Source organism: Nycticebus coucang, chromosome 10, assembly GCF_027406575.1.
Source record: "Nycticebus coucang isolate mNycCou1 chromosome 10, mNycCou1.pri, whole genome shotgun sequence".
Lineage (NCBI taxonomy): Eukaryota > Metazoa > Chordata > Mammalia > Primates > Lorisidae > Nycticebus > Nycticebus coucang.
In genome coordinates this window covers 25,038,275-25,876,578 of record NC_069789.1, presented here as the reverse complement: position 1 = coordinate 25,876,578, position 838,304 = coordinate 25,038,275, and the positions used below count along the sequence as shown (strand labels likewise).

Sequence of the window (838,304 nt, the reverse complement as noted above, 5' to 3'; positions counted from 1 at the left end):
AAGATGCAGTAGAGAGTGTCAAAAATAGATTAGACCATGGAGAAGAGAGAACCTCAGAGCTAGAGGATAAAGTGTTCGAGTTAACCCAGGTAGTTATAGAAGCAGAACAAAAGAGAGAGAAAGCAGAGCAGGCACTTAGAGAACTACAAGATGCCATGAATTGTTCAAACATACGAATAATAGAAGTACCTGAAGGGGAAGAAGATTGTCCCAAAGGTATGCAAGCCCTACTGGAGACTATCATGAATGTAAACTTCCCAAGTTTTACTAAAGATCCTGACACACTCCTTTCAGATAGATATCAAACCCCAAGGCATCTCAACTTTAACAGAGCTTCTCCAATAGACATTGCAATGAACCTGTCCAAAGTCAAGATGAAGGATAAAATTCTGCGAGCAGCTAGGATTAAGCACAAACTGACCTACGGGCGCAGAGCTATTAGGACAACAGCTGATTTTTCAACTGAAACTTTTCAAGCCAGACAATGGTCATCCAACTTCAACATCCTTAAAGAAAATAATCTTTAGCCCAAAATTCTGTATCCTGCTAAACTAAGTTTCAAAACTGATGGAGAAATCAAATCTTTTGTGGATATACAAGCACTGAAGAAATTGACCACAACAAGACTAGCTCTACAGGAAATACTTAGAACTATCCTCAACACTGAACACCATAATGAACCACCACCTAAGTAAACATTAGAAGCCAAAGGCCAAAATTTAGCTTCCACAATGGCACAAAGGATAAAACTACACAACAGACCTTCTCATAGCAAGATGAATAAAATTCTACCACTCTGAATGATACGCTCAATAAACGTCAATGGATTGAATTCCCCACTGAAGAAGCACAGGCTGGCTGATTGGATAAAAAAAGCACAAGCCATCCATATGCTGTCTCCAGGAGACATGCCTAGCTCTGAAGGACAAATCACAACTCAGGGTTAAGGGATGGAAAATGTTTTTTTAAGAACTTGAAGAAAGAAAGAGACTTTACCTCTTTCATGTTTACATGGATGGAGCTGGAACATATTCTTCGTAGTAAAGTATCTCAAGAATGGAAGAAAAAGTACCCAATGTACTCAGCCCTACTATGAAACTAATTTAGGGCTTTCACATGAAAGCTATGACCCAGTTACAACCTAAGAATAAGGGGAAGGGAGAAAGGGAGGGGAGGGAGTGGGGAGGTGGGTGGAGGAAGGGGGATTGGTGGGAATACGCCTGCGGTGCATCTTACAAGGGTATATGTGAAACTTAGTAGATGTGGAATGTAAATTTCTTGGCACAATAACTGGGAAAATACCAGGAAGGCTGTGTTGACCAGTGTGATGAAAATGTGTCAAACGGTATATGAAGCTAGTGCATGATGCCCCATGATCATATCAAGGTACACAGCTATGATTTAATAAAAAAAAAAAAATGGAAGAAAAAAAGAACAAAATGTTAACCTCAGCTAGTGGGATTCATGACTATAGGGTGGTGACCACTGCCACCTACAGATCAGATATGTGAAGTGGCTGGACTTTCACAGCAAACCTCCTATAAAGAGCATTATTTAACCAATTTCATGTAAGCATTCCAAATTTTATACAAAATCAGCATATTGTACCCCATAAATGAATTAATGTACACAGTTATGATTTAATACAAAATAAGAGCTCACTAGCTTTAGAAGCCATGTAAACTTATTTATCTTGTGAGTCACAGTTTTCACATCTGTCAAATGGAGACATGATATCTATTTACTCAATAAAATGCCTGACATACAGTAGTTGTTCAAAGAATAAGGGATATTTTGGTAAGGTATTCAGGAGTATTTTTATTTCAACAAACCTCCCTGGAGACATGACGCATTACAGAAAAAAATGAATTTCTGATTAGGAGGCAGCAGTGGGGTGGTTTGAACTACATAAGGCTGATCTGCCTTAATCTTGCCATTCAAAACTCTGCGCACAAACAAAAATGTGAATATTAAATTACACTTAAATACAAAACTAAATAAATAAAGAGAGAGAGGAAAAAAAAGAAAATCCGTGGAAGGATTTCTGGGTGGGTTTGCTGAGCATGGTGGATATTTTCAGTCTTGTTGCACGTCCAGGTCTAATTAGTTGCTTCTGAACAGGGCCAAGTAGAGCTCAGTTACTTGCCAAAATAAAACAATGATGCCTAAGATCTTCAGGAGTAAAATCATCACAAGTTCCCCTTTCTACCATTTCAAGTTTTAAAGCATCTGTGAAAAATAGAGTGGTTCTTTTTGAGTCATGGATAGAGTGAAAAGTAACCTACAGGCCTGTAGACCCTGTGGCTTCCTCTGGCCTCTGCCTGCCCCATCCCTGCCCAGTCCTGGAGCTAATGAGAATAAAGGACCTCATCTCTGAGAGAAGAGTCTGGCTTTGGTTTTGATGCCTTGAGGCTGTCCTCCTTCAACCACAGAGCTGCAGCTCCTCTTTAAACTGGTGATTTCTGTGCAGGTGGTTGAGTTTCTCCCCTGCTTCTTGGTTCACAGCTAAATCTTGTCTCCTAGATGACTGCATTGCTCTGTACTTATTTGACAGGGGTCTTCGCACCAATGCTGGCTCCTGCTGTTCTTCCCCAGAGGGCTGGACCCTGCTCTTTCTCTAGTCTCTGTCCCCTCCCAAATGAGCTTTCCTTGGAAACTAAAAGCAAATGCTTCTATCATATGCGGTCAGTGTTAGAGATTGTGCTGTCATCAGTTTAAAGGGCTAAACCCCTTGGAAAATGATAATATCTCTGTCCTATCCTGGGCTTCATGGCCCCCTGGGCTTTGGTATTGGGATTACTGTTCTTTACTTGGGGCCTGGTGGAGCATCAAGATGGTGTCCTCATTTCCAACCTTGTCTGTTACAGGCCCACCCTATAATCCTGTTCAGCTGGTGCTTACAGACTTGCACTTGAGGTCTCATCCTCCTTAGTGACCAGGATTATTTTATAAGAAGGTCAAATTCTAAATCTTAACTCCATATATACGTTGAGAGATAAAAGTATCTCTGCAAAATCTCTGTTCGAAGTTGAGTTAGGAGGCACCAGCTCTAATAACCAAACATGGTTTTGAACGGTATAAGGAGTCCAATCACATCAAAAGCCCACCCCACCCCCAAATATCCACAAGACAGATATTTAACAGCATTTTGGCTTTGTTTGTAAATAAAACAATGTTCTTTTATTTTTTATTACAGTAAAATACGCATACATAAAATTTCCTGCATTAACCATTTCCAAGCACACAGTTCAATTGTATTAAATACATTGATAATATTGTACCATCATCATTACCACCTATCTCCAGAATTCTTTTCATCTTAAAAAAATTAAAAACACCTATTAAAAACTACATGTTATTCCTTGAACCCCAGCCCCTGGCAACCACTATTCTACTTTCTTTTTAATTTAATTTAATTTTACTTTATTTTTTATTAAATAATAAACACATAGATCATGTACACATTAAGGCATTTATGGGGTACAATGTGCTTATTTCATACAGAATTAGGAGCGTTTACATCACACTGGTTAATATATACCTCACGTGGTTTACTTAATCATTGTGTTAAGACATTTATACTCTATACTTAATAGACCCGACATGTACCCTTGCATTATGCACCATAGGTGTGATCCCACCATTCACCCTCCCTCGATCTGACCTCTCCCCTCTCCTCCTGTCCCCTCTCCTCCTTCCTTCATCCTGGGGCATAGTTGTGAACTATTCTTCATATGAAAATGTGAGTGATTGTAAATTGGTTTCACTATAGTACTGAGTACATTGGATGTTTTTTATTCCATTCTCGAGATACTTTACTAAGTAGGATATGTTCCAGCTCCATCCATGTAAATGTAAAAGAGGTAAAGTCTCTAGCTTTTTAAAGGCTGCATAATATTCCATGGTATACATATACCAAAATTTGTTAATCCATTCATGGGTGGATGGGCACTGGGATCACTCCAAAAGAGCAAACCATTCTACTTTCCATCTCTGTGATTCTCACTATGCTAAGTATGAGTGGAATCACATAACATTTGTCTTTTATGACTGTCTTATTTCACTTAGCATGATATTCTCAAGGTTCAGCCATGTTATAGCATATATCACAATTTCCTTCCTTTTAAAGAGTAAATCATGAATAAATAGAAAATCCAAATACACCTTTAACTCCTCAGGGGATTCAATCAGTAATCAAAAATCTTCCAATTAGGAAAAGCTCTGAACCTGATGGTTTCACTGATGAAGTCTATTAAACATAGAAAGAGCTAACACCATTATTTTCAAACTTTTACAAAAACTTGAGGTAGAAACAACATTACTTAGTTCTTTCTTTGATGTTGGTATAATCCTGATACCAATGCCAAAAACATCGCAAGAAAATAAAAATACAGACCAATGCTCCTTATGTACACTGATGCAAAAATACTCCAAATATACTAATAAACTAATTCAGCAGCATATTAAAAGGATTATCCACTATAACTGAATGTCATTTATTTTTGAAATGCAAGGTTGGTTCATCATATATTATCAATGTAATTTGTCACATTAACAGAGTACCAGAAAACACACACGATCATCTCAATTGATGCAGAAAAAAGTAGTTGACAAAATCAGCACCCTTCATGTTAATAACACTAACAAATTAGGAATAGAAGGAAAATAATTAAAATAATAAAATCCACATAAGAAATAATTCAGCAAACATTATACTCAATGGTGAAAGATTGAAAAGTTTTCCCCTAAAATCAGGAATAAGACAAAGATGCCTACTTTCACCACCTCTTAGCAACATAGTACTAGAAGTTCTAGTCTGAGAAATCAGGCATGAAAAAGGAAAAAAAGTCATCTAAATCAGAAAGGAAGAAGTAACATTATCTGTTTGTAGACAACGTTACTTGTAGAAAACTCTAAAATTTCCACACACCAAAATTTGTTAAATGAATAACAAATATGAATAAACGAATTCAACAAGGTACCAGGTTACAGAGTCAGCACACAAAAATCAGTTACATTTGTATACACTAATAATGAATGATTCATAAATGAAATTATGAGGATAATTACATTTAAAACAGCATCAAAAAGAATACAATACTTGGAAATTAAGTTAACCACAGAGGTGAAAGACTAGTACAGTGAAAGCTATAAATTACTATTGCTGAAAGAAATTAATGAAGACATAAATAATTGGAACCACATTCCATGTTTATGGATTGGAAGACTTCATACTAATAACGTAACATCACTACACAGAGTGATCTAAAGATTCGATGTTCTCCTTATAAAAATATCAATAACTTTTTTTTATAGAAAGAGAAAAATCTATGCTAAAATTTATATGGAAGCTTTAGGTAACCTAAATAGCAACAAAAATAACCTTGAAAAAGAACGAAGTTGGAGGATTCACACTCCTGACTTCAAAACTTACTACGAAAATAGAGTAACCAAACAATGTAGTACTGGCCTGGAGACAGACATGTAAGTCAATGGAATAGACCAAGAGCCAAGAAATAAACCCTCACGTATATGGCCAAATGATTTTTGGCAAGGGTGCCAAGATCACTCAAGGGACAGTCTTTTCAACAAATGCTGGTGGGAAAATTGGATGTCCACATGCCAAAAAATGAAGCTAGACCATTATTACCTAAAACGATATTCAAAACTTACCTCAAAGTGCATCTAAGACCTAAACGTAAGACCTAAAACTATAAAAGTTTTAGAAGAAAGCATAAGGCAAATGCCTTATGACATTGGATTTGACAATGATTTCATGAATTTGATAGCAAAGGCACGGGCAATACAAGAAAACTAGACAAACTGGACTTCATGAAAAATTTTTTAAATTGTGCATCCATGTATAAACAAATGTATAAAACACTAATTCCTTATGAGATGTATGTGGATGGACTGAGGTGAATGTAGGATGACTGTCCTGGGAGCTCTGTTATAAAGGCTGCCTCTTTTTTTGGACAGTTTTGGTTTTCAATCTTTAGGGCTCTACCACTTTGGAAAATAGCTTGACCATTCCTGAAATCGTTAACCTAAGTTGTTACCATATGAACCAGCAATTTCCCTGCAAGAAATACCGAAGAGAAATAAAAGCATGCATTCACATCAAAACTGGCACATGAATGCTCAAAGTAGTGTTATTTATAATAGCTGAAGTTGGATATAATTCAAATGTTCATCAATTGAAATGTGAATAAATAAAAGGTGGCATATTCATATAATGGAATATTACTTGGCAATAAAAAGTAAGTACTAATCCATGCTATAACGTTGACAAACATTAAAAACATTATGTGAAGGGAAATAAGTCAGTCATAAAGGCTATATATGATATGATTTCATTTACATAAAACTTCCATAATAGATAAATCTATAGAGACAGAAAGTAGTTTAGTGTTTGTCTAGGGGTTGGTGTGAGAGTTAGGGAATTGACTACTAATAAAATATGGGGGATTTATTGGCAATGATGAAAATGTTTCAAAATTTATTGTGATGGTGGTACAAATGCACCAAAACCAATTTTAAAGTACATTTTAACTTGAGAAGTATATGCTGTGTGAATTATATTTCAAAACAATTGTTAAAAATTAGGGCTTCAGATTTTTTTTAAAAAAGGATTATTTGAGGGATAATATTTATTGGTAAATTCGTGAAATTTTACACCTCGAAGTACTAGGTATGATTTTGCATTACTGCACCCCAAAAGAACTTGCATTAAGCCTTCAAATATTATTTGCCTGTCTTTCATTAGACAAAAGAACCTACAGACCTACCTGTTGTACTGTTAAATTCATTACATTGTTTCTGGAGTCAGAGGGCTATTGACCGATTTTGTGGTTAATTAGTTCGTACTAGAACTCCCTTTCTGGGTTCCTTAGATCCTTACATTTTGGACCAAGCAATAGAAAGTCACTGTTCATTGGCTGGTGGGATTGCAAACTAATACAACCTCTATTGAAAGAAGTACGGGGGGGGGAGACAAGATGGCGGACTGAAGCCAGCTTTCAACAGAGGCTCCCATCCAGAAGGAGAGTTAAGGGACAGGAATTTAGTAAGTATCCTGATGGACTTAAGCCTCACCAAGAGAGAAGGCTGAAGAACGCACATCAACACAGCTGAGGCAAGTTGTGATCACAAGGACGCAAACAAAACGTACAAAATCCACCACCAAGCGGACGGGAGTCCCCCTCCCCCATGAGACCGGCTCTAGAGCCCCACAATTGAACAAGCGGGCAGAAATTAAAGGCCCTCCCACTACACTCCACGGGAGAGACCTTCTAAAAACTGGACCTACCTCCCCTACTGGGGTGCCGTGGCGTTCTCCTGCCGGACATAGGGCTGAATAAAACTTTGGGAATCCCCGGCGCTCCCCTCCCGCCCACTGAGGTCTGGAGGCCTGTCCCCCAGGACTTCAGATCCTTGGGTGATTTCTCAAGGGGAGTGGACAGTCCCCGAGTTGCGACTGGTCAGCATTGACTCTGAGGTGCGCCGAGTGAGGAGAGGGCACCGGGCTGAGGGGGAGTCACGCCTCACGGCACTTCCCTGCGGTGCAGTGCAGCAACCCTCCCCGGGCATACGGGGCCCAAGACTGAATAAGACTCTGGCCTCCCTGCTGAGAGCTGAGAACCCCTACTCTCACTCGGGGTCTGAGGGCCTATCCCCCAGGAGTTCGGTTCCTTGGGTGATTTCTCGAGGGGAGTGCACAGTGCCTGAGCTGCGTCAGGTCAGCGCTGACTCTGGGACACGTGAGCGAGGAGAGGGCACTCTGCTGAGGGGAAATCAAGCCTTGGCGGCACTTCCCTGCGGTGCAGTGCAGGAGCCCTCCCCAGACCGTAGTATTGCGTGAAACTGAATGAAACTCTAGCTTCCCCCTGCCCCACTCCCACTCGGGGTCTGGGGGCCCATCCCCCAAGAGTTCTGATTCTTGGGGGATCTCTTAAGGGGTGTGGACCCAGCACAAACTGCGGCCGCTCAGTGCTGACTCTGGGGCGCGGGACAGAGGAGAAAAGGGTCAGCTGAGTGCCCACACCAGAGCAGCAGTTCCCTGGAGGTAGATCAACAGCCGTTTTTTCTTTAACGGCAGAACGCTCACTTCTGGATATTCTGAGGCCACACCCCCTGTCTCCCTGGGCAACCAGAGGAGGCCACCGGTGACACGGCTCACAAACCCGGAAGCTTCCAGGGCGGGGCCGACCCAGAGAGGTGTTCAGATGCAATTCTCCAGCAGCAAAGACGTTTGAACTCAAAACAGCCCGTCTCCTGTAGGAGACGACAGGAACAGAGACAGAACCTTACAAAGTTGTCTGTTCTGTTCTGTTCTGTTAGCAGCATCCATCAGGGACGGGGCTAAGCCTGAGTGAACACCTCCTTCCCATCACCTGCATCAAACACTCAAAGATGTCAGGCCCCATCTCCTCCTGCTAGATAGCGGCAGTCTGCGGGGGCCTGGCAGACTTCCTTGCGATTCAAGCAGGTGCAAACCCCTGGAGTCTGTTCACTGCAGGCAACTGGGTTAGCCATCTGCAGAGATACCAGTGACTGGGTCCGACGGAGGGGCAAAGTGGGGAAGGAGACGTCAACCTTCCCAGACTGCTCTGTTTGCTGGGTGGCTCCTCCTGACTCCACGCTGCACTGGGGTGAGCTGTGTCAGAGGAGTCACCAGGCCCCTGTGATCCAGTTCCCAGAGACCTCTTGAAGCCTTCCACCCGAGACAAGTGCCGATTGAGACAATTGATTCGGACCTTTTGAACTGGGCTAATAGACTGAGGACTTTTCAGGCAGTGCCCTGGGTGTGCGATTGTAGGAAGGTTTGATTCTCCTTTTCCAACTGGGGCCAGAAGTGGGCAGGCGGGGTGACTTAATTGCTGATTTTTCTGACTTCAAGCCAGAGTATAAGTTGCAATAGGATCGAACAGAAACCAGCTGAAAACAAGACAGAACCACTTTGCTCCACCACACCAGACAGGGCCCCAGTTTCTCAGGCCACAACACTGTACGGGCCCTCGATAAAACCCCAGGGGAAAAACCAAAGGGAGTAAACCATGGGGCGGAATCAGCGGAAAAACTCTGGTAACATGAATAACCAGAATAGATCAACCCCCCCAAGAAAAGATACGGCAGATGTGATTGAAGATCCCATTCATAAACAACTGGCTGAGATGTCAGAAGTCGAATTCAGAATTTGGTTTGCAGACAAGATTAATAAAATGGAATTAGGAATTCGAGGAGAAATTCAAAAACTGTCTCAAGAATTTAACGAATTTAAAGACAAAACCACCAAAGACTTAGACACACTGAAACAAGAAATTACAGCCCTCAAAGATATGAAAAATACAGTAGAATCCCTCAGTAACAGAATGGAGCAAGCAGAAGAAAGGATTTCTGACATTGAAGATAAAGTCTTCGAACGCTCCCAATCTCTCAAAGAGGAAGAGAAATGGAGAGCAAAAACGGATCACTCACTCAGAGAGCTCTCAGATAATTCGAAAAAAAACAACATAAGGGTTATAGGAATTTCGGAGAACGATGAAGTGGCTGCCAAGGGCACAGAGGCCCTTCTACATGAAATTATGAAAGAAAATTTTCCAGACATGCCTAGAGAATCTGAAATTCAGATAGCAGACAGCTTCAGAACCCCAGCATGATTCAACCCCAATAAGCCACCTCCCAGACATATCATAATTAGCTTCACTAAAGTTAACATGAAAGAGAAGATTCTCAAAGCAGCCCAGCGAAAGAAAACTATAATGTACAAAGTTAAGAATATTAGAATAACTGCATATCTCTCTGCTGAAACTTTTCAAGCAAGAAGAGGCTGGTCATCAACTTTTAATCTCTTAAAGCAAAAAAACTTTCAACCCAGGATCTTGTATCCAGCTAAACTGAGTTTCATCTATGATGGAGAAATTAAATACTTCAATGACATTCATATGTTGAAAAAATTTGCCATAAGTAAACCAGCTCTTCAGGATGTTCTCAGACCTATCCTCCACAATGACCAACCCAATCCTATACCACAAAAGTAAACTCACTCAGAAACTTCGGATCAAACTCCAACTTCCACACTGGCGAAAGGATTAAAAATGTCCACTGGACCTTTGAAAAACTCGATACCCAAAATTCCACCAGACTTATCAATACTCTCCATCAATGTGAATGGCTTAAACTGTCCTCTAAAGAGGCATAGGTTAGCTGACTGGATACAAAAACTCAAGCCAGATATTTGTTGCATACAAGAGTCACATCTCAACTTAAAAGACAAATACAGACTCAGGGTGAAAGGATGGTCATCCATATTTCAGGCAAATGGTAATCAGAAAAAAAGCAGGTGTTGCAATTTTATTTGCAGATACAGTAGGCTTTAAACCATCAAAAGTAAGGAAGGACAAGAATGGTCACTTCATATTTGTTAAGGGTAATACTCAATATGATGAGATCTCAATCATTAATATCTATGCACCCAACCAGAATGCACCTCAATTTATAAGAGAAACTCTAACAGACAGGAGTAACTTGATTTCCTCCAGCTCCATAATCGTTGGAGATTTCAACACTCCCATGGCAGTGTTGGATCGATCCTCCAGAAAGAAGCTGAGCAAAGAAATCTTAGATTTAAACCTAACCATCCAATATTTAGATTTAGCAGACATCTACAGAACATTTCATCCCAACAAAACTGAATACACATACTTCTCATCAGCCCACAGAACTTACTCCAAAATTGATCACATTTTAGGTCACAAGTCTAACCTCAGTAAATTTAAAGGAATAGAAATTATTCCATGCATCTTCTCGGACCATCATGGAATAAAACTTGAATTGAGTAACAACAGGAATCTGCATACCCATACAAAAACATGGAAGTTAAATAACCTTATGCTGAATGATAGCTGGGTCAGAGATGAGATTAAGAAAGAAATCACCAATTTTTTGGAACAAAATGACAATGAAGACACAAACTATCAGATCCTCTGGGACACTGCAAAGGCAGTTCTAAGAGAGAAATTTATAGCACTGCAAGCCTTCCTCAAGAGAACGGAAAGAGAGGAAGTTAACAACTTAATGGGACATCTCACGCAACTGGAAAAGGAAGAACATTCCAACCCCAAACCCAGTAGAAGAAAAGAAATAACCAAAATTAGAGCAGAATTAAATGAAATTGAAAACAAAAGAATAATACAACAGATCAATAAATCAAAAAGCTGGTTTTTTGAAAAGGTCAATAAAATAGATAAACCTCTGGCCAACCTAATCAGGAAAAAAAGAGTAAAATCTCTAATATCATCAATCAGAAACAACAAAGACGAAATAACTACAGACTCATCAGAAATCCAAAAAATCCTTAATGAATATTACAAGAAACTTTATTCTCAGAAATATGAAAATCTGAAGGAAATAGACCAATACGGGCCACGCCTGTGGCTCAAGCAGTAGGGCGCCGGTCCCATATGCCAGAGGTGGCAGGTTCAAACCCAGCCCCGGCCAAAAAAAAAACACAAAAAAAAAACAAAACAAGGAAATAGACCAATACTTGGAAGCACGCCACCTTCCAAGACTTAACCAGAATCAAGTGGAAATGTTGAACAGACCCATATCAAGTTCAGAAATAGCATCAACTATACAAAACCTCCCTAAAAAGAAAAGCCCAGGACCAGATGGTTTCACGTCAGAATTCTACCAAACCTTTAAAGAGGAATTAGTACCTATATTACTCAACCTGTTCCAAAAGGTAGAAAAAGAAGGAAGACTACCCAACACGTTCTATGAAGCAAACATCACCCTGATCCCCAAACCAGGAAAAGACCCAACAAGAAAAGAAAATTATAGACCAATATCACTAATGAATATAGATGCAAAAATATTCAACAAGATCCTAACAAACAGAATCCAGCAACACATCAAACAAATTATACATCATGACCAAGTTGGTTTTATCCCAGGGTCTCAAGGCTGGTTCAATATACGTAAATCTATAAATGTAATTCAGCACATAAACAAATTAAAAAACAAAGACCATATGATTCTCTCAATTGATGCAGAAAAAGCTTTTGATAATATCCAGCATCCCTTCATGATCAGAACACTCAAGAAAATTGGTCTAGAAGGGACTTTTCTTAAACTGATAGAGGCTATCTACAGCAAACCCACAGCCAATATCATATTGAATGGAGTTAAATTGGAATCATTTCCACTCAGATCAGGAACCAGACAAGGCTGCCCATTGTCTCCATTGCTTTTCAACATTGTAATGGAAGTTTTAGCCACCGCAATTAGGGAAGAAAAGGCGATCAAGGGTATCCATATAGGGTCAGAAGAGATCAAACTCTCGCTCTTCACAGATGATATGATTGTGTATCTGGAAAACACTAGGGACTCTACTACAAAACTCCTAGAAGTGATCAAGGAATACAGCAGCGTCTCAGGTTACAAAATCAACATTCATAAATCGGTAGCCTTTATATACACCAACAACAGTCAAATTGAAAAAGCAGTTAAGGACTCTATCCCATTCACAGTAGTGCCAAAGAAGATGAAATATTTGGGAATTTACCTAACAAAAGACGTGAAAGATCTCTATAAAGAGAACTATGAAACTCTAAGAAAAGAAATAGCTGAAAATGTTAACAAATGGAAAAACATACCATGCTCATGGCTGGGAAGAATCAACATTATCAAAATGTCCATACTACCCAAAGCAATATATAGTTTCAACGCACTCCCTATTAAAGCTCCACTGTCATATTTTAAAGATCTTGAAAAAACATTACTTCGTTTTATATGGAATCAGAAAAAACCTCGAATAGCCAAGACATTACTCAGAAATAAAAACAAAACAGGAGGAATCACACTACCAGACCTCAGACTTTACTACAAATCGATAGTGATCAAAACAGCATGGTATTGGCATAAAAACAGAGAAGTAGATATCTGGAATAGAATAGAGAACCAAGAGATGAATCCAGCTACTTACCGCTATTTGATTTTTGACAAGCCAATTAAAAACATTCAGTGGGGAAAAGATTCCCTATTTAACAAATGGTGCTGGGAGAACTGGCTGGCAACCTGCAGAAGACTGAAATTGGACCCACACCTTTCACCATTAACTAAGATAGACTCTCATTGGATTAAAGATTTAAACTTAAGACATGAAACTATAAAAATACTAGAGGAGAATGCAGGGAAAACCCTTGAAGAAATTGGTCTGGGTGAGTATTTCATGAGGAGAACCCCCCGGGCAATTGAAGCAGCTTCAAATATACACTACTGGGACTTGGTCAAACTAAAAAGCTTCTGCACAGCTAAGAACACAGTAAGCAGAGCAAGCAGACAGCCCTCAGAATGGGAGAAGATATTTGCAGGGTATAACTCTGACAAAGGTTTAATAACCAGAATCCACAGAGAACTCAAACTCATCAGCAAGAAAAAAACAAGGGATCCCATCGCAGGCTGGGCAAGGGATTTGAAGAGAAACTTCTCTGAAGAAGACAGGCGCATGGCCTTCAGACATATGAAAAAATGCTCATCATCTTTAATCATCAGAGAAATGCAAATCAAAACTACTTTGAGATATCATCTAACTCCAATGAGACTAGCCTATATCACAAAATCTCAAGACCAGAGATGTTGGCGTGGATGTGGAGAAAAGGGAACACTTCTGCACTGCTGGTGGGAATGCAAATTAATACATTCCTTTTGGAAAGATATATGGAGAACACTCAGAGATCTAAAAATAGATATGCCATTCAATCCTGTAATTCCTCTGCTGGGCATATACCCAGAAGACCAAAAATCACAACATAACAAAGATATTTGTACCAGAATGTTTATTGCAGCCCAATTCATAATAGCTAAGTCATGGAAAAAGCCCAAGTGCCCATCGATCCACGAATGGATTAACAAATTGTGGTATATGTATACCATGGAATACTATGCAGCCTTAAAGAAAGATGGAGACTTTACCTCTTTCATGTTTACATGGATGGAGCTGGAACATATTCTTCTTAGTAAAGTATCCCAAGAATGGAAGAAAAAATACCCAATGTACACAGCCCTACTATGAAACTAATTTGGGACTCTCACATGAAAGCTATAACCCAGCTACAACTTAACAATAGGGGGAAGTGGGAAAGGGAGGGGGGTGGGTAGAGGGAGGGGAATCGGTGGGATCACACCTGTGGTGCATCTTACAGGGGTATTTGCGAAACTTGGTAAATGTAGAATGTAAATGTTTTGGCACAGTAACTGAGATAATGCCGGAAAGGCTATGTTAACCACTGGGATAAAAATGTGTCAAATGGTTTATGAAGTGAGTGTATGATGCCCCATAATCATATCATTGTATACAGTTATGATTTAATAAAAAAATTAAAAAAAAAAGAAAGAAGTACAGAGAATTCTCAAAGAACTCAAAGTAGAACTTTCATTTGATCCCAAAATCCCATTGTTAGGTATCTACCCAGAAGAAAAAAAAAAAGTTTTACCCCAAGGACATTTGCACTAGAATGTTTATTGGAGCTCAGTTCACGCCTGCCAAGATGTGGAATCGAAGCAAGTGTCCATCAACCCATGAATGGATTAAGAAACTGGCATATGGATACCACGAGGTCCTACTCAGCCATAAGAAAAGATGAAGGCTGGATGGAATTGAAAACATTCTTCTTAGTAAAGTACCAAAAGAAGGGGAAAGCAAGTATCCAATGTACTCAATACTAATATGAAACCAATATGTAAACAACAACATGCCCAGAAGAAAAAAATATTTATGTATATTCAAGTGAGGGGGAGCAGGAAAGAGGGAAAGCAGACAGGGAAGAAGAAAGGGGGAGTGCCAAGTTCTCACTCAATGTGCACAGTATGAGGGTGCACAGCACACCCCCTGGGTGAAGGGCTCAAGTACAACTGGAACTTCACCTTAAAAACAAACACAATGTAACTCCCCATTTATACCCTCGTAATAATCTGGAATTTTGAAGAATGAAAAAGAAAGTTAGCATTAGTTGAGTTAATGACTGCTGGGCTTGGGAAGACCCAAAGACAACCTGGAGATGGCATGTGCTGCCTACTACAAGCTCTTGCATAGCATGCATCCCTTAGAGAAGAATTCTAAAATCATTACTAAGAAAGCTTGTACAGGTAAGTCCCTCTCATCTATGAAATATAGTCATAAACTTTTTATTTTAAATCACAAGTCAGTTTCATTCTTGAGATAAAAGAAAATCTTGTATGAGCCTTTCTCAGGGAGCTCCAGGGAAGAATTACGCCCCAGTGTTTGAAGGCATCTAGAGTCTAGAAGGGTTCTAATTATGTACCACTCTAGACAGAGCCAAGACTCAAATAATTTTCTGCATTTGGCACAGCAGATGACTTTGGTTGAGAAAGATATTCATTTGTTTGTTTTTCATGCTGTGATTCTGCGAATGCTAATTCTCCTAACATAGCTGCTCCCCCCCAACATATCATGTCATATAATAATACACGTACAAGGTAGGCAGCTATGATTTGAACATCATCTTAATTTTTAAGCCCAAGCATTAGAAATTGTGAAAGGCCAATATTAACCAATTATTTCAAAAAAATAATCTAGCAAAATTAAATAATAACAGTTTTCTGAATTTTCATGCAATAATTCTGCATAATTTATTGACATAATTTATTTCTATTTTTCTTCCAGAAGATCAAGTCTTTTACAGAATCATTAGAGAAAGGGTAAAATCCACCAAGCCTTCTCACTTACCAGAAAAGCATACTTACTTTAGGCCATCTTACTTTAAAATTAAGTATTTAACAAAAACATCACCATTAAGGTGCAGCCATAGCAGGGCTGTCTGTCCAGGTTAATTATGGTTTTATAAATGAAGTCTTGTCATTAAGCTTTAGATCTATAGAATCCAATATTCTGAAAGACATACCTTCCAACAGTGCCATGAATGTCTTTACCATTCACAAGTCATGCTTAGAAGTGACGGAGAGGAAAGTAAGCCTCAGAGACTGTCTGGGTCCAGCCATTCTGGCGGTGGATGGAGGCTCTCTGAAGTCTGCTGGTGTCTGTCCTGGGCAGCAGAGCTGGCTTCCGGCTTTCAGTAATTAGTAAATAATATTACAGTGTGGGCTGCTCTGAACCCAGCCCAGATGGTTTTAGAGTGCTGCTTCTCAGAGAGGAACCAGAAAGCTAATCAGAACTGTCAGGGTCATTCCTTTCTGTGCAGTATCAGTGAAGGAGACTTGTTTATTTAAAATTAATATTCTCAAAAAATTTTATTTTGACGCTATTCACCAGAAACAAAGGGTAAGCTACAACTAGCAGTAGGAAAGCTCAAAATATGAAAAGTGCTAAATATAGTTCACTTCTTCTTATTAGATTTATTGAGTGCCTCCTCTGTATACAAAAGGCACTTGCCTGGGATTTAGAGACACTGAGTAGAGTTAGATAATGTTCATTTCTCAAGCCCAGTGCAGGGATCAGTGACATTGGGGAAAACATGTCCTTTCTTGAGGTCTTGGCTGCCTTATTGGTGAAATTCAGGGCTCTGACTAGTTGGTTTCTAAGATTTGTTTTTAATGTACATGTCGTATAGTTTTAGATGAATCTCTGTGTTTGTATCAGAATTTTGCAGATTATATATTTTGCCATCAAGTTTTCTTATTCCACCAAGTAGGACAAATAAACCACAATCTCCAGCTAAATAACAACAATTTGTAATTGTTATTATTTGTAATTAATTTCTTGGTGTGAGATACTTGTCTTCTCTACACATTTGTAGATATCTGAACACACATCTCAGGTGGGGATGCTGAAAGAGGTAGGGTAGATGGGGGATACCTTGGCTAATGTGAGCCCCCCAGATTCAGCAATCAGTGATGCCTCTTTCCTGGAGTTAGAGGTGACAATAGCATCAAGACTGTGCACAGAACCAAGAGCAGATATTGACAGGTCAGCCACAAAAGAGGATCTAATAGGGAAGTGTCCCCTGAGACTTAGAGTGAAGAACCACTGGGTAGGACAACAAATAGTATTCTCTCATCTGTCAGATTGCATGTACCAAGTTCCTTCATTCATTAGTACTTGGCAACTATTCTTTGCCAAGTGCTGATTCAAGGGCCTGTGATTTAGTAGAACCAAGGTGTAGACTCTACTTCAATGTTGCTGACTGTTAGGTGAGGGAAACCAAGGATTATAATATAATGCAGAGGGATGAGCTGTCATAGGCAGAGTATGAGGTCAGTAAAATCACAACTTCTTCCCAAGTGCAGTAGTTCCCTGAGTATTTATGAAGTGCTTGACTTGAGGTCTAGGTTCGAGGGCAGGAAAGAGAGACCGGGTTGTTTTCTCAGAGGTCTAGCAGAGTGTGGGGCAGGAAAGTACTGAAAAAAACCATATCGCAGTTAAATATATATCTGGTTTAAAGGAAATGATGTATCTCACTAACGTATGTTTGTGGAATCCTTTTAATTTCATAAACCAATAATATTTTATAAAATTTGAAAAGTATCTCCCAATATATGTCTATGTTTTCATCTAGAGACAAAGATACTCTGAAATTGGGATCTTCCTGTAGTCTCAATTACTTTGTGCTTAATACAAGCGAGCCCTTATTCATACCATTCAGTGTTTCCAAAAAGATGGTTATAATGGTTGCAGAGGACGCCTTACTACATCTCACACATTGAATTACATGCTTCTTTCTTGGCACCAACTTAATCTAGCTGGCAAATCTCACTTACCTCTGCAAGTAGAGCTCACTTCCTACCTTCTTCAGGGAACCACCCAGTCTAGATGAATCCCCCACACTCCCAGAGCACTGTCACCTTATTGTTTCCTCTCTTACAATGGCAGCGACTTGATACCATGTATTATCGTCTCTCTCCTGCAGATGGGAACATCCCCCAGCAAGGACTCTGCTGAATCAGCTCTCTGTTCAGCTATTAGCAAAAAGCTTGGCATACAGTAGAACCTCAATAAAGATTTGAGCACCCTTTTCCTAAGCGATGTATGGAAAGAATGTGAAAACAAATACCACATGTTCTCACTATTAAACAGAAATTAACCCATGAGCACTCCTGTGCACAGAGGGAAGAAAAACTCAGTAGAAATCAACTGGGGGTGAGGGGGAAGGAGGGAATGGCTGAACCCTATTAATGGGCACAATAAACATAATCTGGGTGGCCGGTACCTTTGTAACCATGACTCAAGTATTATAAAAGAGATCCATGTAAGTCAAAGTATTTGTATCTTGTAATTCTTTGAAATAGAAAAAAAATAGATTTGAGAAACACACTAAATCTGAATGGGCTACTCACTGTTACAGAAAACTCTAGCTGTCCATCAAAATCTATTGGCCCTTGTTTGGCTAGAGAACTGGACTCAGCCTCCCAGACTCTCAGGCATTATTTGTGGTCATATGACCAGGTCCTGCCAACTGAGGAGGATGGAGCTGAGCTGAGCTGTTTCCAGTCCAGGCCCGTAGAACCCTCCCACACGCACATCTCCATGTTCCCTTCCTTTCTGCTGCTGGACGGGCAGATGGGGTAGGTCTCAGGGAAAAATAAGACCCACGACAGAAGAACTCAGGGTTCCTGAGTGAACTTGGGGAGACATCTCTCTCCCACCTGAGCACCCAACCAGCAATGAGAATGGGGTGCAAAATGCAGTGTTACACCATGGAATTTGGGGAGTTATTTGGTTATTTAGCATAACCTCATCAGGATCTCAGGCCTGTTTTCAGTTGTATTTCATGCTATGCCCCACCCCCCTTTCATGTTTCATCTATAATTTTGTTCACTACCTGCACGTGACACCAGCCTTCTGTAAGTGACACCTCCCCATATGAGCCTCATGACATGTGGGATTGATCTGTACTGTGCTGGGGAAGGGGCTCTGGAGGTCCAAAGGCACACTGGCTTTGTCTAGAGTCACACAGAGGTCACACAGAGGAGCTGGGCCTGGCTGCACCCAGGCTTTCTCTGGGGTGGAGGGAGGCGGTGCTGGTGTCACCACAAACACATAAGAGGTGTCAGGGCTGGGACGTTGGGCAGACCAGATCCCAGAGGGTCATTCGCAGTCTTCTGATCGCACAGGGGCTCAGGGAAGGGTACACCAGGAAGTGACTTCACTGCCTTGGTGAGAGGCCACAAAAAATCTGGAGCCCTGGAGCCAGGCAGCCTCATTCTAGGGAAATCTCCTCCCCAGCTTAGCCAGCTGGAGGCGCTCCAGGGAGCAAGGTGATCTCTGCCTGCTCTCCTGCCAATCCCGCCGTCCCCAGGCTGAAAGCCTTCACGCAGGAGAGCAGGGGAGAGCTGGGCTGGCTCTCATCTGCCCTGTGTCCACGCTGGGCCCTCGGAATGTTATCTCCTCTACACCCTGGGTGGAAGTCTGTGACACATGGGTCTCTGTTGTGTGAGTCCCCGAAGGTCATCTGGGGCTGAGACAGCTCAAGGATGGCCAGGCAGAGCTCTGCTGCGTCCTGCCACCTCCCAGGCACCCTGTCTGCAGAGCTCTAGGCAGGAGATCAACCCGGGGGCCGCTCTTTGACTCCATCTCCATCCATGAGGGACGGGGGGGCAACAGGCAAGTGCTTGCCAGGATGGGGGTGAACATGGAGAGAATTTCACACCTGGGCCACAGATGGCCACAGATGGCCCAGGCCCCCGATGCTGCACTAACCCCCTCCCTCCCTTGCAGTTTGAGGATCCCAGAGTCCAGCTCCCACAGGAATCTGAGCCCCACCCCCGCTCACTGCCCAGCCCCTGCCCTGGCCGGGTGCACAGTCACCATCAACATGTTTATATGAAGTCCGGAAAAGAGACTTTTATTTCAATTCAGTTAAGGTCAAGATTGCTTTTTCATCCTGCGATTTTACAGTGTTTTAACTCTGGGGCCCAGGTGTTCACGTCACAGTTGGCCTGACTTTCCTTCCACAGCTTCCCCAAGTTGGGTTGTTTTCATCCAAAAAAGGCAGGTGGGGAGAGGAATGTTATTATGTCTATTTCTCTGCTACATGCGTCTCAAGGGACAGATCTCTTGTGCCCTCCAGCCCAGGACTGCGGGCACTCTGGGACTGAAAGACATTCCAGAAGGGAGGCTGCTCACCACAGGCTCTCACTTTCTGTAGGACCTTGTCCAGCAGTAAATGTCCCGTGTGTCCTAACACGCTGATCCTTTCAGCCAGGAGGAGTCTGTGTTTTCTCAGCTTTCCAGGGGGACTCCCTGGAGTGATGCTCTTAAAACAGGGAGGGACTATTTTCATTCAGACACCAAACTGACCTGAAGGTTCCTCTGTTTTTAATTCTTCCCTTCTGAAATTCTACTTTTAACCATTTCCTTTTGGGGGTATTCACGTCTCACCCTGGACACAAGTTGCTAAGCACTCTGTTGTCTAGTGTGGGCTCTAGCCTCCGATCCTCCCGGTGGTTCATGCTATGACACTGACCGTTCATCCCTCTGTGTCCCACCAGAGGCTGAAATCAAGGCAGCTCTGAACCTGGATGGGACCCATGTGATGTGAGTGGTCCAGGCAGAGAAGCTGGAGCAGCTGCTGGAGCCTCCAGTGCCTGCCATCCTGGGTAACAACCCCTCCTATGTCCCTACCTTTCCGGTCCCCCTCTGAGCCTTTACCACTACCCAAAGGGGGTGGCCTGCTGACCCTAAACTGGGGATGCCCCCTCCAGCACACAGTGTGTCTCAGCCTCCTACTGGCTGAGGGTCTGGAATGTCCCTGCTCCTTTCCCAGCTGCAGTGTTCTCCCCAGAATACTGGAATGCTGTGGGTGTCAACCTAATAGTTTTAGTGTTGGTACCAAATGTGGATCCTCCAAAGAATGCTCTTCCCGTTGCCTGACCAGAGAGGCCAACAGGGGTCCAGGCAGCTCTCACTCACCGTTCTCTTCTTCCCTGTGAAGAAGACTTTGCCACTTCCCTCTTCGAACCCAGGGACTGGGTTTATCTGTTTTCTTATTTATTTGTTGTTGTTGTTGTTTGTTTGTTTCTGAGATGGAGTCTCACTCTGTTCCCCAGGGTAGGGAGGCATGGCCTCAGCCCGGCTTGCAGCAACCTCAAACTTCTGAATTCAATCCATTGCACTTCCTGGCATCCCAAGTAGCTGGGACAATAGGCATCTGTCACAATGCCCAACTAATTTTTCTTTTGTTTAATTTTTTAGTAGAGATGTGGTCTCGCTCTTGTTCAAGTTGGTCTGCAATTTCTGAGCTCAAGATCTCCTTCTGCCTTGGCCTCACAGAGCGCTAGGATTACAGGTGTGAGAAACGACACCCAGTTTCTTATTTTTAAAGGAGATTTGCAATTCCATCCTTGGTGGTCTGGGTGCATTGGGGCAGGGAATCCTGCAGGCTGGGCTGGGGTTCTGACCCACTCAAATATCGCAGAAGGAACTGAGTGGGCCCCTTCCTTCACTGGACACAGAGGAGGCACGCAGTGTGCACAGAGCTCATCATGCAGTGGACAGAGCGGACAGTAGTTCTGCCCTCCTGGGCATCCAGTCTGGGTCCTATCACCCCACTGCTCAGACGAGCTATCCCCCCGATTCAGAGGCACACACTGTATTTTGTGCCACCAGGGATTGTTGGCTGGATGCTCAGGTGGGAGGCAGGTCTCCTCCCGTGGTCACTCAGGAGCACAGGGTTCTTCCATCTTGTGCCTTCACTGTCCCTGCGGCCACATCCCCAACTACGTCTAGCAGCAGAAGAGGAAGAAGCAGAAGAAACACATGGCACGGGATTCTATGGACCTGGTCTACAAGTGATTCACCAAAGTCTCATTTCTTTTCCTTTGTGGAGAACTGGTTACATGACCACGACTAAGGCTATGGAAGCTGGGAGCGCAGTCCAGGGTGTGTCCAAGGAAGGGGAGAATGGATTTCAATGGACAAGTAGAATCCTCTGCACCAGTGAGTAACTCACCTTGATTTATAGTGTTTTCAAATCTTCCTTGAGTGTCTCCCGTATGCCCAGCTTGGAGCTAAAAGCTGGTCGAAAGCCCAGCACAGTGGCATATGCCTGCGTACCAGGTGGTGGGGAGACTGAGGCAGGAAGATCATGAATTTGAGCCCAGACATGATTCCAAGAAAACACCAGAGAAATTAATAAACATAATATGAAACAAAATGGTAGCCAGAGCGTTTGTTTAGCAGGATCCCGACCCTGAAGATTTCCCGCTCTATAGAAGGTGACAAGTCATGATGTGAAATGCCTCCATCCTGACAGAGAAGGATAATGGGAAAGTGCTCTGGAAATCCAGTGACTCAGTCTAGAATTCGAAGCTGCTTGAAGACAATAGCACTCGAGCTCCGCTGTGGTAGAGAAAGCAGATTTGGATGTGGAGGGAGATGGCAGCAGGAGCTAGAGCAGCAGGTCACTCTCGTGCAAAGTACATTAAGGAGCATCCCACGGTCATTAACATCATATCTTCAAAGACATTCAATGGCATGAACGTGTCCATATTAAGTGCAAAATAACGGAATAGCGGATGTTCTATTTCTTGGAAAAAAACTACATCTAAATTAGATCAAAGTGTACGGTTCGCTCAGTGATAGTTTCTATTTCCTTAAATGGTGTGTTGTTTACGTGACTGGAAGGACTCCATCAGTATGCTTTCCTTTGCTGGACTATCATCTTTAAACAAGACATACGTGGGTGTGATGTCAACTGGTTGTTCTCAACGCCTCTCACTCAATACCCTGCTGGTCCTGTGAGACTGCGACCTGTCACTATTCTCTCAGGACCTGAGTCAAGTGCATTCTAAATACCAACTGAAATTATGTACTGGACAGGAACCTCTTTTTTCATAATGTGAAATGACAAAGACTTCCTCTATCAATCACCCACAAGACATTGAGTCTTACAGCATTTGGTTTTGATCTAACTTCAAGCCTGTGAAGTTACCTCATTTTTAAGGTTGTCAGCTTTGAAAACAAAGCTATGAAGTATACATGCTGTTTTTCCACATGGACATTAGAGGGCAGTGTGTGCCTGTTTTTGACAGTGCCCACTTTACTAGCTGCACAATGTGGACTCCTTCAGAACTTAGCCTTAGATAATTTCAAGAAATATTTCTTTTATTTATCTATTATCATTTGGAAGCCAATAAAATCCCCTATAATAAATAAATATGAAAAAAATCCACTGACTGGCAAAAAAACCTTCTGACACATACAGACATGAAAAATTATGTGTCCAAATCCGCCCCTCTCTCCTCTCTCCATCCATTTATAAATGTCTGCCTGCATGAAATAGTATTCGACCATTAGATGTAAGGTATTAGTGAAATTTGCCAATAATATTACTCCTTTGTGATATTAATCTTTTGGAAGCAAGTGATCTGTTCTGTCATTTGGTGCTGATGTTAAATGTACAATTCTAAGTTTGATGAAAGAAAAGCATTGGGTTTTGTCAGCCTATGACTGGGGTAAAAATAAAATTCTTTTAAAAGAAGCATAGGTAAAAGTAGAATTAGAGAAATCTTTATTTTTACTGGTACGTAAAATAATGTTCTGACACCTGATGACTGAGTTGGATTCACTGTAATTTGTGCTTGATTTTGATTCATTTTGTTATAAAATTTGAAAGACAATAAATTCCCCGAACAAGAAATAATAATTTTTAAGGTTGTATTTTATGTTAATGTTTTCCAGAAAAATATGTGACTCCTTACATACTTTTGCACCAAATGAAAAAGCAAACTATCTTAATATAAAGAAAGCTGCCTGAACTTATAAACTTTGGCGTGACACAGTAACAGATGAATATGCTTCTGTGTTTGATGGCTCACTATATTAACAAGTCACATGCTACATTTGTTTACTATGAAGAATGATGATCTGATGGTCCACTGGGTTGAATTTTGAAAATTCATCTAGAAGGAGTGGTACCTTGACATGAGTCACCTGCCTGTTAATGTATTTCAGGTACAAATTAAGAGTATCTTTCATAATTACCAACTTTCTAAATACTTATAAAATTTGATCTTCATAGATGTAAATCTGTGAAATTACTAATGCGATCATTTTCTATAAAAATAACCGTTTCCATCTGGATAGGAATTTATTTGAAATTTATAATTCAACATAATATCAATATACTTCTGCATCAAAATCAAGGAGAAAAGAGTGTGACTTTTGTCATAATATGCAAAAATACAAATCTCCTTGTTGGAAGTTTTTTTCAGCCCTCTTCTCTGTAGCATAAGTGGGACAAATATGTTTTAATGCTCTCTGTTGCTTCATTACTCAGTATGTGGCTTATTAGGGCTGGGTGCTTACAAATAACCTTCCAGAAATCCACAAGTTATAAAACATGTTCATATTATCTTTAAGTCTATGACTCAGTGATACTTGTAAAGACCTCTTTTCATTTTCACGCATTCAGCAAATACTTACTGAGCATTCAATAAAGAATAGTATGCATCCTTGTGTTAGACTCACCTAACAAGGGGAGCTAACTAAACCAAAATTTATATTAGAGCTAAAGGTATCAAGCTTTGGAAAAAGCTGCTCATTTAGTTACTTCTAAGACAGGCTGTGACCAATATATTCCACATCTATACACACCAATATAGTAATTTGTTACCCACACCAGGGTCACTTAATAAAGTCCCCATCTAATTCAAAGTATTTGTCCAATAGTGTCCTAGATTGCCTATAGTGTTCCATTTTCATTTCACTTTTTTTTTAAGCCAAGGTTTTCCAATCAGCAGTTCATGGAAGTCTATAGTCACAACTCTTAGAGAATTCATCACTATATCTGCACTAGGAAAAATTTTAAAAGGAATTCTTCAGGGTGAAGGAGATGTTTCCAGTTGACAGCACAGAAATGCAGGAAGGAATGAAGGGCAGCAAAATATTTTGCCGGCGCTGGATATATGCACATGTACACTATGAATTAACAGTGACTTTGAAAATAATTAGAATATCTCTTAAGGTGGAAACACGTAGAAGTAAAATATATGTAAATAATAGCCAAAATGGGAGAGTGGCAATAGATAGATTTAATGAGTCTCAAGATTTAGGGTTGCTAAGCGTGGTACGCTTCTTTAAGTTAAAGTGGTTCGCTTCGAACAGCAACGTTTCTATAAGCCACAGTCTAAGTCAAGGGTAAATACCGAACCTCTATGGTAACCTCCAATCAAACCAAAATATTATGTATATCTATGTACACATATGGAGACAAATATAAATACATATTTGTACACACGAAAGTGAGTAGAGAAGGAAAGTGGAAGCCTTAAAAATAATCCAAAACAAAGTAAGAAAGGAACGAAATTTCTTTGCCCGCCAGCAAATAATAATTATTAGCACAGAGATATGATATAGACATATTAATATTTCAAAAGATCACAAGGAGAAAATGGGATAATTCATAGTACTCTCGAGAAAAGGCAAGTCACGGCTGCAGGCAGGTAACCCAGGGCTGTGCTTCGGGCTGGACGCGGGGTCAGGGTGGCCGCCAGGCAAGACCCGGAGCCCGAGTCGCTGTGGGACCCGCAGGGCGGCGGCGTGGTGCGCGCCCGGAGCCTGGAAGGGCGTTTCGCGCCACCCCGGAGCGGACGCCGCCCTGTCCTCTCCAGGTGCTGTCCTCAGCGAGCTGGAGATACGCCCGGACTGGACCTTCAGCTCCCGTGGCGCCGCCCGCCGGCCACTGGCCTCGGGGACAGGGACCGGAGGCGCAGCACCACTGGCCGGGCGTAGAGCCTTGGCGGCGGGGACAAAACCTGGCAAGTCAGTGAGTGGAGTTTGGAAGTAGCCGCGGGGCCGCGGGTAGTTTGGTCAGTCGCACGCAGGCCGGTCCCCTCCCCTGCGGCCATCCCGCGGCCCCTGGCGCCGGCACCCGGCCCGGAGCCCTCCCGCCCGCGTCCCCGATGGGGCACTTGTCGCCTCCCTCCCTTCCCGCCGCGTCCCCGGACTAGGAAGGAACGGCCCCTGCGGGACGCGCTCCTCGGAGGGTCTGTGACCCCCACCCGGGGCGCAGGTCCCCGCCCGGGCTCGCTCCTGTCGTCGGGGCTGGGTGCGGACAGAGGTGAGGCGGCGGCGCCGCACTCCTCCATCTCTCGCTGCGGGTCGTTCTCTTTTTCTCTTCCTGTCCCTCTCATGTCCTCCAGGATCTGAGGAGAAGAGAAACATTTAAGGCCCCTCGGTGCTGCTCTTCTGCGGCAACACGCCAGCCGTCGGGCGCTGCTGGGCCGCTGCGGGGTCTGGTCCCGCGAGCTCCCCCCGCCCCGCCGGTTTAAAGCTCCTTGTTCCTCCGCTCCGCCCGGTCCCCGGGCTGCAGAAGGGAGGTGGCGGCCAGCTCGCCCCATGTCCGGAGCGCCCGAAGACGCCCCTCCAGGAAGGCAAAGTGGGGGGTTCCCAGCCCCCCTCCCCCCCAGTGGCTTTTGCTGTAGGTCCTGGCCGTCCTGCCGTGGTCGGTGGGGACAGGGAGGAGCAGTCTGCTGGGCCCTCTCAGCCGCCACAGCCCGGCCTTTCCTTTTCAGTCGCAGGTATGTTCGCGCCCCTTTCCATTTCGTGTCACCCTCTGAAAAAGGAGAAACCACATTTCAACAAAGTGTAAAGACTGAAATAATACCGAGCGTGTCCTCTAATCACAGTGGCATTGAACTGCAAAAAAAGAGCAGTAGAAAAGCCCTAATGTGTGGGAATGAGCTACACACTTCGGCAGGACCTGGTCGGGGAAGGCACCGCAGCGAAGGGCAGAACGTATTGGGCTGGATGGTCAGGAAAACACTGTGAACTGTTCACAATGGAATATCGCTCACAGGGAAAGGTATTGCTGCAAAAATCTGTATTAGAAAAGAAGAAATGATGCCCAGATCACTTAACTAATCTGAGATGGGAAGCGAGAGGAAGAACAGCACATTGCGTAAAAGAAAGAACAACCAGTTAACTAAAAGTTATTAGAAGCAACTAAATAATAAAAGTAAGAACAAGAATTACTTAAAAGAAAACAAAGATACAATCGGGAGAATCAACAAAATTGGTACTGGGGAGAAAAAAAACAATAAAAATGATTTTTTTTTTTTGTAGAGACAGTTTCACTTTGTCACCCTCAGTGCATGGCATCACAGCTCACAGCAACCTCCATTCCTAGGCTTAGGCGATTCTCTTGCTTCAGCCTCCCAAGTAACTGGGACTACAGGCGCCCACAAGGACCAGCTATTTTTTTGGTGCAGTTCAGTCAGGGCCAGGTTTGAACCTGCCACCCTCTGTATATGGGGCCAGCACCCTACTCACCGAGCTACAGAGGCTACCCAATAAAAATGATTTTTAAAATACTCAAAAAGCTAGCACAAAGAAAAGATAGGCCTTGTCCGGGAAGAAAATGGAGATCAGGGATCTTCTGGGACGTGAATCTCTGTCCCATCCCCAGTGTCAGCATTTATAGAAAGAAGCATCAGGGTAAGCAGCTCAAGGTGTCTCCTGCATCTTGTTGATTCCCTTGGCCTCTCCCTCATGGCCACAGCATGGCTGCCACACCTCCATGCTTCACTTCCACCTATTACCTTCCTAGGGCCACTCTTGTGTCAGGAACTTGTTCTTACTACCTTTGATGCTTCCAAAAGCCAGACACTTGTACCCAGATTTTGCCAGCAAAATGCAGAGCCTCCTTGCTTCTGTAGCTTCCTTCTGACCTGACATCCCCTGAGCATGGATCTGATTGGTGAACTTACACCCCAGCTGCAATTCCTGTATTCTCTTTCACTTGATTTACTGTGTTAGTAGCCAGTCACCCCTTGGCAGTTAGTAATTCATCACAGGAAATTGTCCCTATTCAGAGAACTAGTGTGTTTCTGGTTCCTGATTAGATCCTGACTAGTACACTTTCTTATTAGGGTCAGTGGCTGTCCACTTTTGGACAAGACAACATGGTATTTGCCATTTCTCTCCAGTGCAAACTAGAACAAAACCATAAAAGTTATTTTTGAAGATACGTAAGATTTTGTTAGATAATGGTTTGAGTCATGTGCACAGGAGTTAAACAATTGAATGAAAAATGTAAGTCACATTTTACATAACATAATTTTTACTATTGAGTTATGTCCAGATTTTATGAATTAACGGATTTCCTCTTTTATTTAAGTAGTGTAGTAGCATATATAGTAGCATAGAATATTGATTTAAGCTTCAGGATTTCAAGTCATGCTGCTTCAAATAAATCCTTTCTCTATAGCGGTTTAAACTTTGTCACCACATCCAGCCGCAAAAGAAACTACATTTATGACCCCATTTATCTGAAGTCCAGTAAAAGGCAAAACTTGTTGGGAGTGCTGGGGATCAGGGATCTGGGGAGAGATGGTTGGTTTTATGTTTCAGCCTGATGGGGCTGTAATCCCAGCTGATATTCAAACACTGTGTGTTGCTGTGAGGGTATTCTGTACATGTGGTTAACATCTGCAATCAAGGCCTGTGGCTTGGTGGTTCATGCAGGTAATCTGAGTACTCTGGGAGCCGGAGGCAGGAGGACTGCTTGAGCTCAGGATCCGAGACCAACCTGAGAAAGAACAAGACCCTCTTTACTAAAAATAGAAAACTTACTTGGGTGTGGTGGTGAGGACTTGTAGCCCCCGCTACTTGGGAGGGAGACTAAGGCAGGAGGATTGCTTGAACACAGGAGTTGGAGGTTGCTGTCAACCAGGCTGAGGCCATGGCACTCTAGCCTGGGAAACAGAGTGAGACTCTATCTCACACACACAAAAAAAACATGAACCAAAGCAAAACAAAACAAAAATCTACAATCAATTAACTTTAAATAAATGACATGATTTTCCATTCTCTGAGTGGGCCTGGGCCAATCAGTTGAAAGGTGGTAAGAGACGATTGAGGTTTCCCTGAGGAAGGAGTCATTTCTCTCTGGACAGAGTCCACTTCTGGCCAAGAGCCGCTTGCCCGCCTCCTGACGCTGTGTCACAGCCCCCACCACCCCTCGGTCATCTCAGAAAGCCACGGGTACTTCAGGACCCCAGAGATGGCTCAGTACCAAACCCACTCCACGATTGTTTTACAGATCTATTGGGCTTCATTTCAAAACCCTTTGTATTAACCGGGACGGAGTTGAAACACATCCTGCTTAGTAAAGTATCGCAAGCACGGAAAAGCAGGTATCTAATGTATTCAATACTAATGTGAAGCCAGTGGATGATGGAATACATGCCCCCAGGAGAGAAAAACTCAATTCAGATTGGGGAAGGGGGAAGAGGGCAGGGGGAGAAAGGAGGAGGCAGGGAAATGGGTGTGCTCCCTCCTAAGGGCACAATGTACGGGTATATGGCACATCTCCTGAGCCAGACTTGGCGTGCTGGACACAACTACAACAGGGACTTTACCTAACAATGCAACGTTATAACCTAATCCTGTGTACCCTCTCATTAATCTAAAATTAAACAAAACAAATCCATGGTATCAGTATTTTTAGGCAGCCTTAGTAATCCTTTCGCAGCCAAAGTTTGAGGAATTGGGGCCTGGAATCTCCTGAACTTTAGAGAAACTGGTGGCACCAGCGGAGCAGACAAACACATCTCATAAAGGAAAGGTGAATTTTGAGCATAATGAATGCTCAAACGGAGTCCCGCATACTTGTAATTCAACTTTGATAACAGCGATGCAATATACCAAATCAGTCTCATCCTGGAGTGGCTTTTTGAAGCTGGTGTAGGTAACAGTCAGACAAAGGGCTGCCTTCCTGCCTGTCACTGTCCCCGGGATCTCCTCTGAGATCTCTCCTGTCACCATTACCATCTGCCGAGGCCTCTGGAGGCCTCTACCCTTCAAAATTCCCTGAACTTGTTCCTTTTAGTCCTTGCTCCTGAAACCCCTGCCTCATCACTCCAGCACCATCTGTAAAATGATTTTCTTTAACACCTGATTTATTCATTTTTTCATTTGTTTATTTTGTTTTTATGTATTTATTCATTTTACTTCAAAATATTAAAAGGATACAAATACATTTTTACATGGATTACATGGGTCACTTTTGTAGTGCTTGAGTTCTGGGAATAAGACTGCCCATCACCCCAATAGTGTTTATTGTTTTTCATTTTTTGTCCCTTCATCACCTCTCTTTTTTTATTCTTTATTAAATCATAACTGTGTACATTGATGCATTTATAGCTGACTAGATGTGCAATGCAGAATGCTTACATCGACTGATTAGCATAACCATCCCTCACTTATTTGTTGTAGTAAGACATATGTGCTCTATTCTTAATAGTTTTGAAGAGAATCGTAACCTCCCTATGAATGTGTAGGTGATTATATACTGATTTCATAGTAGTATTGAGTACATTGGATACTTTTTTCCCCCCATTCTTGAGATACATTACTAAGAAGAGTACGTTCTAGCTCCATCCAGGTAAACCTAAAAGACGAGAAGTCTCCATCATTTTTATGGCTGCATAGTATTCCATGGTGGACATGTGTTTTTTCATCCATTCGTGGGTCAATGGGCATTTGGGCTGCTTCCATGACTTGGCAATTATGAATTGGGCTGCAATAAACATTCTGCTGCTTCTCCCTGAATAGTTGTGACCATGCGGAGTCCTGGATTTTCTAGGAGTGTTCACACTTCATACATCTGTTCCATTGTTGTGCCTTGCATAAAGGCCAGGTGTGCTGATTATTTCTGTTTTGAAACCATTTGCTTCTCTCAGTGTCTCTCTGGGGGTGCACAGTTCCCTCCCCAGTGCTCCTCTGCCACTTTGATTATGTCTCTCTGGTGGTGATAACGCCTGGTCTCTGTCGCTTCATTCTAGGTGGCTTTCTGGCTCTGAAGCTATCTTGAAGACAGGTCCTGGTTTGCATTAACCTTTGCGTTCTGGAAGCCCTCATCCCAGAGAAAAGGGGTGTGATATTTTTCCACAATAAATTTCAACCCCCCCAAACAACTAATGCCCTCACTGTTTCACATTACACTTAGCAATGTTGGAAAATCTAAGTAGAAATTATCTTTAGCGTGATGCATTCTAAGGTTGGCATATGCTATCATTTAAATCGTGTCCCCCACCCTTTGTATATTGAAGTCCTTCCTGACCTTCAGTCCTCCAGAATGTGACTTTATTTGGAAATTTGTCTTGGTGCAAATGAAATTAGTTAGGTTAAGGATAGATAATACTAGGGTTGGGGAATCCTTAATCCCTTATGACTGGTATCTTTATAAAGGTGGAAATTTGGACACAGAGGGACACACAGAGAATGCCAGGGAGGATGTGTGCAGACAGATCCATCAAAACAACAAGAACAGGAGGATTCTCAGCAATCCTCAGCAGCCAGGACACTGACACGGAACAGACTGTGTCTTAAAGACTTCAGGGAAAACCTTGGAATTGCACTGCAGACAACTTGATCTGAGAACTTCCAGCCTCTAGAACTGTTAGACAATATATTCCTGTTGTTTTACTCACCCAGTTTGTGCCATTTTGTTGTGGCAGCCTCAGCAAACTAATATAGTTTTCAGACAAGGCAGACACTCACCCTCCATGTCCCCAGACATAGACCTTTCATGCTATAACTCTGAAACCCCTAAGGATGATTCTCGCATTCCTTAATGATGCCCCATGATTATATCAATGTACACAGCTATGATTTAATAAAAAAAAGAAAAAAATATTCCTTAGGCTGCACTTCTTGGGAGATAAGTAAGTTAATAGTTTATTAATCTTTTTTAGCAGCAAGCTTTAAGTAACTATAGATTGTTCTTCTTACAGACTCTTTTCCTCTTGGAGGACATGTTAGTGTAGACAAGCTTCCCGCCCATGTAGCAGTGTCACGGAATTCCTACTCCAGACAGCAGCAGCTTCCCCTCTTGATGAAAACTGCAATAAAGGAGAGTAGTGGGAAATTTAAATGCTTGAAGATGAGTGTTAACATTACTCTCAAAAGGAACCACTTTCAGTTATACAGCAAATTATCTTGGTAAGATGGGAGAGCGGAGATTGAAATTTTGTATTGTATTCTTTGAGTCTGATTTCTGGTTTTAAGTTTCAGCCGCATGAGGCTATAGTGTCAGCCGATAGTCACACACTAGGTGTTGCTGTGAAGGTATTCTGTTAACATCTACCATCAAGACCTGAGATGCGGTGGCTCACACAGGTGACACTAGTACTCTGGGAGCAGGAGGCAGGAGGAACACTTGAGCTCAGGATTTTGAGACCAACCTGAGCAAAAGCAAAACACTGTCTCTACTAAAATTAGAAAAGGTAGTTGGGTGTGGTGACCACCAACTGAGGGAGAAGTGATGTGATTCACTCTAGAGCGGTGGTTCTCAACCTCCCTAATGCCATGACCCTTTAATGTAGTTCCTCATTTGTGGTGACCCTCAACCATAAAATTATTTTCGTTGCTACTTCATAACTGTAAATTTGCTACTGTTATGAATTGTAATGTAAATATCTCATAGGAAGGAGACCCCCAAAGGGGTTGCAAATCATAGGTTGACAACCACTGCTCTAGAGTTTTAGGGCCCCTGGAGTAGGCAGCCTTATTGTAGGACCAATTTAAGACTAGAACTCTTGAAAATGGAAACTGTAAGAGCAAGAAAAAAAGGTAAAAAAAAAAAAATTGTAATATCATTTTAAGTAAGTATTCTGGAAATCAGAACATGCAAGGGCATACACAGAGAAGAAAGATAAACCCAACAGGTGAGTGGGGAGAACCCAGAGATGAGTAACAGGGAGCTGAGGAGAAAATGAGCTGAGATGTCCATCTCAGAATCAATGCCCCTCAGGAATAGGGAGCTGGGAACCCCAGACCTGGGCAGTTTATGGGAAGATGAAGGGTGTGAAGGCAGGGCACATGCTGGGAGGAGGCTGCACAGGCCTGCCAACTCCTCCATACTAGATAAAGTCTGTCTATCATTAAGTTTAGCTTTCCATTAACCCTTGATTCAAAGATCCTTCAAATTTGATTACATTCATTGGCCTAAGCAAATTGGCATTATGGAAAACTCGAAATACACACGATTTTCTCTGCTTTCGTCAATTTTGTGATGACAGTTCTATTCTTTCACACAATGCGGGCCAACAGCAGAGCTAACATTTCCCTCTTTCTTGGTGGAAGCTACTACCTGTTGAGATTACACAGTGCCCTGGATTTCATGGTTAGGGGCAGGTTCACGGAAGAGTTTCGAAGTTGTGTTGACCTTAATTCTTTTACAGACTACTAGGCTGCAGTGAATTAAACAAAATGTCCCCCAGTAGGAGTTATATGCAGGTGGGCCTGAAAAAGTGAGGCCTTTAAATTTAAATTTACATTAAAATGAAACTTTAAAATGGAACTTGGCAGTATTTCTAGTTTAAAAAAAAGCTGAATAAATGCTTTCTTAATGACTTTACTGAATGATCTCAATGACTATGGTTGCTCTGTGAGCTTCCTGAATAGTTTGCCTACATGGGGATGTGGCAGGTGATTGTCTGGTGAGCTCAGATGTTCTAGGAATGAATAAACACTGACCACAGAAAATAGAGATAGGTAAAAAATTTTCCAGTAAGTTTAACCAGAGGTTAACTATGGCACCTTGCTTATGCTTTCTGAGGGAGGGCTGGTAATATGAAGAGAAGATTCTGAAGTGTCTGAACTACCCCTCATGGTGCCCTTGACCTTCCACAGGCTGAAGAACAGCCCCATGAGAGGAGTGCGGTGTTTTTCCTGTGTGTGTTACTCCCACAGGCATTAGCACACGGTCTGAAGATAGAAACTGACAGAGAGCACACAGTCATCTCTATACAGTTTCCTGTTGCTGAGTGACCCATTAGTCTGACCCAGGAGTTTAAACAACATGCACGTGATGTCTTCCAGGGGGACGGAAAGTTTGGAATGGCACCGCTGAGTTCTCTGCTCAGGACCTCCTAGGCTGAAATCTCCGAGTCAGCTTCCTGCGTTTCCATACAGAGTCATGCCACCATGCCAAGCTCACTACGGAGATGGGCAGAATTTCTGTCCTTATGGTTGGAGGACTGAGTCCGTCTTTCAGAGCTCCTGTCATACAAGTGACACTGTGCTTCTCTAGGCCACCTCATTCATTGTCACTGCCCTTTTCCAATGTAGAAGCAGTTAAAAGGGCAACAATTCCTTCTCACCCTCTGATTCTCTGCCTCCATCTTCACTACCAAAGGCCGGAACTTTTCTCACTGTTCTGTGAGTCCATCTGGCGCTGCACACATGTCCCCGACTGAAAATCATCAGAGACATGTGACGTGATGATAAGAGTGATGTCCACTTCTATGAAGAAGTTCTGGGAATTTGGGTGGGGCACATTTGGAGGCCATTTAGAAATTCTGCCTACATTGTTCTAACCTCTGGAAAAGAGGTTAGATTTCATGTCCATCCCAATGCAAAATACATACACCCCTCCCAAAGTGCTACACTTTCAAGTATGACAGAATCAAAGGCAAAGAATGTCAAGTACATCTGAACAAGTGAAGTCCAAAGTCCACTTAAATCCTCAACATCAAGTACACCTGAGGTGCTTGAAGATATTTTGTACCCACTGATCCCTGGGAAGTCGCCTTCCATCCATAGACCTGTGAAGCTAAAGACCCATAACTGCTCCCAAATGCAGCTCTGGGACAGTCATATGGTGATGACTATAGAGATTCCTATTTGAAAAGTGGGGAAATGGGGAGTATAAGGAAGTTACTGACCCTACACAGTTTTGAAATTGACCTGGGCACAGTCCCGCAGGAGTTTCATGGTTACTGTCAAAGCCTGGACTAATCTTCTGTGACATCGTGCTCTGCCCCTGGCTTCTTGGATCTGCACTGATTTCATGTTCTTTGAAATCATTACCTTTTCCTTTCTTCTCTCCCTCAGTCGGTCTTCCTCCTCAGCCTCAAGGCAACATCCTCAGCTTCCTGATTTAGGAAATGTTTCCCTCCCAAATTGATCAAATCTTGCCCTTGTCATGGTCTGACTGTCTTCCATGGGGTGGGGTCTGCCCTCGTTACCTCAGGCTCCTCTGTATCCTCTGTCCTGACTTGATTTCTGCCACGCATGACTGATGGCAACTCACCTGGGTGATTTAGGAGAAAGCCTAGGACTGCCGAGACACAACCTTCCTGACGTCCCAGGATACAACCCATATCGGTCCTCCAGGTCCTCTCAAAGTGAACACTGGCAAGGTCAGCCAAGAAAACTGCTGCTGTCAGCAGCTACGGAGTACATCATGGCCTTCTGGAGACACCAGGAGGCAAATATAGCAGGGATTGTTCATCTGTGGCCACCGGAAAGGTTATGCTATTCTTCACTCTTTCTGCTAAGTTAAATGATTCTCATACTTTACTAACTTTTCATCACATGAAAATAGATTAAGTAATGAGTCTGTATTTACAATTTCAGTAGCTCATATTTTATTCTTGCATTTCACATCAAAATGAATGTAGCAAGGGATAAAGCAATTTCCACGTTGTAGTGAACACGTGGGGAAAGTAGTCCTAAAGCCTGGATATGTGATATTCACATGGTGGATGAACAGAGTGATTTCTGTCCTCATAGAAACATATGACACTGCTAGTTTCCCTCCTCTGAGCCTCCTCTCCAATTCTGTAGAAAGTAACGTCTGCACATCTGTAGGAAGCTGGATTCTAAGTGAGCTGAGCGCAGTGAGTGCAGTTACTGACCCCTGTGGGTAAAGCCTGTGCCGGTTGCACTGGGCATCAGGGGAAGGTGCCCCGATTCCCACTGAAAGGAGCTGAGAGTTGTCTGCTCTGAAGTGAGCCTGGGGGCTCGGTGGGTGGGAAATCAGTAGCTCATACCACAGGCTCCCCTGCTGATGAGGAAGCAGCTGAGCGGGAACAGGGACAGGCCTGGGCTTCACAGCCCCTGCAGGTTCAGGTCAGCTCTACCTGTATCTATCTACCTACAGTGTCCTGCAGAGAGGGTCCTGGCTGCCAGCGTCCAATTGGATGCTCAGTATCGGTCACGCCCTGTGTTTTGCTTCACAGATGATGCTTAGGTTACAGCACCAAGAGCAAAGCATTGCAGGAAAACACTGGAAACCCTTGAGGAGGGTCTGGTTGGGAAGTGGATCCCTAAAATGGTCATGATTTTGCTGAGGAAGTGCAGCTCTGAAGAATGCATGGCTGAGTTGGGTTAAAGTATCAGATAATAAGAGAGAATTGACGGCGTTTTCTCAAGTGATGACTTTTAGAGCCTAAACATTATCCAAGGGTCCCAAATCAAGGCTGTGTACACCAAATGACAAAGGGAACCATCACCTCTTTTGATGTCACCCGATTGGGGGGTCTTTAAGGGAATACATATGGTGGGAAAATCACTCTATCTTTAGGGCCAAGGACTAGCATGGATTGTATGGGATGGTGATATAAGAGAAAGCAGAGTGGAAGTCATCCTGGGGTAAACTACACCATATGAATGGGCTGAGATGGCAGAGCTCTAAAGGAACAGCTCAGAAACATTCCTTTTCAAAGAAGTATTTGGTGAATACGGACCCAGTGGCCCTCGAGGCTTGACACACATCTCAACACAAATATAATCCATGGCATATCAGGATGATGGTTTAAGGTGTCAGAGACACACGTTCAAAAGTTGTAGACCAATTCTGCTTTATCCTATTTGACATGAATGTTCAGGTCCCAGGAGTGCACATGTTACACCCTCAACTGAGATGGTTCTACCTGCTGGTCTACAGACGTCTGGGATACAGGGGTTCTCCCCATCTCAGACTCATAAGACCTCAGTGGGTATGGAAGCAAACGATGTAACTAGGAGGCTCAGGGGACCCTCTGGTTTACCTGCCTGTCCCTCTCATATCAGCCTCCCCTGCTGTCTCTGAACATGGCCATTGTGGAACCTCAGCACCCAGACTCAGGACCTTGATCTTTCCTTGTAGTCAGGGAAACACAACATGAGGGTGACACTGTCAGGTCAGGTCAGTTCACAAAGATCTATGGAGCAGTTTCCATGGACCTGCTCTTGACCCTTGTTCTGTGCAGTATGGGGAAGAAATGGCCAAACACCTAAAATCTGCCACCAGGTTGACATGTCCTCCCAACATAGATGATCACGTCTGTGACAGCTGGTAAAGAGAACATAAGGTGTACAATGAAATCCCTTAGTAACAACTGTGAAATATAATGCTTAGTGACGGCAAATAAAAACCCAAAGCGGCCCTCAGAGAGGGAGGACACAGGTAGCAGGGACATCTCAGGTGATGTTGGTGTAATGAGGAATATGCAGCTGCCATCATGAGAGAACAGGAGCCAACACAAAACTAGAATGCAGCAGACACCAAGGCAAGGCAGAAGCAGATGGAAATCCAGGTGTTTGCCTCCTTAGTGTTACAAACTCAGTGTGCTTCTGTCCTGTTCACAGAGCGGGAAGGAAGATGCAGAGAGGAACGGCGGGAGAGATGCACATGGGACAGTACAGAGTTTCACAGTATTCAGTTCAGGAAACACCCTAAGATCTGCATTCACGGTAATGAAATGCTCAGGTGACTACACAATAACCTGGAAGAAAAAAAATAGGTGGGGAAACTGTTTCCACTTAGATATTTTCATATGTGTGAGGATGAAACATAGGAAATAGGCTGAGATTTCTTGGAAAGGGCTGGGTGGTGGCATCACACAAGCTTGCAGCACTTGGCATCATGGCTGCCCTGGTGTGTCCCCATCAGGGGTGACCTTCACACTAAACCACGTGGCTGGTGTATCAGCACAGGCCAGGCAACTGGAAGGCAGGGGCCCCTCAGGTTCTGAGACACCCCCACCTTCTAATTCTGTTATGGCAACCCCAGGCTGTTACCTGGAGGCTGGGCTCTGCCTACCTCACTTCACACAGAACGTGAGCTACTGGCGGGACATACCTCTGAGCTGTGTGAACCCGTGACACATTTTGTTTAGCAGAGTAGAGACTTAATCAGATTGCCCCCAACAGTAAGTTAAGAGTGACATGTTTGTCATCCCCCAGTCCTGATGAAACCTATTGGATTTCCCTAGTTTCTCACCCATCCTGTGTTTGGGTTTCTTCTCCCCAGTCCCAGGTGGTGCCTCTACGGCCTATACCAGGTCATGGCCGGACCTGCCCCTACTGCCTGCAGGCAGAAGGCAGAGGTCACCGCTGGGGACCAAATAAAGGAGCTGCGGGCCCAGCTGGCCGAGCGAAGACAGCAGGTGCTAGACCTGAGGGAGCGGCTGACCATCTTGGAGTCCACTACCTTCTCCCTGGCCAACGAGCTACAGCGATACAGTAAGTTCTGCAGGGTCATGGTCCTCATGACCTCTGTGAGTGACCCTGTGTCTTCTGTCTGAACAAATCCACACTCAGTGGACTTCATTCTTCCCTTCCCTTTACACAACTTCATCCTGAATATTTTTTTGGAAAAGGACAGTGGCTGTTTGACCTTCATTTTCTCTGAGGAGGGAAACACTGAGGCACCAGGACTTCACCCTGGTTCCACGTGAGGAGCGGGAGGTGACTCAGGTCACAGTCTCAGTTGTTTGTTCCCTCAGCAGGCTGGGACGTGCCTGTTATTTGGAGGCACAAGTTGAACTGGTGTGTCAAATGTCCTCTCTGTACTGTGTCCAGTCCCACAGTCATGTAGCGTCATTGTGGGTCTGAAGTTCTGGGACTGACAGACTTCCATTCAATTCAAGCTTCTGTTGAGCCCCAGGAGGAGAGCACGGTGATAGGAGGGAGGTGGTGACAGGACATAACCCCCAGCTCTAAAGGAGCTTCCTGAGGACTGTGCTCCCAACAGGCGCTGGGGATCCTGAGTGACCCCAGGGAGAGAGCCGACCCTGTGGGAGGGAGCCTGTCTCCTGGAACTCTGGTGCTCGTGTGAGTCATTTCAAACATGCCTGTCAGGGACATGGTGTTTCTGTGCATGTCAGGGAACCCCTCCTTCCACTGTGTGTCCCCTGAGCTGGAGAATCTTCAGGGACCAAGGACAGCCAGGAGGTTCAAGTGGCCCTTGCAGGTCTAAGGTAGGAGATGTGATGCCCAAGTGAGAACAGGGCCAAGGAGGAGAGCAGCAGCCCTGTGACTCAGCAGCAGGCAGGGGGCCCTTCCCCTGGTCCTCTTGGTCACTGCCAGCCCTTGTCCTGCTCGGGAAGAGAAGCTGTAGTGACTGAGGGATCCTGGGAATGGGTCACGTGCACAGCAGCAGGGTCACAAGGAATCTTGTCCTCTGAGGCTAAATTTACATTATGATGCTACAGATTATTTTCCAGCAAAGCACTGGGGATTTTTTTAAGTGACAAGCCTTGAAAGAGAAACGTAAAAATTGTAAAGTGAAGAGAAGGGTTTGGGGAAAGGACAAACTGGGTTTTATCATCACCCATCCTTGTCGTCATCCTATGAGGATTTGAAACAACTGTAAAGTGGAAGGAGAAGACAGAACAGGGCTGAGGACAGGATGGAGAGCAGGGACCCTGGGAATGTCTCTGGCTCCAGTTCAATCTGTTGGTCCCCTCTGTACCTCAGTTTCCCTCTGTTTACACAGTGCTTTCCTGAACCCATTTCTTTGATTGTAAGGAGCATATGAGTTAATCCTTGTGAAGCTCTCACGCAGGTCTCTCAGGAGTGCACACTCTGAGTTCAGAGTTTGTCCCTTCTCATTTAACTCAGGCCACCATAGAGTTTGGGAATTTTTGTCTGAGGTCCTTGTGGTCTAATGACTTAAAGTTTTTCACCAGTGTTTCCAGGCAAGATGATTGATCTGTGGGACACTCAAGGCTCTCCACATTTCCCAGCACAAAGGACCCTTGGTCTTGCCTTCCTCAGGGCCTTTCTGGCTGTGCAGGAATCACTCCTCATGCCCCAGCACTGAGTTTATATTACAGGCTGTTTAGCTTGGTCCAGTGGCCCCTGACTCAGGGCCAGTCCTTAGGCGATGTCAATTGTCCTAAATCCCAATTCAAAATTGTCAGGTGACTTCCTGTGCCTTTAAGCTTCTCTTTCCTCATGGTTTAATAGGGGTTACACATGGGGGTGTGAGGTTGAGAAATAAATTCTATAAATTCACCCCAGCAGAACCTGGTATTGCAGAAACTTTAGTCTTGGAGATGGATCCTGTGTCCTCCCAAGTAGCAGTGACCACAGCCGCATGTCAGTCTCCCACTGAGGCAGGGGTATCTGTCTTTCCTCAGAATGCCAAAAATTCAAGGGTATTCTTGAAGCTGTGCTCGGGGAGAAGGTAGATGTTGAAGAGGAAAAGCAGGCGGAGGACTCAGCTCTCACTGCCCAGCTCAGGTGAGGGGCCGAGGTGTGGGAGGTGGGAAGGTGTGGGAGTCCCCGAAGTGGGTGTCTCAGCTAGGACAGCTCAGAGCTCCGCTGGGCAGGGCTTGGGCAGAAGGGACACAGCGGGCATGTGGTGAATGGACAGTAATAAAACAAGTGAGCAAAACAATCAGTCTAAAATTGTTGGTCAGAGAAATGTTTTCTCTTTTCAAATTATAATTATTAAGGAAAATTAACAGAACAAAAATTTAAAGAAGGCTAGTGAGTAACTCAGCAGCACTTAGTGTAGTCAAAATGTGCGTTCAGAGCATGGAGACACTCCAAGCCCAGAGTTCACTCTGCGTAGTGTGTTCATGGAACCCAATTGCACTCGGACACCTTCCAGTCACACAATTCAAACTTAACAGTGTTGCGAATTTACCATCCCATTTACTCTGAGCTGCGGTCACCTCTGCACTGAATGTGGCTTCTGATTGTTTTCCCTGGAGAATATCATCTCCTTGGCCCTGTCACCTGTGTTCTTTCTCGCTAGGAATCAGCCCCAGCTGGGCCTGGCCACACATCTTTGTGAGGCTGTGTGTCCAGTCCGACCACGAAGGGAAAGTCCAGGACTCTCACAGGAGCACTCCCGGACACTGAGGGACTTTCCTCACACATTCTTCTCTTTCCTTGCCACAGCAGGTCCCCAAATGGGGGCCAGGATTGTATTTGAATGCTTCCTGGGGCGTTCCCACTGAAATCTCTGCCAGAGCCCATATAATACATTGTTCACGGGACCCTTTCAAAATTTCCTTTTGCTCTGTCCACAGGGAAGCTCAAAAGATCATTGAGCGTCAGGCCCAAGAGCTGGCCCAGCTGAGGCAGAAACTAGAGAAGAGCAGAGAGGTGTCCTTTGTAATCAAGACCCTCCTCTGTGAGGATGACCCTGAGAACAACCAGGGGCAGGGCCTTCATTGTCTGCTGGCTGCGGGGCGCAGGCTGGCCGAACGCCTTGCCGGCTTGCTCAGCCCAGGTAAGGTGGCCACAGGCCCTCACCACTCTGAGCTGATGTAAAGTGCCTGGCTCACAAGGCACTGCACCTCCAATGTGGCTCTTTAACCAGATGTCCAGGTTTGTAGGTCACTTTTGAGGTCATGACAGGATCTGGGCTGGCTAGTGGAGATAGAGGACAGAAATGGTTGTGTTGAGCTCCTATTGTCCCAACTCAGTCCTTCCTCCTGGGGCACCATGGCCTGGGGGTGAGCACACAGCCTGCATTCCCTGTCTGGGTACAGCAGGAGGGTGTGACAGGTCACCTTGGTAGGGGACAGCAGTCCTGGCCTAGGAATGACAGTTTCATGCTGTGGCCTGAACTGAGTGCAGTCTTTATAGCCTGGGAGGAAGTCTTCCTTTTTAATTTTTACTGTCCTTTTCTGCCTAAAGATCTACAGGCAAAGTCAGTATGTCATTTCTCAGGCTAGCAGCTTCTGTCCTCTCTCCTCCTTTCTCTGTATCTTCAATAGAGGTTTAGGAATTATTGCACTGAGCTCTTTTTTTTTTTGTAGAGACAGAGTCTCACTTTATAGCCCTCCATAGAGTGCCGTGGCCACACACAGCTCACAGCAAGTCCAAGTCCTGGGCTTAAGCGATTCTCTTGCCTCAGCCTCCCAAGCAGCTGGGACTACAGGCGCCTGCCAGAATGCACGGCTATTTTTTGGTTGCAGTTTGGTCGGGGCTGGGTTTGAACCCGCAACCCTCGGTATATGGGGCCGGCACCCTACCGACTGAGCCACAGGAGCTCTTAAGGAACCAGCTTCTGGTTTTGTGATTTTGTGCACTGATGTCTCTGATTTTAATATGATTGAGTCTATTGTATTGTTAGTGATTTTTTATGACTCCTTTGGATTTGATTTGTTCTTCCTTTTCAGCATCCTATACAGGATGCCTATATGATCAATTGTAGATCATTTTTCTCTTCTATGACATTGATTCACTGTCATAGGTTTACCTCTAGCACAGCTTTTGCTGTATGCAAGGATTTTTGAATAGTTGTATTTTCATTTTTATTTATTTCAAATAATTTAAAATTTCTTCTAAGATTTCCTCGTTGACCCAGTAGAAATGATTTGTCTAATTTGCATATATTTGGGTATTTCCCAGCTATATTTCTATTTCTAACTCCTAGTTTTTTTTCCACTGTAGTCCAAGGGCATATTTGCTATGCTTTCTGGTTTTAATTTCTTGAGGTATGTTTCACGGCCCAGATGGTGTCTGTCTTGGTGAATGTTTCATGTGAGTTTTGAAAGAATATGTGTTGTGGGTTGAATAGTCTGTACATGTCATTTCTATCCAGCCGATTGATGACGCTGTTCAGTTCAACTGTCTACTCACTGATTTTCTACTTGCTGGATCTTTCCGTCACCGATAGAGTGGGGGTGAATTCCCCAATTGTCGTAGGGAACTCTTCCCCTTAATGCAATTCTCTTTTTGCCACAAATACTTTGATATTCTTTCATGGGGAACACACACACACATTCCCTCCTATGTCTTCTTAGAGATTAATCCCCTTCCATTATGTAATAGTTCTAATTATCTCTGAAAATTGTTTTATTGATGGGAAATCTGCTAGGTCTGAAATCATTACTACTAGAACATTCTTTCGATTAGTGTTAATATGGTATAACGTTCTCCATTCTTTTCTTTTAGTCTACCTCTGACATGTTAATTCAAATGGGCTTATTGAGGACCACATAGACCCTGTCTAATTTAGCAATATTTATTCAATTGGTATGTTTGGACCATTAAACTAAGTTTTTATGCATAATTGGGTTAATATTTACCATATTTAAAAGTATTTTATATTTGTTCCTCTTTTCTAGTTTTCTTACTGTTAGTTTGTTTTCAACTCTTCCCTCTTTTTCTTCCTTTTCTGGTTTTCTGAAATGGAAAGAGAATTTCATGTGATTGTATATTCTCTCATCTCCTGGCCTGTCAGTTAAATATTTATTGAATTATATTCTTATGGGTAGTAGTCACCCTTGACATCACAATATTGATTTACACCTAATCTGAGCTATTTTTCACCTTACACTGTGTTCTTCAAGGGTAAGACTGGGTGTCACTATCTTGCCCTTGGTAGAGTGCCGTGGTGTCACAGCTCTCAGCAACCTCAAAGTTGGGCTTAAGCAATTCTCTTGCCTCAGGCTCCCAAATGTCTGTGACTACAGGCCCCTGCCACATGCTTGGCTATTTTCTTATTGCAGTTGTCATTGTTGTTTACCAGGCCCAGGCTGGGCTCAAACCTGCCAGCCCCAGTACATGTGGCTGGCGCCATAACCACTGTGCAAAGGGGGCCGAGCCTAGTGACTCTATTTATAATGGAGTATTCTGAATTCTTCTTTCCCATCCATAATAGTTTTGCTGTGACTTCATTTCATTTACCAGTCAAGTAGAATCACTGAATACAGCATTGCTATCATTATTTTAAACACACTGTTAACTGTTAGATCATTTAAAGTTAAGATAAATCAAAGATTTCCTTTTAACTTCATCCAATATTATACATTTCCCTCTGAGCACAGCTTTTACTGTATCCCAACAATAAAGTTTCTGTACAGATTTTTACTTTTTTGCCAAGGTAAGAATTTCAATTCTCATGAATACTGCTTCTCTGTTATTTATTTATTTAGTTATTATTTTGCTCTCCCCCTTCTGATATTCCAAATATGCTCATTTTAGACTTCAATAATTACCTCATAATTCTTAAATATTTTTTGTTCCTATTCCTTTATTTCCCATTGTATTTCATCTTTGAAAAATTGAATTAACATTTCCTCAAGCTCAGTGAAGATCACCACAAACATGCCAACTTCACTGAGTCCGTCAAGGTCATTTTCTATTTCGCTTGAAGTGTTTTTATTTCTAGGATTTCTTTTGAACTTATGGTTAAAGTTTCCATCCCTCTACTTCTCTGTCCATTTGTTCTTCAGTGTTGCACACATTCCCCACTAAAGCCCTGAGCATAGTGACAGGGCTGCTTTAAATTCCTGATATGATATTTGCAAATATTTCCCATATCTGAGCCTAGTTCTCATGTTTATTGCATCTCTTCAAACTGTCTTTTATCTTCTGTCATGTCATTTAATTATTTTGTTAAAAGTCAGACGTGATTTCTGGGTAGTTGAAATGGAGGTGAAGAGCTGTTTTGTGTGAGAATGTTTGTCTGTCTGACTAGGTTCTTGTTTGTGTTTCTGTTTACAGTTTCCGTAGGTGTCAGAGTCTGTCATTTTCTCTGATAGTCATGTTTTTGTCCCCTCTACTGTCTTTTTTTCCAGACACACAGTTCTCATTCCATAAGGAATAAACTTACAGTTCTTTAAGTCACTTTCTCCTGTTATCACAAGCGAGCCCTACTGATGGCCAGTTCAGTGTGGAAGAAGGGGAGGCATTCCCTGGTCTCAGGGCCTCAGTGAGCCTGTGTCCCTCGGCTGTGACCCTAAGAACTCAGGATTTCCTTCCAACCCATTCTGCTTGGAAGATTGAAGAAGGTTAGAGGGGCAGAAGTTGGGTATTCTCTTCCCTGCATGTCTCTTAGGGTCTTGTAAAGTCACAGGGGTGAGGTCTAGTGCAAACTTCTCTTCTGAGAACAGGGCCTGTGACCAAAGCAGCATGGTCTTGCTACATTTAAAATGTGTAGTACCACACCCCTACCCCTGGAGAAATGAATAGATTTTTCTCTAAACTTCACCATGAGAAAATGGTTGGTTTCAGGTGGTAAATGCCCCATACGTTTGGGTACTCGTAACTGTAAACTTCTGTTTCATTTCTCAAATGTCTGGAGAGTAACCCTTGAACAATTAATCTATTAAACTTTAGGATTAAAAGTGGTCCATGTCTTTACAAGTGCTGGTGTTCCCTCCTAACAAGTCATCATTTTCTGTGTTAACATGTCTCCACATCCAGTGTGTGCACCGGGTGGTCCTGTGAATTCATTGGCTCTCAAGGATGTGAGAATTGTTGATGTCATGTTTGTTCAGGCGTTTCCTATTGGTGAGGACAGGAGTGATGATTTCTGACAATCTGATGTCACATACAAATTACTGAGATCTCCCCAGGCATTCTGTAGAATGGAAAATACAATAATTTTTTAACTTTTTAGATGACTTTCCCACCATGGTCACAAACAATCTTGAAGCACGGGTGGTCCCAGCTACTTGGGATTGTTAGGCTAGAGCATTTCTTGAGCCCAACAGCTTGAGGTTGTCATCAGCTTTGATGCCACGGCACTCTAATAATGATGAGAAGGTGAGACTCTAACTCCATTAAAAAAAAAAAAAAAGGTTTATGGAAACATGAATGTTGCAGTTGTGAAAAGAGAGGGATGGAGAAGTTTATTGCATGTGTCAAACATGTTATTTTAGACTTTTATCTTCCATTTCCACAACTGTGCAAGGACAATGATGCACCAGATCAGGCAAAATTTACCTGGTGGTTCAGAAAACATATCAGGACAATTATTGAAATATAAAATAGGAGACGTGTGCTATAGTTCCAGCAGGGAGTCCTGACATCATGCACAGGTCTTTATGTCTCTCTGCCCAGATAAACCACTGTGTTTGTAGGGAGTGATGGGGAATGACTCAAGGTATGACTGGATGTTTCTGACTTTATGTGCAGAGAACTGTGAAGAGGAGGAGGACAAGAAGGAAGAAGAGTCCCCAGCCCCCAGGTACCAATGAACGAGCAGGATCTGGACGAGGATGGGTAACATATAAGAGGGGCCACATTGAACACTCCCAGAAGTCTAAAGTAGCAAGAGTATCCCATGCGTATGTCCATGCCATCTACTCGTTTCTTGATGATTTTCACTAAGCTGATGGAAAACTGCTTCTTTTAATGAGGTTGCTGATTGCCTTCAAGGGACTTCTCAGTAACTGAGGAGAAGAAATCAGGCTTAGAGATTTTTGAAGTCTCAACATCTACGCCTCTGTGGCTGCTCTCAGGATGACATGAACAACTGCTGTCTGCATATCGGGTGGAAGGGATTTTAGAGCAAGGATTGTAACCACACAAAAATTCCTGCGTCATGTCATCATGGGTACAAAGAGTCCAGGAAGGTCCAAGAGCTCTTGATTAGACATTGCAGGGAGCCCGTGTTCACTTAGCTTCGGTGGGAATGCTCAACACTGTCCCTGCATGAGGCTGACCCGTCTGTGATGCTCTGTGTGTGCTGGCCATCAACTCTGTACCACAAGGGACAGTTGTGTCCCCTTCCTCACCAGCCCCTGGTCTGGCCAGTGCACTGAACACTCGATCCTCTCTCACTCCCACCCTTGAAGTGCCCACATCCTTCCCACATTGAAGAAGGAGCCTTTTTCTTTCTCTTTGGGGGCAGGTCCTTGCTATCTGTGACTGTCCTGAATGCCTCTACTCAGGACATTCTGGGCACCTGCTGTCACATCCCTGTGGGTTTAATTGTGTTCTGTATCCCTCTAGGCTGAACATGGAGGCCAAGGAGGAGGAGGAAATGAATGGAGTCCTACAGGACTCACCGGATGAAGGACACCAGGCTTCTGCCAGTCATCAGCACCTGGATGACACCCACCAACCTCCCTGCACGAGTGCATCCCTCTGTAAGGAGCAGGACGTCTCCTGTTCTCTGGATGCAGCTAGTGAGTGCTCCCATTAACAGAGAAGACACTCCCAATTGTCCTGCAGGTGACTCTATACAAGTTGGGCTCTAAAGGCAGACTCAGGGAGGTGAACCGAGGAATGTATAACTCACCAGAGGCATCACTGGTGCAGGTGCACAGCAGGGTGCGCACATGCCTGTTCTCTACAGATGGGACGTCTGACCTCTCCTGAGTGGTACTTTTAGTGTTGAAGCTAAACAGGGTGCTCTGACCATTAGGGACTGTCTGAGGAGGTGGACACTCCTCCTTTATATTTGCAGAGACAGATTGATGGCTCCTCAATTCCAGCCCATAATATCCCTCACCTATATTTTCACATGGCCATGGTAACGTACCCCCCCAGAACATAAAAACCTCTGGAATGAATCTGAGATTATCTCTAAATACACAGAAGCGGCCTTGGCACCCTCCTCATCCTCGAATGAAAAATGTCCTTTTCCCTAAGCAGCACTGAAGTTCTTTCCCAGTGAAGGTTGTAGTGACTGCGTCATCATCTGGTCACATTGTCTGATCACATCTGTACCAAAAACTGCCACAGTATCTGGTGGATTAATGATTGAATACTGTCCCAACATTTCTAGAAAGCCACTAGGAAGGCTCTTCCTGCTTACTGGGGAAAACTATGTTGAAGTGTTTTCCTTTGCTTAGGACAGGGGTCATTATGACACTGATGAACCAGGTCAGAGCCAGTGTGCCCAGGGTCTCAGGATAGGATGCCTGGACACTTTTCAGAAGACACACTTTGAGGCTTCTTTGGATGTTCCCCTGGAATACTGTTCTCTCTCCCGGAATACATTCTCCGTGTGGTGCATAGGCCCTGGGTTTGTGATGTCCCGTGAGCCAGGTGTGTATTGTGACTGGTCCTGTCTGGCTACTTTACAGAAACTCAGAGTGATGAGACAGGTGAGGAAGAAGAAGATCCGATTGTGGCCAGGTAAGTAGGACAGCCACGTCCCGTGAGCACCGTGGCTCCACCAGAGCTGTCCAATCTAGGGAGATGTCCCCCTCACCATCCTGCTGCACACTCACATGTGGGTGGGCTTGGGGGTTCTTGTGTTGTGTCCACTGCCCACTAATTCCTCCAGTCGAATAACATGGAATCATGTGACCCAGAAGGAACCAAACAGTCTCTGATGTCCTGCACTTGGGGAGTTAGTGTGTTTCTCTCCAAGGTTTGCCTAGTTCACTGGCAGAGATTCCATAGCCAGAGATGTCACTAGAAGAGAGAAATCAAAGACTGCATCTCATTTCAGCACACTGAGAGAACGAGGCTTAGGGGGGCCGTGGTCTCCTGCAATCACGATGCCTCAGGTGGTTTGCTCCCGGTCTCCTGGCATGTGCCGTGGGAACAAACTGCCTGAGCCGCAGTGAGCGTTTGCTGGTTCTCACTGTGCTGCGTGTTATCACAGCACCATGCAGGGGACAGGAGTGTGCTTCCTGGTCACCATGCCGTGTGGCCAGTGCCCTGAGCACCTTGACTGCCTTCCACCCTGCAGCCAGCTTCACTGACCTCTATTCTAGTGTAGTTGTTTCCACCTCCAGTTTAAAGGGCTGGTCTCACGATCCTGGGCCCTCTGCCGTGGTCTTCTATGCAGACCAGCTGGGGTGTTGTTGGGTGCAATGTCTCTGAGCTGCATATTTTGTCCTTCCAGTCTCAGCAGGGACATGGAGGACCTAGGTCCCATCCTGCAAACCTCACTGGGTGAGCAGCCTGTGACTGTCTCCAGTGGCTGCAATTTGTCTGGTCCTTGCCACCCTCTCAACACTGCTGCCCTCATGCCAGTCGAGGGGGAGGTCGGCTCTCCCCTGGGTCCAGCCAGCGAGTCCTTCTCACTAGTAGGTACGTCTGAGTCCCCTCCCAGTTGGCCTCCACATGCTCTGGGCCCCACCCCTGTGCCAGGTAGAGAGTGCCAGCAGGTCCTGGAGTCCCACATGGCTGGAATATGAATGGAGGCCCGAGCATTAAGCCTGGACCTGGAGAGCCCAGGCAGCTGTGCTCTCTCCCCACTATAAGACCACATTTCTCATCCTGGGACTCACTGGCAAGGTCAGAGTGGGCCACACAGAGTTGACCAGGGTGGGAAGGTGGAAGAAACTGTGACAGACACAACCACCCCGGCTGTGCGGCACACACCTACACTGTGAGGCTGGGACTTGTGCTCTGCCCTCCAGGGCTCTGCTGGGGACTGCTCCATGAGCATCAGTGCGGGTCCACGTATCTCGGTGGGCCTGCCTTTATCTGTGGAGGTGTTGCTACCCTGGCTCCCCATCCCATCACAATATATCTTGTCTCTAATTTGAATTACACTTGTCAAGAACTTTCAGAATACCGAGAAACAAACAAATACCTGTCATATTGACACCTGGCCTTTGCTTTGAACTCAAGGAATGAACACTTCCACCTCCCACCTCTATAAGTAGCACAAGTCCCTGGACCCTGAGCAGCAGGTGTCCCTCACACACTTACCTGTGCACACTTTCCTGTAGATGCCACCCATCAGCATATGCTCAGTGTCACCTAACCTTCACTCACCTCCGCGGTGTCTGTGGGGACAGCTGAGTCTTGCATCAGTACCACTGTGAAGGCAACTTGCATGGTCCCTGCCACATCTGGGGCAGTAGACCTGCTCACCCGAGTTGGGGCAGAAGCTTCGGTAGGACTCCGCTGAGGGTCAGTCCTCTGGGAGCTCAGACAGCCAGGTCCAGACACTCTCTAGGGGCCCTACCAGCAGCCACCAGGTGTACACTGGGGTGAGTTGCACAGCACCTCTAGAAAGCAGCGAGGCAGACTCCCCCAATCTCTCAGGGTAATCATTGTATAATTATTTCCCCATCTTTAGCCGTGGACACATGTGGTGACGTGTCACAGCAGGCACCATCCATGGGGGGCTGAGGAGAACAGGCCCAGTTCCTTCTCACAGGATACATGTAGGCTCCCTGCAGTGTTCTGCCCAGAATGTCCTGTTTACATCCCTGAGTTGGCAGTGTATACAGCAGCAGCTATGGAATGATTGGCTCCACCTGGTTGCATTTGCAGAAAACCTCCATGAAACCAAGGCTGAAGAAGGACAAGGGCCAGCCTCTCCCAGGTGACTCTGATCATCATGACACTGTGAACTGGGGTAGTATTTGGGGACCTCATCTGGATATCCCAGAAAAGACAGATCAGCAGAAAGGATGTGTTTGGTCTGAGCAGCAAGTGTGTCTGTTTAAGGGTGGTGCTTGTTTTCCCTGCTAGTCCTGTGCTGGTTACCACTTCCTATTCATTTCTGACCTTAAGTAACCTGGAGTCAGCCAGGGGACGTGTCCTTGTCTCTGGGTGTCCATATTCAAACACCTCCCACCTGTCCTCTCCTGTGGGGGTAAAATCAGGGAGGGCCGCGTGGCTGCTTCCTCCACTGCTGGCCTCAGTCTGCCGTAGCTTCTGTGGGAGAAACACGTAAACAGACAAAAGGAAGTTCTATCAAGAAGGCACAGGGTCTGGGTATGCAATACCTCAGAAATGCACTCACTTTTCATGTAACTAACAGGAAACTAACATGAAATTGACCCCAGCATCCCATTGAAGAGGTGCCTGGGGTATAGTCACAGCAGCCTGTCCACAGTCCTCACCGGCCATTACCCCTTTCCACACTGATGTTCTCCCTTCTCCCCAACTTAGGAAATGCTGTGTCCGGATTCATGAGCAGGCGCGAGAGCTGACCCAGCTGCGCCAAAAGTTGTGGGAAGGGACGGCTGTGTCCTCGTCACTCAGTGAGCATCTCCAGACCCTCCTCACCCAGGAGGGTGACGACAACCACCAGGAGGAAGTGGTGGAGGGGCTCAGGCTGGCGGAGAGCCTCACCGGCTTGCTCAGCCCAGGTGAGGTGGCCACAGGCCCTGAAGGCACAAAGTGCAGGCTCAGGGGAGATGCAGATTCCACAGGTCCCATTTGTACCAGCCTGTCCTTTGAGGTCAGCTTAGGGGCCATTACAAGATCAGGACTTCCTGGATGAGAAGAGAGAACAAATGCACTGATGGGAGGCCAGACTGAAAGGACAGGGGCTGTTTGTTCGAGTGTCAGCGCCCTAGTCTGAGAAGGAGGTTCCCAGTCTGTGTCCTCACTGCACGTGGCAGGGGTTGGACTGATCCTTCTTGCATTTTGCTTCTGCCTGTGTCAGATGTGAGCAGTGACGTGCGTGGGAGCTGTAGTGGTGTGGGGGGGGGTGTTTCTGAAGGTGCTTCAGGGAGGGGGAAGCCCCTTACTGTGTGGGGATGGACAAGGCACTTGAGAGAGAGGAACTTCCTGGGGGAACTTTGGGTGACCCAGAAATCCATTCCATGCAGAGGATTTTCCAGCATAAACCAGCAGACTCCAACATGGCAGTGCCTGGGAAGTCCTCGGATGTCTAGAGGGACTGGGGATAGGGCTGTTTGTCCTCCCATGGGGAAGGCAGCTGGTTCTAGAAGGCAGCTGTGCAGAGACAGGGAGCCTGCGCCTGGGGACCAGCTGTGACAAGAGGGAGGGTAAAGATGGAGAAGGGAAGAGGAAATCTGGACAAGTATGGGGTAACTGGGGACCAGAAGACATTTTTAAACTTTCTGGGCTTGTTAGACAGTAGTTGCCATGAAGGTGACACATGAGAGCAAGGAGACTTTCTGTGCTACATGCTAAAGTCAATACAGGCCATTTTTTGAAGGAAAACCATGAGCTTTCAGGGTGTCCTAAACCATACCTCGCTGTTTAAGTCTCTTGGCCCCGAAGTCCACTGTGTTGAGTGGACAAGAAAGTCTGTGATGTCTGTAAGTCTGAAAGTCTGTGATGAGTGACAAGAAAGTCTGTGATGTCTGACTGCACATTTCTGAATTTGCAGAAAATCCTGAGGAAGTTGAAGTAGGTCAAGAACCACTGGATGACCAAAACAGGTAAACTCTGGAGGATTCTAGAAAGAGCCGAGAGGAACGCAGCCCATCCATGATTCAGGGGAAATATAAACCACGGACTTCCCCATCTCAGTCACTGAACCAGTAGCGATGTAGTTTCTTAAATAAACGTCTGGATTCTGTCTCTGGAACTGTGAGTGTTGGTCTGAGCCAAGGAGAACTAGCCAGTCAGGGCCTTCCCGGACTCACAGATCCACCTGGTCCTCCACATGGGGCAGAGGGGCAGGCGAGGGTCCTACTTTCCACTCAGTTATCTTTAGTCATGAGCAGCAATTTCATAGCAGCAACGATCAGTAGACAAGCAAAGTATCATCTCACAAAATTAAGAGAGAAAGGCCAAGGAAGTACAGAACTCTGCGGATCTACAGTCTCAGGAGCTAAAGAGGCCCCTACAGGTACTAAAAAAACTCGGCACATTTTCCAAAGATGATCCACCATTGTGTTTTAAAGGCTTTAGTGGAATGTCCTCAAGGAACTCACTCTCAAACCTTAATAACTTATCATCACTGACTTCTAAAAACAAATATTTCTTTTTATCCCACCTCAGTGAGTTCAACTTCCTTGTGGAAGCCCAGTGGCGAGAGCTGAAGCATCTCTACTACAAGTTACAGGCAGGGAGGGCTGCGTCCTCCTCCCTCACTGGGCATCTCCAGGCCCTTGTCAGCCACGACCATCCTGACTCCTCACAGGGTCAAGGTCGTAGACAACACCTGGCGGAGGGGTGCAGGCTGGCGGATCATCTGGCCCGCTTGCTCAGCCCAGGTAAGGAGGCCACAGAGCCTGGGTGGGAACTGAGCAGAGGGACACACTGGGCAGGAAGTCATGGTCTTTCAACTGTCCATTCCTCACGATGGAATATGGCCTCTGGGGAAGGAGGCAGAATGTTACCGGGAAGAGAGCCCTGGACTAAAAGCCCACTGTCCCCAGCTCTTGCCTGAGTACTGGCTCACACCTGTAGGTGAGGGATGGGCTTGGCACTCTGGACTTTTGTCCCCTCATCCGTAACATGTCCCACAGTGTGCTGCTTGGCACTTGTGAGCGCTGACGCAGGGAACGCCCATGAATGCACTTCCAGAAAGTACAGAGTCACTGAGGGTTTAGAAGGTTTTAGTTCAAGTAGTGCAGTCTGGGGCAGAAATGTCACTCAGTCCTAAGCACTTTCCCTGGAGGAACTGTCCCTGTCCCAGTGCAGAAGCCAACCTGGCTCAGTGAAATGTCCCCACTGCGTTGAGCGAAGGAACAAAGGATGTCATTCCTTTCTCAGAGAACCGAGCAGGGTGTATTGGAGAATTGTGAGGGACACACTGGGCCTCCTTGTAGAAAGAGGGGCACATGGCTAGAGAGATCCAGAAGAAACTGGGCAAGTATCCGCCATCTGGAGACTAAACAGATTTGAATGTTTCTAACTAAATTCAGAGCACACCGCAATAATGACCCACACAACCAGGCACATTGACAGGACGGGGCAGCACATTGTCCCTCACTAGGGCTCTGACGTCAGCAGAGGACATCGGTACAATTCTCTGAGCGTACCTGAAGCCACTCACAGGTGACCTGTCGCCAAGCCCAGACGGGCCCCAGTATGTGCCCTGGCTGAAAGGGAGATATTATATGTCTGGACATGTCTGAATTTGTTTGTAGAAACCTATGAGGATGAGGAAGATGAAGACGTGGCATCACTGGCCTCCAGGTGAGGATGAGTTGTTAGGGGTGAGAAGCAGGGTCGGACATGGCAGGGGGGGCTGGACTCTACTGTGCAGAGCAGGGCGTCACCCGGAGCTGCGATTTCACTCAGGGACACACATGGTCCTGATGTCCTGATCACATCGCTCACCCAGAGAGGGCAGAACCCCTCAGCAAGGTTGTCCCTGTCCCCCGCTGGTCCCTCCCCTTTGTGGAACTTGTACACTATGTCTGACGGGGGTGTGGGGTTGGGGAACGAGCCAGGCTCAGGGGAATCTTGCCCTTAAGTCACCCACATACTTTCCTGGGTGAGACTGTCACTAGCAGGACACACATGTCTGGTTTTACACTATGGCCTTAGGTCATTGTCAGAAGCGTCAACACAAGCACATAAGTAGAACAAAACAATCATCTTAGAACACAAATGTTAAAAATAAAAGGCCTGGGGGTCCAAGTCTCAGAGATTCCATACAGCCCAAGAATCCTGTGTTCCCCAGATGACCCGGTGTGACATTCTCGTCATCTGTGCTCAGGGTGGACCTGGAGTGTGTGTCCTGGGTGCTGCGTGTCCTACCTGTGCCTAACAGGTGTCTGGGGTCCCTTCCTCCTGAGATGGTCATCTCGTCAGTGTGCTCCCTGCCCTGCTGGGAGGGCACTGTCTGTCTGGGTCCCTGTCTCTGTGTCTGTGTCCCTGTGTCTCCTTGCATGTGTTTCTCTCTGTATCACTCTCTATTTGTGCCTCTCCTTCTTTTCTGTGTCTGTGTCCCTGTCTCTCTCTGTGTCTGTCTCCCTGTCTCTCTCTCTCTCTCTCTCTGTCTGTGTCCCTGTCTCCCTCTTTGTCTCTGTCCCTGTCTCTCCCTGTATCTGTGTCCCTCTCTCTCTGGGTCTGTCTCTGTCTGTGTCCCTCTCTCTCTCTCTCTGTCTGGGTTCCTGTCTCTCTGCATCTGTCTTCCTGTCTCTCTCTGTCCCTCTCTCTCTCTCTGTCTGTGTCCCTGTCTCCCTCTTTGTCTGTGTCACTGTCTCTCCCTGTATGTGTGTCCCTCTCTCTCTGGGTCTGTCTCTGTCTGTGTCCCTCTCTCTCTCTCTGTCTGGGTTCCTGTCTCTCTGCATCTGTCTTTCTGTCTCTCTCTGTCCCTCTCTCTCTCTCTCTGTCTGTGTCCCTGTCTCCCTCTTTGTCTCTGTCCCTGTCTCTCCCTGTATGTGTGTCCCTCTCTCTCTGGGTCTGTCTCTGTCTGTGTCCCTCTCTCTCTCTCTCTCTGTCTGGGTTCCTGTCCTCTGCATCTGTCTTCCTGTCTCTCTCTGTCCCTCTCTCTCTCTCTCTCTCTCTCTGTCTGGGTTCCTGTCTCTCTGCATCTGTCTTCCTGTCTCTCTCTGTCTCTCTGTCTCTCTCTCTCTCTCTCTCTCTCTCTGTCTGGGTTCCTGTCTCTCTGCATCTGTCTTCCTGTCTCTCTCTGTCCCTCTCTCTCTCTCTCTCTGTCTGGGTTCCTGTCTCCCTCTTTGTCTCTGTCCCTGTCTCTCCCTGTATGTGTGTCCCTCTCTCTCTGGGTCTGTCTCTGTCTGTGTCCCTCTCTCTCTCTCTGTCTGGGTTCCTGTCTCTCTGCATCTGTCTTCCTGTCTCTCTCTGTCCCTCTCTCTCTCTCTGTCTGGGTTCCTGTCTCTCTGCATCTGTCTTCCTGTCTCTCTCTCTCTCTCTCTGTCTGGGTTCGTTTCTCTCTGCATCTGTCTTCCTGTCTCTGTCTGCATGTTTTTCTCTGTGTCTCTCTCTATTTCAGTCTCTCTCTCTCGCCCCCTTTGCTCATGGCAGCCCCGCTGTGCTCAGAGAGAGGAAGACAGTGCCCTGCCCCCTCTGTGAAGGGAGGCCCCACGCCTTTGGAGCCCACCCTTGTGTTTCCAGTCGGGCCCTGCTGGGTGCTGAGGGGTCTCAGCCCTCCCAATTGCATCTCAGTTCTCCCTGTGTCCGCAGCTTCCACAGTGAGCTACAGGAGGGGACAGTGAACGCACTGTCTGAGGCCTTGAATGGTAAGGATGTCCCTCCCTCTGGGGGTCCTGATATGTGTGGTGGCCAAGAGCGTCTCAGCGGAGCTAGCACTGGCTTTCTGTCTGAGGAGCCTGAGGGCAGCACTGTTCTGGAGGGAGCAGGTGAATACGGCTATGAAGCAGGTAAGTGTCCCTGGGGTCCCAGGCGCTCTCCCTGTGCTCTGCCGGCCTCTCTTTCCAGGCTGAGCTGTGCCCATTTAGGCCGGCCCAGGAGACATCAGCTCCTGTCAGGTGCTAGGGCAGAGTTTCTGGCACAGAGGTGAGGGGGTCTGTGAGGTTTCTTGACTTCCCAGGGTCTGGCTCTGTGTCTCCTACCCTGACTCTTAGCTCCCTACACTCACCTGGGCTGTGCTGGGGCCCTGTGAGGTTTCATGTTCTGTCTCTCAACCTCCACACCAGGCGTGGGCTCCCGTGAGGAGCAGGTTGGTGGGAGCCCAGGCTCACGTCTCAGAAGTGGGATGAGGGAGGAAGTTTTGGTCCTGTCAGCACCGTGACCAGTGTGTGCGCACAGTGACAGTGGGGTCCTGGCAGCAGTTCCACAGGCGGTCTGCCCTGCCCCTGCCCTCCCTACAGGTCAGGGGCTGGTAGACACAATGTGAATAAAACATAAATTATATATTGATCATTTAATGAGGGAGTTTCCCACAAGCCCAACTACTGCCATGTGCAGAGATCAGGAGTGTGACAGGAGTTCCCTGTCCCCAGGCATGGAGAGGGTCGGCACGGGTCAGTGGTGAGGAGGCTCAGCACACAGGGAGGGGTGCAACTACAGCCGAAATGTACCTATGTCCAGGCCTTGTGGAAACTGTCCCCCAAGAGGACTAGGCTGGGAGGACCTGGGTCTGTTGCCACTCAGGGGAGGAGCAGGGAAGGGTCCCCATAGAACAGGGGCCATCAGGGAAATCTGGGTGCTTGGAAACTCCCCAGCCTGAGTCTGGGAGAAAGAGCACTACCTCAGCCTTTGTCCCTATAGCCTGTCCAGAACCTTCTCTACACGATAGAGGAGTCATGTTAACAGAAAGAGAATAATGGGTGTGTCCCATTATTATGTGTCTGTCTGTCTGCCCAAAGGCATCTGAGCTCAGGGGACACTGATGGGCACTGCAACCTGGGCACCAGGGGTCTAAGTATCCCTAAGACACATTGACACAAGGTCTCTGGGTGGTGTTACTGACAGGCAGGGGTATCAGAACTGGGTGTTCTGGGGAGGCTTACTAAACAGATAACTAGGAGAGTTCTTACTGAACCCCCATCACCTCTCAGCTCCCATGCAGGACGCCTGTCTCCAAGGGCCTTGGAGTGAAGACCTGAGCCCCCATGTGTCAGAGGTACAAGCCTCAAACACACAGCTTCAGAAGAGCACCCCGGGGGCCAACTGTTTGCAGCTGCAGCTGAACCAGCGCTGGGACTGTGGCCATGAGCTTGCCATGTGGAGCATCCCTTGCACCCCCTGGAGCCTCTTTACCAGCGCAGACTCTGGACACCAGTGGCTACTTCTCCCAGGTGGGGAAGGAGAGGGGAGCGAGAAGCTCTGACACCGCTCTGGTGTCAAGAGAAAGGGCGTGGGCGGGACAGTGGGGCCTCTGGATGCTCCCTCAGCGTTGGGTCACAGTTCACGATTCTGTCAGGTTGAGGGGAGCCAGACTCTGGGCTTGGGGTCAGACCTGTCCCAGATCGTGGGTGAGCCACTTACTGGGTGTTCTCCTTGGCCAATTTCCCTGTCCCCTTAGATGTTCATGCTTAAATCCTTCATCTGGAGCCCTAAGAAGAATATCTGTATTCAGGTGTTTGTGTGATTAGTATCACAGTTTCCAGAGTGCCCGATTCAGTAGCAATGTTCTATTGATTAAAGCTGTGACCATCTATCTAATCCTCGTATCTTCCTGGTGACTTGTCAGCTACAGAGAGAGTTCCTCTGTATAGTTTTGATCAGACCTAGAACAATTTTTAGTGGCAATGTCAGTCCTGGGCTCACAAGTCAGCCTCCTGCCAAGTCCAGCTTTATTCTGGTGTTTCTAAACTCTATTTTGAGAAAAAGAGCAACCTTCACATATGAAGTATCCAAAACTATCATCCTGTAATTGTCTATCCAGTTCATCCCCTGCACTCACAGTAGCGCCACATCCTCACTTTCCTTTTCACAAGGACTCCCTTCCCCCAGACTCTGTTAAAGCAGAGCACTCTGGCCCTCAAACTGTCCTTGGTTTCCGGTCCTCTCCACTTTCATCCCTCTCCATGTCTCATCCTGCAGTCTGTGGGATACTGGGGGCTCCCTTGTCAGCGAGCCTATAATCTGAGAAGTGAGGAGCTCCAGGTCCCCCAGAAGATGAGAGGTCACAAGAGGTCGGGAACCCCTGTGTGGCCCACAGGAAGGTCTTGGGGAGTGTGATGAGTGTGTGTCTGGGTATAGGAGTCATTAACTCGGGCCCTGGTTCCTTGTTTCATCTAAGCCTCTGCTCTTTCCTCTGGTCTGTCTTTTCCTTCTTGGTCCCCAGCAGCCCAGCCAAGTCTCACCACACTGACCCAGACAGTCTCTGTGCTGCTCGCTGCCCCAGGTGTCCTGAAACAGACCATTAGCAAGAGGACATTGCTGGTCAGCAAGTGGAGACTAACGTGCAGCTCCCCAGGCCTCCAGCTTCGGGTGCAGAGGTAATGCCACCTGGGGTCGCACAGGCCCCTCACTGCTCTGTGGAAGGTGACAGCTTGTCCTCTATTCCCCATGTCTTCTCTCTAACAAGTGCTGTCACCTCCTTCTGGTCTCAATGATCACATTGTTCAGTGACTTTCCAATGCTGTTGGGTGCTTGAAACTTTGGATCCCCCCTGCATTTCCATACTTATGGAGCCTAGTAGGCCCGCAGGAGGGGTCCCTGCTCAGTTTTCCCTGTGAGTGAGAACAGTGAAAAGTGAGCACAGGGAACCCTCTCGTTAGAGAAACACATTGAGAGCCAGCCAGAGGGAGGAGACCTGTCAGGTGAGACTAGCCCCACAGCTGCAGGACTGTGCTGATGCGGACGAGTTTACAGAGACTCAGTGTCCATCGTGGACTCATCTGAGCTGATAGTCACTGAAGGACACCATGGCTCTCTAGAGTGAAATCAGTGTAAATTGGATGTAGGGGGAGGATGTCATACCTCAGACGTCATGAGGTGCTCAGGCATCCGGCACTCTCTCCATTTTCTTTCCATCTGTACTTCTACAAGTCCCCAGAAGAGGCTCACTGTCCCTCCATTGGTTTGCAGGCAGAGATGGGAAATGAGTACGTTATGGGTTAGCTTTGAAAAATGTGAATCTGGGCCCATATTCACATAAGGATTTAGGACATTTGTAACTTCAGACCACCCTAAGTGACTATAGAGTGATGAACTGAAATTGTCAGAAAAAGCGTAAAGCCCACAGGCCAGGGAAAAAGAAACCATTCCTGAGATAAATATGGAGGAGAGAAGGTGACAGACCATTACGATGGGCCCTTCAGCATCTATCAGTCATGGTGTGCTATCATAACTACCTGGTGAGACTTTAATTCAATGAACGCCTTCAGCTCCCAGCTTGGAATTCTCACTTCAGTGATCTGAGGTGTGGTTTGGGCATCAGTATTTTGAAAGGTTCCCAGATGATTCTCACACTTGGCTGTGATATCGTCAAAGGTATTTTGGTTCTTTGTTCCTTTTTTGGCACATAGCTCTTCAAATCTTTGTTTTCTCCAAAGTTATGTATTTTCTATAATTTTCAAGTGTTATAGGGGTACATATGATCTGTTACATGAACTGCTTCTGTAGAGTTTGTGCAAAGTCCCTACTGTGCCCTCACCTGGACACTGTGCTGTGCACCTGTGAGGTGTGAGGTTACCCTCTTCTCCTGCCTCTTCCCACCTGCTCGATTTCCATGCAGTTTCATTTCCACTCCTGCACAACAAGGGTTGATGGGTTAGTACCGATGTAAATGTGAGCACATGTGGTGTTTGTTTTTCCATGACTGCACTACTTCACTTAGAAGAATGGTCTTCAGTTTCATCCAGGTTGTCACAGAGGTTTCAGGTCACCATGTTTTAATGGCTGATGGGACTGTATGGTGTCCGCATCCCACATTGTGTTAAATCTCCACGTGTATTGATGGGCACTGGGTTGCTTCTGTGCCTTTGTGATGGTGAATCCGGCTGCAGGTAACATTCACATACACATGTCTTTTTCCTCTGTAAGATTATGCAGCGGTGGGATTGCTGGATCAATCGCTAGTTGTCCTTTCAGTTCTTTGTGGTGGCTCCATGTGATTTTCCACGTGGAGTTTGCTGTCCCACCAACCCTGTCTGAGTGCTCCTTTCTCTCTGCATCCACACCGGCATCTGTTGCTTTGGGACTTCTTGATAAAAGCCATTCTCACTGGACTCAGGTGATATCTCATTGTGGTTTTGATTTGCATTTCCCTGAGTAGGAATGTTGAACATGTTTACCTACATTTATTGGCCAAATGTTCATATCCTTATGTGTCTGTTCACATAATTGCCCACTTCTTTATGGGATTATTTCATCTTTTTATTGTTTGACTTCTTTATAGATTCTGGTTAACAGCCCACTATCAGAAGTATAGTGTGCAAATATTGGCTCCCATCCTGTAGGCGGTCTACTTGCTCTACGGATTGTAATTTTTTATGGTGATATTGACTAGCAGCAATACTGAGAACCACTAGGTGGATCAGGATGGGGGATGGAAAAGGAAGAAGTGAAGGCCAGGTTTGAGAACTGGGACTTTCAGCCCCACTGTCCACCTCTGGGAACAGGATTGGGGCTGAAGTTTATATTGATCATCAATGGCCAACGATTTAACCATTCATCCCTATGTAATGATGCTATCATAAAACCAAAAGTATATGGTCCAGGGAACTACTGTACAGCTGAACCACCGAGGCTTATGAAGTATGTTACACCCTAGCTGGATGGTGGAGCTCAGGGCCATCCCCTGCCCTGGCCTGTGCATTCTTCATCCATATTATTTATAATATTCTTTGTAATAAAATAAAAGTGTTTCCTTTAGTGGTTGAATGTACTCTAGCCAATTCATCCAAACCAAAGGTGCAGGGTTGTAGAACTGCACTGGAAGTCAGTCAGTCAGAAGTTCTGGAAGCTGGGATTTGTGAATGGTGTCTAATGTGGAGGGCACATTGAGGACTGAGCCATCACTCAGAGTTGTCCAAACTATTTCTTTTCTGCTGTCTGTGGGGCTATACAGTAAATACACAAACCCAAACCAAAGTTTGATGAGCAAAAAAGAAAGCTCCTGCATACATTTAAGGGTAGCTGACATCACAGATAAGGAAATGAGACCTAATGTAAACTGCATGCCTCAAGTTGGACACCCCTGTGGGTCAGAAGTGAACCAGGGGACACACAGCCTGTGTCCCTTGCAGACCTGATTGATTTCTTGGTGGTGGGAGAAATCCCCACATTTGGTCACAATATGTAGGACTGTGCAGTGTGATTTCAGAGCAGAAGAGGAACGTGAGTTGAGTCTTTAGCAGTCTTAAGTAGCTGCTAAAAAGAAAAGGACTAGAGGTCTGCTGTGATCTCGGGTTATGGACAATTATGTGACCGAAGTGTGTGGCCCCTGCACAGAAAAGGCCGGACGCTCATCCTCATTGATGAGTGTCAAAAGGAAAACTTAGGAAATGATTGTATCTATACACCTGCTTATGCCACCCATAATACTGGCAAAAAATAATGAATCAGGAATCTTTTCTGATAAAAGACTTTGAAGGAAAAAGAAGAGAAAAAAAGGAAAGAATGGGGAGGTAGCAGAGTTCAAGGCCTTCATTGTAATGAAAGTCTCAGTAGGTAGTTATGATAGGACACTGTGGTTTAGAGATGCTTAAGGGAGTATCCCAATTCTTCATCATTTTCTCTCCTCCTCCATATTTCTTTAAAATCTAACACGCGCTTGGAATTTTCTTTGCCTGAACATGGAAAATGTGCTTCACAATGCCCTAAGTAGTAACTGGGTGGGAACATTTTCAGGCAGTTAGGGACAATGAATTGAGCCTCAACTGTGGTCTCTGCTCACTTATTTCCAGTTCCATTTGGAATCTCTTTTTTTCCCTTTCCTTGCTGGTCCCCTTTGGAAGAATACTTGTACTATGTCTAAAATGTGATGCTTGTCCTGGCGAGGATGACCCTCAGCCTCAGTGACTGTCAATGGCTCCATTGGAGCCTTTCTCTCCTCTTACAAACAGTATAGAAAGGGTCTGAGGAGCTGGACGTGGGAGTGGTCCGAGTTTCCTGCTGTCTCTCACACCCAGGGCCTACCCATAGCCCACTCCTCCTCCCTAGAGGAATAGGACAGGCAGTTATCAGAGGGCACATCTCCCTGCAAAGGTCCGCTCCCCCCAGCAGCTGCCTGCTTCTGGTAGTGATGGTTGACACTAAGCAAGTCTCTCACCTGGAGTTGTGAAAAGCCCTCACTGTGCTGTAGACAATACCAGCTGGTCCTGGGTGTGTGGGGACAGGGACTCTATATCCTGGCCCTCAGGCTGTGAGTTCAGTAAATTTCCTTCTCACCTGTGACTGTCACTATCCTCTTCAAGCAGCCTGAGGCTCACTCAGCTCATCCCCCAACAGCTGTTCTTGGGTCTGTCTAACTCAGTCACCTTCTGACTCAAACCTCAGCAGGTCTTGACAGAAACAATCAATGTTTTTTTTTTTTTTTTCCTCTCTGTCTCTCTTCAGATACCAAGTGCTGCTGGAAGTGTGAAAACACTGAGCTTTTCAGAAAAATTAATAATTCCACCTGGTGGCAAAAGACTAAAATGTTTGGTTGCCATGTTGAAAATTAAAAAATATTATTTCCCTAGTTATATATGTATACCGTACCCACTCCCATATTTCACCCTATATTTAACATAAGAAGAAAGCATTCTTATTTTATGTGGAAATACTTCCTCTACCCTGAAATAAAGTTATTTAAAATAAATGACGGTGTGTCTGTGACCTCTTGTGAGATCCTTGTGGCCCCTCTGTCAGGCCATTCAGGCAGCTGTAACAAAATACCATGACCTGGATGGCTTATAAGGAACATAAATGCCTTCTCTCCCAGTTCTGGAGGCTGAGGGGTCCAAGAGGAAACAGCCTTCCAGACCCCTGGAGAGGCCCTTTTCCTGACGCATAGCTGGCCCTTCTCCTCTGTGTACTCTCATGCCAAAAGCAGCTCTCTGTGGGCCTTCCTTTCAGGCTCTCATTCCAGGGCCCTTCCCATTGCCCTCCCACTTTTCCGAAAGGAATGTTACATGGAGTTATGACAGGGCAGGTCTCCGTGCCAAGGGGCTATTGGTCCGGCTGCTTTCTGTTTCCGAGTGTAATGGTCAACACTGACCATTTTAGAGTCTGCCCTTATAAGTGAATCATTCCCCAAAGAGCCCACCTTCTGTTACCATCACCTTTGGGCTTACTACTTCAATATGAAATTTCGAGGGACCCAGATAATCAGACCGTAGCACTCTCATGTGCCATTCTGAAATGGAAGTAGGAATGAGGACGATGTGCAGGCAGAATGTGTGTTGTGGTTCCCTGGGGAACCTGGGTTGGGGGTCAAACATGGAGACTATGCACACAAAATAGCAATACTTCACACCAACTCAATGTATAAAGTCTGAGTAGCCAGGAGATTCATACATTGACTCACATACCAAGTGGCAGACTGAGGTAGGGCATCCGCCTCTGACTCCTCAGAAATCTTTTATTGACCTCTAAGACAAAGGGCAAAAATGCAAAATGCAAAGGTGCCAAAATAGGATTAAAAGAATTCCAAGCCTTCAGGAAAACTGGGTAAAAGGCAACTGCTGGGTGATTGAGAACACAGGGTAGTGAGTAGTCAACAAGGCTGATGATGCACTTAGAAGGGGGAGGGGAAAGCCTGTTTCTTCTCTGTAGGGGGACAAACCACTTTTCTAAGCTATCTGCCCATCAGTCCACTTGCCTGATGATGCTTTGTCAGGGATGATCTCAATGACTTTACCCTGTCTGGGCACCTCCATGCTCCTTTCATCTTCAGTGTCTTGGTAAGGGGTCTCCAGGGATGGTCTTGATGACTTTCCCCTTTCTGAGTTCCTCTGTGCTCCTTTCATTTTTGGTGTGTTGATAAGGAGCCCCCAGGGATGGTGCACCTGTGTGCTTTATCCTTGATTGAGGGGCCCCACACAGATTTGTGCACAGGAGAAGAGGAGGAACAGGGTGTGCTGATCACAACAGGTTCCCTACTTGGCTTGCAGCATGGAGCCCCTCTCTTGGGAACACACCTGCATTCAGTCTGTGCACACTGTTTGCCCTGGTCTCTCATTCTACAGCCTATTTTCTTTCCACAAAGAAGAAGAGAAGATGAGTGGTGCCTGTGGGTCAAAGGGGTAGGGCGCCGGGCACATATACCAGAGGTGGCAGGATAAAAAACCAGCCAAAAACTCCAAAAAAAAAAAAAAAAGAAAGAAAGAAAAAGAAGAAGAAGAAGAAAGAAAGAAAGAAAGAAAGAAAAGAAGAAGAAGAGTAAGAGAGGCGGACAGGAGAGAGAAGAGAAGAGGGAAGGGGAGGGGGTAAGGGAAAGGAAAGGAGGAGAGGAGAGGAGAGGAGAGGAGAAGAGAGAAGAGAAGCACCTCACCCTCCTTCCTTTCTCTGATTCTGGGGACTTCACTTTTCCACTGGTCTCCCAGGCTTATGGCACTTTCTACATTATGAACATAACTCTTTCCTCCCACCTTCAACCTCCTCGGGCCTGAATTGGCCAAACACTCCCTTTGTGGTTCTGGAGAGTCCAAAGCAAAAGAATCTCCCATGTGAAATGAAAGTGCAGGCAGGAAGTTGTGCAGTCCCACTGCTGACTCTTGAGTCCAGCTGTCCCAGGGCAAAATGTCAACAAGAAGACATAACTTTATTTTTTAGACAAGTTTTCTCTTTCCTTAAAGGAAAACCAAAAAATCACATAATTATGCAGTCATTTGTCAGAAATAGGGAATCATTTTCAAGGCAAGATGACATGAGATCTATTCCTTCCCTTTACATTTGTAGAAGTTCTGAACCCACTGTCCCTGGTGGAGATGCTGGAAGAGTTGGGGAGCGGTTATTTTGACTAGTGTGGGCCCTCAAACTCGGTACACTGGGGTGTCTCCTAATTGGAGTTGGGGTGATACCGCAATCCATGTATAGGACCAGGCGTTGTTGATGGCAGATGAGCCAGAGAGGGAGACCCGATGAGCTACTCCAGGGGACAAAAAATGCCCCTGAGATGTAGAGTGAAGAATCACACAGTAGGATGATGAGGGAGGCCAAAGGAAGTGTGAAAGTCAAATCAGGGGATTCTTGGAAATACCTGGGACCAGGTAAGTCTAGGCTGGCAGAAGCCGTGAGAAAACAATTAGGTTTAAATGGACCTAATTAACCCTGATCAAAGCTCATGCTTATGCTGAACTTATGGAATTGTTTGGTGACAGAACTCATTAACATTCTTATAGTTACTTCTCGAAAGGAGCATTTGAAATAGACAATCCTTAAAGCCTGTGACTAAATTGTTCATGGCTTTTGTGGAACTTTAAAAAGTTGTATGTGCACTAACATTTTGATGGTTAAAGAGGATTTAATTATAGAAAGAAGATTTCCAAGGACCCTGTCATTGGTGGTGAATAACTAGCAGCCTCATTTGAAGGAGTTATGTACTTTTTCATCAGACGTTCACTAATTTTGTCATGAAATAATCATTTATTCCAAACTTAAATCAATAAAAATTATCTTCCTATCCTGAGTCCACCAGTTACTAAAATGTTATTTCCCATTTTGATGTTCTATTTTCCACCCTTTCATGATGTTGTTCGTTTTTTTTTTTTTTAATTTTAAAGAATCACTTTTCTTTTTTTGTTAAATCATAGCTATGCACATTAATGTGATCGTGGGGCACCATACAATATTTTTATAAACCATTTGACACATTTTCATCTCACTGGTTGGCAAGTTGCAGGTCGTGCATTTTAAATGACCTTCCTACACTTTTAATATAAGACAGAGATTCCTGATGATGCACGTTCTATTCATCTCCAGTTGTGTAAGTTTGAGCAGTAGGACCAGTCCTGTCAGTGCAGTAGTGATTTCATGCTCTATGCAAAGTAGTCAGGCAACTGTTTTTATAGTTACAGAGATTTAGTCTTCGCATTTGTGCAGTAAAATCAAAGTGGCCTCAGTGTCTGCTGTGTGGATTTCCAGGTTCTTAAGGTGTATTATGAGGCTTTAATCATAAAATGTTGTAAATGGAAAAGGAAAAGAGGCATTGAGGATCAAACTGAGAGAGTACATTTCAGCTGTACTCTCCAGAAGGCAAATTTAAGAATTTGAAGTGATGGATAAAAGAGCTTGATTTTATTATGCCACTTCTGGTTTTTAAATTGTAACAGTATTCTTTGCTCTGTACATTTATATGATTATTAATTACCAACTTATAATTGAAAAAAACAGAGAGGCAGTTCAGAGAGAATGTGCATCACCAGCTCCACCTGCAAGGGCTGACATCAGTCAGAACCCAGGGTCCCCAGGAGGCCTACACCCCCGTCTTCTACGTAAAAGCTGAAAGAGGACGTCACCCAATCAAAACACAGACATCAACTCTCTTTGTATGATATCTCTGGGGCCAGGACTTTCATCCTTAGATTCTTCTGACATGTGCAACTGTGCCAGCTCTGGAGGACATGGTGCCCAACTATGACACTGAGATTTCTGCAGCTGCTTAATGTGACTTCAAATATCAGAAATTTCTGTCAGCACAAAGTCAAAGAACGGTGAGCTGCCCAAACTTGAAAGGAACTGCTATCTTTCCTTCTGAGATGAGTCAACATAAAGATGTCCTTATTATACCAAGAGAATGGATGGTGTTTACAAAGGACTTCTCTACATTTTGGTGTAGTGAACATGGTGCCACTGGGCCAAGCACTCCCAGGACTGCCCAGGCTCCATCTGCATTTTTCCCAGGAAGAGCACATGGCCTCCCTCTACTATCCAATACCTGGCTGCTAGTTATCTCCTCCTCATGACTGTGCGTCTTCTTGTAGAGTTGAGCACATCTGGACTCCTGTATGTGCCCTTTGTGCCGCACCCTCGGCATCAGGCCGCAGCGAGGTGGCGCTGTCGGCGCTGTAAGTGACGGAGTGGAGGTTAGTGCTCCCCGGAGCTGGGCCCCCAGCACCCCCTGTGTGCGACAGCGGCAGAAATGCTGCCTAGCACACAGTTTTCCGCATTCCTAATAGGTGAAGGCACTAGTAGAATGAGAGTGTATGTGATTATTGATTTGTGTCTTATGTCTGTTTGTTCCCGATAAGCAACCAAGAAGTTTCAACAGAATAAACTCAAAGATTACTGATCCAGATATAGCCCACAAGGAAACTTGCGACTGCAATTCTTTTCCATCATAAATGTCAGTAAACTAAGACAATGAGCCACGGGACAAACAGCATGTCTTAACACAATACACACAATCACTATTCACAATAACCATTTATTCGAAAAACACCTAAAGCCACTAAGTTTATAATCAATAGATGCACAGTAGAAAACACAAACATGATTAAAAATATGAATATAAGAATTAATCTAATTAGAATTAAAGTAGTAAAAGAAATATATAATAGAATTTAAAAGCAGACTATACTATTACTAAACACTAACATATATAGTTACTAATAAGAATAAAAATATATAGAAAATATATATAGAAGTAATCAAGCATTATACATAAAGGAATATGTCAAGCTATTTTAAAAAGAAAAAGATTATAAGAAACTGAAAAGAGTTGCAAAACTGAGAGGAGTTATAAGCCTTGACATTCCTAAAGAGGGAGTAAGCAGGTGTTACTGATAAACCTCCCTCCGGAGAGCAAAACCTTGAAAACATGTAATGCATGATAAACCGCATATGCAGACACAAAGATAATTTACAAGCATAAGCAGAATAAAGATTGCATTATTTGAACCTTGAAAAGAAAATGTATAAATACCAACATATACCCTCAGTAAATTTTGCAGCTACATACTCCAACCTGTGAAGTGTGTCAGTCTGTCTTTCCTGCGTCGCCCCTTTAACCCTCCTCGTCTCTTCTCCCTGAATTCCCTCGGACTGGAAGCCACCGACCTGGCGGTCCGCGGCACCTTTGAGTTTATCTTCTCCTATTTTTTGCTTATAAGTTTTGATTTGATTTCTGGAATACATCTTATAAATATCCTGAAAAATGTTTTTATCTCTTATATCTGCTGTTATCTTTTATTTTTCAGTTGACCTCTGAGCAGGAACATCAAATAGGACAAAATCACCAATAGGACATGAGCCCTTAATCAATAGGGTGAGTGATGTCCCTTCCCCTCAGTCTGTAGGTCTCCTTTTGGCTGTATGAAGAACACATCAATGGGAAGAGCACTTTGTGGGGAGAAGGCAGGGCTTGGGTTGGCAGGAAAGAACGAGACGGTGATGTTATGCAATGGGCAAGCAGATGTAGAGCAGATTGCCCCTTGGCCAGTTGCTTAGACATCTGTACCTGTTGTTTCCATGCTTAGGACATCTAGTGCCACGGGAATGGGACCAGTGCTGTGGCCTGAATTTGAGCTCAAGTCTGTGTGCAGGGGTTCAGATATTAGGGGGTGAGGAGAGCTTAGAAATCTGTGTGCATCATGAGGAAAATAGAAGGCTGTGAGTAGCAGACAGGTAACCCCTTTGTCTAGTGGAAGGACAGATGCATAGTTACCCCAAGGCCAGGGGACTCTATTGCACTCCACATCAGTTTATCCCTGCCCTTTCCTTCACTGTCTGAGTTATTTACTACACAACCTGGGCATTGAGACACAGGGGGGGAAGTTCACCTGCTCTGTTTGCACTTAGTGGTGCTAGTCCTGAGGGTCTAGTTGCCTCTTTCATTTTGTGATGCTACACATGTCTGTTTCTAAGGTAATAAGCCACAGTGTGTTTATCCATTCTAATGATAATGGACCATTGGAACGTGCCCAGGTTGTGGTCCTTAGACTCAATGTGGCTGTAGTCTCTCTCATCCAGGTGTCTTGGGGCACAGGTGCACACCTGCCCATGTGACACACAAGACTGAGTGTGATTCCAGGGTCCTGTGTTGTGTCAATACAGGCCTTTTTGAGGTTCAAAAAACTGAAAAGCTATCAAATGCGGGTGATAAACTTCACATGAAGGTAATGAAACAAAACTGAATGTCCATAATGCATTAGATGTGTCAATTCAGGGCTCAAGGTCAAAGTCCTGAGTCCTGTGTTTCCCGAACTATACAAGCCTGATACCTTGACCCAGGACTGTGGGACTGCATGTCTGCACAGGGTTCCTGGCTGCACTTCCATTTCACATAGGGGACTCTTATGCCTGGGACTCTCCAGAATCACAAGGTGAGGCTCTGAACAAGGTAGATCTGAGAAAGGAGGGATGTGGGAAGGATCGGTCCTATGTGTCCTCTAGAATGTGTGCTAATCCTGGGAGACCAGGTGGAAAGAGGAGTTCCCAGAATCAGAGGAAGGGATCAGGGGTGAGATGCTTATCTGTGGGAAGAAAGAAGGCTGCAGGTGAAAGGCGTTCGTGAGCTGTGTCCATAGAGTCGACCTGGGGTTATCCAGAGAGAGGGGCTCCATGCTGGGGCCAGGGAAGAAAATCGCCTTGTCATTCATCTCACCCTGCTCCTCCTCCTCCCATGCCAAAACCCTCCTGTGCATTCCCCTTCTGTATTCCCCCTCTGTCTCAAGAGGGCCATGCTGTGGTCTAAATTTCTGGCTCCCCACAATCCTATGTGAAAGTCCATACCCCCAAGGTGATGATAATAGATGGTGGGCCTTTGGAGGATGATCCACTCACAAGTGCAGAGCCTCTAAAATTGGATCCTGGCCCATATAGCAGGTCCCAGAGAGCTTCTTTTAACATGTGAGGACACAGAAAGGAAGGGCCAGCTATAAAACAGGAAGGGGGCCTCACCAGGGCCCTTGATAGCTGGCCTTTCATAGACCCCTTAATCTCCAGAATTGAGAGACAAGGAATTTCTGTTGCTCATAAACCACCCAGGTCATAATGTTTTGTTACAGCTCCCTGAATGAGCTAAGACAGGGACCACGGGGACCTCAAAAGAGGTCACACACACATTGTTGTTTATTTTAAATAATTTTATTTCAGGGCAAACATAAAGATTTCATAGAAAATAACAATGCATTTTCTTTATTTTAAATACAGAGTGAAATATAGAAGAGAGTGTATAGTATACATCAACATAGGGAAATATTTCTAACTATGCTTATTTCAATCAAGAATTTTAGATTTTTTTCATCAAGTGGATTTGCTAGTTTTTCTAAAAAGCTCATTGTTTTTACAGTTCCAGCAACGCTTGATATCTGAAACAAGAGAAAAAAACCCACTGAGAGTCTCTGTCAGGCCCTGCTGAGGGCTTAGTCAGGAGGTGGTTGAGTGGGAAAGACCCAGGGCCAGCTGAGCCCTTGTGTGGGATGAGGTGAGTGAGTCTCAGGCTGCCTGAAGGGGACAGTGACAATCACAGGTCAGAGGGAAACCTCCCTGAACTCACAATTAGCCTGAGGGCCAGGATGTAGGAACCCCGTCCTTGCCCACCCAGGACCTGGCAGTATCAGCCACTGTCCACCTTGTCTGCAGCACACTGAGGGCTTTTAACACCTCCAGGGATGTGCTTAGTGTCCGCTGTCACAACCAGTGGCAGATAGCTGCTCGGGGAGGGGCCCTTTGGAGGGAGATGTGCCCTCTGATAACTCCATGTCCGAGTTCCTTAAGGAAGAGGGGATGGGCTATGGGCGGACCCTAGATGTGAGAGCCAGCAGGGACCTCAGACTACACCCACGTCCAGCTCCACCTTTTCCTGAAGAGGAGAGGGTAGGTTCACAGGGCTGAGATCCATCTAAGGTTACGTGACCTGCTACTGACCACCTGGAGTGGGCCCCAGGCCTCAGGCCCTCTCTGTACTGTTTGCATGAGGAAAGAAAGGCTCCAATGGAACCATTGACAGCCACTGAAGCTGAGGGTCACCTTGGCCAGGACAAACAACACATTGTGATAGACATAATACAAGTATTTTTCCAAAGGGGAACAGCAAGGAAGGGGAAAAATAAAGTCTCCAAGTGGAATTGGCAAAGACTGAGCAGGGACAACAGTCAAGGTTCAACTCATTGTCCCTAATTCCCTGAAGATGATCCCTTCTAGGTGATTTCTGGGCAGCTTCTCCATGTCTAGAGAAAGAACACTCCAAAGAAGAGGTTTGAGTTTGGAGAAACATACAGAAGGAAATAGGATGATGGAAAATGGAGATCGTCCCATGAGCATCTCTGAACCATGGTGTCCTGTCATAACCACCTGGTGAGAGTTTCATTTCAATGAAGGCCTTGAACTCTGCCTTCTCCCTATTCTTTTCCCTCCTCCCCCTTCTTTTCCTCTCAAAGATATTTCTCAGCAATGATTTCTGATTTAGAATTGTGTGCCATTGTTAGGAGTGGCATAAAAAGCTGTATTAATATAACTATTAACTGAGTTTCACTTTTGATTTCTTACTGTATTCTGTGGATGTAACGAGACCTAAGAGTTGTCTTAGGGGATCTACTGAATAAAATTGAATTGACTATCAGTCAAAGTTTCAAATTGTAGCATAGAACATATTCATGACTTGCAGCATAAATGTGAAAATGTAAAGTTTAGCATTTATTTTAAATATTTCAAAAATGGATCCAATCACAATCCGTTGGATCTCCTGGTCTGAGATCTGTTCAATCGGTCTGTCAATGGAAGAGGAAAAGGCAGCATTCACAATCCAACAACGATTTTGTCTTTTGCATCAGCCTGCCAGGGCCAAATGGAGAAACTTACGTTTCTTCGCCTCCTTCACTGAGGAAATCCTGAGTGTATTCCACAGCCTCTGTATCCTTGTGATCTCCATGAACTGAAAAATCTGAAAAGGAGACGGTGGGACAACATGGTAGCCAGGAAATGGCCACTCCTCTGGGGCCTGACAATAGTGTCTACTGGAACTCAGAGGTCTATAAGTTCAACATCATGGCCCTAGAACTGGCTGAGCAACTGTTGACATTTAGATATGTCACCATAGAATTTACTCCAGTGGGGTGGGAAGACGTGGACTTTGCTCACCAGAGTTTCTATAGGGATGTGATGTTAGAGAACTACAGAAACCTTGTCTCTGTGGCACCATCTATTAAGGGAAGCAATAACTAATCATTTGAAAGCCCCAGAGAAAGCTGAGACTCTGGGCATAAGTTTTGATTATGTGTTCAGTAAACGTTTCTGAAGAGTTTCTGCCTCCGGGCTATGAGTGTCCATTTAATGTTATGTGAATATTACTCATATCAATTTTTCCTTGGAAGTTCAATAGCAAATGTAAACTACATTAAGAAAATCTAAAGAAATTTTTTTTGGGGGGAGGGAGATCTTAATCATAAAAGTATGATTCATGTAATCGTACAATGGGTAAATGGCACATTTTTCCTCTGAATTCAAGAGTAAAACTTTCTGAATATTGAAAATGCATTATTTTACCACTTGTGCCTCAAGTATGTGAAAACTGACCCATTAGTTAAAATACTGACATATTTGTAAGTAAAAAGAAATACAAGCCTTCAATTGTATTTGATGTGATAGAGGACATAGAAATCTTGATTATTAATTCATGTAATATGAGTAGAAATAGAAACATCTTTGCAGATATCAAAGGAAAATAAAACTAACTCCTACAACTTTACAGCTATCAGAGGACAAAAAGATAACTCGTATCTGAAAGGTCACGTAGATATTCAAAACCATGTGCACTAAATAGCATCCATCTTTAAAGAAAACATGGCCAGTGGCTCACACCTATAATCACAGCACTTGGGAGGCTGAGGTGGGTGGCTTACCTGAGATCATGAGTTCAAGCCCAACCTGAGCAAGAGTAAGACCCCATCTCTAAAAAGAAAAAAAAATCCAGGCACTGTGCAGGGCCCCTGTAGTCCCAGATTCCTGGGAGGCTGAGGAAACAGAATCCGTTGAACCCTCGAGTTTTCGCTTGCTGTGAACTGAGATGCCACAGCCTTCTACCAAGGTTGACCATGTGACATTCTGTCTCAAAAAAAGAAAAAAAAAAAAGAAAAAAGGAAATAAAAGAAAGAAAGAATAACTCTGACAGTCCTATATTGGATTAAGAGTAATGCTCTTGAGTGCTTTGAGTAAGGAGCACATAGTAAATCTCAAAATGCTTCATTTAGGCTATGGAGTAACAGACTATTCTTGATTAAATAAACTAAATGTTGTTTACTGTTTTAATCATTAAAACATTGATGTACAATGAATGAAATGTGATTCTTTTCTTGTGTGTGTGTGTGTTTTGTTTGTTTCTTTGTTTGTTTGTTTTAGAGACAGAGTCTCACTTTATCGCCCTCGGTAGAGTGCCATGGCATCACAGCTCACAGCTATCTCCAACTCTTGGGCTTTAGTGATTCTCTTGCCTCAGCCTACCGAGTAGCTGGGACTACAGGCACCTGCCAGAATGCCTGGCTATTTTGTTGTTGCAATTTGGTTGGGGCCGAGTTAAAACACACCACCCTCAGGATATGGGGCTGGCGCCCACCCCACCGAGGCACAGGTGCCGCTGGAATGCAGTGTGATTCTTCCACTAATGCTAAACTTTCCTATCTTGTCCAAGATTGTAGTCAAGCAGGTGGGAAGAGACTGTGTGGGCCAATGCAGGGAGTCTTGGCTGGGCTCCTGGGGAACCCAGAATGAAAAGTCCGGCAAGAAGAAAGAGCAAAGACATAAATGACACAAGTTGACAGGGCCCGAGTCAGGACTTGTGTCCCCAAACATACACTCATCACTCTCCCGAGCCCTCCCCATAGGCCAGATTGGGGCTTCTGACCTCTCCGGACCTTGCCTACTCCAGGAGACCTGGGGATCCTCACTATTTAGACATGAGGATGACAGAAGAGCCCAGGGCTCTCCATAGGCTACAGGAAGGAACATGGAGAGGGACAGGGAGCAAGGAAGCCCAGGACCCAAAGGGTTTGAGGGCCAGAGGGCTCGGTTTTAACAGTCAGAGCAGAAGCAGGTCCTCATGAAAGAAAAGAGAGGATTGGGCCCTTCCGTGAGTGCACGGGATGAACTAGATGGATGACGGGTGGCCGGTTCAGATATGAAGGTTGCCCTTTACTTCAAAAAGAGGATAAAACAAAAACGCAGAATGAAGCTGGACGTGGCAGGAGGCTGACTCTGGGCCCAGGACTGACATCGCCACTGAAAACTGTTCTGCACCAGATCAAAACTATATGGAGGAAATCTCTCTGTAAGTGACAAGTCACCAGGAAGATACTGGGATTAGATACATGCTCGAAGTGTTAATCAATAGAACCTTCCTACCGAATCGGGCACTTTGGAACTGTGATAATAATCACACCAACAACTGAATACAGATACTCTTCTCAGGGCTCCAGATGAAGGTATTTAAGTGTGAACACCTAAGGGGACAGGGAACTTGGCCAAGGAGAACACCCAGTAAGTGGCTCACCCAGGATCTGGGGACAGATCTGACCCCAAGCCCCAGGCTCTGGCTCTACTCACAACCTGACAGCATTGTGGACTGGGACCCAACACTGGGAGGCACCTGAGGCCCCACCGTCCCCTCCATACCCTTCCTGTCCTTTTCCACCTGGGAGGAGCAGCCACTGGGATCCAGAATCAGTGCTGGTGAAGAGGCTCCAGGGGGTGCAGGGGACTCTCCACCTGGCGGGGTCATGGCCACAGTCCTACTGCTGGTCCATCTGTAGTCCAGCCACTTGGCTCCATGGGGACTTGTCTGCAGCTGTGTGTGTGAGGCTTGTACCTCTGACACATGGGGACTCAGGGCCTCTGGCATGGGAGCTGAGAAGTGAGGGGGCTTCAGGAGGAACTGTCCTAGTTCTCTCTATAGTTCCTCCCCCAGAACACCCAGCTCTGACGTCCCTGCCTCTCAGGGGGACCATGCAGTGACCTCCTGGCAAACATTGTGTACATGAGGGAGATCCCATTGTCAGTGTGTCTCTGGGAATACTCAGATTCCTGCTTCCCAGACTTCAGTGTCCCTAAGTGCAAAATCACCCCCTGAGCTCAGATGGCTTTGGACGCACAGACAGGGACACGCCCATCATTCTCTTCCTATTCACATTACTTCTGTATCCTACAGAGAAGGTTCCAGAGAGGCTGTAGGGACAAAGGATGGAGGTAGTGATCTCTGTCTCAGATTCAGACTGGGAGATTTTCCAAGCGCCCAGATTTCACCCATGACCCATGTTCTACGAGGACCCTTTCCTGCTCCTCTCTTGACTGGAAGAAGAACCACGGTCTCCCAGCCTGGTCCTCTCGGGGGACAATTTCCACAAGGCCTGGACATGGTTGCATTTCCGCTGTAGTTGCACCCCTCCCTGTGTGCTGAGCCTCCTCACCACTGACCTGTGCCAACCCTCTCCATGCCTGGGACAGGGGACTCCTATCACCTGGAGTCATCTCAGCACATGTCAGTAGTTGGGCTTGTGGAGAATCTCCCTCATTGAATGATCAGTATATACTTTATGTTTTATTCACGTGTATCTACTGAGGCCAGCCCTTCAGGGAGAACAGAGGCCAGGGCAGACCGCCTGTGGCACTGCTGCCAGGTCCCCACTGTCACTGTGCACACACACTGGTTTCACAATATCACAGGGAGCCCACCCAGAAGGCATCCTCTGTGATTTGGACCTGACTGCAGAGATGAACTGGCCTCCCCTGCTCGTATTTACTGAGGCGCTGGCAGGGCTGGCCCTTTCTCCCTCATCTCACTTCTGAGACAGGAGTCTGGGGACTCAGTACCCTTCTCCTCATGGAGCTCAGGTCTTGTGCAGTGGTTCTGAGACAGAGCCTGAAGCCTCACAAGTGCCTCAGGACAGCCCAGGTGACTGGAAGGAGCTCAGGGACAGGGTAGGCAAAGGACCAGAACCTGGGAAGTTGAGAATGCTCCCAGATCCCCTTACCGCCCTGCCAGAAACTGCCCAAGCACCTGACAGGAGCCAACAAATGTCTCCTGGGCCAGGCTGGAGGGACAAGGCTCAGCCTAGACACGGAAGCTGACAGAGCACAGGGAGGCTGCCTGGGCCCCCAGGGACACTGATGAGCTTCCTAACAGGAGAACTGACGATCTTCCTGCAGAACAGAGCTGCCCTCAGACTCCTCACACAGAAAGCCAGTGCCAGCTCTGCTGAGACGCTCTTGGCCACCACACAGATCAGGACCCCCAGAGGGAGGGGCATCCTGCCCACTCAGGGCATAGGACATTCCATTCACTGTCCCTCTTGCAGCTCACTGTGGAAGCTGGGGACACAGGGAAAACCGAGATGAAATCAGGAGGGATGAGACTCCTCAGCACCCAGCAGGCCCCGACTGGACACACTAAGGTGGGGTCCAATGGGGTACACAAACCCTGAGATTTGTGCACTCCAGGCCTTTTTTTTTATATATATATATTTTGTGCTCTGAGGTGATTGTTTTGTTCTAGTTATTTGCTTGTGATGACGCCCCTGTCAGTGATCTAAAGCCACAGTGTAAAACCAGACATGTTTGTCCTGCTGGTGACAGTCTCACCCAGGAGAGTACGTGGGTGATTTGAGGGCAAGATTCCCCTGAGCCTGGCTGGTTCCCCTCAGTCAGACATAGCCTACCAACTCCAAGAAGGAGAGGAACCAGCAGGGGACAGGGACAACCTTGCTGAGGGGTTCTGCCCTCTCTGGGTGAGCGATGTGATCAGGACATCAGGAGCCTGTGTGGCCCTGAGTGAAATCTCACCTCCGGGTGACCCCCTGCTCTGCACGGTAGATTCCAGCCGCGTCTGCCATGTCTGACCCTGCTTCTCACCCCTGACAACTCATCCTCACCTGGAGGCCAGTGAGGCCACTTCTTCATCTTCATCATCCTTGTAGGTTTTGCAAAAAAATTCAGACATGTCCAGACATAAAACAGCTCCCTTTTAGCCAGGACACATATTGGAGCTTATCTGAGCATGGAAATGTGTCACCTGTGAATGAGTTCAGGTATGCTCAGCAAATTGTACCCAAGACCTCTGCTGATGTCAGAGCAGTGGTGAGGGACAATGTCCGGCCCCGTCCTGTCAATGTGCCTGGTTGGGAGGGTCATTACCCAGGTTGCCTTGAATTTAGTAGGGAACCTTAAAATATGTTTTTTTTTAGTCTCTAGATCAAGGGTTTTTGCCCAGTTTCTTCCCCATCTCTCCAGCCATGAGCCTCTCCTTCTATAGAAGAGCACGGGGCTGTGCCCCTCACAATTCTCAAATACACCCTGCTCAGATCTGGAGAAGGGAATGAAAACCTTTCTCCTTCCCTCAGTGCAGTGGGGACATCTCGCTGAGCCAGGTTGGCTTGTGCAGTGAGGCAGGGACAGCCCTTCCAGGGAAAGTGCTCAGGACTGAGTGACATTTCTGCCCCAGACTGTACTACTTGAACTAAATCCTTCCAAACACTCAGGGACATTGTCCCTTCTGGAAGTTCATTCATGGGAGTTCACTGTGTCAACGCTCACAGCTACCACTTAGCACATGTTATGGATGAGGGGACAGAAGTCCAGTAGGGCTAAACCCATCCCTCACCTACAGGAGTGAGGCTAGTGCTCAGGCAAGATCTGGGGACAGTGGCCTTCTTAGTCCAGGTCTCTCTGCCCTCTAACAGTCTGCTTCCTGCCTCAGAAGCCACATTCCATCAGGAGGACAGTTGACAGTTGGAAGGCCATGACCTCCTGCCCCGTGTGTCCCTCTGTTCAGTTCCCACCCAGGCTCTGTGGCCTCCTTACCTGGGTTGAGCAAGAAAGGCAGGTGATCCACCAGCCTGTGCACCCCCGCCAGGGTTCTCTGAGTCTCTGTCCCTGCGGGTTGTCAGTGTGATCATGGCTGAACAGGGCCTCGAGGTATCCAGTGAGAAAGGATGACGCGGCCCTCCCTTCCTGTAACGTCTGGCAGAGCTGACTCAACTCTCATGCCTGGGCTTTGATGAGGAAGGTGATATCACTGAGGTGACATAAAAAGAAATATTTATAATTCGAAGCCAGTGATAATAACTTACGTGGGTTTCAGAGGGATTTCATTGAGGATATCCCAGTAAAGCCTTCAAAACACAATTGTGGAACCTTTTTGGAAACTGTGCAGATGTTTTTTGGTACCTGTAGAAGCCTGGGACACTGTAGACCCTCAGAGTTCTGTACTTCCTAGGACTTTTTCCTCTCAATTTTGTGAGATGATACTTTGCTTGTCTACTGACCTTTGCTGCTGTGAAATTGTTGCTCGTGACTTAAGATAACTGAGTGGAAAGTAGGAACCTCCCCTGCCTCTCAGCCCCACATGGAGGACCAGGTGGCATCTGTGTGTCCAGGAAGGCCCTGACTGGCCTGTTCTCCTTGGCTCAGACCAACACTCACAGTGCCACAGACAGAATCCAGAAGTTGGTTTCGGAATCGGCATCAGGGCTGCTTGAAAGAATGAGATGGGGAAGTCAGCAGTCTGTATTTCCCCTGCATCATGATGTGCTGACTTCCTCTTGCTCCTTGAAGCAGCCCCAGCGTCTACCTGCTCTGTTCACGCATTTTGGACAGTGGTTCCTTTTCTTCTTCAACTCCCTCATCCACAGGATTCTCTGCAAATTCAGAAATGTGCCGTCAGCCATCACGTTCTTCCTTCTCACTCCTTACAAACACAGTGGACTGGGGGGTGGGAAAACTGAAACATCTCGATATGGTTTTAGGACACCCTGAAAGCTCCTGTTTTTTCCTTCAAGAAATGGCCTGCATCGACTTTATCAAGTAGCACAGAAAGTCTCACTTCTCTGATGTGTCGCCTTCCTGGCAACATTTAAAGTGGCCGCAAAAGTTACAAATGTCCTCTGGTCCCAGGTCATTCATACTTGTTCGGATTACCTCGTCCCTTCTCCATCTGTAGCGTTCCTCTTGTCACACCTGGTCCCCAGGCCCAGGCTCCATGCCTTAGCTCAGCTGCCTTCCAGAACCAGCTACGTTCTCTCTGGGAGGACAAACAGCCCTATCCCCAGTCACTCTACACATCTGAGGACTTCCCAGGCACTGCCATGTTGGCCTCTGCTGATTTACTTGGACAATTCTCTGCATGGAAAGGATTTCTGGGTCAGTCCAGGTTCCCCCAGGAAGTTCCTCTCTCTCAAGTGCCTTGTCCATCCCCACACAGTAAGGGGCTTAACCCTTCCTGAAACACCTTTAGAAACACCCCCCTCTCCACCACTACAGCTCCCATGCACGTCACTGCTCACATCTGACACAGGCAGAAGAAAATGCAAGAAGGATCAGTCCAACCCCTGCCACGTGCAGTGAGGACACAGACTGGGAGCCTCCTTCTCAGTCCAGGGCGCTGTCACTCAAACAAACTGCCGCTGTCTCTTCAGCGTGGCCTCACACCAGTGCCTTTGTCCCGTCTTCCCACCCAGGCAGTCCTGTTGTTCTCATGACCCTAAGGTGACCTCACAGGACAAGCTGGTACAAATGGGCCCTGCGGAGACTGCGTCTCTCCTGAGCCCGAACTTTGTGTCATGAGGGCTGGTGGCCACCTCACCTTGGTTGAGTGAGTTGTCGAGTCTCTGCATGGAAAGCAGAAGTGGCCAAGGTGGCCAGGACACCCTCATGTCTTCACCTGACCTGTCTTAGTGACAACATTTTGAACTTGCTGGTTATTGTCAGAGTCAATTGTGGTCCGGAATTAGGGACACACCCCACATATCTGTTCATGCTCTGGTCCTAGAGTTGGGTCACATTGAGGGGCCTGTAGGACCAGGCTGCAGGGAGATGTCTCCACAAGGTCAGGCGATCACTGAGAACATGGAGGCCGCATGGGGACCACTGGGCGCCTCACTCTCCAAGGAGTGGGAGCACTCACAGGTCACATCCCACATAGAAATGGATGACCGCTGATGGGATGGCGAGTGCCAGAGAAGTCCTGGGACCAGCAAGGTGTAAGATATTGCTCATCCAGAGACGCCTGTGAGATGTCACACATGTCCTCCTCCTGCAGCTCCTGGCTGACGACAGAGGGGTGAGGAGACAGAACATGAAACAATGGAGGACTGGACATCACCATGTCCTTACTGGATGCCCAAGTGAGAGGTGCTACAGGCAGAGAGGGAACCCGGCCCTTCAGAGAGGAGGAACACACTGTCCTCTTCTGATGGCACAGAACAAGGCTGCCACAAGGCTGGGGAGGGCAGAGTTGGCCAAGAGCAGCAGGACCTCAGTGCACTGGCCACAGAACAGGCTGACCAGGCACTTTACTTGGCCTGCCTCGTCCAGCCAGGACAAACAGCACAGGACAGCCACAACACTGGGCACAGCCCCAGGGCCAGGTTGGGCACCTGCGCCTGCTGGGAGCCAGTGGATAAAGCTCCTGAGGCTGTGCTGACTCCAGCAGGTCAGCAGCACTCTAGGTCTTGATCTCCCAATACTGGCACATCATAGGACTTGCCCAGTGTGGCCACCGTTCTTGTTATCAAACTCCTGGCAAGTAACAAAGGGTGACCTTGCAGAAAACAGGCGAGCCTCTTATCTTGGTGGTCCAGGTGTTCTCCCTGAGAGCAGGAATCCCTTGGAGTATTTCACCTGGGTCAGACTGATGCCCTGTCACTCAACTTGAGACATTATTAATGGGAAGTGAACACCAAGAGCAGAGCCACCCAGGAAACAGCCCCATCTTGCCAGGGCTCTTCATTGTTGCTGAATGAATGAAGCAGGTACATTCAGCACATTCAGATGGTCCTGGGTCTGGGATTTAAAGATGTCAACACTTCAAGGACAGTTGGTAATGGTGGCTCACCAGGAGGGCATCAGCTCTGCTCCATCTTCCTTCTCATGTCTGCTCTGCTTCTCATTTTCTGCAAGTAAATTTAGACAAAGCCAGCCATGGGATGCAGTTCCCACTTCACATGCCTGACACATCACACAGAGCCCTGTGCCATCTCAGGGATGTGCTGTTCTCCGGGGAAAGCCCAGGACGCTCTGCATGGACCCTACTGGTGGCTGCTAAGTGTGCCGTCTAGAGAGTGTCTGGGTCTGGCTGTCTCAGCTCCAAGAGGACTGACGCTCTGCTCTGTCCTCACCTCAGCCTCTGCCCCAAGCTGGATGAACAGCAGAATGCATCCACTTTCCCGGAGGTTGCAAGGACCAGGCCAGATGCCTTCAGGTGATTCTGATGCAAGACTCAGCTGTCTTCAGTGACACCCTGGAGGGTGTGGGTGAAGGTGAGGTTACACTGAAGCTACGCTAATGGGTTGGAACTACAGGAAAGTGTGTACAGGGGTCTGTGGGAACGACACCCGGGGCTCACGGTCCAGGGGCTTGGGATACTCACAGAGATAGGAGGCGACAGTGTATTTGCCTTGATTTCAAGGACATGTCCAGGTGACACCATGAACATGTATTTGTTTGTTTCCTGGTATTCTTACATGTCTTTGACAAGTGTAAGTCAAATTAGAGAGGAGAGGTATTGTGATGGGTTGAGGAGCCAGGGTAGCAACAACTCCACAGATACAGGCAGGACCACTAAGCTACCTGGATAAGCACTGATGCCCATGGAACAGCCTTCAGCAGAGCCCTGCAGGACGGAGCACGAGTCCTAGCCTCACAGAACGGGTGTGTGCCGGCTCTGCTGTGCACAGGCACGAGTTGCAGCTGTGAGTCTGTCACGGTTTCTGCCATCTTCCCGCCCTGGTCAACTCTGTGTGGCCTACTCTGACCTTGCCAGTGAGTCCCAGGGTGAGGGATGTGGTGTGACACTGGGGAGAGAGCACAGCTTCCTGGGGCCCCAAGGTCCGGGCTTAACACTCAGTCCTCCATTCACATTCCTGCTCCCAGGGCCCACTGGTCCACCCTACCCGGGCACAGAGCATGTGGAGGCCACCAGGGAGGAGATGCTGACTTACCGCTAGTGAGAAGGACTCGCTGGCTGGACCCTGGGGAGAGCAGACCTCCCCTCCTCTGACAAGAGGGCAGCACTTTTGGGAGGTTGACCAGAAGCTGACAAATCATAACCTCAAGGAGTAGTCACATGCTGCTCACCCAGTGAGGACTTGAGGCTCCAGGTACCCCCATCTCCCTGCAGAACCTGGGGGTGGAGGACACAATATTAATCTGGGAGAGATGGCACATGACAGCAGCCCAGGTGGTCCTGTGCAGGAGACCATGGCAGAAGGTCCCGTGGCAGTGAAGCCAACCCTTGAAACAGGGGAAAGAAACAAGTATCCTAAGATTGGGGTCAGTGAGGAGGATGGAGGGTGAGAGGTGACCACGGGTGCTCAGGGCACTGGCCACACCACAGGCTTACCAGGAAGGACACTTCCGTCCCCTGCATGGTGCCATGATGACACGCAGCACAGTGAGAGCCAGTTAACACTCGCTGTGGCTCCAAGCGGTTTGGTCCAAACTGCACGTGCAGGGTGGTAGTGACCAAACCACCTGAGGCATCGTGACCACAGGAGACCACGGCCCCCCTCTAGGCCTCGTTCTCTCAGTATGGTGACCTGAGGTGCAATCTTTGTTTTTCTCTCTTCTAGTGACATCTCTAGCTGCGGAATCCCTGCCAATGAACTAGGCCAGCCTTGCAGAGAGAAACGCTGCCTCTCCTCCTGGTTCCCTCACATGGGGAGCTGTCCCCAAGTGCAGGACACCTAGGACTGCTTAGTTCCTGTTGGGTCACTTGACCCGACTTTAGTCTACTGGAGGAATCAGTGGGCCGTGGACACAACATGAGAACCCCCAAGTCAGCACATGCTTGGGTGTGAGGCAGGATGGTCAGGGGGTCACGTTCAGTACGTTCTGCTGTTCGCTGGATCGGACAGCTGCAGATGGAGCCACGGCGCTCACAGCACGTGGCTGTCACACTTACCTGGGCACCATGGGCTCTTATCCTGTCTCATCCTTCTCATCACAAACCTAGGGCCTGGGCACACGGACAGAGAATGTGTTCCTGGGCTGAGAACAGTATTCTGAGGAATATCCTAGGAAGTCTCAAACTGTCTTCTGAAAAGTTTCCAGGCTTCCTGTTTCAAGTCCCTGGGCAGACTCTCCCTGAACTGGTTCATCAGTGTCACACTTTCCCCTGGTCCTGATTCTGGGCAAATAGTTACACATATTTTTTTCCCAGTGAACAGGAAGAGCCTTCCCAGACTCATTCCAGAGTGTCTATGCTCTGGGGATTAGATGGTCCTTCATCAGGGACATGTGAACATAGAGAAGACAGAGATTGTGGCTTAGAGTTGAGGAGCCATCAAACAGTGTCTCCAAATATAAAGGAAGAGTGCCCACCTCCTCCATCTCTAATGCTCAGAGCACCCTGTTCAGCATCAACACTCAGTTCCCACTGACCAGCTCTGATCCTGTCACGGCCTTTAATGTGATCTACAAACCTGGACAGCTGGTTAAAGAGCCACATTGGGAGCGGAGTGCCTTGTGAGCCAGGCACCTTACACTGGCTCAGTGATGAGGCTCTGTGTCTGCCTTACCTGGGCTGAATGAGCCGGCAAGGCGTTCTGCCAGCCTGCGCCCTGCAGCCAGCAGACAACGGAGGCCCTGGCCCTGGCCGTTCTCAGGGTCATCTTCAGAGAGGAGGATCTTCAGTACAAATGACACTTCTCTGCCCTTTTCTGATTTCTGCCTCAGCTGGGCCAGCTCTCGGGCCTGATGTTTGATGACCTTTTGAGCTTCCCTGTGGACAGAGAAAAAGGAAATTTCAAAGGGTCCCATGAACAATGTATGATATGGGCTCTGACAGAGATTTCAGTGGAAATATCCCAGGAAGCCTAAATGCAATCCTGACATATATTTGGGGACCTGCTGTGGCAAAGAGAGAGAAAAATGTGTGAGAAAAGTCCCTCTTGGTCCGACAGTGCTCCCGTTAAGGTTCACGACATTCCCTTCGTGGTTGGACTGGACACCCAGCCTCACAAAGATGTGTGGCCAGGCCCCATTGGGGGTGATTCCTGGCATGAAAGGACACATGTCATACCTCAAATTGCGGAGTTCTTGTCCCCATTCAGTGTTTTGGTGTTCTAATTGTGATTTTACGCCTTCTGTTACAGAGAGTTCTTTTTGTAGGTCACAAACTGCAGTTTCCAATTTTTTAATTTTTACTTTAAGTTGTTCAGAGTGACTTCGTTGATGGTTTATTATTCTTTCATAGGAAAGGAATGCTTGCTGTATTCAAGCGCTTGACAGGGCCAAGGAGACAATATTCTCCAGGGAAAATAATGAGAAGCCACCTTCAGTCCAGAGGTGACTGCAGCTCAGAGTAAATGGGATGGTGAATAGGCAACAGTTTTAAGTTTTAATTGTCTAAATGGACGGTATACAGCGCACCTGGGTTACAAGAAGATGCTGCACAGACTGAAGTCTAGGCTTGTAATGTCTCCATCGTCTAAATGTATATTTCAACCACACTCAGTGCTGCTGAGGTGTTCACTACCCTTTGGTTAATTTCCTGTTTGTAAATTTCATCTTCATAATCATGGTTTGAAAAGAGAAAACGTGTCTCTGAGCAACAATTTGAGGCTGAGGGTTTTGCTCGCTTGTTTTGCTACTGGCTGCTCTCCACGTGCCTGCTGTATCCGTCCTGTCAACCCCCTGTCCAGGGGAGCTCTGACCTGTCCTACCTGAGCCACCTACCTCGGGCTCTCGCACACCTTCCCTCCTACTGCCTGCACATGAGCCCTGACCTGAGCTGGGCAGGGAAGGCTGGGTCTTCTGCCTGCTTCCCCTTTTCCAAATCTACCTTCTCCCCCAGCACAGCCTCCAGGATGTCCTTGGGTCATATGCATTCTGAGGAGTGACAGACACACCTGCCTCAGCGGGAGACTGACATGTTGCTGTGCTCACCGCTACTGGGGAGGACACAAGATCCATCTCCAGGAGCAAACTGTCCCCAGGACCAGAAAAACTACAGAGATTGTGACCTGAGTCTCCTCCCACTCCTCACATGAAACCAGGGTGAAGCCTTTGTGCTTCAGTGTTTCCATCTTCAGAGAAAATGAAGTTCAAACACCCACTTTTCCCTTTCTAGGAAAATATTCAAGATGAAGTTTATGTGGATAAAAGGAAGGGAATAATGAAGTCCACTGAGCGTGGATTTGCCCAGAGAGAAGATACGAGTATCCCTCACACAGAGGATGGAGACCCCACACGACTTACTGCATCACTGTAGCTTGTTGGCCAGGCAGAAGGTAGTGGACTCAGACGGACAGCCTCTCTCTCAGGTCCAAAACCTGCTGCTTTCTCTCAACCAGCTGGGCCCGCAGCTCCTTGATGTGGTCCCCAGTGCTGACCTCTGCCCTCTGCCTGCACACAGAGGGGGGCTGGTCCTTCCATGATGGAGTATGGGCGGTAGAGGCACCCCCTGGGACTGGGGAGAAGAAACCCAAACACAGGCTGGGTGAAAAACTAGGGAAATCCAATAGGTTTCATCAGGACTAGGAGATGGCAAACATGTCACTCTTAATTTACTGTTGGGGGCAATCTTAGGAAGATCCCTCAGATACAAAGTTGTTCATCATTGAAGTCTATTTCAAGTTCACAGAGCTCAGATCAAAGGCACTATCACCAGTTCTTGCTCTGACTAAAGTGATATAGGCAGAGCGCAGCCTGGAGTTAATGGCCTGGATTTGCCATAGCAGAATTAAAAGGTAGGGGTGTCAAGGAACCTGAGATGCCGCTGCCTTCCAGTTGCCTGGCCTATGATGATACACAAGCCACGTGGTCCCACAGTGGTGGGAGAGGTTCCCTGACATGCCCAGAAGCACCACATCCCTGCCAGGCATGTTTCAAATGACTCACACAAGAACCAGTGTTCCAGGAGACAGGCTCCCTCCCTCAGGGTCTGCCCTCTCCATGGAGTCACTCAGGATCCATAATGTCTGTTGGGAGAACACTCCTCGGGAAGTTCCTGTAGAGCTGGGGTTGTGCCCTGTCACCACCTGCCTCTGGGGACACAACACAGTGCTATCCTACTGGGCCTCAACAGAAGCTTGAATTGAATGGAAGTCTGTCAGTCCCAGAACTTCAGACCCACAATGACGCTACATGACTGTGGGTTTGGACACAGTACAGAGAGGACCCTCGACACACCAGTTCAGCTTGTGCCTCAAAATATTAGGCACATCTCAGCCTGCTGTGGGAACAAACAGCTGAGATTGGGACCTGAGTCCCCTCCCGCTCCTCACGTGGAGCCAGAGTGAAGTCCTTGTGCCTCAGTGTTTCCATCCTCAGAGAAAATGAAGGTCAAACACCCACTTGTCCCTTTCCAGCAAAAGATTCAGGATGAAATTGGATAAAAGCAAGGGAAGAATGAAGTCCACTGAGCATGGATTTGTTCATATAGAAGACACAGGGTCACTCACCTGAGGACCATGACCCCGCAGGACTTACTATATTGCTGTAGCTCATTGGCCACAGAGAATGTAGTGGACTCTGAGATGGTCAGCTGCTCTCTCAGGTCCAGCACCTGCTGCCTTCTCTCAGCCAGCTGGACCCGCAGCTCCTTTATGTGGTCCCCTGTGCTGACCTCTGCCCTCTGCCTGCAGGCGGGGGGGCAGGTCTGGCCATGATCTAGTATGTGCAGTAGAGGCACGGCCTAGGACTGGGGAGAAGAAACCCAAACACAGGATGGGTGAGAAACTAGGGAAATCCAATAGGTTTCATCAGGACTGGGGGATCACAAACATGTCACTCTTAACTTACTGTTGGGGGCAATCTGATTTAGAGTCTCTGCACCGCTAAACAAATTATGTAACAGGTTCATACAGCTCAGAGCTATGTACCACCACCAGCTCACGTTCTGTGTGAAGTGAGGTAGGCAGAGCCCAGCCTCCAGGTAACAGCCTGGGATTTCCATTAGAATTAGATTAGAAGGTGGGGATGTCTCAGAACCTGAGGAGCCCCTGCCTTCCAGTTGCCTGGCCTTTGCTGATACACAAGCCACGTGGTCCAGTGTGAAGGTCACTTCTGATGGGGACACCCCAGGGCAGCCATGATGCACGGGACTTGTGTGATGCCACCACCCAGCCCTTTCCAAGAAATCTCAGCCTATTTCCTAAGTTCATCCTCACACATATGAAAATATCTAAGTGGAAACAGTTTCCCCACCTGTTTAGTATTCTTCCAGGTTATTATTTAGTCACCTGAGCATTTCATTACCGTAAATGCAAATCTTAGGGTGTTTCCTGAACTGAATACCATGAAACTCTGTACTGTCCCATGTGCATCTCTCCCGCCGTTCCTCTCTGCATCTTCCTTCCCGCTCTGTGGACAGGACGGAAGCACACTGAGTTTGCAATACTGAGGGGTAAACACCTGGATTTCCATCTGCTTCTGTCCTCTCTTGTTGTCTGGCTGCATTCTAGTTTTGTGTTGGCTCCTGTTCTCTCATGATGGCAGCTGTGTGTTCCTCATTACACCAACATCACCTGAGATGTCCCTGCCACCTGTGTCCTCCCTCTATGGGGAATGCTTTGGGTTTGTCTTTAACGTCACTAAGCATTATATGTCACAGTTGTTACTAGGGGTTATCATTGTATACCTTATGTTCTCTTTACCAGCTGTCACAGTGATTCCCATGGTTTAAGTGTATGTCTTTGATTACATGATGTGATCGTGTATGTTGGGAGCAAATGTCAATCTGGTGGCAGCTTTGAAGTGTTCAGTCACTTTTTCCCCACACTGCACAGAACAATTATCAAGGACAAGTTCATGGGCTCAGTGTAGGTTGCTCAGTGGTTAAGGCGCCGGCCACGTACACCATGGCTTGTGGGTTCAAAGCCCACCTTGGCCTCCTCCATACAACAACAACAACAAAATAGCCGGGTGTTGTATCTCTAACCTATAGTCCCAGCGACTGGGAAGGCTGAAGCAAGAGAATTATTTGAGTCCAAGAGTTTGAGGTTGCTGTGAGTTATGACTCGACAGTAGTCTACAGAGAGCAATGAAGTAAAACTCTTTCTCAAAATAAAAAAAAAATAAAAATAAAAGACCAGGTTCATGGAAACTGCTGCATAGATCTCTGTGAATTGACCTAACCTGACACAATTACCTTGATGTTGTGTTCCACTAACAATATGGAAAGATCAAGGTCCTGAGTCTGGGGTGATGACGTTGCACAGTGGCCATGTGCAGTGGAGTGCAGAGACAGCAGGAGAGGCTGATAGGAGAGGGACAGGCAGGCGGGCAGAGGGACCCCCTTAGCCTCCTCCTCACTGTCTTTGCTTCCACTTCCACCCAGGCCTTATGAGTCTGAGACAGGAGGGATCCCCTGCATCCAAGACCTCTGTCGGCCAGCACGTGGACACCTCTGATTGGAGCGTGTAACATGTGCTCTCCTGGGCCCTGAGCATTCGAATCAAATAGGATGAAGCAGAATCGGTCTATCACTTTTGAATGTGTGTCTCTGAAACCTGAAACTGGTGGTTCTCAACCTTTGTAATAATGGGACCCTTTAATACAGTTCCTCCTGCTGCGCTGAACCCCACCCATCAAACTATTTTCCTTGCTACTTCATGCAGTGCTACTTCATGAGGAACTGCATTAAAAGTCACCACAACATGAGGAACTGTATTAAAAGGTCACAGCATTAGGAAGGTTGGGAACCACTGCCCTACACCATCCTCCTGCTATGCATGGAATGATATTTGTGTTGAGATGTATGTCAAACTTCAGAGGCCACTGGGTCCACATTAACCAAACACACCTTTGAAAAGGAAATATTTCTGAGCAGGTCATTTAGTCGTCCTGTTTATATGGTGTTTTTTGCCCCCCAGTATGAGTACCACTCTGCTTTGCCCTACGAAACACTCCCATAGGATCCATGCTATTCCTTGGCCCTAGAGGTGGAATGATTTTTCCACCCTATGTATTGCCTTAAAGACCTCCAGATTAGGTGCAAACAAGACAGGTGATAGTTCCCTTTGTTATTTGGTGTACATGGCCTTGATTTGGAACATGAATTGTTTTAATAGGCCAATTAATTCATTGTTTTAATAGGCCAATTAACGTGGACTCCAAAGCACCGCCCTGCCCTTCACACCTATGTGGGGCTACCTCTCACCATCCTCTTTCTCTCTGTACACACACACACACACACACACACACACACACACTGACATCACACATGGGACCATAGGACTGGGGTGAGAGAAGACTCTGGGAAGTGACAAGGGGAAAAAAGAGAAAGACTGTACTTCTGACTTGGGTCTTGCCCTTTGTCGGAAGCTCTGGTGCCTTTTTACTGCTTCTGTATTCCTTTCTGTCTCATAAAATCCTATCTTACCACTCATCTGTGGTGCATGGTTTCATTCTTTGGATCCCTGAGATCAAGGACCTACTGAGGAAGAAATTCTAGTAACACATTTTGGGGGCTCATCTGCTAAGATCTGTGGTAAGCATTGGGACCACTTACCTCTATCTTGTTTTTCTCTATAATCATAATAATGGCTCGTCTGGTAAGATCTGTGGTAAGCATTAGGACCACTTACCTCTATCTTGTTTTTCTCTATAATCATAATAATGGAGACTAATAATTTGGATGCCCATCAGCCTCTAAAACTGTATGTGTGGATACTGATGTCCAGGTTATGGGCAAGAGGCTGTTGAGGAACAAGCTTTTGTGTTTTTAATAAAAATAATTAAAAAGTGAAATCCCAGATAAATCAAAGGTTATATGTAAAAAAAAAAATAAGCCCTTGTAGTAAATGTTTTCATAATGTTGAGGTGGGGACTGCTTCTCTATGGCTTGACAGTAGTAGCCACAATGGGAATGGCTGTCTCCTCCTGTGGCCAGAACATAACCAAGGACAATACTGAGAGTGGGAAGGATTCCTGGGAAACCGTACGCTGATTCCCACAGCTAGAGAAGGGGAGTACTGCAGTGGTACAACGAGCTTACAGGAAGGATCTTTTTAGGGGAATAAAGGACGTTTACCTGCAATTCACAAGAGAAGTAACACATGTGGCCGCTAACTGTCAGAGACACTCAGTCATACATAAGTCCACTCATTCTTGAGCTCTCACTTGTCCCCATCAGACTGGGAGGTTGTATGCCCGGTGACAACTTGCATTTTTGAGAATGTGGGAGGCACAGGCTCTGGGGGAGGTGTTCTTGAACACCCCTCTCTAATGGAGTATCTAGCAAAGTTCCAAATGTGTGTCCCTTTACCTAACTGTGCTAACACTGGGAATTTATCCTGCAGAAGTAGTTGCACTGTTTTTAAGGATACTTTTTCAAGTCTACGAATCACAGCACTGGTTGGAATAACAAAGAATTAGAAACATCACTCACATCCATGTAGAGAGGACGGATGAAGAACTTCTGGCCTGCATGTAACAGGGAATACCAGGCGACTTCTGGGGAGAGTCTCTGTGTGCCCACGTGGAAAGACATCACGGGATCTATCAGGTGAAAAAACACATCGATGGTCTGTACTGCAGATCTCATTTGTAGACTCTGCAGGGATGGCGCAATCTCACATAAACACACCTAGGCAAATGGATCTGTGTGAGAGAGAGAGAGAGACCACAGATTGACAGAGACAGAGAGAGATGCCTGAGAGAGGTTGCTAAACCATTAACCATGATCAGATGTGGTGATGGGATATTCAAAATACATGATCAGGTGTGGTGATGGGATATTCAAAATGCTTCATTTTCCCCTTTAAGGAGAAAATGTAAATATTAAATACTAAATTTAAATATTAAAACTTAACTATTTTATAATCTTCATATTATTTTCATAATTATGAGATCAAAATCTTATTAAATATTATACATAAAACAGTCACTCGCTAATTAATCAATGTATGCAATCTAGTTTTTATTTTTAAAAGTGTTTATTAAAAAGATATGAAATATTTAGTGTAGTAAAACATGAGTTAAACATAAATAAAAAGTAAGATAGAGGACCTAGTCGTTCCCCTAGACGCGCTGCCTTCCACGAGGTGCTCCCTGCTCCTTTCCTGATCCCTGTGTGCCCCTAGTGGTGTGGGAGCCACATCAGGCCCTGGGCTCTTCTGTGATTTTGTGTCCTCACAGTGGCCATCACCCAGTCAATCCCCCATGCCTTGTAAATTTTCACTGGCCACATCACAACTTCCTCAGTACCCTTTGCTCTTAAACCTTAGACCACTTTCCATTTTTCACTCTCCTAATGGTGCTGGAGGAAATATCTCCATCCATAAATCTCTGTTTTATACAATGGAACACTAGAAGTGAAATTTCTGTATCAAAGTGCATAAAATATGCACATGTGCATAAATGTTTACACGTGTTTTCCAGAGGCTTGTTGCAGTTTCTAATATTTGAATGTGTTTTTCAAGATGGAGCCTTGTTGGGGACAGCAGGGGCTTCAGAGACACTGGGGCTGAGACTGAGGGAAGGGAGGGGGACTAGTCAGCAGTGGAGGCCTCCCAGGGGGCAGGGAAGCCCGTGCCCAGCCCAGAGCCTCCTATTTCATCACTCAGCTCTGAGCGAGGCAGCCAGGTGCTGCCATCCAGGACAGCATGGGGACAGGTCTGACTACCCTGCCTATCTGGTGTCCCTCTAAGCACGGAGCCCCTCCTCACACTCAGGAAAGCATGTGTAAAGGCAGACCAGTGAGTTACAGAGACCACCTGGAATGCCTTGGGGACAGGTGACATCCTCAGCTGCCAGAGGAGCACCTTCTTGAGACATGGGAACAGAATAGACATTACAAAGCACAGGAGGTGCCCATGGACACTGCGGGAAGGTCAGAGCATCAAGAGAGGCACAGCCCCAAGCCCCTCTGAGGCTCATGCAGTAGTGAGCCTTGCCGACACCCTGCACCAGCCCCCAGCCCAGGAAGCTCTCATGTTCAGCTTTGTGGGGGCTGCCTCCCCTCAACAGACAGTGAGGTCGGGGGAGTCCTCCTGGCCTGAGGCTGTGTGCTGAGGCCAAGATCTCCTGCAGGACTGCAGTCTGGGAAGACTCCCTGGGGTGCGTTCTCAAGCTGAGTCTTCTCTTTAAGGCAGGGGGTGTTTTCCATCTCTGGACAGGCACGTGGTAAGGCAGTCACTCGTGATCACTTATCCTTGGGCAGAGCCAGCAGCAGCTTCTGTGTCAGCTTCTGTGTCAGCTTGCGAGCCAGCTCCACAGCAGCTGCCTGCCCTGCTGCCAGTTGCACCATCTCCAGGGTCAGCCTGAGCCCCAGCCTTAGCTGAGCATCAGCCCTCGTACCAGCTTGGGTGTTAGAGTCATTTCTGCCACCAGCACCAGTGGGGAGAGTTAATGCCAGACACAAAGTGACCGCCAACTTAAACACCAGCTCTTGCAGTGGCTCCTGAACTGGACTAAGCCCTGGTACCAGAGTCACCTCCAGCTTTAGATCCGGTATCATTTCCAGAGCTAGAATCAGCCCTAGCACCAGCTCCAGCGTTGATTCCAGAGCTACCACCAGGTTGTTCCCAGCTCCAGCAAGTGCTTCAGAGCTACAACCAACTCACAAGCAGCCCCACCTTCATTTCCAGAGATGGAGGCAGCTGCATATGCAGTTCCAGTGCCATTTCCGAGGGGCTGAGCCAGCATCAAGTCCCGAGCCAGCTACACGTGACCCCAAGTGCCAAATCTGGGACAGATGGGAGCAGCCTGATCACCAATTCCTGTCCAGGTGTCAGTGGTGGTTCTAGCACCACCTCTTCCCCTGGAATCAACTCCCACCTGTCCCAAAGCTGAAGACATTTCCAGGTGACGTAATCCATTTATGTTGCTAGAAAGGAATACCCCATGGTGGGTAACTTACAAAGAAAAGGGGTCTATTTGGCTCATGGTTCTACAGGCTGTACAAGAGGCCTGGTGCCCGCACCTGCTTCTCGTGAGGGCCTCAGGAATCATCTGTTCATGGCAGAAGGCACAGGGGAGCGGCTTCAAAGGGCCAGAGAGGAAAGATGTGGCTGGGAAAGGTGGCTGGAGGTGACAAGGCTTTTTTCAACAGTTTTCCAAGGAACTGAGAACTCATTTATTACTGTGAAAGCAGCATGAAGCCATTTATGAGGGATCCACCCCCAAGAACCAACACCCTCTCCACACCCCACCTCCAACATTGGGAATCAAATTTCAACACAGGATTGGAAGGGGATAAATATCCAAGCTATATTACCAGGTTTAGGAAAAAGAGTTCATTCCAGTAGCAGCTAAGGGAACTACTTCAGAGTCAGGGCCCCTCTAGGCTCTTGATGCCCAGCTGATGACAGTGCCAAGTTCAAAGTAGGACCAGCTTCAAGACTAGCTCTAGGACTAGCTCTATCACCAGTTTGGGGGCTGCGGCCATCTGTGGAGCCAGCTGTGCAGCTGGAACCAGCAGCAGCTCCAGAATCTGCTGCCACACCAATAGCAGTCCCAGCTTCCCAACTGGCTCCAGCCCCAGCCCTTCCACCAACTCCCATGCAAGATTCAGCACCAGCCATAACGCCAGCTCTGGAGAAAGAATGCACTCTAACACTCATTTGGGACATAGCCAGTGGCAGCTCCATAGTGAGAACCAGCTCTACTGGCAAGCCTGGTACCAGCTAGAGATCGAGAACTGGTTTATGTAGTTAGAGGAGTCTCAAGAACCATATTCAGCTTAAACACCAGATTTAGAGCCAAATCCAATTCCCAAGCCAGCTCTAGCACCGTTCTTAGATTAGAGCCAGCTCTGATACCTGCCACAGATGTAGAAAAAGTATCTGATTCAGAGCTAAGCCAATATTAGCACCAGGTCTTACATTAGCTACAGAAATGGAATCATTTTCTGCCCCAGCTTCAGGGCCAGGCCTAGGGACAGAGTCGTCCTTCCCTTGTTCTAGAACCAGCACTAGTTACAGAAATACAGCCTATACCATTTCCAGCTTCTGCACCAGCTACAGATCTAGAGCTGGCTCTGCTGTCAATTCTGAGCTAGAGCCAGCACCACCTCCAGAGCCAGACCCAGCTTTAGCATCAGATCTGGCTTCAAAACCAGAGATAGAGGCATCCCTATCATTGATTGTTTGACCAGCTGCAGTAATAGACTTTGCACCAGCTCTAGAGCTAAAATCAGCTCCAAAACCCATTCCAGAGATAGAGCTCTGGCTGAGTCTAGAGCCAGCACCACATGTGGAGGAAAGCCAATTCTATCACCAGCTTCTGTACCATCTAGAGCCACCACCAATGCCCCCTGCACCAGCAACTCCAGTGCTACATCCAGCTCTGGCTCTACGACAGTGCTAGAACCCATGCCAGCTCCAGAGCTAGAACCAACTTTACCACCAGCAGGTAAAGCAAGAGAGTTTGAAATAGCCGGGAACCATGACCACCAACTCCCAGTGAGACAGTACAACCACCAACTCCCAGGCCAGCGCCAGTGTCTGCTCTAGCACCAGTACTAGACCTTGAACCTCTTCAACACCAGTTACCAGGTTAGAGCCAGCATGAGAGATGAAGCTAGACTCAGCCCCACTATCCACTCTAGCTAAATGTAGCTCCATTGCCAGATCTACAAGTAGCTCCAGCCTCAGCTCTATAGCCAGTTCCTTCCAGGGCCAGATCCACAGCTACAGCCAGTTTTTTTTTTTTTTTTAAACCAGCTCCAGATATAATTACATTATGTTTAATTTTAAATTGCATGATTTTATGGTTCTAACTACATCAACTCTCCTGTGAACCATCACTGCTATCCAGTTCCAAAGCACATTCATCACCCATAGAGAAACCCTGTTCACTCCCCAAGCCACACTCCCCCTTTCCCTGACAACCGCTAGTCTCTTTCTGACTCACCCATTTTCTTTTTTTCAGACCAGGGGGAGCACAGAATGTGTGGTCCTTTCCATGTGTCTTCCCTCACTCAGCTGAATGTTGCTGAGGGTTATCTACACTGCATCTGTAGTGGCTATTGAGACCATTGAAGGCTGAGTGACACTCCCCTGTAAGAACTGACCACACTCGGCTATTCATTCCTCTGTTGATGGACATTTGGGTTGTTACTACCTCCCGGCTATGGTGAATATTGGGTACAGGTGTTCTTCTGAATGTCTATATTCATTTTTTTTTTTTTTTGGTATACATACAGAGATGAAGTTGGTGAGTTAATCAAGAACTCTATGCTTGTCTTTTTGAGGAACTTCCAAACTGTTTTCTACAGTCTTTGTACATTTTACTGTCCCCCAGCAGTGCAGGAAGCTCCTCATTTTTCCATGTCTTTGCCGACAGTTGCTGCCTTACGTTTTCTTGTTGCTGTTTCATTATAGCCATCCTAGTGGGGACGGAATGATATATCACTGCTGGTTTCTTTTGGATTTCCCTGCTATCTAATGCTTTGATCATCTTTCCTGTGCTTAGGTGCCATTCATAGGTCTTCTTTGGAGAAATGTCTATTCAAGTCCTTTGCCAATTTTTAGTTGGATTGTTCGTGCTTCTGTACTTCAGTTACAAGACTTCATTACATTTTCTGGGTACCAAATACTTAATCAGTTTATCATCTACCAAGATTTTCTGTCATCCCGTGAGCTGTCTTACACTCTCAAGTTTTAAATTTTGTTGATGCCCAATTTATCTGTTTTTTTTTTTTTCTCTCCTCTTACTGCTAAAGCTTCTGATGTCATGCTTGTGAAACCATCAATCCCAAGGTCATAATGCCTCGCCGTTACATTTTATTTTGAGACTTTTAGGTTTTTGCTTGTTTGTTTTTTGAGACAGAGTCTTACTATGTCATCCTTGATAGAGTGCCATGGCGTCATAGCTCACAGCAACCTCAAACTCTTTGGGCTTAAGTGATCCTCTTGCCTTAGCCTCCCAAGTAGTTGCGACCACAGGCACCTGCTACAATGCCTGGCTATTTTTTGTTATTGTTATTGTCATTGTTGTTTAGCAGACTTGGGTCAGGTTTGAACCCACCAGCCCCGCTGTATGTGGCCAGCGCCCTAACCACTGAACTATGGGCACCAAGCCAAGAGACTTTTAGTTTTAGTTTTTAAATTTAGTTGTTTTAGTCACTTTCATTTCATTTTTCATGTTTTGTTTGGTTAAGATCCAACTTCACTCATTTATAATTTTACATGTCTACATGTATAAGTCGATATATCTTCCAGTTGGTTGGATTACCTTATATTTGTTTCTTTTAGGAAATTTTCATTACTTCCAAATGATATTAAAGGATAACAGCAAATGAGCATTTTTTAAAAAAAGTTCTCTAAGATTATTTAACTTGTTCTGAATGCTAGCTTCTTTAGAGTGGAAGAATATCATTATCATAAGCAGACTTGCACTGTCCTCTGGTGGCCACAGGGGAGAATGTCATGAATACTGCAAGGCTCTGCTGGCAAAAAGAGGCAGAGCTGATACTCAGACCTAAGGATTCCCCATGTACCTGCTAGTAGGTCACATCCAAATTCTGTAAGATCCTGCTTTGGTGGTGTCTTCTGCAAGAATTCCTTGTATTTTCATTTTACATTATGAAAAAATAGATCTCTTATCAAGTGCAGAATTTCAGTTGGTATTTATGGAACACCTGAGTAAGTAAGACCCTGAATTCCAGGGCAGAAAACAGAGAGGAGGTTAGTGTCTCACAAAGATCAGCAACAGGCTGTAGGGAGGGGGCTGTGTTGTGAAGACGAGGCTTACAGCTGCATTTTGTGTTGAATAAAATCATGTAATAAATCAAACCAAAGCAGATGGATGAACTATTTCTCATTATACATAAACATTTGAGGAAACTAAAACACTGTCATTCCCGATGTACCAGTACACTTCCTTCTAATTCAGTTATAGAATTTTTCCAACGATGGAATCATCTTATATGCCCAGTTACTTTTTCATTTAATATGAACACTTATCCATGCCAGATAATGTTTTTCAAAATGTGATTCCAATAGCTGCAAAGTATTCCTCGACATAACCTATACACAAATTACATGAGTTTCAGTTCCTCTATGGTAATTTACTGACAAGGAAAGCTTTTAATTTTACCCCAAAACTTACCTTTTAAATTTATTTTAATGAGAATGTCTCTGAAGATGCAAAAGTCTTATAAAATTAAAACTTTTACAGTTCTCGTTCCTTACTATTGTTCAAATCAAGTACGGTTCATTTTATAAATCTGGTGGCAGTAACGTTGGGTGCATAAATATTTAATATTGAAATGTCCTCTTATTATTTTGCTTTCTCGACCAGTATATGGTGTCCATCTTTTGTCTTTCTTTACTTTTGTTGCTTTAACGACAATTGTATGTGAGGAAAGAATTGTAGCTCCCACTTTCTGTCAGCTACTTTTTTGCCTGAAATATTGTTTTCCAGCCCTTAACTCTGAGTCTTAATTTGTCCTTGAGGGATCAGATGTGTTTCCTGAAGACAGAAAATACTTCACTTATTTTTTTTTTTTAACTGGTCAGCCAAAGTGTGCCTCGTCACTGGGGAGTCAACCCATTCACATTTATTGAGAGAATTGATAAGGAAGGAGGAGTTCTGTTTGTCTTGATGAGTGGAGGTCTGTTGCCATGTTTTATCACTTGGGTCATCATGGAAAGGCTTTGTCCATTCGTTTTTGAATGACTTTACTTTGCTAGTGCTTCATTGTCTTGGTCTACATATAGTACTGGTCTGAGTACTTCCTTCAGAGAGGGTCTTGTAGCGATAGATTTCCTCAAATTTTGCTTTTAAGTAAAAGATATTATTGCTCAAGTGAATATGAAGCCATTTTTCAGGATACAGAATCCTGGACTGTCAGTTGTTTTGTTTGAATTGATCAAAGGTGGTAGCCCACTGTCTTCTGGCTTGTAAAAATCCTAATAGTTTTGGTCAGCTGTTGTTTATGCCTGACTGCTTACAGAATTTTTTCCTTCATTTTGACTTATTTGGCCAGGTTGATTACAATGCGTCTAGAAGATGCTCTGTTTGAATTGAGATGACCCAGGATCAAACATCTATCTAAAAGGAGTGTGTTTGAATCTTTAGAGATGCTTGAGAAATTTTCAGTCATGATATCATGCACTAGAACTTCCATGCTATTGGAACTCTCTTCTCCTTCAGTGAAGCTATAATTTGTATATTTGTATGCCATGTGTAGTCCCATAGTTCCGTAAGCGATTGCTCTGCTTATATTCTCTTCTCTCTTCTAAAATGACTTAGCTGGACAGCCTTGTTTTCAAGCTCTGAGATTCTTTCTTCCCCATGGTTTATTCTGCTGTTGCAAATTTCTACTATCTTTTAAAGCTCCTTGAATGACTTCCTGCAATTTTTAAAGCTGCATTATATCCTTTCTAATTTTGTCCAGGTCCTTTGTGACTTTATCGTGTCTTTTGTTAATTTCTTGGGTCAACTGTTGGATTTTGTTTTGGAGTGTTTTCCACTTTACCTTCCCTTTATTATTTTGGCTGTTTATATAAGCTGTATATATCTTTCTGTAATTTTCATGATTTCTTTATAGTTGGAATCTTCTGTGGTAGCTACATGGTCATCCTTTGGGAGAGATGATACGTTCTAATTTTTCAAGTTGCGAGTCGTTTTTTGTTGGTATACCCTTATGTGTGGTGTCTTCTTTATTTTATTCCCTTACTTACTTCTCTCACTTCTTCCTTCCTTTTGATCTTCTTTGCCTCTTTTCTTCTGGGCTTCATGGTTGAAATGGTCCTTTGTTATAGGAACAAAAGGGAGAAAAAAGAAGAAAGCAAGAAAGATTAAAAAATACGCACTCATATATTTAAAGTTAATTACAGTCCTCTTTGGTGCTCTGCAAGAGATAACAAAGGGGGAAAAGAGAAAGACATTTTTAATTGTAATTACTATGACTTTAGTTGTCTTGAGAATTTAGAAAGAAAAAAGTCTGCAAGAACACTAGATGGCACTCCAGTATTAGGGGGAAAAAATTACACACACACAAACACACACACACACAAACACATACACACACACACACACACACAAACTGCATCTGCTTCTGGATGTGATGGGGCCAAATGTTTTTTAGCTGGTTGCCGTGGAGATCCAGACTTGTGTTTCTGTTTTTATTATGGGTGTGGTAGCTGAAGGAGAGCCGAAGCCCTGCAGTTCCGGACATTATGCTAGATGTTCTAGGGAGTTGCTGTCCAGTTCTGTGATTAGTCAAGGTGCTATATGACTTTTTTTTTCTGAGTTGGGGAACACACCTCAGCTACCCAAGTGGTACTCAGTGGTTACAAGGAGGTATGGCATCCCTGATCTCGCCATTGTCTGGAGGATCAACACAACGATGGCTGCCCCAGCTTAGGAGATAGAGCCAAAGCTAGGCGCAGGGCATGTCCCTGCAAAGTCACACCCATGAAGGCTTCCATGAGAGGTAGCTCAGGGCTAAAGGGATCTCCATTCCACTCCTGTGACTCACTTAAGTGGTGAGGAACTTGGCAGCTGGATTTCCTGCTGACCAAACTCCATAGCCAACCCCCATGCACCATGCCAGTGAGTGCCTAGCAACAAGCATTGCTTTGTCTCAAAGAAGCTGCAAGCAGCCAGCACTCCCCCTAGGCCATTTTTGTGCCTCTAACAGACCTATAGCTCCTTACATTCTACTTGTTGCATGCCACACCCTACCCCCAGAAGGATAAACCAGTGAGAATCTTGGCCAGTCCCCAGTTCACCTCTGCAGGAGGCTGTGGAGGTTGGAGGACATTCTCTGGCAGACCTTTAACCCCCCATGGATTCCATATGTAGGCTCTGTCCCTGGGATGCTGTACTCCCTTGCACCCTCTTTCCTTGTAGACCTCCCACCCTTCTTATCTTTTTTGTTCCTGGTGTTCCATGCTGTCTCTCTGTGCATTTGCAATGCTGTTTCTGAGTGAGAGAGTGGAGACAGGAGAAGCAGGACCCACCTCTCCCACACTTTATTGAGAATGGATGGGAAGATGGCTCTAAACCACCATCTGGAAGCACCTCCTCAAATTTCTTTCAGCTTTCTGATGTTTAATTGATGTAATAACAAGCTACATAGATTTAAACTATATGATTTCATGAGTCTTGACATATGTAGGTATCTATGAGTCCATTACTGCAAGTAAGGGAATGTGCCCGTATTCATTACACCCGAAAGTTTTGTTTATCACTTCTTTATAATCTATTGTTGGTTTGACATACAGATGCTTCTGTTGGTATTTACAGATGTATGCTTTGCTCAGGAAGAAGGTAGTCTATTCAAGGAAGGAACTCTCTCACTTTGTTGCTCTGTACAGACGGAAGTCCATAATAGAGGATAGATCTAAAGACAGATGTTGACATAACCAGGATAGAGTGTTCCAAGGACTGCCCCAGAGGACATCTACTATACTTTGGAAGTTTACCCAAATCTGAACTTTTTCTAGGAGAATGATGGCTCAGAATAAACCTAGAATGAGACATGACATTTTCCAACCTCCAGCATGTCATGGGCATGGTCATGTGACTAAATTATGGCCAAGTTGCCAATTCTAATCAGCAGAATATAAGCAGAAGCATCATGTGCTACATAATGAGATCTTTCCTTAAAAGATACATGCTTTGTGCAGCATGCCCTTTTATCCTTGATGCTATTCTTCATTCTGCCCTTTGGAATGCAGTTGTGATAGCTGGTGGCTGGCTGCCAACCTGAGTCATGCGGTTGAGCACTCCTAAGTACAACAAAGGGCTAGGGTAGAAGACAGCTGGGCTACAAGGATTTCATGACTTACCTACATTCAGACTTAAAAGTGAAAGAGACTAAACTTTGTTGTGTGTAAAACTTATTTGGGGGTCTCTGTTATGGGTAGCCATATTGAATTACAACTCAAATGCTTGGTTTTAAAGAATAAGGCAATATTTATCAGTTTCAAAAACATTGTAAGGACATTATAAGAAGAATAATCTATATTTGCTTAATTCTTAGTGCCAAAAGACGAAAAAAGTTATTAACACTGCTCATTTTAGAGCGACATTTTGAATCTGCTGTAATATCAGGCAAAAGGCTAATTGTCTGCCACATTGCTGTTCCCTGGCTTCCCTGAAGTTTAAACCAATATGCAACAAAGATAAAGAGAATAGAGTATAGAGATCAGGACAAAGATAAAAATGTGTAATTAAAGAGAAAGTGTGTCAATTCCTCAAATATGAAAACATGGCTAAGAAACAATTATAAAATGAGTTGAAAAATATATACATACATTTGATAAATATGTGTTGCTCAAATTTAAAAAGTTACAATATGCAAAATATATGACATATTTTACATATTTACTCTCCCAAAACTCTGTGTGTATGACTCATACTTAAGAAAAATATTATGTAAATTTAAGAAATAGCATTTATATTTCTGTTATCATTTACACCAGACTGAAGTGTCAATTCCCAGATTGTCCAATTCAATGTCAGACAGCTCCTAATCCTGATAAGAAAGTATATCCGTCAGGATCTAGTCAACAGTCTGAAACACACCAGTAATTTGGGGTGGGCTAATTTAATATGATGAAGTATTAGCTAGTAGAAGGTAATTAAATATTAACAGGAGCAAAAGAGAACTTGAGAATACAGGAATTGCAGCTGAAGTGTAAGTTTACTGATCAAACCCATGTTCAAGGGATTTCAAGTTGGAAGCATCAAAGGTGGTAAGAACAAGTTCTAACACAGGAGTAGCACTGGGAAGGTAATGAGTAGAAGCGAAGTGTGGAGGTGTAGCTGCCATCCTGTGGCCCTGAGAGCAAGGCCAAGGAAATCAACAAAATGCGGGCAAAGAGGGGGGCGGAGACAAGATGGCTGACTGAAGCCAGCTTTCCACAGAGGCTCCCATCCAGAAGGAGAGTTAAAGGACAGAAATTTAGCAAGTAACCTAGTGGATTAGAGCTGCACCAAGAGAGAAGGTTGAAGAAGGCACATCAACCCCACTGAGGTGAGCTACAACCCCAAGGATACAAACAAAAGGTACAAAATCCATCACCAAGTGGACAGGAGTCCCCTCCTCCATGAGAACAGCTTGGAGTGCCCCACAAACAAATGAGCAGAGTTCAAAGGTCCTCCCATTACACTCCACAGGACAGACCATCTAAAAACTGGACCTACTTCCCCTAATAGGGTGCCATGGCATTCTCCTGCCAGGCATAAAACTGTATAAAACTGTATATATTCTCTACCTGCAACTCTGAGCTCCCAGCACTCCCCTCCACTCTCACTCTGAGGTCTGGAGGCCTGTCCCCTAGGATTCCATATTCTTGGGTGATTTCTCTAGGGGCCTGGACTGCAGCTGGTCAGTGCTGATTCTATGGCATGGGAGTGAGGAGAGGACAGTCGGCTGAGAGGGAACCATGATAGAGCGGCATTGCCTCGAGGTGCAGAGCAGCAGCTGTTTTTGGCAAGAATAGGGCTCACCCCCAGATATTCCGAAGTCACAACCCCTGTCTCTCTGGGCAACCGGAGGCTTGGCATCCTCTCAGGTGGCAACTACCATGGAACAGATCTGGGACAGAAATGCAGGCCCCGTGAGTAAAGGGTTTGCCTGAGGTGGTACCGGCCTGGGTGGAGCGTGGGGACTAGAAAATGCACACACAGAACCAGGAGATTCCCAGGGCACTGCTGACTTAGAGGACCGCTTTACTGAGCCTAATACACACAGGCCCTCAGGGGATCGTCAGCCTACAGAAAAAGGAAGGCAGGAGGCTAGAACTGACAGCTAACCCTGTTGTGAATACAAACCTACAGGAGCAAAGACAGGGCCTGAGGCGCAGGTTCTGGGAGCTCAAAACAGCTTGTCTGCTGCACGGAAATTTAGCAGGGACAGAAACAAATTCCCGCAAAGTTGTTCTGTTCTGTCAGTAATGTCAATCAGGGGCGGGGCTGGAAGTGAGTGAACACACCCCAGCCTCCATTAAGCGCCCAAGATGGTCAGGCCTCACCTCCCCCTGCTGGATAGAGGCAGAGAGCAGTGGCCTGGCTGAGCAGACATAGATTTACTTGTAATTCAGGCAGGTGCAAATCACTGGACTATCTGCTCATTGGAGGCAATTGGGTCACAGCCCTGTGGGGTTATCAGTGACTGAGTGTGACAGAGGTGCAAGGTGGGGAAGGAGGCATCACCTTCCCAGAGTAATCAATTTGCTGGGCCTGTCCTCCTGACTTCCCAGAGCACCAGAGCAAGTCATATTTGAGTTGTCAGCAGATCCCTGTGATTGAGTTGCCAGACATCTTTTAAACTCTCCCACCTGAGAGTTTACATTTTCCTTGTGAAATATTGTATGAATGTGTTCTGTGAAATTGAAGGCTAATTCATGTTGCCGATCAGTTATGGTTCTCCTTGAAAGACACAGTTGTTTGTACTTTAAAATGTCATCATGGTCTAAGCATCCTACAGATTCAACAATGCATTCTTTCACAATGTCTGCATCACTGAATGGCTTCCCTTTTCTCTACTACTACCTACTCCAACTACATAGCAATCCTACCTACTTGGGAGATTGAGGCAAGAGGACCACTGGAGCCCAGGAGTTTGAGGTTGTAGTGAGATATTTTGATGCCACTGCACTCTACCCAGGGTGACAAAAATATATGTGCATGTGTGTGTATATATATGTGTGTGTGTGTCCATGTGTGTATATATAAATATATATATATGTCTATATATGTATATATTTGTTTCTTCCTTCACATTCTCTTGGTTGTCTTTGACACAATGGGCTATTAAGCAGACAGAATTAAAAAATACTTTTGAGCCATACAACTATTCTTCTATATCCACAAATTCTTCTTCAAACAGAAACACAATGCATTGTTGTCAAAAGCCAATAAGACTAGAATACTCTACCCCCATGAACTCTTGCCAAATCAGCCTCTGGTGTTAGTGTCACCTGTGAGGAAAATTAGAACTAAATTGTGAATGTAGCAGCTGTCAATTTATGGCTTAGTAATGTTCAAATTGTGCTGGTCAATCTGGGAGTATTATTTTGCTGGAACTTATTTTACAATTTGGAGCTTTAAATCTGTTTATTTAAAAAATGAAATAAAAATGTAAAAGACAAACAAAAATGCATTAATGAAAATTAAATGTGGATTCCAAAGGCAGTACTTAAGAATCCAGAAGGACACGGGTTCCCCACCCTTGCTCTGTCCCTTATGCTGTGGAGAACCTTGGTGATGTGTCAGCTCTTGAAAGCCTGCCTTGCTGGCATTTTCTTCTTGGTTTACAATCTTTCTGCAGACTTTTTAGAGATCAACTATGTAAACTTGTTCTTTGATGCGAAAATACCTGTCCCTCCTGGGGAGGGAGGAGACTGAATGTCATTAACCAGAGTAATGGAGCTCAGTGGGATCCATCTTGGACTTGTGACCTTCAGAACTGTAAGAGAATATACTCATGCACTAAATTTGTGGTAATTTGGTCCCATAGCAATAATACCTGATCTGTGACTCCTGCCTTGTTGTAAGTTAGTTTAGCAGATGATTTCTTCCAGGTCAGCTTCTGCCTGCACCAAGAAGAACTTGGGAACAAGAACCATGAAAAAAAATAATAATAAGACACTTCATCTATTTTTCTATTTTTCATTTTTGATTTCTTATCTGGACATGACCACACATAACTATCAGATAAAATGGAAAAAAAAAAAAAAAAAAAGGAAACTAAAGAAACTAAAACTGGTCTGAAAACAAAAAACAAACAACAAAAACAGAAGTACATTTAAGTGATAAGACTGGGCCAGCCTCTCCCCGTAGACTTAGAGTTCAGTGCCCAACCTCATGAATTAGTTCATCCTGGTATATTCACCCTTTGCATTCCATTGTCATTTTCAAGGTCTCTAAGACATTTTCTTTCTTTTGTAATAACAAATTACAATTTAAATGACTGGATTTACTTTTTTTCAGAAAGAATAGAAAAATAGTGATTACATATATTCCTCCCTATTACAAAAAAGTCCAAGAATGCTGAATCCATGAAAATGAAATACTTTCCAGGAAGACTTTCCTCCTCAGTGAGGAATGTAGTTGATACTCCAGACAAGGAAGTCACGGGCAGTTTAATTGGGTTACATTTCTGGATTCGGCTGCCTGTGGTCTTTGGCCTGCTAGTAGAAGGGAGGAAGTTATTGTTTATCATAAACTCTTATCAGGGATAAGAAGAAAATGTGGAACATGAAACATGTTACAGAGCTCAATCCTGGCATTGGTGTTAAAGTAGCTTCAAGTTAGAAACTGTCTCAGATAGGAGAAAGAACACATTGTTGCTTATGGAACAGCTTGATGCTTGAAGGATACAAGGAAAAAGACAAGCAAATTGAAGAGCTCAAAAATTGCAGTGCAAAAGACCATTAAAAGAATTTTATGTTTCTATGACTGATGGAGACAATGACTATATATACATATACATGTATATAAACAGGCATTAATAAATGTCAGTTATACTACAGGAACATTCCACAGAATGATGGAGAAATTCTCCAAACATAAGTACATTTCCAAGCAAAATCTTCAAATGAAACATACACTAAAGACCTGAAAATTTATATAGGTCATTCAAAAGTTCACATCATTATGGAATGTGTGATATCCCTCAAGCTTTCCTTGAGTTGAGCATTTTGTTATTTCCAGAGCTCTTGAATTAAAAAAAAGATAGTAGAAACCATAGCACATCCTGCAAAGAAAGGCTTTGACTTGGAGAATGGAGAAAATTATTCATTGCCTTGATGAGTATAAGGGGTCTGGAGTTCCAATTCAATTTCCACTTCACCAGCCATTGATCACTTACTAGACAGAGAGCTACCTACATTGAAAGAAGGTAAATCAATTGAAGTGTGGAAGTATGACTATTAGTTATAGGATTTTTTATTTTTTACATTCAACAGATATATCCTAAGTTCCTGTCACATCAAAGCACTTTTCTAGGTTTATACACATTTGGGGAGGGTAAGTTCCCACAAAGCTTACTTTCTAGTGAGAGGAGATAGGCGATAAAAAATTGTTAACAATATGTGAAGAAGTGATATGTGCCGTGAAGGAAAAATGAAGTAAGAAGATTTGGTTGACAATGGGACAGGAACGTAAGGTTTTTCCTTTCCTTTCCTCTTTTGCCATGTCAGAGACTGGCCAGGAAGGAATGTGGTATTTTAGATAGGGGGTGTAGGGAAGGTTGTTCTGAGTAGTTCATGTCTGAAAGAAGCAAAAATAGCATATGACATAAAAGAGCTACATGGAAGACTGAGAGAGACATCTCGGTGAAAATCACAGGAAACCTGCAGCATGTGCTGTGGCCAGCTTTCCTTGTACCTATAGAAGCTCTCTCTACGCTCTTTCTCTGTTGCTGAACACTAAAGAATTCTGGGTGACTCCTCAGAACCATCCTAAGTCTGTTTTCCCTCCCTCCTGCTGATTAGCCTGAAACTCTGGACTCATGAATATTGTGCTTTCTGTCCTTTCAAACTCCCTGGTGCAAAGTAAGAAGATCTGCTTCTGTTCTAAAGAGGAGTATGTGGGATAGTAAGAATTCTGGAGACCTTCCCTTTGTTCTGAAAGGACTTAATTCTGTATCTTGTTTCACTGTTTAAAATATGATATAACATAAAAGTATAATTAGAGAGCTTTCAGAAAGCTCTGCATTTCCCTAGGGGAGATTCTTTTTTTTTTTTATAATTTTATTTTATTTTTTTGGCCGGGGCTGTGTTTGAACCCATCACCTCTGGCATATGGGGCAGGTGCCCTACCCCTTTGAGCCACAGGCACCACCCCTCTGGGGGAGATTCTTGAACATTCTGTCTCACTGTGAATTTGGAGACATACCTTGAGCTGCGTGCACCTGAGCTAGGAGACATGGCTACTTGGGGGGAGGGTGCTTCCCTAAATGCAGTTACCTCTACTTTACAAAGTAGCTAAAAGTGTATCGGGCAGGAAACAAACGTTCGCTATTGATCTGAAAAGGAACTGAAGTTTTGAATCAGAAAATTACAAACCAACACTAAGTATAAAAATAGCTGCAAGTTGAAAAAGGTGGGATTTGATGCAGTTTTCAGGAAAATGGGGCTCTCACATCTACTGTATAACCACAATACTGTGAGTCCTCACTTCACCTTGTTGTTAGGTTCTTGGAAACCATGACTTTTAGGACATTTAGCAAAACCTCTGTACCACAGGCTGATTGATACACTTATGAGTTAAGTTTCTACAGTATGTTTCTGGTTAAAAAAAAAAATCCATATGTCATTAATCTTCTAAGTAAAGTGCCCAAGTATTTCTAATATTAAACATTTGAAATACTGTGAGTTATACATACACCAAAGGAAGATTTGTCAAAATAAGATCATCATTTATCCTCTTATTCTAGTTCAGGGCCATGGGTAGCCGGAGCCTGTCCCAGCAGCTGTGTGCCCAGTGGGAACCAGCCCTGGACAGGACACCACCATGGCGGGCGCTCACTCACACTGGGCCTACACAGATGTATCAGATCACCTAACAGGAATGTTTTGGGGCTACAAGAAGAAAGCAGAGTACTTAGAGAAAACTCATGCAGGAGCTGATGTTTTTTTCTTTCTCAAAAATGTTATAACAAAATGACATTAAAAGAAACTTTATTCAAGGCCCTGTTGTACTGACAGAGAGCACCCATGTCCAACTGAGGAGAATATACTTGAAAAAGAGCAATTTTCCTGAGGGTGCAAAGGCTGGTGTGCTTTGGTAGAACCCAAGGGTGGTCTTAGGATTTATAAAAAAAATTCTATCCTTCAAGTGCTTGGCTATTATTTTGGTAAGTGATGCCTTTGAAGACTCCTTTTTCAAATACCGACTTATTTAAAAATCTACGCAGAAGGTCGGAAGTTGAGATTTGTGAACCTTGGTTCTTTTAGATCCACCCTTTCCCTAAGGTATTCCTGTGTTCAGGGTTTGGCCAGGGCTGAGGATGAACAGAGGTGGGTACTGAAAAGCAATGGGCTGAAAGAAGCTAAGGACATACAACCTCGTACCCCCTCCAAGTCACAGCCTCCTCCCAGCGACTGTGCTGTCCCTGCTGTGCAAACACTACTGACTGCGAGCATGTTGTTAGTGGTCTTATTTACACACTCCCGCCATTCCCACTGCTGGACACACTTATTTTCTCTTAGCCTCTCTTCCATCACTTTTGACTGTCTTCTACTTACAGATCAAATGTGTCTTACAGGCCACAGCACTTTCTGACACATGAGGTTAACCAGAGTTAAGGTCAGAAGTTATGTTTCAGCTACTTGTTGATCTATCGGAAGGCAAAAGGGAGTGTAGAGCAAGATGGCAGCCGACTAACAGCTTCCTTGCATCTGGGCACGGTGAGTCCCGGGAGATAGGACTCCAGGCATCTCTGGCTGGTGGGATCTGCCTATCATCACCCCTGTGAGGATACAGAGAGTCAGCGAGAGACTTCTGGACCCCAAGAGGAGGACTAAAACAGTGGAAAATCAGCAAGTGGTCACGTGTGTTCAGTCCATCTAAACCCACCCGCAACTGTAAGTTCAGTAGCAGCGAGACTGCAACCCGGAAAGGCCTTACCTGTGAACTGTTTTGGTGTCTTTGGACTTGGCACTCAGTTGAACTGCCTTGGGGAGAGCTTGAGCAGGAATGTGGAGAACTTTGGCTGTTGTCTAGGGCTCCAGTCTGAGCCGCTGAGCCAGACGGAGCTAATAGTGTTTGGCTGTGGGCCACAGGGAGCCATTGTGAGCGATCTGCCCCATCAAGCTCCTCCCTCAGGGTCACAGTGCTAGAATCAGGTGGGAGCTGGTAACCCAGTGACCGAGTAGCCTAAGGGTGGGGTCTGAGCCACCTTGCAGCCCTAACCCTCAGGGGCAGAGTGAGACTGGTTTTGGCACACTGGGTAAGTAGATAGCCACTTCAGCAGTGATTCTAGCAACAAGCACTTTCCTGGGAAAGCTTCTGCTCAGCAAATTTACAAGTTCAAAGTTCCTTTTAAGTGGGCTGAAGAGAGATTTAGGGTGTCTACCTGCTGGAGTTTGAGAAATCAGCAGCCTCCAGTCGTATCAGAACTGTGATTAACATCTCATACCCCAGAAGACCACATGTTGCCCAGACAATATTCAACAATATATACATACTGCTTTTTTTTTTGGTTATGTTTTTTTTGTTGTTTGTTTGTTTGTTTGGTTGTTTTTTTGTTTATTTTGATGTTGTTGATGTTGTTTAGTTTTTTAATTTCAACCCTTTTATACAGATCTTTTTTCTTTCTCAATTTTTCTAGTTTAATTATACTTTCCCATTGCTGCCTTTTTCATAACTAGAACTTCATTTTTGCTAGTGTTTCTACTGCTATTATTTGGTATTTCACCCAATATTATCCCGTAAATTTTTCTGTTTGCTTGTTTTGTTTTGATTTATAGCATTTTTGTCTATCCTCTCTACTTGGTAGAGGTGGGGTACTGTGCCTGATCAGGTTAGCAAAGAGCTGCTGACCTCATGGGAACCACCCAACTGGGCACCCCCAGAAGGTGGTTTTTTTAAAGGTTGTGTCAAAGTACCCTACTGTACACCTATATTGCTCTGTCTCCCTCTTTCTGTGCCTCTCTTTCTTTTGTCAATATTCATTTTAACCACCCCCTATCCTTTCCCTATTTTTTTTTCTTTTCACTCAGTCCTCCTTTCTTTCATCCATTTCTTGCTCTTCAACCTTCTCACCCTTCTGGTCCTGTACCAAAAGGACTCATCTAACCCTTAGTCCACAGGCTTAAAGAGCAAGAGGAAGTGAAAGGAAAATTAGAGCAAGGAAACAGATAAAAGAAATCACTCATGAGGAAGAATCAGCAGAAAACTCCAGGCAACATGAAGAACCAGTCCAGAACAACCCCACCAAGGGACCATGAGGTAGCTACTGCAGAGGATTCCACCTATACAGAAATGTTAGGAATGACAGAAAGGGAATTTAGAATACACGTGTTGAAAACAATGAAAGAAATGATGGAAACAATGAAGGAAACTGCTAATAAAGTGGAAAATAACCAAAAGGAAATTCAAAAACAGAATCAAATAAGAGATGAACGATATGAAGAATATAAAAAGGATATAGCAGAGCTGAAGGAAATGAAACAATCAATCAGGGAACTTAAAGATGCAATGGAAAGTATCAGCAACAGGTTAGACCATGCAGAAGAAAGAATTTCAGAGGTAGAAGACAAAGTTTTTGAGATAACTCATATAGTAAAAGAGGCAGAAAAGAAGAGAGAGAAAGCAGAACGTTCACTGTCAGAATTATGGGACTTTATGAAGCATTCCAACATACGAGTTATAGGAATCCCAGAAGGGGAAGAAGAATGCCCCAGAGGAATGGAAGCCATACTAGACAATATTATAAAAGAAAATTTCCCAAATATAACCAAAGATTCTGACACACTGCTTTCAGAGGGATATCGGACCCCAGGTCACCTCAACCCTAACTGAGCTTCTCCAAGACACATTGTGATGAACCTGTCCAAAGTCAAGACAAAAGAAAAGATACTGCAAGCTGCCAGGAGTAAGTGCCAGTTGACCTACAGGGGCAAATCCATCAGAGTGACCACAGACTTCTCTAATGAAACTTTCCAAGCAAGAAGACAATGGTCATCTACCTTTAATCTACTTAAATAGAACAATTTCTAACCCAGAATTCTGTACACTGCTAAGCTAAGCTTAAAAATTGACAGAGAAATCGAATCATTTACGGATATACAAACATTGAGAAAATTCACCACAACAAGACCAGCTCTACAGGAAATACTTCAACCTGTTCTACACACTGACCACCACAATGGATCAGCAGCAAAGTAAGAACTCAGATATTAAAGGACAGAACCTAACCTCCACACTGATGCAAAAGATAAAACTAAGCAATGGACTCTCACAAAATAAGATGAATAGAATACTACCACAATATCAATTATCTCAATAAATGTTAATGGCTTGAATTCCCCACTGAAGAGACATAGATTGGCTGACTGGATTAAAAAACACAAGCCATCCATTTGCTGTCTGCAAGAAACACACCTGGCTTCAAAAGACAAATTAAAGCTCCATGTCAAGGGTTGGAAGACAATTTTTCAGGCAAATGGCATTCAGAAGAAAAGAGGAGTTGCAATCTTATTTTCAGATTCATGTGGATTTAAAGCAACTAAAGTCAAAAAAGACAAAGATGGTCACTTTATATTGGTCAAGGGAAAATACAACAAGAAGATGTTTCAATTCTAAATATTTATGCACCCAATTTAAATGCTCCCAGATTCTTGAAACAGACCTTACTCAGTCTGAGCAATATGGTTTCTGATAATACCATAATAACAAGGGACTTTAACACTCCTCTTACAGAGCTGGACAGATCCTCTAAACAGAAAGTAAACAAAGATATAAGAGATTTAAATGAGATCCTACAACAACTGTGCTTCATAGACGCATATAGAACACTCCACCCCAAAGATAAAGAATATACATTCTTCTCATCACCCCATGGAACATTCTCCAAAATTGATCATATCCTGGGACACAAAACTAATATCAACAGAATCAAAAGAATTGAAATTTTACCTTGTATCTTCTCAGACAAAAAGGCAATAAAGGTGGAACTCAACTCTAATAAAAACGCTCAACCCCACACAAAGGCATGGAAATTAAACAATCTTCTGTTGAATAACAGATGGGTGCAGGAAGAAATAAAACAGGAAATCATTAACTTCCTTGAGCATAACAACAATGAAGACACAAGCTACCAAAACCTGTGGGATACTGCAAAAGCAGTTTTGAGAGGAAAATTCGTCGCTTTAGATGCCTACATTCGAAAAACAGAAAGAGAGCGCATCAACAATTCTACAAGCCATCTTATAGAATTGGAAAAAGAAGAACAATCTAAGCCTAAACTCAGTAGAAGAAAAGAAATCTCCAAAATCAAATCAGAGATCAATGAAATTGAAAACAAAAGAATCATTCAGAAAATTAATGAAACAAGAAGTTAGTTTTTTGAAAAAATAAAAAAAAAATAGATCAACCATTGGCCAGACTAATGAGAAATAGAAAAGTACAATCTCTAGTAACCTCAATCAGAAATGATAAAGGGGAAATAACCACTGATACCACAGAGATACAAGATATCATCTCTGAATACTACCAGAAACTCTATGCCCAGAAATTTGACAAGGTGAAGGAAATGGATCAATATTTGGAATCACACCCTCTCCCTAGACTTAACCAGGAAGATATAGAGCTCCTGAAAAGACCAATTTCAAGCAGTGAGATCAAAGAAACAATAAAAAAATCTTCCAACCAAAAAATGCCCTGGTCCAGATGGCTTCACACCAGAATTCTATCAAACCTTCAAGGAAGAGCTTATTCCTGTACTGCAGAAATTATTCCAAGAAATTGAGGAAGAAGGAATCCTCCCCAACATATTCTATGAAGCAAACATCACCCTGATACCAAAACCAGGAAAAGACCCAAACAAAAAGGAGAATTTCAGAGCAATCTCATTCATGAATATAGATGCAAAAATTCTCAACAAAATCTTAGCCACTAGATGACAGCTTATCATCAAAAAAGTCATTCATCATGATCAAATAGGCTTCATCCCAGGGATGCAAGGCTGGTTTAACATATGCAAGTCCATAAACGTTATCCACCATATTAACAGAGGCAAAAATAAAGAACACATGATCCTCTCAATAGAGGCAGAAAAAGCATTCTATAAAATCCAGCATCATTTTCTAATTAGAACACTGAAGAGTATAGGCATAGGTGGCACATATCTAAAACTGATTGAAGCTATCCATGACAAACCCACAGCTAATATTTTAATGAATGGAGTAAAACTGAAAGCTTTTCCTCTTAAAACTAGAACCAGACAAGGTTGTCCTCTGTCACCTTTTACTATTCAACATAGTGCTGGAAGTTCTAGACAATACAATTAGGCAAGACAAGGAAATAAAGGGAATCCAAATGGGAGCAGAGGAGGTCAAACTCTCCCTCTTTGCTGACGACATGATCTTATACTTAGAGAACCCCAAAGATTCAACCACAAGACTCCTAGAAGTCATCAAAAAATACAGTAATGTTTCAGGATATAAAATCAATGTCCACAAGTCAGTAGTCTTTGTATACACCAATAACGGTCAAGATGAGAAGCTACTTAAGGACACAACTCTCTTCACCATAGTTTCAAAGAAAATGAAATACCTAGGAATATACCTAACGAAGGAGGTGAAGGACCTCTATAAAGAAAACTATAAAATCCTAACAAAGGAAATAGCAGAGGATATTAACAAATGGAAGAACATACCATGCTCATGGATGGGAAGAATCAACATTGTTAAAATGACTAAACTTCCCAAACAATCCACGTATTCAATGCCATTCCTATCAAAATACCAACATCGTACTTTCAAGATTTGGAGAAAATGATGCTGCGTTTTGTATGGAACCGGAAAAAACCCCATATAGCTAAGGCAGTTCCTAGTAATAAAAATAAAGTTGGGGGCATCAGCATACCAGATTTTAGTCTGTACTACAAAGCCATAGTGGTCAAGACAGCATGATACTGGCAGAAAAATAGAGACATAGACACTTGGAATCGAATTGAAAACCAAGAAATGAAAATAACATCTTACAACCACCTAATCTTCGATAAACCAAACAACAACATACCTTGGGGGAAAGACTCCCTATTCAATAAATGGTGTTGGGAGAACTGGATGTCTACATGTAAAACACTGAAACTGGACCCACATCTTTCCCCACCCACAAAAATTGATTCAAGATGGATAAAGGACTTAAACTTAAGGCATGAAACAATAAAAATCCTCAAAGAAAGCATAGGAAAAGCACTGGAAGATATTGGCCTGGGGAAAGACTTCATGAAGAAGACTGCCATGGCAATTGCAACAACAACAAAAATAAACAAATGGGACTTCATTAAACTGAAAAGCTTCTGTACAGCTAAGGAGACAATAACCAAAGCAAAGAGACAACCTACACAATGGGAAAGGATATTTGCATATTTTCAATCAGACAAAAGCTTGATAACTAGGATCTATAGAGAACTCAAATTAATCCACATGAAAAAAGCCAATAATCCCATATACCAATGGGCAAGAGACATGAATAGAACCTTCTCTAAAGATGACAGACGAATGGCTAACAAACACATGAAAAAATGTTCATCATCTCTATATATTAGAGAAATGCAAATCAAAACAACCCTGAGATACCATCTAACCCCAGTAAGAATGGCCCACATCACAAAATCTCAAAACTGCAGATGCTGGCGTGGATGTGGAGAGAAGGGAACACTTTTACACTGCTGGTGGGACTGCAAACTGGTACAACCTTTCTGGAGGGAAGTATGGAGAAACCTCAAAGCACTCAAGCTAGACCTCCCATTTGATCCTGCAATCCCATTACTGGGCACCTACCCAGAAGGAAAAAAATCCTTTGATCATAAGGACACTTGTACTAGACTGTTTATTGCAGCTCAATTTACAATCGCCAAAATGTGGAAGCAGCCTTAAATGCCCACCAACCCAGGAATGGATTAACAAGCTGTGTTATATGTATACCATGGAATACTATTCAGCTATTAAAAAAAATGGAGACTTTACATCCTTCGTATTAACCTGGATGGAAGTGGAAGACATTATTCTTAGTAAAGTATCACAAGAATGGAGAAGGATGAATCCTATGTACTCAATTTTGATATGAGGACAATTCATGACAATTAAGGTTATTGGGGGGGGAGGAAAAGCAGAAAGAGGGATGGAGGGAGGGGGTGGGGCTTTGGTGTGTGTCACACTTTATGGGGGCAAGACATGATTGCAAGAGGGACTTTACCTAACAATTGCAATCAGTGTAACCTGGCTTATTGTACCCTCAATGAATCCCCAACAATAAAAAAAAAAGAAGAATACAAATCAAGCAGTGAGATTATTTTGATCTAAAGAGGTACTTGAGACACAGACAATTTTGCCACAATTTGAGCAAAGCATTCACTGGGCATTTTATTGAAATAAATGGGAAGTGGTGATGATATTTTAAAAAATCATTGCCCAAGGGATAGCTTTTGTTCACAAATATAACAATTAATAGAGGGGGAAGGTTCATGAAAATGTGTTAATTCCTACTTAGGTAAGACTCAGTTATCCGGAGATAGTACGTATCTCCTGTAACTATATTTACTTTTCTGTGAGCAAAACAAAGAGTCCCCATGATTATACATATGGATAAGAAGGTGAAAAAGAGGGGCGGCGCCTATGGCTCAAAGGGGTAGGGCGCAGGCCCCATTTGCCGGAGGTGGTGGGTTCAAACCCAGCCCCGGCCAATAAAAAAAAGAAGGTGAAAAAGAGGAAGTTAGGCCAATATTACCTTGCTATCTCAGGCAACAAATTAATTAAATCCACAAATTCACTAAAAAACGAAAAACAATAATAATAATAGTAAAAGCTTTCCTAGGTACAAAAGACTTTCAAAAATATTTCTTATTGCCTTATGTAATAACCTTTACACTTCCTAAGGTTACAGATTATTCTGATCCTCGTTTTTTAGGTAAAGAAACAATCACAAAAACTCATGTTTCTATGGTGCTTCACAGTTCCCAAGGTGATTTCACAATCTGCGTTGAAAATTTGTATACATTTATGAGGTAAAATGTGATATTTTGGTATATATAAACAATGTGGGATGATTAAATCAGGCTAATAACATAAAAAAAAAGAAGGCAAAAAGTGTGTTGCTACAGCCTTGTTGGCTGCTCAGAGTGCGGGCAGTGAGGTTTGCTGAGCCAGCTGTTGACCCCAAGTATCTCAGTAGGACCAGGTTGGCCTATGAGCTGGAAATCAAGAAAGACAGCTCAGCCTTGCTGGAATTACTGATTCTTTCTCAGCTTAGTGATGCGCATGCGTTGGGAGGAGTTGCTGAGTTCATCAGGGAGGTTTAAAGTGGTGAATAAGTGATCCAAGAGAGAAATGAAGGTTGTTTTCTTACATTCAGACATCTGTCATAGGGATGAGGGAGTCTATTATTCTTTTTCCTACAGAAATTTCTCTCTTTTGCTCATGTAAGTTCATTTTTTAAAGCTAAATGTACCTTTTGCCCTTTAAAAATTTTATCATGAGCTTCATAGTTTGAAAGCTATCCTTTCCTGCATATGCCATTATCATCTCTGTTTGTTTGATATATTTTTAATCAAAACTTTCTGGTACAGATTTTATCATTCACCTTGGGGAAAATGTACACCACACGATCCAATTGGCAAAGCCTGCCCTCATTGTCAAACTAATAAGCCAAATTACATTTACTTTGGCTTGGAAAAAATCTGACCTACTTTACCAATTCAAAGAAATGTGTTATGCATTTTTCATGATAGCTACTTCATCTCTGAATTCTAATTCATAAATGGCTTAATGAATTCATAGATGGATGTTTGGATGGATGAATGGATGGTTGATTGAGATAGGTAATTAAATGAATGAACAGATAAATGGATGGATAGACAGATAATTGATAGATGGACGGACGGATAGATAGATGGATGGATGAATGGAAGGAAGGATAGACAGTTGGAGCCTTAGCATAAGTTTGTTCTCTGGATGTGAATAAGCCACTGCTCTCTTCAGTATTTCTTACAGATGCTCTACTTGCTTTTCTGCCACAGGAAATTATGTGTTTACTGTCCAGAATTTTTGCGCACACAAGTAAGATTCAGGCTGGGGTGAGAGGTATATGCTGTAAAACAGAAACGCACTTTTAAAGAAGGTTGTGTCTCCAAGCAGGCAAGCTTGGGAAAGAGTACCTATGGCAGCTGAGGAACTAAAAGTGACTCTTTTAAGCTGACAATACTCTACTTCTCTCTGGAATGTCCCCATATATCTCCAAGGATACTCCTACAACAGTTTGAAGTTCAGTATCTTAGAAGTCAAGGCTAGAAATGGTAGATAAAACAGTTAAAACTGTCTAAACACAAAGCAGGTGGCTTTATTTAATAGGTTCTTGTCACTGGGATTATTAACACAAAATCTGAGTGGTCAGTTGTCCAGGATGCTATAGAAGGAAGGCCCCCTTGCACTGAATATAAATTCTAGGGGAGAATATTTCAAAGGTTCCTTCCAACTAAAAATCAATAATATTCTGGCCAGGGTTCCTCAATCTTTGGAGCGCATTAGGATTTTAATCATATTTTAGAATCCTGGAAGAACAAAAGGAACCCATTATCTCTTTATAAACAGCGAGTGTTTATTTTCTCTGTATTGGTCTTCATCTTCCTGTTTTTACACGTTGGTTCTATCTTCTGAAGGTAGAACCACCGTTTGCTACCACTTAGTTAATACAGGAGAGGTAGTCTGCTTAGTAGTACACAAAATGATTTTTCTCCTTTTTACTTTAGAGGCAGGGAGGTTAGAATCGTGTTAGAAAGCACGTAAGATATTTTTGGAATTGGTCTCCACCAGGGGGTACTTATTTCTAGTTTAAGGGACACACAGATCAGGCAGTCAGGAACTGATGTGTGTGGTAGTCAGGGTAGCACAGGAGAAACAAAGGCCATGATATTGATTCAGTTTTCCTCCCTTGCCGAGGAACATTTGTGTTAGGCTTGCACTGTTTGTTTCTTCTACAATCAAAAAGGGAGTAGATTTTTGGCAAGTTTTCTATCTGGGTTTCTGTGGTACCAGCTGCACTGGTAGGTCTGAACTTGAAGCTGGTAGGGGTGTGGACTGGTGGCGTGAGGACATTTGGTGGTGCAGAGGTCTGCAGGGACAATCTCTCCTCTTCCTTTATCTGAACCCCCACCAACTACTTCCATGACTACTTCCAGCAACTAAAGATAATGGCGCTGATTCCATAGTGAGGGTGGGAATGATTTTACACAATGCTATCTAGGAAAATATTGACTTCCGGCCTAACAGCAAAGGATTGGCCTTGTATACTGTTCTGAAGTTAACTTCCCTGAGAAGTCACAGTTAAAGGCACTCACTGCAGATGGTGGGTATGCTGGTTCTCTGCATCCATCTCTGTTTTCTATAGAATCTTATGCCTCTATATTCTGGTCCGAAGGTCTATTGATCTTTCCATTTCAGGCCAAGCCGGTCAGCAATGTAGTCAATAATTTCTAACAATATGTCTCATGCAAATGGGATCAGTTACAGCAGTAAGGTTTCTAAAGGTACTTTGTGTTCTAGAAGCAATAATAGGGAATTTGTCACTCTTAGAGGTCTGTTTGGATCAACTGATGAAAGAGTTAATGAGCAAGAATTTTATCAAAATTCCATTGGCTCCATCAAAGTAAATGTCAAAGAATCATCCCTCTAGCGAGTTTCCCATTATGCCACACCACCACTTTCCACCTGTTTTTACAGCTTCTAGGTGGCTATCTGTATTAAAAAGACAAATCACAATTTTCTCGTCTCTGTGAGTTAATTACTTGAGGGTGAAGGGTTTGATTCGAAAAGTAGGTTAGTTAAGTGAAGGGGAATTTAATAACAGTTATGACAAAAACAACTTGTATAAGTCAAATATATTCCATTCTCCATTTATATTAAAAGTAGTTTCCCCCCAATTCAGCAAGCAAAAGACCTTTTAAAATCAAAGCCCCATTTTTTTTTTTAAATGAAAAGGAACAACTGGTAATTTGAATTAAGGAAAAAGTATGATAGAGGCATGCATTATAGATATTATTATGAGAGTCATGTCATTTTGTCAATCTAGAACACTAATACTAGATTTTTTATATAAATGCTACAGTACACCACACTGTCTGAACTGGAGAGATACTCAATGAAGAAAAATATAATGCAATCTTTTTTTATAATTACAAGACAAACTATGATACCTATCAAAAACATTTTAACGATTGATGCCAGAATTTCTTTTTGTCAGTTTTAGTTTCTGTGGTGACCAGCTCATCACGTTGAGGGCTAAGGCCTGGTGCTCAGGAACATCTGACTCATCTTTGGTCTAATATATTCAGCATATGGGAACCACAACATACCCTCTGGATCCTACTCAAAATATACAGCCTATGGAAGCATCTGGATTTTTGGAGGGAGAGTTTTTGTCCTCTGACACAGATTTCTGATTTCTCAAACATTTCCCAGTAACTAATTGGCAAATGATCGGTGTCAAAATAGGCAGAATAAAAGCTCGGGAGTTGGAGAGATGAGTTGAAAATTCAGCAACATCTCTCACTCTTTCCACTTTGTTACAAGATGGTTCATAATCTACTTTTATAAACCATGGCTAAAATACTGTTTAGAAACACAATGCTAAAGAAAGTGTGAGAATTCCCACAATCTGAGGCCCTCGTTCCAACATAATTCTCATCATCTCCTTCATGTAATGGAAATGGAAACCAGTCATTGATAGATTATTACTGTAAATGACCCTCCTGCCCTTTCATAACATGCAAGCTGTTCATTAATTCTCACAATGAACGGCAAGTTCCACTAAAATATAAGCATGGTATCTTCAAGAGACAGAAGCTAGAATTAGAGTGAAGCGGTAGTAAGCAAAAATGCTCAAGAATGACTATAATTAGATCAAGGGACTTCTGTTTCTTTTTTTTTTTTTTTTAACTTTTATTTCTTTATTTTGCAGTTTTTGGCCAGGGCCGGGTTTGAACCCGCCACCTCTGGTATACAGGGCTGGCACCCTACTCCTTGAGCCACAGGCACCACCCAGGACTTCTGTTTCTAAACCAGAGCTGGCTGCATTCTCTTCATAACTCTGTAAATACTCTGGACCATAGGATTTATTTTCTAAAAAGTGTTTTTGTTTGTTTGTGTGTGTGTGTGTGTATACACATATACACTCTTATTTATTTTTTTTTTTCTTGAGATAAAGTCTCACTTTGTTGCCCTGGGTAGAGTGCCATGGCATCATAGTTCACAGCAACTTCACACTCTTGAGCTCAAGTGATCCTCTTGCCCCAGCCTCCCAAGTAGCTGGGACTGCAGGCACCTGCCACAACTCCCAACTAGTTTTTCTATTTTTAGTAGAGACAGGGTATGGCTCTTGCTTGAACTCCTGAGCTCAGGCAATCCCCCTGCCTTGGCTTCCCAAAGTGCTAGGGTTACAGGCATGAGCCACTGACTGTGTCCAGCCATGTGTACACTCTTAAATAAAAGATGATGCATAGTGTTTGCTTAATTTATGTTAATTTTTTCCTTTTAAAAATATGCTGGATAATTTAAAAATATTAATTTTGACTATAAATATATGGCTTTTATGAAAAGAATGAAATCCTTCCATTCCTGGCAACATGATAAGCCTGGAGGACATTGTATTAAGTGAAATAAGCCAGGCACAGAAATATATAAACCTCAGATCCAGTGCTCATATGTAGAAGCTAAGAAAATTGATCTCACAGAAGTAGAGAGTAGAATACTGTCTACTAGAAGGCCAGAGGTAGTGCAGAGGGGGAAAGCGAAAGGTTGGTTAACAGATACAAAATTACAGTTAGTTAGGAGGAGTAAATTCTATGCACCACGGGATGACTGTAGTTAATAATTTATTATATACCTGCAAGTAGCTAAAAGGAGGATTTTGAATATTCCCAACACAAAGAAATGATAAAAGTTTGAAGTTACAAATATGTGAGTACCTTGATTTGATCATTACATATTGTACACATGTATCAAAATATCACACTGTACCCCCTAAATATGTGCAATTATTATGTGTCAATTAAAAATAATAATTATAAAGGAAAGAAAAAGATATATGACTCCTGTGCGTGATAGAAAACATCTCTCCTGAGGGTGAAATGTCCCGGGTCAGTCAAATAAGAAATCCAATAATTGGGGCAAATATTGAAATCCATCAATTGGTCACATTTTACATAATTCCTTCCCCATGTAACCAACTGGATAAGAAAGTGGCAATTCCCCCTCCTCCAAAGCTGTTTATCATCTCCCACCAAAGTACTTCTCATTTAAAAATCAACTCGTACTTAGTTGATCTTTTCAATATTAATGTATTCTTATGATTTATAAATTTTTCATGCTGTCAGCCAATTTTTTTTTTTTTTTTTGCAGTTTGGCCAGGGCCAGGTTCGAACCTGCCACTCTCAGTATATAGGGCTGGCACCTTACTCACTGAGCCACAGGTGCCACCCCTAATTTTTTTTTTTTTTTTTTGAGACGGAGTGTCACTATGTCACCCTCGGTAGAGTGCCATAGAGTCACAGCTCACAGCAACCTCAAACTCCTGGGCTTAAGTGGTTCTCTTGCCTCAGCCTCCCACATAGCTGGGACTACAGGCGCCCTCCACAACACCTGGCTGTTTTTTTGTTGCATTTGTCATTGTTGCTGGCCCGGGCTGGGTTCGAACCCGCCAGCCTTGGTGTCTGTGGCTGGTGCTGTAACCACTGTGCTACAGGCGCCGAGCCAGCCAATGTTTTTTTTTTTTTTTTTGATAGTTACATTTTGTAATGAATAAATGTATGTGGCAAAATTTTAACACAACAGAAAAGCTTCTCTGGTTTCCATATGAGGTTCATGTAAAAGTATTGTCAAAGCTTAGTGGGAGAAGCAGGACTTCTGGCCACCAGCCAGATGTACAATGAAATGTTCCAGTGAGCTGTCCAAATTGTAAACTTAAGATGATTTAATGATGGCCAAAAACATTTGTGAAAGAGAAGAGAGACAGAGATCAGAGAAATGAGATAAAGAAAGGGAAAAATATATGGGGCTGGGGGGAGAGAGAGAGCGTGCTTGCCCCTTCTTGCTCTTTACCTGTGAGATAAAGTCAGGATGTTTTTGCACTAGACACAGTGGTTGGTTTTTATGGGACATGCCATGAAATAGTAAAATAGCCATCAGGTACCCAAGCACGACATTAAAAAAATGTCATATCTCTTTCCCAGAGGAGGAACTTGGGTTTGTACCTGGGCTTCTAGTCATTTTAAAGGCAGTGCAAGAGAATACGAAACTTGATTTTTGTTCTCCAGTAGGAAAACACTTTCTGGTGGGTTCAAAAGAAAGAAAAACACAGCTTGAAAGAGAGAAGATAAGTTTTGCTTTTTCAAAAAATATAAAAGGAAAATGGACCAGGCCAGAAGCTCATACCTCTAATCCTAGCACTCTGGGAGGCCGAGGCGGGGGGATTGCTTGAACTCAGGTGTGTTTAAGACCAGCCTGAGCAAGAGTGAGACCCTGTCTCTACTAAAAATAGAAAAACTAGCCAGGTGTGGTGGTGGTACCTGTAATCCCAGCTCCTCAGGAGGCTGAGATAAGAGAGTCGTTTGAACCTAGGAGTTTGAGGTTGCTGTGAGCTCTACACTAGGCAACAGAGTGAGATTCGGTCTCAAGGAAGCAAACAAACAAAAAAAAATGGAAACTGCCTGTTCCCTTCTGTATATGTTTCTGCAGATAAATATTTATGTTCACGTGCGCTCTTGGAATAATGGCTACACCATGCAGATATAGTTTACACGGGCTTACCGCGTACTTGTAAACACGTGATTAGAAGGTATTGTGTGTTGTTAGAGTACTATGACTGTTGAGGAAAGTGCTACCCTCTTTTCCCGAAAATAAGACAGTGTCTTATATTAAGGTGTGTTCCCAAAGATGTGCTAGGTCTTATTTTCAAGGGACGTCTTATCTTTCCTGTGAGTAGTTCTTATTTTCAGAGGATGTCTTATTTTTGGGGAAACAGGGTACATCCTATGTAGAAAACAAACAGATGTCAATGCAAAAGCAGTCTGTGTGAAAATGACCCCTTCCAATGCATTGTACCCTTTTATACAACAAAAAGGTGCTTCTGTATTCGAGACCTTGTATTAAAATAACAGCAAACCACAGTCTTTGTTCAATAATAGTTTTATTGACTTATTTCACTGATAAACTTGGGGATAATATTCACCACAAAGTTGCAGGCATCATTCATAATACAGACGATTGACTTTTTTTCAGGAGAAAGAATGAAAATGGTTTGTGACACACCTGAATTGCCTACTGAGGAAGTGCTGGCCACGAGGTAACTTTAAAAAAAGGTAAAACTCAGTGCCTGTGGCGAAGATGTGGCGACGCTGATTGAGATACGAGTATGATACATGCCCCTTGCTTACAAAGCAAATATACACCCATCTGTTTTGGACAGTGGTTTCTCTATCTACCTGGGAACATCTCTAAACATTTCATCGACATTTCCCTAAAAGCTTCCTGTCAAGAGAAATCAGTGTGTGGATTTACGAGCTTGGAAGCCCAGGGACTTATCCCTCAAGTTTGTACCAAACTTATGGACAGTCCCCATAGGCAACAGCAAGACCTTGCTCAAAAAGTAGCCTTCACGTAGCTCTAAGCCAAAGGCAGCTCATGTGAAGTGTTGTCCGTAGGAGGCCGAGAATACCCATGTAGACGATGAAAATGAATGTAAGAGAGAACGTTTGTTTAATCGCTTGCAGAACAGGATAAAGAATTCTCTCCTAATAACTTTCCATGCCAAGCAAAACTACATGCAAGGAAGTTTTAAGCCAAGCTACAGCTCTTCACTTGTACAAACAGAAAACTTACATTTATGAACTCTCCAGGCCCTCCCAATAGTTCTCTGAGTAAGGCAAGCAATAAGCAGAGATTCTCTTTGCTCACCCATCTAGTAAAGTGTTTTTAAGTTTTTGGAACAAAACAAAGTTTATTTACTTATTTTTTTCTTTTCCAGACTCTTATTTATTCGTTACCTCAAATCTGTTTACAGTGTTCCTCCTTTACTAGTAGGTGATATTTTATTAGCAACCATCATATTTATGAACCATTTTTTTCTTTCCTAGCTAATAACTTGGACTACAGTAGCAGCATGTGACACTGGCAGGCACGGATTTGTTATAGTATCAGTTAGGGAGATGGTTATGAAATATTCCACAAAATCTACTGAAAATTTATTGAATGTCTGCTGTCTACCAGAGACTGTGATACTCTGGAGGTCATCTTTTTAGTTTAAGACAGGGTTACTGGATTCCAACTTGGGAGAGGGAAGTTTTATTAACACTTATTTGCAGTGGAGAATATGGACGACTTTTGCATTTGCCTATTTTGCAGACTGTCTTAGGTAACTGAGACATGAGCATCTTTGGGTCTCCGGGTGATTCTCTGGGGGGGGTCCTCGCCCGGGCCAGAGCGGTAATGTCAGAACTCTGTGTGAGTCTCTGTGGCTTTACTAGGACGACCACAGGCCTGCTGTGACAGCAAAGCCTTCAGCTGTCTACCTCTACATAACTAAGTGCACTGTCCGTCTGTTTCCATGTCTAACAGGATTAACACTTGCTCATTTTGGAGCGCGAAAACATCATGCAGCTACACACTCATGTGGAGTACAATCATTTCATGAACTGTCTTCTTCATTCATTTTCATTGTCTTACTATCAGCCTCTTTTCTCAGACAGAAATCTAAAGCCAAAAAAAGAAAATGGAATTCTCCAGTTCCAAAGAGTACTGGGTTACTGTCCCCGAAGCCTGTCTCTTAGATCTGTAATACTTACTACCACTCCATTTATCCTGGTAGAGGAGGAGTGAAAAGGCTAAGAAGAGAGGGTGTGATGTAAGTCTATATTAAAGAAGTAGTAAAATTGTCTTTGTATCTATTATGGGCTGGAATTAATACTGTTTAAACAAGTGTGTTGCACATTGCACTGGAGAAAAATACTCTTTCAGAGTAGATGGTAAGATTGCTGAGGCTGGAGAAAAAGGTAATTTTTGAGTGTTCTATTTTATATTGTTTCAGCCTTATTGTGAGAAATACTATTGCAAAATCAAAACAAACACCTGCTACTCATAAACTATTTCTAAGGTTGGCAGACCTCAGGTGATGGAGCTGGATGGGAACGGTATTTGAAACACTACAACTCCAGATTTCCTTAGATTTGGTTGTGTTGAAATATGGTAACTAACTTCATGGGTATGTAAAACTGGAAATTTTCAAGCATTCATCACATATACCATTTTACATCTATCATGGTAGTTATTCACCTCTATTTTGACCTGTTTTCTATCAGAAAGCAAATTAAGAGATAGTTTGATGGCGTCTGAGTGTAAGGAGAAGACCTTGACCTTGGAGGACGTGCTACTGCCCGTGACAGAGCTGGGCTGAGAACTCAGGACCCCTCATACTAACTTCAGTGCCTCTTTGATTATATTGTGTTTCCTTCACTTGTTCTCTGAAGCGTCTGCGGCACACTTTCCAGTTTCTCAGTAATATGTCCCCACCTTTGAACCATCCCTACTCAGAGCAGTAGAGGACACCCTGAAAGATTCCCAGGCTCCCTCTCATGACTGTCTGGTCGGCGTTCTTCCCTGTGTGCCTCTGTGAGGCAGAGCACAGAGGGCTGCCCTCCTGCTTCTCTTCTTTCATGCACACTGGGGACCCCACCCCTGCAGAGCTAGGAGACCTGTGTTTGCAGCACAGCAAGTTTGAGAGGGAAAGCTGATACGCCTTCTAGGTCTTGAGCCATTGCCACCTCTATGCTTTTTTCTCCCTGTCAGAGTCTAGAACTGTTATTTACATGTTACAGAATAAGTAGAAATGGGATGTATGTAGAGACTCAAGGTTGGGGTTAAGGAGCAAAGAGTGATTAGGATAAGGGGGAGAATGAATAGGAAGACCACGGGGAGGTGATGGGCAACAGACTGCAAAGTTAAGGGGAGGAGAGGACCAGATAGCTCCCTTCTCCTAACTGCCTCGCAAAGCCTGGAGAATGGAGACGTGTGTGAGGGAACACAGACAGACAGAGAAGACCCAGATGCTTTTCATGTGTGATTTATTATTTTAGGCTTTCTCATTTTCTTCTTTCAATTAAACTGTCTAATCCTGAAATCTCTGCAAACCTCATTCAGATGATAAGAAATAATTTGATTCCCAGTTTGGGGATAAAGACATTTTAATCTAATGTAAATGCTGACTATGTCCTCCAATGACAAGCCCTTTGGGAGAAATACATGTGTGACTCATGTCCAGTTATAAACACACACTACGTCTTCAATTACACTTTGAAACTCCTCACAGTCAAAAGAATCTATTTTGCTTATTTTCCTTCTCTGAAAATGACCCAAAAGTTGGACATAACTTGCTATAAACATTCAGCAGATAGTATTTAAAAGCAGCTCTCATCCATAGGAGACTTAAAAAACTATTCTATAATAAAACCAGTAGCAAAAAAGGAGAACTAGAGTCCTGGATTTGTTTCTTTTTTGCCACTGTTAGCTCATAAAAGAATGGAGATCAGGACATAATTGTGTTTAAGCAGAATTTTAATTAACTGTGGAAGTTCTGCCAAAGTTCACAGTTTCTCCTTTTCTCCAATTTAATTCTCCCTAACTGCAGTTTTAAAAATACAGGAAACAGCCCTTTTGGGAGGGAGACAGGATAAGAGTTTCCAAAAGAATGGGAATTACTGAATTACTGGGACACTTGAGTAAGCATTCACATATTTATTGGTGCCAGGTCAACTTGAGTAATAAAATATAGATGCCATTGCTTATTAGACGTTTCACAGGTGGATAACATAACATTCTGTAGTTTGCTATACACTTTAGAAAATAGTCTCTGTTTTTTCTTGTTCTTTGGTTGAAATGTGGGCCAAAAAAAATGAAAATGATTCTCACAATTTTGCTCATTATTTTTCCTCCTCACATGGTTTCAAACACAATGGCAGAGGGTTGCTTGGTTCAATTCCCATCAGGTTTAACTAAAGAGTGATTTTCAACATTTATGCTGAAGTAACAGCTGACTTGTTATTACCTAGAAAGAGTGAAGTAGTTGCTGATGCCAACACGATGACATTTTTCTTCTTAAGCCACATGAAAGCTCAATGTATTCTATTCACTGTGCAAGTGGACTTTAAAGAATCACTTTCAAAGGACACCACGGCTGAAGACTGAAGAGCAATATTTATCAACATTAAATAAACACTTGGTGAAGTATCCATAAATATTTCTTCATATAAACATAACACAAAATTAAATAGTTCAGATACACAGACACAACTAAGGACATGTCCACTGTGTCAAAGTCACCTGTAAACACCACCTCACACGGAATACAGAAGCAGCTTCCACCCCAGCTCTGGGTTCACAACACGAATGCCCTGCACACAGGGACGATTTCTGCACTGCCCTCCCCCCTCCCTCCCCTCCCCCTTCCCATACAGCCCCAGCAGAAGGAAAAGAAAGAACCCCAACATCTACAGCAGCAAGAACAATGACAACGACGGCACCCCGCCCCTTCCCGAAGTAAAACATTGAATGTTTTGGTCAATTAAAAGGATTTTTTTTTTTTTTTTTTTTGCAAAATGCAAGGGAATCCGTTTGAAGCATTTCCTTTCAAAGTGTCATTCTCTCTTCAGAGGACATATATAAAAACCTTCCTAAACCCTACCTGTTCCTGGGGGAAGGTTATGCAATCATCCCCCAGAAAGCACTGGCCACTGCCAAGTACAAAGATGTAAGCCCTAATTTACCTTTAGAAGGCGCCAGGTAGCAAGAATTGAATGCACTGTGTTCCTTCATCCTTCCTCCCAATTCTTTTGCTTTGCCCCATGCCATATACACACACACACACATATATATAGCTGTATAGACATTCAAAGGTGACATTAGGATTGAGTTTTAAGCAGTTGATATAGCAGAAATTTAGTTTTGAAACATTCATGATTGAATTCAAACATGTGGGTGTGGCTCATTATGTGAGCTCAGAGGGGCCCTGACTTAGCTCTGACAAGAGAGAGGTCATCAAAGAGACTGGTGGCGCTCAAAGTCTGGCCATGCCCTGCTGCTCCACTCACTCACGGACCTGTCAGCTCTGCGCAGACCTGCTGAGAAGGCCTGGCTGTTCTCTGCCGAATGTCCTTCAAGGATAGTTTGTGCAAAGCAGCCCTGGTTTTGAAATCATTAAACTGGGCATTTCACTTTTAACTTGTGTTAGGATCCTAGAGACTTCAGTTACCAAAGTACTGAAAGCGTATATTGCAGGAATAATTGGCCAGTTCAGTGTTTCCCATTATGTTATGTACAGTGTGTGTGTGTGTGTGTGTGTGTAACTCACACGTGTGTGTATATATATATATACTTAGTATTTTTATTTGTACGAAACTTGAACTGCACAAAACAATACTTTGCAAGAATCAAGAATCAAGTCCACAAATAGAGTTTGACGACACACCAAAGAGAAGACAGGAAGCTCTATTGGGACAAGAAGATTCAGGTTTGCAAGGTATGAAATAATTTCAGAACTGCAGATCTGCTAGCCTGCTGTGCCCCACCTGGGGTCTGATCAGCGATTTGGGGATCCTTGGTTAGAACGTGGCAAATGGGCCAGCCATGTTCTCCTCTGAGATTCCAAAGCTAATGGGAATTAAAAGACCCAGGCTAATCAATTTGGGTGTATAATTGCTGTGAAGCAACTTTTTTCATTTTTACGAAAAAAAAAGGAAAAAACACTTAAAGTCTATTTCAGAATAAATTTCTTTATATTCAGTAGTATGCTTTTTTTTTTGCTGAATTGGTATTTGCCTTTTCATATTAAAATGGGTTTATTCAATGGATCAGTAAACAGGCAGCTTCTTTCAAATCTGGTGATTATCATCACCAGGAATCACTCCCACCCTCACCTTCCTCTCCTCCTCCTCCTAAGGTTTGTGGATTGGAGTGTGCGCTTTGCCACTGCTACTGATCAAACCCCATTCTACAAGGCCTGCTCGGGCACGCGCTTGTGAAAAATGACCGACTGTCTCTGCTGGTACTGTTGCTTGCGCCTCTTCTTTTTGTCACACTGGCAGAGGAGCAGCATCTTGAAAGTGGTTCTGAAAGTTTTGTTGCACAGGGCATAGCACACGGGGTTCACGGTGCTGTTGATGTAGCACAGCCAGTAGCCCAGATTCCAAAAGGTTTTGGGTATGCAACTGTCACAAAAGGTGTTCACCAGAACCATGATGTTGTAGGGGGTCCAGGTGATGATGAAGGCAAGCAAGATGGCGCTGAGGGTCTGGGCTGCCTTCTTCTCCTTAATGAGGGACATCCTTTTCCGCTTAGTGATCTGACTTCTGGTCTTGAGAGTGAACCTCTTGGCCAGAGTGGCTTCCTTGAAGGACAGAGGTAGAGCGGCCGTGGTCTTCCCCACTGAGGAGTTGACATCCGAAGCCTTGGCTGTGTCCACGGCTGACTCTAGCTGGATGGGAAGCTTGGAGAAGCTTTTGGGAAAGTTGCCTCCATCATCCATGCTCTTCTGGGCCTGCAGCTTGTTGTTTTTTTTCTCCAAGTCCACCATGCCCAACTCTTCCTCAGGCACCTGCAGGTTGTCTGACGAGGGCAATTTGGTGGAGTTGAGGATGGTGCTGTGACCTGGAAGCTTGAGCACGATGGAGTAGATGGCTCTCGTCTCTGAGCCAATGTCCTCCTCATCGGAGGAGGCGGAGTTCTCTAGGGAGGCAGCAGCGTCATTGTTGTCCCAGCTGTCGCTGCTGCTGTGGTCTCGGTCCATCTGCTCGGCGCTGGGCTTCCAGCTCTTGGTTGTGAGCCAGAAGTGGCAGCGGCCGTGCTTCCTCCTTTTGGAGCGTTTCATGCTTTGCTGTTGAAGTTCATAGCTGCTGCAGCTTCGAGAACTGCCTGTGGGGTGGACAAAGTTTTCTGCCTCTGCTTCTGTCCCAGAGGCCTGCAGCCCAGCAAGCTCTTTGGTACGTTTCTCAGTTTCCTTATAGATCCTCCAGTATAAAATGGTCATAATGGTGACAGGCATATAAAAAGCAGCAATGGCTGTGCCAAATGTAATGGTGGGCTCGGTGAGGAACTGAATGAAACACTCCCCGGGGGGCACAGTTCTCTTCCCTACAAAGTACTGCCAGAATAGGATGGCGGGAGCCCAGAGGACAAAGGAGATGACCCACGCCAGACCAATCATCACACCTGCTCTTTTGGTTGTTCTTTTGGCTCGGTAGGTGAGTGGCCTCGTGATGGAAAAGTACCTGTCGAAGCTAATGACCAGAAGATTCATGACGGAGGCATTGCTGGCCACATAGTCAATGGCAAGCCAGAGGTCACAGGCCAAGTTGCCCAAAGCCCACCGGTTCATGATGATGTAGGTCGTAAACAGATTCATGGAAATGACCCCAATGATCAGGTCAGCACAGGCCAGGCTTAGGAGGAAGTAGTTGTTGACGGTCTTCAGCTGCTTGTTGACCTTGAATGACACTATGACCAGGATGTTGCCGATGATGGTCACCAAGGCCAGGAAGCCCGTTAAGAACGCAATGAAGACCACTTGCCAGACAGTATGACCTCCCAGAGGGTCACTGTCCGTACCATTTGGAGAGGAGAAATTCCCAGCTGCCCCAGAAACATTGTAGCTGCCAAGATGAGTGACTGTTCCCGGGGGCAGCCCTGCCTCCAAGGGGCCGTGTATCCAGGAAGAGCTGATGTTTGGAAACAAAGGCGAGGTTGTACTGTTATCCTGCAAGGTCATCGTGACTCTCTGACATAGTCTGGAGAATAAAAGAGAGAAAAGGTGGGAGTTAGAAAAACTTGGCATCACATACATTAAAAGACTTGGAACGCTCAATCTCAAAAGAAGCCAAACAGTGTAATGTTCAGTCTCTTCTTTTAAAAGGGAGGAGTCTAAGGGCAGGCACGGATCGACTTGCTCCAGAAGGTAGAGTTTGTTAGTGGCAGGCATGGATCCGTGTGCTTTTGTCCACATTTTCCACATTTGTAAATATATTCCGAGTAGTGCTGTTATCAAACAAAATCACCCTTACTTCTAGTTTGTAAATGGAGAATATATTAGATGCTTACATGACACTTATTCAATAGAGGTTTGTTATCATGCCACTTGATAAATTAACTTGATTTATTTGCATTTATCCACCTAGGCATTTTCCTATCTGAGACTTCAAATCTAAGTAATTTTATTGGCCTTACTCGAATGAGTAAGGCCAATCCAGACAAAGGGAGAAAATAAGTATAAATCAACCCCCATTATATCATCTCTTTAAAAAATGGATTGAAAAATGATGTATCATTTCTTGTAACGGTAACTTGACTACCTTTTGTTTGATAACATGAGGAAGAACTTTTGCCAGTATGTTTTGAATGTACCAAACTGGTTTTGACTATTTCTAGTATTTAGATGTTTTAACTCAAATAATGAAAAACTATTTTAGCACATAACACAGATAAATCATTGCAAAACTGTACTTTCAAACACTTGTTATCAAAGTATATAAACAGCTAAGAACCATTACAATGAAGGTGTCACCAGTGAGACCCTCACAGAGCTGTTGCTAGCCTTGGTTGTGACCTGTGCCGTCCTCCCCAAACCTCTAGGGATGTATTGGGACGCTACTGAGTCAAGAATTCTCACATCACCAACCACTGTGGACTAGATCCAGGAAATAATTCCTTAATGAGCATCATTTTATGAATGGAAAGTTTGGTCATTATAGCAAAAATCCACTGAGTACACTTCTGTTGTATTTATGCTTTTGGTTAAAAAAGTCTTCAAGTCGGCCAGACATGGAGACTCATGCCAGTAATCCCAGGTACTTTGGAGGTCAAGGCAGGAGGATCACTTAAGCCCAGGAGTTAGAGGCTGCAGTGAGCTGTGATGATGCCACTACACTCCAGCCTGAATGACAGAGTGAGACCCTGTCTCTGAGGAAAAAGAAAAAGTCTTCAACTACAAACTTTCATCTCAAGAGTCCTAAAATCAAGCCTTACGGTATTACGTCCCCAGAACATCTCAGAGTACCTATCAAGGGGTGCTGTCTGATTCAACAGAGACTTTTGGAAAGGCTTTCTACGGAGCAGGAAAGACCATGGAGTCAGAAAGGGCAAAGTACCAATCTCATTCTCACCATTGACAGGTGGGGCCTTAGATATTGTTTAACTTCTCTGAATCCTAGTTTCCTCATTGAAAAATTGGAATTACAATTTTCTGTATGATGGAATAAATTGTTGATAAATGCCTCCTGAAATTCAATGATAAGTAATGAAAGAAGTCTTGTTTCTCCTCAAAATGCTCGTCTAGAAAGTACTGAGAAGTAAGTGCTGTGTGTATGTACGTATCTGACTTTATCACCTTCTTCTTTTTACTGAACAACAAACTCACTTTGGCTTTGGCTGTCAGGAAGCTCAGAGATACATTCAGCGCAATTAGTAAATGTCAACAGAAAATATTTATTGGACATTTACTATGTGGTACACATTGTATCACAGGCACCATCTCATTTAATCTTTACAATAATCACATTTTATAGGAAAGGATGACACAGAAAGTAACTTGTTTTAGTGCTTGAACTGATGAAGAAGGGTGGGGGGAGTGGAGAGTCACCACGTCCAGGCCCACAGTCACCGCGTCTGGTTGTGATGTCACACTTCCCCTCCACATGTTCCTTCCAGGTGTCCTCTCCCAAGAGGTTCAAAATCATTATACACCTCCCCAAAGCGGCACTGCTGTGCCTTTACAAACAAATGAGATATTCTTTGCCACCTAAAAACTTGGCAAGAATGCAAATGATTTGATACATCCGGGGTTGACACTAGTGGGAGGTTAATCAGTTTTTGGGATTTGAGGGTTGCAATGTAAATGGGTCAATTGTTTGAAAGGCAAGGAGGTAGTAGCTGTAAAACATAAAAATGCCAAAGTCAGGAGCTGAGTCTGTATGTGAGTGTACAGTGTGCGTGTAAATAATAACCGTAGAGTTAGACAGAAACAATTCATGTGCACACTCACGCCCACGCAGTAGTCTCTGAAATGATACAAAACTGCAAAGTCTTAATATTCTAACATAATACTTGAAGACAGAGAAGAATAGTTTAAAATATTCTGTATACGCCATCACTATTTTTTTTTGCAGTTTTTGGCTGGGGCTGGGTTTAAACCCGCCACCTCTGGCATAGGGGGCTGGCGCCCCACTCCTTTGAGCCACAGGAGCTGCCCCCATCACTATTTTTATACATGAAATCCACACTGCCTCTACTGCACTGATTTCTGATTTGAGGGAATTGGTGGGCTCTGTCCTCATTTACTTCTTTTTGCTTCTTTTGGGTTTAGGTAAGTGCTGTTAAATCACCCTGTTCCCCAGGTCCTCCTCACTAAAGGACCCCTGCAGTTCGGGGGTGTGACTTGCAGTTTGGAGCACTCAGATACGTTTATGGTTTCTTCCAAGATGCGGATGTAGAAGACCCGGCTGCTTGCTCTGCCCCCACTCAGATCCCGGGTGTTTGCCTGGCCATGTCTCCATTGAACCTGCAACTCTGTAGATGGACCAGAACAGGCCGCCAAGGACAACGCCCTGTCTCTGAGGTTAGTAACGACTTTTATTTACGGTCTCCTGGGGCATCTAGGACGCCCTCCACCCTGCATGCCTGTAAGGGGCACTTTGGTCCTATTTAGATTATTAACCGTGTGCACATTTCTTCTCTTACAGCCCCAGACCCATGCTCATTTTTTATATACACTCTGAAGAGCCTTCCTCCCACCAATGTCCCTTTCACTCCCAAGATTCCTGGACACGGCCCCTGAGTTTCCTCATCTACTGCTGAGATGATGTTATAGGCCTTTTGGCCCTCCTCCCTCTGCCACCCTTAGCTCTCCAAATCTCACAGAAACTTCTATGGCACCTTTTAAAACTCTCAATCATTCAGAATATGTACACCATGGAATACTATTCAGCTTAAAGAAAGATGAAGACTTTACATTTTTTGTATTAACCTGGATGGAGTTGAAACACATTCTTCTTAGTAAAGTACCCAATGTACTTAATATGACTATGAAGCCAGTAGATGAACTAATACGTGCCCACGCAAGAGGAAAAGTCAGTTCAACTCAAACATGGGAGGAGAGGAGAAGAGGGAGGGAGATTGGTGGGAACCCAGTGGGCATAATTTAAGGCTATAGGACACACCTCCTGAGTGCAGGGCAGAAATACAATACGACTTTACCCAAAAATAGAAAACATTATAACCTAATCATTTATACCCTCATATTAATCTGAAATTTAAAAATAGAGTATTTGACTAGGGCAAAGGCAGGTCAAAACATTCTGAAAGAACATGGAAGGAATTGTTCTACCATTCGTAAAGACTTATCATAAAGAAAAAGTTGTGAAAAGTGTGTTATTTTGGCATTATGGTAAATTAATAAATTAGTGGAGTAGACCAGAAAATTCAACATAAACATATACACTTACAGATGCTAGATTTATGAGCAAGGTAGTGATAAAGGATAACCATAGTAAAATAGTAAGAAACAACAACAAAACCACCTCTTAGCTCTTCAAACGTGTTGTAAATCTCTGCTGTCATGTTCCAGGGGAATTGGTCGTGTTCTGGAGCCTCATTTTCTTAATCACATGTTGATTTTATTAGAAGTAAATATATCTAATGCCTATTAACCCTAATGCTTCATATATGTGCTACTGTCTGTCTTTATTCCTTTTTTCTTTCCTTTCTATTTATTTACTATTTATTTATTTATTTATTTTATTTTGCTTGCTGAAGTCCTGCGGTGGTGTCTGTCATCTGTCTTTCCTTCAGCTGGAAATGCCTGTGGATGACAGTACTCATTTTGAGATCAGAATCAATGACATGATCCTGACTCCTCTGCCACAGTCGCGGACCTGAAGAAGACACCAGCAGGAGGTGAAATACGTTCTTCTTAGTAAAGTACCCAATGTACTTAATACAAATATGAAGCCAGTAGATGAACTAATACGTGCCCACACAAGAGAAAAACTCAGTTCAACTCAAAAATGGGAGGAGAATCAATATGGTTGCTGCAATGAGAGTGCTTTGGTATTATTAGGCGCTGTTCACAGTATTTGAAACTGAGAAGTAAGCAAAGATAGAGGAAAGGGATAGAGAGGGAGAGAGATGGGAAGGAATAAAGGAAACAGAGACAGCACCCTGGTAATGTCCATGAAAACCTGGATCTAGCCACCCTTGAAGGCATCACCACGTCCTTGACCTTGCTGGTTTTGTGAGCCAACACATTTCCTTTCTTGACTGGACTACTTGCGAAAGTTTCTGTTACCTGCAACCGAAAGGGTCTTGATTAACATATCCTGCCACCATCAACATCAACACATGCTTATTGAACCATTGCCAGCTTTAAGATGATTGGACCTGTGGAATTCAATGAGGCACAGCCTCTGGCTTCCAAGAGCTCCCCCCAGGTGAGAGATGGGAAGTGAATAAAATACTTTACAAAGTACAAAGCACAAAGTCACTTAGACAATACCAATTGCTCCCTGGGAATAATCACATTATATTTATAAAAATTAAATAACAACCCAATTTGTTCAGTTAACCTATATTAACTAAGAAGATAAGTAAGAATTTTAGGTTAGCCTAAGATCGATTATTTTCTTTCTTTTTTTTTTTTTGAGCATTGTGGTTATTCTTTATTTTATTTTATTTTTTATTAAACCATAGCTGTGTACATTAGTATGATCGTGGGGCACCATACACTTGGTTCATAGATCGTTTGACACATTTTCATCACATTAGTTAACATAGCTTTTGTAGCATTTTCTTCATTTCATCCTGTGAGTCTGTAGGGCACCACAAAATGAAAGTTTTCCAGTCCAGTTGTGTTTTGTTGGAATATAGAAAAAAAAATAAAAAAGAAGCCAGAATTGAGGAAAGATGTCCCTAATTAAGGCTACCTCTCTGTATCATGTTCATTAATACATGTTCTGGGTGCTTCTTGACGAATCATTAGAAACCCTTTGTATGGCAGTCAGGTGCTCTTTGACGCATTTGCGCTGGTGTATTGACTAGCACCATCATTCCTCTTACAAGCCAACATTAACTCAATATCTAATATCTTTTTTTTTTTTTTTTTTTTTTTTTTGGCCGGGGCTGGGTTTGAACCCACCACCTCCGGCATATGGGACCGGCGTCCTACTCCTTGAGCCACAGGTGCCGCCCAATATCTAATATCTTTTAGAATTTCTTGGAGATGTGTTTTTCTCTTATTTAAAAAAAAAAATTCTCTTCCTTTTCTGATAGATTATGAGCTGAACAACAAGTTTAAAGCTATCAAAAAACCACTGAAGGGAATGACCTGTAGTCCCTTGCTCACCTGTGTGACACAAGGAGAATAGCTAATATGTTAATAGTTAATGACCATGACCCTCCCGATGACTCACTTGAGCTTTCCTCTAACACCTGCGCATATGGAAGCAACAAGAAATAATTGAATAAGTGATAGATGAACATATTTTTGAGGAAAATAAAACCTTTTAAAGAGAAGCCAAAATCACAAGCAAAGCGCATTATTGAAACCCGTTATGATTTGTAGCCGTAAGACAGAAATGTCTAGGAAATGGTCAGCACTTATTGGATGCTAGGATGGAATGAAGTACTTTAATCCTACTTCTTGTATTCATATGGTATTTCCATGAGTATATGGCAATATGGGCTTGGGGTTGGTGCAGAAGTTGCATATAAACTTAGCAAACTGCCTGACTGCTCTGAGATCACTTTTTTTTTTTTAAGTTATAAAAGTGGAATACTATCACCTACGCTGTGGGTTACGGGAAGGGTCAGAAGCATTACGGTAGGGTACGCCAATACTCTGAAGGATTAAAGGACATCTTGCTTCCTTTCTCCCAGTGGCAACCTCTCCTGTCCTCAGGGTCGCGTCATTACCACGGAAATGGAGAAAGCAACCCCGGTGTGATCAAGATCTGATTTTGAAGTAGACTTTAAATACTCTGTTGGAGAGAAAGGCTGTAAAGGTAAGGTTTTTGGAGCTGCAAACACTTTGAACATCAAAGAATGGTATATGAACCTAAACACTGGCCAAAGAAAGAAAGCTCTCCTTTTTCCCTATCCAGGTGAAACAGATGGATGCAAACACTTAAAAAAGGATGATTTGACAGTAGCAAGTGACATGGAATTAGCAATCTAATTGCTAGGTATCCACTCTCTGGAAATTACTGCATGCCTGTGTACACAAAGAGCCATGTGCAAGGTGTTCCCTGAAGCATTTGTTGTTATGACAAAAAAAAAAAAAAAGGTAAATGTAAAAGATTACCAGTTTGACATTAAAAAATATGATTATAAAGAAAAGGGAACACTATTTAGCAGATAAAAGCAATACATTTGATATCGATGTATTGACTCAGAATGTTCTAAAAATATACTGTTGAGTAAGAAAAGCACATGGTAGGAAAATGAATAAAACATGATATAATTTAGGTAACAATAAAACATGCACAATCTATCTTATATACTATAGGTAGTAAATGTCCTTAGATCTTTTATACTCATATAACTAAAATTACAAAAGGACAGAAAGACACAGGCAAACCATATGCTGGCAGTGACATTATTGAGGAAGACGATGGTTAGGATTGAGGTTGATGGACCAGAGGACTGAATCTGTAAGGGCCTATTTATTATTCCACAGGTAATATGTAACTTCCTAGGAATTAGGGGTCCCAGGTGAGGCCCAAATGAAACAATGATAAACCTGAGCCAAAGCCCTCAGCTTACGGTGCTCTACCTGAGAACAGAGTATCATTTCTACACTTTGCATTCTTTCCTCATTCTGACTCCACACCCCATTATTCCATAGACTCATATTTTGAGTTAAAGGAGTTTATACTCTACGCTCCTTGAATTGAATTATTTTGGTGAGGGGACCTACAGAACCCTTTCCTCGTCCCAGACAGAAATTCTAGGGATATAGCCAGAATAAAGGCAATGGGTTGGTCGGGTAGGAGCTCTGGGGTTCAGAGCAAGCTCCCTCCCCATCATGTTGATGGGACATTTGGGACATTGCTATTGAGGGTTCCAGGCACCAGACCACAGGCACAAAGTGCACAACCCAGCCTGCCCCTGCCAGTGGCTAACGTGAGTGCCTCCGAGGGCACTGAGGAATTCTGGGTGGAGATTCTACCCTTCCGTGTTGGCTAGCCACATCTGTGTGTACCTATCAGTGGGCACTCAATTTCATCTCTGAGTGTGGTACCTTTTTCTCTAAACCATTTTTTGCCTCTTTACATTTAGGAGCATGTACAGAATGGATCCTGTTCAAAAATGCAAGACAACCCTATGAGTGGGCCAAGAGAAGAATTTTTAAAAAATTACATAATCATACTGAATAGGACATATCAGAATACATACTGTATAATGGCAATAAATATTATTTCATTATAATTCTGCCATACACACACACACACACACACACATACACATACATTCTACTTTTGTGTATACAGTTGTGATGGAAATACAATGTATTTCATGTTTGAAAGACACTGCAGCAAATATTTTGATATCCTGTATTAATATTTAAAAGAAGAGGGTAAAATAAAATATTGGGGAAAACCTCCCAAAATTTGAGAGTACTTAGTTTAAGAGAATTTGAAGATTAGTTCTGCGAATAGTATCACCTTCCCCTAGTTGTGGAAAAAAAAATTCTAGGATAATAAATATGTAAAATATATAGGTAACTTTTGAAAGTTAATAGAGTATAAAGATCCAATGTAAAATACATGTAAAATTGCTTCGAGAAAACAGAAAAGGCCAATATTTATGGGAGGTACCTTGGTTATAATGAACTACAAGGAGATGAATACATTTTATTTTCTCTAACTTAATTCTATCACTATTATTGTTTTTTTACTCATGAGCACTGGAAAAAACCCAAATACATTTGCAATCACATTTTTTTTCTAAGACCCACTATTTGGTGATTTACCCCTATTCGGAATACAGCATTTTTCAGTTTTTTTTGTGGAGGGTGTCTTTCTCTGACTGTCCTGTTTGCTAAGAGTGTCTCTGTTTTCTGTTCTAGTTCATAATAGGATGCAACAGCTGGAAAGACTTTCCCAAAGCAATCCTGGTCCGGTGAAGGAAAATACCATATTCGACCACTAGGTGGCGAAAGAGGCTCGGCGATCCCCTCTGCCCGCAGGCGCCAAAGCCGCCGCGTTTCCCCAAGCCCTTGACCGTGCAGTTGGGCCAGGATATCAAACACGGTCAACAAAGCTCTGCAATCAAACGTGTCTTTAAAGGGAATCAAACTCGTGAACTCAGCTCTTGGTATTCATTTCAAGTTGCGAGAGGGAAAGATGTCTCCTAATATGGAACAAGAGCTCTTGTTGGGAATAAAACATTTTCCAGTGCCAAAACTGCAATAAAATTCCATCTAAAAAGGAGAAAGTTTGTTTTTTAAAAACTGATGCATCATGCTGCCTCCCTTGGTTGCTGCTGCCTTTCATGGGTTTTTATTTGATTTGACAACACAAATGCAGGATGTCTGGGAAAGGACTCGCATCCGTACTGTAGCTGGTGCTGCTGAAATAACATGGTTTTTACCTCAAAAAAAAAAAAATCTAAATTGGACTGGTGTTTATTTGCATTAGCACTCTCAAGCCTAAAACTTTTTGTTATTAGAATTTGTAGAGAAAATGGCATAAAGTAAAAAACAAAACAAAACAAAACAAAAAAAACACACACACACACACACACAGAGAGTTCTTTTTAAATATTATTAAGATCTGACCCCTTCTCCCGGAAAGGGGCAGACATCCTTGTCTCTAGAGTTATGCTTTTCTGAGAGAGGCGAGAGTGCAGCTGGAGTCTGTTTCCTGCAGTGTCTGTATGATCTAAGATTTACTTATTAGTTTTTCAACATTCAGAAGATGTATGTATTCTACTTATTTTGAACACTGTGCTTTTGTAACGGGGGGAAAAAGGAGGATGCTTTTAAAACCCTAGTCTCACTAATGTAACTGTGGAAACAATTCTGGTTAAAAATCTTCTGGTGAAAACAGTCCTTTGGGCTAAATATTTCTAAGATGTCAGTTTATGAACTAAAAGGACACCTGGTGAAGAAAGTTCTTTTGGCTTAATATTTATGCTTTTATGATTAATTTAAGTTAGGCTCGTGATGATTTTTTCCAAGGTCCATATTTATCAGAGTATTTATTTTTGTATCTGGACTTGTTCCACACATCTGATTTCCTTTCAAACTTCAGCTTATTACACGCCCCAATTCATACATGTAGATAGAACTGTATGTTTGCAGAGAGTGTGGAAGTGATGTGGGAGGCTCGTATCAAACAGCTCACAAGCTCTGCCACAGCGCATTAGGGTCAGGGAACGTGCCTGGCTCTGCCACATGGGCAAATTGCCTGAGCACTCTGTTCTTGCTTCCTCATCTATAAAATGAGGATTATACTAGTTGAGGATTAGATAGAATTTGTAGAAAGTGCCCAGTATAGCCTAGTCCATGATAGTTTCTCAAAAATGGTAAAATCAATTTAATAATTATCTATGATTGGTTGATTTGATAGAATGGCCTTTTTCATGCCTAACAAGAACTAATGTTTGTAGAGTAGAAAGCAGTGATTATCAATCCCAGTGACTCTGCCCCTGTGGGGTATTTGGCAATGTCTGGAGCCACTTTTCTTGTCACCATCTGGGGAGAATGTGCTCCTGGGGTCTAGCTGTTAGATGCTAGGAATGCTGACAAACATTCTATAATGCTCAGCACAGCCCCCTGCAAAATATCGTTCTGCCCAAGATGTCCATAGGGCCGAGGCTGAATCACTTCTGAGCCTTTTTGCAAAGATCAAGTGCAGCATAGTGCTGAAGTGAACAAACCCTGGTCTAAAGAGAGATCATAGAGACCCAGACAAATGTCATAGCATTCTGTTTGTCAGGAAAGTCTGGGAAATGTCCTGTTTGATACTTATCAATAGGGGAAACTCTTTAAGAATCAGCTCCCATTGATTTCCAGAAGAATCAACTTCTCTGGAAATCATAACCTCCACCATCCTAAAGATGAGTCACATATTTGTGGTTCATCACTTTCAACATTATTTTAAATAGCAAATAGGTTTGATTGCTTACTGCAGGCCTCGGACTGGGGGTACGTTCTTCCTCCGGAGGAACTACTAAACAAGGTAATTGCAATAGGAGGAACAGTGTGGCTATTAGCTCTGCCTGATTCAGTAAGGAGGTGGCAAAGAATGGGGTACTTTGTGGATCCCAAGCTGCCGAGCAGTAAAGAGAGATCGCTGCAGTCCAAACAGAGGGGTGAACCCCTGCGAAGTTCACTCCCGGCACTCCTCATGTGCCCTCTGCATGTCTCCTGTTACAGCGTAGAGAGTTTCCATTTGTATCTCCCAGGACACCACAGACCCTTGATCTTCAAAGTTCCAGCTTCACCTACTCACCATTGGGCCCCTGAGACCTAGTACAATTTCGTTTTTATCTCAGACCCAGAACTCTTGTCTCCACTCCGCCTTTATGGAGATTAACATCGTTACGCCTTCAATGGGAGAATCAGAAGGCAAAATTCAAGAAGAAGGTAGAGGGGGTAAGAATTGAGGTTGTGTTTGATGGTCAGGAATTCTGAAGTGATTGAGAGCCAGGGTCTCGGGGCTCCAGAGGCAAATGTGGAGAAGGCTGAGAACCAATTTGTACTTTCTCAAAACCACTTCAGACATGGTGCCATTAAGAACAGTTGGCCCAAGGTGTGTGGGGGGCTGAATCAGTAGAATGCATTTTCCAGGACAGGAACCAGGTGTGCCTGGGCACTTGTTGGAACTCTGCTCTGGATGCCAGCAGTGTGGAGAGAGGTGCGTTCTCCGAGGGACACAGCGCTTCTGCAGATGTCCGTCTGGTCATGGACACAAAGTGGCTAGAGTTTTCTGGGTAAAATGAGCACCACTTGGCATAAAAAACTACCTTGTAATCTCTCTTTGTTGCCCCTGAATTTACTCTCAACAGCGCTCACTTAACACATGTCATATGGTGGAAGGTACTAGAAGGTCACGTGAGATTCTCAACAGCCTGAGTTTGAATCCCTGCTCGCCATGGATGAGCTGAAGGACTTCAGGTTAGTTATTAAAGCTCTGGGATCCTCAGTGTTCAGACCAGAAAATTAAGAATTAAGCCTAGTAATACTGGTCATTAGCATATGAAAAATGTTCTTTTAACATATGAAAAAATATTCGGTGTCTCTAATCATCAGGAAAATGCAATCAAAACCACAAGGAGATATCACCTAACTCCAGTGAGAATATGGCTTTTATCAAAAAGTCCCCAAACAACAGATGTTGGCATGGACGTGGAGAAGAAGGAAGCACTTATACACTGTTGGTGAGACTGAAAAGTAGGACAACCTGTATGGAAACTCTATGGAGATACCTCGAAGAAGTTAACAACAGACCTAAACCTGCGATCTAGCAATCCCATTGTCAGGTGTTTACTCAAAGGGAAAAAAGTTATTGTATCAAAAAGACTCTTATACTGGAATGCTGCTTACTGCAACACAGTCCATAGTTGCAAAGATGTGGAATCAACCCAAGAGCCCGTTAATGTATCAGTGGATTAATGCAGTATGTGGACAACATGGAGTACTACTCAGCTATAAAAAATCGTGAGCTGTGCTCAGTGGGTAGGGCGCCAGCCCCATATACTGAGGGTGGCGGGTTCAAACCCGGCCCTGGCCAAACTGCAACAAAAAATAGCCGGGTGTTGTGATGGGCGCCTGTAGTCCCAGCTACTTGGGAGGCTGGGGCAAGAGAATCACCTAAGCCCAGGAGGTGAGTCCTGTGACGTCACGGCACTCTACCGAGGGTGACAAAGTGAGACTCTGTCTCTTAAAAAAAAAAAAAAAATCGTGAGCTAGTACCTTCTGTAACAACCTGCATGGAACGGGAGACCATTCTCCTACGTAACGTGCGGCAAGAATGAAGGAACAAATACCACGCGTTCTCACTGCTGAATTAGGACTAATCAATCAGCACTCGTGTGTACACATGGCGGTAACACTCAAGGGACTCCAAGCCAGTGGGAGAGGGAGGATGGAGTGAGTAAATTCACACCTAATTAGTAAAATGCACACCAGTTGGGTGATGGGAACGCTAATCATTTTGACTCAAATTGCACAAAAGCAATTCATATAGCTAAACCGTACGCACTCCCATAATATTCTGAAATAATAAAAAAAAGAATAGTAATACCACACCGTCAATGACATAATAGGGAAAGCCTTTGACAGGTGCTTTATAATGGGGAGTCTTCTCTTCAGCTTCCTGAACATACCCACGACTGAGCCATGTTAGCAAGGTGCCCATGACCAGGTCTCCATTTGCACCCACACTATTAAGTATTTGATATATTGCTTCCTGTATATATGCAATTTTATTTTTCTATTAGGTTGTAAATCTCATCTCTTGAGGACAGTATCAAAAGCTTTTTCCTTTTTTTTTTTTTGTTCCATATCCCTAATTATAATTAAAATAAAATGATTCCTCAGTAGACAAAAATATTTGGTGGATCTATATTTAATGCATATGGTTTTGTTAATAATTATCAAGTTTTCTTAGAAAAGCAAAGCAGACCAGAAAAAAATCTGGTAGTTTGAGCTTCCTTTCAACCAGGGTAGGGCAAAAAAACTCCAAAGACCAAAATGAATTCCACAGCAGAAGAAGAGGGAGAGAGGGAGGGGAGGGGGGAGACCATACAAAGTGGAGGAACTTTGCCAGGAATTGGAAAAACCAGATGAGATACTCAGCAAAGAATCTTAGACAATGGCTAAGGGATTAAAAATATCGTGGGAAGGACAGAGAACTAGGGAAGTGAAAACAAAACACCACGATTTTATTTGGATTTCTATTGTCTTTTCAGGGACATGCTTTCTAAATTCTTTTTTTTTTTTTTTTATGATTTTAAAGACAAACATCATGGTGACCTCAGGGCACTGCAGGTTTTGACCTCACCCCGTTTCTTCTATTAAATATTATTGCTGGTGCCACTGCTACCGATCCCCTCTGTCGCTCAAGGAGCCAGGTACTGTTCTAAGTGGCATGGATATAGTTATTGGCTCATTTAATCCTCACAAAACTATAGGAGGTAGGGACTGTTCTGACTTCCACTTTAAGTGTGAAGCAAAGGATGTACCAAGCAGTTTAAAGATTTGTCCCAAGTCACCCAGCTGGCTGTGAACACAGATGGAGAACGGCAGACAGGCAGCCTGGCTCCCCCGTCTGTTCTTAACCACCTCCCCAGCAAGCAGATCAGTCAAGTACAAAAAGCAAAATCTTCAACCACATCCGATCTTGTAAAGCAGAAACTGAGTCCTCCTGGCCTTGCCTTTCTCATTCCCATGCGCTAGAGTTAGTCACTAACAGTTTACTTAGTAAGTAAATATTTGTTAGATGAATGGATATGTTCTTCCAAAATTTGTTCTGCAAAATTATACGTGTTTTTAAGCATCACTGCATACCAGGCACTGTTCACTGCCTGTACAACATAATCTCTTGAGTCAAATTAATTACTGAATCTCCAGATGAGAAAATGGAGGCGCAGAGAGGTTCAGCCACTGGGCCAGCATCACACAGCTCCCAGGAAACAGAGTGAAGTGTTGAACTGGGGCAGTTTGACCCAAAACGTCACTACTTGTCACCCAATGCCTATTATATTCTCTAGTTGGGTTTTCTTAATTTTTTTTTTTATTAAACAATATGTTGTGGACACCTTTAGCATCCGGTGCAACTCTATCTATCTATTACACACGCTTTAGAAAGAACTCAAAAATACAAAGAGGGACTGTCCAGGATTCAGAAGTTGGCACATTATGTCTTTGGCTAAAATAAAACTTCCAGGGCAAAAAAGTGCTTGAGACACTGTATCTGCTGAAGACTCCTTTTAAGAGAAATGTTGCAGAGCTCAGCACCAGTGAAGCCAAGACAAATCTCCAAGATACTTCTCCCCCCATCAAAAAAAAAAAAAAAAAATAGCTGGTTTCTAGATTCATTTTCCTCCATTAGCGCTATTAAAATTTTAGTAAAAAGTTAAAGCTCCATGTCTCATTTTACCAGCATTTAAAGGAGATGGTCATTAACTCCCTGGCACACATCCCAAAACTCTATAGAAAATCAAATAAACAAATAAATAGGAAAGGATTTTGGTGAAGTAGAAGATGGATTGGCGGTTTAAAAACTCTTTTCTAAAACAGCTAAGCTCCAAGGGCATTTGTAGATTTTGACTTAAACATAAAATGTGAACCAAAATCTTTACATTTGATACATAAGTGTAAAAGATGATTATTTTAGTGAAAGTATCACTGCCTATTCTGTGAAAAATCAAGTAAGTACAGAAAACTGTGAGAATCAAAATAACATAATAATAAAATGTATATTTTGGCCCGGTCTATTTAATTAAATAATAGAAAACAATGATCTCACGTTTCGAATTTCCTGAAACCAAATGGAAACTAAAGCTCCTATCACTATTAATTCTGGCTCTATGGGATTAAAAACAAAGGAATAAAGTTGAACCAGTCAAACAAAACAGTGTGAATCTTTCTTCTAAAACCTGAGAGAAATATGACTGAAAAAATTAAATACTAAAAGTTTAACATCAATGTAAATGGAAACATATATTCAGATAGAAAAGAAATTATAATGAGGTTTATGAATTAAAAACAAATGCAAAAAGGCGGTGTGTGGCGGTTCATGCCTATCATCCTAGTACTCTGGGAGGGTGAAGTGGGTGGATCTCTTGAGCTCAGGAATTCGAGACCAGCCTGAGCAAGAGCGAGACCTTGTCTTTAAAAAGTAGCGCCTGTAGTCCCAGCTGCTCGGGAGGCTGAGGCAGGAGAATCACGTAAGCCCAAGAGTTAGAGGTTGCTGTGAGCCGTGTGACGCCACGGCACTCTACCCGAGGGCGGTACAGTGAGACTCTGTCTCTACAAAAAAAAAAAAAAGTAGCCCCTGTAGTCCCAGATACTTGGGAGGCTGAGGCATGAGGACTGCTTGAGCTCAGGAGTCTAAAGTTGCTGTGATTTATGACACCAGGTCACTCTACCCCAGGGTGACAGAGTAAGACTCTATCTCAAAAAAAAAAAAATAATAATAATAATAATAATAATAACTGCAGGTTGAATGTAGAAGTTTGATGGCTGGGATTATTTTTAGAAGACCCCATTAATTTCACCTCCTCTGGGTGATATGGCACTTGCTACCTGGGCTGTGCACGGGAATCTTGGCAGACACGGTTGCTTGTCCTGATAAGCTGGGAAGTTTCCCATCTCACCATCTGCCTCTAGGCTCCCTGAGAGCAGATATGGGTGCCATGTACACAGAGACAGCAAGTGGGTGATCTGGAGTCAGATCCACCTCATCGCAAACCGTCAGTGTCCACCTAGCTTACATGGGCAGGTGACTTCACTCTCTAAAGCCCCTCTTTCTCCTTCTGGAGATATTATACAAAAAGTACATAATTTGGGTGATGCCTGTGGCTCAAAGGAGTAGGGCACTAGCCCCATATACTGGAGGTGGTGGGTTCAAACCCAGCCCTGGCCAAAAAATGCAAAATAATAATAATAATAATAAATTTTTTAAAAAGCACATAATTCAATGGTTAATATTGGATAAAGTCTCTACCTAATAACCATATCATACTGATGATAAAATGTATCAAATACTTTATACAATTAATGTACTGCAAAGGAGCAGCCAACCTTCTGGGGAGGATTATTTTTTGCAATTGTCGACTCTCTCACCCAATGACTTTGAGGTTTTCATGCTGCTTGTGGGGACTGCACATGTCCTACCATTGTCATGTTTAAGGCTGGCCTATGCCAGGCACGGTGCTCTGCACGTTGTCAATCCTTAGATTGCAGGATGCACAATCTGACACACGGTACGAGGAAATCTGTGATGGTGGTACTGCCCTGTCGGGGCCGGGATGCTAGGTCACCGGCCCTGGCCCAAGAAACTGCCAGGACGCGGACTGCTGTGCATTCTCCTCGGGGTGAGGTACCCAAGCACCTTAGAAGTCATAGTCAATATCAGTAGGAGGGAGCATCTCAGCAGCAATCGCTCAGCAGCAGTCTTAGTAGGAGGAGCCCCGATCAGGCGTCCTCCGAGCAAGAAGTGGCACCAACGGAGGAACCCCAGCGAATTTCTCCCGCAGCTATTTGTAGAAGTGATCCTGTAGCTATTTACCCCACAGCTGTGGAGACTGCCAAGCAATAATGTATATTCTCTCCTGCTCTTTAACAAGACCAATGATGTTAAATCCCTTCCCTAATCCCTTATCGTCAAAGTATTTCTAACAGGTGTCTCCTACAAGGCCCACCACATACTTGGTGCCACTCAACATGCAGCATCTATATTCATTAGATTAAATCTTTATACTAATTCTGTAAAGCAGGGACGTTCCTTGATACTTTACATATGAAGAAACTGAGGCCCAGAGGGGTTACGCAGAAACTTGTACAAGGGACATCTGACTAGTTAGGGAGCGGAGCCGGGACCCAGACTGTGCGTGTCAGATTCTGCAACTTCACTAAAACCCACTTTCCATTCCTTTAACTTCCACTACAGTGGGGTCCTCTGTGGTTGGACTTGACCATGTGATTATGGTTTTGTCCATACACTCCCAGTTCTAGAATTAGTACAGATTTGACTCCTCTTTATTCTGAGATAGATAAACCAGGAAATCTATCGTAAAAGAGTTAAATATGAAAAGCTCTTCTGACATTTAAATTTATACTCCTCAGGGTAGTAATAGTGCCAGTGGTTGAAGCCAAGGAGGTCTGCACGGGATTCGGCTGGATGGGGGACAAACTGAGGAGCCCCAGGTAGCCGTGACATGCCCTTTATTGAACTTGGGTAGACACTGAAAGGATGGGGACTTCTGCCTTCCTTCAGCTCGTGGGGGCAGACAAGCTAGCCTAAGAAGCTTTTCCCCCATAGGAAGTCTGCGCTGGGAAATCCACGCAGGTGGAAAGCCTCGGAGCCTTACACAGTGGCCAGAAAGAATGACTGGTTCCCAATCAACTTTAATGACGATTACTGACAAGAACATGGCACCTGCCGGCTTCATCACGGTCACTCAGAATAATCTGGTACCTGCTGGCCTGAGAGCCTATTAACTCATTTTCCCCATAGAACGCAGCGTCCGCCTCTCTCTTACCACCATCATGATGCTTGATACTATTTGGCAAGATTGTCATCTAGAATTGATTAAATTTCTTCTCCTTTTTTTTTTTTAAACCTCAATGGATTTAGGCGGTACATGTTGAATTCTGTCACGTGTTTCCTGCATAGTGGTAAGTCTGGGCTTTCAGTGTCCCCAACATCCAACTAGTTTACACTGTACCCATGAGGTGGGTCTTAAGCCCCAGGGTGGAGCCTGTCCCAGGACTGACGGGCTGAACCACTGACAAAGTCAATGGATCGGCTTATAGCACCGGCTGCCCACTGTGAGTGGATCGGCTTATAGCACCAGCCCACTGTGAGTGGATCGGCTTATAGCACCAGCCCACTGTGAGTGGATAGGCTTATAGCACCAGCCCACTGTGAGTGGATAGGCTTATAGCACTAGCCCACTGTGAGTGGATCGGCTTATACCACCAGCCCACTGTGAGTGGATCGGCTTATAGCACCAGCCCACTGTGAGTGGATAGGCTTATAGCACCATCCCACTGTGAGTGGATCGGCTTATAGCACCAGCCCACTGTGAGTGGATCGGCTTATAGCACCAGCCCACTGTGAGTGGATCGGCTTATAGCACCAGCCCACTGTGAGTGGATAGGCTTATAGCACCAGCCCACTGTGAGTGGATCGGCTTATACCACCAGCCCACTGTGAGTGGATCGGCTTATAGCACCAGCCCACTGTGAGTGGATAGGCTTATAGCACCAGCCCACTGTGAGTGGATCGGCTTATACCACCAGCCCACTGTGAGTGGATCGGCTTATAGCACCAGCCCACTGTGAGTGGATCGGCTTATACCACCAGCCCACTGTGAGTGGATAGGCTTATAGCACCAGCCCACTATGAGTGGATAGGCTTATAGCACCAGCCCACTATGGAGATACCAAAGTATGTCCCTGTGCTCCGTGGCTGGCTTAGCTACTTGCACCAGTTTGCAAAAAACAGTGGGAAAAGCCAAAAAGTGAGGTGAGTGGAGTATGTTTTACAAGACAGAAGAAGCAACAGTGAGATCATTGTGCTCCTGCCCCTGACCCTAGCCACTGATGGAATTGTTGGGAGAGACCAATTAACACACAGCTTGGCTTCTCTGTGGAGGCACCACTGGCAACTGCATCAAAACTGATGGATGTGATGTGACCTTGTACTAGCAATCCATTTCCCTGTTGCTGTTCTTCTTGACATATGAATGTTGGTGTCAGAATGCATTTGTCTGCAGAGATAAACACCATAACGACCATCCAGACCACCACCTCAATGAGCAACCCTTTCTACTCTAAAAGCAAGCTACGACCAAAAGGTCTTTTTATGAAATTTATGTTTTGATACATTTCAATCAGACAGGAACAGACTTTGTGGAGACTGAAGCTTAGATAATTTTGCCTTAATCAACTAAATACAAAATTATGAAGATGAATGCCATCCCTCCCCTTTCCCTCAGGAGCCATCGGGAAGGGACATGAAGTTTTAGCTTTATTAGCTTCAGAGTACATCTTCTGATTTCTGTAAAAATCTAAGTGGACTAGTTATGGCTGAGATAGTGAGAGTTTAAACATTTCTGCATACCATATAACTTAACTAAAGATACGTGTGCTCATACATTTACAAGTAATGAGGTTCTCTTGAAAAACATCTCAACAAACACAAATAAAATGATGGAAATTCTGACACTATGAGAAAGGAACTTCAACTTGCCCAGGTGCAATGGATTCCAACAAATTAGGTTTCAAAAGCTTAATTAGTTTTTAAAATGGTTGGAGAACCCGTAAGTTGCCACTGTATGCTATCAAACCACCATATGCAGAAAAGGGATAAATAAGGAAAAAGAGATGAATAGATTCTTTGTGCTGGCAAGCTGGTGTCCAGCACAGCCTGAAATAAAGGAGCCCGTATATAAACACAGAACATCAATGAACTCAGAGTTTTCTTGAGAATGGAAAGGAATAAAGAAGGTGAGGTCACTTTGATAAAATCTCAAGTCAAGGGAAGGTTCATGGGAGGTTGGGCTCTGCGTATCTGGTACAGCAGCCCAGCAATGCTCTCTGGAACCCAGTGGAATGCGATTAGCATATGTTGTGACAAATGGCACCACATCCAGCTGCAGGCAGGTGTCCACTCCGATTCCTGAAGGAAAGTCAAGTTCAGCCAACTTCAAATTCTTAATCAGAGATCTGGAAATGCATGCTAATGAAATTTTCGCATGATATTAGATTTGCCACTACTGTAAACACAGGCAGACATATGGAAATCGATGGACCTGCCTACAATTAAAAAAATTTATTTCAAGAAAACCTCTGACCAGATGTTATGCTTTGCCTGTGGCCACTGAAAATAGAACACATAGAGGAATTAAGTTTAAACCGAGTCCAGGAAATATTTAAATAAGCTATGATAATAAGACAGAAGAGCTGGCCCTCAGAAAATGTTTCCATGGGAACATCTATTTTTTTTCTTCCTTGTGATATCTTAAATTAGAATACATATACATCAGGGTTGAAAATCTTCAGTGTACAAACCCAAAAGTAACACCACAGGCCTCTAGCACCTGTCCCTTTCCCAGCAGGGACACTTCCTCTGCTGTCATCCACAGCTCCAGGTCTGATTTGTGTTCCCCACAAATGAACTTAATACTTGCCTCTCTCAGTTTACCAAGGTTTGGATATGAGAGAAAATAAATTCAGGGCTCAGACTGTATCTTAATAAGCATCAGGAATCATTCTTATCTTCCTTGCTGTCTCAAAAAATACCACTGCCACATGACTTTTGCTGGTTTGAAATAACAAAGCTCACTTACAAGAAATTAGGGGAACAGTTTATGTCCTATTAAATATCTTAACAAAATTGAGTTGGTTATTTAGAAATACATAGCTACAAGACCATTTTTTCTTTTCTTTTCTTTTTTTTTTTTGAGACAGAGTTTCACTCTGTTGCTCTCAGTAGAGTGCTGTAGCATTACAGCTCACAGCAACCTCAAACTCTTGGGCTTAAGCAATTCTCTTGCCTCAGCCTCCCATGTAGCTGGGACCACAGGCCCCTGCCACAACGCCCAGCTATTTTTCAGTTGTAGTTGTCATTTTTGTTTGACAGGCCTGGGCTGGGTTCGAACCTGCCAGCTCCGATGTATGTGGCTGGCACCCTAGCTGCTGACCTACAGGTGCTGAGCCTACATAGCTCCAAGAGCATTTTCATCGGGATTCCCCTCAAAAAGCTAGCAAAGAATCAGAGACATGTTAATTTCCATTTGACAGAGCTGGCAAGGCGAATGACCTAGGAAAAATGTTAATCTAGGCACTTGGATTATTACCCATTTAGCTTGGGGTCGCCGTCCACTCTAGTATTATAGAACGGCTTAATAGGCACCAAAAGATTCCCTATGGGGCCTTTAAGCAGAAAGCTATTGCAGGTGTTGTGTTTATGGAGGATTAAAAATTTAGTCAATGTACATGCAAAGCACTGAGCGGGTTCGGCCTGTTTGATTAAGACACGATGGCTTGCAAGAGTGTGTGTCACAGAAAGTCACTGGCACCAAAGTTGTCATCAAATAGACTTATCTGCTGCAAACAATACACTGAGAGCTTTAGCACAAAAATCTGTAGTGATATTACTCTCAGGGTACAAGAATGATCCCAGATAATTGTCAACAAGCCAACCAATTTAATTAGATACCTGTACATTTGACCAGTCGTTCTCCAAGTGTGGTCGCTGGAACCCCAGCATCAATCAGTATCTGGTTACTTGTTTGACATGCCAATTTTGGACCCCATTTCAGATCTCTTTCTCTGGAATTCAGAGGGAAAGGCCTGCAAGTGTTTTAACAAGTCTTCCCTCCACGTGTTTCTGATGTGTGCTAAAGTTTAAGAGCCACTGTCCTAGAGGGCGGTCATACACCTTCTGTCTCACCTGCTTGCAGAATCAAGATACACTCACAGAGGGGGAGCTTGAAGGTCGTTCAAGTAAGGAATGGCAATTTTTTTTTTTTTTTTTGTAGAGACAGATTCTCAATGTACCGCCCTCCGGTAGAGTGCCGTGGCGTCACATGGCTCACAGCAACCTCTAACTCTTGGGCTTACGCAATTCTCTTGCCTCAGCCTCCCCAGCAGCTGGGACTACAGGCGCCCACCACAACGCCCGGCTATTTTTTTATTGCAGTTTGTCCAGGGCTGGGTTTGAACCCGCCACCCTCAGCATATGGGGCTGGCGCCCTACTCACTGAGCCACAGGCGCTGCCCAGGAATAGCAATTATTTTGTTTTTTTCTTTTAAGGCACCTGCCTATTACAAAATTTCTCCAGTGATTTCTAAAAATTCTCTTGAGACACTCCTCCCAGCTGCCTCCCCAACCCCAATTCTTCTCAACCAGATTCTAACTAGGCAGTTAGACCGTAAGGTCTCTCTGATGGTAGAAGGGGCTGAGACCAGCAGCAGACACACGTCACTGGGCTGCCAGACACCTGTTGGTGGGGGCTGAGTATAAGGTGCTTATGAATTTGGCATCCTAAGGTATTGAGGAATATGTTTAAAACTTCAAGACTTTTTTCAAAGAAGAGTTAATATTTAACATCTATTGGTAAACACTTTATGACTTTTGGGTTTAATCTCTACACACATATGCAAAGTCAAGTTAGAGCAGCAGTTCTCAACTTGTGGGTTGTGACCCCTTTGGGGGTCTTCTGTCTATCAGATATTTACTTTATGATTCACAACAGTAGACAAATTACAGTCATGAAGTGGCAATGAAAATAATTTTATGGTTGGGGGGGGCACCACCACATGAGGAGGGTGGCATTAGGAAGGTTGAGAACCACTGAGTTAGAGTAACTCAAAGGAAAAAAAAGGCATTTCAAGATGTCTATGGTGAGCTATTTTTCTTACCCTTCACCATCCATTTACACAAGAGAGGTGAATCAAAACAGTCTCGCAAAAGCCTTATGAATGAGACTAAGAATCAGTCAGTGCAATTTCCCAGTGTCAGGCTATTCATTTACTGTGGCTGCCATAACAAATTACACGATCTGGGTGATTTTAAACGACAGGAATCAATTCAATTCACACTTCTGGCTGCCAGAATTCTGAAATCAAGGTGTTGCCAAGGCCCTGCTCCCTCTGGAGGCTCTGAGAGACAACCCTTTCCTTGTCTCTTCCAGCGTCCAGCGGCTCTGGGCATCCCTCATCTTGCGCACTCCTCAATCCAATTTCTGCCCCCATGTCACACTGCTTCTTCCTCCTCTCGGTATGTCTTTTCTAAGGACACTTGTCATTGGAATTAGCGCCCATATGAATAATCCAGGATGATCTCTTTATCACACATGGCTTAACTTTATCTGCAAAGATTCTTTTTCCAAACAAGGTAGCAGCCACAGGCTCGGGTGTGGGAATGTGAAGCCATGTTTTTGCCTACCTCACAGTCAGTAAAACATCCAGCAGGGAAGTTTGGCTGTCCTCTTGAGAACGGGTCTATCTAACTAGAGCTGATGCTTGTGGGTGTTTGCTGGGGTTCTCTTTTCATCCAATAAATAGATTTCCTTGGGACTCCAGGTCAGTGTTTTTTGTTTTTTTTTTTAACTGCATTAGAAAAATTTTCAGAAGAGAGATGCACTTTCAAGAAGACCTCACAAAAAGACCAAAAGATTCGAGGTGGGGACAAATATAGATCTAGATGTCAGAAGTCACACAGTAGTCAGGAGACATTTCATCCTCAGCTCCTTCACTTATATTCACATTTCTTTCATTTATTCACATGTTCAACAAATAAGACTTGGTTGTGTACATATTTGTTTAAAGGAGCGGTTCTCAACTTGTTGGCTGCGACCCCTTTGTAACAATGAAAATACATCATGGCATTAGGAAGGTTGGTTTACTGGTATGGTTAAAGACCCACCCAACACCAGCCTATGTGGGTTTAAAAACACTATGTGGGTTTTTACTTAATCTCTCCATGCCTCAGTTTCCTCATCGGTAAAACACAGAGTAATAAGAATACTTGGATAGGAGATTGTTAAGTAGGATTAAAGAAATGAAGAGGGTGCTTAGAAGTCTTGCTAAATCAATAAATAATATAAATGTGCCAGGCTCTGTGTAAACCTTTGGAATGAACATGACAAATTAAAGAGCACTTTCTAGCATGCTTTTCAAGCATTTCCAAAAGAATGAATGGCCCTCATTGTGATGGTGCAAAAGAAATCAACAAGATGCAGAGTTGAGGGGTGTGTAAAGTGGGGGCCCTCGCTTAGTCTGGGAGGAGCTGGCTCTCAGGGGGTGTTCTGAGGAGTAAGTGACAGAGGAAGTTCATGACAGAGAGATGTTGTTTCTTAAAAAAAACAAAAAACAAAAACAGATTGTTTGATACTTAACAATGATGAGTCGAGCAGCATTCCACTGATGAATTCCACTGAGTGATGGATAAAATGTTTTACAGTGCATGTAACCACAGAACCTAGACTAGAGGGGGTGAACATGAGCAGAAGATTCTCCTTGAATAATAAAGAAAAAAATCCCATGACAATGGACATACTTGGACATGTATGTCTTGACCTACAAGGTCAAAATGTCCTCAAATCATCAATCTCCTTCTGTCTCCCTGTGTAGAGTGCTGGGCCAGTATCATAGCTCAGAGCAACTTCAAACTCTTGGACTGCAGCAATCTCCTTACCTCAGCCTCCCGAGAAGCTGGGACTACAGGCATCCACCACCACACCCGGCTACTTTTTCTGTTTTTAGTAGAGAAGGGTGTCCCTCTTGCTCAGGCTGATCTTGAACTTGTGAACTCAAGCAGTCCTCCCACCTCGGCCTCTCAGAGTGCTAGGGTTACAGGTGTGAGCCACCTGCCAGGCCCTCAAATCGTCTTGAAGAGAATCTTTTCTCTGCCTGGAGTAGCCCCTGAGCTGGACTCTTCAGGAGTATCAATCACACCCTATTCCAATTTCAATTCTCCACAGGTATAGGAAGCACTTGCTATGTGCCAGCGCTACTGGCCTGTCCTACACTGCCGCCTGCAGCTGTCACCACCTCTGACAAAATGCTAGATCACATGTGCTTGTAGTAGCAGACGCATATGACATTCTAAAGATATGTACATTTCTGGTTATAATTTAGCACAGACTAGATTTGCCTTCCAACTTTTCTCTCTTTTGCTCCCATGCCGGTTAGCAATTGTACCATTCTCACTCTTTCTTAAATCTTCATGAATACTGACGAGACCCACAGCCAAGTTTTGATTATCTCTCTACCCGCCTCTGTTCTCTATCTCTGTGTCCGTAAGTGGCAAGTGGAGATGATATTAGCACCTACCTCACAGGATTGTCCTGGGATTAAAACAATTAACATATGGATTTCAAATGGTGTCTGGTTCATAGGAACAGCCCACTAAGTGTTAAACCATTATTGTTATGAATACAAGTGTCAGTAGGAAACCTCTTCATGCAAAACAAAATAAAAGCAAACAAGAAAAAGCAACAACCAGCCATCACTGCCCACTGGAGCTGTTCTGCCATCATTAGCATATGATTTGGGGCAAGTAGCTGTTCTCTGCACGCCTCAGGGTTCTCAAGGGTAAAGCGTGTTGAAAGTAATGAGTTGTTCTCCGGCTGTAAGTCTTCAGAACTCTGTGTTTCTAAATCCTTCAGTACTTATGTTGATCTAGGATTTTACTAATGGTCCTGTTCTTCTTATGCCTTGCAGGGAAAGAACCCTAAAACAGCTGGAATTATAGGCTGGGGAGGAGGGGAGGCGTTTCTGTGTTGACAAGGCTTTCTTCCCCTGGTGAAACTTGAGCTCAAACAGCTTCTGTAAATCGTTACTCAAAGGGCACAGGGAGCAGATGGTTGAGCGTGAGCTCCAAGTCACTAGCTTGGGAAAGAACTTGGGAAAATCACGGTAAAATCTGGAGATGTGGGCATTTTCTAATTGATTTAGGACATAGGAAGTTTTGGTGAAAATTTGCTTGAGAACAGGGTGAGACAATTAATCATTACCCAGGTATCACATAATACATTTGTGGTTGGAGTTCCAACTGATGTGATATTTTGTTTTATTCTTTCCATATCTTTCATTTCTTTTCTTTTCTTTCATTTTCTCTTGTTTGGCCAACTGCTGGCAACTTCAGCAATCGGCACTAACCCTCTTCTGGTTCAGGGCTTATATTCTTTTCTTTAGCTCTTACCTGCCATCTTCATTGCTAAATATCTTATTATCGCTTCACCTCTCAAGCTGAAAAGTAGCATTGCTGCTGTTTCTTCTGAAGTCACTGGAATATCGTACAAATTAATAGCAACACCCAGGGGTCTGCCATTATTCATTACATTTTCATGGTCTTCAGAAACAGGTTTAACCCAAAGTCTGTCTAGTTGTTGTTCCCACCAGGGAGGAGGAGACTTTTCTGGAAAGCCAAGTGATCAGCCATAAAGCTGTGAGCGTGGCAGATTCTAGTTGACTGGCCTTGTATTTCTCTGCCTTTGGCTCCTGGCTTCTGAATACCAGGCACTTCCAGGCTGTAGCAGCTCATGTCTGTGGGGCAGAACGGTACCCTTGGTCTGGCCCAGCCGGTTTACCAGGGAGCCTGACTGTTAATTCAATGATTCATGGCTTCCTTGCCTGGGGAATTTTCAGATTAGGGGGAGGAGGGAAGAAACCTGACAGATTTATGGTTGTCCTAATACACGTAAGCAGTGCAGAACTGGCTTCTGAGCTCACTCTTGGATATAAACACCAAATGGATAAAACCTGGAAAGCGTGGCCCATTTTTCCTGCTCTGCCTATGCTGCTGCAGGTGGGGCTTTTACAGGGTGGCCCTGCTGCCCCTGCATACCCAGGTAACCTAAGAGAAGTGAACATTCTCGGGCCCCACCCAGGATGCTGAATCAGAAATCCTGGGAGTGACACCCAGCAATCCATGCTGACACCTGCCCTCTGGGGAGTCCTGAGGTGGACTTGAGACTGAAAACTCCTGGTGTGCAGGAGGGCAGATTCATCTCCTCTATCTCTGTATCTGCCACTCTTGACCTGGAAGGTCCTGTCTCACCTGCCACGGTCATCAGGTCAATTCCAGGATGACACGGAGCCCTCCTCCTGTGGCTGAATTAGATGCCCCTACAGGCAGGTGCAGAGGGGCCAGCACATGCCCTCTCATGGCAATGATAAAACCAACTGCATCTTAACTTTCTGTCTGATTCCACCTCCCTCAGGATTGCGATCATCTGAGGGCAGAGCGTGGACTTCACCTTCCCCTTTCCCTAGTGTCCAACAAATACACAGTGACTATGGGCTGCGGGGGAGCAAGAAGAGAGATTTTATTTAAAAAAATTTAACAATTCTGAAATACTGAGAAGACATTCAGTATGATATATAATACTTTCCATAAAAAAGGACGGATTTTTCCCATCACAGGAAGACCCACAATGCAGTACTTGACACCTGGGTTTGAATTCTTTCACAGAACTATGTGGCTTTAAATCTGGAGATCTAGGAAATTTAATTCACTTCTCTTAGTGTCAGTTTCTTCCTCTGTAAAATGGAGATGTTATCTTTCCATAGCAATTTTGCAAGTTAGAAATAATGTACAGAAGTATCTGGGACACAGCAGGTGCTAAGTAAATGGCAACTGATGTTATTATTCATCAGTTAGAGTTTATTTCCTATTTAGTTAAAAGCAATTTACTTTACCATTCTTTTTTTTTTTTTTTGTAAGAGACAGAATCTTGCTATGTTGCCCAGCCCGGCCTTGAACTCTGGGCTCCAAACAATCCTCCTGCCTCAGCTTCCTGACTAGCTGGGACTCCAGGCATGCACCAACATGCCAGCTTATTTTAGTCATTTTAAAAAATAGGACTGTGGTTTCCTCTAAGGCCCCCAACTTTCCATAGGATTTTAAAGAAAAACGCTTTGCTGTTTCAAAATGAAAAGTGTTCAAGGAATAATTCACTGGAATCTAAATTACCTGTGAGTGCCTTTTACAGATTAAAACTGCAAGCAAACAGGATGACCTACAATGTGTGTGTTTTAGAGAACGAGAGAGAGAGCACACACTTTAACATAAAGTCACTTTATTTTCTGTAAACCCTTTCTAATGTACCGATTTTTCCAGACATTCTACACTTCTTCCCCCTGTTGAAGACAACGACTATGATTCATGCAAGGTGAAAAGAAAATAACATTTATGTCTTTCCATGAGAGTTGTTCAATAAGCAGATGACTGCTTGCAAATGGGCCTGCTTTGTGAAAACTCTTTGGTGAACCCACCAGCTAAGTGAATAAAAGTGAGGGTCATGGAGGGAGTGCTGAGTAAACTCCAGGGAGCTGATTGTTGGCATAACCCAAATATGTCCTAGTGTATGTATATATAGCATACCCCAAATGTACAGTCACCTCAGTAAAAATCCCTGTGGCTTCCTAGTTTCTGCTGTTTAATCCTGGGCTGGTCAGGCATATGATTGATGAGAACAGGTCAGCTAACAGGTCAGCTAGAGAACAGGTCCTCTTCCAGGAATGCAAATTTGGGACTGAACAGCAGTCAGCAGGTGGCTTGACGGAGCCTAGACTTGTGCACAAAGGAGGCAGATACACAGTCATGGATGTCACCTCTGGCCGTGTCACCTCCAGAACTGTTTTGGTCTTAATGGCTTTCCAAGTTCCAGTTAAGAGTTCGACATAACTCCGGTTCTTTTTTGGCCCTTGGGCTCCCTGAGTGTCTTTGCTAGCATCTCACCAGTTCTGTGTTTTTGCTTCACTACCCACCTGGTATCTGCAAGTAAGACCCACACTGGCCATAAGTAGTGTTGTATCAACAACAACTGCTTATGGGTACTTTAACATTTGGAAGTGAGGTCTGGGTATAGGCTCCTTATCTCTGTGTATAAATAGTTGTTGAGATATAGAGCAAGAGCCCTTAAAATGAAGCTTGTCATCCAAATAATTACTGTGGAATGAGCTAGTACTACTAAGACCCAGAAGAGAGCTGACGGTGAACAAATGAACTAAACAGGTTCCACTCTTCAGTCTTGAATAACAAACAAAAGTGGAGTAATTCAGCACATCACCAGTGGAAAAGGTGTGGGGATGCTCCCAGCCTCACAATCAAAAGATTAAGGTGTTTCTAAGTTTAGGGGGTGCTATTTACTTCTCTTTCAAAATTTCATAAAACTACCCCCAAGGGGGAGAATTGAGGTGCCAACAATGCTCTGATTTGGGGGTGGGGGAGCAATTAATGTAAGTTGCTTTTCTTTAATTCACTTCACATCGTCTTGGAGAAACAATAAGAAATGTTATATAGAAAAACATTAACTCTCAGTTGATTTTGACCAATTGTTACTAATCTCCCTCAACATGCTTAATTGAAAAGTAGATTGCAAAATTGGAAGAACAATAGTTTGAGGCAAAATGAATGTCAAGGAATAATGGTTATGTAATATTGTTTTAAGATAATGGCCATCACTATAAAAGACCCGGTTCATTCCTAACATTTCTTTGTAAGTGGAATCCTCTGCTGAGGCTACCTCAGGGTCCTTGAAGGGGTTGCTCTGAACTGGTATTTCATGCTGCCAGGATTTTTCTGCTGATAGCAGAGGACTTTAACAAATGGATGAACATACCATTCTTATGGCTGGGAAGAATCAACATTGTTAAAATGTCTATACTTCCAGAGCAATCTACCAATTCAACGCCATCCCTATTAAAATACCAACATCCTATTTTCAAGACTTGGGAAAAAATGATTTCTGCATTTTGTATGGAACCAAAAAAAACCCTGTATAGCTAAGGTATAGCTAAGTAATAAAAACAAAGCCTGGGGTATCAGCATATCAAAATTTAGGCTGTACCACAAGGCCACAGTGATCAAGACAGCATGGTACTGGCACAAAAATAGAGACATAGACATTTGGAATCGAATAGAAAACCAGGAAATGAAACTAACAACTTACAACCACCTAATCTTTGATAAACCAAACAAGAACATACACTGGGGGAAAGACTCCCTATTCAATAAATGGTGCTGGGAGAACTGGATATCCACATGTGAAAGACTGAAACTGGACCTGCACCTTTCTCCACTCACAAAAATTGATTCAAGATGCATAAAAGACTTAAATTCAAAGAATAAAATGATAAAAGTCCTCCAAGAAAGCATAGAAAAAACACTGGAAGATATCAGCCTAGGCAAAGACTTCATGAAGAAGACTGCCATGGCAATAGCCACAACGAAAATAAACAAATGGGACTTCATTAAACTGAAAAGCTTCTGTACAGCTAAGGAGACAACAACCAAAGCAAAGAGACAACCTACCCAATGGGAAAGGATATTTGCATATTTTGAATCAGACAAAAGCTTAATAACTAGGATCTATAGAGAACTTAAATTAATCCACATGAAAAAACCAACAATCTCATACATCAATGGGGAAGAGAGATGAACAGAACCTTCTCTAAAGAAGACAGACGAATGGCTAGCAAACATATGAAAAAATGCTCATCATCCCTAATTGTTACAGAAATGCAAATTAAAACCACTCTGAGATATCATCTAACACCATATCACAAAATCTCAAAACTGCAGATGCTGGTGTGGATGTGGAGAGAAGGGAGGAGAGAAGGGAACACTTTTGCACTGCTGGTGAGACTGCAAACTAATACAACCTTTTTGGAAGAAAGTATGGAGAAACCTCAAAGCACTCAAGCTAGACCTCCCATTTGATCCTGGAATCCCATTACTGAGCACCTACCCAGAAGGAAAAAAATCCTTTTATCATAAGGACACTTGTACTAGACTGTTTATTGCAGCTCAATTTACAATCACTAAAATGTGGAAACAGCCTAAATGCCCCTCAGTCCAGGAATGGATTGGCAAGCTGTGGTATGTGTATACCATGGAATACTATTCAGCCATTAAAAATTGAGATTTTTCAGCATTTGTACTAACCTGGATGGGGGTGGAACACATTATTCTTAGTGAAAGCATCACAGGAATGGAGAAACATGAATCCTATGTATTCAACTTTGATATGAGGACAATTAATGATAATTAATCACACAGTGGGGGTGGGGGAAGGGGAGAACAGACAGATAAGAAGGAAGGAGGGGTGAGGGAAAGGAAAAGAAAAAAAAAGAAAAGTAAATAGTGCAGTTTGGTCAAAATTAAATCCAATTTATGTGTGAATCAGTCACTACTAAATGTAGCTAAATACAAGGAAAAAAGAAAGTAATTATAGTATATTCATAGGAGAAAATCAAAGACAAAAAGAAAATTCATAAAAGAGATCAAAAAGAAAATAAAGCAATTACTCTAAAAATAGTGTTGATGATACAGGTAGCTGATTTTAAAGAAATGACAAAATCTAAAAAAAAAAATAAAATAAAAACAAAAATATCTGACAAGCTAGAATTTTACATGAAGCAAAATATCCACCAGAAATGAAAGTGTGTATTTCCAACTGATCTGCACTAAACGGTATCCAAAAGGAGCTATTTCAGAAAGAAAATAACCTGAGGTAGAACCTAAAAATAAAAGAAGTACAGAACTCTGAAAAGTTCTGGGAATCCTAAGTTTTTATTGATAGTTGTTTTTTTTTTTTTTTTTTTTTGTTGTTGTTGTTGTAGAGACAGAGTCTCACTGTACCGCCCTCGGGTAGAGTGCCATGACGTCATAGGACTCACAGCAACCTCTAACTCTTGGGCTTACGCGATTCTCTTGCCTCAGCCTCCCAAGCAGCTGGGACTATAGGCGCCCGCCACAATGCCTGGCTATTTTTTTGTTGCAGTTTGTTTTTTTGTTTCTTTTTTATTTTATTTATTTTTTTATTAAATCATAAATCATTAGTATGATCATGGGGTACCATACACTTGGTTCATAGACCGTTTGACACATTTTCATCACACTAGTTAACATAGCTTTCGTGGCATTTTCTTAGTTATTTTGCTAAAGCCTTTACATTCCACATTTAAGAATAGGAAGGGGGAAAGGGAGGGGAGGGAGGGGGGAGGTAGGTGGAGGGAGGGGGATTAATGGGATTACACCTGCGGTGCATCTTACAAGGGAATATATTTTTGTTGCAGTTTGGCCAGGGCTGGGTTTGAACCCGCCACCCTCATCATATGGGGCCGGCGCCCTACTCGCTGACCCACAGATAGTTAAAGCAGGGAATCAACATACTCTGCAATGGGTCAGATACTAAGCATTTTCGGTTTTGCAAGCCAATATGACCTTTGATGCATATTATTTATTATTTTTATTTAAAAAATCTTTGAAAATATAAAAATAGTATTCTTAGTTCACAGGTAAAAAATAAACAGACTGGGAACTAGATCAGGCCCATGTCCTAATGCGGATTGCTAAACTCTGGTTTAAAGCAACAACAATAATATAGTCAGGAATGTAAAATATATGTTGGATTACAACTTAATAAAACAAAAACTTCAAAATGCAAAAAGAAATAAAAAATAGAGAACAAAAGACCCAGTTGAGTAACGTGTCCATTGTTACAGACTGCATGGGGCAGGGTTTGCCTGGGAACCAAATCAGGCACACTACTATTTTGTAAGGCCTATGAGCTAACAGTTTCTATGTTTTCAAAAGGTTGAAAATAAAATCAAAAGAACAACATTTTGTGACAATGTTTAAGCACATAAAATTCAAGGTTCAGTGTCCATACGTACAAAGTTTACTGGGACACAGCAGGCCCGTTTGTTTATGCATTGTCTGTGTTTGCTTTTGCAATACAACAGAGCTGAACCATTAGAACAATGATCTGATGACTGCAAGGCCTGAAGTATGCATCTTGACTCCTCGATCTTTTATAGAGAACATTTGCCAGCCTCTGCCACAGAGCCCTGTCCTGCTCTCTGTAGCACTTATCTGCTTTCAAGCCTGTGGGTCCTGCAGGGAGAAATCATATCTGTAATGCCAGTGATGCTTCTGCAGGGTACAACATCAACTTGACATTAACATATATTTTTCAAATAGTTGAATCATCAACAACTGCCTTTTTTGGACATTTTGCTAATCAGATACAAAAATATGATAGACTGACCATGCTTTAGGTTTAAGTTTAACTAGGGCCACAGAAGTGTAAGAGTGTGTGCATGTGTGCTCTGAGTGAATATGGATGTGTGTGGACAGATAGTCCTTCCTTATTATCTGCAGTGGATTGGTTCCAGGACCTTTCCGGATACCACACTCTAAGCATATCCAAGTCCCACCGTCAGCCCTGTGGAACCAGTGAGTCGGAAAACCACTGTTTACTCAGGCTTCTCATCCCTTGAATACTGGGGTTTTGATTCTCACTCAGTTGACAAAAGTCTAACCAACACCCACACAGTTCAATCCCATGTTGGTCACGGCTCAACGGCATGTATGTTCCCAAACTAAACTAAAATTTCAAGAAAGCTACAGCAAGAAAGCCCACACACAGTCAAGTTCAAGCTGAGTTCAACTGGGCTGAGTTCTAAACCGGTTCCACATATTAGTGCTGATACCTTTGACAAGTCACTTGTCCTCTTGAATATAAAATGGGGATAAAACCTAGCTCTTTGGGTTCTTGTGAGGGTAAAATGGATGATGTATGTAAAATTCCTAGTCTAAGGCTGGGCACATGGTATATGTTAAATGACAGCTAAGAGTTCAGTGGATGCCTTGGGGAGTGACCTGATAATGAGTGGAGGGGCCGACATGGGGGAGAGGGGTGCTTGAGCTGGGCTGGAGCTAGTTCTTGGATCCCAAGGGAAGGCAGGGCTCAGAGATGCTGGGCACAGGCAGAGGAAATCCAGAAAAGTGTGGCAGCAGCAGAGGGTTGGGGAAATGTGGAAGGACCAGAGGGGCAGAGAAACAGCTCAGTGCACAGCCCGGGGATTAGAGTTGTGGCTGTCACCTGAAATAGCAGAGATGTGACAAATGTTTTCCAACCGGCAGTGGCAGGTGCAAAGTAGTGTTCAGAAAGTGCCTGATCATCTTCCCCGTGTGCTGGGCTTTCAGCTTCTTCACAATTCTAGCCGGGAATGCCCTGGGTGTGCTCAGATGCATGTAGTCCACTGTGCACTGGTACAGTCATGATTTGCCAAACTATGTGGGGGTCCCATGATTAGTTGTGCTTTTCTAGCAATTCCTGGACTGGGGTCACTTCAAAAGTGCATTCAGGAGACAACTTCTCCTGGTCCTGGATTCTGCATGCAGTTTAGGAAATTAAAAAAAAATACAAACTAGAGGGTGGTTCTGCGAAACTTTTAAACCAAACAAGAGAAACTCGGACTAAAATACTGTTTAGTGCAGGTGGCTTTATGCTCTGAGGGATTCAGAGCCTGCTGATTTTTGAGGTCTGTTCATGACATCGCTCACAGCATGTATATTACTTGAAAAAGCCTAAAAATACTCCGCAGTCTAGCTTGACTGCAGGCTGTCAGAATGTTATATTCTGATTTTTATACTTCCTGCTGATATTTGGACATTTTCACGAGTATAATGTTCACCCTCATTTTGTTTTTCTTTATAAAAGTAGATTGCAGATGAATAAGGTTTAAGGAAGGCTTCCGCAGGAAAGAATTTGTGTTATATCCTGCTATTTTTTTTTTCAGTTGTTCTGGATAAAAATCATTTTGTCTCCGTTGTTTATCTGTGAACCTGATGTTAGGTTCAGGATGGACAGCCTGATGCTGAGATCAGGTCCACAGATATAACCGGAAATCAGCCCCATGAGAGTTCCCTGTGGGGAAGGTCTCACTTCTCAGGACATCTCCCCCTTCCTGGCCTAGTCCAGGACCACACATCTCTTGGATGTAGTTGGTGCCATGATTTGTCATAGAAGGTCTGAGCTGGAAGGTGGCTCTGGGACCTGATGGTTCATCACCTCATTTTACAGAGATGACAACTGAGCCCTTTAGGGTTTCAGTCTAAAACTAGAAAGTAGTTAAGGGACAAAGGATAGATCTAACTCATGGAAAATGTGTATTTTGAGCACACTCTGCTGCCACCTTTCTAAACATATGAGCCTTGCCCTGATCTGGTGTTTAGCAAGCTCCACAGGCCGAGGACACAGGCTTCACCTGGGCAATGACACCCTCGGGTCCCAAGAGACTGGTGGCCAGGATGAAGGAGAAGTGTGGCAGCCACTCTCCTGAGTTTTTCAGAACAACACACAGTAATAGTTTTCTGTTTCCATTTTAAGAATTCAATAAACACAACTGTCCAAATTAATTAGGAAAACAGAGAGGGCCATGTATAAGTACGGGCATATCCTGGCAGTGCCTGTGGCTCAGAGGAGTAGGGTGCTGGCCCCATATGCTGGAGGTGGCGGGTTCAAACACAGCCCCAGCCAAAAACTGCGAAAAACAAACAAACAAAAAAATACAGGCATATCCGTGACTCCAGGAACTTCTTTCATTCTTGGACCCAGTTAAAATTTTCAGTGTGCCCTTGTATTTGGCAAATGTGTGTGAATGCCACCTTTGATGTACAAGGAAAGAAAAAGCCATTCTAGTTTAAGGCGCTTATATAAGGTCTGTTGAGGTCACAGGAAGCCTCAGTGCTCGAGAATCTCTTTTAGGCTGGTGGCTTTGGGAACCACGTTACAGGAAGTCTATGAGCCCTATATCCCTACACAAATTATGACAGCAGGGACATACTGCAAATGAACTAACCAATAAAAGCAGAAGGCAGAAGAAACAGGCCATCAATCAGGTATCACGATCAAAGTTTACTGTAGTACTTACTTCCATTTAAACTGTAAATAAAACACAGAAAATAGTATTGTGACCCCATAGGCTGCTTTGTCATTCATCCCAGGCATCCTTCCATCTTTTGGCCCAAGAAATCCCCTTTCTATATAACATTATGTATTTAAATCAATTCCATTGCAATGCCAACTTTCCTCTTTTCTTGACCGTCTCTCTTGCTAGCAAGATTGGAGTGATTCCACCATCCTAACTTTGCAGAGCCCATGGGAGCGCATCTCAAAGCAGAGACCCCGCAGGGTTGGGTCAGGAAGGGCAGGGCAGCACCAGCCGGGAGTCCGGGCGAAGCAAGACTTGAAGCTCAAGGTCGCCTCTGTAGTTGATCATTTTTTTTTAATCCCTGCTCATCTGAAGTGAATCTAGCTTTCAGATACGCCTCAGGCGAAAACGAATGAATGTCATTTGAGTCAAAAAGAGGATAAACACAAGCTTGCACCTGTGATCGCTCACCTATTTAATGCACCAGTGAGAATGTAGGAAAAGCAGGGTCTCCTCAGACCAGTTCTGCTTTTGACAGATTTTACTATGAAGAAAGGTGGCTGAGGAAGCCGGCAGCCACGCTGGAAGTGTAACCAGGAGGAATGCCCAACGTGGAGGAGGCCCTTCTTCCCGGAACACCAGGTGAAGTTTGGGGGAAAATCCGCGGAGAGCAAACAACAAACCCACAATAAAAGCAAGTGGCAGGACTCTGAAGCTGCTCACCTGGACACTGGGCCACCTTGTCAGCTGATCCATTTGTGTTTGACTTGCTCATCTGTCTAGCGCTCCCAGGAAGGGACAGCGTTGGGTGTTTGGCACGTTGCTGACACTCAACAAACAACATTAATCCTTCTCATCTGACCCGACTGAGGCCTGCACAGGAAACTAACAGACACGGTTTCATCTGTCCTTCCTGCCTGGACAACTGTCATCCACCTGGGCCATGGACGATGGCTGAGCTCTCGACTCCTCGTTGCTCTTAATGTCCCTGTGTGTAAACATGTGACTGTACAGAGATGGGACTTGTTGGCCTTTTTCCTGGCCAGCATTGCACACAAATGCCTATTCTTTCCCTCTTTAGATAATAAACTCCTTGTGTGCAGAGACTGTGCCATTTACACATTAGGAACCTTCCCAGGGCCCTGAGTAGAATGTCCCTTAATCCTATTTAGTTTAAGTGCCCTGGAATGACACCAGAGCAGCAGAACGGCCCCAAATGTAAAGGACATGTGATAGCAGGGACAATACACACTACGTGACCTGTTCTGAAGACAAGACAATGTGCCCCAAACCAAAAATCAATGACTTGAAAGTGACTCCAAGTCTTCCTTCTTTTCGTAGACTCTACTGTCCCTGATGCCTGAAACCTCGGCCACTCTGACAGTGACAAATGGCTCCATAAATAAATATCTGCCAAGGAGGCAGGACAGGAAATTTAGACACAGCCTGTCCCCACCGGAGGTCACAGTTTAGGCAAACGAGGACATAGGCACAAGAAGAGATAATACTTAAAAGACACAATAATGCTGCCACAGGTACAAATCCAAAGGGCTGGGGTCAGAGGATGGGAGGAAGGCTTGGGGTGAAGGCTGGGTCCTGGGATGAGCTCTTTCAGGAGGGTGTGACCTGTGACTCTAGGCAGGTCAAGGCCACAGGGGACTTTGCGTCTCGTGGCGGGTTCTGCAGTCCCGGCAGAGGCCACTTACAGGCTTAGCTCTGAGGAAGCCGCAAGCCTCTGGGTGAAGTGAATTCAGCGCCCCACCTACTGGCCTAATTACCATGTCCTGGGCTCCCAGACTGGCTTTGACTGTGGGTTCCTTTCAGAGGGAGAGGTTGGAGCCTTCCATGGGAACAAACCCTCAGCCTGTCCTCAGGGCCTGGCTTGCCTTCTCTGGTTGTTTTGGGCAGGGCTCAAGTGGACCCTAGGTTCTAACTCCGTCTTCCCCCAAAGCCTCCCCAGGTTTTCAGCTTGGGTCCTGTCACCCCTTTTGGCACCTGCTGTTGGCTGTCCCACCTGGGTGCCCTCCCCACCCTGGCTTGCTGTGCTGGGGGTGCAACCTCACAGCGGTGCCCTCACCCCACTTAGGGGTGCGGTTCAGGCTCTAGCACTTTCCTGGGCACAGGAATCCCAGCCCCAGGCTCTGCTTCTAGGGAACTTGACTGACCTCAAAGGTTTTAAACAGCAATTCCTCGGGTGTATTTGTTTCACATGTTATCAGTCTTGAAACTGAGGCTTAGAGACAGGACGTGACCTGGTCGGTCAGGAATGAAGTGCCTGCACGCAGGCCCGGGCTCTATTCTCAGCACCCACCACACTTCCATGAACCCATCGACTGCCCTGCAGGGCTGAGAGCACACTGCAGGATCAGGGTCCCATCCCTGGTCCGAGGCTGACTCTGCCAGGAACCCTGGGCCTTCTTTGATTCCGCTGGGCAGGGAGGAAGTAAAGAAATGTGAGTACCTCCGGGCTGAGAACAGATGTGAGAACTCCCTGGGAGAGGTGGCGGACAGGCTTGAAGCCTTGGGTGAGAGGTAACAGCTTAAACTTGATAGTGAAGTGGCCTTTGTTTATGGCTGTTAGACTTTACTCAATTATCATTAAAAGTCAGGGGCAGACACTTACAGAGTGAGAGAGAGAGAGACCATGAGAGTGATGGAAAGCACCTCTGTGTGGTCCCTGGGTGGCAGCCCGGCTACACCACGTGAATAAGAAAATGTCATGCTTCATGACAGCTGACCAATCAACATGCCCAGGGGAGGTTTGCCCTAGAGTACCCTGAAGCAGCATCATCTCTGAAGGTCACAAGAGGCCACTACAGCACCATGCCATAAGCTTTCCCTTCTGCTCTCTGAGCACACCGAAGGCCATGGCTATGCAGTTTAATTTCTCACCCACACAGTAATACTCTCCTGTAAACGACTTCAGGGGTTCGCCTTTCCTGTCTCTTTACAGTGTGTGGAAGACACCAGAGGGAAAGGTAATTGGAGCAGGGAGCCCTGAGCATGCCGGCAGAGAGTTTGGGTCCCTGTTTCTTATTCTGCCATTTCTGGTCCCTGACGGGCTAAACACAAGACAGGTGACAGCCCGCCCCTCCAAAGCATAAACAACACTGATCAGTGGGAGGAGCCGGGGGACTGGGACTTTGCTAGTTGGACGAGAGATAAAATAGGAGGCATTGTGTTGTGTCTGAGCCCCTGTGGACATGGCTGTAGACTGTGCTGTAAGACACGTCCTCTTTCTCTGGGGATGGTCTTAGATTCTTCCATCACATCATACACTTGTACATGACTTTCAACCTCACGTAGAAAATGACCTGCTTCTAGTAGGTATGTGCCCACCTCCCGCAGGTGGATTCGGTTTTCAAACATGCAGAACAGGTCACATGCTCAGGGAGCACTGGTTTTGCAGACACAAAGGCAATGGGGTATCTGACATGTATGGCGTGAAATATCATTGTCTTTTTTAAACACAATTGGAGGATGCTGTATACCACAGCTGTTGTGCCCCAATTTGCTGTTTTCAGGTAACCAGGTACCTTGGAGGAGATTCCCCTGCCTTTTATAAGAAGGTCCTTCTCTTTATGACTGTGTTACACTCCACTGTGTGAACAGACTAGAAAGCATAGAACAGCGTCGTGCAATAAATCAGCTTCCCTTTCTGGTTTGCAGAAAGGGGATGGCACAATACTCCCCAGGCTGCACCATCCATCTCGTTTACCAGGGTTTGTGTGTTTTAAGTAAGGCTGCAAAGTCAGGGAAGACGCTGTAAACTCTTCTGAAATCTATGCAGCTTCCTGATAGTGTTACCTTCTCCATAAGTACAAGAGAAAATTAGTGATATTTCTCAGTAACTACACAGATGTATAGATAAGTAATCACACTGGTTCCTTTTAGATGACAAGTTTAGTCTGTTGACCAGGAAGCAGTGTTGGAAGATTCGAACATCCCTGCACCGTAACTTCTTGAACAATTCAGCCTTTGACTTCATTACAGTTTTAAGGCAAACAAAAACACTCCTACGTACAAGTTTATTGTCAAAGTAGGGAGAATTTTCTATATATCTGTATATATTTAGAATGAGAAGGCTGACAATGAATGAGAAAACTATTGTAGTTGTTTCCCTAAAGTATTCCTCAATTTCTCTGGAATATTTACTTTGACCGGTGTAGACCCAATGGGCACGTATAGTTAACAGGGAAAGATGTGAACATAGGCTGCATTGTGGGCGATTTAGAGCCCAGGAGCTTTCTGTTCTGCTTTCTGAAGCAGACTGGGAGTCTTACACATATTTATTTTCTCAACATGTTACTATAACAGGCCACTTATAGAAATCAAATTAATAACTATCAAAACAGTACATTTGATTATGCGCTTACACGTTCAAACGCACCCTACCTGAAAATCTCTTCCTCTAAGCGCTATTTTAAAATTTTAATCTTTATTAGTTTTTTCATGTTCTATCTTCCTTTGAGACTAGGCAAAGAAAAAAAAATTATGATAGCATAATGTCTTTCAAATTGTCACTCGATCAACTCCAAGGTCTAGTTATGACCACGCTGGTTACTGCATGAAGCTGTTCTATCCCCATAGCTCCAGTCTGGGCTCCACACGACAGCCTCAAAACACAGGCCTATTTGGGAGAATGTCATTTCTGTCTGAAAAATTCTTTATCTTTCCCGAAACCATTCTTTTCATTCTACTACATGGCACTTATTCATTATTATTATTTGACCAGTTTAATCAATTACTGAAATTTACTTGAGCTAAGAAAACCTGGGGGGGGGGGATCAAAATGAAAGGAACACTGGATTGGAAGATCTTGATCTGAATGTCTCACGGAACTTTCCAGAGGCCTTAGACAATTCCTTTTACCCCTGAGGAGTTCCCTACAGGCTCCACGAAAAGGGTATTAATGAGTCTATGTGACCTTGAACATGCCACTCAACCTCTCCCACCCCAGCCTTGCCCCTTCTGGTCCCATGGACAATTAAAGGCCCTACTGACCCGTGGCTGACCACTGCGACCTTGCAGCTCCTTCTCTGCGCCATCTCTCCACTGTAATACCTGGGTCTCCTTTAAGTCCTTAATACCAATTGTATTTCTTTCATCACAGTGTAGTTGTATTGTCTTCACTGCCTGGAATGCTCTTTCTGTTCAGATTTGCTGGATCAACACACAATTTTCCTTCAACTTTCTACTTCATCAGCACTTCCTGGGGAAACCTTTCCTGATCCTTCATCAAGGTCAATCTCCAATTATAGGCATGAATAGTAACAAAATACGAGCCTTCAGAGAAGTTTTCTCCCACTGTGATCATACATTTATTTGTGTGGTTACTGGACTAATCGTTCTCTTCTCTGTTATAAGCCCCATAGCTTGTTTTTGTACAGCACTGAACCCCTGTGGTCTGTCAGAGAGCCTGACTTATAGATTACATTCAATAGAGTATAACTGGATGTTAATAATAGACATTAATGGTAGGAATAAAAAAGCAACACCCTAATTTTTAGTCCTTGATCCCCTACTAAGTGACTTATAAGGTATTGGGAATTACATTTCTTTGGTCTTTGGTTTTCTTACCCTGTAATTATAATTAATAAGAATAGTCCTCAAACGATATCATAAGTACAAAATAGTAGATCTGTATAATTCCAGCTGGTGGGGATCAAAGTGTATTTTAAAGGCTTCAGATTTCTTTGATAAACTATGTTACTGGTGTATTTGACACTAAAAATTTTAGTGTACAGGGGTGGTGCCTGTGGCTCAAAGGAGTAGGGCGCTGGCCCCATATGCCAGAGATGGCGGGTTCAAACCCAGCCCCGGCCATAAACTGCAAAAAAAAAAAAAGTAGTGTACACACTGATTTCCCAATTCTACCCCACCACTTGCTACAGGTGGAGCATCCTTAATCTGAAATGCTACAGATGTGACATCACGAGTGGAAAGTTCCATACTAGTATATAACACAAACTGTTTCATGCACTATATGGTTAAAAGTATTGTATAAAGTTACTTTCAGGCTATGTGTAGGTGGTATCCATATAAAGTATGAATGAATTCATGTTTAGATTTGGATCCCACCTCCAAGATACCTCATTATGTATTTGTCAATACTCCAAAATCTCCTCAAATTCCAAACCCAAACCATTGTCATTCAATCATTTCAGATAAGGGATATGCAATCTGTATGTATATATTAAGGAGCAATTAATGGATGAGGTCAAGACATTTATAATATTTTTCAGTTTCCAAAAGCTTGTACACTTTTATATTGTGCTTTCTTTAAACAGAGAAATATAGGTATTCATAGTTTTAATAATAATTTTTTTGTATAGTAGTTTTACAGTTTGTGGTGGACTTTCACAGACATTATTATTGTGGTCTCGTTTTGCAATAAGTCTCTTTCATGATTAAGTGAATTGCCTGAGGGCACAGAGCTCGTGGGAAGGAAGAGCTGATATATGAACAGAGATCTTCTGATTTGAGTTTAGGGTTCAGCTCCATCTCCCAGGGCAATTTGCATCACCTGCCAATATTTTTTTTAACATATATGTCTATATTTTTATTTTTTTTATTAAATCATAATTGTATACATTGATATGATCATGGGGCATCATACACTCGCTTCATAGACCATTTGACACATTTTTATCACAATGGTTAACATAGCCTTTCCGGCGTTATCTCAGTTACTGTGCCAAAACATTTACATTCTACATTTACCAAGTTTCGCAAATACCCCTGTAAGATGCACCACAGGTGTATATTTTAAGCCACTTCCTTCTTATTGTGGCTCCAAAAAAATTACAGAAAATGGGGGCTTCCAATTGTCACCTTCTCTAGGCTGCACATTTCAGCCTTTGAATTATTTGAAGTTGTAGGTACCAGAGTATTCCTGATGGTCTTTTGGACAAAGACTAGGGACAGGCCACCTTCCAAAGTAGTACTTCGACCAGATGCTATCTGTACTAGCAACCAGGCAAACAGTTACTACCATGATAATATATTGAGTGCCTACTCTGTTCAGATGATGTTTAGGGTCCTTTTTAAAAATATACTACATGTAGCTTTTATGACAATCCTGCCAAAATTAAGTATATTATATCCATTTTAAAGATAAAGACATGGACTTACCCAAAGCCCGACTGCTTGATGCCAGAAACAAGAACCAAAACCAAGTCTCTCTGGGTTTAAGTTCTTCCTAGTATAGACTTACCTCTTTAAGTCAGTCATACAAGAGATCTAAGTATGAAAGAGTCATCTTAGATAAGAGGCCTCTATTCGCTCAATATGCAGTTCTGTTCAAGGTCAGAATCTTTTCTGATTCTGATTGGTTAGGAACCAAGCTATTTCTGTTGGTAAATATTTTTACTCTAACCCTAGATGTTAGTTACGTGGTTAGGATCTTACTGATTGCTCACAGATGAACTTTTCTTAAAAATTCGGTTGTATTAGTTTTTTGAAATGTCCCTATGAATGGCAAAGCTTGCATTTCTGCCTATTATGAATGGACTCTAATAGACAGAACAAATTTTTGAGTCACTCATAAATATTAAAAAAAGAATTATAAAAAGTCATACTCTCACTCTTACTCAAAATTATGATTGGGCATGACGGGAAAAAGGTGTACATTCAAAGGCATGGCTAAATCTGAGTTTCATCTCTGGATCTTGACTGGCTGACAGACCGATGCCACCCCTTACACACACTAGTATAAAGATGTCCTCCCAGTGGTTGCTTTTCTAACCACTGTCCCTGCCCTTCTCCTGCCCACTAGACCCAGGTATGTTAAAGGGAAAGGAGAACAAGGCTAAGAAGTCTGCTGGGGAGCAATGAAAAAAGACTTGATGTTGCCCTCTCAATATGTTTCAAAATCATTTGTTTAAAATCTGTACTCAATACTACTATGAAATCAATATATAACCACCTACACATTCACAGGAATGGCAAAACATGACTATAATCCAGAAAGTATAAGGGAAGAGGAGAGGGGAGAGGAGGAGGGAAATGGGAGAGGTTTTGGGGGACCTCACCTAATGTGCATGATGCAATGGTACATTTCACAACTAGTAAGAAATGAGTATAATTGTGATGGATGTGTTACTTAGTTCAATGTAAACATTTCACATTGTATATCGAAGCAGTACCCTGAACCCCATAAATGCATCAATGAACAAAGTTATGACTTATTACAAATAAAAATAAATTAAGAAATCAATAATAAACATAAAAAAATATCCTAACTCCACACTCTGGCCCTTACTTGTATATCCCTGGGGTCATTTCCCCGTCTTCCTTTCTTTTTCTTCATGGTACTAACCACCACGTGACATCTGTATATTTACTTTGTTACTATTTGTCTTTTGCCTTGAAAATGTTAGCCCCCAAAGGAAGGTCCCCTCCCTTTCTTGATAAATCGCTATTATAAACCTCCCATAAGAGTACCCAGCATATGATAGACACAACACAAATTTGTCGAAAGACTAAACAACAGATAAATATATTAATAAGATAGGATTTCTTTCACGTTTTTGTACCAATAAAACCATAAAAGCATCTGTGATTTAACCTTGAGAACAAAATTCTCATCACTGAATCAAAAGCAATGAGGTGGTGGTCCTGCGTGTGACGCATAGTAGTGTGGTTTAACAGAAAGTCTAGAAGAAACACCTCTGATGTGCTTTGTGCATGGGGTTGTGATTGGAATAAAAATAATGATGATTTGATTTATCACAAATATTAATCAATGGTGTGAGTAGTAAGAAAAGAAAGATATAGTGTTCTTTTCCATGTTTGTTCTCTCTTTTTTTTTCCTTCTAACACAAACTATTTGCAAGGCAGCGCTCTACACGCATTCCTATAATAATATTATATGTATTTTGAGATTAATATGATTGTATATATTTTTATACATGAGATAAAACTTAAAACTAACAATGTGTAACACATGCCATATGCTGCATAAATATAAACCTCTTTTTTTCAACCAATGCTTATTTAAAAATAGCATAAGGCCAAGGCGGCACCTGTGGCTCAGTGAGTAGGGCTTCGGCCCCATATACTCAGGGTGGCAGGTTCGAACCCGGCCCCAGCCAAACTGCAACAACAACAACAAAATAGCATAAGGCCGATAAGCCCAGAAAAAGATGCCCAACCTGGGCAGCGCCTGTGGCTCAAAGGGGTAGGGCACTGGCCCCATATGCCAGAGGTGATGGGTTCAAACCCAGCCACGGCCAAAAACTGCCAAAAAAAATAAAAAAAAAAGATGCCCAACCTCACGTATTCAAAAATGAATAAGTCTTGAATGAATAAGACTTCAAAAATGCAAGTCAAAAACACAATGATATATACTACTTCATGGCCATCGTGGGGAAAAAATGAAAATAAAAAGGAAAATAAGTGCTGGCAAAGATGTGAAGAAACTGGAACCCTCATACGCGGCTAGTAGGAATGTAAAATGCTGCAGCTGGTTTGGAAAACATTATGGATAGTCTTCAAATGGTTAAATACAGACTGACTGTATGACTCAGCCACCCTATGCTTAGGTATAGATCCAGGAGAAATGAAATTGTAGCTCTATGCCAAACTTTTATACAAATGTTCATAGCAACATTATTTATAATCGCCAAAGGTAGAAAGAATTCAAACGTCCAGGGACTGATGAATGAGCAAACTAATGGCAGTGTCTGCAGTCAATGGGTTATTCAGTCAGCGGAAGACACTGCACCGTGAGGAAGGATGGCAGAGACGCTACGCTGAGCACAGGTAGGGGGAGCCCTTGGGCACCTGCTGTCCAACCCCATTCATGGGAAACTTTCACTCTAGGTAAACACATAGGGGCAGAAAGTAGCCTGCGGAGTGGGGAGCGAGGGACTAAGTGCTTAATGAGCACAGGGCTTCCTTTTGTGGGAATGGACATGGCTTGAAACTAGGAAATGGTGATAGTTACCACACTCTGGCTGTATTAAATGCCACTGAAATTTATACTTTAAAATGGTTAGTGGTTTATTCTATGTTATATAATTTTTACCACTAAACAAAAATCTAAACACACACAAAACCCCAAAATTGTATGAGGCAAGTATAATTTTTTTTTTTTTGAGACAGAGTCACCCTCTGTAGAGTGCTCTGGCATCATAGTTCACAGCATCCTCAAACTCTTGGGCTCAAGCCATTCTCTTGCCTCAGCCTCCCAAGTAGCTGGGACTACAGGCGTCCACCACATCTGGCTATTTTTAGAGACAGCTCCTCCCTCTGGCTCAGGCTGGTCTCGAACTCGTGACCTCAGGCGATGCACCTGCCTCAGCCTCCCAGAGTGCTGGGATTACAGGCGTGAGACACTGCGTCTAGCCTAAATACAGATTTTTCCTTTTCTAAAATGTGTACACATTTTTTGCACCCTCTATACCCACACACATACACACCCAACCACGTAAAGAGCCCTAACAGTTACGTTCACAAACTCATCCTCATTGAGCCTGACAATTAAGCTCATGAACCTGCTCCCATGGGCTTAGGTTGGCAACAACTCAGGAAGGTTTCATAACCTTGATGTATTGGTACATCTCACAGCTGTGTTTGGGTGTGTGTGGTGGTGTCTGGCTGAGCACTGTTAATTATTGTTGTTGTATGTTTTTTTGTGCCGTACAATGATAGCTCTGATGGTCATTCCAGAAAAAGTGTTCCAAAATGGCTTTAAAGGATGGACTAGGCCCTGGCATTAGTGCATAGCTTTCCAACATGAGCACTTCAAAGGTGACCATAGTGATATTCAGCAATGAGGTATGTAGCACTTTTTCTAAGATAAGTTTGCAAAGTTAATTGTTAGACCTTCATATACATATATATGTGTGTGTGTGTAATATACATCAGGTAAATCATTCTTTTCTGCAGGCCTGCACTACATGACGTCCAAAGCAAGTTTAAATCCCATTACAACAGAAAGTAAGATGTCTAAGATTTCAGACAGGTGGCGACAGTGGCAAAGCAGGATTAAAAACTTACAGATGTTGAACTTAGTTCGATGTAAACATTTCACGTTGTCTATCGAAGCAGTACCATGAACCCCATAAATGCATCAATGTACAAAGTTATGATTTAATAAAAAATAGTTTAAAAAAAGAACAAAAAGACAGGAGAGATATTTTATCAAAGACAATATAAGGCAATAAGTACATGAAAAGATGTTCACGTCACTAATCAGAGAAAGGCGTTTTAACAACATGATGAGTTATCACTGATAACACAGATGATAAAAACAACTAAAATAAAAGGTAATGACCATAGCAAATGCTAGCAAAGATAGGGAGAAACTAGATCTCATACTTTGCTCATGGCAGTGTAAAATGGTACAGTCACTCTGGAAAATAGTTGGCAGTATCTTAAAAAAAAAAAAAAACACATTCTTACCATAAGATGTAGAAATTGCACTGCCAGAGAAATGAATATTTACACAAAAACTCCATTGATTGTTCATAACAACTCCACTTGTAATAGCTAGAAGCAACCATAATGCCACTCAGCAAGTGAATAGTTAAACAAGCGGTAGTCATCCACCACAATACAGCTATCATCACTAAAAAGGAATAAAATATTAATTAACACAAACAATCCGGGCAAACCTTGAGAGTGCTATGCTGAGTGAAAAAAGCCAATCTCAAGATATCAAGAAAACACATGTACCCCCTTAATTAATAATATTAACGTAATATTTTGAAATTTAAACAAAGTAAAAACTTATAGATAACTCTGGGAGGCCAAGGCAGGCTGCCTCAGTTCACAAGTTCCAGCCTGAGCCAGAGTGAGACATCATCTCTAAAAATAGCTGGGCGTTGTGGTGGGCGCCTGTAGTCCCAGCTCCTTAGGAGGCTGAGGCAAGAGAATCGCTTGAGCCCAAGAGTTTGAAGTTGCGGTGAGCTGTGACACCACAGCACTCTACCAAGGGCAATGAAGTGAGACTCTATCTCTAAAAAACAAACAGACAAACAAACAAAACCCTATAGATAATTGAACAAACTCTTTGTTGGCTGAAAAATTGTTTTAACCTTTGTGCATTTTTACGAGTGGACTAAAGTCCAGCTTTCTTTCATTACAATTAGCCAGCTATCCCCAGGACTCTTCATGAACCTAGACAAGGTGAAACAAAAATACTTTCAGATATTCCCAATTACTTCAGGAGAACTTCTGGCATCAGTGAATAGTAGGAATTATTTTAAAATCTTTTAAATAAAAACAAACGTCACATACTAGTCCAGTCTCCAGAGACTCTTTTTGAAATCTATATATACAAACACACACACATACATACACAAACACACACCACACAAGCATACATTTTAAAAAATTTTATACTCTTTCATCTTTTAAAGCTATAAACCTTATCTTCAGAGAACAGACTATTATTTTGCCTATTTGTTGAAGTATCATTATACGAATCAACTTGGGATAGGCTCCTTCATTTTGTATACTCAATACGAGAGATTCTGTTTCCAAATGGAAACATTAAAAAGTATTTTTATTCCAGCTCTTTCCCTGTGGGCTGTGTATTGGGACATTATATTTTCCTTACACATTCTGGGATCAATGCATGGAATTTACGAGTTTATGATTTTTTGTTTGTTTGTTTTAGCAACTTTCTGTATGCCTGAAACTTGCCACTCATTCATTTCTACCCACACAACTTCTATCTGAATTCAAGTCCTTTAAATACCCCCTATAAAATCGTCTAAGTTTTAAAGAAAGTCTCCAATGCTATTTGTTTTCAGGAGGATTTCTCCAGTCCAATATCTTTCACAAAGAAACCAGCATTCACTGGCTATCTCTACCCTTAACTCAGGAATTGATTCATTACAATTAATATGCTGTGAAAAGTATGTTTATTTGGGGGGTTAGTTAAAATCTTCTATAGAGGTAAGTTTTACCAACATTTTTTTTTTTTTGAGACTGAGTCTTACTATGTCGCCCTCAGTAGAGTGCTGTGGCATCACAGCTCATGGCAACCTCAAACTCTTGGGCCTAAGCAAGTCTCTTGCCTCAGCCTCCCAAGTAGCTGGGACTACAAGTGCCACAACCCCCGGCTATGTTTTGGTTGTAGTTGTCATTTTTGTTTGGAAGGTCCAGGCTGGGTTTGAACCCGCCATCTCTGCTGTATGTGGCTGGTGCCCTAGCTGTTGAGCTACAGGCCCCGAACCTTTACTAACATTCTTTATAAAATCCCACTCAAATAGACATTAGCTCTTACTCTAAGCCTTCACCCTCTACCCTAACCAGTAGTATCCCTCTCTACCTCAGCCCCATTTCTCCCTTCCTCTTTCCTCACCCAACCCCTTTCATGCCACAAATGTTGACTAAGAATCATCTGTGAGGCAGACACTGTGCTGGGAACTTTGTCAATGACCTCCTCTTTCACGGTTTGTCATCTTCCTTGGCTTTTCGCTGCCTTGCTGGTAGTGATTTCATCCCACCTACACCACACAGCTATGAGCACGCTGGGTTCAAGTACTCCTGATTCATGGTTCAAGGGGATGGAGATGAGGATATAGAGATAGGACAGTTAGCATCAGGTTCAAGGGGGTAGTGGATGAATCCAAAAGGAGAATGGAGAATACTGGATCTTCTCAGGGGCAAATACAGTAAGAATTCTGAGTAGTTTATAATGTTTAAAAATCACCTGTAATAATCCCTTCTGGGAAACTACTAAAAAACACAACAACATTGTAATTTGTTACATCAATTATATGCCTACTGAAGAATTTATGGGGAAATGAATAGATGTCTGCAACTAACTTTGGAATGCATCGTATTAATAGGATGGATTGTTGGCTGGATAGGGGGATAGATAGACGACATGACACTATTATCACAGTGTTGATTATTGACTCTAAGAGATGGGTTTATGGCTGTTCACTGTAGCATTCTTCCAACTTTCCAGTAGGCTTGAAAATTTTTATGATCAATATTGGGAAATAATGCAAGTTATAAGAAGGCAATGAAAAAAGAGATGCCCCTTTATCTTGCCCACTGGTCAATATAGAGGTAGCCTGTGATCTGTCAATAAAGTCCAGTTGAGTGTATGTGTGTTTGTGTGTGTTAATGAGAAAAGGCCCATTTGTAAGTAAAAATCCATGAGTGTTGACCAGGTTCAAAGGACAAGCTGCTGGATTAGGCTAAAATGCATTCATTTCACTGTAGTCTGCCCTGTCCATGTAGAGTGAAGGAAATTTTTGTTTATCTAAACCCTCTTCCCCTTCTCCTCCCCCCCAGAACAAAAGGCCTATCTGGCTCGGCTCCAAGAGTTCTGTTGGAAAGACCCTAGCCTGCAAAAGCCTTCTAGCAACCTATGGAAACTTCCTCCCCTACACCAGTATAAATATAAGCTTTCAGCTAGCCTCATTGCAGCCGCCATCTTTGCCCGGGGTGCGGGGGTCTCAGTCCACTCTCATTAAACTTAGCTCAAACCTCTCCTGGTCTGGTTTCTGGATACACCACCCAACCTCTTTCAGAAGGTGGTGATTTTGGAAATTGCAATTCATCTGAAGCCTAAATAAAAATAGGTGTATAATGGAGCTACACAGTTTCTGAATGAATCTCATAGGAAGCTGTTGATCAGAAAGGGACAGCTTCAAACCTGAAAATCCCTCTGTAATTTTTTGCTCAAATACTTAGAAAGAAATGTTTCAGGGAATGTATGACTTCATGATTACTTTGACAAAGGCAAAGCCATTATTGGAAGGCCGGGATTTATTCCAGGGACATCCATCATTTATGTGGAAGCTGGCATTCCTAACTAATGCTAGCAAGGTGGGTTATGCTGAAGAGGGTTTAAAGCACTTAATGCAGCTCAATCAATACAACGTATTTCAATTTGCAAAGTCAAGAGTGAATGGCATTACCAGAAACAACAGCATAATGAAGCTGTTAAGTCACTGCAGACGCTACGAATGAAGTAACATCTGATTGATACATAGTGGGGAAATACGTGACAAAAAGTAGGAAATGGCTTTTATTCTTGAATCTGAGCAAAGCAATTTGTGAAACGAAGCAATTCACTGTAAAATGCCTTCCACCTATCAGAATTCTTTTGAGTTCATTCAGGATTGAGCTTTAAACAAATGAAGGGAACATGCTAGCAGTTAAAGCAAAATTTCCACATTTTCACCCAGGAAAATATTTCTAAAATTTCTAATGACCATGATGATTTAGAATGAACAAATTAGTAAAACCGTTGGAAGTATATTTTTTCCCTGGTATCAGTAGCAGCAGAGAACTCATGTTTCGCACTGGTCATGATTCCTTACAGGGAACAGACATTTGGAACTCATCATCTTTTTCTCTGTATCTTGTGTAACATTTATTATTTGTTTATCGTACCCTTGTTCATGGTTAGTATTTCTTCTTCTTTTTATATGCTTTTTTCTCATGTGTATTTTCTGGAATAAAACTCTAAGGACGCTGTGCTTCCTTGCTCCGAGTCATTCCTTTGTCCAGAAGCCCACTTGCAAGCCCCAGGGTGATGGTTGTGTTTCTGTGGTTATTGCTACATCACTGGTGCTGAGAACAGTCCCTGGCACACAGGAGCTCAATCAGTGTTTGATGAATAAATGAATAAATGATGAATGACTATTACAAGTAAATCTGGAACTATCTCATGCTCAGAGGGGCTGAGGAATAAGATCAGATTGGTCCTGATATAATCCTTGATCCTTTCTTCCTTTATGTAGCCTCTTGCAGCCAATAAATTTGCCTTAATCAGGTATTTTTTAGATTTCTTACCATGACTTATACCTGAAATAAAATATCACATACAGTCTCCTTAGAGCTACGTAGGTAAACTCTTTAAAATAACTAGAAACACAGAGCAGTTCCTAACGTCTCCACTAAGGTGGGGCCCCTGTCAAAACTTTAAAAAAATCAAAATATATTCTCTCTCTTCTTTCTTTCAAATCTTTCCTTCAAGATTTAGTTCTCCTCCTTTGTACTACCGAAAGGGATAGAAACCAAGGTCAGTAACATCAGTTTAAAAATTAGTGTTTTTATGGCTGAAAGGCAAGAGGTAATTTCTTCCATTATCCCGCCTCCTTTTAACTTAATATAATTCAATAAATATTGATTTTTATATTGAACCTTTGCATAAAGGAGAAGAAGACAAATATGCGGGTGAATTAGACGTGTTTCCTGAAGATAAAGAGTTTGCCATCTATACAGGTAGACACATACATGCTGGCTTATTTTTTAGACTATAAATAGAAGAGGTAAAAGAGTGTTCATTTTGTTTTCTTTCTTTCAAATTAAAAAAAGATAAAGGCAATGTTTTTAAATATTGGAACTCAAAGATTATATTTATTTTACAGGAAAAAAAGTAGTATTTTTTATGTAACAACAAAATAGCTATTACCTACATTTGGCTAGAAATCACATCTTTTTTTTAAATCATAGCTGTGTACATTAATGCAATTATGGGGTACAATGTGCTGGTTTTATATACATTTTGAAATACTTCCATCACACTGGTTAACATAGCCTTCACTGCATTTTCTTAGTTATTGTGTTAAGACATTTATATTCTACACTTAGTAGATTTAATTTGTACCCTGGTAAAATGCACCATAGTTGTGGTCCCACTAATCACCCTCCCTCCATCCATTCTTCCTCCTCTCCTCGCCTCCCTCTCCTCTTTCCCCTTCTTCTTGGGCTATCGTTGGTTTATAGCTTTCATGTGAAAGTGTGGGTGTTTATAAATTGGTTTCATAGTAGGGCTGAGTACACTGGATACTTTTTCTTCCATTCTTGAGATACTTTACTAAGAAGAATATGTTCCAGCTCCATCCATGTGAACATGAAAGAGGTAAAGTCTTCATCTTTCTTTAAGGCTGCATAAAATTCCATACCACAATTTATTAATCCATTCATGAGTGGATAGGCACTTGGGCTTCTTCCATGACTTAACAGTTATGCATTGGGCTGCAATAAACATTCTGGTGCAAATATCTTTGTTATAATGTGATTTTTGGTCTTCTGGGTATATACCTAGTAGAGGAATTATGGGATTGAATGGCAGGTCTATTTTTAGATCCCTTGGTGTTCTCCAAACATCTTTCCAAAAGGAATGTATCAGTTTGCATTCCCACCAGCAGTGTAGAAGTGTTTCCTTTTCTCCACATCCATGCCAACATCTCTGTTTTGGGGATTTTGTGAAGTGGGCTAAGCTTACTGGGGTTAGATGATATCTCAAAGTGGTTTTGATTTGCATTTCTCTGATGATTAAGGATGATGAGAATTTTTTCATATGTCTGTAGGCTGTTGTGCCTGTCTTCCTCAGAGAAGTTTCTCTTCAAGTCCCTTGCCCACCCTGAGATGGGATCACTTGTTCTTTTCTTGCTAATATGTTTGAGTTCTCTGTGGATTCTGGTAATTAAACCTTTGTCGGAGACATAACCTGCAAATATCTTCTCCCATTCTGAGGGCTGTCTGCTTGCTTTACTTACTGTGTTCTTGGCTGTGCAGAAGCTTTTTAGTTTGATCAGATTCCAGTAGTGTATTTTTGGTGTAGCTTCAATTGCCCGTGGGTCCTCCTCATAAAATATTCACCCAGGTCGATTTCTTCAAGGGTTTTCCCTGCACTCTCTTCTAGTATTTTTATAGTTTCATGTTTTAAGTTTAAATCTTTAATCCAGTGAGAGTCTATCTTAGTTAATGGTGAAAGGTGTGGGTCCAGTTTCAGTCTTCTATAGGTCGCCAGCCAGTTCACCCAGCACCATTTGTTAAATAGGGAATCTTTTCCCCACTGAATGTTTTTAATTGGCTTGTCAAAGATCAAATAACAGTAAGTAGCTGGGTTCATCTTTTGGTTCTCTATTCTGTTCCAGACATCTACCTCTCTGTTTTTGTGCCAGTACCATGAAGTTTTCATCACAATTGTTTATAGTATAATCTGAGGTCTAGTAGCGTGATTCCTCCTGATTTGTTTTTATTTTTGAGTAATGCCTTGACTATTTGAGGATTTTTCTGATTCCATACAAAATGAAGTATTATTTTTTCAATATCTTTAAAGTATGACAGTGGAGCTTGAATAGGGATTGCATTAAAATTATATATTGCTTTGGGTAGTATGGACATTTTAACAATGTTGATTCTTCCCAGCCATGAGTATGGTATGTTTTTCCATTTGTTAACATCTTCAGCTATATCTTTTCTTAGAGTTTCATAGTTCTCTTTATAGAGATTTTTCATGTTCTTTGTTAGGTAAACTCCCAAATATTTCATCTTCTTTGGCACTACTGTGAAAGGAATAGAGTCCTTGACTATTTTTTCAGCTTTGTTATTGTTGGTATATATAAAGGCTACAGATTTATGAGTGTTGATTTTGTAACCTGAGATGCTGTGTTCCTTGATCACTTCAAAGAGTTTTAGAAATCACATTTTTAAAGTCACTGATACACTATTGACATTGGGGGAAAAAAAGGAAAAAGCATCAACATGTTATATTTACTTTACAAAACTTATGGGAGCTTCAAATTAAAAAAATACATTTTACAACAAAGTCTGCCATTAAATTTACTCCAATAAAACTAGAAATTTATTTTAAAAGATTCTAAAATTCTAATTTCTTAGATATTAAAAAATATATATTTATCATGGAAGGAATGTTCAAATAAAATATATATTTAGAAATGAAAACTCCCTCATAGGATGAGACTAAAAGTTTATTGTAAGGATTAATTTTTCATGATAAATGGTTTCTTTATACTAAGAGAATCATTCAATTTTAGAAGATGAAAAAATAACAAAGATAAAACTTCAAGGAGTAGAAAGAAAAAACAATAAAAGAAAATAATACATTAATTTGAACTCAGAGAAACAAAAATAGAATAGTTCAAAAAGTAATGACAGAATATTAATTTTTGTATGTGAGATTAAAAGAAAAGGACACAAGTAAAAAGGACCATATCAGTACATAAATTAGAATATGCATAACAATGGATTAATTTTCTATAGTAACACTATCAAGCATTAACCTTTTTCATTTTAAGTTAATCTCTTGAAAATATTTTATGTCATGAATTGCAAAGTATTTGTTAAATAATATTGGAGTATCTGACAAATATTGATAAAACGTGGGCAACTGGAAAGATTTAGGTTCGCTGCTCATGAGCCAAAATTTTATGAGCACATTATCCATTCACACATTATTCACAAGAGTATATTGGCATGGGAGTTAAGACACCAGGTCTTTGTTACAAATGAAAACTTCTCTGGGAGGATGTGGTATTACTTCTATCTAAAATTTTGTTCAAAGAACACAGAAGTCGAGGTCTTGGGTAAAAATGCCTGATAGCTATGCGTGCACAAGTATTTCACCATGACCATTATACTAGAAGTGACTTCGGAATTCTCCAGAGGGGCCACAGGCTCAGGTTATAATCTCCTAGCTAGACCATGCTCACGTTACAATTAAACCCTTTCCAATCCAATTTTTCTGCCACCCACATAATCTGCAGCTTATATTTATTTTGGATAAGAGGTTGCTGGATTATTTGTAATTATCTTACAGGTTTTTTGTTTGTTTGTTTGTTTTGTTTTATTTGTTTGTTTTCTGTAGAGACAAAGTATCACTTCACTGTCCTTTGTAGAGTGCCATGGCATCACACAGCTCACAGCAACCTCCAACTCCTGGGCTTAGGTTATTCTCTTGCCTCAGCCTCCCAAGTAGCTGGGACTACAGGCACCCGCCACAACACCTGCCTATTTTTTTGTTGCAATTTGGCTGGGGCCGGGTTTGAACCCACCATCCTTGGTATATGGGGTCAGCCCCCTACCCACTGAGCCACAGGCGCCATCCATTATCTTATAGTTTTCAAAGAAAAAAACATAAATACGAATTCACCTGATGATTTTATTATCTACTTTAGGTTACATAAAATAATTAAAATGGTTTTGTTTACAATTTTTTTTGAGGGTGATCCTTCTTGAAGGAATCTCCAGGATGGAGCCCAGGCTTCCTCTTGCACGTCTTACAGTCAAACATGGTTTCTCTCCTTCCACCTTTCTCATTCCTTCTTCTGTAAACCATGCGATCCTTTCTCTATTTTTTTTTTCATTTTGCATTATGAAATGCATCTTCCCATTTAGCTCTTCCACTAAGATCATCTTTTGATCTTAGCGTCAAAAGGTGATGGTCTTCACTTCTGTCTTGAATTTCTGTTCCTCACATTGCTCACAAGCTGAGTGGTGAGATTTCTCCTGTAATAAAAGTGTGTCTGCACGGTCTCTCCACTCTCCTTATCTAACGTGTAAAGGTTGTAGCTGTTCACAACTACAACTTCTGTCAGCCAGAAGAATAATTTTTTCCACCACTTGTAGGACCTCCTTGTAAATCTGTAATAGCCACAGTACTGACCAGTCTGTCCACTCTTCCCGTAGACTTTATGTATTCTAAAATAACTGTCATATTTTGGCATTAAACAGGCTCTTTCTTCCTATAACCTGTGATCAACTGTGCTTGAGGGCCAAAGAATGTCCTCAACGTGGTCACTAACCTCTTGTCATGGAGTCAGAGGCACGTCAATTTCATATCACATTGGTAGGCACATAATTTGTATTTCTAAAGTATCTTATCTTATTTTTCAGATCACTTGGAAAACCCTTCATAGAAGCCATAACTGTTCATGCTGTGTGTATTTTCATATTATGCAATTCCTAGGCAAGTTGAGGTCTTGTGTAGAACGTAACAACAACAACAACACAAAACCTGTTGGATGTCTTCTGACATCAGAGCGAAACAGGATAATCATTATAATAGACAGGTCCAATTAAGGCCAACACCTAATTCACTGTCTTTTTTAAATCTATCAGACTACCTTTTTTCTTTTAACTCCCTTTCATGAAACAAACATAGGTTTTGAAAAATAAGAGCCTTTCTAAACATGCTCTAGCATGTTTCTTTGAGGGGAAAAAAAAATTATGTCCTTTAACAAACTCAGTATAAATAAGAAAAGGAGATAGTTCTTTGGAGTTGAATTGGAGCTAGTCACACATGTTTCTGCTGATACATTAAATAATAACAAGGATGACAGTGAAGAAAATTATCTAGATTAGCACTTCTTAAACTTCACAATGCTTGCAAATCAGCCAGGGACCTGGTCAAAATCCAGGCCTGGATGGGACTTGAGAGCCTGCATCTCTGAGACGCTCTGGGGTGAGGCTGCTGCTGGTGGCCTTGAGAGGCCAGGTCTACCAGGTGGCCGGAAAGCTGTTTGGAAGAAAGTCTGTACTTCAGAAACAACTTTTTATGGAAAATCATCCCTGGAGGTAAGAACGCTATTCCTTTCTCATATTAGCTTTATGGAAAAGAAACAAATAAATAGTCAATAACCAAGCAGATGGCAGCAACGCTTTCTAGAAATCATGTTCTAGGCCACGGCTGAGAACAACACCTGCTGCTTCTGTAAGTAGCTTACGGCTCCTGGGTCCCTAAGAAGGTGCCAAGTGCTGCTATCTGTCTCCTATTTGAAAAAGGATATTGATGTCTAATATGTTTCAGGAAGGTTTTTAATTAAACATGGCCAAATGTGGGTCCTTAACAGCCTCATTTTCATTTCTCACATGACTGCATTATATGGAATAGTTTCTTCTCCGGGGGGGAGGGGAAAGCGCATGAGAACCTTAAGCCTCTCTTTCTAGGATTTCGCCTTCTCCTGCCAGATAATATTGGAAGATGACATACAAACACCAAAAGAATTATTTTTTTCTTCGAATTTTCAGGATCTTACAGTGATGAAAATTCCAACTTAAATAGCTAATTGTTTCTCAATGAAGACTCTTAAAAAGCACTAGATTGCTGTCTTCAAAATTTCTTTAATTTTGGAGACCAATGATTAAATTTTCTACATTGCCATTACTCTGAGAAATGAAGTATAATTTTTCATTCATGCAGTGCATTTTATGTGCTTCCCTAGAAAGCAGTAAAAGTGAGTTTTCCTCATCAATATTATTTTTCCTACGCCCAAAGAGCTTTGGTTTATTCCCTTAATTCTGGACCTTTCACTGTCCTTTGGGATTTAAGGACAGTAAATCTCAGGATTTCTGAGAGATATAAAAATGCCTGTGTCATGGATGTCCATGGTGTGGGAGACGGAAGTTGTTTTTCTCCCACTTAATATAAACACATGGGATGGTGTAGCCACTTTATGTTATAACATGAAATGAATACCTTTTAATCTCTTACTGATGATAACATACAGCAAATAATGTTGTTAGAAGCAGGCCTATCCCAGAATTGGAAACCTACTCTACCATAGATGACTGGTTGAAGCAAATGAGATGAAATTTTCTCAAAGACTATATATGTGACTCTTGACCAACACAGGTGTGAGGTGTGTGGGTCCACCTATACTTGAATTTTCCTCCACCTCTGCCACCCCTGAGGCCGCGAGCAAACCCCTTCTCTTCCTCCTTCCCCTCAGCCTCTCCAATGTGAAGACAGCGAAGATGTATAGGAAATATATATATATATTTTTTATTTTTATTTATATATATATATATTTTTTTTTTTTTTCAGTTTTTGACCAGGGCTGGTTTGAACCCACCACCTCCAGTATATGGGGCCAGCGCCCTACTCCTTTGAGCCACAGACACTGCCCGGAAATATATTTTATCTTCCTTATGATTTCTTAACACTTTCTTTATCTAGCTTGCTTTCTTGTAAGAATACAGTATATGATACATACATGAATCATATAAAAACAAGTGTTGGTGGCACCTGTAACTCAAGCGGCTAAGGCACCAGCCACATACACTAGAGCTGGCAGGTTCAAATCCAGCCTGGGCCTTGCCAAACAATGACAACTACAACCAAAAAATAGCCGGGCGTTGTGGCGGGCGCCTATAGTCCCAGCTACTCGGGAGGCTGAGGCAAGAGAATCGCTTAAGCCCAGGAGTTGGTGGTTGCTGTGAGCTGCGATGTCACAGCACTTTACCCAGGGTGATAGCTTGAGGCTCTGTCTCAAAAAGAAAAGAAAAGAAAAAAAAAAAAAATATATATATATATATAAAATACAAGTGTTGATTGACAGTTTATCAGAAAAGTTCCAGGTCAATAGTACGCTATGAGTAGGTAAGTTTTGGGAAAGTCAAAATTTATACACAGATTTTTTTATTGTTTGGCAGCTCAGTGCCCCTAATTCCCACATTGTTTGAGGGCCAAACATATATTGGGTCCTTTTTCAGGAATTTAAATATTTATATTAAAAGTTTACACCAATTACAAAAGAAAGGACCAGATACATTTACTAAGAAAACCAGGGTTCATCGGGCGAAGCCATCAATTATACCTCCTGCTATTAACAAGAAGGACCTAACGTTTACTGAGCACTTACTGAAAGCATTCTCTGTATGAACACTCTTATTCTTTGCAACTACCTTATGAATCAGGTACTGTTATTATCTCATTTTAAAGACAAGGAAACTGAGAACTAAGGGCACAAGAAGTTAAGCAACTTGCTCAAAGTCTCACAGCTAAGTGAAGAGGAGGCTCTTTGATCCCATCACGATCAACCTGCCTCAAAACTTTAGGCTTTTAACTACCAACTTAGAATATGAGAAAAATGTCAAAATATTTTAATAAATTCTCTTTGACTTTTGCTTCCAATGCAAATGTTTATGTTTTATATTTTATTTACTATCCGAATTTTATCAGAGTGTGTTTCAGGAAAATTTTCCTAGTATTCAAAGAGATGAAGTCAGGATCTGATACTTGTGTTAGGACCTAATCCCAGGCATGTATGTACCACGCCTATAACAGGAAATGTCTGTAGATGGAAGAAGGTCGCTGCTGCTCGTAACTCTGTGCTACAATGAGACTTGAATCATCCCCAGTAATGGAGACTACTGGGATGGTGAAATAAACATGCAAAATGTCTTCCTCCATTGATGTGTGGGCTTTGCTAAAAACAGCCCCGATTTTGCCTGAATTGTAGACTAAGCAAATAGAACTGGAGGATACATAAGGAACAGATGTTGATTTTTAAAAGACCATTTACCCATCATCACTTTTTTTTATAGAATCAGCTGAAACATTTAATCCCTTTTCTTAAAATTGCTTAAAGTTCCATAAATTGTTAAAAATCCATCTAAGACTCCAAGGCGAAAATGGAGAACTTATTTTGAAAACTCCAACTATATTGTAACTACTGCTTGGTAAAGTTATTTGTAGATGGTCAAATTATTTTTAATCCTACAGGACCAAGAATCTGCAGAAGCATGTTCCGGGCGTGCTGTGCTAACACGGTGGTGCATTTAGACCACAGCTAGTTTAATGAGTCAAGTGCATTCTACCTATCCTTGGTAATAAACAATGACATCCTGTGTTCTGTCCTACACGAACAGTGGCTATTGCAATTCTCCGGCAGAAATAAGTTCAAATTGGTATAAAGACCTCTAAATGGGAGAAATGGGGCAAAACAATTCAGAAACTAAGAAAATACTGCATCTGCCGCTTCCTAGATGTGGACATGAGGCAAGTAATTAAACCTCCGGGCCTCAGTTTCCATTTGAAAATACGGGGATAAATCTGAGGATAAAATAATATATATGTATGTAGACGTATGTATATATGTTATATGGTGGCATAATACATACAAAGTGTCCATAAAGTTCAGGTGCAATTAAAATAGCCCTGTATAGATCGCTTACCACGATAACAAGAAGTCAGCAAATTGTAACTACAATTATAATTTTTAGAATCATTAAATTATCTAAAATTAGCTGCAATTTTCCAAAATGGATTTCTGGACAGTATCAATCAGTAAAGCACACTGTAATTTTCTATGGGTTAGAACACAGCAGAACAAATGACTGATCCAAGTAGGAGATAATTATAAGGTCAACAAATTTCCAAAGTGATTTTGAAAGGCAGCAAATATTGCTCACAACTCCTCTCATTTTTTTTTTTTTTTAAGATGTACTCTTTAGCTGAATCATAACTAATTTTATTATTGGAAGGTATGAAAATACAGGCAATGTCTCCCTGGCCATGGCTGGATATATGTATCTATAACAATTCGGCAAATGTACACACAAAAGTCTTAACAAAAAGACGCTTTCAGGGTGGCACCTGTGGCTCAAAGGAGTAGGGCGCCGGCCCCATATGCCAGAGGTGGCGGGTTCAAACCCAGCCCTGGCCAGAAACTGCAAAAAAAAAAAGATGCTGTCAATATTAGAGAGGAGATTATGTTAAATGGTAACTTCCTCCTCTATACTTCAATGAGATCAGCTTCTTGTTTCGCTGAATCTTGTTGTTGTTTTTCCTTTATTTTCCCCATATAGTTCAATCTTATATTCTGTCCCTCTAGATTTCATTTTATTTTTTAAGTTATGGGTTCAAGAAATTAACATGAGTTAAAAAAGTCAAAGCAATTTAAAATAATACTTAAATGAATCTATATAAATACACATGTTTATGTATTATTTTAGTGATTTCTGAGGTATGGCATAGATTTTAGTGGCCTACAAAATATTTATTCTTCCTTTCACTCTGACATAAACAGATCCTGTGTTCAGCTGTGAACATGACCACCTAGCTGAAACATTTCATTTCCCATCTTTCTGGCAGTCAGGACTATATCTTGGCCAATGAGAAGTAAAAGGAAGTATTGATTCTTTAGAAGGAAAATCTCTTTTAAAAGAAAGGTGGCATATTACTCTCACTTTCATCTTATTTTTGAAATATAGATGTGATAGGTGGAGCTCCTGCAGCCATATCGGGCTATGAGAACATCAATCAAATTCTGTGGTGGACAGAGCAGATTATCAGAAGGAGTGTGGGTCTCCCAGAATCGTGGAGATGCCATGTCAGTCCTAACCTGCCTCTAAGCTTTTTTTTTTAATATGTAAAAGAAATAAGACACTATTACTAAAGCTTAATGTTCTATCTCCTGCAGCTGAATCTAATCCTAATCAATACATAACTATTTTATATAGAGTACTCATTTTAAGAGATGTTCAATCCATACTGAATTTCTTTTAAGTATGCCACTTATTTTTTTCTTAGAATTCATCACTCATAGTAACATAATAACAGCTCAGAAAAATCCTATAATAAACAAAAATATTTGGCTTCATTAACTCTGTATTTTCAAACTTATGTGACCATGGATTTTTTTTTTAATGGTATAACATTCATTAACACCTTTGAGCATTCCTTCAATATAATTCACTGTGGGAAATGTCTACTGGTATTACTGTACCTTTGGATTACCATCTGTCCTGGACTGTCCATATACTCCTTTTTCTTGCTCATTCACTGCCTGGGGGAACTTGTCTCTCAGTTGTTTTTTTTTTTTCTCAGAACCTGACAGAACCTGCAGTTCTGTAGTAATTTTTACCGGCTTCTCCACTGATGCATCAGACTGAGAGTCTTTTCCTTCTGTGATAGGGAGGCAATCATTATGACTGCATTTCAATAAAGTCTGGTAGAATTTTTTGAGCTTATAACCCAAAATTACTAGACATCATCTAGGGGTAATAATTTTTGCTTTATGTGTAGATAAATGTTTGGTCTCAAGTAGCCAGTCATGACAGTGGTCCCAAGAATATAATTTTTGTTATAGCACTTTCAAGAAAAAGCTTTTTCTGACATTTACTATAAAACTGACATTGACACTACCATCTATGTCAGAAAGAAAATTAACAAGGAGACAAAGTACAGATTTATGTTATACACAGGCGCTCTGGCCCAGAAAATGTCTATTAAATCACAGCATTTTTTTTTAAAGTTCTGAGATTCACATTAAAATCACTGACTTGAACAAAGCCTATCAAGATACTATTTCTTTTTTTTTTTTTTAAGTAAGAAAATTTTCTTTCTTCTTCTGTTTTTGTTTTTTTTTGTTTGTTTGTTTGTTTGTTTTGGTGATGTATGGCAGAAATAGCACACTTACAACAAAGTAACAAACAAAATTCAAAAAGTAAGCCTATTAATGTTACTGTCAATGAGTTCTGAAGTTTGTTCTTTCCTTCTTTCTCTTTCTTTTTTTCTTTGTGTTTTTTTTTCTCAAGATACGATTTCTTCTTCAACAGTTGCAACTTGACTAGCCTACATTTTAAAAATGTTCCCACCTATCCACCTATTGACAAATTACTTTATACCAAATTTTATTCTGTAAAATCAATACGCACTTAAGATCCATTTCCAGAAAGGCAATCCTTAGGAGAAATACTCCTTTGGAAAAGTAAAAATAAATAAAGTTAAAAAGAATAAGTGAGGACCCCTGTGGAAATGAATGGCCAGCAGTGATACATAAATGTCCACAGTGGAAGCATTATCCTGTATGTGTCAAACAGGCCAGAGGCTATAATTTGGTGGGTGAGACATAGGCTTTCGGCTGTTTTGTCATTGTTGTCATTTAGATTTACTGAGTTTTATTTTTTTCATGTCTCTTTAAGTGAAATTGTTTCAGAAATAAAATGATGACTTGTTTATTTAGAGAACTCCAGCAACTTAAAAAAATATTCTTAAAGCTGGCACCAAGGATGGGTCCAGGCTCAAGGATCTACATTATCCCTGAACAGATAACTGTGTAACAGGCCATGATGAACCTGCTGGAGACACAAGTCTGTTGGGGGTGAATTCAGGCTTAGCAGGGCTGGATTTTCAAGAAAAGCCTGTAAAATGGAATGCTCTGATTTAAAAGTATTGGCAATGAAATAGCAAAAGAAAAATAGAAAAGGAAAAACAAACAAAACAAACAAACAAACAAAAAAACAAAAACAAAAAACCTAGCAGGCTAAAAGTCAAATGGAAGCAAAACAATACAATGTCAGCAGGTGGGAACTCCTAGTGTGGTCCCAGGCTGCCGCTAAGGCTAATTTACCCTCAGGGAGGAAGTCTTCCCTCTGCTTTTCTAATGCCTCTTTGATAACTGGCCCTTGCACGGGCATTGTGTACCTTCTTTGCACTGCTGCTATGTGGAGTTTAGAGAAGATTTACTATGATTTGACTACAACCTCTTATCTGCAAATATGCCATTCAACCCATCTGTGATCAACCTTCTTAAGATAGCCTAGTCTTCAGAGGTAGGTTAAATCCTGCCTCAATCGGAGAGCTGGAAAAAAATTTAAGTCATTTCCTAGGAGTCTTCTCCCCTTTGTCCCACTACATTCCACCTACAAAGTTCTCAGTCCATCTTTTCCCCTATCCCTCCTCTTCCTCCACCCACAATTACCAAAATGAGTATTAGTTCCTGGGGTTGGACCCTGGGCCTTCAAGTCAGATGCGTGGGGCTGACCGCCTCCTCTGCCACTTACTCATCAGGTGACTCAGCTTCAGATACTCTCTCTGCGTTCCGGTATCTTTATAAGTAAAATGGGCTTGACAGTAACAGAATCTACCTACTGGGGGGATTAAACAGAGTAACAAATCAGTTTTCTGTACCCCAACACTAGGTAAACATCAGCAAAGGCCACTCACTGTATCAGTGGATGGCTCTAATTCTCTGAATTTGAGATAAAATGTCATTCGTTGTTCTCACTACCACCTCTGAGGGCTTAATCCATCAAGCTTTACCCTAAAGTAATCTGAGAGTTAAAAGGTGTAGTGTGATCTATGTGGTGAGGGCCTATATTACAACCTTCTTCATTCTAGATATTGTATTTCTTTTCCTGTTGTTTGGAATCACATCTGCCATAAAAAACAAATGAATCCTTTTCATGATTCATATTAAGTTCATTGACAACATCAGGTCCCTAAACCTTGATTTTTTGCAACCACATACAGAACTTCCTAACTCACACCTTCCAAACCTCAGTCAGAAAGAAACTCCATGCACAGGAGGGGCCTGGGGAGATGTTGATTACAGGATATAAAATTCTCATTTGATAGGAGGAGGAAGAAGTTCAAAAGATCTATCGTACAACATGACTACAGTTAACAACAATGTATTATACACTTAAAAGTTGCTAAGGGCTCGGCACTTGTAGCTCAGTGAGTAGGGCACCGGCCACATACACCGAGGCTGGCAGGTTTGAGCCCAGCCTGGGGCTTGCTAAATAGCAATGACAACTGCATCCAAAAAATAGTGGGCCGGTGTGGTGGGCACCTATAGTCCCAGCTACTGGGGAGGCTGAGGCAAGAGAATCACATAAGCCCAAGAGTTTAAGGTTGCTGTGAGCTGTGACGCTACGGCACTCTACCAAGGGCAACATAATGAGACTGTCTCAAAAAAAAAAAAAAGTTACTAAGAAAGTAGATTTTAAGTGTTCTGACCACAGGAAATGCTAAGTCTGTGAGGCAATGCGTATGTTAATTAGCTTCATTTAGACATCCCATAATGTATACATGTTTCAAAACAAAACAAAACACACACACACACACACTTCTATATAAGTAATACCCATATACAATTTTGGGAAAAATTGCCAAATAATCCTCTATATAAATTGCCCATCCAGGATTTGTTGAAAAGGAAGATAACATCAACACCTTTACATCCTGGCTTTTAAAATTTTACTTGCTTCGGGCAGCACCTGTGGCTCAAAGGAGTAGGGTTCTGGCCCCGGTGGGTTCAAACCCAGTCCTGGCCAAAAACTGCAAAAAAAAAAAAAAAAATACAAAATTTTACTTGCTTCATAGTCTTTTTAGGAAGGGAATGATGTGCTACTTGTATCTAGACAGACAATCAGTTCTGTAGCTGGTAACATATAGAAGTGCCACCATAATGTTAGCATTCTTCATTTACTACTAGAGTCAGGGTGATGGATTCATCTAAATACTACGGATAACTTAATCTTCCACTGGCTTTCTTCCTCTGCCTACATAAGGCTACTGCTCAACCCTTCATGCCTCCAGCTAATCTGCTATATCAAAGCAAATGGTGAGTCCTACAAGAAATTCCAAGAAAAAATGAGAATCTAACGGAGTTTATGATCTAATAGATTTGGTTAAGAAATGTCCATGAATAATTAGAACATAGGTCACTGCCATCCCTGGGGGCTACAACATCTACGTTGAAAGGTAATGGTTAAGTTTCGCATATTGCATTCTTGCTAGGTTTTAAAGGGTGGGCAGAAGTTTGGCAAATGGCCGTGGGGAGAGTGGTAATGAGATTATGGGTAGGAGGATTAATAACAGCAAAGCCCAAGTCACCAAAGCATGGCCCTTGTTTGGGGGCAGTACATTTATATTATCTAGAAAGAAGGAGTAAAAGCCAGAAAAAGCAACAAAAGCAACTTCAGATGAGAAATATCCATGAGGGATTTTTTCCTTGTACGGTGTGTGGTGAGAAGATGACTACCTCGAAATTTTAGGCTATGATTTAGAGGATAGTCAAGATCATGGATTGTCTGGAAGTGGTCTAAAGACCACTTAGCCTGGTGACAGGAATGACAAAGCCCTGAATCCTGGATGCAGCTATGGGAATGGAAACCTAAGAGCCCTTGAGATATGATAATGTTATTTTAACATTTTTTTCAAATCTGCTGCTATGCTTTGTGTTTAAAATGTGTGTACCTATGTGTATGTGTGTGTGGTGTTTTGGGTGACCTAGATCTGTGGTCCTCAAACTCCAGGCCATGGTCTGGTACAAGTCCATAGCCTGTTAGGAACCGGGCCACGCAGCAGGAGAGGCAGGTGAGTCAGCGACGCTTCATCTGTATTTACAGCCACTCCCCATCACTCACATCACCGCCTGAGCTCAGAAGCAGCATTAGATTTTCATAGGAGCCTGAACCCTACTCTGAACCTCACATGTGAGGTATCTAGATTGCCTGTGGCTTATGAGAATCCAATGCCACTACCTTACTCCCCATCAGTGGGAAAATTTGTTTTCCATGAAACCAATCCCTGGTGCCAAAATGCTGACAACGGTTGACCTAGATGTTTCTGTGCTCTCCTAATGTATTTGGAAGTTCTCTCCCTTTCTCTCTCCTTCAACTCTTCCCACCCATCTCCAATAAAAGAGAAAAATGCAGGATTTATAATTCCATGATACACAGTAACCACAGGACCTGGAGACAGATGAAATGGATTCAAATTCTAGCTTTGTTCTAAGTTATATGACATTGAGTGCATCTTGTAATATCTCTGAATCTCCTTTATAAAATGAAGGGTGGCCCATTTCAGTACCACCTGGAGAGGACTGTCTACACAGGCCCAGTATTTTGATGATAGGTACCCTTACTGCCCCACCAGATAAGAATCATTTGGAATGAATGAACTCCAAGTTCCCTTCCAGATGTAAAGTTTCATTATTTTATAATTCCACTTTGCATAATTTCCCTCGCAGTCATTTCCTCATTCTCGCCTGCTTTACTTCCAGGTTTCAGCTGTGTGAGATGGAGACAACTTTGGGGGGCTTTTGGAACGATGATTGGTGCTGTCTTCCCATTGGAAAGGAATAAGAGAAACCAGTTCTGCTGATGCTTTGAAAGCTGTTGTTAAGTGTCACACACCACTTATCGGCTGCTCCAGGGGCCTTGGTCAGCCGAATGTTGGAACCCTATGTCTACCTCAATTTTCAATGGACTTAGGAGACCATGTCCCATGACCTTTCCATTTTCTAACCATATAGAACTTCTTTTTGTGGCAGAAAACCGATTTGGGATCTGTGTGCCTGATGAAAAATAGCAAATCAGTGAGTAATAGTCTTCCAGTCTAGTTTTCCTTCTTAGAGATGGCACTGGAAGTGTGTGAATCTGCAATGAAATTCTACAGTGAATTCCACCAGGTCATCAGAAATGAATATAATCCTGTTTTACCAAAATGTACCATCAAGTCAGCCATGCCCCAGCAAATCCCACATTTCTTATAAATTCATCTCTGGAGTATGGTAGCTCATGGTACGTTCTGAGAGTCATCAAATTGTCACCCAAGGGCCATTATCAAACACATACGACATTGGTATTATTCAAGGAGAGGATGATTCCAAGAGAAAGATCAGAATTAAATGTATGAAGCCTCTATCCCATTGGAAGTCATTTCCAATCCTTACAGGTCAGCGAGAGGTAGTGCTACAGATTCTCATTGAATCATGACTCATTACTAAAGAAGACGGCTCAGGTCAGTCTCCAGGGTGAAGAGAGCCAGGGTGAAGTCCAAAGTGGGCGGATGGCTTCTAAGCAATCTGCTGCGGTAGCTGGGCCTTTGTAAATGGCCTAAAATTATGATGCTTTCTCAGTGTTTGCTGCGGCCCACACGTGCACCATGAATCAAGTGACAATCACTTCATATGCCAGGGTAACAGCAATGAATATTCATCACAAAGAAACGAAATGCGAAGTGACTGTGCTCAATTTTCTGAACACCATCTACACATCAAAATACTCCTGGAAATTTTGAAAAGAAAACACTGTAGTTACTCTTTTTCTCATTTTAAGTGGCAATGGGAGGAATACATACATGTGAAATGGTATTTCTATTGTCCTAAAGACTTTGATTTAGCTTTTAAAATCAGATCTTTAAAACATTTTGTTTTCTCCTTTTCTCGGAATAAGGACATATTTTGTTCAGTAACAATTCCAAGTCTAACATCCTGCCATAGATCGCGGGTGTCCACTACTTCTGCCTAAGCCTTTTCCACCAGGCAAGTAGACTACATTTTGACACTGATGGTCATTTACTTGCTCACAGAATTGAATTCTTTTGTATATTACCTGTCACTTCCCTCCGAATATCAGTTTATTAGGATTTAAACTGGAATTGCCGAACCAGATTGCTTCTTTGGGGATGATGAAGAATACAAAATCAATGTCCTGTGAAGTCTGTGAGAGCTGGAGGCCATTGATGAACTCATCAATGAGTTATGCGGCATAGAAATCAGGTTAATGGGGTTAATGCTCAAATTTTCACAGTGTCCTAATTGACTTCTTAATATATTTGATAAGACATAAAAAGGTCCGCCGCCAGGGGCAGCTCCTGTGGCTCAAAGGAGTAGGGCACCGGCCCCTTATGCGGGAGGTGGTAGGTTCAAACCTAGCCCTGGCCAAAAACTGCAAAAAACAAAACAAAACAAAAAAAAGTCCACCGCCAAAGCAAAACTATATATTTCTAAATGCACATATAATGTATAAGTAAATGTATAGACAGCATTCTGGAAGGATATACTCAAAATTAATGTATGTGTTTATCTCTGGGGAAGAGAGTGGGATTGAGTGCTGGTCAAGGGAGATGTTGATTTCATCTCTTTAATTCTTTATGGATTTCAGCGTAATAATGTATTCATGCATTAGTATCAAAATACAAAAGAAAGAAATTTATAAAAATTTGCATTAATAACTTAAAAAATGAGGCCTTGGCAGGATTTCCTGCCACACCAGGGAATGGGGCTTCCTTTTCATGCTAAGAGAAGACCGTCATCCATGGTTGTATCTATCCTCTGAATCTCCTCCAGATCTGAGAGCTTAATGTGAGGAACTACTCCCCACCTCCCCTACTGAATGTAACATAAACTTCTCAAGGATTTATGGCACTGGTTGGTCTGGCTGGACACCGCTCCACCATCGCTTCTCTCTGTTTAAAGGATTGCCAAAGTGGACACTTAGGAGGTTCTTACCACTGGCCTTGAATATTTTAAAGCATTGAAACTAGGAGATTAATGGTAACATTGCTCCCAAGTATCACATTCTGATTTGGATAGTGCCTTCCAAAAACCAAACAGATTTGCTCCAGCTAAACATAAAAGATGTGGTTGATGAGTATGCAGAACCACCTGAATGGGTTATGTATCCGAATCTGAATACACTCCATGACAACACGCTGATATCTCACATCCTTGTGATGATGGAGATCTAAGGGCAGTGGAAGGGGCTTTGAATTAAGAGTTAGAAAACTTAGCTGGGTTTTAGTTCCAGAATGATTGGGGCAAATTAACTAACCCTGCTAATCTCATTTTCCATGGCAAATAATCATACCTACCTTGTCTATCGTATGGAGTTATTTGGAGGGAAGCAAGTGTTTTTGAAAATGCCCTGAAAGGCCAATCAAATGGAATAGGGTATTTATTTTTCACTCAGTGTCTTTGAGGGTGAGTATGAGGCTCCTTTTGTTTTTACTTGTCCTGGTAGAAAATCTGTCCCCATGCAAGCTTTAATTTTCTAGAAGACATCATGTTTTATTTGGACATTTTCCTTAATCTAATTTGAATTTTCTTGATTATTCTCTGCGTATAAAAGGGTATCTAGCTGCATTTTTCGGAAGTATCAATTTCTTAGGAGTTTTAAATTTCTGCAGTAAGAGTGCCCGTTGTATTTTATAGGACTTGTGGTTAGCAGCACAATGAGAACTATTTGCTGGGGACCCTACCCTGTCATATCGTGGGCAATTCCCTGGGTCCAGAAGGAGAGGATGTCAAATCTACTTTCTGCCTAACCCGCTGATCCCATGACCAAACACCAAACTTTTTGAGCATGGGCTTCATTGCCTATACAAGGGGGTAAAACATCATAGGCTTGTGGTAAAAAACAAATGGGATTATCTGCATTCAAAATAAGCATGGAGGTTTTGGAGAGTTTTGCGAATGGTAAAAGGAGCGGCAGAAGAAGAGGAAGCTTTCACCACGTGTTCTGCTTACCAATTACGGCCACCGAGACCTGTCTCTTGTAGAGTTGCCCCAAATTCCGTGGGAACAGATGGTGTTTGTGGTGTAGGTTGGAATCTTTAACCACGAACATTTGTCTCTGATCAAATTCACTCCTTCTGCCCAGACTCTGTCCATGATCTCTGTGGTCTCACATTAAGCTAAAGCTCTGTTGCCTGGTATTGTCTGATGCGAAGCTACCCTTCCAGTTTTATGTCCTACACTCCCATTGATAGGCCCCATGCTTTGGTTAAAATAAACTGCTTCCCATTCATTAAACATTCTCTCGCACTCCCTCCTGCACTCTTTCTCCACTGCTTAGAACGTCATCTCAGTTTTACGTGTCATGGCCTTTAAGACTCAGTCCAAATACCACTTCATGATCTTTCTCTGAGTCCTACGTTCCTAAGTGATCTCTCTCATCTTTAAAATTCCTTACCTTTGCTATTTTACTATTTCTACCTTTTAGTAGCATTATCTATACATATAATTTATCAGTATCTTGACAGTTATACAGTATGTTCTTAAAGGTGGACCTCTGTTTCAGCTTCATAGTAGCTACCATTCGGCCCAATATTACAGTTAAAAAGACTCCCTGATCACAAGAATGGAGAAGCATGAATCCCCTGTACTCAATTTTGATATGAGGACAATTAATGAAAATTAAGGACAGGGTGGGGGTGGGGGAAGTGGAGAGCAGAGAAAGGGAGGGAGGGAAGGAGGTGGGGCCTTGGGGTGTGCCACACCTTTCGGGGGCAAGACACAAGATTGCAAGAGGGACTTTACCTAACAAATGCAATCAGTGTAACCTGGTTTCTTGTACCCTCAATGAATCCCCAGCAATAAAAAAAAAAAAAAGAGTCCCTGAAAGTGCACTAGATGAATGGATGAGGGAGACAGGGGATACAGATAAGAGAACAGCAAAAGGAAATTCCCAAGTCTACCCTCCTTAAGAGACTGGACAATTGAGATAAAAGGTAGGATTAGCCATCTGTAAAATTCACAAGGAGAAATCTCTAGTAATGATTATGTAATTGTGTAGTTAAGTTCTTAAATGCAAAGATTTTTTTCTGGAATTCAAGTTCACTATTGTCATCTGGTTTGCCCTGCTCCACCTAGGTTCCATAGAGTCTAACTTGCAACTTACATATAACACACTGTCACCATTCAGTGTACGGCACGATTGGTTGCAAACGTCAGGGTTTGCAGCTGACTAAGGGTAGCAGGGCTGAGAGAGGGAAATGGAGAGGACTGATCCCCCAACTCCAGGGTTCAGCTCGAGACTAATGAGTGATGTCAGGAACAGGAAGACCCAGAGACCACTGGGATTTGATGACTTCGACAGCTTCGTTCTAATGCTGCAATTCTAGGCTCATGGATATTTCTCTGGCTCTTTTGATCCCTTATTAAGGATGTGTCAAATGTATCCCTTGATTGGATCTAAACAGATTCTTCAAAAGGCAAATATGGAAATGAAAGGCAAGTAGGATGTGTTCATGGTCGTCCTGGGCACTGACAGACTCTCAAGTCGCGGTTTCACTAGCATTTCTGGGGTGATCCGTGAAGCACAAAACCCAAGTGTTAGATTCTCCTTCTCGTAACCCTGTTTATCATTCACTTCTGCAGCAGGAAATGATGCTGCCTGTGTTGTCAACGATTCCCCAGGCTGCCTCCTCCCACCATCCTTCCTTTTGTTACTGATGCATTGGCTGTGGCCTAGGGGTCTTAGGGGGGCTGCTCTCAGGTGCAAAGGACGGTTGAGGTTTGTGTACTGGGCTGGTGGAAGGATTCTGGCTTCCAGCTTCTAGCAGAGCATGGTGTTATTAAAGGGCGGTAGGCTCCTCCTGCAGCTCCCCAACCAAGGAAAATACTGGAATAGAAATCACATAATCACAGAGCTTCTTATATTTTTATCAATTGAATTATATTTATATTCTGCCAGTTTTATAAAAAGGGAGGAGAGAGAGATTTGATATGGCTTCATTCAGCAAACGCCCTGCCAGGCTCAGATGCTTGGTTATGTAACAGAATGGAGAAGAACACGCTTCCTCTAAAGCTACACCCTTTCTTGGTCTGAGGATATTCTTTGTTTTTGAAGCAGTGATGACAGATAGGACTAAAACTTGTGATTCCTGACATTTTGTTAAGTGTTCCTATTTCTCGCTTGTCGGAAATTGCTGGCTGGGCGACTGGTCAACAAGCTTCTCCATATAAAACCAGTACCCCACTCAGTTAAAACTCAAGTTCATGCCAGGTGATTGGCTGGAATCTGCAGCCAGCTGCATCCATAAAATACCATCCGGGCCTGCACACACGTGGCAGGGACCAATTTTTTTTCTCTACTACTATATTTCATCAACTCAAAACAAGTGGAAAGGACATAATGCAATTTGGGCAATTTGGATCCTTGGAGCTTATTATTTTGACACTGAATCTCTCACTTCCCTTCCCTTTAATTTCTTAAACCCTGAACTACAGTAATTTGTCTGTGTTCATTGATCCCTCTGAATCAGTGGGCTTCTACGTTTTTGACTATGTCCCTTGGAAATAAGTACATCCTACGTTGTGACCCAGTGCACACACAAACACATTCAACTGAGAATAAATTTCATGCGATAATACCCTCACTCCATCAGAAGTATTCTGATGTTTTCTGTTCGATACTGTTCTAAGTAAAAACAAATGTTCTTCCTAATGCACTAAGTTCATTTCATGGAAACTCTAAAGGTCAAAGAATAACTTTTATTACACTCTGTCCCTTTGAGTGCCACTGTGTAAAGAAAAAAGTCAAGAAATGTTGTGAAATGAATAGATTTCTTTCCAAGTGAAAAGAACAATCTTGAGGACTGCATTGCCCAAAAAAGATATTTTGATTTCCCCCACTTTGTACAGAGAACAGAGTGGGCATTTGTCAGTTACTTGGACTATAGAAACCTATGAAAGATTCTGGTTTCAACGTCTTCATTGAAGGAAAGAATAAGAAAAGGGAAGGAAGGGAGATCCGGCTCTGTTCATCTTCAAACAAAAGGTATAGGACCGTGCTGGCACAGAGACTCTGAAAGACAAGATCTGCCTAGTCACACCTTGGCCAGCAAGAATGCATGTGATTTATATTTTATCGTTGCTAGATAAAATATTGCTTAAAGGAGAAGCATGTTAGAGTCCCAATGGCAATTTAAGGTAGAACATCACTTCTCCCTTGGCGTCTAGCCCCTCCTCCTGAATCTTCAGTACATTGACCTTCTACATCTCCAAGTACTGAAAATGAACTTATTAGGCTAGACTCAGAGCTTGCACATACGATCCATTTACTTTTCCTGCTGCACTGCCTTTAGACATACAACTGAGTGCATGCATTGAACTATTTTATTTTAAGATAATTTCCCTACTCTATTTTATTGTAAGATTTCCCTACGAGAATTGATTCAAGCTGTACTCAGGGTCACCAAGAGCTTGGTCTGCACTGGGTGTTGATGTTAGGCAGGGGGACAGAAAGAAGCGAAACCTCAACAGCCCTCAGTCCAATTGGTGAGGCAGCCACGTTCACAGGAGGCTGTGATCCTGTAAGCCAGGTGCTGTGCTGAGGTGTACAGCCACTCCACTCTTTCTGACCCTAGGACAGGTGACCTTTGAGCACAGCTTTGGAGACTAAGCAGAAGTCATTAAAAGTGGAAAGATAAAGGACCTTCCAGTTGGTGGGACTACAGGAAGTTGGCTATCCAGACAGGTATGTTAGGGATTGCTTAGTAGGCAGGCATTTTTGCTGCTTAATGGTCTATGATGCCAGTGGTAGAACACATTAATATTCAGTTGAAAAGACACCGGTATTGCAGTAGGGAGCTGGGTATTTATTGGGCTTTTAAACCCACGCTACTTGGTTTTTCCTCTAATTGCCCAGAGCGTGCAAATCTTGCCCTGCCTCGTATGTGCATGATGTGAAATTACACAGCCAGAAGGGACTTGGGTTATTTATCCTCAAACCACTAATTTTATACATGAAGAAAAAGAAGTGTAAGTCATTTAGTTAAAAGGGTCTTTTCCCAGGGATTGGAGAGAGCTCAGCCTATTTGCAAATAGATGGAAAGCCTTCTTCCCACTGCTGCTGCTGTGGAGACTGGCTCTTAGTCAAAAAGAAAAACAGCTCACTGTTTATTTAAATTGAGCAGGAAGGAAGTGCAGGAGCACTTGGGTGTACCCGATAATCTCACTATTCAGCACACAGAGGAATGTGGTGTAAAGGTAGCTTTGATTTGGACACCTTCCAAGGGAAATGAGCTACAGAGTTACCAGGCGGACTTGGTAATGAGGCAGTTTTTTGGTGAAAGTAGTGACAAGCCACAGGCTCCAAATTCTACCAACTCTACTAGGGATCTGTTACATTCAGGCGTGAATAGCACGCATAAAAGTTTGTCCCCTTCCATAGGATTTTAAAAACAAAAGTTCTCCCCAGCTAGTGTGCAAAAATTCCTCTATTAGTAACAGTGAGTTTGGGGGCAGTTTCTGTACAATGTCTGGGAGGACCGAGTTATAAGGCTTTGTAGCTTGTAAAATTTGCACAATGGGCCACAGGTAGCTTCTCCACTGCTAGGGAAGACTAGGGGGCCTTCTTGGCATGTGCCAGCGAGGATGAATACAGCAGAGGCTGCCTACATTTGCACAAATGAAGACAAACGCTATGCATTTTGCAAAGGAAAAAAAAAAAGTCATTTGAAATCAAACAAGCAGCCATGAAATTCTAGATGTTCTTAATGGCAGCACCGGACTCCAATTTGCTTTCTGCACAATGTGGCAGCTTTTTTCTCAGTTTGACAAAATTATAAACAAAGAACAAAAATATGACAAAAGGTAATTGGCTGGCAGCTAACCTGTGGAGAAGCAGGACTTCCTCCAGAAATCAGGGGGTCGGCAGTACAACGGACGGACCCCGTGGGCTCACACCCGGCTGTTCTTTCTCAACTGATTTCACAGGAGACATTCAGTGAGATTCTGTCCTAGACCACCAGCAGGTACAGTTAATTATTTTCCTCATTTCCATAAAGGTCACAAGCGAAACATGGGCATGACAACTGAAAAAAAGTGTAATGGTCTTTTGCAGAGAAAGTGGGGCAGGTAAAGAATACGGATGCCTGTCCGCCTTCTGGGCAGGATGCTACGTGAGGGGGAAATCCCAAGTTCTAACTGCTTCCAAAGGCTTGCTGCTCAATTCCTGATGAAATATCAAAAAAAATTGCCTTTAATCTACAGAACATCTGATTTCATTGCCATGGCACTTAGTGAATTAGGAGCTAGAATGCTGCTGGCAAAAGATCCTCCCCTCCCATGAGGTCTGGGTTGGGAACCTCCAGCCCTCACATTCGCGGCCGAACTTCTGACTTTATTTCCAGACAATGGATATTTGCCAGACTAACTTTGAAATGATAAATGGTTCCTTTCCCTAAAACGCTCAACAGTTCCATCAGTCTCTGGGATATTCCTTCTATAACTGGAGATAAAATTGTGGAAGATAAATTATCATTTTTCTGCTTACGTTTCTTCAAATGGCCAGGACTCTTTCCAATATAAGGTCAGGAATAGAAATACATTTTTAAAGAATCATACACAAAGAAAAATGGTTCCTTTCTATCCTGAGGGCGTGCTTCCTCAATTGATCAAGAGGGTATTGATTTAGAACTTGGTGGGGAGGGCTTCGAGGACAGGCCACCAGCGGGGGCTGGAAGGACCTCCTTCTGCTCCACCCAGACCACCGAGAGCGTGAGAATTGGTATCTTCCACTGATCTTCACCTTTCAAATTAAAGAGTCAAATGATTACAGATGAAGATCTCAGAAAGTATTCGTTCAATACCTTCCACTCAGAGCCTAGAAAACGCACAGGTGAAATGATTGCTCAGAGCCTCCCGGTTGGTAAGGGTGCCCTGGGGTCGGTCCCGGGTCCTGACTGCCTGGTCTGTGGTCTCGTCAAAGCAATGCTGCTTTTATCTCTCAGTGACATGGGACAAAGCAATAAATAAATGTTGCCTAGCGCTGCCGTTTCTTAAACGTGCTTTTAAAATCCAAAGCCCAGATTAAAAAAAAAAATCTCAAACACAAAGAAAGACAATTTGGAAAACCTCCTCATGAAATGAACTGGGGAGTTTACCACCTCCTCAGCCAATTGGTACAAAATGTTCTGAAATTAGGACACAGGAATCACTAAGCAAAGTACGGTTGTTTCCAAGTGGTGAGAGGCTGCAGGTGGTTGTGGAGAGACCCTGAGTAGCCTGGCAATGCCCACAGCTCAGGGGCATAGCCGGCCCCCTCGGCTCATTGGAGCAGAGTCACCACACGCACCCTTGTTTTCTTGTAAACAGCTCTCAGGCATGCGTGCTCCACAGACACATTCACTTCTGGATCTTGGAGGCTTCGTGCTAAATTTCCCATGCGCTGCCTTGAGCTCCACACACCTTTTGACTGAGTGTGCAGAAGTAAACAATACATTTTCCAGCACTTTGCATATGTCATTTCTTTTAATCCTAACAGTAACCTCAAGAAGTACACCTCTTTATCTTTACCCCAACGAATGGAAGCTCATAAAGAATTGCCCCCAAACACGTACAGCCAACAAATGACTGGGCAGGATTAACTGAATTCTTCCTGATTTGGAAATCCATGGTGCTTAAAAAGGCACAGTTCACAAACAGTCCATGGTAAGTTACAGCTCCAGGGCATGGGTATCATTTTCTCATTAAAAATAATTCCTTGAAAGAAACGCAGATATTTCAAATATCAAACATTTTTTCAAATTCTTTAAAAGATTAGGAAGGGGTGGTATTTGAGCAGAGAGAAGGTATAATAATCACATAGAACTCCTATTTACTCTTTCTCTGTGTCCGGCCATGTTACAAGTGCTTACCAGATATTAACTGACTAGATCCTCAGACAATCCTACTGTTATCCCCATCCCAGATGTGGGGAACCTGAACACAGAGAGGTTGAATCATTTGTTTAAGGTCACACAGTAAGTGGCAGGGCTGGATTTCACATCTCTGTCTGGCTCCATAAACCCTGCTTTAACCATTCAGCTGTCCTGTCTTCCCTTCCCTTCCCTGCAGATCACGTAAGTCAGTTTTTAGTAAGGCTGCTACGAGAAAAAAAACACAAAAGACTGATACATGTATACTAAAATTTACTTGAAAATGCATGCTTTCTAAATGCAAAAAATAAAGTAGCAAGTGTTTTAGAACCCTAACATTTCTGGAATAATTCTTGGTATCAGTGGAAAGTAAGCTAATTGACTTTATAAAAATTCTAAAATGTATTCTTTTTGTTTCAAAAAAAAAAAATGACAGAGAGAAGGGAAAAAAAATCACTGAGTTCCTTCAGACGATTAAACTAGTTCCTTCCTAGTTCCAATGGGCTGTACCAACTGGGAAGGCCTTTGACCAAATTGATACCATCTGTAGTTCAAGCACAGAGAGGTATAGACTCCATAGATTGCCAAGCTAGAAAGTTTCTTTTTCTATTATTGAGGAAACCGAAGCTCAGAGAGGCCAAGATTCTCACTGTTGGAATCAGACTTAGAATTGTGAACCCGACACAGAGCTACAGTTAAACAATCTAGTCTACACAGGCCCTCATCCATTTCACTCAACCTTAATCACAAAGAAATGAAAACAAAACAACAAAAACAAAAGCAAGCTGACATAAAGGACATTTCACAAAAGCAAGTGTGGGCACACTTGCTGTGCACGGCACATGCGGCTATGTCCCCAAATCTGCCACCCTTAGTACATCCCATCCCTCAGGGGATCAGTTTGACTCTACTTCAAATATGCCCAGAATCTTAGTTTAAGCCACAATCATGGTCACTCCTGCAAGAGTCTCCTAAGTGCTCTCCTTCGTCATCCTGGACCTCCTCCCACCTCCCACCTCCCACCCACTATGCACAAGACAGTCAAAGTTATGCTTTTTCATTTTTTTGAGACAGAGTCTCACTTTGTTGCCCTGGGTAGAGTGCTGTGGCGTCACAGCTCACAGCAACCTCAAACTCTTGGGTGCAAGTGATTCTCTTGCCTCAGCCTTCCAAGTATAGGCGCCCACCACACGCCACAATGCCTGGCTATTTTTTGAGACGAGGTCTCGCTCTTGCTCAGGCTGGTCTCGAACCCCTGAGCTCAGGCAATCCACCCGCCTTGGCCCCCCAGAGTGCTGGGATTACAGGTGTGGTGCACCGCACCATGCCACAGTGACGCTTGTGGGGCCTTGGGGTGTGCCAAACCTTCTGGGGGCAAGACATGATTGCAAGAGGGACTTTACCTACCAAATGCAATCAGTGTAACCTGGCTCACTGTACCCTCAATGAATCCCTAGCAATAAAAAAAAATAAAAATAAATAAAAATAAAATCACGTCATTGCTCAGCACAGAATCCCTGCAATCTCCTCCTCCCATTGATTTAGAGGAAATCCGAATCCATATTATACATCCATTCCACCTTCCTGATCGTCTCTCCCCGTTCTCCCCCCTTGCCTACTGTTCTCTGGCAATACCGTGTCTGTGCTGTTCCCCGGATCCCCGTGCGCGTCCGTGATGTTCCCCGGATCCCCATAGGCGTCTGTGCTGTTCCCCGGATCCCCATAGGCGTCTGTGCTGTTCCCCGGATCCCCGTACACGTCTGTGCTGTTCCCCGGATCCCCGTGCGCGTCCGTGCTGTTCCCCGGATCCCCGTGCGCGTCCGTGCTGTTCCCCGGATCCCCGTGCGCGTCCGTGCTGTTCCCCGGATCCCCATAGGCGTCTGTGCTGTTCCCCGGATCCCCGTGCGCGTCCGTGATGTTCCCCGGATCCCCATAGGCGTCTGTGCTGTTCCCCGGATCCCCGTACACGTCCGTGCTGTTCCCCGGATCCCCGTGCGCGTCCGTGCTGTTCCCCGGATCCCCGTGCGCGTCCGTGCTGTTCCCCGGATCCCCGTGCGCGTCCGTGCTGTTCCCCGGATCCCCGTACACGTCCGTGCTGTTCCCCGGATCCCCGTACGCGTCCGTGCTGTTCCCCGGATCCCCGTGCGCGTCCGTGCTGTTCACCGGATCCCCGTACGCGTCCGTGCTGTTCCCCGGATCCCCGTGCGCGTCCGTGCTGTTCCCCGGATCCCCATAGGCGTCCGTGCTGTTCCCCGGATCCCCATAGGCGTCTGTGCTGTTCCCCGGATCCCCGTACGCGTCTGTGCTGTTCCCCGGATCTCCATACGTGCTTCCACCGCAGCCTTTCCCACTTTCTATCTTCTCTTCCTTGACCTAGTCCGTTCGCAGCGTGCCATTATTTCAAACAATTCTTTGCTCAAATGTCATTGCATCAGAGAGTCCATCTCTGCATATACTATGTAGCCGTCTTATTTACGTTCTGCCTTTTGTGACCATTTTTATTCATGACATTGTCCCACGATGTGGCACGTGTGTCTGTATGTATGTGTGTGTACACCCATGTATGTGTGTGTATGGGTCTCTGTGCACGTGTACCTGTACCTATGGTGCAGGCATCTATTACCGTGTGTGTACGTGTGTGTTTATCTGTGTGTATCTGTATGTCTGTGTGTATACTTACGTTTGTATCCACAGTAAATATTTGTTTATTTTTCCTAATAGGAATATAAGCTCAAAAAGGCTTATTCACCATTTAATTTATGTTTATTTAAATCACTGTTGCATCCTTGGTGTCAAGAACATAATAGACGTTTAATAAAAATGTGTTGAATGAGGAATAAATGATTTATGATTGTAATAGTGACCTGAAACACGTGGAAAAAATAATTTTCAAATATTTTTAAGAAGAACAGAAAGAATTATATGGCCCACTTTATAATGTGATGTTTTAATTTAAAATGCATTAAAATTAGCCTAGTATTCTAGTGTTCTGCAAACATACTTGTAGTTCTATATAACTTACTGCCTCAAATTTATGAAGGGTGAGGTTTTACTGTTAGGTGGCAGCTACGTTGAATTTCTTTCATTGGGTTATATTTTTACTTTTAAGAATTTTTTTATTCTTTATTTTATAATGAAATATATAGTGGCTATAGATTTATACAATCTCTTAGCAAAAATAATTATGAGTAGGAGGTAATATTATTTATTGAGATGTGCTATTTCTAGGCTCTGATCTGTACCTTTTTGCCATCCTAAATCATTTAACACATAGACGACCACTTTAGGAAAAAAAAATTTTTTCCCCCTTGGGGCCACAGTGTTTTATTAGATCAAGATAAGTCAAGGGATGTGTGAGTTATATGCTTCGCAAGGTCCCATGCTCAAAAGTAGTAGAAGTTTAATTATAACTCACATGGTAGTTAATACAGAAGGAGTCAAAAAAAGGAAAAGGAAAGGTAAAAAAACTACACTTAAATTGTAATAATATATACCAATAACAAAAGATGAATACAAGTCACGTTTGAGCACCTCTTATAATTGCAAACGTGAAATATGACTTGAATATGACAATTTCCAAACAGTTTTTTCCTTTCTTAAAAATGTGTATATATATTTTTGGCACCCTCTGTATGTTAATCCTCCAAAAGCCTCTGAAGTAGGAACTATTATTACCTCTAATTTAGCAGTGAGGTATCAGAAACACCCAGAGTTAAATACCCCAATCGAGGTCACGCATCTAATCAGCAGTGGAGACAGAATATAAAAGGCAATTTGTCCAATCTTCTATTCAGTCATCCACTGTTTAATTTTAAAAAAACACCTCCTGTGTATCTACAACATACCAGGAACTGAGTTAAGTTACCAGGTTGCAAAATAGTGATGTAATCTCTATCATCACGATGCTCAGGGCACAGGACAGAAGAGTGAACAGATGTCAGGCTGGCCAAGAGACCAGCTTCCCCGGAGTGACGGAAACCAGAAATATCTGACTGGGCAAGGGATGGTCCCTTCTCCCACTTGTAATTCCTATTTTAAGGGTGGAGTCACTAAACATCCTAGAATGATCCAAGTTCTTTCTTTTTCTTCCCTAGATTCTTCTACTAAAGCCATAAAGAAAGGGGTTATTTCAGTAATAAGCCGCCTGAGCTTTGATGTTTGTTTCTGGGGGTGGCCTTGAATTGTTGCCACTCTGTTGTGTTTCATCCAGTTTTCCTTGACATCTGAAGAGGCAGTTTCTCTGGGGAGAATATTTTTGTATTTCTCCATATGCTGCTTTTTGTCTCCTCACATATATTGCCAATAAGACTTGTGAGTTCCACCACAGGCCAGATCTGCAGCTTAAGTTTAGTGTTGGCCTGGAAAGAAATATATTATTCTTCTTCTCTCTGGTTCATGTCTTTCTCTCTATTGTAGAAATGAGATTAATTTCCTTGCACTTTTCCTCAACAGGCTGATGTACTTCTTCCATTTTACTTCATCCATTTTTCGTACATTGCTCATAGGCTTCCTTTATTCATGATTACACTTGCGTCCACCATTTTTCAAAAATCAATTTAAGGAAGTGCCCTCTGGCCAGGGGTGGGGATCCTGTGACCTCAAGGCTAAATGTGGCCCTCTTGGTCCTGAAGAGCAGCCTTTGACTGAATCCAAATTTTACAGAACAAATTCATTCTGATGCTCTTTCCTCCTTCTCACACTCTCTCAGGACGTGTGATTTGCGGTCACGTTCAGGTATGTCTACTGAGCATATTTGTTTATCAAATGTTTTCAGTGTTTGGAGAACATTATAAATAACAACCAGGATTATAAGACAGGCAAAGGAGGTTCCCTCAAATCCCTCACAAATGAAGGGGGTAGGGAATGAACATATGTAATTTTAGAAAACATTTTTTAAAATTCCTAAAATACACAGAACATAAATTTGCCATCTTAACCATTGTCAAGTGTACAGTTCAGTGGGTTGAAGTACGAGCGGTCACACTGCTATGCAACCATCACCACCATCCATCTGTATGACGTTTTGCCTCTTGCAAAGCTAAAAACTCTGCACCCATTAAACATTGCCTCTTCATACCTCTCTCCCTCCGGCTGTTGGCAGCCACCCTTCTATTTTCTATCTTTTAAAAATAATTTTGGGAAAATCATTGAGGGTACAATGAGCCAGGTTACCCTGCTCACTTTTGCTGGGTTAAGTCCCTCTATTAATAGTGACCCACCAATAGTGTCACACACCCTGGACCCTACCCCCTATAACTACAGTATCACTGAAAGTGTTGGCCAGCTTTATCTTCAATGATGGCCACTAACCGCGTTAAGTCAGAACACGAAGATCTTTTAGGAGTCCTATTCATTGGATGGTAAGACAACGATAAACCCACGTAAATCACGATAGGGATGACTTTGCTGGTTTGTATCCTGCTTGTCAAGGTAAGAGGAAGAGAAACAAGAAGAGAAGAAATCTCACTCTATGCCCTCACAGCATGAGTCCCTAAGGATCAATACATAAATGGAGATACTGTCACTGAGGTTCCGTGACAACTCAATGTGGTTTTGATTTGCATTTCCCTGATGGTATCAATGAGCATTGTTTCATGTGTTTGTTGGCTATTAGTCTATTTTCATTAATAAAAGTTTCTATCCATGTCTCTTGCCGGATTTTTAATGGGATTGCTTGGTCTTTTTGTACTGCTTTGTGTGAGTTCTTAGTAGATTCTGGCTCTCAGCCCTTTGTCGGATGTGTAGCACACAAATATCTTTTCCCATTCTGTAGGTTGTCTATTTGCTTTGTTGGCTGCATTCCTGGCTGTGCAGAAAGTTTTTAAACATGTTTAGGTCCCATTTATTTATCTTTGTTGTTACTGCAATTTCCTTTGGGGTATTCTTCATACATTTTTGCCCTAGGCCAGTATCTTTTTAAGAGTTTTCCCCACACTTTCTTCTAGGATCTTTATAGTTTCATGACTTAGATCCATCATGAGTTAATTTTTGTGAGTGGTAAGAGGTTCAGATCCTCTTTGAGTCTTTTACATGTGGCTATCTGGTCCTCCAAGCACAATTAATTGAACAGGGATTCTTGTCCCCATTGTATGTTTTTGTTTTCTTTTTGAAAGATCAGATGGCAATGTGAGCATGGTTTCATCTCTAGATTCTCTGTTCTGTTCCATAGATCTACGGCTCTACTTTTAAGCCAGTATCATGCTATTTTGATCACTTTAGCCTTATAGTATAGCCTTAAGTCTGATAAAGTGATGCCTCCATGTTTGTTCTTATTTTGTAAGATTACTTTAGCTATTTGAGACCTTTAATGATTCTATACGAAGCATAGAACTATTTTTGTCAAGCTCTGAAAAATAAGACATTGGTACTTTAATGGAGATTGCATTGAATCTATACATCACTTTGGGTAGTAGAGATAGGGATTTTTAACAATGTTGATTCTTCCAATCCATCAGCATGATGTGTTTTTCCATCTGTTAATATCCTTAGCAATTTCTTTTCTCAGTGATCTGTAGTTCTGTCTATACTGATCTTTCACCTCCTTTGTTAAATATATTCTAAGATATTTCATTTTCTTCAATGCTACTGTGAAAGGTGTTGTATCTTTGATTTCTCAGCTTGACTGTTTTTGGCATATATGAAAGCAACAAATTTGTGTACATTGATTTTACATCCTGAGACTCTTTTGTATTTATTTATCAATTCAAAGAGTCTCTTGGTGGGGTTGCTGGATTTTTATAAGTATAAGATCATATCACCAGCAAAGAGCAATACCATTACAACACCCTTGATATCCTTCTCATGTCTGATTGCAATGGCTAGCACTTCCAGCACTATGTTGAGTGTTTAGTAGTAGTGGTTCCAGTTTTAAGCAGAATTACTTACAATTTCTCTCAATTCAGTATGATGTTGGCAGTGGGTTTGTCATATACAACTTCTATCAATTTAAGGAATGTTCTGTCTATCCCAATTTTCTTAAGTGTTCTTATCCAAAAAAGGTACTGAATTCTGTCAAATGTTTTCTCTGCATCTATTGAGAAGATCATATGGTCTTTGTTTTTATTTCTATTTAAATGGTGAATAATGTTTATGGATTCACATTTGTCGAACCAGCCTTGTATTTCTGGTATGAAATCTACCTGGTTGTGATAAATTCTTTTCACTCTGTTGTCTTGAAGACCAGCATAGAAGCATCCTGTAGTTTGGGCTCATAAACCAATAGCCTAAAATATGGTGCTTTAATTGAACTGAAAAAAGGAAGCCTCAATGTCTCTGACTTTTTCCCTTCACATACACCATCTTTCCCAAAGCAAAAGATAACGTTGCTCTCTGAAGTTTCCTTCTCTGCCTAAAATCTGGACTTACCTAAAAGAAAATAATTACCTCTTGTCCTTTCCCTCAATTTTCATTAATTGAACTTATACTGTGGGAAGGATTACTAAAGTCTATTTACACATCTGGCCAGACTTTTATCACAAACCATTATCTGCTCTGTGAGCCCAATAGACTTTGGTCCAGGTCATTGTATGTTCTTCAAGCCCATTGAATTTCACTCCCCAAAGATCACTTATTATCTCCATAAAATCAGCCATATTTCCCCATCTCCCTTTCTCTTAATAAGTAAGATATATACATGTAAGAACATCTGGGTCTCATTGACATATTGGGCAATTACTCTGTGCCTTCCCCCTGAACACAATAGCAATAGATTTATAATGCCTTTTCTTATTAATCTAATTGTGAGTTGATTTTTCAACTTGTGAGGACAAAGGTGCATTCATTTGGCTCCAACATTGTCTATAGTTGTTTTGTGTTAGTGGATTCACAGTTGGGTTGTATCACTATCCCCCAGGTCTCGCTTATGTGTCAAACACAGGGTTCCTTCTCACCCATGTCCTCACTGCCCATTGAGCACAGGGCTGGCCAGCAGTCTCACAGCATTCCCCAGTAGACAGGCTGTGTCTAGAAATCTCAGTCAGTGAATGGAGCAAAGAGCAGGGCAATGCTGTGGTGGGAGGTGGCAGTGTGGGAAGGGAGTAGGGAATTTCAAGGCAATCACACAGCCTTTTCTTCTGTAAACGCCAGAAGATGACTGACAGGAGAAAAGCTCCTAGCCTCCTTTAGTCTGTTCTGTGCTTCAAGCCTCATTATAAACAACACACTTGCAAAATGATCCTACTTAGATTTAGCAGGCATGCATGTATCTAAGCTCATGGAAACATGAGGTATCTCATTACTGGTATCTTTACCATGTGAACTTCTTCAATGAACATGTCAACACAAAAATACTTCCCACAGCACATCTCATGCCATTATCCAATCTTTCCATTAATTTTTCTTTACAGGACTGTATACATTTGTCAGATGTTTGATTAAATTTCCCCGGTTGTTTAAATATATACTCAGCTCAATGAACTATTTTTGCTCAACATTGATAGGCAAAAATAGAAAACTGAGGGCAGACATAGGCTGAGCTGGAAGGAACCATGGACTCATAATTTTCTCCCTCCAAAGGGAAAACAGGCCCCAATGTGGAAACTAAAAAATGTGGAAAGTGCTGACCCACCCCCTTCATGTGCTTGGATGAATTAACAACTGCTTCTTAGAGGGGGACCTAAAATACCCACCGCAGGCTATAAGGTTCATGCCTACCAGACTCATTTACTCAAGGTGACATCAGCTGGAGGGAGGCAGGGTAGGGGTACATGGAAAGTAAATGACAGCCTGTAAGGGGCAAAATTCTATTTGTTTAGTTGAGGGTCTTCACTCAGTCAGGAGCCTGGAATAGTTGCTAAGGGAGTAAGGTGATGATTGTGTTATGGGAGGCTATCATTATCTATCTATCTATCTATTTATTTATTTATTTGGATATAGGGTTTCACTGTGTCACCTAGTCACCCAGGTTGGAGTGCAGTGGTGCAATCATAGCTCACTTCAGATTTGAATTCCTGGACTCAATGGATCCTCCTGTCTCAGCCTCCTAACTACAGGCATGAGCCAAGGAAGACCATTGTTTTGGACTAGACCCCTGCTCTAAGCCCCAGCAGAACAGGCCAAACCATCATGGAGTCACTGTGCTAAGTGCCATGTAATCAATCTGATCTTTGAAAGAGCTCAATTTTCTAAACAGCAACCTATAAGACAGGGCCCAGTTTACCTAAGCCTGTATTATAAGAAAGTCACCTCTGTTTTAACCCTATCAGAAAAGGCACTTTGAAATGACAAATCCACCTTTTGTTTCCTGTTCCTCCTTTTTAAGTTCCTTTCTGTCTATAAAACCAACTCTCTCTACTTTGCTCAGTGGGACATACATTCTGTTTGGTAGAATGAAGTGTTGTCTAATTCTAGAGTTGCAAATAAAAGCCACATAGTTCTTGAGACTAAGTTTGTTATAATTTTGTCTTTTGACACATGGGAACAGGCATCATTAGGACAAGAACTGGTCCAAGGACCACCGGGGACTCCAGTCGTCCAAGACTGGCTTCACTAAAAAGCAGGGCTGTGGTGCTCACAGTCAACAGACTACATCTGAAGCAGAACTCCAGGATGAGGGGCATGCATGGGACTTAAGGACTGGAAACCAGTGAGCTTCCAGAGAATGGAGGGAGGACTGGAAAGGCAAGGGCAAATCTCACTTGCTGTACCCCTATGATGCATATTAGGGACTGAATTGTGTCCCTCCAACCCCTGGCGAAACTGTCGTTGAAGATAGGGCCTTCAAGGAGGTAATTAAGGTTCAGTGATATCCCAAGGTGGAGCCCAGATATAGCAGAATGATGTCTTTATAAGAGGAGAAAGAGATGTCAAACTCTCCCTTTGTGTGCACACAGAGGAAAGCGCAGGTGACCCAGTGAGAAGGCGGCAGTTTGCAAACCAGGAGGAGAGCCCTCAACCAAAACCAACTCTGTAGCCACCTTAATCTTGGACTTCCAACCTCTAGAACTGTGAGCAATAAATGCTCACTGTTTAAGCCACACAGTCTGTGGTATTTTGTTGTGGCAGCCCAAATAGAGTAAGAAAATGTGTGCTATTAGCTCATCTAATTCTCAAAACCTCTGAGTAAGGCAGGCTTCATTATCTTCATTTCCTAGATACAGAAACAGGTTCAAAAAAAGAAAAAGTCAGTTCTCTGAACTTGCTCAGCTAGTAAGTAGTTCCTAATATTTGAATGAGGGTGAGGGTGTGATGTGGGGAATCGAGGAGGGGGGGATAGAAATATGGGGGCTCATTAATTGGATTGAATCATAATTCCTTGAGTGTGAAAAGGAAGATTTCTTTCTAAAGGTCTGAGCATAGAGATCTCTGAGAGGGTGTATTTGAATGGGAGCTGGGGGAGGAGGGTAGAGTGGGTGTTCGGAGGGAGGGTTTGGGGGTGTTGCATGTGTGTGCCTGTGCATTTAGGGTGGAGGCACCAGCTGATAAAAGGTGGGGGAAATTCAATGTTAAAGGCAGCAGAATCCAAAAGCAGTGCCCCCGGTAGCCCATGGGAAGCTTCCACATGCCTTTGAGGGTTTGCAGGAGGCCCCAGGCAATCTCGGAGCTCTGGTCCATGGCAATCTTAGTCGGGCTGGGTTCTGTCTTGAACAGTTCTCAGGATGAGACAATTAGGAAATGTTCCCCTCAGCAAACTGGCCATAAAATCTTGGTTGGGAAAGGAATGCTAACAAGACAAAGATAGTTCTTCAGATGACTCAGGACAGGGCCTTGAAGGAAGCGCTAGCCTGGATCTCCAGGGTTGTACAGATTGCTTCAACACTGCTCTGTGTATCCAGAGCTCCAGTCCTGCTGTCCCATAGGGCGGTGGTACATGTCTATTAAGTGGGGGCTATTCTTGTCTGTGAGTAAACTCACAGAAGGCACTGTCTAGGTCCAGATATTGTGCAAAGCTTTTGGCCGACATCGGCTCATTGAGCCTCACCTGTAGTCTGTGACGCAGGTACTAATATCATCTCTAGTTTATAGATAAGGACAGAGTAAAATGAAGGAAACTCTGTTATGAATTAAGGAAAACATACACACATACACTTAGGTAGGTGTGTTTCTCTTTCTCTTCCAATGTGTTTTATAAATCTTTGCTTATCTAACCTGTACAGACATGTGTGGGGGAGTCGGGGGAGGTATGTGTCTATCTCCAATCAGTCTGAGTGGAGGCTTCTCAGAGGTGTGCTATGCCTCGTTTTCTGTCCTTATGTGTTTTTCTTTTTTAAGACAAATTTCTTTCTTTCTTTTTTTTTTTTTTTTTTGAAGTTTTTGGCCAGGGCCAGGTTTGAACCTGCCACCTTCAATTTATCGGGCCAGTGCTCTACTCCTTGAGGCACAGGCACCACCCAAGACCAATTTCTTAGCAATTCTTTGGTATACATTCTCATAGCTGATGTTGTATTAAAATACAGCCTTGGTTTTCTAATAAAAAATCGCTTCTGTTTTCTATAAAACAACAAGAAAGATTGAAGCACAGAGAGGCTGCTGACTATTTCTGTGGTCCCAAAGGCAGGCTTTGAGCCTGGCGGCCCACTAACTAATGCACTCGGGGCTTCCTGAAGAAACCCATCCTGCTCTGCACCTTCCCGACCAGGAGAAGGGCAGGCAGGCCTCACTGGGGGGCTAAGTTCTGAGCTTGACATCTGGAGGCTTGGGACTGAATCCTGTTTTTCAGTTTGTCTTGCTTCAAACAGTGTCATTCACTGCAGGTCTTACTTTTCGCCTCTGTGGGGATTAGTGAGGGCACACTCAGACGTTGTTATGAAGGCTTCTCAGGAAAACAGGATTACAGAGATTAAAAAAAAAAGAGAGAGAGAGCAAGAGAAAAGGAGAAGCCGGGTGGAGTAGTAAAGCAAGACTGTATTAGGAAAGGCCGTCTCTGACGGGAGACAAACACATTCCCTGGGCCTGAATCAGCCTCGCGGGAAGGGCGGTAGCAGACATCCATCAGCCAGCGCCGCCGCCTCTGCTCTCTGGATGCCTCTCGGCAGCTCAGAGGCTCTGCCAGCTACTAGAGGGCATCAGGCCGTGATGCCTGACCCCAAGAGCAGGGCGTGGGGGCCCTGAGCTGACACGGTGGCCTGTCCTCCTGCCTCCCCCCGCTCCCCATGAAAAAGTGTTATCCAAAAAAAATTTTAAAAAGAACAGATGGAAAGACAGCAGGACCTCTGTAAGTTGACCACCCCCGGCACTGTGACAAACTGGCCAGCATTCAGAGGGGGTCAACATAAGGAACCAGGCCTGCTAGACTGATATGCACATGAGGTGCATGTCCAGCCTATGAAAATGAGGTCAGCTTAAGGAGGTGGTCAACTACGGAGGTTCTACTGTATATTTATTGAAATCTAATAATGAGCGATAGTGACCCCAGAGGTACCATCTAATTTGCCATCCAGACAAAAGTGCCTCGCTGATTTTTGCTGAAGTGCTGTCACGGCACGTCATTCATCTGGAGAAGAGTCAATTAAGAGTACACCTTAAAGATGTATAAACCCTGGACCTACAGTGTAATGCTAGACCTAGGCTACCATGTGCCCCAAGATCAAGTACAAGTCCCAAGATGAAAAACGTCTTCCTCCTCCTCCCAAGGTCAATTGACCTCTGCTCAGTGTTTAAATCTCATTTTATTTTGTACTTGATTTGACTGCCCACAGGCCAAATCAGACCTACTCTGTAGTAAATGGTGTAGAATTTTCTTTATGTGTGGGTCTAGGGGTTCACCTGTCTCAACTTTCCAAATTATTTTTTGCAAGATGTTAGCTTTCTGAAGGATTGTACTACCCTGTTTCCCCGAAAGTAAGACATCCTCTGAAAATAAGACCTACTTACAGGAAAGATAAGACGTCCCCTGAAAATAAGACCTAGCACATCTTTGGGAGCACACCTTAAAATAAGACACTGTCTTATTTTCGAGGAAACAGGGTATGTATATTCTTGGTGTTAATTACTGTAACTTCCAAAGAGAGCACAGAGGCATTCAAATGACATTAGAGATTTACTTATAGTTTACAGAATCAGAGAAAAGGGCAGGGGGGACTTCAAAAAGTTTTAGATAAGCCACTTCATTTTACAAACAAGAAACGTGATTAAAAATGGAAGGAAAAAAAGCTTTATAAAACAAAGTGCTGTGAGTTTAAGTATCTCGTCCAAAGTCACACATTTCCTTTAGTGGGTGAGTCAGGAGAACGGGTACATTCTGAGTTGCCCAAACAGTACAGAGGAAAGAGCAGAAAACCCAACACAGCTAGGTTCAAGTTTATTTATAAATCCTTTTTAACTGGTTTTGATTATCAAAATTTATTTTGCCGCTACCCTCTGATAGCATTATGAAGTATTACAGTGTGTTAAAAAAGATCAGAGGGTAGTTTGCCAGAGGCAAGAGAGTGGAAGGGAAATGGCCCAGAAACTGGGGAAATCGGGAGGTGCTGTGGTCCTCTTTCTACTTCTAAGGCTGAGTGTGAGCCACCCTTAGCAGTTACTTTCTGGGCTGAAATACAATATAGCATTTATAGGACTTCTGGGCGTTATATTCTGTGGACCATCTTTCTCACTAGGGCATTGCCTCTTCATGGGGAGGACTGACTCAGCATTAAAGGCAAACTCATTGGCTTCCCCGACTCTGCAGGTGCAGGCAGCTATATGTGGCATGTACCACGCAGAAAAGGACAGGTGCATTTCCTCCTAGGTTGGGGGCTGGGGCGGCAGAGGCAGCTTTGAATGCCTCCGAAATGCACATTACATTCATCTCAAGCTTCAGGCAGCTTTGATGTGGCTCACAACTATTTCTCTTAAGTGTGACTAAGAAATAAAGCAGCCAACCCTGTAAGCAGAGGAGGTGGGATTGACTGAGAAATTCATCAAACACACTTTACTGTGCCCCTCTTAAAACTCAAACCCGTCTCCCATTTGTACAACCAAGGTAATGTGTATGAATTTACAATTTGGGAGAGAGGAGGGGACAGAAGGCACGCTACACTTCCCACTTGAAATTAACTATTTATCTTCTAGTTGAGGGAAACCTAGCAATGATTATAACCTATCATTTAAATCTGGACTCACATAGCTAAGAATCTCAAATTATCCTTCTGAAATTATTTCCTTATCAATTTTTTTATAAGCAATACCTTGAACAGGATTATTGTGATTTCTGGGTGTGAATAAAAGAACAGGGCTTTGACGATAATAAAGCAGTTAACGACTGTAAGTTTCATAGACACTGTAACTTCACTTTGCTGAGATTTCCCAAGGTCTTTCCATGTTGGACCAGACTTGGGGGTGGAAGGTAAGTATTGGCTGAGGCAGCTGAGAAAAGCAAATATTTGCAAAAATATTAATTCATACAGAAACATGTGTTTTGGTCAAACAAATGTTTGAAATGATGACTGGTCCAAATGAGTTTCTCTCTCTCTCTTTTTTTCTAGTGCAAGTTTTGCTCCTAAAAGCCTTTATACAGAACGTGAAACTATGCGATCCTGGGCATTTCACTTACCTCCTATGAGCCTTAGTTTCATCTGTATAATAAAATACTTTGTCTTTTCAAGCTGCTGGATTGGAAATTGAGTAGTGTGCTTAGCACAATATAAGTAGACAACCCACTGCATCATTATTTTTATTTATGTGATGATGTGACAGTTTGCTAATTACAATCATATGGTTGATAAAAAATAAGTGCTGCAGTTGTAGAAAAATCCAATTAGTTGCTAGCTAAGTAGTCAGCCTAACACAGACCTTTATATAAATTGACTTTAAATAAAATATTTGAAAATTATGCCACCCTACATGGCACTCCTACTTTGCCCTTAATTGTGCAGAAACCCTTGAATTTCTCTTACTTATCTTCCATTTTAAGTAACCCTTTGAGTTGCCCAACTGTGCCGATAGAGGTCTTTCTCATCATCATCTAATATCACCATTGCCCACGTGGTATTGGGTACCTCACTCAGCACACACTAAATCCTCTATAAAAGGAAGGCTATGTTAACCAGTGTGATGAAAGTGTGTCAAATGGTCTGTGAAGCTAGTGAATGATGCCCCATGATCATATCAATGTACACAGCCTATGATTTCATTTAAAAAAAGGAGAAAAAATAAAATAAATAAAAAATAACCAAATTAATATCTCCTCCCCAGTCTTTGAAATGCTCGACATCATGCAAGCACTCCCTCCAGTTTCAGGAAGCCCTGCTGTGTACATCTTATTCATACATAAATACATGTTTGCAGCAATATTCTCCACTTAGGAAGGGAAGTTCAAACCAAAAGTAGTTACTGTTCAGAGAACTCCCCCAAGTTACACCATTAGTTCTGGACCTGCTTCCATGGGAGCCGAGCTCCGGCTGTTGGCAATCACCCATTCCACCGGACTGCCCTTCCCATGGCTGGTGCATCACAGTGGCAGGACTGGGATCATCCTTCCTCTGTGAGAAGTGATGGTTTCCTTGTAATTAATTACTAGCTTTCAGCATGACTCCGCTCCAGGGAGCAGAAATCCTTACCTAGGACAGCAGGCTCTGCCAGCTCACACACGACTGAAATTAAAGCAAGCTTTGCTCCCTGGGCGGAGCCCAGGCCTGCACTGCTGAGGTCTGAGGAGTGGGCTCAGGGTCAAACACGGAGCCCTGGTGTGCTCCACTCACAGCGCTATCAAAGACCCGAGAAAAGGACTGAAAACTGTTCAAAAACACAACTGCCAAGAGACTGGTGTTACTATAAAATGTCTCCGAATAGGGCTATGTTAGCATAAGCCATCAATCTCAAATTGTATTTACAAGAAGTAGACTTCCTAAAGTAAGTGGGTTAAATGGAGACCCCCCAACTCTAGCATGTGACCTCCCCGTTCTTCTTCCTCCCTGGAACAAACTGCTCATGTTGGGAGAATAGGAATGCTTTTCTTCAAAATTTTTGTATTCCAGGGGTAAAGAAAGAACTCGCTACACATTGGTCTCTTGATGTGTTTTTGTTAACACGTGAATGAAATAAAAGCATACCTGGAGGTGTTTTCAAACCTGATCTGTATTTTGTTCCATGTTGCTTACTTGCAAAATCTACTGCTCATTTTGGGTAGATTGCCTCATTGTATTGTGGCACCTTTTTGCTCGCTATAAATTCTGTCTTTATTTTTTTATTTTATTATTATTATTTATTTATTTATTTATTTATTTTTTGCAGTTTTTGGCCAGGGCTGTGTTTGAACCTGCCACCTCCAGTATATGGGGCCGGTGCCCTACTCCTTTGAGTCATAGGCACCACCCAAATGTTATTTTCCTTTTTTTGTTCTGTTTTATTTGCAGTTTCTTTTGGCCGGGGCTGGTTTTGAACTCGCCACCTCCAGTATATGGGGCCAGTGCCCTACTCCATTGAGCCACAGGCGCTGCCTGTCTTTATTGTTTTGTTAAAACATCCTCAAATGGTGCTGCTTAAAATAATATTGGAACAGTTCTTTCTTCCCCTGGGGAGAAACTTTCACATTAGGTGGCCTGATAGCCTGTATGAAATATGTAAAGCTTGAGTCCATGTACAGGACTCCTTCTGGTGTATTCTGTGACTTCTGAAGTTAGGCAGAGGTTGAACTAGCACACGCCAGACAGAAACTTTGGTTTCTAAGTGTCCTCATTCTATTTTGGTAAACTGTGCTAGGGAAAGCTGGGTATCAAAAGTGTCAGACTGTGTCAAAGGTGTCTGAGAATAGCTTTGTTAGGCCGGAGCAGGAGAGTCTGACTAGCTCAGGGGAGGATCTGAGGTTATGGAAGGGCTGGGCGGCAGCAGCCAGAGGGGGGAAGCTGAGGCTGCTGGGAAGGGCTTTAGGGAACAGCCGGGAGCCGCAGTGAAGGAGGGACAAGATCAAAGTGGCTGGCAAGGAAGATAATTTTCACAGCGGTCTTGGATGGCCTGAACAGGAGACAACGGGTCTCGCAGTCAGTGTGTTCTCTGCTGCCAATTGTGCGGCCACATCACAGGCGCTAAAATAAATCTAATCACGAATACCCAGGAACAGGGAAGGCAAGAACCTCATTGTGTTGCTCTGCTCTTGGTTCACACAGACAGAGCGTTACCCAGACTTTGTGTCAGGAAGGTTTTTACCGACAAAGTGAAATCACAGCAAGTTCAAATTCAAGAACTGCTTAAATTCATAAATGCTTTAAGAAGACGGAGACTTCTGATTCAAGCACATATATTTAGTTTGATTGTGATTTATTCAAGTTATGAAAGTGGTTCTATGCTCTTAGAGGCAAACATATTGCGGTTCTGAGGATTCCTTTGGAGGCCATAGCTCATGTGCAGTGCAGGTGCCTGGCAGTGAACTTTACACTTGAGGATGGCCATTTACAGCAAGGTTACCAGGGCACAGTACAGCGTGTGAACGGTCAAGTGAGGACAACCACTTGCCTAGCCTCCAAGGGTTGATCAGCCATGTTTACTCACAAATAAATTGTTTAGCCTCATTTGTTAGCTGTCAAGGTGCCTTTGGCATTGGCCATGCATGGATACACCTGTAATAATTGTAATTATCCTGAAATTTAACATTTGCCACTTGGCCTTCAACGATAACTATTGGGAAAGGCAATTTCTAGTAAATCCCAGGGAAATAACATTTTGGGAAAGTGGTATGGGTTTAAATTCTGGACTCCTAAGTACATGATTTGAAAATCTTCCCTGCCTTCACCCAGTCCTCCAGGCTTGTTCCTGTGCAAGATCTTGGGATATGCACTCCTGGAAGAACATTTTTTTAAAAATCTCACAGCAGGAAGTAATAGTCCCCAGCTGACCTTGAGACCCTTGCCCTTCAGACGACAAGCAGCAGGGTCTCCTCAGCCCTAGGGAAGTGCAGCCTGTGCCTTTGGCCCCTGTGTATCCTTGGCCTCATTCTGCACCAGAGCTCCAGCAGGATGACAAAGCATGCCCTCACGTTCCCCAGCATTCCTGTCATTGCCTGGGAAATCCAGAGCACAAGACTCCCTTCTTGGTAAGGATTACCTCATAGCTGGCATCTCATCACAGCCCCGGGGATTGCAAAAGGATATGTGGAAGAACAGTCATTACACGCTGGCGGCTGCAGCACACAAATCAGCCCCCAAGCTTATGGCTTGGCACGGACTGATCAACACCACAGCGGTGGCCACATTCCGCACGTGGGCCTCCTGTGAGCTCACTGAATCTTAAGACAAAGGAGGAACCTTGCCAGTCCCACGATCAAAAATGGCAATGGCCACAAACACCTGCTCTTTAGTCGAGCAGATGCTACCTGCTACTTTAACCCTTACTGAGATGGTTTACCACCCAGGTGCAAGAGCGTATAACATGCACCCTTACCGTCTCAAGTCACCCATCAATTCAGTTGAAAGAGTAAAAGGAGTGTTTGATAAATCAAAAAGGAAAGTAATAACAATAAAAAGTGGACTTAAGGTTCATCCTTCTGCCCACCTAGTCACTGAAATCACCACGTGTGGTGGGACGAAAGAGAAGCAAGGACGGAGGCCAGAACACACACTGGGGTCAGTGCCGTCACCCTACCATTCCAGAAGCGGATCTTTCTAAGATATTTGGATTACAAATCAATTTTAGGGTTAAAGATACCTAGCCCAGACCTTGACGGGGTGGGGAAAATAGCCACTCACCAAAGATTCCATTTCATGAAGATGAACTGAGAACTTGGTAAGACTTTGCTGGGAGGAAAAGGTAGTTTTCTAAATAAGCCTTTTCAACAACTGTGGTCCAGTCCATCGACATATGCAGTCATCTATGGTGGGTTGTATATAAGAAAGCTGATTTAATTCTTCTAATTAGCAATATATTTCTAGGAAATGCAAATATTTGGGTGATTCTTTGGAAGGCTATTAGTCTAGGAAAAGTCCAAGGTTATGAATAAAATCAATGGTTCACCTGGCCTTTTCTTCATGATCCATGTCCAGTTGTATTGCCAGGAGGTACAGCAGTCTTGTCAGGCTTGACTAATCAGTCCTTATAGACATGGCAAAGACCATCGCTAGACACTTTCAAGGTGACAAATAAAGAGACTCTTCTCTGTTTCTTTAGATATAATCTATTACTATGACTAGAAAAGGTCACCTGTACAGCAGTGAAAACAGTTGGCTCAGCATACAGTTAAAGGGAGCACAAGGCTGTCCCCTTACACACAGTTCTAAGGCAAGTTCTATTCATCTCAGACCTCCAATTGTTCGTACCTCCAATATGAGTCCTCACCTTCTCTGCTAAAGATTAATCCTGTCCACAAAATGGACTAGCATTTCATTGAGTGATATCAGAGCCGTTCTGATTTATTGCACCTGAAGGTCACACAGGAGGAGAAAACCAGAGAGAAAATTGCAATTCCTTCCTGCTCATCTGTCTTCAGCTATTCCTTGTCAGGGTGGGACGCGCGCCTGAGAGCTTTCTTTAAGGTTGACATTCCCGAACTCCTATGGAGTAGACACTGGGACTTGGGGCTGGACAGACATGGGATCAGAACCACCAGTCTCTCCACGTGGGAAAAAGCAGATGATCACTAACAAAGAATTCAAAGAGATTTTGCAATATGTTTCTTTAAAAAACTTCATTTTTATGTAAGTAATGAATATTCATGGCATAATAGATTGGAAACAGAGGGAAGAAAAGAGTAATGAGATAATCGTAATGACTCATGAAATAGTCACCAGCAGGAACTACTTTTATCATTTTTATCATTCTGGTATCTTCCAGCATTTTGGGGGGTGTGTGTGTGTAAAGCAAATTCACTTCTCTTACATATACTAAAAGGTATGATTTAGAGATTTTTATTTGATTAAGCTGATGAGCTAAAAGGCCTTCTTATAGGGCATGTAAAGATCAAAGATGAAATAAATGAGGAAAACCAGAAAACATTTCACTTAGATATTTGAATGCAATGCATGATTACTAAGCCCAGGAAAAACTATTTATCTGGCCTAAGAATGTTATTTAAATCCCAGGCCCATTCATGCTAAACAGAGTCAACATTTTCCATTCACTTCTCCAAGGCTTTTCCTCTTGTGGCCGTGAACCCCCCCCAGCACTCCTATTTATGGCTTAATGCCCACAATTAAGAAGGATAAGTTTAGAAGCAGTTCATTGCCAAAATGATGATATTTAAATGGCAGGTCAATTTTAAACAAGGTGATTTTTTTTTTTTTTTAGGTCGTGCCAATCTATAAACATTATTCTTGCCATAAAACTATAAACTAAACTCCACGAATAAAAAGGCCAGAAGAAGAATGATTTACGATGATGTATGAAGGAGTTTGAGCTACTTCTCTCTCTCTAAAGAAGTAAAAAGAGACTGCATTCTTAAAGATTAAAAGTCATATAATCTCCTACCTCAATTAGGACTTTGGGTGTCTTTCTTGTGTTTTCATCGGGTTAACAACTAAAACTGGCAAAAGAATGTATTTGTCAGATTCTCAGGTTTTGCATTTGGTGCAAACATCTAATACTAACCTTGAACTAAGAAGTTACATTAATGGGAATTTTCATTATCATCACCCTCAAAACTCATGCAGAACCACCACCAAGTAGAATAATTTCTGCCAAGGAGCAAGAAGCCTGTGGAACGGGGGCTGGTGCTACTCTCAAAAAAGAGTGCACTCATTTTTTTGGTTCTTCTGTGAACAGTTTATTATATTCATGTCTTGAAAGATAACCCAAGTACATCTAATATTGCTGGATACACTGTAATTCTAGCTCTTTTCTCAGCATTTCTCTTTCCTGGCCAGCATTGCCTATTCTGAGCAAATGAAGGAAATTCATGTTTTTTTTTTTTTGTTTTTCTTTTTAGAAGGGAAGATAGCATATACATACGTGTTTGTTTTCTATGACATGGGCACTTGAGCACTTGTAAAAGTGAACGCCCTAATGCTCCATTTCCCAGGGAGGCCTGTGGCATGGCTCCTGCCCACACCCATTGCAGCCACATGACACACAGTTATGCAGCCATAACCTCTTGGGTCTAATGCATCTGCCTGCTGATCCACTCACTGCTCTCAGTTTAATTCCTATATCAATCTTATTCTCTTGCTAAGCATGCCCATCTGCTCCCCAATAATCTCTGGAGGTCCACAGACTTGTGTATGTGTGTGTGTGAGTGCCATGTGACTCCATCCCATCAGATACTGTGTGTCTGCCTAACACCTGGAAGTACAAGTGGTTCCAGAAGTAAATGAGGCCAAAGCAATTTCAAGCAGGCAGTCAGGACACTGGAAGATCAGACACGCTAAGGTTTTCAGCGGTGGCTCAAATCTAGACCAAAGCTGCCACCGCATTGGAAGCTGACAGCTGAGGTCTCATTATGCCATCTCAGAGACTCTCTCAGGGATTTTCAGACAGGAACGGGGTCGGGGTTTTATGTGGAGTTGTGCCAAAGGTGTCTGAGCGGTCTGGATTCCCTTCATAGCCTGGGGGAATCAAAAGCTTTCAAAGTAACAGAATTGAGTTGCAGGAGCAAGAGAGAGATTTTTTAATGTGGCAACGAAATAGGAATCATTAAGGTTCTAGGGAAAAAACAGGGACCTCGAACCTGTTTAGAATTAACCAATGAGGGAACTCAAGTGCTTTGAAATGAGTGTAGTTAATAATGATGCTAATTATATTCTTCTTTTCATGACCCATTTTAAAGTACCCAAGTTCATTTAATTCTTCCAGTAATATGATAAGATGCATGGCACTAATATTCCCATTATTTTTAAAAAGAAATGAATACATCCCCTTTTTACATACGCACATCCTATCTCTCTCTCTCTCTGTGCCCAAGCCACCCACACACACTCCATCTCCCTCACATAACAATCTGAGACTTCTGGGGATCTCGCTGGAGCCAAGGCTTTTGAAGCACGGAAGAATCAGGTCCCATCACGTATTTTCCTCTCCTAGCTTCTTCTGTTGCCCCCTCCTCCCTCTGCCTCTCCTAACCCCCTACTTGTCCATCCATACTACCTAACTGTGTGCGCTTCTTTAGATCAGCCTCCATAGATACTTATTGATAGATTTGTAATAAAATAAATGTATCTGCTCAATGGATATGTGTCCGTGAATGGTCCTGAACAAAATGGTATAAAATTGGTCAAATACTGTGCAGGCCTATGCGCTACAGTTCACGATTAAACGTACCATGTCCTTTATTGCATTCCAGGAGTCAGAAGAATTGTGCTGGACCAGCAGCTTTGCCGGACACTCACTGCGTAAACCACACGGAATCTCACCCATTAAAAGGGTGTGACACCATCCTCCTTATGGGGATGAAGTGAGATGCCAAGTGTAGAACAGGTAGCCCAAGGTGTCAAGAAGCACAGTTGGCTTCTAATAGGGAAACTGCGACTTATGTTAAGGCTAGAAGTGTAAGAGTTCAGGAAACAAAAGAACGGGAGGCGGAAAGGAGTTAATTATCTTTGGGATGGATTAGCAGAGTCTAAACAGAAATAATAGCACAGCAAAGTGATTAAAGAGAACATTTTACAGAAAGGAAAAGAACTTACACAGGTAGGTAGAAAGAAATTAAGGGGAAAATATGGAAGCACAAAGTCACACAGAGAGAAAAGAATCAATGTGAGAGGAGAGGGAAGAAGATTTTGAGGTATGACCCCTCTCTCTCCTCTGCCTCCTTGGCACCAGTTAGGAAGGAGGAACTGCATTCAGCTCATACAGAGGTATAGGATTGGGGGACGAACTTGCACTTGCCCCATGGATGGATAAGACTGCACAGGAAATATGTGGGTCAGAGTCACTATCAGCTTGTTAACCTTTGAAACCCAACTGCATCACACAATCCCTTAAAAACAAAAGGAAGTTCTGATCTAAGTGAAGACAAGCCTTGCAGTGCCAATAAGAGGTGGATGGGAATTCCACCTAAACAGAGTGGGGAACTTGCAGCTCAGAGTCCCCAAGACTGCCCAGAGACAAAGCAAACAGAAAATGCACGATGTCTACCACGGAAAGAGCAACCTCCACACTGCGGTCTGTTATGGATAAAGAGATGGAGTGAATGACATTTGCGGATGTGACAAGATGGATCTGGGGGAAGAAGTCAATCTCCCCTGACAGTAATGCTGTCTCATGTTTTACTCTGGAGTTTTATTCAGCTTCTAATTCATAATACGCTTCCTCTTCCCGGTGCCATTGTGCTTGGAAATATCTCAAAAGACTGTCGATTCTGTAAAGCCTCCTTCCGTGGATTTTCACAGTAAAATCGTAAAACTGTCATCGCTAAGGAGAGACAAAAGCTCCCTGCGAGGTGGGAGTGCTGCCTCCTTCTCATGGCCACGATGTCTACTGCTCCTGGAGGATTATCAGTCCTCTGAGAGCAGAGTTTAAAAGGCAAATTCGTTTGTCTGGCAATTCTCTAGTCTTCTAAAGGCAAAATACCCGTCTGTCTGCTCTATAGAGGCCACTTCTATGGAGTTGAATTCAGACCAACATTATTGCAACTTATTGTTGTTACCAGGATCTCCCAGAGGTGGATCTGGAGGCATGGGTTGGTGGCCTGTGTTTTCTGCTTCTGTCGCTGGAGGCCTGCTCTGCTCAGCAAGGTGGGGAATGCTCTTGCAGCCTGCCTACATCCTTCCATTTGATCATCCTGATCACATCGTCTGCCTTTCAGGCTTGATTTTCACACTAAGACTAAATATACAATTCATTTTTTTTTTATTAAATCATAGCTGTGTACATTAATGCGATCATGGGGCACCATACCCTGGTTTTATAGTATACGATTCATATCAAAAAATATTTTGATCTTCAAGAATTTAATCTATGATTAAACTTGAAGTCCTCAGATGTCTGATGGTCACTGAGGACGAGTACAGAGGTCAGGCACCTCTTGTATCAGCTCCGTCTGGTACAAAGGAAAACAGTTTCCAGGACTCCTGCCTAACCCACTGATCTAATATACGTCTCCGGGGAAGGTACATTTTTTTTTTAATTGGTAAACCAATTTGTGGTTTTGAAGGGAGTGTGATGTTGGAGTCACTTTTTTCTTCATTTTAAAAGCACTAATTTAAAACTTTTTTTTTTTTACCATAGCCGAGCCAGTAAATGATATTAAGGTACACTGCATAAATAAACGCACCTGCAGCACGCGTGCTAAGGAAAGTGGTCTCCCAATGTGCTCGTGTGTCTGGCTTTTGAGTTGTAATAACCAGCTGTCAGAATGACCTGGCCCAGCTTAGTCGTACCCTACCCAAAGCTGAGAAGAAGAAAAGACAGGGGGTACTTCCTAACTTCCTTTTTCTTTAAGAAAGTAAATACAGATTTCCATCCTGTTACCTCAGGAAGGAAGTCTCTAAAAGTACTTCATACTGATTTGAGAGGAATTTAATGTCATCCATCTAAAGCATATTTCTGATTTGAAATCAACAGGAAGAATGCGGTAAGGTTTAGCATGGAGGCTATACTACATTCAATAGATTTAAGTCTTAATTGGAGGAGAGAATTCCCGGTGGGGCAGCCTTCTTGCACCTCCCAGTCAAATCTCAGATTAAGTGTAGAAACGCCTGCACCTGCCATTTACACGCAAGGGGGTCCTACGAGTCCACCCCCCGGAAGGGCCGTGTACTGCTTTCCCGCTGCTGGACAGCAGAGGGCGCTGACAAGCCTTGGAACCGCCTTATCCTGTGGTATTTTCACCTCCCACCGTATTTCCTGATAATGAGCTGTGTTACATTTAAAATATTTTCAGCCACTGACATGAAATAATATGCACAGTGATGGCATTTGCGTGGTTCAGACAATATTTTGTCTATGACATAGTTCAAGGATGATTAGTTTAAAGGAGAAAGATGCAGAGCGTCAGGGTTTCTGCTTACTCTGGAACCCAGCAAGGGCACTGGTATCATTTCAAACCCCAATCTCTACGACCTCTGCCAAGTCCCACTTAATAGAAACGATCAAGAATTTCTCATTTTTCCCAGCATCAGGGATTCATTACAGAGAAGAGAATGGAATTTAGTTTAAAGAACAGAGGGTCTTACTGCATAAGAGAAAGGGTCTTGTGGAGGGGGCTGTTGTTAGTGCTGTTGGCCGCTGGGTCGGCCTGGAAGAGGGCAGCAAGTCTGCCCTTGTCCCAGGGTGAGTTCACTGAATTTTAGGTATCAAAACATAAAAGCAAAGTGTGGAAAAACACAAGGGAAGATTTGCCTGGAAAGCTTCTAGAATGTTGTGTTGAAATGCACAGAAGTGGAGAATTCATGTTTTATAACCCTCCTGGTACGATTCTTTTTAATTCCATTTGTGGAAGGGAGGAAACCCATTAACCATTCATCTAGTAATGCAATTTATAAAAGCTCATTATAGGCACCATTTTCCTTCAACGCTGATGGCTGCTTGGCAGGAAAAGTACACATTAGTGAGAAAGTCCTGATTTTTCTATGAGCCTAGAACCATGGCTCAGTTACTGAACAGAAAACATGGTTAATTGGCTTATTGTTATCCTGCAAGAAGGAAGGAAGGGGTACGAGTGGAGATTCCTACAGGGTGCATTCCTGTAACTTTCAGAGACACTCTGCATCAACCTGCTTTATCTCAGCTTCTCCACGAGGGCAGTGCCATCTTGTAAACCAAGGCCTGGACAGGAGTGAGAGAGTTTGGTACTGGCACTGGCTGTGCCTACTTGAGAAGCCCTAAATCACTGTGGTTAACAGCTGGGACTTTAAAATCAGGTATCTGTACTGGGGCAAACTACTCTAAGCCTCAGTTTCCTCAGATCCCAAATGGGACCGACAACATTATGCACTTCAAAGACTCCCATGAATAATCGATGTAATCTTGTATATATTTTGCTCCCTGCGTGGAGAGTACTAAGAGCCTGTTAAATGTTTGCTGTTGTCCTCCCTATTAGCATTAAGCTAATTATCGATTTAAACTTCCTTGGCTCCTTGTTTACCCCCGAGGACTGGATCTGTGCTTCAGAAACTTTTCCTCTAAAGTATCCCCGAGAGCAGATCCCTAGGCCGGTGTGGTGGCTCATGCCTGTAATCTGAGCACTCAGGGAGGTGGAGGTGGGTGGATCCCTAGAGCTCATAAATTGGAGACCAGCCTGAGAAAGAATGAGATGTTGTCTCTAAAAAATAGCCGGGTGTTGTGGTGGGTGCCTGGAGTCCCAAATACTTGGGAGACTGAGGCAAGAGTTTGAGGCTGCTGTGAGCTATGATGTCACTGCACTCTACTCAGGGCAAGAAAGTGAGATTCTGTCTCAAAAAAAACAAAACAAGGCTTGGTACCTGTAGCTCAGCGGCTAGGGTGCCAGCCATATACACTGGAGCTGAGGGGTTCAAACCCAGCCGGGACCTGCCAAACAATGACAACAAAAACCAAAAAATAGCCCAGCTTTGTGGTGAGCGCCTGTAATCCCAGCTACTCGGGAGGCTGAGGCAAGAGAATCACTTAAGCCCAAGAGTTGGAGGTTGCTGCGAGCTGTGATGCCATGGCACTCTACTGAGGTTGACAAAGTGAGACTCTGTCTCAAAAAACAAAACAAAAGAAACAAACAAAACCCCAACAAATTCTTTACCAAATTTCTTGCATTTTTCTTTACAGTTTACATTTTTCTTGTATTTTTGTTAATAGAATTTTGAATTCTGCTTTATAACAAATCCTTAAGCATTGTTAAAAACATTACTGTTGAAATGATCTTCAACTATACTTAACACTGTAGGAAGATGAGCTATGATCAATCTCATTCTCTGCCCCCTCCCAGCTCCCTCCATTAGGTGTAGACTCTACCACACCCTTAGAACAGCGTGCCTGAATCCCCTTGGGATTTCTGAGAAATGCAGAATTATAGACCCCACCCAAACCCATAGTATCAAAATGATTTTGGGTGATCCAATTGCCCCAGCTGATTCATACCCATGTTAAAGCTGAGAGGAATCGAACCAGTGAGCTCCAAATAACTTCCAGAACTAACCTGCTTTGATTAGGTCAGGTGGGGAAATCGGCACTTGCTGGCTCACTGTGCGTCCAATGGGAGCCCCACTGTGACAACTGGTGTGAGGAATACTCAGCTGGAGATGACGTCTTCCCTGCTTTTGAGGGTTTTCTAGCTGGGAACAAGGGAGCAGCAGTGCCCTGACTCCACAGAAACCTGCCATCTGTTCCATGAGAATCTTAGGCAGCTATTCTCCCTGTGACTGTCCACCTTTAAAGGGAAGTGAACTCAAAGGACATGGATGATCTCAACCTGGAACGCTTAGAACAGGGAGGAAAATCCTCTCTTCTTTATATCCCCTTCTTCACAATCCTACCTCTCTGTAGCCCTATTACCAAATCCTTTAGGTCTATCATCTTTACATTCCTGTGTATAAGCAATATCATTAGTGTAGAGAAACACAAAAAGAAACCAAAGACTCAATGTGATGTAAAAAAGGAACAGAAATCTATTTTAATAGAATGATAATAAACAGTTTTCCTAGGGCAACCCTTAGGGTACATAGTGCGTCTGTGGATTGCAGACACCTGTTTACAGTCTAAGTGCCCCACTAGCTGTCATTTGCCTCTGTCACTCATAATTCATGGGTTCACTGAGAGATGCTTTTAGCTCTTTTATGGAGCTCTCCTATTTCACAGGGCTATGTCAAGTTGTGAAAGTCTGGTGCTGTGCACACTGATGTTATCACCTGAAGACAATGGGGTCTGGATTGAAAAACTGTCAAGGCAGAAAAAGCAAAAAGTCAGTGGAAGCTTAATTTGACTGCCTTGTCCTATTGTCTACAAGTAGAACTGTGCCACTAAAAAAGACAGTGTTGGTAAAGTGTGATCTGTGGACACAGGCACATGGGAGAAGTGGAGGGAGTTAGAAAGCTGAGGGACTCTGAAGAGAGGCATGGTCCCGTTCCTCTGAGCCATGGTACGTGGAGAGAAGGAGACTGTTCCATTCTGTCCTCAGAAGTGAGGCTCGCCCATACTCCTTCATGGCACTTACAATGCCCTGGTCCTTTCCTGCCCTATATCATGACCGTATGGTCATGCCAGCAACCCCTCTTACAATATGCGTTCTTTCCAGCAAGTTCCATCCAGCTCCCACAACTCTGAGTCTACCAATGACCTCCCAAGTTCCAAGTGCAATGGCCATCTGGAGGGCCTTCTGCTAAGGGTTTACTTTGACATTTGAAACATTTTTCTCTTTAACATTCTGTCTTCCATTGGCACCTGGTTATTCTACTAATTTTCAACATACGTGGTCTTCTCTTCTGTGAAACACGGCCACTGCCCAAGGGCCAGTCCCTCCTTTTATACGTACTATTTTTTAGATAACCATCCAAATTCTTCACACAGCACGTGCTTGTACATGCTTCCAAACAACACTTGTCCAAACCTGAGTTTTCCTCTAGGATCAAACAATAAGGCTCCCATTGCCTTCCTGGTATTCACATATCGTTGATGACCCTTGTACTTACTTACCAGCTTCTGCATGTAATGACTACCCATCATCCCAAGCTGAGCACAAGTCTTATCTATACCATGAAGCCTTCAAGGACAACTTAGCCTAGAACAACCCCTCTCCCTTCTGATGTGTGCCAGGGGAGGTTCACAAAGTCACCCTTGCTTTGTGGTTTTGCTCTGAGCCATTTTTCCTCCTGAGACAGTGTAATGTGGAGCAGTTTGATGGTGCAGAGTGCCATTTCCGCCTTGCGTTGTTCTCTCATTGAGCACACACTGCATGAGTGCCTGTGGGCCAGACACTGTTCTAGGTGCTAGGAATAGTGGAACCAAAAAAAAAGACTTTGCCATCAAGTGGATTATATTCTGGAATGGAAATGGGACGCTTGAACAACACAGAGATTAGGGGTTCTGACCCGTCTCCACACACACACACACACACACACTTGAAAATCTGTATATCACTTTTGACTCCCCCAAACGTAACTACTGACATCCTACTGTTGACTAGAAGCCTTACTGATAACACAAGCAGTGGATTCAGACGTATTTTATGCATTATATTTATAACATACTGTATTCTTACAATAAAATCAGCTGAAGATGTTAAGACAATTATGAGAAGAGAAAATAGATTTACTACTCATTAAGTGGAAATGGGTTGTCCTCAAAGTCTTTTCCATCCCATCTTCACACTGAGTAGGCTGAGGAAGAGGAAGGAGAGGAAGGGTGGGTCTTGCTGTCTCAGAGGCAGAAGAAAATTCACACATAAGTGGACCCATGGGTTTCAAGTCTGTGTTTTTTAAGGGTCAACTGTACGTACATGTATGCATCTGTGTGTGTGTGTACTGTAGTAGTATACATCACAAAGAAAACATTTTTAAAAAGTAAGGGGAAAGGAAATAATGTATTGTTAGAGGAAGGCTATTTATTTAGGGTTATCTAGGAAGGTCTCTCCGATGGGCTGATCTTGAACAGGGGTCTAGAGGGCAACAGAGCAAGTCACAATGACAAGTGCAGGAAAAGCACTGCAGGTGCCCAGGAAAGAGTGTGCCTGTGGCGGGGGAGACACAGTGATAACGATGGCATGGGCCAGCCAGTGGGGAAAGGAGACGGTGGTAGGAAATGACCTTGGACAAGTAGCAGGTAGCAGATCACAGGGGTGCTCAGGGCCCGCCAATGACTGAATCACACACTGGACGAGAGAAGACACCATTATAGAGTTTTGAACACAAGCAAGTGTTTGAGTGTTACGGGCTGGTTCACATTTCACAAGCGTCAGTCTGGGTGCCGTGTTGAGGACAGGCTGGAGGGACCTGTGTGTTCAGAGAGGAAGCAGGACAGCCGTGAGGCCATCAAAATGGCCCGGAAGGGAGTCGGCGGGGAGCTGGACTGGAGGCAGGAGTGGAGGGTAAGGACTGAGAGATACGAAATAGTTTTTTTTAAATATAGAACCAGGAGGGAAAGAAAAAAACAAGGATGACACCCCCAATTTTTGGCTTGAGTCTGAAAAAAGGAGGTGTCAAAGATGGAAGGAGGAGTAGGTTTGGAGCTGTGGGAATGTGGAGTTTGGCTGTGGACTTCTAAAGCGTGCCGTGTGCTCAGTGCGGGGCACATCAGGGAAGAGTCAAGGAGGCCATCTGTCAACACGCCCTGGATGCCCACTGCACCACAAACAAAACTACTGTCAAACACGCCCTGGACGCCCACTGCACCACAAACAAAACTATTACAATAAAATGCTTCCTAGCAAAGGTAAATAGATCCCATAGGGAAGGAATTAACAAGGAGGAGCATACGGACAATGTACTCTCTCACACACTGTACACCAAAAAGCAGGCATCCACCATAGAAAGTGATTTATTTCTTTTATTTTATTACTTATTATTTTTTTTTAGAGATGAGATCTCAATATGTTGCCCAGGCTGGAGTTCAGTGGCTATTCACAGGTGCGATCCCACTACTGAAAAGCACAGGAGTTTTGACCTGCTCCATTTCCGACCTGGGCTGGTTCACCCCTCCTTGGGCAACTGGTGACCCTCCTCCCACTCCCGGGAGGTCACCATATTGATGCTGAATTTAGTGTGGACACCTGATTGGCATAGAACACTACAGCCCAGAATTCCTGGACTCAAGTGATCCTCCCGTCTCAGCCTCCCGAGTAGCTGGGACTACAGGCAAGTGCCAGCTATTATATAAGTAGGCCTAACTGTTTTATATGTTTAAAGCACTTGATGCAAAAAATTATCCTTATGTAAGATGGAAGGAAATAATCATATAGCTAATGAAATCTGTTTACTTTGTTCACAAACAATAGTGGAGAAAATGTCCCATAGAAAGCCTTTGAGAAGAGGTTTAACCACATGCTCTGATCGTGAACATGTGCCTGAGTCCACATCCACAGGAGACCACAGACATAAGTATTTAATCCGATTCTATGTCTGACCTCATGGGAAATAATGATTTCCTGTTCCACTCCGAAGTCAGAAGACGTCCAGCCTGGTTATTTTGTGCCTCTCATTGCATGGTTAAGAGGTTACTGACAAAGCTTAGTACATTCCTTGTCCCTCTAACCCAGCTGGTGACTGGTTATAGGATGAAACAGCCTGTTTAATTTGAAAATCTGACAGTGATTTTAGAATACACAAAGTTTATGGGAAGAGCGGACAGAACTGATCAGTCCTGTGGATTTATAAGGAGGTCCTGCAGGTGGTGGGAAACATTCTTCTTCTGGCTGATGGAAGTTGCGGTTGTGAATGGTACATCCTTTACTCATTAGGTCAGAAGGAGAGTGAGAGAAAGAGCAGACAGGCCTTTCCTACAGGAGACATTCAAATTCACAGAAATTCAAGTGAAGACCATGGACAAATGGGGGGATGCATGTCATAGGGCAAAAAGAAAAAAAATGGACAAAGGATTGCATGGTTTGCAGAAGAAGAAATGATAAAGGTGGAAGGAGAAAAAACATTTTCAACTGTGAGACGTGCAAGAGGAAGAAGCCTGGGCGTCATCCTGGAGATTCCTTCAAGAAGGATCACATTCAAAAAAGTTATCAAGAAGGATAACAACACCTAAAATAGATAATGAAATCCTCAGGTGAGTTCATACTTATGTTTTTCTCTTTTAAAACTGCAGGATCATTACAAGGAATCCCCCAACCGCTTTCCTACCCCAAATAAATAAGAGCTGGGGAATATGTGGGTGGCAGAAAAATTGGCTTAGCCACGTCCATGGCGCCTAGACAGTTGATTTCCAGTTTCCCCATTTATTATTTATGAAATGATTGATGAGTAACACTGTGCCATGCTGATAGGACCTTCTGTGACATACGTTCTTTTCTTTTCTTTTTTTTTTTTTTTTGTAGAGACAGAGTCTCACTGTACCGCCCTGGGGTAGAGTGCTGTGGCGTCACACCGCTCACAGCAACCTCTAACTCTTGGGCTTACGTGATTCTCTTGCCTCAGCCTCCTGAGCAGCTGGGACTACAGGCGCCCGCCACAATGCCCAGCTATTTTTTGGTTGCAGTTTGGCTGGGGCTGGGTTTGAACCCGCCACCCTTGGCATATAGGGCCGGCGCCCTACTCACTAAGCCATAGGCGCCACGTGACATATGTTCTTTTCATGAGATCTCTGTCTCTTAAAAAGTGATTTTTCTCTCTCCTGTAATATACAGACAAAAATCTTTGTTTTTTTGTTTGCAGTTTCTGGCCTGGGCTGGTTTTGAACCCACCACCTCTGGCATATGGGGCCGGCACCCTAACCCTTAAGCCACAGGCGCCGCCCAGACAAAAATCTGTTTTCTAATTCCCCCTTTCTGGATGACTGCCAACCATTTCACTTTGTGATTATTTGGTCTGTTTTCTTTCTTCATCTCTAATGGGAAAAATGACATGTAAAGGCAAAAAGAAAGTATGAAGTTTCCGGTACATATATAGATGGGCAACTCTGAAGGCTCTTGCAGGAAGACCAGCTGCCATCCAGGTATGCATTTAATATACATATTTTTTTCAAGGCAGTCATAGTAACAAATGTCCTAGAATGAACGAGAATAGCAATAGGATTTTCAGCATTTTTCATTTCTTTGATGAACTTAAAAATATGCTTAGCCAGAAGACTCCCAAGAAATTTGTTCCTCATGCCAGAATGTAAATGTCACTGAACACAGTCGATGTAAAAATATCAGCATGAACTCCCCTTACGCTTTATTCTTGGGGAGATGACAGTTTATTTATACTCAGACTAAGATGAATCGGTCAGATCCCAAGTGTTGCCAGCTTGGTAGATGGAAAAAAAAAAATTCAGTTATTTCAAAAGGTGATTCCTCCAAATCAAAAAAGAAAAAAAAATCTGTTCATGTAAACATAAGGATGATCAATTTTAAATCCAAATTATGAATCTTTTCAATGTTTCCTCAATTTTAAGGTGAAAATAAATCCACGAAGAAGTACATTTATCAAAGATTAAGAGCTTTATAGGAAGATGGAAACAAATGAAGAAGTTAAAAGAAATTATTCTGTTTCCACTCAGGGTGTTGAAACAGTTGACAAGGAATGAAAGACAGCCAATGTTACAGACCATGGAGGAAATCTGCTTCCCAAAAGATTAATCAGAAAACCTCCCCCAGACACTGAGGTGCTAACTCACAGCATCAGGGGTTGAAATGATGAGTAATTATACAAGTCGCTCTTGATGTAGTCATGAGCAAAACTTAAAGTCAGAGTATTATTCCAAGGCATCCATTTTCTGGGAAGATGTGGAGAAAAATGACTTTCAGGGATCACCAATAATATTCTTGAACTTGACCTTTGTTAAGTAAAATTACATTTAAAGATCATCAGTAAAAATGTCCACTATCACCCACCTATGTTTTATTCCAGTTCATTTTCCAACTACCACTCAATAAATCAGTCACACAACTTTAGACAAGTTAACACTGGAGAAGCTAATACTTCGTTACCTTCAGTTGAAAAAAATAATGGTGACCATGCGAAAAAACAATAATAGTTACTACATAAAAACACATACATTTTCTTTTCACAGGGAAAGCAAAATATTTATTAAAGGTGATTCTACCCTCTGAAGAACAGCTAATATGATAATACTGTAAAAGTTGATTAGTTCACAAATGGGAGTTAATTAATAGATTAATGATCTGTTCTCATGTATGAATCATGAAATAAGCATTTCTAAAAATTAACAGATATCTAATATTTACAGAGATGTGATGACTAATTATATACTGTTATCTGGCCATCAGAAGGGCCATTCTGTTGCTTAAAAGACCTATTAAGTTTATTGATAGGATTGGAAACATCTTGAAAATCTGTCATGGAAGAGAAAAATGACAAGAGGGAGAGACATCAATGTAAAATCAATTATTTAATATCTGAAGTGGTTTAATATTTTACACCACTTATTTAATAATTTATACCAAACTTGTAAATTACTAAACAGAAACATTACTGCTTATTCAGAAGGTGGTAATTAAAAGCACAGCATTAGATCTGAAACAAATCTCTGAATATGTAAAGCCCCCCTCACATATTTTCCTGATGCACAAATAAAAATACAGATTATGTATAAAATGCCCAATTGACATTAATTAAAACAGAATGCAGGATGCATGTTGCAGATTCTTGGTTAGCACACCCCATGCTCTAATGTCTGGGGTTTTGCATTCAGCCCTTTGAGTTAGTTATATGATCATGTAATAAATTTAACACAAATTATGGGTCAGCCCAGTGAAAAAAGACCAAAAAGGAAGAAGCTAATTAGTAAGTGGGAGAAGCTGAGCACAACTGAATTCTAAGACACTTGCCTTACTTGTGAGGTTTTCTCTGACCATGTAAATGCCATCATTAGAAAAAATAGCATCTCATTTATTTCTCTGTATTCTCTGTACCATCCCCAGTTGGAAATAGAAATGTGAGAGCGAATGGCTGGGATATCATTTATTTTCCTGTAATCTCTAGGCCTCCTGCCAAAAAATATGTGCTCTGCAGAAAATAAAACTTTTCTGACCTGAACAATTTAAAGTGGGTCATGGGAGGGGAAAGTATGTATTTTATTTCCAAGTTAACATTTGTTCAATTGTATCACTGAAGGCTGAGATCAGGTCAGAATTCCCTAAATTTCTCAAAACATTGAGGAGATGACAATTTCCCTCCATTTGGGGGGCGGGGCTTATTACTACCAAATGAAACATTTTCATGCCTAAAAGCTCAAAATAGAAGTGTCCCTCCAGTTTCCTCTCCATCACTTCCAATCTGGTATGTTTATTCTTCTGCCTTAGCAGTTAGAAAAATCTCTGACTGTTTCTAGGACTCGCCTTCTTCAACTCTGTGGTTTTACTCTTTATTACCAATTTTCAGAAAGTCTCTAATGTTGAGACATACCTCTTCCTGTTTCTTTCTGAAATTATGATAACTGGGTTATGATTTCCATAAAAGAGATGTCCACCGCAGGACCCGGACTTCCTGACCACTCCAAGAGATGGTGACAGGGTCATCCTGACTTTACTTCATCAGGCTTTCGGAGACACACTAAATCTCTACCTCTTCAAACAAAAGAGAAGTTATCAAACAAACAATCCCGGCATAATCCCTAGAGAATTAAGAAACTGGTATTAGGTCACAATGCCTTTGAGAATGGCTATTCATTTTGAAAGGCTAAACCCAAGGTAGTGCTTCACTCAAGCACAATAATAATTCAAATCATTCTAATATTGGGAAAAGTCAAATGTGTAGCAAATAATGAGAAATGATTAAAGTATACTTGTCATGTTTCTGGAAAAATAACAAGGAGGCGAGTGAAACTCCACATAGCAGCAAGGATTAGCCAGAATTTCAGGATTTGGCATCCTGTGGAGACTGTATTGTAAAAGATAATCGTTTTCTATTCACTGACATAGTAACTAGGCCAGTCGCAAACAAAGATAAAGTTTTTGCTGCAAAATGCAAATCCCAACATCACAGATGTGCTGGTCAGGTACATTGTAATTTACTAAAGACATTAGCAACACCATAATTTGATCAACAAACCCCCAGCCTTGATGTCAAAGGCTTAGTTATTATTACGATTACTATTATTATTATTATTAGAGACAGAGTCTCAAGATGTTGCCCTGGGTAGAGTGCCATGGTGTCACAGTTTATAGCAACCTCCAACTCTTGGGCTTAAGCGATTCTCTTGCCTCAGGCTCCCAAGTACCTGGGACTACAGGCGCCCTGCCACCATGCCTGGCTACTTTTTTGTTATTGTTGCAGTTGTCGTTGTTTAGCAGGCCCAAGCCGGGTTCAAACCCACCAGTGTGGGTGTCTGTGGCTGACTCCCTACCCACTGAGCCACAGGCACCGCCCATGGGCTTAGGTTTTTAATGTGATTCTGTGGTCAACTAACTTTTTCTAAATTTCAGATTAATATGGGTGTACATATGATTCGGTTACACAGTTCGCTTCAGTAAAGTTAAAGTCCGGGCTGCAGTTGTGCCCTTCACCGAGGAACTTCGAACTTTTCCATGTTTAAAAATCTATCCAGGCCCTAGTGTCTTATAAATATATTTGAACACATTTTAATTTTTACAGGTTGCTATATAAATGAGAGAAGAATGGTGCATTTGAAAGTCATCTTTTTATAATTGCTTGACTATGAGAAACACATTGAAAATGATTATCATCAATTTGTGAACATTTAAATACATGTTCACACTACAATTTGTTTATTTGTTTTGATTTGGACCTACAGGACAGAAGTTAAATGAATGTTGTCTCTGTTGGCGCTAAGACTTCACCTGAGCCTGGCAGACGAGCTTTCTGTAGCTGATGGATGGACATTCATTCTACATCCCAGACGGTTTTGATGAGCAAACCGCAAGCTCTCAGAGGCTGGGATGTCCATCTTATTCCCCCTTGCTTCTCTGGTTTCTGGTACAATGACAGTTGCATAACAGGCACCCCCCCCAATCACACATATATAAACATGCTAATAAATAGAGGGTTTTGCTCTCTGTAATCCTGGCAGTGAGTGGCAGAAAGGAAGAAAGGCCACAGAAAGAAACAGCATTAACCTCAATGCTCCAGTCACCAAGAAGGTCAGACAGACAGGCTGGAGGACACACCACAGGGGACAGGGGAGCAGCGAGCAAACTTGACTCTGCACCTCGACCTGAGTGCCTCTTCTCCTATAACTAGAAATCAATGCACTCTTCTTCTTTTTAAACCCGTATTTAGAGCAGATTTATAAGACTGAACACAGACATTTGCAGACACACACACACCTCACTATAGGTCTTGTGCCTACAAACCTACCCACTGTGATTCTCACGTTCCCTCATCACTTTTCTCGTCTTCACAGCTAAATCCTCAAACCCGGTCCTCTTTCCAGAACTCTGTGAGGACCAGTTTTCTCCTTTCTTACCATCCTGGTGTCTGTGCCTAATATTTGAAAAATCTCTCTTCTCTTGTTCCCCAAACTCTCTGAACCAGCAGAGATTCGACTGAACCCTCCCGTTTGCTTTATGGTCGGTCGTAGGATTGCAGGGAACGTGCCTCCTTGTCTCACACATCAGGAAACTGATTAGAAAAACAGAAATGTCACAGTAACATTTCCCCAGCCACCACCCATGCAGAGAGCCCAGGGTCTATTCACTCTCCTCATGTCTCCCTGCTCAGCAAATCCTTTAATGGTATTACTGAAATGGCTCCACGTGCCCCTTTTAAAGAAATTGCTATTGATCTTGACAATCTGTGACATGTGCTGTTTTTTCCTTCCCTTCAGTTGACTCTTGCAGATATATTCATATTTTATTTTTTGGTGGTATTTTACCAGGAAAAAAATGCAAAACAATGCCCTGATTATATATCTGTAAGTAATATCATTGTCTATTTTCTTCTTAATAGTGACAACTTTGCACATTTTGTACAATTACAGTGGCATGATCCCCTTGCTCTACTGTGTTTGTGCACTAGGATGTCAACATGACTTAGTAAGAGGTCAGGGGACGTCTCTTCCACTCCCAGGTCTTCTAACAGCTTTGTGATTGTCTCTGCAATAGGTTTCCACAATTGCCAGGCTGCAGAAAGAATGCTCATCTTAAGTAACCATCAGAAGAACTCACTTTACCTGTTATCCAGTATGGCTGGGAAGGTAGTATTCTCGTTAATAACAGCAAAAACTGTTGCCTATTTCATATTGCTTAATACCCTGCAGCCACTGGTTAATCTTCACCGAATTACTTTTCTCTTCTTTTGGAGCATGTGATTAGATGACATTTGCCAGCCTCCTGAGGCATGATCTGAACGCTGACCAAGGAGACGGGCAGAAGTTATGTGCACCACTTCCAGCCTGGCTGGAGGCACCCTCTGATGACCGATTGTCACACGCTTTTTTTTTCTCTTTTAAATGTCTGCAGTGAAAACACCCTTAAGGTGATCTTGGAAACCACATTTGAACATGGTAGAGGTGGAGGATGGAATTATCCTCCAATCACTGCTCAGAGAAGAGATGCCTGACCAGGAAGACCCAAAGTGGACTCTTATGTAAGTGACTATAAGACAAGGCTGCTCTGATCCACTGAGTTTCTGATGCATTAGAATTACTGTCATTAATACACATTCAATATTTTTTTCAAAAATTAAAATGGCAGAAAATATACCATTGAATTCATTTTCATCTTTCTATGTTGATTTAACATATGTTACAATCTTTCACTCAGGGTTATCATTTAAAATGTGAATTCCCTTGAAAGGTCCATGCACATAGGACTTAGAGAAGATTCGAAGGAAATCTGTGAACCATAGAAATAATATGGGAATCTAAATACACAATGTATTAAAAAGCCTAGTTGTTTAATCTCAACAACTAATAACAGCTATTTGTCCAATAAAATACTTCCCCTAAATGACATTCAGGGGAGGAAAAACACTTAGCTATAGAAGAACTGCAGTGAAATAACAACTATGCACATTAACATTGTACTTTAAATATGTCCGATGTGAGTGAAATGCACATGATACTTTTATGTTTAATTCTCAAATATGCATTGAGACTTTACAGTTAGAAAATTGCAGGTAAGGTGTGTTAAGGCACTTTCTTACCATCAAAGAACTTGTATAGGACAGAGCTGGAATTTGAATTTGGTTGTTCTGATTATCATGCTAATTCTCTTTGAAAGAGGAGTTTGAGATAGTTATTCCCACTTCTTCTCAACCCAGGCCAGCATGATCTCATTATAGTCTGGGTTGCTCTATTTCACTCCACTGAACTCTCCTAAAGTCACAAGTTCCTGCGAGTCACTGCGTCTAACGGTACCTTTTCTATCCCTATTTTACCTGTGTTCTCAAAAACACAGCTTATGGATCTTTCCTGCCATTGGAAACTCGTGTTTGGGTTTTTGAAACATGATTCTGTCCTGGTTACTTTTTCTTGAAGGATTCTTTCAGGTTTCTACGTAGCTTCTGCCGCCTCTTTACGGCCAGGGCCCCATCCTCTCCACATGGGGAGGCTTTTCCCAAACTGCCTGAATCTGCAGCTCCAGCAGCCACCTTGAGGCAGAACTCTGCTTCTTCAGATCAGATGTCTTCCAGGTTCTAGATTCAGCTCTGTAGCTGCCTTGATGGACACCAAGATTTGATGATTCTGGCATTCTGGACTCCAGAAATCCAGAACCAAGCTCACTATCTTTCCTTTCTAACCAGGGTTCTTGCATTCTCGGTCTGAGTTGGTATCATTCACCTATTTATGAAACTCAGCAGTGGGGGTGCAATGCCAGATTTGAATGTTCTCCTCCAGCCCTCCCTGGGTTATTACAATCACCCACCTGTCAGTCTTTCTGATTCCTGTCTGGCCCCTCTGCCAAACATTTCTACATTAAAGGCAGAGAAGTCTTTATAAAACACATTTCTTATCCCTGAATTGGCTTGTATAGCCTCCTGCAGTGGCTCCTTATAAACTCCCTGGTTTAGTTACCAAGATTTCCCATGACCTGAGATTACCCCCAAACTTCTCTCCTGTGCTTCGTTCACTGGGTTCTTACCTTGCCTTCCATGGCGCACAATTTCCTAAAGCTTGTTGACTATAGTGTTGTCTCTTTTGCCTCAGAAGCCCTATTCCTTTTGCTGTCCATGTGACATCTTGTATCAGCATCCCCCACTGTAAGAAGGTCTCCTTGCCCTTGGCACCCTGCAATTTGTAATGGAGTGTTCCTGTGGGCCCTCTGACCTCTGAGCACATCTCTGTTATAATAACTATCACAAGGCAGTGTCTTCCTTGTTTGAGCTGCTTAGATAAAGCTCTTCTCAGTCTAAGTGAGTAAAAGCCTAGTTTAGAGATTAAACGCAGAGATTTGCAAGCTAGACTACATAGACTCCCTTCCCACTGCTCCTTAGCTGCGTGGCCCTGGGAAGACTGCTTGTTTCCTCTTGTTTTCAGTTTCCTTAGCTATAAAATAGGAATAATAAAAGTATCTATCTCATAGTTATTTGGGGAAGATTTTATTTTTTTGAGATAAAGTCTTACTTTGTCACTCTGAATAGAGTCCCTTGGCATCATCATAGCTCATAACAACCTCAAACTCTTGGGCTCAAGTGATCCTCTTGCTCCAGTATTCTGACTACCTGGGACTACAATCACCTACCACAATGCTAGATTGTTTTTTTCCTACTTTTAGTAGGGATGATCTCACCCTTGCTCAGGCTGGTCTTGAACTCCTGAGCTCAAACAATCCACCTGCCTTGGCCTCCCAGAGTGCTAGAATTATAAGCATGAGCCATCTTGCCCAGACAATTTGGGGGAGGATTTAAGTGAAGAATATGTGTAAAATACTTAGAATGGTCCTTGATATTTAGTATTTTTTAAGTGTTAGTAATAATTATGATTTGCCTTTATCTCATGATAGCCTAGAAGAGTAGATACAAAATATTAACATTAATATAATGAATTATACACAGTTGAGGGAGTGCACGCTGTTATGATTTGTTTTAAAAATAAAATTAAATCAGACTGCAACTTGACAAATGTTGGATTCTCCTGAAATTAAATGGGTATTAGGAGAACTGTATGTAGGCTAATGCAATGGTAGAGGAAATAGAAGAAAATAGATTAAAAGTGTATCTGGTCAATCTCTCAATGTATAGTCTTCTCAGTGAAGTCAGCTGAGACAATGTGTAAAACATCAGACTGGTCAATATCATGAAAACACTGGGACGTACTACTAAGGGAGGTTACACACATACGCACACACCTACACACGTATGACAGGATATATATAAAATGCTATATGTATATAACTCTGCACAAGGAGGACATTTCCACTCTCTTTCTTAGGAAATCTAAATCTCAAAGCAGAAGGGATTTACAAGCTAAATCTTTCTATGGAGATTAAAACAAAAACCAAAGCCTATTAATGGCAGCTGGTTCCACCAGTCGCTTTAATTCGCATTTTATCCCTGAAGAAACTAGTCAATCTCAGATGATATCCGTGCATTTGGAAGGAGTGGTCCAAGGCACAAATAAGGTAAGAAATCTACAAAGCATCTACAGTGACAATAAGAAACTAGGTAGTATTAAGAAATTCCTAAGAGAATTTCTTACTGAGCTGGGAGAGATGAGTAGAAAAAAAAAATGAGAGAAAGAATAAGAAAGTAAAGAACTCAGGGAAACTTTAAGAGGAGAAAACAGGCCCTCAATGTGGTCTCTGTGCATGCAGGCAGAAAGCTAGGGATTTACACGATTTATTTTCTTATTTTAAAGTCCTAAAGTGCTCATCCAAAATCCACTTCAAACAATGCAGCTCTCATAACTCATGATTTAACTTTAAGAAGTCGTATAACTAGGGTTTTATAATGTTTCCCATCTCCATTAGTTTCAGCTTATCTGTAGAAATAAAATATTCCTCAATTAAGTCACAGACAGTTTTTCTACATTCCTGGGCCAGAGGATGCTGGCCTTGAATTGCTTGTCCTTACAGAGGAGAAGTCACACCACAGAGGGTCAAAGGCTTCCTTCCCTCTGCCTCCTTGGTTCTTCTTACGCCAAGACCTTCACTTGTGCAGAAGGAACTTCAGGTCTTGCTGAGAGGCTAAAAAACTGGCACAAGGGCAGCGGAAATATTGCCAAGTCAGCAAACTGACAGATGGCAAATTGGAAAGACAGCAAGGTATCTGAGGTGACAATGGAAGTACTTGGCAACTGTAGGAGACACGTACAATGTGGATGGGTCCCCATTAACATTTTGATATGCGAATTTTGCCAAAAATGAAAGAGGAAAAGGCAAAACTAAAATCACTTAAAAAAAGCTGGAAGGGACATTAGCAATCATTTGTTTCCCTACTCCCCCGATCCCCTACTCTCCAGGGAGGAGAAAAATTTACAGAGTCTCAGATGATTTTAAAAATATAAAGAAATAGGTTCGGCACTCGTAGCTTAGCGACTAGGCTGCCAGCCATATACACTGAGGCTGAGGGGTTCAAACCCTGCCCAGGCCTGCTAAAGAATAATGACAACTGCAACAAAAAAATAGCCAGGCGTTGTGGCGAGCACCTGTAGACCCATCTATGTGGGAGGCTGAGGCAAGAGAATCATGTAAGCTCAAGAGTTAGAGGTTGCTGTGAGCTGTGATGTCTCTGCACTTTACAGAGGGTGACAAAGTGAGACTCTGCCTCAAAAAAAAATTTTTAAAATAAAGAAATAAAAATAAATAAAAAAAAACACAAGAAAGGAAGAACATTAGAAAAGGAATCAAAGAAGGCAAAATAAAAATCTATTTGTCCTATTTCTAAATAATATAACAGGTAAGATTTTGCTGAATATAGTAATAGTAACAATGTATTGATGATTATAGCTAATACACATATATATATGGAAAATGAAGGGCAGCAATTATGTAAGTAAGGGACAGAAGGAAGAAATGTGGAGTACTTTGGTATTATAAGATACGCATACCACACATGAAGTGGTATAGTGCTATTTGAAAGTGGACTTGAATTGGTCGTACATGTGTTATAAAGTCTAGGGAAGCCACTACAAAGAAGTTAAAGAGAAGCATAACTGATATGCTAAGAAGAAAACAGAAAACGAAATCATTAAAATGGTTTCTCTCACCGCTTTTCATTCATGAGAGGGACCCACGTACCACTTTCTTTTGAAGTGTTCTAAGCTTTCTCTTTGTTCTTAAATAAAATTTCTTTTTGTTATACTGGAAAAAAAATGCTCAATTAAAACCACAGAAAGTAGAAAAAGAACAGAAGGCAAAATGGGAGCATATAACTAGGGCAACACACAGAAAACACTGTGCTAACATGAGTGAACAAAAAGCAGGAGTGGTCATGCAGATTTCAAACAGAGTAACTTCAGAGCAAGAGAAAATATCTGGGATAAAGAATAGCATTGTGCAATGACAAAGGAGGCTCCGAGAAGATGCTATCATGCACCTAACAACAAAGTGTCAAACTATAGGAGGCAAAAACTTACAAAACTGCAAGGAGAAACAGATTATCGCTGGAGACTCTGATAATCCACTCTGGAGGAACAGAAATGTCCAGCAGGCTGAAATCGGGAAGGCCAAGTTGAACTCAAAAATTTCATTGATATAATGAACATCTGCAGATGACTTCTTATGACAAGTACAGAGTATACGGTATATTCTTCTCAGCCTCACATGGAACATTCTCTAAGACAGACCAGAGGCTAAGTGATAAAATATACAAATTTAAGAGAATATAAATTATATAATTCTTCCTCTCAGACCACAAAGGAATTAAATGAGAAAACAGTAACAGAGATACAGCTGAAAAATCCTCCAAATAAATGGAAATTAAACTATATACTTCTAAATAACACATGGGTCAAAGAAGAAATCTCAAAAGAACTTGAAAAATACTTTCCACTATATAAAAATGAAAACATCATGAAAATTTGTGGGATGCAGCAAAATTAGTGCTGAAAGGGAAATTTAGAGACTGCACATATTAAGAAATAGAAAAAGAAAATCCCTAATTTAAACTTATACCTAATATGAGAAAGTTAAAAAAGGAAGAGCAAATTTAATACAAAATAAGCAGGAAAAAAAACAAATAATAAAAAAATAGAGCAGATAGAAATGACATTGAAAACATGAAATCTAATAGAGAACATTCACAAAACTAAAAGCTGGTTCTTTGGAAAGATCAATAAAACCAATAAGCCTCTAGCCAGGTGAAGGAAAAATAAAAAAGATGGAGAGAGAAGATTCAAACTACTACTATCAGAAATGGAAGATAAGACATCGCTACAGATAATATGGAAAGTAAAGAAATTAAATAAGTAACTTTCCAAAACAAAAAGCAGGAGGCCCAGATGGGTTTACTGATGAATGATAGCAAATATTTGAAGAAAAACATGACACTAATTTTCTACAATCCTTTTTAGAGGATAGAAGCAGAGATAATGCTAACTCATTCTATGAGGCCAGCATTACCCTAATAGCAAAACCAGAGAAAGACGTTACAAGAAAATAAAATGATAGACCAATATAGTTCATGAACATAGATGTGAAAATCCTCAACAAAATATTAACATTCAAGATGGAACAATGTATAAAAGGAATATATACCCCAACCAAGTAGGATTTATTCCAGGCCTGCTAGGCTGATTCAATATTTAAAAATTCATTAATATAAATCTATCATATTAATGCAATAAGGTGGCAATAATATGATCACATCAATAGATACAGAAAAAGCATTTTACAAAATCCAGTATCTATTCAGGACAAAAACTCAGTAAATTAGAAAGAGAGGGGAACTTCCTCAAATTTGATAAAAAGATTATCACACACACACACAAAATATATCTAATATCATACTCAATGGTGAGAAACTAGAAGGTTTCCCACTAAGATCATGAACCACAGCAGTGATGTTCTTTCTTATCAATGCTTTTCAACATCATATTGGAAGTCCCAGCTAATGCAATGAAACAGGAAAAGGGAGTGAAAGGTGTAAGATTAGGAAGAGGTGTACAGATTAGGAATAAACGTGTGTTTATTCACAGATGGCATGCTGAGCTGTGCACAAAATCAAAAAGAATGCACAAAAGCCAGGTGCAGTGGCTCACGCCTATAATCCTAGTACTCTGGGAGGCTGAGGCAGGTGGATTGCCTGAGCTCACAGGTTCAAGACTAGCCTGAGCCAGAGTGAGACCTCATCTCTAAAAATGGCCGGTGTTGTGGCAGACACCTGTAGTCCCAGCTACTTGGGAGGCTGAGGCAAGAGAATCACTTAAGCCCAGGAGATGAGGTTGCTGTGAGTTATGATGCCATGGCACTCTACCAAGGGTGACAAAGGGAGACTCTGTCTGAAAAAAAAAAAAAAAAGAAAAGAAAAAACCCACCAAAAAATCCCAAACCACCACAACAAAAAAACAAAACTTCTAAAACTAATAATTGAGTTAAGGTTGTAGGATGCAATGTTAATATACATAAGTCAATCATTTTCCTATACTAGCAATGAGTAAGTGAAATCTGAAATTAAAAACACAGTATCACTTATATTAGTACATCAAAATAAAATACTTATGTTTAAATCTAAAAAAAATATGCACAGTATCTATATGAGGTATACACAAAACTCCATTCAAGATCTCAAAGAACTAAACAGATGGAGAGACGGAGATATTCCATGTTGATGAATAGGGAGTTGCCATATTGTGAAGATGTCAGTTCTTCCCAGCTTGGTCTCTAGATTCAATCAAAATCTCAGAGAGTAACTAATAGTCAATACAATGTTTAGAGGGAAACAAAAACAGAAGAATGATATTACTTGACTCCAAAACTTGCTGAGAGTTACAAAACGGTGCAGTACTGTGGTAAGCAGAGAAAAATAAACCAATGGAAGAGAACAGAGAATCCAGAAATAGGCCCACATATTTACAGTCAAGCATTTTGGACAAAGGACTAAAGGCAATATAAAGGAGTAAAGGTAGTTTTTCCCACAAAATGGGCTAGAACAACTGGTTATCCACATGCAAAAAATTATATCCAGACACACACTTTATACCCTTCACACAAAATTAACTTAAAATGGATACAGAACAAAATGTAAAACATGAAATTTTGAAACTCCTGGAAAACAACAGGAGAAATAAGGAGAAAATCTAGATGGCCTTGGGTTGGAGGATTACTTTTTTGAGAAAACATCAAAGTAACTGTTCATAAAAGAGAGAACTGATAAGCTGGACTTCACTAACATTTAAAATTTTGGCTCTGTCAGAAACACTGCCAAGAGACTGAGAAGACAAGCCACGGTCTAGGAGAAGGTAAATGTAAACACAGAGCTGAGGGCGGCGCCTGTGGCTCAAAGGGGTAGGGCACCGGCCCCATATGCTGGAGGTGGTAGGTTCAAACCCAGCCCCAGCCAAAAAGAAAAAAAAATGCAAGAAAAAAAAAAAAAAACAGAGCTGATAAAGGACAAAGAACGCCTAAAATCAAACAGTAAGAAAACCAAGGGCAGGAGTCGTAAACCGACTCTTCACCAAATAAGACACACAAATGGTAAATAAGCAAATGAAAAGAAGCAAAGCTCAACATCATATGTCATGAGGAAATGTGAGTTAGAACATTAATGAGACCCCTCTCCTTTCCAACCAGAGAGGCAGGAGTCCAAAACCCGGGGAACAACAACGCTGGCAAGTGCGTGTACCAGCAGAATGCCCACTGGCTGCCGGTGGGAACGAAAAATGGCACTGCTGCTTTGAAATACTGTGTGGCAGTTTCTTACAAAACTAAACATATTCTTACCATACAATCTGGCAATCACACTGCTTGGTATTTATTCAAAGGAGCTGAAAACTTATGTCCACACAAAAAACCTACACATGAATATTTATAGCAGTTTTATTTAGAATTGCCAAAACGTAAAAGCAACCAAGATGTCTCTCAGGAGGGGAATGGAGTAATGACCTGTGGTGTATGCAAACCATGCAATGTCAGTGCTGGAGAGAGAATGAGCTATCACGCCACAGAAAGTCAGGGGAGAATTTTAAATGCATACGACACAGCGAAAGAAGTCAATCTCAAAACTTGATCAAGTTTTCCAGGTACTGTGATTGAAATTGTGGATTGCTTAATATTGCAATGGGTGAGTGATTCCAAGTAGTAGAGGGTCTGGAAAGGGTAAAAGTGCAGAGACTGGAAAAAGACCAGTCGTTACCAAGAGCTGGGGGAGGGGCTGGTTGAAAGGGGGTTGGAGGGGTTGTGGGGGGAGAACACACAAAGCACAGAGGGCTTGGGGATGAAACTATTCTGCATGATACTAGAACGGTGTCACCGTATATCTGTCTAAACCTACATAATGTACACCACCAGGAGGGAGCCGTCACCAAAACAGCAACTTGGGAGCAAAGATGAAGTGTAACAAACTGTACCTCTGCCGTGGGCAGGGGGAGGGGGCATGAGGATAGAAAGCCCTGAGCCCTTGTTCATTCAATTTTGCTGTGCACCTAAGATGACTCTAAAATAAGGTTCATTAAATAACAACCAAACAGCAAAAAAAAAAATCCACAAATTAATATTTAATTAAGGGATTACCATAAATATAAAGATGGAAAAGCTGTCCACTTATCCTTCCAGCAAGAGACAGGAAAATATCCGTAGATGACTTGTTGAAAGAATACTAGCAGACATGGAACCCCACAATCACGAGATAGCACCTTCCTGAAACTATCAGCGAGTCTCTTTTAAGGACAGGACTTTATATGGTCATTGCAAGTGTTTATAATCAGAGAAGAAAAAAGTTTGACAAAAAAGGCCAGAATGAATAGGACCTGGCATCTCCTGTAATTGTGGCTCCAAAGAGAGGAATTACAGGATTGCGTGTGGGTAATGTTCAAGTCATTTCTGAATCAAATCCAAATCCCCTAGCTGCTATCAGGATAACACTGAACGTGCCCTAACAGATTCATAAAGACCCACCTCACAGTAAAGGACGCCAGTCCCTTGCTCCTGCCCTACAAGAATCCTATAATATTACTGGAGAAGGGCCAGAGAGAGGCAGTGGGGATGATCCAGGTCAGAAGGATGTTGTTAAATTTCTATGAATTCTTGTCTGCCAAGATAAACATCAGAGAGGGAGCTGATGCAATTCTACTGTAGAACATCAGAAAAGACACAGGTGGGGTAAACACAGAAGCTGTTAAAACCAGGATTTGAAGAAAAATGGTTTGGAGATTTCAGAAGCTAGTTTAAGACAACAGTTACTTTTTAATCAGGACATAGTAAACATTTGTCATTCGTTACTTCAAAGATGAATAGAGGCTGAAAATACATAGAACTCCAAAGGACGGTTTGTGTAATTTCAACTGCCACAGTGAAATTTTATGTCTTGAGACCATCTACTTTTGTGTTTAGGGATAAACCTGAAGGGATGCTGTCAAGCCCAATACCGCAGCAAATGGTCCAAGGTCAAGCCAGCATTGTGTTTCTTATATTCCCCTGAAGAAAAGAAACTACCAAAGGCTGTAAGTAACACGGTATATAGCCCCCCAACATTTGAAGGATTCAAATTTTTGCCTGTTGTCTTCAAATAAAAGCTAGAATGCAGTGAGCTGTCTGTGAATGTTCACTTCTTTGTTTTTCATGCACTTAATTTGCATCAAAATAGCATAAAGAATATGCTCAAAGAATAGTAAAAAGCTGGGATTTTTCACCAGTGTGTGCCACCTGTCTCCGTAATTCTCTTAAAATAAACAAGCTAACTAACTTTGTGCCTTGCCCAAATTGGGGGCTTAATGTTTACATACTTCAATGTGATAAAAGTAGTATCTTCCAGAATTCTCCACTGAAATTCAGTCAATTATTACCATCCCACCCCAAGTAGTACAGTTTCTACAACAAATTTTCATAGAATAATGTGTTATTATATACAACTTATTTTATAGTTATTGAGCTAATTAAACACTCACCCATTGCAATATTAAGCAATCCACAATTTCAATCACAGTACCTAGAAAACTTGATCAAGTGTCTTTCTGAAATCAAGATGCACTAACCACAGCGATGTTTCACTCTGCTGGTCCGTCCACCATAGATGATGAACCCTGGAAAGTCGCTGGACTTTCGTTCAATGGGCTCTTGTTTATGCCCAGGGATGTTTTCTGCTTCTTCTTGTTGACAACTGCCTGTTTGACAACCTTTTCCAGAATATAAGCCTTTTAAAGAATATAAGCTTTTCTTTTTTCTTTTTTTTTAATTTTTATTTATTTTTTTTATTTTTTGAGACAGAGCCTCAAGCTGTCACCCTGGGTAGAGTACTGTGGCATCACAGCTCACAGCAACCTCAAACTCCTGGGCTCAAGTGATTCTCCTGCCTCTGCCTCCCAAGTAGCTGGGACTACAGGTGCCCTGCTGTTTTTTGGTTGTAGCCGTCATTGTTGTTTGGCAGCCTGGGCTGGATTCAAACCCACCAGCTCAGGTGTATGTAGCTGGCACCTTAGCCGCTTGAGCTGAGCCAAAAGAATATAACCTTTTCTTGAATAATACAATGTGCTACAAAATTCTTTGGCTGAAGGAATTATTGCTTTTGTTTATGAATGAAGGATATGCTAGATTATAACCTTTGTAATCATTAGCTCAGGAATCCTTATAACAGCCTTAGAAGGAAGTTATTATTATTATCATCACTATACAGATGAGAAAGCTGAGGTCCAAGGTTGATAACTGGAGGAAACTATATTCAAAGCCAGGGTGTCTGGCTCCAGGGTCTGTCCCATTGGCCACTGTCCTGTGCCTCTATGAAATCACCAGGAAACATGTCCACAGAGACCAGATCAGCCTTTGTTGTCCCTCCACAGAGAAGATAATACAAAGAAATAATTAGGGACATAAAAAAACAAGCACAAACAAGCAGGGATACCCAGAACCCATCAGATTTTTCTTATTCTAAAACCCATAGAACCTCCATTCTCGAAATAGCTGTAAGAATTAAAACCTCTTACCAAGATGCTACAGTATCTTGTTACAGTCAAATCAACGTTTCCTGGGAAACTTCTTTCTTATAACTGAATCTCCTTCAGTGAAGGAGAAAAACTGTACTGAATGGCTAACATCTTTTCTGCTCTTCTGCAACCAATAGCTTTGCTCATAAGCCTCAGGCTCCTTCTCCTCCAGTCCTGCCCTATGACAGCCTGTTTCTCCTCTTCCATTCCCCCTGATTATATGATGACTGGCACAATATGCCCTGTAGGATAATATTTAGAAATAAACATATCCTACATCAAGCACACAAAGTGAACTCAGTGTGAGTTTAAAATGACTTGCTTTTCTTCCAGAGGCTTAAGGGACCTGGGCCCCCCTGGGACACATGCAGAGTTGGCTTCCCTGGAGTTATAAATTCCATAAGCCATTTCTCTGAAGCTGTGCACCCTGTGAAGCCTGAGATCAAAGGGCATGCTGCCCTTCCACAGAGATACAGGCCCGAGGGTTGACGTATGTTAACAACATATTGTCAGAGGTCTATAGGTGCTCTGCCCTGAGGAAAAGACACAGTCATTACTTCATACTGAGTAAACTGAGTGAATGCTTGAAGATACTCTTCCATTAACTCTGTTCCCCTGCGGCTACTTTCTTCTTTATGATTTTGTTTACACACCTGCCCAGAGATTAGTGTTTAGAAGAAGATGTTTAGAAGAAGATGTTTACTACAAAAGTGATTGTGTTGATGTGGTAACAGGATATTTCCTTTTTAGTTAATTTCAGATAGGTAAATTGAGGTAATGATGAAACTAATAGATAATAGATTAAGTGTGTACATGACTAGAAAGGCATAAAATCAAACCCCTAAATAAAGATCTTCGCTACACGCTATCTCATCTCTTGTAGTCTGTTTCTTGACTTAATAATTACAGGAGTGAGTTTACACCCACGGCAAAGCTGCTGTTCGTTGGCGTCTCCGGTCACGCAACATGCCCCATGCTAGTGTGTCCCCTGGCACGATGCTGTTCTACAGTTTCCACTTTACAGTCTTGTTATTTCTTCCTCTAGGCAGCCGACTAGGGAATCTTGATCGATCTCCCTGTGGGCACTGCCATAGTTACACATGCACTCAGGGGAAACAGCAACTGCTGCTTGGCGCTGAGATTTCAGAAGTTCTCAAAGTACAAGTTAAAGCTTAATGATACTTTCTGTTTAAGAAGACTTGGGGCCATGTCTCTATTCATATTGCAAAAGGTAATATATGTTTTTAAACCTTTTTCACAGTAACTTTTTCTTTAAAGGAAAGTTTTGAAAACTGAAAAAATCCCTCCTATCTGGGTAGAATCTTCAATATTTCCACAGAAATTCTGTGTCTCTGAAAAAGCTGAATGAGACCAGGCTCTGTGGCTCATGCCCTTCTAACACTCTGGGAGGCCAACGTGGGAGGATCACTAGATCTCAGGAGTTTGAAACCAGCCTGAGCAAAGTGAGACCCCACCTCTACCATAAATTGAAAACAAAAAAATTAGCTGGCATGGTTGCACACCCTGTAGTCCCAGCTACTCGGGAGGTTGAGGCAGGAGGGTCACTTGAGCTCAGGAGTTTGAGGTTGCTGTGAGGTGGGCTGAGACCATAGCACTCTAGCCCTAGTGACATATTAAGACTTTGTCTTAAAAAAAAAAAAAAAAAGAGAACCTAGAGTTCCCCACATAACTTTTCAGAGAGTAAGCCCTAATTGTGAGGACCACAGTTCAAATATTCTGGGAGAAGAGAGGACGCTTCTTCAGAAGTAAGTATAAAAGTATAACTTGGTTATAAATGTGCATACCAAAGATAAAATCATGGCTTGATTTGTCAGTAATTATCAAAAAAATAATCTGAATTCTTCTTTAAAACTTACCTAAGAAACAAATGAACTTATTTTTGGCCATGACCCTACGTTTGACAGGATAAGAGAGGCTATGCGATAAGGAGAAAATATCAAGTAGCAATTATCACCAAGTTTAATTCAGTGGAGTCTCCAGAAAGACTGAGTTCACATAAAGAATACATGGTAGGTCTTTTGCTTTATGTATTTTTTCATTTGCAGGGACCTTGATTCTCCTACCATAAGAAAGGCCTCCCAAACTATTACTCACTAAGGTTTAAAGAAGCTCTTTCCCCTCCCCCATATAATTCCCTCTCTGCACCCCACAGTAGATGTTAGATAAATATCTGATGGTGATAAGCAGGGTCCTTTTCCTCTGGGAAGGAAAAAATGTCCCGCTCTTTTTTTATTAGTAGAAATAATGACAAGGAGCAGATCAGATAATTCTGGTTTCTAAATTGAAGGACTCCCTGCACATCTACCACCCAGGGTGACCTGAGGCTTCAGAGAAAGCTGGCGGAAGGAGAGGATGGTTAACATTATTCAGAAACATGATGTAATCCCTCACACTCATTATTTTATTTAACAAAATGTCTGTCATCGTTGATGAAAAAATTTCATTTGATGGAAACTACGGCATCCCAAAACTTGAACCTCAAATGAAATTTCATTCTGCCTCAGTTTCTAAGTTTTTTTTCTCTACATCCTGATTGTACAAACATTTATTTTCCCCACATTAAAGACTAAGGGGCTTTCCTGACTCAGTGGCATAGGGACTGCTGTGAGTTGTGAGAATCCCATCCCTCTCTAAATAAACACTTGGGGCCTAGGCGCGCCTACTTTATTTAAATACATTAAAAGCATCTGACCTCAGGACAACTGTACAAAGAGAAGGGCCCTGGTGGACTTGAATAGAAACTGAAACTCGAGAACACAGAAGAATCAACCAAGTTTAATCCCTGCACACAGCCAAAGAAGGAAGGGTATGTTGACCATGCGGGCACACATGTGCTAGGATTTACATTAGTCTACCAAGGGAGCCTAATCCCCTTCCCGTAATTCCATAAGATGTGGTATTTTCTCATATTTTATAGATAGGACAAAAGGTCCAGAGAATTTAAGTCATTATATCATGTTTCCCCTACCAGATCAATAGCAGAACTAGAATCATCCTGTCCAACCTCAGGTTTTACAATTTTCCCCCTAATATCGCTACTTTGAATCATCTACCAATTTGACAATTTTGCAGCAGACAAGTCTTTGTTCACTCAAGATGACACATTTCCTTCCTTTTTCCATTCTGGCAAATCCCTACACATTGAAGTAATGGGTGGAGAGTTGTCTTTTTTTTTTTTTAATTAAGGGGGGCTATTTTCATTCTCCACAGTCTAGGGATCAAAACACGATTGATTTCAACTTCATTACCTTCCTTAGTTAACAATCTTGACTGGTGACTGAAAGCTGAGTGACCACGTGTGAGGGGGATGGACTGTAAGGCTGCCGGTCAGAATTTCCCTTTCAGAGTTACTAGTAAAAGACAAAGAGAGGAAGTCTTCTCTGCTCCTTTCGTTTCATTCCCACCTCAACTGTGGCTGTGATTCCTGGTAGCAGTAGATATGAGGCAACCCGAATGGGGATGAAAGCCAACATACCAAGAAATAGAAAAAGTAAAAGATGGAAAGTGCTTGTGCTTCTGAGGCCAGAAGTAATACAGTGAATTCAGACTCTGCAACTGACTCCTGAGACCACTTCATATCTGAGATAAGCAAGCATGTAGCTATTCAGGCTATTACTAATCGGCTATTCCACTAATTGCAGCTGAATGCATTTATTATGAATATAGTTACAAAGTCAACACTTTAGAATAGAAAGTGGGGTTTCAAGATGTAAACAGGTTTTGTTTATATTGGTTACTGAGATGATGCTGAAGATAAGACCCAAACACGTGTGCCCCTCTTACAGTTCATTAGTGATAAGTCTTTTCTAGATTGGGGTGTTTAAGTATCTTTGCCCTGGGTGGCGCCTGTGGCTCAAAGGAGTAGGGTGCTGGCCCCATATGCCAGAGGTGGTGGGTTCAAACCTAGCCCTGGCCAAAAACTGCAAAAAAATAAAGAAAGAAAGAAGGAATAAATAAAAAATAATAATAATAAATAAAATTAAAATAAATAAATAAATATCTTTCCCTTATGAGTCTGTGTATGTTGTAGACATTCCCAAACATTTTAACTACAGTATAAAAACTTGCCTATTGTAGTACTAAGAATCTCAAAACACTGTGTTCCCTTCAGGAAAAGTCTTCATCTGCATAGATTTATTGAGTGTTTACTAAGTGTTGAGTTGGGTGCTGAGTGTGGGGTTCAGAAATGACATCTTTGCTTGAAGAAACTCAGTATGTTCGTGGAGATGGAAAATGGAAACAAGTACCTGTCAAAATAAAATGTTAGGAGCAATTCTGCCTCTAGGGGTGGCAGGAAAGACATGAGAGAGGAGGGGACATCTGGCTGGGGCTGTGGAGGATGAGTAAGAGTTTGTGGTGTGGGGCAAAGGCCATTCAGAGAAAAAAGTGGTAACAAGAAAGAGAAGTCAAAGAAAGGAATTGGTGTATTGTGGGAGTGGGAGACTCTGCAGGGGGGGCAGCAAGGTTGGAGACAGACCAGAACTGACTGTGAACTGCCTGAGACGTCCTCACAAACGTCCTCAGCCTGCAGGCAATACAGAGCAATGGGTCTTTAAACAGGATATACTAGAATCAAATCTGGGTGATTGTTCATTACTTATGTTTTCCTTTAACATAAATAAAATAACACAATCACGTAAAAATTTAAAATGTACACGTAATAAAAATATATACCTATAAATGGAAAGTTTCTTTGCCCTCACACCTGTCCTATCTCAGGGAAAGCTCCCAGTAACATTTGGTGTGTATTTTTCTGATTTTTCTCTTTTGTGTCTGTCCCTATCTTCTGTCTGTCCCCATATCCATCTTTTTAGCTAAGATAGAACCATTACAGATGGTTCCAGCTCTATCTAACCCTACAAAGAAATAAAGGATATTTTGTAGTATACTGTTTGACCTAAAAATACATAGTGGGTATAATTTCCTGTCCACACATACATATTTACCACATTGCTCTTAACATCTACATGGTAATCCCAAACGGGACTTGGCAATTCATGGACCTGTGGGCCAATCTGGCACACTCTTATTTTTGGTTAAAAAAGAAAAAGTTTCACTGGAATACAGCCACCCCAGTGGTGTATGTATCGCCAACACCTGCTTTCTTGATACCAACACGGAGTTGAGTAATTATGATAGAGACCACGTGACTTGGGAAGCTTGAAATATTACTGTCTGCCCCTTTGTAAAAAAAGTTTCATGACCACTGACCTATACTATGTACACGCTAGAATGTATTTCATGGTTTCTGAACCGATGGACATTTAGGTCACCCACTTGTTTTGTCACAAAGTTGCAATAAACACTTTGCTACATCTTTGTGCTTGGAAGCAAGTACTTCCACGGGAGATTTTGCTAGAAGTGGATTTACTGCATAAACAGATTTCTGTTGTTTATTTTGTTTTTTAAGGGGAGACTCTTGGTGGTAACGGGGGAAGGAGCCTGGAGCTCAGAGTCACAGGACACACAGATCCATCAGGGGACTATTCCCATAATCCATAGATCCTAGAGAGGAGGAAAGCCCAAAGCTGGGAATGGAAAAGGCCTTAGAACCTCAAATATATTTAGGAGGAAATTTTGAGAATGACGCACTGGATGAAATGATAGAGGAGAGGAGGGTGGTTAAAATGCTTAGGAGATTAAAAGGTTGGGCAACTCATCCACTTAAAATAAAATAAAAAAAAGATCAGTATTGTCTGAAATGTGAAACTATGGAAAGATGCTTTACTTGAATGCCACTTTGTAAAGACAATTGATATAAAACTCACATGAGTACTTTCAATTTGTGGCAGGTAGGTTTGTGGGCTAAGGTCTGGGTTCCTTACATCATCAGTGTTAATTATTTTAAGTTCAGTAGCTTCCCATGTCGCTGCCATCGCCCTATGCTCGCTCCACTTTCCTGGGCATGGCAAACCTTCCCTGGTCACCCAAGTAGCCATCTTCCATGGGTTCCTTCCCTCACCCCCGTAACTACAGACTATGTTACTAAGCAAACATCCTCGAGTCCTTATAACCATTATTGGGATGTGTATCCAGCCCCCGAGCTTTCTTCTGAATCACATTTTTACAGGGAGGCACAAGTTTCCTCTTTACATCTTCACACCACAAATTAAACCAATTTTCACATTTCCCTAAAATGAAGTCTTTCACTTAACCATTTTTTTTTTTAACAAATAAATTAACTTGCCAAGTCACAGGAATCCTGATTAAGCTGAAATGAGCAGAAGGCCACCAAGTCAAACAAATCTGCAAACACAGATACCCGCCTAGGCCCACTCACTCATCCTGGAGCATATTCAGATCTAGGCCTGCACAAATATACAGCCCGTGAATTTTGGGAGCCACAACATATGGTTGAAATGAAAGCTAATAAATCTGAAAATGCCATAGGTCAGCAGTACTCTCCAAGTGCTATGGAATTTTCCACAGTGAATGTTCAACATATTTCGATATAGAGCTGCAACAGAAGGGCAAAATGTATTACAAGTTATCTCTTTAAAGCCTCCTGCACTATTTTGGGGAATTAAAAGCTGCATTCCTGCGCTAAGCCAGTAGTCAGAGGGACAGAGGATAGTCTTTGTTCTTTATTTCAAGCCAGGGTAGATGGCTCAAGAAAATTGTCTGGGCAAAGGGCATGCGGTCAGCTTCATGGGAGATAAGACCCCCAGGCCCACCAATCCTGGGTAAACAGCAATAGCCTGAAGGTAAAACCCCCCTTTAAAACTCTGTGTGTCTGCTTAACAGCAGGGCAGTGGTACTTCAAGAGGAAAGTCTACCCTCCTCCTCATTTTGGGCAACAGAACTTTAAAGTATGAAATTTGACTGCTCCAAAATCTAAAAAGTACTAGAAAAATGAGGTAATATCATTAACATTTACTTTTTGTTATTGTTGTTCTTCATTTGTTTCATTTGCTTTTGAAAATTTTAAGAGGAAAGGTCCCCCATTACAGAATTTGCCTAAAAAGGTTAAGTAGGGCCCTATTGCCCTAGAAGAAAAAGGTAAACACCCCAAACAAGTGGTTCTGAGTCTGAGGTAAATAGCAGTGGACTTATTGAGCGATTTGGAAGATGAAATAGGCAACAAAGCTGATAGCAAAATGCTGTGACCCCTTTCAGAGCACCCAGTGCTTACACAACTGTTCTACATCCTTAGTAGGTCAGTAATCCTATCACCAAAATTCACACTAGAAAGCAAAGAACCTACTGGGGCACTTTGTCTATGAGGACAAGCAACTTTGATACTAAAATTCTGAGATAACTCCAGGGCCAAGTCTTACAGGTTGGACACAACAACAACATCAGTGATTTCACCTGAGACCTTTGAGATCAGATGCAAGGCAACTGTGGGTTAGGACAGATCAAACCCCTGTCAGACCATGCCCAGGGGACAGCAGCCCTTCCTACTTACCTATCACCAGGAAAAGCAACCATCTCGGTCCCCATCACTTTCTCTATAGGGCAACTATAAAGAAATTCATGGCAAAGATGTCCAAAATCATGCAGAACATACTATGAAGAAAAAAAAAAATAAAGCACTACCATTCTAGACTGGCCCCCACAGAGAAGTCAGGCAGAGAAAAGACTGAGAACATGAGAAAAAGGCTAAATCTGGACAATGTTCTCAGCCCTCTACACGCTCCGTGCACAGTCCCTGCAGTGTCTGAGGATTTCAATAAAGCATCAGAAAAGGAGAATTCCAAGCCACTAACGAAGGTTTAGAATTTGCAGTTCCTCCCTGTACTCCTTCACAACATGTTTATTTCCACTTGCATGTAGAATTTATTTAATTCTACCCTACAATTAATTTTTTTGCGTGTTTATTTTCATCAGGTTGAGCTTTCCCTACAGGCGCAAGTCCTGAATTATTCATTTTTCTATCACATATTCACCCCATTGCTTCCCACTGCAGTATCTCTGTGGCGTATATTAGGCACAAAAGCCAGCTGTATAATTGTACCCTAACCTGACTGCTTTCTTTAGTTTAGTGATTTTCCCCACAACGTCCTATCTTTCGACAGTCAACCTGACGGCTTTCAATGCTTTTGAAGTGAGTGCTACTCCTGAGATATGCTTTAGAAGAAAAAAAATATACTGCAAATAGTATTGAAAAATTGGGCATACTGTATGCAACTTCTGGAAAATCATTATGTACATTAGCAGATTAAAGGCTCTGAGAAGACAGGCAAAGAAGAGATGGTTTTTCTTTTTGTTTGTTTGTCTGTTTTAATCCTCTCCATTAACATGCTCTGGAATTATTGTTCTTAGGAACTTTGCTATTCAGAATATGGCTCAGGGACCCACAACAATGACATCACCTGGAGCTTGTGCAGGATCCCAGGACCCATTCCAGCCAGGCTGAACCACAACCTGACCTTGAAGGAGATACCAGGTATTCACATGCATATCAGTGTAGGAAAGATCTGAGGAAGCTCAGAAAGGAGTTAGCCTGGGAACTGATAAACCTACCTGAATTCTTCAATGACAAAGTATGTGATGTTTTGCAAGAAAATGTGTGTCTTGCTTGGTGATTATAGGGATGAAATAGGGTAATAGATCTAAACAGCCAGGCATATAATAAATACTAAATAAATTATAGCATTTTCAATTATGGAAATTATTCATCCTCCAAAGTCTATAGACTTTGTTTATTACACATATATCATATAATTATAGTTATTCATTTGAACTGATCAGCAGAATCGATGTGCTAATAGTATCGATCTAGAAGGTTAGTCTAATTAATGTATACTGCAATCAACAGAAAATTTCATAAACCCCAAAGCTCCCATTTATTTTGTCTTTAAAGGAGCTGTTATTACTATAGGAATCTATGTTTTTAGAGGAATAGGAAAATGTTTTATGTGAGTCTGAGATGTTTCTCTAGGATTGCCTCCCCTCCTTTCCTCCCAAGCAAAAAAGAAAACTCAGAATTGGAATGTAAGTCTCCGAATGAAAGTTGAGATGCCTGAGGACCACACCTTTCATGGTATTAAATTAATGCCCTCATATCTAATTAGCAATTCAACTTCAGTTTATCTTCGGCATGTACAAACAATATCCATTTTTTAAAAATCACACCAGCCCGATTTCAATGTTTGATTTAACAGAGATTTACTGAACTATTATCAGAAAGAAAAATATACAAAAGTCAATTAGGAGAGAGGAGAAATTAAATAAGACACAAATATAATTAGCATGCTAATATCCTTTCTGTCTATATTTTCTATTTTTATTACAGTATTTAATATATACCCTATGAACTGCTTTTGTATTTGATACAACTAGATGCTGTAAGTGGCCAGAACACATTTCATTTTTTCTTATTATAAGTAAATAAAATTCCTAGAAATGTGTTTTAATCTCTGTAAATATCCTATGTTATATATTTATGTATTATATTTCTCGTATATATTTATTTTTTAACATGCTCAGAAGATCCGTTCACAATTACCTGTCTTTAAATTTTAGAATATTTCCTTAGAGGTAGAAGAGATTCACAGCGTATATCTTAACAAGATACTTCAGAGGCCTGAGAAGATTAAGGGGCTCACTAAGGGATGGATACACAGAGCTTTACAGGCAAAGCCGGGATGAGAACTCAGGGTTTTGCTATTGCTGCTGTTGTTTCTGTTTTGAATTGTACTCCTTTGCTCAAACTGCTGTGGTTTATCAACAACATTAAGTCTTTGGGAAGTTTGGTTTTGAAGTGTGGGAGTCTGCATGTTCACTATGTAGCTCAGCAAGCTGGAAGCTGGATTTGTGTTACTGGAGAAACAATTACCTCTCCACCTGGCCAGGAGGGCGAGCATGATCTTGACTCTAAGCACACAGACGTTCTGCCATCTCTCCGGCATATCAAAGAGAAAGAACTTTGGAAAGGCTAGGTATTTTGCGAAGTCTTTCCAGCTTCCTGTGTGGGCTAGACAAATAACAAATATGAACAAGGAAGAGTTTACTCCATCCTAAAGTTGAAGAGGGGACTATTTTAAACTTCTTTATTGGCAGTCGATATTTATTACGCGTAAAGGACTCTCGTTACCCATCTTGTGTTGCAGCAAGTCTGCGGGATGCCGTATGCTGTGGTGCATGGAGCGCCCTTCCTCAAGTTTTCCCTCCATTTTTCTCTCTCTACATCCATTCCCGGTAGTCCCGCATTTGATGACAGGCTTTCAGGGCTTCAGTCACTTAGACATACAATGTCTTCTTATCTCTCCCATTTCTAGCACTTGTTTTTGATACAAAAATGCTCATTCATTTTCTTTACCCTATTTCACTACCAATATGATTTCCCCCCCAGTTTGATGATATAAATGCACACTGCATTAACGGGCTCCTCAAGGGCCTTTTTAACACATCCTTCCATCCTTCCTTATTCATAAAACGCAATGCAGAAAAGTAAAAAGTTTTGGTGTGTCCCTACAAAGCTGTTATTTTTGTGTAAGAAAAGAAGTAGGCTTTATGACCAGCTCCGCACAGCAACAATCAAGAAATCCAATTACTGGCCTTTTGTCCTAAAAATATGTTCAGTTTATTTCTGTCAAATGTTACAGACTGTCAAAATAAAGTCTGCATGGGTTCCTTGTCTGCTGCTATAAACAATTAGCATTACAAATGTCATAACTAGAAAATAATAGAGCATTAACCGGACCTGACCCTGGGCAGGACTTACTGCCCCAGTGCTGAGTTCTGAAGGAGCAGAGTTCTGAGTTCTGTAGGAGCCAAAGGCAGTGGACCCCACGGTTTCCGCTGAGGAAACAGCGGGGAGCAGACGGGACAGGGGTGGATTCCTAGGCTGCTGGTACAGATGGAGATCTGCTGCTTATACCATAAATAATCAACATTTATCACAAAAAGACTGGGGTGCCCACTGCAGCACCACTTGTCCCTTCTGGAACAATATTTGTTATTGTTAAAGTGCCCCGTGATGGTCCAGTCTCCTCTTTGCTATGACGCAGAATCTCCAAAGTCTCTTTTATTTTGAAACTGGTGTAAGTCTATGGTTCTGGATGAGCCAAGCAATCTTCTTTTCTAAGGTATAGATTATAGAAAAGGCAGACTTTTTGGAGACATGTTATTTCCCCTCAGTAGTGGCCAGTCAACCGCACGACTAAATTCCTAAATGTGGTCACACTTGTCATCCAACAAAAGGCAATTTCTGGCTCATTGAACCACATTCTCCTTAATAGTAACTATGTGACAGATGTCTTTACCTGTTTAGAGCTTGTCAAGCCAAGAGCTAAATCTGATGAGGAGTGGACTCTTTGTGAAAATGAATGTGTCGAGTTGACATAGCCAAATTTATCAACTCATTGTCCTGTACTTGAAGATTTACATGTTACCATACTTGTTTCCTGTCACAGAAAAAGCTTCAATAAGCATCTGTATACACACAGAGAAAGGAGATAAAGACATTTAGACAGATAGGGTTTTTTATTATTATTATTTTTTTTTTATTGTTGGGGATTCATTGAGGGTACAATAAACCAGGTTACACTGATTGCATTTGTTAGCTAAAGTCCCTCTCGCAATCATGTCTTGCCCCCAGAAGGTGTGGCACACACCAAGGCCCCACCCACCTCCCTCCTTCCCTCTCTCTGCTTTTCCTTCCCCCCCCATGACCTTAATTGTCATCATATCAAAATTGAGTACATAGGATTCATGCTTCAAGCTGTGGTATATGTACACCATGGAATACTACGCAGCTATTAAAAAAAAAGGAGAATTTACATCCTTCGTATTAACCTGGATGGAAGGGGAAGACATTATTCTTAGTAAAGCATCACAAGAATAGAGAAGCAGATAAGGTTATCTTTCACAGCAGCATTTAAAACGTCTTTGGATTTCCTCAAACTCCTATTGAGCTACCGTACCTACATCCATTTCAAGGAGCCCTATAAACGTATAAACTCTTAGGAGGTTACAAATCAATATTAAATAGATGCATGAATGGAAGTGGTAGAGTGACATAATTATTAAATCCCTGCACAGTGGGGAAGGAAATGGCAGATCACCAGTTTGTGATGTTAACGCCCACCTCACCGATGGGCAAGTTTACTCAATTTTATCATCTGTGAAATGGAAAAAATATTTCACACCATGGCTGTGAGGTTTAAATGATACACTGAAAATCAAAACAGTTATTTAAATGCTAGGCATTCTTTTGTATGCCTACAAAGCAGTTATCACAGTGGCTATTGAAAACCTATGAATGTTAATAACTTTGACATGTTTTTCATTTATGGACTCCCGACAGCAAGGCTATTGCCTATGTTTCAGGCTAAGGCAGTGGTTGTTCATTTTTGTTTACATGTTTGCTTTGCTACACCATGACATTTTTCTGAATATGCCCCTTGTTTTCCCAGAAAAATACAAAAAGCAAACAGGCAAAAAGGGAATCAGTTTTCTTCATGGGCCCCATTTCCAGAATTTTAACAGCTTTTTTTTTTTTTTTTGCCTTAAAATCTTGTATTTTTAATGCTCTTAAAATTAAAATGAACTTTAAAAATGCCACAGAATTTTGTAAGAGTTTTACAATTCTGACTATAAAAGGACATTTATTTTTGTCGTTCTTACACAGCATTTTATAACAACGGGAATTTTCATTTTTGACTCGTTTTCAACTTGTGATTCACGATGGCTCCTACGAGCTCACTTGGAGCCAATCATTTCTATCATGACATGTGGCTTAGTTTCCTTCTAAAATGTAATACCTTGTCATATCTTTTCATTTCATTTACTTTATTTGTGATCATTCTTCCTGCTTGCTAAGGACATCATCTTGTATATATTTGTTTAGTTTTTGGCCAGGGCCGGGCTTGAACCCACCACCTCTGGTATATGGGGCCGGCACCCTACTTCTTTGAGCCATAGGCGCCGCCCATCATCTTGTGTTTTGAGATTATGATTCCTTGTGGACTTTGGTGCGATCTACACATTTAATGAACATGCTAATCATTCCCTCATTCTTGTCCCTGGTAAAATGGTACAGAAAGCCTGGAGGGAGAATGCAGAGTAAAAGCAAAGATAGGCAAATATACTTCATTTATTTGCAATGTTAAACACAAGCTCAATTTTAAATAGTAATTAGTTTGAACATGTTACTTTGATACTCATAATGAATTCTAAGGACCTTTATTAAATATCATCTAGGTACCACACACTGTAGTCTATGTAATGGGGAATTTTTAAAAGGGTGTGTGATGGAGCCTGTCCCTAAGCTGACAACTTAGTGAGAGGCTGCTCATAAATCTTGAGGAATAATACATCAAGGAACACCGATGTGCTATCGTGATGCCAGGAAAAGCGAAGAACTGCAAAGTTTCAGAAGGTGTCACCATCAATGCTTCCAGAGAAAAGGGATACACAGACTTTCATCAGGGGTATAAAAGTTGAACTAGGTTTAAAGGAGATGAAGAGGGTAAGTTAGATTTCTGCATCCAGTCATGGTAGAAGATTTACTCTCCTGCCTCAGCTGCATAACTGGATAAAATACAGGAGACAACGGTTTTCAGATGCTAGGCAACAGCTGATAGAGGACTGTGATCGCCAAGAAAAAGGAAATGAATGAAGTGAACCCTAAGATCAGCCCAGTGCATTGCCTAGAGAGAGGACCAGGCTGCAGTGCAGGGAGGGGGGAGCCAGTCAGAGCCCAGGGTCTGGCTGAGTTGACAAGACCAGCTGACAAATTTCTGGAGCTGCAAGGAAAATGTGCAGCGCGCGTAGTCAAGGTATAGTTTGTATTTGGACCAGATTGCGTGGAAAACCCTCCTAAGCCCTGGGGCAGCAGTTCAGCATGGTGAAAGATGTTGCCTCAGTAGCCGGTGCCAGAGTAGACTGACATTAACTGCATTTTTGGGGGTCCCTCTTAACATAGCTTAAAAGAAATCCTCAAAAATGTTGAACTATTTCTAACTTGCATCAGACAGAGTTACAGAGCAAAGACAAGATATTTTAGAGCAGTGGTTCTCAACCTTCCTGATGCTGCGGCCCTTTAATACAGTTCCTGTGGGTCGCAACCCACCGGTTGAGAACCGCTGTTCTAGAGGAATATAGAAAATTTAGTACCATGTGACGTACCCAACAATTTAAAATATCTGGCATCAACTCAAATATGTGACAAAACATAAACATACAATCCACAATGAGAAGAATAATCCATGAATATAAATGGACTAAGACTTGGCGTAGATTATATCATCTGTGGACCAGGACATCCACAGAGCTTATTATCCACACACCATCTGCCTATGTTCAAGAAAGTAAAGGAAAGCATAACATGATAAAGAGAATCAGTCAAGACATAAAAAGAACTAAATCAAACTTCTATATCATTGTATGATATACAATGCTTGAAATTAAAAAAAAAATACTATGTGGTATTAATAGCATATTTGAAATGACAGAAGGAAAGATTAGCAAGATGTAGCAATGTTAACTATCCAAAAGAAAGCAGAGAAATAAAAGACTGCAAAAAATATCAGAGCATCAGTGAGCGGCAGGACGACATTGGATATCCAAATACAGGGTCTCCATAAAATTCATGTGCAATTATGGACACCCTGTATTTAGATAAATCTCAGAAGCATGAGAAAGGAATAGGGAGAGAAAAAAAGGAAAACATATAAAATACTTAAAGAAATAGCTTCGGAAAAACTTCCCAAATTTCATGAAAACTATAAGCCCACAAGTTTAAAAAGCTCGGCAAAGAGCAAACACACAACACCAAGGAGCATCATGATCCAACTGCTTAAAATCACATACAACCTTAAAAGCACCTGCAGGAGACACCCAATTAGGGTAAGAATAGCAGCTGACTGGGCGGTGCCTGTGGCTCCGTGAGTAGGGCGCCGGCCCCATATACCGAGGGTGGCGAGTTCAAACCCAGCCCCGGCCAAACTGCAACCAAAAACAGCCGGGCGTTGTGGCGGGCACCTGTGGTCCCAGCTATTCGGGAGGCTGAGGCAAGAGAATCGCCTAAGCCCAGGAGCTGGAGGTTGCTGTGAGCTGTGATGACACAGCACTCTACCAAGGGCAATAAAGTGAAAAAAAAAAAAAAAAGAATAGCAGCTGACTGCTGGCAGAGACGCCGCAAAGCACACGACAGCAGAGCAACAACACCTTTAATAAGGACTCCAAGAAAGGTAAACATTCCACCTGGAATTTGCAGCCAGAATATGTATCTTGAAAATTATGAAAGTGAAAGGTGAGAAGAGGCACTGATGGGGAGACAGTGTTGGGAAAGAGATGTTAGAGGAAATAGGGACAGTGAGTTCAGGAAGAGACAGGAAGGAACGGCGGTAGCTGAGGGTGAGGCAGCTCTGGGCTGCCAGGCAGGATAGGAGCCGATCAGAGAGCCCTTGACTGCAAAGCTACATTAAAGAAACTTTCTCCCCCTCCCCAGGCAAAGTAGAGCTTTCGGGGACTATTTTCAAAAGGAAAGCGAGGACATATGGTATTTTAGAAACTTGATCTGAATGAAGAATGAAAGGCCCATCAGGGAGGCAAATTTTAGAGAGCAAAATAATTTTTAAATTATTTTAAATAAAAGTGTTTTGGACACAACCACAACCAGGACTTTACCTAACAAATGCAAACATTGTAACTTAATTCTTTGTACCCTCCTATTAATCTGAAATTAAAAAAATTAAAAAATAAAATAAAAGCATTTAGCATAAATGTATCCACTTACCATTTATAAGTGGATTATAAATGATCAACTAAGTCTCTTTAGGTGCCAAAAAAATATATATATAATATTGTTCTTGCTCCTGAATTAACTAAGCACTCGACATTTCGTGGTAGTAGAAACACCTGCACTCATTTGCCCTGTCTTTTCCTGACTATACAGACATGGGGAAAACGGGACATGACCACATCTGTTTTTCAGATCTGTATGTTACAGTTTGTTTCAAAACAAATGTAAAGAGACAATGTGACTGTTTTTGCTAACTACTTTTATATGGAGACTTAAAAGCAAATTTACATATTTAATTTTTTTTTCTTTTTTTTTTTTTTTTTTTTGTAGAGACAGAGTCTGACTGTACCGCCCTCGGGTAGAGTGCCGTGGCGTCACACAGCTCACAGCAACCTCTAACTCTTGGACTTACGCCATTCTCTTGCCTCAGCCTCCCGAGCAGCTGGGACTACAGGCGCCCGCCACAACGCCCGGCTATTTTTTGTTGCAGTTTGGCTGGGGCTGGGTTTGAACCCAAAGACAAGATCGGTGCTGTGGCATCTTAAATGATAAGAAAGGCAGGGAACAATGCAGTTTCTTTTCTTTTTTTTTTTGGCCAGGGCTGGGTTTGAACCCACCACCTCTGGCATAGGGGGCCAGCGCCTTACTCCTTTGAGCCACAGGCGCTGCCCAGGAACAATGCAGTTTCATTCCCTTGTTTAGTGGGTGCGCCTAAAGGTGTCCAGCCTTTCACAGGCCTGCTAGTTACGTGCTGTGCTCCTATTTTTGAAGTATAAAGGGCGTCCATAGTCATCCTCACTTACACTTGAATAAATTGCTATAAAATGAAATCCTAGGTAAAATTAAACAGGTAATATATTAAAGAGTCTGTTCCAAAATAACGTATGTTTTATTGTGATAAAATTCAGCCAAAGGTGTATGTACGTGTGTTCTAAAATACGAGTTTCCTGTCTGCTAAAGCTCGCAGACATTTTGGGTAAGCCTCTTAAACTAAACACAGGGTTCCGGGGGAAAATGTTCAAGCTCTGATGGGCCCTTCGCCCCTGCGTTTGTGACTTAGGGATGGAGCCATTTAATAAATCGGAATGCTTGAATCCAAACTCTGTCGAAGAACCTACAATCTACCAATTTCAGATCAAGTATCTGATTATAAGACAGTCTGTACTGCTGATTCTCTCGCTTCTTAGAAAAGATGGCTTTGGTTGAATATTTTCTGGCAGGACGCCTTATACAGCCAGATGTAGGAGAATCAGAAATCACGCCATCATCTCACTTTTATTTTCATGATAGTCCAGGCTCTACTACAGGAATGTCTATGAAACTAAGTTATCCTCTTTTGAAATTCATCAGTAAAATACAACAGACTCTGTAAGCTAAGAGTTCCCCAAGGAAGGAAAAGAACACAGAACTATACAATAAAAAGTGATCTTTCCTTTGAGAAAGTGCTTTAATAGACAAGCCAATTTAAAGTAAAACTGCTTTTTTTTTTTTTTGTAGAGACAGAGTCTCACTGTACCGCCCTCGGTAGAGTGCCATGACATCACACAGCTCACAGCAACCTCTAACTCTTGGGCTTACGCGATTCTCTTGCCTCAGCCTCCTGAGCAGCTGGGACTACAGGCGCCCGCCACAACGTCCGGCTATTTTTTTGGTTGCAGTTTGGCCAGGGCTGGGTTTGAACCCGCCACCCTCGGCATATGGGGCTGGCGCCCTACTCACTGACCCACAGGCGCTGCCCAGAACTGCTTTTAATAAACAAGCCAATTTTGAAAAACTGTGAACACTGAAGAATTTAGCAATTACAGTTAACTTAAAAATTATGAAGCATAAAGACAACTCCTGAAATGCTGGATACATTTGGAATCATTTACATATGGGCTATTAATAGCTACATATTGCAATTAGCAATTGCAACAATTTTCATATAAATGTGCTGCTTCTACAATATAATTACAATCGTTACAAGGTACCTTGTTTGTTGAGGGGGGAACCGATCATGCAAACTATCGTTCACTGACTCAGTCAACTTGCATTTAGGAAGACCTGCTACCTTCAAGCACAGACCAAGGTGCGGCAGGGAAATGAACAAAATATTTCTTCAGCCTCCCACTTACTACACAGGTGTTACAATACTTGATGTAAAAGTCTTCATCCTAATTAATATTTTGAAACATTTATTTCAGCCTTTAAGAGCTATGATTTTTTTGAAAGTTATTTTATTAGGTCAAGGAAACCTTTTCCCCCCTCCCACCCTTAATGGGGAGACAAATTAAACCTAGATTTTTGACTCCATGAACAAAATTTAAAATATTTGCTAACTTGTTGTATATTGGGTATTTTTGTGATGTAGTGAGGGATAAAATTACATGATGACAAGCAAAAAAGAGAGTCCTCTGAGATGTATTATTCTTGGATACAGGGGCAAGGAGCCTGGGCAGTTTGAAGCAGCCATGCTAAGTACAAGAGAGTTTTGTATGATACTCAGTGTTACAAACAAATATCAATAGTTTATTTTTTTTTTTAAATTGGAATATGAATATGTCTTTATTAGGATGCTTACAAGAATGAAGGACATATCAATAGTTTATTAATACAAGAACCTACGTTTTAGCACTACTGTCTTGGATGCTGCTAAGAATTCCTTAATTGTACAAATGAACTTGTATTTCTTAACGGCACCTAAATTGACTGACTATGTATAACCTAGAGTCACTCAGGAAGAGTGAGTTACATTTAAGCATCTTCATACCACCAGGATTAAGTGCTTAAGTCACTGCTGCTTTATTAAGGCACCTGCTTCCTTTTGTCTGTTTCATGAGATGGGCAAACAGAATGCATTAACATTCAACATTCATTTGCCAAATGTTTACTGAGCATTAGAGGAAAGCATGGGATTAAAATGGATTGCTTCTATTGAACGTCTACTTTATACAGCCACTGGCAAGAGCCTGAAAAGCCCTTGCACACCTACTGTCCAGTCATTCTCAATAAAGATGTCTTTTCTGCAGTTATTTTAAAATAGGTTGCATCAATAAGAAGAACAGGATAAGACATGCAGTTGTTCTTTCAATATTTCTCTCGTTGAATTAATAACTAAATGAAGTTTGGGATAATCATGTGAAACTATTTCACAGATAAAACGGATAAATGATTAAAAAAAAACCCTCAGTTCTTTGCAAATAATATTCACAGAATCATTGTATGGGAAAAATGGCAATTTTATCATCAAATGAGGAATTTAATATTTTAGATTCTGTTCAATAGACTATGAACAGTTATAAAACTCTTTGGTGATTCCAAGTTACTTGTCAAAAACTTAAAAAAATCCAAATAATAAGCTGCATCTTAGAATACCCTCATAAGCCAAATATAAAAAGTCTAAAAATTTACCTGTGTGCAAAATGATTATGCAAAACATTATGTAAAATTAGTATGTGAAAATATTATGTAAAAGCTCAGAAATGAGTAAGACCATGAGAGGTAGTATTTAGTAAGGAGAACAGCTTACCCATGTTACCAACTCTGGGCGTCAAAATGTAACTGCAACTCTGTGGTTCTGAAAGTCAAAACTTTATACAGAAAATAGGTCATTTCCTCCTTGACACTTTTTACATATATCCAGTTCATTCGCTCAGAGTACCTTCATTGTTTATCGTTATTTCAGCAATTATTATATTTTTCTAGAGAATACGGCAGTTTAATTCCCTTGGTGAGTGGTTGTGTGGCCAGGACTTCTGTAGACACTGGATATTAGAACAAAAGGGGTCCAGGATATACAAACATTTTAGGGCCATGTATTTGAAGATATCAGCAATTATTAGTCTGTCTCAAAAATAAATGGATAGAAGATTACTCTATAAATACAAATGCAATTATATTAGTCTGAGTTATTAATCAAGGGATAATGATCTGCTATATAAGATATAGTGATTATGTAACAGTTTCGTTTTGGTAGCATTTGGTTTCAGTTCAATTCCTCAATCCTCTTTATTTGTAACAGAAGTTCCCTCTGTCCACGGTAATGAGTGTTCAGGAGTTATGGCTACCTGCACGGATCATCCAGGCTGCCCACGCTAGTGTGAGGTCGAGAGATTGTGGACCCTAGTGCACACGAGAAAATGACAGGTCTGTAAGTCACGAGGACACATATTCTAGAAAACTACAGAATTTGTTTCTGTTTTAACTAGAAAGCAGATTTCAGAAATGAATTTCATACACGTCTACCTCATTTTATCTGTCTTATTAGTGAATAAAATATTATAAATAAGTAATTTTTTCCAGACAATTATAGTTTAGTCTTATAATTAACCCAACTTTAAAACATTCTAAACTTGAGGAAAACCTTGTAAAATGTGCTAAAACTTCCCTGGCTTCCACAGGAGCCACCTTGTTGCCTGGCCCCTCTAACACAGCAACCTGTTCCCAGACTCTGATGGTTTGAGAACATCTTAATTATTTTCAAATAACTGTTTTTTTCTGCACCTTTTGCTTGCCGGAGTTTAGGCACTCTCCTGCGCTGACCTGAACTAAACAAGTCTCTAGCTGTTCACTTTCAGTCATGAGCTAGAACACCAGATAACCAAGCTTCTTAGAATTGTACGGGTGGCGCCTGTGGCTCAGTGGGTAGGGCGCCGGGCCCCATATACTGAGGGTGGTGGGTTCGAACCTTGTTCCAGCCAAACTGCAACAAAAAATAGTCCAGTGTTGTGGCGGGCACCTGTGGTTCCAGCTACTTGGGAGGCCTGAGGCAACAGAATTGCATAAGCCCAAGAGTTTGAGGTTGCTGTGAGCTGTGATGCCAAAGCACTCTACTGAGGGTGACATAGACTCTGTCTCAAAAACAAAAGATAGTCTTTGAGGAAAGCCTGAAGGTTTTTCTATTTTTGGCATAAAAGTTAGGAACTATTTTTGCTTAGGCTTACTATATTGTATATATATGAGGTTCACAGATAAATGACATCCTGGTAAGTAAGGTTTTATTGTGCTGTTGAAATAAAATACAATGTTTTACAAAATTCATCTGGGGGCTGCCTGACCTACCAAAGGTAAATAAAACCTTTTAGAATGTTGATTATAATATGCTTAGTAATTTGGGGGAAATTTCCTTAAACATAAAGCCAAAAAACAAACAAAAAAATAACAGAAGGATGAAATCCTCTAGAATTTTTAGCATCATTAATAAAAGCATTAATAAGGGCAAGATTCAGATTCAGTTTTAAGAGAGCAAAGAAAAGATAAAACTCATTAGAATTTAAAAAAATTTCACCTCAATAAAATAGGAAATCTCCTGTAAGCTTTGACAAACAGAAAAGTCTCTTAATCCAGGGCATAATTCTTTTAAGACATGACAGGACAGTCTTGGGTCTGTACATTTAAAATTCATTAATGATCTTAGCATGAGAATTAGATTGGTCATTTTTTTGCCCACAATCAGACAAATTTTAGAGTATTTTCCTTCTACTTCTGCCTCTATCGGTCTTTGGATAATTAGCACCTAACTCTCAGATTTTTGAGACAGAGTCTCACTGTGTTGCCTAGGCTAGCGTGCCATGGCATCATAGTTCAAACTCCTGGGCTCAAGTGATCCTCCTGCCTCAAACTCTTAGATTTTAATTGTGTTTTTTCTTCACTGTCCATTGGTAGGATTAACCTAAAGGTCACACCTCTCCCGTGAATACAGCACTATCTCACAGATTCTGGCACGGGTCTTTTTGTCCTGGGCTCCCTGGTATATATGAGTGGCCTTTGTGCGTACTTAGATGTCTACGGCAGGACCTTCAGAACACAGAAAGGGGGAAACATGACTTGATAGCCCCCAAAGCTTCTCCGTGGGAAATAAGTCATATTTTGCATTGAACAATCTTTCTCGTTGCTGATCTGTCTCATGTACTATCAGGCATCTGGGAATCTTGACCTCTGCCTAGTGTCCTCGGTCATTGTGAGAACTAAAATGTCCTGATATCTTTTTTCCAAATGCCTCCTGGAAGGTGGTGCTGTCAAGGGCCTGTCACTGTACAATCCAACAAAAACGTACAGGTTAAAATAAGGCTGGCAGTGACAGAAATCCTATTAAATAGTTGCTGAGTCAACATGCAAAAGATGTTTAGGCTCTAAATTATCTGTTTACACGAAGCACAAATATTTACATGGATCTGGTCATCAGCTCCATTTCCTCGGACCCAGCCGCTTCCCCTGAGAGATGTGTTAGGAATCTGCCTGCCTGCGTTTGCCTCTGAACTGTCAGCTCCTGGAGGGAAGGGCCTCCATCGCTCTTGTTCCTCCCTGTGATCACAGAGCTAAGCACAGCATTTGGCCTAAGTAAGCGCTGAAAAAAAAAAAAAAAAGAAAGAAATGAATGAAGGGAGATTTAAAGCCTCTGCCTGCCATTTAAGATACCTATGGTCAAACAGAAATGAGCTTCATCACACACGATTGATGACGTTCGAATGGTCAGCAGAGATTATCCTCTTCCACTGGGTTACTTTTCTTACTCTATCAAAAACCATTTTTAAGAACTCTTTTGGCAAATATGGACTGTTGTCTTTGTAACAACTATGCTCATTTACTAAATGAGCATCGTCCCAAACTATGGCTTGCTTATAGTACCAGGAATTGCCAGAGGCCTCTCTCATATTCAGACTTCTGCAGTCCTTCGTTCCTTCAAACAGTGTGAGGACTTACTCTTTGTATCTGTCAGGCACCCAGTAGATCCTGGGGCTATCTACTAGGGACTAGGCAGACTTCACCCCTGACTTCAGAGAGTTATAATGACATTTCTGTATTTTTGACCTGAAGTCATCCTGGGTGCTGATTTGCTTGGGAGGGGCTTATATGGTCACTCCAGCAGATTTCAGAGAGAATCTAAACCAGCAGTTCTCAACCTGTGGGTTTGGACCCCTTTGTAACAATACAAATACATCGCAGCATTAGGAAGGCTGAGAATCACTGAAAACTATTCTAATCTTACATCTTAGCAGTCTTGCCTTGACCTGAGGTAGATTATCAAAGTAGTTCTTATAAATAAACATTGTGCTGCTCAAAAGAGAAATTAAATCATTGCCCAACCTCTTCTATCTAAATATGGATAAGAAAGGGGGCATAGCTCTAAGAATCACTTTCTCTGTCCCGAGATAAGAAAAGTCTCACCTTTCACCCTGACTCTCACTCTTCTTTTCCCTTTGATTCTGATGCGAATTCACCATGGTTGAAGCCCAGTGACGAAACTATTACAAAAAGCATAATTATCACGTTTCATGCAGTAACTTCAGGATTTTTCATATTAGGGACACGAGCATCATTAACCTTAATCTCTCTTAACATGTTTGAATGGATAAACTTGGCAGTTGTTTGTCACGACGACGTAACATTATTCACACTTGAAAATGAAAACCAAAAAATAAATCCCACATGGTGCCTAGCTTATATTTTTATATCCTACAATTTTTCAACTGGGGAAGATATTTAACCAAGATGCTATCTTGCTAACAAGACGGTATTATTTAACTCTATGACACCACGAACTGAAGCAGTTTTGTGAGCTGTTTATTCCCACTCACTCATCTAATAAAAGAAAAACTACAAAACTGGGAACTCTAGACGGGTTTGACTTATAAACTCAAAAGGCAGGCAATGTCCCTAAGACCTGTATGCACTCAGGCACTCTCTCTTAGAAGATCAATGGCTCAAAGAGAGAGAGAGAAAAATCCTCCTCTTCTTCCATAGACAGAGAACAGTGGCTGGACACCTGTCTGCCCGGCTACATTCTTCTTCTATTTTTTCCCCAGTGCAATGCAAGAGGACTTGACAGGTGCTACATCCATCCATGCCTGGACACAAACCTCCCCCATTTGTTCCCCCCTGATCTTTTGACCTTCCGTGTCCCGAAATGATGCTCTCAGAGTGATCTCAAAAAGACCACATGTAGTAGAATGCACTGGCCTGGAACACCTGTTGAAGAGCATTAACTGAACAATACGTAAACTTAAATATTCCTTGAGCCTCTAAACTATGAGGGATCTTTTGTTAGAGAAGCTTAGCATTCCTTATTTAATACAGTCCTGATGGCAGTCATCGGCATATTAATTCTATTTTATGTCTTCTCGTAGACCTTTAAGATAATGTTATTATTATAGCTCTTATTTTTTAAATGCTTGCTTAGTGTTATACCCAATGGTAGACCTTTTACCTAAATCATATTGTTTATGCACCACAAATCCTGTCAGGTAGATCACAGTATTGCAGTCTATTTTATAGAAGAGAACACTGAGTTCCTTGAATAATTTGGAGGCTCTGAGATGAGAATTCCAGTCCGCCTGACGGAATCCCTGTGTTCTTTGTTCTGACTTGACAGTTCTTTATTTCTCTGGAGTTAAACTAGCTACTTATGTAACAGGAGTCCAGAGGCTCAGTATCTAAAAGAAATGATGTTATGAGAAAAAATATTTTAATAAAAAGGATCCCAACAACAGAAATTTTATTTAAATGGAAAATGCCCACTTGTTCTTATCTCAACAGTATGAGTCAGTATGAGATTAACTGGTGCAAATTTCAGATGTGTCTTATAAAAATTAAATGGCAGAGATTTACTGAGTGGTTGGCACCCTGAGCCCAGAAATCTTGCCCTTGTTTTCTCTTAGAACACAACAGATGCCATGTAGGAAGTGACAATAAATATCACTTCAATGAATATCCCTTTAAAGGGTAATCAGGTTATTTCATGCATCTTGATATTAGCAGAAAACCCCAGAGGAGTCCTTTAATCCTTTGTTAAGAATACAAAGAAGATTAAAAAAAAAAAGAATACAAAGAAAACATACAACAGGAAATAACTGGTATTAAAAGATAAACTTTAGACAAATTAAATTTAAAAGAATTTAATTGAGTAAAGAAAGATGTTTGAGTCAGGCAGTTCCCTGAACCAAAACAGGTTCAGAGAGACCCCAGCATCATGTGATCAGAGAGGGTTTAATGGACAGAAAAATGAAAGAGATATACAGAAAACATAGGTGAGGTCCAGAAACAACTGGCTTGAGCTTGGCATTCGCTTTATTGGAACAAGCTTTGAACAGTGACCAATTTGATTGGCCAAAATTTGGTGATTGGTGCCAGAGTAGGTTACAAAAGCCTATTCACACATCCAGTGAGGTCACGGCACACTGAACGGAGGGACCTACAGGCAGAACATAAGGTGTGGAGGGGGCAGACTTAGGCTAAGCTTAATTTAACACTGGTATAAAGAACATTGGGATGGTAGCAATGTAATTTCTTTGGATGGGAAGTCCTCCCATCAAAAGGGAATCCGAAGAGTTGATTGAATGATAGAAGAAACACAAGCTGTCAAGATAAGAAACTTATCAATAAACAGCAGGAATACATTTGATTATAATAATACCCGGCACTGGGCATAGCCTAGAGTGTCTGTCTGCTCACCGTAGGTTCTGAATGATTTTTTCCAGTTTGGTGTTGTAGCCTTTCATGTACTTTTATATCTCTTAGTCTATAACCTTCCCATTTATTTTCCTGAGTACACTTACTAAACCCTGTGGCTGTCAGCCCCTCAGGGCACATTACAAACCCTACTGCTGAGTGACACATGCACAGATGAAATTAATGTACAAATCAGACGGGTGGGAAAGGGATGTTCAGAGGAGTGGTAAGAATATGAGGCCTGGAATGGACGATATTTAAACTGAAGCTTAGAGTAACAGAGCAAGTATCACACCATAAAAATTTAATCTATAACTAATTTTCTTTCTTTCTTTTTTATTTTTATTTTTGTCTCACTCTGTGACCCTGGGTAGAGTGCCCCACCATCACAGCTCACAGTAACCTCAGTCTCTTGGGCTGAAACAGTCGTCCTGTCTCAGACTCCTGAGTAGCTGGGACTACTGGCACCCACCACAATGCCTGGCTACTTTTTCCATGTTTAGTAGACACAGGGTCTCGCGCTTGCTGAAGCTGGTCTCTAACTCCTGCCTTGGCCTGCCAGAGTGCTAGGATTACAGCTATGAGGCCTACTAGTAATTATTTCTTAAACAGTAGCCAGGAGGTATCCTGAACTAGTCACTGAGGCTCAAGCCATTCACACAGCAATTTATGATTGTACAATTTTCTTATCATTTGGCGGAGTAACTTCATCAATATTCTGAATGGTCTATTTTAGAATTTGAGATCAGGATGGCTACTTAAGTTTTAATTTGTTTACAACAAAAAGTCCCATTTAACCAACTAAAGTAATTCTGATTAGTGACTAAACCGCCCTTGTACAAATGGGCTTCTAGCACCCTGAAGCTCAAATGCTTACACAATATACAATGTTACCCTCCAAACCGTTTGTTCTGCACTTCAGAATTTAAAGTGACAATTACAGCACTTCCGCTCTCCTGCTTTACGATTTATCTGGATTACTACAGCCAAGCACAGGTCCGAACACAACCAGTCTCCCAAAAGGGGGGGAAAAAAAAAAGATTCCATTTAAGTTCACTGCCACAGGCTGTATGCAGTGGCTCAAACCTATAATCCTGGCACTTTGGGAGGCCAAGATGGGGAGGATCCCTTGCGCTCAGAGCAAGAGTGAGACCCCATCTCTAGTAAAAGTAGAAAAATTAGCTGGGCATTACAGCAGGCACCTGTAGTCCCAGCTACTTGAGAGGCTGAGGCAGGAGGACTGCCTGAACCCAGGAGTTTGAGGTTGCTATGAGCCAGACTGCCACCATGGCACTCTAGACTGGGCAACAGAGTGAACTCTGTCTCAAAAATAAACAAATAAATGAAATAAAGTATAAATTCATGACCACGAACTTGTCAAGGGTTGAAAAGTAAGATTTTACCAGTCATTATTCCTCTTTCTTTACCAACTAATGCCTAACCTAAATTAGACAAACATGGAAGGGAGGAGATCAAATATGTATCTAGCCTCTGCTCTGGTGAGAACCGCAGTCTGCCTGGCTCAGTCCCCAGGCCTCCTGGAGCTGCCTTCCGGAGAAGGCACCTTCCCTGAACACTAGTGTTTACTGAGCACATATTTTCACGGAGCCAGAGTGTTGGTGTTCAACAGAAATCATTTTCACATAAGAAAGCTAACCACTCAATATCAAGGTCAATTTATCTCAGCCTTGATAAACCTACAGAAGGGCTAACTTATAACATAGAAGGCACATCAGAATATGCACCACCCTCCTTTGTATCCTGTAAATTATTCCTTAAACAAAGTTGGTGTTAAAAGACTAAGTGTATGGGCGGTGCCTGTGGCTCAAGGAGTAGGGCGCCGGTCCCATATGCCGCAGGTGGTGGGTTCAAACCCAGCCCCAGCCAAAAAAAAAAAGACTAAGTGTATTTATCAAAGGAGCTAAATCCATACATTTTGGACTTAATCACACCCTCCCTGGTCATTTTCTCCCCTCCTTCCTAACACCAAAGTAACAATGAAGCAAGATATATGTAAATCGATTCAGGTTAATAGCTTCATAGTTTAAATTTTCTGACCTAGAAATTGACTTCTGTGCAGAACTTCCTACTCAGCGTTCCAGACATTTCATTAACGAAAACACCCTGTATATTTTAAAATTCTATGGAATGCCAAAGAGTCAAGGGCAGTTGAGTATAATATTTAGCCTTTTCCAGAATAATGGCTTACCAAAAGTCCACCAGAGAGTGGCAGCAGTGGGGAACAAATCAGGCTGAGAATTAGGAAAAAAGTGTCCTTTAAAACTTTATCTTCATAAAAAGAGAACTGATGTTCAGAAACCTCAAACAAAACAAAAAAGGAATTTGACTCTATACAAAGAAGTTAATACCAACTAGTGTAAAGAATGGCCATATGGATACTTTTTCTTGCATCATGGTTTAAAATAACCCAATAGTTGGTAATCCAGGGTAATTTTGCAGGACAGTGAAATCTACAGGTGTCTATTTAAATTATAAGACCTTTCCTTACTCGTTTTTTCATAGTGTTCCATGAAACATCAATGTTTCTAATAGATTAAAAACATTATTCTATTATACTTAAAAAATTGATTATAAACATGCTGTTATGGGGCAGCGACTATGGCTCAAAGGAATAAGGCACGGGCCCCAAATACCGGAGGTGGTGGGTTCAAAACTGGCCCCAGCCAAAAACTGCAAAAAAAAAAAAGAGAGGAACAAGGATGCTTTTAATGAAAAAAAAAAAAAAAAAATGAAAGCAGCCCTTGCATTTCTAAAGTTTCTTGTCTGTTTCTAGGTTCCTAATCAGAATCCCCTACAAAGCTTTAAAACATACAACCCCCGTGGGTGGCGCCTGTGGCTAAAAGAAGTAGGGCCCTAGCCCCATATGCCAGAGGTGGCGGGTTCAAACCCAGCCCCGGCCAAAAACTGGAAAAAAAAAAATAGCATACAAACCTCCTAGGATTCTGAAGGGTAGTTACTTGCATTTTAAACTGCTCGGTGGATAATTCTGAGGCACATTTTTGGTAGAATTTACTGTAAACTTAAAGAGAATGCATGCTCCAAAAAGGCAGGGATTTTGGACCCCAAACTCGTTCCCAGAACAATGTCTGGCAGAAGAAGGTGCTCAAAAAATATTTGTGATATAGAGGACATTTACTGAGTCCCTTGATCGATAAGAAAATAATACTGATAAGAAATCAATCCACGTAAGTGTGGGGAAAAAAAGGTAATTCCTATGTTTACAGGATACTAGAGCCAACATTGATTTTCCATTTAATGTCTGCAATTATTCACTAAACTTAGCCACATATCATGTTATGGAATTGAAATATTTAGTGTTATAAAGGCAAATATCTAGTAAGGCTTTTAAGTCTGGGATGGCAAACAGACAAAAGAAGCTTCCATATTTAAATATATTTTTTAGACTCCTCAGACTGAAACCTGCATCCTGACAGGGATGAATCATTTAGAAAGAAAGTTGATATTTGTTAATAAGATAGATAAATCATCAATAGTATTTCCTTCCTTCCTTTCTCCCTCCTTCCTTCCCCTTCTCTCCTCTCCCTCCCTCCTTTCCTTCCTTCCTTTCTTTTTTTTTTTTTTTGGCCGGGGCTGGGTTTGAACCCACCACCTCCGGCATATGGGACCGGCGCCCTACTCCTTGAGCCACAGGCGCCGCCCTCCTTCCTTCCTTTCTTCCCCCCCACCCTGCCCCCCGGCAAAGTATCACTCTATTGCCCTGGGTAGAGTGCCATGATGTCAGCCTACCTCACAGCACCCTCAAACTCCTGGGCTCAAGTGATCCTCCTGCCTCAGCCTCATGAGTAGCTGGAACTATAGATGTGCTTGGTTATGCCTGGCTATTTTTTCTGTTTTTGACTGAGATGGGGTCTCCCTCTTGTTCAGACTGGTCTCAAACTCCTGAGCTCAAGCAATCCAAATAGCTCAGCCTCCCAGAGGCCAGGATTACAGACGTGAGCTACTGTGCCTGGCCTGTATTTTAATCTTTCTATGAAACACAGTATTTATGGAATCCTTCCACCTGTGTGTACTCTGCTCTACACACACATCAAGTATGTTTTCTCATAACAAGTTAAGCAGAGGTAAAATGGAAGTATAAGACACATTCAGATAAGACACCTTTGTCCTTAGCCAAGCTTTTTGCTCTCTGAGCCTCAATTTTGTCACTTGTAAAATTACACCTGTATTGGAGTTTTGAAAATGAATTAAAATGTCATGTGAAAGTGCTTAGAACAGAAAAGATGTGCAAGAATATGGGTTTTCACTCAGTCTCTATCGAGGCCAGAATAAACTTGTATTTTAATTATAAACAGATACCTTAATCTCTAATATTCAGCTACACCAATGACTGGCTCCTACAGCTTGGATTTGGGCAGAATGCCATTATTTTTCCACAACAAAGTGCTAAACTCTGATCAGCATTATATGGGTAAAGTTATTCTGGGGTAGGAAACGTGACAGCATTTCTGATTTGACACCATCTCCTTTAGAAATTAAGTGAAATGATTAGTTACAGTGACACCTCAGGGTCCATTCAGCCTTGTGGACAGAAGATGTGGGTATTTTTCATGCACTCACGTTTCGAAGTACATCATAACTTTAGAAGGAAAGTTGTCAAGATGAGAAGGGCCTTCAAGATGAAGAGTCAGCCATACTGCAAATCATATATACTCTAATAAAAATGGAAATTGACCACAACACTAAACACAAACTGTTATTGTTTTTCTTAGGTCCTTCCTTCCTTCCCTCCTTCCCTCCCTTCCTCCCTCCTTCCCTCCCTTTCTCTTTCCTTTTTGGAAACTGGGTGTTACTCTGTTGCCTAGATTAGAATGCAATGTCATTATCACAGCTCACAGCAACCTGAACGTCCTGAGCTCAAGAGATCCTCCTGCCTCAGCCCCTGAATAGCTGGAACTGCGATCAGACACCACAACACCTGTCTAATTTTTAAAATAAGTTTGTATTTTTTCTTTATTTTTGGGTTTTTGGTAGAGACAGGGTCTTGCTGTGTTGTTCAGATGGTCTCAGAGCCCTGGCCTCAAGCCATCCTCCTACCTCCCAAAGAGCTGGGCCAGAATTATTTTTCTCAATATGAAGAGGAGGTTATAACCTTTCCCCAGCACTTAATCTGCCTACCTTCACTTTCAACTCTCCCAATGTTATCTCATGCAGGACTGAAGTCATTTTCTTCTCCATCTAGCCTTCACCATACTGTGAGTGATGCTTTTACATGATGCATCTGATCACATCACTTTCCTGCTTAAAAACCGTCAGTGGCTCCCATGTGGTTGCAGATCAGACACTAAATCCTTAGCCTGTCATGTAAAGACGTCGGCAGGCTGGCTCTCAGTCTGCTGCTCTACCCCCATCGCATCTCCTCCCACGCCTGTTCAGCCCCTGTGTCGCGTCCTACAACACAACCACACCTGACTCTCCCCTGCTCCTGCAACGCTCCAAACCACCCCTCGCTCCATGTCTTTGCACAAAGCAAGTCCCTTCGCCTGCAAGATCCTCTTCCTCAAATTCTGCTCCCTGAACTCATGCCATCCTCAGGATCCAACTCAAGTGGATCATTGCTTCAGGGACAACTCCCCAAACGTTTGCTGTTCTCTTTTCTTTCTGAGTTAGACAGTCTCTCTGAACTGATGTGTTCCATGGGCATTTACCCACCCAGATGTTTCCCAGCACTCCTGACCCTTACAGCTATCTTTGTCCATTCTCAATGTCCCCCCATGAATTCTTAAAAATCTGCTTATTTTAACATCATTTGGTTAAAAAAAAAAAGAAGTGAGGTTCTAATCACCTACTCTTTTTCTCCTGAAATTTCAAGATAATGCTGTGTGTTCACTTTTATAGCTCTAGCTTGGGCTTATCATTTCCTACTGCAAAATTATTTGAATTTACTGGGAAAATAGTCATATCATTAATAAAAATTGTTGTAATAAAAAAAAAATCTCTAACACAAACCTTCTCCTTCCAACCTGTCCTCTGATCTCTGTTAAGACTCCCATTACTGGTGCCCTGTAACAGGGATGGCTTCCCTTCTCTTCACTGAGCAAGCAGTTCATGCTTCTGCCTTATGGATTTGCCCCGTCATTCCATCTGCCTGAAACACCCTTTCTCCATCGCCACTGGCCCTCCCTCAGCTCCGCCAGGGCGCCCAGCTGCCACCTCTCCACAAGGCGTTCTCTGACCTTCGGACTTCAAATTGCAATCTCCTGGCACCTCACCCCTCTTCCCTTTTCAGTACATTTTTCCCTACAATACCAGTACTTATCATCTACTGATTTACCCTTTAAGTATTCTACTTCCTTTTTTTTTCCTGTCTCCCTGACTGAAGCCAGCGCTGAACAATGGCAGCTCACATCTGCTCACCCCTGAAGTCCCAGGGCCTCAGGACATACAGTGGCACCATGAACGTGTGGGAGGGAAGCAGCTATTGGTTTTCCCATTCACATGGAAGTCACTGAGGCAGGAAAAACTGAATGATCCACTCTGACCAGCCCCCTAGGGAGTAAACCCGGGGGTGAAAGGCTTTGGTTTGGATGTGGATTCTAGTTCACACATACAGGATCTGTGAGCCGTGCACTGCCGATGAGCTCCGATGCCTGGTTTGTTAGTACATGAGATGGAAGGACTCAGACAGCTCGGGTGAAAGGTTGTGAGGGATCCACGTATGCACTGTATGAGTTCACAACAGGTGCATGACTCATCCTAGAGTAAGTGACGCGGACCTCGTTGCTGAATATCACCACGGTCACCTTCCAAGTAATCCCCCTGGAAAGACATGCCATGATGCCCATTCCACCCTTCAGGGCAATTTTGGAACTCTTTCTGGAATGATCAGAGGAAAATGACAGCTGGGATAGACTAGACAGTGTCACACCTTGTTTCCCAACTTCCCATCAAGGGAGTCTATTTCCTCACCCCTCAGATGGGAATGGCTTTGTGATGTGCCTGGACACAGGTTGCCTGTGACCTTGAGGCCTGCTGCCTCCTGCTCCCCCATCTGGGACTGCCAAGGCTGTCATAGGAACCTCACTGACCCTAGACAAGGTGATCAGCAGAAGACCTGACTGGCTGAGATGGGCCACACTGGCAAAGTGTGAACAAATGGAAGGGGGTTGCCTTAGCACAGTTTGTTACATAAAAATAGATAAATGAGACAACCGTTCTTCAATGACAAAAATACTGTCTAACATAAAAATATCCTTTTCATGTAGAACCTCCCTGGTATCCACTTCATCCAAAGCTATGTGAACGGAGAAGGAACAAAAAAATGCGTGCATGCTGTAATGACAAGGCCAGACTCGTAACACTGCGTGTGGGGAAGTGAGATAAAGCTTTGGGCCCTGCAAAAGCGGCTGGAGAGGATGGTAAACGAAGGAAGAGAAAGGAAGTGGAGGCGCACGGACGCCAGAACCACCGCGGCGTGTGGGTCCGACTTTGTGCAGAGGGTTCGAAGGTTCGGCGGGGATGGGACAGATAAAATCAGATTCATTTTCTAAAAGAAACTGCTCTTTTTCTGGTTTCCTACAACTCTCATAAACTTTGCCCTGGTGAAGCTAAATACAGCGTCTGACTATGTTTACATATAAAGATGGGTGCGTGTGAGGGGATGGTGCATACGTGTGCAAGGTAGATGCTTGTTACAAAAAAAGAAAATTTAAAAGCCTCTAACTGATTGAATTCAAGCAATTTCTGAACGGCTTCAGGGGAAGAATTCCTTTCATTTATTTGTTCAAAGTCAGCTGCCTTCCCAAAAGTATGTAAGGCAGCCAATGGGCTCAGTACCTGCTACCCCAAAATATGGTACCTTGGCAGTTGAGAAGAGTAGGAGCAGGAAGGTCACTCTCTGTCCTTCTCCCCTGAAGCAGCCCGTAAAATCCAGAAAAAAATTCCAACCTTCTGCTGAAGTTGTCATGAGACCCTCATGTGAGAGGTGCCCACACCAGACCTGGCAGAAAGGAATATCTTATCTCGGAAGATAGGGAGAGAGAAGAGTTTGCACAAACAGGCCTTCCTAAGTCCCCGGTTAGCACCCTCTGTCCTCCAATCACATCTGTCCACGACGGTCTTTATCAAACCTAAGCACAAAAATCACAAATGTGTTTATTTATTTATTTTATTATTATTTTTTTTTGGATCTTCATTTCTAAATGTTCCTCTGTCACATAAAACTTACACTAAATAAACCTGCATGCTTTTCTCCTGTTAATCTGTCTGTTGTTATGAGCACCTCAGCCCCTCACCTAGCAACGGGGAAGGATAACACTTTGGGCTTCCAGAAAGAGCAACTTCAGTATGAACATGGCAGGAAAAAAGAAAATCAGGAAGGTAAGACGGAGCGGGAGGGTATCATTTTTAGAAATAACAATGATTTCTTTAACAACATTGAACCTTCACCCTCACCTCAGTGCATGTTTATAACAACATCCTCAATGTCGACTTCTTTGGTGGTCAGTGGTACCCCAGGGCAAACTAGAGGATCTTGCCAACATTCCAAACTTTGAGCTTTGAAACTTATAAACAACAATAGTAAGGGCACAAAAAAAAAAAAAAAGGAAAAGAAGGATTTTTTCTCATATTTTAAGTAAAAAAAAAAAAAAAAACTTTGCATACTATTTTAAAGCTATTTCCAGTTGTTGTGCTAAAAGAGAATAGATTCCTTAACTTGGGTTTTAACCTCTAAAATTCTTGGACTAGAAAACATCCTACCCTTTTGTGTTATTTCTGCCCCAACAGGAAGTAGAAGATGGTTTGACAGAAAGTGACTTTGAAAGAGACGCGTAAATATTTCGCAGCAGAGAAAACTCTTCTCTTCTACAACTAACCCACTGTGCTCTGCCTCTTGGGGAATACACCCCCATCACCCTTCTGACTCCAAAGCCAGCACTCTATTCCACTATCACCCAGACAGGGCTGATGCCCCCCCCACCAACCACACACACTCACCCATCTCCCTGGGCCAGTCTTCCAGGCAGAGCATCTCACTGAGTTCCATAAGCAACAGTACAAAAAGCAACTGAGCAGGCAGCCACTAGCCAGCATGGAGGAGGAACCATCTGAACATACCAGAATCTTTAGGAAACACTGATTGCTAAAGGAAATAGACACTCAGCCCTTTGATATCACTTTTTGTCTTTTCCCTGAGATGACTGGAACGTGCAGTCTTTAAAACCCTCCAGCACATGACTGAGGCTCTCTGGGTGTATAATCTGATGCTGAGCTCTTCAGAATAATGCCCAGCCCAGCATGATAGTGTGAGAGCTGAACTGGCTGTTTGGCAGATGTGTGGGAACCTTAGCATCCACCGTCTTCATTCAGTATGAATCCTGGAATATCTTGTGCACAAAGGGAGTATCTGGACTAAAAGTGGTTGTGACTTAGCTCACCTGACCAAAGTTTAAACAGTTATGTGATGTTTCCTGTGAAAGATCGTCACAGCTGGCTTTGATAGGTGGGGTTCTGAAAGTGAAAAGCGTTCGGATTTCTTTTTCTTAGATAAAAAGAGCAATTCAAGTACAAGTCTTGGACTCCTATTAATAGTCCCTGCAAACCTAGTGGTAAAGCCCAGTGCACACTTGTTTCCAAGTGCTTCTGAAATGACAGGGAGCTTTCAAACAGAACCGGGCATGCATTTTTCCAATGCCAACGCATGCTGGTGCTGGGTGCCCTGTCAGATGCGTAATATTGAAAAGCCCAACTGGGCACCTCTTTGCTGCAATGTTCTTGGCCGTTCTACACCCATCCTGTCCCAAGATAGAATCTGCTCAGAACAGCAAGTCCAATTTTAGGTGCTTCCTATAGTGAATATTAACAAAACTATAGAAATCTCTGGAAACAGGTAGGGACGATGTAAGGGAAGCGTGGTATAAACGTCTTCCAGGGGCAGCCTTAAAAAGGGCATGATGTGTGCTGTGCTTTAGCAGCCACTGAAGTTTCTAGCTCACCAAAAAGCCTTGAATGACACTAGTTGTATGTGGACAAAAATTTTGCAACCCTGTTCAGACAGATACATGACTCTTAGAGTAACATCTGGCATTTATTTACACAGCGTTTTTCTAAGTGCACAAAATATGCTCTACAACCTCTCTGAGACAGCAGGAAAAAAGTGCCCAAATGGTTAATATTTACATTTCCATTCTTGGTGCACAAGAACTAGGAAAAGAAGGAAAGTAATGGATATGCCCTGACTGGGCTTTTGTCCATCTGTCATTTCGTTCTTGTAGCTAACCATCTGTTTGACAGGTTTCTATACCAAACTACCTAAATCCATCTACCCAGGATGAGAGTCACGCATTCCCAGGAAGGGCCAGTTTTGGACATTCCTGAGATGAGTGAATCCCATTCTCCCATTGAAACACGATCCCTGGACTTCCACACCCTCTCTGAGCCTGACCTTGGGATGATGATCCCCCTTTGGGTGCCTGGGGCCACCTGCTGACCCCCCTCATTAAACTGCAGCGCTGACTACAAGTCAGGGCCCTCCCTATGGAGCAACATGGCTTCTCCCAAATTCTGTACAAAAGGAGGTGTGTCCCACAACTATAGGGGACTCCAGAGCATACAATGAAAGTGCAGGGTTATCAGGGATGGGGACAGGAGTGTGAGCAGAGACCAAAAGCACCCAGAAGGAACTGTTAAGGAAAGTTCAGTCACATTCATGTTCAAACTTCCAGGAGCCAAAACGTGTGACCTCAAACCCCATATTAGTTTTCAGCAGTTCTCTGAATTCTTGTTGCAAGCTCCGTCCGTAAGTAGTTACTTCTGTTTGCCACCACTGCTGTCGTCGTAGTTTCTGGGTTGGTGTTACAAGGAAGAGAAGTAACTAGTCAACTTTCTTGTTCTTGGTTTGTTTCTGAATTGCCCACTTGTGTTCTGAAAGATCAGTTTACTTCCTTTGTTGAGTGTGAGGTGTAATGTTTTAAAAAATAATTTTAAGATTTTTACTTATTATGGGTGCAGAACCATTGTGTATCTTTACAGGGTATGTATGATGTTTTGATACTGGCATGCAAGGCCAAATAATGGAGGTGTGACCCACTGGGATTTTCTCCTGGTCAGGATGTTTTGGGAAGAGTTTTTTGAATATTATTTCACATCAATCAAAGCAAGGAGGGGAAGAGCCGTACTGCAGACAGTGCCGGTTCTACTCTGGAACTTATTGCTCTGTGCTAGGGCAGCTCACAGTGCCCTCTCAGCAGCAAAGAACCAGTGATATAAATGTGGGGGAAAAAAAGGAAAGTGGATATAAGGGTGAGGAACAGAAGATATCCCAAAAAAGAAAGCAAGGTTTTAATTTTAAACTATGTCCTTGGAACTTTGGAGAATGGCATTTGGCATTTGAAACATTCAAACACCTTTAAATATGGTGTTTTTTATTTTCTTTACAAAGTTTTGTAGCCATCATCGTGACAGTAACATTAGCATAATTTCCATGACTGACTTGGGAGTTAGTGATTAGATCTAAACTCTTATTCTCTGTGGAAAATTACATTTGTGAAAACAGATTATCGCAAAATGGCTTTACTTACTAGTTGTGGTGACAAAGGGCAATAATTAAATTATAAGATTTCTTTTGCCATTTTATTAAAATGTGAGCTGAAAATTCTTGTACTAACTATGCCCTAGACAGTAATGATTTTAAGCGGATGCAAGCATATTATTCTAATGATGTACACTTCAGTGTAATATATTTGAGAAATAATTTGAGGAAAATATAGAGATTACGTCAACACAAGCATATACTTATTTGGACAGGAGTTAGGTGTGGGGGAAACATCCATGAAATGAACCTGTAACAATGAACTATTTAAAAACACTTCTGCAGTAGCAGTAATTCCATACAAATATAAATGTGTTATATAAGTGTATTCACACACTTTCAGCAAGACAGAACTTTCATGCATAACTAAATTGGGAGCAAAGAATCGATTTTTATGATTACCCCATGGAATATTTTAAGTGGATTCCAAGTTGCAGCCATTTCTCTAGGCAACTTCTTTGCAAGTTACTTTATTACATCTTATTCTATTTGAGAAAATAAAACATTAAAAACACAGGGCCGCCAAGGCCGTCCAATTTTATTGGCATCATCTATCAGGGAACTAACATCAGAAAGATCAGCAATCCATCTTGGAAAAATTTCAAAACCAAAAACTTTTAGATGGAGTTTCAAAACTCGGATATAAAGTGCAATCTATAGCATTCTGTATTAATATGGCTGACTTGTTCCACATCTTACCATATATCCTAAAGTAAATCCTTTATTCCCATGGCAAAAGCTACCAATGTGCCAATGTCATCCCATGATAATGGTTGTGAAGCTGCTGTCCTTTATTTTGAGAAAGTATTACCATGGAGATGGAGTTAAAATATTGTTATTATTGTTCACGTAATTATTTTAACCTTATTCTTCAGCTAATAGTAATAAGAAAGGTTGTATCTGAAGGGATGGGAAGGTTCAAATTCTTGGTCTATAAGTCTAGCTTGAGGCCTTTGGGGCAGTTTATATTCTTTTCTATACCACCCGTTCCTTCTAGGACACATCTGCCTGCAGTAATGAACAACGCCCTCCCCTCTCCCCATGGGACTTTTGTGATGATTACGGATGTTAATATTTATATGGCACTTAAGAAATGTACGGTCTCTACCAGAGAGCATTTTATTGAGTTGAGAGCATAACAACATTAGGTTTGGGTTAAGCCTTGTTGCTCTCCAGGCTTTGATCTCACCTGGGGTTGGGGAGAGGCGCTACAGTTGGGGATCCAGCTGTCATTAATTTATTTTTCCGTAATAAATTAACATATCTGCAGAAGGGTTCCTTACTGGTGAAGAGTGTGAGTGGCAGGCATCATGGCGCACACGTGTATGCCCAAGCAAGCCCTCCTGTGTGGTCTCAGTTGCTAAATTATTTCAGCATAGCTGCTTCTGATGCTCTTGCGTTAGTGCAAATTGTACAGTGATGTTAATTTGTCCGCATTTTTCTCTAGGTGCCACATTGTCAAGGACAAAGGAAGGAAAACTAACTGAACCCAAATCAGTCCTCAAGAGCGAATGATCAAATAACATCCCGCAGATGGTCAGAGAAAGAAATACGACAGCGACATGTCCCTGCAACCGAAAGACTGCTTCATTTATCATTTTGGGAGGTTCCATTCATTTCACTTTGATTCAAAAGAAAAGAATCCAGAAGTTGGGAAACAAAAGTTTGACAGGGACCTAACATTCAAAACTCTTCCATGATTTTAAATTTGTCTTATTATTTTTAAAAGAATAATAATCAATGCAGGAAGAAAAAATTGTCTCCGGTTTAAGTGTTGTCATCTACGTGAAACACAGGCGGTGTCAGCCAAGACACAGCACCAGAGGCGAGTGCTGAGCATGATTATTTGACAGCGGAGGAAGTGGACACGGGCAAGTTTGCTCCAAATACCCTGTTTATGCATCAGGAAAATGAGCATCACCTATAACGTGGTAAAAGAAACTTTTGCTTTTGCTTTTTTCACTTTTGCTTTTGAGAGAAGACCAGGCAGAGTTAAGTGCAGTTATATTTCAGTCACACTGATGTCACCAGGTGGCACTAGAGATGATACACTAATGTTGCATCGACTTTATGATAAAATTTCAGTTTCTGTCTCTGAGCACATGTATTCACTGTATTTTCTCCCCCACACAAATAGGCAAATCAAAAGTATGATAGTTCTTTTCCTGTTCTAACACAAGTACTCTTTGAAACAAATTCAAATGCCCTATATTTCAAATGATTCACCCCATGGAATAGGAGATCTTTTTTTTCTTCAGTTTTAAACAATGGAAAATTTGCAACATACACAAATAGAGAGAGATATATTGTAACGAATTCCGCCACCCAGTTTCGATACTTGTCAACATATGGCAATCTCGTTTCATTTAAGTTCCCGCCTACTTCTCTCTATGTTGGGTTGTTTTGAAGCAGAGCCCAGTTAGCTCATCATTTGGTCTGTACACTCACCAGCGAATGTCCCTAAACGATACTTTAAAAATGGACAGCCACTATACCAACATCACAGCTTTAAAGATAACAAAAGTGCTCACGAACACTAATAAAATTTCTCTATATCAAAAATGTTATTTTATGATTGTCTTCTTCAAATCAGGGATCACAATAGGATCCACGCATTGTATTTATTTTGTCTTTGGTTTCTTTATATGTAAACCCCCCCTTTTTCACTTTGCCGAAAACCCTGGTTTGTTTGTCATGTGTAAGTTTCTCATCAGCTTTTACGCTAACAGTTTTTGCAGTGAGGGATGATAACTAACCAAATTAACTATTTCATTTAAGGGTTTAAGTGTATACATTCTTCAAAACCCCAGCAAGATATCACCTGGCTGTTATCAAAAAAAACCCCAAACAACAAGTGCTGGCATGGATATAGAGAGAAAAGGAATGCTTACACACTGCAAACTAGCACCACCTCTATGGAAAGCAGTATCAGATACCTCAGGGGACTAAAAGCAGACCTACCATTCAGTACAGCAACTCCACTTCAAGGCCTTCACCCAGAGGAAAAAAAAGAACATTCTATCATAAACATTTGCACGCAAATATTTATAGCAGCACAATTCACAACTGCAAGGATGTAGAAGCAACCCAAATGCCCATCGACGCAAGAGTAGTTAATAAAATGTGGTATATGTACATCATGGAGTACGCAGCCATAAAACACATGGTGATCTCATAGCTTTTGTAACAACGTGGATGGAACTGGAGAACATTCTTGTTGGCGAAGTACAGCAAGAACAGAGAAACAAACACCACACGTACTCAGTGCTAAATCGGAACTAGTGGATTAACACTTAAGCGTACATACGGAAGTAAAACTCAGGTGGGGGGGATTGGATCAATTCACACCTAACGGGTACAATGTACACACTGACCCACATTCTGGGTGAAGGGCCCACTGAAAACTGTCACCTAAAATGTACAAAACAAACTAGGTAAGCGAAATACTTATACACCTGTGATATTCTGAAAATAAATAAATGTATTACGAAGTAAATTCATTTTTAAAAAGTGTGGATTCTTTATCAGTTACTAACTGGAAGTCTTCTAAAAAGTTAACATTTTCCTCATCAATTCTTCGCTGGAGCCTGAGTTACAGTTTTCAAAGGAAAGGCAGGGAAAAAGCCTGATTCTTTCCTTTCATTTGCCAGTTTTCAGAATGTTGAGTTGTGTCACACCCCTAGCATCCTCCAAACATTAGCAATTTTCTTGTATTATTATTATTTTATTTTAATTTTTTTGTATTATTATTTTACATCTAAGGCAGTGGTTCTCAACCTTCCTAATGCGGTGGCCCTTTAATTGTAGTTCCTGTGGGTTGTGACCCACGGGTTGAGAACCGCTGATCTAAGGAATTGTAACATATTGTGTTTTAATTAATTGTGATTTTTTTTTTTTTTTTTCAAATTCTGCCATTGGTCACTATTGAAAGCTCATTCAGGTAGGCTCTGAGTCATTTTAACATGACTCCTCCAGTCTCTGGCTTCTTAGTCCTCTGATGCAAAAAGATAGTCCACATGTATCCCACTTTTCCTTTCTCAGCCCTCGAATCTATCATTTCTCCAAGAAGACCTCTTTCTTCTGAACAGTAAGTGAGCGCTAAAGGCAGCAATTTGAATGGCTGAAGTGCTCATCGTATTAGGCCATTTCCCTTTCAGAACAAAAGGTTTGCTTTATGTAGCTAGAGAGGGAGGAAGTAGCCATGTCCTGTATGAAAATAACTGACAATTAACTAGCACCTTCTACACTGTGTAAAAGTATGGAGAGACTTCAAGGCACTGCCATTGCTATCACTCGAAAAAAGTGAAAACAAAATTCAGATTAACGGCATTTAAAATCAAGTTTAATATGCGAAGGGGCATAAAAGAGGACATAGTTCATATTACATTGACTTAAATGAAATAAGCTATGTGAAAGGCAGTGACCGACCTCTTATAGACGTTTAATATGTGTTTATTTCCTTTCCCTTCCTTTCTCTTTTCTCTACATAAGGGCGATGTAGTAAAGTCTACCAATACTGCAGTTCAATTCAACAATAGTGGAATTCAATTAAATTCATTTTCCTATTTAATCTTCATCCTTCCATTTTTTTTTCTCTAAAATAAATACAAATATGCTCTGGGATAAAGCAGCAACACCTTTATAGGCATCTATAGAGAGGCTGGTAGCAAAATTAGCACTTATTAATAGTCTCTAACTTTGACGGCCTACCTTGAAAATGACTCAATAATTGTCTAATGAAGTATTTCTCAGCAGCTCGCTATATGCCAGGTATATTCCTACAAGTAGCCAGTTGCTCACTCTTAACAGAACTTCTTGGCTGTAATTCTCTCCTTTGGTTCTTCAGTCTTTGAGACAGATGTGGGGAAAGCTCAGGAGTCTCCATTCTGGACTTTCTCTCAAATCTTTCCTGCCCTGGGAGCCTCCTCTTACTGTGCATACTTCACGGAGCTGTCCAGATGCTGGCAGTGCACCGTCTCCTTTGGCTCAAGGCTGGTGAACATAGTTGCTCATAAGGTTTGGAATTAGAGGACTCAGAGAGAGGTTTGTAATTCAAACAGGTCGGGGTGCAAAAGCATTTGGTCAACCTCACGAAATGACCCAGAAACAGAAGATAAAATAATAAGCGATTTTTATTCCCTTTTATTCAATAAGATAAATTTTATTCAACTTACCTTATTGAATAAAATGGCATTTAGGCGATGGAGACTAAAGGAAAATACCATCGCTTTTAAGAATCTAAGAAATGTTAAAATGACTGTTGATTTTTCTTTGGGGATAAAGTTAGTCCAATGAAACAAGTAAAATGAGATATTCAGTATGAGCATCTAAGTGTCACATGTTTTAAAGACTTGCCGTGAATCCCTGAACTTCATCAGAACATGGGTGCAAATGTCCAGCAAGCTGTGTCCCAGAGCTGTGTCTCCAAGGACTTTCTAGACTCAGAGGTGCTTTCTGAATTAGAACTAAAAACTAAGAATTGCTAAATAACTGGGTTTGGACCTAGTTATTCACATTTACTCTTTGTCATTTAGAGACAATCCTCGTAAAGTAGTTTAATGTATATTTGAAAACGTAAAACACAAGCACATACGGCTCACTTCTTGTTAAATTTTCAGCTTGGGACTATTATTTCTGTGCCAAACCATCAAGGCCAGACGTAAAGATCTGTTAAGTGCTTTTGAGGAAACCATCTTAATGGCCATATATAGAGTAGAAATCACTGGCAACAGATGGATCTAGTTTGAACCAAAATTAAAATGTTTTAAGTTATCTAACTGGTGCCAGATAATTAAAAGGAGAAGATTTGCACAAGAAAATGTTCGCGGTTTCTATAGACATTTGCACTCACTCCACCTGTCCTCCCCACCTCCTCTCCCATCCTTCTCATCCCCTCGCTTGTTCTGGCTCACAGCAAACAGCCATACAGATCATCACTTTACTAACGGCACACACAAATTGTGACAGAATCAGTCACTGAATTATTCGGTTATAAACAGATCAACCGGAATCTTCCTTAATCTCAATTTTAAATAAGACGTATGTATTACAGTAGCCAATCCTCCTTTGCACAGTGATCCTCTTCCCCTGTTCGGCCTTGCTGTGGTCTCATCCTGTCCCCACTGTCTGGGTGCTCTCGCCCAGACACACGGATTCAGCTGACATCTAAATACTGGTGACTCCGGAATCTCTATTTTTAGCCTCTGCATTTTTCTTACCTAGCAGATGTGCTCATTCAATTGTTCACTGGCTCTCTGCCTTTGATGGTCCACAGTGCATAAAGCTCAAATGTGAAATTAAATTTATCGGCACCCTCCTTCCCCAATTCCCTCTCTTCTCCTCTCCTTTTCTTTTTTCTTTTCTTTTCTTTCTTTCCTTTTTTTTTTTGCATGTGAAGTATGGCATCACTCTTTTCCAACCACTTAAGTTTTTTTCTCATTCCTCCTCCTCTGCATTCAGTTGGCTCCCGAGTCCTGTAATTTCTGCTGGTTAGCATTGCCAGCACCACCCCCTCACCCTCCTCTCTGAGGCTGACCACCTTAGCCCAGGCTTATCAGCCTCTCTCAGACCACTGCAATGAGTCCGAAGTTACTTCCCTTCCTGCCAGTCTTCCCCAACACCCACACGAGCCTCTATGCTGCTGCTAGAGCTGTATTTATAAAATAGAAATCTTTCAATTGTGCCCGCCCCCATCACCCCTGTCAAAACCATGTGCAAACCTTGCTGCTCTCAATCTCCCTGGATTCACTGGACCTAAGCGTGCAGTTCCCAGAACATGGCACGTTCTCTTATAATCAGTTTCACTGAACAGACTGTTCTCTCTATGGGAATGCCTACTCTCTCTTTATCAGCCTAACATGTACTTGAACTTTGAGATATAAACTTTAAATCTCTGATAGACTGATACTGCCTTTAAGAAGCCTTCTGTCTCTCACTTCTGTGAGTTAGAAATCTTATCTCCACCTGCCTGTGGCCTTGTCACAGACCCCCATGATGGGATCACGTGAAATGTAGCAGCTGCCCTGTTCTACCTCCTCCCTCAAACTGCGAGGGCGGAAAATGTCTTCCATGCTGCAGTCCCCGTAATTAAAACACTAGCTCTCAAAATTTTTGCTCTCAAGTCTTCTTTACCCTATTAAAGTGACTGAGTATACCAAACAGCTTTCGTTTATGGGGTTATACACACACACACATTTTAATATGTATCATATGGAAATTTAAAACTGAGCATTAAAAAAAAATAAGCCCATCACGTTTAAAAATCATACATTTTTGTTGACAAGTGCTATATTTTCTCAAATGTTTATTGATAAAATGACTGTTTTAGATCCTTGCAAACCGCCTTAGTATTGGGCTTATTAATAAAAGATGTGTAGATTCTTATGTCTTGGCTTCTGAATTCCATCTGTTATGGGATATGTTGGTTTGCTTTATAAATATAAAGAAAATCCAGCTTCCACAGATATATAATTGGAAGGAGAGTAGTATTTTAGTAGTCTTTTCAGATATTTGTGGATATTTGATTTGAAAAGACACCCAAATTCTACAGTGATAGTTTCCTAAACATGAGATACAAAGTGGCTCCTAAATACTATAAACCAGCAGTTCTCAACCTGTAGGTCGCGACCCACAGGAACCGTATTAAAGGGCTGCGGCATTAGGAAGGTTGAGAACCACTGCTCTAAAGTTTCACAATATGTTATATTAAAACCTGTTATATTTTGAATGGATGTTTTTGCCCATGTATGCTATTGTAACATCAAGCATTTTTTTAAAAATTTGCACACTCAATTATGCAGATTTCCCAAATGTTGTCACATTTGTTAATAATGCAAAAAAGTCACATTAATAAACCTCATCATCAGTCCCAAAGAAAATACGAAACTTACTGCAGTGAACACAATTTTTCCAAAATTTCCATGTTGCTTGAAAGCTCCAATTTTATCATTGGCAACAAGTCCTGTCTATTGTTTTCCTTGCCATGACAGCTGACTTCATTTTTGAAAAAATGTCTGCAAAATATCCAGCATTTTTCTGTTGGTCCTTCTTTAAAATACAAATGGTGTTCCTTGAAAAAGGCAGGGTGTTGAGCTTGCAGCTGAGACAAAGCAGCAAGGGTTTTTTTTGTTTTTTTTTTCTTTTTCCCTAAGCAATCATCACGTTTCAGTAAGAAGCCAAAACGTATGCATACTTCATACTGTGCGTACAGAATATTAAAAGATGTGTACTGAAGGATTAATATTGAACACAGTTAATTTTTTTACTGCCTATCATAAACATTCTTAACTGAAATGCAAGTGAGTAAGGCTTAGTGAATATAGTGACCAGCATTGATTTGTGCCCAAAGTCAAACACGTTTACTTACTATTACTTTTATACTTTCAGTGCAAATGCTAACACAGTAAGTTCTTTTCATTATTGGGGTCATTATAAAGACTTTTGACCTCATGTACTCCCTGCAAGGGTCTTGAAAATCCACAGGTTCCACACACCACACTTAGAGAACTGCTGAGCTAGACAATGCCTAAGACAGAACGGCCACTCAGAGCCTTCTGAGAGAAGGACTGAAGGAATGAATTCAGGTTGGCTTCATCTACAGCAATTACGTCAGTGCTTACGAAGGTGCCCAGGATAGATGAGGGCTGTCTGGAAAGTATCCAGCCATTGTTAATATTATTTGTCATATTACATGGCTATCTACTTTCTGGTCAGCTTCATATGTGTGAGGGTGTGTGTGTGTGTGTGTGTGTGTGAGAGAGAGAGAGAGAGATAAAAAGATTTAGGAGACCAGCTGGGCATTGTGGCGGGTGCTTTTAGTCCCAGCTACTCAGAAAGCTGAGGCATGAGAATCTCCTAAGTCCAGGAGCTGGAGGTTGCTGGGATCTGTGATGCCACAGCACTCTACTGAAGGCGACAACATGAGACTCTGTCTCTAAAAAAAAGATTTAGGAGACCCAGGCATCAAAATTAGAATAAAAAACCGAGACTCTGTACCAAAATTTCATTCTTATTTGGGAATATACTAAACTTATTTCATTAATTGCACCACATTCAACTATAAGAGAATACCATAACACTTTTGCTTCATTTTATAGAGAATGCTATTTTGATTATTTTGAAAAGCAACTTACCTATATAATACTTAACTACCATTGTAACTTATAAAACACTCTGGAAAGATTCAAATATTTAGAAGATTCCAAACTATAAGGATGGATATTGACAACTGAATAAGATTATTCAGATTTAATATTTATTCATTATACCTACTTTACTCCTTTAACAGGGAGTTGGTCACACCATAGTTTGTCTTAATGCTGCAAAAAGCAAAACCTCAGAATTTTTGCCAGAATCCCAAAGGCCTCATTCTCTTATATCCTAATGTCATTAGAACGGGATGTAACCCTGAACATTAATGTTAAATTTGGCTTATTATCTGTGGGGGTGTCATAAAGTGTGTATATGTTAAAAAGTAAGCATAGGCCGGGTACGCACCTATAATAATAGCTCTTTGGGAGGCTGAGACAGGAGAATTGCTTTAGCCTAGGAGTTCAAGATCAGATTGGGCAATGTAGTAAGACCCTGTCTCTCTACACACATACACACACATGCACACAATTAGCCAAGGAGGAAGCACACACCTGCAATCCCAGCTACTCGGGAGGCTGAGGTGGGAGGATTGCTAGAGCCCAGGAATTTGTGATTGCTGTGAGCTATGATGAGGCCACTGCACAGTAGCCCAGGCAACAGAGCAAGACTCTATCTCAGAAAAAAAAAAAAGAGAGAAGCATAGTGTTTGCTCGACTTACAAGAGCCCTTATTCACAACAGGCAGAAAACTAGATAACTCTCTAATTTTGTAGAAAGGATCTAGATTATGTAAATTAACTTGGCTGGGGTATCCCTTCTTGAAGAAAAGTATTTCCTGAACAACAAGTGTATCCCGAATAACAATTGTATCCTGTTCAACAAGGAAACACCAAGAATTTCAGACAGAAGAGCAAGTGGAGTTGGTGTAATGAGCTGAAGGTGCCCTTGTCCCAGGCCTGTCCGATTGGGCAGGTACAAACTAAACAGGTGTGGGTAGTTAGTTGTCCACTCCAGGGAACACACGTGGGGAATGTATCTGTCACTGGAGAAGGTTTGCAAATACATGGCATGTGAGACTTGCCACTGGCCTTCACGAAGCATACATAATTCAGTGCTGAAAGCAAATGGTGAGGTCGAGGGTTTTTTTCCCTTTTCCCTCTCATGTTCTCTTAAAAAAGTCACTTTGACCCTTGCTGATCTGTGGAGGCAGAAGGCACAATTAAATTACTTTCATTATAAAAAGCACATACAGCCAAATGCTTTTTATAGCCCACAATTCCAAATCTATAATAAGTATCAAGGAAAAGTAGCACAAAAGCTTTTTAAAATTATATAGACTTTTAAACAATTGGTGCTACCAAAAAAGGTCAGAGAGAGGCCCTCGCTGCGGAAGGTTCGACTGGCAAAGAAATTACAAAACTGACATTTTGAAATGAAAAAGCATTTTAATATTCATTCTTTTGGGACCAGGGGAAGAATAACAATTATATTCAAACAGAAGAAGAAGACCTTCCAAGAAGAATTACCTTCAAATCAGATTACAGGTCTCCACTTAGGAGTCACCTTAATAACTTATATATACTGAGCAGTGACTATAAGCCAAGTACATTGTTAGTGTTTGTTTGTTTGTTTTTTTGTTTTGTTTTGTTTTTATTTGGTACTCATAATAACGCCCTGGGATAGCTACTATTATTACCTCTTTTTACACAGATGAGAAAACCAGGGCTTATGGCTTCAATAATTTATGCGAAGTATTGAGAGAGTAAGTGGTGGAGCCAATACCCAGAACCAGGGCTGCTGTGTATGGAGGCGATCTTCTCATTGTTTCAGTGAACTTCCAGAACATCTAAACTTTTCTATGGTGTCAGTATTAATTCAGATAATGAATATTAAGCCTGGCTATCTATCAGGCACTGCTAGATGCTGAGATTATACCTACAAATAATCTGTTCTTATTTGTTTACAAAAGCACAGTCTCATCCGCACACCACATCTTGGAGTTGGTTCAATAAGACATTCGTGGTCATGCCTAAACTCACAGAGGAAAAATTCAGGTAGGGATTGTACAGGAGTTTATACTCAATGGAAAACAGAATTAATGCTCATTGATTCCACCCAGGTGTTTTATATACCAGGTAGGTCTTCTAGAGAATCAGGAAGGTTCTCATCCACCGAAACCTGGTTCAATCACTTGATAGACGTCTTTAGACATTATTTTAATACTTTCTACTTTAACCCAGCCATAAGGCAAATGATACTCAGATTTTTTGAAAGGTAAATCAAGATTAGTCAAAATATAAGAAAATAGGGAGGAAAAAAAAACCCTAAATGACCATTAAATGGGTCTAGGTTTGTAATCTATGGAATTAACTCCATGGGAGACTATGAATTTTTTAAATTCAAAAGTTTAGTACTGTGGAGGGCCCTTATACAATGTATCGATCAGGCACAAAAACAGGATGGCGGAGGCGTACTTTAGGAAACCTGCTTGCAGGCTGCGCCCTGGCAACAACCTTGCCGCCCGTGCCCTTTGCGCTCATTGGAGAGATATCTAGGTCAAGAAACCCGACAAAAGGAAGTGTCCTAGAGTATAAATACAGAGTGCTGTAAACAAGGTTAGGGGACTTTTCCATCCTGCTCTCCCCGGACAAGGTTAGAGGGCTTTTCCATCCTGCTCTCCCGGACAAGCTGCTTGTACCTGATAATAAACCTGCTGAAAGCTGACTGCGTTGGTGTGTTCGTCCCTGCTGGCCGGCAGCCGAGCGACACCGACAAGTACCAATATGAACACTATTTTGATACATAGGTAAAACATACACTAACGCACAATGCACCCAAATTACATATGAATATAATTACATCTAGACAAAAAAGAGTAAGATCAGCAGGTGATCTACAATGCACTTTATCAGAAGTCAAGACATTTCATTAAAGAGCTTCAAGAGTTCCAAAGGCTATTTGGAACTACTCAAATAACTCTGCTGTGCTAGTGGAAAAGCAGTAATGAACAACATGTAAATAAGTGAGCATGCCGTATTCCAATAAAACTTCATTTACAAAAACAAAAAGTGGGCCAGATTTTACCTGAGGGTTGTGGTTTTCTGATCCCTGTGCTAAAATATACAAAAATGAGGGAGTTTAAAGACATCGATGCTAATGTTTTTAGAAATATTTTATAATACTCCTTAATAAATCTTAAAAAAGAAAAACTCTGTATTGCTCCATAATCAAGTTACATATTTGCTCACTTGAGTTTTTTTTTTTACCCAATGGTCATTATTTTTACCCAATGTACCCTACCTTCTAGAAATAGTTTGCAAATTCCAGAGCAGACTTCATGGCAAGGAGTTTTTATGAAGTATTTAACCAGAGGGCAAAACTCTAATTGCTGTTGGTTGAACAATTCATAACCCAGCCACCAATCAATAAGAATTTACAGACCAGTGACTGGGTAGTTTGCCTTGCTCTAAGTATGCTTGTAAGATAGCATACTGCTGTCGAGCAGCTTAAAATCTAATACATGGAGTAATGATATTTTCCTTATTTATTCAGTGAGACAAATGGCATAAAAAGTAGGAGCAGCCATAGAAACAGCAGGCATGCCAAGTAACTAGAAATAAAAAACACATCATGACACACAGGCTGGAATTACTGTAGCGGATTAACAGTATCTCCACTGCGTCTATTTCCATCTCAGCGTACACGTGCCTGTGTGGACCTTTCTACCTGATACGTTTACTCATTGATTTTATAGTATTTGGGAAACAAACAGTCAACCATAAACTTATTTTAGGTTGTTTTTCGTCTCCCAAGCTTTAACATAACCCTTAGAATGGTAGGAAAAGGACACAGTCATTGGGTAAAACGTGTGAACATTTTATTACCACCACAAAGGGAAATGCACCGACACGGTGATTCTCCAGACGACGGGAAAGCTACACATTTTTTCCAATAGAAAAATAATTTTAAAATAATGATTGGCAAAGTACTTTTGTAAGTGTGGAATAGGTTGGTGGGTTAGTTTGGAGAAGGCAGCGGCAGCCAGATGCGAGAAGGCAGCCCAGGAAGGAGTAAAGAGGGCCAGGAAGAGCGGCCGGGAGCGCTGCTGTTAAGGATGGTCCTGGCAGGGGAACGTGGGCTAGATTAAACACACCAGTAAGCAATCGGCTTCTGTAAGAATCAAGTCTACGGATGGTAAGGACCTGAATAAAGCACCATTATTAGAAAGCAGGGAGAGAAGACGATTAAGAAGATTTCTATGGTAAAACCTAAATGCACCAGGCCTTCCTATTTGGTTAGGTATGGGGGTGGAAAACAGAGTAAGCAACTAGAATTTCTAGCTTAGAAGATCGGGAAAAGGCCGAAATACGACACACAGATGCAGCAGTGGGTCTGAGGGAGGAAGATTAAGGGGACATCTTAGAGGTATATTTGGAATATCTGTACAGAAGATGCCTGATTAGTGAATTCAGTGCTGTAAACTTGACCCTGTTCCACGTCAGCATTTATGGCCTCTGTTCTATGCACCAGGCGCTGTGCTGAGCACTTTACATAGACAATCTCACTGAATCCTCCAGACAGCCCTACTGACAGACGCATCTTACACATAAGGGGAATTACGTGAGGCTCGGTAACTTTCCAGTGCAAAAAAAAAAAAAACGTCTGCACTAGAACTCAATAATTCTTGATTTTAAAATGGACCCTTCATCCATATATTGCAATAAAATGAAAAAAAAATACTACAAAAAATTATTGCTTTGCCAGCATCGGGCTCCACAGGTCCTCTGTGTGGGCTTTGCTATGTGTCTGCTCAGAAAGGACTGAATGGAGAGTAATACTCTTATTTTACATCACTGAGAGCTCACAAAATATTTCTGTAAACTTGGGAGGTTTATAAGGACGGGATATATTCACGCCCTCCTCAGTCAACAGTCTTGTCAAGGTGACATTGGTCCAGGACCTACACCATGGCCATAAAGGCAAGGCTTCTGCCTTTGGGCCAGTATTGATTTGAATAGAGACAAGGGGGCAGGTAGGTGAGTTTTCAACCATGTTTGAGAATAACAGCTTGGTTTTAGCGAATATCAGCTCAGGGCCAAAATACAGCCATTCATGAAAGAGAACTTGTTTCCCTCTTCCTTGTGGCGAATGCCCCTGGGTTTTTGGCAGGCTCTTCAACCTGGCTCTCAGCTGAGTTGGTGCTGCCGGGATGCCAACTGCTACTGGCCTCTACCTGGGGTTTCATCTTTAAGTTCTAGAATCACTAGAGGCTAAATGGTGTGACGAGGAGGTCCCCAAACAGCATTCACTCTGGCCAGTCACATGGACCCATGCCATGGCAACTCCCAATTTAGTTCTAGAAACATGCTGTACAATTTGCCTCAAAGAATGGGGATCATATTTAATCAGCCTACATCCTGCAAGTGATTGGTGTGTTGAGATGGAGTGTATAAAGCACCAAACAGTGTCTGGCACACAGGGGTTGTTTAATACATAACAGTGATTATTATTATCAGCTATGGTGGTATAACTTAATAGCCATATAGGAGTTGAATAAACATTTGTCCAAGTGCTGAAGCTGCCAGGGCATATTGACCTACTTTTTATTTTAAAGATAACGTTAAAAAACGTCAGTCCAAAGTAAGGCACAATCTAATTCTATTCATACCATCGCTGTGTCAGACAACATAGAGTTATTTTCAAAAGAAAATACTGACATTAATATTATTAAAAATTACAGCTATAATTCATTATGCTTTAGCATGCATCTATTTTTCCTTTATTTTATCCTCATCATAGTGTATTTATAGAAATTATGTAGGCATGATTTTATGCTTACTGAACAGGACTGTTTCACGCAAAAGCATTTCTGGCAAGTAACTTAGTGCTGATGCCTGCAACGTAGGTAAAGAAAGGAAGTAGCTACCTCTTGTCTGGGAAGGCAGATTTAGATATCACTGACATTCCAACTCAACATCATCTCTCACCTGACCCAGAGAAAATAAGAAGCAGAAAGCAGAAGAGACTGAGCAAATTCATATCTCTATAGACCCCAAGTTCTAATCTAGACACAATGTATCCTTCAACAAGGAATTGCAATTCTTTAACCAAAGCAAGTTGATATACTGATGACACAATCAACCAATCCTAGCTTGACTTTTATTTTGCCTTTCATTTTTTACAGCCTCTCACTGACCTATGCTCATTATCTATCCTGGAATATGCTCAAATTTAAGGAGCCAAGATAAAAGAAATGTGGTATGAAGTAAAGTACAATCCTGTTTATGAATGTTCTTATAATACATGCATCCTTGTCCCGGCCAGAAGACCGCTCTTGAATATTACTTAGCTCTAAATGCAATGTATTACTTGTATGAAGTTCTACTTAATACCTTAGATGAGAAGATTCTTAAGTCTAATACATTTTCACTGCAGAGAAGGCACGTGTTTTACACAGTACATTCGATGAATAATGACACTGTGAAGGACATGTTAAGTAACAACCAAACTCATAAATCCAGGGAGCGGTGACCTACAACTAGAACCTAACTCTTCAAAGTTGGTTACTTGGGTCTTTTTACTATTAAACTGCATGAGAAATAATTTTGTATTCTGATAAAAATAATTCTTATGGAGGGCTGGGAAAGGACAGTCACATCTGCTCACTACCCGGGAGTGAGTGGGCAGTCACATACGCCTGCCGGGCAGGGAGGAACATGCCCATCAGGTTTTTGTTTTGTTAGCTATGCAGTCAACCCGGCTAAAACAAAGATACATTTCACAAGAGTGGAAGAAAGTTAGCTCCAGTCAATTCTTTTAGCATTTTCCAGGTGATAACATCTTTCTTTTTTTTTTTTGCAGTTTTTGACCGGGGCTGGGTTTGAACCTGCCACCTCCGGCATATGAGGCCAGCGCCCTACTCCTTTGAGCCACAGGTGCCGCCCTAATTAATTATTTTTTTATTTTCTTCTGGGGTTTCATGGTTTGAAATGCCTTTTGTGGTGGGGGCAAATTTTACCATTTTTAGGTGCGTCCTTAACAAAACACTTCCCTGGATTACAAATCTTTCCCAAATCAGCTCAGCTTCCCTGCCTCACCTTCTTCAACGTTTATAATATTGTTTTTTGCCTTGTCTGTGTTTTTCTCCAGTTGTCTCATGAGTGCATGGAAGACACGTTACTACATATAATCCCGAACTAGATTAGATACTTCACACTTCTCTCATAATTCCCATGCGGTAGAAGGATAAACCTATTGGTTCTTACGTGACAAATTTTCAAGGCAGGAACCATTTTTATGACTGTTCTTCATTTGGACCAACAGTATGTAAAAGACATTGTTTTAGTCCTTTTTGGTCTTTTAGGAAGGCAGTTTTTCTGTACTTCATTCACATAGGAACTTGGACTTTCACTTTTAATTGGAAACTTTGTATTCCCTATTAATGAAATGCATTTGTATCATTCATGAGATACACATTCTTTATTTATGATTTAAAAGCCTTGAAAACATTGTTTGCTGCCTAGGTTTAATGGAATGCCTGTAATTTAAAAGGTGTCTCCTTCTATTTGAGGGGAGACACCTTTGATCTGCTGACCAGACACCTTTGATCTAAATAAATATATGGTTCTCTTAAATCAATTTCAGTTTAATACAAATTAAGCAAAAAAAAAATTAGATATGCATCTTGCCTCTCAACAAAGGAGTGCCTGCCACAGTTGTTCAAAGAAGGACTTTTTAGTCATGCAGAAAAATAGTACATTTAAGTTCACATAAGGAGCTAACACTTGTTTTTATTTTATTAAATTTTATTAAATGGTGCATTTAAGTTAACATAAGGAGCTAACACTTGTTTTTATTTTATTAAATTGTATTAAATGGTGCATTTAAGTTAGCATAAGGAGCTAACACTTTTTTTATTATATTCTGGAGATGACCACTTTGGTCATATGTATACATGTGGAGACCTAGGAACACTCATGAATTTTGACATGAATTACCGTTCTTATGACTTTGTCTTTTTAAATTAGTCCTGTTGGTGCATTTTATATTAATAACAGAAAATCAAAAAAAAAAGAAGAAGAAAACACTCAAATTTCCCACATCTCTGCATATTAAACGCCCTAAGGCTTGAGATTAAGCATTTGAAAATATCGATAGCATTTAAAATATGTTTGTGCTCAGCTATTTATTTGCTGTCTTCAACATGGAAAGGCTGGAGCTGAGTGGACGAGAGTGTTACGGTTTGATTTAAATAATCTGAGCTTAGATTTTAATACATCTTTTAATTTTAAACTTTTTGGGGGGTAGGGAGAAAGGGGGCAGAGGGCACTACTTTGTCTGTGAATGACAAAATGCCCACCTATCAGTGAGGGAGTATATGAACATAACACAAATAGTATAAGCAAACAAAATAGTGCAAAAAAAAAACAAAAAACCCTCAGCTCACATTCTATAGGTTCTAAATTATTCCCATTGAAACAACACACAATATCTCAAAAGGTGGCCACGACACGACTCAGTTTGCAGGATACTCGGCATCTGAAATCCTTTTCCCTGAACCATTTATAAGATACAGATATAATAATGGTTGGCAAGTCTTAGCTTTGCTTTTCAAACTTCATGCTACGGAAGGTGTCCTGCTTAAGTATTTTTAGTGTCCATTTCCTAGTTCAGTGATTAAAAATCCTTCCGATCCTTGAGTTGGAACAAAGCTGTTGGAAACAATTAACTGCTCCTGCCATCTCAGGTGCCAAACACTCACTCTCTCTCTCTCTCTCTCTCTCTCTCTCACACACACACACACACACGCACACAATGTCCTTTTATTTGTGGACATACGCATAGATCTATTATACATGTACTCAGAGCACAGCACAAATATCACCTCTTTCCCACAGACAGCAGGAAGGAAGTGGTTTGAAGGACACGGTTGCTTCATCTGAATGTTCCGTTGTTCAAAAGACTTCTTGTTTTCACACTGAGTGGCTGCTCTCCTAATTACATTTAAGAAGACAGGACACAGCCAGGCCGTGCCAAAAATCCTACTTTTATTTATCTAAAACTGGCATTCAAGTAGATCTTGCAATCCTTCTGGGTCCCTTACGTTCAATGGACACATGCTGAAAGTGTGTCCACAATCAAAAGGCATCTCCGTGAGCTGAAGACCCGGTAATTCCTTACGTGTGCAAGTCAGCTGCAACAATAGAGCACTAAATCGCCAGATGAAATGGTCAGAATTACCCAGTGGCTTGATAAAATCAGCTTACTTTGAGTCTAATCCAGGAATAAAAATGCAGAAAGCTCCAAGCAGTGGAAACTATAAACACTGTTGAACTGCCCCCTGAAACCATAATACTGCCAGGAAAATAAATATTTGCTGAATTACAGGGTGCTATCTTGGTTTTACCTGAATTCAAAGGAGGGCTAAATTATCACAAGCTGCTGTTTAAAACGGAAAATATAACACACCATACAGGGGAGTAATTCCGCCTCCACGTGTCCGAAGCCCCCAACTGTTCCTCAAAACAAGCAAACCACTAAATCTGATTCCTAATTTCACATCGCTTGCTTTCCTGATGCTCACCCACTTCACTATTTCATGAACGCTCAAGCTCCATAAACCCCGACCCACCGTCTCTCATCCTTTAAGTTTCTCCTCTATTCTTGAATCCCTCTTTTCCAGGGTGTTAATCTACAGGTGGTTTCTTTTTCGAGTTTAGCACCTTGGATCTTCCCGGAGCCCCTACATAAACCAAACATTTCTAAGCATCTAAGTTTTTCAGCTCTGCATGTTAAAAGTCCTTGTGTGTGTATCACTTACCACAGAAAAAGATATATTGTTGGTTTCCAGTTGCTTCTTCAGTTCTGCATACAAGGTCTACATGTCTCTTTATGACTCACTCCCTGCAAGCTCATGAGAGTCTACAACTTAAGAGAGGTTTGGCAATGGGGTAGGTAAATTGCTTGGTGGTGACTTCTGAATTACTTCCAGTCGACTCCTTATGCTCTCTCCAGCCACTTCTCATTTTTACTAATCACTTTTACCACGTGTGATCTATGACATTCCTTGCAACTATGCAAGCAGGCATCAAGATTAAGAAGAATGGAAATTTGATGAAGATAGTTTATGGGTAACACTCAACTAGAAATACCACCTCGGAGAAGGTGTTCACAACTGCATGTACCAGGTGGAATATTACTCCCAGCCCAGAGAATTATATACACATCTGCATGGCCTTCCGCAATCAGAAACAAACAGCTTTTGAAATGCCTGTGTCCCGGCCCTTCAGAAGTCTACATCTGACTTTAAGATGCCAGGAAAATTTCACCTTGTATCATGTTTCATGCTGCGAGATTTGTATAGTTCTTGTGTAAACCTTGGTCTCTAAGACACATTCCACGTTAAATTTATTCCACATTCCAAACTGAGTTTATTCTATTTCACTCACTTAAAATTCCAGCTGTGATTGGAAAATATACACTTCATTTACCTTCCTTGTGGTGTTCAATGAACCGCCAGTCATGTTTCACCCTTGTAGGTTGCATTCTGATCCTATGAGTGTCTATATATGACTTTATTAGAGCTTTGCTGTTATTTGTAAGAGATGTTATAACACCCTGTCATCTTTCTTGGCATTTTTTGATACTGTCACATGACGATTTTGGCAAAATAATATGGTGGTTGCTATTCTTTCTGTACACCTATGCCATTTACTTGTCAGTGAACAAAATCATGTTTTCCATGAAGTAGAAAGAAAGAAAACTCAATTTTCCTACCCCTCTGCATCTTATGCTACTCTCTATAAACAGACACGCCACAGAATGAGATGGCTTGATGGAGCGCTGGAGTAAAGCACAGATCACTGCCACTGGGTTAGAGCACGGGTGCCACTAGAAGATGTGATCTCAAGGAACGTCAGTTCCAGAGGAGGAAGAATGAAACCCAGGTAAGGGAGCCAGCTCTTTGCTCAGTGTGGGTGAATTTTCTGGACCATGTTTAAGCCAGAAATGACAGGGAGCATGGAAGAATAAACTGTACCTTAAGGAATACAAAAGATATAAGCTTCCCACATTTTTGCCACATGAAGACTTTATCACTTAGGCTTCTGCCAAGACATTATTAACCACAATCCTTAACCCACCTGTAACAATCACCAACCACATCAGCCATTGTCTACTAACATAAACATGATAATAATTATATGTGTGTATGTGTGTGTGTGTTTGTGTTAGAGTGTGTGTGTCCATTCTTAAGTCCTGTGTTGAGATTTTATAATGGTGATGGAATTGTCTGTTAAAAAAGTATTTTGGTGTCTGCTAAAGAAATGGTTCCCCTCCACGACACTGTTAATGACCAGCAGGGCCCCTGTCATTCAAAAGCGTCTGTTCTATGCTTTCCTAGTCCGAGCCTAATAAAGTCCCCACAGCTGACCTTCAGGGAAGGTCAGTATAACTTGTTCAGGATCCCAATATTTTGCAGTTGAGAAATGAATACAAAATACTGAGAATTTCACATTTTGATTTGGGTCTAACACTTGAACTTTTTCTTTTTTGGAAGATATGCTCATGGCACCTTTTCTCATGCAGAAATCAAATGTGATTAAGTATACCTGTGTTTTTCAGGCACTGAAGACATTTCCCTTACTGTCCCTTAAAATGTCATCCATCACCACCCTCTAGAACATATATTCTTCAAATACACTTGTGTGGGTGATTAACCCCCAAACAAATGGATGTAAACCAAGCCAAATGTACAAACACACCTTCTAACAGATCGGAACCTTCTCGTACCTTCTTACCTTCAGGGAGAGCGGCATGCCCACTCTCCACTGGAGCCATACTTGGGATTTTCCCTGTTGCTACCAATGTTTTTTAGAGTTCAAGTTCTTTTCTTCCCTCTTCTTGTCCCTGCTTTACTCTTCCTCTTATTCTTTTAATCCCCAAAACCTCAGGGCCCACTTGTTAGTTTTCTTCCTTACCAACTTAAATATATTATTTCTTTACTACTCCCTTTTGATACCCATCCTGTCCAGCTCCTGATTCCATGTCTCCCTACAAACAGCTGGCATCCCAGCCAGACCTCCTACATTTAACGAAGACTTTGGTATACACTTTAAAGTTTTAATATTCAACCAAAAAAACTGGATGACTTCAATGGCCTTTGGAATCATTACCCAACACCCTGCTTTCCGGTGCCCTGATTACTCATTGTGATGGTCTTAACTTCTGCTCTGTTTCAGCCAGTCACATTCACGGCCGCCTCACACTCTAATGTGTCTGTACCTGTTCACTCAGTGGTATTTAACCGTCACCTCGTATCTTTTCAGCTTTCTCAGCTTATTTCCACCCCTTCATCCAGACCTCACATCTTTTAAAAGTAGCACCTTCCTTACTTCTGAAAACTCTTTTTGGCTCTATTTTCTTCTCTCTTTCAAAACTAGATATCGCAGCCCGTCTCTTCAAATGTGCTCTTGGCAACACCCGCTGCTCCACTGAATTCTTGTCATCCCTCCACGTTGTTCTGCAATATTTCAACCCCAGAACAATGCCATCGTTTTATTTCTGAGGTCCTATATATTTGTGCCGCTAAGTTCTAGATCAATCCGTGCAACTTTGCAGAGTGCTGCTGGTATAAAGCTCTGGTCTCAACCACAGGGACCTCACCACTGTCCAACGGCCCTTGCATATCTCCTTTTTCTTAAAACGTTCACTGTTCCTTCTCATCCAGCCTCATGTACCAGCCAGCATTTCCTCACTCTCAGCAAAGCCCTCGTGTCTTAATCTACAGGTAAAGTAGCCCAGGAAGTGAGAATTCATTCAACTTCCTTTCCTCTCTGGGCATTTATTTCAACCTAACTCTGCCATCCAACTCAGTAGAAGAAGTATCTTTTATCCAACACTTACCTTTCCACCTTCGTTCTGGACCAGTCTTCTCCCTCTCCATCTGCTCTATTAGCTAGCCCCTTTCTCTCACAAACCTTCAACCTCTCCCATTCCCCTGGGTTCTATTCAGTGATGTGCTAGAGCTGCTAGCTGATTCTAGATTACCTCTTCTCACATTTGCATTTAGTAACTTCACCTTGACATTGGCTGTCATTTAGGCATGATGGGAGTACTTATACCATAGTCATCTGTAAATGAGAGCTTCCGTTACCTCTCAACCCTAACTTGATTCATCAGAACACCACTGCATATGAGCCTGCTCAGAACTAAACGAACAAAAATGAAAATCCTTGTATGCAGCCGACTTCTGCTTTTAGATGTGTTTCCCTCTCTCTTTCCCTTTAGGTTCTAACTATTTAAAAAACATAATGTGGAAAACAATTAAAAAACAATGTATACTCAATCATTTGCTCCCAAATAATCTAAATACACCTTCACTTCTTACCTGTTCCTCATTGTAGCTGATATTTCCAAGGTAATCAATAACCTCCTAGTTGACAAATGTAATGAATACTTTCCAGGTTTTGCTAACTTACTCTGTGGAGTTTGATACTGCTGGCCCCTCCCTTGTTATAAGTCTCTCTTACCCTGCATCAGGACATTATCATTTTACTTTTTGTTGTTGTTGTTGCAGTTTTGGGCAGGGGCTGGGTGTGAACCCACCACCTCCAGTATATGAGGCCAGCGCCCTACTCCTTGAGCCACAGGCGCCGCCCAGGCCATCATCATTTTCTGAATTTCCCCTTACCTCTCTGGTCATTTCTTCTCACGGTCCTTTTCAGGGGCTTTTCATTTGCCTGCTCACCTTTGATTAACAAGTTCTTCCCCAGTGTCTTTCCCAGGTTTTCCTTTTCCATGTACACAATGCCTTGGACACGGAGTCTGACTCCCTCGTCAGTGGCTTAACCACTGCTTGTGAAAACTTCTCTCTCACACACCTCTTCCACGTGTGTAGTTACCATCCTACAACTTTCCATTTAGTCTTCAAGACAGCAGGTGTCTCAAACCCTCAACTCCCCCAATTCTGCCTCCTTTCCTGTCACCTTCCCCGCTCCTGCCTCAGTCTACTCTCCATAACTTCAGGCCCAGGAGATATTGCCCAAGTCCAATGTCAATCATAACACTCCTAGCTTACAACCTGTTAGTTTCTTTTCTACCTTTTGACCCACCTCGGCAGCCTGCTTTCCCACAAGGCTTTCCTGTGTGCTGTGCGTTTGTGCAAATTCTTTTTTTTCTGTTTTCCCTCCAATCTTGTGCTTATGCTCCCTTCCACCCCAGGGCCTTTGCACAAGCTGTCTTCTGCCTCTGCTCATCTCCTCATCCTGGTAATTCGGATTTATCTTTCTGATCTCAGCTCAACTGGAACTTTCACAAAAGAACTTTCCCTGAGCATCCTTGAGCAACTCAAATCCATGAATTATGGGTTCTCAGAGCCCTCTACACCTCCACCTTTTTTTTGAAGCATTATGAGATACAGCATCAGAGATTCAGCTTTATGTTTGTGAAGTTACTAATATCTGCTTCTTTTAGATGAGCTTCAGGAGGGCCCAGAATGTCCATTCTTGCTCACCATTGCACACCCAGGAGCTTAAGTCAGGCCAGCTATACTAGTCCTGTGAATATTTACCGAATGAATGTGATCCTGAAAATGTCCCAAAGTTCCAGAATTGGAAGACTGGGGAGAAGACTAGACTGCCTGAAGGCAAGCAGAAAGTAGTTCTAAGCCAGCAAATTGAAGCCTCAAAAGAGACACCTCCTGATTTTGTAGGCACTGCTGGTTGGCTGTACACAGATAAGTTACCCAAATGATACCAGAAAAATCTAAAGACCCTGCCTTAACATGTTTAAATTTTGTATATATTTCTCTGGTTTCAGATTTCATAAAAAATATAATAGAACATTATTATCTATGTTAAATAGGGTGATCACACAATTTATCATTCAAATTGAGAAATGTTTGCCAATGAAATTAATTATGCCAGAACAACATAGGTAAACTGTGGAGGTCTCTGGCAAACAGGGATAAATGGTCACTCCGGTTTTGGCTGACATAACAGAACAAAATAGGCAATGCAAAATCCTCTGGCCAGAGAGAACGTGATGGAAGCCATGGAGTAAGCCAGCCTACCACAGAGGAAGCCTCATAGAATGTGGTGTCGGTGTTTGCCCAAACTGTGGAATAAAGAATGCATCTTCAGTAACGCAGAATGTATAACAAAATCATAATCATTAATCACTCTACATTTTCTTTGGACCTCATTCCAAAGACACAAGCTTTGATTTTATTCCTGACAGCGTATCTATCTTAATTCCTAAAAAAACCTTTACTGAGCAATGGGCCAGGCGTAAGTGTGATCTGCAAGAAGAACAAGCCATGACCAGCCTCTAGGGAATATACAGTTAATAACAGGCAAATTACAGATCATGTGCATTACAGATGAAGAAATTGACAGCTGGAACTCAGAAATAATTGGGTGAAGGCTGTGCATGCAATGAACTGTATGGCTGTAACTCTAACGCAGATCTGTGCCTTTCAGTTCAGAGTTCAGGTCATTCTGCTAAGCTGCGCACCAAAACAGAGGTAACGCACTTAAATGTGTTTTATGCTTCTGTCTGCTACCAACCAGAAATGTCCACGAAGTACGTTTACATGATCTTTGCAGAAGCAGACTGTGCCCAGGCGCAGCCGGCAGTATTTGTGCAGCTTGTGGGAACTTTGGGTACTGGCTTCTGGCCCTGTGACAAGGATTTGCAGGGGATTGAGAAGGCCAAACACATATCTGATTGGCTCACCATTGTATCAAACCTATGTTTAAATCCTGGATCATTAAAAGGCCCAAAATACATCCTTTTACTTTACAGTTAAATTCCACTTCAGAGGAGCAATGAAATAGTCCAGATATTGTCAAGCTGCCCCAGGGGATAACAGACCATCTCTACCGCACAAAATGTGGGTATTTGTTTATGATGAAACATTTTATCTTATCACTAGAGCAATTCTCATTTATTAGTGCTTTGGGGTTTACAAAATACAGTCTTTACAAAATAGATTTATTACTGTTCTCAAATTCTTAAGGGAAATAGTTTTTGAGACTGCAATTAGAGTGTTAGAGGAACTGTGTTCTTATGCCTGTATTCTTTTAAATGCTGGCAAGAGGCACTTGTTCAAATGTAGAGTATCTTCAGTATTCAGAAATATCCCAGTTTACAAAGACCTCTGGTTTTTCATTCATTCCAACCATACAGTTCCATTAGTATAAGATCCTAATCATGAGACCCGAAAGTGAATTTTCATATTTTCAGTTTAAAAAAAAAAACACTTCACTCAATTCACGGAAATATTTCCTAAGAAAGAGATGACTTCCACACAATCTTTTCTCCTCTTCTGACCTGAAGGGAATTCTGTAAAGGACGAAAGTAATAGCTCACAAATCAATTAAGTCATTCAAATCACAACCAAGGGTAACTAAAATAGAAGACTTCTAAAGTAACCTGAAATTGATCAGGGACCAAGATAACTAAGACATTATAGTCAATACAACTATTTTTCAAACACCTACCAAATTATTGATCTGATCTCATGACAAAGATGAGTAAGATGTGTAATTGAGATGAAAAAAATTCTTTTGGGGTGATCTGAGAGCTTTTCTTAAAGGGACAGCTTTCTTTGCTAACAACATTTCTGAATAACCTTGCTATGGGGATAAAAATCTAAGCTCATATGGAGCCTAAGCCTGGAGAGGGAGCTCTGGGGACATTCTGGGTACAGTTTCAAAGGAGAAAAAAGGGATGGGGAGACCAGGAAAGGCGGTATGGACTGAAGATTTGCTGGAACAAGATCTGTTGCTTTGTGATCTTCTCAGAACCCCTCAAATCTTTACTAAATTATTAATTAACCTCATCATATTTTTCCCAGAATTTGATGAGCTTAATTATTTGTTGTTAAAAATAATTTATTATTATTGCCACCTAATATGAATGTATTTTATTATTATTTAACAATAATATATTAAATCCTGGGGCAAACAAACTGAATGATAAGTGTGGGTAAAATGTTATTGAGCTATGAGGGCAGACACTGCAGAGAAAACAGAAGTCAACCTGAGTAATGTCCAAGACTTGGTGGGGAGAGAACTCTAGACTCTAAGAAGACACAAAGTTAGACTAGGGTGAGTAAAGTTTACCCAATCTCAGAAGAACAAGAAAACTTCAACTTGTCCTCAGAGTTACAGACACAATCTGTGCACGACCCCAAAAGCCTCACAGTGGGGAGGGTGAGACAGATTGGTGGGCAATTCAGAAGTTCTAAAACATCCAGTGCAGCTCCAGGGGCTGCATCTGAGCAATGCCATGGGTCCCAGAAGAAGTTCTCACCTGTCCTACCTGGGAACTCATGTATCACCGAAAAGGGGTCATTTTTATGAGGTCTTGCAGAATGAGTGTGAGTGGTCCAAGAGTTTTGAAAAATCAGGACAGTATTCTTTCAATTTCCTGAAATGAAACCAAATAAGACTGGAAAAGAAAGGGAGAGGTTTCCTAGTGAGAGGGGACAGCATGGATGAAGTCAGTGAGGGCCACATACGGGTTGCCTGGGAACAGTGAGGGGTACTCGGTACTCACAGGCTGTGTTTATTTTCTTTATACTTAAGAAGAAGCAAAGTTTCAAGAATTGATATCTAAGAAAAAATTGTTAAATCACTTTGTCTAAATTTGGCATTCATCATAATTATCAAATACTCTTCACTATGCCTGGTTAAATGGCTACATAATACTCAGTAAATTATTTTAATTTAAGTGCCTATTTGAAGCTTGTGTCTGGAGGGAACCACAGGCTCCCTCCTCTCCTTCTACCCTCCTGCTTGTATATGACAGACACACACACACGGCATATCTCTCTCTATGGTGTTAATGATCCTACTTATCTAAAATGCTATTTCTCATTATTTAGACTGTTATACATTCTTGCATTGTCTGCCTGCCTATAAACATAAAATTTGCAAGATTGTATTAAATGCCACTTCACCTTATATCAGGAAATTTTGCAATGATTGATCTTCAATAGTAAGGATATAATTACATATGTAGGGTATAGTTGCATATCAATATAGTTATATATAGTTTGATGGTATAGATATAGTTCTGTTTGAGACACAGATAAAGACAGGTAATAGATTATCAATCTTTATCTTTAATTGTGCTATTAAATAGGTTGATTAACAATGTTTTGTTTCTGGAATCTCGTGACAAGTTCGACAACCAACTTTCAAGGCAGAGTAGCAAAATTATTTGGCATTATAGGGATCATGATCACTTCCTTCTTCATCTGGCAGGAGGGCAGGAGGACTGCAGAGTTACTTTTAGTAATACCTCATGATACAATGAAAGTTCATGCCAAACAGAAATTAGTATCAACTTGCACAATGCAGATGTTGTTTGGCATTTGGATATCAGTTATCAAACACTTAACACAAAATAAAAGAGGGTAGCTTTGCTATCAAGTAATACTTGTCAATAATGAAGAAATTAGATTTACCGCTGATTATCTCTTTAAACAAATCTGGAATTTAGCTACTTATGTAGAACTTAAATGAAATGATAGAAATTGCCTCAGGGGTTAGAGAGCTCTCAAAAGCTTCAGTCTGACAATAGTATCTACAAAGGCAGCTAGTGACAAGTTAAAGAGATTTGTAAACCCCTTTCAACAGCTCAATGTGTATGTGAATTCATTCTTCATTCGTTCTTTTCAACACATATGGAACCCCTTATTACACAGGAAAAATCTTCTATCTGAACAGGTAAGGGTGAATTAGACAAAGTCACTGATTAAAAGGAACTTTGTTTTAGTGGAGGCACAAAATTGCAACTAAATTTGTCAGGCCACATTAGTTAATTTAAGGACAGAATAAAGCAGTTCAGGAGGGTAAAAGCGATTGTCGGGAACATGACTTCTTAAGACATGGTCAGTAAAAGCTGCCTCAAGGTGGACACATTTGAGCCCAAGGCCCTGCACCGCAGGGAGCAGTCTGGGAAAGCACCCTGGACAGAAAGAAGCCAGAGCACAAGGGCCCGGGCTGGCGACAAGCTGCACCTGCTCACGAAATGCAGGAAGGGCAACCTGACTGGGTGTGAAGCCGTCTGAGCGCTAAATACCGAACATAGTTGCAGAAAAATAGAAAGTAAGAAGCATTAAATTTTGAAAGGCATTCAAATAACTGGGTAGAACCAGAAAGGAAAGGGTATGTTTTAGGGAGTAGAATTTTACATAACACCTCTCCCCTCCCCTCCCCTGCACCCCCTTCTCCTCTCCTCTACTTCCTTTTCTTTCCCTACCTTGGGAGGGGGCAGGAGACGATTTGCATTGCCAACAAATTAGACTTTCACCCTCTGCACATAGCAAACAATTCAGCGCAGGCTGATTACATTTCCTTGTGTTAAGAAACGAGATGAGAGCCCAAGGAAGATTGAGTAGTTTATTTTGAGTATTGGTGAGAGGAAGAGAAATTTGAAGCTTCTGCTTCATCTACTAAAGAGTCATCAGACAGGACCATGGAAGCTACAGATTCCAAGTACTGAGTAAAAAATATTAAAACCAGAAAAAACAAGAATTTAAACAGCGGTCGTTCGAGGCCTGTTACGTGTCAAGCATTGTTCAAGGATTCAGGCATAGGAGACTCGCCTTGGCAAAGAAAGTCCCTTTCTGGCTGGAGTTTACATTTTTATCTGGTCAGGCACATACATAAACATGTGAAATTGCAGGATTAAAGTCACACCTACAGTGCATCTTACAAGGGTGCATGTGAAATTTACTAAATGTAGACTATAAATGTCTTTACACAATAACTGAGAAAATGCCAGGAAGGCTATGTTAACCAGAGTGATGAAAATACTTCAAATTGCATATAAAACCAGCACATTGTACCCCCCGATTGCATTCATGTACACAGCTATGATTTAATACAAAAAAATTAAAATAAAAAAAAAGATATCAAATAGCCATAGGCTGAAAAATAAAGGAAGATGAGAGGTGTAGACAGTACCCGGGCTGGCGGTCAGGTGATCATCTCTTAGGTGGGATGGTTGAAAGTTCCTCTCTGATCAGGAAGGCTTTTGAGGAGAGCAGTGCATTTGAAATCAACCCTCCCACCACTGTGCTGAGGACAGGCTGAGGAGGACGCTGCTAAAGCGAGGAAACAAGCAGAAGGCTCCAGTAATCATCTAGGGAAGAGCTAACGCGAGCTGGGCCCAGAACAAACAGTCAGAAATTGTTCAATTCTGGATATAGCCGACAGGAGTCCTGATGAACTCGACACAGAGCACAAAAGAAAAGGAGGTTCAAGGGTGGCCCCAAAGTTCTGCCTGAACCTCTCTGTAAGCTTATTGTCCTTTATCAACATGGGGAAGACCATATATAAATGGCTTCATCTAAATACTAAAGTGTTATGACATAGATTCAAATATCCCCGCAGGTCACACTCTCTCCCAGGTCCCAGAATTAGTATATTCACTTACTTGGCATTGCCCACCTCTTAGGAATTAAGTGGGTATTGTTCTTAAGGAAATATCCCACAGTATTTATTTACCAATTTACAGACAGATCAAAAGAAAGTTAAAATAATATTCGTAAATGAACTTGATGTCTAATGTTTCAAGGCCAAGAATACCCAGTATTTTTCTATATTAAGTTATCTCAAGGTACGTTTATTTTCAACCCATGCTGAAGTTTGGCCACAAAGTCAGGGATAAAGTAGGATAAAGGAAGGTATTTAATTACTGTTTTCTTCTCCAGATCCTCAACAGAATAATTGGTGACAAACTCTGTTGCCCAGAAAATGTCTATCGGAATTATTGAGTAAAAAAGAAAACATACAAAAGCAGCAAAGAAAAGAAGGCTGTTTTATTTACCTCCTATTTCAAAACCAGTGTTTTCATGCTATTTTATGTCTTTACACGCCCGATATTGTACATTTTCATAAAAAGTTCAGAATTGTTCCCTAAGTGTTCTTTTAACACACCCTGGTATATTCCTTTGGAAGCACAGATTTTGTTCACTTCAAAAGAGGTGTCTCATTCTCCAGAAAATCCAGTTTGCAAAATGATTGAAGGAAACTTTACCCAAACAATTACCAAGTTTAATAAGAACGACGGCACGTCCCTAATAGCCACGGGTGTTCCATACAGACCTTCTGATATATTTTTCATTGTCCAGCCATTTTCTTTTCAACTCATGAATAAAACAGCAAGTCAGTCTGTCCCTAAGCATATGTTTAAATCTGTAGGTAGAAATTATAGGGCATATGTCTTGGAGTACGAAGAGAAAACGAGATTGTAGGTAACATCAGTTGTTGACCTTTCCAATTTTTAAAAAGTTTGTATGCTAATCATTTCTCACAATTCTCCTCAAGACAAAATAAAATCAGATTAATAAACATTAACCTTTTTTTTACTTTCCTGACACCTTCCAATGTGAGTGAAAGTTGCAACTGACTTAGATTTTGCATTTGTTTACAGATATAGCAATGGTGAAAACTAAATTATTCAGCTCAAAGGATTTCAGTGTGTTGGGACGTGCAATCTCCAGACAATTTAGAAACTTCTTCTGTTCCCCGGGGAAGGAGAAACTGATGTAAACTTGTAAGAGAATGGAGCAAAAAAGAGTTTCTCTGGGGAGTAAAAGTAGGGCTCGTTTAAGTTTCTCTCTTCATAGATCACCAACCCATTGCAAGTCATTGTTATGGCCTGATCAACATAATTCTGGGCTGGCGAAAAATATTTGAATTAATTATAATAATACTTAATACAGGAGAAGGGATGGATAACAGTCATAGGATTTTGGAAGCAGATAAAAATGTTACCAATTTGTATATGGTATCTAATAAAGAAATATAGCATAAATCAGAGCACACAAAAAGTTGCCTTACCAGGCCATTATACTGTATTTGAATGGGAATGCAAGTCTGCACAGAATTATATAACTACATAGATTAAATATGAATCTTAATGTGTTATCATATTGCAAAATAAGATAAATTTTTGTTTGATAAATATTAGACGTGGACTTCATGCGCAAGACAGAAACTGTCCATAAACTCTCATAATACTCAAGTTTTTATTTTGCATTGCTCTTAAGGTTTTCCTTTCTAGACTTATATTGATAACAGGGTTTGGTCCTTGAATATTTGGGAGGGAAAAAAAAAGATGTAAGGAGTTTTATTCCTGTAGTTTGATACACTCCTTCCCATTTTCTTACTTCCAGAAGTTTTTACTCCACTAAGGTACCTGCCTGCTTTGCGGGGCATCTCCAGGTGTGACCTCTGTCTGAAAAGGCAGCAGGCGTGGTGGATACAATGCTTCGAATAGCTTGGAGGAACAGAGCTACCATCTCCCTATCCTAACTACATTATATTAATGAGTTGAAATTAATTTGACATTTTTTCCACCACTCACATACTTGACTTTTATTTACTCTTCATTCGTCTTCTTACTAAGTAAGAAGAACAAAAGTCCTTAACACTTTTTCCCATTGTCAGACAATCCAGCTGAGTCATTTTCTCTACAAGCTTTTGCTTTTGCAATTATTATTATTATTATTTTTTAACCTGAGCCGAGGACTTTGTAGATATTACTACAGCGCATCATCTCCTAAAGTCAGGTCAACAAAGCAGAGGGCCTTTTGTGGCCTTGTTCTGTCCGTAGGATTGTGTGGTCTGAAGAAAGCTTTCTCTCTGTCGCATCCTGATAACTGGTGAGCAAGAAGAGACCAGAGGGTTGAAAACCGTCCCCCTTCCTTTTGGGTTCTCCACACTCCTTTCTTGTCTTTGAATCTTTCTTCCTTCACCAAAGCTTGTCAACAAGGTAAAGCGACACTCTGTCTCTACAAAAAAAGAAAAAAATAAAAACAAGGTGTGCAAAATCGTCTATTCTTAAAGTGACTGTCAAGTTCTCATCATTCTCAGGATTGAGAGCTGCCCCTTATCAAGTTAGACTGAGTGTTTTGCCAGTATTACTTAGCTGGATCTTATCGCTAACTTTTAATTCGTCTTACATAACATTGCATCATCATTTTCCTAAAATATCACATTTATCATGTCTGTTCTACTCCTGATCTTTTCATAGACTCCAGGTAGAAATGCAGATTCTTCCCTGTAGGGTGCCGTGGCCTCACTCATCTCACTCCTTCCCAACCCACACAGTGTTCCAGGCAGCCTGGACTCCCAGAATCCTGCCTATGGTTGCTCATTCTCACCTTATTCCTTGCTTATATCGTTTCTTCCACCTGGAATATTCTTCCTTCTCCTTATCAACTGTCCAAAGCTTGTCTGCTCTTTATAAGCCATGTATAAACCTCTTTCCTCTATGTAAGTTATTTACCTTTGCTCACATTAATCAGCCTATGTCAACTCTTAATGTCCAAATAATAATTATTCTACTAACACTTGCTTCGTAGTTCCAACTGTGTTATGGTTTTCCTTCTGGGCTAGAGGAACATTTCCTTGACAAGAGGCAATTTCATAAAATAGCATTATACAGATGGCTGATGCTTGGTAAACGTTGCTCTTTGGTGGATAGATTTACTAAAGGCGGTAGTACTTAAATTGTCATTGATCTTGGAATTTCAAGTTGAGGGTAACATTTGGGGGCAATCACCTTATGCCAGGCCCATCTAAACAATATTTCTGGAGATCTGCTTATCTACCCCCAAACATGGCTGTATTGAATTTGATTCTGACATTCACATCAAGGAAGGGCATGTAGTTAGTTTTGTTTTATAAAATCTTCACATCAAGTCTCCCTTTTGCTCAATAATCTTTCCATGGGTGCTACTCAGAGTTAACTTTCATAAACATTTATTCACCGCGTATTTCATGTGTTTTCAATATAAGTCTAGAAAGGAAAACCTTAAGAGCAATGCAAAATAAAAACTTGAGTATTATGAGAGTTTATGGACAGTTTCTGTCTTGCGCATGAAGTCCACGTCTAATATTTATCAAACAAAAATTTATCTTATTTTGCAATATGATAACACATTAAGATTCATATTTAAATAAATGTTTATGAAAGTTAACTCTGAGTAGCACCCATGGAAAGATTATTGAGCAAAAGGGAGACTTGATGTGAAGATTTTATAAAACAAAACTAACTACATGCCCTTCCTTGATGTGAATGTCAGAATCAAATTCAATACAGCCATGTTTGGGGGTAGATAAGCAGATCTCCAGAAATATTGTTTAGATGGGCCTGGCATAAGGTGATTGCCCCCAAATGTTACCCTCAACTTGAAATTCCAAGATCAATGACAATTTAAGTACTACCGCCTTTAGTAAATCTATCCACCAAAGAGCAACGTTTACCAAGCATCAGCCATCTGTATAATGCTATTTTATGAAATTGCCTCTTGTCAAGGAAATGTTCCTCTAGCCCAGAAGGAAAACCATAACACAGTTGGAACTACGAAGCAAGTGTTAGTAGAATAATTATTATTTGGACATTAAGAGTTGACATAGGCTGATTAATGTGAGCAAAGGTAAATAACTTACATAGAGGAAAGAGGTTTATACATGGCTTATAAAGAGCAGACAAGCTTTGGACAGTTGATAAGGAGAAGGAAGAATATTCCAGGTGGAAGAAACGATATAAGCAAGGAATAAGGTGAGAATGAGCAACCATAGGCAGGATTCTGGGAGTCCAGGCTGCCTGGAACACTGTGTGGGTTGGGAAGGAGTGAGATGAGTGAGGCCACGGCACCCTACAGGGAAGAATCTGCATTTCTACCTGGAGTCTATGAAAAGATCAGGAGTAGAACAGACATGATAAATGTGATATTTTAGGAAAATGATGATGCAATGTTATGTAAGACGAATTAAAAGTTAGCGATAAGATCCAGCTAAGTAATACTGGCAAAACACTCAGTCTAACTTGATAAGGGGCAGCTCTCAATCCTGAGAATGATGAGAACTTGACAGTCACTTTAAGAATAGACGATTTTGCACACCTTGTTTTTATTTTTTTCTTTTTTTGTAGAGACAGAGTGTCGCTTTACCTTGTTGACAAGCTTTGGTGAAGGAAGAAAGATTCAAAGACAAGAAAGGAGTGTGGAGAACCCAAAAGGAAGGGGGACGGTTTTCAACCCTCTGGTCTCTTCTTGCTCACCAGTTATCAGGATGCGACAGAGAGAAAGCTTTCTTCAGACCACACAATCCTACGGACAGAACAAGGCCACAAAAGGCCCTCTGCTTTGTTGACCTGACTTTAGGAGATGATGCGCTGTAGTAATATCTACAAAGTCCTCGGCTCAGGTTAAAAAATAATAATAATAATAATTGCAAAAGCAAAAGCTTGTAGAGAAAATGACTCAGCTGGATTGTCTGACAATGGGAAAAAGTGTTAAGGACTTTTGTTCTTCTTACTTAGTAAGAAGACGAATGAAGAGTAAATAAAAGTCAAGTATGTGAGTGGTGGAAAAAATGTCAAATTAATTTCAACTCATTAATATAATGTAGTTAGGATAGGGAGATGGTAGCTCTGTTCCTCCAAGCTATTCGAAGCATTGTATCCACCACGCCTGCTGCCTTTTCAGACAGAGGTCACACCTGGAGATGCCCCGCAAAGCAGGCAGGTACCTTAGTGGAGTAAAAACTTCTGGAAGTAAGAAAATGGGAAGGAGTGTATCAAACTACAGGAATAAAACTCCTTACATCTTTTTTTTTCCCTCCCAAATATTCAAGGACCAAACCCTGTAGGCTGTGAGTGTACGATCTCTGCTTGAAGACCATGCCTGTGACGTACAGCATCTTGGGTTTAGCATATCTCATAAGAGACAGGGGATGCGCTGGTGACAAGTTTACCTTGGAAAAGGCTTCCTTGATAGTTCTTTTCCAATGTCTGAAGGGTTATGAAGTGAAAGTGGAATTAGGTTTATTCTCTACGATCCTACCAGTATTCATGGGTAGAAGTTGCAGAGTTTTGGACTTGCTTGTTGGGGCAATTTTCCAATAGTCTAAGGTGGATATCAATAAATCAGACTGATTTGTGAGATAGTGAGTTCCTTATCACTGAACTTGCTCATGCTGAGCTTGAGGGAACAGGTGCCACAGGTGTTACAGGGGGATTAACATACGTTACAAGGGATGTTAGGTTGATAGCTCCAGATCCTTTCTAAAGCTAAAATTCCAACATTATGTAACATCCAGGTCTCAAGAAAGGGAGAATGGAAGAGAATATTGGTACCCAGACAGAGAGGTATACAAGGTGATGAGGAAAGAGCCCAGTAGCTATTAACTAGTATTTATTTTAGGAGAACCTGTTCATCAACTTTCTTACATAGAAAATATGAATTAAAAATCTAATGGCATAAGGATCTAGAATTATTTTTCCTTCCAGAGTGAAGGGAAATACAATCCTACTACATAAGACACAAACTAAGAACAGGAAAAGGAAAGGCAATGGAAAGTAAACCAAAATTCTTCCCTATTTTCTCCCTTCTCTTCTTAAACCCAGTTCTGATAATCTAACTAACAGAGAGTTTGGGTCATGTTTTTTGTCCAACGCTATTAGGCTGAAGAGATGTTTGTTGTAGTCTCTTTGGGTATGCGATTTGGTGCAAGCACTTTATAAATATTTAACAAGTGTTGTTGTATTTGATGAAATAATTCTACTTCTGAGAATTTGCATAAGGGAAGTATGTGAAATATACAAAAACTGTATGTACAAAGATATTGCAGTTATATTAATTATTATAAATAATCAGAATCAAATTGTACATTATAGCCACCAGTATTAGTTTGCTAGGGTTACTGTAACAACAGTGGTGTAAAAAACAGGAATGCATATCTCAGAATCAGGGAGGCCAGGAAGCCCATGATTAAGGTTCTGGCCTAATCAGGTCCTAGAGAGGGCGCACTTCACTTGGCTTGTGGACAGGGACCTTCTGACGTTGCTTTTACGTGACCTTTTTTTTCCCTGCACAAGTGCACCAGGACAGGAAGGAAGAGACAGCAAGCTGTCTGGTGTGTCTAATTCTTACAAAAGCACTAATCCCATTGGACCAGGGCCCTACACTCATGACCTCCTCTACTTCTAATTACTTCCCCCAAAGCCTCATCTCCAACTATCAACACAATGAGAATTAGGGTTGAACATACAACTTTTCGAGAGGTACAATTCAGTCCATAATAATGACTCAATAATGAAATTTACAAAACTATGTAATAATGCACAATGGACTTTTAATACATTAGGTAAAAATAATATAGAAACTGCATATCCAATATTATTACAATCATGGTAATAAAAACTTGGGCATAGAAAACAAATGGCTTTAAAGAAAAATACTGACATCTAAACCATGGCTAAGGTTTAGAGTGGTAAGACTATGAACACTTTTAATTTATTTTTCTTTTCTTTGTGAAACCTATTTTCCAAGTTTTAGTAAACATGTATCTGTAACTTTAAAACTTCCCTGGAGGAATCAAGTTGGTGAAAAAATGCCTACAAGTCAACTCAACAGGAAGAGCTGATGAGGCCGGGTGCGGTGGCTCAGGCCTGTAATCCCAACACTCTGGGAGGCCAAGGCAGGTAGATTGCCTAAGCTCAGAAGTTTGATACCAGCCTGAGCAAGAGCGAGATCCTGTCTCTAAAAAATAGCCAGGTGTTGGGCAGCGCCTGTGGCTCAGTCGGTAAGGTACCAGCCCCATATACCGAGGGTGGCGGGTTCAAACCCGGCCCCGGCTGAACTGCAACCAAAAAATAGCTGGGCATTGTGGCAGGCACCTGTAGTCCCAGCTACTTGGGAGGCTGAGGCAAGAGAATCGCTTAAGCCCAGGAGTTGGAGGTTGCTGTGAGCTGTGTGATGCCATGGCACTCTACTGAGGGCCATAAAGTGAGACTCTGTCTCTACAGAAAAAAAAAAAAAAATAGCCAGGTTTTGTGGTGAGAGCCTGTATCCTCAGCTACTCGGGAGGCTGAGGCAAGAGGATTGAGGTTTCTGTGAACTATGACGTCACAGCACTCTACCCAGGATGACAAAGTGAGATACTCTCAGAAAAAAAAAAAAAAAAAAGGACTGATGGAGAATCTATTCTACTACTTTTGTAATACAAGGTGACTCTGCAGGTCAAGAAAGACACACACAAGCAGATCCTTGGCCACCTGGAGAGACAGCTCCCTTATGCCATCGTCAGATCTCAGAGGACACGTGGTTGACCTTCAGTAATTATTTATCAAACTCAGTGTTTCTGCAGTAAGATTATGGCTGGGTACGTTGGGAAGCAATGGGAAAATCAGCAAAGTTCTAGCATGCATTCCCAATAATTTGCCTTTTCTAGGAAGAATTAACTTTTGCCAAATATATATGTAGTTGACTGGAAGTGTGTTATTTTACTGCATCTGAAATCCTATGTATTTCTGACAATTTAATAGCTTTATAGTGTTATGAAGTTTACGTTCCCCCCAAAGAGGAATGAAATCAATACCCTTCATTCTTTGTAGATTAAGTATTAAGTCAATTCCAGAATGTCAGGGTAGCAGATGGCAGTGTTCCCGAAACTTGAGAGGTCCAGAAGTGTAAATTAAATTACTGCAGCATCTAAAGAACAAATCTGCTTTAAAATTTTTAAGCTATTTTTTTCTATATGTTATTCCAGTACCATAATAATTCCTTTGGGACTGATGACTTCCTCTGAGGAGGAAATAGGAGGGTGATTTCCCAACATCTGAAATAATCTATTGTTAATTATGTAGCAATGTCAAGTATAGACGTCATAATGTTCATAGGACCTCGCATGGTGCACAGCTGTACAAAATAATTACCTCTTAATGCATATTTTAGAAAATGAAATTTGACAACCTTGGCTTATCCCCTTTCCTCAGAATCTCTTACTTTTAATTACCTGTATGTATGAATAATTATGCAGTTCTGTCTACCAGGGATGTCAAATTTAGTCACCTTTCCTCCTAATTGTCTCTGCTACCAGTTCTTTCCCACCACCCATCACACTTGGATGCCATAAGTATGAAGAAAATGGAGAGGCGGAGCAAGATGGGGGCCGAGTAACAGCTTCCTTGCATCTGGGCACCGTGAGTCTGGGGAGATAGGACTCCAGGCATCTCTGGCTGGTCAGATCTGCCAATCATCACCCCTGCGAGGATACAGGGAGTCAGCGAGAGACTTCTGGACCCCAAGAGGAGGACTAAAACAGTGGAAAAACGGCAAGTGGTCGCGTGTGTTCAATCTGTCTAAACCCGCCCACAACTTCCACAGGCACGAGAACTTAAAGAGCAAGAAGAAGTGAAAGGAAAATTAGGGCAAGGAAACAGAAAAAAGAAATCACTCATGGGGACGAATCAGCAGAAAACTCCAGGCAACATGAAGAACCTCCACAACAACCCCGCCAAGGGACCATGAGGTAGCTACTGCAGAGGACTCCACCTATAAAGAAATGTTAGGAATGACAGAAAGGGAATTTAGAATACACATGTTGAAAACAATGAAAGAAATGATGGAAACAATGAAGGAAACTGCTAATAAAGTGGAAAATAACCAAAAGGAAATCCAAAAACAGAATCAAATAAGAGATGAACGATATGAAGAATATAAAAAGGATATAGCAGACATGAAGGAACTGAAACAGTCAATCAGGGAACTTAAAGATGCAATGGAAAGTATCAGCAACAGGTTAGACCATGCAGAAGAAAGAATTTCAGAGGTAGAAGACAAAGTCCTTGAGATAACTCAGATAGTAAAACAGGCAGAAAAGAAGAGAGAGAAAGCAGAACGTTCACTGTCAGAATTATGGGACTTTATGAAGCATTCCAACATACGAGTTATAGGAATCCCAGAAGGGGAAGAACAATGTCCCAGAGGAATGGAAGCCATACTAGAGAATATTATAAAAGAAAATTTCCCAAATATCACCAAAGATTCTGACACACTGCTTTCAGAGGGATATCGGACACCAGGTCGCCTCAACTCTAACTGAGCTTCTCCAAGACACATTCTGATGAACCTGTCCAAAGTCAAGACAAAAGAAAAGATTCTGCAAGCTGCCAGGAGTAAGCGCCAGTTGACCTACAGGAGCAAATCCATCAGAGTGACCGCAGACTTCTCTAATGAAACTTTCCAAGCAAGAAGACAATGGTCATCTACCTTTAATATACTTAAACAGAACAATTTCCGGCCCAGAATTCTGTTCCCTGCTAAGCTAAGCTTCAAAATTGACGGAGAAATCAAATCATTTATGGATATACAAACATTGAGGAAATTCGCCACAACAAGATCAGCTCTACAGGAAATACTTCAACCTGTTCTGCACACTGACCACCACAATGGATCACCAGCAAAGTAAGAACTCAGAAATTAAAGGACAGAACCTAACCTCCACACTGATGCAAAAGATAAAACTAAGCAATGGACTCTCACAAAATAAGACGAATACAATACTACCACACTTATCAATTATCTCAATAAATGTTAGTGCCTTGAATTCCCCACTGAAGAGACATAGATTGGCTGACTGGATTAAAAAACACAAGCCATCCATTTGCTGTCTGCAAGAAACACACCTGGCTTCAAAAGCTCCAAATTAAAGCTCCAAGTCAAGGGTTGGAAGACAATTTTTCAGGCAAATGGCATTCAGAAGAAAAGAGGAGCTGATATCTTATTTTCAGATACATGTGGATTTAAAGCAACTAAAGTCAAAAAAGAGAAAGATGGTCACTTTATATTGGTCAAGGGAAAAATACAACAAGAAGATATTTCAATTCTAAATATTTATGCACCCAATTTAAATGCTCCCAGATTCTTGAAACAGACCTTACTCAGTCTGGGCAATATGATATCTGATAATACCATAATAACAGGGGACTTTAACACTCCTCTTACAGAGCTGGACAGATCCTCTAAACAGAAATTAAACAAAGATATAAGAGATTTAAATGAGACCCTAGAACAACTGTGCTTGATAGACGCATATAGAACACTCCACCCCAAAGATAAAGAATATACATTCTTCTCATCACCCCATGAAACATTCTCCAAAACTGATCATATCCTGGGACACAAAACAAATATCAACAGAATCAAAATAACTGAAATTTTACCTTGTATCTTCTCAGATCATAAGGCACTAAAGGTGGAACTCAACTCTAATAAAAACGCTCGACCCCACACAAAGGCATGGAAATTAAACAATCTTCTGTTGCATAACACATGGGTGCAGGAAGAAATAAAATAGGAAATCATTAACTTCCTTGAGCATAACAACAATGAAGACACAAGCTACCAAAACCTGTGGGATACTGCAAAAGCAGTTTTGAGAGGAAAATTCATCGCTTTAGATGCCTGCATTCAAAAAACAGAAACAGAGCGCATCAACAATCTCACAAGAGATCTTATGGAATTGGAAAAAGAAGAACAATCTAAGCCTAAACTCAGTAGAAGAAAAGAAATATCCAAAATCAAATCAGAGATCAATGAAATTGAAAACAAAAGAATCATTCAGAAAATTAATGAAACAAGGAGTTGGTTTTTTGAAAAAATAAATAAAATAGATAAACCATTGGCCAGACTAAAGAGGAATAGAAAAGTAAAATCTCTAGTAACTTCAATCAGAAATGATAAAGGGGAAATAACAACTGATCCCACAGAGATACAACAGATCATCTCTGAATACTACCAGAAACTCTATGCCCAGAAATTTGACAATGTGAAGGAAATGGATCAATATTTGGAATCACACCCTCTCCCTAGACTCAGCCAGCAAGAAATAGAGCTCCTGAACAGACCAATTTCAAGCAATGAGATCAAAGAAACAATAAAAAATCTTCCAACCAAAAAATGTCCTGGTCCAGATGGCTTCACTCCAGAATTCTATCAAACCTTCAAGGAAGAGCTTATTCTTGTACTGCAGAAATTATTCCAAAAAAATTGTGGAAGAAGGAATCTTCCCCAACACATTCTATGAAGCAAACATCACCCTGATACCAAAACCAGGAAAAGACCCAAACAAAAAGGAGAATTTCAGACCAATCTCACTCATGAATATAGATGCAAAAATTCTCAACAAAATCCTAGCCAATAGATTACAGCTTATCATCAAAAAAGTCATTCATCATGATCAAGTAGGCTTCATCCCAGGGATGCAAGGCTGGTTTAACATACGCAAGTCCATAAACGTTATCCACCATATTAACAGAGGCAAAAATAAAGATCACATGATCCTCTCAATAGATGCAGAAAAAGCATTTGATAAAATCCAGCATCCTTTTCTAATTAGAACACTGAAGAGTATAGGCATAGGTGGCACATTTCTAAAACTGATTGAAGCTATCTATGACAAACCCACAGCCAATATTTTACTGAATGGAGTAAAACTGAAAGCTTTTCCTCTTAGAACTGGAACCAGACAAGGTTGTCCTCTGTCACCTTTACTATTCAACATAGTGCTGGAAGTTCTAGCCAATACAATTAGGCAAGACAAGGAAATAAAGGGAATCCAAATGGGAGCAGAGGAGGTCAAACTCTCCCTCTTTGCTGACGACATGATCTTATACTTAGAGAACCCCAAAGACTCAACCACAAGACTCCTAGAAGTCATCAAAAAATACAGTAATGTTTCAGGATATAAAATCAATATCCACAAGTCAGTAGCCTTTGTATACACCAATAACAGTCAAGATGAGAAGCTAATTAAGGACACAACTCCCTTCACCATAGTTTCAAAGAAAATGAAATACCTAGGAATATACCTAACGAAGGAGGTGAAGGACCTCTATAAAGAAAACTATGAAATCCTCAGAAAGGAAATAGCAGAGGATATTAATAAATGGAAGAAAATACCATGCTCATGGATGGGAAGAATAAACATAGTTAAAATGTCTATACTTCCCAAAGCAATCTACCTAGTCAATGCCATTCCTATCAAAATACAAACATTGTACTTTCAAGATTTGGAGAAAATGATTCTGAGTTTTGTATGGAACCGGAAAAAAACCCGTATAGCTAAGGCAGTTCTCTGTAACAAAAATAAAGCTGGGGGCATCAGCATACCAGATTTTAGTCTGTACTACAAAGCCATGGTGGTCAAGACAGCATGGTACTGGCACAAAAACACAGACATAGACACTTGGAATAGAATTGAAAACCAAGAAATGAAACTAACATCTTACAACCACCTAATCTTCGATAAACCGAACAAGAACATACCTTGGGGGAAAGACTCCCTATTCAATAAATGGTGTTGGGAGAACTGGATGTCTACATGTAAAAGACTGAAACTGGACCCACACCTTTCCCCACTCACAAAAATTGATTCAAGATGGATAAAGGACTTAAACTTAAGGCATGAAACAATAAAAATCCTCCAAGAAAGCATAGGAAAAACACTGGAAGATATTGGCCTGGGGAAAGACTTCACGAAGAAGACTGCCATGGCAATTGCAACAACAACAAAAATAAACAAATGGTACTTCATTAAACTGAAAAGCTTCTGTACAGCTAAGGAGACAATAACCAAAGCAAAGATACAACCTACACAATGGGAAAGGATATTTGCATATTTTCAATCAGACAAAAGCTTGATAACTAGGATCTATAGAGAACTCAAATTAATCCACGTGAAAAAAGCCAATAATCCCATATACCAATGGGCAAGAGACATGAATAGAACTTTCTCTAAAGACGACAGACGAATGGCTAACAAACAGATGAAAAAATGTTCATCATCTCTATATATTAGAGAAATGCAAATCAAAACAACCCTGAGATATCATCTAACCCCAGTGAGAATGGCCCACATCACAAAATCTCAAAACTGCAGATGCTGGCGTGGATGTGGAGAGAAGGGAACACTTTTACACTGCTGGTGGGACTGTAAACTAGTACAACCTTTCTGGAAGGAAGTATGGAGAAACCTCAAAGCACTCAAGCTAGACCTCCCATTTGATCCTGCAATCCCATTACTGGGCATCTACCCAGAAGGAAAAAAGTCCTTTTATCATAAGGACACTTGTACTAGACTGTTTACTGCAGCTCAATTTACAATCGCCAAAATGTGGAAACAGCCTAAATGCCCACCAACCGAGGAATGGATTAACAAGCTGTGGTATATGTATACCATGGAATACTATTCAGCCATTAAAAAAAATGGAGACTTTACATCCTTCGTATTAACCTGGATGGACACGGAAGACATTATTCTTAGTAAAGCATCACAAGAATGGAGAAGCATGAATCCTATGTACTCAATTTTGATATGAGGACAATTAATGACAATTAAGGTTATGGGGGGGGAAGCAGAAAGGGGGATGGAGGGAGGGGGGTGGGTCCTTGGTTTGTGTCACACTTTATGGGGGCAAGACATGATTGGAAGAGGGACTTTGCCTAACAATTGCAATCAGTGTAACCTGGCTTATTGTACCCTCAATGAATCCCCAACAATAAAAAAAAAAAAAAAGTACGAAGAAAATGATTCAAGCAACTGAGTTATCTTTATTTTCTTCTATTTTTTTTTTTTGAGGAAATGATTGAAACATTTCCTGTGAAATCAGTGTAAGTCTCCCCTAAAAAAGGGAACAGGTTTCAGTTACTCAGCCCTCAAAATAGCACAACAATTCTCACTTCTTGTTAAAACTACCATCCTTTTAAAAGTCTGCCCTTTCTTCTCTCTTACACTAAAGTCTGCCGCTCCCCTCTCTCTTATACTTCTTGAACTCCTCACCTCACTTTTCTCCTTCTGTTCTAGACTGATTTTTCTACACCCAAACCCACCCCCTGTCTGGCTTTTCATCTTTTTGCCTCTATCCACCCTGAAATCAATTTTGCTCGAATACTTTTCCTTCTGAAACAGGCTAAACAGTGATTTTATTTGGGCAGTTGTTTTCAGGTATTATTTCTTTCCTTATTGAAGTGTCTCTGCCTCTGGGCTTTTATAGCAAATATATATTATTCAGTCCATAGAAAAACTAAATAGCATGAAAGTCGAAATAAAAGATTTTTTTTTTTTCTCCTTAACACACACACTAATCTGAGTGCATATAAACGCCAAGTACAGGAATGTTCCAGTGTGTTTCTGGATATGTGTATTTGAAGAAAAGCTAATACGAACTATTTATTTTATGTTAACTATCTGCCAGGCTTTTCTGTAACTGCTTTACACATATTTTTTAATTCAAACTTGGGTCTCAAAAAATGGATGTTTTCATAAGTTTCATTTTAAAGAGGAGGAAATTGGAACTCACACAGGTTAAGGATCTTGTCCTAAATCCTCAGTCAGCTAAGAAGGACAGATGAGAGATGAATTCTAGGAGGAGGGCAACCGTGTCCATGTCCCAACCAAGACACCCACACCGTTGCTCTGGTGACAGCTTGCATTTTTATGGTATTTTACATTTTATAATAAAGACAGCACTTACATTTTTGTTATTAGATTTCCTTTCAAGCCATAGGGCATGTATCATTATCTCTATTCTAACACTGCATGAACTCGAGTGTAGGGAGGTCAAGTGTCCCATCTAAGGCCAGACACTTAGCAAACAGCAAAGTTAGGGCCAGAAATCACGTCTTTTGTCGTGAAGTCCAACATGTGCTTTTTACCATTTTACTTGATAAAAATGGCTTCTGTGTTCTCAGTATTGTAATCAATGATCTTACCAGAGGATATGTTAGTGTGTACATGAGAAGATGTTTCATTTAGAGGCAATGCTTCCATGTAATTGAAAATAAAAAAGAAATCAATGGCTCGGCGTTTGTAGCTCAGTGGTTATGGAACTACCATATACACGGGGGCTGATGGGTTCGAGCCCGGCCTGGGCCTGCTAAACAACCACAACTACAATAGAAAAAGAAATAGCCAGGCATTGTGGCGGGTGCCTGTAGTCCCAGCTATTCAGGAGGCTGAGGCAAGAGAATCTCTTAAGCCCAAGAGTTTGACGTTGCTGTGAGCAATGATGCCACGGCACTCTACCAAGGATGACATAGTGAGACTCTGTCTCCAAAAACAAACAAACAAACAAAAAAAGAAATCAAGACCAATGATTTTGAAGTAGTTAGGGCTTTGAATTGTGTCAACTCTCTAGAATCAAAGAGATGAAGTTAAATAATAGTGTAATTCAAAACCCAACTATAGAATAGTAAACCAGATATATTTCAAAGATCAAATTCTTTTCTTCTGGTTCTTAAAAATACAGTAGAACCTCCACAGCTGACCACCTCTCTACATTGACCACCTCCATAAGCTGATGTAATCTTCACAGACTGGACATGCCCCACATGTACACATCAGCACAGCAGGCCGGGTTCCTTATGTTGACCACCTCTGTATGTGGACCAGTTTGTTATGGTCCCTTGGGTGGCCAACATACAGAGGTTGTACTGTAATTTAAAAAATAGATTTCCTTTACTTTTCATTTCCTGTAAATATGACTCCTCTAAAACAATTAGTTTATATAACTATAATGATAGTTTGAAAAGTTCTGGTAGCACAAGTTTGAATTTTTTGTTTGTTTGTTTGTTTGTTTTTGTAGAGACAGAGTCTCACTTTATGGCCCTCGGTAGAGTGCCGTGGCCTCACACAGCTCACAGCAACCTCCAACTCCTGGGCTTAAGCGATTCTCTTGCCTCAGCCTCCCGAGTAGCTGGGACTACAGGCGCCCGCCACAACGCCCGGCTATTTTTTGGTTGCAGTTCAGCCGGGGCCGGGTTTGAACCCACCACCCTCGGTATATGGGACCGGTGCCCTACCGACTGAGCCACAGGCGCTGCCCACAAGTTTGAATTTTTATTGCAGAGGCTCATAACATGAGCCTCCGCCTTTATTGTTTCCCAGGGAATGACTGTACTAAGCACAGTGAATAATGATAGCAGTCCCTGGCTCCTCAAGATTTCTCTCAAAAGTGAAGCAAAATAATTATACAAGTAGTATCACTGCACCAACAACTCAAAGCAGTAAAATAAACCTTACTAAGTAATAACAATCTACAAAATACTATTTTAATTTGTCAGTACATTGCGTAGTAAAGAAGATACTATACAAAAAACAAGAGGGTAAGATACTAAAGAAATTTCATACACAAAAAATCCAAAAATAAAAGAGAAATATATTTTAATAATCAAGTCCAACTTTACCTGCAACATCAGATCTATGGTGTTTTTTGTTTTTTTTTTTCGGCCGAGGCTGGGTTTGAACCACCACCTCTGGTATACGGGGCCAGCACCCTACTCCTCTGAGCCACAGGCAATGCCCTATGGCTTTTTCTTTTTGTGTGTGTAACATGTCAATGAAAAATATAGAACTCTAAAAGGTGAAAAAACACTAATGAAAATAGAAGTGTAATTTTTAATATAAATTTAATATAAAATGGTATATACTTTTTTTTTACATGGAAAATGCAGCTAAAAATTAGTGTGACAATTACAGGATGCTAAAAGATGACTCAGAAGTTTTTCCTCAACTTTATATTCATATGCTTATTAAAGTGCAAAAGAATGGAACGTTTTAATCCCTTTGATTTTAAACTCAGATTAACAAAGTAAAAATTAAAAAAGTAATTAATCAGGGGGAAAGAAATCTAGTAATCTAAACCAACTAGCAAAAAATTATTAGCCCAGGGCGGTGCCTGTGGCTCAAGGAGTAGGGCACCGGCCCCATATACCAGAGGTGGCAGATTCAAACCCAGCCTCAGCCAAAAAAAAAATTATTAACTCACCCTTCTGCAAGAGTAAATTTGCATTCCATAGCACTTTTTTAACCAAATAATGTCAAAGACTTTTTCTTATTTCTTGGAACGTCAAACCTCATCTTGAAGATTCAGAACTCAGATGGCCCTTTACACAAGGTCACTGTCTTGAAACAAAGACATAATCATATGCCCAGGACGGCTGAGCTCCTCAGAGCCTGTGACAGATGATTTTTGCTGTTTCTTTCTGACTCAAGAAAACCCTCAGATGCTGTGGTAGAAAGTGAGACAGAAGAAGACCTTGTAGTCATTATGTGATTTTATACCTAAAAATAATAATATTTGCAACCCATAAATTGTTAGGTTTATATTGATCTAATTCTTTATGAATAACACACATTTGAGTGATAAAAAAGCTCCTGAGTTAGGGTCTTCAATTGCCAACCACAAGACTTCAATTATTTTTGGTATACTCATCTGTAAATCTTCTCTATGTAATACATTTCAGAATGTTGATTTTTTTTTTGTCTTTAATTCTCTTGAACTGAATAGATATCTAATGGTCTGAAACCAGACTGTTAGACAGCATAAGCTCACTCAGTCTTAATGCACAGTATCTAATATATGAATGATTCCTACGTGCAAAGGGACTAGAAATCATCTTTGTGAAATATGGCTTTCTGTCATTCATACATGTATTCTCAGAGGCTAACCTCTCTTTTATTCATAATGGAAAAATATGGCTCATCAGGTAGGAAATTGATGGCAACCCTTGAAGTTTATCTCCTGATTTCATATCATCAAAGCATTAAACAAATCCAAATTCAGAGGTATTCTTGCCCTTCCCTTGAAGGGCAGCGCCCACATCTCTGCTTCTTTTCCGATGAGAGAGTGTGAGTTTTTCTCATGCCTTTCACATGGCTCTCATCTTGGCGGAACTATACCGAGTCTTCCCACTCAGCACCTCTTTAGAGATAATTATGAGTAAAGGATCCAATTGCTAAGGTTTCTTCTAATTAAATGAACTCATGACTAATAAGATCACAGTCAAAGAACAGACTTTCCTCTGTACGTGTCTGCCTCGGCTGCCATAAAATGCCACTGAATGCCGTAAACAACGGACACTTATTTTTCATAGTCCTGGAGTCTGGGGAGTCCAAGGTTTTACCAGTTTGGTTCCCAGACAGGGCTTTCTTCCTCACTTTCAGAAATCCACCTTCTCATACGGCTTTTCCCTTGGAGAAAGAGACTCCAAACATTATGACCTCCCTTAGTAATTATTACCTCCTAAAAGCCCTGTCTCCAAATACAGTCACCTTGGGGGTTAGGGCTTCCACACAGAAATGGTTGGGGTTTCAAAATTCAGTGCTTAAAGTTCTGAAAAGCCAAAGGACTCTTAAATCCTGTAAACAAAAAGGAGACAGAATGAATCTACTTTGACCTGTGTAGCTAGAATTTTTTAGAGAGCCAAACGCAACAATGATAATACGTTCCTAGAAAGCTACGTGAAGAAAATGGGGGGCGGGGAGGAAGCCGAGTTATACATAAATACACAATGAGGATAGAAACACTGTCCACGATCTGATTTCTTTTCCTAAATATACGTAAGATGGATATTTTTGAAGTACATGAATAAAATTCATAGAGGCTGTTGGAAAAGTTTAAAGGTCAACAGAAGGTCAGAAGGTACAGAAGCCAAAACAAACAGAAATCTCTTCTCCTAAGCCCAATTCTTTGAAAAATCAGATGCCACAATATTCTTTAGTTTCCACTCACGTTACTTCCCCCAGTTTCACTGTCAAGAAACCATGTCCTTCCTCCACTGTAAAACCCTCCTGTGCACAGTCGCTGTCTGCTTCTTCCCTTACAGAAAGAGCAAACAGAGCTATCATCTTCTCTCAAGAGTTTAAAGATCGCTGAATTTCCTGCTGGCAGCCCCTTCAGTTTTCATAACTTTCTCTGTCTTTCTTCTGTTACTCTTCTGTGTGATTATCCTGCAAACTTTCTTCACATTCTCGTTAAGAACCAATATACTCATTAGAAGCTCAATGGTCCTGAGCCTAACAGCAGGATTACCTTGCAGTCCCCTCTATATTTCTAAAAATAGCTGACAAAATTTCAAACGAGTGCCATACAACAGTTCCTTCCTTAACCTCAGCTGCTATTTCTTATTCAAGAGCAGTTCATTTCCCCCCCAAATTTTAACTAACTACAGACCTTTGATTGTTTTTAATATAGAAATCTTCTCTGAGTAGATTTTTAATTCTCAAGTGTTGATTGTTGGACCTCCGTTCTCTTGAATTCCATAGATACTCTGCCCCACAGAAAAGGTTGGGGTTCACATATACAAAATTCTCAGAAGTGGCAGCACCACACAAGACTGATTTCTTCAAAAGACACATGCCCCAAATTATCACCCTGCCCAACTAACCTCCGAACATTAAACTGGAAGACATGACTGTTCTGCTCAAGGCACCTAAAAGCGAGACCAATGTTAGATTCAAGAGAAGGGACCTGGAGCAGATTCCAGGAAAGACATCTCGGGAACTGACATCAGACACTGATGACATTTAAAATCGCTAATTCATTTTGAGATCATTGTGACCCCTGAGGCCTCTTGCCTCAGGGTCCCTGTCAAAACACTGAAATAAATACTCTGATTTTATTACTTCACAATTGATCCTTCCAGACACTTGGTCTTTAGGGGAACTCCTCAAATGGTGTGCTTTTAAGTCCTAGGTCTAAAATAGACATCCTATTTCATACCAAAATATGGAGACAGGCATTTCATTCACTATTTATACACATATCCAAAGTAGAAGACGTTAACATAACTGAAGAAAAGAATGCCCCTGGTTGTTTTGGTTAAAATTTCAAAAAATTTGAAATGTTTGTTTGACATGTAGTGGCTAAAAATTTAAAAATAAACACACTGAAAAAAAAATACACTCTATTGATTTCCACATCAATACCACATAAAATATTTAGAGTTCATTTAAAATTATGACTGACTATTTTCTCTCTGGGAACAATGTTTAAAACTTAAAATGAAGGAATTACTATATGATAAAATCCCCAGGTAGACATGGGGGACACAGCTTAATGTCATTCTAATCTGTCTTCAGATAATTACTTAGTACTTACTCTTTCAAGTTGACATTTTGTTTAAATTAAACTGAATACACAAATTGTATCATCTACGTCTCTTGGCAAAATGATGAAAAGTTCGTAGCCTCTGACCTATACAATATTTTCTTTTTTTTTTTTTTGGTAACAATCAGGAAAGTGTTCTACGGACATGTTGAATGAGGTAAAATTATTTCAGCAAACACAAAAGCATACCCACAATATTTCAAAAAATTACTGTTAAAACCAAACCTTTGGAAGTTCTTCACTTCACTTACCAATGCCTCACTTTTTAAGTGTGAAAGCCAAGTGCTTTCTGGATATCCCAAGTCTGCCTTTCCAGCCAGTCACTGCCCAGCTTCTGCGCTCTGACCTTGGAGGTTTTGTTTCTTGAATGGAACTGTCTCCTGGTTTCTCCAACTCCAGAGTGGATTCCTGCAGCAGCACCCTGGGCTGGGCTTGTGAAAGCTCCCATCCCCGGGGGAGCCTGTTAAACTTTTCTGAGTGATGCCAGTTCTTCAGCTTGCTCGGTCCCGCCTAGAGACCATTAGCGAACCAGAGGATTCTGCATCCTGCTGCCCTCAATTAGGGTCCAAACATCATAATTACTTCAACCTCAAATACATAGCCATTTCTTATTAACCCTTAGGATTCCTATCTGTGTGGAATAGTACATACACACACACACACACACACACACACACACCACGCTTATAGTATTTTGTTACAAGGAGATGAATTAGAAATCAATACAATGTGTATATTTTAAAATTTTCAGCCACTACATGTTATACAAACATTTTGAATTTTTTGAAATATTAACAAAAACAACCAGAGGCATTCTTTTAAATAATGATCTCTTCCCAAGAAGACAAAAAAAATCACTTGATGTGAATTTCCATATAAGGTGTAAGTTTTGAGAAATACAGTCCTGGGTGGGCCCTGTGGCTCAAAGGGGTAGGGCCCCGGTCCCATATACCAGAGGTGGCTGGTTCAAACCCAGCCCTGGCCAAAAACTGCAAAAAAAAAAAAAAAAAAAAGAAATATAGTCCTATTTTTGAGTGATTTTTTCTTAAGATGATAAAGTACTCTTTTTTACATGAAATATGTTCCAATTTGTGTTCCTGTACCCCTCCTTCATTTGGGGGGATTATTTTGCCTCGCTGGGATTAATTTAGAAATTTCAAGTATTGTATCTCAAAAAAACCTGCTTTTAGAGTCAACACTTCATTACCTGAATTTGACTTATATGCCATATAAAACAAAACTAAAAAACTACAAGTCTATGGATTTTCCATTAATTTAGTATCTACCAGCAAACTTGTATATCACTGCAATGAGTTTAAGAAAAAGATTTATTTTTTGAAAGTACTATATAAAAGAAAAAAGCTCAGTGGCTTATCAACAAGAAAAATAGAAGAAAAACTAAGGAAAAAATTAAAGTAACTGCAGAATTGTAGACTCAATGTGGAAAATAAAAATACAGTTAGACATAGAATAAAAACCATTTTGAAGACATGCATTCCTTCCAAAATGTTACTGGCAAAGAATTATTTTTAAAAACAATGCTTGTCCTAAAACTTAATTCTCAGTTGTTCAAGTTCATCCATTTACATTCTCAGTTGTTAAACAAGCATGCGTTGAGTGTCCAGACCAGGGGCAATCATAAATTCCAAGGATAAAAACAAGTGATGTATATGATCCTTGCCCTTGGTTGGGAGATCAACGGATCTCAAGCCAAAAAAAAAAAAACTCCCTCTGCCACCCTAGTGTGTTTGAGCATTCTCCAGAATTTTAATTCCTAAAATCACTAAATTGTCACCATCGTCTTTAAATGCATTACGCCCCAATATTTCTAGAGTGTTCCCTCTGCTTCAGGCCCACCGGGAGCACTCAGACTGGTAGCAGCACTAACGCTCTGTATTTCAAAGCCGGGTGACCTGCACTTAGACGCTGCCCAACCTCTGCAGACATTGCTTTTTCTTTCCTTCCCTCTGTCCATATAGAATTGAACTATTCAGGCTTCTATGGGGTCTACATTAAAATCACCATTCTTTAAACTCTCACCATAAAACCACATCTCCTTACCCCTCATTTCACTGAATCCTTTCAACGTTCTGAAAGGTGGGCCCTATTACCCTCACTGGCAGAATGGGCAAGCAGAGTCTGAGTGGAGAAACATGAATTCATAATTTACATTCTAATCCAGGACCCGAACCAGGGCTGCCTCATGCAAAGTTCATACCAGTAACCACTACACTATCTGCTCACTTTGTGGAAGTATTTTAAACCCTAAGCACATAATAACATGCAATGTCCTTAATCAAAAGGCCCTTTCATATTAGAATCAACTCAGGTGACGATGTCTAGTGGCCTGGAATCAGCTTAGTAATGGATTGCAGGATCAGGGAAAGGTCTACTTTTCGTTCTCTGAAGAATCTCATACTTCTCTCCACAGAGGCTGTACTAGTTTGCAATCCCATCAATAGCGTGTGAGGATCCCCTTCTCTCCCACACCAGTATTGGTTGTTTGGGGACCTTATGATGTGGCCATTCTCATGGGATACTATTCAGCCATTAAAAAAAGATGGAGATTTTGTATGTTTTGTAACAACTTGTATAGATTTGATGAACATTCTCCTAAACGAAGTATCACAAGAATGGAAAACAAGCACCACACGTACTCAATACTTAGAGTCAGCAGATTAACAACTACCTGATTCCGTGAAAAAGAACTCAAGTGAATTCAAGAAGGGAGAGGAGGAGAAGGGTTTGGGTGCATTTCACTTGGCACACTTCCTGGGTAAAGGGTGCAACTACCATCCAGACTTCAACCTTACAAAAGCAAACTCTTTAACATAATCCTAGGACATCCCATACAGTATCTAAAATACTAAAATTGTACTGATAGTTTGAATAAAGCTAAAAAGACATTAAATCTTTGTAGAAAACATGTGTTTAAATCTGTTAGAGAAAAAAACAAAATAGTACTTTTATGTTAATTGGGCACATACAAGTATGTATATACAAAGGGTGTCAAATACATGTATATGCGCGTTTAAGAAAGAGAAGAATTGTATTAAAATAAAATTGTACTACTCAAATCACGCTTCTGTAATTACGAGAGACACAACATACAAGAAAACAAACATTATTGGTCTATATTGAGTATGACAATTTTAGTACAGTTCAATACAACTTAATGTAGTTTTTTTCCTTTCTTAAGATGTGTATACATTTTTTAGCACCCTTTGTGTATGTATGTGTGTGTGTGTGAAAGAGAGATACATTCATTCTGCAAATAGATCTTTCTAGTAAAAGAAAATGTAACCACAACTATCAAAATTCCCATTTTTTTTCCCAAGACTGCTAACTACTTTGGAGCAGACAGTTTGGTGCATTAATGTGAAGCATCCGGAGGGGCACAGCAGTAGCCTCTGATGGTAGTAAAGATACACACTCACGTGTCACTTAGCAGTGGGCATATGAGATGATTTCGTTGTTACAGAACATCATCTCGGTGTACTGTACACACCGAGATGGGACAGCCCTCTGCATGCCGAGGCTACTGGGTAGAGCCTGTTGTTCGCAGGCTACGTACCTAACACCATGTTAGTTACTATACTGAAAACTGTTGGCAACTGAAACTCAATCAAACATCTGAACACAGAGAAGGTCCAATAAAAATGTACAATTATAATCTTACAGGACCACTGTTGTCTATGTGGTCCATTTGTGGTCAACTCTTTCTTTTTTTCTTTGGAGAAGAAATGCCACTAAAAGGAGATGGAGGGGACGCCATGATATTTGACAAGTACTTGCTAAGTAGTAAGTGTTCATGGTAGATGTCCATTTATTCCTCACAACAATCCCAAAACTATCACTGTTATAGTTTGATTTTTACAGATGAGGAAATTGAAGCTCAGAGAAGTTAAATATCTTTCTTCAAATTACAGAGCCACTCAGGTCCTCAGGAGTTCTGCAACTAGTAAAACTGAAAAGTTGCTGCAGAGGAAGACGCGGCCACGGAATACGCAGTGGATTGTGGCTTTCAATGGAACCCAGAGGCCCTGTGGAATCAGAGCAGGCAGGCAGAGAGGACAGAACAAGAAATCCCTGTGAAATAGTGACCAGGGCTAAAGCCAGAGAGGTCTCAAAAGAAGAAGTAACACAGATTTTTTTCCCCCTTTTGAATGCATGTCTTCAGATATCTCTTTTGCTCAGGTGCTAGGGTGTCCTTATCGTAGCCCTTCCCCTCCAGGCTCCGGTGTCACTCTCTCCACACTCCCTATCTCAGATTATTCTCATTCTCTCTCCAAAACCGTCCTTCCTCCTTACTCACATTTGCGTTCTTTCCTCTGTTACCAATATCATCCTCAAGGTGATCGCTGAGTCATCTTGATCTGGGTAATTCTTTGGGGGGCTGTCCTATGTGTGGCAGGCAGTCCCTATCATTCCTGGCCTCTGCCCACCAGATATCAGGAGTCTGTTCATCCCAACTGTGACAACCAGCTGTGGCCCCAGACATTGCCCAGTATCACCTGGTAGGCAAAATCACTCCTGCTGGGAAAGCACTGATTTAGAAGGTGAGGGTTTTGCATCTTTCCTGGTGGTCATGGCTTATCCTTAGAAAGTAGATGGGGAATTTCTCATAGTTTTCTGTAATTCACTTTGTGATGTTCCCACTTTCCTCACAGGGCTGCTATGAAGATTAAACAAGGAAGTCTGAAGTAATGGGACATGTTGGAGGCCTCAACACAGGGACTGGATCACAGCATGGCCTGTAAATATCAATTGGTCCAGCAGATTAGAGGGGAAACTCAGTTTAGTCAATTGCTTTGTGTCCAACAAATAATCAGTGTAGTTTAAAATGGTCCTTATTACTTGACACTTGTCTTGGAAGAACAGCTTTCAGCACCACCATGACGACATTTTGTTTTCAGCTTTTAGATTGACTCTCAAATTTCTTTATCTTTATTTCTAAGCAAGGAATAAATGTATTGAGCCACTTGTTAAGTGCTCAGGAATATGCTCAAGGGCACAGGTAACTAGTGAAAGAAGAATACACATTGGCGATGATTGGCACTCATTACTCGGTGGTATTTGCCACCATTGTTTTAACACTGTGTAGGTTATATGGTATAGTATTAACATAGAATTCTTAATATTAGTCATTTACCAAAAGAAGAGGGCTGTTTTGTTGATAATTCATCATTCCTAATAAATCTCTCTCTATTGGTTTTTCCATATTAAAAATAGTCTTTTCAGGAAACAACCTAAATGCCCAAACAACTCAGCAGTGAATTAACAAGCTGTGTTATATGTATACCGTGGAATTCTATTCAGCCATAAAAAGATGGCAATTCATATCTTTTGTATTAACCTGGAGCTGAACCATTCTTCTTAGTAAAGTATCACAAGAATTGAAAGGAAACTATCAAATTTATTCAATATTGATATGAAGCCAGAAGATAATCTAATACATAAGAGAAAAACTTAATTCAAGGTGGAGGGGAGGAAGAAGGAATGAGAGAGGAGTGTGTAGGAGACGGGGGATGGGCGTGCTCCCCACCTAATGGGCACAATGTAAGGTATATGGCACACCTTTTGGGTGCAGGACCCTACAAGAGGCATTCTACCTAACAAATGCAAACATTGCAACCTAATTGTTTGTATCCTCAAATTACTCTGCAATTACAATAAAATAAGAAAGAAGACACTTAAAAACAAAAAACAGAAAAAAAGTTCTTTCCATCTTTTCAGACCTGACTCATGCCTAGGAACTCCAAACCCTTTTACTTTATAGAATGTTGATTGCATAACAGGTGATTCTCTTTTTCTCCTTTTTTAAAATAACCAAACTATGTGTCCTGGTTTTATGAGGATTCATTATAATAATTTTCACATTGCAATGAATTTAATAAAAGATTTAACATGGGGTAGACATCAACAATTGAACAATGATATAAAGTTTGTGCCATTAATAAAAGTTGCTATTTAGGGAAGTACTTAGCAGTTTACTTCTTTTTGTTGAATGGTCTCAATAAAAGAGAATAGAAAAACTTGTTAATTTTTTTAAAGCTTAAAGAGTAGCACATTTTAAAACATACAGTAGAAACCATTAAATAAATGAAAACAGTAGGAGGCAAACACACAGTTTTATGCAAATGAAATAAACTGCAGAATTTGAAACAAAAACACCATCCCCACTTTTATGAGAATCTATAGAGCAGTTTGGAAACCATACCTTCAATTTGATTCTATGACAAGTCCTTCGAAATCTAATGTTGACAGTGGTAAAGAACAGAAGACAAAAATCAAGTCTTCTAAACCCCATGATGTTAAAAGGACAGTTGAATTCAATACATATAATCTTGACTTCTGTGTCTTTAAAACATGATGACATAAATATTTCTAATTGTATATAAAATCAGCACATCGTACCCCATAAAGGCATCAATGTATACATGAAAAAAAAAAAAGCAAAATATGTTTCAGGACAGGCTTATTTCATCTTTATTAATGTCATCCTCGAATTATGAGTCCAATGGTCCTATAATACAATAAGCCTTCTTTACCCCTCCATATTCCTATCAGATATATAATTTCCCATTATTACAAAATTGATATTTTAATATTAAGCAAAGCTATTCTTTCCCTGATGAATTTTTTCCAGATAACAAAATGGTTAAATTTGGCTTTAGCTGGAAGAAACTTTAAGAATCAGATCCAAAGATCAACAGTAAAAATTTTTGGTCTCTAAGGTCTGCCTAAACATGATTTATGTTTATTTACTCCTTGATTTCCCAGTTTATTTATATTTATCCTGTTCTAATTTTCTGTATCATTTATAATCATTTTTAATAACCCACCTAAAATCTCTTTTATTTTGGTAAAAAAAAAAAAGAAAAGCACACGAGTACATAAATAAAAATAGTAAATAATAGAAAATGAAAATATTTAGGAAAAATTTAACAAAATAGGTCTGGCGTGGTCACACCTATAATCCTAGCTCTCTGGGAGGCTGAGGCAGGTGGGTCGCTTGAGCTCAGGAGTTTGAGACCAGCCTGTGCAAGAGGGACACCATATCTCTATTAAAAATAGAAAAACTCATTGGGCATTATGCCAGGCCCTAGTAGTCCCAGCTACTTGGGACGGTAAGGCGAAAGGATTGCTCAACCCCAAGAGTTTGAGCTTGCTGTGAGCTATGACACTATGGTACTCTACCCAGGATGACAAAGTGAGACTCTGTCAAAAATAAATAAATAAATAAACAAAAGTAGGTAAATACTGATATAGTCAAGTTAAATATAGAAGAAGTTCCTGAATTTAGAATACTTGTAATCAAAGCCATAATTAATTAATTATTAATATTCTGGCAATGAAAACTGTCTGAAAAATCCCCCTCCCTTATGAGAATAAGATTTAGGAAACCTAAATAGTATAGGAACTACTTATTCTCTGAGGCATAGCATAGTGTGATACTAAGAAATGTAATTTAATTTCAAAGTGAAATAACACAACTTCTCAGAAAAATAATTTTATGTATGAATAGCTTATATCACTGTTGATAAGACCATTCCATCCCTCTGGCCCATCTCTTTTTTTTCTAAAATGTAAAAAAGAACACAAAATAAAGCATGCCATCTTTAACTGGGTTTGAGTTTTACCATAAAAAGTCAGAGATTTAATAGAAAAATAGACAAGAGGCATGAGAATGATTCAAACACTTGGTACAGACTTTTCTTAGGTAACCTTGCTGGACAACATTAGAACTATTTAATTGTTCACAAGTGTACCTCTTTCAAGTCTAGTGTTTATAGCAATGCTGTTGCATTTTACCTCTCAATGTTTGTTTATATGACTTTAGTAAAGTTGTTAAAGGTAAGAGTCTTATTCCTTCATAGGCAGAAAGGGGGGAAAAAAGCCTTCAAAGATAGAAATGTTGGTGAAGAAGAGAGACAGTAGGTAGCCATGTCTTAATAAAAACAAGATGAACTGCTAATAAAAATATTAGCTTTTTTGGTCTTTTGATTTTGTATAAATCTTTCAAAAACGATGCCTATCTTCTGCTTCAACAGAGCAAACCCGATGTAGTTCCTAATCTGATGAATTACCATTTTTATTGCTCATGACTTTGTGTATCTAGTTCAGTGGTTAAGTCAGCTCCTAGCTTTGGTATAATTTCATCTGCTTGTATTTAAAATAGAAATGCATTTGAATTATTCTCACACTCATGCTCCAAATACTTACTGGGGTCTAACATGGTTAAGTATGAAGGATGTTGGAAGAATACATCTTTCCTTCCAAAATAATCATTCTCAAAGCTCAATCCAATGGTCAACTGGTACAGTTAGGTAGGAGAGAGAAACAAATTCTGGAGCTCTGTTACCCAGTAGGGTGACTACAATTAACAATATTGTGTATTTCAAAATAGAGGAAAGGATTTTGAATATTCTCACTACTAAAAATGATAAATGCAGGATATGATGGGTATGGTAAATATCTGATTTGATTTTTACACAATGTATACATGTATTAAAATATCACACTTCATCTCATAAATGTGCATGATTATGTATCAATTCAAAACCAAAACAAAAGTCAAGAAAAGATGCTGGAAAAATGACAAGAAAGTTTGTTTTGATAAAATAATAAATAGTCATTAACAAACATGTATATATTTCAACCGTTTGATGTATTAATATAAAATAATACAAATCTTCGTAATCAAATCAATATTACCAAGTGTCCATATTGCGTTTTCTCTTTAATAAAGAGAGAATAACATTTATATTTTACATTAGTTTGGTCAATGAATTCTCGCCAATTTTATGTCAGTCTTAGGGAATCTCTTTGATTAAAGATGAAACAAGCAGTAGAAAACTCAAGGTTAAAATAAGATGCTACTAATTTCACAATCCCCCTTCAAAAACAGCTCTTCCATGTGGTGGCAATATTATGGTTTTTACAAAGATTTTAATCTTTCTTTATCCTAAACCCAGGCACTCAGAGATATAAGGAAGTGGGGGGGGGGGGAAATGGTTTTACATTATTTGAAGAGCTTTGCCTATTCTAATGTATAACTTTAACAGGTAAAGGACATCTCTGCTGAAATCCTTTCAAAGAAATTCCTAAAATGGCATGAAGAAGGTTCTGTGACCTTGTTACAGCTCTATTCACCACAGAGAAGAATTGTACACAAGGCTAGTCTCTCTTCATCCCCAAGGACACACAAAGCGTCGCAGTAATGAGCACTGTTTTGTAATGTGTCTCTGGGGGTCCTCAGCGTGTGTGTGTGTGTGTGTGTGTGCCCCATCTTTATCCAACAATGAATATTTAAGAGAAAGCTCAAAGGTCAGCTGCTTTCTCAAATTCAGGATCGCTTTGCACATCTATATTATATATCCTCAATGAATCCCCAACAATAAAAAAGAAAGAAGAAGAAGAAAATATATAAATAAATAAATATCTACTAAAAAAAAAAAAAATTAGGCCTCCCAAACACATTTTAGCTTTGCTGATGAAAATAATTCCAGGTAAAGAAGGTAGTTATGTCTCACACATTAATTTAATAGCAATTTATCCTATCTTGATTGGTTTCAATTACCTGAAGGTCATAGGCACATTTTTGTCAACAATTTTAAGCATAAGATCTTGAACTTTTTCTATAGTGTAAACTGTGAAACACTGATGATTTTATATTGGAGACAAAAATGGACACTTTTATTTTATGAAATAAAATTGATTGCATCATGCACTGGGGTACTGATGTGGACCCAAGTTTCCACTCAGCTTCCGTGTGGTTTGAATGTATTAATTTCTTTTAAAATCTTGATTCAATATACATCCAAGTGTCCAAAGTAAACTTTCTTGTGACATCCCATCTTCTTTCCTTCCAATGGCCAATGGGAAAATCTACCATATTGACGTGGTAAAGAGTCTAAATGAAAGATTTTGGTGACTAAAACAATGGTTTCTTCTAAGTAATTACTCACGAGGAGAAAAAAAAAAACTCTTCTGCAATTCAAATAAATAATTGGATTTACATTATTCATTTGGAAAAGGAAGGTCATCTGCATGTCTGAGCAATAGGAGAAAAGACCCCAGAATGTCCCTAAAAGAGGAACTGTCAATAAATTTTGGTAGCCTGACAAATATAACAGCGTTTTGCTCCTGAAATAAAGTGTGATGTGGCCTCTGATTGGGTGATTGGGTGGCAATTTGTAGGAGAGGTCAGTGACACTTCTGGCTCATGGGTCACAAACTGGAGGAGCAGATCTAACAAAAAGTATTGTCAGATTAGGCAACGGGACAGATGTGAGAACGGGAGCAAAATGCCTTGTTATCTTCAGCTGCACTTTGATACCCTTCCTTCCATTTGTGACTGAAATTGAACGCCTTAATGTCTCCATCCTTCACAAACCCTGAACCTAGATTCTTCATTCAACCAATGTATAAATGATCACCTTCAATTATTGTTATCATTGCCATTATTATTGAAGAGGTATTTTCTATAAAGACAATTACTCTGGCTGTTGGGTGGACAGAAGCAAGAAGATGTGAGTATCCCAGTAGGCTTCTGAGAGGAAGAAGCAATGACTGTGACTTGGACTAGGGTGACATTTTGACATATAGAGACTTGAAGATGAGAGCAGTGGCTGCACAATAGAATGGCTGGAGGAACTTGGGAAATACTCTGATAGGTGAGCTCCACCCCCAGGAGTTGACTTAACTTTCTGGGCAGAAGCCTGAGCACCAGCTATGTTTCCACAGTGAGGGTTGAGACCCGGAGGACTCGACGGGTTAGATGTGGAGATACTAAGAAGATGGAAGCACCTGGTATAGCAACTACATTTCCAGCCACTTAAAGACAAAAGGAAGACCAAGAACTCCGATTTAGGCAATTCTCCCTAGTTTTTGATTCCGCAATTTTTAAAACAACATATATATGCATTTTTAGACCCAAATAACTATGAAATTAACAAACTAAGATGAATCTGACATGCATGTAGGTGATTCGTTGCAACTTCAGCCTTAAATCAGAGGGGATAACTCTGATTATGGATTCTGGACTTTTACGGAAATGTAGGAGTGAAAACTCTTTGAAGACCCTTAGAAACTCATCTATTAGTTGGCTGACATCTCACTAAGAATAAAGGTGACTTGATGCATTTGGAGCCCTGCAAATTTGGTTAATTTATTTACTCTCCCTCCCTCTTTCCTTCCTTCTGTCCCCCTTCCTTCCACTTCCTCCCTTTCAGACTTAAACAACACTCTTCCTAGAGAATTACAAAAACTTTTCCAAGGTCATTTAAAGTAGTAGAACTAGCTCTTGAACTCACACCTGATCACTTCCCAACCTGTGCTACATCTCAGGTTTCAGCAGATTTGGGGGTTTTGTTGGCTGATGGAAGGGGTGACATGGGAGTCTTTATATATACTTTTCCTTTTGAAAATACAACGTATATACATGAGACACTTTTCTAAATATGTGCCAACATTTCAAGAAGTCTACTATATTTCTAATATTTTTAAAATAATGGAAGGAAGTGATCTTGTAGTGAAGTATTCCTTAGTCACACCAACCCATATGTACAAACGCACACACTATGTAACTGGCATAGTGACATGTTTACATCTATATCTCTATCTGTCATCTGTTTATTTCACATATTCACACGGTGCTTACCAAGTAAATCTGAATTAGATAGACTCAGGAGCTAAACGCCTGATATATTTACATACTATGAGAATATAATTTCAGAATAGTTGTTTAAAGAGGATTCATTAAACAGTAATATTGTCAAGTACTGTATTTTTTGTTTTCATTTAATATTTATGTTTTTGTACATCAAGGGAATACTGGTGACAAAAATCTTAACGATCAATCATTCATTCCTGTGTGTAGTCATTTAATCTGTAATTTATTACTAACTTTTCTCTAAGTCTGAAGTAATTCTGGGGTAGGGAGATAAAAAAGTTGATATTTTTTCTGCTAGAATTTTGAACTATAAATGATGCTACATTTATAGAAATACCAGAGTACAAGTTGTATTTCATATATATAAATTCTATTGAATAATAAATAAATCATATTTTCAGAATTATATGAGCATAGAATTTCCTCTCTCTCTTAAAATATCGGTATTCTGAATGTGAGTTTACTACACAACAAAACAACAACAAAAAAAAAGAAGTGGTCTTCAAGAGTCGCAGTTGTAAAAATATAAACACGTATTTTTTGGCAGAAAAGACAAAGGTCATCCCTGACACATGAGTTTAACTCTTCGAACAGATTCTACCTTTGGTAATCAGCAGGAATAAGACACACATGCATAGTTATGATTCAAAATCAAAGTTATGATTCAATATTGGTTAGAGGGTCTGCATACCTATTCCAGGCAGGATCATCAGAGTATCAAAGACTACACTGCTGGCCAAGCTTTCCTTGCAGAGAGCGGGCAGGTGCTGTGCTACCACAAAAGCTGAAAAATAAAAAAAAATATTAAAAAAAGTAAGGACAGAGTAAATAAATATAAACCAAGATAAAATAATAAGTGGAATGTTTGGATCACTAAACTGTGAGATGGAATATTAATTAAATGACAGATTTCAAAAATGGAGATTCACCCCAACATTCTCCATCTATACTTTGTTAAGAAGTCCTTTTATTCTACAACATCTGTTAACATCCCACTGAATAAGCGATCCACAGCAGTTTCTGGGGAGGGGATGCATTTGTGGGACATCCCTTTCCACACTAATGTCACACCTTGGGGTCTCTGTTATATGGTCTCATGTTCTCAGTTTGAAACTGCCAATAGTTGAAAGTATTTTATAATTTTCCCCCCACATATGTATATCTAATGTATATAAATCTGTCTTACATATATAAAGCTGTCATGGTTTAAATGTTTGTCTCCTTGAAACTGCACATTGAAATTTAATTGTCGTTGTAAGAGTAGCAGGAGGTGGAACCTTTCAGAGGTGATTAGGCCGTGAAGGCTCTGCCCTCATGGAGGAGTTTCTTCCACTTCTCCCCCCTCTCCCTCTGGCCTTCCTTTGCCATTCCACCTTCCTCCACCTAATAACACAGGTTTCTTCTGTCATGTGGTGATTTAGCAAGAAGGCCATACACCCTGATCTTGGACTTCACAGCCCCTGTAACTGTGGGCCAATACATTTCTGCTCATTATAAACAACCCAGTCTCTGTTATTGTGTTACAGCCATACAAAAGTTAAGTGTGAGTTCCTCCCCCAAGTTTCATATCACATAATTTAAGAATCATTTATCTCAGCAATTCAACTCATTAGTTCATAGCAATTAAGTATTTGGCAAGCATTCATCATTTTGATCAATATTTACTGAGCTAATAATATGAAGCAGGTATGTGGTTTAAAAAAATAAATAGGCTTGGTTCCTGCCCTCCAAAAGCCAACTTTGGTCAAGTGAGAGACGCCAAGTTGGAGGCAGATCACCCCAGTACAGGGTGTGGAGAGTTTAATAGCTGCCAGTGCAAGGAAGAGACGGGGTAAGAAGGTGGAATCACAAAGCAGAGGGCCGGTAGTTAAGTCTTCAATGCTGCGTAGGAGAGTAAAAGACAGACCAGGCCCACGGGGTGAGGAGGAAGGAGAAAGATAACTCAGATAGCATGCTCCAATCCAAGAAGCTGAGGAAGAATCGTATGTTCTGAAAACTGCCCTAGGGGGGACTCACCAAAAGGTAAAGGAAATTGAATGTCCACCATGAAATGGCAGAATATCCTGTTATAGATTTAAACGACTGGAAATCAACCTTGCATGACAAAGAGAAGCACAAATCCCAAGGATGTCACACAATTTGAAATGCATTCCAAAATCCTGTCTTATTTTGGCTTCACAATCTTTCTGCCAGGTAGGACAGTGCAACCTTATGGCTACCATGTACTAGAGCAGTGGTTCTCAACCTTCCTAATGCCACGGCCCTTTAATACGGTTCCTGTGGGTCGCCACCCCCAGGTTGAGAATCACTGTATTAGGGGAAACGGAAGTTCAGAAACTTGCCCAAGACCACAGAGTGATTTGTGCAGCCTGGGACAGACTAGAAGCTAAAGGCGGAAGCCAGTCCTTCTGCCTCAAGGAGAGCTATGCTGCCAGGATTCTTGAGTACATGTGGCACTTGAGGAACGTGGTGTGGGCAGTCCCTCTCCTATGTCACGACAGCAAGGGCTTTGCTGCTGTGTGCTGCAGAGTAGGCTCTAGGCACTGTTTCCACTCTCATCAAGTTGTTTCCAATTTGATAAATGGAAGCATGGGGTACAAAATAAAGATCATGATGAGGTTCAAATTATTTCATCTTTTGAGTTTTAATAATAGACCTTTGTGTTGCCTTCTGGCAGACAAGTCTGGCTACTGTGTCCTGTCCAGAAACTATAGAAACGCCAGTCAATCTGCCTGAATCTAGCTCCTTCATCTTTTAGTAACTTTACTAGTGCAGTGTGGAGGCAAGAGGCTTGTCAACAGGTAAGTCAGACCTCCCTGACTATCAGATAGAGAAGGAGGTAAGTACTCATTTGTTATGTACAAATGGGGAGAGTGGGTTTGGACACAGGGGAAGCAGATTGCTATGACACATCAAAAGAAGCTTCACATAAGAAAAAAAAAATTGAAAGGAGCCCTTGAAATTCTCTAGAGGATGTAAAATACAATTGCTAACACCAGAAAGATTGCAGAGGACTTTCTCCTTTTGTTCTTCCCTCTCTCCCTTGTTTTCTTTTAAACTCCTGATGTGGAACTCTTTAGAATACTTTCTACTCAGTTCATTTTCTTGTCATGCAGGTGAGAGACTAGGAAATCTTTTGGAAGCCTCCAAATTGCCTTGTCCTTATGAAAGAGGATAGAGATTGCTATTTTCAATGTTTGTCCAACCGAGAAAACTGTTTACTTGTTACGGGTTTTCCAATATCCTGTAATGTATTAGAAATTATTTGGCTTTAAAGAAGAGTGATTGCTTGAAAAGGCAGTTCCTATTACAAATTCTCTCAAGATAGAAAGCAATTTCCAAGCAACCATGAACAATAATGCTTAGAAAAAGGATGCCAGGTATGAGACCAAGTCTGAAGGGTGGCTGCATTCCAATATGGAGCTTCCAGCAATGACCTTGTCTTGCAATTATTAAACTACCCCTTAGCACAAGAAGGAAGTTTGTTGTTATCAGGTAGAAGGATAGAAGGTTAAGTAAGGGATTATCTGAAACCAAATCAAAGCAGGCAAAACAGACTGCGTGAACACTTGAGGAAATGCATGAGGTCAGCAGATCTGATCTTAGTGGTCCACAATCTATTAGTAACTCAGCACTTGCCACAGAGAGATCAGGTCTCTATAGAACATTGGCAACTGGCTCTTATGGATATAAATTGTGAGAAACCAGGGTCTAGAAAACTCTGTAATGAAAGAACCTGAAGAAATCAGGAGTTGGAGGGTTGGCAGATGAAACTATAGAGAAGCAGAGACACAGGGGAGAAATAATAGTTTCTTATTACTTGTCTACAGACAAAACAGACATTAATTAATTCACCAAATACACCATTATTACAAATTCACCAATGAAGAAACTATATTTTTCCCCCAGAGGCTAATCCACACAGTAAGAAATGGCTCAAGTTGAGATGGGAACCTATGCTTGTCTGATATGTAAGTGATTCTCTAACTGAACCACACTAATTCACAAGCACTAAGCAAGATCAATTTTCTTTATCTCGTTAACAATCAAAGAAATACAAATCAAAACAAACACAGTGGGGGCGGTGCCTGTGGCTCAATGGGGTAGGGCGCCTGTCCCATATGCCAGAGGTGGTGGGTTCAAGCCCAGCCCTGGCCAAAAACCACAAAAAAAACACAGTGGCTCAGCATCCATGCTCTGTGGTTAGGACCACATACATGGAGGCTGGTGGTTCAAACCTGGCCTGGGACTGCTAAAAAATAACGATAACTGCAACAAAAAAAAATAGCCAGGCATTGTGGCAGGCACCTGTAGTCCCAGCTACTTGGGAGGCTAAAGCAAAAGAATCGCTTAAGCCCAAGAGTTTGAGGTTGCTATGAGTTGTGATGCCACAACACTCTCCTAAGAGTGACATAGTGAGACTCTGTCTCAAAAGAAAAAAAAAAAAAAGGCATGGGTTGCATTAACTATAATTATAAAAAATAAAATACAAATAAAGATGAGACTATTGGGAAAAGAAGTAATAAATTCACCTTTCTGGTGGTATCATAGATGTGCCCAACCCCTTGAATAACCACCTGTATTAAGAGGTCTTAAATATACCAATGTCTGTGGATTCCAATTCAAAATTGGAACATGACAAATTTAAAAACAATGGTCATCACAGCATTACATAAATACATTAAGGTCTGTGGATCTGGTGATCGCACTCACAAATTATCCCAAGGAAATAATTCAAAATTGGAAAATAGTAAATTTAAAAATAATGGTCATCACAGAATTACAGAAGAGTATCCTTTATCCAAAATGCTCAAATTAGAAGTAGTTCAGATTTCAGAATTTTTTAGAGTTTGGGATACTGCATATTTGTACTGAGCTACAGACTTCTTCCGCTCCTTCCATCTCTGCTTTCAGTGTTAGCCCATGTCCCCAGGCGGTGTCCTCTCTCTGTGGGAAGCCATTCGGTCTTTGACAGAGTAAGAAGAAGGAACATTTGAAAAAACAGAAGCTAAGTTTGGTTGCTTGCTTCTGTCTCATGCAGGAACGAGGGTGAGCCAGCAAGTGTCCCTCGCCCTCTCACACTGCCCTGTCCACACGTCTGCAGTCTGATTCTCATGCAGGAACGAGGGTGAGCCAGCAAGTGTCCTTCACCCGCTCACACTGCCCTGTCCACACGTCTGCAGTCTGATTCTCATGCAGGAACGAGGGTGAGCCAGCAAGTGTCCCTCGCCCTCTCACACTGCCCTGTCCACACGTCTGCAGTCTGATTCTCATGCAGGAACGAGGGTGAGCCAGCAAGTGTCCCTCGCCCTCTCACACTGCCCTGTCCACACGTCTGCAGTCTGATTCTCATGCAGGAACGAGGGTGAGCCAGCAAGTGTCCCTCGCCCTCTCACACTGCCCTGTCCACACGTCTGCAGTCTGATTCTCATGCAGGAACGAGGGTGAGCCAGCAAGTGTCCCTCGCCCTCTCACACTGCCCTGTCCACACGTCTGCAGTCTGATTCTCATGCAGGAACGAGGGTGAGCCAGCAAGTGTCCCTCGCCCGCTCACACTGCCCTGTCCACACGTCTGCAGTCTGATTCTCATGCACGGTTTTAGGCAGTAAACTCCCAGCATCCTCTGCTGCAAAATGTCTCCCATCTTTAGACATGAGATGGAGATGAGAAAGAAAGGAACTCCCTAAATTTATAAATCTTACAAATCATTAGAAATTCACAAACCCTTACCCCTTTCCCTGAATTATGTTTATACATTCCTGTACAAAAAAGAAACACAAAATTAAACGTAATTTAGGCACTCTTCAGTTTCTTTTGGATACAGTACCATTTCTGTCACACTTCCTCTTCAGCTCCTTCCTTTAAGTGTGTGCATGTGTGTGCCTGCCCATGGTTGAGGTTTAAGGGAACTCAGGAACAGATGAGACAGTCTGTCTCCAGATTGTGAGTATCTTCTCTGAGCTGTGGCACCGGGCTCCTGAGACATCTGGGTGCCCCTACCCCTGCTGACATTTGTAGCGAGGTTCACCACTTGCATGCATACCATCTGCGTTTTCTTACCATCTGCGTTTTCTTGCCCTGTTGAGGTTAAGTGGGTATCTCCTCAACTCTGCCTCATCTTGCCTCCTTCTGCCTATGAGGCCTTTCTCAAGGTCTGGCTGTGATGCACAGTCAGCCCTGGATTGTAGCCTCCTTCCTTCACCCATGTGATGGCATCCTATCTGGGCTGCCAAGTCCTGCAGTTATCCAGGGTCCTATCTGTGCCAAGATGGAACTTACATTCCAGGGCTTCCCTCTGACTGACCAGGCTGAATTCCCAAGTTCACTACAATGTTGATAGAGGGGAACATAGGAAACAGCTCCCTGTCTCGGTATGTACATCACTTTCACTAATGCCCCTCTCCACTCTCTGGGATAAACTGCAGGTAGGAAAGCTGGAAGGCACCATGTAGACTATTTCATCTTGTCCTTTCCACTGTCATTCTTGTTTTGCAGAATTCCCCAAACTGAGCAGGGGGACATGTTTTTCATTTTCTGTCTTAGTGTCATATTTTCTTAGTTTCTTCAGTGAACCTAAATGCAATAAGAGTCTTCTTCCATACACCATGACTTGAATTTTCTGAGGTTGGCCCCTGATTTAAAAAAAAAAAAATCTGGAAAATTCTTTCCCTAAAACTAACTTACATTTCCAATTTGAGCCATGACAGAGTAACAGGATGAAATGTGATTTACTTCTTTCCCATCTCCTCCAAAAACAAATCACGCACAAAAACTCTAGAAAACTGTATAAAATATATAAAATAACTGTTTTCAAGGATAACACTGGGATAAGTGAGCAAAGAGAAACCTACAGGTGGGCTTTTGTTTTGAAAAAATTTCTGGATGGTCAGCAGAGGAAGAACCAAGCTAAGCTCAGTTGCCCCACTGAGTTGAAGAAATAGTGATCAGGGTTTGAGGTGTCGAGTTACCCTATAAGAAACCTGCTCCACAAAACTAGTTATTAGGGAAAGACCACCGTAAGATACTATCACATACCTGTGAATATGGCTAAAATGAAAACAACTGGCTATACTTACGATGTCACGGATGTGAAGCAACTAGAACTCTTGCACAGTGTTGGTTGGAATATAAAATAACACAACAACTTGGGAAAACCACACGGCAGATGTTTATCATACAAACATACACGTCCTAGACAGGTGAGCACTTGTATCCTTAGGCATTTACAAGCATTTTAACAGAGGTTAAAAATGTATGTCTGCGGAGAAACTTGTACAGGCATGTTGTTCATTACCTCTTTATTCATAATCACCCCAAACTGGAGGAAAAAATCCAATCGTTCAGCAGAGAGAATGGAGACAAACAAATTGTGATTGTCTTGCAATCGAATTTCTAAAATTTGATGTAAGAAGGATGAGATCCCGATATTCACAGTATCATGTAAAATTTCCAAAAATATGCTGTACATATTTTTTATTCCATTTCCATATAATTCAGAAAGAAAAATATGATCAATAGGCTCCACAGCAGAACAATGGCGGTCTCAGGCTCAGGGTATAAACTGAGTAGGAAGGGGTTAAGAAAACTTCTTCTGGTGACGGAAATGTATTAAGGCTTGATTTAGTGGTGATAACAGGAGATAGATTTATCCAACCTCATCCAAATTTACACTTAAAGTGAGTGAATGCTATTTCTCATGCATTATACTTTGAGTTTACTAAAATAAAACCTTACCTGGTTTCTTATTCTTTTATAGCATCAGAGCTCTTAAAATTGAACATTTTAGTTTTAAAAGTCATGTTTAATATTACGCATTAATTTGCGTACATGCAGAAGTATTTTCGTCTTGCATTTGTTTTAAAATAACCCAGTGTTTGTGGGAAAGGTGGGGGGCATATAAAAGAAACAAGTTGGACATATTGCTAATTATTAAAATTGAATAACTGGTACAGGGGATTGATAATACTACTCTCTGCTTTTAAATACGTTTGTAAGTTTTTATTTTAAAAGCTTCATAGTTGTAAGCCCAAGAGTTTGGGGTTGCTGTGAGCTATGACACCACAGCACTCTACCATGGGCAACAAAATGAGACTGTCTCAAAAAAAAAAAAAAAAAGCTTTGAAATGTAGTGGATTGCATTTTTTAAAATAAAATATATTATTAGTACTGTACTAGAATTAGGTGTCTGTTTTAACTTCCTCTTCACCACCCCATGCTCCCTTGATCTTGTGTAAGATCTTTCTGGGTCTGTCTTACTTTGCCTAGGCCTAAACTAAATTTAGTTTTCTCCTTTTATCTCTTAGTCAAAAGGCCCTTTCATATTAGAATCAATGTGGGTGACATTCACAGGTCAAGACCTGAATAATTTCAGGAAAATTAGTTAAATCTACGCGTCTGATTCTTTTTAAATCATGATGAATTTCTCTGCTTTTAAAAATTTCATCCAGCAAAGTATTAAAAAAAAAAAAAAAAAACCTAGTAAAGCCTTCCTTGAAGAAGTAAGTTCCCTTTAGGAACAAATGAAACAGCATGTCAAGAAATAACATTTTGTTAATTGCACAAATAATAAGTTGGCTCAACAAGACCTGTGAAACAAACAGAGCAAAGAAACCAATTCAGGGCAATGAAGACAAGTACAAAACATTTTAAAAGGAAAGGGTATAGGGCTTAATTATTTTCACCCTACCTTTCCCTTTTAAGGTATTAGAATTCTTGCCTAACTTCAGGGAAAGTTGGCTCCAAGTTCACAGTCACATGAGTGAGGTTTGGTCCAGAAGTGCAGAGCCTATTCCTGACCAGGCACCAGTGTCAACAAGCTCCACGCTGACAAACTGAAACTCAGGGTGAACTCAGTCGGAGTAGAAATTGATTAAGGATGTGGAAGACAGTGTTCATCTCTGTGGGCAGGGATGTCCTTCAGAGAAATTCATGTCCCTTTCAGTTTCTTAGTGAGGTATAAAATGGAATATGGCATTCCCTCCCCGCCCCCCAGTCCTATTATCTCTAGAACTACCTGTTCTTTCTTTATAGAAGAACCCCAAACTGTCTTTCTAATCATCAGGACTGGAACAAAAAAGAAAAGGCATGTCCTAATTACCAAGAAGGAACCTAAGCTTCTGATCTCACACTCTGATATGATAAATTAGAGTTCTGCTGTCTAGAAACCAACGCATTAAGGATGAGTTGAGAATTCTTTTTAATCTGAACCTAGAACAGTAAAGCAACAGAATGTTTGAGCCCAGACACTATCAGAGGCAACACAAATTCTATTATCTTAGAACTCTACTTCTTTTTTATTATTTTTTTTTTAGAGACGGAGTGTTACTCTGTCACTGTTGGTAGAGTGCTGTGGCATCACAGCTCACAGCAACCTCTAGCTCTTGGGCTTAGGCGATTCTCTTGCCTCAGCCTCCTTACAACTCAGTTTCTTCTGTAGATATTTTCTTTTACAATTTAACTAGAGCTTCTTGTACTTCATTCCCAGGGCAATACAGTGCCATTGACATGCTTTGAGTAGAAGACTCAAGTGACAGAGATGGTCCTTACATAACAGGTATCTGAACGCAATGGTCAGGGAGTACACAAAGGCAAGGGGCTCAAGAGGCGGGGGCCAAATCAGATTCCAAATGAGTATGTGACCTTAAAGGATGAAGAAAGAACATTTGTAAGTAGTAGTAAACTCCCAATAAAAAGGTGACATAGTCTGTACAGATTCCCAAATTTCAAAGCAATGCAACACAAACACTTACTACATAGCACTTTTAAGTTGTAAAAGCAACGCAAAAGGGTCTGTGATAATGACAAAGGTATAGGGAACTAAGTAGAATGAGCTCAGCTCTCACCAGGAGTGAGAGGGCCAGGAAAGGCGCGACAGAGAAAGTTGACTCGTGTTGACTCCTGAGGATCAGGGTAGGGTTTTCACAGGAAGACTTTGGAGACAAGAGGGTTCAAACACAGAAAAACAGACGAAAACAGCCAGAAGTCTACAGCAGAGAACATATGTGCTTTGGGGGAGGTGGCATAGCAGCATCGTTTGGGAAAAGTACTTCTCCCCTTGGACTTCAGCGTCCTCCTGAAGCTGTCCATTTTTGTGGTTTCAATTCACACTGAAGATCTGTCACAAAGTTAAATGCCAACCAGTTCATAAGTGAGGTAGGTACAGTGGGAATCAGGAAAAGGGACATCTTCATTGTACTGAATTGGTTTCTTTGCTCTGTTTGTTTCACAGGTCTTGTTGAGCAAACTTATTTTTTGTACAATTAACGAAGTGTTGTTTCTTGACATGCTGTTTCATTTGTTCCTAAAGGGAACTTACTTCTGCAAGGAAGGCTTTACTAGTTTTTTGTTGTTTTTTTTTAATACTTTGCTGGATGAAAAGGCCCTGAGGACACACCTGTAGGAATCTCAGAACACAGGTTCTCACAGGAAGGCAGAGGTAGAGGGGGACGTAAGGGACACTTAACCAGACTTCTCAACTGGCTGGATAGAAACAATATGGAGATGACTCACATACTTTTACAAGGTCGAGGGACCTGAGAAACAATAACTATTGAAAGAGTAAAGGAAAAAGGAGATACGTCTCATGTCTCGTATGTGATATGATACATGTATGCAACTTTTAGGCAAGACAGAAGTAAAATGAGTCTGCCTTTTGGAGTTGCTGAGTTTGGTGTGAGGGTGGCTCTCTGGCTAAGATAAAAGCAATGAGCAACACACAGAAATCAGGTCTTGATGAGATCATTTAAAGGTAGAAATACGAAGTTGGACTAGCTGCCTAACGGCCACCACAGTGATTTGAGAAAAGAGGCAGAACAGGATGAAAAAAGAGTGTCTAGCGGGAGAGACAGAGAAGTCAGTCTCAGGAAATATCTTTTCATTCAGGAGGCACAAAAGAAAAATCCAGCCCAAACCCAGGAAATAACAAGAAAAATCGGAAGAAGGCAGGATTCTGAGATAAAATTGATAAGGATGTCCAGAAATAAGTAACAACTGCCTCCAATTCTAAGAAGTTGATAAATAGACAAAGCAGGGTGGGGGGTGGGGGAGAATAGCTTAAGTTTCCAAAGGAGAAGGGTTCACCGATAACCTTTTAAGGCCAATGTTTTGGGATAATTAAGGGGTAGATGCTTGGAAAGTGACATTGAATTAAGGATGAGAAGGACCAGAGGGAACGGCAGACCATGCTGGCCGGGGAGCTCAGGGAAAGCAGAGAAAGTTCCACTGATTGGAGGAGACGGCTCCAGCACGCAGTAGGCACTCACATCTTGGATGAGTTAGTTAAAGGAGACAAGTAAATGAGGTCAGGAAAAATGCATTCATTTGTTAGGAAAGGAAATTTAATTCTTAATGCTGGAAATGCCAGGGTGAGAGGTCAGGCTGAAAAAAAAACAGATTGAGGGAGAGGATGGAGAGTCCAGGTGGAAAAGTGAACGTCCTCGTGGAAGGGACATTTCTTCCACAGAGACAGGAGACACGGTGGGTCTGATGCGGGGAGTCACCAGCAGGTGACGGCTCCTGTAAGGGGGTACTATTTTCAAGCACAAGGGGGCAGGAATGGAGAGGGAACTTTGGCCAAGAATTAGGGGCAGGAATGGAGAGGGAACTTTGGCCAAGCCCCTGCCAAGTGTAAATCGAGACTTTGTGAAAGCTGGACTGGATGTACCCCCGGAGGCCAGGGAGACCTACACTGATGACACTGATGACAGGCTTTGTCTCCGAGGCTTGCAGATTTCTCCAGGAATGACTGGTCACACTGACCCAGGGAAAGAGAACGGCTTCCAAGAGCCACAAGGAGAGCTCGGAAGGACAGACGGAGTGAGAGAAGCTAGAGCCTCAGAAAGCAGCACTGGACATGGTTCTGGTATGGCCACAAGGGGACTCGCTGTCTACACAGGACACCAAGAGGAAGAAACAGGAACCAAAACTCAAGCGGAGAAAGTGACAAGATGTGGGAGGGGAGGGACAATTTTCCACACACTCAGGTCATTCCTCCAAAGAGATAAAGGTAACTTTTCTCCATTTCACAGAATAAAAAGTGAAAAGGTTTGAGAAGTATTCTGGACTCATACAGAATGCCTAGGGATTACTCTAGGGATGCAAGACCAGTGTGCGTGTAACTTTTATTTGAAAACACAAAGACCAAGGCCACGTACGAGCAGAAATTTTAAAAGTGTGTTTGGTACTATAGAATAAGAGGTAAATCAAAAATAGAATAAAATCTATTTTCCTTCCCAGGCTATGTAGATGCTCCAACACAGCTGGGTTTAAGAGGACGGCTTACACAGAGAGGTCTCTGTAATGCTGGAAAGAACTCCATGTAAATATTTGCAGGCAAAGAGGTTCTTAGATGAATGAAGTCTGCTGCTCTCTAATGTTGTACAAATAATTTTTTAAGATGAAGACTAAATTAGAATGTTGCTAGTTTTTCATTCTTCGTGGGGGCCAGCAGGAAAACCCAAAGAATAAATTTTGGTATCACATTTTTGAAACTTGGTTTCATAAAGGACAAAAAAGTGTTAATTGTTTTCCTTGCGAACATATACTTTAGAAAATTGTTTTGATATTTTAAAAGAAATAAGATTTTTTATCCTACTGGTTCCCTAACCTAGTGAAATCATCAGAGATTTCTTTAAAGGGACACATTTCTGGGTACCACCTCCAGAGATTCTAATTCAGGGGGCCTGCAGAAAGGCCTAGAAATCTGTATTTTTTTTTTTTTTAACAATAATAGCAATGTTTAAGGTAAGGTCTAGAAATCTGTATTTTTTTTTATTTATTTTTAACAACAATAGAAATGTTTAAGGTAAGGACTAGAAATCTGTATTTTTTAAAGTCCCTAAAGCAGCAGGCCCCAAACGTTTTGGCTTCAGTGATCAGTTTCTGAGAAGACAATTTTTGCACAGATAGGGGTGGGAGGGGGAGATGGAATTAGATTCCCATGAGGAGTGGGCAACCTGGATCCCTCACACGCACAGGTTACAGTAGGGTCCATGCTCTTATGAGACTCTCCTGCCACCACTGATCTGACAGGAGACCGTGCTCAGGTGGTGATGCCAGTGATGGGCGCAGCTGAAGGTACAGATGAAGCCTTGACTGTTTTTTCAGTGTGACTATTATAACAAAAATATTTTTACCAGAATGTTTATTGCAGCCCAATTCATAATTGCTAAGTCATGGAAGAAGCCCAAGTGCCCAGCGACCCATGAATGGATTAATAAATTGTATATGTACACCATGGAATATTATGCAGCCTTAAAGAAAGATGGAGACTTTACCTCTTTCATGTTTACATGGATGGAGCTGGAACATGTTCTTCTTAGTAAAGTATCTCAAGAATGGAAGAAAAAGCATCCAATGTACTCAGCCCTACTATGAAACTAATTTATGGCTTTCATATGAAAGCTATAACCCAATTATAGCCCAAGAATATGGGGAAGAGGGAGAGAAAAGGAAGTGGGGAAGATGGGTGGAGGGAGGGTAATTGGTGGGACTATAACTATGGTGCGTCTTACAAGGGTACATGTGAAATTTACTAAATGTAGAATATAAATGCCTTAACACAATAACTAAGAGAATGCCATGAAGGCTATGTTAACCAGTGTGATGAAAATATTTCAAATTGTATATAAAACCAGCACATTGTGCCCCACGATTGCATTAACGTACACAGCTATGATTTAATAAAAAAAAAAAAAAAAAACTTAAAAAAATACGGATGAAGCTTTGCTCCCATCCCTTCCACCCACTTCCTGCTGTGCAGTCCGGTTCCTAACAGGCCACAGACTCATACCTGTCTGCAGCCCACAAGCTGGGGACTACGGCTCTAAAAGAGTACGGAGAGTGGTAAGGGCATTCTGTAAGTAAGTAAAAAATAAGTAGACTCTAATTTGCAATCGACAAAATTTAAGAGTGCGCTGGCATTTTCAACTCCAATCTTAGAAGACTAGCTTATTGTTACATTTGGGAATCAAATACACAAAGTTTTCCTTTTAGTTGTTCTGCTTTAGAAATACAAACGGGCCTAGAGGCCATCGTGCAGCGCACAGAAGTGCACGGACTGTGAGTATTGTTCCTTCCTCTCTTGATTCCATCCCCCCTGCCCATTAAGGACGGCGTTGGCAGGTGGCGAGGTCCCCTTCTGTGTGTTTGACACAAGAAGCACTCATCTCTCCCTGTCCCCGGGATGAAAGAAATCTGAATGTTTAGTGTGAATTCCAGGGATCTGGGAGTTTAGCAAACTGTCACCCAGGTGGTAACTCTTCTGAGTTACCTAAGAAGACAAAAGCTCAGCTCCTGGGTCACTTGAGGTGAAAGTGAAAGCTATCATGCTGAGGTAAAGTCAAAACTTGCAGGGTGATCTGCCAAGACAGGAGTTGGGCAAGGGGTGTGCAAAACAGCAGAGGAAGCAGAGGCCGGCAGAGCGCACAGAACCGAGACCTCCCTCAGCCCCAGCGCCAGGACGGCCTGGCAACTGACAAACCTTCTGCTTCCCAGCCCACCCACACACCACAGAGATTACAAAATAAGAAGAAGAAAATAAAGCAAACAAACCGACAACAAAACAACAGAATCACCAAATGCACACTGCTGTTCTTTATCAACGGCAATCACAAAAAAATTTAACTCGAGTTTGTCCAAAAGCAGGCTTGCATTTACTATCTATTCTGAGGAAGGCTGATTGGGAGACAATTGTGGGAATAAAATCACCTGCTTCCTACATTCATGGGCCTTTTCAAGAATTTCCCACACATTAGGCCTGATATTATATATATAATCATACATGAATGCATATATATTCCTATTTGCATATATATTCATATTTGCATTCATGGGCCATTTCAAGAATTTCCCATGCATTTGGCCTGTTTTCAGGTTATAATTCAGTTGTGCCACTGTCAAAAGCAAAAATCAAGATACTCTCAGTATTTACCAAAACTTGAGTAGGGTACTACTACACCCAATCAGGAGTGCTGAAAAGTGTCCCCACAAAAATATTTTGTCATCTACCTCACTTGGGTTAATTTTATTTCCCATAATTAAAAGCTCTCACAAAGTATCCTACAACAATCATTTGCAATCCTTTTATAAAACAGACACAGCACACCAGTCCCCTTTCATTCTTGTTAAAGTCTGTGGATCAAAGACGGCTCCTACTCACACCGGGCAGGCTCCCAGTCCTGGTTAGAATTCTACAGGACTTTAACCCGTGGGCAAACAGGCATTGTGTGTTTGCAATGGTCTCTACAACAGTGGCTTTTAAAGTTTTCTACTTCTTTTCCATAGTAATTCACATATAAATTTATATTTGAATAGTTTTTTAGTGTATGTATCATGTATCTTACATATTTTTATATTGTAAACCAGTGCACTCACGCACACACACACACAAGTATGTAAAGGTTTCCAAAACTGAAACAGATATTTCCTGCAACAATATTTGTTCTTGCGATGCATGATCTGCTTAGATACAATCTATTCTAATATGTTTTTTAAATTAATAGACTTTATACTTTAGTGTGGTTTTAGGTTTTGAAGAAAGGTAGCACAAAAAAACTACTGAGGGTGCCCAATATACTCTTTATCCTTTCGTCCACGGTCTCAGTTTCCCTTACTATTAACATCTTCCATTAATTAGTATATTGGTTATAATGAATGAATCAATACTGATCTGTTATGATTAACTAGTGTGCATGCATCACATCAGGTTTCCCTCTTGGTGCTGGCCACTCTATGAAATTAGACAAACGTGTAATGAAATACATCCATCATTGCAGTTTCTAACAATAGTTACATTGCCCTAAAAATATCCTAGGTCCCTTCTATCCATCTCCCCCACTTCCTGCAACCTTGCTGACCACCGTTCCTGTTCACTGTCTCCCTAGCGGTGCTGTTCCCATGCACTTGGGATTGTTCAGTACGTGGCCTTTTCAGATTAGGTTCTTTCCCTTAGCAATACGCATGGGAGCTCCCTCCTCATCTTTGCATGGCTTGACAGCTCATTCTTTCTGTTGCTGAATAATATTCCACCCTATGGACTGCCACAGTTTTATTCTTTAGTTCTGTTCCACTAAAAAACTGGGTATGAATTTAATAAACCGGTTTCAGGACTGACTCATATCCGTAATTTGAAAAATACTACCTAAAATATATCGTTAGGTGTCTGCTGGACTACAAACAAGAAGACAACTCGGTCCATACCACACATGTGAGATGTTTAGAAACAAAACTTAACAACAACATAAAATCAAAGTAGAGGAGAGGTAACAGAAACGGAGTCTTTCGGTACCACTGAGGACTAAGAAGAGCTGACAAGTGCCAGGATGTAACTCCTTACAAAGATGGCCTTGTAAGGAATCACTTACTGATCAGCAGACCTGGGAAAGTTGTTTTATACACCTCAGTTTTCCCATATTTAAAGTTATATAATAGTACCATCTATGTCACCGGATCCTTTTGGCAAGTAAATGAAATTATGCACACACAGAGCTAAGAAGAGTATCTGACATATAGGAAATCTTCAACAATTATTAATTTGTTATCATCATTATTATTAACCATCCTGTGTTTTGTGCTTGTGTGGAATCTCTTACGCTCTCAATAGATATTTTTTAAAATACTGAAAGATAGCAATTTCATAGGCTTGTCTGGCCTACAGAAGCATCTCAGAAAACCAGAAAGATGTATTCTTGAAGAATACATGTCATTTAGTCAGTGTAGAGAGGAAACAAGATATAAGGGGAAGAGGAAAGAGCAAAATCCTAGGCTGAAAATCAACAAATTCAAGTACCATTTGGAGCACAGGGATCACTTGTATTCAAGCAGAGAATTTGAAGCCCGAATGAGAGACCTACCCTGTGCTGCCTTTTAGAGATCACTGATGATCTTTGCAAATGACAGATATCTGAACTTCTTCTTTCAATGGGCATGGAAGCAAGACCTCGGTTACCTAAGCAGAAAGAATAAAGTTTCAATGCCCTCAGGCGTCCACTGCATGTGATGAGCTAGCGTCTCTTCCACACATGCTGGAATGCTACTAGTCATGTACCATCCTTAGGAGGTGAATTGATACATTCGAACAATTCTCTGTGTTCTCTGGTTCAGTTGAGTAACTCTAAATAGGACTGTTTATTGACCCACAGGGTAGGCACTTGCTGTATGTGAGTGGTTCCAATATAAATTTAAAGCAAAGAATAGAATGTCCTTTATTCAAGTTACTCTAGTCACATTTCAAGTGCTCAGTACCCACAAGGGCCTAGTGATCACTGCACTGGACAGCAGAGACACAGAGCATTTCTGTCATCACAGAAAGATTTCTCCAGGGAGTATCCAGAGGCTAGGGATGCGCCTGCTAAGGGGAGGAATGGGATGGTTGCTGGAGGAGAGAGACAGAGACAGGGGAAGTGGAATTCATTCTAAAATCTAAAGGACTGGCAGATCCCTATTGAGAGGATAGAAATATTGGGAGCAACTGAGGTAGCAAGATGTTAACAAAAGAAACAAATGGCAGAAAAGGGGCTAAACACAGAGGTGAGGGAGAAAAGCTTCTCTCTCCCCAGAGACGCACAAAAACAGAGAATATGGAAGATGTAGAGACTCAAGCTAGTTTTGTTTGTTTGCTTGTTTTGAAACAGAATCTCACTCTGTCACCCTGAGTGGAGTGTGGTGGCGTCACAGCTCATAGTAACCTCAAACTCTTGGGTTCAAGTGATCCTCTTGCCTCAGCCTCCCAAGTTGCTTGGACTACAGGCTCCTGCCACAATGCCTGGCTAGTTTTTCTGCCACAATTTCTGGCTAGAGATGGGCTCTTGCTCAGGCTGGTCTCTAACTCCTGAGCTCAAGTAATCCACCTGCCTCCACCTCCCAGAGTGCTAGGATTACAGGTGTGAGCCACCTCACCTAGCCAAAAACTCAAAGCTGTTAACCTTGAGCAAGAGGAGAAACAACCACGGAGAATAAGGACATTGGACTGCACTGGTGTTCTCACACTGCGGCTACAGAATGAACACACTGACCAAAAGTCAAATCAGTAAAATTATTTTGAAGAAGCTATAAGAGGATGCAACTTTTAGGGTTCCAAATCACTGTTAATTTGTATAGTCATTAATCTATCAGTCAATGATTATTATTTATTGGGTCTCAATTTGCCAGGTATTCAAAGCAAACATATCATCAAGACAGAAAGCCTGCAACTACAGAGAAGACTCCCAGGACAATCTAACCAAGTGCTAAATTACAAGGTCAATTTTAAGATGTTATCTTAAATTAGGTCTAGCAACGCCCAGCCTCATGCGATAACCCTTGGCTCTTGTGCCTTTTGTAGACATCACAAACCAATCCTGACATTCCTTCTGGTTGATGCCAAAGAGGGCTCGGGATGCTTTTCAACACAACACCCACCATTCCATCTACTAATTAGTTTGAGAAAAACAGCATACTCGCAAATCTTGTGGAGGTGATATTAGGATTACATTGTCATTCACACAGAAGAAGACCATGGTCAAACTGCAAATTTATTTTGATAAATTCACTTCATTGGTTGAAGTCCCAAGAGCCTATCAGTCACTCAGATTTAAAAAACCAGACCTAAATAGCTAGTCTCAAATTTATTTAATGCTGAGTCTCAGAACTTTCCTCAATTGAGAGACAGAACCATCAAAAGTGCAAACCATAAATTTCAAATTAAAATTCATTTAAAAAGGGGCATGGACTGGACCATTTTAAAATAGTCCCAATAAAGGACATTCCATTTTTGTCAGTTTTTTTCTTTTTCTTTTTCTTTTTTTTACACTACACTAATGGAGCTATCGGTAAAAAAAAAAAAAAAGAAGAAGAAGAAGAAGAAAGAAAGAAAGAAAAGAAAAAAAGATTAAAAATTACAATGGATCTCCAACGAATGGTAAAGGCATGATGTGTATATATTAATTATATAAGGAACAATGAAAACCACAAACTAATCAAAGGCTTTGGTGACAGATGATGTTAATACAATTTTGCTTTATTTTAAAAGGTAACATACCAGTGTGAACGTTTTCTAAGTGCTTTGCCTGTTCATATTCGAATCATCATATCAAAATGATATTAAAGTGTTTTTATTGTGAAATTTAGTAGCTAACATAAGTTTCTGACGGAAGGGAAAAGATGTCAGAATATAAAAAGGAAATAAAGGGAAACGAAGGCTTTCTCCAATGCCTGTTCTCACACCACCTGGGGAAATCGCTCCTCCCACCTGCTGACGTCTCTGCGCTGAGTCATCAGAGCCCATAGCTGACCCTACCTTGTCAGCCCAACTTCTTAAGGCCAAACTCTGCAGGGGAAAAAAACTGGTAAGGTGGTTGGTTGTACTTTGGTAACTCTCAATTTACTTGAAGCATTCCAAATTGAGTGCAAACCACATGGACCACTGTTTCTATCTTCCTCAAAGTGCTTATGTGAAACTGGATAATTCTACAATGGGAGCACTAGGACGCTTCAGATATTCCAGTTCTCCTTCATGTTCAAATGAGTGTCTCCAAAATAGCTCTATACAATATAATGTTATCAAATAAGATTGTATAAGATCGAAATTATACACATACGTGTTTGTTCAAAGGCACCTGCTGGGTTTTCTTATGAAGGGTCCACTTTTATTCTAAGACTAGGTCCTTTCTATCAGTATGGGGTTTACACAATATTCTTAAAAATTCTGAGAACAAAGATTAGTTGCTTTTATTATTTTTTTTGATTAGTTGCTGTTTTAAATGGCCCTCATTTTCAAAACCAATAGCTCATAACTTGGTATCAAGACCCTGAACTATTTGAAATCCAAATTTTTGAAAAGGATTGATATAGAAGACAATAACTCTTTAATGCAAATAATTGTCAACATAATAGGACAGAATATGTCTTTTGAAAATAAAGCACAGAAGTTATAAAAATGAAATATGATTTTTCTTATAAACATAATTTATAATTATAAATTATAATTATATTTTTCTTATAAATATAAATGTATTTTCCGATCAGGTCACATTATTTTTATTTTATTTATTTATTTGTAGTTTTTGGCCGGGGCTGGGTTTGAACCTGCCACCTCCGGCATATGGGGCAGGCACCTTACTCCTTTGAGCCACAGGCGCCACCCCAGGTCACATTATTTTTAATAATATCTTTTCAAAACAATAAGTAGTAGTGTTCCTTATGAAGAATGTAAAAACATCAAAAATGATAAAACATTTAAATCACTAATATTCTGAACACTACAATTTCCATGTCTGTTCTTTTACTTTACATTTTCTTAATATTTATTTTTACCAAAAGGGCAATCAAGTAACAGTAAGTCAATTGCTTATGTCATGCTATTTGGGGAGTCTTTTGAAAGACTGTCCGTACAGAGGAAGCGTTTCAAGATTACACTATTAGTATGTCTGGTTGTGCAGGACAATGAACTAACTTTAGACCTGAAAAGTCAGCTGGCCACCAAGGCCTGTGAAAAAGTGAGATGAAGGAAGCTAATCCTTACCTTAAAGAATTACACCAGCTGGCCCAAAGCTGTGCCTAAGGTCATGCAGACAATGTTTCATTTTGGACCCAATGATGATACCTTGACACCAGGGAGCTCAAAAAGCTTTTGTTAGAAAAGCAGGGATGGATGAAGGTAGAACTAGCTCCCATACAACAAATTGAAAAAACCTGGCCCAGCCAGCAGTCCAGGAGGGCCAAGCCGAGACTCCAAGTTTCTGATGCAGGCTTGAGCTCTATTGTTAGGTCTCACAAACTGTCGTAAGAAACGAGAAACTGTTTGACTTTAATTTGCTTGGCCTTTTGGCCTACAAAAATACTAAGGCAGGCTGACATTTTGGCTACAAATGTTGCAGCTGTGTAATCACTGGGGTCTGGGAGACCTTACTACACTTGGTTCAGCTCTTGAATTCCTTTTGAGATCAAGACAATAGAACTTATAATTAGCAAACTACCATAAGTCTCAGAGTATGACACATGAATAGAAATCTTCCTTTTTCTCTTTCCCTGCACAGGAACATAAAAATAGAACACATAACTAAGTTATATTCGTACTTCTGATCACATCAACTTTCATAAAACTATTATCTAAAGATGAAACTTTGCAAGAACAATGTCCAGTTGGAAGTGAATCATTTTTATTTTCCTATGATATTGAGGCTTCCTGTTGACATGGAAAAGCCAAGGTGAACCTTCTGGAAGGTATTTGTTTCCAATTCTTGTCCTTTCCTTTACATTCCCAGTTTTACAAATTCACATTAGGGCCTTATTACTCCTGGGGAAAATACGTTTCTCTGAGATGAGGACTTCCAACATAAGTTACACAAATTGCAAATGTGGGCTTTCTTCATTGTTGTCCAAACGTGCTAGGCACTGAACTAGGTTTGTGGTCAGGATCCAATTTTTGCAGCTGCTGCCCAGTGAGGCATCTCTGGACACTCATAGTTCTTTTCCCCCTTTACACTTATTTACCAAGTGCTAAGAACTTCTCAAGCAATTTCTTTTGTATTTTCACAACAATCATGCCCAGCAAGGTGCTTTATTCTTTCCATTTTGCAGATAGAAGCTAAGATCTACAGAGGCGAAATAATAACTGCTCACATTACTGCACCAAATATCTGCAGCAGGGTTGTCTCTGAACTGTGCAGGTCTCTGAGAAAGGTTATTTTGCAGTTTTCAGGGTACAGGAGAAGCACCAGGCAGGAACGGCCTTGTGTCTGACCCATCGGCTGCTGACAGAGCTGAGGACCTGGCGCTGAGGAGCTGAGTCCAGAGCCCAGGCTCTTGAGCATGACGCCTCCCAGCTCACCCAAACAGAGTCCCACATTTGGGTGGAAGGCGGCTTGGTCAGAGCTCAGAAGCCTGAGAACACAGCCCTGAGCTCTGGAACTATGTATTCACCTTCCTTTCTTCATTGCCATCCTTCTAAACCCAAAGGACATTTTTAAATACTTACTTTATTTGAATTCAATGGAACACAGTCCCCCGCTGCCGAAGCCCTTGTAGGTGAGAAAACAAAAGTCATAATAATCTGAGGACCATTTCCTCTTCTGGTCATTGATATCTATTCATGCACGAGCGTCCGTGCCCTCGCTCCCTGCACCCACCCAAGGCCAGCCCATCGTGTGTGATGTTTGCTATTTCTCATCCACCAGCAGTTTCTTCTTCCTTCCTAAATTATTTACACCATTTCACCAATAAGCTTTAATCTCTCCTGAAGCCTTCACTTGGCCTCAGGTCCCATCTCTTCCATCTGTACCAGAACCGCTATCATACAACTTCTCTACTTTTTTTTTTTTTTTTTTTGTAGAGACAGAGTTTTACTTTATTGCCCTCGGTAGAGTGCCGTGGCCTCACACAGCTCACAGCAACCTCCAACTCCTGGGCTTAGGCAATTCTCTTGCCTCAGCCTCCTGAGTAGCTGGGACTACAGGCGCCCACCACAACACCCGGCTATTTTTTTTTGTTGTTGCAGTTTTGGCTGGGGCTGGGTTTGAACCCGCCACCCTCGGCATATGGGGCCAGCGCCCTGCTCACTGAGCCACAGGCGCCGCCCAACTTCTCTACTTTTAATGATTGAGTCTGCTTATGAAGTCACGTGCAGATAACAGCTGCTTCCACTTTCTCCAAATTTTACTTCTGTTTTTAAGCCCATTTCAATCAGATTTACATGTTTCCCTTGTTTTATCTGTCTGTGCTATTATAACTAAGTACCATAAATGGGTAGATTATAAAAAACAGAAATGTATTGCTCACAGTTCTGGAGGCTTGGGACATCCAGTACCAAGACTTTAGCAGAACTGGCGTCTTTCTGGCTCATCGCCATGCCTTTCACTGAGTGTTCACACAACAGAGGGGCAAGGAAGTTCCCTCAGGCATCTTTCACAGGGGCATCAATTCCTTAGAACCTCCCCCATCCCCTCATACTATCACCTTAAGATTAAGATCTTCACATATGAATTTTGAATTACGAATTTTGAAGGGACACAAAAATTCTGACCACAGCATAGACTGCAAACACTTCCCTAATAAATATTATCTATTGTTATACTCAAAATGTATCAAAATGTGTACATACACTACACTATTACGTACGGCACTCTCTCTACACACATACAGCTGTGTGTACGCTTAGGCCAGAGCCAAAAAGTACCGCGACTCAATAAACCCACACGCACGTGTCCAAGTTACTATCTCTAATTCCGGCACATTGCCAATGTATGTGCCCGCCATGTCCATTCCTCATTCTTGAGACTGAGAGTTTCTCTCCTTTTGAATCTTCTTAAAGGATGTGTCATACAGATTAAAAACATCACCGAGTCATCATGAGTCTTCTGTCTTGCCGGCAGCCCCACAGCACTCTCTTCCCCGCTAATCCACTACCACCATCTCCCAGTGGCTTGCAGCTTTCCTCCCATCTTTATTTTAAGCAGAGCTTAGCTTATCATTGGGGTGGCTGTATTCCCTCCCTTTCTTTTTTCCTCTTTAAGGCAATTTTATTTATTTTTAAATTTAATTTTTTCCTTTTTTTCTTATTGTTTTTCTTATTCCCTCCCTTTTTTCCTCTTAAAGGCAATTTTATTTATTCTTTAATTTAATTTAATTTTTTCCCTTTTTTTCTTATTGTTTTTCTTATTCCCTCCTTTTCTTTTTTCCTCTTTAAGGCAATTTTATTTATTTTTTAATTTAATTTAATTTTACCTTTTTTTTCTTATTCCCTCCCTTTCTTTTTTCTCTTTAAGGCAATTTTATTTATTTTTAAATTTAATTTTTTCCTTTTCTTATTGTGCTTCTTATTCCCTCCCTTTCCTTTTTCCTCTTTAAGGCAATTTTATTTATTTTTAAATTTAATTTAATTTTTTCCTTTTTTTTCTTATTCCCTCCCTTTCTTTTTTCCTCTTTAAGGCAATTTTATCTATTTTTTTTAGTTTAATTTAATTTTTTCCTTTTTTTCCTTATTGTTTGGGATTCATCCAGGGTACAAAAAATTGGGTTACACTAATTGCGTTTACTAGGTAGAGTCCCTTATTGAATCGTGTCTCACCCCCAAGAGGTCAACGTGCCACACATCTTGACCCTTTCACGCTTTCCTATGCAGACTTCCCCTTTCTCAACTGCCCAGGCCCAGAGGAGGGGCCCAGGGGGTTGGGGCTAGCTCGCCTCCACGTAGGGCCATTTCTAGACGTACAACTGGTGCCTCTACTGCTTGTTGTCTTCTGTCCATACTCTGCTCTTATAATTTCACTAAAAACGATCTGAGGATGAGAAGCGTATCCTCTACCATCAAACACCTGCCTCTGCCTGAGAGGCAGCTAAAAATTTATGCACAATGGGAATGATAAGGGAGCATTCTCTACGTCAACGGCTCCCAGGAGCACAGGTGGAAATTAACTTAGACTTGGGGGAAAGGCGCAAGAAGAGACATCCTGAATATGCTTTGGAGCAACCAAAGCTAAGTCATGGTCTAGTGCCAGAGACAGGTATGGGTCAGTTTGGGAGTGGATGGGGCACAGTGAGCGCCCTCGATGGTCTTTCGTCAAGATTAGAGGGCAGGGTGCTGGTTAGGAAATGGTGAGAAACGGGGCTTGAGAATTAAGCAAAAAGTTGAATAGCTTGCTGACTCCTTTAAGATGTTTTCTGTCACTTTTTCTTTTTTCTTTTTAGGTCAATGGGGCATCTGATTATTTCAAAAGTGAAAAAGTCAAAGTTTATTGAGGGTTTACATTGTGCCAGTTACGATTTTTACAACATTCCTGCTAGGTGCTATTATTTTTTTCCATTTTATAGATAAGAAAACTGAGAGTCACAGAAGTCACTAATGCTGAGCCAATTAGGAAGTGACTCAATTTCAGACATGATGAGATTCTCATTTCAGAGAGATTAAAGGGATGGCTTCTGCTCTGGGGCTTCACCTGTGTGACGCAGGGAGGACTGGGACGGAGATATGGAGGAGAAGGAGTCCAGGAGGTCAGGTCTGCCATCCTGATTTGAGGGCATAGAGCCAAATCGCCCATGAAGTTGTCCACTTGGATATATAGATGTGGACTAGAGAAAAATATGTAGTTTGAGACATAGATTTGAGTTGTGGGATTAACGGTCATATTTTAAGCCTGAAAGTTAAGTGGAATAAGAAGAAAAACCTTCTGAACAGAACTTCAGGGGCCAGGGAAGGGGATTCTCACTTCAGTAGCAGACAGAAAAAGAAAAGCAACAGAAAAGAGGAAAAGAAAAAAATTGAAAAAAAAAAAACAATGAGGCTTACAAACCTCAGGGAGAGGGGAGGTTCCTTGGAATGCAAGGAAAGAGAGAATTTCAAAAAAGTGAGTGGTTAAAAAAAAGAAGTCAGAGAAGTCAGGAAAGTGAGAACCGACAATCCTTAGGGTTTATCAACTAGAAGATCTTTACTCATTTCGGTGAGGTCGCTGGAGGGAGGTGGTAAGATCAGAGGTCAAACTGCAGGGATTTGAGGGGGGAGGGGAAGATGAACTAGAACTCAAGGATGGGGGTCAAGGATGCCGAGAGGGAGCGGAGGAGATGAGACTGAAGTCCGGGCAGAACCTAGGAGGTGATGGAGTTTGCTTTTCTTTCTATGAATCAAATCTATTTGTATTTACAGTATGAAAGACAAATAACTAAAAGAGTTAAAAAGTATGAAGACACGAAAGAGGCCAATACAAAATTGATGTAGGAGGGCAGGGATATGGTCCAGACTAACTCCTGGGGTCTTCTGAAGCCACCTTTCCTCACTCCTGCTCCCTAGTTTGGTCTTTAATCTCTTCTTTCCCCCAGAAAAGTGATCTATCTACCTATTTCCCTACTTTCAACCTATTTCCATAAATTGTTGCCCAGTTAATTTTCCTCATGCTATTCCTTGGCTCAAACTCTTTCAGTGTTATTCTGTAACTTTTAAGATACAATCCAAGTTCATTCAAGTACACAAAGTCCTTCTCCTGCTGGCCCTACCTGTCTTTCTCTGTCCTGCAGCCCACGAGCCATGTCCAGGCACATCACAGCTCTGAAGCTGTCACTTGCGCCCTGCTTTGTGGCTACGATCCTCTTCAGAGACTTCTACTTTCATTGTGCCTATGTAAACCTGCCTTTCTTCAAGTCTCATGAAATGCCCTCTAGTCCCAGAGGGGAATCTCTACGCCCAGAAACCACATAACAACATTACCTCGTATTCTATTTTGACATATCAATGAACACCTCCTTTTCACAAATATTTTCTAAAAGCCCTTCTCTGCATCTATCCCTGTGAAAAGCATCCAAACAGGCTCAGAATATGCACCAGACATCCCGTGTATATCTGGTGTCACACTGAACCCTCACAGCATTTTTAACACATCAACAGCCACGTGAGTTATGGAGTAGTTTTCACATGGCTTTTTACATTAGTAATTTTCCAGTTTTTATTTTACATTCTTACTGATGTATGTTTTAGGATCATTTTGTTTTTCAAGTTTTTCTTCTCTTTTCATAATAGAACACTGTGGTCTCATGGAAAAATCTTTCTGTGGCAGTCAATGTGTTTAAAATACATGTATACTTTGTCATCAAATCTGGATTGCAAGCTCTTGGAAGCTCTTGCAAGGGACTATGTAGTAAAGTCTCCTTCTATCTCAGAAACATACGGCTCTAATTGAATAACTAGTTTGCTGAAAGGATGTGTCAAAATTGGACAGGGTTTGCAGCCTCAAGAAAGGCTGATAAGAAACAGCATGAATTGATTTTTTTCTTGTCTTTGGTACACTGGCATGTAAACACTGCACATGATACACATACAGCTTTGCCTTTGATCGCACTATAATCTCTATTTTTTCCTTTTTCTTTTCTTTCTTTTTTTTTTTTGAGACAGAGTCTCACTATGTCACCCTGGGTAGAGTGCCATTGCATCACAGCTCACAGCAAACTCCAACTCCTGGGCTTAAGCAATTCTCCTGCCTCAGCCTCCCGAGTAGCTGGGACTACAGGCGCCCACCACAACACCCAGCTATTTTTTTTTTTTCAGTTGCAGTTGTTATTGTTGTTTAGCAGGCCCGAGCCAGGCTCGAACCCACCAGCCTCAGTGTATGCAGCCAGCTCCCTAACTGCTGAGCTATGGGTGCTTAGCCAATATGCTCTCTCTTTTTCAAGGCATTCTTCAATGTGCTTTGAATTTATTTCTTCTTATGTTTACATACAGGTTGCATATCGTTTGCTGTAAAAAGGCTGACACTTTGATATTCAAGTCCATTTCCAAAAATTATTCATTGCAACTCTAATTTCTCTTGGAATGTAACTTAATTTCTTCACGTTATGGCACTGTGTCAAAAACTCTGTTTCAGTGAAAAAGTACCACCCACCAACTTCAGAACTGCAATTTAAGAAAGTAATCACCTGATTACTCCTGGTTTTCCACAGCTGTTATTCTATAATAATGTTTTATAGTCATTCCATAAGATTTATTTTATTTTTGATGTCCATATTCTGATATTACTTTTATTTCTGTTGTAAACACTGTCTGTGATACATTCTGATAACTTAACCAACTTTGATTTTTTCATTGCATTTGTTTTGTGTACGTAACATAGGCATTTGTTTCTTTTATTTAAGAATACTATCTATTATTTTCTGTTTCATTTTTTGTTACTGGTTTGGATTTTCTTTTCCTTTTAGTCCAAATGTTCCTCTGTGAATTTCGGCATGATTTCTTTAAAATAAATTGTTTGCGGCCAAGCACAGTGGCTCACGGCTGTAATCCTAGCATTCTGGGAGGCCAAGGCGAGTGGATTACCTGAACTCAGGAATTTGAGACCAACCTGAGCAAGAGTGAGACCCTGTCACTAAAAAATAGCCGGACGTTATAGCAGGCACCTGTAGTCCCAGCTACTTGGGAAGCTGAGGCAAGAGGATCACTTGAGCCCAAAAGTTTGAGGTTGCTGTGAGCTATGATGCGACGATACTCTACAGAGGGCAACAAAGTGAGACTCTGTCTCTAAATAAAAAAAAAAATAATAATAATTAGTTAATTAAATGAAATGAATTGTTTGCATGTGGGTCATCTCTGAAAAGTTTAATGTCACTTCTTCACCTGTGCTTATATGATGCATTACAATAGCTGTAAGAGGATTGCTGCACTTTTTATCTCCATCTCAGGTGTCTTTTTGCCTTGGGGTATGAGAGAGATGCCCATGTGCTCATAGCCCTGCAGCTGGCCAGCTCTGGACTGGGGCTCTGGTCCTCAGAGGCAGGGGTGGCTCAGCTGCTTCTGGTGCTGGGCCTCAGGGCAAGACGGGCCGTACACGTGATGGGCACACTTGGATCCTGCCTCTCTTCTACGATATTCTGAGCACACCTGAGGTGGGCTCTGCCACCCAGATGTCTATTCCACTCCTTAGACACAGAGTGAGCCACTCACAGCTGAGGGAGGAGCAAGAGGTCCAGTCTGGCTTGATCATCAAGGCTTTCAAGAATTCTAAGTCACAAATTCTTTTCCTTTTTTGATATATTAAGAAATGTGCTATGTAATAACCATATCCTGGCAACCATTTCTAATATAATACCTGATTATAAAAACGTACACGTATATTTATGCTTCTAATTAAAAGATTTGGAAATATCTTATTTAGAAATTCTATGTAAATCCAATACTTAGCATTCTTCTCAATCCTTTTCGCTTCTCTTCATTTAATACCAAAAAATACGTACTGAATTTTTTTTTCCCAAAAAACTCCACAGAGGTACTTCAAAATCCTATCCAGTTTACCCATGTATCATACAAACCCTGATATTTTTGTGGACATTGTCAAGTGAAGGGTGAGAAGTCTCTATCTAGTTAGAGAGAGTTGACCAAGAAAAGCTGAGGTACCCAGGACAGTCATGCTTGGGAAAAACATTCTCTTACCTTACATACGGTATGTTTTTGGATTATAAATGTCTACTATTTCTGCTCAGACAGCCATCCTCTAATAAGGTGGATGCTCTTCCTTTGTATAATTTTTAACATAGATTTTTCTCCTCAACAGATTAAATTCACTTTTTTTAATCATTTTCCTAACCTATAATTATCATCTTCCAAAGACCCCAAAGTGCTGTCAGTGTGACTGATATCAGAATGTAAATATTTTATAAACAGCTGTTAAATCTCAATTGGCTGAAAACAAAGAGCCCCTGAAAGCTGTGATCTACCCAGGAGGCGACATCATTCAATCAACAGATATGACATTTTTCTCGTTTACATTTTCTCGCCTGCGTTTTTCAGTCCGTGAGCACGGTGTGCCATGCTGGAGAGTCACGGTGATGATTTACTGAAGATGGAATAAACTCTGAAACTCTGTAAAGAAGATGTCTCACGCAGAGACTGAATTCTATTTCATGGAACATTTTTGGCCCTCATTGTATCTGGAATGTCTGTGATTCACGCGGCTAAATACTGGCATCAAGGGAAGATCACTGTGCCCATAAGAAAGGGAAGGGGCAAATTTTTGCTTTTAGCAGTTCAATCATTCATTACTTCATTCTATTAGGACTTTACTCAACAAACATTTCTGATTGTGAATGTGCCAAGCTAGGCCAATAAATCTACGTATGATCCAAGGAACTGAGGCTCTGTCACCCATCATTACCGATCAGAAACGTCACCAAGATGCTTGTAGTAATCCACCCAAGGATTTAGTGTGATCCTCTATTTATACCACTGCCTGTCCTTCTATATTTCTCCCCAGGTTTTTTTTTTTTCTTCACTTTTTTCTCTTTCTCCTTTCCTTCTCATATAAGCAGCAGAGCACTGCCTAATTTCTTTCAGGATGTGTAACCTAGGGCATGTTATGACTCTGCGTTCATTTATTCAGTGAGTATTTGCCCATTGTCTTACAGGGAGCAGTAATCATTATAGGCACGATGGTTTGGGTAGTAAAGAAAAGAGGCAAGGCCCTGCCCTCACGGAGCTTTAATCCTATCATGACGAGAGATAAACACATTATAAACACATGTGACAGACTTCTTCATGTCTTACCTAAATCCTGTAAGCCATATAGTTGAGTATTTTATCAATAAGGGAATATTTAAATATGACTTAAAACATAAAATTCGTAGTTTTTAAATGTGGGAGTTAAACATGGGTGCCGAGGATAGGGGTCATTTAGAGAGATAATTAAGGGAGGTCATGGAAGCTGACCAGACAGAAGGGCCAAGTGGGTGCAAGGCCCACGTACAGAGCAGCACACACCAGGGGACTCCCTGCCAGGCCCTGAGAGGAAGGAACAAAGGAGCATTCAGGTAACTACGAAAGGAAGTTTAGAGTTTAGAACAAGTAGAAACCAGATCATATCAGATTTGCAAGTCATGGTAATACATTTGGGTTTTATTCTAAATGTAAGGGAAGGAGTTAGAGGATTTGGATCAAGTCTTAAACAGGAGATTAAGAAAATCTGCTGGTTTCCAGAAAGCAGATTTGGTTGTGCACAGAATGTATTTGATGTGTCAAGTTGGGTCACCACCACGGAGCTAATGCCGTTGTTGGAGCGTGATACCATGGTGACTTCGAGTAGATTCAAAATCAAAGAGACAGAGATTAAGGATGTCTTTGGACAAAAGTGAAGGAAAAGAGAAATACCTGATCATTCTTAGGTTTGATGGACAGAAAAACAAACAAAAAAATGTGACTTTAGTAAATACCAGAGCAATTTCCTGAATTAGCAAAGGAGACCTAAGGAGATAAGCGATTATTTTATCCTAACAATGTATCAGAATATCCAGAATATCTTACACTTTTAAATTTCACAGAAGGAGCAAAGGCCCAGAAAGACAAAAAGGCTGGTTATTTTTTTTTTTGTCATTCTCCCCCTCCCCAAAACTGCTGGCCCAGTATCTTGCTTTCTAGCCCAGAGATCTTTCTTTTATCAAGCACCTCTATCCCCAGACTCAGCTCCATCCCTTCATCAACGCCTTGCATGACTTTCTTCGGGAAGGAATTTCACTATATAATTGATCTTGTACTTGCGCTATAACCATGAGTGAATAAACGGAGATTATTAGGAGTATACTTAATATTAGGAATATAGGTGAAAAGTTAAGTTGTGGTAGCCATACCCAGGTGATTGTTCTAAACTCCTATTTCAAAAGAACAAAACACAAGGGCAGTGCCTGTGGCTCAAAGGAGTAGGGTACCAGCCCCACATGGTGGAGGTGGCGGGTTCAAAACCAGCCCCGGCCAAAAACTGCAAAAAAAAAGAACAAAACACAAAAATGCTCAGAATTAATATTTCCTTCACTAGTTTTAACAAGCAATTCCAATTCGACCTGATTCACCCAAACCAGAGGTTTCCCTTTTCCTATTTTTTTGTTTATTTAGGAAGACCCTCAATTCACTTAGTTTTACAAATGGGTAATCTAACGGAATGTCCATGTTGGTGAAGAGTATTGCATTCAGAGTTAGTGAACTGACAAAGCCCAAGAACTATCTCTCAGACATAACCAGTAGAAGCGCAGGCCCCGAACCTTACTGTTAGTATCAGCATGGACGCAGCAGCGTACAGGGCAAGGCACCTGATGGGTCTAGTTCAAGTTTAAACCTTACCTGTGCCACTTACTATCATAGGACAAAGGTCACAACATCTCAGAGCTTCAGTTTCCTGACATATAAAATGGGGACAAAAATACCCTGACAGTCCTACTGTGAGGTTGCCCATCCCTTAATTTTACATGTAAGTGATGGTTGCTTTTCGCTTTCAGCAAAATGGTTAATGTTGTCTGTTTTCAAAGGGAAATCATGAGACTGATCCCTTAGAAGCTCCAGTCTGGTACTGTCTTCTAAACATTATTCAAGATATAAAATGTCCATGATCTTAGGTTCTGCCCATTCCCCATAAGAGTAGAATGGAGTCTTAGTAAAAATCCCTGATTCCATTTCAAACGCTTAAGTACATCTTTCTGAAGTGTACGGAGACTGACATTTAGGCCAGAACCTTAGGAAAGCACCTCGTTCAGAAGGCTGACTTAGAGAAAGGAAAAGAGGTGCCTGGGTCCGTTGCAGAACAAAGGAAATAGGTCATTGTGAAGCATGTTGCTGGGCCATAAAGGGATGAGCCCTCTGAACTCAGCAGAGTGCCGCGGGAGAACTCGGGCGTGAGAACTCCTGACCAGATGCTGCTAAGTTTTTAAAAGGAAGACTCTGCCATCTCTATAAGATGATGAAAGTGAAGCCAGAGGAGCATAGGACTGAGAAGGGAGAGGGAGCATGGAGGTGCCTGCGCAGGGCTGCTCCTCGGTGAGGAGGTGAGCTCAGTCCCTCAAGTGTGGTCTAAACATGATCGGCACAGAGAGGGAGCATTGAGAGAGTTTCACAGCAATCGGACATTCAATTAATAGTTTTAAAATAGTTTTGCATTAATAAATTGTGGTACATGTACACCATGGAATATTATGCAGCCTTAAAGAAAGATGGAGACTTTACCTCTTTCATGTTTACATGGATGGAGCTGGAACATATTCTTCTTAGTAAAGTATCTCAAGAACGGAAGAAAAAGTACCCAATGTACTCAGCCCTACTATGAAACTAATTTAGGGTTTTCACATGAAAGCTATAACCCAGTTACAACCTAAGAATAGGGGGAAGGGGGAAAGGGAGGGGAGGGAGGGGGGAGGTGGGTAGAAGGAAGGGGATTGGTGGGATTACACCAGTGGTGCATCTTACAAGGGTATATGTGAAACTTGGTAAATGGTCTGTAAAGCTAGTGAATGATGCCCCATGATCATATCAATGTACACAGCTATGATTTAATAAAAAAAAATAAATAAAAATAAAATAGTTTGCATCTTGCGTGCCTTTTTAAAAGAGCATAAGTATGCAAAGAATTGGTGGGTGCAGAAAAGTCATTTATTCTTCCTTCATCAGTTTGAGAAGCACTGTTAGCTCAACCCTTGCATGCCTGGTTACCGCTTCTTCCTCTCTTTAGGGCTGAGATCTTCTTCTGCTATTACTTGAAATGCTGAAACTCTCAATCGAGGGACCCTCTCCTCCCTCCAGCAAAGGAGGGCACGTGACTCATCAAGATGCCTCTAACCCCCAATCTAAGAAGTGTGCCTATGGAAGGAAGGGCCTTGAGATTGATTCACTTTACACAAAAGGAAACTGAGGCGGGAGTGGGCAGGTGTCATAGGTCAGTACGTAAATGCCCTTCTATCTCTTTCCCCTAATTGCCTTGCCTCTTTTAGACATTAGCAAATAATCTCCGTATACTGGAAATTTAAGAGCAAACTCAATCAACCTTATCAATATTCCTGTTCTAGAGGAGAAATGGGTAAGTCATCAAACCATATTTTGATGGGAGTATGTAACCATTTCTCTACCTTTTATCTAACAAATCGACATTTTCTGCCATTCAGAGCACGCTGATGAGCGCAGCCCTCATCTTTCACTGCTAATATCCTTGTAGAATCTAATGAGTCAAAAGACAAATACTCAGTTAATTCCACGTAACCATATGCCAGTCCTCTCTCAGAATCCTACTGTCTTATGCATAACAGTTGCTTAGTAAGTATTTACTATATGGAATTTATTATTCAAATTAATAAAAACCCAAAATATACTTGCATAATTTACAATTAGGAGTCCGAACATGCCTACTTGCTGAGATTCTGATTATTTTAAATAAATGATTGACTATTTCTCAATAATGACGAATTAAGTAACATCATTAATGTTAAAAATAAACACTACTCAATCATTAAAGTGTATGCTAATAGAATTCCTTATCTACTAAATGAAATCCACCTTAATCACTGAGGTGGATCATTCCAACGTATCCCTGACAAAGTTTCTCTTGAATCAGATTAGCAAAGCATTCATCTTGAAAACCAGCAAAAAAACTGGCTTTCATCCTCGCTTCAAGCTCATTCCATTGCAAATTAATTGCACATAGCATTCGTGTAGGGATGAGCTTCAAATCCCCAAGTACAGATGTCAGGCTTCTCCAAACCCCAGAAACTATGTTTTAAAAGGTTACATAATCAAAATATGATTGGCAATTCCGGAGATTGCTGTCATAATTATATAGTTAGACAAATAAAGAGAAAAGCAAAGCTAGGGACAGAATAACAATTATAGAAGATCAGATGGGTGGCTTCTTTCAACAGGCCAACAAATATTACTGTGATGTGTAGAGAAAGGGAGTATATTTTGCTAAACTCTTTAAAGTAGTCTTTGGAGATATTATGGTTTTGATTTGAGACCACCACAATAAAATGAATAGGGCAATAAAGCAAGTCACACACATTCTCTGGTTTCTCACTGCGTACAAAGGTATGTCTATGCTATACTGTAGTCTATTAAGTGTGCAAAAGCATTATTCTTTTAAAAAACGTACTCATCCTAATTAAAAATACCTTATTGCTAAAAATATGCTGATGGTCACCCAAGCCCTCAGCAGGTTGTAATCTTTTTTTTAGTGCAGGATCTTTCCTTGATCTTGATGGCCGCCAACTGATCAGGGCGGCATTTGCTGAAGGTTGGGGTGGACGCAGCAATTTCTCGAAATACGATACCAATGAAGTCTGCCACATCAGTTGACTCTGTCTTGGATGAACACTTCTGTGGTGTCTGATGCTGTTTGACAGCATTTTATCCACAATAGAATGTCTATCAAAATTAGAGTCAATCCTCTCAACCCCTGCTGCTGCTATAGTTTATGTATGTAAAATTCTAAATTATTTGTGGTCGGTTGTTTTAGTCTTGTTCATAGCAACTTCATTAGGAGTACATCTCATATCAATAAACCCCTTTCTTCGCTCACTCATAAGAAGCAACTCCATTTGGTTTCATCACAGGATTGCAGCAATTCAGTCACTTCTTCGGGCTCCCCGTCTCATTCCTCCTTCTCTTGCTATTTCTGCCACATCTATAGTTACTTTCTGCACTGAGGTCTCGAACTTCTCAAAGTCATCCATGAGGGCCAGAATCCACTTATTCAAAACTCCTGTTAAGGTTGATATTTTAACCTCCTCCCACAAAAAACGAACTTTCCTAAGAGTGTCTAGAACACTGAATCCTTTCCAGAAGCTTTTCATTTGGCTTTGCCAAGATCCATCAGGGGAATCACTATCTATGGTAGCCACAGTTCCGTGAAATGTATTTCTTAAATGATAAGACTTGAAAGTCAAAATAAATTTTTGATTCATGGTTTGTAGAATGGATGTTATGTTAGTATAAAAGCATTAATCTCTTCATACATTTCTATTAAAGCTCTTGGGTGACCAGGTACATTGTTAATGTGCAGCAATATTTTGGGAAAAAAAAAAATCTCTTTTTGTGAGTAGTAGGTCTCAACATTGGGCTTAAAATATTCACTGAGCCAGATGTGTTGTCATTCCAGGCTTTATTGTTCCATTTATAGAGCACAGGCAGAGTAGATTTATCACAAATCTGAAGGGACCCAGGATTTTCCAAAGAATATATGAACATTAGCTTCAACTTAAAGTCGCCCACTGTATTCATCTCTAACAAGAGAGTCAGCCTGTCCTTTGAAGCTTTGAAGCAGCCATCGACTTCTCTTCTCTAGCTATGTACATCTGAGATGGCAACTTTCTCCAGTGGAAGATGTTTCATCTACATTGAGTATCTGTTGTTTATGGCAGCCACTTTCATCAATGATTTTAGCTGGGTCATCTGGATAACTAGCTGCAGCTTCTACACCAGCACTTGCAGCTTCGCCTTTTATATTATGGAAATGGCTCCTTTCCTTAAACCTCATGAACCACCCTCTATTGGTTTCAAACTTTTCTTCTGCAGCGGCCTCACCTCTTTCTGCCTTCTGAGAACTGAAGAGTTAGAACCTTCCTCTGAAATCAGCTTTGGCTGTGGGGAATGTTGTGGCTGGTTTCAACTTCTATCCAGATCACAGAAGCTTTCTTCAGATCAGTAATGTTTTACCTTGTTATCATCTGTGTGTTCACTGAAGTAGCACTTTCAATTTCCTTTAGAAACTTTTCCTTTGCATTCGCAGCTTAGGTAACTGTTTGGCACAAGCAGCCCAGCTGCTGACCTATCCCAGCTTCTGACATGCCTTCCTTACTAATTAGAGGCCACTTGTAGGGTTATTGATTCACCTAATTTCAATATTGTTGCGATTTAGGGAATAAGTAGTTCCAAGAAGGAGATAGAGAAATGGCTGGTCAGTTGGGCAGCCAGAACACACATAACATTTATCAATTCAGTCCTCTGTCTTGTATGAGCAAGACTTAGGGCACCCCAAACAATTACAATAGTAACATCAAAGATCACTGATCACCATATCAGTTATAATAATAATAATAATAATAATAAAGTGTGCAATATTGCAAGAATTATCAAAATGTGACACAGATACAAAGTGACCACATGCTGCTGGAAAAATGGCACCAATAGACTTGTTGACACAGGGTCCCCACACACCTGCAGTTTGTAAATAAGATAGTATTTGTGAAGTGCAATCAAGTGATGTGGAATACAACGAGCTGTGCCTGTACCCATTTCCTGTACTGTTAGCCTACCACTCATATTACTATCCATACGCAATGTGCACATACATGGTTCTCTGAGAACAGGGAGCACAGCAAACAGCACAGCTAAAGTTTCCCATCAATCCCTGTGGACCTAACCGGAGCTTTGCAAGAGACAGAGAATCTACTTCAACATGGATGTGGCATAATTTATTCAATCCTTTTTCTGCTTCTAGAATTATGGCTGCTTTTCTATTGTAAACAATGCAAAAATAATAATCCTTATTATATGTAGGTATATATTCCTAAAAGTGTGATTACGGATCATGGAACATTTACATTTTAAATTTTAGTGGATACTGCTAGATTGTTTACCAAAAAGTTTGCAGCAATTTTATTTCCCCTTTCCTTGCCATAAGTGGATACTCATTCTATCTATCTATCTATCTATCTATCTATCTATCTATCTATCTATCTATCTATCTATCTATCTATCTATCTATGTGTCTATCTATCTGTCTGTCTATCTATCTATGTGTCTATCTATCTATCTATCTATCTATCTATCTATCTATCTATCTATCTATCTATCTATCTACCTACCTACCTATCCATCCATCCATCCATCCATCCATCTATCTATGTGTCTATCTATCTATCTATCTATCTATCATCTATCTATCTATCTATCTGTCTATCTATGTGTCTATCTATCATCTGTCTGTATTTTGATCTATCCATGTGTCTATGTATGTGATTTTTGACAAGAAAAACAGTGTGCTCAGAGGTAACTCTTTGTTATTTCCTGGGCCACAAAGACAGTCTTGCATCCATGACAAACTGGAAGCAATCTCTGGCCAATGTTCCAACGTTGTGCTATAAGAGGGAGATAATCTTTAGAAAATACGTTATGGGAATACAACAGGAACAATTATTCAGAGAAAGAATTTTAAAAGGCTTTGTGTCATATTCAGTGAAACTAAATGCTCTATTTGGTAAGCTTCTCCAGGTAGAAAAACACATCCTGATCTAAAAGTCAATGCTATTATTTTCCCCTTGAAACCATAATTTTAAAAATGTCTAACTTACCAAATGGTTTCCTGTAATCTTTAAAAGTTTTTTTTTTTAAAAAAATCCCTAACAAAGGAAAAGGCCCAGTCTTGAAGCTCCTTGACTTTTATAAACAATATTATATCTTCAAAATGCTATTTTCCAGCCAGAGATAGCTCAGTTCAAATACTTGGAAATGTTAATCACCTTTTTCCTTCTGGTGGTAACCTTTCCACAGTCCCAACTCAGGTGACTGATAATTATGGTCCTTAAATCTCAGCCTGTCCCTCCTTCCCACCTTGGTAAGTTCACAGCATGAATGTGAAAGCCAAGAGTGAGATAATTGATCAAACCAGTGTTATAGGGAGTCACCAAATAATAGTGTTTATAGGGGTTCAATGATTTTAATGGAGGGAAGTGTTCCATTGTGTAGATCTACTATTTCTTCATCTATTCATCTGCTGATGGACCCTGACATTGATTCAGTATCTTGGCTACTGCAAATAGTGTTGCAATGAACACGGGAGAGCAGAGATCTTTTCAATACACTGAATTCCCTTCCTCTGGATATATACTCAGCAGTGGGATTGCTCGGTCATATAGTAATTCTATTTTTGGTGTTTTAAAGCAATCTTCATGCTGTTTTAGCAACAAAAAATAATGAAATCCTGTCACCTGAAATGACATGGATGGAACTGGAGAACATTATGTTAAGTGAAATCAGCCAAGCAGAGAAAGACAAATCTCACATGTTCTCACTCATAGGTGGGAGCTAAATATTAAAAACCTTGATCTCATGGAGACAGAGAGTAGAATGATGGTGTTCCAGGAAGGATAGTAGGCAAGTGGGGATAAAGTGGGGAAGGGTAATAGGAGTGAAAAGGCAGTTAGATAGAATAACAATATTTCACAACACAAAAAGTAACTATAATCAACAATAAGTTAAGATATACTTTAAAATAATTAAAAGAGCGGAATTGGGATGTTCCTAACACAAAGACATGTTAAATATCTGAGGTAATGGATATCCTAATTACCTAAATTTGATGAATTCACACTGTATTCTTCTATAAAAATACCATGTATATCCTATTATATAAAGACACACTATTATGTACCCATAATAATTAAAAACAAATTTTTAATGGAAAACCGTGCCTGGAATTTAGATTTCTACAAAGGTGTCATCATCAGAAACCAGAGAAACATCCGAAAGGACCAGTAGTGAAATTGCAATCTAAACCTTCTCCTTTGTCACTGAACAGCCGTTCTCACCAATTGTACTTTGGAACTGTATAGACGGTAAGAACTAGTAACAATGGTGGCTTAGTTATAAAGTCTGTAGGCAAATATATTCTTTAAAATAAAAAAAAAAAACAAAGTAATGAAGTAAAGTTTGCTCTCTCTTTGTAGAGTATTTGTTTCTTTTTTCCTCTTCATGACATCCCCAACCGCCGACTCTGGGCGGTGGCTGAGTGTGAACTCCGGGCAGTCCAGACTCAGTGCCTCGGTCTCTCATCCACAGCCTGAAGTTAAAAATCGTCAATTTCCTTTGGAGGAATGATAAAGTAACTAGACAGTGTAAAAATGGAAAGGAAATATAACATCAAAAGGTCAGCATGGCTATCTTTAAAGTGATGATAATGTACATCAATTTTTCCTTAAGATTCTTCTTTTTAAGTTTTATTTATTATTTTTGTATTTTTCCTAAGCATGTATTACATTCTAATGAAAAGAGTAACTTAAAACAAAACCCCTGTAAGATACGGCCTGAGCTCCTATCCATTGTAGATGGGGGTTCCCCCTGGGCTCCTATCCATGGTAGATGGGGGTCCCTCCTGAGCTCCTACCCATGGTAGATGGGGGTCCCCCCTGAGCTCCTATCCATGGTAGATGGGGGTCCCCCCTGAGCTCCTATCCATGGTAGATGGGGGTCCCCCTGAGCTCCTATCCATAGTAGATGGGGGTCTCCCCTGAGCTCCTATCCATGGTAGATGGGGGTCCCCCCTGAGCTCCTACACATGGTAGATGGGAGTCCCCCCTGAGCTCCTATCCATGGTAGATGGGGGTCCCCCCTGAGCTCCTATCCATGGTAGATGGGGGTCCCCCCATGACCAAGCTCTGTCAGACTGTCTTGAGATGGGTGCCAGCTGCCTCATCATCCCCATAAGATGGATACCGCCTGCACCGATGTGCACCAGGGGGCTACTTAGGATAAACGATGAAAAGGACAAAAGATGCGAACACCATAACTCTGAAAGGAGGACAGGCACCATTACTCTCAGATGGGTCTGGATCAGGCCGGAACAGAACAAGATAAGAACTAATGGGCCAAGTACTGTCATGATGAGAGTTAACATGCTAAGTGCTGTGACAAATTGTTTTACTTATTTGCTAATTGCCAAATCTGCTTGATGTGACCTTTATGTTACCTGTCTGCTAATCTGCTAAATTGCAAGGTTCGCTTCTGTAAAAGGGGTCATCATGACGCTGCGCTTGCTTTTTGCTTCTTCTGCCAATTTTCTTTTTGCTTCTAGTTGCCAACTTTCAGCCCACCTGTTTGTCCCTTTGCCAACTTTCAGACTAGAAAAACCCCAACTTCAGACCCCTCAATGCTCTCACTTAGTCTGCTTTAGACTTTGCTGAGACAGCCCCGTGGTTAATAAAAGACTCCTTTTTGAACTTCTAATTTGAGTCCGTGGTCCTTATCTCGCCCCATAACACCCTAAACTTCATCTCTCTGCTCCCTCTCTGGCTCCCAGTCTCTTTCATGGCTTATCACTCTGCTTTTACTTGAAAGTTCTTCCTACTGATTTGCTACGAGACTCTCTCTTTCACAGGATGGTGAGTAAGGACTGTGTGCCCCAAATGTGCCCTCAGTCCACACTGCTGCCCTGATAGGCAAACAGTCAAGAGGAAGTACTTACCCGTGGGACCTTGATAAACTGTTAACTGTGGGCACATCTCTGCTGTGAAGCCAAACTCCTTAGGAACACGGTGGATAAAAAGAAAAGAAACGAAACCCAACTACTACAGGCAGAAAAAATTTATAAATGCTTCTAAAAGACAGAATAGAGTATTGGGGGATAATGTCATAAAACAATAATAGTGTAAGGACATAAAACTCTGTCACAAGCTATTGCATCTGGACAATAAGGAACCTCCAGGGGAACACGATAGGGGCCATCTTATCTACTGAATGTCACCGTGTGTATGTGTAACAGAGAGGAAGGTGATAGAAATTAATTATAAATTAATTATTAACTTTATGTCATATGCAGTGTGTCGTATGTTAACTATGCACATAAACCATTATAGATACCTGAATGCCATACTATAGGTTCCAAATGATTTCCAACACGTTATCCTCTTTATAAAAATGAACTCTTGCTGTTTATTGTAAAGAAGTCAATGCTTTCTAACTGACAAGTGACCAACCTGACAAGAGTTTAGACAAAATCGAGTAATCACAAGACACTTCATAGATGTTTACAGTATTTCCTAGATTCCATTCTCAGTTTGGGACATAGTGGGTTAAATACTGTGTTACTATTATCCTTTCCGTGGGATTATTTGGAAATGGGAAAACTGAGATGTGCGTTGGGAATTTCCCACTGCCAGGTAGTTATATTCTGTTGCTTGCTTTTCCTAACTTTGGCCACGTGTGTTTGCTCGGGGGAGCTATGGTGAATGCTGCATTGCACAAACAGCTCAGGATTGTTCTCTACTCCAACACGGGGAAGAACAACCTACAGAGTTTAGCCTACCTAGAAAATGAATTTGCTCTTGAGTCTGAGTAAGTGTTGACGCTCACGTCATAGACTCCATAACATCATGAAAATACATTTACCTTTCTGAAAAGAAAAAGCTGCATGTTGCGTTTCACATCACCAACCAATTGTTGTGAAATACATAAAAAATCTGATGTCATCCAGGGCGGCGCCTGTGGCTCAGTGAGCGGGGCGCCGGCCCCATATACCGAGGGTGGCAGGTTCGGACCCAGCCCCGGCCAAACTGCAACAACAACAAAAAAAATAGCCGGGCGTTGTGGCGGGCGCCTGGAGTCCCAGCTACTTGGGAGGCTGAGGCAGGAGAATCGCCTAAGCCCAGGAGTTGGAGGTTGCTGTGAGCTGTGTGACGCCATGGCACTCTACCGAGGGCAATAAAGTGAAAACTCTGTCTCCACAAAAAAAAAAAAAAATCTGATATCATCCTGTAGAGATACGCATTTTCAAACACCACAATTTGAAATGCAGTGAGGACAGTCTTAGATATACTCTTGAAAACAATGAGCTCCTGAAATGGTATTTATCTAAAATTCCAACCCATTTGGAAAGGTCAGTTTTGAAGTGATGAATTAAAATGTTGGCAATTACTATTACACAGCTATTACCAGGAAATATAATACTGCTGGTGGTGTAAACAACATATTTAACCAAATTTCCTTGAGTTTTTCTTGTTCAATATATTTTGGAAAATGCTCAAATGCCCTGAGTTAGTACAGTTTTTTCTTGCTGGCTTAAGTAACGCCTTGGATTACAAAATGGTTAAATATACTCCTGAATGACGGTCTGCCTGAAATCCAGAACATCGGGGACCCACAGAGAAGATTCACAAGGAAGGCAGGGCGTTAAAGATTATATTTTTAAAGAACAGTTGAATAGAAAAATTTCCTTTATCTTATATTGAGTGAAAAATAAAAAAAAAATAACCTAGATATAAAGTTGAATGAACAACATATGCATAATCTTATCAACACAAATATATATATGCGTATATATATTTGTGTTGATAAATATGTGTATATATATATACATACATATAGCAAGTGATCTTAAAAAGATAAACAGAAAATGTAGGCTTAACCAAATGAATTTTCTGACTCTGCAAGTCAAAATTCAATTACCAGCAATTTTGCATAGTTCAACTTGCAGATCAAAGTGGGAATCGTGGTTATAACTCGGAATTTGATAATAATATTTATTTATGTATGTTTTCACCTATTTTCCAAACTGTTTACAATGAGAATTCATTGGTTTTAAGGGACGGGAGAGGTTTTGGTAGAGAGAGGGTAATGGGTGGGGCCACATCTATGGTGCATCTTAGAATGGGTGCAGGCGAAACTTACTAAAGGCAGAATACAAATGTCTACATACAGTAACTAAGAAAATGCCATGAAGGCTACGTTGAACAGTTCGATGAGAATATTTCAGATTGTATATGAAACCCGCACATTATACCCCTTGATTGCACTAATGTACACAGCTATGATTTAACAATAAAAATAAATAAATTAAAAAAAAATAAAAAATAAAAGAAGATATCCAGACCTGAGAGCATATTGTGAGCGTAGACTGGTTACTGGAGAAAAAGAAACAGAAAATCATTTTCAAAAGCTGCAGACAGAGTGTAACAACTCGTGTAAAAGCGGCTTCTAAGAAAGGATTTTGACAGCCCAGAGCTCCAGAAAGAACTCTTGCGGCCCTGACTGTTAAAGATAGTCCCTCCTTCTGAGTCCCAGTCATAGACCAAAAGGTGCCATCACATATATCAAGGCTGAGGCACTATAATAACAGAAATATTTATATTATTAATTAGTATCATTTTTCTTTCACACTTAAAGTATTTTCACTCCCTTTAGTTAATTTGTGGGTACTCAGGTTCAAATCCTGCACGTAACCATCAAAGCTGTGTAAATTGCATGATGCCTATTATTTGCGGTTGAACAGTCAAGGCATTCTAATAAGCAAGGCTATCATGTGGTCTTAAAACCTGGGGGGGGGGGATCCCACAGTCCCAGCGCCAGATGAGCAAAAGAAGTGTCACTTCTCTCGCTTGGTGTAGGCCCCAGGGTTGGACCAGGGAATCTATAGCTAACAACAGGAACGACATAGTTGTCCCACATCTTAGATTTTAATGACTCTCAAATTTTGTAAAATAGAGATGCCTACTCACCCAATTTTTTGAATATTTGAAATAAAGTAGCATATATAACGTGCCTACCAAGTGTCTGCTACGTAGAAAGTGGTCAGTAACCAAATGTTACTACTGTTTTAAAGCCTCACATCCCATGTCTTTTTTCTTCAGGGTATGTGCCCCAGCTGTAAGCTCCTGCCTTGCTTACTTTATTTGAAAGGCTCCATGCCTTCTATCTAAGTGTAACACCTTTGTATTTCATTTTCCTTTTTAAACTTCCATCAATATGACCATAACTGAATAGTCATTCATTGCTTGGAGAGATAGCTTGTGAATTTTTGGCAATTAGATGCTCATCTTGGGATTTAAAACTGCTCTAAATGTAAATATGTCTGCAACCCCCAAATCATTTCCACCTTTGTGTAAATCATAGCATACTACTGGCTTGGGCAGCTGCAAACACCTGTGATTCCAGCACTTTGGGACACAAAGAAGGAAGGAACCCTTGAGCCCAAGAATTCGAGACCAGCCTGGGAAACACAGCCAGACTTCATCCTTACAAAAAATAATAAATAAATTACCCAGACATAGTGGTGCATGCCTGCAGTCCCAGCTACTTGGAAGGCTGAAACAGAAGAGGATTGCTTAATCTCATGAGTTTGAAGCTACAGTGAGCTATGATCACGCCACTGTACTCCGGCTTAGGCAACAGAGTGAGACTATTTCCCCCCCCCAAAAAAGGAAAAAACACTAAAGAGTAAAAACCCAACACCATTGTTATTTAACCACATATGATATCAGCCATCCTGAAAGAAATAAGTGTTTTGTTGGATAAGGTAAAAGCTAAGTTTTTACCACCTAAAGGCAAGATGACTCACTGGTGATCTGAGGTACAAGGAAAGAAAGGAAACAGGAATTTAAGTCCAAAATGTATTTTTTCAGGACTCAGTAAATAGGCATAGAAATTCTATTATTTGTCTGTCCTCCCAGCATGACCTGACAGACGTGATACCACATCATACACATAACGTCATACAATTCAATGAAGTAGAATTTTAATTTAAAATCTTACCTTCCATGTGACTTTTGTATCCTTAGTTTATTCATCCTAATTATCAACTGGTAATTTGATTTGTTTAGTTCTAAGGGATCGATACGATTGTAAATATTTTCAAAATAAGCAGCCATTTTCCTAAAGTTTACATTTCTTTAGAAGGCTCTCTGACAAACTAATTTTGTGATAAACAAAAGTAATCGTTTTAAGTCATAGAGCTTGGTTTTTAAAAAGCACAGGTTGGGGCTTAGCACCCATAGCTCTGGGGTAAGGGTGCCAGCCACATACACCAAGCCTGGCGGGTTCAAGCCCGGCCCAGGCCTGCTAAACAACAATGACAACTGCAACCAAAAAATAGCCGGGTGTTCAGGGCGGACTGCTGTAGTCCCAGTTACTTTGGGAGGCTGGGACAAGAGAATCAGTTAAGCCCAAGAGATGGAGACTGCTGTGAGCTTTGACGCCATGGCACTCTGTCAAGGGTGACATAGTGAGACTCAAAAAAAAAAAAAGCACAGGTTGAATCGAGGGATATCTGAGCTATCCTGCCCTTTCTTTCTTTTTCCTAAATGATCCTATTTCCTTCTTGACGGATGGATGGAAGAAGTCACTCAGCTGGGGTGAGCGTGAACTTGGGCACAGCGGGTGAGGGCCAGGACAGAGACACATACAGTGAGAGAGATGAAGAGTGAGGCGGGATGAGATAGAATAAAACACATACAGGAAAAAGACTGCAAGGAAGACACAGGCAGGGACCAGACACACACATGCTCCGTGACACTTCCCTTTGTCCCCATTGCCCTTGCATCTACTTCCGTCATGTAGCTTTTCTTCACGTGAGCCAATGCGCCTTTCTAATCTGTGTGTGCTTAGTGGGGGAAAGCTGACTATTCTGCTTTATTATGTGGTACTGGACATTGGGAGACATTTTTTTAATATTACATTAACATGAGAGCACAGGTGATTAGGTTACACTGTTTACATTTGTTAGTTAGAGTCCAAGTTGTAGTTGCGCCCGTCAGCCAGTGGGTGTGCTGCACACCCTCGCCTGTGACTTAGGAGAGAGGACACCAACTTCCCTCCCACTCCCCTTCCCACCTCCCCCCTCCCCCCACTTGGGTTTACTTGTGCTTTTCTCCTGGGTGGGCTTGTATTTGTGCATCTACTATTTTCTTTTTTTAATTAAATCATAGCTGTGTACATTAATGCGATCATGGGGCACCATACGCTGTTTTATAGACCGTTTGACACATTTTCATCACACTGGTTAACGTGGCATTTTCTTAGTTACTGTGTTAAGACATTTACATTCCACATTTACTAAGTTTCACATGTACCCTTGTAAGATGCACTGCAGGTGTAATCCCACCAATCTCCATCCCTCTGCCCACCTCCCCCCTCCCTCCACTCCTTTTCCCTCTTCCCCCTATTCTTAGGTTATAACTGGGTTATAGCTTTCATGTGAAAGCCATAAATTAGTTTCATAGTAGGGCTGAGTACATTGGGTACTTTTTCTTCCATTCTTGAGATACTTTACTAAGAAGAACATGTTCCAGCTCCATCCATGTAAACATGAAAGAGGTAAAGTCTCCATCTTTCGTTAAGGCTGCATAATATTCCATGGTGTACAAATACCACAGTTTATTAATCCATTCGTGGATTGATGGGCACTTGGGCTTTTTCTATGACTTAGCAATTGTGAACTGGGCTGCAATAAACATTCTGGTACAAATCTCTTTGTTATGATGTGATTTTTGGTCTTCTGGGTATATGCCTAGTAGAGGAATTATAGGATTGAATGGCAGGTCTATTTTACTATTTTCATATTAGTACTGAGTATATCAGATACTTGCTTTTCCATTCTTCTGATACATGACTAAGTACAATGTTCTCCAACTCCACACAGGTTAGTAGAAAAGTTGTAAAGTCTGAGATCAGGAGACAATTCATGTTCACTGTGTGATCATTGTACAAACCCTCATTGTAGTTACATCATACATACATAACTATGATGTCGTTACATCATAACTACAAACCCTGTATTAGATATGCAGAGATGTATTAATAACATTTTCTGAATTCTCCTTTTTAGCAAAAAATATTATATAAGCAATTCCTTCCTCTCAGGCGACTTGTTCTGCTCTGTGCTACTGGTCACTGGTCAGAGATCATCTCTAACAAGGCCAGGACAGCCCTCAGGACAACTGACCGCTTTGTTTCTGTGCAGACCCTGTCCACAGTCTGTTCTTGGCAGAGCAAAACTTTGGGCTTCTCTTTACTCCTTGCAAAACTTTGGGCTTCTCCTCTTTACTCCTTGCTTAGGTCCTCCTAGGAGTGCTGGGAGAGCCATCTGGAAATGAGTAAAGGGCATCCCAAGTCACATCTGCCTATTCTGTGACAGAATGTTCAGCAGCATTCTCCTAATCTTGAATTTGTATCCAAAAAAGACAGATTGCCTACACCTGTGATGTTTGCTTATGCCAAGCAGGGTTCACAGATGACCCCATGAAATCCTCCCAATAATTCCGTGTGGCGAGGGGAGTTCTAGTATCATCCCTGCAATCAAGAAGGGAAAACTGAGGTCTAGGAAAGTTAAGAAGTTTCCCAAACATGGCCCAGTTAGTAAGTGGCACTGTCAGCATTTGCCTCTGGGCTGTGTGGCTGCCCCGCAGGAGCTCTACCAGCTGCCCTCACCCACACGTCCCCACCCCACTCTACAAGGACACACACAACTGGGAGTTAAGCACTAGGGTAAGATGGTCATATCCTTTCAGATGCATGCCTGTGGATACCGGGGAAAGAAATCCTGGAGAAGAATAAAACTAAAAACTGCCTGCCCCTGGGAATGCGGGAAGGCCACCCTGTCAAAGCTGACATTCCTCGGTGCTTAGTAAAGAGTGAGCTTGGCAAGCAGCGAGGGGCACACCAGGGTCTGTTTATCTGTGGGATGATTGCTTTTTTCTTATCTGTCTCAAGAGGAGGGCATGCAATTTGCAGAATGGAGAAAAAGGTATTTTCTGATTTAAAGAAAAGTTTTAAATCAAAAAGAGGACTTTGCAAAACTCAAAAAAAAAAAAATCTTCAAAACCCTTGGTTTAAAAAAAGAGTTCATTAAAGAAAAGTGTGCACTAAAGTCATATAAAAATTAATAAAATTACCTACTAAAAACTAAGCAAATGTGGGTTAATTGCATGTGGTATTGTGACTGCTGAAATCTTAATTAAAATTCAAAATAAAAAACCTGGCATGTGTCATATAAGAGTTCTCCTTCCAAGAATCGTAGAGCAATGTGTATTATGTATTATGCAGCCTTAAAGAAAGATGGAGACATTACCTCTTTCATGTTTACATGGATGGAGCTGGAACATATTCTTCTTAGTAAAGTATCTCAAGAATGGAAGAAAAAGTATCCAATGTACTCAGCCCTACTATGAAACTAATTTATGGCTTTCATACGAAAGCTATAACCCAGTTATAACCTAAGAATAGGGGGAAGGGGGAAAAGGAGGGGAGGGAGGGGGGAGGAAGGGCAGAGGGAGGGTGATTGGTGGGATTACACCTGCGGTGCATCTTACAAGGGTACATGTGAAACTTAGTAAATGTAGAATATAAATGTCTTAACACAGTAACTAAGAAAATGCCAGGAAGGCTATGTTAACCAGTGTGATGAAAATATGTCAAATGGTCTATAAAACCAGTGTATGGTGCCCCATGATCGCATTAATGTACACAGCTATGATTTAATAAAAAAAAAGAAATAAATAAAAAAAAGTAATTGTGTTTGTCCCTTTGATATGACAAAACAATGAGATCAAAATAAGGCATGGTGTTTCCAACACTGCCTGTCTTTAAGCACAGAGAGAAAGGGACTGCCAAGTTCATGAGATGATAAAGACAGATTACAGACCTACAGAGCAACCTGAGTACGCCAGCTCTGTAATACATAGCTGTCACTTTGTCAGTGAGTATAAATTCATTTACACAAATTAGAATCTTATATATTATACTCAGAATTATTAAAACATTATTTTTTTCTTTGCTTCCTTTTTTTTACCATCATTACAAACATCATAGACTTCTTAATTAAAATACACTGATGGTAACTTTTGGGTAGATTTGTTAGAATTTGTCATATTACAGAACTTTGTCCATAGCTCTAATAGCATCACGCAATAATTCCATTATTCGGAGAGAAATGGCTCAAATTAAATTTTCTCTTCCAAGTAAAAAAAAAAAAAAAAAAATGGTCCTTGCAAATTCTGGATTTGGGCAGTGTTCAATAGTTTGTTCATACAATACCTTGCTTTGAATGTCATCTTGTAAAAACCAGCATATCAGAGTGTACCACATTTAATGAGTATAAAGAATGAGAATTCAGTTTTCAATTTTTGGATTTTTCCTGTAAGCTTAAATTTATATTCTTTCATCTTGTTAGATTCATTTTACCAATTTCATTGCTTAGAAAGGGAAATAAACCTAAATATCAAATTTATTTGTTCAATATGTTCAAAGCTTCAATGGAGGGAAAAATTAAGGCATGATTTTTAATCTGCTATTTAAAAATCATTATTATTTGCTTTTTTAATATTTTTTTTTAAAGAAAACATTTGGGTCTTTAACAGAGGCACAGTGAATGTGAATAATGGAGCCTTGGTGTGAACCCTAGCTCTTCCATTTACTTGTGGCCTCAGGCAAGTATCTTTCCTTTCCACATTTTTTTTCACTTTTAAATCCTAGCACTCTGGGAGGTCAAGGCAGGAGCATCTCTTGAGCTCAGGAGTTCCAGACCAGCCTGAGGAAGAGTGAGACATTGTCTCCACTAAAAAAAAAAAAAGAAGAAGAAGAAGAAAAATTAGCCCTGAGTTGTGGCAGGTGGACACCTGTAGTCCCAGCTACTCAGGAGGCTGAGGCAAGAGGATTGCTTGAACCCAGAAGTTTGAGGTTGCTGAGAGCTAGGCTGATGCTGTGGTACTCTAGCCTGGGCATCAGTGAGACTGTCTCTCTTTCTCTCTCTCACTAAGTTTTATAAATATATCACAGATTAGGAATAGCATTAGAGAGAATTCAAAACTATAAATATGGGACTATAATACATCCAGCACCCTTTCCTGACAAAAACTCTCAATAAACTAGGCATAGAAGAAATATACCTCGAAATTATTAGGTTCTTAAGTACAATATGTTAAATTTCCTTGAGTACTAAGTTTGACAATTATCTCTCTGACATTTTACTTTGACTTTGGGGTGGGGGGGTTTTGGTTTGTTTTATTGTGATGGTACATCTGCATTTGGGGGCATATGATTATCTTTCAATTTTTCTTATGGCAATTTTTGCAAAACCATGGATAAATAAAAAATTTGTGTGATTTTGAATATGAGTTCCATTGTGGAACTCAGGTAGTGCAGACAGCTAGAAATAGCAAAGAAGTGTTTATGAAGGATGTGGCTAAGGAATGCACAGGACATGGAGGGTTTCAGAAGTTCTAGTCTAGTGATTTTAATCTTGAAAATGAGCCATGCCAGTAACCTAAGCCCAAGGTGGATAATGATGGCCTGAAAGCTGTAGTGAACGTGAATCCACCTCAACCTACAAGTGAATTAGCAGCAAGGTTTGACATTACTATTCCAATAATATTAGACCACTGGAAACAAATCATTAAGGTAAGGAAGCTGGTAGATGGGTTCTACATGAATTAAATGAGAGTCACAAAAGAAATCATCTCGGAGCTTGTTCTTCTTTGCTGTCATGACATAAAGGTAAACTATGTATACACTGTATTGTTATGTGTGATGAAAAGGGGTTGTTTTTGACAACTGATGAATAAATTTGGCAAAGTCTCAGCATTTGGCAAAACAGTTAGATAAAGATGAAATCAAATAAAAAAAAGATAATGGTGTCTGTTTGGTGGTCTAGTGCCAGTACTATGCATTATAGCTTCATGAAACTTGGTCAATCAATTATAGGAGTTGTCCGCTGCAACCAATTGGATGAAATGATGAGGATACTGTGATTAAGCAGCTGAGCCTGGTCCATAGAGACAGGCCAACTCTCTTTCAAGACAACACTGTCACACGAACAATGCTGCTCCAACTACAGAAGCTGGACGTGGAAACTCTCTGTCATCACCACACTCACCAGAGCTTGTACCATCTGACTAACACTTTTCAGCTGTGGAAAACACCTTTCATGATTTCATTGTCACTTACCTTGCAGGCTTCTTTGCTGCTGATGTACAAATGCTACCATGAAGATGGCAAAACTGCATTGTTGGTGTAGGCACATACCTTGATTAGTTGTACTGCTTCTTGTTTGAGACACAATAAATTTGAATTTTGATTTGAAATCAAACACTTCAGATTTAGTACGACACAGCCAACATCACACTGAACAAAGAAAGAAAAGCTGAAAGTATTTCCCCTAAGAACTGGAGCAACACTCTGTCTGTTACCACTTCTTCTCAATGTAGAGCTGGAAGTCCAAGCCAAAGCCATCAGGCAAGGAAAAGAAATAAAGGGTATCCAAGTTTGGAAAGAGGAGGTCAAACTATAGCTTTTTGATGATGACATTATTTCTTATGTAGAAAACCCCAAAGACTCCACCAAGAGACTCCTAGAATGGATGAATAAATTTAGCAAAGTCTCAGGTTACAAACTCATTGTCTACAAATCGCATTTCTATCATCTGTACCAGTAACAGCCAAACTGAGAGTCAAGTCAAAGACTCAATATCATTCACAACAGTTACAAAGAAAATAAAAACCAAGGAATATACTTAACCAAGGAGGTGAAAAATCTCTATAAAGAGAACTATGAAACACACTGAGAAATAAATTGCTGACGACATAAGCAAATGTGGAAACATACCAGGTTCATGGATTTGTAGAGTCAACGTTGTTAAAATGCATATACTACCCAAAGTGATCTACAGATTTAATAAAATTCCCATCAAAACACCAAGGGCATATTTCACAGATGTAGAAAAAAATCATTCCATGTTTCATTTGGAACTAGAAAAAAAGCCTGAATAGTGAAAACTACTCTGTAAATGTCTGTCAGCTCCATTTGATTTAGAGTTTAAGTCCACTGTTTATTTATTTTCTGCTTTGATGATGTTAGTCTCTGATGATGGGGTATTGATATCCCTCAAATTTAAGATGGTGCTGTACATTTCTTTGCTTAGCTCTAGTAAAATTTGCTTTACGTATCTGGGAGCTCCTGTGTTGGGAACATATATAACTAGGATGGCTATGTCTTCTTGTTGAATTGCTCCCTTTACCATCATATAGTGACCCCCTTTGTCTTTTTTTTCTTTCAGATTAATATGAGGGCACAAATGATTAGATTACATTATTTTGGTTTCTAAGGTAAAGTTCAAGTTGTAGTTGAGCTTTTCACCCAGGGAATGTGCTACATACCCTTACCTTGCTCACTTCAGGTGAAAGCTTACCAATGCCCCTTCCTCCCCCGCTGTCCCCGTTCCCTGTCCTCCCCGCCCCCCACTTGAATATACTAGTGTTTTTCTCTTGTGTAGGTGTGTAGTCTTTATTATTATCATCATTATCATTATTAGTTTCATATGAGTACTGAGTACACTGGATACTTGCTTTTCCATTCCTGAAATACTTTACTAAAAACAATGAGCTTCATCCAGGTAAATGCAAAGAGGTTCTGAATAGCACGTGTGTACCACAGAATATTATTCAGACCCTGTCTTTCTTTACCTTTGCTGACTTAAAGTCAATTTTACCTGATATGCGTGAGGATGGCTACACCTGCTCTCTTTTGATTTGCATTTGTTTGGATTATTTTTTCCATCCTTTCACCTTGCGTTTGTGTCCATCCTTGTGGTCTACATGCGTTTCCTGGTGGCAGCAGATACTTGGGTTGCGTTTTTTCATCTATTCAGCTGTGAGATGTTGGTCTGTTCATTCTGTTGGGTAGTACCTTATTGCTTTGTTTTACCTTTTGTTCCTCTGTTCTATGAGCTGTGAGTTTGTTTGTTTGTTTAGGTGATTTTACCTGGTGCGGGGGGAGTACGGGGGTATCTGATCTGCTGATTTGTGTATAATGCTGTTCTGAGCATTTGAGCAGGGTAGATCTAGTCATGACAAATTTCCTCAGTGATTGTGAAATTTGGTTTTGTTGGATTAAAAATTCTAGGCTGGCAGTTGTCCTGTTTGGGTTCCAGTCCTTTTTGGCTTGTGAGGTTTCCACAAAGGAGTCTCCTGATGGGTTTCCCTGATAGGTTATTTGACGCTTTCGTCCTGCTGTTTGCCAAAATTTTCTCCTTCACTTTGACTTTCTCCATGTTGACTACTATGTGTCCTATTTGCTATGAATCTTCCCAATATCCAATGTCCAATTTGGATCTATATGTCTGAATTTTTGGTGATAGCAGGGAAGTTTTCCTTTCCTCAAATAGACTATAGTTCTATGCTTTTAGCTCTTTCCTCTTCTTCCTTGAGGATACCTGCAATTCAAATGTTAGTTCCCTTCAAAGAGTCCTGTACCTCTCTCAGTGATTGCTCAGACTTTTTACACTCTTCTCTCTCTGAATGACTGAGTTATCCCAACTCCTGTCTTCAAGCTCTGAGATTCTTTCTTCTCCTTGGTTTAGCATGTTGTTAAGGCTTTTTACTGTGTTTTGAAATTCCCTAAACAACCTTTTTCCATTTCTTTCAATTATTTTATATCCTTTCTTATGTTGTCTGGTTCTCGAATAACTTTTTCATTTTTTCCCATTGATTTCCAGAAATGCTCTTTTGGCTTCTTTTTATTGGTTTTCAGCTTTCTCTTCAGTTCCATTCATCTTATTATCCACCTGTATTCTGAATTCCATTTCTGTTATTTTGGAAGTTTCCTAATGATTGAAGTCCTCCATGATGTTCCCTCGGGCACGGAGGAGCTGAACTATTTCATTCTTCACATTACCAGGATTCTTTTACTGGTTTCTTCTCATCTGGCTCCTCTTCTCTTGGATCTGAGTCAATAGTATTACATAGCACTTGTTCGCCTGTGTGGGGGACAGTCTTAAACCAAGTCCAGAAGCAATGTCTACTTGGGGCTGGGAGGTCCTGAATAAAGTGTTGAATTTCAGGGAGGTTATGACAGGCTGGTGGTAGTAGTGGTGACTCATTAGTGGCATCTTGGGGGACAGGCACAATTCTGGAGTCTCAGAGGTGGAGTTTCAGGCCAAGTGGGGTTCCCAAGAGCTACAGGGGAAAAGCCTTAACCTTGGGCACAGTGGGAGATTCACAGATGGCTCGGGGGATTTGAGGGTCAGAGCTACCTGTATGGGAAGCTGTTCCACAGAGAAGGGATAACTGATGTCCAGATGTACAAACAGGAGTTTGACTTCATGGCCATGGGATGGGCCCATGTAGGTGAGCCAAAGCTGTTGGTTGCCCAAGGTTATCTCACTACACTTAAGACACACTGAGACAATCACTTCAGGCTTCCCAAATGGTGCCTGTGGTTTCTGAGGCTTCTCCTCTGTTCTGCTCCTATGCTTGAAAGGCATATGTTTGTCATACCCCAGTCACAGGGCATGACATCAGGGAGCACCTGCTCCTTCCTCAGGGTGATGCAAAGGCTAGTTCTGGGAGGGTGGGTCTTCAGTGGACCTGGCTCCGTGCATCAGAGCAATCAGGTTGGCACTGGTTGCAGAAACCTGGGATTGGCAAGCACCAGTTTTCTGCGGTACCTGCTCTCCAGAAAATGTCTCTGAACAGACTGAGCAGCTGCCCAATCAGCCTAGAGGTCTGCAGTAAAAGAGGGAGACCCCTCACAGATTGAGCTGCCTGTAACATTTGTTTCTGTCTTAAAAAACAGTGTTCCCTCAGGTCGCTTCTATCCTGCTATCTTTACGTTTTTCCAGCATTGTGAATTATATTGGGACCCACAAATTAATCTCTGAGATGCTGAGTGGTACTTTAAGAATCAGCCACACCCAGTTTGACTGAGTTGATAGATTCTGTAATGAGCTGTAGAGTTGTTCTCCTTGTCAGTGGTTGATGCTTGCAGGGAAGATCCAACTGCAGAGATATTCTTTTGTGTCTGTAATAAACTCTAGTCCCTTGGGAGGAGCACTTCAATGCCCTAGGCTTTGGGAGGGGTCTTGTAGGGAACTGTTTGTTCTTCACCACAGCAGAGGTGGGTGGAGGAGTGAGGCTGGGTGTGATTAGGTTGGGTGAGCCTGGAAGGCTTTGCAAAGCCTTGGAAGTGCTCCAAAGTAATCTTCCCAGTCACCAGGGAAAACTGCTGAAGGGAAGGTCAAGGCAGGCTGTCCAAACCTTAAGCTTCTCATTAGGAAGGGGCTATAATTCCCTACTGGCTATTGGGAGTGATATCTGCCTCTCCTGGGTTACCTCTGCCTCCAGTGCCCAGCTGCAAATAAGTCCTTGAATGCCACACTAAGTTGCTATGGTGCTAGGGGCTGAGATTTCCCCTCCTCCCCAGGTCCTGCCCTAGTACAACAGCACGGCTTTCTGTGGGGTTGGATCCCCACTCTATTCTACTGTCATTTCTACATGGACTCCCTTGCCTCCAGAGTCCCGCTTCCAAAGCTCTCTGCTGTGTCCTATAGCAACCCACGCACGTCCTGGGGTCATGGGGTCTTTCTTGCGTGTCTGACCTGATGGTGTACAGCTCCAAGAAATGCTGGTAGGCAGGAAGCTCCAAGAACAGGCACCTTGGTTTCATTGCTGGTCCTCAAGGGCAAAGGCACGGGCCCTGCTCTATGTAGAAACCTCAGGCTAGAGGCTGTGCCACTTGGACTTTGAGGTGGCCGCCCACAAAATTCTCAGCTCAAACTGCTCTCCCAGTTGCAGTGGGTCAGGGAGGGGGAAGGGAGGTCAAGAGTCTCAATGAAAGAAACTGCTCTCCAGGCCCTGGGGTCTCTCCTGGGAGGGGAACCCTGCATGGAACAGGCAAGCTCTGGGATCACACAAGTTCTCCCCACAGTTTCATGGTGACTGCAGTGCTTGGGATTATCATATTGGAAAAGCTTCCCACTGATCACTACAGCAGTGTGGGAAGAAGAAAGGGATTCTTCCTTACTCCTTCACTAGGCTCCAAGACTCTCTGGGTTTGATCTCCGCTCATAGCATTTTTCTTATTTTCTCTTCATTGCTTCACAATTTTCCTCTGAGGTCCCTTGCTGCCTCTGGCACTTCTTCCTCTGACCTACACCTGAGCTGGGTCCTTTTTCCCTTCTCCATCTGAAACCTTTCTTTCCTCTAGGACAGTCTGGAAGCACTGTCTATCTCTGGCCAGCAATCTTGCCCCTTACTATTTTGCCTTTATGATGACTTCACTCCAATGTGTATACATATGTCAAAACTATATACATATGTCAAAACACATCGTACCCTTTAATATGTGCAGCCTATAGCACATCAACTATGCCTCAATAAAGCTGAAAAAGCAATACATCAACCAGTGCTGTTTCAATTTATAGTATTTTTTCTAGAATCCTGCTACTTATGCAAAGAGAAATAAAGAAAAAAATTAATTTCTAAGCAAAAAAAATGATTTAAGATTCAATTGCTATATATATGTTTAATCCATTTGTGACGTTAAAACTCTTCTAGGAGCAAGCATTAGGTCTAAACCTTTGTCTTGCAGAAAATTGCCACCAGAATGAAGTATTGGGACTCAAAAATGTGGACCTTCGTTGACGCTGCTGTGTGTGCAGGATTGGCAGGGCCATTGTCCTTCTACTTCAGTTGCAAGGTGCTGCTCAAAGATACGAAATGTTCTGAACTACAGAACGACTGAGGTTTATTGTTTTGTGGTTTGGCAGTTATAGTCATGGCACTTCCTCGTACGCAAAAGCATTCATGTGGCTTATTTTAGGACATGCACAAAAGTCAAAATAGATGAAAATATCTTGGAGGAAATATCCTTGCAAGCAAGAATTTTGTCAGAACAGCTCCTTTTAGAAACTCTAATTTATTAAAACCAAGTTCGTTTAAACAATATGTGGGGAACATTTTCAAAAGCAGAGTAACCTTTGAATAGCAAGGGAGCCATATGTGACAAGCAGACAAGGACTCAGATGGCAGAATACTTGGACTACACCCTACATCTATCACAATGCTTGTTCAGAAATCTTAGCCAGTGGAAAAGAAACTTGATTCATTTATAGCTAAATGGTTTCAAAATAAAATTAGATGTATAATTTAAAATTGTACTACAACAAAAATTATATTTAACAATGGCTGTGAGTGCAGTTTATTATATTTATTATAAGATGGGGCCTATAAAAATAAAGATACTTAGAATCTCACAAATACTTGGGCATTTCTTCCAGTGAAAAGATACTTTTATTTTAAAATATATAAACCCAAATAAATAATGCATACTTGTGTTGCAATCCTAAAACAGAAAGCAGAACACAGAATATACTATAAAGCATTTTTAATATTACCTAAGTATGATAAATAAAGCAAGCATTGTACTTCTAAAGTGTTATCACCCATTTGCACCATAAAAACACTTCAAGTAAATCTGAAGCTTGTTAGACTTGGGATACTTTTTCAGCAAATTAATTCGTGACATGCACACACATACACATATAACAGAATGGGTTATTTAAATTAAGCTTTTTTTAGTTTTCCATATCAACAGCTTTTCTATGAGATAAATAAAATGTTTTGAAAAAGAAAAGTTTCCTATGAGAAGGAAAAAGCTGAGTCAGGATTTTTTTCATTGGCAAACATTCCAAACATCTGAAGAAACTGATCCTATCTCTAATTTCAGTCATATATATGTATTTTTTTATTTCTTAGGGACATAAAATCAAAAACTCCAGACAACTTCCAAAATAAGAAACAGTTGTTCCCACAAGACTCCTGTTATTTGTTAAAGGAAATTTGAAAACTCTTCTTTTTTTCAACATAAAAAAAACAAACTTAACATTTTGTGTGTGTGGTTGCCATATGCTCAGCATTATTCTAACCACTTAAATTTCTCACCATAATCTTAGGCAGGTACTGCTGTTACTGTCCTTGGACAGATAAGGGTAGACAGTGATTCAGCAATTTGTCCCAGGGAAAGAATGGACCTAGCCTGTCAGGCGCACCCATGATGAATGAACTTGTGTCATTAACTCTTTTCCGACATGGAAACATTTTTTGTATTAGTTTTTAAAACATTACATATTTTTACATAAATGAACCTTCAGCAGCAAGAGGGAAGCAAGGTCAAGTGAGTGATAATGTGAATCCAGAACTCTTCTTTAGAAGGCAGAGAGGAATGTAACCCGGGCCTAAGTGTTGAGTGCTACCTGGTTTATGTGATGATAATATTTTTTAGATGCCTTATGAGAAATTTTAGTTCACAGAAGAGACAATATAGGGGCTTAAATATGACCTTAAAGTTCATTTCCAAGCCATTATAGTTACAAATTAAAACCATAGCTCCCTTGGGCTTTGTACTTAGCCAACATCTTATAAATCGGGTCATTTTCACTGTCATTTTGGAGTAACGGGCCTCAAGATTTTAGGTCCCTGGGTCCCTTTACATTCTTAGAAATTACTGAGACCCCACACTGCTTTCTTTCATGTAGATTAAACTGATCAATGTAACATGTATTAGAAATTATAACTAGAAATTCAGGAAAAAATATTTACTAAATTCACTTATGTTAAAACTAATCAACCTGTTGGGTGGTGCCTGTGGCTCAAGGAGTAGGGTACTGGTCCCATATGCCAGAGGTAGCGGGTTCAAACCCAGCCCTGGCCAAAAACACACACACACACACACACACACAAAACTAATCAACCTGTAAGAAAATCAATGTAATTAAACATAAATAATGATCTTTTTATAAAAATTATTATATTTTGAATTAAAAACATGTAATGAAAAGGTAGCATGATGTACCCTTTTGTCTGCCTGGCTTCAGAGGCCACTATTGGACTCTCTGCTCTGTTTCTGCTTTGTCTTTTGCAAAGTCACATGTGCTTCATGTATCCTCTGGGCAAGTCCACTGGACATGGAGAGAGAGGGTGTGAGGAAGGCAAATAGTATCTCAGCAGTATCCTGAAAACAATTTTGATTATGGGAAACCCTGAAACGACCTGGGCCACCTCCACAGGTTCCAGGGGCACGCTTTGGAAACTGATTCTGGTGTGACTTTGAGTGATGTTCATAATCAATTGGTATGCAGACTTTTTTAAGTCTTATGAGTTCCCCAGCACTCAAGTAGTTCTCAAACAACTAATAAATTGACCTTATGAATGCTATATTCTTAAGTTATCCTGAATAATCTAAAGAACAGCAGGAACTTTGTGAGATTTTTGCTCAAAATTCTAACTGTACCTGAATGATATGATTATATATGTTTTAAATTAAAATGATCAGAATGTAACCCTAATAGGGCTAGTTTTCTTAAAGTTACATCCGTAAATAACCAAATATGAACATATGCTCCCTAAAAATGCTCCATAAAAAATATTTAATGAAAATATTAAAACTATGGTCTTTTTATTTTATGGTCTATTTTTCTTAAGCACATAAAAACATGGCATCACTTGATGACAGGGTACAGTCTGAAAAATGAATCCTTAGGCAACTTTCTCACTGTGCAAACATTCACACAATCTGAGACGGGATAGTTTACTACACAGCTAGGCTATATGGTATCGCCTGTTGCTCCTAGGCTACACACCTGTATAGCATCTGACTGTGTGAATACTGTGGACAGCTAGAATGTTTGTATATCTAAACATAGAAAAGATACAGTAAACATATATTATAATCTCCTGGGCCCACCATCGCATGTACTGTTGATGGCTGACCAAAACATCGGTACTTAGCACAGGACTACACAAGATGACAACTGACTGAATTTTGGATAGTTCATGTGCCTCTTTTTGCAAGAAATGTGCCATTCAACTCTAAATGACTTCATGAGATATGAACTCATTCTAACTTCATAAAAATAGTCTAAAACCTACTTTCTTTATTACAATTCATCATTCAATAGAGCATTTTGACAATAAAGAAACCTTTAATGAAACAATCCCAAAGAATCACCAATGACGAAAGTAAAATAAATTTACCCTGTAATTCAACAACCAGGAAATAGTGTAAATAATCTTAAAAAAGGATAAAAGTTTTAAAATATCAGTTGACAGTTCTCTTTCTTCCACTGTACCTCTTCAGGAAGAAAATTCTGCAATATTGGCCAAGCCTGATTCGAAAGAAACAATGAAAGTATCTAAAAATTCTCAGGTTGGAATGTATCAGATAACATCTGTATTGAGACCTATTTCAGACAGAAAATGATGTCAGCTTCTGTAGATGAGGGTTTGTCACTTTATCAGAGGGCACGTGCCCCTGACACCTTGTGTATACAGAGCAAAAAGAGCCAACTTAGTTTCACTTGGCTGCGGAAAAAAATCTCAGATAAGTCCGTATTGTTAGATAGATTGTCTAAGACGACAGATAAACTTTTCATTTCTTAATAATTCCATTTCTAAGCTAAGAGAAGTGAGAAGGTGTTCAAGAATTCATGTAACCTAATAAGTATACGGTGGAAAAGATGAAATGAACAGAATGAAAGACTACTTTGGTATCCCTGGGATTCAGAAAACTTTTTTTATCTTTTTTAGATTGCTTTTATTGGTAAAAAATAAAAATCCAGCCTCAGCTTTCCAAGGGAGCTAAGAGTTTTCTAATCCATTGGAAGTTCTATTAAATTTCCAGCTTAATAAATGTTATTTCTTAAATGTAAATAATATCTTTTACTTACATTACACAAAACGAAGATATAAACACATGTAATCAATCATCGAAACCAAAGGCAATAGAGAAGATGTTTAATTCAAAGAGAAAGAATTTACACAAGGGAAGAAATTCTTTTAAATGTATTTTGACTTTTAAATTTGCATTTTATGAATCTTCTTCATGCTCATAACATATAACTGAGTATTTTGTGGTTCTTGTCCAAGTTCTACTGCACAGCTGAAACTTCATAACACTAGCAAAGAAAATTAAATAGAATGTGGGCCATCATCACCTGTCATTAAATAGTAGACTATTGGGAGGAGCAAACTCCAAACAGAATTTAATACAAAACTAGTTAATTTTTATTGTGAAATTTGTCATATCTATAAATTGTCCAGTGTGTGTGTGTTCACACATATGTGCACATAGCCATATACTACATATTAAAAAGAATAATAAAATAAACACTCTGGACTCAGTTCAGCAGTACCTTTGAAGATCCCTGTGAGTCCCTCAAGCATCAATCACATAAGGCTAATTTTCACAAGACTTGTTTTCTGTTAAAGCAGAGAGTCAGTTTGTAGGCCCAGTAGGAAAAAAACAAACAGAAAACAAAACCAAAATCCTTGACTATGAGACAGCAAAAGCTAAAACTAAGCTTTCACCTAACCTTGCTAACAGTGAGCTTGTTAGCTTCGACTATACATGCTTACTTAGTGTCAGAACAAACCTGCTTCCCAAGGCTAAGGAAGAATAAACCACCATCCCGACATAAGGACATGAGAATGACCAGCGTACAGTACTTTGTCCAAGGCAACAGAATCTATGAATGTGGCCTATCACTGAATGGTAATGGGGATAATATCTGTTCAGAAAAACTTAGATATCCCTGAAAGAATTACTTTACTATGTATTTATTTAATTTTAGTGTTTTTGGAGATACAGTTTCACTCTTGCTCAGGCTGGTCTCTAGCTCCTGAACTCAATCTATTCTCCTGTCTCAGCCTCCCAGAGTGCTAGAATTACAGGCCATGAGCCACTGCAGCAGGCCCTTTAATTTATTCTTTCTTTCTATTCAAATACCTAGCTTGTCTAGGCATTCAGGAATATTTCACTGAAAGTTTCTTTATTATCTTTAATTGTAAAGATTCCTTACAGACAACCTGAGATGAAAAATAAGCATTCTTTTTTGTTTGTTTGTTTGTTTGTTTTTGAGACAGAGTCTCACTCTGTCACCCTGGGTAGAGTGTCATGGCATGATAGCACACAGCAACCTCAAACTCTTGGGCTCAAGTGATCCTCTTGCCTCAGCCTCCCAAGTAGCTGGGACTACAGACACCCAACCACAGTGCCCACCCCAATGCTGGCTTATTTTTTTAGTAGAGTTAGGGTCTCACTCTTCTCAGGCTGGTCTTGAACTCCTGAGTTCAAGCAATCCACCCCTCTCCACCTCCCGGAGTGCTAGGATTACAGGCATGAGCCATAGTGCCCAGCCTTCGCATTCCACTTTTAAAAGAGGTTATCCTATTTATGATAAGGGACTAACATACACGACAGGAGTAAAACTTGAGAATATTAGGCTATGTGAAAATAAGTCAGTCCTAAAAAGAAAACCCCACTCATCTGGGGTATCTCGATGAGGCAGACACTTAGAAACAGGAAGAAGAATAGTGGATCCTAGAACAGGGACAGCACAAAAATAAGTAGCAAGGTAAGAGAGGCCGTGGGAGCTGTTGTGATGCATTTCATGGGTGTTCACGCTTTGTACTGTATTAGATATTTTAGAGGTTACCTATTTTTCTAATCCTCACAAGGTTACCTGGCAGGGTATTTCCCTCCGTTCTACAAATGGTCAGACCAAATTTCAGAGATTTTAAGTAATTTGTCCAATGTCACACAGTGTATATCCATGATTCTTCCCTTCTTTTATTTATTTATTTATTGTCTCTAATGGGTTTTAAAACAGTAAACTGTAATAGGCCCAGGCTTTCCTGTTAAATGCACTCCCTTCATCTGGTTCTAACCTCATTCCCATTCCTTTCCCATTTTATTACTCACTATGCTGGGCCAGAGCTTCATGCATATTGACATTCCTTTTAAGATAACACAGTTCTAAAGCCACTTCCAGCACGGAGGACCAATCAGGTCAAAAAATTATTTGCTTGTTTTATGGATCAGGAAATAACCTAATGCTGCCATTACTCACGCCACCATCTCTCAAATCCCAAGCCTTCCTCAAACTTCCCATCCATCACCAAGCAGCCTCTGCAAATCCACTGGGGAGGATACAAGATTTGAGACTGGGAGGTGAGGGGACGGGTGGAAAGCAGGGCTCCAGTCTGGGATCCACTCCCTTAGAATAGTCAATACCGTTCCTGAAATGCGAAGACCCATTTAAGACATGATGTAATCCTCACCGTTGGATTCTCACAAGTGAAAATGATTCTGCCTCCTATCCCTGAGCTTTAAAATTACCCCCTCACCTACATCCTTTAAATCAACGATTTTAAAAATGTGCTCAGAGATTGATGTCAAAATGCAACGTGGTAAATAGAAAGAGAGAAATAGGTAAATAATGAAACAAAGTATGAAAAAGGGAGGAAAGAAAGGGGGAGAGGAAGGGAGGGAGGGGAAGAAGGAAAGAAGGAAGGAAGGAAGGAATTTCTAATTTACTATCTTCTGTGCAGAATAACCACTGGGAACAGAGGTCCTATTTTTTTTCCAGGACATTAGCCTAAGTGACACAGTCTGAAAACATCCCTATGAATTCACATGCCAGTACACTTCAGGAGAGGGGCACGCAGACTGTGGTCCAAACCCCAGTCTCTCCAGAGTTGGAGGGCAGGGTTGTTCCTCCTGATTTGGATTTCTGATCACTCAGACACAACCACCTTCACCGTGTGAAGGGACCAGAGAAGCCTGGAGAGGCTCCAGGTGTTGGGGGAAGCGATACACCAGGGAGTCTCATTCTCAGGGTGGAGGAAGTCACCGTCAGATTCTAAGTAGGGGGGGCAACATCACACTTGCAATTAGAAGTTCATTCTGCTTGAGACCAGGCAGGAAGGACTGCGGAAATGAGGGACGAAGGCAGAAAGGCCAGCTAAGAGGTGCTTCAGCCCTACAGCTGGTGGGAAACGGGCTGGCGCAAAGGGAGTCACTGGAGACACCTTAGAGAAGCTCCTATTTGCAGAGGTGTTCACAGACTTGAGAGGACCATGTGGTAATGATGAAGCACCCAGGGGAGGGGCAGGGAGAGAAGAAAGTTCTTTGGCAGGAGGAGGGAACGGATTTGGTGATGGATTGGTCCTGGTCAACTACAGAATGAGCAGTTTATTGAGCCGTGAAGGGAGAACGTGCATTGCGGTTGGCAGAGCTCAAAACAGGAAATAAGCAAAGAATGCAAAGACCCTTTACTTGTTAAAGACGCTTCCTCGTGACAGGAACATGTGAATGGGGCAATGTCTGAGTGGAAGACGGGACTAAGGGGGGCATCTCCTTAACACGGGGAGAAATAGGGTCCCAAAGGAGTTAGTACAGGAGGGGGTAACAGGTAGGAGGATGAGGAAAGGGCCAAAACATGAGTGCGAGGTACGTAAATGTTCTGGTGGCTGATGAAGTGGAGGTTGCTCATGCTTGGTGCTGCTGTGAAAGCTTCATAGCACCCTGGGACCGGGGAGAGAGAGAGAATGGGATGGCCACAGTCCGGCGTACTCTAACATCACAGCCCAAGGTCTCAAATTTGGACAAAGCACTCTCAATTTCGGGAAAAGAGAGAGATAGAGAAAGGGGGGGAAAGCAAGGAGAACTTCAGGCACACTCAAAATGGAGCAGGCAAATCAAGGTTTAAATATCGGAAAGCTTTGTTGCTGTACTTGTCTCTGCTTGAAGTTATCTGGTACCTCTGTTTCCAAACCATATTTGTGTCTTATCCTTAGTCAGAAACTTTTAATCAAGCAACCTCTACAATTTCAGGCTTGGATAAAGCAAACTCACTTCAATCAAAACACAATTATAAAGGCATTTATGTCCCACATTATATTAAGACAAAGTTACAAGCTCAGGCGTAGAATTAGAATCCCCTGAGCCTTAGTCCAGCAGGCTTTCCATGATACCAATTTTATAAGACTATAAATGTAATGGGTACAAATTCATCCCAGGGCACATTCGAGAAGCAGGGGAGCCAAAGAATAACATGCTTCTTGTTTTCTCTGAGTCAACACAGGTCCAACTTTAAGCTCCTCTGCGGGGCTGGCAGGAAAATCTAAACAAGAATAATAACCAATAATAACAACCTGGATGATGACTGAGATCTTTCCAAGATCCTGGAGTCTTACACGGTACCAAGCAGAAGAGAGCTCCTCGCTGGCCTTGGCAGTCATCTGTCAGCCGAGCCCCCCACTCTGTGCTGTGCTGTTTATGCGCCAGGTTTAGGTACAGGAATTAACTTTACAACCAAAAAGTGCATTCTGGAGTCGAGCCTTGCTAGCACTTCATCCAGAGTCTTGCCTTGTCCCCAGACATTACCCCTGAATGGCATGTGGGCCCCTATTCTCAGAGGCTCAGGTGTCATGAGTTCTTTTTTGGAGGCAGAGAAGACTCTGACAAATTTTTTTTTTTTCCTTTCTTCTTAGTGACCTCACCTACCCACGGTAGAAAAATTCTATAAATAAGTTTAGGCTTTTATAGAAGATAGACAATACCGTTGATTGGGAAGTTAAAAAAAAAAAAAAAAGAAAGAAAGAAAAAGACCAAGGTAAGAAATACTAAAGCATTTTAGCATTTTAAATATTTTAGTATTTAATATTTTATGCTTTAAGTGGAGTAAAAGAAAAACAGGGAGAATAAACAAGTTAATATTGTAATAATACAGCCTGATTTTAATAAGAGATGAAAGAATAAACAGAAAGCTATAATAAGAAATAATTCATGATGAGAAGGTTAACTGCCATTATTGCTTTGAAAAAAATCTGCTAAATCAGAAACTTTAGAGACCACAGTTCTTGTTTTGTTTGTTTTAAGTTCAGATGAAAATGAGGGTAGGATGATCAGTTACGTTGTTTGTGTTTGTCAGGTAAAGCTCGTGTTGCAGTTGAGTCCTCCACCCAGAGGGAGCGCTATATACCCTTACAGTGGGCACCTTAGGTGAGAGCTCACCCATCACCTTCCCTCCAACCTTCCCCTTTTTCCTCCTCCCATTTGAATTCAGTTGTGTTCTTCTGCACAGTGTGCAGTTGTTTACCTATTGGTTTCATATTAGTGTTGAGTACATTGGATGCTTGCTTTTCCATTCTTGTGATACTTACTAAGAAGAATGCACCACATTATCACCATCTGACCTTCAATAAACCAAATAAAAGCATACATTGGGAAAAAGAATTCCTACTTAATAAATGGTGCTGGGAGAACAAGTTAGCCCATGTAGAAGACTGAAACTGGACCCGCATCTCTCACCACTTAACAAAAATTGGCTCTTACTACCTAAAAGATCTAAATTTAAGATACAAAATGATAAAAATTCTAGAATAAAGGGTTAAAAAATTCTCTACAAAATTGGCCTTGGAAAAGATACTATGAAGAAGAACCCCTTGATAACTGTAGTGACATCAAAAATAAATAAATGGGACTTGATCAAGCTAAAGAGGTTCTGCATAGCTAAGGGTACCACAACTAAACCAAACAGACCACCATAAGGATGAGAGAAGATATTTGCATGCTATGAATCTGACAAAGGGCTGAAATCTAGAGTCTACATAGAACTCAAACAAATCAAGCCCATCTATAAGGGGGTAAAGGACTTGAAGAGGACCGTCTCCTAAGAACAGACAAATGGCCAGCGAACATGTGAAAAAAACACTCTTCATCTGGCAGAGAAATGCAAATCAAAAACACCCTGAGATACCCCTAACCCCAGTAAGAACAGCCCACATCACAAACTCCCAAAGCTGCAGGTGTTGGCACAGACATAGAGATGAGAACACTTTTGTACTACTGGTGGGATTGCAAACTAATACAACCAACCTCTATTGAAAGAAGTATGGAGAATATTCAAAAAGCTAAAAGTAGATTTTCTATTTGATTCCACAATCCCATTACTAATTATCTACCCAGAAGAAAAAAAAAATCATTTCACCCTAAGGACATTTGCACTGGAGTATTTATTGCAGTTCAATTCATAATCACCAAGACAGGGAATCAAGCCAAGTGCCCATCAACCCATGAATGGATTAGTAAAATGTGGTCTACGTACACCATGGAATACTGTTCAGCCATAAAAAAGTTTCTGTATTTACCTGGATAGAGTTGAAACCACAATGTGGTTTGGCTTTGTACCTTGAACATGTTCTTTCAGTATGTGCTACAGGTTAGTTACTGAGGGTTGTGTGATCATACACCATGTCAGCACTCAGAGATAAACCTCCCTCTATAAAGCATTGAAAACAAAAATAAAGGTTTTTTTGTTTTTTTGTTTGTTTGTTTTGTTTGTTTTGCAGTTTCTGGCAAGGGGTGGGTTTGAACCCGCCACCTCCGCCGTATGGTGCCAGTGCCCTACTACTTTGAGCTACAGGTGCTGCCCAAGGGGAGTTTTTTTATGGTGCCCCAAATGAAAACAGGCTGGAATCACTAAAAAGCAGGTAGTACATCTTATGCTGTCTTGTATCTCCATCACTTACAAGATACGTTTCCAAAATGCATTTTGATGATGATGATAATAAAATGCTAGTATGACTTGAAAGAGCAATATTCCCCAAAATACAAGTCGAAGTGGTTTATAACAGAACTTTTTTTTTTTTTTTTTTGAGATAGAGTATCACTATGTTGCCCTTGGTAGAGTGCCTTGGTGTCTGTCACAGCTCACAGCAACCTCAAACTTTTGGGCTTAAGCAATTCTCTTGCCTCAGCCTCCCAAGTAGCAGGGACTACAGATGCCCGCCACAATGCCTGGCCATTTTTCGTTGCAGTTGTCATTGTTGTTTAGCTGGCCTGGGCTGGGTTTGAACCCGCCAGCCTCGGTGTATGTGACCAACGCCCTACCCACCCACTTACGAGCGCCGCCTGTAAGAGAATTTTTATCCATAAAGCCTTTGGCTTATTTTATTTTATTTACTTAATTGTGTTTATTTTGCCTTTTATTTTGACCCTTCTGCTTAAACTGTAAGCTCTTTGGAAAATCACAAAAAAGTTACCTCCTTAGTGAAATGTTATTTTTGTGTTCTTAGATTTCTGCCCTTCCCACCCCATCTTTCAGTAGACACACACAGAAAAACGAAGCTTCTTCTGGTTTTTGTCCTCTGAATCTTCTTTAAAATTATGGTCACCTATGCAACACTTAACAAGGTTATTTAGTAGTTGCCTATAGTTGCAGATACTCAGAGAAAAATCCATTCTTCTGCCCACTTATTCATTAGCTATTAACCTATTTTTAAATCATCTGGGTTCTACAGATGACATCTGTTTCCTCTGGATGTGTCCCATATTCCGAAACATACATTGAAATATACATTGCTTCAAGAAAATACCTTTTCAAAGCATAGTGACTGGAGTCCATTCTCTGATTTAAAACAAATAAATCAATTCATTATTAATATTAACGTTTATCAAGTAACACACTTTTATCTGAAGTACACTTTGACCTATCAGGAAGAAACACCATAGTCTGTAACTATTTTTATAATCGGTCATATTTATCAATTAGTAAAAATCATTGTTTTGTTCTGTTTTGTTTTGCTGCTAAGAATTTTTAACGAGAGAGGCTCTGCTTTGGCTCTCCTCTTACCAACTCTCCTCTTTATACGAGCTGATCACTGTTTCTCCTTTTGCACTTACAGCTCTCCTTCTACTTAAAAAATTAAATGAAACTTCCAGGGACATATGGCTTTTCTTCCACCTCCACGTTTCAAATTTACTTCAAAACACCTACACAGAGTTGGAGGTTTCTAAAGTGTCAACTGCTGAAATGTCCCAGGAGCTGCAAACGCCTTTCATGTAAAGAGTCAGAGACGGAAAATTACTAGTTTTAAAGAATGAGAAAATAGACAGCCTTAGAAGGGTTATTTCAACATTGATTTATTTCATTTACTTAAAATGTTCTAATGAAAATAGAGAGATGGAACAAATGTTAAGTACAAAATTGTCTAAACTTTAAATTGTATAAATGCGTGTAGTTGTAACACATTTTATAAGCTGATTTTTCTTTTGCTTGCATCAAAAATATGAAGCAGAGGCCAGATGCGGCGGGGCCATAATCCTAGCAGAATGAGGGCAGGCAAGAAGGTCCCTTGAGCTCAGGAGTTTGAGACCAGCCTGTGCTCGTGCAAGACTCCATCTCTAAAAGTAGCCAGGCATCGTGTAGTTACAGCCACTTGGGAGGCTGAGGCAGGAGGATCACTTGAACCTAGGTTCTGAGGTTGTTGTGGGCTAGTCTGACACCATGTGGCACTCTAGCCTGGACAACAGAGTAAGGCTCTGTCTCTAAATAAAAAAATCATAAACGAACACTGATTGTCAGTATGAAGATACTATATGATTTAGGCAAGGGTCTGTGTTTTAAAAAATGTAGTGGAAAAGACAGCAAAGCATGAGACTATCTACAAATTTAAAGAAACAAAAAATAAAATAAAAAACAGAACTAAATTTTGGAATTGATGTTTAAATCAGAATACATTTCTCCTGGTATACAATCTGATTTTCAATAAACTAGAGCTAATTTTACTATTTTAGAGTGAAATGGTTAAAGTACGTTTGACTTGTTTGTCTAAAGAAAATTAAAATCTCTTCCACTCAAATGAATAAAACTGAACACAGTCCTGAGATTACTTACAAATCTCACAGGCTTATGAACCGGGTGGTTGAAAGAGAAGCTAGAAAAAGTTCTGCTGTAGCACAAAGAAAGTAAGCAAACATTTTGGAAATACCTGGTTTACAACTACTTAAATAAATCTGAGGATTTTATAAGAACTTATCAAGATAAAGCATAGCCAAATGATTTAAAAAGTAGGGGTCTAGTTGAGTATACCTTAAGACATGAATAATATTTCAATGACATGTTCTTTTTTCATTTACTCTAATTTTACAGTCATCCTTTGGAATTCATGGGGCATTGGTTCTAGAAACTCCCAGGGATACCAAAATCCTGGGACGCTTGAGTCTCCAATATAAAATGATATAGTATTTTCATATAACCTACACACATCTCCCCTATACTTCATATCTTCTGTAGATTACCTCTAATAACTAATACGATGTAAATGCCATGTAAATAATTGTTACGCTGTATTGCTTAGGGAATAATAGGAAGGAAAAAAAAAGGTCTGTACGTGTTCCGTACAGATGTTACTTCTGCAAATATTTTCAAACTACAGTTGGCTGAATCCAAGGATGCAGAACCCACAGACACAAAGGGCCTCCTGCATTACTGTTTTTAAAAGACTTCCTTTTAATCATGTATTCCAGAAGTCTTCTCCAGACCCCTGGAATTTAAGCTATTAAAAATGAAATAGTGAGAGATCAAACTGTGAAATGACCCCGAATGTGTCTGAAATTGTACTTTGCCGGAACATCTCAAAAGTTTGAAACAGTGAAGACCGTCGTACAACAGGCTTTGAACTAACATGAGCCTTTTTCAACAATGACAAACAGATTCCATAACAATAAATTCACACGTTTTAAACTAGAACCTTGATGCTGGTACAAATTCACACGTTTTAAACGAGAACTTTTATGCTGGCACAACAATACCATCCCTACGTTCACAATAAGATATTTTTGTGTGGACACAAACTGTGCTTCTTTCCTAAACACAAACATCTTGTAAAGTGTATTCTTTGCCAACCCATCTCATGACACATAAACACATGTAGAAAATCTAATCCATCTGGGGAAAAATTATCTTGCTGCCACTTTTAGCTTCCTAACAAAAGTCAATAAACTGCCAACTAGTACAACCCTGCTTATCAAATTTGTCTTTGCTTTAGAAATGCAGTTTTGTTCCCTTGCTGGTAAATCAAAGGAGTTATGTAAAAAGCACTGCACTTCTGATTTCCACGTTAAAACTAATAACGTTAAATAGTGTCATAACCCAAAATAAAGTAATAATTTATGCCTAGCAAAATAATTTTGACATTAAAAGGGAGGAAAGGGTTATCTACTTAAACTTTCTTCAAGACTTTCTAATATATTACATGCCTGATGATAATTATTAATATAGCTTAAAAAGGGAGGAAAAAGATGTTAATAATATGGAAAAACCTAACAGCATAATTAAAGTAGTTACATGGAGCAGTAAATGATGAACTTGCTTATCAGTGGATTTGAACATTAGGGTTTAATTACAATTCTGAAGATTTATTTACAACTTAATGGCAATCGATTTTGAATAAGGGTTGTAGGTGCTAAGTAAGGATTGCTTTTGAACAAGCTTGCAATCAGCTGTGGTGATTTATCAGGTATACTAAGGACTTCTGCTCCCCTTGGGCCTGAAGGAAGAATGAAGATCTCACTCATCAGATGCTTTGTTTAACCTGGTGGCTCACTTAAAGCCAGACGAGTTGAAAATTTTTACCCTGCTGGACTATTCCTACTTCATCCTTTAACTCAAATATCTTATATTGTGCTTCCAAAGAAATTCTGAGCCTCACTCGGAGATGTCTTACTGTCTAGGATGAGGTTACAAATAAGGCAATAATTTGAAAATTGCTACCTTCTGTTTATGGGTGAATTCATAAGGACATACATTGAGAGAAATCCATAAAACAAGAGACAATAAAACAAGAATCTGGCCATTTGGTTTTGGAAATGGAGAAGGGACAATTGGGGTCAACTGCTTAAATGGGTATAGTCACTATAATCTTTAATATAGTTAATATAAAACGGGTCATAAAGTTCATGTGCAATTTCAAATAACATGCCATCTAAAAATGTTCACGAACTTTATGGTCCCCTGTATAATTCTCTAATAGTGTTTACTCGATACTGAATTATAACAGCCTAGTAAACAGATCACAGAATTGATCTCAGCCAAATGAAATAAGACATTTGAGTTTTTGCTTTTTCTTTTTAAAGGAATGGTCTGTAGTAAAAAATAAATCAAGTTGAATCCAATTATTATTTTGGTTCAATGCTCAAAGGGATAGTGAAAACGAAAGAAGGAATCAGGGCCTCCAATATCAGACTGAAGATCAATTAGCAAAACAAAACAAAAAGATAAAACCTGAAAGTTTGGATGAGGGGGAAAATAATAGCAAGGCTACACCAGGCAAAAAAGAAAATTTGGTTTTAAAGTCAATCATGGTAGATCACTTCACACTCAAACAATTAGAAGGTCCCAAGTTTCTCCACTAGATATGTCTAGAGGGACAAAGCTAAAATGTCTTCATTGCAATGAAGTTTCAGGAGTTTTAAAAGTTCGTTTTTTTTTCGTTTTTGCAGTTTTTGGCCAGGGCTGGATTTGAACCCACCACTCTGGCATATGGGACCTGCGCCCTACTCCTTTGAGCCACAGGCTCCACCCTAAAAGTTCATTGTTAAATACAGCTATGCCACTCTAATGTCTAGGATGCTAATGAATATGGTGAGATTACACAGCCTAATTCAAAGGAACTAGTTCCACTTACAGGGAGCAGCCTACTTGGCCACAGAGAAAATATAAGATTGGAACTCTGCAACCACCAGAACACTAGTTAGTTCTGCCCAGTTTAGTGCAGGGAATGGAGGCTTAAGAGTAATCAATAGATCAATGAGTGCCCTGCTAGACAGGGCCTTTGAACTTCTACCTCTTAGGCCTGAGGCAGACATCTCTTTCTCTCTCTCTGGTACATAGAAATGACAGCCTTTTTCCTTACAAAAAATAGACAAAGTGCTATCATTCTTTCGGACATAAAATTTGTAGCAGGCTTCAGCTACTTAGATGAAACTTCAAAACTGTGTTACTGTACTGCATTCTCAGAAGCAGAGCCCAATAACATGCTTGTTAGGGACCCAATTACTCTGAACTTTCAGCCGCCAGCCCATTCATTTACTTAAGTGGTTTGAAAACTCCAGCTCTGAATATTAGCTCAGAGCAATCTGGTTTCTCTGCCCCGCCCCCAAGAAAAGACTGCGTGCTTGATGAATTTTGCTACAGCCTTGACTTCAAAAGAAATAACACTTTCTAAGTAGTCATTTTAAGTCATTGTTCTAGTTCATTTAAGATGATATGGCCAAATTCTTTCCACTTAGCTGTGAACTGAATAACGGAAACAAAAGAACAGGATGGTGACAGCTATAGGCAAAATAATAAATTCCTTAAGCCCTGTCGCTGGTGCTAGGAAATTTCAGAAAAGCATATTAAAAGGAGATGGTAAAGGAAACCAGAATTTCCATCTGCGTGGACACCAGACCAGTAAATCCAGTAATGAAAGCATGCCATTCCTGGGAGAGGAACTTGTCCTATGGAAGAAAGATGGATGCAATTTTAGAGAAGGGACATTGTCACCAACTATAATAAAAAAGATGTTTAGCAGTTGGGTCAAACTGATGAAGAGGAGGAGGCGGGGCTAGTCTAGAGACAGATGCATGTTGAATGTTCTCCTTGTAACAAGCTTCCAGGACTCTGTGACACGCAGAACTAAGCCTTATTTACCATGTGTGTTTTCACCAGCACCCCAGCCTAAGAGCATGACACTGATGGCCCTGCAGACTGTTTCCCTTACACCAACTGAGATCAGGAGATGGAGGGACCACACCCTACAACGGGCTTATATTTGAGTTTGCAGCCACCTAAAATCCTCAGACTTTCTCTTTTTCCATATAAATCAGTGCTTCTCTTTTATCCGTATAATAACTTTTTGATTTAAATATAGGATTTTATGTTTATTCCTGTTACAGTTAATCTTTTTGGTTTTGATCCAGCCATTCAGCCTGCCAAAAATTCAGATTGCTAAATAAGGGATACCAATCAGTTCCTCTCCATCTTCCCTGGAGAAATGGCTGAACCTCAAGTTTAAGATGCATTATGAAGAATTTAGATAAAATATAAAGAATTTCCTAAAGAGAGGGTTAGGAAAGCCAAAAGAGATGCAGGGGAAATTTTTGATCTCTACTTTTTTTTAATTATAAAGACTCTTTGTTTAATTATAAAGTTCCACCTTATTCAAAATGGTTAAAACAATATTTTTAGGAAACTCTCAGACCTACCCCAAGGAGAATTGGCTATTTTAAAATTAATTGATGCTTAAAATGTATTTTTTCTAAATAAAGAAATGAAAGCACTTCTATTATTTTATATTTATCACAAAGATATTTTATACCATTTGAATATACATAATCTTGTTTTTAAAGCCATGCATTTACAGGAGATTTATACAGTGCTTCAAAAATATATCATTTTATGTAATTTCCACAAATGCACTTTGTTTCATACTTGTGAAACCTACTGTTCTTCTTTGCTTATTTGTCTTCTCTTTCTGATAGAACCTAAAGCAGCGGTTCTCCACCTGTGGGTCGCGACCCCTTTGTAACAATGAAAATACATGGCGGCATTAGGAAGGTTGAGAACCACAGTGGCCCTAAAGTCTTTAAGGACAGGGACCATATTTTATCGGTCTTTATATCTCCACATATGAAATGGGCATTGAACCAATTTTTAATGGTTGACTTAATAAGTCACTGAATGAACTGAAGGGAAAGTAAGAGAGAAAGGGATTCAATAATCTCATTAGCAAACATTCATCACCTGCTGTACACCAGGCAGATCTAGACAGTCCCACGGCAAGGCCGCCATCTTGGCCTCCTGGAGAGTGATGGGAGGAAGGAAGCTGGGTTAGAGATCTACAAAGGTGACCAGGTTAGAGATCTACAAAGGTGACCGGGTTAGAGATCTACAAAGGTGACCGGGTTAGAGATCTACAAAGGTGACCTTCAGTCTTATCTGTTACCTCCAAGCCCATCTACATTCAAACATCATGCTATTCCTCAGAAACAAATCTAAAGCAATAGATGAATTTTTAAATTAATCATGCTTAAGAAACATAGGTAGAGAGAATGAAAAACATCTGACAGAACAGGAAAGGGACCATAACCAACAACAATTCAGTTAAAATAACTAAAAGAGTGAAACTGGAACATTCATAACACAAAGAAATGTTAAATAACCGAGGTGATGGATAGCCCAGTTACTCCAACTTGATTAATTCACATTGTATGCCCATATCAAAACATCACCACGTGCTCTGTAAAGGTATACAATATTAGGTATCCATAACTAATTAAAATAAATAAATGATGCTTCAAAAATTTTTTAATAAAAAATAAAAATATTTATATTGTTACATTTATCACTAAGGCATTTTCTGGCCTTCAAATACATATAGTTTTGCTTCTAAATTCATGCATTTTTTGGGGACTAATGTGTTGCTTCAGACGCACAGACAGAAATACATAGTTTAGCTTAATTCCTAAGCACTAATATGTGACTTTTTTCACGAACAGTGCTTGCAATTTGCTTCTTACATTATCACTGGCAGCAAGATGTCTGTGCAGGTAGAAGGCTATTTTCACTCAGTTGAGTGATTCAGTAGATAATAAATGTGCTTCCTCATTGTAATCAGCACACTGACTCTCCATGAGAATTGAAACTTTTTTAGTTCTCTCCAAAAACTCACTAAGATACCAGTTTGGCTTTCTTGTAGCATCTGCAGCTCTAGGATGGATTTGTAAGTAGATTTTCTTTTCTACAAAGTGGTCTGTGCCTCCAAGAAATATCGCATCCATGTACCCGGGCTGTCCAGAAAGAATCATTCCGCCATGTAGTATGAAAGCAGTATTAACAGTGGCTGGATACTTTCCAGACATCCCTCCTCCACATTAATGTAGCCACTGCACCGCTCTGCACACCCAAGCCTGGGCAGTTTATTTTATCAATAGCAGTGCTCCGCAGAAACATAAGTTGTAACTGTTACTACCAGCATTTTCCCAACCTTGTGCACCCTGTCCAGCGGCAATGTGGTTCCTTTTGTCAAACAGCAGGACACTGGGATATAAGGCAATTAAAAACATATTTTTCCAAGTGCCTCCTTGCTCTCTCTATAATTTCAAAAGTCATCTTACATTCACAGGAGTAAGATGACGAATCACTGCCATATGACCTGAAAATGTAAAATGAAAAGGAAACCTGAGCACGTCTACAGGCAGCTGGACTACGGCTGCAGGTTGAATTGGGAGCACGGATCCAGTCCGTAATTATTTGTCAAGCTTCTCCCACATGCCAGGCACTGGGCAATGTGCTCGAATTCCATGAATTCTTTGTTAACAAAATAAAAATACCTCCGTACAGGAGAGAGGCACTTTCGAATAGATTACCTCATCTCTGCCATGACACACCGTCACCTGGATGGTCTAAAGGCTGGTGGGTATACTAAACAAGAGTTTCACCAACACTGTCCCCAGACTCACCTACTCACAGGGAGCTGCAGGGGATGACATTCTAACTAGCAAATGCAACAATCTGCATACATCCCTAAATCAAGTTTGTTTAAAATTAGAAAATGGAATAATGTATTCAAAAGTCCTTATGCAGTATTTGCATGGAATTTAAAATATGCTACAAGCTTTGAATTAAAAGAGCAGAGATGTGTAGCTCATCTATTGGTCTGATCAAATGTTTAAAAACCAAATGTCAGAAAGCTCTGTCTTTCAATAACTTAAAAAGAACACACAATCAGAAGGCATAAGCTTGTTTACTGGTCTATTAACAGTGTGGGGAAACCAGATTGGCTAAATAAGATCTGCAAAATGTAGGTAAACATGAAGCTTCTTTGTTGCTTAGAAAATGAGAAAGCTTTAGGGTGGCGCCTGTGGCTCAGCCGGTAGGGCGCCGGTCCCATATGCCGGAGGTGGCGGGTTCAAACCCAGCCCCGGCCAAATTAAAAAAAAAAAAAAAAAAAAAAAATGAGAAAGCTTTATATCTGTGCCTGAGAAAATGTTTCTCTTGGCCAGAACATGCTTTTGTGACAGTGGTTGTAATTCCTGAAGGAAGCCCTGGAAAAGCGATTCTGTTGCTGTGCAGGGGTTAAGAGAAATTAAGAAAGGGAGGAGGATGGCACAGAGAGACAGGCAGATACACAGAAAAATAAAGGGAAGACGACTAGGTGACCACAGGTCATTTAAACAGTTTGCCAACTGTGTCCCTCCTATCTTTCATTACACTTGGTTTACGATTTCCCCTCCTACTACAAGGGCAACCCTTTACTTTTTTGTAAATAAATAAATTTCTCGATAAGAAGAAAGTCCTTTCTGGGGTTTTTCAGGGTGGAGAAGAGAGAGATGCTTTGGTCATTCTTGCCACCATATTCTTCATGGAAAGGGAAAAAGCTGCAGGAAGCTGCCTGAGGAGAGGCTGGCCTCTTGCATGAGGGAGGGCTGAGTCCCAGGGAAGGCAGCAGCACGCCACTGTCTCTCTGTGCACAATGGAGCACCTGCAGAGGGCCACACATGCTCACACATGGAGGTGAGGCCAAAGACCTACTAGCCAGAGTGTGGCCAGGAGATCCCAGTGCTCTGGTCCTGCTGGGCCTTTACCAGAATGTCTGAGGTTGAGCTGAGGTCAACCCTCCCTGGCTTGAGGAAGTGGACATGCCCCCAGCTTCTCTGTAAGCATGGGAAGGCCGGTGCTTGAAGAGTTAGTAAGAGTCCAGGTTCCTCCACCAGCCATGTTTGCAAGTCCAGCTTTATGAAAAAGATCTGTACTTTGAAAGGTGAAATATCCATCAGAGATAAAGCGAAAGCTTCAAACTTCCTTTTGATCTGTATCTCTACCAGACAGAACCCAGAAAGAAGAGGAAATAAACTAGGACCACAAACATCGAGGATGAACCCTAGAACTGGCTGTAGCTCAGGAAACATCACATAAAATGCAGGAAATAATTATAAATTACTCAAAAAATGTAGAGCTTCATCACACTTTCTTTCTAAGTGTCAAAATTATAAGTTTCCCACAGGAGTAAGGAGGAAGTGTGCAACATATCTGCTTTACCATAACCTAAATATAAAGCAAAAAACCCTAAATATTCCTAAAAGAACACTAGAATACTTCACAAATAAATTAATGGTGAATGTAAGAATAATCTCCTTGAGATTCTGAAGAACAGGAAGGGGATTATATTCTGTCCTCTAGTTTTGGTTCCAAGAATTATCTCAAATTTTATTTCTGTCTATGTTTTGATTCATGCGTATTCAAAGCCCTGACATTTGCTTTGAGAAATTTCCATGCTGTAGAAAATAGGCTGCAGGCCAAGCTCACCTCCACAATTTTTCACATAAAGGCCTTTACAGCTTACATGGGCCACAGTTATGTATTAATAGGCTTTGGTGTAATTCCAGAGCTAAAATCCACAAAGAAGACAGCAACAGAAAGCACCTAGATTACTTACAGCCAGTTTGACTCAGCTTGGCCTCAGATATTGTTTTATAAAGAATCTAAACATCTTTAAGACTGCGGTTCACAGACATCAGAGGTGACTAGGCCTGTCTGCTCCCTCAGGAAGAACAGGAATGGGGAGACTATGGTGGGGGGACAGCTCCAGGCCAAGAGTTTGAGACCAGCTAGGGCAATTTAGGGGGACCCTAGCTCTAAAAAGAAAAAATAATAAGTTGCTGAGTGTGATGGTACATGGTTTAAGTCCCACTATCTGGAAGGCTGAGGAAGGAGGGTTCCTTCAGCGCAAGAGTTCAAGGCTGCAGTGAGCTGTAATCCCACCACTGTGCTCTAGCCCAGGCAACAGAGTAAAACTCTGCCTCTTAAAATAGAGAAGAAAAAAAGAAAGAAGAAAGGAAGGAAGGAAGAACAGGAGGGAAGGAAGAGAGGGATTAAGGAAGGGAGGGAGGGAGAGAAGGAAGGAAGGAGAAGAAAAGAAAGCAAGGAAGGAAGGAGGGAGGAGGAAGAAAGGAGGGAGGGAAGGAAGAAAGGAGAAGAAAAGGAAGGAAGGAAGGAAGGAAAGAAGAGAAGAAGAAAAGGAAGGAAGGAAGAACGGGAGGGAAGGAAGAGAGGGATGAAGGAAGAGAGGGAGGGAGAGAAGAAAGGAAAGAAGGAAGAAGAAAAGGAAGGAAGGAAGGAAAAAAGGGAGAAGAAGAAAAGAAAGCAAGGAGGGAGGGAGGGAGGGAGAGAAGGAAGGAGGGAAGGAAGGAGGGAAGGAAGGAAGGAAGGAAGGAAGGAAGGAAGGAAGGAAGGAAGGAAGGAAGGGAGGGAGGGAGGGAGGGAAGAAGAAAAGGAAGGAAGGAAGAACGGGAGGGAAGGAAGAGAGAGATGAAGGAAGGGAGGGAGGGAGGGAGGGAGAGAAGGAAGGAAGGAGAAGAAACAGAAGGAAGGAAGGAAAAAAGGGAGAAGAAGAAAAGAAAGCAGGGAGGGAGGGAGAGAAGGAAGGAGGGAAGGAAGGAAGGAAGGAAGGAAGGAAGGAAGGAAGGAGAAGAAAAGAAAGCAAGGAGGGAGGGAGGGAGAGAAGGAAGGAGGGAAGGAAGGAAGGAAGGAAGGAAGGAAGGAAGGAAGGAAGGAAGGAGAAGAAAAGAAAGCAAGGAGGGAGGGAGGGAGAGAAGGAAGCAGGGAAGGAAGGAAGGAAGGAAGGAGAAGAAAAGAAAGCAAGGAGGGAGGGAGGGAGAGAAGGAAGGAGGGAAGGAAGGAAGGAAGGAAGGAAGGAAGGAAGGAAGGAAGGAAGGAAGAAAGGAAGGAAGGGAGGGAAGAAGAAAAGGAAGGAAGGAAGAATGGGAGGGAAGGAAGAGAGGGATGAAGGAAGGGAGGGAGGGAGGGAGGGAGAGAAGGAAGGAAGGAGAAGAAACAGAAGGAAGGAAGGAAAAAAGGGAGAAGAAGAAAAGAAAGCAGGGAGGGAGGGAGAGAAGGAAGGAGGGAAGGAAGGAAGGAAGGAAGGAAGGAAGGAAGGAAGGAAGGAAGGAAGGAAGGAAGGAAGGAAGGAAGGAAGGAAGGAAGGAAGGAGAAGAAAAGAAAGCAAGGAGGGAGGGAGGGAGAGAAGGAAGGAGGGAAGGAAGGAAGGAAGGAAGGAAGGAAGGAAGGAAGGAAGGAAGGAAGGAAGGAAGGAAGGAGAAGAAAAGAAAGCAAGGAGGGAGGGAGGGAGAGAAGGAAGCAGGGAAGGAAGGAAGGAAGGAAGGAGAAGAAAAGAAAGCAAGGAGGGAGGGAGGGAGAGAAGGAAGGAGGGAAGGAAGGAAGGAAGGAAGGAAGGAAGGAAGAAAGGAAGGAAGGGAGGGAAGAAGAAAAGGAAGGAAGGAAGAATGGGAGGGAAGGAAGAGAGGGATGAAGGAAGGGAGGGAGGGAGAGAAGGAAGGAAGGAGAAGAAACGGAAGGAAGGAAGGAAAAAAGGGAGAAGAAGAAAAGAAAGCAAGGAGGGAGGGAGGGAGAGAAGGAAGGAGGGAAGGAAGGAAGGAAGGAAGGAAGGAAGGAAGGAAGGAAGGAAGGAAGGAAGGAAGGAAGGAAGGAAGGAGAAGAAAAGAAAGCAAGGAGGGAGGGAGGGAGAGAAGGAAGGAGGGAAGGAAGGAAGGAAGGAAGGAAGGAAGGAAGGAAGGAAGGAAGGAAGGGGAAGAAAAGAAAGCAAGGAGGGAGGGAGGGAGAGAAGGAAGGAGGGAAGGAAGGAAGGAAGGAAGGAAGGAAGGAAGGAAGGAAGGAAGGAAGGAAGGAAGGAAGGGGAAGAAAAGAAAGCAAGGAGGGAGGGAGGGAGAGAAGGAAGGAGGGAAGGAAGGAAGGAAGGAAGGAAGGAAGGAAGGAAGGAAGGAAGGAAGGAAGAAAGGAAGGAAGGGAGGGAAGAAGAAAAGGAAGGAAGGAAGAACGGGAGGGAAGGAAGAGAGGGATGAAGGAAGGGAGGGAGGGAGAGAAGGAAGGAAGGAGAAGAAACGGAAGGAAGGAAGGAAAAAAGGGAGAAGAAGAAAAGAAAGCAAGGAGGGAGGGAGGGAGAGAAGGAAGGAGGGAAGGAAGGAAGGAAGGAAGGAAGGAAGGAAGAAAGGAAGGAGAAGAAAAGAAAGCAAGGAGGGAGGGAGGGAGAGAAGGAAGGAGGGAAGGAAGGAAGGAAGGAAGGAAGGAAGGAAGGAAGGAAGGAAGGAAGGAAGGAAGGAAGGAAGGAAGGAAGGAAGGAAGGAAGGAGAAGAAAAGAAAGCAAGGAGGGAGGGAGGGAGAGAAGGAAGGAGGGAAGGAAGGAAGGAAGGAAGGGGAAGAAAAGAAAGCAAGGAGGGAGGGAGGGAGAGAAGGAAGGAGGGAAGGAAGGAAGGAAGGAAGGAAGGAAGGAAGGAAGGAAGGAAGGAAGGAAGGAAGGAAGGAAGGAAGGGGAAGAAAAGAAAGCAAGGAGGGAGGGAGGGAGGGAGGGAGGAAGGATGGATTATTCTTTCACAGAGACAGCAGGAAGGAGTAGAAAGTATATGAAAAACTAATACATTAAATCAATATTCAAATCATATTAGTTAAGTTTCCTAGGCAAGGGTATCTTACTGGACAAAGTATTCTTATCTCTAAAATGGGAATGATAAATAAAAGCAACATTGCAGGAGATTAATTTTTTAATTGACGCAAAGTACTTGGGAAATAATTCGTGCAAATTAATTTCTGGTTCTTTGTATGCTTTGCAAAATTTGACAAAAGATAGATACTATATTTTGCAAACCAAGGTAATCCTGATGTGGCCATTTAAAATCCATATTTTTATCTTTCTGGTTAAAGTACGACGACTTGTTGAAATACAAATGTCTGTTTCTTTTTTAACATCCAGTCTGAGGACAGTAATAATACACCTGCCTAGCTCTTACCGCCCACCTCAAACTGTGGCGGTTAAGCACAACTACATTCTATCACTTCAACTCGGAATTCACTCTTGGACATGGGTTTGACAGGAAAGGTGGATGGTTGCTGTTTGTGACAACACCAAAGGGGAGGTGTTTCTCCTACCAATCTCTAATCCATGACAGTTACAGGGCATCTCTTCCATGCATACGTCACATCTTTACTTACTTTAATAATCTTAGTTATTTCCTTTAATCGTACATAACAACTGCTCAAAATCTTTGCCTACCAACCCGAGCTTAAATATCTTTCAACTTACACCCATTTGGGACACACTTGTCTCCTGACTAGCTGGTTGACTCTCATAAAGACACTAAACCCTTGCTTTTTTCCAAGATAACTCAGAAGAGAACTTAAAATCACAAAAAGAGAGAATAACCACCCATTATTCCAAGGCAATTCCCAGATTATTATCCTTTTAGTACCAAAAGTTTCTCATTTATATTTGCATATAAATATGTGACAGACGTATGTGTAGACTTTTATATACATATGTGAAATCTCCACACAACCATCTATGTCATTTTTCAATTTTTTTTTTTTTTTTTTTTTTTTGCTGTTTTTGGCCAGGCTGGGTTTGAACCCACCACCACCAGCATAGGAGGCCAGCGCCCTACTCCTTGAGCCACAGGTGCCGCCATATGTCATTTTTCAAGTATTCATTGTTGTGTGAAGACTGTCGCCTCTTCACGGTCATAAGTCATGAGCCTATTTGAATAACTCTACTCAGAACCTAGTTCGGAAGCTCACGAAATTAATTCGACTTTAGGATTCTAATAGTGATATCTCAGTGAACATAAACTTGAAGTCTTAATGAGCTCCATGAGCGGCAAGAACTGCAGTTCACATGCTGCTGGCCAACACCACGTTCGCACGACCCACAGACATTTTTCAAACTGGCTTTTGAATGAGAAACAAATTGAGTTCAGGGGAGATGTCACCATACTTAGCACTTTGTGGGGGGCTAAACCTGCACACTAATGAGTGTCTCTCATCCCAGACTACCTGGCTCTATAAATTTACTCCAAGGATTTTATACGCTTTCATTAGCTCCCGAAGATTTCATCTGTTATATTCCCGTTTTTATTTTTACAATCCATTTAATGTTTACCGTCCTCCCACCTCTCTTCTTTTCTTACACCAGCTCTTCCATACACTTCTCAAATATCTGAGTTTAGTTTAACAAAGCTGTAAAATAACGCTTCTTTTTAAAGCATCTCAAGAGTCCTAGTGTTTATAGACTAATCATCCGTATCTTCGTTTGCTATCTCTGCTCTCACAGAAGGGTTATTCCCATCAATCTGAGAATATACAACCTTGCTCTGACATCATAGTGCAGAGCATGGTCTGGGAGGAGGTGAGGGGATCTGCACCTGCAGGGCCAAAGCAGGTCTTTCCTACTCCTCAAGGCTCCATCTAACACAGTCCTGAGGCTGAACTTTGCGATGTGTTCGCTGGCCAGCAGGGTAGGCTAGAACACATAATTTAAAGCCTTTTTTTTTTTTCTAAATAGTCACAAGATTTTTGCAAAACTTCCCCGGCTAGAGTAAATAAAAATGAATCATTAGTAACCATTCTGACAATAAAAATGTGCTGGGTGATAGAAAAACAAAACAAAGTCCTTTTATGGCGATTACACTGATGATTTTACGCTGTCATAATGCTTAATGAAGGAAATTAGATAAATCTTACATTTCTGTTCAGAAAAGTGAGTGAGGAGGTGGAGAAAAGGGAGAGGAAAGCAAGTGACAACTAGTAATTTTACTCTCAAAGCCGTTCGTAGCGAAGTTACTAATCAGTAAGAGTAAGTTTTCTGAATTCATCTCCCAATACTAAGTTGACGTACATCCCCCAGTTCTTGGTGGCGTCTCCTATCTTCACAAATAAACTGTCTAAAACTTTAAAGACACCGATTGTGGCTGAGTAGCTCTTCTAGTGCCAAGCACAGCAGACACATTTACTAAGTCTTTCTTGAATGAATATATTCTTCCTGGTTTCTAGCATTTAGTAAGCACTGAATAAATATTTTTGAGACCCATGATGTGTTTGACCATTTCTGTGTTTTGTAAACTCCGTGAATCATTTATAATCAGGTTATCTACAAATACACATGCATGGTTAATGCAGAATACGTGAATAGTATTAACATGCTGCCTTCCCATATGCTTCATTCATACATGAGACCTCCCACACAGAATTTTCCTCTTTTAAGCAAAGCCGATATTAAACTATCAACTGCTCTAAAGCACCAGAGTAGCAGTGTGGGAACTTTGCCTGGTCCAGAGGGAGGAGACTCCCTGCATGGGGGACAGGAAAGACGGCCAGTGCTGCAGGCAGCCGGCTGGTGTTGACTCTGGATATGAGTGTGTGCTCTCTTCAGAGAACCTGAGAAGCACAGACTCAATGGAAGGCAGCAGAGAAGTGGGTAGGTGGCTTATATGACTCCAGAGAGCTCACTGGGGACCCAACAGAAAGTGTCTCATAAATCAAAGCCATTGGACTTGATCCCAGTGAATGATGCTGAAGAGTTCAAAGTGAACTCACAGCTCGATCCCCTGTGATTCTGGAAATTTCACGCCAGTCACTGTGTGAAGAATGGATTCTGCAGGGGAGCGGCCTGGTTAAGGGGCCAGCTGGGATTTCCGGAATTGGTGCCGTGGATGAGGATGGTGTGGGAGAGACAAATTTAAGAGGATAACGGAAAACACAACATTCAGTTTTGGGGGTTTTGTATTTGAGATGCCCGTAGCACACAGGAGGTGACATGCAGTGAGATGGAAGATGTGCTCTCTGGAGCACAGGAGGTGACATGCAGTGAGATGGCAGATGTGCTCTCTGGAGCACAGGAGGTCTGTGCTAACCTGGAAATCATCTGAAAGCCAGGAGCACACGGGGCTGTTAACTGATGCCACCTTGCGCATGGCCTCTTGGGGATGCTGTGTCCTGGGAGATTTAACAATTTATCTACAGAAAGAACACCGAGTTAATAACAAAATAATACTCAAAAGCCAAGTACAAAAGGCTTATGTATTTTGCATAAAAATTATTCATTCTTACATGAGATGATACTTTTTTACATAAGAAAAATATATAAGTTAAATAATTTGAGTAGACAACGGAGGTGAGTCTACTTCTTTTCTGAACTTGCAGTGCTAAGTCCTTTTTAGTTTGAAGTTCTCAAGTTAAGACCAGAGCAAGTGAAAAATTCATAAAGGTTAGAGGGTTGGCATAATTTGTGTTATTTAATATGACCTTAAGTTCATAGTAAAGTGCGCTTTTACTTAGCACATAATTCAGCTTCTCTTACAAGAACTTAAAAGTTTTAGTTATTTAAATGGCATGTATTGGCAGAGTGCTCTGCTTAAAAATTCCACAAATATTAGATATTGAAAAATTATGACTGTTACATCATGGCAGCAATGAAAAAAGCTAAAATGAAAGATACTACAAATCATTCATAGAATTTGCTTTAATCTACTCTGTATTATAGTTGTAAGTAAGAAAGTTTTTTTGCCCCTTTTAATAGGTGAATTTAACCTCCTAAGCCTCTGTTTCTTTCTTTCTTTCTATTTTTTTTTTCTTTTCAGTTTTTGGCCAGGGCCAGGTTTGAACCTGCCACCTTTGGTATACGGGGCCGGCACCCTACTCCTTGAGCCACAGGCACCACCCAGCCTCTGTTTCTTCATCTGTAAAATAGAGACCTTTTTTTCCTTTTAGGATCCCTGTTAGCATTAAATAATAAAATGTAACTAAAACATAAGCACAGTGCTGTACACCTGTAAACCACTATAGAGTTAACCATGGTATATGGCATTCAGTTAAGATTTGATTTTAATAATCTAAGTGGGGACAATAATCTACAAAAGGGGACAAGCACAAGGAGTTTGGCTTCGCAAGTCCTCAATAATAAATGTTTGCCAATGGAAACCTTGTAAGCATTTCACACACAGACACACACGAAATTCTCAGCAATACCCTCCCTAAGAAAAAAGACCAATGTGTCAGACAGGCCTGTATTTGAGTCCTGACTTTGTCACGTAACACCTGTATGACCATAACAAGAACCAAGCTTTGATTTCCCCATATGAAAAAGGGTAACAATATCTACTTCATAAGGATGTTGTAAAATACAAAAGAAATAACGTTTCCATAATCAGTCTTCGACGTATGCCTCTTCTTTCTCTCGCTTTATACTATTAATGTTCTTTTTTTTTTTAATTAAATCATAGCTGTGTACGTTAATGTGATCCTGGGGCACCATACCCTGGTTTCACGGACCGTTTGACACATTTTCATCACACTGGTTAACATAGCCTTCCTGGCATTTTCTTAGTTATTGTGCTAAGACATTTACATTCCACATTTACTAAGTTTCACATACACCCTTGTAATTACACCTATTAATGTTCTCATTCAGGATCAAAGCCACGCTTGTTTAGAATACAGTGCCCACAGTGCTACTAACTGGCTAATGCCCTTTTTTACCTAGAAATCTCACATCAGAATGAACATCAAGGGCTGTCACAAGAGGGTGGAAAAACAATGCAAAAATGAACATTTCTGGTATCTTGATGATTTCGTAAAGGGCTGTGTTTATGGGCCACCGCTGGGTAGAACCCAAAGTGTATATATTTCGGTAATCAAATACCCCAGAAGTAAAGAACACTCTGCCATAGGTGGACAGATGTGTAATATGAAAATCCACGTGGAAGGGGAATTTCTGTGCCAAAACTCTCTGTGTTAAAGTCACACAAGATTTCAAAATTTCTTAACAAGAAGTATCTAATGAATTCCATATAATACACATTTATATTTGCATGTATGTGTATATATACAGCATGTGTGTGACTATATATATAATGTGTGTGTGCATCTATATACGTATAAACTGGGCAAAGCGGCCAGGGGCACATCTAAAATCACATACAAGGGAGAGCAGCATGCTGGGTATTCTGAGTCTGGAAGTCCGATCAGAAACCCTCCATTGTACTATTAGTTTTGATAAATCCTAGACAACCACAAATCTGTCACTTGACAGCTTTTTCTTTTGTTGAGTGAGAATAACAGTGACTTTCCAGCAAGGCACAAACAGTTGCTAAACTCTTTGCCAAAATAGAAGATTGTATAAATAGTTGAAAAGTGTGAACAGCAGGGAGGAATTTTCGTTTCTTTCTTTGTTAGGTAACAGAATATTCACAACTTGATTAAAGGAGAAGAAAATGTGGAAATGGATAATAATACTCGGTGGAATATGTTTAATCAATTGTGGTTTTCCGCTCCTGATGTGTGTGCACACAAGTGTGGTTAGTTCTCTACCCGATACAGACTAGATCTAAGAGACGGGGTTGGTAATGGGGAAGAAAGTGGTGGCATTTTTGTACTCGCAAATTCTCTTGGAAAAATTACTTAACTCCTCTATGGCATTGCTTTCTCCTCCGTGAAACAGTGGCAATAATACCTACCTTATAGTGTTTTCTGAAAAACCTACCTCATAGCATGTGCGTGTGAATATTATCTACCAAAAAGTTAATATGTGGCGGCACCACGGCTCAAAGGAGTAGGGTGCCAGGCCAGCTCTGGCCAAAAACTGCAAGAAAAAATAAAAGTTAATATGTTTGACAAAATACTTAGAGCAATACTTGCTACACAGTGGGTAGTTAATTATTAAGTGAGTGTTAACTATTATTAAGGACCAACAACATTTTATAAAGGTCTAAAACACAAAATAAGTTGAAGCACACGATAATTACTGAAGATAAAATTAAAATTTCGTTAGGGAGTAAGAAAGCCTGTATTTACTGCCTTTATTTACTAAAGTAGTAACAGAGTTATGCTATTGGATGAAAAAGAGAAAGTGAAAACTTTCCAACTTTAATACATTTTGCCATCTCTGTTAAGAGTGAGTTTGGATGAGAAAATTGCTAAGGTGGGATCTATACCTTAATTATGTGAATGCCTGGACCATGCAAGGGCTTCTCTAAGGGAATTCCAGCATCTGGACTCAGGTCAATTCCTTTTATAGGAACTGAAATGATCACAGTGAAAATCCTTAGCTATAGCTGGTAACCTTTGAAGCAACAGAGAACAAGACTTCCTAAAATACTGGAAAATAACAAATGCAATCCAAATATTGAGATCAGGGTGTTTGATATTCCAGGAAATATTCTCTAACGGATTAGCATAGCAGTGGACATCATGAAGAAAACTGGGGAATCCCGAAAACAGTCTGGGGTTAATAAAACCAGTATATGTCAGACTAATTCCATTCTTCTCTTTGGTCGAGTAGGTAGATTAGTAATCTAGGGAAATACAGAATAGAATAAAAACAGAGGTAACCAAGGCATTTCCCAAGAGCTGTTATGGTATCTTTCATTCATTCAGCAAGTATTTAGTCAGTTTTAAAATTATGCCAGAATAGAGTATAATTCTTTTATTTGAGATAAGTGGTGAAACATTCATGCTAATAAATCTTGTGAAGGACAAAGAGATATTTTAAATGTAATGTTAAGAGGATCTTGTTATTAGGAGATGAGGAGGTCGGGGAGGCTACAAGTTTCTGAACTTGGGCAATGGTGTCGATGAATAGATCTGAATGGTCTATCGATCTGTGCTGATAGTAAACTTAGACCTTTATTTGATTTTTGGAAGAAGGATGCCATAATCTTTTGTAACAAGTGATGCCACCGAAATATGTGTGGTCTGTCTCTATAAAACTCAGTAAATAGGGCTGATGGATACAAAAATATGAAATATATTCTATAAAATAAAAATACAAATGCACGCAAATATTTCTTGGATAAATAATTGCAAAGACACAGATTCGTGAATTTATTTAATATAATTGCACACACAGATGAAGCTGTATATTACCACAACATAGCAAACGCCTAACTAGCCTTTCTTAAGTTGTGACATGGCTCTAGGGCTCTCGTGAACCTACACCTTAATACAAAAACATTTTATTTCCTTGATCCATTGCAGACATCTAAAATTGATGTTCCATCCTGAGGCTTACAGCACTGATCATTACAAAAACTCACACACCCTTGGGAAGAGTGACAGTTCATATCAATGAGTTTGTCATTTTTTATAAACAGGGTTTTGCTAGAAGTGTAACGATTCCATGAGGGATTAGAATGTCAATGATGAACGATGACACGAGAGGCTATTAGTGACAAGGGAAGTTAAGACGGAGCCGACAGGACTTGCCTCCAGCAAGACACTGCACTACTTGGCGATGTCTGAAATGGTAACCAGTACTTAGATCGCACAGGAAGCAAGGTTTGGAAAAATGTTTAGGATGTTATGTTTAAATCTGAATAATTTTATGCAGAATTCTGTCATGGAATAGGTGCCCATGAAAAATTATTAAGCAATTTGTACTCTGAAGCAACCAGTATGCTGAAACCCAAGTGCACGTTGGGTTGTCTGGACATAAACAACCAATCCCTCAGCAGCAACAGGGAAGTGGAGTATTTCCTGCCCCCTCCCCCCGTCCCCATGCATGGGAGGATCACGTGTCAGCTCCGCCTGAGCTGGTCATTCAAGTTACTCCATCCTTCTCTCGATATGAAAGCTGTATTCATCATGTCTTTTCTCTGAATGGTTTATTTTTCACTTTTTTTCCCAATGAATTTGAATAAATAAAGAAGTGTTTCTGTCACAGCATAACCTTATCAGGGAATAAACACCAGAAGGAAGGAAAGAATGGAGAGAAGGAAAGGAAAAGAAAGAAAAAAAAAAAAAGGTAGACAACGTAAGCATAGAATAAACATAGGCAGGAGACCATTAGAAGTTGCTGGATTCTAGCCCTTTACAAATGCTGGAGAAGCAATTATCAACAAATGAAGTTAATAACACTTCACTTAGAAGCTAAAGACTTCAAAAGGTCTTGAAAATCCTGGCCTGTTTATGAAAGTTACTTTTTTTCTTGTTAGAAATATATTTTTTCTAATATGGAGAAGTACGTGCTTAGCTTTAAAGCTAACCTTTATTTAGAAAGGCCGTTCTTGTGTGTGTCCATATGCACAGCACGTGCTTTTCTAAGGAGCCTTTGGTCTCTTGGCTGGGATAAAGCACCAGCAGTCCCAGGTAGCTGTGTGGGAGTGGGGGAACTTCATAGTCACTCAGCATCAAACTGTTCTCCCCTTTATTCCCTCTCTTCACTTTCTTTTCTTTTCTTTTTTTAATTTATTTATTTTTTATTGTTGGGGATTCATTGAGGATACAATAAGCCAGGTTACTCTGATCGCATTTGTTAGGTAAAGTCCCTCTTGCAATCATGTCTTGCCCCCGAATCACTCTAATGATTTTGGGATGTCTCTTTCTGACTAATCTCAAGTATATCTTTTATCCATTGTATTCATTTACAAGTGCCATTAACTAGATTCCTGCCAGAAGATGTGGCTTATGGGTAGAGGTTAGGAAAGCTTACAGTGTGCATTGGGTCTAGTGTCCCTGGATGAGTGGATCAACAAAACATGGCCTCCAACGGGGTATTATTCAACTTTAAAAAGAAAGGAAATTCTGACACGTTATGACACAGGGTATAATGTGGATAACCCCTGAGGACATTCTGCTAAGTGAGATAAGCCAGTTACTGAAGGACATACACAGTTATGATTTCAATACCTAGAGTGGTCAAATTTATAGAAACCGAAAGTAGAACAGTGGTAACCATGGCTGAGGAGATGGTAGAAAAATAGGGAGTTATTTTGGGGTGCAGAGTTTCAATTTTGCAAGAAGAAAAAGTTCTGAATGTTGGTTGCACAATGTGAATGTACTTAACAGTGCTGAGCTATCCACTTAAAATGCGGGAGATCATACATTTTGTTACATATCTTTTTATCAAAATAAATAAATCAATAAATGTAAAAGTTGAAAACAGACAAAAAAATGTACATGGCCCTGTGGGAATGCAAACACGCTCTCGTCCTCCAGGCCCTATTCAGCCCTGCCTCAGGACACCGACTGCAGCTGCCCGTGCTGGCCTGGGTGCCTACCTGGTTCCTCTGACGTCCTCTCTGGTGCTGATGTTCTGGAGTTTTCTCAGCATCTAGAATGGAGTCTTCCTTTACCATAGAACCCAAACAACTGGCTCAATCTAGGAGAAAACATGAAGTGTTTGAATTCAGAATCCCCATGAGCCAAACAAATGCTGCCTGGGATTCTTGTAAGAGAGTAAGAAGATAATAGGAATCATTGGCTTGTGCCTAGGCTTTGCCAGGACTTGCAGTTTCTCTCTCTTCATTCAAAACAGACGGATGACTGGTTACTTGAAGCTATACTCCAAACAGGGAGGCATCTGTGGCTCAAAGGAGTAGGGTGCCGGCCCCATATGCCAGAGGTGGCACGTTCAAACCCAGCCCCACTAAAAATACTGCCAAAAAAAAAGCAATACTCCAAACAATCATAGGCTACTAAGCGCAAGGAGAAATCATCCCAATTTTTTGTCCTAGTTTACTCAGAAATGTCTACCTTTTTTTAGGTGCAGGTGTAGGCTACTAAATACAAAGACTCTTTGTTTAAAATCCCTTTTCACAAGAGAAGAAAATTATCTACAGAAATAATCTACCAGTTGAAAACAAAACCAAGGTCCACTTAATTTCAATCCTTTCATTCTTATTTTAGGACATGTGAGATCTAAAGGGTTTCATTATATTAACATATTTATTTTTACATCAGAATGAAGGCATTGGTTGAATCTGATGTAAGAGGTATAAAATCAGCATTAGTAAATTGTGGATTGATGCCTTCTATTTTGTTGATAAAATTAGAGCAAAATCATCAATGGAGTAAGGTTAATACTTCCATTTAACATACGATTCTGAATGGCTAAGATATGCTGTAAAGTTTCTAGGTCTAGACAGTAAGTATATGAATAATGGTAAGACAATGAAAATTATACCCAAATAGTAATAAGAAGACAAAAATTATATCCCTCAATGGACATAATATGTATATGGTAGAAGGAATTAGACAATAAACACTAAATCCAACATCAATTATAAAGAATTCTCCAAAGTGGTAAGTAATATGGAAAAAAAGAGCAAGTTGACTAAACCACGAAGTGCTTAGGAAGTACCTAAAATGTGGCCAGCAGGGAGAAAGACACATATTGCTCAGTAAAGTACCAGAGGTGACTAAGGCTTGGAAAAGGGGCTGAGATTCCATCAAGGACGTAAAGCAAATGAGAACATTAGCCAGTGTATATCTGAGAAAAGAGTGCTCCAGTCCAAGAGGGCTTCAAGGTAGAAGCTCTTATGAGATTCATTAGGGCCTTGAGTAAAAAGGGCTTCAAGGTAGAAGCTTTTATGAGATTCATTAGGGCCTTGAGTAAAAAGGGCTTCAAGGTAGAAGCTCTTATGAGATTCATTAGGGCCTGAGAACAAGGCAGCTAGAGAGAAGTGAGAGATAGAAAGAAGTGCCCAGATGGGAACTGGACATCCAGGCCAGTCCATGGCCCTGGAGGGGCTTTGGCTTTCCTTGTAGTGAAATCCACGTAGGGATTTTTCACAGAGAATTAGTCCTCTCTGGCTTCACCTTCTACAAGGATTATTTTAGCAGCAATGCACAATTTATGCATAAACAAAATGCTCAGAAATGCATTGAGCAAAATCTGTGGCTCAAAGGAGTAGGGCGCTGGCTCCATATGCTGGAGATGGCAGGTTCAAACTCAGCCCTGGCCAAAAACTGCAAAAAAAAAAGAAATATTTTAAAGAGAATAGGAGGGTGAATACTGAATGAAGAGATTTGCCCTGGGACCTGAGGTCAGTTAGATCTTGGCTTGAATACCTATATGCAGACAGAAACTAAAAAGGAAGAAAGGGTAGTCTATGGGGATCTGTATTGCACTGTGCTATGAGACCATATGCATTCAGGGCCATTTTCTAAAATGTAGGCTGTGCACATTTTCTATAACTTTGTTCTTACCCCAATAACTCCCAGGTAGTAAAAGCATTAAATGCTTCAGCAATTAGTTTGGGAAGAATATGGCTCGGGGAAGAGAATTTCTCAGGACACTTGAGGGAACCAGGGTCAAGGCATGACTCTGGAATGGATCAGTGTTAAATTATCAAAGTAACTTTCTACAGAGAATCTTTTCTTGACTACATTTCAATGTACTATTACTCAGCATCTTTATCTACTTGATTATCTTCACACAGAGGCACTGAGTAAAACTGCCTGGACAGCAAACTGGTATAATAATGGAAGAGTAGAAGAAGGGATTAGAAGTGAAAAAGGGAAGGTGACAGCTGAAGTTGAGAAAAAAACTGGCACTGAATTATAGGAGGACGAAGAAAGCCAGAAAAGAAGACAGCCTTGTGATGGGAGGGGTGCGGAGCAGAAGCCAAGATACAGAGGCCATTGGTACTATAGGTGCCCACATGAGTACCAAGGTCAGGTCAAACCCTCCTCTCCCTAAGAATCCCTAGAAGTTTAGAGACATTTAGGATGATACTTAATGAAATAAAGAAGGTGAGAACATTTTAGAGAAGTGAAAGCTAAATTCTAAGAGGTATATACACAGTGACAAAGAAGGGGGATCTATATGTAAAGTATGGAAGTTAATTTTTCTTTCTCCACTGCATAGTATTTTGTGAAATCCTTAATGATATTATTTTATTTTTTTATTTTTATTTTTATTTTTTTATTAAATTATAGCTGTGTACATTAATGTGATCATGGGGCACCATACACTGGTTTCATAGACCGTTTGACACATTTTCATCACTCTGGTTAACATAGCCTTCCTGGCATTTTCTTAGTTATTGTGCTAAGACATTTACATTCCACATTTACTAAGTTTCACATATATTTTTTCTTTGAAATAAAAATAACCACTTTAAAAGAAATTTAAAACAATAGACATAAGCGTATCACATGAATTTCAGATTACAATCCTTAAGAACTGGCATTTGTTGTCATATTTTACTTAACTAGGTTTGACTAAGGGAACATTATTCAAAATGACATATAAAAACCCAATAATCTTTGAAATAAATACACGATATGGTAAGTAACTACTGGAAGCAGAAGCCATTATGTAAATCAGCAGTTCTCAACATGTGGGTCACAGCCCACAGGAACTGTATTAAAGGCTCACGACATTAGGAAGATTGAGAACCATGGATGTAAATAAACTGGCTTACGTATACAACAGCACATCAAAAAAAAAAAAAAATCCACCAGGACCAAGTGGGCTTCATTCCAGAGATGCAACAATGGTTCAACATATATAAATCAATAAATGTGATTCACCATATAAATAAAAGGAAAAATTAATATCATACAGTCGTCTAAATAGGTGAAGAAAAAGCATTTGACAAAATCCAGAACACCTTCATGATAAAACCCCTCAACAATCTAGGCATAAAATGAACATATCTTAGAAGTATAAAATTCATATATGACAAATCCACAACCAACATCACAGTGAATGCGGAAAAGTTGAAATTATTTCCCCTAATAACTGGAACAAGACAAGGATGCCCTTTGCCATCGTTTCTATTCAACCACAGTGCTGGAAGTCCTAGCCAGAGCAATTGGCTAGAGAAGTATGTTAAGGGTACCCAAATCAGAAAAGAGGAGGTCAAACTACAGTTCTTTGCTGAAGATATGATCTTCTATCTAGAAAAACCCCAAAGACTCTACCAAGAGACTCCTGGAATTAATAAATAAATTCAATAGAATCTCAGGACATAAAGTTAATGTAAATAAAACAGTATCATTTCTATATCCTAATAACAGTCAAGCCAAGAGTCCAATAAAAGACTCAATACTGTTCACAATGGCTACAAAGAAAATAAAATACCTAGGCATATACTTAACCAAAGAAGTGAAAAATTTCTACATGGAGAACTACAAAACTCTGAAAAAAGAAATCACAGAGGATACCAAAAAAAAGGGAAAACATCACATGCATGAATTGGTAGAATCAACACTCTTAAAACGTCCATACTACGCAAAGCAATTTACAAATTAATTACAATATCCACCAAATTGCCAAAGTCATACTTCACACAGCTACAGAAAATATTTTTTTTTTTCTGAGACAGAGTCTCACTCTGTCACCCTCGGTAGAATGTCATGGCATTATCATAGCTCACAGTAACCTCAAACTCTTGGGCTCAAGAGATCCTCTTGCCTCAGTCTGCTGAGTAATTGGGACTATAGGCATGTGCCACCATGCCAAGATGGATTCTGCCCTTCATTTGGAACCAGAAAAGAGCCTGAATAGCCAAAGCAATCATAAGCAGAAGGAACAAATCTGGAGGCATCACATTATCAGACTTCAAACTGTACTACGAGGCTATAGTAACCAAAGAAGAATGGTATTGAAACAAAAATAGAGACATAGACCAATGGAACAGAATAGAAAACTCAGATATAAAACTACCTATCTTGGTTGAAATTTCATGATGATTGAGTACCACTCAGCCACAAAAAATACAAATTAATACCTTTTACAACAATCTGGATGAAACTGGAGACCATTCTCCTAAGTGAAGTATCTCAAGATGGAAAAACAAACACTACATGTAGTCGCTATTAAATTGGAATTAAGTGATGAGCACATATGTTCACAGGGGAAATTAACACTTGGTGAAGACTCGTGGGGGGAGGGAGGAGAAATGCTACCTAATGGGTACCTTGAACTTTATTTAAGCGATGGGCGCATCTAAACCTAGGACTCAAGTATCACAAAGTGACACATGTAAACTAAAATATTGAAACCTCCTTAATATTTTGAAATAATAAATAAATAAACTGGTTTTAAAGAGCAATGGAGACAAATATAAATTTATGAATTTCCTCATGTTTCAAGATTTTTTTTTTCAGATTAATATGAAGGTACAAATGATTAGGTTACATGTTTGCATTCATTAGGTAAAGTCCCCATTATAGTTGTGTCCTGCACCCAGGAGGTGTGTCACATACCCTTACACTGTGCCCATTAGGTGGGAGCACACCAATCTCTTCCTCACCCCTCTACCCCCAAGTTGAATTGAATTGATATTTCCTCTTGTGTGGAAGTGTATTAATTTATTTATTGGGGCTTCATATTATTATTGAGTGCATTGGATACTTGCTTTTCAATTCTTGTAATACTTTACTAAGAAGAATGTGTTTCAAACCATCCGGGTATACAAAAGAGATAAAGTCTCCATCTTTTTTATGGCTTAATAGTATTCCATGGTATACATATACTGCAGTTTATTAATCCATTCCTGGGTTGATGAGCATGTGGGTTGTTTTCACATCCTGGCCATTGTAAACTGAACTGCGACAAACAATCAAGTGCAAATGTCCTTATGATAAAATGATCTTTTTCTTCTGTATAGATGCCAAGTAATGTGATTTTGGGAATGCCTAATGATTACTAATCCTGATGAACACCAGCTAGAAAACATGTACATTATCCTGATGCAAATTTTTATGAAACCCTAAGAAATCTCATTCAACATGAACGTCATCAGTATCATATTTCTAACAAGAATTTGCAAATGTACAGTTTAGAAATGATGACATAAGCTTCAGTTTCAGACAGGAAATTGGTAATAATACATATTATCCACTTCAGTACCTGAAGGGTAGGACTACATTTGTAAAATCTTTTACATGGAAATCTCTTCTTCATTTCATCAAGGTGACCCAGAAATGCTCCAGTAGTCACTGAGTAATCTCCCTGGGGTTCAAGTCATTACGGATAAATAAATATTCCCTTGTAGCATCTACCTCTAGATTCCCCTGCCATGTGTCAGTCCTAGACTAAAACTTTCTTGAGTTTTGGGTGGGAAAGTAGCAAAAATACAGCTTTACATCAGATCCAAGGAGGAATGGGGAGTGCTGTAACATCCAATAGGACATTTACAAAGGTTATTTAGACATTATATGTAAATCACTTAGCAGAGCAGCTGGCATATGGTAATTTTATAATTAAATGGTAGCAGATAGGACATACTGCAGAGCCAAGGCTTGAGAAACCACCCTGATGCACTGACCAATATGCCAAGGTTGAATTCTACTAGAAGGAACCAAGAGTTCATGTATCTATTTACATTTACAATTAGCACAAACATAACTTCTAAGAGCACAGGACATGGAGCTCTGACTGCTTCCATTCAAATGTGGACATCTTGGAAACTGATCTGATTGGTTGGGACTGTGCTGAGGGCAGGAGAGAGAGGAATGAAGTGCTGGAAACAAAGGTCGCTGTGAGAGCAAGAGATGGGCACAGTGGTGTTAGACCATGTACAGCACTGTATGGGCCACGGCGGGGATTCCTCTGGGGAAAAGGGACAGCTTGCTGCAACTCTGTCCTAACTCAGCCATCCTAAAAATGGCTGGTGTCCACGGCGGTTTCTTGAGGCATAGGGAGACTTATGTGTCTCCAAGACAACCCTCCACTAAATGACCTGGGCTCCCAGTCATTCTGCAATTTCACAGTCTTCATTGTAAGTGTTGGTCAGTCTTGCACCTTTGCAATTGGGAGGCTCCTATCCTTTGGTTCTGAGAAGTGTTTCTGCACTGTTTCCTTGTTAACAATTTTTCCCTGCCATTTCCCCTGAATTCTTTTCCTGGAAGGCTTGTGTTAGAGGCTTTCTCCACATGCCTAGTGCACTCCGGCTGTCCTTACATACATGCAGGACCTTACCAAGCTGTCTGGAAGGTGTGGCACATAGGTGGGGCTTGTCCCCTTCATGGCAAGGAATTCTCAGGCCTGGTCACCTTTCTAACTGGTGGCCCCATTAACTGTCATTGTCCTTAGGTCATTTTTCTGGATACAGTCAATTTACACTGAGAAAGATGCCCCAGCCTTGCTCTTGAAGCCAGCATTTCACATCTGGCACAGGGCAGGGAAGGATGCTGGAAGTAGGGATCTCCAAGTTCACTCTGAAGACTTTCATCTAAATCTTGTATTTTTTAATCCAGCACCTGTTCCTCACCCCATGCCCTAGAAATATTGGTATCTTCTAGGATCAGTAAAGGTGGAATTTGAGTTTACTTCTTGTTCTTTGTGTTTGCCAGGGATTTTTCTAGATTAGAAGGGAATGGAAACCTCTTCCCTTCATCTCAAAGCTAGGGGCTCAGTTCCTCTAAGTAAGTGGGCCCCGTCACCATGCTTACTTCTCAAGAGAAGTTACTTACCTTTTAGTTACTTATTTCTCTTGGGAACTTATTTAACATCAAATTTGCAAGCCAACATATGATATAAGGGGACATCCTGTACCATTTCATCACCTTTATTTGGAAAGCACCATTGGCTGTCAGTTATTTGAAACAGTGGACATAACCAGTGTTTGGCTGAAAGCAAATAAAACCCATCTGTTAGCTTTAGCGTAGACTTGAGCATATCAACCAACTGGCTGTTCACCAACCACTACACCAGTTGATGCTAGTAACAAGCACGAAAAAATAAAAGGAAGGCATTTTCTATATCTCTCCTATATCTTCTGTATCTATTCCCTCCTCTGGGTAGAGCAAGGAGCTTCTGATCTTTCCGTTTTAGAAGCACCTGACCTGGCTTTGCTTTGTTATTTTTTTTTTTTTAAAGGCTAAAACATAAATGTCCCTTTTGATTTCCTTGGAAAGCAATTGGCAGCCAACTTTAGAATAATCTTCAGAATTCTGTTAAACCAGTAAAATAATACATAGTGGGGGTGGGGATTGTATACTGCAGGCATCATCTTGAAATTCAAAATTCTGGTGCTTTCAGTGGGGTGTGTAGCTCCTGTTGCTTTGTGTACATTCTGGAGGTTTATGGGACAGAATTTCCCACTGCAGGGAGACACCGGGACACAGCTTTGCCATCCAATTCTAAGCTATCGTCTTAGGAGACTTGCTCCACCACTGACAGAAACCAGTATTTTCTGCTCAGCTTTATTAGTAAAGAGGTGATGCTTTGCTCTTCCATGTCTCAATACTTTACCCTTACATCTTTATTTTTTATTGTTGAGGATTCATTGAGGGTACAGAGAATCAGCTTACACTGATTGCATTTGTTAGGTAAAGTCCCTCTTAGAAGTGTGTTCCACCTCCAAGAGATGTGTCACACCCCATGACCCCCCAGCCCCCTCTCTCTTCCTGCTCTCCACTCCCCCTTTTCTCCACCCCCCACACCATGTACTAGGTCATCAATTGTCCTCATATCAGCATTGAGTACATTGGATTCTTGCTTCTCCATTCTTGCGATGCTTTACTAAGAAGAACGTGTTTCTACGCCATCCAGATTAATACAAAAGATGGAAAGTCTCCATCTTTTTATTGGATTTAGAGTTCACAGTAGGAAGAATAGTGGAACGCTAATTCATGACCCCTTTCCGAAGGCATGCATCTGACAAACTGATTGACAAAATTAACCTTTTGCCAATATGTAAGTTTATTTCCTAATCACTTGCATTTTCACAAGGTTTATGTTGTTCTTAGTTCGCAAGCATTATAAATGCCTTTTTGATAGTTTTCCTTAGCAACTATCTGAGTCATTATATGATGGGCTTATGGGTCTGATTTGTGAAATGAGTCACTCGGAGTCAAAAAAGATCATTAGGAGACCTGTGTCTTTAAACCTCTTGAAACCTTTGTCTGTGGCCAAGCGTAGTGTCTCATGCTGCAATCCTAGCACTCTGGGAGGCTGAGGTGGGTGGATCCCCTGAGCTCAGGGGTTCAAGAACAGCCTGAGCAAGAGCGAGATCCCATCTCTACTAAAGATAGGAAAAACTAGCCAGGCGTGATGGCAGGTGCCAATAGTCCCAGCTATTGAAAAGGCTGAGGCAAGAGGATCTCTTATGTCCATGAGTTTGAGCTTGCTGTGAGCTATGACATCATGGTATTCTACCCAGGGTGACAGTGAGACTCTGTCTCAAAAATAAAATTAGCTGGCATTGCACCTAATAAACTCCACTTATCATTTTAAAAAATAATCCTTGAAGTGTGTACTTTTGTATCCATATCTTAGAGACAAAAAACAGAGTTAATTGACTTTCTTAGAATTATATAGCTAAAAAGTTGCAGGAATACATATCACATATTTAAATATCAGAGATAATATGTTTGTAAATATTAATCTGACATATTCCATTTTTTTCTCCTTTAATTCTATTCCAACACAGACTTGTCTTTCTGCCAAGGGCAGAAAATGGGCAAAACTTGATTATCTTTAGGAAAAGATACTGAGAGCCAGGCATTATACACAGAGAAAGAACCTGCTGGATTCCAATCCCTGTCTTTATCAAGCAGGTGGATTCAGAGTCCAGAGTTCTCCCAGTGAGTAGAGACCTTGACCCTGTTCTACCTTAAGGAATAATTCTCAGGTTTGTACCCAGAAGCAAAATAGGATCAAGAAAACAGCTGCCTTTTTGTGGGTCCTGGAGCAGGGACAGTGGAAGAAGAGAGGAAGCTGAGGGAAGAGAGGAGGCTGAGGGTCAGAGGTGTGCATTCTAAGTTTCCTTCTATCCACATTGACCTTGGGAGGGGAAGGTGGACTGCAGAAGAGAAGACAGCACCAAAGCTGGGCTTTTACTCCGCTTCCCCACTCAGGACTCTGGGGAGGGGCTACCCACACTAGCCTGGGGTGCAGCTGCCACATGAACATAAACCTGGCTGTCCAGCATGACTGGGCAAGGGGACTTGCAGCTGCTATTTCCTGGTCTTCGCTCCGTTGCTGTGAGAGAGAGATGGGCTCTCAAGTGGCTGGTGGGCTGCCCAGAGACCAGCCAGAGCAGGCCATCAGAGAAGTGGTGGCAGGGAAGACGCCAGTCCTGACTAGGCCAAAACAGAGCAGCCTCTGTGTCACTACCAAGCCAGGCTTCATTCTCAAACACAGCCAGGCAAGTGGGGGGTGGGGAAGCCAGCATTTGGGAGCCAAAAGGAGGCAGCCAGAGGCCCTCCTGCCACAATTGTGCAACCAAGCTCCACGGCATAGCAGAAGCTGCACGCTCACCTCCACACACAGATGCCATCTTGACTCACGGGGGTGGCAGGTGGCTGGAGGCCAGTCATCTCCTCTAGAAAATGAGCAGTACCTAAGGCACTGTTTAAATTATCGCTTCAAGAAAAATTCTACCCTTTTTTAGCCAAAACCAGTAGGTTACAGTCAAAATAAATGTGTTTTCATCTGCCTATCTACTGTATAGTTGTATCGAGAAGGAATATATCTGAGGTTGAGAGAAATAGTGCATTGATTGTATTGAGAAAGAGAATTGTAACTGCATCACACCTGATTTTACCAAGCTGTTTTCTGAAATGAGAAAGCGAGTTCCTAAACAGGGCTTACCTGTTGTGTGTGTTTTGTTTTGAGACAGGGTCTCCCTATGTTGCTCAGGCTGGCTTTGAACTCCTGGACTCCAGTGATATTTCCCACTCAGCCTTTCAAGGGTGACTTTGGGTATCCAGTTTCCCAGTTTTGGTAAGGTTTATAGACAAGATAAATAGCCCCTAAGAGGAATTCTTAAACATTTTTTAATAGGATAGTTCCAAGTCTGCTCACTCTTTGGAAAAGCATACAATTGTATTAATCTTATGTTCTCGAGACGCTCATGAAATTTCTCTCTACTGTGATTTATGGTTAACCTGATTCTTGAAAAGAAATAAACATATATGGAAGAGCTTAAATGAAAAGGAACTGAAATTAGACTGAACTGCACTGCTACCAAAGGTATAATGTGTTTTAATAACTACAGTTTCTCTTTCCATTAGCAGGGATAACTGCTGTCACTTAAAGAGCTAATATGCCTTTCCACCTCCTATTACTATGATAAATTATGAGGGGAATGCATTCTAAACTGAGTAATGTCTTGCTGGACATTGGTAATTCGCTTAAGCTGGTTAACATAATAACAGATACGATGACATAATCTCCGGATTCACATTAATCTCTATAGCTTGGTCTGCTCTTGCAGACATGCTACTGAATCAAAATTAAAGACGTTTGGAACGAAAACAGTGTTCTTCCTATGTGGTGTCTTAACGTGTGTCTTTACTCTGCTGGAAATGCTGTAAAACAAGACCAGATCAGAACTGTTATTTTACCTTTTCAATTTCTTTGCCATGTTAACAAATTATCTCGATGTGATGAAAATTATCTCCAAAAATAACACAAGACAGTCGTGGGCGGCGCCTGTGGCTCAGTGAGTAGAGTGCTGTCCCCATATACTGAGGGTGGCAGTTCGAACCTGGCCCTGGGCAAACTGCAACCAAAAAAAATAGCCGGGTGTTGTGGCGGGAGCCTGTAGTCCCAGCTACTCGGGAGGCTGAGGTAAGAGAATCGACTAAGCCCAAGAGTTGGAGGTTGCTGTGAGTTCTGTGTCTCCATGGCACTCTACCAAGGGCGATGAAGTGAGACTGCCTCTACCAAAAAAAAAAAAAAAGAAAGTCACCTAATTGTGAAACATAAAAAAATCCCAATAACAAGTATTCCACCGTGCTTCCAATAGATATCCACAAGGACCATCTAAGCAAAATGTGTCCAGAATTCTTTTTTTACTAAAATATTCAAAAATTGTTTCCTACAACATTTAGCAAAGAACAACAGGGTTTCATAGTATAACCTCAGGAAATGGGACCAGCCATTAAGTATCTGGGGTTAAAAAAGTAATTGGGACAGGAAGCTATTATTTTCACCCCAAATACCTTCTATCCTATGCTATTATAGTCATGGAAGCTTTGATCAGCTTTCTGTGGCACTAGGCAGCCCCCACATTCCCAGATAGTCTTTAACCTGTTTTAGATTTAAAGTTCCTGAAAAATAGTATACTACATATGATAGCATGTGGGAAGATTACTGAAGAAGACAGGCTCACAGCCTACAGACACAGGAAAAAATGCTCATCATCCTTAATCATCAGAGAAATGCAAATCAAAACCACTTTGTGGTATCATCTAACTCCAGTAAGAGTGGCTCACGTAACAAAAGCCCAAAACTACAGATGTTGGCATGGATGTGGAGAAAAGGGAACACTTCTGCACTGCTGGTGGGAATGCAAGCTAATACATTCCTTTTGTAAAGAAGTTTGGAGAACTCAGGGGTCTAAAAGTAGACCTGCCATTCAATCCCACAATTACTCTACTTGGTGTATATCCAAAGACCAAAAATCACTTTACAACAAAGGTATTTCCACCAGATTGTTCACTGCAGCTCCATTCATAACAGCCAAGTCATGGAAGAAGCCCAAGTGCCCATTGACCCAAGAATGAATTAATAAATTGTGGTATATGTATACTATGGAATGTTATGCAGCTTTCAAAAAAGATGGAGACTTTACCTCTTTTATGTTTACCTGGGTGGAGGTGGAACATATTCTATTAGTAAAGTATCTCAAGATTGTGGGGGAAAGTATCCATTGTATTCAGTACTGTTATGAAACCAATTTATAATCACTCACACTTTCATATGAAAGATAAATCACAACTATAGCCCAGAATGAAGGCGGGAAGAGGGGAGGGGAGAGAAGGGGGGAGGTTTCATGGAGAGAGGGTAAACAGTGGGACCACACCTCTGGTGCATATTGCAAGGGTACATGTCAAATCTATTAAGCATAGAGTATAAATGTCTTAACACGATAATTAAGTAAATGAGGTGAAGGCTATATTAACTAGTTTGATGTAAGTATTCCAAATTATATTTAAAATCACATTGCACTCCATAAATGCATTAATGTATACATGATCTATGTGTTTATGACTCAATAAAAAAAAAAGAAAAAAAAAAAGATTACTAATGGTCCTAATCACTGAACCCTTCCAGGATCTTAATCCTGGGCCCTGGAAATGTTACTTTACTTGGAAAGGGATCTTTGCAGCTGAGATTAAATTAAGGATCCTGAGATGAAGAGATTGTCCTGAATTATCCAGATGGACCCTGAGGGCACTGACTGCATTCTCATAAGAGATTTGAGTCCTATAGAGGAGAAGCTGGTGTGAAGAGGGAGGCAGAGACTGCAGGAATCTGGCAGCTCCAGAGCAGAAAGAGGCAAAAAACGAATTGCCAACCTTTTTATTTTTATTTTTTTTGTATTAACCTGGATGGGATTGAAGCATATTGTTCTTAGTAAAGTATCACAAAAATGGAAAAGCAAGTATCCAATGTATTCTTTATTCCATTCAGAATATTACCTGCATTTTAAAAACCATTTTCCAGTTTCATGGTTGTTAATAGAATCATGTGTCCTCACCACGGCAACTCACCCTATTTTTTAAGTAATAAAATGCATTCTTCATTGGAATTTTTGCCTTTATGTTATTCTAGAATTTTAAGAAGACACTTCTCAATACTAATATGAAGCCAGTAGACAATCGAATACACACCCACATAAGAGAAAAACTCAATTCAGTTCAAGTTCAAGGGTGAGGGCATGCAAGAAGGGAGAGAGTGCAGGAGGGAGGGGTTGGTGCACTCCCACTTAGCGGGCACAGTGGAAGGGCACACCTCTTAGGCGAGAGACACAACAGCAAGAGGGACTCTACCCGACAAGTGCAAACATTGTAACCTAGTTGTTTGTACCCTCACATTAACCTAAAAAAAATAATAATAATAAATAAATAAATAAATAAAAATAATAATGAATTCTCCCGTAGACCCTGCAGGGGCAGTGTAGCCCCATTAACAATATGATCTTGGACCTCTGTCCTCCACAACTGTGAGAATACCTGGCTGCCACTATAAGCCAGCAAGTTCATGATACTTTGATGTAATAACAATAGAAAACTAATACACCCCTTTTTTTCCCCACCAAGCTCAAATAAAATTTAGAATCAAGAAGCATCTTACATGAATAGAGAGGTATAGCCTTCAAAAATCGTTTTCACCTATTTTTTGCCTAGCTGTGTCTTCTGAATGACTCTAGAATCAAGACACAGGCAAAACTCAGACCTCTATTCTCATAATCTAGAACAATGTTTATCATCTAGTGAGTGCTAAATATTTAGTAAAACAACCAATAAAGCCATGAAAATTTACTAGTATGAATGGCATAGACAGAATGTTTTGGTGAAATAGTTATTTTTCTTTTGTTCTTTTTGCTTTTTAATTTATAGTCTCAATAAGACTATAATGAAGAATGCATTTTATTACTTAAAAAATATAGTCAGTTGCTTTGGTTAGGATACATGATTCTATTAACAACCAGGAAACTGGAAAACAGTTTTTTAAATGCAGGTAATATTTTGAATGGAATAAAGAATTAATTTCTCTAAAGTAAATGGAATTTTTTTTCTTTGTGGGATCTTACAAACAGGTTATATGTAAATATCCTGAGGTGATTAAAATAGAAATATAATCCTGCCCACAGATAATTAGCTGCACTGAAGTATTTTTCCAGGCTTCCTCTAGATATATTTTTAAATTACATGAGTGAAGTATGTTTCCTTTGTCAATTTTGTATTTTGGAGATTCTAAACCATATTTATCAGTTCTTTTCTTTTCTTATCCAGAACTGTTAAACCTTAGGTTTCCTGATCTTATTTCAATGCTTAGCTAAAATCTTCAGTCTTCTGTAAAACTAAGTATTTAGTTCAATACAATCTACTTCTAATGAATGACAAATTCGATTCACGCTACAGTAACTTCTACATGAGAAATACATGCATGGTCTCATTAAAGACTCCAAAAAGAATTGAACCTCTAGAAATCGTATTTTTGTTATTAAACTTTTACAGAAGTCTGGTGCAGGGCAGCCGGCATGCTTTTTCAACCATTTCCTGTTCCTATTCCAGTGTTCATGAAAAAGAGGAACTCTTTAGACAAACCAGCTGCTAGGTTTCCTAGAATAGTAAATTACTCTAACACTCCGCTTTGATGTGATCCTGCCACACTTTTTCCTAGCAGGATTTCCTCATTTTTCACAACTATTTGTTTCCACCCTAAATAAGCTTCCTGCAAATAGAGCCGTGTCAGAGGCGTACTTAGCTCTCTACAGAGTTACCATAAATAAAGAGACTCCCCCCGAGTTTTTTATACCCACCTATCTTAAATTTTGTCTTCTTTCCTTGCACTAGATCGCTGATATCTATATTATACACATACACACACAAAAAGAATAGATTTGGAATTATTTGGAATTATTCTTGATTATTGAATTATATTGTTAAATCTTGGGGATTTAATAATAGCACTAATGAAATAATCACTCATATAGTGGGAGAACTGTTAAAGTTAACTCAAGTCTCTTTTACTTTTCTGTAGCCTAAGCCATTGTTACATTTTTCCATGGTTCCCAAATATTGGTTGTTTTAGTGCCATTTTGATTAATCATTAATACGTTAGCTATCATGAGAAATTTTATGCCCACTCTGAGCTGACTTCCTCTTCCTGACTTAAGGTAAGCCATTTCTCTGGTGATCTACTTATTCTTAGAAACAAACAAATTCTGATTAAATAAGAGAGAAAATGTGCATCTATATATATCTCTCACTGGTCTCTTTCCTTGTCGCCCTCCATCAGCTGGGGAAGGAGGGAAACGTTACCTTCTTGAGAAGGTAGTAAAATCTCTGAAGTGGAACACATTTCTAGAAGCCAATGTGAATTCTATCTGTACAAATTATACTAATGCAATTATATCGATGGCAAACAAAAGGCTCGTTGAAATTCCCTGTAGCAGTGTACTGTTTCTTTGTTCGAACACATGATGAATTTCAATTAATTCCACTTTCCTACCTATAACACTTTATAGGGTAAAACAAATATTGGTGTATTTTTAAAGGAATGGCGCTGAGTCTTTTAAATACGATTTGAATAGCATACTAATACTATTTAGTATTAGTATTAGAATCTATGCTAAAACTATACAGACTCTATACTAAAACTTACTCATGAAGTCGCCAGAAGTTTGGAAGATAGAGATGAAACTTTTATTTTTATGGTAGAGTATGTTAATAGTTTGTTCATTGGCATCAGCCAAACCTGAGTATATAGTTTAGTTTTATAACTTATTAGGTCTATATGCATAACTATGATGAATGAGCTCCCAGATGCTGCTTCTTAATCTGAGAAGAAGGGGATATAACATCCTTTATCCATAGCGCTAGAATGAGAACCAAATAGATGTAAAATATCTGATACACAAATGTAAAAGGCAATGATGGAATCTCAATAAACACGTCTTCATTTTCTTACCCCTTTGTTTTCAGAAGCGATCAGATACACACGCCTACATGGGTTAGTCAAAAATAATCGTGGCTGCTGATGAAATTTCTCAAATTTCCTTTTTTTATTTTTGAGATAGAGTCTCAATCCGTTGCCCAATCTTGAGTGCCGTGGCACCATACTTCACAGCAACCTCAAACTCTTGGGCTCAAGCGATCCTCTTGTCTCAGCCTCTTAAGTAGCTGAGACTACCTTCATCCACCACCACTCCCGCCTCATTTTTTTTTCTCCGTCTTTTTTTCCCTGTCTCTTGCTGAGTCTGGTCTTGAACTTCTGAGCTCAAGTAATTCAATTCCCTCGGCCTCCCAGAGTGCTAGGATTATAGGCATGAGCCACTGCACCTGGCCAGATTTCTCTAATTTTGAAATGCTTTTGCCCAATCATGAGGTGCCAATGAGAAAATCAAAATAATTGATCAAATACAGTATTCAGAACTGTCAAAATGTATGTGTTTAGTGTCAGGCAGCCAGTGCAGCACTCATGGCCCTACCATGCAATGGATGGTGGGGAAGAAAATTTGGTATTTGGAGAGTATGGAGACTGTAAATTAAAAGGCAAAAAAAAAAAAAAAAGAAAAATAACTTTTCCACCAAAACATTCTGTCTATGCAATTCATACGAGTAAATATTCATGGATTTGTTGGTTGATTTACTAAATATTTAGCACTCACTAGATGATAAACATTATTCTAGATCATGAGAATAGAGCTCTGAGTAAGCCAAAGTGCAGGACTTTGGGTAATAATTAACAATTATTTTATATAAATAATTAATGAGTAATTAATAGATAACACCCTTTAAGAAGAGAATCAAATGTAGAGATCAGTTTGAGAATGACAGGGAGGCCCACAGGCCTGTGCAATCAATATGAAAGGAGATGAGAGGAGGGGGCACTTCCACCGAACCCTGAAAAGAAAGGAAGAGGCAGCTGGAGTGGGAGGTGAGAGCAGACCTCCGTGCAGAAGCATCTCAGCCCACGAGGACCGGAAGAGCGGGTCTGGCAGACACATGGATGGCAGGAGATGGAGGAGGAGCCCTGAACAGGTCGTGGCCATGCCGGGCCCTGCCGGCCATGGACAAGACTGTGGATTTCATTCAGCTACTGCAAAAGCCACTGTAGGGTTTTAAGCCAATGAGAGACAGAGTAGGACCTCTCGTTGTACAAGATCACAGTCTGTCGGCAGAGAGGTGACTAAGGACAGGACAAGAGTGGTGCTGCGGAAAGCAGGGGCGAGTTTCCTGCCCATAGTGGTCCAGGCAGGACCAGATGAACCAGGTGGTACCTGGAAAGTTGGAAGGAAGAAGGCAGAAGTGGGACGTGTTTGGAAGTCTGATTCAACGAAACTTACTGAGGAATTAATGTGGGTGATGAGGAGAGGAGAAAAGTCTAACGTAGGCTTTTGCCTCTATCTCCTGGGGAAGGAGTAAGGCCTGGGAAGGGAGATGAGACAGATGGATTAGAAACAAGTCCGGGGGCAGTGTGGGAAAATCTGCAGGCCTGTTTTGGACATGTTCGGCATTCAAGGATAGATGCCGTTCTTGATGTGTGGGGTCTGATTTTCAGAGATCAAGGCTGGAGCTGCCAATTTGGAGACGAGGGACCCAGACGTAGTCAAAGATTCATATGCAAGGATGTTAAAAATAAAAGTGAGGCTGCAGTACAGAATGAGATAAAAGAAACTAAATGGTCACTTCTACCAGATAAAGAAATTACAGTGCACGCATGAATTATGGTATTCCTTGAATTATATTTTAGAATAATTAAAAGGAATAAAAAATGAAAACGTATTATTATACTATTAAGTGGTATGAGCAATGTGATCCCCAATTTGTGAAAAATATATACATTTCAGAAGCTAGAATGTAAAAATATTTGTAATTATTTAAGAGTTTTTAAGTAGTAAGACTGTAGTTATTTCTGGGGTTTTTGCCTTTGTCATATTTTAAAGTTAAAAAAGATATTTAAAATAAGGACCACAAATACAAATATCATATACAACAAAAGTCTATGAGTTACAATAAAAAAAACAAAGCATTTAAGAAATATTTAGCAAAAATGGTTTAATAAAATTTCATTTCTTATTAGTATTATAAATTAAGAATATGAATCTATTGATGTAATCATTGATATATCATCAATATAATATTGATATATTATCTAATTAATTTCTTTAATAATGAAATTTTAAATATTTATGTATGAAACAAAAATGTCTAATTATTTTTCCCTTTGCTTTGCCTCACATAATTATTTCTGTCCCAGAGAAATTTGCACAGAAAATGCCAAATTTTATCATTTGTACCTTTTATTAGGAGCAAGTGGTATGTTGTTAGGTCACCTATCACTGTTAACTTTACTTAAAAAATGCAATGTGACATCCTCTGCTGTCATTGCAAAGTAAATGGACATACAATGCATCATTTCCCTTTAAAGGTGAACTTGGAGGACACACTGGAAATGCTCAATTGGCTGAAAACTGGTTCCTATAATGACATAAAGGGGGAGATCCTGGATAAGGCCTGTCATAGTCATAGGTATAGCATTATACTGCGTATAGATCTGGAGAAAAGCAAGTAGTGCAATGTATTTTTCTAACAAGCATAGATGTTCATGGTCATAGGAAATGTAACAGTGTAATCAATGCAGACACAAGTCTTTCTCCAAACTAACAATGATGTATTATTTTTGAGGTTAAACCAATCACTGTGCTCTCTCTTGAAATTCTTCCTAACTTCTTCTGAAATTGCATGAGAGACATATTTTAAAAAGAAGCCCCTCTGGGCGGCGCCTGTGGCTCAAGGAGTAGGGCGCCGGTCCCATATGCCGGAGGTGGCGGGTTCAAACCCAGCCCTGGCCAAAAAAATCACACACACACAAAAAATAAATAAAAAGAAGCCCCTCAGAATGTGGGGCTAAAATTTGATACTGTGGTTAAACTTCAGTCGTTGTCATTAAGTTAAGATGTCTGTGATGAAGCTCTTGGGGGGGGGGAATGTTTTTTATGTGGTCAAGGTTAAGCTGCACAAGTTTCAATTTTAAACACAAGTATTTAAACAAGCATTCAAGGGCATATAAGAATGTACTTTTAGAAACATAGCTATTAGAAATATAAACTGGTGAACCCAAGAAATACAGGGTGCACACAAACTTTATGGACATCCTGTATGATCATGACTTAGAACACTGATCCGTTACCAAGGGCTTTCTACAGATTGTGCATAATGGAGACATACAGCGAGGCAATATGCAGCCTGACAATTAAGTTCACAAACTTGCATCTGTGTGCTTACTCTGGCAGTACTGTACAAGCAACTCAGTACGGTTTCATAACCTTGGTATATCAGCGTCTCACAGCTGTATTTGTGTCAATGTGTGGCAGCGTCTTGCTGAGTTCATTATTGTTGTTGTGTGTTTTGCTGTGCTGTCACGAGAATGTTGGAGCTTGAATCAGAGCAATGAACAAACATTAAATTTCTTATTAAACTTTTCAAGAGTGGAAGTGAAATCAGGAACATAGGAGTCCAATTTTATGGGTGAAAAAATGGTCAGGACTGTCAGAGAGGTCAGGGATGCCAGTAATTAGCAGAACTGACGAAAACATTGCAAAAATCCATGGAATTGTGCATCAACATTGTCCACTATGAAAAGCAGAGCTAGAGAAACAGGAAAATCTTATCTAAAAATCTTGGCCAACAATTCATGACAGTGCACCAGCTCACATGGCAACATCTGTGAGGGAGTTTTTAGTCAGTAAACAAATAACTGCACTGGAGCACCCTTCCTGCTCATCCCACTTGGTTGCCAATGACTTTGTCCTTTGCCTGAAAATAAAGGAAATGTTGTAGGGAACGCATTCTGATGACATTCAGGATATCCTGGGTCATACAAGGACAGCTCTGATGGCTATTTCAGAAAAAGAGTTCCCAAACTGCTTTCAAGGGTGGACAAGATGCTTTGAAGGTGACCGTAGTGATCTTCAGCAATGAGGTGGTAGTGCTTTTATAAACTTAATTGTCAGACCTTGTATGACCTTCTTACAGGTTATAAAGCTCATATACTTAAAAAAAAAGAAGTCGAAGGAAAAAGGACAGGACATGGGTGCTGGGAAAATAAATCCTCTTGTGTTATATTTATTATGAGTGTAGCAAGAGTTGGTACCAGTGGAATAAAAGGGTGAGAAGGTAAGGAAAGCCCTATTTGTGGAGGAGGACTGGTAGAGAGGCCCTAGATGTCTGTGGGCACAAAAACTCGCTCCGTCCAAATTTATTGAGCATCCCCCAAGGGTCCCACACTGGGAAAGTGTCTATCTAGGGGTACAAAGGCAAATCAGCAAGGCACAGGGGACAGGAACGCAAAGTCCTGTTAGAGACAGAAATGAGGGAGCTGATTCAGGGGACTCACTATTGAGGCAAAAACTTCCGACTAGTCTGTTACGGGGTGAGCAGGCATTTTCTAGGCAGAGAAGGGGAAAGCACTGTAGGTATAGAGAACGTGACCTGAGCCTACGAGCCACTCACAGGGAGAACTTGAGGGCTTAATAGTGAAGGATGTGACCAGTTCTCAATGTCAGGTGCAGCTGGACACGAGTTGAAGAATTTCTTTAAATCAGGTATCAGAGGGCTTCTTAGTCCAAATCAAAATGTGCCTGAATTTTAACCTCAAGGTGAAGAGAACTTCAATATGGGAGGTATTTACACAGAGAGTAAAACACTCAGGTGTGTGTTACAAAGACACTCCGATTGTAAGGACCGTGGGGTACCACGAAGGAGCAACAGTCGAGTCCGACAGACTATTTAAAAGTTTATTGCAATAGTCCAGGCATAAAATATACAGAGGCAAATACAGTCAAGGAAAGGTAAAGACGAGGATAGTTTTAAAGGTGGTTTGAATAACACTGACAGAGACACCAAGGATGAGTTTTGTTCAGAGCCAAAAGAACAGAGAAATATGGGACCCAGGAGCTATGCAAGTGTGTTACCTTGATCCTATTCCCAGTCAAAAAAAAAAAAAAAAAAAACAGAATCAGAGCAAAGGAAGATAACTCCCTCTCCTGCTTAAGTAGGCTTTACCCGACTCGGCACAGCCCTGGAGGATCTCTTAGCCCCAGGCATGAATGAAAGAATGAGCTTAAAGTCCATGATCCAGTTACTTTTTTAAAAAATTCCTTGATTAATATACTCTAAGCTTGTAACGATGTCCCCCCAAAAATAAATAAGAGCATCATTCAATGAAATTCAATTCAATGCAATACAATTCAATTCAACTAACGTTTATTTTATTCCCTCCATGTGCCTGGCTTGTGTTAATCTCCCAGGGAGAGTTAATAACAAAGCTGAAATAAACTAACAATTTGAAACTCTTTAAAAATAATGGTTTTTCCTTGCCATAGTTTCTTACCATTTCTTTTCTTTTCTTTTTTTTTTTTTTGTAGAGACAGTGTCACTTTATTGCCCTCGGTAGAGTGCCGTGGCGTCACACAGCTCACAGCAACCTCCAACTCCTGGGCTTAGGCGATTCTCCTGCCTCAACCTCCTGAGTAGCTGGGACCACAGGCACCCACCACAACGCCCGGCTATTTTTTTTTGTTGTTGTTGTTGTTGTTGCAGTTTGGCCGGGGCTGGGTTTGAACCCGCCACCCTCAGGCATATGTGGCCGGCGCCCTGCTCACTGAGCCACAGGCGCCACCCAGTTTCTTACCATTTCTATCTTTCTATTTATTGTATGTGGAAGCTGTGGATTTATCCTCAGGTCATGGAGGCCTCTGACAGTACTATAATCTGTTTAGAGTATTTTAATATGTTTAGTATTAAGAGTATTATGCATTAGACGCTGAAATGGAGCATTAATTTTTTTTAGAGTCCTACACTTTGCAGGTTGTTAGTACTTAGGGTACAAACTCAACAATTCTTTGTCAACAATCTCCCCTTCGGCAGATTTTATTTTTTTTTTTTAATATTTGTTGTCCGTGTGAAGGAGAAAGAAAAAGAAAAAAATTAACATTGAGACACTATTTGTGTTTCTTCACCTTAATACGGTGTTGTTCCATTGCCAAAAGTCCTTAGACATTATCATTTGACTACATTTTTAATCTACATTTTTTTTTAACTCTGAATTAAAACAGGAATGAATAGGAATGGTTCTAAAATCTTGTGTGGATCATTTGCGTATCTAGCACTGATTTTTCCATCATCATGATTTTGGAAAGACATCAAAAATCATGCATTCATAGAGCCTAAAAAGTAGGTAAATTTTCAAACTTGAATCTATACTTCATGGAAATTAAATTTAAAAAAGGAAATATTTTTAAATGTACATGCCTGATTATGTTTCTCATACCTCCTGAAAGGAATGGGCTGCTTTGTCTAATATTTACAATGTAGTAAATAGAATCTGAGCCCTATTTACTGGCTGAGCTTAATAAAGAGCTCATTATATTGTATCCAACAATCACTAAAAATGACAGTGCATGCAGTGAAGACACTTTGCTTTTCTAATTTTTGAATCGTTCCTTTGTCACAAGCTCTTAAGTGCAAACCCCGTATTACCTTTCTAATTAAGTAATATGTATAAATCCACGCCTTGCGTTCTATAATCAACGTCCAGGTGGTCAGATAATACAAGCACAACACTTCTACCTTACTCCCCGCTTTTCAGTACAGAAAGAACTTGAACTTTGATCAAAGTACTACAACAACAATAGCAAAAATTGGGAGTTGGTTCTCTTTCTTTGGTGAAAGGTGACAATTCTTTCCTCTTTAGATCTCATAACGTTTAGGTTTCTGCCCCCCCACCTGCCTCCATAACCACCTGATGACGTACAAAATAGCTGTGGGGATTTCGCCCTTAGATTCTACAACACTTACATGTATTTTTACAATAAGGAAGAGAATACAGGTATATGTAAAGGATGTTTGTGTATTCTTAAAAGTTGTGTGGTTTATTCATAATAAATTTAATATGATACATATTGTTCCGTTTTATTTAATATACTGATAATTATACTTTAAAGCTATAGTTTAAATTTGTATTATTATGTTTATATATATGTGTCTAAGGAAAGGAAGAAAAGGAAAGAAAAATAAGATCAGAAACACATGAACCATCTGAAAACCAAAACGAGAATGGAGACAGAGACACACCCTTCTCAATACTAAGTTGAAAACTAAGCATTGAACGCTTAAGGCGCATAAGGAAGTAAATTTCAGTGAAAATCAAGCTGGAGGGAGGGAGAAGTGCGTGGATGAATTCACACCTACTGGGTACAGTGCACACTCTCTGGGTGAAAGGGCCCCCTTAAAACTTTTCTTAATCCATACAAAAGCAAAGTATGTAAACAAACATGGGTACCTCCTAAGATTCAGAAAGTTAAAAAAAGTTCCTTGTTTAAGTGTACATCTAGTGGACCAGTGAAACATGTGTAATATATGTCCGTCACAGAGATGAACAGAATAAGAGGTTGACTATAAAAAACCCATTTCGGGGCGGCGCCTGTGGCTCAGTCGGTAAGGTGCCGGCCCCATACACCGAGGGTGGCGGGTTCAAACCCGGCCCCAGCTGAACTGCAACCAAAAAATAGCCGGGCGTTGTGGCGGGCACCTGTAGTCCCAGCTAGTCGGGAGGCTGAGGCAAGAGAATTGCTTAAGCCCAGGAGTTGGAGGTTGCTGTGAGCTGTGTGATGCCATGGCACTCTACCAAGGGCCATAAAGTGAGACTCTGCCTCTACAAAAACAAAACAAAAAAACAAACAAAAAAAAAACATTTCAACTAACTGAACTGAAAATCGGGAGTGAATGGGACAGCATTTGGGGTAGGGGTACAGGAGACCCTGCTGAGACCAAGAATCCTGGTCTTCACTGTAGGGAATCAATGAATTACATGAGATGCCTGCTGATTTCATGGCCTTTACACTGATCATGGACATGAAAGAAATTAAGAACCAAGAAAATACATTAAATGAAGACATTATCTGACCTTTGTGGATAAAATGTTCAATCTTAAAGATGGTTAATGCACTGTCCTGAAGAACCCCTGCCTGTATCCATTACTGAGGACGCATTTCAAATAGCTGCGGATTCTCAGATTTATGTATGCTGGCTGCTGCAAAAGCATACAGAGGGCAATCTTTACTTATAAGTTTAGAATCTATTTATCCTCCAGAATATTAAAAAAACAAAGGTTAACCAGAAGCAAACTATAATTTCAAAATTAATTTTATTTAAAAATAAAGACTAGTTTTCTATTTCCACATACAGAAACATGCCTTCCTATGTATGTCTGTCCTATGGAGGTGGGAAGTTATTTCCTTACACATTATTTGTAAATCAAATTATTTTACACATCAGGTCACACGCCTATGTAAATTGGTAGTATACACCACACAGTCAATGTGCACATCTCCTTGTCTGTAAAGAGGATAACAGTGGGGTCCTGCCGAGTTGTTCTGAAGACTAAATGCCCATGTAGCAATGAAACTCCTCTGCACACGTAGGAGAAGCTTAGTAAACAGATGCTGTTATTATTATTAAGTTTCAACATACAACTGTAAGTCTTCCGGCTAAAAGGAATGTAAGCAAACACTCGGCGAAACATTTTAATCTTTAAATACGTAAAACAGAGACTTAAAAAGGTACCAGGGAAAGATGGGGTATTTCATCAAGTGTTGACTTTGGAAGTAATAAAAAATGTACTTCAACAATGCATTGTAGCTTTATCTACCTGAGCATACGAAAGCCTTAATAATGTGATAATGCCTCCAGAACTCATTTATATTTCTGCTTACACAACTAGAAAAATAGTCTTGATATATTATTCATTCAAGCATCGCTGCCTTTTGCTGGATGCATGTCAATATAAAATAGCTCACACACTGAAAACCGCAGTACCCTGTCAGCCTATTTTCCTCTTTCCAGTTGCCCATCCACAGCCATCTGTGAAAGGTGAGTTGCATGAGACAATTTGTGCTTCCTATAATTCTAGCTTTGTAGCCCATCCTGACCTCAGTGCCTAGGATGGTACACCCTAGCTAGCAAAGATGCATGTCCAGTGTTAAAACAATGATTTTAGTGGACTTAGCGGTCTTGCATTTTAAAACTGTAAGATAGTATGATTTCAGTTAAAATGATACAATGCAAAAATAAACATTTAATTAAACAATTTGGAGCAGCGCCTGTGGCTTGGTGGGTAGGGCTCCAGCCCCATATAACAAGGGTGGCGGGTTCACACCCAGCCCCGGCCAAACTGCAACAAAAAAATAGCTGGGCATTGTGGTGGACACCTGTAGTCCCAGCTACTCGGGAGGCTGAGGCAAGAGAATTGTGTAAAACCAGGAGTTGGAGGTTGCTGTGAGCTGTGACACCACGGCACTCTACTCTTGCTCTAAAAATAAAAATTTTGAGCCCACCAGGGACATAAATAAATAAGTAAATAAAATGCTTAATGATAAACTAACAAGGTTGTTAGTAGAGTCAGATAGGCATTTTTCAAACTCCTGGTATCTTTTACTCAAAAGCCTCAAAATGATACAAATATCATGATAGATTAAAGTTGCCTGTTTTCAATTTTTTATTTATACCTTTTACAGATTTATATTACTAACAATTTTAAAAGACATTTCGTAGAAATCTTTGTACCATGGCAAATGTAATTATTTTCTCTTTAATCTAATAACAGGCTGGCAGGCTGGGTATGCTGGTTCATGCCTATGATCCTAGCACTCTGGGAATGGTGAGGTGGGAAAAAAGCTTGACCTCAGGAGTTTAAGACCAGCTTGAGCAAGAGAAGAGCTCATCTATTAAAAATGGGAAAATTAGGTGGGCATGGTGGTGGGCACCTGTAGTCCCAGCTACTCAGGAGGCTGAATCAGGAGGATTGCTTGAGCCCAGGAGTTTTAGATTGCTGTGAGCCAGACTGATTCCACAGCACTCTAGCCTGGGCAACAGAGTGAGACTCTATCTCAAAAAAAAAAAAAAAAAAAAATCTAACCGGAGAGGACGTGATTAATCCTTTGAATCCTCAATTTAATTAGTAGCTATTTATTGAGCTCTGGACCCTGGAAAAACAAGAATAAGAAAGTCAGGGCCTGCCCTCCACAAGCTGACAGAGTAATAGAATAGATGCTCAGGTCAACCAGTTTCTGCAAAAGAAGCAAACAAGTGTAGAAAGAGGCGTAGACACAGCATGAGGTGAGGGGAAAGCAGGGGACGGCCACTATTAAGAGGAAGATGACGGAGTTTTCATAGATGACAGAGCAGGTAAACTGAGTCTAAGAGAAGAATGGGGTTTGATCAATGGACAGTCCATGCAAGCTCCAAAAATCTCATGGGCTCCTGACAGGCAGGGAAGGAGGATGTCGTTGGTAGAGCTTGGTCAGCAAAGAGGCACAGGATTTCTGCTGCAGACACAAGAGAGGGTCAAACCCACCTTTCTAGGTCCAATTCCCGTCATTCTTCAGCAGATGAGCCTTAAGGTACAGTCTTCCGCTCACCCTGCAGTGCAGCCTACCCATTCTCAGCTGCACTCCTGGGATCCAACTCCTGCACCCACCGTGACTTTGTCCTGTACGGGGTTTAACTACACCCTCTTCAAATCCCACAGACAAAGATTTCATCTATCTTCTGTCTCCAAATTATGTGAGACCTCAGTCTGAATGCCGTGTGTCTGCTTTCTACCCTGGGCCTATGATATTGAGTAAAAACATCACTCCTTTAATACTCTTTTAAGAAGTATTAAGTAGAGTGGCATCTGACTTAAGCCACAAATAATTTTTATGGTAAGCATGACAACCACAAAATCACAAAAGTAAGCAGAAATCCGTGAGTATCTGTCTGTTTCATAGGACTGGCGTTTGATAGGGAACGGGGGGGGAGGGGGGAGGGACAGGACAGTGTGAGCCCCCGGCATCTCCAACCCAGGCCCCCAGGAGGGACAGAACGGCAGCAGCCAGGCCTGCTTTGTGCCCAGGGTAGGTGAGGTCTTACCATGGAATTCTCCCCCAAATTCTTACCGTGGCATTTGTCCCCAAAGCACTTATGCTCAAAAGTCTCCTCTACAACCACTACCGGCCTCATCAGGGGAAAAAAATCTACAAAAGCTAAAAAGCTACTGCAAAAATAAAGAAGCACAAAGGAGAGTGTGCAAAGGAGCCAGAGATAATATTACCATCTGCATTATAAACAAGTCAGATTCAAATGCAGGTGGAAACTCTCTGGCTGCTGCTGAGCATGGATACGGAGAAGGGCAAACCAAACGCTGTCACTGATGAACACGTGAGGGAACAAGACTTGGCTTTCTGGTCATCAGCCAGGCTGTCCATGGAACTAGAGACGGCCACAAAACATGCAGTTGTGCTTCTGGCTCCAAATACTGCCCCACATTTTGAGTGCTCCTCACCTTGAAAATAAATCAATACTCATTTGGATAAGGCCACTTTTGGTACCCACTGAATTTTCCCAATGCAAGCCAAAATGACGTAACAAAAAAGCATGCAGGACGGTAAATGGTCTCAAAGGTGAAAGTTCAAGCACTTGCCCTCCGTCCCTCTGCCACACACATTCCACCTTCTGCCACCCTGTCCTTCATTCTCCTTCTCTCCTGATAAAAAAGTCATTTTAAACATGGTGACAGCCCAAACTTCGTAACCAACTAAACATTCATTGGGTATTTTCTGACAAGCCTAAAAAAGCCAAGGGGGGGTTGTCATTTTTATTTCTTTTTTTAAATCAGGATGCCATACTCAAGCAATATTTGTAATTTTATTAAATTATGTGTTTATCTTCCTTGAAATTCTAAGTCTAACAAAAGTAGTCTTATGGGGTGGCATCTGTGGCTCAAGGAGTAGGGCCCCGGCCCCACATACCAGAGGTGGCTGGTTCAAACCCAGTCCCGGCCAAAAACTGCAAAAAATAAAAAAATTAAGTAGTCTTATAATAGGGCATATTTCTTAAATGTCACCTATATATAACATATAGCCAGGACATTTGCAAATTCAAATGATGTCTGACTCATATTAAATATTACTTTAAAATCACACTATATAATAATTTGTGATCTCCCCTTTTTTCTTTTCTTTCTTTTTTTTTTTTTTTTTTTTTTTTGAGACAGAATCTACTCTGTCACCCTGGCCAGAGTGCTGTGGAGTCATAGCTCACAGCAACCTCAAACTCTTGGGTTTAAGTATCTTCTTGCCTCAGCCTCTGGAGTAGCTAGGACCACAGGCACCTGCCACAACACCTGGCTAATTTTTCTATTTTTAGTGCAGACCAAGGTCTCACTCTAGTTCAGGTTGGCCTGGAACTCTTGAATTAAAGCAATCTGCCCCCATCTGCCTCCCAGACTGCTAGGATTACATGGTGAGCAGCTGCACCGTGGCTTGTGATTATATCTTTATGACTCCCAGCAAAGATGATCACTACCACTGTTTTCCAGATGCCATGTTAAACCATCCCAAAAGCAGTATGCAATTTGTCACAATTATTCCGACCTCATTTCTCAGAAACTGAGGCTCTTGAGCTACTCTAAATTCTTCAATTACCTATACTTGAACTTAGAACTCTCTGATTCTGAAATCTGTACTCATCATGGTAATGCCACACTCCCAGGGAACTAGTGATGCCTGACCAAGTGTCACATAGCAGTCCCAAACGCTTGGCCACACTGACTTATGTAACTCACACAACAACCCCATGTAACAAAGATAACATCTCTTGTTATTAGCCTCATTTTACAGATGTACAAACTAAGGCACAGAGAGGTTAAATGACTCGTCCAACTTCAGAAAGCTAAAAAATGATAGAACTGGGTTGTAACCTCAGGCAGTATGAGTGTAGACCCTGCGTACTTAAGCTCTCAGCTACAATATCAGCAAGTGACACGTGTCACCTGTCATTAGGATCTAGGTTTCATTTATATGCACACATTTTATTTACTTAATGGACCACTGCTCCTTCAATGAAAATCATATCTAATTCCTGGACAAGAATTTGCAAACCATTTTCATTGGATAGGCCTGGTTATATAACTTACTTAAATTTGGTGGAAAGTCTTTTTTTCTCCCTATTACTGAATATATTTAAGATTACATTTTCAGTCTTCCGTTTCAAATAAGCAAGCAGCTATTATGTAGTAGCTAGAGAAAATGGTCATATAAAATCTTAAAAAGATTTCGGTAAACCAAAGTATTAAATTTATATTAATTAGTAATATCTGATCAAATTCTGATATTGTTTAACTATTCTGACATTAACTATATGTAAAAAACATTTAATGTATCCTTCCTCTCCAAGTACAAATATCTAACCAACAAAATGTAATAAAAGAAAAGATACGGGCGGCGCCTGTAGCTCAGTGAGTAGGGTGCTGGCCCCATATACCACAGGTGGCAGGTTCAAACTCAGCCCCGACCAAACTGCAACAAAAAAATAGCCAAGTGTTGTGGCAGGTGCCTGTGGTCCCAGCTACACAGGAGGCTGAGGCAAGAGAATCTCTGGAGGTTGCTGTGAGCTGTGATTTCACAGCACTCTATTGAGGGTGACAAAAAAAAACTAAATAAATAAATAAAAAAGAAGATATTCTGTGGGGCAGAAGCAGAAATTCCTTATGGTTAGTGGAGACCAGTATGTGCATGTTTATGTGAGAAACGTGTTTTCTCATATTTTATTTATACATAATTTTCTCAAATTAAAAAATTATTTGGGGTCAGAACTTAAAATTAATGATTCTTTTACCATTTATAGCTGAAGTCAATAAAGCAAAATATTAGGATGCATTAATGAATTTGAAAAGAAAATTCTAGTCACACCTTTTTCCCACTCCCTATTTTTAACATTAGCCAATCACAGATAATACCATTTATTAATATGGAATTTTATAGTCAGCTAATCATTTTACAGTCATTACTTCATTTGGCCCTTAAAGTAGTCTTACTATTAATTAGGTAAAGGAGAAATTAGTTCTCAACTTTTTCAAACGAGGAGACTGATGCCTGGATGATAAATGTTGAAGCTGAAATAAAAAAATATTCTGACTGAGTATAATTCTCTTTCCATGACACCACATATATCATACAAGGGCTAGCTATGTTACACATCTACAAGTGGAAGCACATGGAAAATAATGATACAATTAAACTGTTTTCAAAGAGAAATGAGGTAAAATTTTTAGGCCTACATTGCTTCCAGACACATACACTATTAAAGGACCAGAAGACATTGAGATTTGACAGTGAATTTTTTTATTCCCTTAAAGGAGAGGTAAAATCCTTCAAAATTCTGCCTATATAGAAACACATATAAACTTCCATACTAATATATTTAATAGATACATTTTTAGCACGTTCCTTTATTGAACAGTTGGTTGATATAAAGACTGATGAAATCTACCCCTATCGCATACCAGCAACACGAATACATGCATTTTGCACATTTTTCATTATAAAAGTTGAAAATCTCATACCTAACCATGCAAATGATATTGAATAAGAAATACCTACTAGTGAAGAGCCTTGGTTCTGTTCATCATGATGGGGACGGACAGAGTCTAATCAATCCACGGTCCGCTGAGCAGCTCATCACCAGAATATGTGCGAGTACTATTGATCTGTAAACAGACACACAGAAAAGATGACAAAATCAGCTAATAAATATTTAATATAATTTACAGAAGAGTTACTTTCTGATGTGTAGCATTACCACCACCATCATCATCATCATCATCATAAAAGGTGTTTGACAAGCAACCCAATGGAAAGACTTTACATACCTCTGTTGCCCATAGACATGGGAACCTGCTATACTAAAAGCCCATAGGAAGCAATAAAGGCTAGGTCTGATGAAGAACTAAGTTTAGGGTAGGCTCAGTGGATCATGCCTATAATCCTAGCACTCTGGGAGGACCACATGGAGCTCAGGAGTTTGAGACCAGCCTGAGCAAGAGCGTGACCCCATCTCTACTAAAAAAATAAAAGAAAAACTAGCTGGGTGTTGTGGCACACACCTGTGATCCCAGCTACTTGGGAGGCTGAGGCAAGAGGATTGCTCAAGCCCAAGAGTTTGAGCCCAAGAATATGAGCTAAGACACCATAGCACTCTACCCAGGGTGACAGAGTGAGATTGTCTCAAAAAAAAAAAAAAGAAGAAGAAGAAGAAGTAAATTTGCAGTAAATAGTTATAATGTTTCCGGCAAGCCGTAAGTTTATCAATATGGAACGAATCAAGCAAAAACCAAACTTATTCTCTGGTAAGTTTTTTCTAAGACCCACGTGCTGTGGAGTACTTTATGTGTACATATGACAACTAGTTTACTCTTTAGAACAAGGCTGTGATGACGTGGTCATCGCACTTCTCAAACCCTATGGCTCAGGGAAAAAAAGCAACTGGCCCAGGACCTTGCACCTGCAGACCAGGCTGCTTCATCCACCACGCAGCCAGCACAGAGCACAGGCTTCTTCCCAGGTACTGGAAGTTCCTATGTCCTACACCATGAGCAACAACTCGCAAAAGCATTATGTAAAAATACACCTTCCTGGCTCTCTGTCTCCCCTGAAGTTCTCTAGAAGACAAGCATTGCATTCTACTCATCTTTGTGAGTCAAGACAGATGTGAAGTGAGATCTCACTTTGGGAGGTAGTGCCTGGCACCTTTAAATATTTGCTGAGTAAATGAATGAATGAACAGCAACCACAAGAGTAGGCCCTGGCATCTATTTTTTGTCTTATTCACACTTCTGTTTTGTCAATCCTTGAGTCAACTTGCCAAAGCTATCTTCCCATTTGCAACATGATCTCAAGAAGAAAAATTAGAAAGAATAATTTGAAAAAGCATCTGACGTTCAAACATGCTCATTCCAAAAATTACGTTCTAGTTAGTAGTCAACTGAATTTAGTTCAATTAGAGCATTTCCTCAAAAAGGGAAAGTGATAAAGAAATTTTCCAGAGAGAAAATAAATCCGTCTTTTGCTTTTCAATTAAATAGGGGCTTGTGAACAAGACCTACACATCTCCCCTGTTCACATCACCCAGGAGAAGGGTTGCACCGATACAGAAGAAAATGGAAGCTATCAATCTGCAGGTAGAAATGACATAAGCACAATAACTAGCCAAAGCTGCTCTGGATTGGAAATTCTGGAGAGAAATCACCAGCTTGAAGGCCCTAATGGTCAGATGTCAAGTTACCTTGCAGAAGGAGTCCAGAGCAAGTTGCCCAGAGCCGGGTCAGCACACTCTCGCCCTGCTGCTGGTTTTTGTTTAGCCTGTGAGCTAAGAATGGCTTTTATGTTTTTAAATGTTTGAAACAAATTAAAATAATTGTGTGAATTATTTGAAATTCAAATATCGAAGTCTATAAATAAAGTTTTATTGGAACACAGCCATGACCCTTCATGTACAGACTGTTGCTGGTTGCTTTCATGTTACCATGGCAGAGCTGAGTGGTTGTAGCAGAGAGAGGATGACCCACTAAAACCTACTATCTATCTGACCCTTATAGAAACTGCTTGCTGATTCTAATGTAGAGAATTGTTCTTTCTTAAATTAAATGATATTATATTAGAGGAAGGGGGTGTTTGAGGGCAGATTGGAAGCAGAGATTGGAAATTCCCTTCCTTATAGCCTTGAGCCTCATAGCAATACCATCACAGCTTTGAGTACAGCAGGGCATTCCTCTGGGGACAGGTTAGACTCAGTCATACTTTACGTCTAGCACACAGACTGACCCAGGGAGGATGGAAAGAGACAGCTGGCTGCCAGGATAGGATCCTTCTCCATCTTGCTAGGAAGCAGAGCTCCTGACAGAAATCTCCAGGTCACGACTCCCTCCCCACAGTCGCCACCTTCAGAATGGTAGGTAACGTTAGATAACCAGCCCTCTTGCTGCAGATCTGAGAAAAATGATAAGAGCAAACAAAAAGACTCTAAGTGGGTTAAAATTCACCCCTGTTTAAGGGCAAAGTGTGAGCAATAGCAAGGATGCATACATGAGAAAAGATGCAGACGGAAGAAAAAAAGAATCTCCTGCAGAATACGATTGGCATGGACAGCAACCACTCACTCTCGAGAAACCCAAAATCAAGCCCAAGTAAGTGTTGTAGGACATCTGTTTTCTATTCTCAATAAAATTTGAGACACAAAAACAATATCCCAAAGATTTATCTTCAAGCAGAGAAGTTAATGAAGCCCAAATAAATGAAAAGACATCTACGTGGTTTTCTTTTTAATTGCATCTTAGAGGCAAAGCGAAGATGGGTTTTGGCTGGAAGACTTGGTTCTGAACATCAATTCCAATATATTCTTTCAGCATGACCTTGGACAGCTGGGGACCTCACATGCAAAGCCTCACTTCCATCATGTCTAAAGTAGGATTATTTTGAGAGTTTAGAGACAAAATCTGCCTGAAATGTCCGGCATACCCCCTGTCATAGGGGAGGTACACAGCTTCATATATTCTTTCAGATCTGGCCCCAGCTTACTTTCCTCCCCTCCCTTTTCTAACACTACCTCACCTCCCCCCCTTATTAAAGCCTCAGGAAGAAGGTTTCCAAACATGTAGGTCTCTCCTATGCTTCATATTTCACTTTGCAACCTCCTTTTTTCTCTGGGTAGACTGTACCTTTTAACTTGGGGCTCCTCTCTATTTAACTGTTAAACTAGTATTCATTTGAAAAGAAATGTATTCAGAAGCAAATTCTGAACCATCCTCGTCCCTTGGGCATAAGTATATTGCATAACATTTTGTGCATCAACTGATTAATATCATCCATATTACTACCTGGTTGCATTCTGTCTTCCCCGGGAGGCTACATCTCAGCCATGCTGACTGACATGATTTACTATCAGGATGGAGAATTGTGGTCTCCGAAGGAAGACAGACACGCATAAAAACACGCACACACGTACGTATTTCTGCTCATCTGCGTGCCTCACCACGGGGATCGCACAGGCGTCCCATCCCACATGGCAGTTACAAGCTGGGGTATAAGACTGACTTCAGAACTTCGGGGGGGACAATTGGCTCAAACATTTGTCAAGAGAAAGAAATGAAGAACCAAAAACCAAAGAAACAGTGAGGGGGAGGTAGCCTTGGTGAGAATGTGGCATGCAAAATAAGAACACTTAGTTGATTGCTGGTGGCACTGACCATTTGATTATCTCAAAGAACCATCTGGAAAAATGCAGAGTTACAATTATATAAAACGACATAATCTATATAAATTATATTTATATAATCTACATAAATCTATATAATTTACATAATCTATAAAAAATGCTAAGTTACAATTATATAAATCTCTCCGTTTTATAGATATGGATAAAAATAGCTTTAGTTTGTTCCCAGTAACAACTGTCCCTCATTTCTTGAGCATCTACTAAGTGCCAGACTCACTGGCAGGTACAACCTCTAAATCAGCTATTATTATTTCTATTACTTCAGAGAAGGATATCAGAGAGAAAGGAAAAAAAGGAAGGATTTTTTTTCTTGACTAAAGTTATACAGATAATCTGCTAGAAACCCAAGAACAGCAGGTCTCCACTTAATATCAATAGGTTCTCAGAAGCTGCAACTTTAACAGAACAATGTATAATGAAACCAAGAAAACCAAGGCTAATTGATGTGACAAGAGATAAGTGGCTAAAGAAAATTTCTGGTCCATACACATCACCAAACTTCTAAATAAAGATGCAAAACTCTTCCAATAGTAAACATTGAAATAAATGTGAGCTATACACATATATTGAAGAAAGATTCACAAAAACAAGTAAGATAATTATTTACCCAATATTTGGTGAACCAGTGAGAGCCAGTGGTCACAGGGCAGAATATATAATGGTATCTATGGCCTGGTTAAATTAAGGGCAATACGTGTTGCTAGACGAATAAAATTTAGAACACAGTGTATAAAAATAATGTGTGCGATTGTACATAATTTTTTCGAAGTTCCTCAGTTTCTTTGAGACAGTGCAAATTAGTCTGAATTCAAATTTATGATAAAAATACACAATGTGTGTAAATTTCTAAAAGTCGTCGTAACATCCCAGACGTTCTCCAGTTCGAAATGTCTCTCTGAGCAAGGTATAAATCACTGTTCTTTTAGCAAAAGCTATTTGATTGTCTATTTATTTCACTATTAAGAATGGGAACATTTAGAGGCAGATTTTTTTTTTTCAAACAGAATTTCAGAAGTGGAGTTTTCTTTAAAATGGAGTCACTGAAACCATCTACTTCAATTAAAATAGACCTAATTTACCTCAATGCATCCAGATTAGCATAAGCAATTTTGATGCTGATTCTGCAGCAAAGGCCAAATTTTGTTAAAATTTTGTTTAGATAAAATAGTCAATGTGTGCTAAAAATGAATTTATTTCTTATTTTATTTTATTATTATTATTATTTTTTTTTTTTTTGCAGTTTTTTGCCAGGGCCAGGCTTGAACCCACCACCTCTGGTATATGGGGCCAGCGCCCTGCTTCTTTGAGCCACAGGCACTGCCCAGGAATTTATTTCTTATATAGTAATGCCTCTCTTAACAATAGAGACCCATTCTGAAAAGTGAGTCCATAGGTGATTTCTTCTTGTATGAACATCAGAGCGTACTCACACACAACTAGATGGTCTAGCCTACTACACACCTGGGCTATATGGTATAGCCTATTGCTCCCAGGCTGCAAAACTATGCAGCCTGTGACTGTGCTGTATACTGTAGGCAACAGCAACATAATGGTAAGTGCTTATGCATCCGAACGTAACTAGACATAGAAAAGTTACAGTAAAAACACAGTATTAAAATCTGTTACATGTTACATTCCAATATTGATATTTAGTATTCCAAGGTGCTTGTTTCCCTCTATGGGGGACATATTGCAAAACTCCAGTTTATCTCAGTAAGTTAAGGTGGAATTCTTTACTTTGAACTCTATACTTCCTTAATAGTTTAAGGTGCCTCTCAATGTTTTCCTTCCCTGAGAGAGATGGATTTATACTTACAACTCTTAGAACATGGTAATGAAATATTATTTCTGATTTTCTTGATCATGAAGAATCATCTTTTACTCTGTGTTGAGCATTTGAGTCCTAATGTTCACCTTAGCATGGTATAAACAACATGGAAAAAAACATGTTACAAATGCATTTTCCCTCCATATTACTGTCATCCTTTTTATTTGTCATATAAAATATGATGAATATACTAATAGGGTCATTAAACTTTTAGGAAATTGAAAAATACGTAGAATCTTGCCACATTTGATATTTCTAAATATTCAAGACTGCATCTGATCTGAAAGGGAACAGTGTTAAGATTTTTAACTTCTTCCTGGTCCCTCCTACTTTTACAACCTTGGGTAGTGACCTTCACTCCCTTTGAGGTCCAAGCGGCCAAGAGATGGGTCTCTAAGTTAGAGGTGGACAACTATGGCCCACAGTTCAACCTCTGCTGTCTGTTTTGTAAATAAAGTTTTGTTGGAACGTAGTCACACCCATTCATCTAAAAAAATAAAATAAAATAAAATATTATGGGTCGATGTTGTATGTATATGTGGTTTGTCATTGACTAAAAGTTGATATCTTGAGTTACTGTATCTAGATATATGAGGGCAGAGAGAGAGAGGAAAGATTTGAGCAGAACCATGAAAGCAATAGTGACAAAAGTTATTACTGAAAAAGAGTAAAGGGCATTTGAATAGAGCGACAGCTGAGACTCGAAAACATCTTTGTGCTCAGCCGTGGAAGGCGAGCCCTACCGGAGGGTACCCAGCTAAGAGTGCTTCTTAACTCCAGCCTTTCATCTGAAGGGAGTTCTAACCAGTGTCACCAGCTCACGCAGCAACTGACGTTCTCTTTCTCTCATCTCATTATAACAGAGCAAAGGCACGGAAAAACTGAAAGAATTCTGTGTAATCAAAGCATCTCCTAACAAAGAAGGTGCAGAAAAGTCACCTTGACAATATAGCAATGGAATCTAAGCACCAGGGAATCTGAAGCAGCTCCTTGTGCGGGAGGAGGTGGCCTTTCTCCCCTGCTGCCGTGATGCCCAGAGTTTTACATCTGACAGATCCACGTCTCAAACACACTACAGGTCGGGCAGGCCTCGGGCAAATGGTGATGTTCTGGACAAAAATACACATTCAAGCAAGGTTTTCCTTAATGGCAAGTGTTATATAAAGAGTATTTGTTCTCTCTTTGTTAAGATCCTAAGGTAGGAAGTAATAAATCAAAGGGAAAGACAACCTTGATGAAAATGGCTCAGGCCTAACCACGCAGGAGGTGGAGCTCTAGGTTTGTTTTAAATTGCTTCTGGGTACATTTATATGTGTGTTTACATTTGTAATGAGGCAAGTGTCACTCCGTGTTCATATTTATTGGCTATTAAACTCTAAGGACTAGTCGTACTGAAAATTAACTTTTGCGTTTACTCGCCATTTGCTTAGCTGCTGTTGCAATTACTCTTTTCTATTAAGTTGAAGTGAGGACAGTTAAATCAACTAAACTAAAATCAGTGGATTTTTTTTTCCTATGAAATTTACAAAATAGAGACAGCAGCTTCAGAATCTATTTAAATTTTACATCTAGCTCCAACATTATCTAATCGGGTCGAAACATCCCTTTGGCAGGTGGCGGATAAAGGGCTCGCTGGTAAATCTGAGCTGTCACAGTGGTACAGAAGTGGTGAAGTAGTTTGATCGAAGGGCGAGGTGAAACTTAACTAAGGCAGAGAGGTCAAAGGTTAGGCAAAGGGCTAACGGGGAGAAACTAAAATCCGTTTCTACTGGCATCTTCGGTGAAGGAAAATTATAACTTTCAGGGAGACACTCATTACACTTTGTAATTGCAGGGAAGGGAAGAACTATGCAAATTAAAAGGAAGGGGTTCTTCCAAAACCTTCCCAAAAGACTAAGCCACAGTCTCATTATTTCAGCCACTATAGGCTCCTGCTTTTCTCATTTTTCCTTCATCTTCTCCTCCTCCTCCTCTTTTTCTCCTTTCTCCTATGCCTTTCACAGCAGGAATATCATAATTAACATTGTCCAGAAGCTTGCCCACATGCCAAGAAGTGATTTCCACGCCTTTATTTTCTCTTTTTCACAATCTTCCAACACCATTATTATTCTCTGAATTTCACAGAAGCCGAAGTTCATATAGTTTTAATTTCAAAGCCAAATAGGGAGGAGGCAAAGATAGGAATCAAACCCGAAGCTGATTCTTTTATTAATAAAAGAACAGTTCCCAGGAGTAGACCCTGGTAATGCAGAATTCAGTGTAACACCACAGACCCTGAGCATGCAAGAAGTTAGGACGAAGGGGTGGGATCTGGGGACTGAAAGAAGTTACTCAGCAGAACAAAATTCCGTATCAGTAATCTATTCAACTAAATAGTTGAATAGTCACTTTAAAAAGGCAACGGAATAATTACTAGGGAAACAAATGGAATTCATTTCAGAACATTAATGTTAGGAGGGACTATTATTAGTCATGATGTGCCATTTAACTTACAGATAGATGGTAAAAAGAAAGAACATTTTTTTTTTTTTCCTAGAGTAAGGGATGTCTCCACTGGAGGAGTGGTTAAAGGGTATTGCTTTAACAAACTGCAACAAAATTGGCAGTCAGCCCATGAATACCTCAGGCATTTGAAATATTCTAGGGATCCAGAGATGGAGCCCAAGGAAGGCAAACTGAAAAGTCAATTTTGAAGTCAAAGAGTGAAACTAAAAACAAATTTAATTATTATTTCAAGACATAATAGAACCACTCCTGGCGTGCTGAAGCTTTCTATCAGAGTGTAGCAACAGTGGCAAAATATGCATTTAGATCGAAATGGAAACAGCTCCCTTACCATCTCTTTTAAATAGTCCACCAGGACATATAATAACTTTCAAGTATTCAAAAAGCCAGTGCATTCTGAAACCTGAAAAGACCTTGGTTTTCCTGGAAGCACAGAAAGAAGGCAGGCAGCCAAAAGCACACAGAATACATTCAAACCAGAGTTTTCTTGTTTTACATTTACCAGCCTCGGTATTTAGATCACTATCTTCATGAACATTCTGGATGCTTTCCTAGTTTGTCTCAAAAGGAAGTGAGTTACGTCTCAAAAACCAAATGCAGTAGAATCTCCATAGTTAACCCTCTCTAAATACAGGGGAACCTCCATTGCTGACTGCCTTCCTGTGCTGACCACTTCCTTACATTGACCACCACCTTCGGTTGATTTTCATAGTCCAGACATGCCCCACATGTACATGTCGGTACAGAGGCCTAGTTCCTTACGCTGACTACCTCCTACGTTGACCAGTTGGTTACAGTCCCTTGGGAGGTCTACTTCCACTGTAGTTACCTCAGGTGGGTACAATAAGTTTTAAGCACATGATGGTTTACTAATACTTTGAGTAAGGAGATGCCTCGGGTATTTTTTTTTTTTTTGAGTTAAAATGTACTTTAATACCAGTGTAGAGTTAAAGACAACTTCAGTAAGTATTCAAGTAAGACTTGGTTACATTTCCCATCTCAGCAGAGATTATTATGACATAGGAGAAGGGTGATTTCATCAAAGACAATGCAAGTAACCATGCCTTCTAGTTGGAACTTTTTGCATCTCAAGACACTGTTTTGAGACCTAGAAAACCAAAGCCAAGTTTAAAATTTAGATAATCAATCTCACCTAAGCAAACCTGAAATAACAAAATAAGCTGTATGATTCCAGTGTTATTCCTACCTCCTCAACTCTGAATGCAGAATGGAAATGGAGGCAGCAGATGTAAGATGCCTGACCCAGGCTTGGAACCAGCAATGCCACCAGGGGGCCTACTAAGGAGTGCTCTTTCAGGAGCTCGTGGCTGCAGGGAGCTGTAATCATACCAGCCAGGGCAACAGAGTAAGATCTTGTCTCTGCAAGATTAAATGAAATGAAATAAATAATAATAAAGAAAGAAAACAGTGGTCCCAGCCAGTTTGCAGTTGGAAACCACACACATTGTCTACCTACTTACCATAACCTGTCTCAGCCTCATTAGTAATTTCAGGGTAGGCTGTATTCAAGGTCTAGCTCAAGGTCAAACTGCAACAACCAGTAACTAACAGCCAAGCTCAAGGGGCTGTTTAGCAACCCTCATCTCTGCTGAGGTCTACCTGGGGCCCTGCCCTTCAGCAGCCACTAACCTCTACGAAATTGACTTTTTTTTTTTTTTTTTGCAGTTTTTGGCCGGGGATGGGTTTGAACCCGCCACCTCTGGCATATGGGGCTGGCGCACTATCCCTTGGAGCCATAGGCACCGCCCGAAACTGACTTCTTAATCCTAGGAATCAAACCTGAAAATGATTAACAGTAGCTTCAGGTCAGAAGGGTGTTGACAGAGATTCCTAAAACAGAAATAGATGTAGGGATAAGAGAGGAGGCTGGGGGAGGGGGTCTTCCCTATGGAACAGATTTCAACAATCAAGGGCAACACAGAAGCCTGAAGAATCTCCTGATGAGAGAGTGAAAGCACATTCACAGCCCAGTGTCTGCAGTCCATGTGGGGCTGGGAGCTTAAAACTCAGAGAAGAGGTGAGGGAAGAAAGCAGAAAGGACTTAATACCTATTAGACAGGAAATCAAAGTATCTTAAGGAAGATGGTGACAAAGGCTACACTCCAAGTTCTAAAATGATGAACTCCTCACTTCAGAGGGACCAGGATTAGAGCATTAGAGGATTTCTTCAACTGGGTTTAAGTCTGCAGTGTGGGTTCAGGGCCATTGACACTGATTGTGGTCTGTGAGAGGCCCCAGGGAATCCCTCTGCCCAGCCTCCTTCAGTCGGCAAACACTGGGTACTCAATAGTTCCACTTCTGGAGTTCTGGTAAAAGCACTCGTTTGGTGGTAGAAATCTATGGGAATAGCCTGGACTGCAAATGCTGAGTTCCATGTGTTCTCTGAAGAAGACAGGCACATGGCCTACAAACACATGAGAAAATGCTCACGAAGAATGCTCATGATTAATCAGAGAAATGCAAACAAAAAACACTCTGAAATACCTTCTAACTCCAGTAAGATTAGCCACATCACAAAATCCCAAAACTACAGATGTTGGCGTGGATGTGGAGAGAAGGGAACACTTGTACACTGCTGGTGGGAATGCAAACTCATACTGCTTTTTTGGAAAGAAGTTTGGAGAACACTCAAGGAACTAAAAGTGGACCTACCATTTGATCCTGTAATCCCCCCTACTAGGTATTTACCCAGATGATCAAAAATCATTTTGCAACAATGACATTTGCACCAAAATGTTTACTGCAGCCCAATTCATAATTGCCAAGACAAGGGAATAGCCCAAGTGCCCACCGACCCATGAATGCATTAACAAATTGTGGTATATGTACACCGTGGAGTATTATGCAGCCATGCAAAAAGATGGAGACTTCACATCTTTTATGTTTACCTGGATGGAGCTGGAACATATTCTTCTTAGTAAAGAATCTCAAGAGTGGAAAAAATATATATCCAATGTATTCAATACTACTATGAAATCAGTATATAATCACCTACACATTCACAGGAATGGTAAAGCATAACTATAGTCCAGAAAGAAGTAGGGAAGAGGAGAGAGGGGGGAGGGGGGAAGGGTCCCGGGGGGATCAACCTACTGTACATGGTGCAATGATACATTTCTATTAATAATACAGTATGAATGTTTTTGCCACAAAAATAAGTAAGCAAGGAGACAGTTCTGTTAGTCAGTTAGATGTAAGCATTCCACATTGTATATCAAACCATCACACTGTACCCCATAAATGCATTAATGCATACAGTTATGATTTAATAAAGAATTAAAAAAATAAAACGTAAAGTGCCTGAGAACAGGGACTCCTTCTCACTGCTGTAAGAGCAGCAACTAGCACGGGGCCCGGCACGGAGTGCACCGCTTCTGCATGGATGCGCATTCTTATAAAAAGGCTTCAGGGTAAGTGAGTCCTCAAGCTTAGCAGCTGTGAGCAGTGGCACTGTACCCTTTATTTAATGATAGTCCTACTTAAATCACATTCGATTAGCATTTTTATTATTTCCTACTGTTTGTTGAGGGTCTCCCATGAGCTAAACGTTGCCAATGTGAACTCTATCATTTAATCCCCAACGCAACCTTGAAAAGATAAAAAGGTCCCTACCATTTTATGGACAAAGAAACTGATGAGTTTAGGTTGGGTTTTGGCTGCTTTCGTTCACTTTCTACCATATGCCAACTTCAGTTTTCACGTGTCTTCTGTTTCAAAGGATGTCCTTGACATCAGCAATAATTTTCTGACTTAACGATTTCTGAAACCAGAAATGAATATCTGGATGTGAGCTGTGGCTGCCAGTTCTGGCATCAGAGACAGTGACAGGTAGGATATTAACCAAGCCAATGATCTAGTTCCCAGGCTATTAAGTGGAATTAGTCCCATCAGCTTCAGCAAATTAAATGAATAAAAGAAGGTAGTATTTCTGTGAAAATGCTTTGAAAATTAAACATGCATAGGCGCACTTCAGTATTTGTTCTACTATAATGAACATTTTTCATCCTGTAATGATGAGGAGAGGAAGGAACAGACCTCCGCCCAGCCAGCGAGATCTGCTAAGTCAGCTTCAGAATCACTGGGCATTGAAAGTGGCAGCCAAGTGAGCCTCATCATTAATGGGATGCTTTACAATCACGGGAAATTTACCTTAGTTAATGGGGGCCTTATAGTGTATGTTTTATTATCGTGTTCACATAAAAATTGAGGAATAGAAGGAATGCTTTTCTAAAAAAAAAAAAAAAGGAAAACTTAAAGTAATCTGACCTTTTTTTTTTTCCCCTAAAGGGGAATGAGAGTGCTTCAAAATATATTATTTCCAGGAGTGCTATGGAAAGTTCAAGGATGCTTCAGAATTATTTGATTTAAGATTTTCATGAAAGGGCATTTGCAAAAATAGAAAAAATGGTTTTTTTATGGAACTAATGAATTAGAGTGAAAAGCACTTAAAACACACAAATAATATTTTAGCTGAAAGTGCTTCAATATTTTTATGTTCTCATTTCTTTAAGGAGATTATGTATAGCTTTATAGCAAAGATCACGTTAAATGTCACCAAAGGGTCCTTTTTCTTAATTATCTTTTTTCTGTATTTTTAATTACTTTCATCCTTAATCTTCTAGTTTTTATTACACTTTCCTATTTTTCAGTATTTTAATGTTATACTTTATCAAGTAAAATGAAACTCCTATGCATCCTGCCAGAACAACGCTTCACCTTAGAAACCCAGTCTTGGGGCATTCTTTTCTACAAGACAAAGTACATGGTACACATAGCTTTTCTTTAAAATAACCGAGTGTGTGATATGTGCAACACTTAATTTATAACTCTATTTTGATCAGACTTACAGAAAATGGTACTTTCCAACATTTTTCTTTTTGCCTTTTTTTTTTTTTTTTTTTTGTAGAGACAGAGTCTCACTTTATGGCCCTTGGTGGAGTGCCGTGGCATCACACAGCTCAAAGCAACCTCCAGCTCCTGGGCTTAAGCGATTCTCTTGCCTCAGCCTCCCGAGTAGCTGGGACTACAGGTGCCTGCCACAACACCTGGCTATTTTTTTGTTGCAGTTTGGCCGGGGCTGGGTTTGAACCCACCCTCGGCATATGGGGCCGGCGCCCTACTCACTGAGCCACAGGCGCCGCCCTAGTTTCTAACATTTTGCATCCTGACTTGATGAAACTATAAAATTTACATTTAACACCCACATAAATCCTTGGTTGCTCATACAACTATTTTTTAAAGTTTCTGCTTCAAATATGCTTAGGGTCTTGTGTATGTTAAGTAAAACCATTGACCATAATCGTAAGAATTTATCTTTAGACTCTCAATTCTGTTCCACTGTTCTATGCATCTCTCCTTAGGCCAATGTTGCGCCAAGCCTTGGTTGCTGTAGCTTTATATTGAGTTCTGAAATTGAGAAATGTAAGTTCTCTAACTTTGTTATTTTTCAAAACTGGTTATTGCAGGTCCAGTGAATTCCCATTGAAACTTTTGGATCAGCTTTGTCAATTTCTGCCCCCAAACCCTAATAATAATCTCTGACAAATATTTTTCAATTTATCTATTCTGTTAATGTGCTTTCAAGATTTTCTGTCTTTACCTTCGAAGAGTCTGATCACGTGTCCAGGCACAGGTCTCTCTGCGTTTGTTGGACCTGGGGGGGCTTCTCCATGATGGAGACTGATATATTTCATAAAACTTGGGGAATTTTTACCATTACCTCTGAAATGCTTTCTGCTTTTTCTGCCTTCTTATTCTGAAACTCTCTTATACTGATGTACTTGATGCTACATCACAGTCCCTGAGGCTCCACTCATTTTCCTTCATTCTTTCTGTTTTTCTTTTGTGGATAATTCCTATTCATCAATATTCAAGTTAATGAGTCTTCTGCCATCTCAAGTTCATTTTGGAGTACTCTAGTAAATTTTCATGTGGTTCCTTTATATAATTTCTATCTCTTTCTGAATATTATCCATTTGGTAATGATGACACATAGACTTTAATTCTTTAAGCTCTGTTTCCTTTAGTTCTTTGGTCAGACGTACCATAGCTCTGCAATGAAACCCTTTGAACTCTATAGACGAAGTTCATCTGGGCCCCAACACTAATAGTTTCTAATTTGTTTCTTTTTCCTTGGTATTGGTCACACTCTGAAAGTCACACTTTCCTTAATTAATATTTTAATTATTATTAATTTAATTTTTGTAGACACCCTGCTTTGAGTTGCTTGCTTTTTAATAACAACATTAATGGATAGAGCAATGTGCACAGGGACAACGTATCACATTAGCTTCAGTTCATTTGTCGCGATAGAAAGTTAAATTTGAGGAGATGAGAAATTTGTGGCTGATTTAGTAGTACAGTTAATGACTTTGATCTATGCTTGGAGAAGTTTATTGTCAAAAGCAAACATGCTAATTTGGGAAGTTGGGGAGTCAGATCAAAGAAAAATTCTGTCCTGGGTCTCCTTTCAGACTCTATTTTGCCTGTTGTTACTGCTTGTCTTTATACCTTGCGATCCAAATAAATATAGTTCATTTTCTCATTCCACATAAAAAAGATTACCAATTAAAAGGGTTGTTAATAAAAGAAAGAGGTTAAGACGAGCACCTCCAGCCAGCCCTGGAATCTGCACATTTGAGGAGAAACAGCTATTTGGTTGATCTAAAGATGAATTCTAAATGGACTGAGATAGGAAAACTAAGCAAAGGAACAGACAATTGGCGAGGCGTCTCCTATTAAAGACATTTGAAATTCAGGCACGTATTCCCTTCCCAAACTAGCACATGCTGCGGCATGATGTATCACCTCTGCAAACAAAGTAGTGATACAGGATTCTAACCCCCCATTCTAGGTTGGACAGGGGACCCCAGTTTTCCTAGGCATGAGCAAGTTCATGAAGGGAAAAATTTACCGTTTGCCCTGAGCTGGAGGGACTGCAGTCATTCTTTTGTCAATAACACTCATTAACGATGAAAACGTGTTTCTATTTGCCAAGTCCTGGCCCAGTGTAATTCTTAAGACCTAATACCCCTAGATAAAGAGCCCAACCCAACTGGGAGTAGAGACTCCCCAGTTCATTTAGTTCTTTGCCCCCTTCCAAAAGCTCTGATGCTTTTTACTTCTTCTGTATTCCTTTCTAACTTCTAATAATAAAAAATCCTATCTTACCACTGATCTGTGGTCCGTGGGTTCATTCTTCGAATCCCCGAGACCAAGGACCTACTGAAGAGCAAAATTCCGGTATCAGGTATCTCTTCAGTAGAGATTTTTTTATTTCTTATTTTCTCTCCTGAGCAGCCACCACTGCTGAACCACTCCACAAAGCATTAGAAAAAGACATCCCTGGGTTAAGAAGCAAATGGGAGGTGATGCAGAGGCTCCTCCTTTAAGCCTGAATGAGGTGAGGAATTTCCATGTTAATTTAATTATCCTAGGACAAAATTATTTTGAGTGTCTCTACCCCACATTAAATCAACCTTCTTTTGCCTCCACATCTAACCTCTGCTGATCCGGGATACACATTACCCAGTCCACTGCCGAGTCATCCACGGGCATTTGCTGTGATTGCCGAAATTTACAGGAGAGAGCCTTATTTACTCTGTCTCTGCCATGCCCTGCACTTTCAGACAGATGTTTGGCCAAAAGTCCAGTGAAGAATAGAGAGGATGCATGGAAGTCATTTATCCTCTCGTCAGGAAAGATGCATCAAGACTGGCTGGGTCTCTCACTGACCACACTTTATGTGTTCTCTTCAGAACAGTAGGAATAGGGGCTGCCAGGTCCTAATGACTCAAAACCTAAAATCTCGCTCTATCGCATATGTCCCATAAAGAGGTCTATCTGTGAGCTAGCCAGAGTGAACCCCGACGGCTCGCTAGCCTCTCAGTCTATGAAGAAGAAACTGGTGACGGGGAAGAGTTTTCTGCCCTCCTAGATGCACCTGTGCATTTACTCAAACCTGTTAAATAATGATAGCCACTGACATTTACTAAAGGCTTTCTATGCTAATCAGTTTCATGTTTTCCCTTGATCCTCATTTCAGCCATATGAGGCTGATCATTTTAGAGATGGAGGAGTGAAGTAACTTGCATGAGCTCATGAGTTTCCATTCTGGGCTGAGCACTTTGCAAAATATGGAAATACAAAATATATGTCACCACGCACACCCTCAGAGAAACCAACCATGTGAGGTGAGAAAAATATCTTTTAAGAAACTGTAGTACAATGAGATGGGAATGAAATAATGGTTAATATTTGAAAACTTATTTACTATATAATATGCAATTCCATGCATTACCTCCTTGAATTCTCATAAACCTCTGATACGGGTTCTTTGATTACACTTGTATTTTGTAGATGAGGAGACTGAAGCTTACAGATGTTAATTAAACCAGTGAAAGTTATTAGCTAGTACATGATGAATGCTGTGATCCAGATATTTACCAAGAACAGTGAGAACACCCAGAACAGAGCAATTAACTGACGTGGGAGCTCAGTTAATACTTCACATAAAATTGTTTGACATTTGAACTGAGGCTTGAAAATGGAAGTGGGAGTTCACCTTGAAGGAGGGAACAAAATTCTCAAATGCAAGGAACGGCACCCAGCAAAAATCCCAGCTGTCACAGACTGGGAAGCAATCAATTGGTCAGCAGTGCTTAAGAAAAGGGCAGGTGACAATGGCTGTGTGTGGGAACACAGAGGCTATGACAGAGTTCAGCCTGGACGTTTAAAGAACCTGACTTTGTTTCTTGGAAATCCAGTTTTCACAATACACGTTCAACAGCTCAGGCTCCGGGAATTCAACATTTCTGGGTTTAAATCCTCTGGTACTGTCATTTCTCATCTGAAAAATGGGCCTAAATATAGTCACTATTTTCTAGGCCGCTAGCATTAAGTAAAATAACATTGTAAAAGATGTAACCTGTTAGGCAGCTGTGAAAAGGATCCAGTGAAAGTGAATCGTTCTCATCATTATTAATATGGTTATCCCCATGAACAAACTGTGTGCAGCTGGTGGAAAATAAAATGCAAAAGAAGAAAATGTCTAATAAAGGAAAAGAGCTCTTTTTCCCTAATCGTGGAATTTACGGCAGCAGCCTCCAACCTTTTTGGCACCAGGGACAAGTTTCATGGAAGACAATGTCTCCACAGATGGAGGGTGGGTGACACAGAGCTCTGCTCCTAAGAGGCCACAGAAGGGTACCAGCCTGGGTGGCCTGGGTGGTGGGGGCTCAGCAAGGCAGCATCGGCTTGGGGTGCATTCACTTGCATTTAATAGCAGCAAAGAAGCAGAGCAGGGGTGTGCCTGCTGAGGCTGGAAGACGTCTCACTGATGCAGCTACTAGAAGACCAGTCTACCCAGACCCCCAGGCCCCCAGCCCCGGGCAAGTATTGGTGCCCAGGCCAGCACTGGTATTCACAGAGGGCAAATCAAGTGGGCAACTGTGCCCAAATAGCTTGCAAAAACACAGGTGAAGTGGGGTCGCTGTGCCTCTTAATTAACATATAAATGTCAGTTATTCATTGACAGTACAGCCTCAGCTAGGGTTTGGAGGTCCTGAAAGTAAGATCTAGCTCCACAGGGAAAAGATTAGGAAAAAACACCCAAGAGGTGAGGTGGTAATCATGCTAATTACAGGGTAATTCGGTTAGGTGAGCTTTCTTAGGGGCTATTTCAATATGGAAAAGACTGAGATAGGAAAGGGTATACAGCAATGTGAAGATTCAGGGTCAAGGCGGGCTGTGTGTTAGCACACTAGGTGTGAGTAAGCCTAATTCTGATTACCCTACGTAACGGAGCTCAGACCACTATTCTTCCAATTCCCCTTCAAACCCACCTGAAACTCCACAGCCTCTAGACTGCTTCCCAAACATGGCTGCCTGATGGCATCATCAGAGAAGCTTTAAAGTGCACCAAGGCCTAAGTTCCAACGGAACTGGGTGTCGTCAGCATCAGGTTTGCTAAAAGTTGAGGCTGTGGTAACACGTAGCAGAGGTGGGGAACCACCAGGCAGGCAACCTGGTGTGGGCTGCCTTCTCATCTCCTGTCTGCTTGCTGTCATTCCAAACAACAATAAAACAGAAAGTTGTCCTGTAGAAAAATGCCTCACTATGAGAGCAACTAAAGAACCGCAAATTTAATCTACTTTAAGACATTCCAATTTAAAAATGAAGTTCTCATATAAGATAGTGGGTGTGGGGAGGGTGAAGTGCATTGCCAGATCATCTGTTTTCTTTCAAGAACAACCTGGAAATAGGTTATAATTTGTATTCTTTACCTTCAGTTCAGTTTTTGGATTTAAATCTCAAATAAATAGCTTCATCACATAGGGGTTTATATTATATTGTGATTTAAACACAATTTTAACGAGAGAAACAGAAAACTAAAACATTTAACAACATAATAACTTTATATAAAAGTTATATAAATACAATATAATAATATAAAATGTTTAACAATATAATAACAATGTAATAATATAATTACTATTATAACAATATAATAGTAACCAAATTGGGATACAGCAACGTGATACCAAGTGCTAGGAAAGTGGAAGGTAAATGGACTATCTTCATCATGAGAATTTGTATAACAAAAATGCACCAAAACTCAGAATAATATATCTGGTTAGTACTTTGTAAAGGATATTTTAACAGACTGGGATGCTTGAACTTGCTGTATTTTTCATTTTACCAAAACCAATATATTTTTTAAAGATCTTAATCTATCCAAGATAATTAGATTCTTTTTAAATGATAGAGTTAAGAAAAATCAAAGAGTGTTGGCTAGAAGCAACCATTCTTCATCAGGACTCCTGACCTCAGCCAGGCCATGGGGCAGAACAGTGAAATCCACTTGTTTTTATCAGTTTCTTTCTTCAAGCTTTCTATATTTGTTTGTTTCATTTTATCTATTTTTATTGTTAGGGTGAGATAGATTCACCCTGATTACAATTTAAAAATGAAAAAAAAAAAAAAAAAAAAACCTTGGTTTTCATGCTCAGTAAATTCTAGTTTGTGGAATTCACCAACTCTATTTAACAGCAAAACCTCTGCAATAACAATTTTCTTAATTTAATTTACCTAATTTTAGCTGAGTAGGTTAACCAACCTTGAAAATGGATTTGGCAACAAATAATCGATCTTTCCATATTTTCAAAAACATAGCACTCCAAAGGCATACAGAACAATCTCTCCAGGACGACAGCTTAAATATTACAAAGTGGAGAATAAAGTGCCAGATTGTCGGAAAGAGCAATGACGAAGTCTTCTCTTCTCTTGAGGAGACAAAAATATACCCTGTCAGAAAAATTTTACTCATTTGGAAAACCACATGAAGCCTATTTCTCAAAAACGTTAAAAAGATACATAAAATAAGAAATTGAGGGCGGCGCCTGTGGCTCAAGGGCGGCGCCTGTGGCTCAAGGAGTAGGGTGCCGGTCCCATATGCCGGAGGTGGCAGGTTCAAACCCAGCCCCGGCCAAAAACCAAAAAAAAAAAAAAAGAAATTGATATATACATATGTACATTCTATATGTATGTAATTACTAGATCTGTGAGAATCTAGGATTAACAGAGGCAGAGTTATTGAAGTCAGCAAAGGTGCCACAAAGTGGGATGTGGGTTTCGTGTTTTGGGTGAGAAAGTGGCTTTTATGAAACCCCCTGTGTTATGGTCCCTGGGCTGTCGGTTTCCCCTCCATAGATTCCGCTGTCTGATGCACGTAATCCATCTGATGTACTCTGCATACATCACCCACTCCATCATCACGAATGTCACATTCATTAATTTATTCTTTTACGTTTTTTACTTTCCTGATCTGTCCGCTCCTTTTCTGATTATAACCTGTCTGCTAACTTTACAAAAGCATAAATGAAAATGTTCTATTTGACCCCATCGCACTCTTTCGCCCCATCAATTTCATTACATTAGCTCTTATCTGCTGTCACCTCCCCGATGCTTTCAGCCCATCTGAAACCTGTGTTCCAACAAGCACACAAGAGTTGCTCACTGATTGTTCCTAGCTGCCTCTAGGAGATACTTTTTGTTCCCGGTTCTGTTTTGATCAGGAACACAGACTAAAATCAGAATCTGCAAATTACGATATGACAATGACAGAAATCAAATGGGAATTTCAGAAAAACAACAAAAAATATTCTTACATGCTGAGGACAATGGATTCAGATTTTATTTTTATCTTAAACCACATCTGTCATGCTGATTATCTGCATTTATCAGCTTATCTAGAATTTTAAGTGGTATTTTCATTTGCAGAACATCGCTGCTGAGAATTAATTTCCTACTGTAGTTCCAGCACATAGGCTACTGGTCTGTGAACCAGTTGCCTTGTTTTGACTTAAGCTATTTAATCTAAAAAATGTGTAAATAGTAGGTATGAAGATTTTTGAGATAATTTGATGAAGTAGCATGGTGATCTCTGACTTGACACATTGAAAATAACCGTACCTTGAATATTGTGAACGGTCAATACATGGCCATACATACATGCACACATAAAATACATGCATACATTTGCATACATTCTGTATGCATGTTCGTATTAGCGTACGTTTTCTACGTATGCAATCAGCTCTATATTTGTCATTTTCTTATTTTTTCACCGCTGTTTCACAAGTGGGTTACACAGCTAGGAGTCATCCACATAACCTCACACATAGGGGGCTGGATTAATTCTCCACTCCACTTAATAAGGATGCCTAGACTTAAGACAACGGGACTGGAGCAGAGGCAGCCTGTCCTCAGCAGAGCCTTCCTGAGATTGGGGCTCTACGATGGACACCCACGAGGATAGTAACACTGTACACTCGAGAAAGGATTGTATCAAATACCAAAAGGTCAAATTTATGCTAGCCCACTACTTTTCTGCCTTATGAACTTTCTGGAAGCATTTATACAAACAATATGAATTTTTGTAGAAGAATGTTTACAACTATTAAGAGTTCCTTCATCTTCATCTTATTTAGTAAAGTATCACAAGAAGGAAAAAGCAACTATCCAATGTATTCAATATTAGTATGAAAACAGATGAACAAATAAATGCTCACACAAGAGAAAACACAACTAAACTCAAGTGGGTGGAGGCGGCGGTAGGAGGAAGATGGGACGGGGGAGGGGAATTGGCGTACTCTCACCTAACAGGCACAACGTAACAACATATGACCCATTTTCTTCTTGTATGTTCACTGTCTTTCCAAAGCCACTACGGACATCTGACTTTACTGGAGCCATCATTCTAAAGTCCTAATGGCCAGGAAAATCGTTTCTTTTATGTGTCATAAGGAAGGTGGGAACAGGGCAGCAGTGGCCTGGCCATGGCCACCTGTCCACCACTGGAGAGCCTGAAACTGGATCTTTATTCTTTGTTTGACAGTCGAAGTCTAGATTTGTTGCTTGGAAGTAATGATAAAAGACTTCTCCATGCTGCCACGGAAATGTGGGAGGACCATCTAATCCGGTTCTTTTTTAATATAAACCTGAATAATAAAATATATTTTAGAAGATTTCCTTTATAAGTATTTTAGCACTCTCACTGCCAATCCTGATTCCTTCAGGTTCATATGAGGTCAAATCTCTGGTTTTTTCTGTGCTTTATAATTACCTAACTCCAAAACACTAAGATTTTTTATCAGGAAACCTTTTGTAAGTTTGTGCTAACAGTGTAGCACATGTGTATAAAATACCTAGATATGAAGTCGCCTTTTGAAAGTCAACAAATGCCTCGGCAAATACATCAAAGCTTTCCCATAACAGAGTCAATATTGGATCTGCCCAAGACAACTTACTGCTGCAAGAGCTAAAAGGACCCAGTTACGATGCTATTTTAGTTACAAGTTTCACTTAAATTATGACACGCACTCGCCATGATTGTTAACTGCTGGGATACTTAGACCCATGAACCATTTCTATCCAAAAATATTCCTGATTTTAACTTAAGTTTTGGTATTGCTTTCTTTTGGGTATAAGAATACTATTCCATTATGAGGGTTAAACAAAATAGATTTCCTCAGCAATAACGGAGCACATTGAGAGTTAAACAGTTGGTATGTGACATATGAAACAGTTCAAACCTTTTGAACTTTAGGGAGACAGAAAGGGAAAGAATAAGAAGTAGTTTTAACCACATGAAAATGGCAAAGCAAGTTCAAAAGACAACCCGACTGTGAGAATAATTCTCTTATGAATAAAATAGTTGCGAAGTCTAATTGTTTATCTTTTTCTTTGAGAGCGAGAAAGAGAGAGTATTGCTCCGTTGTCCAGGTTACAGTGCAGCGGCATCAGCCTAGCTCACAGCAACCTCAAACTCCTGGGCTCAAGCCCATCCTCCTGCCTCAGTCTACCTAGTTGCGGGAACTACTGCTGCCCACTACAACACTCAGCTAATTTTTTTCTATTTTTAGTAGAGACGGGGTCTCACACTCTTGCTCAGACTGGTCTCAATCTCCTGACCTCAAGTGATCCTCCCACTCGGCCTCCCAGACTGCTAGGATTACAGGCGTGAGCCACCAGGCCCAGCCAAGAAGTCTAAATAAATTTATTTAACAGTGAATATTATCTCTGCCAAAAATCTTTTCTACTAACAACTGTTTAGGATCACTTCAAGATAGGTATTGTTTTGATGATAAAAAGAATGCTTATGCCTGCCTTAATATGATTAATGAACTGTGTAACTTATGAATAATAACTATCAATTGACGTGTCAAACACAGAAAACCATATTTCTCGTACCAAATAAAGAATTACAAAAAAATTGGCAAGTTAATTTTGGTACATCTTAAAACGTACAGAAGAGGCTGTATTTGGTAAGGCTGCCTCATAAAACATGCTTGATTTCAACTACAATATTTACTCTTAGAATTTTAGTATAAATTTAGAATTTTTAGCTTACTTTCCTACAGACGAAAATCTGCATAAATTTCTATTTGTCCAGAAAATTGTGCACAACATGCTACATTTTTATATTATTTACAATGAAGAGATTACATTCAAATTACCCTTAAATTTTACCCTCAAACTAAATTTATAGCTAAACAGATGTCAATTTTTGTAGCTCATCCTGAGTTCAGAGGGATGAAAATATACCAGTCTTAGTAAAAATTATTAAATAGGGATGATAATCAAAAAAGTCAAAGAGGTAAAGCTGGTAAAAAACAGAGACTGTTTACCCTGTATATCGGTGTCTGGGAAGTGGAAATAAAATGCTATTTCTTCTTTGATTCTGTTCACAGGTGATTCACAAAATTTTAAATAAAAATGTCAACTCAAACAAAAATATACGTGTATGACTTTCAAATATACGTCCTATGACTTTTCAAGGCGAGTCTTTTTTTTTTTTTCTTTTTGTAGAGACAGAGTCTCACTGTACAGCCCTCAGGTAGAGTGCCGTGGCGTCACACGGCTCACAGCAACCTCTAACTCTTGGGCTTACGCGATTCTCTTGCCTCAGCCTCCTGAGCAGCTGGGACTACAGGCACCTCCAATACCATTAACCGACTGTTCTGTAGTCACAGAAACCTTTGTATCAAATACACACTGGAATCAATGCAGGGGGAAAGGTAACAAGACAGGTAAATTGCTGGTGACTTAGCAGCCACTGTCCCTGTCTTTTAGACAAGGAGATTCAACTGGGAATATTGCATATAAACTTTCCACTCACATGGGCTGATACATAGATTTTCCCACAATCTACCGACATCATTTTATTGTCTTAATTGTAGTAATAAGTTAATTTCTCACAAGATACTAAGTCAACAACTTACAAGATAATTTCCTGGAATAGCCTCTGGGTTTTTTTCTCACAAACTCCCAATTGTGAAAACTTCAAATCTGTAGAAAATGTGAATCTTAATCCAGGTGGATAAAGTGTCGACAATTTGACCACATCTACTTTCTTCATGTCCCACCAGGACCATCTCATGTGACGTGACTTTCCTGGACCTTAGTTTGACAGATCATAAAAGCACAATGCCAGAGAAACTAATAATCTCACCTCCCATTTACATCATGCATCCAGCCCAGCTGTGAGGCTGAGAAGGATGCAGGGTTGGGTGGCCATGGGGTTCCACGAAGACCAGACTTGAGATCAAACCCACATTCATCTGCCTCTCTTTTATGAAGAAGTGAAAGCCTTCAGTTATGTTTCCTACTCCCCAGCATTTAGTTAATGAGTTGATTACTTTGCTTGGTACAGATAGCCTGCAAAATTTAAATGACTATTTAGTCTTCTTCCCTAATGTTCTTTCAAAAGCAATTAAATTACAATATGTGCAAATTATCTTTATCTCATCAGACGCACTTACTATTCAGTCCTACGTTACTATACTTAATTTTAAATTAGAATATACAAGACAAAGACAATTAAAATAATGTTTCCTAAAATGTGTTTTTAAAAAATGCTCATTCCTAACCATAAAGTAGTCTCTGGGGTCTGGAAGGAGAGTAAGGTTTCAGATGTTACATGAACCCCATGACTCTTCTGGAAAGTCTGAAGGATACTCTTAGCCTGGTTCCCATTAAAGTCAGCTGGTAATCAAACATCTCATATATTACAGATGCTTTACTAAATTCTGGATCATCTTTATAAGGTATATTACGTTGATGACAAATGCACATTGTTAATTCATTTATGGTCTAAATGAAAAACACAGGGATGGCAAGCCATGCAAAATAATCAGGAATGTGTGGTTTGGGACCTAAGAAAATTTTAATTCTTGCTCAGTCACTTAGCAAAGGGAGTTTGGGCCAGTTGTTTAACTCCTCTTTATTTCAGCTTTACATCTACAAATTGAGGACAATAACCAATCCCACTCCGAGCATCAATGTTAATGAAATAAGGTAGTCAGTGAGAAAAAGCAGTTAGCCCTCTCCACTCACCCACTACAGGTGAGGATCTACATATGCTGGTGTTACCTCCTCCAATCTTCCTACAAGTCCTGTAAGGTTGTTGCACTGGTTTTCTCCAATTCTATATACTCTATTACCGTACAGCTAGTAGGAAAAGATCTGGAATTAATCATACTCTTTTTTTTTATTTTTATTTTTTTGCTGTTGTTGTTCTTGTTTTGAGACAGAGTCTCACCATGTTGCCCTCTGTATAGTGCCGTGGTGTCACAGCTCCCAGCAACCTCCAACTCTTGGGCTTAAGGGATACTCCTGCCTCAGCCTCCCAAGTGGCTGAGACTACAGACACCTGCCACAAAGCCTGGCTAATTTTTTGTTGTACTTGTCATTGCTGTTTAGCACGCCCGGGCCAGGTTCAAACCCACCAGCCTCGGTGTATGTGGCTGGCACCCTAGCCACTGAGCTATGAGCACTGAGCCAAATCATACTCTTTGATGTAAAAGTATTAAACATTTTGATATGTGAATAGGAAGTCAAAACATACCTAAAAAATAGAATGTCATTAATTATTAAGGCTACATTATGTGCAAGGCACATTCATGTGCAATGTCTACCCTAATCCTCACAGCAGCCTGGGGAGGTAAGTATCATGATACCCATTTTGCAGATAAACTGAAGGTCAGAGCTTTTAAGTGATATTTGCAAGATTACATAAACTACCTATTAATCTCTTAATGTATACTATTGTCTTTTATTTAATAAGTGCATATTGTTTGCAAATCGTAAATTTTCTCCCATCTTAGCTAATGAAAAGAAGGCTGTGGGGCGGCGCCTGTGGCCAAGGAGTAGGGCGCCGGTCCTATATGCCGGAGGTGGCGGCTTCAAACCCAGCCCTGGCCAAAAACCACATACACACACACACACACAAAAAAAAAAAAAAAGAGTTAAAAGGGAACCCAAATTCAAGATTACAGGGAAGCATCTCAAAAAAAAAAAAAAAAAAAAGAAGGCTGTATCACTCTAGAAGGACCAGCCTACAAATGGTTGTTGCAAACAAGCACAAAGATTAACTCTAGGGTGGCGCCTGTGGCTCAAAGGAGTAGGGTGCCTGGCCCTCTATACCGGAGGTGGCCGGTTCAAACCTAGCCCCGGGCCAAAAAAAAAAAAAAAAAGATTAACTCTAAGTGTTCTGGCAAACTAGTCAAAAAGTTAAAAAGGGAAAATGCAGTGAGTTATCTAGCTTTTGATAATCATTAAAAGGAAGACTGTCACGATTAAGATGTCTTACCATCCCATTCAACAACCAAAGGCCAGCAGAGACTTCATTTCATAGCTCATGCTCTTAAGAAGTTCAGAGGCTTTTCCTGAGATTTTACCTTAATAAACATAAAATACTGTGAATTTTAGATACCTACCTGGTAATTAAGGGCACTATACTTTTTTATGGTGAAGTGAATAAATCTCAGTTATTTTAGTACCATCTTTGAAAAAGGAGTTCAGAACATCCTACTTAAAATACAACACCAGGAGTTAAATACGTTGTCAATCCTCATTTCTCACAGTAATTGTTTGTTTGGAATGCATTTTAAGCCATGCAGCATGCTCTTAGAAAAAACAAGTTCAAGTCCAGAGAGACAATTCCTCTTTGTTTATTGCAGAAAAACAACTCTGCAACAAACATATCTTCTTTTGAAATACAAATACTGTGAAATTCTTTAAGCTAAGACCCCTTACCCTAGAATTTTTAAAAACGTGAAAAAAAAATACAAATTGGCAGTGCCTGTGGCTCAATGGGTAGGGCGCTGTCCCCATATACCAAGGGTGGCAGGTTCGAACTCACTCCTGGCCAAACTGCATCCAAAAAATAGCCAGGCATTGTGGCAGGTGCCTATAGTCCCAGGTACTCGGGAGGCTGAGGCAAGAGAATCGCCTAAGCCCAGGAATTGGAGGTTGCTGTGAGCTGTGATGCCACAGCACTCTTCCAAGGGTGATAAAGTAAGACTCTGTCTCAAAAAAAAAAAATTGCAAATTATCCTACAGGGCCTATTAAAGTTATAAATACGTGACATATTTTCTGATTGATTAATGTAACCTTCAAAATTTACTTAATACTTTTTTGTAAAGTCAATATAACATTTAAAAACCACATCTAGTCTTCCTGCCTTATTGGACAAAAAAATTATTTATTATTTTGTTAAAAATCTTAAAGAACTTTAGATTTGAATATTTAGTTTATTTCTAGGGAAATATATATACATCAACCAAACAAACCACATTTTAAGTATTTAAAATATGACCAGTGAACACACATATTAATGAAGAAAATCAGGACATTTTTATGTACAATTTAGCACAATACTTACTTATATTTTTGTAATTTCTACAAATGTATGTGACAAGCATATATGGTGACAAAGGAAAATATTTGTGAGATCTCAAATACTCAATGGACTAATTTAATCTGCATTTGGTGGGCTAATATCTGAGAAGGGAACATTATATGATGGATTGTGAGAGTTCTTCAAATTTCACATTTCTTTTTCTGCCATGGTATAACTCCACTAATGAAACTGTCTGCAAATTTCTTTCCAGATCAAGTTCTGCAGCCGATAGTCAGAATGGGAGGACTGAAGTAAGTGATGCCGACAAAACCTCTGTACGTGGAGAATGCTCAAACTCAGGAAGCTTAAAAAAGGCACTTCATGAGAAATTGGTAGCTTTACCACTAAGATCAGAAACAGGACCACCATGCCCCCTCTAACCATTCAGCGAAGTCACAGGATATAAGGTTCATATAAAAAAAGTCAGTTGCTTTCTTCTGTACTGTCAATGACCAAGTGAAATTCGAAACTTAAAAACAGGACACTACTTACATTAGCATTCTAAAAAAGGAAAGACAGGTACGAAACAAAAAAAGGTATAATATCTACACGAGAAAACTACAAAACTACAATGGAAGAGATTAAAGAGGAACTACATAAAGGAACAGATAGCTAATGTTCATGGATAGGGAGATTTAATATTCTTAGATGTCAGTTCTCCTCCACTTGATCCATACAGTCAATGGCATCCCAATTAAAAGCCCAGCAAGACAGTTTATGATACTGACAAACTTACTGACAAACCTGTCAATAAGAAAAGTCGATTTGATATGGAAGGAGGAGAGAGTTGGAGTGCTAGAAAGTGTGGGCCGCTTTTCCTACATCAAGTATACCTCAATAAAGCTGTTCATTAAAAGAGGAATAACAAATAATAAAACAAGCACGGATTAAGCCTAATTGTGCCTATTTGTATTTGCTGCTAAAAAAATGCTTTGTATTATAAGGGGGTTTTGTATCCAAGTCACCAAAGGGTCATTAACTGTTAATATTTGGTGAACTTGAGAAAGCAGACCCAAAGAAATGCAGAAAGACAAGAATCAGGAGCAATTATTTTAAACAATCTCCAGTTTTCATTTCTCCCTTGCTGCCTATTTGAATTATTTTGCTGCTGTTGATCTCAAGGGCATAAAAAAAACAAACAAAAAAAAAATGGTGCTGGAACAAGTAGACATTTACATGCAAAAAAGAAAGGAATTTAGATACAGATTTTACAACCTTCACAAAAATTAACTCAAAATAGATCATAGACCTACCTATAAGATTCAAAACTACATAATTCCAAGATACTACACAACTCCAAGATACCCTGGAGAAAATCTAGATGACTGTAGGTACATCAATTACTTTTTAGAACATCAAGGGCATGATCTATGAACTAAATAGTTGATAAGCTGGATTTCATTAAAATAAAAATGTCTGCTCTATGCAAGGCACTGTCAAAAAAGAAAAATGAGCCACAGACTGGAAGAAAATATTTGAAGACACATATTGGATAAAGGGCTGTTAATCGAAAATACAGAGAACTTTTATTTATTTATTTATTTTGAGACAGAGTCTCAAGCTGTCACCCTGGGTAGAATGCTGTGGCATCACAGCTCACAGCAACCTCTAACTCTTGGGCTTAAGCGACTCTCTTGCCTCAGCCTCCCAAGTACCTGGGACTACAGGTGCTTGCCACAACACCCGGCTATTTTTTGTTGCAGTTGTCATTGTTGTTTAGCTGGCCAAAGCCAGGTTCAAACCCACCAGCCTCGGTGCATGTGGCTGGTGCCGTAACCATTGTGCTATGGGCACCAAGCCACAAAGAACTCTTAAAATTCAACAGTAAGGAAATAATAACTCAATTAAAACATGGACCGAAACCTGACCAGATTCCTCATTAAAGAATATATACACACAGCATATAAGCATAAAAAGATAGTTAATGTCGTATGTCACTGAGAAACTGCAAATGAAGAACACAGTTAAAGAAGGGCCAAATTTCTAAACACTAACACCACCAAATGCCACTGAGGATGTGGAGTAAGGGAAAGTCTCTTTCACTGCCAAAGAGTGTGCAAATGTTTTAGCCACTGTGGAAGACAGTTTGGCAATTCCTTACAAAACTAAACATACTCTTACCATAACATACAGTAATCACGTTCTTCAGCATTTATCCAAAGCACCCACATGAAACTGGGCCACAGACATTTCTAGCAGTTTTATTCATAACTGTCATAACTGACAAGTAATAAGATGTTCTTCAACAGGTGAACTGATAAATAAAATGTGATACCACCCAGACAATAAAATCTTGTTCAGTGCTAAAGCGAAATGAGCTATCTAACCACAAAAATATAAAGGAACCCAAATGCATATTACTGAAAGAAAGCCAATTTTAAAAAGCCCCCTGCTTAAACTAATTTATGGCTTTCATAGGAAAGCTATAACCCAGTTATAACCTAAGAATATGGGGAAGGGGGAGAGGGAGGGGAGGGAGGGGGAGGTTGGGCAGAGGGAGGATGATTGGTGGGATTACACCTGCGGTGCATCTTACAAGTGTACATGTGAAACTTAGTGAATGCAAAATATGATTGTCTTGAACCTTAGTGAATGCAAAATATGATTGTCTTAACACAATAACTAAGAAAGTGCCAGGAATGCTATGTTAACCAGTGTGATGAAAATGTGTTGAACTGTTTATAAAAACCACTGTATGGTGCCCCATGATCGCATTAGTATACACAGCTATGATCTAATACTAATAAAAAAAAAAAAGGAAAAAAAAAAGCCCCCTGCTTATAACCCTGTGTACTGCAATTACTTTTTTGAACATCAAAGGCATGATTCAAGAAGGAAAGATGGGTTTCAAGTATCTGAGATCCTGGAAAAGACAAAACTGTAGCAACCATAAAAAGACAAGTGGTCATGGGGAATTAAGGGAAAGGGAGGGGGAATGAATGGACAGAGCCCACGACGGGGGTGGGAGGGTGGAGGGTTAGGGCAGTGAAACTATTCTATATTATATTACAATGGAAATAAAGTTAATCATACATTTGTCAAAATTCATGGAATGGGCAACACCAAGAATGCACCGGAGTGTGAACTACGTAGAGTTGACGTGATGGTGGTGTGTCAACGCAGGTTCATCAGTGGTAACAACTGCACCACTGCGGTGTTGGTTGTGGACAGCAGGAGAGGCTGTGCCTAGTTGGGGTGGGGGCCATATGGGAACTCCCTGTACTCTAGTCAATTTCCCCGTGAACCTAAAATTGCTCTGAAATACAAAGTATCATTTTACCAAAAAAGGTGCCTCATGTCTGAGCTGTTCTGTGAGGCACAATTTCTTTTTTTTTTTTTGGCCGGGGCTGGGTTTGAACCCACCACCTCCGGCATATGGGACCAGCGCCCTACCCCTTGAGCCAAGATGCCGCCCAGAGGCACAATTTCTTACAATGTTATTATTTTCATTCATGAGACAAACTTTAGTTGAACAAAGGAAACAGCTTGTTGGCTCTAGAAGGACTGTCAGAACCTGACATCAGGAAGTTTGCTTCACAACTGAATCACCAGCGCCTAGAACGGTACCTGCCATAAAATATTTACTAAATAATCTGTCAAAAATATTTACTAAATAATCTGCCATAAATATTTATTAAATAATCTGTCAAATTAATTCATTGTATCTTTGAAAATAGGAGAATGACTTAAAGAAAGTAATTTAATTTTTAAAAATTAGAATGTGCATCTAAGTGACAGAAACCTTTCTATTTCTAATTGGTAGAAAATATTAAAAGGTTGCACAAAATAAGAAAAAGATAGGATTCATGTAAATCGAAAGAGGTTATTTTGAAAAACAAAAACGAAATCAAAATAGATGATTTCAGCTAATTGAATCAAGACCCTTTTCTCCTAAAAAAAAAAAAAAAAAAAGATCAGATGAAGATGGTAAAAATTTACTAGTCTGCCATTACTGCTATCTTCCTTGTTTCCAGAATAGCCATAAAAACATCTAAAAATATATTATTGGAACATAAGTTGGTATTAAACTAACTTTCAAAATCTGGAATTTGGTGTCAGAAATATAACCCAAGCTGTAAAGTCCTTTTTATCATGAAAAACCTATTAAAGCTGGAGAATGGCGTGTGAGGCATTAGAATCAATGTATGTTTCAAATGCAAACCTGGCTTGCCTCAATCCAAAGAGAGAGATAAATTAACACTGATGGCCCAGTTGTTAAGCAGCCCCAAACCCACAACACCCTGGGCCATTTCCCTCTCTGCTAATCTGATCAATAGTCTTGATTCTAATAGTTTTTCAAAGAAAGAGGTTAAACCATAAACCTACACAGATACACAGGTTGAGATTTGGAATTGGAGCCCATATATAAAGCCAGGTATCTTAGAGGGTTACATCAACAAGAAAACAGGGCACCTGACAAAGAATAGTGACCAACAGCAAAATAGAAAGAGGAATGAATGAACAAGAGGAAAAGGAGGAGGAGGGGAGGGAAGAGAAAAGAAAGGGAGGAAAGAAGGAAGGAGGGAAGGAGGGAAACTAACTATAAGCTTCCAAAGAGAATAGACAGGCGAAGTGCTCCCCAAAACAACTCCAAGATCTTTGCAAACATCAGTAAAGTCAGCAAACGGGAATGAGGAAGGGGGTCAGAGAGTCATCAGACCCAGATCTCTGCAGCTGCCCAGGCTTTCACTCGCCACTTGCCTACCAGTTCTCTTAAATTGGGCATTCATCAGGTAAAATTGGTTTATTGAATTTAAACTCAAGCTGTGAGCACAACTCAGACAGTGCCCATCTCTCTCTGAGCACTCCTGATTGCCAGCCCTGAATTCTACCTACAGCTTCAGACCTGTACTTGGCTTTCCAATTTTTACATCAAAGTCTGGTTTATCTAACAGTGGACCTCAACCATGCCCCTGCTGGACTACCCTTTCTTACCATCCTCCTGACACTCAGCCAATCAGTCCTCCCCCCTCACCTCTCACACTGATTTCCTTTATCTGGTTGCCATGCCAACAACAGCCTAGTCTAAACCTTCGTCTAGAATAAAAATCTCCTGAAGTCTTTTTTGTCTTTTATTCTTCGAATCCACAGACTCATCACAACCAATTAATATTCCTACCATATTCCTCTCTTTAAAATGCACTTGCAATAAAATTCACAGTGCTCATTCAGTATAATTTCAATTACCATACAAAAAGCTTATTTTGCTTTCTAGATCTATTCATTTGGCAATTGGAGGATTTTATCTTTTGCATTTTTCCTTTTAATTTCCATGAAACATGTTTCATTTTAGTCAAGAAGGAAATCTGAAAGTAAGTCTCGACCTGTACTTCATGGAATTAAACTTTAAAAAAGTATTTGATTTGTTATATGAGAAGCAAAAAAAAAAAGAAAGAAAGAAAGAAATCTCCAAACTTCTCTTCTAATACAATCTGGTCCCAGTTCCAAACTAATTGAGCCTAACTGATTTTTAAAATTCCCCATACATGAAATTATATGTCAAAGTAAAGACAAAAATGGGATAGGCATATTTAATCATTTCAGAAATTTATTTTTAAAGTGAAAAATAACCATAGAAATCAGATTTGATGCTTTAATTTTTTAATTCTTAAAAATACTTAATTTCACAGGAGGAAAATGAACACTTAATTTCAGTTACATAGTGACAAATATACAAATTATAAACCTCAGCTTGATAAGGCCTTGATATAACATGTAACTAACAGATGACAACTGGGAGAAAACTAGAAACAGTAACCAAGGACTGCACAGCTGCAGATGATTTACTTTACGTGTAATTAATTTTTAAAAGATATTTTGGTAGCACTGGAAAGCAATATCCATGGTTATGGATGGTCCTCATACACATTAATATAATTAAACTATGTATAAGCAATTTGATTATTAACTCTCTCTGACTTCTCGCCTTACAATGCATTAGTGTAACCACACACAATATGATGTCCCTCCCCAGTAAAGGCCTTCAATTCTTTGTATCTGACACTTTACTTTAGCACATGGGTATTTATTTATATTTCTCCCCCTGACATATTTCTCTCTTTACTATTCTAGCTCTAACTTAGCTGTTGTAAGTTCTTTGGGGCTATTCTACCTCACTTCCAATGTTTCATTATCTATTCTGTATCTGCTAGGAGGTTTTCAACTGCAGGAAAAGCTACACTTGGGCTACTAAATTTTTTGTTTGTTTTTTTTATTTCACATTACAAGATGTCTAAGGGGTTAGTCTGGGCTCCAGGCACATTCAAATACAACAACGCCACTGAAGATCCAGATTATCCCCATTTGTTCAATGTGCCGTTAACTTCTCCATGGTGGTCACAAGGTAGCTGTGGAAGTTTTGTGTCTCCACACCCTGGGAGAAAAGAGGGAACAATGTCTTGATGCCTTAATTTCTCTTTCTGATGAACAAGAAAACTTCGCTGGAGCCCCCCAGCTGATTCTCCTCGTGTCTGGAAGACCTGGTTGAGTGTGTCTACTCTTTTCTAAACCAATATTGATAGAGAAAATGAGGTCATCTTGTGTGGCTTAAACTAATAATCTGGAAGTTGGATAGATTTGGAGGAATCAACCTCAATGACAATTACAGCTTCCATGACATCTCCGAACTCTTCCCCAAGAGGAGCTAACTTTTCCGTTTTAAAACTTTCTCAATTGTTGGCTAAGAAAATAAAAGTCATCACACATAATTCCCAAACAAAATTAATCCTTAGAAAGATACATACAAATATTTTTATGTACTGAATGTGTGACAAACTATGTGAGAAATATTTAGTGCTGTTCTTGTAGACATTATAAAAATATGAATAAATAAAGTCCAGAAGAGTATGTCATTCTTAAAAACTTTCTGTCTACCACCATAGTATCAACATTTCTACATCAACAGGCGTAGTTTGACATGATCCCAGAAGCTTGTGAGTTTCTTGGCTGGGATAAGCACGTGGAAATCAACTCCAGCTGTACCTTGAGGAAAATCTTTATTAAATATTTTACATACTGATTTTACTAGAGTCACAGACAGCTGCTGTTGGTTGGAAATCCTAGAGTAATTTCCCCATTATAGAAATGAAAATAGCATATAACTTGGTATTCCCATCGATGGCCTTTATCATAATAATTTCAAGACCATAATAAGATCTATAATTATTCCAGAGTTTAAAAATATGTTCTTAGTATAATGTATCCCAGAAGAGAAGTAAGAAGAAGGAATATTTCTCAGTAAATAATATTAATCAAATATATTTGCTCTTCACCTGCACTTCTTCACAAAATGGTTCAGCTAAATCAAGAAAGTAAAATATTAGCTCTAGATTCTGAAGACCTTGTGCTTGGAACCAAAGTGACAAATTCCTTATCACTGCAATACCTCGTTTAGATGGTCAGTAAGCATTTGTTAGGCTGGCGATATTTTACACAGTGTGAGGTGGAGACCTAGTCTTTTCACTGTGTATCCAGTATACTTATTTAAAACAGTGTCTTTTGGCATAAATTCCCACTTATGTTCAAGCAAAAATGACGTTTTTCTCCCACATATTCTAAACCATCATCTCACAATACACAGCTGAACTGTAAACCTAAAAGAGACATGTATATTGTTTCATAGATGAAAAAAATCAAAATATAAAGAGATTGAGTGGCTTATTCCATTACACTACGTAGCTAGTCAGAGACAGGTCTGAGATGAAAGCAGAGCTCAAGTGATACTTGATTCCTGACTCAATTAATCAATAATTATATGTTGAACACCTACCATGTCAAAAGCCCTTTATGAATAAGGTCTAGGGTTGGTTTCATAAGAACATGCACGTTGGAATTATAAATAAGAGGTTATTGGTGATGATGCTTGAAATGGAAAAATAAGAGTAGAAGCCAGACTTGCATGAATTAAGGAAGAGAATAAAGACCAAAGATGCGTAGTCATTTTTACCTTAGAAAAGATTACAAATATTAAATTGCAAACAACAAAACCAAATACAATTAAAGCATCATCAAAAAACAGCTAGTGATGTAGGTCAGAGAAAAATACAGAAAAATACTTTTATGCTCATAATTGGTGCTTAAACATATTATTATTTACATTTGAATGAGAACTTTCTGACAGTCGTGGTAATTTACCTAAATTCCAGAAAATATTAGGGCATCCTTTTTGAGGTCCCAAATTTCATTGTAGAGAACTGCCCAACCTTACAACTGCCTTCCACATTCAACTATTAACTAATCTTAAATGGAAACTTTTTTCTCTGTGTATTACTAACTTTGAAAGCTGATCTAATTGGGGTTTTTGGAACATAAAGTTAAATATAATTACTAGTCATTTCCAAAAACCCCAAGATTTAAAGGAGAGGCTTATCTGGTGTCACCTCCTCTGAGAACTCATCTTTTGCCTCTCAAATCAATTAATATTTTGCTTGAAATACTTACTGCATTCTGCCTTGCATCCCTATCAGTCATATACCACAGAGATTTTCTCCAATTGTGTCTTCAATTATTATTCAATCTCTGCTTTTCTCATAAGCACAAAGCTCACATTTGCAGGAACTGCTTTGTAAATTATGGGGATATCCCCCTAACATCCTCCTAAGCTCCCCCAATCCAAAACAGAATTCATCTTTTTCATTCAAATGTCTGTTCTTTAACAGTCCAACAGGCACATCTGTGCTTGACAAGCAAAAGTGAGACCAATTCCCTGAATTCCACGAGTTTTAGTCTGTTCATATAAATAGGGCCATAAAAATATCATTGAAAATATAATACAACAAGCACATGTTCATTTAAAGGTGATCTCTTTACATCATCACCACCCTTACTATCATAAAGAACAACATCATATTATCGTCACAGCACTTACTGAGTACTTACTACGTCTCAGCCTCTCTACAACATGTAAATCCCAATAATTTCTTGCAACGATAAGAGGTAAGTACCAGTATGAGGCCTAATTTTAAAGCTGAAGAAACTAAGGTAGAGAGATCAACAATTTTCTTATAACATAAATCTGACAATCAAGTTTTTCGTTGTCATTAAACTCTCATCTAATTTGTTAATATCAGTTACATTACATCATAAATATTAAATGTATATTAATAAAATGGCAATAAGTAAAAATTAATTATATAATATTATGACGTAAATTATCTAGAAATTTTTTTTAAAGTGATTTTTTTTTTAATTTTTATTTATTTATTTATTTATTTATTATTTTTTTTTTTTTGTAGAGACAGAGTCTCACTTTATGGCCCTCGGTAGAGTGCCGTGGCCTCACACAGCTCACAGCAACCTCCAACTCCTGGGCTTACGCTATTCTCTTGCCTCAGCCTCCCGAGTAACTGGGACTACAGGCGCCCACCACAACGCCCGGCTATTTTTTGGTTGCAGTTTGGCCAGGGCCGGGTTTGAACCCGCCACCCTCGGTATATGGGGCCGGCGCCTTAACCGACTGAGCCACAGGTGCCGCCCTAGAAATTTTTATATAAATTATTGAATATAGATAATACATGATTAATATATACTGATAATATAATTAATTAATAATAAAGTAAAAACTGTCTAGATACTATTAAACTATACTGTTAATACAGGGTTCCCCTTTTTAAGGCTAGACAGGGACTAAATTTTCTAGGGCTGGGTGAGCTCAGAAATTGGTCTTCCATCTCAAACTTGGTTGTCTTCAGACAGGCCCTTTCCAGGCCAAATTCTCTGGGCTCAAGCAAGGTCAGGAAAAAAGCAGCCTGACTGGTATCTCAATTGAGCAGTTCCTTCTGGCGTTGGGAACACACCCTCTACTGCCTTGCCTGGGCAAGGACGGCAAGGAACACATTCCTTTGTTAATTTTAAGATAATTTTCTGCCTGCAGGACCCTGACCAATTGTGACAGGTTCTAGATTGACATCCCCCAAACACCCCTTCCCACAGGATAGAAAAGCCATCTATAAACCCCTGGACAGAAGGCCCATATAGCTTCCCATTTGGGGCTCCCCTCTGGAGGATCTACACCTTCTCATCCACGCCTTATCTCTTTATCTCTCAATAAACTCTGTCCTTTTGCTTACTTGCATGGTCTGTGGTTTCATTCTTTGAGCCCCATGATCAAGGACCCAACACAGAGAGAAATTCTGGCGACATCATAGAGGTTGAGTTATTAAACAATAGGAGCTCTTTATTTTGTTCAAAGCCCCACACTTTGGGCAGAGCTCAGTGGAGCACTTTATTTCTGGTCATTTCCCAATGTGTCTTTCCACTTTGCAAGGCTCCAAGTTTTAAGACATGATTGAAAGTCAGTTCAAGTAGTTCTTGAATGTTTTCCAGGTTGCTTAGTACTGAGGAGATTTAGAGATAAAGGTTTCTGATAGCAAATATCCTTATCTCTACTAGGCAAGGAGAACCTACATACAGGACAACATACTAAGTGCTAATTGAAATAGGCATAGCCTACTGCACCAGAGGATCAAGCAAAATATGTCAAAGGTGTCATTGTGTACAGTAACTTGTAAATGTCCAGAACTTAGATCTTGGGGGGCCAGGGATCTCGGTTCCCTGAACCTTGTTGACTTGGTTCCGTTACTCATCTGAGTTAAAAAGTTCAACCAAGGCATGGAGAGAATTGAAAACAAAAATGAATGGAAACAGAAAATAAAACTGGAGCAGCACAGGCAATGACAACAGAGAGCAAAGTAACCTGCACAAGTTTCAGTGTAACAAAGAGAAATTTAAAATAAACAGAAAGTTTAGAGCACTTCCCAAGGGAGTTAGAAGGAGGTCACTCTAATGAAAGAGAAGAGGGAAGGCCTTGGGGAGGTATAAACGCCCTCTTTCTCTCTGTTTGAAATTGGTTGCAACTCTTTCACTGGCCGGTCCTTGCCTCCAGGAATTACACCCTCTTCTATTGGTCACTGATGATTCTCTCTTTCTATTGGTGATTGGTTGCCTAGGTTACCTCATACCCACATTCTTTTCCCCTTCTTGGGGGTGAACATGGAGAGTTGCTGAGTGGCAAATGTTCCTACGGGCCCTCCAGACTTCCTTGTTCATCAGGCCAGGCTTTCCTCCCATTACCCTTAGCCCCCCCCCCCCACATTGGGGGGGTCCCTTCTCACTGTAACTTATTAAAAATTTTGTTAGCTATCTATTCTCTGAAAGGACAGAGAGAAAAGATACATTTAAGATGAAACTCTTTAGTTTACACACAAAATCACATCAGGCTTTGTCAGACACCTACATTTCAGCTCACCATACGAATGGGATAACCATTATAGCATTGGTTAATTATTTATATTAAGCAGTCAGAGAGACAGTTTTCTTGTGAGCTCTCAGTAAGTCTATCCTTATGGTTTGTGTTTCTGCATTTGCCTTATTAATACATCAAAGTTGTAGTCTTTTGTGGCTCCATCTGTCCTTTAGAAAACTTAGATCATACACAAAGAAAAGAGGTGTAGTATTCATTAGGTAGAAACTTAATCTTCCTTAAATCAAACTTACTTTTTATGGAATAAACTATTTCTTACAATTTATTTTTGCAATTACTAGGTTATCTTAAAAAATAAATACAAGTGATTATAAAACCCAAGAATGCATGTGCCTAATAATCATATTTAGTATGGTAAGAATTTCAAAATCTCTAAATTATAGTCATCTTTATAAATTTAATTCTTACTGTTTACAATAAAAACTTGATACTCGCAAGATTTTTTTTTTGTTTTAGCAAACAAATGCCTTACTATAGGCATGTACTTACATACGATTAATAAATTTGAACAAACCAAACGTACTGTATAATTCCACAAGTAGACACTGTTCAAAATGTCTGCATTTTACTAATTATTTCCATGAGTGGGAGCAAAGTCTATCTCCACGTGCAACTCTGGGGCCCATTCAGTCAGTAGGTACAGGTCCAGTCACACCAATTGGTAAATTATTAAGTTAATAAAAAATAATTATCATTAAGGGCATATATTAGTAAATAAATACCCGCTAATTGAATTGAATATTGCAGTTGCTCCCTTGCTGCTCAAATGACCCTGGCTCATATCATGAGACAACACGGAACTTTTCCAAGGAAGAGCAGAAGTGTGACAAGGCAGGACCTTCTCCAGTGCCCAGCCACGACGGCTCCGATTGGTGCTGCCTACAACTATTCCAATTAGTTGTTTCCAATTATTTGCCTTTCAGGCATACTCAGTTTCTCTGTCTGTCTGAGCCTCTCAAAGCTTTGGAAGAAATGGCCTCACTCTTTGCCAGGATTCATCACCAGTCGCCTCTCCTGGGCTTCCACTTCCACTTATCTCTCTCCTGATGCTTCTCTGACACAGAGGGGAGACAAGAAAGAAAAGAAGGCACCAAAGGGGGGGAAATGAGTATGGATAAATCCCTCGAACTTTCATTATTTCCCGAGACAGTAACTTCTAGAAGAGGTAAGGAAGACCTTGGAACAGACACTGTGACACCCTTCTACCGCAGTTCAAGTGCTGGGGAAATAGCTCATGGGCAAACAGAAGTAGTGAGGAAATCAAAGCAGCACAAACAGAGGTGAAAATGAGACCGTCACTGTGCTGTGCTGCCTGGTCACTACTCTCTGCCATCACTACTCCTTCTAGAAAATAGCTTACTAAGGTATTGATTGATTGATTTTTTTCTACAGTCAGTTAAGCTTGAATGCTTATTAATCAATCTTTTAACGATCTCTGGAGAGCACTGAATACAATGAAGAGTGATTGCAAAACCAGCGTGTGGGGGCTTGTCCCAATGATCTTCCAAGAAGATTATCCCCCTTGGACATTCCTTGAGATGCTATTTCTCTCTAAACTTCCTGTTCAAAGCCATTATTCTGGCTACTTTTCTTCAGTAGGCCATATTTGAGAACATCAATGTAACTGTATTTTCTGGGTCTACCTAGTTGTTTTAGCATATACTCAACCCAAAATACTCTCTACTAAAAACATCAGAGTTTAGTGTCTGGGTTTGCACAGACAGATAAGAGGACTAATTGGAAAAGTAGGATTTCCAAACAATAGTGAGGCAGGGAGAATGGATTCAGCAGCAGCTTTCTACAGCAGAGAACATCGGTGATTTATCTAAACAGGGCCCTCCTGCAGAAGGTTAAGTGACTGTAATCAACAATTAGTTTGGGGGTACTTCAAAATAACTGAAAGAGTAGAACTGAAATGTTCCTAAAAAATAAAAATAAAAATAAAAAAATAAAAGACTGAGGATATCGATACCCCAGTCACGCCGATTTGATTAGCTCACATTAGTATGAGGGCATCAAAACATCACTGTCATGAGGGCATCAAAACATCACCCATTAATTAAAAATTTAAAAAATTGATTCTATACCTGTAGCACAGTGGTTACAGTGCTGGCCACATACACTGAGGCTGGCAGTTTCAAACCCAGCCCTGGCCTGCTAAACAACAATGAGAATTGTAACAGAAAAATAGTCAGTTGTTGTGGCAGGAGCCTGTAGCCCCAGCTTCGTGGGAGGCTGAGGCAAGAGGATCAGTTAAGCCCAAGAGTTTGAGGTTTCTGTGAGCTGTGATGCCACGTCACTCTACTGAGGGTGACATAGTGAGTCTAGGTCTCAAAAAAAAAAATAAAAAATAAAAACAGAGACCTGAATGCAGAAGGTTAAGAACCACAAAATTAAAAAAAATAAACTTTCAGATTGAATAATACATAAACCCCACATGATGATATGTTGAAAAGAGCACCAGAGTTGGAGAATTTTACGTATCAGTACAAGAAATCGCTTAAAATTAATTTCTGGTATTATCTGGAGATAAAGGAGACAAGAGTTATAGCATAGAAATCTTTATTATATTTGTAACTTGTTTTATGTATAATCTGTATATACTTATATCACGCACAATATATTGCAGCGTATATATAGGCTAGAAATAATATTGATAGTACATGTATGCATATATTGCATGTCAGTTTATATAACTATTATCTTCTTCAATCTCTAAAATAATAGGCCAAGTAGGAAACTGGGGCTTTAGAATGATTAAATAAACTCATAAAGCTAGCAAGTACAGGAGTGGAATTTTAACATATGTAATTGGTCACCCTCGGGTAACGTGGAGTCATCATGCCATACCGTGACCAGTTCCCACCAACCTACCCTCCGATGGTGCCATTATGTTGTTTTAATCAGGTTTGCTCTTTTAGTGACTTCTCCATCTATATACCCAAGACAAAGAGCACCAGGCATATCAGCAAATAAGCAGGGGAGGAGGTGTCACTGCAGCAATCACTCAAAGAAGGTGATTGTCCTCAGCAACCAGCACAGAAGAGACTTAGACAATATTTGGAAACAACAGGGAAAACTGCTACAGACTTCTTGGTCTTCTGACCTCCCAGTAGCAGCAGATCTGCTGTCCAGCCCTTTGCCTTTGTATTTCTAGTTACCTTATAGGCTGCCAAAAGTGAGGAATAATGGGTATGAAATGGACTCTAGAAGACAGTATGCTTACCTTAAGGAACAAGAAGGGAAGTCCAAGGTGGGGAACACAGGGATGAACAAGACAGTAACAATAGTTGTTATCTACCAAGCGCTACTATGTGCTGGGAACTTTGTAGAGATCTGTTCATTTGTTACCATCATCCCTGTTTCATACCTGAGTAAAGCAAAGCTGGGTGTTTAAGTAATGACAGTGTGGTCTCCCAGCTGGTGAAGAGCAGAGTCCCATTCCAAGGGAGGGAGGCTGATGCTCAAGTGCAGTCTGAGCTTACACAGCACCCTAGCCACACCCTACCCCCCACTCCACTGCAACCTCCGTACAGGGTTAGGGCTTGAATTGAGAGAGTGATTGACAGAAGCAGCAAACTCGCACATCAGGAAAGTGGTGAGGAGGAGTGCGGGCTACAAGGAAGGTTAATTAGATGGAAGAGAGATGGGCCAGAGGTCCGTGCACTGGCTTGTCTTCGCTTTGCACCTAACAGTTGATGCTTCAATGTAGGGGGAGCTTTACATGTCTACCTGGATTTCAGTGACCTAATTCTAAGAACATTGGTGCGACCCTCCTTGTGCGCTTCACAACCGGTGGCAAAACTCAGTAACAATCTGTGAAGCGACAGAATATTTGTGAAGACTGTATCTAACACATGAACTCTGAGAACCTGCAAGCAGAGACTAAGAATTTATTTTCCACTGGAATAAAAGCTGTGATATGAGCAACTGTCTCAGTGCCCTGAAATAGAGAGACTGGAACGCTGAAAAGTGTAGACGTCAATACAAGATGATGGAAAACCAAAGACCTAGAGAACCAATACAAAGATACCATTTTTATCTCATCTGAAGAAAGAATCTCTCAAAGGAGAATGAGATAGAGCAACATTCTGAACTATGCAAATATTTTTAGATAAGTCGCTTATGCACCATACATCTATATATCTACACATACATTCAATATTAACTGTCCGCTCAAGTGCACATTGTGTGAATGGCATGGGGCTAACCTACTGATTTTATTATTGGTATACACTTCACATTTAAGAACTTTGTACTGGATACTATTAAAAAGCAGTATGCAGACTAGCTGATTTCAAATGAATATAAAGAAGCCCAGGCATGAATTCTAATATCTCCTTATGCAAGTTGCAAGTAGGGGGTTTCATTTTCTGCTCAGTAGGAGCATATTAACTAAATAAAAAACTCTTATTTTATCAGCCTTATTGCTTCTGAAATCCCTACTGTGTGTTTGGTAGTCTATCCAGTAGATTTTAAAGCTATATGTCAGAACAGTTTTCAATAAACTTTATAAATGAACTTCCATCTTATAAATACGTGAGAAGAACAACTCCCCAGAGATTCATTTAGCCAAGAAATTTTTACTACAAGTTGGATAGGATTGTTTTTACAATTCAGCTGATAGGGTTTGATAAAAGGTGGCAACCTGCCAACTGAAGCCTGGTCTATTGTGTCCATGTTCACAACAAAACACACAGCTCTCCACGTGGCAACCTCGGATCTCTCAAACAGACCCTGTAGACTGCCGGAGAAACTGCAGCCGTCACTTTGTGTGATCTCCTTGGAAGGTGCTAATACCTTCACCAGTTGTAGATATCGAATATGTAAGTGAATTTAAAAAAATTCCTAAGAGTCTTTTGCTCTTAACACTAATTTTTCCTTGCAAAATTTCCTTGCACTTACTGTAAAAGTATGAAATCCATGTTGTAATTTCAATTCAGCTACTGCTTCAAACTGTACAAAGTTAGTGATAATTTTAAAGCCTCAGTTTCTTGGGCTTGCCATGCTGAGTACTCACATAAAGCCTCAGTTTCTTCACCTGAAAACTGAGGGGCTTGCCATGCTGAGTACTCACAGCCACTGTATTTCTCAAAAGGTGTAATACTGAAGTTCTGAGGAGACTCAATACATTCTACCAGTCTTCTCATAAGAATTTGGGATAAATTAAGCATAAGAAAAAAGAAATCAGGCTGGGCATGGTGGTTCATGCCTATAATCCCAATACTTTGGGAGGTTGAAGTCTTGAGTTCAGGAGTTCCAGACCATCCTGGGCAACATGGAAAGACCCCACCTCTAAAAAAGCATTTTAAAATAAAATAATCAGCGTATGGAGACCTCGGTCTAAGAATAAGGATTCTCTTTAACTCCTAGTACTGATAAAAGCTGGTCTGGGGAATGGGTGGATTGAGGCAGACTTCACCTACCTTTCCTTAGGCAGCCGTGGACTGAGCAGGTCCCCTTTCCCAGGGCAAGGGTTCATGCCTACGCTCATATCCTGGCCCAGAGCAGCAAAGGGCCCCTCTCTGTAGACAGAGAAAAGGGAGCATCCTTCCACTGAGTGTGCCATGTCATTCTGCCCACATCTCTTAGCAGCTAAGTTGCTCTTCCTGGGGCTTGGGGTTAGATGGAGGAGAACGAGGGGTGCAGTACTACCAGGACTGTTTGGACCAAAAATCTCTCCCAGGAAATCAGGAATAGGGAAGAAATGTTTTCCTTCAAAAAATTAAACTCTGATTCAAACGATACCCACTGTGAGGAAGGAGGTCCTGGGTTTAAGGCGGACCAGTGGGTAAATTTTATTTCTATAAAGCAGTCTTTTGCATGGGAGTGCAAATGTTTTTTCTTTCCCATAAACACTGATGCTCAGATGGACTAAGGATACTTCAGAGGTACCAGAAGTTGGGTTTCATATCTGACAAAATCCACCTATCATGGGAAGAAAGGGGGCCTAAGAGAGAAGGTGGACAAGTTTTCAAAGAGAAAGAGCTAAACCTTGATGAGGAAGGACTGAGTTCACGAGGGCAGGTAGACAGCAGTTGACTTCTTGGGTGTGAAAAAGCCACGTAGCTGGGTGGCGGGAAACACAGGTGCTGCTGGAGCTCCAGTTTTCATCCTGCACTTATCAGCTACATGTCCTTCCATGAGTTACTCAACATCTCAATATCTTTGAGATTCATTTTTCTCATTGCTAAAATGTATCTAGTCACAGGTTTTACCACATAAGCTAATACACACCACACACTTGGATGCGTGCCTGGCACGTCCAGGAGACTGTGTCAGCTGGGATTTGTTGTGGTGGCATTTGCTTCACAGCAACTGCTCTGAGATCCTTCCTGCATGGCTTTTAAAACAATCTAGAAGGCTTTAGAAGGCAAAGAGAATGGCTGAGTGTAAAATGCAACAGAACCAACACTGTTGGTGGGAATGACATTAATACAGCCATTATGGAAAACAGTTGAAGGTTCCTCAAAAATCTAGCAATAGAAATACCATGTGATTCAACAATCCCATGACTTGGAAGGAAATACTGATAAAACCAGTATCTCAAAGAGACACCTGCACGCCCATGTTTATTGCAGCACTATTCACAGTAGCCAAGATACAGAATTAACCTGAGTTTCCAACATTGCATGAATGGACAAAAGACGTAGTCGACGGAACAGGCCATGAAAGGGCAAAATTCCATAATTTGAGGCAAGATGGATGAGCTTTATGTTAAGTGAAATAAGCCAGGCACAGAGATATAAATATTGAATGCTCTCACTTATATGTGGGAGCTAAAAAAGTTGATCTCACAGAAGCAGAGAGGAGAATATTGTTACAAGAGTCAGGTAGCCTGAAGTTGGTTACTGGATACAACAGCACAGCTAGATAGCAGGGACAAATTCTACTGTTTTGACTGTTCTTCACCCAGCCTATCATACATGGAGATCATAGCAAATAGCTTTGCCTTTTCTTACTTTAATGCCTTAAACAAGGGCCTTTTTCTCCATCTACTTTGAGTGTATTGAATCCACAAAGTTCCACATATGGTGGCTTTACTTTTCTTCACCAATTTTCATATTTGAGTGGAAGAAAGAGTGGCTTTACTTCCAGCAAGAGTTTAGTCTGCTCTGCGTCAACTTTTACTGCTTCTCTCAATGAAGTCTAGCCAGAAATTGGGAGTTACTGTTAATGTCAAAACCCAGAAATCTCAGTGGTACAGAGGAAATGGTTCTTAGTATTTTTATTCGATTAATATCACTGAATATGAAGATAAAAGAAGAATCTCATTGGTTCTAGTCATCTGAGAATTTGTAGAATAACCCTTCCAATACAATAAACAGCAGTAAAGGTAATCAGAAACAAGAATTTTTTGTTGGTGACTGTGGCAAGAAAGTTCCACAGAAACTTCCTGATCAAAAAGTTCAGGGACACACAAGTAGGGTGAAATATTCTAAGTCAGAAGCTGGTAAACTATGCCCCACAAGTCACTTATTTTATAAATTAAATTTTAGTGGAATACAGTCATGTTCTTTCATTTACCTTGTTTGGCTGCCTTCATGTTAAAAGCACAGAGGTCAGTAACTGTAACAGAGATCGCATGACCTGCAAAGCCTCAGATGTTTACTATTCAGTCCTTTATATAAAGATTGCCAATCCAGTTCTCAGTGATGTCATGGTCAATTTCCCGCGGAAAAGACCAAGATAACTGCTCTTGCTTACATATGCATGAATGAGGCAAGGAGATGATGTCTGGGGGTAGAAGAGATTGTTGACAGTGGATGGGGTTTGTAAAGATGTAAGTTGGGTATTAAGGTGGATGACCACCTTGTCCCCAGAGGACACTTTGGAGGATGAAGTAAAGGACACACCACAGCCAAGCAAAGCTTTGAACACCAGACTAACAGTTTAGATCATACCTGGTAGCAAGAGGGATTGATAGATGTTGCTAGAAGGGAAGGCATGATCAATATGGAAACTGAGAATGATAACCCTGATGTTTGAGTAGGAGTGTTTATTAAAAGAGTTAAATTGGGAACGAGTGTGTGGAAATGTGGCTTATTCAGCTCTGTGTCCCAGGTACTTCCAGAGGTGTCCTGCATCCAGCAATCACACCAAATTTCTCTCCTTTAGTGAATACATGTAACAAAGCTACTGCACTAGCTCAGGAGTAAGTCAATGAGTGTAGTTCTGGGTAGGTGCTTAGTGGAGATAGAAAGGGGAAGACAATTAGGAAGAAAAAATATAGACCTTGCCTAATGATACTGACGAACTTCAAAACAGCAAGACAAGGCATACAGTGGATCACTAACTCAAAGAAAACATTGGGGGGAAGAGCATAGTTGACGGCGTTGACAGGAGGTAGTCAACTTGGCACTGGTAAAGGCAAATTTTAGATGAGAGCAAAGAGGGCTCAGTGCAAATGTCATCACTTGGTGGCAAATACAGGGGTAGAGAGAGTTTGAGGCTAAAATTCTAAGTTGGGAAACCATACAGGTGACACAACATGTCTTGGGTGGGTCATCCTTTAAAATCAGAAGATTTCTAATGAAAACCATATACCTACTTTCTCTTAAAGTAATTGGGAGATCCCGAAACACTGCACCCTCTTCACACAGGAGACTGACAAGTGGGAGCCAAGGTGAGGTTGTTTTCAAGATGGCCTGGGTTCCTAGGGTGCAATAGCCCGACCACACTCAAGGTGTCCAAGAAGGGAGGCCAAGGGTCCTTTGCAATTTTATCTTTTTCTTTAGTAGGGACTCTGTTCCCATATCAAGGTCAGAATGAATGAGAGAATGTTCAGCAAAAATTAACATCCTTTCGAGATGGCCATAACTAGAGATACGTACTATCTTCCTCCACCCAACAATATTGGATAAAGTATAGGTTCATGAAATGTATGAACTGAAGTTTGCTTATACTTCTTGTTATAGAAGGCAGCTGTATTTCATGGAAGCTTTTGTTATAAGATCACTTTGATCTTACTTTTGCTTTCTCAGAAGACATAAGGACAAGGACGCACTGAATCCATGCCACACTCTTGCCTGTCTGTGCAGCATGGCGGCCCTGTATCATGCAAGCCACACCACTGCCTCTTGCCTGTCTGTGCAGCATGGCGGCCCCGTATCATGCAAGCCACACCACTGCCTCTTGCCTGTCTGTGCAGCATGGCGGCCCCGTATCATGCAAGCCACACCACTGCCTCTTGCCTGTCTATGCAGCATGGCCGCCCTGTATAATGTCTACCCTTCTCCTGTCTGGCTGTCTGTCTTGCTTTCTAATAACTATGTCCTACATGCTGTAGTTATACATGTCTCTTTTTTTTTTTTTTTTTCTTGGCCGGGGCTGGGCTTGAACCCGCCACCTCCGGCATATGGGACCGGCGCCCTACCTGCTGAGCCACAGGCGCCGCCCAATATACATGTCTCTTAAACATTTTAAAATAAAGACCTTTGGGAGATCTTGAGGGATGTTTCAAAGCTGAAAAGACTACACATTTATTTTGTTAACAGTATTGTTTTTTTTTTCTAACAGAGTCCACTGTGGTAAAATGACTGTTTTCCTTCCTTGTACAAAATGAGCATCTAAAAGAAAGGGTAGTTAAATTAACAACTGTGTCAGAAGGAGACAACAATATCCTAGCTGTGTATAATCCACATTTCCTGGGATACCAGCTCATCATTTTAGCCAATGTAAGGGTCCACAAAAAGTTAAGTAACAACTTCCCCCACAGTGTGGTTAAGTAGACGGGAAACATCGTGATTTGCCCTCGCTTTATTAGTACCACTTTCTGTTTACTCTGACTCTGTCTCAGAGGTGCTCTACTAATTTTTCAGACAGTATCCAATTAATCCCTAACTATGTAGGTGGCAGCATTTCAGATTAAATTATCTCTCAGTCACTTCCTCATTAAAAAAAGAAAAAAGGTGTCAAGTATATGACAAAGCATCTTGTCAAAATGATTTCGCAGTTGAACAAGTCTTGCAAAAGAAGGGCAAGTCACTCCCAGTTGCTCCTGCAGATCCACTCTTCGGAGGGACAGGCACTTAGGTGACATGGGCTCAGTCTTACTGGGAAGTACAATAGTGAACAGCCTCTTCCAGGATTGTACACAGGAAACGAAGAATCAAAACCGGGAATCCAAAGGAGTATGGCTCCTTAATTACAAAAGCAATAGAAAAGCACTTTGGAATTACAATGAGAGTTTATAAGAATGAGTGTTCCTTGAAACCTTCTGCAGAGGAACTGTCTCCTACTACACAGAATTCCTGAGTTTCATCACAGTCAGGAAATCTTTTAATACCTTCCTGTACAGTGAGGTTAGAATAATCAGAATGCAGAAAATGTTGAGAAGAATGTGAAGTAATTTTTTCCAAAAACCTTAAAAAGTCTGCTAATTATGCTATGTTAACACTAGTATCCCCAAAAGAGTCCCTTCCGCCTTCAAATTTACTTTCAGAGGCAATGAACCCAAAACAAAGAATGACCCTAAGAAAGATCCACTTGGTTCAAATACTGTTGTGCATTTTACAAAAGGGATTATGAGGTCAGCAGCAGATAGCACCGTGACCTTCAGGTTTCAGAGGAGAGCTATACTTTAGAATCTTAAGAATACAAAAAAAGTTAGCAAGAAAAGGCTTCTGAGAATTTAGATTCATGAAAGCACAAAGAAACTAGTTCCCTGTGTTTTTATATCATGTTCTTCATTCAATCATTTGATGGATGTTTTGCTGAAAGTCTAATTTCCAACCACTAAGTGAGGCACAGGCCATCACAGATGAATATAAAGGTAGGATACGAAACTAAATAATATGGTATAGGCCGGTGGAGAACAGACACACCAGCCATTGCAACATGGTGTCATTATTAGAGAATTGGACCATTCAGGGTTACATAGGAGCAATCTGGATATGGGATGTCAGAGAAGGCTCCCTGGAAGAAGTGATATTTAATCTGAGATGCTGAGAGTGAGGAGGGGTTAGACAGGTGAACTGGAGGTGGGGAACAGAGCAGGGATGAGGAGGGATTCTTAGCAATAGGATTGTGTTGTTTTGCTGATAAAATAAACAGCTCTACCAGAGCATGTGGCTTTCCAAGCTCAGTTCAGTTACTGTGCAGGGTAGAAACTTGAAAACTGTCTTGATTGGCTTCAGCCTTCTGGGTGCTTTTTTCACCTATGGTACCCATCACAGTTGCATGTCCCTGTGGACAGAGGTTCCAAAAAAAGTCATGTAAAAAAGAGAAATGATAGATTCAATGGTAGTAGGAGAAAATGCTTGTTCTATGATCGAGCAGCATGGCTCGCAAAAACACGTGGGTGTCACTGGGCTGTTGCTGCCATGCCCCAAAGCAGGGGCAGCCACGCCAGGAGAGGACACAGAAGGGACAAACCAAGAAGTTGGGCAAGAATGTGGGCAAGGCTGGCTGGGAGACTATGAAAGAAGAGAAAATGAAAATAACAAAAGTCTTTATAAGAGAACAAAGGACACCCTTCAAAACTTGCTTCAAAAAAAAGAACTCCTTGCCAGATTAATCTTCCCAATGCTATGTTATGTTTGAGGTACACCATGTTTAAACCCATCAGTGACCACCCTCCATTCCATAAGATGTTACCATTTACCATCCCAGCTCATTATTTCCCCCCAAAAAAACATTCCAGCATACCAACAGCCTCCCCACGTATGGAGATTCTTGCTCTAACTACAGTGATCTGGCTTGTATCTCAGACCTCCAAATACTACTCCTATAATCAGTATCTGTTCAAATATCACCAGGTGCTACACTTTTATTCTGAGATGTCCTACCTATTTCTGTGTTTCGTGTAGCAATATTCAATGAAATGTCACTTTTCTTTGTCACAAAGCTTTCGACACATGGCTGGGCACAGTGACTCATGCCTGTAATCCTAGCACTTTGAGAGTCCTACGTGGGGGGACTGCTTGAGCTGAGTAGTTTGAGACCAGCCTGAGCAAGAGCAGAGTGTTGTGAGTACAGTGAAATGAGCACTTATTTAAAACGAAGCTTTTTAAAATTGAAAAAAAAAAAATCTGAGTACATAGAAAAATTTAAATGGTGCTGATACAAAGTGAAGTAAAAAACAAGAAGCACAGTAAAAAAAAAAAAAAAAATCCCTGACTGCCACGTTCCAAAATACTTCTTTCAAAACTCAAAATCCATTAGCAGTCTGATAGTGTTACTGAGATATTCTCCGTGTGAATCTGTGATTTGTGAACGCCTGTGCATAAAAGCCTACATAATACACATATATACGTGTGGGACCGTCTGTTACTATACTCACCTGGACTCCTTCCCCTCAAATTTATATGGAATGAGTCTTGTTCCAGGTCATCATATTCGGATATACCCTATTCTATTTAACAGCTGTTGTAATATTCCATTGAATGGAAACACCAAAATGTATTAGTTTCCTATAGATAGAATCAAATTATTTTCTGTCTATTGTTCCTACAAATAATGTTGAAGCCACATTCATGCATTTTAGAGTACAAGGGGTTAAAATTCTCACTCTGCAATTGATGGCTGTGGGACTTTGGAGATGTTACTTCACTCATCTGAGCTTAAGTTTCTTATTCCATATATTAGGGCTACTGTAGGATTACCTGAGTTAAAACGGATAGAGTACATATGCTGGTGTATGGTGGTACTCAATAAATTCCGTCACTTATTTTTCCAGGACTGTTTTATGCATCATGTAAGGTGCTGCCCCTGTGCTGACCACCTCACAGTGCCTGTTACATATAAGCTTTGCACAAAGCTGTAAAGATAAATAAATATATGTACACAAATAGTGGGTATGTTACATACACACTCAAATACACACACGCAAACCAAAAAGGGCCTGTCTTTATCTACATAATAACACATTTTATTGTTTATTTTTTTCCCTATGGATTGGATCTTTCACCTGATATCATTACCTTTCAGTCTAAACCACGTCTTCAGTATTTTATTTAGTGCAAGTTGGCTATTGACAATCGTCTTATACTCTGTCTGCCTGAAAATATCTCATTTAATCCTTATGTTTCAAAGGGTATTTTTTCCTAGATGTAGAATTCTAGGTTGATAACAAAGTTATACATGACAACATTTCGGTCAATTATGGATTGCATACGTGACAATTTGGATAATAAACTGTTTATATAATAAACTAAAAATATAGATATTGCTTAAGAGATTCCCCCTTGCCCCCCAGCTCCCTTTAAATTCAGAGAAGTATCAAGAGAAAGAAGATTCTGGTTTTGAGGGGGTCAGAAGAAAACAACCAAATTTCAGTAAAGGTTTACCATCGGCACAAGTAATTATGTGCTGGGTTAGAATCCTTTGATAATAAACAAAGTCACCCAACGATGCACTTCCCAGAGAGTATCCCCATTGTTAAGAGGTGCATGATGACATATATATACAAATATATACACACACACACACATACACACACAGTGTCCATAAAGTCTGCATGCATTTTAAAATAGTTGTCAATTTTTAATGGCTGAATCGTATTCCATGGTATACATATACCACAGCTTGTTAATCCATTCCTGGGTTGGTGGGCATTTAGGCTGTTTCCACATTTTCGCGATTGTAAATTGAGCTGCAATAAACAGTCTAGTACAAGTGTCCTTATGATAAAAAGATTTTTTTCCTTCTGGGTAGATGCCCAGTAATGGGATTGCAGGATCAAATGGGATGTCTAGCTTGAGTGCTTTGAGGTTTCTACTATTCAGCCATTAAAAAAAATGGAGACTTTACATCCTTCGTATTAACCTGGATGGACGTGGAAGACATTATTCTTAGTAAAGCATCACAAGAATGCAGAAGCATGAATCCTATGTACTCAATTTTGATATGAGGACAATTAATGACAATTATGGTTATGGGAGGGAAACAGAAAGAGGGAAGGAGGAAAGGGGTGGGGCCTTGGTGTGTGTCACACTTTATGGGGGCAAGACATGATTGCAAGAGGGACTTTACCTAACAATTGCAATCAGTGTAACCTGGCTTATTGTACCCTCAATGAATCCCCAACAATAAAAAGAAAATAAAATAGTTGTCAATTGTGAAAGTATGTGGTTCCACTGTCAATTGCCCTCCATTAGGTCTGCTGTAAAGTTGGCCGTCCTTCTTACCTTTGCTCCCCTGTAGATCATGTATGTTTCTCTCTTTGTTTGGCTACTTTAAAGATTTTCCTCTTATCTTTGTTTACAACAGTTTGACCCTAATGTCTATTGTGTGGTTTTCTTTGTATTTAGACTGCTGGGGTTTCCTGAGATTGTAAAATCTGCAGGTTGCTGTCTTTGTTTAATTTGTGGAAAAAATCATCCGATACTTTATCAAATATTTCTTCTGCCTCATTCTGTCTCTTCTCTCCCAAAGGAATTCTGGTCACACTGATATCAGAGTGTTTGACATTGTCCCACAGGTTTCAGGCATTCTTTTCCATTTTTTTTTTTCAATTCTTTATTTTCTATGTGCATTTTTGTTTAAATAGTTTCTATTTATCTGTCGTAAAATTGGCTGATCCATTCGTATGCTGTATCCAATCCACTGTTAAATTCATGGAATGAATTCTCCATAGTTTATATTTGTTACATCTAGAATTTCCGTTGAGTTCTTTTAATAGTCTCTGCTGCTCTGCTGAAATTCCACATGCTGATTGACCTTGTCCACTTTTTCTGCTAGATATTTTACAATTTTTATTATATATATTTTAAATTATTTATCTAATCATAGTAAGGTATGTACCATTTCTAGACTTGTATCTACTAACTCTTTCCTCTTTTGACTGTCAGTCATGTTTCCTTATTTCTTCAACATTTTGTTAATATCTCATTTATATGGAACTTTACGTGCAAAGAAGAGTTGGTCTCAAGCTAAAAACATTTTTCCAGTAATGGACACATTACTTCTTCTGTTAGGCTGCTAAGGTAGGAATAAGTCCATCTTACCTCAATTTAATCTTTGCTTGGGCTTTTTACATCTTTGATTCAGTTAACTTCTGAGGGTAGAACCAAGACTTTCCTTTTGTGAAGACTTGGAAACTTAGCACCAGTTAGACTCTAGATATTGTTCTTTGCTTGTAGCCAGACAACTGGTTTTCACACTATGAGAGATCTTTGTTTGCTTTACCTGTTTGCTACCAGCTCACGTTCCCTCTAGTCCTAGTCCTGGCTTACTGCGTCTTGAGAGTTCTCTCTCAACCCTGTCCCAGCCCCAATAAGCCTCACTATGCATCAGACCTCAGTAAATGTCTCTCAGCATTCCTGCTCTTCTCAAAGCCTTCAGCAGTCACTACTTGTCTCTGGTAAGCTCCAGCATGCTTCCAAAAGGCTTCTCTCAGCTTTCCTGCTCTTCCTCAGCCTTTGGCATCCATTGTTTTTCACTGAGCAAAGACCTAGAGTTCTATGATGAGCTCACATCTCTGGCTTGTAGCCACGCCCTCAGCCTTGTACTTGAAAAATATGTACTTTGTGATCCATGGGAGCAAGTGGACGGATGGATGCAGAATGATTGTGTAGCTGGGATTCCTCAGGATTTTCAACCACCACATAATCTCTCATGCAGATGTTGAAACTTTTTTTTTTTTTTTGTAGAGACAGAGTCTCACTTTATGCCCCTCAGTAGAGTGCCGTGGCCTCACACAGCTCACAGCAACCTCCAACTCCTGGGCTTAAGCGATTCTCTTGCCTCAGCCTCCCAAGTAGCTGGGACTGCAGGCACCCACCACAACACCCGGCTATTTTTTGGTTGCAGTTTGGCCGGGGCCGGGTTTGAACCCGCCACCCTCGGTATATGGGGCCGGCGCCTTACCAACTGAGCCACAGGCACCGCCAGATGTTGAAACTTTTTTAAAAATTTGGTTGGTTTCTTCTTACCCCCTCAACACCAGAGTCCTCCTTCTCTTGCTACTTTTCTAAGATTAAAGGTTGCGTGGGGTCTCTTAATCAATTTCTATATTTTCAGTTTATTTCACCTTCTTTATTTCTCCAGGTCTTGGGTATATTTAAAAACTTATGATATTGTAGCATATCTAGACTTTTCACATTTTTTGGACAGTAATAATAGTTTCTTATAATTTTCTAAATCTTAGCTTATAAGAATTATAAGTTCCCCAGGCCCTGCTGCCATTGCTCTTTTTATATTAATGTTCCAATCCTCATGACTTTAAGAATTATTGCTAGCCTTGACTCAATTATAGAGTCAGAAATGGAGTCACAGAAAGATTAAATAACTTAATTCATATAGTTAATGATTGAGTCAGGTGTTTAATCTTAGGAACACCAATATAATCCACTATTTTTCTGTTTGTCTTAATCATGTCGTACAGAATTAGGTGAATTTTGACAAATTCATCATGCTACTTTAACTCAGAATCTTTGCATATACTGATCCCAAGGCCCAAAATGTTCTCTTCCGAACAGTCTGTGGATCTAACTATGATTCAATTTCCAAAATCTGAATCTTGCCCTCTTAGTAATCTTCTATATCCTCTACTCCCTTGAAAACTATCCTATTTTATCTGTGTTTACAGACTTTTTCAATACTCTGTAATAGATTTTAAAAATTTTGTTAGCTTTGAATCAAATGGGACCATTTGATTTCACTTTGGAGGTACTACTCTTAAAAAAGATATGTGGAGGTTGAAAGAGAAAAACATTAAGAATATTATTTAAAAAAAAAGAATATTATTTGAAAATGTAATCAATATACTTTTAAAAAGTAACTTTATCCTGTTGTAAAACTTTGCAGATAATCTATACATAGCAATTGTTATTCATAACTACATCCATGTTGGTATCCACCACTTTACTGACACATTTCAAAAGGAAGATTTCTCACTTTAGGAATCTGGGCAGAAATTTATACAATGTAACAAGCATTGTGAAAATAATCAGGCCATTCACTTTATTACTATGAAGACTTTAGAACGTGCCAGATCAGAGAGACCAGTAATTTTATCCACTCACGATCCATGCCCATGTAATATCATAACCAGTAACTGGAATCAAATTATTTCCACTGATAATTTGTTAGGATAGGAGAAAAAAGTAACACTTTAGCGGCAACCATTCTTTAAGAATTCAAAGAAATTCTATTCATTTTTTCCCTTTCTATGTTTTCTACAATACCTGACACTAGAAGGTAACTTTGAGGAAGAATGTAAATCATGATTGTTAAAGATCAATAGATGATTTCCTCACAATCCTCAACCACAGAATTTCACCTCCCACCACCCACTAGTTTATGTCATTATTTTAAATACTGACACTAACGAACTTTCACTAGAAATTTAAAATATATGATAATCCAAATACTTAGAGCTAGTTACTAATATCATAAATACTCATTTTAATCGACAATAATTTTTAGAAGACTTAGATTTACAGAAAAACTGAGAGGATATGCAAATAGCTCCCCTGGACCCCCATGCAGTTTTGCCTATTATAACGTCTCATATCAGTATTGTACATTTGTTACAATTAATGAATCAACGTTGATACATTAACTAAAGTCTACCATTTTTATCCATATTTCTTCAGTTGTAAATTAATGTCTTTTTTCTGCTCCAGGATCCCAATCAGCATATCAAATTACATTTAGTTGTTATGTCTCCTTGGGCTTGTGTTTGCTTATTTTTGATGAACTTGAACGTTTTGAGCAATATTAGTTAAGTAACTTGTAAATCACCCACAATTGGAATTTGTCTGATGTTTTTCTCATGATTATATTAGAGTTATGGGTATTGAGATGGAAAGCCACAGACAGAAAATGCTATTTTCACCACACCATATTACATACATTCTATTAGTATAATTTAACACTATTGATATTAATAGACTATAAATTTATAAAATTGTTTTTTACAGACAGTTGCACTGGCTCATACCTATAATCCTAGCACTCTGGGTGGCAAAGATAGGTGGATTTCTTGAATTTTGAGTATTTTGAGACCAGCCTGAGCAAGAGTGAGATCCCATTTCTACTAAAAATAGAAAAATCAGCCAGGTGCTGTGGCAGGTACCTATCGTCCTGGCTACTGGGGAGGCTGGGGCAGGAGGATCACTTGAGCCCAGAAGTTTGAGGTTTCTGTGCACTAGGATGAGGCCTTCTCCAAAAAAAAAAATGGCTTTACTCATAAAGCTCTTATATTAGTAAGATAATTTGGATCACATTCTTATTTATTACTACATATATGGGTGTGTGCATATATGTACACGAACACAACATGGGTGGTTTGTTCTTACTTAATTATCCCTTAACCAGACTACACACAATTTTGTCAACTTAATTTTACTTAGGAATTAAATCATCCCTTTTCCTAATTGTTTTGTTGTTCTTCACAGACCTTCCTCTTAATTGCATATATTTGTCTGGTACTTTGGTATCCCCAGACAAATATAGACATAAAAATGTTGATTAACCTTATTCTTGTGAATAAGCAGCATCAATCATTATCTCCCTGTAGCCCAAAACAGCACAGTGTATTACAAACTTATTTAGATGTCCAGTTTCATTCCATACATCAGTAATTGCAGTCTAATGTTATAAAATCATACCATTTTATGAATTTCAAAAAAGTGAACACTAGCCAATTAAAATGATTTTTAGATAACTTTTGGGAGGGTAGCTTACTGTTATTATTAATTAGTTCTTTGTATGCAGTAGCCCACGTTTTGACAGTTGACATTGTTTCATTTCCTTATGTTGAATTAGTTTGCATTGACTTGTCTAGGTCCTTTGTAGGTGATTACATTAATTTTCAATGATGTTTTTATTTTTTGATTACCTATTTCCTTCTATTCTCATAGTATATCCTTTTGTAGTTATTGATTGAGAACTTTATTTAGTAAACCATTGAGAACAATAAAGTTCTCAATAAATTGATATTGAGTCACTATTTCATATGCTGGTTGGATGGTTACAAGAATGAGCGAAACAAATTAGCAAACACAAGCTTACACATATGCCCACATGTACACCAACAAATAAAAACAGAGAAACAGGTACACAGACTATATATGTAATAGTCATTTTAAATGTTATATACTGTTATAATTATACATGGTGTTTATATTATCTCCAATTGTATCTCTTATAATTTATTTGTACCAGAGTTAATAAAAATAGTAGTAGTGCCAAGAAATGAGCCACAGAATTGCCATTCTAAAACTAAATTAAGGTAAGTGGTAGAAGATTTCTAAATTGTGGCATATGTATACCACGGAATAATATTCAGCAATAAGAAAAAAAATGGAGACTTTATATATTTTTATGTTTACCTGGATGGATTTGTAACACAATCTTCTGAGTGAAGTATCTCAAGAATGGAAACAAAAGTATCCAATGTACTCCATCCTAATATAAAACCAATATATAAACAACTACACTCCTTGCACAAAAGAAAAAATACAAGTATAGTCTAGCAAGGGGGAGGGAAGTAGAGAGGAGGGAGGGCGATTGGCAGAATCGTACCTAAGGTGCACAATGTGAGGGTATTCAGCAGGTCCCCTGAGTGAAGGGCTCAACTACAACTTGAACTTTACCTTAGAAATGAAAACCATGTAACCTAAACATTTGTACCCTCATATTCATCCGAAATTAAAAAAAAAAAAGTCAAAAGAACAAAAAAAAAAGAAAGAAAGAAAATTTCTCAGTACCTACACTTGAGACAGAGGGTAGTCCGCAGAAAGGATGTGACAGAAATCAGAAGCAGAGTATAGACATATAATTAACTATCTTCCACTGTTTGGGAGCTAATAAGCTAGCAGTCAATTCTGCTCCATCTATCTATGAAGTGGGATTGAGCACTGCAGAGTAGGTGTGTGGAACGCCAAGGTGCTTTTGCGGAAGGTTTGGCTGCTCTCACTTAACTGGGGTGTCCCTTCTACTTATACATGAAACCAACAGAACAAAGCACTTGAGGAGTCTGGCTCCTGGGAAACTGCCCTGTGTGATGCCTCAGGGCTCCGCACAGACTGTTAGGAAGGTACCGCCTGGCAGGTGTCACCCACAACTGCCCTCCCATCCCAGGCTGGGGGCCTCAGGCCCCACTGCTCAGTCCTGCTCTCCACCTGGGCATTCCTAGCCTCTCCCAGCGCCTGTGCTGAGAGCGATGGGGAGAGATGGGGGAACCTGGAAGATACTTTTTCCCACTCACACTCAAGTGTCCAGAACATTCCCATTCCTTACCTCTCACCCTTCCCTGGGTAGCCTCTGGGGTCCATAAAAGTGCTAGAACCTTCTGTTTGAGGCTCTCTCAACAGTAAGAAAACCCCACTTACGCCCTGCTTCACCTGAACTTGGCTGTGCCATTCCATGGGGGAAAGTGGAACACAGGGGTTGGTATCTCTTGGATTTTGACCTCTTGCTTATGCCATTAAAGTATGACGTATAAAGTGATTAAAGGCTCCATGCTTTCCTTTTTGGCTTGTTTTGATCAGCTACTCCAACACCTAAGACTTCAGTTGGCTCGCTCTCTCCCAGCTCAGCCCAGCACCTGACACCACTTTTTAATAAGAAAAAGTTCAACAGTAAAATATTTATTTATTTATTTATTTATTTATTTTTGGCCGGGGCTGGGTTTGAACCTGCCACCTCTGGCATATGGGACCGGCGCCCTACTCCTTGAGCCACAGGCGCCGCCCAACAGTAAAATATTCAAACTGTGCTATCATAACTGAGTAAGTTATTTTGAATTCTTGAAAGCACAATTCATCAGATTATCTTGTAGAATCAGTATAGTGAATTCATGCCCATTTTTCAGAATTATTTGAAATATTAGAAGGATATATAGCTTTTATATATATATAATAGGAAATCTTAAAAGACATATTTGATACCAGACTGGAAACTCAGCCCCTTATGATTACTTCTGCTGGAAACTATTTTATTTCACTAAAAATTTTACAGGAAGTGAATTTAATAAAAATTAAAGCCTTTTAGTAATTTTGTACTTTAATACATGCATTTTTTTATTCTTAGCTAAGTCCTCTACAAAGCAGAGCTGAAGCAAGACCACACCTATGGTGCATTTTGCAAGGGTACATGTCAAATCTATTAAGTGTAGAGTATAAATTTCTTAATACAATAATTAAGAAATTGAGGGCGGCGCCTGTGGCTCAGTCGGTAAGGCGCCTGCCCCATATACCGAGGGTGGCGGGTTCAAACCCGGCCCCGGCCAAACTGCAACCAAAAAATAGCCGGGTGTTGTGGTGGGCGCCTGTAGTCCCAGCTACTCGGGAGGCTGAGGCAAGAGAATCGCCTAAGCCCAGGAGTTGGAGGCTGCTGTGAGCTGTGTGAGGCCACGGCACTCTACCGAGTGCCATAAAGTGAGACTCTGTCTCTACAAAAAAAAAAAAAAAAGAAATTGAGGTGAAGGCTATGTTAACCAGTTTGATGTAAGCACTGAAAATTGTACATAAAATCTGCACATTGCACCCATAAATGCATTAATGTTTGCAGCTATGATTTAATAAAATAAAATAAATAAATAAAGAGAAAATGCCTTCTATAAAACTATCAAAACTATATTAAAAAAAAATAAGGAAGGGAAACAAAGTAAGAACACAGAACAATGCCGTGTGGTGCTGTCACGGTGCTGGGTTCACTCCACACTGAACTGGAAAGAAATGATGCTCAGTAGAACCTATGCTCTCCCTGCAGGGACCCAGTAGAACCCACGCCCTCCCTGCAGGGACCCAGTAGAACCTACTCCCTCCCTGCGGGGACCATTTGAACCCACGCCCTCCCTGCATGGACCCAGTAGAACCCACGCCCTCCCTGCATGGACCCAGTAGAACCCACGCCCTCCCTGCACGGACCCAGTAGAACCCACGCCCTCCCTGCACGGACCCAGTAGAACCCACGCCCTCCCTGCACGGACCCAGTAGAACCCACGACCTCCCTGCACGGACCCAGTAGAACCCACGCCCTCCCTGCACGGACCCAGTAGAACCCACGCCCTCCCTGCACGGACCCAGTAGAACCCACGCCCTCCCTGCACGGACCCAGTAGAACCCACGCCCTCCCTGCACGGACCCAGTAGAACCCACGCCCTCCCTGCACGGACCCAGTAGAACCCACGCCCTCCCTGCACGGACCCAGTAGAACCCACGCCCTCCCTGCACGGACCCAGTAGAACCCACGCCCTCCCTGCACGGACCCAGTAGAACCTACGCCCTTCCTTCATGGACCCAGTAGAACCTACGCCCTCCCTGCACGGACCCAGTAGAACCCACGCCCTCCCTGCATGGACCCAGGAGAACCCACACCCTCCCTGCACGGACCCAGTAGAACCCACGCCCTCCCTGCACGGACCCCCTCTTCAAGTTGATCTCATTGTCATACACCAGACACGCCTCACAAGTACATGTCAGTACAGTAGGCTCAGTTCCTTATGTTGCCCACCTCCACTTGTGGACCAGTTCACCTTACAGAGTCTCTGCTGTGGTTGGCCAGGCAGATGTGCCAGGCAGACACTGAGGATTTTCTGGAAAGACTGCAAGAGGAAATGACATTAAGACACAGGAAGGGAGAAAGGAGGGGAAATTATCGGACTGGCTCCCTCCTGTTTCCAGCTGGTCAAGGTTCACACCACAGTGTGTTAACACCTGCACAATTCTGAGCTGCCTTTCTGGGCCCCTAGATGGTCTCTCTACAACCCAGATCTGTGACTCGCAGGGTAGCATTTTCTATGAAGTAATGGAGGGGTGGGTATTAATCTAGTTCAGCTGCCACAACTAATTGCCACAAACTGAATGGCTTAAAACAATAGAAATGTATTATGTCAAAGCCCTGGTGGCCAGAGGTACAAACATCAAGATGTCAGCAGGGTTGGGGAAGTTCTGAGGGGGGATCTGTCCCTGCATCCCCCTTCACACCTCGCGGCTGCCAGCACCTCTATGTTGTTGATGTTTCTTGGCTTTTAGCTCCTTCCTTACACTTCCTGCCTCCAGCTTCACATCGCCGCGTCTCCTGTCTCAAATGTCCCTCCCTTTTTTCTGATAAGGACACTGTCTTTGGATTCAGGATACACCCTAACCCAGGATGATCTCATCTCTAGGTCTTTAACTACATCTGCAAAACCCTTGTTCATAGATAAGGTCACTGACATATCCTTTGGGGACTGTTCTTCAGCCCGCTACAGAGTGAATGGCTTAGAGTAAGGTGTGAGCGTCCCACAAACCGGGAGCTTCTCCTGAGACACCTGCCAGGTCAGGAGTGTGACAAGGGCAGTGACGAGCACGTCAGGAAACAGGAAAGGCTTTTGGAAAGAAGGAGGCTGTCAAAGGAATCTGAGAAAGTGATCAGGGTCTGTATCTAACACATGCCCCAAAGTTAGTTAATGTCCAGGTTGAAGATTTTCATGTGACAGTAATGATAATTGAAGTAACACTCATTCCTTCAAACATTTGTTAAGAACCTTCAATATGTCAGGCCCTACGGATACCAAGATGATTCATAAACGCATCTTAAAGAGCTTACAGTCTTAACAGGCAGACAGAGACCTATAAAATATTCCTCTAATAAATACAATATAATTATATTGCAACCCTGAGACCAGGGTTAAGTAAATAATTTAGATTTCCTTGTTGGAGAAACACTGAATAACAGACTAAAACTCAAGACTTTTGACTCCTAGTATAATTTACATTCCTCTTTGCTACTTGCCTTTTTTATATGTATTTTATTTTTGAGACAGAATCTCACTATGTCGCCCTGAGTAGAGGGCTGGGACATCACAGCTCACTGCAACCTCAAATTCTTGGGCTTCAGAGATTCTCTTGCCTCAGCCTCCCAAGTAGCTGGGACTAGAGGCACCTGCCAAAATGCCTGGCTATTTTGTTGTTGTTGTTGTTGTAGTTGTCTTTGCTGTTTAGCTGGCCTGGTCCGGGTTCAAACCCCACAGCCCCAGTGAATGTGGCCGGCACTCTAAACACTGAGTACAGGCATTTATATAAATGAATGACCTCTGATGTTCCCTTATGAATTCTGGCTTCTACCACTCCAGTGTAGTTTTTCATTCTGTAGAAACCTGTTAGTCTGTTGGTATAATGCTATTTACTAATAATGGTCATATCTATTTGGGAGTCTAGTCTTATCTTTCCTAATTTGGCTCAGATTTTGGATTCATGGGAATAAATAGATAAAGAATAGAAGTATCACAGAATAGATACTTGAGTTCAAGGTCATACTGAATCCTTATGGCTTTAGTACCAGAGAAGATAGAAAGTCGTCACAAATTAATCATTTCATTTAAAGCACATTACAACACTAAATTCAAAGAGAAAATTGCAAAAACAGCATCCAATTTTCACTGTTTTATAAATCAATATGTCAAATGCTAAACAGTAAAACGGTATTGTCTCAAATACTTAAGTGTACCATGCAAAGCAAAGAATTTAAAAACCCGACTGCTGTTTCTGGGCGCTCACAAAAATTCCTCCCCAAATAGCAAATTTCATTTATATAGGATTGGCAACCGTCTCCCTCATTTTGCCAAAAAACAGATGCCAAACATTAATTTCAGCGAATTTAATTTTCCAAGGGAGAAAAATTATACTTTAAAATAAGGACATACTGAGTCATTATTCATAGAAAATATATATATATTTACCATCATAGTGGTAGAGGCACATTCCATGGCTAAAGGCACATGAGGATTTCTCTGCATTTGTCCCTGTAATTCAGAAGCTTCCAAGAAAACTCAGGAATGATCTTACAATTTGGTATAGCTTATTTTCCTTATCAATAATACAAGAAATCATGGACTTTTTTTTTTTTTTTGAAGCTGTAATGAGCATGTAGTGAGCATTTCTCAATAATCCAAAATGGACATTTTCACTCTTGGGATAACAAGAGTGAGTCATAGTGAAGAGAAGCAGAGCCTTTCACAAGGGCATCAAAGCCTATTCCACTACTCAGACAAAGTCTTGGAGCTTTTTAAAGAAAAAAAAAACTGTAAGGGGCAATGTGCTTTTAGCATAATTCCATCTGTTTCACCACTCAGAACTCTTTAACACCCTCAGACTTTGAGAAGACAAACGATCACATTTTGCCATCTTTTCCTATTGGAATAAAGCTGGGAGGGGGAAACTTGCTGGCGAAAATGATGAGTTCTATTTTAAGGGCAGCACTTTGGGAAATAGGGAAAATACAAGTGATCCAACTCCCTAAGCGAGAGAAGAGCATGATGTGAACCACAACTAACTTTAACCCAAGATTCAAATTAGCCCATCGAGAAATCCATGAGCTATTCAGTGTAAGCACGACAGCTATGTACTTTAAAATAAAGCCAATCAGTAAAGCTCACAGACTATGTCCAGCACCACAGCAAGAATCTACCCACTTTTCTTTGAAGGTCAGTACATCCCTCACATAAGAAATAAAAGACATTTAAGCCAAGCAGCCCATATTCATTCATTCATGATTAGAACCTGTTTATCAAAGGGAATTTAAAACAAATAACAAAAAGAAAAACAAGCATCCCTCTCCAAGGTATGTATTATGTTTGAAGTCCCTGTGAATGAAATTCTTAAAAGGATGGGGTTACTTTCTTAATTGCTAAATGTATCATGTTGAAGAAAAAATATATAAGGTTGGGCATGGTGGTTCATGCCTGTAATCCCAGCACACTTTGGGAGGCCAAGGGAAGAGGACAGTTTGAGGCCAGAAGTTCAAGACCAGCTCGGGCAGCAGAGAAAGACCTGTCTCTATAAAAAGTTTTCAAAAAACTTAGCCACAGGTGGTGACAAACAACTGTAGTCTAAGTTACTTGGGAGGCTGAGACGAGAGTATTGTTTGAGCCCAAGATTTTGAGGATTCGGGGAGCTATGATTGTGTCTGTGTACTTCAGCCTGGGTGACAATAAGACCCTGTCTTTAAACAAGAAGGAGCAAAGGAAGGAAGGAAGGGAGGGAGGGAGGGAGGGAGGGAGTTAGTTTGTCTAGAGAAAAAGTAAGTAAATGTAGTCACCCATTTAAGGAGGGCAACTACAAAACACTTCTTATTTTAAAAATGTATCACTCTCTCTCCAGGGCTATAATACCTTTAACAGTGACTAGGACACAGGATAGGTGTCCAAAGACCTGAACTTTATTGCCCATTCTGCACTTAATTACATAAGCGACTACAGAAAATTGATTGAAACCTCTCAGGCCCAGAGTTTCCTCATTTGTCTAATACAGATAACACCATCCTCCTCTCTATATTATGGAGCTTTTATAAACTCCAATCTGTTTAACAGAAGGGTAATTTAGAATTTAAAATATTAAATATTGTATAATATGTAATTTAAAATTAATAATTCTTCTTTGGGGGAATATAACTGACCCTTAGTAACATGGGAGGTGAGGGTACCGATACCCATGTACAGTCAAAAATCCATACATAACTTTGGCCTCCCCCAAAACTTGACTACTCACAGCCAGCTGCCGTATGGAAGTCTTACGGATAACACAGTCCATTAACACTTATTTTAAAGGCCACGTGTATTTATACTGTATTGGGCAACAAAACAAGCTAGAGAAAAGAAAACATGTTCACCTCTTTAGTAGGCTGAGAAGAAAGATGAAGAGAGGGGGGGTGTGGAAGGGAAGGCAAGAGAGTTGGGGACTCCAGGTATAACATTCATCAAGAAAAAAAAATAATCCACACACATGACGACCCGCGGAGTACAAACCCGTGTAGGTCAAGGGACAGTTGTGGATCTCAGCACTCAGGCTTGAAGGTTTTTAATTAGTCAGTGTGATGAGGATTATCTAATCCAAGTTGCCTGCCCAGCAATGTGGACATGAAGAAACGGAAGTGTGGAAGCGACTCCTGACCTTACCTACCTCCTACTTTGCTGGTGGAAGAGAAAACTAGAACAATGCCACTGATGGCAAAAAAAAGGCACAGCTGCCAAGTAACCCGCACACTGTTGCTAACATCATCCACATCCTTCAGGGGTGTCCAGCTTTTTTATTTAATGCTCTACTGCACATTGGAAGAATATGAGTAATCTTGGGCCGCACATTAAATACGCAAACACCAAAGAAAGTTAATGAGCAAAAGAAAAGGTCCGTGGATACTTTTTGTGGTATCCAACACCACAGATAAGCAAAAGTCCTCACGAAATCAGGGCCGCAGGATGGACACCCCTGTATCTACTTGTCTTTGGCGAAACCACTTTGCCTATCAAAGGATATTAACAATCTCCCCCGTCAACCAAGACTCTTCCCACTTCATCCCTGCAACTTTAGTTGAATTTTTCTTTATTCACTTCCTATGCTATGGCCAGAAGGAACACTCATCTACAGAGCACACAGGACAAAGCTCCCTTGGACTGAGGAACCTTACCCATCTCTGTAACATTAGCAAGCAGCGCAGTGCCAGACTGGCGGGTCACAGATGTTTAATATAGATTCCCTCCCTTCATAAATATAACTTAGAAAACATCTTGCCTCCGTTTTGTATTTTAATATGATGGTTAAACATCTGCACAGAAATTTTATAGAAACCTAAAGAAACTGAATTATATTTTAGGAGAATAAATCAAATTAGAGACATAGGTTTGGAATTTCTTAGGGAGAAATGGTGACTCGTCTCGTTGTGTTTGTGCACTCTGCACATTTTAGGGACTTGGAAAGCTGCGCTAGACGTTCATTACACACCTCCTTTTAGGAAGCACAGGTGCGCACATACGCACTTAAATTTGAGATCATTTAAGTCTCTGGACTTTGAACTTTATAACAATGCGACTCTATCATTAAAAATATGTATGCATTCAGAGTTAATAAGATCTTATTGATGCAGATAAAATCATGGTTTATAAAACAATTCCCACATTATTTGACTTAAATTTTAGCTACATCGTTGATTCATTCAAATGTCGAATGCTTGCGAGGAGTTTATAGGGTGATGGTAAATGTGTTAGGCCCTGCGCGGCACACTTTCTCCTGTTAGCCTCACTTCAAAAAGGCCAAAGCATCTCAGGAATGGAAGAAAAAGTATCCAATGTACTCAGCCCTACTATGAAGCTAAATTCTAGCTTTCACATGAAGGCTATAACCCAACTATAGCACAAGACTATGGGGAAAGGGCCAAGGAAGGGGAAGGGAGGGGGGGAGGTTTTGTTGGAGGGAGAGTAATGGGTGGGGCCACATCTACCGTGCAACTTAGAAAGGGTGCAGGCGAAACTTACTAAATGCAGAATACAAATGCCTACATACAGTAACTAAGAAAATGCCATGAAGGCTACATTGATCAGTTTGATGAGAATATTTCAGATTGTGTATGAAACCAGCACATTGTACCCCTTGATTGCACTAATGTACACAGCTATGTTTTAACAATAAAAATAATTAAAAAAAAAAAAAGGCCAAAGCAACAGAGAAGTTCTATTACATTGTAACAACAGCTGTTTCTCCATGCTCTCTTACTTGACAACATTTCTAGCACAGACGTTTTCTCTGCTCTTTCTACTATAGATCTGCAACTCTACAGTGGTTATAGCTTTTCAAAAGGATAGTCCATTTATCTTTTTTATTTATGTTTCGAGTTGAGAGTCCCTAATCCAACAATTGGGAATTTGAAAAGTTAAAAAAATTATACATGAACTTCAAATAGAGGCATATTTATGCTTAAATTGCAAAGTCATATGACATATCATGTATTACTATGATATAAATGGTACAGCAAATAGCAATTTTAAATGATGTAACAAAAACACACAGCACTGAAAATTAGAGTATTTACTTGCTATACCCAAATAGATGATTTGTTCTACCCTATACTGGAGACCATTGCTTTAGGGAAAGTCTCAAATAAAACTGCAAGTTAGAATCAGAAAACTTTCAGTCCTCTCTTCAATAAAAAGAAACACGACTATCTCGGGGTAGTCAGAATTTTTACAGGATGGCTTGGGGCATCAACAATAAGAAAGGATCCAAAAGCTGCCTGCATTGTAAGTCCAGGACTTGACATGGGCCCAGGGTCCTTTCTGCTACATATGTTGATCAGCATATTCCAAAGCCTGCCTATTTGCAAGAGCAGGGAACACAGAAATCACTGCTCGGTGGGAAGAATGTGAAAAAATCTGTGCCAGTGTTTAATCCATCAGGCCCAAGAACAAACACAAAACTGCAAATCTGCTTCCATCCTTGCAGAATAAAGGAGGATATGACTTTGGGGATGAAAGAGAGGGCACTGCAGGTCAGGGGAGGAATGTCCCCAGGTAAATGACAGCTAGAAAGAGTTCACAGTAGCAGAAATAAAGTTTACCGTAGAAGAGGTGAGACCAGACAGAAATAATACATGGCCATGAGAAGTAGGAAAATAAGATACGCCAGCTTTCAGATTCTAGTTGTAAGGGCAGATAGGTAACAGCTAAACTTTTATTTGCTGATAGGGGTCGTTGTGAAAGTACTATTTAAGAAATTGAATCCTGCACGATTTTACTTACATGATGTATCTAAATCAGTCAAGGTCATAGAAGCAAATGGTGGTTGCCAGGGGAGAGGGATGGGAGAATCAGGGAGGGACTAATCAGTGTGCGTAAAGTCTCAGTTAAGTGAGCTGTATAAGTTCTAGAGATCCGTTATAACATGTTGTACCTAGAGTCAAAAAATAATGTATTATAAAAAGGAAAAGAAACAGAAACCAGACTGAAAAAATACCTAAATGTTACTAGTTAAGAACTTTCCCCTAATGGTGGGAAGACGAGTTGTATTCTTTTTACATAGTTCTACATTTGCACAATCTTTGCGAAAAAATGTATTAATTGAATAATTAGAAAAAAAAGTCATTAAAAAAAGACAAATACAGCAGTGATTTAGAACTAAGAGATCCTGGATTCCAAAATCTCCGCCAGGGGGCGTGGACTCCAGCACAGACAGAGAGCAGAGATGCACATTCATAGAGGAAAAGGAAAAAGGAACTGGAATATTGTCATGAAAGTTGTTCAGACCTCACCTAGAAAATGTATGAAAATTAGACTATTTGTAAGAAAAAAAAAATCTGACCTTGGTTGGAAAATAAAGTCTAATATAGTTGCAATAGTAATATACTCAGATATGATTTATTCATGAATTCACTCATGATCAGTATCTGTTAAATATCAAACTCTGCACCTGGTGCTTAGTATTGGTTCATATTATCAAGACCATTCTAAAGGATGTGCGAGTATTACTCATTTTGTTATCTAGGTTGTTTAAACAATCAATTAGCTACGCAGACTCTGCTTGAATATAAAAATGTAGCTGTGAATTTTAGCTTCCTTTTCTATGAATTAGGACTCATAACTTCCCCGCTCATGTATTTGCTGATTGATCAAAGTATTAATTTTGTCGAGCTGAATCTCAGAGACACATAAGACCAAATGGACAAATTTGATTCTATAAAATGTCTGCACGAAGTATTTTTGCCTCACACTATGGAATTTTAAAATGTTGTCCTAATATAATGTGAAGTAGCATGAAGAAAACCGCAAAGATACTTAAGTGGGTGGCACCTGTGGTTCAAAGGAGTAGGGTGCTGGACCCATATACAGGAGGTGGCAGGTTCAAACCCAGCCCTGGCCAAAAAAAATATATACATATATATGCTTGTTAAGTAAACTTGAGATATGAATGTAAATCCTCACTAAAATGATTGATAGCTTTAAACACTCTCTATGTACACAAAGTTACTCTAAAACTCATATTGGAGAGCATTTCTGAGTAGTTTAGTATCAATCATCTATTTTAATATCCTATTCTGCCAAAAGAGTAGATTTCTAGTCTAATTATTTTTACGCATATCCTACAAGCTGCTGTGAAAGTGTGAATGTATAATATAAAATGCTGTTTTGCATATCCCTGGATGCATTATATTATAAAAACAAAGAAGTATTTATGGCCTGGCACAAGAATGTCGATAAAACAAAAGGAGGGTTGTATGAGTATAAAGTTTCAGAATTAACAACTTTGAAACAAATCGACTTTGAGTAACAAAAACTGTGAATATGACAAACCTGGTGTAAGCTAGGTTACGTTTCCTGTTTGCCCATTTATATAACAAAAAGGTAAACGCGTCTGCCCAGATGTAACTGCTTGTGGGGAAATAAAATGAGCGCATCCTCAGCTCTAGAAGTCTAGTAAATATCCCCCATCACCACAATCCCCACTTTATGCAAACTCAGCATTTATACTTTTAAATTTCAGAGAAAAAATGTTCACAATTATTAATCAGATAAATGGAAGGAAGAAACAGAAACTCAACCCTCATGTTCATTAAATGTTCGTTATTAAAAGTTAACGTGTCCCCTCTGCCAAGAGAAGTGGTATTACCTGAGGGGGGAGTGGCCAGAGAGGTACATGGGAGCATGGATGTTTTTCTTGTCGATTTATACATACTTTTAACGTGGGAGGGAATTGAGAATGCTGAGGAGAAAGAGCTAGCAGGAATGAAGGTGGAATGTAACCATTCAGGATGCCCAGGAAGAGACAGGCTTTGCAGGCATCTTAGGAATGGCAGGGGCCAGCAGAAAGGGAGGAACAGAACATGGTACCCAGGTATTAGTTAGTACCCAGTACCCAGGTACTTCTTGGGGAAAGCACGTATGTTTGCATGTGCCGGGTAAAGCTACATTGTGAATCAACCAGAAACACCACTCAATGAGCTCATGCTGTCAAGGGGGTCATATTAATTTTTGTGTATACAGGGAAACCAGCACATTCTCTGTCTAAGGTCTGGTTGGGCACAATCTGCGTTAAACATATACAAAACAGAATAAAAATAGAGGTAAAGAAATCATGAAGTGTAAAGGAAGCTAATCTTCCAATAATGTAAATTGTGGGGGGGAAAAATGAATCATCAGCTTTTGCAAATTCTATCATCTTTAAACTATTTCTCCCTAAGATATCTTGAGATTCAAATGTCATATCTTCTTTGTATATTGACCCAAAACTGCATCTATTTTATCTCCTCTCAGTAGAACTCACACATAATTTCAAAATTCCAATGCTTCATTATACCGTAAAATGTAAACATTTACCTTTATTAATAAAAAATAATTTGGATTAGAAAGTATAACTCAGCCTGGCACAGTGACTCATGCCTGTAATCCCAGTATTCTGAGAGGCTGAGGCGTGTGATCACCTGAGCTCACAGGTTCAAGAAAAGCCTAAGTAAGACTGAGACCCCATCTCTAAAAATAGCCGGGCATTGAGGCGGCGCCTGTAGTCCCAGCTACTCTGGAGGCTGAGGCCAGAGAATTGCTTAAGCCCAAGAATATGAGGTTGCTGTGAGCTGTGACGCTATAGTACTCTACAGAGGGTGATAAAGTGAGACTCTGTCTCAAAAAAAAAAAAGAAAGAAAGAAACTATAACTCATATAAATCTCTATTTGATGGTGTGTTCTATCCACACTTTAAACACTTGTCACAGAATATAATCTTAAAATTCTCTAAATACCCTAATTTCATCCTTGAATCAAACCAAAATAACAAGCTGTATTTATGGACCACATCACATCAGCCCTTAGAAGAATTGTTTCATTAAATTTTTCTTGGATATATTATGGTGCAGACCTCAATGAAGGCCATTTTAAGAAAATCCCAATGAATTTCATGTTTTATTTGCTATCAATATAGCAGATGATACTCATTACTTTACATAATATATATTAAGAACAGAAGTTTCTCTCTGCAACATAGGAATACCCCTTCTAAGAATTTTTTTCTAACCCACAGGATGCTGCATTTTACTTTGTATTTTGCATATTGATTTCTGAAAGACTATAATACCGTGTGTTTTCATCACTTCTCAATATGCATAAGTTAATGGTGTTAACTCATTGTCCGTGTCTGCTAATTTTTAGATCTTTATTTCCCTTACCTACTATCTTTCTTTAATTTTATTGGGTTGTACTTCATGCAGTTTTGAAAATCACGTTAAATTTTCTTTAGAAAAAATTATGTAGATTTTTTTAAATGTCAAGGAATAATGCTAGGTTAAGGGAAAAGGATGTGCTTGGATGAAAGGTGGGTAATACAGAATGAGAGACGGGAAATGCCCTCAGCACTTACAACAGGGGAATAAAAAACAGTATAATATGTGATCTTGGGTTGAAAACAACCCTCTAGTTTCAATGGATACAGATCATTCTGGGATAGAATCTGTCAGCAAATGTCTCTCCTCATGTGAGGATATTTCATCAGCATCACCCATAGAGAAGGAGCTCAGGCTGATAAAGGAGAGAGTTCTCGTCGCAAAGCCCTGAAACAATTTAACAATAGGCATCAATCTTTAAATTATGACCGAAAAAAAAAAAAAAACAGGAGAGTTCGTACTAAGAGAGAACCATTCAGGATATTTCAAAGTGCTTTTAATAGAATTTTCTGGAAAAAAATGTCACAGGCTCCTTTACCACGACAATTTGCTCTATGGAACCCGTAGACTATCAACTGTCTACTTCAAAATACTATTCATTCCCACCTTCCAAAAAAACTCTCTAAAAATAAAATAAAAACATAAATATTAAGTTTGTTTGCTTTCACTTGGGTATAATTATCAATCTTAATCAACTATGTGTAGTATTTAGTGGAACTTACTTTTATCCTATAATCATTCCTCTTAAAAACTAGTTAATGCTCAAAGCAAAATAAGGAATCTGAGGATGAGATAGTCCAAAAAGTAAAGGAAATGTAAAAAATAATTATTTTCTAGATTCCTGAGTCCCTTATATAGGAAAAGTTAAGAAGGTTAAATAGATTCTTGCAGACACCTCTAAACGGAACGCATGTTCAGCCCTATTTTACTGAAATCTAAGTACATAAAATAGCAAAACTAATATAAATGCTTTTTATTTATTTATTTATTTTTATTTATTTTATTATTATTATTTTTTTTTTGCAGTTTTTGGCCTGGGCTGGGTTTGAACCCACCACCTCCAGCATACGGGGCCAGCACCCTACCCCTTTGAGCCACAGGTGCCGCCGTATAAATGATTTTTTATATGCTTATTATTTCGTTCTTGGTTTTAATTATGACTGTTATTTGTAATTATCTGAAGTAGAAAGGATTCCATCTTGTTTAACAAAATTACTTTTAACCAAAGTACTTAATAAAAAATTACTTGATTTTCCCTTTATATTTAGAAGGAAAGGAAAGGCCTCCAGATTCCAGGTGGCGTGAAACTTCATCCTACTTATTTGGAAGTATCACTCTCACACCTCTGGCCCATGTTACAAAATCCTGTATCCAAATCTCCCCTGAGTCACAAGAAACTCTGAAACCTTAACTACCTGGGAGAGGAAAGACTTCAAATTACAGTGAAAACAAATCTTTTAAAGAGACCCCCCACAGCATTGTTTAACATAACACAGCATTGTTGTATAAAGGGTGTAAATAAGACCTGCATGTCTGAGGGGCAGGTAGCTAGAAGCCTTGCACCCACCCCATGGCCGGGCTTCTCCCACTTGCTCTGAATCCAGATTAGCAGCAGAGTGCACAGCCCTATTTCACATCTTTGAGTCTGTAGTCATTATTCCCACAATAATACCAGGTGTTTCTCAGTCTGTCTGATGAGGATATAATAGAAAAATAATTAATGCAGGCTTTAAAAGAAGCATTTTTTTTTTAATCAAGGATTTACAAAGTCTGAAAATCCTTTGAACTGCAATCAAGAATCAAAGACTTTGGATTATAAAGCTTGTGTATTTATGACACTTTATGAATTTAGACAAAACATGAATTATTATCTTAATTATTGTGCTTCACTTTAACCTATATTATCTTCATCCTACATTGATTTTGCATATACTAGGCACTGAAGTTTACTATTTTCGTACTAAGACAGTAGGGACTTCCATTTTGAAATAAGTCATATGTTTCTGTTTATGGAAACCACACCAATACAGTCTTGATCATCAGAGAACTCTATTCCCCAGATAGTCACCCACCATATCCTTAAACCCATCTTAAAAATATGAGCTTTTGTGCACAGTGGCTTGAGTATACCCAGAAAAGTTTTATCTACCAACTTTAAAGTAGATAATTGATGGATAAAATTGAGGGTATAATCCTTCTCACCTCAAAAACAAAATCTGCTTCTCAATTTTATTTTTCTCCATACCATTTACCACCACCTAGTAGACCACATGGTTCTACTCTTTTGTTATGTATTTTTGTATGTTATTAATATATATTCTATTTTCTTTTTTCAAGGTTTATTTACAAATCTTTGACCATCACTGTGGCACGTACTTTTCTGGACAAGATCAAGCACAGCATAACTAAATTTAACTGAAACCTACAAAATTTGTACTTTTCCAAGAGAACCATTTCTACCACTGGCAGAAGCAATGATGAAATAGTTTCACAAATCACTTGGTTTGGGTCCATGTGAAAAGCCATATGTACCCCCATCCTTTAATTTAGTTTATAATCTCCTCCTCAAGCGACTTCACTTTTCCTCACATCCTTCAAGAGCATTCTCAAGTTCATAATTTTGTGGTAAGCATTTTTCACAGGGAAACAAGAGTAACTCTTGGTTCAGTATCATAAAAATGGAAAAGCAAATATCCCATGTATTCAATACTAATATGAAGCCAGTGGATGATCTAATACACACCCACATAAGAGTAAAACTCAACTCAAGTTGGCAGTGGGGAGGAGAGGCAGGAGAGGGGAGGAGGGAAGGGAGTGGGTGGCTCCAACTTAATGGACACGGCGTCAGGGTATATGTGTGGCACACCTCTTGGGTACGGGTCACAACTACAAGAGGGACTCTACCTAACCAATGCAAACATTGTAACCTAGTTGCTTATACACTCATATTAACCTGAATTTTTTTTTTAAATGTTTTCTTTCCTTGTATCCTTATGCTACAATCTTTTTCTATTTGTAAATTAGAAAATCCAAAAATTCTATTTTATTTGTGGTTATTTTTTCCAATTTTTTGTTACAACTAAAACACAAACACACACGCTAGCTCAGGCCTCCCCAGGGTCAGGGTCACCACTATGACTGTCTTCCGCTCCGACCCCGTGTCTCACTGCAGGTGTCCAGAGGCCACAGGCATGCAGCTGCCATCTCTGATGGTAACAATGCCTTTTTCTGGATGCCTCCTGAAGGACCTACCTGTGGCTGTTAACCCTTAACTTTTTTTAATAAGTAGAAGAAGTAAATTATAAAATAACAATTGGGAAGCAGTCCAGTAAATACATAAACTAGTAAGATAATCATTTATCATTGTTAATTATTCTATACTAGATGTAATGGTCCATACTACACTTTTATACAGCTGGAAAGGCAATGGGTTTGTTTACACGTCATTAACACAAACACGGGAATTATGCCTCGCACGACCATGTTATGATGGCTGCACTGACAGGAGAAAATTTTCACCTCCACTATAATCTTACGGGACCACTGTAGTACACGTGGCCTATAGTTGCTGAAATGTCATTATGTTGTGTCTGACTGTATTTGGTCTGTGCCCGCCTTTCCTGGCACACAACTCCTAAAACTCTGGGTATCTCCAAAGCACTGTCTTTTTGTAGATTAATGAGATGACTGGTGATTTGAGGTTCCCTGGATAGCTGCAGTACTAGGCTTGTTGCCAAGGGAATCAAATATGTGATTGGAGAGCTGGAACATTCAGCCCCATCCCCTTACCTCTGGAGACCAGGAGAGGGGGACTGAAGGTACAGCTGATCACCAATGGCAAATGATTTAATCAATCATGCTTACATAATGAAGCCTCCATTAAAAACCCAAAAACACCTGGAGATTCAGAAAATCAGATCTCTGTCTGCCCAGAGAGGGCTTGGACATTCTGCCCTCTTCCCCTACCATTTGCCCCTTGCATCCGCTCCATCTAATTGTAAGTTTGTGACCTTTAATAATATTTTTTAAATTTAAAAATACTTTATTGCTTAAAATGCGAACGATCATCTGAGCCTTCAGGGAGAAGTAATCTTTTTGCTGGTGAAGGATTTTGCCTTCATGTTGATGGCTGCTGACTGATTAGGGTGGTGGTTGCTAAAAGTTGGGGTACCTGTGGCAACATCTTAAAATACTAAGACAACAGTGAAGTTGGCTGCATCAATTGACTCTTCCTTTCATGAAAGATTTCTCTACAACATGCAGTATATTTGACAGCATCTTACCCACAGAACTTCTTGCAAAATTCGAGTCGCTCCACTCTGACTTTGCCACTGCTTTATCAAGGAAGTTCATATAATATTCTAAATCCTTTGCTGTCATTTCAACAATGCTTACAAGGGGAGATTCTATCTCCGGAAACCACTTTCTTTGTTCATCGCTAAGAAACAAATCCTCATCCATTCAAATTTTATCATGGGTGCAGTAATCCAACTACATGAATTTCACTCATAAATTCAAACAATCCGATCATCATCAGCTCCATTCTGATTCGAGCTCTCCGGTGCTTTCCACCACGGCTGCAGCTCCTTCCTCAACTGCAGCTTTGAACCACCTCGAAGTCATCCATGAGTGCTGGAACTAACTTCTTCCAAACTCTTGTTAACATTAATATTTTGACTTGGCATGAATCACAAACGTTCTTAATGGCGCCTAGAGTGATGAATGCTTTCCAAAAGCTTTTCGATTCACACTGCCCACATCCATTATAGGAATGACTATTCATGGCAGCTAGATAGCCTTCCAAAATTTCTTTTTTTTTAAATTTCAGGCTAATATGGGGGTACATATGATTGGGTTACATAGTTTGCTTTTGTAAAGCTGATGTCCAAGTTATAGATGTGCCCTTCACTCAGGAACGGCGAACCTACCTGCTGGGTGGGAATTACCCAACCCCGATGTCCCCTTACTTGAATTTAATTTTTGTTGTCACAGGAGCATATAGTTGTTAGTGTACTTGTTTTTGTTGTTTTGTTTTTGAGACAGAGTCTCACTATGTTGCCCTGGGTAGAGTGCTGTGGCATCACAGCTCACAACAACCTCAAACTCTAGGGCTCAAGCGAATCTCTTGCCTCATTCTCCCAAGTAGCTGAGACTACAGGTGCCCACCACAACACCCTGTTATTTTTCTGTTGCAGTTGTCATTGTTGCTTAGCTGGCCCTGGCTGGGTTTGAACCCGCCAGCCTCAGTGTCTGTGGCTGGCACCATGACCACTGTGCCACAGGCGCCAAGCAAGTATACTGGTTCTAATTAGGAACCAAGTTCATGTGATGTTTGTTTTTCCATTCTTGTGATACTTCTCTAAGGAGAATGTTCTCCAGATCTATCCCGGTTGTTACAAAAGATACAAAATCTCCATTTTTTTATGGCTGAAGAGTATGCTTATTGTGCCTAAATATCAGAGAAAGGCAAATCAAAACCACTTTGAGATATCACCTATCCCCCATAAGAAGGCTCACATCACAAGGTCCCAAAACAACAGATGCTGGCATAGGTGAAGGGAAAAGGGAACACTCAAGGACTGTTGATGGGACTGCAAATTATACAACCTCTATAGAAAGAAGTAGCAAGAATACTCGCGTATCTACAAGTAGACCTACCATGTAGTCCTGTTATTGCCCTACTGGCTTCTCTACCTCCCTTCCCCCCCCCCGCCAAAAAAAAAAAAAAAGTCATTTTTACCATAAGGACATTTGTACTCAAATGTTCACAGCAGCCCAAATCACAACTGCAAAGATGTGGAAACCACCCAGGTGCCCTTCAGCATACGAATGGATTAATGAACTGTACCAGCTCCCTTGATAATAAACAGGTAAACACAAGTAAAACATTTCTCTGAGTTCTGTGAGCTATTCTAACAAATAACCAGTCAAAGGGGGATATGGGAACCCCCACTTTACAGCTTCCAGATTGTTCCAGAGGTGGGGACTTACTATTGGTGTGGGGGGAGGGGGGCAATTACATGAGAGTGAGCCCTTAACTATGGAATCTGACTCTACCTCCAGGTAGACAGTATCAGAAATGAGTTGAATTATAGGACACTCAGGCAGGGCTTTCTGCAGAATTGCTTAGGACCAGGCACCGTGGCTCATGCCTGTAATCCCAGTACTCTGGGAGGCCAAGGCAGGTGACTGCTTGAGCTCAGGAGTTGGAGACCAGCTTGAGCAAGAGCGAGACCCCATCTCTACTTAAAACAGAAAAACTACCTGGATGTTTTAGTGGGTGCCATAGTCCCAGCTACTCAGGAATCTGAGGCAAGAGGATCACATGAACCCACGAGTTTGAGGTTGCTGTGAGCTATTGACACCAGGGCACCCTACCTAGGGTGAAAAAATAATTTAAAAAAGAATTGCTTGGCGCTTGGGGGAAAAATGCACACATTTTGGTGACTAGAAGTATGTGAAGTGTTGAGCGTATGGTAGTATACAATAGTTTGTTCGTTTATTTTTTTCCCACTATGCACTTAACCTTCAACCTGCCTATGACTCTCCCATATCTGCACAGACATCTCATCTTTCCTTCCCCTCTCTGTTCCCAGGGGCAGGACCTGTTTTAAAGGCCTCCCTACCTACGTGCACTTTTTTCTCCTTTTCCCTTCACAGCATCTCCCCTCAAACTCCACAAATCCCTTATACGCTAGACTTACCTTGGGCCTGCTTCTCAACTGACACAGGCAGATCTATTCCTGAGCATATAACACTTCTAAAAACTTTGCAGGATCTAAGATATCTAATAGAATGCAAAATTAATGTCTTGTCTAGTAGAATGCATAATTTCTACCTAGGAGCATCCTTGTTTTTAGTAGCTAAATGTGCTCATTCATTTTGGAATATGTCCATGTTCATCATGTGGAAGTACAAACAAGTGACATCTTATTCCTAAAAAGACATGACTGAAGCCCAAGAGCCCCTCGATCCACGAATGGATCAATAAATAGTGGTATATGTATACCATGGAATATTATGCAGCCTTAAAGAAAGATGGAGACTTTACCTCTTTCATATTTACATGGATGGAGCTGGAACATACTCATCTCAGCAAAATATCTCAAGAATGGAAGAAAAAGTATCCAATGTACTCAGCCCTACTATGAAACTAATTTAGGGCTTTCACATGAAAGCTATAACCCAGGTACAACCTAAGAATAGGGGGAGGGGAGAATGGGAGGGGAGGGAGGTGCAGGGGGTTAGAGGGAGGGGGATTGATGGGATTACACCTGCCGTGCATCTTACAAGGGTGTATGTGAAACTTAGTAAATGTGGAATGTAAATATCTTAGCACAATAACTGAGAAAATGCCAGGAAGGCTATGTCAACGATTGTGATGAAAGTGTGTCAAACTCTCTGTGAAACTAGTGTATGATGCCCCATGATCATATCAATGTACACAGCTATGATTTAATAAAAAAAATTAAAAACAATAAAAAGACATGACACATGTTTGTGCAACAATTTCATGCACAGCTGTGCAAAGATGGAGCTAATGCTGTTTGAAATAAAATCATCGATATTATTTATATACTTAAATAAAACAACTTTAAAAAAATTAACCTTTTTCTGAAAACAGGCATTTTAGCTTAGCTTTCGCTACTATGTCACACATGGAATTGCAGCATCCGTTTCCAATTATTATTCTGAACTGGCGATGATTTCACATTGATAAGCACTCTAAGGCAGGAATAAAAGATGCCTCGTTTAAAATTTTTCTCTTTTTTATTTCTCAAAGGTAAAGCTGAAATATAATGGAGAGGTGAAATTATCTTCCCGACAGCATTATTGAGTTCGAAGTTTTAAGGACTTCTGTGCTGATTCTCTCCCCACCTAGTGAGGCTTATCATCCCCGAGCGTTTAATTAGAAGCCAGCCTATATAAAGAAAATGTTTCATCTTTTTAACTTCCATTGCTTTGTGAAATAGGAATGACTTTCTTTTTAAATCTTAACTATCAGATATTAATCTAGAATTCTGCTACAATTTATATTCCCTTTGGGTAATGAACTTGACACATCCATTAATTCTTTGTTTGCAGACGTCAAGCTATGGACTCTGACTGATACTACACTGTAAGGCTAAGCTTACATCTTGGTGAAATCTGTTGGGTATAGTGAAAACTGGCATAGGAGGTACTGGAACACACAAGGGGTGCTCAAAAAAAGGCATATATGTGTTAAGAAAGGAAAAACTATTAACTTTGCAATACTCCCATCACAAATGATTTCTCACGTATGATTATAAGAGGTGCTCAACATGACTTGTATTCATCTTTTGTTATTGGTACATAGTGAGTTTTTCCTTTTTTTAAATGTGTATACTTTTTTTTTTCTTTTTTTTTTGCTCCCTCTGTATTTAGCAGCTCCGTGGTTTTTTAGGGAGAGAGTTTTAAAACAGAATACCACTTTTAAAATGTGGGCTTAATAGGTGGAATTACACCTGCAGTGCATCTTACAAGGGTACATGTGAAACTTAGTAAATGTAGAATATAATTGTCTTAACACAATAACTAAGAAAATGCCAGGAAGGCTATGTTAAGCAGTGTGATGAAAATGTGTCAAACTGTTTATAAAACCAGTGTATGGTGCCCCATGATCGCATTAATGTACACAGCTATGATTTAATATTAATAAAAAAAATAATAAAATCTGGGCTTAATGAACCATTTAATTTCTAGAATGTCTGGGTTTTTTTTCTCACTACAGTCTAGCTTTCCTGGAACTGTCATTGGCCAGATCACTATAAATATCTACGGTTGGGTAATGAGAGTAATTATTAGTTGTTTGATAATAAACAACATAAACTTCTTAAAGATACGAATTACAATTAGCATCTATTATAGGGTTGGTGATTTTTGTTACATTAGTGAGAAGCCAAATCAAAGTTAAAAAAAAAATTCAAACATCTGGATTCACAAGACTTAACATGTGAATCTCTTTTCTTTCATGTGGCTTAAACGAGGATCCAGTGTAGATTATTTGAACCTTAACAACTGAGTATGAGGTTATATTATGAGAATGCTGTCTATCCACTTTTCATAACATGATATTATGCACAGGAAGGATAAAGAACATTTTAAAAGGATAAACATAATATTTCATGGGTAGAATAATAAAGCAGCAATGTTATATAAGAACAAATAAAGATATAGCAGTCTGCTGAAATTGCATGTTTTCTTTAAAAATCTATTGTATTTTGGGCAGTGCCTGTGGCTCAAAGGAGTAGGGCACTGGGCCCATATACAGGAGGTGGCGGGTTCAAACCCACCCCCGGCCAAAAACTGCCAAAAAAAAAAAAAATAGCGAATGGAATTTAGGAAAATAACATCAAGTACATTTTAAATTGTTACCAACTTACTTTGCATTTAATAATAGTTCAATGTAAAATTTAAAAAAAAATTTTTTTTTGCCCATTTTTTGGCTGGGCCTTTTCCTATTTATCAAGTTATGTTTATTTTAAAAATGTTACTGAACTTTGAAATCCTTACAGAGTCAAAATCTAATTTTATGTTGGAGGCACTGTTTCAAGCACTCCACGAGTTGAATCTGCGTGACATCTCCTGTGAGGTGAGTTCTAATGTTATCCCTAATACACCAGCAAGGAAACTGAGGCCCGGGAGCTGAGTAAGTGGCCCCTCCCTGCCAAGTCAGGTTGGTGTCCAGCCTTTCAGCCCCAGAGCCTGTGCTCTCAGGGCTCTGAGGGGCCTCCTTGGTCCAACTGACCTCCTCATGTCTAAATATTCACTTTTGGCAACATTCCTGGTATTGTCTGATAAAATTTACACTTTTAATTCTGTAGAATTATAAAAGAGAGGCCTTTTCACTTCTGCTCCTGTAATTCACTGAGCATTTATTAAGCCCATAAAAGACAATGCTGTAATGTAAAACTGAGATTGCCCCTTGAGTGCTGATTTTATATACTAGTTCTTCATTCCCATGAATCAGATTCACAAGTGTTCTATTCTATAGTAAGGCCTCAATACTTATTTCAGAATTATTAAAAAATGGAAGGAGAGCTAGATACCTAGCCATCTGAAGATAAATCATCAGCATGTTATAGTTCTACATGACACAAACCAAAGATGAAACCCAATTGCACATTTACAACCGTAAGTCACCCAGGACTGGTATATCAACCAACAGGAAGCTCCCATGCACTGCCAAGAAAGTCTATCAGCTTTTTTAATACATATGTTTTACACCTAGAGTCACAATTTTTTTTCTAAATTTTTCTAAAATACTTGTAATAGCAAGCACAATAAATACAACTCGCTTTTTAATAATCATATTCATTCTCTATACAGTTAACATTGTATAGACAATGACATCACCTCTCCTGGGCCAGCTGAAAGGCAGTCTTAAAATTAACATACTGAAATCACAAGATTATTTTAACAATGGGGAAGCAATGGTAGAATTCCATCTTTTTAATATCATCCACGACTAAGAAGCCATTTATAGAAAAATAAGATAACTAGCCACAAACCAGAAATGCAGAATCCAATCTACGAAGTTTTAACTCAGCACTTATTTTTCATGGCAGGCTTTTCTCGAGAACCTAAGATTAAAAATGGGAAAGAAATGGCTCTTTCCGGGCAGGAGTTTGTAATCTAGTGGCCAAGAGAGATGAGTAAATAAATCATTAAAACATAGTGTGAAGAGTCCTGCCCTCGCAGGAGAAGCACAGGGAAAATGGCCACTGCTGCGTGGAGCTGGCGAAAGTGCTAAATGAGGCAATTTTTCCAGGGGCCCATTTGGCAGTATATTTCAAAAGTATGAAAAAAGTACATACCCAGGAATTTTTCTAGGAATTTGTCCTGCAGAATTCAGTATTAGATGCACCAAAGAATTGTTTATAAGGATGCTGTCCTGCTTTGCTTAGAAAAGCAAACTATTTTAAGCAGCCTCAATAGCCAATAAAGAAGGAACTAGGACATTAATGATGTTCTGACTCTGTGATGTGCAAGAGGAAGATCTGAAAATCATGTCTCTAAGATTATTTAAAGATGAAAAACTGGACCCGATCTACTATCAAGTGGAAAAGAGAATATTAAAGTATGCAAATCAGTTCCCAAGTCAGTTTTGTTGCTTTCATTGTTTGTTTTTTGGAGGGGAAAGATGGTGGATTTGTATAAAATAAACATGGAAGAGAATACACTAAAATACTAATGATACTTACCCCTAAATCATGGAGTTATGGTGGGTATTTATTTTCATCCTTTCATTGGTGTATTTTTCTACAATGTATTTATGTTACTTTTATAATCAGTAAACAATATTTTTAAAAACAGAAGAAGAGATGACCAAAAATGCTTTGGAGAAAACTTTAAAACAAAGGGAGAATTTGAGACAGGCATAGTAGGGTGACGAGACTCTGACCAGGACCAGGAGGGGCACACGGTGACATCAACAGGCACAAAAACAGAGCGAGGGGGCTATTGAGGACAAGTGGGATCCATCTGACTGCAGGGAATATAAAAAACATTGGCCTTGAAAGGGCACAAAATGTATTAACTTGCAAAGGTTCCTATATTGTTAACTAGCCCAGGGCAGTCATATTTCTGACATAATTCTAAGTAAAGATAACAGAATGCAAGAGCCCGAACTAAGCCCCTAGTAATTCACATTGCTTAAGGCTGATTTAGAAAAGACACATTTTTTGAGCATTTATTACATTTTTATTAGCCACCTACCTAACTTGTGGCTTAGCGGGGACTTGAATTTAGGTTTGCTTATTCTAAACCTATGGTTGTTTCCATTTTACTTTGCAATAGTGACTGTTAACAATTTTACACACACACGCTTAGAAAGTGACAATTCATCTTAAATGGAAATCTGATTGAAACAAAGTCTGGTTTAGCAAATACTGTAATTAACTAATTTCTTTTTATCTTACTAACATCTATTCTGCTTCAAACAGAAGAGAATTTGGAACCAGCTGCAAAATTCACCCTCCCCCACTTTTACTTACTAATTACAAAACATGAAAAATAATTATTATAGCACACACCCTTCCATTTTAAAAGTCTTCAAGCTCATATAAGACCTTTATATTCACCTTTTCTGCAAGTTCAGTGTATGTTGATCATATTATTCAGGTTTTTACCCAGGAATTTTCTTTTTATTTTTTTGTTTTTTGTTTTTGGTTTTGCAGTTTTTTGCCAGGGCTGGGTTTGAACCCACCACCACCTCCGGTATATGGGGCCGGCGCCTTTGAGCCACAGGCACCGCCCACCAGTAACTTACTTTTGTTCTTTTTCTAAATGTTTGGCTGAAACACTTTCTTTAAAAAGACCTGCTTCATTATTGAACTACTGAAAAACAGAGTCAAATATGCTAAAATTATAATCATAATGTCTTTGGGATTTGAGCAGATAAACTAAATTAAGCTGTCATAAGTCCTCTTAATTTATTTGCACAGCAGACTTGTAAAGGCAGCAGAAAACAGCTTACTGTAATGTAAACAGAGCTTTCCATGTACTGCACACAGGACAAGTTTATTTAATGTAATATATTACACTCACCCATCATTGCTACCTTTCAGTTTATACTTTTATGGTAACAAACGGTTATAATAAACAGAGCCGTTGTGTTAAAATCAAATAGAAGGCTAGGTATTCATCCTCTGGCTAAAAAGAATCTGATACTTCTCCACTTTATACTTGCAATACTAAAGACTCTTAAACCACTGTAATTTCATATTAGAAGAGTCCTCAATTCCTAACATTGATGTATGAAGTGTTTTGGCCTAGATTTTTTATACCTAGCTCCCTATTTAGGATCTGTGTCCATGGTTTAGATCAATTGCAAACTGACTGAAAAAAAAACAAAACAAAAAAAACTATGTAGCTGTAAAGAAACTATTTGGGTGCTGTATGGTAATGATCATTCCCAATAGTTCTGTCTTCTTTTGAAATCATCTTGGAACTACAGCAATATGTTAGTCAGGAAGAGAGAAACCTGTTAAAATACCATTTTGAGTGTTTATGGAGAATTATTTGTTTCAATTTTTAGACAACTTAGGGAAATTTTTGTCATACAAGGTAAAACTGGTCTCAAAGCTGTTACAAAGTTGATGAAGTGTGTATGTTTTTAAAAAATCAGTTACCGTTACCCAGACTTCATAACAAATACTGTATGTTTTTCCTTAATAACTTGACACATTCACTAAATTTGAGAAATGCTTTAATAAAATATATTCTAGACTATATCCTTACACATTAATGACTTACCGAGCCTGTGCTACTCCATACACATGTTTTTAAGTAAATAATTGAACGTATCAGTGACAAAACTCCTTCAGTTGCCAGTCCAGGAGGTGGACAGAGTATGGAATTGGGTTTATAACCAGCAATGTGGCTGGAATAAACCTAGAGCTGAATGATATAAGTGAAATAATTTAGTGAATATTTTTAAATGCTAATCAAATTTAAGTTGGCGATGACAGTGATCACATGCATACATGCTTACAAATTAGATTCTAATTAAATAATATTTATGCAGTATAAAAAAATGAAAGAAAAGCAACGTTCTTTACAGACTTGCTACCCAACGGTGACCATTAACAACCACCAAAAATCCCTTTTCTCTGAATATTATTTTAAACTATTTTACAAACATAATTTTTGCATACTGCTTTATTTAATATTAATTTTGCGAACAATTGCCATACTGCTACATAAACATTACTAACACTCTTCTAAATGTTCCTGTAGAACCGCTATTTACACCAAACCACTCTCCACTTCTAACTAGGTATTTCAATTGCTCCAATTTCCCCCCACTTTACATAGTGCTGCAATGAAGATGCACATTGTCTTTCCCAGATTTAGTTATTTCAGTAAAACAGGCCCTCAAATATAAACCTACACGTTGCTAAGTTAGTTTCTTTCATGAACCGCACCATTTATACTCTCCTGGTGGCGCATGTCGTAACCTATTTCACTGCAAAATGACAACCATAGAAAATGTCCAAAAAATTGTATCATATTTATCAAGGGAAACATTCGCTAGTGATGTTTTAATTTCCACTTATTTCTCTAATTACTGTTTAAAAGTTGAAGTGTTTTTGCTCTTGTTTAGACATTTTCATTACTGTGTAGTAAATGATTGCTCCCTACATGGATCTTTAATCTATGAGGTGTTTATTGATTTCTTAACAGTTCAATCGATACCATTATATACTAAGAGTGGTTTGACTTTATTTTGCTACAAATCATATTCACAGTTTATTCCATTCCTGATTCGATTTTCTACTCACTTAAGCATTGTAAATAATGTGTTTATCTGTTCTTTCTTCTGTTTTGAAGGCCGAGCAATTGCATTCCATTTAAGATGTCTGGTAATTAATTCAGTGTCTTTTTTTTTTTTTTTTTTTAATGAGTCAGTACCCTCTGTAGTTGGCTGCTTGGCTTTCCTCTCCCCCCAACTGTTCCTTAATGGCAGAGTCTACGTCTTTCATCTTTGGATTCCCCAGTGTCTAGTAAATAGCACTCATATTTACTGGCTTTATGAATGGATGGTTGGATGACAACGGTAATGTTCATAGCTAATGTAACTTCATTCTTATTAAGCACTATTCTTAAAACGGTGTTCCAATCACTTTTATAAACATTAACTCGATGACGCACTAAATTTTCTATTGTTAAGCACATTTATATAACAATCTTGGAAAGAGTCGGAAATTCACTTCACAAGGCCTGCTTTTCTAATAAAGGCATATTAGACAATTGTGTAACTTCCGCCTCTGCCCTCCGTCTTGGAGGATGGCTGAACTGTATACCAGCAATTATAAAACAGAGCTACCTGCAAAGTTCTAGGAAGCGTGACTGGAATCCCATACCCATTCCTGTTCCTGTCTTGAGTCCATTTCCTCACCCCAGACTCAGATGCCTGAGTCTGTTCTACGGCTGATCACTTTTAAGTTCCCTGTGTCTTTTTTCTTCACCAGTAAGAAGAAAATCATAATAGAATCTACCTCATGAGAGTGCTATGAAGGGTAAATTAGAAACTACTTAGGGCAATGCCTCACCAGTAGGAAGAGCTCAGTCACTCTCAGCCGTTAACCATCCACATGATTATTGTATTAGATCCGTTAGTATCATCCGTGTATTTATTCTTTCTCCCCTGCCAACCTAGATGAGTTTCCAGAAAAAAATTATTTCATAGCTGTATGGTTCGACTTCCCCATTTTCACATATTCTTCCACAGCACAACCTCTTTACCATCCATCAGTGTAGTTTCTCCAGTGTCAACGATGTCCTTATTGCCAAATCCAGGGGTCTCTTGCACAAAAAGAAACCATTATCAATCCCAGTAAACCTGCCCGTCCTTCCGTTCTCCCTGTCACTACTGCCACAGATCTTGGGGCCATTTTTATTCTTTCTCTTGCCAACTGCCTTAGTAGCAAATGATCATCATACCCAATCCTTCTACTCCAGGGAGATTCTCGTTCCTTTCCATTTCTATGTTCTTGGTTCATGACTTTCTTCTGGGCCATTAAGAAACATACAATATTCTCTGGTCTTTCTTGTTTTTTCTTCATCTCATTCATCTTACATTCTTTCATCAGAGCTGTCATTCTGATTATATAATCCAGTCAATTTCCACCCTCTTTGCCCCCTCCCCCCACCCAAGTTCCCTCCACTCCTTTCTCCTCACAATTGGCCTCTCTCTTTGACAAAATCCCACTCACTTTTCAGATCCCACTTCATCCGGCAGGGCTTCAAATGGTCTTTCCTTTTTCTTCCAGCACAAATTAATTGCTTCCTCTTGTATAAATCCCTAGTATTTGATATACTCTGCAATGTATTCAAAACATTCTTTTTTATTACAGTTGTGTATGAAATCTCTGTTGGTCCTATTAACATCATAAGACATCTTGTTTATCTTTCTGCAACCGGAGTGCCCAGAAGAATATGTGTGTTAGTTAGCTCCTTCAGCCCTTTCCGTTTTCTTCTTCTTTGAAAGAGAAAGCAATTTACAACATACACAGTTGAGACTTAACGGCTTTCCTGGGTTCTCACACACGCGCTAATTGTGTGGTGCGGGAGGAAAGACCCCCAGGCAGTGGAAGGTGTTTTACTCATCATGAAGCAGAATCCTAACAACCACGCCGGGGGCTTCTGGGAAGACCTTGAGATAACATATCACGTGCCTGGCCAGGTGCAAGCTCCAGTACTCAAAAAAATCACAATTGCAATTATGGAAAGCAAACATTTCACAAGCATTAACTAAGACAATCACTGTAGAAGGATCTGGAGAACTATAAAATATGAACCATATTTCACACAAAAGAGCCTAAGTAATAGAACGGGGAGAGGAAGATCTCAATGGAATTGTGGAATTGAATCCTCGTTTACTTTTTTTCAAATTCTCTCTGATGAATGAGGTTTCACTGAACTAATTCTGGATACATCTTGCCTCTGAACGTTTAAAATATTATACTGACTAATGCTAAAATGAAGAAAAGTATTTTTCTTAAGATCTTCATTTCCTAAGCGTTTCTTCAGATTCTTCATTAAAGTAAGCACTTGCTGGATTTATTACAGACAGCTTTCAGTGTCAGACACACCTTAAACAGCCGGAAAAATCTGATTCTAGCAGCAGTTTTTCTTCAGAGACACTTTGATGTGATCTTTGCAGTGCCAACTTCATTTGTGCTTACATTAATGCAGCCCAAATTCGACGTTCTCATCATTATTTATTTAGAGGAATTGATAGCCATTTTACAATCATGACACTACAAAGAGAAGCCTTCCTTTGTAGATTTCAGAAAATTTAAGTAGGAAATACTCGTTTTAATACCCTGACAGGAGACTCTATGACAAAAGACAAATTGTACAGCCATCAGATTATTCTTCAAATGCATGACTATTCCACAAATATCTTTCAACCTACCTGAATACCTCAAAACTGTCATCACACACAAAAGGAATGGAATATCATAAATTAACTTCAAATATTTTTAGGTGAGAACAATTACCTGAGACTGTTGTAGTTCACTAAGAAATAAAATAAGCTTTGTTATCAAACTATAAATGAAATACATAAAACCATCAAGCAGTAATATACTTGGCACAACCAAATAAAAACAGTAAGAGTAGTAGATCTATTAAATTAAAACTAGCATGTTAGTAAAGACATTTAGTAAAATTTCAGATTTGCAGTTATGGTTCCCTCTACCCCACAACTTGGAGACAACTTCATGGTGACAACTAATGTCTCCACCCCCAGAAAGAGAAAGCTCAGTGCTGAGAATTCTCCAAAATAGTGCCTCTTAGCATGAGGCATGCATTTTGTTTTTCTCATGTCTTTTGAATACCTGAGAACATGCAAGCATCCTCCACTTCTAGACCACTTGTAAATTCAGAAATAAAACTTGAGTCATAAGTTTAATCAACTTTTTAAAATTTGAAAGCCACTGCTTATATTTCTCTTTTTCTCTTCTCTAATCCTGACAAGATGGTGTGAGTACACTCTCTCAGACCAAGCTCAAAGGGTCTGATCTAAACTCCCCATTTATGCTTCAGACTCCCACTGGCTGAGTTTTAAAGATTTTTTAAAACTCCCACTGGCTGAGTTTTAAAGATTTTTTTTTTTTATTGTAGTTTTTGGCCTGGGCAGGGTTTGAACCCACCACCTCTGGAATATGGGGCCGGTGCCCTACTCCTTTGAGCCACGGGCACTGCCCAGAGTTTTAAAGATTTTTAACACAAAAAGAAAAACAAAATCTTTTCATCTATGCACGTATCAAGAACTAACATGTATTTAAACTGTCTTTAATGGCAAATGACAATCTTAGACAACCTGATATTGAACCTTTTTTTTTTTTTTTTTGTAGAGATGGAGTCTCACTTTACTGCCCTCAGTAGAGTACCGTGGCGTCACACGGCTCACAACAACCTCCAGCTCTTGGGCTTAAGCGATTCTCCTGCCTCAGCCTCCCGAGCAGCTGGGACTACAGGCGCCCGCCACAGCGCCCGGCTATTTTTTGGTTGCAGTTTGGCCGGGGCTGGGTTTGAACCCACCACCCTCGGTATATGGGGCCGGTGCCCTACTCACTGAGCCACAGGCGCCGCCCCTGATATTGAACCTTAATCATTTGAGAAAACTTGCCTATGATATGCATATGGAAAATCAATATATGGGCGACACCTTTCTTCTGTACACAATGAAATCCAAATAGTACCAAATGCTGGAGAAAAGAAATGATATACTTGGACTTGTATCTTACTTTCTGTTAAATATTGATTTTCTATCAGAAATTTTTAAGCCTTTCATCTGTGCTTGGAAAAGTGAGGACAGATGTCCAGCAGGTGAGCAACATATGGATTCTTCTACACACAAATAGCTTTATAACAAATTGGTCATGGCAACCTGTGAGGAAGAATTTTCTTTCACTTATAATTATTAGCTACAACCATAAAAAGTAAGTAAAAGCATGCACCACCTGGGAAAGATGTTTCCACTTCTCTAAGGACTTGTTTAAAAGAATTTTCATTGTTTTATTTTATCACTGTCAGAAACAACCTTTACATCGTCTGGTGCTGGGAGCTGGTTTTGTTCACAACCCCCCACACTTACATTTGAACAAGCCAAGCTAGTGGTTGGCAGACAGATGTGCCAGCTATTTATTAATGAACAGCCATTTCTTAATGCCCGGACCCTCCATTTGTAGACACAATTCTGCTCAAAGTCAGAGAAATACCAGAAGCTCTGATTGAGAGATCAAGTAATGAAAATGTCAACTTACCCCCTGACTTTAATAGGGACAAGAGATTTGAAAACATTTTAGCGTGTACTGCTTAATTGTCCTAATTGTCTAAGACCTTACTTAGAATGGCCCTAAAAAGCAAGAAAACAAGCTCCAAAGTAGGTAAAAGACTGTGTTATCATTTACCTTTTTATTTTGTCACACTTCTGCTTAGCTTAGTCAAGAACCAATAGCTCTAATAATTTTTCTAATTACAAATGTTCCTTCCTATTTTTTTTTTCCATTTCAGATCTATTCATCACCAAATGACAATGTGTACTTAAAACAATAGTCAATAGTTTTGGAAAACTTTACAGACCCTTGCACTAGTTAATAATCACAATCAGGAGAATCATTTTTTTTTTTTTGCTTATTTTTCCACTTCTGCCCTCAATCTTCTGGCTTACGGATTTAACTGTTAACACTGAGAGTACTAAGCAATCAAAAGACTGTCAAGGTGAAAGGCGTCCAGAGTAATGTCTGCCTTACAAACAAAGAGGAGATGGCTCAGGGGCACAGAGCTGTTATGAAGTTTAACCATGTAGATACTCGAGTTAATACTGCTGGTTTCCAGGCAAGAATTAAGAAATCCTTTTATTAGGTACAATTTGGGTTTGTACCACTTTAGCTTTATGATAGTGGTTACATTTGTTAATTGGTTGAAGAACAACAGAGCACTGAGCTCAGTTCTCTATCAAAAAAAAAAAAAACAACTGACTTAACAAATGTTGCATATTTACTACGAGACAAGATATTTCAAGAGAGACTAAAGCAAACATGACTTTCAGGGTAAACATGCCCTATATTCCTCTAAATTCCCAACGGGAACAACTGAAAACCTGAACATACAGTCAGTTCCCCCAAATGGGGTCTGTGCATATTGTCCAAAGCCAGCAGCTCAGTTTCCTGGTTGCATTTTCTGCTCTCTTGTCTTTTTCCTTGTAAGTCACTTTCAAGAACCACCTCTTACCCTTTTGGCTTATATGTAAAGTTATCAGTCTTGTGCCCCCCCAAATTACTGACCCCATGGACAGGTTTTTAAGGTTCCTAATATCAACTGTCTTATTTGCACATTAATTATTTCCTAAAAATATAATAACCTAATGTTATGCTTTTTCTTTCTTTTTTTGAGGCAGAGTCTCACTCTGTCACCCTGGGTAGAGAGCCGTGGAGTCATAGCTCACAGCAACCTCAAACTCTTGGGCTCAAGCAATCCTCCTGTCTCAGCCTCCCAAGTAGTCGGGATTATAGGCGCCTGCCATAACATCCGGCTAGGTTTTCTATTTTTAGTAGAGATGGGTTTAGGCATTTGCTCAGGCTGGTCTTGAATTCCTGAGCTCAAACAGTCCTCCCATCTTTATCTCCCAGAGCACTGGGATAACAGGTGTGAGCCACGGTGCCCAGCCCTGACGTTATGCCTTAATAAAAGGCATGAATGATGACTACCTATTGCTACTCACCGAGACTTCTCTGTGCTGACAGCCCTGCCCAGTGTCCTAGACATGTCCAGTCTATATCACTCAGGTACAAAGGCCCAGGCACAATGATATGCAATGATCATGATAGATCCCAGTGAGCCAAGAAAGCCTCAATTTATTTTATTTCTGTTTATTTACTCCAGACAGAGTCTCACTCTGTCGTCATGGGTAGAGTACCATGGCATCACCCATAGCTTACAAAACCCTCAAACTCTTGGGCTCAAGTAAGCTAGACAGCTTGCCTTAACCTCCCAAGTATCTAGGTCTACAGGCACCTGCCGCAATGCCCAGCTAATTTTTCTGTTTTTAGTAGAGATGGTGTCTCACTCTTGCCCAGGCTGGTCTGGAACTACTGAAGGCAAAGGATCCACCCATCTCAGCTGCCCAGAGTGCTGGGATCACAGGCATGAGCCACCACACCAGGCCAATAAGTCCTAAACTTAAAGGAGCTTTAATAATTTGTACTTTGGCCTTAATGATCAATTTTTTTTTTTTTTTTTGGTTTCTGGACACATTTAATGACAAGATAATGAGTATAAAATTATGGTGGAACACATGTGGACTTCTAGGTCCTTAAGTGCTGACGTTTGACAGAATCCAAATTTTACAGAACAAATTCTTTTCTTTGTATTAATACATTTATGTTCATATTTTATATTTTTATTTGTAAATGAACATTATTTAAAATACCAAAGAAGGCCAGGCACGGTGGCTCATACCTGTAATCCTAGAACTCTGAGAGGCCGAGGCAGGTGGATTGCCTAAGCTTATGGTTCGAGACCAGCCCAAGCAAGAGCAAGACCCTGTCTCTAAAAAACAGCCGGGCATTGTGGTGGGTGCATATAGTCCCAGCTACTCTAGAGGCTGAGGCAAGAAAATCACTTGAGTCCAAGAATTTGAGGTCGCTGTCAGCTATGATGCTACAGCACTCAACCGGGGGTGACAAAGTTAGACTCTGTCTCAAAAACAATAAAATAAAACACCAAAGAGTAAGTTTAACAAAATAATTCTTCAGATTGAACAGAACAATGAGAACATTAGTAAGCCATAAGAGCTATATTTGACAGCGACTACACTCATGATACAGGTCTAACTTCCCCTCCACTGCAACCACTACCACACAAGGCTGGTTGGAGGGAGTTTATGGTGGTCAAGTGTGCCAGTCTGACAACCAGCTTTTGACAGAATTTGTGAATCCTAGTAAATGTGGAATGTAAAAGTCTTAGCAAAATAACTAAGAAAATGCTATAAAAGCTATGTTAACTAGTGTGATGAAAATGTGTTAAATGATCTATGAACCAAGTGTATGGTGCCCCATGATCATACTAATGTACACAGCTATGATTTAATAAAAATAAATAAATTTAAAAAAATGAAAAAAAAAGAATTTGTGAACAGTTGCACAGATTGACAGTACTTTTTTTTTGAATTTTATATTATTTTATTATTTTTAACAGAGTTTTACATATGGATAAACAAGTCTCAGTAGATTTTTTAGCATCTTACTGGTGGAAAAGACATTTTCTCTTAAAACACCAGTAGTAATAAATGAAGTGAGTAAAAGAAGTAAATCTGAAAACCAAAAGAGGCTGTACTATTTCACTCAGGAATATGATCCTTCATATACTGAGTTCAGTTTTTTTTTTTTTTCTTTAGAAATTCCTTTATGCATGGTTTTTCTTTTCTTTTTTTTTTTATTGTTGGGGATTCATTGAGGGTACAATAAGCCAGGTTACACTGATTGCAATTGTTAGGTAAAGTCCCTCTTGCAATCATGTCTTGCCCCCATAAAGTGTGACACACACTAAGGCCCCACCCTCCTCCCTCCATCCCTCTTTCTGTTTCCCCCCCATAACCATAATTGTCATTCATTGTCCTCATATCAAAATTGAGTACATAGGATTCATGCTTCTCCATTCTTGTGATGCTTTACTAAGAATAATGTCTTAAAGTCTCCATTTTTTTTAATGATCAATTTTTAATAGCATGGTGGTGTTACATTCTCAATTATCCTAAGAAAAATCAACAAATAATTATCCTTCTGTGACCCAATTATTTATTACTTTTTTTTTTGCAGTTTTTGGCAGGGGCTGGGTTTGAACCCATGGCCTCCGGCATATGGGGCCAGCGCCCTACTCCTTTGAGCCACAGGCCCCGCCCAATGTGACCCAATTTTAACCCCTATGTTCATTGCCCTTACCTAGTCCCAGGTGCCCGTGCTCCCAGTGCTGCCCACTAGTGGTTTAAAGCGCCGACTCCAGCTCCTCTTAGACATGTCCTCAAAAGTAGCACAAATTCTGTTATGACTTCCGCTTCCTCCGTTCCATTTACATGTTCCCATGAACATCTAAATAGAATTTCTATGACATGTCAGTGTTATTACTATAATGGTCAGCAGAGCTGTTCAGATTTAGGAGACAGGAAACAGCCACAAGGGATATCCCAGGGGTTCCAATCCAACATGATCTCCAAGAGCACGTTCCAGAATTTTATTTTTCCAGATCACTCTCTAGAGGCCTTCGGAGGAATTTCTGGTCAACCCAAGGCACAGGGTGCCTTTTTAGTATCCACCCCTATAGATTCTGACACTATAGATTCTCACACTAAGCAAGGCCATAGAAGATGCTGCTGAAACTACTGGAGAAATTAGATGTGAAGCTGGTCTAACTTATACAGCCATTTGGGAGAGAAGTTACTACAGTCATGAAGAAAACCTCAGTTTGGAATGCACCTTGATACCTTATGAAACATTCTATTTCCAGAGTCCCTGAGACGTTTTTTTTTGAGACTCTGTCCCCCTGGAGAGAGTATTCATTTTGCATCACTCACAGCAACCTCAAACTCCTGGGATCAAGAGCTCCTCTTGCCTCAGCCTCCCAAGTAGCTGGGGCTACAGGTGCCTGCCACAACTTGAGCTTAAGCAGTCTAGCTGCCTTGGCCTCCCAGACAGCTAGGATTACAGGTGTGAGCCACCATGCCCGGCCCCCGAGACTTCCTGATTTCATTTTCTCCTTTTTGATAAGTTGTCTACATTTTGGCAACCTTTTGTTTATGTAATATGAGAATTATGGAACAGGTTTCAGAAGCACATCACTACTGAAAGTAGCACACTGAAAAATAACTATCTTTTTCTTAGATTACACACTTAATCATAAGGCCTCAATGTTCTTTATAAGGGATTCACATCTTTATAAAAGTAAGCATTATTTTTTTCTAACAGACAGATCTCTTTAAAGCCTTTGTAATCCATGACATTTCCCCGAATCTCAAAAATAATGACACAAAAGTCCTGTCAAGTTCAAAGTAACAAGAGTGCTCACTATGACTCCATATCACAAAGATAATCTATAAGAAGTAGATTATACGACAGGCTGCGGTATTATCAAAGTAAAATGTAGAAAGGGACTTCATCAGGGTCAATCTGTCAAGGGAAAGCAGAGAAATATCAAATAGCCATGTTCGTGCCCTATTTAACTTTACTAGTGAATTTATAAAGTATAACTCCATTTTCAGTTGCGTGTGGATGTGAAATCAAACTCTCAGCTAGCTTTACATGAATACGTCTGTATGTGTGCATATATAGGAAAAATTATTACTATTTATAGATAACATGTTTTATATCTCAATATTTTAGCTACAGTTTGGGGGACTAAATCTTTCTTGACTATTAAGAAAACATCCTAGGGTAGAAATAAAGAATGGCCCACATTACAAAGTCTCCAAACTGCAGATGCTGGTGTGGACGTGGAGAGAATGGAACACTTATACACTGCTGGTGGGACTGCAAACTAATACAACCTTTTTGGAAGGAAGTATGGAGAATCCTCAAAGAACTCCAATTAGACCTCCCAATTGATCCTGCAATCCCATTACTAGGCATCTATCCAGAAGGAAAAAAAGCCTTTTATCATAAGGACATCTGCACTAGACTGTTTATTGTAACTCAATTTACAATCACCAATATGTGGAAACAGCCTAAATGCCCACCAGTACAGGAATGGATTAACAAGCTGTGGTATATGTATACCATGATATACTACTCAGCCATAAAACGATGAAGACTTTATATCTTTTGTATTAAGCTGGCTGGAGGTGGAACACATTCTTCTTAGTAAAGCATCACAAGAATGGAGAAGCAAGAATCCAACGTACACTGTTCTGAGATGAAGGCAGCAGACTTGCTAATACAGGGGGTGGGAGAATGAGCAAGTGGGGAGAGGGGAGTAGGGAGGGGTGGGGAGGTCCAGGTGTATGGCACACCTCTAGGGGGCAGGACACAAGTACAGAGGGCTTTTATCTAACAAATCCAATTAGAGTAACCTCATTCTTTGTACCCTCAATGAGTCCCAAACAATAAAAAAAAGAACGAAAAATTTCCAAAAAAAAGATAATTCAGGTGTGTTTAATTATGTTTTAAAATGCAATGTGGTTATGGCTGAAGGAGAAATTCAGTGCAAGAAGTCCTTGGTGAGCTCTAAATTGTATGGTTTGGGGCCAGGCTCTGTGGTTCATGTCTGCAGTCCTACCAGTTAGGGAGGCTAAGGTGAGAGAATTGAGACCAGGAGTTCAAGATCAGCCTGAACAAGAGTGAGACCTCATCTGTAAAAAAAAAAAATAGAAAAATTAGCCACACCTGTGGCTCAGTGCGTAGGGCGCCAGCCCCATATATCGAGAGTGGCCCGATAAGTTTGAACCTGGCCCCAGCCAAATAGCAACAAAAAATAGCAGGTGCCTGTAATCCCAGCTACTTGGGAAGCCGAGGCAGGAGAATTGCCTAAGCCGCCCAGGAGTTGGAGGCTGCTGTGAGCTGTGATGTTACAGCACTCTACTGAGGGTGATAAAGTGAAACTGTCTCTCTAAAAAAAAAAAAAAAGAAAAAGAAAGAAAGAAAAGAAAAATTAGCCAGGCGTTGGAGCAGACACCCAGCAGTGTCTGCTGGAGGCTAAGGCAGGAGGATCAATTGAGGCCCAGAGTTTCAGGCTGCAATGAGCTATGATGACAGAGCAAGACCCTGTCTCAAAAGAAAGAAAAAAAAAAAAGAAAGAAGGAAAATTTCAGTAGTTTTATCTGCCATTTTTTTATTCTACGTGACCTTCACGATGTGATTCTTCCATTCACTATACCCTTTATCCAAGAGAAGATCATACTCCAGGCAAAGCATTAGGAACATTATAAGGCCTTACAAACTTGCAGGAATAATTCCAAAGGGCTTCTACTTCTTTTTATCTTATCAATGGTCTTTGGTGTTGGATTTCAGACTGAGATTTCCCATGTTGTTTTGGTGAACCTCTTGCCCTCCCATCACTCTTTTGTCCACTTCGCTCTCCCTCTATTTCAGCAGTATGCACAGGCACAATAAAAAAGGCTTTCCACGCCATCACCACCCCTCAACTCACCAGTCCCACTGATGAAGCCACCTATTTCCCAGAGAAGGCAGTGGCAGTATTTCAAAACTCTGAAATAAACAACAACAGCATCAAGAAATAATTAAAACTCTGAAATAAACAACAACAGCATCAAGAAATACTTAACTGGAAACAATTAAAATGTTTCATTACCCACTAGATTATAAGCAGTGTAGGGTCATTTATTTTTTTAAAAAAGAGTTCCTGGCTGGCCATGGTGGTTCGCACCTGTCATCTGGGAGGCCGAGGTGGGTGGATTGCCTGAGCTCAGGAGTGTGAGACAAATCTGAGCAAGAATCAGACTCCATCTCTACTAAAAACTGAAAAACTAGCCAGGTGTTGTGGTGGGCGCCTGTAGTCCCAGCTACTTGGGAAACTGAGGCAGGAGGATCTCTTGAGCCCCAGAGTTTGAGGTTGCTGTAAACTGAGATGCCTCAGCACTCTACCCAGGCTAACAAAGTAAGACTCCATCTCAAAAAATAAATAAATAAATAAATAAAAATAGTTCCTGCATGAAATGTGGGGAGGTACCACATGGCCAGGGAGCCACTTGTCTTCTGGCACAGAACTGGAAATCTCACGAGAGTACACTTTCTCGAGGGCACCCTTAACAATAAAGTCAAAAACAAAATGGGTAGACAGATGCCTAAGTCTTGATAAGGACAGAATAATAGATCGCACAAATTAGGGTTTTGTTTGGGAGGAGTGCTGGGGACAAAAACAGGGCATAAAGATTAAAACCTCACATAAATATGTCTGCCTTCAAAAAAGTAGCTGCCAATTACTACTGTGAAAAAGTAGCTGTCAAACATTTGAAGGTGGGGAAAGGGCCAAGGAAGGGGAAGGAAGCGGGGAGGTTATGGTGGAGAGAAGGTAATGGGTGGGGCCACATGTACGGTGCATCTTAGAATGGGTACAGGTGAAACTTACTAAATGCAGAATACAAAAGTCTACATACAATAATTAAGAAAATGCCATGAAGGCTACATTGAACAGTTTGATGAGAATATTTCAGATTGTATATGAAACCAGCACATTGTACCCCTTGATTGCACTAACGTACACAGCTATGATTTAACAATAAAAATAAATAAATAAAATTAAAAGTCATAAAAAAACATTTGAAGATGGGAGGTTTTAAGAAACAATGTACAAAGTATCTGGGCAACATTAATGAGTGCAAGAGAAATTCATAAAGCTTTCCCACTTTCAATCAAAATAAGGACAAGTGACTACCCCTGGCTGTTTCAAGCTGGTGACAGAGATGAACAAAGCCAGCAGGAGATGCCAAGGGGCAAATAGAATTGTGTTACCTCCAGATTGCACACACACCTCGCTGTCCACAGGGGAAGGCTGAGGCGGCAGCGCAGCCAGACCATCCCTCTGCACTCACCCTGCACCCTCCTCCACAACCACGGGACTGGCTGGGGACCGGCACCTCCACATCCCAAGTAGGCTGTGTCCCTTTGACTTGTCAGCTCAGAAATGACTGGCCCAAAGTCATACCTTTTTTGTTGTTGTTCTGCTTTATTTTTCGTTTATTATTTTTTATTTCAGAATGTTGGGAGGTCCACGTGTTCTCTTTACATGTTTTGGTTTTCGTACAGAATGAGTTGAAGTAATGTGTTCTTCACCCACTTAGTGTGCTCTGTACCCACTAGGTGTGAATTCACCTGCTCCTTTCTCCTCCCCCATCTTAATTTCCATTAGGATTTCCTTCCACACGGGCACTTAAGTGTTCATTGATCATTCGACCTTGGCATTGAGCATGAGTGGTTCTCCATTCTTGTGAGGTTTCACTTAGGAGAGTGGCTTCTAGTTCCCTCCAGGTTGTCACAAGAGATACCAGGTCTCCATTTCTGTTTAGTACTCCACAGTACTCACGCACTCACCACATTTATCAATCCATTCCTGTGCTGGTGGGCACCTGGGTTGTTTCCAGTGTTTGCAATTGTGAACTGTGCTGCTATAAACGTTCAAGTGCACGTGTCCTTTACACAAAGTGATCCTTTTCCTTTGGGATCTGTAACCAGCAGGGGGACTGCTGGATGAGATGATAGTATCTTTTAAAGTAATATGTTTACGATCTGCTGGGAAACTTCAGGAAGAGTCTCCATAACCAAATTCAATGCCCTTTAAAGTACTAAACTAAATAGTTACACAGTTTCTCTCCGTGTCTTACCCATCCTTGAACTCATGTGCACAAGCACTTAGGCTCACATGCAAATTCTTTTTAAAAATACCGGCCTCATGGATGGGGCCTGTGGCTCAAAGGAGTAGGACGCTGGCCCCATATGCCAGAGGTGGTGGGTTCGAACCCAGCCCTGGCCAAAAACTGCAAAAAAGAAAAATACTGTCCTCACCTGTCCATTATTTGTAGGAGCTACCAAAACTTTTCCTTGAAAAATCATGTATCTTTAATTCTTAAGATAGAAATATGATCCTCCTAGCAATGCTTGACTTTAATTTGTAACAGTACAAAATAACACATTCTGAAAAAGAAAATACAAATTGCATTCACTTCCCGAGTCAGTATGCCCTAGAGATAACACCAAGTGAGAGATGGGAGGTTTTTTTATTGTTCTCCAAAGCATAAAGGCATTATTAACCAGTTTTCTTAAATTTCTAAAAAATTATATAACTTCATATCATTTTCTTTACTGCAAGTTTTATTAAATCTTTATTAATAGGATTAAAATGGGAACAATGCTAACATCCACAGGCAGTTGATTTTTATAATGAAGTCACGAAGCCACTGGCTACAGGGGAAAAAAAAACAAAAAACTTTTGAGCAGATCTAAAGGGGACCTGCTTCCCTTTCCTTAAGCTGATGATTTGGACATCTCCAATTCCCAACTAGAACACCCGTTCTCATTTCCTCTCACAGAAATTATAAGCCCCCATTTCAATCTCAATACCTTCCATCATTTTTCCCTTTGTTCTTTTGCTCATGCTTTCTTTCCCTCTCTTTCAACACCTAGTAAACTTTATGTGCTAGACTATCAATTCATGTCCGCAGGGACTTTTGTCTTGAAAGTACTTCATGTCTGGCACATAGTAGGTACACAATCAAGATTTCTGGAACTGAACTGAACCTGCACATTACTGGGAAGTGAGTGATTAACAGGACACAGTGCCTGCTCTCTGTGTGAGGAAATCAACGAGGTTATCATATGAACGTGCACAGAATGTCCTTGGAACACCAACATGACTCCTATGTAGATACAGTGTCTTGGGAAACAGCTTAGAGAAAATGCTTATCTTGAGTTATGAAAGAGACATAGACATTAGTTCAACAAAGGAGGCAAGAAAGAGCCTTTCAGGGAGAGGAAAACAGGACATGTAAAGACATGAGTGAGGTCCTAGCTGCAGAGCTAACGACAGAGAGACCTGTGCAGGGACCAGGGCGTCCACAGAGCTAACGACAGAGAGACCTGTCCAGGGACCAAGGCGTCCACAGAGCTAACGACAGAGAGACCCATCCAGACAGCAGGGCACAGAGTTTTCTGGCATAAGTGCACAAGTGTAACAGAGGGGAACCTTAGAGGAACTTCCAATAAGGCAGTAATCTGATCTAGATTACCTACCTCAAAAGAGTCTTCAGATTGGGGAAGGAGGGTAGCAGAGAGTGAGTGGGAAAGGCTGAAGGATTGGTGTCTAAGAGTTAATTGCATTTGTTGAGAACAAAAATGGGAAAGCTTTCCCCAAAGCAATAGAGGGGCTTTGGAAGAAAAGGGAGTGAGGGAAAGAGCTGTTTAGGAGACAGACGTGGCCTGACTGAACGACTCATTAGGAGGAGGTACTTAGAGCAGGACAGGGGTATTTATTGATTCCCGTGAGTTTTTCCAATTGGGCAGCTGAGAACCTCCGAGATCATGGATAAAGAATAGGACAGTGCTCTTCATATTCTTAGCATAAGAATTTAATATCTAATATGAGAATACTATCCTATTCTTAAATGGAGTAACACTTTAAATATATATCTATGAAGGTTCTGCTATTTGGGGAGCATTTTGGGTCACGAGTTTGAGTTTGGGATTTAGGGTACAGGATGGAGCTATGGAAGGGACAGCTGGAAATACAGGTAAAAATATGGAGACTGAGCCCTAAGCTGTAGGAAAACCATGTGAAGTTATGGCTGACATCATGGTGGGAGAAAGAAAGGAAGAGAGAGGGAGAGAAGATAACTCAGTCTTCTCTTTAAATTATATCTGTAAACGATACCATCATTGATTTTTGTAAATTCCTCTGTCTTGCTTATCACTTTTTTTTTTCTTTTTGGCCAGAGCTAGGTTTGAATCCACCATCTCCGGCATATGGGTCGGCGCCCTACTCCATTAAGCCACGGGTGCCACCCTATCATATTTTTATATAATGAACATCAAAGCTAACATTTCAAAGTAAGTAAGGTAGATGACCCAGTATAGCACTTATAAATGACACATCTGGGAGTTGATGTCAGCCCAAATGAGGTCACAGTCTACCCTACAGAGGGGGCATCCCCTTCACTCTTCACGGAAGAACCAGCAACAATACACGGGCATCTGATTAGCTAAGATTACACACAAATGGAACCCAGATGACTGGAGCAGAAGATCAATATATTTTACTGTAATAGAAACTATGAATTAATTTTTCAATCCATCATGTCAAATCATCAGGGGCACTGACTGTCTCGTTTAATGCCCCTGAGAAGTCACGAACAAATAACAAGCTGATCCCAGGATTTTGCGAGGCCATTAAGAAAAATACTTATAGAATGACTGAGGAGGTCATTGCCAAAGAGACCATTTCCAGATGGGATTCTGAATTTGAGCCTCTTACCTGCCTTCCTCCTCCTCCCCATCCAGAACCCTGTTGACAGGTGTCATCTATAAACCATCTCAGAGTGACATATGGTGGCTTCATGTCTACACTCATAACGACATCCATCCAGAATGAGGGAGATGATCTTAAAGGAAAAAGTGTGTTGAGTGATGAACAGTTGGGGAGCCTGAGTCTGTACTCTATACTCACAGCGGAGGCTTGTTGGGGGGTTATTTATTTGTTCATTTATTTACTTTACCTATACGCAGTGGTTCTCAACCTGTGGGTCACGACCCACAGGAAATGAAATAAAGGGTTGTGGCATTAAGAAGGTTGAGAACAACTGACTACAGAGTCTCCTCTGTCCTCCAGGCTGGAGTGCAGAGGCACAATCATAATTCACTTCAAATCCCTGCCTCAGCTTTCTAAGTAGTTGGAATTACACGTGTATGCCAGAATGCCTGGATAAATTTTTATTTTTCTATTTTCTGTAGAGACAAGAGTCTCTAGCGGGTATCAAACTCTTGGACTCAAGGGATCTTCCTCTTTAGGCTTCTCAAAGTGCTGTGATTATAGGTGTGAGAGACCACTCCTGGCCTTGCTGGCATTTTGAAACTTGTTGCAGCTACAGTTTTATTTTATTATTATATTTTACTTCGGATTAATATGAGGGTTCAAATGATTAGGTTACATATTTTGTGCTTCTAAAGTAAAGTTCAAGGTCAGGTGTAGTGGCTCACACCTATCTAGCACTCTGGGAGGCCAAGGTGGGTGGGGGGCTCATGAGTTTGAGATCAGCGTGAGCAAAAAGCAAGGTTGCTGGAGTTATGACCCCACGGCACTCTACCCACGACGACAACTTGAGACTCTGTCTCAAAAAAAAAAAAAAAAAAAAAAGTAAAGTTCAAGTGGCAGTTGAGCCCTTCAGCCAGGGGTGTGTTGTACACCCTTACATTGTGTCAATTAAGTGAGCAGTTACCAATGCCCCTCCCACCTCCCCTTTTCCCAAGTTATACTACAAGTCTACAGTGATCAGAACAGCATGGTACTGGCACAGAAACAGAGATATAGATCTATGGAACTGAATAGAGAACCTAGAGATGAACCCAGCTATGCATCTCCATCTGATCGTTGCTAAACCAAACAAAAGAAACACTGGGGGAAAGAATCCATATTTAATAAACGGTGCTGGGAGAACTATTCAGCCACCTACAGAAGACTACAACTGGACCCACACCTCTCACCACCGACAAAAATCAACTCCCACTGGATAAAAGATCTAAATTTAAGACAAGAAACAATAAAAATCCTAGAAGAAACCATGGGAAAAACTCTTGACACTATTGGCCTGGGAGAAGAATTTATGAAGACCCCTTGGGCAATCCCAGCAACACAAAAAATAAATGAGACGTGATCAAACAGCTATGGTTTTAGCACTGTAACAGATTCGCTGTAAACAAAAAATTCCTTGAGTTTTGGAGGACAGTATCGAGATCCAGGAATATAAAAAATAAAACTAGTTTAGTGTCCAGAAGTTTAGTTAATGAGCATTTACGTTTCCCTAAGGTCGGGAAAGGGGACCTTTGTCAGTTTAATTTCTTTGAAGGGCAGCAAGCCCTGTTCTTTATTGCTTTGTATCTCTCAGTCTTAATGAGCATTACCTGAATGGAATAATCACTGCACACTCAAGTGATAGCTGACATTACCTCTGTGAAGTGCAGAGCATGAGATAGGTGGGACTCTCAGACAATTTACACTAATAGCCAGTTTTTCTTTCCAAAATGTGGTGTCTGAACTTGAACACTGGGTTTATTTTTGTTCCGACCTAAGTCCATACTTAGTAATTTTTAGGGATAAAATGTATTTCCTTATTAGGAAAAAGGCTATCGTGTCATAGACATCCATGGAACGGTGTTAATTTCATTATTTGGCATGCCCAGTGATATCCCGAGGCATTTTAATTGCTATTTTATAGCCTTTAAAAGCCTTTTTCCTGAAAATGAAAATCAATGAAGTAGATTTGATCATCTGTGGAGGAGTGATAGAACAAAAAGCTGTAATGTACTCCTGGTGAGCCTTATAAATTCATTTTAAGTGGAAAATAAACTAGGTTGCATACATTTATTATGTAAATTAATTATACTTCTAATGTACACCAGAGCATTTTATAGGCATAGTAGCTTCCCATAAACATTTCATAAGCAAAGTGAGAGAATAAATGGATTTACTTAGACTTCCTGATATGGGGGGATCATGAAGGCCCCACTTTCTCATTCACAGTGGAAGGTCCACCTCTGTGGCAGAACATTGTATGAATCAGAGACAGAGAGACTGGCTTAAACTCCAATGTCCGTTACGAGTCACAGATGTCGAAGATATTGTTATCCTTGTCACTTCTCTTTCCTTTACACCCACCAATCTGTCAGTAAGTCACACTGGCTCTACCTTCAACAGAAATCTAGAATTTGACCATTTCTCTGCATTTTGACTGTTCACACCTGGGTCCAAGGCTCCATCATCTTCTGCCTGGATTGGAACAAGGGCTTCCTATCCATGCCTCCCCCTCCCTCTCCTCACACCGATCAGAGGGATCAATTTAAAATGCAACTTAGACCTAGTCACTCTTCTCGCACTTTCTCAGTAACTACTTCACTCCAGATGGAAACCAAATCTGAGCAAGGGACCTACAAGGCTCTGTCTGCCCTGTGTGATTTGGTGGTTGGTAGCCACTTGCAGTGAGAACTTGAAATGTGGCTCGTCCAAATTAACATGTGCTGCCTGTATGAAATGTGTCCCAGATTTCCAAGTCTTAGCATAAAAACATAAAACATCACACATATAATGTCTATGTTGATTAAACATTAAAATTGTCTTGAATATATTACCTTAACTAAAATATACAATTAACATTTTTTTCACAAGCAAGATAAATTATTTTATTTCAATTTCCTAGAAAGTGGTCTAATATTTTACTATTATTGTAGACCACAGTCTATGCATTAGGTTTTTTTAAATTTATTTATTATTAAATCATAGCTGTGTACATTAATGCAATCATGAGGCACACCATACATGGTTTTATAGACCATTTGACATATTTTCATCACACTGGTTAACATTCCTGGCATTTTCTTAGTTATTGTGTTAAGACATTTATATTGTACATTTAGTAAGTTTCACATATACCCTTATAAGATGCACTGCAGGTGTAATCCCACCAATCACCCTACCTCTTCTCCTCCCCTCCCTTTCCCCTTTCCCCATATTCTTAGGTTATAATTGGGTTATTAGTTTCATAGTAGGGCTGAGTACATTGGATACTTTTTAGATGTCATGAGTTTCGATATAACATCAATATGTTGAAACTGTTTTTCTATTGCTGACTTAATATTGAAAGAAACTGAGATTGCCTTAGCGATGGTTCTCCTCCCATGCTCTGAAAACTCCCTTTCTCTTAAGAAATTTACCTCCTGGAGGTGAAGCAAGATGGCAGCCGAGTAACAGCTTCCTTGCATCGTGAGTCTGGGGAGATAGGGCACCGTGAGTCTGGGGAGATAGGACTCCAGGCATCTCTGGCTGGTGGGAACTGCCTATCATCACTCCTATGAGGATACAGGGAGTCAGCGAGAGACTTCTGGACCCCAAGAGGAGGACTAAAACAGTGGAAAACCGGCAAGTGGTTGTGTGTGTTCAATCCGTCTAAACCCGCCCTCAACTGTAAGTACAGTAGCAGCGAGACTGCAAACCAGAAAGGCCTTACCTGTGAACTGTTTTGATGTCCTTGGACTTGGCACTGAGTTGAACTGCCTTGGGGAAGGCCTGAGCGGGAGTGCGGAGAACTTTGGCCGTTGTCTAGGGCCCCAGTCTGAGCCGCTGAGCCAGACGGAGCTAATAGTGTTTGGCGGTGGGTCACACGGAACCATTGTCAGTGATCTTCCCCGGCAAGCTCCGCCCTCAGGGTCGCAGAGCTAGAAACGGTGGGAGCTGGTAACCCAGCAACAAGTAGCCTAAGGGTGGGGTCTGAGCCGCCTTGCAGCCCTAACCCTCAGGGGCAGAGTGAGACCGGTTTTGGCACACTGGGTAAGTGGATAGCCACTTCAGCAGTGATTCCAGCGAGAAAGCTGGGAAAGCTTCTGCTCAGCAAGTTTACAAGTTCAAAGTGCCTTTTAAGTGGGCTGAAGAGAGATTTAGGGTGTCTACCTGCTGGGGTTTGAGAAATCAGCAGCCTCCAGTCGTATCAGAACTGTGACTAACATCTCATACCCCAGAAGACCACATGTTGCCCAGACAATATTCAATAACATATACAAACTGCTTTGTTTTGGGTTGTGTATTTTTTCTTTTTTTTTTGTTTGGTTTTTTTTTTTTGTTTGTTTGCTTGTTCATTTTGACATTGTTGATGTTCTTTTGTTTTTTAATTTCAATCTTTTCCATACAGATCCCTTTTTCTTTCTCAATTTTTCTAGTTTAATTATAATTTCCCATTGCTGCCTTTTTTAATAACTACAACTTCATTTTTCCTAGTGTTTCTACCGCTATCATTTGGTTTTTCACCCAATTGTATCCCCATAAAGTTTTCTGTTTGCTTGTTTTGGTTTGATTTATAGCATTTTTGTCTTTCCTCTCTACTTGGTGGAGGTGGGGTACTGTGTCTGATCAGGATAGCAAAGAGCTGCTGACCTCAAGGGAACCACCCAACTGGGCACCCCCAGAAGGTGGGGTTTTTTAAGGTTGTGTCAAAGTACCCTACTGTACACCTATATTGCCCTGTCTCCCTCTTTCTGTGCCTCTCTTCTTTTTGTCAATATTCCTTATACCCACCCCCTCTCCTTTCTCTATCTTTCTTTTTTTTCTTATCACTCGGTCCTTCTTTCTTTCATCCCTTTTTTGCTCTTCAACCTTCTCACCTTTCTGGTCCTGTAACCCTTAGTCCACAGGCACAAGAACTTAAAGAGCAAGAGGAAGTGAAAGGAAAATTAGGGCAAGGAAACAGATAAAAGAAATCAATCATGAGGAAGAATCAGCAGAAAACTCCAGGCAACATGAAGAACCAGTCCAGAACAACCCCGCCAAGGGACCATGAGGTAGCTACTGCAGAGGATTCCACCTATACAGAAATGTTAGAAATGACAGAAAGGGAATTTAGAATACACATGTTAAAAACAATGAAAGAAATGATGGAAACAATGAAGGAAACTGCTAATAAAGTGGAAAATAACCAAAAGGAAATCCAAAAACAGAATCAAATCAGAGATGAACGATATGAAGAATATAAAAAGGATATAGCAGAGCTGAAGGAAATGAAACAGTCAATCAGGGAACTTAAAGATGCAATGGAAAGTATCAGCAACAGATTAGACCATGCAGAAGAAAGAATTTCAGAGGTAGAAGACAAAGTTCTTGAGATAACTCAGATAGTAAAAGAGGCAGAAAAGAAGAGAGAGAAAGCAGAACGTTCACTGTCAGAATTATGGGACTTTTTGAAGCGTTCCAACATACGAGTTATAGGAATTCCAGAAGGGGAAGAAGAATGCCCCAGAGGAATGGAAGCCATACTAGAGAATATTATAAAAGAAAATTTCCCAAATATCACCAGAGACTCTGACACACTGCTTTCAGAGGGATATCGGACCCCAGGTCGCCTCAACTCTAACCGAGCTTCTCCAAGACACATTGTGATGAACCTGTCCAAAGTCAAGACAAAAGAAAAGATTCTGCAAGCTGCCAGGAGTAAGTGCCAGTTGACCTACAGGGGCAAATCCATCAGAGTGACCGCAGACTTCTCTAATGAAACATTCCAAGCAAGAAGACAATGGTCATCTACCTTAAACAGAACAATTTTCAGCCCAGAATTCTGTACCCTGCTAAGCTAACCTTCAAAATTGACGGAGAAATCAAATCATTTACGGATATACAAACATTGAGGAAATTTGCCACAACAAGACCAGCTCTACAGGAACTACTTCAACCTGTTCTGCACACTGACCAGCACAATGGATCAGCAGCAAAGTAAGAACTCAGAAATCAAAGGACAGAACCTAACCTCCACACTGATGCAAAAGATAAAACTAAGCAATGGACTCTCACAAAATAAGACGAATAGAATACTACCACACTTATCAATTATCTCCATAAATGTTAATGGCTTGAATTCCCCACTGAAGAGACATAGATTGGCTGACTGGATTAAAAAACACAAGCCATCCATTTGCTGTCTGCAAGAAACACACCTGGCCTCAAAAGACAAATTAAAGCTCCGAGTCAAGGGTTGGAAGACAATTTTTCAGGCAAATGGAATTCAGAAGAAAAGAGCAGTTGCAATCTTATTTTCAGATACATGTGGATTTAAAGCAACTAAAGTCAAAAAAGACAAAGATGGTCACTTTATATTGGTCAAGGGAAAACTACAACAGAAGACATTTCAATTCTAAATATTTATGCACCCAATTTAAATGCTCCCAGATTCTTGAAGCAGACCTTCCTCAGTCTGAGCAATATGATATCTGATAATACCATCATAACAGGGGACTTTAACACACCTCTTACAGAGCTGGACAGATCCTCTAAACAGAAATTAAACAAAGATATAAGAGATTTAAATGAGACCCTAGAACAACTATGCTTGATAGACGCATATAGAACACTCCACCCCAAAGATAAAGAATATACATTCTTCTCATCACCCCATGGAACATTCTCCAAAATTGATCATATCCTGGGACACAAAACAAATATCAACAGAATCAAAAGAATTGAAATTTTACCTTGTATCTTTTCAGACCATAAGGCACTAAAGGTGGAACTCAACTCTAACAAAAATGCTCGACCCCACCCAAAGGCATGGAAATTAAACAATCTTCTGTTGAATAACAGATGGGTGCAGGAAGAAATAAAACAGGATATCATTAACTTCCTTGAGCATAACAACAATGAAGACACAAGCTACCAAAACCTGTGGCATACTGCAAAAGCAGTTTTGAGAGGAAAATTCATCGCTTTAGATGCCTACATTCAAAAAACAGAAAGAGAGCACATCAACAATCTCACAAGAGATCTTATGGAATTGGAAAAAGAAGAACAATCTAAGCCTAAACTCAGTAGAAGAAAAGAAATATCCAAAATCAAATCAGAGATCAATGAAATTGAAAACAAAAGAATCATTCAGAAAATTAATGAAACAAGGAGTTGGTTTTTGAAAAAATAAATAAAATAGATAAACCATTGGCCAGACTAACTAGAAATAGAAAAGTAAAATCTCTAGTAACCTCAATCAGAAACGATAAAGGGGAAATAACAACTGATCCCACAGAGATACAAGAGATCATCTCTGAATACTACCAGAAACTCTATGCCCAGAAATTTGACAATGTGAAGGAAATGGATCAATATTTGGAATCACACCCTCTCCCTAGACTTAGCCAGGAAGAAATAGAGCTCCTGAACAGACCAATTTCAAGCACTGAGATCAAAGAAACAATAAAAAAGCTTCCAACTAAAAAATGCCCTGGTCCAGATGGCTTCACTCCAGAATTCTATCAAACCTTCAAGGAAGAGCTTATTCCTGTACTGCAGAAATTATTCCAAAAAACTGAGGAAGAAGGAATCTTCCCCAACACATTCTATGAAGCAAACATCACCCTGATACCAAAACCAGGAAAAGACCCAAACAAATAGGAGAATTTCAGACCAATCTCACTCATGAATATAGATGGAAAAATTCTCAACAAAATCCTAGCCAATAGATTACAGCTTATCATCAAAAAAGTCATTCATCATGATCAAGTAGGCTTCATCCTAGGGATGCAAGGCCGGTTTAACATACGCAAGTCCATAAACATTATCCACCATATTAACAGAGGCAAAAATAAAGATCACATGATCCTCTCAATAGATGCAGAAAAAGCATTTGATAAAATCCAGCATCCTTTTCTAATTAGAACACTGAAGAGTATAGGCATAGGTGGCACATTTCTAAAACTGATTGAAGCTATCTATGACAAACCCACAGCCAATATTTTACTGAATGGAGTAAAACAGAAAGCTTTTCCTCTTAGAACTGGAACCAGACAAGGTTGTCCTCTGTCACCTTTACTATTCAACATAGTGCTAGAAGTTCTAGCCAATACAATTAGGCAAGACAAGGAAATAAAGGGAATCCAAATGGGAGCAGAGGAGGTCAAACTCTCCCTCTTTGCTGACGACATGATCTTATACTTAGAGAACCCCAAAGACTCAACCACAAGACTCCTAGAAGTCATCAAAAAATACAGTAATGTTTCAGGATATAAAATCAATGTCTACAAGTCAGTAGCCTTTGTATACACCAATAACAGTCAAGATGAGAAGCTAATTAAGGACACAACTCCCTTCACCATAGTTTCAAAGAAAATGAAATACCTAGGAATATACCTAATGAAGGAGGTGAAGGACCTCTATAAAGAAAACTATGAAATCCTCAGAAAGGAAATAGCAAAGGATATTAACAAATGGAAGAACATACCATGCTCATGGATGGGAAGAATCAACATTGTTAAAATGTCTATACTTCCCAAAGCAATCTACCTATTCAATGCCATTCCTATCAAAGTACCTACATCGTACTTTCAAGATTTGGAAAAAATGATTCTGCGTTTTGTATGGAACCGGAAAAACCCCCGTATAGCTAAGGCAGTTCTTAGTAACAAAAATAAAGCTGGGGGCATCAGCATACCAGATTTTAGTCTGTACTACAAAGCCATAGTGCTCAAGACAGCATGGTACTGGCACAAAAACAGAGACATAGACACTTGGAATCGAATTGAAAACCAAGAAATGAAACTAACATCTTACAACCACCTAATCTTCGATAAACCAAACAAGAACTTACCTTGGGGGAAAGACTCCCTATTCAATAAATGGTGTTGGGAGAACTGGATGTCTACATGTAAAAGATTGAAACTGGACCCACACCTTTCCCCACTCACAAAAATTGATTCAAGATGGATAAAGGACTTAAATTTAAGGCATGAAACAATAACAATCCTCAAAGAAAGCATAGGCAAAACACTGGAAGATATTGGCCTGGGGGAAGACTTCATGAAGAAGACTGCCATGGCAATTGCAACAACAACAAAAATAAACAAATGGGACTTCATTAAACTGAAAAGCTTCTGTACAGCTAAGGAGACAATAACCAAAGCAAAGAGACAACCTACACAATGGGAAAGGATATTTGCATATTTTCAATCAGACAAAAGCTTGATAACCAGGATCTATAGAGAACTCAAATTAATCCACATGAAAAAAGCCAACAATCCCTTATACCAATGGGCAAGAGACATGAATAGAACTTTCTCTAAAGACGACAGACGAATGGCTAACAAACACATGAAAAAATGTTCATCATCTCTATATATTAGAGAAATGCAAATCAAAACATCCCTGAGATATCATCTAACCCCAGTGAGAATGGCCCACATCACAAAATCTCAAAACTGCAGATGCTGGCGTGGATGTGGAGAGAAGGGAACACTTTTACACTGCTGGTGGGACTGCAAACTAGTACAGCCTTTCTGGAAGGAAGTATGGAGAAACCTCGAAGCACTCAAGCTAGACCTCCCATTCAATCCTGCAATCCCATTACTGGGCATCTACCCAGAAGGAAAGAAATCCTTTTATCATAAGGACACTTGTACTAGACTATTTATTGCAGCTCAATTTACAATCGCCAAAATGTGGAAACAGCCTAAATGCCCACCAACCCAGGAATGGATTAACAAGCTGTGGTATATGTATACCATGGAATACTATTCAGCCATTAAAAAAAATGGAGACTTTACATCCTTCGTATTAACCTGGATGGAAGTGGAAGACATTATTCTTAGTAAAGTATCACAAGAATGGAGAAGCATGAATCCTATGTACTCAATCTTGATATGAGGACAATTAATGACAATTAAGGTTATGTGGGGGGAAGCAGAAAGAGGGATGGAGGGAGGGGGTGGGGCCTTAGTGTGTGTCACACTTTATGGGGGCAAGACATGATTGCAAGAGGGACTTTACCTAACAATTGTAATCAGTGTAACTGGCTTATTGTACCCTCAATGAATCCCCAACAATTAAAAAAAAAAAAAAAAGAAATTTACCTCCTATAGAAAAATCAATGTATGAGGTAATATCCCAATGCAAAAAAAAAAGAGATGCTAAAAGAGAAAACAGCAAAAAGTCAAACTCCATTCATGCTTTTGAGATATATAGATATATCCCCCCAAAATATATATAAATGTGTGTATGTGTGTGTACACACACATGTGTGCTCGTGTATGAACTATGGATGCATATATACAGCCGGGATGTGTGTGTGTATACGTATACACACATACATATCTGGGAGAGGAAACAAAACTGATTTTAGGTATGAAAATTGCTTTTTAAAATTGTGTCTACCAAGTTTGATGCTTAGCCAATCTCTATCACTCATTAATGGTCACACAAAAACGGTCCCTCTTAATCTGTGCATTTTGCAGGGACAGGTTAATAATTTGTGTTTATAAAACTATATACATTTTTGGAATCTATTTACTTAATCTAGAATCAAAAATGTGAAAGTCTTAAAAATATGTAAAGTTACAAGTTTCACTTTTTTTAATGTGGTGCCAAAATATTTAAAAGACTGGGTGTTTATTTTCTTAACCAAATAGCTTCACACAATTTGAGCCTTTATCTCATTTAATTTTAACACAATGTTCATTAAGTTTAAGAAGCATAAAGATGGTAGAATTTACATGGAGGAAGTTTTGGAAAATTTAAATGAATTATCCTTGAAACGTTACAGGAGAAAAATCTCCTAAAAATGAAGGTAGGCAAAAATACTGACTGAAGGGAGAAAATAATCAAATGTAAAGAAAAGAGAGTTGCAATCAAACTAATCAAATAAAGTGACCAGATAAGAAAAATCAACACATTGTTGTCAGTGTAGAAGAGCAAAGCAAAGAAAGTCTGTGCCTCACTGGAGCTCCACACTGTAGAGCACCGAGGGAAGTGCAGTGAAAAGCACGCAGTCAGCTCTGGAGAACAGCGATTCCACCCTCACTCGAGCTCCGCACTGTAGAGCACTGAGGAAGTGCAGTGAAAAGCACGCAGTCAGCTCTGGAGAACAATATTCCACCCTCACTCGAGCTCCACACTGTAGAGCACCGAGGGAAGTACAGTGAAAAGCACGCAGTCAGCTCTGGAGAACAGCGATTCCACCCTCACTCAAGCTCTGCACTGTAGAGCACTGAGGAAGTGCAGTGAAAAGCACGCAGTCAGCTCTGGAGAACAGCGATTCCACCCTCACTCGAGCTCCGCACTGTAGAGCACTGAGGAAGTGCAGTGAAAAGCACACAGTCAGCTCTGGAGAACAGCGATTCCACCCTCACTAGAGCTCCGCACTGTAGAGCACTGAGGAAGTGCAGTGAAAAGCACGCAGTCAGCTCTGGAGAACAGCAATTCCACCCTCACTCGGGCTCCGCACTGTAGAGCACTGAGGAAGTGCAGTGAAAAGCACGCAGTCAGCTCTGGAGAACAGCGATTCCACCCTGGCTGTACGGCATATGTTATACCAGATGTGACGATTAGGACACAGCCGTCCTTTCTGATCTAGTTTGAAGTACCGTATTAGAGTAACTCAGGATTAGACTGACATAAATCACAGATAAACCTCAGGGATCATGTATTAAAACCATACCTGCCTAGTTCAATTCAATAATTATTTGTCTTCTTAAACTCTGTACTCAGGGATCATGATTTTAACTCCCTTTGTTAACTTCTCTCTTACCCAGAACCATCCCTATTTATATTGGGCAGGCTTACTGATAAAAACTATCAGATTTGTGCGGGCCAAGGAGATTTTAGAAATACAAAAATTTGAAGAAAACAAAATTGCATTTATTCAAAGGCAAGTTTAATAATCACAACACCAAACATATCGTAAATTGCATCAAGATCCTTTGAAAATATTCTGCTCTTAGACCTACTAATTTGATTTCAGGAAATCCAAAACTTTCCTATGGAAATAACACAAAAACCAGTAGAAACAATTCTGGGTACAAAGCCCTCATATGTGTATTTATAAAAGTGAAAAATATAAAATAGCATAAATACTCAGTGACAGGGCAGCAGCTAAGAAGTCCACCCTAAATCTTCCAAGTAGCCTATTATTCAGCCACTAAAAATGATTATAAAGTAACAAGGAGACTGCCCACTATTATAAAACTAAAAAGGAAATGCCATACACAAATATGTATTAATATGTAGAAAATGCACATAACGATAAACGTCCGGAAAGAAATTTATAAAAATGAAAGATATGGTTGTGTTAAAAACATTAAACACAATTAAATTTGTGTTAAGGACGTTAAATTTTTGTAACAAAGTAACACAATTTTTGTAACAAATGTTTCCAACAACAAAAAAAATTTAAACATAATTGAATTTGTGTTAAGGATGTTAAATTTTTGTAGCAAAAAAAAGCAAAGAGGGAGAATGTTACTTTTTCTAATCTCTTGGTAGGATATCAAGCAGTATAAGATGAAAACATTTTCCCTTTCAAGTATTCCCATGACTAAATTTTATTGCATCTATTTTTTAATTTTGTTTTATTCAACAAGCTTGTGTGGAATGTCTGCTATGTACTGCTCTACACATGTTTCACTCATCCCCCAAAGTGTTATTCTTCTGACATTCCCTATTAAATACAAAGGCTCTTTCCCTTAAATTATTCCTGACTCCTTGTCACCTCACAGCCAGGTACTATCTTACATTCTGAGACATCTACTCAAACTGTGCCAAGCTGAGACTGGCGCTGCCAATCGTTTACGTAAAATAGTCCACCACTAACTCTGAAATGGAAACTACCCAACTCTTGCCCTTGTATTAACTGCTGTCAGACCCTGAGAAGACTTCAGAAAGATACAGGCTCCTCCTGTGAGCCTTTCACTGCCTCCCCTCTTTGGATAAGGTCACGGTGGACTGAAATTGACCATGATCCGTCTCCTCTCATCAACCTTTTGAGCATGTGCTTGTAGAGTCAGGGACAGAAATGGAGCCGCAGATGTCCGGAGAGAGAAGTCTACTTTTGGACTGACAAACTTTCTCCCCTTCTTTTCCTGGGAGATGCAAGAATCATGACAATGAGTTTCACAAACATGTTCCTGCACCTCCCACCAATTTTATTTTATTTTATTTTTATTTTATTTGACACAGAGTCTCACTATTTCACACTTGGTAGAGTGCCATGGCATCACAGCTCACAGCAACCTCAAACTCTTGGGCTTAAGCAATTCTCTTGCCTCAGCCTCCGGAGTAGCTGGGACTACAAGCACCTGCCACACGCCTGGCTATTTTTTTGTTGCAGTTGCCATTGTTGTTTGGCAGGCCCAGGCTGGGTTCGAACCGGCCAGCCCCTGTGTATGGATGTTAAATTTTTGTAGCAAACCACCCTAGCTGCTGAGCGACAGGCACTGAGTCCCACCCACCAACTTTAAACCTCATGTGTGGAAATCACAATATGACACAAAAATAATCATCAAGAACTTTAAATGACTAATTTGGTGAGCATGCTTTGGACGTCCATGATAAGATTTTTATCTTATCTGGCATACATGAAAATTGATTGTTTCCGCTTTCTTAGAACATCCTGTTTTATTTCATCCATTCCCAGTTTTTAGTCAGTCTTTCTGCAAGCCACTTCTCAGGCCCCTCTTTCCACCAGTCTCTTAAAAGTCGTTGCTTCTCGAGGTTCTGTGTTGTCTTACTGTCCCTGGATCATCATCCCTTGGCTGTTTCTCCACTTGCCATTCCAAGTTCATTTCCTCCTTGCTCTACCCTGCCCTGAGCTCCAGGATGGTAACTTCTATGGAGCCTCAAATCGCCCCTCAGATTCATAATGGATTTGGCCAGTTGTGGGGGGGAGGGTAACAGAGATCAGAGTGCAGGAAGAGAGGAGGTCATAATATGTATTTCCCAGGTTCCTCTTCTTTTTTTTTTTTTTTTTTCTGTAGAGACAGAGTCTCACTGTACCGCCCTCGGGTAGAGTGCCGTGGCGTCACACGGCTCACAGCAACCTCTAACTCTTGGGCTTACGCGATTCTCTTGCCTCAGCCTCCCGAGCAGCTGGGACTACAGGCGCCCGCCACAACGCTCAGCTCCAGGCTCCTCTTCTAATAGGCCATGGCTGGAAGGTCCTGTGGACACCCCTGCCGAGGCTGCAGGTCCTGTGCACACCCCTGCCGAGGCTGCAGGTCCTGTGCACACCCCTGCCGAGGCTGCAGGTCCTGTGGACACCCCTGCCGAGGCTGCAGGTCCTGTGCACACCCCTACCGAGGCTGCAGGTCCTGTGGACACCCCTACCGAGGCTGCAGGTCCTGTGAACACCCCTGTCCTACAACCACATAAGCAGACCCAGCTTCTCTTCCCCCACGTCATGGTAAACATCCCCATCACTCAACCCCCCAGGCCTACGAGTGGTCACGGCTCTTCTGCTATTATTAGTCCCACTGTGCTCCTTCATCTCAGTGGGTTTCCCAAATTCTGCCCACAACTTGGATGAACTACAATCAAACTCTCCTTAATTACCCCATTCAAGTTTGATATCTGCTTCCTGCTGGGATCCTAACAACCCAGGGATGTTGGGATGCCTAACAATTCCTCTTATTCTCACTGTGTTTTAATTACTGTCATAGGATAATGACTTGACATAACCACGGCCCAATCTCTTTCCAATTTTCAAACACGAATTGGAAGCCATCTTCTAAATATTCTGAACCAACATAAATGCATACGCCCCAAATGAAGCCCACCTCCTTCCTTCACCTACGCTTGCCACACCCACGTCCACTCACAATCCATTTCTCAGCCTGTGTTTAGAGAACAGACTACAGTCCACTCACCTGCACCATCTAGAAATTTGACAATTATCCCCTCTCCTCTCTCTTTCTTCCCTGTTAGCAAGCAATCTTGTTTCCATCTCTTAGCTAATGTGTTTCCCCTTTTCTGTCTGCATGGCTTGTACTTGAGTTCAGAATCCATCCTCATTATGTTTTATAGGAATCTCTCACCAACAAGACTGTATCCAACTTGAGGAAGGAAACCACTACCGGCTGCACACCCCCGGAAGAGCATTGCGGAATGACTCGGTGAATGAATAAAATGCAAAACGAAGACAAAAATTATGAAATTTCACTTGTTTCTGTAGGTCTTACAAATAGCTCTCTAATCACTTTGACCGGCACCCACACAAATATGTTTAAGAGTTCATTTAACCCATTAAAGCTCAATTTTGTTTTATTTAGGTTGGGGGGGATTCAAAGCTATGGTGCGCTAGAAAACAATTTATAACTGGTTTCCCTGGGTGGGGCTTGTGGGGTGAGTTCAAAGCCCTGATTTGTAGCTTCTGCCAATTTCCATGGTGAACGTATTCCCATTATTTCTTATAAGAAAGTCAACCCTCCTACAAGGCCCTATGTGATCTGCCCACTGGCTTCTTCAGAGCCTCCTACCACACTCTCTTTTGTCCCCATGGCCTTCTTTTAGGCCATCAAAAGGAGTCTGCACACGCTACTTATTTTGGTGGGAACGCCATCCTCTAACTTCACATGGACTCTGTCTTCTCCGACAAGGGCAAACTGTCTCAGAGCCTGCTGAGTTCTCCTGTGTAGCATTTATCACAGTTACAAATATATACTGTCTCTTATGACTATTTGATTAATGTTGCTCTCTCTTACAAGTCTGTATGTCCCAGAGGGAAAAGCTATATCTGTTTTTACTCAAGTGTTTGGCACAAAATAGCTGCTTCATAGGTGTTCGTTGAATGAATGAACAAAATGCCACGTTCATTTCAGTCTCCACGTCTTTAAAGATTGCTCCCATTCCTGAAGTGACCTCCCAGCCCCCGCCAACCCTGCTATAAATGCAAATCTAAGATTTCTTTCCATGTTTGGCTCAGAAACCATTATTTTACTCAACAAATATTCAGTACAAAATGATCATGTTCAAAATCCTGACAAGGACTCTACGGCTGCATAGGATCTGAGCAGCTTCCCTGAGGAATGCCTTTTCTAGCCAGGAGGATATACCATCAGCTGTCATGTCCTAGGCCCGGAGGACGGACAGAGGTTTGGACGACAGCTGTGACAGCACATTGGAGAAATAAATTAACGGTCTCTGGATGTTCCATAAACTTTCACAAAGAAAAAAAAAAAAACATTTGGCTTAGATTTTTAAGGCCTTCTTCTTTAATATTTTCCTATTTCTTAGGAAAAATATATGATAATAATATGTATTTTTTAAACCTTCTATTTATCGGGCTTTTGCTCTATACTAGTCCCTGTGATTGAGGCTTTCTATAATGGTTAATTCAATCCTACCTCAAAATCTTTTCTGACTTGAAATGTGAGCAATACAGATTTATAATAAAATCCCCCTCAAATATATAACACCTGCTTGATATTTCAGTTGTTACACTTCATGTATTGGCTTCCTAACATACTGCTCAAAAGCTGAGGTCAGATGTACGTTCGTATGTTTTCGGCATTCCCACTCTCCTTCCTCTTACATGGGGCTGTGCTCGACACAGGCAGAGTGGTTAACGGCTATTTCTGGATGCATGGAGTCCACGTGGACTTGGAGTATATGTGTAGAGACTTTTTGTTCCAGTTGAAGCAAATTATCAAGATCATGAGAATTTTGCCTTAATACAGTACGAGGATCAACACTGCATATCTGCCGTACATATTTGTTATGAATGTCCTGAAGAAGACCAAGAAAAAGAATAAGAAAAAAAACTTTCTTTGGAAAGAAAGAAAAAATCAATCTATTTTCCAAAGATTCCCTGGAGATAGGCACTGTGCAGGTGCCTCTGACGACCTGCTTAACTTTGTTGACTGTGAGCTCCTGCCCTGTGACAGTGAACTTGACATTGCCATCTCTGGTTGAGAGAAAAGAAAGCATGGATCAAATTTCATGAAACCTGGAAAAGACCAAACTAGACTGGCACCCAGAACGCCCGACCCAGGAAGCCACCCTCTACTATAATAATCAGATTTCCTTCACAGCAAAACTATCTCCCCAATGAATGGTTTCATATGATCATTGCTTTCATATGTTAGATGGGTTTTATTCTCATCAAAGTGCTTCACAATTACGATTTGCATAAAAATTCTTATCTTCTTAAATGCATGATATTGCCTTATAGACATAAAAATGTGAGGCTTAGCCAGGTAAAACTGCAAACCGCATTTTTCAATATTTGCTCTGACGAAACCAAGTAAAACAGGGAAAAGACAAAACAGAGTAAGAGGAAAGACTGCTTGACATCCGAGACACTCCGTAAGTTCATCAACAGGTATAGGTAGAGCCACTTTCTTAGGATTTAAAAGTCTAGAATATCAAGATACTGCACAGAATTAAACTCTCCGACTTCGGCTGAAGGCTGCAATAGGAAAAATGCAGTCCCTGCCCAATGCTGTGATTTCGAAACTTCCCTATGGTATTGCTTATTCTTGCATAAAGTAAGATCATTTTGTAAAACATAAAAGAAAGATGAATTTTCCCTTTTTTTTCTGCCATAATGGTAGGCTGTTTCTTGCATCATTTATTATCTCTCAGATTAGGTGTCCCAGGGCCCTCATTTTCCTGTAACTTATCTGTGTTAGAACCTTAATGGTGACATCATCTGAGGAGCATAATTGCATCTGAGTGCCTTACAATTATTGAATTTTTGCACATTCCACAGGGGAATATAAATTACAATCTGCATTCTCAACAAGTTAACAAAGTATTTAAGCATAGTCTTCCCTCTTTATCCCGATTCAAAAAAAAAAAAATCTGGCATCAGTACAGTGTGGTTTGGCAAAGAAGACTACAGACTGTAAAACTAGCCTAATATGTATAGAGGAACGGGGAGATAAAGATGACATTCAAGGTAACTCATCCCATGGCGTGAGTTTCACACAGATGGTTGGAATTTATGAATAAAAGGTCAAGCACACTTAGTATTTCCTAAACCATGTTATGGAGGTCAAATCAAGGGTGACAGATATTATACTTAAAAAATAAAGTTATTTTTGGGGGCAGCACCTGTGGCTCAGGGAATAGGGTGCCAGTCCCATATACCAAGGGTGGTGGGTTCAAACCCAGCCCCGGCCAAAACTGCAAAAAAAAAAAAACAAAACAGAAAGAAAGAATAAAGTTACTTTTATAAATAGTAAGTCACACACAAAGAACATATAGACAATCTGTACATAAAGGTAGTTAAAAAAACTAAGGATTGTTGGGGAATTTAATAGTTAAATGCAATTTAATGATAAATATTTATTAGCAATAAAGATACGTAAGCTTATGGAACCACATGCAAGTTTGTAACACCCCAAGTCATTTTACTCTCACAAAAAGGTCAGTGTCCCCAAATAAAAAACATAAAACATTATGGCATTTCATACAAGGGAATCAGAAAATGAAATAGGCAGATTAGGTTGCTACTTATCACTAATGATTCCATGTTTCCAAGGTAAGAGCATACCCTGAAAACTAAAAAGTACTAAAATCAGAAAAAATTTTCATAAGCGTTGTAAACATACAGCATAACCTTGCCTTTTTAAGACAACCCAGTGTCTAGTGTGCCTTTTAAATATACAATAAAGACTTATTGAATAATTAAAAGATGGTTCATTCTTTAAAAAAATAATAAATTGGGATACATTATTATTTATTTCTTTTTTAAAAGGTACTACCCTACCACACCGTTTATTTTATAGGTATTATATACTCCTTTTGCCTCTTTTCTTTGCCTTTTTTTCAATGAAAACAAAAATTCATAAATAAAATTGAATAACTTATAAGAGATTAGATAAAGTTATGAAATGAACATCAGACCTCCAGGTTAAATATGAGAAGGGTGACAAATTTGCATCACTGTGCCCTGCTGTTTCATTGTTTTAACATCATAGTAGGCTTATAAAAGTTTCATTTTCTTTTCTTTCCTTGAAACTAAATAAATATTGAAGTAAAAGATACATTTAAACTTTTGACCATCAGCACCAAACTTACTAAAATAGAAAAACTAGAAAGTAGACATAGATTTCTCACAGGATTTATGCTGAAATCAATATCTATCAGTCTTCAAAGATGGATATTTTTATTGTTTGTGATCTTACTAAGAAGGAAGAAAAACTGGAAAACCCCCCTAAGATTTCTTATTATGAAAGTCATTTTTAGGTCAAAATGTATAGGCGCCTTAAAGTGTGTTAAAATTATTAACACACTTATATTATTTTATACAGTTCAGTGGCTCTCAGGATCCCCTGAGGAACTTTTCAAATTGATTGACTCAACATCTCTCCAGATGGAGTTGGGACATCTCACTTCTGCAGAAGCTCTACAAGGGGTTCAAGAACTCTAGTGATGAGCTGCTTATTCAGCCTAAGGGCTCTGGTGTCCGTCACTGACTAAGGCATTGAGAAAACCAAGATGCAGCAAACGTTCAGTCCTTGTCTTTAAGGAGGGGAAATGGCTGGGTACAACACAGCATGGTAAGCATTAAGACGGCAGAAATAACACAGCATTTTGGAGATAAACCAGATGGGGTGAAATGAGACAGCTCTGAGTCTCCATAAGGAGAAGACTTCTTAACTCTCTTCCTCAAATCACATGCACAGCTCTTCCATACACCTGAGCTAGGGCAGCGAAGATCTATCCTTAGGTGTCCAAACTTTTTTCTTTTCTGCTGCACCCTATAAAGAGTAAGAGTTGTCAGCTTGGTACACATAGCTCAGTGGCTAGGGCGCCAGCCACATGCACCAGGGCTGGCGGGTTCAAACCAGGCCTGGGCCTGCCAAACAACAATGATAACTACAAAAAAGAAAATAAAACAAACAAACAAAAAAATCTTATTTGACAATGTGAATGTTACTTTCTTTGCATTATTATTTTTTTTTGCTTAATATTTCAATGTAGCAATTGTCTGATTCCTTTTCTGAATGTATTTTTGTTCGTTTGTTCTTTACGAGGTTTATGTTTCTAGTCCTTATTTTAAACATTGTTATTATTATTAAAATGTAAGCCTTTTTAATTTTGTGAAGGCAAAAAATATGGAAACCTAATAAACACATGTATATGTAAAAAATAATAATAATAATAATAAAAAAGCCAGGAGTTGTAGCGGGCACCTGTAGTCCCAGCTACTTGGAGACTGAGGCAAGAGAATCACTTAAGCCCACAAGTTTGAGGTTGCTGTGAGCTGTGATGTCACAGCACCCTACCAAAGATGACATAGTGAGACCCTGTCTCAAAATAAAAAAAAAAGTAAGAGTTGTCTTGGGCAGCACATTAAACACACAAATGCTAACAAAACCTGTCCTCAAATAATCACGCAGCCCATGGGCCACAGGTTGGTCACCCCTGCACCATGTTAGAACTCTAATTACTAACGTGAGCCTCCGTGTACGACAGCAGGACCAGAACGTCACTGGATAGCTGAATTTTCACACAGGGGCATGGGATGATCATGAACTTTCACACATGGGGCGATGGAGGGAGATAAAACAAAATTGCTATATCCTGGCACCACATGAGTTGTGCTTGTCAGGTTGATAGTTCCTGAGACAAACAATGATAAAATAAGGCCATGAAGAATGGTGCACTTTGTGAGAGAAAGGCCGAAGTACTTTAATTTTGATCTTTCTGTATGTAAACTGCTCTTCAGTTACCTCGTAATGGGTCCACACAGACATGGCTGGCATGGAATTCTACTGAATGCTGGAATCCGTAAACACCACGGAGCACAGAAGCCCCACGTCTGAGAGCTTTAATCAAACACAATCTGATTATTCTTGTGACTGTTATCCTTCAAAACAACAAGAAGAGGTACTAAGTAACTTCGTATGTTCTTCGCTTGTGATTTCCTAACATCAAATCTTAGATGCGATTGAACTTACTAAATGGAGAATATAAATGTTTTAACACAATAACTAAGAAAAAGCCAGAAAGGCTATGTTAACCAGTGTGATGAAAATATTTCAAAAATAAAACCAGTGCATGGTACCCCATGATTGTATTAATGTACACAGCTATGATTAAAAAAAAAAAAGAAAGAAAGAAAAAGGAAATCCACATTAAAAAAATCAAATTGAAAAGAAAGAAAAAAGAAGGAAAAAGAAAAAGACAAATGTCAGGACAAGTTCTATCTCCACATGATTGAAGATACGAAAAGTGTCCAATTCCATCGCACCTCTTGAAAAAGAGGTTTATCTGTAAGAAAGGTTGGGTGGGAGCTCTTGGCGCTAAAAGGACTGTATTAAGCGGACTATACTTAGGAAAATCCTACAGAGGGCTGTAATACAAGGACCTCCAGGGGGAAGAGACAAGATAGCTGACTGAAGCCAGCTTTCCACAGAGGCTCCCGTCCAGACGGAGAGTTAAAGGACAAAAATTCAGCAAGTAACCTGGTGGATTTGAGCTGCACTAAGAGAGAAGGTTGTAGAACGCACTTCAACCCCGCTGAGGCAAGCTGCTACCAAAAGGATACAAACAAAAGGTACAAAATCCATCACCAAGTGGATGGGAGTCCCCTCCCCCATGAGAACGGCTCAGAGTGCCCCACAAACAACCGGGAAGAGTTCAAAGGTCCTCCCACTACACTCCACAGGACAGACCCTCTAAAAACTGGACCTACCTCTCCTACTAGGGTGCCACGGCATCCTCCTGCCAGGCATAAAACTGTATAAACTGTATATAACTGTATAAACTGGAATTCTAAGCTCCCAGCACTCCCCTTCGCTCACACTGGGGTCTGGAGGCCAGTCCCAGTCGGTCGGCGGAGACGGGACTGCACCGGAGTGGCAGTTCCCTGAGGCACAGTGTGACAGCCGTCTTTTGGTGACAATACGGCCAGGCACAAAACTGTGTAAAGCTGTGTGTGTTCTCTGCCCGCAACCCCAGGCTCCCAGTGCTCCCCGCACTCCCCTCTGCTCTCGTTGCAAGGTCTGGAGGCCTGTCCCCCAGGGGTCCAGACCCTTGGGCGATTGCTCGAGGGGGGTAGACAGTGCTGGGCTGCAGCCGGTCGGTACAGACTCTGGGGTACAGGAGCAGAGAGAGGATGGTTGGCCAGAGGGGAGCTACACCGGAGCAGCCATTGCCTGAGCCATAAAGCAGCAGCCCTCTTTTGCTAGCAATAGGGCTACCGAATATTCTGAAGCCATACCCCCTCTCTCCCTGAGCAACCAGAGACTCTGAGTTTGCCTGAGGCAACTCCAACTTGCAAACCAGGGAAACTCCCAGGGCGGGGCTGACCCAGAGGTCCGCTTTACTAAACCTAAGACGCACCTGGCCCTCAGGGGATCGTCAGCCTATACACGATACAAGAGCAAAGACAAGCTGATTTGGAGCTCAATTCAGCTTCTCTTCTGCAGGGGAACTGCAGAGTTGTTCTGTTCTGTTCTGTCAGTAACATTAATCAGGGGTGAGACTGGACCTGAGTGAAAACCCCTCACCCTTCATCAAGCGCCCGAGGTTGTCAGGCCTCACCTCCTCCTGCTGGAGAGAGTCAGAGCACAGTGGCCTGACAGACTTCCTCGTGATTCAGGCAGGTACAAACTCATGGAGTACCGATTCACTACAGGCAACTGGGTCAGCCAACTGCAGGGCTTTCAGTGACTGGGTGTGAAGTGATGCAAGGTGGGGAAGGAGGCAGCAACCTTCCCAGACTGATTTATTGGCTGGGTGGCTTCTCCTGACTCCACGCAGCACTGGAGCAAGCCACACCAGAGTAGTCACAGGAACTCTGTGATCCAGTTCCCAGAGACCTCTTAAACTCTCTCACCCGAGACAGGTACAGACTGAGACAATAGATTTGGACCTTTTTGAACTGAACCAATCGCCTGAGGACAAATCAGGTGGTGCCCTGGGTGCACGGTGGTAGGAAGGTTTGATTTTTCTTTTCCAATTGTTTGCCGGTGGGGGGCGGGTGACTTAATTGCTGATATTTCTCCACAGCTGAGACTTCAATCCAAAGTATCTGTTTCACTAGGGTGGAACAGAAACTAGCTGAAAACAAGACAGAACCACTTAGCCCCACCACACCAGACAGGGCCCCAGTTTCTCAGGCCACAACGCTGTACAGGCCCTCGACAAAGCCCCAGGGGAAAAAATCAGAGGGAGTAAAACAACCATGGGGCAGAATCAGCGGAAAAACTCTGGTAACATGAATAACCAGAATAGATCAACCCCCCCAAGGAAAGATATGGCAGATGCAATTGAAGATCCCATTCAGAAACAACTGGCTGAGATGTCAGAAATTGAATTCAGAATTTGGATTGCAGACAAGATTAACAAAGTGGAATTAGGAATTCGAGGAGAAATTCAAAAGTTGTCTCAAGAATTTTACAAATTTAAAGACAAAACCACCAAAGACTTAGACACACTGAAGCAAGAATTTGCAGCCCTCAAAGATACAAAAAATACAGTAGAATCCCTCAGCAACAGAATGGAGCAAGCAGAAGAAAGGATTTCTGACATCGAAGATAAAGCCTTTGAAAGCTCCCAAACTCTCAAAGAGCAAGAGAAATGGAGAGCAAAAACGGATCATTCTCTCAGAGAGCTCTGGGATAATTCAAAGAAGGCAAATATCCGAATCATAGGGGTTCCAGAAACAGATGAAGTGGCCTCTCTGGGCACAGAGGCCCTTCTGCATGAAATCATGAAAGAGAATTTTCCAGACATGCCTAGAGATTCTGAAATTCAGATAGTGGACAGCTTCAGAACCCCAGCACGACTCAACCCCAATAAGACATCCCCCAGGCATATCATAATTAACTTCACTAAAGTTAATATGAAGGAGAAAATCCTCAAAGCTGCCAGGAGAAAGAAAACCATTACCTTCAAAGGGAAGAATATTAGAATGACTGCAGATCTCTCTGCTGAAACTTTTCAAGCCAGAAGAGGGTGGTCACTGACTTTTAATCTCCTAAAGCAAAATAACTTTCAACCCCGGATCTTGTATCCAGCTAAACTGAGTTTCATTTATGATGGAGAAATTACTTTTATGATATTCATATGTTGAAGAAATTTGCCATAACAAAACCAGCTCTTCAGGATATTCTCAGACCTATCCTCCGTAATGACCAACCCAATCCTATACCACAAAAGTAAACTCACTCAGAAACTTCGGATCAAACTCCAATTTCCACATTGGCGAAAGAATTAAAAATGCACACTGGACTTTTGAAAAACTTGATACCCAAAACTTCACCAGACTTATCAATATTCTCCATTAAGGTGAACGGCTTAAACTGTCCTCTAAAGAAGCATAGGTTAGCTGATTGGATCCAAAAACTCAGGCCAGATATTTGTTGCATACAAGAGTCACATCTTAACTTAAAAGACAAATACGGACTCAGGGTGAAAGGATGGTCGTCCATATTTCAGGCAAATGGTAATCAGAAAAAAGCAGGTGTTGCAATTTTATTTGCAGATACAATAGGCTTTAAACCAACAAAAGTAAGGAAGGACAAGAATGGTCACTTCATATTTGTTAAGGGTAATACTCAATATGATGAGATCTCAATTATTAATATCTATGCACCCAACCAGAATGCACCTCAATTTAGAAGAGAAACTCTAACAGACATGAGCAACTTGATTTCCTCCTGCTCCATAATAGTCAGAGATTTTAACACTCCTTTGGCAGTGTTGGATCGATCTCCAACAGGAAGCTGAGCAAAGAAATCTTAGATTTAAACCTAACCATCCAACATTTGGATTTAGCAGACATCTACAGAACATTTCATCCCAACAAAACTGAATACACATACTTCTCATCAGCCCACGGAACTTACTCCAAAATCAATCACATCTTAGGTCACAAGTCTAACCTCAGTAAATTTAAAGGAATGGAAATTATTCCATGCATCTTCTCGGACCACCATGGAATAAAACTTGAGCTGAGTAACAACAGGAATCTGCATACTCATACAAAAACATGGCAGTTAAATAACCTTATGCTGAATGATAGCTGGGTCAGAGATGAGATTAAGAAAGAAATCACCAATTTTTTGGAACAAAACAACAATGAAGACACGAACTATCAGAACCTCTGGGACACCGCAAAGGCAGTTCTAAGAGGGAAATTTATAGCACTGCAAGCCTTCCTCAAGAGAACGGAAAGAGAGGAAGTTAACAACTTAATGGGACATCTCAAGCAACTGGAAAAGGAAGAACATTCCAACCCCAAACCCAGTAGAAGAAAAGAAATAACCAAAATTAGAGCAGAATTAAATGAAATTGAAAACAAAAGAATAATACAACAGATCAATAACTCAAAAATCTGGTTTTTCGAAAAGGTCAATAAAATAGATAAACCTTTGGCCAACCTAATCAGAAAAAAAGTGTAAAATCTCTAATCTCATCCATCAGAAACAACAAAGATGAAATAACAACAGACTCCTCAGAAATACAAAAAATCCTTAATGAATATTACAAGAAACTTTATTCTCAGAAATATGAAAATCTGAAGGAAATTGACCAATACTTGGAAGCACGTCACCTTCCAAGACTTAGCCAGAATCAAGTGTAAGTGTTGAACAGGCCCATATCAAGTTCGGAAATAGCATCAACCATACAAAACCTCCCTAAAAAGAAAAGCCCGGGACCAGATGGTTTCACGTCAGAATTCTACCAAACCTTTAAAGAGGAATTAGTACCTATATTACTCAACCTGTTCCAAAAGGTAGAAAAAGAAGGAAGACTACCCAACATGTTCTATGAAGCAAACATCACCCTGATCCCCAAACCAGGAAAAGACCCAACAAGAAAAGAATATTATAGACCAATATCACTAATGAATATAGATGCAAAAATATTCAACAAGATCCTAGCAAACAGAATCCAGCAACACATCAAACAAATTATACATCATGACCAAGTTGGTTTTATCCCAGGGTCTCAAGGCTGGTTCAATATTCGTAAATCTATAAATGTAATTCAGCACATAAACAAATTAAAAAACAAAGACCATATGATTCTCTCAATCGATGCAGAAAAAGCTTTTGATAATATCCAGCATCCCTTCATGATCAGAACACTTAAGAAAATCGGTATAGAAGGGACATTTCTTAAACTGATAGAGGCCATCTACAGCAAACCCACAGCCAATATTATACTGAATGGAGTTAAATTGGAATCATTTCCACTCAGATCAGGAACCAGACAAGGCTGCCCATTGTCTCCATTGCTTTTTAACATTGTAATGGAAGTTTTAGCCACTGCAATTAGGGAGGAAAAGGCGATCAAGGGTATCCATATAGGGTCAGAAGAGATCAAACCTTCACTCTTCACGGATGATATGATAGTATATCTGGAAAACACTAGGGACTCTACTACAAAACTTTTAGAAGTGATCAAGGAATACAGCAGCCTCTCAGGTTACAAAATCAACATTCATAAATCGGTAGCCTTTATATATACCAACAACAGTCAAGTTGAAAAAAAAAGTTAAGGACTCTATCTCATTCACAGTAGTGCCAAAGAAGATGAAATATTTGGGAATTTATCTAACAAAGGACGTGAAAGATCTCTATAAAGAGAACTATGAAACTCTACGAAAAGAAATAGCTGAAAATATTAACAAATGCAAAAACATACCATGCTCATGGCTGGGAAGAATCAATATTGTTAAAATGTCTATACTACCCAAAACAATATATAATTTCAATGTAATCTCTATTAAAGCTCCACTGTCATACTTTAAAGATCTTGAAAAAACAATACTTCATTTTATATGGAATCAGAAAAAACCTTGAATAGCCAAGACATTACTCAGAAATAAAAACAAAGCAGGAGGAATTACACTACCTGACCTCAGACTTTACTACAAATCGATAGTGATCAAAACAGCATGGTATGGGCACAAAAACAGAGAAGTAGATGTCTGGAACAGAATAGAGAACCAAGAGATTAACCCAGCTACTTTCCGTTATTTAATCTTTGACAAGCCAATTAAAAACATTCAGTAGGGAAAAGATTCCCTATTTAACAAATGGTGCTGGGTGAACTGGCTGGCAACCTGTAGAAGACTGAAAGTGGACCCACACCTTTCACCATTAACTAAGATATACTCTCACTGGATTAAAGATTTAAACTTAAGACATGAAACTATAAAAATACTAGAGGAGAGTTCAGGGAAAACCCTTGAAGAAATCGGGCTGGGCGAGTATTTTATGAGGAGGACCCCCCGGGCAATTGAAGCAGCATCAAAAATACACTACTGGGACTTGATCAAACTAAAAAGCTTCTGCACAGCCAAGAACACAGTAAGTAAAGCAAGCAAACAGCCCTCAGAATGGGAGAAGATATTTGCAGGTGATGTCTCTGACAAAGGTTTAATAACCAGAATCCACAGAGAACTCAAACGCATTAGCAAGAATAGAACAAGGGATCCCTCGCAGGCTGGGCAAGGGATTTGAAGAGAAATTTCTCTGAAGAAGATAGGCGCGTGGCCTTCAGACATATGAAAAAATGCTCATTATCTTTAATCATCAGAGAAATGCAAATCAAAACTACTTTGAGATACCATGTAACTCCAGTGAGACTAGCCTATATCACAAAATCCCAAGACCAGAGATGTTGGCGCAGATGTGGAGAAAAGGGAACACTTTTGCACTGCTGGTGGGAATGCAAATTAATACATTCCTTTTGGAAAGAGATATGGAGAACACTTAGAGATCTAAAAATAGATGTGCCATTCAATCCTGTAATCCCTCTACTGGGCATATACCCAGAAGACCAAAAAGCACATCATAACAAAGATATTTGTACCAGAATGTTTATTGCAGCTCAATTCATAATTGCTAAGTCATGGAAGAAGCCCAAGTGCCCATCGATCCATGAATGGATTAATAAATTGTGGTATATGTACACCATGGAATACTATGCAGCCTTAAAGAAAGATGGAGACTTTACCTCTTTCATGTTTACATGGATGGAGCTGGAACATATTCTTCTTAGTAAATATCTCAAGAATGGAAGAAAAAGTACCCAATGTACTCAGCCCTACTATGAAACTAATTTAGGGTTTTCACATGAAAGCTATAACCCAGTTACAACTTAAGAATAGGGGGAAGGGGGAAAGGGAGGGGAGGGAGGGGGGAGGTGGGTAGAGGGAAGGGGATTGGTGGGATTACACCAGCGGTGCATCTTACAAGGGTATATGTGAAACTTGGTAAACGGTCTGTAAAGCTAGTGAATGATGTCGCATGATCATATCAATGTACACAGCTATGATTTAATAATAATAAAAAAAAGGACCTCCAGACATGAATGTGGCTCTTAGGATTGTCTTCCACTACCCTCTCTCCTGTTTGAACCCCCATGTTTCAGACACACTGGGTTCCACCCCCTGCCTCCCCAACTGTGCCTACCAGGGCATCTGGGCTTGTCCTCCATAAATAGCACTTCTGTTTCCGAGAGCCTGTGGATCCTTTAAGGTCTATTTCAGATAGCGTGTTCACGTATAGTACACGCTGGATTTTCTCTTTCCTTCCAATGAGACCACATCCTGTTACTAGAATGAGGTCACCAGAGGGCCTCACCATCAGGAGAAGTACAGCAAAGGAACCCAGCATGCAAATGACTGATACTCCTGGACCCTGTTTTCCTTCCTAGGAGGTACACTTTGTTCATGGCAATATCCACAGCAATGGAAATTTCCCCTGAGAAATACTTGGAGGGCAAAAAGAATCCATTGAAATTTTTATTTCCCTTGGTTTTCTAAGAAGTAAACAGATTTTGACGAACCGTGTTGTTAATAATCAAGGTTTTCAAGAAATTAAAAAGATAACTATAAAAAATTTCTCCCCCAAATAGGAAGATTGATGGACTCAAAATCACGAAATTCTACCGTGACACAGGTTATAGACCAAGTAACAGAACTCTTTGTGTGCCCATGACCATGGACCCCTGCCCCCCACCACGCCATCGCTCATCCCTTAATGTAAACAACTGCCTACTGGATAGTTAAGAACCTTGGGAATCTTTTGTTTGCTTACCCATGCAAGGTTTTTTAATGAAAAATATATCAAGCAACACCTAAACATTTCTAAAATGTCTGTTAAAAACTTGATTTAAAGCTTCTCTTAAAAATATAAAAGCAGAGGTCGGCATTGCTTGTGGTATTTATAAGGCAGGCCCAGAGTTAGCAATGCATGGCCTTGAGAAGGGTACGCAGTCAGAGTACCATCCCCAGGGATATATCTGCCTCAAAACGGACCCGTGGCCCCTGCTGCAGGCATGTGAGTGTAACCCTCCTGGTTCAAGCCCTAAATGTATATATGTGTCAGCAAATCTTATGAAATATTGAGTTAACTGAGCGGGCATTACAGCCCCCGAAATGTGATATTTAGCTTTATTTCTTATTATTGGCATCTTATATAGTTTGTAACTCAGAAGCAAATGTTGGGTAATTCTAAATTAAAAATCCATTGAAAAGGAAAAAAGAATCTATTAGAATTGGTTATCTGTATCGAATGGTTATAACAAAATTTATGACCTGGACAATTTTTTTTTCTTTCATCATGTTCATTTGTCTAGGGTAGAAGATTTGGTCCACTTTTCAAATTTTCTTTAGTTAAGAGGGAAACCTAAAAAATTCAGAATTAATAAATTAATTCCTCCTCAATGTCTAAAATTTTTAATTTAAAATATTTTAAACCAATGTCTTCAAATAGTACTAACTTCTACCACAAGATCACATTCTAAAGATATCTTGGGGGAGGCAGCACCTGTGGATCAGTGAGTGGGGCGCCGGCCCCAAATACCAAGGGTGGCAGGTTCAAAGCCGGCCCCGGCCAAATTGCAACAAAAAATAGCCAGGCATTGTAGCAGGTGCCTGTAGTCCCAGCCACTAGGGATGCTGAGGCAAGAGAATCACATAAGCCCAAGAGCTGGAGGTTGCTGTGAGCTGTGATGCCACAGCACTCTACCATAGGCAACAAAGTGAGACTCTGTCTCTTGGAAAAAAAAAAAAAAAAAGATGTGTGTGTGTGTAAAATGTATGAAAAAAGGCCAATAATAAAACTAATTAATCTTAATTTCTCAATCTCACATATTGCCTTAAAACATATATGATGAGAAGTTAGGAAAATAAACATATTATGTATTATTACTGCTAATTACGAAATTAACTGTCCACCAGCTTCTAGACAATCTGCTGAAACAAAAGATGTGATGCCTGGTCACAGGCTATGGCTATTTAGAAGGGCAGATAGGAGGAACTCTTTAAAGAACCAAAGGGAACAAGCTCAAAGTTTACACAGAAGCACAGACCACTTGTTCTAAAATATACTGTACATAGTCTTCATGCTCTCATGAAATTTATGAATTTCATAAAGTTTTTCTCCATTCACACATTTTTTCTTTTAAAACAGCATGTGTGAGCAATGCATATTCACAGCTGAAACTGTTTTCTTCACATCTTGGAAAGATGATGAAAAGTTCACTTGCATCTTCCGTCCCTAAACGCAGAAGCAGATGGTAAGGCTGACTGAGAATCACCTACCCAGCCTGCTGTTAAGTGCCCCCTGGTACCAGGGTGTGCTGTCACTTGCAGGCTTTTTTTTTTTTTTCATCCAACAAATGGACCCCTCAATTCTCAAGACTTTATACAATAGATTATCCTGTCGTGTAACACGTTTGATCCATGAAATTGCTAATCAATTTTTACTACCACTTTCCTCCCTACTGGTTCTCCCACCTTCAACCTCATCCACAGTGTTGTGACTTGGTAGTTCTGTTTCCTTTCTCATCCCTGCTCATACTTACTGAGAGCTGAAGTCACGTAAGCTGGCAGGGATCTGGGCAAACCATGTTTATTGCTAAGCTATTTGGAGAAAAGGAGGGTTCTATATAAATCCTGCCTGAAATTTTCCTAGCCTTCCAACATGTAATGGATCTGAGATCTAACAACATATTTCTGGTTAAATCTTATAATTTAAACCTTTTATCTTGACTTAAAAATTACTAGTTTTGAAATCCTTTTCTGAAAAGAAAGAAAATATTAATTTGCAGTAAAAGGAAGAAAACAATTCACAACTGTAACTGATGATCTCATGGTCCTTAGTATAGACCAACATGTTTTCACTGAAAAGAAGATACAAGTACGTTTCACTCTAGTTCACGTTGCTGAATATTATCCTTCAGAACAATCAGGTTCAATAGAAAGGGAATGAAATGCCTGTCAGAGCTCTACTCTTCATTCCCAAGAACAGTGGTATTCTGTAAGGAAAAATCTCTCCTTATCAAGGGGTTTCGAAAAAATCCTCCACTTCACTAGATATGCCAATGGTCAGTTCCTACATTGATGACTAATTGTTTCAATCTAAATTTTAGGGTGAACTCAGTAATCAAACCCAACAAAAACTAGTCCACAAAATTAAGTTACCACTTAATAAAAATCAATATAATCATTGAAAACATCTTACCAAGTATGGTCTCTAAGATTTGCTAGTTTAAAATGGACTTTAGAATTCAGATTGAATCTGGTTTCTCCAAAATACTTAATTCTATTCCTGAAAGACTTTTTTATTTCTTTTACCAGGTAGAAGGCAAAGAAGTGAGGCACAATGGCAGAGGCCCACCAGCACATACGAATATTTAAACTCTGCTTTTCTTTCCTTAATTTCTGTCTACTTGGGAAATCTATGCCAAACATAGAAATTGTATTTATATTAACAATGCCTTATTTGCATAAGACCACTGATGCAGTATGTACATTGCATAGAAAAGATTATTTTCAGTATATTGGGTGATCTTACTTAGATGAATGAAGTGATGGATGATTAGAATATTGGTATAAGTCTAACTTAAAAAATTGTTTTATCTCCCCTCAAGCCATTGTTTAAACAGTTAGATCTTTCTTGATATACATATAGCATCATTTGCTAATGAAAATGTATTATATTGGGTGTGTTATCAAAAATACAAACAAAGAATTACACTTTTACATACATTTAATTTTTCCTTGTCTAATTGAGGTTTCTTAGTTGTTAACAACAAACTTTATACTTTCCTCCAATTCCTTTTACTTTCCTAGTTTTTACATTTTATTCTGGCCTTAATTTTCTTAATGTAATGAATTATTATTTTGACATGGAAGGATTTTTTTTAAGTATCATCTACAAAAAAATTACATTTTCTTTTTTTTTTTTGTATTAGTCCTAAGATTGCTTTGTTACTCCAGAAGCTGCAAACACCTTTCACCAGAATCAGAGTCAGACAGCCATTCATTTAAAACCTGGTTTGGTAAATTATTTAACCTATGTCTGGTTCATTATGGCCATTTATTAAACATTGTATTCATCTATCAAACTCGTCTGTTAAATACCATACTACAATATTGCTTTAAGAATTAAATGATATAAGAAAAATACTTAGAGCTTTTCGGCTTAATAAGTTTTATGAATATTAATATTGATATTTTACATGAATTATTTTATTGTATTATATTTTTTATTTTTTGAGACAGAGTCCCTCTCTGTTGCCCTGGCTAGAGTGTTGTGGCATCATCACAGCTCACAGCAACCTCAAACTCTTGGCCCAATCCTTTTGCTTAACCCTCTATTTTTAGTAGAGACAGAGTCTTGTTCTTGCTCAGGCTGGAAACTGAAGTGATTGATCTTCCCACCTCAGCCTTCTAGAGTGCTAAGATTAAAGGTATGAGCCACCAGGCCTGGCCAACGAATTATTTTATATGAATGAGTCAAACTATGCTTTTCCACAAGCTAGCGGTATTTTCACTACTAACTGCATGTTCCTTAAGGGCAGACACTTCCAAGAAACTGACCAACATATTTTGCACAAAATGCATATTCAATTTCTACTCTAAATAATCTTCCTTAATTCCATCTGGTTTGTTTCTTTCTTTTTCTTTGTTTGTTTTTTTGAAGTTTTTTTTTTTTTTTTGGCAAGGGCCAGGTTTGAACCCGCCACTTCTGGTATATGGGGCCAGTGCCCTACTCCTTAAGCCACAGGCGCCGCCCTTCCGCTGGTTTTAATTTAAGGCAATATATGAAATCAGGTATGATGTCTGTCCTAAACTACATTTCAAGATTTATGTTATCTGATCTAAAATATTTTGTGTTCTGTTCCAGATTTCCTACTAGCTGCTTTGGGACAAACATGGGAGAGAGGTTGATGTTTATTTAATGTCACATAACACAGACAAAAGGGAAACACTGGAGGATGGTTTCTTCCAAATGACATCAAACTGCTGTAAGCATTTGCCTTAGGTAGACACAACCTGAATGAATATTCAAAATTTCTTACATTTATTGAAATCAAACTGAGAAAGAAATTAACAACTTTTTTTTAAAAAGTAGGCCACTTGTGTCATTCAATGTAGAATGATCCCTTTCACTGATGTCAAAGACAAGCATTTCACTGTCATCACTGTGCTCAATGCAGAATTAATTGGGAATAGAAAGAAAACAAAGGAGTAAATGAAAAAAGAGAAAAAAGAGGAGAGCAGTGGGGAGCGCACCAGTGCCCCAACATTCAGACACAAACACATTTAGCTTCTTAGCTGTAGAGACAGCACCTGTTCCTAACGGCAACATGGGAGCTGCTTATAAAACTACCCTGGCAGTGCCAGAAATGACACGGGCCTACCAAAGTTTAAAATTCAAATTCTTTTCACCTGGAGCCTAGATTTCTCTCCAACAATCACCTTACCCTTGTTTTGTGTTAGTTTGATATCATCCATATGATTTCAAATGATGTCATCAGTATGATTTTATAAACCAGAGCAAACATTAATAACGACAATGGAAAACAAACTTCCATATGGTTATTTATTTAAAAAGAAAATGTATATGTAAGTGTGTGTATCCTTTACACCCCCAAACCACGCTGGCTGCAAAGCAACATACGAATCCCATTAACCTTGAATCTTTCCACGTGATTATTAACTAAATTACCTCCGTAGTGAGTTCTCCAGGTTAACTTAGCCACTCCTTCTTTATTTCATACCCTGTAGTTTTGTTCAAAATGACATTTGAGGGAGTTTGCTGAAACTCATAAACTCGGGAATACTACAAAACCCCACCAATATGTGATGTAAATCCAGATTTTTTCATTTCTCAAAAACGAGCTTCTTTTGCCAGGCACAGAGCCCAGGAAGGTACGGGCAGCAGTGGTTAAACAGATAAACCAGATAAAAACCCCAGATAGATAGAGACAACTGTCCATTCCTCCTGCAAGTGACATCTGTTCTGATATATCCTTGAAGGAACTGTGCAGTACAGCGGACCAGTCTTAACAATTCCAATAATTACGATTATATGCATAGATCACCCTGCAAGCTCTTAACTTGCTCTACAGCCATCTCCCACTCACTCTGCTCCTATTATCCAGAAAATCTTCCTATGAAGCAAATAAGATAATAAGAGAAACATAAATATTGATAGCAATAAAACAGTATGTGTAACAGCAGCAATACCTTTTTTGGGTGTTTACCTTGCGCCAAATTCTATTGTACTTACACATGTTCTCATTTCCACTTTCCTGATAAGCAGCAGAGGCAGGTTTAATAATTTTCCTTCATTCTAGGAACTCTGAAGAAAAGGCACAATGACAGGGTAGTAAAGTGAAGGGAACCCCTGGACCACAGCTGTATGACAGGACTGGACAGCAGCCAGTCCTCCCTGGGCCAGAGGCTGGATGGCTTCTCAAGGAAGGAAGGGAGGAAGAAGAAAGACAAGGCATAAGGAAAGAAAGGAAGGAGAGAAAAAGAAAAGAAAGAGAAAGAAAAAGAGAAAAAGAAAGAGTGGGAAGGGGGGAAAAGGGAAGACTTGACACATATATTAATTCTAAGAAAAACAAACAAACAAAGAAGACAGCATCACAGTTCACTAAGTAGTTCAGCAGTAATATTTATATAGCCAAAGAATGTTAATAATGAATATTGATATAACCAAAATTTTTGGTTTGGATTTTCTTGGGAGTATGAGAAAAGAGATTTATTACAGGCCTGAAATCTTCTATAATAGAAAATAAATTCTACAAGGCAAAACACAGCAGTCTAAACCTGCTATTAAAAATATGGAAGTAATAACAGAGAAAAAGTTGTCAAGAGTTGAAAATGATTGCCTGTGATGAGTGAGAATGGAGTGGGGGTAGGGTGCTGGAGAACAGAATCCTTGGGAATTACATGACTTTATAAATGGTCTATGTTCATTCCTTTTATAAAATTAAGATGAAATGTGAAAAGATAAATAATCAACTAATAGAACAAACAGTAAGAACAATTAGAGTCAAATAACATATTTCTTATTTGTTCTCCTTTTGGTCAGGTCTACCGGTTGGAAATGGTGTCTAATTTAGGTTTGTTGTCTAAATAAGCTGTATGTTAAGTAAAACAAAAAAAAAAGAAACAAACATTGATAGAAGTAAAGACACGTTGCTGTCAGAGCACATACCTAGGCCACCAAGCAAAGACCCTGACACAGAGCAGACCCCATGAATCATTTTTGAATCTCTAAACACACCTAGCAGAGGGCCTGTCCCACAGGCCAGCTCGATGCATTTTATTTCTTCTTCATTCCTTTCCCAAACCTAATAACTGTATGAACCAAAACTAAAGTATTATAAAAGCTTCAAAACCCATTCGTGACACGGGAACACAACTGTGTAAAGCATATTTAAAAACAAAATAGAGTGCGGGGCGGCGCCTGTGGCTCAACAGAGTAGGGCACCGGCCCATATGCTGGAGGTGGTGGGTTCAAACCCATCCCCGGCCAAAAACTGCAAAAAAAAAAAAAAAAAATAGAGTGAACAGACCTAGGCAGGACCTTATCTCAACTGTTCTGCAGCAGTGAAAACAGGCAGATTTCCCAGTCGGAACAAAGCAAGTTTGAGGACGCCCACAGCAAGGAGGCTGAAAAAAGCAGTTAAGAACTTGGAAGATCAAATGAAATCATGCCTGGAATGTCTTACTTTGCCTCAGAAAAAATATATTGATCTTTTAGGCTTCTCAGAAACCAAGTGTTGAGGGGCAATGTAATAGATGTTTAAATGGAAATCCTTCCGTAGGGACAGAAGGGAATTCAGGAGCCAGGTCTGGAAGGATCCCAGGAACCAACAGAAAGGAGATGGAGGAAGTAGGTGGAGAAGGGACCTTGCATGTTTCAACTAAGGAAGGGCACGTCTCAAGGGAAGAATGAATGTGGCAACTGGAGGGCCTGAGGTGTGAGGGGCGCTGGGTGGAGCTGGGCGCTCTCCCACCTCAGCCAGAGCACCCCCCTACCCCCACCCCCGCAGGATGTGACTTCCGCCCTCTAAATGACTGATGCCTGCATTCTATGGAGATGACATCATCCCCAAGGGCATGAAAATGGTTTCTTAGAGGGTGAAAAGCTTCTTAGATTATGCAATGGTTTCTGACCCTCTCAGTGGCCATATTATCTGAACAGATACATAAAATATTATGGCATTAAAATTTCACGAGGTGTAGAGGTGATTAAGGAAAAACAAATTCTGAAAGGCTCCTCAGTGGGAGGGTAATGAAAAATACCCAGTTAAGAAATACTTGTTAAAGGGCAGCACCTATGGCTCAGTGAGTAGGGCGCCGGCCCCATATACCGAGGGTGGTGGGTTCAAACCCAGTCCTGGCCAAACTGCAAAAACAAAAAAAAGAAAAAGAAAAGAAATACTTACTAAAAGGAAATATTATGGTTGGTGAATTGTGGACTTTAAATTGATAAAAAAGTTGAGAAGGCACTTACAATTCTGGGAGCCTGAGAGCATTTTGAGATTGAAAACCATTTTAAAAATTGATAACAGACATCTTAATACTAATGCCATTCCCCAAAATAGTCTTAAAAAGTGTGGAAAAGGGGTGGCGCCTGTGGCTCAGGGAGTAGGGTGCTGGTCCCATATACCGAGGGTGGTAGGTTCAAACCCAACCCTTGTCAAAACTGCAAAATAAATAAATAAAAATTTAAAAAAAGAAATGTGGAAAAGGACATTTGATAACCTCAAACCAAAACTGTTCTAGTTTCTAGATCATGGATTTTTTTTTTTTTTTTTTGTAGAGACAGAGTCTCACCTTACTGCCTTCAGTAGAGTGCCATGATGTCACAGGACTCACAGCAACCTCTAGCTCTTGGGCTTCTACGATTCTTAAAGATATTCTATATTCAATGAGTTCCTGATCCCAACTCCCAATGTCTCACTTCCTTCTAGAGATAAAAGTGAATCTCCCAACAATCGAAAATTCTATTTGACCATGAACTGCCATGATATTCTAGTAAATTAACTTTCTAAATTTATAAATACCTGCTTAAAAGTCACAGGTGTACAAGTACTGGCTTGTGCTTTGATTCAGAGCCCAAAGGTTGTCACTTAGATATGTGAGATGGGAAGGTCTGAGATGTAAAAATTCAGGCCCAACTTGGGTCTGTTCAGGCTCTGTCAAATATTTCATAAACTTAAAGTGGGTACGTGTGAGACCTGGTGGTCTTAGGCTTTAAAGAAACAACACATCCAGTGAGTTTCTTCTACCCGACCAATTTCAGATCAAAAAGTGTGAAGGATACTGATCTTCTCACCATAATGCCCATGTCAGCATCCTTCAAACCAGATCATTTATTACATTACTATTTTTTTTAAAGCTACTTCTCAACAGTAAGACAAGGAAGTGGTCCACATAAGTCCCAAGAAACCTCAGGCTCCAGGAAGGCAAGGTCCTGTCTTCTTTTCTCATCCCTGTCTCTCCAGTAAGAGTAGCATCCTGGGACGGTGCCCGTGGCTCAATGGAGTAGGGCGCCGGCCCCATATGCCAGAGGTGGCGGGTTCAAACCCAGCCCTGGCCAAAAACTGCAAAAAAAAAAAAAAAAAGAGCAGCATCCTGGCACTGGCAGCTGCTCAATAAATATTTGATGGATGAATGAAAAAAATTAAAGAATACAGAACCTTCAAGCATGTTTAACAATATTTCAAGACTTAGATTTTAATGTGAAAAATCTAACGAAGTGTACAATTCAGTTATTTTACAGAGCCTCGGCGTAAATGAATCCCTAGAAATCATATTACTCATATGCTAGAAACCAGCAAGTAATACAAAAATTAAGTGTTTTGGAGCCCATTGGGACAAACATACTTTTGATGACCTATACCTTTTACACAGTGCCCCATAATAAGTGCTCTGCTGTTGATCTTCTAAGGCATACCATAGAAATCCAAAGTTAGAAAGCCTTGCTCCATCTTTCTCTTTCATTTTATGACCTAGGGAATGTCTTTACTTTTTAATATATGTGTTCATCATTAAGCAAATGAGCATTTACATAAATTATTTAGAAATTGGAAACTAACAAGTTTGTTCTCTCTTAATCTACTTCTAATAGATAAAAACAGCATTACTGGAAACAGAGTGAGTCATCTCAGGTAAATCTGACTCCATGTGCTCATTCAGTTCATTGTTCTTCAGGGGTACCGTAGTATAATTTATTGTCAATAAATTTATTGTCGATAATTAGTGGGGATTCAATGTAAATGTCCAAAAGAAAAGGCACTGGATGAAAACAATATAAGGCTTAAGTGACCTACAGTATTCATTTGTCCAGTCATTTTTTTTTTTTTTTAAGTCTATCCTAGGCCAGACAATGTTCTAGGAACTGGAGATTTGGCAATTTAAAAAGTCTAAGTATTAAGTCCTTAGTCTCAGAGAGCTCATATTGTAGTGGGTGTTTGCTGTGGGTGTTAACAGATAGTAAGTAAAGAAATAAGTATGTTATTATGTCAGGCAGTGACAGACGCTATGAAGAAAAGGACAGCAGATTTAGGAGATGGTAAATGATGGAAGTGACACCTGCTGTTTAGATGAAGTGATCACAAAATGCAGCCTGATCAGATGGCACTTGAGGACAGCCCTAAAAGAAGTGAAGGAGCGAGCTGTATAGATTCCTTAGAAGAGTGTTCCAAACAGGTACAGGAGCAAACGCAAAGGTTCCAAAGTGGAGTGTTCTTGGTATACACCAAAAAAAAAGGCAAGGAATTTTCACTTATAAGGCAAGTTTTTCCTAAATCTTCCACCTTGCATGTCCACCTATTTACATCTCACTGGTCCTTTAAAAGATCTCTCTCAAAGGAAATCCCTTAAAGGAAGAAACTCTTGGTAACTCTCCAAAATGATTTGGCTTCTCTACCCCCTGAATCTCAAGAATGACTTGGCTCAGATCACTCTATTTTACAAGTTAACATATTTGTAGATTGTAAACATACATCTAGGGTCAAGACTTAGCTTTGAGCTTTTTTTATAGCCCCTCCTGAACCTAGATGCCTTAAAATGATCTTGTCCAAGTTACTTAGGAAGTCAATGTTAGCGTCTATAATTGGTATGGGCTTTGCAGAAATTTACAGTGTCAGCAGGCACACCTCCTTTACAGCTCTGTCTGGTTTGGACTTGGAAAACACGCAACATGGCACCCTGAATTTTCCAAAAGACATGTGAGTTAGTTAGTTACTTGACAGCTGGTTCCTCATTTACGCCAGTGTTTGTTTCTGTTTTACACTTCATTTTCTTTGGACTTTTATAACTAATGGTTGAAAAACCGAAGGAATCAGGCTGAAAGAATCTAGTTTTCTTGTCCTTTCCATCATCATAGGAAAATGAAACATTTGTTTCTCTCATATCTGGAAAAGTAGCATGCGCAGTGGAGCCACCTGGGTATTCATCTTAGAGCTCAATTTACAAAGCTTGTGTTACCTTTTTCATATAAATAGGGCACTGGTGGAAGTTGTCAAAGCACACTGGGGGGGGTCTCTATTAATTTTAAAAATATATGTGACTTTTCAAAGGGGCTTCTTGTCCTCCACATGGAAAGGGAAGAGCAGGTAACCAAATAGAAAACAAAATGCCAGCAAGTAAAATAATGGTCTTCTTTAAAACATGGAGTTCACAGAACATAACAACAGCTCCAAACTCTCACTCCTGTGAAATTAAACTTTTTTTCACATCAAGTGGCACCTTCTGGGTCTTCAAAACTCCATCTCACTCATTGGACACACACGTGCAGGCGTCTGCCATCTAGTGGCAAAAATCAGAATCAGCAGTCTATTTTTTCCAGAAAACAGTCAATTTATTCTCTTGACAGAAATTAAATCTAAGCCCCACCTTTAAAAGGTAAGGCCTAAGGACGGCCACACTACCCTAATATCCTCATATTCTGTGATTTTGGCTCCAAGGAGAGGCACACCTGTTTAGAAATTTGCTTTGCCAGTACTAGACCAGATTCCGTGGATTTTCACAAGGAGACAAATTCCTTGAAGGCAGCATCTTGTCCTGCTCATTTGTCCCTTTATCTCTAGCACTTAGAACCCTGTGTGACACAGGTCAGGAATTTAATAAATGTAATGAGCCAGTGAATGCCCAGCAGAAGGGCTGGAAACAGACAAGGCTATGGGTCACTTGGGTGCAGGTCTTTATTACCACAGGAATTTCTAAAATTCTAAGAAACAGAGTGATTGTTAAGTTCATTATTTCTTAAGTCACTATACTACTTTATTTTTTGGAGACAGAGTCTCACTCTGTCACCATGGTTAGAATGTTGTGGCAACATAGCTCACAGCAACCTCAAACTCTTGGGCTCGAGGAATCATCCTGCCTCAGCCTCCCGAGTAGCCAAGACTACAGGAGACTGACACCATGCCTGGACAATTTTTCTATTTTTAGTAGAGAAAGGGATTTGCTCTTGCTCAGGCTGGTCTTGAACTCCTGAGCTCAAGCAATCCACCCACCTAGGCCTCCCAGAACACTAGGATTCCTGAGTCACCGCACCCTGCTTAATATACTACTTTATATTAAATTTGAGAAAAAGCATTAGTTGCAATGTACATAATTTTTTAATATACTCACTTAAAGACCTTTCTAAAATATTTTTAATGAATGGGCAAAACCAATTTACGTTCCTATTTTAGAATGTTCATAATAAGGAAACTAATGTGCACATGGGCATCAGTTCTAGACTATTTTGTATTTGCCTTTTTGACATCCTGCTCTTCATATCAATAATACATGTGATATACTTGCACAGAGATGTAAGCCCTAAATACAGCATTATACTCACGTGAAAATCATGTCTGGTTATGATAGTCAGTTCCCTGATATAACTCAAGAAACAAAATTCTAGGAACTGCTTACATTTTAGATAACAGTTTCTGATTTTACAACACCTTATGAACATTGTTAACCATATTCCCCACAACAAAAAATTATATCTATATTCTGTATACCAGGGTACATTTGATAGATAGAATCCGTTTCATCTTAATTCTCCAACTGAGATCTGAGTGCTTGCTGCACTGTTTCGATTCCAGTATGAAAGAGCTCGCCACTCTTTGCAAAGCCTGAGAAACACCCCAATTGAACCCAAATTATCTTACTAAGGAGAACAGCGTAATAATGTATTCCTTGCCGACCCAGGCTATTAATCTACTCAGAAAAAAATAAAAATAAAATTTCTCGCTCTCTCCCCTCATCCCACTCCCTGCCAATGAATTTGTTACTTTTAAATTCCCTGTGGCTCAGTGAGTAGGGCGCTGGCCCCATATGCCGAGGGTGGCGGGTTCAAACCCAGCCCCGGCCAAACTGCAACAAAAAAATAGCCGGGCGTTGTGGCGGGCGCCTGTAGTCCCAGCTGCTCGGGAGGCTGAGGCAAGAGAATCGCGTAAGCCCAAGAGTTAGAGGCTGCTGTGAGCCGTGTGATGCCACGGCACTCTACCCGAGGGCGGTACAGTGAGACTCTGTCTCTACAAAAAAATAAATAAATAAAAAAATAAAATAAATTTTAACAAGCAGAAGTATCATCTAAGGTACAGTATTTCTTTAGAATACAAATTGACAAACTCTGCTTCCATTCTGATTCAGCGGGTCTGGTAACAGTATCCAGGACTACATTTTTAGCAGCCATTCATTCCACCTGATTTTGGTGCATATGATCCTTAGCGACAGTTTTAGAATATCACCCCAAATTCCTACTCTGGAAGCCTTTCCAGGCAAACTGGATACTTGATGTAAAGGATGAACCTCCAATAATGACTAATTAAAAAACACTAACAATTAACATTAGTTGATGAGAACCACAGTCTGGAGGATGTTATCCGAAAAAAATGTACCTCTTAACAAGTGAGGGTCACCAGTACAACCATTATATCTACCCTAGACCTCACTCCAAGCAAATAAAGTTCTTACTCTCATCTGAGACGTTCTATTACATTCTAAATAACACTGACCAGGACCTACTCTTTACAACACATCAAGTATTGTCACTATCAAGATACACTGAAAACTCCGATTTCTTTTTCTCCTCCAAAAGAAAAAGTAACGGGGAACTCACCCAACAAAAAATACTTAATGAAAGTCTATTGTCTGTAGAGCAGGCTCTTGGGATACATCAGAGAAGAAAATATAAAAATGTTTGCTTGCACAGGGATCAGAAACAACATCCAATTTACTGAGCTTCTCCATGGTGGAACGTCCTGGCTACGGAGAAATAAATATTGGATGGCCCCCAGTGAGACACTCGCCATTGGAAGGAAAAGATCATTATTTACATAATTTACTTTAAGGAAAACAAATATGGTAAATGTTATGGTAGATGTGAGTAGAACACACTGTAAGAACACAGGGATTAAAAAGATATACATCCCCCCACCCCGCCATGTTGGTGGGTTCCACATCTGTGGATTTAACCAACCCTGGATCAAAAATAATTTTTAAAAATATTTCCATAAAGTTTCAGAAAGCAGTATGTACATGTGTCCCCTCACTCAGTATCATGCTGAATCCACTCACGTGAAGTGATACATCGGCATTGTGTTAGGAATTATAAGTAACCCAGAGATGACTTTCAGCGCACAGGGAGCTGTGTACAGGTTACCTGCAAATACTAAGCCACTGTACGGAAGAGAATTGAACATCTTTAGTTTGTGGTCCCTGCCGGGGGTCGTGGCACCAAACTCCCATGATACTGAGACATGACTACTTTCTTGGGGGGTGCAATGATTATTTGGAGGATGCTACAGCCAAGCTAGGGATAGCAAATTTCAGCTAGTATAGAGACTGCCACAGAATTCTAGAGGCAGGAGAACAGAGGCACCTAGGAGGAACCTCAAGCCCCCTAATGAGGCCACCGTAGCCTGGCAGAAGGAGAGGAGGGAGATGAAATTCAAAGTCGTATAGAGGAGACACTGTGTATCTCACTGTAAAATGCAGAAGACCCTGGACGCAGGGAGACGTGTTAGAAGCTACTCAAGCTGTGCAAGGGGGAGATGATGGGAAAACCTGTGTCAGGGGAATGGTAGTGGGAAAAGGAGAGAAGGAATGAATTAGATACAGTTCAGGAAAATCCAACAGGCCTTGGGAATTGCATATAAAAAGTGAAGGCATAAGGCAAATAAAAGTTCAAAGGCATTCAAGTCTGAGTTCAAGGAGGAAGATGGTTATGCAATTAATTGACATGGGGAAAATAGAAGGAATGGCATATTTTGGGGAAAGGTGATGGGGTACAAGGTCCAAAGCAGCCATCAGAGGTGCCTGATGAATAGAGAAATGTCTAATAGAGGGTCAGAAATGGATAGCTAGCACTTGGGAGAAGGAATGAGACGAGAGATCTGTTTCCACTGATACCTGATGCCATAAATGCCGCTGAGGTCATCGAGAGAGGATGCAGAGGGTGGAAGGAGGCCGGCTGGTCCCCAGGAGGTGCCTTCACCTGGAGAACACAGATACTGAGATCTAGAGTCAAGAGCTCCGGCCTTAATAATGGTGTGGCCTCCAGCGTGGCATTCAAATATAAAATAAAACCCAAATGAGATACTCTCAAAAATTCCTTTAGAGTCTGCATCTGATAATATTGCAAAGGATTATATTCAAGGCAAAGGAAAAGCAGCTGATGATGGAGACTGGAAAGGAACAAGGCCGAGGGTTGAAGAGAATGTGAGAAGTTGGCGTCTTAGGTCCCAAGGAAGGAGGGAGAACAGAAGTGGGGACATGAGTGAGAATGCTGCGGAGACATCAAATCCGAGCTTTAACGTTGCCATTGAATGTGTTAAGCTATGATTTTAGGTGATCGGTTCTACAGAATGAGAGGGCCATATTTCATGGGATTACAAAAAAAAAAAAAAAAAAAAAAGGAAGCAGGAAAGACACAGAGTCCTAGAGAAGAGCACTTTGAAATCAGGAGAGGACAAAACAGAATGATAACTTGAACAATTTCAGGACCAAAGAAAGGGGCCTTCAGTAAAGGCAAGTCAAATATGCCGAAGTCAGAGGAAAATACCGAGAGTAAGGTGTGGAAAACGCAAGCAGGAGGTGGGATTTATGAAGGCAAGAGAAGAAAGTGCTGCAGGGCACGGATCCCTGTTCGTGGTGAAGCTGCAGAGGGGCCACGCGCTGCACACCCAGCACAGCCTTCTGACTACGGCTCCAGTTTCTTTATTCAGTTTGGTCTGCCTTTGAGAGCTGACCAAGCTAATCAGTATCTCACCAGTGGTTCAAAAAAGGGCTAGGCCTTCTCCTAAGAAACATTACATTCCCTTCCAGAACCTACTTCCTGATTTTCTCTTCAAGCCTAGACCTCTGGAATGTCTTTTTTTTTCTTTTTTCTTGGTTCCTTGCTTCTAATCAGAAAGGCATGCGTGTACACTATATAAAACCAAGATAGGAAGGCCTGGATTCATTGACCTTGCCTGACATTATTAGCTATTTACACTAGAGAAATTTCATCCCTTCAGTTATGTTTCAGTTTCCTTTTCTATCTGTGTGTGTATATATAATATATTGTGTGTATAAAGATAACAGCAATCTCTATTTAAAGAGGGTTGTTGACTGCTTGGTACTGGCATAAAAACAGACACACCAGTGGACTAGAACAGAGAGCCCAGAAATAAACCCAGGCCTTTACGGTCAACTGATCTCCAACAAGTTGCCAAGAACACATACTGCAGGAAGAACAGTTCTTCAACAAATGTTGTTGGGAAAACTGGATATTCACATGCAGAAGAATGAACCTGGGGCCTTATCTGACACAAAATACAAAAAAAATCAAATCAAAATGAATTAAAGACAAATTTAAGACTTGAAACTATAAAACTATTATAAGAAAACACTGGGGAAACACTTGAGGACATTGGTGCAGGCAAAGATTGTATGTTAAGGCCTCAAAAATGCAAAAATAGACACATGGGATTACGTCAAACTAAAAAGCTTCTGCCCAGTCAAGGAAACAATCAACAAAGTACAGGAACAACCTACAGAATAGGAGAAAATCTTCGCAAAATATAGATCTGATAAGGAGTTAATATCAAAAGAAGGGACTCACACAATTCAATAGCAAGAAAACAAATAACTCAAAGTGAACAAAGGGCACAAACAGACATTTCTCAAAAGAAGATATACAGAATGGATCAATAAATTGTGGTGTATGTACACCATGGAATATTATGCAGCCTTAAAGAAAGATGGAGACTTTACCTCTTTCATGTTTACATGGATGGAGCTGGAACATATTCTTCTTAGTAAAGTGTCTCAAGAATGGAAGAAAAAGTACCCAATGTACTCACCCTTATTATGAAACTAATGTAGGACCTTCACATGAAAGCTATATCCCAGTTATAACCTAAGAATAGGGAGAAGGGGGAAAGGGAGGGGAAGGAGGGGGGAGGGAGGGGGAAGGAGGGGGATTAATGGGATTACACCTGCGGTGCATCTTACAAGGGTACATGTGAATCCTAGTAAATGTGGAATGTAAAGGTCTTGGCAAAATAACTAAGAAAATGCTACAAAAGCTATGTTAACTAATGTGATGAAAATGTGCCAAACAATCTATGAACCAAGTGTATGGTGCCCCACGATCATACTAATGTACACAGCTATGGTTAATAAAAATAAATTAAAAAAAAAAAAAAGAAGATATACAAATGGCCAAAACGTACATTAAAAAAATGTTCGACATCACTAATTATCTGGGAAAAGCAAATTAAAACCACAATAATACATCACCTCGTACCATGAGAATGACAATCATCAAAAAGAGGAATGATTGTCAATAAGCAAGCATTGGGGAGGGTATAGGGAAAAAGGAACCCCTTGCATGCTGTTACTGGGCATGTGAATTAATATAGCCACTGTGGGAAACCATATAAAGATTCCCTGAAAATTAAAGGTAGTATTACCCTTTGTTCTAGCATTCTCACTACCGGGTGTTTAGCCAGAGGAATTGAAATCAGTATGTCAGAAAAAGGTGTCTGCACCCCCAGGCACAGCACTACTCATAAAAGCCAAGACCGAGGGTCCCCCAGTGGATGAATGAATGAATAGACACAATCTAATGCTATTCAGCCTTAAAAAAAGAGGAAAATGCTCCATTTGTAACAACCTAGAGGGATCTGGAGAACATTATGTAAAGTGAAATAAACCAGGCACAGAAAGAGAAATACCACATGTTGTCACTTATATGTGAAATTTAAGGAAAATAGAACTTAAAAAAAGGAGAGAGTGGAATGGTGGTTTCCATGAGTTGAGGGGGTAACTGGAAAGACATTGATCAAGGGGGTAAAGTTTCAGTTAATTAGAATATAAGTTTGGGAGATCTATTTTACAGCCCAGGGATTACAGTTAATAATAACGACTACTTGATGCCTGGTATGGTGGCTCACGCCTTTCATCCCAGCACTTTTTTTTTTTTTTTTTTTTACCCACGAACCATCAATTTTGATTTATTCTGAAGAATTTATGTAATGATGTTAACAGTATTTATAATATGTAAGAAAAAGTTAGTATAAGCTTTCAAACAAATTAAAAAAAATAAAAATATGCTACAATAAAATGAATATCAATTTGTTACTATCATCATTAAAAGTTTTATACATGCGTTCATTCCTGGGCGAATTTTTTTCTTAAAAATTTAATTTGTTTTTTATTTGTTTATTTATTTATTTATTTATTTTTATCAGGCTGAGTCAGTAGAATTGCTTGAGGCCAGGAGTTGGAGACCAGCCTGGACAATATTGCAAGCCCCACATTTCTTAAACAAAATTAAAAAAAAAAAGAATTGTTTCTTCAATGATGTATTGTCTGAAAATAATGAATCCTTATAAATTTTCAGCAGTCATCATTATGATCTTCATCATATTGTCACCACCATCACCCCTTGTTCTGGCCCTGTATGCCCCGCATTGACTTAAAAGTCACTTTCTTTGGTCCTGGTTGTTGCTGACATTATCAGACCTCCAAGGATAAGTCTCCTTTGATTCATTCTAAAGGTATCCATTTCCTTTCCTTTTGTTTTTTTTTAACCTTTATATCTGAGCATATTTTCACAGGTATAATTTCAGACTATGTATCTCTAGATTACATCCTGCCCATTTCACAAATAGAGTCTGAGGGTGCTTATATTAATATCGAAAGGTAAAAAAAAATACTAGAAATAAAAAAGTAATATACTGAAAAGGCAAGGAAAAGCTGGCTATGATGGTTGGAAGATATTTTTAGATCTGAGTTTCTCAGTAGTCCATGCAAAACTAAAAATACAGATGGCTTAATCTTATTACCAAGTAATTGCTTGCATTATTCCAAGACAGGTTCAATTTTCACTGGTATAAATTCTAAAAGAAACAAGTAATATCATGAGGAAGACATAGGTATCAAACTACTAGATAAAGTTCCAGGGGGTTGATGGAATACGTAGACATAGTCTTTACACCAGGCGTCCTCAAACTTTTTAAACAGGGGACCAGTTCACTGTCCCTCAGACCATTGGAGGGCTGACTATAGTTAAAAAAAAAAAAAAAACTATGAACAAATTCCTATGCACACTGCACATATCTTATTTTGAAGTAAAAAAACAAAACGGGAACAAATACAATCACACCGCCTCCTGTGGCCCGCGGGCCGCAGTTTGAGGACCCCTGCTTTACACAATTTGACTATCCCAGACTAAGAAGTCTCACGCTGTTTCAAAACTTTATTTTCTGCTTTTTAAGTTTCTTCTCCCTAAAAGACAAACTATTTCGCTGACGACTCTAGTTTCCTCCCATGTAATCCTTCTACCCAGAAAAATCGTCTTCCAGAGTTTCACCACAGAACTGATACTTTCAGAAATGGCAAATATGGTAGCAGTAAAAACATACGTTATTGTTAAGAATTATCTCCGCCAAATTCCAAGAGAAATACTGATTTTCACTTCTATAGGAATTTTCATCTCAACCAACGCCTTACATGCTGCCCTCCATTACTGGCGCCTATGATCCGTAGCTCATACGAGGTTTTACTTTTGTTTTTCAAATGCCCCACCCTAAATATTAGTGTTATTAAACATGTCAAAAAAAGGTTGTTAGATATTTCTTAAAATATTCTATTTTTATTCCACATTGATATTCATTCCCAGAACAAAGTTAAATTCCTATACGTAACATGTGTTAGAGAGATAAATATGCAGCCACCTTCAGAATTCGAAATGTCACCTGTTCTTTAAGGATCTAAAGAATCTGAAAGGTTCCATTTCAACAGAAAGTCCAGCAGACGATTTTCATCTAGCATCAAATATGAATAACCACTACCCTTCCATCAGAACATCACTTGAAATTAGCCAGGCTTTAGAATATCTTGGCCCTTCTGAGCAGGACTCACATCCTATACTTACAAATCCCAAGTGTCTAGCACAATCTAAGGAGCAGAGAAACTGCTGAATAAAGACGTGCTTAACTGATCAGAAATTCAAAGCAAACATATTTCTACATTGCCAGATCATTTTAAGCAGATTGATTTTATGCAGTTAAATCAGTCCGTTTTTTAGAATAAGTTGCAGATTTTAAAAAGAGGGAGGCAGATTTACATTTAAAGTCAAGTTGCAAAAGTTTATTACTATGCCAGCTCTGTACACAGTAAATGTTAGGATGTATAGAAAAAACGATCAAAGGATTCTGTATCAAATTGTTAATCATATTTAGGGAGGCATGGGTTCATAATGGACTCTTACTTTTGATATTACACAGTTCTCTAATCTCCAAATTTTGTATTATATATAATTTTCTAATGAGAACAACAGCACTATAGTTACATATTTCATTTATGGATGTGCATTTTGAGCATTTATGGGAAAGACTCTGTATTAGCTGAGGGCAAAGACAATTGAAAGCTCTTCAAGGATTTCATAGGCTGAAATAATTTTTTTTTTTTTTTTTTTGTAGAGACAGAGTCTCACTGTACCGCCCTCAGGTAGAGGGCCATGGCATCACACAGCTCACAGCAACCTCTAACTCTTGGGCTTACGTGATTCTCTTGCCTCAGCCTCCCGAGCAGCTGGGACTACAGGCGCCCGCCACAACGCCCGGCTATTTTTTTGTTGCAGTTTGGCCGGGGCTGGGTTTGAACCCGCCACCCTCGGCATATGGGGCCGGCGCCCTACTCACTGAGCCACAGGCGCCACCCGGCTGAAATAATTTTTGTACAAAAACATACATACATACAAAAAAACCCAAGAAGGAATGTAATCAGCGATAAAACTGAGATTCTGATAAATGACTAGAAGATTAATTCATAGGGAGAAATGACACTTCAAGTAGTCCTGGACAAATTGCTAAAATGTGGATCCCGAAGATGGGGCAGAAAGACCATCCTAAGATCAAGAGAAGATGCCTGGGTACCACAACACCGAGCACTCAGGGTAAAGTGAAGGGTGACCCTGAGATGGGAGCCTGAATTTGAATGTGTATTCAAGTCATGGAACAGGCTAAGTAACTGCTTCAAAACATTTAGTCATTATTCAGTAGGGGATGGAACGGGATACCAAGGAAAGTGTTTGAGGGTAAGAGAAAAATGGTCAGATTTCATGTTCAATTTAGAACAATCTGAGCGGTGCCTGTGGCTCAAAGGAGTAGGGCGCCGGCCCCATATACTGGAGGTGGCAGGGTCAAATCTGGGTCCCAGCCAAAAACTGCAAAAAAAAAAAAAAAAAAAAGAACCATCTGCTGGGAATGGTGGAGATTGGTAAACCTAACACTTTAGGAGGCCAGGATGGAGGATCACTTGAGATCAGCCTGAGCAAGAGTGAGACCCCTCACACACTCGTCTGGCATGGTGGTGCACGCATCTGGTCCCAGTTACTTGGAGGCTGAGGCAGGAAGAGGGCTTGAGCCCAGGAGTCTGAGATTGCAGGGAGCTATGATGACACGATTGCACACTAGCACGGACAGCAACCTTGTCTCAGGAGAAAAAAGTTAAAAAAAAAAAAACTGTCTAAAATAATATTAACGGGAGAGAAGATAGTCCACAAGATCATCTGCAAAGCTTTTGTTAAAAAATATTCTAATTTAATAATGTGTGCATTACCATTTTAAGAGCAAGGTTTTAAGGCTTAACTACAGGCGTTCTCAGTGTGGTCTGAGCACAGGCGAGCAGTGTACGCATCACCTGAGAGCTTGTTAGACATGAAAATTCTCAGGACCCACCTGGTCCTCACGGATCAGAATCTACATTTTCCCAAGATCCTGGTGTGATTTGGAAACATGTTGAAGTGGGAGAAGCCAGGAGTTAAGGTGTTGATAGCAGGGACAAAAGTAGCCAAGAAGTTTGAGATCTTAGTTGGTTGAATTATTAGAATTTGTTGCTTCGCTAAATGTGGGAGGCAAGGGAAGAGACTATATCAAGATGACTTGATGTATTCAGAAAGTTGGAGCTGTAGGATGGTCATGCTATTCATAGAAATAGCAACCTCAGGAGAGAAACAGGATGAGAAAGAGGCAGGGGAAGGCCACGCTCCCCAGCAAGCACACGGAAATGCTCCCCACTGCAGTCAACCGGGGCTGGGAGGCAGCACTGGAGTGTGGCCCCCACGGAAGGGGGGTTTGAAACCCTGAAAACAGATGACGTTATAACAGGATAGGCAAGGAAAAAGCATGAGACTCAACCAAGGAGAAATCGCGGAGAGCCCCACATAAGGCAGAAGATGAAGGCGGGGAAGTCGGAAGGGGAGAGCTGGGGAGGTGTAATGTTCTGAAAATAAGGGAGTGTAGAGGGGTTGCCAAGAGATTAAAGAGGAGAGCCAAGGAAAGGCTACTCATTTTGTGACAAAGAGCCTACAGGTGACTCTAGGAAAAATGATTGCTGTGAACCTCATGAGCATGGAAACCAGAGTCAAAGGTTTAGGATCAGCAAGTAGTGAGATCAGCAGGGTGTGAATGCTGCTGGGTACATGTAAGTGAAAAGGTTAAGAAAGTAAAGCACGATTTAGAAGTGGCCCCTAAAGCAACATAAAGAAGATCCTACCCTCTCGCTGCTCTCTGGGAATGGAGTGAGCCACCCTGTGGGCATTCACCTCTCGGAGCTTACCAGACCGGATTCACCGTTGGAAGAACGCAAGTGAAGAGTCACAAAGTAGCAAAGTGTTCATGGATGGTCTGAGTGGTGGCCCCCCAAAAAGATACGCCCATCTCCAGATCCCCAGGATCCGCAAGATTACCACATGTGGCAAAAGATGGAATGAATTTAAGGCTCTCTCTTTTTTTTTTTTTTTTTTTTGCAGTTTTTGGCCAGAGCTAGGTTTGAACCCACCACCTCCAGTATATGAGGCCAGCACCCTACTCCTTTGAGCCACAGGTGCCGCCCGTAATTAAGGCTCTTGAGTGGAGTTACATGTCCTCATTTTGTGCGTGGACCCTAAATCATACCATTCCATGTATACTTGTAACACTGCCCAGAGCGAGATGGGACCTGGCACATTGGATAACAATGAAAAGAAAGAGCCATAGTGGAGATGGACGCTGGTCGCCGGTGTGCATGTGTGGTAAGCGTAGACAGATAAAGAGACTGATGGATGATAGCTCATTGAGAGGGAGACTGAGTGATTTCCTCACTCTATTCAAGTGCACCTGACAATGTACTTAACCACATACTCTCGTGAAGTTAACCTCTTTGGAGGGAATAAAAAGTAAATATTGCCTAGGTTATCCTTGAGTGTCAAATTGAATATTAAAGATAGCAAATACCACCAGGATTCAGTGAAGCCAGACATGATGTGTAGTTGCTTAATCGAATGGGTTTTCAGTTTCTAATATTCAAATGAATCAAGTGATTGAAAATAATTCACCGGGCGGTGCCTGTGGCTCAAAGGAGTAGGGCACCGGCCCCATATACCAGAGATGGCAGGTTCAAAACCCAGCCCTGGCCATAAACTGCAAAAAAAAAAAAAAGAAAAAGAAAGAAAAGGAAAGGAAAGAATTCATCACTGTGAAAGCAGTGTGGTAGCTGCATTCAAGGAAAGCTGGAAGAGTCTGGCTGGTCCTTGTGTGATGGGAAAGATTGAGGGGTGAGGAAAGAAAGAAGGAATTCATATACAGAAGCATCGAGACCAGGTTGGTTTCCCTCAGCTCTCCCATCACACCCCCAACACACACACGGTGTGTGTCACTGTACAGGTGAGAAACCACAGGCAGAAAAGGCCAGAAGGGTCAGAGGACCCATCTGATGTACGAAAACTTCTTTCATTGTACAGTTTAACAGAAAATTGTGCTTTTAGACTCTTTTCCACTAAGAAAGTTGAAAATCACGAAAATCACTGTGTTGAATAACACTTTTAAATGAATATACATATATAAATATAATCATCAAAAATACTGTCAATTTGAAACCAAGAACCTAATACCTGAAATTTATTATGGAATTGTTTAGAGATGGGGTCATACTGTGTTGCCCAGGCTGGACTGTAGTGGCTATTCACATGTGCGATCATCGCATGTTACAGCCTTGAATGCCTGGTCTCAAGTGATCCTTCATGCTACCACGCCCAGCAGAAATTTACACAGATTCCAAGTGTGTGAAATACCACTCTCTCTGCTGTAGACGAGAGCTAGCTTGATGGCACTTAAATGGCTGTGGGCAAGGACGGCCCCAGAGTTAGCCGTAACCAGCTTTCTCTTCAGCGTGGATCCCATGGGCAATTCTGGTGGGAGAAAATGAACTCAAAATGACAAGTTTAGAAGTGTACATAAAGGCTGTCAGTGGACCTCTTTTCCTACAGCTTAGTAAGAGGATAATCTTATATGAATCTAATTCTAGGCCATGGCTTCCTGGGATAAACTACAAAGCTTCCAGGGAAGAGCACAGCAACACCTCACAGTCACAAATGCAGGGTCCTCTGAGGTTGATTTAAATCCACTTGACTTTTATCCCCACAGCAGTCCTTGGAGGATGTCCTGCCGGAACCAAGATGTCTGCTAGCACTACTTCCTGGGGTAGAGGTCACGGAAGGTAGACTACCTCTTCGCTCAGCTAGGATGCCAGATTTCAAGGGAAACATGGGGACAGGAAATAGGGTAGGGCTAGACTAGAACAAACAACCTAAGGAAAGATTAATTCCATAGTGGATAGTCAGCAACTCAAATTACAGTGGCCAGGAGGGGTGTGGAGAACGGAGATTTGATCCTCAATGATCCAACAATGACAGACAAGGAGAATTTATTTGTCAAGTGGAACTTGGCAGAACAACTCCCCAGGCAGAAGCAAAACTCTGTCAGGAGGGTGACTGTGCCTTAGGTCCGGGGTTTGTCCACACTGGGGTCAAATCAGAGACCAACAGAAAAGAAGTAAAATAAAAAACGGGATCTTGCTCCTGGAAAGACGTTCTTGGCAAAGGCAAGGCTGATTATCAAGGTCATAGCTAACGTCTTTCCAAGTAAGACATTAAGTCTGGTACTAAAAATGCAAACTTTAAACACAAAAAAAGCCTAATCCTATGAAATGGCAAATGTCACAGCAGTTAGAGAACCTGAGCTGAGGGGGCATGGGAATCACCAGAGCTCACTAGGGATGAGTCCGGACTCCCTTCTTCTGTGGTCTGCACTGATTGAATAATCAGGAAGGCCAGACCCCCAAATCCTGCACACAGCTCATCCGCGAAGGCAAGAGCTCCTACAAAGCATCTGTCAGCTACAGTCTGTTTGAGTATACTGTTTATTTTTGTTGTTGTTGTTGTTTGTTTTCCCTCCTACCATTATTTTTCTCATATTCCAGCTGGATTCAGGAGGAGCTGGTGGCACAATTGGTGAGAAGGTGCCAGAATATTCTTTCTGTTGACTTCAGCAGACCCTCAGCCTGTGTCAATATGGCAAGCTGCAGACTCAGGAGAGAAGTCTAAGAAAGTTCACTTCAGCCCAAGTCCTTGGCCTTCAGGAGGGCATGAGCCAGAAGATATAACAGGTAGAGAATGCAAATCACCAGCCTGCGGGGAGAGCCTGCCAGAGGCTGGGGAATCTGCCAGCTGCCAAAACTTCTGGACACAAAGGGAAAGACAGCAGCCAAAGACGGAGCCGGCAGGCCACTACCTACTGGCACTCAGAGCTCTCTGTCAAGGAGTATAGAGGTGGCTGTTAGTGCTCCAGCATTTGTTCAGAAAGCAATTCCACGTGTATTAGGTCCTTGAGACCACCCCAGGATGTGTACAGGGTGTATACAGGGTAGAGAAAGTCAGTTTTCACATAAGCCACATTGTGGTTTAACATTTTCAGTTGCTTCTCTATACCAAAATTATTTTTATTTATTTGTTTGAAGGCAAGGCTAATGCACATCTATGCTGCCCAGGTCATGCACCTGTTGGGGAAGGTAGCAGTCTGACAGCCCTCCAGGGAGGTACTGGGGTCACCCCTAAAAGGGGGAGCCTTTCATACCTGTACATCTTCTCCATGAAGAGCTGGGGGGGGGGGTGTGGAGCAAAGCAGTGATGGCCGATTTTGGATCCAGAGTCAGTCAGCTCTGCATTCAATCTTAACAGGGACCTCTTCCTTAATGCAGAGCACAGAGCTCAGCAGACACCAGAAATTAATTCTAATTTGACTGACTTTGCCTCCTGTCAAATTCATTAGATTATCTCTTCATACATCAAAACTTTGCACTGAGGTCGAAATTCTATCCCAAAGTTCTATAAGGCTAATAACCATGACAGGGCTTCCACCTGTCTAAGTGAACTTTAAAGATGAACAATCTGTATGGTATCTAGGAGAACTGTGCATTCGATGATTAGGAATAAGGCACATTTTATAGCATGCTGATTGATTTTTAAAAATAAGCAGGGTAGACATTTCATTTTATTGGATTCATACAGACCTTTAAAAAAAGCTTCTGTAAGGAAAAGAAATTTTAAATTCACAAGCATATTGTGTAAAAGAAAACATTTCCAGTTATTTATAGATTCTTCAGTGTCCCACTGTGAAGTATGATGTCATAATATATTATGATATAAACTCAGGTTCCATAAGCCAAGGACAGATGCATCTATCTGCATAGAGATCAGAATCTCCATCTCCATATGAGTCACAGTCCCTTCATCCCCTATCTAAAGTGCCACTGCACCACAGCTGTTCCCAATAGAAACCTCCCCGAACTGCAAACAAGACCCATTTTCTTAATAGTTATGCTGAAAACGCCCAGGACATTTATGAGTAAGCACCTAATTCTGCCAATGTTAACAATGTTATGAGGCCAGAACAATATGTTGGCTTGAGAAATAACAGGACGTGTTAGGTAAAACTCTGAAAAAATGTAATAATACATACATACATAAAACAACTTCATTTTTAATATGTTTTAACTTTCTGTGTATTCAATTTGCCATTGGGAGCCAAGATACTCTCTTTCTGCCAATTTTATGTGTTTTTTTTTTCCCATGCTCACTTTCAACAGGTTGCCTACAATTCAAGTCTAACATGTCATTAGAAAAAGCTCATACCCATGTTCGCATTAATATGTACACAGCTATGATTTAATAAAAAAAATAAAAAAATAAAAATTAATTCCTGTTTTATCTATAAAAAAGAAAAAAGAAAAAGCTCATACTTTTACGTACTCTAGCTTAAAGTAAAACATTTTCTTTCTGTAAGAAAATAAGTAATTTGTCTTTATAAGGAAAAAATGAAAAGGGACCCTGTAAGGAACTTTCACGCATGCCTAAATAATCTTCCGAAATAAACAATACTTTTAAAGTGACATTTTATTCCCCTCCCAGAAATAAAAATAGGATAATGAATATTCATAGATTTCTCTAAACTTTAAGGGAAACTTTCCTAAATAAGCTTAAACGTAGGTTTAATGCACAGCTACTGCTAATACAACATTTGTTCTTTCTCTAAATCTTCACCAATTCTGGGCTTGCTTATTTTCCCTCACAATAATTTTCCATGCAAAGGATTCACAGCCCAAGATTTTTTAAAGTTGACTTCTTACCTCATTTTCTTTTTCAACTATCAAATCTCTCTGCCTCCTTATCCACTGTTATTTAAAAAACAGCACTCCACCGGGAGTATTTTCCTGTTGAAAGCAATCTCACAGCACCCTCCCAACGTTCTAAGTCAGATCTGCAATGTAATCATTTTTAGATTAATCATGGAAGCGGAAGTTATCTTTCCATATGGAAATGGCTTCAACAATAACCCGCTTTCTTGTTCAATAGCAGCCAAATATGTATTAAGCTCATTAAGGCTAACCACGTAAAATAAACATAATCTGGAGATAGGCTCTGCGGTGTGTCGTGTGTGATGTAAACCACGTTTCTGGGGCATGTTGGAACGTACACAGAAGCAGCAGGCATGTTTCCCCTACGTGTTACTTGCAAGTGTCACCTCCTATAACAGGGGAAAGACCTCACTGTTTGGATTAATGTGCTGGCCCCCCAGTCCTGCCTGCATTTGCTCTAGGCTGAGCTTCCCCTTTGCGAACTATACATTCTTATGCAAGTTCTGTTAAGTAAATACACGGGCATTGTTTTAAACACAGGAAATAGATGATGAATGGCTCGTGCAATATAATGATCTCACGATATAAAATTATTTGGACTACATAATCACTAAACCCACTTTAAAAAGATTCTTTTTCAAGTAATAACCTACAAAGAAGGCCAACATGGGGGGAGGGGTGCTTATCGGTCTTACTGGTACTCAGAAGGCAAGAACGGAAATCTCTGTGCAGAGCTTACTGTGAAATAACCAGTGTCCTGAACAACACAATCTCCGAGATAAACGCATTTCCCTCCCCCCCGAGAGCGGTCTGTTCTCACTGCGAACATGGGCACAGGCAAAGATCGAGGCACATACCCTCACAGTCTTTGGACAGATTCAGTTAACACTCGCAGGCAAACGAAGCGTTGCAGGTTTAAGTCTGTCCATATGGACGGAGTGCCCGAACCCCTGCTTCCTCTCCTCGACTTCCAACCTGCGTGCAAAGAGCGTCTCACACACACACAAGCTTTTAGAATCGGATCGCAATTCCAACACGCACACCGCGAGTCCACAAGCGGATTCTGCCGCTAACGTCTATCGTCCCCGGCCCCGCGGTTTAAAAGCGCGCAGAAATCGACCTGGCTGCGAGGAGTCAGCGCTAGGAAGTGCCGCTACCAGGAAAGCCGGTGCAGTCCAGCGGCGGCCACTCCGCCAAGTGTGGACGCTCGGTGGGTCAGTCCCGACACGCACCAGCCCTTGTACCTTCGCCCGAGGGTTAAGCAAAGTGCCAAATCTGCCTGTTCGCCCCTAGAAATGCAATCCGAACGAGGGCCCCACTGCGAGCTCGGCAGGTGTCTGCTTTCGCCTCCTTAAAACCCGTAAGGAGTCGAAGGGGACCGGGGTGGGGGGCACACACGCCCGACCCAGGAGCGCGCTCACGAACACCCCGCGCCCAGCAGCTCCTCCTGCTGGGACACTCGGTGCCTCAGATCTGGCATTTGAGGAAGAAAAGAAGAGGACAGCGGGGTGTGGCGACCCGGGCCACCGCTCGCTTTATTCTCGTCTCTTTCCCGGCACTTGTGTGCCACCCGGCCGCTCCCCACCCGCCGCGGTCCCGGACCTCGAACTCGCCGCAGATCGCGCCCTCGAGATTCAACCCCCCCATCCTGCTCCCCAAATCCACCGACCAGCCTCTCTCGTCCGTCCCCAGTCCTTTCTTTAAACTCCCTAAGCACAGACGTTTCCTACCCATGTTGAAAACTTTTTCCTCCTTGCGCAAGGAGATAAGGCTGGAAACCAGGTCAGCAGCTGTCGCCACCCGCCCAGCCCAGCGCCCGGGTGGCGGGCGCCGAACTCACCTAGCAGCCGAGCTCCAGGTGACCGTCCCCCGCAGGTCCTCCGCGTTTCCCCGGTGCCAGGGGGCCGTCTGGTGCGCTCTGCCCCGGTCTCCTCCGGGTCAGCGTTCAGGGAGCGACTGTCCTTAGGCTCGTGCGCCCCTGCTCGAAGCCGCCCTTCGGTTCATCGCCAGCCTTCTCAGAAGCGCGGCCGCCGCCCCGGAGGACCGATCAGGCGAACGGGGATCCGCGCGCCGGCGTCCTGCCCCGCGGTGTGCGCTCCGGAGTCCGAGCGCTCCGCCCGCCGGCAGCTGTGGCCGCGCGTCACATGCCGCCTCCGGGCAGTGGCCGCGGCACCTGCCCCTGCAGCAGCGCTCCCGGCTCGCCAGTGCCGCCCCCCGGCCCTGGGCTCCTCGGCGCCCTTTCTGCGCACGCCCTTTTTCCTCCGTCTCTCCCTCACTTCCCTTCTTTCCGTCTCCTTCTTTACATTGTATTCCCTTTCTCCAAAAGCAGATGGAAGGCGCTCGCAGTGGGAGGGGGTCTTTGCCTTCTCACGAACTCTTCCTCTGCCTGGTGGTGGCGGTCGTGGCCACCGCTGGCCGCTCCTCCTTCCCTTCCTCGGCGCGTCCCTCCTCCTCCTGCGCCGCGAGCGCGGCTGTAACGCACACGCGGCTGCCCGGGCCCCGAACCCGCCGGCTTCCGAGCATGCCCCGTGCCCCGCGCGCCCGCCGGCTCTGCCCGCTCCTCCGGGCTGGGGAGGGGGGGATGTTCCCGGGGCCTCCCTGGTGGGCTCGCTGCGGAGGGACAGTAAAGCCTCACCCACCCCGGCCTCGCCAGCTCCCAAACGGTTCCAGGCTGAATTTTGTTGGTCAGTTAGTTCTGCTGTTCTCTCTTTTAAACTGATTTCCTCGGAGTGCTGGAAGGACTGGAAGGAAGTGAATTCCTTGGGCACAACTTACCAATGTCTGAACCTCAGCTCAGTTACTGCCTGGGACTCTGCCAAAAACCTTTCCCCAGGGAACTGTTTGAGGCGTCTGCTTTTTAGCATGTCATGAGAATCTCTATAGGGACGGTAGAGTAGAGGACGCTCTGCTGTTTCCTCCCATAGACATTTATACCTTAGAAAATGGGATATGCGTGCGTGAAAGGGACACGGGGGTGCGCACACACTCTCTTTTAAAATTAGAAAATAAAATAAAAGGTATAATTTTGCTACCCACGCTTTTAGAGGTGGGGGGGAGAAACGGGAGGAGAGAAAGAATTTCTTACTATATAAGCAACTAAACAAGGGAAAAAAGGATGGATGTCAAATATCAAAAATGAGGCTGCACCATCCTACTCTGGAGGTTTTTTTCCAAAATCATGTAAGAAAACATGGAGAATTCCACAAGAGAATTCCACAAGAAAGAACAAACATACTGGCTGTAACTCCTGGGGGGGGGGGTTAGAAAGAAGAAACAAGAAGAAAGAAAAGAGAAAAAAAGAAAAGGAAGGAGGAGAGAGGAAGAGAGATAAAGTTGAAAGAAAGAAAAATGAAATGGAATGGAAAGCACAGTATGAAATGGAACTTTAACAGTTGTAAAGGCAGGAAAGTAGATTTTAATTCTATTTTGAGGAAGAAAGTAGAAAAAGATAGAGCTTTTGAAAATATAAGTAACATCAAGAGATTAGAAAATGTAAATATACAAATTCCTTTCTCAGTCTACATTTCCCTTTAGGTTCAGCAATCTTTAAGACAGAAGAGACTAAACATTGCTTAGAAAGAACTGAGGTCATAATAGGAAAAAAAAAAAAAAAACTAGTGATAAAGTATGTGGCTACTTAAAGTAATTCAAATATCCAGGCTGAAGTGAGTTGTATACAGGACACTGGAATGATAGTAATAATACCAGTATAGCAGCAGTGTCTGGATACCTCCCAGATGGAAATGCGATAGTTGCCTTTGTATATTTCTCTAATCTTGAAAACAAAAATTCAGACAATTATTTTATCCCCATTTAATAGAAAGACAAGGATTGTAGAAAGACAAGGATTTACAGGAATAAGTAAATTGTTCTTTCTATGGTTAGGAAGAGGACCATGAATTCATAGTTGGCACATCACTTCCATTATGTAGAATTGCTATTTGCCTGTGGGAGTAGTCGTGCCATGGATAATATTTGGTAAATCCATAAGAACAGATAGGGACTAGAAGAATGAGCAAACAGATATTATCTGGTTTTCTTATTTTTAAGCCAAAAGATATATTCCAATATGTATATAGTGATTCGATTTGAGACAGACCTCTGACAATATTCTAGGGAAGACCCTGAAACGAATCATGTGTGAGGAGTCAGAAAAGGAAACAACTATAATTAATTAGTAGTAAAAGTATCATTCTAGACTATGTTCATTTCTCTTTGTAAATAGCCACTAGACTCATGCATATTTCCTGCTTCCCGCCAACCTTCTTATTACCTTCATGGGCAATATAAACGTAGCTTGCCTGTTTCTATTAAACAAACTGCAGACTACGGTGTTGACAAGAGTTCCCCCCAGTTTCTTGATACATGGATTCATGCCGGGTTGGATAAGGAGTTTGTTTCTGACTTTGGTGCCCCGTTTTTCACCTGATTTATCAAATTATGTTTCAGAGGAAAAAATAAAAGGGACACATAGTGAACTTGGAAATGAACCAAACTAGGGGCAAGGCTAATTTGTAGAATCCAAAATCAGAAACTAAGTTGTATTTACCTTTGAGTGTTGGTCTCAAACAAAGGAAACCAACCAACCAGAGCTGGAATATATTTAAAATCTTGCACCTTAGGTTCATTATTAAAAAAAAAAAAAAAAAAAAAAAAAAAAAACAGGATAAGCATAGGGATGTATTGATTTTATTTCACAGACTAGACAGGGTCTTGCTCTGTCACCTTCGCTATGGGCTACAGTGCAATGGTTTTGAGACTGGGAAATGGCAGGTACTGCTTTGGGTCCAACATTGCTGCAGGTGATGCCTCAGGCATTGCTCTGGGTGTTACTGCTATAGACCTAAATGAGCTGAGAAGTCTCAAGACAAAGTTTCAAATTGCCCTGTTCAAAACAGGCTGAAGGCAGGGCAAGTTCCAAATGGTCAGAACCAAGATGATGAAGGAACACTGCCCTTCCCGTGATATATCTCCCCTGTTTAGCCTGTCACCTAAATAGAAGACTACAGGAAACAGGGGACCAGTTGGTTCTCTTCTACTAGGAGAGCTAGCCTCTGCTCTGTCTGTAGCAGAGACTTTCTATACTTTCTGAATAAATCTCCATTTCACTTTACGCTGCTGGCTCACTTCTGGATTGTTTCTTGCATGAAGCCAAAGACCCACTTGGACTTCAAGTGACCGTCAGCATTGGGAGTTATATTTTTGTGTCATCATGGTAGCTCACTGCAACTTCAAACTCCTAGGCTCAAGCTGTCCTCCTAACTCAGCCTCAAGAGAAGCTGGGACTACAGATGTGCACTGGCTAATTTTTCAAAAAAAAAAAAATTTTTTTTTTTTATTAAATCATAGCTGTGTACATTAATGCGATCATGGGGCACCATACTCTGGTTTTATAGGCCATTTGACATATTTTCATCACACTGGTTAACATAGCCTTCCTGGCATTTTCTTAGTTATTGTGTTAAGACATTTACAGTCTACATTTACTAAGTTTCACATGTACCCTTGTAAGATGCACGGCAGGTGTAATCCCACCAATCACCCTCCCTCTGCCCGTCCTCCCCCCTCTCTCCCCTCCTCCCACAGATATTTTTCAAATTTTTATAGAGACAGGGTCTCACTCTTGCTCAGGCTAGTCTTGATCTGGCCTCAAGAGATCCTCCCACCTCAGACTCCCAAAGTGCTAGGAATACAGGAGCCACCATACTTTATCAGGATTTATTCAGTTATTCAATGACACTCTGGTTATGAGCAAGACAGATAGCCAATAATACTCTTATCTGCTGCATGATAAAATAGGCATAAACCCTAAACTAACTGTACAAAAGTTAGTTATGAACAGTAGCCAACGTAGGGCTGTAATTTGAGGTAATTAGAAGCACATGGGGTAAGTCCATTCCCACTGATTATTTTTTATGGGAACTTTATTTCAGTGGAAGTACTGGGATGCTGAGACCAAGAGGAGAGCTATAGTCTCATTGGGATAGAATATACAAGCACAGCTCAAGATGTTGGAGCTATAAAGGTAACTGAGGTTATGAGGGTTGAACGCAGTCACAGAAGAGTAGGAAGCCCCAGAAGTTGTGTGGCAGATCCCCTTAGTTATCTGGCTAAACTGCTAGGCTTCCTATGCTCCAGGCACGGTTCAGGAGGCCTGACACGTAGGGCACAATGTCTGAGAGGCTAAAATTGAGTACAGGTTCTCAAGATCCCGTGATTCTGAAGGAGCAGTTGGAGTTTGGGTCCAACCAGTGTGGAAGGACTTTAGTGAACACCTCAAACGTTCAGTGGACACCCCAATAATCCTTACATCGAACAATGCTGCCCTAAGAGAAAGAATAACCAAAACTTGATTTGTCCTAATGAAACAAAATCCAGGCCTTTGCAGGAGTCAGGTGAGCCACCCAGGAGTTAACAACCTGCTGGAAACCACCTGAAGTTCATGAGAGGCAGAAAGTATAAGCTAGACTCTCTACAAATGCAGCCCACAGTCAAAACTTACCAGACATGCAGAAAAAGCAGAAAAGAATATCCAACAACTAAAAGAGAAAAAGCAGAAGAAGAGTATCTAATGCCAAAAAACGATGGCAAGAAATGGTCCAGACTTTGGAATTAGTAGACCGGGACTTTGAAGGAACCATCATTGGTATATAAGCCATCTTGGAAATGGGAAAATGGATGAAGACAGAGTATGACTCTGTCTCAAAAAAACAAAATAAAATAAGGAAAAAGATACACTCAGACCCAGAAAAAAAACGAGAGAATTCATTATCAGTTGACCATAAACTCTACTGAAGGATATTCTTGAAGCTTAAGGCAAATAATCTTGGATTGAATTGTGAAGCAGTTTATATAAGAATGAGCAGTTCTTGAAAAGGTAAATGTATGAGAATGTATAAAAGAATAACTGTATAAGTTATAAATAGTAAGATTACCATTTGGGCATATACTACTTATTGAATTAAAATCTGTAACAACAGGTGGATAAGGGTAAATGTAAGACGCCTGCATTTTGTGATGTTTAAGCTACTTGCGTTTAATGATGATTTAGGATAGTAGTACTAAGATTTTTTTAGTGTAACCAATGAAAAAATTATACCAAAAGTATAATAAGAAAATGTAATGCAGAAAATAAAATTGAATTGTGAACCATACTTCACTGATGTAAAAGAAGTCAGGAAAGGAAGAATTAATGAACAAAGAACAAATGGGGCAAATAGAATTAATAACAAGATAATGAATTTAAAACTCAACTGTATGTATAATTACTTTAAATATAAATGTTATTATACATGAATGGCTTATATATATTATATATAAACATAAATGGCTAGGGTTTCAGGATGGATAAAAAACATCTAGATATTTTCTGTTTAGAGGAAGCACACTTTAAATATAAGAATATAGAAAAATTGAGAAGAAATGGAAAGAGTTTACCATGCACATACTGAACATTTTAAGATATCTATTCTTCTCAAATTGCCCTGTAGTTTCAAGGTATTACCAATCAAAATTCAAGATGTACATGTGTGTATATGTAAATAACATAAATTAAGATGCTTCTAAAATTTTTACATACATGCAAGAAACCTAGAATAGAAAAAATAATATTGAAGAAGAACATGATTAGATTTTTGGATTTACGGCCAGATTTTCAAGTTTATTATAAAGCTACAGAAGTCAAGATGCTATGATAGTGTCAGAAGGAAAGGGAACTAGACCAATAGAAAATAATAGAAAGTCCACATATACACCCACAACTTCACTTTACCTTCATTAACAGTGAAATAAGTCAGCAACAGAGGAAGCTAATTTATGGAGGTAGAGAGTTACATGGTTAGAAGAGATAATTTACAAGGATGGGGAAAGAAGGATGGCCTGCAGTGATGATAATGTTCTATCTTGAGCCTAGTGGTGGGCACCACAGTAAATAGACATGTAAAAATTTATCAGACTGAACACGTAAAATGTGTCCACATTACTGCACGTAGGACTATACCTCAAATGTTAAAAAGTGTATGTTGAGTATCTATCAGATGCAAAGCACTAGGTCCGGACATGACAGAGGATGCAAACTTCACACCTGAACACCTCCTTCCTGCCCTCTCAAAAATGGGGACAAAGACTTTCATTGTTAGAAAAGCTTGTACAACTTTCTTCTCATTTAAGGAAAAAAAGTAGTAAACTGATGAGGGGAGACAATAACTTCTCCGTACTCTGTTTTCTACACAATCGCCTTGGTCCTGATTCTTCTGGGTTAATCCACTAGGTTTTAAAAGGTAAAAACTAAGAATAGAAAGATCGGGAGTCATTTATTCTTTCATGGATCTCCTTACTCATTCACTTACTTTAAAGCACTCATTTAACTTAGCCAAACAGGTACTAAGCCATGCTCTAGTCAAATAATAGTTAAAGGAGGAGCTCTTAGAAACTTAAAGGATATGAATGGTTCTTTCAAACTTTTAAAGAAAGAGTAAACAAATTATGTAGCTCTAGAGGAAGCTATGGGGATGTAGCCTCCTGTGCATGATAAAACAGACTTACCTTTATTTTTATTTAGAGACATCTGGCCTATGAAATGGTGAGATTTTTATCTCTGAAAACATTTCAATATAGAACAATAATAATTACAGTCACTTTTAACCTCCTGTTTTTTGCTAGGTAAGGCAATATACACTTTCTATTCATTTTAACAACTACCTTATCAGGAAATTCATATTGATGTCCTTTTATAAATGGGGAAATTGGACAAGTGACAGAGCAAGGTCCAACCACAGGTGACCATTCCCTCCTTTAGATGATTTTTAAAGAATGTTGCCAGTGTTAAAGGATTCTTGCAGTGTCCAAGGATATATAGGACCTCCAAGATCTTTTCCAACTCGAAGATGTAAAATTTATCTTTTATGCAGAGTGGACCCTAGTGTCTGAAACCTGCACTTAATACAATTTGGTGGGTTTTCTTTATGAGTAGATCACATACATTTATGAATATTAATATAGGTGCAAGGCTTTAGAAGGTCTTACTTGTGCATACAAGTAAGAGCCTCTGAATTTTGAATTTATTTAACTAGTTACTCCTCTTTTGCCCATTTGTCATAAATGACTTTTCTGGGGAGCTGATAATGACAGGTTCCTCCCATCAAGTATGGAAAAAGAAGATGACAGCTATGCCTCCCCTCGGGAATGTCACAGAGCTAACGAGGAGATTATGTTAGCAGAGTGATGCAATGACCCAAGAACGTAGCAGTGGGGAAAGGAGGTGCCTGATTAGCTGGGAAAGAAAATGTTGGTGATCACGTACACCATTTTCTCTTTTCTTTTCTCTTGGATTTGCTTTTGTTTTTCTATTTCTTCTGACAACATCGAGTGTCATTGGGAACTCCATGTTCATTTTGCCTCAGTCTCTTCATGGTCTCTTGGGGTCACGTAGACCTAGGCTGTCTCCCTGCTGCTCTGAGTTCTATCCTTGAGCAATGCTATTCATGGTCAAGGCTGTCACAACTGCAAGTTGAATGATGGCAAACGCCTCATTACCCATCTTTACTTCCCTCCTCCATTTCCAAACGTTTTTCATCTGAATTTTTTGTGGCCAAGTGAACCGACATCTTCCCAGTTCATTTCCTGATTCCTTTGACTCATCTCCCTACTCCTTCAATAAGTTGTTAATTACCATCGAATTCACTCCTTAAAACTCCCCCAAACTGGTAAATGGATTGTGTGTTAATATTTACAAAGTTTATGGCAGATACTCAGAAATTATTTAAAGCAAGAAAATGATCTTTAATGTAATAGTAGAGGCAATGTCATTTCTAAGAACAATATGATAACAATTTGTTTAATGTTTATCTATAATCTTTTAATACCTTAAATACTTGTAGTGGTGTGATTTTAATCTCTGATGTCACTACCTTGTTTTATGAGGAGAAAAAAAGGCTAAAATAGGCATGGATGTTTATTAAATGTGACAGAAGTGAAAAATTAGCAGAAGTTAGATTCGTACTTAGTAGTCTATTATCCTGAAATAATACAGATATGATTTCTGCTTACAAATAAAACTAGTCTAGTGAGGGGAACAGCTATTCTTAGGTAAAAATAAAACAAATACCCTTTATTCTCTTTATTATCAATCAAATTTCTCCTCTCATCTAATTGTTTTATACTACATAAATTTAAAATTTTAAAACATAAACATGTGTCTCATCTACATTGTTTACAAGGGATTATCTGTGGGATAATTTTGACTCCAGAATTTCCCTCTTGCTATGGAATTTTGTCTTTTACAGAACCTGTGCCAAGGAACACAAAATAATTATCACAGTTGAGAGAGAGAGAAAGAATTCAGAGATTGAACGTATTTGTAGAAATACTATATCATGAATTTAAAAAGTATGCTTATGTTATTCATGATTATCTGTTGAATTATTAATTCTTATAATTAAGACTTGTTTACAAACTAGTAAATACATTGGTTGAAGCTTCTAGAGCTATTAACCATATGGATTGTGCTAAAATGACCCAAAGTCTTTTCTAGACAGTATGAGGCTGCATTTCAACTCATTATGGAAACTATTTTTAATAGTTTCAGTCTTGATCTATAAAACTTTCTTTTATTTATTTATTTTTTATTTTTTTTTGAGACAGAGTCACACTCTCTCACCTTGGGTGGAGGGTCTAGAGTGCCATGATGTCACAGCTCCTAGCAACCTCAAAATCTTGGGCCCAAGCAATCCTCTTGCCACAGCCTCCCGTGTAGCTGGGACACAGGTGCCACATGCCTGGCTAGTTTTTTTTTTGTTTTTAGTAGAGATGGGGCCTTGCTCTTGCTAAGGCTGGTCTGAAACTCCTGACCCTAAGCAATCCACCCACCTCAGCTTCCCAGAGAGCTAGGATTGCGGGCGTGAGGAACCATGCCCGGCCTACAACTTTGGTTTTGAATTTTGGAGTTCCTTTTCCTTCTCCTCCTCGTCCTTCTTTCTGCTCTAAGACATTTTCAGGTTCGGAATCGCCTTCCTCCTCTTGTCCTTCCTTTCTTTCCTTATTTACCTTTCTTCCTTTCTTCTTTCCTCCTCTCTAGTATTCTGCATTCCTAAATCCACAGTCCTCTTTCCCAACATTTCCTAAGTAGGTAGCAGCGTCTTTTAGCATCGTGTGTGTCCGACACGGAGCATGTTATTTAGCGTGGTGCTTCCCTAGGAGGTCATTTCATTCATTACACTCCTCTGCCACTACTCCTGTCTTCTAAACCCCTCACACTTCTCTCCTGAGCATTTCTGGGAAGATCAACCTAGCTCCTCTGCTGAATTCTGCCCTGGACTGGGTCCTCCCTAGTGCAGACAGAGTAATATTTTAAAGTCTTTTGGTAATGTAAATCTTATCTTTCCACTCCCTGAGAGAGTGTAACTCTTTTCAACAAATCCCTGGATGTGTTCTTAACTCTGTTGCCCATCTAACTACTTGTGGTCCTTGAGCTCTCAGTGTAAAAGTCACTTTCTCACAAGAGCTCCCCAGGCTAGATTGATTTCACGCACACCCGGTGCTCTTTCTTTAGAAAAATCTTTACCTCTTTCATGTTCACATGGATGGAGCTGGAACATATTCTTCTTAGTAAAGTATCTCAACAATGGAAGAAAAAGTATCCAATGTACTCAGCCCTACTATGAAACTAATTTATGGCTTTCACATGAAAGCTATAACCCAGTTATAACCTAAGAATAGGGGGAAGGGGGAAAGAGAGGGGAGGAAGGGGGGAGGATGGGTGGAGGGAGATTGGTGGGATTACACCTGCGGTACATCTTACAAGGGTATATGTGAAACTTAGTAAATGTAGAATGTAAATGTCTTAACACAATAACTAAGAAAATGCCAGGAAGGCTATGTTAACCAGTGTGATGAAAATGTGTCAAACGGTCTATAAAACCAGTGTATGGTGCCTCGTGATCACATTAATGTACACAGCTATGATTTAATAATTAAAAAAAAAGAAAAAAGAAAATAAAAATAGTACTCAAAAAAAAAGAAAAGAAAAGAAAAATCTTCTGCTTAGATGCTGAGTCCCCATAGACTGTAGTCCGCCGGTGACAGGTCCTTCATTGTTTTCCTCGTTACTGTATCTATAGGACCACAATTGTGTTCTTTGTCAGGATAACCGTGCCTAGCCTTAATTCTTTTTTTTTACAGTTTTTGGCCAGGGCTGGGTTTGAACCCACCACCTACTCCTTTGAGCCACAGGCGCTGCCCCGCCTATCCTTAATTCTTTATACTTCCATGTGAATTTTAAAAGAAGTTGTCACTTTCCATTAAAAACCCACTGGGATGTTGATGGGGATCATATTTAATCAAGAGATCAATTTGGGAAGAATTGATATCTTTTTAATGTTGACTTTTGCAATTCATGAACATAATTTATCTGAATAGTAATTAATTTATATTTATTTATTTTATTATTTATATTTATTTATTTATTTTTGAGACAGAATCCCAGTCTTGTCACCCTAGATAGAGTCCATAGCATCACAGCTCACAGCAACCTTGAACTCTTGGTCTCAAGCCATCCTCTTGCCTCTGCCTCTCAAGTCGTTGGGACTACAGGTGTCACCACCACGTCTGGCTAGTTGTGGGAATTCTTGTCAGGGACAGTGGTGACGTTTACTTTCAAATCGGGTCAGGCCAGTTTCTTGGCTCGTACCTGAGTTTCCTGTCCTATTCCTGTACTTGGCGCTTTTAGGATTAAATTTAGCACATATAAAATAATAGTCTCAACATTAATATCCAAATTAAATAAGATAGAGACGTATACATCCTACCCATTAAAAAGACCTGAAAATATGATAACACCACAGTCCCCAGGGAGACCTGCTGCTTCTAGCTTTCTGCTTCACCATCCTTAATTTGTTTGTAGCTTTTACTGAGTTCTCTTTAGGGTCCATCATTGGCTCCTGGTGTTCCAGTTCAGATGTAATCACATCTTCGTCCGGAGCAAGGAAAAGAACAGAGTGACAAGAAGGAAAGGTAAAAAGGCTGATCTGTACCTGGATGGTCCACTAAAAGGTTAAAAGATGCATCCAGCAACTTCCTCTTACATCTCATTGACAATTCCGTTTGCAAAGGAAGCTATGAAATGTGATTTGCTCAGAATATAATTTGAGTTTTGCAAATAAGAAAGACAGGGAAAGTGGACATCTGATAAAAACACTAACAACCTCTGCTCTGTTTCCTCTCTGCTGTTAGGATGACTGTATAACCTACTTTGAAGCATGACTTCCTTATCCATCCGTTTGTGATTCTACTGTGATCTGCATCACTGCCCACAGTGTCTTATTTACGAAATAGATTTCTCTGTGTGAGTGATCCCGTTGCTCAACACACACAGTGATACTATCCTAAAAACCTCCTCCGGGACTGGACTAAACTCAGTCAAACAACATAGAGGAATAGGTACTAATGGCTTTTTTCCTTTTCTAAAGTGTAGGCTTCTGAAAGGTACAAAATAAGTTTTACATATTACATACTCCCAAAACTTAGTCAAAATGGCATCTTCTAATGAAATATAGACGCAGTTGAAGTAAGTCAACTAATAAATAAATAAGAATACCAATCAATTGAAAAAGAGCAAAATTTTTTTCTAGACTCTCGGACTCATAGAGTTCTTGCTGATACCAGTAATGTGACTTAAAACATTATAGCTGGACAAAAAATTAGTATTTTGAGATGAACCATCTGCCATTTTCCCTCTGTCCCCAGCAAAGTAATATATTTCCTTTTCTTTGGAACTAATACTGAGGTTTTCCTAACAGAGTTTGGCATTTCCTGGGTGGGCTCACTGGCTTCCTCGTGGAAGGCTGAAGCAGCAAGGGGCCACCCAAGGCAGGGCTGGGGTCTGCTCTGGAAGGAGTGGCTTCTAACGGGGTGAGAGAGTATGGGACAGTCCCAGCAGCTGCGGGAGCCTGTTTTAGCTTTGGGGAACTCCCACATCTGTCTCCCCAAGGAGTCACAGCTCCCTGCAGCCTGAGATGAATTGAGGAGAAGGAAATTGTTGGGTGAATAGGCAAGACTCCCACTTCGCCCACGGGGGAGGTTTCTAGGCCTTCCTGCTCTGTGGCAAGGCAATTTGGTTGAATTGGTTTGGAGATACTGTCTGGAAGTCACAAGTCCAGCGGAACTAGGGAACCTATTTTAAATCTGGATTTCACTTGCAGCTCCCAGGAAACAAGGGACGAGGTCATCATCTGGGAAGGGTTTACCCTCCAGCCCTGTGGGGCATCTGGGGCACACAGTCTGAGGTGCCATTTGGGTGGCGTTTTGTGCTCCTGGGACCCCATTCGTTTGATCAGCCCTGGAATTTTGTGTTGGGGATTCTCAGTGGTATCTGTGTTTGTTATTTGTGGGCTCTGCTGCAAAGTTCTGTCTAAAAGTGCCCTGGGAAGAATTCTGTCTGAATGGTCAACTTAGAGCTGCGAACCTGAATCATTAAAAGATGCATCCAGCAACTTCCCCCTTACATCTCATTGACAATTCTGTTTGCAAAGGAGGCTATGAAATGTGGTGATTTGCTCAGATTATAATTTGAGCGATTTTCTCAGAATATAAAGGAGAAAGATTTTATTGTATTCTCTGTATGTGCTGGAGGGTGACGATAACTGGACCTGATTTTTGGTAAAGTGAGGTCTTCCTGGGGTGAGAGGGAACACCTCATCGACTCCCACCCACTCAGCTGCCCTCCCCACTCCCACCTGGGCATGTGCGGGGCAGGCAGGCCCCAGGGACCTGCAGATGGCCGCCCGGGCCAGCCCTGAGCTGTGCTTGACAGAATTCCTCTTACCAGCGACAAACCCTGACCAAGGTCTGCTGTTGCCATTTGCCTAGAACAGGAACAGGTACTTCTTAAGACATGTGAGGGACGTCTTAAAAATTAATGCATTCCCTAAAGCACCTTCTTTCTTGTCACCACCACCTTTTTAATTTTTTTTTTTTTTTTTTGGTTTTTGGCCGGGGCTAGGTTTGAACCCGCCACCTCCGGCATATGGGACCGGCACCCTACTCCTTGAGCCACAAGCGCTGCCCACCACCACCTTTTTAAATGTTTGTAATTTTGATAAAGTACCTAACACAATGTGTGCATTTCTTTAAAAACTTCCTGTCTGTTAGTTTGCTTGGTTCGGGCTGTTTATGATCCTCATGTCTGTGTACATTCTGCTGCAATTTTTTTTTTTTTTTTACTCCTCAGTTAATTATGAACAAAAAGCTTTGTGCTGCTCCCTGAGTGGGCGAAGGGGTGCCCATACTCTCTAGGTTAGAACTTGGGATCTGGAATGGTCTCTTGGTGCAGGAAGCTTATTTTGGCAAGGGGGCACCCTGGACAATTTATGTACAGTTAATATCCTTTTTGTAAAAAAAAAAAAAAAAAAAAAAATTAGAAAAATAATTGCCTAAATGGTTGTAAAAGTCTTCAGGGAGCAAAAAATGCCAGGACAGAAGTTTGGGGGGTTTTGTTTGTTTGTTTGTTTAAGTACAGGATTCAGATGGTAAATAAAGGGGCCTTGGCTCCAAATATCCCCACAGGAGCCCTGGAAAAGTGTGACAGTGGAGAAAGGTTGGTGCCAGGTCTGTGGACGGGGTGGTCTCAGGGAGGGCCTCCACCCAGACCCTGGCACCAGCCCTGTTTGGGGCTCTGCAGCCCAGGCAGCAGTGCAGAAGCTGCAGGGCGGTGAGCAGAACCACAAGCCACAGCTGAGAAATGTCAGTGATACTCAACTGCATTTAAATGGCTGTTTCTGAGACTGGGGTGACTTTACAGAATTGTTAAACTGTGTGAAGAGTTTGAAAAATGCTCTCCTCTGTTTGATGGGAGCTGAGCCTGGGACTTGAAAACTTGCAATTGGACTAACCTGGGGCTTCTAGGAATTACATCTGGATCCCAGACATTGGACTGAAGGCAAAGTTGTACAAGGCCCTTCTGGGGACAACTTATGATAGCTCTTGCTTTGGGTTTGTCTGACTTGTAAGTGATACTGGAGGAAAGAGTGTTGGAGCCTTAGTACAGATGCCGGGAGACATCCCAGGCCAGTGACATAAGTCTCAAAGCCACTGAATAATATTATGAGAGGGTGACCTCTTTGCCTCAACAGCTACTTATAAATTGTTGTTAAAGACTATTTATTCTTAATCCTGCCACCCCTTTACCAGACAAAAGACTGTTTAAAAGTTTCAGAGGCTGTGCATTCTAGCAAGATGGATCTGTCAAACTAGCCCATGCCAGAGCAGGATTGGGGGCCTTTTTCATCGACAGAGCAGCTTTATGGACAAGGAGAGGCTGAGTATGTGGTGACCACAGCAGAGGCACTGCCACCTGGGACTTCAGCCCAAGAAGCTGAGCTGTAATTACCAAGAGGAAAAAGGGTAAATGCTTATGCGAACTGTAAATATAATTTTAAGATTGTACATGTTTATGGTGCCTTTTAAAAGAAAAAGTGTCTCCTGATGACAGATGATACGAGTATTGAGCATGGCTTTGAAATGATGGCCTCTGCACAGGCTGGGGCTAAGTCTGTGCATGTGGCCAGCCGGGGGTTGGGGGCAGGTGGGTCAGGAAGGAAATCAGGCCACAGAGATGCTAAGGAGGCCTGTAGAGGTATCTCTTCTCTGGGGCCTTGATACGCGGCTCTACCAAAGCCAAAGACTGGGGCTCTGCCATTTGGGATGGCGCAGCAGCTAAGTGCAGACAGGTTTCTCACGGACTCATTCTCCAGACCGAGACCTTGGCTCAGTCTCTTGTGAGGCACCAGCGTGAAAGCCTGCATTGTGGGCGTGATGCTTTAGTGTGACTTGGGAGGGGAGGTCCTTCGAGAGGACCCTGTTTCCAGCAGACCATGTGTGTACTTTCCTTAATGGGTTTGGGGGACCTCATTTGAGAAGACCCTGTTGGCAGCAAACTGTTTATGTGCTTGGGGTGATCTCAGGACAGAAAGGGGACCCACTGCCAAAGGAGCCCAACAAGTGAGGTTTCAGTGGTTGGGAAAATTGATTTTTACTCAGATGCTTAAACTTGTGCTAGTAAATACCTTCTACCGGAATGGAGGGAGCATGTGGATGGATAAAGTAGTAGCCCATATTCCAGTATGGGCTCCTAGCAGGAGCTGCTGGGATGGGACAAGGCACTCATCAGGGTCCTGTGAGTGTATATCAGCTCAGAATGGGAAAAAGCTCAGAGGATGATGGGGTGACAGATATCAGCAGGCCAAGGAGAGTTCAGGAGCTGGAAAATGACATGTTGGCAATGGCTACTGTGGATAGGCCACGGCAGAGACAGCTCCACAGCTGAGGGTACCACTGCGCTCGGCTGCTCCATGACAGTGCCCTTTGCAAGGTCTTTGCTTCCTCCCATCCGCACCTGGATCTACTACATGGCGTCCTGTGCTCGCCCATGAATTTCTTCAAGGGGACTCCCAGTAGGAAGCTGGTGAGCCTTTTCTCCAGGAAGATGGACATGGGTCCTGCAAGCCATCAAGATGTTCATAGGCTCTCCTCCTCCATGCAGAGTGATGAGGGGCCTTTTCTTGAATTAGAGGTAATCCAGCAAATAAGGAAAGCTCTACATCTAGAATGGAAATTGCATGCACCCAAAAATATATTTTAGGGAGGCTATATAGCTACCTGTATTTTGTATATGTTTTTTACATGGCAAAATTACACTACCTTAAAACCAATGATAAAGTACACAAGAAAATGAAATCAATCCCTTATTTCTGGACTCTCTGAGCTAGATAAAGGCACACTGCTTCAGGGTTTACAAGCACTGTTAGTATTAGAAGTCAACTCACGCCATTCTTTCGTATTGACTCAAGTTTTTTAACTTCCTTTTAAGTTTGATATACCTTTAAGTAATTCCAGAGGAGTCTTAGGTGTTTAATCTTTACCTTCAACCAAGGGTTCATCTCTCTCTCTGTCTCTTTCTCCCCTTCCATCCCCCTCCCTGCTTCTCTCCTTATCCTGAAATTCTATACCCAGTTCAGTTTTCTTTTCGTGTTCCACTGTACCATAAACTCATTATGATACAGTCTCTATTCAATTATCAGAATGTGTTTTATTTTCAAATTTATTTATATTATTCAGTGCTGATTGTTTTACACTTTTAAGATTGAGAATGAATGAGTTCCCAGGGGAATAAACCAGACATAGCAATTTCCTAGTATAAAACTTGGACTGAATTGAAGCAGGTGGGTTTTCAGAATAGTTCCTACTGGAAAGTTATTTTTGTTACTAATTTTACTTTAATGGACAGCAAATGGCAGAGTGGAAAGCATTTGAAACAGATCTGAGACTTCATTCATTTGCTGGGCAAATGTTTGTTGAATGTCAGCTGTGCCAGGACCTATTTCTAGACATGCTAAGATGAAGACAGAATTTCTTCCAAAAGAGTGTGAAGAAGAGAGCTGGAGAGGAGAGGGTGGGAAAGAGAGAGGGGTGGGGGAGAGGGAGAGACAGAGAGAGAGAGAGAGATAACATAAGACTGCCTGGGAGGTAGCGATTAAGAGGTCAGAGTTACATAGACTTGTAACTTGTAACTTGTCTAGAGTTACATAGACAAGTTCACTTCTCATATTTCCCGATTAACAATTGGTTAGGTTATTTAATTAACCTCTTTCAGTCTTAGTTTCTAACTGGTCTCTTAAAATTGGGGATTTTTTTTTTTTAAGACAGAATCTCAAGCTTTCACCCTTGGTAGAGTGCCATGGCCTCACAGCTCACAGCAGCTTCAAACTCTTGGGCTCAAGTGATTCTCTTGCCTCAGCCTCCCAAGTAGCTGGGACTACCGGTGTCCGCCACTACACCTGGCTTTTTTCTTTGCTGTTGTTGTTGCTTTTGCAGTTGTTGTTTTAGCTGGCCCGGCCGGGTTCGAACCCGCCAGCCTCAGTGTAGGTGGCCGGTGTCCTACTCACTGAGCTCTGGGCGCCACCCAAAATTGGGGATATTTGATTCAAAGGAGTGTTCGGAGAAACAATTAATTGTGAAGTGCTTATCACGATACCTGAGATCCATTAGATATCAGTAATAGAAAGGATTTAAATTATTTTTGGAAAAAAATCAATCCTATCATAACTCAATAATTACTGAAGTGCCTTAGATCAGATCATGATATTTTAAGAGCCCTGGGAATAGCTTCTGGATCCAGCGGGGGTGACTGTGGCGAGGTGGTGGTGGCAGTAAGTGGCAAGGCAAGGTATCTAGTTGTTAACTGCTATTGGGAATCTGAACAGACAAGAGCAGTTACATAGAAAATAGGAGAAGAAAGTTCGTCACAGACAGGAAGGATATTGAGAATAATAACATGGCGGTGATATGTACCATGGTGTGCGTGCAGGGAGCACGGCATGTCTTCATATCGCCTGAGCAGAGTGTTGCAACAGAAGGCAGATGGAGGTTATCTGCTCAGCCCGTCCTTAAGGCCAGACTCTGGAAGATTTTGGATCTTGACTGCTACAACAATGTGGTTGCATTTCACCTTATAGCTAATAGAATGCCACAGGAGGATTTTCAGCTGAAGAGTGAAACGCACAGCCGTTGTGTGGAACATGGGTTTCAAGTGGAATCGATCAGTGGCAAAGGAGTCTCCAAGGAGGGTGTTTTGTTAGATAAGCAAGAACCGATGAAGAGCTGATACAAGGCTGTGACTCCAGGATGACTCCTGGGTGATGATACTTAAACCTGAGGCCGTTAGTGCCAGAGAATGAGTTTGGGAGATGGCGAGTTCAGTCTTTAATTTGTCAACAAAACAAGTGCAGCAGTGAATTTTCTTTGGAAAATGGATACGGAGACATCCAGGAAGGATTTGGAAATAAAATTCTGAAGATTAGAGTAGGTCTCAAGCTAGGGATATAGATGGGGGTCCTCACATGGTCGAGTTCATGACAGTCAAGGACAATTTTCAGGAAGATTGTTCTAATCAAGGCAATGAGTCAGTGGAATCCTAGGAAGTAATCACTGTTCAGAAATCAGAACAAAAAAGGAGAGACCACACAGAGGGAAACAAGGACTTCTTAATGCCCCGTAGATGCTGGAACTGGAAGACTGCAGTGTCACAGAAAACAGTGGAGTAAGGGAACTCACATAGAGGGAGTGATCTCAAGTATCTTATGAGCCAGAGACTTTTGGTAAAATAAGGGTTAAGGACTTTTTTTTACATTTGCCAATTAAAATATTGATAGAGATCTTATTGAGACTAGGTCTCTCAGTAACAGGGTTTTGAAACTGAAATTGTGTTATAGGTTAAGAAATAAACATTACAAGTAGTGTACAAAAATTTAGAGAGGTTTATTGTAATTGACATACAATAAAGTGTACATATTTAAAGTGTACGATCTGGTAAGTTCTGACTTGTGTATATGTGTGTATATATCTATATGACAGTGTAATCATGATCGAGATAATGAACTTACTTATCTTCTCAGAGGTTTCCTCCTGGCCTTTCGTAACTCTTCCCCTCCCCTCTGTGTTGTCTGCCACCCCCCATCAACAGCTATAGCTTAGTTTCTATTTTCTAGAAACGTATATGAATGGAACTATATAACATGTACACTCTTTTGGGTACCTGGCTTTCTTCATTCAGCATGATACTTTGGGATCTATCCATACCGCAGTATGTACGTATAGTTAATTCCTTTCTGCAGTACTGAGTCTGTTTACTTGCTGATGGACGTTCGAGTTTAGACTATTCTGTATAAGTATTCTGTGTACATTCCTGGACAAGTCTTCCTACGGCTATGTGTCTCACTCTTATCCCTACCCAGGTATGAAATGATCTCATCATACAAAAAGTGCATCTTTAACTTATGAAACTGCCAAACTGTACCATTTTACATTTTCACAGGCAGTGGATGAGGATGTCAGTTCCTCGACCTCCATCCCAGCACTTGATAACATCAGTCATTTCAGTTTCACCCATTTTGATAAGTGTCTCGTCAGATTTGATGGTGGTTTAATTTGCACTTCTATAATAAGTATTGATGGTGAGCATATTTGAGGTGCTTACTTATCATTGGGCTATCTTTGGTGGGGTGTCAGTTGGATGGTTTGCCCAATTTTAAGTATTCTTTATTACTGAGTGTATGTGTGTGTGTATGTATATTTGTGTGTATGTGTGTATATATATCTGGATAGATCCATATTTCACCAGAGAGCTCACATATCATTTAGAGAGTTATCTATACAAGAGCTATCTGGAAAGCACCCATCCATGTAATATGGAAAATAGAGAGATGCATGACTGGATACTTTCCGGGCAGTCCTCCTGTGTCAGGATTCCTTTCCTTTAACATTGCATTCAGAATATGGCAGAAAAGAGGAATCCTGATGGAGAATTTCTTAGCACAGAAAAGACCTGGCTTGGTTGAGAGGAGCTGGCTTACTTGTCTTCCAGGACAGGAGGAGGGAAGGCAAAGAGAAGCACAGATACAGAAGCATAAATGTCTGAATGGAACTCAGAGGAAGGAGGGGGCACCAGTCTCATTCCAGACTAAGAAGGAGCCCTGGCTCCCTGCACAGCTTGTTACAGATGGGAAGGAGCCTCTGAAAGCCTGGTGCTCTCTCACAGAGTTCAGCTAACACATCCTCGTGAGAAATGTTTTAGAGAACCAGACAAGAGAAATTTGGGGATAGATATAGCAGTAAGTGGTAATTTGAAACAGCTCTGGGGAAACTTGCCATTCGTATGATTCCGCGGTACCTTTTCTGAGGCAGTGTTTTCCACTTTTTCTATCTCACACCACACTAAAAGGTCCACTGTCCACTTAAATTACGTTGGTCAAAAAAATATAAAAAAGAATATACTTGTCGTGCTGTGAACATCTTTCGAAAATAATGACATGAATGATATTTAATAATGTTTGTGGCACGCCTAAGTTCCTCTCATGGCACCGGGCTGAAAATCACTGCTGTAAGGAATGCAGTGGAGATTCCGATGATTCTTCAATGCTTTTGAAGTAAAAGTTGTGTTTCTTTTGAATACAGAGCTCTTGTAAGATGACTGTTACTGCAAGATTTACGTGCACATGCCTAGGTTGTGTAGCTGCTGGGGTGGGTTCGGTGAGCAGAATGGCTAAACCAAACTCGTAGGAAGTGGGGGATGAATATTCACTGAAAGTGTGGAGGGTGGGGGTTAAATATGAGTGTGCAACAGTTTTGGAAAAGTCATATGGGAGATGTGAAAAGAAGCTGAGAAAACATTAAGTGACATTTTTACAGTTTTTTAGGAAGTCTCAGCTAAGTTTAATAGTGCAAGTTATTTAGGCAGGCATTTTGGCAAGCCGCATCTTCTAGGGTGTGGGAGCTAGAATCTAGTTCTGGATGGTGGGAGCCTAAGAAACAGGCTTGGCATGAAAGGAAGAAAGGCAAAGAAAGTGGTGGGAATACTGAGGGTAGATGCTGTTGATACCACAATGGTTAGATCTTGTGCTAAGGTTGGTGCAGTGGCTCACGCCTGTAATCCTAGCACTCTGGGAGGCCTAGGTGGGTGAATTGCCTGAGCTCAGGAGTTCAAGACGAGCCTGATAAGAGTGAAACCCAGTCTCTACCAAATCTAGAAAGACTATCCAGGCATTGTGGCAGGTGCCTGTAGTCCCAGCTACTTGGGAGGCTTAGGTAAGAGTCCGAGAGTTTGAGATTGCTGTGAGGTATGATATTGATACAGGGTTCCCCCATTCAAGGCTGGACAGGGGACCCCAGTTTCCTAGGCTTGGGCAATTTTATGAAGGGAATGCCCTGACATTTTGCCCTGAGCTGGAGGGACTGCATTGTTCTATTTGTCAATAACACTCATTGACATTGAAAATGTGTTCCCATCTACCAAGATAAAGAGCCCAAGTAAATACTATCCACTTGGTCTTTCCCCCTGCCAGAGCTCTAGTGCTTTTTTTTTTTGGCTGGGGCTGGGTTTGAACCCACCACCTTCAGCATATGGGGCCGGTGCACTACTCCTTTGAGCCACAGGCGCTGCTCAGCTCTGGTGCTGTTTACTTCTGTATTCCTTTCTGACAAAATCCTACCTTACCACTGATCTGTGGTCAGTGGGTTCATTCCTCACATCCCCAAGACCAAGGACCTGCTAAAGAGAGAAATTCCAGTAACAACACCACAGCACTCCACCCAGGGTGACAGAGTGAGACTCTGTCTCAAAAAAAAAAAAAAAAAAATATATATATATATATATATTTGCACTAAACTTATCCTTCAATTTGGCTTTGTCAAGGATGTCAAAGAGTTGCCCAGTAAACCCAATCTTGGTATGCCTTTTGTTACCATTATCACAAATTATCGATATACCAATATTGGCTTTGTCAATTACTGAACAAGTACTACACAGCACGCCTGTGCAAGATGCTGGCATATAAAGGCAATTAAGTCCTGCACCAGTGGCTTTCCTGGTATTATACTTCACCTTAAAAACTTTGCAACTCTTTTGCATCTTCAAATAGTTTTTTTTTTTTTTACTTTTTTTATTATTATTTTTTTCATCTTCAAATAGTTTTATCACATCACTGTTTCATAATTAAATCACTTCTGGCATTCCTTAAAATTAAATGCTTTTCGACTGCTACCTCCTCCTGTTAACTTACACTGACCTTCCTATTATGTGATTCTTCTGTGGATGATTTTTCCATCTTCTATTTCCTTTGCCTTAGAAAAAGAAGATACCTATTATGACAAGAAAATATTTAAAAATATCAGTTCTGGTGCCCTATAAAATGACAACTATTTGAAAATCTATCATGTATTCCTTTATTATTTTGTAACAGTTACTGATACTTGTTCTTTCTCTATATTTTCAGTTGTCTCTTTTTGGTAGTTCACTTACTTTTTCCCAGTGTGAGTACAGCCCTGGGATATGAAAGTAGGTTTAATTGCTCCATTAACCCACATCTTTTGTGCTTGCAAGGAACGGAGCCTCTAGCCAGATCACTTTACCACGATAGTCATTTATTAATGGACCAATAAAACATACCCTAAAGTGTCTTTGTGTTCTAATAGAAATCACGGTAGACATTTATACAGGGGTTTTCGTTCTGTGGTATTCAAAGCGCTTGGCAGACTTTTGCTATCAAACTTACTGAATTTATGAATAGCTGAGTATCAATGTATTAAGCAAAGAAGGATATTTATTTCTGAAATTCAAACTCCAAAGGGAGTAGCTAAATTAGAAAAAGGAAAACATAGTAAACATCTTTGTCTTTTTCCAGTGCTACAAGACCATGGTGTCTAGCATGCAGGAAAATTTAGGATAGGAACAAAGTTATAAAAATGTGCTCTGAAGGGGTAATGATGGGTTTATTAAATAAAAGGGGGAAAAAAGGAAAGTTAAAAAATGATTTTGTGAGGGAAAAGTAAGTAGAATATAGGGGCAAAATGAATGTTTGGGGGGCACATTGTGCCTCTTTGAACTTCACCCTGCAGTTGTGAAAGTTTATGTGGCAAGAGCAGAAAATAATTTCTGGGTTTGTTCAGTTGGTACAGGATATGGGGATAAATATTAGGAGTCATGAACTTTGAAGGTACAAAGACCATGATAACCCCTTTTATCCAATTTCACTTGATAGGTAATTACTTTGGATCCTTATATTTCACTGGCAATAATAACAAAGTTGGCATTTTATACCTAGACATGGTGTAGGAATACCTCTGTGAAAAAAATATGCTCTATAATTACCAGAGGAATGCTAGCTCGCTGGTTCAATATATGATATAGGAACAGTTTAGAGGTGTTGGAAGAAAAAAGAGAAACATTTCTACCATTTTGCCCTGCAAACAGAGGAAAAGAATAAGAGTAAAATATAAAGTTCAAATGACGTTATTCTTCCTTAAACACTTTAAGAAGCAATTAGTAAATAATTGGATACGTCATGTTGACATTAATATCAATGAAATCGTATTATTGAGAAGAAAGGAAATTCAGGAAGTTTTGGAGAAATCTCATGCTTGTGGTTAAATACTTTGAGCTACATGGCCCATTCCTCCTCCGATGTTTTCTCTTCTATCTCAGGGGGAATTTGGTGGATAAGTTTGCTCTTTACTGCTATGGGAAATGTCCTGATAGCACTCTGACAGCCAGTTTGGAATTATTAAATCATTGATAAATCTAATTAATACTATTTGAAAAGTAAGTTCTGAGAAAAATGGAAGAATGAACATTTTGTTGCAAACAAAGCAGCCTTAGTAACTCCTCTGTCCTTATAATAAGTTTGTTTAATCACCTGCTGAGAACAGGAATTTCCTTTCAGCATGTCTACAGTCAGAACAAAAGAACTATTTTACTTTGTCCTTTTAATGCCTTCTGTCAATGAGGACTTGGTGTAGCTGAATTGACAACCAGTTATGTGAAAGGTGGAAGATTTGGAAAGTGCAATAAAGCCTTTCCTGCTTCCCAAAGTTCCACACCCTCTCCCACTCCCTCCTTTTTGCCCAGAAAGTTCCTCACCATTGAGGAACAATGTAGTCAGATGGCTCATATGAGAAGGTCACTGAAGTTTCTGTGTGTTAGCCAAGGGTGCTGCGGAAGAGAGGGAAGAAGCTGAGGCCAGCTAGGGATTTGTGGGCTTGTCTTCTTGGTTAATCTCCCATCCATATGGTTTACTTTGTCGTGCTCTTTAGAAACAGACAAAACCTGCTATTTACTTTGAAACGAACTATTTGTTTGGCTTAGGAAACACTACTGTGCACTTACTTTTCTGCAACTAACTGGGCGCGCTCTTCCTCCTCCATAAGACTTCTCTGTTGTGGACTTTACTTGGTTGTCTGACAGGCATCTTACAATATTTCCAATACAAAACTTTTATTTCTCCCCCCTCCCCAAGCTCATTGCTACCCCATTCTTCTTCATAACATTAAATGGCACCCAAACCATCCATTGACTCATGGTAAACTAAGAATCATCTCCTGTTTTTCTATAGTTCTGTTGGTGCGGTCCTTAAACATATAATGTTGGCCACATATGTCATTTAAGATGTTCTAATAACTAAGAAAAAGTAAAACAAGTGAATCAATAGCAAAATTATTTTTAATTTAATCCAATGTATCCAAAAATTATCATTTTAAAAATAAGCACTATAAAAATCATTAATGAGATATACCATATTCTTTTTTACGCTGGATCTTCAATATCCAGCATGTCTTTGTGTTTTATACACACAGTGCGTCTCGGTTCAGACCAGCATTATTTCAAGCGTTCAGTGGCTACATGTGAACTAGTGGCTTCCATGCTGGAAGTTCAACTCTTTATGGCTTAGTTCTAATTACGTGCCCCACCTCAGCTAACCATCTCCACACCTTGGTCATATTCAAGTTCATGGCTGAAAGTAGACCCACCCCTCACAGACAAAAATGGACTCACAATGGATAAAAGATGCAAACCTAGGACATGAAACTATAAAAAAATCTGAGCAAAAGTACAGGAAAGTTACCTTCCTTCTATTCCTCAAATAAGTTTATTTTCACCCTAGTCTTCTGTGTAGCTAGTTCCTCTATGTGGATGTGATTCCCCAGGATGCTAAGGAGAGGTTCCTTCTTACCATTTACATATCAGCTCAAATGCTACCTTCTTGCAAAGGTCTTCCCTTATAGCCTGCATCTAACGCAGCACTCCCTCCATGAGACATCTTAGTCACGTTGATCATCTTCAACATTTTCATAGAACTGACACGTTTCATTTTTATTTGTACTTTGTGCCACTGTAATGCTATCTTGAGTACAGGGGCTTTATGAAGCTTGTTCACGGAGCTTAGAACAGTTCCTGGAATATCTTCTGAACAGATGAATGAATGGCTAAAGGGATGGTCATTAAAATGTTAATAGTAGTAATACAAAGAGTAATAAATGGTGCTGGGTGATCTGGTTAGCAACATGTCAAAGGCTGAAAATAGACCCACACATCAGTGACAAAAATTAACTCACAATGGATAAAAGATGTAAACCTAGGACATGAAACTATAAAAAATCTGAGAGAAAATACAGGAAAGACTCTTAGTGACAACAGTCTTGAGAAAGAATTTATGAAAAAGACAATTTATGAAAGAGACAATGGCAGCAACAACAAAAATAAATAAATGGGATATGGTAAAGGGAAAACGTTTCTGCATAGGCAAGGGCATAATCAACAAACCAGAGACAGCTTCCAGAATGGAGAACGCATTTGCCTTCTATGAATCTGACGAAGGGCTCATAACTAGAATCTACAGATAACTCAAGCAAATTAACACAAAAAGAGCAAACGACTCCATTAAAGTCTGAGTAGGAGACATGAACAGAATCTTTTCTCATGAGGACAGATGAATGGTCAACAAGCTCATGAAAAAATGCTCATCATCTCACATCATTAGAGACGTACAAATCAGAACCACTTTGTGATATCACCTGACCCCCGTGAGAATAGCCCGTCTCACAAGATACCCAAACAACAGATGCTGGCCTGGGTACGTAGAGAAGGGGACACTCATCCACTGGGGATGGGACTGTGCACTACAAAGCCTCTATGGATAGAAGCATGGAGAGTTCTCCAAAAACTAAAAGTGGACCTTCCATGTGATCCTACAGTCCCATGACTAGGTATCTACAAATCGCATTTCCTAAATTTGCTGTAAAAAATACACGTGTCTTTGGATTAAAAAAAAAATAACAAAAGTTTTGTACTAAACTAAAAAAATATGGAATTACTGGATGCTAGATTGTCTGGAAAATCAGAGTATCAAAAAGGGCATTAAAAAATAAAAATAAAAATAAAATTTTAAAAAAAAGGGTATTGCCTCAATGGTGAAGTGAATGTAATTGCCTCCAAATAAGAGATTTAGCTGCTTCGCCATATATGTTTGATGGGATATTCTAATATTTGGTCTGAACTGATCAAGGGCATAGTTTATCTCAGAAGTTTCAATGGATGAATATTGCTTAATATTTGATTCTATTCTTCTTGGCATTTGGCCTGGAGCCAAATTATATTGCTCTCACTATATAGATACCTTGCATGCTGAGTCTATTTAGGAGGCATAGCAGGAAATACATGAGGGATACAAAAGAGTCCTTTTTCCTTTACCCCAATTCTGTAGCTGAGCATGGTGATACCACAAGTGTTTTATTGCTTGAGGAAAATAGTTGTCATTTCCCAATCTCAATCTTAGAAAAATCTTAAAAGTATACATTCCTAGTGTAGTACCTTAGAAAGTGGCATGTCTCAAAGTTAACTCCAGGAGATTCTCCTGCCCTCCCTGAGTTGTGGAACACAGCCCAAAGGCGACAATCCAATCTCTTCATAGCTCAAGTTCTCCCGAGGAGAATAAAGTGAGCTCACTATGAGCTACTCACTATTGAGAGGATGAGATTTTCAGCTCTTTTCTAACTGGCAGCTTATGGAAAGCAGAGTTTAAAGAGAAAAGGATAAAGATTTTTGCAGAGTTCAAGATTTTCCCAGAGACAGTCTGTTATAACGGCATGCTCTGACTACCAGGCTCAGGTAGCCTAAGAAGGACCATGACAGTCTCCAAGAAGATGGAAAGGCACCTACGAAAAGCAGTGCCCGGGCAGTGCCTGTGGCTCAAAGGAGTAGGGCACCGGCCTCATATACTGGAGGTGGCAGGTTCAAACCCAGCCCTTGCCAAAAACTGCAACAGTGACAAAGAAAAAAGAAAGGAAGGAAGGAAGGAAGGAAGGAAGGAAGGAAGGAAGGAAGGAAGGAAGGAAGGAAGGAAGGAAGGAAGGAAGGAAGGAAGGAAGGAAGGAAGGAAGGAAGGAAGGAAGGAAGGAAGGAAGGAAGGAAGGAAGGAAGGAAGGAAGGGAAAGAAAGAAAATAAAAAGAAAAGAAAGAAAGAAAGGAAGGAAGAGAAAAGAAGCAGTGCCCACTGTAGGATTTCATCAAGTGTGCCTTTGCATTGGGAGGAAAAAAAAATCTGTACATAAAAACACACTTGAATTCAAAGAAGAATGAAGAAAAATAGTAGTACATAGAGCATAGACTTACAAGTACCACAATCCCTAGACCCCCTGGTAAGGGCTCATTTCAGAGATTTACAAAGCTGAGATGCGGAAAGATGAATTGTTTGGCAAGAAACTCCAGCAACTATCAGTGCTGAGAAATGAAGCCTGCATCAGGCTCTTAAGGACTCTGAGTCACTTGGCTATTAGCCTAAAGTGGAATCAAGCAACTACTCTGTCTTTTCTTTCCCCATAAGCTTTAGGTTTAGCAAGTAGTTTACACCTACGGCAGATGAGTCATCTTTCTAAATGACCCTGCTAAATCATATGCAATTAATTATCAAGATTTTAAGTGCTATGCTCTGTGAGTGGGATGCAAATTACTATTGCCTGACCACATCCTCAGTAAAACCTTAAACTGTCATCAGACCATGAATAAAGTGAATTCTTCGTTCCCCATAACTGTACAGGGAAGGGGAAAGTGATACTCTCAAACCAGTTGACTCTGCTCTGGCTTTGCCATCTCTCAGAGTCCTCCCTGCCCGCACAGCTAACTCAGAACTCCAGTGGGGTCTCTTGGGTCTTGTTCCTTTAATTTGTATGTTTGTGAAGGATTGTGGGATTCTGTCCATGGAAATGGAGCAAACATTTTGTTACAAAGTCAGTAAATATAATACCAGGAAAAAAGAATTACATAGGAGAAAATACAGATTTGTGTTGTCAGATGATTTTAAGACAAATTATTCTTATAAACTATACATTCATTGACCGAGAGAGATGAGCACACCACCTAAAGACATGGAACCAGTGTCATGAACGCATTTCTCAGAATAAAAATAATTCTCTTTATCCGTGTCAGAAGGAAGAAAAGGTACTAGAATGTGGGCTGTGCAGTGTTACATACCTGAAAGTTCTCCCTAGCTTGAGAGAAAGGTAAAATCTGTGTTTAAAAGATATTGCTGGCCATAAATTACACCCCCAACCCAAGAATTCACTTTGCATGTAATTAAATTTTCATTTTGTCTTACATGTATTTATCAAAATGTGTTGGGGCATTCGCTTAATGTGGGAAAAGTCTTTCTATGCCATTCTGCCTTTAAGAAGGATTTTAACCTGACATTATCACATATTTTTAAAAAGGTTTTTTAATACATAAAAACGTAAGTTCTTTTTTTCCCACTTAGCTATAGTCTAAATGTCCATGTAGAATTTTTTTTTTTTTTTTGCAGAGACAGAGTCTCACTTTATTGCCCTCGGTAGAGTGCCGTGGCCTCACACAGCTCACAGCAACCTCCAACTCCTGGGCTTACGCGATTTTCTTGCCTCAGCCTCCCAAGTAGCTGGGACTGCAGGCGCCCACCACAACGCCCGGCTATTGTTTTGTTGCAGTTTGGCCGGGGCTGGGTTTGAACCCGCCACCCTCGGCATATGGGGCCGGCGCCCTACTCACTGAGCTACAGGCGCCGCCCCCCATGTAGAATTTTAATAGCAAGCACCAACATTATTTAATTATGGGAAGGGAATGTTTGTAGTTATTAGTTATTTATGTGAAAAGAAGAAAAATGAAGTATGTTGAAATTCTAATATTTTACTGTCATATTTATTGTCATAGACATTAGTTCACTAGTTCACAGTTTATTAGTTCACTCGTTAGCCTTTTCTTGGTGCGTGTTGCAATTTGAGCTTCTAGCATTTTTGTTACATGACAGGAATAGTGATATGATTAGAGCGAATGTTATAATGTTTTCTTTGCATCTGATTTAGCTTTGATATACATGTTTAGTGTGCTTTTTTCAAAAATATTCAAGGTATATCATGGGCTTACCTTTTCCTAAAACACTGTTGATATATATATATATATTTTTTTTCAATTTCAGGTACAAAGTTACCTGTACTTCAGGTACAAAGTATTTGGTTAGTTATACACATTGCCACCGTGGGGCAGGATTATCATGGGTCTCTGAAAAGTCCACTATCATTTATATTTGTCTGTACATCCCATTTCTCATTTCTTTCCCTTTGAGGAAGAATTCTAGGCTGTTTTTGCAGTATGTTGTTCTTCTGCACACACATACGTAGTTTATACAAATTTGTTGTGTTATAGAAGTTATTCCATTTTATAATTTCTCATTCATCACTATGCTTTTAAAAATATTATTTCATATTGCTTGATATATGCCTAGTTGATTGCTTCTGACTTGTGCAAATTATTCTGTGCTATTTATTCATCGTATATTCTGTGCCTAATTTTCCAGGGATAGATAACTTGATTGACCCTAATATGCCACTAGTGCAAAAAAATATTGTAAACTTTGGTGAATTATACCCAGGAGTGTATGTACTTGCTGTGCTATTGAGAAGACTTTCACCTTTTTGACTGAGCACTGCTGTATATTATATTACAAACATCAAACATTTCCCCTACTTTCTGCTTTATATATGTAGGTATTGTGTAGTCAAATATACCCAATTTGTTCATAATTCTTTCTAGCATTGCCATCATAGTTAGAAGTCCCTCTCAATCCACTAAACTTTTATCAATTGTCTATGTAATTTATTATATTAAATTTATAACAGGCAATAATTTGAAATTTATTTTATTAAAAAGAGAAGTCAGAAGAGGGCAGAGCAAGATGGTGGAACAGAAAGATCGTTGAGCTGAGCTCTCCTAGAATGGGGGAAAAGATAGAACCCAGCCATACCTGACACAGGGACCTTACCCAGAGTCGTAGATGAGGGAGCACAGTATGGAGGTGAGCTAGATATAGCATGTGATCTGGAGTGATGGAAATCTGATGAATTAGGCAAGTGATTGCGACCAGCTGGGATTGCCCCCCGCCCCCCCCACCATGGAGGTCTGGGATGGGAGGAAACCTTTCTGGAGTTTTCAGTTGTTGAGGGAAGCTGTGCATTGAATGGGAAGCTTGGATGAGTTGGTGGACATGAACAGTATACAGCAACAGTATACAGCTTTGAATGCTGGCTAGAGTGGATTTGCTATAGTTTTGCTGGCTGGTGAGGCAGCCCTGCTGATAAGTAAGGTCTCGGGGGCCAGGGAGCTGCCATTGTGGGAAGGTTGTGAGAAAGTCTCATCAGGGGCCTAAAGCACAGCCTGCCAGGATCAGAACTCCACCGTTGGGACAGGTTGAGGGACTCCTGTACCCCGAGGGAATTGGTGTCAGGGGACACAATGAGACCTGCACCTGAAGGATTCTTGTGAGCTTTAAGATCCCAACCCAGCAGGGTCTGAATGCTGAGGAAACAATCAGACAATCACCAAAGGCAACTAAATTTGGAATACAGTTGCTGGTGTGCTCTCTGTCTCCTTAAAAAGCTATACTGCCACCTGATATCCCGGCAACATATTGCAACATATTGTCATGAAGAGTAGGGGCTTACGTTTACTTCGCCACAAGGAAACGTTTGGCTTTGCTCAGGCTCAGGCCACATCAAGACTTAAGCCCTGACACAAGGAAATTTGAAACAAAGGATGCAGTGAGAAGGAAAAAAAAGAGGACAAGGAGGTGAACAAGAAGAAAGAACACATGAGGAGGAACCAACAGAAAATTTTGAGCAACATGAAAAACCAAAACAGAGGAACACCCCCAATGCCCTGAGGCAGCGACTGAAGAAATTCCACCTATAAAGGCGGTGCCTGTGGCTCAGTCGGTAAGGCGCCGGCCCCATATACCAAGGGTGGCGGGTTCAAACCCGGCCCCGGCTGAACTGCAACCAAAAAAAAAAAAAAAAATAGCTGGGTGTTGTGACGGGCGCCTGTAGTCCCAGCTACTTGGGAGGGTGAGGCAAGCGAATCGCTTAAGCCCAGGAGTTGGAGGATGCTGTGAGCTGTGTGAGGCCACGGCACTCTACCGAGGGCCATAAAGTGAGACTCTGTCTCTACAAAAAAAAAAAAAAAGAATTAATGGATTTGACAGAGAATTTAAAATATAGATGAAGATAATGAAAGGCACGGAAGAGAAAATGGAAAGACAAAATCAAAAGTTGGATGAGAGATATTTAGACTATAGAAAGACGTGGCAGAGCTTAAGGAAATGAAGGAAGACAATCGGGGAATGTAAACAGGCAGTGGAAAGCATCAAAAATAGGTTAGACCACGGAGAAGAACGAACCGCAGAGCCAGAGGAAAAGTGTTTGAGTTAACACAGGAAGTTGAAGAGGCAGAAAAGAAGAGGAAGAAAGCAGGACAGATGCTTAGAGAACCGTGAGACTCCATGAAGCGTGCAGACACGGGAGATAATAGGGGTTCCTGAAGGGGAAGAAGATTGTATCAAAGGAATGGCAGCCCTACTGCAGACTCTCATAAATGAAAACTTCCCAAGTGTACTGAAAACCCTGACACACTCCTTTCAGATGGATATCGGACTCTGGGTTATTTCAACTAAAACAGAGCCTCTCCAAGGCACATTGTAATGAACTTGTCCAAAGTCAAGATGAAAGAAAAAAATTTGCAAGCATCCAGGAGTTAAGTGCCAACTGATCTACAGAGGAAGACCCATTAGGATGACAGCAGACTTTTCAACTGAAACCTTCTAAGCCAGAAGAGTCTAAACAAACTTAGTTGTTTCTAAGCCAGAAGAGTCATCCACCTTCAACATTAAACTAAGCAAGTAATTTTCAGCCCAGTATTCTGCATCCTGATAAACTAACCTTCAAAATTGATAGAAAAATTAAATCTTTTATGGATATACAAGCACTGAGGAGATTTGTCACAACAAGAACAGCTCTACAGAAAATATTTAGACTTATTCTCAACATTGATCATCACAAGGGACCACCAGCAAAGTAAATACCCAGAAGCTAAAGGTCAAAACTTAGCTTCTACAATGGCACTAAGGATAAAACTACAACAGACTTTCACAAAATAAGATGAATAGAACTCCACTACACTTACCAATTCTCTCAATAAATGTCATTGGACTGAATTCACCACTGAAGAGGCACAGACTTGCTGATTGGATAAAAAAGCACAAGCCATCCATTTGCTGTCTCCAGGAGACACACCCAGCCTTGATGGACAAATCAAGACTCAGGGTGAAGGGATGGAAAGAATCCAATGTACTCAATTCTAACATGAAGGCTGTAGACGAGCTGGTACAAGGTGGTGGGAGGTTAGAGAAATGAGCAAGTGAGGAGAGCAGAGGAAGAAAGGCGATGGGGGGTCACGGTGTACGGCACCCCTCTTAGGGGTGGGACACAAGTATAAGAGAGACTTTAACAAATGCTATGAGTGTACCCTAATTTTTATACCCTCAATGCATCCCAAATAGTGACAATTAAATTAAAAACAAAACAGAGAAGTCAGTGACTTCACATACTGTAATTCCTTTTCACACGTTTCACCAATGTATGGACTTGGTTCATTGAATAGAAATTTCTTACTGCATGGAATTAAAATGATAAGCTCATTGAAGGCACAGTTCTGTCTGGATCTGCTCTGGATTTGCTATTTCCTTTCATTAATTATTTATTCTTTCCTATATTCAATACTTCTCAATAAATACAGAATTACCATGTGGTTTATTGTCTGGTTGATGAGGATAACTCTTTTTATTATTTTAAAATTTAGAACTAGTGGCTCAGCACCTATGGCTCAAGTGGCTAAGGCACCAGCCACATACACCTGAGCTGGTGGGGTCAAATCCAGCCAGGGCCTGCCAAACAACAAGAACGGCTACAAACAAAAAATAGCCGGGTGCTGTAGTGGGCGCCTGTAGTCCCAGCTACTTGGGAGGCGGAGGCAGGAGAATTGCTTGAGCCCAGGAGTTGGAGGTTGCTGTGAGCTGTGATGCCACAGCACTCTACCGAGGGCAACAGCTTGAGGCTCTGTCTCATAAAAAAAAAAATAAATAAAATATAAAAAAGAAATGTTTAAAAAATAAAAAAGTACCTACTTCTTATTTTTTAAAAAAGGAAATATGATATACAGAAAGAAATTAATACTGTCCACCTCCTCCTTATAATTCTTACTTCCCAGGGGTTACAATTTGTTAACATTTTCATGTCATTCATTTCCTGTTTGATATGGACATACCTTTTTTACTCTTTTTAAAAGAAGTGGGATACTAATATATATGCATTATTCTACAGCTTACTTTCTTCACTTTACAATATAGATCTATTTTAAATTTCTTATAAAAATCTTCTATCAGTTATAGTAGCATTATTCTTTAGTAATAGGTAATAAGCCTTTCCTAGTTTCAGTGATTGTAATAATAGAGGTGTATTTCCTGCTCAACTTCCTGTTTTCTTGGGTTGCCTGAGGCTCTATCCCATATTGTTTTTACTCACAGGATGGAGCAAGTTACACCTATACCTACACCTTTTCTTCAGGGAAGAAAACAAATTATGCACAGGCTGTCACATGTCCCCCCACAGCAGTGCAGTCTCATTTTATTGGCCAAACCAAGGCACCGGCCATGCCTAGCTTCAAAGGATGGGAAAGATGGACAGAGGAGGAGAAACCACAGATTTTTGAAAGTGCTCCAATACATAACCACAAATCCTAGTTTTAATCCCTATAAGAAAGTAACATCAATTGTTTCATATTTCTTATCAAAAAGCGTTCAGACTATTGTCACCTTTCTTTCTGATACACAGTGCTGTGAGAACTATAGGTCACTATATGTGTGTAAAATATACTTCTGAGCTACTCCTTGCATGTGTCTTAAACTATTTGTTTAAAGGCATGTTACTGTATTAAGCATGTTACCAGATTATTTTATAGAATGATTTACACAATTATCCTTCCTATATCAATGTATGAGCATTATTTTTTACCTATAACTATGCCTGCATTAGATATTATCTATCTATCTATCTATCTATCTATCTATCTATCTATCTATCTATCTATCTATCTATCTAGACAGAGTCTCACTCTCTCTTTATCAGTAGAGTGCTGTGGCCCTATACTCACAGCAACCTCAAACTCCTGGGCTCCAACAATCCTCTTGTCTCAGCCTCCCGAGTAGCTGAGAATACAGGCCCCTGCCACAGTGCCTGGCTAGTTTTTCTATTTTTTAGTGGAGATAGGGTCTCATTGTTGCTCAGGCTGGTCTCAAACTCTTGAGTTCAAGCAATCCACTCACCTCAACTTCCCAGAGTGCTAAGATTACAGGTGTGAGCCACCACACCTGGCCATAACCAATATTTTTAATATTTATTTTTATTTTTCCATAATTTTGTTGGCAAAGGCTGTCTTATCATTTCAAGTAATATTTTTAGTAAGTACTAGTCAGGTGGAGGATTCATGTATAGGTTTACGGAACTTTGTATTTCCTATTCTGTGAAGTGACTTAATGATAACCTTTGCCTAATTAAAATTTTTTATTGCAAATTCATACTGACGCTAAAAATATTGGAACATTCTTATAATTCATATTTATCAAACACTTTTGTGTTTTCCATCTTCAAGCTATCCCTGCATCTGATATCTGTCTCCATCTGCACGGACACCCCTTTTGGCTCCACCACATACCCATGAATCTTTACCTGATTTCCCCGCCGTTTCTTCCTCACCACTAACCCAGTTTCTTCACAAGAACACAAAGGCAGGCAGATCGCATCCAATCACTGCCCTACATAAAATCCAAGGCTAGGCGCCTGTGGCTCAAGGGGCTAAGGTGCCAGCCACATACACCTGAGCTGGCGGGTTCGAATCCAGTCCAGGCCCGCCAAACAACAATGATGACTGCAACCAAAAAATAGCCAGGCATTGTGGCGGATGCCTGTATTCTCAGCTGCTTGGGAGGCTGAGGCAGGAGAATCGCTTAAGCCCAGGAGTTAGAGGTTGCTGTGAGCCATGTGATGTCATGGCACTCTACCCGAGGGCGGTACAGTGAGACTCTGTCTCTACAAAAAAAAAAAAAAAAAAAGAAAGAAAGTTTTGAGACAGACTCTCTTATAACATTATTTCACTTCCAAGAAACACAGTCAACAGTGTCTTTTCTGATTCACCCACGTAAGTTCCAACTTGCTGAGCTCATCGGTGTTGCTGGGAGGGCTACCTTTGCTTCTGGCCACACAGATTTTACATTTCTTGATTTTTTACAGATCTCAAAATGTTTGTAATTAATGATATCAACCATCATTTGTTGCCATTTTTTAATCCTTTGTCTACCATTACGTTTTCTTTCTTTTATTTTCCCTTGCTAAACCAAATACTTTAATTGTATGTTGACAGATTTATAGACTTTTTATTCATGTTTACTCATTTCAAGATTTTATATATATTCTGACCATTTTCACACTTTTCCTCTCTCTCTCACTTTTTTATTTGTTTGCAATAAACATAAGTTCTATATAAATATTTTATACATACCTATGTATATATGGGGTATGTAGATCTTTAATCCACTAGGTCTTAACATCTTATGCAACGTAGATGTCTTTTTACCAAATGAATAGCCACTTCTCCTATGGAACTCATTACACAGTACATTCTGCATTGGTAATACCACTCTTAACATTTACACATGCAGAAAGATTTTCAAAACATTATACAAAGTTTTATATTATGTTTTAATGTGTAAAGTGGTATTAGTTACAACTGATAATTACCATTATTTCTTCAGGTATATATAAGATTCTAGATTATTTCTTTATTATTTGTTTGTATTATTTCTTTGCTTTTTTTTTTTGAAGATTTATTTTTTTATTTTGTCAAGTTAAATCTTCATAATATCACGCTATTCTGTTGTTTATTATTCCTTTTAAATACTTGAAGCATATTTGTATGTCTTTTGCATATTGGTCTGTTTTCTCTAGTTTTTAGGTACAAATTATCCTTTTAGTTGAGCCCATAAACTCTCCCCTTGAAGGCTCATTTTCTTCTGAGACTTGCAGTGGTTAACTGTGGTTTCAGTAGGAGCTGTCTGCCCCCAAGAAGTTACGCAGATCATATTGCCTCTGCAGAAGGTCTATGAACTTTATCCTTACAATATTAGCTTTATTTTCATATTTTAAAATTATTTTAGATTTATATAAAAGGTGTAAAAAATCAGTTTTTCTGTATACCTTTACACAGCTCCCTTTAACACTAAAGTCTTAGTAACCATAACAAAGTTGGTAAAACCATTAAATGAATCTTTGTACAACACTGTTAACTAACTACAGACCTTACTTAGATTTCACTGGTTTTCTATTAATGTTCTATTATTGCTGCTTGTTCCAAGATCCTATCCAGAATTCCACATTAAATTTTCTTGTTACGTTTCCTCAGTTCCCTACAATCTGTGACAATTTTTCATTCTTCCTTATCTGTTACAATCCTGTCCCTTAGTGAAGAGTACAGATCAGTTATTTTGCAAAATGGCTTTCAATGGGTGTTTGCCTGATGCATTGCTCATGATTGCTTTGAGGATACACATTTTTTTGGCAAGGAAATCATAGAATTGATGTAGTTTGTATCCTGGAGCTGCCGATCAGGCTCTGTGCAATATGAATAGGTCTCATTAATAATGATGTCAAGTTTGGGCAGCACCTGTGGCTCAAAAGGGTAGGGTGCCAGCCCCATATGCTGGAGGTTATGGGTTCAAACCCAGCCCCGGCCAAAAAAACCTGCAAAAATAAAATAAAATAAAATAAAATAAAAAATAATGCTGTCAAGTTTGATTGCTTGGTTCAGATGGTGTCTGGTGAAGGTGCTTTTGCTGGCCCATGTCTCTCCACTGTATTATTTTCCTATGTAATTATAAATGCATCTGAACTTCAGAGAGATACTTTTGACAGTGCAGGCATCTATTTTCCCATAAACTGCTTTTCACATTTATCAGTTGATCTTAGCAGAATAAATTACTGCTAAGGCTTTCAATCATTCTTTTCACTTTTAATATTTGTAATTTTTATGCAAGTAAGTAATTTGTGTCTGTAATTTATTTATTCAATCTATGAGTTTCTAGATTTTCAGTTTATGGCCAGGGCTGGGTTTGAACCCACCACCTCTGGCATATGGGGCCGGCGCCCTACTCTTTGAGCCACAGGTGCCACCCTGAGTTTCTAGATTTTCTACTTCGTAGATTATTCTGTAGAATATATTAGTACTTATTTTATGGCTCAAATTATTTCATCTTTAGTCATTGGCCATTTATGTTGACTGCTGTGTCTTTTAGACATGTCTTCATCACCCCGCCCCCCCCACAAAGTTATCACACACATGCTTTCCTATAGCACAGCATGCTCCAGATTTGTCGGATACTTTCCACGCCCTCGTTCTGGGATCAACCAGAGCAGCTGTGGTTCTTTTTATAGGAGACCGATACTAAAACCCCAAGATCTGAATAGCACACTCAGGTTGTTTCCACATCTTGGCTATTGTGAATAATGCTGCAATTAACATGGGCGTGCAGATATCCCTTTGATTTGTTAATTTCAGTTATTTTGGATATATCTGTCTATGAGAAGTGGGATTAATCAAAAACAAAAACCAAACCAAATAACAAAAATCCTAAGGTGTGGGCACTGGGCGTGTTCACTGCTAATATGGTGTCATTATATAGTCACACAGACGTATACCGTGCACATATTCTCATACAGATTTTCCAGCTTTTTCTACTGAAAGGGTCTAGAAACATAACTTACAGAAATATTACGCATCCAGGGGTATGTGTACATGTATGTTCATGTGTATATATGTTACATATGTGTTACATATAAGAGGTTGGACAATTAAGTTTACAAACTTGTACTAGAAAAAGTGCTACATACCTCACTGCTGAATATCACTACAGTCGCCAGACGGCCAAGGGGAGCACTTTGAAGGTGCAGATGACCAGAGTGATCTTCAGCAGTGACGTATGTAGCACTTTTTTCTAGGAGGAGTTCAGGAACTTAATTAACTGACCTTATACACATGTTCCTAGATATTGGGTGCAAAAGTTCCTAGATATTGGGTGGCACCTGTGGCTCAAAGGAGTAGGGCGCCAGTCCCATGTGCCAGAGGTAGTAGGTTCAAACCCAGCCCCGGGATGGGTTTCCTCTGCAAAATTTTCCTTAACTCTCCAGATATTTATCCTCTTGATGCCCTATTGCAAAAAAACTGCAAAAAAAAAAAAAAAAAGAGTTCCTAGATATTCTTTAAGTATACCTAAATATTATTTTGAGATCTCCCGTTTAAATCTCAGAAATAAACCAGACACTTCTATATCCTTTGTCTAAAGGCAGCTAGGACTCACATTTACAGTGTATTTCTGTGCATGTTTGTTTTCAATTGGGGAAATCTCTCTTTTAGACACATCTTTTAATTAGAACTGAACCAGTTTAACTAAATTCATCACAACAGCTATTAATAAGGAATTTATTTCTATTTTGTGCTCTTCAATCGCCATTTCCCCTGATTTGGGGAATTTATTCTTGGTTAGCTATTCAGGGAGGGGGCTATTGGACTCCTGTTTATTTATTTATTTCGACAGAGATTCACTCTGTTGCCCTAGGTAGAGTGCTGTGGCATTATAGCTCACAACATCCTCAAACACTGGGGTTCAAGGAATCCTTTTGCCTCAGCATCCTCACTAGCTGAGACTACAGATGCCCCACAATAGCTGGTTAGGTTTTTTGTTTTTAGTAGAGATGGAGTCTTGCTCTTGCTCAGCCTGGTCTGGAACTCCTGAGCTCAGGCGATGCGTTCCCCTTGGCCTCCCACAGTGCTAGGATCACAGGCATGAGCAACTGTGCCCAGCTCCCTTGCAAAGTCATTAAGCTCCCAATGAAAAGTGTTCAAAACCAGTGATGACAGTAAAAACCCAATGCCATTCCAGATCATTCCCAACTGCATTCTTCTATGAAGGCGTTTCAGAGGTGGCATTCATCAGATTTACTGGATTACACTGTATAAAGAAGTCAGCTTCCAGAGAATCAAGAGAATCTCTGTGTGTGTGTGTGTGTGTGTGTGTTTGTGTGTACTCAACGATCCAGGTAGAAACACCTGAAGGAATAAAAGATAAACTTTCATTCTGTCACCTTTACAAATATATTTATGTTATTTTATTTTATTGCTTAACAAACACCTCCTCTAAGGGTTATTAAATATTGATTCATTTAATTAATCTCTTGCTGGCGTCACCCTTCTGCCTGGGCCTGAATGCAGCTGATTTCCCGGGCTCCGCATCTTAACCTGTGCTTGGCAAGCTCAGTCACTCTGCCATACTTTTCCGTATCCAGCTCTCTAAACATAGAGTGTCTTTCCTTCCCTACCTAGGACCAGCCTCTCATCTTAAGGCCTTAGCTCAAATATTAAATTCCTCTGCAAAATTTTCCTTAACTCTCCAGATATTTATCCTCTTGATGCCCTATTGCTTTATAGTTTTCTTTATTCTAAAACTTATCATGTCCATAATTTCATTTCTCCATGATATTCTGGAGTCTCCTGAAATCAGCTCCTGTGTCTTCTTACTCATGTTTGTATGTTCAAGGCCAAACCCATGGTCGTTTAATCAATGCTACAATCGTTGAGCAACGCCTGAGTTCCTGTGGGGCTGGAATGAAGGCAGGCTGGGAAGCAGAGGTGCCTGGACACTGGGTGGTTGGCCTTTTACTCCATCCTGGTGGGCAAAAATTAAGGCATTTTATTTATCTCTCATCCCCCTTCCTCCATCCCTTAGCCCAGGGAGAGTGTCACTCTGTGTGTTAGGGATAGAGTCCTTGCTGCATTCGAATGATGTCCTTGAAGATGCTTCTCCTGTCACCGTCCTTAGAGGTGACTCAGTAAGAAGGGCTTCAGTGTGGAAGCTCATCGGAAGCTAACGTTGCCGTCTCCTCCATTCTTCCTTACACTTGTCCATGTAGTGAGAGGACCGTGACCGTGTGAGCCTCTCTCTCTACTTTTCCAAAATAGCAACTGGACACAGGAGAAAAAACACGGTCAAAGGCTGGACACCTAAAACAAGGCCAATGTGTACCATCTATGTTGGTGTAGTAATATCCATGAGTACAAACTGGACACTTGCTCTGCAATGCCAGCTTGGGGAGGGGACGGCAGATACGACAAGTGCAGCCACTGAGAACGGGAGAGGGAGGGGCTGCAGGCTTGGGTGGAAGTCAGCGGATGAGCCAGGTGAGTTGAAGACGCACACACACATGCACACACACACAGACACACACAGACACACACAGACACACAGACACACACACACAGATGCACACATACACACAAAGACACACACAGACACACACACATACACACAGACACACACACACAGACGCACACATACACACATACACAGACACACACACAGAGATGCACAGACACACACACACAGACACACACAGAGACACACAAAGACACACACATACACACACACACAGACACACATACAGAGACGCACAGACACACACACACATACACACAGACACACACACAGAGACACACACACATACACACAGACACACACATACACAGACACACACACAGAGACGCACAGACACACACACACATACACACAGACACACACACAGAGACGCACAGACACACACACACATACACACAGACACACACACATACACACAGACACACACATACACAGACACACACACAGAGACACACAGACACACACAGAGACATACACAGACACACACGCACGCACGCCTACATGGTCTCTCACTTTTAAATGTATGTTCTTCAAAGTTTGCCCAGAATCACCTTTATTACAATTACTCAAGATGTTCTTAAAATCAAGAGCCTTTGGGAAGGAGGATAAATGGATCAGGAATCTCTCTCTCTCTCTCTCTCTCTCTCTCTCTCTATATATATATATATATATATATATATATATATAGTTTTTTTGGGTTTTTTTGCAGTTTTTATTTCGGGGCTGGGCTTGAACCCACCACCCCTGGTATATGGGGCTGGCACCCTACTCCTTGAGCCACAGGCGCGCCCAGGAATCAATATTTTTTAAAACATGGCCTGTAGATACTTTGTCTGCATATTGAAGTCTGAAAAGCTTTGCCTCTGGTCTCCCACTTGGCATCTTTGAACTACAAACTGCAGTTCTCACATCACATTAATATTGCAAAAAAATGCTTCCTTACCTCCAGGTGGTTTGAGTTTATAACTTTAACCTGCTATTTCTTGCTAAAGAGTATTTTGATGAGGTTTTTTCATTTCTGCAGCAGTATTCTAAATCTTTCTCTACCTTATCTGGTTGTGGAAACAAAATTAGTGGTGGGGAGACTGCCCAAAGTCTGATTGCCTAAAGTCATGGTGACAAGATAAATTTCTTTTCTTTGTCTCCCTTTTCAAAAGAAAGAAAGTCAGAATTTTACTGATTTTGCACAATCTTTTGTCCAGGAGTTAGATTTCTTCTTTTCTTGAAACTATTCACATCACCACAGGCCTGGGACGTGTGCGAAAGTTTCCGTAAACATTGTGTCAGGAGATTAATCCACTGACACCTTATTTTTATCATTTTAATTCATCAAAGGACTAGAATGAAATTTTACTTTTATTTTCTCTCAACACTGCACAGTGATTGGCATATAATTTTTTTAGCAGTGGTGTCAATAGGGGCTGATAAGACAAATTAATGTGATCACATCTGGAGAAAGCCCAGGGATTAATTTATATTGCAAAAAAAAAAAACAAGCACATTTTATTTTTAATAATTAAATGGTCTTTGACTTTTTAGATCATTCAACTACAACTGCATAAATACTATACCCACACTTACACCCATTTTTCGAGAGCAGGAACCTCTGTTTAAGTTTTTAAGAATTAAACTCTCAGGTTATGAAAGAATGTTCCCTTTCCTCTCAGTCAGTAAGACAGTAAATCGAAAATCATTTAGAGATCCTGGCCTCGAGAGCCAGGGCCCTATAGCGTCATTGCTCTTGATAATGCAATTATGGCAGGTGGTGAATCGGGTAATTCTCCCAGAGCTTTGGAGAGCTCACAGCTACAAAGAGGTGTGAGGCAACAGAGACAGATTACCAAGGAAGTCTGAGCACGGGTCTGTGGCTGTGCAGATAAACCCCTTCCGACATTATTACCATGTCTAATCATTAACACGTAGGTGTAAACTTTCCAGTTCTTTGCCTCACTCAGTTTGGAGCTCAGAGGCAAAGGAATTAGCTTCCTCTTTTCTGTCTACCAATCTTTGCTTAGGGAATAGCTGGGCTTTGTCTTTTAGAACTTTTATACCTTCCTCTTCACTGACTCTCCTCAGACATCGAAACTGCTGAAATTACTTCAATCTTAAAGAATGAAGCTGAAACAAAAAAGCTGACTAATCTCCTAATGTTGCTACTTCTGGCTTTGCTCAGTTTTCCTTTTTCTTGCATATAAAATTACTAGCAAGAGGAGAGCATATTGTTAGAATATGGGAGAAGCCCCTCGCATTTTCTTCTGATTCATTCATTCATTCCTCCCTCCCTCCCTCCCTCCCTTCCTTCCTATCTTCCTTCCTATCTTTTTTTTTTTTTTTGTAACTTGTCTTTAAAAGCTGTCACATCTGATCGCTCTTTCTGTAGTGCTGGGGTAGGCTGTTACTATCCCGGCTCCTGATGACCCCTGTGTCTCTCCACTGCCCACTGGTGCGATCCTCCCACGTTCCCCCCGGGCTGGGCCAGTGGGCTGATATCAAAGGCAGTGCCTGTAGACACTGTCAACTATTTGCTGAAGCCAGGCTGCTCTCTGTTGCAGCTCTTGCAACATAACAAAACAAAACCCAACAAACAGCATCCTAGAAGTTGAGTGCAAGGGGGAAGGCCCCCCAGTCATCCTAGTTGTCCTTATCAAGGACATGTGAGCAATAACAATCCTTTCCAACTGAGCCCAGCCCTAAGTGCCAATTCACAGAACCATGAGCAAAGGAGCAGCTGTTGTTTCAAGCCATTAAGTTTGGGGACAGTTTGTTTCCCGGGACTTGTATCTCTGGAAACATAGTTTCCTTAGCTTCCATTTCATGTTGTTTCAGCCTCGTGGTTCTTTCTCTTTACACTTTCAATGATGTATCTTTCTCCCCCGCCCTTTCATTTTTGTTCCTCTTTAAATATAGTAAGAAGTAGGATGTATTCACTTTAGTGAGATTAGGTCACAAAGCAGAAATAGAAAGAACATCGCTACCTGGGCAGTTCTGATCTATTCCTGCCATCTCCGTGGAAAAGTGCAAAAGATGACTGTTTTTTAGGTAGTCAGGGAGCCACACTTCTCTGAGTCTGAAGCATGGAATCTGAACGGCGGCTGTCACTCTCTTCATGATAACAACGTGGCCTTCCTTAATGTGCCTTTGGAAGGAATCACAAAGATTAGAAGGTGTCATCTATGTGAATTATTGATACTCTGCACTAGAAAAAAAAAAAAAAAGGAATTATTTTGTCTCTAATTTCCCATATCTGTTTTGCATCATTCATTGCTACTAAAGTGACAAATGTACAGAATCAAAGATTATTTGTGTAGCCACAGTGAGTCACTGTGTAGCACATTTAATGACTTACGTAATTTTGCTTGTGGTTATTTATGAGCAAGAGTGAAACCCACTGCTTTATGTATTAAATAAGGCTGTAGTGTGGACATGTGTTTGACCAACAGGCTACTTAATTAAACAGGAAGAATGTTTCATTCCACTGAGTGTGCCATGCCACACTTCTGACACCAGTAAAATCAGATGACAAAACTAAGTAATATTTGAGGCAGTTCCGCTTAGAAGATTTTTCAGATATTCAATGAAACCAGATTCTTTTGTAAGCATGGGGACCTTCCTAGTGATTATTCCATTTAGCATTTCTTCCTGAAATTCCTTTGGGCTGGATTTCAGATATGGAAGGACCATTTTTTAGCTAGATCGTTAGAAAATGTTCCATGATCATCATGAAAGTGCTCCATGCAGCATGGTGTACTCACATATTTAGTATTTCTCTCTCTCTCTCTTTTTGTTTTTGCAGGTGTTTTTTTTTTTTTGGCCGGGGCTGGGTTTGAACTCATCACCTCTGGTATATGGGGCTGGCGCCCTACTACTTTGAGCCACAGACTTTAGTGAGTACCGAAAAAGCTTTTGAGTTACTTGCTCCAATAAGCACACCAGAAGTGTTTTAAATTATAGAATGCAAGAAAATAGTTAAAATATACAGAACCATTACTCCTATAGATTTTTGCTTATCTCTGCCTGCACACAGGTTAATAGAACATGTTTTGACTAGTATTGCCTAAGAAAGAATAAATCTAGTAATTTTTTAAAATGCTATTGAATGGAAGGTTCAATTAATTTCAAATGGGTTCTTGCATGTTGTTGAAGGAGGGTGTTTGGGGCAAGGAGATTTTTAAGGAATTTTCAGTGACTTGCCCATCAAATCATTTGGGGAGAACTGAATCGATAGCATTCACTAAAGCATAAATAATACAAATTCTATTTAGCATAAATATTATTTCACTGAATCAGAATGATATGAAAAGGTGTGTGTTTATTTTTCAGCCCCCTGAACTTCAAGCCTTACATGTTTTTTGTTCGCACTTTGCTTTCTTACAAAAGTTAACCTTTAAAAAAATTAAACGACAAGGTCCACAAAGCTTGGACTGGGCACCCCTCAAGGTTGAGGCCTATTATCCGTGACTATTGTTTACCATGTGACTCTCATTTTTAATGAAATTCTTCCTTATTAGGGAGGTTTATTTCCTTTATTGTAGGACTGGTTTGAATATCTTCATTACTCCAGAATCTTTTTTGTAGCTATTTTTACTTATCCGCTTGTTTTGTTTGTCCAAGTGGATAGAAAAGGTTGGAGGTGATACGAGAAATGAAGCTTTTATTTGTCCAGTTGCATAATTTCTCTCTCTTTAGATTTGAAATAATTAGGCCAGGAATAGGAACTAGAAAACACATGGAAACATATGAATTGTTGATGTTTAATCAGCAAGGAAGCCTGCCTTAAAACATGATGCCAAACATTCCCCTGAAAATGCAAACAGGTTTGAATTGTTTTAAATTGTCTCCTTTCCCAAGTTGTAGAGGAGCTATTCAAAACCTGATGAATGAAGTGTTTACAAAAGTTCTCACAACCATACAGTTTGCAACTGCTTTTAAGCGTATTTTCTGGTTTTGAAACACTTATGAGAAATCAAAATGTATTATAAACCTCATAATGTTACAAAGCACACCTGATCTCTTCTCCTTCAAAAATAAATAATAGTAAACGTGCTCTTTTTAGATATTTTTTTTTACACTTAGAATGCCAGCTTAAGAGTTAGTTATGCTTCTGCGAAGCTGAAAAATAGTTTTCAAGCCTTGAATGGTGATTATTTTGCTAAAGTTACCCATCGCTGACTAAACAGGGGTTATTTTAGAATTGGAGCCCTAGTGCCTGGTGAATGTGGGTCTCTATGAAAGTTTTTAGATGACTGTGTTTGGTCCATTGTTTCACTTCCAACAAGCACAGGGGACGGGGTCCTCTCTGATCACCCCGGGCAAATTTCTACTCGTTCAGCTTCTCAAGGTTGTTGAGAAGCCCCATTTGTTTCTGTCTACATGGATTTCACACTTCTTGATTTTTATATATCTCAAAATTTTCACAGTGACGCACATACCTTCTGGCTGTGCCATGCAGTTGTGTGACCTTACTCACCCCCTCAGTTTTTTGACTGTAAAAGAGCTGTGAGTCCCAAATGCATCAACTCTACAGTGTGTACATCAGTGCCCAGAATGTGGTGGGGCTACAAAACTCAGGGTGCTGCCAACTATTATTTTTGTCTAATGATTTGAAATTAACTTTTATAAATAGTAAACTAGAAATAGTAGCTTGTCGACATGTTTGAATTAAAATTCTTGTTTTCTGAGGAAAGGAAAAGAAGTGAAGAAGTGAAGTCTGGATTGAGCTGATGTGACCTGGCAGGTTTCTGCTGGATGAAAAGGGGCTAAAATAAAGTTATAGCTCTATGAAACTGAAAAATGGTATGTCCTGGTGTGATCACATAAAGATTGAAGGTTTGGGGGTGGTGCCTGTGGCTCAAGGAGTAGGGCACTGGCCCCATATACCAGGGATGGCGTGTTCAAGCCCAGCCCTGGCCAAAACTGCAAATAAATAAATAAATAAATAAAAATTGAAGTTTCAGTAACAGTTACGCAAAGTAAAAAGTGAAGCCAACTTATTTATTTATTTATTTTTTTAAGATAGAGTCTTACTATGTCACCCCGGGTAGAGTGCTGTGACGTCACAGTTCACAGCAACCTCAAGCTCTTGAACTTAAGTGATGGGACTACAGGCACCCACCACTACACCTGGCTATTTTTTGGTTGGAGTTGTCATTGTTGTTTGGCAGGCCCAGGCTGGGTTTGAACCTGTCAGCTCTGGTGTATGTAGCTGGCACCTTAGACACTGGGCTATAGGTGCCCAGACTGAAGCTCTTTTTTAAATAAAACCATGCTGTACAACAAATGTGTGTCTTGTTTTGTTTTGTTTTTCTTGCCATTTTGCCTGCAAAAATGTAGTTTCAGTTATATATTACATATTCTGTTTGTAATAAAGACTGATTAGTTAATCAATAGATAACGTAATGAAAGAAGGCAAACTTTAAATATAGGAGGAGATCTCTGTCTTAATTCAGTTCCATTATATAATTGAAAAGATATTGTGAGCTTTTGTAAGCTAGAAGATACAAGTTACTGTTCTCAGTGAAAATGACATCATTTAAAACACAAAGAGTCATGTACAAATCTAATCACTATTTACCGTAAGTGAAAATTTTCACTCCAACTCTGTAGGTATCTATTTGGTCTATAGATAACATGAACATTGTAGGTTTGGTTAGCCTTCAATAATTTAGATTCCTGCTATCAATTGATTTCATATAAACTTGCCATCTTCCATTATATTCTAGTAATGTAAATGACTCTGAGTCTTTGCAAACTCATTCTGCCTTTCAATATTTTTCTCAGTCAATGGTAGAAGTGTCAAAGTTATTCTAGTTGAAGTAACAGTTCATGTTTGGAAAGCACTCTTGATGAGGATCTTCTAGCCAAGCGTTTCTCAACCTGGGGGTCGCAACCCCTTTGTAACAATGAAAATACATCCTGCATATCAGATATTTACATTACGATTCATAATAGTAGCAAAATTACAGTTATGAAGTAGCAACGAAAATAATTGTATGGTGGTGGGGGGGGTCACCACAACATGAGGAACTATATTAAAGGGTCACAGCATTAGGAGGCATTAGGAAGGTTGAGAACCACTGTTCTAGCCCAACATTTAGAGACGGAGTGACTTCCAAGGGTCTTTAACATTGTTAAAATCATAACACTTAATTTTCTCCCTGACTCAATTTTTCCATTTCAGTTGTAGTATTTGATTTCAAATATCAAATATCATTTCAAATTTGATATTTGATACAAAATTGACATGATTATTATATAATCAATGTTCTCTTTTCTTTTCAAGAAATATTATCTCTCCTAACTTAAAAATCTCTTGAAATTGTCCTCAAACAGTATTGGAATCTTCTCTCTTTAAGGCTGTTTTAGAAATGGCATTGTCTTTAGAGAAAATTCTAAGTCCTTGAGATGTCAGCTCTGTTCTCAGAGGGTGAAATTCATGGCATTATTGTGATTTTTACAAAAATTTAATTTTTAATTAAATTGTAACTGTATACTTTGTGAAGTATAACATGATGATTTGATATACAATGTGGAATGTTTAAATCAAACTGATTAACATAACCATCACCTCACTGACTTATTTTTGGTGTCAAGACATTTATAATTTACTCTTAGCTATTTTGAAATATACTCTTGCATTGCGCACAACATTTTTTTTTTAAATTTTACTTTAGCTTTTGAATTTTAGCTAAGTGGGTTTATACTTCAGGAAGAAGCCTTTGACTCTTCTAATGTCTTTAATTGTAAATTGTTTTATTATAGACTGTGAATCGCAATGCTTCGGTGAATAATTCATCAGCTTTTTTTCTTCTAATGTCAATCATATAATTTTTTTTTTTTTTTTTGAGTGGCATTCAAAATCTGCTCCTACTGGTAGGAGCAGATTTGCACAGAAAACCCACTGACTGCAAAAAAGAAAAATGCCTGGTGTGAAATGAGTGCTGATTGGGCTGCTCATTTGCCCTCACTGGTTATGAAATTTCACATGCCCTATCATTTACCTATCTATTTCTCTGATTTATTTAGCTCATCGAAAGGTAAAATAATTCTAGTGCTCTGAAACACAGTCGTGATTCCTTGAAGTCTTCCTATACTTGCTTCAGTGCCTATATTTCTGAGGTTATCATGAATTTTCCTGTGGGAAGTAGGAGCCCATTTATTCAAGACTTATGTATTAAATATTATTCATTAATTATTTATTAAACACCCTCTAAGCAAGACATCATTTACTGTGCATCTTGGAGGATCCTAAGCGACCTTTCAGTCAAAACCTTTCATTGTCTAGGTGAGTATTTTTAAAGGCAATAGGTTGAAATGACTTCTCCAGAGGCCTACAAATACTTCTTCAGTTAGAACAAAGGCAAAACAATAAATGCACAGCCAAGGAAGGGACAGAAAGCAGATGCATCCGACACATATATTTTTTCCTATTTTTTTGTTGACTTTACAATGAAGACTTGCAAAAACTTTCTTTTATAATGTTCCCTGCCATTCAGTTTTGCTATCACCAATTTAATGCCTGTGTCTATAATTTGACCTTAATCTATGCCAGTGCTAAATATTGAGGCACTTCGCTTGGTTTTTGATCACAAGTGCTGAGACTCTCCAACTCAGTGGAGGGGCACCCCCAAAAGATGAGGTGAACCCACAGTGGGGCTTCCTATTTTTGCTCAAGTTTAGCTCTCTATAGAACATCCTCTATGATCTATCTTTTATTTATTTGTAAGGGCACAATTCCAGCCTAGGTAACCAACTCTGTTCTCTCATTCTTTTAATGTCATTGTTTGTTTGTTTTGCAGTTTTTGGCTGGGGCTGGGTTTCAGCCCGCCACCTCCAGCATATGGGGCCGGCGCCCTACTCCTTTGAGCCACAGGTGCTGCCCAATGTCAACATTTTTTATAATTTTTTCTTATGGTTTAGGGCGCAAAGAATCAGGATGGCATCCAACAGGCTCAGTTTTGACAACTGGCTCTATCTCTTCTAATAATAGAGCTTTAGGTCAATTACATAACTTTTGAGCTTATTCCTGCATTAATGGAATATAAAGTTTTTATAAAAAAGGTAGACATGGGGCGGCGCCTGTGGCTCAGTGAGCAGGGCGCTGGCCCCATATACCGAGGGTGGCGGGTTCAAACCCAGCCCCACCGAACTACAATAAAAAAAAAAAAATAGCCGGGCGTTGTGGCAGGCGCCTGTAGTCCCAGCTACTCGGGAGGCTGAGGCAGGAGAATCGCCTAAGCCCAGGAGTTGGAGGTTGCTGTGAGCTGTGTGACGCCACAGCACTCTACCGAGGGCCATAAAGTGAGACTCTGTCTCTACATAAAAAAAAAAAAAAAAGGTAGACATGAGGATTGATCAATATATTTTGAAAACAACTAGGACTGCCTAGTCCATGCTAGACAGACTGAAAATAACTTATTTCTATTACCACTATCTTATATTATTAGTTATCTTTTTCTTTGACCTCAAAATTCATAAGGATTTTATAATATTCTGTATCTTCCCTACTTGAAGCTGGGGAATTGGATACAAGAAACTTTTAGTTAATATCCGGGATAGGAATAAAATATCATTCCTAACTTTAGTAGCTGAATTATATTTTTTCCCTTTTACTATGAACATACTTTCACACAAGCATAGCTTGGTTGCCCATCTAAAAAATTATTTTATGAATGTAACTATTCAGGAAAAATTTCAAGTGTATCATTTTTCCTTGGAAATGAATTACGGTCACAGGGAATTCTGCGGATCACAATCACGGCATTTTTCACTGCAGTTCTGATATCCACTATAGTCTTGTCAAAAATCTCTATGGCTTCAGATAACATTGCATCACCATCTTGCCAATCCTTTAAAATGCACGTAAGTGCTGTTGTTTCTCTTTCTCCCTCACAAGAGAATGTGAAAATTATTAATTCTACGTAAAAATAGTGGAGTCTTAATAAAAAGATGTCCGAGCCATTATCTTGAGCACGTGGGTTTTAGATGGCTGAGGGCCGGGAATGTGCATAATTGGTTCTAATCCTGAACTTGATAGAAGTGAGTAGGGTTCTTTTAAAATTTCAGAGCTGGAAATTAGTTAGTTTTGGTACTTTTACTAGTATGATACATTAAATCTAGTCTTCACAATTAAACTTTATTTCCATCCCACTTTGTTTTCGTTCATGTTCATTTCCCACATTTTATGTAAGGATCGTAGGTCAGATACAGGCTGATATTCTCTTCTGATTGGAAAGCAGAAACTACTAATGTTTATATTCTACCGGGGAAGTGATTCAGGAATGTGTTAGGTGCTTCCTCTGTTATTCACAGGTAAGGATGCTCCACTCAGCTCTAAACTGATCTTACACCTTCAATTTTAAACAAGTTGTATTTCAAACACGTGGCAAAAACTCTTTCCCAGAGTGTGGTAATTTGCTAAATGAAGAAAACTTGTAATCTTTGTATTTTTCAAAGTAATTAATCTGGTTTTAGGAAGTATGTGCCTAAAAGATACAGTTTTCCTTCTTTCTCTCACTCCTTCTCTCTCTTTGTAATAACACTGCAATGGAGATATTATGCAAGTTTAATGACAAAAATATTGAATCTAATAAAGGGGAGGTGATATGTTCATGGTCTTGTATCTTCTTAGTGATAAATTTGGTATTTCAATTTAATCTTCTGATAATAGATTCAATTTCTGTACTACATCATAATTACTAAGAATTTTGAAACTTTTTGTCCTTCTCTTGCAAATCACTCAGCTTCCATTTTTTGTGAAAGTTTGTTAAACTGTTTTGAAAGCCATCATGTGGTCTGCAAACATATTATCAACTGTTATCAATTATCCAATTATCTCATTACTGCTAACTTTTCCTATTCTGTGTTACGCGTGCTACATAAGCCTTGGGGGGGCTAAGGCATTTTGTTTCATCAAAAAGGAATATCTAACTTTATTAGAAAATAATTTTAATCACCTTAGCCCATGAAACATTGAACTTGGCACAGTGGTAATAGTAACAGCATCATAAACCATTCTGGAATGTGTATATACATGACTATAAACATGGTCATAAGCTCTCTTTGGCATCTTTTCATAAGTCAATGTTCAGTTCAAATCCCAACTGCATTTAGAAATAAGCTCATCTTTAGTTTTCTCATCTTCTTTTAAAAATGTATTTGGGATTTTTTTTTCCATAGTACACATCACATTCTAACTTACAGTTTAATTTTTCACTTATACTGTGAAATACTTGAAGGCTAGGTCCCATCTTGTTAATTCTCCATCCTCAACAGCATTTAATACAACCTTTGGAACAGAATAGCTGTCCAGCAATGTTTGTTGAAATGAACAAACAGACTTTTCTATTATAACTTGTTTCTCAGGGAAGGTAAATTTCTAAGATCCTTGGTCTGAAATTTGCCTCAGTCCCATTTGCTCCCAGGGATCCCCTTCTTACATAAATTATGTTCCTTAATTTAGAAACAACGATGTAATGATTTCAAGAACATGGCCCCGTCCTGAGTGTTTCGTGGCTCAGACAGCGCTATGGTGCCACCTGGTAAGGCATTCCCTCCCCTGGGTCTTTCTGGGGTCAGCAAACAGAGAACGATCCCACACACGCTTTGAGTTTTCACATTTACTGTGTTCTCACTACTGGAAAATACAAAAAATAGAAAAGCTATGTTTTCTGTTGTCACAATTAATTTCCTTTGTCCAAATCAAATATATTCACGGCTGATGTACCTTAAAGGTAAGGCAGTGGATTCTAATATAAACATGAATCCATGCTCATTTTATACAAGGTTCGGAATAAATAAGAAATGAAAGGTGAGAAGAAAAAAATTCTCCCCCAAAAATTAAAACTTATCAGCTCTTGATTTACATATGTGTTTATGCACATAAACACACAACACATATTTTATTTACGTAATTAAAATTCATTCCAAATACTTGAACTCAAATTTTACCAGGTGAGATGATAAATTTGTAACATATTTGTACACTTAATAATTCTGAGGCCTTGGCTTGGCACCCATAGCTCAGAGGTTAGGGTGTCCACCACATACAGTGGAGCTGGAGGGTTCGAACCCAGCTCGGGCCTGCTAAACAACAATGATAACTGCAATAAAAAATAGCCTGGCATTGTGGTGGGTGCCTATAGTCCCAGCTACTTTGGAGGCTGAGGCAAGAGAATCACTTAGCCCAGGAGCTTGAGGTTGCTGTAAGCTATGATGCCATGGCACTCTACCAAGGGCAACATAGTGAGACTCTCTCAAAAAAAGAATTCTGAGGCCTGGACTTTGAATTTTTCTACTTCCATATTCACAGTATGAAAGAAATGGTCTAGTGTGACTGGATGAATTTACCCAGTGTGTATGTTAAGACCAAAGCACAGTAAGTCACAGCTAATACCGATGTGATTTGTGAAATACTGAACATGTTGACTCATCTCTCAGTATTGGGATGTTCCTACTATTTTATCGACACATGAGGTTTAAGCTTAGTTTCTGAAATAGAAGAATTTCAAATATCTGAATTGGATTATTTATCTCCACTGCACCCTACAGGGTCACAAAGCTGGTGACAATTTACTAATCAGTGAATATTCTCTGTCATTCTTTACTATGCTAAAGAACAAGCTAAAGCTTTAGAGACACATTGATTGGGGGTTCTTAGTTCTCACAAGGTAAAGTTGGGTTAATCACCAAGTCTTTCAGAGATTTAAAGTTTTTGGCCATAAAATTTGAATAATTCTAACAATGTATCTGGTCTTAAAGAGGCCTGTTGCTAAGACATATGATACATTCAATAGACGATTGACAAATGATAGGAACAGAAGACATGACATTTCTCCCAGGATGCCTTGAGGGTAGCGAAAATGTCTACTCACCCATACAAAGCCATTAGTAAACGATCCAAATGAATCCTAAATTGTGAACTCTAAACTCTTTATCAACTATAATTTTGTATAATATGTTGACTATTAGTTGAGTAGGATTTCATGAAGAGTGAAATAAATGATAGATGACAAGGATCAGTTTGAGAAAGTTTCAAGGAGAAAGGTATTTGAAAATAGATAGTATGTATGTAGCTAAGGGAAATTGCTGAGAATTTCATCCAGGAGAATAATAGGAGCCAAGAGAACAATAGGAGCAAATCTACAGAGGCAGAAACAAACATAAGATGTTCTCCGAACATTTAAGGCATTAGTTTTAGAAGTGCAAAGAGCGAAAGGAAGTAGTAGAAAATATACTTTACAAGTGTGCTGGGGCCAGACTACAAGGGGTATTGAATGATAGTAATAATTAATTTCCATGCATTAAACCACATGACCTTAGTCAACTTTTTGGAGGAGCTGAGTATCAGGTTATAAACAATATTTGATGAAAATTAAGACCTATGGAAAATAATGTAGTTAAAAACCCACAGGTGAAAAAGTAATTAATTATGGATCTTGTGTAGAAGAAACCATCAGAAAAGAAAGAGGAAGTGTTGACTTTGTAAATATTGATTTGAGAAAAGTATTGGAACATCAAGTGAAAACAGCCAGTAGGAAGGATCAAAGGTGCAGATTTCAGTGGTAATTTAATGTTTCAGAGCTAAGTGTAAAGGTAACTAGTCACCACTGACACACCAAAAAAAACAAAAAAAAAAAAGAGTTCTTGAGAAGATAAAAAGCTTGCATGGAAATTTGGGCTAAGGGCCTGTCCCAAATCCCTATGTGATACAATTGCCATCAAAACAACATCTTATCAGTGAGAATAAAGAAACTACTCCTGATAAAAGTCATCAGGAGATTGCAAGAGGGACTTTACCTAACAATTGCAATCAGTGTAACTGGCTTATTGTACCCTCAATGAATCCCCAACAATAAAAAAAAAAGAAAAAATTAAAAAAAAAAAAAGTCATCAGGAGAAGGAAGCTGAAGCCTTGACTCTTTGGAATGCAAACCTTTAGAGAGAAGACAAAAATAAGTCAGCAAAGAATATCAAAGGGAAATCTGGAAGATAGACAAAGAATTAGTATATTATAGTTCATGGAAATTGAAGGAGAAAAACATACTGTAGAAAAGGTGATGTTCAGCTGGTTCAGAGATTTAGGAAAAGATTAAGAAGAAACCATTGATTTTGGCAATGAAAAAGAAATGGGCAAGTTTAAAGTCAGTATTGGGAGCAGGCATCTAAGTGAAAGAGATTATTATAGAACAAGGAAAAAGATAAAGTTACTGAATATTGATAAGAAGTTTGAAAAAAAGAGAGTAAATTGGTATCAGTTCATTTATTTTATAATAAAATGATTTTAAGCAAATTTGAAGATAGAGGGAAAAAAGGAACTAATTAAGTGAAAAAAATATATTAATGAAATATGGAGAACTATGGGAATGGATGTACCCCAGGATGGGGAGGGACAATCTTCAAAGGCAGAAGTTAGCTTTAGCAAAGTAAAGGGTAATTTATTTCAATACTGATATGAGGATATCGTTATTGTATGGTCGCAAGTGCAAGTATTGAACTAGAATGAAGATTAAATGTGAATGTTTACATAAAATATATTTGCTTAATTTTGGTTTCCTGGTTTGTCTCGGGTAGAATAAATGTCAAAAGCACTTACAAAAGACATGATTGCAAGAGGGACTTTACCTAACAATTGCAATCAGTGTAACCTGGCTTATTGTACCCTCAATGAATCCCCAACAATAAAAAAAAAAAAAAAAGATGCAGCTATTTCAAAGATCAGTTGGATGTAGTGTGGATGGTTTTATATCCGAGATTTTTATTCTGTTCCATTGACCTATATATGTATTTTGTGGTGATACTATGCTGTTGTGGTTACTATAGCCTTGTAATCAGAGTCTGGTAATGTGATATCACCAGATTTGTTCCTTTTGATTCAGAATGTATTGGCTATTTGGGCTCTTTTTTGGTTCCATATGAGCTTGGAATTACTCTTTCTATCATCTGTGAAATATGACATTGACAAGGATTCCATTAAATGACATTTCTCTTGCCTGATTGCTCTGGCTAGGACTTGCAGCACTATGTTGAATAGTAGTGGTGACCATGGGGATCCTTGTCTTGTTCCAGTTGCAGGTAGGAATGTTTTCAGCTTTTCCCCATTCAGTGTGCTGTTAGCTATGGATTTGGCACCTATGGCTTTTATAACTAGAGATATGTTCCTTCATGGCCTACTTTTTAAAGAGTTTTTATCATGAAAGCATGCTGAATTTTGTCAAATTATTTTTCTGCATGTATTAAGATGATGATATGATCTTTATTTTTACTTCTGTTTATAAGGTGAACCACATTTACTAATTTACATACGTTGAACCATCTTTGCATCACTGGGATGAAGCCCACTTGGTTATGGTGGCAATTTCTTTCTTTTCTTGTTTTTTGTAGAGACAGAGTTTCACTTTACCACCTTCAGTAGAGTGCCATGATGTCACAGGACTCACAGCAACCTCTAGCTCTTGGGCTTCAGCGATTCTCCTGCCTCAGCCTCCCGAGCAGCTGGGACTACAGGCGCCCGCCACAACGCCTGGCTATTTTTTGGTTGCAGTTCAGCTGGGGCTGGGTTTGAACCCGCCACCCTCGGTATATGGGGTCGGCACCCTACTCACTGAGCCACAGGCGCCACTTATGGTGGCAATTTCATTGATGTGCTGTTGATTTCGGTTTCCTGGTTTACTGAGATTTTGGATCTATATTAATAGGGAATATTGATCTTAGTTCTATTTTGAGTAGTGTCCTTTCCTATCTTGGGTATCAAGGTGATAGTGGCTTTGTAGAATGAATTGGGGAGAATTCCCTTCTTCTCAATGTTATGGAATACGTCTGTAGTATGAATACCAACTCTAGCAAATTGGTAAAATTCAGCTGTGAATCCCTCTGGTATGGGGCTTTTGTTGTTGTTAGAAAGCAAACAAAAATATGCACTGGGGAAAAGAAGTTCTGATCAATAAATGATGGGGAAATTGCATTGCCGCATGCAGAAAAATGAAACCAGATCTACATAGCTTACCATTCACAAAAGAGCCAGTCTGCCACCCGTGTGCTATTTTTAGAAATACTGGAGAAAAATCAGGCAGTCTGCAGGTCAAAGGCAATAACCTCATTGTGCATCTGTTGAACCTGTTTGATGGGAAAACAAAAAATCTTAATGATTCACACAGAGTCGATGACTGGTATGGGAGTTTCTCTTTTTATTTATTTTTTTACAATTTCACCAGAACAAATTGTAGTGCCTGAAAGGAAGAAGTGTCAGGAACATATGTTTTGAATGAGCCAATGGAGATAACACAGGCAAAAAAGAACTGGCTTAGATGAGCACAGGACATAAGAATGTAGGTCAATAAAGACTGAGTAAACTGAAGTAAGACTGAAGGCAGGTGGACCAAGGTAGAGACAGGGACGAAGAAGGGAGCAAAAATGAGATAAGCAAGAACTTTAGAGGGTGGTTATGGAGCAAGGACCCAGCAAAACCACTACTAATATGTTTGGCCAGTATTTCCCATCCTTCTCCAGAGGAAGCTGAAACCATTGGCCAGGACAGAAATATACAGAAAAGGAGAATATCAAAGCATTTCAAGGACTGTTAGATTTGAGCTTAAACTTATACCAGGAAACACAATATGCTGTGATTATCTTCCTTTTTAAGAGTGGGTGATAAATGGAGTTTTGGTCAAGTCCAACAACCTTCAGAGGGTCCAATAGGTCCATGAATATACTGAATGTACTGTGCAGGGAATCTGGGTAAAGAGAGCCAGCCACTGAACTAAACTAGATGGTAGAATGTTTGCTATAAGCAGAAGGCACATTAACTCTTTGAAGTAGGAAGGCTGAAATTACTGGACTCTCTAGTGAAGATAAGGGTTCAGTTCCAGGTTAGAATTTTTTTTAAGATTGTAAGAAGTTACACCATGAAAGAAACTTGTTCCTAGACAAAAACAAGAACTTGGAGGACAGCTAGGGTTCCGTAACAGCTGCCAAATTTGGAGGCTGTATTGATGTGAGGCTGACGGGAATAGAAGGTCAATCACATCAATGAAATGGATGCTAGAATTTGGCAATGACAAAATCTTATGAATCACCAAAATAGATATTGAAATCATTGATTAGTGATTTTCATTGTTTTTATCAGATATTTTAGTGCTAGGTACATAAAATCCATAATGAAATGATATATCATTTGAGGAGAAATATAGTAAAATAAAAAATTATATGGCCTACAGCACATCCGAGTGTTATGATTTGATCAATTGTTTTGACCCTCTCATTACTAATCATTTTTATTATGTCATTTCTTTACACATTGTTTGCTTTTTTTTATATACTGCTTGGACATTTAGCTCCAGAGAATGAACAGACCCAATATATTGCGCCAGATGTGTAAAAAAATAGTAGATCAGTGTCAAGGTATAGACTGAGGGTTAAAGGCAATGATCAAATTTCAGCAGAATGAAATTTGTATCCTAGACTCAGTTCTAAATAAGAAAAGAACTGAAAATTTTTATTCGTGTATCAAACATAAGGCATTTCTGTATTTTCTTTACTTTATCCTTAAAATAATCCCAGGAGATATTTAGCACAATTCCCATTGTGAAAGTGCAGAAACTGAGATTCATTAATAAGTGGCAGACACAAATTCATACCCAAGTCAATCCGTCTGTGTGCAAAGCCCATGTTGTCACTTTTCCATCCTTTGTCCTATAATGTAGCAATGAACAAATTAGGCAGAGAATAAAATCATACAAGGGACTTATACAGAGTGTAGGTTTATGAGGATTCTGCTTTAGTGAAGGTACACTACTGTCATTGGATTGATAAAACTATAGAATTTAGGCTAATGTTGAGAGTGGAGGTTAGGGCTGGAAATGTCCAGAGTCTTCTTACATATCAGGTGAGATCTGGGTACCCATTGGTAACTGTTTGGATGGTGGTGGAATTTCTCAAATATGAAATTCAGATGTGACATAAAGTCTCTATCGAGCATCCTGTCTCTGGTGGGATGGTGGTGGAGTTTCTCAAATGTGAAATTCAGATGTGACATGAAGTCTATACTTAGCATCCTGTCTCTCTCCCTCTTTCCCTCTCTCTACTGATTCTTCCAATTTCTTCTCTTCTATTTCCCTTTTCTCTCTTCCTTCTCCTTTGCTGTTACATTGATTAAATAAATCACTTAAAATGATTAATATGCTTACAATATCAGTTTTGGCCATGTTCAAAGGAAACCTATTTTTCTGTATCTTGTGACTGATTCTAGGTAAGATTACTTAATTTTTCAGTGTTCTCAAATTAGACGTGATGAATTCATTTATGTTTTGGGGAGTACACTGCTTTTCATTACAAGCACCTGTTGAAGCGTGATGGCTATAACACATGTTCGATCCACTTGGCCATCATTACCTTGAATATACTTTAGTCCAGTACAAAGAACGAATGCATTCACACGAGGCCAAAAAGTGTGTAGTCTTAAAAGACTTCATACCTTTTCAAACTGGAGGACTAGACTATTCTTGTTACTCATCTAATGATCAAATGCTAAGTTTCACTTGCTAAGCTATGTCAGTGTCTAAGTATTGTAGCAGTTTAGTGATTGTCTTCTTTCCCTCAACATAATATAGTGATTATAAATTCCATCCATGCTATTATGTGTATAAGTGTTTTTTTTAAATATAAACCCGTTTTTCTCTAAAGTACAAAAAAGTTGCAAGAATAGTTCAAAGAATTCCCATGTGCCATTTACCAATGTTCTCAACTGTCAGAATTTTACCACATTTGCTTTTTCTTTCTCTTTCTTAAGCCTTTGAGGTACGTTGTACACTTTACTGTTCCTTTAGCCCTAAATACATCAGGGTTATTTTCCCCAAACAGCATCCTCTTAAACAGTGCAAATATTAGCCAGTAAATCAACATTGATAACAATACTAACATCTAATATGGATAGCTTACTAAAATTTCACTAAGTGTCTCACTATTTTCCTTTATAGAAAAGAAAAGGGATAGTGATTTTGGTTCGGATGCAATCTAGGATCAAGTCCAGGATTGGATTTACTCTTTCTTTCATTTGTTTGTTTGTTTTAATTATTTTATTAAATGATAACTTTGTACATTGATGCATTTATGGGGTTCAGTGTACTCCTTCGATATGCATTAACTCTTCAGGTCTCTGCGGGATTGTTTAATTGGAAGAGTCCCTCAGGCTTTGTCTTTTTTTTTTTTTTTGTAGAGACAGAGTCTCACTTTATCACCCTTGGTAGAGTGCCATGACGTCACAGGATTCACAGCAACCTCCAGCTCTTGGGCTTACGCGATTCTCCTGCCTCAGCCTCCCGAATAACTTTGACATTTTGAAGAGCACAGGCATTGTATGATGTCCTTGAGTTTGATATTTCCTCATTTTTAGATTAAAGCTATGCATTTTGGGGGAGTTATTATTATTTCTATGACCCAACAGTTAAAAGTAACTAAGGAAAACCTCTGTAAGTTGACCACCAGGGCACTACAACAAAATGGTCAATATATGGAAGTGGTCAACGTATGGAGTTTCCATTGAGCACATGTGGTCTGTGGGCAGTCTGTGAAAATTAGGTCAACTAGAGTTGGTCATGTAGGTAGGTTCAACTATAGAGGTTGTATTGTATCTAGTTAAAAATAGACATGATTGCATATAATTGACTATGGTGTATATAATATGAGTCACATGCATACATACAAACACACGCCCATATTCAATCCTACAGCCATTGTTGGTTTTGGCAGAAGGCATGCAGAGGCTTATAGGATGACCTGGCCTAGAAGGGTTTCCAGGGGATGTTACCCAGCCAGAAACATTTTAAAGGATGGTATCCTTTAAAAATAGGTTTTGAGGAGGAGGAACATCAGTGCTGCTGCAAAAATTTTAAAAGAATGATTTAGGGTGCATGCTAATCCATCTAGTGACCCAGAGTCCGTTGAAGCCCTGAGTTCCGGTACACTGTCAAGTACACCAGGCAGCCCCAGCTGTGGGAAATGGCTATCACGTGACAGTGTTGTGCCTGAGGGTATCTATGGTGCAGACTGGTAGTCAGAACAGAAGTGTGCTTTGTATGTTGGGTACAGGCATTAAATTCAGAAGGCGAGCCTTTACTTGAGTGACCACTTAGGAGCCTGTGTACACACGTCATCTTGGAAAAAAGACACTATGTCCAGACACCATTTGAAGGAAGGTGAGTCTAAAATGCTTAAGTGTATTCATACCATTGGTGATGAGGTGCTTAAGTTGTACAATGTGCTGTATTTTCTGGCTTCGGATTTTTAGTAATCTTAAATTAAATAACATTGGGAAAGTCATGATTTAATAATCAATAAAGACACGCAAGGTTAATCAACTTTTGTTTGTCAAACCGTGTGCTTGACCTTTGAACAAAGCTTTGTAAAATGAATAATAAACTTTATTTTTGGAGCAGTTTTAGTTTCATTTAAAAAATAAACAAGAAGTATGGAAATATTGCATAGACCCCTATATCCACCTTCACAGAAACACAACTTCCCCCACTATACACAGTCTGCACCAGATTGGTGAATCGGTCGCAATCGGTGAACATAAGTTGACACATCGTGATGCCCTAACATCATAGTGTACACCAAGGTCCACTCTTGGTGTTGTATATTCTTGGGGATTTGACCAATACATAATGACATGTATCCACCAATGCATCACAGTACCATGTAGGCTGGTTTCATGGCCTTAAACATCTCTGTGCTCCACCTATTCATTTTTCTTTCATGCTAACCTCAGACAACCATTAATATTGTTTACTATTTCCATAGTTTTACCTTCTCCAGAATATCATATAAATGCTGGAATAGTATAATATGTCACTTTCTCAGACTTTCTGCTTTCATTTAGAAATATGTACTTAAGTTTTCTCTGTGTTTATTCATGTCCGGAGAGGTCATTTCTTTCTAACTCTGAATAATATTCTATTGTCCAGATGTTTGTTTTCCACATACCTACTCAAGGGTATCTGGGTTTTTCCAAGTATTGGCAATAAATCTGCTACATCCATGTGCAGATTTTTTTTTTTTGTAGAGACAGAGTCTCACTTTATGGCCCTCGGTAGAGTGCCATGGCATCACACAGCTCACAGCAACCTCCAACTCCTGGGCTTAAGCGATTCTTTTGCCTCAGCCTCCCGAGTAGCTGGGACGACAGGCAGATTTTTACATAGATATATTTTCAGTTCATTTAGGTAAATACCAAGGGCTGTGATTCCTGGATTTTATGGTAAGTGTTTGTTTAGCTTTGTAAAAAACTATGAAATGGTCTTCCAAAATGATTTAAGTATATTTGCATTCCCCAAGAAATGAATTAGAGGCTGGGTGAGGTGGCTCACACCTGTAATCCTGGCACTCTGGGAGGCTGAGGCAGGTGGATTGTTTGAGTTCAGGAATTTGAGACCAGCCTGAGCAAGGGCAAGACCCTGTCTCTACATTAAAAAAAAGAAAAGAAAAGAAAAGAGAAGAAAGGAAAGGAAAAAGGAAAGGAAAGGAAAGGAAAAGAAAAAAGTTTAGAAAAGAAAAGAAAAAGAAAAATTAGCCAGGCACTATGAGCAGAGCACATCAACTTGGCACGGGTACTCTTTGTGCCTGGGCTTGGGTATTGTTTGAAGAGTGGAGACCTCTAGACTAGTTAGCTTGGATCAAGTATAGATTACTCTTCTGGTTGGGGGTGTGTTCCTTGCTGTCATTATATATATACACATACATATATATGTATATTTTTCCAATACAGTTTTAGGATTTGTTTTGTTTTCATCAAAACCAGAGAACTTGCAGAGTCTGGTTGCTTCTAGAACAGCCACACCTTTAGGTGTCCGTTTCAGGGTTTATTTGGCTGATTGCTACCAGTGGGCTGCATGGAGTGACATGCAGATATTCTCAAATCTGCCTTGGCTTCACTCTGAGACTCATAATCCAGATGGTCACCGCTCACAGGGCAGTACTCAGGAGTTTGGAGAGTCAGTGCCACAAAATTCGTGGCAGCTTCAGAACTCTCTAATCGAACTGTCATAGAATCCATCCTCAACCAGGGCACTGACTTTTTATGGAAACAACTGCAGAGCATGAATGTTCGGGCACATTCAGCAATTGTAGGGGAGGACCCTGGCTCTCTTCTGTTTGTTTCTAGCTGGAAAATACAGGACTAGAACACGTCTCATTTTTATTATGCATGACTCAAACCTGTGATGGGCTGAGCTAGCTCAGTTAAGACGAATAGGGCCACATGTCACCAGGACAAAGCTCTGAAGAGATTGTGGTCATCACTTTTATCCCTTTCTCCCAGCTCAATCTCATCCTTTACCTCTCTGTGAAATCTACAGTCCAGTTCCCATTTAGACTCAAAATATCCCTTGAGTCTCTTTACCCAGATGTCTAACAGTATTGGAAACTTACCTCCAAAGTTGAACTTTTATCCCTGTATCCCAATTTTCCCCAGTATTTCTTTGGAGAATGACTTCATCATTATACTTACGCATAAAGCCTGAGAGTCCCCTTTTATTCCAGTCTTTTCCCCATCCCCAGAACTTACTCACCCAGGGGCAACATGTGGTCTTGTAGATCCTGGAGTGCAGCCTTTGGAATGAATCTACATTTTACAGGAAAAGTCCTTTTAATAAAGGGATTTTTTCAGTGAAGTTTGGGTTCAGGGGAGGGGGCTGCACTTAGGGATCTGGGGGCCATGTGTGGCCTTGCGGGGACATGTTCCTCAGACTGTCAGCTCTGTGTTCACCATGCACTCAGAACTTGATGACTTCTCACCCTTTCCTTACTATAGATCATGCTACTGTAATGTTTCTTTCCTGGGATACCCAAGTAGCCTCCTGACTTACCAACACGCTTCCCCCAGTGTTTCCTCACAATTCAGAATTTCTAAGAGATCCATCTGAACAGAATGTGGAAGAAATTAGGATTGATTTTCCTAGAAAATGGAGGTGGGGATTGTATGTAAAGTAAAAGAAATTGGGGAATTATTCCAAGTGGACTTAAACTTTCTAATGGGATTTGCTTTTGTCAATGCCCTAGAGTTCTATAAGGTACCTAAAAACTTTTTTGGGACAATATCCACCCAAGGGATTGTCTGAAGAATTTCCCCATCTTACAGGGCTAAAGAGTTGTGCTAACTAGATTAGAATCCCACTGGAGACATGGGAGTGGCTGGCTGTTTTATGATCCTTTGAAGGAAAGAAGTAAAAATGGCCATATCCCTCACAGCTCCAGTAGGGGCCAAAGGAGAAAATCTGACGATGTTCCTCTCTAAGGATCACAGAAATAATAATAGTAACATATCATTGGTGACATTTTTACATTCCAGTTTATTCTATTTTCTCGTTCTTTTTTTATTAAGCCATAAGCATATAACTGTATACATTAAAGCATTTATGGATTACAGGTATACATTAATGCATTTATGGAGCACAATGTGCTCATTTCATATACAATTTGGAATGCTTACATTGAACTAGTTAATATATCCCTTACCTCATGTACTTAATTGTTGTGTTAAGACAGTTTATTCTGTTTTCAACTATGAGGTTAATCTTTCCCAAACAAAGGTTTGTTGTTTTTTTATTTATTTGTTTATGTATTTATTTACTTAAATGCCAGCAGTGATTCTCCCTGACCTTTGAAGAGCAAACACCTTCTTTGGCTGACAGTCACTACCTTTTATAATAAAATCTTGGTTCACCTTTAAGCCTTCTATTTCATCCGTTTTCTGCAGTTTCATCAAAATACATGGCTTCCTAGTAAGTTATCGTGCTTTCTCACTTTGCTCACGTCCTTTGCCTGGAATTCCAAACCCTAATCTATTGAAAACCCCAAATCCCCCAGCTCTAATATGTTCTGGAAGTGTGCTCTTCACAGTCCCTATTTAGAAGTTATTATTTCCTCCTCTGTACTCAGATTATGCATTATTTGGGGGCTTGGAAGCACGGCGCTATCTTTCCCATAGTAGATTATATGTTCACTGAGGTGTGGGACCACACGTACCTATTTCCTGTACTTCAGAGGCTCAGGGTCAGTGCCTTGCATGCAGCAGGTACCCAATAATATGTGAAGATAATGAGCAAATAATAAGAAAGACTGTATTTTAAAAATAACATGACAACAGAAGCCCCCGCTCCTGCCACGTATGTACCAGCCGATGGAGATCTGAAATATAAATTCACCTTCAAGTTTACTGTTATCTGATTGTCACCTGACTGGTTCCCATAGAAAAATTAGGAAAAGAAAGGGCAATTTTCATTAAGCTGTCAACAGGTTTTGGAGATGTGGTGAGGTTATCATAAGATGATTTGTGACACTGTGACGTCCTATGGAGTAGAGAGTACTAAGGTGAAAGGCCAGGCAGTGTGTATGGTACCTACCTGTATCTCATAGTCCGACAGTCTATTTTACAAAGGAAATTATTTAAAAATGTGAAAAAGCTTTTCCTTACAGAAATCAGTATCTATAAAAAGATTATTCTCAAAAACATGCTTCCTTTTGTTGCTCTTGGAAAAACAAAAAGACAACTTAAAATAAATAAAATGTCATCCAACTTCTCCAACATGCATAGCAGTTAAAAAAAAAAAATCTAAGAACAAATGTGTATGTGGCCAGAGCCAAACTGAACCAGATGCAAATGGAAATGCCTTCCTAATAAACCCTTTGGAACGGTCTCAGGATAAAATGTGGACAGGTCCTTCAGCACAGCAGAAATGTTAGGAGCCCCTGGACGTCCCAAGGCAGCGTGGGCGTACGGAGAGAGAGAGAGAAGACTTTCTAAGAGTGCCAATAATAAGTGACTGTTCAGTGGCATCTGATCGAATGTAATCACTCTTGTGGTGTTGGTAACCAGTTCACAGACGTACTTCAGACAGCTATCAACTTCTTTCCTGGGATACATCAGCCCAAAGGCTTTTCTTCCCTTAAACGTAAGAAGAAGGAAACGATCAAGGCAGACATCTGAATAAATACACACTATTTATATAGAGCGGGCTGCTTTCTACAGCAGATCCCTTCCCTGATTTGGCATATCAATTATTTGTACAGTTCTGCGTCCTCTTACGTAAAGGCAAAGCTGTGCCATGCCCTGCTGATTACCCAGATAAGGTTCCACTGGCTGACATGAATAGCCGTTCGCATGACCTTGGGTAATTTGTTCACATAGTATCGGTATCAGACATAGTGTGCATTAACCGAAACATTAAATTAGAAAACAGGTCTTCATATATGAATATCTGCATCCTAAAAGAAAATGTAAGCAACATTGGTATTTTAGACTAATCCGCTCAAAAGAAAGGAATGGGTCTACTCTGTGTGCAGATGGAAGCAGTTCTGCATATTTCTATGTATACTGTGATTTATAATCTGCCTAAAAATCAGAAGCAGAAATGTTTTTTTTTAATTTATTTCTTTTTATTGTTAAATCATAGCTGTGTACATGAGTGTGATCAAGGGGTACAATGTGCTGGTTTCATATACAATCTGAAATATTCCCATCAAACTGTTCAACGTAGCCTTCATGGCATTTTCTTAGTTATTCTATGTAGGCATTCGTATAGGTTTTAAAAATCAAAACAAAAGAAACTCAGATTCCAAACTACTCTCTTCAGTATATATTTCACATTTTCCTTCACAAAAGACAAATCTGTTGCCAGGGTGCTCAGGTAGATTCGTTTGACTCCTCAAATGTTAGGAAAATGATGTAGGTGAGACTATAAATAATAATTACCACCACTGACAGAGCACAAGGTGTGGTATTGATTTAGTAACAAGAAAGAGAGCCAGAAATTTTAGCTGGAAAGAAACTTTAACGTGATGTATCAACACATTGATTGTAGAGAAGAGAAAACGTATTTACTGGCAGGGCCTGGACTGGTATCCAGACGCCAGCTCTCTTGATGTCATTGTCATGTTTTGATTTCTGTTTTATTTTAATCTAGAAGGTTTAGCTCTGCGAAGTGAAAGTAACACAGTGGGAAACCGCAGTGATGGTCTGCCACTTCCTCTGTGGTGCAAATACATTCATGAGATAACAGATGCAATTATTTAATTGCATTAAATAAATGTAAATATTATTTATATTGAAATATAAAGGACATCCCTTCTCCCATTGTAGGGGTGTAAGGAAAGTTTGTTGAATTAATCTGATACATAAATAAATCTTAAACTACGCTTTGGTTATACCTTTCATAACATAGATGTCCAATACCTCATAAAACAGCCTTTCAGCAAGAATTATTCTACTGACACCTGGATTTAACGCAGTATAGGTATAGAGTCACTATTTCATGAATGATCTTAGTTCTGGAAATGTAGTCATTGTTGGTTTAGCACAGCAAGGATTATTTATATTTAAAAGGTCACCTCTTCCTCCACTGCCACCATTAGAGAGAAGTTAATTGAAGAACTCACGCTTAAAAAAAGAATAAGCATATAAAAATAAAATACTGGTGGAGAGTATGTCTTAGAGGTTTTAGTGTTTGGGGGGTAATTGAACTAATAGTGCATTTAAAATTGTTTAAGGCATAAGGCACTAGAGTGATCGTATTGTGGAATTAAAGTTCCTAAATATTTTCAACAGCTAAACCTTTGCATAGTGGCGCTTTGGGGTTTCAGAGGGCCATTTCATTCCCCCCAATTTTCAAGAGTGAAGTATCTTTAAGCCCCTGCCCAATTCCCTTATTCATCATGCGCATTGCAGTCTGGAGGCCTGCAGGCTTGAGCAGTGCCCGGGGGCCATCACGGTCTGCACTCCCGACACTCCCTAACAAAGCCTGCAAAGACTGCTGCCTGTTTCACGTCCCATTGACAGATCTGGCTTTAGCCATCGATCCCTGTCATTTCTCCAGGGACGTTCTCTACACAGCCAGGTTTTATTGACAAGGTGGAATTGAACAAGCATGCAATTATCTGGGTAATTTAAGTCACCACCACGCTTTGTCTCTATTATGAGGACAATTGACTTGCTGGGAAGTCAATAGTGAAGAGATGATTAACTTGCAATTACTCAGGCAATTCAAGTCCAAGTAATGTTTTTGCTTGAATTATTTGGATAATTGCTTCAAATCTACATTTCACTTTGCTAAGTGAAATAGAACCTTTGGAAATATGGTTTAGGACACCTAGTAGCCTGAAAAAATCCCTACTCAAATATTCATCCCTGGAATTTTTATTAGAGCTGATTCATTATATTTCTATAAGATGAATGAATGCATATCTAACTTCACATATAAAGAACGGGTAGGTAAAGTGCCTTCTGAGATGATGGATAAACTTCAAGTTGCCTGAGCTTACCAGACCATCATCATTAACACTCAGCCACCTAACCTCTGTAATTGCCCTTGGCTGAGAGCAGAGAGAGGACAGAGGATATTGTGTCTTCTGCAGCCCTTAGTCTATAATTGGGCTGATGTTATGATTCTGTCCGGTGTACCGAAAGTTGCTCATGCACATTTTCTACAGAAAAAGGGCATTTATTTTCAAAATTCACATGGGCTGGAGCTGAATCGAGAAGTTGCATCCAAAGGGTAGGTCCTCCTGGTTCTTCCTGTCTCGTAACTCTCCTGGAAGGCCGACCGGGGAAGCACGACATCTGTCAATGTGATTGTCCTTTGTCTTTAGCTAGCTGTCCTAGAATGGCCACCCCTGTTCTAGTTCTGCCTTAAAATCATTCAGCCCAGCTACTCATTTCAATCTCACAGTTTCCAGTTTTTAAATCTCAAAAGATTAACATGATTGGTTCTGCAGGTTGTTTTCAAGCCAGATGGTCTGTGGGAGCTGACCATGGGCCAGGTGATCACTGCTAAGCTTGGGTGAGACCTGCTGCAGGTTTGCGTGGGACGGACGCTTTCTCTGCATGCTCATCTGCAGTGATAGAGAGAGTGGATTTGCTCGGAAGGTTGCATTGTGGGCGATTGGCAATGACTTATTCTGTAATACAGAAATGGGTGCCTTAAGGGTATTGCTAGTAAGTTACTAAGTTCAGTTAGTTCTTTTTTTAATTAATTTTTTTTTTTTTTGAGGCAGTGTTTTGCTCTGTAATCCTGGCTGGGTGCAGTGGCATCATCATAACTCACTGTGACCTCAAGTTCCTGGGCTGTGGTAATTCTGCCTCTGCCTCCCAAGCATCTGGGACTACAGGCATCTGCCATCATGTCTGGCTATTTTTCTAATTTTGGTAGAGACAGGGTCTTGCTTTTGTTGGGACTGGTCTCAAACTCCTGAGCTTAAATAATTCTTCCACCTGGGCCTCCCGGAGTGCTAGGATTACAGGTATGAGCCACTCTACTCAGCCCAATTAGTCTTTTTTTTTTCTTCTTCAAATTATGGCAAGACATATACAAACATCACAAATATCAAACATTATTATGAATTAAGGTAGCATTCTGGGAAGCAATATGTGTCACATGCAAACATACCTTGAGTCCCCTTTGTATTCCAGGTACGGTGTTTGGACTATAGCAGTGAATAAGATGACACGTTCAATGCAGTGGGAGAGATGTGCTAGAAGTAAATACACAAATTCCAGGTAGGCCAAAATCTTTTAGTAAGGAATGAATTGACGGAAAAGAAAGCTTAGTAAAGGACTAGCTGAGAAGAAGACCTTCTGAAGGGCTGTTACTGACCAAAGACTTGAAGGAAGCATGTGATCATCTAAAGAAAAAGTTTGCTACACTGAAGAAACAGCACATGCAAAGGCCCTGTGGTAGGAATGTGCCACTTGGTATCCACCAGAAACACAAGGGAGCCACTATGACTGGAGACCAGGGAGTATAGAGGAAGTTGTATACCAGAGGAAGTTAAGGCCAAGTTCACGTGGTGCTTTAGGCCACGGTAAGAAGTTTGTACTTTATTCTATATTTGACTGCAGGACTTTGAGTGGAAGAGCAACCATACATCTTCACATTTAAAACAAGCACTTGGTCTATAGTGGGGCAGAGCCATAGAGATCATTCAGAGGATATCACAGTCTGTGAATTTGACTACCATTATAGCAACAGATGATGAGAAATAGTGAATCTGTGGATTCAGGATTTATTTTGATGGGAAAGCTGATAGGATTAAAAGTTATGAGCAAAATGAATGAGTTAATAATGATCCCAAGGGTGTTAGCCTAAAATAACAGGTGAATGGGGGCATGAGGTGAAGTCCTGAGATGAGGAAGCTTTAGGGAGCTAAGATTTGGGGCGCAGGAAAGCAAGAGCTCATTCTTGGACATGTTGATCTTGAGGTTTCTTCTACTTATCCAAGTGTGTATGCTGAACAGAAAATTAGAGGTTTAGTTCTGGAGTTTTAGGGAGAGATTCAGCTAGAGAATAAGTGAGCAGAGATCTTTCAAGTGAATTCCATCAATACTGTTTTCAGATTCTGGATTGCCTCACCTCTTTTTTCTTTACATCCAGAAAAAAATTAAGCTTCTTTCTAATCACAGTTAAGTATCCAGGTACCCATCCCAATGATAAGATCTCACCCTATTTTCTAAATAAAGCTTCATTGTTTAAGCATATATTTGGGGATCACTTTTTTTTTTTTTTTGAGACAGGATCACATTCTGTTGCCCAGGTTACAGTGCTGTAGTGTCAGCCTAGATCACAGCAACCTCAAACTCTTGAGCTCAAACAATCCTCCTGCCTCAGCCTCCCAAGTAGCTGGGATAACAGGTGCCCACCACATTTACTACTTGTTAATTATCTGCTCATATTATAATTATAATTTCCTGATTATAACTAATTCTTCTATGTTGGCTTTTGCAGTTTTATTTTCCTTATGTTATCTTTTCCACCACCACCAAATAGTGATTCTATCTCTCTTGTTTTCTTTCAAATTAGTTTAATACTCAACTCTCAACATTAATGTCATGAGACCCATGCATCTTTTTTTCTGTACCCATATTCCACCGAGTTCCATTTGTACCACACTGATTTGACACTTGACTCAACATATGTTTCTGAAGAATTAGTATGTGGTGAAAATTATTATCCTGAAGCTTCATATATACCCTGATTCTTATTAATACAGTATCAATCACAATGTTTAGAAGAGTGTCTTGTAAACAACAGTACCATTAGTAATAATTCATACTAATATAATGATAATCCATAGTGTTTAAGTAGTGCTTCATTCTTTGCAAAGGATATATTATAATGTCATGCAAGACTCCTTGTAAGACAATAGGGACGATATTATTGGTCTTTCCATTTTATAGGCATTTCAAATGCCTATAAATGTCTGTTATGACACCTGGTCAAAAAAACAAAGAAGCTGTAGAGAAGGGTAGAAAAACAACATCTAGTCCTGTGGGCTTATAGTTTGAAATAATATTTACATTTAATTAGATAGAGAATGAGAACAGACCTTACATGCAGTTGGGAAGCAATTAGAGGTGCAGCGAGCTGTTTCATAAGGGCAAACACTGTTAACTGTTGAGGACGAGAAACAGGATCCTTCAGGTTCTTCCATGCACCAGCCCAGCAGTTGTTTTCATGTGTACGTTAATTATACTCCCGGTTATTATTCTTGGTTGTTATGTTTTTAAATATAAAAATAGAATTGAAATGCTGCCCAAAGTGGGTATAACCCCCACTTTTGGCTTATTTCATGTCAGAATACAGACTTATTTCCTAGAAAGAAAGAAACATCCAGGTTATTTAAGATGACCAGGATTGTTAAGGAGTCCAGACTAAAAAAGAATTACTCTATTCTCATTTCTATAAAACATTCCCTAGTGAAATAACAAAAAGGAAAACTACATGCCACGGGGATTTTTTTTCCTTTTCTTTTCATTTTTTAGCACGGTAATAGGCACTTGTGTACAGTTGCTTCCAAAGAGAATTTAGTTTACTTTGTCAACTTAAAAAACAAATGTCTTTCCTTGTTGTGAAAAATCATGTGAAGGAAGGGAAGGGCCCAAGTGGATTCCCTCAGCCTCTATAGTAAGGAATTATTTTAAACATAACTTTGATGTCTTGTGACCCCCAAATGCTGCCTTTGTTCAAGTTTCCCTTGGCTGATACATTTTCTCTCTTGATTTTGAAGAACCACCAGGAAACAAGCTGTGTAACTTTAAATAAGTCATCTAATTCCCCAGTCCTTAATTGCCCTGGCTATGAAATGAGATAGTTGAACGGTGCAATCTCTACTCTTCCTTCTAATTTAAACATTCTATGAGCCCCTGGCACGCATGATAAGCTCAGGATATTCCTCTGCTCTCCTGTCATGTGTGGTGTTCTTCTGCAAGGTTTTGTTCTTTTCAGTCTTTTTTCCACGAGAAATCTCTTGCAGTCTTAAGGATTTAATTGCCACGTAAGTATTGATGACTCCCAAACATAGAACAGCCGATCATTCTCCAAAATGTGTCTGTGAGGGGATAGTGTTTGTCAAGATATTAATAATAATTTAGTCAACAAATAGTTCCATTGGAAGTAATTTTAAGATTCTGCTTACTTCATCTTCTACTCGGAGATAAACAAAGCAAAAAAGCATATTAAGTACTTTGAAAAATCATGCAATAGAGAAAGCTGCTTCAGCCAATATTTTGAAGACTTCTTGGGGTACGAACAGGTGCCTTCGTTTACTTATCTCCTCTTAAACTCCATGGGTCCTTGAGAAGCACAAGACCTAGAGCTTCTAGTGTTGGGTAAGCCTTCTCATGTTAGGATCCTCACATGTTCAAGTCTGCCCACGTCTCAGTGGAAGACTAAGCGCTCAGGATTTTATTTCTCAAAGTGCAAATGCTTTTTTTCTCATTTATATTTTCTACAGTGAAAAGTCTTCTCTATAAGCCAATCCGTCTGATCAAAATCTGAATGATTGCCCAAGTCAGACCAATAGAGGAGAAAAGAAACCTTCAGAGTGGGCAATTTAGTTTGCCCGTTGAATAAATGCCGTAAAGATAGATGATTTTCCCATTGTTCTTCAGTGGTAGTAAAGACAGCAAACAAGGGTGGTTTGAAATGCTCGATTTTAGTTCTCATTGTGGAATTGACTGTTGGGATGTGAAATCTTTTGAAGATAAAACACTTCAGATGTGATTTGAAATTATGAGATTAGTGTTTCTAAAGTCATTTCACAAAGACTCATTTTCGTCCATATAAGGAAGTAAATTGGATAATATTATTTTATGGAATCCAAGCATGTAAAATAAACTTCCTTATGACTGATCCCATCAGAGAATAATAAATCTTCTTCTAAATCTCAGAATGAAGTTGGTGAATAGTGTAATTTGTGTGTGCACAGGGTTTGTTTAGAACTTGTTCTAAGCCTAGAGTGACTTATGTGAACTGTATTATTAAACAAGGTCATTCTTACCTTGGTTAATTGTTAATAGCCCGGACTTGTGGCTTTCCGTAACCGAGTTGTCAGGTCAGTCTTGTATGGGACAGTTATTTAAAGTGAAATTAATTCCTCAGTAATTTTATTGTAAGCATTAAATAAATTGTCTTTTATGGGAGAAGCTCAAATGTGTACATTTACATATCAAGGGAATGTCTTTGTTCTTATGAAGATGATAACAGTGGTCTCAGATGGTAGAGTTCGATCTTCAAATATTATTCACACAAAACTCTCCATCACATTTTGTGGCTAAAATTTTGATTTAACTCAAAGATATTAGTTTAAAGAGAAAAATTGTTATTCCGTTACAGTTTCTGTGGTTCTTTAATCTTCTTGAGGTATGAATTTTCTAAAGGGAGAAAGATTTAGAAAAACAAATACGATGTCTATGTTAGTTCATAAGCCAAAGTAAGACATTTAAACAAGTTTTATTATTATTATTATTTTGCAGTTTTGGGCCGGGGCTGGGTTTGAACCTACTACCTCCAGCATATGGGGCCGGCGCCCTACTCCTTTGAAGCGCCACCCAAGTTTTATTATTTTTAAATAAGTAGACTTTTGCCAATTTTAATCCACCAAGGCAAGTTTATCATTCAAGGTTAATTTGGCCAGAGGAAATAATTTATTAAAAGGCATCAACACACTAACAGCAAAAGGAAAAAAGTCAAACATACTGTATCTGCCAAGTAAAAAACAATGATGATTATACATGTTAATTCCTTTCCCCTCCCCAAATATATGCTTAAATAATGAAGCTTTATTTAGGAAATAGGATGAGATCTTATAATTCTTTAAATGCTCAGAGGAAGAAGATTTTTTTAACGTGAATTATGTATTGTACAAAGGCAGAATTATCCAATATAAAATTATGGAACTTAAAAAAATTTTTTTTAATTAAATCATAGCTGTGTACATTAATGCAATCATGGGGCACCATACACTGGTTTTATATACAATTTGACCTATTTTCATCACACTGGTTAACATGCCTTCCTGGCATTTTCTTAGTTATTTTGTTAAGATATTTATATTCTACATTTAGTAAGTTTCACATGTACCCTTGTAAGATGCGCCGTAGGTGTGGTCCCACCAATTACCCTCCCTCCACCCATCCTCCAGCCAAACATTTGTTTTGTAGGTTGATAGCCAAAACTGCATAAAGAAAAAATATTAATATATCAACAGAAAATGTCTTTTAGGCTTTGGGCATTTCTGATTTACTCTCCTTAGACTCCCAATACCTTTTTCTCCAATTCTAACTCACCAGACATAAGGTTTTCTCAATTTATATTGGCTAAGTATCCATTGATAATCACTCTTTTTATCAAAAGAAGGCATTTTCCTGTTAGTCATCTGGAAGTGTTTCTGGCAGAGTGCAAAGGGGAGAGCTGTGCCAGCTCAGAGGTAAAGCAAACCCGCAGCCTTTTAGCGAGAGTCTGAATTGTCCCCATTTTACCAATATCAGTAGAGGCTCTGACATTACACTGATGAACTCCAAAAATTCACATATGACCCTCTGCTCAGTTGGACAACTGCTAGACCTCTTGGTTGAACTAAACAAAGCATTAAAGGTAGGGGAGGATCTAAACTGGATTTTTGAGCCCATTCTCTTCATCTTCCAATGGAAAGGCCTGGGGCCTACAGAGGTCACGTGACATGGGCAGTGATCTCGCAACAAATAAGAGCCAGCTAACTAGTTAATCCCACTGGAACTCAGTACACTACCTGGAATTGGAATGCTTTCTTTTCAGAGATATTTGCACCCACAACATTGAGTTTTTACAATGCATAGGACACTGATTTTAACTCTGAAAACATACCTAATAAATGAAACAAATTGAGGTCTCCCAAAAAGTTCAATAAGAAATCATAGTTACACCAAAGAAGTAGAGGAAGGTGGAATGTTTATCCCATCCATTTTAACACTATTGAAAGTTTATCTGTGTGATTCATCACAAATTAACATAAGTAATAGAAGCCAGAAGGAATGAAGGAAATGATGAATAATCTTGGCATTCATTTTCGTTTATCTTTTATTTGCTTACTTTTTGGGTTATTTTCAAAGAAGAATTTCTAAGAATGTATTCACAAACTAAGCCAGAGGCATTAAAAACTTCAAGTCCACTTTGGCTAGGGCTCCATCACTGTAATGATTTTGTGGTGATCTCTATTGATATTTGAGAAGAGTTTAGTGCGGCATTCTTAAAAGTATCCTTTATTCATTGCATTTAGACATAGGATGGAATGACATTAATCTTTAATGTTATTGGCATTCGTCTAAAAAATAAACTAAGAAGACCCACAGGCTATTGCCTCTTTTAAGACCCTAGGTATCTACCACTGAATTAGTTCTAATTGGTAGAACACCAGGAACCTTCTCTTAGGCCACCTAGGATGCCAAACTATTCAAAATGTTCTATCCATGTTGCACTTCTTTTTCTTTTTCTTTTTTTTTTTTTTATTATGAGACTGAGTCTCACTATGTCGCCTTTGATAGAGTGCTGTAGCGTCACAGCTCACAGCAACCTCCAGCTCGTGGGCTTCAACTATTCTCTTGCCTCAGCCTCCTGAGTAGCTGGGACTACAGGCACCTGCCACAATGCCCGGTTATTTTTTTTGTTGCAGTTTGGCTGAGACCAGGTTCGAATCTGCCACCTTCGGTATATGGGGCCGCCACCCTACTCACTGAGCCACAGGTACTACCCCCATGTTGCACTTCTTAAAAGGAGGTCCAAGAACCTCTTTGGAAATGGGGTTCAAACTAGGGCTAAAATGACAAATTCTTTAAGGAAGAGAAAACATGCTCCCCGAATGAGGCTTTGTAACAACAGCTCCTCTCTGAGATGAGTCCCCAGCGTGAAAACCGAGAGGGTGTACCTCACTTCCTGGGCATAGAAAATCTACCCTGCAAGCATTTGTTTTCCTGCAAGCTCTTCCCTTTTTCAGACCACATTGCTCTGATCAGTTGTGACTAGGAGAAAAGCGGAAAGAACCAAACATGGCTTTATTGAGTTGGGTACTACCAGAGCACTCACCTTGATTGCTGTGGGCTGTGCTTTCTCATCTGGCTCATACTAACCTGCTGTCAGTTATTTCTTTCTGATGCTCAGTTCACCTATGGGGCACTTTTTCTAATTTTTGAGCCCTCTCACCTCCTGCCACTATATACGTCTCCCTAACGTGCGTGATTCAGCTATAGCCTGACTTTTTACTGCAAAACTTTCCCCCTCTCCAGCCCTTGCTTCGCAGGTACCTGCGGGATTGCTCATGACTGCCAACTTCTACTTGAGCCTTCACTTCTGAAATGCTTACACATCCTGGCCTGCCAGCTTGTGGGGATATAGGTGACTCCAAGACTATCACCTCGTCTTGTCCAATACCATATCAGTAAAGTCTGATGTTCACAGAGGAGAATGAGATAAGGACCTTCTCTGGAAATCACCTTTAAACTTTATGAAGAATTCTAGGAGTCACTTTCACCTGGCTTCAGAGAAGAGGGATCACACTTCCCCTTTCCTTCCTATTTGGAAGGTAAGAAAATGTGCCTTTCCTGGGAAGTGCTGGTGACTTCTTCAAGGCCTCAGCCTTATTTCAAAATGCCCTGTAGTGGTGACACCAACTTTAACATAGTTTGCTTCTTCTTACCTAGGTAAACTCTTAATGCATCCAGTTCCCAATTTGGGGGAGCTGTCTTCAGAACGTGAGGGCTGCTTACTACTTCTTTAGACTCAGCTTTGAGTATCTTAAGCTTTGATTAACTGCTTTTCATGGTTAGAATTTCTAAGCATCAGGCAAAGAATCATTTAGCATCTCACAGCATAGAATAAATGTTTATGTCAATCCTACTAATGTGACAATGGATATAAAAGAAATTGACATTCTAATGCTAGAATTTCTAGAAAAGAAAGGCTTAACAGCTCTATGCTGGTTTAAAGTGAGAGGGGCTTGGTTCTTGCCTTGAGGTTGCTTACAATCCTTGGCGCTCTGGTCTTTTCATTTATTTTTAGATGGCATATGTATTTGTGGAAGCTCACGGCAGCAGGAACTACGACAGAGATTAAACAAAGGGTCAAAACATTCTTCTCCCACTTTTTTTCAGCCTTTTCTCCAACTAGTCCCTGCATACCATAGCTCAGCTGCTGGCACTATGATTGCAGTGGGCACAGGCCTGCTGCTTCTCTGATGGGGAGCTCAGCTCAACATCACGAGGGGCCTGCCCAGGCCAAACGGGATGTCAAACTCCAGACCATGGACATCATGGCTGACAGTAGTTTTTAGGGGAACTTGGACAACCTATTTTTCCCCTGTGGGACTTTTGTTTTTATCAACAAACTTCATGGGCTTACATGAGGTCTAGTGACTTATCTATTTGATTGAATTGAGAACAGCAAAGATTCACTCTTGTGTTTGTTTATTGTCAGATCAGCACATGAGGACTCCTCCTGGTGTTCAGGCATTATTTCCTGCTCAGGTCTGGAAACCATCTCCCCATGTTCTTTATTATCAAGCACCCCCTTCCTGGCTAATTTCATATGTCCACCTGAATAAAAAAGTAGCAACATTGTTATTAAAACTGTCATGGCCCTTCACATATTCTTGCTTTTTTCAGTCTCTGGTAATTCTCTATTTCATGCTGGCCAGTGACATCATGACACTATACTGTCCACTGCCCACACTGAGTACTGGGATTTAGTGACTAGCAATGCTGTTCCTGTGCTTTCTTACCTGGAGTGTTCAGAGTCACCTGAAAGCAGACTTGTATTCTTATCATACATTCTGACAGTTTAATTTGCTGTTGGACTTTTATGACATAAACATAGGGCATCACATTGTTGTTTCATGTCCTCTCTTAAAAACATGAGATCTCAACCACTGTTCCTCGAAGGTGACCTCACCACGTCAACCCCTAAGTCCATACACTGGCACAAGCCAGGAGGGTGAGGGAGGGGCCCATAGGCAAAGTAGAGCTGTGTCATTTTTACTGCAGTTCCAGGCTGTCATTTGGCACGTCTTAATTAAACAATCAAAGAGCATAATATCATCATGCCCACTAGAGGCAAGAGGGACATTGACCAGAATGGCCTGTCATCGTCCTTGTGCAGCAATGGTCTCAAAATCCCTTGAAAGGAAAGGCACAGCCACTCCTGAGAACTACGCCATATATGGTGTGAAGCCTTGAAGAGGGAGACTGGCATCCCTTGGGGTCACCAGCGCCACAGGGAACGTGGAGTAAGGGCAGCCTGCTGCTGGTCATCACGCTGTGTGGACGGAGGTGGTGAATGAATGATGAAAGCTGTTGAATGTTTTCACCCACACAGCTCAGGCCCCAGGTCAGTGGGTCCTTTGGTAGCCCACAGTCCTGAATGTCTTCTGTTCCCTCCATGATAGAAAGTCACCTCAAATCAGTGTATTAGCATTATTTTTTTCAGCCTGATCTCACAGCACCCTCTGAAAGAAATAAATGGTGGAAGCCAGTGGGAGTGATCTGTTTACCAAGCTCTGCTTCTTCAACTGGAGACTAGACACAGAGCCCTGGGATAACCCCACCCGTGTGCCTACTACAGCTCCTCCTCGTGCTCCTGGTCCATCTAATGTTTGGGGTGACTCGATGCGAAAATGTTGGAGAGCACCCCAAATGGAGAAATGGGGACTAAAGCCTGAGTGGTCTGGGCCTGGGCAACCCCATCCTGGCAATATTGCAGGCCCCCTAATTGTCCTAGACAGTCGAGTGGTCTTAGCACATTTCAAGGAAGGCATTCCAAAGTGGGAGTGAGGACCCCACTCTCCTGGGTGTAAAGGCAGTTCTGCCTACGAATAACATGACTGAAGGCTGGCCAGGGTTTGTTAGCAAACATCAGCGAGCTGCTATTGGGCAAAGTTGTCATTTAGGACTCAGATCAGTCACTTTGACACTGATAAAAGTGACTTTCAGTGATCTCTGTTTTCTTTCTGAGATGAAACCAAATGATATCTCTGCTCTTTTTGTACTCTCTGAAGTGCCTTCTGTATCAGATCACAGGTGGATTTGATATCAGAGCTTTACCTCCCCTTCACCGAGGGCATCAGACCCACCCAGCCTGTGGCCTAGACTCTGATCCTCAGAGGGTCTGCCTCTGTTTGCTCTAGTCTTTCATATACAAAGGCACAGACCCTTGTTCCTCATCTTTCTCCCAAGTGAAGTCTCTAAAGGCAGAAGGGTAGAATCCTGCAGGTCTCGCCCCCCCTCAGCTGACTGACTTCCTCTTGAGTTTTTGAGCGAGTTGGATGGAGGAGAAACTCCAGAATAAAATTAACCTTATGCTATTATCTGGGGCTATGGACTCCAATCTTCACGAAATATACAATTATGGACTAAAGCTAAGTCCACTGTCTGGACTGAGGATAAATGCATGCATGGTTCCTGCCCCTTGTTTTCTTTTTGTGGTCCACATCCCAGTTCCCACTTGGTGTTTCAAAGCCATGAATGGTGTGCATTGTGTCAGTCAGGAAGAGGTCCTATATCAGACCCCAGAGGCAAAGAAATAGTAGCAATCCAGAAGAACGAATTCACATTATGGAAGGAAGGATCACAAGAGGTAGACCTGAAAGAAATTTAAGCACTGATCCTAAAACAAACATCCCCAATGAGATCTCCAACTGAGGGGTATTGTTTTTAGACTCTTGATCACACTCCACTCCCACTTACAGCTGTATACGGCAGGACCAATGGTATCTTTAGCTTTGGCCCATGTGGCATCAACCAGAGCAGAAAGGTGAAATGGGGAGGTAGGTGTAGACTCTCGAGTGCCCTCTCGAGCTGGGAGCGTGCTTCTAACTTTCCACAGCTTTTTCTCCACCCTGACTCTGGATCCCTAATTCTTGGATAACAGCGAAAATAGGTAACTTTTCATTCCTTATTTTATATTTTCTCAGGATGAAGTTTTGTTTGTTTGTTTTTATGGTATAAATCAAGAAATAGCAAAAAGGATTTGCAAGGTCCACTGAATTCTTGTCCCACAGGGTCTTTAAGTCTGCGAGGGCTCTTGAGAAAAAAACATGCAAAGATATCATGAAGAGTTTTTGGAAAATATTAGAGGAAAACGTTAGCGTATCTGAAATATCAAAATAAATGATGTGACTCACAAACCATATCTCTGATTTGCAGTATACTATGTAATATGTTATCAAGACCCAGGAAATACCCAAGTGCATTTTATAAAACAGCTTTTATGGGAATGAATATAATCTCCAGTTCCTTTCATTTAAAAAATATATAGACTATTTTAATTTTTTAGGTATTTATATTTCTACTGAAATGTGTTCCTTGAGACAAAAATAATGAATTAAATGATTGCCAAAGTATTTAAACTTTGTATGTTATATTCAAGCAATAAATATTTCCTTAATTCTTGGAATATTTTTTAATAATTTGGTAGAAAAACATACATTTAGGTATCTATAGTGATAAGGGAAACTAGTACTCTCTAAATTTCTACAGAAAAAAAAACAAACTAAAATTGGTTGTTAGGCTTTTGGACAATAAACATGACATTACCCAAATAGATCTATGTTGTTTGAAACTAAATAGTATATAAGAAAGCATGCTTTTAGGTATATTCATGTTCAATTTTTCTAAAGTCAGTTATACATAACAAAAGCATACAGTTTCACAATAATGTAAGTTTCAAAATAACTTAAATAAGCTATTTTAAAAGCAAAAAAATAAAAGCTTTTCATTTTAAATGTGGTGTCAGGTTATCTTTTCTTGGGGATTTATCAGAGATTTTTGAAAGCAAATCCATTCCTTGAGGTTACTGTTATATTTCTCATTTTGAAACAGGTTGTTGTAGAACTCTGGTTTCCCTTCCAAGAACAGCATCCCGACTGTTCACGAACTATCAGCTCCTGGCCCTATTAATGATGGCAGTTATTTATTCTTTGAACGATCATCTACTGAGCCCCATACAGAAAGGACTGTGAGATGTGCAATTTCCTACCCACAGAGATCTTAGGATCTTGTTCTGTAAATATGACTTGAGATAAATATCCATAATGAGAGAAAGAGCTATGAAGGCTTAAAAGAGTTAAAAAATGAAACCTACAGATTTACAGAACTCTGGTTAGACAGATTTGAAAACCTTTCTTTGAGAGAATCACAAAGCATTTTACCAGGAAGGAATAGAATGGACAAAAAGATTACAAGTATGAATAAGTGTGTTTATTATTTCCCATTGCAGAATAACCTGGGCACTGCGAAAACTCTTCCTCTTCCTAACTGGAATTAAGCACACTGCCCCCCGCCCCAACCTGCACAGGCAGCATTAAAACAGTGAGAGTAATGGGAGATTGAAATTCTTCAAATTTTAAATATGTTTAGCAAAGCTAGATGCTAAATAAACTTTTTAAAGCAATTGAACCTTTATTATAAAAATGAAAATATATTTCTGGAAAAATAACATATTTTACTCCAGATGAAAAAGAAAAAATATATCCTAGGAGGAAAATAAATACTTAAACATGAGAAGATATGTGTAGTTTTCTTGCAAAAAATTAAACACAACACAATGTTACATTTTCTTAGAGATGAGGTCTTATCTTGCATAAAAAAGCCAGATATGGGCGGTGCCTGTGGCTCAGTCAGTAAGGCGCCGGCCCCATATACCCAGGGTGGCGGGTTCAAACCCGGCCCTGGCCAAACTGCAACCAAAAATAGCCGGGCGTTGTGGCGGGCGCCTGTAGTCCCAGCTGCTCGGGAGGCTGAGGCAAGAGAATCGCTTAAGCCCAGGAGTTGGAGGTTGCTGTGAGCTGTGTGAGGCCACGGCACTCTACCGAGGGCCATAAAGTGAGACTCTGTCTCTACAAAAAAAAAAAAAGCCAGATGTACAAGTTCAAAGCAGCTGGCTTCTCTACTAAAGCTGAGTTCTTTGTTTCTTACTGTAGATATACGAACTGCTTACCTGTTTAACTAAGGTATACAGGGCTGATAGCACATTAAACACTATTTGTCAATTTGGCACTATTGATTTGGCACTATCATTTGGCACTATTGATTTGTCATGAGCTACAGATTAGTACCAAGAAGTTGCTTGGACTTGTATCAGGGTATATGTACATATTGTGTTTTTTCCTTAAGTGGTGGGCTTTAAAAATAATTTATCTAAAATGAAGCATACCTTTGTGAGATTTATGACTTTTCAAGGAAGCATGATGAATATGCCTTTTTAAATAGCGTTAGAATTGGTAAAGGAGCTGTTTAATTAAAGAGATACCTCTTTACTGTCCTGATTACAGTGTTGGAATATATCTAAAATTAAAAGGAAACTTGTTTGAATTTTGTAATATGAATCTGCTAAGCCCGAAGATATATATATATATGTATATTTATATATATCTTTTTTATATATCATATATGTTTATATAATATATCTTTTATATATTCTATAATATTTATATATCTATTTGTATATTCATACATATCTTATATATAAAATTTTACATATATAAATCTCAGTATAGATACGTATACATCTAGCTTTAAATGTCTAGCTTTAAAATAGGACTATCTTTATCTATCTTTTTAATATTTTTGAACAGTATAAACAAACTCAGTTATATCAAAGGGATTAAGTTTTATATCCAACGAGATGATTAAATGATCTTATTCCACTTGGCCTTAAATATTTCCAAAATTATATTAAAAAAATTCCTTTTTACTCTTTTTAAATTTCCGATTAATATGGGGGTACAAATGTTTAGGTTACATCGTTTTTGTGTCTAAGGTAAAGTTCAAGTTGTAGTTCAGCCCTTTTCCCCAGGAGCTGTGCTGAACACTCTCACCTTGTGCACATTTGATGGAACGTGCCAATCACCCTCTCTCCTCCCCTTTCCTCTTTCCCTCTTCTCTCCTCCCCCTCACTAGAATATACTTCTGTTTTTCTTTTGTGGGGCATGCAGTTATTTATATATTGGTTTCATATTAGTATTTAGTACATTGGATACTTATTTTTCCATTCTTGTTATTTTTTACTAAGAACATCATTCTTGTTATTTTTTACTAAGAACAATGTGTTTCAACTCCATCCAGCTAAATATAAAAGATGTAAAATATCATCTTTTCTTATGGCTGAATAGTATTCCATGATACACATATGCCACAGTTTGTTAATCCATTCATGGTTTGGTGGGCACTTGGGTTGATTCTGTCTTGGCAATTATGAATTGAGCTTTAGTAAACATGCTAGTGAAATCTTTTTTTTTTTTTTTCTTTAAAGAGACACCATTTAACATTCTAGTGAAATCTTATGGTAAAATGGTTTTTGTTCTGGATAGATACCTAGCAATGGAATTGCAGGATCAATTCAAGTCTCTTGCCTACTACAAAAGGAGCTGTTTCCTCTTTTCTTGTTGATTAATTTGAGTTCTCTGTAGATTCTAGTTATCAGCCCTCTGTCAGATTCATAGCATTGCAAATATCTTCTCCCATTCTAAGGAATTTAACTCTTGGACCCTTCAAGCTAAAATTTTCTGAGAGCTTTTATATTTTTTAATGTACGTTCTTAAGTTTTCTTGCTTGAGGAAAAGACTGAGGTAAGAAAAGAAAATGTCATATGAAAGAAAAAGTGGGGAAGGAGACAATTTCATAATTAAAAAATTAAGGTTTCCAATTCTAATACCACATGAGAAACAAGAGCTGAGTACCTTAGGATACTGAACACTTTTCTATTTAAAAACTAGAGGCATTCATCCATTGTTTAGAGCCACTGAGGTGTGCTGAATTTCATCTGTTAATTAGCAATTAAGTAAATTTAGTAAATCTTATCATCCATGTTCGAAGTAAACGTATTCTAATTTAATAGAAATCATTATACTTTTGTTGGTAATAAATATTAATCCTACAATGCAATTTTTTCCTTATTTGATGCACAGCAAGCCAAATCTAAAATCAATGTATGGTTTGCTTGAGGGAATATATATTTTCTACTTATGTGTGCTTGTTTCCAATTTAACCACGCTCAATGATATTAATAAATCATGGTTTTGTCATGTAAGAAAGAAATTTTACCTCAGCCTACAGTGGTTTTGGTTATGAGCAGATTTTCTTTGAATCTCAACTCTCCTTCTTACTCAATATTATCTTGGTCAGCTTACTTCCTTTTCTGAGTCTTTCCTTCAGGATAGGCATAATTACACCAAATTCATAGTTTAAAGATGATAAAAAAAATGTTCTGATCAAATGTTTGCCATTTTTTTGTAACTTCAAGTCTATTAGTGTATTACCCTTCCTCCATCTTTTGATGTAGGCCCAAAGCTTTTTGTTTGGACAGAATTACCTCTGATGGAAATCTCTTAGTTTGTCTTGTATAAACTATATATTCATTATGCAATGACAAAAGTTTCCATTTTTATTTTTATTTTGAGACAGAGTCTCACTCTGTCACCCTGGGTAGAGTGCTGAGGCATCATAGCTCACAGCAACCACAAACTTTTGGGCTCAAGAGATCCCCCTGCCTCATGAGCCTCCCCAGTAGCTGGGAGTACAGGCACCTACCATAATGCCCGGCTGTTCTTAGAGGGGAGATCTCACTCTTGCTTAGACTAATCTTGAACTTCTGAGCTCAAGCAATCCACCCTCCTAAGCTTCCCAGAGTTCTAGGATTGCAGGTATGAGCCAACAAGCCCAGCAAAAGTTTCCATTTTTAATTTTCAATATCAAGTGATAGATAACATACACATTTGTGAAGCAAATTAAGAATCCATCAACATTTGTACATTTTTTAAAAATGGACACCTTTAATTGGGACTTGCTTTTATTCTTAACTCCTATTTTACAGTTATTTGTCTCATACCTAATTCCACAGAAAGCTTGGGAGGTAGAGGGAGGAGCGATCATTTTTCTTTACTGAGTCCCTAGGTTTTTAACTTATTTTTTTTATATACCTTTAAAAATTCAGTTACCTACTGTTTAATTAAAATGTACAGTGAGCACATGAACATAAAGTATAAATATGGGAGATAGGCCCCCCCCGCAAGGGCCCTGTTATTGTTTCAGCAGGGAGAATGGAGGGTCCAGGTATTCTGAGAGTCAGTCAGTAGCAGATAAGTTAAGTGCTTCCGCAGCCTTGGTAACCTTACACTGTCTGCAAACACATGTTTGTCAAAATAAAGTAATAGTTTATCATTTTACATGATCTAATGATAAGGCTGGCCTAATTATTGCATACTGACAAACACTAAAACTTCTACTTTTTATCTTCTTTGGCAGACATTTTGCACGCAATGTGCAAATTGGGATCACCATGTGTCAGACCCTTCTGCTCTTCCTGAGGGGCGATTGGTCATTAAAAATGAATCTCATGGTCTTTCTTAACTCCATGTTGATATAATTATAGAATTTGGGGAGGTCTAAGTTGGAAGATAAATGCTGGGAAAGGATACTGGGGCTAACTCACTGAGAGTCGTGAAGGCTGCAACAGGAGTTTGTATTACACTGAACACTGTATTTTTATCTTTCTGTGTCTCTGCCTCCTGTCTATCTATAGATCTCTGTCACCTATCCATCCTTCTATTATGTGTAAATCATTCTGCATTATCAATATGTCTATCTATATGTCTATTATCTAATCTGTCATGATAAGAGTAGATACAGAATTAAAATACCTGTTTTCTGGATTCTACAGAATTGACTCCTTAAAACTTACACTCAAATGATGTTTACCCAATTACTAGATTTCTAGTGTTTTATGTTGGAACAGTATTTTATTGAAAATTAACAGAGCTTTCTTTCACTTAAAGTGTGTTTTTTAAATAGTTCAAATTTCACATATCTTGCTATTTTAGAATTATCCATTTCAATTAAAGTATATACAAATTTATTAGCCATTAAGATTTAAAGCACTAAACTGCACCCAACAAAATACATTTTCCAATTTTATCTGATTTTCTTTTTCTGACTAGTAATGGCTATACTTCTGATTATTATGCTGCTTTTAAACCCAGAAAAATAAGGGTTTAACATAGTGTTAAAGTCTAACCTTTTCATCCTATTATAAATCATATAAGGCCATACTCCTCTGGTTCAAAAACTACGAACCCTTGTAGAATTACAAAATTAACTAAGATGATAATAATTATTGTACTTAACATTGTGTTTCATTACAAGTAATAGAAAACCAAATAAAACATTGCCTGTACAAAACATGGTTTTTTTTTTTTCTTTCTTTCCTCTTTTTCTCTCTTTTCTTTCTTTTTTTTCTTTTTTTTTTTTGCAGTTTTTGGCCGAGTCTGGGTTTGAACTCACCTCCAGCATATGGGGCCTGTCCTCTACTCCTTTGAGCCACAGGCACTGCCCTCCTCTCTCTTTTCCTTCCTTCCTTCCTCCCTCCCTCCCTACCTTCCTCTCTTCCTTTCTTCCTTCTTTCTCGTCTTTTTTGTTACTTGTTCCCCCCACACGCACTTAGCAAGTAATCAGGAGGGAGGCTGCTCAGGACTGCCATGGCAGCCCCAAGACTCTCCTTGGGTCTTCATTCAGTGCCCTGCATGAGTGATTTTTGTCCTTGTAGTTGTCACCTGTGATTGACATCCACTATCACACTGAGTTTTAGGCAGGGAGATGAATTAGGGCAAAGGGTACATGTGAGCTGAATCTTCTCCCTTTAAAGGAGCTTTCCCAGCTGCCCCATTCAATGTCATTATGTGCATATCCTTAGTCAGCAATCAGTCATCTCCAAGTGCAAGGGAGTCTCTAAGTTGTAACTTTTTACTGGGCATGTTGTATCCCTGAACAGAGGGGGCCCTTGTAGGCAGGAAGAAGGTAAGAGTGAATATTGTGTAGGTTGAAATCAGTTTCTCTCTAACAACTAAGACTCATACACTTCCTTTATCACAGAGAGTGCCTAACACTTTGTGTCTTTTTTTTTTTTTATTAAATCATAGCTGTGTACATTAATGTGATCATGGGGCACCATACACTGGTTTTATAGACCGTTTGACACATTTTCATCACACTGATTAACATAGCCTTCCTGGCATTTTCTTAGTTATCGTGTTAAGACATTTACATTCTACATTTACTAAGTTTCATATATACCCTTATAAGATGCACCGCAGGTGTAATCCCACCAATCGCCCTCCCTCTGCCCACCTCCCCCCCTTCTCCTTTTCCCCCTTCCCCCTATTCACTTTGTGTCTTTTTTTAAAAAAGAGGTTTATTTGGCTCACAGATCTGCAGTCCATGCAAGAAGCGTGGTACCAAGTATCTGCGTCTGGTGAGAGATGCCGGCTGCTTCCACTCAGGGCAGAAGGTAAGGGGAGCTGGCGTGTGCGGAGATCACTGGAGGAGAGAACAGCAAGAGAGAGAGCAGGAGGGAGCAGACTCTTAAATAATCGCTCTTGCTGGAACTACCCTGTTTCCCCGAAAATAAGACATCCTCCAAAAATAAGACCTACTTACAGGAAAGATAAGACGTCCCCTGAAAATAAGACCTAGCGCATCTTTGGGAGCACACCTTAAAATAAGACACTGTCTTATTTTCGGGGAAACAGGGTAATAGAGTGAGAACTAACTCATCACTGTAAGGATGGCACCAAGCCATTCATGAGGGACCCACGCCCATGACCCAAACACCTCCCATTAGGCTCAAATTAAAGATCAAATTTCAATGTGACATTTGGAGGGGTCAAATATCCAAGCCATAGCCATCCGATAGTTCTTTCTTTATTTCCTCTTCACATATGTGCATGTTAGGGCTGGAAAATGAGGAAGGGTTAGCAGGGAAGTGCAATATACTCAAAGATGTTCATCTCCAGGTTGGAGAGGAGCCTGGAAATACCAAGGAAGAGGAGTTTGCTAAGTGACACAAGCTGTGACGCTGAGGAGTGAAGCTGGGAACGAGGACATCTGTTGCGTAGATAGATGCTTCCCGAAGGCTCGAAGAGAAATGATTTGCAGCTTGATAGTGGTACAGTCAAATTTTGAGAAGACACAAAATCCTCTCTCACACAGGATTTTTCCTGTTGGATTTTGAAGCTGATACACCCACAAGTTTGTGCCCTATGGGTTGTGTCTTTCTAGCTGAGTGAATATTGTTGATTCAGATGTGACAGTGTAATGTAAATTTTTAATTTGTGCACTTAAAATGTTTTAAAGCTTTTATGTGGCCAAGTATGTAATTTTTGAACTCCAAAGTCAGCAATGTATAATAAAAAAATCATATGTATATGCCAGGAGAAGTAAACCCATTTCAGCTAACACAATGTTGTCTTGAAATATGTGTAATATGATTTTTTTATGAGAAAAGAAGCATTGAGTAATATCATATTCTACTTTTTAGCAGCATGGTTCAAAGTGGGTAATTTCCTTTTTTTCACATGTACTCTTATGCTGTGTCTGACTAGAGTACAGAAACTAAAGAATTCTGTTCCCCTCAAATGTTCCTGTTGAATTTCTGTGTCAATGTAAATGAAATTTATTTGAAGTTTTGATGTGTTGATTCCAGCTTTAGGAAACTAAATTTTCTATAAAGAGTATACTTCTGCTTCAATAGTTTCCAAGATGGTATTAATGATATAAAACAACTTCCTATGACTGTAAAAAGTCTCTATTCACAGAAGCTTGAAGCTAGACAAAACACAAAGTGTTTATAACTAAAGTTTTCCTATGTGCCTTTGCTGAAATTCAATGTCTCCCCACCTCATTTTTCTGTTGCTAATCACAACTTTAAGAGAAACCAAGACTAGTTCTGTGGATATAATAGCATAAATCCAATTATTTTTTAAACCTGCTTTTCTCTTTCCAAATCAGAATGGTTAATAGTCTTACCGTTTATGGAAGGTGATGAAATTGTTTTAAGGAAAAGACTTTTTTCAAAGTATTTTCCTTAGTATTCTCTCAGTATTTATAGATTTTGATGACATTGGAAAGTAGTTGTACATAGTTCGAAAAGTTCCTTTTTTTATACTATGTACTTTCTTTAAAAACCTTCCTTCTATCAGTGGCTAAGAACAGAAGTCCTGTTCAGTCTTTCATTTGTCTGGTGTGTTTCTTATCTCCTTCCAGGCACCAAGAATTGTCCTGAAGAATGTCTCGTTAGCCCAGCTTGGTGCTTTTTCACGGTACTGTGTTGCCTCGGGCCTGTCTCTTCTTTTTTTACCAAAACTTTCCCAATTTATGTTCCACCGTGACAGACACTGTGTTATTCCAGCCCACACTAGATAAGTTATTTGGGAGTCCTAATAAATTAATGTATCTTAATGCAAATGTATACAGGAATCCTTTCGAGCCTGTGTTACCACCTGAAAATTCTCTGAACTGGCTTTTGTCCAACAATAGTCACAAAGATGATAATATATGCCACATTAAAAAGTTATATCAAATCATTTTAGAAACAGTACATGGCGGGCATGAGCTCTGGTACCTTTTCTCTAGTCAACTGCTATCCAAATTTATCTGAATAGAGAGAACATTCATTATTATGGCATTTTTATAAATGCAGATATTTGTGTATATCTACCTGTATTTTCCTTTTTATATTCATTAGAGAAATAGGGGCTTAACCCAAAGGTATAACTCTAAAAACAGCAATTTAGAGTGGACCATTTTGCCCAGGCAAGTAGATAAATGGGTCTTCGAGACTGACAAAACAAGAAACCAAGCACTGCAATACTCAGAGAAAGAGAGATAAATGTCAGTGAGAAGTAGCAGTCTGAAAATCAAGTGCAGGTGTTGTCACATAAATTAAAAAGAGGGGACATAGTGGGATGGTCGAAGGTACTCAATGCTTCATGGGCAGACGAGATTTACGAAGAAGTTAGGGGGAGTGAAAGGAATTCCCAGAGACCATAGAAAGATTGAATTTAGTGGAAAGAGGAGCCATAAACTAGGTTATAATGGAGCCAGGGGAGACACATTAGAAAGGATGACTTTCAATAACCATCTATAAAGTTTGGTATGAAAGGAAAAAAGAAAGAAAGAGGCTACACAGCAGAAGGTAGACATTTTTTTTAAAGACGATTAAGATTTCAACTTTTCTTAAGCCGAGGGGAAGAATCAAAAAGAGCAGATGGAGAGTCCTAAGGAAAGAGATGGGATGAACATTCAGAAATTGGGAGCTGATGGGATCCAGAGCACAGAAGAGGGATCAGCCTAGACAAGGAGGAGTGATGCCACGTAATCTGAGTCTACAGGGACAGAACGCTTCATGGGGGAACGGGAGTAGGCAATTGAAGACATTCAACCATGGTGTTCTCTATTTTCTAAATGAAACAGAAAAGAAAGAAATTATGCTTAGCATTATAGTGGTCGTTTTGGAGGTGGAAGTCCTAATAAGGTTAATTAAAATTAAGAACAGCTATTAAGGAAAACTATTTGATTTATTAGACTGACTAATGACACATAAATGGCTTTGGTGTCCAGCTAACCATGGCATTAGGGTAACATTTCCTTTCAAACCTTCTCTCAACCAACTATGTTGCAGAATACCTAAGAAGATACCTAAAAAGACAAAATTGGAGGGGAGCAATACTCCTGCAGAAGCCAAAGTTTACAGCTCATTAGGGCCATAATTTGGTGGATTGGGAAACCAGCTGGTAGTCTATTGACTGAAACCTTCTGTACTGGAGCATCAGCCAAGAAGGAGACTGAAAAATACAACTCAGTTGGCTACCAGGGAAGCAGTCAATGTCCAGCAGTAAAGCACAAGTGACATTAGCTCCTTCCAAATGAAATAATTTGATACAAGAAACTGGTTACAAGGTGATGAAAGACTTGGCAAGCCAAAATGAGACAGTAATGTGACCCAGAGTTCAGCCACCGTATGAAGCTACTACTGCCCAGTGACTAGAGGGACTAGAAGAGGTGGTGTTAATGGAGCTCAGAAGTGTAGATGGTGCAAGGGGAGAAAATGTTAAGTTGGCTCCCGGTGAGAGCTCTGACATACAGGCCAGGTCCTACCCAGTAGGAGCTGATTCTACCGCGGAGATGCTATGAAGTTTAGGGGCAGGGACAGGAAGTGACACTTCATGAAAGGGCTTCTCCTCTCTTCTTCCAGCTCTGCTCCTATGGACTGAAACTACTCAGAAGCCAGAGGATAAGGGAACATGGGAACGGCTTCCTGAGATGCAGGGACTGGAGGGAACCAGTGTATCCTTCAGCTCAGAGGTGCAGGATTTGCTGTGACTAGAAGGGTGGGCATCCACTTTGGTGGTGGCCCAGATGCTTATGTCAAGGTTGGCTCTGTCCAGCTTGGCCAGTTTCTCCCCTCAAATTGATCAAGAGAAAATGGAAGAAAAATATAGGCAGAACTCTATTTCCTGAATAACTCTCTAAGTCCTAAGTCTTCTAAGCTGTGGACCATCAGAAGGCAGAATTTCTCAGAGAACGTCACTAGCAACTGCCAGGGGGTTGGTCTCAGGTGAATTTCCTTCCTCAACAGCAGGATCCTCTCTTCATCCCTAGCCCCCTAGGCAGCTAAAACTCAAACTTTTCAAAGTTGTCTTTGGCTCTAGTGAAACTTGTTCAAATTTGTAATATTCGGCTGCATTGCCTACGAATGATTTTGTACATGATGGAAGTGAAAGGTGGTTTACACCCTCTTCCCTGACTTTCAATGAGCATGGACTGTCTTGTGATCCAGGGAAGCACACTCAAGTAATGTTTTCTTTTTGGTTGTCTTCTAACCTGCTGAGTTGTATATCTTACTCCCAATTCTGAGAAAAAAGAAGTTCCCATTGTCTCAACGGAGAAAGAAATTCAATCTCTGTTTCAGGCTCACTTGCTGTTGGGTTAGAGTAGCATTTCTGTGTTTAATAGTAATGTTCTATGAGTCTGAATATAGTAACCTCAGAGGTATATATATCATTCTGCTGGATCACTGGGCATAGGTTCTGCTTAAGAAATGGTTGCTGAATTGACCAGTAATTCTTATTAATGCTTGAGGTCTTCAAAGGATAATCAAGTGAGGAACAGCTTCTTACAGAAATTACTGTGTTCATCTAGTTACAGAGAAGGTAAGAAGTTTACTACATTATTCCTTGAAAAGAAAGGATGGCCTTTGTATTAATAATATGAGTCTCTACCAAACACAATGAATGGTTACAGTTTTATTTCATTAAAAAACTGAGATAACGACTTTTGTGAAGTGAGGGAAAATATTTTAGAAATGTTGCTGACATAAGGGAGATAGTATTACACATTAAAAGAAAAAGAAAACTCTCAATGGTTTTCACTTTTATCCCCTGAGAACAAAATACAAACTCTTCTGAAAGGAACTGTTGCATTATTTTTTATTTATTTAGCAGTGATTTAAATCGAACTGTCTTCTCAGCATGGCAGGGTGGGTCAAACAGCAAAATAAGATTGGGAGAAGGTCAGAAGAGCTGACAGAAGCCAACTGAGGGGGTGGATTGTTGCTATTTACAAACAAAGTAGGTGGCAGAGGAACTTAAAAAAAGAAAAGAAAAAGTGCAATGCTTTTTTATTTGTGCTGAAATAAAGAATAGCATAAGCTGTCCAAAACAATTCTCTGTTTCCTAAATCAAAATGTAAAGACCAGAAAAGAGAAAAATTGTATATTACTTTTGTCTTCCATGCAACTTCATTGTCATTTTTCTTATATTAACTTTGTCCTAATGGCCTGAGCTTTCCTTCGCATGTCAATAAACACTGTGTTAGTTACCTCCTGTAGGAACAGGGTACTTACTATTCCTTCTACCTGGAGTACTTTTCTCTCGATTCTTCGTGTGGTCCTTTCTCTCATTTCTGGGATGAGATTTTGTCTGGGATGCTCAAACAGCAGCAAGGAAGGCCAGTGGCTCAGGGGAAGCAAGGAGGGGAGAGTCCAGGGAGCTGGCAGAAGGGCGACTTTGCAATAGTTTGCCTTTTACTCTGCATGAGATGTGAAACCATGGGTAAGTTTTGAGCAACAGAATCACTTTGCATCCCATGTTGGGCATAGGCTCAAGAAAGAGAGGACATCATCTGGGAAAAGAATTGGAAACCAGCTATAAAAATCCAGGTGAGGGGTGGCGCCTGTAGCTCAGTGGGTAGGGTGCCAGCCCTATATATCGAGGGTGGCGTGTTCAAACCCGGCCCCAGCCAAACTTCAAGAAAAAAATAGCCAGGTGTTGCGGTGGGCACCTGTAGTCCCAGCTGCTTGGGAGGCTGAGGCAAGAGAATCGCCTAAGCCCAGGAGTTGGAGGTTGCTGTGTGAGGCCACGGCACTGTACCAAGGGCGATAAAGTGAGACTTTGTCTCTACAAAACAACAACAACAAAAAAAAACAGGTGAGCAAGGATGATGGTTTGCGACAGGGTGGTAGCTGTGGGGAAGGTGTGAAGTATGCGGATTCTGAGTAGGTTCTGAAGACTGAGGCAGGAGAATTTGCTGTTAGAGGAGCTATATTATAGGAGAAAAAGGAGCAGAGTCAGAAATGACTCCAGGGGTTTCAGCCTGAGCAACCCTGAGGGATAGAATTACCCTTACTGATGGGCAAAAGCCTGTGTTTGTTAGGAGAAGGTTTGGGAGCAGAGAAAATGTAAGCCTCTCTTGAGTATAGGGTAGGACCAGGACATAAAATAGAAATGGCAAGTAGGCAGACAGGTGTAAGAGGCTGGGGTTCAGGGAGAAGTCTGTGCTAAAGATAACAAATTTGGGGTTTGTCAGAATACAGCTGGGTTTGTAATTGGCCTTGCAAAATGTTCTACTTCCTAAGTTATTTTTTGTTCCCTCAGACTTTACTAGTCAAGCCTAAAACCAGACTTAGCTAGCTTCTCCACAAACTTCCTAATGACTCACTATCCATCATCAACAGCTGATTCCTGAATCAGACCCCCCCTGAGGACCCTAAGTAACCTGACTTGCAGTCCACAATCCACCATAACAGCTCTTGCTCTCAGATGAACCCAGCCACATATAGTCATTTGGTCTTTAATAAGCCTAACAAAAGGATGCCCTGGGGGAAAGAATCCCTGCTTAATACCCAGTGCTGGGAGAACTGGTTAGGCACATGTAGAAGACAGAATATGCACCCACACCTCTCACCTTTGACAAAAATTGATACTTGCTGGATAAAAGATTTAAACTTAAGACATGAAACAACAAAAATTCTAGAAGAGAGTGTAGGGAAAACACTTGAAAATATTGTCCTGGGATAGATTTTATGAGGAAGATACCCTTGGCAATTTCAGCATTGCCAATAATAAATAAATAGGATTTGATCAGGCTAAAAAGCTTCTGCACAGCTAAGGGTACCACAACCAAAGCAAACAGACAGCCTTTGGAATGGGAGAGGCTTTTTGCATGTTATGAATCTGACAAAGGCCTGATAAGTAGAATCTGCAGAGAACCCAAATTAATCAACAAGGAAAGAGCAAACAACCCCTTTTACAAGTGGGGAAGAGACTTGAACAGAATCTTCTCTGAAGATGACTGATGAATGGCCAACAAACACATGAAAGAATGCTCATTGTCTTTAATCATCAGAGAAATGCAAATTAAAATTACTTTAAGATATCACCTACCTCCAGTAAGATTACCTTACACCACAAAGTCCCAAATCTGCAGATGCTAGCGTGGATGTGGCGAGAAGGGAATCCTTCTACACTGCTGGCGGTATTGCAAACAAATACAACTTTTATGGAAAGAAGCATGAAGAGTTCTCAATGAAATAAAAGTAGACCTTCCATTTGATCCCGAAATCCCATTACTAGGTTATGTACCCAGAAGAACACAAATAATTTTACTATAAAGACATTTGCACCAGAATGTTTACTGCAGCTCAATTCATAATTGCCAAGTGTGGATGCAGCCCAAATGCCCATCAACTCATGAATGGATTAATGCACTACGGTATATGTGTACCATGGAATACCATTCCGCCATAAGAAAAGATGAAGAATTTATATCTTTTGTTTAGCTGGATGGAGCTGAAACATATTCTTCTTAGTAAAGTATCTCAAGAATGGAAAAATAATCCAATGTACTCAACATTAATATAAAACCAACATATAAACAATAATATACCCCAAGAATGATAAAACATAAATACAGTCTAGGAAGAGGGAGGGGTGTGGAGGTGAGGTAGGAAGTGGGGGAGGGCGATTGGCAGGGGGAGAAAAGGGCAATTGGGGGGATCTCACCTAATGTGCACCAGGTGAGGCCATTCAGCATGCCACCTGGGTGAAAAGCTTTTCTACAACAAGAACTTTACCTCAGAAGTGAGAACCATGTAACCTAAAAATTTGTACTCTCATATTAATTTAAAATTAGAAAACAACAACAAAAACTTCGTGTTCTTAGTCTATTGGGAATGTGTCAGCATGGGGAATGTGGGGGTGGGTTTGAGATTTATTTCTCCCAGTCTCCCAACAGACATCTTTTACATTAAAATTCCTTTCTTCTGCAGCAATCCTTGTCTCAACAATAGGTTTTTTGTACACCAAGTTATGGGATTTAGGGTGAACCCCTTTGTGGGTTTGGTAACATTTTGTAAAGCTAAGGAACTAAAAAGAGATAGCAAAAACAATGAAAGCAAATAGAATAGTAAAATGCTTAAAGGATTGAGCCCTTCAGGCAGGGCTGTCATATTTTGCAGCAGGAATTCAGCAAGGGTCATTCACCTGGATCAGAAACAGAAAGAGATATGGGGGTCAGCACAGTCATAGAAATGTTTGGAGAGTATGATGGCCCGACAGTCACATGAATCAAAGCATTTCAAAGAAGGAGACTCAACTGTGTCAAAAGCTGCTGAGAGTTCAAGGAAGATGAAGGCTGAGAAATCACCACTGGCTTTACAATAGGAAAGAAATGAGGTATAGCTTTCCTTTCAGAGCAATTTACAGTCCAACAAACACCAACAGGCAAAGTTTTATAGCACAGTTACAGGCAAAGTGCCAGGGAAACACAAAGCAGGTTGGCAGCAGTACTGTCGGAGGACAAAGAGCAAAAAAGCAGAGAAAATATTATGTAACCTTATAAGTGTTATGAAAACTGTTAAGATCTAAGGCGAATATTTTAAAATATGTAGTAAATGACCAAGAATAAATTAAGCATTTTTTTATAGGAAAATGTGGACTGGAAGATGTTTCTTGTTTTTAGATTTGTTGGCACAACTTTTATGGAACATTGTCTTAATTGTTCCAAGTATAATTGAAAAGGTGTCCATTCTGCGTTGTTGGGCGGAGTGGTCAAATTGATTGACAGTTGTGGTCAAGGTATCTCATGTCCCTATTGATTTACTGTTTGTTCTATCTATTATTGAGAAAGGGTGGGTGGTGCCTGTGGCTCAAGGAGTAGGGCGCCAGTCCCATATGCCGGAGATGGTGGGTTCAAACCCAGCCCTGGCCAAAAACCACCAAAAAAAAAAAAAAAATTGAAAGAGTTATTGAAGTCTCCAACTATAATTGTGGATTCTTCTATTTCCCTTTTCAAATCTGTAATTTTTGCTTCTTGAATTTTGAAGTTCTATTTGGTGCATAAACATCTCAGATTTGTATGCTCTCTTTACCATTTTGAAATGACTTTATCTCTTCATATTCTTTGCTTATAAGTATATTTTGTCTGATATTACTGTAACCATTCTAGCTTATTTTGGATTAATGTTAACATATTCTATCATTTTTCACCTTTTATTTTTAATCCTTCCTGTCTTTATATTTACAATGGGTTTCTTTCTTTTTCTTTCTTCTTTTTTTTTTTTTTGGTTGAGACAGAGTCTCACTATGTCACCCTCGGTAGAGTGCTGTGGCATCACAGCTCGCCTCACAGAAACCTCAAAATTTTGGGCTTAGGCAATTCTCTTGCCTCAGCCTCCCTCAGCCTCCCTCAGTAGCTGGGACTACAGGAGCCCACCACATCTATTTTTTGTTGCAGTTGTCTTTGTTGTTTAGCTAGCCTGGGCTGGGTTCGAAACCGTCACCCTTGGTGTATGTGGCTGGCGCTGTAACCACTGTGCTACGGGCACCCAGCCAACAATGGGTTTCTTATTGGCAGCATATAGTTGGGTCTTGATTTTTTATCCAGTCTAAAAATCTGTCTTTTAATTGGAGTATTAAAATCTGTCATTTAATTAGAGACCCTTTACATTTCACATGGACATTGATATAAATGAATTTAGTTTTACTATCCTGATATTTGTTTCCTATTTTTGTCCCAGGTGTTTGTTCAGCTTTACCACTTTTACCGAAATCTTTAAACTCATTGAGTGCTTTTTTGGTTCTGTTTTATGTACTTCATTAACTTTTGAACTATAGCTCTTCATTGTCTTAGATCAATGGTCGTTCTGAAGTTATAATGTACATTTTAACTTACTACAAACTACCATAAAGTACGTGGGGTAGTTTGATGTCTTACTACAAACTACCATAAAGTACATGATACTTATGGGAGAATATGTCTGTTGCTCTCTTATTGTCCTTTGTGTTATATTTGGTTGTGCATTTCACTTCTGGAAAATGCTACAAAACCCACAATTCATTTTTATTGTTATTGCCTTAAATTATCAATTCCTTAAAGAAATTTAATAAGAAAACTTTCTTTTAATTTCAAGATATTATAAGGGTACAAAAGTTTTTTGTTACATGGATGACTTCTTTTTTTTTTTGGCACACTTTCCCTTTATTACAGGTAACACATGGCAAGTAAAAGACAACCCAGGTGGTATACTTTTTAAGCAGTCACGCTTTTCCCCCAATATTTATTCAATAGATTACTTCCTTAATATTTGTATACTTGCATTTTCTAAATGAAAAACAACCATATTTCTAACTCACATCTAACATCAGAAATGCCCTATTATTATTTGCAGAAAAATCACTTTACAAAGAGTTATTATAAATGTTCCAAAATACAAATAAAGTACATGCATATATGTATTAACTCATCCATTTTAAGAAGTGTAAAAAGAATTGGGGTTACAAAAAGATACACCTGTATTTCAATTCTAACTCTGCTCATTACATGCTATGGGATATTGCACTAGTTATTAGCATCTCTGAGCCTGTTTACTCCTTGATAATCTGTTAATAAAACAGAATGTTATTTTTAGTTGTAAATGAAGTAAACTGGGTGACATGTTCAGCATAATGTGGTATATAAAGTACACAATTCAGTACACCGTTGTACATTTTAGTGCTGTTACAAATACTTTCAGTTTTTCAATTGTTACAAATGCCTTTCAGTTTACTTGTAAATACCGATAATTCACTCTTCCACAGAATTACAAATATAAAAGAAACTCATTTGTATCTTTTTACACATTTAAATGGCAACAAATAAGCATTATTCCTTACAATAGTTGGATTTCACTTAATTTCTGAAAAGTTAATGCTGCTCTACCTCCAACTCTTGAAGCAAACCAAACAGTTAAAATGGAACCTTCGGGGTAAGAAGTAGGTTAGAAAATGACTTCTTTAATGCTTGAGTCATGACTATAAGAGTGCCCATCACCCAGATTGTACTTGCTAGGTAGGTATTTGCCCATCCCCTTTGTTCCCCTTCCCACCTGTTTGATTCCTGCTGAGTTTTACTTCCTTCTGTATACATGTGTGCTCATTGGTCAGTTCCAATTTAATTGTTAGTATATGTGGGGTTTGTTTTTCCAATCTTTAGATGTTCCACTTTGAATAATGGTCTCCAATTTCATCCAAATTATTGTAAAAGGTTTTGATTAAGCCACAATTCGTCAGGCTGAGTAGTATTCCATATATGCATGCATATATATGGGCCATGGAATACCTATAACATGGATTTTATAACTGAGTCAGGCTGATGTCGAACTCCTGAGTTCAAGTGGTCCACCCACCTCAGTCTCCTAGGGTTCTAGGAATACCGATGCAAGCCATCACACCCAGTCACCATGGCATATGTATACTAAACCTTGTCAAGACATTCGTGAATTGATGGGCACTTGGGTTGATTCACATCTTCGTGATTGTGAAGTGTACAATAAATGTTCAAGTGCTGATGTCTTTTTGATAAAATGAGTTTTTATCCTTTGGGCAAATGCTCAGTACTGGGATTGCTAGATCAGATGGTAGGTATACTTTTAGTTCCTTGAGGAGTCTTCATACAGTTGTCAATAAATGTACTAATTTGCAGTTTCACCAACAGTGTATAGCATTCATTTATCTCTGCATCCTTGCCAGTATCTATTGTTTTGGGACATTTTCATAAAAGCCATTCTAACTGAGGTAAGGTGCCATCTCATTGTGATTTTAATTTTCATTTCTTTGGTGTTTAGTAACATTGAACATTTTTTTCATGTTTGTTGGCCATTTATCTTTTTTCTTGCGTAAAGCTTTTGTTCATGTCTTTTGTCCTCTTTTTAAAGGAATCATTTTCTTTTTTCTTGTTAATTTGCTTGAGTTCTTTGTAGATTGTGGTTATTAGACATTTATCAGACATACAGCTTAAAAATATGTTTTCCCATTCTGTAGGTTGTCTATTTGCTCTGTTGATTATTTCCACAGCTATGCAGAAGCTTTTAATTTAACATAGTCTCATTAGTTTATTTTTGTTGTTGCTGTGATTGCCATTGGAGTCTTTCTTATAAATTCTAAGCCTAGGCTGACATAGAAGAGTTTTTTTTCTACATTTTCTTCTAGAATTTTTATAGTTTTGCACCTTCCATGTGAGTCTTTAATCCATGTTGTATTAAATTTTTGTGAATGTTGAGAGACACTAATCCTGTTTCATCCTTCTGCATGTGACTATCCAACATTTATTGAATTGAGCTTCTTTTTCCCAGTGTGTATATTGTTGACTGCTTTGTCAAAGATCAGTTGGCTCTATGTGGATGCTTTTATAACTGAGTCTCTGTTCTGCTCTATTGGTCTATGTCTCTATTTTTGTATCAACACCATGATATTTTGGTTACTAGGGTCTTATAGTATAGTTTGAAGTCTGGTAATGTGATGCTTTCTGATTTTTTCTCTTTGCTTAAAATTGCTTTGGCTATTTGAGCTCTTGTCTAGTTCCAAATGAAGTATAGGTCAGTGAAATATGATATTGGTATTTTGATGGGGATTGCATTGAATCTGTAAATCATTTTGGGTAGTATCACAGATTCATTGCATTGAATCCGTAAATCATTTTGGGAAAACTTTTTAATTTACTCACATCATGATCATTTCCAGTGCTCTTCATGAAAATTCAGATTTCCAGTGGCTGTCACCTTCCTTGCACCTGAAGAACTTCCTTATAATATATCATGTAATGCAGGCCTGATGCTACTGAATTCTTTGAATTTTCTTGGTCTTAAAATGTTTTTATTTTGCTTTTGGTTTTGAATGATGACTTTGGTTGAATGTACAATGCTGGGTTAGTGGAATCATTTTCCTTTCATACTTTGAAGATTTTGATTAATTGATGTGTTTCCACAAGAAATAGGCTGTCATTCCTATTTTTGTTTCTATGTATACAATTTGATCTTTTCCCTTCTATGTCCTTTAATATTTTCTCATCATCACTGATTTCAAGCAATTTGGTATAGTTTCCTTTTTTGGTATAGTGTGATTGGTCGGGGTATAATTTAGATACAGACAAGACAAAAATAAGAAAATAAGATCTGTAAGATGTTAGAGAGTAACAAAAGGAATGATAATAACCCCTCATTGAGCAGCTACTGAGAGATAAAGACAATTGAGGTCTTGGAGAGTTTTGAGTTTAGAGAGAAAAAGAGGCTGAAAAAGATAATCACTTTCTTTAGGGCCTGCATGTGTACATTGCTAATTCAAAAACTCATTGGCCCATAGCTCCCAAAATGAGGGGGCTGAGTTCTATATTCAGGTACTGTATATCTAGGTCAGGTATGTCTACTATTATTTTTACTCCACCAAGTGTGGAAAGGAGTTAAGCTTAAAAATGGGGTACTTTATTTTATTTTATACAGAAGAAAAGAATGTAAATATAAATGGATATAGAGATCTTTATGACTGGAGGCAGAGGGATATCAAAAGTCTCATATCAGATGGTACTGTTTTACCTGCAGAGGAACATTCTGCAGGCATATACCTATGGTATACCTAGAGTATATGGGGGAGGGATGAAGGTTTAAATCAATTATTACAGGAAATATAAAATATAACTGACTAGAAATGAAGGAACTTCTCTTATTCAACTTCTAAATACATTTAGAAAAATTTCTTGGACATTGTATCTTTCTATTAATGTATATTAATATTTCCATTCAAAAAATAGAGCATATGAAGTTCTTAGTAAAAAATTGGCATTGCTGACTATAACTAGAAAAATGCATATAAACTATGACATCTGTGTAATGTTTGACTCAAAGCTTCAACACTGGATATAAACTATTTTAAAATTATGAAGAAATATCCTGGAAGATAATGAATTTATTTTAAAGTTATAAATCTGATAAAAAAAAAAAAAGAGTAGATATCCTAGCACTCTGGGAGGGCAAGGCGGGTGGATTGCCTGAGTTCAGGAGTTCAAGACCAGCCTGAACTACAGTGAGACCCCATCTCTAAAAATAGTTGGGCATTGTGGCAGGCACCTGTAGTCCCGGGTACTTGGGAGGGTAAGCAAAAAGATCTGTTGATCCCAAGAGTGTGAGGTTGCTGTGAGCTATGATGCCACAGCACTCTATCCAGGGTGACAGACACAAAACAAGAAAACCCCAGCAGATATACATCCATTTGAGACTAGGTATGCAGGCTTTTTAAAAATTATTAAATGCAACAACTTTTCCTCTCAAATATTTTTTTGAATTCTGATAAGTAAATTTAAATCAAATAAAAATGAAACTTGTTCCTCACTTCAGGGGTTAAGGGAAAGGAAAAGAAAAAAAAAAAAGAAAATAGTGACTAATTCTCACATAAATTGGATTTAATTTTGACTAAAGTACATTACTTAAACATTAATTTTTAGTTCAACTTGTCGATATGTTGTTTGGGATATTGCATCCTCATTTATAAGTGAAATATGTTTGTAATTCCTTGTATAAGAATATATTTTTTCCAATTTTAATATCAGGTATATCCAGATGAAGTAGAATGATTTTGAAGTATTTCTTCTTTTTCTATTGTCTATAAGATTTGGCATGATCTGTTTTTTGAAATTATCTTTAATTTTTATTTATAAATATTAGTTGTCTATTTTTTGAGACTTTGGAAAATATTAAAAAGAAGTTAACTGACGACTCCATACTGAACCTCAGAGTCAAAGAATTCTATGATAGACATACTCTTATCTGACAATGTGAATGTTACTTTTTTGCATTATTATTATTATTGCTCAATATTTCGTTGCAGCAATCATCTGATTTCTTTTCTGAATGTATTTATCTTCATTCGTTTTTTATGAGGTTTTTCTTCCTAGTCCTTATCTTAAACATTGTTATTGTTATTAAATTTTAAACCTCTTTAATTTTGTAAAGGCAAAAAGTGGAAACCAAATAAACACATGTATATGTATAGAGAAAATTAAAAAATAATAAAAAAATGAACTTGTTTGAACTAGTTAGAAATTAAGACAATTAACTTGAGAAAACAAACATGACATTTCCTTCTATTCATGATGATTGATTACAAAGAAAATTGCTTTATTCAAATAGTTTAAGCAAGCATTTTAAAGAAGATAGAAATAAATTCATCTATTTGGAGAAAAATAAATGTGTCCACAAGTTAATGGCACCAAGAATGTATTAGAAAAATTCTTGATAATTCTTTTGCATACAGAATGACACTGAGTAATGAACAAGAACGTATTGGTGTTTACTAAGGGAATAGAAGGTGAGGAATTTCTATTTTTTATCTGTACTGTGGTAGCGGAAGGAACAGACAGATGGGAATATAAGTGAAGGATTCATAGAAGACCTGGTATTTGAGCGCTGCCTCCGAGGTTAGTTAGTTACAGAAAAAGAAACTGATATAGAATGAAACTAACATACAGAGGTTACTATATGTTAGGTACTTACTAAGTAGTATGAATACATCTGAGCTAGGTATTGTCATTATCACTATTTTATAAATGAAGAAATTGTAATCTAAGGAAGTTAAGTAACTTGCACAAGTTTTTACAGCTAATAAGTGTGAATATGGGGTTCAGAGTTAAAGCATAGGCTCAGCACCTGTAGCTCACTGGAGCTGGCAGGTTTGAGCCCAGCCTGAGCCTGCCAAGCAACAATGACAACTGTAACAAAAAAATAACCAGGTATTGTTGCACCACAACACTCTACAGAGGGCGACATAGTGAGAATCTGTCTCAAAAAAAAAAAAGCATAAAGCATGACGGAATGGATTTTTCTGGAATATTCTTGAAGAAAATGGTCTCAGGTAATTAGACATAAAGTCTAAACAGAAGCAACAACCTATGAAGTAGACAAAACAGACATTATTATCCCCAGATTATATAATCCCATATAAGAAACAGAATTGAAACAAAATCTCTAGTTTAAAGTTCAGTGTTCTTTTCTGTTTGAATGTTGACCATGTACTGCTCAATGGCCATTTGTTTGTCCAGCAATATTTGCCCTTCGTTTATTATATTCCTGGAACTGAGGGTTCTGGGTTGAAGGAAGCTTCCCTTATTATTAAGCAAAGACAAACAACAAAACATAAACTGCATAAACTAAAAACAAATAGGGCAATGATAATTCTGGAAAGAAAAATAAAGTGATATAGAGTGGTTGCAGGGCTTGGAAAGGTTTCTCTGGGGATGTGATGTTTGCTCTGAGAGATGAATCAGAAGAAGGGAAGACAGACAAATAGAGCATTCGACGCAGGAGGAACATAAATTTTAAAACACCAAGGCAGAAACAAGCTAAATATGATCAAGGAGAAAAAAACAAGCCAGCATAGCTAGCATTCGGAAAGGGAGGGAGAGTGGGAAAAGGGCAGGAAGCAGAGTAAGTCTTGGATCATGTGTAGCCTGGAGGCCATAGAAAGGAGTTCAGAGCTTTTGTAATACTGATGGGAAGGCTCAGGGAATTTGCCATGTAGTATGCAGTTACAGGTGAAAATTTTCAAATGCACACACATTAAGATTTTCATTTAATCCACGTAAACCATCCCCCCCCCCATGGCTGCATTTTTCATAGGCTTTTCCTTCTATAAATATTTAGGAAATTCCAAAGCATTAACATATCATTATAATCACCACACAGAACTAAAGAAACTAAAATAAAATTTAGTGCGATCTTCAGAGAGTGGAAAAATTCTAGCAGAGAAATCAGCAGGGCAATTATATGCAGTAATACAGATGTACTTACGTCTGGAAATATAGTAGGATGTTAAACTAGCATCTTGTGTGAACAGAGATTCATGGAATCATAATGATAGAGCTGGAACGCATTTCAGTGATGGTCTCGTTTTACAGATGAAGAAATTGGAGCCTAGCCAAGTTATTCACTTGCCCAGGGTCATAAAACTCATTAAGCAAAGGGAGAATGAAATTGTTCCTGTAAGTAAGATGCCAAATAAGGGAAATAGAAAATCTTTCTTCTTTTATTCATTGACTTTGCCAAAGCATTTCGTTCTTTACTGGAGTAATTCATTGAGGGTGAAGCCAGTATTTTGTGTAACTCAATGATCACCCCCATATATAATGCTTTACTTTTCCCTCCTCTGCCCTGAAGAGACTAAGCCTCTTATCTGTTTACCCACTGAAAGCCAGAGATGCTGCTATTAAAGCCTACATTCCATGCTTTTTAAATCCAGTGTCACCTATTCCTGCCCATGTTTTTAGTTTCTGTTTTCTGTGGTCCCAGTAAGCAAATGTATCCTGAAATGCTATGTCTCAGCTGTGTCACATGGTTCTTACTTTTTGTCCTGGGAAGTCTCTGATGCCCCCACACATGTGCTAGACCCACTCAGCCATTCTCAATGCACATACCTGTCCACGGGGTAAGGGCTGTGGATGGGTAAGTAGACCCTGATTCAATGATGAAGGTCATTTTCCATGAGTCCTCAGAAGATCCCCAGTGGAATTGACCACACATCCTCCTGAAAGCAAATAACCTTTCAGTAACATATCCATGATTTTGCCTTCATGCTTACCCTGTTATATACTTTGCAATTCTCCACTTTTGTCCCTTGGAATTAGTTCCCCCCAAATACAGCACTTGTGTACAATCCCTTGTCTCAGAATATATGATTTTGGGGGAAATTACACTAAGATATTATCCATTTGTTTACAGAGCTATTTCTGCCCACTAAATAATCATCTTTGTATCCTGTAAGCCTGTCCTATAGTTGGCACACAAAACATTTCTTTCTTTTTTTTTTTTTTAATTGTTGGGGATTCATTGAGGGTGCAGAGAACCAGGTTGCACTGATTGCATTTGTTAGGCAAAGTCCCTCTTCTAATGATGTCCTGCCTCCAAGAGGGACACTGTGACCCCCCCCACCATGTACTAGGTCATCGAATGTCCTCATAACAGAATTGAGTACATTAGATTTAGGCTTCTCCAGGCTTGCGATGCTTTACTAAAAATAATGTGTTTCAATTCCATCCAGATTAATACAAAAGATATAAAGTCTTCATCTTTTTCAGTGGCTGAATAGTATTGTATGCTATACATATACCACAGCTTGTTAATCCATTCCTGGATTGGTGGGCACTTAGGTTGTTTCCATAGTTTGGAAATCATAAATTGACCTGAAATAAACAGTCCAGTACAAATGTCCTTATGATAAAAAGATTTTTTTTCTTCTAGCTAGATGCCTAGTAATGGGATTGCTGGATCAAATGGGTGGTCTAGTTTGAGTTCTTTGAGGATTCTCCATACTTCCTTTCAAAAAAGTTGCATTAGTTTGCAGTCCCATCAGCAGTGTAAAAGTTTTCCCCTCCCTCCACATCCACACCAGCATCTGCAGCTTTCAGATTATGTGATGGGGTTAGGTGATATCTTAGGGTGGTTTTGATTTGGATTTCTCTGATAATTAGGGTGATGATCATTTTTTCATATGTTTGCTAGCCATTCAACTATCTTATTTAGAGAAGGTTCTATTCATCTCTCTTCCCCATTGATATAAGGGATTGTGGCTTTTTTATGTTGATTAATTTGAGTTCTCTATAGATTCTAAATGATATTAATGGAATGAACACACTATGGAGGTGATAGCTGTGGACCACAATCTCTGTGGTCATTTGTTTTGCATCATAAGGTCCATCCCAAAGCAACAAATCCTGGTATGAGTGTGGAAAGGAAATGCCAATCATGGCGTTCTTTTTTGAATATTGCATAGAAGAGATAATAAAGTCTAATAATGTCCCTTCTAGAGGGAATGTTAATAATAATAGTAACTACCATTTGTTAAACATGCACCAGACACTCTTACGCACATAATCATTCAATTATTCTGCAAAAGGAATATCATTTGCATTTTCAATAATGTCAAATAATTTGTTGAAGATTAATTTTTCTTCTCAGGGATTATATATGATGTGGTGAAGAAAATGTTTTAATTCTGTTACTATTGTAATTGTTATCTATTTAAGTCTCAGCTTTCTCTTTGCTTACATCTCAAGATCTATTTAAAAGAGAAGTGGGTAAACAAGTGTATTCAGCAATGAATGTGTCTTTCAAAATACTTTGTTTCGGAATGTGTAATATTTATCACAACCACATTTGCTTGTGTATCAAAGAGAATAATTGAAGGTTCAAGTGGCTGAAGTACAAAGAGATACAGAGGATGACCTCCAAGGAAAGTCAGTTAGATTGCTTTTAACTTGAAAGAGATAACGTGATGAAGCTAGTAAAGAGCTGAAGGTGCTGAGAGAATCAAGGGTGCTTTATCTTCTAAAGATGGGATCAAGGGTGATGAAGATGACCTTAGAGAACCCTGGGAAGTAGAGTCAGCATTAAAGAAGTCCAGCCAATTCCCAGGCACACAAACTAAAACCAATGTAGGAGCAGAAAAATGTAGACGAGAATGATGAAAGAAAACTCCCTTGCAAAACTTGTACATCTGGGTTTGACATAATTTTAAAATTACTCTTGTTTTAAAGAGGTCAGCCAATGCTATTGTTTTTGTCTGCTTCCTCCAATATGTCCTAAATATTCAAACAAAAAAACTGACATATCAATCAAATAAGCTATATGTTGAAGGTTGGTTCACCCTTCCCAGGAGGCAGTAGAGAAAGAATAATTTTGTTGAGAGAATGCACCATATTTTGAAATTTACAAAGAAAAACTAAGGTTTCCAGCATATCTGAAAACAGAGCCTACCAAAATGAAGGAATTATTGTTACTTGAAGACTACTAAATATTGCATGTGAATTCAAGCAGTTCATAACTGAATAAAAATTGACAAAAATATCTGTATTAATAACAAATTCTTGTTCCCACATGAGTTTATTAGTTGTCTACCCAAAAGTACCATCTATGCTTTGCACATATTTGCATTTCTCAAGATAAGTGTCAATACCTAACTCCTGAGAATATGAACAGCAATAATAGTGATACAATAAGGTCAATCTCTGAGTAATACATAAACAGACTAATACATAATAACCACTTTTCTATAGCAATGTCAGGAATTCAAAAGTTTTTGAGTCATATTATAATAAAACTATTGAAAGAGCTTACAGTTGACCTTTGAACAACATGGGCTAGAACTGTGTGAGTCCAGTTACATACATACTTTTTTCAGTAAATATTTTGGAAAATATTATTGAGATTTGTAACAATTTGAAAAACCCTCAGATGAACTCCACAACCTGAAAATACTTTAAAAATTTTAAATGAGTTAGGTATGTTATGAGTGCATAAAATATGTGCAGACATTATTTTATAATTTACTACCATAAAATATGCACAAATCTATTATTAAAATTTATCTAAGCTTATGCACACACTTACAGACCATACATGGCATCATTCACTGTTGAGAGAAATATAAACAAAGATAAAGATGCAGTATTAAATTTTAATTGCATAAAATTCACTGTAGTATTACTATACTACTGTAATAATTTTATAGCAACTTCTGTTGCTATTGTAGGCAGTTCAAATGTAAGAACTATCCTCTTAAAATGCCATTTCACATCATCTCCACTTGAGCAGTTCATTTCTCTAGTGAATTGCACACTGCAGCAAAAAGCGATCTCTTGTGTATTTTTCATCATGTTTAGTGTAATCATAAACCTTGAATGATACCCTGAGATCCATAGGACATGCCACTATTGATTCTGGAAGTGCTCCCAAAGAGCAGAGAAAAGTCATGACATTGAAATTAAAAAAGAAAAGGTGAACTTCCTGATTTGTACGATACATGGAGGTCTGCAGTTACCCACCATTTCAAGATAACCGCAGTGTAAGGACCATCATAAAGAAAAAAAATTTTTTTTCTAAAAATATCATAGCAGCTAAGCTAGCAGGTGTGAAAACCTTGCATTGTTTGCGTAATTCCTTTTTATCTCATACTACCTATTAAAAATGTAGCTTTTATGAAGGTGTAGGATTGCTATTAGATAGGCATAACTGTAGACTATACTATGATTTGAGAAAAAGCTAAGTCATTATATGAAAACTTAATGCAAAATCAAGGTGAACAATGTAAAGCTGAAGAATTTATTGCCAACAAAGGATCATTTGATATTTTAGAAATAGGTTTGGCTTAAAAGTGTCCAGATAATAGGAGAAGCAAATTCTGCCAACCACAGGGTAGCAGAGGAGTTCACAGATGCCATTAAGAAAATCATTGAGGAGAAAGTATAATCTGTCTGAACAGATTTTTAATGCAGATGAATGTGCCCTATTCTAGAAAAGAATGCCACAAAGAACATTTATTTGTGAGAAAGATAATTAACCACCAGGATGTGAGGCCAGAAGTGGTAGACTAACTTCACTGATTTGTGTAAATGCAGCTGGGTCTATGACCAGTAATGCCCTTATCTATAAAGCTGCTAACTCTTGAATCTTGAAGGGAAAGGATAACACCATCTGCTAGTCTTTTGGTTGTAGAACAAGAGGGCCTGGATAGCAAGAACCATTTTTTCTAGATTGGTTCCGCTGATGCTTTGGCTTTGAAGTCAGAAAGGACTTTGTAAATAAGGGACTGATTTTAAAAGCTCTTTTGATATTGGACAACACTAGCCCTGTGGAATACATGAGTTCAACACTGAAGGCACTGATGTTATCTAGATCTCTAATTCAATCTTCAAATCATACAGAACTTTAAGGCTCATTAAACATGACACTCTATGGGGAGCATTGTGTAATCCATTGAAGATGCCATCATAATTATGGAAAACCTTGCGAAAGCCATCAAGTCTAAATAATAAATTTCTGCTAGAGAAAACTGTGTCCAGATGTTGTGAGTTATTTCACAGGATTTATGATAGAGTCAATCAAGGAAATTATGAAAGAGATTGTGGATATAGCAAAAAAAAAAGGTAAGTGGGTAAAGGCTTTCAAGATATAGATCTTAGAGAAATTCAATAGCTCATTGACACCACACCAGTGGAAATAACAGAAGATGATGAAGTTTAGTGCTGCTGAACTATCACCAGGCAATGAGAAAGAAGACTTAGAAGAGGCAGTGCCAAAAATAAATTGGTATTAGACAATCTGGCAGAAGGGTTCCAATTATTCAAGATGACATTCTTCTACTGCATGGATGCTTCTATAACATGGGCGCTGAAATGAAAGCAAATGGTGGGAAAAGAACTGGTACTACATAGAAACATTTTTAGAGAATTGAAACACAAATTAAGTCAGACAGAAATGACAGTGTATCTCCCTAAAATCACACCAGGTGTGCCTCCCGCTTCTTCCACTTTCTCAAGCTCTTCTGCCTCCACCACCTCTGGGAGAGCAAGATCAATCCTTCCTCTTCTCCTCATTTTACACAACGTGAAGACAATAAGGTTGAAGATCTTCATGATGACCCACTTAGACTTAGTGAACATTAAGTATATTTTCTCTTCCTTAGGATATTAATAACACTCTTTACTCCAGTTTACTGTACAAATAGAGTATATTGTGTATACAATATACAAACCTATGTTAATTGACTATGTTATTAGTAAGGCTTCTGTTGAACAACAGATTATCAGTAGTTAAGTTTTGGGGGAGTTAAAAGTTATATGCAGATTTTTTTACTATATTGGGGTCCATGCCTCTAGGCCCCTGTATTGATTGTCCAAGGGTCAACTACATTTGTTTTCTTGGGATTTGTGCCACTTTAAACCAAATTCACCATTGATATTGGAAGCACTGATCGCTTTCTTTATAATTTTGATTATTTTATTTTGATAATTAAGGTGCAGAGGTTTTTATGAGTCAGGATTCCCCAAGTGAAACAGAATTGGTAAGAGATATAGACACACATATAAATACACTGACACACATACACACACACACACAAACACATACACATACATAGATTTAATTCAAAGAATTGACTCACATGGTTTTAGGGTATAGTTGGGCAGGTCTGACATCTGTAGTGTAGTTCAACAGCCTGGAAAATCTTAGGCAGGAGAAGATACAGTTCAGAGGTGGGATTCCTCCATCAGGGAAATTTCACTTCTGCTTATAAGGCCTTTGAAATGATTAGAGGTGGTCTCCTTATTAAAAGTTAACTGGTGGTACATGTAAATAACATCTATGAAATAACGTCTGAGCCACACCATAAATTTATTTTGAGTTATTGGATACTATAGGAGTATACACAAGTTGACACATATACTAACCATCAAGTGGTTGACTCAAATGTACATTTGGAATTTCACTGTAAGTTTCCATAAAAATATAACATTGAAGTTAGAGAAATAAATTCAAAGATGTCTAATAAAATGTAACCTTAAAGATCTGTGGACAATTATCTAAGACAGCAGGAAAGGAGATGAATTATAGTTTTAAATATTATTTCTTCCTATTCATTATTTTTATTAAAAAAATAGACTAGACCATGCAGAAGAAAGAATCTCAGAGGAATTCTTCAAATTAACTCAGTCAGTCAAAAATAAAAAACAGAGAATTAAGAGGAATGAACAAAGCATACAAAAAAATATAAGATTATGTGAAATGGCCAAAGATAAGAACCATAGACATAAGGGCTTGAAAACTATTTGAAGGAAAAATTCTCTGGTATTGCTGTAGATTTAGACTTCCAGGTACAAGAAGCTCAGCAAACATTTAAAAGGTGCATTGCAAATAAGCAATCAGCAAGACACACAGTCATCAGACAAAAACACCAAGTAACTTATAAAGAAAAACCCATTAGGCTAACTGCAGACTTCTCAACTGAGATCATACAAGCCAGAAAGGAGTGAAGCCCCATCTTTTGTCTTCTTAAACAAAACAACTGCTAGACTATAATTTTATATCCTACTAAACTAAGTTTCATATATGAAGGAGAAATACTTTCGCAGACAAGCAAACACTGAAGGGAACTGTCAAGACCAGACTTGCCCTGCATGAAATACTCAGAACTGTGTTACTCACGGTTCATCATAATAGAAACCCAAAAGTGTAAAACCACCCAAAAGCTGAATCCTGGAACTCATATAAAATAATAGTTTAGAAGTAAAACAGGCAATTAGTTATTACCCAACAGGATGACTAGAACATCCTATATATATCAATTCTGTCAATCAACATGAACAGTCTAAATGCCCCATTGTAGAGACACAATCTGGATAAATGGATAAAAAAGATGTAACCCAAGTTTGTGCTGTCTCCAGGAAACACATCTAACCTGCAAGGACTCATAAAACTCAAGGTGAAGGGATGGAAAAAAAATGCCATATAAATGGAAACCAAAGAAAGCAGGTGCAACCATTCTTATAGCAGAAAAAATTGACTTTAAATCAGTAATACTAAAAAACCCCACAAAGATTGTCATCATATAATGGTAAAGGGAGCAATTCAAGAAGAAGACATAATAATCATAAATATCTATGCACCTAACACAGAAACATAAAACAAACTTTACCAGTTCTGAGCAAAGAGATAAATAGCAGGATTGTAATTGCCAGAGAGTGTAACACTCCATTAAAACAACTGGACAGATCGTTTAAGCAGAAAATAAATAAAGAAACACTGGAATTAAATGGGACTATAGAACAAATGGGCCCAACAAACATTTATAGAACATTTTATCCCCAAACTACTGAATGTACATTCTTCTCATCGGCATGTGTAACATTCTCCAAGACTGATCATAACTTAGTCAATAAATGAGCTCTTAACAATTAAAAAAAATACAAATAAGACCATGAAGCTTCACATGGAATAAAAAGTAGAAATCAACTGAAAGAGAAACACTCAATTCTGTACAAACTCATGAAAATGTAAAAATAGGCTGCCAAAAGATTATTGAGTCAATAATTAAATTAAAATGAGAACAAAAAGATTTAATGAACTGAACAACTGGACAGGAGCTATCAAAAAAATCTATGTGGTTCAGCAAAAGCAATGTTAACAGGGAATTTCATAGCCTTCACTGCTTACATGAATAGAACAGAAAGATCACAAATTAACAATCTAATGACACATCCCAAGGAACTATAAAAGGAAGAGCCACACCCAAACCCAGCAGAATAAAAGAAATAACCATGTTAGAGCAGAGCTAAATGAAACGTAAAACAAGCAAGCAAGCAAAAAAACAAACAAACAGTGAAAAGGATCAAGGAAAGCAAAAGTTTGTTCTTTGAAAAGATAAACAAAATTGATAAAACTTTCACTAACAAGGACACAAATAAGCTCCATCAGAAAAGAAAAGGGGGTATTACAACTGACACCACAAAAATAAAAAAGTCGCCTATGAACACTATGAAAATCTCTACATATGTAAACCTAAAAACCGAGAGGAAATGTACAAATTTCTAGAAATGCTTAACCTCTCAATACTCAGTCAGGAAGAAAAAAAACTTCAAAAGCCTTGGAAGAGATGGATTCACAGCCAAATTTATCATACCTACAAAGAAGAGCTGGTACTGACACTGTAGAAATTATTCCATAACATCAAGAAGGAAGGAATCTTCCCCCAAGTCCTTCTATGAAGCCAGTATCACTTTGATACCAAAGCCAGGAAAGGGCACTACAAAAAAAGAGAACTACAGATTCATATCCCTTATGAATATACATGCAAAAATCCTCAGAAAAACACTAGCAGAATGAATTCAACAGCAGATTAAAAAAAAAAAAAAAATCTACCAGAACCAAGTGGGCTTCATCCCAGGGATGCAAAGATCATTCAACATATGTAAATTGATAAATATGATTAACCACATAAAGAGTAACAAAAACAAATACCATATGATTATCTCAATAGATGCAGAAAAAGTATTCAACAAAATTCAGCACTTTTTCATAAAAACTGACAAGAAACTAGGCATAGAAGTGCCGTATTTCAAGATTATAAAAGCCATATATGACTACATCCATCATTATAATGAATGGAATAAAGTTGATGCTCTGCTGCCGAGATCTGGAATAAGAAATGGTTGCCTACTGTCACTACTTATATTCAACATAGTGCTGAAAGTCCTAGCCATAGCAATCAGGCAGGAAAAAGAAAATAAGGGTAACCAAATTAGAAAAGAGGAGGTCATACTATTCCTTGTTGCTGAGGATATGATCTTCTATCTAGAAAACTCCAAAGACTCCGCCAAGAGATTCCTGGAATTGATAAACACATTCAGCAAAGTCTCAGGTTATGAGACCAATGTACAAAAATCAGTATCATGCCTACATACAAATAACAGGGTAGCTGAGAGTCAAATCAAAGACTTAGTATCATTCACAATAGCTACAAAGAAAATAATATACTTGGATAGTGCCTGTGGCTCAAAGGAGTAGGGCGCTGGCCCCATATGCTGAAGGTGGCAGATTCAAACCCAGCCCCGGCCAAAAAAAACTGCAAAGAAAGAAAGAAAAGAAAAAAAGAAAATAACATACCTACAAATACACTTAAGCAAGGAATTGAACAATCACTACAAGGAGAACATTATGAAACTCTGAGGAAAGAAATCACAGATGACACAACCAATTAGAAAAACATATGTCCATAGTTTGGTAGAATCAGCATCGTTACAATGTCTGTACTACCCAAAGTATTTTATCGATTTAATGCAATACCAATCAAAATGACAGCATCATATTTCACAGATCTAGAAAAAATAATTCTATGCTTTGATTGAAACAAAAACAACAACAAAGAATCCAAATAGCTAAAGTAATTGCAATCTCAAAAAAAAAAAAATAGAAAAGAAAACAAACAAAAACAAAAAACAAAAGATCCAATTTGGAGGGATCATGTTCTCAGACTTCAAACTACACTACAGGGATGTAGTAACCAAAAGAACATGGGATTGGCACAAAAATAGAGATATAGACTAAAGGAACCGAACAGAGACTCAGTTATAAAACCATCCACATAGAGGCAACTAATCTTTGACAAAGCTGTCAACAACACACACTGTGGAAAAGAAGCCCCATTCAATAAATGACGCTGGGAAATTTGGATAGCCACATGTAGAAGAATGAGACAGGATCCATATCTCTCAACACTCACAAAAATGAATTCAACATGGATAAAACACATGTCACACACAAAACCATAAAAGTTTTAGAAGAAAAATGTAGGAAAAACTCTTCTAGATATCAGCCTCATCAAAGAATTTATGAAAAAGACCCCAATGGCAATCACAGCAACAATAAAAATAAACAAATGGGGTTTGATTAAATTAAAAAGCTTCTGTGAAGACTGCCATGGCAATTGCAACAACAACAAAAATAAACAAATGGGACTTCATTAAACTGAAAAGCTTCTGTACAGCTAAGGAGACAATAACCAAAGCAAAGAGACAACCTACACAATGGGAAAGGATATTTGCATATTTTCAATCAGACAAAAGCTTGATAACTAGGATCTATAGAGAAGTCAAATTAATCCACATGAAAAAAGCCAACAATCCCATATATCGATGGGCAAGAGACATGAATAGAACCTTCTCTAAAGATGACAGACGAATGGCTAACAAACACATGAAAAAATCATCTCTATATATTAGAGAAATGCAAATCAAAACAACCCTGAGATATCATCTAACCCCAGTGAGAATGGCCCACATCACAAAATCTCAAAACTGCAGATGCTGGCGTGGATGTGGAGAGAAGGGAACACTTTTACATTGCTGGTGGGACTGCAAACTAGTACAACCTTTCTGGAAGGAAGTATGGAGAAACCTCAAAGCACTCAAGCTAGACCTCCCATTTGATCCTGCAATCCCATTACTGGGCATCTACCCAGAAGGAAAGAAATCCTTTTATCATAAGGACACTTGTACTAGACTGTTTATTGCAGCTCAATTTACAATCGCCAAAATGTGGAAACAGCCTAAATGCCCACCAACCCAGGAATGGATTAACAAGCTGTGCTATATGTATACCATGGAATAGTATTCAGCTATTAAAAAAAATGGAGACTTTACATCCTTCGTATTAACCTGGATGGACGTGGAAGACATTATTCTTAGTAAAGCATCACAAGAATGGAGAAGCATGAATCCTATGTACTCAATTTTGATATGAGGACAATTAATGGACAATTAAGGTTATGGGGGGAGGAAAAGCAGAAAGAGGGACAGAGGGAGGAGGGTGGGGCTTTGGTGCGTGTCACACTTTATGGGGGCAAGACATGATTGCTAGAGGGACATTGCCTAAAAATTGCAATCAATGTAACCTGGCTTATTGTACCCTCAAAACTTATTGTACCCTCTGGGAGGCTAAGGCAAGTAGATTGCTTGAGCTCAGGAGTTAAAGACCAGGCTGAGCAAGAGTCAGACCCAGTCTCTAAAAATAGCTGGACATCATGGTGGGCACCTGTAGTCTCAGCTACTTGGGAGCCTGAGGCAAGAAGATCACTTGAATCCAAGTGTTTGAAGTTGCTGTAAGCTATGATGCCAAGGCACACCACCAGGGTGACAAGTGTCTCAACAAATGAACAAAATACTGCCCTTATAAGTAAAGTAAACTTACAGTTTCTTTATTGTGGTCTACCTATCATGGTTTTGACATCAAGTTAATACTGACAAAATAAAATGGATGAAGTAGATTTGGCTTTCTTTGTTCCTTGAAATTTTTGTAGAAGTCATTTGGGTCAAGGGCCTTCAGGAGAGCATGGAAGATGTCTTTTACTGTCCAATTTTTAATGCTATTTGTTTCTTTGAGGTTTCTATTTCTGCATGTACAACTTTGGTGTCTAATATATTTTCCTGAAATACATCAATTTGCTCTAGACTATTGAGCATATTCCTGATCAATAGTTTTATTTATTGTCCTACCAAACTCCCTTGAATCTATAATTATAGCTCTCCTATTAAATGTATTTTGTTTGTTTGCAATTTAGTTTTTTCTTGTTCATATTGCTAGAGGTTTGTCCATCTTATTGATTTTATTCATAGCCTCAAGTTTTTAATGTATTACTACTGTATTCATCTTGTTTCTCTAATTTCTGCATCTTGGCCTCATACTTATTTCCTTTAACTTTATCGCTAAAGGAGTTACCGCATTTCTTTCTGTCCCAGTTCTTCACATGCACGCTCAGTTCTATAGTTTCAATATTTCTTATTTTCTACTAAGTACATTTAATGTTATATATTAATTCATAAACATCTCTTTAACATTATCTCCCAAACAGTCATTATATATTATTTTCACTGGCGAATTACTTAAATCTTCTAAGATATCCTCTTTAATAAAATTGTTAGTGATGTTACAAAATCATATAAGTATCTGGTGTACAAAGCTGCTACCTACATAACAAGAATGCCTGCTAAGTTTTTAATTCTTCCTAACTCTGCCACAGTTTTGCTTCCACTTTTGTTTTCTAATTTTCAGTCAACTTCCCTGAGAGTACTGGATCTCTCTCCAAACTCGAACTGACCTTAAAAAGCCCGACAACACAGTTATTCTCACAAGTTCCTGTTCTGCACATTGGTAGCCTCTGATTGCAACTTGTCCAAACCTGAACAAACTACCTCCTACCATGTGGAGGAAGCACAGGGGTGCTGGCTTCTCTGTCTCATTCACCAAATGTGCCCTCTTTTGTCCCCACCATCGTTTTTCTTTATTACGCATAATGGTTGTGGGATTAGGGGATTGGGGGAGAAGGGAGCTTGGATCAAAATGCATATTTTACCTCACTACCTTGATTCTAATATGTAGTATGTCTTGGTTGAGACTTTTTTTTTTTCAGTTTTTGGCTGGGATTGGATTTGAACCTGCTGCCTCCAATATATGGGGCCGGCGCCCTACTCCTTTGAGCCACAGATGCTGCCCTATTGAGACCATTTTTAACAAGGAGACTGCTAAACCTGAAAGTGGTATGGCAAGGAAGTCACTCTGAAAAGCAGGGATGTATTCCAGCATGGACAACTGGTTTTTGAAAATCAGTTGCTTAGTGACTGATGGTGTCCTGCTCCCTGCTGACCCCCAGCAGCAGAGTGTCACCTGTCATGCAGTTTTACCAATAATTTTTCAGAGACTGAGGTCTGCAGGGATCAAGTCTGGTAGTCCCCAGGGTCCCCAGTGCCAGTTTGGACCGTTGATCAGATCTGTTGAGGATTAGCCCCAAAGTATGACCCCCCACCCTGTTTCTAGAGGGTCTCCCTTGCCTGATGTGTGTGTGTGTGTGTTTATGCTAAGAGTTCAACCAAAATGCCTAAGATTTGACAGACCTTTATAGTGAATTGACTTATTTTACTAACAAAATGACATTTGTTGCCTAGCAAACACTCAATGTTTAGTTATTACATATTGATGCATATATTTGCTGAAGCTCTGTTATCTCCTGTTTATGGAGGAAACACAGAAGACAATCAGTGTGTAACTGGACGTGTTGCTGAAATTGCAGCCTGATTAGACCAAGTGCAGGGTGTGGTCATTTCCAGGCTCCAAGAGGCCTTTGTGCATGCCTGGAACACATGTGAATTGTGGTATGTGTTTTTCAAGAGGGGAAGAACAGAAGATTTGAACACAGAGGACCAGTCAAGACTGGGAGCATTCTCCCTATGAGCCCCCCACTGCGTGCAGTGTTATTCAGCTGCAGACAGGCGGCGGTCAAAAATGTGAGTGTTCTATTTTGAAAACAAAGACATCAAACAAAGACTACCTGTCATCAGTCCCTTTATGTGAGTTACCCTGCATTTTATTTTATTTTTAAATTATTTTGTGATAGGCCCATGTTAGTCTGCAAAGGCTATGGTTACAAAGTACCACAGACCAGGTGGTTTAAATAACAGACATTTGTTTTCTCACCGTTCTGGAGGCCAGAAATCCAAGATTAGGATGTGGGCAGGGTTAGTTTCACATGAGGTCTCTCTCATGGGCTTTCTGACAACCTCTTGTGTTTCCACAGGGCCTTTCTTCTGTGTGTCTGCGGAGAGACAGCCCTTTTCATCTTTCTCTCTTCCTATAAGGCACTAACACTTTCAGATTAGGGCCACACCCTTATGACCTCACTTAACCTCAGTTATTCCTTTGAAGTTTTCATCTTCAAATACAGTCACCTGGGGTCAAGGCTTTAACATATGAATGTGGCTGAGCAGGGTGTGAATGGGCATAGTTCAGCCTACACCAGGGTCTTCTGGAGAATCTTTGTAACATGTGCCACTGGCTTTTCACACTTCACTCTATTATTATTTGGGGGCCTAGAAAAGTAGCTCGGATCCAGATGCTAAAGAGAAACTGCTCGAATACCTTCCTAGGTCTTCTGTTCAATATTTCTGAGTTTTTGAGCAAGTGACTTCATCACTCTGTGCCCAGTTTTCTCATAGAAAAATAGATATTATAAAATTAATGTGTATATTTGTGATGACCATGAGGATCCAGCTCATAGGTCTCCAACTACAGGGAGCATAATTGATCAAATGTCTCAGAAACAGTGCTTTAAAATACTTCTCTGTGGTGCCCCCTCCCCTCACTTACTGTCATGGGTGTTGCATGTTTAACTTCAACATGCAACATGAAAGAGGGGTTATTTTCAGAGGATCCAGACTAACACAAGTGGTAGTGGAGGCAGGAGTGGACTGACAAAATATTCAGTAAGATAATGATGTAGAACTAGCTCACCCACCACCCAGCAAGAAAAGACGACACCATCTTGGTCAGTCAGTGCCTGGCACGAGGTAGTACCTACATCGCTAAAGTTGTCCCTGGTGCTAAGTCAGGAAAATGTTCCCGTGGAGGATACTGCTGTGGCTAGTGTTCTCATTTAGGACTTTGAAAGCATATAAAGGGACAATGTCTACAAAAACAGCACGGTAGTATTGATACTAAGTTGTACTGGTGGTACTCAAAAGAATAAGGAAGACAGAAGACTATTAACAAAGACTTTGTGGCTACGTGTGAGAACCAGAAGACCTCCGTGATAGCTGACGAAGGGGACCTTAGCTCTTGCAGAAAAAGGACACCTAGTTGAGACAAGATCAAGCCTCAGTTAGTGAAACGGCAGATCTACCAAGACTTTTGAGTCCTGGTGAAAGTAGGCATGTTCATTACATAAAGATCAGGGTCCTGGCGGGAAAACCTGGAATTCTGAAACATTGGGTTGAGATATTTGGAAGGATGCCCGTGAGGATTTTGACTCCACCACTTTCTTCTCCTCCCAGAATCTTCGCACTCTTCGTGAAAACAGCTGCCACTTCTGTTGTGCTAGAAGATGCAGCAAAGCATCTTCCAAAGTAGGAAACAGGTGCCCTTTAAGATGCTGCTCTACCATCTCTTCTGACTGCCAGGCTGAAAATCCTAATATAACATAATTTTAGCATAGCCTAGCTGGGGAAATTCTGAATTTGATATAAGAAGAAAGAAATGTTAAGGAAAGAAAGAGATCTAAAGAATGCCAGAATTATGGGTGGCGCCTGTGGCTCAGCGAGTAGGGCGCTGGCCCCATATACTGAGGGTGGTGGGTTCAAACCCAGCCCCTGCTGAACTGCAACCAAAAAATAGCCGGGCGTTGTGGCGGGCGCCTGTAGTCCCAGCTGCTCGGGAGGCTGAGGCAGGAGAATCGCTGAAGCCCAAGAGCTAGAGGTTGCTGTGAGTCCTGTGACATCATGGCACTCTACTGAAGGCAATAAAGTGAGACTCTGTCTCTACAAAAAAAAAAAAAAAAAAAGAATGCCAGAATTAGCTGGGATGTACCAGCATGATTCAGGGAAAGTACTCTTGATTGAATTGGGCTGTAATTTAAAGTTAGATAAACAAGAATGCATTGTCTTGGGAGCACTTTCTTGGTGATGAGATGATCTTACTGCCAGAATAATTTCAAATCCTGCATACATTGACAGCCAACTCTCAGTGAAGTTGAATACCTGTTGCCTGAGAAGACAGTAGAGGAAAGAATCCAGAGAAAGAGAACGGTGGGCACAATGGAATGGGTATATTTACCTGGACGATTCACCAGAGAAATTATGTTCCATGAGTAGGCTCAGGGGACATGCCATTCACTGAGACTGTCAGAAGTGCTGTGGTGAGAGGGCTGCCAACATCAAGAAGTCAGGCGGTGGCTTTCCTCTGGGGAGCCAACACTCATCTATGGAGACGACAGAACCTCAAAGTGATAGAGGCCAAGTGGTGACATTTGAATAGCAGAAGGTAGAAGGGCTCAATTATTGTAATAATCTTATAAGAGCAGCTTAAGGGGGCTTGAAGTGGGGAGCTGTGTCTTGAACTTGGAAGTGATAAAAATGATTAATACAGTGCAGTGTCTATAGAAAAAGATGAGTGGGTAGCCAGTAAAAATTCTGCTTAAAATCTACAATGAATTCCAAGAACAAGAAGGGGGGCAAGAGACCAATGGTGATCACTCCAATTAAAACTCACAATTGATTAGTTAGTGCTAGATCTAAACCAATATTCAGATTCAGAACTCACAGACTGAAGAGGGAATTAGATATTTAGGTAGACGGATGCTGCGACTCCCTGGCATGAATATATCATGTCTTTCTCTAACGGACCCACAGCTATTTACTCAGGAAAAGGAGATCACGACTGGCTCAGTCTGTTTATGCCAGTATAAAAGAATATCACAGACTGGGTCATTTATAATAAACATAAATTTATTTGGATTATGATTCTGGAGGTGGAGAAGCCTAAAATCAAATTTTCTGCTGTGTTATTCTATGGTGGAAGAGGAAAAGGCAGGAGAGAGTGACAGCAATGAAATCAAAGGGGGCAAAGTTGCTTTTGCAGCTCACTCACCCTTGAAATAATGGCAATAGTCCATTCATGAGGACTAATTCATGTCTCCTCCAGACATAATCACCTATTATTGGGTCCACCTTCCAATACTGTTACATTGGGAGTTAAGTTTGCAGCAGGTGAACTGTGGGAAAACCTTGAAGTATAGCAGCCACCAAGACTTTTCAATGACTATTGGACACAAGGCCTAAATTCACCCTGATACCTAAAAAGACCCAAAATGTAATTTTAGTTCCTCTTTTAGGGTAGAGGCTTGTAAGAACCATCTGGTAAGCCCAGGCCTTGCTAAATTTCAGCTCACATTGTGTCTACTTGGTCTATTCACATACCCTAGTCATCTTTTCATTACTTGGCAGTTAGAGTAATCTCCATATTGGGTACCTGGTTTACTCAGTTAGAAACATCATAATGGGAAAAGTGAATTTAAGTTTCTAAAATTTCCCCATTTGGCCAAGAGAGTAAAGCAAAATCAGCATTGTATCCTAGGGAAAATGACAGAGATGCCACGATAAAGACCTGAAAGACGTAGGTTTGCTGGTTGTTATCAGATTTCCACTTAACTGATTAGTCTGGCTGCTGTGCAACATGATGAATCCTGGAGCATGGGCTCAGAATGTATGTAAACATGGAGGCAGTGATGGCAGCTGCTGTGTTTGATGTGCTGCTATTGTTAGAGCAGATAATGAGGCCTCAGGTATATGGTGTATGACCGTTGATTTGCTGAATGTATCCTCTTTCATCCCAATTTGAAAAGCTCAGAAGCAATTCACATTAACACGACCATGTGTTTGGAATCACCAGAGCTAGTTTTTGTTAGACCTTTCAAGTCATAAGGTTGCAATTGCTCAGCAGAAGCCTGTTGAAGATGAAAATAGCACAAGTGCACTGAAGCTTGAGCAGGGCTAGAAGACCAACACTTTTAGCCCCGAATCCCACATTGCCCTCCACACTTGGATCAGTACTTCCTCTCTGGCTGATACTTAGAGTCCTACAAGAGGTCCTGTAGGCCAGCTGAAAGAAAAGCTGACAATTGAGCTTATTTTATGGATGGGTCAACTTAGAAGCAAGCTGAAAATGGACAGCACTGCCTTGTAGCCACAATCAGGGGTTACCTGGAGAGACCTGTGAAGACAGAGCTGCTAGCAGTCCACCTAGTCATCTACTTTATATGGGATGGAAATGTCCCAAGATGAGGCTATCTACCCTGTTTCCCCGAAAATAAGACAGTGTCTTATTTTAAGGTGTGCCCCCAAAGATGCGCTAGGTCTTATTTTCAGGGGACGTCTTATCTTTCCTGTAGGTAGGTCTTATTTTCAGAGGATGTCTTATTTTCAGGGAAACAGGGTAGATTCCTGAATAGTTAATGGTATGACCATGTGATCAATGGCCTAGAAGAAAAGACATCGTAATATCAGAAACCAGGAAGTGGTGGGGTAGAGGTGTGGACGTACGAGAGGGGACACAAATGTGACAATTTTTCAATTGTATATTACCACAAACTATGATCACATTATCCTACAGGAAATCATTGAAGAACCAAAGGAAAAAAAACAATTCCATCAGGGGATATTAGCCAGGCTTTCTCATTGGTCACCCCATCACTGACAACATAATCACAGGAGTAGAGTGGCCAGGTTGGCAAGACACACAGGCCATATGTGGACCCAGTGGGAGGGACTCCCACTTCCTAAAACTTGTTTATCTTATTTTGTCTTCAATAGGCTAAAGATATTGCTAAACCAAACCAACTCCCTGAAAAGACTGTTCTTTAAGAACAGCCAGGGACTTAGTGGCAATTTGAATACATCAGGCACTTACTCTCCTAAGAGTACTGGTGGCTTATCCGCACAAGGATAGACAAGTATTCAGCTATGGGTTTATATTTCCTGCCTGTGGGCAGCGGATCAGACATTATTCATTTAAGGACTAATGGAATGACCGATCTATAGACAGAGAGTGGCGCACTGGGTAGGCGTTAACCAGAGAAGGAGGTGTGGGACGGAGCCCGGACCTTGCATTTCACTGGTCATTGTATATATTCCACCATCCAGAGGAAGCCAGCTTTGTGGAATGATTGGAAGGCCTACTAAAGGCACAGCTGGAACATGCTGGAAGGGTGCAGTGCTAACTCAGGGATGCAGGGTTTTTGTTTGTTTGTTTGTTTGTTTGTTTTGGCAGTTTTTGGCAGTTTTGGGCCAGGCCTGGGTTTGAACCCACCACCTTCGGCATATGGGGCCAGCGCCCTGCTCCTTTGAGCCACAGGCACCGCCCTGCAGTGGTATTTTTCATTAGAGAGCGTTCTATGGTGCTGTATCCCCCAAGTTGCAGGGTAGGTGGGTCCAGTTGCTAAAGCAGGTGTGACTTTGCTCACCATCATTCACAATGACCTTCTGGCACACTTTGTATTTCTCATTCTTGCCACTCTGAACTCTGCCAGGGGTGGAGGCCCTGAGAGAAAATACCCTCGGGTCAGCAAGGGTCCCTGCCATTAAACTGCACCCTAGCACTGCCCATAGAGAACACCCCCCATCTCATGGTCTGAAACCAGCAAGTGAGAAGACGAAATGCCTTTCTCTCGGAGATGATTTGCCCTGATGAGAAGAAGGAAGGCAGCCTGCCTGCTCCCAGCAGTGGTGGGTGCAAATGCAGGTGGAGCCCAGGAGATTCGTTTGGGGGCCTCATGGTTTTGTTTGCCATATTGCGAGTATACATAAAAACTTGTAGCCATTGGACTGAAAAGGCTTTGGTGATCAAGAATGCCATTCCACACAGAAGGTTTGACTCGCACTAACAGGACTCAGGACCTGCCAAGGGTGGGAGGGCCTGATGAGGAGGGAGGAGTTCCAGGTGCTGCCTGAGGTGGAGTGTGGGGACGGGGACTGCAGTTCACCTGACTAACCCTCTGCATTCTCTTTAGGAAGAAAGGACCATAGGAATGTTAGAGTTCCATCTCCTCAAGGGGATGGAAGGCAGATCCGTAGGAGGCCAGGGTGGATTGTGGGGTGGCAGGGTGTGTGTACTTCCAGACTCCATGATTGTGACTGCCGGGGGACCCACAGAGTGGTCTCTGAGCTCCTGAAATCCGTCTCATTCCTGGGAGACATGGAACTTCTCTGATAGCCAGCTTTGTCCCGAGAACTGCCCATGCTAAGCTGACCTGCCCTCATCCTGTGAGGACATGGGGGTGTTTCCCATCTACTTCCGTTCCCTCTCTCCTCTGTGCACAGTTGGTCCTGCATTTCTGCCTGATGGTTCCCAGCCTTTCTTTGCTCTTTCATTATCTCTCTCACTGGCATTTTCCCTAATAAAATCCTTGCTTGTATAATCCTGCTTTGGCAAATGTTTCTCAGAACACTCAGAATAAAGTGGTATTTCATACCAGCACTTGGAGGATTAACCATGTTCCTGGCATATTGTCATATATGTGTGTGTGTGTGTGTGTGTGTGACTGGTTTGGCAATATAAGGTCTAACAGTTCAGTTTGTGAACTTGCCACTATGTGCTTCTATTGGAAGCATTATACAAATAACTTGATAAGCGTTCATGACCTTGGTACATCAGGGACTCACAGCTGTGTCTGTCGATGTGCAGTGGTGTCTTGCTGAGTGGCGTTCATTACTGTTGTGTGTTTTGTGTGCCTTTGCAAGAATGTCAGAGTTTGAATTAGAGCAAGGAACACACATTAAATTTCTTGTTAATAGCTGGGCATTGTGGTGGGCACCTGTAGTTCCAGCTACTTGGGAGGCTTAGGCAAGAGAATCATTTAGAGTTTGAGGTTGCTGTGACCTATGACGTTAGAGCATTCTACCCAGGGTGACAAAGTGAGACTCTGTCTCAAAAAAAAAAAAAAAAAATTCTTTTTAATCTTGGAAATGAAATCAGGGACATGTGAGTCCAAGTTTATGGGGATAATGCCGTGAAGAAAATTGTGGTGTACAAATGGATTCAATGTTTTTGTGAGGGGAGAGAAAGTGTCACTGATGAGGAGAGGTCAGGTTGGCCGGTGATGAGCAGAACTGAAGAAAACGGTGCAAAAAGTCATTTAATTGTGTGTCAGAATCAACAGCTGACGGTGAGAAACACTGCAGCTAAGCAACCAGACGTTGATAATGAAAGAGTTAGGAAAATCTGAACTGAAAATCTTGGCATGGGAAAGACGTGTGCAAAAACTGTCCCAGTGCAGGTCGCTGAGGACCTCTGACGGTGAGGGAGATTTTAGCCAGTAACGAATAACTATATTGGAACCCCCTCCCCACTCACCTGGTCTAACCCCCAGGGACCTTTTTCTCTACATGAAAATAAAGGAAATACGGAAAGGAAGACATTTTGATGACATTTAGGTCATCAAGAGTAACTAATATACAATGACAATTCTGATGGCCATTCCAGAAAGAGTTCCAAAACTGTTTTGAAGGGTGGCCTAGGAGTGGCATTAGTGCATAGCTTCCCGAGGGGAGTGCTTCAAAGGTCACTATAGTGACATTCAGCAATAAAGTATGCAACTCTTTTTCTAGGATGAGTTCCTGAACTTATTTGCCAGATCCTTGTATGTGACATATTAATGAGAGTTTGAAGGAGAGTGTTTTATTTCTTTCTTTATTTATTTATTTATTCAGAGCTTAAGAGTTAAACTTTCCTGAGCAAGGCTGTTGTCAATTTTCTCATCTTGCAAGTGAATTTTTGGAAGGAAATAAAAAGAACTTTTTTTTTTTTTGAGACAGAGTCTCACTCTGTCACTCTGGGTAGAGTGCCGTGGTGTCACAGCTCACAGCAACCTCAAACCCTTGGGCTCAAGGTATTATCTTGCCTCAGCCTCCCCAGTAGCTGGGACTACGGGCGCCCGCCACAATGTCTGGCTATCTTTTTTAAAGATGGGTCTTTTTCTTGTTCAGGCTTGTCTCTAGCTTGTGAGCTCAGGGGATCCACTCAGCTCAGCCTCCCAGAGTGCTAGGATTACAGGCATAAGCCACTGTGCTGGGCCAAAACGAAATTTTGACAGGTGAAAGTAAGATAAGTTCTTAAAATATTTGAGAACAAAAAACAGTAGAATTCCCCCCAAAGAAATGATCTCTTAATGTTTCCCAAAGTCAAGGGACAAATACTCTTCGAATCTTCCACAAATTGTATTAACCAATCCTAATGGCTCCATCGTCCATAGAATCTCCTCCAGAACATGGCAATCTTCCATGACACCACTTCTGATCTTAAAATTGAACATCTTGTTGGGGTGTCCCTCAATTCTGTCATTGTCTTGTCTTTTCACTACAAACAGTTCTTCATATTCTGTTAAGATTTGCATACATGAAGGCTGCACTGAGAGGTTTCCTTGCGTTCTGTGTTATGTACAAAATGTGTGATGGAGGAGGGGGAAGAAGGGAAGGGGCTCAGTAAGTTCCCACATAACGGGCACCGTGTACGGGTGGACGACACACCTCCTGGGTCAACACTCACATACAACCAGGCTTTCCCTAACAAGCACAAACAATGCAACGTAATCATATGTACTCTTAAGTCAATCTAAAGAAAAAACTGGTAAAATGTAATATTTTTGTTATAAAGCTGATCAAATAGTTGGGGAAAAATAAAAAATAAAGTAAAAAAAGTGTGAGAACAAAAAGAAGTTGAAATGGAGCTTCATCCTACCCCTGAAGTCTGAGGGTCACTGAGAAGGTTCTGGTCAACCTTTTAATATGCCAGTGTGAATGTATAGTCCATCAACATTGCTGACAACTCTGCCTCTCTGAAGGGACTTCATGCTTCTAGATCTTTCTCGGTCATTTTGTTGACTCAGAGCCACCTGAGATCCACAGCAAGATTTTAGTCTTTGAGAACATGGAGGGAAAATTAATACATTACTTTTGGAAAGATGTTTGGAGAACACTTAGAGATCTAAAAATAGACCTGCCATTCAATCCTATAATTCCTCCTAGGCATATATCCAGAAGACCAAAAATCACATCATAACAAAGATATTTGTACCAGAATGTTTATTGCAGCCCAATTCATAATTGCTAAGTCATGGAAAAAGCCCAAGTGCCCATCGATCCACGAATGGATTAGTAAATAGTGGTATATGTACACCATGGAATATTATGCAGTCTTAAAGAAAGATGGAGACTTTATCTCTTTCATGTTTACATGGATGGAGCTGGAACATATTCTTCTTAGTAAAGTATCTCAAGAATGGAAGAAAAAGTATCCAATGTACTCAGCCTTACTATGAAACTAATTTATGGGTTTCACATGAAAGCTATAACCCAGTTATAACCCAAGAATAGGGGGAAGGGGGAAAGGGAGGGGAGGGAGGGGGAAGGGCGATTGGTGGGATTACACCTGCAGTGCATCTTACAAGGGTACATGTGAAACTTAGTAAATGTAGAATGTAAATGTCTTAACACAATAACTAAGAAAATGCCAGGAAGGCTATGCTAACCAGTGTGATGAAAATGTGTCAAACGGTCTATAGAACCAGTGTATGGTGCCCCATGATCGCATTAATGTACACAGCTATGATTTCATAAAAAAAAAAAAAAAATAGAACATGGAGGGGATGGCACTAACCTTACAATAGGAAGCAAAGTTTTACACCACCTTAATGATTTTCTCTTTCATCGAAGTCTGCATCCTGGGACTCATATCTCCCCCCCTCTTCAATAAAGAATTTCTAAGACCTTGATAACGTCCAAACTCCAAAGAAATTTAGCAATAATGTTGACTGACAATGAAATCATCGTTTTCAGGGAAACTTTTAGGTCAAAGCCTATGATGGTGCCTCGTGGAATGGAGGTCTCAATCGTGGTAACATTTTCAGACCTGTGAACAGTTTGTGAGCACCTTGATTTATTTAATGAACCTTCAAGAGTGAGTAAGGCCTAGATGCTGTGGAAAATGCCTTCCATTGGGTTGCTGTTTATTTCTGAATGTTTTTTCTACATCTCATTATTGTCAGTGAATTTGGACGAGTGCCAACAATCTTTTAAAGTGTTATGGGGCATGGTTTCAGGATTTGCCTTACCACAGGTTGAAGGCTGTGAATTTACTCAACCAATTTGTAGACTTGCACATTTCCGAGAAGGTAATGATATGGAAATGGAAATGATATGTTCTGTTCCTGGAAGGCGATTCTGCCCTGGAGATAGGGCAAGAGAAGTGAGTAGAATTTCACCAGTGAGAGGACTGCTTGCTTTCTACTTGAATGAATCCTATTAGACTTCGTGGGTCTACTGACTAATTCTGAGCAGACGTGAAGTTGACTTAAATGACTCAGGCAAAGAGCACCAAAAGGACTTAAGACACAAAATAGCTAATTTTTAATGAAGGAAAACAGGTAGAGGATTTGGAATCTGCACCATTTTTTCCCTGCCTTGGCCAAATAAACTATTGCAGCTAGTGCTCCTGCAACATTTCTTATCAATAGCATGTTGACATGGTTTTATTTAAAGCTGTGGGATTTGGTTTCTATATTCCAAGTATTTTTCTTGTGCAACAGGTAAATCCAACGTGAATCCAATTCATGGTTCTGTCCAGTGATAGAGGAAATGTATACTGAGAAAGAACTTTTACTCTTAACTGCCTGATCAGATGCGAAGAACAGAAATGGAAAAATAAAACAGCAGCGATTTCACGAACATTTGCTTTACTAAATTTTCTTATGTATATTTTCATTTTAGCACACATGAAGGTAACTCCTTTAATTTTTGAGACCCAATGATCCACAGGAAGAAAGAAATTGAATAAGACCACATCTTTCCAAAGATTCAGAAAGACACTCCCAACACACACACACACACACACACACACACACACACACACACACACACACACACACACACACACACACACAGAAATTCCCTGCTCAGTAGGGAATCACTTGAACATACCCAAATGGAGTTATAAAATAAAGGGAGCTAAGAAAAAAAAGGCATAAATTTTACTCATGGGTGTAGTCCTTAAAATTAGATCCACATACCTGTGTGGGTATATTTGTAAAATATTTTAAAATGACAGTGTCCCACCTAACATGTGTGAATCCTTGCATTCTTTAAGAACAAAAGAACAGGTTCCCCCCACTTTCAAGAGAGTTGTTTACTCACTGCCTTTGTGAATGCTTTACCTAATGCTTCTTCCTGCTCTGCAAAAGGATGTGGTCCTCGTTACTGGACCGTGGCAAAGTGGTGTGCAAGGTCACATGTGATCTCAGTCCATTGCTCTGAATTGCTCCTTTGCTTGTGCTTGTGGCAGGGCCAAAGCACGATAAGGTGCAGGTCTTCTGACTTGGTCCAAAGTGGGTTCTTGCTACATTCTTGCTACGTCCCTCACCGCTGCACAGCACTTACTTGGCCTTAGTTTCAATATATCAATGAGTTATGTTTTCCTTCTCAGGAAGTTACTTTTATTTTGATTCTTTTTAGAGACATTGGCCAAGTCTGGAGTGCAGTGGCATCAATGTAGCTGACTGCAACTGCAAACTCCTGAGCTCAAGTGATCCTCCCGCCTTAACCTCCTATAGTGACTACAGGCATGGGCCACAGCAGCTGGTCATAGTACTATTTTAAATATGTATAACTAGAATTTTTATTCCAGGGGATATAGAAAAAACGTAACAGCCAGATTTATACAATGTTATTCCTCATGTTTTTTAGATAGTTTATGAAACATGTCTAAAAAGTCAGACTCATGTATTAGAGAAGAAGTAAAAATATTTCTACAACATTGAATAAAAGCTAAGAAAAACGTAATCTCTTTTCTGTACTACATTACAACACAAAACTTAATTGACAAGTTAGAGGAATTCAACATTTTTAGAGACAAATTGTGGGAAGAAAGAAGGGGACGGTGAGACCCTGTGATTTTAACTATCCAAAATGCAATGAATATTTTTTTGTGTTTTTTCTTCCAATCATTTTTCTCAATAATTTATCTTACACAATTAAACTAAATTATATCAATTTATATTGAGTTTGATATTAAAATATTACTAATTTTACATTAAATTCTCTTTGGAGTCACAATGGCATGGATATTTGGCCTTAAGAATATTTTTATAACATTTTAATATAATTATTTGTGATAATTTGAATAGAAATTAAAATCTGTGTTGTATTGTCCACTTAACCGAAATAGGGAAGATTTTTAAAACAGTAAGATAAAATATAAATGAGTATCTTTATAACTCATTCCCAGATGCCCAGAGGAAAAAAAGACTGATAAATAAGATCAAAATGACTGTATTGCAGAAAATTAGTTTACATACTTTTGTATTTTTACCAAAATAAGCCTTTTTTAGACTTGAAACCCAAGTCTCAGAAGCACTTCTGTAACGTAAAAGGAATGGGCTGGTGTAGGAGATATTTTTTATCCTGTGTCTGACAACTGACAACTATGAAATTTGTGATCTTGAAGAGTCCCATTAAACCACCTGATAACTCAGGTTATTTATTCAAAGAGAATTAAGGCATTGACACGGATGAATTCCCAGGCCTCTTTTGATGCTTCTGTGGGGCATAGTACATTTGATACATTTGGGGCATTCGGTAATTTTTAAAAAATTAAGTTGTAGTGTTGAAATTTTTTTCAGAAACTTAGAAAAAAATAACAAATTCCTTTAATTATACATAGGAAGGTAAAGCAACTTGACAATACGTATAGTCATAAACTATTCTTACTGTTCCTTGTACTGAGAATTTAAGCAAATACTTAAATTATAAGGTAAAGGCATATTGTATATACATATAGTGCATATGGATAATGCATTATACATGTAAATTTTGTATATTGCATTTGTACAAAAATTATTTTCTATATTATTATTATTTTTTTTGAGACAAAGTCTCACTTTGTTACCCTCGGTAGAGTGCCATGGTGTCACAGCTCACAGCAACCTCCAATTCTTGGACTTAAGCCATTCTTTTGCCTCAGCTTCCCAAGTAGCTGAAACTACAGGTGCCTGCCACAACTCCTGGCTATTTTTTGGTTGTAGTTGTTGTTTTTTGGCAGGCCTGGGCTGAATTTGAACCTGCCAGCTCCGATATATGTGGCTGGTGCCTTAGCCACTGAGCTACAGGCACCGAGCCTATTTTCTATATATTGATAATGGTAACATTTGGAAGGAAAATTTGTTCTCTTGAACATATAAAAAAAAATTATGCTTCTAAGATGCAAAAAATTGTATATAAAACCAGCACATTGTACCCCATGAATGCATTAATGTACACAGCTATGATTAAATGAAAAAAAAGTGTGATGATGAATCAACTTAAAATGCTCCTGAGCAACATTGTAAGTATAGTAATGAAAGAAGTAGAGAACTATGGAAAATGTTCATAATACGTCACATGACAAAAACATTCACAAAAATTCATGCAACACATTTGCAACTCTGTGAATGTTCAGGGGAAAAAATAATTATGTATGTGATGTCAACTTTAAACAAAATTATTTAATTACTATGTTACATTGAACATATAGTAATATATGTTAAAGGTTTAATCCTAATATTCAGATGTTTTATTTGAAAATGTAGAAAGTATATGGTACTAGAGGAATTAGATTTCCTATCATAGCTCTTTGGGAAAATGTCCTCTCTTTTTGCTAAGAAAGAATTTTCAGAGTGGGGCAGTAGGCAGAACTCTAAGATGCCCCCTGGGATTCCTGGCTGCTGGTGGGTCCACCCATGTGTAATTCTCTCCCCTTTAGTGTGAGTGGGACGATTGAACGTGATAGGTCAATCTCTTCCTCCTTAAGGTAAGTGTAACCTAAGGCCCTGTTAGCTAACTGGACAAAGAGATTCCCAAGGAAAGGAATTCACTTACTGGGCTGGAAAAAGTGAGCTACCACTTGGTGAAAGGTTGCCTTCTAGGAGCGGAGAGTGACCCCTGGCTAGCAGCTCCTGAGAAAACAAGACACAGCCTTCCAACCCTGAGGAACTGGATCCTGCTAACACTCAGTAAATCTGCAAAAGGACACAGCGCTGCCAATGAGACCACAGCCCAGCCTTACCTACATTATAGCCTGGTGAGAGGGTGAACGGAGGAGCAGCTAATTCCTTCACACACTCTTAGCCCATGGGAACTGAAAGATGACACATTTGCTGTTTTGAGCAACTACATTTAAGGGAATTTGTTGCACATTCCCTGAAGGTCCTGTGGAGCCTAGTGCACTATACTTAGATGTGCTATTTGTGAATACATAACAACTCTGACTTTTAAACTGGATTGTTGATATGTCATAATAAAATATAAGGGCCTTCTAGCTAAATCTTTCTTTCTTTCCCATAATTCATAAGCCAAAAAAAAAAAATCATTAAAATCATCACTTAAATCCAAGGTGGAAAAAAAAAAACACCAAGAAATGAAAATAAAGTATTGAGATTCATTTCCACAAATCACCTGAGATTTTTTTTTTTTTTTTTTGCCTTATTGTATTACAGTCATATCAAGTATTTTGGAAAGGAAATGGAGAAAGAATGATGAAATATAACCTTGGTTAATGAAATAGTGGAGAATATCCAGTAAATTATATGACACATTCTCAGCAGACTGAAGCTTGTTTGTTTGCAATAATATTTGCTTAAAGAAATAAAATGATGCCCAACTTCCTGTTTTCTTGACAACAAATAAACCCCAAAACATGAAGAACTGCATAAATCTATACTGTGTAGTCATCAATCACTTTTTAGCATGAGAATACATTTTAATTTTTAATCAATTTATTAAAGAATTTCAATAGGACAAAGGATAAATAAGAATAGGCTTGATAGCTTATAATCCCTGCTCCTCAACTGTCTTCTATTGATCCCTATTTCTTGTTGAGTACTAGTTTTCTCAATAGTGTGTTGGCTAAGTTACACAACTTTTTGCTCACTTTTGATGTTTAAATGCTTTTCAGTATCATATGGAATGTCACTCTTACCCAGATTCCATATATACTTTTAATTTTTGTCTCTCCTGCACCTGACACCCTAGCCATAAATCTAAGCAACATTGCTTTAACACAGGCACCTTTTAAAAATAACTCTCTCCCACTTGCCCAGTGCTACAGGAGTGTTGTACATTGAAAAATGTAGCCTGCTTCTACCTCCAGTGATGACCAACTATCATGGCGTCCATATCCCTGTGAAGAACCAAGACCTCAATGTTGCAGCGAGGCTGCAAATGTCAATCCTGATCCCCGCTTTGCTGGGCATCTCTACCCATTATTATCTCCTTTTCCAGAGTAGCAAATGGATATATCAAAAAGTCCTCTGGTAATCAGAAATCTGGGTTGGCAAAGGAAATTTCATTGTCTATTCCTGTCTACACACCCAATCTTCAGGAGTGATTCAGCTGCAATTTCCCTCCTTTCATCGACTGAAAAACTCTTTCCCCATGAAAAATGCGTGTTCTGACAAGTCCAATCACTTTGGCAACTTTCTGCAATATTGCCTGGGCTAGGTAGCATGGTGGGTTGGGGAGTCGATGATTTCTGAAAATGTTCACTCCTTAAAATAGCAATGGATGTCACTGGTGCCTGTCACTCTCTCCGGTGGCTGTAGAAGCAGATCCTAGAAATGAAAACATTGCCTTGCACCTTCTGTTTCCGTCTGTGGCAGGACAGGCTGTAACCAGTGGTGTGCTTTATAACCTACTGTTTATTCAATTATCTACAGGCAAATGGGTCAGATTTCTTCATATTTGTACTGAATCATAAAAGTGTAGCCATAAAGATTCGTCACATGGTGGCAGATAGCAAGTCATGTTTAGTGTTTCCCTGACTGGGGGGTAGTAGAAAGTGCACCCTATTTGTTAATAGATACTTCCTTTTTGGAGTTAGAGAAGAAATAATACTGACAGCTAGTCTCTCTTGATTTGCAAGTTTAAAGGAACCATAGAATAAATGAAGGACATTGGTTACCAGGGGTTTTGCTGTGGGCACAGCATTTTGCCAGTAGAGCAGATAGGGAGATAAAGAATATTGCATGCCTTTTGGGGGCGGGACACAATTATAAGAGGGTCCTTTTCTAACCTGGTTACCCTCAATGAATCCCCAACAATGAAAAAAAAGAATATTGCATAAGGCAGCCTGGCATAAGCCCACCTTATGAAAAGATATATGGGAAACTTGAAATTCAAATTAATCAACAAACATTTCTTGAGCACCTATTCTGAGCAATAAAATACTCTTATGGTACCATAATTTGGCACCTTTATATTCAGTAAGATTTTATTATTTACCCACCAATTTGCTAATACAACTCCTATTAATCAGCTACTATCAGCAAGGCACTGTGCGAATCTATAACTACTACCCTTACTATGGTGACTTAATCATGAAATATATTATTATTCTTATTATCATTATTAGTGTATTTCTATTATTACTAGATTATTAAATAGTGTAATTATAGAAAATATTCTAACCTTCATCATACTCTGAGGAACTAATAATAATTCCTGGGTGATTAGAGTGGAGTTTGGACTGAATCTAAATATAAATGCAGATCTAATATAAGACACTCAAGACTCCATTTTTCTCTGGTATGAGTGGGAGACATCCTACATTATAATATCTGTGTTACACATGTCTATTCCTAATATAAGACACACTTATAAGACATGATATAAAAATCAGTAGGCTGTCTAAAACCCTAATGTTAAGTGATCAACTTCTTTGGTAATAATATTCTTTTGATATGAGATTACTATGAAAAATGTCCAGGTAGACTTCCTGTAACCTCTCTACTTTTTGTAATTCTCTGTTCTGGCTAATACATCAAGATGTTGACACCTATGTACTATATATTTGAGTTCATCTGATCTCTTTCTCCATACCCCCCCCCAAATAAAACATGTTCCTATAATTCCATCTCTTGGAAGAGGAGCTCTTATTATTTCTGAAAGATATTTCCTGCTTGGGAAAGAGTGAATGAACCACATGGTTCTTTGAAATAACAGGCACACAGAGAAGAGGAAAGACTTTCAGAACTGATACCTTTGATGTGGGCCACCTGCTCAGCAGCAGAAGGACGTTACCCTGTCTAACAACCCTGTTAAATGACTACTGGCCAAAGTAGCAATTTCAAACAAAAATTTATTTTATCATTGTATTTTTAAATTGGAATACATGTCAACTTTTACCACTTTTATTCTCTTAGGAGTGTTTTAAGAAGGACTGCTGAGGGGACTTAATTTAATAATGGACATAGTGCCCTAGCAGTCAATCTGGTTATCTGTCATGTTGCCAGCAAGGGAGGGGATTACTTCAAGTCCAGGAAATAAAAAGGAAAGGAAAAATATGATTAAATTGGCCATTATGAATTTGGCTAAGACCTGAGAACATATGCCTTTACTTTTATATTAACTGATAGAAGACTTTAAAAATAATAAGCTTTTTGCCTTGAATGTAAACTGTATGAAAAGATAGAACTTTGGGAAATTATTTAAACATTTCATCATATTGATGGATAATATTTATCTCTTTAAAATTTATTTTTACCCTGATCTAATCCACTCCTCATGTAACAATAATAGGTAAACTGATGCAAATTGATGCATAGAATTCTGGGGTAAATTATGACTGCAGAAAAAAAATAATAAATGAAAAGAATGAGAAATTGCAGGTTGGCAGAGATAAACAAAAAAATAAAAACCAGCAAAATCAGAGGTGAGTAGATGTGGTTATAGAAAGTCCAAGAAACTTGCAGAGGCCATCTGACCAGCAGCCTTGGTCAGATGGTGCAGCACTCAAGGGTGCAGGCCTTGAGTGCTTGGGAGCTGGGACTTGTACCTGTGATCATCCTTTAGCAGAGGTACTGAGTGCTGCACCATCAGTTAGACAAAGCCATCCACTAGTGTGGGACGTTAATGAGCTGCCCGAGTACTAAGTGTAAAAAAAAAAAAAAGTGTTCTGTGAATCAGAGAATTGTGTAATTATATGACTGTGCTTTATGCGGATTTAAAATAAATTTACACAAATGATGAATTCTCTGAAAGCAAAGTTAAGTGCAAAATTGTTTGGGGGGCCAGTGAGTACTTTGTAGAAGCAGCACAAAACTAGTCCGAAGAGTCTTTCAATAGTCAGGCCTTGGGATATTTTCACAGAAGGAAATAAGCCATGTTGCAGATAAAGTAATAACAAAAATGCAGGGACTATAAGGAAAAAGCTCCCATGAATGTGAGCAAACAGACCCAACATATAGGAGGAATTGATCCCAAGAACTTGAACATGGGTAAAAAATAAAAAAAATAAATAAAACAACTACACAATAATTACTTTTTTTATTATTTCAGGTTGATATGAATGTACAAATGATTAGGTTACAATGTTTGCATTTGTTCGGTAAGGTCCCTGTTGAAGTTGTGTCCTACACCCGGAAGGTGTGCCACATACCCTGACATTGGGCCCCTGGGTGGAAGGAAGCACACCAATCGCCCCATCTCCCACTCCCCCATCTCCCCAACTTGAATTGAACTGAGTTTTTATTTTGTGTGGGTATATTAGTTCCTCTACCAGCTTCATGTGAGTGGTGAGTACATTGGCTACTTGCTTTTCCCTTCTTGAGATAATAATTACATTTAAAATGCTTCAGTGTGTAAGAGAGAATAAAAATTCCAGGAAAGGAAAACAGACACAAAGACTATGGTTTGACGTAGAATTATTGACAGAAATTCCTCCACCAGAAACAGATACAGCAACTGAGATTAACATATCAGTGAATATGTTAATATAAATGAATGAAGTGAGAATTATTAAAGTTTAGGATAGACTTCAGGAAATTACTCAGAATTCAGGCAGAAGATATAAAGATATATACACCGTGTGGAGACACAGGAAGAACAGACTAAGGATACTCAACAAAGGTCTAGTTATAGTTAGAGAAGGGGTAAGTGAAGACAAATGACTAATAGGTAACATGCAAAGAATTTTTTTTTTTTTTTTTGGCCGGGGCTGGGTTTGAACCCACCACCTCCGGCATATGGGACCGGCGCCCTACTCACTGAGCCACAGGTGCTGTCCATACATGCAAAGAATTTTTAAAGAACTGAGTAAGCCATAACTACTTAGATAAAACAATAGGGTAAATGAAGACAAATCTACCTCCTGACACAGTGTTGTGAAATTGTACAAACCCAGGAACTAAACAAAGACAGCAGGAGAGGAAACCTGGATTCCCTACCACAGAATAATGACTAGATTGAAACTAGATTTCCTAATACAGCAATGTTGGGTAGAAGCCAGCAGAAAACTATCTCCAAAGGGCTGAAGGAAAATAACTGTCAATTTAGATATATAACTAAGCTGCAATTCAGTGTTCATAGTGTGTGATGGAAAGAAAGACATCACACAAAAAATTAAAGATCTTTCCAATTCTAGGTAATTACCAAAAAAAAAGGACTAAATTGCATTATGCTGCAGAAAGAAGAAAGAAAATTTTAACCTAACAATTTTGGGGTAGAATAAAGAAAAAGATCATGAATTAAGAAATGAGTGGTTAAACACAAAATTAAATTATCACTGACTCAAGAAAACAAAGGCAAGCTTAATTATTTTGGAGAATTAATAAGAAACAAGATCAATCTGAGACCATAGTAACAAAAAAATGATAGTTGGGTAATTGGAAATTTAGTACTCTGAATTCTTGATATTATTTTGGAGAAAACTGGGGATGATGGTTGATAGTATAGTTCGTAAAGTCAAAAGTACATATTAAATATTTAAGGTAATTATTTGAAATAATAAAAAATTTTACTCTAGTACATAACAAATAGAAGAATATAAAAACCACTTAAATCAACAGAAGGCAGGGAAGGTGAAAAAACTAAAAGAAAAAGCAAATTAAATAAAGTTATAATACGGTAAACACTAATTTAAAAGTATAAAATATCTATACCCAAATTAATAGAAATATATTAATATAAAGTTTACCTACATACAGTAGAAAGATGTGGAAGATCAAAACTGATCTGTAATAGTAAAATAAATAGAAATGCTAATTAAAAACTTCCCACACAGAAAATCTGAGTCATCTAACTTGTATAGTAAATTCCACCTTATCTTTGAAAAAGAATTAGTATCAATCCTTCACAATCATTTCCAAATAACGAAAGAAGAGGAGCAATTCCATATTTATTCTATGAACCCAGCATGACCTTGATAACCAAAACCAAAGAAGGAAATCATAAGAAAAAGCTACAAATAGCCTGGTGTTGTGGCGGGCACCTGTAGTCCCAGCTACTTGGGAGGCTGAGGCAAGAGAATCGCTTAAGCTCAGGAGTTAGAGGTTGCTGTGAGCTGTGTGAGGCCACGGCACTCTACCAAGGGCCATAAAGTGAAACTCTGTCTCCACATAAAAAAAAAGAAAAAGAAAAAGCTACAGACCAGTGTTTCCCATGAAAATATAGGCAAAATCCTGAACAAAACACTACTAAATCAAATCTATAAGTATATAGAAAAAACTATACACCTTAAATAAAAGGGATTGAATGCAGAAATGCAAAGTCAGTTTAATATTTGAAAATCAATCAATGTAACATACCTTATTATACCGTATAAAGAGAAAATAAAAGAAACATAATTATCTTAAGGGATGGAGAACAAATGACTTAGTCTTAAACAGAAATTTATTTCTCACAGTTCTGGAGGCGAGGCAGTCCAAGCTCAAGGCCTCAGCATGTTAGGTTGAGTGGTAAGGGCAGGGTCCCCAGATAGAGCTGAGCACTGTGGGAAGCCTCTTGTATGAGGCCCTTAATCCCATTCACGCAGAGAGGAGCCTTATGACCTAGTCACCTCTTAAAGGTCCTTACCCTTAATACTATCACAATGTGAAAACCTGAATTTTGAATGGGACACATTTAAACCATAGCAATAGCATTTGATAAAATCCAACAACAATTCATGAATAAATCCAAAACAGACACCTCAATGACCTAACAAAAGAAGTTAAGTTCCTGCATCCAATAAATGGTATTCAAAACCCCAACATGACATTGCACATGATGGTAAGAGACTGAATTCTATCTTCCTAAGATCAAAAAAGCAAGAAAAAGATGTTTATTCTTGCCACTGCTATTCATTGTTGTACTCGGAGTTTTAGCCATGGTAATTAAGCAAAAAAAAAGAAAAAAGAAAAGAAAAGAAAAGAAAAACAAGAAGTAGCATCCAAATGGGAAAGGAAGAATCACCATGTCCTTTGCAGATGGTATAATCTTGTATAGAAAATCCTAATGAGAGGGTATCTGTAGCTCAGTGGTTAGGGCATTGGCCATATGCTACAGTGCTGGTGGGTTTGAACCCAGCCTAGGCCTGTTAAACAATAACAACAACAAATAGCCAAACACTGTGGCAAGTGCCTGTAGTCCCAGCTACTAGGGAGGCTGAGACAAGAGAATCTCTTAAGCCCAAGAGTTTGAGATTGCCATGAGATATGACACCACAGCACTCTACTGAGGGTGACAAAATAAGACTCTGTCTCAATTAAAAAAAAAAAAAAAAGAAGAAGAAAAGAAAACCCTAATGAATGAATGAGAAATATTTAGAATTGATTCAGCAAGTTTGTAAGATATAAGACTGACATATGAAAAAGTCAATTGCCTTTCTACACATCAGTATAAACAATCTGAAATGCATTTAAAAATTTTCATTAACAATGGCATCAAAAAGACTAAAATATGAGTGAGAGCATGTGTGAGCTATCTTTCTATGCCTGTCTTACTTTATTTAACATAATGTCCTCCAAACTGATCCATGTTGCCATGAACAGCAGATTATTTTCACTAAATAGTGTTCATGGCTTATACATACCACATTGTCTTTTTTTTTTTGGCAAGGGCCAGGTTTGAACCCACCACTTCCTGTATATGGGGCTAGCACCCTACTCCTTGAGCCACAGGCACTGCCGCATACTACATTGTCTTTATCCATTCATCTGTTGTTAGATATGAGCCATACCTGAGCTCATACTGGTTACTAGAGGCTGGGAAGGGACTGAGGTTGGTTAAGGACTGCAGACATACAGCTAGGGAGGAAGAATAAGTTCTAGTATCAAGGGTGCGATAGCGTGACTATAATAGACAACAATTTATCGTATATTTTTTAAAAGATAAAATAATTAGTGATAAATTTAACAAAAGATGTGAAACCTACAAAACATTATTGAGGGAAATTAAAGAAGGTCAAATAAATACAAAGTCATTCCATACCCATGAATAAGGATGATAATATTATTACCATGGTATCACTCCCATAGCCAGTCTATAGATTCAAGACAATCCTTATCTAAGGAAAAAAAAATGAGAGAGAGAGATTCAGAATAGCCATAATAATCTTGAAAAGGGAAACCAGTGTTGGAGGACTCAAATTTCCTTGCAGCAAAATTTACTGAAATACTGGAATAATCCCTAATCACGACAATACGGGACCAGAATGAGGATTCCAAAGAGACTAGTGGAATAGCATTAAAATTAACACTTACATTTATTGTTATATAACTTATATATCTAAATGTAAATATTTGTCACGTAACAGTAAGTCAACATTATAGATAATTTTTAAAAAGGGTTTTAAGACTACTCAATGGAGAAAAATATTCTTTTCAGTCACTTGTACTAGAAAAAATATATATCCAAATGCAAGTAATAAAGTTGAACCTTTTTCTCAACTTATGCAAATATTAACTCAAAATTGATCAAAAACCTAAATGTATAGTTAAAAATATAAAACTCGTAGAGAAAACATTAGAGGATAAGTTCAGGGTAGGCTTGGTGCTCGTACTTCAGTGGTTACGGCCCCAGCCACAAACATTGAGGCAAGCGGGTTCAAATACAGCCCGGGCCTGCTAAACAACAATGACAACTACAACCAAAAAATAGCCAGCCATTGTGGTGGGCACCTGTAGTCCCAGCTACTTGGGAGGCTGAGTGAAGAGAATTGCTTAAGCCCAAGAGTTTGAGGTTGCTGTGAGCTGTGATGCTACAGCACTCTACTGAGGGGTGACATAGTGAGACTGTCTCAAAATAAAAAGTTCAGTGTTGATTGAAACGTTGGACTCTTAAAAAGTGTTCTTTCATCACAACAATATTAAATGGGAAAGCAATAAGAATTACATTATCTACATAGCTGGAAAAATCTCAAATCTTGGAAAATTAAAAAAACATGAATTTTAGAAACCCAGGAAAGAAGGAAGAAAATCAGAACATATTATAGAATATTTTAATCTGAATGATAATTAAAATATACCACCATTTTCAGAATATAGAAAAATCAGAGTTTGGTAAAGAATCTATAGATTTATATATATATATTAAAATTAAAAATATTTCAACCAATGACCTAAATTTTCACCATAAGAAGTTTGAAAAAGTAGTGAGTTAAAGTAAAAATCAGTAGAAAGAAGGAAACATTAAAGAGCAGAGAACAGTGAAACCAAAAACAGGTAAATAATATGCAACTAACAACACCCCAACCTAACGACACCCCAAATATTTATAAAAATAATTAATAAAACAGATAACTTCTAGTAAGTTTGAACAAAAAAGGGCAAAAGTACAAGTAATTAATAGTAACGACTAGAGAATCAACTCCATTGATTAGTCTAGTGGCTGAAATGACGATTTTTTTCCATTGAATAGTCTTAAATTGATTTAAGTCGATTGCACCAACCGCTGCTTCCTAAGCTGACTTCCCCACTGAGATCTGCTCTGTCTTGTCAGGTTTCCCCTCTCTTCTGAGTACCTGGCGTGTGCTTTGTTATGTGCTTTGTTATGAAATCATTGTTTTCACATACTTTGTGGGTTTCAGCCACTGTGCTTGATGACTTCAGTAGATGAAAATGATCAGGACGGCTTTCTCAGTGCAAGGAAGGCTTTCAAGGTGTGAGTGATCTGCTGACTCATTGACCAAAAGAGACAAATCAAACAGATGGAAAACTCATTTGCTGCTTAATCCCAGAAGGAATGAGGTGAGCAATGGGATTAAATTGATGGGTAAAATGGAGATAAGGCCAGAAATGTCTCCCAGCTACAAAGATTTGCTGTGTTATTTCCTTTTAGAGGATGTGTTTACTTTGAAACAAACAACCCAAAGGAGGCAGTGGTGAGTAAATTGGACTGTTAGGACATTTCCAGGATAAACCCAAACCAAACCAAACACAAAACTAACTCCTGGCTCTTTCTATACCGTAATCTAGTTTCTTTTCTCTTGAAGACAGTTGTTTAGAAATGACTGGGTTATGCTTACATCTCATCACCTCCCCATCTTTCTTACTCCAATAAAATTTTCATTCCCATCACTTCATTGAAATACCTGCCACTTGCATGTTGGTCCCGTGTACAAATTGTGTAAGTGTAACACGCAACTCTGACACCTGACTTGGTCTCTCGGTAGCTTACACACAGAATTATTTGCTTACTTGAGACAGTTTTTCTTCTGGGAAAACTCTTCGTGGTTTGTTAAAACTGGCTGTTCCTTTCCATCCTACTTTACCTGTATATATTTTATGGTGCCCGGGAATCAGTCATTAAACTTCGCTTCTTGTCTATAACAAATCTGCTTCAGTCTCATAATCTTATTTACATGCCAAAATTAATATCTTTTATATCTCTCTTGAGTTCAAACTCATGTATCCTGCTAAGATATTGGCTGCTTCCTTTTGGATATCAAATATACATCTCAAACTTCATATGTTTGAGCTGTGCCTGTCTCCAAATGTGCTGTTCCTGAGGATTTCCCAGTAAATGGATCTTATTTGTTTCTTCTAACGCCATCAGGTTACCAAAACCTTTTTGGCTTTTCCCTTAAACTATATCTATAATCCAAGCACTTCTCGCTACCTTCTCTGCGACATCCCCACCCCAGTGTTATCTGAACTACGGATTGGTTTCCTTGTTTTTTTCTGTGGTCCACAAGAATTAATTCTCCACCTTGAAGGCAGCATTATTGTTTAAAATATAAATCATATGATACCATTCTTTTTAAATCGCCACTTTCGAATCTCACTCTTCATCACAGAATAAACATCTCAATTTTCACCATGACTTATGATCCGGACCTGACCACTTCATTATTCTTCTTGTCCACTTTGAAAAGGCATGCCTTTTTTTGTTGTTTTGTTTTCAGTTTCAGATTGATATGAGGATACACATGTTTAGGTTACATTGTTTTCATTTCTAAGGTAAAGTTGAGCCCTTTACTCAGGGGGTGTGCTGAGCACCCTCACATTGTGCACATTAGGTGAGATCCCACCCGTCACCCTCCTTCCTCCAGACACACCTGTTTTGATGACGTCTCTTAACTATTTTTTGCCTCAAAAACATTCTACCTGCTATTCCACCTGCTAAAATGCTTTTCCTTGCTCTTCCAGTTACATGACTGACTCACAAACTGAAGAAGACGTATGTCTCGTCCTTTGCCATAATATCTGTAGTGATTTCCTCAAGAAGGAGAATCCATTTCTGCCTAGTTGACACCAGGATTGACAATGGGATTTGGTGTGGCTGATAGAATGAGAGTAGAAGTGACAAATGACACTTTGGTGGAATTACTAAGAGCTGCCTATAGTTCTCTGATTGTTATTTAAAAAGATGTATATCTGGCTAGGCACCTGTAGCTCAAGAGGCTAAGACGCCAGCCACATACACCAGAACTGGTGGGTTTGAATCTAGCCCGGGTCTTCCAAACATCTATGGCAACTACAACCAAAATATAGCTGGACATGGTGGCAGGTGCCTGTAGTCCCAGCTACTTGGGAGGCTGAGGCAGGAGAATCGCTTAAACCCAGGAGATAGAGGTTGCTGTGAGCTGTGATGCCACGGCACTGTACCCACTCTATCCAGGGCGACAGCTTGAGGCTCTGTCTCAAAAAAGAAAAAAATAAATAAAATTAAACAAAAAAGATGCATATCTATTGTTGAGTTCATGTGCTTATATATTTTTCCTGAGCTCTCAGTTAAATCTATTTACAATATCTTGGAGTAAGGAATCGGGCTATGAATTTGATGTCAGTAAGATTCTGCAATCCATTAAACACAGCAGAAGGCAGGAGCTTAAAACCAGAGGTAGCTCTCAGAACATAAAGAGTTAATGTCTTTTACACCAGTTATTTCACAGACATTTTAGGGGAAGGCCTTGGATTCTTCATTAACCAATACATGTGCATTTGCATTAAGCTTGTCTAAAACTTGGAGAAAGGTTTGATACTATTTACATCTAGGGTACATTAAGAGAAAACATAATAAATTCTCAATTCTACCAGTTAAGTACAATCCATCCACTAGTTTGTAATAAAATGCTTTTGGTTTTTCACTTTTTAAAGAATGAAAGGTGGTTCCAACCATGTAAATATCTGCATGCAAATCTTTATGAAGCAGAATCAAAACTTAAATGAAGTTCGGCAGAGATCATTTGAATCTATTTCCAGTCAGATAAAATTATACTAAGATGAGTGTTCTCCAGAGGAGGATGAAGGCTGTTTGTAGTATGAGTGAATTTACTTTGATCACAGTTATTCATTCTGAAGTTGAAAAGAGAATGGAATTAAACTGAAAGATTGGCTTCTGAATTCACTGGTTTGGGATTATCTCTTGTGGTGTAATAAACCATCCCAGAACTCAGTGGTTTCCGTTATTCCCTCTCACAGCTTGTGGGCTGCCGGCCCCAGCTGGGTGATTCTCACTTGAGGTCTGTCATATGAGGCCCGAGGCTGCAGTCAGATGAAGGCTCGACTGACTGTATGCTGATGATGGCTCACTCACCTGGATGGAACTTGGGGCTGGCTGCAGGGTGAGAGTCCTCTTATGTCTGTGGACTGAATGTCTACGCCGGGCTCTCTTGTGGCTTGGGAACCTCACAATGGCAATGTGGTCTGGTTCTCAGAACCGTTCCAGGAGCAGGCCTTCCAACAGACTTGGACAGGTGTAATGCTTCATACGACCTCAGCTTGAAAATCTTGCGATGTGATTTAACTTCTGCTTTTTATGAGTCAAGGGAGACACAGGGTTAGTTGTGATTCCGGGAAAAGGTAACTAGACTCTACCTCTTGATGGGAAAAATGACTAAGAATTTGTAGCTACCTATAATCAACCGTACATTATGAGTTTGGAGTTGCATCTGTGGTTAGACTAGGATTACTTGGATGCATGTTAACATGTAGTTCTAACAAAGTGCCTAAATTTTTCAGCAATTATACACACATACATATCCTATTGCAAATGGAATATTATTAAGGGTAAACAAAGACCATTTTTGTGAGTCAATTTTCTCACTCCCTTACTGAAGTTTATCAGCATTTTCAGAAATAAGAAATAATTTTAAATGCATTCCTGTGAACTACCAATCCTTTAATTAAGTCTCTTGTGATAATTGTATTAGCTATGTTTCCCCTAATATGTTTAAAGTCAATAGGCTAATTGAGGTGAATGTGTTTATAATATAGTCTTGCCATTATATTATAACTAGGAGAAAATCTGGGGGAATATTAATACATTTTAAAAATATGATCGAAACAGCATATTATCGTACTTAAAGTCAAGGATCTAATGAAGATATTCACAAGTAGCTGGGTTTGTTCCATAGGCCTATGGAGAGGCAAATGATGAAAAATCTGAAGAAAGCGGTTAATAGTCTTCTTTAAAAATGTTCTTATCAGGGCGGTGCCTGTACCAGAGGTGATGGGTTCAAACCCAGCCCTGGACAAAAACTGCAAAAAAAAAAAAAAAAAAAAAAAGTTCTTATCAATTGAAAACTTTCTCCTTAGTTTGTCCTAATGCACTGTTATTCTTCCTTATTTCCACAGTTGAACTCTTGAGATCAAGGACTAGTGTCTTGAAAATATCTGTAATTCTTATAGTATCTCCACCTATTACTTTATAGACAACAAACAATAGAGGTATTATGTATTAAAAATAATATTTGATCATCCTTGAGGATGTACAATGATGACCAACAATCTTTCTAGCCAATTTTATTACACAAAATACTTGAAGATTTCATCCTAGCTGGCTGTTTTTAGGCAAAGAAATTCTAACTTACTCAACAGACACTCAGGGATACTCACTATGGGCATAAAACCCTCTGATGGTGTGTAAAGAGGAAAAATAGCTGTTGAATGCTATCTACTATTTTATGCTCATGTGAATGTCTTAATTGTTCCAGTTCATTGGTAAGGTGGCATGAGGTTGTTTAAGTCATTTTTACCTCTAGTACGAAATATTTAGAATATTATTTAAATAATATTGACTGTGGGGGGCTGACTGTGGGGGGCTCCTTTTCAACAACAACAACAACAACAAAAACAACACGATCAAATATTTTTGCTGGAAGAAAACGATTGGAAAACTATCTATGTTATGAAAGAAGGATTCCTGATAGTCATTCGGTTAAAGTAAAATTATATTGGATCCAATTCTGACAGATAGGTGAAAAATTCTAAGTCTCAGGCAATAGGTAATGAGCAAACGTATGGTTTAAACAGCGGTGTTAATAAGCAGTAGGGGAAATCTTTTTTAAAATTTGAGATTAATATAAGGATCATACTGATTAGGTTATGTTGTTCACATTTGTCAGGTAAAGTCTGAGTCGTGGTTGAGTCCTTCACCCAGCAGGTGCGCCACATACCCCTACACTGCACTTGAAAGTTACAGTGGCTCAATTCACAATCGCAAGGATATGGAAACAACACCAGGAGGGAAATCTTCAGACTGTCCTTTTCCCCAGGCACTCCCAGACCAGGAGACTGATTAGTTTTGACCACACTCCTTTTGCTGTGCTTGCTGTCTCCATATCTGAACCTGTGGGAAGCCATCAGACTGAGCTGGAGTTAAAGTAAAATGAGCCAAAGTGTGCATGCCACAGAGAACGCCCATAGACAGGGCTCATGTCATTTTTCCTGTTCTGCTTCATAAAATAAAATAGAAAATAAGAGTTCCCACACTCACTAGGTCCACCTTCCACTAACCTGAGACCCCTATAGACTGTAAAATGTGTGCACATTAAAAACTTTTTTTTTTTTTTTTATTGTTGGGGATTTATTGAGGGTACAAGGAATCAGGTTACACTGCTTGCATTTGTTAGGTAAAGTCCCTCTTACAATTGTGTCTTGTCTCCAAGAGATGTGTCACACACCAAGATCCCACCCCCACTCTCTCCCTCCCTCTCTCTGCTCTTCCTTTCCCCCACCCCTCCCACCTTCTTTCTCTCTCTGCTCTCCCCTTCCCTTACCCCCCCACCGTGTACTAGGTTATTAATTGTCCTCATATCAAAATTGAGTACATGGGATTCATCCTTCTCCATTCTTGTGATGCTTTACTAAGAATAATGTCTTCCACGTCCATCCAGGTTAATACGAAGGATGTAAAGTCTCCATTTTTTTTAATGGCTGAATAGTATTCCATGGTGTACATATACCACAGCTTGTTAATCCATTCCTGGGTTGGTGGGCATTTAGGCTGTTTCCACATTCTGGCAATTGTAAATTGAGCTGCAATAAGCAGTCTAGTACAAGTGTCCTTGTGATAAAAGGATATTTTTCCTTCTGGGTAGATGCCCAGTAATGGGATTGCAGGATCAAATGGGAGGTCTAGCTGGAGTTCTTTGAGGGTTCTCCACTTTATTTTTCTGACCCATTACATTTCTGGATCCATTTAATCAGCCCAGCCTACTCCAACCAATGCACCACACCAGATTCAGTAAAAAGCATCTAGATTCTACATTAAGCTGGTTTCTACCAGCTTTTCTACATTTTTAAAAAATGTTTATCATTATGATTTGAAAAGTACATCTAAATGAATACCTTCAATATACAACTGGGTATATGCTGTCTGTAAATCTTACTATAAGTTTGGGAATTTTTGTAATATGAAAAATTAAACAACAAAATACTACCAGATACTACAACTATAGGTAATAACATTTCATTCTATAGATATTTAAATATTAAATGTTAATTTTGATTTTGCAGTTTTCTATTAGGAGGCACTACCTTTTTTTCATGTATTAATAATGCATAGAAAATTAAGTAATATTCACTCACTGCATTCAAAGGCATGATACCAATTCCCAAAAGAACTTAGAGAATGGCTGGTTGTTCATTTCTTAATCTCTGTAATATATCCACTGCTTATCATGTGTTTGGCATGCAGTAAACTCCTAATAAGCAGTTATTGAGTGAACAGCGAGGAAAGAATTTCAGTCCTGGGTTAGGCTATGTGGCACACACCTGTAGGCCCAGCTAGTCAGAGGCTGAGGCAGGAAGATAATTTGAGTCCAAGAGTTTGAGATAGGCCTGGGCAAGAGTTGTAGAGCAACCTAGGAGATACAGTAAGACCCTGTATCAACAACAACAAAAACTTCAGTCCTGATGAAATTTGATCACGCATGGAATATCAATTTAGTCACTTTTAAATTTGGTAAACTTTTGGGAACTGAGGGTTCAAGGTAGGGAATGAAACTTACTGGTTATAGACAAATAGGCAGAATATAAATACCAGTCCAAACCAGGATCAGAGATGGAAGGATGTTGACCCTGAGTTCCTTAAACTATAATGATCCCCAGATCTACAGGAAAAGCTTAGTTATCCCAAATGTGTAGTTGGGTGTGTGTGTGGTTACAGTAAGGCAAAAATATAATACCTTTGTATTCTCACTTTTTAAAAAAATAATGCTTCCCCAGATCTGTTAACCTACTGCTTATTTTTTCCAAATTAATTTTAAACCAGGAGTCTGGGGACAGACAGAGAAGATTTGACCAACTGTGTTTTCTCAGGAGATGCTCCTGCATTGGGGGATCTGCACGTCTATCTGTCATTTTTCCTTTATCTGAGTGCCCTTTTGTGGATTTTAAAAATAAGGTAAATGTATTTATAGTATTATGCACAAGTCTTAAGGGTGCACCTTGATGAATGTTGTTGAATGTATATCCCCACATAAAACCTTAATCAGCAAACAGGGTATTTCTATGAACCCAGAAACCATCTTTGTGCCTCTTTCCAATCAATGCTTAAACTCCTGGAATAAACACTGCTTGATTTCTACCATGGTGGTTTAATTTTGCTTTTCATTGAATTCCATGTATAGAATGATATAGTATAGATTTTTGTTTCTGTATTTTTTAATCCAGCCAAATGTTTTGAAGATTTATCCATAGTTTGTGAATACAGTGTTTTCTTTCTTCTTCTTCTTTTTTTTTTTTTTTTTTATTGCTGAGAACATCTACTTGGTTGATTATCCATTCCTTGGGAGCAGTATATTTCCTGTTGTGAATATTTTTGCATTTTTTGTTGTTTGGTGTGATCATATGGTCTTATGTATATGCCTAGAAGAGAGCTGGTGGAACCTATTATATATTAATATTTATCTTTATGTGAAATTGCCTATAAGTTTTTAAAAGTGGTTGCACTATTTTGCACTCCCTCTAGACATAAATGAGAGTTCCGATTGCTTCCTATCCTTATTAACAGTTAATTTTGGCTTTTAAAATTTATTTTTATTCTAGTAGATGTGCAGTAAGCATATCATTGTGGATTTGAATTTCCTGATGGCCTGAGGATATCGAATATCTTTTCACATACAGATGAGCCCTGACTTAGAACAGTTTGACTTGACTTGAGGTTTTTCCACTTTATGACCATGCAGAAGCCATATGCATTCAGTAGAAAGTTTACTTCCAATTTTGAAATTTGATTTTTTTCCTGGGCTAGCGGTGTGTGAGAGTGTACTCTCTTGGGGTGCCGGGGAGTAGTGGGACTGATACTCTGCAATGTATTGTGTTACCAGATGATGTTATCCTACAGGCTAAAGCTGTGACATCTGGGAGGTTAGCTGTATTAAATGCATTTTGGAAGCCCCATAAATTAAGGAACAGATGTACTTATTAGCTGTCTACATATCTTTTGGGAATTATTTTTTGTGTCTAGTGTCAATATTCATCGTATTATATATCACATATTATCAAACCTCTTTGTGTAACTTGGATGTGTCTTTTGTCACATGGGTGGTACAAGTATTTTCTTCCAGTTTATGGCTTTTTCTTTCTTTTCTTAATTGGTGTCTTTGGATGAACAGTATTTCAATTCATTCTTTCTCTTATATTTAGTATATTTTATGCCATGTCTATAAGATATTTGTCTACACCAAGGTTGAGAAAATACTTTTATATGTAAGCTCTTAGTAGCTTTATAATTTCTGTAATCATGTCTATGATTTGGAATAGTAAGAAGTAAGATCAGGTTTCATTGTCCCACTTATTCCAATACCATTTATCACAAATACTTTTCTTTCCCCCCAGAATTGCTCTGAGTCCTGTGATTCTCTACTCTGTTCAATTGATCTACTTACCTCTATTTTTGTCAATACCATGTAGTCAAAATTAATGTAGCTTTATTGTGAGTACGACTATTAAGAAATAAGAGTACTTTATGACACAGTATGTGACCTTGAAACTAAAGAGTGAAACTCCCCCCCCAATTTGTTCTTCTAGATTGTTTTGTTTATAGTAAATCCTTTTTAATTCCCTACATTTATTTTAGAAATACCATATTAATTTCTATTTAAAAAAATACAAGTTTTTATCTAGATAGCTTTGACTCAATTAGTTTACTTTGAGGGTAACCATCTTAATAATACAGTAGAATCTCTGTAAGTTGACCACCCCAGGGACTGTAACAAGCTGGTCAACATATGAAGGTGGTCAGCATAAGGAACTCGGCCTCCTGTACTGATGTGTACACAGACTTTACTTTCTTGTACAGCTTTTCTTACACAGTATCATATAAAATCACACATAATTAAAACACAGTGAACACAATAAAAGCCACATAGGGCAAACCCACTAGCATCGCAGTGAACTGGATAAAGCTGAAACACAAGTATGACCACTTTCTAAAATTTTATTCAACATAATTCTGGAAATGCTTCCCAAAGTACTTAGGCAAGAGACAGAAATTAAAAGCATCTATATTGAAAAAGGGGGAATCAAAATGTCCGTTTTTACAGAGCACATGATCTCCTCTATAGAAAACCCTGTAGACTCAGGCGGCACCCATAGCTCAGTCAGCAGGGCGCTGGCCACATACACGGAGGGTGGCAGGTTAGAACCCGGCCCCGGCCAGCTAAAAACAAAAAACAAAACAAACAAACAAAAAACCCCACATACTAAAACACAGAAAACTTGGGCAGCGTCTGTGGCTCAGTGGGTAGGGCACTGGCCCCATATACCAAGGGTGGTGGGTTCCGGCTCAGCCCTGGCCAGCTAAAACAGCAATGACAACTGCAACAATAAAAAAAAAAAAAAAGAAAAAAAAAGCCAAGTGTTATGTCAGGCGCCTGTAGTCTCAGCTACTCAGGAGGTTGAGGCAATAAAAAAAAAACAAAAAACAGTAAAACCATATATACAGTATCATACAAAATCAACATATTTTCTGTTTTCTCGTGACTTAATTATTCTTTCTGAAAAATAAGAAATCTTGCTCTGTTTCTTATTCTTATTATAAATGTAAGTGAAGAGAGCACTCCCAGTTCTGCCCACACCACTCAGTGTACCTGGGCATTTTCCCAAATCAAATGACTTCAAAAGCATTATCAGAGGGCTGACATCCTCTTCTTTTACATTCTTTGCGATTTCTGTGTCATCCTCACTTCTTCCACTTCATTAGCTGCTTCATGCACTAATACTGGTTTGTACTTTGGTCAATATCACTTGGAAAATTGCTTCTGGGTCAGGTTCATTACCGTTGCCACCTCATCATCCATTGCAACAAAACCTTCAAAATGTACTCCTTCGAATTCTACCATGAGAGATAGACTGTCTGATGGGGCCAGAACATCGTGCTCTTGGGGTATGACAAATTTAACTTTCTTGAAACCCTTCTGTATTGTTTCTGGCAGAACTTTATTCCAAGTAGAACTGATCCAGAGGACAGCACCCAGGAGTTAACTAATGCAGCAGAAGATGCTTCCAGCAGAACCACGGGTTTGGGTTTTAGTGATGACCCACTGCAGGAGCTGGGTTCAGTTGTGCATTTTAAATGTTTTGATGATGCTTTGATCAAGAGGTTAGATTTTCGAGGTCAAGTTTAGAGGTAGAAATTTCAGTGTCATGTTTGTGAGATGATTCACTTGTGGGTGGACAGGACAGTTGACTACTGTGAGTAGAATAGACCATTTTTTCTTTTTCATTTCTTGGTCGATAGCATTTACCCTCCTCAAATAGGTCACTGGTCATCCAGACTCCTTTGTTTGATCAAGTGATGGGGGGTCAGTTTCTTGAATGCCTGTGGTTTTGCTGATTCACCAATTGCTAAGGGCTTTAGTTTCTACCTGGTTGAGCTAGTGCAAAACAGAACTGCGTAATGTTCTTTGGAAAGTTTTCCACTCTTAAATTTGTCACTCTTCATGATGAGGCTCCTGTCAGGCATCTCCCGGAAAAAGTCCTCATTGGCCAGCATTAAAGATGTTATCATCTTTGAAGACTCTAGCGAAGTCTGGGAAGTTTTCGTTTCATGAACTCTTCTGCTGGAAGAGAAGAGTTGTTCCACAACTTCTGCTGGAACTTCATTGGATTCACCCCCCAAGACTTTCTGGGAGTTCTTGTGTTTGTGGTTTGAATTTCTCAAGCCAACCACTTGATGCTTGGAAATATACCACTCCGAATTCCTGGGCAAATTTTTTAGCAGCTTCTTGGATCATCCTCTCAGAGGTTCAGGCATTAAGTGACTTCATTTGTTTGAACTAGATCAATGTGGCTTCTGACTTCATTGAGGGAAGTTTTCCTCCTTTTCCACTGCAGGTCTCTGCTTTCCTCATCTTATCTTTCCTTACCTTACACACATTTCCCCTTTTGGATGTTGTTAACTGTGCTCTTGCTAACACCAAAAGATTCCACCATCTATCTTTGGCTGCTGCTTTCCAGAAAATGTAGATCACCCCTATCCTTCAATGCTAACTAACTCTTTTAAGTTCTTTCCTTTGGGCCATCATGTCTTAATTAACTGTAAACTTTTTTGGCAATTGTAGGATGTACCTGTTGTTCACACCAGTCCTTCATATTGAAAAAAATCTTCCACCACTAAGTGTGGTATGGCTCATGCCTGTAATCCCAGCACTCTGGGAGGCTAAGGCAGGTAGATTGCTTGTGCTCAGGAGTTCGAGACCAGCCTGAGCGGAAGTGAGACCCAGTCTCTACTAAAAATAGGAAAATTAGCCAGGCATTGTGGCTGATGTCTATAGTCCCAGCTACTCTGTAGGCTGAGGCAGGAGGATCACTTGAACCCAAGAGTTTGAGGTTGCTGTGAGCTAGACTGACATCAAGGTACTCTAGCCCAAGTGTGGAAGACCCTGTCTCAAAAAGAAAGAAAGAAAGAAAGAAAGAAAGAAAGAAAGAAAGAAAGAAAGAAAGAAAGAAAGAAAGAAAGAAAGAAAGAAAGAAAGTCTTCAGCAACATGTGAATAGTAAGAAATTAGGCCTAATCCAACATATGGTAAAACATGAAAAAAATTTCTACTAAAGAAAAAATAAAGTAAGTAAGGGGTAAAGTCCATACCTTTTACTCCTGGTGCAATGTGGACTCAACTGGTAAAGTTATAGAGAGCCAATTAAAATTGTGTGTCGAGGATGATGGGAAGATGGCAGACTGAAGCCAGCTTTCCACAGAGGCTCCCGTCCTGAAGGAGAGTTAGGGGACGAAAATTTAGCAAGTAACCTGATGGATTCGAGCAACACCAAGCGAGAAAGTTGAAGAATGCACATCAACCCCGCTGAGGAGAGCTGTGACCATAAGGAAGCAAACAAAAGGTACAAAACCCATCACCAAGCGGACAGGAGTCCCCCTCCCCCACCTGATGGGCTTAAGGGTCCCACAAACAAAGGGGCAGAAATCAAAGGCCCTCCCACTACACTTCATGGGAGAGACCTACTACAAACTGGACCTACCTCCCTTACTAGGATGCCTAGGTGTTCTCCTGCCAGGCATAAAATTGTATAAATCTGTAAATACCCTTTGCCGGCAACTCTGAGCTCCCAGCACTTCCCTCCACTCTCTCTGAGGTCTGAAAGCCTGTTCCCCAGGAGTTCAGATTCTTGGGTGACTCCTAAAGGGGAGAGGACAGTCCCCGAGCTGCGGCTGGTCAGCGCTGATTCTGGGGCATGGGAGAGAGGTGAAGACAGTCAGCAGAGGGAGGCCCTCACCAGGGCGGCGCTTCCCCGAGGCGAGGTGCAGCAGCCCTCCTTGGGCAACAATACAACCAGGCATATAACTGAGTCGACCTGTGTGACCTCGCTACCAGTTGCTCTGAGCTCCCTGCTGCTCTGAGCTCCTGGCGCTCCCCCTGCCCTTGCTCTGTGATCCGGAGACCTGAGCACCTGCCATGTGACCGGGCAGGGAACTGGGTGGAGCTGAGTCTGTTTTTTGCTGCCCGGCGGTTCTGGGCTCCAGCCGCTCCCCCCACCCCACCCCCACTCTGAAGCCTGAAGGTTCGTGCTGCGACGGTACAACCGGGTGAGAGACTGGGAGAAACTGAATTTGCTTGCTGCCAACTGGGCTCCCTGCAGCTCTGAGCCCTTGCTGGCTCTGGGCTCCCGGCGCTCCCCCCGCCTGAGCGCCTGCCGTGTGGCTGGGCAGGGAACTGGGTGGAGCCAAGTCTGTTCACTGCCCGGCGGTTCTGGGCTCCAGATGCTCCCTCAACCCCGCCCCCACTCTGAAGCCTGAAGGCTTGAGCTGCGGAGGTACAAACGGGCGAGAGACTGGGAGAAACTGAATTTGCTTGCTGTCGACCGGACTCCCTGCGGCTCAGAGCCCCTGCTGGCTCTGAGCTGCTGGCACTCCCCCCCACCCTCGCTCTGGTCTCTGTGGTCTGGGGACCTGAGCACATGCCATGTGGCTGGGCAAGGAACTGGGTGGAGCTGAGTCTGTTTGCTGCCCAGCGGTTCTGGGCTCCTGCCGCTCCCCCCACCTTGCCCTCACTCTGAAGCCTGGAGGCTTGGGCTGCGGCCGTGTGGTGGAGCCAAAGATTGGGAGGAATTGAGTGAGCTTGCTGCTGGTGGTTCTGAGCTCCCAGCGCCCCACCCCACCCTCACTCTGGGATCTGGAGGCCTGTCCCCCGGGAGTCCAGATTCTTGAGGGATTTGTTGGGGTATGGACAGTGCCCAAACTGCGGCTTGTCGGTCCTGACTCTGGGACACAGGAGTGAGGCTGGGGGAGACCCACATCAGAGCAGCAGTTCCCTGAAGCAGCTGAAGCAATACCCCCTGCCTCCCTGGGAAACCAGGGGAGGCCACCCCTGAGTATAGAATTTGCCTGAGGTGACTCACAGACCCCGGAAACATCCAGGGTAGGGCCAACTCAGAGAACTGAGACTTCAACCCAGAGTAAGTGCTTCACTGGGGTCAAACAGAAGCCAGCTGACAATAAGTCAGAACCACGCAGCTCCACCACACCAGACAGGGCCCCAGTCTCTCAAGCTACAACACTGAACGGGCCCTCAACAAAACCCTAGGGGAAAAATCAAAGGGAGTAAAACAACCATGGGGCGGAATCAGCGGAAAATCTCCAGTAACATGAATAACCAGAATAGATCAACCCCCCCAAGGAAAGAAATGGTGGATGTAATTGAGGATCCCATTCATAAACAACTGGAAGACATGTCAGAAATCGAATTCAGAATTTGGATTGCATACAAGATTGATAAAATGGAATTAGGAATCCGAGGAGAAATTCAAAAGTTGTCTCAAGAATTTAACAAATTTAAAGACAAAACCACCAAAGACTTAGAAACACTGAAGCAAGAATTTGCATCCCTTAAACATATGAAAAATACAGTAGAATCCCTCAACAACAGAATGGACCAAGCAGAAGAAAGGATTTCTGACATCGAAGATAAAGCCTTCGAACGCTCCTAAACTCTCAAAGAGGAAGAGAAATGGAGAGCAAAAATGGATCATTCTCTTAGAGAGCACTGGGATAATTCGAAGAAGGCAAATATATGAATAATAGGAGTTCTGGAAAATGATGAAGTGGCATCGATGGGCACAGAGGCCCTTCTGCATGAAATTATGAAAGAGAATTTTCCAGACATGCATAGAGATTCTGAAATTCAGATAGCAGACAGTTTCAGAACTCCAGCATGATTCAACCCCAATAAGTCATGTCCCAGACATACCATAATTAGCTTCACTAAAGACAACATGAAGGAGAAAATTCTCAAGGTTATCAGGCAAAAGAAAGCCATTACCTACAAAGGTAAGAACATTAGAATGACTGCAGATCTCTCGCTGAAACTTTTCAAGCCAGAAGAGGGTGGTCATCGACTTTTAATCTCTTAAAGCAAAAAAACTTTCAACCCCGGATCTTGTACCCAGCTAAACTGAGTTTCATCTATGATGGAGAAATTAAATACTTTAACAACATTCATACGTTGAAGAAATTTGCCACAACCAAACAAGCTCTTCAGGATATTCTCAGACCTACCCTCCATAATGACCAACCCAATCCTCTACTACAAACGTAAACTCACTCAGAAACTTCTGATCAAACTCCAACTTCTACAATGGTGAAAAGATTAAAATTGTCCACTGGACTTTTGAAAAACTTGATACCCAAAATATCACCAAACTTATCAATAATCTCCATTAATGTGAATGGCTTAAACTGTCCTCTAAAGAGACATAGGTTAGCTGACTGGATAAAAAAAACTCAGAACAGATATCTGTTGCTTACAAGAGTCACATCTTAACTTAAAAGACAAATACAGACTCAGGGTGAAAGGATGGTCATCCATATTTCAGGCAAATGGTAACCAGAAAAAAGCAGGTGTTGCGATTTTATTTGCAGACACAATAGGCTTTAAACCAACAAAAGTAAGGAAGGACAAGAATGGTCACTTCATATTTGTTAAGGGTAATACTCAATATGATGAGATATCAATTTTTAATATCTATGCACCCAATCAGAATGCACCTCAATTCATAAGAGAAATTCTAACAGACATGAGCAACTTGATTTCCTCCTGCTCCATAATAGTCGGAGATTTTAATACTCCTTTGGCAGTGAGGGATCGATCCTCCAACAAAAAGGTGAGTAAAGAAATTTTAGATTTAAATCTAACCATCCAGCATTTAGATCTAGCAGACATCTACAGAGCATTTCATCCTAACAAAACTGAATACACATACTTCTCATCAGCCCACGGAACTTACTCCAAAATTGATCACATCTTAGGTCACAAATCTAACCTCAGTAAATTTAAAAGAGTAGAAGTTATTCCATGCATCTTTTCAGACCATCATGGAATAAAACTTGAGCTGAGTAACAACAGGAATCTACGTACTCATACAAAAACATGGAAGTTAAATAACCTCATGCTGAATGATAGCTGGGTCAGAGATGAGATCAAGAAGGAAATTGCCAAATTTTTGGAACAAAATGACAATGAAGACACGAACTATCAGAACCTCTGGGACACCACAAAGGCAGTTCTAAGAGGGAAATTTATAGTACTGCAAGCCTCCCTCAGGAGAACAGAAAGAGAATAAGTTAGCAACTTAATGGGACATCTCAAGCAACTGGAAAAGGAAAAACACTCTAACCCCAAACCCAGTAGAAGAAAAGAAATAACCAAAATCAGAGCAGAACTAAATGAAATTGAAAACAAAAGAACAATACAACAGATCAATAAATCAAAAAGCTGGTTTTTTGAAAAGGTCATCAAAATAGATAAACCATTGGCCAACCTAATCAGGAGAAAAAGAGGAAAATGTCTAATCTCATCAATCAGAAATGACAAAGACGAAATAACAACAGACTCCTCAGAAATCCAAAAAATCCTTAATGAATATTACAAGAAACTTTACTCTCAGAAATATGAAAATCTGAAGGAAATGGACCGATACTTGGAAGCTCATCACCTTCCAAGACTTAACCAGAATCAAGTGGAAATGTTGAACCGGCCCATTTCAAGTTCAGAAATAAAATCAACCATATAAAACCTCCCCAAAAAGAAAAGTCCAGGACCAGATGGTTTCACATCAGAATTCTACCAAACCTTTAAAGAGGAATTAGTACCTATATTACTCAAACTGTTCCAAAATGTAGAAAAAGAAGGAAGACTCCCCAACACGTTCTATGAAGCAAACATCACCCTGATCCCCAAACCAGGAATAGACCCAACAAGAAAAGAAAATTATAGACCAAAATATCACTAATGAATATAGACGCAAAAATATTCAACAAGATCCTAACAAACAGAATCCAGCAACATATCAAACAAATCGTACATCATTATCAAGTTGGCTTTATCCCAGGGTCTCAAGGTTGGTTCAATATACGTAAATCTATAAATGTAATTCAGCACATAAACAAAGTAAAAAACAAAGACCATATGATTCTCTCAATCGATGAAGAAAAAGCTTTTGATAACATCCAACATCCCTTCATGATCAGAACACTTAAGAAAATTGGTATAGAAGGGACATTTCTTAAACTGATAGAGGCCATCTACAGCAAATCGACAGCCAATATCATACTGAATGGAGTTAAATTGGAATCATTTCCACTTATGTCAGGAACCAGACAAGGCTGCCCATTGTCTCCATTGCTTTTTAACATTGTAATGGAAGTTTTAGCCACTGCAATTAGGGAAGAAAAGTCGATCAAGGGCATCCACATAGGGTCAGAAGAGATCAAACTTTCGCTCTTTGCAGATGATATGATTGTATATCTGGAAAACACTAGGGACTCTACTACAAAACTCTTAGAAGTGATCAAGGAATACAGCAACGTCTCAGGTTACAAAATCAACATTCATAAATTGGTAGCCTTTATATATACCAACAATAGTCAAGCTGAAAAAAACAGTTAAGGACTCTATCCCATTCACAGTAATGCCAAAGAAGATGAACTATTTGGGAGTTTATCTAACAAAGGATGTGAAAGATCTATATAAAGAAAACTATGAAACTCTAAGAAAAGAGATAGCCAAGAATGTTAATAAATGGAAAAACATACCATGCTCATGGCTGGGAAGAATCAACATTGTTAAAATGTCCATACTACCCAAAGCAATATATAACTTCAATGCAATCCCTATTAAAGTTCCACTGTCATACTTTAAAGATCTTGAAAAAACAATACTTCATTTTATATGGAATCAGAAAAAACCTCGAATAGCCAAGACATTACTCAGAAATAAAAACAAAGCAGGAGGAATTACGCTACCAGACCTCAGACTATACTATAAATCGATAGTGATCAAAACAGCATGGTATTGGCACAAAAACAGAGAAGTAGATATCTGGAACAGAATAGAGAACCAAGAGATGAACCCAGCTACTTACCGTTATTTAATCTTTGACAAGCCAATTAAAAACATCCACTGGGGAAAAGATTCCCTATTTAACATATGGTGCTGGGTGAACTGGCTGGCAACCTGTAGAAGACTGAAACTGGATCCACTTTCACCACTAACCAAGATAGACTCTTAGTGGATTAAAGACCTAAACTTAACACATGAAACTATAAAAATACTAGAAGAGAGTGCAGGGAAACCCTTGAAGAAATTGGGCTGGGTGAGTTTTTTATGAGAAGGACCCCACGGGCAATTGAAGCAGCTTCAAAAATACACTTTTGGGACTTGATCAAACTAAAAAGCTTCTGCACAGCCAAGAACACAGTAAGTAAAGCAAGCAAACAGCCCACAGAATGGGAGAAGATATTTGCTGGTTATGTCTCTGACAAAGGTTTAATAACCAGAATCCACAGAGAAGTCAAACGCATTAGCAAGAAAAGAACAAGGGATACCATCACAGGCTCGGCAAGAGACTTGAAAAGAAACTTCTCCAAAGAAGACAGGCGAGCAGCCTTCAGACATATGAAAAAATGCTTATCATCTTTAATCATCAGAGAAATGTAAATCAAAACTACTTTGAGATATCATCTAACTCCAGTGAGACTAGCCTATATCACAAAATCTCAAGACCAGAGATGTTGGCGCGGATGTGGAGAAAAGGGAACACTTTTGCACTGCTGGTGGGAATGCAAACTAATACATTCCTTTTGGAAAGATATATGGAGAACACTCAGAGATCTAAAAATAGATCTGCCATTCAATCCTGTAATTCCTCTGCTGGGCATATACCCAGAAGACCAAAAACCACATCATAACAAAGATATTTGTACCAGAATCTTTATTGCAGCCCTATTCATAATTGCTAAGTCATGGAAAAAACCCAAGTGCCCATCGATCCACGAATGGATTAACAAATTGTGGTATATGTACACCATGGAATACTATGCAGCCTTGAAGAAAGATGGAGACTTTACCTCTTTCATGTTTACATGGATGGAGCTGGAACATATTCTTCTCAGTTAAGTATCTCAAGAATGGAAGAAAAAATATTCAATGTATTCACCCCTACTATGAAACTAACTTAGGACCTTCACATGAAAGCTATAACCAAGTTACAACCTAAGAACAGGGGGAAGGGGGAAAGCATGGGGAGGGAGGGGGGACGTGGGTAGAGGGAAGGGGATTGAAAGGATCACACCTGTGGTGCATCTTACAAGGGTACATGTGAGGCTTGGCAAATGTGGAATGTAAATGTCTTGGCAAAGTAACTAAGAAAATGCCAGGAGGGCTATGTCAACTAATGAGATGAAAATGTGTCAAATATTCTATGAACCAAGTATATGGTGCCCCATGATCATATTGATGTACACAGCTATGATTTAATAAATAAATAAATAAATAAAATAATAAAATAAAATTGTGTGTCATACTCCAAGTGATCAAGATACAATTATGGAGGTGGTCAATACATAGAGGTCAGTCTTTCATTGAGTACATATGGTGCATGTCTAGTCTATGAAAACTAGATTAACTTAAAGAGGTAGCCCTTGTAGGGAGACGGACAACTATGGGGGTTCTAGTTCTAGTGTACAATTTGACTTCAGGAACACAGTATATCTCTTCATTTACTTAACCTTAATGTCGTTACATACTCACTTTTATATTTCATCATAGAGTTCTTGCTCATCTTTCAAGAAATTTATTCCTAAGTATTTTGTTATCAATACTATATTATACTCATTATATTCATTTTCCAACTATTTGTTGTTATTTTGAAGAAATGCAATTAAATTTTGTATATTTCCTTTTTGCCTCCTGATAAAAAATATATTTTCTATATTTTTTAAAAATACTTTTGAATTTTGTTGATTGAAGTGCTTTCTTTAACATATATTTTGGGTGGTTTTGGAACTAGTAAATTCTCTTAGCTTTTGATTATCTAAAGATTTATTTTGTTTTTATGTTCGGAGAATAATTTTTCTGACTATTAAATGAAGAACTGGCTTTTTTTCCTTTCGTACATTAAGAATCTCCTTTCATTGTCTCCTGGTTCTCGTTGTGTTTAATGAGAAGTCAATTACCATTCTTACTGATTTTCTTTGAATATAATGTGTCTTGTGTTCAGTCTAAATCCAAGATTTTTAAGTTATTTTAGGTTTTAATCAAATTGGTTTAGATGTGCATAATAGTATTTTTTGTAGTTTATTGCGCTGAAGTCTGCTATGCTTCTAGAAATGTATGCTGATATTTTACATAAAATGTGAATCATCTTTCACCATTTCTCTCAGTTTTATTCTCTTCTTTTGACTTTAATTACAAACAAGTTAGGCCTTGGATGTTTTCCAACTAATCGTTGCTTATCTCTCTATATATAATTCTTTGTTGTCTTGGTGCTTTAATTCAGATAATTTCCATCAGTCTCTTTAAGGGTCATTGCCCCTTTCTTCTGCTGTGCCCAAACTGTGCCTAAAATTATCATAAAGAGTAGGAGGGGAAAATTGGTTTATACTGTTTGAAGTTTCTTTTTTTAAATACACTTAACATTTCATATAATGTATTTTTGATTTTTAGAGCTTTATTTTATTTACATGGTTTCTTTTCTATTCTGTAACTAACTCTTCTCCGAATCTATTTCTTTTTTTATACAATTCTTTGAAATAGTTGTCAGAGTCCTTTTAAACTCCCTCCGGCTAATTCCAATATCTAGGTCATCTGTTGCTCTCTTTCAAATAACTACCTTTTCTTTTTAATCATGGTAACATTTTCTGATTCTTTGCATATCTTTTTGAAAAATTTTATTATAACGCTGGGCATTTACATTAAATGTAGTAGAGATGGAATTATAGTCTTTTTGGTTGGTTGCTGTTGTTGTTTTTTTTTTTGTTGTTGTTGTTATATTTTTACCAGAAAATTCACATCCATTCCCCTTTCAGGGAGCAGGTAGTATTAGAGAATGATGTTTCAGATTCCATGAAGAGTTTAGATGAGTTTGTGTGGCTGTCCACATATATTGGCTGCATTCACCTGTGATTTCAAATTGCATTAAGGGAGTCTCCCTTTGTTCTTCAGCTAATTTCTTTATTTTTGTCAGGATTTCAGCTGGGGATGGTTTGAATAGTTTGGATTCATATGTTGCTGTATGAGGTGAATGAAAATGTTCTTCTTTTCACCCTCAGCTCCATTGACTTTACTCAGCAACAGTCTCAAAAGGGCAGTGAGAGGATTGTCAGGCCAAAATATATACCATTTTTTACTGGTAATTTTCTATCTTCCCATCTTTTATTACAACATTAGCTGGTGTCATAATGTCCCTGCCAGACTCTCTGGCTATGGCTGGACCACTTTTCTACCCACACATTTCCAGCCCTGCCTGTGGCACTTTGATCGCCCATGAAGAGATCATCCTTCTCTGGAATTGCACTCAAGACATCTTTGTGCCCACTATTCAATGCCCGTTAAAAAATATAAAATTTACTTTTGTTTTGCTGCTATCATGGGAAAGAAGTTATTGTGGGTACTCCTGCATCCTAATTGGAAGTGGAAATCCAATAAACCTTTTCTAAAAACCTAAGTCTCTAACTTTTATTAATATTTTCAGTGTATAGTTTATAATTACTTTATAATATTTATGGTTACATCAACACAGATTTTGGCTCCATTCATCTGGCCATCTTAAAGTCCTCCTTCTTTGTTAATGTATCATTAATTGCATTACACGAGAATTGTATCAGATGCTTTTTGAGAGCATGGGCTTCAGCGTTGAGCAACTTCAGTTCACGTGTAACACTGTCATATACTTGTGATCTGACCTTGACCTTATTTGGAAATGGTGATAATAATAGTAGTGCTTTCTTTATAGTTATGAGAACTCACATGAGGCTTCTGCATGCCTGATGTATGGTGAACATTCAGGAACATTGTTCTACATTATTGCTTTATAAATGTCTTTTATTTTCTCACATTTGTCACCCATTTTTTTAACTTTCAAATTCTCTAGTGCGAATTTAGATAGTTCAGTTTTATATTGTGATTTTTGGTCTTCTGGGTATAAACCTAGTAAAGGAATTATAGGATCGAATGGCAGGTCTAGTTTTAGGTCTCTAAGTATTCTCCAAACATCCTTCCAGAAGGAACGTATTACTGTGCATTCCCACCAGCAGTGTAGAAGTGTGCCCTTTTCTCCACATCCACGACAACATCTCTGGTTTTGGGATTTTGTTATGTGGGCTACTCTTACTGAGGTTAGGTGATATCTCAAAGTAGTTTTGATTTGCATTTCTCTGATGATTAAGGATGATGAGCATTTTTTCATGTGTTTGTAGATTGTGCATCTGTCTTCTTTAGAGAAGTTTCTCTTCAAGTCCCTTGCCCACTCTGAGATGGGATCACTGGTTCTTTTCTTGCTAATACGTTTGAGATCTGTGGATTCTGGTTATTAAACCTTTATCGGAGGTATAACCTGCAAATATTTTCTCCCATTCTGAGGGCTGTCTGCTTGCTTTACTTACTATGTTCTTGGCTGTGCAGAAGCAATGGGTAGAGGCGAAACTTACTAAAGGCAGAATACAAATGCCTACATACAATAACTAAGAAAATGCCATGAAGGCTACATTGAACAGTTTGATGAGAATATTTCAGATTGTATATGAAACCAGCACATCGTACCCCTTGATTGCACTAAAGTACACAGCTATGATTTAACAATAAAAAAAAAGTAAAACATTCCTGACATGTAATAAATTCTTAATAATCATTAAAAAAAAAAATAGATAATTCAGTTTTAGTTGGTCATCTGCTATAAAAACCCAGAACTTCTTTCCTTAAAAGTGCCACCAACTCAACCATTCCTAAATCCATCTGACAAACAGAGGGTATTAATGAAAGGCAACTGAGAAAATAATTTCAATGTATGAAAATTTTTACACATAGCTACTTTTAAATTTAATTCTCTGTCACGACTCCGATTTTTATTTTTTTTCTTTTTTCTTTTGTGGTTTTTAACCAGGGCTGGGTTTAAACCCACCACCTCTGGTATATGGGGCTGGTGCCCTACTCCTTTGTGCCACAGGCACTGCCCCTGTCATGACTTTGATTTAATGAAGCCCATGATGATTTAATAAATGAATTAATCAACTCTTCCAAGAACATAATCAATAATTAGTAATTTCAGGTGATTATTTTAGAAACAGATGTATTTGAACTTCTACATTTTACTAAGCAAATGCATTGAACTGGCACTATTACTTATTTATAAATTGGATAAAAACACAATATGATAATGATTATATTTTTTAAATAAGGCAATGAGGTATACATTTCATAATACTTAGTTCTAAATAGCTAAATGTGTTACTTAAAATAAATTATGATATTTACATTTGATATTTGTTGAGTACCTACATTGTACCTTCATAAAAAGTTAACTTTGACTTCATAAAGAACTACTATAAAATAAGACATATTTAAATTCTTCCATTAATGTTGAAACATGTATATATATATATACACTCATATACATATACACATATATAAAAGTTTGTATATACTGGTTATTGAATTTTTAGACATGTAGAGAATAATAAATTTGACTTATTAAATCATAAAATGTTAAATTTGAAATTGACTTGGCCAGAATACCAGAATATTGTGGTAAATGGACAATACAAGTAATATATTAATATTATATTAATATAAATGTACAATAGAGAGAAGTGCTTACAAGTTTATGTATATGTGTGTGTGTACATATATAAAAGGGAAGGTCTTCACACTTCTGTTTGACAAAAATCACACAAATATAGAAGAGTGGAAGTGAGACTTAATAATGTGTTAAAAGATGTATGGATTTCAGATAATAGAAAATCCAATGGCTGGGTGGCACCTGTGGCTCAGTCGGTAAGGTGCCAGCTGCATATACCGGGGGTGGTGGGTTCAAACCCGGCCCTGGCTGAACTGCAACAAAAAAATAGCCGGGTGTTATGGCAGGCGCCTGTAGTCCCAGCTACTCGGGAGGCTGAGGCAAGAGAATCGCTTAAGCCCAGGAGTTGGAGGTTGCTGTGAGCTGTGTGACGCCATAGCACTCTACCCGAGGGCCATAAAGTGAAACACTGTCTCTACAAAAAAAAAAAAAAAGAAAATCCAATGGCTGTCTAGAATAAGAATTTGTAATCAAACAACAGCAATGAGTGAATAATGGTATGTAAAGAATAGTGAGTGGTAATTCTGTCACCTGGATGCAAACACTGCTTTTAATCAAGGAAATTTTGTCTTTAGAACAAATGTGGAAAATAACAGTGTGGGACAACCGAGGGTATAAGATATTTTAAGTAAAAGCTGTTTTATGTAACATATTGTTTTAAAAAAATTCACTTTACTTCCTTTTCCTTACAGTTTTTTTTTCTTTTCTCTTATGTTTGTACTTTTAGTATGTAGAGAGGTCGAAGGATTTGGGGCTGACCGTGAGATAGGATATGACCACAGGTAGCAGTCACATGAACAAGAAACGGAGCTTTATGGATGATGAGCTGATAGATTTGCACACAGGGGAGGCCTCCTGGGGGGCGGGGAAGGGGCTCAGCCCAGAGAAGCAGCTGAGGACTGGTGAGGAGCCCTGGTGTCTAGATGATGTCTCTCAGCAGCACTCCGGAAGTGAGAAGGGCCTAGCAGCTTGAGGTCTTTCATACCTGCAAGGTCTATCTCATCTGTACTTAGGAGATGTTGGGTTTAGTTTCAAGGAGTATGCAAAGCAGATATTCTCTAAATGGCTAAAAGTCTGAATATTAGGCCGATTATTTAAATAATTGGATTTGTAAAACATAAATGTGGTGCTTTCAGGAGTTTGAACTAATGAATCTTATCCCATAGAGAAGAAGTAACAACACGGAGCCACCTTTGGCTCATTTATAAAATACATTATAGTATCCAGTCTAGCTGGAGCACACTAAAACCCATCTTTATGTAAGTAACTGTAATTGATCTTTTACGTTTCAGCCTGAACATGAACTCTTCTGAGAGGTTTTCCTGACCCCTGGACTAGATTATGAACAGTGTAATATGTTCCCTATGTTCTCATAGTTCATCTCATGCCCTGGCCCATGGATGCTAACAGGCACCAACGTTTATTATTAATTGCTTAACATTTTTTTATCACCCCTCAGTTCTCAGTGCCATGAACAGAGTGTGGAACAGTCAATAAACATTTAGTGAATAAAATACTGCAGCTTTTTTCATTCTATGGAAAAAAAATACTTATTGGAGTGCTGATTTCTCCCCCACACATTTGAAGGAGTTAAATTTATTATATTTTGTACATTTCTTAAAAAGTCCTGAAATGCTGAAAAGTCAGTCCAGGATCAATGTGTGAATATCACCGAGATCATTTTTATGGCTCCTTATAACCAAGTATTTTTAAAAAATTGTTCTAAAACTCTCAAAGGTGTTCAGAGGTTGCCTTGGCAAGTGATGAGTCCCTCAGGGCTGAGCTATTCAAATTTGTGACTTTGAGGCTGTAGAAAATATTCAAGTATCATACAAAGGTATGAACTAATGGATCTATTTGGAATTTCATCTTTAAAATCTATGATTCTAGTTGGCCTATTCTATACATACCTAATCATCCAAAGACATTTCATAGTTAAATGACTTTATTAAAGTAAAATTGGTATTCAGTAAGCTGCACATTTTTATTTATTTTTTTTGAAAAGATAAACATATTATTTATTTATTTATTTTTTTATTAAATCATAGCTGTGTACATCAATATGATCATGGGGCGCAGTATAAGTTTTGACATGTGAATGCACTGGTAGTATCATCAAAACAGTCAATACGTTCAACATCATTATCACCCTCAAAAGTCTTCTCAAATCCCTCTGTAATCCCTGCATCCCAGCTTTCTCACTGTTCTAACTTCAGGCAATCACTAATGTGCTTTTTGCAACAACAGATTAGTTTGCATTGCCTAGATTGTTCTATCTATACATGGACTCAACATTATGGTCTCTTTTGCATAACTTTCAATCAACACACTATTTCAAAATTCATCCATGTGAATTATTCCTTAATAGGATTCCATTTTATGTATGTATCACAATTTACTTGTCCATTCACTTGTTGATAGACATTTGTTTTCAGTGTGGGGTTATTACCAAAAAAAGCTGCATGAACATTCAGGCACGTATCTTTAAGTGGACGTATGCTTTCACGTTTCTGGAGTTTGTGTCTAGGAATGATTATGTCCTATCATAGATGCGTATTTAACTTTGTGAGATACTTCCAAACTGTCTTCCAGAATGATTACAGCTTTTTATATTCCCATCAGCACTGGATGAGATTTTTAGCTTTCCCCACATCTTCATAAACACGGATACGGTCTGTCCTTTTAATTTTAGCCCTTCAGATGTAGTAGATGTACAGCGATGTCTCTCTGTGGTTTTACTTTGAATCTTTCTACTGAGAAATAAGTTAGGCATCTTTTCATGAGCTTATTTGGAATCATTATACTTCTTGAATAAGCTATCTATTCAAATCGTTTGACCTCTTTCTAAAAAATGAGTTCATTTTCTTTCAAATTTTGAAATTTATTTGTATATTCTGGATCTAAGTTTCTTATCAGACATACGATTTGCAGAAATATTCGCATAGTCTGTGACATTACTTTTCATTCTCTTAACAGTGTCAGTGAAAGAGCAATTGTCCTTAATTTTGATTTAGTCTAGTATATCAATATGCACTTTTACAGATAGTATTTTTGATGTCATTACTAAGAAGTCTTTTTCTGAGCCAAGATGTGTTTTCTTTTAGAAGTTTTGTAATTTTAGGTTTTACATTTAGTTCTGTGATCTATTTTAAGTTATTTTTGGCATATGGTACAAGATTTAGATTGAAGTTGTTAATTTTTGGGTGTGTGTGTATGCACAGATCCAAGTTTTCCACCAGCATTCTATAGAAAGATGACCATTTCTCCCCTGAATTGACTTTGAACCTTGTCAAACAAATATATTTGACATGTACGTGGGAGTTCATTGCTGAAGTTAGTTTGTTGATCAATATTTCTATTTTGACACAAATGCTACCTCATCTTGATTAACATAGATTTATAATAAGTTCACACAAATTTTAGAATATATTTGTTAATTTCTTCAAAAAGGCCAGCTAGGAGTTTTGACTGAGTTTTCTTAAGCCTATGAAATATATTAGGGAGAATTTTCTTATTAAAAGATCTGAATCTTTTGGCTACAAACACATCTCTGCCTTTCCTGAAGTCTTTATCTCAGCAATGTTGTGTAGATCCTACTGTATAGATCTTGCCCATCTTTTATCAGGTTGGACCCTGAGTATTTTCAATGTTAAATTTCAAGTTTTTACTTTTTATCATTAGTACATAGAAATAAACTAGATTTTGGTATTTTGAGTTTGCACCTTACAACCTGGCTAAAGTCACTGGAGCACTGTTTACCTTTCAAGAACACCTACAGGCAGAAGTAGTCTTTAGGTTACCCTATCCTGACCGCTGCAGGAGAGGAAAGGAACAAAAACTCCAAGAAGGAAGAACATTCGGCCCTCCTTTGATCTTTGCCTCTTAAGCCCCACCCTTGGTGTCCTGATTGCTTATCTTTCAGGACTTCAATTGCCTCTTGATCAAAGCATGAACTGAATGCCCTCAAGAGGTGAACATGAGACCTACCATCCAACATATTTTATTATTATTATTATTTTCAGATTAACAGGAGGGTACAATCAGCTTACAATGTTTGCATTTGTTGGGTGAGGTCCCTGTCGTGGTTGTGTCCTGCCCCCAGGAGGTGTGCCATACACCCTTATGTCGTGCCCATTAGGTGGGAGCTCACCACCTCTTTTTCCTCTTCCTCTCTCTCTTCCCTCCCCCCAACTTGAATTGAATTGAGTTTTTCTCTTATCTGAGCAGGTATTAGTTCATCTACTGGCTTCATAGTAGTATTGAGTCCATTGGCTACTCGCTTTTCCATTCTTGTGATAAGAAGAACGTGTTTCACTAAGAAACATGTGTTTCAACTCCATCCTGCTTATAATACAAAAGATGTAAAGTCTCCATCCTTTTTTTATCACTGAACAGTTAAAACTCAACATATTATTAGAAATTATTGCATTCGAATTTGTCTCCTGTGTTGTTTAATCACTCACCCACCCTAAATCTGTATCCTGATGGTGTAGAAAATCTCTCCCCATGGAAATCAGTAAGTATTTAAGTTTCTGCTCTTGAGGCTAAAGATCCTTAATTCTCTGAGTCACTTTTCCAAATTCATTAGCAAACGGGCAAATCAGAATTTCTGAAATTAAGTTTCTATCGCACAATGTAAAAATGTTGTGCACGAGTATCTCTTGTTTTAATTTATTTTTTAGTATTTTATTTGAAGTAACAATGTAACATGGTTATAAATGGTATTACAGCCACTTGTCACACACTCAGCACTTTCCTTACAGGACAGTGATGGATTTTACTCAAGGTCTTCCCCTTGTGGATGCCTTTACCATCTTCCTCACTTCCTCAGATTGCCCTGCATTTGGAAGAGCAGCATGCCCCATATATAAAATCCATATCAAAAATTTTTAAATCTTTTAAAGTATTGGCATCTTCCTACTTCATATTTCAAAATAAAATAACTTTATTTCACTCTTACTAACACTCCCATTCTGAGGTGGCTCACGCTTGTAATCCTAACACTCAGGGAGGCTGACGCGGGAGGACTGCTTGAGCTCAGGAGTTCGAGACCAGTCTGAGCAAGAGCAAGACCCCATCTCTAAAAATCAATAAATAAATAAAAATAGCCGAGCATTGTGTGGGCACCTGTAGTCCCAGCTACCTGGGAGGTTGAGGCAAGAGGATCATCACTTGAGCCCAGGAGCTTGAGGTTGCTGTGAGCTATGTTGCCACAGCACTCTACCAATGGTAAGAAAGTGAGACTCTGTCTCAAAAAAAAAAAAAAAAAAAAAAAAAAACACCAAAACCCTCCCATTCTGATGTCTATGTGACTGGGTTCAACACAAACTAATCTAGAGAGGCTCAAGGCCTGAAATTTAGAAACCAGTCCCTCTCCTCTTCTAAATCCAACTACAGCCTTATCCTACAGCTACTGAAAGATTGAAGAAGCGGAATAACCTCACTATTGTGTCTATAATATCTTCCTTCATGACAGATTCACTTAATTTGGGACACTCCCTCTTTTATACTTTAGCACTCTTCAGGTCCCACTAAGAACACCTGCTTGGGAGGCACCTGTGGCTCAAAGGAGTAGGGCGCTGGCTGCATATACTGGAAGTGGCAGGTTCAAACCCAGCCCTGGCCAAAAACTGCAAAAAAATAAAATAAAATAAATAAAAACACCTTCTTAAGGCGGCTCCTGTGGCTCAGTGAGTAGGGTGCCAGCCCCATATACTGGGGGTGGCAGGTTCGAACCTGGCCCCGGCCAAACTGCAACAAAAAAAAAAAAAAAAAAAAAAGAAAGAAAAAAGAACACCTTCTTAAAAGAAAAAAACACAATCTCCTTCTGGATACAGTGTTCTGAATAATAGAACCCCCAAGCTTTGAAATCCGGCTTTTCCCTTAGAGATGATCAAACTCCTAAATTAGACTAAATTCCAATTCACCTCTCTGAAAGTCTCTAGGGTTAAGAGCATTGACAAGTTCTTAGATTAATACAGCTGTCCAACGAACATATCCCATACACAAAGAGGGGGTACTCATGTTGGTGAAGGCGGGACTGAAAATCCAATCCTTTTATTTAATGTGAGAAAGCCTCTTAATACAAGACATTTATTCATTTTTTTTGGTCAAAATTCATGCATTCGTATTGAAAACATTAAACAAATATTTACAATACAACACATTACAATATAAACTGATTTAGAATATATGAAGTAAATGTACAAAAAGATTAAGACAGATTAAACTGAAAAAATTAGCAAATAGTTGATTGCAAAGAACTATATTAAATTAATTTTTCTATACTTAGTGAGAATTTCATGGCTAATCTCTATTACATTTCTTCTTTCTCTATAATTTCTATTTTCTTCAAATTGTCCACTAAGAGAATGATTGCTTGCATTATTTGCTTAAAAAAAAAAAAATTTACCTTCAGAGGATCATTTGCTTCTTTTGCAGCAACAAAGAAAAGCTGAGGTCCCTTAAGTAGGAGAGAAACTGAAATTCAGATTTCTACATACACTGCTTCTTGGCCTTTTGGCTAAGATCAAGTACAGATTTCTACATGCACAGAGAAGGGAATTGAAAATTACTTCAAGGGCAGAATCTCTGCTAATGCCAATTAAAGCCTCTTCAGAAGACTAACGCCTTTAAGGAAATTATGAATATTTCTTTTCACCACTACTGAAACGAAGCAACTAAGCTTTCTTACTTATACTCTTTTAGTAATGAATCTCAAATGAGCTTTACTTAACTTCTGCTACAATAATAATTATAGCTAGAAATTCTAGACCTTAAACAAAAATAATAGCTCATGTCTTCTAACTTAGTTGATTAACAAAAATAAACAAAAATTCTTTTATTCAAATTTGGTTGTACTATTTATTAGCTGTGTTATTTTGGGCATGATTTTACCTTTGTTAAGGCTCAATTATAACATCAGGGAAATTAATTCTAAAATCACTTAAGAGAAATGATTTTTTAAAAATGGCTGTTAACTGTTCAACTGAGTGCCAGACACATACATGTGTGTATTAGTATTTAACACAGCTAAATAAATATTTTACATATGTTTACATATGTCATATATAACCTAAATACATATTCACATATGGGAATTCTGTCCTGTACTATTCCAGTAATTGGGAATTCATATACTGGAACAGTACAGTTGGCTTGGTCGATATTTAATTTAAAGGAAGTCTTAAAATTAATTTTTGACATGGGCAAAATCTATTTGTCAAGACTATAGGTTATAATTACCAAAATTAGCTCTCCCATGTCAAATTTGTCTAGGCTTTAACAATACTTTGTAAAAGATATTCCTTCTGTAGCTGTTGAAGTTATTTTATGGTTAAATGATTTTATCTTTCCTTCTTTCTTAATATTTTATTATTTACTTTTCATTATTATGGGTACATAATAGTTGTATATCTTTATAGGGTCCAATTGATATTTTGATACAGGCATATAATGTGAATTAAATCAGAGTAACAGGGATACCCATCACCTGAGGCATTTCTTTGTGTTAGGAACATTCTAATTTCAATGTTTGGTTATTTTAAAGTATGCCTTAACTTGTTGAATATAGTCACTTTGTTGTGCTATCAAATATTATTCATTCTAACTATCTAATTATGTTTTGCATACTTGAACAATCCCTGCTTTATCCATCTCTCCCCACTACCCTTCCTATCCTCCAGGAATCATCATTTTTATTCTGTCTCCATGAGATTAATCATTTTAATTCTTAGTGCCCACATATGATTAAGAATATGTGAGATTTGTCTTTCTATATTTGGCTTTCTATGTTTTGGCTTAGAATAATGTACTCCTGTTCCATTCATGTTCTTGCAAAAGGCAGTGTTTCATTCTTTTGTGGCTGTATAATATTCCATTGTTCCATTGTGTATACATACTACAATTTCTTTCTTTCTTTTTGAGACAGAGTCTCACTACGTTGCCTTCTGTAGAGTGCTGTGGGGTCACAGATCACAGCAACCTCAAACTCTTGGATTTAAGCTAATTCTCTTGCCCCAGCCTCCCAGGTAGCTGGGACTACAGGAACCTGCCACAACTCCTGGCTATTTTTTTTTTGTTGTTGTTGTTGTTGCTGTTATTGTTGTTTAGCAGGCCCCGGCTGGGTTTGAACCTATCAGCCCTGGTGCATGCAACTGGCACCCTAATCACTGAGCTATGGGTGTTAAGCCTTTTTTTTTTTTGAGTGAGAATCTTACTCTATTGTCCCAGTTTGGAGTACCATGGCATCAGCCTAGCTCACAGCAACCTCAAACTCCTGGGCTAAAGCAATCTTTTTGCCTCAACCTCCAGAGTATCTATAGCTGGGACTATAGATACCTGACACAACACCCAGCTATATATTTATTTATTTTATTTTATTTTATTTTATTTTTAGTAGAGATGCGGTTTTGCTTTTGCTCTGGCTGAATTCCTGGGTTCAAGCAATCCTCCTGCCTTGACCTGCCAGAGTGCTGTGATTACAGGTGTGAGCCACAATGCCTGAAGTGTACCACAATGTCTTTATCAATTCATCCATTGATGGCCATTTATGTTGATTCCAAATCTTGGCTATTGTGAATAGTGTGCTACAATAAGCATGTGATTAATAGCAGGAACTTTTCATACCTTTGTGTCCAAAACGTTTCTAGAAATTGTCTCCTGTTAATGGATTAATGCACTGGAACAGCCATTTAAGAAAAAGGTAGAAAAAATGAATTTCAGTTCGTGTGGGAGAAGGAGGTCTAAGACGGCAGAGTAGTGACATCTCCTCACCAGCTGCTCTTCGTGAAATCAAGGCAAGGGACTCTAGCTACCTCTTGCTGCATTGTCCTACCAGATCCATTGTTCTGGGGCCACAGCGAGACAGAAGGGGACTCCAGGAGATGAGGAGGAGGCCACTCCAACACCCAAGCACAGAGACAAGGAAAATTAAGAAAAAAAAGAGGAAGTGAGAGGGGAAAGTAGGGGAAAGACATGAGTAAGAAGAAAAAACACATAAGGAACCAACAAAAAGATTCTGACAACATGAAAAACCATAACAGTTCAACACTCTGAAGGGATCATGCAGCAGCTGCCACAGAGGATCCCAGCTATGAAGAAATTATGAAAATGACATAAAGGGAATCTAGAATATGGATGAATTTCAGTTAGTGGGGAAAAAATAAACAATAATTAAAAGGAAGGGTTGAAAATGAATAAATCTTGAGACATTTTAAAAGAACAAGGGTAAAGATGGAGACTTTACCTCTTTCACGTTCACATGGATGGAGCTGGAACATATTCTTCTTAGTAAAGTATCTCAAGAATGGAAGAAAAAGTACCCAATGTACTCATCCCTACTATGAAACTAATTTATGACTTTCACATGAAAGCTATAACCCAGTTATAACATAAGAATAGGGGGAGAGAGGGAAAGGGAGGGGAGGGAGGGGGGAGGGGCGTGGAGGGGGGGTGATTGGTGGAATTACACCTGCAGTGCATCTTACAAGGGTACTTGTGAAACTTAGTAAATGTAGAATGTAAACGTCTTAACACAATAACTAAGAAAATGCCAGGAAGGCTATGTTAACCAGTGTGATGAAAATGTGTCAAACGGTATATAAAACCAGTGTATGGTGCCCCACGATTGCATTAATGTACACAGCTATGATTTTAAAAAAATAAAAAATAAAAATAAATAAAGGAAAAAAAAGAACAAGGGTAAAAAGCTGATCTGGAGATACAGGGAAAGAAAATGGCATGATACACTAAAAAAAGAAAAAAAAAAGAAAATGGCATGATAAATTGGCAGGGAAAGATGATTTGCTCTTACAATTTTAATAATAAACGACTATTAGAGACCAAGAGTAACCTATGCATTCAAAAGATGGAAGCCACAATCTCTTCCTGCAGATATGACCACTCAGGTACCTGAGCGTGCACCTAGTCTTTTATGGATAAGGAAACTGTGATGGAGCGAGACACTGATTTTTTCACTCAATTCCCAGCTGTAAAGCAGAGCCAGGGGGAAGAGCTCAGTCTCTGATTCTCTACTCCCTAGCGACATTGTGAGAGGGAACCAGTTTGCATCATCAAAAGGCACACTTGTGATCTGGACGTCATTTCCTGCTGCTTTCTATATTGTGTTCTTCTTGTTGGTCTAAACTGTCACCTGCATTTTGGATTGTCATGCATCTGGGTACCATTTCTTGGATTTAGTCTACCTCTTCATTCCCCTGGCTTATCATATTCCATTTTACACTTGTCAGATGGGTTTGATAAAGATATTGATTTCTTCGTGACCTGCTTACTCATTTTCTTCTTACTAAAGAAATACTTCTAGCATACACAAAAGCATAGAGAGTATTATCATAAACAATCATGCAGCTACCCATTTTAAAAAACTTAATATGTTGTTACTTTAGCTTCAGAGCACCCGTAGACCCAGTGAATGTGCTCTCTTCACATCACAATTCCATTTCCTTTTCTCTCTATTTTGTGGTTTATTATGCCAAATCTGTATTTTTTCACTTTGAACAAATTTTCATGTATCAAAAGCAATGCCTCCTATTGCTATGACTATAGTGAATGTTGATGGATGAGCGTACCTCTTGCAAGGATTAACTCAGCACTTAAGGATGAGTGTACCTCTTGCAAGGATTCCCTCAGCACCTTACAGCACATTTTCTGATTGCTCTACAAAGGGGTTGGACAAATCTATACTTGTACAAATAGCATAAAACTATCCTTAGTGCTTACAAAATGTACAGGCTTTGTATTAGTTTTACCAGACTTTTACATCTTTACCCATTTGATAGTTACAATGTTATCTCTTCATATTACTTATCCTTTGGATTGCATTGGATTATTTGTTGTTTTGTTAATCTACATGTTTCTATTTTACTAGCGATGTGTGTTTGAATCTTCTATACTTCTCATTATTTAACAATATGTTGATTCCACTTTTTAAAATTTTAACTTCAAGTTGTCTTCTGAAAGGACTCTGTTCTTACCTGGACTTACTGTTTTCCAGCCCAGACACATCTTTTCTCTGAGCATCCCTGTCATTCACATCTTGGGAAGTCCCTTTGCTTGATTCCGGTGTTGGATTCTCTCTTGCCTGGATTCTGTATAATCTTGGTACGTTGTTACAGTACCACACAATTTTCACTGTCATTTTTCTTTCCAAGTGGCTAGCCAGTCATCCTGGTGCTATTATATGCCTTCATATCACTATTAAAGATTTTTTTCTTATTTATTTAAGTCTTCTTTAATGTCTTCCAAATGTGTAGTTGAAAGTTTTCAGTGTACAAATCTTGAACATTTTTATTAAATTGATTCACAAGTGTTTTAATTTGTTTAACGCTGTTGTGAATAATTTTTTTTCTTAATTTCATTTTCTGGATGGTTCATTGCATGTGTATATTCCTCTTGTACCTTGTAACGTGATTGAAGTTGTTTATTAGGTCTAGTGTGTGGCCTTCCTTAGGATTTTCTATGTACAAAATCATGTCATCTGTAAATAGAGATCGGTTTACTTCTCCCTTTCCAACCTAGGTTTCCTTTAGTGAGTCCCTCCCTTCCTCCCTCTCTTCCTTCCTTCCTCTTTTCATGCTTTCTCTTCCTCTCTCTAGTTCATTCATGTCATTTAATTTTATTATTTTATTTTATTTCCTAATTGCCCTGGTTAGAGCCTAGAGAACAGCACTGAATGGCAGTGGTGTGAATGGGCATCCGAGTCTGTTTCTGGTCTTTAGGGGAAAGCTCTCCATCTCAGATCATTAAGTATGACGTCAGCTGCGAGTTTCTCGTAGATGACATTTCTCAAGTTGAGGAAGTTTCCTTGTATTCTCAGTTTATGAAATAATTTATCATGAAAACGTTTTGGGGTTTTTCAAATTATTTCTCTCTTTATTTTGGAAAATCAAGTGATTTAAGAAATTCTGTCAAGATGATATGATAGATCAACTAGTTCTTGTTAAACCCAGCCTTATAATCCTGAAATAAACGATACTTGGTCATGGTATATAATTCTTTTTATATGCCGCTGGGTTTGGGTTTCTAATGTTTTGTTGAGAATTCTTGCATCTATAATCATTATAAATATCAGTCCATATGTTTTGTGTCTTCTGATATCTATATCTGGTGTGAGTATCACAATAATGGTGGCCTCGGGCAGTGCTTGTGGCTCAGTGGGTAGGGCGCCGGCCCCATATACTGAGGGTGGTGGGTTCAAACCCAGCCCTGGCCAACTGTAACAACAACAACAACAAAGTAGCCGGGTGTTGTGGCAGACGCCTGTAGTCCCAGCTACTCGGGAGGCTGAGGCAAGAGAATCTTCTAAGCCCCAGAGTTGGAAGTTGCTGTGAGCTGTGACGCCACAATGCTCTACCGAGGGCAACAAAGTGAGGCTCTGTCTCTACAAATAATAATAATAATAGTGGCCTTGCAGGATGAACTATGGAACATTCCTTGCTTTTTTATTTTTGGGAAAAGAGTTTGAGAAAGATTAGCGTTAAATCTTCTTTAAACATGTGGTAGAATACACCAGAGAATGCATTAGGTCCTGAGTTCTTCCTTGTTGGAAATTTTTGGTTTCTGACTGAAGATTTTTACTTGTTAAGGGTCTGTTTAGATTTCCTGTTTCTTATTGAATCAGTTTGGGTAGTTTGTCTTTCTAGGAATTTATTCATTACATTTAGGTTACCTGATATTTCTTCATAATCATTTTTGTTTCTTTAAAGATCAATAGTAATGTCCCCCTCAATTCTTATTTTAGTATTTTGAGCCTTCCCCCTTTCTCTTTTGTCTTGGTTGGTCTAGCTAACTTTGGTTTAATGTTACTCTTTCCAGAGAACCAACTTAGCTTTTTAAACATTTTCTCTATTTTTTCCTATTTTCTACTTAACTTATTCCTGTTTAAATGGTGTTTATTAGTTCCTTCCTCCTGCTTGAATGGGGTTTTAATGATGACCTTCTTTTTCTTGTTGGTTAAGGTAGAAGTTTAAGTTAATCTCTGAGAATTCTAAGCTTTTTAAATTAGACCTTTATAGCCAGTAATTTCTCTCTATCCCTTAACTTCAGTCCATCCTACAAGGTTTAGAACAAGTTTTGGAACTGTTTCCATTTCCATTAATGTCAAGATAATTTCAAACTTTTCTTGTGATTTCTTCTTTGATTAACGTGTTATAGAGGAAGATATTATTTAATTTTCACATATTCGTGAGTTTGTCAGTATTTTTTCTGTTATTGATTTCTTATTTTATTCCTTGGTGATCAGAGGACATACTTTGTATGATTTCAATGCTTTCAAAGTATTAAGATTTTGGTTTCTCTCCTCAGAGAGAGAAGATAAGAAAAGGGGCAAAAAATTCATAAAAATATATGTCTTTATATATATTATATATATATAATCTTGATAAAGTTTATATGTATCTGAGGCTCTGTTAATTTTTCTTCATTCTATTTTCTGTCTGTTCCTCAGACTGGATAATCTTGACTGGCCAATATTCAAATTCACTGATTCATTCTTTTAAAAGTTTAAATCTTTTGTGAACTTTTCACATTCAATCTGGAATTGCTGGATAATTTTTTTCACCAGCAAATCCAGAAGAGCTACATTTCTACTTTAAAAAATCTATGTAAGACATAATATATATATGTATATACATAATTTCTGTCTCTGTGTTCATATTTAGTTAGACTTGGTTCCTTTTAGCTCTTTAAATCATATTTAAAATAGCTGTTTAAAAGTCATTGTGCAATAAGTACAATGTCTGTGCATCCTTAGGGACAGTTTCTAGTCATTGATTTTTTTCCTCTGTATCTGGGCCACACTTGATTGCTTCTTTGCACATTTCATATTTTATGGTGTTGTTGATAATTGTAAAGTTGACATAATTTACCGTGGCAATCCTGGAGATCAAATTCTTCATTTTCCGGAGTTTGTTATTGCTGCTTCTTGCTTTAGCTGCTTTTTCATTTAGTTACTTTCAAAGTAATTCTATAAAGTCAGCACTCTTTCTTGTCTGTAATCACAGCAGCCCCTACTCTATTGGCTTCAGTTTTAGCTTAGGTAATGGATAGATAGATAACTCCCCAGGTACCAGAAGCTGATAAGCGCCCTGGCTTTGCTGAGGGGCTCCGTGTGCACACCCAGGCACGTCTCCAGCACTCGGCAAGGTGGTCGGCAACCTTTGCTTCCACACCATGTTCACACGGAGCTTCAAAGCCAGCCAGAGCTTCAGACTTTCTCAGGTCTGTCTTAGTAAATGCATAACCTTAAGACATGTGTGAACTTCTAGATTTCTAAAATAAGTCTCAGCTTTGCAAAGCTACTACCCACATCTCATCCCTCAGTTGACCCTTTTAGTCTCTCTGGTCAGTCTGTGGTTTACATCAGCTATTACTTCAGGCAGCATGAGATTAAAACAGTTGCCTGTAATTGCTTTTGACAGACATCCCTCTGATGAAGTTTTGCTGCTGCTGTGTTCCAAATAGGGTTTAAGATAGTCTTGTAAGTGAGCTCTTTCAGGGAACTATCTGTCAGTCAAATAATGACAATTCTTTAGAAATGAGGCTTTGAAGCATTCCAGTATCTTTCTACCCCCTCCAGTGTCTTCAGGCTGCATTGGGATGTGAGATTTTGAGCTCTTATTCTCTGAGGCCGCCCCAGAGCTGGAGCTGGGACTGGAGCAAGTTACAATGGCACAGAAGTTGCTGTTCTTACTGGGTTGTCACTGCTCTTCTTTATTATAAATGCTGCTTGAGTTGATACAAGCCTGTGGTTGATTGCCAGGATTCTGAAAATGTTGATTTTTGACAATTTTGCCTTTAAAAACATTTATGTTATAGAGTAGTTCATTTTCAGAGGCCCTTACTTCACCACTTTTGCTGGTATCACTCTGTCATTGATTCTTGGTGATGTAAGTTAAGACTTTTGAAGAATTGCTTATGCCAAAATGCCCTAGCCTATGAAGACCTACCCCATGATTAGGCCCATGACTGACCAAAGTTGTCATTTTTTATGCCTTATATTTTAGGTATATCCTCACTCTGCATTTTTTGTTATTCTACCCACTATAATTCATGAACAGAATTATATTTTCTCTCTGATTGGATGATATAGAACTAGTAATTTCATATCAGTGCATGGTTTAGAATGTGCCATACTGCCTGAAGTTTTCCTTTTTTTTTTTTTTTTGCAGTTTTTGGCTGGGGCTGGGTTTGAACCCGCCACCTCCGGCCTATGGGCCGGCACCCTACTCCTTTAAGCCACAGGCGCTGCCCTGACTGCAGTTTTGAGCAATATAAACTTTATATTCTTCTGGGCTAAGAAACGTAACTTCCTCCCCAATTCTGTTCTATGGTTCAGAGAATTAACAGTGAAAAATGTCTCAATTAAAAAAAAAAAATCTAGTGACGAGTGTGGTGACTCACACCTGCAATCCTAGCACTCTGGGAAGCCAAGGTCAGTAGATTGCTTGAGCTCAGGAGTTCGAGGCCAGCCTGAGCAACAGTAAGACCCTATCTTTACTGAAACAAACAAACAAAACCAGCAGAGCCTTGTGACAGGGGCCTGTAGTCCTAACTACTTTGGAGGCTAAGGCAAGAGGATCTCTTGAGCCCAGGATTTGAGGTTCTTGTGAGCTAAACTGATGATGAAAGAAAGAAAAAAGAAAAATCTAGGGGGGAAATGTGGAAATAAAAAAATAATAATAATAAAAAAATAAAAAACAAAGCAGTTTATATATCTTGCTAAACATTGTCAGGCAACAGGTGATCTTCTGGGGTATGAGATGCTAATCACAATGCTGATACAGCTGTATATAGTAGAGACTGGAGGTCTCTGCTGACTTCTTTGCCCTCAAACCCCACAGGCTTGAGAGCCTGAATCTCTCCTCAACTCGTTTAAAAGACACTTTAAACCATTAACCTTGGCTAAGCAGAAGCTTTCCCAGGAAAGCACTTACTGCTGGGATCTTTCCTGAAGTGGCTGCTGGCTTATCCTGTGTAGCCTCACTGGAGCCCCTGAGGGCTGAGGCTGCAAGGCAGCCCTCCTACTGCCAAACACTGAGAGTTCTCCTCTTCCCCGGCATCTCAGTCCTGTCCTTTGGCGCTGCCCACAGTCACTAGATCACTCACCCAAGGTCTCCCAGCCCAGGCCTCACTCTGCGACCCTGCGGGTGGAGCCTGCAGGGGTAGTTTTCCCACAGTGGCTGCACCCACGGCCTATAGCCAAACAATGGTTCCAGCCCAGTGGCTCAGTCCTGGACCCTAGACAATGCTTAAAATCACCTGTACTCTCGCCCAAGTTCTCCCAAGGTAATTCAACTGAGTCCCCAAGTCCAAAAGAATAAAACAACCCACAGGGAAGGCCTTCCCTGTCTGTAATCTCGCTGCTGTTGTAGTTACAGCTGTGGCAGCCTTAGACTGATCACAACCACTTGCCAGTTCTCTACTGCTTTTGTCCTCCTCCTGTGGTCCAGAAGTCGCTTACTGTCTCCTTGAGTCCCCAAAGGAATGTTTCTGCACAGAGCCCCCATTCCAGAGATGTCTGGAGTGTTCTCTCCCCAATCTTACAGTGCCCAGTTGCAAAGAGGCTGTCACTTGGCCACCATGTTGCTCCTTCTCCACTTTACATACATCTGGGGGGCAAACCTTAAAGCCTGTGTCACCAGCAGATTAGAAGATCCATATAGCTTGCTTTCTGGATTCCTGTCACCTCTCTTGAATATTTCTCCCCTGAGGGTTTAGAACTCTTGGCTGTGTGGAGCCAGCTTAACACTATTAGTTCTTTGGACTCTGCTTTGGGCTGCCCAGAAAAGCCACCGTCAGCAAGGTCATGGGTGTTCCCTTTACCTGTCCAGGATATTCAATGAATTCTTCCCGCAGATAGTTGTCATATCTGCTCATCTATAAGAGCTGTAGGGATTTTTCAAATATAATTGCTATGTCAAATTTAATATCGCAGGCATGATCAGGAGTTTCCTAGTGGGAATGAGACTTGGGTTTGGGTCAATGAGATGGATTTCCTATAATAGTAAGCCTGTTTTCATCCTGCCATTGGGGGATTAGGAGTAATCAGATCCCTATGAATCTATTTCCAGGTTATGATTCTTTCCTTTTAATTGTTTCTCTGTCATCAATAGTGAGGCAAAGGCAATAAACCTAACAAAGACTGAACAGCAACACGCAGAACTACAGCTGCCTCCAGCTGACACCTGGCTGCAATCCTAGATTAAAGGTGACATGACTCTCTGTGGCCAGCAACCCCTCTCAAAGGCATTATGCACGGTACAGCTCCTTTTTGGCTTGTGTGGCTCAGATGATTCACAGGCACTAAATCAGTACCTCAGGGGAACTGGCCTGACCCAGGATGGCCTCTGTGTCATCTGGGAAGATGTTAGAACTTTCGGTGACAGTAATGGCATTTATTTTCTATTGCTGCCATAATAAAGTACCATGGAATGGGTGGCCTATACACAGAGTATAGAAATTTATTTTCTCACATTTCTAGAGGTTAAAAGTCTAAGATCAAGGTGGTAACAGGGTTTATTTCTTCTAAGACCACTCCTTGGCTTATAGATTGCAGTTAGCTATCTTTTCCTCATTCCCTCACATCTTCCCTCTGTACAAGTCTGCCCCATTTCCCCTGTTGTGAGGATCCCAGTCATACTGGCCTATGGCCAATTCTAAGGACCTCATATTCACTTGATTACTTCTGTAAAGACCTATAGTCACATTCTGAACTATGAAGCTTAGGACGTTCAACATGTAAACTTTGAGAGGGGACAATTCAGCCCATTACAGGAGGACTTCTGATAATTTATGTTAATCCAGATTGTTTATTTTCCATGAGAAAATCTTTACCTGATCCTTAGCAGGAAACATAAATATCCATTCTTACTCCTAGTAAGAACACCTGTAAGAAGGCATTTGTGCATAGGTTTGAAGCACTGATTTTGAACCTGTTTTCTAAGTCAGTGTCACATATATACCAGAAGGATGTTTGACATTGACTTCTCCAAAGGAGCACACCTTATTTTGAAGGGGTGAGGAGGCACTTGTAACACAGTTAAGGCCAATTATTATAATGTGAGAAATGTTTATTTACCATGTGCATGGAGTGAATCACACGGCGACTACCCAATATCCCAATGAAGTTAAGATGTTTTAATACTTGTATTTGGGGGAGAAGGAGATAAGCAGTAGTAAGAAATGGTTGCTATGTAGGATGAGTGGATAGGAGTAAGGAAACAGATTGACTTGTAAATTAAGCTGAGAGACAGTTATTATGTTTGAAATGATTTGAGCCAAGTCTGGTTGCATGCTTGACCTTTCTTCCTGTGATATATTTGGATTACAGAGAGAGGAAGGGAAGTTCGTTTTTCTTTTGGTTTATAAAGATACAGAGCAAGCCTCTTCCAAGGGCCTGTTAATCTCTAAGGACCCTAATTCAAAATATTCTTGATACTAAGGAGTTGTATTTGGGGGTGACATTTCCTGAGCTCCTTCACTCTCAATTGAATAAACAAGTTGCCTATCAGTGAACTAATGAAAGACTTGTGCACATGGTGCATGTCTGTTCTGCCCGTGTGACTTGTGACCTCCCAGATAGCTGTCCAGCACCATGAACAAAGGGGACTTCCTTAGCTTTCCTCAATTAGGATGCTTTCCTGAAAACCTCAGGTGACCTTATCTGTAATAGAAGTTTTATTTTAGAGAGAATATCTATTATTTACATTGCAATAAAAAATATTCATTATTTTTTGAATGTCTAGGCAATAATAGTATGAGAATATCCACAGGAATTTCACAAGACAAGGCAAGGTCAACAGCTGCACAATATACCCAGGATGACCTTCACTCATGAAGCAATCACCCCAATGCTGCTGATTTTTGTGAGGTTCCACTTCACGATGGGATTGGCCTGAACCCTGGATACAAGAGAAAGTGTCTGTTATCTCCTAGTTGAGTGAAGGACATGTTGAGATAAAAAATAAGCAATAAGAGATCAAAATTGATGCATGAAAATATCAAAGAGGTATTTGGCCTTCCACTTCGAGCTTCCACACTCTGCTCATTCTGCATCTTCTGGGCATTCTTTAGTAAGTCAAAAGAGGAAAGGGCTGGATGGACTGGCCATGTCACCACTATTTTTCCCTCCTCCTCCTTGATCTGTGTCAGCAGGAGTGAATAAGCAGAAGCCTTGTAACTAACAACGCTATTGGTTTGTAGCTAATCTTCTCTTTAACAAAGTTCATTTACTTTAGAGGAAAGTCATTAACTTGTCTGTCCAGCTGTCCTTAGTTAGTGATATAATCTAATTTTATTATCACAATGAACAAATTCTGATTATAGCATATTATTTATTTTCATATACAATTTTTTTGAAAACCCTAATAGAGTTGTAGCTTGCTTCTCAGTATTCTGATAGGAGTTTGTATATGCATAAAACCAGTTATTTCAAATTATTTACTCCTGTTTGGTTGGCTCACAAGAGTAAACCTCGTGATTTGTCTAACTCTTCGTGGAAGCACTGTGGCCATTTTAGGATAATGATTAATGACAGTGATATCATTTTTTTCTTTTTTTTTTGAGACAGAACCTCAAGCTGTCACCCTGGGTAGAGTGCTATGACATCACAGCTCACAGCAATCTCCACTCCTGGGCTTAAGCCATTCTCTTGCCTCAGCCTCCCGAGTAGCTGGGATTACCGGTGCCTGCCACAACGCCGGCTATTTTTTGGTTGTAGTTGTCATTGTTGTTTGGCAAGCCCAGGCTGGATTGGAACCCACCAGCTCTGATGTATATGGCTGGCACCTTAGCTGCTTGAGCTACAGGCGCTGAACCAGACAGTGATATCTTGCAAAAAGTATCAATAAAATATTTCCATTTGGGGAAAAAAAAAGTTATGAATTTGGAAGACAGGAGAAAAAAAAAGTGTTGCTGAAAGCATATCCTGACAAATTTAATAGTACGTAATGTGCTATGTGAATTTCAAATTCTAAAGTTTTGGTGCTGAACATCTGGAGCACTTTCATAAAAGCCCATTTTTCTTTCAGTTTTCTACCACGCAAAGAATAATGTAAATGAGCTAATAACACCCACATATCAAATGTTGTGCATATGGTTGGACAAGATGGGTATACAAATAAGCCTTGACATGAATAAGTCTGTTGTCGAGACAGTGTAAGTGAACATCTGCAGTTATGTAATATGTTAATATAACATATTTATTATAATGACTGGCTCACTCAGAGCACCAGCAAAATTGGTAGAACATTTAAACCCTAGGCAACTGGTACTAATTTATCTAACAATGGAAATTAACCACTGCAGTATTTTTACTTCTGTATTTCTACTTAAGTTTGTTATGGGTTTATTATAAGCCTTCTACTGAGTAATATCAGATTTGGTTATTTTTTCTTCAGGCCTTATATATACATTTTAGAATCTTGTTTAAATGAGAGCTTAACATACAGAAGAATTGGGCATATTTACATAAGAAGTACAAACAAAAATAGAGATGGGTGTTTTTGTTTTTTTTAAGAGAAGCTCCACTGATAATTGAAATGAACCTAGAAAAGCTAAAATTGGGTTTTGAAGAATTGGAGGAGTAAGTTGCAAAAGGGGAAAGAAGGTTATCTCTGTAAAGAGTGGCCATGGTGCTTGTAGGGCAAAAGTATGACTAAATAGCGATTAGAAAAGAAATAAGGTTGTGAAAAATCAGAGAAAGTCTACAAAACAGGACAGCCAGGAGGTGAGTTTTAAAAATCTTAATGTGATAGGAGAACAAGGAGAAGAAAACAACGACTCTGAAAATTCTAGTTATGATGTGGTGAGTTGTTTATGCGACTTTGGCTTACCTAATCTAAATATTACCTATTATATAAAGAACATGGTTAGCATATTTTACAAAAGATAACTTCATGGGAAGTGTTTGTTTCTTCACTATTAAGCACTTATTAAATAATACCTTTTATACCCTGACATTATGCACATATGACAAAGTCATAAATCTTGACATATACTTTTAAGTCTCCAAAAGTGTTAAGATTAGCAGGTAAATATCTATAGTAAAAGTAGACTGCCTTAATGGTTGTATAAGTGACCAGGCACAGTAGCTTACATCTGTAATCCCAGCACTCTGGGAGGCCAAAGTGGGTGGATTGCTTGAGTTCAGGCGTTCAAGTCCAGCTTGAGCAAGAGTGAGGTCCTGTCTCTACTAAAAATAGAAAACAAAACAAAACTAGCTAGGCATTGTGGTGGGCACTTACAGTCCTAGTTACTCAGAAGGCTGAGGCAGGGAAATCACTTGAGGTCAGGAGTTTGAGGCTGCTGTGAGCTTCTCTGACACCACCACTACGGTACTCTGTCCTGGGACAACTAAGACTCTGTCTCAAAGAAAGAAAAAAAAAAAAAGATCATACAAGTAGTAAATGATGCTCTGGGACTGAAATTATGGAAAGATCAATTTTCCTAGAGGCCAAGATAGCTCTCTGCGTTGTCACTAAGACCCCAAACAAAAGAAATTCTGCCATTGGTTCAATATTACTCACAGTTTGATATAACAGGGAGATATAGAAACCTGGATTCATTATTAATTTTTTATATGACGTCAAGTAACTTTAATATTTTTAGGTATCAGTTTCCCCATCAGCAAAATAATATTAATAACAACATCATTACTATGCAAGTAAACATATACCTCATATGTGTCATTTACTCAGTGAATAGCACTTGGGAAGCCCCCATTAATTTTTGATTTTTCAGATGCTATGTACTTATACAGGAACCAAACAAGGGAAATAAGATGGCTTTTTCTATTCTTTTGAAAAGATTTGCATACAAGTTCTCAAGTGAAAAGTTTGAATTAGGCTGAAACTTATTTCCACGGAGCAATGTGAATCCTAAACCTAAAGGACATTAAACAGGTTTCTGTACAATGATTGCATTCAGGAATTACAATATCGCAAGTTGGATGGTCCCTATCCTGGTATTTACCAGGACCTGAGGTATTTATTGCTTAGGGTGGATCCTACATCAATCTTTGTTGAATGACTTAATTTGCAAAAGTAAAATACAAGATAAGAAAGTGGAAAATCTTAGTGATATAAGTAAACCTATGTGATTGCGGGTTTACCAGCACTCAGACTGTTTCATTAGAAGAAGTTAGCCAAACTCTTTGCTTAGGTGTATAGGTGCCAAATGTGGCTCCCAAACTAAAACTCAGTGTGTTTTTACATGTTTTGAGTAACTTGATAAAGAGAAGCAATATAAAAGTGAAAAGAAAAAACACAGTCTTTTTGCATTATATTAATTTGGCCTTTCCTAAAGAGTTTATAAACAACTATCTCTTGTAGACTGTCATGAGAAACACATTTTTAAGCTTCTCTCTAGAAAGTAAGATAAAAAGGTTATGAACCTCAGTGATACTACATAAGCTCTACAGTGCAGCAATATTGTAATACATGTGCAAGAAAAAAAGGACCTTATTCTTAATCATTAATGTGGATCTAAACATTCAGTTTTGATTTTTGAGAATAAAAATTAGTAATCATTGAAAAACAAGAGAGAAAACAAGTCTTAACCATCTGTTTATCCCGAGAGGAGGACAGCACCAAAGCCTTCTTTCCTCTCTCTCCTCTCAAAAGATGGATTTGTAATTCTTTCCAACACCTCTGTTCCCTATAGTTGTGTAAAATTCTATTTCTGGTGGCCCAGTGGACTTCCTTACTAAGAAGATAGTCTTGTCCGGGAATTGGCCAGATTACTCTTTTTTAAGCATAGGGCTATGATGAATGCTTCGATTTTCACAACTTCTGCCAAGTCTGGCTTCATCACCTCCTCAGTGGTGTTGCTACCCAATGGCCAAAATCCCACTTTAGGAAAATCTCCAGTAGAATAAAAATGCCAAAAAAATGAGTCACAGGAAGGCTCAAGAGACTCTGCTTGACTACAAATCAGCTATTTGAGGAGAAGGATATTTTATGCTCTAGCAGTGCTTCCTATCAATTGATGAAAAAATGTTTTCCTCTAAGACCTGGCAGCCTTTGTTTCCTTATCTCATCAGTATTCACAGTACCAGTTCCATAAAAAGTTGAATTGATTTTGGTGACCACATTCAAGTCACTCTGCCAATTTTTCTTTGTTGCTAAAGCTTGCGGTATCTATGCACCCATGTTTTTCACCGTGAATGAGGCGGTCTTTGTTCCTTTGTAAGCTTTCCTGCATTGGCTGCGCTATTGTGACCACAGTCACATGAATCGGCATGAGCCTTTATCTTCAGAGACTTTGATAAAGTTAATCTCTTATATAAACGGGACGTGCGCCAGTATTTATGAGTCTTTACAGCAGAACAGCCTGTTATGACAAAGCACACAGCAATATTTTCAGCCAATTGATTACAAAGCACGTGGATGTTTTCCTCTTCCTGGGGGAATTTAACCAGGATAGCAAAGTGTTCATCTGGAACATTTTATGTTTGGGCCATAATGCTACCTTTAATATCTTAGAGTTTTCACTGTGGCCATCAATATTATCCGTATATTCCAAAACTCAGTAATATTGAGATGGTATTTTTAAGTGCGTATACTTCAGCAACTGGATTAATAGACATATGAAGCTTATTAGGATTTAGGAAAAATATGCATGATTTCAAGATTTACTAATACATTTGATTATATAGGAAGTAGTAAGTTTAGAGGTTTTAAATTCTTTTAAATGTTTTTCCAATTGTGTTTATCATTTGCAGTCAAATTATGCTCACTTTCTTACTATTACTAGCTGGAGTCTAACGCCACATTGTTTATCTTAAAAAATACATTGTCCTTTTTTCTGTATTTTTTTTTTTTTTTGAGACAGAGTGCCGTGACATGACAGCTCACAACAACCTCAAACTCTTGGGCTTAAGAGATTCTCTTGCCTCAGCCTCCCATGTAGCTGTGACTACAGGTGCCCGCCACAACACCTGGCTATTTTTTTTTGTTATAGTTGTCGTTGTGGTTTAGCTGGCCCAGGCTGGGTTTGAACCCGCCACCCTCGGTGTATGTGGCTGGTGCATAATCACTATGCTACAGGCACCAAGCTGTATTTCTTTAGTATTATTAATTATCTTCCATACTAAGAAACTCCAATTTGAAGACATTTAGTACTTCAAATATAGCAATTAATGATATCCTTTGTTCTTGATGGCTAATTCTACTCTGTTCAATAAACCCAGTTTATAAATAGAAATACTAGTCATCATAACGTTTAGGGATGCCTTTAGAAATTATATGTATTTTTATTACTATGAGATGAAATGTTTGCATATGGCCTAATGGTTTTATGTGCTAAGCCATTAGTGAAATCTACAGAAAGATGGAGCAGAAATGGTGAATATTAAGAACTATTTTAGGCTGAATGAGCAGAATAACCAAGTAGGAAGTGTTGAAATATTAGTTCTACACATATTTTTATACAATTCATACTTTTTGAAAAGTCCTGTAGTTAATTTAACTAAAAGCCAATATTTGACATTTTAATTTGTGCTGGAAACATAGCACTATGAAGTCAAAGTTTTTTTTGCAGTTATCTATGGATCTATTTCATTTTCATTTTCATTCTGAAATACAAATTTTCTTTCCTTATATTGAGAATTTCATACTTGAGGAAATAATGGTAAATTATTAGCATTATATTTCCAATCTTGGCAAAAAAATTATCTTAGGTCTGGAAATTAATATACTTTCGTTATAAAATGTTCAATCTTCATGAAAATCAGTTTGGTTTTTTAATTACCTGGCCATGGTTTTTGCCAATAACATTATCCTTCTTTTACTTACTTGCATTGTTAGTTGGAAGGGAGAAGGAAAAGACATCTGGGAAAAATAGTAAAAAGAAATTTCAATACATCCTATCATAATCTGTTTCTGTTGCTATAAAGGAATATCTGAGGCAAGGTAATTCATAAAGAATTGAGGTGTGTTTGGCCTGTGGTTCTGCAGACTGTACAGGAAGCCTGGTGCCAGCATCTGCTTCTGGTGAGGGCCTCACCAGCAATTAATGATATCCTTTGTTCTTGATGGCTAATTCTACTCTGTTAGAATTAGGGAGGGCAGATAGGGAGGGGAGCCAGCATGTGTGGAGACAGCATGGTGAGAGAGAGAGCAAGAGAGAGGATTAAGTGCCTGGCTCTTTTCAATAACCTATCTCACGGCAACTGAGAGTGAGAACTCACTCACTCCTATAAAAATGGCAGTAAGCCATTCATGAGTAGTCCACACCTATGACCTTCCCACTGAGCCTCCCCTCCAACACTGGAGTTCAGATATCAACATGAGAGTTAGCAGGGCCATATAAACCACTGCACGTCCAAATTAACTAAAAAAACTCTGTGTTTCAAGCTTCCCAAGCCAGTTGCATAATTATACTTTGTAAAATTATGTCTGCCTTCCAGTCTGAAAGCTTTGTAGTGGACAAAGGACTGTATACAAGATCTATATTTCAGGTCTATTTTTCTTGCTATTTATGCTATATTTTGATCTCATTGAATCTCATCTTTAAAGGGGATTAACTTTTCAAAGGTCTAGTAAAAAGAATAGTTAATATAACATATTAAAAGCATTTTTAAAGTTAAGAAGTATTAATATATACATACACCTTTTATTAAATGTATTTTGTTATGGCTTTAAGAATAAGAGTTATTATTCTTGTTCATGCAATTAAAAAAAAAAAAAAAAGAAAGAAGCTGGATGGCCAAAAGGGGTGGCTCACACCAGAATCCTAGCACTCTAGGAGATCGAGGAAGAAAGATCCCTTGAGCTCAAGAGTTCGACCAGCCTTAGCAAGAGCAAGACCCTGTCTCTACTAAAAATAGAAAAAGTAGCCAGGCTTCTTGTGGGGCTCCTATAGTCTTAGCTACTTTGGAGGTTGAAGCAGGAGGATCCCTTCAACTCCATGTAGGAGTTTGAGGTTGCTGTGAGCTAAGCTGACACCACCACACTCTAGCCCGGGCAACAACGAGACTCTGTTTAAAAAAAGAAAAAGAAAAGAAAAACCTGAATAAATATTTTTAGAGACATACTCTCACTTTATTGCTCTTGGTAGAGTGCTATGGCATCACAGCTCACAGCAACCTCCAACTCCTGGGCTTAGGCGACTCTCTTGCCTCAGCCTCCAGAGTAGCTGAGACTATAGGCACCTGCCACAATGCCCAGCTATTTTTTTGTTGCAGTTTGTCTAGGGCCGGGTTTGAACCCACCACCCTTGGCATATGGGGCCAGCGCCTTACCGACTGAGCTAACTGACTGTTTTACTTTTATTTTCATGATATGCGTTAATATTTGGGTGAGTAGGAAACAGTTTCTAGAGTGTATTGGAGACAGTAAAAGTATAAATTCAAATTCTAATGAAAGCATGATGGTTATTTGAGTTGTTTTTCTATAAAAAAAAATCATTTCTGACTTGTGGGTGTTGACTTCAATGTTGTGTTTAATTTAGGAATCACAGTATTTTCCAAAAATAACTTGGATAAGGCAGCTGGACAGGGATAGCTAAAACATTCCTATTGGTACTTTAAGACTCTTTGATATTAGTTGCCTAACATCCATATGTGGGATTTAATCTTGTGCCTGAATTCATCTCAGTATTCTCTGTGGTCCTGTAGTTCGTCCTGGCTCACTACAATCTTGGTAGAAACTAAAGAATTGCATTTTAAATATAACTTTCAATGGTCACATCCAAGAATTGGAATGCTACTTAGCATCAGTGAATGTTCATGGTGAATGATAATGTCCACTGTTAAGAAATAACCTATCGAGGGAGGGAGAGAAGTCAATTTCAAGTCACAATGGTGTATCCTGAAACTGAAGGCCTAAGCACGTGCCTGGTTTAGCTGTGTAGGAAAGCTGGTTTCCAGCATGCAGTGTGGCTTAGCCAGGCTTATTAGCTAGTGGATATCTCTTGGATAAGTGAAGAGATTGAAGTAACTGTTCCAACATGGCAGACCCAATCTGCAAAAAACAAAACAAAACAAACAAAACTGGGGCTGTGTTTCCTGACAGTCTTCCTCCCAACATCCCTTATTGTTCCTAAAAAATTAGAAAGCGGACAGATGATCAAAAATACAGGAAAGATCATACTGAATACTCAAATTGTGTGATGCTACGATTCCAGGAGTTATACCCCCACCTTTTTCATTATTGGAAAATTTACCACCAGGTGCTAATTGCAGCTTGGTTTATAAATTTAATAAAACTGAACAGCTTCTCTATGTCATTTTTATGTTAATGCCACGGACAGACACTGTCTTCGCCAGCTTGATGTGGTATTGATTAACTTCAATCTTCATTTGCCCCATTTCTTTAGCTCTGGCTAAAAGGAAAGGAAAAAGAGGATCTCCCTGAGGGGTAAGGGAATGGCTGTTGAAGAATTCTTCATCTCCTCTCTCTGCATAAGGAAGTTTATGGATCACTTTGGTCCTTCTGGGAAGGAAGATGCTTGGGGTAGATTAACCATGAAGCAATATTTAATACTGTAGTAGAATCTCATTAATTCATTATTCAATAAAACATAATAAAAATGTGAAGTAAAAATCAAATCCTCTATTGCCTTATATGAAATTTATCACGCTGCACTATACTTGTTAGGCGTGATCAAAATGTTGTGCTTGAAACAAAAATCTCTTAGTTCTCACAAAAATCTCTTTCATTTGCATTCATATACTTGTCCTTAGAAAAAGTCTGACTGCTTCCTTCAGGTCAGGAGAAACACTAATAAATTGATCATCAGCCATTATGTTTAACATGCATTATGTGTTCATTTGTGGCATTGATAAATTGACGCTTCTAAAATTGAAATAGTCAACCCTGACTTTAATGTGAACTTAAGACATGTTCATCCAATTGCCTATACAACCAATCCACTTAATGTTAATTTCACACTTATTCCATTTAAGACAATTCTGTTTTGCACACTCAAGTCTTTCTACTTTGTAGAAGCCATTCTTTATTGCTCTCTTTCTCTCTGTACTCACATTCAAATCCACCATGAACCCTATATGCTGTACTTTTAAAATACATTCCTAATCCAAATGCTTAACCTCTCTGTATCACATTATTCCAAGCTACTGTCATCTCTCATACAGATTATGGCTGTACCTTTTACTGACTAGAGACTCCTGAACCCACTTTTTTTGTTTGTTTGTTTGTCTGTTTGTTTTGAGCTTGCTCTGTTATGCAGGCTGGAGTGCAGTGGTTCAATCATAGCTCCCTGGAGCCCCGAACTCCCAGGCTCAAGTGATCCTCCTATAGCAGCCTCCCACTAGCTGGGGCCACAGGCAGCCACTACACTTGGATAATTTATTTTTAAAGTTTTTGTAGAAGCAGGTCTTGCTATGTTGCCCAGGGTATTTGCAAACTCTTGGCCTCAAATGATTCTCCCACCTTAGCCTCCCAAAGTGCTGGGGTTACAGGTGTGAGCCAGGGTGCCCAGCCTGCCTGTAATTTTTCTGACACAGTCCTTTCCTTACCAGACAGGTAGACTGAGAATTTTTAATCATGAGTTCATTCATGCCATCCACATAATCCAAACTCCCCAATGGTGTCTTACCACACTTAGAAAATAGAATACATGCTTCTCCCAGGGACCTCCAAGGCTTTCATGAGCTGCCTAAATTTCCAAGCAAATTTCCCACCACTTGTAAATGTGATCCAGTTCACTGACTTTCACTCTTCCTTGAAGAAGGAGCTGCATGTTTCTTATTTACTTCTAAGCATAAGGGTTGTGCAAGCACTGGGGAAGCATTCTTATTCCAAAAGTCAGAAATGGGCAGAAAGAAAGGGGAAGCTGGCCCCATGCAAGACAGAGACTTCCAAAATAATCTCCTCTGATTCCGTGTCCAGCATCTAAACACACTGATGTGAAGGTGGGCTCCTGAGGCCTCAGGCAGCTCCATGCCCGTGACTTTGCTGGACGGGGGCTCGTGGTGGCTCTGAAGACTTGGGTTGAATGCTGCAGCTATTCCAGGCTGAGGTTGCAGGCTTCTGGTGTCAATTGGTGTTCTCTGCAGCATCCCTGCTCCCACAGCTCCGATTGGCGTTGCTCTATTGGAGACTCTCTGAGTTGGCTCTGACCCTGAAGCAGGCTTCTTGCCTGCACTCATGGGCTCTCTCATATGTACTCTGAAATCTATCAGTAAATGGGAGCCACCAAGGCCCCACCACCACGGAGGGTGCCTGAAACCATATTCTGGGTGCCTGCAAACTTAATAGCATGTGGATATTGCCAAGGCTTATGGATTTTACCCTCTAGAGAGGAGGTCTGGACAGTACCTGGGGCCATCTGAGCCACAGCTGAAGCCAGAGCACCCTGGAATTCAGGGAGCAGCATCTGGAGTTGACACAGAGCAGCAACAGCCTGGGCCTGTCCCCTGAAACCATTCTGTCATCCTGGGTCTCTGGGCCTGTGGGGGAAGGTGCTGCCACCTCAGAGATTTCTAAAATGCCTCTTGGTCCTTTGCTCACTGTCTTGCCATTAGCCCCGGGCTCTCCTCTGTCCCTGCTCACCTCCTTCGCCAAGGTTCTCTCAGCTGCACCCTGGATTCCTCTTCTGAAAATGCTCTTTCCTTCTCTGTATTATCAGGCTATGGAGTTTCCAAATTTTTATGGTCTGCTTTTCTTCAAATTTTAATTATAAATTCTACATTCAAGTCATTCCTTTGCTCCTGTATTCCGGTAATTCACTATAAGCTATTCACTATAAGCTTTGATGGTTGGAAATTTCTTCTGTCAGAAACCTTAGATTATTAGTCTTAAGTTCAGCTTTCAAAAATCTTTAGGCCATGTGTACAATGCAGCCAAGTGCTTCTCCAAGGTATAACCAGGGTGACCTTTGCTCTAGCTCTCGATAATTTCATCATTTCCATCTTGGATCTTACCAACAGCCTTCATATGTCCATCGACATATAACCAGTCTCTCATAAGATTCAAATTTTCCCCCATCTTTGAGTCATCTCTTGAACTCTTCAACTCTTCCAACCTCTTTCAATTTCCTGTTCCAAAGCTTCTTCCACATCTCAGGTATCCTTTTGGCAACACTGCATTCTTCAATACCAATTGTCTGCCCTAGTTCATTCTGTATTGCTAACTGAGTGACTGTAAAGAAAATAGGTTTATTTGGCTCTTAGTTCTTCAGGCTGTACTAGAATCGCACCAGCATCTTATCAGCTTCTGCTGAGGGCCTCAGGGTCATGGCGGAAGTTCAAGGCAAGCTGGTGTGTGTAGAGATCAGGAAAGAGAGAGGAGGTGCCAGGCTCTTTTAAATTATCAGTTCTTGAAGGAACTAAGAGAGTGAAAATCAATCACCCCCCACTCCTCCTAAGGGAAGGCATTCATCTGTTCATGAAGGATCCTTCTCGAAGATCCAGACACACCCCCAGTAGGCCTGGGATCAAGCTTCAACATGAGGCTTAATGGAACAAACATTCATGCCTTAGCCCCTTGTATGTTGTTAAAACTTAGTAAACATACAATAAATTTTAAATAAACAAATATATGGTAAATATGCTGGGTGTATTGTGGAAGACATTAAATGTCAGGACAAGGTGAGTGCATTATGTTCCTTCTTGCTTTAGGTCAATCTGGATTGTCAAGTTCAGGGATGTTATGAGAGGAGGGATGTCTGGGCAGGGCCTTTCCAGGTAGGCTTAGATGCTTGCCAGATAGGGAACAGAGAAGGGCATTCTGCCATAGGAAACAGCCTGTGCCAAGGTACAGAGTTAAGAAACAATACAGCATGTCAGGAAATTCTAAGTAGTGTTTATGGCTGGAGTGTAAATTGTGAAGTTGATTGTGTGGAAGGTGATTTGGAAAGGTAGGAAGGAGGAGAAAAGAAGCAACAGAATTTTAGGCAGAAAGCCTTGTAATTTGAAGCCTTAAGAGCCTGCAGCATCTCAGCAGCCAGTTCGACTTTATAGAGATTTCTACATGAAAGGGAGGGACCTGCCAAGATAAGCATGGAAACAGACCAGAGGGCAAAGCAAAGCAAAGTCGGCCAGGCCCCATCCCATCTGAGAGCTGGCTTCTAGCTAGTCACAGATAGAAGACTTAATGAACTCTCAGTATGGAAGCTTTGGCAGTAACCAAGAGAACAACTGGGAAGCATATATTTTGTCATTATTGATAGTTAGACATATTTTTATCTCGTTTATCTATTCAGGAAACAGATAATTCAAACACAGGTGCTTTTTAGTTCCTTGCTATTTTACGATTGCCACATATCAGAGGTACATAATAACATTGAATGTTGTAAAGTTGTGTAAAAACACACAGACAAAGCACCAGAAATAAGACAGTTCTAACCAGTTCTTCATCACAGTCTGTACTTGGGATGAACCTGCTAACTATCAGTGAGTTCACGTAGAAAAATTGTTCATAGAGCTGCTACATAAAGTTAGGTACTAAATGCACAGAGATAACAAGGACAAAGTTCTTGACCTTGAAGATCTTATTGAGCTTAGGGATGATGTTCACTATCTAAGTGGTTTCTGGGTATTGTTATCGATTTATCTCCTGGAAAGAAGAGAAGCAGTGATTTAAAAAGTAACTGGGATTTAAAAAAAAAAGACCTATGTTAGAGAATGGGACCTGCAATGAATCTTTAGCAAATAAAGATGTATTATTAAGGAATAACAAATGAATAAACTCATGTAATAACATAACGTATCTCTATTGAGATTTTTAATGTATTAATATTTTGTCAATGCTCCTCAGATGTTTGTTATTTTTTAAAGAACCATTACATGGTATGGTATTAGCCAGGGTTCTTTAGAGAAATAGCATCAATAGACTAATTGTAAACACAGGGAAATAGATAATACAGTCTTGTGTCACATAATGATGTGCTCATAAATGATGATCACATACCTGATGGTGTTCCTATAAAATTATAATACTATATATTTTTCTGTGTCTGGAATATTTAAATATGTAAATACCTAACCATTCTTGTGATTATACAATTGCCTACAATATTCAGTATAGTAATGTGCTGTATAGGATCATAGCCAAGGAGTACTATGCAGCCCCTACCATGCAGCCCAGGTCTCACTATGTAGGTGTGGGTAAGTACATTCTCTGATGTTTGCACAATGAGGAAGTCACAAAATTAGGCATTTCTCAAAACATAACCCTATTCTTAAGCTATGTATGACTATATAAGAGGATATTTTTTGGTATTTTTTATGAGGATTGGCTTACATGATTATGGAGTCTCAGAAGTCCCATAACATGCTACCTACAAGCTGGAGAACCAGGGAAGCTTGCAGATAGTTCAGTGCGAGTCTGCATGCCTGAGAACCAGGAGCAACCAATAATATAACTCTCAGACTGAGGATGGAAACCCGAGAACCTGAGGGTGGCAGCTGGTGCAAGTGCATGAGTCTGAAGGCCTGAAAGCCAGGAGCGTCAATGTCTGAGGGGTTAGACATCCTGGCTCCAGTCTAGATAAAAGAGAGAATGATCTTTTCTATGACTGTTTGTGCTATTTGAGGCCTGCAACAAGTCCACCTACATTGGTAATGGGGAATTTTCTTTACTCTGTTTACTGATTCAAGTGCTGATTTCTAGAAATACTCTTACAGACATACTTTATAATGACGATTTGGCTATTCTTTAATCTAGTCAAACTGACATATAAAATTAACCATGTCACAGTTAAAATTGCAGCCATTTCTATATATTTTTTACCTTTACCATTTCCTAAATCAATCTTACATTTATTATTTATCCATTCCATCTTGGTTTCTATATCTTTGCTACATAAGTATGTATCTATAACAAATATATAATATGTTTCCTGTTTTATATAAGAGAACATACATTTTAATACTTTAATATACTTGAATGGTATATATTCTTCTTGAAAGAATATATACGTAAATTTATTATACTTGCATTGTTGCTTAGTATTCAAATTGTAAATATATTATAAATATCTAATCTCTCACTGATGGAATTTTATTTCCTTTCTTCTTTCCTGCTTTCCTTTTTCTCTTCCTTCTTTCTTTCCTTTCCAATAGCTTTCTAATGTACAGTATTTTACCTGCCTTTCCACATATATCCATGAATGTTTCTATAGTATAAATACCTAGAAGTGGGACTTCTTTAAACTAGTATGTTCACATCTTTATTAAATTGACTCGTTGCAATAGGCAATCAGGCAAGAGAAGGATATTAAGGGCATTCAAATGGGGATAAAGGAGGTCAAATGCTTGCTCTTTACTTATGATAAGATCTTACATTTAGAAAACCATAAAGATTCAACCACAAGGCTCTTTAAAGTGGTTAAGGAGTACAGTAACATCTTGGGATACAAAATCAATGTCTACAAATAGGTAGCCTTCATAGATGCCAAAAACAGTCAAAATGACAATTAAATTAAAGACACGATACCTTTAATAGAAACTTCAAAGAAAATGAAATAGCTGAGAATACACCTAACAAAAGATGTCAATGATCTCTACAGAGAAAACTACCAAACTCTGAGAAAAGAAATAGCAGAAGATGGTAACAAATGGAGGAACATACCATTGTCATGGCTGGGAAGAATCAACATTGTTAAAATGTCCATACCGCCCAAAGTTACCTACAGATTTAATGCAATCCCAATTCCAGTACCAACGTCATACTCTGAAGAAATAAAAAAATGTAGTACTTTGTTTCATATGGGACCAGAAAAAAACCAAATAGCCAATGCAATTCCAAGAAACAAAAATAAATGTGGAAGCATTATATTGCCAGACTTCAGGTTATATACTACAAGTCTATAGTGATCAAAACAGCATGGTACTGGCACAAAAATGGAGAAATAGATCTATGGAATAAAATAGATAACCTAGAGGCACATATCACCATCTGATCTTCAATAAACCAATCAAAAGCCTACAGTAGGGAAAAGAATTCCTATGTAATAGATACCTGGGAGAACTGGTTAGCCACATGTAGAAGACTGAAAGTGGATTGCATCTCCTACCACTTAAAAAAAATGATTCTTGGCTCAGCACCCATAGCTCAGTGGTTAGGGCACTGGCCACATGTATGAGGATTGGCAGGTTCAAACCCGGCCCAGGTCTGCTAAACAACAACAACAACAACAACAAAAATAGCCTGTTACTGTAGCAGGTGCCTATAGTCTCAGGTGTTTGGAAGGCTGAGGCAAAAGAATCGCTTAAACCCAAGAGTTTGAGGTTGCTGTGAACTGTGATGCCACAGCACTCTACCGAGGGTGACATAATGAGTGTCTGTCTCAAAAAAAAAAAAAAAAATGATTCTCACTGAAAAAAAGATTTAAATTTAAGACATAAAAAGATAGAAGAAAAGATGGAAAAAACTCTTAATGATATCACTCTGGGTAAAGATTTTATGAAGAAGAACACTTTGGCAATTGCAGCAACACCAAAAATAAATCAATGGGACATGATCAAGCTGAAAAGCTTCTGCACAGCTAAAGGAACAACACCTCAAGCTAACAGACGGCTCTTACAATGGGAAAAGATTTTGCATGCTATGGATCTCACAAAGAGCTGGTAACTAGAATCAACAGAGATTTCAAATTAATCAACAACCAAAAAAGAGCAAACAATCCCGCTTATAAGTGGGCAAGAGACATGAGCAGAATCTTCAGGAAGACAGATAAGTGCCCAACAAACACATGAAAAAAAATGCTCATCATCTTTAATCATTAGAGAAATGAAAATCAAAACCACCCTGAGATATCACCTAACCCCAGTGAGAATTGCCCATACTATAAAGACCTAAAACTTCAAATGCTGGTGTGGATGTAGAGAGAAGGGAACACTTTTACATTGGTGGTAGGAATGCAAATTAATATAGCCTACATTGAAAGAAGTATGCAGAATCTTCACAGAGCTAAAAGTAAAACTTCCATGTGATTCCACAATTCTATTATGAAGTATTTACCCAGGAAAAAAAAAAAAAAACATTTGACCATAACAATAATTGTACTAGAATGTTCATTGCAGCTCAATTCACAATTGCCAAGAGTTGGAATCAACTCAAATGCCCATCAACTCATGAATGGATTAATAAACTGTGGAATATGTATACCAAGGAATACTATTCAGCATTAAAAAAGATGCAGACATTACATCTTCTGTATTGTCATGGATGGAGTTGAAGAACATTCTTCTTGGTAAAGTATCACAGGAATGGATATCACAAGTATCAAATGTATGCAATACTAATACAAAACCAATAGATAAACAACTCTACACCCACATTAGAGAAAAACACAATTAAATTTTGTAGGGGATGGGAGGTAAAACAGAAAAGGGAGGAGGGAGGAGAATTGGTAAGCTCTCACCGAATAAGCATAATGTAAGGGTATATAGCACATGTTCTGGGTGAAGGGCTCGACTACAACTTGAACTTTACCTAACAAATGCGAAAATATGACCTAATCATTTGTACCTTCATATTAATCTGAAATTTAAAAAAAAGTAAAAAAATGATGTGTTGATGGGAAATTGCTCCCCACAGTGGTTGAGCTAAGGTATTCTTCCACCAGAATTATCTGAGCATTCTCATATTCATTCTCATATTCATGGGAATTAATTCATATTCCCATTTAAGTGTCAACATTTGGTATTATGGAGCTTTCAACATTCATACCAATATGTGCAGCATTGTATTTCTCTTTTAATTTGTCCCCAAACTGATAACTAGAAAGGTTGAGCTCTTTTCATATTTATTACCTACTTGAGCTTCCTTTTCTGAACATTGCTTATTTATCTCCATGTCCAGGAGTGTTGTGGAGATGTACAAACTAACTCCTCTTGCTCTAACTCATATGGTGCTCTCACCCATATAGACCTACAAACTTTTAACAATCATTTAAAAAGACAAATAATTCCTTAGAAACAAAAAAAAAATGCAATTAATGCCATAATAATGTATATATTAAATCTTTTGCTATCCTCCAGTAGGGTTCCCATTCCTTTGGGTCATTTTTCCCCTTCAAGGATACCTATAACTCAGAAGTCTGAACGCTTTGTGAAGTCCCATAATTTTCTGAGTGATTGCTCTGCCTTTATGTTCTTCTTTCTCCCGCCTCTTTAAATGCCTGAGTTAGTTCAAGAGCTTTATGCCCTAGTTCTGAGACTCTTTCTCCTCCATGATTTAGTCGTTATTGATACTTTCTACTGTTTCTCTAAGTTCCCCAAGTGACTCCTTCAATTAAGCTCTCATATATCCTTTCTAATTTCATTTTATCTTTCATTCATTTCTTAGGTCAATTTTTAGATTTCCTTTTGGTGGTTTTACACTTTCTTTTCAATTCTCTTTATTGTTTTTTCCATCCATACTCTAAATTTCTCTTCTATAATTTCCATAATTTCTTTATAGGTGGGATCCTCTATGGTAGCTGCCTCATGATCCCTTGGGTGGGGGGTTGATCAGTTCTGGTTTTTCATGTTGACAGAACATTTTTGTTGGTTCTTGTTTATGTGTGCTTTCTTCTTGTTCACTTCCTCCCCCTACTTATTCCTCTAACTTCCTCATTCTCTTTAAGTATCCTTGTCTCTGTGCTTAGGTATTGGAGTGGCCTCTTCCTTGGCTGCTGCAGTCCCTGACTGTATCACTGTGTTTCTTGGTGGAATGATCCAGCCAGTGGTGGCTGGAGTCCACTTTCCCCAATCTTACAGGGAGCAGATGGTGCTGAGATGTCTCTAGTCCACCATCTTGGACCAGCCTCAATATTAAATCTTTTGGAGTATAAGTTTGTTCAATAAAGGTCATGGATTCCCAAGAGATTAATTATTGGATTTGGGGAAACCATATAGGCTAATGCAGCACTTGTTTTTTAATATGTGGGGAGAAACGTGAAGATATCTTTACTATAATTAAAAACTTTGGTTCCGGGCGGCGCCTGTGGCTCAGTCGGTAGAGCACTGGCCCCATGTACCGAGGGTGGTGGGTTCAGACCCCACCCCGGCCAAACTGCAACCAAAAAAATAGCCGGGCGTTGTGGCGGGCGCCTGTGGTCCCAGCTACTCAGGAGGCTGAGGCAGGAGAATCGCCTAAGCCCAGGAGTTGGAGGTTGCTGTGAGCTGTGTGAGGCCACGGCACTCTGCTGAGGGCCATAAAGTGAGACTCTGTCTCTAAAAAAAAAAAACTTCCGTTCCACAGCCTAGATTTGTATAAAAAAAACAATAATTACCTGCTTTTCTAAGAGGAAAAAACAATTATGTGAAATGTAGAGCCAAATTGGACATGTTGCTATTTATTTATTTGACAGATAACTATAAATCTCTTTAAACATTTTTAGAGTGCTACATGGAGCCACCAACTAGGTACTATGTTTAGATACCACCTAGCGGTGCAACCATCCATGCTTGACATTGCAGCTCTCCTCCATGTGGTGATTCAGGGACATAAGCTCCTCTTACTTCATGATTTGTCATCCTCAAGGGACTCAGAGTATCTGCATTTGCATGAGGAATAAGAAGATGAAGGTTTTACACTGATTTATCAACTCTCTTAGCCCAGAAGTCATCCATATCATCTCAACTAATATTTTTGAGTGAAGATCACTCTCGGGCACTACCTGGTGGCAAGGGAGGATGAGAATTTAGTCCCTGGTTTGGAAGCTATTTCCAGCAACAACTCTATAATACGTAAAAGGAAATCACAAGTTTTTCAAAGCTATTAGGTATCTTTGTGATGGAGGAGTATTCACTTTATAAGAATTCACCTCATAGAGAGAACATCTTTTTCAAAGCATCCTGGTCATTTGGGTTAGTACATCTCTGGCTTTATCTCCTACTAGGGCTGTTCCTTCAGCCATATGTATTGAATGATCCGAAAATATTTCTTATCAAGTCTTTTGTCACAGTTCCACACTAAATCAAACATTCTTTAAGTCTCAAGTCAAATTTTATGTTATTTGATAGTCCTTGCCACTACCAACAACATTTCTATTTAAATGCCCTTCCTTCACAAATGCACATCACACAGATGATTCTGACATTGCTTCTACTAAACTGAGCTACAGCTTTTACTGTTGATATCTGGCCACCAAACTGAGATGTAAGCATCCTAGGACCAAGAAACCTATGTAACTTCTGCCTGGCATGCGATTCAGTCAGTCCAAGTGTTTTGGATTGAATAGCAATGTGAATGAATAAATTAATGCATCTAACCTTCCCTCTCTAGTAAGTGGACTCCATAAGGCTAGAGAACATATTGATCTTATTCCCAATTTGCCTACAGTTCTAGCCATAACTAAGCAAAAGTAAGCATCCAGTATGTATTTATTAGATGAACAAACGAATCTCAACAGGACTGAGTCTTTGGGGGCTGGTGGAAAAAAGGAAGGTAAAATAAAATTCCTGCAAAGGATAAAGGGGAATGGACATTTAATAAAAAAATCAGATATCATGGAAAGCAAGATATGTATCTAAAAGGTGGGATCTGAATAAATGAACTAGTAGCACAGAATAAGATGCTTGAGTGAAGCTGGTGTGCATCCTGAAATCAACTGAATTCAGGGATAAGGAGCCTGTTGTTAACAGCATGGAGAACTAGTGAACCATATGTGGAAAAAGAGAAAATGAAAAGACAATTTCAAGTCTTCTTGTAAAGTGATGTGGAGCTTGAAAATAAAGTTCTCCTATGCATGAAGACAGAAATTTATAAACTTTTGTAAACTACTGGTAATCTCCAAAACATATGTACTCTAGCCAGAGAAAATTCTCAAACAAATATATCAAAATTATTTGGTTCTTTTCCTTCCTTCCTTCCTTCCTTAATTATTCCAGGTACTATACTACCCATAGTGAGTAA

The 838,304-nt window shown here is 40.3% G+C and overlaps 1 protein-coding gene across 5 annotated transcripts; it reads right to left on the bottom strand.

Moving 5' to 3' along the window:
* Positions 1-128,109: 128,109 nt before the first annotated feature.
* On the bottom strand, positions 128,110-635,440 carry CHRM3 (cholinergic receptor muscarinic 3). Of its 5 annotated transcripts, none has more exons than XM_053607907.1 (5): positions 634,786-635,440; positions 474,801-474,907; positions 444,177-444,277; positions 354,864-354,956; positions 128,110-129,986 (listed from the first exon to the last, which is right to left on the bottom strand). In XM_053607907.1, exon 5 carries the CDS (start codon positions 129,965-129,967, stop codon positions 128,195-128,197), a length of 1,773 nt encoding a protein of 590 aa, XP_053463882.1. In that variant the 5' UTR covers positions 129,968-129,986; positions 354,864-354,956; positions 444,177-444,277; positions 474,801-474,907; positions 634,786-635,440; the 3' UTR covers positions 128,110-128,194. The 5 variants fall into 5 exon arrangements, with proteins under 5 accessions (XP_053463882.1, XP_053463883.1, XP_053463880.1 ...); XM_053607908.1 differs by lacking the exon at positions 444,177-444,277 and adding an exon at positions 371,023-371,117; XM_053607905.1 differs by lacking the exon at positions 444,177-444,277.
* Positions 635,441-838,304: the final 202,864 nt, after the last annotated feature.

What these genes read in the sequence shown, in the direction of transcription:
- CHRM3 (XM_053607907.1), bottom strand. Translation starts at nt 129,967, where the DNA reads ATGACCTTGCAGGATAACAGTACAACCTCGCCTTTGTTTCCAAACATC.